Raw genomic sequence first — 1,153,433 nt, forward strand, 5'->3', positions numbered from 1 at the left:
AAATCCACTCAGTTCTAATTGAACAGCGATTGGAGCATGTTGTCGCTGTTGTGGTGAAGCTCTTCGTTTATCATGAAAGCGCGGATGAACGGTGTCACCAAGAGCCTGTGTGTGTACCTTAGGCCAGAAGGGAATCCATCAGGAGGAGAGTGATGCCACAAACGGTTCCCCGGGAAGATCTCGAAGCAGCCGCTACACACACATATACACGCGCGGAATTCTTTTCGTTTGGATGCCATTCAGCATCGAGAAAGATCCGGAAAATAATCTGCCAGTTCCTCTGGGAATTTAAAAATACATTCATGTGAAAGAGCTTATTTTAATGTTTTCTATCCATGTAACACTGTGACCAAATATGTTATAATCAAGTGCTATTAACAGGTGGTTATCGAGTTAGCATTAACCACTGGTGGGCTTCCAGTATCGAGGAAAATGTGGAAATATCTAATCGTTACTGAAAATAATCTGCCAGTTCCTCTTTGAATTTAAAAATACATTCATGTGAAAGAGTTTACTTTAATGTTTTCTATCCATGTAACACTGTGACCAAATACATTTGGTTTTGTGATTTTTCAATCAATCGCAATTAACAGGATAGATGAGGAAGATTATTCTTCCTCATCAGTAGGATATTTCCGTATCCAATATTGTATGCGCACGCAATCGATTATTGCTCAGTCGCCGAAAGTTCCGAGCTCAGAGAGTTCATTCCCCTCTAGTTTGCCTTCCAAATTGCCATCGTAAACCACGCCTTCTCTCGATTCAATCACACACAAAAAGCATACTTAAGCGATATTCTGGTGGTGAGACGCATTCATTTTTCGTGAGGACATCGACAAGACAACATCGATGCTGAGGGTGCCTGACGGCGAAGGATCGAGATCTGCCCGCAAACAAACGCAAGCAGTTTGTTTGAAACTGTGAGGGAGCACAGAGAAGCCGATCCTTCAGGAGAAAAGAAGGTGACCATCGAATCAGCCGCTACACACACACATACACGCACGGAATTCTTTCCGTTTGGATGCCATTCAGCATCGAGAAAGATCCGGAAAATAATCTGCCTGCCAGTTCCTCTGGGAATTTAACAATACATTCATGTGAAAGAGTTTACTTTAATGTTTTCTATCCATGTAACACTGTGACCAAATATGTTTCAATCAAGTGCTATTAACAGCTGTTGATCGAATTAGCATTTAGCCCACCAGTGGCTTCCAGTATCGAGGAAAATGTGGACATATCTGATCGTTACTGAGAATAATCTGCCAGTTCCTCTGGGAATTTAAAAATACATTCATGTGAAAGAGTTTATTTTAATGTTTTCTATCCATAAAATATCCATGTAATACATTTGGTTTTGTGATTTGTCAATCAAGTGCAGTTAGCAGGAAAGCTTCTGAAGATTATTCTTCAGAACAAGGTTTTTCGTATCCTTTATTGGATGCATAAAACCTTGTGCCTCCAACGTGTAACGCTCTCGTTTTCGAAGTCCCCCAAATATTCATTTATTCATTCATTCAGAATGGATTTAGATTCAACTTCAAACAAATGATCTCTAAATCAACGATAGTCCTACGTCACCGTTGCGGTTATACCATAGATATAACCCACTTCCTGTTTTTATTAAAAACAAAACGACTGTTTTTCAAAAAAAAAGTTAGTGAATGTTGGCCAAGTGACCGTGCTCAGCCGTACTTGGTGGAGATGCCGTTACAAGGGCGCTGGACGGCACTGACATCCATCTTCCGGATCCTCGTGGTCAGCTGCTGGTGTCCGTTGCCCGCCAATTATTCTTGTACATCAGGGCACTGAAGGAGCCGAAAAAATCCTCGAACGGACAGCACTGGGGCAAGTTAGTCGGGTTCTGTTCCTTGGGTACGTACGGTATCTGTTTTTCCACGAGGTACGCTAACGTCTTCTTGGCGTAATGGGAAGACGCCTTGTCCGACTAGAAGACGTACTTCCCATCATAATAATGCTCTCCTCTGAGAACGGAACCTGCATTTTCTCCAAGCACTCCTCCTGGTACACCTTCTGTTTGATGGCAAGTGAGCTCGGCTTGTTAAACCAGGGCTTTGTATTCCATTTGTCGGAGATTGCAAATATACAGCATAACTTTCTTCTCAAACTTATGCTTGTATTTGTACTTCACCCCGGGGGCTGTACACGCCTTGTCGCTGATATAGTGCCGGTCATTGCCGGGAATGTGGGACTTTGACAGCGGAAAATAACTCTCGTCGTCCAACACGAACGACGTCCCGCGATAATTCTTCATCATCCACCGGCAGTGAGATTTCACGGTCGCTATCTGCTCGTCCGTGTACTTTGGGGACCTAGTCTTCCTAGTCTTCCGACAGACGATGTGGTCTATTGTAAACTTTTTTCCTTGACTTTTACGCGTTTCTGTGCAACGCGCTCGCGGAGTGCTTATTGTTTCGACGCCATCTTTGTTCTAATTGACAGCACCCGAGCGAAAAGAAACGAGCAACCCGTTTCTAGGGAGCCCAGAGAGCAATACTTTCGGTGAGAGGAAAATTTACGCTCTTTACTTTTTTTTACAGAAAGGTATTGAAATCATTATCATTCTTTATTGAACACCCGTTACTCCAAACATAATGGGATTTTGGATCGAAAATTTTAGGTTCTGGGCGATAAAAACCAACATTAATCTTGGTTACCGTTTCACAGGTGTAAATACCTTGTCAAGCCATGAACTTCCGATTGCGAATGTAAATCTGCCCCGAGAACATCCATCCGTATCGTGTCTAGGTTGGATTTTTGATCAGGAAGCTACCTGAAATTCAAACATCAATGAGCAAACCTTGGTATCTCGTTAGAATCTGGTTATACAGCCTCTGAGCGCGAGTTTTGGTCACTAGACTTCGCTTCAACGTTTTGTTCGGTCTTTTGTTTCCACCGAACATGAACGAAATCCTGTTCGTAGGTATATATTTCGAACGGTATTACGAGCAGAACAGTCCAGGATTTGCATCAGACAACATATTTTCTCAAAACTCCATCAATATGGGTATCAAATGAAAGGGATTGACTAGTAGAAAACAGTCATTCATAAGGGTATGTAAATCCAAAATGGCCGCCGCTACAAAATGGCGGATCACATATTTTCCCAAAACCCCATCAATAGGGTTTTACAAACCCCATCAATATGTGTATCGAATGAAAGGGCTTTACTAGTAAAACACAGTTATTCATGAGGAATGCAAATCCAAAATGGCCGCCACTACAAAATGGCGAATAACATATTTTCACAAAACCCCATCAATATGGGTATCAAATAAAAAAACATAACTAGTTGAGCACAGTTATACATGAGAAATGCAAATCCAAAATGGCCGCCATAACAAAATGGCGATCTATTTTATTCCAAAACCCAATCAATATGAGTAACAAATGAAAGGGCTTGACAAGTAGAACACATTTATTCATGAGGAATGTAAACCCAAAATGGCCACCGCAACAAAATTGCGGATTACATATTTTCTCAAAACCCCATCAATATGGGTATAAAATGGAAGGGATTGACTAGTAGAACACAGTTATTTATAAAAAAAAGCAAATCCAGAATGGCCGCCACCACAAAATGGTGGATTACATATTTTCCCAAAACAAGCCCCATCAAAATGGGTATCAATTGAAGGGGCTTGACCAGTAGATCACAGGTATTTATGGAAAATTCAAATCCAAGATGGCTGCTGTAATAAAATAGCCAACTACTTTTTTAAACGGTTTCACTCAACTTGACCTGTTTGTATGTATGTTTGTATATCTGTAGGGTTGTCTCACATTAATTAAAATTTGACCCCGTTCCTTTTGACTTATTGAACTAACAATTGGAACAAACCTTTAACTCTGCTGTCATTATAATACTGTGTATTTCATTAACTTGGAAAATCCAATTTGGTCGCCGGTAAAAAATGGCTGAATGGCTTGACTTGGAGAACACACTACATTATTAACAACATAAATTTAAAAAGGTTTATTGTAGAGAATGATACTAATCATACAGATAAAGTACTGAAAATTAAGAAACAAAAAAAAGTAAAAAAAAACTTTTTAAGTTAAACGGTTTAATGTACTAAAAGCAAGAAAATAATTAGGCAAGTAGTAGTTACTGGTTAGGGGCTGTCCACAAACCACGTGGACATAAAAAGCACGATTTTAGGCTCCCCCTTCGTGGACAAGCGAATTTTACTAGCTGTTCCCTACTGTACCTGCTTCGCTGTGGCCCATTGAGGTTTTATGGTGTTATATTTCATATGAGTTTAATTCTGAAATATTTGTTGATATACAATATTTATTGTTTTTCCATTATCACCGAAGATATAAAGGCTATCTGGTTTGCCAACGTGGAAAAACACATTGTACAGTTAATCAGGCGAGGAACAATACGCATCGGAATATAAACTGCACAATTCCAAAGATTGATCTTGAGCTTTAGTGATTGTGATTGCAAGTGCCAATCGAAAAAAAAGAAATGAATTTAAATTCAGTTTTCAAATAAAATTTTAGTTCACGATTTTTTAAACAATTTTAAACAAAAAAAAATTCACGTTCACAGCTTTATTTCAGAAGTGTACTTATTCCATCTGGAAATTCATTAACATCTTCGCCAGTAATAATCCAATTAACCTGATAAATTCGCTTCCATTTGATTCATATAAAGATCCAGTAAATCCTTTTACTACATAGATATTTTCGAACGAATGGAAAATTATCGTTTCATTTTACATTTACGTTTGGAGAATTTTCAGACGGTAGTAGAAGCATTTTGAAATATTTTTCAAACCCTTAGCGATCGTTGCATTGAGTGTCTAAATGACTTTCAAAGTGATCACGGGGAAGATGACATCAGACAACTCACGGTTAATTGATAGCCAACTAAGAAATTAAGCTCAAATCTCAGCTATGGAAGAATTATTGAACATTTCTTGAGACCTATTTTTTGCCTTAAATTGACTCCAATTCAAAAGCAAGCTACTTAGAACGATTTAATTGCATTCATTTGAGAGATGAGAGAATTTCTGTTATGAAACATTTTAGAAATGGAAAATAACAAGAGGAATTACATTGTGGTGTCAAGGAAGAAATTGTAGAATGGTTGGAGAACCACTAGTCCAGACCACTAGTCGTCAAACTTTAATCAGTTGACCAGATTCCAATATTTTTTTTCAGAAACTTTCGCATAGAACGCAGTTGTAAACCATTCATGGGAGGACCCTACTCTGGAAGGTAAAAAAAATAACTGATATCCGTGATTTTTTTCGGATGTTGGAATTTGAGTTGGTGTTGGCACATTTTAGTAATTGGTTAAGGTATATTCGAAGATGTATTTTTTTTATTTTCTGGATGCCAATATAATGATTATGCTGTTGGCAGCTTGGCGCGTGTATGCTCTCTGTAAAACTGTTGGCACTTTTTCAGAATCTAGTGGACCAATCTGACGGAAATTGGTATGTTAAATTGTAAAAATGAATTATCTAAATTTTCCCTTAGCCGTTTTTTGACACAATATATATTTTTCAAATTTCAATTATCAATTTTTTGAATTTTAAAAATCATTATGTAACAATTTAGATAATTCATTTTTACAAGCCAAGTTCAGCCAGATCGGTTTACTAGCTTCTGAGAAAAACGTACCACCAGTTTTAGAGAGACCATACTCTGATTGGGCGAAAAAATTTAAAAATGTTGAATACGGAACAATTTTATTAAAGTTAGAATGTATAGGTGATTATATTTGAAAAAAAAATGGGTGGGTTATATCTATGATATAACCGCAAGGTTGACGTGGAACTACCTTAGCTTAGCAATCATTCGTTTGTATTGACTAAATTCTTGATTGAATGAAACAGTTTCCAAATTCAATTGAGTTCAATATATTTGCTCTGTGAGTGAAAAAAATGTGATTGATTGTTGTTCGTTACAAGTAAATTTAATGACGGACCTTTTACGTTTGGTATGATGACTAGAACAAAATATATGTACGGCAGAATTATCAAACGTTTGATGAACCAGCCTAAGGCTGAAAATCTTTCCAATAAAGACAAAAAAAAATTATCAAACGATTATTTTATTTTACATTTCCCTCCGAAGTTTACATCCCAAAAGTGTACATATTTCTCGAATCTCGAATTTGCTTGAAACTGGGAAGTTCATTCGCTTCTAGTGTCTGCACGATTTTCCCAGGTTCCTAAGTTTAGAAGATCATGTTAGGACAGACATATTCCACTCTGCACAAACGCAAGCGAGGACAAAAGTACTAGCAGTTTGCATTTATTTGCAGAGCCGATTTCCCCAGAAACCTCGGTTTTGAAGTCTGTGTTAGGGAAACACATTTCAATCGGAACAAAAATACCCCCGATTTGTATGAATTCGCAATGCCGATTTCCCCACGCTCCATGGATTTGAAGTTTGTGTTAGGGAAACACATTCCAGTCGGAACAAAAATACCCCCGACTTGCATGAATTTGAAATACCGATTTCTCCAGGCACCTTGGTTTAGAAATCTCTATTAGGGAACACATTTCGGTGGGAACAAAAGCTCCCCCTACTTTCGTGTGTTTGCAATGCCGATTCCGCTGCTTGGTTTTAAAGTCTGTGTTAGGGAACATTTTTCGATGAGAACAAAAGTCCCCCTACTTTCATGTATTTGCAATGCCGATTTCCCCAAGGCTGCTTGGTTTTGATGGCTGTGTTCGGGAAACTGTAAATCGGACCAATCAAAACGATGCAGTTAGGGCGTTTAGATAACGCCTAATATTTTACAGTTATTCAATTGTTTATCTAATGAAAAACAACATTTTGTTAGTTGCGATAGATGCGTAGAAATATTCCCTATCAATTGATGCAAACATCTCTCCTATCCAGTACGAAATGTTTGAGCTATAAGCATTCGAAATCTTTCATTTTTTCCTGCAAGTTCTGTGTTTAGGTTTTCATTTTACCGTCCATATATTCCGGTTAGACGTAGTCCCACGTCAAAATATTTATTCTTCGTGTCCACGTGGAAATAGACGATACCCCCTTCCCCCCTTTCGGTGGACAAGCGTGAATATTTTGGGATAAGGGCCAACAAGTAACATATTTACATACAATGCGGGTGTATAATTTCATATAATATCATAATTACATATAATTCACTGAGCATCCCCACTCTACAGTTCTCATAGAGCAAACAGTATTACTTTAATTCAGCCCTTGAAAAAAAATGGAGCGCGCGCAATGATTTTCGCTGACACACTCACAAAACACCACTACCACATGCCTCTTTTGCCGTTTTGCCAATATTTCTGGCCAACACGAAAAACACGTTGCTGTCAGCGAGTGCCACGGTAGCGTTAGGCGGCTCGCACACCGGAGCAATGAGCAACTAGCAACTGTCAACATGCAATAAGCAATATTATCACCAATGGATTTTTCCATTTAATCTTTGTTGATCTCGCACACCGACGCAATACGATATCGCTGTCGCCTTTACAGAGCAACACATGTCGCTAGCAACACGGCGTGTCGGTTGAATAGCAACTTATCGCTCATATTTTGACAAGTTTCGTACATTAAGGCGATTGTTTGCATAATGTCAGGGGTTTTTATTGCTCTGGTATGCGAAGAACAACAAAATATGTTTCCTGTTGCATATTGTGTACTGCAGTTTGCTAGTTGCTTATTGCTGCGGTGTGCGAGCCGCCTTATGTCCGCGCGCTGATCGTCAAAAACTGGGGCGATACACCGAATACATACATACACAACCCCACTACGACCGAAAGCATAAACTTATTCATTTTCCCACAAGGTACCAACACACTCAACCAAAGTTTCCAGCGAACCGTTACAACAGCTAGCTTGCTCGCTACCTTTGAACCCCGGGTTCGAAGCTAAGCGACGAGAGCCCTTTGCAACACCCCAACCCCCCACCACATCTATCCAATCGCTAGCTAGACCTAGCTCATGAATTTCCGGAGTGTGATCCTAGTGTGACGTTTTTCTCTCGCACTCTCTCGCCATCTCGCCTTCCCATGAATTTCGCATTTCTCGTTATCCTTGACGGGTGCACATGTGAGCGTTAGCAAAAGGATATCCTATACCGAGGAGCACATTTCTGCGACACGGTGAAACATGTCGTTCTCCGAGTACCACGCGGTCTCCATGCAGTAAGGCACATCTTGGAGTTAGCATTTTTTGGGCGTATTGGCTGTTGTTTTCAGCGGATGGGTGAAGAAGTGGTAAGTGGTGGTTTTGTTTTCACGATTCTTCTCTCCAGAAGCTGTATTTTTTGCGAGGCTTTGTTTCTTTATACTGACGGTTATGCTTTGCCGTTGTCAGTTGTTGTGGCAAACGTAAAGAGATGATAATTGAGTTTTCGTGTAATGTTGACACTTACCAATCTTTTGATGATTCTTATTATACTGAGTATTTGGTGGCAGTCAGGAAATGCTATTTCAAGACTAGACTGTATTATCAGTTCTCATCAACACATTTCTAATGGGGAACCGAGTTTTCTGGTGGTTTTACGACAATTTCTTTTTTCGCTGTGTTCCTTATTAATTACAAAAATACTCATCAAAATTATTCGGCTTGCATGGAAAATTTATTGAAAGTGGTACGTATTTTTAGAGTGAACTCTACCAATTTTTTCTCTCACTTAATCTTTGAATTAAATGTAAATGCTTGTTTTTTTACAAATACCTATTTTGTGGAATGTAGAAGAAATAATATGCAAAACAAACTGTCAATTCTGAGGTCGTTCAGAACCTTACGGCTGGGGTTAAGGTCAAGGTTCGTGCATTCCGCTTTATATCGAAATTTAGCGTTATAGCGAAATAAATCAAATGAATGATGCAGTTAGTTTAGTTAGAAGTTAGTTAGTCTAAACTTTAAAAATATGAAAAAACGACGTTTAATTCGCAACGATTCGTATCCACAAGGATTCTGGTATCTTCTACCTAGAATTTGTGTCTTGCCATTACGCGAAATCAACTGTAGAGTGGTATATCCTCAAGGATGTAACATTCATTCCAAAGGATATGCTCCCTTATTGTCCGCAAATGTGCGATGGCACATCTCAGGTACAGTGCACAAATTACGTAACGCTACATACATGGTAAGTAACGACAACCTTGACTCCCCTCACCCCTTATTCGCGTTACGTAATTTGTGCCCGACGCTTTAGGAAATATTTCTTTGCTGCAGAAACTTTTCAACAATTTCACATTTATCACATAGTTCTAGTTTCTGTGTTCGCCAGTATAACTTTATCAGACCTTCTCCAGCCTTTGTGTTGAGGTGGAGGATCTCCAACAGCGATGGCTATTTTTTCATTTTATGCAGTTGTTGCGTGTTTTTCGGGTCTTTTATCGAAGAGAAGAATGTATAACGACCTTCTAGATAATTACCAGATGATAAAGGTTTGCATATTTATAGTGTTCTTGGGAAATTAAGATATGTTTTTTAGATAGGGCATAAATAGATGATATAAAAGGATTTCTAGGAACTTCCTTTTCTTTTTTTTTTGTCTTGTCGAAAACAATATCCCCGAAACTGTGACTGTTAAAAATCACCATAAACCACCGATTAGTTTATAGTTTACTGTTTACAATTCTTCCACAGGTGAAATTCTTTCAGAAGTGTGTATATGTATGACCATTATATTTAGCGAATAACCATATGAAATTCAAACATTCATATTTTGCTTTTGAACGTATGAGTCTAACGATGAATATATCGACGGATAGTTAATATATGGTGAACGGATCCATCCAGTTACAAAAGGGTCTGAAATCAAATAAGTCCGGTAATGATCTTATGCATTATATTCAATAAATATTCCACGCCACTAACATTGATTTATACATTTCATTCAACAATATTTTATGAAAAAAGGCACTTGTCCAAAAAAGTCATCCCTATACTCGCGTTGGTGTGTCAGACCGAAAATGTTAGAAAAGTGGCACACGTCCCCTTTGTACCAACTCATGCGATACGCTAAACGATGACGATATTCAGTTGCTTACTTTTAATTAATAACAGTGAAAAATTCGAATTTCGTTATTTGTGTTGGAGTATCAAAAATTACTCTGTTTTGAGGAGGCTGAGTTAGATGACGAATAACGAAGCTAAAGCGAATCGCAAAGTCGTAGTATGGATATTTTTTGAGAAATGAACGAATTATTGATTTCTCGGTCTGACAGACCAATGCGCGAGTATGGGAGTGTTAAAAACGATGAGGCGAAGGAGATAATAGGTTATGTTCATAAAATGACAGTTGCAGAACTCGAAGAAACTACTACTAGTTCGACGGGGTGCTATCTGCTGATCCTAAACACGGAACAATTTGCCGGTAGCAAAGATAGTTGAATTTTAATCAAAATAATCTTTAGTGTGACGAAAAAAGTTGTTCGTAAGGGTGTGCATTAGGGTGACAATGGATGTATGGGAAAATTTCATCATCGAATTTCAAAAACCGACCATGTACATTTTGTTTATTGGCCCAAAAAAAATTATCTGTGCAAAGTTTCAGCTCGATCGAACATGATTTAGGGGTGCCTCAAAGCGCTCAAAATTTTGATTTTTTGATCCTCGAAAATCTTCCAAGGGAGGAGTGAAGGAATTTAGGAAAATCGAAATTTTGCTTTCGATGCCCAATGACTTAAAAATGCATGAAACGTCGAGATCTGGGTCATCTCGAAAAAAAATGTTGGCCACAAATCGACCTTCTGGGACTTAGCCTGAGTGCCGCTGAAGGTATGAAAAAAAAAATAATTATCGAATTTAAAGACCCGATAGAACATTTTGTTTATTGGCACAAAAAAAAGCCTGTGAAAAATCTCAAAGTTTGATTTTTTGGCCACTCAGGCTAATTCCCAAAAAATAGATTTTCGGCCAAAAATTTTTTTTCGAGATGACACCAGATCTCGTTTTATGCTGATGAAATATTTTCGACACAAAACACAACAAGCCAATATTCGTGATCGTCGTGATCGAAGCGCGGTGAGCCGGCCCAAACCATCGCCAAGCCCGGATTGACGACCAGGAAGGTTTTGCTGTGTGTTTGGTGGGATTGGAAGGGAATCATCCACTATGAGCTGCTCAACTATGACCAGACCCTCAACTCGGTTCTCTACTGTGAGCAGCTTGACCGTTCGAAGCAGGCGATTGACCAGAAGCGGCCAGAAATGATCAATAGGAATGGTGTTGTTTTCCACCAGGACAACGCTAGGCCTCACACATCTTTGATGACCCGCCAGAAGCTACGGGAGCTCGGATGGGATGTTCTATTGCACCCACCGTATAATCCGGGTCTGGCTCCAAGTGATTATCTTTTCTTCCGGTCCATGCAAAATGCTCTTGGTGATACTAAGTTGGCCTCAAAAGAGGCTTGCGAAAACTAGCTGTCATTTTTTTTTTGCAAATAAGGAGAGGGGGTTTTATAACGGGGGGGATAATAGAGTTGCCTTCTAAATGGCAACAAGATTGCGAACTAAACGGCGCATATTTGACTTAAATTGGATAATTTTAAGTATGTTAAATGAAGCGTCAAATTTCGATCAGAAATACAACATTTCTTTTTCCTCAACCCTATATTTTTTATATTTTCTCTGGAAAGCTGAGGATTTTTCAAATAACATAACTCGAAACCAGGGAGGTTTTTTTTCGTTTTTGAGTTAGTATTTTTCAAAGTAAACCGATGGTCCGAAAAATCATTTTTTTCCATTTTTTCCACTACAAAAAAACAATTGTTGAGTGCATTAAATATTTTTTCGGTTTGTTCGTCAAAGCTCTCGGTACATGGTTAGGTTACCCTCAATATTTCAGTCGATTTTTTTCCTTGTTCGATGTTTGACATTCTTTGCCAATGATGATAATTAAAGAATGGCAAACAAAATAGTGTTTGTACAAATTTCAAACCAAAGTTTATTTGTCAAAAGTGTCAAATATAAACTTCCGGACAAACAGTGTACGGCCATCTTAAGTATCAGAACTACTGTTTACACAAATGTCTCATGTTATTTGCATGATCGCATAAGTGTTTCAAGCGAAGAAAAACTTTGTTTATCGAAAGTGAAAAGTTCTGATCATTTTGGATACGCAAAAATCATTATTGGAGTAAATACTCGTTTAAATTATGTTGAAGTAGTTGTTTTTAAAGACAAGAACAACTGTTTGCATAAGTGTCTTATGCCATTTGAATAGACTTATACAGCCATTCCATGCCAAACCGATATAGTGGTTCTCAGTTTTTCTTCAAAAGTGGTAGTTTTGTTCTTTATCGCAAATTATAAGACCCGTACTTTTTTATTTTTTTGTTTGGGTGACCATTTCCATTTTAGGATGGTACGAAAAATCTTTTTTTTTTTGCATTTTTGCCAAAAATGACTTTTTTCAAAAATTCATAACATTCGAACCAATGGACCAATTCAGATGTTCGAAACATTCAATTAAAGCCAATTAACTGGTCTTTTTTGGAAAAATACCACAGTTGCAGAAAATTCGAATTATGTTCTCGTTATTATTGATTGTATTTGTTTTTTATAGTTTTCATGGTCTCGGGACCAAAAACGCTATATATTGGGGAAAAATAAATGTCGTATATTGTCAATATATGGCAACACTTAAACATATCTTGTGTTGTACGTATTGCATCGGGTCATACTTTACGGCTATTTAAAGACAACAAGTTTCGTTTTGACAGTGTTGTGATTGTCCTTTCAGGTCTCAAATTATAGCGAGTCAAAGATGAAGTCCACCAAGCAAGAAATTCGCTAGTTTTTACATTTTTAGTACTTGCGAGGTAAAACTGCAACGAAGGCGGCCGAAAAAATTTGTGTCGTTTATGAACCCGATACTGAAACGATTCGCATAGCACAGCGTTGGTTTGATCGATTTCGTTCTGGTGTAGTGGCTGTCGAAGATACACCCCGTACTGGTAGGCCAATCGTCGTGGAAACCGATAAAATCATTGAAATCATCCAAGTAGATCGGCATGTGAGCTCTTGCTCGATTGACCAGGAACTGGGTATAGACCATAAAACCGTTTGGAACCATTTGCAGAAGATTGGATTCCAAAAAAAGCTGGTGCACGAGTTGACGCAATAAATCTTCTAGACCGAATCAACGCTTGCGATGCACTGCTGAAACGGAACGAACTCGACCCATTTTTGAAGAAGATGGTGACTGGTGATGAAAAGTGGATCACGTACGAAAACCTAAAGCGAAAAAAGTCGTGATCGAAGCGCGGTGAGCCGGCCCAAACCATCGCCAAGCCCGGATTGACGGCCAGGAAGGTTTTGCTGTGTGTTTGGTGGGATTGGAAGGGAATCATCCACTATGAGCTGCTCAACTATGGCCAGAGCCTCAACTCGTTTCTCTAATGTGAGCAGCTTGACCGTTTGAAGCAGGCGATTGACCAGAAGCGGCCAGAAATGATCAATAGGAATGGTGTTGTTTTCCACCAGGACAACGCTCGGCCTCACACATCTTTGATGACCCGCCAGTAGCTACGGGAGCTCGGATGGGATGTTCTATTGCACCCACCGTATAATCCGGGTCTGGCTCCAAGTGATTATAATTTCTTCCGGTCCATGCAAAACGCTCTTGGTGATACTAAGTTGGTGATACAAAAGAGGCTTTGCGAACAAAACGGCGCATATTTGACTTAAATTGGATAATTTTAAGTATGTTAAATAAAGCGTCAAATTTCGATCAGAAATACAACATTTCTTTTTCCCCAACCCTATATTTTTTATATTTTTTCTGGAAAGCTGAGGATTTTTCAAATGACATAACTCGAAACCAGGGAGGCTTTTTTTTCGTTTTTGAGTTATGATTTTTCAAAGTTAACCGATGGTCCGAAAAATCATTTTTTTCCATTTTTAGCACTACAAAAAATCATAACTTTTGATCTACTGGACCGCCCAGCAAACATTAAATCGTATAATTTTGCACGTGCCAAGTCTTACAAGAAATCCGAATAAATCATAATCGCATATAATGTCAATCAAAGTATATATCGTGTATATTTGAAATCGCATAAAATGTAAAAACTCGATTTTATATACCATTATCAAATTAAGTCGCAATTCGGTATAATAAACATCAGTTTTATGATGTATATTGTCGTAAAATATATTTAATCCGCAGCATATGCGTATATTACGCTGATGCAGTTTGTGTGTCGTATAAGCGTATAATTTAAATCGATTCAGTACTGTAGTAAATCGTGTTGCATGCTGAAGAAAATCATGAAACAGTAAATCATATTACAGGTAAACTTCGATATAACGTACCCTCGTTATAACGTACCCTCGATATAACGTCACTCGATATAACGTACATTTTACCTCGATATAACGTTCACATGATCGAAGTCCAAAAAAAAATTTTTTTTTAATTTTTTTTTCTGAAAGAACAATAAATTATCTGTATTTTGATACTAAAGCTTGTGTTGTAACATTAATCAATCCCGAAATACTACTGTTTTGTGATTCCGAATTCTAAATGAAACAAACTTCAATCAACTGAACAAAGGGAAACATCATGAGAAAAGTTGGCTTCGTCTTCTTATTGATTTTATTCATCAACCTTACTCAAACAGCAACACAATGAAGTAATATAAGCTACGTTTCAGAGTTCTTTATTATGCTTCGATACATTTACATACATACATACATTACATTTACATTACATTTGGATACATACATTTACATACATACGATACAGTACATTTCGATACAACGTACAATTTTGAAAGCAAAATGTACGTTATATCGAAGTTACCCTGTAGATCCTAATAAAGAACATATTACATCATATTGAAATGTCAATGATGTACTCGAAAGTTTTAACCGCTGTTGAATTAAATTTCAGATAGCCGCGCGAGATAGCTGGTGGATGATATTCCAGACGACCGGAGTTCGAACCCACATCGGAGCAGTTTTCACCAAACATCAATCTGTGGCATTTTAAACATTCATATTCCACTCCCAACACAAGTCAATCAAACAATTATTATTTCTACGAACATAAATACTCATATATAAAAATGGCGATTCGTGAGGTTGTAATAAACATTTCACGAAAATATTTTGCGCCATTTGTTTTTTCTATGTCTGTAATAAATCGTATATAAGTATGGCAAAAGTCGTATTTGGTACTTTGACAATTCATGAATATATTCATATTAGATCGCAATTCAATTCCAACATAATCGCTATTATAGCCGGTCAAAGTTGCATATTCATCCAAACAAATTCGGTAAGCATTTGCCATGTATGTATATGGCCTCCACTTTTGCATGCATATGCCAGTTAGGCGCATTATATGCCAACCAAATTTTAGGGCATATGATGTTATATATACGCTTGTTATGCGATTTAATGTTTGCTGGGCGATTCAGATGATCGACATTTTAAAATGAAGCCAATGAGCTAGTCTTGTTTGAAAAAAAAATTACACTCTGAATAAAAATGGATTTTGTTTTTCGTAATTATTGATTATATTTGTTTTTTATAGCTCACATCGTTTCGGGACCAAGGGCGCCATATTTTTTAATATTTATACTATCCATTATATCATCATTTGTTCATCTATCAATAAAACAATAAAACAAAAATTGAACGAAGAAAAAATATTCATAACTAGCTGACCTGACGAACTTCGTCCCGCCCAAAATAGATTTCAATACAATCACTGAACTCTTCATTGATTGATTACCCTTTAACCCTTTACAATTTCTTTTTACTGTAAATTGTCTAGTACTTCTACAAAAATTCGTCCTTTTAATATAAAATTATTTTCAGACACAATTCTCGTTCAAGATTCTTCAAGCATTTGGAAATAACATGTTTAAACGTGATTAAACGCACTCCTATATCTTCGTCTATTTATATAAATAAAAATGGATCGCCGAATGTGTTGATAAGAGCAAAACTCGAAGAAGAAATTATCCGATTTAGCGGTATCTTCATTCTATCATATTTTCTGTATCAAACTTTTATGTCATGTAACGGAGAAAACATGTTGTTTGCAAGTGGTTGAAAAATTTTGAACGAGAATTGTGTCTGAAAATTATCTGATATTATGATGACGAGTTTTGGTAGAAGTCCTAGGAAATTTATTTTAAAAGTAAATTGTAAAGCGTCAATTAGAATATGAATCAATGAACAGTTCTACGATTGGACTCATGATCGTAAGTAAGAAAACGTGAATGTTTGGAGGTATTGACAAACAACAAAAAACAAATTTTGGACGGGACGAAGTTAGCCGGGTCAGCTAGTTTACTATAAAAAAGACAATAAATTAGAAATTTTTTTTAAAATATTTCGAGAATGGCTGCATTTAGAAGGAGATTGATGAAGAGATTTTTTTGTTTAAAATCACATCAGAATAATAATTTGTGGCTGAAAATGATTGTTAACATGCAAAAATTCGAAGTTTCAAAAATTCATAACATTTCAATGTTCCACTAAGTTCGTCAAAAACAAGTTTTACCATCTTATACTCATTTTTTGAATTTTCCACATGATTTTTATTTTATATGTAAAAATTGAAAAAAAAAATATATATATATAAATTTAAAAAAAAACCAAATTGAAAAAGACAATAAATTAGAAATGTTTTCTCAAATATCCCGAGAATTGCTGCATTTAGAAGGAGATTGATGGAGAGCTTTTTTATTTTAAATCACATCAGAATTCATAATTTGTGGTCGAAAATTATTGTTAACATACAAAAATTCGAAGTATCGAAAACTCATAAAAATTCGATGTTCCACAAGTTCGCCAAAAAAGTTTCACCGTCTTGTACCCATTTTCTAAATTTTCTACATGACTTCATGACTTATAAGAAAAAAAATAAAAAATAAATTATATTTTAGATATTGCAAATTTTTTTCAAAGTGTATATTTTTTCACGTTTGGACATCAATACTCTCTAACTCTTTCTAAGACACTATTTCGGACTCATAGTTTTTGAGATATGAATTAATTATGATAAGCCCTTTTCAAAAGTTACACTTGAGTCAAAAAAATCCCAAATGCTGTGGAAAACTCATATTTCCTCCAACCCAAACGGAATACAAACTTTCATTCCAATCAAAAATACTCATGTTTAGTCATTTGTCGATTTCATTTGGAACTGCTCTGTGTTAGGGCAATTACATTTTGTTGTCCATTTAAAATTGCAGCACAAACGGAACATTCTAACAAGTTGAAAGCCAGTTCAAAAGTCACATCGAAATCAGCGGTATCCATAAGGGTGATAAAATATCGCAGCTTCGTTTCGAACAACCACGCCGTTGTTTTTTTGACGTAGGACTACGTCTAACCGGAAGATATAGGGGGTGAAATGGAAATCTAGGCACTGAACAAGTAGGAAAAAATGCAAGATTTGGAACGCTTATAACTCGAACGTTTCTCAATAGATCGCAAAGGTTTTTGCATCAATTGATAGGAAATATATCTACGCATCTATCATAACGAATAACATTTCATTTTTCTTGAGATAAATAATTGAATAATTGTGAAATATCAAGCATTGTCCAAATGCACTATGTGCCCATTTTTGATTGGTCCATTTTGTGCTCCTCAAATCGTACCGACCAAAACGGGCAACCAGAGCAGCAGCGAAATAGAATGAAGCACGATTGGAAAGGAAAAAGAAAAAAATTAACAAAACATTGGTCGCAGTCTCACACATGCGTAATTCTCGAGCCAGCCAGTCAGCTTAAAAATCCCCGCTCCGCTGCCGTAACGATCATTCTTTGTGTGGACACCGACTGGACAACATCGTTGCTGGACGGGCTGGACGGCGAGGGATCGAGTGCCTTTCTCAAGGCAAGAGGGCGGAGGTGGTAGCGCTGGAGTAAAGTAGAGTAGAGTTTTCAAAGGGCCTTTCTCAAGGCTAGAGACGAATGAACTGCAAAAGTTTAAAGTCTCTATAATACAATACCTTCCTTCCTTCCTTCCGTAACGATCATTCTCATTCAAACCGTACACCACATCGGTTCGCATCTCAACACATCAACAAACCAACCCAAGCAGACATGTCTGGACATGGCAAAGGAGGAAAAGTGAAGGGAAAGGCAAAATCCCGCTCGAACCGTGTTTAGTTTCGGCCGCCGAAGTGATCGAGTTAGCTGGCAAAGCTGCTCGCGACAATAAGAAAAACTGAATTCGGATCAGAACACATTCGGTGGACATCAAGACAACAGGCAGTTGCAGTGAGTGGCGAGTGGCAAACGCAATCGCAAAACGGCAGCTGGTAGCAGAATAAAAAAGTTTATTCTTTTTACTTTGGTGGCAAATCCAGAACAAGGCGGCATCGAGGGCGTTCGAAAAGGTTTTTTTCAAAACCACGAGTACAAAGTTTTCTAAATTGGAACCATTCCATAAAACAAGGCGCTTATCAGGGCCATTAAACCTTTCAAAAAAGAGTTTACGAAATACAGTTCAATGCTTTCTAAAATAATATCCAAAATAATAATAAAACATAAATTGATTTTTTCATAATTTGTTTGCCAGGATCTGATGAGTATGTGAATTTGGCAGTTGTTCTGAGCTTATTGATAGCTGGGGACTTTCCTGATTATTCAATTTTCACCAATTCTTAAATTGTTTCCAGATTGAAAGTACAGTAATTTACAATTAGTTCGACATTTAGCTAATTGGACGGACATGTAATGCGACATATTTAGTTGGACATTTTTGTAAACATAGAGTTCGGGGTCCAAATTATGACCCCACATTGAAAGTCGACATTGTACCACTGTCATCGCAAATGTTCAATTACAGGTTAAAATCGCCTCCAATGCGACAATGAGTGGTGCTTCGGCACGTCGCATTGAATGTAATTTACTGTAAAACATGTCACAAAGCTGGATGGGAAGAAATTTTCCAACTGTGAAAGCTGTGGCGAGTGGCAACAAATCGCTAAACAGGAAGGTTTAGCCGAACAAGATGGGGATATCGAGTGATAACAAAACAATAAACTCTTTAGATTGAAGATAATTTTGTGATCCTGAAAAGGACCCTTTTTAGCCTGTATGTGAATCCAACAAGCGAACAAATCGTAATGAATGTATTTTTTTGCCATCGCTGCCTTTTAACGCTCATTCGTTCGTCTCGTTGGACTCGCCCCTCTGGCTGAGTCTGCCGATTTTTCTCTATCCTGTGAGCGTGTACCGCTAAAGTACAAAACGTGCGGATCCGCTGAAAAATATATCATTCTCTTCCAAACCGTAAATCAGTGTGGTTGTATGGCATCGTTCCACATCACATCGCATCAACGGATTGGTGCCGGAGCACCAGTATACCTAATAGCGGTTATAGAATTTCGGCCGCCGGAGTGCTTGAGTTGGCTTGCAAAGCTGCTCACGACAACAAGAAAACTCGCCTACAGAACAGAGCACATTCGGTTCGATGGCAACAACTAGTTTCAGCGAGTGGCAAACGCAATCGCAGAACGGCAGCAGGTAGATGAAGGAAAAAGTTTGTTTATACAGACTGCTTTGGTGACAAAACCAGCCACCGTAAAACACCGCGCTTTTCAGGGCCATTAAACCATTCAAAGAAGAGTTATTAAAAGTTATTCAAAATACCAATGCATTCTAAAGTGACATAATATGACATATAATATAAACTGATTTATTTTGTTTATGCTTGTTCTTGAACTTATTGGTGGTTGGGGCCTTTTAAATTGATCATTCAGTTTTCACAAACCCATGCTTGGTTTCCGAATTAAAAGTGGCTTCAAATTACAACACATTGTATGCAGGATGGCATTGACGAATTTTCTCGGTAGCAAGAACTGCTTTCTTTGGTTGATAACTGGTGTTGAAAATTGACTGACGTTACATCTGCATTGCATAGAAAATTAACTAAGGAGCAACATGATGAGCTATGTATTTCCTGCTGCTCTGTTCTTTTTGTAAAAGGACTTTAATCCGAAGGTCATCCGTCGCTGTATTCACTGTTGGTTTTTCAGAACGCTTCTAGCTCGTTTATTTCTCGACAGATCGTAGAGTTCGTCTCCAAAACCTCAGTTCTTTTTCATTTGTATTTACTTTGTTTGCGGAGACTACAAATCTTACAATTCATTCGTCTCCGAAACCACAGTTTAAGGTACGGTAATGTGCTCAATAGTGAAATATATGATAGTGAATGAGCTGATAACCACCTATGCATTCCCTATCACAGCCATCATTTTGATTGTACGATATGTGTATACGCCGAAAGATGCCCGGCGTTGAACATTTAATAAGTACAAAGCCTTCAGAAAAAAACAATAATCAAGTTTGTAAAAAAAACGCAAAAAACACAACACCAAAGGTTCTTTTCAGAACCCCCAACATGTTCATGAAGAGTAAACAGTAAACTAATCCATTTTTCAGGTAGATAGGTAGGTATTCACGTAGCAGAAGAAAATAAAAAAAATATATTCGAAATATATACTTAGCAAAAGCTGTCCCCTTTGTATAGTCCTACGTCACTCCGGTTATGTCCCCGACATTACCCACCCGTCTTTTTTTCTTGCATCAAAACCAATCCATCATCTCACTTCCCACCGCGTCACGATTTGTTACGTAAGACCCCAAAAGGATCTCTTTCATCCATAAACCATGAACCGAACGCCGTTCGAATTGATCCACTCTGCGGCGCAGATGGAAGTCTTTTATCCGGAAGATATTTATTTACATAAAATCGAATCGTTGAGACGCAATTCCAACCAGACTAGCTCTACAAAAATAATAAAATCAACGGTTTATTTTTCTTCTGTTTCTATAATAGTCGTTTTTGGGCGTTTTTTTTCTGCCGTATCCTATTCACATGTCCTTCCGATATCACAGCTTTGGCCTTCGATTCGTAACCAGTCGATGATGTCTGACGGAGGGAGAGAGCGTAGATTTCATGCTTTTAACGCTCAGTGGCGTGGTTCAGCTATTTTTGGCCGTCCTCACCAATACCGCGCCGAGTACACACCTCTTTTTTGTCGTTTATGCCACTGGATGAGAATAGAGGCGGTGGTGGAGATGGATGGAGGTAAAGGAAATCCATCATTTCCAGTATTTGCTACCGTTGGTGATGGTTGTCCTGGACGAGAGAAAAGAAGAAATCCGCTGGAAAAGGGGATCGAGGGTGGGCTCCGGAGATGAATGGAAGTTCAATGGCAAGAGACTCATGGGGTTAAGTGGTTGCAGTCAAGGCGCCTTCATATATACCAGGTGAAACAATCATATGAAATGCACTTTCAGCCATATTGGAATTGCTGTCGGTATTGTTTACAAACAGCTCTGGTGAAAATCTCTACCCGGTCTGAAGAACAGGAAAATCATCAGAACGCTACCGGCGGCTCTCTACAAACTGCTACGACGCTTATTCGAACGATGCCTACTATGTTCGGCTTTCGCGAATTTTTGTGAAAAATAAGGGATGATTTTGAAGAATTTCAATCTTATTCATTTCATGCACTACTCTCGCATGTGAAAATGCAAAAATGGCGTATCCTAGCAATAACAAAAAAAAACAAGCCCCGCTCCACAAACCGTAATCCCCTTCTTATTGAAGTGATGATGTTGCTTCACCTGTTATACATTTATCATTTATACAAGCGCCTTGGTTGCAGTGAAGGATGGGTCATGGACGAAGGTGAGCGCTCGGTGCATACGTACCGATGGATGAGGTTCCGGGAGTTTCCCGATGACGCAGTTGTTGCGAAAAGAGACTATGGGAGGAAAAAAATATCTTGAAAATAACGGAACGAAAATCTAATTGAATTCATTATTAGATTCTCTCATAGCTCTATGATCAATTCATTTGTAGTGGGTCGATGTAACGTAAAACATAGGTAAAATCAATTAGTGTTAACTGTTAGTGTAAATTGTAAACCATAGATTAGCATCAATAATTTTCTGAATCATCGCGATCATATAGAGTCCCAAAACTAGCCGGAATTTCTTTACATCGCTATGTAGTGGGGGATCATCAAACTTAAACTGAAGAAGAGTGGAAAAATGGCAAAAGATGTTGCTTTTATGCCCAGATACTAGAAAAAAATAAAGCCGATAAGGTTTACCAGTAGCTTGTGCAGAAGTTAAGGGCACTTATCCAGCACAAAGTTCGGATTTTCATTCGAGAGAATTGAAAGTCGCAAATCTCATATTGGATATTTAAATTACAATAAACGCAGCAGATTTTCTTCTAATGTCGTTTCATTTTTATTTGACAGATTCAGGGATACAACCGATTGAAGGCGTACCGATTCCAAATTGGCAGGGCTCTACGCATTTTTCTCAATTGAGTTGTTTTTCGTCGTGATTTGCAGTAAACAATCGCAATTTCTCTGACCTTCGGTCAGAAAGTTACCATCTGATACCATAACACATATGTTGATGTGTATGGCCAAGAAACGGCGAAGGGGTCAAGGCGTAATCATAGAGCAGATAAATTACGTTGTAAGTGTATATCAGCGACAAAACTTCCCTTGTTACATGTGAAGCACGCCTCGTTATATACTTTCGAGGCATGAATGGGTCTGAACGGGTGACACATACATGTTTCTCCTTTCGCCATGAATTTTCTGCTCTCATTGACGTCATCGTGCCTAGGCACGGACGAGATCGTGTCCATGGAACACCCTCGCTCCATTGCCAGCCGCTGGAAAAAGGAACGAGTTTTGTCCAAACTGTAGAAAGAAAAATAAAATTGATATTACGTAATATTTCAAACTCTGAAGCTGTACAATGTGGGAATAAATGGGGGTTTCAGTGTTTGGACAAAGTAGATTAAATTGGCAATAATTTATTCACCGCTCTCATAATACTGCCGAATTGTCGAATCACTTCCAGTTGTTTTTGTTGCAATTCTAAACCCTGAAATGAAAACGGGAAATAATTTCATTTTACTACCCGATCCATTTTATTCCGTCCAGTTAGTCATTCACTGGGTTACATTGCATGTTGATTCGATCAATTCCGCTTACTTATATTCCGACCATTTTGAACGAACCGGTACCACAGGACACATCAAAACAACTGGATATAGGACTTCCTCGAAAATACTGCCATTATTACACCATAGTCAAGCATTTTTACGAAAATCATGACTTTCATTAGAAATCACTTCCTGAAACCAATGTACAATGATTGGCCGTATGACAAAGGCTTCGAATGACTTTTGTGCACGTAGAAAAAAGTCACAGGAGAGTTGTGTCCGAGACACGACCGCATGGTTGACATAGGGTTCCGTTAGGCTATCTGTTGATTTTGGATATTTTTGAAGAATTACATCGTTAAACTAATGATGTGGTGGCGATAATGATGTGGTGGCCCTGAAAAGGGCCGTTTTTTGGTTGTTGGGCAGTGTTTACCGAAGGATGATGACAAGAGGATGGTAAACAGTCGTTGGATGATGCGTATCAGATGAAAAATACCAAAGTGGAACGAGATATGATGAAAACCGCCCTCTGTAATCTTAGACGAGATACCTTCTGTGTTATATGTGGATGAAATAAAGAAAAAAAAACTCACCAAGGTAATATCAGATAACTACCAATACCGAATATAATTTCCAATGTATCTCATCAATAAATACATGTTACATTAATATAGAGAAAATATATTTGAAATGGAAAAAGTATTTTTTTTATTTTTTTACTTTCTGATGGTTTTTTCACCCAATGCGAATTTGATTTGAACTAACAACACCATAGAACATAGTAGAACATATGGGATATCACTTTTTCTAATATTTCTTCACTTTTCCAATTTTTCTCGTCGAATAAACTTTCCTTGGGTGAAAATGAATACAACAAAACAGACAGCTTTAACCAAACGACCCGTTCTCGAGTGAGAACACACCTTGGTTTGTATTTATGAGAATTGAAATAAATCGTTTCATATATCAAGTCATTTTTAACACAACTGATACCATATACAATTTTACACTTACACTTGTGCTAAATGTCTCACAATACACGATCGGTCATTGATATGAAATTTCACGAAGCAACCAACATTAAAGTTCCAAATTTATATTTTATTTGCTAGAATTAATCGTATTACTCACCTTACTTACAATTAAAAAAAGGCTCCCGACTTGCATATATTTGTAATGTCGATTTCCCCCAGACAGCTTGGTTGTGATGTCTCTGTTAGAGAACAAATTTCGGTGGGACCAAAAGCTCCCCCTACTTTTATGTATTTGAAATGCCGATATCCCCCAGGCAGCATGGTTTCGATGTCGACACCACATGTGTCGTCAATTTCGACCAATCAGAAATGGGTATTTCCGTTAGGATAGGGGTTGAGATTTTTCAATTGTTTGATAGTTAGTTTCGTGACATATGAGGGGTTTAGAATGAAAGGGGTGTAAGTGATTTGATCGATTTCTTTACATCGACTCTCTCTTTGGGTCATAACTTAGCTGCAAATACATTCCCAGCTGTATTTACCAACGTGGAAAATAGGTCAGAACCTGATCTATCGGATTCTACAGCAAACTTAAATTGGAACGTTTTTACAGTTGAGTTATTAACTAAATAAAAATTTGATGAAGAGAAATCGATCAAGTCACTTACACCCCTTGCATTCTGAGCCCCTCATATATTATTTTCTTCAATATAAAAAATTGTCATGGAGTGCCTAAATCGATTGATGCAAGAATTTTATCAATACATCATAAAACAACTGAGCAATAAGCGTTTGAAATTGGAAAATTTGCACGATGTACTTGGTTTTTCGATTTTCAATTTGTACCCCAATTTGTTCCCGAAAGACCTAATCCTACGTCAAAAGGAAATGTTCGCCGGGAGCCAGATCACTTTAATACCGGTATAGTCGAAGCAAACAGATTAATTTTATTGATAAAACTTGATGGTATTGTGCTAATTTTTGTTGCAATTACTCTTCTATTGTCCAAAGCTGGACGTTTTCGGATGATTGCTTCCCTCAGACAGTCCAACTGTGTTCCGTACTGGCCAGAACCAGGAGTGTGATCGTAGGGAAGTTGCTCACAGTAGATGGTTCCCGGAAAACTTACAGCGAATCCTTCCTGACGGTCAATTCTGGTGATTACGATTCATGATCCGGTCATACGTCCATCGTCACAAACGCAATCGCCTGGATAGAATGTACAATCCGAGTCCACATATCGATACAAAAAGAATGAATTTGATGGTTTTCAGCAGAATGCAGCAAATTTTCTGAAAGGGAGAAAATTTTGTATGAAACAACACTGAAACAGAAATTCAATATTTAATAAAGGATGACCAGAAAAAACCTTGAATCACCAAGCATTCACTTGATAAGCATACGCGCAACCGTTGAGGCTACGTAGAACCCTTTTTGAACTGATAAATTTGAGCCTGCCAATGCAAAAGCTAAATACGGTCCTGATCACGAACATCACTGCAACATACGCTTTCACGTCACTCATACTTCACTTAATCTTTTTGTGTCTATCATCATTGTCACATTCTTTTCCTGAAGAAAATATGTCACCCTTCTAAACTCGAGTCGACCGCGAGTAATCGGTATCCTATATTATTAACATAGAATTAAGGAAACATGTATATATATATATATATATATATATATATATATATATATATATATATATATATATATATATATATATATATATATATATATATATATATATATATACTAGTAACAATACAGTAAGGAGTTCGGCTCCTTTAAACTTATGTATCTGAGCCTGTAAAAATAAACGATTTAAATTAAAAAAATCATTGTCACGGACAGTTGCGTGTAAAAATGAACTCCGTGAAGCGAAAGAGTTCATTCCCGTTTACAAGAGATATTTTTTGACGTAGGATTACGTCTTTCGGGAACATGTTGGGGTATAAATTGAAAATCGAAAATCGAGCACATCGTGAAAATTGTCCAATTTCAAACGCATATTGCTCAGTCATTTCATGATGGATTGATGAAATTTTTGCGTCAATCGATTTCGCCACTCCAAAACAATTTTTTATATTGAAGATAATAATATATGTCATGAAACTAACTATCGCACTATTGAAAAATTTCAATCCCTATCCTAACGGAAATAACCACATCTGATTGGTCGAAATTTACGACACCTGTGGCGGGTCCCTAACAGAGACATCAAAACCAAGCTGCCTGGGGGAAATCGTATCCAAAATCAACAGATAGCCTAACGGAATCCTACGTCAACTATGCGGTCGTGTCTCGGACACAACCCTCCTGTGACTTTTTTTATCCCATTTATTCATTTATCAGGCTCGCATTTTATCTGTAACAGAGCCGGGGTTTTTATCGTGTACATGTATATATGTTTATGTTTCTATAAACTGTAAATTACACAGTAGTAGTAGTAGCCATTTAGGCGTTAGGTTTTCTGTTCCATTACATTATGGTAAATTGCAATGTAGTAGCCATTTAGGCGTAAGGGTATTCTATCTGTTCTTCCATTGTTCAGCAGGCCGAACAGCGGAGGCAATTGATATTTATCATTGTTGGGTTATTTATAGAACATTTTTCTTGCAGAGCAGAGCAGTTGTATGGATGAATCGATCTTTGTTCCACCGTGGATCGATCTCCATAGCTGATGATGATTGCGTGGACGTAGTTATTCTATAACAACACAAAGATGGTCAATTGAGGGCCCTGAGTTTGAACTCACGATCGATCGCTTAGTAAGCGATCGCATAACCAAGTGGCTACGAAGACCCCCTTACAAGAGATATGTCGGTTGCATAATTTCGGGCGTTTGAACGTTATGTCGGCTGCGTAATTTCGGACGATCGAACGTTATGTTGGTAAAATTAATACAGTGCGTCAGATAATGTTCCATTCAATTAAGCGTATGTTTTGGAATGATAAGTGTGCAGTTAAATCTCGATGATTCGGTATTTCAATGTCAACTATTCGGGCTCATCCCATGATTCGTTTGTTTGGTGCGTTAGTTTGCTGAATCAAACGCAGGTTCAAAAATGAGGAGGAATACTTGGTTGATCGTGAATAATGTAGTTGTTGAATATATGGGAATGTAATTTTATTTTCTCTTTCTATAAATTACTCTAGAGATAAAACATGACTATTATAGTTAGTAACCGATATCTCGTATACTCTTGTTCTTAGCTCTGTCTCATTCGTTTGAATAGTGAGAAGTATTTAATATAGGTCAACTTTAGAATCATTTTTCAAAACCATTTCTACAATTCTTATATCTCAGAACAAAACCCGAATTTATTTACCTCACGATCAGTATAATCTTAGCTACTCCCATATGGGTTTCTGAAGTTTAATCCTCTTATCCTTTCCATTATCGTTTAATTTGACATACGGGACATGAGGTTTTATTTAACTATGTAAATAGAAACTGGTCAGCAGCGTCATTCAGAGGCGTAATCTTCATATAAAACATCTGATGGGATTCAAGAAATTTCCCAAAAGCAAAAAGGGATTCAGATTTTCTTTATACGGATATCAAAAATATGGCAAAAGAACTAGATAAGAATTTAAAAACAGTATCTTGTATCATGTTTGCAATGACAGACTCATTTTTTCTTTGTTTGAAACTTATTATTACTTTTTTAATATTCTTTCATTCAAAGTATGTCTTCAAAACAATACCGTTGAAAACATCTATTATGTAAAAAGAAAAGAAGCCTTATTCGTTATAACTATCGTCCTGATTCGGATTACAAAAACCAGCTCTGCAATATTGGAAAAACTTTACGGTTATAATTATATTCTCAATATATACAAATCAATGTTATACATAATCAATCATAATGATCGTATTTGGGCCAGTGGCCTCCAGCATATTGAACTAATTTATCAAAAATATCAACTAAATAATACCTGTGCATAAAGTTGAGATCTGTTTTCTGCATCATATGCCTTAAGCGTCCGAAATATGATTCAGAAAGGTACGTTGAAAGCACGTAAGATTCCTCGCAAATATTCTAATGAATGAGAAAAGAGAATGGATAGCTAAAAAATCCTTCAGCTATTCATGTAGCATCGTGTATTCAGGGGTTTCAGCATGAAACAAACAATTCAATCTGTTGATCTGGGCAAAATATTCTCCAAGAAAAACCAACATAGGTTATGTCATTGAAACATTGAGGGCAGTCAGTATTCTTGAAGCAGTCTGATTTTCGTCACAATTACACAGTTGATGGGCGCAAACAACATTCGAAACAAAGTATTCCAATATTGAAAGTTTTTTTCAAACTTTTCCGTATCTCAGTGAACACTACGTAAAAGTAGGTAATCGGTAGACCTTTTTGCCATTTCAGTATCGTTGATTTATTTTTTAGAAAAACAAAACATCGTTCCTAAATGGGTACTTTTAGGGTATGGCATAAAAAAATAGATTTGCGAAAATTAATTTTACCGCGTTTTCATTATCGATGCACCCCTCGGTCTTGACAGGTGGTTGTTTACATCTGACACAAACATAATTTTCATAGCTGTTTAGTCAACTTTTCGTTTGTAGTGACATATTTTTGACGCTGTGGAAACTTCCGGAAAGTGGTTAAAAAGCAAATCTCATCACTAGTTCAAAATTTGATTGTGCGTAACTTCCAGCGTAAGAGTCTCAACGAAACATTGTTGAGAAGTATGGGGTAAGCCATGATGCTTTACAGTTGGTCATTCGGAAGCATCATGCTCGGCAGCGTGGCCGATCGACTCAGAAGTGGACCGGCATCTACAACCGACTATGAAGTATGCTGGTGGAAGCATCATGGTGTGGGACTATTTCTCGTGGACTGGGGAGGCAAACTTAGCGCAGGCCAACAGTTTTATGACTGCCGATGGTTACATCAACATTTTGTACGAGAACCTTGACTAATCCATGCTGAAAATGGGGTTGGAGGTTAACTACACATTCCACCAAAGCTTACTGCGAAAGAAACAGCAGCATTCTTCCGATCGAACCGGATCAAACCGATGGTGAGGCCACCTCACAGTCCCGACTTCAATTCTATGGAGAATTTATGGGCGATTTCGGACAACATGGTGGACAAAACTGACTTTACGAACAAGCAAGACTACTTTGCTGCGTGCGTTGAAGATAGTTTGGGACGAGGTACCTTGTGGAGAGTATGCCAAAGCTTTAACAGTTGGTTGTCGAGGCTAAAGAGGATCATATTGACTATAAATTATTTTAATTATTTGTAAAAAATAATAAAAACATAGAGATTTTATTATTTTTTATTTTTTTGAATATGAAGTGGATCTTTTTTATGTCATACCCTAAAAGTACAAAGGTACAAAAATCACTTTTTGTTTTTCTAAAAAATAAATCAAGGATACTGAAATGGAAAAATGGTCTACCTACTTTTACGTAGTACAGGTCGGATTCGATTATCCGGAAACTCGATTACCCGGGGTTCGATTATCCGGAATTTTAGACTCGATTATCTGGAGTATTTTATTTAAAAAATTTGAATAATTTGTACAATAATTCCATATTGGATAACCAATATGGGCTTGACTAACTCGACTAGTAGAACACAGGTATTTATGAAAAATGGAAATCCAAAATTTAAAAAAAAATCTACTTTTTAGCGACGGCCAAACTGAATTTCCAAGATCATGGAATACGCAGTTTTATAATGACAGTAGAACTAAAGGTGTCTTCCAAATTTCAGATCAATCAGTCAACAGGACCGGAATCCATTTTCTATCAATTCAAACAGGTCAAGCTGAATGAAACCATTCAAAACGTAATTAGTTGTTTGAGGAGTGCGGCCATCTTGGATTTGGATTTTTCATGATCTGCTATGTTCTGCTAGTCGAGAACTTTCTTTTGATACCCATATTGATATGATTATGAGAAAAAAAAAGATTAGCGTCATTCTGTGGTATATATATATATATATATATATGTCATTGTGGTATATATATATATATGTATATATAATACATATATATATATATATATGTATATATATATATATATATATATATATATATATACATAGTCATTTTGGATTTACATTTTTCATAAATAACTGTGTTCTACCAGTCAAGCCCTTTCAGTTGATATACATATTGATGTGGTTCTAAGAAAATATGTAATCCGTCATTTTCTAGCGGCCGTCATTTTTGGTTTACATTTTCAATAAATAATAAAATTCGGTACCCACATTGAAACGGTTGTGAGAAAATATGTAATCTGCCATTTTCTGGTGGCAGCCATTTTGGATTTGCGTTTTTCATTAATAACTGTATTCTACTAGTCAAGCCCTTTCATTTGATACCTATATTGATGGGGTTTTGAGAAAATATGTAATCCGCCATTTTGTGGTGGCGGCCATTTTGAATTTGCATTTTTAATAAATAACTGTATTCTACTAGTCAATCCCTTTCATTTGATATACATATTGAATCGGTTCTGAGAAAATATGTAATCCGCCATTTTGTAGCGGCCGCCATCTCGTATTTTCAAGATCATGGAATACGTAGTTTTATAATGACACCAGAGATAAAGATGTGTTCCAAATTTCAGGTCAATCGATCAACAAGAAAGGGGTTAAATTTCTATTAATGTGGTACAGCGCCACAGACAAAGTTACAAAGCTATAAAGTCACAAACATACAAACGGGTCAACCTAGATAAAACCGTTTAATAAATAAGTGCAAATCATAATTATATTACGTTTACCGATAACTTTTTTTGTATGATTCGATTATCCGGAGTGAAAAAAAAATCAATACTTCGGATAATCGAGTCCGACCTGTATTGACTGGAATACCGAAAAATTTGAAAATACTTTTGATGTTGGAACAATTTGATTTCAAATGGGGGTGGATCTGTTTTTGCACCCATCAGTGTATACTGAAATCTTTTTCATCTGTGATATTTCTTTCAAAAATCTGTTTCGCAATCCGTACCATTTAAAAATATTTGTTACATAGGAAAATCTGTTGAAAAAATAGTACTCAAGCCCCATTTTTCTTATTTGTTTGATGATTGTTATACACACTCTGGTTAAACTTTGAATGCATCAGTTTTTAAAGGTTTTGAGCTGCCCTTTGCTGTATGATCAAATGGTTAGGTTACAACATTGTGATCATCGTATCGTTGCTTTGTCAATCAAAATGTATAGTTTTGTTGTTGTTATAGAGCAATTTCAGATGAAATCGACAAATGACAAAACATGAATATTTTTTATTCGAATTTTTTTGTCTTTATTTAAGAGACTTTCAGCCGTAGGCTGGTTCGTCTCTGTTTGATTCGAATGAAAGTTTGTATAATGTTTGAGTTGGAAGAAATATGAGTTCTCCACAGAATTTGGGAATTTGTTGACTCAAGTGTAACATTCGAATAAGGCGTATCGATTTTAGTGAGATAAATCTTTGATAAATTATATCTCAAAAACTATGAATCCTACCGATATAGTGTCCTCGAAAGAGTTATATAGTATTGATATACAAACGTGAAAAAAAACAGTTACAAAAAAAAAGATCAATTTGCAATATCTAAATATTTTTTTGTAATTTTTTCATATAAAATAGAAGTCATGTGGAAAATTCAAAAAATGGGTACAAGATGGTGAAACTATGTTTGACGAACTTTGTGGAACATCGAATTTTTACAAATTTTCGAAACTTTGAATTTTTGTACGTTAACAATCATGTTTAACCACAAATTATGAATCCTGATGTGATTTAAATTAAAAAAGCTCTTTATCAATCTCCTTCTAAATGCAGCCATTCTCGAGATATTTGACAAAAAAAAACCATTTCTAATTTATTATTTCTAATATAGATTGCCTGTTGAGAGGATTGTGTCACATTTACCCGAAACCCACTCACCCGAATTCGACTCACCCGAATGTAACAAATAGCCGAATGCGACAGCTACCCGAATGTAACATCTACTCGAATTGACACTTACCCGAATGCGACATTAACCCGAATGTGACAATTACCCGAAAAAATGATATATTCGAATGATACGTGAATTTTATTATTAGGAAGTATTTGTGAAAGAAGTTTTTATAACGTATTATGAAATTTATCTATTCTTATGGCTGACGCAGCCCGTTCACTTAAAAGAAAGCTGTTGGTACATACGTATTACGGCACTGAAGTGCAATTTTTATAGTGAATTTATTTTGAATTATTTAATTTTGAATTGAATTAATTTATTCTGAGATCACTGTAATGGGGGCGATGTCCCCATCTATCGAGGATGATGAATCGAGGCGGCCTCAATCCAACAAGGTGATGCAATCTGAGTTGGCCGCCGACCGTAATGCACCAAGTAAACCTAACTAAAGGATCGTCTTCTATGTTTCAAACGAACCGGGCAATCGATGGAACACAGGTTTGCTTGCGAGAGGCCGCCGCTTCCGACAGCGGGTCGGCGGCCGACTCTGATTGCGTCACCTCGGCGGCTTGGTGCCGCCTCGGTGATTTATCCTCGTTAAATGGGGACCTCGCCCCCGTTACGTTGACCTCAGAATAAATTTCATCACAAAATAATAAATTCATGATAAAAATTGTGTAAGTACCATTTTTCATCAATCCTTTTCACATATTCATGGCATTTATGCTTTATATTTTTTATGTTAAAATTACCTGCCTAATTTTCGAAATATTCCATAACCCATGCTCATTATTGAATGATATCAGGGCCTGAAAGATTAATACGGAAAGGAAAGAAGACGGCATGTCAATTGTGCATACACTAATTTTTCAAAAATGACACCGCGAAGTCTTCAAAATCATTTTCAAATTTCCTCATTACAATTTTTCATTTCACTTCGTATTTTTGTTGCTTTTTCATGTTGTTTTGATTTAATCTTATTTATCAACACGAGATTCCACGAAACTCATAATCTGATTTGTCGGAATCTTTCCTTCTCATTCGGGTAAACATTCCATTCGAGTAAATGTTACATTCGGTTAAATGTCGCATTCGGGTATTTGTTACATTCGGGTATTAATAGCATTCGGGTAATTTTCCATTCGGGTATTTGTCGCATTCGGGTATTTGTCGCATTCGGGTATTTGTTACATTCGGGTATGTGTTACATTCGGGTAAATGTGTTTCGGGTAAACGTGTTTCTGGTGAATGGTATTCGGTTGAATGGGTCACAACCTTAAGGCGCGTCCACATCATGCCGAATGATGCCGATCGGTCTGTACAAGGCGGCATATTCGGTTCGTTATGTAATGTGGACGCCCCATCGGGTGCACGAAGCCGAAGTCCCATCCGATGCACGAAGTCGTCACGAACACACGAAGCACAATGTCGTCAACGCTAATTAACTTCGTTTTGTTTTGGTTCAACTTTCTCGAACCGGACCCACTTGTTTCGGGTTGGGTTTGGTTTGATTCGAGTTGGTTTTCGGCACGTCGGCAAGCCCGGGCGGTACGTCCACATTTAGTCGGCTTTACCGTGCGGCCAAGGCCGATTGGCGTAATGTGGACGCGTCTTTAGAGAGACGGTTTGTACTGAAACATTGGTAATTGTGGCTCTACTCACCCATAGTATTGCGATAAAAATTTTATGCTGTAATGTAGACGCGCTCTCGACGCTCTTTTGCACGACGCTGGGAATGTTAACTAGAAAAATGAAAACAGTCAAAACATACGCTTCATCCTTCAGCGGAATAGCACACGTACCTGCGAAGGGATGCTGGAAGAACATCGCAGGATTATACGCAGGCGGAGGGACATGTGAGTACACCACTGGTGACGGGGAGAAATACTGCGAACTTCCATGTGGCCATGATGGTATTTGGAAGGGGGGCAGTGGTGTTGTTTGAGATGGCAAGAATCCATTGTAAATTGGGGCACCTACACAATGGAGTGATAACATGATATTAAAACGTGATATTAAAACACTCTCACTATAACACAACTATTACTTGGAAGCACGCTGGTCGCTTTTGTAGGCATGGTATTCCAATTTTCATAAATCACAGCACGAATCACGCAACCGCCAGTAATGAAAATAAACTGCACAATTTGTACCGGACAACGGTGTGGGAAGGTAGCTAGTGTGCTGCCACCGATTTCCACCATGAAACCTTTCGTGTTCGCTTCTATGACCAAATCAAATTCTTCTTCGAAATTGATGGGACTGTTTACGATACGTTCCTCTTGGCCCCATTGACCGGCCCAGTGACTGTTACGTAGTACTTCTCGAGTGGCCGGGAGAATACTGAGCTGTAATGCAACGTCATCCATCGGACTCAACGAATCTCCGCTTTGCAGCTGTATCCGGCAATCTCCGTTGGGAATGCTAATTGAACCACGGATGCGAATGCGACTGGCTGGTTGCATTACTCCCGGAAGTTTTCCCATGAAAGGTAAGCTCTAAGAATGGAAAATTATCAAAAGTGTGAATCTATTGTTTTTTTAATAATCCTCCATACGCTTACCGGCGATAACACTCTTTCCGAAAGCATGATTTGCCTTGCGATTCTAGACACGCGATCTGCACGGACGCGTGGCGCGCTCTGTTAAGTGATGTTCGACCGAAATGATCTACAAGTCCATATGCGCGGTACTTTCAAATGTGGTGGCATTGAAAGCACACCGTATCTTACCGAACGAAAGGAGGAGATACTAAACCGACACGGCGCGTAGGTTATTACACTTAGCACTTGTCACGGCGTCATCGTGGTTGGATTCTGTTGCGCTCTTACGGTTTCTTAAACCTGCGAAAGGTGGTGACAGGAGTATAACAAAATACAGATACTATTTCTTCGAGTGAGAGTGAGGTTGCACGGCAGAACAAGTTACCAACTTGGGACTAAAGTTCATGTTGTTGGGCGTTGTAAAAAGATAGCTGTAATATTTTGTTAAATCGTAAAAATACAAGCTAGAGGCACGACATTGATTTTAAACTTTTAAGAGACGGTTCGATCAGCTTCTTTCGCTTATGGTGACAAGCTGGTATAGGTCAAATATATGTGGGATGTTTTGCGAATCAATACAAAGCTCGCGCTATCCGTTGCAATTGACGAATCGTTTGTAAAATGTAGGACTAAGCCTAAGTGGGAGGTATAGGATGTAAAATGAAAATCTAAATAGTGAGCATCTAACGTAATCATGAATGATTTTGATCATTTCTCGATAGATCACAGAAATGTTTGCACCAATCAATTGGTTATATTTTTGCGCACCTATTACAATAATGACATTTTTATATCTTCGAAACAAACTATTGTACGACCGAAACATGTCAAGCATTATTTTGGTTCGAGGAACCTGTGCTCCACCAGCTGTGCCGTCAAAAACGAGTAAGTATTGTGGCGGCGAGGCACAATCCACCAGAAGGAGGTAAGACACAAATTTTAGTGATTTCTTTTCCCGTTTCGCTCTAGACATCGAGCAATCAACAGCTTGTTCTGTCATTGGTGTGCTAACTTACCCGTGCTGTCAATAATTCACGCACTGGTGAGTTACAATATCTATATACCACTGCGAATCAAGTATAATGTTCATTCCAAGATAAGTGAAGTGGAAGGTAAAACGTAATGTCAGAATTGCCGTTCGGACGTTTCCCGTAAGTTTGAACTTATTTACATAGATGGTATCCAATCAACACTAAACATTGACTACAGTTTCGCCGGCACGGTTGATTGCCGTTATGAACCAGCACAAAAAACAAAGCTGCAAATTCTACGCCAGTGGCGGTACCACGATCAAAGCATTCCTTGAATCACATTAGCCGAGCCAGCTGGCGGAAGCATATGCATAAAGGTTACTAGGTAACAATTTTCAACGACAACTGTTTATTTATTATACTGCTTCAAATACCTTCGACTAAATCAAATGTAACCATATCAACGTAAGTAATAACATAAACAAATCCAAACTTTTCGTCCTGCCATTCCTCATACGTCTTTTCTAAATAGTGTAAATTACGAGCCACCTGTTAACTCCACCATCTTGGTTCATTCTACGAACAGTAAGAAAGGAGATAGGAAATATTGTGAATATTGTGATCGATAGATTGCTGAGATATTTGTATCAGTCGAGAACAAATATTTCTACGCACACATTACAATAAAAAAATAATACCTTCTTCGAAATTAATCATTGCACAATTGGGAAATGTCAAGCATTATTCAAAATTACATGATTCTGCGACATCCTCTTTTAGTGTCATCTAGACAGTGACCAGCCAACATCATATGTTAAGGGAGTATTCTAGTCTAGAAATTTGAAAAAAAAAATCAAAAAAATACCCTAGAAAGGACTTATCGAAAATCCTATTATTTACCGAGTTAGAACCATTTTAGTGATGCGGTATTTAACCTGGTACGGCCAAAACAATGAACTACAAACGCATTTTTCTCGAAACTTGTTTTTCCAAACTTGCGTACACGATATCTCAAATTATACTGAATCGATTCATGTCAAATTTATAAGGGTACAATCTGCATGCGTCTCTCTATCGCTAAACCTCAAAAAAATAATATTTTGGAAATTTTACTATTTTAAAAAAATCGGGAAACGTAAAAAAACGTTTTAAACCGCATTTTGTTTTTCAAACGGCCACCATTTTGTCAAAAAAGAAGTTTTTGACTTGTCCGAGATTCATGCGATAGCGGCATCTTTGCTGATTCAGAATCTGTTCGTTTTTTTTTTGTTTCAGATAACCAGAAGGGCTGGGATCGTGTACGCAACTGACGCAATTTTTTTTAACCCTCTAACTTCATCAGCTCTTAACTACTCTAGTTATGAATGTTTTTTCTCCGTTCAATTTTTGTTTTAGAAGATAGATGAACAAATAATAATATAATAGATAGTAAAGATATTCTTTGTTTTATTTTTACGGAACTCGAAAAAACGTCCGCAATTCGTGTCTCTACACTAGAATACCCCCTTCGAGCTGAGAAATCATTTGGAAATATCACTTCTTTGCCGATCACTCGTGCAGCTGAATGCAAACATTCTGTGCGATGAATTACGCGTTTGTAGAATCGAATAATTGTTCCTACTTTCCTAAATTCATAAGAACTTTGCTATGAAGTATGCCTTAAGTTGGTTTGGTTTTGAACTATAGGGGGTCCAAACTTATGCAGTTTGTTGACCTGTACCATTCAAAAAGGCCAATTAGGAAAATTGAAACTGAACTCTTAAATATCGGCCTTGAGAAAGCCCATTTTCGGGCGATGTATTTAAGAGTTTAGTTTTGATTTTCCAAATCGGTCTATTTGAATGGAATAGACCAGGGAAATGGTAGTCCGCGGTCTACCGGTCGCCCGCGTTTGTATTCCTGGGCGCCCGTCAGCTGGTCTAGGATAGTGGTACCTCTAAGCGCAATGGATTAAATATATAATCCCACATTTTGCCGCGAATATTGCTAACCTTGATAAAACATACAGGCAAACCTGTTTTTGTGCGGGAAATAGGGATCGTAAAAAAATCACATAAAAAATATAGGAGGTTGTGTTCAAGACACGACCGCATTGTTGACGTAGAACTACGCTGTGGTTTAACACAAGTGGCTTGTTCATAACTGCGGATATTATTTCATAATGCTGCGAAAATTTTAAAATAACCATTATACCGGTTTGGTCGCCCTGAAATGTTTTTTTTTTTTATTGTAGAATCATTTGACGATAATTGTTTGATGATTCATTCTTGTGCTCGCAGAACAATACATGCTCGAGATAAGCGCAGCTGTCATCCTTCGTGAAAAAAGTTTTGCTACTGGCAAGCGAAACCAAACCACATACAAAATTCCAGGACATTTACTTTCTTGGTGACTAAATAAACGAAATAAACTCTTTCTGTTAATCTCAACAACCTCGAAAAGAGTTGCACCGCTTCATTATAATCAAGACTAGCGCAATTGCAATCCTAGTTGAAGGGAGTTTTGCCACTGGCACGTGGACCCAAATAAATTAATTACTTATTGAATAACTTGGTATTCCCCAATTAATTTTTTGGTGCTCAACCTTAACACCTGTTTCACCATAGCGTCAGTTCAATGCATTAATGCGATGTCAAAGGAGATTCATTACTAATGCCCTAGCGCAAATGTTTCCCTCCCGCTATATCCCCTCCTTGTTTATATTTATCATTACGGTTGCATAATTTACAACACCAAACATGTTATGAAACATGCACGTACGTACACGAATATCCATATATCGAAGGGTTCAAGCAATTAAATATACACATCTCCGTTTTGCCCTCTTTTCAACAGAAGTTTTCAACAGCTTAGCTGTCATCCTTTGTGTAGAGCTACCGTCATGCGAAACCAAATCACAGACAAAATTCCAGAACATTTATTTTCTTGGTGAGCTGACGATAGCCTAGCTTGATGATTCCCCACACAATTGTGTAGCTAAGAACCTTAAGGTAATGGCGTCAGTCTGATGCAATGATTGCAATACTAGATACATCAGCGAGTGAGTAGTTTGGTCGCGTCCACAGCTCAATCCGATTCGCGATCCACTGTTTATACTCTATATTTCCCCTTCGTTCTTCTTCTTTTCCTTTGTTCACGGAGACTTTATATCTTACGATTTCCCCTTCGTTGCTCGTCGATAAGTTGCTCGTTATTGACGGCACAGGTAGAAAAGTCCACAAATCAGCAGAACAAATGTATGAGAAAATGGAAACGCGTATAGTTTTCATGAATTTTAACCATTTACACACCAGGGGATTGTAACGTATAGCATATCAAACAAATCTTGGGGAATTTTCGATTAGTTTATTATATAAATCGTCAAAATCCGTTCGCGACAAAAATAGTTATTAACGTTAACTTTATTTCATAAAAACGTGACCTGTTTTCTGATTTGGCAACCTTAATGAAAGACGTAGTTCTACGTCAAAAACTCCCCGGCCAGAACTGGAATCGAACCCGAACCCACGGCATGATAGTGTGTGACGCTAACCACTCGGCCACGGGAACACCCCAGGCGGAGCTAGCGATATTAATATTTGACTGATCGGTGAGCCAACTATACCGAGAATATGCTGCATATTCGCTCGATGCATGCACCGGTAGTGTTATTCTGGAGCGGTCGAATCGAGCGCAGATTCTCTAAGAGCACATATTGCCGCCACAGCTTGCTCGGATTGTCAGTGATAATGATGTATAGAATTACGCAGGTTTTAGAATTTATAATTAAACGCAACGAAACAAAAACAACAACTGAACTGAATTCTCGGTTTTCAGAAACGTGTGACATATTCGACGCACAACAGCAGAAAACCAAACATCAAACTCATATTTGTTTACACAGTTCCGTATTTTAATTTCTACAGAGTGCAGATGCACTGGATGTGAGAACGAAGATTGCTTTTGCGAATCGACCAATCAGAACGTGGGATTTCCATTGAGATAATGTATATGATTTTTCAATTGTTTGATAGTTAGTTTCATAAAATATATTATTGTGACGAATTGTTTTGGAGGACCCAAAATGATTAATGCAAAAATCTCGTAAATCCATCAGAAAATGACTGAGCAATTAGCATTTGAAATTGGACGATGTTCGCGATGCGATCGATTTTATTTTTTCAGCATCCTTTTTTCCACCAAATCTGTGATGTTGGTATTAGCCTTGATCTGCCGGATAACCTTCAATAATAATTCATGAAAAACGGCACCACTTCGACGCATGATTTGCATATCGGGCGTCATAAGAATATCGGTGATGTTTTTAATTATTCGCCATAATTGGTTTTGGCCTGTTCATTGGTGGATTAACGTTTGCATTAAAAAAATAAACGAAAAGTGCCGATTTTTCATGGGTTTACCTCCACACGCCAGCTGTATGACACCCGCCATGTTTTTGGTGCCAACATCTCAAACGCCAAAAGCATTTATTTTCTTCAAAACAGCGATCCGCGTTGGCGGCATTGTGCTTCGTTTACTAGTTCAGGGGAGCGTCAACGAATAGCTGTTTTGCAGTCGGAATGAACGTTTTCAAAACTAAGATTGAAATTAGCTTTTAAAATTGATTGATTTAAGATTAAGATTGAAAATTAGCTTTTCCATATGAAATTAATCTTCTTTTTGAATTAAAAACATTTTTGTTTGCAGTTGGTGAAAAAGTCTCATGCGAAAATTGTTCATGAAGACAATGTTATATTAGAATGAAAAAAATTAGCAACAATTTTGAAATTGTATATGGTTGAATGAAAGTCAGAAATACGTGTTTCAAGTAATTAAATAACGTAATGTGAAAATTTTCATTCAAATTTAAAAATTTAAAACCCGACTTCGTGTCTTCTAATCTGATAGAGATTACACTAACGAGTTTGGGACACAAATTATGGCCCTAATTTGAAGTCGCCACCAGACGTCGACACCATCGCGAATTACCAATTTACCACCATCTGACATATCGTAATGTCGATGATGAACTTTTACATCAGAGGGATAGTGAGATATGCGATGACGGTAGGTAGAGTGAGATAGCGATAATCGTGCCACACGCACTGACGAAATTACCCATGCAGCCATGCAGCATCAATCATAGTAACCTATAAGTCAGCAGAAAAAAATTGACAGCTCTATCAGTCGAACTCTAAGGCTAAGGTTACTTTGGATAGGAGTACGCACGAAAATTCGATTGTCGAAGAGAAACAATTTTGTTCGATAGAAGCTGACGAATTTCCAACGAAGCAAGGAGGAAGCAATGTAACCACACCAATACAGCTCAATGTGGTTGTTTACTTTCACTATTGCATACAATTCGTACGACTACTTTTCTGCATCCAGTGTCACCGCCGCCTTAGGCTGAAGACATAGTAAACGCGGTGCGATGCGATGCGGAGCGACACAGTTTCGCCGCATTGAAATCGCGTTCGCATCGCGTTTACTATGTCAGGTCAGGGCGGTTTGCATTTGGTTTCCGCATTCGTGAACAAAAGAACTTTCCCGCAAACGAGCCCGCGCCCGCTCCCGCTTCGCATCGCATTCACTATGTCCTCGGCCTGAAGCTACTCCGTTCAGAAGTGTGCGCGTTCAAAGAACGGTACCCCGCCGCGTCGAAAACGGACATCGTGCGGCACTTTGTGGACGTCGAATACTCCCGTTCCGACATCTACAGCATCTTGGCACTATTGGACAACACTCAGAGCATCGAAAGAAAGTTCGGTTCCGGACAACTCTGAGCGACAATAATCGCCAAAGGAAGCTGAAGAGGAAGATCAAGGGAAAAGTGACTACATATCTGCGTGCTCTTGGCCGGGAGTTCGGTGCAACCGGCCAAACAGTGAAAAAGCCCCTGGCGAACATGAACATACTTGTCAGGAAGCGGAAGTCCCGTCCACTAGTCTCGGAGCTACAGGCAATGACGCAGCGGAAGCGGCTTAGTAAGATTGTCAAGTCGATTGTTCCCGGCGAATGGCGGTGGTGAGGACGACGAGTCCTTTCTCATCCTGGATGGCAACGACTGGCAGAGCATTTTGTATTTTACTTCCCCCACGAAGGAAGTGACCTCCGACGTGAAATTTTTTTCACACACCAAGTTCCCCAAGAACGGGAACCTGGAGCCACAGCAGCGGCTGACAATCAGCGAGAAGGTGATGTCAGAGTCGCTCTCCTTTAGCTGCGGACTGGCCGTAAAAGGGGAAATTTATTGTACGAAGTGCCTGCTAGAAGTTGCGTCGTTCATCAAGAAATACCACGGTGTTCTGGCCGGATCTGGCGTCGGCCCACTACTCGAAGCGATCGTTAGAGGAGATGGAGCGGCTGAATATCGATGTAGTACCCAACGTCCCCCAGGCTGCGTCCTATCGAGAATTTTTGGGCAAACCTGAAGCGTAAGGTCTACCCCAACAATTTAGTCGCGAAAACTGAGAAGGGATTGATATATAAAACGAAGAAAGAACTCATAAACATGTCTACACGCATGTTTCGTCCGCCATGGCGAATGTTCCGGTTAACTGGCGGAAGGCCGCTCACAAGGGCGTAGAATTTTTTTTGCAAGTAAGCTATATAATTACCTTTCATGGGAAATTTATCAAACTCAATTATCTGTCTTATTTTTTTCCATCACACTCTGAAAAAAGTCAATTTTTTTAATGCAAACATTATGCAAATGAGCGTGGACAATATGTACTATTTCTTATTTCTTCTTGTGCGTTGGGAAACTCAACACCAAGTTTTCTCAAAATTATTTCAAAAAATTATAGGAGATTGTGTCACAGACACGACCGTATTGTTGACGTGGGACTACATAATTATTTTATTCAATTCGCTTGTTTATCAGTTTGCATTTTATTTTAGAACGCTTCGAAGTTTTAGAAATAACTGTTCAGTAGAGAATGTTGATGGTCGTCTAAAGGGCTGATTCATTCTTGACTTTGCAAGAACAACGCACAAGCTGGCCATTTGTCGCAATTCAAACATTACTCGAAATAACTTACATTTTCTAGTGCGAGAAAACCTAGGGCTATCGGAAGAAATACCAACAATGTCAATGATAACTAAAAGCAAGTTGCGTTTTTGTTACATCAATTTCCTAGCTTGACGTTTACTGTCTTTGGAATCATCGTTCAGAACTTTCCTCACTGAGGAACGAAATTAACCCAAGTGATGCTATTCTTGTCATTCGGATTGGTGATCTTAAGCTTCACCAGTTGCAAACCATCATCCCCATTAATGATATCGGAGCTGTCAATGAAATCGTCGGTACTCGCAAGCAGTGCGGTGGACTCAGACAGCTCTACTGCGTTTCCAAGCTGGAGTTGTGTTTGGCTGGTTCCGGGTATCACCTCTCCGTTCGCTTCTTCAACCTCATCATGCTCCTCCTTGACGTAGTACTAAAAATTCATTCAATGTGATACACACCCGATATCGAACCTTTCTTTGTGCCTTACCTCGTCCGTTGACAGGATGTCATCTTCATCGTGGCCATCATCTCTCACAATGATACCATCCTTAGGATCCAGCTCACCGATCGAATCGGTCGTGGTATCGAACTCTAGCATATCTTCGTTCGTTATCCGTGGTTGATTGATTACGATCGTATCATTCAGATGACCCCGCAGCAGCATATGTGAGTACAGCTGAGGTTTCCGCATGAAACCAGCTCCGCAGGTTACACACTCGTAAGGTTTCTTGTCGCTATGCACAAATCTATGCGCGTTCCGGTTGTCCCGGCTGTTAAATGTTTTGGCACAGACCTGTGAAACAACCATGGTAAAATTTCTGAAAATCTAAGTGTCCCAAAATAATCGTAACTCACCTCACACGCGAAGGGTTTCGTACCGGTGTGAATCTTCTGATGCTTCTTGAAGTGCTCTGGGTAAATGAAGGTAGCCGAACAGATGTCGCACTTGTACGGTCGCTCACCAGTGTGACAAGCCTTTATGTGATAATCCAACAGTCGACGTCTCTTGAAGCATCGATTACAAATATCACATTTGTATCGCTTGTCATCGAAATGTGTCGCTCGTTTGTGGGACTGCAAATTCGACCGCTGAGAGAAACTTGCGTCGCAAATGTCACAAACAAACGGTCGCTCTCCGGTGTGCGTCCGTTCGTGATCCTTAATCTCGGCCTTACGAGCGAAGCCCTTCCCACATGTCCGGCATACGAAGGGTTTGTAGTTCAAATGTACTATTTTATGAATGTCCAAATTATGTTGCGACATGAAGGTTTTGCCACAATCCGGACAGACGTAATCCCGCACCCCCGTGTGAATCTTCTCATGCTGGATGAGATTATTTTGGCTGTAGAATCCTTTCCCGCATTCTTTGCAGCTGAAAACTCGTTCCCGCTCTTGATGTGTCTTCAAATGGGCCGCCAGCGTATACTTCGAGGCAAAGTCCTTCGGACACATGTCGCACTTGAAAGGTCGCCTGCCCGAGTGCATATTCATGTGATCATCCAGCAGATTTTTAGAGCTGTACTTCTTCTGACACACCTCGCACGACCAAACTTTGGGGGTAGCCACGTGATTCTTCCGATGCATTCGCAACGTTCGAATGTTGTTGAACTTGGTCGAGCAAATGTCGCACCGGAAATCGGTCAGCTCCGAAGCGACGTGTTGGTCCAGATGTTCGTTGTACTCTGTCCGCCGCCAGAAGACCGCGTCGCAATGTTCACAGATAAGTATCTTCTCGTCGTGGTCGGTTTTCAGATGCAGGGCAATGGTTTTCACATTGTGGGCAGTGTTCGGTGCGCCGACCGCTTTGCAAAGCGCGCAGTAGTAGTTGTCGTTGCTTTTGAAGAATAGCTGTGGATGGTGACGAGGAAGTACATTGTTTAATTTTTGACTACGTCTAACAAGAATATATGGGGGTCAAAATGAAAATCTAAACACTGAACATGTAGGCAAAAATGAAAGGACTCGATTGCTTATAACTCGAGCATTTCTGAGCACATTAAGGACCTGAAAGAAATCTGTAAGCCATACGCCTGGGACCGCACGTTTTGACTTATGTGAAGTTAGCGGATGAAAGTTCAGCGGATAAAAGTTTTTGTTGCGTGCAAGTTTCCGTTCAACATCTTGCTGGATTTAATGAATAATAAATTATTTCTGTTGAAATAAATTGATTGTTTATCGAGTAAAAACCTTCAAAATCATGTTTATTGGATAGAGAATTGAATCATTCATCTTTCCACATAATTCATTTTTTTCTTGATCTGTGACAGAGAAAAGTTATAGACTGAAACGTGAACATGGGGCAATATAGGAAAATATGCAGAATTTTGAAAATCAAAAAAAAGTTGTTCGAATAGAGTTATCGAAGTCATTCGATAGAGAAATATTTTACCTATCTTCCAGCTACCATTTTATTAATCGGAAAAGGGTCTGAGAAAAGTTATAGGCCAAGTTGTATGGGAGAAATTAATTATTCTAAAGAAAATTGAAAAAACTTCGAGGGATTGTATCCGAGACACGACCGCTTAGGACGTAGGACTACGCAATCTTTTTTATTTGAAATTTGTTGGTTTATCATTTCAGATATTATTTGCGAGTACGTCGAAATTTCATAAATAACTCTTTAGTAAAAAGTTTCGGGAACCCTGGGAAGGTTTAACGGTTTGCGTGGTTTAATAGAATCATTTCGAGAAGCAACGATTCTTTCTTACCTTTGCGAGAACAATACATAAAATGGTCATTTGTCGCAATTTGTTTCTTTATATCAATGCACGCATAGCACTTCCGTGCACCACTATTCAACAAGCATCAAACACGCGTCTAAAAGATACACACAGTTGCAGCGATAAAAATGGAACATTGCGAGATTGACCGTTTATGAAAAATCGTTTCTCGACTCTCGGTCAAAAATGTCAACAAAGCTAGGAGCTTGTTGCATCAGGATAGCGCCGATGCACACGAGAGTAAATATGAATGGTAACTAAAAGTATCGAAGGTGTGCTATTCACATGTAGGAGAAATAGAAATTTTAACCCCCTAAGCAAATCGCCTAATATTTCCAAACCAATACGGTCTGAATAAAAAAAAAACACATTGTACACTTAGCTACACTTGTCTTCTCTCAATCAATAATGTTTAATCATATTAAGCTTCAAATTACCAAATCTATTTATATATATATATATATATATATATATATATATATATATATATATATATATATATATGTATATATATATATATATATATATATATATATATATATATATATATATATATATATATAAATGGAGTGATGTCTGTCTGTCTGATTCTTATGGACTCCGAAACTACTGAACCGACCGACATGAAAATTGGTATCTAGGTGTTTTTGGGCCAGAGGGAAGGTTTTCGTGACAGTTTGAGACCACTCCCCCCTCTCTAAAGGGGGGGCTGCCATACAAATGAAACACAAACAGAACAAACAGCAAACAGAACCAAAGTTAGCATGCGAGGGTTTTAAGGTGCAATAAATGTTTCTATGGTAGTTAGCTACTTCTCCTCCTCTCTAAGGAGAGGCTGCCATACAAATGAAACATAAATTTCTGCATTACTCGGAAATTAGTCAAGCAAACGAAACTAAAGTTGTCATGTGAAGGTTTAGGGTGCAATAAATGTTTCTATGGTGAATAGACACTCCTCCCCTCTCTGTAAGGGGTGACTGCCATACAAATAAAACCCAAACTTCTGCATAACTCGAGAAATAATCAAGCAAATTGAGCCAAATTTGGGATGTGAGGGTTTTTGGGTACGAGAAATGTTTCTATAATGGTATGACACCCCTCCCTCCTCTGGAATGAAGAGTGGTCCCATTAAAATAAATCACATATTTCAACCAAACATGACAATTGAAAATTTTCGGAGAACTATAAAAAAATGGAAAAGTTTGAAAAATTCAATTCGCATATGTTCTACAAATACATATTGACAAGCGTTATTAGTCCATTTGATTTTTGAAGATTTGAAAGAAAACATGGATGTGATAACGAAAAATAAATTTTGGGCGAGACGAAGTTTGCTGGGTCAGCTAGTATACTATAAAATAAAAGCGATGATTTTTGGACATTAAAATTTGATGCGGGGTGATTTGCTCCAGGATGTGTTTAATCGAAAAAAAAACATACTTATGTTTATGTAAAGTAATCTATATATATATATATATATATATATATATATATATATATATATATATATATATATATATATATATATATATATATATATATATATATATATATATATATATATATATATATATATATATATATATATATATATATATATATATATATATATATATATATATATATATATATATATATCTGTTCCTGTCTGTCTGTCTGATTCTTATGGACTCGGAAAATACTGAACCGATTGACATGAGAATTGGTATGTAGGGGTTTTTGGGGTCGGGGTGACGATTTCAACTTGACTATCTTGAACAGGGATGGTAAAAAATCACATTCAACGATTAATGAATAAGTATATCCCTCTAGTCGGATATTTTTAAATCACCCCCAGCAGGCGATGCTCTTTTATTCTTCATATGTACACAGAGAGAATACTTGGAACGGTGAGCTACCAAGATCTCAAAAAAGCAATATGAAAGCGGAATCCCCACTGCTTGCACTCTCGAAGCATTACTTCTACTACTCAAGTTTTATCGTGAGTGCAAGCCATAAACGATTAATCCCATTCCATAGAGCGGATGATGAGTTCTTGATCGGAAAGTGTAACAAGAGACGATCAACTGAAATCTTACGACACTCATCGAGGGATTTTTAATTCTCTATTGCACAGACCGCAGTGAGTGGCTGACTCAGTCTCGTGTCGATTTTATTTTGCTGTCGTCTCCCGCCCGATAAACAGCAGACGGGTAATGGATGCAATTGATTAAATTTTTTTACCAGCAGATTTGGGCGAATCTCATCCCGCCCAAAATCGGTTTTTAGATACCAATAATTCTGAACATTCACAGTTCTCTCCAAATAATTTTTCTAATAGTAATTCAATTAGTGACTTCACGAAACACCTTTCGAATTCGATTGAATTTCAGACCCTTTTTTATTTTGTAGATAAAACGAATCACATATTTGATTAATTCAATTCTGTGTGGTTACGTTATTCGTTGCGAATAAATGTAATGAATTAGTATGGACGTATTTTATTCATATATCGTGGACTTCCGACATATCTGGCAGTAGATTTATCGAACGACTAATGTTTTTTTATATCCCTTCAAACTTGTTGCATCTCTCAAGTGTACATACTGCTTTGACCGCAGATTTGCATGGTTAAATCTGGTTAATTTCAGGTATTCAGTCTTCATTTTGTCGAATGAATACTGTTGGAACAATAGGTATCGCAGCAAATGATTATCAACATCCTACCTTATCATCAAACGGTATGCGAAGAATTTCAGTGAACTGACGGCATTGGAATATATGCTTTGTGAGGACCACACAATTATTATCAGAGCTGATAAACATCCGACTGGAAGTCATGAACATCAATTCAATGTGCCCAAGATAAATTTATCCTTTGAAGGTCATTAACAATTCGAAAGATGGTCAGATGGTATATATTCCAATGTCGTCTGGAATAACCTGTCCAACACCTTATGATCGTAATATTTTTTTGCTATTATTCTGATGTTTCATAACACGGCACTCTATTGATTATTCGCCGAAAATGAATAGAAAATATCCTTGAAGTTAGCCTACGGTTTTAGTAGCGGTGCAATATGGTGAGCCAGTCTCAGGATAAGAAAACATTTAAAAATAAAGCTTTTTTTTTTGAATGAATCAATAGTAAAACAAAACGTCAAAATATTCCCTGCTTTATGATAGCAGAGAATCATTATCCATTTGAGTTGTATGAGTATTTACCCGCCACCCCCCCCCCCCCCCACAAACTGTGGATAGCCTATCTGCATACAAATTATGTAGAGTTTCACAATCCAAAATTTTTATGAGCAAATATTTACTTACACAAAAAAAAACACATGTTGACATATTTGCGCTAATTTATGTTTTTTGATTAATTCAAGGTAATCAAGGTCTTTTCTAGCCACCAGTTTACTCGGGCCCGAAAAAAGAGGTCTGTATTTGGGCTGGCGGAAAAATATATCTCGCAAGACCACGTGTTCGATGTCGTAATAGCCTTGGCCAATAACGCATTTACATTAACTCATAAAATTAGTGATTTGAGGGGGATTATTGTTTGTAGTCTCTTGTAGATTAATTTAAACACCATCTGAGAAATCCTCTGTGAAACATTAAACATGAAAGTCGTCCTATCTGCTGTAGCGCATTTTTTATTTTACCCAGTTTCATCGAAGTAAACGCACTCGGAAAGGAAAATTGAACGCGAGAGAGAGAGCGAGAATCGTAAAGCGTACGTCATAGAGACACTCATTCCCATGGAGCAAATTCTGGTTAGGAGTTGTAAACAAAACGAGGACGGAGAGTAACTCAATTATTCGAACTAGTTTCAGTCTAGCAATGCTTTGGTCAACTCAGAGTTACCAAGAGAAAATCATTTGGTTATGATGGGTGAGGATTAATAGCTAGTCGCAGTTTGCACAGATTGCGATCTGTGCAGTTTGCGATTAATCGTAAATCACATCATGCTCCCTTGTTTTCCATCCTTGATCTTGAACACTGGTGAAGTGCCACGAATTGCAAAATCTCCGGCTCGGGAAAGTCGACCCGATCTATCTTTGTTCTCAAGCCAGCTATCATTAGATTATCAGTGGAAGGTCATCAATGATCCCCCTGGTAGCGATCACTTGCCAATCAATATATCAATCAAGTGTAGTCTGCAATCCACTGAGCCATCTCGAGCAGGCATCCCAAAAGTACTGCATTTTCATAACAGTCGGTATGAAATTGAATCGATAGTCTCTATGAGCGCGCTACACTCGTATACAAGCGACAGAGCATGAATGCATAAAGTAATACTATACAGCAACAGTCGGTGTTTCGTCGAATTCATCTAATTTGTCGTGCCTGACCGTAGTGAGCCGGAGAGACTGTTCGTTTCCGATTTTTTCGTGTCTGCTATTCCGTTCGCTCTGTCGCCGTAACAGTCGCTGACGAAGCGATGAATCTCATCGGTTTACCCGGGTTACTGTCACACGTGACTGTCGCCAGAAAAAAAATTTTTTTTTTTTTTTTTTTTTCTTTCTTTATTAAAGAGATTTTCAGCCAAAGGCTGGTTCATCTCTAAAGGCGCCAGAAAAATGTCGTAATGCTAGCCTGTATCTTATGCGTTTGTGCTTCTTCACCAGTACGCTTTGAGATGTGTATCGGCCATATGGCTGTGATCACTAGTTGCGTGCACACATAGGAAGCCGAGTTAATTTCATATCGACTGTAATAAGAATGCTTTACTGTTGGGATGCCTGAATCCAGATACACAAATGATCAACAATTCATATGAGAAAAACACGCACAGCTTAATAATTCTAGGCGAGAGTTTCTTCGATAATATATTGGTGACGTCGGAAATACTCAGTGTTGGGAGTGTTTAGATTTATCCTCCAAGTTGGAAACTAATGCAGCGCGAACTCGATTATATACAGTCTCCGATTTATTTTCACTGTATATAATAAAGGGTGTGTCACATCCAATTGCATCACGGAAAAAACGCTGTAGAAATTTAATTTTTAGGAATTATATCTTCAGCTTTCGCTTATAATCAGATAAGAGTGTATAGATCACGTTGGCCATGCTTCACTGTCAATTTTTCGTAAATTTGGAAAAATGTCGTCGAACGAAAAAGAGCGTCGTGAATTAATCCTGTGCACTCATTTCGAGAATCCGGAGTTGTCACATCGGGACATCGGTAAGACGCTGGGAATCGTCCAATCCACGGTCAGCAGAGTACTAAAACGATACTTCGAGAACCTAACCATCGACCGGAAGGTGAAGAACGGCAAAAATGGATGCTCCGTCAGTGAAAAAGATCACAAGCGGGTAGTTAAGCAGTTTAGACGTGATCCGAGAAGTTCGGTCCAGGATGTCGCCAATAAGCTGAATTTGTCAAGTTCATTCGTCCAGCGGACCAAGCAGCGGGAGGGGCTGCGTACATACAAGGTTCAGAAGGCTCCTAACCGCGACGAATAGCAAAACATGATGGGGAAGACGCGAGCCCGGAAGCTGTACACCGAAATGCTGACGAAGCCGCATTGCCTGGTAATGGACGACGAAACCTACGTCAAAGCGGACTTTCGTCAGCTGCCGGGCCTGTTGTTCTTCTCCGCAGAGGACAAATTCAGCGTTCCGGAGGAGATTCGCAAGCAGAAACTATCCAAGTTTGCCAAAAAGTACATGGTGTGGCAAGCGATCTGCTCTTGCGAAAAGCGGAGCGCCCCCTTCGTGATGACCGGCACGGTAAACGGGCAGGTTTACCTTAAGGAGTGTCTACAGAAGCGCTTACTACCAATATTGAAGCAGCACGAGGGCCCGACCATCTTCTGGCCGGATCTCACTTCGTGCCACTATTCAAAGGACGTGTTGGAGTGGTACGAAGCCAACGGGGTCACCTTCGTGCCAAAGGAAATGAACCCGCCCAACGCGCCGGAGCTTCGCCCAATAGAGAAATATTGGGCGATTATGAAGCAGGCCCTCCGGAAGAACCCAAAAGTTGTCAAATCGGAGGCGGACTTCAAGAGAAAATGGATTTCTGTTCAAAAAAAAACTACAACCTGACGTTGTACAGAACCTTATGGACGGGGTAAAGAGGAAGGTGCGAACATACGGGTTTGGGCTCGAAGTATGAATAAAAAGAAAATGCCAAAAGTTGTTTAATAGTTTTTATTTTACTGTCTAAAATTTTCAAAAGGATCGGTCTACTGGGCGAATTTCTACAGCGTTTTTTCCGTGATGCAATTTGATGTGACACACCCTTTAGAATCCTGTATATGATCGAGTCAAAAAAATTTTTTTTTTAATTTGTTTTTCATGCATATAATTTTTGATTATTGAATGTAAAAGAATTTAATAATATTATTTAATATATATAATCCAGAATCTCTCAGGAGGTGATAGATGATCATATTTCATGGAAAAAAAACCCTCCTACTCATATGTTCGAATTTTATCAATGACAGAGTTATAGAACTAAACTGGCTCTACACTAAAAAGTACGCTACGTGAGCCAATTATGTTGCTTTAATTTGAAAGATATATTTTTTTTAAATCTTTAAAACATTTTCTTGCTAGTTGTACGTTTTTCTCTTAATCCAGTGGACCGATATGGCTGATTTTTTTAGCATGTAAAAATCTTATTATCTGAATTGTTACGTAGCGGTTTTTGAAAATTATGAAAATTGCCAAAATGTCGGCCATTTGAATAATAATAAAAAATTCAACAAAAATCGTAAGGCCGTGGTTATCAGAGAAGTTATCAATGATGATAATCGATCAAAGCAGATAGGTCCTTTTCGTAGGTCAGAATTCATTTTTGCATGCTGAAAAAAAACTTCTGCTAAATTGGTCCACTAGATTCTGAGATAAACGTACCACCAGCTGAAAAAATGCTCTTAAAGATTCGTACAGCCATGTTACTCTTGAGATGACCCCATAGTTTTTACTGCAGATTTTCAACGAAATGAAATATCGAAGAATCCTTCCGGTACAACATTGCATAAAAACCATTTTTTCGATTTACCAGAGTTGATTCCCCCATTAAACAGATTCCCGAAAAAATCGCAAATGAAACAAGTATAACGAAAATTTTCGCACGTAGAAGATTTCATGGAAATAAATTTGTACATAAAAAAAGGCAATGTTTTTTTTTATTAACTTCACACTTTCAAAAATAGCTGAATGTTCAAATCAAAATATCTCTATATGTGGAAAATTCTTCAGATCATGATATAATTGTAGTTTTGAATGTCAATGAATCATATATTTCAAAGCAAGAATCAACCAGGCAAACCTAATTCACCAGGTAAAAGTATACCGTCGTATTCTGAAATACAATCGAGTTAAAATTACCCGAACGGATTGCAATTTTGCATTCTGTAATCCGTTCGACGACTCAAGTTCAATCGAGCTATGCATCCTAGCCACACTCTACCGTATCAAACATGTGTTCTATGTAACAGAGTAATAAAATCTTGCATGAACAACATATATATTAATGTTCTGCAGTTCTGTAGTTCCGTGAAAAGCATTAAATACATTTGCAAGTCCGTGAATGAGGGCAGTAAGGTGGCTGTATTTCAATTATCTAAATGGCAGCATAACGTTTACCGGGTCAGTTAGTAATAATGATACTAAAATTTTGTTGATAATATTAAGATTACGCGCTAAACATATTTTATTCATAAATAAAATAAAATCTCCTTCATGTCCAAACCTACATTGCTAAGTGCGCAACACTTCCCCCAGCCGCATTCTAATCTGGCCCTACAGTTGCATTCGCGTAACTTTCATTCACACGACTTCCACCCACGACACTTCTCCACGCACCTCTTTCAACAGATTCTCTTCTGTTGCTCACACTATTTCCCCCGAAAACTTCTCTACATAGAATAGCTGCGTCATCAACAAATTAAATTTTCCCATATCGGAATATGCTGCAGAATTAGCTAGTTATTAATTGTTATTAATTCTTCGCTGCACAGCAGGTTAATCTCTTTAGTTTGCGAAAATGAAATGAAATAAAATGACGTTGTACTGGAAAAATACATACTAAGACACCCGACATCATCAGCACGAGGGAAAAAAATCATCAACGACGGTAGCAACGTATAACTATTGCATTCAGAATCTACAAAAACATCACTAATGAGCAAGCGGGTCTGTCGCAGACGAAAGACCAAAATACTCTCACATGGGAATGTATTCGTGTACAGTACACGACAGTAACAATATATGTCGCATAACATTTCCACTGTGTGACTGTAGTAAAAATTCAATCGCGTGACTGTCACTGGACAATGGTGGCGACAGTCATGAGATTACTGTCGTGATGCAGTACATTTGGTACCCCTGATCTCGAGTTCCATTTGACCTAACAAAAAACATCGACTGGAAAAAATTTGCAACGGCGGTAACAATCGGTGTCGACTCAATAGATATACTTCCACCATTGCTATTCTCTCGTGCATTAGAAAATTGTTGGAGAAAATGATTCTTCGAAGATTCGACCAATGGACCGAGACAAACGATTTGCTATGAGGTACACAATTTGGGTTTCGCAGGAGCAAAGGAACAAATGATTGTCTAGCGTTGCTTTCTACAGATATTCAACTGGCCTTTGCGCACAAGGAGCAACCGGCTTCAGTATTCCGAACTCCTTACTGTATTGTTACTAGAATATAAGTTAAAACCGAAACATCAGTCACTAACTGACGCGTTCTATCGCTGGACGCTCCAAGCGGACTTATGCTGAAATGCTAAAGACCGCATCAGCCGCTCAAAATGAAAACCAATTTTCGGCTTTGTCATCTCAAGAATCGGATTCTGATTCAGATGAGGGTCATACTTCGGCTGCACCAGAATCTTCAATAAAGGATGAATCATCAAAAAGAAAGCTCTCTTCACCGGTGACCGGAATAAATCGCCACAGTAAACAACTGCAACAGAAACAACCGCTTAGAAAAAGTGTAGTAGGCTAGAAATATTTGGCGCGGGAAAAACATCATGTGCCTCACATTTCTATTATAAATTTATTCTCTTGTTCTCGTTTTTCGAAATTTATTCTGAGGACAATGTAATGGGGACGAAGTCCCCATTTGGCGAGGATAAGGAATCGAGGCGGCCCATGCCGCCAAGATGACGCAATCCGAGTCCACCGCCGACCCGCCGTCGGAAGCGGCGGTGTCTCGCACGCAAACCTGGGATCCACTGATTGCCCGGTTAGTTTGAAACATAGGATACGATCCTTTAGCAATGTCCGACCGAGCTCTAGCGAGCGTCGGACGGTATACGTCTGCCCGGGGCGTTACGTTTGCCTGGGGCGATACGTTTGCCCGGTTAATTCTTGTTTTGAAATACAATACCGCGCCACAATATTTATAGCCTACTACACATTTTATAAGCGGTGGTTTCTGTTGCAGTCGTTTTCTGTGGCGATTTATTCCGGGAACCCTCTTCACCAATGGTGCACCGTAAGAAAGCTAAAATGACCCTCGGAAGATTGTCTAATTCCAAGGGTAATAGTAGCAAAAAAACGAATCCGAAGGCTCCTTCTCAGCCAGTTCCTGGTTGCAGCAAGGATTTTACGTCATTACCCAGAGAAGAGAGAAATAAAAACGCTGCTCCTCGATCTTCTCGTAGAAAATTCGCGTCTAATCGAGGATTGATAGCTTTTTCGGACATTGTGGTTTTCATACTAAACACGTTCAAAATTCAAGACCCCCTCAGAAGCCTTATTTCTGCCTTGCTTCCATCTTTAAAGTCTTATCTTAAGCAATTGACTGCTTCATGGCCCCTCCTTGTATCAATCATATCTTTCGATGGACAATTCATCTAACGTAGTAGAAGATATGATCAATGTGCTACAATGGAACTGCCGTAGTCTAGTGCCTAAACTAGACTCGTTCAAATTTTTACTTCAAAATTATTATTGTGATATATTCGCTCTTTCCGAAACATGGCTTTCTTCTGACACAGAACTCAACTTCCACGATTTTAATATTATTCGCCTGGATAGAGATGATTCCTATGGAGGAGTACTTTTAGGGATCAAAACGTGCTGCTCTTTCTATAAAATTCCTCTCCCAGCTCTATCAGACGTCGAAATCGTCGCTTGTCAAATAACTGCAAAGAATAAAGAACTCTGCATAGCTTCAGTATACGTTCCCCCGAATACTTCCATTAGCCGTAGTCAACTTTGGAATCTAATTTCGATTCTCTCAACCCCAGTTCTAATTTTGGGTGACATGAACTCCCATGGTACTGGGTGGGGCGATCTTTATGATGACGCTAGGGCGGCTATTTTTTACGATTTATGTGACGATTTCAACTTGACTATCTTGAACACTGGTGAAGTGACACGAATTGCAAAACCTCCGGCTCGGGAAAGCCGACTCGATCTATCTTTGTGCTCAAACTCGCTATCATTAGATTGTCAGTGGAAGGTCATCAATGATCCCCATGGTAGCGATCACTTGCCAATCAATATATCAATCAAGTGTAGCCCGCAATCCACTGAACCACCTCGAGTTCCATTTGATCTAACAAGGAACATCGACTGGCAAAAATTTGCAACGGCGGTAACAATCGGTGTCGAATCAATAGATATACTTCCACCATTGGAAGAATATCGATTCTTCGTCGATTTATTGTATAAAAGCTCACTGGAAGCACAAAAAAGAAAAGTTCCAAGTGCTTCATTTAAAAGAAAACCAGCCACTCCTGGCTGGGACGATGAATGCACAAAATTGTATTTGAAAAAATCTGATGCTTTCAAAGCTTTTCGCAGACATGGAACATCCACACACTTCGAGGAATATTCAAAGCTTGAAATACAGCTGAAACAATTAGTTAAAGCAAAAAAACGCGGTTACTGGCGCAATTTCATCGAAGGTCTTTCACGTGAAACCTCAATACGCACCTTGTGGAGGGTAGCTCGCAACATGCGTAACCGCTCATCTACCAACGAGAGTGAAGAATACTCCAACCGATGGATATTCGATTTCGCTAAAAAGGTCTGTCCAGACTCAGTTCCAGCCCAACATATTCTTCGAGAAACGTCTCTAAGCGGTGGACCTCTGGACAGACCATTCTCAATGCTGGAATTTTCTATGGCTCTTCTTTCATCGAACAACTCTTCACCCGGAAGCGATATGATTAAATTCGTTCTTCTAAAAAATCTTCCCGATATCGCGAAAAGACGCTTGCTAGACTTATTCAATACTCTACTAGAAAACAATATTGTGCCACCCGAATGGAGACAGGTCAAAGTGATAGCAATTCAAAAGCCTGGCAAACCAGCGTCTGACCATAACTCATACCGTCCGATTGCTATGCTCTCGTGCATTAGAAAATTGCTGGAGAAAATGATCCTTCGAAGACTCGATCAATGGATCGAGACAAATAATTTGCTATCAAGTACACAATTTGGGTTTCGCAAGAGCAAAGGAACAAACGATTGTCTAGCGTTGCTTTCTACAGATATTCAACTGACCTTTGCGCACAAGGAGCAACTGGCTTCAGTATTCTTGGATATTAAGGGAGCTTTTGATTCAGTTTCCATAGAAATTCTGTCAGACAATCTGAACAGATGTGGACTTCCTGGAATTTTGAATAACTTCTTGTACAATTTGTTGTCAGAAAAGCAAATGAACTTCACCCTTGGACAGCTGACAACTTCCAGAAATAGTTATATGGGTCTACCCCAAGGCTCATGTCTCAGCCCCCTTCTTTATAATTTTTATGTGAAAGATATTGACAGTTGTTTGGCAGAACAATGCACGCTTAGACAGCTTGCAGATGATGGTGTGGTTTCCGTCAGAGGTCTCCATGCCGAAAATTTGCAAAGACCATTGCAAAATTCCTTAGATAACTTGTCTTCTTGGGCAAGGAACTTAGGGATCGAATTCTCGCCGCAGAAAACCGAACTGGTAGTGTTTACTCGAAAGCGGTTCCCAGCCCAATTGCAACTTAAGCTTTTGGGCAGAAGCATTACCCAATCATTGACTTTCAAGTACCTTGGTGTCTGGTTTGATTCAAAATGCACTTGGAATACCCACATTACGTATTTGAAGCAAAAATGTCAAAAGAGGGTCAACTTCCTCCGCTCGATTTGCGGCACGTGGTGGGGAGCTAATCCGGGAGATCTCATAACACTTTATAAAACAACTATTCTATCCATTCTGGAGTATGGCTCTTTTTGCTTTCTCTCAGCAGCTAAAAGTCACCTTCTAAAACTGGAACGAATTCAATATCATTGTCTGCGTATAGCTCTTGGCTGTATGCACTCAACGCATAACATGAGTCTCGAGGTTCTGGCAGGAGTAACTCCTCTACAGAACCGATTCTGGGAACTTTCTCTCAGAATACTGGTGAAATGCGGTATCACGAACACACTTGTGATTGAAAACTTTGATAAAATGCTTCATCTAAATATACAATCTCGGTTTATGAGAATTTATCATCACTATATTTCATCAGATATTTGTCTTCCATCGTTTACTCCAGACCGTGCTCACTTCACCATCAGCAGTTCCTCAATTGAATACGATCTGTCGATGAAACAAGCAATACTTGGGATTTCAGATCAGCTTCGACCAACTTTCATTCCCCGTATTTTTAACCGAAAGTACCAAAAAGTCAATTGCATGAAAAGATACTTCACTGATGGGTCTCGCCTCAATGGATCCACTGGCTTCGGTGTTTTCAATGAAAATTCAAGCGCCTTCCGTAAACTGCAGGAACCTTGTTCCGTTTATGTTGCCGAGCTGGCAGCAATCGACTTCGTATTGGGGATGATCTCCAACAAGCCTGCAGACCATTACTTCATTTTCTCGGATAGTCTCAGTTCGCTTGAGGCTCTCCAGTCGATGAAAACTAGTAGGCACCCATCTTATTTCCTCACAGAAGTGAGACAGCAGATGAGTGCACTGATCGAAAGATCTTATAAGTTAACCTTTGTTTGGGTCCCCTCTCATTGCTCAATTCCTGGCAATGAGAAGGCGGACACTCTCGCAAAGGTGGGTGCCCAGGAAGGCGAATTGTTTGATAGACAGATTTCATACGATGAATTTTTCCAATTACTGCGTCAGAGTTCCCTCTTGAGTTGGCAAACCGATTGGGACACTGGAATTCTTGGGCGGTGGTTATATTCAATTATTCCAAAGGTTTCTTCGAGAGCGTGGTTCAAAGGTTTGGACTTAAGTCGTGACTTCATTCGTGTAATGAGTAGACTTATGTCCAACCACTACTCGCTAGATGTGCATCTCCACAGAATAAATCTTGTTCAAAGCAATGTCTTTCGGTGTGGAAACGGTTACGATGACATCGATCACGCAGTTTGGCAATGTACGGATAATTACGCAGCCAGAGAGTACCTTTTGAATGCCCTTGAGGTTCAAGGAAGACAACCCTATGTTCCTGTTAGAGACGTGTTGGGAACTCGCGACATCTGCTATATGCAGTTGATCTATATGTTTGTGAAACGGTCTAGTATAAGTATTTAATGCTTTTGTGTTTTTCTTTTTCGTTATTAGTTTGTTTGTCTTGTCCCCCCATCTCACCGTCGCCCACCCTCGACAGCTAGTCGAACACCAGATGCTATCCCTGGTCATTATGCACAATGCTACAGTGCGTGCGGCAACCCTCGGTTGAGACAACGATACCTCATATCCATATCCCCAACCTGACCCGTCCCACAAAAATGTTGCCCTTTTAACCTCGAGTAAACCGCGAGTATTCGGTCGAATCCTACTAAACATAGAAATTAGTTGAAACTTTGTATAAACAAACCTTGAATTAGCGGCTCCGCAAAGCTTATGCGATTGAGCCTTACAAATAAATGAACTGGATAAAAAAAAATCAGTCACTAACAAAGAAACATCACTCATCTCGCACATCCAGCCGGACCCGATACCAAGGAAAGCGGAGACATCACTTTCTCGAGCATCGATTGTTCCCACAGCATCAGCACTTCAAGCCATGCCAGCATCAACCCATAAACATCAGTAAGCGTACGAGAATAAACTCATAAATTATCCCGTCGCCCGATCGTCCGATCGGTCCTGAACAAACAACCATTGTTCTCCATCTAGCAACGCAGTTTAAGTCAGCATAATTCTAAGTGAGGAATAGGTTTCCCTCGAACATAGGAATGAGAATAAAGTTAGTTCTAGTTTAGCTCTTCCAGCAATAAGTTGTATTTTTTTAAAAAGATGAAAGAAATCCCGTAAAGTTTATCTTATATACATTTTTCCTTAATTCTAATGTTAATAATATAGGAAACCGATTACTCGCGGTCAACTCGAGTTTAGAAGGGTGACATATTTTCTTCAGGAAAAGGAGGGGATATGAGGATATGTTGACAATGATCACACTCACACTCTCAATCACACTCATCACACTCAATTCTTAAACCTATCTTATATCTAATATGTATTTACATTTCATCTTATTCTTAAGAAGGGATCCGATCTCTCACAAAGGAAAAGGAATTGATATCCATAATCGTTTTTGTTTTATTAAAAAAAAAAATTTTTAGTGCTCTTATTGAAAAACTTATTGAAAAACCCGAAAACCCGAACTAGTGAAAAACTCGCTTTAGCGGATAATCGAGATTCTACCTATAAGCTTTTTTTTGTGTACCACTACATGAGAAGTAATATACCTGGCATTTTATTTACGTTTATTGTACCATGAAACATTTCATCGACTTTTGCCGAAAATATTTCAAAACACCGAAGTGCTGCCAAATCTGGATTCCCACGAGGTACTGGCGATGATAGCAAGAGAGTCACACTAGCAGTGGATGACGTCACATTTTATGTTTATCAGACAGAGCTGAACAAGAATCAATGCTGCTTTTTAGCACAAACACATTCAATGGGGCCATGATCTCTAAACCGCTATTATAAAGCACAATGCAGTGTTTGACATTTACTCAACTGCAGTGCAGATGGAAGTGCGATATGTATAAACAATATTTTTGCTATGCTTGTTGCACGATTGTGGTTTCATAGTTTAATTTGGTGTTGCAGCATCTTTACCTAAAACAGAGTTATCCTAAGAGGTGATCAAATGAATTATTTTCTGAAGTGAGCTAATAATTTAACTAGGTTCATTTTTTCAGCCATTCCCTGGAAGATGGGCTTTGTGCAACGGGCCCTATTCACTTGGTTCATTCTGCTAGTATTTTTGATACTGCTGTGTCTCCGCCTCGAGAGCCGCATCAATTGGAACTGGTTTATCGTGTTCATTCCCCTCTGGCTGTACGATACTATTCTAATCACCTGGGTCGTCATTGAAATCATCCAGCGGCAGCACGCAAACCGGCTCATCTCATTCCGTCATTATGAGTACTATGTGGCGGGAATTCTGCTTAAAATTGTTTCCCAGATAGCAATTTGTCTCAAGCTAGAGTACAACACGATCCCACTGTACGCGATGATGGTCCCGATCTGGTGTTTGCTGGCGATGCTGATCGCGTATATGGCTATGAATCTGCTGCCGAAACCTCGCTCGATCGGGACCAGTAAAAGCAGCCGCCAAACGGCAACCGCATCTTCTTCCTAGGGATACGTCCGGGTGAAACTGTGAGTTTCGCCCTCGAATCTCTCGGATAGAAGAGTCTCGGGTTTTGAACGTGAGTAATGACTGAATTTTGGAAAAGTGTTATTTTATTTGCACCCACGCGGTGCTTCGTAAGTAGTATTTTAGAATTAATGCTAATAATACAGGTGATAAGAGGACGGAGTACATTTACTTTTCATAACAAAAGAATTCCATGTTCCACAAAAGAGCTGTTTCATTAATTTTATTGTTGTATTTTTTGATTTGGCTCAAATTATTGCAAACGCATTCTTTATTACCAAAAAGGACAATTTGCAGCATAAGTTTGCCATTTTGACAACCACCTGACCTTTTTTTTTGAGAAAAGCTTGTGCATGCATTGTTAAAAAATGTGTTTTAGTTTCACTTTATTTGGAAGATAACACTTCAAACTATTTTTTAAAAAAAAGTTGTCTGATTTTTTAATTTTTTTTTATATGTTGCAACGGACAACTAATGAAGTTCAGTGTACAGTGCCCCAAAATGGAAAAATCATGGACAAAAAGTTATAATCTCACTATAAAAAAGGCGCTAAAAAAAATCGTGTCCAAAAGCGCGATGTAAATAATGTCTCATACGAAAATTGTTTATGAAGATAACTTTATATTATAATGAAAAAAATCTGTAACAATGTTTGAATTGTCTAGTCATATGGTTGAATGAAAGTCAGAAATACATGTTTCAAGTAATTAAATAACATGATGTGAAATTTTTCATTCAAATTTCAAAATTTTAAAACCGGCTTCGTGTCTTCTAATCTGATAGGGATTACACTAACGAGTTTGGGACCCAAATTATGGTCCTAATTCGAAGTCGACACCATGCCACTGTCATCGCGAATTACCAATTTACCACCATCTGACATTTCGTGATGTCGATGATGAACTTTTACAACAGAGGGATAGTGAGATAGGCAGTTACGGTAGATAGAGTGAGATAGCGAGAATCGTGCCATACATCTTGAATAAACAGAGTGTATCAGGTGTATGACAGGATTATAGCTATCTCACTCTACCTACCGTCACCGCCTATCTCACTATCCCTCTGCTGCAAAAGTTCATCATCGACATCACGATATGTCAGATGGTGGTAAATTGGTAATTCGCGATGTCGTCGACGTCTGGTGGCGACTTCAAGTTAGAGCCATAATTTGGGTCCCAAAATCGTAAGTGTAATTTCTACCAGATTAGAAGACACGGAGCCGGTTTTCAAATTTTAAAATTTGAATGAAAATTTTCACATTATGTTATTTAATTATTAGAAACATGTATTTCTGACTTTCATTCAACCATATGGTCATACAATTCGAACATTGTTGCTGATTTTTTTCTTTATAATATAAAATTGTCTTCATAAACAATTTTCGTATGAGACTTTTTTCCCCACCTGCAAACAAAAATGTTTTTTATTTAAACAGAATACTAATTTGATATGGAAAAGCTAATTTTCATTCATAATTTTAATTTTGAAAACGTTCATTCCGACTGAAAATCAGCTATTCTTTGACGCTCCCCTAAACTAGTAAACGAAGCTCACTGCCGTCAACGCGGATCGCTGTTTTGAAGAAAACAAATACTTCTGACGTTTGAGATGTTGGCACCAAAAACATGGCTGGTGCCATACGGCTGGAGTGAATGCAGTGAGCAGTGATTGCTGCGATGACAAAATGTGCACGAGAACGGTGAGGTCTTAAACACTGAGAGAAGCTTTCCCTCAACTCCATAGAGCAAGTATTAATTAAAGTCCCAAATCCAAATCACCGTGCACTATCCGCTACTGTAATGAATTCTTGTCTAAAGTTCAGATAGGTGAACTTTCAAATCATTTGTATTTCTTCCGTGGACGAATGTAAAGTGCGCTACTATGTGTGACGTCCATGAAGTCAATGTAAAGGAATGAACTGTCAAATATTATCCCATGGAAATCGTATGGTAGCATTCAAATACAACATCACCGGCAACTTTGAGGTCGGCAAAATAAGTCCAAGAGAAAAGTTGACGGGACGGTAACGGTGATGTGTATGTGTAGCGCACTTAAGGGGGGACTCCGGTCTGAAAAATCGAAAAAATCGAATTTTTGTTTTTTTTTACATTTTTGAAAAGCTTATGCTTTTAGGAATGTTGTCCTAGGTCCTAGGATTTTTCGATATTTTATTTCGTTGGAAAGTTACAGCCAAAAGTATAAAATCACCTCAAGGGATATAGTATTGCTTTACGAATTTTTGAACGCGTTTTTCTCGAAACATTGTTTTTCAACTGGTGGTATCGATATCTCAGGGTCAACTAGATTTTTTTATCAGCATGTAAAAATGAATTATTTAAAGCGTTACACAGCCGTTTTTCGATAACTCATTTTTTCAATTTTCATGCGCTTTAGAAAAAAAAAAACCGTCGTTTCGGCAATTTTTCGTATTTTCAAAAACCCCTATGTAACGCTTTAGGAATTGTTATAAAGTTTCAAAATATTTATTGGAATTCGTTCGGCATTTTCGTATCATCCGACAGTTTATGCAGTTTGATTGTTCTCTGCATCATCATGTTCCGTAAGAGATGAGAAAATTTAACCTGCAGCTATTCGATCAATAAGCTAATCTGCGGAATATGTCTCAAGCCAAACCGAATTTACCTCAACCAGTTTCTTCGGGTTCAGAGACCTATTCCAGCGGCGACGAGAAGCTACCGGTTTTGGCAGCACAACACCTGCCGTATAGACCGCTTGAATGGCCCCAGTAAGATTTATCCTTCTGATTCTGCATTGAGAGTGCCAGGAATAGCCGTAATGAATCCTATTAGCCGACCGAACTTGACTACTCTTACTCCACAGTGGCATTCCGAACACCAACCATATGGTTCAAGTACTCACTTCAAGAAGGTCGACTGATAATCGAATCTAAACATGGATTTGATTTGCCTCTATCGGTTCTATTCATCCGTGCCTTAGGCACCGGCTGTGTAAGTCAGAACTTGAAAGCTTTATTGAGCGTCTCTTCTGGGGTTTTCGCTGACTTGAGCGAACTCAACTTTAGTTGCTCCTAAGTTCATCAGCATATCCTGACTGGGAATTTGGCCACCTACAAATAGCCGGATATTCACATTACCGTCGATTCATTGGTTCCAGCGAACGAACAAAACACTATTTATCGTACTTTCAATTGATCCTCGGTCCACCTTAGCACTGTTGTCATTGTGAACCTTGTTTTTCTTTTTCTTATTTAACTTAGCAGCCTTTCCTGGGCCGCTTCCATTTGTCGTGGCTGATATCACACCATTTGTCAGCGTCACAGATCTCTTCTCAACATAAAATTTATGTAATGCTGCGCGGTGAAATTTGAAACAGTGACAGATATATATTTTCTTCGCGGTTGCCAGGAATGATAATCGTCAAAGCTACCAACACCATGTAGTAAAATGTACCAATCGTTAGCAGGGATGTGTATTGCATCTGAAATTCATTTTTCATACGGTTGGTAATATGTACAGACAATATGTACATTCAACTAATGTTTTCATTACCAAATATTTTGTAACTTCTTTTACCAAGGATTTTTCTGGGTGTGTGAAAACTTGCTAAACCTACCTACGTTCATATTGAAAGTCTACTGTACTGTAGTGTATTGTTTGCAAACTTTTTTAAAATCCGACCAGAAATGATTGGAACGTATATTTGCATTTTTTCATGTTTCAGTGGTTTTCCCTTATTACCAGTATTCCGCATGAAAATTTTCAAACGCTTTTGAACAGAACTCCAAATGTCTTAACTTAGGCGACATCATTGAAAAATTCGGGTTTTTGTCGTTTTCGAGGTGTTGAGACCAAAGAGACAGTTAGTATCATGAATGAGACTCTTCTTTAAAAGAAAATGCCAAAAATAGTATTTATTTTATCAGAATCTCTTGCAATTGCGTTGCAGCGTTACGAGTTGCAGAAAACAGCACGTGCTCCGCGAACGCATTGTACGGTTCTACGAAACGCATTTCCAGCAAGGAAAAAAGTTCACGGTGGCACATTTTAAGGAAGAAAATGTACCTGTCAGTACGGTATATCGTATCCTGGGTTCCCTGAACGTAGAGCGGAAGGTCGGAAGTGGTCGTCCGGTGACGATAATGACGAAACAGAGGAAGATATCGTTAAAGAAGCTGTTTGACAACAAGGACGCAACCAGCCTGCGTGACGCCGGTCGGAAATATGGCTGCTCCCACGTATTGATCCATCGGACCCTCAAGACGGAAGGAATCGTTTGCAGGAAGAAGACGAGGTCGCCGGAGTACACGGAGGAGCAGATTGAGACGGTTAAATCACAGTGTCGGTGGATGACCAAAAAATACCGCGGACCGTCTTTCATTCTGGACGACGAAAGCTATTTTCCGCTGTCCAAAACGCATATTCCAGGAAATGATAATTACTACTCCAGCGACAAGTCATCCACACTGCCTGAAGTGAAATACAAGTTCAAGCACAAGTTTGAAAAAAAAGGTTATGTTGTACATCTGACATTTTTTGAAGAAAATACATTATGTTATTAATAAAAATACTGAAATCGATGAAAAAAAAAATTTTTTTTATATGTGATTGAAAAAATTCTCATTTTTATTTATCACCCTTTAAGAGCAGAACTCGAGAAAGGAATTGTCCGATTTATGGTTGTCTTTATTCTATCATATTTTCTGTATAAAACTTTTATTCCATGTAACAGAGAAACATGTTATTTGCAAGTGGTTGAAAAATCTTGAACGAGAATTGTGTCGGAAAATAATCTGATATTATAACGACGTGCTTTGTTAGAAATACTAGGAATTTTATAGTAAAAGGTAAATTCAACGGGGTCGATTAGAAGATCCATCAATGAACAGTTCTGCGATTGGACCCATGAACTTGCTCATAGTAAGAAAACGCGAATGTTTGAAGGTATTGATAACAAAAAACAAATTTTGGGCGGGACAAAGTTTGCCGGATCAGATAGTTGAATCATTAAAAATAGTCCGCTGAATTCTGTGATACAAATAGCTTTCAAACCACTTATATGCAGTACCAATTCCAAAGCGCTTAATCGTCCTCCACAACAAAGTCCCAGAAATTGTCTCGAAAGGGCGTTTCAGATCCAAGAAAACAGCAATGATAGTATCTTTACATTCCAATTTCTCTTTCCATTTTGCTAATACCAAGTTCAATGCGGTTTCACGGGAAATACCTTCCCGATATCGCCATTGTTCTGGTATTAATTAAGCGTTGAGATTTAAATATTGCAACAATTCTAATATTTTCTCTAATGTGTGCAAGATTTCAATGGACGAAACTCTTCGGAAAATGTAAAATACATCGATCGTTTAGCAATTCTTCCGTTCACGTATTTTGAAAATCCACGTAAAAACTAATGAAATAAACAAGCATCATGCTATACGTCAGATTTGGAACGAAGAATCGTAATGATTACTACGTCAACCGTGCGGTTATATCATAGGTATAACCCACCCATAGTTTTTTAACAGTGCAAACTTTCTCCATATAGCTCCAATAATAACCTAAAACATTTCGGAAGACATCGAATCAATCGGACCAACCTTTTCTGAGTAATCTTTTGAAATTTTAAAATTTTTGACGTAGGACTACGTCTTTGATTTCTATATAAGGGGGTCACTCTGCGAAAAATGTAACGTTTATTAAGAGTTTTCAACTGCATATTAGGCAGAATCGTTCTTACGATATATGTTATAATATATACCATTAGACGGCAAATTTATCCAGCGCCTGAGACTTCAATAGTGGAAATAACAAAATAAGTGCGCAATTTAACAAATAAAAGAGGTATGTTTTGCGAGCGAATGCGAAGGTAAATCATGTATTATGCATTCTTTCTTTCAACTTCGTTCTCATGTATGCAACACAAAATTGTGTGCAATAATTCATTCTATCAAACAAATTAGCCAGAACATTTACGAATGTAAACATACAAGATTTCATGCATCATTCAAATTTCATGCAAGATTTCATCAAAGTAACGAGGAAAATATCACCCATACGGTGATCGCTCGTTAATTGGGCCGGAAAATCAATACTATTATCGAATTTGACTCGAAATTAGATTGCAAAACAGCAAAAGTAATTCTTCAAATTTAAGATGACATCTATTATTGATACATAACTGCTTTGTAGCCTAGTTAACGTAAGCCCTGTTCTAGATATGTCCAGTTGAAGATAGTCCAGTTAGCGAATATCTTCTGTATATGACGACATGACGAACATCTTAAGCGAGTGTCTTCCGGGCTGCGGCAACATGAGAAATTATATAGCGAAAAATGATATAATACTAGGTGGATGGCAGCGCTGATCATGTGAACACTTATTGAGATCGGAATCACATCGCACCACAAAAATGAAACGAAATGAAATAATCAAATCTTTATGACTCACATTAACAATTCTCAACGACACAATTCCTTCTATGATAGGTTGAGCAGAAGAACCAATACTACTTGATTGTGATAGTCTGCAAACGTACATTATTTCACCGAAAAGCTACTACTCCCGATGCCTTAGAATGAGACTAATAACAAGAATAAGACAATGGAAAGAAACCACAATACCAGACCTATCCATTAAAAATAAACCAACTTCATGATTTCTTGTGTATTTTACCTCAAAATATCACGAAATCGTAAGTAGTTTCAACTTAATTTTTGTTTCTTTCCCATAAACTTCATATTCAATGACGATATATTTTTTTTTTGTTTACAGATCCACACTTCATACTTCATCTACCATTCCATCCTGTTATGTGTCACACTGATATTCATTAATCATTTTCAGTTAAACTTAATTTCTTTTTTTTTGTTCGTTACAAACTGTTTGACGGTTTTGAGTACGTATAACAAGGAAACTGTTGTCCTTGGTGTACATAATTAAAAAAAAACATTCAAAGGTCAGAAATAAGAAATAGGACACTCACCGATTCCAGCTTCGACTTGATTCGATTGAGGCTCTCGTTCGCTGCCGCAATCAGTATTTGGGCACTGTCCGGGTCCGCTTCCTGGCCGAAGGCTTGCTCTGTGAACGCCAATTCCACATCACCCACCAGATTGTCATGATGGTGCTGAATACCGGCCGAACTGCCCGAGTCGAGCGTTAACGCTTCATCACTCCCACTTGGATTCGCTTCATCTGAACCGCCGATCGTTTCGATTACATTCTCGTAAATGTAATCCGTCGAGTTGCCATCGGTTATGATCTCCACCATATTTCCGTCACTCCCGTCGAAAAATTGCTCCATCGATATGGCAGCCGAAGGTACCTCGCATGTATCAACCGCTTCCTGTTTGAGTGATCCTGACGATGTTACGGTACTGTTTGGCAGCGTCTTCTGTATGATTTTTATTATCGATCGAGAGTTGCTTTTCAGGGATTGATCCTGGTTTGATTTGATGCTGTGCTTCATTAAATGGAGACTTGGAATCTGGTGGACCACAGCATGGGTGGCACTCTCAATGTCGGAATCCATGTCTACAGTAGATGGCCCCGAAACGACACTGGTCAGTTCATCGATCGGAATTGCCATCTTTTCACAGAACAAAAATTACTACAATGAAGATTTACCATAATTCAAGGTAGACAACTTACAATTTCGGTGCTGGTATCGTGCAAATCCAAATCCTGTGATATGCTAGAATCATCCAAAGCTTCGGCTTCCGCGTCAACGAGTTCTTTTGCCGTCAAACTGGCGGCCAGCTTCGTTACGGTGCTGTTGTAACTGACGGTCATTTGGAGCTTGATGGAATCCAATCGATCCAGCAGTTGCTGATATTCATTGCACAGGATATCACAGTCAATGCAAATGACCTGCGAGTGGGACAGTTCCGGAGTTATATCGATCTGTAGGATGTTTGCAAGAATGTTCGCCGGGCTAACGATTTCATCTTCCTCGCTCACTATCGGAAACAGCTGGCAGAGATTATTCGTTGAATTGGAGATGGCACTATTGCACACGTAACAATAGTGAATCGTTTCCTCTATCTGGTGATGCATGTCGTCCAAGACGACTGCCGTTTCGCCAAGCATCTGAAATACAGCTCAAATTAATAATCATTGTCAGTTTCATCTTGGGGAAGGAAAATCGAACGCTCCTTGTATTGTTTACATTCTTATAGTAGCCGAAAGGCACACACACACACATGTACCATCGAGCTCATCGAATCTGACGTCTACCGCTTCTCGTCAACACACACTCGCTCATTTCGTGTGAAATGTCAACACAACAAGGAAACGGCAACGACGACGACGACGCCATTTGGATCGACATTTCCACGTTTTAACACAGTGAAAAATTTGATAAATGGTACCAAATAAGCGATCGACGAGGGCTTTCTGCTGCGGCATTGCTCAATTACCACTTACCATTGTTTTCGGTTGACTTTGCGCCAATTTTTGTTGATGTAAACAGTGATTTCACAAAAATTTCGTTGCAGAACGTTGTCAGCATTGCTAGTTGGGTGAAAGCACACCTGAAATTGGTCGAGGAATAGGAAAAAGGAAAAGAAATATGTAGAGGAGCGGTTTGTGATGTCGAAAATGAGTTAGGTCGAAATGAAAGCACAATAATAACTTTTGAAACATTTCAAGATTTTTATTTTTGTTAAAATACAACTTTTTAAACTGATTTTTGCGAGGCTCTGTTATATTATTTGTAGCATCACGCAGATGATAATTGATATTTGCTGATTAACAATAGCACTGTTGAGAAATACGTTTTTCACTGGTCTCGTCTCAATTTTCCTTCTAATAGGGTGAATGTTCTTGGTTCGTCCGATTTGGAGTGTTTTTACGCAACTAGTAAATGCAAATCGAATTTTCTTCATGAAAATCACATATAATCAATACGAGTTTGGGCTTGTTGAAAAGCCCCAAGTCTATAGTTGTTAATACTACCATAATTATGATCATGGTTTGACCACCTCTGATCATGATTTGTCCAAAAAATGATCATTATTTGTCCGGTTTTAGAAATCACCATTTTTGAATGAAAACATTTGAATTCTCAAGTAGATGTTGCATTTACCATTGTTTGAGTTTACTGTCATCATATTGATCCATTCATAATTTAGGCTTTCTTCAGAATATTCTTGGGCATTTTAAAAGTGTTACCCTCAACCCACTCTACACAGAGAAACTTTATTTCTGCTATGCACGAACACAATAAACAAACTGCAGCGCGCCAAGCGGTTGCCATAGAAATCATGTGGACAAAGAACATTATTGAATTGGACTACTCATGATCAGAATTGAGTTCATCAAAATTGCTATGTAAATCTGATACAAATGGTGCGCAAGTATGGTGTTTACAATATTTGTAAGTGTTATAATCCAGAAAAGGTCTGAATACGTGCCAAATAATCATCTGGCGATCGATTGAAAGTTAGCTCGAATGAGGGGCGCATTGACACGAATAGAAGGTGTATTTTATAATCCTTTGAAACATGTGATTCCGTAAAAATATACTATCAAACTACTATAAATCATCAAAAAGACAATTTTATTTATATGTTTTGAAACATTCGAATACCTAATTTGACAAAGGTGTGCTAAACTAAGTTATGCGGACTCAATCCACTTCATTTTCAAGCAAATTCATGCATGTTTTCAAGCGATTTCTTGCAATAAATTCTCAGACCACCAGAGATGCCAGATTTACAAATATGTTTATAAATTTACAGACATATCTGTAAAACACTTTTTATTTTTGTTGCAGACTTTTTGGATATAACAAAATTTCACAGGTTTTTGAAAAATGAGATGCTCTATTCATCACATCATAGATATTTGACTCACCGTATGACATTTTTCCATAGTTTTAATACAGAAAAGTTATTACATTTAGTTTATATCAATACACATGACGTTAGACCAACGATACCCAACCTGCGGCCCGGTAGACTTTCTGGTTGGCCCATCTGGTGTGAATGAAATTTGGAACTCATACACATGAGTACTTTTGTCCTGACATCATTGCAGACGAAAGGGAGGATACGATTATTCACAATTAATAAAAAATTGTATTCTCTGCAGGTAGGGAAAATCTTGAATAAAAATTGTCTCTGATAATTATGTTCTGTTCTGGATAAGATATTTTTTTTTGCAGAAATGCAAGGAGATTTATAGAAAAATAGTTAAGCTTGGGTCAGGACTATGTCTTCTAAGTATTTAAACAACATCGTATAAAAATTGTCATTCTATTTTCAACAACTTACATTTGCTTCCGGGTCTGCTTATGACGAAATATGGGTTACTGTTCGATAAACTTCTAAAACTTGTATAGCCTCGCATGGCGGAAGGAAAATATTCACTGCACTTTCTTATAAATTTCACCAACGACAAGACCGCAAGCCTTGGTGGATGTTCAATATATCAACGGAGAAATACTGATTTTTATAAAAATTATCATAGTAGACAAAAAAAAACATTTAAACACACTTACAACACACATAATTTTTTATTTTACAACTAACATATTCACTAGAAATAATTTGTATGGCAAAACAACGTTTGCCGGGTATATAATCAGCCATTCCATGCAAAACCGTTATAGTGGTTCTCAGATTTTCTTCAAAAGTGGTAATTTAGTTCTTTATCGCAAAACATTAGACCCGTATTTTTTATTTTCTCATTAGGAAGCCCATTTTCATTTTAGGGTGGTCCGAAAAATCAATACTTTCCACTTTTTCCCAAAAATGACAAATGAAAATTGATAACTTTTGAATCACTGAACCGATTTAGATGATCGTCATATCAAATTGAAACTAATGACCTAGCCTTTTATTATTTTTTTATATTTTTTCTTGAAACTGAGGATTTTTCACACAACATATCTCGATATCAGAGCGGCTGTTTTTTTGTTTTTTAGATATGATTTTTCAAAGTTAACCGGTGGTTAGAAAAATCTTTTTTCCCCCTTTGTTCAAAAATGACTTTCTGCAAAAAATAATAACATTTGAACTACTGAACCGATTTAGATGATCGATATATTGAAGCCAATAAGCAAACTTTGAATGGAAAAATATCACACTTGCGGGAAGATTGGATTCTAGTCGCATAGGTCTAGTTTAGTCACATAGGAATATTGATCGAAGACTTTAAACATGTTAGATTTACAAAATTATAACTTAAAAACGATAATTCTAGCATCTCTGATATCGAGATATGTTATGTAAATAATCGTCCATAAAAAATATTTAAAAATATAGCGCCCTCTATCTTTAACCGAGAAAACTATGAAAAACTAACTCAATCAATAATTACAATTTCATTTTTGGGAAAAAGTGGAAAAAATTGATTTTTTGGACCACCCTAAAATGGAAATGCACACCGTAATGAAAAGATAAAAAAATACGGGTCTAATGTTTTGCGATAAACAACAAAATTACCACTTTTATATTTATACAATCTTAGGCGGCTCGCACACCGCAGCAACAAGCAACTAGCAAACTGCAATACGCAATATACAACAGGCAACATATTTTGTTGTTCTTCGCATACCAGAGCAATAAAAACCCCTGACATTATGCAAACAATCGGCTTAATGTACGAAACTTGTCAAAATATGGGCGATAAGTTGCTCTTCGACACGGCGTTGCTAGCGACACGGCGTTGCTAGCGACATGTGTTGCTCTGTAAAGGCGATAGCGATATCGTATTGCGTCGGTGTGCGAGATCAACAAAAATTAAATGGAAGAATTCATTGGCGATAATACGGCTTATTGCATGTTAACAGTTTCTAGTTGCTTATTGCTCCGGTGTGCGAGCCGCCTTACGTACATCGCGATGTACAAAGTGTTAATGAATATATGAAAATTAACGTGTAAGACATTTCTATAGATCTGCGAACAATTACAGACTTTTCCACATTTTTAACTGACATTCACATGTTTTTACAGACTTTTTTCAAAATACATCTGCCATCTCTTCGTTTCACTTTTTATTGAATATTTTCAAATCGCAGGAGTAAACATTTACGTGACTCTGACTTCGTATGTTTTTATTTCGTTCGGAAAAACTTTATGTCAAGGAAAGGGGACATTAAAAATGCGTTGCGTCAATTAAACAATTGACGGAAAAATGAAGTTCGTTCGTTTTATAACTTTAATTATTTTTGCCCTTGCTAACAATACCCTTTTTATAGTGTTGATTATCGTAAGAAAAATAACACTCCTGATCGTTGGATCTCATTTGACATTTAAATTGGATTTTTTTGACAGGCGTTTTGATTCAGTCCGCTCTACCTAGGTTCGTTCGTGTCGTTTAGTTCGAAGTTTAGTTCTCATAAGTCGCGGTACCGTATTGTATTTATTGTGCACTAGCCCAAACCGTACAAAACTCGGCCGATGAAATTTCTAAAGTCTGCGGGGGCTCTTAGTGTATGAGCCCCAAAAAATCAAAACTCGTTGCTCGCTGTCGTTTTTGTCGTTTCTGCTAAAACACGCATATGATTGCACATCGGTTCTGTCCCGCGATTAGAAAATGAATGAGATTTTCGGAAAGCATCTGCCAAATTTATTTGATTCAACTGGCGGTTACTCGGATTATTCGAGGAGCACAAATTGGACCAATCGAAACGTGGCACATGGTGCATTTGGACAATGCTTGACATTTCACATTTATTCAATTGTTTATCTCAAGAAAAATAAAATCTTATTCATTGTGATGGATGCGTATAGATATTTCATATCAATTGATGCAAACATCTTTGCGATCCATTAAGAAATGCTCGATTTATAAGCATTCGAAATCTTTTTATTTAATTTTCAGTGCCTACCCTTAGATCTTCCGGTTAGACGTTGCCAAAAGTTCACAGCCAGCTTCACGCTTTCACACTATGCCGAATTATATCGATCGACCTGTGACATGCGTCCAACAGTTTGGGGCGTTGGGCACATTTTTGATTGGCATGACGTCCATATATACAATTGAGATGATATTATACTATCCAGCACTTGCGTAACCGGCACGTAACGACGCGGAAAGACAAATACAGGATTTATTGATATTGGGCCCTATTATAGAAATCGATTCGATAAGAATTTTTCTCGTTCGCTTTACTTTTACTATCGAGCAAGTCGACAGCATCGACCGAGTGATAACCACAATCCAATCGACGAAAAAAACATCGACCTAACAACGACCGTAACGCTGTTACCTATTCACGATGATGACGATTAGTTCATGTTCATTCATAATTTTCATTTTAAAAGTGTATTCATCCCTTCTGCAAATCCATACTGTCATGCCTCTTCCCCAATATCGTCAACGTGAGTAGTTCGTTAGTCGAAAATACTGAATAATTAAACAAACCAAATGGCATCACTGGTGGTTCTTTTTTCCACTCCGCTAAACTGTCATCTCAAACAAAAACAAATGGATCATAAGCGGACCTTACACCAGAGAAGAGAAGTGGAACTTGAGAGAAAAAAGTGGCAACAATTTGTGGCAAGAAAAAGTAAACAGTGAAAAAATTGACAGATGATTTACGCTCTAAAAATTGAACATAATGTTAAGATGTCTCTAGAAGGGTGGGAGACATCATATATAAGGTGGGAGGTTCATATATAATGTTATTAATTTTAGCATCATCAATTTTAGCAACAAATATTATAATGCATTTTTATCGGTTTATGTGTAATGTCGTTAATATTTGCATTATCGAAATAAACCCATATGTATTGTAATCATAACTTGCTGTGCTATTCATGACAACATTTATGGTTGTATTCCACCAATGATGACAAATGTGTAATTTACGAATGGAGCTTCGCCTTAGATACTGAACATTTAATAAAAAATTAAAATGAGGTAAGAGCATCAGTTGAAATATTTTAAAGCATTCTCATCGGAATAAATTTAATGATACAATAATTATACGACTAAATAATGTATGTGCGTTTAAAAACAACATAAAAATATTATTTCTGAATAAATTTCCTTTCTTCGAACACACCCCGTAAAAAGCCATTTTTATTTTTTTAAATACCCTCTGTTGATATTGTATCTAGAATTTACAAGGTAATGAAACGTTAACGTCAATTGGTTTCTAGTAATCAGCTTTTTAGTTGCCGGGGAAATTAACACCAAACTATATTTTATTGTAGTATATATATATATATATATATATATATATATATATATATATATATATATATATATATATATATATATATATATATATTCTATGCCAAACCGACATAGTCGTTCTCAGATTTTCATGTAAATTGGTATTTTTGTTCCTTATCGTTAAATATTAGATCCCATTCCATTTTATAGTGGTTCGAAAAATCTAGTTTTTCCCCTTTTTCCAAAAAAACGTTTTTCAAAAATTCATATCTTTTGAACTACTAAACCGATTCAGATGATCGACATATCAAATTGCCCAGTTAGCTAGTTTTTGACATAGGGCTATGACTTTGATTTCCATATAAGGGGTCACTCTACGATAAATGTAACGATTTATTAAGAGTTTTCAAACGCATGTTACTCAAAATGGTTATTGCGACATATGTTGTGTTATATATCATTAGACAGGAAATTTATCCAGATTTTTTTTTGCTTGAAACATGAACAGTGGATTTAGTAAAAAAGGTTAACAATTTGACGATTTAATTGGGTATGTTTTCTTCCGATTGCACTATCCACTCGCTTCCTCCCCGACGCAACGAGCAATCTTTTTGCCTAAATTCGGGCGTAAAATGAATTATTCTCCATTTACCTATAATAGGCATTAATGTTATATTATATTGTATGTTGTTCAATCAATTTGCGCTCCATTCATGTTTTTATCGTGTAGGTCTCACTACTAAAAATTTGTGTAATTGTGGTCCAGGATGTCATAATATCGAGTTGGTTGTTTGGTTATGTGAAAAAGCAATAAATAAATTTAAATGGCTGCTGATTTAGTAGATCGAAAGAGTATACCCACGTAAATAAGATTGAACAAGATTTGAACAGAATGTGGTACAGAATTCTACCACGTCATGTCATCTAACCCACTTAGATGATACAAGTACATACAGGATACGTTTTTCCAGGGCATCCGTTTGATGTATCAAAAGAGAAAAAAATACAGATTTTGAACAATGAAAAACTCAATTTAAATGCAATTACTACACACAATCACAGTCCTATGTCAAGATCCCGTCCGTGCCCCTAGGCTCAGACCCATCAACTTTTTTTGAAAAAATAGTATACTCACAAAAAAAATAATTTTGTTTTCTTAGTTATTGTTCGTAATTGTTCTTTATAGTTTCATTCAAGGGCGCTATATTTTTTTATATTTTTTCTCGAAAGCTGAGAATTTTTTAGATAGCATATCCAAAAATGTGTTCTTTGTTTTTAAATTAAGATTTTTCAAATTTATCCGATGGTTCAAAAAATCATTTTACTCCTTTTTTCCAAAAATAACGTTTTTCAAAAATTCATAACTTTTGATCTACTGAACCGATTCAGATAATCGACATACTTAATTTAAGTCAATAGTTTCACACTTGCAATAAAATATTTTTTTTATCTATAAAAAAAACAGACAAAATTATGAATCACGAAAACGAAATTATTTTTTTTCGCAAGTGCAATATTTTTCCAAAAAATTCTAGGCTTTAATTTAATATATCGATCATCTGAATCGCTCTAGCAGTTCAAATGTTATGAATTTTTGAGAATAGGAAAAATGGGAAGAAATAAATATTCCGAACTATCGGTCAACTTTAAAAAATTATAACTCAAAAAAGAAAAAAAAAACTAGTTTTGAGTAAAAAATGTAGATGTGTAAAAAAATCCTCAGTTTTCAAGAAAAAATATAGAAAAATATAGCGCCGTTGGTCCCGAAACCATGTAAACTATAAAAACGGATACAATCAAGAATTACGAAAACAAAATGCAAATTTCTTGCAAGTTTGATATTTTTCCAAAAAAGACTAGCTAATTAACATCAATTTGATGGATCGATCATCTGAATCGGCTTAGTGGTTCAAAAGTTATGAGTTCTTGATAAAAGTCATTTTTGGGAAAAAGTGAAAAAAAATTATAGGAGGTTGTGTCCAAGATACGACCGCATTGTTGACGTAGAACTAAGCTGTTATTTTATATAAGTCGCTTGTTTATAATTTCGGATACTATTTATAATGTTGTGAAATTTTATAAATAACTGTTAAGTAGAATGGTATGATCGCCCTGAAATATTTTTTTTCAATATTATTTAGAATTGCCAGTGGAATCGCACTTTTAGGCACAATGTTAACTGCTTGGAAAAAGATTGAATATTTGCCTTAGCAGAGATTCATTACTAATTACCCTAGCACAAATATTTCCCTCCGACTATCTCCCCTCCTTGTTTATATTCATCATCACGGCTGCATAATTTGCACTAGCTTAACTCTCATTCTTTGTGAAGAGAGTTTTGCTGCCGTAATGCGAGACCAAAATTCCAGAACATTTATTTTCTTGGTGAGCCGACGATAGTCAAGCTTGTTGATTCCCCACACAATTGTGTAGCTCGAAACCTTAATGCAATGGCGTCAGTATGATGTAATGATTGCAATGCCAGAGACATCAGCGCGTGAGTAATTTTGTCGCGTCCTCAGCTCAATCCTAAACGAAGGAATGTGATGTCGTAGAAAAAGGAAGAACAAGCGATGTTCATTGCTTTGAATACAGAACGATACTGAAAGTTTACCTTCCTTCTTCCTTCTTTAACTTCTTTAAACTTCTTCAGTTCATTCGTCTGTAACCTTCGAAAAGGCCCTTGGAAAACTTTACTTTATTCATAACATTACTCCTCCACACCCATTGCCTTGAGGAAGGCATTCGATTCCTCTCTGCCAGCTCGCCCAGCAACGATGTTGTTCAGTCGGTGTCCCCACGAAGAATGAAAGTTTGCCTCAGCGAGATCCACTGTTTATACTCTAGTCAAATATTCCCCTTCATTTTTGTTCTTTCCCTTTGTTCCCGGAGACTTTAAAACTTACGATTCCCCCTTCGTTGCTCGTTATTGACAGCTCTGTTCGAGAAAGCACACAAATGGACAGAACAAATGTATTGGGAAATGGGATTGCTACCAATTTTCATCAATTTAAACCTTATAAAGACTGTGGGATCGTAATGTATAGCATATCACACAAATAATAGGGAATTTCCGATTCGTTTGGTATGTAAAATAAAGCAAAGGTAACCATGGATTTTTAATAACAATATCGTGACATTTCATATAGATGCATGATGTTGACGTTTTACCTCACGGACTTCCAGACTGAGTTGCCAGATATGCAAGCGCAGATTTAATTTTTGTTAGTCTTTCTTGCGATTGCAATTAAAATTTATAAACTACTGAAATTGTAGGAATCATAAATGGAAGCTTTTGGTTTGGAAAACCGATACTTTGAATAGCAAAATACGGTACTTTTCACGATACAAATCAAAACTTCAAAGTAAACTGACAATGTGATGGTGAGAGAGTGGATGAAACTTAACAACGTTTTAGGAATTTTTTAACGTTGAACTCGGTCATTCTTTGCGCTAGTGAGCGGGTTGTGTGTTTCTTCACACTCCGCTATAAAATTTGGAGAATGAGAAGATCTGGGAAAATCACAGATGAAAAAACATCATGTGTTAATTCAAGCTACAGTAGAATCCCGATTATCCGCGGAATAGTCGGGCAAACTCACCGCGATTAACGAAAATCGCGGATGACCCATTAAAGGACAAGAAAATGCAAACACGAAAAGAGATGTTTCAACATAAAAACTATGTTCTATCAATACAGAAATCAATCAACTATCCATCTATAAGGTCGTGTACACCAGTGGCTAAATAATGTAAAAGCCATGACCACAACAAAAGAGCATGGGCCTACCACTCACTAACAAATTCCGGAAAGGCCTATTGATTTACTATGGAACTCGCAGTCACGAATAATCCGCAGGGCGGATCACCCGCTCGCGGATAATCGGGGTTCTACTGTCATAGTCTCATTTATGGAATAAAAACATTTGCTTGCAGATAAAATAACTTGCATATATTTTCGCAAACTAAAATAATCTGGCATCTCTGAAACTGAAAGGAACAGTCTGTATTTGTGAAACGAGTATTATGATGTATTTTTTAGAAGAAAAACCGAATTCTAAAGTGTAAATTATGAATGAAAATTAACTTTTACGAATCAAATTAGTATTCTATGTGAATGCAAATCACTTTTTTTCTGCAAGTGGTGAGAAAATCCCATACAAAAATTATGTCTGAAATTGACGTTATATTATAATAATACATTTTAGTAGGAATATCTGAAAATTCAGAGGAAGTAGGTTAAGTTAAGGTTAGGACTACGCGCTTCAACTAATTAAATAATACCAAGTAGATATTTTCATTCAAATTTTACCAATTGAAAATTGCCTTTTAGCCTTCTAATCTGATAGAGAATAGTTTGGATCCCAAACTCGAATGTCGCCACTAGCCATCGCGGATATTTTCGTTGTCTCGGGTTGAGGGCGATATTGACCGTGTAAGGTGGAAAAATATTGATTGAGGTTAGATCAGATGTTGAAAGCCTAGCTGTCACGATACTGAAGACACTTATTGTCAATCCGGTTGATCGTGTAAGGTGCCCAATACAACTAGAGATGGGCAAATCAGCTCATCATGGTGAGCGGCTCAGAGCCGTTCAGCTCATGCAAGTGAGCTGCTCATTTGGAACATGCTCTTCAGCTCAGTTGAAATTTGCGGTTGTCCACACAATTGCATGTGAAACGTAACTACCATGGGACATTTTATAGTGTGCATTTTCTTAATAGCCGGAAAGCAAAAAAATAAACGAATTTAATTTGTAATTGTACACAAACTAAAACTAATATGAATTCTAATAATATAATATACAACAAATATTGAATGCCGAAATCCAACAAAGAAGATGCTTAGAACCAGAAGTAGTCAAATCAAATGCCTTCAGAAATATTGGCCGAGACAAAATTTTTTGATAAAACTACCGATATATTTTTTTGCATCCAAGGATAAAATAAAATAAATCCAATAATAGGCGCGACTAAATAATTATTCGCGATGGAAAAGGTAACAAAAGGACCATTATCAATCATCTGCATTTATGCCGGATTGTTTTCTGAATTGTTTTGGTTCAGCACGCGGAAATAAATTTATGTGTTTCCACAGTCATGCTTAAATAACAATATACTATAGTAATTTTATTTACAAGCATATAATAATGTGTATTATTTTGTTTGGCAATGTAAGAAAAATTTAATGAAGTAACGAATTGAATATCTTCAAAACAAAAACTTTTTTCCTATCTGGCATCTCTGCTAAAGCTAAAGAACGAAGAGGGACACACGAAAACAAACTGACGTCATATCATAAAGCACGGGAGACGAAAAATTCTTTCGCGTTTCTCAATTCACACTCTCTGCAGCTTTTGCGATCCACAGCTATGTAGAGCTATGTAGCTCTTCAACTCAATAGCTCAGCAGCTCAACAGCTCAGCAGCTCATCAGCTCAACAGCTCAGCAGCTCATCAGCTCATCAGCTCTCCAGCTCCGTAATGAGCTGATGAGCTGCATTGTTTTGATTGCGAGCCGATCCGAATCCGCTCAATATGATGAAGCGATTCAAATGAACAGCTCATGAGCGGATGTAGTGATCCCCGATTTTTGAAATTAATCGTTCATCAGCTAATCGAATAGTTTTCATCAGTTTGTTATTCGATACGATTAATCGACCCAAATAATCGATTAATCGATTAATCGCAACACTGAGAGAAATAATTAATTAGACTAATATTTCTCGTTTGCTAGAAAGCCATATGGAATAAAAAAAATGTTCATTCCGCCTGAAAATCAATTATTATCCTTTACGCTCCCCTAAAGTCGTAAACGAAGCTCAATTCGCGTTGACGGCATTGAGCTTCGTTCATAAACTTAAGGGAGCGTCAAAGAAAATGATTGATTTTCAGGATAAAACTGCAGCGGCCGTACGTTTTTTTCTCTCTGCGTTTAGATCGATTAATCGACGTAAATTATTCGTTCGCTTCGATTATTGGTTGTGCACCCACATTCCGTTTTGCCTGCCAAGATCGGGTCGATGAAATGTCAACAATCGACCTCAAATGCTGCCACCTTGCAATCGAGTTATCGACCTTTCATATGCATTTATCGAACAACTTGACGCCACTTTTTCGCCAACATGTGCAAGACGTCGACCTGCTTGCAGCGCTGCTTTCAGCACTGCTTGCTGCTTGTTTGTATTGGTTTGTTATTGAAAATGAAAAGGAAATACATTGATCGATTTTAATCATTTTATTGAAAAAAAATAATAAAAATCCATGTATAATAAAAATAAGGTATATAATGGAATCGGTGCATCCGGGTTGTCTGGATTGACGATTCAAATCCGACTGAGTACATTGATGAATACCTCCTTGCCCTTGATGACACAGATATGTGGCTGAGGAGGATTCTTCAATGTGCGTGAAGCACGGGATCTCCGATGGGGAAAATTGCTCGAAATACTATCGATGGCCAGGACCTGCTGTTGCTGTTGATGCTGTTCCCCGGAATAGCACCCTGGACTTAAAGGATACTGCTGCGGGAAAGCTGATGCTGTTGGCTGGTGTGACAGAAGAGGGAAATCATCTTTCTCATTCGCCGATTGATTGAGTCGGATGTATTCATAGCTGAAACAAAATAAAATGATTAGTAAGTGAAAAGCAGAAATGAATTCCCTACTCACCAGTTGTATGATCCGGATAAAAATGCGAACATTAAAATATCATGCGATTACGTTCGCTTACCTCACCTATTTTCATTCTACTATACAACGGAATCAGTGCATTCGGGTTCTTCCGGGGTGGTAATTCAGCTGAGCAAGTTGATAAATACCTCCTTGTTGAGTCTTCGTGTCTGAAGAGGATTTTTGAATGTGCGCGAAGCACGGAACCTCTAATGGGGAAAGTTCTTCGCAATACCATACCATGGTCAAATTCTGCTGTTGCTGCTGTTGATGCTGTCCCCCGGCATTGCCAACAGGGGTTGGAGGTTACTGCTGCAGGAAAACGGATGTTGTTGGCTGCTGTGATAGAAGTGGAAATCCGCACTGTGGTGATGGGAGAAATCATCTTTCTACCTTACCGATTGATGGAAGCAAACGAGTCGAATGTATTCATAGCTGATAAGACAAGATAAAATAATTAATAATTAAAAAGCCGAAATATATTTCATACTCACCAGTTGTATGATCCATTTGTTTTTGTTTGAGATGACAGTTTAGCGGAGTGGAAAAAAGAACCACCAGTGATGCCATTTGGTTTGTTTAATTATTCAGTATTTCGACTAACGAACTATCCGCGTTGACGATATTGGGGAATAGGCATGACAGTATGGATTTGCAGAAGGAATGAATACACTTTTAAAATGAAAATTATGAATGAACATGATTTTTCCTTAATCAAATTAGTACTCTATGTAAGTGAAAATCACCATTGCCTACAAGTGGTGAAAAAACGTCATAAAAAATATGTTTGAAGATAATTTTATATTATAATGACAAGTTTTTTTGAGAATATCTGAACGTCTATAAAAAATAATTCAATTTAGGGTCATGACAACGTACTTTAAGTTGAAAAAATTATGCCAAGAAAAAAATTTCATACAAATTTTAGCAAATAAAAACTGATTCGGGCCGACTACTATGATAGAGAATAGTTTGCCTCATACAAACTAATGCCGTATCCAGATGTCGATACCTAATCGTCGTCATCGTGAATAGGTAACAGCGTTACGGTCGTTGTTAGTGGGCACCCACAATCCAATCGACGAAAAAAACATCGACCTAACAACGACCGTAACGCTGTTACCTATTCACGATGACGACGATTAGGTATCGACATCTGGATACGGCATTAGTTTGTATGAGGCAAACTATTCTCTATCATATTAGTCGGCCCGAATCAGTTTATATTTGCTAAAATTTGTATGAAATTTTTTTCTTGGCATAATTTTTTCTACTTAAAGTACGTTGTCATGACCCTAATTTGAATTATTTTCTATAGACGTTCAGATATTCTCAAAAAAACTTGTCATTATGATATAAAATTATCTCAAAACATATTTTTTATGACGTTTTTTCACCATTTGCAGGCAATGGTGATTTTCACTTACATAGAGTACTAATTTGATTAAGGAAAAATCATGTTCATTCATAATTTTCATTTTAAAAGTGTATTGATTCCTTCTGCAAATCCATACTGTCATGCCTATTACCCAATATCGTCAACGCGGATAGTTCGTTAGTCGAAAATACTGAATAATTAAACAAACCAAATGGCATCACTGGTGGTTCTTTTTTCCACTCCGCTAAACTGTCATCTCAAACAAAAACAAATGGATCATACAACTGGTGAGTATGAAATATATTTCGGCTTTTTAATTATTAATTATTTTATCTTGTCTTATCAGCTATGAATACATTCGACTCGTTTGCTTCCATCAATCGGTAAGTGAGAAAGATGATTTCTCCCATCAGTGCGGATTTCCACTTCTATCACAGCAGCCAACAACATCCGTTTTCCTGCAGCAGTAACCTTCAACCCCTGTTGGCAATGCCGGGGGACAGCATCAACAGCAGCAGCAGCAGAATTTGACCATGGTATGGTATTGCGAAGAACTTTCCCCATTAGAGGTTCCGTGCTTCGCGCACATTCAAAATCCTCTTCAGACACGAAAACTCAACGACAAGGAGGTATTTATCAACTTGCTCAGCTGAATTACCACCCGGAGGAACCCGAATGCACTGATTCCGTTGTATAGTAGAATGAAAATAGGCGAGGTAAGCGAACGTAATCGCATGATATTTTAATAGTTCGCATTTTTATCCGGACTAGCGGCCCAATTCTATGTTTTAATAAGTTTACCGAAAAGTCATTGGAATAGCTTTGCTGTTGCACTCAAACAGACTCTCGCAACTTATTTTCTTTTCTTTTATTCAATGTTTCTTTTTTAGTCCAAATATCTCTATGTCTCGAACATCTACTCTTTCTCTGCGATCAATTGTTGCTCTTCCAATTTTGACTTTGAATTTCAACTCTCTACTCTTCATTTCCTACTATCTACTCTATACTTTGTTCTCTCTTCTCTCTACTCTCTGCTCTTTATTTTAAACTTTCCACTTTCTCTCCACTCTCACTACTCTCTACTCTCTACTATTTCTACTCTCTACTTTCTCTAATCTCTTTACTCTCTACTCTCTCTATTATCTACTCTCTACTCTCTACTCTCTCTACTCTCTCTACTCTATCTACTCTATCTACTCTATCTACTGTCTACTCTATCTACTTTCTACTCTCTCTACTCTCTCTTTTTTCTACTCTCTCTACTATCTATTCTCTCTACTTTCTACTCATTCTACTCTCCTTACTCTCTACTCTCTCCACTCTCTCTACTCTCTACTCTCTACTCTCTACTCTCTCTACTCTCTACTCTCTACTCTCTACTCTCTCTACTCTTTACTCTCTCTACTCTCTTTACTTTCTACTCTCTACTATCTCTACTATCTACTATCAGGTCAATCACGAAGAGCAACTACGAATTGTACAGTCTACCCAAGCTCAAGCTCAAGTTCTACTATCTCTACTCTCTACTCTGTGCTCTCTCTACTCTCCCTACTCTCTCATCTCTCTACTCTCTCTACTCTCCCTATTTTCTACTCTCTCTACTCTCTATTCTCTCTACTTTCTACTCATTCTACTCTCCTTACTCTCTACTCTCTCCACTCTCTCTACTCTCTCTTCACTCCTCATACTCTCCCTACTTTCTACTCTCTCTACTCTCTATACTCTCTACTCTCTACTCTCTACTCTCTACTCTCTACTCTCTACTCTCTACTCTCTCTACTCTCTACTCTCTACTCTCTCTACTCTCCACTCTTTCTACTCTCTTTACTTTCTACTCTCTACTATCTCTACTCTCTACTCTGTGCTCTCTCTACTCTCCCTACTCTCTCATCTCTCTACTCTCTCTACTCTCCCTATTTTCTACTCTCTCTACTCTCTATTCTCTCCACTTTCTACTCATTCTACTCTCCTTACTCTCTACTCTCTCCACTCTCTCTACTCTCTCTTCACTCCTCATACTCTCCCTACTCTCTACTCTCTATACTCTCTACTCTCTACTCTCTACTCTCTCTACTCTCTACTCTCTACTCTCTACTCTCTACTCTCTACTCTCTCTACTCTCCACTCTCTCTACTCTCCACTCTCTCTACTCTCTTCACTTTCTACTCTCTACTCTCTCTACTCTCCACTCTTTCTACTCTCTTTACTTTCTACTCTCTACTATCTCTACTCTCTACTCTGTGCTCTCTCTACTCTCCCTACTCTCTAATCTCTCTACTCTCTCTACTCTCCCTATTTTCTACTCTCTCTACTCTCCCTATTTTCTACTCTCTCTACTCTCTATTCTCTCTACTTTCTACTCATTCTACTCTCCTTACTCTCTACTCTCTCCACTCTCTCTACTCTCTGCTCTCTGCTCTCTACTCTCTACTCTCCACTCTCTACTCTCTACTCTCTACTCTCTACTCTCTACTCTCTACTCTCTACTCTCTACTCTCTACTCTCTACTCTCCACTCTCTACTCTCTACTCTCTACTCTCGACTCTCTACTCTCTACTCTCTACTCTCTACTCTCTACTCTCTACTCTCTACTCTCTACTCTCTACTCTCTACTCTCTACTCTCTACTCTCTACTCTCTACTCTCTACTCTCTCCTCCCTACTCTCTCTAGAGATGGGCAAACCGTTCACGAACGGTACAAAAGAACTAGTTCGCCGAAAAGAGTGAACGAACGGTCGTTCTTTTTCAAAGAACGGTAGTTCTATCCACGAACTGATTCCGAAAGAACGGTTTGCGAGTGAACTGTTTGTGAACGAACTGGTTAAGAACGAACTGTTTGCGAGTGAACTGTTTGAGAGCGAACTGATTGAGAGTGAACTGTTTGTGAACGAACTGATTAAGAGTGAACTGTCTGGGAACGAACTGTTTGAGAGCGAACTGATTAAGAGTGAACTGTTTGGGAACGAACTGTTTGAGTACGTAGTGTTTGTTGCGGGCGAACTGTTTGCGAACGGACGAGTGCAGCTGAACTGATTTGTGCTGGACGGAATAGATTAATGTAACGAGAACGCTTGTAAGAAAAATAAAACAATATTGTCATTTATGAGCAAAATGCATGTAACGCAAGGTTTATTTTGTTAATGGTTTAAGCAATTTTGGGTTAGAAATTAAATTAGATTTTCGTAGTTTTAAAGGCAAAGCTATATATTTTCAATTTCATGTATTCTTTCAAATCCGCGTAATATTAATATACTTCCTGATTATCAGAAAAAAATCCGGGAAAGCTGGGGCGATTCATGAATTAGGTAACATAAAATCTCATAGTGAGGGCAAGTTAAGAAAAAAGTTTTTTCGTTGCTTTCAATCCATTGTTTGGCCTATTGCGCGTCATGATGGTTTGTATTTTTTTCTCTGAATGAAATATGATCTTACATGAAACCTGTGTATTGTCCAAACAGAAAATCTGAAAAATTGCAATTGACGTTTAGTTCGCATTAAATTATTACATATACTTTTGTCGGCCGATAAACATATTTTCACATACAGTTTGCGACTTTTGAAGAAGGACTAAATTTCAAAAATATAAATTCCATACGTACACTATCCAATCCAACGATATCAATGAATAGCTGTCTATTGATGTTGGGTTGCAGCTAACATTCTATGTTGTTCTTAATACCGCTGAACGAAAGAGCGAAAGAACGGTTCAAAAGAACTGATTCACTTAGATGAACGGTTAGTGACTGAACCATTCATCAAAGTGAACTGTTTTTCCCATCTCTAACTCTCTCTACTCTCTACTGTCTCTACTCTCTCCTCTCTCCTTTCTATTCTCTCCTTTCCACTCTCTCTACTCTCTACTCGCTGCTCTAAAAAAACGCACACACAAACACATACACGCACATGCACGCACAAATGAACACATGTACACACGCAGACGCGCACAGTCTCACACAAAAAAAAACGCATCGCAGCTGCTGACTGCTCACTCTCTCACACTGTTTTTGATTACATCAACCAATCAACTAACCAAAACACACACTCCCGCAAACGCACACGCACACGTACATGCAAACACACACACACACGCACACACAAACACATACACGCAAATGTACACGCAAACGAACACACGCAGACGCACACACTCTCTCACACAAAAAACGCATCGCAGCTGCTCACTGCTCACTCTCTCACTATGTTTGTGTTTACGTCAAGAATACGAACATTTACGACCGTTTACGACTGTTCACGACGACCGCGCTTTATTTTTTAGCGATTTTATTTATAGTAAGATCATACAACTGGTGAGTAGGGAATTCATTTCTGCTTTTCACTTACTAATCATTTTATTTTGTTTCAGCTATGAATACATCCGACTCAATCAATCGGCGAGTGAGAAAGATGATTTCCCTCATCACCACATTGCTTATTTCCACTTCTGTCACGCCAGCCAACAGCATCAGCTTTCCCGCAGCAGTATCCTTTAAGTCCAGGGTGCTATTCCGAGCAACAGCATCATCAGTAACAGCAGCAGGACCTGGCCATCGAAGTATTTCGAGAAATTTTCCCCATCGGAGATCCCGTGCTTCACGCACATTGAAGAAACCTCCTCAGCCACATATGTGTGTCAAGGAGAAAAAGGAGCTGGATTCGAATCGTCAATCCAGACAATCCGAATGCACCGATTGCATTATATATCTTGTTTATATTTTATATGCATTTTGTGTTTTTTTGAATAAAATGATTAAAATCGATCAATGTTTTTCCTTTTCATGTTTCATAACAAACCAATACAAACAAGAGACGATCAGTGTTGGAAGCAGCGTTACATGCAGGTCGACGCCTTGCATATGTTGGCAAAAAAGTGGCGTCAAGTTGTTCGATGAATGCATATGAAAGGTCGATAAATCGATTGCAAGGTGGCAGCATTTGAGGTCGATTGTTGACATTTCATCGACCCGATCTTGGCAGGCAAAACGGATTGTGGGCAGTATTCGTTCGATTAATAATCGAATTCTGTAGGAAGTATTCGATTAATCGATTAATCGAACGATTATCGGGGATCACTAAGCGGATGGCACATCTCTACATACAACTGGTGAGTATGAAATATGTTTCGGCTTTTTAATTATTAATTATTTTATATTGTCTTATACCATGGACAGACATACAACTGTACTAGCGCTGTACGTGTACAGCGTTGTACAGATACCACGATAGCATGACACACATACTTTGGTTGTACATTGTACCGCATGTCAGACTGACAATCTGAAGTTTGAATTTATTGCATTGTATTTTCACCAATATTTCAATGAAAAAGTTTTTTATTTAGCGTCTAAACTATCGAACACAACAAATATGTTTCAATCTGAGTTATTAACTCAAGAGAAAGTCAATGAAAAGAATGTATACCAAATGTTTTGATTCGTTTTGTTCATGCTACCCACCACTAACCGTCTATGGCGCTGCGCACAGTACAACTGTAGCCATGTACAGCGGAAAAATAGGTCGGTACAGGTACAGCGATTGTACCGAGTTGCTTGCATGGTTCTAGCGCTGTACATGGTGACAGACATACAATTTTCGAAGTACAACGCAAGTACAGCTGTATGTCTGTCATAAGTATTATCAGCTATGAATACATTCGACTCGTTTGCTTCCATCAATCGGTAAGTGAGAAAGATGATTTCTCCCATCACCACAGTGCGGATTTCCACTTCTATCACGGCAGCCAACAACATCCGTTTTCCTGCAGCAGTAACCTCCAACCCCTGTTGGCAATGCCGGGGGACAGCATCAACAGCAGCAGCAGCAGAATTTGACCATGGTATGGTATTGCGAAGAACTTTCCCCATTAGAGGTTCCGTGCTTCGCGCACATTCAAAAATCCTCTTCAGACACGAAAACTCAACGACCAGGAGGTATTTATCAACTTGCTCAGCTGAATTACCACCCGGAGGAACCCGAATGCACTGATTCCGTTGTATAGTAGAATGAAAATAGGCGAGGTAAGCGAACGTAATCGCATGATATTTTAATGTTCGCATTTTTATCCGGATCATACAACTGGTGAGTAGGGAATTCATTTCTGCTTTTCACTTACTAATCATTTTATTTTGTTTCAGCTATGAATACATCCGACTCAATCAATCGGCGAATGAGAAAGATGATTTCCCTCATCACCACATTGCTTATTTCCACTTCTGTCACACCAGCCAACAGCATCAGCTTTCCCGCTATTCCGGGGAACAGCATCAACAGCAACAGCAGCAGGACCTGGCCATAGTATTTCGGGCAATTTTCCCCATCGGAGATCCCGTGCTTCACGCACATTGAAGAATCCTCCTCAGCCACATATCTGTGTCATCAAGGGCAAGGAGGTATTCATCAATGTACTCAGTCGGATTTGAATCGTCAATCCAGACAACCCGGATGCACCGATTCCATTGTATACCTTATTTTTATTATACATGGATTTTTATTATATTTTTTCAATAAAATGATTAAAATCGATCAATGTATTTTCTTTTCATTTTCAATAACAAACCAATACAAACAAGCAGCAAGCAGCGCTGCAAGCAGGTCGACGCCTTGCATATGTTGGCGAAAAAGTGGTGTTAAGTTGTTCGATGAATGCATATGAAAGGTCGATAACTCGATTGCAAGGTGGCAGCATTTGAGGTCGATTGTTGACATTTCATCGACCCGATCTTGGCAGGCAAAACGGAATGTAGGTAGCTATCGGTGCAACAGTCGTACTTTTTCGACAGCCGGGTGCTATGATTGATGCTAGGATCGTTAGTAAAATCTCAAGCAGAACTGTCAGTGGGATACCCAATTCATGTGAAAACAAAGGGAAAATGTCAGTGGGATACCCGATATGTTGGCTCCTGTCAGTGCAATAGGGGTTCTCTAAAGATGTCACCCACCTGTTTTTCGAGTTGATTGGTTTGCTTGTTGTATATCATCAGAGAAATATTTTGTTTTGGTTCGCGTTCCTGATATTATCCTTTGGGAAACATTTCAGAAACGCTTGAATATATGTAATTGCAACGCATTAAATTCGAGCTCGGTAAGAGATTATCTCGATTTACAAAATAAAAAATTTTGCTCAGTTTGATAGTGATAGTGATTGTATCGTCTTCTCGATTCGATTTATATAATAGGGTACATTATTAGACATAGCAGCTCCTCATTACGGACCGGCAGCGCAGACGGAGCGAAGCTCTCAGTAAGCATTAAATCGTATTACCAGCATGGAATATGATGCACCTAACTGGAATATTCATACAGAAGTGGAGATGCTTGCAAATTAGTTTGAATGAATGGACGATTCGTATATGCACCTCACACGACTATTGTAATACGATTATGGGATCTGGCAAAACATATTAACGTTAAATGTATCCAGCAAACATTGAATCGCTTATAACTGACATATACACGCAAAAGTGGAGGCGATATACGTATATGCCATATTCTATACGCATATAAAGCCGTATATAACGGTATACGATGCTTTTTACACTGATATGTGATTTGATCCGTCAATGGTATATAAAATGAATAGAATGTGCGTATATAAAACTGCATATCGTGATACCAGGATAACCGTTTTACCAGTACATACATTGATGATATAGAAAATTGAGTTTTCGCGTTTTATACGATTTTGGATATACATGATCATATCTGTAATATCTGTATTTTTCAATATAAATTATTTAACGAAAATTTCCGAAAGAAATAACAACAATAGCAGTGTTAAGTAACAGCAAACTGTCTTATTACAACATATATTTTCTGTCGTTTATTTCTTGATGGTTAAAGGGCTTCCTCAATGAGAAACTAAATGACCCGAGTAACGTATCCTTGTTACTCGGTTTGATAGTTTGGGGGCTTTTTCGGCCGCGGGAGCTCCTTCCTTGTTGACAATGTCAAAACTTTCGGCAGGATCGTCGGTACTCGCGAGCAGCGCAATCGCCTCGGCATTTTTAAGTTGGTTCAGATTCTATTTCCTCGTTCACTTCTTCAACTCCATCATTCTGCATCTCGACGTAGAACTGAAAAAGTCGTCCAATTGTTTGATTCGCATATATCTCCATCAATCCCATTTTATTCTTTACCTCGACTGTTGTATCTATATCCTCCTCCTCATCATCCTCCGCGTCCAGCTCACTAATCGATTCGGCCGTGGTGTTGAATTCTAGCATATCTTCCTTCGTTATCAAAGGCTGATTGATCACGATCGTATCATTCAGGTGGCCCTTGAGTTGCATGTGGTTATAAAGTCTGGATTTTCTCATATAATCAGCTCCACAAGTTACACATTCGTAAAGTTTCTTGTCGCTGTGAATGAATCGATGTGTGTTTCGGTTCTCCCTATTGGTGAATGATTTGGTGCAGAACTGTGATGTAAACCATTTTCCAATAATCTAACTGGAATATATGTCAATAGTCTTGTAACTCACCTCACACGCGAATGGTTTCGAACCGGCGTGAATTTTTTTATGTTTCTTGAAAGGATCCGGATAAACGAAGGTGGCCGAGCAAATGTCGCACTTGTACGGTCGCTCACCTGTATGACGAGCCTTTGTGTGATAGTCCAGCAGCCGACGTCTCTTGAAGCTTCGATCACAAAGATCGCATTTGTGGTGTTTTTCATCCGTATGTGTGAATCGTATGTGGCACCGCAAAGTTGACCGCCGAGCGAAAGTTGCGTCGCAAATGTCACAAACAAACGGTCGCTCTCCGGTGTGCGTCCGTTCGTGAGCCGTAACTTCAACTTTTCGAGCATAACACTTCCCACATGTTCGACACGCAAAAGGTTTGTGATTCGAATGCACAATTCTGTGTTGATTCAGATTATGTTGTAACATGAAGCCTTTGCCACAATCCTGACAGATGTAATCCCGAGTCGCGGTGTGTCTTCTCTCGTGCCTCTCAAGCAATTGTTGGGTGTAGAATCCTTTCCCGCACTCTTGGCAGTTGAAAACTCGCTCCCGCTCCTGGTGGGTTTTCAAGTGTGTCGCCAGAATATATTTTGAGGTAAAATCTTTCGGACACATATCGCACTTGAAAGGTCGCCTTCCCGAGTGTATATTCATGTGATCATCCAGCAGGTTCTTGGAGCCGCATTTTTTCTGGCATAACTCGCAGGACCATGTCTTGGGGGTGGCCATGTGATTTTTTTCGCGGTGCACTCGCGATGTTTACATGTATCTACAATAATTCTTATGTTTTTATATCGTCATATGCAATGCAATGGTGTGAATACTTTTTCCACTTACGTTCGGTAGTATAAAAGCTTTTATATTGGATTCATAATGAGAATATTAATTAACAGGTGTTATTGGCTCCCCGAAATCGATTGTTATTAATTCAAACCAGCAAAAAAAATAATTCCACTTCGATTCAAAATTGAAGTCCACTATCCATTTCATTTACCTTTATGCTGTGTTTAATGTTGTTTGTTGTGCCGCACAATCCGCGTTGACGATAGAGACGTCGGTTAATCGCTTGATTAATTCAAATAATCGAATATCTGAAGTTATAATCGATTAATTTTGTATCGAATAATTTGAAATCAAAATATGAATACATCAAATAATTGTCACTGTAATCGCGAATAATGAAAGAAGGAATCTTTCTCAAGGTTAATGCATTTTTAGGCTATATATTTTTTTTATCCAACCATCTAACATCGACAATCCGATAGACCACGCAACCAAGACGGGTCTATGGTACTAGGTGAGGCCGTTTCGTCACTAAAGCCGGGTTCAGACGGTGCGAGTAAGCATACGAGTCGGTCTAGTCAGTTACTGCAGTGCAGCTACTCACACCGTGTGAACACATCATGCCATTTAGTGTCATGTGTAATCCGGCGTGCGAGCTACTTCAAAGTTTTTTGAATTCACTAGCACTCGCATCCCTCAAAACGTCAAAAACAGAATTTAGCGTTCGAATCAGGGATGCCAAATGTAAAGAAATGTCTTCATTTTTAAGATATTTGAAAACATGCGAAGATATTTATAGACTTGAAAATTATTGGAAAAACAAATAAACCCTCATAGTTTCTAAACGAAATCGTTGTTATTTTGTTATGTACGCTGGCGGGGCACCCTTTCTTTTTGAGATAGTTTTCTTGAGAATCTCTAATATAAGGCACAGTTTTCATTCAAAATTCACTCACAACTTGCAAATAAAGTATTGTTCTAAAAAACAGAATACATATTCGATTTTAAAAAGTGCATTTTCGTTCATTATTATTAAATTGGTATTTTTAATTTTTGACACGTATTTACTCCACCTGCAAATCTACTATCATTTTTATTCCACAAATTGGCACACGAAGCTGCCAACAAGGCGAAATAAATAAAATTTTAAAAAATCTTTTGAGTTGCCAGTTATAGCATCACATACTTTCGGAATTATCTTAGCTATGAATGCATTCGAGAATCTAAAAAATATCGACAACAATCTGAACAATATTCCAGAAGCAAGGCACATCAATTTCGTTTTTTAATTACACTCTTGCAGGTATAGCATCCCTCATGAGTGTATCTTGGCGTTGTATTTTTGGACCAATGAAATCCAACAGTGTTTCCACTAATTCAGGTGTTTTTTTTTTCAACACTGCTATGTGCTCTAAAGGATCATCATCGTAGAGTTCCTTCAAGATTTTATTTGTTGCTCATTTTTCTTGCATCCAATTACTGGCTCAAATCCTTTTGCCTTTCTGCTTTTTCGGATAGTATCTTCAGTTCGAAGAAATTCAGCACAAAGTATTTTTATACACGGTCAGCGTGTATTTTGCAATAAAATTGTGCAACTAAATAAAATAAATGCAACTGAAAACCTGAGACGAATACTGCCAATAGAGAAGTCGATTTCGAATCAATTATCTGTCAAATTCGGACCTGATTGCTGTTTCTGACTATTTGATGGACATTTGAGAAATCATCTGGCATCCCTAGTAAGCCAATGCTGTAGTATCTAGTTTCTCGTCAGCAGCTCACACTGTGTGAACGGACAAGGCGAGTCAACCAAATGTCAAGCGAGTTCACCGGGTCAGTAGCTGCTCATTCTCAAGTCAGCTACTAGCAACGTATAAATGGGCCTTAAGTTGGTTAGGGGAGCGGTATATAAAAAAGTATGGAAGAAAGCAGAAGGGGATTTTTTTCCTTGAAGCGTGAAAGAGACATACTGATCACGAGCGAGCTTGGGCACAAGCGTATTGTGTTTTGTTTACAAACAAAACACAGTAGACTTCCAAGATGGTTGAAGAGTGCTTTTAGCAAGTTGGCCCACCTTAGGATATACTTCTACGCACCTTGCACGCAACCTGAATGACAACGTGATACGTGATTATTTCAAGAAATAAATATTCGTTCGATTAATCGAATATTGAAAGACAATTCTCGCTTAACTTTTGAAAAGGTCCTGTGTAACAAAAGTAAACAAATCGAGTTAATGGATGCACGTTATTAGTTTGCAATCATTGAATGCATTACAAAAACAATCGTTCATGTATCTATCTTCTTCATTTTTTATCGCCGATACAAAAAATATCCAATGTGCAGATTCTATTTTAAGCACTCGGTTGTTACTTCGGACGCCACTTTCCTGTAACGCTCGGAACGTCCGAAGTAACAAAGCAGTCAAAACAACACGAAGTTGTATTCGGTCGTTTTGAGTTTTTCTTTCTTACAGGCGTTGTTAGCGATTTCAGTGCAATTCAACAAGTGATAACAACAATAATCTGTGTTTAGAACGAAATGCTGATATTTGGATTGCTGTTTAGTAGTTAGTCTCAGATTCTCATCGTGCAACGTGATATGTACAATGTGCAAACGCGGCAGTCAAAACGTCCAATGTAACATTTTTCGTTCCTAGGTTTCAAATTTAAGCTCAAATCACGGAACAACAGTTACGATTGGTTTTTCAGAGTTATTCTTAACTGCTAGTGGTGAAAGTAGTGATAGAGATCAATACCTTTCAAGACAAATCGCGGATTAATGTTCGAGTCTTCAACTTCATTTTTCTCGAGTTGACGAAAATGTTACATTGAACCTTTTCAAAAGTTACGCGAGAATTATTCGAATGAATCGAATATTGAAAAATGCCCCAACGATTAATCGATAATCGAATAAATGAAAAATCTAGACATCACTAGTTGACGGCAGGGGTATGACTAAAGTGCGATTCACATACAACATCCACGTCATGTTGCGTCAATTATTCTTCCATTCAATTCCTATTGATGCATTCACATATACCAGCAACGGCAAGTCGAAGTTGCCGTTGACGGTGTATGTGAATGTTTGCATAAGAACTGCTTGGAAGAATAATAGACGCAACGTGACGGGACGGAAAGTGAACGTGACGTAGATGTTGTATGTGAATCGCACTTAAAACGTCAAATCCCTTATATAGCCAGTGCGAGATGAAGAATAGAAGGTGGGAAGATTCACGAGTTTTGGTTGTGTTAAACTTTGATTGTATTAGTAGCCTGGAAGATTGGAAGTTCACATATCAGGCATACCAGTCAGTTAAGCAAATGTTACAACGTTGAGTGTGTCAGCGAATAAATTTGAAAGAGGATATATAGAAACTAATTACATATTTCCAAAATATATTTTTCGCATTATAAAAAAAAAAAACGGAACATGTCACAAACTAAAATGTTTATTTTTTTCTTTGATTTCTTCTTATATCAGAAATAGTATTCTAATGTCTACTACGTTTGGATTTTAGAGCAACTTCATGGAAGTTTTTCTCTTGTCAGCAATTATAATTACTTTTTTCACAATTAGGGTGTTGAACACTTCATTCGTCTAAAACTAAGACACAAGCGGAAAACTTTTCGTCTCAATCTAGTTCATAAGGAGTCAATTAAATTTATTTTTCAAGTGAATTTTACATGAAAAAACTTGCAACCTTTTTTCACATCCACTGTTGAAGGTTTCTCCGTTAAAAGAACAAAAGATAATGTGACTCTGACTTTGTTCATTTACGTTTTTGGTCGACGAACGAGAAGAAAAATTGAATTGAAATTATGTTTAGAAAACTTCAATAATACTGAAATTTCTGTTTCTGCTAAATTGTCAGTTGGGCTTTTATGATTTTGAACGCTAACATTGTTTTTAAGAAAAAAATTGTTCGTTCATTTCTTCTGCTTATTTTTACTTGTAATAACAACACTTTTCCTATGTAGTGGACTATTATAAGAAAAGTAACATGCATAAACAAAATCTGTGAAGTCACAGATTTAAAAATCTTCCCACCTTTCATTTTCCATTTCGTAGCCAGTGTACCCAATATTGCTGCGGTTCACTGACATTTTGGTTCTGTCAATTACTGTTGTTTACAACTCGGTCCGATTGTATAGTCGAATAGTGGCTAACTTTAAACTCCATGTTAAATGTAAACACCTTCATGTGAAACCGAAAAATGAAAATCGCTCATGCAGTTAGAAATAAAGCATACGATCTCCGTGATTTCAACGATTTCAATCCTCGCAAATGATATGTTGGTAAACAAATGACGCCATATTGATTTTGATTTTGGGTAGCCTATATTCAATTGATGTTTCTCCCCTGGTTGACGGCGGAATGGTGTTGACATCTGGATACGACATTAGTTTGTATGAGGCCAACTTCTCTCTATCAAATTAGTCGGCCCTAAGGCAGTTTTAACTTGCTAAAAGGTGGAGGCGATCTGGCGTAGTGGTAACATCCATGCCTCTCACGCTAAAGGTCACGAGTTCAATTCTCACTCCCGACATTCTTCCAAAAATGGAAGTAAAAGTGACGAACCAGCCTAATGAGTTGAAAATCACTATAATACAGATAAAAAAAAAAAAAAAAAACTTGCTAAAATTTGTATGATTTTTTTTTTGGCGTTATTTACCTACTAGGGGCTGTCCACATACCACGTGGACAGAAGAAGTACGATTTTGGACCCCCCCTTCCCCCACCGTGGACAAGCGTGGACATTGACTATACCCCTCCCCTGTTGTCCACGTGGACATTCTTCCATACATTGTAATTGCAAAAAAGGAAATAATTGCATTGTGCCTATATTCAATTTTAAATTGTTTTAGGAAATTTTATGTTAGGCTGTCAAAAAAGTCCTGCGGTATTTCCGCAAGGTGTCGTTGTAAGTGCGTAGTTCTAGTTGTATTCATTGTATCGAGTCATACTATAGCTTGTTGGTAAAGGTATTGCGCGCTATAATATAGTCCTTGACAGTGTTTTGTTTGGTTAAGTCGTTCGTGAGTTATAGTGTCGCAAATATGGAGTAAAATAAAGAGAAAATCCGACATATTTTACAGTACTACTATGACAAAGGCAAAAATGCATCTCAAGCTGCCAATAAAATTTGTGCAGTTTATGGACCCGATACAGTTTCCATTCCACCGCACAACGATGGTTTCAACGTTTTGGTTCTGGTGTAGAGGTCGTCGAAGATGCGCCACGCTCCGGAAGGCCTGTCGTCGAAAATTGCGACAAAATCGCTGAATTAGCCGAGAAAGACCGGCATAGTAGCAGCCGTAGCATCGGCCAAGAGCTGGGGATAAGTCATCAAACCGTTATTAACCATTTGAAGAAGCTTGGATTCACAAAGAAGCTCGATGTATGGGTGCCACACACGTTGACGCAAAAAAAACATTTTTGACCGTATCGACGCATGTGAATCGCTGCTGAATCGCAACAAAATCGACCCGTTTCTGAAGCGGATGGTGACTGGCGATGAAAAGTGGGTCACTTACGACAACGTGAAGCGCAAACGGTCGTGGTCGAAGCCCGCTGAAGCGGCTCAGACGGTGGCCAAGCCCTCATTAACGGCCAGGAAGGTTCTGCTGTGTGTTTGGTGGGATTGTGAAGGAATAATCTATTATGAGCTGCTTCCCTATGGCCAAACGCTCAATTCAGACCTGTACTGCCAACAACTGGACCGCTTGAAGGTAGCACCCATGAAGAAGAGGCCATCTTTGATAAACAGAGGCCGCATTGTCTTCCATCAGGACAACGCCAGGCCACACACTTCTTTGGTGACGCGCAAGAAGCTCCGGGAGCTCGGATGGGAGGTTCTTTTGCATCCGCCGTATAGTCCGGACTATGCACCAAGTGACTACCACCTGTTTTTGTCCATGGCGAACGAGCTAGGTAGTCAGAAGTTATCCACAAAAGAGGCCTGTGAAAATTGGCTATCCGAGTTTTTTGCCAATAAGGAAGCGAGCTTCTATAACAGGGGTATTATGAAATTGGCATCTCGTTGGGAACAAGTCATCGAACAAAACGACGCATATTTGACTTAAAACAGATGATTGTAACTAATTTTATGAACAAATGAAAATTCAAAAAAAATACCGCTTGACTTTTTTGACAGCCTAATACACAAAATTTCCTAAAACAATGACTTTCCAATTTTTCAACTTTCCGAATGGTTTTTCATATTTTTTTAGCACATAAACATGACGCAGACTGAGACACATCAATCCTGATACTGACTGTTCTAATCCGTTGCTCCGTTCTTAAGTTAAATCGTGAGGAACGGACACCAAATCATTTTTATTTTTATAGATATACAAAATTTCCTAAAACAATGACTTTCCAATCTTTCACAGCGAGTAAACGTATGATGTTTGGCTTTTTTGGTTTGAAATTCGCTTGAATTTTTTAGAAAAATGAGAATTCAAATTTCCCGAATTTTCTTCAAATTGCACGAAGAACGGAGATTAAAAGCTTGAAGAAGCTCTGGATACAAAGTTGACATTCAAGCAGTATGTTTCGTACATCGTTGAAAACTTAGGTTTCAGCATTCGAGTTTCCAAAAGATTCTCAGATGTCAACTGCCTCAAATTCGACCGACCATGGAGTATAGAAGCGTCATCTGGAATCCGTACTTTCAAAACGGGAGTGACGCGAATAGAATCAGTAAACCGACGGTTTGTATGATATTCTCTTCGACTGTTGCCTTTGCGTGATCCGTTTCGGCTTCCAACCTACGAGAGCCGCAGCTTGCTGATCCATCTGGACTTCATACATACCAGACAAAAACTAGCGAGGACATTGTTTGTTCGCATCGATCTTCTAACCAACCGCATTGATTGTTCTGGTAAAAAATGCAGTTTTACCGCGCGGTAAAACTTTTGCAACAACAGGGCCTGCAGCGGGGCTCAATAATGGGATGTGAATGAGAGAAACCACACATAGCGGCTTCGGAACCACGCTGTAGTCGTTCACCGTTGATCTTACTAATCGCGGCAGATTCAACGATGATTCGGATATTTCGGATAATTTTTTTTTGTTTTTTAACCTCACACCACTAGTATACTCATAAGTAATCGATCTGTTTTTATTATAATAATAAAATCTCTTCAACTAGGTAAAAAGTGTAAGATAACTACAGTTTTTTTTCTTTGTTATGAACGAATGTTCCTTCCTTGCGTTCGATTTCCAATTTTTGTTCCAAAGTTTTTTTTTGCGGTACAACCGCACGTTCAAATGTTTCATCAAGAGAGCAAAACCTAAATAACAGAACATACACATCAATCGTAGGTAACAAACTGAAGAAAAAAAAAACAAACAAAAGTTAGTTTGACCGGTAGTTCGATCATCGTTCGCAAAAGTTCGCAAACAGTGCCGTCGGGCAATATTTGTCTAGTTGGTCGTTTCGCACACAACATCCGTCGCAATTCCAGTCCCAGTTTCGGTTTGTAGGTTTGTTGCAAATTGTCCATCACATTGCTCGATTGATTCACGTATGACGTCGAGTGACGTCTCGATAAAGGTAGTACTGTGTTAGGGTTTACAAATTTGATACACAATTTCCCTAAATAAGTTCACATCTGGTTTGATAACGTTCACAGAATTGACGATTCTTAAATGTCTCAATTTTTTATTTTTTTTTGTTTGCTTTAACATTGATTGTAGCTTTCTTTTATTCAAGGGTAGGAATCTATTGGAATATTTTTTTTATCAATATACTAAAAAGGACTTTGAAAATGTCTTTAAAATTTCTCTTAATTTTTTGCTGATTGTTTGATTTGTTTGGTTGTTGTTGATGTTTCTGTTCGTTTGTTTATGTATGATCTTTGGTTCAAATGTAGAACGAAAGTTCGTTCTGGTTTCGTGTCAAAAATTAACTTCCGCCTCCGCTCAGTTCATCCTCGTACTGCTTCCTAAAGCAATCACCGACCGGGAAGAAGTCCCAGCATCGCTGTTGGTACATGTTCCACACGTACGTTTCCTGACCGGTGTATTCCGTGTCCGGTTTGTTGATTAAATGCATTAGGAAGAACATGTAGTTCGCCAGATTGTGCTCCTGAGCGACGTGCGTGTCGAACCCGTGAGGCACCTGAGAAAACAGTTGAACGTCAGCTTCAAACACAAACATTGTACTTTGCATCGACTCACCTTGTCGAAGTAGTCTTTGCCTATGCCACAAATGAAGCAATTGGACTCCATGTCCTCCTTGACTGACTCCAGCTGATCACGAAGCTCACCGAAAGCGTCAATGATCAAACCTTGGATGATGGCAAGCAGGATAACGATGACGAAGAAAAAGAACGATATATCGAACAGGATACGGTACACCTCGTAGTCATCTCCGTCCGGATCACCGATTTCATCACCAATACCTCCACCCGCTCGGACACCCTTGTACAGATGGAAGACGAAGCAGGTACCCATATCGTGACACTTGCGATCACCCTCTTCGCCGTCGTCGTCCTCCTGGATGTAGAACTTGCGGAAGAAGTTGAACGCGATAACGGTGTAGATGTACACAATAATTGTGAGCAGCATCACGGTCAACACCAACTGTTTGCCGTTGTGTGTAACGGACTGCAAGATCGTACGCAGTGTCTTGAAACCGACCGCAACATCAAGCAAGTGCGCAGCGAAGAAGAAGTTATTGAAGTTGCCCATGACGGAGAAGATGAAGTACCACAGTGAATACAAGAACGCATTATCGGTGATCGTGACACCAGCCTTCCAAATTTGATATCTCCAATCGATGTTCGCAATAAAGTGGAAGAACCCGCCACCCTCGGTACCTTCCTGTGCAGCGAACGCATTTTTCTCCATTCCCAACAAATTCGAGATTGAGTCAAAGTCGTACGTTTCGCTGTACTTTTGGCGAACCTTCTTCTTAACAAATTTATCCCAATAGTTGACGGGGAACGTCTTGGCAGAGATTACCAGCTTATCCCAGTGCGATTTGATGTCGTCGTCTTCAGGCTGCTCAGCGATGAACAATCCGTCGAACTCCAACCGTCGGGCAATTTCCTTTTCTCGCTTGAAGATAGCCAGCGGTACCTTGAGGTGATAGTACGCGATCAACATGGCAAGGGAAACCAAACTGTGCAATAAGGCGGCAACTCGCATCACATGTTCCATATAGTAGAAATCTTCGTCTACTTCTACCTTCTCCAGCGGATCCTCGCCTTCGGCTTCTTCATTACCACCGTCTCCACTACCACCATCGCCGCTTGCCGCATCCAAAGCCGCATCCATTAATCCTGAGCCAAGTCCCGATGCCAATCCCATTAAATCCTCACCAGATCCTTCTCCCGCTTCCGCTTCATCGTCAAAGGTCGTTACCTTGTAGAACAACAGCATAAAGTTGATACAGAACGCCAGCACCAACGCCACGTACTTCAAGTTGTAGAAGTTTCTGGCCAAATAGCTGACAGCCTTCTTTGTGTACTTGGAGAAATCAATCTGCGTGACGGCGGCGGGCTCCTTCGTTTCCACGGACGCCTTCTTCGACTCGGCCTCTATGCTAGCCAGCGTTGCTTCCTGAGCCTTCTGAGCTTCCGATCGTTCCTGTGCGGCACGCTTAGCAGCTTCACCTCCGAGAAGGTCAACCAAAGTCATCGGAGGTTCCGCATTGGCAGCCTCGGCTGATGGTTCTCCAGCGCCGTCCTCCGGACTGCTCTCACCGGTTTCTTCCTGCGATGACGACGGGCTCAATGCGGGAGATTCGTGTGGCTGCACGCGATACTGTCCATTTTCCTCCTTGCTGATGTCCAATCCGAAGGCTTGCACCGTTCCCGGAGGTTCCTCCTGTGGCAACGGCGGCAGCGCACGTAGCGAAGGCTCCGCCTCTGGAATCACTTCTTCCTCTTCCTGCGCCGGTCCACGCATCAGCGACATTAGAATGTTCACCAAATACTTGATAATGATCGACACCCCGAAGCCCGAATAATAGAATGCGTAGAAAATCATCTTAAAAAAGCCGAGGATGATTTCCGGGAATGATTTCGACTGCATCACGGCGATCTGGTGTTTGATGTTCGAGGGTGAGATCATGTACATCGAGTAGGACAATCCATCCTTTACTGCCTGTATGGTTCGCTTGATTGGATCCCGTGCCGCACGCTCTTCCTCCTCTTCGCTGATGTATGTGAACGCCGCTTCACGCCGTACGTTTCCTCCGTCGTCTTCGCTAGCCATCAGTCCGGAAGCGTGTGTCATTTCAAAGATGGCATCCTCACAGAAGTTTACGAAGGCCTCCAACTTCTCCTTATCGCCACCTTCCGTGACGATCGAGTAGAAGAAGGCACGTTTCGACTCCTTAATCTGTGGTTTCTCCCACTGCTCTATGTTCGCTTCCTTGATTTCGAAGTACACTCGCTCGATACGCTTGGAGGAACCCATGATTTCGATACGACCCAAGAAGGACTCAAAATAGTTCAAAACGGAGCCAGCGGTTTCCAGGAAGCGTGCGAGACGAGGTTCGTTGGGCATGTGCTCCGAAAGGTTGGTCAACAGTACTGCCAAATTGAAGCCAATCTCTTTGGCCGGTTCGTGGAATCGATCGACAAAGCCAATGTAGTCGATCTTACCATCATGGTTCGTCTCGCAACAGGCTAACAAGAAATCGATTTCCTCGGGAGTGTAGCTCTTCTGTTGCTCCATCTTCTCGCGGAAGTCTTTCGGCATAATCCAACCGTCACCGTTCGCGTCGATTTCGGTGAAGCTTGGCGTTGAAGTTAGGTCCTTCAGTTTAAGGAACATGTCGAAGTACTTGAGAATAAGCTCCACGTTGGAAGCCGATTCGACCAGGGTGTCAACCATCTGCTTACCAATCGTGCCATTGACGACGTTACCTTCAAGCATGGATAGCATCATGGTGATCATGTCCTTTTGCAGATTGAGAAGTTCTTTCAGCAAATCAACCTGGCTGGAGTGCTTGGAAAGTTTGTCCTGCATGTGCGAAAACAGGAAAAGGAAACCACCAACGGCATCCCACAGACGGGAGTGAGCCAATGCCTGTTGATTCTGGGTACAGGGACCCTGGATGACTTCAGTGAGGGTGTTGAAAACCTGGCTAGCGACACCGATGGCTTTGAAGAAGTTGGCCTTACCTGCCGGATCGATCAACTCCTTGCTCGAGTAGTGCCAATAGAAGTCCATGATGGATTCCTGTAGTCTCAGCAGGTAATCGACGGTGCAGATAACTACGTTAACTGTAGTGGTGTTACCGGCTTGGGTTCTCAAATAATTCTGCCAATCTAGATTGTGACCCTCGCAAGTCAGCTGAATGAAACGGAACAGAGCGCAGGTAAACTCGGCATCGTGCATGTTCTTCTCACCGGCTGCACCCTCGGAACCAACTCCCAGCCCTTCGGCTTTGGTGTTACGCTCGAATGCGTCCAGATCGAGCACGCTGCACGAATTCATCAGACCGGCGATCGAGGTGAAAAAGCCAACATCCTTCTTCTCCTTCAGGTGGTTCAACATGCCCATCTGAATGTCGATATTGCCTCCACGCAGGATAGCGATACCAAGCTCTAGCGTACGCATCACCATGTCCGATGGGATGCCTTTGGAGGCGGAAATATGCAGCAGCACCATTTCCGCAACACCACGGTTTGCTAGACGAGCTTGATGGAAGAGCAACTTTTGTTTCTCCATTTCTTGTTCCTTGAAAACGGGAAAATTGTTGTGGTGAGTTCCTTGCTCGAAATCGTTACACATTAGTGGTGTTAGTGATCTTACCATGAGTTTCTGCATGGTCTAGGTATGCAATGGAAGGCAAGTAATGGGAGGTTAGTCGTGTTAAGTTCGGCGCTAGTCGTTAGCTCGATTTGTACTAAATGACGATAGCTTTCGCTAGTGTTCACATCAATGCATACTTACATGGATACTGGCACCTCCCTCGTCTTCTCCACCGCCTTCCTCTTCATCACCACCTTCCTCCTCCTCTTCACCACAAGAACGAGCGACAATGCTCGCGTAAGACATGTACAGTGGATCCTCCTGGAGAGCCCCACTCCTTTCGGTCATCGCACCACGGCAGAAGGTCGTCACCAGCTGAGTCAGAGGATCGGGTTTACCCTCCTCCTCTTCCTCTTCCTTCTTCTTTTTCTCGGCATCCTCGAATGTTTGCTACAATCGAAAAACAGGACACTCAGTTTCCGACAACGAGTCGTCGAATATCTGAACCACTTACAGTAAGATCTTCAATCATAACCTCCTGTCCAACGTTCTCGTCCTCCAGCCACAGTTCGGAGTATGTCCTTGCGAAGATGTTACACGCTCGGTGTCTAATCGAGTCACCCAAAGTAGAAGGAAAAAGAGACAGTTAGTTGGACTGATCCTAACAGAAACACAAAAATACTAACACAAGCCAAACTTTGCTAAACTAAAAGAAGGGTGCAAACAGCAAACGAACCGGTTAGATTCATCGCAAATGCTACTTTGAGTTTAGAAAAATAAAAGGAACTAGCTAAGTACAGAAAAAACAACACAAACGCAATCAAATAAGTTAAAAAATCAACACAACACAAGAGTGAGAGTGATAATCGCTGGAGGAGTGTAAGATTTATATAAAATAGTGGACAAGTCACCTGCTCAATCTATACATTGGTTTTGCTCTTAGACATGCAACAGCCATTTTGCGTCTAGCATGAGACACAACCTGATTCCAATTTAAGCCGGAGGCTCTTGGTCGGCATGCCTATGTACACAAGTTGGTGGTATTGAAGTTAGTACATTATAATGCGGTTAGTATCGTTCTTCTTGAGCCAGTAGTAGTAAGTAATAGTAAGTAGTCTTCACGAAAACTTACAGAATAAATAGTGAGTGAGTGTGAGAGTGTGGGAGGGATTGATTCCAGGGTGTTGCGGGAAAAGGTTAGTTAGACGATGAGTGGTTTGTCGATCGATTAGTTCTGATGTGCGTGAGTGGGCGTGTCAGTCGGTTATCCTGATGTTGTAGGTGTTGGGAATGGCGTGCAGGTGTCGGCGTGTGCTTTGAAAACGTGTCAGAGGGTATAGACCTAGAGCTTGGTAGATATATTTTATTTTGGTTTCTAACTCGGACCGGAATAGAAGATGCTAGTCGAAAGTGGTTTGTTTGGGAATTTGATTTAGACTTGCAATGATTTATTTCGCAAAAACATCATTCATTCTTGTGCAAATTTAGCGTCAAAACAAAGTCAATTGGTTGCTTAACACAGTGAATCAAGGTAACAAAAACACGGTACGTTCCCACAAAAAATAATAATTTGAAACGTTGCTAAATGATAGTAGATATAGTGCTGGTTATGCAATATTTTGAGCAAAGAAAAGTTTTGTTTCAGACTGCGCCTTTAATTTTATGTTCTAAACTACTTAACATTTATTTTTATATGTATAAAAAAGGAAGTAACGAGTAGCGCGGAAATTATTATTAATGCAAACTACAATTCTTTCCAAAACTAACACCTGTCCGAAATCTAGTACAAAATGCTTCTAGTGATAAAGTTATATCTTCCTAGATGATGATTCCGTCTTCGCACTTCATTCTTACACATGCACCTCAAAACAAGATCTGAAATGGCAGTGAACGTTACAATTAACATTTACAGGATTCTAGAGTAATAGATAATCATTATTCATGTATGTTGTAATCAACCAGCTTCATTTCAGCTCATTCACGCTGGTTTTAGATGTTGCTACACTCTTTTAACTCTTTTCACATTCAATGGAGGAAATGTCTCTTCTCCTTCATGCATGCTCCTTTCGTCTCATCCTTCACACTGAAGTGAAGTCTCCAATCATTATTTCTTTCATTTCAGTTATTTCTGGAATGCGCTACTCAAGACTCGTGTAAGTAATTTCAATGAGCTACACCTCGAACGAAGAATGATTTTCCATACTTCGACGTTCGATGAAAAACTATCGATTACTTTACATTACTTGTAGCTTACTGTAAAGATAACCAGGTTGTTCTGTATTCAAGAGACTACAAAAAAAGCAACAACGTAGTTTGCTAAAGTTTACCAAGGAGCATCCTATAAGGCGATATTGCAAGTGGGAAACATGGGAGAATCTGTTTAAATTGAATACAAAGCATACACACGAGTTTGAAGCTACTCTTAACTTATTGAAAGTAAAATCGAAAAATTGATTTCTTCGAGCATTCTTCGTGTTCGAAACGTACTCACTGAAACAGGTAAGCAATGGTAAGAAAGAAATGCAGAAGACCACCCTGAGTAATTAGTTTGTGGCGCCGGTGATATAGTGGTAAAGGTGCTATGCCCTCCTATGTCTTTTTGAACATTGCTTTTTTTTGGGAGATGATCCATTCCATTTCGGAGAAATAAAACGGATGAAATTTTCAATTGAAAGCTATGAAATCAAACATGGCTCATTCTAACAGTTTCAGTCGTTAATTCCAAATTGGAAGGAAAAGGCAAAAATTAACATGATTTTTCGTATCATCGGAAAACTTTGAAAAATCATAACTTTAAAATCATCATAAAAAAATAACGCATCTCTGAATTTTGGATATGTTATGTAAAAAAACCTCAGCTTTCATGAAAAAAATCCCCTTGGCCCGAAAAAATCGCCCTTGGTCCCGAAAGAACAGTCGTTCATTGCCTTTAATTTGATGTGCTGATCATCGAAATCGGTCATACTTGTCATACTTGGAAAAAAGAGGAAAAAGATGAAATGTAAAATGTAAATGGTCGGCCTAATAAAAAAAAATACGGGTCTAATGTTTTGCGATAAATAACAAAATTTCCACTTGTCACGAAAATCTGAGAACCTTTATATCGGATTGACATGGAATGGCTGTATAATTGTGGACATTTCTTCAGATCACGGTACAACAGCCTTCATGATATATTTCAAAATGAAAATTAGCTGGACAAACGTAATGTACGAGACAAACATATGCCGTCCGACTCTCGCTAAAGCTCGGTCGGACCTTACTACAGGATCATATCCTATGTTTCCAACTAATCGGGCAATCAATGGAACACTGGTTTGCTTGCGAAAGATCGCTGTTTCCGCCGACGGGTCTGCAACAGACTCGGATTGTGTCATCTTGGCGGCTTGAGGTCGTCTCGGTTACTTATCCTCGTTAGATGGGGACTTCGCCTCCTTTACATTGACCTCAGAAAAAAAATCATTACGCAAAAATAATTTTATAAAAATGGTGTCATTTATGCCCATGAGGTTTTCTCTGCGTTAGAATATTTCTAGTAAGCTTTTGTGAGATTACGCTTTTTTCTTTTAGGTTATTTTCGTTGCTCTTATTTCTCTTGCGATATTTTCCGGTCACGGCCAGAACACACTTGTGGGTTTGGCTCACTCCAGCAATGGCATTTGAGCCAGAAAGGCGCCTCACAGTCGCGTTTAGCACGAAAAGTTTTTTTGAGAGGCAACAAAACACTTCGTGAAAAGTTTGATCAATTTCCAAAAGTATGGAAGAGTAATATTTTTATTATTAAATGGCATGAAACAACTGGATACTGGAGACATTTGACTGTCAAATCCAGGTTTACAGAATCTAGGATGGCCGCTATGAGCTATCAAAATCCTATCATCTCTGTTGGGAAGCACTAGAATTATAACTGACTGACAGTTCGGTTGTCAAAATTTGACAGCAATCGGTCGATTGGTTCGTGAGTTACAGCATTGAGAGGAAGCAACTTTTGTTGTGAAAAAAATGGAAAAATCCGAATTTCGTGTATTGATTGTAAATTGCATGAATTGGGCTTTGAATTGCTCCCGCATCTACCTTATTCTCCAGATCTGGTCCCCAGGGACTTTTTTCTGTTCGCAGACCTGAAGAGAATGCTCGCTGGCAAGAAATTTAAGACCGATGATTAGGTGATTACCGAAACTGAGGCCTATTTTGAGAAAAAACCGAAAAATAATGGTATCAAGTTGCAAGATCGCTATAATCGCTGTATTGCCCTCGAAGGCAGTTATGTTGAATAATAAAATTGAATTTTGCAAAAAAAATAGTTTTACTGTGTTACTTTATAAACTTTTCAGCCGAACTGTTAGATAGTAAAATGTAGTTACATATAGTTACACTTTTAGTTTAAAAGTTTGTTGAAAGTAATGATTGGTTCACGTGTATATCTGGCGTCTAAGAGCCCCCCCCCCATACTACAGACTTCTAATCGGCCAATAGTATGGTCGGGTTGGCCTGCTAGTGCAGAAAACGACCCAACTGAATCGATGTAATGTGCGCATATGCATATTTCTCCGTACTGATCAAGTCGACCGACCAAACTATCGGTCGCAAAAAAGTCAGCAGTGTGCGGGGCCTCTAATAGTATTTAGTACTCATCAAATTCTCCCATGGAGATGTTCTAGTTGATTTACAAAGTATCTTTTGCGACGTTTTTACCAAAGTCTAGATGTGATCTGGATGTCCAATATCATGCCATGAACATGTTTGGATGGTAAACGTCGGTAAACTTAGGTCGGTGTTCTTCTCGGATAAGAAATAATACAATGAGTGGGCATTTTCTTAACACATTGCGGACCGCTCACGTGTTTTCTCGTGTTTCGCGTTCCGTCTGTTACGGGTGGATCACGAAATAACCCGTGTTTTCTACACTTGATGGTTAAATCCTTGGTTTGCCAAGAATCTAACAAGGCCTACCGATGGCTCGCCCTCGTCTCATACACTCCGAAGGAAACGATCTCATTCGTGGAATCCGAACAAATGAAGCGTTCAAGTTTGCCCCAAAACGTGTGGTCCTTAATATGTTAAGATGGCGGCGCGAAGAATGTATATGGATTGATCTGTAGCTATCTCATTACGGACGAATGACTATGGATTTCGTTTTCTAAATTCTAGAGCTTGAAAAATTATAAAAAAGGTTCAATGCTCACGGATAAACTTCTGCTACTGCAAACTTTCTCTATAGGGTTGTATAGGATTATCTGTTGTATCCATACATAAAGGAAACATATCAACAAGAGAGTTATCGAAGCTACCTTTTAACAGTATAATTTTATGTATGAACCTAGTTTTTCGAAATTTTTGGGATCGAAATACGCTTGTTTTGCAGGGCTTATCCTCTTTCATGCTTGGGGAAGCTTATAAAGAGGCAAGAAAATCGAAGAAATCACTTCTATAGATTTTCATCTGCAGTCAAAATTGATTATCGAGAATTAGTTTTTAAAATTTTCTACTTTCTGTCTGAACACTATTAGTAATGTGGCATTATTTTGCACTCTTCCCCAAATTCTAAAATTACCAAAAATGGTTAAGGTGTAATAAATAAAAATACAAGGTCAGAAACACCATAAATGGATGTCGTCCATAGTTATTTATGTAAACTGTTGATCATGTGTGGACTATGCGCTAAGTGATTATAATTTTAATAGCATGATAATGTTCTTAATCTGTTGAACAGAATACGGAAAAGTACCTTACAATTGAGGTTTATGATACTTCGACAGTTGCTGAATTGACTTCCCTTTTTACATATTTAGGGAATGAGCGTAAGTGACTTCACAACTTGGCCGTCGTTCTCAATTCGTACTCTGATCTTTCGGAATATTAAGTGCTTTGTCTATCGGACTAAAAATATGTTTGATTACATTTGTTTCAAATTCCGAACAGCAAAAAGGCAATTTAAAAAAATCATAACTTTTGAGCTACTAGACCAATTTAGATGGACGATATATCAAATTAAAGCTATTCTTCTTTGGAAAAATACTATACTCCCAAAAATTTGGATTTTGTGCTTTGAAACTTTACTCAAATTCCGAATTTGCTAACGCAAACATTCAGTGGCTGGTTTTGCAGTCACTTTTTTGCAGATGCTCAGTACTATAAGTTATAGGCAGTATCAATACCTGTAAATGATGTTTAAATGAAGCCCGTACCACAAAGAATGTAGGGGTTTTTATTATTCAATTATTTATAACATTAAAGTTCAGTAAATTTACATTGAAAAATGAAGTGTTCGGAATTTGAGACAAAACGGTATTCGTTTCTTAACTCTGCACTCTTTCTAGCTTTTATTTTTTGTTACTTAGTATTCACGAGCAATGTTTGGAAGGGTTGATGTAGTGGATTTGTCGCCATCTCGCGAACAGAGTGCCTTCACTGGTCTGTTGTTCAATTCTTTCCTCGAGTTTTTGGGGCGATACTCGCTGGATCTTAAGACGTCCAATACGCTGTATTTTCGAACACGTTAAGCTAGTACGAATTTTGGGTGATATTAGCGATGTCTTGAAAACTGGACGCTACATTCTGAAAATAACCCATTACAACTATAAATGCTGATCGTAAATAACTGCAAAGCTTTGCAGCAGGCAGGAATCATTGTCTGAACACACGTTATAACCTCTAAACCAGGGGTTCTCAAACTGTTTTGGGTAAGAGACCCCTTTTCCAGAATTCAGTCATACTATAGACCCCCATAGCCAAATTTATTTGAAAATCCTATCTCTAGTTTTTTCTTACTGAATAGTTATCAATTTGAAAACTTTGCAGTTGGTTAATTGAAAAAACTAGACATTATATTCTCACGGAGACAATCTGGTGTAGTGGTAACATCCGCATCTCTCACGCAAAAGGTCACGAGTTCAACTCACACTCTCGACATTCTTTCAAAAAATGGAAGTAATGTGACAAACCAGCCAAAAGTATTGAAGGTCACTATAATACAGAAGAAACATTATTTTCTCATCATATTCAACAAAATAAATAGAGATAAAATTTAGTGAATATAAAGTGTAATATATTATTATTAACACAAATTACTCACAACCTATAAAAACATTCAAATCGCAAACCAATCTATCCACAACTACCAAAATATGGAAATACGGTTCAATATTGGTTAGTTAAAGCCTTAAATTTCCACGTTCGTTAATTTTCAAATGGTTCCTTCAGTTTCGCGTTGTTTGTAACCATAATGAAGCCTTTTTCGACAAAGTATAATGATGAAAAACGAGAACGAAAACGAGAAGCAATGTCTCACATCGCAGGATAGTGTTTTCCAATGGTTCGTTATTACTAGAGCATATGACAACCTTGGTTGTACTCCTGCCTCATCCGTACTGATGATAATCAACTTTTCTTGCATTATCACCTTGCCTAATTCCATGGATATGATGTAGTACAGATTTATTACCAATTGAGGAATTTGAAAATTTTGAAAATCTAAAAATATTCTAGTAAAATAATTGTGTAATGCTTCCAGGTGAGTGACATATTGGGTTGGGGAAAAAGAAATATCGTATATTGTCAATATATGGCAACACTTAAACATATCTTGTGTTGTACTTATCGCATCGGGTCATACTATACGGCTATTTCAAGACGACAATCTGTGCTACAAGTGTCGTTTTGACAGTGTTGTGATTGTCCTTTTTAGTCTCAAGTTATAGCGCGTCAAAGATGGAGGCCACCAAGCAAGAAATTCGCCATATTTTACGTTTTTTACTACCTGCGAGGTAAAACTGCAACGAAGGCGGCCGAAAAAATTCGTGCAGTTTATGGACCCGATATTGTAACGATTCGCACAGCACAGCGTTGGTTTGATCAATTTCGTTCTGGTGTAGTGGCTGTCGAGGATACACCCCGTGCCCCGTACAATCGTCGTGTAAACCGATAAAATCGATGAAATCATCCAAGTAGACCGGCATGTGACCACTCGCTCGATTGGCCAGGAACTGCCCACAATCCAATCGACGAAAAAAACATCGACCTAACAACGACCGTAGCGCTGTTACCTATTCACGATGACGACGATTAGGTATCGACATCTGGATACGGCATTAGTTTGTATGAGGCAAACTATTCTCTATCATATTAGTCGGCCCGAATCAGTTTATAATTGCTAAAATTTGTATGAAATTTTTTTCTTGGCATAATTTTTCTTACTTAAAGTACGTTGTCATGACCCTAATTTGAATTATTTTCTATAGACGTTCAGATATTCTCAAAAAAACTTGTCATTATAATATAAAATTATCTCAAAACATATTTTTTTATGACGTTTTTTCACCACTTGTAGGCAATGGTGATTTTCACTTACATAGAGTACTAATTTGATTAAGGAAAAATCATGTTCATTCATAATTTTCATTTTAAAAGTGTATTCATTCCTTCTGCAAATCCATACTGTCATGCCTCTTCCCCAATATCGTCAACGCGAATAGTTCGTTAGTCGAAAATACTGAATAATTAAACAAACTAAATGGCGTCACTGGTGGTTCTTTTTTCCACTCCGCTAAACTGTCATCTCAAACAAAAACAAATGGATCATACAACTGGTGAGTATGGAATATATTTCGGCTTTTTAATTATTAATTATTTTATCTTGTCTTATCAGCTATGAATACATTCGACTCGTTTGCTTCCATCAATCGGTAAGTGAGAAAGATGATTTCTCCCATCACCACAGTGCGGATTTCCACTTCTATCACAGCAGCCAACAACATCCGTTTTCCTGCTGCAGTAACCTCCAACCCCTGTTGGCAATGCCGGGGAACAGCATTAACAGCAGCAGCAGAATTTGACCATGGTATGGTATTGCGAAGAACTTTCCCCATTAGAGGTTCCGTGCTTCGCGCACATTCAAAAATCCTCTTCAGACACGAAAACTCAACGACAAGGAGGTATTTATCAACTTGCTCAGCTGAATTACCACCCGGAGGAACCCGAATGCACTGATTCCGTTGTATAGTAGAATGAAAATAGGCGAGGTAAGCGAACGTAATCGCATGATATTTTAATGTTCGCATTTTCATCCGGATCATACAACTGGTGAGTAGGGAATTCATTTCTGCTTTTCACTTACTAATCATTTTATTTTGTTTCAGCTATGAATACATCCGACTCAATCAATCGGCGAATGAGAAAGATGATTTCCCTCATCACCACATTGCTTATTTCCACTTCTGTCACACCAGCCAACAGCATCAACTTTCCCGCAGCAGTATCCTTTAAGTCCAGGGTGCTATTCCGGGGAACAGCATCAACAGCAACAGCAGCAGGACCTGGCCATAGTATTTCGGGCAATTTTCCCCATCGGAGATCCCGTGCTTCACGCACATTGAAGAATCCTCCTCAGCCACATATCTGTGTCATCGAGGGCAAAGAGGTATTCATCAATGTACTCAGTCGGATTTGAATCGTCAATCCAGACAACCCGGATGCACCGATTCCATTATATACCTTATTTTTATTATACATGGATTTTTATTATTTTTTTTCAATAAAATGCTTAAAATCGATCAATGTATTTCCTTTTCATATTCAATAACAAACCAATACAAACAAGCAGCAAGCAGTGCTGGAAGCAGCGCTGCAATCAGGTCGACGCCTTGCACATGTTGGCGAAAAAGTGGCGTCAAGTTGTTCGATGAATGCATATGAAAGGTCGATAACTCGATTGCAAAGTGGCAGCATTTGAGGTCGATTGTTGACATTTCATCGACCCGATCTTGGCAGGCAAAACGGAATGTGGGTGGGTATAGACCATAAAACCGTTTTGAACCATTTGCAGAAGATTGGATTCCAAAAAAAGCTGGATGTATGGGTGCCACAAGAGTTGACGCAAAAAATCTTTTAGACCGAATCAACGCCTGCGATGCACTGCTGAAACGAAACGAACTCGACCCATTTTTGAAGAAGATGGTGACTGGTGTTGAAAAGTGGATCACGTATGACAACATAAAGCGAAAAAAGTCGTGGTCGAAGTACGGTGAGCCGGCCCAAACCATCGCCAAGCCCGAATTGACGACCAGGAAGGTTTTGCTGTGTGTTTGGTGGGATTGGAAGGGAATCATCCACTATGAGCTGCTCAACTATGACCAGACCCTCAACTCGGTTCTCTACTGTGAGCAGCTTGACCGTTTGAAGCAGGCGATTGACCAGAGGCGGCCAGAAATGATCAATAGGAATGGTGTTGTTTTCCACCAGGGCAACGCTCGGCCTCACACATCTTTGATAACCCGCCAGAAGCTATGGGAGCTCGGATGGGATGTCCTATTGCACCCACTGTATAGTCCGGACCTGGTTCCAAGTGATTATCATCTCTTTCGGTCCATGCAAAACGCTCTTGGTGATACTAAGTTGGCCTCAAAAGAGGCTTGCGAAAACTGGCTGTCTGAGTTTTTTTGCAAATATGAAGGGGGGTTTTATAAGGGAGGGATAATTAAGTTGCCTTCTAAATGGCAACAAGTTTGCGGACAAAACGGCGCATATTTGACTTAAATTGGATAATTTTAAGTATGTGTCAAATTTCGATCAGAAATACGACATTTCTTTTTCCCCAACCCTATATGATAATATAACATGCTCTTGAAGATTTTGTGATAATTTAGACAAAGGCGGAAACTGTGAATATTCTCTTCTACTTAAATTTTGTTATGAAAGTTTTGTCAGAAGGGCCGATATTATTGATATTGTTTCAAATAAGTTGAAATCGTCACCCTGCAGCTGTAACACAAATTCAAAAAAACTGAAAATCTTGCTATGCAAGAGACTCTTGGTGGTCAGCGAACTCCAGCGTGTAGAAGTAACCGAGTAAAGATTTCGTCGTTTTTCTCATATAGCTGAGCAAATAATCGAGTATTCAAAGAATTGCTTCGAAGGTTTTTGATAGCACTCATGGCATATAGTAAACACTGATGCAATCTGGGGCTCAGATTTTTTACTACTAAATGCTGTCTGTGAATCACGCAATGAATGATCAGTACCTTACGCAGTTGTAACTTTGAGTGAGCTGTAAAACCACGATGACGACCAACCATTGACCACCATCAGTCTCAATGTTCTTCCATGGAATAGCTTTTTCGAAGAGGAGCAGAGTGCGAAGTCGGAAATATCAACTGATTTTGACATGCTGTAACTTCGTGAAAAATCAACGCCTATCGATGGTATGTACATAATTTTGAAGCTACAACTTCTCAGGTATTCTCAGCAACTCAGTTATTACAATATTTTACGTACATATTTTTATCTTGGTGTGTGTAGGGGTAGTGAGCAATAATATCGGAAAGAAATGAAAAATCGATTTTTCTCTGTTTTTTTCAAAGATTCTCTGGGCTAACACAATTGTTTGCTAGCCAATTAACCTTATCAAGTAGCTTTTATTTGGTTCCTAAAAAGTTCCTGTAGGACCCAGCCGATTTTTGAAACTTTGAAGTAAATTAAAGGAGTATTTAATCGCAAATCGTACCAGAAGTACAAAATCCTAATCCTTATATTTTCTACTTAGATATTAGTCATTCTCAGGTTTGCCACATATACAGATTATTCTGTATTTTGCAGATTTTTCGCCAAATTTCAGATACAGAATCTGTATATGTATAGAATTACAGATTTTCTGCAAAGATAAAAAAATTGAAGATATGTTTTCAAATTCAAATAGAAATGTTAAAATAATTACATTTTTTGTTCTCAGTCTACCATCTTACTCATAAACTTTCTTTTTTTTTAATTGAGGCATGAAGATATGTATGTTGAACCATATGAAATGTCGCTTACTTCTCCATTCCTACTAAGGATGTTTTTGGGACACTTTTTGATAACTCCGCATTCATCAGTGTGTGTTGAGTGAATATTCTCGCTTCACATTGCCAACAAAACAAAGTTCTGAAATGGGTTGACTTCCACAATGATGGACTCTATTTTGAAAGCAAGGAACTATGTATCGGCTCAAGGAGGAGCGCTAAGGATGAAATTGACGAAAAATTTAAGAAAAGTAAAGTTCAACAAAACCATGTATAAACATCATTCAATTTATTATGAGAAAACTTTTTTACGATTTATTTTGTTGTATTGATACGACTTAAGCTAACCATAAATAAGAACAATAAATTCAAAATTAAAATGAACCTTCCTTTCTATTTTTTCCGTTAATTTTTATCTAATTTGTTTTGCTAAAAATAGAGATATACAGATTTTTTTTCAGAAAATTGTACAGGATCAAATGTGGCAACCCTGGTCATTCTTATAACAGGGTGGTTCATGTAACACAACTTATGAAGCATCTTAAATATTTCAAATAGGAACTTGTGTTATATATGATAAGAACTTGTGTTATAGGGGTCGATATTCAGACCCCGTCGACCCCCAAAATCAATTTTCGTTTCTGTCGACCCCTGATAAACCGAAAACGATCCCAAGGGGTCGATATCGACCACTTTGAGAAACCCTGCTCTAAACGTATCCTGAAGTACATGGACGTGTAAATAACCGGTCGGTTAAACTTTGATAGAACACACTTAGAACACTTCGACTACACATGCGAACAATTAATTTTGAGAAATGAACCCGTTAATTGGCCTCCAAGTTCATATGTTAACACTGTGAACTTTTTTTTTGTTAGGGTTATATGAACTCTCTGGAAACAGGAAACATTTGGCACGTGTCACTTATGTGCGTCATTATTGCTGCAAAAAGTGAAATTTAAATAGTCACGCCGACACATGCGAATAGATGGTGACGGTCATCCATGCGGTAGCCAGGATCATTCCGAATAACACTGAATCTAGTGCCGAGGATGATTGTCGGATCATCGCGATTGGATTTCTCCAAAGCGCACTCGATGAATAACGGAATATATCACCGGTTCGACTGGTTTTAGAAGAACCCTCTCGATTACCTGCTTAGGTTTCCCACAATCAAATCTTCGCCGTCGCGAGTGGATTTCGATCAGATGTTCGTGCGATAAGTAATAGAATATATAGCCGGTCCAATCAAATGTACAAATTTTTCTTCTGAGGTTACCCAAAGATAATCTCTGGTGCATGATGTGACACGAGTGAGACTCTCACAGATACTTACACAATAAGAATGGTTTGCTGCTTCCAGGCGCAATTTCACTGGTTCTGGTCAATCGCGGAGAGTAACTACGAAGTGTACAGTCTGCCCAAGCTCAAGTTCAACCTTTTTTGGCTAGGTATGGTGGCCCAGTCTGGGTAGCGACTCAGAAAACACATCGTGATAGAAAAAAATATGGCACTACTAGTCCTATTATCGAATCCTCTTAGAAAATAGTGGATTCTTCTAACAGATAGGTATCAGATGATTACGCAACAAGAATGGATTAAGGCGCCAAATGGTAGACTGAGGTACAGGCTGATGCCAATATTTGCAACGTGGGTGACCGAAAGCAGGACGATCAACTTCTACCTGATCCAGTTGCTTTGATCGTGGCTGCTTCAGACAGTATCTTTAACGATTCGATCACACAACATCGCCTCTCCGTTGGTTTTGTAGGAATGCGGTGAAGTATGTGATTTTAAGTTTTCCACATTTCGTAGAAGTTTAAAGAGCTTTTCTTGTGTATGTTATACACACAAGAAAAGCTCTTGACGCTTGAAAGCTAGTTGACGAAATGTTTCGAGTGGAATGCATTTGGAACGTCGTCAGCAAAGTTAACATTTAACAAACATTGTCAGAATTACAGAAAAAGTGAAGCAATGAGTATTCTGAGGGTTCACATGATCAGTGAGCTACTACACTCAAACTAGCGTTGACAGAAAAGATATCATCTTTGAAAGAAAATATGCTTTTTATTGCGCTTATTTGCAAGGTATCTTTTTTGATGCGTGCCTATTTTCAAAGTGTCTTTTATTCTGTTCTATTATATTGCTTTTATATTGCTATGGTAGATATATTATACATAAACTCGCCTTGAGTAAATGCTGTACCAGTATGGATGGATAGCACATTTAATGGAACTTTCAGGCTCATTAAAAGTAAAGTAATGTCACCTTTTCAGTTCATCAAATATCGCTGTTAAGAGCAGAGCTAGTGATAACCCAAATATTCACATTTTATCATCGACATTGTACTATTCGAGCGCAAAAGTCCACGTGGAGCCAGATAATATTTGGGAATACTTAAGGATGTATTTCACATGTTTTTTTTAAAAACTTCGTCCAACACATCTCAAGTGATCAGTCTCAAACAAATTTGATCATATGATATAGAAATTATCATACAGCTTCCACTCTATGTACAAGACATGAGAAAAAGCTGAGAGGATCATGTCAAAATCACTCAAATGTTCGCAACGGTTCGATTCACAAACGTCGACATTTTTCTCGACTGCATTTCCAAACATTGAGATTTCAATAGAGTGTCTCTCGGCAATTATTATATTTTTCTTTTGATGCGGTTGATGAGCTTTCTGCATTTTACAAGTCTAATTGAGATCATTTCATGTTCTTCGATTATATTTTGGTCCTTTTAGATATATGAAGTGTGTTATTCTGTTAGAAAACGACACCCAGGCTTTCGGTTTCCTAACGTTGCATAGAGATTCAGTTTTGCCGAAATGTAATTTTCGGTACGTTTAGCCTCGTAGCTATTCTAGATTGAGCAGATGCGTTGTCTTATGCAATTTTGTCTAGTTTCAGTAGCTAAAATTACTGTAGTTGTTTGATTTCAAAAATTACTTCTAACATCAGAGGTGGAGTTGTGGTAAAAATTAATACAAGTGCGAAGTTAGATTTCATCTTCTGACAAATGTTTAAGGCAAAGAGAGAGAGAGAAACAAAACTGAGATATAAATTTCTAGAGTAAGATTTTCAGTGCAGTTGCCAGTTCAACTATGTTGTAATCACTTAATCACTGCTCTTTCGATAGTTCTAAACATTATCATCATAACTTAGCAGTGGTAGTAGTTATAGTAGTAGTAGTAGTGCTTGCTAGTAGAACGATAGTGAAGAAACGAATTCAAGAAAAGGAACACTATTCTACATTCCTATTAGTTTTGAGGAAATAAATTGGATGCGTGTTAGACGTGTTTTGGAAAGTGTTCGAAACGGGCGAAAGGTCGGTTGGTGGTTGCTTCGAGAGGGCGTAATTCTGAGGTAAATATCGCGCGTCGAGTATATGTTCTGTGAGTGTATTTTTTCGGGAATGGGAAGGACATAATTTCAGATTTCCAGGAAGTGGGCTACTCAATGGGTGGGTGTGTGACGGTGGTTGAGCTTGCTCGCTAATCTTTGCACTTGCTTGATTTCAGTACGTGTTAGTTTTGGAACAGAAGTGTGAAGAAGACAAACTGTACACGAAAAAGTGGAAACAAAAAACAGTAAGGCGATGGAACAAATACTGGGTCGCGTTGTATGACAGGAAATCTGTCATTGAACAGAATTAAAAAAAAGGAAAGGAGACCCATGTCGGAAGAGCACAGTACATGCGAGCAATACGAGTTGCATGGAAATGTTCACAGACAGTGATTCGTGCATAAAATATGTAACATTGACATTATACATTGGACTGAATACATATGATTTGGGCAGCATATGTCTCAAGATGCCAGTTCACCAAAGCAACATGCATTATGGTCGATAAGGTTCCATTAAAATTACGCCTCGGGACATGTCGGATGGGATCATTCAACAATTTTTTTAAACATAGAGATTCGCAAGGGAAGCAGTTGCATAACAAGAACAGAGATCGGTTCGTGCAGAAAGCAAGGAAAGTTTACGGCCAGCGTTCCGCCACAAAACGTTTCCACTTTTTCGTGTACAGCTTTCTATCATCTTTATGCATTAATGGTAATTCGAGAAGATTAAAGTTTCAAACAATCCTCGTTTTTTGCATCACATTAACAATTACAGTAGTGAATGAAATTAACAACTCACAAAAAGAAAAGAAAAAACAAAGAAAATAATTTTTTCGAACAACAAAATATAAACTATAAACCTTGGCAGTGAATGTAAGGAGACATGTCTGAAACAAGCAATAACCGCTCGTTTTCTCTGTATCGAGACACAACTTCTATAAACATTTTTACTTTGCTGTTGTGGATGGTCGATCTAGATGTATACCGGAAATAATAGTGTATTTTAGAAATTTGTGATCTTCTGATGGCTCTGCTTATATCAAAAAATCTTTTTTCCGCCTAAAGTTATCTGGGATGTTGGCGTCGATCAAATATACTTCAAGACTGAATGGAAGGGTGAATGATTTGGTATTGAGATAGTGGGCGTAAGGGAGGGTTAACTGGATGAATCAGAGTACTTACCATATGTAGTCCGTAAAGAACTTTAGCCATAGCGACTATGCGATCGACGGTGTCCTCGATCTTGTTGCCAGGCTTTTTGTCGGGCTTCTCAAGCGCATCTTGCACGAGGTTCTCTTCCTTCTTGCCCAGTTTGGAGTAGAGATAGTGTTGCCAGGACATTTCATCCGCGGGATCCAATTTATCCGGCAGCGTTAGCTGCGTTCGGGCGAATTCCACCACTTCGTATTCGGGCATTTTCTTTAAGGGTTGCGAGAATTAGCAGTCGTCAACGATCCAACATTTGTCTCAAACCTACCTTTAAATAGCGATCCTTACAGTGCTGCACCAACTCTTGCTCTTTGCCGGCGAACAAGTTCAAACCAACCGGCAGCAAACGCTTGAGGCAAGCCACCATCAAACTGGACTGGATTTCCTTGTCCTTGTCGCGCTTTTTGTCCCGTGAGCGTTTCTTCTTCTTCACCTTGCCTCCGGCGGCTGGCGCATCACCCGACACCGCAGCCGTGCGTCTGGTTGCCGTCGGCATAATCAACGCCATGTTATCGATCTCGTTCGCGGAGATGAAGTTCTGTTCCTCCTTCAGGAAGTACTGACTCTTGGACCAAACGTTGAAAATTTCCGCCACGTAGTTGTACAGTTCCTCCGCGTCGTGGATGTTATCCTTCAGCCAGTGGTTCCTTTGCAGGTCCACGTACTTGATGAGCAGCGGATAGAAGGAATAAATATCACGCACCAATAGCTGCCAATCTTCTTGAATCTGTGCCTCGATTTGGGAGGTATCGTCGGTGGAAGACTTGAGGAAGCCTCTCAAGCTTTCCTCTTTGTGGAACATACTGTCGACCCGCTTCTTCACGCGCTCAGCCAACGGCAGGAATACATCCTTCAGCAGCTCTTCGGAGCTGTTGATGATGATCTGCTGGGTGTAGCTGGCGATACGAGTCATCCATGGGGCGTTCTCGTTGGCTATGTTCTTCTTGATCATCTTCAGGACATTTTTCAGAAGGAGGTTCATATGATCCGCCGTGACCATGGTGACGTGGTTTCCAGACTGTGGACTCACATTGTCTGGACCCTGGCTCCACCAGAACGGTAAATACGAGCAGAGCAGGGGAAGAATCACATCGATGATATGCGGAGCCTCCTGGTAGGTCTTCTCCGATTCGACGAAGTGATCAACCTCGGCGAGGATCGTCTCCAGGGTTGGCATCGAACTCTCCATCCTGGTCATGATGTCCTGGGCCTCCAGTGAGGTGTCCGCTATACGATTGAGTAGCGAGAATTGATTGTGCTTGTTGGAGAATGGTTCCAGGAAGGCAACCGGGAAGCAGGAGCTGAACGCTCCCAAACACGATCCCAGTGCGGGCTTGTGACGTTCAATTTCGGTCTTCAAATATTTGCGATCGCGGGTTAGTGTGGCGTCAGTTCCGAGCGTGTACAGAGATGCGAGGATCTTGTACGAAGCAACTTGGATCTCGTCCACTGCAAATTAATTAGGATATGTTCAGCTTATCAAGAACTCTTGGAGAAAATACTTACGAAGCAAGTCGCTGCCGTAATCACACGCAGCAAGGTGGTCAAACAGCGATGTCAGTACTGGTTGGATGACTTGGTTAACGTACGCAAGCGAGGTGGACGTCTTCAGGTGAGTACCGCGCAGTCGATCATACTTGCCCTCCTGCAGGTTTACTATGGTCTGTCCCAAATCATCGGCCGTATTGTTGAAGAAGGTCAACATTGACGTACGGATGAACTCAGGGCAGTTTTTCACCAGTGACTTCGCGTCGATACTTTTCACAAGCGTCTGCAGACAGCGCACTGTGATTCGGACATCCGCTCCAAAGGCCGCCATACGATATCTCAGCAAACTCGCCAGCTTACAGAACAACGATGCAACCATCTCCTTCTCCTTCAGCGAGGCAGCTCCTACGTTGTTGGTGGCCGTTGCAATCGCGATGGAGTAATTACGAGTGGTGGAGAAGTATTTTTCGATCAGCGGTAGAACCACCTTGGAGAAGAACTTGATGTCTCGGGAGCAGGTCTTGAACGAGGATCGACGGCTGAAAGTTGACGATGGTCTCAGCAGCTTCATGTTGATGGTCGCGCGGTCAATATACGAGATCAGCTTCTCCAGCAGGGAGTATGCAAAGCGCGCTTCGATGGCGGCAGCAGTCACCCCTGGTTCTTCTGTCATTCCGCGAGATGGCCTGTAATTTTGAATGAAACGGCGTAACTTTTTCACCTATGAATCTAGGAAGCAAATCACTCACTTGTGTAGCTTCAATCCCTGATACTGCAGGTACTTCAAGAACTCCTGCGAACGCTCGCGGTCCTTGCGTTTCTCTTTATCGGTCAACAGATCGTACGGGACGAGCTGGGCATGGACGGTACCACCGTAATGCTGCAGCTCCTCGAACTTCTTTTTCGCCCAGATGTCGTGCGAGTTCTCTGCCAAGCGTTCGGCCATGTTCTGCATTTCTCTGCTCAGCGTCAAATTGGTCATGTCCACCGGATGTGGGTTGTAGTTGAACGCTGAGCCTGTATCTCCCTGCAATTCCTTGGGGCGTTAATTAGGTCCACGCGAGGGTGAATGAAGGGGGGTACAAACGATCGCGCGGGTTTGTGGGACGCCAAACGTGGGGATGATTTGTAGGTTCCCGAAAATCACGTTATGAATGTGTGGTGCGTAACCGCGAAATGATTCCAATTGTTTTTGTGCGAGAATTCAAGAGAGGTATTTTAGTAAATTTTGCATCGATTCGGGATCTGATTCAATCTTATTATTGACTACGGAAGAAAACGTTATTGTGAAAGAGGCATGGTTAACTTTGTACTTACAAGATTGGGTTTGGACTGTCTACGCATCGAACCACGATTGGACAGAGGAACATCACCTTCGGAGTGTTCAACGCGCCAGTTGAGAGCAAGAAGAGCCTTTAAGCTTTCCCGCACTGGGTCTTTGTAGCGTTCCTTTTCCTAAAATATTCCCGAAAAAAAGTTATAATTGGGTTCAACTAATGCTTCTACCCACTGTTACTCACATAGTCGCTGAGCATGTTGTACGGCTTCAAGCGTGGATGGGTCTTGTGGGTATCCGACCATTGATCTCCATACGACCAACCGTTTTCCAACTTTTTGCTAGCCCACGCATCGTGGTAGTGCTCGCTGAACTTCTGGATGATTTGGTTCAAATCGTTGGTTAGCTGAACCGTGTTCGTATCGATAGGCTGTGGATTGTAGTGGGGTTGATCGGGGCTGCTGGTTGGTTTGCCGTACAGATCATCGTCCGAATTCTTCGACAAACTGTAATCCGGAGGCAGGGCGCACCCGATAGCAATCAAACAAGGCAGTGCCTTTCCAAACAACTCCGGATCGTAGTCCATGTTGCTGAGCGAATCGAAGATGTTGGAGAACAGCAACATGGTGAGCCGCTTCTCTTCATCCGAGGAGGCACCAAACTGCGAGGCTTGGCCACTGCCAGTCGTTCCGTAGTACTTGGCGCAACGATCGTAATGTAGAGTCAAAAGTCGCAATGCTACGGTGGTGTATTCGGATAGTTTGGAAACGTCAACGGTAAGCTTTCGGAGCAGCTTCAACAACATGGCAGGATGCATAGCAGATGTCAGTGCGACGAGGAAATCAGAAACCGCTTCACGCTGACCCTTGGTCAGCATACGATTCTTCGACATCCGGTAAACGGTATGGAGAGTGGCGTCCAGCAAGCTAGCGTAGTTTTCTGCTTCATTGTAGAATTTACTGTGCTTGATGAGTAGCGGAAGAATGGAGTTGCCGATGTAGCGATTCATCGATAGTGCCATATCACTCTCGGAACCATCACTACGATCTAGCATTGTGGCGGTTCTTAGATCCGGTAGGAAGGAGTCCTCCAGCAGACGGTAGAACAACTCCTGTGTTTCAATTCCGTAAACACGCTCCAGGAACAAAACAACGCTCTGCTTATGTCCAGGAACCAACCCGGATGGCATATCGGACTTTGGTCTTGCCTCACCCACCGCTGGATTCGTGAGGGTGAACTTCAAACTAAGCACACCCTGCAAATCCTCCAGTGGAACCAACGAGCGCAAAATTGCTCGCGCTCTCAGCGATTCGTTTTTACCCTGCTCGATTACGGCAGCATCCGGTGCGCAACGGCCCAACAGATCCACCAGCGTACAGTAGAAGCTAAGGATGGCAGCTCCGGTATCGATGTAATCCTCATCATCGTCTCCCTCCGGAAGAGGATGCGAGAAGTTCAATCCACTGATCGTACCTTCCGCTTCATCCTGCATCTTTCTACGCTCGGCAATTCTCTCGGACATCTTGTTGGCGTCGATGATGGCCTTCAGCAGACCTTCACCTTCGCCGCGAAGCGCCGGGCCCAAACACTCCGGACGACGAATCAACAGACGAATGACCAGATTGGCGTTCTCTTCAACGCTTTCACCGTTGACCCAAACACAGAACCGGAGGAAGTCCAGATAACGTTCACCTTCCACTGGATCCCAGCCAATATCTGGATAGCCCCGTTCGATCAGCTCGGAATTGCTCTGTAAACCGCAACGCGACAGGTAAATGGCGATCTTCTCCAGGTAATGTTCACGAAGAGCCAACGCCAGTTCCGTGTTTTCCATCAAGCTGGAATAGGCCACGTCGAGTGGAGTGGAACCACGTAGACTTGGGCGAGACAACAAAATGTTAGAGTTCTCCAACAGGAAATCGAAGTGATCGAACATTGCACGCTGGTTCTGACGACCCGTACGACAGAAGTAGCACAAGAACCGACAGCAGGCAACAACCATTTGATGGGACGTATCCTTCTCCTTTGGCTGGGCCTCTTCACCCTCGGCCGATTGAACTGGTGCATCGCTCTGAGCTTGGGCACGTCGACCAAGAGTGTTCATCATCACTGCCATAACGTTTTCGTGAACTCTCAATATACGAATCAAGTCTGGATGCTGGAAGAAGGTATGATTGTTGACTAGCTTCCACAGACGCTTACGCATCAGCTCCTCTTCCTCCTGGCTCATCTGCACCGGTAACAGTGCGCGTATCTGACTCAGACCGATCCACATGTTCGCTACGTCCGCCGTCGTCTTCGAATTGATCACGTATGTTTTGTTCAAAGCTTTGATCAGCTCTCCAATCGTATCGTACTGTCTAACCAGCAAGCCGAACATTTCCCGCACCAGTTTGGGATTCTCAATTTGTGTTTCCTCCGCCCAGGAGACGATCTGCTTGATCAGTACCTTTCGGAACACTTCCTCCGGAGTTTTCTTCTCAACCTCCTCTGGCTCTTTGGGGTCTTCCTCAAGCTCCTTCACGGCGTTGATGAAGTTGTAAAGTTTTTTCAGCGCTCCCGGTTTGGTATCCTCGATCGCTTCGCCGGATTCCTCTTCCGGTTCTTGGAGTGCGTTCAGCGATACCTTGCCCATCAGTTTGTCGTGAAACTCTATCAGCTGATCGCGCAGCTCGCCTCCGCAAGAGCAGTTTTCCAGCTCTTCTCCTTCCAAATTTTTGAAGCACAGAATGGCGTTCATTTGCTCACGCGGTGGACAGCGGAACTCGCGGGTCTTCTTGGCGGCGACCGCACTCGGCAGATCCGAATGCTTGATCTCGATGTATCTACAATGGGAAGATTGATTAGTGAGCGAGGGTGGATGACAAAGTTCCAAAGAGTTGTTACCTTCGCAGCTGATCCTGCTGCAGATCGCAAACGTAGTCGTGCGCGAAGGCTACGATACTCTCCACTCTGTGTCTCAGCTGAACGTCGTACAAATGGTGCAGCAGGTAGCACATCTGGAGCTTTGCTCCTTCAGCCATTTTCATGGTCAACAAACCCTTGCGATGTTCATCCTTACCTTCCTTCTGGAAGTTCGGATCCCACGTTTCCGGATCGATCATGATCAGCAATTTCTCGACGTCTTCGTTGGTAATAACTCCGACCAGTAGAAGACGGTCGGTGAGCTTAATCAGGGGACTGCAAACAGAGTGCGGATCGTGTGGTGGAAATCGGGATTTAAATATTGTAGCATACTCACAGGAACAGATTTTCATTGGATCCACCAATCGGATCGCGGTTGTGTACCTGATTGATCTCGACCGCCTCTTGGATGGCGGCCATCACAAACTGTCGCACCACTTCTAGTGGGAATCTTGGCGAATAAAGCGAATCAATTGCCGGTATTGGTTCACTGGAAGAATCTGGTGCTACTAATGTTGACATATTCGATTGTGGTGGGGGTGTGGGTGAGCTGGAGGGGAGAGAATGGCATGCCCAAAATGTAGAGAAAACATGGGGGGTCAACCGGTCAACCGAAAATTATAAAGTAACTCAAAAAAAAAAATGGTCTGCGTTGTAAGATCAAACACGGGGGGAGCTATTTAAAAAGCAAAAGTGTGCAGCTACGGTGTGGGTGTGTGTGTGTGTGATTGTGCGTGGGATTATAAACGACTATTGGTTAATCGTTGCGATGCACTATACGATGGATAGCAGTGCCGGATGGGTACAACCATCCTCACAGGTCACACGGGAGTTAGTTTCAAGTGGTTAGGTTTGACCACAGATTAAGTCGTGGGTAGAGTACTTACGCAATCTCGGTCATGTTCATTTGAGGTCTTACGGAAAGCGTCTGGAGGGACCGGAGTGAGTGGCACATTTCGGCATCCGTGTAGAGATCCTTCAGTTCAGGACCCAGCGGGATGATGTATTCGTTTTTGCACACCTCCCTGTGGGTGAATTAGGTTATATTTTATTGATACTGAAGTTCGTTTCTTGACTCACATCGTTGTCGCGTGGGATTCAAGGTGGAGGGCAATCAAAAGATCGTTGAATCCTAGACGCAGCGGTCCACTCATATATTCCGACTGGATGGCGTACAGCAGCTGCTTCTGGTCGACATGTGAGCAGAGTGCGTGAGCGGCTCTGTAGTTCGATTGGTAACAAAGCGCTGAATACAGTGTCAGCGTGTGAGCGTGGAACGATAACAATCGATCCATTTCGATCAGCTCGAGAACGTCCATGCAGCGATCTTCTTCGGGGATATGTAGAGCTAGCATAGATACTGGATCTTCACACAGCATGGACCATCCACGAATATCGGACAACTTGAGGGCGTGTACTTGGAGGGAAGTGTTGGGCACACGAGCCCATTGATGAGGTTTCAGGCATTGGATCCTCAACCTCGGAGGGAATTGCGGATTGATATGTTTGTCGCTTGTTGGAAGAACGGCGGCCGACAGTGGAAGAGTAGTCGGTGTACGGCCGAGTTCAATCTGCAGGATTTCCTTGCTGGTTGCCTCGACGAAAATTGCCGGGAATAGTTTAGTCTCCGTTTCCATCAGGAAGACGTGCGAAGTTTCCTTACCCTCACATGTAAAGCGAATCGTTCCGGTTGCGGTATCCACGAAACATCCTACGAACATACCCTGCGAAGCACCCTTTCCGGATGCATCCTGGGTGACCTCATTGAACAGCTCATCGGCGCGCACCATATAGCACGACTGGCGGTTGATACTGAAAGCGAAGAATTGGTAAGGATCATGTAATTCAAGAAAAGAACATCCCCAGCTTACACTTCCGCAGTCTTTCCAGTATCGTCCTCGACAAAGATCGACGCATGTCGCACCTTGTCCTGGTTGAAGTCTTTGCTATGTACATGGTACTGCGTTGTGACCCATCCCACGTACACATGGGTCGGATCTTGACCAGGGAAAATGCGTACGCCGTAAAAGTATTCGTTGATGAGTTTCAAGCACTCAGCATCGTACACTTCATTGCCGAATGATTCGACCCCTGGGCTTCCCATGTTCTTACGATCCACAGCCATCTGCTGCTGTCCGCGGAGATCCGCATTCGAGGCACGCATAGTTGGACTGCGTGCCACGGCACGTGGTTGCATTACACCTCTACGTGTCTCCGGTTCCGGAGTCCGACGTTCCTTCAGCTTGTCTTTGCTGTGGTCACGTTTCTTACCAAACAACCGGAACGGACTGCGGCCCCGTTTCTTCCTATCGTCACCTTCCATCTCAGTATCGGAGTAAGCGTTCTCACCATCGGACGGGTGCATCTCTCCGTTAATTTCGATTCCCGGAGGGCTTAGCGTCTCGGGTCTACGCACGACCCGCGTCGGACGCTGTGGTCCGTTTCGGACAACCTCATCCGACTCAACGGCATCTTCGGAGTAGTTGCGCTGAAGTCCCTTGATGTCGTTCATGGTGAAACCACTTCGCATAATGTGGTCGAAATGGGCTGGCGCCTGGTGTTCCACCTCGGCTAGCAGCCGGTGTTGGCGTATGCGAATTTCCTCCCAGCGGCGCATCTTCTCGGTTTCCCTTTAACAGAAAAGAAAAAAAAAGAGTAACAACGCAGATGACTTATTTGACAACATACTCAATAAAGGTCGCATCGCAGGTAACGGGCAGCGAAAGACGCAGGAATTCCCAGTTTGCCTTCTCCATCGTTTCGAACGTGTTGTGGGAGATCTTCAGACAAGGTGGTGTGTCGGCACCACCCGGGATACGGGTGACATCGATCTTGCAATCGGGTATGTCCTCGGTGTTCTCGAATATCGGTTGATCCTTGGTGTACCAGTGGGTGACAGCGCGCTTCATGTTGCTGTATTGGGTGGGAAACAGATGTGTTAGATAAGTGTTACGAGAAAACTTGCGCTTGTTATCAACTAAAAGTAGCTCATGGTTAGATATGATAAGTAACATGTTTCAGGGGTATTAGGGATACATCATCCCGCTTTTTTGAAAAAGCAGTTGACTTGAACAACAAACAAAGGCCTTTGAAATGTTTACAAATATTATGTGACAAAATCCGAAATTCTAGCACAAAAACTCGGATTTCTCTTTTAGGACGATCCCCAAACGGACTCGTCGGCTGTAGCTCAACTTGCTCACATGTTGCGTTTGTAAAGTTGTTCAAGATGGCTACTTGTTGGTGCATTTCTCACAGACACGGTTCGCTGAACGTCTTTGTATTCCACTGGTTTTTCGTTACCGATATTACGTCTATCGGCTGGATCTTGTCACAGCTTGCTTCAAACACTTGTCTTTTCTCCATAATTCGTTGCTTCACTGCTGCAGACTATGGAGGTTGTCACTTATTTGTGATCCAAGGTATTTCTCTTTCTGTGTCTGTTGATTCGTACTGAATCCAATTGCGTTGAGGTTGTTTTTATGTTGTAATGAGGTCTTTCTAGAATGGGTACCACTTTTTGATCATAATCGATACAATTGCTAACTAATTCAGATTCACCCTTTCTTTGAGAGCGAAATGGTACATTCACATCATTTCGCATTATCAAATTGCGAGCCATTTTCCATAACGATGGTCTCGGTTAGTCATGTCTAGCAAAGTGACGCTCGTTCTGGTATCGTTAAAGAATTTTACCATAATGAAGACCTTTTTAAACGGTTTTATTTAGCTTGCCCTGTAATCTGTTTGTATGTTTGTATGTTTGTAACATGTTTGTCTGTAGCGCTGACCCACATTAATAGAAATTTGACCCCCTTCCTGTTGACCGATTGATCTGAAATTTGGAACACACCTTTATCTCTGTAGTCATTATAAGACTGTGCATTTCATGATCTTGAAAATCCAAGATGGCTCCCACTACAAAATGGCGGACTACATATTTTCTCAAAACTTCATTTATATGGGTATCAAATGAAAGGGCTTGACCAGTAGAATACCGTTATTTATGAAAAATGCAAATCCGCCACTACAAAATGGCGGACTACATATTATGTCAAAACCCCGTTAATATGAGTATCAAATGAAAGGGCTTGACTAGTAGAACACACTTATTTATGAAAAATGCAAATCCATCAAAACCCTACCAAATGGCGGACTACATATTATGCCAAAACCCCATTAATATGGGTATCAAATGAAAGGGCTTGACTAGTAGAACACAGTTATTTATGAAAAATGCAAATCTATGATGGCTGCCACTATCAAATGGCGAGCTGCATATATTCTCAAAACCCGATTAATATGGGTATCAAATGAAAGGGCTTAAATAGTAGATCACAGTAGATAATGAATAATCCAAATCCAAGATGACCGCAATCACAAAATAGCAAATTACTTTATTAAACGGTTTTATTTAGCTTGAACTGTTCGTATGTATGTTTGTATGTCTGTAAGGTTGTCCCACATTAATAGAAGTTTGATTAATAGGAACTGACCGAATTTATAAAATACCTTTATCTCTGCTGTCATTTTAAAACTGCTTATCTTGAAAATCAAATTTGGCCGCCGCTACAAAATAGCTGATTCCATATCTTCTCAAAAAAAAGGTTTATTGAGATATGTGTGTCAAACGAACGAACTTGACTTGGAGAACACACTATGTATTTTCTGCAATTCACTCAATATCGGTATCGAATGAAATTTTTTAACTGATAGAATACAGTACAATGGTTTTATTGTAGAGAAATATTCTAATGAAACAGATAATGTACTTAAAACTAGAATATAAAGTAAATGAAAAAACTTTTTAAGTTAAACGATTCAATTGTGATTAAACATAATAATGTACTAAAAGCTAAAAAATAATTAGGCAAGTAGCAGTTAGCAGTTATCACACCTCTCCTTCATTAGTCTAGGGCATTGACAAGACTAAAATAAAATCGTAGGGCACGTTGGATTTCCATTATTCACAATTAGCGACTTCATCATATGTCCCACGATTTTATTTTAGTCTTATCAATGCCCTAGACTAATGAAGGAGAGGTGTGATAACTGCTAACTGCTACTTGCCTGATTATTTTCTAGCTTTTAGTACATTATTATGTTTAATCACAATTAAACCGTTTAACTTAAAAAGTTTTTTTTTCACTTATTTTATCTCATTTTAATTTCCCCCTTAATCGAGATTACCTAGGTCACATTCACACATTGGAAGGGGAAATTAGGATATCAGGAAAATTGCTTCTGTCTTTTTTTTTCTGGCGAGCAACAGCAATTCGCAGCTGTCCGAATGATGTAATCTATTCCCAAGTGGGTTGTGTGATGTTTACGAAAAACTTTTTATATTATATTGGGCTTTATTCGGACTCCACTAATACTTGGACTCCTGTCATACGTTGGTTAAATTGCTTACAACAAAACACTATCGCTTTACTGCGGATGCGGATAAGATGTTCCGTCAAATGTGGCTTCATCCCGAAGATCGGCGATATTTGAAGATCATCAGGTGTCGTGAGCTCTCAATGCCACTGCAAGTACCATCGCAAGACGGTGACTTATGGTCTTGCGTGTTCCCCGTACCAAGTCGCTCGAATACTTCTCAAGATTGACGAAGATGAGGGACATAACTACCATTTCACTGTTGAAGTTTTAATTGAGCGTTTTTTGGTTTGACCACTCAGATAGAAATGTGATATTTGACGGTAACTGCTCTGGGTCTTCTCTAGGAATTTCGAATTGAGCTGCGCCTACTCAAATAGCGTGCTATTCTTCGACGAATTCTATTAAAATCTAACCGTAATCAGAACCTCCACTGTTTCTGCAACGTTTCTGAAAGGGGTTATGGCTGCTATGATTCTCGCCTTTGGTCCATCTCATCAGTCATCAGTCTTGGTTACCTAGTCTTGAGTTGCGTCAGTACGCAAATTGTTCTTGCCGCGACTCGAATTCTGTGCAGCAGTGGTGAGGAGAAACTGACGAGATAGGAAAAGAAACAGTCTTATCGTGAACCGTATCATTCTGGACAGTAGTGTTTGGTTGGATTCATGACGCCCAATTGGAAAATGTTCGATTACAATCATCAGGTGTCGTGAGCTCTCAATGCCACTGCAAGTACCATCGCAAGACGGTGACTTATGGTCTTGCGTGTTCCCCGTACCAAGTCGCTCGAATACTTCTCAAGATTGACGAAGATGAGGGACATAACTACCATTTCACTGTTGAAGTTTTAATTGAGCGTTTTTTGGTTTGACCACTCAGATAGAAATGTGATATTTGACGGTAACTGCTCTGGGTCTTCTCTAGGAATTTGATGATGATGTATAGCCGAAGTACATCGGCTCATAAAGGGCTCCGAATGACGACATATTCCTACGGAACTGAACAGTGCTGATCACATTTCTCGTGGGATCTGTCCTAGCAAAATAAACGACGGTATCCTATGGTGGCATGAGTCACAGTTTCTCAAGCATCCGATAATCGGCAGACCTAATACTGCCTAATTCTACAATCTCTCACGGATCTCTCAAGTAAACCCTGAGGCACGTCAAACTTTCGCTTAAAGCTGTCTGGAGTTCCATTACTCTATTACCTCCAAGTTCCGCGACTTGGGAGAGCTCTTGAGGGAATGGTGCCTGCATTTCCCCAACAGCGTACGAACATCGCCTGATTGGCAGGCTGAGTGAGTTACCAATCAACACGGTGGAGAAAGATGAGGCTGTCATGGAAAAACAGGTCACCAAGAATGACCGAATAGAAGTATCGTGGACATTCATATTGGATCAACGTGACAACGTGGGAACAAAGATATGTTATTCTATATAAAATATGATAAAACCTAAATGGATGTAATAGATTTGCGTCGTAAGCCCCACCCCTCTGTGGATCTACACCCGGTCAAATCGAAGAACTTTCGCTGTCCTTTTCGGAACCGATAACCCATTATCTAACCGCGGTATCACAGCCGTAGCACCCCAATATTGTCAGCAGCAGTTTCTATTTTGTTGGCATCCCGCGGACAATAGTTGTTATCGTTGCCACCAACAATCAATTTTTCGGATTTTCTGTTGCCGTGAAGGGTGCCTCATAATATAATTATTTCTCTAGGAATTATGTTATTGGGAGCATTGGAAATGTAACTTTTCTAAGAGATACTAGAAAACTACTTGAATATTTAAGTTTTTTTAAATTGACTGCCCTTGGTGTAGCTCTACGTCTCTCCGGGTATGTCACCGACATTACCCTCTGTTTATAACGTGGGACTACGTCTAACGTTTCAATAAAGGGACCTATTTCAAAATTTCGGGTGGAAAAGTAAACGTTAATTTCTTTTTAAACATGGAATGGTTAAATAAGAGAAATAAGGGGAAAATATTCCCACCTATGTTTATGAAAGAGGCATATATAGTGGAAATAGTAAAACAAGTGAACAATGTAACGAATAAAAGAGGTCGATTTTACTACCTACAACCTTTCTAATGCAACAAGCAGCATTCCTCCATTCCATTCAATTCGAGAGTAAGCTTACACGGTATGGCTTCTGAGAATATTGTTGCTAAGCCCATTCTCACGCCGCTCAGAGAATCACGTTGCATCGAAGTGCGATGCATTTATTAGAGAAGGGTGGAAGATACAGCATTCCAACAGATCTTCGTTGGATGTTGCTGAGATCGGACACGAGCTGCTGAGTAGCGCCGAAGGACATTGAAGTGTCTTTGTCAAGTTGTGAAGGAGTTTGAATTGAAGTAATGTTGTTGCTATTCGCGCCGCTAAGAGAATCACGTTGCATCGAAACGGGATGTATATATAAGAGAAAGGGTAGAAGATACAAAATTAGAGACGAATGAACTCTCAGAGTTTAAAGTCTCTCTAATTCATTACCTGTTACCCTATACAAAATTCAAGAACGTAATTTGATGTTGTTGAAAGCGGACACTGTTTGCTGAGAAGCGTCGAACGCCAATGAAATGTTTTTTTCAAGGCAGGCGAAGGAGAAGTTTGGAGTAGAATGGCTATTCATTGCTCGTCTAGCTCAGTGAAAGCGTTCTGTACAATGGATGCATTGATTAAATAGAACAAGTTGCATCGAGAGTAATAGATAAATATATTGGTTTATGGTTTATTTATACATTTGCTTGTCGCGAAAGGATTAATCCCTCAAAAATCAAATTTCTGTAACCATATTATCAACTAAAATAGTTTTGATGTGATGATCTTAGTCACTGTTTATTGTGGATCAACGTGCGTGTATATGAACGTGCGATTGTTACTTATCATAAATATGAGAAAGACAACAAGGGTATACAATAACTTACACACAGAAGGGTTCGTATCCCTCTTGCAAACCACAAGTGGTGAACCATTTGAGCGAGTCAACATCCTGACCGTAGACAAGGCGAGCCTTCTGGCCAATCTGTACAATATCAATCAATGAAAATTATCCAGGTTGAACAGAGATATTTTGCAGGTATCTTACTCCAATGGTGCACGCTGGTACAAAGCCCACTCCTTCCGGGGCGTTAACATCAGCAAACGTGGTTTCACCGCCGAGAGCGTCCATCAGAAGTTCTCCATTCAGCGAGAAGCCTGAGAGAAAAAAGGTACCGTTAGTCACAGTTTGTTCACATCGTTCGCACTTGAACGAGCTGATATATCAAACAGAAACCCTAACATAACTACAGGTTTAACTGGCACTTTTCGCCGCAGAGTCATGCTCTCCGCTGTGATTAAATACTGGCATCAAAGAACAAGCGATTATTTGCGGTTAGTGAAGCATCGATTATTAGCCACAAAGCGAGATTCGTTTTTTAAATCTAAATCAACTGTGTTAATTAATAAATTCTTATATACATGTTACTTCCAAAAGATTAATGATTAACTAAAACAATCTACTATCACAATACGTAGACTAGAACAAATGATGACACTGCTATGACGTTCGACAATGACTTCCGATGAAATGGTTGATGTTGATGGGTGTGTTCAAAATTTCAATCAGAAAATCATATCGTCATGCAAACTAACAAAATGCCTTTTGCTTTGTAGTCAGCTAATCTCTTCTACTTTTCTCTATCGATCAAAATACGCATGTATATGTAAGTCAAAAAGGGGGCGGAGGCTGTGTTCAGGGTGCGCAACGACAAATGTGTAAACAAAACCAATAGTCAACAACCAATCAAAAACCAAAAGAAAAGGACGAAATCAGAAACTAAACATATACAACTTCTTTTACTGTTGTCTGTTGTCAAGAAAAAGCGCTGGCCAATCAGAATGACAACCAAAAAACAATCGGCACTACATACGTTGTCTTTGAAATTGAAAACAAAAATCCATCTATCTATTCTGTAACTGTTTTTTCGATTCCGTACGTTCAAAAAAACAAAAACAAAAACACTTTGAGCTATAGAGAAATTGTTGTTGATGTTTGCTGTTGTTAAAAGCTTAGTTTCGCAATTCTGTCGAAAGTAGCAGTAGTAGTGGTAGTAGTAGTAGTGGTAATACTAAAGGTCAAACGGTAGTGATGATAAGAAAGAAAAATGCAAAGTAAGCGGTTGCAGTTTTTACTTTGCCTCAAAAGTATCGAGTTTGCGTTCAAACTTTGCTTCCTAAATATCTGTTTGTTTTTTTTTTAGAATATCATTTTGCTTGGCTAAAGTTTCAAGATTCTTACTGATCGTATGATCCACTAAGTCAAGAAAAACACCAACGATATCGCCAGGTACCCACTGTTTGCCGAATGATTCCGTTGCACCTCCAGACACTTTTTCTTCCTATAAATTTTCGAGGATTTTTTTTAATTTTTCAGCAGAGGATTTCGAAATACGGATTAGCCAATCATAGAGATGAGTGTAGATGTTGATATGAGAGTGAGAGATTGTGCAGTCGAGAAGGTTCAGAGTTTTGTTATTTGGTTCGAGTTTTGGGTGTGTCAGTTCGTAATCGTAGAGGGCGTGGTTGAGGCACAGTGTTGTACAGTATGGGGGAGAGAGAAAAAGAGAAGAAAAGAAAAAGAGAATACTGTTAAGTCGAACGAGGCGCAGATTTGATTCCTAAACAACGAACAACAAGAGTCCTAGATCGAACCAGATTGCCAGGTAGAGCACCGAGTACTGGCGGATATGTCAAGTGGATCGATAAATCCGCCAAAACTCTGCGTTCTACGGGGTTTGCAGCCCACACTGGTACGATTTACAGAGAGGTGAACAGAGAGGTGTGACTATGGCCGAACAGTTTCATGAACACAAGAATGAAGAAAAAGTAACATAAAATTGTTAAACAAGAAGCTCCGGCATTCTGCAGATTGTGCTTACTTATAATCTTGTCGTGGACATTTATGAAGCAACCGATGATGTCTCCGACCAGGTAGCGTCTACCGAAATCTTCGACCGTGTGCAGGTGTAGCTTACGTGCCTACTCGCGCGCGCATTTAATCGTGACGGTCCGAAATGCCCAAGGGTTAGGGGGTTCATACAAACTTACATTTGAGATTCAATCTAGATTTCTCGGTAACTATTTATGTGATTTTGCACATGGTGAAGCTGTGAAAGTGTGTTTTCACTAGGAATTTCGGGGCTTGTTTTCTTGTGACAGAACGACTACATTGGACAGTGTATTCGGGAGGTTGTGGATGGTCGTATTGAGTAATCGGTGTTGATGTCTATGATCATACTTACGTTGTAGCCATCGAATGCCCACGAAGAATCATCGCTTCCCAGCATAGTTCCAGGGTTGCAGTCCGCACGTGCCCAACCGACCTGTTGAAATAGAAAATTATAAGTACCAATAGTCTGTCAACAAAAAAAAACTGGTTTCTACAAACCCTCATCGGTCCCGCTGTCAGCACCTCGAACTCAAAGTACCACTTCCCTGACGTAACAGCATACGTCTTCTCCGCTCGGTACGTTCGGAAGGCAGCAAACTTCTGCCTGAACGCTTCCGCAGCAAGGGCTTCGTTCGCCTCACCAGTTGGTGGGTCCAAATTGTACCCGTAGATCAACAGCGTTCTGACTGTCTCCGACGCCGTGTCACGGTTTGCCTTCTTGATAGCTTCGTCTACTTTGCTGTACGGAACTAGATGGGGACTACGGCGGTTCTCGCTGTCTTCGTTCAACCCATAGGTCCAACCTTGCTGAATCCGCTCTTTGGCCCACAGGTTGTGCGTATTCTCGGCCAGCAGATCGACGAGTTCCTCCATTTTAGGGTTCAATACCGCAGCGCTCAGATCCAACGGAGCTGGCTTGTAACCGTTACCCTGCATGTACGGGTCATTCGGCAATCGAATTGGACGGATTCTCGCCGGTGGCCTATCCATCGAGATGTAGTAACCCAGGGACAGTATTGTCTTGAGCGTCTGCACGGCCAGTTGACAATCGTATCTCTTCTCCGCTGCCGGAAGCTTTTCGAACGAGGTCAGACACGGGTGAACTCTGTACATGTCGTCACGTCGCTCGCCCCAAGTCCATCCAGCCTCAATCTTGTTAAGTGCCCACATTTCGTGAATATTTTCCGCAAGTTTGTCTTTAATGGTCTCAACAGAGGCGGGCAAGCTAACGGTCGAGGTATCCACAGGTTTCGGAACGAAGGCGGAGTCATCTTCGACCAACCACGGACCAGCTAGCACATTCTTGTTCAAATTTCCAAAGTAGAAACACGGATCCAAGCTAAGATTTTGACTCGGCATCAAGCACTGAACCAATGGCGAGAATCCTGATGGAGGATTGAACTTCATGCGACCGTGGTCGCCTCCAAACAAAAATCGACAACTCAGCTTCGACGAACAGCTCATTACCGGGAAGAACATTCCAGCCAGATTAAAATCCGTAAAACAACCGTGCACTGGCTCCCCATTGAACGTAAACCGTATCACAGGGACGCTCAGATCCAGCGTACAACCCAAAACATCTCCCTTTTTGATGAACGGTTCCGTTACGTCCTTGTAAACCACCCGTGTCTTCCTGCCAGCCGACCAGAAGTACATCCCATCGAAACCGTACGAATACAAATCATCACCAACTCCATTACCGCCCCATTTTTCACCTCCTCCTGGATACGGCACATACCCAGCGTTATTGGCCCAACCAATTCGCAAATGCGGCGTCATGTGCGTCGTTTGTTCGATATGGTCCATAGTGACTTCAAAGTACCACTTCTGGTACATCGCAGATCCCTCGACACGGCCAACGAAGATGTTCGGACGGATACTGGCTACGTGATCGACCAAGCTCGTTTGCAGCAGTAAATTCTTCCCCGGCAGCAAAAAGTCGCAGATATTATTCTGCGAAGAACGCACGGCTACGCCATTACCGACGCACAGCGAGCACAACACATCCAAGACCTTCGGATCACGACCGTGCTTCTCCAGAAGCGAGATGATTACCTTGATATGCTCGTCTCGCATCATATTCAACGCCTCGGGCGAATCGATAAGGACGCAATGTAGTACATCCAACATTCCGGAACCCTCGCTGGAAGCTTGCGAACCAAGCCGGGAGAAGAGCCAATTCAGACGATTGGAGTTAGCGAACTGAGCGCAGTTAGTGTGGTTTCCCTTGATGATAGCCGCCAGCAGTTGGTACAGATATCCGGAGATCATCTCCCAGCTTTGTCCAGTTTCATCACTGGCCAAAAAGGACGCCAAAAAGCCTTGTGACGATATGACGTTGATCTTGTCGATGGCTTCCAGGATCAGATTCAACACACCCTCCTCTTGGAACAGATCTTGACGATTGCGTAGAGCACGAAGTCGGTTCTGACGCTCCTCGTGCTCCATGTCCTCCTCCGGTTGGGCAAAATAGTTGATCAAATCCTCCAGACACATAACCATTTCGCCGAGGTTCACAGTTTGTAGGAAGAACGAATGACGACGGTTCTCCTGGAGAGTTTCGAGGCCACTGGAAAACGAATGAAAATATGATCAAAAGCTCAACTCTTGCACAACAACGTCTCATACCTTATAAATTTGGTGAACAAATGACTACACTTGCGGATAACCCGTGCGGTTCTCGATTCTTCCTCTTGCGAGCGGGAGAAATCCAACCCATCGTCCATCTTGCCTTCCTCGTGTAGCATGGCTTGCTTCTCTTCGACCTTGCCAACGCCCTTCTTCTTCGTCTCATAACTCTTGTAGCTCACCCACAGACCGGACTCGTGGTGCTGCATGATGACCGTGGAATCACCATACTTGATGATGGGCGCACCGATGATCTCCAAATCTTTGTCCTCCAGAACCACCTTTTGATCGTCCTTCTCGGAGCGTAGCACGAACGCCGTTTGCAAGGTAGTAGCCGCATCCCGTGGCGTCAGTATGAGTTCATTTTGTTCGTTCACGCCGAGATAGCGACCCGTGGTTAGATGTCGAATCCTCATCGGGTGGGACCAGTTGATGAATCCACCGGCCCACTTGGTACGAGCCAGCTCTAGCCGCCACAACGATCGAGCCTGTGACATGACCGAACCACCCTCGTACACCACAATGCTGCAGTAGGAAATATGTGGTTAGAGAACTGCGGGTTGGAATACAAAGCGGATACTTACTTCTGACCAGGTTCCTGACTCCATGTACTAGGTATCGTTAAACACTCGTCACCCCCGTGGAAGAATCGAAGTACATCACCGCCAAACACATAGCCGACGTACTTCATACGTGAAATACCGGTTCCGTATGGCTGGACGCTCCAGTGTGTCACATGGAAGCTGGCATTGACAACCGACAGATCGTTCTCCTTGGTGGTGTGCTACATGGGGGATCAAGGGAACTGTATTTGTATCCTGGCCAGTCAGTCTATCATCTGGTTACTTACCAAGTAACGCTCGGTAGCGACCGAGACAAGAATCAGGTCGTCACCGACGCGCACCTTCTCACCCTCGGAACGCTGTTTGCTCGCCGGATGTACTGTCCACCAGCACGCTTCACCCTGGCTGTGCTGCTGCAGACCCACGTCGAACGACAGTTTGTCGTTGGAAGACGAGGTTGAAAGGCACGCTAGGTACTATGGTAGGACCAAGAAAAATCAATTAGTGATAAAGGAACGGAACCAAAATCAACTCCAGCAGGACCACATCGTTTTTAACCAATACTTCCTCTTGTATAGTCTAAAATGTACCACGAAAGAACCCTATGAACAGTTTGAAAGCTTGTGAACCGATATTTTCATACATTTTAATTAGAATATGAAATTATCCACCTCAACAAGTGTCTTTTGAAACATTGAAACATTGCCCATCGTCCACTATTTTATTTTTTCAGACAGTCTCAGCTCAATAGAGGCAATCCGCTCAATGAAAGTTGATAAACGCTCATCTTATTTCCTAACAAGAATAAGACAACTATTGATTGTTTTGGTCGAAAAATTATTCAAGATTACCTTAGCATGGGTTCCCTCTCATTGCTCGATTCCGGGGAATGAGAAAGCGGACTCGCTAACTAAGGTGGGCGCTTTAGAAGGCACACTTTTTGAAAGGCAAATTGCTTATAATGAATTTTTCCACATTCCTCGTCAGTATACGCTCGTAAGTTGGCAGCACATGTGGAGTGGTGATGAGTTCGGTCGTTGGTTACACACGATTATCCCTAAGGTCTCAACGAGTGCATGGTTCAAGGGATTGAATGTAGGTCGTGATTTCATTCGCGTGATATCTCGGCTTATGTCCAATCACTACAACCTAAACGCGCATCTCTATCGCATTGGGCTCGCAGCAAACAATCTTTGTGATTGTGGCGATGGCTACCACGACATCGAGCATGTTGTCTGGTCGTGTATCCGGTTCCATGCTGCTCGCTCTCAGCTCTCTAGAGCACTGAGAGCACAAGGCAGACAATCGGATATCCCCGTCCGGGATATCTTAGGTAGCCGGGATCCTGATCTTCTGCTTCATCTATACCTGTTCCTCAGAAACGCCGATGTCAACGTTTAATGATGTTTCCTTCGTTGTGCCCCCGTTTCATATCCCTCCTATCCGATCGATAAACTTTTACTTAGTCGCGGCAATACATACACACACTCTTTACAGATACACGGGCCGAAGGTTGTGCAGTCCACTGATCATTCAACAAGAGCCAAAGGTTGTACCGCTCATGACAACTCTACACGAGCTGATGATTGCGCCGGCTAGTGACCATTCTATCCTGGATTCCTCGAGGCGAGAAAGACGCACCACGCTAGATATGGGGCGTTGCTGATTAATGGTCGGCTGCATCCCAATAGGAAGTATCCCGTGTCGGACACACGTACAGAGCATCGAAGACTGCAACATACCAATTATGAGAACACTTGTAATACTAACCTCGAGCCAACCGCGAGTAATCGGTTACATATTACTAACATAGTTGTAAGACAAAATTTGTCAAAATATTGGACTCTCGGCCCCGTCAGGCTAACGCCACATGTGCCTTAATAAAATATATATTTTGGAAAAAAAAAATAAAAAAAACAAGTGTCTTTCAATACGAGTCGTTTTGTTCTTTTTAATTATTTGCCTCGTCACTTATTGTTGTTTCTCAGATGATGGGATTCTGCCTCGCTTGTCGAAGGCTGTGAAGATTCGTCCAGTTGTTCTACACTGAACGTCGAGGGGTACTCGACGTCACACCCCCCCGCCCATAAACCATCTGCTTCCGGTTTACCTTTACCTACGACAACTGACAACCTTCACAACCGGACTCTAATGACACCCTTCGATGTCTGCACCATTCCATCCTTCCCTCGTACAACTTTTTTTGACCTTCCCTCTTATTCATTGATTCCGAATATTGCCTTCAACCACCAACACCTTCCGCGATATATTTCACTTCATTAAATCAATCCGATCTCCTCGAATTTACCGGCAGATACTCCTCTATCTAACGCCTCATTACCCGTCTGACAATTGCTTTGCTAGCTTCCATCCGCTTCTCAAGCTTGCTTTGGAGTCAACAGACACTGCCGGTAGCTGCTTCACTTCACTAGAGCTTCCTAAGTGGAAATGATTAGGGATCAAAGGTCGGCTGACTCAAGAATGTAGGTTAATGGTCGGGTGTTGACCATGGCTTCTGCTTCAACATCAACAACCGTTTACAAAACGTCGTCATCTGGTTTTCGTTGTGCTTCCAGAATGGTTCCAATAGCTACTTTCAGCAACTTGAGTTTCATCGTTGCCAGCCCATAGCTCTTAAAGCCCTAGGGCCGTAACCGAAGTCGTAGAACATCTGGCCTGTGAAACCAACGACTGTCGGAACTGATATCCGACCCTGTTTTTCACTTGGTCTTGGTCGTCTGAAACGTTCAGTCATCTTACACTCGTGAACGTCGGTAGTCGATAATATTTCACCTATCCCAAATCTCATAAACTGGTGATACCGGCGTTGATCCGTCCGGATCCAGGTCAAGGTGGTGGCTGAATCCGTCCACAGAAAACGCTTCGTCATTTTTTTTTATTCACTCAGTTTCAACCTAGTTTTGCACTAGGTTCAACTCGAAAGCTGTTTGGTTCGCACTGAGATGTTCACCTCGGGTTCATCAACTGTCAAAATCTAAAAATAAAGACTATGAAAATGGAAAACTTGCTGATTTTGCTTTTGTATTATTTTTTTAATTTTTTATTATTTTTTATCTGTATTATAGTGACTTTCAACTCATTTGGCTGGTTCGTCACTTTTACTTCCATTTTTGGAAGAATGTCGGGAGTGAGAATTGAACTCGTGACCTTTAGCGTGAGAGGCATGGATGTTACCACTACGCCGGATCGCCTCCACTTTTGTATTATTAGAATCGGAATCCAATTCAAATTCAGATTATGAAGAGTATATTCGCGTAGACGGCATTAAGCTTTGTATGCCTTCATTGGGAGGTCAAAATGATAATGGATTATCAGGTGGAAGAAACATGCTTTGAACATAAAAGCTATGAATGAAAATTTACTGCCGATTATTGATTTATATATTAATGAAGATGAATTATTACACTTGGTTTTTTCCCGCTCATATTTTGACGTAGGACTACGTCTAACCGGAAAATATAGGGGGTGAAATGGAAATCTAGGCACTGAACAAGTAGGAAAAAATGCAAGATTTGGAACGCTTATAACTCGAGCATTTCTCAATAGATCGCAAAGGTTTTTGCATCAATTGATAGGAAATATATCTACGCATTTATCATAACGGATAACATTTCATTTTTCTTGAGATAAATAATTGAATAATTGTGAAATATCAAGCATTGTCAAAATGCACTATGTGCCCATTTTTGATTGGTCCATTTTGTGCTCCTCAAATCGTACCGACCAAAACGGGCAACCAGAGCAGCAGCGAAATAGAATGAAGCACGATTGGAAAGGAAAAAGAAAAAAATGAACGAAACATTGGTCGCAGTCTCACACATGCGTAATTCTCGAGCCAGCCAGTCAGCTTAAAAATCCCCGCTCCGCTGCCGTAACGATCATTCTCATTCAAACCGTACACCACATCGGTTCGCATCACAACACATCAACAAACCAACCCGAGCAGCCATGTCTGGACATGGTAAAGGAGGAAAAGTGAAGGGAAAGGCAAAATCCCGCTCGAACCGTGTTGATCTGGAGTTCCCCGCAAGGGTAGCTAGGGCGAGCGCGTTAGTACCAGTGCACCAGTCCACCTAGCCGGCGTTATATAGTTTCTGCCGCCGAAGTGATCGAGTTAGCTGGCAAAGCTGCTCGCGACAATAAGAAAACCCGCATTCGGAACAGAACACATTCGGTTCGGTGGACATCAAGACAACAGGCAGTTGCAGCGAGTGGCGAGTGGCAAACGCAATCGCAAAACGGCATCAGGTAGCAGAAGAAAAAAGTTTGTTCTTTATACAAACTGCTTTGGTGGCAAATCCAGAACAAGGCGGCATCGAGGGTGTTCGAAATGGTTTTTTTCAGAACCACGAGTACTAAGTTTTCTAAATTGGAACAACCATTCCATAAAACAAGGCGCTTTTCAGGGCCATTAAACCTTTCAAAAAAGAGTTAAGGAAATACAGTTCAATGCTTTCTAAAACAATATCCAAAATAATAATAAAACACAAATTGATTTTTTCATAATTTGTTTGCCAGGATATAATGAGTATGTGAATTTGGCAGTTGTTATGAGCATATTGATTTTCACCAATTCTTAAATTGCTTCTAGATTGAAAGTACAGTAATTTACACTTATCTCGACATTTAGCTAATTGGACGGACCTGTAATACATATTTAGTTGGACGTTTTTGTAAACATAGAGTTCGGGGTCCAAATTATGACCCCACATTGAAAGTCGACACTGTACCACTGTCATCGCAAATGCAATCGCTAAACAGAAAGGTTTAGCCGAATAAGATGGGGATATCGAGTGATAACAAAACAATAAACTTTTTAGATTGAAGATAATTTTGTGATCCTGAAAAGGACCCTTTTTAGCCTGCATGTGAATCCAACGAGCGAACAAATCGTAATGAATGTACTTTATTGCCATCGCTCCCTTTTAACGCTCATTCGTTCGTCTCGTTGGACTCGCCCCTCTGGCTGAGTCTGCCGATTTGTCTCTATCCTGTGAGTGTGTACCGCTAGAGTATAAAACACGCGGACCCCAAAAAAATATCTTATTTTCTTTCAAACCGTAAACCCGTGTGGTTGTACGGCATCGACATCGTGAACGTAACAAAGGAGGACAAGTTAAGGGAAAGGCAAAGTCTCACTCGAACCGTGCAGGTCTCCAGTTCCCTGTTGGTCGCATTCACTGATTGCTCCGCAAGGGTAACTAGGCCGAACGGATTGGTGCCGGAGCACCAGTATACCTAACAGCGATTACAGAGTTTCGGCCGTCGGAGTGCTCGAGTTGGCTTGTAAAGCTGCTCACGACAATCAGAAAACCCGCATCAAGAACAGAGCAGCTTCGGTTCGGCGCTCATCAAGGCAACAATTAGTTTCAGTGAGTGGCAAAGTGTTTCTCCGGCACGTCGCATTAAATGTAATTTACTGAACAATATGTCACAAGCTGGATGGGAAGAAATTTTCCAACTGTGAAAGCTGTTGCGAGTGGCAAACGCAATAGCTAAACAGGAAGGTTTGACCGAACAAGATGGGAATATCGAGTGATAACAAAAACACAACACTGAAGGTTCTTTTCAGAACCATCAACATATTCATAAAGAGTAAACAGTAAACTAATCCATTTTTCAGGTAGATAGGTAGGTATTGACGTAGGAGAAGAAAATAAAACAATATATTTAAAATATATATTTAACAAAAGCTGTCCCCTTTGTATAGTCCTACGTCACTCCGGTTATGTCCCCGACATTACCCACCCGTCTTTTTTTCTTTGCTATCGGATTTTTGCGTCCTTGTTAGCATAAGTGTTATTTTTTTTAATTTTTAATGAATTTATATATACAGCCATTCCATGCCAAACCGGTATAGTGGTTCTCAGATTTTCGTCAAAAGTGGTAGTTTTGTTATTTATCGCAAATTATGAGACCCGTATTTTTTATTTTTGTGTTAGGGTGACCATTTCCGTTTAAGGGTGGTCAAAAAAAAACATTTTTTCGCATTTTTGCCATAAATGACTTTTTTTCAAAAAATCATAACTTTTGAACTACTAAACCGATTCAGATGATCGACATATCAAATTAAAGCTAATCACCTGATCTTTTTTGAAAAAATACTATACCTGCAGAAAATTTGAATTCTGCTCTCGTTATTATTGATTGTACTCGTTTTTTATTGTTTTCATAGTCTCGGGACCAAATGCGCCATAGTTTTTTATATTTTTTTCTGGAAAGCTGAGGATTTTTCACATAACATATCTTGAAACCAGGGAGGCGTTTTTTTTTCGTTTTTGAGTTATGATTTTTCAAAGTTAACCGATGGTCCAAAAAATCTTTTTTCCCTTTTTTGTCAAAAATGACTTTCTCCAAAAAATTATTACTTTTGAACTACTTTTTTGAAAAAAATTAAACATTTGCCAATTAATTGGATTATAATCACATACATCCAGTCTAGTCGCTTAGAAATGTTGAACGAAAACTGAAAACATGTTAAATTTGAAAAATCATAACTTAAAAACGAAAAATAACACCTCTCTGGTATTCGGATATATTATGTAAAAAAACCTCAGCTTTCAGGAAAAAATATAAAAAAAATATGGCGCCCTTGGTCCCGAAACGATTTTTTTTTATTCCATTTTTTTATTTTAGGCTCATTAGCATTTTAGCTGTAACAGAGCCGCATTTTAATCGTGTACATGTCACACGGTTATCATATCTATAATTATAGCACATTACATTACACAGTTGTCATTCGCCAGTATTCCTTCTATACCATTACATATGGTACATTTACACAGTAGCCATTTAGGCGTAAGAGTATTCTTTCCGTTCTTCCGTTGTATGGATGAATCGATCTTATTTCGACCGTGGATCGATCTCCATCGCTATTGATTGTTGCGTGGACGTAGCTATTCTGTAACAACACAAAGATGGTCAATGAGGGCCCTGAGTTTTGAACTTCCCGAAACGATGTAAGCTATAAAAAATAAATATAATCAATAATTACAAAAACAAAATCCCAAAATCCATTTTTATTCAGAGTGTAATATCTAAACAAGACTTGCTCATCGGCTTTAATTTGATATGTCGATCATCTAAATCGGTCCAGTAGATCAAAAGTTATGATTTTTTTTGTAGTGAAAAAAATGGGAAAAAATGATTTTTTGGACCATCGGCTAACTTTGAAAAAACATAACTCAAAAACGAAAAAACGCTTCCCTGGTTTCGAGATATGTATATAACTATAGCGCCTTTGGTCTCGAGACTTTGAAAACAATAAAAAACGAATACAATCAATAATAACGAGAGCAGAATTCAAATTTTTTGAATATGCAAAGCATATGCGCTAGGAATATGATAAAAATGGATGAGTTGCGTCAAATAATGAGCATTTCTAGTGTTGATACTGCTTGTGTATGCGAAACGTGGTTGAATGACAGTAAAAATTCGAGTTTAGTTCAAGTCAGTGGGTACAACACTATTAGAAATGATAGAATTGAGAAAATAGGAGGCGGATTATTAATGTATATTCGAAAATGTTACAAATTCAAGGTTTTGGAATCGTTATTTGTTGAACGTCAAGGTCATACAATAGAGTTTAATTCCGTTGAAATTATTATCAATTCTGAAAAAATATTAGTTGGATTAATTTATAATCACCCAATGCTAGATTGTTCAGAGTTTGTTTACGAAAAAATCATAGATTATGGAACATGTTATGAAAACATTTTGCTTCTTGGGGATTTCAACACAAATATTCTTTGTAAGAGTCCTAAATCCGAACGTTTTTCTGATGTTCTGTCCTAATTGTCATTAAAAATAACAGTTTGGAACGAACCCAGGTTCAAAACGAATTCGCTAATATTAATGAAAATGGACACTACAGAAATGTCAAAATTCGCGTTAGAAATAAAGTACAGAGGATGTCCCCATGCACCTCAATTAATTACATTGGCGATCAGTATTGCGAAAATCTTCTATCAGCAATTTTATGGACATAGAGCAAAAATACGAAATTTTTGAAGCCGTATTTTCTAGCGACTCTAGAAAAAAAGAGGTACTGATCATGAGGCCCTCTTATTATAATGTAGCAGAGTCGTATCAGATCCTGAAAATTGCCATAATACTAGAGAATGTTTGCAAAGTTTTACATAAATAACCAAATGATACAACATTTTTCGAATCTCTGATTGAGTGTATCTTCAGAGGTAAACTGATAAATGCGGAATTATCCTCCAGAAAGAAGGTGAACGATTAAAAAAAAGGTCGTTACCAATAATTTAGCGAATCGATGATGTCGTTAGACGTAAACTAGTGGAGGTACCTAAACCTTCCCAAAAACTCTGGTTGGTTCGATTGTGGCTTTAGCGTGGTTATTGAATATTTGAAAAATAAACAGAAATATCAAACATTATCGTAATTTCATTGAATCCGATTAATTCATGAGAAAAATAAAATATTTGTGGTGCGAATATTGCTATCACGATATAAGAGGTATAGCTCTTAGGACTTTGAATGAACTGCAAGACAATGAACAAAGGATAAGAGAATTACGATTGGAAGCTCCGGCACCCAGAAGGCAAGTCAAATATTTCAAACATTTACGTGTCCGCACGGGAAATTATACTGCCAACACAGTACCCCACTCAAACTGCTGGATTTCCATCTTTTCCGAGAAGAGGCATAGCAAGAAAAGAGAAAAAAGCTCCGCTCGATGAATGTTTCTGATAATCAAATTTTCTACTCTTGATTCCGCCTTTCAACGCTTTGGTTGTGCCACGCCATTTGCAGTCACTTGCCATAAAAAGCGCTTGAGCCAACAACACTAGAGAGTCTCACGTACTCACGAAGCACAACAAACAGCTGCTTAACAATAGCAGTGAACCGGAATAACAAGCACCGTAATTCTAAGTCCAATAACAGAAACGTCGGGTGGGCGGGGGTTTGGCGAAGGATGCCACACTCTTTCTCAAGGCAGACGCCGTGTACCTACGTGTATGCCTTGGTTGAATCATCTTGATTTAAAAAGTTCTACACAGCCACTACTGACCGTTTATTGCACTGCAGTACCAGCGACAATGAGTGTTAGCTAATCGGCTGAAATGATGACATTATCGCGTGCTACTCTTCGCTTAGCAAGAACATGGCTGCGGAGAACTCACCGTACTCGTTGATAATTAATCCAACCAACGCAAACCCCTCCCGCTTTAATAAAATTGCCATTTGGCGAAAGTTCGCTTTTCCATCGCTCCATCGTAAAGCGCTTCCGCTGTTTGACCGATCGTTTCCGTCAAGTCAGAATGGCCGAGCGGTCTAAGGCGCCAGATTTAAGCTCTGGTTCCCGATTGGGAGCGTGGGTTCGAACCCCACTTCTGACAAGAAAATTTTACTTTTTATTATATTGTAAATTCCATTGATACCACTACAGGTTGTGCCTTTTGCCGATTGTGCTAAATTTTCAATTGTTTCTCCGATCTAACATAGAAATGCTATTTTAAAATTTCGTTTTATTTGTTTCTCCCTATATTGACGTACGTTCGTTGCAACACAGGAAGTTGCCTTCCTGGCAAGCAAGTGTCCTCGAGAGATGTTACACTAGATTTTCCCCAGTCACATTCACCTTATTGTGATACGTTGCATCGGAGAACACTTGGGTTTTCTCTTGAGGAACAATGAAAATAGCTTTTTGAGTTGTGTTTTATGGTGAGCGAAGTGTGGTAGAGTGGAGCTACAGGAACAAAATACAATAACGTGATGATTAGATTCAGAGAGCCGTGGTAACTAAAAATAGTCAAAAATGGTGCATGAAAGGAAGAAACTTTCCCGGCATCGTTGCACCTGGATGTTTCGTACAGGTTAAACATACCAAGGTTGCATTCGCAATATTGGTTCGTAGGGGAGATTATCTAGCACTGAAAAAATATGAAGGCAGGTATTCGATCAGTTTTGTTGATGATATTTGTAACATTTTTATCAATGTTCAAAGATCTATTGATTCCAATTGAAATGAATTCATCCCAGAACTGGAAAATGCAACTCAAAAGTGAGAATTCACCAGGGTGATGACTAACATAAAAATCTGTATTTAGCTTGTTGCAACGCGGTAAAATTCACGTTCAATCGACTTTATTGATTTTGTGAGGTTTGTTAATCCTGTTTTTGGCGCAAAACGTGTTGCTACGTCATGTCGATATTTACAAGGTTCTTGCTGGTTTTTTTTTTAATGCTGGAATATATTGGAACAATGTTTATATGTTTTGAAACGGAACTGAAAATACAATATTATTTTTGAAAAGTCTGATACCTTGTGGGGCATAAGTTGTTTTCGTACAAGACCTATAAGAGGAAAACCAAACGAAAGGCACTCTGGAAATGCTCAAAATAGCCCGACAGAGGCTTCGGAAGAGAGCCTCGAATCGTCAGATTGCAGAAGAGGCTCATTTTAGTAAGTAATTCTATGGTTTCACTCATATTACAATTCAATGAATTCGAACCAAGCCTCAAACCTGACAGAAAGAGATTGAGCTTCTAGTTTCATGAGGAAGTATCGTCTGTCTCTTCGAACCGCACAGCAAACTAGCCTGACCAGAATCGTGAGATTCAATAAGGAGCAAGTCTATAAACATTTCTATATTTTGTGGTATGTCGACCGTCCCAAACAATCCATCCAAAGTGGTCTCCAGTACTAATAAAAAACTGTCGGAAAAATAGGTATGTTCAGCCAAAAGAGGTGAGTGCAAACACGATGTATGTGCAACCCACCCTTATTTTCCAATGGAAGCGTCATAATCGTTTGCTTTTGAATGGCGCGGTTTCAGGAACTTCTTCGTATGTTTTAGATTCTGGGTACCTGAATAGTTAACTATTCTTGTAATGGAAGGAAGTGAAAGCGCCAGCAAGAGATCCTGTCTTATCAATTTTGGATAATCACAGCTTACACCTAACTTTGGACGCAATCATGTACGTTCACGATAACAGGATCAAGCTGTAATCGGTTTCACCGGTTAATAGCTACAAAACTCAACCTCAAAGGCTTGAAAACTTTTTTTTTCAGAGATTTGATAGAGAGACTGGATGGTAAACAACCCAGCCACAAAATCCATATATTTAATGGATGAGAACTTCCAACCGCGCCTCGTTACAGACATGCCAGATCCAAACGTAACGGAAGCACCCTACACTCCACAATATATATCTGAACGACAAGTTATGCTGCTCAAACGGTTTATTCAATGTCAATCTACTTTCTCCTACTGCCGGTTCAAAGCACTCCTCGAAGGAGAATAGCGAGGATGATCTACAAGCACACTCACTGGATCTGAGCAAGACAGCGAATGTATCGTCTACTATGCTCAATCATATGTCTGTCGACATGAGTCATCGACATGTCACCGGGTCGGAGTATAAAAGATATGATTTTTGTGAATTATATTTTAGTGTCTCCGCAGACAACGAGCCATTAACAGCATATGCTAAGACTGAGGTTTAATTTGAAAATTTTCAAATTGGATTTTTGTTATCTGCCACTGTGCTAATCAGGGGACACAAACTGTGCGTGTCTCTGTAATTTAGCTGTTAAGTATCTTAAGGCGTTATTTGTATTTATTTAAAGTAGTTAAAGATGTAATTAAATAAAAAAACAGCAGAATTTTTTTTTCTTCAGCTTCATTAGCAGGGCCCGAAATCTTCGAAGGTGAAAAATGAAGACCGACTCTACTCTCAGCAGCTTCGCCTCGACTAGTATTGCTTCGGCAGTCGCCCATAACAAAAAGTGACTTGACTAAAAAATGAATTGACTAGCGTTGACTAGCGAGGATGACTGGTGAACTAGTCCAATCAGTGGTTATTTTAATTGACTCGACTAATGAATACAAATCTGCCTCTTCATTCAAATGACATCAATCCACATTTCTATTCCTCTAGGAACGAAATGTATACCCGTAATCTTATTTCTACGTCCATATAAAGAGGAACGAAAACATGATTTCTGCTGCAAAAAAGAAGTAACCCAATCAATGGACGGTTTATTGTTTACCCATTGTGAATTCAAACCAACTTAGACATTTATTAAGTATGCTATAAAGGTTCTCGCGTTAGTATTGGTGAATAGCGTGCAAAATAGCGCGCACATACACTGCACGCTATTTTATACGTGTGAGTTATTTTCGTGTACGATACAAAAGAATCTAGCTCACCTGTAGCGTATGTCAAACCACGTTGAACTCAAACATCGATGCATGCCCACGTACATGGGAGCGAAAAAGAGAGGAGCGAATTCGTTTTGGGGGAAATCACTTCATAATGCAATGAGGACAATTTGACTGGGAAGAATGTTTTGGCGGAGAAACTGCATGAAGAAGCCAAAAGTCATTACTAACTGACTACGGATATCAGATAGTCAGCTGACTATTCTTAGTTGACTATGACTATGCAGAGCCCTGTTCATTAGTCATTTAATTCAGCCTCCTCGAAACAAAATTATTGACTCTCGGTGTTTGAGATCGTATGCTCGAGTATTGGAGGGTTAATTAACACTAAACCTACCACGAAGGGTCAAATGACCCATTTTAAATTTTCTTGCAAATTTTATTGTCACAATATAATTTGCCTACACTACTTTTCTTAAAACATACATCGAATGTATTTTTCAGTGTTTACTCCTCTCTTGTTATTTTTTTTACTGAGAAATATATGTAATCTGCCCTAACTACCGCAACGGGTCATTTGACCAGTGCAAACATTCATATGATAGCAGAAAGATTTGTATGCGTGGTTGTGATACAAAACCATTGCATTACACATTTTTGCTATTGCTTTATATATTTTGTGGATGTGGATTTGGATTTGTGGATGAATAGTGATTGATTAGAATTAATTGTATTGCTGACTATCCAAGCGAGCCAACAGTAAACATTCCAAGTTACAGTGCTATTTCGCGTGTCAAAAATTGTAATTTCATTATTTTGCTAACAATTGTTATTCTATGTCGAAATATTTCGAAATATTCTATGTCGAAATATACAGGAGAAGTATGGTATGTCACGTTTCTCATCAAAACTATATGAATCGAGCAATTGTTCACTAACTATTCATAAAGGGTCACTTGACCCCCTGTGGTAGGAATAGGTATACATGAAACATCAGTAGGTTTAGTGTTAAAGGAATAACAAAGGATTAGTTGATCGCCCATAACACAATCCCCCAAATGTACCCCAGACGCAGCCAATCGACTCGTATTGGGCCACACTGTCCCAGTCGGTGTACTTAATGGTTGGGAAGCCTCCACAACTCAACAACTCAAGCCCCGCATCAACAGATGTGCCATAAAATTTCAAATGGGTCCAGACCATGATGTTGAGTTCTCCGGAAATATTGAGGAAGTTTGAAGATGAAGGGCCACTTTCTGTCTAACTGTTTCTCATCCAAAACGCACATTGTATGGGTTTGGATAAATGCAACAGAGAGAACAAATTTTTTACCAAACGTGTTTTCATTTATTCCCGCATTTTATGACTCATCCGTTAAAGAACTTGTTGTAATAGGTTTAGCAGCATCAAATAAATAGGCACCGATCAATGCACATTGAATATCGCATTAATCATCCCGGATCATGACATGGTTGCTAAATATAAACGTATTCCTTTTGTTATCACAGGATGCTAAATAAAGCTAGGGCACCTTGGTCATGCCGAAGCAGTTGGATATAGTGGCCCAATGCACGTTGCGGCTCGTTCAGGAAGGTACTGATCTTCGAAAGCATTTTCTCATGGACTTGACTTTAAAAGGGTATTGCGTGCTGTCTGAATTCGAAATCATTCGGTATCAAGGAATAATCAAGCCAGTAATCATAATTTATGTGGATAGAGGACCAGACGAGAAACGTCGTTATTAAAAGACCATAGAAATGGCGATATATCATTCGTTGCTACAAATGCTCTAGGAGCAGTACTCCCAAACGGGTTGAACGTCGGATAGCTCCTCCTTCCCGGGAGTCAACAGGTTTGATACTTCCTCATGATCATTACGGATCTCGCTGGGTTGAAGACTCAAAACAAGGGACCCGAAAGAGGGAACGAAACATGTTGAGTATGTATGAGAATTGTTTTCTGATGAAATCTCGTCAAAGCAGAATATATTGAGCCCGCCAACTTTTCGTTGGCCGGCTCAATATATTCTGCGTTACTTTTTGTTACATAGGGAGGATATGATCCAAAAGCCCTCTTGCCTTCAGAGAGGGTGAAGGATTGTCAAACCATCATATAAACAATTTTTGCCCCCTAAACTCTCCATATGCCAAATGTGTTTCCGCTAATTTAATTGATTAGTTCATGAATTATGCAGTATTTTTTTAATTTGTATGGTAGCCCTCCACTTAGAGAGGAGGGAAGGGGTATGTAACAACATGCCAAATTCGGTTCCATTTGCTTGATTAGTTGTTATACATAAATTTGGGCTTCATTTGTATGGCAGCCCCTCTCTAGAGAGGGGGTGGAGTGTCAATTCACCATAGACACGTTTTGTGCCCCCTAAAACCTCCACATGCCAAATTTGGCTCGATTTGCTTGATTGGTTCTCGAGTTATGCAGAAATTTGTGTTTCATTTGTATGGTAGCCTCCCCTTAGAGAGGGGGGAGGAGTGTCAAACCACCATGAAGACATTAATCACCCCTAAAACCTTTATATGCCAAGTTTGATTCCATTTGCTTGATTAGTTCTGAAGTTATTCAGTCCCCCCTCTTTAGAGAGGGAAGAAGTGTCAAACCACCATAGAAACATTCATTGCCCCCTAAAATCTCCACATGCCAAAGTTGGCTCAGTTTGCTTGATTAGTTTTTGCGTTATGCAGAAATTTATGTTTCATTTGTATGGCTGCTCCCCTCTTAGAGAGGGGAGGGAGGAGCGTCTATTCACCATAGAAACCTTTCGTGACCTCTAAAACCTTGCCAAGTTTGTCTCCATTTCATTGATTAATTTTTGAGTAATGCAGAAATTTGTGTTTCATAGAAACGTTCATCGATCCCTAAAACCTTTATATTCCAAGTTTGATTCCATTTGCTTGATTAGTTCTGGAGTTATTCAGACCCCCCATCTTTACAGAGAGGGAGGAGTACCAAACCACCATAGAAACATTTATTGCCTTCTTAAACCTCCACATGCCAAATTTAGCTCTGTTTGCTTGAGAAGTTCTTGAGTTATGCAAAAATTTATGCCTCATTTGTATAGCAGTCCCTCTTAGAGAGGGGGAGGAGTGTCTGTTCACCATAGAAACGTTTCGTGTCCCCTTAAATCTTCACATGCCAAATGGCTCCATTTGATTGATTAGTTTTCGAGTAATGCAGATATTTATGCTTCACTAGCTAACCCGGCAAACTTCGTCCCGCCCATTTACTTGATTAATTCTCGAGTAATGCAGAAATTTGTGTTTTATTTGTATGGCAGCCACCCCTAAGAGAGGGGGGAGGGGTATCTAACCACCATAGAAACATTCATTGCACCCTAAAGTTTCCATATGCCTAATTTGGTTTAATTTGCTTGATTAATTCTCGGGTAATGCAATAATTTGTGTTTCATTTGTACGGCAGCCCCCTCTAAGAGAGGGGGAAGGAGTATCTTAACACCATAGAAACATTTATAGCATCCTAAAACCTCCACATGCCAAATTTGGTTTCATTTGCTTGATTAATTCTCGAGTAATGCAGAAATTTGTGTTTCATTTGTATGGCAGCCCCCCCCTTTGAGTGGGGGAAGGACTGTCTAACCATCATAGAAACATTTATTGCACCCTAAAACGTTCACATGCCAACTTTGGTTTCGTTTGCTTGGTTAATTTCCGAGTAATGCAGAAATTTGTGTTTCATTTGTATGGCAGCCCCCCCTTAGAGAGGGGGGAGGGGTCTCAAAATATCACGAAAACCTTCCCCGGCCCCAAAAACCCCTACATACCAATTTTCATGTCGATCGGTTCAGTAGTTTCCGAGTCTATAAGAATCAGACAGACAGACAGACAGACAGAAATCCATTTTTATAGATATAGATTTCCTGTGAAGTTATATTAACTAATGGCGATTTAATATCCGCTTATAGACGCGATGCAGATGTGTCAAAAACTTGACATGACCCAATACTTGATTTGGTCATCAGAATCATTATTAACATCAAAGCTGGAGCTCGTTTATTCAAGGAACTGTTCGAAGAAATGAATTTTTCTCTACACTTCCATGCGCTGATTGTAAAAGTTAGTGTGTTCAATCGAGTTCTTGAACCAAGGGGTATTCTAGTGTAGAGACACGAATTTCGGACGTTTTTTCGAGCTCCGTAAAAATGAAACAAAGAGTACTTTTAATTTCCATTATATCTTTATTTGTTCATCTATCTTTTAACAAAAAAATGTCGAATTTCGTACCAACGAGAGTGTTTTTTTCGGGGAGTGATACTTCATTACTTCAATATGAAGAAAAAAGCTGCGGAAAGTCATCGCATTTTGGTGGAAGTTTATGGTGACCATGCTCCAACTGAGCGAACATATCAGACGTGGTTTGCACGATTGAAAAGTACTAATTTTGACATGGCAGACGAAGAACGTTCTGGAAGCCAAAAAAGTTTGAAGATGAAAAATTGGAGGCTTTACTCGATCAAGATCCGCCACAAATGCAACAAGAACTTGTAGATACACTTGGAGTAGCTCAGCAAACCATATTCAATCGTTTAAAAGCAATGGAAAGAAGACGTCGAACTCTGTTTTTTCACGTGCGAACAACTGCTCTAACGGCATGAAAGAAAGGGTTTTTTGTATCGAATCATTGCTGGTGATAAAAAGTGGGTCCATTACGACAATCCTCAACGTCGGGCAACATATGGATACACCGGCCATGCATCAACATCGACGGCCGCGCGGAATATTCACGGCCAAAAGTTGATGCTGGTGTGGGCGTGGGCTGGGTGTGGTGTACTATGAGCTGCTAAAACAGAATGAAACCATTACGGGGGACTTCTACCGACGACAATTGATCGGTTTGAGCCGTGCACTGAAGGAAAACGGCCACAATACGAGCAAAGACACGATCAAGTTATTTCGCAGCACGACAATGCTCGGCCGCATGTCGCGAAACCGGTCAAAACAAAACCTGCCGTATTCTAATATGGACCATTTTGTTCGATATCTTTTTGCTCTTTTGAATCCTTGTCACTACTTTCACTAGCAAAATCATTCGATATGATGTATAAGTATCTCTCAACGACACAAACATAACGACACGAACGAAAACTGCAAATGCTGGATCGGAATGCTGTGAATATTGTTGCTGAAACTAGTCTAGTGGTCTTAGGGATAGTAATCAATAGAAATATGTTGACTGAATAATTTTAATATTTGCATAATCTAAAATTGGTTAATAACAAAGTCTTGGACAATTTGTATCAATCGATGTTATGCTCATGGTGTCTACATCCTGCATCTATCGAGCTAAAGCTGAAGATCTTAATATGGTACGTTAGGACGTTAAAAAACGCCAACTGTCCCAAATAAACATATAACCCCTCCCAGTTGTCTCACTACTAGACAATGTTCACCCCCCAATGCAACTGACAACCTGTGAAGTAATGGCTTCTGATAAATGGTCCTGCATGGGTCCTGCCTGCATTCAACTCTCATATTTATTGTCCCACCACCGCATACTCACCATATCACTGTTGTTGTGACGCAGCAGGATCGCATTGCCGTACAGCAGCGTCCGGTGACCGGAACCAGTACCCTTGCCCTAGTTCGGATGATTCATGGCGCCAGTCGGGAAGTGTGTTCAGGGAAAAAGAGAGAAAAAGAATGCAAAAGTTGAAAACAAGAAAAGAAATAAAAAAGTCAGTTAGTGGCTGCTTATTATATGAGGTATTATTGAGTTGTTTTTTTTTCAAAGCAGTTAATCATATCCACATTCGTAGTGCTGTTGCAAAGTCTCAAATCGGTAGTTATTGACACAACATTTTGTTTTGGTTAAATCATTCCAGCTACATTCGCCTTATGTTCTAATCTAGATTAATCAGACACCTATGTTTGCATTGGCTTCTGTGTATGTGAAGAAGGAAAGTCCTCCGAAATAGTTCATCGCTAGAATCACGTGCATTTAGAAATAGTATCACAAAAAAAAACGCTCACACAATCACGACGCAAGGCATGCATTTTCTTCGTTCCATTCCAGCGCACTGTTCGCGTGACAATATCCTGTTAACCGTTGCCCAGAGGTATCATGATGTGGTTCGTTTAGGTTGATAACATTCAAAAAGCTTCGTAGATCGATATTTCAACTGCACTTTTTCAATGTTCCTCGATCCTTGAAACAATCACTAAGGTAATCAAAGAATACCCATGGTTTTATGTTTATGTTTTTGCAAAGGTAGACGACACAATTACTGTTCAAAAGTGGAGGTCATCGCATGTCAGCATCCACTGCATGATTTCACTATCAATATGGAACAAGTTTCGATTTGTTCAGCATGACATGCTGGAGTAATGTTTTCCGCTTATTTCGAACTCTGAGTAGCCTTTTAACCTGTGGAAGCACTTTTGCACACGGAAAAATGCATGCCCTTTCTGAAGGGTTGGAAAGGTTAGAAAACTCCCTGTTTAGCAACACTGTCGTCTTATTACCTATTCATATTTCCGAAGTGACTGTCGCCGGCACCATCAGTTAAACGACAAAAACTTAAGGGGTCTACATGTCGCCTACTGTAGACTTGAAGAACCAAAAATGAGCAACTTTGCATACATTGACTTTCGAGGACCTTTTCAAGTTTCCTCTTTGCACAGAAAGATCCCGTTTTTGCACCTCCCATTTAGTTCATTGAACGGTCTTATTGGTGGTGCAAGCTGTGAATTTTACATTACACCGAAGTTATGTCGCTTATTACGGCGGTTGCCGTTTTTCTTCGTTCATCGCTGCAATCATGCAAATTTTCCCGCAGAGTAACAGTCGGTCTGCGACATAGTGGAGATAAGTCTTTTCCCCTCGTCTCGAGGTGGGCTCTGTTCGATTTTTTTGGCGGAAGGGTCATGGTTACATCCCGCGAGAATGGTTCTCAATAGTATTCCACGTCGTCATTTGTGCTACACTCTCGGATGATTTATGAGTTTGTGATGAATCGAGTGGAAACAGGAGAAAAAATTGTTCCCATTTCTGGGCGAGCGAAGGCACCGCGTTGTGGTGGATGCCGTTGAAAGTGTTTATGATTTGTTTTATTTTTTACTAGCTAACCCGGCAAACTTCGTCCCGCCCATTTACTTGATTAATTCTCGAGTAATGCAGAAATTTGTGTTTTATTTGTATGGCAGCCACCCCTAAGAGAGGGGGGAGGGGTATCTAACCACCATAGAAACATTCATTGCACCCTAAAGTTTCCATATGCCTAATTTGGTTTAATTTGCTTGATTAATTCTCGGGTAATGCAAAAATTTGTGTTTCATTTGTACGGCAGCCCCCTCTAAGAGAGGGGGAAGGAGTATCTTAACACCAGCAATCATCCATTAGGATGAAAAAAATCTATGCTGCGTGAAAGATGGCGAATGATTAAGGAATTAAACTGTGCATATAAAATTGGAAACAATAATAAAAATGCTACTTTTGTTCATCTAAAAATCAGCACAAACTTTCCGGACAACCCAGTATTAATAAACCTGATTTCTCCTGATTTTTATTTTCATTCATCCTGATTTTTAAAAAGTTTAGTTGGCAACCCTGGTCATACCATAGCTGCGAACACATTCCCAGCTGTATTTGACGATGTGGAAGATAGGTCAGAGCCTCATCTATCGGATTCTATAGCAAACTCAAATTGGAACGCTTTTTGCAGTTCAGTTATTAACTAAAGAGAAAGTTGTAGAATAATCGATCAAGTCACTTATACCCCTTTCATTCTGAGCCCCTCATACTTTCATATGCCAAATAACACGCTTTGAATGTATTCTCAGTGAAAAACACTAGAATACGCGTAAGTTTATTGAACACTCGCGTAGGTTTATTGAACACTCTGTCCCCAAGGAAGCTCGGGAGTACAAGGGCGCCTTCCACAGTATGTTTGCCCTTGCTGTGTTACTGCAGGGCACTGGCACAATGTACCGTTATTCTCCTAGCGTCTCGGGGATGCAAGTGATGCGGATCATACAAACATTAAAATGAAAAAATGAAGGTAGGTCAGATGTCTGTTGAACTCGGACTGTTGGCAGTAGAAAGTCAACCACTCCCAACAACTCAGATGATACGGAATATGACTCAGTGGAGGTATGTCATCTCGATCACGGGGCCATGCGTTCTGATTGAACCGCTGAGGGCAAGTCAGGTTCCTAATGAACTACTACCATCCCTCAGATAGCATTGAGTCCACTGGACATGACAATATGGAGGTAAATCCTCTCATCATCTGCAACACGGCTTGTACTGAAACCGTTGGTTATGTGTCTGGGAATCGAGGAGAATTTTCGAACCAATCGATCGAATAGTCGATCACAGATCTGTGGCCTAGATCAACCAGAAATGGATTAAGAATAATTATTTGATATCACTTCCACTCGGGCCCCTTTCGCTTTCGCTGTCCTTTCGATTCGCAATTGCTATGGACCAGTTGTTAATACGAAAACATGCAAGAAGTGGTTCCGAAGTGATATTCACCCATGACTAGAATTTTTTTTTTTATTTAGTTACACATCTCGCCGGGTGGACTATTATCCATTTAAGGTCGACGCGGGTTATTACAGAGACCTGTTGTATCATCTCAAGGTATGCTGGACAGAAGCGAGGGTGATAACTTGCTTTCCAGTCTGGTTATCAGTGACTAGTCGAAAATTTCGATCTATCTCCCGGATAAGATGGGTCATGCCATCCGAATCTTCGCAATTAACGATCCTTCATGTTATGCATATTTTGAGATTTTCATTGTGTGATCCACTTGGCCTTATTGGGTACAGGTGAGACAGTATTGATTTCAGTGAGCGGAAACTCTCCGATCGAACAAGATGCCGAGGCTAGCGGTTCGAGCCTTGAGAGCCATTAGTGGTCTCAAAAAGCAGTGTGATTAGACGTTGGCGATGCCATGTTCTACACTATTGAGGATTGAACCGAAATGATGAGTCGATAACACGAGGTCCCACTGCTTGTACCACTTCCAGTAGATAATTCATCAAGCGTATACCTCCTCTTCTAAGAGGTACTGGAGTATGAAGTGGTTAGGTGAGCCTTACATGGGCCATAACGTATGGGTGAGAGGTACTGCAGACCTCCTTTTATGGGCTATACTCTCTGTGTCGGAAATGCTAGAGTGTGAAGAAGATGATGTAGCAAGTTTGGTGAATTATATCGTTCATTTGAAAGGTACTGGAATGTGTTGAGGGTGGTTTCCAGCCGTTGTCCCGCCATGCATCACGTATGAACACTTTACACTTTTGTGTGAGAGATACTGAAATGTGAAGAGGGTCGTAAGCCCTAGGCTCATAAGAAAACATTCGAGCAACGGTCGTTGTTGCGATGTTTCTTTTCTTGTCGCTGCACCAGTGTATGGCTCTGTTGGACGCTTGTTTGATGCTGGTAGGTTTGCATTGTACATACGATGTGTAGGAATGTGACTTCATCGAGGCAATGCTAAACAACATTTTGCTGGAAGTGCCATTGTTATCTTATTGAAGCGTTGTCAAAGATAGATTGCAGTAGTTAAAAGGTGTGGAATAATGGAGCTGGTTTGACGAATATGTAATCGCCTGTGGCCGAGTGTGTGCGAAATGCGAAAAAGACCTCCGAGATAGCGTTGGCGATAAATACTTTTGATATAAAGAAATGAATTACGACATATGTTTAGAACAGAACAGAACAGGACAGTACTTGCGAGGGCAAACATTAATCAGCAATCAGCAATCAATCTTCAACTGCGTTTACAAAACAACACAAAGAAGTTATATTCAAATTTTGGAGGCATTCTAAAATGATATCCTACCACTTCGGATTACGAATCAAGCGAATTGAATAAAATAATTTCGTAGTACTACGTTAACAATGCAGTCGTGTTTTGGGCACAACATTTCCATATTTTTTTATTGGTTGTCTCACACCTCCATGAAGAACAGTTTGCCTCATTTCACCAGTGTAGTTATTATGATCATTAGCAATGTTTCGTTCATAAAAGAACAGGTTTGACATATACCTAATATCGTTTCGATGTTAAACTATCTGCCGGAATACAGTGAGAAAAATTCGAACAATTCAGAAAAATTCAAACAACAGATCAAAAATCTGTCTTCGCAACTATATTTGTTTGGTTGTCGGATGTATAGCTTAGACCCACTATATTTTGATTTTAAAATTACGTATACTTTTAATAGGGGGCAACATTTCATTTTGAGGAGGGAAATTCGTTTAAACTCACGCAATTGAATATAAGCGACTGGCGCACCTATGACACCAAAAATCTGTCATTTCAGTTTTGTTGTTATGTTAGTACGCTAAACATTTGTTGGTGCTGGCAATTTGCTGATCTGAGGTGAAAAATGCCAAAAAATTATATTAGAGTGAATCAGAACAAAGAGCTCCGATGAACTGAACTTAAGTAAACTGGTATGAGTAACCGGGAAATAGGAAGGAGGGTTAACAAAACCGAAACATCGATTCGAAATGTTAAGAAGTTAAGAATGTTAAGGCGTTAAGAAGAAAACTAAGGGAAATACGAAAATAAGCAATCGTGGCAGGAATCGAATTCTGGAGCTGGCCGAAACTGGAAAGTTCAATGAATCGGAAATTAAGAAGGAACTTGGACTCTCGATTACCAATAAACGCATTGCAGAAATATTGTGGGGATCTGGTTACCCCAAGTACACTAGATAGGCCAAAAAACCGAATCAATCTAACACATATTCAGCATATGGCATGGGGAAATAAATGGGATAACGTTGTATTTCCGAATGGAAATACGTTCAATTTAGATGGCCCTGATTGTTGTGCACACTATTGGCATGATTTGAGGAAGGAACCTGAGGTCAAGCTGAGCCGATTTTTAAAAGGCGAACACTTATGATTTGGGGTGGTTTTTCACGTCATGATAAACCTCTCTTGCTACAATTTCAACCAGGATGAACTCAAAAAAAATACGTGGAATTACTGGAAGACGTCTGGTACCATTTACTGAGGATTTTATGCCTGAAAACTGCACTTTTCAGCTATACAATGCAGCCGTCTATGTCAGTAAGAGACGTGGTTTTCGCAGTGGTTTTCGGAGCGAGACATCAAGGTCTTGGACTGGCCAGCAAGTTGTCAAGAGCTAAATACATTTAAGATCCTTTGGGGAATTCTTGTATTCGACGTATGTACAATGGAGGAACTAGAGGTTGCTGTTAAAAAAACCTGGAGGTCCATCACTGCTGCAACGCTTGAAAATCTCGTTAGTTCCATGCTGAAAGGAATTTTCCAAACTATTCCCAAGATCGGAAAGCAAACTAAATATTGACTATTGTTTATCCTTAAAATGTCAACAAAATTATTTTCATTAATAAAAACTAAAGTGCGTTTAAATGAATTTCCTCTCTCAAAAACAATTTTTATTTCTTATTCGGCCACATAAAAACTTAGAATTGGAAGCAATACTACAATAAACTATGATTTGAAGGTGCCAACATTTGCAATTGCTGTGGATCAACTATTATTTGTTGATTTACTAAAGCACTAAAACAAGACACTGCGACTAAACGAATTTTCCACAATGTATTCCTGTACTCTGCATTCCACTTGTGAATAGAGACTCGAAGTTTGCCAGGCGTTCAATGTTATAAGGAGATTTAGATCATATTTTTTAATGCTTCAGGCTCAACGCCTCTTAGACTCCTGGTTCGACTCTGCCTCATCTTTCTTCTTCTCTTTCTTCTATTCTATTATATAGCATTTAACAATAATTACCTATTCAAATGTTTATTTTACTCTCGTTGTCCGTCTTACCCACAGTTTCTCTACCGAAATTCCCATTGTTGTTCTTTTTAGTGATGTTTTTGCTTCATCAGTAAAGCCTTAATGCCTAGTTTCGCGACGGAACTTTTGTTTTGGAGTGGTTGTTTCACGCCGCTCCTCACATGGATTATTGATCTTAAATTCGTGCTATAAAAAATAACATATTTTTCCCTTGCACACACTCACACGCCGTAAGCTGTCCACATTATTTGAAACAATTGTTTGCAGATGACAGCAGCAGCAGCCGCTTCGCAGCCAATCCCAATCTGGCGGTTAACTACAGTGATAGACATTCGTTTAACCGCACTTGAAAAAAAACTTGAAACACTTACAAAACAACTAGGAATGTTCTTTTTATCGGGATACTTATTTGCTGTAGTGATAGTATATTTAAGTCATTTTTATTGAAAGTACGTGCGTCACAATCACACACACACACACACACACACACACACAAACACACACAAGGCGGCATCGGTGGATATAAACATTCAAACGTCTTTTTTTCCCAAGGCATACGTTTAGCCGCAGGGCATGAAAATCGAGTTTTCGCATAATCACCAAGCCTTTATCTGTGTTTTTTGAAGAAATACTTGGGAATGTTCAATTTACGAGATGAATATGTGCAACGTAAGAAGTTGATCAGATTAGTGATTTACGTAGAATTTAAAGGAGCGGCGAAAGGTATTCTATTGACGGAAGAGGGGAGGAAAATAATGCAGATATTCAGTGAACAAAAGTTTTCTAATCGTTCGATCGTAACAAAAATTGGTCTATCTGAGAAAGTGGTACGGAATTTCTTTAAATAGTGCCAGAAATATGGGATATAACGACCAACAAATGGGAACACCAAAGTTACTTTGCGTCCTAAAGGTCGAGTAAGACACGAAGCAACCAAGAAACGATGTCCTGCTCATACATTAAGGCAGAATCAGAAGAGGCATATTGCGCGCATCTTGAATGAGTCACAAAACATCATGTGGAAGAAACCACAAGGGAAACCGAAACTGACCGCCACCCATAAGCAGAACCATCTCATTTTCGCCCGACAATACATGGAATGGAAACTAGAATGGAGAAATGTTGTATTTTCCGGCGAAGAAAGTTCAATTTGGATGGTCCGGACTGTTACAGTTGCTATTGGTACAAATTAAGTCAACGGCATGCCGTGAGATCGAAGCGAAACTTTGGGGGCGGAAGTGTGGGGAGCCGTTTTCTATCACAGCAAGCTTCTCATTTGTTTCATTTTCACCCGAATGAACTCCGAAAAGTATCTTCAATCACTGGAGGACATTTTGATTGGCCATATTGAGAATAATGCTACCGAGGATGTCGTTTTTTCAGCAGGATTATGCATAGATCCACGTTTCCAAGCAATCGGAGGCATGGTTTGCCGAGAAGGACATTCCGCTTCTTAAATGACCTGCTGGCAGTCGATTGCAATCCCATAGAGAACCAATGGAGAATCTTGGCCGAGATGGTCTATGCAAACGGATAACAATTTGACAACATTTCCAGTCTCAAGGCAGTAATTCAGGAATGTTGGGCTATAATCAATATGGCAACACTTTAAAAGCTGTCTAACTCGATGCCATGATGTTTTCAAAGTGTTCCGAAATGGAGGTGGACATACTAAATCTTAGCTACCGATTGGACTCGAAATTTGCCGCACAAATTTTCTTTTAATGACATTTTAGGATGCGGCTAAACGAATGTCCACCCTGATTCCACATATTTGAATTACTTAGAAAACAAAAAGTGAATTTATACTTTTTTTTAGAATGAATTCGATGAAAATAAACAATAATCGTCTTTTATGAGCAAAACTGTACAAAGGATTGACTTATTTTTAAGAATATTGAGGAAAAATAGGGAGCGGATAAACGAATGTCTTCCACTGTATGAACTGTCGCGTTGAAAGTGGTTCAATGTTAAATTGCCGCGCGCCATTATGCTTGGTGGCATTGTCGAGCGATACGCATGGGAATTGGTTCCGTCGTGCCGAACAGCCTTGTACCCTTATCTGTTCTGTGCTGTGGCTGTTCAGAAAGGTTACTGTGGATCTATGTTAGCGCTTCACATTCAAGGACATCAAAAAAATTTCAATGTTATCCACTGGGAGAATTTTCGACAGCGAGAAAGATACAGAGAGTGCAAGAATGTTCCTCCATTTATGGGAGAACATTTTCAACAGTCAGTGTTAAATTTCATCCACAGTGTTTTTCGTTTATTTACTGTTTGCATTCCGCGGTAAATCAATGGGTAGCCTTCACAAAGTGGGAAACAGGAAAAGTTTGCGCAAAATTTGGAAGAAATGAAAATCTACATCAAATCACAGGGCGCGCGTGAACTGAAAAGTAGAGGTAATCAAATTAACACAATACACTGAAACAGCCAATGGTTTTATGAGGTTAAATTTAACGCTGTTGGATTCCAAACGCAGGCAACGGAAAGAAAAACAAATCACGCGAATACTCTGGACATGATTCACGGGATGAAATCTGCACCATTTTTCGGGAGAGTGTACTTACTACCGACTCATTGGCCTGGAACGGAAAAGGAAGCCGAGAGAGAGAGAGAAAAAATAGTTTGTTTTTGCTGAATTTTCCTGGTTAGTTTCGCTTATGTAAATATTTATGGGTTTCCTTCGTCAAAAGCTACTACAGTTTTAATCACTTCATCCGTTCGTTTCCACCGCTTCGCCGAATTTAGCTAACCATAATATTATGACAATTAGAAAGCGTTATCATTTGAACTGTGTCGTTCGTGTTTGTCGGTGATCATATGGAGGGACTTTCGTGGCTTCCAGCTGAAAATTATTTCCGGAACTCACACAAACAGGGGAGGGGTCAGGGCCGTCAAAAAACAAAACCCAGTCACGGCACCCGCTAACGGCATCAACAAAAATGATAAACAAAAGAATTGTAACAACGGTTGTAAAAAGAGAAAAAAACACAGCGAAAATTGTTTTGCTATTTTGGCCGCGTGATGAGTTTATCATTTATTCGAAATTTGAATTTAGTTATCGAGTTCAACTAATTCGATACGAAGCATGGTTTCGAATGTTGTTTACAGCGAAAGCAAAAAAAAAAACTAGAACGAAAATCGGTGTGTTCTTTTGTGAGGATTGTGCTTGAAAACATTACACTCCTAAAATACTCTGAAGTGTTTCAAATCTGTGCCGTATAATTTCGTGATCGGTTGCTGTAATACCGTTTTCATCACAACTCTTGCTATGTGGAGGAAGATAATCGAATGTTTTATTCACATTTCTAGCATTTTGTTGTTTTTTGCAAACGAATATAGAAAAAACTCTGTTCAAGTGCGAACTAAATACAATAAAAACTTATTCTCAAAGCAAAGAGCTGTGCATCACGATGTAGTATCTTGGTCTATTTCCCTATCCAACTGTAGCTGTATTTTGAGCCATCTCTGATTGAGAACTTGCCACGTTGGCAGCTTGACTTCCTGTGTATGTTTTTTTTTCTTATTTTCTACTTACGGTTTCGGAACCAGCAGCCGTGACCAGCTCCTGCAGGGCACGAACCGAGAGCGCCTGCTCGATGACAAACACGCACTGCGATAGGTCCGGCGGGATGTTCTTGTCGGCGATGTTCTCGAGGAAGCAATGCCGATTGCCGAAGCCTTCGGCCGCCAGGCAGACACGCTCACCAGTTGCCGTGCACGACAGGCACACCATGTCTTCCTGTTGACGATGTGCCATGTGATCGAGAGGGGGAGAAGAGAGGAAATAATAAATGGTTATTTGTTTTCATTCTTATTTTCATTTAAATGTTACATTTTCTTCCAGTTTAATTCAATTTTGTTCAACTCAAATTTTCTTCGATCCGGTTTCATTTACTTCAGTGCTGAAAAATGTGACGATTTGAATTTTCAATGAAATAACTTTGAATAATCCTTTTAATTTTTTGCAATCGATTGCTGCACGCAATATACACCCAGGTTTTTAATGCGGTTTTTTAACGCGTTTTTTTACGCGGATTTTCCGATTAACGTTTTTTTACGAGGTTTTTCACGTGGATTTTCGAATTAACGCGGATTTTCCGATTAACGCTTTTTTTACGAGGTACGTATCCCCCGCGTAAAAAAAACTGGGTGTATAATGAAACAGCAGAAGATTTTGAAAAGATTGAAAGCATTTATGAAATACATCACATCACTTAACAAGTTTGTTGGACGACTGTTGGGCATATCAATATGACTTCGCACTTCTTTGTGATTCAAAGAATAAATTCGGTTGTTTAAAAAACTAAACAAATTTATATATAATAAAAAATGTGCTTCATCTGTAGTAACATCTCGTTCCACTTTTAACATAACTCATGGGTTTCTAGCTTGAAGAAGGTCTAATTTTTTAGAAAGCCCAGTTTTAAGACATATATAGATGCTATCGTAAGAAGTACATCGTTTACATGAGAAAAAGCGGAAGCAACACAATAAGCTGCGTTGACGCTGACGTCGTCATATTGAAAAATAAATTTAATATCACTTTTCAGCTAATCTAGTTGTTTTCTCTATTGTTACTTTCAAACGCATCAGTTGTTTGTGGCGAATTTGCAGTTATGATATCAGACGAACACTAAACCTACCGATGTGTCATGTATACCTATTCCCACCACAGCGGGTCAAATGACTCTTTATGAACTCGATTGACTACAATGACTCGATTTATATGTTTTTGTTGAGAAACGTGACATACCACATTTGTCCTGTATATTTCGACATTTTTCAATCATAAGAGAAATAATGAAATTTGTCTCTATTTGTTTTGTATCACAACCACACATACAAATCTTTCTGATATCATATGAATGTTTGCACGGGTCAAATGACCCGTTGCGGTAGTTAGGGTAGATTACATATATTTCTCAGTAAAAAAATAACAAGATAGGAGTAAACACTGAAGAATACATTCGATGTATGCTTTAAGAAAAGTGGTGTAGGCAAATAATGTTGTGACAATTTAATTTGCAAGAAAACTTTGACTATAAGCTCAAATTCGGTCATTTGACCCCTCGTAGTAAGTTTAGTGTTAATGAACAAATTTTTTCTCATTATTATAGGGACTTTCAACCGTACACTGAGAGAAATAATTTGTGATTATAACGATTTTTTGGTAAATGCTACCAATCAATAGCCATTTTCTAACGTACTAAATATTGGCATTTTCTACGAGGAGAAATTGTTAAACATATATGACAAACAGAACCATGATTCGTGAGCCCAATATCGGGTACATCTTCCTGGCTAAAATGCACGTGTTTGAGTAATATAAAAACTCTAGCCTCCGTATTGCCTTATGGCGCTTTTCTCACCACAGTTTTCAAATATGACAACATTCAAGATTTCTTATGTTATCGAGTCAAACATACTAACCTCTGGTAGGGATGTGCATTGAATCTGACATTCTTTTTATATACGTATGGTGATATGTACAGAAAATATATACATTCTACAAATGTTTGCATTATCAAAACCATTGGCTGTTTTTTTTCCATGCATTTTTCGGGGTGTAGGCTGGTTCACATCTTCTAATGCGGTAATACAAGGGAAGGTCCTGAGGGTCTCTTCCAAGCAGGGTTGCCATAATAAAATCTGTATTTTTTGACGTAGAACTACGTCTTTCAGGAAGGGTGCAAATTCAGAAAACAGGTCACGGTTTCATGAAATAAAGTTAACGTTAATAATTATTTTCACTGTGACTGAATTCTCATGATTTGCATACCAATCGAATCGGAAATTCTCCAAGATTTGTTTGATATGTTATATATTACAATTCGTTAATCTATAAACGGTTTAAATCCGTAAAAACTGGAAGAACTTCCTTTTTTCTCATACATTTGTTCTGCCGATTTGTGTGCTAACCCTACCGTATTTCGAATGTTTATAACTCGAACAAGATCGGAAAGATATTTGCATCAATTGATAGGAAATATTTTTACAGATTCTAATACAAAAATTTCGATGCATTCTTAAATAATATTCGAAGTGGTAAACAAGTGGATTGCATAATATAATTGCGTAGTTCTACATCGAAATATGCGGTAGTGTCCTAGACACAACCCGGTTTCTTGAGTCGTTCGAATAGGGAAAAGTCGCAGGGAGCCAAATCAGGTGAATTCGGTGGTTGCTGAATGGTATTCGTTTCATTTTAAGCCAAATGTTCACGAATAACGATTGATTTTGCAAGTTTTGCGAATTGTACAAAATCGAGGCACGCACAATAGCAGATGTACCCAATACAGCTTCTAGAAATGTAAAACTATCACACTACACATTTCATAGAATGTCAATGATAGATGTGATAACTTACAACAAAAAAATAAAATAAAAATAAAAACGGGCGACTGAGAGCGCCAGACAGTGGTGATTCCGGGAACTTTTGATCAAGCTAGTATGTCGGAGAAAAAACTATAGAGCATTTAGAGAATTCCGTCTTTTAGAATTCTAGAATTCGTGTCTTTTAGAGACGGAACGGACATCCGGTAACTATCCGGTATCCGGCCTATCCGGCCAATACTTGCTATCCGGCCGGATACCGGATTGTAGAAAAAAATATCATTAATTCAAGATAAATCATAACAAAATAGCTCATTAACATTATTCAATCAAAATTAAAAATAAGGTTTGAATACTGAAATGCGAAAACATTTGTTTAAAATTCAATTTACAACATATAACTCAAAACCTTAATTTATAAACAGTATTTCCTTTAATATTAACTTATTAAAAGTACTCAAAATTAACCAAAATTTTTACAGCAAGAAAAAAAAATTAAATTGAAGATTCTTTTCAGAAAACCTTTATTCATTATTAACTCTCCTATACTCGCACGAAGAATCGTAACTTGTATACTCACAGACTGTGCGTGTCTCTGTAATATTGCTATTGTGTATTTTCAGGCGTTGTTAGTATTAATTTAAAGAAAAAGACGTATTCAATGCCAACTCGACTGGCCGTTGGGAGCGCCATCTCAGATAGCAGCGGAACGTTGTGGGTGTAAACGCATGGGTCTTTCAAGCCACGTTGCATACTTGTAATATTCAAAAAAGAATCAGACTACTTTTTGAAAAGGGCCAGAAAATGTCTTTTTCGATTTTTTACAAAAAATCAAAACCCAACTATAATACCTTTCGTCGAAGACGTCAGCTTTCTATCTTTCATTATTTCTGAAATATGGACATTTTGGTATGGAGACCCCTGAAAAAGATGTTTTACTCGTTACATTTTTGTGTGTAAATTCTTGCGTTGAACAAGGTCTTGACATGTTTCTAAATAGAAAAAAGTTAGTAAAGCGTGTAAATCGCGATAATTTATACATAAATATGTTAAGAATTAAACATTAATAGTAATTTTTCAAAGAAAAACATGAAAAAGTTGTTGTTCGAAAAACTCATAGCTGTAACTCATAACTCAAACTGTAAAAGTGCCCATATTCCGATGTGTGGGTGACTTGTTGGAAATTGTATGGGTTATTCAAGCTTTTTTAAAAGAATTTAAAAAAGTATTTTTTCGAGAAAAATAAATTTTAAATTTAAAAATATTTTTTTTCAATGAGTTTTTTTTTTTCATAAATTGGCTTGATATTTTCTAATGAAAACATAAATAATATTCATATTTCAACAAGATCTAAAACATTGTCGCATACACTATTTCGCTATCTTGACTTTAAACAAAATTAGGATTAGTTGAAATTTTTTCATAGAAAACATGAAAAGGTTGTTGTTAGAAAAACTTTTTCCCTGTAAAAGTGCCCATCTTCCGATGTATGGACGACTTGTTGGAAATCATAAGGACTATTCATATAATTTTTTTTGAGAATTTCAAAAATATATATTTTTGAGAAAAATCAATTTTAATTTTCAAAATAATTTTTTAGCGATTTTTTTTTCAAAAAACAATGCATTATACAATTTTTTTTTAATAAATCTGCCAATCGATATCTTCTCCACGGTCAAACATCATGACATCATTTGAACAATTCTTCGTGCAATTATTCTTATATTCATTGCGTTTCCCTTGGTCCCGAAGCTATGTAAACTATAAAAAACAAATACAATAATTACGAAAATAAAATTTGGAGACTACAGTGTTCGGAATATAAGTCAGTGACAAAAATGGTGATCGGAATTTGAGACAAATGTAATTGAACTATTTTTAGTTTTACACCTTGAATATGTAAATCAATTTCAATTCTTTCTATTCTTTATTTCAAAGGTCTTTTTAATGGTCGACAAAGCTTGAGCGATCGGAATTTGATACAAAATGGTATTCTATCCTAGAATTACGAAAAAGGTTTTTTTGCATATTGCTGAGATTTAGACTTTTAGATTTTTATAAATTCTCATTATCTAGGGAATTATAGTCATTCTAGAGACGTGGTATTTAATTTGGTGCGATCTTGATTCAAAACTTGAAACGCATTTTTCCTCGAAACTACTTTTTTCAAGCTTGTGAACACGTACACGTAACATACATTACCGTTCTTCCTTTAAACTCAACTACTTAAAAAAACAAATTGAATCGTCAAGAAAAGTTCCTAGTACAATAGCATTTTTCAAGCGACTGTCATTTTCCTAAACATGTTCCTGCCCGGAGTTCATACCATAGTGACATCTTTACTAATAATAGATGGATTCCATTTTTTCCATTGTCTCAGTTAACCAAAGATGTACACTATGCACATTTGTCATTTTGTCATTTTGTCATTTTGTCATTTTGTCATTTTGTCATTTTGTCATTTTGTCATTTTGTCATTTTGTCATTTTGTCATTTTGTCATTTTGTCATTTTGTCATTTTGTCATTTTGTCATTTTGTCATTTTGTCATTTTGTCATTTTGTCATTTTGTCATTTTGTCATTTTGTCATTTTGTCATTTTGTCATTTTGTCATTTTGTCATTTTGTCATTTTGTCATTTTGTCATTTTGTCATTTTGTCATTTTGTCATTTTGTCATTTTGTCATTTTGTCATTTTGTCATTTTGTCATTTTGTCATTTTGTCATTTTGTCATTTTGTCATTTTGTCATTTTGTCATTTTGTCATTTTGTCATTTTGTCATTTTGTCATTTTGTCATTTTGTCATTTTGTCATTTTGTCATTTTGTCATTTTGTCATTTTGTCATTTTGTCATTTTGTCATTTTGTCATTTTGTCATTTTGTCATTTTGTCATTTTGTCATTTTGTCATTTTGTCATTTTGTCATTTTGTCATTTTGTCATTTTGTCATTTTGTCATTTTGTCATTTTGTCATTTTGTCATTTTGTCATTTTGTCATTTTGTCATTTTGTCATTTTGTCATTTTGTCATTTTGTCATTTTGTCAGTTTGTCATTTTGTCATTTTGTCATTTTGTCATTTTGTCATTTTGTCATTTTGTCATTTTGTCATTTTGTCATTTTGTCATTTTGTCATTTTGTCATTTTGTCATTTTGTCATTTTGTCATTTTGTCATTTTGTCATTTTGTCATTTTGTCATTTTGTCATTTTGTCATTTTGTCATTTTGTCATTTTGTCATTTTGTCATTTTGTCATTTTGTCATTTTGTCATTTTGTCATTTTGTCATTTTGTCATTATGTCATTTTGTCATTTTGTCATTTTGTCATTTTGTCATTTTGTCATTTTGTCATTTTGTCATTTTGTCATTTTGTCATTTTGTCATTTTGTCATTTTGTCATTTTGTCATTTTGTCATTTTGTCATTTTGTCATTTTGTCATTTTGTCATTTTGTCATTTTGTCATTTTGTCATTTTGTCATTTTGTCATTTTGTCATTTTGTCATTTTGTCATTTTGTCATTTTGTCATTTTGTCATTTTGTCATTTTGTCATTTTGTCATTTTGTCATTTTGTCATTTTGTCATTTTGTCATTTTGTCATTTTGTCATTTTGTCATTTTGTCATTTTGTCATTTTGTCATTTTGTCATTTTGTCATTTTGTCATTTTGTCATTTTGTCATTTTGTCATTTTGTCATTTTGTCATTTTGTCATTTTGTCATTTTGTCATTTTGTCATTTTGTCATTTTGTCATTTTGTCATTTTGTCATTTTGTCATTTTGTCATTTTGTCATTTTGTCATTTTGTCATTTTGTCATTTTGTCATTTTGTCATTTTGTCATTTTGTCATTTTGTCATTTTGTCATTTTGTCATTTTGTCATTTTGTCATTTTGTCATTTTGTCATTTTGTCATTTTGTCATTTTGTCATTTTGTCATTTTGTCATTTTGTCATTTTGTCATTTTGTCATTTTGTCATTTTGTCATTTTGTCATTTTGTCATTTTGTCATTTTGTCATTTTGTCATTTTGTCATTTTGTCATTTTGTCATTTTGTCATTTTGTCATTTTGTCATTTTGTCATTTTGTCATTTTGTCATTTTGTCATTTTGTCATTTTGTCATTTTGTCATTTTGTCATTTTGTCATTTAGTAATTTAGTAATTTAGTAATTTAGTAATTTAGTAATTTAGTAATTTAGTAATTTAGTAATTTAGTAATTTAGTAATTTAGTAATTTAGTAATTTAGTAATTTAGTAATTTAGTAATTTAGTAATTTAGTAATTTAGTAATTTAGTAATTTAGTAATTTAGTAATTTAGTAATTTAGTAATTTAGTAATTTAGTAATTTAGTAATTTAGTAATTTAGTAATTTAGTAATTTAGTAATTTAGTAATTTAGTAATTTAGTAATTTAGTAATTTAGTAATTTAGTAATTTAGTAATTTAGTAATTTAGTAATTTAGTAATTTAGTAATTTAGTATTTTTTTTCACATTCGCTTTGTGCTTGATACAGTAGATAATTAATGGATTTTATCTTATTATAATCTTCAATTTTTCAATATTTCCAATATTTTTCCAATAATATTTGCAGTAATTGAAGAAGAGGCATTCGTTTAAAATAGTCAATTCGCATTCTGAATATTTGATTCTCATTTGTTCAGTTCTGTGGCGGAATTCACTACGCAAATTAATAATATTGGAATTCTCTACTCACCGTCCGCAGGAATGAAACATCATCCTGCTCCGACCCTCCTTCTGCTTCCGCCATGATTGTTATCCACCTAGTTTACCTCTGTATCTGGTGGAATTATGTTTCGAGTACACTTTGCTTATTTCAATTTTTTTCTCCGAACCAAAAACATGAAAACGAGTAAAAATAAATCCACTACAAAAAAATCACTGCTCCTCGTGTTACTTCATGTGTTCAGGTGTGGCACTAGCGTTTTCTTCTGTCTGTCTGTAGTCAAATTTCCGCTTCGCGTTTTTGTTTTTTTTTTCTTCCACTAAATTGGCTCACATTCGTTCACATTGCTTTATCAGACTCGAAATCTACATTGCGATGGTTGCTTCGAGCAAACAACGTGGTCCTTGCTTTCACTTTTTGTTGGTTTTATTTATTTTTCCTAGAAAAGGGAAAGAAAGAAAATTGAAAATTGAAAATGGAAACAAATTGCCTCGACGAAATGACACCCATTGCGTTTTGGCGGGTTGAAAATCTGGAAAGAGACGAGAAATGGAAATCCACATTAGTTCGCTTGCTGAAATGTACGAGGAAGCAAAAACGGAAGCAAGTTAATTCAAATTTTCAAAGCTTTTTACTGCCGGAAAAGGATTTCCGCCGTGTTTCATTTTGCACCATTCTTGGCAGCATGTATATCGTTTGGGCAGCCTTGCTCTTTACACAGCTCGTAAAACTGGTGAAGGCGTTTTTCCTTCCATCGAACACATTAAAACCGAGAAAAGTGTGGGGGTGGAGTATATCGTGTGCTTCGTGAGCCGAGCAACAGTTTTCTTTTGGTTTGTTGGCACAGTCTATAATATAATATATTGCTTCCGCAGAGAAGTCCTATGAAATCGTGTTGGGCTCGGTGTACGACAGCGATGAGTTGAAATTCATGGAAAGATCATGATTTGCTACTTATCATGTCGGTATGCTACTTATTCGGGGTATTAAGATGTATATTGTTACATTCGACGGATGTTGTGTGGCTTGTGTGGCTTTGAACGGTTAGTGATGTGGTGAAGACATATTTTTCCCTTCTTTTAACATTATGAATTCAGAGAATGTTGAATGCTTCCCCGGTGAAATAGCGTGTAATAAATTTAACATAGTCGAGAACTCGTGAGTTAGAGAAGATGTTGTACATGTTCATTCTAATTACATTCTGTCAAATATATTCCGGGAATTTGAAATTTCAAATCTTCCCGCTGAACATTTTCTATTTTTTAAAGTTGGTACTACTGTCTGTAGTCCTAATGTCAATTTTGAGCGCGATCTGTCATTTTGTTTGTTTACAGCGTCATTGAGAACAATTTTTTTTTGCTCGGTCATTTTTTGATTTGGATAATTTTATTGGTCAAAGATATTGTGTGAAATTTTGTGTTACAAAAAAAAATTCTTGTGCCGAAACGTTTGAAATGTTGCGGAATATATTTGGTAACTCAACTATGTCGAAAATACGGGTATGTATGACGCCCAAGAAGAGATGGTCGGTTTACCACGTCACTATCAGACTCTTCAACTGATGAAAACATCAACAATACAAAAAGTATGGTGCTCGGAAAACGTCATTGAAGTTTGCGAGAGCTAGCCCGTGGAAAAATATCTCTCACGAAACTGTTCGTCTTATTTTGGTTGATGCGTTGGGCATGAGAAAAGTCGCAGCACGAATAGTGCCAAAAGAGCTGAATTTTCTCCTTAAAATTTCATCGCCATCAAGTGGCTGAAGACAAGTTTGAACAATCAAATTTAGATCCCACGTTCTTCAAACGCATAATTACTGGCGACGAGTCATGGGTGTAACTTATTCCTATTTCCGAAACTGAAATTATCGCTCCGTTTTGATAGCATTGAAGACATTAAAACGAATTCACTGCGTGAACTGATGGCAATTCCTGAATACGGCTATAAAAAGTGTTTTGATGACTGAATTAATTGTCGGATTAAGTATATTGGTTCTGAAGGACCTTTTTTAAAGGTGTTAATGTAAAATTAGATGATGGATTAAGCATTTTCTTTAAGAAAAAAAAACAAATTCCCGGTATATATTTGACAAATTGTATTGGGTTGACCGAAAAGTAATTGCCGATTTCACACATAGATAGTATTGAAGGTGTTCGAGAATATCTTATATCAATGTTATGAACAGTTTTCCTCTGATGTTTGTTAGCTGTCACTTTAAGTTTACTTAAGAAGCAAATTGCATACGTTATTGTTGAAAATTGTTAGTTTGGCGTCAGTTTTAGTAAGGAGCCCAGAAACGAGCATTTTCGTCATATTTTGCTTCTCTATTTCGGTAAAGCAAACAACGCAACGCAGGATGCTAAAATGTTACGTGATATGTACACCCAAAGTTAATTTTTAGCACATTTTCTGGCATCTCGATTTATTACATTAAATGAGCTGAAAGATAACATAAAATGTTCTACTCCCCAATACATGTATATCATCTGTATAATATATATGCTAGAGCCAATATGAGGGAGCGAAACAGGAAACACATTTAAATGAAAGCTTTTCGTATAGTTTGCCAAATACACGGCCCAGACAGAGAAAGATATATTCTCGTTCATGTTCTTCTTTATCGGCTTAGAAAACACCTTCCAACTTCATTTTATGATGAGGTGTAATATTATCACGCTCCTTAATAATAGCGCTGGCAGCTATATGGATAGCGTGGTCGTGTAAAGTAACTTCGCATTTCAGCCGGCCTTAGTTCGATCCCCATTGACGTCGTATGGACTTTTTTTTTTGCACAATACCAAATGAAAAGAGAAAAGAAAACAGAAAGAGATGTCTGCTCGCATACATACAAACCCTTTTTTAAGCCTCAAAATAGCTCATTATTTGCGCATTTGACTCTCATGACCAGGAAATGGCATCTTTTCTGCTAAAGATGGCATGTTTTCTGTCAACGCTAGTTTGGGTGTACGGTGAGGAAGCCTTAAAAGAGACAGTGTCGAAATTGGTTTGATAAGTTTTGTTCTGAAGATTTTTCGCTCGAGATGAGCAACGTTCAGGTCGGCCAATGAAAGCTGATGATGAGCAAATCAAAACCATAATCGCATTGAATCGTCAAGTAAATGAAGGATTGAAAAAAAGTTGAAAATACCGAAATCAACAATCCACGTCTTGTACTTGTTAAAACTTGATACAGTGATGGGTATAAAGAAAGCCCACGTTTAATGTTTAGAAACTTTTTTAAATTTCTGTACTATTTTAGCAAAAACTTTTACCGTAATTTTATAGAACTGTTTGTTAACTATTACTTTTTAAAGTACAGGCAATCCTTTCCTTAAGAAAATAACCCAAATCCTAATGATTCCATTTGTGATCAACATTCCATTTCCTTTTTTCACTTTAATAAGCGGCATACTCACTTCCGCAGATCATAAAGTTAACTCTTTGCTCTTTTCAATAAGCTCCTACTGAACCCTTAAAACAAACAAAACAAAACGTGAAAATGGAAATTAGCTGACACAGTATGTAGAGCGATGAAATACATATCAAAAATTGAAAAACGAAACAAATGACCGATGACTTGTTTTTTTTCCAAAAACCACACCAAAAAAATCGCGCGAGATTTTTGATGCATTTTTTTGTGTGACTCCCTCAAGTGACTTATTTAATGTGTGCAAAAATGCGTTGACAAAAATAATAGCCCAGCCCCAAAAAATAATATTAAAATCACTCAAAACCATTCGTATTATGACAGTTAGAGCTGTGCGACATTGTTTGCAATCGATATTGAAGCGATATAAACAAAGTGTTGTTCACATTGTGCCAAAAACATCATTAGATATCGATTTTCTCATTTTTTTTTTGAATAAAAAACAAATTTGTTGAGTAAAAATAGCAATTTTTACAAAAGTCTTAAAAAACTAGATTTTGCATTGCATTTCCATCATATTTACCTGGATTTAATTAATAAAACTTAAACCAAACAGTTTATTCCAATGGCACGCAAAACAAAAATAGAGAACAAGTATAAAAGCCCGAGTTCAAGAAAGAAATAAAAAAATCGAGGGGTTGTATCCCAGACACGACCGCTTAGAACATAGGACTACACAATCTATTTTTTAATTTGTTGGTTTATTATGTTGGATATTATCTGCGAATACGTCGAAATTCCATAAATAACTCTTTAGTAAAAAGTTCCGGGGACCCTGAAAAGTCGTAATGGGTTGCGTGTAGAATCATTTCGACAAGCAACGATTCTCTCTTGCCTCTGCAAGAACAATACACTGTTTGGTCATATGTCGCAATTTGTTTCTTTATATCAATGCACGCATTGCACTGAGTATTTAACGCATCGCCATTCACCAAGCATCAAACACGCGTCTAACAGATGCACACAGTTGCAGCGAAAAAAAAAAATAGAAACACACTACGCTAGCGTTCACAGAACAAGCGAGCTTTGTTGTTTCGGGCACAGAAAGGTTCTGAGAATTTTCATCAGAAGATATGCAATACTTATACGCCAGCGACAGTTTACTCACTATGCAAGGGTGGAGTTTACTTCCCAAATATTGTTTTTTCGCTATCCCCCTTCGTTGTTTATATTCTAGCGGCTGCATAAGTTGCCCGTTATTGACAGCTCTGTTCGGGAAAGCACACAAATGGACAGAACAACTGTATGGGGCAATGGGAATGTTTCCAATTTTCATCAATTCAAACCATATACAGACTATGGGATTGTAATTTACAGCATATCAAACAGATCTTTGAAAATTTTCGATTCGATTGGTATGAAAATCGTTGAAATCCGTTCGCAACAAAAATAGTTATTAACGTTAACTTTATTTCGTAGAAACGTGACCCGTTTTCTGATTTGGCATCCTTAATATAAGACGTAGTCCTACGTCAAAAAATCACACAATAAAAATGGGTGGGTTATATCTATATAACCGCAAGGTTGACGTGGGACTGCCATAGCTTAGCAATCATTTGTTTTTATTGATTAAAATTTTGATTGAATGAAACAATTTCCGAATTCAATTGAATTCAATATATTTGCTTTGCGAGTAAAGCAATCTTGTACAATGCCATGCGAGGTCAATTGATGCAATAGATTGTGTTCTTCGTTACAAGTAAATTTAATGACAGTCTTTTACGTTTGGTTTGATGACATTTTGGTTTTGATGTCTATGTTAGGCAAACACATTTCAGTCAGAACAAAAATACCCCCGATTTGCATGTATTTGCAATGCCTATTTCCCCAGACACCTTGGTTTAGAAGTCTTTATTAGGTAAACACATTTCAATCTGAACAAAAATACCCCTGAGCTGCATTAAATTGCAATGCCAATTTCCTCAGACACCTTGGTTCTGGAGTCTGTGTTGGGGAAATATATTTCAGTCGGAACAAAAATGCCCCCGACTTGCATATATTTACAATGCCAATTTCCCCACGCTCCATGGATTCTGTGAAGTCTGGATTAGGGAAACACATTTTAGTCGGAACAAAAATACCCCCGACTTTCATGTATTTGCAATGCCTATTTCTCTAATGCTGCTTGGTTTTGAAGTCTGTGTTAGGGAACCCATTTTGGTGCGAACGAAAGTCCCCATACTATCATGTGTTTGCAATGCCGATTTCCCCAATGCTGCTTGGTTTTGATGGCTGAAACGCTAGTTAGGGCGTTTAGATAGCGCTTCACATTTGACCATTATTCAGTTGATTATCTAATAAAAAATAACATTTTATTAATTGCGATAGAAGCGTAGAAATATTCCGTATCAACCGATGCAAACATTCTTCCGATCCGGTTAGACGTAGTCCCACGTCAAAACAAAAAAGTCAAAAGCATCAATATTTAGTGTGGCGTCCTGAAGCTTCAATGACCTGTTGAAGACTTTTGGGCATACTATCGACCAAGTTCTGTAGATGCTGAGGGTCGATTTCGTGCCACGCCTTCTGGAAAGCCGTGAAAGAGTGTCCTTGTTAGTGATACCATCTTGCACCACTTTGTTGCCGATAATGGCCCACAGGTTCTCAATCGGGTTGAGATCAGGACTCTGTGGTGGCCATTCAAGAGGTTTTATTTTTCGTGAACGGAAATAGGCTTTGGACTTCTTAGCAGTATGCTTCGGGTCATTGTCTTGTTGGAAAACGAAGCTGTTTTTAGCCCAGTTTTTCGCGTATTCAGTTTGTCCTTAAGGATGTCAATGTAGACATATGATGTCATCATTCCGTGAGTTCGCACCAGATTTCCAACACCAGCCCAGGAAAGGCATCTCCACACCATTACATTGCCTCCTCCGTGCTTGACGGTAGCCTGTAAATGACGTTCCTGCAATCCTTCATCATCTTTCCCCCACACCCTTTGGCGACGTTTCTTGTTGAATGGCTTAGATCTCGATTCGTCAGTCCAAAATACTTTTTTTTTCAAAAGAAATTGTGTCAGTCTACAAAAAATTTAAAAAAAAAACAGAAAGAAATCGATTTTTATTTCTTTCCGATATTTTTCTTCACTTCATCTAAACACACTCAGATAAAAATGAGTTTGTAACATATTTCAAAACATGAAAGTTGAAGCTTTAAAATTATGTACATTCCATCTTCATGCGTTGGTTTTTCATAAAATTACAATATTTTCAAAAATCACTCAAAAATTTCAATTTCTCACTCTGTTCCTCCAACTAAATGAAAACACATATTAAAATACTATATTTTAGACAAATAGATGTATTAGAATGAAATATATTTCATTTTCTGTAAAAAATATCTAAATTTGTATATTTTGACAACTAAACATAGGGGAAATGGGGGGAAAGTGGTCACCCTAAGGAACATGCCCATTTCCTGTGTCCACATACCACTACAATTTCTGTTTTTCGAACAATATTGTAGCTCAACTTACTGTTGTTCAAGATAGCTCGGTTCTGGCCGATACCGCCAACGAGAGGGTTTCTTGAATGACTTTAACTGATCTTTTTGGAGATTTCTTCACTTCCCGGATGATTCGTTAACCCGTCCGGCTATCGGTCTTCCGACGAAGGCCTCTTCCGGGTCCGTTAGCAAACTTTGTGCTTGTACACAATTTCACGGACTGCTCCCCGGCTTATTCCGAACTTCTCTACAATCTTACAGTGTGAAATCTGTGGGCGGACAGAGTTTTCACAGAGCGCAAACGGATTAACACGTATTTGCTTTGGAAGGATGAATAAAAACACGCGGTGCTTCACGGAAGAACAGATTATACTTTTAATGTGTGTCGATACAAAAATGGTTGCTATTTGAATTTTTATTTACATTGACATATACAGTGCTGCCGGAAGGGCCATTTGTCATTTGATAAACTTGGTGAGGGGTAATACATTGAATATCCCATCAAAATCTGCTGCAAATGATCTTGAACAACAAGATTTCGGACTTGCATACTGATTTTCTTTCCACCTATCTTGATTTTGTTGAAAACTCTTTGTGTAGACAACAACTATCAACTTTTATGTGCCAACGTAAACAACACTTTGTTTATATCGCGTCAACTGAATCACTGGAAGGTTGTAAACAATATCGCACATCTCTAGTTGTCTTAACATGAGGAAACGAGGGATTACTCGAAGGTTTTGAACTATTTTAATATTATTTTTTTTAATATTTTTTTTAAAGAAGTCATGTACGGAAGTAAACAAAATCTAACAGAAATTGCAGAACATTCTATGTTAATTACTAGAAAGAGTAATAGTTAATATACAATTTATGGAATTACGGTAGTAGTTTTTGATGGAATATTCCAGAAATTGAGAAAAGTTTTCAAATATGCAAGGTAGGCTTTTCTATGCTTATCACTATGTTTGAGTACCACATGAATTGAAAGAAATTCATTTAATAAAGCGTAACGATGTTTGCGGTATGCATCTTTATCGCAATGACTTCGATTGTTTTTTTAATCGATAAAAAAGGATTGTTTACAATATTGTCAATTGAAACAATCATGGTTCATGCATGATGAACCAACCACAAATCACCTCGAAGCCTGATATTCACCAAAGGAAGATTTTGCTTTCAATTCGGTGGGATTGGAAAGAAGTGGTATTTTTAGAGCTGCTTCTAAGGAATCAATACCTTTAGAAACAATTGGGGGAATCAAGGATCCGGTCATCATGCTTTTATGAACATTCTATAGGTAACAAAGGAACAGCATATTGATCGCTTTCCTAGAGATGCCCCTGCATTTGACATAACATAACATTGATTAATTATTGATTTTTTAATGTTAATACTATTGATGTTTTCGTCCCATTCGCTTCTGAATCATACATCTATTGCTTGAAGGTAAAGCAAAACTAAATGTATTCTTTTTCTTATGTCGATAGAATATATATACTGTTATCATGTATCCACCAACTGATTTGATTGGTTGTGTTGTCTCTTTTTACAAAAAAAATGTCAGAAATATGCGAAAAATCAATTCATCAATTTCATTCTCCCATTCAGAATCCATCCACAGCAAGAAAAGGGATGCTACCGTAAAACCGTATAACTCTTCTTGGGGTCAGGTCAAGATAAGTTGACCACATAGGAGCAGTCCTCAGTCCTCGTTTCTTTGTACATACCCATATTATATTTCGATCCCGAGATACCAAAAAAGAAGATGAAGAAAGAAATTACTTTTTGTAAACATACATAAATTTTACAAAAAAACCTGCCACAACCTTTTCCGTTTGGGGAAAGGATTCTCCATGAATTATGCATACATTAGGGCAAACAATTCGTTACTCTTTCGAGATAACAGTAAATCTCGACGAGTAATGTAATTTTAAGACATTTGGCATCATATTTTTTTTTGAATCCCGATTTTCGGTGATATTTACTTTTACATTTAAATTAATGATATTTACACATTACATTTAAAAAAATTTAAATTTCAACGTCTGCGACACTAATAAATGAGTTTCGAATAAGCCAATATTCTGCAAAGGGTATATTATCGTGTGAATTAACATTTCGTAGCAAGTTCCGAACGAAAAATCGAGATGACTATTTTTATTATGCATACATTAGGGCAAACAATTCGTTACGCCCGATTTTCATATTTTCCTCTGACCCCACCGATGTTATGAGAAGAACACTCAATATGCCCTTGAGGGTAGATTTTTCCTCATTTCCCGTAAATCCTCTCGGAAAGAAAGAAGTTTGCGATGACAAGCGCTACAAAATTTTCGCATTAACCGCCTATGAGCGGGAAGAAAATCGTCACGTGATGAACCGATTACCACCTTCTTCGTTCCCTTCTTCTTCTTCTTCTTCAGTTTGAGTAGAGCTGGATGACATGCTATATCTGATTGTAGCCGTCAGGCACCCGAGTTTTTGATTAAATTCACTCGCGGTACGAGCAGCGAGATTGATTGTTATCTGGCTGAGCTTATTACAGTTTCGTGACCAAGGATTCGCTCACGGATCTGCCGGTGGGACGTTAGTCTTATTGAAGTGACGGAGAGTGGATGTGCTGGTAGGGATTTGAGTTAGACTCGTGTTCAATTGGCTCGGCATGCACGGACTGAATAATAATTACTTAAACTGTTGTATACAGAAGTTCGAGTGAAGGGGAATTTATCACTGAAAATTAGTATGTTTTTCTTGTCAAAGCTCAAGATATATGGAGTGGAAATACATGGCAGATGAGGGCGTCGTCGAATGTTTTTTGAAAACTTAACATCTGTAAATATGAACTGCTGATTTTAATTGAACTATCGACTAACATTAAAAGACAAACAGCTAGCATTTAACAGCAAAACATCGAGCTGAATTCTTAGAATCTCTTTGTAGAAGCGCATATTGAATTTCTTTGCCTTTTGCGATGGCCTTTGTTCCCTTCTTAACGCTACCATAAATAAGAAGTAAATTATCCTTCATAAATCTAAAGTATCCAGGCGCAAATGGTGCGGTTCCCCGACGAGATCCTTATACAGTTTATGTCATTTATCTGGGGTTCTAGTGAGGTTGAAAGTCGTTGTCGTCGTCGCCGCTGGTGAAGGTCATGTGAGGAAATAAAAAGCGAAGAGATAAAGCTCGCTTCCTGCGAGAGCGGTTGAAAGCGGATTGTCCCAGGAAGGGTAAAACTTACCGGTACACGATTGTTACTTTTTATAACTTAATGAGTGGCCTTTCACAGGTCTGGGGTTTATTAAATTAATTAACAACGGTTTGAACGGTTGTGCGATGTACACTTCAACGGGATGGGCCCATGGGGAGCGTTTTTTGTATGATAACTTTTATTCAAACTTTGATTCTTTCACTCCGCAGCGGTTTGGCACGGTATTATTTCACCGGAATATACACTGAAAATGGTATAAAGTGAACTCTTTGCACTCGAAGTTTTCATTCATGATTCCGTATAACCAGTAATTCCAAGCGGTTTCGAAGAAGGAATCATGTTCACTTGATAAGTGGATTAAAAAAGTCGTTGTATTCGTTGTTTTTTTACGTAGGACTATGTCTTTCGGGAACATATTGGGGGTGTAAATTGAAAAATGGAAATCGGTCGCATTGCGGGCCAAATTTGAACGCCTATTACTCAGTCATTTCGTGATGGACTTACGAGATTTTACAGCAATTGATATGGGCACCTTATAACAATTTATTACAATGAAGAAAATGTTGTGTTTCATGAAACTAACTATCAAACAATTGAAATATGTCAAGCATTATCTAAACTTCACCGCTCTGATTGGTAGATTGGTACAATCAATCTGTGCTCATTCAATTCGAATACGGGATTGTGCAATGAAATATACATATGTGATTGATTTTTGCTGGTGTGCGTCCCATGTTTCTGTTGGCCGAGAGTTTAGTTTAGGTTGTTGCTACACCCAAACTAGCGTTGACAGAAAAAAATATCATCTTCGGCAGAAAAAATATTTTTTCGTGTGATGAAGAGTGAACTGAACAAATAAAATCACATTTGTTAAGAGCTTTGAAATGTTTGTATGTATGGGAGCAGACCTCTCTTTCTCTCAGACTGAACGTCAGCTTGGAATTGTGCCCAAATAAAAGTCCTAACGATGTAAAGCAAGGATCGCAAGGCTAAGGCCGGCTGGAATGCAAGGCTATTTTACACGACTACGCTATCCACATAGCCACTGATGCTGTTGCACAAATATGTGAGATAGGGTACCAATGAATGTATAGGAAAAAATCGACCCTAAATTTTCAAAAAAGTTATCTCATAAAAAATGTTCACTATGTACCTCGAAAAAACACCTTATGGCAAATATCAACTCAATCGGACTTAAGGGAGAATGGCGCAATACGGTCAAAGTTTGAGTTTTTTGAAAATCGAAAAATCACCCAAGGAGGGAGTAAAGGAAATCGGGATTTTAGAAAAAAAATTGTTGATGCCAAATATCTTAAAATTGCATAAAACGTTGAGATCTAGTGTCATCTCGAAAAATTTTTTTTGTCAAAATTCGACACTCTGGGACATTTTTTTTCGGAATATAGTTTTTTGAAAACCGAAAAATCACCGGAAATCAGGATTTTAAAAAAAAAATAATTTTTTTTGATGCTAAATGTCTTAAAATTACATGACGCGTCGAGATTTACAGTTATCTCCAAACAATTTTTTTTTGTCAAAATCGACTGTTCAGACGGAAAAACCACCAAGTGCAAAATCAACATAATTTTTTGACAAATTTTTTTTTCGAGATAACAGTAAATCTCGACGAGTAATGTAATTTTAAGACATTTGGCATCATATTTTTTTTTGAATCCCGATTTTCGGTGATATTTACTTTTACATTTAAATTAATGATATTTACACATTACATTTAAAAAAATTGAAATTTCAACGTCTGCGACACTAATAAATGAGTTTCGAATAAGCCAATATTCTGCAAAGGGTATATTATCGTGTGAATTAACATTTCGTAGCAAGTTCCGAACGAAAAATCGAGATGACTATTTTTATTGGTACCCAAAACCATACGTTTCGTCTCGTATTCCGAAAAAAACCCAGAGTGTCGATTTTTGACCAAAAAAAAAATCGAAATGACTCGACGTTTCATGCAATTTTAAGATGTTTGGCATCAAAAACCCCAATTTCCTCCCTTGGATGATTTTTGATTTTGACTCAAACTTTGACCGCTTTGCGCCACTCTCCCTTAAGTCCGATTGAGCTGATATTTGGCATAGGGTGTTTTTTCGAGGTGGTGAACATTTTTTATGAGGTAACTTTTTGAAATTAGAGATGACCATTTTTATTGGCACCCTAATGTGAAACTATTACACCACATTATAAAACGAAGTTGGATCTTACACGTACACGGAAAGTGTTTTCTAAAAGTGAAAAGGAAAGTATAAACTTGAGCTTGTACACTGCGTTTCACAGCTATAGAACCACCAATTTTTTTTTAGTTTCCAGAGATATGTAAGAAGTCGGTTGAATTGAAGTATAAAGTGTAGGATATCATAACTATCTTCATTTATAAGACTGGATATTTGAACTTTATTGTTGCGTCCACGCGCGAAACATACAAAAAACTAAAATTCCAGTGTTTCATAACTATAGAACCGGATGGAAAAACTCTCACCCGTTTAAAAAATGAACGTCGATTTCACAGGAATTACAATAAGTTTCTAATTCGTGGATCATCTTTAGTTCTCAATCAGTCCGACTATCCTATTCGGGGTGGTTTTTACCAAGCTGCGCCATGTTGTAGTGTGTATTTCGTTCTACGCAGAGGATACTACTCGGTTAAGCTCTTTAACTCACTCATACTTCTTGTAAGCTGCATCTACTATTCGTACGATCACTCCTAATAAGTTATTGATAGAGTTTTGATTTGGTAAACAAGCTGACCAGTCCAGAATCTGAAGCCTCTATTCATTGACCATGCCATGACTTTCCGGATTTTATGAATTGATACCAAATTAATCAATTATCATTTTTTTTATGCAAAAACAGCAGAAAATGATTCTAAAGTACTTCATTGCACTTCAGACTGTTGGTTCGTGTTGATAGTAAGCTATCTGAACGAGGCCTTTTCGAGAAAATTCTCCCCAAACCAAAAAAATCCCATCTCCAGAACTGCGGGTCCAAAAACTAATGTGGAAGCTAACCCCAATCCCACTATTTCAGGAGAACTTTTCTGATAAAAGGAAATTCAATTTGAATAGAATTTCGTCATACTGGAAGAACTTACGGAACATGTCATGTAATTTTTCACCTCGTAACTTTGCGGGCGGCAGTTTGATGGTTCGAGGAAACTATTTTTTTAAAGGCCTGGTTCAGATAGCTTCTCATCAACACGAATGCACAGTCAGAAGTGCAATGAAGTACTTCAGAATCATTTACTTCTATTCTTGGATCAAAAACAACGTGATAATTGGTTAATATGGCATCAATTCATAAAATCCGGAAAGTCATGGCATGGTTTAACGAATAGGGGCTTCGGATTCTGGACTGATAAGTTAGTTTACCAGATCAGAACTCTATCAAGAACTTATGAGTAGTGATCGTACGAATAGTAGATGCAGCTTACAAGCACTATACGTGAGTTAAAGAGCTTAAACGAGCAGTATCCTCTGCGTAGATCGAGATTCACACTACAACATGGCACAGCTTGGTCAAAACCTCTGGAGGCCATCTGGCGTAGTGGTAACATCCATGCCTCTTACGCTAAAGGTCACGAGTTCAATTCTCACTCCCGACATTCTTTCAAAAATGGAAGTAAAAGTGACGAACCAGCCAAATGAGTTGAAAGTCACTATAATACAGATAAAAAAAAATTGGTCAAAACCACCCCGAATGGGTTATTTGAACTGATTGAGAACTAAAGACGACCTACGAATTAAAAACTTATAGTAATCATGTGAAATCGACGTTTATTTTTTAAAGGGGTGAGAATTTTTCCATCTGGTTCTATAGTTATGAAACACTGGAATTGTAGTTCTTTGTATGTTTCGCGCCTGGACGCAACAATAAAGTTCAAATGACCTGTCTTATAAATGGAGATAGTTATTATCAGCTACCCTAAATACTTCAATTCTACCGACTTCTTACATAACTTTGGAAACTCCGAAAACATAAGTGGTTCTATAGTTGTGAAACGCAATGTATTCTTTTCGGATGGGGGCCGTGTAAATGGAAAAGTTTGCGGAATAGGGTAATGCGTGCTTATTTACAATGTGTCTTTTGTTTCGCTCTCTCATATTGCTCTTATATTGCTATGGCATATATATATATATATATATATATATATATATATATATATATATATATATATATATATATATATATATATATATATATATATATATATATATATATATATATATATATATATATATATATATATATATATATATATATATATATATAGGGTAGAACATTTTTTGTTATTTGTTGGCTCATTTACTGTTAAAAATCAGCGTGTTTTTCTAACATGTGTTTTGGTGAAGTATTTGAACGAATTTTTGGAAGTTTAATTTTGCTTCGGATGGACTTGTACAACCTGCCCCGCTATTCTCCGCAAAACTTTTTTAATGAAAGTGTTCCTCAAAGTGTCTTTTATCACTCAGCACTTGAGTTTTTCACCCGAAATCCCCCCTTTTAGATTTTTCTCAATATTAACCCGAAATCAGCCATTCCATGCAAAACCGATATAGTGGTTCTCGGATTTGATGAAAAGTGATAGTTTTGTTCTTTATTGCAAAACATTAGACCCGTATTTTTTTATTTTCTCATTAGGGTGACCATTTACATTTTAGGGTTGTCTGAAAAATCATCATTTTTCTCTTTTTGCCAAAAATGACTTTTTTTCAAAAATTCATAACTTTTGAACTACTAAACCGATGATCGACATATCAAATTAAAGCCAATCACCTGGTCTATTATCTTAAAAAATACCACATCTGAAGAAAATTGGAAATCTGATTTCGTTATTATTGATTGTATTGGTTTTTTATTGTTTTCATAGTCTCGGGACCAAGGGCGCTATATTTTTTCATATTGTTTCTGAAAAGCTGAAGATTTTTCACATTATATATGTCGAAACCAGAGAGGCTTTTTTTTAGTTTTCGAATTATGATTTTTTAAAGTTAACCGATGGTTCGAGAAATCAATTTTTTACTCTTTTTTTTTTGTTTTTTGGTGAAACCGAGTTGAAAAATGAACTCTGCGTATCCGAAAACATGCATTTTGATACCAAACACGATAAAAACTGAAAATTTTGAACTATGTCACCTTGCAATACCCTCCCCCCCTTTTGGTTTTTTAGTGAAACAGAGTTGAAAAATGATCTCAGCATGTCTGAAAACCCCAGCCTACCAAAAATTGGGGTTTTAGCTACAAAATCTGAGTTTTGGCAGCCTAAATTTTCTCAGGGACCACTGTGCGACGGCGGAATTTCCATTTTTCCATTTTTCTAAAATCCGCGGACACGTCCGCTTCCACACACGGTTAAAATAAAACTACGAGTCCGATTCGGCTGAAATTTTGACAGTTGCCGTTTACGAGAATGTACTACACGATAATCAATCTCGCTTGCGATACTGACACCATCGGGCGATGAGGCTAAGTACTTATCGGACCGCCCTCGTATATCCCTTGAGGCGACTTCATATATTTCGCTGCAACTTTCCAATGAAACCAAATATCGAAAAATCCTTTTAGGACAACATTTCTGAGGGTAGAAGCTTCCCAAAAATGCAAAAAAATAAAATTCGATTTTTGCGACTTTCCTGACCGGGGTCCCCCTCAATCCATTTCATTCAATACACTGATCGTTGAGTGACAATTCGATGAATTTCACTGAATAATTTTGTGTGAAGCAATTTTATCGTGGACACCCTTTATAGTGATTAGTAGACGACTGATGATTTATGATGCATTCGAGCATCGACATTCTTTAGCCATCATCGTTTTATTGTTGTGGCGAACACTTCCTCTAGGATTTCGAAACCTCCCACAAGCGTTTGGCATGATTTATTCATTATTCATTTCGAGCAAATTCATCCTATTTCAGTTTCCGATGTCTCATCCCAAGAGAGAGAGGAAGAGAGATTGCACACCACTAAAATAGCAATCATCCCACCCCCTTTTTCCGACTAACAAATATCAATACTCCAAAGTGAGCTACCAGAATGAGTTTCATTCTCCAGAGCAGATCGTCGGAAACGGATCAAAACAAATTGGTTGTTTGTGTGTTCCCCACCCACTTGGGTAAACGAGACGAACCAAGCTAATGGACCGTGCTGTTGACGCCAATGTTACTAATAACGATAGGGTGAACTATTTTAAATTTGCGATGAATTTTTCATGGCAATCGAATGGAGAAAAAATTGAGATTTTTGGAGCCGGTCCAAGCGCGTGCATGTAAAACTTTTTTTTGTTCTCTCCCAGCAGAAATGTTCAAAGTTGAGCTGGTTTGTTAAATAATTTCCAGACGAAAAATTCTCCGCATAATTTACTTCCTCTCCAGGCTTGTAAACGGTAATGATCTAAACTTTCCTCCGCGGCTCTTATTTATGATAAAGTTTTGTCCGGATCGGCGAAGGTTCAGGGAGGACGGGAAAAAGTTTTTCCATCACCTTTTTTGTGATGCTTCACTCTCTGCTGCCTTCAGTATTGATTGCTGGCGAGACTAGGGAGCAGGAATAAAAAACGTTTAGCATTGTTGCACGGTTCTTCTGAGGTCTTCTGGAAGCTAGTGGTGAGATGGGGTACGGTTGAACCTTTATTCGTGAGTCAGAGTTATCCGTCGGCTGACATATTTTGGCATCTCTATCGGAAATGTTTGGAATTTGCAACCAAGATGATCACAAGCCAAGCCAAGTAAATTATTCTTGAAAATTTGCGTGTACAGTATTCATTGAAAATTCATCACCGTTCGTGATTAAGAATGCAAATCTACTCAGCGCACCGTGCCACAAATATGAGCAAAGCTCATCCGAGTGTGGGATATTCAATTCATTACCAACTAGCTGTGGGTAGATTGTAACCAATATTCGCGAGGAGAACATTAAAAATGTAAGCTTCCTCACCGCTTGTTTACCGTCCATTTTTTTTCCGGAGATGGTCCCCTCTAAGACTCTAAATAGTCTAGGACCGGTGCCAAGTGAATCTTACCTGATTTGTGACTAACGGCAACGCAAGCTCATTCAGAATATTCATCATACAATCCACCCAAACTGTTTTGGCAAGTGATACAATTTCCGTACAGCGAAAGAGTTGGCCGAAAAACATTTCTCAAACCGCCCCATCATGAGCAACGCGGATGATGATGATCGTTCGCGTTCGCGTATTTATAGCGCAATTTTTCTGGTTGCGACAGTTTTTTTGCTCGCCGAATAATCGGAGCAAGTTTTGCGAAATAGGAGAAGCAGAAAGTTGCACACAAAAATGGTAACCACCTCCTAAGAATAGAAGTCACAATCAATTCCCCACGAGAGGACAGCATCGGATGACAAAAAAATCTGCCAAATTGTTGAGAACTTGGGAAACTTGGCAGTGATTTCGAACTGAAACAAGGAGTAGCAGGGCAAGCGAGTAGACAGCGATAGTTGAGGTGTGATGATAAATATAAATACAACGGCTCGAGAGAAAAAAAAAACTGCTCCTGGCATTCACAAGTGGACATTGTTGCCATGTGTCCTCGCGAGGAGAGTCTGTCCTGTTCGAAATGGAAGGAATTGTTCCCAAAGACAACTACATTTAGAGTGGGTGGAAGTATATCGTTAATGTCGGTGGCCCCAGATATTTTAGTGTTTTTCTCCTCGATATTGGTTTGAGCTCATCGGAAAACAAAATAAGTATCGTTCAATCTCACACTTTCCGAAAAACTTGGTGTGCCTATGGCGCCGCATCGCCGACAGCGGTTTATTTGTACAACATGGTGTAGTATGGGTCTTTGGGTCATTGAAACAAATCAAAGCGAATTGGAGCGATTAACATTGTGGTAAAATGGGATCAGAGTATCACAGATAGATCAATCATAACTGACATAAATTCTACGTGACATGGCATCTTTCGATTGATGGCTGTTTATTCTTCATTTGTGTTTCCTTTACGTTACCAGCCGAGTACCGAGAAACTAAGCCATCCCGGATGTCGGAGTTGTGAAATGTTATACAATTATAACGTTCAATAACTACGTGATGGTAGATAAATTGAGGTTAGCCGTGCGACTTTTTATTCCAAAGCCAATGACTTGTCTAAAGTGCAAGTCAGTTGGTCACACGGCTGCTTATTGTGCCATTAAAGAACGATGTGCCACTTGCGGAGAACAACATGAGGGGAAATCCTGCAGTGCGACTGAGCATAAGTGTCCATATTGCGGGGGATCCTCACACGTGCTCTCAGCTTGTGAAACATACAAGACTCGCTGGGAGAAACAGAAGCGCTCTTTGAGGGAACGCTCTAAACGCACTTTCGCAGAAATTTTGAAGGGCGCTTCTCCACTGGCTCAAGAACGACAACCAATCAATACACACAATGTCTTCGCTACGTTGCCAGTTGACGAAATGGAAGCGGATACAGCTAACGAGGGCACGCCGTTTATTTCTCAAGGGAATCCCCGGCGCAAAAATGTAACCACTCCCAAAGTTCAAGGACAAGTCCCTCCGGTGATACCCCCTGTTAGTTTGCCTAAAAAACGAGTGCAGCGAACAAGCAAAATCAGGTTCCTCCTGGCTTCCGTGGGAATGATTCACCTTCGAACGACCCAGCACTCGAGGGAGCATCAAAAACCCCAAATATCCCTGTTTTTCCGTCAAGTTCAACTTCCCAATCGGGATTTATAAAGTTATCTGACCTTGTGGATCAAATCTTCACGTGTTTTAATGTTTCCGACTCCATCAGAACCATTGTCGTCGCAATACTTCCAGTATTAAAGACAATTTTGCAGCAATTGATGCAAACATGGCCCCTCCTTGCAATGATTATCTCTCTTGATGTCTAATTTAAATAGAGAGGTCAGAGATATCACTGTTTTACAGTGGAATTTTTGTAGTCTTATGCCTAAATTGGATACATTCAAATTTCTAAATCATAAACTCAATTGTGATGTTTTTGCTCTGTCCGAAACCTGGCTCTCTTTTCAAAATGATCTCTCTTTCCACGATTTTAATATAATACGCTTGGACCGCGATGGCAGATATGGAGGGGTACTATTGGGGATCAATAAGTGTCACTCATTTTTTAGAATTGACCTTCCACCTATTGGAGGGATCGAAGCTGTTGCTTGTCATGCAAACATCAGAGGCAAAGACCTCTGTATAGTCAGCTTGTATTGGCCTCCGAGAGCTGCGGTTAGCCGCAAGCAACTTGTTGACATGTGCTCACTCCTTTCTGAGCCACGATTAATCTTGGGAGACTTCAACTCTCACGGAACTGCCTGGGGGGAACAGTACGACGACAATCGTTCATCGTTGATATATGACCTTTGTAACAGCTTCAATATGACCGTTTTGAACACTGGGGAAACAACACGTGTACCTAAACCTCCTGCCAACCCAAGTGCTCTTGACCTCTCGCTTTGCTCGAATTCACTATCGTTAGATTGCAAGTGGAATGTAATCCAGGATCCCAACGGTAGTGACCACTTGCCAATCAAAATTTCTATCACCAATGGGTTCAATTCTTCTGAATCAATAAACATGGCATACGACCTCACAAGACACATTGACTGGAAAAAATATGCGGACGCGATTGCTCTAGCCATCAATTCCAGAGATGGTTTGCCTCCATTGGAGGAGTATAACTTCATTCCTCGTTTGATCTATGACAGCGCGGTTCGCGCTCAAACGAAACCCATCCCAGGTTCCACTATTCGTCGAAGGCCTCCCAATCCATGGTGGGATAGCCAGTATTCCAAGCTTTATGGAGATAAATCGAATGAATTTAAAGCTTTTCGGAAACGTGGAACCATTGAGAATTTTCAAACGTATTTGGACCTTGAAAATCAATTTAAAAACATGATCAAAGGGAAAAAACGTGCTTATTGGCGAAATTTCGTGGGAGGTTTGTCACGAGAAACGTCAATGAAAAAAATATGGAAAGTGGCTCGAAACATGAGAAATCGCTCTTCATCCAATGAAAGCGAGGAATATTCACATCGATGGATTTTTAATTTTGCGCGAAAGGTTTGTCCCGATTCCGCTCCAGTGCAAAGAATTATTCGAGATATACCACAAGATAGGTGCGATCTTGATTTCGAATTTGCGATGGTAGAATTCTCTCTTGTTCTTCTTTCATGTAACAATTCTGCTCCAGGGTATGATAAAATAAAATTCAACTTGCTAAAAAACCTCCCTGATGTAGCGAAACATCGCTTGTTGAATTTATTTAATCAGTTTCTGGAGCATAATGTTGTTCCGGATGATTGGAGACAAGTACGAGTTATAGCTATTCAAAAACCCGGAAAACCCGCGTCCGACTTCAATTCGTACCGCCCAATAGCAATGCTGTCTTGTATACGGAAATTGTTGGAGAAAATGATCTTGTTTCGCCTTGATCGATGGGTTGAAACGAATGGCCTACTCTCAGATACACAATATGGGTTCCGCAGGGGCAAGGGGACGAATGTTTATCTTGCGTTGCTTTCTTCAGAAATTCAAATGGCTTACGCCGGAAAAAAAACAAATGGCTTCAGTATTCTTGGACATAAAGGGGGCCTTTGATTCTGTTTCAATAGAGGTTTTGTCAGACAAATTACACTCTCGGGGTCTGCCGCCTCTATTGAATAATATTTTATATAACTTGCTTTGTGAGAAACATTTGAATTTTTCTTACGGAGATTCGGCAGTAAGTCGGGTCTCTTACATGGGACACCCCCAGGGCTCATGTTTAAGCCCCCTTTTGTACAACATCTACGTAAGCGACATTGACAATTGCCTTACACAAAATTGCAGCCTAAGACAACTTGCAGATGATGGAGTGGTCTCTGTCGTAGGATCAACAGAATCCGACCTACAAGAACCCTTACAAGATACTTTGAACATTTTTTCAACCTGGGCCATTGGGCTAGGGATCGAATTCTCCACGGAGAAAACAGAGATGGTGGTTTTTTCTAGGAAGCATAAACCAGCAAAACCAAAGCTTTAACTTTTGGGTAAACAGATCACTCATGCTATGTCATTCAAGTATCTTGGGGTCTGGTTCGACTCCAAATGTACTTGGGGGGCCCATATTAGGTATCTGAGTCAAAAATTTCAACAAAGAATAAACTTTCTCCGTACAATTACCGGCACCTGGTTGGGAGCCCATCCAGAAGATCTTATAATGTTGTATCGAACAACTATTCTCTCAGTGATGGAGTATGGCAGTTTCTGTTTTCAATCAGCTGCCAAAACACATCTCATTAAACTCGAGTGAATTCAGTATCTTTGTCTCCGTATTGCGTTGGGATGTATGCCCTCAACGCATACCATGAGTCTCGAGGTTTTGGCAGGCGTACTCCCACTAAAAGATCGCTTCAATTTATTATCTCTTCGGTTCCTCATCCGGTATAAGGTTATGAACCCATTGGTGATCGAAAATTTTGAACAGCTGATCGAGATAAATTTTCATTCTGGGTTCATGAGTCCATATCATGAATTCATCTCCATGCAGGTTGATCCTTCTTCGTATATTCCCAACCGTGTTTGTTTTCCTGACTACATCAATTCCTCTGTGCATTTTGATCTGTCCATGAAGCAGGATATCCATGGAACATCAGATTATCTTCGATCGAGGATCGTTCCAACGATCTTCGATGCAAAGTATGGGGATATCAATTGTGATAATATGTACTTTACTGATGGGTCCTCTATGAATGATTCCACAGGATTTGAAGTGTTCAACGAATTTTTTAGCACCTCCCACAGTCTTCAGAATCCTTGCTCAGTGTATATTGCTGAATTGGCAGCGATACACTGGGCGCTGGACAGCGTCGCCTCACGACCTGTTGAACACTATTACATTGTAACGGATAGTCTTAGCTCTGTCGAAGCTATCCGTTCAGTGAGGCCGGAAAAGCACTCGCCGTACTTCCTTGAGAGAATACGAGAAATTTTGAGTGCTTTATCCAGACGCTGTTATGTCATTACCTTTGTCTGGGTCCCTTCACATTGCTCAATTCCGGGTAATGAGAGGGCTGACTCATTGGCAAAGGTAGGTGCAATTGAAGGCGATATTTATCAGCGTCAAATCGCCTTCAATGAATTTTATTCTTTAGTCCGCAAAAATACCATCGCTAACTGGCATCGCAAATGGAAAGAAGATGAATTGGTCCGGTGGCTCCACTCGATTATCCCTAAGGTTAGCCTCAATCCGTGGTTCAAAAGTCTGGACTTGAGTCGGGACTTTATTCGCACCTTCTCCCGACTCATGTCCAATCACTGTTCGTTAGACGCGCTGCTTTTTCGTTTTAATCTTGCCGACAGCAATCTCTCCGGTTGTGGCCATGGTTACCACGACATCGAACACGTTGTTTGGTCGTGCGAGTTGTATCTTCGGGCTGGAGGAAAGCAACCCAATGTGCCGGTGAGAGATGTGTTGGCTCGGTTAGACCTTGATTACATGTCCCAAATATACGTTTTCCTTAAAGCTATCGATCTTCGAGTGTGATTGTTTATACATCCTTTTCCCCTCCTTCTCGTCCTTCGCGAGTTATCGGTTCCCTTCCTTCTAACATTATAATAAGTTAAATTGTCAATACATATTAGATGTAAGGATAGTTTTAAGAATTGAGTGTGAAGTGTCAGTGTGAATGAGAATGTGAATGTGAATGTGAGTGTGAGTGTGAACACACATCTCCTCACATCCCATCCTTTTCCTAATGAAAATATGTCACCCTTCTAAACTCGAGTTGACCGCGAGTAATCGGTTTCCTATTTCATTAACCATAGAATTAAGGAAACAACATGTTAATATATGCTAGTTGAAATATAGTTAAGAGTTTGGCTCCTTTAAACTTATGTAACTGAGCCTGCAAAAATAAACGGATTAATAATAAAAAAAATTATAATATAACTTGTGTGGCACCCATAAATCCAGCTTTTTTTTGGAATCCAATCTTCTGCAAATGGTTCCAAACGGTTTTATGGTCTATACCCAGTTCCTGGGCATACACCAATCATAGTTCCAATAGTTCCAATCATAGTTCCAATCGAGCGAGTGCTCACATGCCGGCAAATGGTCTACTTGGATGATTTCAACGATTTTATCGGTTTCCACGACGGTTGGCCTACCAGTACGGGGTGTATCTTCGACAGCCATTACACCAGAACAAAATCGATCAAACCAACGCTGTGCTGTGCGAATCGTTACAGTATCGGGTCCATAAACTACACAATTTTTTTCGGCCGCCTTCGTTGCAGTTTTACCTCGCAGGTAGTAAAAACGTAAAATATGGCGAATTTCTTGCTTGGTGGCCTCCATCTTTGACGCGCTATAACTTGAGACTGAAAAGGACAATCACAACACTATCAAAACAACACTTATAGCACAGATAGTCGTCTTTCAATAGCCGTATAGTATGACCCGATGCGATAAGTACAACACAAGATATGTTTAAGTGTTGCTATATATTGACAATATACGACATTTCTTTTTCCCCAACCCAATACTTCATGTTATTTGAATACTTAGATGACACAGTCCTGACCCTAACTCAACTTTTTTTTTATATTTTTTTAACTACATTTCCGTTAAAACTTTATTCATAATATAAAAATATTATTAGACACAATTTTCGTACACGAATTTTACCCACTTGCAGAAAATGTGTTACTGTGTTACATACAAAACTTAATTGAAAAGGTATAGCTAATTTCCATCAATATTTTTTGTTTTAAAAGCGTATTTATTCGACCCGAAAATCGGTTTATATTTTTACATGAATAGAACACGAAGCTCAATGTCGTCTATGTCAAATTGCCATGCATTATAACATTATCACAACTTGATTGGACTTGAGTCGAACGGATTACAGAATAAAAAATGCGATCCATTCGAGTTATTCTGACTCGATCAGATTTCAGAATACGGGTGAGTAGTTGATCAGTAGACGGATCTGGAATTTCCGAGGCAATAACACTATCGATTTCCATAACAATGCATTGCGTTTGAGCCTGGCAGTAGCAAAGGCTGTGTCGGCATTGCTTTTGATAGCTTCTCGCAGGTGAATTTATTCGTCCTCATGCTGCTTCTGTCGATTGTTCCGTAGGAATCGCAGTTGGCAATTATTGGCACAGCTCACGACATCGTAGAATGACGTTGCCTTAGCTGCGTTGAATTATTGTTCGCTAAAAAAATCCATCGAGCTCTCTTGTTTGTTTCGTCTCTCGTAACTACATATTCATAAATATCAATTCGAATCATTGAATTGATATTTATGAATATACACATGTTCTGCAGCTGATAATTTATCTGGATTGATGACAACAGCGTGATTAACATTTTGCTATCCGAGCGTGTGTGATCTGAAAGATTTCAATAATTCAATGTGCTTATTCGATAAGGTTTCCAGTACCTCGTCGATGTCCCTAGCATTAGACGAATTGAGGTTACTTCCGCATGTGTGGGTGAAAGTTTGATTAAGTGTACGTAGCGCCATTTGTCATTCAACAACGTAAATAAATTCATCTTGTTGGAAAATTGAGCGGCGGTTAGTTTTCTTATTTGGATATTGTGTTTACAAAAATACTGAAATCGCGAAATATAAAAATCAAAAATCGGACGGGGTTGAAAGGATGAAAATTTGGGTTCTTATGTGTTTTCCTGGAACAAAATTTTAAAATAATACACTTTTTTTTCAATTTATTCAGGAAAATTGATTTTTCGCGTAGTGTCACCATAAACTGTATTAAATATACGGTAATCGGTATACTAGCGATATGTAATATATTCTCATGCCTAACAAACGTTTTGTGCATAATTCCATTAAAATTGGTCGAGCCGTTTCGGAGGAGTTCGGCCACGATCATCGTGACATGAGATTTTATATAGGGTAAATGATCTTGGTTTGTCCAATTTGGGGTGTTTTTACGCAACTAGTAAATGCAAATCGATTTTTCTTCATGAAAATCACACATAATCGATACGAGTTTGGGTTTGTTGAAAAGCCCCAAGTCTCTAGTTGCTAATACTACCATAAGGTGTTGAAATTATTCAAATTTTTATGTTTTTTAACGATTTTCCTTAAAGAAGAATTATGATCATGGTTTGTCCGGTTTTAGAAATCTCCATTTTTGAATGAAAACATTCGAATTCACAATTAGATGTTGCATTTATCATTGCTTGAGTTTACTGTCATCATATTGATTCATTCATAATTTAGGCTTTCTTCAGAATATTGCCTTTTCTTGGGCATTTTAGAAGTGTACACCTCAACACAATCAACACAGAAAAACCATACTTCTGCTATGCGCGAAGCACACCATAAACAAACATAAACAAACTGCAGCGCGTCAAGCGGTTGCCATAGAAATCATGTGGACAAAACAACATTATTGAATTGGACAACTCATGATCAGAATTGAGTTCATCAAAATGCGTTAATTTAATGGTTTAGCTATGTAAATCCGATACAAATGGTGAGCAAGCATGATGTTTACAATATTTATAAGTGTTGTAATCCAGAAAAGGTCTGATTACGTGCCAAATAATCATCTGGTGATCGATTAAAAGTTAGCTCGAATGAGGGGCGCATTGACACAAATAGAAGGTGTATTTTATAATCCTTTAAAACATGTGATTTCGTAAAAATATACTATCAAACTACTATAAATCATGTAAAAGGCAATTTCATTTATATGTTTCGAAACATTTGAAGGCCTTATTTGACACAGGAGCGCTGAATTAGAGCATTCAAAAAGTGGGCAAACCATGATCATATTTTCGACTGGACAAACCAAGATCATTTACCCTATATATAGAGATTAATTGTGCGAAGGTTCTGCTGTTTATTCAGAGAGGTCGAGAAGATTTTCAGCACTATGAGTTACTGAAACCAGCTAATATGATTACTACCAATGTTTTCCGATGTCCACCAATGCGTTTAAGGGTAGCCAAAGAGGAAAAACGGACAGGATGGGTTAATAGGGATAGCATATTATTTTCTCGACATGTTAACGAAAGAACCAAATAGTTTCGCATGTGAAAGGATGCTCGAAACTCTCAGTTGAAAGGTATCATTTCACCAATATGGTACCGTACCACCTCAAGAAAAAAGAGACATTAATTAACCGTGCTGTGAATAAAAGATTTAATCAAATTCGAAAAGCATTCCATTCATTCACTAATTGGAATTCGAGAAGCAGGATCAGTTACTACTAATATTGTGAAGAATGAAGTTCGCTGGATCTACTAGTATTTATTGATATCCAATCAGAATTTTCCCTGAAGTAGAATCGTTCTAAAAATTGATATTGGTTTTCATCAATAAATTGAATGGTAGAAAACTCCATATATTCCGGCAGTAGTGAAACTTTTATTTATCGCCATTATCGTCACCTACCCTGGTTGTTCGTGCAGACGTTTCTACACCACCAGCGCTAATCGCAATCGTTGTCACAATTAGATTAACTTAATGCCCATCACTGTACGAGAAGTCGACGATTCGCTTCATTCATTACGGCCATTATTATCTTCAACAGTTTCCTTGTCTAACATTCGAGAACGAGGACTCTGCCACCCGCAGGGATACGATTGACACTCAGCGCAAGCTAATAATAACGACAGCAGATTTCCTGTGGCACATCTTCCTTCGGGTGATAATATAATTCTGTCGTAACGTCAGACCAAGCAGTGTTATAATCAGAGAATAATTCTGCAAGATGAGATGACCGGTAGCGGAATGTTGGGTGTAATTAAAGACGATACATTCTCACAAAGATGAAATAAATCATGAAATGGTTTAATCTTGAAATTTCGCTTCATTTTGACAAATGACCAGAAAAAAGTACAACTTTCGTGTCGCTTGATAATCACACCGAACGGGAAATAGGAACCACTGAACTTATCACTCAAAGTACACAAAACGAACACCATTAATCCTACTCGAGACTCCTAAAGAAAGAAAAAAAGCATGGGCCACTGGACACGCAACGTCCGACGAAAACACTAATCATCCGTCGGCACTGGCAGCGAACGGAAGCGAATCAAAGTGTGAATACGCACTCCCGAGGATACACCAGCCGCAATGGAGAGGACGCGATAAGCGGTATCTTTATCCGCCTCCACATATGCTCCCCAGGCGTAGACCATACGACGATAAGTCTTTTTAACGATTTTGTGATGACATCGCCACCGTCGGATTTTCGCTGGCATTGAAGCATTCCCATATTTTTTTTGCTAATCTTTTATGTACAAGCCGCGCTGTTGCTCTGAGGGTGACTGGGACAGGGACCATATCCACAGTTGGTAAAACTTATTGGTACACACCAAGGCTGCTCCCATCTCTCTCCGGCCCCAGGAGTGCCAGGCATCAGCAAGCAATCGTGGCGTTCATAAATTGGGGATCTTTATTAGCAGAAAATAAACTTTTTACTACTCTTAGTTGCGAGGGAGAAGGAAACTCGTTTCTCTCCGGAAAAATATAGTACCGGAAGGCGAAGGCGATCGTTGCGTATGGTAAAATGGTAAATTAGTGTAAACAGAAGCGAAAAAAAAGAAGATGAAACGACAGGACGACAGTTTGGAGCGCGGATGGGGAGAAATTGCGCGTTTGTCATTATAATTAGTGCTCGGTTTCAACGTCAGAAAGTGATTAATCATGTTATCAAGTTGTGTTGTTGAGGCGTGTTTCTGGACTACTCTCAGAAAAATAATTGATAAATATGGCTACTTTGAGTGTAAATAGCACTAATTCGTTAATCATTTTTTGACCTTTTTTGAAATGGGTGTTTTAATGGAGGTGTAAAACTTTATTCTGGCAGCACTCTCCGATATGTATGTCATTTTGAAAACTGTCACTTGGCAACAATGGCAACTATTTGTGCAATTTGATTTAAGAAACCCCTGGTTCAATTCGGGGAGCTTATGGCCGAATTTCACAAGACAAGTGCTGAAACTGATTTACAACACAACTCTTCCATTGTTGCAAAAAAAAGTGGGTGAGTTATATCTATGATATAACCGCAAGGTTGACGTAGAACCACCTTAGCTTAGCAATCACTTGTTTGTATTGATTAAATTCTTGATTGAATGAAACAATTTCCGAATTCAATTGAATTCAATATATTTGCTTTGTAAGTAAAATAATTTAACATGTAAGGTCAATTCATGCATTGTGATAGATTAAGTTCTTCGTTACAAGTAACTTAAATGACAGTTCTTTTACCTTTGGTATGATGCCTAGGACAAAATATGCTAACGGAAGAATAATCAAACGATTATTTTATTTTAAATTTCCCTCTGAATTTGCATCTCTCAAGTGTACGTACTTCTCGAACCGCGAATTTGCTTCAAACCTGAAAGTTTATTCGCCTCTAGTGTCTGCACGATTTTTCCAGGTTCTTAAGTTTAGAAGGCCGTGTTGGGGAAACAAATATAAGTACTCGCAGTTTGCATTTATTTGCAAAGCCGTTTTCCCCAGAAACCTTGGATTTTAAGTCTGTGTTAGGCAAACACTTCTTCTTCTTCTTCAATGGCACTAACGTTCCTAGAGGAACTTCGCCGTCTCAACGTAGTATTACTTGTGTCATTTTTATTAGTACTTAGTTAAGATTTCTATGCCAAATAACACGCCTTGAATGCATTCTGAGTGGCAAGCTCTAGAATACGCGTGATCACAGTGCAAGTCGGAGGAAATTTCTTTGACGAAAAATTCCCCCGACCAGAACGGGAATCGAACCCGAACACCCGGCATGTTAGTTATGACGCTAACCACTCGGCCACGGGTGCACTAGGCAAACACATTTCAGTCGAAACAAAAATGATCCCAACTTGCATGTATTTGCAATGCCGATTTTCCCAGGCACCCTGGTTCTGAAGTCTGTGTTAGGGAAACACATTTCAGTCGGAACAAAAATACCCCCGACCAGCGTTAATTTGCAATGCCGATTTCCTTCAGGCACCTTGGTTTTGAAAAAAAAATGTTAGGGAACACATTTCGGTGGGAACAAAAACTCCCCCTACTTTCATGTGTTTGCGATGCCGATTTCACCACCGCTGCTTGCCCCAACTTTCATGTATTTGCAATGTCGATTTCCCCTAGGCTGCTTAGTTTTGATGGCTGTGTTGGGGAAACCGTGAATCGGGCCAATCGAAATGAGGCAGTTAGGGAGTTTAGATAACGCTTAACATTTTACAGTTATTCAATAATTTATCTAATGAAATTTATTAATTGCAATAGACGCGTAGAAATGTTCCCTATCAATTGATGCAAACATCTTTCCGATCCAGTAAGAAATGTTCGAGTTATAAGCATTCGAAATCTTTCATTTTTTCCTGCATGTTCTGTGTTTAGGTTTTCATTTTACTTCCCATATATTCCGGTTAGACGTAGTCCCACGTCAAAAGGGATCAAAAAGTTGCCTTCTTCCGAGCTAGTCTAGATAGCCTAGATAGCCGGAAATTGTATTGAGATAAGAATGGCTGAGATAGCTGAGTTTATCAAATTCTACTAATTACCACAGTTGAGTGTTGCACAGACAAAGAATGCGTAAAACTAGCATCGAAAACTCGTTTCCTACGCTTGTATCGCATTAAAGAAAACTATATATTTTTATCATAAACAATCGAATAATTGTAAAATGTTAAATATTGTGAAAATAATCTTGACTCTTCATCGTGTATATTATTGAATCTAATGGAAATAAGAGAAATAAGAAAAAGAATCCATCATATAAATGTAGGCCTCACTATAGTCAACCTCATCAATTACAATTTGATAATCACTGACTTAGCAACCAGTCGACGGCGAAAAGCCCGAAATTGTCTTTTTTCAAGGTCAAAAATTTGAGTCAAGTTTTTAGCCGAAAAATTAGTGAATAAACTGCAAAAGTTTAAACTCGTCATATTTCAACTATCTCTCTCTCTCTCTCTCTCTCTTTCTCTCTCTCTCTCTCTCTTTCTCTCTCTCTCTTTTTTTTCTCTCTCTCTCTCTTTCTCTCTCTCGCTCTCCATATCTCTCTTTCTCTATAGTCAACCTCAGTTCCACATCAGCTTGTGTGCAGACAATGGGCTTTTCTTATGCTGATATCACATACAACGAGTTTGAAGAACAGTGAAACATTGCGTCGCAAGGCCCACCCCTGTGTGCTTCTCCTGCCAGACAGTATGCTTAAAAATAGCTAGTCCGCTGCGAAGTGATCTATCATTTTCTAACCGGGAAATATTTGACACCATCAACCAGAAGAAAGAGTAACTTTGCGGTAGCAAAGCAGAAAAATCAACGACAGCAATCCCTGCAGCATAGGGGATCTTCGTAGCCGAATTGGTTGCGTGTCCGTTACTAATATCGATAATTGGTGCTATTAATAATTCAAGAATGGAAGCCACATATCAACCGTACTGCTGTGTACGGTGCAACTGTGAATATTCGAACAATAGGAATACTCTTAGGCCGAAAGAGCGACATAGTGGAATTCACAACATGTTATCGATATGATAAAAATGTACACGAATAAATTCGGCTCTGCTACAGCTGAAGTGTTGAATGAACCTAATAAAATAAACAGATGGGATAAAAAATCCTCAGCAGCAGCATCAACTATCACAACCTGAACGGAAATACAACGCCTTGTGTTTATGTAACATTTCTGCTACAGCGTGTTTCGTTCCATCGTTTATCTAGTAGAAGAAGTTAATTTATCAGTTCTTCTCAGAACTATTTTTCCAAAATAGTTTCCGCTGTGGACTTACAAGTTGAAGCGTTTGCTCTCGTTTCAACGATCCAACACACACAGCAATGCAATTTTGTTCGGTCGAGTCACCGAGTCGATTTTCATGCAGTTTGGTGAAGAGTGCTACTGTGTTTTGCATCACACGCACACATTGTTATTGTTTTCATTCGTAGGCAAAGGAAGATTTTAGAAGGTTGAGAAATGTGGAATAACGGTGCTGGTGGAACACAATATAAAGGGTGTGTCACATCAAATTGCATCACGGAAAAAACGCTGTAGAAATTCGCCCAGTAGACCGATCCTTTTGAAAATTTTAGAGAGTAAAATAAAAACTATTAAACACCTTTTGGCATTTTCTTTTTATTCATACTTCGAGCCCAAGCCCGTATGCTCGCACCTTCCTCTTTACCCCGTCCATAAGGTTCTGTACAACGTCAGGTTGTAGTTTTTTTTGAACAGAAATCCATTTTCTCTTGAAGTTCGCTTCCGATTTGACAACTTTTGGGTTCTTCCGGAGGGCCTGCTTCATAATCGCCCAATATTTCTCTATTGGGCGAAGCTCCGGGGCGTTGGGCGGGTTCATTTCCTTTGGCACGAAGGTGACCCCGTTGGCTTCGTACCACTCCAACACGTCCTTTGAATAGTGGCACGAAGCGAGATCCGGCCAGAAGATGGTCGGGCCCTCGTGCTCCTTCAATAGTGGTAGTAAGCGCTTCTGTAGGCACTCCTTAAGGTAAACCTGCCCGTTTACCGTGCCGGTCATCACGAAGGGGGCGCTCTGCTTTCCGCAAGAGCAGATCGCTTGCCACACCATGTACTTTTTGGCAAACTTGGATAGTTTCTGCTTGCGAATCTTCTCCGGAACGCTGAATTTGTCCTCTGCGGAGAAGAACAACAGGCCCGGCAGCTGACGAAAGTCCGTTTTGACGTAGGTTTCGTCGTTCATTACCAGGCAATGCGGCTTCGTCAGCATTTCGGTGTATAGCTTCCGGGCTAGCGTCTTCCCCACCATGTTTTGCCATTCGTCGCGGTTAGAAGCCTTCTGAACCTTGTATGTACGAAGGCCCTCCCGCTGCTTGGTCCGCTGGACGAATGAACTTGACAAATTCAGCTTATTGGTGACATCCCGGACCGAACTTCTCGGATCACTTCTAAACTGCTTAACTCCGCGCTTGTGATCTTTTTCACTGACGGAGCATCCATTTTTGCCGTTCTTCACCTTCCGGTCGATGGTTAGGTTCTCGAAGTATCGTTTTAGTACTCTGCTGACCGTGGATTGGACGATTCCCAGCATATTACCGATGTCCCGATGTGACAACTCCGGATTCTCGAAATGAGTGCACAGGATTAATTCACGACGCTCTTTTTTGTTCGACGACATTTTTCCAAATTTACGAAAAATTGACAGTGAAGCATGGCCAACGTGATCTATACACTCTTATCTGATTATGAGCGAAAGCTGAAGATATAATTCCTAAAAATTAAATTTCTACAGCGTTTTTTCCGTGATGCAATTTGATGTGACACACCCTTTAATCGCCTCATACTCGATTCATCAGTCATCGACACGAAATCGCTTTGGAGAAGTAACTGTAAATGAAAATGTCATGCAAGTTTGTTCTTTTTCAATTTTTGTTCTCAATTCCTAGGTTGAGTTTCGATGTAAAGATACTTCGTTTCCATACTGTTAGGTGGAGAATACTTGTGTATGATAGAATCGCACGTAAACATTTTTGTTTTTATGCGTTGTCAATGGTGGTGGTACAAATATAGATTCGTGTGGCCGCAGTGTGTGTCAGAAGAAGATGCATTAGGAGCGTAGTCATACAATACAGTTGTATTTTTGTTTTCTTTCATCACGCGCTCCAATCGTGCTTATCCGAAGCAAAGTGGAAAAGCAGTCACTGTCTCGGAAGACATTCAAAAACAAAACATAAAACATATATTTTTCCACCAGACTAGTCATTTTCTCTCTTTCTCTCTATCTATCTCTCTTTTTTCTCTCAGTCATATTTTAGTTAACGGCTTGCGTTTTGCCTATATTAAAGTTGTGTAAGGTTTGAAGTAAGCATTCAGGGATTATTGTAAACGACAAAAGACGATTGTAAATATAGGATCAGATAAGTATGGTCATCGATTGGCTGCAAACGCCAGTTAAGGTTCACTTTTATCCGATGTTTATCGAAATAGAAGTGAAACGAAAATTGACTCCAGCAGAACGTCTCTCAGGGTTATATTACCCACAGAGCCGAATTTATTCGTGCACATTTTTATCTAATGATAATTTTTGTTGTATATTACACAGTAGCCATTTATGCGTAAGAGTATTCCTATCTTATCGATACACATGTCGCCGTTTTCAGCGTAAGAGTATTCCTATATGTCGAATGTTCACTGTTGGACCATACACAGCGAGACTGTTGATATGAAGCTTCCATTGTTATGTTATTAATGATATCAATTACCGATGCGGTTACTTCCATAAAATCAAAATCATTTTATAATAATAAATAACTAAATAACGCACTTCAAAATAACATCCGAAATTATAGAAATAAAATAGATTTTTATGATATGTTTGCCGAAGGAGAGCTTGTGTGAACCTAGTAGTGTTTTTGGGTCTATTGGTAGTTTGTGGCTTTTCTATCGATCATTAAATTTTCTTGAATTCGTGCATTGTTTTGGGTTAAATGTGGCATCAAAGTACAACACATTACTAACCGGATAGGGAGAAGTAATTTTCCAGTAATGAGAACTGTGTTCTTTGATTCAGAACCGAAATTGACAACAGATTCTTTTGCGGTTGCTATAGCTGCCGCTCTTATAGCACACTCCATTTCGACTTTTCTGTTGCCGTTCTGTGAAAGTTACTGCATAGTATAATTTATGACTTATTTATTTGGAAATGATGTTTTTGGGAGAGATGGAGATGTAATTTTGCTAAGAAATACTGAAAAACTACTTGAATATTCAAAAAAATCAGTGTTCCAGTGTCGCTTTGGACAGCGAGCAATCAACAGTACATGTTAGTGCCGAGGCTGGGAGTTAATTTGATTTTTTTTTGCTTCTTTGCTTTGGGTATGGTTCGCGTCACGTCTGCACTGTTTACAAATATGGTTAATAAGCAACATAATAAAGTATGTATTAACTGCTTGTTTTTTTTTTTGGATTACAATAAAAAATATTACATACGTTTTGAAACGAACTATTAATTGATTGTAAAATAAAAAAAAATATTCTCCGGCTTATTCACTTTGTTGCATAAGTCTCATTTAACGTGTTAGATAGTAAAATCTGTATTGGGGAATGAGTTGATGACCAGGGTATGCATTACCTATCACACATTTTGATAGCATAATATTTGCATATGCCAAACATATAGGGTTCTTCATGGCCATAAAGGTTGAGCGTTCGCTTATTGAACGAACGACTGTGGATCCCATCACAGGACTCTCTATTGATTGATCGTTCAAAAGGCCTTTTGCAAGACTAGAGGCAAATGAACTTTGTAGTTGAGTAACAATTAATCAACCAAAATCATCATTGATCATTCAACAGTCATCCAACAAGTAATCAGTCGGCGGTGACTGTACCCAAATGCTCTTCCTCAGGGCCGTGGGATGAAAGTTTTGGTTTAGTATTTCAAATGGTCCTTTTTCAAGGTTAAAGAAGTATAAACCGAAAATTTGAACCTAAAAAAATAACAATTGTATTTTCTTTCACGATTCAACAGTCATCCAACTAGCGACTAGTCGGTGGCGACGGTGAGGGAATTGAAAATGGTCTTTCTCAAGGCCGAGAGCTACAGTCAAGTTTTCCCAATTAGCCTTCTTCATGGCTAGATACGAATGAACTGGAAAAGATCAAAGTCTCTAAAATTCACGCAACAACATCATCCTCCATAAACGTACGAAAACAAAGACGAATAATCTGCGAATAAACGTTTAAAAACAAAGTCTCATTGAAACAATCAAAGAAAAAGAACAAGTAGCCTTGAAAAAAAAAGAAAGAAGTAATTGAGAAATGTTGTAAAAACTCATCAGAATCCAACTAAAACAGAATCCAGAAACATCAATGCCAGTGCAAAAGTGATCGTCTAACAACCAGGTATGGGCAAAATCGCATCGAAATTTGTTCAACAACACTCATTCACAGATAAAACTCACCCTTCTGTTTTCCGTTTATGCCTCACTTTATTTGAGACAGAAAACATTCCCCTATCATCTTCCCAAAGTTCATACTCGAGTTAAACGGAAAAATAGTCTCGATTCCGCTCATCTATTCTCAGAGAATTTTGCATTCTCTCATTTGCCTCTCGGAATGGTGTTAGATGGTGATAGAATCAAATTGGAAACTTTTGCTTGAGCCAGCGAGTGTCTCTGTAAAATCATTCGTTTTTCACTCAATGAGCAATCAATGAGCCTCGATTGCGGCAGTAAAATAAAGGTAGATAGTTGAAATCGAGTTGTTTCCTGTGCACTTACACACTGCACTGCACTGTGTTGTTTCCTGTGCAATGACATTTTGACGTAGGACTACGTCTTTCATTTCTATACTGGGGTGTAAAATCAAAGTTTCGAAAACGAAAGCGTTACGCCGGAGAACGAGATTTTGAGCGTTAATAGCTCCTAAACAACTGAACGAAATGGTATGAAAAAAAACTTCATTCGAAAGATAAAATGTCTACGCGTTCTATACTTGTTACTTTTTGATCCAAAAACTTGTTTCAATAGTCTTAAAATTGCTTTCAAAACGGGCTATTGAAATCACCAATCGGTATATAAGCGAGCGCCGCTGGGAAATCCACTCAGTTCTAATTGAACAGCGATTGGAGCATGTTGTCGCTGTTGTGGTGAAGCTCTTCGTTTATCATGAAAGCGCGGATGAACGGTGTCACCAAGAGCCTGTTTGTGCACCCTAGGCCAGAAGGGAATCCATCAGGAGGAGAGTGATGCCACAAACGGTTCCCCGGGAAGACATCGCTACACACACATACACGCGCGGAATTCTTTCCGTTTGGATGCCATTCAGCATTGTGAAAGTTCCGGAAAGATCTAATCATTGCTGGAAAATAATCTGCCAGTTCCTCTGGGAATTCAAAAATACATTCATGTGAAAGAGTTTATTTGAATGTTTTCTATCCATGTAACACTGTGACCAAATATGTTTCAATCAAGTGGTGCTATTAACAGATGGTTATCGAGTTAGCATTAACCACTGGTGGGCTTCCAGTATCGAGGAAAATGTGGAAATATCTAATCGTTACTGAAAATAATCTGCCAGTTTCTCTGGGAATTTAAAAATACATTCATGTGAAAGAGTTTATTTTAATGTTTTCTATCCATGTAACACTGTGACCAAATACATTTGGTTTTGTGATTTTTCAATCAATCGCAATTAACAGGATAGCTTCTGAAGATTATTCTTCCCCATCAGTAGGATATTTCCGTATCCAATATTGTATGCGCCCGCAATCGATTATTGCTCAGTCGCCGAAAGTTTCGAGCTCAGAGAGTTCATTCCCCTCTAGTTTGCCTTCCAAATTGCCATCGTAAACCACACCTTCTCTCGATTCAATCACACACAAAAAGCATACTTAAGTGATATTCTGGTGGTGAGACACATTCATTTTTCGTGAGGACATCGACAAGACAACATCGTTGCCTAAGGTGCTGGAGGAGGTGGACGGCGAAGGATCGACACATACACGCGCAGAATTCTTTCCGTTTGGATGCCATTCAGCATCGAGAAAGTTCCGGAAAGATCTAATCATTGCTGGAAAATAATCTGCCAGTTCCTCTGGGAATTCAAAAATACATTCATGTGAAAGAGTTTATTTGAATGTTTTCTATCCATGTAACACTGTGACCAAATATTTTTCAATCAAGTACTATTAACAGGTGGTTATCGAGTTAGTATTAACCACTGGTGGGCTTCCAGTATCGAGGAAAATGTGGAAATATCTAATCGTTGCTGGAAAATAATCTGCCAGTTCCCCTTGGAATTGAAAATTATATTCAAGTGAAAGAGTTTGTTTTAATGTTTTCTATCCATAAAATATCCATATAATACATTTGGGTTTGTGATTTGTCAATCAAGTACAGTTAGCAGTTTAGCTTCTGAAGATTATTCTTCAGAACAAGGTTTTTCGTATCCTATATTGGATGCATAAAACTTTGTGCCTCCAACGTAACGCTCTCGTTTTCGAAGTCCCACAAATATTCATTTATTCATTCATTCAGAATGGATTTAGATTCAACTTCAAACAAATGATCTCTAAATCAACGATAGTCCTACGTCACCCTTGCGGTTATACAATAGATATAACCCACTTCCTGTTTTTTAGTTTCTAGTATTAAACGATCTAAGTCAACGCAAAAGACCATATTAACGCAACTTATTGGTGAGCGGGAAAGTAGATTCATGTGCACTTGAAAGCTGACAAGGAAAAGGGTACAAGGGAAAATAAAATCATACATACAAGCAGATTCAATCTATTTTGACTCACTCATTATTTTGTTTCGTGCGATCCTTCCAAAGGAGTATTCATTTATTCAATGTTGTTTTCCATTCTTTGTTTTGTTATGTTCACTCTCAGTCCCGAATGAAGATGATTCATCGTGCAATCTCTCGATTGCTTGCTGAATTCTTTTCGCCATGATTATTCCAAGCAGATACAAGAGTGATTTATAATTAGATGTGAAGAAATGAGCGAATGTACTTTTCCAAACTTGCTAACAACACCATCGCTGAATTCAACAGTCTTTAGTGTAGTTCAATGTCTCCCGGGCTATATCCTCTAGACTACCCACCGTGTTTTTGTTCAAATGACGAGAGGGAAATTCAGACAGATCAATCGTTTCTGCATTTAGGCTTGAGCGTATGCAACAAGCTTCTAAATTCTGCGATGTAGTAATAAACGCTTTTAAAATGTATATATTACCTAAATACTTTAGTTCTGGAGCACTTCCACGAAAAAAACAGGAGCATTATCGAACATGAAACCTCACCATGAACTTCAACCATGGAAATGGAAATCATTTAGGAGTACGAACAACGAGTTTAAAATACGATCTTATTCAGATTATGTGCCAGAAGATCCATCTTGACTCACGCGATTTCTCGAGAAATAAAGCATATGCAGTGAGAAGGTTTTTGAGATTTGGAGGCTTCCGAATAACGTCTATAGTTTAGACGTAATTCGGAAGCTGTATCCATTTGTATAAAACCTTTTTTTTGCTCTGATAAAGTTTTCAATGTTATGAACTCGATTGATTTTTTACGTTTTCACTTGAACTTGCAAATTCAATTTTAAAATTCTTAAGGCATCCGTCAAATCTACACCCAAACTAGTGTTGACAGAAAGCATATCATCTTCGGTCGAAAAAAAATTGTTTTCGTGTCTTGAAGGGTGAAATGAGCAAATAACAGCATCTGTTTAAAAAGCTTTAAAATGTTTGTACGTATGGGGACAGACATCTCTTTTTTTCTCTATTCATCTCTTTTGGGATTGTGCCCAAAAAATGACCAAACGATGTCATCGGGGATCGAACCAAGGCCGGCTGAAATGCAAGGCTGTTTTACATGACTAAGCTATCCACATAGCTACTGGTGCTGTTGTATAAATGATGATATTACACATCATTATAAAATGAAGTTGGAAATTGTTTTTTAAAAGTAAAAAAGAGAGCATAAAGTGAATGAAGTGAATATCTTTCTCTCTCTGTACCGTGTATATAGCAAAGTATGCGAAAAGCTTTAATGCGTGTTTATTTTCGATATGTGTCTTGTTTCACCCGCTCATATTGATCTTATGCAAATGCTATACCAGCACAACAAATTCAAATGAAAAAAAATCAATCAGAAGAGTGTTGAAAATACCTTAGCTGCTGATATTTCAAGTAAGCTTTGGAATAGACGAAGAGTTCCAGGTAAAGATGAGCTAAATTTAAGATTGGGTTATATTTTGAAAATCAAGAAATCAAGACGAATAAATATTTTCTTGAATACGTTTCTAATTTAGCTGGTCTTGCTGGCATGAAAACACATTGTCAATGTCAATGTATGTGTCATGTTGAATCAATTCTTCTCTATTTAGCGCACAGCCATTATCTGTTCAAAAGTGTCAAAACATCAGAATTCAGGTGTCTGTTATTAATGGCAGCGATTGACGAAGATTGATGATCGACTCGGGCAATATACATGTTTGTTCCAATAGTTAAAAAAATGAATTTGCTAAAGTGAATTTCTCATTAATTGGGATAATCTTTTCAGGAGATTTTTAATTTTTTTACAGAGCTTCATCGTATTGCATTCACATTCGGTTAACAAAAGATGATGAACAAATCATCTGAATCCAACGTAGAAGGCATCACATATTGTGAGATATAAAAAAAATTATAGGAGGTTGTGTCCAAGACACGACCACATTGTTGACGTAGAACTACGCTGTAGTTTAATTCAAGCCTCTTGCATATAACTGCGGATATTATTTTATAATACTACGAAAATTTTGAAATAACCGTTCTACCAGTTTGGTCGCTCTGAAATGTTTTTTTTAATTGTAAAATCATTTGACGATAATTGTTTCATGATTCATTCTTGTGCTCGCAGAACAATACATGCTCGAGGTAAGCGCAGCTGTCATCCTTAGTGGAGAAAGTTTCGCTACTGGCAAGCGAAACCAAATCACATACAAATTTTCAGAAAGACATTTACTTTCTTGGTGACTAAATAAACGAAATAAACTTTATCTGGTAATCTCAACAACCTCGAAAAGAGTAGCACTGCTTCATTATAATCAAGATTAGCGCAAATGCAATCCTAGTTGAAAGCAGTTTTGCGACTGACACGCGAGCCCAAATAAATTAATAACTTAATATAATTTAATGAATAACTTGGTATTCCCCAAATAATTTTTTCAATGCATTGATGACAGAAAACAACCAATGTTAACTGCTGGGAAAAAGGCTGAATATTTGCCTCAGCAGAGATTCATTACCAATACCCTAGCGTAAATATTTCTCTCCCGCTATCTTCCATCCTTGTTAATATTTATCATAATTTGCAACACTAAACAATCGTCAATCATAGCATAAAAAAATTAGGCGATTGTTGCATCGTTACAGGGTCACTGCACATGGGAGCAGATACAAATGGGGTTTCAGCGTAGCGAAGATGCACTATTTTTACGCACGGGTTATGAAGCACGCACGTTTGCATACAAATATCTATAAATCGATGGCTTCAAGCAACTAAATATACACATACTTATCTCCGTTTTGCGCTCTTCTCAACAGAAGCCTTTTCGGTGAATATTGCCAGTGTAGATTGGCTTAGCTGTCATCCTTTGTGGAGAGAATTTTCCTACCGTCATGCGAAACGAAATCACTGACAAAATTCCAGAATATTTATTTTCATGGTGAGCTGATGATAGGCTAGTTTGATAATTCACCACACAATTGTGTAGCTCAGAACCTTAATGCAATGGCGTCAGTTTGATGCAATGATTATAATGCCAGAGACATCGAACGATACTGAAAGTTTGCCTTCATTTTTTGCTTGAAACTCCACACATTTTCAGTTCATTCGTCTCTAATTTTCAAAGAAGCCCTTGAAAAACATTAATTTATCCATAATATTACTCCTCCTCCGCATTGCCTTGAGAAAGGCATTCGATCCCTCAGCGTCCAGTTCGCTCAGCAACGATGTTATTCAGTCGATTTCCTCCCGAAGAATGAAGGTTTGCCTCAGCGAGATCCACTGTTTATACTCTAGGCAAATATTCCCCTTCGTTCTTCTCGTTTTTCTTTGTTCACGGAGACGTTACATCTCATGATTTCCCCTTCGTTGCTCGTCGATAAGTTGCTCGTTATTGAGAGCTCTGTTCGGGAAAGCACACAAATGGACAGAACAAATGTATGATGAAATGGAAGTTCTTCCAGTTTTCATCAATTTAAACCATATACCGACTATGGGATTGTAATGTATAGCATATCAAACAAATCTGAGGGAATTTCCGATTTGTTTGGTATGTAAATCGCCAAAATTCGTTCGCGGCAAAAATAGTTATTAACGTCAACTTTATTTCATAAAAAACGTGACCTGATTTTTCTGATTTGGCTCCCTAAATGAAAGACGTAGTTCTTGACGTAGAAATACTTTATACCGCATAATACTCTAAAAATCCCGGAAAATATGGCAAATATAAGAAACACGTAAGAACACATTTGAATAAAGATTAGACAAGTACTAGAACTCAATATTCATAAGTTTTTTTTCGGGAGTACCTATTGTTTTCATTCCTCCATACCTCTTATGGAGATATAGGGATTAAAACTAACCTAAATTTGTTATTTGAAACCCTAAACAGGTTTGGGGGCTCTTTCAATACTCCACCAATCATTTTCATATGCATAGCATGGGGAAGGTTTCTCCGCTTTTTAATCATCATATACACATTTTATACCACCTAAATGTATCTAGGATGTATGTACAGGGTTTTCCAGCTTTAAATTCTGAAAGTAAATTGAAATAAAACACGCTTAGAATTCGAATTTCGATGAAACTTTTATTTCAAATTAAAGTTTGGTTTATGCCATTATGTGTGAAATACAACATCATTCAAATGTCCACCTAGGGCTTCCTCGCATACCTTGATCCGGAACAGGTAATTTTCGATGACTTTTCGGCATATATGGGGCGGTATCTCGGTCATAACTTCACGAATTTTGTCTTTCAAATGTTCAAGAGTTTGCGGAGAGTTGGCATAGACACGGTCTTTCGCATAACCCCACAAAAAAAAGTCTAGCGGGTTCAAATAGCATGATCTGGACGGTCAATTGGCATCACCAAAACGCGAAACTGTGCGTCCCTCAAATTTCGTTCGCAATATGGCCATGTTCGGTCGTGTTGTGTGGCACGTGGCACTGTCCTGCTGAAACCACATGTCATCCGTATCAATATCTTCAATTTGTGGCAAAAAAAATCGGTTAACATGCGGCCATAGCGCTCACCATTCACAGTTACCGTCTCGCCGTCCTCATTTTTAAAGAAATACGACCCGATGACTCCACCAGACCATAATGCGCACCAAACAGTGACTTTTGGCGGATGTAATGGCCTCTCAACAATCACGTGTGGATTTTCTGAGCCCCATATACGGAAATTTTGGGTGTTCACACAGCCACCGAGCTCGAAATGTGCCTCATCGCTGAAGAAAATTTGATGCGAAAATTCAGCATTTTGCTGCTGTTGTTCGTTCACCCAATCGACGTATGCCCGACGCATTCCATGGTCACCACGCTCTAATTTTTGTACCAGTTGGACTTTATATGGATTTAGGTGCAAGTTCAAATGCAAAATTCGCCACAATGATGTGTTTGACAAGCCCAATTGCTGAGCGCGCCGTGAAATCGAAACTTTCGGGTCATCCTCCACACTGGCAGCAACAGCAGCAATATTTTCGGCCGAACGCACATTACCATGATGCACAGGATTCACAATATCCGCTATGGATCCAGTTTGTTCGAATTTACGCACTACATTAGCGATTGTGTGCTCTGTAGGCCGTCCATGACGACCAAAAGTCGTCCGTAATGCTCGAAAAACATTTGCCGGTTTTTAATCATTTTTATAGTATAATTTAACAAAATTAACACGTTGTGCGATGCTAAAACGATCCATATTGTAAAATGGTAGACATTCAACTAACGATATGACGCTTTGGTTGACAGCTATGTCAAACGGTTTTCAGCGCAGGGCTGTATAGTTTCGGAAGCCCGAAATGGAAAACCCTGTATATCGCCTCCACTTTCGCATGATATACAATTGATTTATTGGCAGGGAATCACAGATGAACGGCTTTGCTGATAACACGAAACGGTCGTTTAAGTTTCGAAATAAATAAACATAATTTTCAATTGAAGCAACATGCTTTAGTTTACCGAATTGCTACTTTCGTTGAATATCATTAACGTCCAGGATAGCGCAGAGAATCACACAGCGTGCTTCCATTCCAATTTTCATGAGATACAATAAAATCCCTATCCCTTCAAATACCCACTCACCACAACGACCACCGCTTCGGAATGGTTCCATTACGGCAGGTGTCACCAGTTGGCGCTTACAGGTTTCCAATTGCCTCTTCGACCTTCTCTTCTTTGTCTTTGTCGCCAATGCTATGTATTTTCCCAGGAAAATGGAAAACCCCGAACCGTTCGTTCTCGCCATGGAAATGCGACGTATGACACCGTATCGAAACGGCGAAGCACACACCATACCATGCATATGTGTGTGCGAGGAACAGAGCGGGGATTGTTCACCACGCACACAACTACACACAAACGCAGCTCGATGGGGATATAACAACTGGCGGAGAGCGGCACACCTGTAGCCGCAATGGTTTTCCAAAGCGCTCGAAATATGCCGCTGATATGGCACAATGTAACAAGCATACTCACAAACACATCGTCTTCGGATCCGGAGGTGTGTTTCGGAAGCTTAATCCGGGGGTTTGAGGGTTAACTTATGGCCCTCATCCCAGCGCCTGTTGCGACAGCGAACGAATTGGATTACTACTTCCCCGATCTCAGGTCATCTGGAGTTTTGGGGGTGAAGCTTTTTTTATTGTATTTGCTGTGCGTTGAGCCATAAAGGTACATTAGGGAATTAAGTAAAGAAAATTTGACACGTGAAGGACGCTGTTTTCGGGCAAGTTTGCACCTTGTTGAATTTTGCTGTGGAATTATGATTTAGGCCGGTTTAGGTTGTTCATTTTGGGGAGGATTAACGTCAGGAAATGAATTGTGATAATTAATCTCCTTCATCCGTGGAAAGACGGATAAATTTGCCTATTATTTGAAAACACAACCACTGTCACCGAATATTATATATGCGTCTATTGCTTGATTCTTTCATAGGGAAAATATTTTCCACTTTCTCTCCGAATTCGTTATCCTTGAAAGTCTCCTTTCTGGAATTTCCAGCCTGCGGAGAATATTTATCAAAACGGCGGCGTCATCACCAGCAGTGGCAGATAAACGGCTTTTGTGCGGCGGTTATTTATCCCATAGCTCCAGATTATGTGATGTTGCCGTGCGATGCCATTCGCAGAATCTTTTTTATTCAGCTGTGTGGAAATCGTGCGAAACGATCTATCCGGACGCAGTGTGGATTTTGTAGATTGAGGTTCTACCCAGTCATGCTTGTTTCCACTTGGTTTTTGTGATGCGAAGAAAGCGAACGGAGTCGGAATGGAAAATGGAAAATACGAGACGCTCGCCTTGAACCATAAATTCCTGGAACCCATCCAGAATCCGATTATGCACATTTTTATCTGCTTTGGGGCGGTTTTGAACATGTGGATGAGCTAATTGGAGGTAAATCTATTTTAACGTACCTTCTGAAGTACCTGCCAACGATATCGATGTAATCCCGAAGACCCCTTACCAAATAGATGAGTGTATCCTTTTTAATGGAGTGAAAGGAGCCACTTTTGGAGCTATCCACTCCATTGAAACAGAGTGTGGGTGTGTATCTCGTGTATTTAGCAGTGTAGATGTGTGTAGCACACTCCAGATGAACGCAACTCTGCCAAATTGGTGGAAGTACTCTGTGTAATTCACTTTACTGATTGTTCGATATTATTTTAATTATTGGAGACGTTCAGAACGAAGCAGCTCTTGAAATAAATTATGATGCAAAATAGTTTTTTAGTCTTCTTATGAAATTTCTTTTTCATGTACATTCGCGATTCATTGAATTCAACCCCGTTTATTCATATCAAGGGGGAATGCATAATGCTGATCTATTTCGCAGTCTAATTTTCCAACGAATAAATTAGAAGAAAATTTCTCATTCGCTGGCGGCAATAACGATCTGCTTAGACGGTGATTTTCTCCAACGAACAATCCAGTCATGGAAATACTTTTTCCAGCTGTATTCAGAAATTGCCTTCAGTTCACTCAGCGAATTCGTTTTTATGTTTTCAATGCTGTCAAAACGGATCCTACGAAGCGAAAATTGGGTTTGGGAATCGGGAAGTCGTGAAAATCCAAGTGTTATCCTCGCTAAAGCTCGGTTGGACATTTCTAAAGGATCGTATCCTGTGTTTCAAACTTACCGGGTAATCAGTGGAACATAGGTTTGCAAACCTTTATGGGATATAGGTTCTCGTTTCTGCTTCCTTTTTTACTCTTATAAAACACTTTCTATTGTCATTTTATAATGTGGTGTAATTTTATCATGTATTTATGCAACAGCACCTGTGGCTTTGTGGATAGCGTGGTCGTGTAAAACTGTCTTGCGTTCCAGCCGACCTTGGTTCGATCCCCGCTTGATATCGTTTGAACTTTTTTTAAGATACAATCCCAAGCTGACGTTCAGTTTGAGAGAAAGAGATGTCTGCTCTCAAACATACAAACATTTAAAAAGAGAAAGATACTTTTTGTTTGTTCATTTCTCCCTTCAGAAGATGATATGTTTTTTGCCAACGTTAGTTTTGGTGTAGAAGGTAGAAGTATTTCATAGAATGAAGACTTATTTTAGAACGAACTACCTTCTATGTTTGATTAAATTCACTTTCTTCAACAGTATTCGCACCTAATATAGTCATTTGGAAACAATCATTGGGCATTCGTCATGAAATATCTCGATTCTGATAAATGGTAGTAAAACAATTAGCATAAGGGTTCTGGTTGATTAGTCAATTTCAATTTCTGCACAAGAATCTGGTGTCTCTTAACTCCTAACTTTAGCGTTCTGTAATATCACATTCTTGGATCCAAGCAGCACAGAAATGCACTCGATAAAAAAAAGTTAGAGGAACAGAGTGCAAAGGCGAAATTTCTATGTGGTTATTGAAATGCTGTAACTTCGTGAAAAAACAGCGCATGAAGGTGAGATATACATAATTTTGAAGCATAAGTTTCATGTTTTGAGCATATTCTATGAACACATTTTGTCCGGGTGTGCGTAGATGTATTGGACAAAAATATTCAGAAGAAATAAAAAGATGGGTTGGTTATATCTATGATATAACCGCAAGGTTGACGTGTGACTATCGTTGGCATAGCAATCATTTGTTTGTATTGATTAAATTATTGATTGAATGAAACAATTTTCGAATTCAACAAGTTCAAGCACAAGTTTGAAAAAAAGGTTATGTTGTACATCGCCATTTCCGACCGGGGCATTTCAAAGTCTTGGTTTAAGCCGAGCGGTCTGACAATCAACCAACAAATCTATCGAGAAGAGTGCCTCGATAAAATCCTACTGCCGTTCCTGAACGAGCATCACGCGGATGGGAAGTACGTCTTCTGGCCGGACAAGGTGTCTTCCCATTACGCCAAGAAGATGCTGGCGTATCTTGAGGAGAAAAAGATACCGTTCGTGCCGAAAGATCGTAACCCAACAAACTTGCCCCAGTGCCAACCAATAGAGGATTTCTTTGGCTCACTCAGTGCCCTAATGTATAAAAACAATTGGAGGGCCAAGGACACGAAGCAACTGACTACAAGAATCCGGAATTGTATCCGGAAAATGGACGTAAGCGCCGTACAACGTTCTTGTGAGAGAATCGCGACAAAGTTGCGACAAACTTACTCAAACATTCACTGACATTTTTTTGAAGAAAATACATTATGTTATTAATAAAAAATACTGAAATCGATGAAAAAAAAAATTATTTTTTTTATATGTGATTGAAAAAATTCTCATTTTTTATTTACCACCCGTTAATGATCGCACCGCAAACCGGAAGGTTACGAAAGTTACAAACCGTATATTTCGAGGGTACGCAATGCATTTTGTTGTTTTTTTTGTTGTTTTGGTACAGCGATGAAGTGTTCCTTTAGTTTACTCCAAACTTTGATCGATCGTGAAACGGTTACAGGAGTTTAGGGAATTCGCATGAAACCCGACTTTTTATATGATTCCATCGAGTTCTACCTAGGATATGAGGATATGAACAAAAGCACACCGCGATTTGATGTTGACTGCTCGCTGGAAGGAATAGAATGCTATATATTCAGTTCAGTTATTTGGTTTTAAGAGGCTTTATACTATTCAGTTCATTCGCCTCTAATCTGATCAAGAAACTATATCTTTAATATATCTTTGTCGACTGGGCCAGCGTTGCCAATGTTCCAGGTTAAACTGGATTCTTCCAGTTTTTTACTTTTCGATGTTTTTCGTAAATATCATTCACTTTTATCCAGTTTTTCATATGTGTACTTCAGTTTCATCCATTTTATGTAGAATGTATAAAAAATATCCCTCAGTCACCCTTCCTAATCCAGATCCCTTGACTAATTTTGTTTTTTGACATTTATCGTTCGATCGATCCATTGTGTATTTACCTTAGACCGATTTTGTTTTTCTTACACATTAAACGCAGTTGTGTCCCATTCACCCGAAACACTTTTACCCGAAGCACATTTGCCCGAATGTAACACATACCCGAATGATATTCACCTGAATGTAACAAATACCCGAACGCAACACATACCCGAATGGACATTTACCCGAATGCGACAAATACCTGAATGAACACTTACCCGAATGCAACGTTTACCCCAATTTAACAAATACCCGAATGCGACATTTACTCGAATGGAATGTTAACCCGAATGAAGAAGGAAAAATTCAGACAAATCATATTATAGGTCGGACTCGATTATATATAGTCGTCCATTTTTTTCAACAATTATTTTCAAATCCTATACATAATCGAATCTCAAGAAAACAATTTTTTCATTAATGTATGAATGTCAAACATTAATAGAAAAATAGCTTTTTTGTTATTCGATTATGTATTGGATTCGAAAATTAACGTTGAAAGTGAAATTGCGATTATATATAATCGAGTCCGACCTGTATGAGTTTTGTCGAATCTACTGTTAAGAAGTAAAATGAGAAAGTGTAATGAGGAAATTCGTAAAAGATGTTGAAGACTTCGCTGTGTCATTTTTAGAAATAAGTGTAGACACAATTGACATGCCGTTTTCTTTCCTTTCCATATTGCTCTTTAAGGCCAAGAGATCATCCAAAAAATGAGCATGGGTTATGGAATATTCCGAAAATTAAGTAGGTAACTTTAACATACAAAATTTAAATGAAAATGTGAAAACAATAGATATGAAAAAATGGTATTTACGTATTTAACACCGCAGCGCAGTATTTATCATGAATTTATTATTTCGTGATGAAATTTATTCTGAGATCAATGTAATGGAGGCGAAGTCCCCATTCAACGAGGATAAGGAACCGAGGCGGCACCAAGCCACCAAGGTGACGCAATCCAAGTCGGCCGCCGACCCGCCGTCAGAATCGGCGGTCTCTGCAAGAAGCAAATCTGCGTTCCACCGATTGCTTGGTTTGTTTGAAACATAGGAGACAATCCTTTAGTCAGTCGTTGGACGGCATACGTTTACCTGGTGCATTACGTTTGCCTGGTTAACTATGCAGGTCATGTATTTTGATCTCCGAATAAATTTAATTGCGATAAAATAAATTCATAATCAAAATTGCACTTCAGTGCCATAATACGTATGTACCAAAATTGTCAGCTTTCTTTTAAGTAAAGGGGCTGCGTCATCCATATGAATAAATAAACTTCATAATCTATATATATAAAAATGGATTTCTGTCTGTCTGTCTGTCTGTCTGATCTTACTCGGAATTACTCGGAATTACTCGGAAACTACTGAACCGATCGACATGAAAATTGGTATGTAGGGGTTTTTGGGGCCGGGGAAGGTTTTCGTGATAGTTTGAGACCCCTCCCTCCTCTCTAAGGGGGGCTGCCATACAAATGAAACACAAATTTCTGCATTACTCGAAAATTATTCAAGCAAATTAAACGAAATTTGACATATGGAGGTTTTAGGGTGCAATAAATGATTTTATGGTGGTAAGACTCTCCGTCCCCCTCTCAAAGGGGGGGCTGCCATACAAATGAAACACAAATTTCTGCATTACTCGAGAATTATTCAAGGAAACGAAACCAAATTAGGCATCTGAAGATTTAATGGTGCAATAAATGTTTCTATGGTAGTTAGACTCTCCGCCCCCCTCTCTAAGGGGGGCTGTCATACAAGTGAAACACAAATTTTAGTATGGCAGCCCCCCCTCTCTAAGGGGGGGCTGTCATACAAATGAAACATAAATTTCTGCATTACTCGAGCATTATTCAAGCAAATGAAACCAAATTAGGTATCCGAAGGTTTTAGAGTGCAATAAATGTTTCGATGGTGGTTAGACTCTCCGCCCCCTTCTCTAAGGGGGGGCTGCCATACAAGTGAAACACAAATTTTAGTATGGCAGCCCCCTCCTCTCTAAGGGGGGGCTGCCATACAAATGAAACACAAATTTCTGCATTACTCGAGAATTATTCAAGGAAACGAAACCAAATTAGGCATCTGAAGGTTAAAGGGTGCAATAATTGTTTCTATGGTTAGGTTAGATTAGAAGATCAATCAATGAACAGTTGTGCGATTGGACCCATGAACTTGTTCATAGTAAGAAAGCGTGGATGTTTGAAGGCATTGATAACAAAACACAAATTTTGGGCGGGACGAAGTTTGCCGGGTCAGTTAATACGTTATAAAACTGCATTCTTTCATTTCTCATCATTATTTTCTATTTCTTTCATTATTTTGAAAAGGATTTTATTCAACGCCACTATTTCTCAAATTGCACTACCCACGAGCATACTTTTTGAATGGAAATGAACACTGATCAGAAATAAATATACAAATACTTCCTAATAATGATATTTGTGTATTATTCGAATATATCCTTCTATCGGGTGAGTGTCGCATTCGGGTAAATGTTACATTCGGGTAACTGTAACATTTGGGTAACTGTTACATTCGGGTAATTGTAGCATTCGGGTAAGTGTCAGTTCGGGTAGATGTTGAATTCGGGTAACTGTCGCATTCGGGTGTTTGTCACATTCGGGTAAGTGGAATTCGGGAGAATGTCTTTCGGGTAACTGTTCATGTAATAGGTCCCCGAAATCATTCTAAAGCTCAGAAGTTCATAGAGTCAACATTTTCCATTGACTTTGATTGATTTGAAAACCCAAGTAATTTTGTTTCCGTTTACATTAATGGTTTCCCACGGTCTCTCAAAGGATTTTTTAGTTCTAAATAGCATTAATATGACGCATCATCTAAACTCTTCTATTTGGTGCATATTTTGAATAAAGATAAAATGCATACTTTGCATAAAATACATAAGCTCTACAGTGTTTATTTAGTAAGTATGCATACTGTGGATATTATTTCAAAAGTACATTCTTGAACATGAGGAAATACTTAAGGATAGCTCAATTTGGTTTGGATAAGCATGATATAGGAAGTAATATATCAAAGAATAATACTAAAAATGGAGGGAAATTGCTTTTCAATACAAATATTTTATAATTTTAATAACAAAGTAACACTTGATCAGTGTTGCTTTGGTATTGATTGTGTTCTTCTTAGTATTGGAATAATATTGAGGGGAACAGATAAAAAAAATCCATAACTTTAATAACATATCACTGCATGATAGTTTTACACGCCGTGTTTCAGCCGCCCTCTTTCGGTGCAATTTCTAATGTTCGTATTCATATGTTAACGAATGGGAGCTGAAACAAACCCTGCAGAAACGTCAAGCCGAAGGATGGTTTTTCTTATTTTACATTCTTCGTGAGTGAGAAAAAGATGGCAACGAATGTGGTTTAAAAGATACTACAGAAACCAAAATTAGGAGCGTTAGAAAAAAAAACGGAGCATTAAAGTTACATTCCGTGTCCCTATGCATCTTAATTACAGCAAAACCTGTATTTATGCGGTTTTTTTTTGTGCGATTTTTTTTTGTGCGGTGTATGAAAAGAAATATATTTGACGAAGTTATCGTCCATTTAGCTTTTTTCGATGGTTATTATGCATTTTAGTGCGAAAAAGCATATTTGCGTCTCAATTATCCACTTCTGAAATCATTCCCCTCCTCTCATCAAATGCTCTAAGTTTTTCTAAGTTTTTGCATGACATTTTTTCTAACAGCAACACGTTTCGACATGCAACTAAAAGCACGAAACAACCAAACGCAACCGAAAAGGCAGAGTGTCCCATCGCAAAACAGGGAAACAAAAGGAAATTGAACGGTGAATGGCGTGGATTTGAGTTATTTTGACGGGGAAAATTTTTTTGTATGCGGTCCTTATCTACCGCACAAAAAAAATTTCAAAATGTGTACCGAACACGATTATTTAAAGCGTGAAGTTTTGCACGATTTTTTTATGCGACTTTTTTGTGCGGTCCCTATTCCCCGCACAAAAAAAAAAAGGTTTGCCTGTAATCTGTACATCACATGACATGAAGGACATGATGGATATGGATCAATAAATATGAACTTTTCATTTTTACCCAAATAAAACCGTTTCTTCTAGAAGGTTCCAGAAGAAAAGATCCTCAAATATTGTTTCACAGTAATGTTCGTGTAGTTAATTGTTTATTTTACCATTTATTGAACTACATATAAATACTACACGAAGCTTTTATTTCTCAAACATTGGAATGGGTAAAAAATCATTTGAAAACCGATCTTTTTCAAATAAAAAGGTTTCACAGGATCCATTTTCTTCCATTTTTTTAAAGCAATCTTCATGTTTTCTGAAAAAATATCATTGACTGAGCGAAGTGCATAATGAGCGGTTTGAGAGAAATGGGTAGATAGAGCGAAAAAGCAAGTCCCAGAGAATCGATTTTTGACAAAGAAAAACTGGACATTTCACACAATTTGAAGACATTTGGAACCAACATTATTTTTTTTTTGAAAACATTGATTTCATGTTCACTTTCCCATTCCATTTCCGATGGTCTAAAATCAAAACTTGGAGCGCTTCGCAGCACCCCTAAATCATGTCCGATTGAGCTGAAATATTGAAATCTAGAATCATTTTGTGACATTGTTTTTAGATTATCTGATCACTGGTGTACACAACTTTACGTCAATAAAAAATTGTTTTCATGTAGATATATTTTTTTTATGTTTACACCTCATTTTTAGTTTTTCTTGTGCTATCCGCGATTTTTGTTATCTGTGTCTATCTTCTTTCCACGTTTCCGGAAAATAAATTCCGAAGAACTTGTTATCGTAAAGGATAAAGATAAATGGACAGAGAATGAATATATGATTCCAGATGAAAGAGATACCTATGCATTACCCCTTAGCGAATCCCTAACGATCAAAGAAAGATATGTGATGTGAACGAGATTATTTTCTAAACAACGTCATGGAATCAAAGAAAAATGTAACAAGAGGTAATATTTCAATGTTATGTTTGTTTGAAGCGGGTTTTCTTTTTTTCAAAACAAAATAAACTTTTCAAGACTTGGTTATTGAATGTAGAATGTACAAGATATGTCTGTACTCACCTTGTTCAATTTTGAGAATCCACACGTCTCTGAAGAATACAATGCGGCAGCACATTGGATACGAAAAGTTTTCTGGGAAGATTATTATTCATTTTTCATCACATTACAACTTCCGCATTGCAGCTAAATTTCTTTCGATCAAAATTAACCATTTTATATCGCACTTAATCCATCGTTTCGTCTCCTCCGCTTAGTCACTCTATTAGTACATTTTCTTCAAATTATAACAGACGTTCATATTTTTAAATCGAGCAACCAGAGCACTTTCAACACGTTTTTCAATGATGAAATCCTGTTGGGTTTGACTTCAAACAGCATGCTTCCCCTTGGTTCGAGAATAGTCGCGACTTTGCTTCAGCTGATCTTGGCATTTTTTGTCGAAACACACAAACACACCCACACCCACTCATCAACAGAATTTACTCTGCTTATTTCGATAGCTTTTGTGCGTAGGTTTCTCAAGCTCTGGTTGACCGCCACTGGGATTTTTTTCTTTAATTTCCTCACTTAGCGTCATAATGCACAACACACCACATTCGTTTAGCCCACTGCTCGATCATCCTTCTAACCAACGCATACTTAATTCGCACACTCACACTAGCGCATCACTAGGCGTTCGTACGCATGGGTCGAAAAGTGCGCGCGTCGCTTTTCTTCATTGACGTTTGGTACGCGAGGAAAATTTTCCTCCGAGGCAATTTATTCTTCTTAAGGTAATCGACACTTTTTTCAAATGAAGCGACCACAAACCAAACGTTTCCAAATAGGTTCCACAATAATGAACACTTCTGGAGACAACGCGACCTAGCGTTGACTGCTAAGTCACACTTTTCGCCGAAGATTCATTACCTAATCCGTGCTAATATGTAATCGATTGCGACCGAAATTCACCACTGTATAACGATCGAGCGAGGCAAACTGAGTATCGGGACACTTTCTGGAGGTTCGATGGTTCCAACGGGTGTCGGGTTCTAACTGCCACTTGCTTGCAAAAACCGTAATCCACGGCCCGGTTTTTGCAGAACTCAAGATCCGCGATGTTCGCAACTGGCCCAACTGCGAGCAACTGGCCGTCTCGAGCCAAGGCGATATTTTAAGATCTGAGCGACGGCGGCGAATCACTAAAATATCACTCAGCCACCCCGGGGAAAAATGAAATTATTCTCGTTCACATCACACATCTTCCTTTGTCCGCTAGGGATTCGCTTAGGGGTAGTGCATCTAGATAACTCTTTCATCCGGAACGGATTTCGGAATCGGATGTGCACCACAAACTTCCAGCTCTCGGGGAAGCTTTTACCGAAAAAAAGAACTTACAACAAGAAGCCGCTGACGAATAGCACCGAAAAAGAAAAACCAAACGGAGGGATTGCTGCTGCGGGAGAAAGAAAAACGTTCGTTTCGAAGAGGCGGTTTCGTCGGTTCTGCTCCCTGCAGCTAAATTTATACGCCAACCGCAGAAGATGGTTCGGATGGAAACTCGTCCGACACAACCACACAAACACTTACTTCCTATCTTTTCTCGACTGGGTTGAGCAACAGCAACTCGTGTCGGTGTGTTAGTGCGCGATTTGATCTGCAGACGGAAAATTGCACACGTTCAACTTTCCTCGCTGACGAAGCGGAGGAAAATTTTGTTCTTATTGCCCCGACGTCCCGGACTCAACTGAGCTATGAAAACTCGGTACTTGATGAGCGAGGCTGCGATTGTAGGATGGAAAATGTAGTGAAAAATTTAACTGTGTTAATGTAGGGCTGTTTTTTTGGGTTGGATCTGGTCGGGTTAGATTGTACGCGGTATTATAACAAGATGAGCTCCTTTAATTTAGCTATTCCGGAATTTGATGTGTACTTAATTATCAAAAGACTTTCAACATAGTTGACTCTAAATATTTATAAAGAGTGGTAAATTATTGCCACAGTTTTAAATATCAGCAAAATATTTGGATATTTCTCCCTGTATACAGAGTCTCCTTGCCACTCTTCTCAAACTTCTGTTTGACCGTTTCCCAATATTCCTCGATTGGACGGGATTAGGGACAATTGGGTGAGGTGACGTACTTCGAATTTTCAGTTACTTTTGACTTAGGACTTCGTCTTTGACTTCTATATAGGGGTGTCACTCTACGAAAAATGTAACGAAAAATTAAGAGTTTTCAAATGCATATTACGCAGACTCGTTCTTACGATACATGTTATTATATATACCATTAGACGACAAATTTATCCAGCATTTTTTCATCAAAGACATCAACAGTCGAAATAGTAAAACAAGTGAGCAATTTTACTAATAAAAGAGGAATGTTTTGCAGGCGAATGCGAAGGTAAATAAACCGTGAATGTTGTATGCAACACAAGATTGTGTGCAATAATTCGTTGTATCAAACAAATTGGACATCCAGTCAATGTGTTGGAATAAAGGTGATGTAGATGGTGGAGTGGGTTAGTAAGATGGCCGCAATTCCATAGAAACTCATTGGGCCTTATTCCCGGTGTCGACATCTGGATACGGGATTGGTTTTCTACTAAAACTTATCATTATAATTTAAAATGTTCTTCAGATACAATTTTAGTATGAGATTATTTTACCACTTGAAAAAAAAACAAAGTTTTCCTTTCACATTGAACACTTGATACGGAGAAGTTAATTTCCATTCATAATATTATTTGAAATGTGTTCATTCTGCCTGAAAGCCACTTCACTAACTCGTAAAACGTAGTTCAAGGGTGTGCCGTTCATTTCACCGAGAAGTGTGTACGGGAATGAATAGTTTGCAAACGAACATTAGTTCACCGAAAAAGCTACTACTCCCGCAGTTTCATGAGATCACTAGCTGGCCCGGCAAACTTCGTCCCGCCCAAAATTAATTTTTCGTTATCACATCCATCCGTTTACTTACTAAGCACACGTTCATGGGTTCAATCGCAAAACTGTTCATTGATTGATCTTCTAATCTACTCTTTAAAAATATTTTGACGTAGAACTACGTCTTTTTGGCGAATTATATACCAAGCGAATCGGAAATTCCCTAAGATTTGTTTGATATGCTATACATTACAATCCCATAGTCTGTATATGGTTTAAATTGATGAAAATTGGAAGCATTCCCATTTCCTCATACATTTGTTCTGTCCATTTGTATGCTTTCTCGAACAGAGCTGTCAATAACGAGCAACTTATCGACGAGCAACGAATGGGAATCATGAGATGTAAAGTCTCCGTGAACAAAGAAAAAGAAGAAAAACGAAGGGGAATATTTGTCTAGAGTATAAACAGTGCATCTCGCTGAGGCAAACCTTCATTCTTCGGGGAGAAATCGACTGAACAACATCGTTGCTGGGCGAGCTGGACTTACGCCATTGCATTAAGGTTCTGAACTACACAATTGTGTGGGGAATCATCAAGTTAGGCTATCGTCAGCTCACCAAGAAAATGAATGTTCTGGAATTTTGTCAGTGATTTGGTTTCGCATGACGGTAGGAAAACTCACTCCACAAAGGATGACAGCTAAGCTAATGTAGACTGGCAATATTAACAGAAAGGGCTTCTGTTGAGCAGAGCGCAGAACGGAGATAAGTGTGTGTATATTTAGTTACTTCAACCCATCGATATATGGATATTTGTGTGCGTACGTGCGTGCTTCATAAGCCGTACGTAAAAATAGTGCATCTTCGCTAGGCTGAAACTTCATTTGTATCTGCTCCCGTTTGCATTGGCAATGTAACGATGCAACAATCGCCTATTGTTTATGCTATGATTGCCGATTGTTTTGTATGGCAAATTATGCAGACGTAATGATAAATATAAACAAGGAGGGAAGATAGCGGGAGGGAAATATTTACGCTAGGGTATTTGTAATGAATCTCTTCTGAGGCTAATATTCAGCCTTTTTCCAAGCAGGTCACATTGTTTATTTTCTGTCATCAATGCAATGAACTGACGCTATGGTGAAACAGGTGTTCAGGTTGTGCACCAAAAAAAAAATATTTGGGGAATACCAAGTTATTCAATAAGTTATATTAAATTATTAATTTATTTGAGCTCGCGTGCCAATCGCAAAACTGCTTTCATCTAGGATTGCATTTGCGCTTATCTTGATCATAATGAAGCAGTGCTACTCTTTTCAAGGTTGTTGAGATTAACACATAGAGTTTATTTCGTTTATTTAGTCACCAAGGCAGTAAATGTCTTTCTGGTATTTTGTATGTGGTTTGGTTTCGCCGCAAAGTATTGTTCTGCGCGCACAAGAATGAATCATCAAACAATTATCATCAAATGATTCTACAATTAAAAAAAAACATTCCAGAGCGACCAAACTGGTAGAATGGTTATTTCAAAATTTTCGTTGCATTATAAAAAAATATCCGCAGTTATAAACAAGCGACTTGAATTAGTGTAGTTCTACGTCAACAATGCGGTCGTGTCTTGAACACAACCTCCCATATTTTTTTTTACAGTAAAATTTCAGTACTCCTACCAATACTCGACATTATTATATCAGATTATTTTCAGACACAATTCTCGTGCAAGATTTTTTTTCCACTTGCAAATAACATGTTTATCTGTTACATGGAATAAATGTTTGATACAGAAAATATGACAAAATGAAGACAGCCCTAAATCGGACAATTCCTTTCTCGAGTTTTGCTCTTATCAACACATTCGGCGATCCATTTTTAATAATAATAATGAAGGTCCCGCCTCATTCCCCTACATAGGTTTGAGTTGGTCGATTATCTAGTTGATAATTAATCAATACATAACCAGTTTTACAAATGAAAACGAACTGATTTAATTTGCAGATATGAAATCACCTCTTTGTGATATCGGTATTTCACTTAGCTTCGTCTATTCAAAAGTTTCTTCGGACATGTTTGTGAGAAGTCACAGCAAATCTTTCAGTTCAGTCAAATCTCAAGAAGAAACGCTTGCTGTCCCGTCAAGCTATCCCATAGCATCTTCTGAGTTCACTGTAACCTGACTGCCAAAATTGTCAGACTTTTAACTTTTCAGATTAATCGAACATTTGACCCGTTGGATGAATTTCAGGTTGTAGCCTATCCCTTAATTCTGACGGTTGCCTGCTTCAGAAATAGCTATTGAGCCTTCTTTAGTTGACAACAGTCGTTCCCTCGATCTTAAACGAACCCCAAGCATAGCTGTGCTTCTTTTTAACGAATCTAACATATCCAATTCCACAATAAGAACAAACTCTACCATGTCACAATTCAGATTTCTCATGGCTGCATTATCGTGCACGTGCTCAAACTTATGTAGACTACTTTCTATTTTCTTTTTTTTTCTCTTTTCATTTCTCTAAACATACAAAAAATCCTTCATTATCATTGAGACGAAGATGGCAGTTCATTCTTTCATACACATACACAAACACAATTCGTTGAAAACAACTTCGTTCATTACAATTTAACCATTTATATTACATTTTTGATATGTGAAATACACTGTCGTTTAAAATCCACTAATGTGGTTGCTCTTTTAATGTGCCAAGGCATCGAATTAAAATAAGTTACACCTTGAAAAATAGGGAGTTCTGTGACACTCTACTTAAGAAGTGAGGTGTTCGTGCTTCGTCTACATTTCTGGTATTATATCTATGAATATCACTTCCTCTTTCAATTCGATCACACAAATATCGAGGCAGCAATCCATTTATAATTTTGAAAACGAACACCATAGTTAAATATACAATCCTTTGCTTCACAGATAGCCATGGAAGCGTGTTTAGCATGAAAGCTGAGGAAGTGATTCTATTACAACGCAAAATTAAGCGCATTACTTTATTTTGTAAACGTTGTAGCCTCAACATTTGTGTTTCGCTAGCAAGAAAAAGAATGGATGAACAGAAGTCTATGTGTGGCGATATTATTGTTTTATATAATTGAATTTTACTCGAAATTGTCAACTTATTTCTTAAACGGCACATGATACCGTATTTTTTTTTTGCAATTTTTTAATGACATTATCTATGTGAGACTTAAAAAGCAGTTTGTCATCTATAGTAACACCAAGATACTTCATCTCTCTAACGCGATCAAGTGTCTCACCATTTATCTCTACCAAACACTCGGTGTTATAATATCTCGAAGAAAATACCATGTACTTGGTTTTTCCAACATTTAATTTTAACTGCTTTTATATAGATAGGAGACAATATAGGAGTGCGTTTTATCACAGGAAATTTGGTTCCATTTGCTTGATTAGTTCTCGAGTTATGCAGAAATTTATGTTTTATTTCTATGGCAGTCCCTCCCCTTAGGAAGGTGGGAAGAGTGTTGAACCACCTTAGAAATGTTTCTTGCCATCTAAAACCTCTACATGCCAAATTTGGTTCCGCTTGCTTGGTTAGTTCTTGAATTATGCGGAAATGTTCGGTTCATTTGTATGGCAGAATCCCCCCCCCCTCACTCTCAGAAAGAGGGGAGGAGTGTCTATTCACCGTAGAAACGTTTCGTGTCCCCTAAAACCTGGGAATGCCAAATTTGGTTTCATTTGCTTGATTAATTCTCGAGTAATGCGGAAATTTGTCTTTAATTTCTATGACAGCCGAAACCCCCCCCCCCCCCCCCCTTACAAATAAGAACCTTCCCCAACCCCAAAAGCCCCTACATATCAATTTACATGTCGATCGGTTGAGTAGCTTCCGAGTCCATAAGAATCAGACAGAAATCCATTTTTATATATATATATATATAGATGTGTATTTTGCTTCAAAATATCACGAAATCGTAAGTATTGTCAACATTTCTTGTTTCTTTTTCATATTGGATGTAATAATGACGATATATTTTTCTGTTTACCGATCCACATATACTTAGTCTACCATTGCACCCTCACATGTGTCAAACTGACATTCATTAATCATTTTCATTTAGACAGTTGAACAGTAGAGCTACTTGTTTGTTGCAAACCGTTTGATGATTATTTGTACATATACCAAACGGCCATTTTCAGGGCCGCCATTCGGAATATCAAAAGAGTCAAAATAACAGATTTCTGAACAATGAAAAGAATTTCATAGAAAAAACAGGAAGTGGGTTATATCTATGGTATAACCGCAAGGGTGACGTAGGACTATCGTTGATTTAGAGATCATTTGTTTGAAGTTGAATCTGAATTCATTCTGAATGAATGAATATTTGGGGGACTTCGAAAACGAGAGCGTTACGTTGGAGGCACAAGGTTTTATGCATCCAATATTGGATACGGAAATATATTACTGATGGGGAAGAATAATCTTCAGAAGCTATCCTGTTAATTGCGATTGATTGAAAAATCACAAAACCAAATGTATTTGGTCAAAGTGTAACATGGATAGAAAACATTAAAATAAACTCTTTCACATGAATGTAATTTTAAATTCCCAGAGAAACTGGCAGATTATTTTCAGTAACGATTAGATATTACCACATTTTCCTCGATACTGGAAGCCCACCAGTGGTTAATGCTAACTCGATAACCATCTGTTAATAGCACTTGATTGAACAATATTTGGTCACAGTGTTACATGAAAGAAACATTCAAATAAACTCTTTCACATGACTGTATTTTTAAATACCCAGAGGATCTGGCAGATTATTTTCCGGATCTTTCTCGATGCTGAATGGCATCCAAACGGAAAGAATTCCGTGCGTGTATGTGTGTGTGTAGCGGCTACTTCGATGGTCACCTTTTCTTCTCCTGAAGGATCGGCTTCTCTGTGCTCCCTCACAGGTTCAAACAAACTGCTCGCGTTTCAGGGCAGATCTCGATCCTTCGCCGTCCAGCGCCCTCAGCAACGATGTTGTCTTGTCGATGTCCTCACGAAAAATGAATGCATCTCACCACCAGAATATCGCTTAAGTATGCTTTTTGTTCTTCTTGAATGGCGTTAACGTTCCCTTGTGGAACTTTTGCCGTCTCAACGTATGCATTAACTAGCGTCATTTATTAATACTTGGTCGAGATTTCTTAAGCCAAATAACACGCCTTGAATGTATTCCGAGGGGCAAGCTCTTGAATACGCATGACCACAGTGCAAGTCGAAGGAAATTTCTTTGACGAAAAATCCCCCGGCCAGAACGGGAATCGAACCCGAACACCCGGCATGATAATGTGAGACGCTAACCACTCGGCCACGGGTGCACTATGTTTTTTGTGCGTGATTGAATACTATGCTTTTTGTGCGTGATTGAATCGAGAGAAGGCGTGGTTTACGATGGCAATTTGGGAGGCAAACTAGAGGGGAATGAACTCTCTGAGCTCGGAACTTTCGGCGACTGAGCAATAATCGATTGCGGGCGCATACAATATTCGATACGGAAATATCCTACTGATGGGGAAGAATAATCTTCAGAAGCTATCCTGTTAATTGCGATTGATTGAAAAATCACAAAACCAAATGTATTTGGTCAGTGTTACATGGATAGAAAACATCCAAATAAACTCTTTCACATGAATGTATTTTTAAATTCCCAGTGGAACTGGCAGATTATTTTCCAGATCTTTCTCGATGCTGAATGGCATCCAAACGGAAAGAATTCCGCGCGTGTATGTGTAGCGGCTGCTTCGAGATCTTCCCGGGGAACCGTTTATGGCATCACTCTCCTCCTGATGGATTCCCTTCTGGCCTAAGGTGCACAAACAGGCTCTTGGTGACACCGTTCATCCGAGCTTTCATGATAAACGAAGAGCTTCACCACAACAGCGACAACATGCTCCAATCGCTGTTCAATTAGAACTGAGTGGATTTCCGAGCGGCGCTCGCTTATATACCGATTGGTGATTTCAATAGCCTGTTTTGAAAGCAATTTTAAGACTATTGAAACAAGTTTTTGGATCAGAAAATAACAAGTATAGAACGCGTAGACATTTTATCTTTCGAATGAAGTGTTTATCATACCATTTCGTTCAGTTGTTTAGAAGCTATTAACGCTCAAAATCTCGGTCTCCGGCGTAACGCTTTCGTTTTCGAAACTTTGATTTTACACCCCGGTATAGAAATGAAAGACGTAGTCCTACGACAAAAATAATTGTTCCGTACATTCACAGTCCTACGTCAAACTTACGTCCGAGCTCCTAAGCTCAGACCCTTTTACTTTTTATAACAAAAACCTTTTTTATCGCCCGCAACTGCAAATATCCTTCCAGATCAGTAATTTTCTAGCAAACTTGTCAGCTTTCTAGAGTAAATTTATACTTATTCGTTATTTTTTCGATGCACTCTTCTGTTTTTCCATTATCCAGTTAGACCGGACAGCGGAGACAGTCGATTGATCATTGTTGAGTTATTTATAGAACATCAGTCCGATGTTTCTTGCAGAGCAGAGCAGTTGTATGGATGAATCGATCTTATTTCGACCGTGGATCGATCTCCATCGCTGATGATTGTTGCATGGACGTAGTTATTCTGTAACAACACAAACATGGTCAATGAGGGCCCTGAGTTTTGAACTCACGATCGATCGCCAATTCGATCGATCGTGCGTTTTATGGTGTTCATAGTGTACTACCCTCTTAACAATGAAATCGTAGTATTCGTATGGTATTTATGTCGATACGAATGCTGGTATATCTACATCCCAAAAATAAAGGAAGTTACGAAATCACAAAAAATATCATTATCAGCACATGTTTCGCACCATCCCTGATGTATCAACAGACATTTTCGACATTCAAGCTCCAATTTTCCGCGTATTCGAACATTTCCGTCCCGAAGCGAACCGAGTGCAAACAGTTGTCACCCAGACGGGTGACGAAAAAACGGTTTGTTTTCAAACGTTCTGTCGTAGTGTGCGTTTCGGAGGAAGAATTTGTGTTGGTAATCATTTTCCCGGCCTGAGCGTACGCATGCGGAAAATGGGTGAGCTCCCAGAAATCATTGCGGTATGTGACAAACAGCTTGGTTAAAAATGTTGTTTGAGATTATTCGATGTTCGAAATAAGTCGGAATAAACAATAAAAACAGATGATTGATTAGCTAACCACGAGAAGAGCTTATAAACACACTTACGAATCTTCCAAGGGGATGTTATTTTGCGCTAATGGCGAACCGTTAGGCTCCCTCAGTCAAATCCTCTCGTTCACCCACGGTCAAACATTCAACAAGTGTGTTTCATATGGTCTCTCATTTGGCACGATTTTCATGTTTTACGCTAGTCAAAACAAGCGTTGTTCTCAATTTCTCATTCGTGCAGGCGGAATCCGTTTGCCGAACGCTATTTTCGTGCATTTGCGGCATGTCGCTGTCAGGGTGTTGGTGATGTCGCGCTATGTTTTCCCGCCAATTAGCCCATGTTGATTGATAATCTACCCCTCGCAGATTTTTCCCAACTTTCCCTGCGCAACAGCTCCACAAAGAAGTGATGCAGTGGCTTTTGCTTCTTTGTCACCTTTCGCTAGTGGGGATTTTGATATTTATAAATAGACGGAATGCCTCTGCATGAGGGAATGGGATTTTTGCTGCTTGTTAGAGCACCAATGTCATCTGGTTCATCGAAAGGCTATTTCCGGAGCGAGTGGGTCGAATGGATTTGTGATTCAATTGAATAATTATTTCAAATGAAAAGTCGTGATTGGTTTATTTCAATTTTTATACAAATTTCATTCATTGTTCTGCATAACGAACTGACAGCTTGCAGATGCATCATATGCAGCCTCCCATATGGTCTAGTGGCTAGGATATCTGGCTTTCACCCAGAAGGCCCGGGTTCGATTCCCGGTATGGGAACTAGTCTTTTTGATACAACCACTAAAGCGTGAATTGGGTCTAGCCCTTCTCTCTGTGGTCGGGGTCAATCTATCATTCGTATTTGTTTTGGCTCCAATAATGTAAGCCGTACGGACGAAAACAAATTGTATTTCGAAAAATCGCTTTTAACATACTAAAGTTTCAGCCCATCACGAAAATCAAGGTCTTAAAGCATGCGCAAAAACTGGTTGATATACATTTAGCTCGGTTTATGTGTTGGTACGTTATTTGATCAATAATTAACTATTCGTTGCATGATTTTCATCGCTCTGGGACCTCCACAAAAATTCGACTGCTGAAAACTGAAACTAAAACTAAAATGAACACAAAGATATATTATTAAAAAACAGCTGAGCAAGTTGAAATTGTCCGGTTGATGTTCTAGATATTACTAGCGGGACTATTCCTTCGATCCTTTGATTTGACATATACAGGGTCTTTCAGATTAAACGCTCACGCAAGAAAATCGGATAGCTCCTTATAAATTTTGTTTTTCGCTCCGTCGAAAGTAACAAGTGATTGAAATTTGTTGCGTGGGCGTTTAATCTGAAAGACCCTGTATATATATTTTTATACGACATAAATCTTCAAAAATATTAACTATACCGGTAAGTTTCTTAGGTTTCACAACAGATGGCGTAACTTGATTATTATTCCAGTGAATGAAATTTCCAGACATTCGTTGGAAAGCTACTGTCATTTTACGTATTTTTCAGTACGTTGAAGTTGGAGCGTAAACAGCATAGTTTTTTGTGTTTTTTGTGGGGAGTGTTACTTCATTACTTCAATATAAAAAAAAAAAGCTGCGGAAAGTCATCGCATTTTGGTGGAAGTTTATGGTGACCATGCTCCAAAGTGGTAATTTTGTCTTGGAAGGCTATGAACGTTTCGGGCCGCCAAAAAAGTTTGAAGATGAAGAATTGGAGGCTTTACTCGATTAGGATCGGTCACAAACGCAATAAGCACTCACAAAAATTTTTCAAAAAATTATAACTCATAAACTATAATACCTATAAAATTTGAATAAAATTATGAAATGTGGAAAATTGTTCAAATTTTCATAAAAAAATACCAAAATTTTTTTTTGAATAAAATTTTGTCAAAAAAAAAATATTTGAAAAATTCGAATTCATTTTTCTCAAAAACGTATTTTTTTATTAAATTCTCAAAAAAAATTATATAAATAGCTTTTACAATTTCCAATAAGTCGTCCATACATCGGAAGATGGGCACTCTTACATGGAAAAAGTTTTTCTAACAACAACCTTTTCATGTTTTCTATGAAAAAACTTCAACTAACCCTAATTTTGTTTAAAGTCAAGATAGCAAAATAGTATATTCGACAAAGTTTTAGATCTTATTAAAATCTTATTAAAATATTATATTATTATAGTTTCTGACATACAGGACAATTTGTTATGGTGACCCCTGGAAAAATAACGTTCTACTCGTTACATTTTCGTGTGTGAATTCTCACGTTTGACATGTTCTTGACATGTCTCTGAATAGGAAAAAGTTAGCAGAGCATGTAAATCGCGATAATTTAAACATAAAAATGTTACGAATTAAACATTAATAATAATTTTCCAAAGAAAAACACGAAAAAGTTGAAGATCCAATTACTTTTTCCCTGGAAAAGAGGCCATTTTCAGAGGTTACTTGTTGGAAATTTCTATTTTATCAGAATTTGAAAAGAAACATGTTTTCGAGAAAAATAAATTTCAATTTTCAAAATATGTTTTTTCAATGATTTTTTTTTCAAATATTTGCATGATATTTTTTGATGAAAACTTTAATAATCCCCTACTTTTCATTCTTTAACCAACATTTTGTAGATCTCATAGTTTTTAAAGTAAGATTTTTCGAGAAAAAATGTTGAAAAAACTCAAAATTTCGAATAATTTCTTACACAAAACCTATCAGACCTACACAATTCAATTGTAGGAAATTATTATGTTTTCATTAGAAAATATCAGGTAAATTTCAAATCGTTAAAAAATATTTCGAAAATCAAAATTATTTTTTCTACTAAACATGTTTTTTTTCAAATTCTGAAAAAAATAGATATGAATATCCCTTACAATTTCCAACAAGTCACCAATACATCGGAAGATGACCACTTTTACAGGGAAAAAGTCAGTCAAACATCAACTTTTTCATGTTTTTCTTTGGAAAATTATTGTTAATGTTTAAATCGTAACATTTGTATGTATAAATTATCACGATTTACATGCTCTGTTAACTTTTTTCTATTCAGAAACATGTCAAGAACATGTCAAATGTAGAAATTCACACACAAAAATGTAACGAGTAAAACATTATTTTTCCAGGGGGTCACCATAACAAATTGTCCTGTATTTCAGAAACTATAAAAGATAGAAAGTGGACCTCTTGGACGAAAGTTCATATTTTAATAAGATCTAAAACTTTGTCGAATACACTATTTTGCTATCTTGACTTTAAACAAAATTAGGATTAGTTGAAATTTTTTAAAAGAAAAGATGAAAAAGTTGTTGTTCGAAAAACTTTTTCCCTGTAAAAGTGCCCATCTTCAGATGTATGGACGACTTGTTGGAAATTGTAAGGACTATTCATATAATTTTTTGAGAATTTAAAAAAAATACGTTTTTGAGATAAAGTAATTTTAATTTTTAAAATATTTGTTTTATTCAGCGTTTTTTTTTTTGATAAAAAATTTGGCATTTTTTTGTGAAAATTTAAACAATTTTCTACATTTTATCCTTTGACTTGAATTTTGAAGGTAGAATAGTTTTTGAGTTATAATGTTTTGTAAAATTCAAGAAATTTTTTTTGGCCCTGTTAAAAAATGAGTCTATTTTTTTTTGAATATTTCAAGTATTGCTTAAAAACCCCATATGTTTACACTTACAACGTTTTGTTGCTATCTGAGATGGTGCTGCCAACTCCTAAGACGAGTTGGCATGAAATTTGTCAGATATGATATTCCATCCAGAAAACTAGCTAATTTCTACAATTGTCCAAAGCTATGATTTTTGAACAAAAAGGAAATATTGATTTGTCGGACCACCCTAAAATGGAAATGGACACCCTAATATTTTGTGATAAGGAACAAAATTAGTAATTTCAAAGAAAATCTGAGAATCACTACATCGGTTTGGCATGGAATGGCTGTATAATCGAGTCCGCCCTGATTATCACTTTTCGATTATATCATGTGATTTTTTTTCATCGTGATATAATCGAGACGGTATTGTATTTAAAACTATTAGTTTCCTCAAGAGTTTGTATTTAAACGAGGGTCGTTAGAAAAAAAGGTTCAGTGCCTCAGAAATCGCGGAAAAATAAAGTTAGGACAAATAACAAGGTGATTTTCGTAATCTACGTTTTATTTTCTATTTTTCTACATAATCGCCATAACGTTCGAGGTATTTTTCATAGCGTGGCAAGAGTTTTTCTATTCCAGGCGCAAAGTGCGTACACCCAAACTAGCGTTGGCAGAAAACATGTCATCTTTGGCAGAAAAGATGCCATTTCATGGTCATGAGAGTAAAATGCGCAAATAATGAGCTATTTTAAAAGCTTGAAAATGGTTTGTATGTATGCGAGCAGACATCTCTTTCTGTTTTCTTTTCTCTTTTCATTTGGGATTGTACAAAAAAAAGTCCATACGACGTCAATGGGAATCGAACCTAGGTCGGCTGGATTACAAAGTTACATTACACGACCACGCTATCCATACAGCTGCCAGCGCTATTCAAAAGATGCGTGATAATATTACACCTCATCATAAAATGAAGTTGGAAGGTGTTTTCTAAGACGATAAAGAAGAACATGAACGAGAATATATCTTTCTCTGTCTGGGCCGTGTATTTGGCAAACTATACGAAAAGCTTTCATTTAAATGTGTCTCCTGTTTCGCTCCCTCATATTGGCTCTAGCATATATTATACAAATGATATACATGTATTGGGGAGTAGAACATTTTATGTTATCTTTCAGCTCATTTAACCCTCCTGTACTCAGGTGCAAAATCATAACACGTATACTCGCGCACGGTGTCACAGTCCGAAAATTGAACTTCTCTGTAATAATGCCATTGTGTATTTTTCAGGCTTTATTGGCATTTATTTGAAGAAGAGGGTATAATTGAATGAAAAAACTCCAAAAAAATATGTTTTCTCCATCATTATTATGTTTCAATAGTCATCCAACTCAGCATCCTCAAAATAGAGTAATTTTCGATACTCCAACACAAAAAACGAAATTCGAATTTGTCACTGTTATTAATTAAAAATAAGCAACTGAATATAATTTATGGAAGTATAAAGAGCTATAAAACAACATAAAATCGTATTAATCGGTTCTGGTTACGTTGGAGTAAGAATCAGAACATAGCATAACTGCATGCTCGAAACAAACATATTTTTTACATTTCATGCAGTTATTGCGTATTTTTCGGGTCTTTTATCAAAAAGAAGAATGTATAACGACCTTCTAGATAATTACCAGATGATAAAGGTTCTGGAATATAAAGTTTGCATATTTCTAATATTCTTTGTCTCTGTATTCTTGGTAAACTAAGAAGTAATGCCATTTTTAGATGGGGCTTAAAAAGATGATATTAAAGGATTTCTAGGAACTTCCTTTTCTATTTCTTGTTTTCTTGTCGATATTGTCCATTATAAAAAAAAATATCCCCAAAACTGTAACTGTTAAAAATTACCGTGAGCCCCCGATTAGTTTATAGTTTACTGTTTACAATTCTTCCACAAGTGAAATTCTTTCACAAGTGTGTATGTGTATGACCATTATAATTAGCGAATAACTATACGCAAGTCAAACATTTATATTCTGCTTTTGAACGTATAAAGCTAACGACGAATATATCGACGAATAGTTAATATATGGATCCGATCAATCCAGTTAGAAAAAGGACTGAAATCAAATGAGAATAATGATCTTATGTATTATGTTCAATAAATATTCCACGCCATTAATTTATACATTTCATTGAACAATATTTTAAAATATGAAAAAAGGTTCTTGTCCAAAAAAGTTACACCTATACTCGCGTCGGTGTGTCAGACCGAAAGTGTTAAAAAAGTGGTACACGTCTCTTTTGTACCAACACATGCGATACGCTAAACGATGACGAACGACGAATAACGAAGCTAGAGAGAATCGCAAAGTCGTAGTGTTGATATTTTCTGAGAAATGAATGAATTATTGATTTCTCGGTCTGACAGACCAATGCGCGAGTATAGGAGTGTTAATGTAATAAATCGGGATGCCAGAACATGTGCTAAAAATTAACTTTGGGTACACGATAATGATCGGCCTAATTCTGCTCGCGTAACTCAAGAGCAATTGAAAAAAAATCAAATGGACTTTGTTCGAGCATCCTCCTTACTCCCCAGACCTCGGCCCTAGCGACTATAACTTATTCCCGGTGATGAAACAGACGTTCGGCGGTCAACGATTCGATAACACTGAAGTTGGACACTACGCACTTCGCGCTCGGAATAGAAAAACTCGTGCCACGCTATGAAAAATGCCTCGAACGTTACGGCGATTATGTAGAAAAATAGAAAAAAAAACGTATCGATCTCAGGGGTCAACATAAACGAAAACTGATTTTGGTGGTCGACCAGGTCTGAAAATCGACCCTTATAAATTAACACAAGTTCTTATTTGAAACTTTTAAGATACTGTATAAGTTGTGCTACGTGAGCCAACTTGTTATACGAATGAGAAATATTTTAGTAGAAAGTACTATTATTGAAATTTGTATTAATAATTATCAACATGATATTTACTGAATTTGATGTCTATTTATTGGTGAGAAAATGATGTCAAGATCACTCAACCAACCGCAATGTTTTTGAATTTGTAAGTATTTTGTATGAATAAGACAAAGATAAAATTTTTAATAATTTTGGCCATAGGGGTCGATGGTATCACTTCATTCTGAAAAAGGGGTCTCTGGCTCAAAATAGTTTGAGTATCCCTGCTCCAAACTTTGCTGTGATATCGCAGATCATAAACACATTTGCTTTTAATTTGTAATGAAAAATAATTAAATTTATTAAAAATTATTTAATGTATATATACTTGACAGAAAATTTGTTTTTTTTTCTTCTCCTTCCGACTATTTCCTCTCTTTCTCTGACGACTCTTCCTCTTTCTTCTGCTCTTACTTTTAACTATGTCATACCTGCGTATATGCGCGTGAGGGCGGTTTTCAACCATCCCTTTTTTTGTCTGTCTGTCGGTTTGTTTTTACAATTTCGCATTTTCAGCCGCCGGGCTCTTCCGTTTTCCAATTTGTTTAGAAAATGTGTTCGATTCATACGCTTTCTGTACAATAGGTTTGTTCTTTTCTCTCTTTTGGGCTGTTGTATCTGTTTTCTCAGTATGTGTGAGTGTGGTTTTCTGGGATGAAGGATTGTGAATTGTAGGAATTGCTTGGGTGGCCAGTAAAATAAATACAAATGATGTTTTTTTTACATTTGAAATTGAAAGTTATGAGGGGAAACTTTTGCATTTCTTCTTTCACCTAATTTGGCTCAACGTTTCTTCTTGATTGTGTTCGTGTTTCGTTTCAGTGTGTAGAGTTGGTTATTGATTTTTTTTTATTTTGTTCATTTGACTATCTAACAAGAATTGTTGCTTTCGCTCCAATTCATCGGATCGTATATTTGATGTAATGAATCGACTAACCGATAAAGGTCTGCACTTGTGTGTGTTTGTGTATGGGGTCTGCGGTCAGATTGTGAGATCATTTCGAAAAATCAAAAACTTATCCGCGGCTTAGCGCAGAGTTCGTGTGAAGGCAATAAATTAATCAATGTAAGGCTAATTCTCCTTCGAGTAGGGTTCGAGTGTTAGTCGCGATAGTTTAAAACTTAAAACCAGCGAATTGGACGCCGTCTGCTATACGAGTATTTTTAGTACGGTTAAGCTCCCGTTCCGCTCAGCATATCTATTCCAAAACTAGTAGAGTAGAGGTACTGCTTAAAACGTAGTGACTAAATGTAAAATGCTTAAACGACTTAAATTAAAATGTGTTCGCTTCGTTTGCGGTTCGTTCACACAAAACAATTAAAAATAAAATGTCAACATTTTTAAAAATGTTTCTCTTTGGCAGATCATTTGATGGAGATGCTTTTGCATTTGCGTTTGTTTTGTGCCCTCGCGAGCGCTATTTACAAATAACGACTGTCTAAAAAAGGGGTAAAGGGGTTTTCGCGTTTTTCGTTTGCTTGATTGTGTGAGTGGCATGTCTTCCTCGGGCCATTTTTCTCTAGACTGTGACAAATTGAGGTATTTGAATCTGAGTGTTTTTTTGCTGCTGATGCTGCTGCGTTTTGAAAACTCAAGTCATGTTAAAACGTCGGTTGAACTAATCTCAAACTGTTCGCTGTTTTTAAAAACGGTTCCAATCTTGCTCCCAACATTGGACTCATCATTTGTATGCTTGGATAGCTTCTTGATCCGTTTCCTCTGTCGCTCGTTCTTTTTCCTTTTTTTTATTTGGTTAATTCATTATTGTCTAAGAAGATAAGAAATTCGCTAATCATGTTTGTTGTCTTCCTTACGAGAGAGAAAGAGTAAGTTATCATGAAATTCAACCGAAACTGTTTCAAGGGGTAGGGAAAATTGACTATCATAAATGCTGCGTTTTACTTTTGTTACTTTTTTTTTCTCTTGATGTCGTGGTAGCAAATTCATACATGATGAGAATCTGACCTGTTTTTTATGTGAATTAATCCCTGATACCTCATATTATTCCTCTGTTGTGATTTTTTTTTCTACGGGTTTCTTTCTTCTTGTCACAGATCAGCATGTTTTGCGATCAGGTGGAAAGTTCAAATCAAACCTCTCTGTTGATCAGTATAATACATGTATATAAATTTTTGTTTCTCGTTCCCTCTTAAAAACTTTTTGAAAGTATTTATCTGTTATACTTATAGAGTCGATAATATAATACAAGAAATATTTACACTTTCTGTCCTCCTCGCGTGCGCATTTCTGCCTTCGCTTCATTCTCTTTCGCTATTCTTTAATTTCCTATTGTTTTGTTTCCGCAAAGATTAAAAAATCAATTATTTTATTTTCTTTAATGACTTTATCTATAAATAAAATACTTCTCTGCTGCGATTGGCGACTGGCGCCATGCGTTTTGTTTCACCTGCTTGATTTACATTTTTTGTCATTATCTCTTAGCTTCGAGTTTGCCAGTTTGGATGCTATTTACAGTGTTTAATTTTCGTGTCATTTTTCTCCCAACCTCGCCTGCTCGCGCTGCCAGTGTGTATGTGTGTGTGTGTTTGTGTAAATGTTTTAAACTCGTTTTAAACTTAATAATTGGCATAATGTGAGTACTTGTTTTTTGTTTCATATTCATTCTTTTTCTCGCACTCCTGGACTCCGCGCATCACAACGAACGTCACGTTCCCTTCGTTCCCGATTCTTCTAATGTATTAATCTGTTTTTGCACAAACGGACACAGAGACGTGTATACACATAAAATTGTATTATTCTTATTTCACTCTTTGTTGACTTGATTTTTGTTTTGTTTGGATGTGTGTTTGTTTGTTTTGCTCACACGGGAGACATCTGTTTCTGTTCGTTTTGTTTTTGTTTGTTTGCTCATTTGGATAAGCTTGAAGCTTCACTTAGTTGCGACGAACGGGGATTTGATTTCGTTATGTTTGCTTGCTTAACCTTTCTTTAGCTATAATTTGGATGTGATTTCGTTTTGTGACTCCCCAACTATATGATTTTCTTTCTCTGGATAACAAATAAATATTACTTAATGAGGCGCTTTAATTTGGATTTCTCAACAAGTTTTCCGAGCGGAATATTATTCTCTCAAGACCAATCAGGATTATGTGATCGATGTTTGCGCGTGATTAACAATTTTTGGTGTCTTCCAGACGGAGAGATGAATTATATAACCAAGAAAAAAAAGTGTTTACAGGAAAACTGATTTTTGAAGTTATTCAATGAAAAACTTGAATAGAATTTTCAATAAGATTACAGTTACAACTGGTACCAATTTTTATGTTGTCAAATGCGATACTAGGGCATATCTTCAGTTGATTCCATGATCACTGGAAAGAATATCAATACAAAGGATTTCATCGAACAAAATTACCAGAATTAAATCGGGAAATTTCAGGATTCATGTCAAATGACCATTACACGCAGAAGTAACTTTGATTTATTACTGCGACATAAAACAATTCCGAAACTTATCCCTAGTAGACTCACACCGAACAAACTCTGTAGATGGATGATGGAAATAGTTCAAAATCACACAAAAAAGTTGAAGAGTCGTGTCCGAGATATGACCGCATAGTTAACGTAGGATTACGTTAACTATATTTATTGCATGTATTGGTCAGGGATTAAACGCTCAGGGATTCAGGGATTGAACGCTCACGCAAAAGAATCGGATAGCTCCTCATAATTTTGTTTTTGCTCCGTCGTTGGTAACACTGCATTCCCCTCTTCGGGACGATAATATTCGGCTACTCGTTCAGTCCGATCGGATGGTTTTTAGCGTCAAGATGTACAATTTACAAGAACGTGTATTTTTAGTGAAATCGTATTACTCGAGCAACCGAAGCCTTAATGAAACTTTTTCCTCTTATGGTAAGAATTTCACCATTTCTCATCGTCGATTACTTCCTCTGTGGGTACGTGAAGGACCGTTAAAAAGCCACAAAATTGGGGAGGAACTTTCAACAGCATCAAAGTCATAATGTTAGAGCTGTGCATGAAGAATTTTGTTCACCGTTTAAAACGCGTTATCGAAAAAAGTCATCGTCATCGAAAATGTCCTAAAATAAGCTTTATTTTCGTTTTATTAATATAAAAATCGGATCACTTTAGTAGAAGTTATTAAAAGTTGTTGCGTGAGCGTTTAATCTGAAAGACCCTGTCATTGCAACTAAGTGGAACAAAATCGCACCAGAAACTACAGTTAAGTTTGTTGAATACAAGTCACGGCAATGACATGCTGTCATTCTGGCCAGCTTTATTCATAAATTTCGAAGAAATGTCTAGAAGGAAGACCAAAATGTATGCACTTATTTCTGGACTGTATGAGAAAATAGAAAATTAAATTTGAATAGACTGTAACAATCCTTGAAAGAATTCCGCAATAGATAATTAAAATTAATTATTTTAATTATCACTTCATAAATATAAAATTTCGTACGAAGTTCTTCATTGTGTTATTTGATTCGATGATTCCTGGTCGATTTCTACAAAAATACCGAGTTGGTTTGGAATGGCTGAAGATAAGCCCTTTTGTTGACGTCACATCAATGGATCTTTATGTATGGATATGCGGTAGCATTCTCAAAGTGTGAATGACTGGGATTCTCATACCAATCCCTAGGTTCAAGGAAAAAAATATCTTGTGTCAGCGATTATGCCGTATGCGTGATAAGTACACTCTGCCCAACTTTTATAAGACCACCTTGAATATATTTTGCTGTATCGCAAACAGTTAGAATTTTAACAAAATAAATTCGTTTTGACATACTATTTACCAAATTTTGCAGAACGGATTTCTCGAAATTTTCCTATGTATCCGAAATTGCGGCCTTGAGTTCATCAACCGTGGTGTACTGCTTTTCTTCAGTGTAGATTCTGCATACTCGGATCCCCAAAGATTTTCAACGGGATTCAAGTCTGGGGAACTAGCTGGCCAGGCAAGTATTTAATCTTTAATCCATTGCTTAGTTTCCTTGCTGGTATTAATGACGGCATTGTCTTGCTGAAATGTGATTTTTTTGCGACGATATCTACATAAAAACGGTAGGAGAGAGGATTCCAGAACATGTATGTAATCCTTGCTTTTCATCAAGAATGCTATCTTGAGTTTTCCGGTTACACAGAATACCACCCAAAACATGCACTTGCTTCCACCAAAGTTCCAGGTTCAAAAATGCTGTTCCTCCTTCCGCAAGTTACGCCAGTACCCATTAAAACCATCCGGGCCATTAAAATTTAACTTTTTTCGTCACTGATGATAATTTAGCGAAGTTAATAGTGAAAAAACAAGAAGTGGGTTATATCTGTGATATAACCGCAAGGTAGACGTAGGACTACCGTTGGCTCGGTAATCATTTATTTGAAATTGCATCTGAATCAATTAATTAAAGGTGAACATTGTTACAATCTCCTTAAACCCCATCCTTTTCCTAATGAAAATGTGTCACCGTTCTAAACTCGAGTCGACCGCGAGTAATCGGTTTCCTATATTATTAACCATAGAATTAAGGAAATATGTTAGTATATTCTAGTTAAAATATAGTTAAGAGTCTGGCTCCTTCAAACTTATGTTATTGAGCCTGTAAAAATAAACGATTGAATAAATAAAAAAAATCTTAATGAATGAAAGAATATTTTGAAAGATGAAAGTTTTTCTTTTTAGTGTGTGGGTGGATGAGTATAAGGATGGAATTGTTATTAACATAAAATTCCTTCTTTCGAACTTGTTGGTGGTCCCGAAACGAACCGATGGAATTTGAGTTGCCTTGTAAAAGCAACTGAAGATGTTTGATACGAGATCCATTTTTGTTTTCGTGAGAATAACACAAGATTTTTCATTATCACTCCATGCGCAGAATAGAAACTGAGGGCGTCATTTCACGGTGAAAATGAAACAAAGTCTATCTAACCTTACATAAAATTCATTTCGTTTTTATCGTGATGTGGCAATTTTTCATGACTGTTCCATGCGAAAGCAGAACAGAAACTGATGCTATTGAATTGCATCACGGGAACATCAAGTCGAATGCGGAAATGGGTGCGAATATTCTTCCGCTCGGACGCATTCACACGCAAACAATTTTTCATGACGGTTCCATGCGAAAGTAGAACAGAAACTGATGCGAGTAAATGTACTCACGCCTTGCATCTGTCCGCTATGGTTTCCCAAAAACTAATGCAAGCGAGCAAATGAAATCACAGCTTGCATGTATCCGCTATGACGGTATCTCCAGGTGCCTAGATTTTTGCATCGGTGTTCGGGAACACATTGCGATCACCAATCATCATCAATGAGCTAGATTGTTATGACTTCAATAGCTTGCTTTCAAAGCAATTTTTGAGCTATTGAAACGTTTTTTAGACCAATAAGCGACAATCATATAACCCTTTGACATTTTATCTTTCGGATGAAGTGATTATTATACCACTCCATTCAGCCGGTGAAGAGGTATTAACGTTCAAAACCTTGCAGTCCAGCGTCACTCTCTCGCTTCCGAAACTTTGAACCTACACCCCGGTACAGAAATGAAAAAAATCCGTCTCACATTGAAGACTGTCGCACTGTCGGTTCATGCAAGCTTTGGCAAAACTCAGACGTCTTTCGATGTCAGATGGTGTAAGATTAATAACCTTCCTATACTCGCGCTTAGGTCTGATCGACCGAGAATGAATGCGATGGCTGACTTAAATGGCTATTAAAACTGAATGAAGTAAAAAAAATTGTTTCTGAACTTATTTCAATTAAATTATATCTTTTTTTTTTGATAAATACCAACAACGCCTGAAATACACAATAGTAATATTACAGAGACGTGCACAGTCTGTGAGTACACGAGTTACGATTTTTCGCGCGAGTACAGGAGTGTTAAGAGCTTTAACTTTTTTGGCCCTCTTTATGAAAGGACTTTTTAACGAAATTTGACGAACTGTCTCCCGGGGAACATTTAAATTCAAAGATTGCTTTATTTGCATAAGCGATTTTGAGGAATTCGAAGCTTTTCTAACTATTCCCCGCTTATCCCGGTCAAAGAGCTTCGATTTACGTGGAGCTCTCTTCTTCTTAATTGAGCACTACTTGACGGAATCGTCCAATCCGACGAGCAGTTTCTATGAAACCAACAATTTCTGGGTGAAATACAGTCTATCGCAAAATTGAGTGTACACCTTGAATTTCTCCGAACAAATTAACCTTGTAAGTAAGATCTTTGCGAATTAGCGTTCTTTTTTTCGTCAGTGATTGGTGTCAACATTGCTTGGGCAGTGTTGGTTTTTGTTTTTTATTGATGTTAGAAAAAGTTTTTATCAAAATGGCAAGTAAGAGAAAAGAAAGAGATATTGTTACACGTACAGTGATAATAAGTATGAATTGTCGTGGAAAGACATTGCAGGAAATAGCAGATATAGTCGGAAGAACCCACTATACAGCAAAGAAAATCACAAACAAGTGGAAATACGAAGGAATAGTTGCAAATCTCACGAGCAGAAGACACATCCTCTGATGATGAACGAGTAATTGTGCGTACATTCCGAAAGAACTCTAAAACAAACATTCCTAAATTGACTACCGAAGTAGTCGGCATCATTGGAAGACCTGTCAGCACAGACACTGTCCGGAGAGCAGCATACAGGAACAATCTGAGAGGTCTTTCATCTCAACGACGAAAAAACGACTACATTTTGCTAAGGCATATGTAAACTGACCTGAGGAGTTTTGGAACAAGGTCCTTTATACGGATGAGACGAAAACCAATCTCTTTGAATCGGATGAAGGACAGGTAGTGCGAAGGAAACCAGAACTGGTGCTTCAGATTCAGCATTTGGTTCCCTCAGTAAAACACGGTGGCAGTAGTCAAATGATGTATGGTACGATGGCGGCTTCTGGAACTGGAACCATGGAGTTTATCGATGGCGATGGACAAGATGGGTTCATTAAACATCCTCGAACTTTCAACAGAATGATGACCCGGAGCAAACTGACCTCAACATGCGGGAATAACTGCTCTATAATGTCCCAATAAACTCAAAACACCTCTGAAATCACCGGACTTCAACACTATTGAGTTTCTTTGGTGGGAAATCAAGAACCATCTGAAGAATAAAAGTCCAGGGAACAAAGCGGAACTCGAAACGACGATTAAGAAGATCTGGGAGGCACTTCCGTTTACAGTGAACAGACATCTCGCCTCGTCGCTTGCAGGAAGTGCTGGACGTCAAAGGGGGGTCATGCCAAATACTAGGGGATTGATTTTTGTTATCTGTTAACATTTCTGAACTGATTTCAATTTTCTTTTTAAGAAAAACTTGAACTGTACACTCAATTTTGCAACGTCTGAATCGAAGATTTTTTGTTTGTTTTTCACACATGAAGTAGAAATGTGACCATTTTAATTTTTATCTTATCACTACATGAGAGTGAAAACGATCGATTTTACGATGAACATGAGTCGCTTTTAGTTATTTACATTTTAACCCCGAAAAACTCAAAAATAACTAACCAACACGGGGTGTATACTTAATTTTGCGATTGACTGTACATCGATTTGTCTTTCTTATCTCTCCGTGAGCACTTTTCGCTTCGACATTTTCCAGATTTATTGATTAAAACAACTAAAACAATGGAAAATGTTAGGCCTTCTACACATTGGGCAACCGCAACCCGATCTATGTCAACCGCATCTCCAACTCAGTTCTGCACATTGAGGCAACTCAAACGTGATGAAATCGTTAAGTTTTCATCCGTCATCACTCATCACATCACGTCATACACTGGTCACAGTGATGCCGTTGATTTAACTACTGAAAGAAATCATATGAGGAGCAATTTATGAAAAATGTTTTTGAAAAAAATACAACTTTACATGAGATTTTTCCTAACATGAGCGAAATTAGAAAACAAAAGTATTTCATTTTTTTAGAGGCGAATGAACTGAAAAGTTTAAACCCTCTTAAAGCCAAAAAGAAGAAGAAGAAGAAGTATTTCATTTTTGCAAATAGCATCAAATTGAATGTATTAGCCATTTTTTAAAACTCTACAATGGAATCTTCGAAATACAATTTGCACTATACCGAAAAAGCTGTTTGTATGGAATTCCTGGATGTACATTTTCCGAAAATGCTATAGCCCGAGACGCCAGGTTTGAAGACATCTTTTCATTTTGAAGACATTTTGAAGATATTATAAAGTATGTGAAGGCATTTCAGTATGATAGTGTATGTGAATTTTTCGGAGATATTTGTTTCATAAAATTGGCCCAAAAAAATAAAACTTTTGTCTTAGGGTCATCCACTCACATTTTATCAGTGTCACTTGCTTACTTTTGGCATAAGTAATCAATCGAGAGTTTTATCTCGGTGTTATTCACTCACTTGTTTTTCACGACCACTTCACAATCAAAGGTTTTCCGTTTACATACCGTTTCACAATAATTAGCCAAAACTTCAAAGATGAAATAAACAAATTGAGTTATTTAAAAAAAAATGGCAAATAAGAGTTATCCATTATATTTTTTGCCATTAAAATCTATTTAGCCCACCTTCATAGAACATCTATTACTTCATTTCTAAATTTAGTATATTATTTTTCACATTTATTGAAATAAACATCAAAACCTCAAGGTAAGTTTAATGAATGCTCTATATACAACAATTATTATAAACCTTGAATAATCTATCAAGCATTGTCCAAAATTAACTTATGAATTTTAGTTTCCTTCAATATGACTGTGATGACATTTTTTCGTACAAAGTGAAAACATCTGAAAAAATCCCCTGGCACTTGGAAATATCACCTTTATCTGTCTTTTTCGACGTGATTTCACAAATATTCACTCCACGCTATCACATTAGCCTCATATTCAGCGGGAGCTCTACAAAAATGTACGTCTTTAATTGATAATTTACTTCCTGAAAATAGCATTTTTACATGGATGCGGTGGGCAATCAAATACAAACACAACGACTGACGTCACTATTTGCGAAATAGTTATGGCAGCGCATGCTATGTCGCTCGAAACTCGACCATCTTCATTACCTTTTTTCCAGGACATTGGGGGTCGATGCTATCACTTCATTCTGGAAAATGAATGAAATGGAAATTGTCCAAAATAGTTTGAGAGTCCCTGCACTATATAAAAATAAATTGAAGCGTTGTTTGTTTACAATCACTCGGAGCAGTATGATAAAATTTTGAAATAATCCGCTGGATTACTCGGTATGGCGCGTCATGAAGGCTAAGACCTGTCCAAACGCCACCCGAGTACAGTAAATCTCAGACAAAAATTGACCCGTACCTGGACAGAGATGGATCCAGGCTACATTACTAGTGGGTCTGGATCGATGATTAACATAGTTTAAGACTCTCAGGGACTCGAAACCGAAATTTTTGAGAATGTGACATTGCTCAATGGTGCAGAAATTATCACTCATACGGCATAGGGGTAGTGGGGGTAAATTGGTCACTGGCGGCAAAGAAGTCACCTACTTGTTTGATAGTATAACTATTGACTACAGATGCCGTATTGATAGTCACCTTATGTTTGAAGAATTTAATGATAATTGAGCCACCCTGTACTTCAGTAGGGTTGTCGCATGTCAAAATATAAATAAAAACCGAAATCGCGCTCTCGATAGCCATTCGGCCGTAGTTTTGTGCGCATCGTATCTAAGGAATTTTTCGTGAAATTTAGTTTATTCAATCTGATATCTTGGACAAATCATTACTTTGGACGACTTTTCACATATTCTAGGAGAGGTGAACAAGTATTGTGTTCAATCTTAGCTATTAACTCAAATATAAATTACTTTGATGTTTGGGGGCAAAGTGATCAATGGTGGTGGATAATGACTTACAATGTTCTGTTTACTGAAGCTGATATACCTTATCACATTCTGCTCTTAAAGGGGTCCCTTTGTGGCTTTGACCAAGGAAAAACTACGCCACCCCAACTAAACCAAGCCCCATTATGCGAAACGTAATGTGTTTCTTACTACGTTTTTTATGTATGAGAAAATTTAAATTACAACTCTAGGTGAATAGGCCAAGCTAATTGTATACATGTTCATACTATTTCAATAATGATTTCAACAAATTTGGACGAAAAAACGCTTAAATCTAACCCTTCAGGATAATATATGCGAGTGACTACTTTACCTCCCGGTCAAAAAAAAGTTCGATTTTTCAACTTTCTTTCCAGTGACGAAAAATGTACTATTTTAAATTTTTATAGTAAAAGTCGCTTGCTATCTTGAACAACAATGAGTTGAACTACAATATTCTTCCAAAAAACGGGGATTGAAGCGGTATGTGGGCGCAAAAAATGGGCATAATCCTTAGGCGGACCACTATGCCCCCACTTCCCCTTACCCATAACGCCACTCAGCTGTATGAGAAAATTGGTACTTAAAAGAGAGAAGCTTTTGAACAAGCGTTAGTTTGGATTCCACCCGTTAGCTACCTAGTAAAACTTGACGCTAGCGATCTAGGATATCCTATTGAACCTTGAAAGTAGTACTAGAGGACTGCCCCGCTAGTAAAAACACATATTCTAACGGTCACTCAGTTCCTGGTAGCGATGTGTTCGATATTTAATCTCATACCTGTTGGACTCAGATTTGTCCTTCTTGCAGACTATGCCACTCCTGAAGAGAAAAATGTTAGGGCTGGGGATAAGAAGAAGGTGTAAAAGGTGGTGAATGAAGACCTACGTATTTGCAGTTTTTTTTTTTTTCAGGATAATAGACCCATCTTCATTGATGGATCTATCATCTAGGCCACTTTGACCATTAGGATACTCGATGGCAATGCTAAGACTAGCATTGCAGTTCCTGATGAATTAAGTATACCAATTTTCATGTGAGGCTGTGTGTCGAAAAGTTGGCAAGTTTGTCATACTCGTGTTCCCATCAAGGGTATTCTCAATACTTCAGAATACTTCAGTTTTGGGTTAGCTTCCGTATCGTTACTCAGGTGTAGTGTGAAATCTTGTAGTATCGCCTAAAATGGCAATGAACAGGGATATTTTGTTTTGACCGCCTCCCTCTTGACCGATTGATTGATAAATAATCTAAGCTTGAAGATACAAAGATCGGTGCGCTGACTGGATGAACATTGTTAAGAACATTTTTCCTCCTTATAAACGTCACAACCGTTCTAACTTGGTCGTTCAAAACTCCACTCGCTCAATCTTCTTTTCGAGTGTCTTTTCGAAACTGTTCACTGTTTTCTTTCACTTATACTAGATTATTTTCGTTGTATTTCAGGTAAAGCATCACTCAATCCGACATTCTGTTCACCCCTTTTTAAGTTGCATTATTGTTCATCATCATCGTGCAAATGAAAACCTCCCTTCGGAAGACACCAAAAACATTTCCCAACTTTGATCGATTCTTACTTACTCAGTCACAAGGTGCATAACGCAGTAACAGTATTCCAGCTTATCACCGTCTCTAAAACATTAACAGAAGCAGAAAACAAGCAGCACAACGGGGATCATATATTCCGTCGCGTTTAAACGCCTTAAAAGTGTGGGAGGTAATGACTAACAGCAAATCAATCGCCACTTCCACGTAACGTGTACAAAAATCAACATTTTCAACTCTCTCTCAACCCGCACATATGCCAGACTAAACTCAACAATTCAACTCACTTTACAATAATTACGTTAAGGTTAAAATGATTGTTTTAATAGAATTATCTTTGTCTTAATTCTCTTTGTGTTTCTGTTCATTCCGCGTTCGCTATGCTCTCTATCTCTCTCTCTCTCTGCAAACTTTCATAAGTCTCAGCGTGTTTTTTTACTTTTGTTCTCCGTTCTGTTCTAGATTTTTTTTTTGTTTCAGTTCAGTGTTTCCAACAACGGACCGTCTTGACACAACCCGTTAATATCCTCCCTCTCGTAACGCGGCTGGGTTCCACTTTAACCAAAAATTCCTAGACTACTAATTTAGTAATTATTATCTTAAGAACTGCCTACACTAGGTGTCCGTCGGCGTCCGTATAACCGAGCGACGCGTTGAAAGAGCTCAGATTCGTACTGCTCGGATCGTACGTTCCAATGAGCAAATTGTTACCTAAACTACTGCCTCCCGCCACCAGCGAGCCTCCGCTGACGGGCATCAGGCCGGGACCGCCCATTGGCACGGGTGAGGGATTCTGAATGCCCAGCATTTGCAGTCCCCCGCCGATGCTGTTCAGGTGGTTCATCCCTGGCTGGGGATGTCCACCGGACTGCTGCTGCTGGTGTTGTTGTTGTTGCTGCTGCTGCTGCTGTTGGTTGCGCTTGTTCGGATCCTTCAGGATACCTTGGGGCTGCTTCGGTGTCGATTGCGATACCTGGGAGATGTTCATCAGTCCACCCGAAGAGGCGGAACTGTCGTGCATCGATTTGACCGTATGCTGCGTGTGGTGCGTCACATCCGGTGGGGGAACCATCGCTCGGGTACCCCTCCGCAGCGTACCGTTCGTGTTGGTTGGCAGTGCCGGTATCACCGGAAGTGGTGGCGTCGAGAACTCCATCGGAGGATAGTCCTGTAGGGGCTGTGGAGATTAGTTGGGTGTTTTTTTGTTTTGCTGCGTTCGGAGGCGGTGGGGAACTATTCTCAACTTACCATTGGTGGATAGGACAGGTACCGGTCGCTATTCATGTTGTAATAGGACCCATCCAGTGGGGGTCCCGGGGACGGTGCTGTGACGTAGTTGCTCTTCCCTATCAGCTGATCGTCGCGACTTCGCGGCTCGTAACCGACATTATTGTGCCGTGGGTGAGGCAAAGTGCGGGTGTGAGCTGTGAATTGTACCGTTTGAAAGTGGACTCAGTGCGCATGTTCCGAAACAAAAGTTCAGCAAAAACACAAACCTGCATTGATGTTGTTTGGATAGTGGGGCAGAGTGCCATCTTTCTGATAGCGTGGTGGCGGCATATCCGAGTTCTCCACCAGATATGTAGAGGCAGCTTTCTTGCGGGTTTCATCCTGAAAAATGGGTGAAGATGGTGTTAGCTGACGCCAGAAACGATGTTTTGGGGAAGGATTTTGGATACTTACCATGTAATCGGGCTGACTGCCATCGTTCGAGTAGGAATCGCTCTTCTCCGACACGCTGGACAGTGTTTCGCCTGTAACGGTGTCATTGTATGAACTTGGGGCGTACATCTCGATGGTGGCGGATTTGCTGTTCTGATTGGATGAATCTGTGTTTTGGTGGGTTGAAAAATGAAGAAATTATTGTGAGACTAGGCTATTTCTTCGATTGAAATGGTTATCAAACGCTTCGTCGAACCCTGTATGATTTGCTTCTGTGTATTGCAGTTTGCTTCTCAGCATAATGTTCTGTTTACATACTATTTAAAATCTCATTTCATTGAGATTTAGGGTTTCAATAACGATAACGATCTCAAAGTTCAAATGCATTCAATTGCTTATAGTTTCATCATCGCAATGTATCACCGGGAATCGAAACATACATGACGTAATCTATTATAATTAAATTAGAAATAAATCAAGCACATTCTCTACCAAGTCAGCATTATCTTTACTTTTGAGCGACTATGACGTGGTTTTTTTTCGGATTTTCAGCGGTCTATAGTGATGATTGTTGACTCGTTTGCATGTTATACTCGTACACCCATGTCTCATCACCAGTAGTTATGCATTGGATGAACGTGGGTACATAATTTGAACGTTCAAGCATTCAGGTTGCGTTGAATTTTTGAAGAAAATTGAACTCTTTGCCCTCCGGTGCCACTATTTCGCGTGGGTTTTTGTAACATGTGTTTTGGTGAAGTTTTTGATCGAATTTTTTTGGACCATTATGTTTCTTAAAGCATTTTTAACGGAGAATATGCATTTGTTGTCAGTTTCAAAATTCGGTTGGTTGTAATATGTGTTAACTCCACACAAAGTAAGTACTATTTTGGAAGTTTCATTTTGCTTCGGATGGACTTATAAAACTTGCCCCGCATTTCCCCGCGAAACTTTTTTAATGAAAGTGTTTCTCAAAGTGTCTGTCAGCATTTGAGTTTTTCACCCGAAATCCCCCCCTTTTTTCGGGAGAAGTGGTAGTTTTGTTCCTTATCGCAAAACATTAGACCCGCATTTTTTTATTTTTTCAGTAGGGTGACCATTTCCATTTTAGGGTTGTCCGAAAAATCAACTTTTTCCTCTTTTTTCCAAAAATGACTTTTTTCAAAAATTTATAACTTTTGAACTACTAAACCGATTCAGATCATCGACATATCAAATCAAAGTCATTCACCTGGTCTTCTTTGAAAAAAATTACACCTGCAGAAAATTTAAATTCTGTTCTGAAAATTTAGAACGCGGACTACGAATTTTTGACGATTTATTATGTCATTCGAGAAAAATACAGTTCATTAAATTCGAACTCCGGATCTGAAAATTCAAATAGTGTTTCCACGAAGGAAACTTCGTATACATTTTACAAATACCACTTTCAACGTTCTTTGACATGTGCACTCAAAGTATTACCAAATTTGAATACCAATCATTTTACGCGTCCTTTATTAATGTATACCCCAATTGTGAATCGAGATTATAATAAAACATTGTGAGGCTATGGGCCTAGCTTCTACGACAAATGTTGTTTGTCACGTTGGCAACACTTTTCGTAATATTCGTATAAGTTTCCAAATTAACAATGATCAGCTTTTTGCATCGTAGCGATGTTCACGAATCATGGAACAATTAAGCAACGTGCTTTAGTTAAATTTCGATGAAAACGAGGTTCGGTTTTCTGATTGATGCGTGATCAATGTTATCATAGTTTTAACGTTAGCAAACGTGGTTTTTCTCGTCCTGGAAGCCTCTCCTCGTCGAACATTGTAGGAAACATCGATCATATCTGAGGATTGTTGATCGAAGACCGGCAAGTTGAGGAGCGAAAAGCCAGCTGAGATCACTAATATATAGCTTAGAGCGTTTTGCATGGAACTTTAGACCTCAGACTAGTTACTTTTAGTAGTGTATCAAAGGGCATATTGGAAATAAAATAAAAATAATTGCAATATAAATAACTTGTAACACTGATTGAACACGCGGTTGTTCTTTTGAGATTTGATTTAAAAAATAGCAATAAACGAAAGCAAATTGAACCTGCTCTCTATTGGTGTCATAGTTCCAAATATACAAAAAAAAAAAAAAAAAACAAATAAGCAAAACAAGACAAGGGATGGTTAAGTCTTGTTACTAATACGGGCTGATTAATTATTGATAAATATTCGAAAACAAATGCGAATTAGAAGGATCTATTATACATAAAAATAATCGATTGTGATGAATATAATTTCAATGATACCAATCCGAGGCAAGGCAAGAAAATCACTAAACTTTGCGAAATAACTAGTCTGACCAAATAGATCAAGAACCCAAAAAGTAAAAAAAAATTGATATCTTCTGAAGAATTTTTTTGAGTGAATGAACCGAGACTAAAACCAATCGATCAAACAAACATTCTTAGATGTAGTTGCATTGTTCTCTACAACGAAGGAATATTTGGATGCTGAAACGATTTTGCGAAGGAGATTTTTGATTTTTTTTTGAAATTTTAGCATTAATTTTATCACACTCAAAAAAAAAAGTTCTCTTTGACAATTAGCATAAGTTGAAACGTTTAGTTGTGACTTTTCTAGTGTCCCAATATCGATCGTCATAGGAAAATCAACTGATTCAACCAGGAAAACGCAAAATATAATCAGTACACTATAGTATACGAATTTCTTATATTCTAGAAATTTATTTATTGTTTCTAAAATTTATGTTTTGTTTACTTTAATATAATATTGTTATGTTTCATCCATTTATTTTTCAACGCAGTATAGTGAAAGTTTTCCTCGTTTTTAATTTCCTCATTTGAATCAACTAGTTGTGACGTAGGATTATGACTTCCAGTAAGGGTGTCAAATCAGAAAACATGTCACATTGTTATAAAATACTTTCTACGATGGTATACAATTTTTTGCTACGAACAGATGCTAATGATTTTTATACCAATCAAATTGTGAACCCACTAAAAATGTTTCATGTGTTATGCATTATGATTCCCCGATCCGTAAACTGTTTAAATTAACAAAAATTGGAAGTTTACTTATTTTGTCATATATTCGTTCTGTGCATTTCCGAGCTTACATACCAGTGCTTTCTATATCGAGGAACGAGTGTAGCCGCAAGGAATCATTTTTAGATACTACTGCAAATAAGACATGGGTAAATCGCTCGCTCGAAATGCAAATGCAGCGTTCGTTCGAACGGACACATGAAACTTATAAGTCACACCAACACTTACAAGTTTCATGTTTCTATAAATTATTGCTACCTAAACAAAACACCAACAGAATGCAAACTATATTGAAGTGCTGTCGCCAACTGCTGAGCGATACTATGCGCACATAACAACCGTGGTGTCGCCGGCAGTGACTCCCTAGTTTGCGTAGGTAACCATTCGATGCGAATCTACAACATTTAAAGTCATCTTCCACATTTTCCGGTGATCTTCAACTCCTGTGCTGTCCAATTGTGTCTCTTAGGACGCGTTCACATTACGCCAATCAGCCTTGGCCGCCCGGTAAAGTCGACTAAATGTGGACGTATCGTCCGGGCTTGCCGAAGTGCCGAAAACCGACTCGAATCAAACCGAACCTAACCCGAAACAAGTGGGTCCGGTTCGAGAAAGTCGTACCAAGACAAAACAAAGTAAATTAGCGTTGACGACATTGTGCTTCGTGTGTTCGTGACGGCTTCGTGCATCCGATGGGACTTCGGTTTCGTGCACCCGATGGGGCGTCCACATTACATAACGAATAGAATATGCCGCCTGGTACCGGCCGATCGGCATCATTCGGCACAATGTGGACGAGCCTTTAGAATTACCTTTAGTACTCCGTGTGGCAGTAACACGGGATAACCATGTTCCAATTGCTTCAAGCGACGGAGATCGATTCTAAACAGGGAATATCAAAATGACGACTGAAGCCTTTGTTTTTTAATCACTGAGCGATTGTTATCATAGAAGACGAGGATGACGAAGCCCCGAGAAAACTATTATAGTGATTTAATCAGAATTTTAGAAAATAAAAATATCCATGTTGCATAGAAATTTTATATCATTCAAAATTGAAAAAAAGGTGTGTTGTCATATGATGATACACCTTGCCAACGGAATCGAATATATTTCTGACATTTGCTAATGGTGCTACTTTAAATAGGGAGGTTCCGAAAAAAAATTATGAGCACGCAGATATTCTAATATTTCTAGGTGGATAAAAAAAAATCCCACCATGCGTTATTACGCATCAAAAAGGTGGGATATAAAACGGCATGGCACCGGCCTTCTACCACTTTACCAGAAATTGAAGCAGATTGAATAAAATAATCCGTAGTCCTGTGTCAACAATACGGTATTGTCTTGGACACAACGCTATTTATTTTTTGAAAACACTTTGCACATCACTAGTCAAAAATACTTCTTCCCTCTTATCTTTGAAGAATTCTAACAGAATGAGCAAAATTAACCGCAACTTTAATGGCAGATCTTTCAATTCTTTTCTCATCTCATCATCTCATCTCTTTCAACAAGGCCAACAAATATTTTAAAGTTTATTAAAAAATCTCTTGGAAGAAGCAACTGTAGCTCAAGACAGGGATTTTAAAATAACTCGTAGTACAACAGAACATTATTATAAATATTTTTTTTAATTTATACTCAAAATACGGTACTAATTTATAAAAAGACGGGACATCAAAAAATGGTTGAAAATATGGTACTGCCCTGTTCAAAACGGTACGGTTGGTCAGCCTAATAATAACTCGAACATAAGAATCCCATTGGAATCCTTTCAAGTTATCTCAATTGAAAACTGTATGCTGGTAGCTCTATTATTTTGTATCATGCTTTTTCATTGGAAACGAGCTTTAATCGGTATGGCTAAAGCAGTTGATTTGTGTTCAAGTATGAAACATTTCAACTCCATGTGCATATGGAATGGATGTAATATTTCACAACACATTTTGGACGATTTCCGAGGGGTGCATCAAATTGGATCAATAATGATGATCTATTTACCGGTGATAAAAATCGTCGTCAACAACATTCCCATGAACAACATATAGACGATATTTAAGATTTTTTGTTACGGATAAATTAAATATGTTTTCATGATAATTGATTACCTATTCGTATATATTTAAATTCGTTCGAACCACAAGCTTGGGTTAATGACAACAATATTGTATTTGTTTTCAGAAACTGAAAGATTCCTTGTGTGGATCACTACAATAAATCCTAACAAAGACTTCAATGGGAGGAAACCTAAAAATTGGCCTAGATGACTTATTGGATTGATTATAATATCAAATAAAAAAAGAGAAGGCGAAGAATGAACTTTTATATAATTGTAGGGAATGTACGGGTAAGAAAGACATGCGGTTGTAGCATTGTGAATTTAATATTTATAGTACTCCTCCATGTTCTACAATGTTGGAACCACCCAATAACATTGACGACTAGTCAAAAGTGGAAAAGACCAACAAAAACCGAAAATCTTTAGTGATTCTGTAATTTTTTTAGTAATTTAATTTTTGCGGCTTCGACATAAAGTATTTTGAGTGGTGTAATTTCAAAATTCAATAATGAGTTTCAAAATAACTGGATTGGTGGGTTGAAACGGACAGTTTATTTCATTCCTAAAGAATGTCTCCCGACGACTATAAGCGAAAATCCAAATGTGGACTGCCCAACAGCTGAGTGTTAGAAGCGAAATGGTTGAAGTATGTCGGTTTATACCGCCGAAATGCACGATATCACTGAAGAAAAAAAACAACAATTCAATCTAATAATTGTTTTTTTTCTTCTTCAAGACTTAAGGGTCATTCGAAATAATTCAATACCTTGATTGAATAAAATTATTTTTTTTTGGTTTCAGTGGAAACATTCCTCAAAATAGCCTCATGGTGGTGCTCTCTCTGTTTCACATTCAGTCAAATAAATACCGAGAATTTGTGCTTTTTTCACACAATGTCTTTGATAATTCAGTGGAATCCGTTTATAATGACATCCAAGGGAATTGACAAAGACGTCATCATAAGCGAACGTCATAATAAACGAATTCTTCTGTACTATATTTCTTTTTCTGTACTATTGATTTTCAACACTTTTGGCTGGTTCGTCACATTACTTCCATTTTTGGAAGAATGTTGGTAATGAGAATTGAACTAGGTAGGTTATATATTCGCGCACCTGGTCCCACAGACCGAAAATACAATAATTTTGTTTTGAGGAGGCTAAAATAAATGACTATTGTAACTGAATGAAGTTGAGGAAAAAATATTTTCTGGAGTTTTTCTTTAAATAAATACCAAGAACGCCTAAAAAGTATACAAAAGCAATATTATAAAACACGAACGGTCTGTGACACCGTGCACGAGCATACGAGTACAGGTACGAGTACGAGTACGATTTTGCGCGCGAGTACAGGAGGGTTGTAAAAAAAGAATAAACACTCAAATACAGAACGCCTTTGTTGGGATTTTGTAACCCAAGTAAAATCGCCTTAAATTACTTTTGAATTTCCGAGATGAACCTATCACTCGCAAACTCATTGCAAGTTCACATTCTTTTTTTTTAAATCCACCGGTGTGGTTAATTATTTTCAGCGTAAATGTCCCCTTCGGTAGAAACCACGGTTCTAGCGCACAGAGGCGCTAGAGTTCCCACCCAGCTGTCTCCCGGTGGAAAAATTGGGAAGCTGTGTGGAAACTGCCCCTAATTAACTGAACCTACACAGCCAACGGGAAGGTAATCAGAAGAAAGATTTCAATTACCCGAATTAAACGCGAGTGTCGCGGTTTTATATAATCAACCAGAAAAAAGCAGGAAAAATTCGAAAACAAGAAAGAAAAACTATGGATGGGTTATACCTATGATATAACCGCAAGATTGACGTAGGACTGCCGTTGGCTTATTAATTAATTGTGATTTTCAATTAGCAATAATCGCACTTCGAATGTTCCTCATTGGGTACGATATCGCCGCTGCGCAGAGCTATCGATTAAATTATTGATTAAACTAGTGCTTGAATGAAACAATTTACGAATTCAATTGCAAACAAATCTCAATTTAGGTAAATTCACGCATTATGGTAGTGGTTATCGCTGCAAATAGTTATCAACATTTTGCCTAATCACCAAACGGTATCCGTAGAAGTTCAGTGAGCTGGCGACATGAAGGGGCATGCAGTCTAGAATAACCGAGCCAAAGCGTTGCATTTGTACCCGCTTTTATAGACCGTGTTAGCAAAACGCATTCCGGAGTGTAAAAATGCATGGAGGTATATAAAGTACTGCCAAGATCTGGAATGCCGATCTTCCCAACTTACTGATTTCGGAATCTATGTTGGGAAAACACATTCCGGTTTGCAAAAACGCAAACGAGTACAAAAGTACCCGCTGCTTGCATCTATTTCGCCATGTCGATTTCCCCAGGCTCCATGGTTTAAAAGCCTGTGTTAGGGAAACATTCCGATTTGCAAAAACGCAAACGAGCACAAAAGTACCAGCAGCTTGCATCTATTTTCTAATGCCGATTTCCCAGGCTCCACGGTTTTGAAGTCTGTGTTAGGGAAACATTCCGATTTGCAAAAACGCAAACGAGTAAAAAAGTACCAGCTGCTTGCATCTATTTTGCAATGCTAGTTTCCCCTGGCTCGATGATTTTGATGTCTTTGTTAGGGAAACATTCCGATTTGTAGAAACACAAACGAGTACAGAAGTATCCGCTGCTTGCATCTATTTTGCAATGCCAGTTTCCCCTGGCTCCATGGTTTTGAAGTCCGTGTTGGGGAAACATCCATTCATTCCTGCGATGGTACCTCAATCGCTGTTCAATTATAACTGAGTGGATTTCCGAGCGGCGCTCGCTTATGTACCGTTTGGTGATTTCAATAGCCTGTTTTGAAAGCAATTTTAAGGCTATTGAAACAAGTTTTTGGATCAAAAAGTAACAAGTATATAAGGCGTAGACATTTTATCTTTCGAATGAAGTGTTTATCATACCAATTCGTTCAGTTGTTTAGGAGCTATTAACGCTCAAAATCTCGGTCTCCGGCGTAACGCTTTCGTTTTCGAAACTTTGATTTTACACCCCGGTATAGAAATGAAAGACGTAGTCCTACGTCAAAAGAAAGAAAAAATAAATGATAATCGTAATTTACCTTTGGCTCGCTTCTTGATGATGAACCACGCGACCAGGCCGGCATTCACCACCAGCAGGCAGAGGCCGGCGAGGGCGATGCAGAAAATGACAAAACTCGGAAGTTCCGCCTTTTCCGCCAGCTCCGACGGCATCGGTTCGGGTCCTGCTTTGTAGAGTGCGAGTGTTGAGTTGACGACGCACACATAAACACGGAAAGGATTTGAACGAAACAAAAGCAAGTTCGGGTGTGGTACATGGAAGTAAACGAAATGTAAATAAAAGAGAGAATTTAATCAAACTGAAGAAAATGTGTGCGAATGGTTAGTATTGGTGGTTGGTGGGAAGAGGGATTGTTAGGATGGGTCAGGATAACGGAATTGAGAGAAAATAAAATTTCGCGATTAATGAGTTTTGAGTAATTCAATACATTTTTATCAGGATAGTTGTGAGCCGAGGAAAAACAATCGGCATGCCAACGGGAAGAGCGAAATCATGAACAATTGTAGACAAAATTAAATGAAAAAGTTATGAAAAACGAAACGATCCAAAGAGGAACAACAGCTTGCGAGTGTTGCAGCGTTGGGCGTGAAACATTTAACAATAAAAAGTGGAAAAAATTACAACTCGAGCGGACAAAGTAACAACAGCAGCAGAAGTGAAATATACAGTCGACCGGCGATGGCAAATTATTTCCAATTAAACCCTCTAGGAATGTCAGAATGTCTGGTGGAAGTATTGCGACTTCGCCGGGTGTTCGTTTGGTCCACGCGTTGCAATGTAATAAAGGACGATTGCAGCGGAACGGGAAGTGGTGGGGATAATGTCAATAATGTTTCCCGCTGGGCAGGATACGGAAGGCGAAATGCGGTCACAACAACTTGACACAGCTCCATTTTGATGTAATTTTTACTGTCGTGCTGTGGGATTGTGTTCCCATAGTCGAAGGAAATTAGTCAACGGAAGCCATTTTACTCGGCGAAATTTACGGTAAATAAGAGAGTACTGTGCGCGTTGAGTCACAACATATATCGCGCCTCCGTTTTATTGTTAAAATAATGAAGGTCCCGCCTCATTCTTCTAGGTTTGAGTTGATCGATTATCTAATTGATAATAAGAGATGTGTCTAAAATGCGCCTGCCGGGCAATTTGATCCGCCTGATTTCCTCGTAAACCAGCAAGAAAAGAAATGCAATGGCCATAGGTAATCGTGCTGGTCAATGATAGAATCCTACCATGCAAGTTTTACATTTGTAACATGCTTTAAAAAAATAAGAAAAATTATTTTCTTCGGAAGCGACTTTCGATGTAATTTTCTACATCATTTCTATAAGGTTTTTGTTGCTTGAAACCGAGTCAGAGGCGATAACTGTGGGTCATGTTTATTGAGTCGAGTTCCCAGTGAATATCTCAGATGAAGAAAATGATAAGAAAGGATTCATTTCCTTCTCAATTTGATATTTTCCGCATCAGCTTACCATCGGGCAGTATGGCATACCCTCGATCGGGGCAATTTGCTTGCTTTCAGCCGGATAACATTCTCACGAGAGAAATAGCTTGTATGTCAGGGATGTCAGATAATGTTTTCAAATATCTCTGCATGGCACGAATAAATGACTTCAAATGTAATCATAATGAACAAAAATGAGCAAACCATCACGATATTTCTAAATCATGTTCGATAAATCACACACAAAATTGTTTTCACATACTTTGAAATGACCTCAGTATGTTTTAACAAAATTAAATGTCTTCAAAACGGAAACATGTCTTCACATCTGGCATCTATATTGTGTGCTCAGAGAGTGTAGGAAAAAAGAGCACGGACTGGAGAATTAATGCACGAATACTGGGAAACACGCTCACCGGAGAAACGGTTTCTTCTCTTTGCTGGTGGGCATGAAGTGAATAGATTGATGGAATTTCTCATTCATACAAGTTGTTTGTCTGAACTTTATAGTCTCTGAGAGAAAAAGCTTATGAGCATATTATAGAACGACTACAGATGACTGAGGGTTAACTAATCTACGTACTGACGTAGTTGTTATCTTAATTCTTGAAAGCACGGTCATGATAAATCCATTCTCGCTTAGAGAGTGCGTATTACACATTTCTCCAATAATTAATTCATAACCAGTTTAAAAAAAAAAAAACCAAACTACTCAAAAGTTGCCTTTGGCTTGTAAGAAGTAAACGGTAAATTTTTCAGTTTAGCCAAGTCACAAGGAAAAAGGCTTGCTGTCCCGTCAAGTCGCCCCATAGCATCTTCTGAGTTCACTATTACCTGACTGCTAAATTTGTCAGATGTTCTAATCTCCAGTTTAATCAAACATTTGACCCGTTGAATGAATTTTAGGTTGTAGTGAATCCGTTCATTCTGACTGTTGTCTGTTTGATCCTTCAGAAATGGCTCATGGGCCTTTTTTTTTCGACAACACTTTCGATCTTCAACCGAAAATCAATCATTATCATTGAAACGAAGATGAAAATTCATTCTTACATACACATGCAACATACAGCTTATAGAAATTCGTTTAAACTTTGTGAATCACAATCTCAACATTTATATTACATTCTTGATATGTGAAATGCACTGCCGTTTAAAATCTGCAAATGTGGTTGCCTTTTAATGCGCCTAGGCATCGGAATGAAATAAGTAACAAAGTTTGAAAATAGGAAGTGACACTCTACTTAAGAAGATTGGTGTTCGTACTGCGTTAGCATTTTTTGGTATTATATCGATAAATATCACTTCCTCTTTCAATTGGATCACACAAGTATCGAGGCAGCAATCCATTTATAATTTTAAAAATTTACAACGCAAAATTAAACGAAAATAAACGTATTTTTATCATTTTTTTCTATGTGGGACTTAGGAAGCAGTTTGTTACTAAAAAAACGCCAAGATACTTTAACTTTCTAACGCGATCAAGTGTCTCACCATTTATCTTTACAAAACACTCGGTGTTCTAATATCTCGAACAAAATACCATGCACTTGTTTTTCCCAACATTTAATTTTAACTGCTTATAATTCAACCAAATATTGAGATAATGCAAATTTGTATTTAAGTGCAATACTGCGTATTCCAATTTTCTAGTTGCTATGAACAGAACTGTATCGTCAGCAAATAAATTTATATCACAAAAAACTTAAAAGTCGTTTCATGACATTTATGTACCTTCTGAATAAAATATGCCCCAACTTGCTTCTTTGTGGAACACCAAACGTATAAGCTATTAGTTAGGAAACAGAATCAGCAAAAATAGTCCTCCATTACTAAAAAAATCATTTGAATGCCGAACCTTTTTTCCAAAGCACCGTAGGGTTTGTAACAACAAGGGCCTGGAGATCATTTCAAAGAGGCGAATGAACTGCAAAGTTTAAAGCCTCTTAAAAACAAAGAAAGAAAGAAAGAAGATCATTTCAAAGGCTCGCTTCAGTTCCAATAACACTGCAATAACCACTTTTTTGTTCTCGATATATTTCTTCCATTTAGCTAACACCACATTCAAAGCGGTTTCACAAGAATGTGATTCCCGATATCCCGATTGATGTTATTATTCAAATAATTTGCCGGTTGGCATTCAACGACTAATTCTAGCAGTTTTTCTGTTGTGTGTAACATATTGATAACACGGAATTCTTCGAATTTAACCGCACTTCAATTTGGAAAGGTTTAGTCTATCAAACAAAATCATATTGAAATCACCGGCGATAATATTATTTTCACTAAAATTTTTAAGATTATCTAACCAATCATCTAAAAGTTCAATGAAGCGCTGGTCACTAGAACTGATAGAATGGTATAATAGTACGTAATTTCCAATCTGAATGCCTCTCTCGATGGCAATACCCAAAAACGTATTGAAATATATTGATTCCTGCATATAAATAGCAACAATCAATGCTTGGATAGAAGTTCAGATTAACCAGAGATAACATCCGCCACCGTGGGTTGAGAAGGACGATAAAAAAGAGATCAGTACGCACGTTGAGTTACGTTTCAAAATAAAAAAAAAATGTTGATACATTGTCATAGAATTAAATAATAACTATGGGTCAGTTTTTTTTATATATTAGGCTGTCAAAAAAGTCCTGCGGTATTTCCGCGAGGTGTCGTTGTAAGCGCGTAGTTCTAGTTGTATTCATTGTATCGAGTCATACTATAGCTTGTTGGAAAGGTATTTTTGCGCGCTATAATATAGTCCTTGACAGTATTTTGTTTGGTTAAGTAGTTCGTGAGTTATAGTGTCGCAAATATGGAGCAAAATAAAGAGAAAATCCGACATATTTTACAGTACTACTATGACAAAGGCAAAAATGCATCTCGAGCTGCCAATAAAGTTTGTGCAGTTTTTGGACCCGATACAGTTTCCATTTCCACCGCACAACGATGGTTTCAACGTTTTCGTTCTGGTGTAGAGGTCGTCGAAGATGCGCCACGCTCCGGAAGGCCTGTCGTCGAAAATTGCGACAAAATCGCTGAATTAGCCGAGAAAGACCGACATAGTAGCAGCCGTAGCATCGGCCAAGAGCTGGGGATAAGTCATCAAACCGTTATTAACCATTTGAAGAAGCTTGGATTCACAAAGAAGCTCGATGTATGGGTGCCACACACGTTGACGCAAAAAACATCTTTGACCGTATCGACGCATGTGAATCGCTGCTGAATCGCAACAAAATCTAGCCGTTTCTGAAGCGGATGGCGACTGGCGATGAAAAGTGGGTCACTAGCGCAAACGGTCGTGGTCGAAGCCCGCTGAAGCGGCTCAGACGGTGGCCAAGCCCTCATTAACGGCCAGGAAGGTTCTGCTGTGTGTTTGGTGGGATTGTCAAGGAATAATCTATTATGAGCTGCTTCTCTATGGCCAAACACTCAATTCGGACCTGTACTGCCAACAACTGGACCGCTTGAAGGTAGCACTCATGAAGAAGAGGCCATCTTTGATAAACAGAGGCCGCCAGACCACACACTTCTTTGGTGACGCTCCAGAAGCTCCGGGAGCTCGGATGGGAGGTTCTTTTGCATCCGCCGTATAGTCCGGACCTTGCACCAAGTGACTACCACCTGTTTTTGTCCATGGCGTACGAGCTAGGTAGTCAGAAGATAGCCACAAAAGAGGCCTGTAAAATTGGCTATCCGAGTTTTTTGCCAATAAGGAAGCGAGCTTCTATAACAGGGGTATTATGAAGTTGGCATCTCGTTGGGAACAAGTTATCGAACAAAACGGCGCATATATGACTTAAAACAGATAAGAGACGAATGAACTCTCAGATTTTAAAGTCTCTCTAATTCATTACCATTACCAATAAAACAGATGATTGTAACTAATTTTATGAACAAATGAAAATTCAAAAAAAAAAATACCGCAGGACTTTTTTGACAGCCTAATACAACAATTCCATGCCAAACCGATATAGCGGCTCTCAGTTTTGTTTCTTATCGCAAAATTTTAGACCGGTAGTTTTTTTATTCGGGTGCCCATTTCCATTTTAGGGTGGTCCTAGTGATCAACTCCCTCTCCTTTTTAGCTTATTGGCTTAAATTTGATATGCCGATCCTCCGAATCGGTCAAGTGGTTTAAACGTTATGATTTTTTGAATAAATGTCAATTTTGGGAAAAGGATCAAAATTTGATTTTTCGGACCACCCTAAAACGGAAATGGAGATTCCGCGCCGAAAGCGATCATGACGTTCTAGTTCGCATGTTTGTATATCATGAAGTGCTAACCGAAACGGAGTTTTCTCGTTCTCGTTTGTGTCATGATTCGTAGCATGTGATCATAAACGAATGCCACTTGGGTAAATGACTTCAGCAAGATCATATTTGAACTAACGAAAGTTAGTTATTCAGTTTTCATCGAATTTGTGACAACTTTTTCCCACCATTTCTGTGTGACTCAAAAGCATATCTCAACGATGAATTGAAACAGTGAAAAACAGATTCAACAGTATAGACAGATTCACTTCAGATATCAAATACCACCGTTAATGAGCATATGGTGAAGCATTGTTAAGTAAATCGTTACGATGTGTGAGTTCCACACAATTAGAAAAAGCCTTCATTTTATTGCATCTCTATATAAAGCAAGTCGCAGCTTTATAAACGAAACGGCAAATTGTGACTAATGAAAATGAATTATTTACAACAATGCTGAGCGACAAAAAACTAAAGCCCGAAGAAAGACTTACTCTATGTCTGGTGGGATTGGGATGGAATTGGAATTCTGTACTATGAGCTTCTACCAAACAACCAGTCGATAAATTTCCACAAGTATTGCTCGCAACTGGACAAATTAAAAGCAGCGATCCGGGACAAAATTCCAAAATTTGTGTTCCGTGTTCCGTGAGGACAATGTCTCTTCATGTCACTCTGGCAGCACGAAAAATTATTTTAGAATCAGGCCCACCAGCTGATCTAACCGGATATGGCACTTTCATATTAACACAGGCTACAATCCCTGTAAAACTCACTCATGGACGAGATAAACCTGATTTTTATCTCCAATTTTCCTGATTTTTGAAAATGATAGTTGGCAACCCTGGTTGGTATCCCGTTGGTATCCGCGCAGGGAGAAGCGATGTTTGGTATCTGAGTTCTGCGCCGTGCTCAAAAACCGCTCTCATGTTCAATGAGTTTGGTTCACTTCGTTCCAAGAAAGAGTACGTGTTTGTTGTTAACGCGCGTTGATCCGAATTAAACTCAAGCGCAGCACAGCGTATGTTTCCTGAAAACTGAACACGGGTGTATGAATGGTATGAGGCATTCAAAGACGGCCGAGAAGAGATGAACGATTTACCACGTCAATGACGACCATTTTCAATGACCCCTTCAACTGATGGAAACATCTACAAAATAAGAGGAATGGTGCTCGGAAATCTTTTTTTTTTGTTTGAGGAAATCGTTTTTTTTGAGTTTGAGAGAGCTAAACCGAGCTGCCATACAAATGAAAGACAAATTTCTGCATGACTCGAAAACTAATCAAGAAAACACCAAATTTTGGCATGCCAAGGTTTTAGGGAACACAAGACGTTTCTATGGCGAATAGACACTCCTCCCGTCGTAAAAGTACTGAAATTTTTTAGTAAAAGGTAAATTCAACGGAGTAGATTAGAAGATCAATCAATGAACAGTCCTGCGATTTTACTCATGAACTTGCGCTTAGTAAGAAAACGTGAACGTTTGAAGGTATTGATAACAAAAAAAACAAATTTTGGGCGGGACGAAGTTTTTCGGGTCAGCTAGTAACGCATGAAAATACGCCATAGCAATATCACAGAGACGCGCACAGTCCAAAATACACAAATTACGATTTTTCACGTGAGTATAGAAATGTTAACTAAAAAAAAAAGTTGAAGAAGAGAAATTGACCAAGATACTTACACTCCTTTCCTTCTAAGCCCCTCAATTCTCTTCAAAATTTTCATCGCAACCAAGTGATTGAAGGCATGTTTGAGCGATCAAATTCTGATCCCACGTTCAGTCACCGCATAATTACTGGCGACGAGACATGAGTGTGACTTTTTTCTGTTTCCGAAATTCAAATTACCACTTCGTGAGATCCGTTTTAACAGCATTGCAGACATAAAAACAAGTCCGCTAGGTGAACTGAAGGCAATTTATCGATACAGCTATAAAAAGTGTTTCGATGACTGGATTGTTTGATGACAAATTGTATTGCTTCAGAAGGGGCCTATTTTGAAGGCGTTAAATAAATTTAGATGATAAATAAAACATTTTCTTGAAAATAACAAACTGCGAAAATATTTCTGTGAAAACAAATATCCCCGCAGATCTGACATTTTTGATTCCACTAACATACGATCAATCAGATCAATTGGTTCTCCTTTCCGGGGGCGATAGTTAGAAGCCTTTTCGACCCAACAAACAGTGACTAATTAGTTGGCTTTCAACAACTTCATCACAAAATGCATTTATCAGGCTGTGCTGTTCGTGATTTTTCCGCATCAAACAAAACAGCAAAATTCGCCACCCAAATTAGGGCTAACTTTTTGTCGTCGACAATTGGACGAGAAAAAAAAGAACACCTAACGTTTTAGAGCGTGAAAAGTTTGTGCGCTTCCCCGACGGAACTTTCGTTGTCACCGTTATTCAGAGTTGCACTGCTGCTGCTGCTGCTGCTAGTGTGGATGATGATTTTTCCGGCTCCTGGCTATACGGCCACAACGGACCATTAAAAGATAATTAGCAGCAACAGTTCACGCTGAGGTCTTGTTTTTTTATCTTTTCGGTTCTTATTTGCCACCTTCAGTTTGCCGTTCTATGCGAAAGTTCAATTTCACGGCACGATGATGTTCCGTCGTTAGATAACTCGTAGGACACAGGAGCAAATCATAGCACGAGTGAAACGACGCGAGCGCTGTTTGAAACCATGGGATACGAAACACCAATATTACCCCTTTTCACCCGTTTGTGGCTGGTGCGCCGATGGATGCAGCATCCGATGAGCAGGATATTGAGCAGAACCAGGCAAATACCGGCAGCGACACCTATCAGGAGCAACAGGCCGGACGCTCCAATTGTGGACGGTGGGGGACCAGTCGAGGGTTTACTTCCGAGGGAGGAAGCTGGCTGAGACGGAGGGGTGTCTGTTGTTGCGGCAACAGCATTTTTTCCCGTCCAAAATAAATGAAGCAAGTATTAGCCAGAGGGAGGGATTAGTTTCAGTTAGTGATATCGGGAGCGAATTGACGCTATGACGTTTCGGGAGCTACCTTACCTTTCGTTTGAGCTCGGGTCAAATCGGGCAGATACTTGCTGGAACCGAGTGCATTCGAGGCCATCACCGAGAACGCGTACAGCGTATTCATCCGCAGCCCGGTGATGGTCAGTTTGTGCGAGTTTGGAAGACTATCCTCGTACCGGTAGTGGTCGCTGTTGGCCTCCCGATATCGCACTCGATAGTTCGCCTTCATTCCGCCGTCGAAGCCTGGGGTCCATGCGAGCGTTACCGTGTCGTGGGTCACGTTCAGAACGTTCAAACTGAGCGGCGAATCGGGCGGCGAGGTGACGTCCAGCCGGACGCTTTCCTTGACACTTCCGAGTTCGTTTCGTGCGGTGCACTCGTACAGTCCATAGTCGCTGGAGGCGACCCGTTCGATGAGCAGGATCGATTCGTACGTTAACGAGTCGATTTGTTTGTTCTCGACGTAGTATTTTGCCGTTTGGTTTACGTTCAGGCCCTGACCGGCTCGGGACCAGTAGAACTTGGGACGGGGCGCCGACTGGGCTCGGCAGGGAAGACGGCCACGCTCACCGGCACTGGCTGCCGCGCGGAGCATCGGTGGAGATTTATCAATCTCGGGAATGACTGTTGGAGAGTGAGAAAAAATAATCATAAAAAACCCAGCATCCAGCGGAACGAGACATGAAGATATTCCAAACCATTTCCGAACCCAAGCAGCCCTAAGCAGTGAGAACTCGAGAGGTCCCCATGCGGACCGTGGTGAAGAGGGCTGTGTATACTTACATTTCACAATCAATAAAACATCACGGCTGGTCGGGTTCGCAACGCGATTATCGGCTATACAGCGGAAATTGCCAACATCCTCGCGCCGTGCATCCTTGATGTGCAGATAGCTGGTTCCGTTGGCATACGTGGTGGACGTTTTTATCGTCATGTCGTACCCGATTCGTTCCCATCGAATGTGTTCCTCGTTCAATGGTTTGCCTGCAGAGAAAAAGGAGAAAAAGCGAAATTGCAATTTGCATCAGAAGGACTCTTCGTGAATATTTCGAGCTGGAGCATTTTTTTTCTCGAATCAACGTTGCGTCGTGAGGCAGATCCTGGGAATGTTTTCCCATATCGCAGATTAGTCGAGTGCGATGGAAATGAGGTACCCCGGGTGGAATGGAAGGACCTTTTTACGCGAAAATCGAGTCGGGCGAGTCAAAAAAAAAAAATCGCTCCATCTGTTTTTAATCTTGACTTGGCCCAACCTTCACCACGAGCTGGAACGGTGGAATCCGTTTCGAGCAGACGAAACCGTTGAGCGCCTTTTTGTGTCACAGAGGTTCGCCGAAAAGCGGCCGCGAGCGAACAAACTTGCGATACAAGATTGAGGATTTGATTGCGGACCGGTTTTTTTTGTGGTGTTGTTTGTGTTGCATCTGTGGCTCCGGGAAAACAGATAGCAGCGCATGTCATATGTCTGCCGCGGCAGTTTGGAGCGAAAGCTGCTCAACATGTTCGCGTTTGTTGGTTGGGTGTCGTATGGCTATTCGATTCGCGCGAATTGATTTCTGATTGTGGAAATTTGAGCTTCTGAGTTGATGAGTTTGAAGTCACTTTGAAGTCAGAGCATAGGGTTCAAATTACTCGTTAGCAGAACTACGTTTCAGCTTTGTGTCATCATTCAAAAACGAATAGTTCAAAATGTGATAGAATCGTATTCTAGCTGGTAATGAATTCTAACAGCAGCAATGATCGTTAGTTATTCGAACTTCTATTTCTGACATCTCATTCTGATTCGTGATATTTGTCGAAATACAAAAAAAATCAGTTTGTGTCGCCGTTTGGTTTCATAGCCCAGTGATAAATTTTCGCACGAATTTTGGTCAATTGGACGTCAAACCGACCCGTTTTCGCAGAGAGTAGGTGCAGAGGATAATATTGCGGCCGTAACCATTATCAACACTGGCGATAATGACCGTGAATTCTCGACCAATCGCCGATTTCAACAATTGAGATTATGTTACTTGATCACTTGATCACAGATTTTGTATAATAGTTTTAGCCTAGAGTCTAAAATACTAATCATCCACCTAACATCCAGTCAGCAGCGGCAGCGAGGCTTTTCTTAAGGCCGATAATTAAGATTAAGTTTTCTCGATTGGCCTTTTTCAAGGCAACAGGCAAATGATGATGGTCGCAATTTTACTGTTTATGAAGTCCACTATCTGTCGATGATAACGGACTTTTTTTTATCCCAAATGCAAGCATCGGGTCCGACCTGTATGTGGCTCAGCAAGATGGAGTATTTAAAAAATAACACGCGAAACAATTGTAAAATTGAGAGACGAGTATGGTGAGAATTTCATCTCTCGTGGTGGTCGAGAAATGCTATGCCATCGACAAACGGAACTTGAAGAAGACTCAAAAAACTGTTGAAAGCTAGTTAGAAGTCTAAAGCAAACAGGCGTTCTTTGGCGAACAAAATGTACAAGAAGGCCGTACACAATCTTCGAAAGTCCAAAAGGACCGGATATTCGGATTTGGTCAACCGGAAGCTCAACTATATTTTTTTTCTGTATTTACTAGTTGTTTTATTCGAAGTAATCCACTTTTGATTCTATACAATTCGTCCGTCTCTCAGGCAAGTTGTGATTCTTTTCCATTTTTTTTTAAATTTTCGACAAAAGTCATTCGCTGTCCCATTTTTCGACATTTTTATATTCGCGAGTTCTGCTCTATTCCTATATCCCTTTAAAGCAAAAAGTTAATGATCGGACGGGGTCAGGTTTGGAGAACACGACGGTAGTGATACCGTTTCCCAGCTAAGGGTTTTTATTGCATCTTCCACGTCTTTACTGTTCAAATATGCACTTTTTTACTGATTCACATTGTTTACCACGTTATATATATATGCCAAACATAAAACCATGACGCGTTTGTTCGAAGATATTTAATAATTGCTGAATAAATTCATTTTGACGTAACAACAATTTGTATGCAATAATAACGTCGCGCGTTATGCGCCTGATCGTAGTGTCGATAGATTGTGTTGTTGCAGCTACCGACGCAACAAGGAGATTGATGAACTTTTAATAGTTATTGGATGCAATAAAAAATACAAATATGATTTCTATATTATAGTATCCAGGAAGCAACCTTAGTATACATCCTATGGTGCTCCTCTTTCGAATTCTGGTTGATACTCGTGCGAAAATTGTCTTCGAAAGTCTGTCTTTGAGCAGCTTGGCTCATCCATCCACGCCGTCGTTTAACAAGGATATGGACACTTGCAGCAAACCCAGGACACTTTTTCCTGACAATATAGAAACACTTCTTCAAAATAAGTTTTCTTTCCACAATAGCTGGTACTGTCCACGGTCGGAGAGAATCTGTCGTTTTGATCGCGATCAGGTGGGTGACGTAAGATCACAAATATAGTAGCCAAGTCTTACGTAACATATGCAAATAAACGTTCAACATAACACCTGTTTGTTCGCATAACATGACGTAATGTGTTTTTCAATAGAACTAAAATGTCAAACATCCACTTTTGACCGGTAATGTTTATTATATGGACAAATTATGGTTACGTTGATAGTCATGATTATGCAGCTAGGACAAGGAAAATACGTTTCCCGTTACTGAGTGGTGTTGGTGGTTACGTCAACCATGCATATCTCGGCAGGTTAGCGGTGTGCCACTGCCAAATTTGAATTCATCATATGTTGTCGGTAGTCTGTATTCAGCACTTAGTAGTGGATGGACCGGGTTCGCCATGACTTTTTGGACTTTGGACATAATTATTTGAAATTTTAATTTATAAAAAAGCTCATTTACACGCATGTTTGTTTGTTGTCAGATTTCGATTATAACACCCTCTAACTTGGTTAACACGTTGAGCCCCAATTTATTCGTGCTGCGCTTTCCATTCAACCCGCATCAAAAGCTTTTGCACAATATCAGTTTTGGTCCCAGCTCCCAATGATACTCATTGTGTAAATAGAAATTAGTCAGAAAATAGTCACATTTTGTAATATATCAAAAACAAATCATATATATTTATATTTCCTTATTTGTTACTGTCAGTCCCAGTGAGCGTTTTCCTACCAAAAAGTTCAATGTTGGCCCGTAAGGATCAACGCGGGGCTCAACATGTTAAATAAAAACCTTCAGGTATACAAAAAAAAAAGGTTTCCTTTTCCCTAAACAATGTTGATAAACTTCAATTATATTTTTGTCGTATTTCATAAAGAACGCGATTGAAGACATGTCAACAAAATTGCTGCGCATTGGCAAATTATTGGACCATATCCAGTAAATGTGTGAAGTAGGGAGTAACGCATTTTGTACACTGAGAGAAATAATTAGTAAATATAACGGATTTTTAAATTTTTTTTTCGGTGCCAAATGATTTGAAAATGCATGAAACATCGAGATCTGGTGTTATCTAGAAGAAAAAATTTGGCCAAAATCGACCTTTTGGGACTTAGACTGAGTGGGACTGGGACTGAGTGGCTAAAAACAAAACTTTGAGTGCTTTGAGGCACCCCGTAAATCATGTTCGATTGAGCTGAAATTTTGCACAGGTAATTTTTTTGGGCCAATGAACAAATTGTACATGGTCGATTCTTTAAATTCGACAATTTTTTTCCATACCCTCATTGCCTCTCAGGCTAAGTCCCAAAAGGCCAAAAATATTTTTTCGAGATAACACCAGATCTCGATGTTTTACGTATTTTTAAGGCATTTGGTATAAAAAAAAATCGATTTTTCAAATTTCCTTTCTCCCCCCTTGGAAGATTTTCGAGGATCAAAAAATCTAAACTTTGGGCTCTTTGAGGCACCCCTGAATCATGTCCGATTGAGCTGAAATTTTGCACAGGTCATTTTCTTGGGCCAATAAACAAATTGAACATGGTCGTTTTTTGAAATTCGATGACTTATTTTTTTTTCATACATCCATTGCAATCCTAATATACACTTTACTACAAGTATGCAATTATTACTTCGTAGTTAAATCTAACGCGAAAGTATTATCAGGTGCAAAATCCGCAATACAAATTCCAATACAGATTTTCTATTTTTTTACCAGATAGAAAAGATTTTTTAACTCGGAAATACAGATTTCAATGTGGCAAGATTGGGATTTACTTCTAGACTAACAGTCACTAACAGGACATGTCGCAATGCATGTTTCCATTCGATGCAACGTGACATGTTGTATCATCATCACTACATAATTTTCTCTTTTTACAGTACAAATGAGAGAGCATTTGCATGCGATTCGACCAATAAAAACGCGGATTTTTCCTTTAAATAATGATTGACATTTTCCAGCTGTTCGAGAGTTAGTTTCGAAGAATATAAAATCCTATCGATTGATGCAAATATCTCTGCAATCTATCGAGAAATTACGGAGCTTAAATCGCAATACACCCTTCTTATTGCTCGTAGAATAAACTCTGCCTTTGATTCATTTATCACATTTATGTCAGCGCCTTTTTTAGGGCAACTGAGATGCAGATTGAGAAAACAATAATCAATTTCCTCACAAAATAACGCTCACTTTTTGTGAATTAACGCCGTAATTCAGACATAACAATCGTTTGGAACAAAATCAGTAAATTCAGATGCAACGACAATAAAATCGATGCGCTGTTTACACCGAACAAAAAGGCACAGCTGTTTTGCAATATAATTCATTCTTTCCCTTTCTTATATGGTGCAGTATGTGTATATGTGTATGATATCCGCATTTGGGAAAATTTTGTCTTCTCGCTGGTTGGGTTGAGACTGTGATCGCGGATGACTCATTCACATCAAATAAGATAGAAGCTGACAGAAACGAATGCTTTAGTTGCCTGTTTTGAGAGTACGGGTATACACAAATTGACAGAACAATTTTTAACAATTTTCACAATTAATTAAAATGTAGAACAAATTCCCTTATGATCAAATATTGTAGTGAAAAGGATACGCAGATGTAATAATTGTCCTTGCACAACCCTAGAAACGGGTAAGCAAAAGTTTCGATGAGCCTTTGGTTTATTTCTTGGATCACGCCCGGAGTTGACATTCCTCTTCCCGCTTCCTGCCACTCATCAATTATTACCGATGCACAATAAGACAGCGATAAGATGAATTCTCGAGGAACAAACAACCCCCCGTCGCTAGGAGTCAGCACTTATAATAACACTCTTATCGTAATCTCTGCGAGCAGCAGCCCGAGTGACAGCGAGATGAGTGTCGGTCATGGTCAACAATAAAACGAAAGTTATCCTCTCGCCGTTTGGACGACAAACACAAGACCAAAAAAACAAAAACTACAAGAGGAGGAAAAGATGACGAATGTTCGGAATGACCGTGGTGTGTTTTGCTTCTCGCCATTTTCTGTACCTCTGTTTTTCTCGCCCCCTTTTTTCCCACCCACTTCTTAAGAGGGAGTGAATGGCGCAGAGAGATGGGGGGCTCATGGCAGCAAATATTTTCCTAGTGAGAAGAGCGGACACTTACCTTCAACGGTGCATGAAAGCATTGCATCCTCGCCGGGATTTACGATCACGTTCTCGGAGATGGATTTTATCGATGCGCCATCTGGAATTTCATTCAGAGATATAAAAGTTAAGCTATTGCTTGTGAGGGTATGGTGTATGGTGTGTATGTGTTTTGTTAGAACGGATTGAATGATGGTTGGTCATGTGGGTGGGGTAGCGATGGGTGGCTCTGGCAGCAGCAGCAGCAGACCTTGCAGCCATCAAAATGTGTTTTCCCTCCGCAAAAAAGACCCATCATATGCGAGACTTGTTATTAGATTTTGTTTCATACGATGACGATCAACAACAGCAGCGTATTTCGGCCACCACTGAGAAGATATTATTTCCTGGTGGTGCCATTTTTCGGAGACACAATTTCTGCTGCAGATTGCATTTGTGGCCGTAATGAGATTTGTAGATAGAGGAAGGACATTTGGAAGAATTCTTCGTCGCTCGAGAAATGCTGTTTGCGAGGGAAATGGATGGAATTTAATTTTTATCAAATTCGATTGTGTGGCAAAATGGACTCGGAGAAAATTTCGATTGTTACTAGCTTGCCGCCAGGATTTGGGGTTGAATTGTGTCCCTTTGTTTGGAACGCTGGAACGAGATAAGCAGTGGGTTTGATTTTCGAGCGCGCTGTTGTCGGAACCAGCGTCACAGATTAACGAAGCTGGATTGCGTCATTGTTTGGCAGCGAGAGCTCTATCGAATTATGGCTTAACTTTTTTTATCGATCCTAATGAAGACAACATTTCCGGTTCAAAATAATCCCCACGCTGATATAAATCTATACTAAGCCCCTCTCCCAAAACAGCCGATTGTGAGACCGATTGTCAACAAGCGGTCCCTCGGGTGTGAAGCACAGCATTTCGCAAACGATAGTCACCCCTAATCCCAATAATTTTGTTGTTTATTGAGCGACCAGCCACCGACAAGGACTTAGATCCCGCTGGGCCGATAACCGAAAGACACCGGCAATAATATACCACTAGAACAGCGATTGTGTCATGTCAATGAAATAAACGAGAAACCACAGGGACCAGTAAACCGGCAGCAGATGAGCAAATCCGGGTACGCCTGCAGCTTCGGTCCAGGCTACCGGAAATATTGGAGAACGTGTTCCCATTATGCGCCAGGTTTTCGGCGACAAACCGGACGCCTACAAATAAAGGAAAATCATAAAGCTCAATAAAGCCCTTCCACCCGGGCCAGGCATCGCTGGGAATTGCTCACAGCTTGAGTCCGGCCGTAAGTGTGGCCGGCTGAGTACCATATTCGGGCGAACCAGAGTTGGTACGACTACCTGGCGAGGAGGGAACCAAGTGCTGCCGTGGTGGCAGTAAACAATTGAAGTAATAGCAATCTGAGAATTGCTGCTGCTTCCGTTTTTGGGGGGGAAGCGAAATGGTTCTAAAAATATGACTCTCCCCCGAAGAGCTCAGTGTAGCAAAAGTTGGGCGAAGGATGGTTTAATGGGAGTTGACCCCATTTCGGAACAACGATTACTGGAAATTGCTTCTCCGCGCGCACACACAGACACACACCGAGGAGAACGTGGGAATATTCAGTCTGCACGTGGACGTGGACACCCACTTAATAATGAGAGCATCATTTGGGGTGATGAGGGACCGAAGTGGGAAAGAAATTTTATAAGACATCGAGCGCTCAAGTTGTAGTGTGCATGAGCCCGAGCCTTCCGGTTTGCATTTGTAAACGACGAGTTCTCATGTAGGGTAAGACCAAGCCTCATTCTCTCGAGACATCCTGGGTATTATACAGGATTTTATTAACAAACTTTCTCGGCTTCATACACACACCTTTTTTTACTCATACTCGAAAGTGTAACTGCTCTGTGTGTGGTAGGAGTTAAATCCGAATTTAGGGTGCACTTGTTTGTGACTAGAAGTAGTCAGACTCCTTTTGTGTCCTCAAGAATGGGCAGTGTGTGTGTGTGTGTGCGTCAGTAGTGGTTACAGTTCAAGTGAGCACTTCCCAAGACCACACCGGCACCGAGGGGACATTCGCTAAGTTGTTCTAACTTCTGTGGTTAGCTGGTGTAGGAGAATTAGTTGAACTCATGTTCGGGATGGAGATGATTTTATGGAGGTCGGTATAATTGCCCAGCTTTAAAGTGTCTCTAGCCGTTTGGACGTGGTGAAGTGGGCAAATGAATGTTTAAGCTCAAAAAATATCAAGACTATACTGTAGGATACATTAGTATCTTGAAAAAGTTTCTTTGGGTGTCTTAGGCACAGATGTTCATAATACTAATCAACCAACTTAGGTCGTTTAAGTTGATGTCTAACCCACGTTGCGTTAGATAAATGCTGAATACTTCTCAAACCTAATGGGTGTTTTTATTGATGTATAGAATTTTAAGTTGGCAACACTTGTTTTTTGCTATGAGCGCCAGTTAGACACCTGTCACTTGTTTTGTGTTCAGTTTGATTTGCCATTCCAACCTGAATAGACTTACACCTGACCAACTCCCACAAATTGTACAGATTTTTCACAAAAATGCCGTTCGAAAAACTCATCGCGGTCCTCGTCCATTTCGCAGTCGACATAATCATCTGTCCGCGACATTAAGCGGGAGCTCAGTTGCTTATCCAATACAGTTGAGTTCCCTTAACCCTTCCACTACAGTAGTGAGCACCGTCGGAGTGCTACCGCTGAACGGAGCACTGCGCCAAAAGGTATGCATATCGCGCTGGTGTGATCGATGTGCAGTATCACTTTGATGTCGTCTATAGACGACGCTCGCAGCGAAAGGGTTAATAAGGGGGTACTGTGGATTCAACAAGGCGGTGGAACAAGTGACACAATTGATTTATTGGCAATTCGATTTATTCCCTAGGGACCGACGCTGGGCTCAACGTGTTAAACTAATCCTACACCCTCCATATTCTTCCGACTTTGGGCCTTGCGATTTATGTTTCCATAACTATTTCCTACATTGTGACGTAGATATTTGAGTTTACATTTAGCTGGCCATCACTTCCACGTGAAAACGCTAACAGTTGTTTTTCTAGAATTTTCGTGGAATAGAAGCAAAATTTGGAAATGGACAGTGAATATTTGTGGAACCACGTCGGGGAAGACGAATAAAAGTGATATATTTGTGTGTCATTTTTACTCCCTTTCCTTCATAGAAGCAAACATTTTTTTTAATCATTCAAGCAATCAGGATAGTCAGCTGACTGATCTGACTGATTATATCGGTATTCAGTTAGTAATGACTTTTGGCTTCTTCACGCAGTTTCTTCGCCAAAACGAGTAAACAGTCAGTCGGGCGTTTAGTCGCTATCTCCCTCTACCGATTCGACTGTATTATTTCATTCTTCCCAGTCCAATTGTCCTCATTGCATTTTGAAGTGACTTCTCCCAAAACGAATTGGTTCCTCTCTTTCTCTCTCCCATGTACGTGTGCATGCATCGATGTTCGAGTTCAACGTGGTTTGACATACGCTACAGGTGAGCTAGATTTTTGACGTGGGACTACGTCTAACCGGAGTATATGGGGGTAAAATGAAAACCTAAACACAGAACATGCAGGAAAAAATGAAAGATTCCGTATGCTTATAACTAGAACATTTCTCACTGGATCGGAAAGATGTTTGCATCAATTGATAGGGAATATTTCTACGCATCTATCGTAATTAATATAATGTTGTTTTTCATTAGATAAACAATTGAATAACTGTAAAATGTTAAGCGTTATCTAAACGCCCTAACTGCCTCGTTTTGATTGGCCCGATTTACGGATTCCCCAACACAGCCATCAAAACCAAGCAGCCTTGGGGAATCTGCATTCCAAATACATGAAAGTGTGGGGACTTTTGTTCTCACTGGAAGGCGTTCCCTAACACAGATTTCAAAACCAAGCAGCGTTGAAGAAATCGCATTGCAAATACGTGAAAGTCGGGGATATTTTTGTTCCGACTGAAATGTGCACAGACTTTAAATCCAAGGAGCGTAGGGAAATTGGCATTGCAAATACATGTAAGTCGGGGGCATTTTTGTTCCCACTGAAATGTGTTTGTCTAACACAGACTTCAAAACCAAGATGTCTGGGGAAATCGGCTTTGCAAATATATGCAAACTGCGAGTACTTTTGTACTCGATTGCCTTTGTGCAGACTAGAATATGTTTCCTTAACACAGTCTCCTAAACTTAGAAAACTGGGAAAATCCGTGCAGACACTAGAAGCGAATGAACTTTCAAGTTTAAAACCTCTATAGTATAAAAAGTAAAATTTGAAGCTGTTGATTCAAACAAGCCGGGGGTACTTCTGCACCCGCATGTTTTTTTTTGTACTTCAAAAAATGTTTTCCTAACACGAATTACATAAGCGGGTACGAAAACAACGCTTTGGCTCGGTTATTCAAGATTGCATTGAAGGATATGCCTTAATATCTTCTGTTCACTGCATTTCTACGCATGACATTTGATGATTAGGCAATATGTTGATAACCATTTGCTGCGATAATGCCAATTGATTAAACAATATGCGTTCGACGTACATGTCAAAATCGAAACTGAGTGCTTGAAGTTCATCAAATCAAGAAAATTTGAGGTTCGAGAAGTACGTACACTTAAAAGAAGCAAACTTCAGAGGGAAATGTAAAATAAAATAATCGTTTGATAATTTTTCCGTGAATTTACTTGTAACGAAGAACATAATCTATTACAATGCATGAATTGACCTTCCATGACATTATAAAATCTTTTTACTCACAAACCAAATATATTGAATTCAATCGAAATTGTTTCGTTCAATCAAAAATTTTATCAATACAAACAAATAATTGCTAAGCTATGTGTTTAGGCATATCACCCCCGGATGTCGATATGAGATGCTGTGAGTTTATCCCATCACCATTTACGAATCTCGGTAATTCACAAAAAAACAATAGGGAATTCATCGATGAAAGGCAATAATAAAAAATAATTGGTCGGAATCCATCAGCATGTCCACATAGTTTGTACGTTTGATTGTAGTCTTTTTCTGTAACTTCATGTAATTTATGTGACTAGAATAATATGTGTTAGAATAAAATATGTGTTAAAATTCACTTCGACAACCAATTGGTGCAATACATGTTCGCTGAGCCCTCCGAAAAACCAGTATACGGCAAACCCATCCAATCTCTAATCACTAAGATAGTCCCACGCCAACCTTGCGGTTATATCATAGTATAACCCAGCCATTTTTTTTGTATCGTACACGAAAATTACTCACACGAATAAAATAGCGTGCAGTGTGTGTGCGCTATTTTGCTCGCTATTTACTAATACTAATGCAAGAACCTTTATAGCATACTTGATAAATGTCTAAGTTTGTTGGTTTGAATTCACGATGGGTAGAAAATAAACCGTCCTTTGATGCGGTAACTTTTTTTGTGCATCAGAAATCGTTCCTCTTTATATGGACGTAAAATAAAATTGAGTACGCGGGTATAAAATTAGTGTTAGGGGGAAATGGAAGTGTGGAGTGAAGTCAGTTGAATGAAGAGGCAGATTTGTATTCATTAGTCGCGTCAGTTAAAATAACCACTGACTGTAATAGTTCACCAGTCATTCTAGCTGGTCAACGCTAGTCAATTCATTTTCTAGTCAAGTCACTTTTTGTTGGCGGCGACTGCCGAAGCAGTTCTAGTCGAAGCGAAGCTACGGAGAGTAGAGTCGGTCTTCATTTTTCACCTTCGAAGATTTCGGCCCCTGATAGAGAATAAAAAGCTTCACGAATACGGATGAATTATTTTGACGCATGTTTCGCGTCAAGGCAATGTTGCCACATTTACATAAGTCGATTGGGCTTGAATCTCGGACGGATTTTAGAATGCAGGAGCCGATTTTTTTCGGGTTGCAGAATGTAAAAGTCGATCTCGACCGGATTGAGAAATTTTGAAACATGTTCGGGTTCCGTAATATGGGTTATAATGTTGGTATCGCTAGGTAGTTTTGGTTGTTTCTATGAAGGTGATAGAGTAGAAATGACACAGCCTTTATTATTTTTTTTTCTTACATGATTACCCGAATATTTACTGAACACTGTCACATTATATTCATATTCAGCGGGCACTTAAACAGACGATTGTTTTTAAATGATGAAAATCTCATTGAATGAATTAAATTGAATTAAATTTTATGCGACACGAAGTAGAAAGAAGTTGTGGAAATGCGTAATCACACTCACACATTCCACCATCTATACCACCATAATATGTATCATTTGACTTGATTGCCTTGGTTGAAACCTAATACTAGAACAGACAATTCGCGTTGACGGCATTAAGGCGTCGAGCACAAAATACGTAACGCGAGTGGGGGCGGGTTGAGTTTGAAGTAGCGTTACTTAATGTGTCATAGAGGGAGGGGACTAGCCGTGATCGTTACGTGACAATATTCCATTTTTATTTCTAAATAGATTCACGCGTCACTTTGTATTAGAGCAGCTAGCTTCGCTAGCTTAACAGTTGCCAATAAGCAGGCACCGATATTAATGCATCTCGTATATCACGTTAATCTACCGGATTATGATTTTGTAATGGCTGCTAAACAAAAGCTTAAGGTGGCCATACGCAGCTTTTCCGGGGTTCAAATATTTGACACTTTTTGACAGATAAACTTTGGTTTGCTATTTGTACAAGCCACTCTTCAATTATCAATTATGGTGCTCCCGTGGCCGAATGGTTTGCATGCCACAATATTATGCCGGGAGTTCGGATTCGATTCCCGTTCTGGCCAGGGGAATTTCTCGCCAAAGAAATTTCTTCCGACTTGCACGACTTGTCACGCGTATTCTAGAGCTTTGCCACTCCAGAATATATTCTATGCGAGTTGCCTTAATTCGAGATTATTCGGTATCAAAGAGTAATAAAGCCAGTAATCATGGTTAATGTGGATGGAGGGCCAGACGAGTCACTTGGATGAAATACTTAAATCAAGCTACCCGGAACTGGAAACGATACATTTTGAGTACGCAGGGCAATCGTTAGCTGATGTGTGGAATAACCTAGCGATCGATGGATATCCCATCAAAGCAGAATACACCTATCTCTCGATTTACACTGAAGATAGGTTCCCGACAAAATCGTGTAGAATGAAAACTCCGAGTTTGCTGTGTAAAACCGTGTAAAACGAAGTAAACTCTCAATATATGTTCAATTCAATCATTTATTTAAGTAAAACAATTATAAAAAAATTACTTATGGTGTTCATTATAAATTCTGGATACAAATAAAACAAACAATTCTTCAAGAAACTAAATTGCAATTAGTTTATTCGTTAGCACCACTTTCAGGAACTACCAGTGATTTTATTCTGGTTAGTATAAAGTCATCCTTATCACTTGAGCATTCCTGATGCGATTCTGGTTCAACAGTCGACGAACTTGGGAAGATCCCAGATTCGACTTCAGACTTAGTGTTAAAAAAAATTCAATGCCGCGTAGATTTTTTGCTTTATTAATCATTTAATTTTTCAGAGATTTTCAGCCGAAAGCAAAGATATAACTTTCCTTTCCTTTTCATGTTTGTCGATGTTCTAAGAGCTTGAAAAATTGACACAAATATCGCATAAGGATTCCAATGAAGCTATAAAATTGATAATTTGCCAGTTCTGAAACATAAAATCGCACTCGTAGTCAAAACTATGATCCTATTTTACTTTCTTTCATATTTTTTAGGTTTTTCAAAATTTGCTATTTTATAAACCGTGTAAAAACGAAATCGTGTAAAACAGGCACCGTGTAAATAGGGGGATAAGTGTATATTTAGTCCGCAAATCAATGAAGCGGAATTAGTACGTAAGAACATTCCGGTACCTTTTGCAAGTAGTGAAATTTAATGACAGGAACTGCTGCATTGAACCAACGAGTAGTTATTTTTGTGTAAATCAACATCAATTTATACCAGCCCATATTCCTCTCAGCTCAGTAGCTTGTTTGAAAACAACTATCCCAACATATGTGAGCATCAATTGTCCGTCTCTGTTCGAAATTCCATGAAATTGTCAGAAGTTCTTCCAAAGTCACTACTTGCATATAAGGAACTTTCGTACGAATATTTGATTCCGACCAGGGCAGATGTCTGATTTTTTACGTTGATATTTTCATTACATAAAAAAGCTTAGGTATTCTGCAGCCAGTCCATGCCAAACTGATATAGTGGTTCTCAGATTTTCGTGAAAATTGGTAGTTTTGTTCTTTATCGCAAAACATGACCCTTTTTTTATTTTTTTCATAAGGGTGACCATTTCCATTTTAGGGTTATCCGAAAAATCAACTTTTTCCACTTTTTTCCAAAAATGATTTTTTTCAAAAATTCACAACTTTTTTATATTTTTATATAAAATATATTTATATATATTTTTTATATTTTTTTGTGGAAAGCTGAGGATTTTTCACATAACATACGTCGAAACCAGAGAGCCAGTTTTTTGGTTTTTTGAGTTATAATTTTCCAAGCTAACCGATGGTTCGAAATGGTTTCCTCTTTCTTTGGTAATTGCCTTTAATTTGATATGTCGATCATCTGAATCGGTCGAGTAGGTCAAAAATAACGAATTTTTGAAAAAAGTCATTTTTGGAAAAAAAAAATAGGAAAAAGTTGATTTTTCGGACAAACCTAAAATGGAAATGGTTACCCTACTGAAAAAATAAAAAATACGGGTCTAATGTTTTGCGATACAGAACAAAACTACCACTTTTCACGAAAATCTGAGAACCACCATATCTGTTTAGCATGGACTGGCTGATGAAAAAAATATTTTCCAAACGACTTTGACTTTGTGTACATATTATGTGAGCGTGACGTAACTTAAGGGAGAGGGGTGTATGTTTTGCGTTTCTTCTTGTTACATAGCGTGGGTGAGGTCCAAAACCGTATTTTTCTCGTTATGTAATTTGTAAACCACGTCATAGTAGTTGTGCGAACGCACCGGTCTCACTCACACATTCAATCAAACCATCTTCACCTCTCCGTATCCGTATCACAATGACTTGATTACCTTGATTGATGAAATTTTAAAAGTCCCCTTCTGTTCAGAAGAACACACATCGTAGTTAATTTTTTTTGGAAGAGATTCATACTCCGTACAGCTGAGATGAAATTGGTAATATTTCACCCATTTACCATCAACCATTTTGTAACAATGAGTACGATCCGATTATTAATCGATACAAGGAGTTACGAATAATTTGATATTATATATGAAATAATTGTTTGAAGTCCAGTAAGTGAGGCTCCCCAATCGCTCAGATGCGGGATTATTAATGAATATTGACCATCAATTTTGATCAATATTAGAAAGACTAGATAGATAACGTAAATATAAATTTAAAATGAATTAAAAGCAGTACCATAAAATGTAAGATTAATGTAATCGCATGTATCGTTCCGACCGGCGAATTCAACTCCACACATGTGACACAATTCCCGCGTTTCTCGATAATTGAATTTGTGCCTCCGAGTCATTTTGCTCACAAACAGGACACATTCAATCCCTTGGCGTACGCAGCTGCCTGTCGCGCCCTTCCGTATAGGTATCGGCTACAAGAACACGATTGATTGCCATCTACCTAAACCAACTCCTCCACCCACTCACCCACAACACACACACACGGTAAGGATAAGGGATTATAGCAAGGCGGGCGCTCGCTAGCATGCTGGCTTTTTACTTACACTCAACCACAACTGTGATATTAATCATCGCCGCGCCCTGGGAATTGACAGCCTCGCACGTATAGATTCCGGCGTCGTTCCGTGTCAGCTTGGTAATGTTCAGGATGGGACCCTCGGAAACGATCCGTTGGACACCTGCGTTCCCCGTGGTGGTGGAGGATGAAAGCGAGGCAACAAATAAAAACGAAACAAATTTCGAAAGGATTAATCGTCCGCGATTAGTGCGTAAATGGAAGCGTGTCGTGCCTCCCGAACGTCGTCGTACTTACCGGACGATAGTATCGGCTGGCCGTCCTTGGTCCAGGTGTAGGCGATGGACATGGGATTACCGGTGGCTACCATGGCGACGGTTAGCGATTCGCCCTCGACCCCAACGGCGGTGGACGATGGAGGCGGCGAGAATTTGGGCGGATCTGTGCAAGAGAGGCGGAGGGGGGGTTGGAGATTAGAACCGTGCTGAATAGTGTTTTCGTTTGAATAGTAGAAGATATTGCGATGTAAACAAGGGGATGAAACGGAAACAAAAAAGGTAAGGTTATTGACGTACATAGCACTTGCAAATTGACTGCCTCGTGCACACTGCGCTGCAGCGCCTCGTTCGAACTTTGGCACGTATAGACATTTCCGTTCATATCCTGAGTGATGTTTACTTTTAGCTCCAGTGACGACACGGTTCCTCCCCACAGGCCCGGTTTGGACGAGTTATTTATACCTGTCGAGAAAACGAAAATGGACGGTTAGCCGCTGATAGTTACATGCAGTTTCATTCCTTCTCGGTGAAATCGAAGAAGCGGGCCGCTTCGATACGAGCGAGGATGCAAAGAATTAAGTGGTTTAGACATATGTGGGCAGCCTCCGTTCGTTCGTCTCCCTTCCATCAGCGGCAACCCATAATAGTGAAGCCTAGCAGCGGCTCGGAATGGTTTTAAGACCTTGTGTCATGCAATATGTATTGGCAGTTGGTTTCGGGGAACAGGACTGCTGCAACGGGCGAAGCGTGTCACATTTTGCGGCGAATACAAAACCCCCGCTCTTCATGGTTGGTTCGGTTTAGGCTGGAACTTTCTGGCTGAAGCCATTGCGCGTCCCCGTTTTGCGTCACATCCAATATTACTTGCGGTCCGTGATAATTCCGGACGTGTCATTGTCGGAACGGAAGCCCATACATCCGGGCGTCATTCCTGCCCGGATGTCACTCACGAGGATAACCACATACCTACCATACCGTAGGCCTTCTTACCTTGCACTGCGATGCCGTCGCGCCACCAGGATATTTTCGCCGGTGGATTGCTGGAGCTGGAGTCGCAGATTAGCGTTGCCTCCACGCCGGGCTTCAACTCGGGCGGATCGATCGTTATCTTCACGGTTTCGGGTGCAACTGCGAATAGTACGGGGAGATAAGTGTTCATTCGTTCACCAAAATTGAGTTATTAGCGGTTTGCGGCCGATACTTACAGTGCACACTGAGGGTTTTCGTTTCGAACAGTGGAATCTCGGTGGCCGAATTTTGGGCCTCACATCGATAGCGAGCCTGGTTGTCGGTCACGTTGGCCAGGATAGTCAGCTCCGCCGAGACCGATTTGTCCACCGTTTTAATGGCGGAGTTTATCTGCGAAAGAATGTTGCAAAGTTGCAAAACAAAATTAATTCGTTAGACAGCTGGTTCCAATTTTATCTGCCATATTTCATTTCAAGTGGAATCGAAAGATCTCCTAGTCTGCTGGAAACAATTTTACTGCCACATCGATTCGCGCCGAAGGCTGCCACAGATTTTATTTCAGTATGTGAGAAAGCGAAACAAACAGTCGGGGACTGGTTGGTATGCAGCCCCCGAAAAAGAAATCCTATATTTCAAAGTATTATTTTATTTCATCCCTCCAGAAGAGAGTATATACCATCGAGCTGCAATAAACCACTGAAAATTCTCTCCTCGTATCGCAAAGTGAACGGGAATAATAGAAATCCTTCCAAGCGCGCGGCAACCGGGAGGACCTTCCGCCCCACCGCAGTCACACTCGCACCCGAATTTTTATGCGATCCCATTTGCCACAACGAGGCGGAGCGGAGCGGGGGGCTTGAGCCGCGACTAAAACTCGATATTGATTTTGTAATAATAACGAGATATTGTTTATTTTATCGCTATAAATATTTATGGATCCAATGAAATAAATTAAAATTTAATGTCTTTCGCTACGCTCCACTCCACCCATTCCCGGCGGGGGGGAAGACACTGCAGGAAAATTCGTTGTCACCGATTTGCTCTGCCTCTGGCTCTACCTCAGTGTGTCGTTTGTCTTTCAATTTTTCCTCCTTGAGAGAGAAAAGTATGGGCCATTGGAAACGAGGACGGTTTGCCCGGTTTTCATCCGATTTCTTAGTCCCTTCGGACTATATCTTCTCCGGTTATATTGTACGGTAAGGGTTTCTTTATGGTGAAAAGGTGTATCGATGATTGAACGATTGTTTTATATTCAGGGCAATAAAAAAAGGGTCAACTTATGTCTTAGCAATGATTGATTTTTCCGCGGTAGGGCCAGGCAAACTTTGAAGGGGTTAGAATGTCTTTTTGACTTGTCAAATATATCGTACTGAATCTGGAATTCTTGAATTCGGAACAGCTTCGGTTCAGTTCAGTTCAGTGCATTTCACCATTATTTCCTAGATTCCGATCCCCAAGACGATTCTAGTTTGTGACGAATATTCTTTCGAGTTTCCGAATTTCTTTCGAAACAACAACTTCTGGTTAAAAATGTCTCTGAAACCTAAATGGTTACAACCAGTGTTTATCTGAAAAGGTACACATTTTTTTTGTAGAGATTATAGATATTTATATAAAAGTACAGCTAGGTACAAATTTTTCGGAGTCATGAATTAATTAAAAAAATAAAATAAATAACACGTGAAGCTGGTAAAACAGATGGGGCGCAGATTTGATTCCGTTGATTGGATTCTCATGTTGAATCCCAGAAATATTTTCAATCTAACAAGCATCAAACAAGTATTGGAGGCTTTTTCAAGTTTTTATAATGGGCAATGAATGCCATGGCTAAAAATAAATTGCTTCGAAAAAAATCGTTGTTGAACAACAATGGGTTGCTCGAAAAGAAATGTTAGTTCGCTCACATTTTCGGTGTTTCGATTCCTTGTTTTGAAGTATTTGAGTATGCTCCACTGAGATTTTTTTTTCTGAATATATTCAGAACAAGAATAAGCCTCGAAATCGGCTCAGTAACGACACGATGAACGCATTTTTAAGATCAAAAGATTTGATTGATTAAACATCGTGGTCACAGATCGAAAATTAAATTGAGTAGTATGCAATCTAATTTTCGATGCTTGCAAAAGTGAATTTACATTTACAGCAAATGTAGTGTTTGTAGTAAGTAAGTGTAAATATTCAGTTAATAAGTAAATTAGTGATTTTCAACCAGGGGAATGCTCCCCTAGTGGGGAATTTAGCCATTAAAAGTCACATTTATTTCTCTTTGAAGATGACAATGATTAGCGGAAATTGCAACAATATACCCTTAAATTTGCGATCCTTGGGAAATATTTTTAAATCTGAAATGTAATGTTTTATTAAATAACTTCGCAATGTTTGAAAAACTTTCGACAGAGATTGATAATGGAACAGACGATGAAACATTAGCAATAGCATTAGCATTGAGCAAGTTGCACAATATCGTATGTGGTACGAATTCAGAACTGTTAACTTAAAACTAGCCTCCAACCGTTGCTGATGATTGGTAATATCTCTTAGATGAAGACATGCTTTTTCCAACAGTAAATAATTGGCCACGTCCTTGCAACTGCTAAGGAAAGCGAAGGAATGTAAGTTCAACATTTACTTTACTCGGGAATTTAGGAATGTTTTAGTAAGGATGGTAAACCATAGGATACACTCAGCCGGTGTTACTGGCGTAGCTTGTGATTACTATTACTATTATTATTACTATTACTATTACTATTACTATTACTATTACTATTACTATTACTATTACTATTACTATTACTATTACTATTACTATTACTATTACTATTACTATTACTATTACTATTACTATTACTATTACTATTACTATTACTATTACTATTACTATTACTATTACTATTACTATTACTATTACTATTACTATTACTATTACTATTACTATTACTATTACTATTACTATTACTATTACTATTACTATTACTATTACTATTACTATTACTATTACTATTACTATTACTATTACTATTACTATTACTATTACTATTACTATTACTATTACTATTACTATTACTATTACTATTACTATTACTATTACTATTACTATTACTATTACTATTACTATTACTATTACTATTACTATTACTATTACTATTACTATTACTATTACTATTACTATTACTATTACTATTACTATTACTATTACTATTACTATTACTATTACTATTACTATTACTATTACTATTACTATTACTATTACTATTACTATTACTATTACTATTACTATTACTATTACTATTACTATTACTATTACTATTACTATTACTATTACTATTACTATTACTATTACTATTACTATTACTATTACTATTACTATTACTATTACTATTACTATTACTATTACTATTACTATTACTATTACTATTACTATTACTATTACTATTACTATTACTATTACTATTACTATTACTATTACTATTACTATTACTATTACTATTACTATTACTATTACTATTACTATTACTATTACTATTACTATTACTATTACTATTACTATTACTATTACTATTACTATTACTATTACTATTACTATTACTATTACTATTACTATTACTATTACTATTACTATTACTATTACTATTACTATTACTATTGCTATTACTATTACTATTACTATTACTTTTGGTAATTGTTGAAAGAATTGGTTAATAAAATTATATGATACTAAATTGTAGATTGTTATAAAATTATTCCGGCCTTCTGATCGTTGTCATATTAGTAGCTGTATGGAAGGAAGTTTTTAGGAAATTGTGATTAAAGTGAAATATCAATAATGTGGAGGTAGCAGGAACTATTAAACTGGAATCTAAATACAAAACGGGAAACTAAAGGACGTCTAGAAACAGAAATTCGGATTCGGAACCTTAAGCTATGTTTTGAGGGAATTGGTTAGTGGAATTGTAATATAATTGTACAACACTACAGTTGTACTCCGGTCTTCCGATCGTTGCCACATTAGAAGTTGTATAAAAAGAATTGGTTCGTTAAATATCCCGGGATTGAGAGTGGTTTAGTTCTCTCTACTCCTGTAGGTTGAAACCCTCTATTCCTTTTCATCTCAACAGTTGTTTTCTCTACCTGATGTTCGAAAAATGAGTAATATTGCCCACATGATTTAATAAATTTAAATTGAAAATAAAAATATAAATAATTATTGGTTAGAAAAATTATGAGAAACTAAATAAGAGAATGTCACAAATGCATCCCGGGTATCCGATTGTTTATAAACGAGGTGTAGAAATTGTAAGATTTTTTTTTTGCTATATTTCCTTAAGTATCTTAGAAGCATAGGATATATTCAGTCGTTGTTATTGGCACATAAAATGTATCTGCTATGAGATTTGATTAGTAGAATTATATGTTTCGAAAATTGTAGAATGTTACGAATAGATCTTTTAATCGTTGTTAGAATAGAAGCTGTATTCTATCAGTTTGTTAAATATTGATTTTGATGATGGGAAAATCCGCAGGAGTGCTTTAGCTATCTCTTTTCCCGTCAACAGAAACCTTCTCTACACCTTTATCTAAACAATATAATGGAACAGACGATGAAACAGTACAGGAAACCATAAAAAAACGGAAATTTTATAAAGATTATTTAAAAAGATTATAGATCTGGACGTGGTTCGAAATCCCTTTCGACTGGCAGTGACGAAGGTTTCGGATCAATTACAGAACAAACTCATCGTTTTCAAGTGATCGACTCTCATCCTGATATGCGGAAGAAGTGTTACGAGTGTTGTTGTCATTTGGGTAGTATTTATGTGAATCTAGATTTCCTACAATGCTGCTGATGGAAACAAAACACTGTAACAGAGTGCATACCGAAGAAGACATGAGGTGTGCTTTTCGGCAACGTTCTCAAGAATTAAGATTTTGGCGGAAAATGTTCAGGTGCAGGCGCCATACTGACTTGACAGACCTTATATACCTTTTTTGTAATTAGACATAGGTAAATATAAAATCTAATTTGTTGCGAATATAACTTGTATTAGCTAATTCTTTACTGATATGCTACAGACTTTATTTCGAAATACTGAAAAGGGGACACATTGGGATTAAGTTCCGTAAAAGGGGAATGAATCAACGAATTTGAATAATTAATACCAGATCTGATGCGTTTTTTTTCAATGTCAGATTCATACTCAAAAGAAGTTATGAAAATCAAACGTGAAATTATAAAAACGTATGAAATTGAGAAGTTATCCATTTTATGAATTTTGTTCATCGATATAGATGAAACCAATTTGGTATTCGAACAAATCAACGAATACGAATAAAATTTTAAAAAATTCTTAAAGAAATTAGATAAATCAAAGGGAAAGTATTGAATATAATTCGAAAAGTGTTCCATTCATTCACTAATTGGTATAAGTATTGCGTTCTATATTATCAATCGCGAATGTATGTTCAAAAAACAATTTTGGGGGGAAAAGTGAGTGTTCTAAGTTATTCAAATCAAATTACTGATTGTGAGTGGGACGAAGTTAGCCGGGTCAACTGTTTTCTATATACACTCGACTAAAACAAAAATTAGAAGAACCGAGTCGAATTTTTTGCAGTCTTTATTTTGCTATGGTCGTCTCTGTCCATAGAAAAATAGGAAAAGGGAATCCGACATATAACCAAGAACGAGATCTGGTAGCATATTATTGGATCTTAAAATCCGGCAAATGCATTGTTCCGTGATGTCAAGGACCAACATGGATATTCATTAAAGTTTTCATTCTGAATTAGATCATCTCATAAACGATCGATCACTTTCACGATAGTCGATAACGCCGAATATAATAGATAGATAACAGGAGATGAGATACCGATTGAGATAGATAAACTCAAGTCAGTTGCAAATAAATCCTTGAACGAGATAGTCGTAGGTTAACATTGATTTCAAATGGGAACCGATTGTTTTAAACGATAAAGTCACATGTCACATTACCTGACAAAATATATTTACTAAAACTGTATTCTGTCAGACCCGTTGAATACTTGTTGACTCAAAACTTTATATGCGGTTTTCTTGAAAACATTATTTTTTATCCTGGCGTACATGATATCTCAAGTTACACTAAACCGATTTATTTCAAATTTGATATGAATACATCTGCACCCATGACCGAGTGGTTAGCGTCTCACATTATCATGCCGGGTGTTCGGGTTCGATTCCCGTTCTGGCCGAAGGATTTTTCGTCAAAGAAATTTCCTCCGACTTGCACTGTGGTCACGCGTATTCAAGAGCTTGCCCCTCGGAATACATTCAAGGCGTGTTATTTGGCTTAAGAAATCTCAACCAAGTATTGATAAATGACGCTAGTTAATGCATACGTTGAGACGGCAAAAGTTCCACAGGGAACGTTAATGCCGTTCAAGAAGACATCTTCAAACATCTTACTGTCGCATGAATCATTTTTTTTTCAATTTCGCTGTTTATCAAAAAAGCATCGCAAGAAAAAAACGTACATAAAAACAATTAATTTCTTCAAGTGATCGCCTTTTTGATTGAGTTCCATACCATATCGACATCTTCGCTGAGTGAGAATCTATCGTTTTTTTTGTTTCGAATAACCGAATGATCTGGAATCCTATGTGACAGGGCACTGTGAATGTTTTAAATAACCGTACTGGTAGGGTAAGACGGACAACACTAGTAGGGGTAAGAAGAACAATGAAAAGTTGGTGATGGAAATAACATCCAGCTCGCACTCTGTTTCTTTCTTTTTGTTTATTATTTTTCAATGGCTGGACAGACTAACAATGAACGAAAACAAAATTTTTCCTCACTCGAGCCGTAAACTTGAACGCTTGCGTATTATACTATCTGTTCGTCTTACCCAAGCATATATCCGTTCACTCGCACCATAATAAATTTAGACCTTTTAACCTGTATTTATTCCGGTAAAACATCGGAAAACACTTTTTTTTCTGAATGATTTGTTCTATGTGGGAATTTTGTTTGTTTGATATCGCATTGTCTTTACGAAAAATAAGTCTCATTTCAATTGAAAAACGATCGTGGTGCTGAAATGTGAAATGACACATGTCACAGGGAGGGATCAGCGCTAGTCATGCAGGTAAAGTCGACTGAGTAGAGGAATTCGAACGTCGATTTTTTAACAGTTTTCCGGGACACTTTTGGTATACCACAAGGTAATACATTTTTGTTCAGTAATTTGGCCGAAAAGATCTGATGCAATCGAGATTTGATTAACGCATTCTCATTGAGCATTTTACTTCCAGATTTTACTTTGCGGTATGATCCGGTTCAACTTGTATAGAATATAGCATTTCGGATCTCTAGCTTTTTTTGTTGCGTCTCTCGATGTCAACTTTGGGTTCTCTTTGAAGAGAGTCACCATTTTAAATGAGTTTCGTATTATCTTAGGACTTAAGCCGTTATTGCAATATTATAGCGGAACATATTTTGTTGTTTATATTTACCCTAGTTCTGGGATCTGATTTTTTTCTATATTCCCTTTATTTATTTCATTTCATTAGTTACTACTTGTACTTTCACTACTTGTTCTATGATTTAGCATTTTTCGTTTGCTAAGATGAGAAGAACACCTCAACTTAACCTACATAATTATACATTATATACATAATTATTCGAACGAAATGCAATTTTACATTCTGTAATCCGACCAATTCGATTTGGTCTGAAATAAAACGTATTTCGCAATCCGTTCGGCTTCCACGTCTGTTTTACACCAAGACAAGGATGCTATACGTGCATTTTTGCAACTCCAACACAACATTTCTTTTATTTTATGTGTACATCAGGTGTTTTTGCCATTTTTTGGTAAACATAATTAATTTTCAGCACATTTTTTGACATCCTGATTTGTTATATCAAATGAGCTTTAGAATAACAGAAAATGGAACTTGTATTTGTTTATTTCACCCTTCAGCACACGAAAAAGCTTTTTTTTTGCTGAAGATGAAATGTTTTCTGTCAATCACGGTTGCCAACAATAATTTTCAAAAATCAGGAAGAATGAAAATGAAAATCAGGAGGAAATTAGGATAGCTCATACTGGGTTTTCCGGAAAGTTCGTGCCGATTGATGGGAGAAAAAAAGCATTATTTTTATAGGCAAACATACATTCATCCAATTTTAATTGCACAGCTTTGTTCCACAATCTTTCGCCATCTTTCATGCAGCTTAAAAATTCTATCCCACCAGACCAGTTTGCTTTATCATCGAAAACTGCTCAAGGTATTTTTTATGCTGTCCATAGAATCGAAAAAACCTGAACATGTGACTATCTGCAGGTGAAATTTCCAGTAAGTTAGAGATAGGACCTTCCAGTCAGACTTATTCTTGATCAACGTCGCGATTTAGTCATCATCCGTGTCGGTACGAAATTTCCGAATAATTTAATACATTTTCTTCAATAGATAAAACGCATACATTTTTTTTTAAATGCTTACATGTTCTTACTTCTCCTGCTTCTTATACGTCGATTTGTTGTATTTAGATGTTATATGTTGCGAAAACACAACGGAACTTGCATCTTTTTTATTCACTTCTACATAATTCTCAGTAGCTAATATTCCTTTCATTGTTTCCGTACCCAGTCTATTTCGAATCATTGTTTTATTACACTTTGTTTTGTACTTGACCAAACTTCCGTTTGCAACCGGTGCTATGGTGCTATGACCACGCCAATAAATGCCATTCACCAATGAAAAAAATTTTCAAATATTGATAACTCTATAATCCGTGACGTATCATTGTGGAGTGTGAAAAAAAATATTATTCTCAATGTTCATTCATTCAATTGGCATTGAATACATCCAGCTCAATTTTCTGTCGTTGTGAAGCGATCCTTATAATGGATTTTCAGGTGGAATAAACGCACTACGGGGTTTGAACAATCAAAAACCATCATTCAGAATATAACAATTCGAGAGTGCCGATCTGATAGAGAATCTATCTTTCACGTCAACTTAAACTTCAAAAAGTCGACACTGTAACCTCGGAATAAATAATAAATTGAAGAAAGAGCAATCTTTATATAAGTGAGGGCCGGAGAGCTGTATGTAGGATATTCCAACAGTTCTCTTTCCAACAAGGAAAAGTTTGACAGGAATCCCGGTATTATTACGGATAATTTTTCTTGTGAAAGTAAAAGGCTCAAAAATCGGGAAAAACCAGGTTAATTTCAGAAAAATCAGGTCAAATTGAGTGTTTGTCAGGAAATCAAGATACAAGCCAAAAAGTCTGTGAAATCCTGAAAAATCAGGAAGGTTGGCATCTCTGCTGCCAACGCTAGTTTGCGTGTACACTGGAGGAAAACATTAGTAAATGCAACTACCAAATCTTTAGTAGTTGAAACATTGGTAAAATGTACGCATTTTTTGTAAATATTACCAAAACTTTGTAAAACGGATGTCTTATGCAATACACATCCCTACTAAAGATTCGTACATTTTACTTCATAGCATGTGTAACCTTGATTGTTTTCATTTCTAGGAACTGTAATGTGCGTACTTCGCAGTCGTCATTCCTCTTGAGGAAACAAAGCTATTCGGAGGTAAGTTTTTTTTGGTTTTTTTTTATTAGATTCAAATATATGTAACTTCTGTTTCTCTTCGACGAAAACATATTCTCGACCACAAAGATATCGAGAACTTGTTTTCACTGCGGAAAAACAAAAGTTTAATTCGTTGTATTGAAATCTTAATACACCGAATCTTATAAAATAAACTTCAACACAATCCTTTCCCTTTTAATTTTCAGCTTCTAATCTTGGATTAAAATTGCACAGTTGACTATTCAATGTATATTAGACTGAGCATGTGCAACACAAAGAAATCTCAGGTAACTACATATATTTCATCACAAACCCATATTTATAATTAACCATAATCATACATCAGGAAACGGGAGAGCAAATAATGTGGATGAAATGTACTGCGATATGGTCCCATCAACTGCAAACTAATCAGTTGTTCCTGTCCTAAAGGATGAAAATGTGCAACAGTAAAAGGAGCAAAACCTTGATGAGTGAGGGTTTGAAAAAATATATGAGATTGATTCGGTCGAGGCTGCGATTAAATCTGCACGAGCAATATTTAGATGTAGAATGTAGGATGTAGGAAATTACTGTGTAAAAGATAATGTATGATTGAAGACAGCTTTTTAAATAAGAATTAATTATCAACAACATAATGTCATTATCCCTTATCATTATCTCTTACAAATAAAAAACAACGTTTTCACTGATGCTGCTCCAATGGTGGGCCAACATGCCCACCATCCTACAAAAACAATGCCTACCAATTTCCTTTTGTAAGATGTACCAATGATTAGTAGGGTAGAAAATGACTAACGAATTGGTAACATTTACGAAAAAAATCGTCATATATACTAAATTTTCCTCTCAGCGTAGCTAGCCAATATTCACATAGTGTTGCATTTGCTTACAATTATGAGTCAGGTTCTGCTGCAGTAACAGAATGTGAATCGTTCATTTTGAGCTAAGACAAGACTACACTGAGAGAAATAATTAGTAAATATAACGAATTTTTTGGTAAATACTACCAATCTATAGTCATTTTCGACCGTACTAATAAACACATATGTCAAGCAGAACAATGATTCGGAAGCCCAATATCGGCTACATTTTCTCGCCGAAAATGCACGTATCAGAATTATATCCTTATTATACCTCCGTATTGCCTTATAGGAACAATGAAAATGGTTAATACGCGCTTTTCTCACCAATTTTCAGATATGACAATATCCAAGCTTACTAATGTCGAGTAAAATATACTAATCTCTGGTAGGGATGCGGGTTTGTTGACAATATGTACAAAAAATTTGTACATTCTACTAATTTTGCATTACCAAATGTATTTAGTAGTTTTCGACCGAGAATTTTTCTAAGGGTAGGCGATAGGGGGTCGATTTCGGACCAGCTGCTAATTGGTCAATTTTAAAGGGTTGCCAATAATATTTGAAAATCGCTTCGACATAATATACTCATGGTATGTACTCTCACACTAGTTTTCGTGATAAAGCATCACAGAAAAATACAATGTGTTGTGATATACGCAAAAAGTTTGCTTTACAGCATTCAAATGTAACCAATTGATATAATATATGATACGAAAACATATGTTAGGGACGTGAAAAAATAGTCTTCAGAAACTTTATCTCATTTGAACACTTGACATCTCGAGTGGTTCGGCATCCCTGTTGCTCGCACTGGGTGGAAGAGTAGTTTTCGTCCGAGGATTTTTCTAAGGGTAGGCGATAGGGGGTCGATTTCGGACCTGCTGCTAATTGGTCAATTTTAAAGGGTTGCCAATAATATTTGAATATACCCTTCGACATAATATACTCATGGTATGTACTCTCACACTAGTTTTCATGATAAAGCATCACAGAAAAATACAATGTGTTGTGATATACGCAAAAAGTTTGCTTTACAGCATTCAAATGTAACCAATTGATATAATATATGATACGAAAACATATGTTAGGGACGTGAAAAAATAGTCTTCAGAAACTTTATCTCATTTGAACACTTGACATCTCGAGTGGTTCGGTATCCCTGTTGCTCGCACTGGGTGGAAGAGTAAAGGCTGATTTAGACGATGCCAGTCAGCGCTCTAGTTGAAGTATCCAGTGAATAGAGAACAGACACTCTGTTCAAGATAGAGGCCAATTACTTGTTCGATACTGGTACAAGTAACTTGAACAGAGTGTCTGTTCTCTGTTCACTGGATACCTCAACTAGAGCGCTGACTGGCATCGTCTAAATCAGCCTTAAGAGTAAGAAGCCAGTTGTCACGTCTTGTCTTAAGTTTTGAGTAGTTCGTATGACTCTGCTGCTTAATGATGCATGGAAAAGTTCGATATGTGATGTGCTAGAGGCAAAGATGAATATAAACTTTTGCACCGAAACCCATCACGACGGTTTTAGTTCGCATGCTCGTGTATAATGATGTGCGAACTAAAGTAGAGTTATTTCGTTCTCTTTTGTGTTATGATTTGTAGCAAGTAACAACAAATGAATGCCACTGGGGGAAATTACTTTTTCAAGACCACTGAGACGAACCAGCCCAGAAGGCTGAATGTCTGAAAAATAAACAATAAAAAAAATTTTGCTAGAACATATTTGAACAAACGAAAGCAAACGATATCAGTGAAACGATCAATCGACAAACTCTGTTCACCCATGAAGACAGAGGATGATGCAGAGAGTAAAAGCTTCCCTCTGGAGTTAAGGTATTTCCACATGTTTTCATAAAAGTAGGTGTAAAAGCGAACACTGCAGTCAGTATGGATATCACGAAGAATCAATTATTTTCGTGGATTCAAGACACTTCAATAAACACGATAATAATGTTCTCCAAAAAAATGGAGCACCATGTCACCTCTAAACGGACCCAAACCTGACTGAAGAAGAACATGTCATTTTGACAGAAAGATGTGTGGACTCCTTTAGACGTATAAATATGGGCGTATGTTGAAGTGAAGGCCTGTGGAGCCCAGCACTCAAGTGGCGATTCTTTGAGAGCTTCCATCGTCAAGGCGTGTGCTTCAATGTCAGAGGGCTGAGTTAAGGTGTGCTTTTGATTTCGCAATCACCCGGAGAGAATATATGAAAATGGTGGTGGGCATATGGATTAATTATTTCTGAATTGGGTTGAATACATGCTGTTTTTGTTAGCAGTGGTGCCATCTATGCACAAGACTGGAAGGCAATCGAGATTTTCTTTTACGAGTTGTCTGAATTGGTGCCCTGACCTGCCTGCTACTGTTTCGGTTTGTGTTTCATTGAGTGGGACTGGGCGTAAAATATTTTTTTTTCAAAATGGCTACAATGATCAAATGCGTCTCTCGGTACTATACTCTGGAATCATTGCCAATGGCAACGAATAAGTAACTTGACAAGTAGTTGATAACAATGTGACCAATTCATCACATGTGAACTCGCTCACTCTCCCTTCTACACACCTCACAACTTTTCTCTCCTCATGCATATTGTTTTCGATGAAGCTCGACCCGATCCTAACAACATTTGAGCTTTGCCAATTAGTTAGGCTTCAGGGGATTCGACACATTTCCGGTGGGCTGACACAAAATATGGTTTCCAGTGGAAACTGGTCCTCATTGTCGACAACGGCAAACCCCCGGGCCTCGGACTCTGGATGGATGCATTTGTGTCGGTTGGCTGTAATTGAATGTGCGCTCCCGGCAAAAGATGTTGTCGTCTGAATATTATCGGGATCCTTTTGTTTACTAGAGTGGAACAACAGCCTCCCCGGATGGGGAGGGGGGTTCTACATGTGTGAGAAGAGCAGCCAGACTACGACATTTGATATGTGACATCTATCATTTCTGGTGGAGCATGACAAAAGAGGCCTAATGAAACCATTCCTCGGGAAGCTCTCTCATTGCGGCTATTGTTCGTACGGTCCTCTTATCGCACAGTGAAGTCGGTAGGCAGGCAGGTGATCAACTCGTCGGGACAGGTCGAGTATCCTTATCCGCAGGACTTCTATATTCAGCGAACAATTTATGGACAAGCAAAACAAAATATGGTTTCCCGGAATATTTTCCATCCGGTTTCAATCCCCCTGAAGCTCTCGCTTCCCCGCCCACCACTCGTTGTGATCATCTCGTCAGGTCAAACTTTGGATATATATATTTTCCCCTGATGTGGCCGACAAACACGCACGCAACAAACCCACATGTCACCGGCCACGTCTGTGAGGGTCTGTTCCGGGCTTTGTCTCACATACAGATGGATGGCCATCCATGGTCACACACTCGCGTGTAACTCAATTACAGTTGACAGGTTCGTTTTTCTCGGAGTTCGAATCCGTGCGTCACTTCCGGCCGTATCGGTATCGAAGTTAAATTGGAGACGAACTTCCGGAAGTGATGAAAGACGTTTGCGTTTCAACACAAAAAAAACAAGCTGTCAATCATCGAAATCCGAAACCTGTGTCGCTAATAACGCAAGAGGGCGCGCGTGTTTGTACCAATTAGATGTCAAATAACACCGTTATCATAGTGATTGAAACAAATTGCGGTATTGTTAATGAACTGCTGGAAGATAATTTCCTCGCTGGATGTCCGGATAAATCGTCCACAGACATGAACAAATACATTCATAATCACTTCTACTTTTTTTTCAAATTTAAAACCTGTTGCGATAGGAGGGGAGATTAGAGAGAGAAAAAAAACATCGACTTACCTTCTTATCATTCTTGTACCAGGTGAGCGTGGCCAGCGGATTGCCCCCGGAGGAAACACACAGCAGCTTCTGCACGGATCCGGCCGGAATGATTTGGCCTTCCACGTAACCGGAAATTATCGGTGGACTCGGTGGCACTGCGCGGGTGAGAGGGGAGAAAACAAATCATCAGTCGTTTACTTCACTGTTTGCTAGAAAAGACCTCCCCACCACCGCTCCCTCGCTCGTGATCCCGATGTAATAACGTGGCATGAATTCTTAATGACACCGGAAGGCACGGATTAGAGGTGCTGAATTATGCTTTTTTTCTGCCTCTCGCTTGCTTGCTCGCCATCTAGGCGCGCGTGGGGTGAACTTTCGCTAATGGAGCGTTTAGATGGAGCACAGGACCCACGCGAACTGTTGCACAAGGAACACGCACAGGATGCGATGATGGGCGTTTTGTTTATTTCGCTCTCCCCCGTGGGTAGGGGTAGCGGAATTTTCAATCAATTTTTCGCCAAATTTATTTCCTCCTGGAGCTGGAGCAGTACATTGCTACGCTACTCTGCAACAGGTTTTCGGTAAGTACCCTCCTCCAAGAAGATTGGGATGTATTCCAAACAGCCACTTCTCAGTTCGCTTGCGTCGGATAAAATTGACACTGATTGGAAGAGATTCATCAATGAAATCAGTGGTGGAAGCTAATTTGATTATTTGTGACACGATCTGTAACGTGATTAAAATCTTCGCTCCTTCCAGACGACAAAATATGGACAAAGGTTCAAGCCCGTCCCCCTCTCGGTTTCGCATTGATTAGCTCCCCCAAGGTTGTAATCTTTAAGCATGGTTAATCCTTAGCCCGGGACAAGCTTCAATCTCGTTACAAAGCGGCTCCTGTCGAAGACCAATCGGTACACCTCTTAACCCGCCCCAACCATCGATCCATCCGTCCTTTCCTGCTCGAAAAAGGGGTTTCAATCAATTCCGAGGAAATCGCTCGAAGAAAGCCTCATCCTTTAGGGCGTGATGAACGGCTAAGCTGTCTCTCCGTTTTATCGTGCCGGTAAGTGGGGAGCAGTGATTTCGTGACCCTGGATCCCGGGGAGGTCGAACGGAGCAGGGAATCGAGAAAGGAGGGTTTTGATTTAGCTAATAAATTTTACGGTCTCATCGGCAGTAATAAAGATTTAATGTCAGCTTTGGGTGATAACAGGAAGGGAATTTGAATTTTGTCACCTTGAAGGAATTGATTCTTGATTGCTATGAGATTTTCTCCGGAAGTCGTGGGCGTAGAGTTCGCCGAATTTGCAATGAACGAGATCGATTCGGTTGGGTTGGTTCGCTTCTAAGGGTGGGTTTAGACTAGGGATATATTCATGTGAAGAAATATGATGAGATTTATAGAAATCGCATCAACCGTTTACACTAGCGTGAACTTCTATAATGAATATATTCATATCTTCGGTGAATTTATTCACCTGAAGTAGAACTGCATCCAACTTTAGTGATTTCTCACCAGTGAGAAATTCACAAGCGTTTACATATGCTGAATTTATTCAAGTTATATATACCTCGAATAAGTGTATCATATTTATTCTCACCCGTTTACACCTATTTTCACGTGAATAAATCCATTTATAGCTATAGATCTCCCTAATGTAAACCCGCCATAAGGGTTTTCTGTTCCCGAGGACCGTGTGATATGCATATAACCTAGGGCCCTCAAGTTGGGGGGAAATTATCAGCTCCTATGAGATGCTTTCTAGAAGCATTCTTCAGCAACGTTGATCTTATGATTCTTGGCCATCATGGGGAGACAATTGCTGAGTTCACAATATCACCGCTAGAGTGCGCAGCGGTAAGAAAAAACTCATAACGGGGAAAAATTAATAACTTCTCAGGAATGTTTCCACCAAGAAACATGTTGTCTTCAGCGAAGTTGATCGTATGACCCCTGGCTATAACGGAATGACAATAGTTTAGTTCATAATATCACCTCTAGGGCCTACAGTGGTCAGGAAAATAAAAATGAAAAAAAAACAACATAACATTGTGTCTTATCCAAAGTTGATGCTATGGTCCCTCACCATAACGGGATGACAATTTTAATTCACAGTTTTACCGCTAGGGTCAAAAACTAATCAAATCGAGGTAAAATCAAGTAAAGTTCATAATTCATCAGGAATACTTTTTCGAAACATGGTGTTTTTTTGAAAAGTTGGTCTTATGATCCCTGGCCAAAACGGGATGACCAAGGTTTAGTTCATAATATCGCCGCTAGGGCGCACAGTGGTCTGAGAAAAAATCAAGATCCAGAAAAATTAATAACTCGTCAGGAATGCTTTTTAGAAACATTGTAACATTGTACAAAGTTGATCCTATGATCCCTTACCGTAACGGGTTGGCAATAGCTTAGTTCAAAAAATCCCCTTATGAGGCACTGATGTATATTTTTTTAAAAACTTAAGGGTACAGAAAAAGAGAAATTTGTACCGAAAGTTTTTTTTTATAAATAGAAATACAGTTTACAATCCGTAATTTGCTACGTTTGTAGAGAAAACCGAAACCACTCCGGTTGGCGGCAATCTATTGAATAAGTCCGTCATTATTGCAATTCTTGAGGTTTTGCGACTCCTGTATTCAAGCTAGCCACGGATGGCTGCCACAATGGCGCTCATTTCTTCCATCTCCCTCCCTCACCCTTCGCCTGAAAAACAATAATTTTGCGAAACAGTGTGAAGAAAATTATCGTTTTCGCACACTTCCCATCAAGCAATATCAACCAAACTCTAATCGATTACTCACAAGATATTAAATTTTCATCTTCTGTCGCACTGTATAGTGAAAAACGTTGGAAAACTCGAGCTAGTGCTCTGAAAGTTAAATTTTTACTTTTCAATTCTCGGCAATGGTTTTGTTTGTATTGGTGAAAGCATCATTATTTTTCGACACTGAAGCCAGACAACATCATCGAAACAGCTATAAAAACCACTCAATAAAATGATATTCCAGAGTCATAGTTTTTCATGTCATGAAAATCAATAGAATGAAATTGTGTTGATATCAATACAATTATTATTTTTACGTTTAATGGGTCTATAATGTATGTTTTAGCAACTTTAACATTGGTTAAGCAAACTGTATTGCAGAGCTCAGAACACTGCCACGGCTGCCTATGCTTTCAAAAACAGTAAACGGAGAAGTATTACATTAAATCAAAATGCCTCGTCCAACGAAGAGAAGGGTTAAGGCTCTCCAACGTGAATATGTGAAAACAATACGATCAACGAAGGAAAATATTAAGGAAATATCAACATCGAGTTACTATGCGGAAGAACTTGTTATTACCAAACAAGCCACAATTCGCATGTGTTATAAATTTGCTCATGTTACGCTTGCGTATAATCAGAATTTTACTTCATATGCAAATGCACCTTCTATATATATTTATATTTGCAATTGATCATCGAAACATATCGTTCATACATTTTGTTTGAGTATTGAATTGTTATTTTTTTTCAAATGTATTCAAAGACTCGTGTCAATGAAGCGCCACACAGACTAATAAGTAAATTATCTATTTACGTTTGTTTTGCTCTTCTCTCACAAACACTATTACCCCATTTTTACACGCGGTTTTACCTATACTACTACAATGACTAGCTTCCACCTTCACCTTAAATTGAAAATACTTCGTTTGTTTACATTTCCTTCATTAATTTTAATCGACGGCGCTATTATTCTTTACTGCATTGCGACAATTCGACTTCTCTAGATAGGTTTGAAATATTGAAACACATCTGGTAACACCGACAATGTTTACATTCGAAAATGAATTCGTTTGACCGAATTCGAACGAAACAAAGATATTCTATTCTTTGTTTTTAAGAGGCTTTGAACTTTGCAGTTCATTCGCCTCTAGAAACAAAGATACCTTTTCCGAATCGGAGCGCTCGAGCGAATAGCAGATAACAAGAATAAGGTGGTATGTCTGCTCCATGAATCAGAATATAATGTACTGAAACAGGCATGTAAAACCATGGATACTCGGTTCCGAATATTTTCGCCGTATCCAATGCTTACGATTTAAACTTTATCGGATCTATCTCACAGCCAGATTCCAGTTCTGTAAGAATTACTGAAAACCGCTCAACTAAATCCCGGTCGAATCCTCTGATAGGACCACATTATAAAATGAAGCTGGATTTTAAAAGTATAACGGAAAGTGTTTTCTAAGAGTAGAAAGGAAAGCGTGAATCTTTATCCGGGAAGGAGGCCGTGTATAAATGGAGGCAAAATATGCGGAAAAGATAATGCGTGCTCATTTGCAATGTGTCTCTTATTTCGCTCTCTCATATTGCTCTTATTATGCTATGGCACATCTATACGAATAAAAATGGAAGGCCAAATGTGTTGGTGAGCGCAAAATCCAAAGAAGGGATGGTCCGATTTGTATTTGTGGAATTCGTCTCTTCCCGTAGATCAATATTACAGAAAACATCGAAAGAAGGTCGGAAAAGTTGGGAAATTGAATTCCCATGTGTTTCACAATTACATCGTGATAAGCGTTGACAGTCCGTTCGATTTTTGCGGTAACGAAAACGATCTCTATTAGAAAGTGGAAATGAATTCTCAGGCGAGATAACGCGCTCCTATATCTTCATCCATCTGTATAAATAAAAATGGAAGGCCAAATGTTTTGGTAAGCGCTAAACCCGAAGACGTGACGATCCGATTTGAGCCGTCTTTATTTTGTTGTATTCGTCTCTTCCCGTAGATCAATATTATGAAGAGAGCAATCGGATTTTTTTTTTCACTTCGAACGACTGAAGCATCCAAATCATATTTTGCGGGGCAAACTTGGGGAATCTTAGTCAACATGTGCTCAATCAATGATTTGGTCACCAAATAAGGGCTTCCGGCTAACGAATTTTAAACACCACGTCTTGTACTAAACGTAAACAAAGCAAATAAAACAGCTGTTTGACTTAAGTCAGGCGCTTCGGTGCGCACGATACCCAGCAACCATGAAATTGGGTCATTTGTATATTTAGAGTCATATATAAAGTGGGATTGAGGCGAAATCATATATAATGTCGATCAATGTTTACGTCGTGTGTAATAAAAACCATATAGATTGCGAAAAACCTTATTTTATTCATCACGCCAGATTAATAAAATTTGGTATAACAACTCAGCAAACATTCAATCGTATGAATAGCCTTAATAGGAGGCGATATACATACATCCTAGACACATTTGATAAATGGCATATACACGCAAAAGTGGAGGCGATATACGTATAAGTCATATTTTATACGCATATAGAATACACCGTATATAACGTACACAACGATATACGATGCTCTTTACACTGATATTGACCCGACAATGATATATAGAATGAATAGAATGTGCGTATATAATACTGCATATCGCGATATTAGAATGATCGTTATGCCGATATACGACTTAATCCATCAATTATATAGAAAATAGTGTTTCTGCATTTTATATGATCTCAGATACACATGATGCATCTTTTGATTGATATTTTATACGATTGTAATCTTATACGAGTTTATATGCGACCTAGCATGTGCAAATCGTATTATCGTCCTAAATGACTCCACCATACTCCCCACAGTGCTCCCGTAGCCTAACCACTCGGCGTCCCACATTATCATGCCGGGGGTTCGGGTTCGATTACCTTTCTGGTCGGGGGATTTTTCGTCAAAGAAATTTCTTTCGACTTGCACTGCTATCACGCGTATTCTAGAGCCTGCCACTTGAGAACACATTCAAGACGTGATATCCGGCACAGAAAGCTCAACTAGGTACTACTAATAAAAATGACGCAGGTAATACTCACGTTGAGAAGGCGATAGTTCCACTGGGAACGTAAATGCCATCCGACATCTGACTCCAGCATACATTAAATCATATAACTTTTCATATTGCAAATGAAAAAATAAAGTGCGATCGAATCACAATGATATATAATGTCGATCAAACTATACATCGTGTATATCTAAAATCGTATAAAATGTGAAAAACACGATTTTTTTTATCGCTTAAGATTGTGTCGTAATTCGGGATAACATGCGACGGTTTTATGATAAACACTATCGTAAAATCGATCTAAACAACATCACATATACATATCAGGCAGATGCAGTTTGCATAAACGTATCATTTCAATCATTGTAGTACTGAAAATAATCGTATTACATGCTGTGGAGAATTATTCAACAGTAAATCATATCTTATCGTATATGTGGGTACATTACATCATATTATGAATTTGACATTAAGATCGGCGATGATGTAGGCACAGTGTCGATGTCTGGTAGAGATTTCCATCTAGGGAGGCAAATTATTTGTACCATCTAGTAGATGGCAGCAGGTACGGAAGCATCCCGTCCCACTAAAAATCTTTTGAAGAACTTCTATTTCTACACCCTAACTAGCGTTGTCAGAAAGTATTTCATTTTCGACAGAAAACATGCCATTTCGTGCCTTGCAGTGTCAAATAGGCAAATAATGTCATATGTCCCCCAACGCTTTAAAATGTTTGTATGTATGGAAGCAGACATCTCTTTTTTTTCTTTTTTCATCTTTTCTTGGGATTGCACCCACAAAAAAAAGGCCAAACGACGATAACGAGGATCAAACCTACACCGGCTAGGACGCAAGACTGTTTTACACGACCACGCTACCCACATGGCTAATGATGCTGTTCGGCAAATGCGTGATAATATTGAACCTGATTATAAAATGAATCGGGATGACAAACATGACATAAGAATCAATTTTGAGTGTACAAACATATATGTTCTCATATATACAAATGGCGATTTGTTAGGCCGGACATTTTACGTATTTTTTTCCGCCATTCATTTTTTACGATGTATGTGATAAATCGTTTGTACATATGATAATAGTCGTATCAGGTGCAAACATAAGTCGTGTATTCTTACGAACTAATGCGCAAGCATTTGTCATGTATGTATATCGCTTCCACTTTTGTATGTATATGCTGTAATATATCTAAATCAGATATCAAAAGTCTATCAGTAGGCTTGACCGAAGGTCAATCTGGCGGTCCCCCAAACAGATCATTCTCACGACAATAAATAGACCAGCATCTATTGTTTCCTCCTCTTTTACTCGATCACTCTTTAAGAAGCAAGTACATCTGTGGTAGATAATAAAGATAGAATAATTAAACATACGACGCATTTCCTATTACGTTATCCGAACATAACACATGCTAGATAGTCGCATCATATGTCACCCTAAATAGGGGGTATATGATGATGAACATGCGCTAGTTATACAATTTAACTTGAATGGTGCAGCAGAAAAAATGCAGAAAAAATGGCCGGTTGCGCTTTTCTTTTTGCCCAGAATATTTTTCAGACTCCCTCAATATAAGTACATAAGAATACCTTGAACGTTTTTAGAGCCTTCTATTAAAAATAAAATGTCAGCTAATTGACCATGATGCCTTTTACCTCTTCCTATCTCAATGTATTTAACCTTAAATGTGTAATCATGCTATAAGAGAGGCAAAGCACAACCATTCGAAAAAATTGACATGTTGTTTGCATTTTTATCGCATTTGAAGGCATATCATAAAACTTGTAAAAACGTTGTGAATAATGTGACTTTTTTCAATATTTCATGTTAACCTTTTGAATAACGAATTTAGTACGAAAATATTAAAATTTTATTTAACTTCGCGTTGTATTTTTATGATGATGAGTCACCATAGAATCAATTTCTGGTTATAAATGGATAGTACCACTACTTTAAAAAAAGGACTTTTCTCAGTTTCTATCACTGTGCGTTGAGAACCATCCGTTATTAGTTGCAAACTTCAAGAACGCACGGATGGGTCATCCAAAATGGGAAACCTTTAACCGAAGTTGATTAGCATATTAATTACGATCTTTGGGAACAATTTTTTCTCTACAACCGAGCGAAGCTATTAGCTCCTGCTGTCGGGTGTAGCAAAGCGAAGATAATACTGCAAAATGGAATACTTTTAATTACTGCCCGAGCTGCCGGTTCCTCGAACCGGAGAAGCGAAGGACTTCGAATCGAGGATTTGGAATAACAGGTAAGAAGCTGGAAGAATGATTGAAACACTCGGCACTCGATTATAATAAGGAATGGAAGGAGAGGGAACAGGAAATGGTTTTTATCTGTTTGCTCATCCAGACCATTGCGTTTGATTCTTTGTGAAAAGTTTCAATAGTCGACGATTTGGAGAAGCCACCCCCCGGCAGTAGAAGTAGAAGGCGTTGTGGCTTAGGGCTTTGTTTGTTTGGAAATAGATCGGAAATTGGTGTTTACTTCTTCCCCAGGATTGGGACAGATAATGAGATTTGAGAGTGTGAGGTACTGTGATTGGAAATTGATCAGTTTTTAGATAACTTTTCCTCGCCGGTGTCGGACACATGATTCGAGTGGGCTCAGGGAAATAGGCAAACTTCCATCAGCACAGGACAAATATTTTGCCGACTGATGGGATATGAGGCGAGAGAGAGCTGTCGATGGGTAGGTTTATGAAAATATAATCAAATCACACCGGGTGATTGCAGGAAGCGGTACTTACGCAGGATGTTGACCGTGTGGGTCGAGACGACATTCTCCGTGAGCTGCATGTTGAGCCCGTGACAGATGACCACCAGCGAGCGCTTGTCCGTGTCCACCGGGGTTGTGATGTTCGAAGTCGTTATCCAGCCGCCTGTAGACCGTTTCCAGTCAGGGTTTCGGGTTCAGCACCGGGATGAATGTGTGTTATTTGAAGTATAGATGAAAGAACAAGTACAAATCGGTTATATCAACAATTCATTTGTGTTTGCTGAAGCTACTAGTTCTCCTACTACTACTACTACTACTACTACTACTGCTGCTGCTACTGCTGATGCGGAACTAGTTCTGGAATATTGGAATCAGTCAAATGCCGTTTTGCTGTCTCCTCTCCCAGCGTCCAGATGAGTTTAAGTAAATATTTTGTTACACTCAGAGAGACAGAGAGTGAGACACACGGACGGAGAGTCCTGTTGCCTTTTCCGATTCCCGAAGTGCGTACGTTTGCGTACCAGAATTTCACGTTCACATGTTCCATCGTGGAAAATGGACTTTGCAGAGTGTGCACCGAGTGGACGGCACCAGAGTAAACAGACCGGGAATCGGTCCTACGGTTCGATCAAACATCGGGCCCACAGTCGAGAAGCATCTGTTTTAACTTGTTTACCATTGTAATCTCGGCATTTTGCAGGGGATTGGGTGACAGGGATTTGTGTGCCTGAGCCGCTCTCAAATATATATTCAAGACTGTCACGTGATGTCACTTCCGTGTTCCCTGTGTTGGAATCACGATGAAAAATAACCCCTGATCTCGAGCCAACACTGACCGATGGGAATGCGGATTTGAAGGAAGCCAAGAATGCAGCAGCAATAGCAGTGATAGGATTACAAGCAGCGTTGGTATGTATAGCCATCCAATAAACTTACCTTCCGGGCTTTCGATGGTGCGCGAGGTGGCATTTTTCACCTGGTGGCCACCCACGCTCCATTTGATCTCGGCTGGTGGATTCGATGGGGCCGTTTGGCACTGTAATGGCACGCGGTCGCCAACGCGAGCCTCCGATGGACCGGATATGGTGACGTGCGTTGGGGCGACTGCGGAAGTGAACCACAAGAAACATGATTAATTTCTTCGTCAAACATCTATATAAATAAAAATGATTTGGTGTCCGTTCCTCATGATTTAACTCAAGAATGGAGCAATGGATTCAACAGTCATTATCATGATTGATGCGTCTTAGTCTGCGTCAGGTTTATATGTCAGGAAAGTTATGAAAACTATTCGGAAAGATAGAAAATTGAAAAGTCATTTTCTAGCAATTTTGTATATCTATATAAATAAAAATTATTTGGTGTACGTTCCTCACGATTTAACTAGAGAACGTAGCAACGGATTTCAACAACAAGTATCAGGTTTGATGCGTCTTAGTCTGCATCAGGTTTATATGCCATAAAAGAAGCTATAAACCACGAATATAGATCACGTACAGAAAAACAATTTCTGTAAGGACTTGAGTGTTTGAAATTATTTAAATGAAAATATCAATTGTTGGTGGGACGAAGTTCGCCGGGTCAGCTAGTAAGTTTATAAATTTTCCATTGAACATTTATTGGAACAGGTAGAATTCCACCTTGATTTTTTTCGATATTCCAACAATGGTTTATGATTGTTCATAAAATACATTTAATACACGGGAAATCTATTATTGAATATCTTGATTCTGCATTGTCCTTTGTATATCTCTTACTATTATTAACCAGAATGAAGTTTTATTTTCTGGAAATTGTATAAAAGTGAATTTATCGTCTTCCACTTTATCAACTGATTATTTCTGTTTATCAATTATTGAAAATGAACTTGCTTTTTGATGCATGAATGTCACGTTCGTCTGAATAATACGAAATCGGATATGGATAACGAAATACGGGTCAAAAAACCAAGGCTAAGGGAACACCACATTGACGTTTGCAAAATAGAGCTGACGATTAAAAATCTGTTTTACTCGAATAATTGGGAACATTAACAACATAAACGAAGGAGTATTGTTTGATGTTTGATCGAAGGTTAACGAATTTATGACGAACATTTCCAAGGTAAAAAATCATGTGTCAACTTTTTATATTGAATAGACAACAACATCTCTTAAGAAAGGCACTTTACCTTCATGACAAATATACCGAGCTCAGTTAAACTGTTCAATTGCTTTCGACTATGAATGATCAATGTAAAGTATACATTGCAAAAAATCCGTCAAGATGGGTTTATAGCCACGGAAAAGTGATTCCTTATTATGTATAATATTATCTCGTTAATTCGTTGCTTAGTACGAATCGGAAACCAAAGTCGGTGAGAATATTAGCCGGCGCCAAACCGCAAATTTACAAAATCAGCAAGGCCCGATATGTGAAATCGTCCATTGATGCGTTTATTTTTAGTTTATTTTAGTTTATTTTAGCCACTTTGGCAGTACTAGGGGGGCTGAGAGCGCATATCGAACACTTCAATTCGCGTCGATGAGCACACACATACCTCCGAAAAATATGATGTTATGTGTCGCGTCACGTCAGCCATCAAAGTGCAATGTGCTTCCAATACTTTTGAAGATTTTGTTGAGACAACTCGTTTCTGATAAAAAAAAATCTTGAATTCCCGGTTAGCGCCATCAAAGATAGGTGATTCTTGTATCGTAGCTCGAAAGATCCGCATGGGAGCCATTCGGAATGCGGATACCCTTAAAACTTTTTCTGTTCATTCTCCTTTAGCTTTGAAAAAGATCCTTTTGGAAAACTAACGCTAACTCTGACTATCGGCTTTCAGAAAGGTCATTTCGAAGCCTCGTCGCCACTGTCATCCGGTCGCAAGCTGGATGACTGAACTATTGTGATTGAATGAATCATTGTCGCTACTTTAGGTGCCCGTTATTGATGGCTCTGTAGGCATTTGCCTGTTATCGAGAATAGCAGCCAAATGACGATGGGGAGTCATACTCCTGCGATATTGATGAACAAAGTAAATAGGGACAAAATCACATGAACAAAGTTGGACATCAATAATTTCATCAGATATTTCTTAACCATGCACATCGAAAAGACGACGACTGCGGGTCTGTTTCGGGACAAAAAATGTCTAAGGGTGGGTTTAGACTAGGGATATATTCATGTGAAGAAATATGATGAGATTTATAGAAATCGCATCAACCGTTTACACTAGCGTGAACTTCTATAATGAATATATTCATATCTTCGGTGAATTTATTCACCTGAAGTAGAACTGCATCCAACTTTAGTGATTTCTCACCAGTGAGAAATTCACAAGCGTTTACATATGCTGAACTTATTCAAGTTATATATACCTCGAATAAGTGTATCATATTTATTCTCACCCGTTTACACCTATTTTCACGTGAATAAATCCATCTATAGCTATAGATCTCCCTAATGTAAACCCGCCATAAGAAGCCAAGAATTATCTCGATACGTCTGGCGGCGATTGACCAGCAGTTGCTCATTACAACTCCCTCTGTCCAGTTTCGAATGCAAGGGCGTTTCAGTCATTCTTACCATTTTACTACCGGCATCGGCAACTGATTCTGACCAACAACAACAACAAATACAAAAAAGAAGCTTTTATTTAAACATAACCTGCTGGAATGAATGACTGTGTCAATTCGCTCTGGAAATGACGATTGAGAGCTTCGCTTCAGTGTGAGGAATGAGGAATACGAAAAACCAGAAGCGAAAATAACGTACACGAAGGAGAAGAGACACTTTCTCCTTTGAGCACAAAAAGAGAGCAGAAATTGAAACGGGAAGAAGATGGAATATGAAATGAAGTAGGTACATTATTGAGTGACGAATTGTCGATGAGACTGTCATGTTGAAAAGACGATTAAAAGTGATATTTTTGTGTGTCACTTTCGCTCCCTCACCTTCATAGAAATAAAAAAAAATTATTATCGCGATAAAAAGATGGTATATTTTCAAAGCTGGCAATGACGGTGTATTGACATTTCATTTCATTTCGTTTCATTTCAACATTGAAACATTGAAAACATTGAAAAAGCTGTTTTGTTCTAAGAGTACGAAGGAGATGAAGGATAATAGGTGGGATATTCACGGGTTTGGTAGTGTTAACTTTGATTGTATTAATAGCTATTTAACAGATATGAATTCACATACCAGGTATATCAGCTACCCAAATGGTACAAAATTGAATGAGTCAACGAATAACGTTGGAAGAGGATATACTTTGACATATTTGCAAAAACATATTTTTCGCATTACATTCATCATAAAAAAAAAGAACATGCAACGAACTAAAATGTTTAGTTTTTTCTTTGATTTCTTCTTATATCAGAATTATTGTCTGTTATATTTGGATTTTTGATGAGCTTTATGTAAGTTTATCTCTTGTTCACAATTGTAATTTTTTTTTTCACTGATCACTTCATTATTCTGAAACTTGAACGCAAGCGGAAAACTTTTCGTCTCAATCTAGGGAACTTTGTTTATTTACATTTTTGGTCGAGCCAAAATTTCACCCAGGAAAGGTCATCCTTCTGCAGAATTCTTCCATTACTTTGTGACGTTCGATTCCTGCTGCAAACAGCTAAGAGACGAAGATTTCGAGAATTCAGGAAACGTTTATACGAAATATTTAAATTCTTCGTCAACTTCAATAGTTATACTGTCACAATTTGAAGAGCTTTTTTTTAAAAAAAGAGATTGAATGTGGAAGAAAAAAGAGAGGAAAATGAGAAAAACAAAGCGCGACAGCCAAAGTATGTTCGCTTCAGTTTTATGCATTGATCTCAATTTTCTGATTTTGGATTGAAATCGAATGAGATAATTGTTGTAGTTTGTGTAATTTGTATTTATAGTTGTTTTAATGGAAGAAAACGTTCAAATAATATAATTCTAGCGCTAAGAATCATAAAAACTTATCAAACAAAATTGAATTGTAATTAAGTTTAGAACACATTAATAATACTGAAATTTTAGTTCCTGCCAAGATGTTAGTTGGACGGTTATGATTTTGAACGCTAGCAATTTTTATGCAATAATTTATGAAAAAAATGTAGTTCGCTGATTTTTTTTTTCAATTATTTCAACTTTTAGTAACAATACTTTTCCTGTATGAATAACATAACATGAACTTCATGAATTTCCATGTAAACAATATGAACAAAATCTGTGACGTCACATATTTTGTTTATGTTAAAAGTCTTCCTGCCTCATATTTTCCATCTAGGGTGTCAATGAAAATGGTCATCCCGAATTTAAAAAAGTAACCCCACACCCTATGCAAAATATCAGCTCAAACGAACAAGGAGAGTGGCGTAAAGCGGTCAAAGTTTGAGTTTGTTGAAAATCGAAAAATCACCCAAGGAGGGATTCGGGAATCGGGATTTTCAAAAAAAAAAAAAAAAAATTTTTGTGCCAAATGTCTTAAAATTGCATGAAACGTCGAGTTCTGCTGTCATCTCAAATTTTTTTTTGGTCAAAAATCGACACTCTAGGATTTAGTTTTTTTTTCGGTATACGAGTCAAAACATATGGTTTTGAGTACCACTAAAAACAGTTATCTCGATTTTTCATTCGGAACTTGCTGCTAAATGTTGATTTGCACCATAATATACCCAATGCAAAATGTTAGTTCAATCGGACTTCAACCAGGCGCAATGCACACATTTTGAACGATTTCGATTGAAGTTTGAAGTGGAAAAAAAATGCAAGGAAAGCCGAAGTTGACAAACATCCATGAACAGAATAGGCTCAAATTTGTCAGGAAGCTCATGGAAGCTTCTGCCCTTCATAAATTTGCTGAATGTTGTATGCCCTAACTGAAATAAGTTGGATGGGCCGGACTGCAATAGCTGCTATTGACATGATCTGAATCAGAAAGAGGAGATTGAGTTCGATGGTGTGAGGAGTATTTTCATATGGCTCAAACGGCCGACTTGAAGCCTACATTACGATCCCATGCGGCTAAATGAATGTCTACTACTGCTGTGTATGTTTGGTGCAATCAGATAGATAGTCGGATGATAGTTCTGAAGCTTGCAACCGCTCTAAGAATCTACCTGAAACTCCATGGAATAACATGGCCATTAGAAATCCCTGAGTTTTGCAGGGGTATCGCATGATTTGAAATAAATTGTAATAGAGCCCATAAAGATCTGTAATATATTAATCGAAAGCAAAAAAAATTATCCGTGTTTGGAACGTAGAAGCACGGCCCAGATTTCTATTCGATTCATTTTTTGTAAAACTTTTCAATAACAATACAAATGCTTCTGAGGACCCCATTTAACAACACCTTCACAAGCTTCTCTCAGAGAAAAGTAGGTGATACTATGAAAGCGCGGTGTTTTGAAATTGTTCGAGAAAGACGGACACACCCGTCAAACGTTTATTGATGTTGTTCATAAACATCCAGTAAAAGCTGAAATCTTGAGTTTGAAAAACAAATGGGAAAAAACATTAGATCAATTTCAGCGTGACGTGACAACATTTTGACTCACGGCTTTCGCGTTTTAATGTATAAGTCACACGATTTCCGAAAAGTAAACGATGCCAAAATAAAAATGATAAAATTTCCTACATGAATCATCAGTTGGAGAATATTTTTTAAGTGGTCTCATCTAGTTTGTAGCTAGATTCGCTTGTTGCCAGTCAAATACTTTTGTGACGAGACAACACCTGACTGAAAAATCAAAAACCCTCTTGAACATTAATGTTGAATGTGCAGCTCTCTTTCAGAACATACAAAAAAATACTTCGTTGTACGATTTGTCAACAATAGATGGACGTAAAATCTAGTATAAATCCTGTCCACGTTCAATTTCGGACACCAAGATGATGCCAGTAAAACAAGAATTCACGTAATACAACGAAACCGATTGTTTATTTCAGTAAAATAGACTTATATCTAAAACAAGGAAAGCTTACTTCGGTATTAATTACACACTAAACACGGTAGATACTCTTCGGCACTTTTAGCTTTTTGGCGAGATCGCGTACCGACAGTGTTGGATTTGTCTTCCGTTCGCACAAAATACGTTTGTGTATTTCCACTTGATTCGACGCCATTTTACCAAACTGAAGAAGAATGTAAACATGTTGGACATCGAAATAAAGAGGAGGGTTTCAGCTGTCATGTAAGTGAAATATTTCATTAATTAGTGAAATATTTCATAAACTACACTGAAAGAAATGTGTCCGAAATTTAACGTTGACAGGCTTTATTCAGTTTTTCAAAAAAACTTGCAAGGACCTTTTGTGACATGACTACATGTTCTGCGAGAAAAACAGGACTCACAAGCGCCGGTATGTCACGAAATTTAAAAAAAGCATACTAAACATGAATTTTACCGTATTGTAAATAGAGATATATTTGTTTTTTATTGTTTTTACATGTTCTGCGAGAAAAACAGGAATCACAAGCGCCGTTATGTCACGAAATTTAAAAAAAGCATACTAAACATGAATTTTACCGTATTGTAAATAGAGATATATTTGTTTTTACCAAGGCTTGGCATAGTCATAGGGAACTGAGGATAGTCAGCGGACTATGAGGAAATTCCCCTTCGGATTAAATTGGAAATGTCATTTGGCTACTTCACGCAGTTTATCTGTCAACATGACTCAATAGTCGGGCGTTTAGTAGCTATCTCACTCTACGGCTCGACTATCTCATTTCATTCGTCAAATGGACTTCATTGCAATTTGAAACGGCTGCCCTCAAACTAAATTCGTTTTTCTCTCATGTATCACGTATGCGTGTATTGATGTTCGAGTTCAACGTCGTTTGACATTTTTACGAAAATTACTCACACATAAAATAGCGAGCAGTGTTGTGCTCAGAGTCACTGACAAATTCGTGATACAAAAGTTGATATAAACCCGTTTTTCTGGATGTTTTTTTCACAAAATTGAACTCGGAGAAAAAGTGAACTAAAATTTTGTTTAGAATTCTTCCCAAACTGCACGCAATTTACTAATACTAGCGCGAGAACCTTCATAGCATACCTGATAACTGTCTAAGTTCGTTGGTTTGAGTTCACGGTGGAAGTGAAGCTACTGAGAGGTTCTAAATTTGTCCTAAATTCATTTTATTTTCCGATACAATTTATGTCGGCACCTATGCTACATTTGCAGCAAAACAATACTTACACAGCACGCTTAGCGTCGCCTCCGTCTTGAGGGGCGCGCTCGCCATGATGTTGTTCGCCTCGCAGCGCAGCTTGGCCTTATTGTCGCCGGCCTCGGCGATGAACGAGTAGATGTTCTCCGAGAGCCGCTCGGACGTCCGGTACGCCATCCGGACCTGGACGCCATTCTTGTACCAAATCAGCTGGGCCGGCGGATTGCCGCCCCGGCTGCGGCAAATCAGTTCCACGCTCTGGCCACGGCGCAGTGTTTCACCCTGCGTGTAGCCCTCGATGTATGGCGCGCCCGGTGGGTCTGTAATCGATGCAATAAATCAATTTTAATTAAAATATGTCGAGATCAGACGCGGCGCAACCGACGGACCAACCGACCAGCCGTCGTTTGGCCGGGTCGTCGCGCTTTTGGCTAACGATGCCAAAATTGGTGCGCACGTTACGACGGATTTCAAATGGTTACCAAACGAATCAGGGGGCGGGGGTACATTCTTTTACAATTTCACCAGCAGTTAATAAAATTGAGACTATGGCAGGCCCCATCCCAGAGGGGCGGCGAAATTCCCGCACGAACAACGCGCGCACCACGGTGACGGAATTTGATTTTGAAATTAATTTCTTATCTCATTGTTATAAAAGTTGCGCTCGCAACTTTTCACGCGCCGTGGAACGGCTGTGGCGTGGAGGGGGAGGCGAACGGGGATTGTTGTTGTCGTTGTCGTTCATTGTTGATGGTCTTCTCATCCCTCTCAGGGAAAAAGGGGCTGGGGGAGGGGGAAAGGGAGATGTATTTTATGACGTTTTGGGCTCGATAAGCTTATTGTTGTCAGGAGTACGGGGGAATGGGTAGTTCTGGCGAGACGTTATTAAATTTTGAATAAAATGAATTCCGCCGGATACTGCGGTAAGCCCCGCTGTCATGTGTGACGGCTTGACGGTGAAGATAATAAATCAATTTAGATTAACGAGGGGGAAAATCTTCTGCCAAGGGAGGAAGAAAATCGAATGGAATAAAATCGACACGAAGGTTCACACCCAACAATACAAACTTCTAAGTCGGTTTGACGCTGGCAAATCTTTTCCAGCAATAATGTTTGCATCGCTTCATTAGTTCTCGGTGGAAAAACTTGGGAGTGAAAGAGCCATTATAAGTTGCATCGTGGAACTTGTTTCGCATTTTCAATCCGTTCTCTCTTCCCTACCAATGTGGAGTGTTCCTGGCGAGTGGAGGAAGAAAGCAAAGCACTTCTCGGGAAAATAAGGAAGTCCATTCGGGGGTGGTATTCCCTTCATTTATTCCTCGAAGGAGTCCTAGAACCACTTTCGTGTTGGGTGTTTCGAACGTCTTTCGCGATGGCAAAAAAATAGAAAGATAGGAAAATAGCGAAGGAAAATTGCCGTGTACACCACCCAAGAAAAACCGATTGAGTAGCATTTTGCGGTGTCAAGCTGGGCTGCCACTGATGGGCTGGTGATGATTATTCGGTGGCGGAAGGATGGGAAGTACGTGACTAAAGTGCTTGGAACTGGGAGCAGAATCCCGCCCGAGTAAATCGAGCAGATATTAGCGGTGGCAGTAGACAGGGCAGGGTGCGATTTAATGCCAATTTAAGGGTCGCGATCTGGAACGTGGAGCGGGGCTAAGGGGTTCGGGTTTTGCGCCCAAGGAACCCGTTTACGTGCCCGGGAACAATTGGGTGTGCTGATGGTTCGAATCGATGACATCTGACGAAGCCGTTGAGATATGTGCAGTGGTTAATGTTGCCTCCGCAGACATCGGAACGGTGTGGCATTTCTTCGGTGGGATATTAAACAAGCTGTTGAAAGCGAACGTGATTTGCATGCGAATCCGAAGGCCGGATCAACGTAATTCAATTTGTGATTTGCTCGGGAAATCGCTTGCGAGCTGAGTTGTGTGAGCTTGGAGCGGTGGAATTATCTGTGTGCACACGTATTAGAGCGTCTATTGACTGTTCCAATCGAGGGCCATTTTGGTTTATTCGAAAGGTAAAGGTTTCATGATCTCCCCAACCAATGTCGATTGTTATTTATGGCGACTTGATTTCATCTTAAAATGAAACAAGATTCCCTTTACAACAGAGAAGGCATTTCACTAATCAACACGAAACAATTTTAATTTCATTTTTAGATTTAGGGGAAGCTTTGCCAAATTACGGCTTTGGTGTTTTAAATACGATCACGAGATAAACTTTTGAAAAATGCTGATGCAAAAATGGTAACATTTCAGAAAATAAACTATAACGCTAAAACGAGTTATTTGATCGAAACGGTGTCTTAGGCAAAGTTATAGATTATAATTTTGCGGTTCTAGAAAAAGTATACACTGGAAAAAATATTTACCGAAAAAAAATTGAAAATGAAATTTAAAAATGGACTTGTATTTTTTTCAAATCTATTTTTTTTACATGATAAAGCCCATATTGGCTCAAAAAACTGGTTTTTCATTTGATCGAAAACGTATATTTTTCTAAAATTCTTAAGTGACCTACTATCCGGCCGGATACCGGATATTAGCAAAAATAAATAATTTCATCTTAATACAAGATAAATATTAACAATACAGCTCATTAATATTATTCATACAAAATTAAAAATTAGGTTTGATTACAGAAATGCTCGTAAATGCTCTGAAAATCTAAGAAGATTCATCGTAAGATATTTCATACACTCTAATATGATTTTATTTCGGGCTGTTTCTGTTTCCAGAACTCCTAAACTCCTAAAATCTGGCTTGAAAATCGGGCCCAAGTAGTTTTCTATTAGATAATTTTGATCTTGAAGTAGTGGAAATGGCTTCCCAATCCAGTTTAAAGATGCTTTCATGCGAAGTAAGTTTGGTGTTCTCTCGACTTTGTCCGAATGTTTGGTTTTATGTAGCAACATGCGAAATCACCTTGAATATACGAGGGGCCAGAACTTTTGCCTGAAGAAGCCTAATGTACTGCACCATAAAGCACCACTGTCTAATTAATGAGTGTGTGTGTCATTTCTCAGCTTATCACACTAAAATGTTACGATTTAAACATTCACAGTGATTTTTCGAAAAAAAGTTGTTGTTAGGAACACTGTAGCAATCCCCTTCTTTCGATGTACGGATGCCTTGTTGGTAATTGTTCGGGTAATTCATACTTATTTTTTCAGAATTAAAAAAACATATTTTTGAAAAAAATGCATTTTATTTTCTAAATATTTTTTCCATTTATTTTTTTCTGGATTGTTAAATATTTTTTGAAGAATACATAAATTATTTCCTCCATTTCATTCTTTAATCAACCTTTTGTAGATCTTATAGTTTTTGAGTAAAAAATTTTTCGAAACTTTGAGTTTTTTTTTCAACTTTTTTTTTTGAAAAATCTCAACTCAAAAATATATGATGTATAATACCTACAAAATTCTTGTGAAAAGATGAAATGCAGGAAATTTTTAAATTACTCTGAATTCTTTTTTCACGTGATCGCGTAATTTCGAGAGAATCACGTTAAAAAAGATTGCCTCATCACGGGGCGCGCTCTCAGCACAACCACATTCGTATACGCTCTCGCAGAATTTCTTTTCTTCTCTTTCTCTTCCCAACGAAGCCACGGTAGGCAGTGCCGAATCGCGTAATTTCAGTAAAATCACGTAAAAAAATCGCGTAATATTAAGAGAATCACGTAAAGAAACTCACGCAAAAGAAGAATCCAGTGTGCACTGAAGAAAAGTTAAAAATTTAAATTCATTTTTCTCAAAAATAATTTATGAAAAAATATATGAATAGTCCTTACAATTTCGAACAAGTAAGCCATTTATCGGAAGATGGTTCCAACAAATTTTTCATGTTTTCTCTGGAGAAATTACAATTAATCCTATTGCTGTGTAAAGACAACTTATCGATATAGTGTGTTCGACAAAGTTTTAGATCTTAATAAAATATGAATTTTTGTCGAAGACGTCAACTTTTATAGTTTACGAAATATATGGCTTTTGTATGGAGACTCCTGAAAAAATTATGTTCTACTCATAAATTATTTGTGTGTAAATTCTCGCGTTTGACATGTTCTTAACGTGTTTCTAAATAGGAAAAAACTTTTCATAATATATTAATCGGGATAATCTACACACTAAAATGTTATGATTTAAAGATTTACAGTAATTTTGCAAAGAAAACATTGAAAAGTTTTTGTTGAGAACTTTTTTTTTGTAGCAGTATCCTTCTTCCGATGTAATGATGGCATTTTTTCAAAAATTATTTTCAAATCCTATAAATAATCGAATCTCAAGAAAACAATTTTTTCATCAATGTATGAATGTCAAACCACAATAGAAAAATAGCTTTTTTTTGTGATTCGACTATGTATTGGATTCGAAAATTAACGTTGAAAGTGAAATTGCGATCATATATAATCGAGTCCGACCTGTAATATAATTCTATTATTTTTCTCAGAGTATATTTTTTTCACATTTTAACATCAATACTCTATAACTCTTTCTAAGACTCTATTTCGGTACGACTCTTAGTTTTTGAGATTTAAATTATCAAAAATTTCTCTCACTAAAATCGATACGCCCTTTTCAAAAGATACACTTGAATCAAAAGAATCCCAATTGCTGTATTCTCAACTCATATTCCCTCCAACCCAAACGGAATACAAAATTTCATTCAAATCATAAATTCATGTTTTTTAAAAACTGCTTTTTTAGGAAGATTTCATTTGGGATTGCCCAACAACTTGTTCATGTCTTTTTTGAAAAATTACTACGAATGTTTAAATCGTATCATTTTAGAGTATAGATTATCGCGAATGATATATTCTGCAAACTTTTTTTCTATTTAGAAACACTTCGAGAATGTGTCAAACGCGAAAATTTACATACAAAATTTTGACGAGTAAAACATATTTTTTTCATGTGTCTCCATACAAAATGTATTCCAGAAACTATAAAAGATAGAAAGTGGACGTCTTCGACAAAAGTTCATATTTTAATAAAATCTAAAACTTCGTCGAATACACTTATTCAACATGTCTTGACTTTAAACAAAATTAGGATTAGTTGTAATTTTTTCAAAGAAAACATAAATAAAATTGTTGTTAGATAACAATCTACCCTGTAAAAGGGCCCATCTTCCGATATATGGCTATATATTATCCGATATTTTTTTTGTGAATTAAAAAAAAAAACGCTTTTGAGAGAAATGAATGCAATTTTTTATTTTTTTCCAGTGCAATTTAAAAAAAAGGTCTTTTTGCATTTTTTTCATGAAAATTTTCAATTTCATACATTTTATCCTTTGACAAGAATTTTGTAGATATTATAGTTCGTGAGTTGTTGGAAACAATATGGGCTTTATTGTGTCTAAAATTATTTTTTTTAGTTTTTGAGATATTTCATTGCTAAAGTTTATTTTCTTTTTTTTCGGACGCAGAACAACCTGGCTGACTCGGCAAACATTGTTCTGCCATTTACTAAATTTGGTGAATGTGATCGATGAAATATTCCAGAATCCGAATGGTTTGAATCTAGATCGGATTTCACGATTCGATCTAAACCACTTTTGCATTCTGAAATTCGTGCGACTCGAATCCAATTGTTTTATGTGGCAACCTTGCCTTGACGCAAAACAAACATCAGAATTATTCATCCGTATTTGTGGAGCAATTTACTCTCAGTCAGATTAGCAGACCCGTATGCTATTTAAAAATTGTTCGAATTTGTATGGTAAATAATATTCGATGTAATGCGAATACTTAGAAGACGTAGACCTAACCTTAACTTACCAAAACTTCATTTATAATATAAAGTGATTATCAAATACAACTTTCGTTCAAGTACATATTTGATTTTCGTGATTCGTTATTTTCATTTATATTACCCGAATATCCATTACCATTTTCTCTTCATAGAAATAGAACACGAAGCTCAATGTCATCAATGTCGAATTGCCACGTTTACACAAGTTAAATGGACTTGAGTCGTACAGATTACAGAATGCAAATTTGCGATCCGTTCGGTTATTCTCGATGGAATTTCAGAATACGGATTTGGAATGGATGTATAAGGCAGTCCTCATATCGCAATTCAACCCAATACATCCACTCACGTGTGGGACCGAAGATGTGTAATGTTGTAATGACACTCATTGAATAATCCAATTTTTTGTTCGAACACGCGTGCTGCAATGTCATGACAACGTATTGCGTTTTTGCTTGGCAATATGAGAAGCTGTGGTGGCGTTACTCATGATAGTGTCTCGCAAGTGAAAGTATTCTTCCTCATACCGCTTCTGTTGATTGTGTGGTAGGAACATCGTAGAATTACGTTCTCCTGACCGCGGTGAATAATCATATGATACACATAAAAACCATCGAGCGCATTCTTTCGTTTGTTTCGTCTCCTCTAGCCACATTTTCATAAATTATTCATTATTCAAAATGAGCAATAATGTTCATAACGAATGAGTACCTGTGGCGGGATCTCGTTGTTTAATGTTTATGCAATGTCCATCTTGTTTCTTCAGAACGGCCGGAGGATTTTTCGCCAAAAAATGTCTTCTGACTTGCACTGTGGTCACAAATATTCTAGAGCTTGCAATCCGAATACACTTAAGGCGTTTTGCTCGGTATAAAAATCTCAACTAAGTTATAATAAAAATGACGCAAGTAACACTACGTTGAAAAGGTGAACGTTGGGAACTTTAGTGCCATTGAAGGAGAACGATGAATCTCAAATTATTGTTTTTTCTTCGAATCACAATGTCTCGCGTCATTGTGCAGTCGCCTACCAAGCAATGCTTGCGCATTGAATCTACGCACTTGCTCTCCAGCTAGTGTTTTATTAGGATTGATAACAATACCATTTCATAATCCGAGCAATTGTGATTTGAAGAATTTCATTCAATCTCATTCAAAAAGATTTACAGCTCATCGGTAATGCTCTTGTTATTAGAAGAATTGAAGCTAGCGCATTTGTGGATGAAAGTTTGATGATTTGTCATTTAATAACGCAAATAAACTTGTTCTGTTTGAATATGGCGGTTAAACTATTTGAATATTGTTTATACAAACATACTAAAATCGCGATAATAAATTAATTAAATTCAGATTTTGGGGTTATATGTATAATTTAAATCCAGATTTAAGAAAAAAAAATTCTTAGGGCCACCCTAATCGGTATTGAATATATGGTAATCGGTACCTTAACGGTATCATATATAGTTTATGACTAATATTCTTCGAAAATTCGTGTTGATTGGTGGAATGCCTCAGTACTAGCTTTATCGGTCACTGTCAGTGAGGCTGACATTGACATTAAAAAAGATACTTTCTGTTACCGATCATTTCTTGTTTTGGCTCAACGTATCTTCCACATTCACGAGAAGTTGAACCCTGTCTCTATTTTTTCCCATCTGAGTGTATTCCCCAAGCAACGGCACGATCACAATCGTTGCGAATGAAGCTCCCCCACACCATAATTTGCTCGATTGGAACGAACCGGGCTCCCTAGTCATAATGTTGTTGTGCCACTGCACAATTACATCCTTTAATTTTAATTATCGGGCAGCGGCAAAAAGGATCCGACGCAAACTTCGTGATTCAGCTCTATTAATGTAGATGATACCGGAGACCAATAACACCTAATTATCGCACGAGGATTACTATCACAATCCATGCTAGATGCTAGTGGAAAGAGGACCTGAATCCCTATCTTCGTTTCCTGGGTCCTCTACTGCTCGGTTGTGCAATCGTTCGCAAAAATAAAGCTCTCTCTGCAATGGTCGACTGTCACACCACCCCACTACTGGGAACCATTAGCCACGGAGCGGCAGCAGGGGAAAGGATTTTACTTACACAGCACGGACAGCTGTACCGTCGCCTGCATCGGTTTGTCCGGATTGAGAGCCTTGTGCTTGGCCTGGCAGGTGTACTCCATGTAATCATCGTCCGCGCCAGGCTTGATGCGCAGCTGGGATGTCGCCGTGTACCGCTTGCCCTCGGTCTGGACAACCTTGTTTTCGATCGAATCTGTGAGGAAAAAAAATAGAGGACAGAAAAAAATCGCATGAGTTGAAATTCTAACTACAGCTTCGGAACATCACTTCGCACGCCCACGAACTGTCCAACGACAGGAAGAAAACGCTTCCTTACTTCCATTATAAGATAATAATTCGATAAAATGTGGGAGTTGTATGTCTGTAGGTGATTCGTCTTCCTACCCGGCGAGATCACAGCGATGTACGTGATTTTAAAACTTCTATCAACATTTTGCCGCAATGGACGTTTTTTTCTGCTCCAATGCACAAATGTTATTCTTTGCTCGAACCGGGTAACGACAGCTAAAGTATCATCATCATCAACAACATCATCGTCGTCATCTGTGGGCAGCAGCGCGCTGACAATAGCGCTACTATTCGATTTAGACAACTTCCCGTGCCGCGATGATAAACTCCTGCCAACTTTCTGCCTCCCTAGAGTAGATAGTCAAACAGTCTTTCGTCGAACCCGGTGGCTTCCGCTTCTAGGAAGAAAGTAAAACACTGAGAAGAAGAGAGCAAAAAAAAATCCCAGAATCTCGTAACAAAAATTTACAGAAGAATAGCCCCCAATCGAAGAGGAGGTAAATATTTGCCCAAGATGAAGCGAGAAATGATACTTTTACGTCAGGCGTCGTGGTCGAGAGTTTTTTTTTCCTTTGCGTTCCGTCCGAGAACCGCCGAGAGTGGGGCAATTGGTTGGGAAAGTGTCTCGAAAGTTTGGGCTTACGATTTCCCGCAAGACATTGAGATGAGGGCATTCATGCATTCGGTAAAAATTGTGTCCCGTTGGGCAGGTACTATAGAGGTTGAATGAAAATGCAATCAACATATTTTGGAAGAATTGCGTTTCTACAAATGGACGACACTTGAGCCTCGAATATTTCAATTTATAAGCTGAGGCAGTAAAATATCACAACTTAAAGCGCCTCAACAATGAAGTTAACACAGAGCGTTTCAAGTGACAAGTATGTTGTGAAGTTGGTTAACCCACATTTTAGGGATGAAGTGGTCCTTGAACCATCTAATTGAATATTATTTTTTCACTTATACAGGTTATGATTCTTCACAGTTTAGTGTTTCAATCTTCTATTTATGACAGCTCACACATGGCTCGTGAAATGTGTCAAACTCGAAAAATGCCTAGTTTATATTGCCACTTTATCGTGGAAAGACTATCAACCGAGCAACATTTACAAATCATTGAATTTTAATTTGACTCATGCTCTGTGAAAAACGTTTTGAGTTTCGTAAACTTAGACCCTTTCATGGATGTCAAAAACGGGCTAGGGCGTTATTCAATCAAATCCAACAAGACCAATTCCAGTATTGAAAATAGAATTATCGATCAATGATCGCAGAGTACGTACCGAGGAGAATATTGCTGTCGCACTCGCCAATGTTTATCAATGTTACGATTTGTTCAAGAACTGACTTCAAATAGTTGGTGAGTATTTAGGTCTTAGATCAACTTGACATCCGCATAAAATTATCTTCAAAATTGCAGATACCAATCAATCGGCTCGGAATAAATACACTTACTTTCACACTTTCCCATACTTTTTGTATGTTTTGTGATTTTTTTTTTCTGGAATGCAAGAACCTCTTAAAGAATCACCCTGCCATGCTGACCTGTAATGAACTTTTTTTTTTCTAACTATAGTTTTGAAACCGATTTTCTTTCAACAAATTAAGTTTCAGGCGATTTAGATAGATCCATATTAAATAAATGCTTTGCTTGAAAATGGTAAATAACTAACTCACAGCGTAAATATCGCGATTCTATCGAATTATTGAATTTCAAAATAGCGTAATTCTTAAGAATTCATCCGAGAAAGAACCTCGTTTTAAGTGCGAAACGCCGAATAAAATGTTATAATACTCCGTGTCAAATATAGGGTGGGCCATTTAAAGTGGAAGCATCTGGCAACCCCATAACTTTTGACAGAGATGTCAGATTAACAAATGTCATACCGCGTTGGAAGCGTCATTTCAGTACAATTTTAACCATGGAACAATACACACCTAAACAACGCGCTGAAATTGTTCAGCTGTACATTCAAAATAACTTCTCTATTGTGTTAACTAAACGTGCGTGGAAAAATAAAAATAAAGTTAAAACATCGCCTGGAGACAACACTATGCGTCGATTATATGCCAAATTTATATCGTCTGGTAGTGTTGGTAATGCCAGTCATCTGTCCAGACAACGACCAAGACGTTTCGACGAGAATATTGATGCCGTTCGAGCCAGTGTTGCAGAGACTCCATCGACATCAGGTCGCCATCGTTCGGACAATGATAACCGATTTTTTATTGCCATTTGTTCGTGAAAATGAATTGGACAATTACTGGTTCCAACAGGACGGCGCTACATGCCATACAGCGGCTGCCACGACCAAATTATTGCGCGGAATGTTCCCCGGAAGATTAATATCGAAAAACGGCGATTATGACTGGCCACCGAGATCACCTGATTTGACGCCTCCTGACTTTTTTTTATGGGGATATTTAAAATCCAAGGTATACACTGGTAAACCAAGGACCCTGGCTGCGCTGAAAGACAATATCCGACAAGAAATTGCTGCCATATCGGCCGAAACATTGGGCAAAGTGATGGAAAATGCCGAAAAAAGGGCACATTTTGCGGTCAAGGCCAGAGGCGGTCATTTACGAGATATCATAAGTTAGTAGTTAGAACAAATCTCCTTGGACCAAAATAAATGAATTTCAAAAAAAAAATTTTAAATTCCACTTCTTTACTTTGCTATTGCAAAAACAAATCCTTCCACTTTAAATGGCCCACCCTGTACATGTTTCAAATAGAAGAAAAATGCGGTCAAATCCTGCTAAAAGATTAAAGAAGTGTACGGCAGCACTGCTTCAAATGGTATATATGACGATTTTTTGGTAAATACTACCAAACAAACAAACATAATTTTTTTCGGACGAAATATTTGTACATATTACGTTATAAAAATAATAAACAAATGTCAAACCGGCCGTATAAGCCATCGGTTCAACGTTGGTTTAACATATACCCTAAACATGTTTGAGAATTATTGAACACAATTTACCTTAATGTATTGGTGCTATCCGCAATGTTACCAATACCGTGTACCACTCGATGTGTATTGAGTCTTACATACGGTTGGCAATACATACAGAAAATATATGCATTCCACTGACATTTACATCACCAAAGGTATTGGGTAATATTTACCAATAGTTTGAATAGCCGTCCGTTTCAGATGATAAGTCTCCGGTTGTGGCCAGGATAGATAAAATCACAGACAAAGAAGCTTTACTGGAAAAAAATACGAGCCAGACGCAAGTGAATGTAATATCAAATCTGCGGTAGTGAGCTGAATCATGTAAATTTTTCGAAAACATTCAAATCAATTTAGGTTATTTGTTGGGACAGGTGTACAAATTTCGGACCTCCTTTCAGCAAACCGTTTTAATTGGCGTAGCTCTAAAGCTGGAATTCAAATTTATTTATATAAAGCGCACAAATAATTGTAATAGGCTTACATTTTGGTCTTCGAATATTATTGAATTCTGACTATCCTCCAAGAACTTATAACAAATTTAATTTTATCCTTACAGCTCTGTCTTCTTCGTACCGTGCGAAAAATGATTTGAGTTGTTATGGCAATATATTGCGGGAACGGGGAACGTCAATCGTAACGTGTGGCCTGTAGGAAAGTGCGTATTTTCGATAATTGAAGTGCTGGCAGTGACGTAGTGCCCCCATATTATTAATTCAGCTCACTGAATTAAAACCGAGAGGCGTGACATTCAATTTTACATTCACGAGCAGCTGATTGAAATGAACATGAAAAAGTTGGTGTTAGGAAAACTCTTTCCCAGTAGCAGAAGTTTCTCCCTTCTTCCGATGTATGGTTGTTAATTGTATGGGCTATCCGTATATATTATCAGAATTTCAAAAAACATGTTTTTAAGGAAAATGAATTTAAATTTTCAAATTATTGTTTTAATTTTTTTTATATTCTTGAATGAAAAATAAGAACAATTTCCTACATATCATCTTGCGACCAAAATTTTGTATGTCTTCTAATTTATTTTTTTTTAATTTTGTGTTTTTTTAACTTTCTTTTTCTAAAAATTTAAACTACAAAACTATGATACCTAGAAAAATGTTTAAGGACTGAAATAATGGAAATTAATTAGATTTCCATTGAAAAAATCATTACATTTTTTTTTTTAAATTCGAAAAACAATTATTTTGAAAATGAAATTTCATTTTTCTCGAGCACGCGTTTTTTTTTGAATTCAGAAAATATATGAATAGCCCATACAATTACCAATAAGTCACTCATACATCGGAAGAAGGGAACTGATACAGTATTTTTTTTCCCAACAACAAATTTCGTGTTTTCTTTGAAAAAAAAAAAACGTTTTACTCGTAGCATTTTGTGTGTAAATTATCTCATTTTTCATTGAATGATTTACAAACTCTAGGGAATTGTATAAAAAAATTAAACGCGCCGAAGTTTTTTGTTTATATAAAAATCATTTTTCTCAAAAATTTTTTTTATAAAGTTAGTCTTACGTCAAAATAGTGATATAGTATATTGAGCAAAATTTCAGATAATGTTAAATTTTTTTTTCAAAGACGTCAACTTTCTATCTCTTATAGGTTTTGAAATATGGCATTTTTGCATGGAGATTCCTGAAGACCTCATATTTCACTCGTATCTTTTTGTGTGTAAATTCTCGGGATTGACAAGTTCTTCACATTTGACAAGTTGACAAGTTTGCAAAACATGTAAATTGCGAGAATTTACTCACGAAAATGTTACGAGTTAAACATTAGTAGTAATTTTTAGAAGAAACCTCGAAAAAGTTGTAGTTAGAAAAAAAATGTTTCTTATAGAAATGCCCTTTTATCGATGACTGGTTGGTTGTTATATGGGCTAGTCATATATTCTTTCCAAAATTTGTATGAAAATACTTTTTTGAGAAAAATGGATTTTAATTCTGGAAATATATATTTTTTCAGTTGTTTGATATTCTTTAATGAAAACTCAAACAATTGTCTACATTTCATTTTCTGATTACTTTTTACCAGAGATCGAAATGCTCGCCGATTTGAGACGAAAAACGTCCATTTTCACCCACAGAGAAACATAGCTGAAAATATAGGAGGCGAGAGAATATTATACGCTCACTTCGATTCTCGCGAGAAACGCAGAGCCGATTTTTGTTTTTCGGTGAGTTATGATTGCCGAAAAATGGTTTCGTTTTCAGTGACTCCTTGATGCCGATAATGGTTTTTCACTTCTTCAGTAAAGCTGAAAACATGCGGCAATATTGGGTTTCGTCGTGAAACGAACATGAGATGGATTAATATTTGTACAATTCACATGCTGTCCAAATGCAGATCGTTTGGACGCTGCTCTAACAGACTAATGTTGGTAAAGTTAGCTTTGATTTTTCGCTCCATATTTTCAGTTCCAAATGAGAGACGAAAAAGCATTCTCGTTGAACTTCCGAGATAGAGATTTTCGACATCTCTATCTCTCTGAAAAAGAATTTTCGGTGAAAAGGAAGAGACGAAAATATCAACAATACACAGTTCATCGAAAACTAGATTGATTGAATGAATATTTATCGCGCAGCCGAGCGAGAATTTCGATCTCTGCTTTTTACAGATCTTATAACTTTTGAGTTGGAAAACTTTGTAATATTGAATTTTTCCAACTTTGTTTGTGTCTTCAGCGCTTCCTGACCTGTACGGGGAATGCGCCAAATCTTCTTTTAGATGATGAAAAACTACAAAACAAACTACAAACTGTTATTCGAAAAAGGTTGTGATTGTTCTGAACTGACCTCAAAAAGTTGATCCTAAAACAAATCCTCTGTTTTTTTTATTCGTGATTATTTAACACGTTTACTCCAGCCCTTAACACATTAAGGACCGCTCGATGGCGAGCCATCGATAGGCCTTATTAGATTCATGGCAAACCAAGGATTTAGCCATCAAGTGTAGAAAACACGGGTTATTTGGTGATCCATCCGTAACAGGAGGAACGTGAAACACGAGAAAACTCGTGAGCGGTCCGTAATGGTTAACATCAACTCATCGCTTAATCGCTCATCGCTCACCGGGCGGCGCTCACTACAACTTTCACTAATGATTGCTAAAGTAATATCTAAAATAATAAGAAGAAAATCGATTTATATCATTTATTTGCCAGGGGAGAGCTCGTGTTAATTCAGTAGTTTTGTTGGTTTGCCATTGATCATTCAAATTTCGCGTATTGGTGCATTTTTACAAATTAAGAGTGACGTCAAAGTACAACGAATTTTCGGGGTGGCTGTGAAGAATGTATTTACCAACAGTGATAGCTGTGTTCTTCGGTTGAAAACTAAACGTGAAAATTCGTTCCACAACACAATCGATTTCGGAAATGTGCTGCATAGTATAATGTGTTTATTATTTCTTTGAGAGTGATGTTTTTGAGAGCGTTGGATATGTAATGTAGCTAAGATATACTGAAAAACCACTTTAATATTCAATAATTTTAGTGTTTCAGACATCTAGATAACGATCATGTTAATGCGAGTTAAACTGAAAATATTATTGGTTCGCTGCTTTGAAAATTGTTCACGCCGTTCAGTTCGATTACATCACATCTGATTTATATAGAAATATGAACAAAATAGCTTTTTTCAAGATTATGAGTATACATTAAGTTTCATAAATTGTTCTTTTCCAAAGCTATAGGCGAATAACGGATGTTGAACTGAGATACATGGCCTCTGTTATTGAAGACACCATCATCATCACTAAAATACCCCCGTCGAATGAATGGTTAAGTACAAACCCTCAATAAAACAAATCAAGAAGAAAAAGAAGAAGAATAAGAAGAAGAAAGAAAATAGAAGAAGAAGAAGCCAAATAAAGTGAGAAGAAAGTGGGAATTTGCTTATAAATAAAATAAATACTCATCAGAATTCAACGAAAAACGATTTAAACAACATCAACGGTTATGCCGAAGTCTTAATTCACAACATTGACACAACCAAACTTTTTTTTTATTGAAGAGTTCCGTTCAGAAATTCAGGAATTCAGAATCAGATCCAAATTCAAATTCGGATAAAAACATGAGTTCTTAGGTCTGGATTTGTACCTGAGGATCCAAAGATTCCCCAATTCTTAGCTCATGTATAAATCTCCGCACTCGGAACGCTATCCGTTTAATTAAACTTGAAGCACCAATCGGAAGACATCCATCAAGCCACCGGCATCTTCTTCCCAGGAAAATGTAATTATCCTTCCTAATAAAACGTGCCGATTTTTACCAAACCATGAGCCCTAAAATTGATGAGTATTATTATTTTACTGCGAAAGCTTTCAGCCGTAATTCTGCCGAATGGAAGTAAGTTGGGGCCGAGGATATGATTAATTAAAACGTACCATCGGCCGCGCGCTAAAATGTTGTGAATCCTCTGCCGACGAAACAATCAATTTTCGGTCGATTCCTCGCCTCCGCCTGACGAGAAGAAAAGCGAAAGCGTTTTCCATAATTTTCTGACCATTAACATTAAACGAAATTGAGCGCATTCTGGCGGGCGAGCAGTTGTCCTCTCCGCCGATTTAACAATACATTTTGTTTACAACCCCAGGGAAAATTCAAATACCACAAAACATATTTACGTGGCTTGTGGTTGTGTACTGTTTCCCCCTGTAGTCTTAACGATGCATTGTACCGCTAGATGTCCACCGGGATCAAAGTTCGAGCCCGGAGTTCAATGCTTTTAATTCCTTTCGAAGTAAAGTCCTCGTCTTCCCATGAAGTTCCATCAGTTCGAGAAGAAATTTGCTCGTTTGACGACTCTTTGCAGTGCTCCGGTGTCATAGGAGCTGTTTTGATAATTTGAAGTGATTTTGTGGCGATTCGACCCTTACCCGGCCAGGAAGTCGGCCCGGCAAGGGACAAACTTTCGCTTTTTGACTCCGGCTACCGACCACATTTTCTTGCAACTCACACACAGCTATCTGCTGTTATAATTTTGAGGCCATCATTATTATCACGCGGCGTACATTTACCGCGCCACCCACACCCATTGCTGCAGTGGGACCTTTTTTTTGCTTCTTCGAAGCAATAACCGTTGGCGCCTTCTCAATTTTCACTCCTCCTTCCACAAGTAAGTCGTTCTTTATGACCTTTTTGGGACTTCTCGGTCGACCGTTTCCGACAACGCAAAGTCACACCGCAACGGAACGATTAATCTAGCAGAAAAGTATATATATACACAGAGAGACGCACACACACCCTTCGAGATGGAGATCCTTTTTTCCACTCTCTTAACTCGCAATTGTCGCCCACAAAAAAGCAATTTTCCGTGGGGCATAGTCGAGTAATTCTCTGCTTTGAATATTGGCCTTAAAGTGTACTTTCTCTGTTTTTTATGCTGTCTTTTGACGCGCAAAATGTATGGAAATTTTCTTATTTCTCGAAAATGGAATTATTTTGGTTTATGACAATCGGTTATTGCATATTTTTGGACACAAAATTGATGCCATGGATACAAGGCATGGATGCGAAACAAAGGGTTTGTTGCCGTGTCAGTGAGAAGCCAACCAAAGTGACCGTTTGAATAACGTTTCCCCCCTTGGTTGGTTGATGTTTTTTTGTTCGGCTCTGCGTTTTCCCATTTAGTATTGATTGACGGAGCCACACATGCATTTTCATGTTTTATGCTCACCTGTTTCCCACCCAGCCGCCCGTTTTTCTCCCCGGGTTGCCATTTTAAACATTTAAAACCTGAAACCGCCGTTCCCATCAGCAAAAGGGGTGGTGGGAATCAGTGATGCCATTTTTTTTTCGAGTAAATTTGTAGAGTTCGTTTGACGCTTGGATGTTATACGAATTTTTAGGTTTATGAGATTCATTGAAACAAGTCACATTTCGCTCAAATTATCAATCCGAATATGTACATTTGCGATGAGTGGCTTCCAATAAGAATATTATCTGTCAATAAAAGAAAATGGTATGGTATACAAGGCTGTTGCATGAAATTTGGAAATTTCACCTATTTTCAAACTAGTGAAAAAATGAAAAATATTATTGAATCGTTAGTTTTTTTTTATTAATGTGGTCGAATTAAGCTGAAAGTTTTGTCAAATTTGATTGAAAATAAGTATCAATTTTGCTGAATCTTCTGGGATGAAAATTAACTAAAATCTGGAGGAAAAATACGTATAAAATAGAAGACCCATTCCAAAAAACATGTCACGGTTTTACCGCGAACGGACCTGCATTTTCATCTCTTTACATGCTAAGGAAAGGGGAAAGATTTGCATGGAGCGAAAGTATAAACAATTTTATCTGTGATTTCTATTTTCATATTGCTTTAGTCAACAGCATTAGTTAAGGTTGAAAATTAATTTCAATAATATCAGATAGGCTTTTCAAAAGATGTAAACCAGCAAAACCAATCAACCACATTTAGGAATCAACAAAAAAAAATCTATAAAAGGAGTAACCTTCAAAGTCCTACGTTGACAGTGCGGTATATTTTGTTTTTGATTACGATTCATACTCATTATTTTATCAATTTTATTTATTTGAACATTGATTTGAGGTCAAAGAATCCATGTTTCGACAGATTTACATTTGAGAATATACACTTGAAGTTACACGATAACGTAACGTATGGGAGAGATATGCACCGATATAACACAAGACAAGCAAGTGACCTCAGAACCATGAACTTTCGAATGCCTTGTACCCAAAATTCGCTTTTTTACAGAGGATATCGACTTTACAATACATTACCAAATGAAGCAAAGACAGCAACAAATCCTCGAAGGTTCCGTAGTATTTGTAAAGAGTTTTTGAAGCATGATTTGGATTTGTAACCCAGTATAGAATCAGTAGTTCTTTCGATTTGGAATCTATGCCTGTGATATAACCAGTTCATCTCTTTCTTGTTTTTTATGCAATATTTTAACTGGTTAGTTGTATAGTACAATAAATTTCAATATAAATATAATTATCAACAAGAGCTCGTTCAGCTCAAACTTTTGTAAGGGGACCATCATCATGATTTCATATAATGAATTATGTATTGTCTTTTGTGTGTGGGTGTGTCCTTTTTTATTACTCATTTTATCTTAAGACTGATGATGATGGTATTAATTTTTTTAAAAATTCAATTTTTCAATTCAATTTAAAAAAATTAAATAATTGTGAAGTCTGCAATAGTTTGAGCCCGCGCGCTTTGTCAAACATAGAAATACTTGAGATCGAGCATAAGCAAAAGTAGTTTATCGCGAATAAAATAAAAGCATTCCAAGGGGTTGTATGTGGAAATCGGAATGAAGCTAGGGATAGCTCAAACGGAATACTCGCAAATTTATCTTTTCAACAGATAATTATAACGAGATTTTTCTGTGTTGTGGCGGATCTTATTGCAGACTTCAGGTTGATACGTTTATACTCCATGTTGAATGTAGGACCTGAAGTATCGGCTGGAATTGGGCTTAGGTTTGCTCAGCTGTCTGGTCTCGAAAACGATTAACAGACCGTTGTCGGGTATCCAGTGAAGCAGGAATTCCTTTGTAAATTCAAGGCTAATACTGACATAGGTATTGGGTTCAATTCCTGATCGGTCAAGGATTTTTTCGGGTTGGAAACTTTCTTGACATGCCTTGGGATAAGTAGTGGGCCTGAAGTATCGGCTAGAATTAGGCTTGGGTTTGCTCAGCTGCTTGAACTCGGAAACGATAGAATCGTGGCCGGGCCGTGGCTGATAAAGCGGGAATTCCCTTGTAAATTTGTGGCTAATACTGACATAGGTATTGGGTTCAATTCCCGATCGGTCTAGGGTCTTCCTGGGTTGGAAATTCTCTCGACATGCCATGGAATAAATACGATCAGATAATGGCTTATATTGTTCTTTCGATTAGTAATCTATGTCTGCGAGATAACCAGTCCGTTTTCCTTTCAATTTCAATTTGCATACTGGTTAGTTGATGAAAAATATAAATACCGTAATATAATAATTATCAATAAGATAACTCGTCCCGCTCAAACCTTTGTAGGGGAATGAGGTGGGACCATCATCATCTTACTAAAAAAAAAAAAAAGTTACAGAGTCTGATTCACAATGTTTCCGTATATAAAAATCCTCAGTTAACGATTTTAAAGTTTGTTTTCTCGACTTTTCATTTTTGTTATTCCTTCGAAGTTTTGCGCTCTGGGCTTATGCCATACAAATGAAACACAAATCTCTGCATAACTCGAAAACTAATCAAGCAAATGGAACCAAATTTGGCATATGGAGGTTTTAGAGGGCAATAACTGTTTCTATGGTGGTTTGACACACCTCCCTTCTCTGGAATGGAGAGGGGGTCCCTTAAAAATATTACACATATTTCAACCAAACATGACAATTGTCAATTTTCGGAAGACTCTGAAGGAAAATGGGAAAATTCGGAAAATTCAATTCCCATATTTTCTACAATTACATAGTGACAAGCGTTTTTAGTCTGTTTGATATTTGCGCTAACGAAATTGATCTTTTTTCGAAAGTGGAAATGGATTTGAATGGGATAAAACGCACTCCTATATCGTCTTCTATCTACATAAATAAAAATGGAATGGATAAGAGCAAAATTCGTGGAAGGAATTGACCGATTTAGGGCTGTCTTTATTCCATCATATTTTTTGTATTAACTATTTATTCCATGTAACGGAGAAACATATTATTTGCAAGTGGTTAAAAAATCTTAAACGAGAAAAGTAAAAGGTAAAAGTAGTTTTGAAGGGTCGATTAGAAGATCAATCAATGAACAGTTCTGCGATTGGACCATGAACATTCGCTTATTAAGAAAACGTGAATGTTTGAAGGTATTGATAACAAAAAAAAAATTTGGGCGGGACGAAGTTTGTCGGGTCAGCTAGTGTACCTATAAAGTTATGGCCTAATTTGGCAAGCTACAACTTCAGTGGAAAAACAGGGGTGTCCCCTGTTTCAATAGATCCATATTGTTCGGGGGTATGAACAACTTTGTCATGCAAGCGAGACGTGAGTGAGAAATTCTCAAATCTTTCTGAGACTCATATCAAATGAGTAATTGAATCGACAACGATTGACACCATGTGAATTAAAGATGGACCATGCTCCAATAGGTTTATATGTTGTAGAAACCTCAAGTGTTATAAATACGTGTTCTAGAACTTCAAATTTTTCTGAAGCTCAATCAAATGGTCTTTTGAATCAACAACAAATAACACAATATCATTATGTTATGTTCCATGTTATGTTCTTCTTCAAAGTAGAGATGGGTAAATCCTCCGGAGCCCCGCTTATTTGATGCGCTTTCACAGAAAGAATGTGTGGGCTATGGATTTAAATAATCAAGCTGCGTCTCTCAACTATACCACGTCTTTGAAATAAGTCGCAGCTTTCAAATAAGTCGCATCTCTCAAGTGAAACATTGCTCTCAATAAAAAGGGTGGGTAGGCATTTGTTTGTATTGATTGAATGAAACAATTTTCGAATTCTATTGAATTCAACATATTTGCTGTGTAAATAAAGAAATTGAATAAACGCCATGTAATATAAAGCACCTTGGTTTTGATGGCTGTGTTGGGGAAACCGTAAATCGGGCCAATAAAAACAGGGCAGTTAGGGCTTTCAGATAGTTCTTAACATTTTACAGTTATTCAATTGCTTATCTCAGGAAAAATAACATTTGATTGATTATGATAGATGCGTAGAAATATTTCCTATCAATTGATGCAACCATCATTCCGATCTATTAGGAAATGTTCGAGTTATAATCATTCGAAATCTTTATTTTTTCCTGCATGTTCTGTGCTTAGGTTCTCATTTTACCCCCCATATATTCCGGTTAGACGTAGTCCCACGTCCAAAACCATTGTTCTAAGATGAACGCTGAACATGTAAATATCGCATGAACGCCGTAAATATCGAATTGTGTTCTGCAGATATCGAATTCTGTTTTGGATGAAAAAATCATGGTGATGAACGATCGGAAGAGAATTCGGCTTGGTTGTTATAGTGAAAATTCATGTTGGAGATATTGAGCTACGTGTTCTGATTTGTGAGGTGAAAGTGATAATGGATTTTCAGGTGGAAAAAGACGAGGAGGTAACGTCGGGGACATAACCGGAGAGACATGGTAAGACATCAAAAGCTGTCAAATATTCAAGTAGATTCCTGTATTCCTTAGCAAAATTACATCTCCAACGCTCCTAAAAGTCTTTCCAAAAAACTAAAAATAAAATCCCCAAATTATATTGTGCTGCATTTCGTAAAACGGCAACAGAAAATTCGAAATAAATTGCTCTGATGGCAACTATATCAAAGGATAGAATTTTCATCTTCACTTTTCAAACGATGATCACAACTCTCTCTCTGCTGGAAAATTTATTCTTCCTATCCGGTTTGCAATGTGTTATACTTTGACGCCACTTTCAACCCGGAAACAATGCACGGGTTCGCGAAAATTTTATGATTGATCGGAAGATCACCACCAATAAGCCAAAAACCACTTCTAAATTCATACAAGCTCTCTCCCGGCAAACGAATCATAACAAAATCAATCTACTTTTTCTTATTTCAGATATCCCTTTAAAAAGCATCGCGCTATTGGATTGAATGGTATTGAAATAATTCTTCAGTGAAAGGTTCGGTGGCCCTGAAAAGCGCCATATTTTTATTAGATGGATTGTTTCTTCTTGCAAGAACAAGCAGACCATATGTGGAAGTTTCTGTCCTTATTGTCTTCCAGATACACTGAATATAGCCACGGGGAATTTTCATCTGTATCATCGTCACCATTACCCAACTTTGTGCTGGATCGGGTTACGGTTCTACTCCGGAAAATTGAAACATATTTGTTTACTCTGCTGATGATATTGGCGCTGCGGCTACGCTCTTGCTCCTTCTCCTGATAGGCACGGGATGGAGCGTACAATTCGTCTATTGGGGTACAAATTAAAAATCGAAAATCGAGCACATCGTGAAAATTGTCCAATTTCAAACTACTCATGGTACTCATGTCTCTCACTTATGCTGACAAATACGGCTATTTTGAATGTTCAGTTGTTTTTTGATTACTGCTTTTCTTACACGTGTTTTGGTTCATCTTCGATGTTCTGGAATCTAGAATCGGATATACGTAACCCGCGTAAATTCAAAAGTCGCGATACTATCATCCCTTATAACCTTATATATTTTTTGAAATTCTTCAATGATCTAATTTTTCATAGCCCGGTTAATCACACATGGCTTGATTTTTCATTGGAATAGAATTGTATAAATTTGCGTTCACCATTCGCTGGCGCCAGCAATGATCCGGTTCGATAGCTAATTTCACTTGAATGTTCAGTTAACGGTGGTAATTTGACTTTGCCACTCGCACAACACATGCGTTTGATGCGTTGCTCAGAGATGGATGATTTACGACTACGCGAACAAGTGTTCAACCTTCTGAATGACGACATATTATCTTCCGGATATTTGGTCGGTGTTCAGTCAAACCGGAACAAGTAACAAAACAAGAAAAAAATAGTTAATAGTAGCAAACAATGAAGAATTTCTTAACCTACATTCTACTTTTATCAGATCACACTTATGTTGCAAATAGCCAGGTTTATTGCATAAATTTATTTTGAATGATCAGCAAAAACAGATGATAGTATACAGTCAGAGTGAACCAAGTGCATACAACCGTAGCGACTAGAGAGGAGTTACGTTACCAGAAAATGGAAAGAATTTCAAATGAAATATTGGATTTTTCCACATCAGAAGATTCTTCCCTTCGTCCTTCAATTAATACAGAAAAGTAACTCATTTTGAAACACAATGTATATGTTTTTCAGACAATTAATGGTTGTTGGAAAGTTGATCGAATATTAATTATTAACCTTTTCATGATCTATTTCAGATCTAACCACGGTATTTCAGTGACTACAAGTACTCTTTTTCATAATCACGCAAACCCGTTGGTCGTTGAAACATATTTTTTAGAAAATCAAGAATTGTACTCGAAAATACATACTAATCGATTATTTTTGATAAGTAAAATATTGTTTCAAGCCATAAAATCGGTTTGTTTTTATATCCAAATTTAGTGGAGTAAATACTACTGAAATAAAATATATGATTTCATTAACAAAATGTTCACTCATAGAGGAACAAATCACTGAAAATTATGTTTTTGTTCGGTCAGAGTGGATCAAGTACACATAGTCAGTCGTAAAACCCTCTTGATTGACCTCAAAGAGGGTTTTTTTTTTGTAATAATACCATTATACGACCTTACTAGAGAGTAACTAAGAATTGTTGAAAAAAACAATTAGGGAGAATGTTTGGAAGCTACTAAAACTACATAGCTTCAAACTTTGAGTTCGATTTACTCGAAATGTTACTTAGTTCTGACTGAACACCGACTATTTAATGTTCAATATAAAAGAATTAAAATGATCATCCGTGAAGAGATTTCACCTGAATCGCAAATGTTTCATAATCACTGTAATTATCTTTTCAATCCACACAGAAATGATCATTGTTTCACAAATGCAGAAATAACGACAATTCAAAAAACAACAAACTTTTTATCAGAACAGCAGTGTTTCACTAAATTGTTTCAGTGTTTCTCTAAATTGCTGACATTTGCTCATTTGTTTCTGAAATTCCAAAATTCGAGGAAAAATCGTCCGATTTGAGCTGCATTTATATTGCTGTGTTCGGCTCTGCCCGTAAAAAAATGACAATTGGAAAATTTGAGAAAAAAATTGAATGAAAATGGGAATTACTCTTCGTGTTCTGCTTGCATGAAATGGAAATTTGTAATATGTGTGTTCATTTTTTTCCGATGAAAAAAACACATAATTTCAATGAGAATCTCAAAATATTTTTATTCTACACATTTCGCCCATCTCTCAGGCTTATTGGTGATTCGATTCCAATACAATTGGTTTTGTTCCGACAAAAACCATTCGCCGTTTCATTATTCGACATCTTTACATTCTATCAAATATATACCGGGAATTGGTAATTTCAAATCTTTCTGCCGAACTTTTTTCATTTATTTTTAAGTTCGTTCGAATGTCAATGGTCTTAATATCAATTTTGAGGACGATCTGCCATGTCGTTTGTTTACAGCGACATCGAAACAAGTTGACGTTTTTGTTCAGCGATTTTTGATCAGGGTAATTCTATTGCTCAAAGATAATGTGTGAAATTTTGTATTGTAAACGAATTTCCTTGTGCAGAAACGTAAAAAATTATGCAGATAATATTTGGTAACTCAACGGGTGTATGAATGGTATGAAGCATACGAAGACGGCCGAAAAGAGATGAACGGTTTGTCACGTCAAGGACGACTATCCACCACTTCTGCTGATGAAAACACCGGAAATGATCATTCAAGTTCGAGGGAGCTGGCCCGTGAATGAGGTATCTCTCATGAGACCGTTCGTCATATTTTGGTTAGTATTTTTGACATGAGAAAAGTCGCAGCACGATTAGTGCCAAAAGAGCTCAATTTTCTTCAAAAATTTCATCGCAATCCAGTTGCTGAAGACATGCTTGAACGATCAGATTAGAAGTTCACAACGCATAATTAGAGTAATGCAGGGCTAAAGTGCGCACCTAACTGTTGTCGTCCAATAACTCTTGAAATAAAAGCAAATAAAATTACGTTTGCTTACCAAATTGTAACTATATATATTACATTCGAAACGTAGTACAAGTATTTCTCGAGTTGTGTTTGTAATTGGACAAATACCTTTTTTAAAACAAAAAGACAAACGCGCACCTTTGCCCCATAGTGGGGGCAGATTATTTTCAGATACAATTCTCGTTCAAGATTTTTCAGTCACTTGCAAATAATATGTTTCTCCGTTACATCGAATAAATGTTTGATACAGAAAATATGATAGAATAAAGATAGCCCTAAATCGGACAATTCCTTCTTCGAGTTTTGCTCTTATCAACACAAGCGGCGATCCATTTTTATTTATATAGATAGAAGAAGATATAGGAGTGCGTTTTTTCACATTGAAATCCATTTTCACTTCCGAGCAAAAATCAATTTCGTTGGCGCAAACATCAAATGGACTAACAACGCTTGTCACCCCCACCCCTTAGAGAGGGAGGAGGTGTGTCTATCCAACATAGAAAAATTTATTGCACCCCAAAATCTCAACATGCCAAATTTGGGTTCGTTTGCTTGATTAATTCTCGACCTATGCTGAAATTTGTATTTCATTTGTATGGTAGCCCCCCTTAGAGAGGGGGGAGGTGTGTCTATCCAAAATAGAAACATTTATTGCGCCCTAAAATCTCCACACGTCATATTTGGGTTCGGTTGCTTGATTAATTCTCGAGTTATACTGAAATTTGTGTTTCATTTGTATGGCAGCCCCCCTTAGAGAGGAGGGAGGGGTTTCTAACTATCGTAAAAACCTTCCCCGGCCCCAAAAACCCCTACATACCAATTATTACGTCGATCGGTTCAGTAGTTTCCGAATCCATAAGAATCAGACAGACAGACAAACAGAAATCCATTTATATACATATAGATTGGTGGGTTTTTTTTCTTAAGTTGATCCCTACATAACACAGGAGGCATCTCGTCTAGGATCACAGAGGGCGTTATTCATCATATCTCGTTCCACTTCGGTTTCTTTTATCTGATACGCACCATCAAACGACTGTTTACCATCATTCTGTCATTATCACTCGGTAAACACCAATGGAATGAACAAACAATACCCAACAACCAAACAAAACGGCCCTTTTCAGAGCCACCAAATTATTATCAAAGAGTTGTACAATGTAATTCTTCTAACGTATCCAAAACCAACAGATAGCCTAACGGAATCCTACGTCAACTATGCGGTCTTGTCTCGAACACAACCCTTTTGTGACTTTTTTTTTAAACAGGACAGTACTGAACATAACTCATAACATGTGGATAAAATTTTATTTTGATTTTTCACATCTTCACTTTTCTACATATTCAAATAAATCATTTCATAAAAAGAGTCAATGAGCCGTTAATTAGCCGATTCGTTCAATTTAACTCGTGACTTTACGTCGCTTACTGAAATGCATTGTTTCTCCATTTCAAAGTCTGGAGAAAATGGAACAACATACACTGAAAACAAAAATCCATCAAACTTAGTAGAAATTGTACTTGATTTCATAGATTTTTTTCATTGTATTCTGATTGCCAATGGAGTTTAACAAACCCGTAGATCTACGAATATTTCCCAAGATCTGGACTCAGTGGTGGAAATATCATATTTTTTTCTGCAAGACACACGTTCCCGCACTGCATTGTCCAAGCACATTTTTCATTATAACCTCAACCCCCAACCCGTTCTTACCATCCATCGGTTGTGTTCAGAGGTTTTGCATCCCATTTAAGGTAGAACATTTTCCCCGCCCCCTCTGCCGCTACAGCCGCACACCACACTTCTTGGAGAGCGCTTTCAGCGGAATGGTGTTACTGCTGCAGCCTTTATTGGCAGCCAACCAACCGACAGACCGACCGACCGACCATTCGTCGAGAGCATTTCCTCCTCTCTGTGTGAAGCGTGAGCATTTGGCCAAAGTGGCGACGCATTTAGAATTTATGTTTGAAAATAAAACGACTTCAAACAAAACGAAAAAAAAAATCCTTCCGCGCGCAGTGCAGCGAAACACCCCGCGATACGATGCCAATAGACTGTAAATGTGTTTTTTTGCTGTTGTTTTGTGTCCTCTCCCAGGACATAGTGTTTGCTGCTGTAGGGATGCTGTGATGCAGAGAGAGAGGGTGCGCGGATTTCTGCACACTTTGGTCGAGTGGTGAAAACTGGGCGAGAGAGAAAAAAACCCTCAAATAATCGACAACGGAATAGTCCTCTGTTGGAATAGGCATTTTTGTAGGAGGTGTGCGCGAGGTGCGTCAGTTCAAGCTGCTCACCCCGTGGCCCGCAAGCGCGTGTCATCCAATGTTGATGAAGTGGAGTGAATATTTATTTATTATGCTAGCGAGCGAATTTATCGTGTTTTCACGAACGCGGCAGGCATGATGAGGCGATTTGGAATTTAAGTCGAACGTAATCTCCGTCGGGTGGCAGTTTTTAAATTTTTCGCACCGCTCAGGTGCGTATGTCTCTTTTCAATATGTATGTGTGCAATTGTTGCCTGGATGGGCCACAGCTTGTTAACGAGAGCTCAATCCAGTTTACCAAACTTGGTTGAATAAAATTATTCGCAGCGATAAATTTTTACACTTCGTATATTACAAACATGTTCGTATCACCCCCCCACTATAAGTCAGTTTTACGTTTTACTCGCATCACAAAAAAAAAGTTTTACTTTTCGGTCTGTTTTAATTTCAGTAAAAACATTGTTCAATATTTTTAAACAATGTAAAAATCGCTAAACATGAACTAACAAAATTTGGCACTGTAAACAATTTTAACAGTCAGCTTCAAGACCATCTTCTAGGAGTCGTTCTCCACTTCAATCCCTCTTCCAAGAGTCAAAGAATTGTCACCGGTGGTTGTGTTCGATTTTTTATTATATTTTTATTATCCGTTTTCAGCTACGAATACATACCCAAGAATATGCTCATAGCTCGCGGTAAGTTCATAAACACAGCAAAGCTTGTGGAAGACCCAAACGTCCGATGCATTCACTAGGATATCATTTAACGGGAAAGCGCCATCAAACGGCATCCGATGCCAAGTCAACACCATTCGCTCCTGGCAACATTTCACCAGAATATCTTTATTTAATCTCCTCTTTCGTATTCAGAGAAAAGCTTTCCCCCGCTACCAGGTTCCACCTTCGAGCGCCTTCATGGCACGGCCAGCATTAGCTATGCTTCCAAGGTACAATCATTTCCATATTCTTCTGTTTGAAATTCAGGCTCCACACCCACCCGAATATGTGGCTCTCTGCTGAGTTCACGAGTGCGACGGTGCGTGGCATCACAAGGCGCTTGAGATGAGGTGAGACAGCAAGCAGTAGCAGCACCATCTTGTTGTTGTGCTGGATCAAATTGACAGCTCTCGCTTCCGGAGTAGCAAAACAATCAAGGCCTGAGTCGTACCAATTTGCCGATATAAAGACCTTCATAATTTACGCTCCAATTTCAGACGAATGTAGACATGAAATCCTACAGCGCCAGGTGTGCCAGGTGCTGTCTCTGTCTGTCTGTCGAGAGCTGTCAATATTTAACCATTCAACACCATTTATGGTTGATGTTTTGCCGTCCTGCCTTTTCGATTCGCCCAAATCTTTGAGGGATGACAGCTATTTCGGCAGGTACGAATCGAGGGCCAACGATTATTATGTTCACATCATCCTCCCCGAAAACGTTCGATATTCTTGGGTGGGACCACCTTTTCGTTAGCAGAAACTTGCCAGCTTCGGAGGTGCAGTAATCAAATATATTATGGACACGGATTTACTGTGCAGCAGTTGATTTGGATTAGCTCAGTTCATATCGTCGCCAATCATAAACTTCCGAGACACTACCATCACACTTTATCACCGGGAGCAATGTGCATTTAATAGCCACTGCACTGAATTACGCTCTCCAACACCTGGACTACACACACACCCACTCTGCTGATGCGACATACAAGTGGAACACTGAAACCACAGGTGCTGATTATGCCTTTTCCCCGCAGTCACCTTAATTTGACTAGCACCTCTCGGTGCTCTCAAGGATTTAAGCGCTGTTATCAGTGCTCATAGGAGTCGTGTGTCGTTCCGTGTGTAATCGCAATCAAAAATCAATTAGTGAGTTTCGAGTGTCGTGCGCTTTCGTGGCGATAACCGGACGAAACATGGCACTGCTCCGTGTTGAACAGCAGCTGCTTCACATACACACACACACACACACACGCGCACACGAGGATGCACTTATTAATAAATCCCTCCTCTTTGTGAGCAGGTGGAAGTAGTTTCCATGGTTCGTTCTGTTCGTTCATTTTCGTGAGCAAATGCGATTCATTTACGGCAATTTATTTTTGGAAAATAGGCAGCAGCACTCACCGGACTTGAATTCGGAGTTCCCCCGGTACCAAACGATCTGGGCTACAGGCTTCGAGTTGGCCACCACACAGGTGAGCGTTAGGTCCTGACCTTCCCGGACCTCCACCTTGGAGTTGTGAGTGTAGCCCTGGATTTCGATTGAGGATGGTGGAGCTGAAAAAGAGGGGAGAAAAAAGGCAATTAGTCAATTATTTGGTTTCATTTATGCTTCTGCGAATTTTAACTGTGACTTATCACGTAGAGTGATTATACAATACATTCAAATGCAAGGTCCTTATGAGTGGGAATTTTTTTTCTATATAAATCATACATTCTTAGCAAGATTTATTTTTAGTTCGACTACATAAAGTGCGCTATGTTGGACAATGTCCAAGACAAAACCTAAATACGATTATCATAGTTGGTATTAAACTTCGTTATTCTCATCAGAATGGATTCCGGCGTGGACAAAATAAATAATACACTTATTATATTTATGTCTTGGGGAAATATTATATTAGTTTTGCCAGTTCTAATATTTGACAGCACTGCAATGCTGTCTGGTAGCAGTACAGGTCGGACTCGATTATATACAGTTTAAAATTTTTTTTTATAGTTCAAGTATGACTTATTTACAAGAAAAAATGTAACCTTCCAACGTTAAGGTAAAATCAAGTGGCTGATACAAGTAGAGTGGGGTAAAAATCGCGATTTTTTAAGATTTTGCTTGGTTTTTCAACAGGAATTGTTTATATCGATATGGCAGCGAAATTAAGAAAGATAGAAGTTGGTGATTTAAATGTGAGAAAGGTGTTTTTTTTTTAATTTTTTTAATGTGAGAAAGGTGTTTTCTGATTTTAAGGGTATGAATCAAAACTTAAATTCTTCTTTTTCTTTCAACAAACGAACAATAAATGCATAAAAAACAAATAAAAAAATTTGTTTTTGACTCAATTATATACAGTGAAAAGAAATCGGAGACTGTATATAATCGAGTCCGCGCTGTAGTAGTGAAGTAATGAAGTGAAGTGAGGTTTGTATTTGAACCGGAAAAGTGCCGTGCATACAGATTTTACTTGAAATCTGTGAAATTCTATCAATAACTATCGAAAGCAAGGTGTTTCCTACCAAAAAATTACCACAAGGTACTTTACATCAGTTGGAGCTGTGCAGCACATATGAAAAAAGTACGAAACGCTTGGAATCGTGATGAATTCATCCGGTAAAGGTCACAAGCGGTGTACAACAAATTGTGATGCTGTTGTGTTTGTTTTGTTGGATTCTTCGACTGTCTAAAGTCTTTTAGTCGAGGAATTAGGATTAGGCGAAAAGATGGGCTCAATCACAAGGTGAAAACTGAATGAATTCTATATAACTTTGCATACATTTAATTTCGTTTCACCGTGAAGTGACATTCGTGATCAGGCCCGATGTGACTATTCATATACAGTGATTTGCCCTCTAATTAGACATCTAGCTTATTTGATAGACCTATTCTGTGACACGAATAGTTGAACATTTGATCACTAATTGGACGTATTTGTAAACATCCAATAAGTTTCTACAACACGATAACTTTTTACGTAGGACTACGCCTTTGATTTCTATATAAGGGGGTCACTCTACGAAATTGAAAATGAGGCATGAGAAATTATTGAGAGATTTCAAACGCATATTACGTAAAATCGTTGTTGCGATATATGTTATGTTGCATACCATTAGACAGGAAATTTATCCAGCATTTTTTTTTGCTTAAAACATGATCAGAGAATATAGTAAAAAAAGGAAACAATTTCACGTTTCAAATAGGTATGTTATTCCGATTTCACTAGCAACTCGTTTTTGCCCCCAACGGAACGAGTAATCTTGTTGCCTACATACGGGTGTTAGATCAAAATGTGAGTCGATGCGTATTATGAATTATTCTCGTTTGCTGATAATAGGCAAAAAAATGTTATTAAATAATTCAACTGGGTGCTAATTTCGAGGTTTGAAAAGCTTTGAAGAGCCGGTAGTCGCGATACAACGTTATGTTACCCATATATGTCTTCCTTAGAAGTTAATATAATAAACTGTTTTTTCAGGGCCTCCATTTGATGTATCAAAAGGGTAAACATGACCGATTTCTGATCAATGAAAAAAAAAAATCAATTCAAATGCAATTACTACAAACAATCACAGTCCTACGTCACGTTCCCGTCCGTCACCCTTGGCCCAGACCCAATAGGGGAGTTTCAACCATTCTATTAGATTATGTATTTTGGTGTTGTGAACCGCAAAGCAAAATAAATAAAGAAGGGTGATACATAGGACATGACCGCAAAGGAAACGTAGGACTACGCGAAATAATATCATAGGAGAAACAAATAGGAATTAAAGAATGAAACTCTTCAGTACAAACATTTGGTAGCTCTGTCAAGGGCCGATTAATGAATGCTTTCACGGAGTCAAGGCCACGGACGGTTCGCGAAGTAATAAAACGCCAATTTGAGCAGAGTTCCAAGCTAACACTCATAATTACCATGTACTGTTGATTGTCGATACTGAACACTGAGCTGAATGTTGAAATAGTTTTAGTTTAATTGGAGATGAGTAACTGTGCAGAATCTGGATAAGTTGAACACGTATCGAACACAGCAATTATGGACAATACGTTGACGATCGATGATGCCATGACATATTCATTCAAAAGAAAAACATAACCATATATGAAATGTGGTAGTTATAGAGACTTCAACGATTTTTTTATAGCTGTAGGTAGTTTGCTTGAAGAAATTCTTTGCAATCTTAGCCCATTGTAGATTTTTGTATCTTGTGCGGCTATGTGACTATCCCAAAATTGTTCTGTTCAAAAGAGCCAAGAACGGAAGCTTTGGACACATACTCTCTAGTGTCGTTGCCAAGTTTCATTCCAGGATGAATGTTCATATGTAGATTTATCTTAAAAAGCATTTCTTTTATTTTTCATGAATTTACGGGTAGTAAATTTCTTTCAGACTAATTAATTATTCTAGATAAGTCATCCTTGATAAGGGTGGCCATCGTTGTTAAGGGGGTAGTACACTATGGAAACTTGAAAAAATTAAAAAAAAAAAACCTGGCCTTGAATGTTTTTTCTAGGATATCTACTTTACTGTAGTTTTTGTCCCTGTTTGTCCGATGCTCCGTTCCAAAGTTACAAGCCAATTAGTGGACCTAAGTCTTTGCGTAAGGAGCGCGGATCCAAAATTTAAAACACGTTTTCTCGAAACAAAATTTTGCAAACTGGTGGGCGTTCTACTTCCGGAATGGTCCATCCGATTTCGAAGAAATAGTTTTTCCTAGATTCTCCACTAAATTTCCTGTCATCGTACGTAGGATTGTTTTTTGATATTTTGATACTTGATGAGTTTAAAATTTTGATGAGTTTTTGTCTCGATTTTTGTGGCAAAAACGCAATTATTTTTACAAAAAATGTCACCATTTCGTCAAAAATCAATATTTTAAAAAAATCCTACTTACGATGACGGGAAATATATCCAAGATTATGTACCGGTTGCGTCCAAGATTACGTAAAACAAATCATTGGTTGAAATCGGTCCACTACAAAAACTTGTAGAACTCCTACCAGTTTACAAGGTTTTGGCTGCAAGGGTTCAACAAACCGGTTGCGTCTGCTCTGGTGACGGTCTCATTGACACCAATTTATTTTTGTTTGTTAAGTAATATATACCTAATAAAACTGTGATATCAGATTGATCATAATAATTTATTTTCTCGTTGAAAAAATTGCAAAACCACATACTTATTATGATGTTCATAGTGTACTACCCCCTTAAGGGAAGGTCAACAGCGTAAAAATATATTATTCACTTATGTGAATGTAACAGTTTTCGAGAAGTCCTAGTAAATCATTTATAAACACGGAGAATAGGGGGGGGGGGGGAGCAATGCATCTCTGTGGGACACCAGACAGGATATCTATCCAATCTGAGAATGTCCCATTTGTGGGTACCACTTGTGATCTGCATGATAAATATGAATGCAAGAGACTTTCTGCAGAACTAGAAAACATAACCTTTTATGATAACTTCTGCAATAGATTTGAATGATACACCTTATCAACTTACAGTAGAAAGGCAACGCCTTCATCATCAATTGCAGAATAAACATCATCATGTACCTTCAGGAAAGTACTTGTAGTGCTATGACCAGTGCGAAACCCAGATTGATTTGGATATAATAAACTGTGGGTACAAACAAAATCGTTCATTTGAGATTTTAAATGTTTTTTTCAAACACTTCTGAATGTGCGCAGAAGATACTGATAGGTCGCAGATTGCTCATATAATTACATTTTGGGTTTTTTCGAATGAATGAATGACTATACTCGACTTCCAAACACTAGGATTTTTTGAGGAAGAAATAATCAAGTTAAATATCCTAGTTATTGATGGCAAAATGTGAGATAATATCAGACGAATAAACTTAATATACCTTTTTCACATTCGGCTTGAAATGCGTTGCACTGTAATGTCAATTGTAACCCGGAAACAATTCTTGAATTCACGAAAATGAATTGATCGATCGGAAAAAGTCGCTAGCGATCAGATGGCAGTGGCGGCGATGCTTTCCAGATGGCCTTTCTCAAGGCCGAGTGTTTAGATTAATTTTCCAAATTTGGCTTTTTTCAAGGCTAGAGACGAATGAAGCTTCTTCAGCAAAAAAATATAAAATATCAATTCGCTTTTGATTTATTCAGATATTATTTAAGAATGCATCGACATTTTCAAAATAACCTTTGAGTAGAAATTTTTCTGATCCAAAATTTTGGCGATTGTAGAAGCTATTGAAGATGGGTGATTCATGCTTCATTCTTGTTCTTGTGAGAACAATACACGAGATTTGTATCCTCATTGCCCACTCAGAATGCATCGCGAATGTTTTGTTCGTGCTAAACACGGCACAGCCCGAGGCGATTTCATATTTGTTATTTATTTGTTTGATAACGCATAAAGTCAAAAATTCGCACCGGTTGTGGCGTCGAGTGGGGGATGCAGACCGTACCGAAAAATTTAATTAAATATTTTTAAATGTAGCGAACATTAACAAATAATTCGTCATTCGGCATACATCGTATACAAATCAATGGAGCAGTATGTGGATTTTGATTTCATCTGTTTTGTGCATTCCTGGTGTGCAGTACTTAAATAGGTGGATGAAGCTCAATTTTATGTGTTTATCGTTTAAACCCGTTCGGATTGTGGAATATGGGTGAATAATTATGTTTCAATCAAGGCTTGAAGAGTACATTTCTGATATTTTTGTAATTGATTTAAAAAAAATGTATTTTGTGAACCATACAGTACACGCTGAATAAGTTGAACTGATTTTTGCCCGTTTATTAGGTTTTCTTTTTGTATAGCCACAACATGGGAAAAATCCCCAAGAGGGAGGGGTGCAACCAGACACTTCCGCACCGGGTGCGAGAGCTCTATTCGACGCCACTGCGTACGGGTGATTCAATCACACACAACCAACCTCCACATAACGGTATGAAAACCGACGCGACACGTCCTATTTAATATTTCTCTTCTTTGCTTTGCTTTACAAGCTCTGCACTATGCTTACTTCGCGCATATTCTGAGAGTGCATTATGAGGCGGAAAATGTTCCACATTCGTTCAACATGGTTGCAAAATAGAAATTGAGGTGTATTACTTCGATGGGCATTCGAGCATATTTATAGATTTTTGTGATTTCAATAGATCGCTTTCAGAGCAGTTCTTATGATATGAACAAAAATTATGGACGATAAGTAACAAACATCACCCATGTACTATTTATCATTCTGAAGAGATTATCACACCACTTCGCTCAGCCGGCAATGAAGTATTTACGCTCGAACCTTTGCACCCCAAGAATGGCCGTTTGGAAAACCTCGCTGCCGTCTGTTCGATAGCTGGATGACTAATGAGTCATGAATGTTGTGAAATCGCAAATAGCTTGTTTATACTCAACAAATTGCCTGTTGGGCAACATTCGTATAGTTGAGTATAGTTTCAATGTCTCCCCTTTCATCTTCATCGCTTCCGTCTCCGTTTCCATCCTGATCGTCATTGTTTTCTATTTCATTAGACAGCGCAATCCTGAAAATGTCTTGATCAGATAATCTTTTGTTGCATATTCTTTCCTCTTCGAATTTTTCAGTGAGATCTTGACAATCGCTGTTTGGCAGTCCGACCTCATCTTCGTTCATCGATCTTTCCAATTGCTCTCAGGATCGCTGTATACAATTTTCACCTACTGTCTGCCAGAATTCATTTAACCAAAACACGATATCCAGCAGAATAATTTTCCATAGAGCAGCGCTAATGTCCTATCCTACGTAACAAGAAATAATATTATAGAATATTGAGCTATATTCTTTGTACAGTTACCTAGAGTGAAAGGAATTTTCGTCTGTATAAAAGTATTATGTTTTGTGAAATGCCTTGATCCATGGGTTGAGCGATGGATGTCACATTTGAAGGAAGAAAAACAGCCTCCAACAATCCGTCTTCTGAAAACAGTTTATCTCGGCAATGGTGGGCACTACAGTTATTCGTCAGAAAGAAAGCTTTTGGAGATATAATCTTCATGGTTGGTACTAACGTTCCCAGAGGAACTTTTGCCTTCTCAACGTAGCTATTACTTGCGTCAGTTTAATTAGTAGTACTAAGTTGAGATTTCTATGCCGAAAAACACGCCTTGAATGTATTCTGAAGTGTCAAGCTCTACAACGACCATAGTCGGATGAAATCTCTTTAACAAAAAATCTCCCGGCCAGAACGGGAATCGAATCAAAACCCCCGACTTGATAATGTGTGGCGTTCACCACTCGGCCACGGGAGCACTAAGTGAGATATACCCATCGAAAATAAATAAGCCTTATTTGTTAGATTGAATCTTTCAGCGATTTCTCAATGTTTATGCAAACATTATGGCACTGACATTCTGTGTTCCCTATATCCGATGAGTATATTTTGCTTTTCTACTTAGATAACATTTTCACCTTTTCGATATTAAACTAGAAGAATACGAAACTTTCGACTGACCAGATTTGACAGGACATCAAACAAAAAATTGATTGTTGACATATCGGATTTATGTGAAATTCCTTTGACAAAATGTGTTCTGCATAAATCATCTTTGAAAAGTGGCAATATTTTGTATACAACAAAGCTACGGGTAATTTTTATCAAAGTCACGAATAAAAATAACGCACGTTACATACCTCAGAAATTATCATCATCCTCCCCACAACATAACCCAAAAAATCATTAGTAAAAATATGGGCTAATTTTTGTGAAGGACCAAGCAGCCAGGAGCAGCATCTGGGACGCACCCGATTACTTATTTATTCGCTGGGAGCCCTTTTGCGTCATCCCAGCACTCTAGATGAAAGAAGGTAAAAAGTGCTTCCAATTTAATTGGAAATAATTTATCACCATCAGCATTCATCATCGTCATTATCGGTGGGCGGCGCTTATCGGGGGAATACCAGCCAACCAGCCAACAACGTCTCGTCTACACAACAAGCGAAAACACTGGGGACAGCTTTGCATCCGGCCGCCCGCGGATGGGAGGGTGACATTATTGAATTTCCGGGGAAATTCTTTATCATCACGTCATTTGCGATAATAATTCGCTAAAGTGTCTACGGTGTGGTGGAATATAATGGTGATGTACATTCTTTAACGGGTGGAGGCGGCAAGTGATACCTACCAGCGCTTCCGCTTTCATCCCGCGGTGTGGCATCTGAAATCAAAATTATGAGATAACATAATTCATCCGGGAGGAGAACACAAACCACCTCTCTTCTGTCGACTAATCTTAAGCTCCGAACGAAGCAGGAAAAAAGGGCTGGCAACTCTACTTAGGCTGATGAGAGGAGACGCAGAGATGACGGAAAGCCCTTCTATCTGGTTCTTGAAGAAAACGAGGGGGAATTGAACAGATGGTGGCAAAGTATCGTCCCATCGGTTGGGGCGGCTCGTTAATGGTCAATCATTTCGAAAGCATTTGCCGGGATAAATCTGGGGAATTAAATTCTACGGGTGCAACAATCACACCGCGGTGATTAATTTCAATCAATCAAAATTGGCTGTTTGGGGGAGAAATTCGGCAAACCGAAAATAAAAACCTACCAAACAACATGAAAAAAAGATGCGATGTTATTCCGCTATTAACAATTACTGATTTTAATTTTTTTTATCGCAAATCGTTTTACAGCATTATGTGGTATATAAAGACGTGCCCATTCTACAATGATTCATTTATAAGTCTAGCAGATTGAGTCTGAATATCTTTCAACTCTGCCAATGGGTAGGAAACAGTTTGCTCAAAACTTCAATTTTTGTTACACAATTCCCAACAATTGAACCTGATCGTCTGGATAGGCCGGCTTTATCATCGCCCTGTCAGACGTTACAACATAGAGGCTTCCGAACCTTTACACCACCCTGCATCCGGTCCGGAAAAGATCCATAATCTTATGCACACGAACAAGATTATTTCCTCCCAGCAGTTATCTCTGCTGGAATGCAAGATTATTGCTGTCACTTGTGAGCTCCCCATCCTTCACGCTCTCACTCTATGCCATCCTTCGAGAATCGGTCAAGCTCGATAGAACTTTTTTTCGGGGTCTCTCTCCCTCACTCCCACCTTCTTCCCGTAGCATGCTCCCCGGTGAGGAATGGATAAATAGATAACCCTTTTCGCATTTGTCAGGTTGCTAGAAACGGTACCAGCAGCCATCAGCCCCCTTAATCCCCGGGCAGAAGGTGTGGCAGGCTACATCCATTTCCCCATCGTGGAGTAGCAAAGGACCTGCTGGAATCCATCGTCGTTCCATCGCTGCTCCACAGGAATCCCAATCCCGACGAGACCCGGAAGATGGGACGGACGGCGCGATGGCAGTAGATGTTGTAGATATGGATTCCATCGCTCGAGAGTAAAGCTCGGAGGCGGTGTCCGAGCTGCTGCTTCGTTACAGTTTGAAGATAAGTGGATCACAATCGCCCTGCCATGATAGGAACCGGGGGGGGAAAGGGGACGGAGTTCGTTACGTATCAATATTATCGGGTCGAATGCTTGTTTGGATGTGACGGTTCAATAGCTTCAGCAAATCGATTGGGAAGAAATATCAATTCTATAATTTTCATCCCCCAAGTGGGTGGGTGGATGGAGGAGGAGGAGGGTGGAGGAGGAATCATATGCCATCAGCCAGCACAGATCGCATGCTGTAACAATGCACTTCTTTGTCGGGACAAATTTACAGTTGAAAAGCTGTACTTGTAACGAGCGGACGATTGCCAGTGGCTTTGAAGTTATTCAATGATGGGAAGTATCCTTCGATGTAATTGATGTTTTTTCTTGTCGCATAAGGGTAGAGATTTACTGTGAAAAATCATCCGGAAGATGCTTTGAACCCTATGAGATGTTCTTCCAAGAGATGCTACTAACTAAACATAACTTTGATACGCGGCAGGAGTTCCATCTCTCCGACTTTGCAAGGATTTTTCAAACGACTCTCGTACAATAATGAAGGCAATTTACAAGTATTATCCATAAATCGGAAATCGACTACGATTAATAAGAGTTTTACTAGTTAGGTGCTTCAAAGACTGATATGTTTATGCGTATTGTTACGATGTTATTTATCTCTACTATCGTTTTTCAGAACAATCCAAAACATTAAATGTTGCCAAACTCGAACCGTGACAATAAAAGCTTTCCACTTTTTATTTCCGAAGTCAGATTTCATGGTTCCCTGAGTCTATATTCAGGATTGCCTTGGAGCCAAAATTTTTCGGTGCCAAAACAGAACCCTGACAAAGTCCAACGGATTGTATAATTGCAGCATTAAAACTACAGATTTGCGATTTGAATATGGGCGCAGTTCGGCTTTTTGATCGTGTTTTGTGAAACAAATACGGTTCATCCACGATGAAATTTTTACTCAATAATTTCTTCCACCACAGTTTACGGCTGTGTATGTATATTGTTACGATTTTGTTCGACTTTTTTTTAGATTTCATCCACATATTTTATCAAAATAACATTGACTTGATTCTCACACGTAAGAACACAATAAATTGACCTGAAAATTTCAATCAGTTTATTTTATTCAGTCTCGATCTAACATACTGCTAGATCAAAGACAAAACTGCTATCATCGTTAAGAAGATAAGAGTGAGCCGTCCCTCATTGTGAACACTTTCTCATTTGCGTTCTTGTTGTCATTCTCTTTTATTCTCGCTCTAATTTCTCTTATCACTTCATATGTCATCGTTTATTTCCGCTCCCATTCCCTGTTGAGTTTTCAGGCTTGTGTTTTGACGTAGGATTACGTCTTTCGGGAACATATTGGGGTACAAATTGAAAATCGAAAATCGAGCACATCATGAAAATTGTCCAATTTCAAACGCTAATTGTTCTGTCATTTCATGAGGGATTGATTGAATTTTTGCGTCAATCGATTTCGGCACTCCATAACATTTTGTTATATTAAAGAAAATAATTTATGTCATGAAACTACCTATCGAACAATTGAAACATCTCAACCCCTATCCTAACGGAAATACCCACTTCTGATTGGACGAAATCGACGACACTGCCTAGGGTAAATCAGCATTACAAATACATGAAAGTAGGGGGAACTTTTGTTCCTACCGAAATGTGTTCCATAACAGAGACATCAAAATCAAGCTGCCTGGGGAAAATCGACATTGCGAATATATGCAAGTCGGAGCCATTTTTATAATGCAAGTAAGGTGAGTGATACGATTTATTCTAACATTTAAATTTGGAACTTTAATGTTGGTTGCTTCGTGAAATTTCATGTCAATGACCGATTGTGTATTGTGAAAAATTTAGCACAAGTGTAAGTGTAAACTTGTGTATGGTAGCAGTTGTGTAAAAAATGACATGATATATGAAACGATTTATTTCAATTTTCATAAATAAAAACCAAGGTGTGTTCCTGCTCGAGAACGGGTCGTTTGGTCTGTTTTCTTGTGTTCATTTTCATCCAAGGAAAGTTTATACGGCGAGAAAATTGTAAAAGTGAAGAAATATTAGAAAAAGTGATTTCCTAATGCTCTACATATAGTATTAGGTGTTGTTAGTCCCATTGGAATTCGCATTGGGTTGAATAAACACTCAGAAAGTAAAAATTATAAAAGAAAATTACCTTTTCCATTTCAAATATGTTTTCTCTATATTGAAGTAACATGTTTTTACAGATTAGAAAAATTGATGATTGTGTCCGGTATTGGTAATTATCTTATATTACATTGGTGAGTTTTTTTTTCTTTATTTCATCCATACATAACACAGGAGGTACCTCGCCTAAGATAACAGAGGGTGGTTTAAATCATATCTCGTTCCACTTCGGTATCTTTTATCTGATACGCACCATCCAACGACTGTTTACCATCCTTCTGTCATCATCACTCGGAAAACACTGGTGGTGAACAAAAAATACCCAACAACCAAACAAAACGGCCCTTTTCAGGGCCACCAAATCATTATCAAAGAGTTTAACAATGTAATTCTTCAAACATATCCAAAATAAACAGATAGCCTAAGGGAATCATACGCCAACTAAGCGGTCGTGTCTTGGACACAACCCTCCTGTGACTTTTTATTCTCATTCTCATTTTCGCTTTCAATTTCATTCTCGCTCTTATACTTATTTGCGCTGAGAAAATATTTTCATTTTCGTTCTCTTATCCTCATTCTAATTGTCGCTCCGATTTTTATGCAAGTTCTTCTTCTTCTTCTTCTTCGTCTTGACTCGAACTAACGTTTCCAGTGGAACTTTGCCTCCTCTACACAGATATTACTTGGATCATTTTTATTAGTAACTATTAACCGTTCGGCTGAAAAATTCATAAGGTTGACATCTAGATGGCGCCTCTGGCAAAAATCTACTCTACTTGACTATCACAAAGCATCATCTTTCAATGGATACGTGTCAAAATTCGACAGCAATCGGTCGATGGGTTCGTGTGTTACAGAATTGAGAGTGAAGCAACTTTTGTTATTGTGAAAAAAATAGAAAAATCACAAATCAATGAAAAAATTGCATGAATTAGGCTTCGAATTGCTTCCGCATCCACCGTATTCTCCATATCTGGTCCCCAGCGACTATTTTCTGTTCGCAGACCTGAAGAGAATGCTCGATGGCAAGAAATTTAAGACCGATGATGAAGTGATTACCGAAACTGAGGCCTATTTAGAGGAAAAACCGAAAGAGTACTATAAAAATGGTATCAAGTTGCAAGATCGCTAGATCGCTATAAATACAGCGCCTTCGAAGGCAATCATGTTGAATGATAAAATTGAATTTTTCAAAAAAATAGTTTTATTGTGTTACCTTATAAACTTTTCAGCCGAACTGTTTATTTTGATTATGCTAATTCTCAGTGCCTCGTTGTCATTTTCATCCCTCGCTCATGCTGTTCTTGGTTTGCGGTTTCATTCTCTCTCTCTCTCTCTCTCTCTCTCTCTCAATCTTATGATTGATGTTATTCTTATTCTTGCTTTGATTCTCTCATTCTCCTTTTCTCATTTCCACACTCATTCTAATTCTTGCTCTAATATCAATTCTTGCTCACATTCTTATTCACGCTCGCATTCTTTTCACTTTCATTGTTGCTTTCAATTAGGACCGCGTTTTTCATTAAGGGTGTCGAATCAGAAACATTCAACGTTTTTAGAATTTTTTCTAAACTATTTAATCTTTCTGCAACAAACGGATTCCGACGATTCGCATACCAATCGAATATAGCATTTCAATGATTCGTTTGATATGCTAAACGTTATGGACCATTTTCTGAAACATTTTTTTCTGTGATTTTTTGTGCATTCTCATCCGCGTCGTCAAAAATGACCATCGAACGTACCGGCGAAGCACATTTGACCTGCTGATTTGCTACCTTGCGGATCGGTCACACCGCTCTGCTGTATACTTTCATTGATTTTGAAAAGAAGGAAAGTATTCGAAATTAAAATTTGGGCCTCTCCTTTGATTTGCACCGGGTGGGAGTACGCAGTTTAAATTACGAATGAACTTTGTAGACGTTGTTTTTAAACTTTGCCGCATGGACTTTTTTTTCTGTAATTTAATGAAATCTAGTCAGCCCAGAAGCTATGAGAGAGTTGGTTTAACAGCCCTTTTTTAAAGCTAGATATGGATGAACATTAAATCTTGAAGCCTCTACAATATGAAGAAGAAGAATGTTCGTGAAAAGATTCGATGCAACGCCAACAATACGGTCATGTTCTGAAGAGCACTTCCTTTAAGGTTTTTTTCCTTAAAAATATTCTACTCATTTTCACTCTCATTCTCTGTTTTACTCTCATCGTCGTTGTTCTTGATCTCATTAAATTACTCGTTTACTATTTAGGTTAACTGTCCATCGCACGAGCAGCCAGAAACATCCGTAGGTTCATGGATTTGTTTGGTTTCTACTCTTTACGAATTTTCACGAATATTCGTTTCTACATAGACATCTATAAACAAAGGGTAGGATAGATAAAAGGAATGAGACTAGCAAATTGTAGGTTGAGTTCCATGGAACACCAGCATATCAGCAGATACTTTCCGTAAATATGAAAGTCTGTAGTCGATTCATCTGTTTAAGATAACATGTCGGATTGATGCCAACCGAAATATACTGAAAAGTTTCGGAATGAAAAGACATGAATGGTTATCGAGTGTGAGGGATCTAGCTGACTAGGTGAAATAATCATTTTTCTTATCCTAGAAACAATCTATTCAAAGGCACCGATTTTAGAAACTGAATTGGGATTCTGTAATATGAGCTTGGTACGCAATTTTTTTTGTATAAAAGAAGGTTTTATTCGAATTTATAAAACGACGCTGTAATCAGAACAATAATTAGAATTCGAAATTTGCATTGGAATATAAAACTACATCCGGAATCTAAATTTCCTATTTTTTTCAATTCTCAGAAAATTTTCCAGCCAGAACAAACATACAAATTAGGATTGAATCCCTTAAGTACTGACAAAGACCGATGAATGGATGTTTGTACTGAGCGTGGAGCTTGAACGATTCGCATATCAACAAAAGCAGGTTGTCAAATTAACTCTCAGCATGAATATAAACTGTTGATTGGTTTCGGTGTAGAGAAACACTGGAAGGCCGGACTAATAATTATATCTAAGTAGCTTATCAGTATTGTTCTCGGAAAAATCACACCTCCAACGGCACCGAAAACATAATTTTCCAGAGAAATAATCCACAAATTATGGTGAAGACAGCAACCGATGCAAAACAAATATTCACATTCAGTTTTCCACCGAAGAACACAGCTCTCACCACTGCAACGTTGCAGTCTGAATGAGCGCAAATTGTGGCACTGTTGTCGGTGGTTCTATGGCCTGACACGCGAAATTTAATTTGGCTTACGACATAGAAACAGGAGTAAATTTGATTTTTGCTAGTGATTTCCAGCTAGTAACACTATCTATGAAACTAACGGAGTGCTACAGTTGTTGACACACCAAGGATAGGGTTCAGTTGTGATATGTTGTATGATTCTTCTGCTTGGATATGTGTACGATATGTAACGAGTGAGAGACATTTCATGAAGAGAGATAGCAGAAGCAGAGTTTTATCGAATAAAGGGTGTGTCACATAAAATTGCATCACGGAAAAAACGCTGTAGAAATTTAATTTTTAGGAATTATATCTTCAGCTTTCGCTTATAATCAGATAAGAGTGTATAGATCACGTTGGCCATGCTTCACTGTCAGTTTTTCGTAAATTTGGAAAAATGTCGTTGAACGAAAAAGAGCGTCGTGAATTAATCCTGTGCACTCATTTCGAGAATCCGGAGTTGTCACATCGGGACATCGGTAAGATGCTAGGAATCGTCCAATCCACGGTCAGCAGAGTACTAAAACGATACTTCGAGAACCTAACCATCGACCGGAAGGTGAAGAACGGCAAAAATGGATGCTCCGTCAGTGAAAAAGATCACAAGCGCGTAGTTAAGCAGTTTAGACGTGATCCAAGAAGTTCGGTCCGGGATGTCGCCAATAAGCTGAATTTGTCAAGTTCATTCGTCCAGCGGACCAAGCAGCGGGAGGGCCTGCGTACATACAAGGTTCAGAAGGCTCCTAACCGCTACGAAAGGCAAAACATGGTGGGGAAGACGCGAGCCCGGAAGCTGTACACCGAAATGCTGACGAAGTCGCATTGCCTGGTAATGGACGACGAAACCTACGTCAAAGCGGACTTTCGTCAGCTGCCGGGCCTGTTGTTCTTCTCCGCAGAGGACAAATTCAGCGTTCCGGAGGAGATTCGCAAGCAGAAACTATCCAAGTTTGCCAAAAAGTACATGGTGTGGTAAGCGATCTGCTCTTGCGGAAAGCGGAGCGCCCCCTTCGTGATGATCGGCACGGTAAACGGACAGGTTTACCTTAAGGAGTGCCTACAGAAGCGCTTACTACCACTATTGAAGCAGCACGAGGGCCCGATCATCTTCTGGCCGGATCTCGCTTCGTTCCACTATTCAAAGGACGTGTTGGAGTGGTACGAAGCCAACGGGGTCACCTTCGTGCCAAAGGAAATGAACCCGCCCAACGCGCCGGAGCTTCGCCCAATAGAGAAATATTGGGCGATTATGAAGCATGCCCTCCGGAAGAACCCAAAAGTTGTCAAATCGGAGGCGGACTTCAAGAGAAAATGGATTTCTGTTCAAAAAAAACTACAACATGACGTTGTACAGAACCTTATGGACGGGGTAAAGAGGAAGGTGTGAGCATACGGGCTTGGGCTCGAAGTATGAATAAAAAGAAAATGCCAAAAGTTGTTTAATATTTTTTATTTTACTGTCTAAAATTTTCAAAAGGATCGATCTACTGGGCGAATTTCTACAGCGTTTTTTCCGTGATGCAATTTGATGTGACACACCCTTTATCACTGAGGGATCATATTCCAACAAACGAAAGTGGGTTACTCTGTGAAACGTCCAATCGTCCAATAACTAAGTACTAAGTTATTGATAACTAGAATGTATTTATTTTTGTCAAACCGGTTCTATCGTAGCTTAAGCACTTAATGAAACCCTGTGCTTTGCGTCTAAAAAGCAATTCTAAATCTTTGCAGAGACAGGGAGCCGTCAGATTTGCATTTCTGTACCACATTACACTGCAATGAATCGTATTTATAGTTCGGTACACTCCAAGAGAACTTGTATTTTCGAGGGTTTTAAACAAAAATTAAAATATAATCATATGTGTCGCCGAGTTGCAAAACTGGCCAACTCCAAAAATAAAAATTTTACAGGAAAGATGATTTTCTGTAGCATCATGCCACCAGTTTTGCAGCACATCATGATTTTCAAACGCGTTTTTTATAGGGAATTGATCGATATTTGCGCTGTTTCTCACTACCAAAAATGTATCCAAGGTCTAAAAACCGACAAAACGAATTTCTCGAACGTGTGGAGTTGGCCGGTTTTGCAACTAGGCGACACATATTTCAATTCAAACAACGAGTAATCCAAGAAAAACTCGAATGTTTTCTACCTGTTCTATGCTGATTCGTCATTCAGCATAGAACGGATTTTGCTCCCGAAATACAAGGAAATATAGGGTCAACTGCGTCATGAATGATGATTTTCATGTAGCAAACTGACCTATTTCCACTTATTTTTTGCAGCTTCATAGCTGACGGTCTGCGTTAATGGCGATTTTGGGTGTAGCGCATATTGCGATAGGAGCTTCAAGAGCGTCACATTAATTTTGAGCCTTGGAGCGCTCCTGGGAAGAGCTGCATCCACAGCACCCAAAGAGGCTGTTGGAAAGCATTCCGAAGCACCTGCAGCAGGCTTTTGAAGACCGATAGAGGACACATTAATTATTAAAATGCTTTTATTTTACTTTAATTTATTTTTTCCTGTGGTTAAAATAAAGTGGTCACTTTTTTGTTACTGTTCGTATTCAATACAAAATGTTTTTTTTTCTTCAGGCGAAACTCTTTTTTTTTGTATTCCATAAGTAAAACTTGAAATTGAATGACGATTACAGTCTGTTTACATTTGAAAAGAAAGAGAAACATTAAAAAAACGATAAGGTGGGCACTTTTTTTTATTAATTCGTTTATTTTTACAGGCTCAGTTACTTAAGTTTAAAGGAGCCGAATTCTTAAATATAATTTTAAAACTATATATATAAACAATTTTCTTACATCTATGGTTAGTAAGGTGGAAAACCGAGTACTCGCGGTGTACTCGAGTTTAGGAGGGTGACATATTTTTAGGAGAAGGATGGGATATAAGGAAATTGTAACAATGTTGATGAACACTCATTTCTTAAATCTATTCGTATATCTATAGTGTATTTACATTTAAACTTATTCTACTATTTATAGCAAGGGGACGAATTACCCGCAAAGGAAGGAAAGGAGGGTATAAGGATGTAGGGACAATCACACACGAAGATCTATAGCTTTAAGGAAAACATATATATGGGACATGTAATCAAGGTCTAACCGTGCCAACACATATCTCACCGGCACATTGGGCTGTCTTCCTCGGGCCCGAAGGGAGTTTTCTAAATTTGATCTGGCGACAAGATACAACTCGCACGACCAAACAACGTGTTCGATGTCGTGGTAACCATGGCCACAAACGCAGAGATTGCTGTCGGCAAGATTAAAACGAAAAAGTAGCGCGTCTAACGAATAGTGATTGGACATGAGTCGGGAGAAGGTGCGAATAAAATCCCGACTCAAGTCTAGACTTTTGAAACATGGTTTGAGGCTAACCTTAGGGATAATCGAGTGAAACCACCGGCCCAATTCATCTTCATTCCACTTGCGTTGCCAGTTAGCAATGGTATTTTTGCGGACTAAAGAGTAAAATTCATTGAAGGCAATTTGACGCTGATAAATATTTCGATAAATATCGCCTTCAATTGCACCTACCTTTGCTAATGAGTAAGCCCTCTCATTACCCGGAATGGAGCAATGTGAAGGAACCCAGATAAAGGTAATGACATAACAGCGTCTGGTTAAAGCCCTCAAGATTTGTCGTATTCTCTCAAGGAAGTACGGCGAGTGCTTTTCCGGCCTCACTGAACGGATAGCTTCGACAGAGCTAAGACTATCCGTTACAATGTAATAGTGTTCAACAGATCGTGAGGCGAAGCTGTCCAGCGCCCAATGAATTGCTGCCAATTCAGCAATATACACTGAGCAAGGATTCTGAAGACTGTGTGAGGTGTTAAAAAATTCGTTGAACACTCCAAATCCTGTGGACTCGTTTATAGTGGACCCATCAGTAAAGTACATATTATCACAATTGATACCCCCACACTTTTCATCGAAGATCGTTGGAGCGATCCTCGATCGTTGGTAATCTGAATATCCATAGATATCTTGCTTCATGAACAGATCAAAATGCACAGAGGAATTGATGTAGTCAGGGAAACAAACACGGTTGGGAATATACGAAGAAGGATCAACCTGCATGGAGATGAATTCATGATATGAACTCATGAATCCGGAGTGAAAATTTAGCTCGATCAGCTGCTCAAAATTTCCGATCACCAATGGGTTCATGACCTTACACCGGATGAAGAACCGAAGAGATAATAAATTGAAGCGATCTTTTAGTGGGAGTACGCCTGCCAAAACCTCGAGACTCATGGTATGCGTTGAGGGCATACATCCCAACGCAATACGGAGACAAAGATACTGAATTCACTCGAGTTTAATGAGGTGTGTTTTGGCAGCTGATTGAAAACAGAAACTGCCATTCTCCATCACTGAGAGAATAGTTGTTCGATACAACATTATAAGATCTTCGGGATGGGCTCCCCACCAGGTGCCGGTAATTGATAGGCACTTTGTTGCCTATCATTATATACAATTAGATTAGAAAAATATATAAAAAATATCTAAAGCTAACCTAATATGTCTGAGTTTTCTCATTACCAAATTGAGAAAAATATTTTTTTTCCGTTTATCGAACTACGGCAACAGCGAAACCATTTAATGCTTCTATTTTGAGAATGATAAACATGCTTCATTTAACTTTGCCAGCTAATGCTCATTTCAGATCAGAACAAGAAGAAAAAAAATAGTACATCGTTTCTATTTGATTGATTCCCGTGTTCTGTCCTGATGACTGAAATACACGCTATTTTACATCATCCCGCCGCAGTATAGAATGGTGAGCTTCCATCGTGAGTTCGGTTTCACACATCTCGGAAAGATTTAGGAACATGTTGGGGAAGTAAGCTGCTGCTTTATCGAATGGGATATTAATACACGTCGCTCCTCGGATTTCTCGCTGTTGACAAGACACAAAAATTGGGATAAGAAGAATGTCTCCCCCTTCAATCTAGCTGCGCCCGAGGAGGGCTCCCTCCATGTGTTGGCGTGTATTCAAAACATGATGTTTTTGCAGCTCCCCAGCGCGTTCGGGATTCCTCATCCAGAACACCTGAAAATAGAACACCGAACACCGTCTTCTTCTGGTGATCAAACCAAGCGGCGGCAGCCCCATCGAATCACACCACGCTTTGTTAAATTCAGCCAGGGAAGCATGAAGAGAGCCTCATTATCATACACATTATGCGTAAGTACGTAGCACGACTTTGCGAGGAAATTTTCGGAGATGTCTCACCCACACCAACGGTCGTCTCCTGGATGTGGAAGTGTGTGTGTGCAAATAACAAACACTGTGTGAATCGATATTTCCGCTTTATCCTAGTTTCAAATTTAAATTTCTGGAAGCGCAATATAAACTCGGAATAATATGACGGCCGTATTCGCCGTGCGCCGGTTCTTCCACTCCAATTTTCCCAGCGAAAGGAAACAAGTTGCGTTATTATCTTCCTTTTTTATGGAACTGTGGAGCGAAATTATTCCGAGGAAAGCAATTTTCAAAATCTACCATGCGTCACCATTAATACCAAATGGTGCGCATTAGAAATATATATTTATATATTTGTTCTGCACAACCGGGGCGTACGATTTCCCGCGAGCTCTCGCAGCACATATTTGTGCCTCATCAGCAAACCATTTCCCCCCTCACTCCCCCAATGAGAACGAGTATACTAATCGGGGCCATCTTTTTATTGGTGGTGAATGTCTGCCGCCGAAAGCTCAGAAATCGATCTTCCGTTCCTTTCGATGTAGCGTATTCCCCTCCTCATTTGGGGCAAGCGATCTTCTTGCACCTAATAAATAATAAAGCGGGAATAAATCGGAAATCGCGCACAAGAGAAGCCTCAGCATTTTCGTCAAAAGTGTTACTATAATGTTCCAATTTTATCTCACGTTTCGAATAAGCCAGTATCACTATCTATTGTCGGAACTTAACAAGATATTTTATTACCCATCGTAACCGGCATAAAGCATCAGCTTTTCTGCGCTTCCACAGGCACTCTCGAATATCATTGAAGAAAACAGCTTAGCAGGAGCGAGTCTGCACGCTTCTGCAGCAGCATAGCGTAGGAGTAGTGGAATCCAGATAAAATATACGTCAATCGTTTTTACAAATCGCACAGCCATTCATCTCGCTAGCTTCATCCGAGAATCCGAGGAGAGCGAGAAAATATGCAACATTATGCTGTGCTCTGCCTTTCTGGTTGCCTTCCGACGAATCCTGAAATACTAGTGCCATTGTGTGTACCGCCGCGCACTTAGTCGATGTTCGCACATCGCCTTTTGGCACCTCCGTGTCTTGCGTTTCTACCGCCCGTATCGGAGGTGGGGGCTCGTTTGTCCTTTTTGTTGTTCCCTGGCGGTTGATTACAAAGTCGAAAGACTGATGATGAGCCTGATTGTATAAAGTCGAACGAGCTAGCGCGGGTGGGGTTCCGTCGTGCGAGTAGATCGGGCCAAATAGGCAATAATGTTCGACGAATGAAACGAACAATGGAGCCGATTTAGATTATCTTGGGGGAATTTGCTGCGCATTTTTGGAAGTGGATAGTCGGGGATGGGGAATGGGCTGCGGCGATTGGCATCAATCATACACGGAAGCACGGAAGATGGTGTGGTGCGGCATTCAAAAGCCTCAAAAATGTTGAAGCTCCGAATCCTGTCGAACTTGACTGATTTGATCGATTGTGTGAATTGTCGAAGTGCTCGGAAAACTTGACGAATGACTTTTGTGATAGATTTGATGAATTTCGCCACAATAACGTTTCAACATCAGACTATTCCCAGACAACGGGTAGTCACACTGATTACGTAGTTGAAAAGGGGAATTTATATATTTAACACCGATTTTCCCACGCAGTATGGGTTATACACCCAAAATTGATTTTTAGCTCATGTTTTGTCTTCCCGATTTATTACATTAAATGAGTCTAAACATAACACAAAATGTCATGACTCTCAAATACTGGTAAGCATTTGTATAATATACTAGCTAACCCGGCAAACTTCGTCCCGCCCATTTACTTGATTAATTCTCGAGTAATGCAAAAATTTGTGTTTTATTTGTATGGCAGCCACCCCGAAGAGAGGGGGGAGGGGTATCTAACCACCATAGAAACATTCATTGCACCCTAAAGTTTCCATATGCCTAATTTGGTTTAATTTGCTTGATTAATTCTCGGGTAATGCAAAAATTTGTGTTTCATTTGTACGGCAGCCCCCTCTAAGAGAGGGGGAAGGAGTATCTTAACACCATAGAAACATTTATTGCATCCTAAAACCTCCACATGCCAAATTTGGTTTCATTTGCTTGATTAATTCTCGAGTAATGCAGAAATTTGTGTTTCATTTGTATGGCAGCCCCCCCTTTGAGTGGGGGAAGGACTGTCTAACCATCATAGGAACATTTATTGCACCCTAAAACTTTTACATGCCAACTTTGGTTTCGTTTGATTGATTAATTTCCGAGTAATGCAAAAAATTGTGTTTCATTTGTATGGCAGCCCCCTCTAAGAGAGGGGGAAGGAGTATCTTATCACCATAGAAATATTTATTGCATCCTAAAACCTCCACATGCCAAATTTGGTTTCATTTGCTTGATTAATTCTCGAGTAATGCAGAAATTTGTGTTTCATTTGTATGGCAGCCCCCCCCCCCCTTTGAGTGGGGGAAGGACTGTCTAACCATCATAGAAACATTTATTGCACCCTAAAACTTTCACATGCCAACTTTGGTTCCGTTTGCTTGGTTAATTTCCGAGTAATGCAGAAATTTGTGTTTCATTTGTATGGTAGCCTCCCCTTAGAGAGGGGGGAGGGGTCTCAAAATATCACGAAAACCTTCCCCGGCCCCAAAAATCCCTACATACCAATTTTCATGTCAATCGGTTCAGTAGTTTCCGAGTCTATAAGAATCAGACAGACAGACAGACATCACTCCATTTTTATATATATAGATAGATATGGTACAGCAATATAAGATTATTACGCACTTTGCCACATACACGGCCCAGACCGAGATAGATATTGCTCTTCTTCATGCTCTCCTTTTTACTCTTAGAAAACACTTTCCAACTTCATTGTATAATCAGGTGCAATATTATTACTCATTTCGTCAGCATCATTAGCTATGTGGATAGCGTGGTCGTGTAAAACAGCCTTATATTCCAGCTGGCCTTGGTTCGATCCCCGTTGACGTCGTTTGGACTTTTTTTGGGCGTAATCCCAAAAAAGATGAAAAAAGAAAAAAAGAAAGAGATGTCTGCTTCCATACATATGACCATTCTAATGGCGGGTTTACACTAGGGAGATCTATAGCTATAGATGGATTTATTCACCTGGAAATAGGTGTAAACGGATGAGAATAAATATGATACACTTATTCGAGGTATATATAACTTGCATAAATTCAGCATATGTAAACGCTTGTGAATTTCTCACTGGTGAGAAATCACTAAAGTTGGATGCAGTTCTACTTCAGGTGAATAAATTCACCGAAAATATGAATATATTCATTATAGAAGTTCACGCTAGTGTAAACGGTCGATGCGATTTCTATAAATCGCATCATATTTCTTCACATGAATATATCACTAGTCTAAACCCACCCTAAGGCGTTGGGGGACCGATGATTTTATTTGTCCATTTGACACTTCATGGCACGAAATGGCACGAAAATGAAATGTTCCCTGACAACGCTAGTTTGGGTGTATGAGTAAAAATTTCCACAGATTAGTTTTTTTTTCAATATTTACGATGTGTCAGCTGTCAAACTTAGTGTTGGACATACCACTGAATAATTTCATGTGTTGCATTATGTCGTATTTTATTCCAAACTGCAGTCCCGGCGGACTTCGTGCCACCCAAAATTGTTTTCTCAAATGTTTTTTTCCCGATTGTTTTTTTTCGTACATTCGCGATCGATAATAGACAACGTCTCTTGAACTTCAAGAAGTACCGTTCTGAATCATATTTCAACCAGAGACGAATGAACTCTCAGAGTTTAAAGTCTCTCTAATTCAATACCTTCCTTCCTTCCTTCATATTTCAAGAGACGAATGAACTCTCAGAGTTTAAAGTCTCTCTAATTCAATACCTTCCTTCCTTCCCTTCATATTTCAGTGTCAAGAGACGAATGAACTCTCAGAGTTTAAAGTCTCTCTAATTCAATACCTTCCTTCCTTCCTTCATATTTCAGACAGCACCATGTTTCGGACACTTTTTAATAATATCTTGAAATGCTTAATGGCCTGATAATATAACTGTGAAATTAATATCACAATTGATTCTTTAGATTATCCCCTTGGTTTCACTATCATTTCATATTAGATTTACTTTTAAATTATAGCATAGTAGGCAAAAATCTAACAGCACTACTCATTATTGTTTGTTTTTGACGTTCGCTTAGCGTGAGCAGGTAGAATATAACGGTTTTTTAATAGTTCTATTTCTCTCGTGTTTCATCCCTGATCATCATCGTTATCAGTTAACTGTTATTGCTTGGTAAGTGTTTCACAGTTGATTATAAAACATAATGAAGTATATTGTAATTTTTCTTCAAAAAATTATAAAATAAAATGTCCGAAATTTGATTCGATATTTTTCCTACGATTCATATTTCGGACAGTTAGAATTGGTGATACTACAATGTGTGTTTTCAGGTTTATTATGGATGCGAAGCGTAAATACAACAAGGACAAAGTTGAAGACGCTTTGGATGCCATTCGAGCAGGATCATCTATCCGTACTGCTGCAACCCAAAATCCGAAATCCTCAGGAAATCCTCAGAATCAGCGTAGGCCAACATACAAAGCGGATGTGGGCGGATGGAAGCGGATGGATGAGAGCGCATTTGAGATATATAAATATATACTAATAATATTGTAACTAATATCAATAAACATCATGTTAATTAATAGTAATAGAATTTTTTTTTGAGGGACGAACGAAACAGATGGAAATCAAAACAGGCTCTACTGCGGTTAAGAGAGGACCCCGGTCAGGAAGGTCGAAACAATCGAATTTTCTTCTTTTTTTGCATTTTGGGAAGCTTATGCTCTCAGCAATTTTGTCCTAAAAAGATTTTTCGATATTCGATTTCGTTGGAATGTTACAGTCAAAAGTATGAGATAACCTTAAGGAATATAGTATTGTTGTACGAATATTTGAACGCGTTTTTCTCGAAACCATGTTTTTTCAGCTGGTGGTATCGGTTAAATTTTAGGACGAGGTTGAGTGAAATGCTCGAAATTGGCGATTGACGCCATCCATCAGAGCGTGTATAGTCGTTTCCGGTACTATTTCTTAGATATTTTCCACTTCCTCATCATTTCCTTTCGCTCTTCGTCTCTCCGTTGGTCTTCCGAAGTTCGCGCTTCATCATGGGCCACCATGTTTCAATCGGACGAAAAACATGGTGGATTCATGTTTTTTGGCACAAAATCCACAGAATTAGCCGCGCACCACTCCTAACGGTTTTGGATAAGTGGAATGAGCGGTTTTTTATCTTGCTCTCAGCAATCAGTTTGGTAGATCTTGCCGATCATGGTGAGTTTGGTAATGAATATTTTACTCCGTTTGCCACAAGTGCATATGACATGCCAAACTAGGTACTTCGAAGCGAGTTTCGACAACTTCTCTTCTCAAACTGATCCACAGCACAATTGTCTTCATCTCTTTGATGTGTAGAGTTTGTGGTCGCGCGTTTTGGCAACACTCGGTTGGCGTTCGTTCCAATTTAGGAGGTTCTGCAGAATTAAACATTGGTTTCCCATAATCACATTGGGATCACTGTAATTTCCACCCACTTTAAAGGAATAATCAATGTTTCACAAACTACGGGAAAATCTAATTTCACAAGATATTTTCAATGTAGCATTAACTGACAACATGAAAATGATTTAAGAATTGAGTGTGTGTGATTATCAACATTGTAATAATTTCCTTATACCCCATCCTTTTCCTGAGAAAAATATGTCACCCTTTTAATCTCGAGTCCACCGCGAGTAATCGGTTTCCCACATTACTAACCATAGATTTAAGAAAATTGTTCATATATATAGTTTTAAAAATATATTTAAGATTTCGGCTCCTTTAAACTTATGTAACTGAGCCTGTAAAAATAAACGAATTTATAAAAAAAAACATGAAAATAATGACAATGACAATGTGAAATGTTGAAGAAAGTATGGGACCAGGTAATCTGTCCAATTCGCGATGAAAAAGGCGCAGCACCCACATATACATTGATGTGAATCAATTAACTCCCTAACGGAACAGGAGATGTAAATTTTTGTATCATGTACAAAATTGCCCCCACAAATTAGATAGACAATTTTGTGAATTTTGTTAATTCAAAAATTCAAAATTCAAATTCGGTTTATGTTTTCTTGCAAAATAGAACTCGGCGAAGAAACGAATTCAAAAGATGATACAAAAGACGCTACAATAATAGTACATTTGTGAATATCCACCCACTTTGGAATTGGGTAATCGATTTTTTTTCGAATTTCACTATTTTACTTCGATTTATTTTATTCTATTATTCTACTTTGAACGAAGAACAACACAACAAAATAAAGACAATAAAGATGTCATACGTATGAACCTTCATTTAATTCATTGATATATTTTAGGGGGTGTTTTGAAATATAAAAGTTATTTAAAATCAAATTAAATTTATGAGCAAATTCCATAATCTTGATTTCATTTTGACGAGTTAAGCGGAACCCGTGTCTCAGTGTAAATTTGAATATCAAAAATCCTCGCGCTGATAGATCTCACTACCGTTGAAAAACAATCTGTCAGCCACAAATATTTTCGGAATTCAGAAAAACTCAGCAAAATTATGTTTCTGAAAAAACCCCTTCGGAGCAGGAGTTTGGTTGAACTTTTTAATCCGTGGTTGAATTGAGATTTCGTTGTTTTCATGTAATTTTCTTGTACAAAAAAATATTTTCTGTTAAAATTGACAAAAAAAAACAAATCTTCTCATAAGGAATTTTAAAACTAAATTTTATAATTTTCGGTACCTTGGATAGATTCAAGTTGGTTGTCAAAAAGAATCCAATAGAAATGTCAAAAGATATTCAATAATCAGGAGGGGAAAATGTGTTACTTTTTATGATAATCCACTACATGGAGAAAGTATTGTTATTAAAGGCGAAAATAATCGAATCATTAAAAATGAACGAATTACATTTTTTCATCAACTAACAAACTATTTTTTTCATCAATAGAGTACGTTAAATCATAAGGGTTCTTACTAGCTTCCAAACTTTTCGCCAAATGTTAGTAGTTTATGGTTCTGAACGGTAGAGTTATATATCGGATTTTTTTTTCTTACATTAAAACAACTAAAAATACGATTTCCACTTTTTTTACACTTGAAAAATAAATTTTATTGACCCCGATGACCTAGAGTTTGATAGTTTGAAGATTTAGAATAGTATTTGCCAGTAAAATAATGGTGTGATTTCAAAAAGTGGTATATGAAACCAAAAAAAAAAAGTTTCATAATTCTTGTCCAGAATAATTTTTTGGATAGTGATTTTGAGATTTTATTTTCTTAGTGTAGTCCATTAGATCCTTGCGGTAGATCACATTTTGATAAGATGTGAATTTTTCAAGCTGTAATTTTTGAACACTGTATAAATGGAGTTTCATGGTAGTTTTAAAGCAAACATGGTACAAAACATGTTTTCAACAACCAAAAATGAGGAAGTTAAATGAATATCAAAGATCACATTTCGGTCAGACTTAAATTTCTCTTTGCGTATTATGTGGAGATCTTCTCCATTAGGTCAATGTTATTAGAGTGGAACAGTGGAGCCGCAGATAGATTCGAAGTACATATTGTGACGTTTTATTTTCAACAAAAAATGAAATAAATACCAGGAAACATACCAAAAGGCCTATATTGTATGCATCTATTTTAGTCAATTTTTACGTGGGTAACACAAAAAAATATTTTAGAACCGACATAGGAATAAGAATCTATTTCAAATTGAAAATTTAAAAAACAAAACTACTATAATTTTGAAAATTCGACTCGTAATTTACAGTTGGCTAGAAAAATCATTTTTGGAAAATTCATCCAAAATAAGTTCCTATGTGGTATATCTTAAACTAAGAAATCCCATTAATTTCTTACAGAGAATCCCTTTGTGGTAACGCAGCAATTTTTGAAATTATTGCTTTTCGTAGGAAAGATCTATTTCATTAGCTCTATGTGACTGGACAGAGCCAATACATATTGGTGATTTTTCGAAAAAAGGGCATTGGTGGATCACACCATTGAGGGAGATGGCGGTTCCTTCGGCGAAAGGAGGCCTAGATGTTGATAGCTCAGGATAATTGGTCATATACGGAATATGGCTTACGCTGGAGAATTAAACACTTGGTATGAAACACTTAGGATAACTTCTGAAAACACGGATGGTTTATTCGATATTTCACATTCGAACGTTGGAATTGGAATGAAAAATATGTATTGGTAGGAATCAGTTTGTATGCACTTTTTTGTTTGTGTGCGTTCGGCTTCTGTTCGGCATCGGAATATGCTGCCATTGTAGTTGTGTTATGCACCAAACACTGCATTTCGGAAGGAAAGGAGAGGCTTGGATGGGAAAAAGGATAGGGATGGACATTGGAATATGGAAATAGGGATACTTGCTCCTCGTTCGCACTGTGGGGCGCGAACAGGCATCAGTTGTGGATACTTCGTCGAAACTTTTATCGAGAAAGTATTTGAAAACGCCGAAGACCGGTGGAACTTCTAATCTAGAACGTTACTTAAAACAACGATTCGAATCCAACCGTGTTCTGCTCCGAAAACGACCAGAATATCAGGAAAGGCAGAACAAGGTGACTTTCCTCGATGACAATCATCACACCGAGCAAGACCGTCCAGAGGAACAAATGAGCTACTCGTTCGCGATCAATCACTCCATGCGGCTTATTCAGCAGACTTGGCTCCTTCCGATTACCATTTGTTTTCATCGATGGAACACGCAATCATTGAGCAGCGCTTCAATTTCTATAAAAACGTGTGAAAATGGCTTAATGACTGGTTCGCCTCACAAAACAATTTTTTTTGGCGAGACATACACAAATTTTCCCGATGGGTGCTACCAAAGGCTATCAGTTTCAGTAGAAAAAAATCTGCCATACGAAAACAAGGAACATGTATTTTCAATGAAAAAATATCGGTTTCTTATACATATACCTGATATGTTCAAGAGACAGATTCGAAAAGAATAAGCTGCATGACAACAAAAATGTTGCCAAGGATTAGTTCACAAGCATGTGTGCTCCCGTGGCCGAGTGGTTAGCGTTAGCTAACATGCCGGGGATCCGGGTTCGATTCCCGTTCTGGTCGGAGGAATTTTTCGTCAAAGAAATTTCCTCCGACATGCACTGTGGTCACGCATATTCTAGAGCTTGCCACTGAGAATGCATTCAAGGCGTGTCATTTGGCATAGAAATCTCAACTAAGTACTAGTAAAAATGACGCACGTAATACTACGTTGAGACGGCGAAGTTCCTCTAGGAACGTTAGTGCCATTCAAAAAGAAGAAGTGTGAGCCACATGTGAACAATAGGTGTCGAAATATGTAACGTATTTTTTTAATAATATTCCAATCAACTCAATCCAATTGGTAGAAATAAAATTTGTAGGAGGAAGGTGACATCACCACTACCAGAAAAAGGATAAATTGTGACAACTGTCTTCAAATTTTGTTTGGGACTAGCTATTGTGTCTGTCAATTTGCACACTTTTCCCTCTCCTTTTCAACAACACCCGGAGAAGATAAAAAAACCTTAACCCGAATCATCCGAAACCAATAAAACAGACATAATGTCAGTCCATGTCAGGGGGAATGTGACTCAAAAGTGTTGTAAATCCATTAATCATTTGCCTTCCGCTCGCCCCATCCCAGTTTCTCTTGCGTCGCGGCCAGAAACACGGTGACAGGAAACCGACAATTTCGGTTTCGACATCGATACATTCCGGTATTGGATGGGCCACATCAATTTCCCCGTTCACCAAATTGCCAATCAACGTTTGGAAACTGGCTGGATGCTGTTGCTATCCTTTTGCTAACAACTTTTTTTTGTTGTTGCTCTGTCTCGGAGAGAGGATGATTGAAGAGGGAAAACCGCAAACCAACCGCCCAACCAACCAAACAGCCATTTGTGTAGAGCTGCTGCTGCTGCTGTTGATGCTGCTGCGGCCCGCGTTGCGTTGCGTTAATCGGTCTCTCGCGGTTGCCTCTTCTATGGGTTTATCCCCATCCATCCATCATTGGGAAGGATAATAAAATAAAGCATAGCGGCGCACGGGGTGGTGACGATAAGTGCGCGGGCGACAGAGCGGAGGACGATACCGGCGACCGGTGGCAACTCGGAGATAAGAAACACTGTCTTTGTTTCGGAATGTGCCTTTCTGCGAATGAAAACAAAAAAAAAAACACAACGGATACAAAAGGGAAATATACGAGGCTCGAATTGAATTACATAACCTCTCTGTGCGCTCTCGGAACGCAACTTTCCGTTGCGCGGGAATGTACGGCAGAAATGTAACACTTTTTTTTCCTACTTCTATCGCGCTGGCTCTGCTCGAGAGCTACAAATATGCCAGCTGTCTGGCGCAGAATTGGAATTTATGTCGATAAAAGAAAGCCAACCTGGGAGGCTGCAAAACTTCACGAGGTGAATTGTTTTTTGTTTGGCGCTGTTGTTTTGTTTCTCATCATGCTTGCGAGGGGAAAGATATTTTTGGGTCTCAGGAGCAAAAAGTGTGGCACCAGTGCGATAACAGTTTTAACCCGGCAGACCTTGGCAACGAGTTTCGGCTTTCATAACCGAGCCGCGGGAAAACGGAACCGGAGAAAAACTCTTCAAATATTCAGAAAGCTCTGTAAACGCAAATCACTAAAGGGGGGAAAAGCTGCACACAACAACAAAAAACAAAACAAAACAAAAAAATCAGCACCAAAGGACCGCTGCTTCTGTTGCCACCTCCGTGGAAGAGATAGACACGCGAGTGGGTGCGCGAGTTATGTTGTTTACATACAAATAAACAAGTTTTTTCTCTGACCAGCTGCTGGCAGAGTCAGAAGGGCCGAGCTTGGATGCTGAACACAGATGAAAAAAAATATATACAGAATGGTTAAACGGGATGTACGAGCAAGGATTCTTTTCTCCAGAATATTTAGCGTTTGGTCTGGCTGGCTGGAATTTGTGCGCTCTGTTGTGTTACTCAGTTAATATTCGAGCCACTGTCTGGACTATGAAGTGATTCTTTTGGAATGTTTTGCATTTCAGGAGAAGGTAGGCTAACCCATGTAATGCATGTTTACGGTGCAGTAGTTTCACAGATTTTACTAATCTTATTCAATGAAGGATGCAGACGGTGTTTCAACCTGCTCTGTGCATACCGAAGATAAACCGTAGAAACTATATTTAAGATTAATTTTCCACTACTATTTTTTCGTACAATCAAGGTTCAAAACAATATACTTACATCTCAGAAAGATTTTGCATAGGTTTGCAACATATATTGAACAATCACTCGCTCTATCAAATCCAATCAATCGGATCAGCAACAAAGGTGCAACTTCATTCAGTTTCCACCCCAAGATTTTTGTTCACGAGTTCCTGTTTTGACGTAGGACTACGTCTATCTTTAAGTGTGATCAGAAAATGGTACGTTCATAAAATAGTTTTTAAAAGTCTTTTTACTGCGAACAGATTTTATTGCTTCGCAATTGACGAAATTTGTAATCAAAATAGTAATATAGCGCGGTCTCGATTATATACAGTCTTCGATTTCTTTCCACTATATAGAAGCGAATCCTGTATATAATCGAATCAAAAAATATATATATAAAAAAGATATATCAGATTATTTTCAGACACAATTCTCGTTCAAGATTTTTCAACCACTTGTAAATAACATGTTTCATGGAATACATGGTTACATGGAATAAATGTTTGATACAGAAAATATGATAAATTAAAGACAGACCCCTTCCCTCTTCTCCCCTTAGAGAGGGGGGAGGAGTGTCTATTCACCATAGAAACATTTCGTGCCTCCTAAAATCTTCACAAGCCAAATTTGGCTCCATTTGCTTGATTAGTTCTCGAGTTATGCAGAAATTTGTATTTCATTTGTATGGCAGCCCCCCTTTAGAGAGGGAAGTGGAGTGTCTAACCACCGTAGAAACATTTATTGCATCCTAAAACCTTCATATGCCTAATATGGTTTCATTTGCTTGATTAATTCTCGAGTTATGCAGACATTTGTGTTTATTTTGTATGGCAGCCCCCTCTTAGAGAGGGGGGTAGAGTGTCTAATCACCATAGAAACATTTACTGTACCCTAAAAACTCCATATGACTAATTTGGTTTCGTTTGTTCGATTCATTCTCGAGAAGTGCAGAAATTTGTGTTTCATTTGTATGGCAGCCCCCTCTTAAAGAGGGGGGAGGAGTATCTAACCATTATAGAATCATTTATTGCACTCTAAAACCTCCACATGCCAAATTTCGTTTCAATTCTCGAGTAATGTAGAAATTTGTGTTTCATTTGTTTGGCAGTACCTCTAAGAAGGAGAGGAGGGGCCTCAAACTATCATGAAAACCTTCCCCGGCCCCAAAAACCCCCAAATACAATTTTTCATGTCGATCGGTTCAGTAGTTTCCGAGTCTATAAGAATCAGACAGAGACACAAACAGACAGAATTTAAAAAAAATGTTTCTATCAATCAACTTAAAGTTCTTAAGTCACTTTACAATTTGTTCTTCGACGCCCAAATTCTATCTTTCTTAATTTCGCAGCAATATCGATATGAACAATTACTGGGGAAAAACTAGCAAAAATCTTTAAAAATCGCGACTTTTACCCCATTGTTCTTATAATAACCACTTAAATTTGTTTTGTTTTGACTTAAATTTAACGTTGAAAGGTTACATTTTTTTTCTCGAAATAAGTCTATTTGAAGTACAATTTTTTTTTTCAAACTGTATAAAATCGAGTCAAAAAAAAATCTTTTTTATTCGTTTTTTATGCATATATTTTTCATTTATTGAAAAAAAAAAGAATTTTTGATTCATCCCCTTAAAGTCAGAGAACACTTTTCTCACGTAAAAAAATATTTTTTTCCAGAATCTCTTAGAAGGTGATCATATTTCATGAAAAAAATACTTCTATGAATATGTTCGAATTTCAACAATGACAGAGTTATAGATTTTTTTTGTTTCGGACTCCGTTGCCTCAAACTGACTCTACACTGAAAAGTACGTTGCGTAAGCCAATTCTGTTGCCTTCATCTGAAAGATAAGAAAATTTGGAACATCTAAATTAGTGAATTTCAATACAGGTCGGACTCGATCATATACAGACTTGATTATATGTGATTCGATTATATACAATTTTGGACTTGATTACATACAGTTTGAAAAAAAAAATTATATGTCCAATATCAATTATTTCATGAAAAAATGTAACCTTTCAATGTTAAGTTGAAATTCAAGTGGTTATTACATGTACAGTTTGTGAAAATCGTGATTTTTGAAGATTTTGCTTGAATTTTCACCTGGAATTGTGTATATCGATATTGCAGCCAAACTAAGAAGTATAGAAGTTGGGTGTCAAAAAACAAATTGTAGAGCGGTTAGAGAGCTTCAATTTAATTGATAGAAACAGTCAAGTTAATACAAATTTTTAGGATAAAATTAATAATAATACATTAAATATTATTAACTTTTAAGTTTTTCACTTCGAAAATGTTATTCGAATCCACTAATTTAGATGCTCCACTACTTTATCCGGTACTAAATTTTCTCATCTTTCAAATGAAAGTAACACACACAATCGTTTTCCGTAACGTACTTTTCAATGTAGAGCCAGTTTGAGGCAACAGAGTCCAAAACAGGAAAAAAGTTCAATAACTCTGTTATTGTTGAAATTCGAACATATGCGTAGAAGGATTTTTTTTTTCATAAAATATGGTTGTCTATCACATCCTGAGAGATTCTGACTTCAAGGGGATGAATCAAAAATCGAATTCTTCTTTTTTATTCAAAAAACAAAGAACACATGCATAAAAAAAGTATCCGAAAATAAATTTATTTGACTCGATTGTATGCAAGATTCGATTATATACAGTGAAAAGAAATCGAAGACTGTATATATTCGAATCCGCGCTGTAACTGTTTTGGAAGTGAAAATTTCAAAGTTAGCAAATTGTAACATTAGAATATAAATTTTACCCCAACAATTGATATTGAATTTGATTGTTTCTATCATTCAAATTGAAGTTCTCAAGCCACTCTACAATTTGCTCTTTGACACCCAACTTCCTTCTCTCTTGATAATTTTTATTGAAATAAGTCATATTTGAAATGTAAAAAAAAACGTTTTTACTCAAAATTTTAACTTTTTGAAAAATTGATGCATATCGATGGAATACACATCTTTTTAAAGCTACTACTTTCAAATATTCTAGCAACCAAATTAAAGCTGGTTGATAAGGTTAACTGGCTTTTTGGTTGAGTTGGTTTGCAAAAAAAAAATGTGTTAATCGTCAAAATGTTTGAAAAAAACAGAAAAAAAATGTTTTTTTATTCTCAGTATTGTTGTTCACTACACCAATACACACCAAGATGAAAATATGTACGTTAAATATTATAATTCTAGCTTTAAATGATGTACATCCCATCGATATGCGTTTATTTTTCACGAATTTACAATATGTCAAAAATCGCTTAAATTTTCCGACTTCGCACTCTGTTTCTCTAATTTTTTTTTGTGGAGTGTAGTTGAATGGTATTTACTAAAAGAAAAATAAATTCATGTACCAGTGCAAGTAAATAGTTTATATGTATTTGTCAAATCTCTAAAAAACCAAATGTTAAACTTGAATTGCGATTGTATAACAAAATAGGCATAGAAAAGACAGATATTAAAGTTGAAAACGCAAACGCATTTTTGAAGTAACTAAAGAGCTAAATCGTCATTTGTTTTTCTGCTTCCGTGCGGATCGGTCGTATTAAGATGTAACGATTCCCTAGTTTTGCTAGTTCAGACTGCGTTTTCAGGAGCGGATACGGTCATTACTGCGATATTTCATCTTTTTTTTGTGCACTGTGTATGGCTCTGTGTGGAGGCATTTTTGGAGCAGGCGAGAATGATAGACCCCATTGACCTCATGGTTCTCTGGAATGAAACTGTCTAAAAAAAATTCCGTAAGTTTCAAAGGAAAGGCAACCTTTAAAAAAGAACAAAATTGATATTAACCTCTATAGAACTTGAGTAAATGTGCTGTTAGACAGTGAACATTTTCAAAAGTAGGTAATTTTCAATGTTTACGGTTTGATTACCAAAACGTGCTATTTAAATTGTATCTTCCCACTGTCTTCAGTACACGGCAGGCCTTCATTTCAAATCGAGCGGGTTTTTCGAATATGACTATCAAAAGATAGTCAGAACAGGACGAACTAGTTTTAACATTAATAATATTCTCTGTTGTAATCTTATTTTGGTGATTTACATGCCAATCGGATTGGAACTTCTCTAAAATTTGTTTGTATTTAGAGAAAAAAAAACATACAAAAATACGTATTTAGGATGGGTATTCAATTTATTTTATAAATGTTCTTGATAATCAATTCAGTTTTTGAATAAGATTTCTCAAAGGTGAATTTTCAATGTTATTTTTCCTAAACAGTTGAATGACTTTCCAGCAGCAATATACTTCAATCAGACAGCTGCATTTCAAGTCACGATTTTTTTTGCAAAATAGGTCGATGATTGTTGCTACCTTATATAAAGTCTGTGTAAAAGAAGTAGAATATACCTATTGAATGATTGATTAATGAATTATCAAAAATGAATATAAAAATCGCTAAGTAAGGGTCAGTATTATGTGGTTTAGGAAATTGAATAATGTGAAGTAAACATTTTCATTTAAATTTTAACATTTTGAAACTGTCTTCAGCCATAGTCGAAAAATACACTCAGAAACACAAGAAATAACGAAACATAGAAAATATTATGCGACTTTAATAAAACTTGTATTTAATGAACAATAGTTGATTTTCTAATTCGTAATGGGCAATGAACAAAAAACCAGGGAAGGAAAAAAACAGACCTGCAAAAAACGAAAATTTAAACATGTTAATCAATTCAAACGTAAACCGTAAGAAAAATTTGAAAAAACTCCGGAAGTTTCTGTGCTGAAAAGAAGTGGCAGCGAAATAAAATTGGAATATACCAAGAAACCATCATATAAATATAGGCTTCGCCTATACCAGAAGTAAGAATATAAGCAGTGTAATCTAATCCAACATTAACAACAGGAGCGGTAGCATGGCCGCAACATAATGCGCTATATCGATTATTTCAAGAGATAGAAAAAAAATTTTGTTCCACAAAGATGTCTCAAATAACTGGGACTACAACATTGTCGAACTATGTTTACCCCTATCTATAGAGATAAGAAAGTTATATTTCTTACTAGCTGACCCGACGAACTTCGTCCCGTCCAAAATAGATTTTTTGATTTGAATACTTTGAGTCCAATCACTGAACTCTTCATTGATTGATTACCCTTTGACCCTTTACAATTTCCTTTTACTATAAACTGTCTAGTACTTCTACAAAAAATCGTCCTTATAGTATAAAATTATTTTCAGACACAATTCTCGTTCAAGATTCTTCAAGTATTTGGAAATAACATGTTTTTCCGTTGCATGGAATACATGTTTGATACAGGGAATATTACAAAATAAAGACAGCTCAAATCGGACCATTCCTTCCTCGGGTTTAGGGCACACCAACACATTTTGCCTTCCATTTTTGTTTATATATATAGAAGATATAGGAATGCGTTATTCTGTCTGAAAATCCTTTTCCAATTTCGAACAAAAATCAATTTCGTTAGCGTCAACATCAAATGGACTAACAACGCTTAGCTAATTGTAGAACATATGGGAATTCAATTTTTCGAATTTTCCGATTTTTCTCTCCGCTATATTGATCTACGGGAAGAGACGAATACAACGAAATATAGATGACTCAAACTGAACCATTCCTTCCTCGAGTTTTGCGCTTACCGACACATTTGGCTCTCCATTTTTATTTATAGAAGATGTAAGATAAGGAAATGCGTTATTTCGCCTGAAAATCCATTTCCACTTACGAACAAAGATCAATTTCGATAGCGCAAATATCGAATGGACTAACAACGCTTATTATGATGTAATTTTCGAACATGTGGGAATTAAATTTTCCGAATTTTCCGACCTTCCTTCAGAGTTTTCCGAAAATGTTCCGGTTTTTCTCTCCACTGTATTGATGTATGGGAAGAGACGAATACAACAAAATAGAGAAGGCTAAAATCGAACCATCCCTTCTTCGGGTTTTCCGCTTACCAACAGATTTTGCCTTACATTTTTATTTATATAGATTTCATCGAAAATGTTGGTCACCCTATTTTTGGCAACATGAAAATGAGCGCCCTATAATATTTAACAATTTATTTCAAAAAATTTCATACATTCTCAATTAATATCCGAAATAATGAAAAGAGTATTGACTGAGAGATTATTTGAATTCAAAATCGTGCATTGTTTCCGGGTTAAAAGTGGCGTCAAAGTGCAGCACGTTTCAAGCTGTCGCACTTCGATGATGTAGAAGAAATAAGTTGAAATATAGCCAAAGCTGGTTGATTTATTCTGATACGTGGTTGATGATTCCGTCTGGATTAATAACTGTGCGGAATATCACTTTCCGATGAGAGAAAACGTCTTCTGCAAGCCTTCGGTTCCACGTGATTTTCAGAACACTTGATAGTTTCACTATTTCACTATTTCACTACGATGGTTTATTTACGACTGAACGAAGTACTGAACATTCCGTGCCTTATTCATACGGTACACGTTACAATTAGTTCTATTGTTGTACCTTTGCTCGGGAATTCTGGAATATTCGCTATAAACAATGGAGCTTTGTTTTATATCGAGTCCGTTTCCATCCGTTCCTATTGTATTACAATTCGACTGTTATTGTTTTGATTATACAATGTTATTGGTTATACTGTGCTGGGTGTTTGTGTAAATGAATCCCGAAGGTTCCGGAAGAAACAGATAAGTACACCCAAACTAGCGTTTCTGTCTGTTTCTGTCCGTTTCTTTTTGTTTTCTTTTCTCATTTCATTTGGGATTGTGCCAAAAAAAAGTTCATATGACGTCAATAGATATCGAACCAAGGCCAGCTGGAATGCAAAGCTATTTAACACGACCACGCTATCCACATGGCTAATGATGCTTCAGAAATTGTTCAGCAAATACGTGATAATATTGCACCTGATTATAAAATGAAGTTGGGAAGTATTTTCTAAGAGTAAAAAAGGAGCGCATGAAGGAAAACAATATCTATCTCGGTCTGGGTCGTGTATGTGGCAAAGTATGCTTATTTGTTTTTTGTTTCGCTCGCTCGTATTAATCTTATATTGCTGTACCATGTATATTATACAAATGCTTACCAGTATTTGTGAGTCATGATATTTTTTGTTATGTTTTATCTCATTTAATGTCATAAATCGTGATGACAAAACATGAGCTAAAAATCAATTTTGGATGTACGTATTGTTATGTATATAAAATAAGGCATTAATTATTCTTCCTTTTTTCAGGTGCGGATCAGGAATTTTAAATGAAAAAAAACACTATTGGCACCAAGATTGAACCATCGATTACAAAAGATTTTTGTTCAGTGATTTTCAAATAATTTCTTATTCTGAATAATATAATTCTCCCAGCAACACATCCAAGGACCACGCGATGAAACGTAAGCATAAACTTTGCTCAACCTCAGCGGACAGATGCAAAACATATCGTGTGTCCACCACCACCTCCCCAAGCCATAGTCAACATCCGTTGCAGAACTGATAGGGCAAACTTTTTCCAAATATGTTCCATTGAAATTTTATATTGTTCAATATCCTAGTCGCTCGTTAGAAGGGAAAACTTTCCGCTGCCGCTGTATACCTTTCATAGTGGAAAAGTTTCCTTTCGAAAGGATCCACCGCTATCAAACAAAAATAAGACCACTACTCGGCTCGGATGGGGCAAAAAAAAAGTGATGAGCTTTCCTCGTTGGCTCGTCTAATGCAAGGGCAGAAAATTTGTTTACCATTTCGACCGATCGAACGACCTCACTCTTAAGCAGTTTCCTGGTGCTCAACGATTTGGCCTCCGACGATAAAGTTTTTGCGTTTTTTATGCCGCAACCGTGGGAGCTTGGTGCGACCCAAATGACTAGGAAAATTGCCGGCTATGTTTGCCGGGAAAGATGCGGGGGTGGCAGGGTATGTCTCTCAACTCTCGAAAAAACGTGCTTATCGATGGGAAGATGTCGTAGTTTTCCGCAACTCCGGTTGATTCCAACGCACTCCTATCCCCTCTGTCTGTTAGCTAATAGTGTATGGAAAATTTATTGAACGGAGAGCTTCACGGAATTATTGCAAATAACGGTTCGCTGTTGGAGCGACGGCAGCAACCATAAGGACGAAGTTTTTTCCGTGTATGATTATTGCCGTTGGTGGAGTTTGCGAAGCCGAAATCCAATATGAGCTGGATGTTCTAGGGGCGCAGGCAGGATGAATATTATACGCAACGCTCGGAACTGACGTACCGATGTTTTGCATCCGCTACAATTAGGAAAATTTAAGCAGGAGAGTTGGCCCACATCCTGCCATACTGGTGAATACGAACGGCGTGTAGCCCCCCGGGAAGGCTGGCAACGTTTCGAATAACGGTCAACAAGAGGACGAGACGAACTGGGGAACTTTTTATGTTCGAGGTCAATTGGGTAGCGTTATGATGAATGCCGCTATCTTGGTATCGTTTGGAATCGCTCAATACTGCACGTTCAAAGGCTATAAATGATTCGATCGTGTTTCGGACGAGGGTTGCCAATATTAATACTTCCATGTTTGAAAACGCTAACTGTTTCCCCCTCCCCCCCCCCATGAAAATTGTGAATGAATGACGAAATATCGGAGGAACTCTACGATCCATTTTAGATACCGTCGTCCGGCGGGAAGGTTAAATAGACTCCTTCAGGCGACCGTCCTCAACAATTCATCAAATGTGATTCACTTTAGATAACGCCGACCCACACAACCTTTGCCTTTTTCCATCCCTAATAAAACACATCACCCAATGAAGCTGAACCAACAACCACCACCCAGGCCAGAGGCAGAACAGAAAATTGGAATCGTGACAAGAATTTACGAGAACTTCACATTTCCAAATATAGAATGTGATTCGGGGCCGGGACAACACGTGAAGATGGGCGGCCTCGGAAGACCTTTCGCTCTTATCGATACTTCGCACACAGCAGCGCGCGAAACGAGAGTGAGGGGGAGGACACGAAATTCAATCTGAACAAATTCACAGGAAGAAGCGCAACCGAATTTGACGCTGTTGTTGCATCTCTTTATTTGTGAATGTTTACATAGATCAAGCTTCTCAGAAATTTATTTTTGTTCTCAGTATAAGTCGGAAATTAGACCACAAAAAGAAAATGCCTGTGTTTGAATCAATACATCGACTGTAAAAAAAGTTGCAATAAAGAACCAATTTTATGTTTAAATTGACCATGTGAGCAGTGTTGTCGCACGTACAGATTTTTTCGATTTTTTTGGTACAGATTACAGAGTTTTGTACAGAAGTACAAAAAGGTACAGATTTTCTGGAGTGATAATTTAATAACACGTGGAGTTGGTAAAACAGATAGGGCAAAAATTTGAATCGATGATTAGACCCTCAAGGCTGCTGGAATGTAAAATCCCAAAAAAAAATCCTATTTAACAAGCATCGAAGAAGTATTGGAAGTGTTTTCAGGTTTTTATGATGAGGCATAAATACGGTACCTAAATATAGGGTTGGGGGAAAAAAAAGTCATATTTCTGATCGAAATTTGACGCTTTATTTAACATACTTAGAATTATCCAATTTAAGTGAAATATGGGCCGTTTTGTTCGCAAACTTGTTGCCATTCAGAAGGCAACTTCATTATCCCCCCTTATAAAACCCCCCTCCTTATTTGCAAAAAACTCAGACAGCCAGTTTTCGCAAGCCTCTTTTGAGGCCAACTTAGTGTCACCAAGAGTGTTTTGCATGGACCGGAAAAGATGATAATCACTTGGAGCCATGTCCGGACTATACGGTGGGTGCAATAGGACATCCCATCCGAGCTCCCGTAGCTTCTGGCGGGTCATCGAAGATGTGTGAGGCCGAGCGTTGTCTTGGTGGAAAACAACACCATTCCTATAGATCATATCTGGCCGCTTCTGGTCAATCGCCTGCTTCAAACGGTCTAGCTGCTCACAGTAGAGAACCGAGTTGAGGGTCTGGCCATAGTTGAGCAGCTCATAGTGGATGATTCCCTTCCAATCCCACCAAACACACAGTAAAACCTTCCTGGCCGTCAATCCGGGCTTGGCGATGGTTTGGGCCGGCTCACCGTGCTTCGACCATGACTTTTTTCGCTTTAGGTTGTCGTACGTGATCCACTTTTCATCACCAGTAACCATCTTCTTCAAAAATGGGTCGAGTTCGTTCCGTTTCAGCAGTGCATCGCAGGCGTAGATTCGGTCAAAAAGATTTTTTTTTGCGTCAACCCGTGTGACACCCACACATCCAGCTTTGTTTGGAATCCAATCTTCTGCAAATCCAAACGGTTTTATGGCCTATACCCAGTTCCTGGCCATTCGAGCGAGTGCTCACATGCCGGTCTACTTGGATGATATCAACGATTTTATCGGTTTCCACGACGATTGGCCTACCAGTACGGGGTGTATCTTCGACAGCCACTACACCAGAACGAAATCGATCAAACCAACGCTGTGCTGTGCGAATCGTTGCACTATCGGGTCCAGAAACTACACGAATTTTTTCGGCCGCCATACAAATAAAACACAAATTTCTACATTACTCGAGAATTAATCAAGCAAACGAAACCAAATAAGGCATGTGAAGGTTTGAGGGTGCAATGAATGTTTGTATGGTGGTGAGACAATCCACCTCCCTCTCTAAGGGGGGGGGGGGGTTGGTTGTGCCCAACAAATGAAACACAAATTTCTGCATTACTCGAGAATTAATCAAGCAAACGAAACCAAATTTGGCATGTGGAGGTTTTAGGGTATAGTAAAAAAATTTATTATTTACAAAGAGAAAGTATCGTGCTGATTAGAGAAGCATAGCTGTATTTACGCTACGCTATGTGCCATTTGTTTATAGTAAACAGATGTATGTTGCATGGTGACATGAAACACAAATTTCTACATTACTCGAGAATTAATCAAACGAAACCAAATTAGGTATGTGAAGGTTTTAGGGTGCAATAAATGTTTTTACGGCGGTTAGATACTCCTCTCCCCTCTCTAAGGGAGCCCCTATACAAATGAAACACAAATTTCTGCATAACTCGAGAACTAATCAAGCAAATGGAGTCAAATTTGGTATGTGAAGATTTTAGGGGGCACGAAACGTTTCTATGATGAATAGACACTCCTCCCCTCTCTCTAAGGGGAGAAGAGGGGAGGGGTCTGTCTTTTTTCTATCATATGTTCTGTATCAAACATTTATTCCAAGTAAAGGAGAAATATGCTATTTGCAAGTGGTTGAAAAATCTTGAACGAGAATTGTGTCTGAAAATAATCTGATATTATAATGATGAGTTTTGGTAGAAGTACTAGGGATTTTTTAGTAAAAGGTAAATTCAACGGGGTCGATACAAAGATCAATCAATGAACAGTTCTGCGATTGGACTCATGTACTTACGCTTAGTAAGAAAACGTGAATGCTTGAAGGTATTGATAACAAAAAACAAATTTTGGACGGGACGAAGTTTGCCGCGTCAGCTAGTACATATAAAAAAGAACCGGAACTCTCTATGCCGTTCAACACTAAACCTCACTCAGCCGCTCAACACCGCACAACGGTCAACGCTAAACGAAAACTAATGTTGCCTTTTCCGGATTCCTGGTTCTTTCTTTTTTTCTAAACATGAAAATCAAACACGATTTTAATAAAAATTCACTGCAAGCGATGAAGATCAACTTAACGTTCGTGATAATCACCTGAAATTATTGACAGTAATGAAAGTGCCTGAATGCAGGCTTTGCGAAATTCGTTCATGCTGTTTTCGTTCAATATACCAGACAAAGTTCACGCGTCTCGAATCATGTGTTATACTCATTATAACAGATATGGTGTTGAGTTTCAACAGAAGAGAATTCATCCGACACTGGGAAAAAGCTAATACCTTCATTCGTGAATACATTTTGATAGTTTGTGGCACTGGTAGTATGTAGTTGCTTTTGCATCGACGAAAAATAGTTCCATTGTGAGAACTTTAAGCGAATAAGTAGAGTCATGTGTAAAATCCCAGAAACAAAGGGCACCAGCGCATTCTAATTCTTATCATCTGTATGTGGCTGTAACTGGCCGTAAAAGATGAACCCGTGGTAAGAAATTGAGGAAAGTAGTGGAAAACAAAGCCGTAGGCTCTAGACCTAGAATTTGAATATCTTCAACATCGGTTGATCACCAACCTTGTTCAGAACGTAGACAATTAATATATTCCCACTCTTCGGAACAAAACCAGGGCATTTCGATTGTACAATGATACCCTCTCCAGATAGCACAGATAGTCGACCAAATTGATGCAATTCTCACGAGCAAAACATCTTCAACGCAGTATCCCAGCAGCTAAGATGTCTTCATTCGTAATGGACGCCGCTGCAAAGTCAGACAACTGGCGAAAGTGATTCCAGCACAAATCTCATTGTTACCCATCTGCAATTGCAAACCGTGCGGGGGAGCGGGAGGAAGTGAAGTAGAGAGGACTGGTCATTGGATGGCTTACAGCAGCAGAGGGAACACATTCTTCTTCACAATTGAAATCGGGAATGAACGTTACGGAGAGAGAGGGAGGCAAATAAAGAAGAAGAAGAAGCAAAAACTATCCCGTTCCTAGCTCGGTTTCGAATGAAAAGGATTCCTTTCACCGATAAGAAGCTGCGAAGCTGTAAGACACTCGGTTTCAATGCAGTACTCAGATCTCTGTCTCTCTCTTACTCTATCTCGTATCGCCGGTGATGTAATCTCCATTCAATTTTGCTCTCGTATCATACGATATGAGTTCAATCGATTTAGTAGAAGACGACCGTTTTTCTTTTTGTTGTTGTTGTTAAATTGAATCCACCAGAGGGAAATGGGAAGAGGGAAAAACTGCTGACTATCATCGAGCTGAGCTATCGTCCTCTTCCAGTGACCGGAAGCGGGCCGAGGGAATTGATTCCGCAAGCAGTGTCGTCTATTCGCCCCAGAAGGACTGTGGAACCGGACGTGTTGACTTTGTGATATCGGAGTACAAATAATGGATGCGAAGTTCCTGTCAGTGCCAAAGTGAACTCTTCCAGAAGAAGAGATGCTGCGCCTGAAAACTATTTCCAAACACACGCTCTATAGTAAAAAAATGTACGACTCGCACTATTGTGTTATCGACTTTTCTTTTTATTTTGTAAATATAGTGCTGTGAACAGCTGTCACAAGCTGCCTCGGAGCGTAAACGAAGGGATTAATTTCCATACCCTGGGTAATGGTGGATGAAGCGGGAAACTGCAATTATTGGCCCACTTCCAGACCTGCCCCAAAGAAGTGTTGTCAGTGTGCGTGTGCGCGCGGAACGCAGGCCAAAAATTTTGGTGGAGAAGGGGGAAAATCTGGGAAATGGTACGTACATCTGCATTGCGGGTTGCCGCTTTCCACTTGGGAGCGTTGGGAATACAATGGTTCGCCATCTCTGGATCCGGCCCGCTGGTGGGGACAATCGATTGACATTGAGGCTTGCTGCATGAGATTATGAATATTCCAGCTCTATTCAGGGTGCTTTAATTAGGAACGATTTTGCAGTGGGAAGACTGACTTTTTTAAATTGATATAAAGTACAAAATTTGAGTTTTTGAATTCTCAAATATTACAGCAAGTACACGGCAAGTAATTTTTCAGTCTATAATTGGCTAGTTAATTGGTTAGAGAAATATCATGTAGGGAACCAACGGACTCGGTTTCCGACAAAAGTGAAATCAGTTGCTCAGTCGACATAATTCTAAACGAGAATACAGGAAGTTATGGATCTCACATACAGAGTTTTCACATATTCTTCTGTACCGGAAGGAGTAAAAAGTGATGAAACGTATATAGTTTGGCCGGATGCCGGATACCGGATATCTGGTAAGCTTCGAGGCCGAATGGCAGAATATCCGGCTGTCGGTTATTCGAAATCACGATCTTTATGTGGCCATGGATACTTATATGGTCGTGGTCATTTAATTTTAAGCAGTACCCTCAACTGGCAAGGTTCTCTAGAGTTTATGTTTCAGTTAACAGCGAGGGTCTGATATCTGAAGCTATTTTGTTATGATTTATCTTCTGTTAATGGGAAATTGTTGATTTATTGTAATATCGGGTATCCGGTCCACGGACACCGGATAGTTACCGGATATCCGTCTCATCTCTAATTGTAATCTTTGAGCACCACCATCACATTATTCTCGATATACCATTTCATCGCATTCTTTCCTCAATGGTAGGATGCTAAAATCCGGCCAAAACAAAACAAGTCTGTCGTGATTGTTGAGAAAAGGCAGTCGTCGTTACTCCAGGCATCCCTTGTCGCATATGTCCTAGTTTATGATCCCGGTGGCGATAAAAATATCACATTTTTAGTTGCAACTGCAGGTGGCCTGCCAACCAGATATTTTGGGGAATTTGGACAGTTTCATTGGTTCGAAGATGTCATATGTATGTTTCTATTTCTATAACGACGAAATCGAACATCGTGAGCAGCTTCTTCTATAACTTCCAAGATCGTCGTCGTGTTAAGCCGCTGTAGCGCGATTCGGAGATTTCTCTAGCTTTATTTTATTCAATAAATTGTGGAAAAATAGTCTGCAATTGAGCAACAATTCATTGGAAAGGCTTCCGAGGCCTGCGACTGCTTTCTAAATCTTTTTTTTTTTGGATGTGAGCCATGATCAAGAAGCAGCCTTCAGAAAACAAACACAGCGATGCGCTTGGGTTTAATTTTCATCAGCGCGCGCTCAAAGAAAACTCGCATTCTATCTTGGTGCGACGAGCACAAAATTCATAAGTACGACAGCGCAACATTTATCCGGCGCAAAACTCAGATACTAAACATTTCTTCTCAAAATATCTCAACAAAGAGAGCAATCCAGTTCCAAGCGCGCAGTATAGAAATACGGCGCAAGCATGGAGCAAATTTCAGCGTAAATCTCAGCTTAACACTGGGCGCAAATCTCTGCGTAAAAACGGCGCTGACAGCCAAACATTTAATCTGTGTTTTGGAGCGTGCTCATTCGTCAGAGCGCATGTGTGCACAAGGAGTGGAAGCTCAACTGGGTACAAAAATCTTGTTGCGCATCAGCACCGAGTTGCATTCTGAAGACTGTCAAGAAGTATAGGTTGAGCAGATGGTAGAGTTTGCGAGCGTAGTGTGCGTGATAGCATGTGCTGCTATAGCTACTTCTCATATTGTTTCGTCAATATTTGTGTTTTTTCCCATTTGTTTATTTCAGGGTCATTTGCATATTAGCTGTAACAGAGCCGAATTTTTAATCGTGTACATGTCACATGGTTATCATATCTATAATTAGCACATTACACAGTTGCCATTTTTCGGCGTAAGAGAATTCCTTCTATACCATTGCATATGGTACACATTTACACAGTGGCCATTTAGGCGAAAGAGTATTCTTTCTGTTCTTACATTATCCAGTTAAACCACCAGACAGCGGAGACAGTTGATATGATAATTGTTGAGTAATTAATAGAACAGTAGCCCGATGTGTCTTGCAGAGCAGAGCAGTTGTATGGATGAATCGATCTCATTTCGACCGTGGATTGATCTCCATCGCTGATGATTGTTGCGTGGATGTAGTTATTCTGTAACAACACAAAGATGGTCAATGAGGGCCCTGAGTCGATCGATCGCTTACTAAGCGAACGCGCAACCAATGTGACTACGGAGACCCCCAATATTTGTGTTAAATTGTCTTCCACATCCATGCAAAAACGCTATTTTCAGTAAGTTTCTTATCAATTAAAACAGATTTTTTTTTGTAACTCCCGCTGAGTATGAGTATTATTTGGCAGTGTGCAGTAGATATTTGTGGAGTCATGTAGGAGAAGATGAATAAAAGTGACATTTTTGCGTGTTTTTTTCACACTTGCACCTTCATAGAAACAATGAAATTTTCATCATTTTCGCGATTATTCGACAATATTTTCAAGGCTCACAGTCAATGTTGCCACACATACAGATTTATCTGGAAAGGTATAGATTTTTTTTTCGTTACAGATTCAGATGTTTTTGGTACAGAGTACAGATTATCGTCAAAAAGTACAGATTGGTACAGATTTTTTACGCGCGTGAAATTTCTTTCGTTAGAACAAAGCAATATTAAGGTACATGACGAATTTTACGCCGCAGTATCGCTTGGAGCGTTTTTTTTTAAATTTCATGATAGTACGCAATCTACATTCAAAAAAACTTTGTATAAGCATTATAAAACACACGAAGGACTTGCAAATGTAAATGTAGTATTTGTAGTAAATAAATAAGTATTTTTTATGCTAAATTTCTACAACGAATATTTTTGATGGTACAGATTTTTGGACGGAAAAGTACAGATGAGAAAGTTTTTTAGCCCCTCTGGTACGGATTAAAAAATGTGGAAACACTACTCACAGTGTCGGTGCATGAGATTTAAGAAAATAGTTTACTGAGGACTATGAATACGACTGTTCTCTGGGCCTTTTTACCCCTTAAATGATGGAAATTAGTCACAATACAAGTGTCATCTAATCAAAAGCAATCAGTTACAAGATTTCATGAGAAAATTGGCTCATGACACCATGAAACTGTGCGTTTTTTTAAAAATTGTTTTGTTTCTTCCATATACATTCTATAGTGAATGCAAATAATGACGACACCATATTTTGTTTACCAATACAAATATACTTTGCCTACTACTCCACTCTTCCAATGCAACACACTGATGAAGCTCAACGCTAATTCGCGACATAGAAGGTACGGTGTCGCCGTCTAGCGGATTTTATGGAAGTATGAGGAAAAAGTGAACAAATTGTAAAAAATTGAAAAATATGAAAAATATGATCATAACGCTGAACCTAACTGTCGCTCGATTTGTATAGTCATTCCTGATTATAAATTAAGATATTGGCCAAAAATATTGTAACTTTTCATCGAGAAAGGAAGAAAAACTGGTACCTCGAATAGCTCAGGATGGAGATTGAGCCGTTGATATCTAACATATCATATCAGCGCGTTGCATTTCTATCCATAAAGTATGTAAAATTACCCTCGACAACCAAACGGCTTCCTCCGGCAGCGAAATTAAAAATATCTGCTAGGCCCACAAATACATTGTATGTTGCGTTTTCTCCCAATAATGGCTCCTGAAAAAACGCGAAAAAAATCATTACTAAAAACTGTTTTCGCTCGCAATTTTTTTATTACTTGCACAAAACTCATTACACTTTTACCTAGAATATTCATTTGATACGGATACGGATACGGATTTTGTCCCTGAAGATGTGTTTATTTTTCTCGCCATAGAGAAAGCGTCATTTTCTACAGCAATAAAAAGGTGTTTCTAATGTTGCTTATTTATATATTTCAACCTGATTAGCTCAGCAAAACATTCTACTTTCGTCTAATGCTCAACATTATAAAAAATAAATTTATCATTCGTGCGAAACTGCTTATTTAAATCCACCACTTTTTACTTTCCATTTTGTTTATATTTGTTTCATATAAACTCGCTGTCAAACTCAGCTTCGATGTCCCGAATCCGCCTTGACGACTGTACGGTGTTGACATCTGGTGAGAGGATTAAATATCCAATTAGGGAGACAAATTAGTCTATAACAGATTAGCAGGCCCGAAGGCAGTTTTAAATTGCTAAAAAAAAAAACAATGATTAATGAAAATTTTTACTTGACGTTACTTGATTACTTGAAGCACGTATTCCTGATCCTAAATAAACCTATTTTCTCTAAATTTACCGTCCATAAAACTTATCATTGCAATATAAATTTATCTTCAGACAGAAATTTGGGTATCACTTCCTTCTGGAAAAGGGGTCTTTCGCCCAAAATAGTTTGAGAGACCTGGTCTATCAGATTAGAAGGCTTGGAGGCAGTTTTCAATTGCTTAAATTTGATGAAAATTTTTACACGATTTTATTCAGTTACTTGAAGCACGTGATCCCGACACTAAATAAATCATTTATCTCTAAATATTCCGTTATTCTTACAAAAACTTATTATTAAAATATAAGATCATCATCTGACGCATTTAAAAAAAACTACACAGAATACTAATTTGATTCAGGAGATTGAATTTTCATTCCTAATTTGTGTTTCTAAATCATTCCACTCGTAAATCTCTTATTGTCATTGTTGTTCCCAAATTCAGTAAACGCTCAATGTCGCGAATCCATGTTGACGGCATTGAGCCTTTTTTACTAGTTTAGGGGAGTGTCAAAGAATAATTGATTTTCAGGCGGGACGAACACGTTTTTAAAATTAAAATTATGAGTGAAAATTTAGTTTTACGTATTTTGCAGGTGGTGAAAAAATTGAAAATTGTTTTTGAAGGCAACTTTATTTTCTAATGAAACAAATCAGTTGGCAATGTTTGGAATGTATACACAAATGGATAAATAAAAGTCAGAAATACGTGTTCCAAGTGATTAAATAACATGATGTAAAAATTTTCATTCAAATTTCAACATTTTAAAACCGAATTTTCGTCTTCTAATCTGCTAGAGATTACATTAACGATCAAAAAAATCCAACGATCAGTAGGAGCAAAAAGTGTTACTTTTATTATGATAATCCACTAAATAGAGCAAGAATTGTTATGAAAGGCAAGAATAATTAATTTAATAAAATGAACGAACTACATTTTTTCATCCATCATTGCCAGCGATCAAAATCATAAGGGTCTGAAGAGTGTCCCGTTCCAAATCCACACACAAAAATATAATTAACTGAAATTTTGCGTAGAAATACAGTAAAACCTGCTTTTGTACGGTTTTTTTTGTGCGATTTGTTTTATGCGATTTTCTTTTTTTGTGCGGTGTATAAATTGAAAAAAAAATTGACGAAGTTATCGTCCATTTAGTTTTTTTCGATGGTTTATATGCATTTCAGTGCGAAAAAAGCATATTTGCGTCTCAATTATCCACTTCTGAAATCATTTTCCTCCTCTCATCAAAAGTTTTTCTAAGTTTTTGCATCACACGATTTCTTTCGACATGCAACTAAAATCACAAAACAGCCAAGCGCAACTGAAAAGGCAAAGTGTCCCATCGCAAAGCAGGGAAACAAAAGGAAATTGAACGGTGAATGGCGTGGATTTGAGTTATTTTCTTGGGGGAAACTTTTTTTCCCCATCTACCGCACAAAAAAAGTTTTTTTCAAAATGTGTACCGAACACGAAATTTTAAAGCTACTGGTGAAGTTTTGCACGATTTTTTTATGCGACTTTTTTTGTGTGGCCCCTATCTTCCGCACAAAAAAAGGTTTGCCTGTAGTTTGATGTGTATCGTTTACACTCTGTGAGTTGATTTCATTGGGTGCGCAAAAGTTTTCGAAATGACGACGAAAGAACAGTGCGGGCGCGAAAAAGTTTTGCACGAGTCGGAAAAAGTTGGGAACCGCGAGTTCCACGGTGTTTGGTATCATAAAACGGTTCGAAAAAGTCCTGACTGTTGGTCGGAAGCGATGATTCGAAAAAAATCCGTCAGGTCAACGAGAACGATCACAATCGCGTGGTTTGGGCTTTTAAGCGGAAACCGAGCACCTCAGTTCGAAATGTCACTAAAAAGTTGCATTTGAACAAGAATTTCGTGCAATGATAAAAAGTGGTACGCAGTTCGATAATCGGCAGTCATGTGATCCAAACTCCGATCGAGATACAGACTACAAATATTAACAAACTCCTGATTTGTAGGTCATCAATTCGCAGGATTCATTTTAATAGCGAACCCGACTCAAACAATTCCCTAACTCCACACTCGGGCACTCGGGTCCAAACCGAACCGTTGCCGTTCCGATTTATGGCGGTGTGTGGATAACGATCGAAAGTCATCCATTGTGATCGGTGTGACCGCGGTGTTGGTCGATTTTATGTTTGCCTTGGAGACAGCGAACGAAAATCCTCTTTTCTATTGCAGCGACGGAGTTAACGTAAAAATAAACGCTTCACAATTATCTGCGAAATTGCTTTCTTTCTTTGCACTGTTAAATATATAGGGGTGTGCGTTTGTTGGTCTTTGAAGGACATTTCGCTGAAAATATTCAAGGGAGGAAGGAAAAAAAAGGTTCACTTTTGAAGCTCTTCTTCAACGGATATTATCGCCGTTAGATCCGCCAGCATCCGACGCAGTCGGAGGAAAAGGTGTTCCGAGTAAGAGCCCAAATATTGCTCGTTGAATAGGATTGATTATTCTCGCCGGAAGAAGGACGCAAATCCAAATAGAAATGCTACTCAATCGAAATGAATATTAATCGTGATACGGAGAACGAATGCGACGAGGGAAAAGGCTGAATAAATGATGAAATGGAATGAATAAAATATTCTATCAGAGGAATTTTCGCTTCTTTTGTTTTCTCGACGGTTTTTTTTTCTTCTCGTTTGGTTCGGCGACTTCCAAGCCGAGCGTGGGCCGAGCTGATTGAAGTGGATTCGTCCTTGCGTCACACAGAGACTTACTGGTCTTTGCCCTCGGAAGCCATATTCTAGTGGCAAGTTGGAATTCGCTGCATTATTAAAAATTATTTCGAGTAAAAGTTTCTCACACAATAAAAGGAAGGCAAGAAATTCGTCTCCATCAGGCTGTCAGACTGCTTTGGCAGAATTCCAGTAATTGACAGTAACAAGAACATTCGGAGAGCGACATTTGTTGATAGGCGCCTCGTGTCGGTGACGAAAGTCGGCAATACTTGTCACAGGACGCGAAAATCCATCTCGTATCGATCGACAGCATCCCCAAATTTTTCGCCCTACCTCCAGAAGGGAAGCCCATCTCATCCCATTTTCGTTGTCAATATTTTATCAGCTTTCCACTTAACATGAGTATGAATTGCAAATAACTTACAGCGGAGTGAAATCACGCTTCACTGTCAGCGAGTGACATCCTGCGCGAGATTGAGGCAGAGAACTAAATAACGAAACAGGATCGTCGAAGATGCGAAAAAAATCCCGTCCCACTGCTGCCTTTTCCCGGCGGGAGTCGGGGGAAAAATTTAAATTAAATCCAGTTTTCAAAACACGCGATTGTTTCCACTTGGCCTGGCAAATCGTTGCCCCTCTCTAGACGTGCGCAGCGTATGTGTCAATCGTACATTACGACACGAAACTGTGCTCCCGTCACCGTATCGTAACATGGGCCATCATTTGCTCCCTCCGTATTGAGTGGTGAGGTGGAAACTCCGGAACAACCCACTTCCTGGAAAATAACGAGAATATTTCGCTGGCACCTCGTTGGGGATGTCAACGTTCCGTGCGCTCCTCCGTTGACAGCGAGTCAGCCAGCAGACGAGTTGTTATTGTTGTTAAAAGTGACGCCGAAAATCGATGGGAGTGAATTTTCCGCTCCGTTCGAATGGGAACAATCTGTGTCCTCCCGAACGCTTTGATGCCCGGCTAAGTGGCGGGGAAAGATATCATGATATTTTAAAAAGTCGTAAATCGAAAAGCATAAAACTCGACCAAATTTGTTTACGCTATTCGCAAATTCCCCGAAACATCGACATCGACGACACTTTTCTGGCCCATTCACTCTTGCCCATCAAATCCGGCTCATTTTCAGACACGTCAAAATTGCATGTATTTTTTTTCGCTCGTTGTTGTGCCCTTCGGACCCGGCCACTTATTCCCTTTTTATATGACCCTGACAAGCGGTGGGAAGGGGTGATATTCCGGACGCTACTGCCAGCAAAACGAGAGAGTATCATCAGAGGCAGCATAAATCTTGAGCGGCCTCCCACTTTTGTGCCACGAAACTCGAGCTGCATCTGGCCGCTGATATGATGATGCCTTCGACTGAGTTACTGATAGTAAAAAAGGGCAACAAATAAGCCCGCTCCGTCGATTGCGAGTCCATCCTTGTGTGTGTATGCACAGCATGAGAAGACCGCGGGCCGGGGCTCGAGTGGGAAAAGATTTGGCACTCCGTTTTACGACGCGATTTAGGTGGGCCCCCAAATGCCACCATAAATCGATGAGGAGAAAATCAAAGATATTCCATTTGGATTATCCGGATTTTGGTAAATAACTGAGTGAAGAGGATGCCTTCCGAGGGGTGGTCTGAAGGCGGTGAAAGTGCGGCCACCGATGTGGATCTTTTTGAAGCACAGATTTTGGAGCCTGACAGAAACCTGACAGGAAGACTTTTGAACCTTTAACTATTCTACAGTTACCGTGACACAAAAATGCTAATAATTATTCTTCTAAGCTCCCCGAGTTATACTAAGTGCACGAGCGTGATTTTACTTATCTTTTCTATGAATAATTTCCGCATTCGTTTGAACCATCAGACTTACTTCTATCTTATTGAATATATGCTCCATCCGAACGAACCCACAATTTTGGCATATCTCTCCGTCGATACACGGATTCCACATTGCTAGAATTCTGTTTTGCAGCGATCCAGTTATCAAGTCAATTTTTGATTTCTTCATAAGATCGGAGCCGTTCTTCAGAAAAGCCACTGACCGTAACAAATAGTAGCCTGAAGGAGCAATGTCTGAGAAATATGGCGGGTATAGTTTCCCAATTCACTATTTCTAGATAGTTGTATATATATATATACCCATATACCCATGAACATGTGGTCTGGCGTTGTCACGCTGTGAAATTATCTTGTCGTGTCTATTCTGTTATTTCGGTCGTTTTCTTTCAGAGCTCTGTTCAAACGTATTAATAGAAGTCGGTACCGTTCATTAGTGATAGTTGCAAATGGAAGGTAAAATAATGATAATAATATCATAAATCATCTGCCGTATTCACAGGATTTAGTTCCCTGTGACTTTGCTCGTTTCCCAAAAATTACGGTTGAAATAACATGCCATTGTAACCATAATTGCCATTTAAATGGCTCCGACCGAAGCGATAAACGCCACTTCTCCAAAAAAGCACATATTAGAATCTTTATTAAATCGATGTAAAAAGTGTTTTAAACCTGGATGAAATCACTGCTTTGGATATTTTTACAGCCTAATGAAGTTTTCACAACGAAACGAACTGTGCGAATATATTCCGTGTAAACACAGACTCTCAATTACCTGATGAAACGAAGCCCCGAAAAAATAATGAATACTGAGCGATAGCCCTTAATCAACACTATATTCGCACATAGAGCATTGAACAAGCGTTTGCTACGCTTTATATACTTTTTTAGAGCGTAAAACGAAAAAATATAGGGCTCTTAAAATGCTACTGTTACTGCTTCAAAAAAGCATGACTCATTGGTTTTTGTAGACGCGAACTTCGAGAGCAGTTTAGAAAGTGAATGACAGATATCACACATTGCGGTGTGAGTTTGATCGCGAGTCCAAGTCTTGACGAAAGCAAACACAGCGTCAGATTTCACACACACACACTGTTGTTATTTTTTTTTTATTTGCGTTATAACAAACAGATTAAAGTGGTAATCACAAGGTTGTGTTTATTAAAAGTGTGAAATAATTGTGTTTTTTTCATGAACAGTATACTGAATATCCTGTGACCACAGTGTGAGTCAACTGTGAAAAAGATCATTACGATGTCTGTAACAAGAAGTCCGCTCTACGTGATATCAATCTAAAGGGTTGATTAGGGTCTACCCGATTAGCAAGCCCGAAGGCACATTTAAAATTTGTTCTGAATGAAAAAATGGTCATCGAGATTTGAGTGGTTATCGAGATAGCTTCAGAGCACGAAGTGCTTCAACAAAAAGTTATGAGCGCGGTCGTGAAAAATCCAATCCAGTCCCACAGGTGGATCGCGAAACAGTTGATAATTTACTATTCAACCGTGCGCCGTGTGGTAAAATCGTTCAAGGGAACCCAGACGACTCAGCGGTGAGTTGGGAGCGAAAGGAAAAGCAAAAACAATCGACCCCATGAAGGCAAGGAAGGTGAGGGATTACTTCACGCGCAATCCGAACCGTTCGATTCGGGACGTGGCCAAGAAGGTCAATTCTTCCGTTTGGTTCGCCCAGCAGACAATGAAGCGAGCAGGACTTCATGTTTTCAATGTAAGGAACCGATCCGATAAAAAGAATACGGTGGCATCAGGAAGCTGTACCACGAGTTGGTTGGTTCTGCCGAAATGCATCGTAATGGATGACGAGGCATTCATTAAGGCGGACGCCAAGCAGATCCCCGGCCTGGAATTTTTCGTTGGCAAGTCCCGCCTGGATGTTCTGGAGAAGTTCCGGAAGAAAGAAGACAAATTGGCAAATTTTCCAAGAAATACTTCGTGACAGGCGATCTATGAGTGTGGCAAATTTCGCTTTTAGCTCAGTAGAGTAGGTTCAATAAACCAACTAACACATAGCTAATATGTATGTATGTATTATTATTTATGGTTTAAAAATATCCGCATTAAAATGAATGTTTGGTGATCATTCTTGTCTGTTGCGTTTTTTAGAGTACGGTCTTTATATATACGTTTAAACATGTTTTTCATCTGCGTTTTTTTTACAAAATTGAACTCGGTGAAACGCAACGAAGTCGGTGAAATGAAACAAAAAGTGATTGCCATTATCGTGGTTTAATCCAGAAAGCGTGTGAAATTGAGAAATGCCGATAAGAATTTTGATGGAACCATTTGTAAGCGCAATATGATGTGAAACATGGTTAAAAATATGTCAAATGTTGCACGAATATGATATGATTTTTATACACATGTATTGTAGTATAAAAAGGCTTCATCAATACGGAAAAACCTCATGAATATTTTATAATGAAAAAAACGGACACTTTCTCTCTGATTTAAACTCGGGTCAAGGTTGTTGCTTTTTAGTGCTATCTTCTCCGAGTTCAACTTTGTGATAAAGGCGAAAAAATAAGTTTACATTAATAATATTCATCACATTGTTACAAATTCAGGTATTGTTCTAAATCGTGATTTTGTACATTATTTGATTTGTGTGAGTTATTTTGTGTACGATACAAAAAATCTAACACACCTGTGTTGGTGTTGGTTCAAGCGTTTTTGCATCTGTCAGTGAGAGAGTCCGGCTTCCTCAAGATGGAGGATAAAAGGTGAGAAGATTTACGCGTTTTGACTGTTTTGACAGAAGAGAAAACTCTTGTGTCCGACATGTGTTTGTTTTATTTATACGTTTTGTGTGAATGATTTCGAAGAAGTTGTGAAAATATTACACGACATGGAATGGTGAGAATCTAAATGTGAGTGTGATGGGGTGAAAATCAGAGCAAGTATTGAAATATAAAACGCATAACTAGGTGTTGTCATTAATTCTCAGGTAAACTCATTCAAATGAATATTATAAAACGAAATATGATAAATAAACTGTGATTTTTCAGGACGATGATTAAATACAAGACTATCCTTTGGTACGATGAACAATCCCATTGGACTGAACAGTTTATGCATTTAGTAAAAGCTCGACAGGAGGAGGACCAAAGTATATCAAATCACGGTGAATCTCGTATGACCTCGAAAAGGATCAACACTAGAAACTGATTTCAGCTCTAACATTAAAAAAACTCCTTTGGGGAAATCTATATTATTTTTCGTTATGGTTTGTATGAAAATTGACTGGTATACTGGTATATAAAAATTGACTGGTATAGGACTAACAAAAAAAATTAAGGCTCACTGAAGCAGGAGCAATATTCAGCCATTCCTAATTGACACGACACATTTATGAAGCATTTTTTATAAGATTGTAAATATTGAAGAAGAAAACTGTTCTAGCTCATCATTGTTGCAACATAATTCAGACACACCCACGATATTTTTCCTATTAGAAATACATAATGAAATTAGAACTACTAACCGGAAAACTTGGAAAAATCATAAATTGTATGCAATTTATCAGGATCATGTGAACTGAGCATGCAAACACCATTTCAGAATAATTTTCATTCAATGTTTGAAGGTTTAGAACTGGTTTCGAGGATGCTAATTTGAAAGAGGGTACTCTTACCCGATTCTGTACTGTGCGTCAACAAATAAAACAGCAGTAGATAAGGTAGAAACGGCTACAGTAAATTCCACGTATTCGTTTCTTTCGTAATGCAACTGCAATTGAGTTTATGAAAAAACGGCACTCACAGTGCTGTTGAAAAATACACCCTTTGTTCAAATGTACATCATTCATACAAAACATTCTGTAGATGATGACACTATACCTTCGTTGTTCCGAAAATCAACACAGAAACGTCTGGCAAACAGAACACAAACAAAATCTACAACGTCATATACTGTGTTTATGTTAAAAATCTTCCCTCCTCATATGTTCGGTGAGTGAATAATTTCGTGTCTTTAACTCGTGAATTGACCTCCAAGATCATGTGAATTAATACAGTAGGATTATTTTTTGTGAGGTTAAGTGAAGTCTCTGATGTACGTCAATAAGCCGCAGACGATTGATGTATTGGAGGACAACATTCTTCACGTTATCACTGATTAGTGATCTCTATTCCTGCGAAACTAAATAAAGCCAAACCCATAGCAATAAAATCCATTTATTTATAGTTTATTTGAATTGAAAGTTCTATGTCTCTGAAAAATTGTACAAGAAATAAATGTAATACACAATTTTCTGTTTCAATCCGAACTTCCGTGCGGATTATTCGCCCATAAATACACTCGACAAAAAAATTAGAGGAACAGAGTGCGAAGTCGGAAATTTTAAGTGATTTTTGACATGCTGTCTTCTTCTTTCTTCTTCAATGGCACTAACGTTCCTAGAGGAACTTCGCCGTCTCAACGTAGTATTACTTGCGTCATTTTTATTAGTACTTAGTTGAGATTTCTATGCCAAATAACACGCCTTGAATGCATTCTAGAATGCATCTCTAGAATACGCGTGATCACAGTGCAAGTCGGAGGAAATTTCTTTGACGAAAAATTCCCCCGACCAGAACGGGAATCGAACCCGAACACCCGGCATGTTAGTTATGACGCTAACCACTCGGCCACGGGAGCACGGGAAGACATGCTGTATCTTCGTGAAAAATCAACGCATATCGATGGAAGGCGCATAATTTTGAAGCTACAACTTTCAGGTATTAAAATATTTTTCGTATATATTTTTATCTTGGTGTGTGTAAGTGTAGTGGACAACAATATCGGGAAGAAATGATAAATCGATTTTTCTTTATTTTTACAAGAATATTCTAAACTAACACAATTTTTTGCCAACCAACTCAACAGCAAATCCAATTAACCTCATCAATCAGTTTTTTTTTTATTCCAAGAACGTTCCTGTAGGACCTTCCCAAACAGAGATATTTCAGTTTGAATGAAAAATCACCCCTTCGTCTTTGATGATAAATAATTCAATGAACAACCATCGCACCGCAAATCGAAAGGCAGTCAACTCTAATAAATTCTGCACAAGGATAATTTGTTACTTCGACGACAAAAAATTGTTTAAATTTTTTGCATCGATTTAAAAAAAGTGCCAAAAACAGAATTTTCATAGTGTTTTACAAAATTCACTGTAGTTGTGCAAATATCACAGTAAGTTCTAATGTTTGCAGGCAAATTTTTAGCCTAGTGTATTCCCTAAACATCTGTGAACGTTTCATAATGATACGTTCAGCCGTTTTTTCTAGCCGATTTTTCAAAGTTTGTAATAAATTAGAGGAACATTCAATCGCAAATAGTACCAGAAGTATGAAATCCCACGCGACTCTCAGAATGAAAATTCCATCGATATGCGTCGATTTTTCACGAAGATACAGCATGTCAAAAATCACTTAAAATTTCCGACTTCGCACTCTGTTCCTCTAATTTTTCTGTCGAGTGTAGTTCGTCTATTATGAAGGGTGATTTTTTGCTGTTCTTTTCAGCGCACTGTTTTAGACAAATCACGCGTGATTGGTGTCATGTGTCAAAAATAAAATACTAACTCGGCTGTGGAAAGCCTTACAAGTGAACAACGCTTACCAATCATTGAACTTGAATCATTAAAATCAATGGTCTGTTGAAAATATGTTTCGCGCACTTCGACCATTTTATGGTCGCCATAACCGCCCTACTGAACGGACTATTCAGGCAATAGTGACAAAATTTCGCACCAATTTCACCGTATTGGATATTAATGCACCTATTCGTGTGCGTAGAGTGCGTACAGAACAAAATATGGACACTGTAGCCGCCAGTGTTGCAGGAGATCGTGGTTTGTCCATTCATCGTGGGAGGGCCTTACGTAAGGATCTTATTTTTAAGGCGCATAAGATACAGCTCGGTTAAGAACTGAAGCTGGGCGATCTGCCACATGCCGTCATGTTTTCCACAAGCCCACTCACAAGCAATACAAGAGCTACCAATGCATCCCACAATATTTGATGCGGTTTGTGGTCCGGAGGAATCATTGGTCAGTACATTTCCAAATAAGAAAATGAGAAGAACGTTACTGTCAATGGTGAACGCTATCGTGCAATGATTTTCAGTTTTTTATTGCTCAATACACACGAGCTAAATCTGGTTACCATGTGGTTTCAACAAGATTTCGGTATAAATTCATCTCTCGCTTTGGACCAGATCTCTTGTTTATATTGATAAACCAGCGTCGATTCAGGCACTAGAAGACAACTCAAAATAGCACTCCCCGCGTGGTCGTGGCCAACATTTAGAAGAAATTATCTTTAAAAAACATTGTTTTTCAACTCCCAATAATAAATTTCATATTTTTTGACGAGGGACTACGTCTAACCGGTATATATGGCGGCTTAAATGAAAGCCTGAACACAGAACATGCAGAAAAAAAATGAAAGAAATGCTTATAACTCGAAAATTTCTTGATAGGTCGGATCGATCTTTGCATCAATTGATAGGAAATGTATCTACGCATCTATCACAATTAATGAAATGTTGTTTTTTCTTGAGATTAGCAATTGAATAACTGTAAAATGTTAAGGCCTATCTAAACGCCCCAATTGCCACGTTTTGATTGGTCAGATTTACGGTTTTGCCAACACAGACTTCAAACCCAAGGTGCTTGGGGAAAATCGACATTGTAAATACATGCAACTTGGGGGAACTTTTGTTCCCACCGAACTGTGTTGCCTAACACAGCCATCAAAACCAAGGTGCCTTATGTTACATGGCGTTTGCTCAAATTTTTTACTTACACAGCAAATATGTTGAATTCAATTGAATTCGAAAATTGTTTCATTCAATCAATAATTTAATCAATACAAACAAATGGTTACTAAGCCAACGATAGTCGCACCTCAACGTTGCGGTTATATCATAGATATAATCCATCCATTGTTTTTACAATTTTCTTGCGTTTTTTTTCTGTAAATTCAAAATCAAACGCTTAAAAAATCACCTTTTAGAATTTCGTTTCATATGATATCAATATCCGAAGTTATTATTATAAAATTTATTAAATTAATGAGCAAAATAAGTGCAACGGCAATATGGTCGTGTCCTGGATATCACATTCTATAATTTTTCCCTCCATGATGTACGAAAATGAAATGAAAATCGACGATAAAACTCATTCATTAGCCAAATGTTTCTCATAAATATACATTTGGATTTAGCAGTAATTTTTGAATTGAGGTTATCAACTAGGAACAGAAATGCGGAATGCAACTTCGTTTATCGATATGAAATAATGCTATATGAGTAAAGATTAGGAATTGCCCTCACCATAGATTAAATATTCTGATCTTATTCCATAATGCGATAATTTTATGTTGTACATGTTGTATTCAAACCTACATTCCGTTTTTCTCTCATTTGACCTGTTACTAATTGATAATCCCGACTCGAGCAAGCTAATGACTTTCCTATGATTAAAAACTTAAGCACGCTGCTCTCAGCCATTAAACAACTCAATATATTCACAACTCAAATATTGTTCCCTGAGACATCCCCGGCGCACCACGTAATCCTGCAAAATTTAACACGCCCGAACTGCCGCCATTTCACGGCTCGCTGCCGATAATCCCCCTCCGGAAGTCAATCCCTTTCCTAAGCCATCGAATATGTGACGGAGGGCCAATGCTGCACTTTTCCTTCGCCCAACCGAAACCGGAACCCACAGAGCCAAAGGGGGAAATAAATCTCATATGGATCCCATTTCCGTCACCGTCTTTACTTTGGGCTGTGTCTCGCTTGCTTTTTTTTTTAGCCCACTCTCTCTCCCCGGCACTAACTATGTGGTCGTCCGCACTAGGAGTTAGGAGAGATCCGAAAATAGACGGAAATACGGATCGGTAATGGTCCTTTCCGGGGGTTTATTTTTCGCTGGAAATCATCACACATATCGGAATAAATTTAGTTCCCCTGTCGGTGGGGTCAATACCGGACTCGATCGGATGGAGGTGTGAGTGGGACTAAAACGAATTTCGTGCACTCGTGGGAGGAAATTGCACTTTAAGTGTTGGTTCCGGTTGGAGCGGTAAGACGGAAGGTAAGAGCTTGTTGAGAAGACGTGACACTGCAGATTGTCAGCTTGTCAGTTCCCTAGTTCGATAGAGGTTCAATCTGTTGCCGATTTGAATGTGGATTGTATTAAAGCGGAAATTACAATTCGTGCGCAGTATCTTCTGTGAAGTTATGCACAAATTGGAAAAATAAATGCGAGATGAAAGCGTGAGAGGAAAAATTTACAAATTTAGTGGAAAAATAACTGGAACCAAAACATGAATCGTTTTGTTTTTCATCAGTCAGCATTATTATTGAACCAATCACGCTTTGTCGAGCATAGAGGCTAGTGTTAGTGCAGCGTAGATGGAAAATCAAATGTTTGAAATAACTTTACCCGTGCATTCTATCCTGCGGGGCTCAAGCTTGTTTAACTGGGAGCTCTAGCTGTGTTTTGTGCTAGTGCTATTTGTGCTATTTGTTTGGAGATTTTTTTTTCCTCCCGGAGAATTGGCACATTGCTCATGTTTGTGTGAAAGTTCACTTTCAGTTCAAAATCAGGCCCAGATCGTTCCTAGATTGCTAATCAATTCAATTGAGCTCTTTTTTTTTTGCTCTTGGAGTATCAATATCTCCGTAGCAAATGTTGTTGGTTGTTTTCAACAGATGCGAATACTAAAAGCAATCTCGCATAGCAATCAAATTGGAAAAAAATATATGCTCAAATACAGGTGAGATATGTTCCCCATAACACATACACACACATACACACACATACCCATAGACGAGCACACCTTCCGCCGGAGGACATTTTCGTTCGCTTTTGTTGTCAGTTTCGATTTCTCACACTTTTCCGATGGTGACTTGAATCGAATTGATAACCTTTTTTTTCGTTCCTTGTGTTTTGCCTCTGTTCGATTAAGTTCTGTGTGGGTTGGATGCGGGACCGGATATGGGAAGGTGGGGGAGGGGGCGGAGTCAACTGAAAACAAGATAGAATAGATGTGTTTCCGATTGTGCTCTTGAGCATATTTTCTCGATTTATCCCTCTCAAGAAGGACTCTGAAAAGACAAACGATTGTCCGTTGTTTTTTTGGGATTTTTTTTTCCTGTGGCGATGTGTTCTGGCTTAAGTTCCTGAGATGGTATTAAATTTTTCCGTTTTTGGCATTGCTAGGATTCGGTAAATTCATGTCACGCTTTCGATTAACGGTTCAATCAAATTTTATTGATTCGAAGGAGCTGCTGCTGGTGACAATTGAAAACAGACAGCGGGGACGAGACTAATCGAATTCTTATGGGTTGTTTATTCGTTGATAAAACAACAAAAAAAAACAATTCTTGTCTCTGGTAATAATGTGAAGGAAGGTGTTGTTTATTCTGCAATTGGGAAGGTTCGATGATACATTGTTAAGCCATTGGAGGAAATATAAGATCGAGGTACATAGCCTATAGGTACCAGTTTAACGATGATATTGATTTGTGAACAATGGCGTCCATAACTTCTTCAAGTCTTAAAAGTATAGTTTTTCTCAGTACAGTTCTTTCTGCGAATTGTATGGGAAAAGTCTATTTTCGATATTATTTCCACAAATATGAGACGTTGAGTTTCATATTCATGCTTATGAGCATGGCTCGTCATAGTCATAGTCAACTGAGGATAGTCAGCTGACTATCTGACTGACTATATCCGTATTCAGTCGGAAATGACTTTTGGATTCTTCGCGCAGTTTCTCCGCCAAAACGACTAAACAGTCAGTCGGGCGTTTAGTTGCTATCTCCCTCTACCGACTCGACTATATCATTTCATTCTTCCCAGTCAAATTGTCCTCATTGCATTTTGAAATGACTTCTCCCAAAACAAATCCGTTCCTCTCTTTCTCTCTCCCATGTACGTGTACATGCATCGATGTTTGAGTTCAACGTGGTTTGACATACGCTACAGGTGAGCTAGATTTTTTCTTAAACAATAGGGAGTCTTTTACGGACCAAATTTCCGTTAAAAGTCTTGTTTTATCTTTTTAAAACATATTTTTGAGATTGCCTGACTGAACATTTGCAAAATAATTAAATTCACATCAACCAAATGTTACGATTCATAAAAACCGAAAAAATCCGAAATTTTATAATATTTGGCAATCTTCATGTCATGGCTTCGTTTTGGGACGACGAAGAAGAGTAAGAAGCCAGCTGTCTGATCTTATCTTAGGTGTGTGTGTGTGCTGTTTTGCACGCTATTTACTAATATGAACGCGAGGATACTTGATAACTGTCTAAGTTCGTTGGTTTGAGTTCACGATGGGTAGACAATAAACCGTCCATTGATGGGTTAACTACTTTTTTGCATAAGAAATCAAATTTTCGTTCCTCTTTATATGGACGTAAAACAAGATTGCGTACGCGGGTATAAAATTAGTGTCAGAGGGAAATGGAACTGTGGATTGAAGTCAGTTGAATAACCACTAACTGTACTAGTTCACCAGTCATCCACGCTAGTCAACGCTAGTCAATTCATTTTCCAGTCAAGTCACTTTTTTGTTGACGGCGACTGCCGAAGCAGTTCTAGTCGATGCAAAGCTACTGAGAGTAGAGTAGGTCTTCATTTTTCACCTTCGGAGATTTCGGGCTCTGCTTATGAGTACCCCTCCTAGGGCATTACAAGGTGACTTTGATTGATACAATCAATCAATAATGAACTGCATTTCATGTTGCACCGTATTCACGATACATTACTGTTCTCTTTCCACGTTCAATAAAAAAAATCTTCTCTTGCGCGGTCCTTTCGCTTCATATTAATTCGTTTTTTTTCTTCACACTAAATCGATGTATTATATATATCACCATTTTCAAAGCGAATTAGAGCAGTCGCAGTTTTTTGAGCAGTTTATGTTCAAATGGAAGTTTTATTGTTGTATTCAAAACGTACTTATTGAAACAAATGACAACAGTATGAGTATCAGTTGCCCCCACCGAAGGTGTAGTGGTGAGCGTGATTGTTCTTCCCTAATATGCCTCCTTCAATATATTTTTTTTGAGAGATGGTCTGAGACTATTCATTATGGTTAAATGAAATGGATGAAACATTCAGTACAATAGCTGCGAGTGATCTTTCACATTTGATCCCCTCTATAACGTTTAAAATGTGTCTGAAGTTAATAAATATGAACAAAAACTGAAAATCATCAATTATTCTGCGAGCGAAAGTAGATTCCGCAACTTCGATATTAGGCCACGAAAGGTTAGGAAATAGGCAATTTTTTTCTGAGCGATATAAACCTTCTGGTGGAGTGAGACAGGTAGATTTTAGTGGCAACACTTTTTTCCCCTCCTGATTATTGGATCTATTTTGACATTTCAATTGGATACTTTTGGATAACCAATTTGATTTTATATGCATGACCCAGGTCAGTACTAGCTGCTACCTGAAGTGTTGCCAGTATTAACATATTGTTGAAAATACATTTCCAATTGAACTTTCTCACCCTCACACATCGTGAAATTGAATATACGAAAGGTTCCCACTAAAATTTTATGCATTTTCATCATGACAAAAACATGGGAACATAAAGGCATTTTTATATCATCAAATTTTATTCTTTTGACAGCACATGCATATGATGTCGATTATTGATAGACCCAGAAAATGGATTACGAAAAAATGCTACTAAATCTTTGATAATGTAAACATTAGTAGAAAGTACATATTTTCTTTCCTGTAAATATTACCAAACGTAGTAATATGAATGTCAGATGCAATACATATCCCTACCAAAGATTGGTACATTTTACTGCGCGGTATCGATAACTTTGACGACTATGATTACTGGCACCTGCGAACCAAAAATGTAAACATAACATTATTAACCTAATTGCCGAGCTGATAATTGAGTTGAACAGCATTACTTTTCGATCTTGATTTGTTCATAGAAGACGGTCGGATTAACCCAGATTTAGGACAGGTAAGTGACATTCTTGAAAATCAATTCAATTTATGTTCTTTAATCATTGGTCAGCCACGCAATGATCCGTGCTCGTCTGCTGCGGGAGAATGAGGCATTACTTCTATAATGAAGAGTCTGGATACTTCGATACACAAAAATGAGCCCCGTCACATTTTATAATTACAATTCAATAATTACTGAATAAACCAATAACAATACATGCATAAAGGTTGGGTTAACATAACATATTTAGAGTATATGTTAAACCAACGTTGGATCGACTTCTTATTCTGGGTATACTGGCTGGTTCGACATTTGTTTACCAATGTTATAGCGTAAAATGTACGAATATTTCGGATTGCAAAAATTGACTAACCTTTGGTAATATTTACCAAAAAAAATCGTCATACAGTGATAGACATTCGTTTAGCCGCACTTGGAAAAAAAACTTGAAACACTTACAAAACAACTGGGAATGTTCTTTTTATCGGGATACTTATCACAATCACAATCACACACACAAGGCGGCATCGGTGGATATAAACATTCAAACGTCGTTTTTTCTCGAGACATACGTTTAGCCGCAGGGCATACAAATCTAGTTTTCGCATAATCACCAAGCCTTAATCTGTGTTTTTTGACAAAATACTTGAGAATGTTCAATTTACAAGATAAATATTAGATGTACAACGTAAGAAGTTGGTCAGATTAGTGATTTACGTAGAATTTAAAGGAATGGCGAAAGGTATTCTATTGAGGGAAGAGGGGCGGAAAATAATTGGTCTATCTGAGAAAGTGGTACGGAATTTCTCTAAATTTTGCCAGAAATATGGGATATAACGATCAACAAATGGGAACACCAAAGTTACTTTGCGTCTTAAAGGTCGAATAAGACACGAAGCAACCAGGAAACGATGTCCTGCTCATACATTAAGGCAGAATCGGTTGTTCCAGTAACGAAGAGGCATATTGCGAGCATCTTGAATGAGTCACCAAACATCATGTGGAAGAAACTTCAAGGGAAGCCGAAACTGACCGCCACCCATAAGCAGAACCATCTCATTTTCGCCCGGTAATACATGGAATGGAAACTAGAATGGAGAAATGTTGTATTTTCCGGCGAAAAAAGTTCAATTTGGATGGTCCGGACTGTTACAGTTGCTATTTTTACAATTCAAGTCAACGGCATGCCGTGAGATCGGAGTGAAACTTTGGGGGAGGAAGTTTGACAGTGTGGGGAGCCGTTTCCTATCACAGCAAGCTTCTCATTTGTTTATTTTCACCCGAATGAACTCTGAAAAGTATTTTCAATTACTGGAGGACGTTTTGATTGGCTATATTGAGAATAACGCTACCGAGGATGTCGTTTTTTCAGCAGGATTATGCATAGATCCACGTTTCCAAGCAATCGAAGGCATGGTTTGCCGAGAAGGACATTCCGCTTCTTGAACGACCTGCTGGCAGTCGATTGCAATCCCACAGAGAACCTATGGAGAAACTTGGCCGAGATGGTCTATGCAAACGGATGACAATTTGTCCAGTCTCAAGGCAGTAATTCAAGAATGTTGGGCTATAATTAATATGGCAACATTTTCCTACATTGGCAATATTTTCCTAACGTTACATCGATATACAGACAGAGACGAATACAACAAAATAAAGACGGCTCAAACGGACGATTTCTTCTTCGTGTTTAAGCAATACATTTGGCGATCCATTTTTATTTATATGGATACAAGAACAAGTATTAAAAGATGGCTAGTTCAGAATAGCTCCGGTAACATTTGATACTGTTTTGAAGTTTACACCATAAAACTTTATAGTACTCGAAAAGTCTTATGTCTTTTCTGTGCTAAGATATATTTGATGGAATTTATAACAAACCATAAATTTATGAGCACGATAAATTCTGCCATTCATGCGGTTTCCATAATTTTTCATAGTGGCGCGATTCACCCAATCGGTGTGTCTTACCCTTAGTTCTCCTATTTTCTTTAGGGATTGAATGATCACTTTGTTTTTTGAAATGTTTTTGAAGTAACACCAATTATCCAATCCAAATTATTTACCATTTCGTAATAAATTTCCATAGCCTTTAAACCTTTTTTCAGGGAGAACTTTATTACAGCATGATGATTAATTTCTTGCATTTTAAAAATAACAAAAATAAGGCCTTTTTCAATAACTTAACTTCAAAACAAAGACTGACAAGGCATGTCAACGTGAAAGATTGTGTGCGCGTACATACGAACCATGCACAGTACTGGAAATAAAATAAGAACACACTCTGTGAGTTATAAAAATGTAATCAAAAGGAAGACGAATTCAATGACGTTATCGAGATTTTAGTTTTCCAGGATTATAATTGGATGTTATTCTACCAAGTGAGAGGAAAAACTTTTCGTTAAAGTTTGGTTTGTTCATCAAAATAGTGAAATGAATATTAATTGCTCATTTTGGTCTGGCCAATAAAAATAATACATGTCATGTATTTGAAACAAAAGCATGAAAATACAGTTACTAGTATTTCGTGTTTCCTTCTTCGACACAGGTAACTGCCAGCAGACGTCGGAGCATGCTTTCAACCAAGTTAGGTTAGGTATGGTTGATCAATTTGCTCCCACTTATTTGAAAGTTCCTCAAACAGCAGAAAACACCGGACCAATGATGCGATGTTACCGCCAATGTGTTTCTCTGTCTTCTGAATGTTCTTGACAAGCAGCTCATCTCCTTGCTTAATTCATACTCTGGGTCGATGTTTCGTTCCGAAAAGCTTCAATTTGCTTTCGTCTGACTACTGCACCTTTTCCCAGAACGAGACTAACTTGTGGACGTATTTATTAGCGCACTCCAAACGTTTGATCTGGTTGACCTTACGGATTAACGGTCACCGAGATGCAAACTTGCTCCTCAATCCTTGCTGTTGCAGAAGGTACTCTTATTCGAGTCTGTATTGTATGTTAACGCAATAAATAAACGGTTCCTGAAGTAAAAACTGCTTTACTAAGCTTCACTCTATCACTACGTATTCGTTTTTTTATAAACTACAAAAGAATTCGAGAAAAAATAGCACTCAAAGTACAGGTGAAAAACACACGGTTTGTTTACTTTTTCTTCATACATTCATAATACCCGCTAGATGGCGATAGCGTACCTTCTATGTCGCGAATTGATAACAGTAATGACGCGCCATCTCCAGCTGAATACGAAAACTGTCACCTGTATTATTTTTTGGCACCAAATTCAAAATGACCGTTCCTACAACATTACTCATTTGTTCACAAATAAATATGAGCAAATCTGGCACAACCAATGTACAAATTTGATATCTTACTTATGTAGAACAGACGATTAATGAGCAAAGCGGAAAAATTTTGAACAGTGTATTATTTATTGTTGCCAGTACTGTACAATGTATAACCCTTAACAAAGTTATACATTTCTCTAAACTAGAGAAACATAGGTGGCATATCTCGCCAATATTTGCTGAGCGAATGGAAGACTTTTCCTTCTGCATTTTGATTTTGAGTTTTTTTTTTCTTGAAGCTCTCGTTGAAGGTAGAGTGGCTTGTTAAATAATTTATTCTTTACCCCAATGGAGTGCAGAGTAGCGCTCGAAAGTCTCGCTCCATTTACGCATCGAAAGCCCGAAACAGGCACATCCCTTGCGTAGTTATTGTTTTGGTTACCTTCGAAAGATGTCCATGAAAAAAAAACAAACCTGCCGCACTGGGCTCTGGGACAGATTGAACGACGAGCCCCGCGCCCGTTAGAGTGGAATGTCGAGTGGATTTTCATCCATCCAATGGTCGACAACTGCAACACGGTGGACAAAGGTCTGATCCATCCCGAACGCAGTCACGAAGGCTTGACAGATTTCAAAAAATTATGTGAGTTGCCAGACAGTGTTACCCCTTGCTTCTTGCTTTCAAAGCTATGAGCTAGAACGCGATGGATTCCGCAGAGTGTTAGGAGACGCACCAACAAAAAAAACAAAAAAGAGTGAAACATAAATGGTGGCACGATGGTGATATGTGCTTATGGCATGTGGTGCCACTTTTGGGATCACCGGTTGGTGTGGCCTCTGCTATGGTCCTGGCTGAGTGACACTTTTTACTGTTTGTCAGAAACAGCAGAGTGGCGCGCTCTGTTGGGCGGTCGGACCCTACGAGATTTGCTCCATTGTCGTGCTATTCAATTATCATTTGTTGCCAAAGGGGGTGAGGCTTTTTTGCTGTGGTCCTCCATGGCACATTCGCTTTTTCAAAGTGTGGAATATTCTTCCAATAATGATAGTTTTCACGTACATCACAAATGATGCAAATCTGGCTTTCTACCTATAAAAGTCGTGTCGATATACTATACGATTAGTGGTTGACTGGGTTCTGGGTAAATAATTTCATTTCAAACATGCTCGTTCGAACGCTCTGAATTTGCTCATATTTCAGATTATTACGACTATTCGCATTGACCTAGAAACGATATCTTGGAAAAGCCGATGATGGCAAATTTTCCGCTCCTTCATCGGTGACAGAAAGAAAGTACGATTATTGTTCATTCAAACGAACCGTTCGAACACACTCAGGAACATATGCAAAACTTGAAGCATATGGGAATATGTCGCGTTCCAACTCGATACCAACCTGCTCGCCCCATACCTTATATGGGGAAAGCTACCCCATTTCGCTTAATCGCGAGTCAATCACAGACTCCCTGGTTTCGGTCCTTCCACGAAGCTCACTCACCAATCCAGCAGTTACCCTTTTCCGTTTCCCATTCCTACGGAATGTAAAATCCAATGCATCGACAACCCAACGTCGTCAGGACAAAATAGCTCTGCCGAAGTTCACGCCCCTTACGCTTATGGCAGGTCGGTGGCTGTGTGTTTTGACGAGAAAATGGTTAAAAATGCGCTGCTCTCCCACGAGATATTACCACCAGGAATCGAACCGAATAAGGTGGATTTCTCGTATAATGAGAATTTTCAATCCCTCGCAGCACACGGCTTCACTGGTTTTATCCTTCCTTCCACCCACTAATCGGACCACCCTCGAGTATTGTATCGTTGAGAGCCACCACTCTCGAATGCTGCTGCTGCTGCTGCTGCCGCTGATAGTGAGCTAGGAAAAATTGCTGGAAGTGGGTGATGATGGATGGAAAAATGCGGAAAAGAACGTAAGCTTTATGGATGTGAGTCTAAAAGGTACTTACCTTTTCCGTGGCTCTTCCGTGGGAAGGTTAGAACACGTGGCGCGGAATGGGTGGCTGTGACTGCGTTCCTACATTTCATCCACATTTCTATTGACAGATGAGTTATGTAATCGCATCCTATCGGAACGCTTACCGGGTGAGAGGGAAACGGATTTTACACACCACTTTTCAGCGTCGCATGAAGGCTGGGGCGGGTTGCAATTTACCACGCTTTGCGGTAAGTAGTTCTCAGATCGCTGATTGTGAGGTTATGTTTGAAAGTTCACCGAAAAAAATCCTGACAACATTTTGCCGGGTACAATTTACCCGCGCCATTTGTCCTCATGCGGCCTCGAGATAGCATCTCCCACAGCTCAACGGCCCAACGAGCGCGAGTAAATAAAGGAATCAGGCAAAATATCACCACATTTTCCTTCAGCATCCTGAAAGCTGCCATTCTCTAATCTGGGGGAAAACTTAAAACAAACGGGGAAAACAAAAGCAAACCGAAAAAGAAATCGAGTCCGTACACACAGAAGCGCCAAGGCGCTTGCGGTGGTAAGGAAGCGATCCGGAGTTCCGCGTCCTCTTGAGTAAGAGATAATTTAATGAGACGCATTTTACGAACGGCTACGACATAATTGGATCTGGGATTAGCCTCGCAGCAGCAGCAGTGTATGTGTGTTTGGGAAAAGCGGCAAGCAGTAAGCAGCAGAGGAAAAAAAGGAAACGTTGAAAGAACGGAAAATCCTCGAACCTCCCGGAGCCCAGAAGTAGCCTGATTGCTACAGCGCGCGGCGTCTTCGCGTTCCGCCGATGCGGAATTAATTCGACAAAAAATACCCTCTATTCACATCGGCACATTGTGTGCCACGGAAGCGGATTAATTAATGAGGCTCCTTGGGAACGGCGTCGCTTCCTGTGTCGGGCCACCAGTGTGTACAGTGTGGAGCAGGCACGGAAGGGGTAGTTTAATCGGATTTGATGAGTTATTTTTAGAGTCATTCACGGGAAAATGGTTCGTTTAAGATTTGAGTGGAGCTCGTTACGGGAGTTTGCAAACAATGATATTTCGGTAGAATTTGTCTACATGTGGCTCGAAATTTCATTTGACAGGGAAAGTCCACATCGATTATGTCTATTCACGTGGAGAATATTACGAAAATTCTAAAGTTAGTGGGATTTGTAAATTGAGCTTTTGTCAGGTAGTTAAAACTATGTTTAACAACCAAGATCACGCCCAAGCATTTTTCGTAAGTTGACATAGAAGAAAATGATGGTTTTTATAATTTATTGCTATTCATGCCATACAAACATTCAGTTCATGACAAAGGGCTCTCGAAATCCGCAATTTTGAATTGACAGAACACCTATATAAAAAGCAATTTGAAGAATTTCACGTTCTAAAATAATAATAAAGACATAATAAAGCACTACTACTGAGGAACAATTTCGGAATTAGTTTAGCTTCAATATATTAGGGGCTGTCCACATACCACGTGGACAGAAAAAGCACGGTTTTAGACTCCCGTGGACATTTTTCCTTTCTAAATTAAATAAATTAAATTGTTAAGGAAATAACTGATTTGCACCTAAGTTCCATTTAAGTTTCCTTTTTAAATTAAATAAATTAAATAATTGAATAAATAACTGATTTGCGCCTAAATTCCATTTTAATTCCACTTAAGTTGTTTATATTTCAAATTTTACTTGCTGTACCCTGTACCTGCTTTGTTGTGGCCCATTTTTCTTGTATGGTAGAGAAATGAGTGGCATAACAAAGCACATGGGTTTCTTGTGAGTTTAATTTTGAAACACTTGTGAGTATATAATATTTTTTGTTTTTCCATTATCAGCGAAGATATAAAGGCTATCTGGTTTGCTAACACGGAAACATACAATGCGCATTTAACCAGGTGAGGAACAATCCGCATCTGAATATAAACTACACAACTTTTTTTTTAATTAAATCGTTTATTTTTACAGGCTCAGTTACATAAGTTTAAAGGAGGTAAACTCTTAACTATATTTCTACTAGCATATATTAACATGTTTCCTTAATTCTATGGTTAATAAAATAGGAAACCGATTACTCGCGGTCGACTCGAGTGTAGAAGGGTGACATATTTTCAATAGGAAAAGGATGGGATGTAAGGAGATTGTAACAATGTTCACACTCATACTCACATTCTCATTCACATTCACATTCACACTTCACACTCAATTCTTAAAAACTATCATTACATCTAATATGTATTACAATTCAACTTATCCTAATGAAAGGGAACCGATAGCTCGCAAAAGACGAAAAGGAAGGGTAAAGGGTTTAAGAACAATCACACTCGAAGATCGATAGTTTTAAGGAAAACATATATTTGGACCATGTAATCAAGATCTAGCCGAGCCAACACATCTCTCACCGGCACATTGGGCTGCCTTCCTCTGGCCCGAAGAGATTTTTCTAAATTCGATTTGGCAACAACATATCCCTCGCACGACCAAACAACGTGTTCGATGTCGTGGTAACCTTGGCCACAAACACAGATATTGCTGTCGGCAAGATTAATACGAAAGAGAAGCTCATCTAACGAACAGTGATTGGACATGAGTCTTGAGAAGGTGCGAATAAAGTCCCGACTCATGTCCAGACTTTTGAACCATGGTTTAAGGCTAACCTTAGGGATAATCGAGTGAAACCACCGACCCAATTCATCTTCGTTCCACTTGCGTTGCCAGTTAGCGATTGTATTTTTACGGACTAAAGAATAAAATTCATTGAAGGCGATTTGACGCTGATAAATGTCGCCTTCAATCGCACCCACCTTTGCTAATGAGTCAGCCCTCTCATTACCCAGAATTGAGCAATGTGAAGGGACCCAAACAAAGGTGATGACATAACAGCGTCTGGATAAAGCACTCAAAATTTGTCGTATTCTCTCAAGGAAGTACGGCGAGTGCTTTTCCGGCCTCATTGAACGGATAGCTTCGACAGAGCTAAGACTATCCGTTACAATGTAATAGTGTTCAACAGGTCGTGAGGCGACGCTGTCCAGCGCCCAGTATATCGCTGCCAATTCAGCAATATATACTGAGCAAGGATACTGAAGACTGTGTGAGGTGCTAAAAAATACGTTGAACACTCATAATCCTATGGACTCATTCATAGAGGACCCATCCTTAAAGTACATATTTTCACAATTGATACGCCCATACTTTGCATTGAAGATCGTAGGAACGATCCCCGATCGATGATAATCTGGAATATCATGGATTTTCTTCTTCAAGAACAGATCAAAATGTACAGAGGAATTGATGTAGTCAGGGAAACGAACACGGTTGGGATTATACGAAGAAGGATCAACCTGCATGGAGATGAATTCATGATATGAGCTCATAAATCCAGAATGAAAATTTAGCTCGCTCAGTTGCTCAAAATTTCCGATCACCAATGGGTTCATAACCTTACACCGGATGAGGAACCGAAGAGATAATAAATTGAAGCGATCTTTTAGTGGGAGTAGGCCTGCCAAAACCTCGAGACTCATGGTATGCGTTGAGGGCATACATCCCAACGCGATACGGAGACAAAGATACTGAATTCGCTCGAGTTTAATGAGGTGTGTTTTGGCAGCTGATTGAAAACAGAAACTGCCATACTCCATCACTGAGAGAATAGTTGTTCGATACAACATTATAAGATCTTCGGGATGGGCTCCCCACCAGGTGCCGGTAATTGTACGGAGAAAGTTTATTCTTTGTTGGCATTTTTTACTCAGATACCTAATATGAGCCCCCCAAGTACATTTGGAGTCGAACCAGACCCCAAGATACTTGAATGACATAGCATGAGTGATCGGTTTACCCAAAAGTTGAAGATTTGGTTTTGCTGGTCTATGCTTCCTAGAAAAAACCACCATCTCTGTTTTCTCCGTGGAGAAGTCTATCCCTAGCCCAATGGCCCAGGTTGAAAAATTGTTCAAAGTATCTTGTAAGGGTTCTTGCAGGTCGGATTCGTTTGATCCTACGACAGACACCACTCCATCATCTGCAAGTTGTCTTAGGCTGCAATTTTGTGTAAGGCAATTGTCAATGTCGCTTACATAGAAGTTGTACAAAAGGGGGCTTAAACATGAGCCCTGGGGGAGGCCCATGTAAGAGAACCGACTTACTGCCGAATCTCCGTGAGAAAAGTTCAAATGCTTCTCACAAAGCATGTTATATAACATATTATTCAATAGAGGCGGCAGACCCCGAGAGTGTAATTTGTCTGACAAAACCTCTATTGAAACAGAATCAAAGGCCCCCTTTATGTCCAAGAATACTGAAGCCATTTGTTTTTTTTCGGTGTAAGCCATTTGAATTTCTGAAGAAAGCAACGCAAGACAATCATTCGTCCCCTTGCCCCTGCGGAACCCATATTGTGTATCTGAGAGTAGGCCATTCGTTTCAACCCATCGATCAAGGCGAAACAAGATAATTTTCTCCAACAATTTCCGTATACAAGACAGCATTGCTATTGGGCGGTACGAATTGAAGTCGGACGCGGGCTTTCCGGGTTTTTGAATAGCTATAACTCGTACTTGTCTCCAATCATCTGGAACAATATTATGCTCCATAAACCGATTGGATAAATTCAACAAGCGATGTTTGGCCACATCGGGGAGGGTTTTCAGCAAGTTGAACTTAATTCTATCCGATCCCGGAGCAGAATTGTTACATGAAAGGAGATCAAGAGAGAATTCTACCATCGAAAACTCGGAATCAAGATCGCACCTATCTTGTGAAATATCTCGAACAATTTTTTGTACAGGAACGGAATCGGGACATACTTTCCGTGCAAAATTTAAAATCCATCGATGTGAATATTCCTCGCTTTCATTCGTTGAATAGCGATTTCTCATGTTTCGTGCCACTTTCCATAATTTTTTCATTGACGTTTCTCGTGACAGACCTCCCACGAAATTCTGCCAATAAGCACGTTTTTTCCCTTTGATCAAGTTTTTAAATTGATTTTCAAGGGATAAATACGTTTGAAAATTCTCAATGGTTCCACTTTTCCGAAAAGCTTTAAATGCATTCGATTCATCCTGATAAAGCTTGTAGCATTGGCTATCCCACCATGGATTGGGAGGCCTTCGACGAATAGTGGAACCTGGGATGGGTTTCGTTTGAGCGCGAACCGCGCTGTCAAACGAGAAAGGAAGTTATGCTCCTCCAATGGAATTGATGGCTAGAGCAATCGCGTCCGCATATTTTTTCCAGTCAATGTGTCTTGTGAGGTCATATGCCATGTTTATAGATTCAGAAGAATTCGACCCAATGGTGATGGAAATTTTGATTGGCAAGTGATCACTACCGTTGGGATCCTGGATTACATTCCACATGCAATCTAACGATAGTGAAGGCGAGCAAAGCGAGAGGTCAAGAGCACTTGGGGTAGCAGGAGGTTTAGGAGATTTGTGAGATTTGCTAATTGAGATTGCAAACGCCAATCGAATAGAAATAAATGGATTTGAAATCATTTTCAAATACATTTTTAGTTCACGATTTTCTAAACACTTGCAAAAAAAAGTGTCGATATCACATAGACGCCAGTAATAATCCAACCAACTTGATTATTTCGCTTTCATTTGATTCGTATGGAATTCCAGTAGAACCTTTTACTACAGAGATACTCTCGATCGAATGAAAAGTTATCCTTTCATTTTGGATTATGAATATTTAATGACATAACGATTGCACAGCAAATCGAAGGGCACTTGTGGAAACTTGAAAATGTTCTATACAAGATCCAGTTATTGCTTTGAAAAATGCATTGTTTTATAACAGAGTTACAGTGTTACAGTGTACATTGTCAAGACATTACAGTGCGTGTTTTCTAACAAAAAATTAAGTCCGGTCGAATTTGCTCCCATATCCCGGCTGGATGCATTCGGTTGAATGGAATGGAAGCGAGGAATACTTATAGGGGAATCCGGGGCAAGAGTGCAACCTTAAGCTAATACGCGTTTTTGCTCTTTTGTTATATTTTTTTCCATTTTTTTTGCTGGTTTTTTCATTTATACTCCTATTTAGGTGTAGCTATGCACTAAATTGTTCAAAAGTTATGTTTACTATGAAAATTTTTCATTTACAAAAATGATGTTTTTGGCTTGTATTTTCCCAGTACGGGTCAAGAGTGCCAATCTTAGAAAAATATAATTTTTGATGAAAAAAGCACTGTGAAATTCACGGTGGTTCCAAAGAACGAAAACTCAAGTTCTGGTGGCGTTCACGAAACCCGGCAAGCCAATCTTCTCCGGCCAATTTGGATGTTTTGTCGAAAGAGTGATCTAAATTATTTCACTCTGCGATTTTATACCCTAGGTTCGGGATGTCGTGTGTCAGCCCATAAAATAACTTCTGCATAGTAAGGATGTGACTCACGAGTTACCCCTCCTGTTGTTTAGAAAACACAGTTTTAAAACGGCCTAACTTCTGCACATATTTGGCCAATGTTCTTCTGGGTAAACTATATTCCTCCGCAGCTCGTCTCCTTGATTTACAGAATATACGGCAACAACCATAGTTTCCATCTGGCACTGGTTTCGGAACGAAATCCGTTCATATTTAGAAACCATGACCACAACAAACAAAACCACGATTACACTATTTGCGTTTGACAGATCGAATTCGAGGTAACGACTATGGCATTTTTACCCCGGTAATAATGGCTCCTTTGCCCCGGAAGTAGAGATTATTTTATTTTTTATTGAAATAAATGCGTACGATTTATATTAGTTCATACAGTAAGTTGAAGAAAAATGATTATTGTATTTGTATTTATGGGTGGAGTCATACAAACATATAGAAACTGAGGGTATTTCGTTAATTTGCGCCTGTGCGTTCTTATATAGATTTCAGTTGTAAGAAGCTCAGTTAGTATTTATCTGTTTTCCAAAAAAAAATATTGAAGGTTCGGATAATATGCGAGATAAATGCAGTATCTGTATAGAACAAAGTTCTGTAGTAAAATAATTGTAAAAGATGGAAATAGGCAAAATAATCAGATGGGCACTCTTGCCCCGGGTTCCCCTACATACATTTTTAGTTTTATTGGTCGACAAAATACGCCCTGAGGAAAACGATAGTGTAATTTTCTCAGAACTTTCAGATCTTTCTACTGTCTACCCGTATTCTGGAATTCGATCGAGTCAGAGCTACCCGAATGGATTGCAATTATGTATTCTGTAATCCGTTCAACTCAAGTCCAATCGAGTTGTTCAAATGTGGTAACTCTGCCATGCAAAACTACATACATAGACGAGTTTTATAGAATTCAGAGCTTCGTGTTCTATTTCTGTGAAGTAAAAATGGTTGTTGGTTTTTCGGATGGAAGTAACACGCTCTTAAAACAAAATTTAACATACAATAGAACTCCGATTATCCGCGGAATAGTCTGACAAGGTCACCGCGTAACACGAAAATCGGGAATAACGCAATAAATAACTAAAAATAGGATGTAAATACAAAAAAAAGGATAACTGTGTTTTATCAATCCAGGAATCTATTCCATCTATTCCATCCACTATTCCATCTGTAGGGTCGTGTACACCAGTGGCCGAATAATATCGGAGCCATGACCAAAACAAAAGAGCAAAAACCTACCACTCACTAATAAATTTCGGAAATCCTCGGAGAATTACTAAGGAACTATATTTTGCGGATAAACCTCATCGCGGATCATTCTCTCACGGATATTAGGAGTCCCACTGTATCAAATATGTGTTCTATGTAAACAAGTAACACATTCTCTCTTTGTAAAAAAGTAACACATTCACAGAAATTTTGAAATTCTTACCATAAGAGGACAAAATTTCATTAAGGCTTCGGTTGCTCGAGTAATATTCACGAAAAATACACGTTCTTGTAAATTGTACATCTTGACACCAAAAACCATCCGATCAGACGGAACGAGTAGCCGAATATTATCGTGTCGAAGTGGGGAATGCAGTGTTACCATCGACGGAACGAAAATTTTTTTTATAAGGAGCTATTCGATTTTTTTTTTGCGTGAGCGATTACATCCTTATAAGAACAAAATTTCTGAGAGGGTTTCGCTGAAGGAAAAGCATGATTCCACGACATTTATCGTTCTCTGTGAGGGGCATTTCACACTGGAATTCATTGACAAATGACTCGGACATACAAAAAAAAAAAAAAAGAAACGAATTAGAGGAGATTTTTCGAGAATTCCAATCGTTGAATCAAAGAATTACGTTAAGATAAAAATCAATAATTGCTTACCACTCACGGCAAGTGGCACCTCCATAATGGAAAAAATGATGTTTTACTCACCTGCAAGAAAGAAATAAGAAAATGTATGCATGTTAGATATGTGCGTTAATATATTATGTTGAAATAAGAAATATTGAGTTTGCGTGTACTGAATGGCTTTATTTGACTATTAAAATTATTCGGTTCAGGTCAATGTGAACAGTTTCGAATAGAACAATTTGTTTGAAAAAAAATTCGTGAAGTGAGTTTTCGCCTCGATGACGATACCTGTAAAATGTACCAAATTTCACCCGATTTTCAACATTGTTGTACTAGAAATAAATGGACTGAAATATTTGGAACTGTTTATCTAGAAAAGCAATAGTTAAAATGTCACTGTAGAGTTAACGTATTAATAGTTATCGAATAGAAGAAACTATTGGATTTTGTAAATGTATGACTTCACGTATTTATAATATGTTGATAGTTCCATATTGTTGGCAGTATGCTGGAAAGAAGGGCAATTCAGCTTCAGAATGTAGTGCTGTTTATTTGATTAAAGTGTAAACAACTAATATTTTTATCGCCTTAAAATGTCGAATTTTGTACCGGAAAATGACATTGCATTTTTTTTTAACAAAAGCTCAGCTGATAGTAATAATTTCCTTGTTGATGCCTACAAAGAATATCTTCCATCAATAAGCCTGTGGAGCAATTCCATGCCAAATCAACCGGCTGCTGAGCCGACGCTCCCCGATTTTTTTAAACGTTTTTAAACTCACCCAAATGGAGATACGAATTTTTGAATAGATTTTCAAAAAGAATCACATCGCATTTTTATGTAACTTTCCTTAAATGGTTACGATTTCACAAAGTTCCAAAATTTTCATAAATTTATATCTTAATGCTGGTGAGTTGAGTAAGATTTTTAACAGTGCATTTGAAATGTTATTTTTCCAAAATAACTTATTAATTTTCCAACAACTTTATCAAACATCATATTTTAATCAGACATCTGGATTTTGAGTGAGGATTTTTCGAAAGAAAGATCAATGATTTTGAATAGGTACGCCCTTTAAAAGAATAGTCGTAACTTAAAAGGGTCATATTATAATGAGAAGTGTTAAACTACCCTTATTTTGGTTTGGCGTGGAATTGCTTTATATGAAAAGTGGTTCAATCGTTCCAGAAGCAATGATTTTTGTTTGGATGATAAAGGACATGTCACCGAAAAAGATTCAAGACTTTTTCTAAACCATCATTGGAAAACAGTATCGATTACAATTAACACTTTTGAGCAGAGCTCTGAAGGAGAAGCGAACTAATGGGAGAATGATAATAATTTTACAGCATTATAACGCCAGACCACGTGTTGGTGGGTCTCTATTCAATTTTTAGATTAATGCCGTCGGCCCTTACTGGAGAGCGTTTTCGATTTCACGAAGAAATTAAATATTGGATTGATAATTGGATCGCTTCACAACTTCCAGACCAAACTTCTAGAATGGAATCCGTGTCTTACCTGAATGTTGTGGCTTCCGATGGAGCGTATTTTGAATAAAGTAACAATGATGCTTCAAATGAACGGTTTTATATCAAAATTTCGTAAGTTTGTGTTCTTCGATGTGAATCGTTGCTAGATAGAGGCGTTTGAGTGTCCGCTGCTGCAGCCAATGTGACTGAAAATAACCATTGCAAAGAACGATTTGAAAAGAAACGAACATTTCCAATCTGGATGACTCTTTTGTTTCAGCTGGCGCTTCATCTCCATCGTTAGGTGTGGTTGAACACCATGAAAAATGTTTGTATATTCTGATAAACCCGGGAATCTGATACTTTTCCTTATAGAGCATATTCACATTCAACTCTAGGGAGTCAAATTATCCAATCAACCCTAGTGTTTGTATCAACAAAATGAAGATATTTATACATATTAATTTCCAGTATAGCGCATGAAAGCAAAATTTAATTAGGAAAGAAGTCGCAATGTTTCATTATGTTTCAAGTAGCTCTATTCGAAATGTGCTTGGACAAACCTTATACGATGAAACTAATGCACAGAAAGCTTTGCTTTTGCAGATCTAATCAAGATCTACGCTTGCTAAAGTGTTCCAATAAAGTCCGCCCAACTCAGATTGCTCAACGACTCTGGGAACTTCAGCCAAATCACTGCACCCCGGAAATGCTTCAGAGACTTCGAATTGCCAGAATCAAAATCGAAACGGTTGTTCAGAAGAAAGGTTCTCCACTAGCAAAAATTAAACAACCTTTGCGCCCGGACAGCAATCACTATAAACCCACTCAGCCGAATCCAATCAAATCACCGAAATCGGCGATTCGATGGATGTTTTAATCACATTTAGTTGTGTGAGATCCCCCACAAAAGGTACACTTTTCGATTAGAGTGTCGAATAAAGCCCCGGGCCTCGGGAAAAGCGGGCGGAAACTTTGACCTCACTCAGTTCCATCTCATTTAATCAAGTCTTATTGCAAACGATTCGATTCCGACCTCTGTGATTGCTCGTCGGTCCCATAACCAGGAACGATGATCCGATTCCGATAGTTTATCGCATCGGCGGGAATCCGATGTTCCGGACAGGTTTGGGTGAAAAATATATTCATCTGCTGAGCGAAAATAATCAAGAAACATCAGCGGAGGTGATTGCGGACAGCCGGACGAGAGAAATCCTCCGTGTCTCATCGCACCGATAGTAATCCGATCTTGAGTTTTGGGGGTTTATTGCATTTTCAATCCATCAGATAAGATAAAAGCACATCCACAGCGAGTCTGGCAGAGCCTCTCGTTTTTTTGCCTTTCATTCGATTTTCAACAGCAGCAGCACAGGAGGACAACAGAAAATAATTGAATTAGTTTCGTCCTTGGACTTTCGTACAAACAAGTCAGTGCCCGTTTTCACCCGATGGGTGGTGAATGTTGAGGGGTGAGTGCCGAAAAAAAAATCAAATCTATCCATCCGTGCGCCCTCGATAGCATCTTTTGGAAGCTCATAAAATCAACCATTGCGCTCGTTTCTCGCTTTTTAGTCCGCGTCGAGCGCTACGTTTCGCTCGGCTGGATCTGGGGCAACATAAACCAGACCGTTCCGAGCGACTGCTGGGCGAGGTTGCCCCCCGCCTCACCCCGCACCACAATCGCGCCGGAAACGAGGAGCGAACGGAGTCGTTCCGTTTGGTTAGAGGATGCCAAAGTACAGCGTGATCTGCTTTTGAGAAATTTGTACTAAACTTTTACGATAGATATATGCAGAAAAGCTGCTGCTGCTCAATCTCCTCCGGGCTCGTTCTGCGGTTCTCCGAGCAGAAAGATGGGGTCGGAGGAGACTAACACGAGAGGCCACCGGGAAATGCTATCACATTTGCATAGAACTGAGCTTTTATACTTTAGCTCCCCATATACCCCCTCCCCGCCATTCTCCGAAGTTCTGACAGCACATTTGCTGGTGTTGGAGGGAATCGGCGCTGGCCTTGGCCGGGCGAAGTAACCATTAGTTTGCGCTGGTAGTAGTAATGCGTGGAACTTTTTCGAAAATAGAGAAGTTTCCTCTCCGGCGCTGCTTTCTTCGAGGTCATCGAATGTGTATAAAGATCGAAAAGTACGAAGTGGAAATATGATAAATTATTGTAAATTTTGATTTTGAAGACTTTTTTTTAACGAAACACTCAAATTGTAATTTCTGAATGTTGATCGGTTATAAACAAAAATTTCGGAGACAGGATGCCTATCGGGAAAGTTCTTGGTTTTAAAGGTATGATGTATATGAGCTGTTCGACAGCAAATGCCGATTTTTTTCATAAATTTTATTATTGTATTTTTTGATTGGGCTCAAATTTTGCAGACTTTATGACAAAAAAGGACAATTTCCATCGTCGGTTTTCCATTTTGACTCTATCATACGTTTTGAGAAGGACCCAAACGAAATTTGATTGAAAAATTAAAAAAAAATATAACTCAGGAACGATTGGTCCGATTGATTTGGTGTCTTCCGCAATGTTCTAAGCTATTATTCGGTCTCTATGGAGAACATATGAACATAACATCTAAAATTCAATTTTCTCAAAAACTAGATTTTTGATTTTTTTGTGTATATCAAAAATTACAGCGGAAAACTAATGAAACAAAACAGTGCGCCAAAATGGAAAAGTGATGGACAAAACTGGACGAAAGTTATAATTTTTTTTGAAAAGTTGGATTTTTATAAATAGTTGAAAAGTTCTTTATAATTGTTTTAGACCAAATGTTATGAAAGTACGCTTAATTTGTAGTCAACAAGATACACGGCAGAACTTTGCTAAATGCTACCGTTTCTGAGATACAGTGATTTGAAAATAACATTTACCGAGAAATTTCTACTTTTGGTCATTTTCGAATGTCCTTCGAGTCTTTTTAACCTCGAAGAAATTCCCATAAAAGAGTTTCGACTGCAATTCTTGAATTAATGAAATGATCTGTTGTTTTTTAATGGTATAAGGTTGTGTGAAAAATTATACATTATAAGAAATCTCAATATTTTTTTTATTTTTCGGAAAGTATTCCCAGTAAATAATCTTATGTTGTTTGAATTGTTTTGGATGTTCCAGCGCATTACACATATTCCTTATTGAAAAGTGGATTAATATGAAAAAAAGGTTGACAAAAATATTTCGGCGACGAACTCGCACGCTTTCCCGGCGTCGCGGGTTACAAAGTTTATAAAATGATGAAATCACGAATAAAAAGCAATCAATTTGCGAATTATATTTAAATCGATTTGAGATAATAAAATATGTTCAGATCGAAAACATTAACTTAATGAGTGTAGTCCTTCAATCATCATGTTATTATTTTCTATCTGAACATATTCTACAAACAATTATAAAAAATATTTCAACAATTTTCAAAAGTTCAACCTTAAAAAAATTTGTATATATATACAACTTTTTGTCCAAACAGCATTGCATACTTTTTGAGAAAGGCTTTATTTTAAATTCTTTATTTTTTACAACAAATTATAACTCAAAAACTATTACAGGTAAACTTCGATATAACGTACATTTCACTTTCAAAATTGTACGTTGTATCGAATTGTACGTTATATCGAAGCATAATAAAGTACTCACAAACGTAGTCTATAATACATTATTGAGTTGCTGTTTTAGTAAAGTTAATGAATAACTTCAATCAGAAGACGAAGCCAGCCTTTCTCATGATGTTTCCCTTCGTATTGTTGATTAAAGCATGATTCATTTATAATCCGGAATCACAAAACCAGCTGTATTTCGGGATTGATTGAAGGTACAAAACTTGTTTTAGCATCACAATACAGATAATTCATTGTACTATCAGGAAAAAAAATATTGAATTTTTTTTCCTTTACACTTTGAAAATGTGTACTTTATATCGACGTAAAATGTACGTTATATCGAGTGACGTTATATCGAGGGTACGTTATAACGAGGGTACGTTATATCGAAGTTTCCCTGTATATGTAAAAAATCCTGGTCAAAGGATGAAATGTAGGAAATCATTTGAATTTCCATAAAAAAACTCAGAAAAAATAATAATATGGATATTTCACTGTGATTTTTCAAGATAAAACATGAAAAAGTTGTTGTTGTAAAAACTCCTACTCTGTAAAAGCACCAATCTTTCGATGAATGGATGACTTCTGGGAAATTGTAAAGGCTATTCACATCAATTTTTTTTCAGAACTAAAAAACATATTTTTGAGAAAAAATTATTTTGATTTTGAAAAACTTATTGTAATAAGTTTTTCTTAAATCTGTTTGATTTTTTAAATGAAAATTTGAATGATTTCCTAAATATTATTGTCCAGCCAACATTTTGTAGGTCTTATTGTTTTAAATTTAATATTTTTCGAAAAGACCTCGAAAAGAAACCCTAAAAATTAAAAAAAAAACACTCAAAAACTATAAGACCCATAAAATGATGGATAGAGAATGAAATGTAGGAAACTATTTAAGTTTTCAATTAAAATTTCAAACAAATTTAAAAAAATACATTGAAAAAAATATTTTTAAAATTAAAGTTATTTTTCCTCAAAAACATATTTTTCTTTAATTCTGAAAAAAAAATTTGAATAGCCCTTACAATTTCCGACGAGTCACCCATAAATTGGAAGATAAACACTTTTACAGGGAAAGGTGTTAAGACATTGGCCATTTAAGCAACTTTGCATTCCTGAAATCTTAAAAAAAAGACAACTTTTTGAAAAGGTCAAAATAAATTTCTGAGTTTTTTATGAAAAAATATAACTCAAAAACTATAAGATCGACAAAATCCTGGTCAAAGGATGAAATGTAGGAAGTCATTTGAATTGAACACTGAATATGTAAAATTACAAACAAACAAAAAAGTAGTTGTAGAAAAATCTTTTTCTCTGTTAAAGCGTTTTTCTGTAAGAGTTATTCATATATGTTTTTTTTAGTATTAAAAAGATATTTTTGAGGAAAAATAATTTTAATTTAATAACAAAAATTGTTTTTCAATGAGTTTTTTTAATTTGTTTGATATTAAAAAATGTTGGTAAGTGAATGAAAGGTAAGAAATTATTTAATTTTGTAATTAAAATAGTTTCCATCTTCCGATGTCTGGGTGACTTGTGGGAAATTGTAAGGGCTTTTCATAATTTTCATAATTTAACATAACATATTTTTGAGAAAAAATTATTTTAATTTTCAAAATATTTTTTTAATTGAATTTTTCTGCCATTTTTGACAGAAATTTTTTTTGACCTTCTGACGTTTGACATGTTTATATTAAAACTTAAATAATTTCCTACATTTCATTCTTTCACCAACATTTTGTAGGTCTTATAGTTTTCAAATTAATATTTTTCGAAAAAAAATGAAAATTGAAAAATTGAAAAAAAATCACTCAAAAACTATAAGACCTACAAAATGTTGGTTAGAGAATGAAATGTAGGAAACTATTTGAGTTTTCACTTGAAATGTCAAACAAATTTTAAAAAATCATTTGAAAAAAAAATATGAAAATTTAAATCAATTTTCTCAAAAATAGTTTTTTTTAATTCTTTTAACACAACTTTTCATGCTTTCTTTGAAAAATTACAATTAATTAAAAGTTGATAATTCCGACAATAGTTTATATTTTAATAAGATGCAAAAAATAAAGAAATCGTTGTCGAAAAAACCATATCGCTACCTTGACCGTGTACAAAATTAGGATTAGTTGCATTTTTTTCAAAGAAAACATTAAAAGGTTGTTGTTAGCTGGTCTTTTTCCCTGTAAAAGTGCCCATCTTCCGTTGTATGGGTTACTTGTTGGAAATTGTAAGGGATATTCACATGATTTTTTGAAAATTTTTAATAAAAAATAATTTCAGTTTTTAAAATAACTTTTTTTAGTGTAATTTTTTGTTTCAGAAATTTTTAGTATTTTTTATGAACAATTTCCTACATTGAATCTTTTGACCACAATTTTTAGATATTATAGATTTTCAGATGGATTTTTTTTTGCAAAAAATAAAGAAAATTTTTTTGGCCCTTTTCCAAAAGTACTCTAATTCTTTTTTAAAGATTTCATGTATGCAAAGTTGCTTAAATGACCAATGTCTTTGCATCCACAACGTTTTACTGATATCTGAGATGGTGTTGCCAACTTTTAAGACGAGTTAGCATGAAATCCGTCAATTGTCCTTTTAGGTCATAAAGAAAGCGTCTGCAAAATTTTTGCCATATCAAAAAATACAACAAAATTAGACCTTCGAATTCAAATGGAATCGCTCATATGATTAAAAGCTAAAATGTAATCATGAGCATAGAATATAGTGGTAAAAGCTTTGGATACACACACAAACATGTTTCTCTGTTTGTGTAGTGCTTCCAATTTTTATTAATTTCAATAACGTTATGCAAACTGTATTTGTTGTTGATAAACGTTATCTCTATCCTCTCATTATAACTCAACCCCTTCCAATCTGGATCCAACAAAGGGCATCATTTTTTATTTGCGTAGATTGTTGTTTACTTCCACGAACGATTGACTGATGAGTTTTTTTTCTCCTCTGGCGTTCAAAATGTAAACTAACTCAACAACAGCGGAAAAGGTCATCGCCTACAGGCTTTGTGTGTTTAAAACTACCAATTTGTGCGATGGTTTATAATTTAAATACAACAAACGAACATCCATTTGCAGCCTTTTTTATATGATATGGTTCCGTTTGATGGGCTACCAATGTGAAATGTTGCGGGCGAGGTGTAAATTGCGTTTACGCAGAAATGCATGGTTATTATGTAAATTATGACGAAAAAAAAGTAGCAAAAACTCAATATCAACATGTTAGTGAGTGTAATTCTATCTGCAATTACTGTTTATACACATTGTGGATTGTTCTCGGAACTATTTCTACGCAGACAATCCGATTTATCAACACAGACCATTCCATCCCCGGAATTGCACAGCAGCAAATTATTGCCAATAAATGCCAAATGATCCGTACCTTCCAGCAATTTCTCAAAGCTGTGTAATCATCGCCGAGAGCAACGAGTTACACTTCTCGGTATCATCTTCCGTCATCGTCCAGCGTCAGCTACAGAAATCCACCAGCCGATAGCTCATCCTGAGATTCCATCCCTGTTCCACAGACGGTGTCCTCAGCACACAGAAAGTGCGCTCACGCCTCGGAAAATCCATTTATTGCCGAGCAATTACTTCCGACTGTTTCGACGGAACATGGTATCCATATCCATTTCGGGCCTGGGTGGCGCACTCGTGGTGCCCAAGGACAGCACAGGACCGTGGTTAAATTGATTTCCACTGTAAGTTATGTAAATTCGGCACTCTTCATCCTCGCCGACTTCATCCGCAGATACGTGGTGTGGTTCGAAATCGGACCCAAAATTCATAATCAAATCCTTGTTTAACTTGTGGCCGCCACTTGGTCTTTGTGTCGCTGCTGATGCTCCAATGAGACGAAATGAGGACAATTCTAACCTCTCGCGCTGCAGCAACGACGTCTCTCGCGTCCTAAACTTGTCTGTTTCTATTATTCATGGATATCTGCTTCTCCGGGTGCGCTATTTAAATTCATCCTCATTAGTATTGTCAGTCGGTCGGTTGTTGCAGAATACCAACAGCAGCAGCGAGGACCTTCGGAGCACAATTGAAATACCAAACCGATTCACGCTGCGTATCCTTCGGTTTTATTCGTGGCCTGCGCCTTTCAGCCCTCTCCCTCTCCCACCTATGTGCAATGTATGGCCGGATGTATCCGTCCGTTCCGTCACCGGAACACGGAGTCCATTAGAAGGATAATGAAGGCTGGAATTTCGTGACGCCACCGTCTTGTGGTCTATTACAGCGCAGTTGCACTGCATGTATGCAGCAGAGTGCGTGTGTGCCGGGGTCTGGATTGTTGGAATAATTCTGCGTCTCGGCGTTTTGCCCGCTGTTTGCCTCTTGAATTGGAATGCTGTACAATGGTGTTCCCGGTAGCATCCGTTCTTGATTTTCCGCATGTTCGAGAGAAATGGAATGGAGCTTTTCATTTGTTACTGCTGCATTCGCGGCGGAGATTTATGGACATGATGCTTGCAATTTTGCTTGACACGGGTGCGTATAAGAATGTGGAAATATGTTTTTTACCATTCTTTCGAGAACAGAAAGTACGTTCTGTATACAAAATGAGTACAAAAATTAAGAATTATGAATGATGTGGGATTTCATCAGCTATTTCAGCGTTTTGTAATTTACGAAATTTATTAAGATGTTAATATTTCAATTTAAAACTATGTTTCTTGATTGTATGTCAGTAACGAATATCGAAATAATTTTTCGTCATGGAAAAATCTATCGGCACTAATGCAAGTTTAACCCGACAATGACCTGTATGACTGATAATGACGCCACTCACCGTTCGGTCAAAATATTACATATAGAAATTAGCGAATAGCATCGTTTTATTTTTTTAACTGTTCCAAATAGCATTTTTCAGTCCATATTTACTGTCGTTCTGTACTTTGTTTCTATTATTGCATCATATTGGAAACACTTCATGCATAACCAACACTATGCATAATATTGTACAATACATTTATTGAATGCGGTTGACTTATTATTATTATTATTATTATTAAATCGTTTATTTTTACAGGCTCAGTTACATAAGTTTAAAGGAGCCAAACTCCTGACTGTATTGTTACAAGTATATATAAACATTTTTCCTTAATTCTAATGTTAATGGTGTAGAAAACCGATTACTCGCGGTCTACTCGAGTTTAGAAGGGTGACATTTTTTTCAGGAAAAGGAAGGGATATAAGGATATGTTGACAATGTTCACACTCACATTCACACACACATTAATTACACTCAATTCTTAAGCCTATCTTATATCTAATATGTATTTACATTTCTCCTTATTCTATTGTTAATAAGAAGGGATTTGATTTCTCGCGAAGGAAAAGGAAAAGGAGAATATAAGGATATAAGGACAATCAGACACGAAGATCAATAACTTTTAGGAAGACATATATTTGGGACATGTAATCAAGGTCTAAACCAGCCAACACATCTCTCACCGGCACATTGGGCTGCCTTCCTCTAGCCCGAAGAGAGTTTTCTAAATTCGATCTGGCAACAAGATACTCCTCGCACGACCAAACAACGTGTTCGATGTCGTGGTAACCTTGGCCACAGGCACAGATATTGCTGTCGGCAAGATCAAAACGAAAGAGTAGCGCGTTTAACGAACAGTGATTGGACATGAGTCGGGAGAAGGTGCGAATAAAGTCCCGACTCAAGTCCAGACTTTTGAACCATGGTTTAAGGCTAACCTTGGGGATAATTGAGTGGAGCCACCGGCCCAATTCATCTTCGTTCCATTTGCGTTGCCAGTTAACGATGGTATTTTTACGAACTAAAGAATAAAATTCATTGAAGGCGATTTGACGCTGATAAATTTCGCCTTCAATTGCACCTACCTTTGCCAATGAGTAAGCCCTCTCATTACCCGGAATGGAGCAATGTGAAGGGATCCAGATAAAGGTAATGACATAACAGCGTCTGGATAAAGCACTCAAAATTTCTCGTATTCTCTCAAGGAAGTACGGCGAGTGCTTTTCCGGCCTCACTGAACGGATAGCTTCGAAAGAGCTAAGACTATCCGTTACAATGTAATAGTGTTCAACAGGTCGTGAGGCGACGCTGTCCAGCGCCCAGTGTATTGCTGCCAATTCAGCAATATATACTGAGCAAGGATACCGAAGACTGTGTGAGGTGCTAAAAAATACGTTGAACACTCCAAATCCTATGGACTCATTCATAGAGGACCCATCAGTAAAATACATATTATCACAATTGATACGCCCATACTTTGCATTGAAGATCGTAGGAACGATCCCCGATAGAAGGTAATCTGGAATATCATGGATTTTCTCCTTCATGAACAGATCAAAATGTACAGAGGAATTGATGTAGTCAGGGAAACAAACACGGTTGGGAATATACGAAGAAGGATCAACCTGCATGGAGATGAATTCATGATATGAGCTCATAAATCCAGAATGAAAATTTAGCTCGCTCAGTTGCTCAAAATTTCCTATCACCAATGGGTTCATAACCTTACACCGGATGAGGAACCGAAGAGATAATAAATTGAAGCGATCTTTTAGTGGGAGTACGCCTGCCAAAACCTCGAGGCTCATGGTATGCGTTGAGGGCATACATCCCAACGCAATACGGAGACAAAGATACTGAATTCGCTCGAGTTTAATGAGGTGTGTTTTGGCAGCTGATTGAAAACAGAAACTGCCATACTCCATCACTGAGAGAATAGTTGTTCGATACAACATTATAAGATCTTCGGGATGGGCTCCTCACCAGGTGCCGGTAATTGTACGGAGAAAGTTTATTCTTTGTTGACATTTTTTACTCAGATACCTAATATGGGCCCCCCAAGTACATTTGGAGTCGAACCAGACCCCAAGATACTTGAATGACATAGCATGAGTGATCGGTTTACCCAAAAGTTGAAGCTTTGGTTTTGCTGGTCTATGCTTCCTAGAAAAAACCACCATCTCTGTTTTCTCCGTGGAGAATTCGATCTCTAGCCCAATGGCCCAGGTTGAAAAATTGTTCAAAGTATCTTGTAAGGGTTCTTGCAGGTCGGATTCGTTTGATCCTACGACAGACACCACCCCATCATCTGCAAGTTGTCTTAGGTTGCAATTTTGTGTAAGGCAATTGTCGATGTCGCTTACATAGAAGTTGTACAAAAGGGGGCTTAAACATGAGCCCTGGGGGACTCCCATGTAGGAGATCCGACTTACTGTCGAATCACCATGAGAAAAATTCAAATGTTTCTCACAAAGCAAGTTATATAACATATTATTCAATAGAGGCGGTAGACCCCGAGAGTGTAATTTGTCTGACAAAACCTCTATTGAAACAGAATCAAAGGCCCCCTTTATGTCCAAGAATACTGAAGCCATTTGTTTTTTTTTCGGCGTAAGCCAATTGAATTTCTGAAGAAAGCAACGCAAGACAATCATTCGTCCCCTTGCCCCTACGGAACCCATATTGTGTATCTGAGAGTAGGCCATTCGTTTCAACCCATCGATCAAGGCGAAACAAGATAATTTTCTCCAACAATTTCCGTATACAAGACAGCATTGCTATTGGGCGGTACGAATTGAAGTCGGACGCGGGTTTTCCGGGTTTTTGAATAGCTATAACTCTTACTTGTCTCCAATTATCTGGAACAATATTATGTTCCAGAAACCGATTGAATAAATTCAACAAGCGATGTTTCGCCACATCAGGGAGGTTTTTCAACAAGTTGAACTTAATTCTATCCGTTCCCGGAGCCGAATTGTTACAAGAAAGGAGAGCAAGAGAGAATTCTACCATCGAAAACTCGGAATCAAGATCGCACCTATCTTGTGGTATATCTCGAACAATTTTTTGCACAGGAGCGGAATCAGGACAAACCTTCCGTGCAAAATTGAAAATCCATCGATGTGAATATTCATCGCTTTCATTCGTTGAAGAGCGATTTCTCATGTTTCGAGCCACTTTCCATAATTTTTTCATTGACGTAGGCACGTTTTTTCCCTTTAATCAAGTTTTTAAATTGATTTTCAAGGTCCAAATACGATTGAAAATTTTCAATGGTTCCACGTTTCCGAAAAGCTTTGAATGCGTTCGATTTATCCTGATAAAGCTTGGAACATTGGCTATCCCACCATGGATTGGGAGGCCTTCGACGAATAGTGGAGCCTGGGATGGGTTTCGTTTGAGCGCGAACCGCGCTGTCATAGATCAAACGAGAAATGAAGTTATACTCCTCCAATGGAGGCAAACAATTTCTGGAATTGATGGCTAGAGCAATCGCGTCCGAATATTTTTTCCAGTCAATGTGTCTTGTGAGGTCATATGCCATGTTTATAGATTCAGAAGAATTCGACCCAATGGTGATGGAAATTTTGATTGGCAAGTGATCACTACCGTTGGGGTCCTGGATTACATTCCATTTGCAATCTAACGATAGTGAATTCGAGCAAAGCGAGAGGTCAAGAGCACTTGGTTTAGCAGGAGGTTTAGGAACACGTGTTGTTTCCCCAGTATTCAAAACGGTCATATTGAAGCTGTTACAAAGGTCATATATCAACGATGAACGATTGTCGTCGTACTGTTCCCCCCAGGCAGTTCCGTGAGAGTTGAAGTCTCCCAAGATCAATCGTGGCTCAGGAAGAAGTGAGCACATGTCAACAAGTTGCTTTCGGCTAACCGCAGCTCTCGGAGGCCAATACAAGCTGACAATACAGAGGTCTTTTCCTCTGATGTTTGCATGACAAGCAACAGCTTCTATCCCTCCAATAGGTGGAAGGTCAATTCGAAAAAATGAGTGGCACTTATTGATCCCCAATAGCACCCCTCCGTATCTGACATCACGGTCCAAGCGTATAATATTGAAATCATGGAAAGAGAGATCATCTCGCGAAGAAAGCCAAGTTTCGGACAGAGCAAAAACATCACAATTGAACTTATGAATTAAAAATTTGAATGTATCCAATTTAGGGATAAGACTACGACAATTCCACTGTAAAACAGTGATATCTCCGACCTCTCTATTTAAATTAGACATCAAGAGAGATAATCATTGCAAGGAGGGGCCATGTTTGCATCAATTGTTGCAAAATTGTCTTTAATACTGGAAGCATTGAGATGACAATGGTTCTGATGGAGTCGGAAACATTAAAACACTTGAAGATTTGATCCAAAAGGTCAGACAACTTTATAAATCCCGATTGGGAAGTTGAGCTGGACGGAAAAATAGGGACAGTTGGGGTTTTTGATGTCCCATCGAGTGCTGGGTCGTTCGAAGGTGAACTATTGCCACGGAAGCCAGGAGGAACCTGATTTTGCTTGTCCGCTGCACTCGATTTTTTAGGCAAGCTAACAGGGGGTATCACCGGAGGGACTTGTCCTTGAACTTTGGGAGTGGTCACATTTTTGCGCCGGGGATTCCCTTGGAAAATGAACGGTGTGCCCCCGTTAGCTGTGTCCGCTTCCATTTCGTCAACGGGCAACGTGGCGAAGGCATTTTGTGTGTTGATTGGTTGTTGTTCTTGAGCCGGTGGAGAAGCGCCCTTCAAAATTTCCGCAAAAGTGCGCTTCGAGCGTTCCTTCAAAGAGCGCTTCTGTTTATCCCAGCGACTCTTATAATTTTCACAAGCTGAGAGCTCGTGTGGGGATCCCCCGCAATATGGACATTTATGCTCAGTCGCACTGCAGGATTTCCCCTCATGTTGCTCTCCGCAAGTGGCACAGCGCTCCTTGTTGGCGCAATAGTCTGCTGTATGACCAACTGACTTGCATTTGTTGCAAGTCATGGGCTTTGGCACGAAGAGTCGCACTGGAAGCCTTAATTTATCCACCATAACGTAGTCAGGGAGGGCGGAACCAGCAAAAGTTACTCGAAACGAGTCGGACGGCATGAACTTTTCTTCTTCCCCATTCTGGGAAACTTTTCCTAGTTGATGGCAGTCCAAAATTTTAATTTGTTTCAAAGGGAGCTGTTTAAATCTGCCATCTCCCTTTTTTATTATTTCGCTCGTCAGACCCGTTTCCGTAATCACCCCCGAAATTTCTACGTTATGGCAGGGCACATAGGCGCGATATTCTATAACAAACCTATTGTCGACAACAATATCGTTAGCGTGCTTCCGATTAGCCACGACAACACGCAGTTTGTTCGGTCTAACCTTGGAAATTTCAACCACGGAAGAGTAATATCTTGCCAGATCTTTCGAAATTTGGATGACATTGAGGGATTTTCCCTTTGGTTTGGGCCGGAAGAAAACAATCCATGGGCCAGATCCAGGTGCATCTTCTGGATAGACCTTGACACGGGGAGAGGAAGCAACTGCGGGGGAGGACGAGGTCGATTGTTGAGCGGGAGCGGGATCAGTAGGGCTGGGAGGCAAGTTCGGGAGTTGAGCGGAAGCGGGAGATTGAGTGGGTGAAGAGGAAAGGTTTGCAATTTTTTTTGAGGGGGGCTTGTTCAGGTGGATTAACTTTTCCTCTAAAGAGATATCTTCCGAGGGGGGAACGCGTTTAAGCGATTTTCCAGCTCCCGTAGGGGGGTAGACAGTGGATTCAATCTCCATGTCAACGGTTCCTCCTTCATCTGCCATTTAAAGTGGCAGATGTACTTTTTTACTTATCTTTTCAATTTTTTTTTTGATTTTTTCTTAACCTAATAACCTTAACCTAATGAAATTAATAATACTTATTTTGCACCCAGTGCGGATCCAATGGTTTCCAACTCGAATTGCGTGTCAATCGTTCAGTACAGCTGAACCGGTGTATCGCAACACAGCACGATGATGGTGTCGATCACGAGAGGCGACAAATTCACCAGCACACAGCGCTCGCGGTGCAGGCCTTCTTCTTCCCGCTTGTTGTGATTGCTTCGATACAATCCACTCGCAATATAGGGAATCCCGTTAGGATGCGATGATCACTTCATCAGCCACGAGAATAACGGTATCACTTCCTTGCTCGATAACGATATATATATGCGTCCGGCGGCTTCGAACTTAGGAAGACGAATGGTTGACTTATTGTCATAAGCCAATTTGTGCAGATCAAAATTTGAACCTTTTTTATCGGAGCCGATCGAAATATGTTAAATTGAACAATTTCACTTTCGCTACGTTGATGAAGATGAAGATCGAACAGTTAGTTCGGTTGGTTGTCATTCGAGTCTTCACATTAATTTCACAGAGTGCGTGTTACATCACCAAACAAACAAAAAGCATGAGAATAATTTGGATAAAAATGTCCCAAAGTTCGGAAGAACGTAATGTCTACTTCTTGTTCAATGTTCATTTTTCTAACAATGCACTGAACAAACTCTCACTTGCTTGAGTTTGACCTTGGGTAGACTTACAATTCGTAGTTGTTCTCCGTGATTGACCTGAACCAACCAAATTGCACAAAGAACACACAGAATGACGTTTGGGACTAGCAAATCATTCTCGTTTTCGGTGATTCTAGCTTTAAATGGTCAATAACGACGCCGGCCACGTCCTTACAGTAACCAGGGGAAGGGACGGAATGTTAGTATGATATTCACCGCCTTGAATTCTTGAATTCTAATCGTCTATTATTCGTTCTATTTACACATATTTAACTTTACTGATTTTTAGTCAAAAGTAGTCAAATTGTGTAACACAAAACATTCGTAGACAAATTTTCAGTTAAAGTGCAATAATTTGAGGAGTAATGGACAAATTTGTTGAATGTTCCAATAATTGCCAATAATAATTGATAATTTCCATTTTATGCTATTGTGATTTTTTTGGTTTTCTATTCTATTAATTCAATTATTCGATTTCAATGTCTGTATTTACTGTATTTCAATATCTTGATATTGTACAAAAACTAATAATGCAATACCACCATTTGACATAATAAGAGAATGATGCAAACTCAGATGCACCGGCATATACCTACATGGTGTTAGTTAGTCAATCTCGAGAATCTTTGATAAAAAAAAGTCATAGAAGGGTTGTGTCCGAGACACGACCGCATAGTTGACGTAGGATTCCGTTAGGCTATCTGTTGATTTTGGATAAGTTTGAAGAATTATATCGTCAAACTCTTTGATAATGATTTGGAGACTCTGAAAAGGGCCGTTTTGTTTGGTTGTTGGGTGTTATCCACCAGTGTCCACCAGCTCACTCCACCAGTGTTTACCGAGTAATGATGACAGAAGGATGGTAAACAGTCGTTACCGAAGTGGAACGAGATATGTTGAAAACCGCCCTCTGTGATCCTAGACGAGATGCCTCCTGTATTATGTATGGACGAAATAAAGAAAAAAAAACTCACCAATGTAAAACAAACTAATTACCAATACCGAACACAATTATCATCAGAAAAAACATGTTACTTTAATAACAGAAAACATATTTTAAATGGAAAGGATAGTTTCCTTTTATAATTTTTATTTTCTGAGTATTTATTCAACCCAATGCGAATTTTAATTGGACTAACAACAACTAATACTATATGTAGAGCATATGGGAAATCACTTTTTCTAATATTTCTTCATTTTTCCAATGTTTCTCGCCGTATAAACTTCCCGTGGGAGAAAATGAACACAACAAAACAGACAGCCAGGGTTGCCACATTTAATACTGTAAATTTTTATGAAAAAATCTGTATAACTGTATTTTTAGCAAAAAATGGGTGGGTTATATCTATGATATAACCGCAAGATTGACGTGGAACTACTTTAGCTTAGCAATCATTCGTTTGTATTGATTAAATTCTTGATTGAATGTGACAGTTTCCAAATTCAATTGAATTCAATATATTTGCTTTGTGAGTTAAAAGATTGAACAAATGCCATGTAAAGTCAATTCATGCATTGTGATAGATTGTTCTTCGTTACAAGTAAATTTAATGACAGACCTTTTACGTTTACGATGCTTAGGACAAAATATATGTACGGAAGAATTATCAAACGTTTGATGAACCAGCCTAAGGCAGAAGATCTCTCTAATAAAGACAAAAAAATTATCAAACGATTATTTATTTAAAAATTATTATAAACGATTTATTTTACATTTTCCTTACATCTCTCAAGTGTACTTCTCGAAACGTGAATTTGCTTGAAACTGGAATGTTCATTCGCTTCTAGTGTCTGCACGATTCTTCCAGGTTCCTAAGCTTGGAAGATCGTGCTAGGACAGACATATTCCAGTCTGCACAAAGGCAAGCGAGGACAAAAGTACAAAAGTAGGGAAACACATTTCAATCGGAACAAAAATATCCCCGAATTGTATGAATTCGCAATACCGATTTCCCCACGCTTCATGGATTTAAAGTCTATGTTAGGGAAACACATTTCAGTCGGAACAAAAATACCCCCGACTTGTATTAACTCGCAATGCCGATTACCCCACGCTATATGGATTTAAAGTCTGTGTTAGGGAAACACATTTCAGTCGGAACAAAAATACCCTCGACTTGCATGAATCTGAAATGCCGATTTTCTCCAGGCACCTTGGTTTAGAAATCTCGGTTGGGAACACATTTCGGTGGGATACAAGAGCTCCCCCTACTTTTATGTGTTTGCAATGCCGATTTTTTCATCGCTGCTTGGTTCTGAAGCCTGTGTTAGGGAACATTTTTCGATGAGAATAAAAGTCCCCCTACTTTCATGTATTTGCAATGCCGATTTCCCCAAGGCTGCTTGGTTTGGATGGCTGTGTTAGGGAAACCGTAAATCGGGCCAATCAAAACGAGACAGTTAGGGCGTTCTGTATTGAAAAATGAAGGGATAAATTGAAAATAAAGTTTTACTCTCATTTTGAATTTATTTTTCTTATTCATGGGTTGTTAAAGTCGTATCAATACAACAACATAAATCATGAAAAGGTTTTCTTATAATCCTATGAATTGTATGATGTTTCTACATGGTTATGTTGAACTTTGCCTTCAAATTGTTCAGCAATTTCATCTTTGAGACCCCTCCTTTAGTCGACACATAGTTCAAAGTAGAGTCTATAATTGTGGGTGCCAACCGATTTCCGCACTTTGTTTTGTTTGCAATATAGAAGTCACGACAAATCGATTTGAAGGTCATCTTCCTTGCTGAATCCAATCCTTTTTCAGCTTCTTCTGCATCGATACGTGAATATCCTCATGCTTTTTCAGAAAGTCTTCAAAATCTTTCACATCAAGCGAATCGTTGCACGTAGCTCTCCAAACATAAGTTAGCCAACATGATCAACAATAACATTCTTGTCTCATTAGAAAGTTCGCAAAAAGGAGAATTTTCTGACTGAAAAGTGCAATAGACGTTACGGTTATACTTAACATGGAACGAAAACAATAGCTTAAGCTTTTCAAATCGCTCAACAACTGCCACCAACAACAACCGTTTCGTTTTATAAATCAAAAATCAAATCCATCTATGCATGCACTGTATTGAAATTAATATTAACATTTGAATTTTAAAAAAATCTGTAAATTCTGTATCTTTGCTGAAAATCCGTATTTCTGTGTATGCAGATTCGGTATCTGAAATTTGGAGAAAAATCTGTAAAATACAGAACATTCTGTATATGTGTCAACGCTGCAGACAGCTTAAACCAAACGAACCGTTCTCGAGCGGGAACACACCTTGGTTTTATCTATGAAAATTCAAATAAATCGTTGAAATAAATGTTCTGTTTTTAATACAACTGCTACCATATACATTTTACACTTTTGCTAAATTTTTCTCAATACACGATATGGAATTTCACGAAGCAACCAACATTAAAGTTCCAAATTTAAATTTTATTTGCTAGAATTGATCGTATCACTCACCCTACTTACTAATATAAAATGTGCCTTGAATATATTTGCAATGCCGATTTCCCCCAGGCAGCTTGGGTCTGATGTCTCTGTTAGGGACCCGCCGCATGTGTCGTCAATTTCGACCAATTAGAAGTGGGTATTTCCATTAGGATAGAGGTTTAGATTTTTCAATTATTCAATAGTTAGTTTCATGACATATATTATTTTCTTCAATATAAAAAATGGGTGGGTTATACCTATGATATAACCGCAAGGTTGACGTGGGACTACCTTAGCTTAGTAATCATTTGTTTGTGTTGATTAAACTTTTGATTGAATGAAACAATTTCGGAATTCAATTGAATTCAATTTATTTGCTTTGTGAGTAAAAAGACTGAATAAATGCCATGTAAGGTCAATTCATACATTGTGATAGATCATTTTATCCGTTACAAGTAAATTTAATGAAAGTTCTTTTACGTTAAATATGATTCCTAGGACAAAATATATGAACGGAAGAATTATCGAACGATTATTTTATTTTACATTTCCCTCTGAAGTTTGCATCTCTCAAGTGTACGTACTTCTCGAACTGCGAATTTGCTGGATTTGATGAACTTCAGGCACTCAGTTTCGATTTTGACATGTACGTCGAACGCACATTGTTTAATCAATAGGCGTTATCGCAGTAAACGGTTATCAACATTTTGCCTAATCATCAAATGGTATGCGTAGAAATTCAGTGAGTAGAGGATTTGAAGGCATATCCTTCAATGCAATCTTGAATAACGGAGCCAAAGCGTTGTGTTCGTAGCTTTTTGTAATCCGTGTTAGGAAAACGCTTTTTTGAGAGCAAAACAAAACATACGGGTGCAGAAGTATCCCCGGCTTGCATGAATCAACAACATCAACTTCTAGTTTTTATACTACAGATGCTTTAAAATTGAATGTTCATTCGCCTGTAGTGTCTGCAAGATTTTCCCAGGTTCCTTAGTTTAGAAGACCGTGTTAGGGAAACATATTCTAGACTGTACAAAGGCAAGCGAGTATAAAAGTGCTCGCATTTCGCATTCTTTTTCAAAACCGATTTCCCCAGACATCTTGACAATTTTCACACACTCCATGGATTTGAAGTCTGTGTTAGGGAAACACATTTCAATCGGAACAAAAATACCCACGACCTGCATGATTTTGCAATGGCAATTTCAACACGCTCCATGGATTTGAAGTCTGTGTTAGGGAAAGACATTTCAGTCGGGACAAAAATACCCCCGACTTGCATTTATTTGCAATGCCGATTTCCCCCAGGTACCTTAGTTTTGGAATCTTTGTTAGGGAACACATTTCGGTGGGAATAAAAGCTCTCCCTATCTTCATGTATTTGCAATGCCGATTACTCCAACGCTGCTTGGTTTTGAAGTCTGTGTTAGGGAACATATTTCGGTGAGAACAAAAGTCCCCCTTCTTCCATGTATTTGCAATGCCGATTTCCCCAAGGCTGCTTGGTTTTGATGGCTGTGTTGGGGAAACCGTTAATCGGGTCAATCAAAACTTGGCAGTTAGAGCGTTTAGATAACGCTTAACATTTTACATTTATCCAATTGTTTATCTAATGAAAAATAACATTTTAATAATTGCGATAGATGCGTAGAAATATTTCCTATCAATTGATGCAAACATCTTTCCGATCCAGTAAGAAATGTTTGAGTTATAAGCATTCGAAATCTTGCATTATTTCCTGCATGTTCTGTGTTTAGGTTTTCATTTTACCCCCTATATATTCCGGTTAGACGTAGTCCCACGTCAAAAAATTTTAAAATTTTATGGAGTATCGGAATCGATTGACGCAAACATTTGGTCGGTGTTAAGTCGGAGCGGACCAAGTCGCAAAATTAAAAAATCGAGTTATTGATTGCATTAAGTTTAGTTTTTAACTTTGTGAGCTACATTCCGCATTTATCAGATTTGGAAAATCACGCGTACAGGAGGAATAACATATTGAAATTGTTTGGAACACTCAATGACTAACTTCACACTCGTTTTTCTCGAAATCATAAAAATGTCACATGGTCCGATCTGACCTAACACCGACCATTTCATCAATCCATCATGAAATAACTGAGCAATAAGCGTTTGAAATTGGACAATTCGCATGATGTGCTCGATTTTCGATTTTCAATCTGTACCCCAATATGTTCCCGAAAGAAGTAATCCTACGTCAACAAATTTTTGTTTGACTCTATTATATACAGTGAAAATAAATACGAAACTGTATATAATCGAGTCCGCCCTGTAGTGTAAAATACGCGGAGAGTTACAAAATATAATGTCAGTCCGGTAAATTATAGAGCAATCCTTTCAGTTGTCTTCTCGGATTACCAAGAGATGAATTCTCCCGCTGATTATTAAAATATACGAAAAAATAAGAGAGTATAATATACTGTTTCCAAAATATTTTCTATATAAAAAGTTGTTAAAAAATTGACCGAGTAATCAATCAGCTAGGAAACGAGGAAAAGATCTTCCAAAGTTCATAAATGGATGTTCATTCTTATAAAACAAAATATTATTGTGTTGTGTTCGACCTACAACCCACAACCGACAATAGAATTTGTCAGAGATAATTCCATATTTTTTCTCATGTGAAAAATGAATTGACATCAAGTTGACATTCATGTTGTAACAAAGCTCCATTTTCATCTCGAAACCATGACCTTTCACCATTGTGATCACACTTGCGCACGACGGCAAAGAAAAATCGGTTATTTGTAGCAAACGCAGTTCGTCAATGTCAGCGAACAATTCCTTTTTAATAGTCTATAATACTTCCACCCATCATCAATTCCGGAGAAAAGCGCCTCCACCGGGATCTGCTTTTCAGTCCCTCCTCCTGTCTTCACATGTTCCACCTTTCAGTTGACAAGCATCAATCAAGAAATGAGCCGCTATATTTCACTAAAACACCTATTTTATTCACCCATGTAGAACAACTTCTTCGAAATATGAATAGCTGCGTTAGGAGAATTTCCCATCATTTTCATCTTTTCCCTTTATACCCACGCACTCCAGCGGCTGTCAGAGGAAAAAATAAAAACACGCGTCCAAATTTGAATATTATGATAATCACGCGTCGTAGCATTTTTCTTCCGGCGCTTACTTTTGACCCAGCCTCTTTCTTCTCACCCACCCCCTTTTCCCACTCGCATCGTTCGTCTGGAGCACGATGAATTTCGAAACAAGATGTAACTTCCGCTGTAGGATGTGTAGGTTTCCCTGCTTGAATATTCAAAAGTTTCTGAATGTTCCCGGCCCACGCACGCCGCTCCTTCCCCCTCCCTCACCGGATTGTTCCTGGTTGTGGCGTTTGCGGGATGGCAGCTGTCCGTTTTCGCACAACGCCAGGAATGCGCTCTGACGAATCTCCAGAATTTGCCTCCGGACGAGAATTGATCCGCTAGATATAGAGAGGGGGGATTTTTTTTTTGCTCGTCCGCCGCCTTAGTTTTGTGTTTCATCACCTCAAACGCAAATGAATCCAATTTTGGTTCCAGGGGCTCAAACAGAACCTTGAAAGGCCGTCAGGTTGCTGCGAGATTGCCTCATCCGCCGGGCCTTAAAATGTCGTGTAAGAAAACGTAATTTTCAGCCCACAAATCCCATCTCCCGGCAAATGTAGAATGATGCCAACGCGTTGGCCTCGTTCATTGGATTTTGGGAGGAGGAAAATGGGCTCCGCACGGTTTGTTTGTGTATGCGTCGCACATACGGACCAGCAGCGCTGTGCAGTTTCGAGAGTGTCACAAAATGTTAGTATTTCCACTCGCGTTGACGAGTGACAGAAGCACATGTTGGATGACGACAAAGCCTGGGTTTAGCCTCACTTCCCGGAAGGATGGCGAGTAAAAAAATATATATGTGTAGCAGCGACTTTCTGACGGACTGGCTGACGCTGTCGTTCGCTGATGATGTCATATCGAGGGTTTGAGGAGGCCTCAACGCCAGAGGCAAGGTAGCTAGCCTTGTTTTTTGTTGGTGGGTTTTAGAGTGGTTGCGGAGGCTAATGCAAATCGAGTGTGATTCGGGTTCCCTCGTTTGATGGGACGACAATGCGGAACTGATAACGGCCTCCAGAGATCAATGTTATGGGTGGGTAATCGCAGCGGATTTTGTTGATCACAGCGTAATCGGCGACCCGATTGAGCTGCTTCGTCGCGGGACGACTTGTGTTCAGCCACTATGCCACAAATGCAATGACCGCTCCCCAAATTCCAGTGAACAATAACCAGTTGGGGTCAATAACTCATCACTCTTATCCGTTTTTCGACAACCATAAATCTGTCCGCTCATAAACATTTATGAAATTTCAGTCTGTCTCATTCTAATGCTGCTGCCATCTATCCAGGGATGCCTAAGTTATTTTTAAGAGCTGATACGCTGTTTTCGAAACTACAGATTTCAATATTTCATTCATTTCATCGAAGAAAAACACTAATTCCCGAAAATCATCGAACCGACTGAATTCTACTGACTACATAGAATGATATTAAATACGAATAGCAGTTCTTGTCAGAATATCAATAATTCTTGTATGATATGAAATTGATCAATTTTTTTTTATTTAAACATCTTAGAATTCGGTTTATGGTGAATCCTACTTCATATAGCCACAAAATAGACGATTTTGACCTTCCAGTTTCTACATTTTTTGTCGAACAAATACACCGTAATTGTTCTAATCAACAAAATTAATCCTGAAAAAACTGTTCGAGGATTCGCTCTTAGGAACCAAACCCAATCTTTTCAAACCCATCGTTTTTTGCCTTTAACTGTCGAAACCTTGAAAAATTTGCGTCTGATATAATTGTATTCAAATAAAATTATTTTAGTCTCATCGGACCGAATTACGTTCATACGAATTCCACTCGCATGAAGTCATATGAAGACAAGGTGTAAAAATTGCGGTGGAAGCCACAGAAAGAGAAATCACTGCATATTTGGTTAAAGGAATAATTCACTCCACTATGAATATGAAAGCTCCAGGCTCTGACGGAGTGTTGTATTAAAAAAAAAGCGATGTTATCTAAAAATTGTTCATATCAATATTTACCTCATGTCTCAATCCAGAATACATTCCTGAAGGCTGGCTAAAGTGGCTTGAAGTAATTACCATTCTTAAGCCGTTGGAGGGTTGGAGCGAAATGGCGATGGCAAAAAAGCACATGCGCATGTTGGAGCGAAACGACAACGCACAACTCTCAACGCTTAATGATCAACGCTGAACGCTCAACGCTCAACACTAAACACTCAACGGTTAAAGGTAATATTATATTATCAGGCACGTAGCGTAACCGGCACGGCACGTTTCATGCAAGACAAATATTATTGCGTGTGTTTCAAATGTGTATGCGTATATATAGCGGAACGGCTCCGGGCATACACAGCACGCTTCAGACAAATGCATGAAGGAATTCTCGAAAAGAATATTTTGCCGGTGCCGGGCACGAACTACATGGGCGAGTAGCACCATACATACAAACCCAACGTCGAAGTTCGTGGTGTGGGTGCGTTCGTCGTTCTTCGGTACGACATCGGTTCAATCACCAGTAACATTTCTCCGCTCCGTCTGCGCTGCCGGTCCGTACAGAGAAGTTGCTATGCCTGATGATATGAATACATCATGTATTTGTCTGCCGGTGTCGGTACGTGCCGTTTACGCTACGTGCCTGATAATATAAAACGGCCTTAATGGTCAACGTTCAACGCTCAATGTTCAACGCTAAAGATAAACGCTAAACGCCAAACATGAAACGCTCAATGCCAAACGTATGAACATATCCGGTAGCATTGGGTTTCATCGTGAAGTGAACATGAGATGGGTTAATGTTTGTACAATTCAGACGCTGCCCAAATGCAGGTCGTTTAGACGCTGTCTTAACAGGCTAACGTTGATTGGGTTAGTTTTGACTTTTCACTCCATAATTTCAATACTAAATGAAAAGGAAAACGCATTTTAGTTGAACTTCAGAGAGAGAAATTTTGTCACATCTCTTTCTCTCTGAAAAAGAATTATCGGCGAAAAGGAAGGGATGAAAATTTCAACACTGCACAACTCATCGAAAACTAGATTGATTGACTGAATCAGGGATGCCAGCCAGGGTTGCCATAGTAAAATCTGTGTTTCAATCTTTTTATCTTTTTATCTTAGTTTTTTCTCAGAAAATCTAAATTAAATTTATAAGTCTAATTTGTTGATGGTATGTTGATGATATCCAGTACGGTAGCAAAAATACAATGATTTATTGAGATGCAATGAAAGTTTACACAGTTCCCAGGGCATGCTTGCTTACATTGCGCTTCATAAGTAGCTATTTTATAACAATTACAATAATATAAACAATTCAAAAATAGGAGAACTTTCAACGCCTGAAAAATTGTCATGATGAGCTTTTTCAGATGCTGTCAGAAATGTTCAAAATCTTTCGGTCGTAGTTGAACTTCGCTAGGTTGCATTTAACGTCAGATTCCAGTAATATCATGATCTTGATATTGATATCATCTTGAGTATCATTTTTGTGACGCGGACGATATCAAGTTTTTTTTTTAATTTCTACTCGCTATATGTTCCCGAAAAAGTAAGATTACATATCGAACATTCATATCATATCGATTATTCTTTTAGATATTTTCAATCCTTACTTTTGAAATTTACATTCACTGTTCATTAGTAAGAAAAAGATAAACAGTGTTAAGTATTTATTTAATGTGTAGCTAGCTTATGACACAGACTTTTACATCTTTTCGTCTCAGATCAAACATGAGAAAGCAGGACATCACCCTACTTATGAATGCAAAAATGTCTCTCATTCAGACTGATTGATTGCTATGTGCATAGAATTGGGTAAAATATTATTGATACAAGCCATAACGAATATTGCAACATTATTTTGAAAAATCTGTACGTTCTGTATGAAACCCAAAAAATCTGTAATCTGTAACTACAGATTTTTGGTTTCAAAAAGTTGAAAAAAATTGTATAAAGACATATCATTCAGATATGGTAACCCTGATGTCAGCCTCCCTGATTTTTCAGGATTTCCCAGACTTTTTGGCACGTTCCCTGATATCTTGACAAATACAGATATGATCCTAATTTTTCCTGATTCTTTCATTTTTTACCTTATCAGAAGAAAAAAATGAAAACGGATCTTTTACAACAGTGTTGAGTGGCAAAAATTTAGGGTAAGCGAAATGAGCCACCATTAGTTAACCCCTTAGCCGTTCTTCATACGAAGAAAGTCACACTCTGTGTCTGGTGGGATTGGGAAGCAATTCTGTAATATGAGAGTCTATCAAACAACAAATTCCCATAAGCTTTGCTCACAACTGCAGAAAAATAAAGGCTGCGATCCAGAACAAATTTCTAAAACTAGTTAATATGTTAGGTGTTGGGTTCCATCAGTTGGCCAAACTTCCTGTCTCTTTGCCGGCGCGAAAAAATATTTTAGAGTCTGGCTGGGAGGGAATACCCAAAAGCTAAACTAACCGGATATTGCACCTTCATATTAGGTTTCGGTGCCTGCAAAATTTTCAAAAAGGCAAAAACTTCAACTCTATGACCACAATAGAAAATACTTCGAACAGTTTTTACGATAAACCATGTAGAGTTTTTATGCTGCGTGAAGGATGACGAAAGACTCTAGAATAAAAATGTGCTTATAAAATTGAATAAATGTATGTCTGCCTATGACGCTTTTGTTTTCCCAGAAACCGACTCGAACTATCCTGATTTCTTCCTGATCTTTATTCTCGTTTTTCCTGATTTAAAAAAAATCTAGTTGGCAACCCTGGAATACTTACAGTTGAGCAAGAATTTGGATTTCTGATTAAAGTAGTAGTTGCATAGAAGAAGTTGTTCAATTAGCATAAAAATATTGCTCACGTCTCACATTATTTAATTATTTGTTTATGATCTTGCTAAACTCAGATTGCATGTTATCATATGATGCGAGTTTCGAGATGCCCCATGGTGTTTAAAACAATTTCTAAATGTCAAGAATCTACCGAACAAATAACTTGATGGGACGGTATCCGATTTCCAGCTATTGTAAATCTCCTTCGTAGATATTTAGAAACACGTCGAATACTACATTGATACTTGTTAGATTCGAAAAGTTTCTGAGATTAAACATTGCAGCAGCTTTGAAAGGGGAATCATCTCTTTCTCATCAGCTTGATCACTCAAACAATCACTATCCCTATTTCCTATTTGCACATAGAATTTTTTAATCTGTACCGTACAGAATTTGTGCCAAATAAATCGAAAAAATCTATATTTTCCAGATAAATCTGTACTTGTGGCAACACTGGCTATAACACCTTTCATTTCAAAACGGTTATTGTCAAACACTGCTGCAATGATGGTTTTATTAGACATAGAAAAAAAACCTTTGATGATGTATCAATTTTTCATGTCTCTAGATCTCAAAGTACAGAAACATAAATATCTCACAAAAAAGAAGCATAAACGAAAACAAAAAAACATTAGGAAAGGAAACACAAAATCGCTGCCTTATGTAGTTTATTAAGCTTCGGCATTTAGAACTTTTTTAACTCCGTTTTTGAATTATTTTTCGCATGCTCGCGCTAGCTGCAGCTAACAATAATACTGTGCGCTGTGATATCACATGTAACTGAGGCTCGAGGAGGTAAAAACATTAATTTTGCGGCCAGGTATACATTTCAAGCAAGTTTTAGCTGAATCCGATCGTATTTTTTCCGTGCAAATTTGAACACACAGAAAATACTTGACACTTCAAACGGCTGTCCTTTTCAGTCAATCCAGGTGGTATCTTCCTTATGTTTGGATTTTGACCATGGTGCATAAACTGAGGTTTCATACAATAATGCTGAACCAATTTTCCTTTAAAACATTACTTCGGAATCGTTTATACACCCAAACTAGCGTTGGATGAAAACATTTCATCTTTGGCAGAAATGATGCCATTTCGTGTGCTGGAGAGTCAAATGCGCAAATAATGAGCTGTTTTCAAAGCTTCAAAATGGTTTGTATGTATGCGAGCAGACATCTCTTTCTGTTTTCTTTTCTCATTTCATTTAAGATTGTGCCAAAAAAAAGTGCATACGACGTCAATTGGGATCGAACCAAGGCCGACTGGAATACAAAGCTATTTCACACCACCACGCTATCCATATAGCTGCCATCGCTGTTATACAGAAGCGTGATAATATTACACCTCATTATAAAATGAAGTCGGAAAGTGTTTTTCTAAGAGGATAAAGAAGAACATGAACGAGAATACATCTTTCTCTGTTTAGGCCGTGTATTTGGCAAACTATACGAAAAGCTTTCATATGCTTTCATATGCTTTCATCTCCTGTTTCACTCGTTCATATTGGCTCTAGCGAATATATTATACAAATGATATACATGTATTGGGGAGTAGAACATCTTCTGTTATTTTTCAGCTCATTTCATGTAATGAATCGGGATGCCATAACATGTGCTTAAAATTAACTTTGGGTGTACCTCTTGTTTTATGCTTTATATAGCTTGATCACCATAACCATCTTCAAGTAATGGATGAAGTTCTGCTACATGTTTTTGAAATCAAAGTAGAGAGATTTCCTTTTTTTTTTTTGAACAAAACAAAAAAAAACATTATTATTAACAAATTAATAACATTATTTACAAATGTGAAAAAGTGAAAAAAGTATCAGATGCGTTAGTAATTACTTCTTGAACTTTTTTCGTAAAACTCAGACTCTGAAAGGAACGAAACCATGAAAGAGAGTGGTTATGGTTTTAGCAAATATCCCTACAAATCTAATAAATTGTACAACATTCCTATGATTGCCCCTACAGAGCCGTATTTGTGGCAACTCTGCGTCCATTGTCAACCAAAAACTGCACATTTGGAAGCAACTGTCGTATCCTTTCATCTGCATCTTGTCTAAGTTCGCGACCGTTCCTTTCAACTTTACTCGAGAGAATATCGTTCCATCGAACTAGCCACATGCATTAGTCAAAAAGAGCTCATTTTTCGCGTTCTCATTATCTGATTCCCTTTCAGACCAATGATGCCAACGTTCCGGATTTTCCTAACTGTTACTTCTCATACAGATTTTTGTAAAAGCCATTTGGCAACGCTGGTCCATATAGAGACAAATTTGAGAGTTTTCTCTTCTCGCTCTTATATTATTTTCCTCACCTTGTTTGTGGAGGAATCTTCTTACGCCTTGCTTGCGTTTAGTCGAACCTATACCATAGATCACAAACAGATGAAACTCAAGCATTTTATAATCGATATAAATTTATATATTTTAACTATTTCAATTATTTAATAATTTATTTTCTTGTCTTCATCTCATCTCCTACAGCAACTACAACAAAAAATCTGTAAAATTGCTTCATTTATGCGTACCCAATCGTACGGAACGCGATCCAGCAATGCCACAGGGAGTATTTTATTCAGAGGCACCATTCAGGTGCTGCTCACAAATCAAATCAAGGGTAAATTAATTCATGTATATTTCATGTCCGCCTCCGGCCGTTCGATTGGACACTGTGGCGAACATTTCTGACGCATGCAATAGTTGTACCGCTGCTGGTGTCACCCCGTTGGGTAGTGGCCTCCGCATATTTTCCGTCATCTCAACCATTACGTTTCAAAGCAACCCACCAACGCGACTTCTGATGGACCTTCATTGTGATACACATTAGGACGCGTGTGGAATACAGGCCCCGAAAAATTTTGCGCCCGACCTTCCGGAATAACGAATGCAGCTTAACGCAAAATTGGAGCAAGGCACAAAAAAAAATAATGGCTGTAATGTTCCATGTGTAAATGGGGTCCAACATCGGCGGGATTTTTCCCGCCGAGCCCGGCGCTCATCTAGCTGATGACAGGAAGGGGCTCGGGAAAGGCGGCGGCGGCAGGAGCTTCCGGGAGTGTGGAGAAGTTATTACATATTTGCCTGGTTATGTAGATTCCGTCTAGCGAACGTGTTCAATCTTGTGACGTTGTTTGACCTGGGTCGTTGCTTCGCGCGCACCGCACACGGTTCCACGGCGGTAACGAGCGTAATAAATAATACATCAAAATTATTGTAAATTGTCGTATAATTTGTAGCAAACTGCCGCCAGTCACGCGGCATAGTTTACCTCTCTGCGCGTACGGTCCTAGCAGACGGGGATTCGAATGGGTTTAACTGGGTCCCGAATTCATTCCAGCTGACGGGGCTGGTGTGATGAGACGATTTCTGGCTATGGAGAGCTTGTGGAATACCGCCGTTATCTCTGGCAGTTTTTGATGTCCTCTTTTCGGCAACAATTCTACCGGAAAATTATCCGTTTTGACAGTGCCTCTCGCACTCAACATTGGACCGTCGACAGCATCGGTTCTCATTCCGTTTCTCGTCCCGACTGCAGTCTTTCGGTGCTTTTATTTACATTCACCCTCAAAGTGTGAAAAAGTACCCCGAAACGTGTGAGCACTTTGCGTGGGAATGGGAGGAGGCAGTGCGATCCTCGAGAACGTGGAATGTATAGTAATGATGTTTTGTACAGAGTCTTTCATGACGCACGGTCCCACGCTTAGTGGACACATTCAGATGTCATGATTTCGGGTGGCGCTGGGGTGGATTATGTGCCATTGGGATTTGGAGGGAATTTTTTCGTCCTAAGGAAAACAATAGTAAAAAACAAGGCTCTTTGCATCCCGGGAATATGTTAAAAATAGTTCTGAATGGCATCAATAACAGTCAAGGAGGAAGAAATGATGGTTTAGAGGTGTTTTTAGTGGATGGCGTGGGAAGCCTCGTGAAAATCGACGCGATAATGATGGTAGATTCCCACATCAACATTCTTCGGAAAAGTTTAGAGGTTTCGCTCATCCAGACGGACCTTGAAGAGATGTTCGTATTTCAGCAGAACTGAGAACCGAAGCATACTGCCCAGAAGGTCAAGTGTTTCTTCCGGTCTTGTAGGTTCAAACCGCTGAAATGGTTTCCACAAAGCCACATCGACAATTTATGAAAGATTCTCAATGCCAAGATTAACAAAAACTAGTTTTGCAAATAAAAATAACTGCGGATTCAACAGTTCGTGAAGGCTACAGGAAAATACATTAATTATTAAAATTCGTTTCTATCACTTTAAATTATCTTTTTTGGATCCAAAATGAAGCAGGACTTTTTCTGTTACTGTTCCTTTTCCAATACAAATAGATCTGTTTTCTCGAAGTAAGATTCTTTTCTTCAGTATTCCATCACTTAGAGGCGAATAAACTGCAATGTTTGAAGCCTATCAAAAACAAAAAAAAAGTATCTATATATACAGCCGTTCCATGCCAAACCGATAGTGGTTTTCAGAGGTTCGTCAAAAGTGGTAGTTTTGTTCTTTATCGCAAAACATTAGACCTGTATTTTTGAATTTTTTTTTATAAGAGTGCCCATTTCCATTTTAGGGTGGTCGGAAAAATCAGTTTTTTCCACTTTTTCCCAAAAATAATTTTTTTCATAAAATCGATTTTTTTTGGCAAGTTCAATATTTCTTAATAAAAGGCTAGCTCATTGGCAACTCAATTAGGCTTGGGTTGAACGGATTACAGAATGCAAAATAGCGATTGGGTAGGGCTGACTCGATCGGATTTCAAAATACAGATGAGTAGTTGATCAGTAGACGAATCTGAAATTTTCGACGAAATTACACTTTCGATTTTCTGATGGAACATTTTGTCGACTAATCAAACTAAAAATGGGAGTATGAAGTAATACTAGTTTCTGCCATTCAACCGAATATAGGTTGGATTCGATTATATACTGACTCGGTTATTTATGGTTCGATTATATACGATTTTGAATTCGATTATATACAGTTCGATTTTTTTATGTTTAAAATATGACTTATTTCAACAAAAAATGTAACCTTCCGACATTAAGGTAAAATTTAAGTGGCTATTATTAGTACAGTGGGGTAAAAATCGTGATTCTTGGAGGATTTTTGACGAATTTCATGCCAACTTGACTGGCCGTTGGCAGCACCATCTCAGATAGCAGTGGAACATTGTGGGTGTAAAGACATGGGTCATTTAAACAACTTTGCATACTTGAAATATTCGAGAAATAAATAGACTACTTTTTGGAAAAAGCCCAATTTTTTTTCCTATTTTTTTACAACAATTTATAATTTAAAAACTATGATACCTACAAAATTCTTGTCAAAAGATGAAATGTAGGAAAGTGTTTAAATTTTTACAAAAAAATATCAAAAAATTTTTGGAAAAGGTATTTTAAAAATAAAAATTATTTTTTCTGAAAAATGTATTTTCTTTAAATTCACAAAAATATATATATTGATAGCCCTTACAATTTCCAACAAGTCGTCCATACATCAGAAAATGGGCACTTTTACAGGGAAAAAGTTTTTCTAACAACAACTTTTTTATATTTTATTTGAAAAAAATAAAACTAACCCTACTTTTATTTAAAGTCAAGATTCTGGCTATTCATATATAGTGTATTCGACAAAGTTTTATTAAAATTATTATTAAAATATGAACTTTTGTCGAAGACGTCAACTTTCTATCTGTTAAAGTTTTGGAATATAAGTCATTTTTGTATGAATTTACTCCTGAAAAAAAAAATGTTTTGCTCGTAACATTCTTGTGTGTAAATTCTCACGTTTGACATGTTCTTGACATGTTTCTAAATAGAGAAAAGTTAGCAGAGTATGTAAATTGCGATAATTTATACATAAAAAAAGTTACGAATTAAACATGAATGATATTCTTTCAAAGAGAAAAATTAAAAAGTTGTTCGAAAAACTTTTTCCATGTAAATGTGCCCATCTTCCGATGTATGGCTGACTTGTTGTAAATTGAAAAGGCTATTTATATCTATTTTTTCAGATTTTTAAAAACACATGTTTTCGAGAAGAATTAATTTTAATATTAAAATATTTTATTTTCAATGAATTTTTTTTCCAAAAATTTGCTTGATATTTTTTAATGAGAACTTAATAATAAAATTTCCTACATTTTATTCTATAATCAACTTTTTTTAGATTTTATAATTTTTAAATTAAGATTTTTTGAAAAAAAAGTTGATAAAACTTCAAATTAAAAAAAAAAACTATCGGACCTACAAAATTTTAGTCAAAGGATGGAATGTAGAAAATTATTTTGGTTTGGTTCATTAATAATTTGGTTTCATTAATAATTATCAAAGAATTTTTTGGAAAAAAAATTCATTGAAAAAAAATGTTTTGAAAATTTAAATTCATTTTTCTCGAAAACATATGCTTTTAAAATTCGGAAAAAAAATAGATATAAATAGCCCTTAAAATTTCCAACATATTTTCCATACATCGGACGATGGGCACATTCACATGGAAAAAGTGTATCGAACAACAACTAGTTCATGTTTTTCTTCGAAAAAATGCTATTAATGTTCAATTCGTTACATTTTTATGTATAAATTATCGCATTTTTAATGCTCTGCTAACTTTTCTCTATTTAGAAACATGTCAAGAACATGTCGAACGTGAGAATTCACACACAGAAATGTTACGAGTAAAACATTTTTTTTTTTCAGGAGTAAATTCATACAAAAATGACAAATAGTCCAAAAATTATAAAAGATAGAAAGTTGATGTCTTCGACAAAAGTTTATATTTCAACAAGATCTAAAACTTTGTGGAATACAATATATCACTATCTTGACTTTAAACAAAATTAGGATAAGTTGTATTTTTTTCAAAGGAAACATGCAAAAGTTGTTGTTCGAAAAACTTTTTCCCTGCAAAAGTGCCCATCTTCCGATGTATGGATGACGTGTTGGAAATTGTAAGGCCTATTTATATTTATATATTTGGGAATTTAAAAAAAAAAGTTTTTGAGGAAAATGAATTTTAATTTTTAGAATAACTTTTTTGTCAGGGAAATATTTTGCCAAATTTTTTTTTGTAATATTTTGCGAAAATTTAAACAATTTCCTAATTTTCATCCTTTGACAAGCATTGTGTAAGTATCATAGCTTTAAAGTTATAAATTGTTGTAAAAAATAAGGAAAAAAATGGGCTTTTCCCAAACAGTAGTCTAATTGTTTTTCGAATATTTCAAGTATGCAAAGTTGCTTAAATGACCCATGTCTTTACACCCACAACGTTTCACTACTATCTGAGATGGTGCTGCCAACTCCTAAAACGAGTTGGCATGAAATTCGTCTTTTTTTGAATTTTCACCACGAATTGTTTGTATCGATATTAAGAAAGATAGAAGTTGGGTGTCAAAGAACAAATTGTGGAACCTTAATTTTATTGATGGAAGCACTCAAGTTTAATATGAATTTTTGGGATAAAATTAATAATAACACATAAAAAGCTACTATCTATGAAGTTTTTCACTTCCAAAATGTTACTTAAATCCACTAATTTAGATGTTTCGCTACTTTAACCTGTACAAAATTTTCTCATCCTTCAAATGGAAGCAATAGAATCGTCTTACGTAGCGTACTTTTCATTGTAAAGCCAGTTTGAAGCAACAGAGTTCGAAACAAACAAAAAGTTCTATAACTCTGTCATTTTTGGAATTCGACCATATGCGTAGAAGCATTTATTTTATTAAATATGATCGTCTATCGCCTCCTGACAGATTCTGGATAAATTAATTTTTTTAATGTGAGAAAGATGTTTTCTGACTTTAAGGGGAAGCATAGAAAATTAGATTCTTTTTTTATTTACAATAAACAAAAAATATATGCGTAAAAAACGAATTAGAAGAAAAAAAAATTCACTCGATTCAGGGTTCGATCATATACAGTGAGAAGAAATCCGAAACCGTACATAATCGAGTCCGCCCTGTACATCCAGCAACGTTGGAATCGAACACGTGTTTGTTGAAATTAAACTTATTATTGAATTTATTTTGTTTGTTTTTGTTGAAATGCTCTCACAATGTATTGCGTTTTGGCCTGAAAAAAGCAAAGTCTGTGTTTGTGTTGCCCATGATAGCGTTTCGCAAGGGAATGTATTCTTCTTCACGCTGCTTCTGTTGATTGTGTCATAGGAGTCGCAGTCGTTCGCATTCTGCCTTCGCTTAAATGTTGCTCATGATTTGTTGGACCAGTTCACGACATCGTAGAACCTCGTGACATCGTAGAACATCGTGATCGCGTGAAATCACCATACAAAATACATAAAAATCCATCAAGTTTCTTAATTTTTTTGTTTCATTCCCTCTAACCACATGTTCATTAATATTATTTCAAAATGAGTAATGAATATATATATCATAATATATCATAATGAATGAAGTATCTGAGGCGAGATCTCATTGTTCAATGTTTATGCAATATCCGTCTTGTCCCTTCATAACGGCCGGGTTTTTTTTGTCAAATAAATTTCATCTAACTTGCACTGTGGTCACACATATTCTGAGCATTCTAGTGTATCTTTGTCTTGTCATTTGTCACATCGTAAATAAATTCGTTCTGTTTGAAAAATTTCTGTTAAATTGTTTGGATATTATTTGAAAAAATACTGAAATCGCGATAAAAAAAATAGAAGATGAGAGTAGGAGAGTGAAGATTTGGGGTTGTGTGTTTGGCGATATAGTTTACGACCTATTCTCACAGCTAACAATTTATTGTGTATAATTTCATAACAAACGGTTCAGCAGGTTTGGAATAGTTCGACCAATTGACTTGTGAAAGAAACATATCTCCTCCGTTTCGTTCAAATTAGCCACGGAACATTCCAAGCAGTATGGTGTCAAAACATTCTAGAACCGACCACTAGGTTCACACGACCACAGTAGAATTTACACTGCATCCAAACTTCAATTCAATCGAGCATCTATATTCCCGGAATAATTCTTCTGTGCTTCAAAGTCTATGGAAATTATCGAGATCCATTCAGGTTGCTCGCTCAATCAAACATATAGCTACCATCAACATTTCTATTCCACGTTCAGTCCCGCCAACCGTTTGAAGAATTGCAAAGTATTTTTTTCCTGTTGAACCAATGTTTCATCGGGAGTTGAAACTTTTCGTTCCAAGTTTCAAGAAACTCTATGAATAAACATAAGACACAAAGTATACACCCTCACGCCAGTTGAATTGCCGAGGCTCTTCCATTCTCAAGCTGTAAAACGTCCAAAGCTGACCTCTCGGCAGGCTCGTATCGTGCCGTAGGTTCATCGTGGCAGACCCACCCTAAAAGACGATAGAAAGTTAAAATCCTCGAAATATGGCAACCGACCCTGTGAGAGGGAGAAAAAAAGTGGCATATTTCTGGTCTGGTTTTTGCATTGCCGTCATCACCGCTGGCGCAAAAGGTGTGTGGCATTCCGCTCGAGAGGAAACATCTCGCTCAGACTCGCGCTCTGTTGCAAAAAGGAATTCGAAATACGGCAAGGTAAAGTGAATGCAAAGTGGCTTTGACCTGTTTAAATATTTATGGCGGAGTTATCAGCCTCGCCCGCTCTACCACTTCCAAACCACCCCTTTTTCTTCGCTGTGACCACCGATTTTCCACCCACTTCCACCGCAAAACGCAGCGCTCCTCTGCCCAACTCATCCGCCGCGTGGTGCAATTTTTCCCGCACCAACATATGAGATGCATTAAAAGCGAGACGAATCTTCATTTATTATTCACGGGCAGGATTTCCCCCATCAGGATATCTGCTGGCAGCAACAGGGTGGAAATTAGTTTTTGATTATCTTTTCCCCCGCACCTTTCACGGGATGAAAAGTGTGGCTGTGAGCGCTACATTGAGTCTGAGATGTTTATTACGATATTGCGAACACGTTCACAAATTTCCCGAGAATCTCATCCGTACAGGCCCTCCCACACAAAACCATGTGTACACATGTCGGCGTCGGATTTTCCGTCATCACCCACGGAAAGTCTTTGCTCGGCAATGATAAAAATATGCATAATTTATAAGCGCTTTGATTGATCTTGTTTTCCTACGGAATTGGCTGTCGGCCGTGGAAAGCTCCTGTCTGAAAAATTCGTCTCACCTTTCGTCTCCACACGCGCAGAATGAGAAGGAAAACAGAGCAGAAACATAAACACACAAGCGGTGAGAATGACGGATCAGAGGAGTGGAATCCAATTTGACGAATAAATCACAGCTAATGGTTGCGTTTATTGTGCGAAAATGAGCATTACACACCCACAGCAAAGCGGCGGCAGCATCAGCAGCAGGCAGTGGGAGGTACGCTAGCTGTGTTCTGGGTTTAACGACGTTTCCACCTACACTCATCGCCACTGCAAAGCCAAAGCCGCGGCGTGAGCTTCTTATTCATCAAAGAGAGAGAGCATTAGGTTTCCCTAAATGACATCGGTTTTGGTATGGTTTCGTTTGCTTGGGATGGGCTCGGAGTGTTGCATAAAGGGCAATTTTCACCGGGGCTCAATGTAAAATGTAGTGGAAAATTAATTAACCAGAGCACACATACCTACCAGCAATTCTTCCTTCCTGCGGCCCATTTCTGCTGGAAGCCAACGAACCATCAAACCGCCAGCCGGCCAATCCTTGTCGATTAGATTCAACCAGCATCTTTAAGATCAACCGTTATCATCATCATCATCATCATCATCAGCACAAAAGCCTCAGCATTGTCATCATCATTGTCCATCGAGCTCCCGGCCAGCTATGCGCTTCGAGAAGAAAATGGTCTACCACCACCAATGACAAACATTGGTCACTGTTTGTTCAACACAAAATCCTATCTTTTAGATAGAGTTTCATTAGTCTATACGGACGGTACGAAAACAGAAGATGCAAGAGAGAGAGAGTCTGGATACAAGCCAAAGTTGTTTTCTGTCGCTTGGGTAGTTTTCAATTTTCTAATGACACAATTAGCACTTTCTTTGTCGGACCGCCGGATCGCTTTCTGTGGTTATCGAGGTGGTTTGGTTGACGCTCTGACATTTTAAAATTTCTTGTTTCCCTTGATTGTGCTCATGTGAAATTTTCGGTGGATTACAAATACGTTATCATCGTTGAAGCTATTCTTATCACAATCGAAGAGAAACCAAAGAGTAACTACACCCAAAGTTAATTTTTAGCACAAGTTATGGCATCCCGATAATTAAATGAGCTGAAAAATAACAGAAAATGTTCTACTCCCCAAAACATGTATATCATTTATATAATATATTTGCTAGAGCCAATATGAGCGAGCGAAACAGGAGACACATTTAAATGAAAGCATATGAAAGCTTTTCGTATAGTTTGCCAAATACACGGCCTAGACAGAGAAAGATATATTCTCGTTCATGTTCTTCTTTATCCTCTTAGAAAACACTTTCTATCTTCATTTTATGATGAGGTGCAATATTATCACGCTTCAATATAACAGCGCTGGCAGCTTTGGCAGAAATGATGCCATTCCGTGTGCTGGAGAGTCAAATGCGCCAATAATGAGCTGTTTTAAAAGCTTGAAAATGGTTTGTATGTATGCGAGCAGACATCTCTTTCTGTTTCCTTTTCTCATTTCATTTGGGATTGTTCCAAAAAAAAAACCCATAGACGTCAATAGGGATCGAACCAAGGCCGGCTGGAATGGAAAGCTATTTTACACGACCACGCTATCCACAAGGCTAATGATGCTTCAGCAGTTGCTCAGCAAATACGTGATAATATTGCACCTGATTATAAAATGAAATTGGGAAGTATTTTCTAAGAGTAAAATAGGAGCGCATGATGGAGAACAATATCTATCTCGGTCTGAACCGTGTATGTGGCAAAGTATGCGGAAAGCTTACTTGTCTTTTGCTTCGCTCGTTCGTATTAATCTTTTATTGCTGTACCATGTATATTATTCAAATGCTAACCAGTATTTGTGAGTCATGACATTTTCTGTTATGTTATGTCTCATTTAATGGCATAAATCGGTATGAAAAAACATGAGCAAAAAATCAATTTTGGGTGTACTGATCAACAACTCATTCGTATTCTGAAATCCGACCGAGTCAGATCCGTTGGACTCAAGTCCAATCGAGTTGTGCAAATGTGGCAATCTTACCACGCAATTCGACATAGATGATATTGAACGAATTGTGTTCCATTTCTGCGAAGCGAAAATAGTAATGTATTTTCGAGTGGAATAAACACACTTTCAAAACAAAAATTATAGATTAAAATTAGCTGTCCCATATCAAACAGGTGTAACATAGTAACACATTCTCTGAAAGTGGAGAAAAATGTTGATAGAAAATTGTGTCTGACGATGATTTTATGTTATGAATAAACTTTAGACGAAAATTTATAGAAAAATAGTTAAGTTAGGGTCAGGTTTATGTCTTCTAAGCATTCAAGTAACATCGAGTAATAATTTTTTTTTTTACATTTTTAAATTTTTCTCACATTCAACATTTCACTTCTTTTTACATACATTGAATTAAGAAAATAAATTGTTTGTTTTTCTTTTTATTTTTTTTCGGCAGTCATCGTATATAGTACGTCATTCCATTGTATGTAACAGATCCCATCTATACATATCCTTTCGATCTACATAAAAAAATGGACCGTCATAATTCTCGGGTTCAGGAAAATACACCAAAAAAAGTGATTACACTTAAATTTCTGAATTGCTCCGCAACGATATAGCGCTGCATTTTTCTTCTTAATAGAACACAAGAGTCACGAACGTTTCACACCCAATTAATTTTATAGATCGTTTAAATATGTGAGCACACTTACGATACATTGGTTATACAGGTCGGACTCGATTATCCGGAGACTCGATTATCCGGGATTCGATTATCCGGAATTTTAGACTCGATTATCCGGAGTATTTTATTTTTGATCTTCGGAAATTTGGAATAATTTGTATAATAATTGTATACTGAATAGCTAATATGGGTATCGAAAGAAAAGGCTAGTAGAACACAGTTATTTATGAAAAATTATTTATGAAAAATGCAAATCCAAAATGGCCGCAACCGCAGGATGGCGCCATATATATTTTTTTCACAACCCCATCAATATGGGTATCAAATGAAAGTGCTTGCCTAGTAGAATACAGTTATTTATGAAAAATTCAAATCCAAAATGGCCACCACCACAAAATGGCGCCATATATATTTTTTTCACAACCCCATCAATATGGGTATCAAATGAAAGTGCTTGACTAGTAGAATACAGTTATTTATGAAAAATGCAAATCTCAGATGGCGGCCACTACAAAATGGTGGATTACCTATTTTCTCTGAACCCCATCAATATGGGTATCAAATGAAAAGGCTTGACTAGTAGAACACAGTTATTTATGAAAAATGCCAAAAAATGTATCAAAAGAAGTTCTCGACTAGTAGAACATAGCAGATAATGAAAAATCCAATTTCAAGATGGCCGCAGTCCTCAAACAATTAATTACTTTTTGAATGGTTTCATTCAGCTGGACCTGTTTCTATGTATGTTAGAATGTTTGTTGGGTTGTCCCACATTATTATAAAACTGCGTATTCCATGATCTTGAAAAAATCAACTTGGCCGCCGCAAGAAAATGGCCGAATGGCTTGATTTGGAGAATACACTACACTATGAACAACATAAATTCGGAAAGGTCGCCGCCACAAAATGGTCGAATATGTATTTTTTGCAATCTCCTCAATATTGGTACGAGGGTCACTATTTATATTTCAGGAATAGGAACAAAAACAAATAGTTAAGCTGCGAATATATTTTTATTGTTTTTCAAAGTACTCGCCACGATGATCGATACACTTTTGCATGCGCTTAAACCAATTTTCAAAGCATTTATTCCAATCGACACGAGCCTTTTTTTGAGCGATTGTCAAATTATGTGGGATCCAACGTGAACATAATTTTCGCACAACTAAGTGTTCATGTAAAATCGCATATATGCTGGTGGAACGAATGCTTAGGGATGCCTCAATCTCACAATAGGTTACATGACGATCTTGCTTGATCATTTCGTGCACAGCATCGATGTTTTCTGGCACTACGGTCGATTTTGGACGACCTTCACGAAACTCGTCGGACAGCGAACTACGACCACGATTGAATTCACTATACCAGCGATACACAGTGGTTTTTGATGGAGCTTCATCGCCAAAAGTCAAATTAAGAGACCAAACTTTCAACTAAATATAAAATAAACAAATAGCGTCCGTATGACAAAATGTTCTGAGTACGTATATCGTCAAAAATGTCAAACTTTACGATGGAACCGTCAGATGGACTCACATGACATTAGTGTTGCCAAATCCCGAAATATAAATAGTGACCCTCGTATCAAATGAAATGATTTGACTAGTAGAATACAGTACAGTTTGGAAAAAGTATTTTTTTTTAATATTTCAAATAAGGCTTATTTCATGAAGAAATGTAACCTGTCAACGTTAAGGTGAAGTTTAAGTGGCTATTACATACACAGTGGGGTAAAAATCGTGATTTTTGAAGATTTTGCTTGAATATTCACCAGGAATTATTTATATTGATATTGCAGCCAAATTAAGAGGGATAGAAGTTTTGCGTCAAAGAACAAATTGTGTAGCGTTCAAAAGAACTTCAATTTAATTGATAGAAACAATCTAGTTTAATATAACTTTTTAGGATAAAATTAATAATAACACATTCAAAATTAATAACTTTTAAGTGTTTCATTTCCAAAATGTTATTAAAATTCACTAATTTAGTTGTTCCACTTCTATATCCTGTACCAAATTTTCTCATCTTTCAAATGAAAGCATCAGAATCGTCTTCCGTAGCGTACTTTTTAATGTAGAGCCAGTTTGAAGTAACAGAGTCCGAAACAAAAAAAAGTTCTGCAACTCTGTCATTGTTGAAATTCGAACATATACGTAAGAGGATTTTTTTCATCAAATATGATCGTCTATCACCTCCTGAGAGAATCTGGATAAATTATTTTTTTTCATGTGAGAAAAGTGTTTTCTGACTTTAAGGGGATGAAAATCAAATTTTTTTTTTGACTCGATTATCCGGAGTGAAAAAAATCAATACTCCGGATAATCGTGTCCGACCTGTATTCACTAGAAATGATTTATATGATAGAACAATATTTGCCAGGTCAGCTAGTACTACAATAAAATCCTTAATTTTGATACCCCAAACAAAATGACTTGGAACATCGAAAACTTTGAAAAACTTTAGTGGATAGGGAGGATTAAATAGGGTCCATGCAAGCAGCAAGGGGCTGATGTGTAAGTTGCGAGATTCAAAGTCTTGAACCTGATATGTTTATCTTATGATAGTTCTATTCGAAATGGAAATAGCGAGCGTTCAGGTAACACAAAAATAAAACATGTTCTTTGTTTGTTCGGCATCGTTTTTTTCTTTCATTCTCATGGAGTTCATTATGAATTCATTAGGAAACAATTTTTAATTGACTACGGCAAAAACGACAATCTAGCATCCATTAATGGAGAAAAGGCATCGCGACTACTGAGGGGTAACGTGGTACATTATGCTTTCCATCCATTTTTCATTCATGCCTCAACACAGGCAACCTTTTAAAACAACGAAGAGGGAAAACCCAGGCTTCTGTGTGTCGAACGGGAAAGTAATGTATTCGTTCACCCCTTCAGCCGGTAGCTTTTGTTGGAGAGAGATTCAGATTGCAAGTCCACAAAACCAACCAGTAGAAGAAATGTGTTTGACTTGTAAAATTTTCACGCGCTACATATAGTTTTTGCTAGGATTGCAACATTTTTCCACTCTGTCTTCCTCATTGTTTGCTCATAAATTAGTCAGTCCGGTGAGAGTTGAGGTGGAGGTAAGAAAAAAACGAGAGTATATTGACTTATTTTTTGTGGGGCGCTGCGAACGCGGAATATACACCGATGCCAAAAAATTCTTTCGTACAACCGATTCGAGGGGACGCGTGGTGGAAGTGAAATTATTCGAACATCGTGCGTCTCCATGAAATAAATCGCCAAGTTGTTCGAATATTCCTATAGAAACTACATTTAATAATCAGTTTCAAAGCGACGGTGAATTAATAATCCGAAGCCAACCGCTTGAACTTGGACAGCTTAAAAATTCAACTTCCTCGTCTGGAATTCGTACCCTTTGATGGCACTCGGTGGAGGGTAATAACACGGCGCCCTCATCAACTTTCCCAGACTGTGGCTGAGGGGGACGTGTGTTGTTTGCGCGAACGCGTGTGATGTTCTGTTTGCCCATTAAAACAGGAGATATGATCCCATCATTGACTCGCAAAACCAAACCGCTTCGGCGGTGTGGTTACAGAGAAACTCAGACAAAGTGTCTGTGGAGAACTGTACATTGCAATCAAAAGGTGACTTTCTGCAACATTGTATTTTTCGGAAATAATCGCACCGATGAGCTATGTATGCGCTACGTAATAGGCTTGTTAGGGGGTGGTTAACCACACACTCATATACATATCCCGAACCCACCGACGACAGAGCCGCACAAAAAAGGTGTCATCCGGGTGTGCAAAAGATGAAAAATGAGCCGCCTTGTTTCGAGACGATGATGATGCGAGCCCCAGGTGCGGATGTTGAGTATGTTCCTTGCCGCTCATATATATATATATATATTTTTTTTTTTTTGCGATACAGTGAAGTGTTTACACTACGTCTCAAGTATCCCCGTCCACCCACCCGGAGGGTTGCTATGCGTGTTCCAGTCGACCAACCGGCAAGAACTGGTCTCGCAGTAATGAAAACGATAGCAACAACAGAAAAAAAACGCGTCCAACGAGGTGGAAATGATGACGACGAAATGATGATGAGGCGGAGCGGGTGGAGCCTCTCAAGCAGCGGCAGAGGTTGATGTTTTGAAACCGGTAAGCATTTCAACTCTATCCTTACTTCAAACTGCTGGAGCGCGTAAACATTCGTAAAAGAAGGCCAGACAAAAGGGCGTTATTTGTCGCTGGGATACTTTTCAATTGAGTGAGACATATACGGATATACGGCAGAGGAGCGCCATGAATAAAGTAGGAAAAGCAGGAAAAAGTCATGTCGGCGCATAAAGATGGCAGCTTTCCCGCCTTCCGGGGCGCCCAGCGCTACCGAAAGACGGTGCGCGGTGCGAGGCTATAATAAAAATGCAAAACTGAAAATGTACTCTCAAGGGGGAGTGCAGAAAGGCAGATAAAGGATAGGATGCTATCCGATGAGAAATGTTTGCTGTTGAAGAAAAAGGAGAGAGAGGAGAAAAAAACTAGCAAGTTGAATGAATTTTGAAAAAGTCATTTTTTACGCTTATAGTCTGTGGGCATATCGGAGAAGTACACAGGGTTCAGTGGTCGGAGAACATGAGCTATTCAACACGAACAAAAACGTTTGGAGGGTAAAATGCACAGACACACACACACACACACAGACAGTCAGTGCTGTCCAGGACAAACCGTTCCCACAGATGTGCGGACGGAAGGAAGAGGTGGTAGCTTAATTATAATGATTGCATGTCTCTCGGCGTGGAGAATGTCTGGCGCTGGGGACTACGGTGAAAACTACGTGAGTTCTGCACCGAGGATCACTACCGCTACTCCACTGTGGAGGGACTAATGAAAACCGTCCGTGCTTAACCCTTCATCGAGTATCGTACTCCTTCGGGAGCCTTATTTTTAATTGCGTTTCTTCTGCCTTTTGAAAATAAATTAAACAGCCTATTTATGGTTTGGGTCAGTCTCAGAGTAAAAAAAAAACTAAATGCGAAAAACAGACATAAAGCTCGATTCGGTAGATATTTGGTCGTGAAAGATCAGCTCTGTCCCCGGATAGTAGTATTTGCGAACACTTCAGGATCACATTTTATAGTGTCTTTTATAACGTCTATTTTTATTGAAACTTTTGTTTGTTTCCTTGGTCAAAATATGTTGCTAAACAATTATTTTTCAACATTTCATGATCATTTCATTATTTAGATGATTTAGAAAAGGGATTATTATTTTGTTGAATTAGACATATATTCTGAAAATAGCCTCTGTTGAAGCCTTGTTTTCAATGAGAGATATTTTCAAGGTAATGGTTTCGGGTACACAAAGATACTTAAATTAATTTTTTTTCGCAAATTCTTTGTTCGGTTTCTTGTTTTCTATCATATTTTTTCGTTCTTTCTGTCATATAAAATATATGATCTAAGATATCGTAATATTCAAATTGAAATGATGAGTGGGCCAGATTCATCCATGGAATTAGAGAAAACATCATATGAGTTGTCCACTCTTGATTGTATTCCTGGGTTTTACCAAGCGGTAGTGATTATAAATATTTAATTAATATAAAATCAAATAAATGAATAAATAGTTTTTGAAGAGTTTCAAGATGTACTCAGTTTCAGAATATTATCACCTCATTCAAACAAAAAAAAGAGCCCTTTTAAACAATTTTTTTTCGAAGTATTCATAATTGTGTCTGAATCACATATTTTTAACATCATCTTTTTAAACGTTTTTTGGTATTGTAATCTGCCATTGTAACATACGCGTCGTATCATACAGGGGCAAGTTGGCGCACGATTACCCTTTAGAACATATTGGTACATGCCTAAATTATGACAGAAACAACGAAAAATGTGATACAAAACAAGAAACTGAACAGAGAATTTGCGAGATTAAAAAAAAGTTATTTGTTTCCTCGACATTTTTCACATTGTCATTACTTTTTTCAAAATTCATTCATTAATTAAATAACTAGATGATTTCATTTTCGAAAATCTCACTCACTAACTTTCCTAATGACGTAATCAACTCATAGATTATGTTGATAATAATGTGCATGAATTTATTATTAGTAAAGCTCGATAAAAAGTGCTGATTTGAGGTGATTGTTTGCCATCTTTTTACTTAATCATCAAATATCTAGTGAAGAATACCGTGTTTTTGGACCTTTTCTTAAAATAGCAAAGAAGCAATTCCACGACAAATTAACCGGCCGTTGTCATGACCTTCTCCGGCTTTCAAAATTTGTTAAATAAAATGGAAACTATCATAAACTTTAACTTACATTATCATATGATCAATTTTAATACCGTTTGACTCAAAATGATTGACCTTTTTCCACATACCAGGGATGCAGCTTAAAATTGTCCGGCTCATGCTTTTCTGTATACACGATTCGATTCGATGTCCATTCGATTTGACAAACATGTTATTTTCGTTATTTGGTATTAAATTTCAAAAATACGTTAGTATAATTCTGCCAGAAAAAAAAATTAAGTAACTCGATTGTTGAGCGTATTAAAAATTTTGTGTTTCGCTCCGAATAAAAAAAAACATTTGCGGCTTTGGTTCTTTTGTTTTTATTTTTATTTGAAGGAAAAGGCGGTCGAAGCACACCGTTTGGTTGTCAATCTAACAGTGAAAACATGTGAGATATGGTTTCGCCAATTCAATAGTGGCGATTTCGATCTGAAAGACAATGAATGCTTCGGTCGAAGACGATGCTCTGTGTGTGGCGGGACCAGGAGGGTATGGTATACCCTCCTACAAAAACCGGGTGAAACGGTGAAACGCTACCGACAACAAATGATAAATTCAAGCTTTATATTGATGGTAAAAGATCGGAATGGGCCCAAAGATACGGTAAAGTAATATGACAGCATGACATCAAACCGGCGCACATCGCGGAAGCCGGAACCCCTTAACTGGGAAACGTTATTCCACGTCATATTACATATTACATAACACGGAAGAAAGCTGGCATTCTTACATGTTACAGCATTTCACCAAATATAGTGATGTCGGTGTTATCGAACAAGTAGGTAACAAGAACCGGATTCGTAAGCTGTACGATCAGGTGCTGAAGAAAAAACAACGATAATTGGCCAGGAAGTAGAATTGGAGAAGAAATATTTCAAAGAAAGAGTAGGGGAGCCGCGGGTAAGACGGACAGTGGGGGTATGATGGACAGGTGGTTGATTTGTATAGTTGCATTATGAATTTCAAATTTCTGTTGATGGGAAGCCCTTCTACATGCTATTCTATAATATTTAAACCATCATATGACAATGAATACTGATCAAAAGTGGAATAGAGAAACAAAAACCGAAAATCGAACATGATTTCGCGTGTGGATGTAACTTTTGCGGCTCTGATATTAAGCATTTTGAGTGGTTTAATTGCAAAATTGAATTCGCTGATGGTTATATTTCGGTTTGTGAGTTGACATAGAAGTACGGAAAAGTAAATTCGTTCGTAAGTGGTAAATTTAAATTATTGAAATAATTGCACTGGGGGGGTGAAATGGACAGTCACTTCCATAATCACATCCAATGCATGATGGAAAGTGAAGAGAAGAATATGGAACTCATTTTTATATAGCTTTCTTTTTTGTTCTATTTCAGTTACTGAACGCACAAACACTGAGAGAGAGTGAAATTATTCCTCTCGCGAGCGATAAACTTCTACACTTCGTATATTATGAACCTGTCCATATCCCCCCCACTACATGTCCGTTATACCCGCACCGATAGAAAATGTTCCACTTTTTGGCTTGTTATATTTTCAGTAAGAAAAACATGGAAAAACACATTTTTATAAAACATTTGGCCAGATATTTCGAAAACCAGTAAATTGAACTGTAAGAAACTGCTTTTAAATTTTAGAAAACATGAATTTCCAAAGATACAATTGAAGTTTTCCTTAACATGTCCGTCTTACCCCCATCTCCCCTATATGGGTCTGGGCCTAAGGCCACGTATAAGAGCTTGACGTAGGACTGTGAATGTTGGGGACAATTGCATTGAAATTGAGCTCTTCAAAAATTTTCTTCTTTTAATGTTTTAAATTGTGTCCCTTGGGAGGGCCGTTTATTAGGGGAAAAGAGGGGAATTTGGACCACCTAAGCAAATCGCCTAATATTTCCAAACCAATAGGGTCTAAATAAAAAATGTCACATTGTATACTGAGCTACACTTGTTTTCTCTCAATCAATAATGTTTAATCATTATATCAAGCTTCAAACTACCAAATATACCATAAAATAAAAGAGATGATTTTTGGACATTAAAATTTGATGCGGGGTGATTTGGACCGGTGTGTGTTTCATCGAAAAAAACATACTTATGTTCATGTAAAGTATTTTGGGATAATGTTACAATCACTAACAGTGTTTTGGGAGACCAGGTGTCTTGGCCAGATTCCAGACCAGAAAAATTGTATTGACACCATCTCGAATTCTGCATGAATCTTTCATCTTTTCACGAGCATTTTCAAACACTTTCGTTGTTGCTCAAAGAAAATTCGTTCTTGATGGCCTGAGTTGGCCCTCTTTTTGTAATTCCCTGACATCTGGAATCAATTAGATCAAAGAAAAGCCTCAAATCTGTAGGACCAATCACCCCACAGAAACGTGTCCATGTCACCCCACACAACATGCAAAAATTAAAATGCAATTAATTTCATTTATTGTTATCAAACTTACAGTTTCGCTGCATCAAATTGTTCCTCTTCTGTAGACGAACAGAACTTTACTGCACAATACACGAAAAATTTGTTCAATCAACGGGAAAAACCTTAAAACCACGATCGGAAAACTCACATTTTTTGACCATCAAAGTGCTTGTTGTGTTCATGCTACTGTTTCCTTCCACCTGTCGAATTTTACCAAAGTTTTTTTACGTTAGTTACATACGGTTCAATAATAAAAGAAAATGACATCATAAAAAATCCAAGTTGAGCCGTACTTTTTGAGATAAAGGGGTGGTCCAAATCACCCCATATGTCCAACTCATCCCGTGTTACCCCACATAAATTTTATTTTTGTATTTTTGAAACAGGTCGTACAAGCTGTTGTGAAATGATTAAATTCAGAACCGTTAATTATTGATGCAATAGTTTCAAAAACCAACTTTTAAAAAATGATTTCATATAGCTTTCCCCACATAAACACGAGAAACCTGACACTCTCTGAATTCCCTATATTCATGTTCACAGATGTGTACAAAACTAAATTAATCAAACCATCTCTACCCATTTTCCTTCATTTATTTAACTTCTCAGAAGAGGATGCGGAGCCATCATTTCGATACAGTAATATCCTCGATTACAATTACAATCGCTAGCAGCAATACGTACACGATAAATACGTGTAAATATTTTTTCGAGCACGAAATGACTGGACAACAACCTGAACATCATTCTTTATCAACGTTTAACCCTTTGAGCCAGGCTTTCGCCGAAACTTGGGTAATATTACGGATTCTTCTCTATTTTCAGATTTGCCAACATGTATTCATCAGTTGGCGGAATCGATGGTGAAGTTCCGCCAACTGATAAGTGCGTCCTGGCAAATTGGCAAATGGAGAAAAATTCGAAATATGCATTGACTCACCTTGTCAACCACAAAAAAAAATGTAAAAACGAAGGTAGAAACCATACCATGTATGATAACACTCGAAGGCAAAAGGTTGCTTTTTTAATTTTTTATCCCATTTGTTTATTTATTTAGGCTTATTAGCATTTTAGCTGTAACAGAGCCGGGTTTTAATCGTGCACATGTTACATATTATTATTTATATAAATTGTAAATTACACAGTTGTAGCCATTTAGGCGTAAGACTATTCTTTCTGTTCTTCCATTGTTCAGCACACCAGACAGCGGAGCCAGTTGATATGATCGTAATATCGTAATACCAATGAGTCGATCAGTCGTCCATCGAATCGGTTGAGCCGGTTGAGAGAGATTCAGTGATTCTCTCGAGGAGTAAATTGTAAGTTCGGAAATTCGCTTCGCACAAATGCATTATTATTTCATGTTGATATTGTGTCACAAGCGAATTCTGAAGCATCGTGTCAACAAGTACTACCGGTAAAATTGCTGAACGTTTATTAGGTGTTCGGGGAACACAAGTTGAACATCATCCTTTCCTTTTTTTCAAAATCGATGTAAAAGGATAAATAATTTGAAAATAATTTAAATAATAGTATTTCATGAAATATCCTCGACAAACATTATTATAAATATTACATGTCACTCACAATGAAAATTATAAATGTTACATGTCACTGAATATTAAGAGAAAAAAATCTCGAAAGATAAATCTTTTCGAGTTTTTAATATGACCTGACCGTATATTTGACGTAGGATTACGTTAGGCTATTTGGCACCAGAGGTACAACTGAACGATGATGACAGAGGGATGGTGATTAGACGTTGGATGGTACATATAACAATAAAAAAGCTGAAGTGGAATGGGATATGCGCCCTCTGTGGCCCTGGATGAGATGGTTGCTGCGTGATGTGTGGATACAACAATGAGAAGTATAAATGGATGATAAATGAATAGTTTCTCTATTGCCATTTTCGCTTCAAATCAACGGAACACGAAACTAAATGCGTCAACGCGACTAAAAGCACAAATGGGACACACATGGGACTAATAACATAAAAAAGAAGACAGCTCAACCCGGACGACTAGTTCTCGGATGATTCGTAGACAACCATTGTGGGTGACTGATTTTAAAATTTGAAAATTGAAATAATTTGTTTCAGTTTTGAAGCTATTTCCAGCTTATAACTTCTACCAGATAGTGTTACATTTACACTTATACTAAACGTTTTGCAATGCATGATCAATTATTGTAATAGGATTGAAGCCATTCCATGCCAAACCTATATAGTAGTTCTAAAAATTCCGTGAAAAGTGGTAATTTTGTTTCCTATCGTAAAATATTAGACCCGTATTTTTTTTATTTTTTAGTTAGGGTGGCCATTTTGAGTTTAGAGTAATCCGAAAAATTAGTTTGATCCCATTTGTTTCCAAAAATAACTTTTATCAAAAATTTATAACTTTTCAACTACCATCTACCTATTTAGATGATCGACTTATCACATTAAAGCCAATTACTCAGTTTTTTTAAATACTACACTTACAAAAAATTGGAATTTGTGTTTCATAATTATTGATTGATTTTGTTTTCCATAGTTTACATGGTCTCGAGACCAAGGACGCTATGTTTTTTAAATTTCTTTCTTGAAAGTTAAGGATTTTCTTATTACCATATCCAAGAATCAGAGATGTGTTCTTTTTAGTTTTTGAGTTATGATTTTTCAATTTTGACCGATTGTCTGAAAAATCTTTTCCCCCCTTTTTTCAAAAATGGCCTATACTCTTGTGTAGACTCCTTACAGGTCCGATCGCGTTGCACTTATTTTGCGTGGAAAAATATTGTCATAAATTTAATTCGGAGTCGCGCCAAAAAAGTCACTCCACTTGCGTGATTTCTGAGAAGCAGCTAAAGATGGTTGATTCGTGATCCGTCCTTCCCTTCGTGTGAACAATACACAAGCTTCCCATTATATTGTCAAATTTTCATTCGCATTTCGAGCAAACGATTCACGGGAGACAAATTTGCACAGCAGACTTCGCAATAGTACTGGTATAACAAACAACAACAGCATATGACACCAATTCCATATTGTTGGCATCCGAAAACATCGTAATCATAATTTCGAGTAATATTCGTTCCCATGGCATCCTAGCGCTTGTACACCCTAAATTGATTTTTAGCTCATGTTTTGTCATCCCGATTTATGAAATTTAATGAGACATAACGTAACAGAAAATGTCATGACTCACAAATACTGGTAAGCATTCGTATAATATACATGGTACAGAAATATAAGATTAATACGGGCGAGCGAAACAAAAGACAAATAAGCTTTCCGCATACTGTGCCACATAAACGGCCCAGACCGAGATAGATATTGTTCTCCTTCATGCGCTCCTTTTTTACTCTTAGAAAATACTTCCCAACTTCATTTTATAATCAGGTGCAATATTATCACGTATTTGCTGAACAACAGCTGAAGCATCGTTAGCCATGTGGATAGCGTGGCCCTGTAAAATAGCTTTGCATTCCAGCTGGCCTTGGTTCGATCCCCATTGACGTCGTATGGACTTTTTTTTGACACAATCCCAGTTGAAATGAGAAAAGAAAACAGAAAGAGATGTCTGCTCGCATACATGCAAACCATTTTTAGCTTTTGAAACAGCTCATTATTTGCGCATTTGGCTCTCCAGCACACTACATGGCACCATTTCTGCCAAAGATGAAATATTTTCTGCCAACGCTAGTTTGGGAGTAGATAACATTGCAAAGTTAACTCTTCCATTTCGAGGCAAAACTTAGGATGCGCATATTGGATCGATCATAATGTGGGATTTTGCTCAGCAAAAAAATCAAGCATCAAACACATTATCCATTGTAAGTCTCGTATTGTTATTGTTAGCGAGTGCAACTGAATAAACAACTGGGAGAGCAAAAATAGATTGTACCCATCGACCAATCAGAACGCAGGATTTTCCTGTATACAATGATTGACATTTTCCAATTGTTCGATAGTTAGTTTCATAAAATATATAATTTTCTTAAATGTAATAGATTGTTAGGGAGTGCCCGAATCGATTGATGCAAAAATCTCGTAAATCTATTAGGAACGGACTGGGCAATTAGCGCTCGAAATTGGATAATTTCAAGATACGACCGATTTTCTGTATTTGCAATCCATTTTCACCCAAAATGATGTAATCCTACGTCAAAACATCAGAACATTTTGAAATTTGTGTGGTTCCATACACCAAATAACTGAGAAGCCCGTGTTTAAAATCTTGGTTGTCAGTGAATTCGTTTTCCCAATCATTGAGCATAGTATTTATATGGTAGATAGATTGCACTTGTCAAATGTGTTTTTTACAGTTATAATGAACTAATGTTTTTCGCTCCGAATGATGAGCAACAAGACTATCGTATCAACGAAAGCTAGAAAAGGGTGATTGACATAATATGATATGTGATTGGATGAGCGTTTTCGGGCCTAAGACACAGAGAGGGGAAATACAGAAATAGAAAAAAAAAATTATAATAAGTTCTACGAGGATACCAGAGGACTATTATATGTCGCCGAGATGCTGTCGAATCTTCAAGTTAGCGCAATTGTTGAATTTCATTTGCCTAAATTTGAATATGTTTTTCTAAAAATTTAAACTTTTACATAATTTATACATTTTTACATTTTTTTTTCATATTTCTATGACATTCTCCATACCTCTAAAATTTTTTATGAATAATGCTGAAATGTTGTGCACATTTTTTGAAAGACATTGCTTCTTGTATGAATCTATTTGCTATGTAAAATTTATGAAACAAATATTTTTAATATTTCCAAATTCATGCTTTACGGCTTGGGTTTTCTTCCACATAAAAATGGCCGACAGCGAAACGAACGATCGGTTTATTGGGAGTAACATTTGCAAGAATGAGTGTTGTCTCGGAATGTAAATTGGGCAAAATTGGAACGTGCTACAGTATTCGGACGCGGTTCATGTATTGCTGGCATATAAATTTTACGATGAGCGAATTATTGCAGATAAATTGTATTTACGGCTAAAGCCTCAAGTTTTTATTAAAGAAATATTTCCACTAGTGATTTGTTTTTTTTTCCATTTATTTTAATTTGATTTACTATAATAGCAATAACAGTAATAAACAATTGTAACTTTTTTTTTATCCCATCTGTTTATTTTTATTATTAGGCTCATCTAGCAGTTCAGCTGTAACAGAGCCGAATTTATCGTGTACATTTTTCTCATGTTGTTTATTACACAGGTGTAAGAGTTTTCCTATCTCATCGATACACATTGGCCGTTTAGGTGTTAGAGTATTCCTATTCACACAACACATGTCGCATTTTTCGGCGTAAGAATATTCCTATTGTTCAAATGTGCACAGTTGGACACAGCGGGACTGTTGATATGAGGCTTCGATTGTTATGTTTATAAATAGCACCACTTACCGATGCAGCAGATCGATCGTATGTGGAGTGATAGGCTGGGATAAGCTCATGATTGTTCGCTTAGTAGCGGACACGCAACCAATCAGGCTACGAAGACCCCCTAATTGTAACTTTTTCTGTTTAATTTCAGACCAATACAACAAGAATTACAACTTTTATTCTTTAGTCCGCAAAAATACCATAGTTAACTGGCAACGCAAATGGAACGAAGATGAATTGGGCCGGTGGCTCCACTCGATTATCCCTAAGGTTAGCCTCAAACCATGGTTCAAAAGTCTGGACTTGAGCCGGGACTTTATTCGCACCTTCTCCCGACTCATGTCCAATCACTGTTCGTTAGATGCGCTACTCTTTCGTATTAATCTTGCCGACAACAATCTTTGTGTTTGTGGCCAAGGTTACCACGACATCGAGCACGTTGTTTGGTCGTGCGAGCTGTATCTTGTCGCCAGATCGAATTTAGTAGTCACCCTTCGGGCCCGAGGAAGGCAGCCCAATGTGCCGGTGAGAGACGTGTTGGCTCGGTTAGACCTTGATTACATGTCCCAAATATATGTATTCCTTAAAGCTATCGATCTTCGTGTGTGATTGTCCTTATACCCTTAGTTTTTCCTTTTCCTTTTCCTTTGTGAGAGATCGGATCCCTTCTTAAGAATAAGATGAAATGTAAATACATATTAGATATAAGATAGGTTTAAGAATTGAGTGTGATGAGTGTGATTGAGAGTGTGAGTGTGATCAATGTCAACATATCCTCATATCCCCTCCTTTTCCTGAAGAAAATATGTCACCCTTCTAAACTCGAGTTGACCGCGAGTAATCGGTTTCCTATATTATTAACATTAGAATTAAGGAAAAATGTATATATACTAGTAACAATACAGTAAGGAGTTCGGCTCCTTTAAACCTATGTAACTGAGCCTGTAAAAATAAACGATTTAAATAAAAAAAAAAAATAAACAAGAATTACAATTCACAACAATCAAAAACTTTTCTTCCCGGAAGACGGAATTATAAATCGATCATTTCGAATTTTATTTTACCACTAGCTGACCCGGCAAACGTTGTTTTGCCATTCAAATTATTGCTAGTGAATATTTAGCAGTACATATTATGAAAAAAATCTAATGGACGAATGAAATGATTTCGATGAAGTTTTGGCCGTTTATGGCATTGCACCGCGTGAAAATAGTCTGCGAGTTTAATGGCGGTGGAATGACGAACGTGACGAACATGTTTGATTCCTCAAAAATCAGATGTAAAGTGAAAAAATATGTTTTTCTTTTTGTCAATCAGTTGAAAATTGAAAAAAAAAAGAAAATCAACATTAATTTCGTTCATTGTTGGTGAAAAATATGCTCTTGCCATTTTCAAGATGGACGGCGAAATTTATAGATTTGGGATGACAAACGTATATGAGAAACGGACGATATGTCGGAATATTCCGGGATATGCCAGAATCAACATCCAACACATCCAACATCGTTTGGAATCGAACACGTGTAATGTAATGAATTCCATTAAAGACATTTTTAATTGCACGTGCTGTAATGTCATGACTATGCTTGCAATTTGTCCTGGCAATAGTAAAGGCTGCATCGGCGTTGCTCATGGTAGTGTCTCGCAAATGAATGTATTCTTCTCACGGCGTTGATTGTATCGTAGGAAGACATTTGCTCTCTACCATCACGTACACGTCAACCATGAATTGTTTGCACAGCTCACGAAATTGTAGAAGGACGTTGTCCTGGCACGTCGAGTCATCATACGATACACATAAAAATCTATCGAGCGAGCTCTCCCGATCGCTTCGTCTCCTTTACCATCTCGTTTTTTGATGTTTATGCAATATTCGTCTTGTCCTTTCAGAACGGCCGGAGGATTTTATGTCGAAAAATTGCTTAGCACAGAAATCTCAACTAAAACCTAATAAAAATTATATAAGTAATACTGCGTTGAAAAGGCGAACGTTAGGAACGTTAGAGCCATTGAAAAAGAAGATGGAGAGCGTCATATGAACGTTGCTCGTCGATAATAAACTCCGGATTATTGTTACTTCTTCGAATCACAATTTCTCGCGACGTTGTGCAGTCGCCTACCATGACTCCTGCAATGACTTTAAGAGCATGCACGTTGGATCTACAAACGTGCTCTCCACCTGGAGTTTTATCAGTAGTGATGGAAATAGCTTGATTTTGTTTTGTAATCCAAGGATATATGATTTGACGAATTTAAATAATTCATTTATTTTTATTTATAATTAAATTTCATTCCAATATCGAAATATATGAGATGAAATTTCAAGTTTTTATTTATTTTTTGAATTCAAATTTAAGAAAATAATACAATACTAAATCGTTCAGAAAAATATTTTTTTTCAGGATAGAGCCACCCTAATTGGTGTTAAATATACGGTAATCGGTATTCTAGCGGTATCATATATAGTTTACGACATATTCTCAAGCCTACCAAGTTTTTTTTGTGTATAATTTCATAACATCGGTCGAGCCGTTTCGGAGGAGTTCGACCACGAACATCGTGACACGATATATATATATATATATATATAGATTACCCTTCAAAAATATTGAACGAGTGATTCTTTAATGAGAATTAACAAAATTAGGTAAAGTTTACACATTTATTTATTGTTCTCTTAAAAAACATGAGTGGGTTATATCTATAATATAATCGCAAGGTTGACGTGGGACTACCTTAGCTTTGCAATTATTTGTTTATATTGATTTAATATTTGATTGAATAAAACAATTTTCGAATTCAATTGAATTCAATATATTTGCTTTGTGAGTAAAAAGATTGTATAATGTCATATGAGGTCAATTCATGCATTTGGATAGATTATGTTCTTCGTTACAAGTCAATTTAAGGACAGTCCTTTTACGTTTGGTATGATGACATCTTGGTTTTGAAGTCTGTGTTAGACAAACACATTCCAGTCGGAACAAAAATGACCCCGATTTGCATGAATTTGCAATTCCGAGTTCTCCAGACACCTTCGTTTAGAAATCTGTAATAGGTAAATACATTTCAGCCGGAATAAAAATGCCCCCGAATTGCATGTATTTGCGATGCCAATTTCCCCACGCTCCTTGGATTTAAAGTCTGTGTTAGAGAAACACATTTCAGTCGGAAGAAAAATACACTCGACCTGCATGAATTTGCAATGCCAATTTCCCCTGACACCTTGACACCAGTTTGTGTTGGGGAAACCCATTTCAGCCGGAACAAAAATGCCCCCGACTTACATATATTTGCACTTCCCCACGCTCCATGGATTCGAAGTCTGTGTTAGGGAAACACATTTCAGTCGGAATAAAAATGACTCCGACTTGCATGTATTTGCTATACCAATTTCCGTACGCTCCTTGGATTTGAAGTCTGTGTTAGGGAAACATATTTCAGTCGGAACAAAAATACCCCCGACTTTCATGTATTTGCAAAGTGGATTCCCCCAGGCACATTGATTTTGAAGTCCGTGTTAGGGAAACACAGCTTATTGGAACAAAAACACCCCCTACTTGTGTGTATATTTGCTAGGCGGATTCCCACAAGTACATTGAATTTGAAGTCTGTGTTCGGGAAACCGTAAATCGGGCTAATAAAAACTAGGCAGTTAGGGCGTTTGGATAATGCTTGAAATTTCACAGTTTTTCAATTGTTTATCTAATGAAAAATAACATTTTATCAATTGCGATAGAAGCGTAGAAATATTCCGTATCAATTGATGCAAACATCTATCCGATCCAGTAAGAAATGTTCGAGTTATAAGCATTTGCAATCTTTCATTTTTTCCTGCATGTTCTGTGTTTAGGTTCTCATTTTACCCCCCATATACTCCGGTTAGACGTAGTCCCACGTCAAAATCTGCAAATCGCAAATTTAAAAATGATCAATCGTATGGCAGCGGGAACAGTCTATTTCTAAGATTTCCTATTCATTGTTTCAAATGATTTGATTTTTTCTGTCCAATTAAATGGTTAACAGGATTCGTCAGACTTCATTAACATGGGCAACTTTACCTGCCGGAACACGGTATTTCAACTTCGGCGCAAAAGTTACTCTTAAATTTTCAATTCCCATTTTGATACACAAACTTTCCCCACGTGATTCGCATTTCGCAGTCATCATTATTTGAGGGCGGATTCATATTTTATTCGCATATTTTCGTACTTCCAAAAACTCCCATTCCCCCCTCCCCTATATATATTTGAAAACCAAAACAACACGCAACATCTTGTTAACAAACCAAATTAACCAGACTCCGTGCATTGCCGAATGCCCAATATCCTGGAGTGGATTTCCTCCCTCGACTGGATATTGTTTCCCCGCCGAACAAAGCCGTGGAGATGGAGTGAAACAAAAGACTACACCAGCACCAACTTTTTGGGCCAAATTAACCGTCCTCTGGGTTCGCAACACGCGGGTGTCTCATTTGTATTTCCCGTGCTCCGTACGGTTACTCTCGTTCTCGGCGGTTGGTTCCGCCGGTTTCCGGCTAGTGAACTCGACTCGACTTGACTCGAGTCTCATTTTATGCCACAGGACGCGCAGACAAAAGGACCCTAGTGTAGCGATCGGTGGCGGGTAGTGTAAAACAACACAACACACAAACAAAGAAGAGGAGTCTCCTAAGAACCGCAACCAAAGAACCGGAGAGGGAAAATAAAAACTTACACAAATGACTTTTTCATCTTGTGGAGCTTTTGTTTTTTGTCAATGTTATTTTTTTTTCGTCGTTGTTGGTTCGGTTCAAAGCGTAATAAGTTTCCGACATCATCAGCCCGCAGAAGTGCTCCGTTCTCCATGAAGTCCATTTATACTCCCTCAGAATCTCGGATGTGGATCCCGGAGCAATATTTTTTTTTTTGCTCTTTAGCCGCTGAAACTGTGTTCTCATCTGTGGTGCGGCTGTCGATAACTTTTGGGGCGAAATCTGTAAATGCGAGTGGACAGCTGATGTATAGATTCACAAAGCGGCAATACTTCTGGTTGAATGTTTTTTCTGTGTTGTCCACACCAAAAAAAAAAAAGAAATAGTTGACTGCTGATGCGAATTGTACGATTGGTTTGCTGGGAGGGATGGTTCCAAGGGACGCCGGGGCCATGGAAAACTCCAGAATTCATCCGAAAAGCTGTGAGTTGAGAAGGATTTATGGATTACAGCTTTACGATTGTTCTGCAGCATGTGGTGCGGGCAGAGGGGGCAGTGAGTGAAGGGAAAAAAATACTATGAGAAAAGATGAGATAGAGCAGAAAATTTTCTCGTCTTTTTCTAGGGGCTTTTTCTCCATTCAATTCAAAACGTAGCGCGCGTCTCGAGGCACTACTTCAGATATCTAGGGCATGGAGACGTTATCCGACTTTGAAAGCCAGTTGGAGCGTGAACGATAGCCCAAATTTATGCTTTACTGGTTGGGTTTTCTTTCACATTAAAGTGGTCGACAGCGGAAAGGACGATTGGTTTATTGGGAGTGACACTTGCGAGGATGAGTGCCGTCTCGGAACGAAAATTGGACAAAATTGGAATGTGTTACAACATTCGGACGGCGTTCATATTTTGCTGGAATAGAAATTTAACGTTAAGCAAATTTGCTGAAACAAAGTTTCAACAGGACTATCCGTTCATCGAGATGATAACATCGTTTACGGAGTTATCATAATTAAATCCAAAACACTGGATGACAACGGGTTTCGATGTATTTCATGCATATTTAACCTCACAGCAAAAATAGAACCTAAATTTTCCCCGCGCTGTAAATTGAACTAATCGCAATATCCGCTGCATTCCAAACACCCATCCACCCACACATTTCGCAAAACCAAATAAGCTCTCGCTGCAGCCGTGCGCACACTCTGACTGGGTTGATATTGATAAAGAATAAAATTTAATATTTTGTGGTATTTTGATACGTTTAACCGAACAAACTGCGTGGAAGCAATTCAATTTGCGCCGAGAGAGAGAGAGTCCTCCTGCCAGGCCTCGGACTGCGATCGCAAAAATATGCGCGCTTTTCCGAATGAAACGAGTTTCGGAACGGTTTTTATCCGCTGCAAATTTTCGCCCCGTACGACCAATTTGGACCGAGATTTAATTTCGGAACCCCTTCTGTCTGTATGTGCGTTCCGTGCTTTTCCTGCGTTCCTTATAACCATAGCTCGAATGCCTTCGAACCGATCCCTTCGTTTTCTCGGCACTGCGGCGTGAGGATATTAAATGTGCTATACACGTGTCAAATGAGGCATGAGTTGGTGGTGCGTTTTATATTTACATACATTCTATGGCACAAACCCAGAAGACATTGCACTGCAGCAGAGAATAAATTTCCGGAAATTATCGAGCAGCAGACCCCAAGGCACCTCCTTGGAAGACAGAATGATATGCCGAGAAACGAATCTCTTTAATGGGACAATAATCGAGCATTCCGGCAAAAATGGGGTCAGCCGGAATGGATTAGTGCTTCCGGGAACTGTGCGCGTAGCGCTCGGGATTCGAGTACTTAGAAACAAAATCGGATTAATTTCCGTCTTGCACAATACAAGCTGAGAATAACTATCGAATGGCACGAGGGCGCTGGCGGCACGTTCCGAGCGTTTATTAGATAAACTTAGAGTAGATCCACATATGAAGCAAACAGCTGTGTTTCCTTATTGGTCTCGCCTCCGGAGACTGTGTGCCATCTGGCTCCGCTAAACGGGACAATTTAGTGCTTGGATGTGCCCCAAGCTGGTGGCTACACAACAACAATTTTTATCACTATTACCCTTCGAATTTGCGAAACTTTCCAATATCTGAACAAAAAACGAATCTATGATAAAAAGAACAGAAACCATCCTACTTACATATCACAATCAGCTTGGCGTTGGCACGGATGGCCGAGTTGAACTTGGCCGGTCCCACCTGGCATTGGTACTCGGCGTCATCCTCCAGGGAGGCGTTCGAGATGCGCAGATTGTACACGCCCAGACCGCGGTCACCAAGCACCGAGTAGCGCGGGTAGCCCGGAATGGTCTGGGAAAACCCTGTGGGAGAAAAAAATAAACAGATGTGTAAGTCAGTTTTCAACACAAAAACAAAACAATGTATTAGTGTTAGAGAGTAATTTCTCATCCTCAACAAGTCATCAGTCGTTCGCCGGTGAATAAAAGTAAGTTTCCTAAAAGGTTGATTTATTCATTTTAAAATTTCAATAAGAAAAGAAAATTGCAAAACTGTATGAAATTTTTATTAGAACTAATACATTGTTGTCTGCCATTTACTACTTGATGATAATTTCTTTCCGATGCTGGCCGTGACTACTAAAGTCTGGTGATCGTTTTTCGATTAATTGTTACATAACCGCAGAAAAAAAAACATTATTATTTGAACGATTACTATGTAACTAATAATTGGAGCGAGCAAATAATTTGAATTGAATCTGAGAATACATCCAAAATAACGATTTGAAAAACATTGAGTTTGGGAATCTCAAGTATTCCTAAAAATCACTACCGACATGAAGGCTCGTTATCAAACGAATCCGACCTGCAAGGACCCTTACAAGATACTTTGAACAATTTTTCAACCTGGGCCATTGGGCTAGGGATCGAATTCTCCACGGAGAAAACAGAGATGGTGGTTTTTTCTAGGAAGCATAGACCAGCAAAACCAAAGCTTCAACTTTTGGGTAAACCGATCACTCATGCTATGTCATTCAAGTATCTTGGGGTCTGGTTCGACTCCAAATGTACTTGGGGGTCCAAATTAGGTATCTGAGTAAAAAATGCCAACAAAGAATAAACTTTCTCCGTACAATTACCGGCACATGGTGGGGAGCCCATCCCGAAGATCTTATAATGTTGTATAGAACAACTATTCTCTCAGTGATGGAGTATGGCAGTTTCTGTTTTCAATCAGCTGCCAAAACACACCTCATTAAACTCGAGTGAATTCAGTATCTTTGTCTCCGTATCGCGTTGGGATGTATGCCCTCAACGCATACCATGAGTCTCGAGGTTTTGGCAGGCCTACTCCCACTTTCTTTCTTTCTTTCTTTGTTTTTAAGAGGCTTTAAATTTTGCAGTTTATTCGCCTCTACTACTCCCACTAAAAGATCGCTTCAATTTATTATCTCTTCGGTTCTTCATCCGGTGTAAGGTTATGAACCCATTGGTGATCGGAAATTTTGAGCAGCTGATCGAGCTAAATTTTCACTCCGGATTCATGAGTTCATATCATGAATTCATATCCATGCAGGTTGATCCTTCTTCGTGTATTCCCAACCGTGTTTGTTTCCCTGACTACATCAATTCCTCTGTGCATTTTGATCTGTTCATGAAGCAAGATATCCATGGATATTCAGATTACCAACGATCGAGGATCGCTCCAACGATCTTCGATGAAAAGTATTGGGGTATCAATTGTGATAATATGTACTTTACTGATGGGTCCACTATAAACGAGTCCACAGGATTTGGAGTGTTCAACGAATTTTTTAGCACCTCACACAGTCTTCAGAATCCTTGCTCAGTGTATATTGCTGAATTGGCAGCAATTCATTGGGCGCTGGACAGCTTCGCCTCACGACCTGTTGAACACTATTACATTGTAACGGATAGTCTTAGCTCTGTCGAAGCTATCCGTTCAGTGAGGCCGGAAAAGCACTCGCCGTACTTCCTTGAGAGAATACGAGAAATTTTGAGTGCTTTAACCAGACGCTGTTATGTTATTACCTTTGTCTGGGTCCCTTCACATTGCTCAATTCCGGGTAATGAGAAGGGCTGACTCATTAGCAAAGGTAGGTGCAATTGAAGGCAAAATTTATCAGCGTCAAATCGCCTTCAATGAATTTTACTCTTTAGTCCGCAAAAATACCATTGCTAACTGGCAACGCAAGTGGAATGAAGATGAATTGGGCCGGTGGTTTCACTCGATTATCCCTAAGGTTAGCCTCAAACCATGGTTCAAAAGTCTAGACTTGAGTCGGGATTTTATTCGCACCTTCTCCCGACTCATGTCCAATCACTATTCGTTAGACGCGCTACTTTTTCGTCTTAATCTTGCCGACAGCAATCTCTGCGTTTGTGGCCATGGTTACCACGACATCGAACACGTTGTTTGGTCGTGCGAGTTGTATCTTGTCGCCTGATCAAATTTAGAAAACTCCCTTCGGGCCCGAGGAAGACAGCCCAATGTGCCGGTGAGAGATGTGTTGGCTCGATTAGACCTTGATTACATGTCCCATATATATGTTTTCCTTAAAGCTATAGATCTTCGTGGAAAGGAGGGTATAAGGATGTAGGGACAATCACCCCTACATCCTTATACCCTCCTTTCCTTCCTTTGCGGGTAATTCGTCCCCTTGCTATAAATAGTAGAATAAGTTGAAATGTAAATACACTATAGATATACGAATAGATTTAAGAAATGAGTGTTCATCAACATTGTTACAATTTCCTTATATCCCATCCTTCTCCTCAAAATATGTCACCCTCCTAAACTTGAGTACACCGCGAGTAATCGGTTTTCCACCTTACTAACCATAGATGTAAGAAAATTGTTTATATATATAGTTTTAAAATTATATTTCAGAACTCGGCTCCTTTAAACTTAAGTAACTGAGCCTGTAAAAATAAACGAATTAATAAAAAAATAAAATAAATGAAGGCTCGTTAAAATCTAAATAAATTGATTTGAAAAAAGGGAAATCATTAAATTCTTCCACTTCACTTCAAACACTTACTAGGGAGTAAGAAAACTGCAGTTGGAGGATGATAAATACGCGATGAAATCCACACGCAATGGAATATGATCATGATTAACAAATTCCTTGACACATTACACACATTGGGCCTGATCACGAACGTCACTTCACGGTGAAAAGGAAGTGAATTGTATACAACGTTATAACGGCTGCCACCGTGTGTGTAGAATTCGGAAGAGTTCATCCGTCGAGACAACTTTGATGAACTCGGTGTTGTTATGAATACCACGTTACTGTCATGTCACGAGAAAAACAGGTATATTTGTCACTTGTGTTTTAGATGGTGAAAACTAGTCACGCGAAATGGAGTAAGTTTTATTTCATATTTATTTAGCTTTTTGACGTAGAACTACGTCTTTCATTAAGGGTGTCAAATCAGAAAACAGGTCACGTTTTTATGAAATAAAGTTAACGTTAATAACTATTTTTGCCGCGAACGGATTTTGGCGATTTACATACTAAACGAATCGGAAATTCCGTAAGATTTGTTTAATATGCCATACATTAGAATCCCCTGGTTAGTAAATGGATAAAATTCATGAAAATTTTAAGTGTTTCTATTTTCCCATACATTTGTTCTGTCCATTTGAGTGCTTTCCCGAACAGAGCTATCAATAACGAGCAACTTATCGACGACCAACGGAGGGGAAATCGTAGGATTTAAAGTCTCCGTGAACAAAGGAAAAGAAGAAGAATGATGGGGAATACTTGCCTAGAGTATAAACAGTGGATCTCGCTGAGGCAAACTTTCATTCGGCATCGGACTGTTGAGTAATCCAGTTCACTTTGCTTCCGCTGCGCTTCGATCTAAGATTGGACCCCACCAGTGTTAATCCAACTTGGAAATCGTCGTTTGATTTTTCTGTTCGTTTTTCGCGTTATTTGTATCGTGTGTTCTTCTTTCCGCGTCATAAATTGGACGCTTCGCGTAGTGCGCGATGAGCAAGAAGAAGAGGAAGGCAGGCTCGAGCCCTGCAAAAAACGAACGCATTGCCAGGGGCAATAAAATTACGAGGTAAGCGTCATCTGATGATGCACGCGGTGTTGGTGCAGTGAAAAGCCCTCGCACTGAACCGAGCCTTCGCGAATGTGACACCGCACCGAACAACAGTGAAGTTGGCGATTTCGGCGCGTCGGTCGAAAATGTAAACGCCCAGGCAGCAACCAAAATCAAGCTACCCCCGCTGGTGGTGAAGGCGGTCGCTCTTGACAAACTCATCAGTGAATTCGCATCGATGGGTGTTACAGCATAGTACAAGCTGTGTGGCATAATTCAGTCTTTTTCCAAGCAGTTAACATTGTTTATTTTCCGTCTTCATAAGGACTTCGTTGGTGCCTTTGAGAATACATCAATGCATTAAACTGACGTTATGGCGAAGAAGACGTTAAGGTTGTGCACCAAAAAATTATTTAGGAATACCAAGCATCTTGAATATCTTACTGGAATGTTATAAGTTATTTGGGTTCGCGTGTCAGTCGCAAAACTGCCTTCAACTAGGATTGCATTTGCGCTAATATTGATCATAATGAAGTATTGCTACTGTTTTCGAGGTTGTTATTAACAAAAAGAGTTTATTTCTCTTGTTTAGTCATCAAGAAAGTAAATGTTCTGGAATTTTGTATGTGATTAGGTTTTGCTTGCCAGTAGCAAAACTTCCTCCACTAAGGGTGACAGCTGCGCTTCTCTCGAGCATGAGAAAGTAATGCAACTCTTTTCGAGGCCAGTAATATTAACAGAAGCGTTTCTTTTGAGAATAGCGCAAAATGATGAGAAATGTTTATATTGCTAGTAGTTTCAAGCCACCAATGTATGGCTCTGTATGCATGCTATGGTGAACGCTTGTTTGGCGCTTGGTTTACGCTTAGTTTGTACGAACGATATCTAGAGGTGTGATTTCTTTGAGGCAATACTAAATAACATGTAGCATGATATTTGATACTTGCAAGTGTTGTCATTGTTGTTGTTTACATGCGGTGCCAAAGATATATTGATGTAGTTATGAGATATGGAGTAATGGTGCTGCTGCAACATGTATATAATCGACTGTAGCCGAGTCTATGTCAATTTCGAAAAAGGCCATCGAAATTCGGCCTTCGTTTTCTTCGAGGTAAATTTTCAATGCATTGACATCAAATAAATTGCGACATACGATTGTTTTGCGAGGGCAAGAATGAATCATCAATCAATTATAGTGAACTGATTCTACAATGAAAAAAACATTTCAGAGATTATTCTACTCAGCAGTTTCACAGCTTTGTAGAATAATATCCGAAGGTATAAATAAGCGACTTATATAAAATAACAGCATAGTTCTACGTCAACAATGCGGTCGTATCTTGGACACAACCTCCTATATTTTTGTCAACATTTTGAGTCTAGTTTTGTGTTGTTGAAGAAAGAAAACATAAACAAACAGTAATTTACCCTCTTGGTGGCATTTTTAGATGGAATCCTGACGTATCCAGAGGATGTAAATTTGTTTATTTGGACTCGGACGATTATTATGGTTGGTTATGTATAATATTGATTTGTTGATATTTCAGTATTGGATAATAACCGTAAAGTTTTTCCAACATTGTACAGCAAGTTCTTGATAGTTATAACGGACGACAGGTGTAAAGAATAAGACCATTATTTTTTTCATTTTTACGTAATTAATATTTTCAACGATATTGTTTTGAATACATGCTTTGAATAAAATAATATTAAAAACATGATAATAGATTTAAAAGCCAACTGAACTGCAAAGTTTAATGTTTCTTAAAAACATACACTGAACTGAACTGTTAATAAGTTTCAAAAAGGATAAAATGAGTCTATCGTTGCAAAGCATTCACAAGATACTGTTTTGAAATCCTGTTTTCATAATTTTGATATCCGTCCAAAGAAAGTCTGTATCACTTTCTGCTTTTAGAAAATTCGTTGAAATCCATCAGATGTTTTATATGAAGATTATGTTTCTGACAGATGCTGTTAACCAGTTTCTGTTCAAATAATTAAATCAAACCTCGTGTCCCGTATATCAAGTTACACGAGAATAGGAAGAATACAGGGTTGGAACTCAGAATCCCATATGGGAGCAGCTCAGATTATACTGATCGTGAGGTGGATAAATTCGGATTTTCTTTGATTTAAAGAAGTTATTATTATTCAACAAAATTGTAAAAATGGTTCTTACAAAATTATTCTAACCTTGACCTTCACTAAATGCTCCTCACTATTCAAACGAGTAAGACAGAGTTAAGAAAAATAATATGCGATATGTTTATTATTATACGTAATAGTCATGTTTTATCTCTAGAGTAGAAATAGAAAATAAAATAACATTTTCATATGTTCAACAACTACATTATTCACGATGAACCAAATATTCTTGTTCAGCTTTCAATTTTGAACTATTTGATTCAGCAAACTAACGCACTAACGATTGATTCATGGGATGAGCCTGAATAGTTAACATTGAAATACCGAATCTTCGAGGTATAATCGCAAACTTGTCATTCTGAAACATACGCTTAATTAAATGGAATATTATCTCATACACTTATTAATTTTACCTACATAATGTTTAAACGTCCGAGATTATGCAACCGACTAACGTTCAAACGCCCGAAATTATGCAACTGACATGTCTCTTATAAGCGGGAATGAACTCATTCACTTCACGGAGTTTATTTTTACACGCAACTGTCCGTGACAATGATGATAGACACAAAAAGATTAAGTGAAGTGTAAGTGACGTGAATGCGTACGTGGCAGTGATGTTCGTGATCAGGCCCATTATGTTTCGAGAGTGTTGTACATTGTTTCGAAAGCACAATCCAAACAGCTCAATTGTCCACTCTGAAGGAAATCTGCGAAATTTCACCACTGCAAATGGAAAGTTTGATGTGGGTCAGGTGCAGTAGAAATAATCCTTTGATTTTTTGTGACTTTTTATAGGATTCGAAAAACAACACATTCTAATACGGATTGTTCAAAGAATTTACATTTCAAGGCTTCAATCGTAAAGATTCGTATAGACGAGATGCTTTATGTAATTTCACAAAAAGTAGCCAAATGATGTAGTTTACTACATGATGTTTAGGTCCCAATCGGAAGTTAGATTACTCACCAAGCTCGCCTCCCAATCAACTCATTGTTTCGCATGTAATGTGGTAAGTAACGACACCATGTTGATACCGTCCGCCGTACATATCCAATTGCTTTTGGGGTAAAAAGTTCGTAATCATCGATCGATAGCGGGGTTCATTGACAGTAATGTGGTGGTCTTTAAACTGTTCAATGACTTTGCCGGCCCATAAATTGAATCGTATGGTACATTTACAGCCATTCCATACCAAACCGATATAGTGATTCTTGGATTTTCGTGGTAATTTTGTTCTTTATCGCAAAATATTAGACTCGTATTTTTTTATTTTTTTTTATTAGGGTGCCCATTTCCATTTCAGGATGGTCCGAATTTTTTTCACTTTTTCCCAAAAAGGACTTTTTTCAAAAATTCATAACTTTTGAACCGCTGAACCGATTGAGATGATCGACATATCAAATTGAAGCTAATGTTATATGTTAACATGTGGACAATGTTGAATTGGCAAAACAATAACTCAAAAACGATATTTTATATAATTAATTTAATATTTTTATATTAAATTAATTATATTTTTATATTAAACTAATTATATAAAGATTAATATATTATATATTATGCAATCAACTTGTTTACCACTTCGAATATTATTTTAGAATGCATCGAAATTTTTGTAATAGTTTATGTTCTTCGTTACAAGTAAATTTGATGAACGTCCTTCTACGTTTGATATGATTCCTAGGACTACCAAAACATGTGAACGGAAGAATTGTAAAACGATCATTGTATCTCATATTTCCCTGTGAAATTATTACACATCTCATGTTTACGTAGTTCTCGAACCGTGAAAGTTCATTCACCTCTAGTATCTGGAGTAAAGATTTCCCAGGCTTTTTCAGTTTGAAAGTAGGTTTTAAGGAAACATATTCCGGTCTGCACAACGACAAGCGAATACAAAAGTACTCAACACCAAAAAATACCCCCGACTTGCATGTATTTGCAAAGTGGATTCTCCCAGGCACATTGATTTTGAAGTCCGTGTTAGGGAAACACGACTCGGTGGGAACGAGAATACCCCCGACTTGCATGTATATATGCAAAGCGAATTTTCACAGATACATCGATTTTGAAGTTTGTGTTGGGGAAACCGTGAATCGGGCCAATCAAAACTTGGCAGTTAGGGCGTTTAGATAACGCTTAACATTTTACAGTTATTCAATTGTTCATCTCATGAAAAATAACATTTTATTGATTGTGATAGACGCGCCTATCCTATCAATTGATGCAAACATCTTTCCGAACTATTAAGAAATGTTCGAGTTATAAGCATTCGAAATACGGGTAGGGTTAGTACACAAATCCGCAGAACAAATGTATGGGAAAAAGGAAATTCCTCCAGTTTTCATGAATTTAAACCGTTTAGAGATTGGCGAATTGTAATGTAAAGCATATCAAACGGAACTTAGAGAATTTCCGATTCGATTGGTATGCAAATCATGAGAATTCGTTCACAATGAAAATAATTAATAACGTTAACTTTGTTTCATAAAAACGAGACCTGTTTTCTGATTTGGCACCCAGAACAAAATTACCACTTTTGACGAAAATCTGAGAACCACTATATCGGTTTGGCATGGAATGGCTGCTTAACTGGATACATTGGGTAGTTTTTGTATTGTGTGTGGCTTCTCATTACATCAAATGCAACAATTTTTTTTCTTGATGAATCCAATCAACCAGAGCGTCGTCACTGATAAAGTGATCTAATATGGCGAAACACGATTTTCACATACCACGAATTTAAATAATGAAAAACGATTATTTGTAAATGTTGCTCGGGTGTGAATTTTTTCATGATCTTCTATTTCTTTTATCTTTTTTTTTTTTTAACATTTTTACATGTGTCAATGTCACATGTTATACATAGGCATAGTTGTTTCATTACTATACAATGTCTGAAAACGACTCGAAACGGATATTCGATAGCTCTTTGTAAACCCTTGCTATATATTTTTCCATTTTATCAATTTTCATCTTCAAATTCCTTAGAAGGATTGACATTTTTAGTTTTTGTATTACAGTTTTCGACTTTACTTACTTTACCTGATCAGCGCAGTTCGTTTGCATAACCGCTTTTTAATTGAAGCCGCTTGTTACGCTGTTCTTTGAAATTCACTTTCGCCCCTATCAAACGAAGTAGTGATCAAGATTCAATTGACATCCGACGATTTGTCGTGATCAGTGTTGCCACATTTTAATCTGTACCAGAAGGGAAAAAATCTTTCTCATCTGTACTTTTTCTTCAAAAAATCTGTACCATTGGAATTATTCATTGTAGAGAAAAATCATGAAATATGAACAAATATTCATTTCTTTACTAGAAAATATTATATTTACTTGCTTACTTTATATCTAGATTTACTTACTACAGATACTAGTACTTGCGTATTGACGCCGCCGGAAATTTTTATTGTGAATTTATTTTTCCGTAATGAAATTTATTCTGAGGTCAATGTAAGGGGGGCGAAGTCACCATCTAACGAGGAGATGGCCCCAAGCCATCGAGGTGACGCAATCCGAGTCGAATTCCATGTACATTCACATTTTCTAGCCTCGAATCACCCGTGTGTTTGATGATGCTTATCCATAGTCTTTCTAAATTTAGATTGCGTACGTATCATTCAATAACAATTTCGAGAGAAATTTCACACGCAGAAAAACTCTGTACCATCTGTATTTTTTTGTCGAAAATCTGTAATCTGTACCGTACAGAATCTGTACCAAAAATAACGAAAAAATCTGTACCTTTCCAGATAAATCAGTACGTGTGGCAACACTGGTCGTGATATTTTGGTTTTTTTTTTTATCCAAAATATATATAATATATTTTGGTTTGTTCTCAGAAAAAAAAAACAGAGGAACTGCAAGTTCGACAAGGGTGATTTTTTTTATTGATCCGCTCATACATTTTTAAACGGTTTTGTTTTTCAGCTTGCCCTGTAATATGTTTGTATGATTGTATGTTTGTAGCGCTAACCCACATTAATATAAATTTCACCCCCTTTCTGTTGACCGATTGATCTGAAATTTAGAACACCCCTTTATCTCTGTAGTCTTTATAAAACTGTGTATTTCATGATCACGAAAATCCAACATGGCGGTCCCTACAAAATGGCGGATCACATATTTTCTCAAAACCTAATCGATATGCGTTTTCCAAAACCCCATTAATATGGGTATCAAATGAAAGGTCTTGACTAGTAGAACACGGTTATCTATGAACAATACAAATCCAAGATGGCTGCCACTACCAAATGGCGAACTACATATTTTCTCAAAACCCCATAGTATGGGTATCAAATAAAAGAGCTTGAACAGTAGATCACAGTAGATCATGAAAAATCCAAATCTAAGATGGCGGCAATCACAATATAGCAAATTACTTTATTAAACGGTTTTATTCAGCTTGAACTGTTTGTATGTCTGTAGCGTTGTCCCACTTTAATATAAATTTAACCAATAGGAACAGACCGAATTTATAAAACACCTTTATCTCTGCAGTCATTTTAAAACTGCTTATCTTGAAAAATCCAATTTGGCCGCCGTTACAAAATAGCTGATTCCATATCATCTCAAAAAAGGTTGATTGAGATATGTGTATCAAACGAACGAACTTGACTTGGCGAACACACTATGTATTTTCTGCAATCCACTCAATATCGGAATCAAATGAAATGAATTGACTAATAAAACGCAATACAATGGTTTTATTGTAGAGAAATATTCTGAAGAAACAGATAATCTATTAAAAACTAGAAAATAAAATGAGTAAAAAACTTTTTAAACCAAACGGTTTCATTGTGATATAATAATGTACTAAAAGCTAGAAAATAACTAGACAAGTAGCAGTTAGCAGTTATCACACCTCTTCTTCATTAGTCTAGGGCATAATTAAGACTAAAATAAAATCGTGGGGCACGTTGGATTTCCATTATCCACAATCAGCTACTTCATCATATGTTCCACGATTTTATTTTAGTCTTATCAATGCCCAAGACTAATGAAGAAGAGGTATGATAACTGGTAACTGCTACTTGTCTAATTATTTTCTAGCGTTTAGTACCTTATTATGTTTAATCACAATGAAACCGTTTAGTTTAAAAATTTTTTTTACTCATTTTATTTGCATTACTGTGAGTAAACCGGTAAACTGAGGTAATGAAACGTTTTTTTTCGTTCGAATTAATACAGTCATTTTATTCAAATGAGAAGGAATCGCTTTTCGTTTGAGAATGAATCTTCAAAAAACCTTACTTATTTCAAATAATTCAGCATTTCTCCTTTGATTACGAATGGTCGGCTTTGTCATTTACTTCGCTTTCTTCTGATTGAGTTAGGGTTTTTACCACACTGCCAAATTATTACGTTGTTTCGTTAGTCATTCAACCAATTATTTCCAATTTTACAACTCCCTTCTCAGTTTGTCTCTCAAGCTATGTGAACAACTATCAATTGAAACGATTGATTGTCCGCATAAATTGCCGTAAGCATTTTCCAAGTGGAACAAATGTGTTTTAATTCACAAAATCTCGTAGGCACTCTCCTTACCGATAATATTCATTATCTGGTCAGATTATTTCATTGGAAATGTGCATGGTCATGCTTTTAAGCCAAAAAAACAACAAACATGCGTTTTACCAATACTAATGGTGCTGGTTATTGCTCCACCTATGTAAACATGGGCAGAGTTGATTCCACTATTACGATTATATCAATTGAAAAAAGCTACCGAAAAATGCTCTTATTTTGCTCAAAACCTGCATCCTTATCGTATAATTTTAGAGCCGTTATTTATTATTTCGACCCTAGGATGCACTGTCTTGAATCAGCTTAGTCTATCTATAGCTATTTAAGGCATAAAGCTCAAAGATACCATAGCTGTTTATATTATTACTAGTTTAGACTCGTTTACATGTCCTATCACAAATCAGAAATGCGTGTTTTCCTCTAAAATAGAGCTATAAAAATATACATAGATATGAATCAAAACTTACCCAGCGCAAATCCATCCTTGGTCCACTGCACCGCTCCTGCCAGACTGTGAATTTCGCATCGCAGCAACGCTTCGGATCCTTCGAGCACCTGCAGATCCCGAGGCATCACTCGAAACTTTTGCTGCTGGCCACTGACGAGCAGGGCTGGTATTACTGGAATGAAACATGGAAAAAAAGAGAAGAACAATCGTTGAGTAACTAAAATTTGCTAAAAATAGTTGATTTAATCTATTCGGTGGAGCCATACGACTCCACCGTGAAGTTTTATAATTTGATAAAACAACTTCCGAGGGAAGCGTCAGCATTTGCTATTGCATTGCATTTTTTTCTCGACCGATCCCGGCGCAGACGGAGAGAGATTCCCTTTCCAAAATTGGAGAAAGTTAAAATACAATTAGGCGACTTTCAGTCGACGAACGATGTCCATCGGAAGAATCGTTTTTGTTCTATTTGCAATTTTCGGTCATGCATGGTGTGCACGGGGGTCTCGATAAGCCACCCGAACCAGTTGGATAGAATAACAGAGAAGGACAGGTAAGGACAGTCATTTGCCTTTCCTGCATTTGGATGGGAAAACTGCTGTGAGTGAGAACTAACTAGTTGAACGACGAGTTAACTGAAATCACAAAAGTTTGCTTCCAATGCCCCATTACACATCGTTTAGCAGCATCCCTCCTCGCTCGAGTGGTCCGAGTATTTCCGCTTGCTATTATTGTATGGAACAAAAATGCGGAAAACATACCACTTGCGATGATTCTTCTCCTGTAATTAAAATTAAATCCCGCGAAAAGCGAACGCAAAATCGCAACGCAGGCCAAACACTTCCAGCGATTTAATCTGCGAGGATAATTTATACTTTTTTATTGCAGCAGAATTTATCGCGCGTTCATAAACAAAATACTTTCGAGCGAATTTCGCCGGAGAGTCTATCTCCGGCGGGCTTTGCGTGCCTTTCCTCCGGCTCACTTTGTGCCCACCACTCCTCCCGTCCACCCGAAGTTAATGGTGTCTTCGCTTCGCCCCGCGCTGGAAAGTGTTTCCACTTGCCGGGGCCCAGCACTAGATTATTGTTTTAATTATTTAGATTCAACATGCAATAAACATCCCTGCGTTATCTCGACCCCCTCAGCGGAGGCTCTGTCTAGATGGGTTCCACTCGAAATTCCTGCCAGTCGTAACTCTGTGGCGTAACTCATGTCTAATGAGTTCTCTCGATTGTTTTATTTATTTCTATTCGCCCATTAATTGCACAGAAAAACTACTTTAAGAGCATCTTTTTCATTTTTCCCACATCCGGAGAAAAGGAAACTATAGATAGCCGTTGGGAAACGAAGCATATCATTTCTCGAACGAAGGTATCCTTGGTGACCACTTCAAACTTCCCACCACCAGACACGTCCCCCCGTCCCAAACTCGCTGCGCAATTAAAATCCTCCGAAGCTCATCGGGAAACGGTTCGCTTCATCCATCTGTTGGATTTCCGTAATCGAATATTCAATTACGAATGATTGACCGTTTCGCAATCGGTCTCTAAGCCGAAAGCATAGAGAGCAAGCTGGAAGAACTGCTGTCCGGTAACTATGGGAACCGGATGGATGTGGAGAATAATGGACTATGAAACAGTGTCACACTGTTCGCTGAAAAATCTCCCTTCCGAAACCAAAAAAAAAGCAAGCCAAAGAGGAAACTCATATGCCACAGCTGAAAGTGGATCCTAATCTCATTTGCATGTTTGTTAGTAGTTTCCCAGCGCTCCGACCTTCTCCGTCGTCGGCCATCTTCCCTCGTTTTTCGATGGATTGACGATTCAATCATTCAAATGAGACAGGAAATCGATTTCTGATCGAGCTCACCCTGAGTGCTATTTCAACCCTACAAAAAATTAATCACAACTTTGCGTAACCGAAAATCGATGGGCTGTGCAAATATTTGCTTTCCCAATTTCTTCCGGGTGAGTATCCCGATCTGCTCCAGTCATTCAGCTGGAAGATCAGAGGAGGACACATAAATGAATTTATAGTTTGCATTTAATCAAAGACAAACAGAGTAGCGCTTTCGAAGTGTTTGCCGGAGTTCCGTTGCTTCTGCCTCTGCTGGCTGCCTCTACCCGGAACCCGCCTGTGGTTTGGTAAGCAATCGAAACAGTACATGAAACTCAGTCCATGCACCCGGGCCACCCGTTTGGTTCGCTTACTCTGCCGCTGCTGGCAGCAGCATTTAAGCATACCCCCATGGAGATCTTCCTTCCGAGTAAGACGCAGAAAACAAAGAGGAAGCAAGCCAGAATTGGTTCCCCAGAGCTCAGCCGGGCCCCCTCCATTACACATTACAAAACCTGAACCTACGTCTAATGTTATCTACATAGGCCAGACCCGGAGGGAGTTTTCCCGGCTGCGCGTGTTCTGTTGCCGGTGAGCGTTGGCCAAACAAAGGCGGTAAAGCATTCTCAGCTTCCGAAGTGCTGACTGAAGCCCAAAGACTGAAACACAAAGAGAGTGAGGGGACGAAGCGTTACAGGCCAGGGATAAGGCGGGGCCGAGATGATATTTGCTTTAAATTAAAATCTCGTAAATTTGGGTGATTTGTGTCGTCGACGGGAGTGTGTGTGTGTGTGTGTGCTGTTTGCAGTGGAGCCCTCGAAATGCGTTGAACTTGTTGGGAAATTTCCAAGCTTCCGAGGAAATCCTCTCGGCGGCTTTCTGTGGGGGGTTTGGAGAAATTTACCATTCGTTATCAAGGCTGGCAGTTGGCAGCATTCGGGCGAGAGAAATTAAAACAAAAATGAACACAAGGCGTCAATTTTAGAAAAGTAAGCTTACGCTTAGGATTACATTTTTCGGAAACATGTTGGAGGTACAAGTAGAAAAGCTGTAAATCGGTTGCATCAGGAAAATTGTCAAATCTCGAGCGTTTATTGTTCAGAAATATCTTACTGCATTTGCGAGAATTTTGCATCAATCGTTTTGTGCATTCCCTGACAAACTTAATGCTAAAATTAATTTCATAAAATATTTAACTGAAATTTAGATACTTTTTGAAATTACCTACCGAACAATTGAAAAATGTCAAGCCAAGTAACAACCATACGAGATGTATTAGCAGTAGGAGGATTAAAAGTGTTAACATTTCCTGTCACAACGGATCGAATGTCCTGGAGAGAACGGATCGTTTTGATTTGAGCTGTCTGTATTTTTTTGTGTTCGGCTGCGCCCAAAGAAAGATCGATGAGAAACTGCGAGAAAATTTGGAAAGTGATGGAAAAACGAAAAAGCAATTTCTCATACCTTCTGCCTTCAGACAGTAGTAGGCATTTTTTATATATCAAATGCGTAAATGTAACACAATCCGGTACCAGTTCTGCTGGAAACAACTTCAAATCTGATTTTTTTTTTAAATATTGGTATATTAACCCTTTATTGAATCATGGCAACCACATTGCCACGAACAACAAATATGTTTTTCAACACACTTGGAATATTATTTAACTATTTTGCCTAATCAAAGACCTCTAAATGTATCTGGCAATACACTTTTTTTAGGGCTGTTAAACATATACAATATTAATTTAGGAGTCATTTTTATGTAGAAAAACCGCGATTTTAGAGCGCCGACAGAAAATTCTGTTTAAATTCGTTGAAAATGCCTTCACAAAAAACACATATTCATTACTGAATAGTCGATTTTCATTAGAAGCTCAATTTCAGAAACGCACTCTGGTCATATATAAAATCATTTTTCTTCCAATTTTCCAATTTTTTATGCCGTAACAACACTCCTTGAAGTGGATTATATATTGTGTCCAACTTAGAGCTCAATTCGGTTCCGCACTTTTCGAGTTTTTGACGCGTACACAAACGAACAGAACATTTATATATATATATATATGTAGAGATTACTTCTAAGGAAAAACCTTTGGTTTACATAATATTAAGATCGCGACTATTTAAGCTATCATGATTTGACATGAGTTAGTATAGCCTTTCGAACATCTAAATCAGCGGCAAAATCAGCAACCACATCAATTGCATTTTTACATTACTAAACAACAAGCTTGATATCATGATATCCTAGAACACAATTACCTAAACTGTTAGTAGCGGGGCATACACGATAGAACGTGGATTGAGCACGAATTGATTGGACTGCAACCTGAAGAACATCAATCTTATCTTAGAATCTCTATCGCCTATCACGTTTAACCTTTTGAGCCAGGCTCTCGTCAAATTTTTGGGAATAATAGAGTAAAATCATCCAAGATTATCTCTAAGATCATTCCAAGATAATTTATTCTGTCAACTGATAAATGCCTATTATCAGCAAATGGATCTATCTATATATATATAAAAATGGAGTGATGTCTGTCTGTCTGTCTGATTCTTATAGACTCGGAAACTACTGAACCGATCGACATGAAAATTGGTATGTAGGGGTTTTTGGGGCCGGGGAAGGTTTTCGTGATATTTTGAGACCCCTCCCCCCTCTCTAAGGGGGGCTGCCATACAAATGAAACACAAATTTCTGCATTACTCGAGAATTAATCAAGCAAATGAAACCAAATTTGGCATGTGGAGGTTTTAGGATGCAATAAATGTTTCTATGGTGTTAAGATACTCCTTCCCCCTCTCTTAGAGGGGGCTGCCGTACAAATGAATTACCCGAGAATTAATCAAGCAAATTAAACCAAATTAGGCATATGGAAACTTTAGGGTGCAATGAATGTTTCTATGGTGGTTAGATACCCCTCCCCCCTCTCTTAGGGGTGGCTGCCATACAAATAAAACACAAATTTCTGCATTACTCGAGAATTAATCAAGTAAATGGGCGGAACGAAGTTTGCCGGGTTAGCTAGTAATTCATAATTTGCTTCGATTCACATTGTGGGCTAACGCCCGTATGTAGGCAAAAGGATTGCTCGTTGCGTTGTGGGGGAGAACGAGTGGCTAGTAAAATCACAAAACATACTCATTTGAATCATCAAATTGTTTACTTTCTTTATTATATTCACTATACATGTTTTAAGCGAAAAAAAATCTAGATAAATTTCCTGTCTAATGGTATACAACAGAACATATATCATAATAACGAATTTGCGTAATATGCGTTTGAAAACCCTTAATGAATCGTTACATGCCTCATTTCCAATTTCGTAGAATGACCCCCCAATATAGTAATCAAAGACGTAGTTCTACGTCAAAAGTTGTGTATCGCTGAACTAGTTGAACGAACCTTGTATCTTCAGAACATCACAAGTTCTGTCTCTCGCGAAATTCTCTCAAGGTCAAGAACATCGACTCTCTGGACAGCATTAAAAATATATTTTTTTCTTCGGGGAGATGGCATTTTTAAACTGTGTGAAAGATGGCGAGAGATCGTGGAAGAAAACTGAGCTTATAAAATTAAATAAATTTATTTTTGTCTGTCTGATTCTTATGGACTCGGAAACTACTGAACCGATCGTCATGAAAATTGGTATGTAGGGGTTTTTGGGGGTCGGGGAAGGTTCTTATGATAGCTCGAGACCCCTCCTACCTCTCGAAGGGGAGGGGGTGGGGTCTGCCACACAAATGAAACACAATATTTTTACATTACTCGGGAATCAATCGAGCAAATGAAACGAAATTTGGCATGTGGAGGTTTTAGGGTACAATAAATGATTCTATGGTGGTTGGATACTCCTCCCTCCTCTATTAAGGGGGGCTGCCATACAAATGAAACACAAATTCCTGCATTACTCGTGAATTAAACAAACAAATGAAACGAAATTTGATATGTGGACGTTTTAGGGTGCAATAACAAATGAAACACAAACTTCTGCATAACTCGAGAATAAGTCAAGCAAATGGAACCAAATTTGGGATGTGAGGGTTTTTGGGTACGAGAAATATTTCTATGATGGTTTGACACAGGCAGGGGGAGGGCTGAACAAAAAAAATATATCTATCTATATATATAGAAATGGAGTGATGTCTGACTGTCTGTCTGATTCTAATAGACTCGGAAACTACTGAACCGATCGACATGAAAATTGGTATGTAGGGGTTTTTGGGGCCGGGGAAAGTTTTCGTGATATTTTGAGACCCCTCCCCCCTCTCTAAGGGGGGCTGCCATACAAATGAAACACAAATTTCTGCATTACTCGGAAATTAACCAAGCAAACGAAACCAAAGTTGGCATGTGAAAGTTTTAGGGTGCAATAAATGTTTCTATGATGGTTAGACAGTCCTTCCCCCACTCAAAGGGGGGGCTGCCATACAAATGAAACACAAATTTCTGCATTACTCGAAAATTAATCAAGCAAATGAAACCAAATTTGGCATGTGGAGGTTTTAGGATGCAATAAATGTTTCTATGGTGTTAAGATACTCCTTCCCCCTCTCTTAGAGGGGGCTGCCGTACAAATGAAACACAAATTTTTGCATTACCCGAGAATTAATCAAGCAAATTAAACCAAATTAGGCATATGGAAACTTTAGGGTGCAATGAATGTTTCTATGGTGGTTAGATACCCCTCCCCCCTCTCTTAGGGGTGGCTGCCATACAAATAAAACACAAATTTCTGCATTACTCGAGAATTAATCAAGTAAATGGGCGGGACGAAGTTTGCCGGGTTAGCTAATGTCCCATAAAAATAATGCACATATTTCAACCAAACATGACAATTGAAAATTTTCGGAAAACTCTGAAGAAAAATGGGAAAGTTCGAAAAATTCAATTCACATGTGTTCTACAATTACATATTGACAAGCGTTGTTAGTTCATTTGATGTTTGCGGTAACGAAATTGATCTTTGTATCGTCTTCTATCTATATAAATAAAAATCGATCGCCGAATGTGTTGATAAGAGCAAAACTAGAGAAATGAATTGTCCGATTTAGGGCTGTCTTCACTCTATCATATTTTCAGTATCAAACATTTATTCAATGTAACGGAGAAATATGTTATTTGCAAGTGGATGAAAAATCTTGCACGAGAATTGTGTCTGAAAATAATCTGATATTATAATGTTGAGTTCTGGTAGAAGTACTGAAATTTGATAGTAAAAAATAATTTAAAGGGTGTGTCACATCAAATTGCACCACGGAAAAAACGCTGTAGAAATTTAATTTTCAGGAATTATATCTTCAGCTTTCGCTTATAATCAGATAAGAGTGTATAGATCACGTTGGCCATGCTTCACTGTCAATTTTTCGTAAATTTGGAAAAATGTCGTCGAACGAAAAAGAGCGTCGTGAATTAATCCTGTGCACTCATTTCGAGAATCCGGAGTTGTCACATCGGGACATCGGTAAGATGCTGGGAATCGTCCAATCCACGCTCAGCAGAGTACTAAAACGATACTTCGAGAACCTAACCATCGACCGGAAGGTGAAGAACGGCAAAAATGGATGCTCCGTCAGTGAAAAAGATCACAAGCGCGTAGTTAAGCAGTTTAGACGTGATCCGAGAAGTTCGGTCCGGGATGTCGTCAATAAGCTGAATTTGTCAAGTTCATTCGTCCAGCGGACCAAGCAGCGGGAGGGCCTGCGTACATACAAGGTTCAGAAGGCTCCAAACCGCGACGAAAGGCAAAACATGGTGGGGAAGACGCGAGCCCGGAAGCTGTACACCGAAATGCTGACGAAGCCGCATTGCCTGGTAATGGACGATGAAACCTACTTCAAAGCGGACTTTCGTCAGCTGCCGGGCCTGTTGTTCTTCTCCGCAAAGGACAAATTCAGCGTTCCGGAGGAGATTCGCAAGCAGAAACTATCCAAGTTTGCCAAAAAGTACATGGTGTGGCAAGCGATCTGCTCTTGCGGAAAGCGGAGCGCCCCCTTCATGATGACCGGCACGGTAAACGGGAAGGTTTACCTTAAGGAGTGCCTACAGAAGCGCTTACTACCACTATTGAAGCAGCACGAGGACCCGACCATCTTCTGGCCGGATCCCGCTTCGTGCCACTATTCAAAGGACGTGTTGGAGTGGTACGTATATTGGGCGATTATGAAGCAGGCCCTCCGGAAGAACCCAAAAGTTGTCAAATCGGAGGCGGACTTCAAGAGAAAATGGATTTCGGTTCAAAAAAACTACAACCTGACGTTGTACAGAACCTTATGGACGGGTAAAGAGGAAGGTGCGAGCATACGGGCTTGGGCTCGAAGTATGAATAAAAAGAAAATGCCAAAAGTTGCTTAATAGTTTTTGACGTAGGACTACGTCTTTCATTTCTATACCGGGGTGTAAAACCAAAGTTTCGAGAACGAAAGCGTTACGCTGGAGACCGAGATTTTGAGCGTTAATAGCTCCTAAACAACTGAACGAAATGGTATGATAAACACTTCATTTGAAAGATAAAATGTCTACGCGTCATATACTTGTTACTTTTTCATCCAAAAACTTGTTTCAATAGTCTTAAAATTGCTTTCAAAACAAGCTATTGAAATCACCAATCGGTATATAAGCGAGCGCCGCTCGTAAACCCACTCAGTTATGATTGAACAGCGATTGGAGCATGTTGTCGCTGTTGTTGTGAAGCTAATTTCGTTTATCATGAAAACGCTGATGAACGGTGTCACCAAGAGCCTGTTTGTGCACCTAAGGCCAAAAGGGAATCCATCAGGAGGAGAGTGATGCCACGGTTCCGCTTGAAACATCGGAGCAGCCGCCACACACACACACACATACACGCGCGGAATTCTCGTTGCTATCATCGTTGCTGAAAAATAATCTGCCAGTTCCCCTGGGAATTGAAAAATACATTCATGCGAAAGAGTTTATTTTAATGTTTTCTATCCATATAACACTGCAACCAAATACATTTGGTTTTGTTATTTTTCAATCAATCGCAATTAACAGGAAAGCTTCTGAATATTTTTTTCCCCATCAGTGGAAATTTTCGTATCCAATATTGGATGCATAACATGAAAAACGGAAAATGTTTCACATAGCGAAAATCAAGTCATTTTCGAGCGATTATTTGCTTTTTACTCATATAATGCTGCGACCAAATACATTTCGTTTTGGATTTTTTCAATCAAGTGCGATCAACGTAAGACCATGTCTTTCGGCAATTTATTAGAGGTGCAATGAATCTTTAGGAATTCCCGCTCTACGCGCACTGGCAAACAATGTTTACTCAACAATTTCTCAAACGAGAAATGGGTGTTGTGAGAAAGGATTAGCGAACGCGAAAACGACAAACGGGAGAAAGATACGTTTGGAGGTTGAAGGAAATTGGCAGAAAACTTCTTCATTCTATCATTCAAATAATGTGATTCATACCACATCGTTTTGCCAGAAAGAGATTATTAATGTTCAAAGGAGGAATCGAGTCCTCCGAGGAAATTACCCAGCGCAAATTAGAGTCGACTATCGATTACGGCATTCGTACACAAATAATTTTATAATGCAGTTTCACCAAAGTGATTTCTTCGGATATATTCACTACATCATGTCATGTATTGCATATTCTTCATTAAGAAATCCATATCCATGGCACCTATCGGTAACGAATTATTATCGAAACCACGATTTTCGCTAAATGCTCCTTTCAGTTCGGCCTGTAAAAAACTTTTCTGTACTCTAATCCATCAAATTTGGAGCCCTGAAAAGGGCCGTTGATTATATGCTAAGCTAATATAGCACACTCTCCTCGGATACGATGGGCCAGCTGGATGTCCTTGGGCATGATGTGACGCGTTTTGCATGGATAGCACACAAATTGGTATCTTCGAATAAGCCTCCTGCAACGTCATAGCCGCGGAACTTTGGAAGCGCAAGTCGGTTTTGAAGTCCTGAGCAATTCCACGATCCAAATGCTGCAAAGGTAGCTGCGGATCAGCAATTCGGTCGACTTCTGATAGCGATGAATTTCACGCAAAGTTCCCGGTCGATAGCGATGTGGCTTCTCCACCTATCCTGCTACTGGTGCGCTTATCCGAGCTGACTTCGTGTGCCTTACCACCGAATGACTAACGAATGAGCCCTTTTCAGGGCTCCAAATTTGATGGATTAGAGTTCAGAAAAGTTTTTTACAGGCCGAACTGAAAGGAGCATTTTGCGAAAATCGCGGTGTCGATGATAATTCGATACCGATAGGTGCCATGGATATGGATTTCATAATGAAGAATATGAAATACATGACATGATGTAGTGAATATATCCCCATATCGAAGAAATCACTTTGATGAAACTGTTTACCGTTTGTCGTTTTTAAGTGTTGGGAAAGGGCATTATTTTTGCTGAGTAAATTCCAAGAAAAAATCCATTCCTTCTTTAAGCGTGATTCATTCTGCTTCGGATCAACGGAACAGTGATAATCATTTCATACAAAAGATAAAATGTCCAAGAGTTATATGATTGCTATTTATTGAGTCGGAAAATTGTTTCAATAGCTTAATGATAGCTTCGAAAACAGGTTATAAAATGACGCTTCCTTTGCTTTCGTTCATTTCTTACTCTACTCTCGCACCGTGACGACTCGTTTGTTTGGGACCAAGCAGATAGCAGGTTAGTCTTTCAGTGGTAAGGCACACGAAAGCAGCTCGGATAAGCGCACCAGCCGCAGGATAGGTGAAGAAGCCACATCGCTATCGACCAGGAACTTTGCGTGAAATTCATCGCTATCAGAAGTCGACCGAATTGCTGATCCGCAAGCTACCTTTGCAGCTTTTGGATCGTGGAATTGCTCAGGACTTCAAAACCGACTTGCGCTTCCAAAGTTCCGCGGTTATGACGCTGCAGGAGGCTAATTCGAAGATACAAATTTGTGTGCTATCCATGCAAAACGCGTCACATCATGCCCAAGGACATTCAGCTGGCCCGTCGAATCCAAGGAGAGGGTGCTATATTAGCTTAGCATATAATGAACGGCCCTTTTCAGGGCTCCAAATTTGATAGACTAGAGTTCAGAAAAGTTTTTTGCAGGCCAAACTGAAACGAGAATTTTCGTTTGGATGCCATACAGCATCGAGAAAATTCCGGAAAGATCTAATCGTTGCTGAAAAATAATCTGCCAGTGCCCTGGGAATTGAAGAATACATCCATGCGAAAGAGTTTATTTTAATGTTTTCTAATTATATGGCGAACACAGCGACCAAATACATTTGATTTCGTAATTTTTCAATCAAGTGTAATTAGCTGGAAAGCTTCTGAAGATTATTCTTTCCCATCAGTAGGATATTTTCGTATCCAATAATGGATGCATAACATGAAAAACGGAAAATGTTTCGTATCGCCAAAATTATATAATTTTCAATCGATTATTGCTCAGTCGCCGAAATTTTCATACTCAGAGAGTTCATTCTCCTCTAGTTTGCCTTCCAAATTGCCATCGTAAACTACACCTTCTCTCGATTCAATCACGCACGAAAAGCATACTGAAATGATATTCTGGTGGTGAAACCCATTCATTTTTCGTGAGGCGTCGTGCACAAATTACGTAACGCGATAAGGGGGGAGGGGTTAGATGTTACGTTACTTTCTGTTTATTAGAGATAGGAAATTGCGTTACGAAAGGGGGGGGGAGGTTCAAAATCCGGATTTTTGCGTTACGTAATTTGTGCACGACGCCTGAGGACATCGACAAGACAACATCGTTACTGAACGAGCTGAACGGCGAGGGATCGAGGTATTCATTACCTGGCTTGACCTGACCTGAAATGCAATCAGTTTGTTTTAACTGTGAGGGAGCGCAGAAAAGCCGATCGATCAGAAGGAGAAGAGAAGGTGACCAAGAGAGTATCAGCATCGAAATACGGTTCCTCGGGAAGACATAGAAGCAGCCGCCACACACAAACACATACACGCGCGCAACTCTTTCCGTTTGCTGGTTATCGAGAGGAAACCTGGAAAGAAATGATCGTTGCTGAAAAATAATCTGCCAGTTCCCTTTGAAATTGAAAATTACATTCAAGCGAGTTTATTTTAATGTTTTCTATCCATATAATACTGCGACCACATACATTTGGTTTTGTGATTTGTCAATCAAGTGCAGTTAACAGGAAAGCTTCTGAAGATTATTCTTCAGAACAAGGTTTTTTGTATCCAATATTGGATGCATAAAACCTTGAGTCTTCAAAGTAACACTCTCGTTTTTGAAGTCACCCAAATATTTATTTATTCATTCATTCAGGATGGATTTAGATTCAACTTCAAACAAATGATCTCTAAATCAACGATAGTCCTACGTCACCCTTGCGGTTATACCATAGATACAACCCACTTCCTGTTTTAATTTACTGTCTAAAATTTTCAAAAGGATCGGTCTACTGGGCGAATTTCTACAGCGTTTTTTTCCGTGATGCAATTTGATGTGACAAATCCTTTAGAAGGTAGATTAGAAGATCAATCAATGAACAGTTCTGCGATTGGACCCATGAACGTGCGTATAGAAGGAAAACGTGGAAGTGATAACAAGAAATAAATTTTGGGTGGGACGAAGGTGGTGATGCTTTTGTTTCCCCAAAAATCGGACGAGCATTCCGGACAACCCAATGTGAGCTATCCTAATTTCTTCCTGATTTTTATTTTCATTCTTCCTGCTTTTTGAAAATAATAGTTGGCAACCCCGCGAGCCCTATAACATTGCATTCACCACCGAGAAGCTACCAACTTTCATGTTTCAGAAAGCAGGATTTCGAGCTGTAGCTTCTGGAAGGTTGCGGTCGTCCGATCGCTACATAACTGCGGTACTAGATTCAACGCATTCATTTTCACAATTCTGAAACGTGTTGCAATCGCACCGCACTGAGGCGCTATCATCATTTTCCGATGACAACGGTGTTATCACGGCCTGGGCGTAATTATCCGATCCGTGTAGTAGTTGTGGCGCCGTTATCTGGCCGAGCGAGAGTGACCTATTAAAATAGTGTTACGCGCATTCCATGCTCGCAGGCTCGCCTTCTGCCCCCTAGGGGGCGTTTATACGATTGATGCTTTTTGTCGCGGAATGCGAAATGATTATGTAGGCAATACGAACCCAGATTATCCCTTGGGGCGGCGAACGCCATATGACATTTGCTCGCAGTGATAGCTAGTCGGGCCATCCCACATGCTCATCCCCAACGGGTCGACTAATTGTACTTTGTAATATGATTGCACGTGAACTTATGTCCGCCGGTCATCATTATCTCGACATCTGATACCGACCGTGGATGAATGGGGGGCGTGTGATTTGGCGCGATAGTTCAACGATTTATGATTCACCACGTATTTGGCGTCTCCATTCGTGAACCACGTTGCCCTTGAATTTACGAAACGACCATACACCATTTACCTCGCAGAAAAAGATCAACCATCTGTTTCAAGAATCCCCACAAGACGTCGAACCGTTGCGAATCGAAGCGTTCAAGAAACCGGTTTTCAGAGTTTTAGTAATGCCATGCTTTTTTTTCGCGTCGTTGTCTCTTGCTGTGCTGCCGTTCAACTCGATCTCGTACCCAATCCGGTCGAGACCCGGTCGTCGTGATTTATGAATGGAGGAACTCCAGTCAATGGAGTAGGAAGGTGGAATAATGAAAAACATCGAATCTTGACCGTGGAAAAAAGGCAAAAAGATTGCCGCTGCTACACACCTGGCGTTGTTCATTCATGAACCGACCGATCGACGCGCGACCGCTCTGTGCGTGTGTTGTATGGCGAATTGGGACCGGAAATTACTGTACTTAAGGCAAACGGGTTTGGCGGCGGCAAATGTGGTGATCCATTGGATGGATGCTCAAATTCGTTATCTGATTCAACCGGGGTGATGAAAACTAATATCGCAAATCATGTGTCAAACAGTCGTCTCAGGCCGCTCGTCCCGGGTTCCGACTTCGCGTTGACAGTTACTAAATTGGCCAAACATTTTGCCTCCCGTTCTCTCGGTTTTCATCCGTCAGTCGGGAACGTGAGAGGGGAGGGGTGGGTGTTCAAAACAAACAGACAGGAAGCCGTAAATTTATTGCGCTTTTTGTGTTGGGTGGAGAGCATCCATTTTGTTTACATTATTAAATTGGATGCATTAGTCTTGGCCCCTGGCTTTGGGTTTTGGTCGCGCCGGAACGGGGCGTAGCAGGATATGTGTTAGCGATCTGCCCATTTATTTTTGGAGAGCGGCGACGGCAGCGGCGCTGATAACGCGGACAGCAGCACACAGCGGGAGTGAGAAGATATCACTTCAGAAACAGACTCGCCTAGGAAGAATGCTGCTTTTTATTTGCCGCCTCGCAATGTACTTTTTACTGTATCGTTGTTGTTCCGGATTTTTTTTTCGTCGTCGGAGGAAATGCTGTTGTTCAAAATAATAGCCTCCACAGGGTGGACCAAAAAGTGCGGAAGGATGTTCAGTTTGTCTGCAAGGGGAGAGTGCCCCCGGCCTGATGATGGGAAAACAGAACGTTTTCACCACTCACCTTCCCACCCCTCCGGGGCCGACAGCATGTGTACGGACCCACCATACATACAAACACCAATGTGTATATGCAACGGGAGGGTGGTACTCGGGAAGAAGTCAGGCTTTTTGTTTCTGGGAAACAACAACACTTCAGGCGCTGGAGCTAATGGCGCACAACGTGAGTGCATTATGCAACAACTGTGGATGCAAAAAGCTGTGCGGAATACTTCCCGTTCCGATCCGGCTCGAGTCGGTTCGTCGGATTTTGTCAGCCCTACGTTTCGCTCTGGCCCTGTTCGTCCGTCCTCCCCCTGTGGATGAGAACGCAAAGCTCACATGGCACTAGGGCAACGTGATACTGCTGCTGCTACTGCTGGGTTGGGTAGGATTGAGGCTGGTTTACGGTGCTTGTCTTTCATTTTCGAAGCGTATTGTGATCTCTCTGGGCAAGTTTTATGGCTTTGTATTCAGGTAGCCGCCACATTGTTCCATCCTTGAAAAGGTAACGAAGATATCGGACGCGCGGATCGTCCTAATGACGGGAAGATGGAAAAGATGCTAGCGAGGAAAACGAACCTCTCGATTCGAACTATTACTTGAAAAAAAAAGTGACTGTCGTCCGGGACCTTTAATTCGATGGCAAATCACGTGGACGCTAACTGTATTTCGATTGAGTGACGGAATTAAGATGTGCCGTTTTGTGCAATACAGTAAAACCTGTTTTTGTGCGGTTTTTTTTGTGCGAATTTTTTTTGTGCGGTTTATGGAATGAAGCACATTTGACGAAGTTATCATCCATTTAGTTTTTTTTTCGATGGTTTATATGCAATTCAGTGCAAAAAAAGCATAATTGCGTCTCAATTATCCACTTCTGAAATCATTCCCCTCCTCTCATCAAATGCTCTAAGTTTTTCTAAGTTTTTGCATGACATGATTTCTAACAGCAACACGTTTCGACATGCAACTAAAAGCACGAAACAGCCACGCGCAACCGGAGAGGCAAAGTGTCCCATCGCAAAGCAGGGAAACAAAAGGAAATTGAACGGTGAATTGCGTGGATTTGATTTATTTTCTTGAGGGAAACCTTTTTTTATGCGGTCCCTATCTACCACACAAAAAAAGTTTTTTTTCAAAATGTGTACCGAACACGATTTTTTAAAGCTGCTGGTGAAGTTTTGCACGATTTTTTAATGCGACTTTTCTTGTGCGGTCCCTATCCCCCGCACAAAAAAAGGTTTGCCTGTAATCTTACTTGTTCAAACAACTTACAGGACAAACTTTTTCATACTGTAACGGTCGGAAACGCATCATTTGAATGCATATCTCGAGACAAACAAACTGTTGTAATTCCCCGAAAAATACCCCCCATTTTGGGGAATAAGTTGTACTTTTCTCCGAAACAAACTAGTCTTTCATAAGCACAGACTTGTATGTGCACTAGTGTAGCAATGGATGTATGGAAAAAAATTCATCATCGAATTTCAAAAACCGACCATGTACATTTTGTTTATTGGGCCAAAAAGTAATCTGTGCAAAGTTACAGCTTAATCGGACATGATTTAGGGGTGCCTCAATGCGCTCAAAGTTTTGATTTTTTGATCCTCGAAAATCTTCCAAGGGGGAGTGTCCGTAAATCTTTTATGTCACAACTAGCGGCAGCAATTAGGTATCCTAAGAAGGAAAACATGTAAAATTGATTGAACCGGCAACATAATCTATTATTTGACGCACGACCTGACATCATGGATTGTCTTCGTAAACTGCAAAAGTTATGTTGATGTTAATTTTCGTAAAAAAAATACTATCATTCAGATTGAAAAATGTTTTTACGAAAACACTGAAAAAAAACACTATTTCTACTAAAAGTCCAGTTTATTCTATCAGACGCAACAACTTCATATTAGACGTATAAATCGCCCAAGAATTTCCTCTATTCCAAACGATGCCTGTAATCAAATTTAGTATGCTATCTGCAAAGATTTTCAAACAATGTTCTACTGACGCGTTATATTTTTAATACTATTCTTATTGTTGGACGCATACATAGCGTCTAGTTGAGAATAGAAAAAAATCCTATTCAGCGCATCCATTGAGTATAAAGTATAAAGAAAACAGAGAATGAAAAACTACTTAGCACTTTGTCTCCTTTCTGCTCGCGTAACGCTTGCTCTCTCACGATCACAGTACTTTGAGAGCTTCGAGGCACCCCTAAATCATGTCCGATTGAGCTGAAACTTTGCACAGATCATTTTCTTGGGCCAATAAACAAAATTTACATGGTCGGTTTTTGAAATATGACATGACCATTTTCGCTGCCACCCTGATGTGCACGGACATTTGCTACAACAGTTCCTGCAGAAATGGTTCCTATCTTTCTTCGAAAGCAGCTGTTGAAAAATTCATACATCAATCTCAGTTTCGAGCTCGATTCAAGTAGATTTACTAACTGCATACGATCAAGTTCTTTTAGAATTCAATGCTAAGCCATTGATCTTGAATCATACAGATGATTCAAAAGGCGTCGGTTGGGAGAACTTGATCGCATGTAATGAGTCGATTTATTTGAATCTAATTCAAAACTCAAAATGCTTATGTGTTTGTGTAATACAAATTGATATCAAAAATTTTCATTTCAGCGTAACACTGTTGACAATTTACGTTATTTAATTTATATGAAATCAATAAATAAATAGATGAATGATGAAAATATTTTATTCGGAATTACAGCCTTTAATTTATAACAATATTTGCAAAAAAGTGACAGTCAAAACCAGTGATGAAATCGTTATTTTTTTCAGTTTATATAACTTTTTTGAACAGTAGATGTTGGAACACACTATTTTCAGACAAATACAGCAATAGTTCACAAATCAGGGTGCAAGGACTGTCCAATTCTGGGGCGACAACTTAACCCTTTGCGATCGTATTGAATTTGGGCATGGGTGTCGTACGGGTCGGAATTATTTTTCGTTGGAAGAGCAGTCATCATAAATAAAAATAAACGAAAAATAAACATTTTTTATAATTTTTTTTGTGAACTGTATATATGAATAACTTAACAATATATTTGGTGTGATGTTTTTATATAAAAAATATGTTTTTTAATTCGTCTTCCTGTGAAATCTTTCAAAACAGTCTCCATGATTAAGTCATGTGAGGATAACCAATACATTTTTTTTATCCGTTGAATAGGAGACACTTTTGCCATTGACACAATAAATGTGTAATCATTGTCAGCAATGTGTATTCGGAAAGATCAGCACTTTTCACTTTTAACAAACAAAGTTTTTTTACATGAGATTATTCAGATTACATAAGACACTATGTGCCCGTGGCCGAGTGGTTAGCGTCAAAATCTAACATGTCGGGGGTTCGGGTTCGATTCCAGTTCTGGTCGGGGGAATTTTTCGTAAAAGAACTTTCCTCCGACTTGCACTGTGGTCACGCGTATTCTAGAGCTTGCCACTCAGAATGCATTCAAGGCGTGTTATTTGGCATAGAAATCTCAACTAAGTACTAGTAAAAATAACGCAAGTAATATTACGTTGAGACGGCGAAGTTCCTCTAGGAACGTTGGTGCCATTTAAGAAGAAGATGAAGAAGAAGACACTTATGCAAAAACAAAAAATATTCTGCGTGTTAAAATCTACCTCACTACTACCTTAACATAATTTAAACCTGAAGTTGCTCAAATGATTTCTGTGTATACGAAATCATCAGAGCTCTTCACTTTGGATGAACAAGGATTTTGTCGTTTGAGACATTTATACGATTATTTAAATAGCATGAGACATTCATGCAAACAGCAGTTCTGATACTTATAAACAATCTTTTTCATCACACCAAAGTGTTACAATGGCTAAATTTTGCTGTTATGAATTTTGTCCCACATTCCTATGCATTCATCGCATTGTGCGCTGTCTTGTGTGGGTGACTACTTTGTTTGCTACTGAGTACCGTTACTGATACTTGGTTGAGTAAAATATGAGATTAGCATGGTTTCTTGCTGTGGTGGCTAAGAGCAGACAAACAACCACAAAGAGTTAAAAAGACCTAACACCATTTGTGAACGAATGTTTGGAAGCTTTTTCCTTGCAAAACGTAGGTCACAGGCGCAAACCAACGAGAGTAAAATTGATTCTCTTGGTAATTTTTTCAACTAAAACCACATTAACAAAACCAGATTCCTGAAGTAACAGATCGGAATCCATTATATACAGACTTGATTATATACTGACTCGATTATACCCTTTTCGATTATACATAATTTTGACCCTACTGATACAGTTAGAAAAAAAAGTTTTGTATACAAAATATGACTTATTTCAAAAAAAAAAAAAATGTAATATTTGAACGTTAACATGACATTTGATGGGTTATTATAAATGCAATGGAGTAAAAATCGTGACTTTTGAAGATTCTAATTGAACGCTCACTAGGAATTGTTTAAAATGATATTGCAGTGGAATTAGAAATATATAGGAGTTAAATGTCGGAGAAAATATTACATCATTTAGAGAGGAAACAATCAGGTTTATAATACATTTTTTGGAATAAAATTAATAATAACAACTTGAAACCACAAAATTCAATTATTTTAACGCTCAAAATGTTTCTTAAATCTACCATTTTAGATGTCATTCTATAATTTTAAATGACATTTTAGATGACATTAATATAAAATGGAAAAAAAAACATATAAATATAAAATATATATTTTTTTTCTTCTTAACATTCAAACGGAAGCAACATAATTGTCTTGCGTAGCGTACTTTTTGAATTAGAGCCAGTTTGCGGCAAACAGAGTCAGAAACAAAAAAAAAATCTATACTCTATCTTTGTTGGAATTCGACCATATGCGTAGAAGAATTTTTTCCATCAAATCTGAGCCTCTATTATCTCCTGAAGGATTCTAGATACATGCAATTTTTTATGTGGTAAGGTGTATTCTGATTTCTAGGGATGAATGAATGAATTGAATTCTTTTTTTTAATATTAAAAAAACGACATTTCGCCATTTCGTTCCAAACCTTGTTCCTTCTTGCATAATATTAGACCCGTATTGTTAATTTTTCCATTTTCATTTTAGGGTGGTCAGAAAAATCAAGTTATTCCTCTTTTTTTTTCAAAATGACTTTTTTCAAGAAATAATATAAAAAAATATACTTTTAAAAACCATAACTCAAAAACGATGAGAATCACATCCCTGAGCCATCCAAAAGCCTATATAAAAAACTCAGCTTTCAAGAAAAAAATATAGCGCCCTTGGTCCCGAATCCATGTAGAGTTTACAAATACAATCAATAATTACGAAAACGAAATCCTATTTTTTTTGCGAGTACAATTTTTTTTCCGCAAAGACTAGCTAATTGGCGTCAATTTGATATATCGATCAAAGTTTGTATTTTTTTCCTTAATTCGTTTTTTTGTTGTTCGGAATTTGAGTTAGTGACAAAAACGGTGTTCGATATTTGAGACAAATGTAATTGAACACATTTTCTTCGTATTTTTTACCATGAGTATGTATTTGTAAATCAATTTTATTTTAATGAAGTGAAAAAAAGGCTCTATTGTATTGAAAAATCAAATTAATATATTTTTAATTATTTAATATTAATATCGAAATAGTACCGTTTTGAGTAACGGTACACTGTATCTATTCGAGAACCCGTATATTGATCCATTTGTCTTTGGTTGAGATCGCAAACCACCGTTCTATTCATTTTTTTTTATTTTCACAAAGCCGAGGTTCAGATTCGATGAAAAGATATCGGGTTCTATAACATTATGTAGAGAGTGTTTGTGTATTGAGTTAAATGTACGCAATGTTGTTTTAATGCGTTATCAAAGGTGGTGGTGGATCAAATATATAATCGCACGTGGCTGTAGTCTGTGTAGTCTGTGCGAGAATGAACGCTGTGATAGCTGTGTATTTTCATCTCTTAGATGAAAAAAAAAGAAAGGTGGTGTCGAAGACATGACCGCATTGTTAAAGTAGAACTACAAACTTATTGCATTCAATTAACTCTGTAGCAGAGTTCTTGATGGCCCTGATGTGGATTTTGTCGGAACTTTATCGTAACATTCAAAGAATGATTCTAAATTTCTAATTATTTCTTATCATATTTCTTATTATCTTATTATTACCTTCAGTATATAGCAGTATATAGCGTTACCTGATCGCTGTCTAATGGCATGTAATCACCATTATTTATTGTTAAAAGGCTCAAAAGTCCTCAAAAATTCGCAATGTGACATGTGTGGAACCTTCACCATAAAAGCTAAACCATTCTAAAAACCCATTTTTTTGTGAATTCTTTCGTTGGGTTCCTGGTTATCCAAAAATTCTTTGAAATACAGCTGCCTGGCAAGAATAGCTGTTCAATAGTTCGTTTCGAAGAAAGTATAATTTGCATTATTAAGGCGCGTAGAAATTTTTCCTATCGATGCAAATATCCCTGCGATCTATGGATAATATTGGCTCTAGTAATATTCCCTCGCTCTTCTCTTATCGCCCTTATCGAACATTTAATGCGTGTGTGTCTGCGTCTTTCGGCTTTCGGCTATATGATAAATTACTCAATTTTATCATATAGAATAACGCCCACTTGTTGGCATTCTGCACCGTAATTCGGACACAATCGTGTCCGACAAACTCTGTAACAGGTAAAACCCTTCGCTCACATTTATGAATGCCGTCATATATCTTCTTCTTCTTCTTTTTCAATGGCACTAACGTTCCTAGAGGAACTTCGCAGTCTCAGCGTAGTATTACCAAATAACACGCCTTGAATGCATTCTGAATGGCAAGCTCTAGAATACGCGTGATCACAGTGCAAGTCGGAGGAAATTTCTTTGACGAAAAATGACGAAAAAACGCTAACCACTCGGCCACGGGAGCACAAAAAAATATATAATATATATGCCAGAGCCAATATGAGCGAGCGAAACAGGAGACACATTTGAATGAAAACATATGAAAGCTTTTCGTATAGTTTGCCAAATACACGGCCCAGACAGAGAAAGATATATTCTGGTTCATGTTCTTCTTTATCCTGTTAGAAAACACTTTCCAACTTCATTTTTTTGATGAGGTATAATATTATCACGCTTCTTTATAACATAACTGGCAGCTATATGGATAGCGTGCTCGTGTGAAATAGCTTTGCATTCCAGCCGCCGGCCTTGATTCGATCCCCATTGACGTCGTATGGACTTTTTTTTGCACAATCCCAAATGAAATGAGAAAAGAAAACAGAAAGAGATGTATGCTCGCATACATACAAACTATTTTTAAGCTTTTTAAAACAGCTCATTATTTGCGCATTTGACCCTTCAGCTCACGAAATGGCATCATTTCTGCCAAAGATGAAATGTTTTCAGCCAACGCTAGTTTGGGTGCCGCTTGTGTATTGTTCTCGTGAGGGTGACAATGAATCTTGGATCAAGCATATTTTATTGCTTCCATGAAAACCATGCAAATTATTAGCCATAAAAATTTCTCCTAAAGTATGAACTTTGAAATTCTAAAATATTCTAAATTTATATCCGAAGTGATGAACAAAAGGGAAAAAAAATCTGTACATTGATTTTTTTTTCTTCAAATCAGAAAATCAGAAAATCAGAAGGTATCAGAAAAATCTCTGAGATGTTCGTACACACCTACTTAGCTGGAGTGAAGTGCGAAGTTCAAAATTTATTAACAATGTAAATGAATAATGTATGAATTTGTAAAGTTTTTTCTCGCGAGTTGCAGAATAGAAAGCTTCGTCGACAGCTAGCATGCCGTAATGCGTGTCCAAAATGTACCACAACGAAGGGGAAAAATGTCAAATGACATCAAAGCATGGCTTTTGGATAGTTCTTGATTTGCCGTTCATACCTTCCGCATCCGATATGTTTCAATCGTGAGATGATCTCGTATTTTCGAGGCATTTTTGCTATCGTACAAAAAACTCCGAGGAATTTTCAATGCAATGAGCAATGAGTCCAAGGTAGCAATACAAGGTACAATAGATCAAGAGGAACTCATTTGAGAGGTTGTGAATCCGCGAGAATCTACGCGGAGTATAATCGGAGCGAAACCCGAACTAATCCGCAACATGCTAACAGAAGTGGGGAACATTTATCTCTATATCTATCATCGAATGTTATTGTTGACTATCTGGTCTCTTACCACGTCTCGTTTACGCAGGTATTATTAATTTTCCTCTATTTAACAATTTTAACTCCAGCTGTCTCTAATTGTTGGACTTTCTAGATGTTATCCACCGAAGCCATCCACTAAAATTGTCTTCGGAGGTTGATTTGACAACAGTAGCTCCGAAGCTGAACGCAATGCTTCGGGAATACTTTCCTTTTGTATTGTTGAAAATATGAGCATGAAGCTAAATACAGTAAACATTCGCTAACTGGGCGAAAAAGAAAGACCAGTTATCGACATTCGCGGTTTTAACTGGTCCGGCATGTAAAACGACAAATAAAATCGAGGGGAACTTCAATGAATTGTTTGATTCGCGTTTATCATGGAATTGGATAAACAAAAGGTTTCCAATGGAAGTTTCGCATTGAGTGCGACAACAGGTATGATACATAATTTGAGGAAATTATTTTTCTGTAATTTAATCAATGTTTTTGTCATGCGAAAGTAATGTCAAGTTTCATAACATTTCAAATTACATTCGAATGCCCCTCATAGCAAATCTTCCAATTGAATATGGCGTCGATTGTTCACGAAATTCTGCTTTCTAACTGGTCCAAGGACCAGTTAACGTTCGCCCAGTTAAAAAGCAGACCTGTTAAACCAGGACCAGTTAGCGAACGATTATTGTATTCTAACGCAGGGAGCGCCCCCATCTTAACGCCACCCGAGCGCCCCCATCTTCTGGGAACGTTTCCTTTTAACCCAAATTTTGTGCTTCCTCATGCTGCTCTCAACATTGTGTGGTATTCAACAGCGGTAAATATTTTCCTGTTTGGTCCAAACCACGCGCCCCAAGCCTTCACCGAAGCCAGAGAACCTCCAAAGCATAGGTTATCTCTCGCTCAATTCTATGCGAAGAGGCAAACAAAGCTGCCAAAGGGAGGAGGGGTGCATGGCTGAGGATGTGATCTGCAATTTTCGCACAACACATTGACAAGGATAAGAACTCGGCGAGGGTACACTTCTGCAAAACTGTTTGCTCACACAAACGCACACGCAAACACAAGAAGTAAGGCAAGCAAATTTGGCATCCCGTTTGGGTAAATTTGTTGACGCTTCGAGGGCTTTCAAGGGAACCAACGGAACACTGATTGAGCTCAGTCGAGCTGGTTGGCCTGCAAACACCCCCGCGCGCACACACACGCAGGCGCTGAGTGAATATCAATTTTTGCTGTGTTCATCTGTCGCTTCAAGCGACAATTCGTAATTTTCAATCGAACAGTGATTAAGCAGCCTCCCCCGATCTCATACACACTCTACATGTAGCACAGAAACCCATCAAACCCGCGTTCAGTTCCACTCTTAATTTGTGCAAATTGATTGTCCTCGCGGCGGGACACCAGGTCAGGCAATAATTACGATCCGGCCTGGCAAATGGCAGATTGCATTTTTTTTTCGCCCAGCCATTCTGTGTTCCAATTATTTCCAAGTGGATTACACAACAACAAGTCCTACCGTGTGTCCGTCCGCCCGGATCACACGTGTGGTAATTAAAAAGGGGTTCCCCCGAGCGCGATTTATGTTATTGCATTCCGTTTTCCATCATCGTTGGGAAAATTCACCAAACCGGTGTGGACCCCGGTGCTAGGGAAACGGCAAACTTTGCCGGCAAATCACTCCCCCAATCAAAGAACTGCAACTGCTTGTTTAATATATTAAAAAACAAACTTTCCCAGGATGTCAGTTTTCTACTCATTAAAACATTCAACTCGTTTTAAGCTTTGCTTGTGCGGAAGAATCCCGTTCCGAATCGAAACCAGCTGGCGGAGGATAACAGCATAACTAAGTTTGCAGAAAGTGCGACACTTGGAATGATGGGGGAGTGGGGGAGTGAAATCCAAGAAATTGTTTTGCGTACAAGTGAGGGAAACGGAGCCAATACAGCGCCCACACACACTGAAAAACCCCGATCGTAATTGTAGAAAAACAATTCGAGAAGAAAGTTTGTGTGTCCTGATTTCTTCTTTTCCCATTCCTCGTTCGGAGAAATCAAACGATAGAACATTGATTACAAACTATAGTGAATTTGTTGTGAAAGTTAGTGATTGTGATTGCGCATTGGTGGTGGGCAGCTTCACTTGGGTTGGACTAGTTTTCAGTGTTGACTTAACAACATCAATTCCATAAACTGTTATAGTAGATTATAGGTTGACGATTGCGGTTACCGCCTCGTTAGGGTCGAAATGTTAATCGATAACACAGTCATAACACTAATCCATAAACAAATATGAATGTGGCGTTCTCTCTCGCTCACGCGCTCACAAATCCCACCGAAACGATCCATTCGAAACGGTTCAGTCTCATAAAACAACATTAATACCCGCTCAATCTGTCGTCGCCAAACGAAACCAGAAAAACAACTCCGTTTCCGTTTCTCGCGACGGCGGCGGCTCCGCGCCAAAATATCACTGTACCTTTCCCAGCTCCGATTAAGTTCAACCAAGATCGACCGATTTATGTGGTTGCGTCGGAAGAAATTTCCACTGCATTTGCAAGCCATGTTGGCCTCCGCCGGTCTGTCAGCCCACTTTAACCTCACCGCAGAGAAACCTCATACATGGAGCACATGAAGCGTGCAATAATGAGTAATAATAGAGTGCACTGATAATGATAATGGTTATGTGGCTGTTCTGCTCGTTATTTGCTGCTGCTGCCGCTGTTTCTATCTCGCTCGGTGCTACAGCCTGCAGGACGATGATGCCATGGGAATCGGAAATTTGGAAAAAAAAACCCTCACTGTAATGGAAGGAAATGTAATGTGCAATCAGGGAACCCGCTGATGAGAACGGGCAAAGTGTTGTTAATTTCCGCAGCAATAATGTCTTGTTTTGACAAAAAATAAGGGAAATAAAATGCTTCACTCAATTTGCTTGTTTTTGGATGTTTTGCAAGGATTTAGCAAGATCACTATTGAACTGACAGCGTGCGTGTAGTTTCTCAATTGAATCCTTCATTGGGATCGCATCGATTCTCACTTGGTACTGCAGTCATTAAACACCGGAATTTTTCGTTTTATTGAATGTTTCGAGCCTGATCAGTTAATTGTTCAGGCATTGCATAATTGGCATTGAAGTTAAAAGTTTCATTAAAGTTTTGAACAATTTACAACTGCATTTGGGCCAGGTAAGCCGATAGAGAATTATTTTCCTCCCTAAATGGACATCGTCACCAGGTTTCTTTCTTTTACGCTGATTTTATGGTAACGGTGAGCAAAGACCTAAAAGACAAACTTGTTCATTCGTGAGTTCTATGTAAAATCAAAAAGAGTGAAAAAGCTGAATATTTGGGTTCCTTACTGGTTTGAATTACATATTTAAATTCCGGGGTTATTCTAAAAAATAAAAAGAGATATTTTCAAAACCAAATTTTTGCCATTGAAGACTAAATCGATAGCTTGTACAATAGAAAAATTAGAACTTGTAGCTAAAGAATGAAGTGCATTTCATGTTACAGCTTATCGATCGAAAATCTATATAAAGTTTTCGATATTGCACCCTAGTTACGCATTTTTTTGCTGAGTGTATCTATATGTATAAATGGATTTCTGTCTGTCTGTCTGTCTGATTCTTATGGACTCGGAAACTACTGAACCGATCGACATGAAAATTGGTATGTAGGGGTTTTTGGGGCCGGGAAAGGTTTTCGTGATAGTTTGAGACCCCTCCCCCCTCTCTAAGGGGGGACTGCCATACAAATGAAACACAAATTTCTGCATTACTCGAGAATTAATCACGCAAATGGAACGAAATTTGGCATGTGGAAGTTTTAGGGTGCAATGAATGTTTCTATGGTGGTTAGATTCTCCGCCCCCCTCTCTAAGGGGGGGCTGCCACACAAATGAAACACAAATTTCGGCATTACTCGAGAATTATTCAAGCAAACCAAATAAGGCATCTGAAAGTTTTAGGGTACAATAAATGTTTCTATGGTGATTAGACTCTCCGCCCCCTCTCTAAAGGGGGCTGCCATACAAATGAAACACAAATTTCTGCATTACTCGAGAAGAATTATTCAAGCAAATGAAACCAAATTAGGCATCTGAAGATTTAAGGGTGCAATAAATGTGTCTATGGTGGTTAGACTTTCCACTCCCCTTTCTAAGGGGGAGGGGGGCTGCCATACAAATGAAACACAAATTTCTGCATTACTCGAGAATTATTCAAGCAAATGAAACCAAATTCATCTGAAGGTTTAAGGGTACTGCTATACAAATGAAGCATACATTTCTGCATAATTCAAGAACTAATCAAGCAAACTGAACCACATTTGACATGTGAAGGTTTTAGGGAGCAAGAAACATTTTTAAGGTGGTTCAACACTCCTCCTATCTTTCTGAAGAGGGGAGGTGGGAGGTCTGCCATAGAAATGAAACAGTTTTGTTAGAAATACTAGGAATTTTATAGTAAAAGGTAATTTAAACGGGGTCAATTAGAAGATCAATCAATGAACAATTCTGCGATTGGACCTTTGAATTTGCTCATAGTAAGAAAACGTGGATGTTTGAAGGTATTGATAACAAAACACCAATTTTGGGCGGGACGAAGTTTGCCGGGTCAGCTAGTATCTATATAAATCAAAATGTAAGGTAAAATCTGATGGTAAGCGGAAAACCCGAAGAAGGAATGATTCAATTTGAGTTATCTATATTTCGTTGTATTCGTCTCTCCCCGTAGATCAATATAGCGGAGAGAAAAATCGGAAAATTCGGAAAATTCGGAAAATTGAATTCCCATATGTTCTACAATTAGCTAAGCGTTGTTAGTCTATTTTATGTTTTCGCTAGAAGTATAGAAGTATTAGACAATTTATAGTAAAAGGAAATTGTAAAGTGTCAAAGGATAATCAATCAATGAAGATTCCAGTGATTGGACTCACTAACGTTCACTTTGTAAGTAAACTTGGATGTTTGAAAGTATTCAAATCAAAAAATCTATTTTGGGCGGAACGAAGTTCGTCGGGTCAGCTAGTGAATTATAAATCAGAAAACATATCTTTAGAATCAGCACAACAGTAAAAAAGGACAATTGACAAATATATTCTGGAAAGAGGGAAAAAGTAATAACACATAGAATACAGAAAGCATCTAAAATTAACAGAAAACTAACAAAAGAAATCAATGCCTTGAAAAAAGTGTGCAAGTTGAATTAGTCTCGCTACTTCGCAGAAATTGAATTCTATAGTTAGACGAACAACTGCTTGTGTAAGTAAGTAAGTAAGAGTCATGTTAATGATGAAAAGATCACACAACTCACGCTCTCTTTCGTTTTCTTTGTTTGTTCATATTCAGTTGATGGACAGACGGAAAAAAATTAGAGATTCCTCTTGCGAGCATTGAACTTCTAAAGGGTGTGTCACATAAAATTGCATCACGGAAAAAACGCTGTAGAAATTCGCCCAGTAGACCGATCCTTTTGAAAATTTTAGACAGTAAAATAAAAACTATTAAACAACTTTTGGCATTTTCTTGTTATTCATACTTGGAGCCCAAGCCCGTATGCTCGCACCTTCCTCTTTACCCCGTCCATAAGGTTCTGTACAACGTCAGGTTGTAGTTTTTTTTAACAGAAATCCATTTTCACTTGAAGTCCGCCTCCGATTTGACAACTTTTGGGTTCTTCCGGAGGGCCTGCTTCATAATCGCCCAATATTTCTCTATTGGGCGAAGCTCCGGCGCGTTGGGCGGGTTCATTTCCTTTGGCACGAAGGTGACCCCGTTGGCTTCGTACCACTCCAACACGTCCTTTGAATAGTGGCACGAAGCGAGATCCGGCCAGAAGATGGTCGGGCCCTCGTGCTGCTTCAATAGTGGTAGTAAGCGTTTCTGTAGGCACTCCTTAAGGTAAACCTGCCCGTTTACCGTGCCGGTCATCACGAAGGGGGCGCTCCGCTATCCGCAAGAGCAGATCGCTTGCCACACCATGTACTTTTTGGCAAACTTGGATAGTTTCTGCTTGCGAATCTCCTCCGGAACGCTGAATTTGTCCTCTGCGGAGAAGAACAACAGGCCCGGCAGCTGACGAAAGTCCGCTTTGACGTAGGTTTCGTCGCCCATTATCAGGCAATGCGGCTTCGTCAGCATTTCGGTGTACAGCTTCCGGGCTCGCGTCTTCCCCACCATGTTTTGCCTTTCGTCGCGGTTAGGAGCCTTCTGAACCTTGTATGTACGCAGGCCCTCCCGCTGCTTGGTCCGCTGGACGAATGAACTTGACAAATTCAGCTTATTGGCGACATCCCGGACCGAACTTCTCGGATCACGTCTAAACTGCTTAACTACGCGCTTGTGATCTTTTTCACTGACGGAGCATCCATTTTTGCCGTTCTTCACCTTCCGGTCGATGGTTAGGTTCTCGAAGTATCCCTTTAGTACTCTGCTGACCGTGGATTGGACGATTCCCATCATCTTACCGATGTCCCGATGTGACAACTCCGGATTCTCGAAATGAGTGCATAGGATTAATTCACGACGCTCTTTTTCGTTCGACGACATTTTTCCAAATTTACGAAAAATTGACAGTGAAGCATGGCCAACGTGATCTATACACTATTATCTGATTATAAGCGAAAGCTGAAGATGTAATTCCTAAAAATTAAATTTCTACAGCGTTTTTTCCGTGATTCAATTTGATGTGACACACCCTTTACTTCTCGCGTATTACATTACCTTCCCGTCTTTCCGTCTTTACCAACTGTGTTTTGACGTAGGACTACGTCTTTCATTTCTATACTGGGGTGTAAGTTCAAAGTTTCGAAAACGAAAGCGTTACGCCGGAGAACGAGTTTTTGAGCGTTAATAGCTCCGAAACAACTGGACGAAATGGTATGATAAACACTTACTTCGAAAGATAAAATGTCTACGCGTTATATGCTTGTTACTTTTTGATCCAAAAACTTGTTCCAATAGCTCTAAAATTGCTTTCAAAACAGGCTATTGAAATCACACCAATCGGTATATAAGCGAGTGCCGCTCGGAAATCCACTCAGCTACGATTGCGCAACGACTGAGGTACGATCGCTGGAATGGATGGATTTTTCCCCAACACAGACTTCAAAACCATGGAGCCTGTGGAAATCGGCATAGCAAATTAGATGCAAGCTGCGGGTGTTTTGTATTCGCTTGCGTTTCTGGAAATTGGAATGTTTCCCTAACACAGATTTCAAAACCATTGAGCCTATGGAAATCGGTATAGAAATTTAGATGCAAGCAGTGGAAACTTTCGTACTCGTTTGCGTTTTTGCAAATTGGAATGCTTCCCTAACACAGACTTCAAAACCATGAAGCCTAGGGAAAGATGCAAACTACGAGTACTTTTGTACTCGCTTGCATTTTTGCAAACCGGAATGTGTTTTCCCAATACAAGAAGTTGGGAGAGTCGGCAATGCAGATACATCCAAGTCGGCAATACTTTTATACCCCCAAACATTTTTACACTCCAGAATTCGTTTTGCTATCACGGTCTTCAAAAGCGGGTATAAATGCAACGCTTTGGCTCGATTATTCAAGACTGCATTGAAAGATATCCCTTCATGTCGCCAGCTCACTGAACTTCTACGCATACCGTTTGATGATAAGGCAACATGTTGATAACTATGTGCTGCGATAACTACTACCATAATGCATGAATTGACTTAAATTGAGATTTGTTTGCAATTGAATTCGTAATTAGTTTCATACATTCACTATTTTAATCAATAATTTAATCAATACACAAAAGATAGCACTGCGCAGCGGCGATATCGTATCCAATGAGGATCATCCGATGTGGGATTATTGCTAATTGAAGAAATACAAGTGATTACTAAGCCAACGGCAGTCCTACGTCAACCTTGCGGTTATATCATAGGTATAACCCATCCATAGTTTTTTTAAATATTCGATCAATCGGTTTGACAATCGGTCAAAGACGTCAAAGACGTCAATTTATTTTTGAGTGTCAGTAGGATGGGAAAAGTAGTTGTGCGTGGTTCGTTGTTTAACCTACACCCAAACTAGCGTTGGCAGAAAACATGTCATCTTTGGCAGAAGAGATGCCATTTCCTGTGCATGAGAGTCAAATGCGCAAATAATGAGCTGTTTTAAAAGCTTAAAAATGGTTTGTATGTATGCGAGCAGACATCTCTTTCTGTTTTCTTTTCTCTTTTCATTTGGGATTGTGCAAAAAAAAAGTCCATACGACGTCAATGGGGATCGAACCAATGCCGGCTGGAATGCAAAGTTACTTTACACGACCACGCTATCCATATAGCTGCCAGCGCTATTATAAAGGAGCGTGATAATATTACACCTCATCATAAAATGAAGTTGGAAGGTGTTTTCTAAGACGGTAAAGAAGAACATGAACGAGAATATATCTTTCTCTCTCTGGGCCGTGTATTTGGCAAACTATACGAAAAGCTTTCATATGCTTTCATTCAATTGTGTCTCCTGTTTCGCTCCCTCATATTGGCTCTAGCATATATATTATACAAGTGATATACATGATTTATCACATTAAATGAACTGAAAGATAACATTTTATGTTATCTTTCAGCTCATTTAATGTAATAAATCGGGATGCCAAAACATGTGCTAAAAATTAACTTTGGGTGTGCCATAACCCCCAACTGATACTACTTATTCGGTCCCATAGAAACAGCGTAAAACTCAACGGAAAGATTGGGGTAAAAGCAATCCTAGTTTCTTTCGTCAGGGAATTAATTCAAACGCAGAAAACTGTGAATCGAAATGAATATTTTTCCAGCAACCTTCATCTGCCGTTCTCCGTCGATAACCTTCAGAAATTAACGTGGCGCTGAACACATATCGACATTCGACATCGCCATGGTGGGTGGCGAAATTTTCTTCGAATCATTCTGCCCGCACTTTGAAAACAGAGCTTCATAAATAGCTGGCAAGAATTTTGCGAATAGGTAAACTGACTCCGGCAGACATTAGCGAGAGTAATTAATTCTCCATAATTGCTTCATACGTTTGCTGCTGTTGTTGCGTTTTGGCAGATCTCGGCATCTGTTCTGACGGAAAGCTTGGAAGTTCTCATCGTCATCCCCAAAACGGAAAGAAGCTGTGTCGAAAATCATCACCCCGCCATTCGATAACCCGAAAATGTCTTCATCGCCTGCTTGCGATTGAGTGGTTTGTGTGTGTTCGAAAATTGATTATGGTCGTTAGAGTAAATTAATTATGAATACGTCTGTCTGTCTGTTTGGGTTGTTTGTTGTTTCTCGTTCGGTCGAAATTTTCCACACACAATTGTGTGTGATGCTTGTTCCCGGGAAAATTGTGTTTCTTATCGAAAGACATTATCGTTGTTGTACGAAACTTGCAGCAGCTTTCTCGCAGACAAAGAGAAAATGAAAGACCGGACTGCGCTGAATAGTTAATCTGATAGCGGGAAAAGAAAAACAACGCAAAACGGCTCATTTCCGGGGGCCAGCCAGAATCTGGCAACAAGGCAGCATAAGTAACGAGTCTGGAGTATATGCCCTGCGGGCCCCAGGTGGCGGTTGGTGATTTGTGGGAAAATTAACACTGGCCACGAAGCAGGAAAAAAAACAATGGCCCTCAGATTCAGATGTGAAGCAAACCTTGAGGGTGTGAACGACTGTTTGCCGCCTTTGTAAGCAAATTACGGACGCCGTGCCACTTGCTGGCCTGAGAGATGCATTAATTTCACTACTTGTGAAATTGTATCCATTTTAAGCGTCGTCAGAAGATGATGAATGGTTTTGGGGGGAGTGGAGGGCAGACACATCTCATTACTTTACCCACAACACGGGGAAAGCAGACGAAGATTTTTCTCTTCTGTACTTTCGACTCACTTTTTGTGGGTTTGCGTGGCACAGGCCACGAGCACTTCGCGGGAAAAACCAAATAAGCTTCTATTCAATTAGTTAGTCAAGTAAATGTCATCTTTCGGTCCATGTTATTATTTCCCTGAATTCCCGGCGTGCACACACACACGCCCACATAACCACACCGGAGAGCGCGAGACATCCAACTCAAGGACACTCGAAGTCTTGGCCCCCGGGGTACCCGGGGACACTTTTATTTGTGTTAGGGACCCGAGTCGAGTCATAAGCAACGAAAACATCTCGAGTGCAAGTAATCTTTTCCCAGGGACTCACGAAACGGCACTCCATCACGAGTGGGTGACTCGAAATACAGCGAGTGAATGAGGACAAAAAAAACGGAACACACGGTCAAGCCCAAGGCCAGAAAGAGAAAGCCAACAAAAATGTGCGACGACATCCGAAGATGCTGCTTCCACGGAATTGAATAACATCACGGCTCTTAGGCAGCGTCGTTGTGGACGGAATCATGTTTTCCCGTGAAAGTCGAGCAAAACATGAGTGAGTTTGTCTAGAGTGACACGGGTTTCATCAATGCCAGTAAGAATACATACAATACATCGAGTAGTACATCGAATACTGTTAAGGCATTCGACCAATAAACCCGAAACCATTTTATTTTTGATTTAGCTGAAACTTTGCCAACTTGTTCGGCACTAGGTACGAAGCCATTTTACTGTATTAGTTTTTTAAATACGATCACGATTAAGTTTTGGAAAGGGCTTATACAAAAACAGTATCATTTCAAAAAATAAACGACGAAATTCATGCCAACTCGACTGGCCGTTGGCATCACCATTTTAGATTGGAGTGAAACGTTGTGGGTGTAAAGACATGGGTCATTTAAGCAACTTTGCATACTTAAAAATTCGAAAAAGAATTAGACTACTTTTTTGGAAAAAGCCAAATTTTTTTCCTTAATTTTTTACAAAAAAATATAACATAAAAACAATGATACCTACAAAATTCATATCAAAGGATTAAATGTAGGAAATTGTTTAAATTTTCACCAAAAATACAAAAAAAATTTTGGAAAAAAATTTCGCTGATAAAAAAGTTGTTTTAAAAATTAAAATTCATTTTTTTCAAAAACATTTTTTTCAAAATTTTCAAAAATATATATACCAATAACCCTTAACATTTCCAACAAGTCGTCCATACATCAGAAGATGGGCACTTTCAAAGGGGAAAAGTGTTTCGAACAACAACTTTTTCATGCTTTATTTGAAAAAAAAATTCAACCAATCCTAATTTTGTTTAAAGTCAAGATATAGTGTATTCGACAAAGTTTTAGATTTTATTAAAATATAAACTTTTGTCGCAGACGTCAACATTCTATGTGTTATAGTTTTTGGAACATAAGTCATTTTTGTATGAAGACTCCAGAAAAAAATAATGTTTTGCGATGATTTATACATAAAAATGTAACGAATAGAACATTAATAGCAATTTTTCAAAGAAATACATGAAAAAGTTGTTGTTCGAAAAACTTTTCCCATGTAAATGTGCCGATCGTCCGATGTATGGAAAACTTGTTGGAAATTTTGAGGGCTAATCATATCTATTTTTTTTCATAATTTTAAAAGCATATTTTTTCGAGGAAAATGAATTTTAATTTTCAATTTTTTTTATAATAACATTTTTTCTCCAAAAAATTCTTTGTACACACACTTTTTTTTTGGCCGTAAAAAATTGAAAACCACTTTTTTTAAAAATATGAATGTTTGACACATAAAATAAAGAAGCTCATATTGTGTCCAAAAACCAGTTTTTCATTTGATCATGGGCAAATGAAAAATTTACATTTCATTATATTTAGAATTAAGAAGTTTTTTTTTAATCTAACTTAAAACGTATAATACACACAAAATTCTCATCAGAGGATGAAATGTAAGAAATCGTTTAAATTTCAATAAAAAAAAATATATTTTTTAAATTACACTGCAATCGAATAAAATAAAATTTTAAATTAAAAAAAATTAAGAGTCAGTCGAATCTAACCTCAAATTACTCTAACCCAAAAAATATTGCTACAAAAATCGTTTCCAATCCGTAGCAACTTGTGAAATTTTTGTGTGTAAATTCTCGCGTTTGGCATGAAGAAAGTTTGCAGAATATGTCAATCGCTATAATCTACACACAAAAATGTTGAAATTTAATCATCCATAGTAATTGTTTAAAGAAGACATGAAAAAGTTGTTGTTAGGTAACTGTAATTGTATGGGTAATTCATACATATTTTTTGAGAATTAAAAAACAAATATTTTTGAGAAAAATGAATTTTACTTTTCAAAATATTTTGTTTCAATGATTTTTTTTTTAAATTGTTTAATATTTTTTCTTGAAAATATAAATGATTTTCTTTATTTGATTCCTTAACCAAGATTTTGTTGGTTTTATAGTTTTGGGATGAGATTTTTTTTAGAGTTGAAAAAAAAACGTTTTTAAGAAAAAAAATGAATTCTAATTTCTGAATTTTTTTTTCAGTGCAATTCCAAAAAAAAACAATTTCCTATATTTCAGCCTTTGACGGAAATTTTGTATGTAAGGTAAATGATTTTGGTTTGTCCAGTCGAAAATATGATCATGGTTTGCCCACTTTTTTGAATGCTCTAATTCAGCGCTCCTGTGTCAAATAAGGCCTTCGAATGTTTCGAAACATATAAATGAAATTGCCTTTTACATGATTTATAGTAGTTTGATAGTATATTTTTACGAAATCACATGTTTTAAAGGATTATAAAATACACCTTCTATTTGTGTCAATGCGCCCCTCATTCGAGCTAACTTTTAATCGATCACCAGATGATTATTTGGCACGTATTCAGACCTTTTCTGGATTACAACACTTATAAATATTGTAAACATCATGCTTGCTCACCATTTGTATCGGATTTACATAGCTAAACCATTAAATTAACGCATTTTGATGAACTCAATTCTGATCATGAGTTGTCCAATTCAATAATGTTGTTTTGTCCACATGATTTCTATGGCAACCGCTTGGCGCGCTGCAGTTTGTTTATGTTTGTTTATGGTGTGCTTCGCGCATAGCAGTAGTATGGTTTTTCTGTATTGATTGTGTTGAGGTGAACACTTCTAAAATGCCCAAGAAAAGGCAATATTCTGAAGAAAGCCTAAATTATGAATGAATCAATATGATGACAGTAAACTCAAGCAATGATAAATGCAACATCTAATTGTGAATTCGAATGTTTTCATTCAAAAATGAAGATTTCTAAAACCGGACAAACCATGATCATAATTCTTTAAGGAAAATCGTGAAAAAACATAAAAATTTGAATAATTTCAACACCTTATGGTAGTATTAGCAACTAGAGACTTGGGGCTTTTCAACAAACCCAAACTCGTATCGATTATGTGTGATTTTCATGAAGAAAAATCGATTTGCATTTACTAGTTGCGTAAAAACACCCCAAATTGGACAAACCAAGATCATTTACCCTATTATAGTTTATGAGTTAAATTTTTTTTTGTGAAAAAATGTGCAAATTTCAAAAAAAAATCATTAAAAATCATTTTTTATTTCCCAGGATCAAATAAAAACCAGTTTCTGGAGACAATATGGGTTATATTGTGTCAAACATTTGGATTTAAACAAAAATGCGGTTTTTAAAATAATACATTTTTAAACTCTAATTTCATTTTTTTCGGTAAAACATTTTTTTTTGTTCACTGTGTACTTTTTTCAGAGCCGCAAAATTAAAATCTTACCATTTTTTACTAAATTGTGCTTAGTATAGAATTGTACACTGAAGTCGCTTTTTACGCGGTTTTTGGAATTTACGCGGATTTCTGAATTTACCCGTTTTTTACGCGAATTTCGACATTTACGCGGTTTTTTTAAGCAGCATGTATCAACCGCGTACAAATTCAATGTGCTAATTGATGTGACTTTCCACGAAATGAGTGAGGAGATACAGATATCATGATTGCAGCATACAAAAAAAAAACAGTTAATCAATTGTTAAAATATGAGTTGCATTTTTAATTAATAATTCACTGATTTTTAGATTTTCATACGGATTTCAAAATTCACCCAGTTTATTTTTACGCGGATTTTGGAATTTACGCGGTTTTCTTTTACGCGGTTTTTGCTTACGCGGCACGTATCCCCCGCGTAAAAAGCGACTCCAGTGTATGTTATTTCGAAGTATAATAAAGAACCCTGGAACATACCTTATATTACTCTATTATGTTGCTGTTTGGGTAAATAATGATGAAAAAGTTCAACTAGAAGATTAAGCCTACCTTTCTCATGATGTTTCCCTTCATACTGGTTATTGAAGATAGATTCATTTAGAATCCGGAATCACAAAACTAGTTATATCTCGAGATTGGTTAAAAGTGTAAACATGTTTTCATGTTCAAATACAAATAATATATTGTTCTTTCAGAAAAAGTAATGTTGAAAAAAATATTCTTTTACAGGTTTTGTTGAATTTACGTACTTTTGTTCGGATACCTCCATCAACATTTGGACTGCACAACTGCACAATTTTTTCAAAACAACATGAATCAGCTGAAACTTTCACCGTCGAAAGATACCGTTCTGAATCATATTTCGGACAACATCATATTTCGGACACTTTGTTCTAATGTAATGTGCTTAACTCACTGATGATATAACAAAAACCTGACAACACTACTCATTATCGTCTATATTTGACGTTTACTTATCATGAGCACGTAGAATTTACCCGTTCATCAATATTTAAATATCTCCCGTGTTTCATCAGTTCTCGTCATCGTTAACAGTTTACTGCTTGCTTGGTAAGTGTTTCCCAGTTGACTATAAAATATAATCAAGTGTGTATAATCAATGTAATTTTCGCTCAAAAAATTACAAAATGAAGTGTCCGAAATTTGAATTCAATCTGTCCGAAAATTGATTAAGTGTCCGAAGTTTGATTTTTATTCGCTTCATTTGAAAAGCATTTTATTCGATGATTTTTTTTATGTTTTCAATCAAATAGGTACCAAAGTAGGAAGCTTAAAAGCATATTGAACTAATTTATTAAAAAATATCAACCAAACAATACCTGTGCATAAAGTTCTAGAGCTGTTTTCTGCATCGTATGCCTTAAGCGTCCGAAATATGATTCAGAACGGTATCAGAGCATGTTATGCAGACATGTAAATGTGAAAGTGGGCTTTGATTTCCGACATGAGACTATAATCAGCTTATTCCCAATGCACAATACAAAGATATATTTTTTATGTGATTTACAATGTTTTAATTAAAATTCGAGGACCTATACCCAGACTATTACGTGACCTTTGTTGAACCTGTAAGAACGACATGGAACTCTGAGTACCTATTCCGAAAAGATATTTTACACATAGAAAATATGTACGTTATATCGAAGTTCCCCTGTAACTCGTTTTGGCGTTTTGGGTTTCTGAAATGAAACCATTTTTGCATAAGCCCTTATCAAAAATTAGTCGTGATTGTATTTAAAAACCTAATACCGTTAAATGACATCGTATCTAGTGCCGAACAAGTTGGCAAAGTTTCAGCTAAATAAAAATTATATAATCAATTTTTTTTTTCAAAAATTCGCGTTGGTTGGAAGAATGCAAATAAAAATATTAGTTTTTTTTCAAAATTTTAAAAATGCACTGGTACATTTATTCATCGTTCTGCGAAATAGAGATACCGTTGACGGAAATATGCGAAAATTTTGAACGATTCCGTCTTCTATCATATTGTATCGCGTGCTGAGTTCTAAACCCAAAAATAGTTTAGGCTGCGAAACCCCCAAAATCAACAAGAAAAATCGAAAATAAAAATCGATTGACTTCAATTACCGTGCAAACTTTGCCATTAACCGTGCAATGAAATGTCACCAGCCAAAGTCAAACCTCGTTATAAAATCCCGGACCCGTAAGGACCTCCCTTCCTCCCTCGCAGCCGCCGCCCGCTTTCCGGCGGCGGGCGGAAAAGTCTAATGAAATAACAACAAGCTCACCGAACCGTGCGCCTCCATTAAAGTGATTGATTCTGTTCCACCTTCATCTTTGGGTCTGCCTTCTCTTCTTCCCCCGGTAGCAACCGGACGCCACCGCGTACAAACTCTCGTACCGTTTCTCGTTAAATTGAAGAATTTGATCAAGCGGAACATAATCTGATTTCAAGTGGTCTCATCTGGCATCTTGCCGCCTTCTGGCTCCTGTCGCCTCCTGCCGAGTTCCGAAATAAAGACTGCTCTATGGCGCTCCGCTGGGATATCCCCCAGAGGCATCCAGAGGCATCTTGTGGGTTCTGAAATATTTATTATCCGTCCTACCTACGTTCCCGGGAGTTTTTTTTTCGAAGCCATCCTGTCATCCCCGTTCCCGATCGGAGTCGCCGCGAGGAAGAGCAGTTTTTCGATTGGAAACTGAAATGAAAGGAACAATTTTATCGTCGCTCACGTCGAACGAACACACACACACCCACACACTAGTTTGACCGCAATTTTCCAACCTGTCACGGTCACCTTTCACTTCCCCCCCATCCACCCACCGCCAAGTTTCGGAGCAGAAAAAAATTAGTTCCCATTGTTGGGAGCAATTTATTCGATCACCCCAGGAAATAATTGTGAAACCGAAAGGCCTCTCGAATTGGAATTGCGGGACAAGTTTTTCTTTTCGGGACATTTGCGGTCAGCCCGCAAGCTCGTAAGGTAGTGTCACGTAAGTCACTACGAAATGCGGAGAGGGATTTTAAGGGCGTCGATATTTTGGGTTTTTTCTTTGACCTGTATAAATTGAAATTCATACTGCCAAACTCCTTAAAAAATTCGATTCGCGGACGTGGACCAATTCGATGACTGACATTTTTGCGCGAGAATGCGATAATATTAAACGCTGTGATGCCGATATTTGACGGCTGTTTTGACCTCTTTCCACAACTTTTGTCTGTTTCATGTTAAGGACTCATTTGTAAACCTCATCCGGCGATACAACGCTCACTTACCTGTTCCTGCCTAGGGAAGTTTTTTTTCACCTCGATGTTCGCCATTGCGTTGGAAGAAAATTGGCTTCTGCTCGCTGCTCATTTGCTGACACACCCAGAAGTCCCATATAGACGCCGTCTGCGCAATATGGAACAAGCATGCATACATAAAAACAGGGGAGAGGAGCTTTTCCGAGTTCTATGAACGAGTTTTCAGGGTTGGAGCCCGGCAAACGGACGAAACTGACGTAACACATCGGTGCAGAAATCCGACGGCTTCAACCCTTTTCGAACAACGCTTCACGCCTCACGGTTGGAATTCCTTCATTTCATGCTAATATTCAATTACTCGTCATCAAAAAAGTACACCGGCAGCAGCAGCAACATAACAAGCAAGAAGCAAACAAATAGAAGCATATATAGTGGTGCTTTGGGGTGCTCCTTCGGAGCTGATGGTAGCGAAATGGTTGTTTATGGCTTTGCCTCGGCAAAGCTAGCAAACAAATAAGCAACTGCTGCCGCCGGATTTGCTGGTGGAGCTACTTTCTTGCCTCCCCATTTCTATTTTTGGCAAAGGGCGCTGGGGGAATTCATTTTGTCCCGAGTTTCTGCCCCTCATATCAGTGGAGAACCCTTGTGGAGGAGGGCTAATTGCAATTGCGTGGAAGTGCGAGTTAAAACGGTTTTAAAGTTTACAATTGATGAACAGAATTTCTCAAGTTGGCATTGTTGAAGCAGTTTTTGTTATCGCGCAGCGAACGAAGTTCTTCTCTTTGAAGCAGAGATGCTACATTTAAGGAAATACTATGGAATATCTTAGGAATTCTACTCAGTCTCTATGGGTTTAGGCAGTGTTGCATTATTTGTTCTGATTTTTATTGTTACAAATACATGGCTTAATATGGCATAATATGTTGATTGCTATGGAAGTAAAGAATTACAATTATTACGCTGCTTTTGCGGAAAAAGTACGCATATGGATATGAAAACTGTTGTGATATGCTATTGACTAAGGAAACGAAAAGTGAATAAGGTGCACTGAGACCAATTGATAACCCCTATATTCGAGATTTTCTGTCAATATTTGATGTTTTTTGAAAAAAATATAATACTCTTCACATGCTTTGAAATGCAGTGAATCAAATTTGTTCAATATGGGCAAAATGTGTAGTGGATTCGTCTCTTGTTAATTTCGATTGTATTTTAAATTTTGTATTGTACATTCTGTACCTGAACTTTTTTGCGTCAATCGATGTTAATCAGATTAATCAAATAATCAGAGCTTCGGAACGTTTCAAAAGTCTAGATCAACAACAAAAGATATGTACGGAAGGCCGACTGTTTTGGATGAATTTAGCATCCTGTCACTGAGCCTGACTCATCTTAGTCTGATTCAAGACCAATAACACAAATAACTCCGGAACTTCCGGAAATCCTGAAAGTGATTCGAAATAAACTTGAATTTACGAAAGTGTTCGTTCTGCCATTGCCCAAAATCTGATGAAAGGTGTCAAGAAAATTGTGGGAGAGGGAGAGGAGATTCAATAGATGTCAGAACATAGCCATATACTTCTAATTTGCTTCCAAAAAGATTTCGTGACCTATTCTATGTGTCCAATTTTGTCCAATGTGACGCATTTGTCCCGAAGAGTACCCACAAACGCGATTCACTCTGTTTCGTATTTGAAAAGTGTGAATGAAACTATTCTAAACTTTTTTTTATCAAAATATTCTTCGGGAATCCTTTCAGAAAAAAACTTGAAATAGTGATTCGTTCGGAAGTTTCGGGTTAATAGTTTCAAAGTCAATCTAAAATTTGAATAAATTCCAATGAAATCTTTATATATATAAGAAAAGGATTTTCCCCTGTACATATAACTCATCATCACAGGAGAACGGTTGATCAGATCTGCGTTGTCTATATATCGTTAAGTTTGTCTTTACTCAAATTATAATGATAGAATACTTTGTGAAATATTAAAGATAAATAGAAAAAATCAAAAAGTCGACTGCGCATGTTTCGCGGTGAAAACCATTCATCGAATAAATTTCATAGATCTGAACGATAACATACAAACTTTCATAAAATATATTCGTGATTCTTTACCAACTAAAATATTCTCTAGAAATAATTTATATGGTACAACGTTTGTTGGGTCAGCTAGTTTTATTTAAATTTTAGTCAAATTCGTGAAAATTTGAACAATGTTTCTACCAAACCGCAATATAATTTTGAAATCGACAAATGACAAAATATTTTTGATTTGAATGGAAGTTTGTAATCCGTTTGGGTTGGAGGAAATATGAGTTTTCCATAGCGATTGGGAATTTTTTGACTCAAGTGTAACTTTTCAATAGGGCGTATCGGTTTTAGTAAGAGAAATCTTTTATAATCTATATCTCAAAAACTATGACTCGTACCGAAATAGTGTCTTAGAAAGAGTTATAAAGATGTTTCAACGTGAATAAAATATACACTGAGAAAAAAAATAGCCCCCTTTTTTATTCACGAAAAAAAACTTTAATTTGCACAATCTATAAAGTATAGTTTTATTTTTTTTTTAATTTCTTCATATAAAATAGAAGTCATGTAGGAAATTCAAAAAAAAACTATTTTTGACGAACTTTGTGGAATCATCGAATTTTTATGAATTTTCGAAACTTTGAATTTTTGTATGTTAACATGTGATTTAAAACTAAAAAGCGCATTATCAATCTCCTTCTAAATGCAGCCATTCTCAAAATATTAAAAAAAATATTTCTATTTTATTGTCCTTTTTATAATAAACTAGCTGACCCGGCTGACCCGGCAAACTTCGTCCCGCCCAAAATTTGTTTTTTGTTATCAACCTTCAAACATTCATGTTTTCTTACTATGAGTAAGTTCATGGGCCCAATCGCAGAACTGTTCATTGATTGATTTTCTATTCGTCCCCGTTGAATTTACCTTTTACTATAAAATTTCTAGTATTTCTAACAAAACTCATCATTATAATATCAGATTATTTTCAGACATAATTCTCGATCAAGATTTTGTTTGCAAATAACATGTTTCTCCGTTACATGGAATAAATGTTTTAATACAATATGATAGAATAAAGACAGCCCTAAATCAGACAATTCCTTCCTCGAGTTCTGCTCTTATCAACACATCCGGCGATCTTTTTTTTGGTATAGATAGAAAAAGATTTTCTCATACCCAAGAACCCTCACATCCCAAATCGTGCTTGATTAGTTATCGAGTTATGCAGAAATTTGTGCTTCATTTGTATGACAGCTCACCCTTAGAGAGCGGGAGGAGTGTCTAACCACCATAGACATATTTATTTCATCCTAAAACCTCCACATGCTAAAGTTGGTTTCGTTTGCTTGAATAATTCTCGAGTAATGCAGAAATTTATGTTTAATTTGTATAGCAGTCCCCCCTTAGAAAGGGGGGAGGGGTCTCAAACTATCACGAAAACCTTCCCCGGCCCCAAAAACCCCTACATACCAATTTTCATGTTGATCGGCTCAGTAATTTCCCGAGTCCATAAGAATCAGACAGACAGACAGACAGACAGAAATCCATTTTTATATATATAGATAGGTAGTTTTATAAGTAAATTGAACCCTCTACTTCACAGCCCTATGGTACATTCAATAACGTTTAATTGTTATAAATTAGCTGTAGGTAATTCGGTATCACGTTATATCGATATCGTAATATCTATATATCCTTCTTTTTTTATATGATTACTGTTGAGGCACCGATGGACTGTTTGTTCTGATCGTACCACCTTGCTACGATTAGCTTTGATTGTATTGTTGACAAATGGACAACAAATCACTATTGTTTTTGTAAGGAGACAAATAATTTAATCCAAATAGATGTGAAGAGGAAAAAAGTTAGATAGTGAAAATATTGAATAGAGTTATAGATTTTTGAAATTTATTGAGTTAAATAATCGTGAAAAATTGAGAGAAACGTGAGTAGAATGAAATTGAAGCGAAGTATAGCGGAAATAGTAGTTTTAATATAAATTACAGGAAATACAAGAACAAAGAAGGGATTGCTAAACGGAGAAACGAATTTAAAATAGTAGAAAATAAGGAAACTATTCATGTGAGCTTGAAAAATTCATCAATTGTAACAAATTTTGCTGCGAAAATATAAAAGATATTTTTAAGACTACAAATTAAAACAACACAGTTTATACAAAAAATACAGATCAAAACCATAATATTCTTTTTCTTCTTCTTTTTTACTTTTTTTATTTTTACGAGTGAAATGTTCTCGGGCATATTTGATTATTTTATGACCTTTCTCTTGAGCACACTCGTCGAATATCTTCACAATTTTGGTAGGTTGTGGTGACTCCTGAGATGATGGTATAGCGTAATCCTCAAACCAGTCTACATAGTCATTCTCAAATTGATCGCGTTTCCGTTGTGATAGCTGAAATCTCCTGTTTAATTGTTCCCAGAAAGTTTGGAATTCATGATACTTATCAGCAGAAAAAACTTCTTTCGCTGCTATTTTCATTTCGTCCTTTGGTTGAACGGGGACATTAAAATACTTGTATCAAATCATAAATAAACAACTTACTAGACGTTGAATTGTGTGGTACCGCTGAAAATGAAGGCCCCATAATAAGACTCAACGAAGCTATGAGTTTTATTTTCTAAAATATCGCTGATATCTATTTTGAACGAATCGTGGTAACAATGAAATGAAACTTTCTCACTAAACGACAATTCGCGCAGTTTTGCGCAGCGTCGGACAGTATTCAATTGAGAGCTTATATTTTTACCTATATTTCGAAAGTAGTCACAACCTCGGCAAACTGCGGCAACATATCTTTGAGGCTGGTTTTCTACGAAAATTACAGTTTTTCATGTTTTTTTTGGGTCAGAACTTCTATGATCAAATTTTACAATATCTAATGGAAGAGATTTTTTTGTTATTTAGTTATTTTGTTTTTTGAACAATTTGTCCTTTGACGCAAAAAAAAAATAAATCTGCAGAGCGTTTCAAAGTAATGTACCTTTTTTCGAAAAGAAATTCAAAAAACGTCGATTTGCCAAGCTTTGGAAAGTCATAAATAATCTGATTTGATGATATTGCGCTCAAATGGCGGATTTAAGCACTTGAATATTATAGCAAGAAAATAAAAATATTACGAAACAGCTGAAGCCAATTTTTTTCTGATAACCAGCTTGGTTCAAAAGTTACGATTTTTTGAAAAAGTCATTTTAGGAAAAAAATGAAAAAAGTTGACCTTAAAATGGTAAAGATTACCTCAATAAAAAAATATAAAAATACGGATCGGGTCAAGTACGGGTATTTTGCGATAATGAACAAATCTACAAATTGTCATGAAAATACAATAGCCACTATGTCGGGAGCTAAATGTAAAACATTTCTGAATATTTTTATAGAAGAAAAAAAATTGATCTAGAAATGAACGCAAAAGAACGGCGAACTTTGAAGAAAATGAACGAATTTCTATACAATACACCCAGGTTTTTCTTACGCGGTTGTATTACGAGGTTTTTTAACGCGGATTTTCTAGTTAACGCGGATTTTTATACTCGGATTTTTATACTCGGATTTTTATACTCGGATTTTTATACTCGGATTTTTCAATTGACGCGTTTTTTTTACGCGGATTTTTTCGCGGATTTTCGAATTAACGTGGTTTTCTTTCACGCGAATTTTCCAATTAACGCGGTTTTTTACGAGGTACGTATCCCCCGCGTAAAAAAAAACCTGAGTGCACACTATTGTATTTTTTATTTTTTTACACTGTTTTACACTGTTTACAATGCATACAAAAAATTGTCTTACATCAACTGAATTCGGGGAGTCTCCGTAGCCACGTTGGTTGCGCGTTCGCTTAGTAAGCGATCGATCGTGAGTTCAAAACTCAGGACCCTCATTGACCATCTTTGTGTTGTTACAGAATAACTACGTCCACGCAACAATCATCAGCGATGGAGATCGATCCACGGTCGAAATAAGATCGATTCATCCATACAACTGCTCTGCTCTGCAAGACACATCGGACTGATGTTCTATAAATAACTCAACAATGATCAATCAACTGTCTCCGCTGTCCGGTGGTCCAACCGGATAATGGAAGAACAGAAAAGAATACTCTTACGCCTAAATGGCTACTGTGTGAATGTACCATATGTAATGGTATAGAAGCAATACTGGCGAATGACAACTGTGTAATGTGCTAATTATAGATATGAAAACCATGTGACATGTACACGATTCAAATTCGGCTCTGTTACATCTAAAATGCTAATGAGCCTTAAATAAATAAATGGGATAAAAAAAACTGAATTCGAAGCTCAATGCATCAAGGTCAAATCAAATTCCTTTGTCGAAGACGAACACAACAAAATAAAGGTAGCTCCAATCGTATGATCTATTCTCGCGTAATTCGCGTACACACATATTTAGCAATACTGGCCCAAAAACTGTTTTTTCAAGAAACATGACATCTCAACAGCTAAATTGTTTTTTTTTAAACTACACCGTAAATTCAAATTTTTTATGTATTTTTGTATTTTTGGTAAAATACAGAAACTGTCAAAAATACTTTATTTTGTGTGAAAAAATACAGTGAAATGATCTGCATTTCAGGATAATGCTTTTGTTGTTGACATCTCTCATTGAGAAGATCTGGCTGTTGTTGGTCACAGGGTTTCAATACGTTATGAAAAATTGAATTAAGTTCAATTTAAAAATATTAAAACATGTAGTCGTTACAGATCATTGCACTGAAAAACCATAGAAACTGTTTTTACAATTTTTTTTCATACAAGATGAACTAATTGAATGTTCTTGTATTTTTACTTATTTTTTCCACGTTGAGACATATTTAATTTGTGGGATGAATGACGAAACTTGATCCAGCTATTGAGAAGTTATTTTTATTATTTGTTTTGGGCCAGTCTTACCTGAAAAAAAAAACAATTTAATGACGAAATAAAAAAATGCGGATCTAATTATTTTCGGAACGATCCAAATCCTAAATATAACGATATTCTAAGAGGTCATAAAACTTTTTTTTCTGTGGTGTGGCTGAATATCAGTCAAGAAAGCAAATACGATTTATACTCTGACTGTATCACGGGACCCACATTCGCCACTATGGACCTTTTCTTATAATTCGATGCCAAAAGGTTGACTTTTACTTCGATATCAGTTTTTGGACCATTCTATCGATTGATTTTCGTTCACAGTATCGAGACCATGAACACTAAGAGTATCAATTTCAGCCGCCTGGCTTACGTTTTCACCTTTATCAATGTAAAACTGTATAATGTACCGAAGTTTCTTTTGGTTCTCTTCAGTTTTTTTACACCCTACAACACAATAGCTTTTTTCAGATTTCTCAACAAAGCTATTTCCGTATTCCTCTATCGCAGGGGTTTTCAGATTTTTTTTTTCTTTGGCAGAGCACTTTTTATAGTAAAAAGTCACAGGAGGGTTTTGTCCGAGACACGCCCGCATAGTTGACGTAGGATTCCGTTAGGCTATCTGTGGATATGTTTGAATAGTTACATCGTTAAACTCTTTGATAATGATTTGGTAACCGTGAATAGGACCGTTTCGTTTGATTGTTGGTAATTGTTTGTTCAATCCACCAGTGTTTACCCGCCCTCTGTGATCCTAGACGAGATGCCTCCTGTATTATGTATCGATGAAATAAAGAAAAAAAATCACCAATGTAATATAAGATAATTACCAATACCGAACACAATTATCAATTTTTCTCATCAGTAAAACATGTTACTATAATATAGAGAAAACATATTTGAAATGGAAAAACTATTTTTTTTCAAATTTTTACTCTTTGAGTGTTTATTCAACCCAAATCGAATTTTGATTGGACTAACAACACCTAATGCTATATGCAGAACACATGAAAAATCTTTTTTTTATATTTCTCCACTTTTCCAATTTTTCTCGCCGTATAAACTTTCCTTTGGTGAAAATGAACACAACAAAACAGACAGCTTAAACCAAACGACCCGTTCTCGAGCGGGAACACACCTTGGGTTTTATTCATGAGAAATGAAATAATTCGTTTCATATATCAAGTCTTTCTTAACACAACTGCTACCATATACACTTTTACACTTACACTTGTGTTAAATTTTTCACAAAACACGGACATTGATATGAAATTTCACGAAGCAGCCAACATTAAAGTTCTTAATTTAAATTTTATTTGCTAGAATTAATCGTATCACTCACCTTACTTGCAATATAAAAATGCCGCCGACTTGCATATATTTGCAATGTCGATTTCCCCCAGACAACTTGGTTTTGATGTCTCTGCTAGGGAATACATTTCGGAAGGCACAAAAGCTCCCCCTACTTTCATGTATTTGCAATGCCGATTTCCCTCAGGTAGCTTGGTTTTGTTTTCTCTGTTAGGGAACACATTTCGGTGAGAGCAAAAGCTCCCCATACTTTTATGTATTTACAGTGTCGATTTCCCCCAGGCAGGTTGGTTTTGATGTCTCTGTTCGGGACCCGCCGCATGTGTCGTCAAGTTCGACCAATCAGAAGTGGGTATTTCCGTTTGGATAGGGATCGAGATTTTTCAATTATTCGATAGTTTGTTTCATGACATATATAATTTTCTTCAATATAAAAAAAAATTTATGGAGTGCCGAAATCGATTGACGCAAGAATTGCATCAATCCATCATGAAATGACTGAGCAACAAGCGTTTGAAATTGGACAAGTTGCACGATGTGCTCGATTCTTGATTTTCAATTTGTGCTTCAATATTTTCTCGCATTACGTAATCCTACGTCAAAATATTTGACGGAGCAGCTGCATTTTTTAATCAATTAAACAAATTCTATTTGCATTGACATTACCCATCTGGGAACAACTCTATTACAGTTGCGCGTCACAGTTACACGACATTTGACCAGGATAATATAAGTTAAGATAACTTAAAAGTGAAAATAAAATTAAGAATATTTTTTTCAAGGTGGGTTTTCAAGTGGAACATTTGCTATTACTGCGCAGAGCACCATTTGAAAACCCCTGCTCTATCGTATGACCAAATTAAAAATGAGAGACGTTTTCTTTAAGATTCGATAAGATAATCGGAAATGAATAATATGAAAACTTCTTTATCAATCAAAATGTGGTCTTCGATAAAGTTGAGGGGAATTGGATACACAGAACACAAACGAGAAACAAACATGAATATAAAATATACTGTTAGTAAACCTCAACTGAAAAATTTTAATAATAAACGCAATAAAAGAAATTGTATTTTATTTTTGAACTAATGCATATAAACATAAATTATTACATTAAAACGTCTAGTAGTACTGTGTCGGTTTCAACGAAATCGGAGACTTGCATTCTTTAATTTTGACTGAACAACAGAAACTTTATAGCACTGCTCTTTCTCAACTGAAATTCGTCGTTTGTGTCGATAAAAAATTATATTTTCAGGTACGAAGTAGTAAGTTGGCACACACTTAGGTACACAGCGGTTCTCATTTTCTTCTGCCAAAACACGTGGCAATTCTGTCCGACAGACACCACCCCAAAAGCGTCCAATCGGTTTTATCACCATTCACGCGTTTCACTTGGCCGTCTAGTCGGACGACACCTTCAACATTCCCTCGGGGACCCAGCGGATGCGAACAAAATCATTTTTTTCTCGTCCTGAACCCGGCGTACGAATGAACGAACGAACGAATGAACCAACCCACGAACAGGCGAGAATTGATGGAGTAATGGAATCGATAGGTTTTGATTCAATTATTCCGTTCGTTATTCACTTTCGCCCGGAGCGGCGCTGAACTGAACTGAACGGCACGGAATCAGCGGAACGGGACGGGTGGAAGCGGTAACCACTGAAATTCTATTTCCGTCTGATTCCCATGCGGAACCGCCGTACCGATGCGGCTCGAAATCCGGCCGGCGAAATCCTGCGTTTGATAGTTGGATGATCAATTTGTTTGGGGGCGGGGGGAGAGTTTGCCGAGGGCTTAGTGCGAAGCACTAAGTCAAGAAATGGACCATTTCGGTATCGTACTTGCCGTTGTCGTAAAAAAGGAAAGCCAAAAGAAAACCGGAGAGAGATCAGCGTGGATGCACATGCCGGGGCCTCACGGCCTCACCACTGGGTGGGAAGTGGTCTGTGTTTTATGTTACTGCCTTCGGAGCAGTAGTTCGGGTGTGTAAGCAGAAATAAAATTCAATATCCTGCAACAAAAGAATATCTGTGTGTGCGCCTTGGGCAGGACAGGGAGTCTGTGTTCGGAGCGAGATGAAGTGGTTGGCCTACTTTACCGAACGATGTATTATGCGATGTACATTGGTGGGGTCCGGAGGACAGATGGCAATATATGGCCGCATTAGAGCCGGATGAAGTGCTTCTGTTGCGAAGTTATTCTCCGAGAAACTGTTGCGAGTGTGACATTTGGCAGTGGAATGCGAAAGCAAAATTTTAGTGCAAACTTTGGCGTGGAGAGCATAAAAATCTATTATGAGGCAAGAGCCCAAGAAAGGGTTACCGGCGAATTGCCGGCCGGTTCGGCCAACTAACTGTCAATTCTGAATAACCAAATTGCCAATATCCTTAACTGCTTGTCACATACACCTCGTTATTTCGGAGAATCTCCCCCCCGGGTGGCCAGAAATCGAAGCGGGAAAGTTTAGCAAGAAGGACACCAAAGGTCACGTTCAACGTTTTCACCCTCGGACTGGCGGAAACTGGTTCCCCGCCTCGGACACTTAACCTTTTACGGTTGCTAACGACTCCAGGTGGCAGGTGAGCATATGCTGTTTCGCTCTCGTCGTCTCGTTTCACGCAACAGCGGTCGACCCCGGCCGGGGTCTGCTATTGATCCTTTGCCATTGTTTATGGCCCACAGCCCAAAGGCCACCACTCGATGACAAAAGTATTCGCAGGGGAATGCCACCGAGGTGAAAGTCCTTAGGCGCGGGCGTTCTTTTTTTCCCGCTCTTCCGTTAAGAATGTGTCGTATGTAAAGTAACCTTCTTGGAATATTTTCAAGGACGTTCGTTCTTGTCTGTGCTAGAAAGTGGTAGCAATATTGCATCGCAGAACAGATTCCGGGTGAAAATCGATGCGCTTGCCTTCATATTAAAGATTGTCAAAGCCCGAATGGGTTTTGAACCATCGTCGCAAAGAAAACTCGCGTCAACAGCAAAAACCACGTAGATTCCATTAGATAACGTTATCACCGAGATTTGTGTCAACCGAACCCGCGTTCGGGCGGAAAGAGTTCAACTGTGCCGAGAGTACGTGTCTGTGGCAGTGGTGGTGTGGCGCGGCAGTAACGGGGGTTACTGTTCGAAATTTATGCTTTGCTCGGAATTTTGCAATTTTCAGAGCAAGGATCAGAATACACAAATCGACTGCGGCAGTGCGTCAAAATGTCCCCCTAGAGAGAGAGTGAAACACACAAAAAAACAACGGGGCAATGCGGTCGCTGTTTTTGGTGAGTTTTATATGGGAACAGTGAGTGTTTGCTGGAGTGTGGAACCCGACTGTTTTGCGTGAAATGGCTTGAGAGTGAAGATGGATATGCGATATGCGGGTTTTTCACAATTGGGAGGCGATTGAAAACGGAATTCGAGAAAAATCACGTCGGATAAATGTACGAAAGTTTCCCGAAGCTCCAATTAGCTGTAACTGTTCAAATTATCTCGTTCAAACTCAGCAATACATCTGGTTCTTGAAAGTGAAGAGTTAATCGTTTGTGAATTTGTTTGTAGCACAATTCATTCATTCATTCTTTGTTTTTAAGAGGCTTTAAACTTTTTAGTTCATTCGCCTCGATTGTAACACAACGATTAAAGGGTGTGTCACATCAAATTGCATCACGGAAAAAACGCTGTAGAAATTCGCCCAGTAGACCGATCCTTTTGAAAATTTTAGACAGTAAAATAAAAACTATTGAACAACTTTTGGCATTTTCTTTTTATTCATACTTCGAGCCCAACCCGTATGCTCGCACCTTCCTCTTTACCCCGTCCATAAGGTTCTGTACAACGTCAGGTTGTAGTTTTTTTCGAACAGAAATCCATTTTCTCTTGAAGTCCGCCTCCGATTTGACAACTTTTGGGTTCTTCCGGAACCCGGCGCGTTGGGCGGGTTCATTTCCTTTGGCACGAACACGTTCTTTGAATAGTGGCACGAAGCGAGATCCGGCCAGAAGATGGTCGGGCCCTCGTGCTGCTTCAATAGTGGTAGTAAGCGCTTCTGTAGGCACTCCTTAAGGTAAACCTGCCCGTTTACCGTGCCGGTCATCACGAAGGGGGCGCTCCGCTTTCCGCAAGAGCAGATCGCTTGCCACACCATGTACTTTTTGACAAACTTGGATAGTTTCTGCTTGCGAATCTCCTCCGGAACGCTGAATTTGTCCTTTGCGGAGAACAACCGGTCGATGGTAAGGTTCTCGAAGTATCGTTTTAGTACTCTGCTGACCGTGGATTGGACGATTCCCAGCATCTTACCGATGTCCCGTTGTGACAACTCCGGATTCTCGAAATGAGTGCACAGGATTAATTCACGACACTGTTTTTCGTTCGACGACATTTATCCAAATTTACGAAAAATTGACAGTGAAGCATGGCCAACGTGATCTATACACTCTTATCTGATTATAAGCGAAAGCTGAAGATATAATTCCTAAAAATTAAATTTCTACCGCGTTTTTTCCGTGATGCAATTTGATGTGGCACACCCTTTAGAACTTTATCACTATACTAATTGACCAGTTGTATGTACGCGAATGAGTTGACTAATCGACATTCCAACCATCCTGACTTTTCAAAATTCCCAGACTTTTTGGATATCCTGACAAACACTCAATTTGGCCTGATTTTTTCTGAAATGACCCTATTTTATCAGAATAAAAATACCGAGATCCCTTTCATAGTTTTACTGTTTGGAAATGAGAATTGTCATAAGAGCACTCCGCGCACGTATAATGCTTAACACTAGCACTACCAACCGGTCAAAATGACCGGTTATATAATTTGTTCCCAGGATTTTGTATTGAAATTTATTTTTATATTTTTTAATGATGTTATGACTTTTTCTTAATTCATGTATTGATCAATATTATATATTATTTTGGTTTCTCACTTCCAATTTTTCTGATATACATATGTGGTATACCTATTTAATGCTAATGTATGAAAATTGACTCAAACTCGTATTCGTACGCTGGTTCTTGCTGCCCTTCCTAGAATTCTTGCTGCCCTTCCTAGGCACATTACAAACTTTTTGTATGCTCAATTTAGTTTTTATCGATGGTGTAATGGATCAGAATGTTCACTTGAACATTCTAAAGGTGTAGTATGTAGCAAAGTGTGAACAAAGCGAGATGGAATCGAGGATTCAAGTTATGCCAAGACAATGACCCAGAGCTCAAGACATATGAAATTCGCACATGGTTACTTTACAATTACTCAAAAGTTATTGATATTCCTCCACAATCTTCCGACATCAATTCCAGTAAAAAAAAACTAAGGAAGTTATCTGTGTAGGAAATTTAGAAACCATTAAATATCTAAAAATAACGATTTTAAAAACCACTTAATGAAAAAATTGATAAATATACCTTCTATATACACCAAAAAATTCGCAGATAAGGCTAAATACAGCTAAAGATAGTTGCAATGAACAAGGGATACCATAATAATGATGGAATTAGGAAATTGCCCAAAGCCTTCGAAATCGAGTAGAGATTTCAACCAGCGTACGATTACGAGTTTGAGTCAATTTTCATACATTAGCACATACATTCGCCATTTTTAGAGAAATAAAACCCATTATTCTGAAAACAGATAGCAAACCTTTTAACTCTCATATGACGCTATAATTTTATCTAAATAGAATGTTCCGAAAGCTTGTTTTCGACTTTCAAAAGAAGGGAAAAGGATCTGCATGGTGGAGTACGATTACGGATGTGAGTCACTGTAAATAAACAACATTTTCAAATCAATAATTGGAGGGTAGAGTGTGTGTATATGTGAAACTACGTGAGTATATGTGTGAGTATCATCGCCCCTTACAATCGTCATACCCACAAACGCATGAAAACGGAAGTAACGAATCGTTCATTTGGAGGGTACACATAGCATTTTGTAATTTCGGTACAGTGTGCGATGAAGTGTTGCTCTGAATTACTCCAAACTTTGATCGATCGGCTAGAAAAAACGGCTGAATGTATCAATATGAAATGTTCACAGGTGTTTTCGGGATAAACTATGCTGAAAATTCACCCACTAACATTCAAATTTACTGCAATATTTGCAAAATTACAGAGAATTTTTGAAAAACACTATATAAAACGAGATTTTGACACTTTTTTAAAATTGATGCAAGAAATTCCAATAATTTTTTTCGTCAAAGCAACAAATTAACTTTATGCAAAATTTATTGGAGTTTTTAAAACTACCTCTCCGTTTGCGATGCGATAATTATTTATTTAATTATTTATCATCAAAGATTAATGGGTAACTTTTCATTCAAAAACAATATTTTTGTTTGTAAAGGTCCTACATGAACGTTATAGAAATCAAATGAAAGCTGTTTAATCAGGGTAATTAGATTTGATATTGAGTTAGTTTGCAAAAATTTGTGTTAGTCTACAAAAAGTTTGAAAAAACAGAAATTAATCGATTTTTTATTACTTCCTGATATTTTTGTCCACTACATCTACATACACCCAGATAAAAATATGTTCATAACATATTTCAAAACAAGAAGTTGGAGCTTCAAAATGATATGCATCCCATCTTTATACATTGATTTTTCAAGAAGTTACAGCATTTCAAAAATCACTTTGCACTTTGTACTCGGTTTCTCTTTTCTGTCGAGTGTATATTTAAATTCAAATACTATATTTTATTCAAATATATGTATTTATCATGTACTTGCAATATTAGAATGAAATATTATTTATTCTCTGTAATTTTTTTTTTTTGAATTTTGATGTTTTGACAACTAAACATCACACCGGTCAACATGACCGGTTTGGTAGAAATAGGTATATAACAACTGTCGTTAGTTCTAGTGTTAATTAAATTAAATTCTCTTGATACAAAGCTTTACCTAACTTTTTTTTCAATCAATATGTATGATCGTTATGAATCGACTGAATAAGCTTTTCTAGAGTGAAAATCACGAATTATTTTCAATGCGCACATATGTTTCGAGGTTTTTCGAAACAATAATAATTTCATGAAACCATAATATCTTGCGAATTAAAGAAATAATAACAAGATAAAGTTAGGGGGAACAACATTACCATGTATGATGTGTATGTACAAGTAGCCGCAAAGTTATTGATGAAGGAATAATACTCAATACAAACTTTTGAATTCAGAGTCAATATAATAATATGAGCCATATGAGCCTTAATAAAAATATATATTTTGGATAATAAAAAAAAAAATAATAATATTTTATGTAACATTTGCTCATCAGATTCAAAATAGAATCGGCTTCAATTTTGCATACTTGAAATCATAAAAAAAATTCTCTCTTAATTGTTTACAAAAATTCCAAATTCAAAAGCTTCAATACCTGAAAAATTTTGATAAAAAAATAAGATGTAGGAAATCGTTTGAATTTTCATAAAAAATATCAGAACCTTATTTTTCAAAATTGCATTAAAAAAAATATTTTAAAAATTGAATTTCATTTTTCTCAAAAAAGTATTTTATTTAATATTTAAATAATAATTGAAAAATTTTAGTAACTAAAATTATTTTTTCTTAATAACATATTTTTCTTTAATTCTCAAAAAAAAAAAAATTTATGAATAGCCTTTACAATTTCCATCAAGTCACCTGTGGTTTTGAAGATGGGCACTTTTACAGAAAACAGTTTTCCTAGCAACAACTTTTTCATGTATTCACATTTTCAAAGTTCAAAGGAATAATTTTCTGATTTTTTTTTTCTGAAAGAACAATGAATTATCTGTATTTTGATACTAAAACTTGTTTTGTATCTTTAACCAATCCCGAAATACAACTGTTTTGTGATTCCGGATTCCAAGTGAATAGAACTATAATCAACAGAACGAAGGGGAATATCATGAGAAAAGTTGGCCTCGTCCTCTAGTTGAATTTATTCATTCACTCAAACTCAAACAGCAACACAATAAAGTAACATAAGCTACGTTTCGGAGTTCTTTATTCGATATAACGTACAATTCGATACAACGTACAATTTTTAAAGTAAAATATACGTTATATCGAATTTATCCTGTAGTGTATTCGGGCGCAGTTTAAGATCTCATTAACATATGAACTTTTGCTCAAGACGTCATCTTTCTATCTTTTATAGTTTCTGAAGTATATGGCATTTTTGTGTGGAGACCCCTGAAAAACTCCTCGTGACATTTTTGTGTGTAAATTCTCCCGTTGGAGATGTTCTTGACATGTTGCTAAACAGAAAAAAAGCAGAATACGTCAATCGCTATAATTTGCGCACTAAAATGTTACGAGTTTAACATTAATGGTGAATTTCCACAGATAATATGAAAAAGGTGTTGCTGTGAATTTTTCTTCCCTGTAGCAGTTTTGTTGACGTGGGACTACGTCTAACCGGAGTATATGGGGGGTAAAATGAAAACCTAAACACAGAACATGCAGGAAAAAATGAAAGATTCCGTATGCTTATAACTCGAACATTTCTTACTGGATCGGAAAGATGTTTGCATCAATTGATAGGGAATATTTCTACGCTTCTATCGCAATCAATAAAATGTTATTTTTCATTAGATAAACAATTGAATAACTGTAAAATTTTAAGCGTTATCTAAACGGCATAACTGCCTCATTTTGATTGGCCCGATCTACGATTTCCCTAACACAGCCATCAAACCCAAGCAGCCTTGGGTAAATCAGCATTGCAAATACATGAAAGTCGGGGGTATTTTTGTTCCGACTGAAATGTGTTTACCTAACACAGACTTTAAATCCAAGGAGCGTGATGGAAATTGGCATTCCAAATACATGTAAGTCGGGGGCATTTTTGGTCCGACTGAAATGTGTTTCCCTAACAAAGAGTTCAAATCCATGTAGCGTGGGGAAATCGACATTGCAAATACATGAAAGTCGGGGGAATTTTTGTTCCGATTGAAATGTGTTTCCCCAACACAGACTTCAGAACCAAGGTGTCTGAGGAAATTGGCATTGTAAATTCATGCAAGTCAGTGGCACTTTTGTTCCGACTGAAATGTGTTTGCTTAACACAGACTTCAAAACCAAAATGTCTGGGGAAAATCGGCTCTGCAAATAAATGCAAGCTTCGAGTACTTTTGTACTCGCTCGCCTTTGTGCAAACTAAAATATGTTTCCTTAACACGGTCTCCTAAACTTGGGAACCTGGGAAAATCGTGCAGACACTAGAGACGAATGAACTTTTTAAGTTTAAATCCTTCATAGTATAAAAAGTAGAAGGTGAAGTTTTTGATTCATGCTAGTCGGGGGTATCTCTGCACCCGCATTTTTTTTGCACTCCGAAATGTGTTTTCCTAGCACGGATTACAAAAGCGGGTACAAACACAACGCTTTGGCTCGGTTATTCATTATTGTATTGAACGATATACCTTCATATCTTCCGCTCACTGAATTTCTACGCATACCATTTGATGATTAGGCAAAATGTTGTTAACCATTTGCAGCGATAACGCCTATTGATTAAACAATATGCGTTCGATATACATGTCAAAATCGGAACAGAGTGCCTGAGTGCCTTCGGGAATTGTTTCATTGCATAAAAAATTTAACCAATACAAACAAATGATTGATAAGCTAATGTAGTCCCACGTCAACCTTGCGGTTATATCATAGATATAACCCACCCATTTTTTTTTTTTTTTGAGAAAATTTCAATGTTCATTATTATTTTGTTCCAATTGAATTTTATGTTTTTTGATATTTTTAAATGAAAACTTCCTACAATTTCTTACATTTCATACTTTAACCAACTTTTGTAGTATTAAGTTCATCTTTTCATAAGATCTAAAACTTTGTCGAATACACTATATCGCTATCTTGACTTTGAACAAAATTAGAATCAGCTGCAATTTTTTCAAGGAAAACATAAAAAGTTATTGTTAGACAAGCTTTTTCCCTGTAAACGTGCCCATATTTCGATGTATGGATTACTTGTAGAAAATTGTAAGGACTATTCATATAAATTTTTTTGAAAATTAAAAAAAAATATTAAAAATTAATTTAAATTTTTAAAATAATTATAGTGTAATTTTTTCTTATTTTTTTTTGTATTTTTAATCAATATCTAAACAATTTCCTACATTTTATTCTTTGACCAAAATTTTGTTTGACTAGAAATTTGAGAAAAATTAAGAAAACAAAAAATTTCAAAAAGTGGTCTAAATGTTTATTGAAAGTTACTTAAATAACCAATATCTTTACACCCACAACGTTTCACTGTAATCTGAGATATTGCTGCCAATGGTCAGTCTAGTTGGCATGAATTTTGTCTATGATTGTTTTAGATCCAATTTTACAGACAGTGATTTAAAAAAAAACTGAAAATTTTAAACTTTTGGTCGTTTTCGAATGTTATTCGAGTTTTTTTTTAATCTAGAAGTATTTTTTTCTTAAAAGTAGTTAATTAAGTAGTTAATCTTCGACTGCAATGCTTGAATTAATTGAGTAATTTGATTAATTTTTATGATATAAGGTTGTGTAAAAAATATACATTACAAGAAATCTTTTTTTTTTATTTTTCGAGAAGAGTTTTCTCAGAAAATAATATTTTGATGTTTGAGTTATTTTAGATGTTGCAGCTCATAACAAATACTACGTATTGCAAAGTGAATCGCTATGAAAAAAATGGTGGACGAAATATTATAAGTTCTTCTCAAAAAAAATTATAAAATTTGTTATAATTTTTTTTTACACAACATTATACCATAAGAATCAACCATATCACTTAATTAATTCAAGCATTGCAGTCGAAAATGCTCTACTTTTTTGCGAAATATTTTCTTCTAGGTTAAAAAGACTCAAAAAACATTCGAAAATGACACAAAGTTGAGAATTTTCAATATATATATATATATATATATATATATATATATATATATATATATATATATATATATATATATATATATATTGAATATATATATATATATATATATATATATATATATATATATATATATATATATATATATATATATATATATATAAATATAAAAATATATATATATATATTTATATATATTTATATATATATATATATATATATTTTTTTTTTCATATTACTGTTTCTCAGAAACAGAAACATTTTGGTTTACCAAAATTTTACCGTGCACAATTCCGACCGAAAACTATGCGTGCTTTCATAAAATTGGGTCTAAAAAAAGTTATAGGAGACATTTAAACAATCTTCAAAGCTCCAACTGGTTTTAAAAATTTATAACTTTTTGACCATTATTTCTCCATTTTGACGCAAAAAAAAAAAATTAAAAACATTTGTTTTGAGAAAATTGAGTTTTTAGTATTATTTTCGAAAAATTAAAAAAAAAAACAATTTTTTCTTCATATAGCCCCTTTGTGGAAGACACCAAATCAATTGGACTAACCGTTTATGAGTAATATTATATATTTCTGAAAATTTTCAAGCAACCTTTGCTTAGGCCCTTCTCAGAAGTAAGGCTAGAGTCAAAATGGCGAACCGATGAGGCAAATTGTCCTTTTTGGTCATAAGTAATGCGTCTGCAAAGTTTGAGCCCAATAAAAAAACAAAAATTAAATTTATGAAGAAAAGCATCATTTGCTCATGGAGGACTCCCGAAAAAATAACGTTTCACTCGTAACATTTTTGTGTGTGAATACTCGCTTTTTTTTACATATTTCTAAACATAAAAAAAAAGTTTGCAGAACATGTCAATTGCGATAATATACATACAAAAATGTTACGAGATGGACATTGATAGTAATTTTTAAAATAAAAAAAAACAAGAAAAACTTGTAGGAAAAATTCTTTCGCTGTTACTTTGTCCTTCCTCCGATGTATGGGTTTTTTTTGGTAATTGTATGGATTATTCATATTATGTTCTTTCAGAATAAAAGAAAATTAGAAAAACGAATTTTAGTTTTCAATATATTTTTTTCAATAAATTTGTTTATTCAAAAAATATTCGATATTTTATCATGAAAGCTTAAACAACTTCCTATATTTCATTCTCTGACCAAAATACATTTACAAAATACATCATATTTGAACATTTTTCCATTAACCCTCCTGTACTCGCGTGCAAAATCATAACACGTATACTCGCACTGGTGTCACAGACCGAAAATTGAACTTCTCTGTAATGTTGCCATAGTGTATTTTTCAGGCTTTATTGGCATTTATTTGAAGAAGCGGGTATGATTGAATGAAAGAACTCCAAAACATATGTTTTCTTCGTCTTTATTATGTTTTAATAGTCATCTAATTCAGCCTTCTCAAAATAGAGTAATTTTTGATACTCCAACACAAATAACGAAATTCGAATTTTTCGCTGTTATTAATTAACAGTAAGCAACTGAATATAATTCATGGAAGTATAAAGAGCTATAAAATAACATAAAAATGTATTAATCGATTGTGGTTTCATTGGAGTAAGAATCAGAACATAGCATAACTGCATGCTCGAAACAAACATATTTTTTACATTTCATGCAGTTTTTGCGTGTTTTTCGGATCTTTTATCGAAGAGAAGAACGTATAACGGCCTTCTAGATAATTACCAGATGATAAAGTTTCTGGAATATAAGATTTGCATATTTCTAATATTCTTTGTCTCTGTTTTCTTGGTAAACTAAGAATTAATGCCTTTTTTAGATGGGGCGTAAAAGGATGATATAAAAGGATTTCTAGGAACTTCCTTCTCTTTTTCTTGTTTTAGATATTGTCTATTATAAAAAAAATATCCCCGAAACTGTAACTGTTAAAATTTACCATAAGCTACCGATTAGTTTATAGTTTACTGTTTACAATTCTTCCTCAAGTGAAATTCTCTCGCAAGTATGTATATGTATGACCATTATATATAACGAATAACTATATAAAAGTCAAACATTTATATTTTGCTTTTAAACGTATGAATCTAATGACGAATAGTAAATATATGGATCCGTTCAATTCAGTTACAAAAGGGACTGAAATCAAATAAGAAAAGTCCGGTAATGATCTTATGCATTATATTTCATAAATATTCCACGCCACTAACATTAATTTATACATTTCATTCAACAATATTCTAGAATATGAAAAATGGCACTTTTCCAAAAAAGTTACTCCTATACTCGCGTCGGTGTGTCAGACCGAAAGTGTTAAAAAAGGGACACACGTCTCATTTGTACCAACACATGCGATACGCTAAACGATAACGAACGACGAATAACGAAGCTAGAGAGAATCGCAAAGTCGTAGTGTTGATATTTTCTGAGAAACTAACGAATTATTGATTTGTCGGTCTGACAGACCAAAGCGCGAGTATAGGAGTGTTAAGAAACATGATTATCAGTAACGCGAGAATTTATACACAAAAATGTTTCTAGTAGGAAAGTTTTTTTTTCAGGAGTCGGAAGTCAGGAGTGAATTTCAGTTTTATAAATTCATAAAATCATTAATGGTACACTTTATAGATAAACCTAAACAAGATTGAAAAAAAATCGTTTCGGAAAAATCAATTTTATCAATTTTTTCCAAAAACTTACAGGTTTATTCAGAAAGTAGTATTATTTGAAAAATGTGTTAAAAAATTCAGCACGATTGACGAAAAAAAACTTTTGGAGCTGTCGATCATACTATATTTTTGACGTAGGACTACGTATTTCAGTAAGGGTGCCGAATAAAAAAAACAGGTCATGATTATTTTGAAAGATTTTCAACGTTAAAAACTATTCCCGCTGCAAACAGATTGCAATGACTTGCATAGCAATCGATTCGGAAATTATCTAAATTACAATTTCCTAGTCCATAAATCGACTAAATTGATGAAAATTGGAACTATTTTCATTTTCCCATACATTTGTTCTGTGCACTTACCTACCCGTGCTATCAATAACGTACGTGAGTTGTTGCCACGATAATATAAACAATGAAGGGAAATAGCGAGGAACGAATATTTGTGACTTAAACTTCATGTTGTCTAACTATCACGCTGTCGATAGGGATTAAATAGTGGATCTCCGCTAAGGGAAAATGTGAGTCTCTTTATATATTCAAAGTAGCGACCATCGAATGACTGAAAGTGCAGTGCAGAGAAGAGCCCCTAAGAAGGATGGTTGGTATGACTGTTATTCATAGTTATTATGCAAATAAAATGATGGAGAAACCCCTAAGCCAGAAGTTTCTTCTGTGACCTTCTCAGGTTAGGAAAAATATAAAGGTACTACGCACGATGTGTAACGAAATGTGTTACCGGTCTGATTAGAATGGATATTGTATTCGAAATCTCGTTCCGTCAAATAATTGCGAGTTCGTGTTTTCAGAATCCCACCTCGTTGTGACCGTTCTCAACCCAGCATCAGGGAAAGCGTTGGAATAGCAGCAACAATCCACCGGCAGCAGGACAGCAACGGGAATCAACCAGCAGCAGGAACAGCAACAGCAATCAACCAGCAGCAGGAACAGCAATCCGAGACCACGTGTCGGAATGATCTTCGACAGGAAACTTGTGACATGGGCGGAGTGAAAGACTTGGCGAAATAATGTCTCAACACTCGAACTGCCATTTATTTCTTAGACACTAAACAATATCAACTACAACAATGATTATAGCGAACAATAAACAATAATTATAGCTAAAGTCTGTTCAGTAATTGTACCGACACGAATTTCGTACACTATGTGACAGAACACACCTTTTACCAACATTCTGGAGGTATTGAAGATATTGAGTTAGAAATATTCACAAGAAATTTAGCATGAAATTCGTCTATTATTTTTGAGAGTGTTACGACGAACCTTACTGTGTCGCCTTTCATCGAACAACAAAACATATTTGGAAATCTATTCCATGCACAAAATCTCACTACGGAATTGGTCTTATTCCGATTTTAGCTCCATAAACGAGTTCACCAATGAGGTGATCATCATAAAGATAATTTTGAAACAATAATCGTTCTGACTATATTTTCTCTCCCCCCTACAACCATCATCTTCTAAAGAACAAAACCAGTCGCGCAACGCTGCCTCTTTACACAAACCCATTTTATCTCTTCCCGGAAGTGAACTGGCCCAATAAATTATCTCAACGACACCTCGCCACAATCTTTCGCGAACCTGGTCAAACCCGGAGTCGTTCCGAAAACGACTTTTATTTGACTTCTCCGTTTATCCCAAAGGCCGGGACAAGAGCATGTTCGTAAAAGTTGTCTCCCTCGGTCGTGATTTCTTTCCCACTTATTTGTCTTTAACCCTAGAGCTAGTTTGTCAACCCCATTTGAATATTAACCGCTGCCGCCGCCATCGCCGTCTCGATGGGCTGCCTTTGAGCACCGAAATGAGCTCTCGAAAACGATGCTTTATTACCACCCTGCTGGTTTTGGAAGAAACTGTGTATCGAAATCGTTTCTAACCCATCAAGCGAACCCGAGAAAAAAAAATCATAACAGAGCTTAAGCAAACTCGTAAAAAACTAAACTTCGCCCGGGTAGTAAATATTGTGTGCGACTGTGGAAAAATCTTCGGCGCGCGGTTTTATTTCTCACATAAAAATGAAGGAACGCAACGCGCGGCTGAATGATGCCAACATCGGCAGGTTGGCTGCTGCTGCTACTACGCTGGCGGTGGCCTAGAACAATTCACTTTAATTGGATTAAACTTGTCGGTGATTGTTTTTCGGGGTAGCCGCGCTGCGGTATATGTAAGCGAGCCGACGGAACGGAGACCAACAACGAAAAATTCTGCCTGAAGATTATATTTACACCAATTATGAAGATCAAACACACTGACGAGGGCAATCCATTTTTCACGGGTCGAGCATTGACGTCTGGAGGAACCGGGGGCCGGGGTGGGTAGCTGGCTGGATGGCTGCTGACAATTAATTACCTGAAAAAAAGAAGAAGAAAATAATAGGTTGAATGCCGATTTCGTTCGTTAAAATAGATTAGTTAAATTGGCTGTTCGAAAATGGGAATTCCCGACGAAAAACAAACGACGGAAGCGGTAGTTTGAAGTATAGTGAACCGTAACGAAAAGTGGATGAGTTCAGCAGTATCATCGGTCTTCATTTCAAGGTGAACACACATTTTCTTTTAATTCAGGCTATTTTCTCAAGACTCAGCGTGAGTTTGAGCTCTGATAAACTGGTTCCAAATTGTTTATATTGATGAATCTAAAAGGGTCAAATTCTAAATTCACTTTGAAGGCTCGAACGCCTAGAACTCGACCATTGTTTGATGGATTGCACAGACGATCGCATCAATCGATTGGAAATATTACTTAAATGCGAAGTACAATCAAGAAAATGATATCTTTTTGAGACAAATAATTGAATAATTCTAAAATGTCAAGTGTTAAACGCTATGATATGATAGGATAGGCCCAATTTGTGCTCCTCAAGTTGTACCGTTCAAAAGCGACGACTAAAATAGCGATGAAATACAATTTGAATACCTATATCGATACTACTGTGCAAAAAAAATCGATGCTATCCACCTTCATTCTATCCCAGGTAAATAAGGAAAACAACATAACAATGTCACCATATGAATATTGGGTTCGCTCCAGTTTTCCCTAATGCTGATACCTCATTCAACGGGTTTGCACGATACGAAGGCAGAATAGAAGATTGCACGCACTTTTCGGTTCCTGAAAAGAAACGAAACATTGCGTCCTAAGCCTCACCCCTGTGTGATTCTTCTGCCAGCATAAAAATAGTTGCTTCGCTGGAAAGCGATAAATCATTTTGAACCGTGAAGTAGTTTACATAATCAATCAAAAGGAAGAAGATCTCGAGGAGAAGTAGAGTCATCAAAACCTACATCAGCGTAAAGGCTCAAATTCTACGCATGTGTTTATGCTTCGCTCCTGTCGCAAAGTGTTTTATTCCACCGTTTATTAAGTTAAAAAATGCAATTTATCAGTTCTTTTCAGAACTGTTTTTACAAAAAAGAGTTTCCGCTGTGGTCTTGCAAATTCAAGACACCAGAGGGACGTTTTCACCGGAGAACCGTAAATTTCCACTCTCGAGCTATCGATTCATCACACACAGCGATGTCGTCTTGTTTGGTTGAGGCATCACGCCGGTTTTTATGATGTCTGGTGTTCCAGTGATTTTACATCCAACACACACACACACACACATAAACACACATTGCTGTTGTTTTTATGCGTTAGCAAAGGTAGTTTGAGGTGAAATGCGGACTAACTGGCGGATCAAAAAAGACCTCTCTCGAGGCCTCGTGAAAGAGCAGAGCTGCCAACTTTCCAGTTTTTGCTAGATGTTGCCAGTTTTTTTTTAGACATGCCAGTGAAACAGCCAAAGGCGAAAGATCTCCAGTTTTCTTTGAATTTATCCAGCTTTTATATTTTTCGTCATTTCGAGATTTTACTTACCAAAATTACATTCTTTTCTCTCATTTATGAGACTCCTACTTCGGTCCACTTACATCGAGAACCATTACAACGTTTATTGTTTTTCTCTCACGATATTTATTTATCTGCTAAAAACTTTTACCTCCCTCTTATTGACGTTCATTCGTTCGAGAACGCGTGTTTGGCCTTCCAAATAGTTGCGATCGAAACGATATTCAGGGTATCAATAATGGATTTAGGGAGATCCGAAATCTGGATTTTACTGAGTCCACTGTAAACGAAAACAAGGATGTGTTGAAGGGTTGTTCCAGAATGCAAACTAAGAAGTACAACAAGAACAAAATACTATGAGAGGAATTCTAGCTTCCAAAAATTATGTTGACATATATAAATAAATGCCAGGATTAGTTAGAATGACACAAAATGTAAAACAAAACGACAATATTAAAATGTATGATCATGAATTAAAAGTGTTACTTACTGCCACAGAAAATTAAAAAAAAAGAAAAATCACATCATTCCAGCTTTTTTAATTTTTTTTTCAGAATTTTTCCAGCTTTTTCGAAAATTTGGCTGGCATCTCTGTGAAAGAGTGACATTTTTCAATCGAATTGATGCTGCTCAAAACTGGAGGTGAATTTAAGACATTTTTTTAATACCGTGTTCAATGGACATGCATATTTCTTTTTTGGTTCAGAATGCATTCTCAGAATATGCAAATAAAAAAAAGAGCATAGTGCAGAACTATGCAGAAGACTATTAGACATTGGTATTGCCCTCGCGAGGACAATAATGAATCATGAATAAATCATCTTCAGATGTTTCCAAAAAACACGCATATTATCGGTCCTTTTCATGGCCACTAAAACTTTCGTTATTTCATAATGCTCGATGCATTCTAAAATTATATCCGAGCGAATTGATTGTTATGATTTTTTTTTGTAGACCCGGCGAACTTCGTCCCGTCCAATATTGTTTTTCAGTTTACTCCTGAATTGTTTTTCGTACAGTCACTATAGATAACAGATGACGAAGGCTCTTGAACTCTAATAAGTTAATGAATAAAACGCTTAAATAATTCAGTTGAGATCAGGATTTGTAACAATTTTGGAAATTTTTTAATTGATCGTCTTTAATTTAATTATCGTCTGTGTTTTTTTGCAAGAAAGACAGCTAAAATCTGACCTTCCATTTCTTTTTGATAAGTTAAGCGTACGAACAGAATTTCTGTTTTAAACATAAGATCATTTAGAATACATATTCGATATGGAAAAAAAGTTCATTCTCATTGACAATTTTCATTTAACACGTGCTTATTTCACCTGAAAACCCATTGTTATTTTCACAATAATGGAACACGAAGCTCAATGTCGTCAACGTTAATTCCAATGTTAATGAACTCCAAAATTGGACAAACTCCTCAATGTAGAACATAAGCGAATGCGTTTTTGTTTTCGAATCATCCCAATTTTCTTCAATGTTCCCACATTGATTTTAATTTGGGCGGAGACAAACACAACGAAATAGAGACAGCTCTAATCTGACCATATGTACTCTAGTGATGGTGGGTAGGGTGGCAATGGATGTATGTGAAAAATTTCATAATCGAATTTCAAAAACCGACCACGTACATATTGTTTATTGTCAAAAAAAAAACAAAGCTTCAGCTCGATCGGACATGATTTAGGGGTGCCTCAAAGCACTCAAAGTTTTGATTTTTTCATCCTCGAAAATTTTCCAAGGGGGGAGTAAAGGAAATTTAGAAAATCGATATTTTTTTCTTCGATGCCAAATGACTTAAAAATGCATGAAACGTAAAGATCTGGTGTCATCTCGAAAAAAAATTTGCCCAAAAATCGACCTTCTGGAACATAGCCTGAGAGGCAATGAAGGTATGGAAAAAAAATTATCGAATTTGAAGGACCGACCATGTACATTTTGTTTATTGGTCCAAAAAAAATGACCTGTATAAAATTTCAGCTCAATCGGACAGGGGTGCTTCAAAGCACTCAAAGTTTTGATTTTTTCATCCTCCAAAAAATCCTTGGGGAAATCGGCATTGCAAATACATGAAAGTAGGGGGACTTTTGTTCTCATCGAAAAATGTTCCCTAACACAGACTTTAAAACCAAGCAACGAAATCGGCATTGCAAACACACGAAAGAGCCTAGAGGCGAGTGAACTGAAAAGTTTAAACCCTCTTAAAGCCAAAAAGAAGAAAAAGAACACACGAAAGTAGGGGGAGCTTTTGTTCCCACCGAAATGTGTTCCCTAATAGAGATTTCTAAACCAAGGTGCCTGGAGAAATCGGTATTTCAAATTCATGCAAGTCGGGGGTATTTTTGTTCCGACTGGAATGTGTTTCCCTAACACAGACTTCAAATCCATGAAGCGTGGGGAAATCGGCATTGCGAATTCATACAAATCGGGGGTATTTTTGTTCCGATTGAAATGTGTTTCCCTAACACAGACTCCAAAACCGAGGATTCTGGGGAAATCGGCTCTGCAAATAAATGCAAACTGCGAATACTTTTGTCCTCGCTTGCCTTTGTGCAGAGTGGAATATGTCTGTCTTAACATGATCTTCTAAACTTAGGAACCTGGGAAAATCGTGCAGCCACTAGAAGCGAATGAACTTCCCAGTTTCAAGCAAATTCGAGATTCGAGAAGTATGTACACTTTTGGGATGTAAACTTCAGAGGGAAATGTAAAATAAAATAATCGTTTGATATTTTTTTTTTGTCTTTATTGGAAAGATTTTCAGCCTTAGGCTGGTTCATCAAACGTTTGATAATTCTTCCGTACATATATTTTGTTCTAGTCATCATACCAAACGTAAAAGGTCCGTCATTAAATTTACTTGTAACAACAAACAATCAATCACAATAAATGAATTGACTTTACACGGCATTTGTTCATTTTTTCACTCACAGAGCAAATATATTGAACTCAATTGAATTTGGAAACTGTTTCATTCAATCAAGAATTAAATCAATACAAACGAATGATTGCTAAGCTAAGGTAGTTCCACGTGAACCTTGCGGTTAAATCATAGATATAACCCACTCATTTTTTTTGACTTTTTTACAATATTTCAAGTTATCTTTTTGAGTAATGAATTTAGAATGAAAATATTCGTAATTTTAACTTCACAATGTATTTTCATGATGATAAGGTTAAGGAGAAGAAGAGAAAGAGAGAAGGAAGAGAGGAAGAGAGGAAGAGAGGAAGAGAGGAAGAGAGGAAGAGAGGAAGAGAGGAAGAGAGGAAGAGAGGAAGAGAGGAAGAGAGGAAGAGAGGAAGAGAGGAAGAGAGGAAGAGAGGAAGAGAGGAAGAGAGAATGAGAGGAAGAGAGGAAGAGAGGAAGAGAGGAAGAGAGGAAGAGAGGAAGAGAGGAAGAGAGGAAGAGAGGAAGAGAGGATGAGAGGGAGAAAAGAAGAGAGGGAGAGGAGAGAATGAAGAAGAAAGAAAGGCATAGGGAAAATAAAAGGCAAAATAAATAATTAGGTCAACGGAACATTATATTGCGCACCATTAAAATAAAACTGTAAACTACGATTCCCCATCTTAAGTGCAGTAAACTTTGAGTACTGAATCACATAGATTACATTAGATCCAGGATGTGACTCCTGGAATTTGAGTACAGAATATAAATCCATAACTTTAAATCTCATATTCAGAATCTTTAAAATAACCATGGAAATGTAACATTGGACATTCATGTATAGAAATCGGACAGACTGGATGCCGTAGTTTTTGGCCAGACATTTCACCACGAGTGAGACTCGATTCTGTAGATGAAAGGTTTAACACGTTCAGCCCTAGATTGTTCTTGCTACGCTTTCTAACCAGTCCGCATCAAGAGCATTTGTAAAATATCCCCTCTCCTAAAGATATTTATTGTATAACAATAAAACAGTAAGAAACTCGACTAGAAAGTAGTCACTGATCGTAAAACATCCGAAAGGATCATCTTAGTCCATTATCAGGAATCTCAGACCCATATCTGGAATCCGAACGTATTTTTAATCTGTATTTGGTAACATGAAATTTTGAATCATTAAAATCTGAACATGGAAGATGAATCCGAAATATGAATCTTTATTCCGAATTCGAAACTTGGAATCAGGATTTTTGATCTAGGATTCGATTCTGCCCGCGAAAATCGACTTGAAGTGGAAGTGAATTAGCAACAATACTCGCTCAAATTCGCCTAAAAATTGACATGACCTTACACGCAATGATCCAATTCGCGTCTCATAAATCCGCTGCTGGAATTCTCCAACACAACATCGAAAAAAAAATGTCATCAATTTCAGCTTTCAAAACAGCCATCACTCAACCGCAAAACATGCTCATAACACTTGCAAGCCACTTGCGCGCGTGGGGAGGATCTCCCGAATTCAATCTCCACCAAACGACGCCATTTGTTTCCCATCCCGAAAACGCTGAAATTTTTTTCTCCATCTGACACGTCTGACAGTCGCTTCCGGATAATAATCATATTAAAATTTATCCCCATCGTACAGCCCTCGTACCCACCTCGACGCCCGAAGGAATCCTTCCACGAAAAGCAGCAGCAGCAGCAGTTGATTATATTCCGACCGACCGACCGAAGCTCTGTGTGCTCCAGAATCGGGCGCTAGAACCGTCATCGTCGCATCAGCTGTAATCAATCACAGTTGCGTTCGATATGAATTTCTCTTCGTTTGTTTCGAAACTTGCCACCTACCCTTAGGAGAACTGCAAGCGGAATATTTCCGCTTTTCCAACTGGTCCGTCGTTTGGAAATGTAATAAAGTTTTCAGTTATGGCACTTTTGACGCGTTGAAACTCCTCCCATAAACTTCGGAGATGGTTATCGGCAAAAGTGGTTTTTCATACGCTGTAATGAATGGAATGCCAGTGAAGCTTTAGGATATGCATTTTATCGACTCGTAATTACCCGGTCGAACAAGATTGTCAAGCCTATATAAATCGACGCATTAAAATGAAAGTGATGCTAGTCAACTGGAAACGGAAGACGGCTTTGATTGGAACCGGAGATAGGCACGAACCCGAAGCAATCTTTCCCGGTTGCTAATCCAGTGGCAATGAACTTTACGAGAGATCACTTTGAAGGTGCCAACTTGTTATCACTGCCACACGCCACACCACGGTGGATGGAAATCGGAGTTTCCTCTCTTACTCCTCCGGCTCTGTGACCACCATTATATGATATTTATGAGCTCCCAGCAATGGCACTTCTGATCACAGGAGGAAACCATTACTCAGCCAGTCTTGAGCCGAGCGTCAGCATGGGCTGAATCGAAGGATCGTTTAAAACGCAAGACCGGTAAAAAGAGTGTATTTATCCGGGAGGGAAAAAAATGACGCAAATTGCACCTGACTAGAATCCCACCACTTGCTTGCGTGTGTATCATTCACTTCCGGCAACGACCATTTGGATCCTGTTTTTGTTATATTTTTAATTACCCCATTTCCGTGCGTTAATCTCACATTTGCATTCATTCGACATAACATTCGGGTAGCATTGAATAGTTATATTTCCAATTTGTGTTTCTAAAATTCAACCTTCCAGTTACAAAACACAACCACAATATCACTTCTAAAGTTCGCGAGACTCTCATTGTGTTTGCCGTCATTTTCTCCATCATTGTTCACAACTTCCCAACATCTGTTCCCGTAATCACTCGGACTAATTGTGTGCCTCAAGAATCATTTTCTCTTGTTTTTCATAATTTTTCCGTCTTGACTGCAACTGCAACTTTTATTGTTCTGCGCCAAGCTTTTCATCCTTTTTTTTTTTTTTGCTCTGCTCTGCTCTGCCTCCTCCAGTCGTCTCTCTCTCTACAAACGGGTGCACGGTGCTTGCCATTTTAGCTCGTTTCATAATTATAACAATTCAACTTCACTCCCCCGGGCGGCGAGTTTTTCTTCCAGAAGGAAAACTGAACCGAGCGAGTGAATGAATGGCACCGTAACGATAATTATCGTTGGATGAAATTTTTGTTATTTTCGTGCCCTCTCGTCCACGCCGACCGGAAAGGGAAAGGGAGAAGGGAAAATACACCTGTTCGATTGCAGCACTGCTACGTGCAACGATTCGTTACAGTTCCATCAATCTTCGTCTCAAGCGAAGGTGGTTGCTCCCCAATGGCCACAGATAATTGAAATTAAGACGAACGTGATCACGATGGGCCACAACAACAAACAACAACAACTACAAAAAAACAAAATGGGAACCGGCAGGCGATGATGAGGAAGTTGTGATATTAAAAAGCTGCAAAAGTTAACAACCGGAGGAGCAACTAGACGAAGAACGAACGAAGGGACGACCGAACTCTCGCATGCTTCCTCGCACGCGATCTAATTACCGCCAGGAAGAGAACGAGTGAACGATCCAGAATGGGTGAGTAATTATGCTGTGTATATATTCCTCCGATGCCTCCACTAGACCGTAAACTATGAGCTAATGAGATGTGAGTGGATTCCTTCTCGGCAGACTCGTCTGCAGCGTCAATGGCACACCACTTCTTGGTCCGGATGGGTGTGATGGGATTTGTTAAGTGATGCTTGTCGATGGAATTGTCCGGGATTTTTGATTGAAGTGTTTCCTCCCCCCGGTGTCGTTGTTGTCACGAATGGCATGTCGAGAAATTTAATTTGCAGGATAATTTGAGGGCTCTCGGGACTTGGATATTCGTCATTGAAATTCCCGTGGATCGGCATCGTATCCGATGTTGGATAGCGATGGATAGACATGAACATGGAATCCGGAATAAGCAAATTTATTGCAGTTGGCCTCTGTACAAATTTTTATCCATTATTTGACTTACCAGTTGGTTTAACATAATTAGGATTTTTTGCGACATTGTTTGCGTTAGTATAAAAATACGAAATTCCATAAAATTACTAACTTTGATCAGGAAGTCATCCGTTCCTGGTAGGTTTCTTTAATTCGTGTCATTTCTTTTAACCTACATCGCATGTAACGCAGTTGGGAAATCTAGTTGTTGTAATTAGTCCAATATGTGTCTAATATGGAGGCGAATTCTCCCATCCAACTATGTGGGATTGTCAGGTTAACCAGATGTAAGCGGTTTGATTCTTCACAAGCAGCTTGTTAAATCTGCTGAACCGTTCCGAATCCCAGGATTTCTTTGCAAAATTTTTGAGCCAACGAACAGTATCCATGGAAGGGACAGCAGCAACCTCAATCACACAGCCCCGACCTAAACTCCTCATTACCAAGAATAACACAGCAACCTGGAACCAGTGTTGGAAATATCATCTTCCCTAAGATCAAATGCATAGATTTTCGGGCTATGTTGCATCGAAAACCTATGTATTCCAAACGAAAATTAAAATGACAGATCCAGGCAACCAGTGAAGATGAGCAAATGAACTTTTGTCCTTCAATATGTTTTGATGTTTATTTTTTCCACCCAGTGTCATTTTCATCTTGATTATCGGAACTTATCAGGACTGAATTTCATTTCAACCAAATGAATAACAGCGAAGTTATGAACCCCACTCAATGTCGCATTCATTCTTTATAGCAAATTTGTTCAAGCAACAGCGATATGAACAAAATGAACTCGTTTGTTATTGTCATCAATATAATGAGGGCAGTATGTTTCAAACTGAAAAAAGTCATTTACACTGAAATAAAATCATGTTCGTTACTCGTGAATATTTGTTGATATTCTAAGACACTGCTTGGAACACAACAAATACGAACATCTTGATAAAAAGTTACAGGAGGGTTGTGTCCGAGACTCGACCGCATATATGACGTTGGATTACGTTAGGTTATATGTTATATGTTTGGATATGTTTGAAAAATTCCATTATTAAACACTTGGATAATAATTTGGTGGCCCTGAAAAGGACCGTTTAGTTTGATTGTTGGGTATTATTTGTTATCTCTGTATGGGACGTGAATGTGATCCTCCTATTACATCCAATGTATTTCGCTTGCAATGTGTTGCGTAGTCCCTTTTATACATACCGTGTCTATGTGATACAGCCCTGCCGCCCATATTTCGCCGGCTATAAGGTTTGCTCCAACCCTGTATCGCCCAACCTAATTACACAGCACGAGATCTCGTCCCCATCTCGGCATTCTGGCAGCAGTAAAGGCAAGGCGTGTGCTCTGCGGATAAAGGATAAAAGATCTCCGAAATGGCTAGACTTTTGGTGGCTAAAATCACACATTGGCGAACCTGCCAGGAGCTGGAATATTTTGCAGTACGGCTACTTGTGTTCGTCGCGGCTAATTAACCGTATTTTAGCGTGGTGTGGAGCGAAATTGCAAAACAAAAAAAAAATCGAAAAATCAAAATGAGAAAAAAAATGGCTGTCATTCCGACTTAGTTATTGTGATTGTTGTAATATCGCCGGTAGCTGGAAAGATGGTTGAACACGAGTGTTTTTCTCATATTTTGTTTGTTAAATGAGGAAAAAAATGGGTAGTGATGTACATTTTTTGTTTGAAATGTGTAGTGATGTACTTTTTTTTCAAATGGGTAGTGATGTACATTTTTTGTTTGAAATGTGTAGTGATGCACATTGTTGATGGAAGGGATCGGAATCATGTTAATTAAAAGCGGGTCGCGACGACCGCACTTGGTGTCATTAAAAGCGGATCGTGACGACCGCGCTAGCTGTTATTCAAAGCGGATCGCGACGACCGCGCTAGACGTAATGAAAAGCGGATCGTGACGACCGCGCTAGATGTAATTAAAAGCGGATCGTGACCACCACGCTAGATGTAATTAAAAGCGGATCGTGACGACTGCGCTTGGTGTTATTAAAACCAGATCGCGACGACCACGCTAGATGTAGTGAAAAGCGGATCGTGACGACCGCGCTTGGTGTAATTAAAAGCGATTGGTATTATTAAAAGCGGATCGTGACGACCGCGCTAGATGTAATTAAAAGCGGATCGCGACGACCGCGCTTGTTGTTATTAAAAGCGGATCGAGATGACCGCGCTAGATATAATTAAAAGGGGATCGTGACGACCGCGCATGGTGTTATTAAAAGCGGATCGCGACGACCGCGATTGGTGTTATTAAAAGCGAATCGAGATGACCGCCGTATTTGTAATGGATCGAGACGACTGTGCTTTGAGTGTTTTTAACATTTTATTTAATTAGGAGCTATCCCTACAGAACATTAGGAAAGCAGAAGAAACGATTACACTGCTATACAGCCACCCCAGTGTGAAATTTCACAGCCTATAGTTGTTAAACGCCTAACACGAACGAAGAGAACACCTGAACTCTCGAAAAAATTTATAACAGTAGTTGGAAATGAAGCATTTTAAAATCTAGCATGTTTAAACTATATATTTGATCATGTATTCGACAACACAATGAACTATTTATCCCTGAGTTTCGGTTTTTTTTTCGGAAGAGGGGTGATGTGTGGGACGTGAATGTGATCCTCCTATTACATCCAATGTATTTCGCTTGCAATGCATTGCGTTGTCCCTTTTATACATACCGTGCCTATGCGATGCAGCCCTGCTGCCCATATTTCGCCGGCTATAATGTTTGCTCCAACCCTGCATCGCCCAACCTAATTACACAGCACGAGACCTCGTCCCCCTCTCGACATTTTGGCAGCGGTAAAGGCAAGGCGTGTGCTCTGCGGATAAAGGATAAAACATCTCCGAAATGGCTGGACTTTTGGATGGCACTAGTAATACAATCGTACGATGGTGGCAGAAGAATTATGGTTGGTCGTTGCATGATGCACATCATGATAAAAGATGCCGAAGTGGAATGAGACCGAAAACTGTCCTCTGCAGGGTTGCCAATGTTGGATTGTGTGATCCCGATGATAGTAACGCACTGAGTATACGCATACAAGGTGGGTTATATCAGTAAAACATCGCAAACGTTATCTGCGAGGTTATTATCATAAGCTTGGTGTGCCACCCATCCTCTCCCAACTCAAAAAATAGCCGAAAGTCGAAGTAGATAAAACAATAACATAAAACAATGATAACTATATTCGTTCGACGAACCCTCATTGACTTCACATAAAACATTCCAATGACTTCTGATAGTAGGCACTATTGTGTCTTGTGATTGCATAAGTACAGAAAATTCTCTCAATCATTTGCAATCACGACAACGGCAAGTTTAATAGTATCAAAAGCAAGTATCAATTCAGCAATGCGCGGCTATCCTGAGCTGCTACCGACGAAATCCTGCATGAGTATTTGTCCTGATATCATTTTAAGAAGACGCGGCTGATCCAGAACCGTTACCGATATAAAAAATGCGCGGTGATCCCGAGCCGCTACCGGTATATCTTACGCGGTCTTCTCGATCCTCTACCGATAAAATTTCACGCGAAATTTTAGCGAGCCGTTATCGATCTAATAATAATAATCCAAAATAATTTATCATGTTGTCAAACAGACATTAAGTCTGGTGATACCTATCATATTGACTAACTCTGGGTGTTTGTTCTGAATTGCTGCCTTTGATGGGAATTTATCGACTTGGCAAATGCTCATAATACATAATTCATTCCCAATTCCACCAGACACTGAGTATGGCATTCTTCGGGGGAAGACCGCTTTTGGGGTTAGTTCATGGTGGGTCATTCCATTACCCCATTTTTTTTGCCGCTCAATTTTGTTGTAAATGATCCATTGTCATAGTCCGTCATGATTTGCTTCAAAACGGTATGTTCATTGCGTTTATTAAGTGAGTCGCAGATGGAGATGCAATCGGTTGTGAAGGATTATACAGAGACGCAGGACTTTTTTCGAATGTCTGCAATCAACATTTTCAATACGTTTGTTTGAATACTATAAGTAACAGTATTCCAATATGGTTTTTGAATTAAATAAACTAATATTTTATACATATAAAATCTCGCAACACTATCCTCAAAAAAAAATAATAATAAATAAAAATCAGGAAGTTTGCCAATTGACCAATCAGAACGCGGGATTTTCGTCCAGAAAATGTTTGACAATTTTTAATTGTTTGATAGTTCGTTTCATGAAATATATGATTTTCCTCATTGTAATAGATTGTTGGAGAGTGTCCAAATCTATTGATGCAAAAATCTTGTGAATGCATCAAGAAATGACTGAGAAATTAGGGTTCGATTTGAACAATTCTCACGATGTGACCGATATCGCCCGTTTTTCAATATGCACCCCCAATATGAGCATTAATAATCGAGTTGAGCAAAATTAGAGCAAGTTTTATGTGTAAAGTTGAAAGAAGTAGAAGAGTATGTACTTACGGGACTGAGTAATTGTTGTAGGAACAGCTGTTTTAAAATTTAGTTCTTTTAATTTCAAATTGATGACCTCACATCGGACTGGTTTTCCGTCAGTTATTAATCGCGGTAGTGATCTGACAGGCGATTAGTGTTTTTCCTCTTGATTCTAAACTGGCAAGTGTCATTTTCCGGTTGCTCGAATTGATTCGCAAGGCATTTCTTTTTGTAGGATTTCGGTTTTCAGGTCAGGTTTTCGTGAAACGCTTTCATTTAATTTTTCACGGAATTTGATGATTTGCATACCAATCGAATTGGAAATTCTCTAATATGCTATACATTACGATTCCAGGATCCGTAAATGATTTCAATTAACGAAAAATATAAGCATTCCTGTTTCCCTATAGATTTGTTCTGTGCATCTCTGTGATGACCTATCGTTGCTATTAATAAGACGCAAATCAAGTGCGGGTAAATCACCCGTTCATTTTTGCAAATCCCAGATATTGCAAACAACAGTACAATTTAGTTCAGAGGAAGCACCGAGTCGATTTCAGTGCCATCCGATGAAGAGTGAGTCAGTATTTTTACACCACACGCATACTTTGTTGTTGTTTCGTACATTGCCAAAGGTAGAGTGAAGGGGTTGAAAAATAATGAATAATGGTGTTGGGGGAAAAAATATAATCACATGTGACCGAGTGTATGACTACTGCGCGAAAGAATTCCTCGATAGCATTCGCGGTGAACACTGCTCAGTTGCGAAACATTGCGACAAAATTGCGTAATGATTGTGCTGTATTTATCTGCTTCTAGAGAATCAAGCAAACCATTTGGTCGTTCTCAGGGCCACCAAAACTTGTTACTAAAGAGTTGTTTATAAAATTTGCATGTATCCTCAAATAATATCCAAAGTGATAAACAAGGAGAGAATTGAACAGTTTCACAGTGCAACGTCAGCACTGCGGTCGTATCTTGGAACTTACCCTCTGTAAATTTTATTCGTTCAATGGTTTAAATATCGCCACTATTTGTGTTTTACGTTGTTTAATTTTGCGTTATATTCGTTCGAAATTTCTCCAATTTTCGTAAAATTTCTCGTTTCCAAATTTATAATGTTACCCGTAGTACAGAAATCCAAATTTGACAGATGATACAATTGATTAAATATAACGAATTTTACACGAAATTAATTGTATTGCATCTGGCGTGCATTGAGTCTTTTAATGTTTTTAACAATTTTGTATTCTCGTTATAAGTCTCATTTTCAATTTGTTAACATTAGCCCCAGTATTAAAATCAAAAATAAAGCCTTGAAAGATCGCCAACAAATCAAAAAGAGTCGTATCAACAACGGTTTCTATTCAATTATTTTGCGAGAAATTGTTTCATAATAACACTATGAATAATAATCTCTACTACTTTGTATTGTACCAAACCACGTAAATCGGGAAGTCAAGTCGAACTTCATTTGCTTTTTTGACGTAGGACTACATCTTTTAGTGAGAGTGCCAAATCAGAAAACAAGTCACGTTTTTATGATTTTATCGAACCTATTTCCTAATGCATCAATTACCCGAATGCATCAATTACCCGACTGTAACTTTCATCATAATTCGACAGTGAAAATAACGAATGTTCAAGATTGCTTTCATGTGATTTGTCACATTCTACTGGACCTTATTAATAAATCATTGATAACTGGGCGTTCGCCTCAAGTATGGAAAGAGTCTTTAGTTGTTCCCAATCATAAGGTTGCTGGAACGATTAAAGCCGAAGAGTTTCGTTCCGTCAACATGTTGCACACGTTAGAGAAAATCTTGGAACGGTCAGCTGTTGGAATATTTGAATCGTAATTCTTTGCTAATACCAGAACAATCCGGATATCGGGAAGGCCATTCCTGTGAAACCACATTGAACTTGATGTTAGCAAAACGGAACGAAAAACTAGAAGATAAAGACACGATTACTGCTGTTTTCTTGGATCTAAAGCACGCTTTCGAGACAATTTCTAGGCCCTTGTTATTGAACACGATTAAGCGCTTTGGAATTACGAATACTGCATATAAATAGTTTTAAAGCTATTTGTGTGACAGAACTCAACGGACTATTTCTTTCCCGTAGGGAATAATCTTGGAGTACCTGAGGGAAGTGTATTAGGGCCCATTTTGACGTAGGACTACGTCTAACCGGAAGATATAGGGGGTGAAATGGAAATCTAGGCACTGACCAAGTAGGAAAAAATGCAAGATTTGGAACGCTTATAACTCGAGCATTTCTCAATAGATCGCAAAGGTTTTTGCATCAATTGATAGTTAATATATCTACGCATCTATCATAACGAATAACATTTCATTTTTCTTGAGATAAATAATTGAATAATTGTGAAATATCAAGCATTGTCCAAATGCACTATGTGCCCATTTTTGATTGGTCCATTTTGTGCTCCTCAAATCGTACCGACCAAAACGGGCAACCAGAGCAGCAGCGAAATAGAATGAAGCACGATTGGAAAGAAAAAAGGAAAAAAAATAACGAAACATTGGTCGCAGTCTCACACATGCGTAATTCTCGAGCCAGCCAGTCAGCTTAAAAATCCCCGCTCCGCTGCCGTAACGATCATTCTCATTCAAACCATACACCACATCGGTTCGCATCACAACACATCGACAAACCAACCCAAGCAGCCATGTCTGGACATGGTAAAGGAGGAAAAGTGAAGGGGAAGGCAAAATCCCGCTCGAACCGTGTTGATCTGGAGTTCCCCGCAAGGGTAGCTAGGCCGAGCGCGTTAGTACCAGTGTACCAGTCCACCTAGCCGGCGTTATATAGCTTCGGCCGCCGAAGTGATCGAGTTAGCTGGCAAAGCTGCTCGCGACGATAAGAAAACCTGCATTCGGAACAGAACACATTCGGTTCGGTGGACATCAAGACAACAACAGGCAGTTGCAGCGAGTGGCGAGTGGCAAACGCAATCGCAAAACGGCATCAGGTAGCAGAAGAAAAAAGTTTGTTCTTTATACAAACTGCTTTGGTGGCAAATCCAGAACAAGGCGGCATCGAGGGCGTTCGAAATGGTTTTTTTCAAAACCACGATTACTAAGTTTTCTAAATTGGAACCATTCCATAAAACAAGGCGCTTTTCAGGGCCACTAAACCTTCCAAAAAAGAGTTTAGGAAATACAGTTCAATGCTTTCTAAAACAATATCCAAAATAATAATAAAACACAAATTGATTTTTTCATAATTTGTTTGCCAGGATATGATGAGTATGTGAATTTGGCAGTTGTTCTGAGCTTATTGATTTTCACCAATTCTTAAATTGCTTCTAGATTGAAAGTACAGTAATTTACACTTATCTCGACATTTAGCCAATTGGACGGACCTGTAATGCGACATATTTAGTTGGACATTTTTGTAAACATAGAGTTCAGGGTCCAAATTATGACCCCACATTGAAAGTCGACACTGTACCACTGTCATCGCAAATGTTCAATTACAGGTTAAAATTACCTCGAATCCGATACTGAGTGGTGGTAATGCGACGTGCCATTGAATGTAATTTACTGTAAATTATGTCACAAGCTGGATGGGAAGAAATTTTCCAACTGTGAATGCTGTGGCGAGTGGCAAATGCAATCGCTAAACAGAAAGGTTTAGCCGAACAAGATGGGGATATCGAGTGATAACAAAACAATAAACTCTTTAGATTGAAGATAATTTTGTGATCCTTAAAAGGATCCTTTTTAGCCTGCATGTGAATCCAACGAGCGAACAAATCGTAATGAATGTATTTTTTTTGCCATCGCTCCCTTTTAACGCTCATTCGTTCATCTCGTTGGACTCGCCCCTCTGGCTGAGTCTGCAGATTTGTCTCTATCCTGTGAGTGTGTACCACTAGAGTATAAAACACGCGGACCCCAAAAAAATATCTTATTTTCTTTCAAACTGTAAACCCGTGTGGTTGTACGGCATCGGCATCGTGGACGTAACAAAGGATGACAAGTTAAGGGAAAGGCAAAGTCTCACTCGAACCGTGCAGGTCTCCAGTTCCCTGTTGGTCGCATTCACTGATTGCTCCGCAAGGGTAACTAGGCCGAACGGATTGGTGCCGGAGCACCAGTATACCTAACAGCGATTATAGAGTTTCGGCCGTCGGAGTGCTCGAGTTGGCTTGCAAAGCTGCTCACGACAATCAGAAAACCCGCATCAAGAACAGAGCAGCTTCGGTTCGGCGCTCATCAAGGCAACAATTAGTTTCAGTGAGTGGCAAAGTGTTTCTCCGGCACGTCGCATTAAATGTAATTTACTGAACAACATGTCACAAGCTGGATGGGAAGAAATTTTCCAACTGTGAAAGCTGTAGCGAGTGGCAAACGCAATAGCTAAACAGGAAGGTTTAACCGAACAAGATGGGAATATCGAGTGATAACAAAAACACAACACCAAAGGTTCTTTTCAGAACCATCAACATATTCATAAAGAGTAAACAGTAAACTAATCAATTTTTCAGGTAGACAGGTAGGTATTCACGTAGGAGAAGAAAATAAAACAATATATTTAAAATATATATTTAACAAAAGCTGTCCCCTTTGTATAGTCCTACGTCACTCCGGTTATGTCTTCGACATTACCCACCCGTCTTTTTATTTATTATGTACATCAATGACATGCGACGAGTTTTACGATATTGCGATATTAATCTTTTTGCTGATGATACTGTGTTATTCATTGCAGTAAAGAATGTATACGAGGCCGTTTTACATTTGAATGGAGATTTGCGTTCTTTAAGGGGATGGTGCTCCCTCGGCCGAGTAGTTAGCGTCATGCCGGGTGTTCGGGTTCGATTCCCGTTCTGGTCGGGGGAATTTTTAGTCAAAGAAATTTCCTCCGACTGGCACTGTGATCACGCGTATTCTAGAGCTTGCCACTCAGAATGCATTCAAGGCGTGTTATTTGGCATAGAAATCTCAACTAAGTACTAATAAAAATGACGCAAGTAGTACTAGGTTGAGACGGCGAAGTTCCTCTAGGAACGTTAGTGCCATTGAAGAAGAAAGAAGAAGAAGAAGAAAGGGGATGGTTGAAGTATAACCAATTAAAATTGAACATAAGTAAAACTGAATATATGATAATCACACGAAATGGAATAAATGAAAACGTCTCTATTGTAATTGATGGTGAGACCATTGATCGCGTTCGGGAGATTAAAAATCTTGGCGTGTTTATTGATGATAAACTTAAGTTCAATGCTCACATTGACAATATCATCAAGAAAATTGCCAAGAAGTATGGAATCTTGTGTCGACTAAGAAACGATTTAACTATTTAACAATCATCTCTCCTCATGTGGACTTTTGCTCTTTCATTTTGTGTTTGGCCAATGAAACACAAATGTCGAGATTACAGCGCTTGCAGAATAAAATAATGCGTTTGATTTTACAATGCAACAGTTTCACTTTCTCATATTTGATGCTGGACGCTTTGCAATGGTTATCTGTGAAGCAAAGAATTGTTTATTTAATTATGGTGTTCATTTTGAAAGTAGCTAACGGTTTGCTGCCTCGATATTTGTGTGATCGAGTTGAAAGAGGAAGTGACTTTCATAGATATAATACTAGAAACGCGAATGAAATAAGAATACCACTTTTCTTAACATGTGCTTCACAAAATTCTCTATGTTTTGAAGGAGTAAATGTTTTCAACTCGATTCCAACACATATTAAACGTGCAACAAAACTAGCGAAATTTAAGAGAAACTGTATTTCACACGTGAAGGCTTTCCTAACAACCGAAAGTTTTTGTTTTCATTTTTTTATGACAAATATTTTTGACTGACAACGTTTTATACGAACGAATATCTTAATGTGAACAGTTTTCTTGATTTTTTTTTGGTTTTTAATTGTTTCAACCTGACGAATTTTTTTTTTTTTTTGAACGGATTATATTGTTTATACAATTTTGAACAATTTTTGATTTATGTTCTATTTTTTGTTTTCAATTTGTATTCGTCTCTATTATGTCTATCATGATCTTGGTGATGATGGACTATTTTTATTTTATGTTGTTTTTGTTTGGTATTAGTTAAAAAAAAAAGTAGTCTACAAATGTTTGAGCGCCGCGCGTTTCACATATGGTCGGTGTTAAATCAGACCGGACCAAGTGACATTTTTATGATTTCGAGAAAAACGAGTTTGAAGTTTGGTGCCACAAGGGGTTTCTATTGAGCGTTCAAAACAATTCCGATAAGTTATTCTTGCTGTACGCGTGATTTTCCAAATCTGATAAATGTAGAATGTAGCTTATAAAATGTTTAACATAATGCAATCAAAAACTCGAAATTTTTAATTTTTGTTACTTGGTTCGCTCTGACTTAACACCGACCATATATAAAGGATATAAAGTAAAAGTTTTTTTTAAGAGCCGGTCTAGGAATTTTTCGTGAATGAAATTTTCTCGACTTCTCTGGATGAGGATATTCATTGTCAATCCAAAACAAGGCTGGCGGTTGGACTTGTGCTTTGGTGAACCAATTGGCTGCAAGAGTCTGGTCGGGACCGTATCGGCTCTGTGGCGGACACGACTGGGTATCGGCTTGGGTTGTTTTTGACATTGCAATATTATATGCGAAATTATATCTGTAAATAAAATCAGTTCGTTTTCTTTTGCTAAACTGGTTTCAATGCTGAGAAAAATAAATTATCATTTAGATAACTCGTCTTGCTCAAACCTCTGTAGGGGAAGGAGGCGGGACCATCATCATCATCATCATCATCATCAACATTTTCTTAGATATTGAAATCAGTTAAAAATCCTGATAGACAGATAATACTTCAAAGAAATAATGATTTGAACGTAAAATTCCACTCTTATTTTTCCGACAGACGGTTACCGTTGTGAATAGGAACAATATTGTTTTTTCTGAATGAGGTGTAAATCACGCTAGCGGAAGTTCATGATAATTCCAAAACCCACAACTGGCACTGTTATTTCTGTATTCTGCAGTGATGAGTTTTCTATCGTGATATAATCCCTAATGAGAAGGAAAATTATAATATTTGAAAAAAAATTAAATATGTTTGTTAAATCTCCTGATTGAAAATAAAATTAGTTCAATACGACGTGAAAGAGCATCCCATTTGTCAAACATAGAATAATTTTCTGGTTTGATTGTGTTTTGAAATTTACATTTTGTAGATCCAATTCCGTACATTCTGAAAAAAAAAAACAAATAAACACGGAAGAACAGCTTATGTTGAAATAGTGTCGCGTTTTACAGGCGTTGAAGAACTATCTTTATCACTTCTGCTTAACAACATTAATCGTCCTTTCGATGAAATGCTCCTTGTTCCAACGATGTCACTGAAGTGGTTCTCAACTGTAGCGGCTAGCCTAACCCAATCTGACCGAAACTTCTTTTTTCTGTTAGTAAGATGAACAAGAGAGTTGAAATATCTCATAATGCTTGATAAGCATAGACATTTGTAGAACCCCGAAATTCTGGAGACCTTCGTATTGTCGTGAAAGATTCAGCTTGCAATTGTTGTCTCTGATCAAGAGTTAACATCCTCCTGCAACGCAGCAGATTCCTTCTCTTTAGACCAAGCAACCATGAAACCATCTGGGAGAAATCGAAAGGAAGAAAAAAGAGGACGTTGAGCCTTTTCGTCGATGGGATCCATTGGAAAAAGGGAGAACCGAAAAGAGGGGAGATTGGATAGGAATCGGACAGGAGCCATAGTTAAAATCGCTAAATGTCGTTACAATGCATTTTATGTATTAAATATCGGTTGGAATCAGTCTCATTGTCAATTTAAATTAAAGTCCATTGTCATTTAAATTATTGTACGTGTTGTGAATTTTATTTTGACAACAATCCTAATCGAGTGTTGGGAGTTCCGCTATTCAACCGCATCGAAGGATTTCGAAGGGATATTCCCCAACAGTCTCTAACAAACAAATCCACGAAAAACTAAATCAATGAGATGTTTTTTTTTCTGAGAGAACTAAAAACGGAAAAAGATTCATAAAGACTCAACTTTTCGGAGGGGGGTTCGAGTCGTCGAGAATGTTGTGAAAAAAGTGATGTTTTTCTGTTATCCGAACAGCTATTTTTGACGAGGTGTTTTGTGAATAATATTAAAAATGTTGAAAAATATGAAGAACGGATTTTGCTCGTTTTATTGTCGTTGGAAGTGGTCGACTGGTCTAAAATCCGAGAATGTTTTTACGTCGCTGAAAAGAGTGTGAAGTTTCCGCGAATTTCATAAGGAAGGAGGTTATTTATCGTTATGCTCCATTGCGTTTTTGGAGGTGCTCCAGCGCAAGACATCATTTAATTTCTTATAAGATGAAATAAAAAATGGAGGACGAGTATTGGATCGGTTCCATTTCATATCATTTTCTTCGCGTTTGTTGTGTTTGTGTGTGCTTAGCTATAATCCATATGCCAGCCAAACGCGAAGTGTATGCCAGTAATAGTGATTTTGTATGACGTTTTGGCGACATGATCACAGTTTGATACTTGGAGATGCATATATTTATGCAAGCTTGTATGCAATCAAGCTTGTTCCACGGCGATGTGGATTCTGAACAAGATCTTGCATTGATGATTGGGAAATCTACACTCGGATTATATATTGGTGAGATCGTTCTTTACTATCAAATGTAATAATTCTAGTAGATGGTGCGGAGAGTATATTTCTGTGTATGTGTGTATCTTTTAAATGTGTTTATTATTATATTTCAAACTTATCCAGAGCTCTCATATGTTTGATTCATTATTTAAGTTTAATTTTTTTTTCTCGTTGCTTGGCTGTGTTTAAATATATATCCGTATGAATGTAACCGTTAGTTTTAAAAGTTTTGTCTTTTTTAGAAACAATAGTTCGCGCGTCGCGTAATATAATTGTTGAAGTTGTTGATGCGTTCTCGTTCTCATAAAAAAGAAGTTTAAAGTGCGATTCACATACAACATCCACGTCACGTTCGCGTTCCGTCCCGTCACGTTGCGTCAATTATTCTTCCAAGCAGTTCTTACGCAAACATTCACATACACCGGCAACGGGAACTTCGACTTGCCGTTGCTGGTGTATGTGAATGCTTCAATAGGAATTCCAAGGAAGAATAATTGACGCAACGTGACGTGACGGAGCGTGAACGTGACGTGGGTGTTGTATGTGAATCGCACTTAACTGTTTCGTCATCGACTGCATACATCATACAGAATACGTCAATTCTTTAATTCTTTGAATGATTACTTCTATAATTCTATAATAACTTCTATAATTTTTTATTTATTTAATTCTTTAATTCCTTCCTATTTTCGCGATTGGAATTCGATAAAGAGTACGCTCGGTTACCTTCTCAGGTTTCCCAAAGGTAATTCTCAGTCGTCGCAATTGGAGATCGATAAACATGCGTTGATAAATGTGTTTAATAAGAGGTTCCCGTTAACATAACTATGTATCATAATGATTCGGCCGAAGTTCCCTCGGTTACCTTGTCAGGTTTCCCACTCTGAACTCTCACCGTCGCGATTGGATTTCGAAGAAAAATTTGTGCAGTAAATAATAGGATATAACCTAATTGTTTTTACAGATTCGCGTTAACATAATCACATCACTTACCACAGTGAATCCTGATTCTTACCTCACCCTACTAGCAACTGTCTCTTTCTTGATAATCGCTAGGGCGCCACGCTGTAGAGGCGACCCTCCTGGCCTTCGGGCGGCGCTTATCATACTAACATTCCTTCCCTTACCCTGGTGACTGTAAGGACGTGGCCGGCGTCGTTATTGACCATTTAAAGCTTGAATCACCGAAAATTGCACAACGAGAATGATTTACTAGTCCCAAGCGTCATTCTGTATGTTCTTTGTGCAATTTGGTTGGTTCAGGTCAATCACGGAGAGCAACTACGAATTGTACAGTCTACCTATGCTCAAGCTCAAGCTAACAAGCTCGACTCAACTTTTCGGAGGTTTGAAAACAAAAATGTGCTCAGAGAAATTCTGAAAAATTGATATAAGAATCGTAATGAATCGAAAGTTTCACTATTTTTTTTTTTCAAATTATCATAGTAGAGAATCAAGTACTGAGACGAATCAGATCTTTGGCCAATCCAGAGATATCATAAAATTGAAGAAAATGAGCTTCAAAGTTGATTTGGTTGAATCGCACCATTTTCTTGAGGTATTTTACCGCGAAATGTTGTAAACTGGACTTCTGTAACTTTGTGCGAATTAATTCAAATTTATGAAATACTCGATGAAGCGACAAAAAATATCTTCTGTTACCTGTACCTATTCATTTCTGGTAGCAATCTAGAATATGCTTTTAAAAACGTGTGTATTTTGAATGTATTTTTCTTTATTTCTACAAGTATTACTCTGCTTTATGCGAACTGAGAATAGAAACAAAACCGAGATACAATTTTCAGAAAACTGGATTATGTGTATAATATCACGTGGGATTCGATTCACCCTTCAGATTATCACCGAAACAAACAGAAATCCAATCATTTAAAATATAACCTCCACTCGTTTTTTTTTGTTGTTGCCATTTTTGCAAATGCTTGCCGCTTACACGTTTCCCTAAGAGCGCGGGTAGTTTCCCGCGACCGACCCAAACTCACAACAAACAATCTCCGCATAAATGTATGCAAAACCTCCCGTAATCCTTGGGTCGACATCCGCGGTAATTTTGTCCCTCCCCCCTCGATGGGGTATCCGCAGCAATGGAACATTCTTCCTGCTAGTACCCCGAGTATCCGCCCCCGTTTCGCTTCATTCCTTCGCGAGTGGAGGTATTATCCTTTGTGTCCGCGTGTTTCGCGAAAAACACAATGAACCCCATTTCGCTTAATCGTTATTGCATGGCGTACGAGAAGTATGAAAAAAACTGAATGAAAACTCGAGAGCTTTAATTACGACCAAAGGAAGTCCTTGTTGAGAGCGACGGTGCCGCTGGTGTGGATCTATTAAGTGTGGCCCTCTCTGTTTCTCTGTCCAAATCCCCGGTATGTCGGAAAGGGTAATTAAAATCGAGTTTCGTATGCGGGCGGGATTAGTGAAAGACCACGCGTTTCCCATCGGTTTTAATTGAAGCTGGCGGCGGCACCGAGCGGCTCCACGCTTTTGATACATTGCAAAATACTGAGGAAAAAAAATGAAAACAATGACAAAACACGATGGAACTCCACCACATCCAGTGCAGAAGAAGGACAGCAAAATCCCCTCGTTCATCCAATTAGTCTCTCACCGGTTGGCACCCAAGTCACGGATTGTGACTTGCCCCCGGGCGTATCTTATCGGCTCGATAAATCATCAAATAGCCAATATCAGTGCCGGCGCAGCGAGATTTATTAGCTTCGGAATGACCGGAATAGAACAACTGAACCGGTTGCACCCCGTTCCCCAATCCCCGGTGTCCGCTTCCTGGCTGGAGACAATGTATATGGTCTCGGAACAACACTGTGGTAGCAGCTGTGCGACACAAGTCAATTATTGCCTAAAATGGGCACACACACACGAAGCACGGAGCGAAAGATATCTCCCAAAGGCCCCTCCGGAGTATCGTGGCGACCGGAGCCTTGAAAGAGGATTTTTTACGGTCACACTTGGTGTTACACATTCAGGGGCTCAGATCGGATCGGAAGCAGATTAAATGCAGCTGGTGTGTGCTCAGAGTGGCCGCCGTTCGTTTTACTGCCTGTGCTCAGTGTGGCAAATGGCCATTTTCCTCAATGGGTTGCGAATTGCGGCGATTAGTTGGGTTCCTTCAATATCTGGCGCCGATGTGTTTTGCTATCATTGGTTTTTATTTTTTTAAACAAATTTTCTCAAAGTAATCATCCATTTTCAATTATGAAATCTTAATGACGCTCCAAACCGTCCGTGTCAGTCTCGCTCGGCATAAATAGCAAACCTCGGCCCATTAGCAGTGATTGATTCACCCTGGTCAACCGGCCAGTCAGCCACTCTGCTAATTGGCAGCTTCTGTCCGTTCGCGGGAATTGCTCCAGATTGAGCTATGTACCGCCCCAGTTCGTGTGATTAATCTTGTAATTGAAATTGGCATAATTGATTATTCTAGCGAATTCAAATTCCACAACGAGAGCGCGGGTTGAGCGCATCGCGGCGGCGGCGGCAGCGGCATTCAGAATATTCAAAGATACATCATCCGTCCGGACCGGCCGGATCGTCGGTCCGGTTGTGATGAGTCAGCTCGGCTCGGGTGTGGGTCAAACAGCACACAACCAATTTGCTAGATTGATAAACGGAATGGTCGAAGCCGCGCGAATTGTACATTCAGCCGAGCGGGAATTATGGTGAAATTGTTCAATCAAAATCTAACTGATGCCGGGTTTCGATTTTGATTATTTTGAGCGCGATGTCGAACTTCCATTCAAATGATTGTTATTCGATCGTAAGTGGATGATGATAAATTTCTGATTAGATGAGATCACGTCAAATTAAACTTTTCCAATTTCGGTGGAAATTTGAACAACAATGGATCATGACTAGAAATGCATTAGAAATTAGAAAATTATTTGCGTAATGAAATACTGCTTTACGATGAAGAATGGCATATGCTTAAAGTTGGAATTAGGATATTCATGTTTTTTTATATAGCCGCACCTCATTCTAACACTCAATGAAATCAGTGTACATAACCAATGTGTCTATGTTAGTATTACAAGAGCTTGCCACTAAGAATACATTCAAGACGTGGCATTTGGCAAAAGAGATCTCAAATTAGGTACAAATTCAAAATGACGCAAGTAATAATCTACGTTGAAAAGGCTAGGTTTCTCAGGAACATTGGCATCCTTTAAAAAAAAACATTTGCAATAGCCGCACGAAGTGTTTTGCCACGTTTTTCTTCGGTTAAGTTGGCTTTCGAAAGTTTACACAAATAAATTGCCAAGAATGCGATAAAACAAGTGCGGTTAGTGAAGAGAGAAAAGTGATTATCGGATCCTATAAGAAGGATAGCTCAGTAGATCGGATAAAGGGGTGAGAAACTTTTCGAAGGATCCAGATAACTATGTTACGATCGAACGAAGGCAAAAAATCGAAGTTGTTAAACTAATTAATGGTAAAACTTGTTAAACGATACATTGTGAAATTGTCTCCACCATTAAGAAGATCAAGGTTACACTGAAACAACAGTTCGTAAAATTTTGTACACCAGTCCACAAAACTACAAATCTGAGAAAAATGACAAGAATTCGCCATGTTCAACATAAAACACCAGTGGGACACGGTGAAACCCCTCCGGATTTTGAAGTTTTCTTCCTACACTTTTAATTTTATTTTTCCACTGTAGATTACACCTCTCTGAGAAAAAAAAAGTTTGGTTTGGATGCCTCTGGTGGACTCACGGTCTATTGGCGAGATCTACGAATAGATCACTTTTCTCCTCCCCAGTCGCCATTTTAGGAGGAGATGGATCTTTAACGGTTTGGATACTAGTATTCACACCAATTGAGATACAGAATCCTGACCTGATTCGTGCGATCGTTGTGTAATGAATATATGCTAACAAGAAGCAACATAACAACATTGATGAGCTGAACGTGTAAATTTTAGAAGCGGCTGAAGATTTTAAAATGAAAATTTCAATGTTTTGGGTTGGAAGTATGCTCAAAAGCATTTTTCACATTATCCAGCGTGCTAGAACATTAGTTGACTGTTGAATAACTAAAAAAATATAATAAATATAACACATATATAATAAATATGAATTAAAACTTTTGATGCTCTCATTACATGGCGTTTCTTTAAATTTTTTACTTACACAGAAAATATGTTGAATTCCATTGAATTCAATTTTTTCTCATTCAATCAATAATTTAATCAATGAAGCTTATATTATTTATATCATAGATATAACTCACTCATTTGCTTCTCTGAATTATTGGTCCATATTTTGTTTAATCAAATTGTACCTCAAAAAAGAAAAAAATAAATAAATAAATGGGTATATTCAGCAAACTCTGGAAAAAAGTCACAGGAGGGTTGTGTCCGAGACACGACGTAGGATTCCGTTAGGATATCTGTTGATTTTGGATATGTTTGATGAATGACATCGTTAAACTCTTTGATAGTGAATTGGTGACCCTGAAAAAGGCCGTTTAGTTTGGTTGCTGGATTTTTGTTTTTCTAATATCTCTTCATTTTTCCAATTTTTCTCACCGTATAAATTTTTCTTGGGTGAAAATGAACACAACAAAACAGACAGCTCAAACCAAACAACCCGTTCTCGAGCGGGAACACACATTGGTTTTTATTCATGAAAATTGGAAAACAACGTTTCATATATCAAGTCATTTTAACACAACTGCTACCATATACAATTTTAGACTTACACTTGTGCTAAATTTTTCACAATACATGATCGGTCATTGATATGAAATTTCACGAAGCAACCAACATTAAAGCTCCAAATTTGAATTTTATTTGCTAGAATTAATCGTACCACTCACCTTACTCGCAATACACAAATGCCCCCTACCTTCATGCATTTGCAATGCCGATTTCCCCCAGGCAGCTTGGTTTTGATGTCTCTGTTAGGGAATACATTTCTGTAGGAACAAAAGTTATCCCTATTTTCATGTATTTGCAATGCCGATTTCCCCCAGGTAGCTTGGTTTTGTTGTCTCTGTTAGGGAACACATTTCGGTGAGAGCAAAAGCTCCCCATACTTTTATGTATTTACAGTGTCGATTTCCCCCAGGCAGCTTGGTTTTGATGTCTCTGTTAGGGACCCGCCGCATGTGTCGCCAATTTCGACCAATCAGAAATGGGTATTTCCGTTAGGATAGATGTCGAGATTTTTCAATTGTTCGACAATTAATTTCATGATATATTATTTTCTTCAATATAAAACATTGTTATGGAATGCCGAAATCGATAGACCCAAAAATTTCGTCAATCCATCATGAAAAGACTGAACAATAAGCGTTTGAAATTGGACAATTTTCACGATGTACTCGATTTTCGTTTTTCAATTTGTACCCCAATATGTTCCCGAAAGACGTAATCCTACGTCAAAAACAGAAAACGACTTTATTATTTTTTTTAAAGATTTTTGTCATTTTTTTGTGAAAGAAGTGTGAGCGTTCCAAAAATGATATTAAAAACGTGATATTGGTATAGAAACCCTGACTGATTAAAACTTTCATAAAGCCGAGGCTGTTGCTGTTACAAATACGTACAAAATTAGAAAAAATGGGTGGGTTATATCTATATACAACCGCAAGGTTGACGTGGGACTATCTTAGCTTAGTAATCATTTGTTTGTATGGTTTAAATTTTTGATTGAATGAAATAATCTCATAATTCAATTGAATTCAATATATTTGCTTTGTGAGTAAAAAGATCGAACAAATGTCATGTGAGATCAATCCATGCATTGTGATAGATTATGTTCTTCGTTACAAGTAAATTTAATGACTGTCCTTTTACGTTTGGTATGATGCCTAGGACTTACAAAATATGTGAACGGAAGAATTATCAAACGATTATTGTATTTTATATTCCTCTCTAAAGTTTGCATCTCTCAAGTGTACGCACTTCTCAAACCGCGAATGATTAATTTGACGAACTTCAGGCACTCAGTTTTGATTTTGACATGTACGTCGAGCGCATAGTGTATAATCAATAGGCGTTATCGCAGAAAATGGTTATCAACATTTTGCCTAATCATCAAATGGTATGCGTAAAAATTCAGTGAGCAGAATATATGAAGGCATATCCTCCAATGCAATCTTGAATAACCGAGCCAAGGCGTTGTGTTCGTACCCGCTTTTGTAATCCGTGTTAGGAAAACACTTTCCGGAGGGCGAAAAAAAAACATGCGGGTGCAGAAGTACCTTGGCTTGCATGAATCAACAACTTCAACTTTTCATACTATAGTGGCTTTAAACTTGAAAGTTCATTCGCCTCTAGTGTCTGCACGATTTTCACAGGTTCCTATGTTTAGAAGACCGTGTTGGGGAAACACATTCCAGTCTGCACAAAGGCAAGCGAGGACAAAAGTACTCGCAGTTTGCATTCATTTGCAAAGCCCATTTTCCCAGACACCTTGGTTTCGAAGTCTGTGTAAGGGAAACACATTTCGGTCGGAACAAAAATGCCCCCGACTTGCACGAATTTGCAATGCCGACTTTCCCACGCCTTGGTTCTGAAGTCTGTGTTAGGAAAACACATTTCAGTCGAAACAAAAATGCCCCCGACTTGCACGAATTTGCATGATTTCTCCCGGGCACCTTGGTTTAGAAACCTCTATTAGGGAACACATTTCGGTGGGAACAAAAGCTCCCCCTACTTTCATATATTTGCAATACCGATTTCTCTAACACTGCTTGGTTTTGAGGTCTGTGTTAGGAAACACATTTCGGTGAGAGCAAAAGTCCCTCTACTTTCATGTATTGCAATGCCGATTTCCGCAAGTTTGGAAATATGTGTTAGGAAACATACTTCGATGGAAACAAAAATGCCTCCTTCCCACTTGCATGCATTTGCAAAGGTAAGGTAAGGTATTGTATTATAGAGACTTTAAACTTTTGCAGTTCATTCGTCTCTAAATTGCAAAGCGGATTCCCACAGGTACATTAATTTTGAAGTCTGTGTTGGGGAACCCAATTATCGAGCCAATCAAAACGAGGAAGTTAGGGCGTTAGATAACGCTTAACATTTTACAGTTATTCAATTGTTTATCTAATGAAAAATAACATTCCACTGATTGCGATAGATGTGTAGAAATATTCCCTATCAATTGATGCAAACATTCTTCCGATCCAGTTAGAGATGTTCGAGTTATAAGCATTCCAAATCTTTCATTTTTCCTGCATGTTCTGTGTTTAGGTTTTCATTTTACACTCCATATATTTCGGTTAGACGTAGTCTCACGTCAAAAAACCATAATGAGAAAGTTCATTTGCTTTTGATAGAAAATCGAAAATCGGTCAAGCGGGTTGAAAGATACAATTTTGGACCCAACAAAAAGCCAAATTTTCAGACTAAGGGTGAAATAAAATAATTACGGTTCTAAAACTTTGCGATCAGGAACAAATATACAAGGTTTAATCAAACCGGAGCATATTTTTTTTTCGGTAGACCTTTTTTCCTGCAACAGCAACAAGACGAGTGCGAAGAGTTAAGAGAAGTCTTCTGAGTTCTATCGCACAAATACCTTCGAACTATTTATATGATGTTCCTACAATTCCCATGCGCTTCAATGTTTGCAACAATAAGGCCCTAGAAATTGTTTCAAAAGCACGTTTTAGATCCCAGAACACCGCAAAAATAGTTTCTTTAGGCTCGATATTTTTTTTGTGTGCAACATGTTAATAGGTCGGTCCTCTCCGGCTTTATCCATCCCACTAGCTTTGGGGATGAGAGCCACAAGTGATTCCTTCCAAACTTCAGGCACGTGCCCACTTTGCAATGATTCATTTATCAGGCTCAGCAACTCGTGTCCAATAACATGAAAGCAAGCTTGGATCACTTTTGCGTTGACACCAGCCGATTTGTGCAAGGAAAACAAATATCTCTCAACTCTGCAAACGTGATGGGTAGAAAACATTTTAATCTACAAGTGTTATGTATCGGCTGTATTTTTTAATGAGACTCACTGACCAATCCAATACTTTGATTGATCAATTGAACACTATTCACAGAATATTTTTTTGAATTTTTTCGCCCTCAATTGTTCTGAATGTTCTTCTGAATCTTCTGGATTTGCTTAACGCTAAGTATAGTTTATCGCGGTCCATAACATATGATAAACTATACTTAGCGTTAAGTAAATTTTTCAATATTTTCCATAACTCCTCACTGTTGTTCTGATGTTGATCGACTTTCCTCTAAATATATTCAGATCTAGTCTTTTTCAAGGCTTGTGAATCCATGTTCCTCGCGGAGGAGTACATATACCAATCATTCTCTAAATTACTTCAACGAAGCTTTACGTACTGTTTACCTCTTCTACGTTTGAGACGTAAGAGTGATAAACAGTACCAGCTGTTCGATTTTGACGTAGGATTACGTCTTTCGGGAACATATTGGGGTACAAATTGAAAATCGAAAAACGAAAACATCGTGAAAATTGTCCAATTTCAAACGCTTATTGCTCAGTCATTTCATGATGGATTGATGACATTTTTGCGTCAATCGATTTCGGCACATAACAATTTTTTATATTGAAGAAAATAATGTATGTCATGAAACTCACTATCGAACAATCGAAAAATCTCAACCCCTATCCTAACGGAAATACATGCGGCGGGTTCCTAACAGAGACATCAAAACCAAGCTGCCTGGGGGAAATCGGCATTGCAAGAACATAAAAGTAGGGGGTGCTTTTATTCCTACCGAAATGTGTTCGCTAGCAGAGACATCAAAACCAAGCTGTCTGGGGGAAATTGCAAATACATAAAAGTAGGGGAACTTTTGCTCCTACCGAAATGTGTTCCCTAACAGAGACATCATTTTCACCCAATGAAAGTTTATACGACGAGAAAAATTGGAAAACTGAAGGAATATTCGGAATAGTGATTTCCCATATGCTCTACATATCGTATTTGGATCTGTTAGTCCAATTAAAAATCGCATTGAGGCATAAAGCATCGTGTTACGTTGGGTTGGAAGCGGAAATGGAAATGGATTGAATAAACACTCAGAAAGTAAAAATTATAAAAGAAAATTGCCTTTTTCATTTCAAATATGTTTTCTCTATGATAAAGTAACATGTTTTTTTCTGGTGAGAAAAATTTATAATTATTTTCGATAGTGATAATTATCTAATATTACACTGATGAGTTTTTTTCTTCTTTATTTTACCCATACATAACACAGGAGCCATCTCGTCCAGGGCCATAGATGGCGGCTTCCATCATATATCATTCCACTTCGGCATCTCCTATCATGATACGCACCATCTAACAGCTAATTACCATCCTTCTGTCATCATCACTCGGTTGTAAACACTTGTGAAGTGAATAAACAACAACCAATCAAAACAACCCTTTTCAGGGTCACCAAGTCAATATCAAAGAATTTAACGATGTAATTCTACAAACATATCCAAAATCAGCATGCAACATTCTAACGGAATCCTACGTCAACTATGCGGTTGTGTTTCGGACACAACCCTCCTGTGACTTTTTTCAAATCGATTTTTTTTTCAAAATTAAGCTATTGATACTCACCTTCAATACAATAGTGAGAACAGCTGCTTCCAAATCCAAATTGTCAGTTATTGCAGAAGAATCCCGATTACTCGCGACTAGATGAGACAGTGCTTCTTTTGAATATTTGTTCCAGCACTCGATTTTAACTTTTTCTCTTCACAATCATCCTGTTCATTCTCAATATAAACACAAGTTGTCTCATGGTGCGTTATTTTAACTTTGGCCTCTATCGAAAAATGACCTGTGTTTAAATTAGAGAAAACGTGATTTATCAAAGTTCTACTGTTTCTAGAAATTCTAGTTACATCAGAAGCAGTCTGTTATAAAAATTAGGGAGTTGTTTCGATTGCTTCGAATTCTGCACGTGGAGCCAATCATTGTTGAAATTACCAGCAGTAATATTTAATTTGCTACTATCGATGTAACTTTACCACCAGTTTTCCAAAATTTCTAAAAATCGCTGGTCACTTGAACTGGGGGAATGATATAAAATTCCAAAATTTCTCATCTGCATACTTCCTTCAACTTAAATTGCCAAAAACCAACTGCTTTCAACAGATTCGTTTATAGTAGAATAAGTTGAAATGTAAAAACACTATAGATATACGAACAGATTTAAGAATTGAGTGTTCATCAACATTGTTACAGTTTCCTTATACCCCATCCTTCTCCTAAAAATATGTCACCCTTCTAAACTCGAGTACACCGCGAGTAATCGGTTTTCCACCTTACTAACCATAGATGTAAGAAAATTGTTTATATATATATAGTTTTAAAATTATATTTAAGAATTCGGCTCCTTTAAACTTAAGTTACTGAGCCTGCAAAAATAAACGAATTAATAAAAAAAAAAAAAAAAAAGATTCGTTTATCCGAATGTGGAATTTAATCGATTCTTTTGTGTAAATAACAACATTTCTCAACCAGGGATTTTGTATTGATCGATCTATCAACAATATGAGTTTCTGAGAGAAAGACTAACCGTGGACGGGAATTTTCTACGAGATGTGGCATTGCAACGTAATTCGTTGAAAGTTCAGCTATATTGAAATATATTAATTCTAGCTTCCTGTCACATTTGCTTTTCTTGGGTTGCTATTTACTATGAAAAGTGTTGCTTTTTCTCTTTTCTAACAGTCTCCGATACACTGGAATAAATCATCCAATTATAATTTTTTGTTCTTTATTGATTTTTGTACAATTTACGCACTTAAATTTCGTTGACGAGCATTAAGATGTTTTATGATGTTCATTATAACTTGAGCATATCTTTTCATTATTACATTTGTGATGTCTTCATTCGTGATGTCTTCATTTTGACTTTTCAAAAGGTCATCGAAAACATCTGAGGAAAATCGATTACTCATCCCCAAAACATTCAATCTTGGTTTTTCCAGATTGGGAACAACAGCGTTGAACTTATCTTCCAAATTTCTTTCGATGCTACTCTTCAAAGATTTTACATTATCCCCTGCCCCATACTCGAGTATAATCGAGCCGTCTTTCCCCTTTCTAATATTACTATTTTGTGGACTCTTGGATTTGATTGCTCTCTCAAAAATTTTCTTGTACAGTGACAGGACAAGCCTTACGTTTTTTTCGGATTTTGACCATAACACACTTGTGTACATTATTCTCAACCTCGTCATCATTTCCACTACATTACATTACATGGGTGAAAAACTGAAACTGAAAATTTGTGAAACTAATCAAAATTAATTCATTCAAAAAATTCTAAAATGTTTGTTATCGCTGACAGTAATTTCGTAGTTCTATTTTTTTGTAAGTGGTAAAAAATTTCAGAACGATAATCCTGTCTGATAAGGAGTTTATATTATGATAATGAGGGAAAATATGATGTTGATATTGAAAACCGACATGAATGTCCAAATCGTCCACGTTATATGAACGACATGACATACGGGTGGAATTATAGAAGTCCAGACTCATCCATTACATTTACTTCCAACGAATAACGTAGTCAACCACATAGCTTAGAATTGATCTGACTAATATGTGTTTCGCTCAATCTTTTTACTGCTGCTTCTTCAATGGCACTAATGTTCCGAAAAAAACTCCGCAATGACAGCCTGATACTACATGCGTCATTTTTATAAGTACCTAAATAAGATTTCCATAGCAAATTACAGGCCGAGATAACTGTGCATTGGTGACACCAACGAAACGTATGGTTTTGATATGTATATTTTTACGTTTAAATTACTTTTTCCAAGGCTAGACGCGGATGTACTGGAAAATTTTGATGTCTCTATAATTCATCACTCTTTCTCTCTCTCATCTCATCTCTTCCTATTCGTAAGCTTCAAATCCAAGGTGATGTGATACGTCCTGATTTAACAGGACATGTCCTGATTTTAAGATTATTTTGGAGTGTCCTGATCTAGCATTTGTCCTGATTTTCATGAGAAATTAAATTTTACTGACGAATCATAATTTTTGATGTAGGACGTCTTTCAGTGGGGATATACTTGTCACTTGTCACGTTTTCAGGGAATAATTAATGTAAATAAATATTTTTTATGTTTTCGATGATTTGTATACCTATTGAATCAAAAATTTTCTAAGATTTTTCTGATGTGCTAAAAACAACTATTTCATAATTCTCACATGATGAAAATTAACACAAAAAAAAAAAATTGGAAGCACCCCTTTTTCCCACACATTTGTTATGTGTATTTCTGTATTGCCAATAACGTGCAACTAATGCAGTGGCCAAATATTTATATACCACTTTTCTTCGCCCAGATAGTTTCTGAGCGGAGTTCCAGAGTGTTGAGATGAGGATAGACTGGCTACCAGAGCTGCAATCCATCACCGTCAATGTCACAAAAAAGCTGACCATAGTCACTCAATTCCTCTCACGGCACGTGATATCCAAATATTCAGTAGTGATACTCACTCTTTTGTTTCTGACACCTAACCAAATGACGGTTGGTTCCAATCTGAGAGAGAGGAGCCAGCTCGCATTTGTTATGATCACCCTTATGTCAGCGCGAACCAGTCACGGTGAACCAAGGGGGAGTATTGAAATATGTAGAAAATTTCAACATGACATTTTTTCGCAAGTCATTTTATGTGAAAATAATTTTGACGTCGGACTACATCTTTCATTTATATACTGGGATGTAAGTTCAAAGCTTCAAGATCGAGTGTGTTACATTGGAGAAACAGGATTTTGAGCAATAAAACCGCTTCGCAGGTTGAAAGAAATGGTTTGATAACCGCTTCATTCGAAAGATAAAATGTCTAGGCGTTATATGTGTGTTACTTATTGATTCAAAACTTGTTTCAATAGCTCAAAAATTGTTTTGAAAGCAAGCTATTGAAATCACAAAAATCTGTATATAAGCAGGTGCCTGCTCGGAAATCCACTCAATTATAATTGAACAGCGGTTAGATCATTTTGGAACATTTTCCGCTGCAAAAAAAACAAACTTGCTGCTGTGAAGAAGGCGACCAGCAAGAAGAAAGCTACTGCTACTGCTGGTGTGGCTGCCCGAAAGCAAAAGTCAAATAAATCCTTAAAAATCGCTGCATGCAAGCCGAAAACGCCGAAGCCATAGAAATCAACAGCAACTTCGAAAAAAACTACCATCGCCACACATAACGCACAACACGAGAGAAAACAAGATAGTGTTTTCAGCAAATCAAATCCAGTTCTTTTCAGAAAGAGTTTATCAAATACTGCGGTCAAATACATTCTTTTTGTAATTTCTTCGATCAAGTTTGATCAACGTAGGATGACAATGAATCTCGAGAAAGACAATTCATTACTGCTCGACACTCGCACAAACAATGTTCACTCATCAACATCACAAACGGGAAGTGGGTGTTGTGACAGAGGGCAGAGTGAGCACAACACTTATGTAGACTGATTGGAAGCGACAGATATGTTGTCTATGGGAAATGGTGTACAAATTATATCACACATAAAGGGGAGAAAGAATCTTGACCCTTTTAGTTTTGTGAACAAGACTAATTGGTTCACCTTCACTTTCGGTCAATTCGATTGGATCTTCAGTGATACTCTTGGCTTGATAAGCGACATGCATGTCAAATTTAAAATTTGTATATGAATGGCCCATCAGTGATGGGCAGGAATATCATGGCAAAGATGACGAGAGACTGGTAGAATAATTCTCATCTTCATCCGAATCGTGATCACTGCCTGTTAAAAATGCAGACACCGCATCCATTTATTATTTCCATCGGACACAAACAAAATTCCCACAAAATGTACCTGAGAGAAATCAATGTTAACTCTTTTCATTGGAAGATTAGCACTTATTCTATATATTCCACATACGTTGCATATTCAAATTGCATCGGAGAACATACAATCATCGCCCACATTGCAAAAATCGATTCATTGAGTTTGCAGCAATTTGTCAACCTGGAACCAGTGAAAAAATGAATGAAAGAATGAAAGAATTCGCGAAAACTGAAGGAACGATCGGAAAAAGTCACAAATGAGCCAAAAACACCTATAAATTCACACAAGATCTCCACCGACAAACAAATCATAAAAATCAGTTTGCTTCTTATTTCGGATATTGTTTTAGAAATCATCGAAATACTTCTTTAGGGCAACTATATCGAAATTATCAAAAGTAAAAAAAAAACTTGTTTGAATGGGCCGATGCTGCTGGAAGCCATGATGTGGGCTGACCTGGTACATCTTTTATTATTTCCTACATGATCAGTGTTCAGATTTTTTACCCCCATATATTCCTGTTAGACGCAGTCCTAAATCAAAAATCAAATCGGGGATAAAAACGCACAAATGTACTCACAAACAAAGGTTCACGTCAAGTTTGAACCCTTTTCTCATAAATGAATGAAAACAACTTGCTTGATTGAAATTGTCAGATTGGAATTTTCTTGATGAGAATACGTAAAAAGAATAAAAAGAAAACAAACTATCTGTCATTCAGCTGGCTCCTCTCTCTCAGGTTCCAATGCCTCTCACTGCCGATCGCTCTGTTTACAACTTTACGTTACGAGAGCGGTGGTTGTGGCGTATGATGGTGAGTGAGTGATCAGACAGTTCCAATCATTTTTGACAATCGCGACGGTTGTTTAGATCAAGAAGGTGGAGTTAACAGGTGGCTCGTAATTTACACTATTTAGAAAAGACGTATGAGGAATGGCAAGACGAAAGGTTTGGATTTGTTTATGTTATTACTTACGTTGGTATGGTTACATTTGATTTCGTCGAAGGTATTTGAAGCAGTATAATAAATAAACAGTTGTCGTTGAAAATAGTAACCTAGTATTCTTTATGCATATGCTTCCGCCAGCTGGCTCGGCTAATGTGATATGATTTATTCAGGGAATGCTTTGATCGTGGTACCGACATGGTGCATAATTTGCAGCTTTGTTTTTTGTGCTGGTTCATAACGGCAATCAACTGTGCCGACGAAACTGTAGCAAATGTTTAGTGTTGTTTGGATACCATCTATGTAAATAAATTCAAACTTACGGGATACGTCCGAACGGCAATTCCGACATTACTTTTTACCTTCCACTTCACTTTCCTTGGTTTAGATTTGTTTGTTGAAGTAGAAGTTGTTGTTGTTGTTAGAGATGTCTAAATTTTTCGTTTATTCGATTATCGATTAATCGTGGGGCCATTTTTAAATATTCGATTCATTCGAACAATTGTCTTTCAGTATTCGAGTATTTATTTCTTGCAGTTAAAATGAACAAACATTTATAATAAAAAAGATTATGGTGTCATAATTTTAAAAGTTATATTAAATATAATTTTCAAATGAACATGGTGCAGCCAAAACAATTATTTGATTGAAGTAGGATTTAAGTATATTGATAAATTTACCATTTCATAATTATTTGCGGATCATGAAAATGATCCGATTGAAAACCGACAAGGCGTTTTTTTTATTTAGAGTTAAGCCTTACCAGAACTATAGAATATTTGCCAGTCAATTTCCAGTACTTCTTAGTTGACCGTGAACGGTTACTGTTGTACCTTGCAAGCTAAGGATAGCGTAATTCTTTTCTCCGAAGGAATGTGCTGAAATGCAAATATTGTTGTTATATTCAAGAAACAAACAAATGACAATAATACATTCAAAATTTTAAGAATATCCTCCTAAGATAGAGCCGGCTCCCTTATTCCCAAGCAACGACTTCTCACCGCGGGAATAACCCGCGAAGTAGAATTGGCGCACAAAATCAATCTGCACCTAGACACATACTTTTCAATGGTTCTTCTCAGCGCATCCTGGGTATCTTTGGTCAGCTAATCCACCACGGACAAGACGAGTCTCATATTCACTCTACCCGCTGGGATCAATTTGATTGATCAAATCCGACACGACCACCCTGTCACATATCCCGGTAACCGATGAATTCAACTCAATGTGGTAATTACTGCTGATGGTACTGATTTCCACCTTCCGGTTCGAGGGCGTTGTGAAGTTTAATATTTCATTGCGTAGCCGTTCCACGCCCGGTTGGTAAAGTTTCCACGGCAGATACACGATGCGAGTTTTCTTACTGGCCCGGAAGGACCGTATAACATGAGATGCCGGAAGTCTCCCTGGGAGCGAAGATTAATCAGATGCGCAACTTGCGTTTTGTGGTAGTCCAGCAACCATTGTACACAAAAATATTTGATGTATAATACAAAAATACTTGGTGACTTGTTGTTTTCGTGTTGGCCTTTGTCAGAGTAAATGCATCACCTCCAGATATGCCAGATGATTTTTTTGAAAATCTTCGACAAAAATCTGTGAAATGTTGATGAAATCTGAGATGCAGATACTTTTGTAACCGCGAGAATAGCAAAGTAATGTTTGAAAAAAGGGGTTTTAAGCGCAGGGAATCAAGTCATAAAGAGAAGAAATACACTATCCCTACAGTCTGTAACTGAAAATATAAGTTTGCAACAGGATAGACAGGACATTAAATATCAGTAAAATTGCGAACATGTCTGCAGATTTAGTATCCTTGCAATGATGAGAAACAAATTTGGTAAAAAAATCGAAGTCGAACGGGTTACAAAATACATCATTTTGCTAATTTCAAACCCGATCGGGAGCCGGAATAGATGGGATACGCAAGACGTGTTATTCCACAAACTAAGTACTAATACAAATGACACGTGTATTACTACGTAGAGTCGGCGAAGTGCCGCTAAAAACGTTAAGGCCGTCTGAAAAGTTGAAAAGAAAATACATGCCTGAAAACACAATATTCATCAAATTCTATTTAAAATGAAACTGTATATTCACATCTGGTATCCCTAGTCACGAAGAACGAACACAAAGAGGCGAATGTTGGGAAAATCGCCAAACACCAAACCATCAGCTAGACTTTTGAGTGTCGCACTATTCTGACATTTCAGCGACAGGACACTCACCAAGGAGCTCGGATTTCTACTGTCAAGTAGAAGTTCACCATGCGTTAGTGTTGTGATAATACTCTTCTCACACTATTGGACTGACTTTGAGATGGTCACCAAAGATAATCGTAGTACAAAATTTGTTGATTATCTTTGTGTGAGTACCATCACTTGATTCACACGACAAATCGCAGCTCTGCTGGCTACCCGTTAAATGATAAGAGATGAGATCGAATATAGTTAAAGGCTGATCTATACTGATCGATTTTTTATTTGCGACTGACCCTATTCTTAACATTTCGTGCCCTATTAATATGATTGGCCCATAGTCATTTGAATAGCCCATAATTGCGATTGATTCTTTGGTCGGGTTCTTTCTCGAATGTGCGCTATAAACAATACGTTTTGTATAGCGGATTAATTTCCATCCGTTTCTACACTTTGACACTGTTATGTTATTGTTTGTGATTGTTTATATGTTGTTTTGTTGTGCTGACGATGAACGGTGAGTGTTTTGTATGATACAATTGTATATAATATCAAACATTGTTTTTGCAGGTTGGTAGCAGTTGAAAATGAAGTGATAGGTACCCACAGGTATTAATGTATATAATATGCTAAATGTTCTTTTTTCAGGTGCGGACTCAGGCTGTTTTGCCGCTGATTTTGTGTAGTGTTTTGAGTGCTAAATATTTTGTAGTTTGTTGAATAAAGTGGTTTTTTTATAGGAATAAATTTTTGTTGGTTTATTGATGTGTTCGGTTTGGGTCGTAACACAATTGCGAATAAGGTGCGTAAATCGATCGCTTCCAATGCAAATGCAGCGTTCGTTTCACGGACACTGTGAAAAGAGAAAATATTGCAATTTAAGCTCCATCTGTTTTTAACTTCTTTTTCTTCTGGTATGGTACTAACGTTCCCAGTGGAACTTTTGCCTTCTCAACATAGGTATTACTTGCGTCATTTTTGTCGCAAGTCGAAATTTTGGAGTGTTTTTTGAAGTGCTGTAACTTCGTGAAAAATCATCGCATGAGGATGGGATGGACATCACTTTGAAGCCTAATATTTCAAGTTTTGAAATGTTTTACGAGGTATGTGGAAGATGTAGTAAACAAAAATATCGGGAAGACACATTTTTTTGTAAACTTAGTCAATAGCAAATCCAATTAACATTATCAAGCAGCGTTCATTTGATTTCTATAACATTCCTGTAGGACCTTTCAATACAGAGATATTTAGTTTGAATGTAAAGTTCACATAATTCCACATATACACACAAAAACTCATGAAAACGAAAGTTGTGATGTTTGAATACGGTAAATACACCAAAAAATTTTCTGCGATCGAACAAAGATAGAAGCCATCTTTTCGGACGTATTTTCATCACATTGGAGTAAATGTTGAGCACTTGTTTACAAAGTATTTTTGTTGATTTATTTGATTCATAGTTTGGTCATGGCGGTAGTTCTGACAGGTGTCCTGGTTTTTAACTGCGACCAAATGATATCCCTAAAGGTGGAACTCGATGAAATGACACAATGTTTTCATATCGTCTGGTTGTGAGTGCTTGTGTATTTTTGCATCACACGCACACATTATTGCTGTTTTTCTTATGAGTTGCCAAATGTAGATCGAAATGGCGAGCATTGTTTCTCTCAATCCATACGTTACCGTGAAAAATATTGAGGGTGGTCTTCTAGAAGTTTGAGGAAGTGTGCTAACGCGAATTTCTCTGGGTGGCGATATTGTCTCTTGAAGACCGTCATCTACGTTATTCAATCGCTATTCATAAATATTCTCTGTCTGGCCACGCACGAGGAATAAACGACACCGTATATTCTTAACCTATGCGGTAAAATGCACGAATTCGACATACTTCTGCAAATCGCGTTATTGAAGACTTTTTCAAATTGATAAGTCTTACTTCTGATTTTGGTAAAAATCTGAATTATTCTGGTACAATACTTTCAACGATCTATTTAATGCAACTATTCTCCATTGCTAGTTGTGAGCCGAGGAATTATTGTATTTCCGGTGAGAGCACATTGAACATAAAATTCTTGAGAAAAGCCAATGAAGCGTTGAAGCTTTTAACTACAGAGCATTCAACCAGTAAATCTTATGAAGGTGAGCTCATGATGGCTGAAGTAACGATGCCCCTAAGATATAAAGCCTGTATTCGCAGCTAGCGAATCAGATGTCCCCTTTAAATGTCCATCAATTTGCATTCCACGTAACGGCCGCCGCCGCCGCCGCGTACACCTGTCCGAAAATTACCACCATAAATTAGCTTAAACATATCGCACACAGAATTCGCATTAAAATTCATAACGATAATAATAATTAAAATCAATTTCCAGCCGCGGAATATACATTTTAATAATGTATAATTAATAAACACCGGCGTATTCCTTCGGGTGGGACACGACTGTCGATTCGAAATGCCACCAAGACCGGCAGTAGGCAGTAGTGGTGATAACATTCTATCAATCCTCCAACCCCTTCCCCCCATCTTGACCAACCAAAACATGGTCCAACCTCTCCCGTTTCTGAGGGGAAGGGGGAACACAATACGCACAAACATTCCGTTCCGCTCCCGCCCACGATCGCGAACAGTTGCTGAGCTTAGCCAAATTAATCTCGCCGCCGATTGAAAATTCGCACTCTGCCAAAATTGACACGACAAAACGGCAGTTGCGTTCTGTCAGGACACGGATAACGGAGAGGGGGACGCGAGCCTTCTGTGCCAATTCGATGACAATCGGTTCGATGGGGGGTGTTTGCACAGCGAATATTGTTGGTCAATTCTCAATATTGCACGTTCCGAAAGTACGAGGGGGGAGGGCCGTGGGAAGCCCAATCTAAAAGCTTTTTAGCTTCCATTAAGTTCACACACACACACACACCGACCCATACATTGCTCATCACCGTCGTCAACATGGGAGCGAATTCCCAAGCGGCACAACCGAACCCGGCAACATCGCAACGGGGAGTATGAATTTTTATCTAAAATTCAATTTATTCCGTGTCAATTCGAGCACGAACGACAAATTTTATTATCTTAGCATCGGGGGTGACGGCGCGACGTTGTCCTCAGAGAGAGAGAGAGAGGCACCAGGAACAGGAACATCGGTCGGTGGTGTTGGAGGTGATAAATTGAGGGTTCGAAAAAGTGCACTCCTGCGTTTGTATGTTCATTACACGTGAGACCACCTCCCCCCCCCTCGGAGAATGGTTACGCGTTGATCAATTCAAGGACTCATTCAAGCACAGAATGCACACCCACAAAAGCGGGGGCGGCGTTCGAAATTGAAAGCTTTTTATTCTCATGCGAAAGCATGCAAATTTTGTGCGAATCGCTTTGTAGTGCTCACTTCATTCGCGCAATGAGTTCATATATATACACACACATATATATATAATTGTTTCCCCAGCGCTTTTGTAGCACAAATTGGAGGATGCCCAATCGGGTGGAATAGGCCCGGGATGTGTGTGAGGTTTTTATTTTATGAACTCCACCATTTTGCTGCTCCTCTTGTTTTTGTTTGCCTGTGCGCTTGCAGTTTGATTTACGAACTTCCTACTGTTCATCCGAGAGGATAATTGGTGCTCGAAAAAGGTTAACACTAATAGCTTGTCGCAAGTTGATGTTGTTGATGAGTTTGATATTATTTTTGACGCCGTCATCGACTGTTAATTTAGTCGAATTCAACTGCAATTAAAGAGGGAAAAAAGCGAAGAAAGAAAAAAACAACAGTTTAAAGAACAGTCACCCGAACCATCAGTGGGATTTATGTAAATTTATACAAAAATTAATACGCTTCTCCAAACCCCTCTAATTTGCTTTTATCGTTAGGTTTTTTTTTTGTTTCTCCCTCTCTCTTTGGTGTGTCTCTGTGTCTTTTCCTGGCACAATTTCCCAACATTTACAATGCAAATCGATCGCCCTCGAGATTGCGCTTCCCATCTTACGCTTCGCCTGCCGATAAAGGTATACCTACTTGAGGGAACAGACAGGTACAGGTGGCATCCGAGGCCGTGGCAGAAGACTCCGTGAAAATGTTACCGATTGATATTCAAATTTATTCGCCAGTGTGACATGAGAGTTTCGTGTCGTATCGCTGCTACTCTGCTGCGAGTTTCTTTTTTCGACTCCCTATCGATTTGGTGGCGTTGGAAATTCTAGAGGTGAGAGCTCACTATGGTGTTTTGAGGGATATACCGAACGATAGAACAAGGTGGGATTTGCATTACTTTTCCATTTAAAGAAGTAGCCAACTAGTGGCTTCGTGAACATGTAATTTTTTGTGTCTCTTTTTCTGAGAAGAATCTATAATTATCAGATACTAAAATAATGAACGTAAAATAATGATTTTATCTCAATGTTGGCTTGGATTCGAACGTGTTAAACAATTTTTTTTATCAAATTTGTTTTTTTACACATTTTTTTTTGTATTACGAATATAGAAGAAGAATTTAATTTTTGATTCATCCTCCTAAAGTTCGAAAACACATTTCACACATAAAAATAAATAAAGGGCCTGGGCGGGTAAGGGAGTAAAAAGTGCCCGCAAACCAAATCACAAGCTGTATGGCAAATATTATATAGAATATTAAATAAGAAATTCTTATCTCGCATCTCACTACGGTGTATCAGAAAAAAACAAACAAAAAAACTCATCAAAAATTGAAGCACTAAAAATTATTGAAATTTTGAAAACAAAATTTTTGTGATTTAGAGATTAAGTACTACTCTAATTCACATTTAAATGTGTTCCTACGGCTCTCTAGATATGTGTGATTTTTTTCAGATCTTTTTCAGTGTTTCGCGGCACAAAAAACATTTTGTTTTATTTCCAAAGGACCTGGCTGGGTAAGGGAGTAAAAAGTACTCCCAAACTAAATCATCAGCTGTATGGAAAAATTTGTATAGGGTACTAAATATGAAATTCTGACAGTGTTTTATATATTTGAGTTCTTATATGGTACAACATAGGATCTAAGGTGAAAAATGCACCTTTTCGTTTTATTAACGCCATTCTCAATATATTTGTGACAAAAATATGAAAAAAATACTGAAAGTTCACATTACTAAGGTGTATCAATCAATATTTTCAGACATTTTTTCATCAAAAATAAAATATAAAAAAAAATTATTTCAGTTTTAATTTTAAATTAAATTTAATATTTTTTTTTTTAGATCCAGTACTACTCTAGTTTGTATTCAAATTTTTTTCCTACATCTATTTTAGGTATATGTGATTTTTTTCAGTGTTTTTCACGGTACAAAAAAAAATTATATATATTTTCAGGCATTTCGAAATTTTGAAAAAAAATATTGCTTCGAGACCCACTTTTGCTCTAATTTTTATTAAAATGCATTCGTGTGTGTTGTTTTTTCCACATGTACCGTAATTGAATTTTTAAGAGGATTGCGCGAAATTTTTTTTTTGCTTTTGGACATTTTCAATTTATAGACCCAGTACTGCTCTTATATTCATTTTAATTTTATTTTTTATATGTTTAAATTCTGTCGGTATATTTAGAGCATTGTGCTGTATTTTTTCTCATATCTTAAAATATATTAGATTATCTTTACATTGAATTTATATGGTTTACCAAATTCATAGGAGCTCTGTGAGACAAAAAAAAAAGTCCTTGTGGAAAGATCATTCGGATTAATGAGAAGAACACTTAAAAAAAACAAATTATTATATTTTTTCAATATTAATCTTACAATTGAAAACCACGAAAACAATAAAATAATCGATTTCAAGAAAATAAAAATAAAAATGCAAATGATGAAAAAAATTATTTTTGTGTCTCGATATCCTCTTGAAAATTCAGGAAAAAAATACGCCACATGTAGAAAAAATACGAACGCATTTAAACAAAAATCAGAGCAGAAGTGGGTCACAAATTTATATTTTTTTTCAAAATTTCGAAATGCCTGAAAATATATAATTTTTTGTACCGTTTTCATATTAGATTTTCTGATGATTTTTTTTTATTATCAGATTTTTTGATGAAAAAATAGTTTGAAGATATTTACCGATACACCTTAATACGATGTACTTACAGTATTTTTTCTTATTTTTGCCTCACGGTTATTGAGAATAGCGTTAAAAAAACGTAAAGGTGCATTTTTCACCAAAGATCCTATGGTGTACCATATAAGGACTCAAAAGTACCGCTTTTTTTAATCCCCTCACTTCATCAGCTTGTAACTATTCTAATTTTGATGTTCTATTTCCTGTTAGTTCTTGTTGTGTTGTTTAAAGATAAATAATCAAAAAATGAAATAATGAATTGTTGAAATATTCTTTGTTTCATTCGTTCAGAACTCGAAAAAAATGCCCGAAATTCGAGCCTCTACACTAGAATACCGTATCAAGATAATACCTTCCATGGAATCTGGGAATTTGTTTTCAGAAACAGTATATCTATAATATAGAATCTGGAATCTAGAATCAGGGATTGAAATTTTGGAATTTGAAGTTAAGAATCTATTGAATATTCATACCGTATTTGTAGTTCGACAGTTCTGCATCACGAATGTATATGATTTTCATGGCATTTTTGAAGAAATTCTCAAGCCAGAATTGATGGTTATGAATGCTATAAAACATTTAGGAGATAACTTGAAGATTTCATAACAGAAAGAGTAGAAATCAGAGAACGTAATAACTAGCTATACAGCCATTTCATGCCAAACCGATATAGTGGTTCTCAGATTTTCGTGAAAAGTGGTTGATTTGTTCTTTATCGCAAAATATTAGAACCGTATTTTTAAATTTTTTTTATTCAGAAAAAGGTCAGAAAAATACATTTTTCGACCTTTTTCCATAACTGTTTTTTTTTCGAAAACTCATAACTTCTGAACTACTAAACCGATTAACATGATCGACATATCAAATTGAAGCCAAAGAGCTACTAAAATTACAATTACACTTGCTAAAAAATTGATCTTTTCCGTAATTATTGATTGTATTTGTTTTTTAAATGTTTTTATGGCTTTGGCCTAGAGGGCGTTATATTTTTTTATATTTTTTCTTGAAAGCTGGAGTGTTTTTTTACATGATATATCCCAAAATCAGAGATGTGATTTTCTTCCTTTTTAAGTTATGATTTTTCAAAGTTAAGCGATGGTTTAAAAAATAAAAAATTTCCCTTTTTTCCAAAAATCACTTTTATGAAATATCATAACTATTGAACAACTGGACCGATTCGGATAATTGACATATACAATAGAAGCCAATGATCTAGTCTTCTTTAACAAAAATACCACATTTGCGAAAAAAAATGGATTTTGTTTTCCATATTATTGATTCTATTTGTTTTTTATAGTTTACATGGTTAAAAATATAAAGTGCTATATTTTAGAATATGTTTTCTTGAAAGCTGAGTTCTTTTCACATATCCATATCCATTGTTTGTTGTTGTTTTCATGGCTTTGGAATAAAGGGTGCTATATTTGTTTAAGCAGATGCTTTTCCACATAACATATCCAGAAATCAGAAATTTGTTTTTTTAGTTTTTGAATTATGACTTTTCAAAATTAACCGATGGTCCGAAAAATTAATTTTGATATTTTTTTCCACCACAAAAACTCATAACTTCTGAGCCACTGAGCCGATTCCGATGATCGACACATCAAATTAAAGCCAATTAATTTAGCTTTTTTGAAACAATATTACATTTGGAAAAACAATTTGATCTCATTTTCGTAATTATGGATTGTACAGGGTCTTTCAGATTAAACGCTTACGCAACAAATTTTAATAACGCTCAAGAACAAGAAAACGCCTGTGATATGTTATGTCAATAATCTCAGCGTTCAAGAAAAAATATAAAAAATGGCACCCTTGGTCCCGAGACCATGTGAATTAAAAAACAAAACAAATACAATCAATATTTACGAAGACGAAATGGATTTTTATTTGGAAGTGTTATATTTTTTTGGAAAAAAGGGAAAATTTTGATTTTTCGAACCACCCTAAAATTGAATCGGGTACCCTAATAAAAAAATATGGATCTAATATTTTGCGAACAAAACTACCTCTTTTCACGAAAAAAAATATGAGAACCACTATATCGGTTTGGCATGGAATTTGAGCAATCGGGTCATGGAAACATCCGATTGCTCAATATTTCAAGCATTGCGCGGTGCGAAAATATCTAATGAATTTTTAATTATTTTTTTTCATTTTCTAATATTTTTTTTTATTTTCTCAAAATCAAGACGTGTATCACCAGCGCTATGGAATATATTGTATAGGGTATTAGAAGACAAGATAAACTTTCTGAATCGCTATGGTTCCTATGGATTCGTAGTTTTTTTACGCCATTGTCAATAGGCTGTTCTATCGAAAATTTCTAATTTTTTTTTGTTTTTCGAAATTTTGGATTTTTGTTTATCTTTTCCATTAAAACATTAAAACATAATTTTCATTTAAATGAACGTATTTTTGATAAGTGATTTTTTTTTCAGAATCTTAGAGCATTTGCGGTAAAATGTTTTTGGGAGTTTTGAAATGTTTTGAGACCCAGTACTGCTTTGAAATGTGTTCGTACGTGTTTCGAGGATTGAGAGTATTTTTGTTCATGGATTTAAATTTATAACAATAAACACATTGACATCTGATCCTATTTGTACAATTATCCAATATAATATTTTTGGTATTTTTCTGGTTTAAAATTTGTATCTTTCAATTGCGATACGATTCGTTCATTTTAACCCTCTTAAAAAAAAATTCAAATGTTTAAGGGAGGCAAATGAATTTTATTTTTTTTTTCCAAATAAAGAGAATTGCCAAATCAGTCGAAAAACATCAAATTTAGACAAACTTGGTACGCATGACGTACCGTATTATTGCGTATTATCCTAAATCACAATTTTCATTATCGCTTTCATATGACCAATTTAAATTACGACTGAAGTCCTAGCTCAACATCCATATTATGTTTGACAAAGTTGTTAGAGAATATAAAATATATAAAAAAAATTATTATACAGAAAAGATTGTTATTTGAAATTTCTATTCTGTACATCGGAACTTTAGTCGTAATGTCCAGCAACAATGTGCATTTTCTAATATCTCACGAACATGATTTTATTTATAACAATTTAGTTATATTTCGAAAACGGTTAGTCCTAGGATATAATATTATATATAGTTTTTCATGTCGAATCGCATATAGATTCTTTTATTATGTTACCTTTCTTCAATGGTTACGATTTCACAAAGTATTGAAATTTCATAAAAAATCATATCTCCATTTTGGTGAGTTTACCACGGCACACGTCAAACTTTGTTTAAATGAAAGGGTTTTCCAAAATATCGAAGAAGGGTGGGATTGTTTGAAGATATAACAGACTTTCATATTAAATTCAATTTTTGAGTAAGATTTTTAACAGTGAATTGAAAATATTATTTTTTTTAAATAGTTCATCAATTTTCAAAGAACTTTTTCAAGCAACATGTTCTAATCAGACGTCCGGATTTTTTTTTTTAATAGACTAATGATTTTGAATACGCCTTTTAAAAAATCAGTCGTTATTTAAATTGGTAATATTATAATAAAAATTGTGATTTTAGGTAGTTTTCATCATAGAAGGTTCAGTCATTGGTTAAAGCAAATTTAGAAAAAAATAGTACTAGGCCTCAAAATAATCCAAAAAAAAGATATACTAAATATACAAGTTTTCGATAGTAATTTTATATGACGATATGTCATGGTACACCATAGTAAGAAAATCTCTGAGTATTTTTCTCACATTTTCAGTTCCAAGCTATTGAGAATGGAGTGAAAAAAGAAAAACAGTTATTGTAATGAACCATATATATATATATATATATATATATATATATATATATATATATATATATATATATATATATATATATATATATATATATATATATATATATATATATATATATATATATATATATATATATATATATATATATATATATATATATATATATATATATATATATATATATATATATATATATATATATATATATATTACTTAAATTTCTAATTTTGGTATCCTATACAATATTTTTCATAGCGCTGGTGAAAAGGTTTGAGGGCACTTTTTATTAATCAATTAAAACCATAAATTTTAGAAAATTAAAAAAAAAGTATGAAAATTAAAAAAAATTGAAAAAAAAATATTGGAAATTTAAACAATATTTTCGTACCGATCATTGCTTGATTTTTTTTTCCTGAAAAACACACACATATCACACGAACACATTTAAATATGAATTAGACCAGTGATGGGTCTCAAAATACTAAAAAAACATTTGAAAAAATAAAAAAAAAAATTTCTCATTGTTAAATTTTTTAAAAAAAACCCACATCTAGAAAAGTCATAGGAACACATTTAAATACGACTTAAAGTAATACTGAATCTATTAATCAAAAAAATAATCGAAATTCTAAATTTTTTTGGTACTTTAACTTTTGATGAAAAACTATTTTGATGATTTTTCTCGATACACCATAGTAAGATGCACTTTCAGTATATTTTTTTCAAAATTTTTGTCTCGAAGCAATTGAATGGCGTGAAATAAACGAAAAAAGTACGTTTTTTTACTATAGATCCGATGGTAAATCCCATAGGGACTCAAAATGAGTAGAAAGGTTTGTACCTACAGGCATGGACGGAAGCTTGACGTAGCATTTTGAGGACAATTGCGTTTGAAATAAGTTTTTGTAACTGTTCAGAAATCCATAAATTTAACCAGTGTTGGAAAAAATCATCTTCGCTAAGATCAAATGCATAGATTTTCGGGCTAGGTTGCATCGAAAACTTATGTATTCCAAACGAAAATTGAAATTTCAGATCCATGCAACCATTGAATATGAGCAAATGAACTTTTGTCCTACAATATGTTTTGATGTTTATTTTTTCCACCCAGTGTCATTTTCATCTTGATTATCGGAAACGTCAGAACTGAATTTCATTTCAGCCAACTGAATATCAGCTGTTGTTAACTTCTAACCTGAGGCTGATGTGTGCGGTTGGGTTTTGCAGTTGCCGGATGCCGTAATCGGAAATACCTTATGAAATTCCCGGTGTCGCAAATGACTTGACGGTAGCTTAAACCACTCGTATCCAGTCTGCTTATGCCATTGCTACCGTCTCGCCAAATAAAATTTATTTTGAACTTAAATTCACTGCCAGAACGAATATCGTTTCGGATGTGATGAATATCAATTTGTTGCTTTTGATATCCAAAGTATAAATAACAGCGAAGTTATGAACCCCACTCAATGTCGCATTCATTCATTATAGCAAATTTGTTCATGCAACAGCGATATGAACAAAATGAACTCGTTTGTTATTGTCATCAATATAATGAGGGCAGTGTGTTTCAAGCTGAAAAAAAGTCATCTACACTGAAATAAAATCATGTTCGTTACTCGTGAATATTTGTTGATATTCTAAGACACTGAATTTAACCCCTTCAAAACTCTAAAATTCAAACGGATTGTAAGAGTTGTAGTTGTAGGAAAAATTCGGAACCATTGATTAATAATACTTCTTATTTTTAATAGTAAACTCACATAGAAAAAAAATCAGATAGATATTCGAACATTAATACGAAAAACTCGACATTCTCTGGTTTTCTTGTATCGATGTTCATAAAAATCCTTATTGATGAAACCGTCCCTACAGAAATACTAATCGAACGGTCACCTTTTTTCTTTCGTGTATTAAATTTAACTGAATACGATAAGAAGCCATCTTGCAGTGCATTCTTAAACATAAGTTTAAATTTTCACAAACATTCCACTAATGGTTATCACGATAACACGTAAACGCAATAGGCCAAACAATGGATTCAAAGAAAGCGAAAAATATTTTTTTTGGATTTGCTTTCCAACTATAAGATTAATTGTTGGTTCAAGTCACGAGTTAACTCAGCTTCCTACGGATTTTATTCCTGATAAACAGAATGTATATGGGTTGAAAGAATGCACTAAATTGAAAATTTACAGCTTTGCCGAGAAGCAAATTTAATTCCAATGGTGAAACAAATCCTATAAGAATATACTCTCCTCTCTACACTGAAGTCTGTGGTTTTCAACTGTTTAAAAATTCCGCTGTATTGCGCCCACAATAATCTTCGAAAATATGTTTTAGCTAATACTTTTCTTTGGACATTGGATAATTCGTTGCTTTATTTTAGCTTCTATTTTTTCCGTAACAATGTGCCTTCAACTGAATCTAAATTGAACATTACGTCACAACCTATACTCTCAATCAGACCACACAAAAAGAGTCTGCACCGGTAAATCCAGTTAGGATAAAATTGGGCCACTTTACCTTTCCCGCGTTCTATTGTACTCTCGGATAAAATTTCAATACGCCGGCCCCACCCCCTTCCCGGGTTGGGATAAGCCAGAGAAGCCCTTCGCATCAACCTCTCGGACCCAAAGTCCAAGTCGAGTCGCAAAAGCTCCACTACTCTTCCGCAGCATATTCCTGTCCCTGATTCGTCCCTCCTTCGGCGGCTCCGCCGCTGGCAGTGGTTGTGAACTTAGGAAGATGACAGCTTTCAGAGACTACACCTCTACACGTCATGCTCCACTCTTTCCTCCTTTTCCAACTTTCCAAACCACATCCGTTTTTGTCTCCCTGGTTGGTGACTCCCTGCTCTACCTGCCCCATTTAATGAAAAGATCAGGTGAATGTAACCGGAGCGTGGCACACCGCTAACTCCCTCTGGTATCGAGCTGCAACCCTTCCTTAGGCTCCTTCACACCCATCCGTCCACGCACCGATATGGTCGTGTGATGGAACTGGATCTCGGGAGTAGCTTCAAAAGCTGGACAGAAAAAAAACAGATAAAACGCTAAGAGTCGAGTGAAACAAAAAAAAACAAGAAGAAGCAAAACACAACAAACACAACAGGAAACGCGAAGTGCGACAGGCGGGAGAGAGAACACGAGGAAAGGTGCAACAAGAACACCACATCAAGATGTGAAGAAGATGTGACTTTTAGTTGGTTGCGAAAAAAAAATCTTATAATGATAGCACTGGTTTGCGAGGAAGAACGAACCTACCGAAGCTACCAACTACCACAGGTCCCACATATATTAGTTCGCCATCCGTTTTGCTGTCCCGTTGTGTCCCGCTCCAATGCAACCTCCCCCGGCCCCAACCAATAGTCGTATTGCTGTGGTTGGAAAACAGGTTCTTCAAAATGAAGGCGGTTTTCAAAGCTGGTTGTAGCGCTTAAGTTGGAGTTGTGTTTTTAGCCGTGTTGTCGTTGAAGACTCCGGTCTCCGGTCGCTCCGGTTCGTTTTGTGAATGGAAACACGATACTCGGGGATCCGATAGTTCGAGACCTGAATGAATCGTACCCGGGGAGTGGGGTGGAGAGTTAGGACGCAAAGCTGGGGGGAAGTCATGGCGTAAGAAATTAAACAGAAACATGTAAATGCCTTGATTTTGTCGTGAGAAAAGGCATTTTGCTGTATGGATTCACATGTATGCCATGATGAATTAATGAGAGCCGTCCATTTGCGGTGCATTGGAGGTTTGTTTTTTCAGAACTAGAAGAATTTCACAAACCCCCACTGACATTATTGCATCTATTGGCAACCCTTTCGAGTGGAAGCGGCAGGATAAAGCCCAACCAAGTACGAAAGCACCACCACAGCACGTTGCAAGGAAACGAGATGCTTCCTTCCGAGGACTGTCTGTGCCATCGCACACACAAATACACTTCATTTGAAAATAGCAGTGATAGGAGCGATCCCTGATGCAGATGGATTCCATCATTATCAACGCTGGAGGGAACACGATGCATTGAACCGCTTTTTCCACTGTAGCTTTCCCCTCTTTTTTTTCCTTGCTCATCATTTGTGGGGAACTCAAATTCGTCATACACTGGCAGTGTTCAAACGATGGGGTCGCAGACTGTGGCCACAGTTCAAACAGCTTCATCTCCGTCTTCCAATTCTCGATGTCATTAAAAACGTCCGGCTGCCGAGGAGAGGGTGGAGTATTATCTAGCTGATTCTATGCCAAGGCTTTTTTTTGGATTGAGCTTTGAGAATATAAACGTAATGTGGTTATCCGAGTCCAAAATTATTGCAGATCATTTGGTTTTCAAACAAACCGATCCGAGAAGATACCGATTTTCATATCAAAAACATGTTAGTGAAAAAATAAAAGAATTACAAGAGTTTCATCACTCCAGTCTAATGAGGTAACTGAAAATAGAACAAAATGTGTGAAAACATTGTAGAAACCCTTTAAAATTCAATCTAAAATTAAAATTGAAATATGCCCTGGACAAGAAACACTGAAACAAAAATGATCGTCTCGTGTGCAACAAGAACCATGTCCATTCTCACACGAGTTTTATAGTCAGTTAGCATGTTTCGTACCGCGTCAGAATCTGGTCCAGAGTTTCACCATCGGGAGAGAACTATTTTATGAACAAATTGCTGTTGCGTTCGTTTCATGCATTCATGCGTTACAAGTATTCAAGAATATTCCTCTTGTTCAAGCTAAAAAACAGGAAAAAAAAACTAAACATCTGAAACAATTCGTCGAATCGAAACGAGGAGAGCGAATCGAAAACAATGACAATTGATGCAAACGATGGAATAAGTTCAGTAACTTCTACAGTATCGCTATTCATTGTTTATATTACGCTTCAGCTATCCTTACAGAATGAACCATAGAAAAATAGTTCTTGAATATTCAAAATTTACATCGATGTCATTTAATCAAACAACAAAAATTAGGAAATATGAATCTGAGTAAACAAATATGAATGAAAATTTACGATAGAATGTTTTATTACCTACTAGCTGACCCGGCAAGTTTCGTTCCGCCCAAAATTTGTTTTTTATTATCAATACCTTCAAACATTCACGTTTTCTTGCTAAGCGCAAGTTCATGAGTTCATTGATTGATCTTTAAATCGACCCCGTTGAATTTACATTTTACTACAAAATTCCTAGTACTTCCAGCAAAACTCATCATTATAATATCAGATTATTTTCAGACACAATTCTCGTTCAAGATAATAAAGACAGACCCCTCCTCTCTTCTCCCCTTAGTTAGGGGGAGAAGTGTCTATTCCCCACAGAAACGTTTCATGTCCCCTAAAATCTTCACATGTCAAATTTGGCTCCATTTGCTTGAGTAATTTTCGAGTTATGCAGAAATTTGTTTTTCGTTTGTAGGACAGCCCACCCTAAGAGAGGGGGGAGGAGTGTCGAACCACCATAGAAACATTTATTGCACCCTAAAACCTCCATATGCCTAATTTGGTTTCATTTCCTTGATTAATTCTCGAATAATGCAGAAATTTGTGTTTCATTTGTATGGCAGCCCCTCCTAAGAGAGGGGGGAGGAGTCTCAAACTATCATGAAAACCTTCCCCGGACCCAAAAACCCTACATATCAGTTTTCATGTCGATCGGTTCAGTAGTTTCCGAGTCCATAAGAATCAGACAGACAGACAGACAGAAATCCATCTTATATATAAAATTCTCGTGTCATGATGTTCGTGGTCAAACTCCTCCGAAACGGCTCGACCGATTTTAATGGTAGGAACTTGGTAGGCATGAGAATAGGTCGTAAACTATATATGATACCGCTAGGATACCTATTACTTTATATTTGATACGAATTAGGGTGGTCCCATGCAAATAAAATCTGAATAACTTTGTTTTCGTTTTTTTTGCATACATTGGGCTTGAAAAAAAAACTTATAACCATATATAACCAATTTTCACCCTCATCTCCTATTTTTTATAGCGATATATGTATTTTTATATAAACGATACCAAATAATTGATTCGTCGTTCGTTTTATAAACAGGACGAATTTATTTACGTTGTTTTTAAATGCCAGATGGCACTTCGTCCTCTTCATCGAATTTCACCCTACACATACGCAAGGAACCTCAATTCGACTAAAACTAGGAATATCGCCGGCGGGCTGGAAGCCTTTTTGGATGAGCACAATGAATTATTGAAATTATTCCAATCACACCCATGCTCGGAATGCAAAATAACAGTCACGCTATTGTCGTCAATCCTGATAAAAAAAACGGATTGAAGAGCACGTGTGTAGGTCCAATGCGCCACAGTTACTTTAATTATTAGGAACATCAGTGCTCCATTGGCCGAGTGGTTAGCGTCATAACTAACATGCCGGGTGTTCGGGTTCGATTCCCGTTCTGGTCGGGGGAATTTTTCGTCAAAGAAATTTCCTCCGACTTGCACTGTGATCACGCGTATTCTAGAGCTTGCCACTCAGAATGCATTCAAGGCGTGTTATTTGGCATAGAAATCTCAACTAAGTACTAATAAAAACGACGCAAGTAATACTACGTTGAGACGGCGAAGTTTCTCTAGGAACGTTAGTGCCATTGAAAAAGAAGAAGAAGAAGAAGAACATCATTACTCATTTTGAATTAATATTTTAATATTATGTGGTTGGAGGAGACGAAACAAACAAAAGAGTGCCCTCGATGGATTCTTATGTGTGTCGTTTGATAAATTTGCGCAGTCAGGACAACGTCATTCTAGGATGTCTTGAGCTGTGTCAATAATCCATGGTCAACATATTCGCAAAGGTAGAGAGCGAACGACTGCGATTCCTATGAGACAATCAACAGAAGCGGTTCGAGGAATGATAGCGAGACGCTATCATGAGTAACACCTACACAGCCTTTGTTCAAACGACAGCACGTGTGTTCAAACAAAAGAAATGTAGTCTTTAATGGGCTCTATTACAAAATTACACGTAATTCGTCCAACATGTTGCTGGATGTATACAAGATTTATAGAAGAATCGTTAAGTTCGAACTGTTTTCTAAGTATTTAAACAACATCGAGTAATGATTTTCATCCAAATTGAAGCAATTTAAAATTATTTTCGTGTCTGCTAACCTGATACAGATTAAATTGCTCCACGAATACGGATTACTTATTTTGAAGTTTATTTTGCGCCGAGGCAAGGTTGCTACATTGCATAGCACGAATGATCAGATTTCTGAATGCATAAGACGAATCCTGAGATCCGATCGATCCGGTCCATTTCTCTGTACATCATAGATCTCATCTCCATCTCCACATCACACTCAAGTTCGGGAAGTTCCCACGGTCCAATGCAATACACGGTCAAATCTGCACGTATCTGTTCGATATCCACGTGGAATCTATCCTTCATCGATCATAATCAATTAATTTTATAGATCGTTGAAACATTTGAACACACATGTATTGCAATACATTAGTTATTTTTTATTCAACAATCAAAATATTCACTAGAAGTAATTTATATGGCAGAACAACGTTTGCCGGGTCAGCTAGTATATATATATATATATATATATATATATATATATATATATATATATATATATATATATATAGATTGCTGATATTAGGGTAGCCAGCAGACACCGAAGATGTTTCAGATTTCAGGAGGGTATGTTAAAAGCCGTGTTTGGTAGACTCTCAAAGTAACAAGACAAACAAGACTATTTTTTTAAGTATAATTTTCGAAAAGTTAGAACGATCAACTAAGTTTAACAGGAAGGTATGAAATGAAATTCGAAAAAAATTATGTGTAACGGAAAAATGAAAGATTTCAAACGATACAACTTGAAACAAACCATATAACGATATATTTGTTGAAACACACCGTAGCATAATTGGAAAATGTCATGCATTATCTAAACTAAAAATTCCACGTTCTGATTGGTCCAATTTTGAATTGTCAACAACTTGGCGAAAAAAAAACAATCGTGGCTAACCATAGTAAATCGCTCGATTCGAGGAGTGGAAGAACAGTAGCAGTGCAATAAATAGATTGACTTTGCTGTGGCAAACCGTCAGTTTCTATTTTCTACCTTGCTAAACGAATGTTGCGAAATTCACCAAATAAACCATGCTGTTTGCTATAAACTGATATTTTTCAACTTGTGAAAAAGGTTGTACATTTGCTGTACAGGGCCTTCCAGATAAAATGCTCCGCTGAAAAAAAAATCGAATAGCTCCTTATAATTTTTTTTCCGCTCCGTCGAGGGTAACACTGCATTCCCCACTTCGGGACGATAATATTCGGCTACTCGTTCAGTCTGATCGGATGATTTTTAGTGTCAAGATGTACAATTTACAAGAACGTGTATTTTTAGTGAAATCGTATTACTCGAGCAATCGAAGCCTTAATGAAACTTTGTCCTCTTATGGTAAGAATTTCAACATTTCTCGTCGTCGATCACTTCCTCTGGGGGTACGTGAAGGACCGTTGCTATGTTAATAATTCACAAAATTTGGAGGAACCTGAAGAAGAAATAACTCGGATTATCAACAGCATCGGAGTCGTAATGTTAGAGCTGTGCATGAAGAATTTTGTTCACCGTTTAAAACGCGTTATTGAAAAAAGGGGTGGTCACATCGAATATGTCCTAAGATGAGCTTTATTTTGGTTTTTTTAAAATAAAAATCGGTTCACTTTTGTAGAAGTTATGAAAATTTGTTGCGTGAGCGTTTAAACTGAAAGACCCTGTATTTGTTTTTCGTAATCACTTGGTTTCGAGACCAAGGGCGCTATATATTTTAATATTTTTTCTAGAATGCTAAGATTTTTTCACATAACAAATCAAAATATCAGAGAGGATTTTTTTTCGTTTTAGAGTTGTGATTTTTCAAAGTTAACAGGTTTTCAGTTTTCGTTAAATATTCCTATATTAATAAACTACATCTATGCGACTGGAGTCCATTTTTTGCCAGTGTGGTATATTTTTTAGGAAGAATAAGATCATCTTATTTGCTTCCAATTAATATATCGATCATCTGAATCGGCCCAGTAGTTTTTTTTATCCCATTTATTTATTTGAGGCTCATTAGCATTTTAGCTGTAACAGAGCCGAATTTTAATCGTGTACATGTCACATGATTATCATATCTATAATTAGCACATTACACACAGTTGCCATTCGCCAGTATTCCTTCTATACCATTACATATGGTACATTCACACAATAGCCATTTAGGCGTAAGAGTTTTCTATCTGTTCTTCCATTATCCAGTTAGACCGGTGATCATTGTTGAGTTATTTATAGAACAGTAGCCCGATGTATCTGGCAGAGCAGAGCAGTTGTATGGATGAATCGATCTTATTTCGACCGTGGATCGATCTCCATCGCTGATGATTGTTGCGCGGACGTAGCTATTCTGTAACAACACAAAGATGGTCAATGAGGGCCCTGAGTTTTGAACTCACGATCGATCGCTTACTAAGCGAACGCGCAACCATTGTGGCTACGGAGACCCCCTGGCCCAGTAGTTCAAAAGCAACAAATTTTTGAAAAAAGGCATTTTTTAAAAAAAAGTGGAGAAGGTTGACTTTCAGGACCACCCTAAAATAGAAATGGGGACCTTAATAAAAAAAAGTAAAAAAATACGGATCTAATATTTTGCGGTAAGGTACATTACCACATCTTTTAACGGAAATTCACAGAATTTCACGGAAATCCAATTGAGTAAAAAAACATTCATCATGAGTAGTTGCTTCTGTTCGTCATTCGAGCGTCATTCAGTTGCTATCTCACTCTGCGACTCGACTATTTCATTTTATTCTTCCCCGTCAAATGGACTTCATTGCATATTGAAGTGACTCCCCCCAAAATGAATTCACGCTCAACTTTTCAATTGGACCTATCGGTTTTGATAGATTCTCTTCATTGACTATCTCCTTCAATTACCACGGCCTTGTGGGCAGACTATGAGCCAGTTTAGCCACATAGTTTGATTAACGAGGCTCTCTCCTACACTCCTGTTCATCGAACAGATCGGGAAACGCTTTTACCGTCTTGTTTCTAATGGTACAGAAATTCGTTGAAGAGAATCGATCAAAACAGATAGGTCCTATTGAAAAGTTGAGCCTGAATTCGTTTCTCTCTCTCATGTACCACGTATGCATGAGTTCGATATTTGAGTTCAACGTGATTTGACATATACTACATGTTAGTTTGACTTTTTTTGTATCGCATACGAAAATTACTCACACATATAAAATAGCGTGCAGTGTTGTGTTCAGAATCACTGACAAATTTGTGAATTTGTGAATTTTGCGTGGGTAACGAGATTCACGTTTTGTTTGGAATCAGGTTTAATGAAGAGACAGATTTGTCTTCATTCGCCACGTCGATTAGAATAGCCATTTGCTAGAATAGTTCACCAGTCATCCTCGCTCTTAACGCCCGTCAATTCATTTCTTGTCAATTCAAGTCATGTTGACGGCGAATGTCGAAGTACTTCTAGTCAAAGCGAAGCGACTAAGAAGAGAGTCGATTTTCATGATGTAAACATCTCCGAAGATTTCGAGCTCTGGGCCAAACTATCGGTCATTGCAGGGGATTAATTGATTAAATGTCAGGCTGCGGTCTACCAACACGATTGAAGAGTGAAGAGTTCAACACGTTGAAGAGCGAATAAAAAACTAAAATGTCCTCTTTCATCGGGATAATGCTCTAGGATGTACCTTTCGATCGCCATAATAATAAAAGTATTGCCATTTGAATTACCCCCCATTCTACTATGTTATCCTGATTTGGCTACATGAAACCGTGATTTGTTTACAAAACTGAAAAAAAGTGCAGAAAGTACAAGTGTTTTTAAAATATATAAGAAAGAAAAATAAATATGTCAGTTGTGGATGTTGCATGAAATCGATTGTTACCTTAGGGTTATTGTTTCATTAAACATTCTACGAAATAGTTAAGTTATGTGTTATATCTCGAATTTAGGTTCGTTCTTCAGGGATAAAATTTTCTACAAATCTACAAATCTTCTTTTGGGAATAACATTCAAAATTTATACGCTAACACTAACATACGTTTGTATATGTTGAATTGTGAAGGTAGAAGCCTGCTATTAATTTTAATTTCAGAATATTCCAAATTAATATTCTTCGCTGCTTTTCTGAACATGACTATATTTCATGATAGTAAAATTTTGCACAGTTATTTCACATTACTTTTCGAATTTCCAAAACATGCATTCTACAATTCACATCCTTCAAAGGCGTAGTTTTTCCAAACATTATTTTCATTGCTTTTCGAAATGTTATGCCGGATGTAAAATTTTTTTTCTACAATTTGTCATTTTAAGTATGATATAACTGAATAATACTTAGTTGAAATTGTTCCTAGTGATAATTTTTTGATTTAGTACAAATTTTGATCGAACTACTGGATGTGTAAAATGAAAATAACTGAAAATCTGAATGAAATAGAAACTTACATAAATAAATTTTTACTCTCACTAGTAATATGTTCCATTGAGATAAATATGAACACGTTATAAAATGAACTCATTGTATGTCAATGAGACACATATATATATTTTTATTAAGGCTCATATGGCGTCAACCTGACGGGGCAGGGAGTTCAATATTTCGACAATGTTTGCCTTATAACTGTGTTAGTAATATGTAACCGATTACTCGCGGTTGGCTCGAGGTTAATATGTGTTTTCGTAATTGTGATGTTGCTGTCTCCAATGCTCTGTACCTGTGCCCGACACGGAATACTTCCTATTGGGATGCAGCTGACCATTAATCAGCAACGCCCCCCTAGTCTGTACCCCATATCTAGCGTGGTGCGTCTTCTCGACTCGAGGAATGCAGGATAGAATGGTCACTAGCCGGCGCAAACATCAGCTCGTGTAGAGTTGTCATGAGCGGTACAACCTTTGGCTCTTGTTGAATGATCAGTGGACTGCACAACCTTTGGCCCGTGTATCTGTAAAAAGTGTGTGTATGGATTGCCGCGACTAAGTAAAAGTTTATAGATCGGATAGGAGGGATACGAAACAGGGACACAACGAAGGAAACATCATTAAACGTTGACATCGGCGTTTCTGAGGAACAGGTATAGATGAAGCAGAAGATCAGGATCACGGCTACCTAAGATATCCCGGACGGGGATATCCGATTGTCTGCCTTTTGCTCTCAGTGCTCTAGAGAGCTGAGAGCGAGCAGCATGGAACCGGATACACGACCAGACAACATGCTCGATGTCGTGGTAGCCATCGCCACAATCACAAAGATTGTTTGCTGCGAGCCCAATGCGATAGAGATGCGCGTTTAGGTTGTAGTGATTGGACATAAGCCGAGATATCACGCGAATGAAATTACGACCGACATTCAATCCCTTAAACCAAGCTTTTGTCGAAACCTTAGGGATAATCGTGTGTAACCAGCGACCGAACTCATCTTCACTCCACATGCGCTGCCAACTAACGAGTGTGTCCTGACGAGGAATGTGCAAAATTAGTTATAAAAAATATAAAAAGTGTGCCTTCTGAAGCGCCCACCTTAGCTAGCGAGTCCGCTTTCTCATTCCCCGGAATCGAGCAATGAGAGGGAACCCATGCTAAGGTAATCTTGAATAATTTTTCGACCAAAACACTCAATAGTTGTCTTATTCTTGTTAGGAAATAAGATGAGCATTTATCAACTTTCATTGAGCGGATTGCCTCTATTGAGCTGAGACTGTCTGAAAAAAATAAAATAGTGGTCGATGGGCAATGTTTCAATGATCCCTAATGCGTGATATATCGCACTCATTTCAGCGACATACACGGAACAAGGATCTTTGAGTTTGAAAGAGGCACTGGAATTTTCATTGAAGATGCCGAAGCCAGTGGACCCGTTTATGTATGAACCGTCAGTAAAGAACATTTTATCAGATCCAACTTTCCCATATTTTTCCGAAAATATCGACGGAATAACATTGGAGCGTAGGTGATCTGGTATTCCATGGATTTTTTGTCGCATGGACAGATCAAAAATGACAGAGGAATTGCAAAAGTATGGGAAGCAAACTTGGTTGGAGATGCCTGGTGAAGGGTACACCCCAAGGCTATACGCAAGCAACGATATTGTATCCTCTCCAGCTTGAGAATATGAATCCTGGCAGCTGATCGGAAGCAAAAACTGCCAAAACTGGTTCTTGAACATTATTCTCAGATATTCTCTCAACGCACTTTATTCTAACATCGAGACGGCGTTACGAATTTTGTAAGGGGGATCTTTAAAATCGCCGACTTTCGTGCAAGAGGACGAAGATCCAAAAGTTACTGTTGCCCGGGCTATCGCTTCAATGGTATCTCCGAACCAACTTTTAAAACCAATCCGAATGTTTGAACTTCCACTTTGTTTGTCCTATTTCTTTCTCATTTCCGGATTCACGACATTATTCGTGACTCAGTTCACGCCACGTCATAATTGAAATATGGAGTCTACATCGATTAATTACTTAAGTTTGATTTCACATAAGTTGTCTCAGCAAGCTTAAATTGATTAAATATTATCTGCGTTCTAATCAAGACCGACTAGCTTGACAATTCTTTCGATCGAGAAAAAATCGCTAGCAGAACTTGATTTAGATGCAATTGTGGATCATTTTGCTTCAGCAGGCAAGGCAAAGATTTAACTAGACAAAAAGCGGAGCTGGTAATGATATTTCTATCCTTCCAAATACGAAAAAAACTGCTTGAAGTTAACATTGGTACAAGTGAGCACTTTTCTCAAAATATAAGAATCTCAAAACTAGTGAAAAAATCCAAAAAAGGTTTTTTATTGGGGCGCCATTTTCATAGTTTGCCGGGGGCGTTGTGCACCCTCACTACGCCGCTGCTCTTAGTATTTACTTCAAATTTTTATCTCGAGGCTATTGAGGCGTGCAGAAAATTGAAAAGTACGTTTTTCACCATAGATCATAGGGTAAACCGCATCCCTAACTTTTTTTTTTCAACAAAATATTCTAAATTTCATGTTTGGTTCACTTTACAATATTTTCCATAGCTGATAATTTGGTTTGGGAACACTTTATAATTCTACAACAATTCTGCCTCTAAGTTCTAATGAAACAAACGAAACAAATGGATTCTCGAACTTGCCACTCAGAATACAATCCGAGCACCCTTGTAAAAATTTATTGTAAAAACGATAATTGGCGATTATAAAACTATGAGATTGTTACTCCCAAGTGCCATTTTGGGGGCGTGATTTTTGCTGCAGTTTCAATATTTCTAGTCAATCACGGTCGCGAATAATACAATCACGTTTTCTACAATTCTGTTTCTAAACGTCCACACCAACCACAACGAGAGAGGTGATGGTTAGCCGTGCAATTGATACACAATAATCCACCCCCTTCTCTCTCTGTCTCCGGAATGAGTCATCCGAGTTCGTTTGTGAAACCTCTTAGTTGTGGGCCACAGTGTGGCCATTTAAAGCAGCAGACGTTACGGTTGGAGGCACCCTCTGGGAATTCCGATTTTTTTTTACTGCCAGAGCCAGAGCCGCCGGTCTGCGAGTGGTGAGTGAGCGCGCATCCGTTGTTTGTTTCGATTTTTAAAACCTTCCCACCGGTGGCGATGGTGGTGATGGTGCGCACTTTTATCTAAACGAGAAAGGCAGTCAACTCATCCATTCAATTCTACCTCTCCGCCAACCGGCGAAGAAGAAGGTACGATGCTCTTTTTTTCGATTCCGTTTTTTTTTGTCTCTTCAGTTGGTACGACGTTTCCTTTCTCCTTCTGGGAAGAACCCATCTTCGAACCAACCCAAGCGGCGTGGGTTGGACGCGACGCGAGAGTGTGTAATATAATTCTCGATTTACATTTCTATGCTTTCTCACACTGCTAATGGTTCGGTCACAGTCCGGAGGACACCACTCCTCCGGGGCAGACTTCAGGCTTCCAGGGTCTCTTGGAGTTTTTTTTTTGCCTCTGCTCCTGTGTAAGGTTTCCCTCGGAGTCGGAGGCAAAATGATCGCTTTCCAAGAAGTGGCTTTTTCGATTAAATTCTGTGCGCTCAGCAGCAGCATCGGAAGCTTCGCTTCGATCTTCGAATCGGGGACAGGTAGAATCCCAGCTCTCGACAGGGTAGCGAAGAAGGGGAATAAAATTAAAAATTTAATATTCATATTTTCGGCTCCCGATGTAAAAACATCCATCGCTAAGCTGTCTCCGGTTGTTGAAGGGAAAAGCGCCTCGCGTCGCGATGGAATCCTTCAGCTGGTGTACACATGATTCCCCGGGAGTGGGGGGGGGGGGGGGGGGTGAGTGAACGGGGAAAACTTGTTCCGCTGGTAGTGCTGGTGTTGACTCACGTTGCACACAGCTCTTCCTGTCAAGATGAGTGATCGCTTTCTGGAGGAATAATTTCGCGCCCCATCGTAGCCCCCTGTGCGAATGTGTTGGCGTTTATAGAAAATTGCAATTATTGACTCACATGAATGTGTGGAGGACTGATATTTTTATACGATATTCATTTGCCAAAAGTACCAAGACCTGGAAATCGTAGAGTTGTTCCGGAAGATTATTCACCTGCAATTGAGAAGAGGGAAAAAATAAGAAAAAAATTAGAACGATGTTATCGACATGATGAAAGATTATTGATTGTTATTGATGAAAAGCTTTACATCATATTTTGGAAGATGGGAGGAAACAGTTGAGATAGAAAGGGATAAATTTTGGATTCACTCCTTGGAAATATTACTACTTTGAACGTTCAAGAGCATAATACCTGAATTTTTCTAATCACTGTAAACTGGATTAAACTAGTTTGACTAGCACATAGATTATAATATATATTTTCTATCGATACAAGTAAAGTAAAACATGGATACGTTTCATAATTGTCCTCTTGTCTTCTGATTGTTTCTATCTTTTTTTTACGGTCAACATTCGTTTGATTCGTAATAGTTAATGTTCAATATGAGGAAATTGCTCACATTTATTTGAAAATCAATGTGTTGTTATCAAAAGAATTGTTCACCAAGGATTATTCATTAGAATCTATATGTAAAATAGTACACGATGTATAGGTAAAAATGGTTTCTGCCTAGAATGTTTTTTTTAAACAAAAGGTCTATAGTCGATATCAAAGTCGAAGTCCTAATATTTAATAGCAGATATAATAACACTGGTTTTGGGTAAGAAAATGTTGTTTCGATCGGAAAATTAACTAATAGTCAATGCGATAAAAAAAACTCATCCAACGCGGTGCAAAGACGTATTAACAAAATGCCAGTGCGAAAACTGGTTTACTGAAATTTTAATGTTCAAAATTTGACACGTTCCAGAATGTCTGTTGAGGTTGTCGAACATCAAGAAATATTACAGAGCACCAAATAAACTCATGAAATTCAAATTTGTTTTTTTTTTTGTGATATACTGCCGTTCTACGCATAGTTGTCCATGTTCCAAAATCAGCAACTGAGAAAAACGCAATCAAAGTTTTCTAGCATATTTGTCTACCAGAAGCTTTAAGCATTTCGGTTTAGCTATGGGTTTTTTATGAGCAGAAAGCTATGTGGAAAGATCCCCTCATTTGACTCAATCAATCTTGGTTACGGGCTATAACATTCATGGTGGGACAGTTATGCCTAGAATATCAACATGGAACAACTGAACTTGATGTTGTTTTTTAAAATGCTGGGAACAAACAATAAGTTTTTTTGTGTTTTTCCGAAATATTATGCATAAAAACATCGTTTTATGAAGAAGGGAGTGATCTGCAATGCTTTGCAGAATATAAATCTCATTGTTATTAGGCATTCGCTAACAAGTTGTACACGTGTTCTGTTAAGCTTTTCAAACAATTTTTGTGTTTTCCGCAAGACTAGGCATAGAAGCATCATTTCATGAAGAAAAGTGAAAATTGTCAAAAAGTAACATGGGACAACTATGTGTAGAACGGCAGTACAGCTTGGGAAAAAGAAATCATTTTTTCGGGTAGTCAGTTGTTTCAATCTTGTGAAGAATTGATCAAACAATTTCAGATTTATGTTCGCTAAAGGGTAACTTGTTTTAATTATTTATTCTGACTTTTGTTAGATCTATTCCATAGTGAATTATAGGATGCTAAAAATGGAAGTCAACAAAGTATATTCTGACACTATGCTAGAAACGTTTTTCATTTTCACCGACACAAACAAAAAAAAATAACATCCCAAAATAATATGTAAACATGAGTCTTCAATCTAGAATATGGAATCTAAATTAAACTCTGAAATTTTGTTTTGGAGTACCGTATTTGTTATCTGTATGTTGATCTGGCATCCGAGTTCAGAATTTAAATTCCATATGAGTCTAAATTGAGAACATAAATTCGTAAACAAATATATGAAACCTGGAATCCAAAAATTGAAGATCACAAATTAAAATCTTGAGCTGCATCGGAATCTGAAATTTAGATGTGAAACATTCCAAAACTGAAATTGGAATGTAAACACGAATGTCCATATGAAACGCAACTTGAACTCTGGCGTATGGTCTCTAGAACCTGGATTATTAGTTAGGGTTCCAAATCAAAAAACAGGTTACGTTTTTATGAAATAGTTTATCGTTGGTTACTATTTTCACTGCGAACGGATTTCGATCATTTGTATACAAAACTAATCGAAATTCGTTGAATATGTTACGATACTCTATTACATGAATAATTTAAATTAACAAAAATTGTATTCATTCCCATTTCTTTACAGTTTTTTTGTGCATTTATGCGCTTACCGTGCTGTCATTGAAGAGCATCTAATGTAGCAGCCAGATACAGTATTTATATGCCACTGTGAATTAGGCGTCTAAAATCACTCGTTCGGAATGCAAAAGCAGCTTTCGTTCTACGAACAATGTGGAGAGAAAATATTGCTCATTATTTTGAGTATAAAGGGTGAAACGATCAAAATTTGGTCAAATTCAAATTTGACCTATTTTTGGGTGAGCATTTAAATAACCTAAACATCTAATATTTTGTAAATGCGTACGTGTAGAATAATTTGATTTTTTTTATTATGATCTTATCCTTTAGGCCAAGAAGCGATTGAATGATTTGATGATTTCTCTGTTCTTCAGTTCTTGAAGTAGAGTCCTATCAAGGAAAGCTACACTTGATGACAAAGGTGCCAAACCGGGTATTCTTTGGGAAACATGAATAGTTTGTTTTATCTTGAAGATGTCTGCCACATTTTCTATTTCCGTCGCCGTGTAGAACTCCTGCCCCGGAAGCTGCTTGAAGTCTGATTTTACGTAAGTTTCGTCGTCCTTAACGATGCAATCAAACTTCTTGAGCAGATCCGTGGATCTTCCGTGATCGTTGTTTGGGCGTTGTATTTTGCTTGTCGTGGGGAGTTTCAAACTTCTTATAGTACGACAGTTTTGTAGTTAAATTTAAGTTGACCAAATTTTGATCGTTCCACCTATTAAATAAGCCATTCACGAGCTGCAACACGAATCACCGCATACACAATTCATCAGTAATCCAGCTAGCGACCGGACGGCAGCGGCAGTAAGGCTTCCCAAATGGTCTTTCTCAAGTTTAGTTTAGTTTTCCAAATTGACGTATTAATGGTTACACGATGTTAATTGAGTAACACACAGTGTGTTTGTTCAATACAAAGTAAAATTCGAAGAATAGAAGACATACAACGATGCATTCTTGTTTGGTGGAGACACCGCGTCTATTTTCATGCATGAGGTAGAGAGTGCTTCTGTATTTTTGAATCACACAGATGTTGTGTTTTTATGCGTTGGCAGAAGCAAATGGGAGTGGTTAAGAAATGTAGAATAATAAAGCTGTTGATACAGAATATAATCGCCTGCGACTGAGAGTGTGTCAATTGTAAAAAAAAAGTCCCCGCGATAGCGATGAATGCTAAGTGCTTATGTATTGTTCTCACGAGAGCAAGAATGAATAATCACTCACTATGTTCAATTATGATCAACTGCTTCTACAAAGCCACGTTAACCATTGGCCTACAGAATAACCAAAATTTTCCACTAAAAAGTTATTTATAAAATATCGATGGAATGTAAAAAAAATTAATGAAAAGATGAAAATGTAATTGCGTAAAATAAGTTCGTAGTTCTACGTCAACAATGATGTCGTTTCTTTGACATTATTCCCTTTAATTAATTTTTTGAATAATTTTCTTGATTTTTGACTAACACGTGCTTGTAGCCTAGGGTGCCAATGAAAATGGTCATTTCGAGTTTCAAAAAGTTACCCCATAAAAAATGTTCACCACCTCGAAAAACAATGTTTTTTTTTGGCACTTGGTCGTTTTTCTGTCTGAAAAATTGATTCGTAGCGAGTTTCGAATGAAAAATCGAGATAACTATTTTTATTGGCACCCATACTTTTCGCTTCCCGTGTGCTCCCGTGGCCGAGTGGTTAGCGTCAAACCTAACATGCCGGGGGTTCGGGTTCGATTCCCGTTCTGGTCGGGGAAATTTTTCTTCAAAGAAATTTCCTCTGACTTGCACTGTGGTCACGCGTATTCTAGAGCTTGCCACTCAGAATGCATTCAAGGCGTGTTATTTGGCATAGAAATCTCAACTAAGTACTAATGAAAATGACGCATGTAATACTACGTTGAGACGGCGGAGTTCCTCTAGGAACGTTAGTGCCATATAAGAAGAAGAAGAACTTTTCGCTTCGCATGCCAAAGTCCCAGAGTGCTGATTTTTGTCAAAAAAAAAAAATTCGAGATGACACTTGATCCGACGTATCCGATCCATTTTAAGACATTCGGCATCAACAATTTTTTTTCGAAAACCCCAATTTCCTTTTTTTTTTGATTTTCAAAAAACTCAAACTTTGACCGCTTTGCGCCACTCTCCTTTAAGTCCGATTGAGCTGAAATTTGGCATAGGTTGGTTTTTCGAGGTGATGAACATTTTGTGTAGGGCAACTTTTTGAAATTTTAGGGCCGATTTTTTCCCATACATTCATAGGCACCCTATTGTAGCCCCTATGGAAAAAGGTAAAGTACCAGTTATCCAATATATTGGAATAGACATTAGAATAGACAGTCTTAAAATGTGAGAGTAATATCCCAATCCTTCAAAAATCTACGATTATGTATTTCTATATTTCTGTATAATTTTAATGTTGGACATACGCAGGTTCAAAACTGTGACAGGGATATGAAAGCTGAATATGGAAGCTCAATGGAGATTCAGTACCTTGTATATAATAACTTAACATAACTCTAATATGATCAGTAATCTCATATCTGCAAAATAGAATCTAGATATCTGATAGCTGGATTCTGTAGGTTTTGTAATTCGGAATTCGAAAAAGAGAGAGAGAGAGAGAGAGAGAGAGAGAGAGACAGAGAGAGACAGAGAGAGAGAGAGAGAGAGACAGAGAGAGACAGAGAGAGACAGAGAGAGAGAGAGAGAGAGAGAGAAAGAGAGAGAGATGGAGAGAGAGAGATGGCCGACCATGAAAAATTAGTTTTGTGGGCCAAAAAAATTACCCGTTCAAAGTTTCAGCTCAATCGGAAATGGTTTAGGGGTGCCTCAAAACACTCAAAGCAAAATATAGAGCTTGCAAAAAAAAAAGGATTTTTTCTTCGTAATTATTGATTGTAGTGGTTTTTTTGTGTTTCCATGGCTTTGGACTAAAGGGCGCTATATTTTTATATATATTTTTCTTGAAAGCTGAGGGGTTTTCATATAACATATTAGGCTGTCAAAAAAGTCCTGCGGTATTTCCGCGAGGTGTCGTTGTAAGCGCGCAGTTCTAGTTGTATTCATTGTATCGAGTCATACTATAGCTTGTTGGAAAGGTATTTTTGCGCGCTATAATATAGTACTTGACAGTGTTTTGTTTGGTTAAGTCGTTCGTGAGTTATAGTGTCGCAAATATGGAGCAAAATAAAGAGAAAATCCGACATATTTTACAATACTACTATGATAAAGGCAAAAATGCATCTCAAGCAGCCAATAAAATTTGTGCAGTTTATGGACCCGATACAGTTTCCATTTCCACCGCACAACGATGGTTTCAACGTTTTCGTTCTGGTGTAGAGGTCGTCGAAGATGCGCCACGCTCCGGAAGGCCTGTCGTCGAAAATTGCGACAAAATCGCTGAATTAGCCGAGAAAGACCGGCATAGTAGCAGCCGTAGCATCGGCCAAGAGCTGGGGATAAGTCATCAAACCGTTATTAACCATTTGAAGAAGCTTGGATTCACAAAGAAGCTCGATGTAAGGGTGCCACACACGTTGACGCAAAAAACCATCTTTGACCGTATCGACGCATGTGAATCGCTGCTGAATCGCAACAAAATCGACCCGTTTCTGAAGCGGATGGTGACTGGCGATGAAAAGTGGGTCACTTACGACAACGTGAAGCGCAAACGGTCTTGGTCGAAGCCCGCTGAAGCGGCTCAGACGGTGGCCAAGCCCTCATTAACGGCCAGGAAGGTTCTGCTGTGTGTTTGGTGGGATTGTCGAGGAATAATCTATTATGAGCTGCTTCCCTATGGCCAAACGCTCAATTCGGACCTGTACTGCCAACAACTGGACCGCTTGAAGGCAGCACTCATGAAGAAGAGGCCGCATTGTCTTCCATCAGGACAACGCCAGGCCACACACTTCTTTGGTGACGCGCCAGAAGCTCCGGGAGCTCGGATGGGAGGTTCTTTTGCATCCGCCGTATAGTCCGGACCTTGCACCAAGTGACTACCACCTGTTTTTGTCCATGGCGAACGAGCTAGGTAGTCAGAGGTTAGCCACAAAAGAGGCCTGTGAAAATTGGCTATCCGAGTTTTTTTTGCCAATAAGGAAGCGAGCTTCTATAACAGGGGTACTATGAAGTTGGCATCTCGTTGGGAACAAGTCATCGAACAAAACGGCGCATATTTGACTTAAAACAGATGATTGTAACTAATTTTATGAACAAATGAAAATTCAAAAAAAATACCGCAGGACTTTTTTGACAGCCTAATATATCGATGTCAGAGATGCTATTTATTCGTTTTTGAGATATAATTTTTCAAAGTTAACCGATGGTTCGAAAAAAAAAACAATTTCCCCTTTTTTCCACTACAAAAATTCATAACTTTTGAACTACTTCTTTGAAGCTTCATATCATCGATATATCAAATTGAAGCTTATGAGCTAGTTTTCTTTGAAAAAATATTACTTTTGCAAAAAAAATTGGATTTTCGGTTTTTGATTGAGTTAGTTTTTCATAGTTTTCTCAAAAATTAGCATCATCAAACTAAATCAAAAACAATATTATTATGTCTCAATTTTCACAAGGATCATTAGCAGTTCAGCGCGACGCGTACCAGCGATGGCAAACACGTTCATCACCAAGCTGGTCAGACCAATTTACGGACGCCCATATCACCGTCCAATATCTGGAACTTGACAGCGAAAATCCACCATCACCATCGAAGTATCGCGTATCGCAGCTAATTTTGGCAATATTCAATTTTCCGAACAATCACAGCAATCACGACCACCTTCCGGTGGATGTGCGAAAGCGGCGCGCCGTTCCGGATGAGGCAAACTCACCTTTTCCCGCTCCGAAAGCAGACGAACTTTTTCCCATCGTCCTCAGTGGAAAGTTTCGTCGTCGTTTTTTTGGGGCCGGTAAGGCAGGTAAAGGGCCGGGTGGTGTGTAAAACGTGACTTTCGCGCAAAGGTGATAAATTTTCTCTCGCAGGATACTTTATTAATTTTTGAAGTGATTCGTATGATTTATGGGTCAAGTCAGTTTCAGCGTTTTAGTGGCTGTTCTGTCGGAACTGATCCGTTCCTGGTGGTGGCAGGATAGGTGAACCAGTTTTGATTTTGGATTCTTGCGTGACAAATCGATCTTACGCTCCGAAAACTGCTAGCTAATTTCGCTAGCGTATCGAGCAATATTAGCTCCTGGGTGTTATTTCCGTGCTAGAAATACTTATTGATTTTCGATGCTTGATTCTTATAATGAATCAACGAAAAAAAAATGTAAAAATCATGCTTCACCTAGTGTGATGATTGCTTTTCGCAACGAACACACTCACTCACCCTTACTTTTGGTTGGCGAGCAACAAATAAAAAAATAATTAATTTGCAGCAATAAATTTATGACAGCACACCGGGTTGTGAGTTTCCTGCCCGGGCGAACGACCGGTTGCGTTATGCAAGGATTCTCTGTTTTTGGCACTTTCAACTTTTTCGAACCATGTTCTGCGTTTCGCGGGTGTATGTGCGCGCGCCATGTTTCATCTGTTGGTTTCCAGTTCAATACTTTTAATGAAAAATACAACTGCCCCACTGCTGACACAGGTGCGCCCCACCCCGTTATCCCTTCGAACTTCGATATCGAGTGCCATCAAACAGGCAAATAACACGAGCTGCAGCAGCGGTTTCATTCCGATGCACAAATCGGCGAAAATAAATGTTATTTAACGGTGCCCAGGTCGCACCTGACTTTTACTGCTGACCCCCGTTCTCCAAATGTCCCCCATTTCCGCCCAGATTACGCGTCTGAACGCAGGCAGGCAGATGATTGTCCTCTCTTAACAAAAAAAAAAACACATACCCTTACCCCCACACACACACGAACACCCACTCATTGTCACTGATGGATGGCTTTGGCTGACATACAGCCTGGACAGGAGATTCAACCGATACGAGAGGGAGACAAAAAAATTATGTAAAGTTGTGCGCACAAATTACACTTCAATTAGTGGACATCATTTCGAGTGGAGTGTCCCACGTCTACGTAAGTGGGAACTGCCAGCTCTGGGAAACACTTCCCAATTACGAACAGTAACGTGTCCTGTGGAAATATTTTTCGCCCTGTTCGAATTTTGATGGAATTTGAAGTGAGCTGTATGTTAAATTGTGTATTATTCTTCTTCGACTTTGGCAGTGGTTTTCAAGACATAGCGTAATTATATAATGCACCAACTATCGCGAAAAAAAGAACAAATCGGTGTCTTATATTGAGAGTACAAATGAATTCGATTAGGTTTTCTGTTCCTTAAAAAATTTTGTTTGAAAACTGAATGATCAGAAGAGATTTCGTGTAAATGGTTTTCATATCTCGAGAACAGTTGTTCTAAGGATAATAATGTTGGTATAGATTTTCATACAGAATGACATGTGAAGTCTATTTTTCTGTATTGATTTTCTCGATTAGCTATAATTTTTCAGAACATTTTAATTTCGTCTATTTTCAGGTATCAATATTTACATTTGCGTGAGACAATAAATTGATTGATCATGCACTACTAGTCGTCAAACTTGGAAAAATTGAGCCAGTAGTCTAATTAAAATGTACACGGAATTAGGTAGCTGATTCTAAATATTTCAGGTGATAATGGATCATATTTTATGAAAAAATCCTTCCGTGCAAATGATCAGTTCGGAACTAGGACAGAGTTGTTGAACTTTCCATGAGATCAATTTTATGCCTCGAACTGATTTAATTCTAATTTAGAAAGTACGCTACTTAGAATGATGATGTTGATTTTTTCTTATCTTTTAAAATTTCGCGTAGAATGCAGTTGTAAAACATTTAAATTAATGGAACCAAGGACCATTTAGAAGTAAAAAATAAACTTTTTTATGTGTTTTTCATGGGTTTTTATTAATTTTCTCCTCTTTCTACTTGTTCTCTTTAACTAATTTAAATATTTTGCAACTTAATTTTATTCAAAATGTTACCATCTCTCAAATTGAATCAATTGAACCGTTTCTAGCAGTGAACTGTTTGAATTGGAGTAAGTTTAAGGTAAAAAATCGGTCCAAGAAAATAATTGTTCCATAGTTTAGATTTGACCATAAACGTGGAAGATTTTTTCTTTTGAATTCTCTATCACATCCTAAAATATTCCGGATCAGCTACCTAACAACCTGTATATAACAATATTCCGAAAAGCGAGATATAAAAGTTTCTGATAGTTGTGAGAAAGTTTGTTTTTTCAGCAAATTAAATATTTCTTCAAAGGCCCTGGCCTGGTAAGGGAGTAAGAAGTGCCCCCAAACCAAATCACTAGCTGTATGGCAAATATTGTATAGGATATTAAATAAGAAATTTAGGCGTTTTTTTCTGAACCCCAATGTGGTTTAACATAGGATCTATAGTGAAAAACGTACTTTTTCGTTCATTTCACGCCATCCTCAAAAGCTTCGAGACAAAAATTTAAAAAAAACTACAGAATGTGCATCTCACTAAGGTGTATCGAAAAAAAATATCAAAAAAAAAATTTCATCAAAAATTGAAGTACTAAAAAAATATTGAAATTTTGAATTTTTTTTCGGGATTTAGAGATTCAGTACTACTCTAATCCTTATTTAAATGAGTTCCCACGGCTTATCTAGATATGTGTGATTTTTTTCAGTGTTGCGCGGTACAATTTTTTTATGTATTTCCAAAGGTCCTGGCTGGGTACGGGAGTAAAAAGTGCCCCACAAACCAAATCACCAGCTGTATGGAAAATATTATACAGGGTACTAAATAAAACATTTTGGCAGTATTACCATATATTTGAGTCCTTATATGGTACAACATAGGAACTATGGTGAAAAATGCACCTTTTCGTTGTTTTTGTTTACATGTGGTATAATTTTATCCTGAATTTTTAAGAGCATTACGAGACACAAAAATATTTTTTTCATCGTCTGCATTATTATTTTTATTTTCTTGAAATCGATTATTTTATTGTATTCGTGGTTTGCAATTTTTAATTTAAATTTAAAAAAATATAATAATTTGGATTTTTTGAAGTGTTCTTCTTATTCATCCGAATGATCTTTCCACAAGGCCTTTATTTTTTCTCACAGAGCTCTATCGTACTGCTGACTCCTATGAATTTGGTAAACCATCTAAATCCAATGTAAAGATAAGCTCATATTTTGAGATACGAGGAAAAAAAATCTTTGTATAGCGCAATGCTACGAACAACTGAAAAAACAACACATACGAACGCATTTAAATAAAAACTAGGAGAAAAGTGAGTCTAAAAGTAAAGTAAAATTTGAGTACAAACTAGAGTAGTACTGAATCTCAAAAAAAAAAAATTAAAATAACAAAAAATAATTTAAATTTGTTTAGTATTTTATTTTTTGATGAAAAAATTGTCTGAAAGTATTGATCGACCTTAGTAAGATGTACTTTCAGTATTTTTTTTCCATATTTTCGTCACAAAGCTATTAAGAATGGCGTTAATAAAACGAAAATGTGCATTTTTCACCTTAGATCCTATGTTGTACCATATAAAAACTCAAATATATGAAACTACTGTCAAAACTTAATATTTAGTACCCTATACAATACTTTCCATACAGCTGGTGATTTGGTTTGGGGGCACTTTTTACTCCCTTACCCGGCCTGGCCCTTTGCATAGAAGTTCATTGATTTCTCAAAAACATGTATCAGGGCAGCAGGCATCAGAGCTATGATTTTTTTAGAAAGAATGAGTAAATTTTTAAAAAATGGGAAGAATCGTGACAGCGACTGATTAATTCGGCTTTTTAGTAAACTGTTCGAATTTTATAAGTAATGTTTTGATACGGATTTAGGCGGAGGAAAATCAAAACAACATTAATGGAATTTGGAAGAAACTAAAGAGCAACACAAATTACTTTTCGGGCAAGGTTAGTGAGAAATCAATGAGTCGTGAGTTGTCTGCTACAGGGCCCGCAACCTTCGAAGATGAAAAATGGAAATTGACTCTCCTCTCAGTAGCTTCGCTTCCACTAGGACCACTTTGGCATTCGCCGTCGACATAATTTGAATTGACGAGCGTTGAGAGCGAGAATGACTGATGAACTACTCTAGTCAATAGTTATTCTAATTGACGTGATTAATGAATACAAATCTGCGTTTCCATTCAACCTGACTTCAATCCACAATTCTATTCCCCCTGACACGAATATTGCTACCCGCGCGCACAATCTTATTTTTACATCCTTACAAAGTGAAACGAAAACTTGATTTCTGATGCAAAAAGTAGTCACACCATTAATGGACGGTTTATTGTCTGCTCACCGTGAACTCAAACCAATGAACTTAGACAGTTATCAGTTATGCTATAAAGGTTCTCGCGTTAGTGTTAGTAAACAGTGTGCAAAATATCATGCAGTTTGGGAGGAATTCTAAACCAAGTTTTAGTTCGCTTCGTCTCTGAGTTCAATTTTGTGGAAAAAAACATACAGAAAAAGGGTTTATATCAACAAAATTCACAAATTTGTAAGTGGTTCTGATCACAACACTGCAGGCTATTTTATATGTGTGAGTAATTTTCGAGTACGATACAAGAAAAATCTAGCTCACCTGTAGCATTATTAAACCACGTTGAACTCAAACATCGATATATGTATACGTGATACATGAGAGAAAGAAACGAATTCATTTTGGGGAGAGTCACTTCAATATGCATTGAAGTCCACTCCACTCGACGGAAAAAAAGAGAAGCAAAACGTGACATCGGAAAACTTGAATAATTTTTGAAACGCTGTAGCTCTGTTATGTGACATGTGGACTCCATATGTCAACAACCCTGCTTTTGATACAACATTCCATCAGCTCAAAATTGCTGAGAAGAATCAATTTACATTAACCTCGTCAGTTGGCGACCGGTTGCAAAGACATATCACAAACGGTCACTTCATTGCACCGAAATCTTAGCAAGCAAATAATGCCGATGGAAAGTGTCGTCTTACCAATATTTTTCCATGATTGTTCCCAACCCACGGGTACATGCGCTGACCAAGGGGTCTCTCTCTATCTCTCTCTATCTCTCTCTCTCTCTCTCTCTCTCAATTAACTATCTCTTTATATCTATTATCCTTCTTCCAAAGACATCGAGTAATCGAACGTGATTGGACGATGAGTGAATAACGGCTTCAAGTATGTCTGATCGGGAGGCAAAATGTAAAATAATGAAACGTAACAAAACAACAAGTTTCAACAAGTGCAGTCGTTCTTAGTTGAGAAAAACCGAACGACTTACAGAAGGTAGTTTACATGGCGACCGTGACAGGACACGAACCTGCAATCTTCGGATATAAATAATGCATTCGTCAAAAAAGTGGGCTGTGGGCAGTTTTGGCCATCGTTTGGCTGTGCTATCTTTATTTTATGGAATACTCTTAATTTGACGTTAAAGGATAATTTTTCATTCGATGGAGTAAGAGGTTCTAGTGAAACTTTCTATGAATCAAATGGAAGCGAAATAATCAGGTTATTTCGATTGTTATTGTGAATATACTTTTGAAGTCTATAGAAACTTTGAAAGCAAACCGAAAACACTTTATTTTCTTCTTGCAATATCTTTTATCTTTTTCCCCTACAAAGGCTTGAGCGGGACGAGTTATCTTATTGATAATAATTGAGTTACTGAGTTTATTACATCATACTAACCAGTGAGCACATTAAATTGAAAAGAAAACGGACTGGTTATCCCGCAGACATAGATTACTAATCGATAGACTATTTAAGCCTTTGTCTAAAGTATTCATTCCATGGCATGTCGAGAGAATTTCCAACCCGGGAAGACCCTAGATCGATCGGGAATTGAACCCAATGCCTATGTCAGTATTAGCCATGAATTTTCAAGGGAAATCCCGCTTTATCAGATCCCCGGCCACGGCCTGCAATTGCGATAGTTTCCGAGTTCTAGTAGCTGAGCAAACCCAAGTCTTATTCTAGCCGACACTTCAGGCCCATCACTTTACATATCCCAAGGCATGTCAAGAAAATTTCCAACCCGAAAAAATTCTTGACCGATCAGGAATTGAACCCAATATCTATGTCAGCATTAGCCTAGAATTTACAAAGGAATTCCCGCTTCACTGGATACCCGACAACGGTCTGTTAATCGTTTTCGAGACCAGATAGCTGAGCAAACCTAAGCCTAATTCCAGCCGATACTTCAGGCCCTACATTCAACCTGGGGTATACACGTGTCAACCTGAATCTGCAATGAGATCCGCCACAACACAGAAAAATCGTGATATAATTATCTGTTGAGAAGATGAATTTACAAGTATTCCGATTGAGCTATCCCTAGCTTACCTCAGGTTTCCACATTAAACCCCTTGGAATGACTTTGTTTATTCGATCAAAAATTCTTTTGCTTTTGTTCAATCTCACGTTTCTCTATGTTTGCCAACGCGCGCGGGCTCAAACTATTGCAGACTTCACAATTATTTTTTAAATTTAATTGAATAACTAAGATATATCTTCTTCTTCTTCTTCAATGGCACTAACGTTCCTAGAGGAACTTCGCCGATATATATAAAAGCAAAAAAAAATAACATCATCACCAAGTCCCCTGAGCAAACCCAAGCCTAATTCTAGCCAATACTTCAGGCCCATTACTTTATTTTACATATTCCTCTCGTAGTTTCGGAGGAATATAGGGCAGTTTGTACTCCACGCGAAATGTTTCGTATCTATGTCTATTCTTCGTTCGTTTTTAATTTTGTTACAATTTGAACATTGAATTTCTTCGGATGTACAGTCCTTGAATTCATGATTTTTGCCACATTTCGGACACACGCTGTGTTTTGCTTGGCAGTCGACAATATTGTGACCATATTAACAGCATTTGAAGCATCTTAGAATCCTCAATCCATCAATAACTCGACATTTTTCAAACCCGCAAAATACTGATTTAGTCTCTATCATTTTATTATAAGTATTCCCATCGACTTCTATTATAGCACTGTATTTATTATATTTCATTTTATTATTACAATAGATTTTTCTTACTTCGAAATGTTTGGTTTTGTCCAACGAAGGGTTCTGTTTCAACAACGCAACTTTCAAATCATTTTCATTCATTTCTTCGCTAAATCCTATAATTTTTATCTCCAACGTATATACACATCAAACTAAAAATATGTACGTCGATATAATTAAACTAAAAAAATTTGCTTGAAAATGCTGTACATTTTATCTTCATGTCATCACTCATATTGGAGCTTATATTGGAACTCCTCAATGCTTTGTCCTCTGTCCTCCTGATAGCAACTAATTTTGTGCAATTTTTGGAAAAACTTATGGTCTAGGGTGCCAATGAAAATTGTCATCTCGATTTTTCATGCGGAGCGTCCTGCGAAATGTTGTGGGAAAATTGGATTCTAGTCGCGTAGGTCTAGTCATGTCACATAGGAATATTGACGGAGAGTTTAAACATGCAAAACTCTCCGTCAATATTCCTATGTGACATGCAAAATAATAACTCAAAAACAAAAAATAAAACCTCTCTGATTTTCGGACATATCATGTGAACTCAGCTTTCCAGAAAAAAATAAAAATATACAGCGCCCTCTATCTTTAACCGAGAAAAGTATAAAAAAGTAACTCAATCAAAATTACAAAAACGAAAATCCAATTATTTTCTCCGCAAGAGTAATATTTTTCGAAGACTCATAAGCTTCAATTTGATATGTCGATCATCTCAATCGGTTCAGTTGTTCAAAAGTTATGAATTGTTGTAGTGGAAAACAGGGGAAATAGTTTTTTCAAACCATCGGTTAACTTTGAAAAATCATATCTCAAAAACGGTAAAAAAGCATATCTGATATCGATATATGTTATGTAAAAAAGAAAAAAATATAATAAAGTATAGCGCACTCTAGTCCAAAACCATGAATACAATAAAAAACCGACTACAATCAATAATTACTAAAATAAAATCCATGTTTTTCGCGGGTTCATTATTTTTTTCAATAAAAGACTAACTCATTGGCTTCCATTTGATATATAGATCATCTAAAACGGTTCAGTGGTTCGAAAGTTATGAATTTAAAAAAAAAGTAATTTTTGGGAAAAAGTGGAAAATTTGATTTTTTAGACCACCGTAAAATGGAAATGGGTACCCTAACAATAAAATGAGAAAATACGGGTCTAATGTTTTACGAAAAAGTACAAAATTATCAATTCTGACGAAAATCAGAGAATCACTATATCGGTTTGACATGGAATGGATGTACAGGGAAACTTCGATATAACGTACCTTCGTTATAACGTACCCTCGATATAACGTACACATTTCCAAAGTGTATAGGAAAAAAAATTCCAATATTTTTTTTTCTGATAAAACAATGAATTATCTGTATTGTGATGCTAAAACAAGTTTTGTACCTTCAATCAATCCCGAAATACAGCTGGTTTTGTAATTCCGGATTCTGAATGAATCATGCTTTAATCAACAGTACGAAGGGAAACATCATGAGAAAGGCTGGCTTCGTCTTCTGATTGAAGTTATTCATTGACTTTACTAAAACAGCAACACAATAATGTATTATAGACTACGTTTGTGAGTACTTTATTATGCTTCGATATAACGTACAATTCGATACAACGTACAATGTACGATATAGCGAAGTTTACCTGTATATACAAAATATATGTTTTTTGTCAAAAATCGACTTTTTGGACGGAGTGGCAAAAATTAATTTATTTTTATCTTTGAACATAAACAAGTCAAAAACGATAAAAAGCATCTCACATTTTTGGATATTTTATGTCAAAAATATCAGCTTTTAAGGAACAATATAAAATAATATAACGAACTCGTTTTCGAAACCATATAAACTATAAACAAACAAATACAATCAATAATTGCGAAAACAAATATCCATTTTTATTTTGTAACTATTTATTATTTTTTCAAAGAAAACTGACTCACTGGCTTCAACTTGATATGTCAATCATCTAACTCGGTCCAGTGATTCACAAGTTATGAAAAAATCATTTTTTGAGAAAATGGGGAAAATGATTTTTTCGACCACTTTAAAATGGAAATGAACATCCTTATGAAAAAGAAAGCAAAAATACAGGTCTAATATTTTGCGATAAGGAACAAAACTAGCATTTTTTATGAAAATCTGAGAACCTCTATATAGGTTTGGCATGGAATGGCTGAACGATGACATTAAAGGGTGTATCGTTTAAAATCCGCTCACCCTCAAATTGCTCGTAACTTTTGATCCATTAAGTAAAATTAATTGAAATTTTTTAATGTGTATTGTTTACACTCTGTGAGTTGGTTTCATCAGATGCGCATGAGGTTTCAAAATGGCGACGAAAGGACAGTGAGTCCGCGAATAGGTTTTGCACGAGTACTTCGAGAAAAACGATCCGTCGCATCGTGCCAAGTCGAGAATCGCGAGTTCCATCATAAAACGGTTCGAAGAACATCTGACTGTTGATCGGAAGCGAAGATCCAGAAAAAAAGCCAACGAGGTCAACGAAACTGATCACAAACGGGTGGTTGGGGCTTTTAAAAAGAAACCGAACGCCTCAGTCCGAGATGTGGCTAAAAAGTTGCATATGGGCAGGACTTTCGCGCAGAATACTAAAACTCAAGCTGGACTACATACGTTTAAGGCTCAGAGGTCCCCAAACCGAGACGAGAAACAGAATACGGTCGCAAAAAGCCCTTAACGAAGCCACATTGCTGCGTAATGGATGACGAGACATATGTGAAGGTGGACTTTAACCAGATTCCAGAAAACCTATCTGTGACTGCCAAGGATAAGCTGGATGTTCTCGAGAACCTCCGGACACAGAAGATGTCGAAGTTCGTCAAGAAGTTCTTAATTTGGCAAGCGTATTGTATTTGCGGAAACGGGTTACACCTTTCGTTACCGGAAGCACCATAAACGGACAGGTGTATTTGGAAGAGTTTTTCCAAAAACGGCTTCGCCCTCTCCTGAAGGCTCACGACGGCCCGACGACCTTCTGGCCGGATTTGCTATCATGCCGCTATACGAAGGACGTGCCAGAGTGGTATAAGACGAATGATGTCGATTTCGTGCCGAAAGATCTGATCCCCCCAAACACTTCGGAACTGCGCCCAATAGAAAAATATTGGACCATTATAAAGGGACACCTTCTCAAATGACCTAAAATGGTGAAGAATGTAGCAGAAATGAAGAACGCATGGGTTAATATGCAAAAAACTATCGATTCTGAGATCGTGCAGAACCATATGGCTGGTGTTAAGGCAAAGGTTCGCGTATCCGGATATAAAGGCGAAATAAATTAAATGAGTGATGTCAAAACTTACTCTAGTTATTTCTTTTTACTCCTTGAAAACTTGATGATAATCGGATAAAACTCGAATTTTGTGTGTGCGGATTCAAAACGGTATACTCTTTATAAATAGATTCAGTTCCACAGATGCCCAATATTATTTTACAAGTTACAAGAAGAATTTGTTATCGCGACAGCTATGATTTGATATTAATGATATTAAAAGGGTTTCTCAATGAGGGAACTGTAGAAGGTGTGGCAATTCCCTTGTAGAGACTTCAACGCATCGCAAACAGCTCGTACTGACTGCCCCTCGAACTCGTTAAAACTTCAACAATTGACAATCTTCAAGTCTTCATCTTCAAATAACTTATCTAGTCATTCCCACAAATCACGCGAGCGCGAAAGTAACGAATAAATAACCGCCCCAAACTGTTTTAAACATATAATAGACCAATAAAAAATGTTCCTTCGCGCCCGGATTCCATGATTCCGCTCGTAGTTCAAATTCATGGTTCAATTTCAAACCTCCAACCACATGGGCCGCATAAATTATCGCCGCCCGTTTTATGGACCGGGAAATCGACCCGAGGAAAATCGGCTTATTTGGAAGAAGATTCGCCGCGTGCATTGTGTTCCCCGGGCGGTGTGAATCTTTGCGGTCAAGGTGATATCGGGGTGGTGGGAGATTGCTGTTGCTTTACCACCCAGACTTTCGTCAACCGCAATTTACCGAGAGTGATAAAGTATGGTTGTTGAGCAGCAGCAGCAACAGCAGAAGACGCGGAAGCTAACTGGCGAGAGCGCGCGTTGGGTTAATTTTTAACGGTGGGAAATCTCCGGTTCCGTGACTGAGTTCACCCGAAATCGAGACAGGCGTGCGTGAGACCCATGAAGATCACAGAGTTGGCGTATGAATTAATAGTTAATTTTTAATAATTCAACGCTGGGCACCTCATCCCGGTTCGGTTCGCTTGGTTTAACGTGAAAAGGTGCTAATCAGTGGTGAGGCTTAGTTACGGAAAAGTACCTCTAATGGTTCAGTGTGTACATTTCATAATCCTCCGCTAATTGCTCGATCATCGAACGAATTGCCAACGTCCGATTCGCTAGAATCGTTAGCCCAGAGCCCACTCGAATGCAATCGGTCAGGGTTGTTTGCTGAAGCCGACGTGAGCCTCAATTTAGCTTGTCAATGGTATCTAACCAGTCGGGGCACATAGCTCCGGCGCGCTTCCTCGGTGACCACCTCCCCACCCACCTTTGCACTCTGCTGCTTCTGGAGTTTCTTTTTTTATGATTCGAACAGAACTTGATTTCTTCAACGACGCAATAAAAAAACGGAACGAAACGCAAAGAAACCGAGAGAAAATAATCCGTCCAAGAAGACTTGAATAAAACTAAATTAAAAGAATCATAAAAAAGGTAGCCCCTGGAAGGAAAAGATAGACAGAGAGAGAGCGCGAGAACACAAAGGCACAAAAGACGACGGAGCTACGGAAAACGATCACTAAATTATTATGTTGGTGCCTCGGCACCAACACCGGCAGTCGGACAAATTCTCCTGCGCGGGATCATGCCGTTCGCGCGACTCTCGCACGACCCGAACATGAACGAACGCTGCCGAAGAACGCTTTCTGCACAAGAGAAGAGATCGGGAACCTCGCTGCGACCGGTTTCCGTGCGCCAAGACGCCGGACTATAACGCTCGAGATCACGTTGATTGATAATTAATAAGAAGCAGAAAAAAGTGGAATAAGTGGACAAGACGCTCTCGTGTTTAATGTGATGTATCAATAAGGGGGGTTCAAGCTCCCTTTCTCGGGCTGCGAGCTTCGAGCGCGCACGGAGATGATGACTAACGTTGCGACGATCGGCGAGTTTCGGCGAGATCGCGCGTTGATGACGCGAGAAACGGAAGGCCAGCAACGAAACTGGGTTCGCGTGTAGGTTGCGCGTTGCGGTGATGATGTCGAATATTATGACGAACACCACGAGAGGAAAAGAAAAACGGTCGGTCGAGGTAACCAAGAAGTGAGAAGGAGAGAAAACCTGTTTCTGTTTTGCACTGTCTTCTGTGTGTGTTTTTTTTTCGTTCTGAAAAGTGTATCACCTTTCGTGTCTTCCGCTGGACGACGATCGGTGAAACAACGGATTCAAATTATAGGTTGTTAGGTTTCTTGAAATTAGTTCTGTGTGATTGAGGTTGGCTTCTTGATCAGAGAACGGAAACATGCATCGAGCCCGGTGGAAACGAATGAATATCGCTGCATATGACAGCCAAATGGAAACGGACGGTTAATCTGTTAAAATTATTATAATTGTCTCAAGCTTTCCCTCGGGATAAAATACCCGCGTCGAAATCATGATAGCGGTAGGCCTGTGACTGTCTTTCTTTTTGACGTCTGATTCATTCATCCCATTCTGGCAATCCTGCATAATAATATCGGATTTTTTTTTCGAGGGGACTCGTTAAGATTAGCGACAGTCAAGCGCTGCCGGCAGTTCTCACAAGTGACAATCAGCTCGTTTGTGAGTCATTCAAACCGCCATCATCCCGAACATCCCTCCGGAGAGGAGCAGCGAGCCTTTCCCTCCTCATAAAACAACGAAAAAAAAAAATGTTATCATGAATTGAACCATCCCAAGCAATTTTTTTTCACGGACTTTTGACTTTTTAACGATCTATCCTGAATTCTATCATCCGTTTTTTCCTTCTGTCGGATTTTCATCTCTCTTTCTGTTCCCAAACCGGACGAGATCATTCACACCGTCATCATTTACATATTATCTAGCCTGGCTTGAGTTTCCTGTCTTCCCTGGGCTGACGAGCAAAAGTCGGAGATAAGTGCATCTTTTCAGTGTATACTCCTCGCGCTGGGGTTTGTATGTGTTGCTATCTCGGAAACAACCAACGTTTTTCGATGGTCTCCCTGGCTTGAAAGTTGAATTTAGGCGAAATGCGGGAGAAATGGATAGATATTTAAATTTTGTGATTATCTATTCTTAAAAAAAAATCGCTAACTTCTCGACCAACCTATTTCTGAGAATGGCGCTAGAAACAGCTCCAATTTGCTTTACAGCTGAACCTGTTTTTATGCAGTGGATGAGGACCGCACAAAAAATCAAACAAAACTTCACAAGAAGCCTCAAAAACTAATTTTTACCACGCATGAAAAAAGTTTCACCCAACCTGAGGATTCCGATTTCAATCATCTTTTAATTTCCTTTTGTTTTCCTGCTGCACTTTTTCAGACATTTCATGTCAAACCGATATGGTTGTTCTCAGATTTTCGTAAAGAGTGGTAGTTTCTTTGTTTATCGCAAACTATTAGACCCGTTTTTTTTATTTTGTTAGGGTGCCCATTTTTGTTTTAGGGTGATTCGAAATATCCCCTCTTTTCCAAAAATGACATTTTCAAAAATTCGTAACTTGTGAACTACTGAATCGATTTAGACGGTCGATATATCAAATTAAAGCTAATTAGCTAGTTATTCTACGCTTGCAAAAAATTAAGGTTTTGGTTTTGTCATTATTGATTGTATTTGTTTTTTATAGTTTTCATGCTCTCGGCACCATGGGTGATATTTTTTTTCTATTTTTTTATGGAAAGCTGAGGATTTTTTACTTAACATATCTCGAAACCAGGGAGGCGTTTGTTTTCTTTTTTGAGTAATGATTTTTCAACGTTACCCGATGGTCTAAAAAACCATTTTCCCTTTTTTCCCAAAAATGATTTTTTTTTCAAAAATTTATTGCTTTTGAACTGCCGGACCGATTCAGATGATCGACATATCAAAATTAAAGCCTACTAGCTACCTTTCTTGAAAAAATAACACACTTGCCAAAAAATTGGATTATAGTCACATACATCCTGTCTAGTCGCATAGAAATATTGAACGAAAACTGAATACGTGTTAACTTTGAAAAATCATAACTTAAAAACTAAAAATAACACCTCGCTGGTATTCGGATATATTATGTGAAAAAACCTCAGCTTTCAGGAAAAAATATAAAAAATTATAGCACCCTTGGTCCCGAAACGATGTAAGCTATAAATAACAAATATAATCAATAATTACGGAAACAAAATCCATTTTTATTCAGAGTGTAATATTTTTTAAAACAATACTAGCTAATTGGGTTTAATTTGATATGTCGATCATGAATCGGTTTAGTAGATTAAAAGTTATGATTTTTTGTAGTGGAAAAAATGGAAAAAAAATATGTTTCGGATCATCGGTTAACTTTGAAAAATCATAACTCTAAAACAAAAAAAACCTTATTGGTTTCGTGATATATACTCGAGACCATGAAAGCTATAAAAAAAAAAATACAGTCAATAATAACGAAAACATAATTCAAATTTTCTGCAACTATAGTATTTTTCCAAAAAAGCTAATTGCTAATTCCAGCTAATTGGCTTTAATTTAATATGTTGAATAACTGAATTGGTTCAGTGCTTCGAAAGTTATGAACTTTTTATAAAAGTCATTTTTGGCAAAAATGCGAAAAAAATGATTTTTCGGACCACCCTAAAATGGGAATGGCCACCCTAACAAAAATATAAAAAATACGGGTCTAATAATTTGCGATAAAGAACAACACTACCACTTTTGACGAAAATCCGAAAAACCACAATATCGGTTTGACATGGAATGGCTGTATTAACACGTTGCTTTCCCGGTTGTGCGTCGGAGCTTGTTGTGTATTTTTGCTGCATGTCAGAACTTGTTGCTGGAAGGAATCATCTCATGTGCCGTTCCGAATCATATTACGGACAGTTTCATATTTCGGATACTCTGTAACAATAACTTGAAATGCTTAATCCCCTGATGATATAACTAAAGGGAATCTATTTTGATATTAATTTTATAGCTATATCATCAGAGCATTAAGCATTTCAAGTTATCATTACATAGTGTCCGAAAGCTGAAATATGATTAAGAACGGTATAAGATATTAAATTTCATAGTAGGATAGAAATGATATTAAAAAAATAAATACAGGCAAACCAGTTTTTGTGCGAACTTTTTATGTGCGACATTTTTAATGTGTTTTTTTTGCGCAATTTCTTTTTTTGTGACTTTTTTGTGCGATTCATGAAAAGTAGTAGGCAAGAAATTTTAGATCGATTTTTTTACCGAAACTGAGGTCTATTTTGGAAAAACCGAAAGAGTACTATAAAAACGGTATCGAAAAGTTGCAAGATTGCTATAATCGCTGTATCGCTCTCGAAGGCAATAATGTTGAATAATAAAATTGAATTTTGCAAAAAAAAATTGCTTCACTGTGTTACCTTATTAACTTTTGAACCGAACTGTTATATCGCAATAACGTAATATGCATTTGAAATCTCTTAATTATTCGTTACATTATTCGTAAAATTACTTCCCTATATAGAAATCAAAGACGAAGTCTTACGTCACAATGCGCGATAGATTTGTCGGTTCCCGGAATAAATCGCCACAGAAAACGACTGCAACAGAAACCACCGCTTATAAAATGTGTAGTAGGCTATAAATATTGTGGCGCGGTATTGTATTTCAAAACAAGAATTAACCGGGCAAACGTATCGCCCCAGGCAAACGTAACGCCCCGGGCAGACGTATACCGTCCGACGCTCGCTAGAGCTCGGTCGGACATTGCTAAAGGATCGTATCCTATGTTTCAAACTAACCGGGCAATCAGTGGATCCCAGGTTTGCGTGCGAGACACCGCCGCTTCCGACGGCGGGTCGGCGGTGGACTCGGATTGCGTCATCTTGGCGGCATGGGCCGCCTCGATTCCTTATCCTCGCCAAATGGGGACTTCGTCCCCATTACATTGTCCTCAGAATAAATTTCGAAAAACGAGAACAAGAGAATAAATTTATAATAGAAATGTGAGGCACATGATGTTTTTCCCGCGCCAAATATTTCTAGCCTACTACACTTTTTCTAAGCGGTTGTTTCTGTTGCAGTTGTTTACTGTGGCGATTTATTCCGGTCACCAGATTTGTCAAATATCGCACAAAAACAGGTTTGTCGGTATTTAACGCATGCAGCTTTAAATTTATCTTTTTTATTTCACCAAAAAAGATAGTCTCGAATCGCCTTCCAAAAGAAGTGTACCCCATCTAGCGCTGACAGAAAAGATGATTTTTATTGTGTTACAGCGTCAAATGCACAAATAAAATCACTCGCTTTTAAGAGTGTTAAAATGTTTGTATGTATGGAGCAGACTTCTCATTTTCTTAGACTCAGAATGTCAGCTTGGAATTGTATCCAAAAAAAAAATCCCAAACGTTGCCAAGCAGGGATTGAACCAAGACCGGCTGGGCTGTAAGGCTATTCCACAAAACCACTGGTGGCGTCAAACCGTTGCACGAGAATATTACACCATATTATAAGATAAAATTGGATCTCATAAGTATAAACGAAAAATTTATTTTTGGAAGTAAAACGGACAGAGTTAACGTAAAACCTATGATGCATGCTTACTTGCAAAGTGTCTCTTATTTTGCTTTTATGTATAATACACCAACTCATCTCTCGCTTGAGTTTGAGGATACTTGAGCGTTTGAGGATACTTCTAAGCTCATTTGAAGAATTGTATAAGGATGCCCAAAAATGTGCTATGTATGTTTATTTTGGGCGTGGCATTGAAGCAGACATGGGAAGGTACATCATTCACGCTTAACACTACACCACAGCCAATTGATAACTCATGCTTACAGGATTTTATCTAATTTTTTCCCTAGTTTCAGTGAACTTTTTCAATGCAAGAGGGAAATTTTCATGTTCTTTTTCCATTCGAGCAACTTTCAAGCTGCTCGAATAAATCAATGATTCACTCTGAAGATGACGATTGGAAACTTGAACTCAGTGTGAAAAATTAAATGAATGAATGTGAAGCGAATGGAGTGTGCACGAGGGAGAAAGGATAATTATTGCGTTGAGAAAAAGAGAGAATTGTCAGCATAAATAAGCTGCAACATGGAATGCAGTAGGGTCATTATTCGGTAAATGTTTGTAATGATGCTGAATTTGAAGGGCCCTGAACTAGATCTTTTATTTCACAATCGTGCTACTAAAGAATTCTCGGACAGTCATCGTTAACACGTTCAGCCCGGCGTCGGTCCATACGCCCAAACTAGCGTTGGGTGAAAACATTTCATCTTTGGCAGAAAAATGCCATTTCGTGTCCTGGAGGGTCAAATGCGCAAAAAAAAAGAACTGGTTTAATAGCTTAAAAAAGGTATGGGAGCAGATATCTTTGCCTTTCTTCATTTAATTTGGGATTGTGCCAAAAAAAATCCATACGACGTCAATGGGGATCGAACCAAGGCCGGCTGGAATGCAAAGCTGTTTCACACGACCACGCTATCCATATAGCTACTAGTGCTGTTATATAAAAGCGTGATAATTTTACACCTCATCATAAAATGAAGTTGAAAAATGTTTTTAAAGAGGAAAAAGAAAAGCATGAACGAGAATAGATATCACCTGTTTCGCTCACTCATATTGGCTTGGCTCATATTGACTCTAGCATATATATATATATATATATATATATATATATATATATATATATATATATATATATATATATATATATATATATATATATATATATATATATATATATATATATATATAATTGGATTTCTGTCTGTTAGTCTGTCTGTCAAAAACTAATCAAGAAAATACCAAATTTGGCTTGCGAAGGTTTTAGGAGACACAAAACGCTTCTATGGCGAATAGACACTCCTCCCGGGAGGGCGGCTGCCATACAAATGAAGCATACATTTCCGCATAATTCAGAATCTAATCAAGCAAACGGAACTAAATTTGGCATGTGGAGTTTTTATGGGGAAGAAACATTTTTAAGGTGGCTCAACACTCCTCCCCTCTCTCTTAGGTTGGACTGTCATACAAATGGAAAACAAATTTCTGCATTACTCGAAAACTAATCAAGCAAATGGAGCCAAATTTGGCATGTGAAGATTTTAGGGGGCACGAAACGTTTCTATGGTGAATAGACACTTTTTTCTATCATATTTTCTGTATCAAAAAACAAAAACAAAAACATGTTATTTGCAAGTGGTTGAAAAATCTTGAACGAGAATTGTGTCTGAAAATAATCTGATATTATAATGATGTGTTTTGGTAGAAGTACCAGGATTTTTTTATTAAAAGTTAAATTCAACGGGGTCGATTAGAAGATCAATCAATGAACAGTTCTGCGATTGGACTCATGAACTTGCGCTTAGTAAGAAAACGTTAATGTTTGAAGGTATTGATAACAAAAAACAAATTTTGGTCGAGACGAAGTTTGCCGGGTCAGCTAGTTTTTCTATAAATCTCCTTGCATTTCAGTGAAACAATCTCATCCAGAACAGAAAATTTTCAGATACAATTTCCGTTCAAGATTTTTCCCTACCTGCAGAGAATGCAAATATTCATTAATTGTGAATAATCGTATCCTTTCTTTCGTCTGCAATGATGTCAGGGCAAAAGTACTTATTTGTATGAGTTCCAAACTTCAATCTAAAGTTCAATGAACAGTTCTGCGATTGGACCCATGAACGTGAAATGATAACGTGAATGTGATAACGAAAAATAAATTTTGGGCGGAACGAACTTTGCCGGGTCAGCTAGTATATTATACAAATGATATAATGATATACACGTATTGGGGAGTAGAGCATTTTCTGTTATTTTTCGTCTCATTTACTGTAATAAATCGGGATGCCATAACATGTGCTAAAAATTAGCTTTGGGTGTAGGGCTGACATTGAGTTTTTTAGTAGGAAAAAGCTGACTGACTGGGACTGATATAAGAAAATAAAAATGTATAAAAATAATGTCCGGATGTATTACAAAATTCTTAGATATTATCAATTTGCCAAGATCTTCCCTAGAGGTAGATCTTCTCCGGAATTCTCTTGGAAACATATTAAGGCAACAACCTGAAAAACAAAATATTGGTCACATCACGAAAATTGTCCAATTTTGAGCGCTTATTACTCAGTCATTTTGTATTCAACTCCGCTTCTATGGGCATACATCAACTTCGACACCAGATACATTTTTCTGTTCCTGGAATCATCCGTCAACTGACATCAGCTTCAAGGACTCCTACGCTCCGAAGGTACACTGGATTTCCTTCTAGCATCTTCTCCGTCTAGTCTAGAAATCTAGTTTTTTTAACTACAGGTCACCATATCGTTTCATGTGAAATAATTCACTCATGACATTACATTTAAAAAATGTTATTTTTTTCGAAAGTGCCCAGATTTGATCTTTGCGATTATTTCGAGGTTATAAGTTTGATGATTGGATTTTTGTTTTAATATTCAATTAGTGAAAAATTGAATAAAAAATCAAACATTTCCATTTAACCCGTGTTTCCTAGAAACCAGACAAAATAATCAACAAAATGAATTGAAATCTTGATTGCATAAAAAGCTCGAATATTAACTCGCGCCATTTTCGGTCCGAAATCGCGCCTCAAATCAGCGCCAAAAAGGTATGCCCCGGTGCTCGAGAGTTTCTCATTTTACCTCCTCCGGTTGGTCCGAAGCAAACCGAGTCGAGTGCGTAGGATGGATAACCTGATTTCGCACCCGGTTTGACAGTGGTGATGTTGGTGATGCTGTTCGGATTTGTTAGAGGGGAAAATAGAACAAGATCAGGTAATGAAACCAGGGGCTATGGTTGATTAGCTTAAAAAAGAACGCCTGACGTTTGACAGATTGACAATTTCAGTGTTTGTGGTCATGCATACATAAGAGTCGCTTCAAAATGTCAAACAGATGGAAGACTACTTCTTGGTCGATGACTTCTTGAAACAAAAGCAGAACTATACCTCTGGCTCTAATTCGATACCCCATCAACTGCTAACAGCAAAACGCATTAACTTGACTTGAGATAAACAACCATTTTCATTCCATCCCGCCACAATTGAACACTTTTCTGCTTTCCAACGATAGTGCGTGGGAATGCTCGCCCCTGCCTACTCGGGGACCGATCCAACTCGAATCTAGGTTAACTGAGTTATAACTACAAGCATAGTTCAACGGACTCGGCGTGAGCTTCGACAGCACCGGGGGGTTCGCAACCCGACAAATTAATCAACAACAAATAAGCAAACAAACAAACAAAAGAAAAAATCAAACATAAACTTAAATCGCGCACCACCTCTCAGTGATGGTGACCAGCTCCGGTCGGTTATCCAGTTTGCGCACACTGGACGACGACGAAGACCGACCGCGTTCTTCGAGGGACGAACGAATCTAATTAAAGGTTTTACAGCAGAAATACCTTTTTTTTGCTTCATTCATCTCACAAGAAGCTGCTGCAGTGTTCGCTTTTTTTCAGCCCTCATTCTCGTTCCATCATGTAATCAACTTACTCGAACGAACGAACAAAAATTCAACTTGAAGTAGCGCAGCAGCAGCAACGCAAGAAAGCGCAGTTATAGATCAGTGCACTTTGCGACGGAATGGTGGGGGACGCAAGTCGGGTCATTAGGAAGTTTTAATCTGTGAGCTTGAAGAATTTGATGTGACGGGGTGGTAGAAAAAAAATGCAATCGAGAAGGAGGAAAACGACCGAAGAGGGGGGGACGGTGACAAAGTTATTATTTTTAATGGATTTAATTTTTTTCTTCAGCGTTCATTCGATGGCGGCAGATACGAGTGATTTGGGAAATTGAGTATTTTTCTGGTCTGGAGCTTGAAGGTTAATTTTCGTAGTCTTCGTCGATGGCGACGAACTTGACTCTGTTGGCGATGGTGATCATTTTCCCTTTCGTTCTGGGAAAACCAGTTTCGAGCTTGGTGGATTGAGGAAAACTTTGGATTCGTTTCTTTATTCTTGTTTTTCTCGATTTGATACATTCAGTTGGAACAATCAAACCTCTGAAATTCAAATCGCAGAACTTTTCTTACTGCTCGCAAATGTATATAGTTGACAGGGCCCTTAACACAAATTATCAAGCAGAATCAAACGAATAGTTTCTCAACATTGCTTTGCTATACCATCTATCGAACTACATAGCTGATATAGGACTGATTGAATGAAACAACTTCCGAATTCAATTGAACTCAACATATTCACTTTGTAAGTGAAGAGGTTGGACAAATCCCATGTAAGGTCAATCTGCAGTGACCTAATAAAGACGCGAATTTTCTTGATTCTATGTACTTTAGTTTCGATAGTGACATCCACTTCGGTAGCATATTGTTGAATCAATCGTCTATGATTTGTACAAAAATGATGCACGTAGATAGCTTTATATTCAATTTTTCAAAAGCTTACAAGAACTTTGCAAAAATCGGTGAGCTGTATACTATTTTTAATATTATTTATTATCTGAATACTTCTCACTTTCCTCTGAGATCTCCCCTTCCCCTTGCGAAGGTTCATCCTATAGGGGAAGATGGTCCTAACTCGAACGGTGATCCTGAACCTACCCTCGCTTTGTATCTCAAGAACGGTGCTTCGTACCAAATTTTCAGTAGTGTCAAATGAGAGATGTCAGTATGATGATAAAATGACTTTTTTCTTGTTCTCTTCAATCTAGCGTTTTAGCGTCATTTTGCGTTTCCATTGCTTCAATAACAGAGAAAAAATATTGTTTCCCTGTATGGAAAATGAGTTCTATGTTCTTCTAGATTGTGAAAAATGACAAAACAAGGCAATTTCAATTGCTTATGGTATGTTCAGCAAAATAAGCTATGTAAATTGAAAAAAAAAATCAAATGGGTTTCCCATATATTTTTGTCATTCAATACTATTGTCAGCAAACCTAAAGTCAAACCAAACAATATTCTATATTATGGAACCTACGTCAATCTATTGTTGACAAATCATAGAACAAAGGTTATTTATATGTTTGGAAATGGAACTGTAATTATTTCAATTAATCATCAATGTTCAACAGTCCGAAAATGTGTTGGTGTTGTCGCACCACAAAAGTATTTGACTGACAACAGACAAATCTATCTATAAACATATTCTCCAACTAATGATTATTGCAGGGAATTAGCTCAATCTATATGTATATATAAATCTCGTGCAACGATGTTCGTGGTCGAACTCCTCCGAAACGGTTACACGAATTTAAAGAAATTATACACAAAATCATGACCAATTATCATGACTAAACTAACTATATTAAAACTATATTAAATACTGCTAAGATACTATTTACCACATATTAGATATCTGATTAGGGTGACCCCATGGAAAAAAATTGTGGATTATTATTTTTTTGTATTTTTTTTTATTTGACTTTAAAATGTATTAAAAAAAACAACCACAATTTTCATCCTCTTAACTCCTTCCCTATTTTTGCTTTTTTATTTAGAATTATTATACACACAATATTAAAGAAAAAGTTCAACACCGCTCATTTTTCTGACAGAACGAATTCATTTACTTTGTTTAATGACAAATGGCGCTACGTCCACTTCACCGAATTTTCATCCACACATGCGCAAGCATCCTTCATTCGCCTAAAGCCAGGCACATTGGTAGTAAGCAGGAAGCCTGGCAGAATATGAATTATTGAATTATTGAAATTCTTTTAATCACACATCCTCGGATACCAAAATGACAATCACAATATTGTCATCAATCCTGATGAAACACCTCCTGTCGATTGTGTCGTAAGACGCGAGGAATAATAAATTCACTTGCGAAGCGCTATCACGAGCAACACCGACACAACCTTTGCTAAAAAAAAAGCTTTTAATGAGCTTCATAACAACATTTAATGTATTCGGTCCCACGTGTTGCTGATTGGATTCGATTGAATAGCAACAGCGAGAATTACCCCATATACTAATTTTTGATTTGCCAAATCGATAAAATACGCCCTGAGGAAATCGATCGTCTCCTGTTCTTTGAGCTTCGTATTCGATTTCTGTGAAACCGATAACTGGTTTTCGAGTGGAAGAAATGCGAAAAATATAAACAAAAATTTGCTATACAGTATCAAATATTTATCCTATGTAAGAGAGTAACACATTTTCTACAAGTAAATAAAAGCGTTGAACGAAGAATGTGCCTGATAATGTTTTATATTATGCAACAATTCCAAATGAAATCGTCCTAAAAATGCAAATTTTAAAAACTTGTATTTTTAATTCCAATGAAAGTGTGTATTCCGTTTGGGTTGGAGGAAATATGAGTTTTTCACAGCAATTGGGAATTTTTTGACTCAAGCGTAACTTTTGAAAAGGGCGTATCGATTTTAGTAAGAGAAATCTTTGATAATTTATATCTAAAAAAATATTAGTCGTACCGAAATAGTGTCCTAGAAAACTCAATTTGCAATATCCAAAATACATATTTTTAATTTTTTCATACAAAATAGAAGTCATGCAGAAAATTTAACAAATGGTTCCAAGATGGTAAAACTATTTTGGACGAACTTTGTAGAACATCGAATTTTTAGGAATTTTCGAAACTTCGAATTTTTGTATGTCAACAATCATTTTTAGCCACGAATTATAAATCCTGATGTGATTTAAAACAAAAAAGGTTATTCTCAATCTTCTTCTAAATGTAAGCCATTCTCGAGATATTTAAAAAAAAAATTGTAATTTATTGTCTTTTTAATAGTAAATAGGACCTTTAGATATGTTTGTCATGTTATACCATCATGTTCATGAGATTTTATGTATTCACTTATAATTTCCAACAACTTTTCCAAACATCGTTATGGTAAAGACATATGTTTAGGAGTTACGTTACGAAACATTCGAAGACATGTGGGTGTTAATACAAAACGTAGCGAAACTAAAAAATCTTTTTTATCTTAATAAAAACTTCAATCAATCAAAAAAATTGTTGGAAATTATAAGAAAATTCATAAAATTTCATGAACATGACGGTATAACACGACAAACATATTAAAAGGGATTATTTATTATAAAAAAGACAATAAATTAGAAATATTTTTTTAAATATTTCGAGAATGGTTACATTTAGAAGGAGATTGACAATAACCTTTTTTGTTTTAAATCACATCAGGATTCATGATTGCTAAGAATGATTGCTAACATACAAAAATTCGAAGTTTCGAAAATTCTTAAAAATTCGATGTTCCACAAAGTTCGGCAAAAATAGTTTTACCATCTTGGGCCCATTATTAAAATTTTCCACATGACTTCTAATAATATGAAAAAATAGAACAAAATATAAAAAAATACATATTTATTGATATTGCAAATTAAAATTTTATTTTGTAAATAAAAAAAACAGTACTAATTTTTCTTCTCAGTGTATATTTTTTTCAAATTAAGCCAACAATACTCTATAACTCTTTCCAACACACTATTTCGGTACGACTCATATTTTTTGAGATATAAATCATCAAAGATTTCTCTTACTCAAATCGATACACCCTTTTCAAAAGTTACGCTTGAGTCAAAAAATGAACCATGATGATGTATTTGGAAAAGTTGTTGGAAATTATAAGCAAATTCATAAAGTTTCATGAACATGACGGTATAACACGACAAACATATTAAAAGAGATTATTTATTATAAAAAAAACAATAAATAAGAAATATTTTTTTAAATATTTCGAGAATGGCTACATTTAGAAGGAAATTGATAACAACCTTTTTTGTTTTAAATCCCATCAGAATTCATAATTTGTGGCTAAAAATGATTGTTAACATACAAAAATTCGAAGTTTCGAAAATTCCTAAAAAGTCGATGTTCCACAAAGTTCGTCAAAAATAATTTTACCATCTTGGGCCAATTTTTTAAATTTTCTGCATGACTTCTATTTTGTATGAAGAAATTAAAAAAATAAATAAAAAATATGGATATTGCAAATTGAATTTTTATTTTGTAAATAAAAAAAAGAGTACTAATTTTTTTTCTCAGTGTACTTTTTCTTATATTCAAACATCAATACTCTATAACTCTTTCTAAGACACTATTTCAATACGACTCATAGTTTTTGAGATATAAATTATCAAAGATTTCTCTTACTCAAATCGATACCCTCTTTTCAAAGGTTACGCTTGGGTCAAAAAATTCTCAATTGCTGTGAAAAATTCATATTTCCTCTAATCCAAACGGAATACACACTTTCATTCGAATCAAAAATGCTCATGGTTTGTCATTTGTCGATTTCATTTAGAATTACTCTATGGATAAAGTTTTTGCGCAGCTACAAGTAAAAAATATTAAAAATAGTCATGTTAGGGCCAGGACTATGTTTTATAAGTATTCAAATAACATCGAGTAATAATCTTTATTCAAATGTTAACAATTCAAAATTGCTTTCGAGTCTGTTAATCCGATAGTGATCCATAAATACAGATGAACAACGTTTGTTTTTCATCAAGACAAGATTGCCACATTTGCATGTATCGAAAAATTTATAAAAGTGAAAATTTCAGTCGGAGTTCAGAATGCAAAAATTTTACTATAATTTTTTTTATTTATGTTTGATTTATACATGAAAACGCAAAAAAAAGTGTTTGAAGTGAGTCAAAATCTTGTAACGTCACGCTGGAATGGATCGTATATTTTTCGTGACGTGACAACAACTTCTTGAGACAGTGCATGACAAATTTCAGGCCAAATCGACTGGCCTCTGGCAGCACCATCTCAGACAGCAGCGAAACGTTGTGGGGGTAAACACATGGGTCTTTTAAGCAACTTTGAATACTTGAAATATTCGAAGAAGAATTAGACTACCTTTTGAAAAGGGCAAAAAAATGTTAGTTGGTTTTATACAAAAAATTATAACTCCAAAAATACAGTCACGCAACGCTCTGAAGGAAAAAAATGACGATCGCGCTGCAACTATTGAGCGTGTTAGTTCCTAAGCGGTTCAGTTGTCGACTTTGTATCGTTTTTTATTCGAGAATAAAGATTTTGTATCGTGAGACAGTTTTTTTTATACGAATACGTGACTTATGCGCCACCCTGTATAATACCTATAATATTTTGGTCAAAGGACGAAATGTAGGATATTGTTTAAATTTTCATGAAAAAAATATCAAAATTCTTTCTACAGAAAATTTCGCTGAAAAAAAATTAAACTAATTTTTCTCAAAAACGTATTTTTTTTTTAATTCTAAGAAAATATGAATTGCTCTTACAATTTCCATTGAGTCGACCATACATTGGAAGATGGGCTTTTTTTACAAGGAAAAAGTTTTTCTAGTGACAACTTTTTCATATTTTCTTTGAAAAAATAACAACTAAATCAAATTTGGTCAAAAGTCAAGATAGCAATATAGTGTATTCGATAAAGTTTTAGATCTTATTAAAATATGAACTTTTGTCGAAAACGATAACTTTCTATCTTTTATAGTTTCTGGAATATATGAACTTTTTGTATGAAAAACTTCCGAAAAAATAATGTTTTTGTAAAATTCACATTTTTGTGTGTAAATTCTCGCGTTTGATATGTTCTTGACATGCCAAACACAAAACATGAAAAGAGTTTGCAGAACATGTTAATCGCGATAATTTATACAATGTTACGAATCAAACATTAGTTTTATAGTTACGAATCAACATATAGTTTTTTTTCAAAGAAAAACATGAAAAAGTTGTTGCTCGAAAATCTTTTTACTGTAAAAGTGCCCATCTTTCGATGTATGGACGACTTGTAGGAAATTGTAAGAGCTATTCATATATTTTTTTCGAGAATTTTTAAAATTTATAAAATATTTTTTTTCGACGAAACTTTTTTAAAATTTTGGTATTTTTTATGAAAATGTAACCAATTTTCTACATTTCGTCCTTTTACCAGAATTTTATGGGTATCTCAATTTTTGAGTTATAAATTTTTGTAAAACATGTTTAGACCCTTTTCGAAAAGTAGTCTAATTCTTTTTTGAATATTTCAAGTATGCAAAGTTGCTTAAATGACCTAAAGACCCACAACTTTTCACTGCTATCCGAGATGATGCTGCCAACTCCTAAGACCTGTTGGCATGAAATTCGTCGCACACCTTTCTAATTGTGGACCTTAACCAAACCTTGTCGTTTGTTGTACTGTTTTCCGAATTCTTGTTTCTCATAAATTACAAAATGAAACCTAGGTCTACTCACTGCTCTTCAAGTAAGTATTTCATTACAAATTCAATGAAATTTATATATACATCGAATTTTGGTTAGGTAAGTGCAGAGATATCTCAAGAAACATATAAATAGCGAAAACTTAAAATATTTGAAATATAATTATGTAGTTTTTTGAAAACCTCTTTAGTTGGTACATGTAAATTATATTCGTTTCGAAGAATTCATATTATAGCTAGTGTTTATTCAGATAACGTTATGAATTTTCTCCTAAAACTTGATACAAATTTTGGTTCTTTAGTGCATAATCTCATGGAATGGGTCTATTAGAATTGTGATGCCCCATGAAAGATTCTGAATAAATGTTTTTTTTTGTTTTGCGTGAAGAAGACAGTTTCTGACCTCGGGTGGATGAATAAAAAATTAACTTCTTCTTTCATATTCAAAAAAACAATAAATATACCGCCATTCCATGCCAAAAATAGATTGGTTCTTGGTTTTTCTAGAAAGGGATGAGATCCTGGATTACTTGCCACTTGCAATCTAACGATATTGAATTCGAGCAGATCGAAAGGTCAAGAGCACTTGGTTTAGCATGAGGTTCAGGTACACGTGTTGTTTCCCCAGTGTACAAAACGGTCATAATGAAGCTGTTACAAATGTCATATACCAACAATGAGCGGTTATCGTCGTACTGTTTCCCCAGACGGATCCGTGAGAGTTGAAGTCTCCCATGATTAATCGTGGGTCAAGAAGGAGTGAGCACATGTCAGCAAGTTGCTTGCAACTAATCGCTACTCTCGGATACAAGCTGACCTATTTTTGGATATGTATGTGAAAAATCTCAGCTTTCATGAAAAAATTTAAAAAAATACAGTGCGCTTGGTACCGAAACCATGTAGACTATAAAAAATACAATCAATAATTACGAGAACAAAATCCAATTTTTTCTTTAGTGTATTTTATCAAAAAAGGGATCCGAGTCGGTCCAGTAGTACAAAAGTTATGATTTTTTGAAAAAGTCATTTTTGGAAAAAGGAGAAAAAAATGTTTCTCGGACCACCCTACAATGGAAATGGGTACCCCAATGAAAAATATTAAATAAAACGGGTCCAATATTATGCGATAAGGAATAAAACTACCACTTTTCGTGAAAATCGAATCCGCCCTGTAATAAGTCTTCTGATGAGGAATATCCTATTTGTCAAAAACACAAAAGTTAATAATTTTTCAAAAATATTTTTCTGAAAAAATCCTGTTGAACAATCTGTATTCATCATCGACGAGATCTAATCTCACTTCGAGTATGCCAAACTGGTGAATGATTGCTTCGGGTTAACATCAGATTCCCAGCTCTTATTCCCACAATCACTAAATATCGCCGAAAAATTCCCCCTAAGGCCATAGTTTCCCGAGAATACAAACCATCAAGTGACCCAATATTCCCACGTTCGATCCCGTGATTAAAATACACATTATAACCGGAACATAATTCGACTTTAACAGGTGTCATTTCGCAGTCGAGTGACAGTGGAAGAAGTTACGAACACCGGAAACCGTGAGAAGTACTCCGCGACAGTGCTCCCACTCTTGCATACGCAAACCAGTTCCGATCTAAATTATCGACTAAAAAAGAACCGGACAAGAAAAATGAGATCCTGTTTGGCCGTTCCCCACAGAGCGGAATCTTCAGGCTCAATATTTTGGTGTAGCTCCACGAGCCGGCCCAACCAACCATTAAACCTGATGGTTGCAGAGGATGATAAGAGCAGCAGTGTTTTACAAACGCAAAATAAAAGTTGAACCATCCAATCAATGAACTTTCACGGATGACTGCTGCTGCGAAGATGAGAAAAAACCCAGGAAAACGAAGCGCAAAACGCGGGAAGAACTTGATTTTAATATCCTGCCTTCTCCTCTTCGGGGCGAAAATGAATGAAAGGAGCAACGGTGGAGGTGAAGCCATTTTTTTCATTATCAAAATCATGTGAATGTTAACCAGTAGTAGTTGATGGCTGCGAAGGGGTCCTGTGGAAGCGACGAGAAGAATTTCTCACGGCGATACTTTTGACTCATTTCTTCACTTCTTCTCAATGGTCAACGGCTTCAATAGCTTCACTGGCTTCGATGGCCAGAGGCCCCAAAAAAAAGTGGACTTCAAGTTCGCTTGGAGTGTTGTAAGATAATGTAAGATTTATGGAGCTCGGATAAATTATTACTTCCGCTCGATTCGCACCGTAGTGTTGATGAGTCCCGGGCGGTTATTGTTGACCCCGATTTCGTGAGGTCAAAATTGTGCCATTCCAATATCCCAATGAAAGAAGAAACTTGTCGTTTTGCGACATCTGATTTCGCCATGTTCATTCAGATTTGCCGCCGATAATAAAATCCACGACGTCCGCCGCGCAAATGACAGGATTTCCGAGCCTCAACGCTCGTTTTGCGATTGACGGACCCCTAGTCGTCGTCGTCGTCGTGGTTGTTGTCGTCATCCGAACGACTACTAATTATTACGATATACCAGCGTCTGTTTATTAATATGTTTTCCGTCTTACCACGGGTTGCATTTACCCACGGCACCCCAGCAGCAGCGTCAAGTGGCGCGTCGTTTCGAGAGCTTCAATTGCATTTTCATGTTTCTCCTCAGTCCCACCTTCCCATCCAACGACCTGAGGGTCTCACGCAGCGTCAGCCATTGTTGCGTTGTTTCATTTCACAGACCAAGCGTGTGGTGCAATTTCTTCGGGTCAGGTCACAAAGCTGACGGTGACGGTGGCACAGATGGAGGCGACGAGGGGTGAGGCACTCGGTATACGCTGGTACGGAACAAAAAGTAGTTTCCAATCTTCGGGGAGGAAGTCGACCGAATTGGCGTTCGTCGTAGCTCTGCGAGCTTTCATGAATGAACGGTGACGTACACACAAGTCGTCGTAATTACAGCTTCGTGCAAGATGTCCTTCGACGTGGCGATGCCTACGGCGTCTTGAACATTCGATAACCGGTGAAGTAATATGCCGAAGGTAAGCAAATGAGGCCGAGTGGTTGTTCTTGTTTTTGGAAAGAGATGCTTCGTAGCGCAGCGCAGCTTCCCACGCTTGCGCTTTTGGGATGAGTCGCAGGTTTCGGTTGAAAAACGATGCGACGCTATATTGGGATGGGACTTTTTGTTTTGCATATCTTCCTCCCCTGATCTTGGCGATATTTTGGCATGACTTGAAATATTGCACACTATTCTTCATAATTTTCAACCTGTAATGGGGATCATTACTCAAGGCACCAAAATGGCTAGAGTCAAAAGGCTTGTCTTACATCAATTAAAGTCATTTTCATTCTCTAAAATACAGTGTAACCGAATATTTGTCTATATCTGTTTAAATTGCCAGACGAGCTAAGTGAATTGTTATAATTACAAGTTACAAAACCGGAACGAAACGCTCGAATCCCAAACTTTGGATTACAAATAAACTCCTATTGAAGGGTGAAACGGTCAAACAGTGGTGGAACATCCGTGCATTTAAAAAAAAACAAGAAGTGGGATATATCTGTGATATAACCGCAAGGTAGACGTAGGACTACCGTTGGCTCGGTAATCATTTATTTGAAATTGCATCTGAATCAATTCGAAATGAATTAATGAATGAATATTTTGAAAGATTACTGAAAGTTTTTCTTGTTGGTTGGATGAGTATAAGTATGGAATGGTTATTAACATAAAATTCAACTCTTTTGAACTTGTTGGTGGTCCCGAAACGAACAGATGGAATTTGAGTGGCCTTGTAAAAGGAACTGAAGATGTTTTATATATGTTTCTTTTTTGTTTTCGTGAGAATAACACGAGATTTTTCATCATCACTCCATGCGCAGAATAGAAACTGACGGAGCCACTTCACGGTGAAAACGAAATGAAGTCTATATAACCTTGCATAAAATTCATTTCGTTTTTATCGTGATGTGGCAATTTTTCATGATTGTTCCATGCGAAAGCAGAACAGAAACTGATGCTATTGACGAATTTACGTTATATTTACAGCCACATGGCGCAGCGAGTAAAGTGATGACGTTTTGTTTTTTTTTTATATGAAATTCGTTTAAATTTGTTAGAAAAATCCGAATTTTCCTTCAAATTTCCCGGATTCAAGTATTGTTCCCACGCTGAAAAGGTTAGAAATTCATCATTTTACAGTGTGCGATGTATATTATGAAGGATGGCATGGTATCAGTGTTGTAACTTTATTTTATTTTCAACTAGATAAACGATGAGTAGCATGTGTTGCCCTAAAAATACTGCAAATCCTTCTCGAATGGGCCCCTACATAGTCAATGATATTAGCCAACTTTATATGATATCGATTTCATCGTCATTATTCACAGTATTCATAACCAGTATGCATTAGCAAAGTTGAAGTTTTCAAAGATTATATACGACTTTGGTCAAATCGTGTGTTAAAACCATCGAAAATATACAAAACTCTAACTTTCTTACCATATACTATATATACGACATTAAATGGTTGAAATGAATTTAAATAGAAATAAAATGAATAATCACGACCGAATCTTGACTTTCAGTGCGTAGAATACACAAGCATCATCACTTTTGTGGTTCTGGGACCTAATGTAGATGTCGCATGAGTCGATTCAGCTTTGTGTAAATTCGTCAATTGGATTGTATCACGGGAACACGGGAACACCAAGTCGTAAATGGGTGCCAATATTCCTTCGCTCGGACGCATTCACACGCAAACGATTTTACATGACTGCTCCATGCGAAAGCAGAACAGAAACTGATGCGAGTAAAAGTACTCACGCCTTGCATGTGTACGCTATGGTTTCACAAACACTAAGGCAAGCGAGCAAAAGAAATCACAGCCTGCAGGTATTCGCTATGTTCAGGTACCTAGATTTTGCGTCCGGAAACACATTGCGATCACCAATCATCATCAATGAGCAATGATAATTTCAATAACTAACATTCAAAGCAATTTTTAAGCTATTGAAACGATTTTTTTGGACCATCAAGTGACTATCATATAACTCGTCAACATTTTATCTTTTGGATGAAGTGATTATTCATGTGTGTGTGCTCCCGTGGCCGAGTGGTTAGCGTCAAACCTAACATGCAGGGGGTTCGGGTTCGATTCCCGTTCTGGTCGGGGAAATTTTTCGTCAAAGAAATTTCCTCTGACTTGCACTGTGGTCACGCGTATTCTAGAGCTTGCCACTCAGAATGCATTCAAGGTGTGTTATTTGGCATAGAAATCTCAACTAAGTACTAATGAAAATTACGCAAGTAATACTACGTTGAGACGGCGGAGTTCCTCTAGGAACGTTAGTGCCATATAAGAAGAAGAAGATGAAGTGATTATTATACCGCTCCATTCAGCCGGTAAAGAGGTATTAGCGTGCAGAAACTTGCACTTCAGCGTCACTCTGTCGTTTTCGAAACTTTGAACTTACACCCTGGCACAGAAATGAAAGACGTAGTCCTACGTCAAAAACTCTTCTAAATGTGGTTCGACATTCACTACAGGTGTGCTATATTCTGATGTCGTAAATAAACCTACTAACATAGAAAAAATAATTGGCAGAATCACGGTGTTTTGTTAGGAATTTTTAACAACTATGTGTATTCTTGTGAATTTGTTAAATCAAGCCCGTTTTATGTCTGTTTTTGTTTTCATACAAAAGTAAATTCGGGAAAGAATCGAACTAAAAAGTAATTATTATTACCGGGTTTAAATCAGAAAGCGCGTGAAATTGCTCATTGAACATTGATAAGAAGTGTCTGTTCTGATGGAGCATTTTGTAAGTACAGTATATGATAGAATAAAGACAGACCCCTCCTCTCTTCTCCCCTTAGAGAGGGTGGAGGAGTGTCTATTCACCATAGAAACGTTTCGTGCCCCCTAAAATCTTCACATGCCGAATTTGACTCCATTTGCTTGATTAGTTTTCGAGTTATGCAGACATTTGTTTTCCATTTGTATGACAGCCCACCCTAAGAGAGGGGGAGGAGTGTTGAACCACCATAGAAACATTTATTGCATCCTAAAACCTCCACATGCCAAATTTAGTTCCGTTTGCTTGATTAGTTCTTGAATTATGCGGAAATGTATGCTTCATTTGTATGGCAGCCCCCTCCCCCCTCAGAGAGACGGGAGGAGTGTCTATTCACCATAGAAACGTTTTGTGTCTCCTAAAACCTTCGCATGCCAAATTTGGCATTTTATTGATTAGTTTTCGAGTTATGCAGAAATTTGTCTTTCATTTGTATGGTAGCTCCTCCTTAGAGAGGCTGGTGGAGTGTCCATATACCTAATGTGGTTTCGTTTGCTTGATTAATTCTCGAGGCAACACCCTACCCCGAAAAGAGGGCGGAGGAGTATCTAACCACCGTAAAAACATTTATTGCACCCTAAAACTCTCACATGCCAAATTTGGTTTCGTTTGCTTGATTAATTCTCGAGTAATGTAGAAATCTGTGTTTAATTTGTATGGTAGGTAGAGAGGGGGGAGGAGTATCTTACCACCATAGAATCATTTATTATACTCTAAAACCTCCACATGGCAAATTTCGTTTCATTTGCTTGATTAATTCCCGAGTAATGTAGAAATTTGTGTTTCATTTAAATGGCAGACCCCCCCCCCTTAGAAAGGGGGAGGGGTCTCAAACTATCATGAAAACCTTCCCCGGCCCCAAAAACCCCTACATACCAATTTTCATGTCGATCGGTCCAGTAGTTTCCGAGTCCATAAGAATCAGACAGACAGACAGAAATCCATTTTTATATCTATAGATGCAGTCCAGTCAACGTAAGCTCAGGTAAAGAGAAGTCTAGTGAAATATAACCCAGTTATCTAACGACTACTGCACTTGGGTTGACAAGTGATTATCCCCTGTGAACTGATACAATAGGTACTGTCAATCAAAATATTTTTTTTAAATGAATGGTTTTCAAAAACGCTTGTTGTATTTTTTGAAGAAAGAATTTATCTCGAGTCTTTTCAAGCCAGACCTCGCTTTCAATCGCTGCGGAAAGAAATGGATCAGTAATAATATACCATCAACAACGTGCAAAGCATAGCCCAGAGAATCAAGAATCAAAAGAATCAAGAATCATACACAACGAAAACACAGAACATATTTCCTAATAAGAAATAGTTCAAAGGAATTAAACGTTCAGACGGAAAGAGTGAAACGTAAGCTCTCAACATTTGGAAAATCGGAAGCGAAAGGAACAAAAAAAAAGTTTCATCAACTTTTTACCATTCCATTTTTCAGTAAAGTCCAAATTTGTGAAAGATTTTGCTACGACAAACGAATCAACCCAAAATGTCTATAGCTTGTTCCGTGTTCCTGAAAGATGAGCAATTCGTTTCAACGCGTCAAATTATAAACGTTCAAACTTTTTTATTATTTCGTTATGTGATAAGATTTCGATTTCACACCTTTTAGTTCCAGGTTAAACGTGGTCGAACGTTTAAACAGTACTGGAAGACCGTCATGTGTTGTAATGTGAGATTGGGGCAAACCTACGGGTTGCTCTAAAAGCATACTGTTTGGGCACTTACCACAATTAACAAGCTGACCCTAATAGAATTTGCCATAATTATATTTAGTCACTCAATCCGTTTTGCATGACGAAAAGCGGAGGAGAGTAGTAATAGGAGATAGGATTCTCTCGCATCTCGTTATCGAGATGAAACACTCTGCCTCGATAACCACTATCAGTTTTATCGAGCAGATCAGTCTAACAAAAACCGTCGGATAAGATAGTTCTGTTTCCATTTCGCTACGAATAAAATTTCAATAGTGTACCACGTGTTACCGTTCGCGCTTTTATTACGGTAAACTTCTACCGTTCAACGGACCAGATTCCGCCGTGAAAAGATCACCAATCCGGACAACCAGCGCCCCAACATTTAATGGTCCTTCGATGAACCGGATTGGCGTGATCGAAATTATTGGCGGGAAAAGGAACACATTGTGTGTGGTGACAATACCACCATTGTAGTTGCTGGTCCTTTGTGCCATTGTTCCTGCGGCATCGGTTGACCAGATCGGCGATCTCAGATCCAGTAGACGAGCTGCATGGACTTTTTGCAACATATCTGAACCACGATTACTAGCATCCCGCAGACACGGAGCAAATTGGCATATTCTACATCATCCTCCTGTTTGTGGCAAGATTGGCGTGGGTCGGTGAACAATAGACGGCAGCGTGAGTACATACAGCATCAAGGTACGAACATTTTTTGACGAAGAAATAAAGTTTGCATGCGCATTTCGATATATTTTGAACAAATTGTGGTACAATTGATAAAACGTGGAAAGCAGAACGTGCTAGAATTCTAATATCAATCCGATTTGCGAGCGATAAGAGGTTTATTCAACAATGGCGTCGTTACGTGAATTGACAAAGGCTGAACGTGGTTATATTGATTCATTGTCCAATTTGGAATCCTTTATTGAAAATTTCGTCCTAGAGCGGGATCATAGGAGAATTGTTTCCCGATTGGAGCATTTGGAGGTCCTGTTCAAAGATTTTCGTGAGAACAGAGCAAAAATTGAAGCTCGGCAAGATCAAGATTTGAAGTTGACTGGGTCCGATGAAAAAGAAGATCAAGTGAGGAAGGATGTAGATGTCGCCAATCGAAAGTCACGGTTAGATTTTGAAAACCGTTATTTCGATATCAAAGATTTTCTTATGTCGCATAGAATCCAACCGACAGCTGTAGCCTCCACTCCCCATCCGCCCAGCCAAACCTCATCCTCCCGTGTTCACCTCCCAGTTTTTAAAATTCCATCCTTCGACGGCAGTGTTAAAGATTGGTTAGGTTTCCGTGATGCTTTTCAGAGCATGATTGCCAAAGATACGACGCTCTCGCCCATTGATAAATTCAACTATCTGTTATCGGTGGTGACGAGAGAAGCCAGAACTTTGGTGGAGTCAATTGAGGTGACTACAGACAATTTTGATGTAGCATGGGAAATGTTGGAACAACGTTTTGAGAACAAAAAGGTCATCGCTCGAACCTTGATGGACAGTTTCCTCGACGCTGAGCCGATCAAGCGGGAATCGTACGACGCTCTAGTTGGTCTCATCGACTCGTACGAACGCAGCCTGTTACAACTCAAGAAAATCGGTCTGAAAACTGAAGGGTGGTCGCATCTCATCGCTCATTTGTTGTATAAACGTCTCGATAAAGAAACACAGAGGCTGTGGGAACGAGTACATAATTCACGTGAAGCACCAATCTACGAAGAATTGTTAAAGTTTCTCCGGGATCATCTGGCAACCCTACAACCCCTCACTTCCTCGAAATCTATTGCGTCAGTCTATCGTTCAGAACATAGTAGGATGGTAATGAAGTCGAAAATTGGTTCTACACTCACAACAACCACGCTCCTCCAGAAAGTTTGTCCACACTGTCAAAATCCTTTCCACTCTCCTTTCAAATGTATTTCATTCAATAAACTGACTCCTTCCCAACGACTTGAATCAGTCAAAAAGGCTGGTTTGTGTTTAAATTGCCTTTCTTCCTCCCATTTGGTGCGGGCTTGTCCTAGCTCAGCTTGTCGTGTTTGCGGTCAAAGACATCATACGATGCTACATCTGCGACCAGCAAGCAACACCTCCAACTCAGGACAAGAACCATCGCAATCGCAACCATCTAACTCCATAATACATCAACATCGATCAAATTCAATCGCACCAAACGCAAACAATCCATCTACTTCGCAATCGCAAACATATGCTACCACGCCCGTAACTGCACCGTCAATGAAATCCACTACCCACATGCCAGTAGCCTTGCCCGCTAGTGTACCAGCCGATAGCAGTGTCGTTTTTCTCGCGACCGCCGTCGTTAAGATAGAAGATTATCACGGAAATACTTTATTTGCAAGAGCCCTTTTGGATGGATGCTCCGAACGAAATTTGATGAGCGAACAATTGGCGCAGAAATTGGCACTAAATCGGAAACACGATCCTCTCGCATTCCAAGGTATTGGACAAAGCACTGCAAACTCGAAACAATCGGCGATGGCAACCATCCGTTCACGCTGTACGGATTTTGTCGTCGATCTCAAATTCCACATTTTACCGGAATTTAAACCTATTTTGCCATCGAATCAAGTGTCCATAGTTAATTGGAACATCCCATCGCATATCCAGCTAGCCGATCCTCAGTTCTTTGAGCCCAACCAAATAGATGTCATCATTGGTGCAGACATCTATTTTAATCTACTGTGTGATGGTTTTGTCGACCTCGGACCGGAACTACCCCATCTAAAAGAAACCGTTTTCGGGTGGATAGTTTCCGGTAAATGCAACAAATTGCAGTCAACGAGACCAGCCAGCACTTTCGTATGTAGTAATGCTGAGCTGGAAAAACAACTTACTCGCTTCTGGGAAATTGAGTCGTGCCATTCGAATGAAACTCTTTCCGTGGAGGAACGGAAATGTGAATCTCACTTCACCGCTACCACGACACGAGATCCCAGCGGACGGTTTGTGGTTTCTTTACCTAAGAAACCAGATGTTCTAGAGAAATTAGGAAACTCCAGAGACATTGCAATCCGTCGTTTTCTATCGCTTGAACGGCGTCTCCATGCTAATCCTCAGCTGATGGAAGCATACGAAGCTTTTATTAAGGAGTACGTACACTTGGGACACATGATCCTGATCGATCCAACCAACGATGTTTCAAAACCTGGAGAGAAAATCTACTACATGCCTCATCATGGCATTATTCGAGCAGATAGTGCTACAACGAAACTCCGCGTTGTTTTCGATGCTTCATGTCCCTCCGATTCCGGCATCTCGCTGAACGACGCTTTGATGGTGGGACCGGTAGTTCAAGACGAACTGTATAGCATCATATTACGATTTCGCATACCTCGTTTCGTAATTGTGAGTGATTTGGAGAAAATGTACCGACAACTGCTGGTATATCCCAGCGATCGTTTGCTCCAGCGCATCGTCTTCCGGTCTTCTCCGTCGGAACCCATTCAAACCTTCGAATTGCTGACGGTCACTTACGGCACCGCATCGGCCCCATATCTAGCAACCCGCGCCCTGAAACAACTCGCCACTTATGGTGAATTGGCCCATCCCGACGCAGCCAAAGTCCTCGTTAAGGATTTTTATATTGACGATCTACTTTGTGGGGTAGATTCCGAAGAAGAAGGAATCAAACTCTGCCACCAACTGAACGATCTTTTGCAATCTGCGGGATTTAAATTGCATAAATGGGCATCCAACAGCGTGACTATTCTTCAAAATATTCCGGTGGAGCTTCGCGAAGAAAGAAATTTATTGGAGCTCGATTCATCGAGTACACAAGTAAAAACTCTTGGTTTACTGTGGCAGCCAGTCGACGACGTTTTCCGTTTTAAGATACCTGATTGGTCCTACGAAGCGCCGATTACCAAACGCTTGGTATTGTCCGAAGCAGCACGTTTATTCGACCCTCTTGGTCTATTGGGGCCAATCGTTCTACGCTCCAAGCTCTTTATGCAAGAGCTGTGGAAAGCAAAAGTTTCCTGGGATGACCCTTTGAAGGAAAATCATCAACAATTCTGGAAAGAGTTCCGGAAAGATCTTGAAATTCTCGACACATTTATTGTTCCACGGTGGGCGGCACCAATCACAGATCCTGTCAGTACAGAACTGCACGGCTTTAGCGATGCTTCGGAAAGCGCATACGGTGCGTGTATATTTCTTCGAACTATTTCTGCAACTGGAGTAGTTTCTGTACATTTGCTCACAGCAAAATCGAAAGTCGCCCCTAAGGCGACTGAAAAACTCGAACTCACTATTCGATTGCCACGGCTTGAGCTCTGTGGAGCGCTTCTATTAAGTCACTTATTCGAGAAGGTGGAAAGCAGTCTGCAAGTTGCAGCCCGTCCGTTCTTCTGGACGGACTCAATGATTGTTATGCATTGGCTAGCAGCATCGCCATCGCGCTGGAAAAAGTTCGTTTCCAATAGAGTGGCTGAAATCCAGCAAATTACCGCTTCAGGTGTCTGGGGACACGTTTCCGGTGTCGAAAATCCGGCAGATGTCATATCTAGGGGTATGCCAGCCAAAGAGCTGATCGACCATTCACTATGGTGGCAAGGGCCTCCATGGTTGCAACAGCCAAATAGATTCTGGCCCGAGATTATTCGGACATCAGACAACATTTTCACTCAAGAACAACTGCAAGAGACACCAGTAGTGGCTCTTCCTGCCGTCGTACATAGCACTGTATTTTCAATTAAATCGTCTCTCTCAAATTTAGTTCGCTTAGTAGCCTACATACGTAGATTCTGCAGGAATGCAACCAAGCAAAATCGACAATCCAGAAGTTCCGGACCACTATCAACAGCCGAGCTAGAAGAAGCGTTAATATGTCTAGTGAAACTCTCCCAGCAGGAATCGTTCGCTGCTGATTTACAATCCATCCGAACAACCGGTCACGTGAAACCAACCTCCATGCTGAAAGCGCTCGTTCCAGTACTCGTCGATGGTGTACTTCGCACTCGTGGTCGTCTCAACCACGCAGCTGTACCCTACGCCCAGAAACAGCCAATGATTTTGGACCATAAACATCCGTTCACCTTATTAGTTGTTCGCCATTATCATCTGAACCGCTTACACGCCGGACCGACACTTTTGGCCGCCATCGTTCGCACAAAATTTTGGCCGTTACGTTTACGCGATCTTACTAGAAAAATCACACACGAATGCGTGACCTGCTTCCGCACACGTCCTAATTCTTCCGACCAAGTCATGGCAGATTTACCCCTTGTTCGTGTAACTCCAGCTTTGCCGTTTCTAAACTCCGGAGTGGACTTTTGTGGTCCCTTTTATCTTCGGCCACCTACCCGCAAGTCCGCACCGTTGAAAGTATTTGTGGCTGTATTTGTTTGCCTTTCTACCAAGGCAATCCACCTTGAATTGGTGGGAAATTTGTCCACCGATTCGTTCATCGCTTGCCTAAAGCGATTCGCAGCACGACGAGGGATACCCAAGACGATCTACTGCGACAATGCGACTAATTTTGTTGGAGCACGGCGAACACTAAACGAATTTGTCTACTTATTTAGCTCCCAGCAGAACCGCATGGAAACCACCCGTCATTGTACTGAAAATGGGATTCAGTTTTCGTTTATTCCTCCGAGGTCACCACATTTCGGCGGCATCTGGGAGGCGGCTGTCAAGTCGCTGAAGACACATCTTCATCGTACACTCGCAAACGCCATGGCCAACACCGAGCAATTTACAACACTACTCGTACAAATCGAAGCACTCCTCAACTCCAGGCCTCTCACGCAGCTCAGCAACGATCCCGAAGATCTAGACGTCCTCACTCCGGGCCACTTCTTGGTGCACAGGCCCCTTACTGCTATACCGGAGCCATCGTACGCTTATCGCAGTGGCAAATGATCCAAGAATATCTTCGCCGCATCTGGAAACGGTGGTCAACCGAATATCTGTCGGGATTACAACAGCGAACCAAATGGACCAAAGTACGAGACAACATTCGCATCGGTACGATGGTATTAGTTCGCGAAGAGAACCTGCCACCGCAAAAGTGGCGGTTTGGTCGAGTAGTGGAAGTATTTCCCGGCAGCGATGGACTCATCCGCGTTGTCAGCATCCGCACGAAAGACGGCATCTACAAACGGGCAATCACACGTATTTGCGTTCTGCCTATTGCTGACAATCTACCAGACCGAGAGACGGCAGCGTTCCAGACGTTCGAGGTGCCAGCAACAAACGCAATGTTGGATGGGAGGGGACCTAATGGTCCTCTCGCAAGTTAAGTATCTAATACGCTTCCTTGAAAATTGTAATCCCCGACCTAAAGTCAACCGAATTGGCAGGATACCTGGACTTGGACCACCCTATTCGTCAAGAGGAAGATGTCAACCTATCTGGCAACCCCCGCTGAAGATACCTCAAGATCCGATCTACCACCCTACTACGTTGTTCCAGAAGATGCAGTATTGATGAATTTATTGAAATGTATCCTTATATGTAGTTAGAAAAGCGAATTATTTATCTCTATCTATAAATTATGATTGAAATCAAGATTTCAATGGTGGGCGGAATGTTTGGGCACTTACCACAATTAACAAGCTGACCCTAATAGAATTTGCCATAATTATATTTAGTCACTCAATCCGTTTTGCATGACGAAAAGCGGAGGAGAGTAGTAATAGGAGATAGGATTCTCTCGCATCTCGTTATCGAGATGAAACACTCTGCCTCGATAACCACTATCAGTTTTATCGAGCAGATCAGTCTAACAAAAACCGTCGGATAAGATAGTTCTGTTTCCATTTCGCTACGAATAAAATTTCAATAGTGTACCACGTGTTACCGTTCGCGCTTTTATTACGGTAAACTTCTACCGTTCAACGGACCAGATTCCGCCGTGAAAAGATCACCAATCCGGACAACCAGCGCCCCAACACATACAAAAAATCTTTTTTTAACAGTTCTATGTCATACTCATGGAAAAAGTTTGGTTTCCTAGGATTGTACATAATCTGATAAAATTTTGGGACGATGCTGTGCTACAAATAAAACCGTTTAAAAAAGGTATCTAACGCTGTGATGAATTGTGAGCCAATGCGTTGATTTCATGTGTGTTCCAAAAAGAATCTAATCCAGCATAGGTAGTATTCGATCAAAGCATTTCCAGTTCATATTTCCATTTCAAAGTTGCATATACAAATGTGTATGATATGTACTATAAAGGATAATATTTCGAAAAATAATAAAACCATTTTCGTTAATAAATCTCAATATGCTTTACCCGAATACCATTCAATCGAATGCAACATTTACACGAATCACATTTATCGTAATTTAACAAATACTCGAGTGACATTCATTCACATGTAATATTTACCCGGATGCCACATTTACCCGAATGTAACGTTTACCCGAATGAATGAGGAAAAAAAATCGATGAATCTGGTTATGCGTTTTGTCCAATCTCCTGATAATAAATAAAATAAATTCAATGTAACACGAGAGAGCAGTCTTCCGAAAAACACTTACACATGTCCACGCGATGTGAAAATTCCATGTTTTTGTTTGAATTCGAACATGATTCTCGCTAGTGTTGAGTGTCTATCCCCAACACGAACAATGATACACAAACATAGACATGTGAAAACAAACACGATGTTTATAATTCAAGAACATCATGTACAAACATATCACCCGATGACGCAGTATTCATTGCTCTCGTTTCGTTTCTTTTCATACACGAAAAGAAATTATTCATCCAAAAACATTTCTTCGTAGAATACTTTTTCACTGTAACGAACTTGAAATTTAGTTCGCAATACAAAAGATGCACGAACTAAGAGGCTATGAGTTCATGCACATTTTGCAAGTCTGATTAAAAAATCCTTGGTTTCGTTCAAAGAAAACATTCTCTGAATTGAAAAAAGTTTTTAATTTTTTTTGTTGCGTGCATGTTGGCAATTAATGTCTGGGGAGCCGACTGCATAGCGGGCGACGTCGTACAAATCCTGACCAAAAAAATTAATACCCAAAAATTAGTTTTAGATGCAACCTTCAGCGGCACACAGCAGAACCAGCAGAGAAATTTCAGCGGCTAAAACACACCATTAATTTCTCGATGTTATCACAAACTAGATGAAGGAAAAAACTAAAAGCTACACTTACACTGCACTACATATGCTATGTGTGCATGCGATTGATGCCATCCTTTCTTCTCCTTTTCTCCGCTCGTTTTATAGCACGGGTCGCGATCGTCGCAAACAAGCAGTATTGGCCATTTGTATTCAAAGATCCAGCCAAAATTGTTGCTCCCGTGGTCGAGTGGTTAGCGTCACGCCTAACATGTCACTGCTGAATAATTCAATTTTAGTACTTGTTCAATTAGCTAATAATAGCGAATGTTACATGAATATAAATGCGTGCACTAAATAATGATATTAATTGTGAAAAACTCTGATATCAATCAACGTTTATTTTGTTCAGAACAGATGAAGAGGTTTATTTTATTTGCCCAATATTTTAAACGAATCAACCATTGTCATGATAGGAAAGCATTTTTTTCCATGTCAACATACCAACACACCACGCGTTGAATGGTGGTTGTGTGGTGTCCGATTCGCTTCTTCTACTCTACGCACTGCCGGTGCTTGGGGTGGAAATGCAAGAGAAACTGTACACCATGTTCGAACATCATGTGAAACATTGGGATTAAACATCGTATGTCCAAACATACCACGAATACAAACATGTCACATTTTCTAACATAGGTAAAAAATCATGTTTTTACTCAAACACAAAACTGTGAACAGCAGCGTGGACATGTTTATTCCGGACGCAGTGTTTTTTGTGAAACATGGAAGACTGCGAGAGAGGAACAAAAATACGAAACAATAAGAATTTCAATGAGGAAATTAGTAAATGACCTCAAAGACTTCGCTGATTCATTTTTAGAAATTAGTGTAGGCACAGCGAATATGCCTTCTCCCTTCTTTTCCGCATTGCTCTTGATGGCTACGTGATATTTTTTTCGATAATGTAGCAGGTGACTTTAACATAAAAATATGAAGTATAAATGTCTTGAAAATGTGAAAAGAATGAGAAAGAGAACAAAATGTAATATTTTGCAGATTTTTTTCCTCTTTTAAACATGAACTGTTCCTTCGCGTTCTTTCATAGTTTTAGAAAGAAATTCAAAATTTTACAGAAAATTATCCCTTCTTCACAAAGAAGCTTCTCTTTCACGTGGTGTTCAACTAATTTTAACTCATTATCATAATAATTTTAAAAAATGTATTCTTTTTTAGTTATTCCTTCCTTTCTCATTCGATATTATTTACCATTCAAGTAAATTTTCTGTCCGAAAATCTGAATCTCGCTATGTTAAAATACTATTCTTTGATCTTCGATTGATTGAGTTCGAACTATTGTAACTGTAAACCAATTTACCATTTTAAGATCATTATAATGAAACATAATTTGTTGTTTTATTGATTGAACATTGAAGTGTAAGAAAATTAGTCACTCTATCGATCGAAAAAGGTAGGAATCGGACGGAGCAATGTCTGGAGAATACGGTGGGTGGGATAGGACCTCCCATTTCAGCGTTTCCAAGTATATTTTTTTTTGTCTTTATTTGAGAGACTTTCAGCCATAGGCTGGTTCGTCTCTGTGAAGTACGAGGAAGAGTCCTGAAGGGGCTCATCCAATTGATGGGGAATATGATTCCCTTATATTACACCTTACACCTTACGCATGGGGACTTCGAGTCCTAGATTTCCTTGTTTTGTTTTTTCACATTTTCAGCTTTCATTGTCCTTGTCCGTGCCTGCTCTATGCTTGGAGAGTCAATTGTTGTTGATTCCGTGTCCATGTGAGTTTCCTAGTGTTCAATGGTTTCGTTGGTAAGTTCATTTGTCTGGTTTCTGTTTTGATTTCCTGGTCAGTGGTGGTTTCTCCTTGTTGTTGCTGTTCCTTGGTTAGATTTTATTACACAGTCCGATGTCCTTCATAAATATGATCACTTTGATGATTGTCGTGACATCGTCACCAAGGGCGCCCCTGATGCTTCCAGGGATGTCATAAGTCGTCGGATTTTCGTACTGGGGGCAGTTAATGACTCCCCGCAAAAATACTCTCGATGGTACGAAATTCGACATATTCGAAGTGGCAAAAAACTATGTTGTTTACGTTTCAACTTTTTGACATATACTGAAAAAGACGCGCAATGACAGTAACTTTCCAACGAATATCTGGAAATTTGATTCACTGGAGTAATAATCAAGTTACGCCATCTGTTGTAAAACCGAAGAAACTTACCGGTACACCTAATAATATAAAATAATATATATATTTTTTTTTACTTTTGTGAACGTGTCAGAAAAACTTCTTCGAATTTTGGGTTCAAATAATTATCCTTCCGATTCACAAGTTCCAATATCTCACTCTATGAATTTTATGGCAATTGTTTGAAATTCACAGCTTTTACGTGCAAGTATGTCGTGCGGAACACCATTTTCTCTCGTTTTTTGCTTTACTTACGCAATATACGAGTTTATGAATAACAGTTAATGTACAAATGTGATCAATTCAATTTTTAAATTTATTTTTAAATATAGAAATACCTTCTAATAACAATGGTTGTAAATAGCACATTCGGACTAACGTTAAATTCGGGTAGGTGTTACAATTGGGTAAATGTAATTAGGGTGAATGTCTCCCGGATAAATGGGACACAATTCACAATACAGTAAAGCAAAACCCACAGGGGTCATGTGAGATCAAACAAAATGTTGTAGAAATGCTAAGATAATAATGCGTTGTTCATTCCAAAAAGAATAAGTGTGTAGATATAACTCCATATTCAATACATTTTGTAGCATAAATGTAAAGAGTTGTTGAATCGAGTTCAAACCAGAACTAATTGTTTTTGTTTTTTTTTTGAGAATTCCTGCAACTTGTTGGAACGCGAAACCAATGTTACAATGCTACGAAGACCCCCCTCAGGAACGGTGTTAGTGTAATTTAATTTTTTTTCAAAAAAATGAAATAACACTGACACTTGGGTGATTTCATATGATTTTTTTCCCTCCAACCAAAAATTATTCATATTAAACTTACACAAGTTTGAACACATACAAATTCATTTTTCGTTTGAACAACTTTCTCTCGGCTGCAACGCTGCCACTGACATCATTCCGAAATCAAAATCAAGAGTGGTACTCATAGTGCTGCAATTCGAATCTTTTCGCTCTTTCCCCTCACAGGTAACAGCAGCGGGATCCACCAACAAAAGTTGAAAACAAAACTCCTCATATCAGGGCATTCGTCGTTCAGATACAGCACACATATGTATATAGGTATGCATAGAGATGAAGCAGCTGCAGAAGCTACTCCGCTTCCCCCATTCACCCACTTCTGACAGGATTCAACAAACAAGCGAACCGAGGCAAAAAAAAGGGGTCAGTCAGCCCGAAGACTTGTTTGGCAAAATTCAACAACGTCAATACAAACACAAAACCACTTCCTGTTCGCAAGAACTCCCTTGCCCCCTCCCCAAGAACCTCACATGTTAATATGAGATGCCCGACGGGTGGCGGCGGGTTAAGGGATAAGAGAATGGTCCGTCTTTCGAAAGAGTGAAGCAAACTCCCGTGTTGAATGGTCGTGGAGAGGTAAGATACACAAAGTTTTACAGCAAGTTAATTGCTTCTTATAAATTATTAACATCACCGTGTTTGCTGGATGCTGTTGCTGCTGCTGAGGCTGCCGATGTGAGAGGAGTAAATTGATGTCATTTCGATTGGATGCAACAGTCGAGCGACCCCTCGTGTGTAAGTGTCTCGTTTTACCGAGAGGTTACAACATTGATCTTCAGGTGTTCCACTCAATCTGCTTCCGTCAAAGTGTATTACAATTTTACAAAGCACTTCTGGGTGAGAGAGAACCAGAGATAGAGGCAAGAAAAAAGGAGTCAAACGAACAACAGACGTTTCCAGTGCACTTGGCTTCATAACTTCTACCTGATTGAACCGAACCGAACTGAACCGAGACACCTCCTCCTCTTCCCTCGCCGGTCCTTTCCGTTCCCATCACGTGATCATTTCCAGCTTGGGCTGAGGCAAACGCGGCGCACACGAGAAGTAGTTCATTCTTTTGTTATTCGACTCGATTTTTTCTCTCCCTTGTTTCTTCGCGACGTTGCAAGAGGTCCCTTTTCACTTGACTTCTTTTTTTCCTGTTTTTTTTACTCTGTTCTCCGTTCCATCACACGATACCCGGTGAGCCGCACTCATCGTGAGCCAACCGATATCGACAGGTGGCTTGATGGGTTCCATCCGACCGACCGACCGACCGTTGTGCGATCGACGGAGGAACGACTCATAATATCTGCCATATGCTGGCGCGAAGTAATGTGCAGGCCCCGAAGGGATCGAAACCGGCTTTCAAGTTTGTTATGATCACCCGACTGCCTCCGATGAGTCCATTTGTTGTGTATGTGTATGATGATGATCGCGTTTGCTTCGCCTTGCGTTGCGTTTCGTTTCAAACTCGGCCCAGGAGGCAACGTGGAAATGAGCGTTGCAGGGGATCATCACATCGAGAAAAATAAACGTTAGAAAGAGCGGTTTGATGGCGAGGCGACGGAGACGCGGAGTGCAACCGTTTTAACGGAGCAATAAACTGACGATGAGCTCTCATTTATTTTTCGAACAGAGCGAGCACTTCAACTTTGCTCCTCGGAAGGTGCATTTACTGCACTAGAACTGTAACCGAGAGTCTGGGTGTGTGTGTGTGTAGTTTTATAGGCGAGAAATTAACTGCAGATGCGGTTGCAAGGTGCAATCGACACCGAGAAGGGCAAGATTTATGAGATCTAGGTCGATCGGTGTGCGAAAGCTAGCTTTGTATGCCCTATTCAGGTCATTCCTTGTTATCATGGACTATCGGGAAATTGGCGGGTAGCCGACAATGTACCACTTAAAATTACAGCACTGGACAACAAACTTGCACCCAACCATACACAAAGGGAGTTCGTTCATTATAGAGTTGAAATAAGACAATTGTGAGAAATGTTGGCATGTACATTCAGGGGACAGTCAGGAAAAAGATGACACTAACAAATTTTTGCAGTTTGAAAGTCATAACTACCAAAAAAATGCCAGTTCAGATGCAACCCCTCGCTAATTTTCTCTGAACTTCGATCAATTTGGATAGAAAAACGACTTCATGAAAATTGTTTTTTTAAATTTATTTTAATAATTATTTCCACCAAAACAATAATTTGTTCGTATTTTTTCCAAGTTTCTAAATCTGTTTTTGATTTTCTGTGCGATCAGAAAGTGATAGACAAACAAAGACGGAACGGAAAGATGGAATCAAAAATGTATCCGTATAATAAGGAATTACTTGGTTGTCATCGGAATCTCTAGGAATCAAATCAAAACTGATCAATAAGATAGATTAATTGAATTTGCTGTTGACTTTGTTAGGGATTACAAATATATTTTTTCACCGATATTTTTACCACTTCGCATACACACCTCACATAAGAAATACGCTCATTCAATTAAAAAAAAAACTTGTAGTTTCAAAATCTTCATGGAGGGTTATGTCCCAGACATTAAGACAGTATTCTAGTGTAGGAATTTGGAAAAAATCATTTTTCCTTCACATTTCTATAGTTTATGCATTCACGAATACACCCTAGGAAGGACTTATCGAAAACCCTATTATTTGTCGAGTTAGAGCCATTTTAGTGATGCGGTGTCTAACCTGGTACGGCCATCACAATGAACTTCAAACTGGCGTACACAATGTCTTAAGTTCTACTGAACCGATTCATGTCGAATTTTTATGGATACAATCTGCATCTGAAATAGTTTTTAAGTTTTACTATTCAAAAAAAAAAATTCGGGAAACGCAAAAAGAAACCTTTTAAGCCGCATTTTGTTTTTCAAACGGCCGCCATTTTGTTTTTTTCGACTTGTCCGTGGTTCATGCGATAGCGGCATCTTTACTGGTTCAGAATCTGTTCGATTTTTTGTTTCAGATAACCAGAAGGGCCGGGATCGTGTACGCAATGGCACAACTTTTTTTTTAACCCTCTCACTTCATCAGCTCTTTACTATTCTAGTTATGAATATTTTTTCTCCGTTCAATTTTTGTTCTATTGTTAATAGATAGATAAACAAATAATGATATAAAGGATACTAAAAATATTCTTTGTTTTATTTTTACGGAGCTTGAAAAAAGGTCCGAAATGCGTGTCTCTACACTAGAATACCCCCTTAATCACACAGTTAACGCACGGTTTTGGTAGGATATTTATTGAATGCTGATTTGGAATATATTTGAATAAGATACACCGCAGTCGCAGTTGGTCACTCGCAGCAATAGCCTTTCCGCTATTGACTTCAACCTATCACATCACTTCATTCCTTGTCTCTTAGGCTTTAAACTTTGCAGTTCATTCGCCTCTATTCAACCTATCCATGGCGAGCTCTGTTATGTTCTCTCTTCGTACCAGAGACACGTAGCTTTTCCTTCGTTTATATCATAGTGACTCATTCGCCTCTAGCCTTGAAAAAGACTATTTTGATGATCCCTAGGATTGAGACCACAATTTTTCGCTTAGCAAGCAGACGTGCAACACGTTTGGTTACGATGACATCCAACCCAGAGTTTGGTGTTTCATTCGCTATAAAAATTAAAAAAAGAAGAAAATATTCGTCCGATTCAACATTATATACTACAAAGCGATTTTTTTTGTATATTTTATGTAAAAATGAGAATTTTAAGAAAATTAATAAAAGTTATGATCTTCGATACCTTGAAAACCAGTAAAAAAATTGTTTTCCAAGTTATCGCCCAAAAGTGGGCGTTTGTGGAACCATGCAATATTTATTATATAAGTTTATATACGTTTTCGGAGATACCTCTCACTTGCATCCGAAAAAAAATAAAATCGGTGGAACTGTTCAAAAGTTGCAAATTTTCAAAAATAGGCTAAACCCAACTTTTCAAACCACCCCAATACTGAACAGTCCACCCTGAGGGCGGAACCATAGCGAGTAGCTAACTTAGTAGCGAGGCATAATTCGAATAAATATATCAATACCATTGCAAAAAAACAATCGTAGCTAACAGCATCGTGTATCATACTATAAAAAAAAAAAAAAACAAAGAGAAAGAAGCAGCTCAATAAAAATGGTCGTCAGTTTGTGTTTTATCTATGACTGTACCTTTATTATACATTACTAGTCATTTTCTGTTTCGCAACCGTGCTGAGCGGATGTGCAACTTTGTATGCTTCGGAATGCATTCTCAGCATATATGGAAGCAAGTATACAGTAAATTTCATTTGCGCTTTATTCTATTTTCGCCTTATCCAGAGAGCAGTCATATAAGCGGCTCAGCCAAACACGAAACCTGAGAGCCTTTAAAAATTCATTTCTCAAATAAATTCGGAGTGGAGGCTCGATGGACAGGTGCACCGCGTCGGAGGTGGAGGTGGAAGGTGTTTGTGTGTTATTGAATCACACGTACTCATTGTTTTTTAAGCGTTGTCAAAGACAGATATGTAATCGCCTGTGATTGCAGTGTGTGTCAGCTGCAAAACCTGCCACCGTAATGGCTGTTCGAAATGCTTCTCTACTTGCGAAGAAAAACATCCGATTTCACCCACTGTGAAAAACAGTGGAGACTATGGAAAGCGATGGAATGTTATACCGTTCTGAATCATATTTCGGACGCTTAAGGCATATGATGCAGCAAACATATCTCAACTTTATGCACAGGTATTATTTGGTTGATATTTTTAATAAATTAGTTCAATATGCTTTTAAGCTGTCTACTTTGGTATCTATTTTATTGAAAACATAAAAAAATTATCAAATAAAATGCTTTCCAAATCAAGCGAATAAGAATCAAATTTCGGACAGATTGAATTCAAATTTCGGACACTTTATTTTGTAAGTTTTTGAACGAAAATTACATTACACTTGATTATATTTTATAGTCAACTGCGAAACACTTACCAAGCAATCATAGTTAACTGTTAAAGATGATGAGAACTGATTTAAATATTGATGAAGAGGTAAATTCTACGTTATCAGGCTAAGCAAACTTCAAACACAAACGATAATGAGTGGATTTTGGATTTTTGATGGATTTTTTTCTACTATGTAATAATTCAAATGGTATTCTAAAATGGAGTGATAGTGAAACTAAGGGATTACTCTAAAGAAGCCATTGTTATATTAATTTTATGGTTATATCATCAGTGCATCAAGCATTTCAAGATAAAAGAACAAAGTGTCCGAAATATGATTCAGAACGGTATGCTCACTTCGATTTCCGCGAGAAACACAATGCCGATTTTTCTTTTTCGACGAATTATGATTAGCCGAAAAATGGTTTTATTTTCAGAATCTTGTTTGTTCTTTCATGCCCGTCAACAACGGTTCTGATTTGACAGAGTAGGCTAAAGCCTGTCCACGTGAAATTTCGGACCCTTTCCTTCAGTGTAGTTTATGAAATATTTCACTAATCAATGAAATATTTCACTTACATGACAGCTGAAACCCTCCTCTTTATTTCGATGTCCAACATGTTTACATTCTTCTTCAGTTTGGTAAAATGGCGTCGAATCAAGTGGAAGTACGCAAGCGCATTTTGCGCGAACGACAGCAAAATCCAACACTGTCGGTACGCGATCTCGCCAAAAAGCTAAAACTGCCGAAGAGTGCCGTGTTTAGTGTGTGCAAATCGTCTGAACAGCGCTTAACTGTGGATCGGAAGGTTGGAAGCGGAACAAATCGAAAAGTATGCTCCCGACAAAAAGTGAAGCAGAGGCATGGACTGAAGGCGTACAAAGTGAAAAGGGTGCCCAATCGCGATGATAAGCAATATTTCACTGCAAGAAGCCGTGCTAAGGTGCTCTACACCCAGTTTTTGCAAAAATGTTCATGCATCAAATGGACGATGAATCTTACGTTCTCGAAGACTTCAAACAGCTTCCGGGTCTCGCTTTTTATACTGCAATGCGAAAGGAATGCCGTAGCCGAGTGTTTCCGGACCAAGAAGCAGCCTAAATTCCCCAAAAAGTACTTGGTTTGGCAGGTCATATGCAGTTGTGGCCGACAATACAAATCTTTCGTCTCTACCGGCACTATCAACAAAGATGTCTACGAGAAGGAATGTCTCCAGAAGCGGTTGCTACCATTCATAAGAAGCCACGACTCTCCAACGTTGTTTTGGCCAGATTTGGTCTCTTGGCACTATGCAGAATCTATCCTGGAATTGTATAATGCACATAAGGTCAAATATGTGCCAAAAACAGAAAATCCACCGAACTGTCCAAAACTTCGCCCTGTGGAAAAGTACTGGGCTCTGATTAAGCGAAAACTATTCGAAACTAAGAAGAAAGCGAATGGCATTAATGATTTCAAGAGGAGATGGAAAAGCGCCGCCGCCAGCATATCTGAGGATACTGTACGGAACCTAATGGCAGGTGTTCCCAAGAAAGTATGTGAATTTTACAGACAACGTAATCAACATCGAAGCAAGCTTTCCTTGTTTTAGATATAAGTCAATTTTATTGAAATAAACAATCGGTTTTGTTGTATTACGTGAATTTTTGATTTACTGGCATCATCTTGGTGTCCGAAATTCAACGTGGACAGGCTTTAAACAGCACTAAATGGGAGACAAAAAAAACCATTTTAGTTGGACTTCAGAGAGAGAATTTTCGGTGAATAGGAAGAGACGAAAATTTGAACATTGCAGAACTCATCAAAAACTGGATTGATTTACTGATTACTTATCTTGCAGCATCTTGCATTACGATCTCTGGTTTCGACCTTCTAGAATGAAAACTTTCGCGATGCATATCCAGTGGTGTGATGTTGACAAAAACGAAACCAACTGCGACATATGGTTAGATTGTGTATGGCCCCCTCGAGGAAAAAATCAACAAACAACCATATTAGCTGCTTCTGCAAAACAATGCAAACCATTAGCCCTTTTCATGGCTACCAAAACATGTTAAAAAATCGATTCTAAGATTTCGATGTGTCCCAAAGAAATATCTGAAAAAATAAACCATCGAATTGAATAAATTTATTCCGTAGTCCTACGTCAACAACGCAGTAGTGTCTGGGACACCATTACATATTCTTTTTTTTTTTATTATTCCATGTTTTCTATTTTGATATGATTGATCAACATAGTCGATCGAGCCGTCTAATTGGCGAATTTTCATAACAGTAGGTATAAAACATCTAGAAATACATAATGTTTAAAGTATCTGTTCTCTCTAACTGGATGAATATAAAGTACTTAATCGAAAGCCGTTCAATATCATGGGTTCCGTAAATTCCGTAAATATAAATGACTAATTTTGAATTTTAGATTTTTTAAATTCTGTCCGAGATTGTTCTATATTGTTTTATAGTCAAGGATTCCAATACATCAGTTCGTTCAATATCAATGTTAGTGATATCATATTCTATTCTGTATAGCTTAAATCTACAAAATCAAAATATTATTAACAAACAATGAGACCTATCGTTCTTTGCTCTTCAAAGGCCAATTTAGTGGCATAAAATATGGTACAATTTTGAGGATTTTATTCTTCAGTGTCATAACCGTTCAGGCTTCTACAATTTAAACGAGCGAACAGACCTCTTCTCTTTAGAATCTAATTCAGCTTCAATATTGGTTGGAGAGAACCCTTTGGAATGGAAATAATGTATGGTATTATGACAGATGTTTTTGCAAGTTCACATAAAAGTGCTAGATGGTGTAGCATCTTCAAACCTAACCGCACTTGGTATTGGTAATAACTTATATTTCTAAACAACAATCGGCTCCTATTCATCGGGTCTGCGGGGTGACCCCCGTTCAAATTGAAGGCGTTGGAGAAATCGAAATCAAGAAAGCTATTATATTGCACATTTGGTATATCGACTTAACATTAAAAATCCCCAAATTTTGCAAACGAGTTCACCGAAACACTTCGGTGAAACTCTGACTGCCTTAAATATTAGCTGCACAACTACGCAAGAGGTCGAACTCGTTTCGAGCTCGTTTGATTACCCCTCGTGCAATAAGAGCGCGGCCGGATCGTTCAATAGCTCCGTTATACCCAAACGCACGTTCAAAGTGATCGCCTCATATTACCCTCACATTGGCCCCCGGGAGAAAATGAATCAGTCACTCACTCAGCCGGTGCCATTAAAGCGCGGCGCTGCTCGCGTTGATTTGCCCCGATTATCAATTCAATCCTTACGCAGCCGAACGGGGGAGCAGCGTAATCCGCAGCGAATTTGGTTATTGATTGGGTTACTGATCTCTCCTCTTGCCTCTCCACCACCACCGCCATCAAAGAGGAGAGGCTCATCGAAGTGACAAGATAAAAAGAAGAAAAAAAGTGAAAGAAGCGAGTGAAAAAAAAACCCGCGATGATTGATCTGTAGCCGAGGCTGGACGCGCTTCCTCTTCTGATTGAAATCTCAATTTAGCTGCATGATTGTTCAATTTGTGATCCCTCCTCGTTGTGTGTCGACTTTCATCTTCGGCCGGGTGCGCGCGCCCTCCAGAAACAAATGCTAATTGTCGAATCCTCAAACGGATCGGTTTCCCAAATAATAATAAAATAGCAATCCACCCGAAAGAAAAAAAAACGGCAAAAGATGAATTGTTTCCGGTAGTAGCGGGAATTGCCGTCCGAAAGTATGATGGATTATCGGTGCCAACCGATAATATAAATCAAAAAAAAACCTTATTTTGCTTTATTTCGATTCCGCGGGTGACATGTGTGGCGCATAATCCCACGAGGTTCCCGGGCTATCCGTTTGAGGCGTAATCACTTGATTGCGGAGCATAGGAGCGTACATAACAGACAAAAAAGGGGTATAATAATATAATATATTTGTCAAACCAGGCAAGCAAGCTACAGTCAGGCAGGTACGCAGGTGCGTCGTAAATAAATTGTTGTTCTGTCAGTCTAGTTGTGCGTGCCTTATTCGGGAGCAGCTTGCGATGAGATGCGATTGTTTCCTTCCAGAATATTTTGCTTTCATGAAAAAGAATATATATTTTGACTACTAGTTACTTATCGCATAAAATGTAACTTGCATGAACTATGACCAAAAACATTAAACAAAAATCGGTAACATTTGAAGAATCGTTCATGTGCTTTATGACGCAATGAAATTTTTCAAATTGTACCGACCAGAAGAAGCAACCAGAGTAACAGCGGAATACGTTTTCCATTATCACAGACTGCAAAACTAAGAAGCAACTTTTGTACTCACTTTCATTTGTGCAGACCGTAATGTGTTTACCCAACACGGATTACGAAACTAAATAGCCTGGAAAAATCGTCATTACACACACTAGAGACGAATGAACTCTCAAGTTTAATGCCTCTATAATTAAAAAAGTTGATGTTGATAAATGCAAATGATCGCTAAACCAAATGAAGTCCTACGTCAACCTTGCTGTTATATGATAGATATAGCCCTCATCCTTTTTCATTGGTCACTAGCTGACCCAGCAAACTTCATCCCGTTCAAAATTTATTTTTCGTTATCACGTTATCATGTATTCTTACTAAGCGCACGTTCATGGGTCCAATCGCAGAACTGCTCATTGATTGATCTTCTTATCTACACTTTAAAATTATTTTTAGTATAAAATGTCAGTACTTCTACCAAAACTCAACATTATAATATCAGATTATTTTCAGACACAATTCTCGTTCAAGATTTTTCATCCACTTGCAAATAACATGTTTCTCCGTTACATGGAATAAATGTTTGACACAGAAAATATAATAGAATGAAGACATCCCTAAATCGGACAGTTCCTTTCTCAAGTATTGCTCTTATTAACACATTCGGCGATCCATTTTTATTTATTTAGATAGGAGACGATATAGGAGTGCGTTTTATCACATTGAAATCCATTTTCACTTTCGAACGAAGATCAATTTCGTTACCGCAAACATCAAATGGATTAACAACGCTTGTCAATATGTAGTTGTAGAACACTTCAGAGAATACTTTAGATAAAGGCTTAAATTGTTCTTTCGATTAGTAATCTATGCCTGCGGGATAACCAGTCCGTTTTCTTTTCAATTAAATGTGTCCACTGGTAACTCGTCCTGCTCAAATCTTTGTAGGTGGGACCATCATTATCTTTTATTAAAAAAAACACATGCGAATAGAATTTTTCGAATTTGCCCATTTTCCTTTAGAGTTTTCCGAAAATTTTTCAATTGTCATGTTTGGTTGAAATGTGTGCATTATTTTCATGTGACCCTCTCTCCTTTCCAAATTTGATTCCGTTTGCTTAAATAGTTTTTGAATTATGCAGAAATGTTTCATTTGTACAGCACCCTAAAACCTCCACATGCCGAATTTGGTTTCAAATGCTTGATTAATTCCCGAGTAATGCAGAAATTTGTATTTCATTTGTATTGCAGCACACCCCCCCCCCTATATATATATATATTTCTATGTATATATATATATAGAACGAGTTAAGAGTTCATTTCCACAACCAGTCCCGGAACTCAGTTGACACACTTAAATCCCAATCCAAAATTTGAATTTTAAAAATATGACTATAAATAAAATCTTCAAATCTGAATCCAATAATTTTACTTTAATATCTCTGCATCAGTCTACATCAACACCAAAGAAAAATAATTTTTTTCTGAATCAAATCGTGATATACTACTGAACGTGCTCGTTCACTATATGTTCACCTTTGTTCACCGTTGACTTCTTTAAGGGTACTTTGAATGATTAGATTTAGATTAAATGTGTATCGTGTTGTTTGAAAACTAGTTACCATTTTCCACTGTTGCTCACTCTTAGAAATCCTCGTCCAAACAGTGAAAAAAAAAAATCAAATTACATAAGCTCCATTTGAGAAGAATTTAAACTTTTTAATTCCATCCATTCTTTCGAGTCTCACTCGATGCGAAATATAATCCGTGAAGCGTATTCATCCGCAGGATAATTCTAATATATTCCGTAAAATTTCAAATTGATTTACCAGAATTTTAAGAAAGATCATTCGCTTATTAGAGAATGAAGAATTCTTCAGTATGTTTCATCAGCGATCTGTGGAACACCGATAGCTTGCCCGACAAACATGACCATTTACCGAGGTAAATTTTAATGAATTCGAGAGAATCGTAAAAATAGCTCTTCTATACTGACTGTAATCGAATCAAGTGGTACCCTGAAGGGGCTATGTGTGACGAATATAGCGGATATGAGAGCTAATCCCTGTCCTCTCCTCATAAATATGTTCTCCCGATATTTCAAGTGTGTATGCGGTCTAGCGTTGTCATACTGAAATTTCCTGTGCCTGCCACAGGTAAACAAAGCCAAACAATAGTATAGGATGGTTTTGCAACACATAGAGCATACTGAAACTCTAATCTTACAATTTGTATAACGCTTAATCGGATTGCTTTTTCTTCATCTATTTCTTGAATGGCACTAAAATGTAATGACTACTACATTTTCCATGCGATAAAATTAGATGAAATAGGTATCAGACAGTGGATGTAAGATGGTCATGCCGTTGATTTGAGAAGGTAACAGTCGAATTCAATATTTATGATAATGAGTGCCCCTTCTACATCTTATTCTAAAAAAAATTGAACCGCCCCATAATTATTAACCCCTTCGCGTACGATTTAATTTTCAAAAGACCGGACCAAATGTAAACACTTCAATGGGTCACGCATCGACGGGTTTTACTACTCTGCTGAGCGTCTTAGTGCCTTGTAATATGCAAGCGCACCAAGAGAGAGACTCGATGTTGTACGTTTTGACACAATCATTTCACATCGAGTGAGACTCGATGTTGTACGTGAAAGGGTTAAAAGCGAAAAAAAGTATTAAAAGTATCAAAAGCGGAAAAAGGTGGTTCATGTAACATCGAGATTACACATTCTGAGTGGTGTTTAATTATATTTCGGTGAGGAAATTAAGTGCAAGAATTCGTTGGGAATTCATTTGGTGAAATACTCAAATAATCATATTGCTAAGCTAAGGCTGACAACTTTTAGTGAGCGTAAGACAGAGAGTGGAAAGTCAGCGATGAATAGAGGATCAATATCGCGCTCTATTTGTTCTCTCTGTATTCATTCAGTTGCTGAACAGACAAAGAGAGACAATAAGAGAGAAAGAGTAGGTTACAACAGTAGGTTGTGTCCGACACATTATCGCATAGTTGACGTAGTTTTACATTACGATAATTGTGGCAAGTTGATTCTCAATATTTTTGAGCAAGATACTCCGCAATCGCAGTTGAGGACGTGTTAGAGAACCATCTAGTGATCTATACAAATTGATGGAGCAATTTTACGCAAAATCAGCCGGCCGCTGCAAAGACCCTTTTCCGATTTTTTTTTGAAATTCAACAAAGTTTGACATATAGTGGAGTGATGTGAATTTTTTCAAAATGGATACAGAGTTTTTGAAAAAAAAAAAATAGAAAATTTCAATACTTTGCGAAACCGTAAACATTTAAGAAAAGTGATATGAAAAGTGATTTCAAATAAATAGGAGAGGGTCGTGTCAAAATCGACCATCTTTCGGCTGGATTGGTTTGGATTTAACCTGTGGTAAATTGAAAGTTCTCATTTCAATCTGAATTCAACATATCCACTTTGGATTTTTTATATTTACCGGCATTGCAATACAGTGTTAGTGAGAGTCCAAATCGATTGGAGCTAACATCTCGACAATCCATCAAAAAATAAGCGCTCAGAATTGGATAATTTACGTGATGCGACCGATATTAAGCTGCTCCCTCAATAATTTTTTCAACGTATATTTTCGTAAAAAATTATAGAAGCATGAAGTCCAAGACACAACCACATTGTTGACGTAGGACTATGAGATTCTTAAATTTAATCCGATTTTTTTTTCTTTTTCTATTTCTTTTCAGCGTAAATTTTTGGAATCAACCGCAAGTGGTTGATTCAATGATTTTGTCCTCTCGAAAGCAATGCATCAACTGTATGACGCATTCTTCTCTTGTGACTTGAGTTACAACCTGTAGAAGAACAAATATTAAATAGAACTCATTACATGTCGAGCATACAATTGCCCCATCGGGTGTTAGAATAAGAATATAACGCTTTGGTTAATTGATTGCTTACCTAAAGTTTTTTAGGTGTTTTTGAGGGCATTTGGAAAGCTTTGAGAAAAGTAGTTGCCTGACGCTAACTCAGCGACTTGTTAGGTTTTTGTTCCTATTCTTGTTTGTGTTGTAGAAGCTTCAAACTTAAAAATTAATTCGTCTCTAGTGAGGTTTTGGTATTTTTGTGTAATAGGGACAACAAATTTCGTCATCGAGCATATCACATCGAGCCCTTTAAATGAGGGAAAGACACGAAATGCAGCGAAATGTACTGTTCGCGCCCAAAAATATCGAAGAAATCTTATTCAACATGCTGTCAATTGATCAATCAGAATGTGAGATTTTCGTTTGGATAATGTTTGCCATTTTCCAATAACACAATTGTTTGGTTCCAAAAATTATAACAATAAAATAATTGAAGCACGCATCTCTGCGATCTTTCGAGAAAGGACTGATTTATAGGCGTTCGAAATCATTTTCTCATTTTACAGCCTATTCCTTCCTATTGAACGTAGCCCTCTTGTGAGTGATAAACTTCAACGATTCGCGATTACTTGTTCTTCTTACCCCCACCGAAAAACGTTCAATTTGTCGGTATGTCTTTATTTCGGTAAAAAACAGAAAATACTTTATCGTGAAACAAACAAAATATGTTATTTTCAAGCTTTTTGTCTTAATCCTAGCACCTTCACTTGATGTTTATGTGTCAATCGTTTGTCACACGATAGCTTATACAAGTTGGTCATCTCGAGTTTCAAAAAGTTACCCCATAAAAAATGTTCACCACGTCGAAAAAACACCCTATGCAAAATATCAGCTCAATCGGACTTAAGGGAGAGGCGCAAAGCGGTCAAAGTTTAAGTTTTTTGAAAATCGAAAAATCACCCAAGGAGGGAGTAAAGGAAATCGAGGTTTTCGAAAAAAAAAAGTTTGATGCCAAATGTCTTAAAATGGCATGAAACGTCGATTTTTTTTGTCAAAAATCGGCACTCTGGGACTGGGTTTTTTTCGGCATGCGAAACGAAAAGTATGGTTTAGTTATGGTTCGGACTTCATTTACTGGTGTCACAAATGTTAAAATTTGAGTTTTTTTGAAAAACGAAAAATCACCGAAAATCGAGGTTTTGAAAAAAAATTTGGATGCCAAATGTCTTAAAATTGCATTACTCGTCGAGATTTACAGTTATCTCGAAAAAAATGTTTTTTTGGCCCTTGGTCGTTTTTCCGTCTGAAAACATGATTTTTGAAAAAAAAAACTCAAAACTTTAACGTCTGCGACACCAGTAAATGAGGTCCGAATGAAATAATATTTTGCATAGGGTATATAATTGTGCAAATCAACATTTCGTAGCAAGTTCCGAATGAAAAATTGAGATAACTATTTTTATTGGCACCCTAAACGATTTTTGACAAAAAAAATCGAGATGACACTAGATCTCGATCGTTTTCAGACATTTGGCATCAACATTTTTTTTTCGAATACCCCGATTTCCTTTACTCCCCCGTTGGGTGGTTTTTCGATTTTCAAAAAACTCTAACTTTGACCGCTTTGCGCCACTCTCCATTAAGGCCGATTGAGCTGAAATTTGGCATAGGGTGTTTTTTCGAGGTGGTGATCATTTTGTATAGCGTAACTTTTTGAAATTTTAGGGTCGATTTATTCCCATACATTCATTGGCACCCTAATATACACCAATTCCATGTCAAACCGATATAGTGGTTCTCAAATATTTCGCAAAATATTTTAGCCATATTTTTTGACCATTTTTTCCATTTTAGGGAGGTCCGGAAAATCACCTTTTAACTCTTTTTTTCAAGAATGACTTTTTGCAAAAATTCATAACATTTGAACTACTCCATCAATTTAGATATTCTACATATCAAATTAATGGAAATGAACTAGTCTTTGTAAAAATATCAGACTTGCAAAATATTGGATTTTGGATTTGATTTTTGATATATATATATATATATATATATATATATATATATATATATATATATATATATATATATATATATATATATATATATATATATATATATATATCAGGGATGGCCAAACGATAGACCGCGGTCTACCGGTCGCCCGCGTAGGTATTTCTAGGCGACCGCCAGCTGATCTGCGAATACTAGTTTTAATGCAGTATTGTTATTTTAATTTTAAAACTATATAAAGTAATGTGAATTAATTGTGCAGATTTCTTTCATAAAATATAGCCATGAATAGAGTAACAGTGATGAATGAGAAATTTGAAATTTCTAAAATTAAATATTGGCCCCCATTATGTAATTCTAGGTGAACAGAACTTTGCTAGTTAGCCCTATTTTACTGTTATAGATATAGTCGGGTGAAAGTTGTCGGCATAATGTTTAGAGCTGTTTGGTTTGATTATTGCATTTCTGGTGTTTTGCTTTGGGAAGTATTTCGGCAACGTTTCAAAATATGAAATTCGTCGATGTTCGAGAAAGAACTCGATTCGATAAGATTCTATCGATTTACAAAATACGAAAGTTTGTTCGGTGGGTCCAATATTTCCGATCGGGGGTCCTCATACATCGAGGTAGTTGAGGATACAATAATCATCTTGATTGAATTTTTATGGAAAATAAAAATAAATGACGAAATCAACGATATTGATTGATGAGATTTTACAGAAACTAAAGTATTACTTATCCATGCAATATGTATATTTGGGAGCTTAGACCGACACTGAATGGAAGGCGTTGCAACAAAAATTCGGGACTCAACGTGTTAACCCTCCTATACTCGAGCATGCAATCTCACAGACAGACCAAATGTTGTTTTGAGGAGGCTGAATTAAAACACACACACACGAAATTACTCTTGAATGAAGTTGAAGAAAAAGTATTTTCTGGAGTTTTTTAAACTTAATTAATTCTTTTATTACTTTAAATAAATACAAATAACGCCTATAAATACACAATAGAAAAATTACAGAGACAAGTCTATGATATCGTGCGCGAGTATACGGGTTATAATTTTACACGTGAGTACAGGATGGTATAAACTTTGTTTTATTATCTAGTACTACATTCATTTTCGCCCGTTATACCCAAAAGTTTGGCCACCCGAGATATATATATATATATATATATATATATATATATATATATATAAATATATATATATATATATATATATATATATATATATATATATATATATATATATACAGTCAACTCTCCCTAACTCGATATCCAAAGGGACCATCGAGTTAGGGAGGTATCGAGATACAGAACATTTTTTCCTAATTTTTTTATGTCTTAAATTGTCATATATTAGGGTAAGTGTCCCAATTATGGAATGAATTTGAATTTTTGATTCATTCCCTTAAAGTGAAAAAAAAACACCTTTCTCATATAAAAAAAAAAAAAAATTCCAGAATCTTTCAGGAGGTGACAGACGGTTATATTTCACGAAAAAAATCCTTCTACGCATATGTTAGAATTTCAACGATGACAGACTTATAGAACTTTTTCTTTGTTTCGGATTCTGTTGGCTCAAACTGACTCTACATTGAAAAGTATGCTACGTAATCCGATTTTGTTGCTTTCATTTGAAAGATGAGAAAATTTAGTACAGGATATAGTAGTGGAACATCTAAATTAGTGGATTAAAATAACATTTTTGAAGTGGAAAATTTAAAAGTTTTTTTTTTATTTGTGATTATTAATTTTATCCTAATAATTCATACTAAACTTGATTGTTTCTATCAATTAAATTAAAGCTCTCTAACCTCTCCACATTTTGTTCTTTGACGCCCAACTTCTATCTCTTTAATTTCGCTGCAATATCGATATAAACAATTCCTGATGAAGATTCAATCAAAATCTTCAAAAATCGCGATTTTTAATCCACTGTACTTATAAAAGCCACTTAAATTTCACCTTATTGCTGAAAGGTTAATTTTTTTTCTTGAAATTATTCATATTTGAATTTAAAAAAAAACTTTTTTTTTCAAACTGTATACAATCGAGTCCTAAATTTTACATAATCGAATCTTATATAGTCGAGTTTGTATATAATCGAGTCCGACTTGCACGAGGCACTAGGTTAACAAAGAAAATATTGATTAAGTATGTTACTCAAACTGAATTGTAACGATCACGCAGGAACTGTTCAATCACAAAGAAATGTTCGAATAGTTTCACATTTTCAGTTGATTTCAATATTCCGGACATATTCTTCAGGTTTGATTTAACGTTCGAATTAACATCTCAATAGAACTACTATCTTCGGCGTTTTTCTCAGGTTTTTCAACACTTTCTAGTATATCGGTATCTGGCATCAGATCACAGCAAATCACGTTTTGGTCCTTTTTGCACTAATTATTAAAAGACATTGAGCAATCGAACGGTATTGTACCGTCGACATCGCTCACGACACATTAATTATGCCAGCGGAATATCACTCCCGTCCATGTTGGTTGTGCTTTGGATTTCCCAGTTTCTGGACAAATTCTTAAGCCATATCCCGAAGAATAGAAGAGGGGTAAATTATTTTGTCTAGCTTGACAAGACAAAAATTCATTGACCGCTCCAGCTTCTCGATTCTGACCAACCTTATATGCTTTTGGTCTAAATACAATTTTCCATTCCGATTCCATTTTTACTTTAGTTTGAGTAGTGTTGATACCGCACTTTGTGCAATACTGAAATTATTTGCAGCTTCAGACCCCTTCCGTCCATATTTTTCGACCAAGTCGATAACAAATCCATCGGGGTGAAAAAAAAGCCCCAATTATTCTCGAATCGATAATTGAGACGAAATAACACAAACCAATGTGCTCCCCCCACTGTGGACCGATGATTTCGGATTCAAATCACCAAGCTCCTCATAATAACATACCTAAAAAAATCGTTCCTCTCGAAGATTGTTTACCGCTCAAAACGCGACGCACGTATTCCGTTCCCCGTTTTCGATAGGCACTCATCGCGCGCCCCGCAACGGGTCGCCATAAATAAACAAATTTATAACTGCAATAAAATTACCTTGCTCGATCACTGGATGCAGGCGCGCGTGCGGCCATGCTGCTGCTGGGGAGACGAAACTTTATACGCGCAATCTTTGCCATGCCCAGAATGTAGCCCAACAGTTACAACAAGTTAACGAGCCTATCGAAACGCAGTCAAATCAGTCTTTACGGTGTTTGCTTTTGTTCCACTTGATTTTTCCTGGTCCCAAGATCTCTTCCCCGGGCAACGAAAGCAATTCGGCGATAATCAGTTGAGTTATTTAAGTTTGTTTTATATTTGTTGTTCTTGGATACTTTTGATGGGAACCATCAACCCATCAACGTCAAGATTCTGCTGAAGTTTCAATTATAATATTTTTGCCCCTTCCAAACCGGAGAAGACTTCTGTCTTTGGCCATCGAGATAGTTGGAAAGGCACGAACCTTACGAAAAACAATATTTGTGCAGTCTAGACGCTGCACGAATCGCCGCGCGTCATCTTGTCGTCTCCATTTTCAGCGAGCTAATAAAACTTCGAAAATTTATGAAATACAGCCTACCGGCTTCGGCCTCTCGTTTATTACCGTTGTGTTTTTATTGAGCCAAATTCGATCTCTTTTGGGGGCATTTGGCAAAACAGCAGCCGGCAGCTGAAAGCGAAATCTTGTTGACCCGTCGCCAGGCCAGGAGAAACTCCTTCCCGTGACCATTTGAGGGAGGGCGTTAATGGGGCCTGCCATAAAATGTCGTTTTCACCGCGCCACCTACGCCACCAAATGATCCAACGGTGAGATTCGATTTAGCCCAAAGTCAGTCACCTTAGCCGCTCTCAACGCGGCTGTGAATCATTTGGAGGGTTCGGTTGACCCAGTGCAACTTCACGTTTACATTCGATGCGAGAACTGGTTTCTAACGAGATGAACAGTTGAAATCAAGTGATTAGCAAATATCGCCCACGCAACGCCACCAGGCAGACTTGATGGATATCAATGAGTCTCTTACACTACCTTCGAATCCGAGACCCTCGAGCTACGAGCGCCTCCAGGGTCACTAGGGACAGGCAAGAATGAAAAAAAAAGTTTGTGCGCTTTGGTTGTCCAAGGCGAGCTTTGTCCCGAGATGGCATCACAGTTTCGCGAGTGGGTGGCGGTTGAGACATTGTCTTCTCCGCGGAGCGAACCTTAACGCACAAAAAAAACCCGACTCGAACAAAATCTTTATTTCGTAGATTAGCTGTGCGTGTGTGTGTGTGGCGCGCTACTTCGAAGAAATCGAACCAAGCTATGACGGAACAATGGCCTCACTTAATCGGCTTAACGCGAACAATCTATGAGTGTTTGCCATTTTTTTTTTGCTTGTGATTCGTTCCTTCGATGGTTGCGTTTTGGAGAGTTCCCCAAATATGGAGGATTTTTTTCTCTGTCTGTTCGGTGCAATGGTTTCACGAAATTGGTGTTTTATGACCATTCGAAAGGGCGCGGGAACGGGGGAAATGGGGACGGCAAGAACGTCTGTCCATCCGTCCGTCCGGAATTGGTTGAATCGGAATGTAACCATTCGCCGGTGATTAACTTTTAGAAATAGGTTTATTGGGGATTCTTCTCGATCTTCGCAATGATGGTGATTTGCGGGCCGGTAATCCGATTAAATAGTGTTCTACATTTGGGCTAAGCAAGTGCTCGGACGGAAAAAGGGGGCCAATTTCCTAGCAGTAGCAGTTTAAGAGTAGCTGGAGGTTGATGATTTTTTTCGATACTGGATTATGGCAGACGCTGGAAATACACCCCACAAATGACATATCAAGATTGACAAAGGAATAAGGCCACTGCTCATTGAATCGGCTTTGGTTGCGAATCTTTATGAAAGAATTATTATGACGTATGGTTCTAAATGTCTCGTACTCTACACGACCATGACCAACGAGTAATTGACTTGTGTTCAGTGTTCGGATTTCGATCAATATCGAATGATACACAATGTGTCATGCAAGTAACCTCTCACGAACATATAACCAAATATGAGTGGATTATTCAGATACTTGTATGAATGACAGTATTTTTTTTTAAATTTTTTTTTCAGTCATTTATTCCTCCAAAACTGTTTCTAATATTAAAGCGAGATCATTTACATTTCGCCTGGAGCAGTTGTCACGATGTACTGCACGTATTTTCCAAAAAGCTCTACGATTTTCCTTTTTTCTACTCTATTATAATTCACAAGTGTTGGAAATTTCAGACTATTAAAGTTCAATCTCTCTATTCCAATATTACAGTCATTTAGCCTTTGCATCATATATCGCCATAAACCTGCACTAAATTGACAATCCTTTACTTTGTGACATAAATCCTCCACTACTCCGATGCAGAATGAACAGAACGGTTGAGGTACACTTCCCTGTCTATGAAACTGCTCCTTATTTGCTATTTTTTCATTAATGAAAAGATATAAAGAGGAGAGCTCATCCGACGTAAGATTTTTGCTCCTTATATTTCTCCATATTGTTCTCCAATTATATTGTCTATATTTTTTCTCTATTTCTGGTGTATTTACTTTTTCTATGTAGAAACTGTACAATACATTTGAGGTCATATGGTCAAGTACTTGAGATGGCAACATTCTTAATTCATGGTTAACTTTTTTTAGATAATCGTATTCATTGGGAATACTGGAAGCTGTATTTGAAACATTAGAGTTGTCTATAATCGTGTCATGAATGTAACGGTTTACTTGTGTTCTTTGGGATCTGTTAACCAATAATGATTTGCATTTCATTTCCACATCATGTAGCGCAAATCCACCTTTATTTTTGGGCAGAATTAGTTGCATATAACTAACCCTTCGCTCAATATTGTTCCAAATAAAGCTGCCAATGAGTGATTTCATTTTTGCTGCAAATTTGTTCGATAAATTTAAAATAGATCCTATGTACCACACTTTGGATAAAGCGAAAGGGTTTAGGAAAATTACCTTTTGAATTTTATTTAAATTACGCATCTTGTGCAACCATATCAATCGAGTAAAGCTCTCAGTAACTTGAGTCCAGTTTGTTTCAGTCATGATTTTGAAATCATTGCTATAAAAAACACCAAGAACTTTCATATTTCGTTGCACTGTTAGCCATCGTGACTGACGTGAATCGACATTTTCCTCTCCTACAATCATACATTCTGTTTTCGGTATACAGGGAAATTTCGATATAACGTACCCTCGTTATAACGTACCCTCGATATAACGTCACTCGATATAACGTACATTTTACCTCGATATAACGTACACAATTCCAAAGTGTTAAGGAAAAAAAAATTCAATATTTTTTTTCTGATAGAACAATAAATTATCTGTATTGTGATGCTAAAACAAGTTTTGTACCTTCAATCAATCCCGAAATACAAATGGTTTTGTGATTCCGGATTCTAAATGAATCAAGCTTTAATCAACAGTACGAAGGGAAACACCATGAGAAAGGCTGGCTTCGTCTTCTGATTGAAGTTATTCATTAGCTTTACTAAAACAGCAACACAATAATGTATTATAGACTACGTTTGTGTGTGTGTTTTTTTATTATGCTTCGATATAACGTACAATTCGATACAACGTACAATTTTGAAAGTGAAATGTACGTTATATCGAAGTTTACCTGTATTGAGACGGGCTCCTGATACACTTCCATATCTTTCGGAAATTTCTTTTATTTCGTCTAACTTTTGAAAATTCTCCACTACTATGCAAATATCATCTGCATAAACACTTAATAGATCCAATTCATTAGTACAAATTCGATTCAAATACTGAATAAGGGGCTCCAAATACAAAACGAACAAGTGCGTAGACAAGGGATCACCTTGTCTCACTGATCTTCTAATGTGAATTTCATTACTCAATCTTCCGTTGATCAATATTTTAGAAAATGACATTTGTCTCATCAATCCAGTCAGATTGACAAATCTTTCATTTATTCCCATATTTCTCATAGTGTCAATCAAAAAAGAATCTTCCACTCTATCAAACGCCCGTTCGAAATCAAAAGAGACCATGTAGCGCTTCTTTTTTTTTATTTTGAATTCTACAATTCTATCACGCAGTGCACACGTAGCATCAAATATATTGTGTTGTTTATTAGCGCATTTTTGATTTGGAGAAATTACATATTTTACTTATTTCTCCAAACGATATTTCAAAGCTCTCGAAAGAACTTTGTAATCAAAATTTAGCAAGGTAATTGGTCGAAGCTGGGAAAAAGACTCTGAACGATTGCTCTTCTTTATTAGAACAATCATTCCATCGAAGATTTTTTTATGAACATTTCCTGCTACAATATCGTTAATCACTTCAGTAAATTCCATCTTAACAATATCCCAAAAATCCAGATAAAAATCTTTGGTTAAACCATCCATTCCAGGTGATTTTTTCGAGTTCGCAGTTTTTATTAAGGTATGAATAAAATATTCTTCGATTCTTTCCATCATTCCGTAATTTTCGACGCAGTTTTCAGGTATAGTTAAATTCGGGACAAAATCATTACTTTCCCCATTTCTCTCCGAAGTGAAAGCATTTTTGTAAAAATCTACTATGTGGCCAACAATTTCCGTATGGTTTGTTGATTTTTTGTTCATCAATTTCCAAACTTTTAATAATTGTTTCATTGAATCTCTTAACTCTATCATACACGTAAAACACAGAAGCTGGTTCTCCTGCAGATAAACTTCATTTTCTTTCACCTTTGTCAAAGAATGATTTCTTTGTAGTTTCAACATGATACCTTTTATCCGATTTATTTCAGCAATTTTATTTGGATTGATCAAATATTCTCCATGAGCTCTTTTCAAAGCTCCATATCATATTCTCATCGAGTCATAAAAAATGTTATTCGCTAATTTAGTTTTCCATTTTAAAAAAGAAACAATTTTAGGTTTTGCGTACTCAATCCACCAAATTATCCATGTTCGGTAATAACGCCTTTGAGACACCCAATACCGCCATTTAATTCTGAACTGTTCTTTATCTTCATGATTTATACTTCCAAACTCCTCTACCCAATGTCCCACCCAATCTAGGCAGCTTTAACCTCAAAATATACGCTTTATGATCCGAGAATGAAACCTCATTGAATCGTGCACCAACAATTTTCGTTTTAAGATCATTCGAAACATAAATACGATCAATTCTAGATCCAAATCCAGCTCGTATGAATGAAAAATCCGTTTTTGACGGGTTAATGACATTCCACGTATCTTGCAGTCTCAAGTTCTGTGTTAATGACCTCAAATCAGTACTAAAGTTTGCGCAATGCTCATTTGAACTATCACAAGAATTCAAAATACAGTTGATGTCTCCTCCAAGTATTGTACATTCTGAAATATTTCGCAAATAACATTAATCACTTGTGTTACACTAAATGATTGAACCAAGAGCGGAACGAAGACTGTTGATTGCATATCCGAACTGTACCAAACATCGCACACCATTTTCGAAGCCTGCATACAAGTTTGAATCGCATATATCGTCCCGTTCTACTATAGCGAAAACCGCTGCACAGGCAAATGCAAAGCAATAAATGATACAAGAAAAATTACGTCATCATTTGGTCACCACTTGCGGAGAGCAGCGAATTGGGAAAAAGTTAAAACGAGAGAGTTTTTGTTTCTCACTGAAGCGGTATTGCTAGTGAAACTATGCGGTCTATATGAATATATATTTTTCAAGGGATAGCAACGTTAAAAATCAAAACTATAATCTGACAACCCTTCCCTTAGCCCCTACCGAGCTAAATAATCATATAGTTTGCACTCTCTGAGACTTGAGAATCGGGATCTGCTACATTAGTTGAATATGAATCATTCGCTTTGCGTAGTCCGTATGATCCTGCTGTTTCATGATGCATGGATAGGTTCGAGAAACTTTCTGCACCGAAAGCGTACATGAGGGTTTTGCTTGCGTGCTGGTGTGTCATGAAGTACGAACCGAAGCAGAGTTGTCTCGTTCTCTTTTGTGTCGTGATTTCTAGCACGTAACAACAAAAGAATGCCGCTGGGGGAAATGATTTCTGTAATATCATATTTGAACGAACGAAAGCGGTTTTTTCATTGAATGGATCAATTGGCAAACACTGCTTGCCTACACATGCCTCTTGGATTTAATAATTAATTAAATAAGATTCACAAGCTGCCATAGGTTCCCTGTGAATTTAGTTTTTCCATGTGTTTGAATGTCTTTTATGAGTACCATGACTTGAAATGGATTGCCTCAGACCGTATTCCAAAAAAAAAAAAGGATATTGAAAGAGACATTGGAGGGCATAACAGTCATGCTTCCCACCAAATCGTCGGTATTGACTGGTATACCGGCCAACCTTTCATCTCGCCATTTTCATTACTAACATTGAGTACGTTTTGAATACAACAACGAGTCTTTCATTTGAGTATGACCTGCTCGAAAGAATGGATGTTCCGATTCGCTATGAAAATGTCGTTTGGAAACATCGCGCCAGTCACATGCCTTTTCAAGTTCTTTGCAGATTTTGATAAATCCTTCTGAAACTAGACAATTATCCTGGTATGCTATACATGCCCTCATCAGATCAGCAGCAATTATCAATGTTTGCAAGGAAATTATAATAGTTCTGTAAATCAAATTCGAATGGAAAGATGCTTTTCATTCGATGTAAAAATATGTCATTTATACGGAATCATGTTTACATTCATATTCATAATCGTTCTATCATAGTTTCTGTTCGGTTCTAGACGGTAGATCGTGCTCACAAATCGCCTCATAAGAAATGTCAATACTGCTGGGCTGAATAATCGAAGAGGTAGAATATTCGTGAAATGAACAAATTGCCAAGCGGCAGAAACGGATTAATTTCAGTTTTGAAAAAGCATCCGGGAAAAAAATAAATTCAATGTATTGTTGTTTCAATAATCCATTCAAGAATTTTATATGATTTTTCAAAACTAAATATTAATAATAAAAGTGTAAATTACGCGTTGAAATAGATCCTCCACCAGAAGTATACCTGAAATAAAAAAGAGAGAAAAAAAAGTTTTGAATCAGTATGTTTTATATGAATGTGATATAAAGCAGAGTTAGAAAAATTTAATAAATCGGGGAAAAATTGGAGGAAAGGGAACAGTATAATAGAAACTGAAAGAAGTGAAGGCAAAAGAAGGCAGAAAGGTGTGAGCCCGAAGAACCTTGTGAGTGTAATATCACACAATTTGTGATAAAAGTTCGTTTCCTCATCGAGGGCAATTTTGCAAAGGAAGAGCACGCAGAAAAACGAGTTTCAAATAACATTCACAGCATTGTTACTGTAAAGTTCTGGAAATAGGACTGGTTATTTGATTCAGTGTATTTCTACAGATTCCGTCTATAGCGAATGAAATTTATACATAGAACCCGGGTTACCATATCTACAGAATAATCTATATTTATACAAATATTTGAAACATTTTGAAACCGAGAAACTGTAGTTTACAGATTTTTTAGAATAACGATTAAATATTAGCTATGGCTCGAGTTCAATAATATTCTTCCAGTCTGACCAATTTTATTTATATAGCTTTTGAACTGTTCTGAAAATGAGTCATCTTCTTTAACAATCATATGTAGCGTGATGTCCTGCTTTCTCATGTTCGATCTAAGGTGAAAAAATGCGGTGAAATCGTTCAGCTGTTTATCTTTTCCTTATTAAAGCACAGTAAATGTGACTTTTAAAAGTTCGGTCGTACTGTCGAAAGAATTAATTTTGCTTTGAAATTTATTGTTTCAAAGATTAAAAATATTGTAAATCGATACACTCTGACGTAGGACTTCGTTTTCGGGAACATATAAGGAGTACAAATTTAAAAAAAGATAGATATCGGTTGCGTCTCGAAAATTGTTAAATTGTTGAATGCGGAAATTGGAATAAATAATAAGAATAAGTTAGACTAAAGAATTATAGAGGAATTCAGAAGAACAATAATATAAATTTAGATTTAAAAACAAGATGAGAATATATCCGAATAATTTGTTTCGAATGAAAAATAATATTACAACCCGTCCGATTTTTTAACAACTTGGTGTTCCTTTTTCAAGCGTCGACAGCTCTCCAGTTTATGAATTGTTAGCTAATAATGCTCTATTTTTTAATCATTTCAACCATTATATTTTTATGTGTACAATAAATATAATATAATAAAGGTATTTACCTAGCACAAACATATCCTGGTAACTGTGTAAACATTCATTTCATCTCAATTTCACGTATACACCCAAAGTTCGTTTTTAGCACATGTTATGGCATCCAGATTTATTACATTGAATGAGCTGAAAAATAACAGAGAATGTTCTACTCCCCAATACATGTATATCATTTACATAATATATATTTACTAGGGCCAATATGTGCGAGCGAAACAGGAGACACACATAAATGAAAGCATATGAAAGCTTTTCGTATAGTTTGCCAAATACACGGCCCAGACTGAGAAAGATATATTCTCTTTATCCTCTTAGAAAAGACTTTCCAATTTTATGATGAGGTGTAATATTATCACGCTTTTTTATAACAGCACTGGCAGCTGTATGGATAGCGTGGTCGTGTGAAATAGCTTTGCGTATCAGCCAGTCTTGGTTCGATCCCTATTGACATCGTATGGACTTTTTTTTGGCACACTCCCAAATGAAATGAGAAAAAAAAACAGAAAGAGATCTCTCCCATACGTACAAACCATTTTTTAGCTTTTGAAACAGCTCATTATTTGCGTATTTGACCTTCCAGCACACGAAATGGCATCATTTCTGCCAAAGATGAAATGCTTTCAGCCAACGCTAGTTTGGGTGTAGAGCCAGTACAACCAGCTGGAAACTTACATAACTGCTTCTTCCAGATTATAATTTGTTAATCTTGGAAGAGTTCCAAATATTGTCATTATGTTTATGAAATTTGTCAGATGTTTTTGATGAGAATAAAAATTATGTACACTGAACAACAAATTTCTTAAAAGTTTTTATACGATAGAAAAAATATAAAAAAGAGAGATTTTATCGACTTTCGCAAGTATAAAGAATCGATCCGGAAAATCGGAAATCGTTGTGGGAAAAATCAAACTTCTAAATATCGACCCAAGATCACCTAATCCCAATGTCAATCAATGATTGTAAAGGTATGATTATGCTTCAAAACTTATTAACATTATAAATTTAATACAGATTTCAATACACATTCACAGATTTACATTTACAGGCTTATAAATTTAATACAAATTTTATGAGAAAAAAACTAAGATTAAAATATTTTTTTGAACCAAAAACACACATTTTATTATGGCAATACTGTACAGAACCTGCCCGGAGCGAATAATGTTTCCATCAATGTGTGCATGTAGCAGTATTAGAATGAGTTCAAATTTTGAGTAATTTTGTAATTTTTTACGAATAGAGATTTTGGATTTTATCAATTTATCAAATTATGATAAGGGAAATCTTCAAATAATTATTTTGTATTGGTTGGAGTTTTTTGAGATCTTAAGCTTACAGTTTTAGATTTGAATTTCTAATTTCCGCAAAGCAAGACAAGATGGAACTCCGTCACCGATGGTTGAAAGATGAGCCTGATTTGCCATAGAAAGATTCACTCAGTTGTCTGAGGATAATCTGTGATTTGGAATATACGATAGAAGCGCGGTAGAACGATGAGTGAATAAAAATAACGACGGACCGACTGCTCATAGAAGAGTTCTATGAGTTGACAAGTTGAAAAACTAACTATTAATTGCGTCACGGAAAAAGCTCAATTTTAGAAACTTATTGCGAAGTAGTTGCTCGAGGGATTCACGGAATTTTTCAACCAATCGGTTTGAACGCTCTCTTACAACCTATTGCAATATAGGAAATTATATTTTTCTTTTTTGATTAGTCTCTTAAAATAACATTGAAATGAGAGCATCTAGTTTCCCATAAATTGCGGTTTGTGGTTTTCGTAATATCTGTTTCACGATTCATCAGTCATCCGGCTGGCTATCAACCGGTAGCGGTAGCGATACGTTCCAAATGGTCTTTCTCAAGGCCGATAGTTAGTGTCAGTTTTACCATTTGGCTTTTTTCAAAGCTAGAGATGAACATCCTGCGATAATTTGAAGCCTCTATTATTCAACATTACTACTACTACTACTACTACTATTTTTCCTTTTTCAGCTTGGCTCTAGACAGCTAACATTCAGCAGCCAACAGCACTAGACAAAAAAATTTTGGAAATTTTCAAATTGACTTTTTGTTATTCCGCTATTCTGCCAATCATTCGCGTCACTCAGCGCATGCATACTATGTGCTTGCATAGCAGAGGCACTCTATGGGAATAATAACACAAAGCAATGCATTCTCATATTTAGAACAAAGATTCTGTTCGTACGTATAAATCTCCGCTCAAAAATGATAGAATGAATTGGCAATATTGAAGTAAAAATGTGAAATTCAGTTTTTCGAAAGATTATTGGTTAGACATTTTCTATAGGTTTGCATTTATTTTTGCATTCGTTTCCGTGGTTCTCTTGAAAACAACGCGAAACGTTCATAAATTAACAAAATTCACAAAATGTTAATTCTGAACAAAACATCGTACACTCTGTCCAACTTCTATAAGACTACCTTGCTTCTATTTCGATGCATCATAAACAGTTAGAATTGAACTTGACGAATTGTCACCCGAGTTTTTAATTTAAAAACATTTAAATTGAAGTATTGCTTCATTCGCATCCCGATCAGAGAGCTTCGATTTACGTGGAGCTCTCTACTTCTTACCGTATCCTTAAGGATTCGTCAAATAATTGATCACTACTTGATGGGATCATCCAATCCGACGAGCAATTTCTTTGATACCTACATTTTCTTGGTGAAATGCATCGATTTGTCTTCCTTTTCTCTCCGTGAGCACTTTTCCCTTCGGAATTTTCCAGATTTATTGATAAAAAAAACAAAAAAAAACGGAAAATTCAACTGGTGTTATAGAAAATTCACACTTGAAAGATACAAAAACATTCTTTTCCGCTCAGCGATTGCACACACACATATGAAAATGGTAGTCACCAATACCTACACACTAGAAAGTATCATATTTGGTCGCACGTCTTTGAAATACTCCGCAGTTTTAAACATGAGCTATTTTTTCCGAATAGTTTGTATGTGAAACATCGCTTAGGGTTCAAAGAATTCAAAACATTCAATCAGTTTTGAACGTGTTCATGTAACTGCGAATTCAAGGGTTTATTTTCTTTAAAAATGGCCATTTAGAATTACGTCTAGAAGGTGAAAGCATCCACTAACGAGCATGTCCACTAGCCTGACTCCGTTCGATTCCACCGCAAATTGGGTCGCATGATAGGAGGGAAAAGGACCTCACCCCAACCTGAAGGGGCCTCGGTCTTCCGCTCTCACTCATCGGTCGACGAAATCAATCAGTTTCGACCACTCTAATTAATCCGGATTATTCCGAACTAATTGGACCTCTTTCGATATTCGGGCTCTAGTTTTCTAGCTCCCAGTCGGAGGTTGGTCACCGAATTTGTTGGCCATTGCACTCCGATGGGACACGTACATGTTTTGCTGAGACGTGGTTCTAATTTTTGGTAGCAGAGAAAAATCTGATCGATCAAAGCATCGATTTATATACGAGCCCAAGTTGGCAGTTGCTCACAAATTTGTTGTTTTCTGTGCGATAAATCCAGCAGACGAGACAATGAATACTTCCCTGCTGGGAGGGGAATCAAACACCAGTGGGGGGAATCAACAAGAAAATGGTGATCAACTGGCCACAGCAAATCACTTCACCACCCCCACAGTCAATGAATAGTTCATCCCGTCCGAGTGGGGAACAAATGCCGCTCAAATTGCCCCATCGCAGAGGGCCTTCGGCACGTCCTCTATTAGGTGTTATTCTCCGATGACTATTCAAACGGCTCCATTTTCCGTCGAACTGATCCTTTTACGAGCGATAAAGCACTCCCTCGCTCTCTCTCTCCCCGGGGTTTGCGTTCGTCTAGGCTCATACGTCTGTCCCGGGACAGACTTCGCACACTTCGCACCGTCCAAGAGAGATGATTGATTACGTCTCCAAGGGAAACTCTCGAGGCACACAGCGGAAACAACAACATCTGTAAAGCTCCGGTTGATTTATTCCACCCGCATCGCCACCACTCGCCACTCTTCTCACCACTGTCACTGACTGGAAGAAGCCTCTTTCACGAGCTGGACCCAATCCCAATCTTGGAGGGGCACGTGCCACACTTAGAGCATCATAAATTACAATCGCTGACCCTCGCCTGGACTCGCTTCCGATGCTACCACCACAACGCCCCCACACACAACTTTCTGCAGAAAGAGTTGCAACGGTATGCGTAGGTGTGGGACTGTCTATTCACACTCTTTTTCAGAGGCTACTTCGGCAAATCGCGAGTTGTTTAATTAAATGAATCGCGCAAGCCGGGGTGGGGTTGTGCGCCAGATCAAATGTTGACGACATACAACTTTTTTCGAGAAAAATTTTGCGCGAGCAGCGAATCGCAGCTTTTTTTTCTGCTAAAGTCTAAGTCGGGGACCAGGTTCCCGCGAGGACCAATCACAACAAGAATGCAGCGTTCGAGCAATGATTTATTGGAGTTGGTTAGGGAGTTATCTGTCATAATGAAATGCCTGTTTGGTCGAATAATTGGCAGCGGGAGTGTGTTGTTTTGGCTTGCTATTTGCAGGCGGAGATTTATGGACCCCCATTTGGGAAACTAATCGTGCAAGAGCGGGTGGTGGTTTGGGGTTAGGAAAGGTGTTTTGACTAGGCTTGAAGTTACTAAATAAAAATAGTAAATATGATCGAAGCTATCTTGGATTGGAAACAACGTGACGAGGGAAATTCTTGATAGAAATTAAACCACGGCAGTGGAGTTCCATACAAATCACTCGTCGAAAAGTGTCTCCGTTCTCACCTCTTGTTTACACCCACGAATATATATATTTTTTCCATTATGGTTCGTAGGAGAGTGTATACATAACTCACGGATTTCTACACGAGATGTTTTATGAACGGCCGAAAGGTGCGAATGTTATGTTTATATATGAATCATCGTACGATTTAATTCAACGAACAAAAGTTGTCAACAAAACTGGAATTAAGCTTATCTTTAAAATTGAACAAAGATTGATAAGAGATTTATAGTTTTTGTTGATTTTTATTGAGCGATGGGCTGTTGAAAGGTTCTTTGAAACGAATGTTCAAAGTTATGTTGAGATTTATATTCACAAAACGTACAAATATGGCTAATATAAATTGCATATATTGGGTGGTGTATGATACGCGTAACCAACATATAATGCAAAAGTGGAGGCGATATACATACATGGAAAATTGTTACAGACATTGAGAAAAAAAAACCAATTGGGGGAACAACATGAAAAAAGTCATATAAAGGGTGTGTCACATCAAATTGCATCACGGAAAAAAACGCTGTAGAAATTCGCCTAGTAGACCGATCCTTTTTCTCTATTTCTCTATTTGGCGAAGCTCCGGCGCGTTGGGCGGGTTCATTTCCTTTGGCACGAAGGTGACCCCGTTGGCTTCGTACCACTCCAACACGTCCTTTTTTCCCTTGTTGGGTGTGAACCACTGCGTCCATTAGTTTGAACTATTGTGGTATGCCCCATTTTTTGTACTACGCTTCAAGCTTAGCTACTGCTTATTGATGAAGAAGTAGACTGAAAGCTATAGCGAGATAGGTGCCAATCAGGAATAATCTGTTTGATAAAATTTATAGTCCTGATCGGCGACACAGACCAAACTTCCTTGGGCTCCAGAATAGCCTTATCGAGGTGTTGAAGTCTGCGTCTTGTTAGTGCTCCGCATTTGCAGAGCAAATGTTCCGAGGTTTCGCTTTCGGCATTACAAAAGCGACAAATATCATCTTGCACTAAACCTATGTTTTTGAGATGGTATTTACTCGGACAGTGTCCTGTTATAAGACCAGTGAATGTGCTGAAGTCTTTCTTATTAAGACTCAGCAATTGTTGAGTAATTTTAATACTCGGCGTGATAAATTTTTTTGACTGGTTGAGTTGTACAGCCATCCAGTTGGCCATTACTTCCCGGTCTTCCCATTTCTTCAACTCACTCTTCAACACACATTCAGAAATTCCACAGAATGGTTCTGGACCAGTGAAGGGTGAGCTTGAGCCGCGTCTTGCGAGTCCATCTGCTTGTTCATTTCCCTCTATACCGCAATGACACGTCCTTTGAATAGTGGCACGAAGCGAGATCCGGCCAGAAGGTGGTCGGGCCCTCGTGCTGCTTCAATAGTGGTAGTAAGCGATTATGTAGGCACTCCTTAAGGTAAACCTGCCCGTTTACCGTGCTGGTCATCACGAAGGGGGCGCTCCGCTTTCCGCAAGAGCAGATCGCTTGCCACACCATGTACTTTTTGGCAAACTTGGATAGTTTCTGCTTGCGAATCTCCTCCGGAACGCTGAATTTGGCCTCTGCGGAGAAGAACAACAGGCCCGGCAGCTGACGAAAGTCCGCTTTGACGTAGGTTTCGTCGTCCATTACCAGGCAATGCGGCTTCGTCAGCATTTCGGTGTACAGCTTCCGGGCTCGCGTCTTCCCCACCATGTTTTGCCTTTCGTCGCGGTTAGGAGCCTTCTGAACCTTGTATGTACGCAGGCCCTCCCGCTGCTTGGTCCGCTGGACAAATGAACTTGACAAATTCAGCTTATTGGCGACATCCCGGACCGAACTTCTCGGATCACGTCTAAACTGATTAACTACGCGCTTGTGATCTTTTTCACTGACGGAGCATCCATTTTTGCCGTTCTTCACCTTCCGGTCGATGGTTAGGTTCTCGAAGTATCGTTTTAGTACTCTGCTGACCGTGGATTGGACGATTCCCAGCGTCTTACCGATGTCCCGATGTGACAACTCCGGATTCTCGAAATGAGTGCACAGGATTAATTCACGACGCTCTTTTTCGTTCGACGACATTTTTCCAAATTTACGAAAAATTGACAGTGAAGCATGGCCAACGTGATCTATACACTCTTATCTGATTATAAGCGAAAGCTGAAGATATAATTCCTAAAAATTAAATTTCTACAGCGTTTTTTCCGTGATGTAATTTGATGCGACACACCCTTTATAGATTTAATTGATTTACATCACCGTATTTGTCGACAGCCATCGTGAATTTCTTGATTTGTTTACTTCCTATTAAAATCTGTCCGCGTTAAATTTCGGACACCAAGATGTTGCCAGTAAAACAAAAATTCACGTAACACAACAAAATCGATTGTTTATTTCAGTAAAATAGACTTAAACAACAATCTAAAACAAGGAAAGCTTACTTCGATGTTATTTACGTTGTCTGTAAAATTCACGAACTTTCTTGGGAACATCTGCCATTATGTTCCGTACAGTATCCTCAGATATGCTGGCGGCGGCGCTTTTCTATCTCCTCTTGAAATCATTAATGCCATTCGCTTTCTTCTTAGTTTCGAATAGTTTTCGCTTAATCAGAGCCCAGAAATTCTGGACAGTTCGGTGGATTTGCTGTTTTTGGCACATATTTGACCTCATGTGCATTATACCATTCCAGGATGGATTTTGCATAGTGACAAGAAGCCAAATCTGGCAAAAACAACGCTGGAGAGTCGTGGCTTCTTAAGAAATGGTAGCAACCGCTTCTGAAGACACTCCTTCTCGTAGACATCTTTGTTGATAGTGCCGGTAGAGACGAAAGATTTGGATTTTCGGCCACAACCGCATATGGCCTGGAAATTTAGACTGCTTCTTGGTCCGGAAACACTCGGCTATGGCATTCCTTCGCATTGCAGTATAAAAAGCAAGACCCGGAAGCTATTTGAAGTCTTCGAGAACATAAGTTTCATCGTCCATTATGGTGCATGAACATTTTTGCAAAAACTGAGTGTAGAGCACCTTTGCACGGCTTTTTGCAGTGAAATTTTGCTTCTCATCACGATTGGGCACCTTTTTCACTTTGTACGCCTTCAGTCCATGCCTTTTCTTCACTTTTTGTACATATGATTTTGATTTTTCAATCTTTCGAGTCACATTTCTAACTGAAAGATTGGGATGCTTCTCAATAATGGCAACCACCTTTCGGTCCATCTGTCGGGAGCATGCTTTTCGAATTGTTCCGCATCCAACCTTCCGATCCACAGTTAAGCGCTGGTCAAACGATTTGCACACACTAAACACGGTACTCTTCGGCAGTTTTAGCTTTTTGGCGAGATCGCGTACCGACAGTGTTGGATTTTGCTACCGTTCGCGCAAAATACGTTCGCGTACTTTCACTTGATTCGACGCCATCTTACCAAACTGAAGAAGAATGTAAACATGTTGGACATCGAAATACAGAGGAGGATTTCAGCTGTCATGTGAGTGAAATATTTCATTGATTAGTGAAATATTTCATAAACTACACTGGAAGAAAAAGTGTCCGAAATTTAACGTGGACAGGCTTTATAGAAGCGGTAAACTAAAAAAAGTTTATTCGCCTCAGCCTTGAAAAAGACCAATGTAAACATCAATTAACGAATAGTTTGCGGATTACACGCATGAACGTTTGCTTAGTAAGATAACGTCTATTTGGGCGGGACGAAGTTCGCCGGGTTAGCTGCAATATAAATCTAGAGCACCTAACACTCGTACATATGATACGAAAGAGATGCAACCGGATACGTCATTCCTGGTTGCTGATTGTGTTATAGTGAAAATCCAAGTAATAAAAAAAAAATTCATTTAAATCTCTACAATTTAGAACTGTCCTCGAGCTAACTAATATGGTAGAAATTTATTTGCCTCCCTAAATAGAAATCACCACCAGATGTCGACACTGTACATAATCTATCGCGGATCTTTATGTGTCAAATTCATAATTTGATATAATATGTTCTCATTTAATACGATCTACTGTTGAATGATTTTCCACGATATATAGTAATATAGGGTAGTTTTTCGTGGAAATCAATATTTTTAAAGAAATTCCGTTTGAAAATTCGAAATGACCATTTTTATTGGCACTCTATTGTATAACGACTCCACTTTTGCATCTATTTGCTAATAGGACGCAAACGAAATTTCATAAATTTTGGAAACTCTATGTGTCCATTTTGAAGAATCGGACGCCCCACCATTATATGTGAGTATTTTTTGAACTGAAAAGGTTTTCTAAAAAAACTATATTGAAACATATAGAAATATATTGAAATGAAATATATTTTTTTTATATTTTTATACAATAAATTGAATTCCTGAGTGAAATTTTTTAAGGGTGTACCTAAAATGTTATTTTACCGCAAATCATATTTTAAGCAGACATCGGTAACGGTAACCATTCGTTTGAAGTTGTGTCTGAATCAATTCCCAATGATGTTCTGTTCTTGTTTTTTAAGGGACTTTAACCTTAAATTCTCATTGAATGAATGAACATTTAGGAAGAACACTGAAACACTTATTGTTATTGTGTGAGGCGATGAATATAAATATGGAATTATTTACGCAGGGATACATATTAAATTCAACTGTTTTGAACTTGTTGGTGGTGCTGAATAGAACCGAAGTGCCTTGATTGTACGTTCGTGTTTGGGAACACATTCCCGTCTTCACAAAAGCAAGCATCGTCCATGAGTTAGATTGTGATGATTTCAATAGCTTGCATTCAAAGCAATTTTTGAGCCTTTGAAACAAGTTTTTTGATGAATAAGTAACTAAGCATATTACCCGTAAACATTTTACCTTTCGAATGAAGTGGTTAACATACCAGTTCGTTCAACTGGTTATAAGTTAATAACACCCAAAATCTTGTTGCTCTGTTACGCCGGCTCTCGTTTTCGAAACTATGAACTTACACCCCAGTATAGAAATGAACGACGTAGTCCTACGTCAAGAATGAATAATGATTCTGCAAAGGCTCTTCTAAAATATCAGTAATAAATAAAATTAGTCATATGAAAATGAAAATTGTGATACATGATTATTCTGCTGATTCGGCGTGGAATTGCTCTATGTATCTATTCCGAAGCGTTTCGTGCTATCGAAGGTATTTTGTCAACACTTATTGAATCTTGAAGTTGGCGTGAAAGAAAGATTAGCCCGCCCGAAGGAAGTTAGTTAAAAAAAACTGTAACAGTGCCCTTCATCCGATGTATGGGAGACTTGTTGGTAGTTGTATGGACTTAAAAATTTTAAATTAACTTTTTTTCAAAAAAGGATTAAAAAACTTTAAATTTCAAAACAACAATTCCAAATGAAATCGACAAATGACAAAACATGAGTATTTTTGATTCGAATGAAAGTTTGTATTCCATTTAGATTGGAGGAAATATCAATTTTCCACAGCATTTGGGATTTTTTTTACTCAAGTGTAACTTTTGAATAGGGCGTATCGGTTTTAGTAAAAGAAATCTAATTTATATCTCAAAAACTATGAGTCCTACCGAAATAGTGTCTTAAAAAGAGTTATAGAGTATTGATGTCCAAACGTGAAAAATAAGTATTTTTTTACATACAAAAAAAAATTAAATTTGCAATATCTAAAATACATGTTTTTTATTTTTTTTTATTTTTCATATCAAATAGAAGTCATGTAGAAAATTTCGAAAATGGGTACAAGGTGGTGAAATTATTTTTGACAAACTTTGTGGAACATCAAATTTTTATGAATTTTCGAAACATTGAATTTTTGAATATTAACAATCATTTTTAGCCACAAATTATGAATCCTGATGTGATTTAAATTAAAAAAGCTCTTTATAAATCACCTTCTGAATGCAGCTATTCTCGAGATATTTGAAAAACCATTTTTAATTCATTGTCTTTTTCAATTTTATTATTTTTTGAATTTATATATGTCTTTTTTTTATTTTTTTTTTTCATATAAAATAGAAGTCATGCGGAAAATTTAAAAAGTGAGTTCAAGAAAGTAAAACTATTTTTAGGGAACTTTGTGGAACATCGAATTTTTATGAATTTTCGGAACTTGGATTTTTCGTATGTTAACAATAATTTTTAGGTACAAATTATAAACTCTGATGTAATTTAAAACAAAAAAGCTCATTATCAATCTCCTTCTAAATGCAGCCATTCACTAGATATTTAAAAAAATATTTCTCATTTATTGTCTTTTTATAACGTAAATAGGTTCTTTTAATATGTTTGTCGTGTTATACCGCCATGTTCATGAAATTTTATGAATTTGCTAATGATTTCCAACAACTTTCCCAACTACATCATTATGGTAAAAATATATGTTTAGGAGTTACATTGAAAAACATTTGAAGACATGTGTTTCGTTGAAAAACATCGTTTTGTATTAACAAAACGTAGCGATAATGTTTTTCAACGAAACTTTTAAACATATAGTTTTACCATAATAATGGATTTGGATAATTTATTGAAAATTATAAACAAATTCATAAAATTCATGAACATGGTGGTATAATACGACAAACATATTAAAAAAGCTAATTTACTATAAAAAAGACGATAAATTAGAAATATTTTTTTAAATATCCCGAGAATGGTAAATGCAGCAGAAGGAGGTTGATAAAGAGCTTTTTTTATTTTAAATCACATTAGGATTCATAACTTGTGGCTAAAACTGATTGTTAACTTTCAAAAATTCGAAGTTTCATAATGGTGTATTTGGGAAATTTATTCAAAATTATAAGCAAATTCATAAAATTTCATGTTAATGAAATTTTATGAATTTGAAAAAAATTATGAATTATGAATCAAAAAAGCCTATTCACTATAAGAAAGACAATAAAATAGAAATATTTTTTTTAAATATCTCGACAATGGCTGCATTAAGAAGAAGATTTATATATTTTTTTTTATTTAAGTCATTTATTTTTACAGGCTCAGTTACATAGGTTTAAAGGAGCCGAACTCTTAGCTATACTTTTATTAGTATATATCAACATGTTTCCTTAAATCTAGGGTTAATAAAGTAGGAAACCGATTACTCGCGGTCGACTCGAGATTAGAAGGGTAAGATTTATAATGAGCTTTATTGTTTTAAATTACGTCAGAATTCATAATTTGTGCCTAAAAGTTATTGTTAACATACAAAAATCCCAAGTTTCGAAAATTCATAAAAATTCGATGTTCCACAAAGTTTGGCAAAAACAAGTTTTAAAAATCTGCATTTTTAGTGTGATTTCATTTGGAATTGCACTATAGGTTTGTATCTCCGTAGAGATATATGATGTTTACTTTGCATCGCAATGCTTCAAATTTATTATATGCTTCTTAAGAACTCCATAGATATCAGTCCTACTACCTCGTTCGTAGGTTCTACTAACATACATAATTATTTACGAACTCAATAACTACATTGTCGTGACATTTTTTTTAATCGCTTCAGGTCGTATACACGGGAGCGCTAAACTGATTGCGACGTGCAGATACCAACATCTAAAGTGCGCAATTATCTCTTCAGATGACCGCAGACCTTATGCGCCACACCCTTTGCAACTAATTGAATCATTGTCAACCGTCCTCGTCGTCGTCGTCGTCGGGTCCACCAGACGAAAACGCGTGGCGTTCAAGCGCACTGACTGACAAGGTAATTCTTCAAGTTACTCCCCGGCTCAAATCAGCCCACCGCTGGGCGCCACAGAGTGGAAAATTGGTAGCAAAACAGGCTGGCAATGGAGGTATGTCACCGCTACTTGGCTTGTGCCATATCTTCTTGCTGCTGCCGCTGCCTTGGCCGCTCGAAGGCGTCACGAGTTCAGAGACGCGCTGCCCGCTGAAGCAAGCGAACGATTATTGACTCGTAAATATATCCATTCCGTTTTCCACCAAGGCGAGATACAATCGACTCACGTAGCGGCAGCAGCAGCAGCAGCGAGAGAAAGGTTTGATGATAAACGGCCAGATTAGGGCCCGGGTCTTGGCGAGTCGATTTTATGTGTTATGTAGACGATACACACTTTGAACTCGTCCCTCCCTTCCCCGCAGCCACGAAAACAGAAGGCGAAAAGCAATTTCGCAGAAGGAAAAGCAGGTGAAAAGCATTTGGCACCTCATCAGCGCTGATTGCAGCTCTGCCGAAAGGAACCGGTCAAAGGCTACACTTCCGAGGCGTTTGTCGGCGTTTGGTGCGCGCTCGTTTCGGTGATGTCCTGTCCGCTGACATAGGCGACAGCCGGTGGCCAGTTCACATGCTCCACAATTGATGACAGCAATCAGACGGTATTATAGTCGGAAGATGTCTCATGAATTTTGTAGAAACTTTCTATTTTATTCTCACTCCCTTCGGCGGATGCAATCGGCCGGACCGGGAAATCTCCCGAAGATGACATCAATTTATCCCCCCCAGTTCACGGACTTATCAGAGATTTCGTTGTTCATTGAAACAAAGTTTTTTGCTTCCCTTCTCCAAACATCGAATCGATGCCCGGCAGCAGCAGCCGCAGCGTGGTACGTGGTACGTGGGTGGATGGAGCTGCAAGCCGTCGCGTTCGACCCACGCGCCGTAAATCAACCGGAACCAATGTTGTTCGGAGCTGAAGGCTTACCGGCTCTCCAGCTTACCGCGCTTTGTGCTTTGTGCTAATGATTTGTTATTTGTTTGCTGTTTTGTGAACCCGAGAGACTCGTTGTTATTTAGTTTTTTTTTTCTTGCTGCTTCTCGATTTTATGGTGCTGCGCTTGGCCTGAGGTGAAGTTTCATTCATAACTTTTTTGTTTCTGATGGCGGCGCGCGTGGCCGCCACCTAACCGGTTTCTGTCCGTCCACCGAACCGAATGTCACTTGGACGGTGAAGCTGTACTTTTCAAACATTACCAGCCGCGAATAGATTTGTGGCCGCGCGCGCTCCGGCTAAGCCGGAGTTTTATATATTTGCTTCATTTGCATTTCAAGATATTAACAGTTGGCATTAGCTATGTTATTGGATCTTATTGCGTCTGCTGTCAGATGGCATTAGGAGTGAATAAATCAGTGATGAGTGTGCGGGGTTTATGAATTGTTGATCCCTAGCGCTGCTTGTCAAGGCTGCGGAGTTCGAGCTCGACAGCGCACATCACTCTGCTAGCCACAGTTTTTTTTTTACTTTCTTACCCATGGATGTTAAAGATTGTTACATAGTAGGGCGAAGGATGATTGGTCTTTAAAAATGTTAAATTCATTCTACTTGTGCGAAACAAAGAATAAAATATTGAATGGGTATTGAAACCGTTCAAAATATTAGTTTGTGGTAAAAAATCTGACTGTAGTGATTAAAATCCCGTGACGAATCGATCTAACTTCAGATTTATGCTAGTTTGTTAGAAACATTTAAAACATGGAAAATAGAATATTTGGTACAGTTTACAGTGTTTCTTAGAAAAAATGCAAACCAGCCGACAGAATTTATGGATGGTGTTTATGATTCCGATACTGTCACGGCCAATTAAGTGCTATTTGGATTTCATCGATTCAGTTCAGATGTTTGATAATCACGAGAAAAAAACATTCTTTCTTTTGTCGAATTTTTAGAATGTGAGTAAGCGATGAGCCATTCTCAATTAGGATGGTCAAATAATGGGCTTGTGGGAAAAAATGCAATTTAAAAAAAATCATAACTTTTGAACTACTGGACCGATTCATATGGTCGATATATCAAATTAAAGTCAATTAGCTAGTATTTTACTGAAAAATGTTATATTTGCAAAAAAAAGGATTTTGTTCTCGTTATTATTGATTTTATTTGTTTTTATAGATTATATGATTTAGGGACCAAGCGCGTTGTATTTTTTATATTTATAGGTATATATAGGTTTTTCTTAAATAACATATCCAAAAATCAAAGATCTGATTGTTTTTTTCGTTTTTGAGTTATCTTCTTCCAAAGTCGAAATGTTTTGGTTGCGGTAGCTTTGTGGACAGAAGATAGGAACATCCGTCAATTGTAAAAATATAAATCAGAACAAACGCGAGTGCCGATGATATGTAGCCGGATGTAATTATCCGTCATTGAAGTTTAAGCTTTTATTGTTGAACGCGGTTTCAAATTCTTTTCCGTTGCTCTACAGTTTGTCCCCTGGATCGTTACCAATCACCGGGATTTAAGTTGAGGTAAGTTAAAGCAATAAGTTAATAGAAATAGTCTTCTTGAAAAAATGTGTGCTGTCGGGGTAAGTCCGTCACCCTTTGAGTGGGGGATCCCGGCATGGTTTGCGTTTAGTTGAAGGTTTCTAAGACATATTTTCCATCAATTTTCGATGCCTCGCAGCTACCAAAGGAAAACGAATCGAGGGAGTTGGTCCCAGGAGAAACTCATCATTGCAAAAGAGGCTATTGCTAGTGGAGTTTCTATCAAACGTGCTTCCACGACTTTTGGAATACCCATGTCTACATTACATGATCACGTTTTTCAGAAGGTGATAAGCTCGAAACTAGGACCAAAAGAGACCGTATTTACGGTGGAGCAGGGAACGGAGATCATGCAGCACCTACTTGACCTAGAAAACCGATTTTATGGCATCACGAATATTGACGTACGGAAGCTAGCTTTCGAGCTTGCTGAAAGAAATGGAAATGGATTCATGAGACATGCTACACGGATTTCGATATGACGCGCATCTTTTGTTCTTAAGTTGTTTTTTATGTGGTCCTAGATTCCATTAAACTTGTAATTGAATTGTGGTGTGGTTTGGTGATTTCTTCTCCATATTCCATGTTCATCGGAAATTGTTCCGATCATATCTCCGGAATCGGTTGAACGATTCGAACCATACTCGACAGCGACATTTAGAATTAGAATACCTTCTATTTGCCGACTGTCACATTCAAACTGGTTCATCTGTTGCCAAGTATATACATATTGAGAAATTTAGAAGACGGTCTTACCCCATAGGGTACCGGTGTTACCCCCATGGGGTGCCGGTTTCACCCGCACTGGTTGATGAGCTTCATTTTTATGGCAGTTTTTTAAATTGACTATTACTTGAGAAAATTACCGTTTAAATGTACTGATATTCCTTATATCTCATGGCAAATAAACTAGACAATGATTCTGTGGAGAAAACATATCAATATGTGCACATATCAATATGATCTCACAAAACAATACTTTTCCTTAGGGTGTCGGGCATACCCCCCATTCCCCTACTAAATATCGAGCAATTGTGAATGAGGTGCAACTTGAAATGCAGTAGATTCATTTTTATCGACGATTTGTCAATGAGAGTGACTCTGTAAGGATTTCACTAAAATTATTTGGAAAGGTACGATGTGAGTTTTGTTCCATTCTTATTATGAATGAATTACCATTATTTATTATTATGGTAGCATTCTACCACCTTCATCATGTGATGCCGTTATTTTCAAATTGGACGACTAAATTTAAACAATTGTCATAATATTTCGGTTCTGTGTTGTTCACAAAAAATAAAACGCAGAAAACAGCTTTAAGACTCTCTGATCGATTCCCCCGTCTCCTTTTTAAATTATTTATTGAAGCAATGAAACATGTGAGAGTCGCTCCCGAAAAAAAAACCATGTCAATCACATTTCACTCCGTCGAAAACCCACAAAAACACCGCGCAACATCACTTATCCATTTCCCCAGCTTGGCCGGAGTAAGACCGGAGAAAATTCACACCACTCAACAATAGGACTGAATTCAATTGTGGCTGCTCGGCAGAAATTCCGTATCTTAGATTCCTACCCCACTCCAACTCCTCCTCCTCCTCCGGGGCATGCCCCGTGGGAAAAGGAGGAAGCCAGGAAACAACAAAACGTTTCTCCGAAAAAAATCCTCCCAAGATAACTGTTGCCAGAATACGCGTGTGTTGTGTTGTAACACAATCGAGCAGGAAATGTCTTCGCCTCAGTGGTTCCCGAAAAAAAAGAAGACCGTGCCAAAGTAATGGCTTATTGTAGCCATCAAATAATGGGCTCGTCGTTTGCGGGGCACACTTCACCGCCGACGGGAACGATATGGTTTCTGCTGCGGTATACCGGGCATTTGATCCAATGGCCGCCAAGCCACAGGATGACTGGGTTTTTGTTGTTTTTTTTTCTGGTCAGTTGAATGATTAGACCAGAGCATTGAGGCGTTGCTGTCGCGAGGCCTTGGTACAAAAGCAACGTCAATCCGCCGAGTCGTGATGATATGGTTTCACGCGTGGTCGGACCTCCAGTCGAGCGTGAAAGACCGGGATCGATTGCTATCGGACAGCCATTGCGGGAATGAAGAAAGCAGATGGCCCCCAAACCAGAAACAATAGAGGAGAAAACAAAATCCGCTTATTTCGTCGTATCATGCCGATAAGCGTGTGACACCCCCACGGAATATCTATTTCAATTCACATTTCGGAAAGCTGCAAACTCATCTCCGCAGAATCACACTCCACCACCCGAAGGTGGGACAATTTGATATGGTTGCAACAAGTGTTGTTGGCATCCGGCGCTGGAGGTGATACCGCAGCCAAAAAGAAAATTTGGCACAAGAGCCGAGAAATGGATCCTCCAATCTAGGCTGGATTTTGCATGCGCCTCCAGGGGGCGACAAAATTTGTTTATTAAATTTTTGATTCTACTCAAGTGCTTACGAGAGGAATGAGACGGAGAACACCTTTTGTTGAGAATACTAAACATAAAATATTTATAATTACCTTTGGAGAAAGACAAGAAAACACTTTCATGAAAACTACCTCTCTGAAAAGTAACGGAAAAATCTGCTATCTTTTCGGCTGATGACATAATGTAACAGAATGGATGTAAACTCCCCACGAATAGAGAAAGCAAACTTTCTTGATCTTCGAGACGCGAAACCGATATGGAAGGAATAGCACTTCGTATAATCCTGTAGAGCTGGAGGCTGAAAGTGGTCCGACGTTAGACAACGTGCCGCCTGCCCACTCCACCCCGGAAGGGCGAGGAGGGGGAGGAAATAATTCAGACAAGGGGATGATTTGTGTATCCATTATCATTCATGTGTCATTACGAGCGGGGAATTTCCCGCTCTGAGGAAGAGTTGAAACAGTTGGAACAGGGGGCGTATTAGGCGCTGTACGCAAAGATAAGACTTTGCGGAGCGAGAGCGGACGCGGTTCGAGCTTGCCTGTTTCGAACTGTTTCGAAGAGTGCTACTGCGAGTAATTTTGAAGCAAATTTATTGGTTGATACAAAAATGTTGTGTTTTAACACAGGAAAAGTTCCATCCAAAATGACCTGAAAATGTGCGAAATTTCTTTTACAAAGTAAACATACACTGAGGTTTTTTTTTCTAAATCATAAAACGAGTCTTAATTTTGAATAATTCAAAAACAATTTTTCTTTTCACTTCCATACCAGCACCATCTCAGATTACAGTGAAACGTTGTGGGTGTAATGAATTGATCATTCAAACAACTTTCCATACTGGAAATCTTAAAAAAAATATTAGACCAATTTTAGGAAAAAGCTGAAGTTTTTGTTCTTCACTCTTAATAGAAAAAAATCTAACTCAAAAATATAATTCCTGCAAAATTTTGGCCATAGAATGAAATGTATGAAATTTTTAATATTTAAACATTTGAAATTTTTACAAAAAATACTAAAAATTTAAAAAATACGCTGAAAAAAAATATATTTGAAAGTTTGTAGTTAATTTTTATCAAAAAAGTGTTTATGAAGTAGGACTACGTCTTTCATTTCTGTACCTATAATAACTTCATTCGATATGTCCAAGAATTATATGATTGTTAATTATTGACTTAAAAACTTGCTTCGATAGCTTTAAAAATGCTTTAAAAAAGGCTATAGAAATCACACAAATCTGTATAAAAGCTGGTGCTCGGTCGGAAATCCATTCAGTTGTGATCGGAAGACAGTCTCGCTCACTCGCTCTCAATTCCATTCCTTTTCTGCACTTGGACCGAACGGAGTCTTTAGCAAAAAACGAAGTATCGATGGCAATTCGATATAGATTTTTACAAATGGTGACATTTGCTATGGATGTGATAGTAGAGATAATGAAATGTTTGATATGGTGTAGAGAATATTCCATCATATCAAAGAAACCATATTGTAAGGGCAGGATCGTTGATTTCTAATCGGAACTTAGAAAAATTCAGTTGGCATTTTGGATCGGCTAATAAACTCGGAATAATTTTCATTTAACACTTCTGTTTACTTTGGCGGTACAATTGGGATTAACTTGCTTCATTGAACCTGACTTATTATTTGCTAAGTCGAATTCAAATCAAATTGAATATGTTATTCAAGCTATGATTTAGCTGACTATTCAAACTGACAGTATTCTACTAATACCCGAACCTGTTCAGTTGTATTATTTCAGTGTGGCAGTACTAGATCTTACTGTAAAAATCCCTGCCGCTAAGCTTATTTATACTGACAACTGTCACATATTGTTTGATGAAAGCAGGAGTTTTAATATCATTTGTTTACATATGCCACATTCATTCGATGATTCTAATAGGCGGAGAGGGTGGGGTGGTTGGTTATTATTTGTGCTGGATATTTCCTAGGAGAAATCGAATCCTCTTTTGAGCGTTAATATTTTGTTTCCAGCTAAACGAAATGGTAGTGTAATCACTTTATTCGAAAGATGAAATAGATGAGCCATATGCTTATACATTATTGACCCGCGAAATTGTCTCAATAGCTTAAAGATGGCTTCTAAAACATGTTATTAAAATCACACAAATCTGTATATAAGCTAGCGCCCGCTCGGAAATCCATTTCATCACCTCTCGTTTGGCCGTCATCAAAGCAACATAGTTGCCAGCGGGCGTCGTGCGGTAACGGATTGTCTTTCTCAAGACAGGTGAAGCAGGAGTATGGAGTAGAGTTTTTTCTCCACAAGGGCCCTTCTTATGGGTAGAGGCAAATGAACTGAAGAAGCCTAAAGTCCCTTTAAAAACAAACATGGAATGGATATCCATTTAGTTGTGATTGGGAAGTGATGGGAAGATGGTCTCGCTTGCTCACTTAAGCACTATGCTCTTCTCTCTCAATTCCATTCCTATTCATTTGTTGACGAATGCCACAATCGATTGATAATTCTAATTGGTGGGGAGGGGGTATCACTTGTGCTGGGTGTTTTCGAGGAATCGATTTATTCCTCTTCGAGCGTTAATAATTGTTTTCCATCTAAACAAAGTAGATTGTAAACATTTTATTCAAAAGATAAAATGTCTAAGAGATATATAAGCTTTTCATTATCCGAAAACTTGTTTCAGAAGCATAAGACATTGCTTTGAAAACACGCTATTAAAAGCACAAATCAGTATATAAACTGGTTGCCGCTCAGAAATCCACCTCAAAAACGTCGTTTGATGTTTGCTGAAACGTACAGGAATTGCTGAGGAGCGTCGAACGACAATGAAGTGTCTTTGTCAAGGCAGGTGGAGAAAAAGTTTGGATTGAGTTGTCTCCAAGGGCTAGAGACGAATGAACTGCAAATGTTACAAATCTCTATAATTCAACAAGAAGAAGAAAAAGTAGAATAAGAAGAAGAAAAAGAAGAGGAATAAAACCATTTAATTGTGATTGGGAAGTGACATGAGAATGGTCTCACTAGTTCGCCAAGCACTATGTTCTTCTCTCCCAATCCCGATTCTTTTATGCCACCGGACTGAACGGAGCTGCATTTTTTGGTAAAAGCAGCAGTTTCATTATCGAACGCTCACCGTTCATCGATGCTGTCGATGATTCCAATTTTCAGCAGTTGGAAATCAATTCCTCCTTTGATCGTTCATAATTCTTTCCCGGTTACACGAAGTGGCATGATAATTACTTTATGCAAAAGATAAAATGCCTATGCTCTATATGCTCGTTATTTATTGATTGCTAAGCCAACGGTAGTCCTACGTCCACCTTATGATTGATTTTTTCTTAAATCCATGTAACAGTGTCTTCCTTCTGATGTGTGGATGACTTGTTGGTAATTGTGTAGATTATCCAAAAACCTTCGTTCAAAATAATTTTTTACTCATTGATTTTTTTCTTAAAAAAAATGTTTGGTATTTTTCAATAAAATACTTAACAATTTCCTATATTTTATTCACTGACCAAAATATTGTACTCTTATAAATAGTTTTTTAGTTGAAGATTTTCGAAAAAAGTTGAAATACAACTCAAAATTTCAAATAAATTCTAACACAAAAACTATAAATGAATTCAATTTTTGAAATAATTTTTTCCAGTGTAATTTTATTAATTTAAATAATTCTCTGTACTTTATTTTTTGATTCAAATTTGGTAGGTATTATATTTTTGAGTTGTAAATTTTTGTAAAACAATAAGAAAAAAAGCTGTGGTTCTTTTTAGAAACTAGTTTAGTTCCTTTTTGAAGAATTCAAGCATGCAAAGTTGCTCAAATGATCAATATCTCTACAGCCAAAATTCCTCTGTTTCACTCCAGCTCTCCCAATGCACATTGGTAACGATCCGAGAAAGGCGTCCCCTGCCCTGTTAAACTTTGCCTGATTGAACCAAGGTTTGAAGACGCCACTGGTTGGTTGGGGTGTTTCACTGCCATCTGAGATGGTGCTACCAACTTCTGACACGAGTTGGCACGAAATTCGTCATTTTTTGGATCTCAAATATTTGCAAGAATAAACGCATTCCGTTTATGTAATATCATTCTACCATTTTAAATTATAAAAATCAAAGCTATAAACTCCCTAAGAACAAAATTAATTTTATCCTATAATATGTGAAACAATATCATAAAATAACCCAATTCTGGTGCGAATTCACTCGGTTATTGTTTCATTAATGACAGCGGAGCTTACGTCTCGCACTCAAAACTGGGCTAAAACTTCCGCACCATCTAGGGCGGCAGTTCAAGAACCGGCCGCACTAATAAACAACTCTATTCACAGTGGCTGATTTTTCCCACCGCTTCCCTCACTCTCGTTAAAGGGTGCGCAGCAACACGCGGGGCAGTTAATTTTTAATTAAAATATAGAACTCGAGATTCTTATCATCCACCAAATCCAAAAGCAGCAAGAATATCGCGGGGAAGAAAGTTAGGAGAGAAAAAAACATTATCCAATGCTTAGTGCCTTAGTGAGGATTGCGGAAAGGGGAAGAAGAATACACACATACACATATATACACGCAAACAAACAATGCGTCGGCACAGTATTCCGCCTCAAGAAAACTGGAGCAGCTGGGAATTTTTTTCCCGCACGGGCGAAGACGAAGAACAACAACTTAGCATCGGGGAGGAGGGGGAGCAGCGCGCTTATGTTGTTCCCAGATTTCCAAATGCTATAAATCCATCGCAGAGAGACCTTGGTGTGAGGCGGCTGTGACCGGGAGGGGGTGATAGCGCAGGAAAACTTTTTGTCTTATAACTCCCGAAATATGGCCGCCAGAGGAGTCGTAAATCTCGAAGCCCGTAATCGCGTCTATTAATTATGGAACAATTGTGATTTTACGCGGCTACGCCGCCAACGTCTTCGCTGGCTTGCGGGTCAACGTGGTCGGGGTACGACCAAGTGCAAATACAGCGTGCGCGTTAATTGTGGCTCGTATCGGAACGCGGTACGGTGGGAAACCGACGCCACCGAGGTTCTTCCATCCGTGACGAATGCCCAAATAAGGACTGAATGGAAACCCACCACACTTGCATTGCATATGAACAGTCAATAGTAAAGTTTACTGACATAAACTATGGGAAACTCCACCCCCAACCAACCAGTAGCGTCTTCAAACCTTGGTTCAATCAGGCAAAGTTTAACAGGGCAGGGGACGCCTTCCTTGGATCATTACCAATGTGCATTGGGAGAGCTGGAATGAAACAGAGGAATTTTGGCTCGCTGCCGAAACTTTTTCCCCTTCGGATAACGTGCACCGAATGAGCTCCAATCAAAGAACGTTGCAAAGAAGTTGGTGGGGCAAAACTTTTCCCGGTCTTGCTTCTCTGTGCAAACTTAATTTGGCAGCTCCGCCTCGCGCATACATCGCATTCTTTTCGATTGATATTCCTGAGACAATTTCTGGGCTGCGCTGTGAGCAGAAAAAGTTGAATAATACGGTATTCGCTCGAATTGGTTCCTGGGAAGGGAAAGAGCTTCGTTTGTGTGGACGGGTGTGTTGGTTACTCGAATAAAAATTCCTACATTTAAGGTCCGTATCCGTAGTTATCAGGACATTCAGAAACGGTGGAATATTCGATATATGTATTTATTTTATTAGCATGAGATATAATTTTCAAATTCATACGTTTAAAACATAATTATTCTGCATTATTCTTAGATCTCGAGCTTTGGGCTTCGGTACGGGAACGTAAATTTGCATTTATAATTTTTATTTTAAATGTCTGTTTATTCCACCATGATAATCAATTATCAGTTTCGCTCTCCAAATGGCGCAACACGAATTCAGTGCTGTCAACGCGAATTATAATTTGGCTAAGAAAACTGTGTTTTCAAATGGAAATTGAATTTTTAACCTTTGTTCATTCAAACTCGATCGATTGCTCTGGTAACATTTGAGAATGTATTGGAATTTTCACAATTTAAATTTCTATTATAATTAGGCTGACCAAACGTACTGTTTTGAACGCGACAGTACCGTATTTTCAACCATTTTTGATTGCCCCGTCTTTCTATCAACTTGTACCGTTTTTTAGTATACGGATTCAAATTTTTGGCAATGTATTCGTAAAGAAAGAGTTTGTCGATTTTAGTGATTGAAAGCCAGTTGGAAAAAATAATGGTTTATTGGCTTTGCTGAAAAAGAAAAGTTGGAACAACAAGAAAATCCGTGATCGTCGGGTGCAATTTTTAAAGAAATGGAAATCGAGTGTAAGGAATTTGTGAAGCTTACTAACTATATTTTTAGTCTGGCTGGTAGCAGCGGATCAGTAAAAATAATTTTTGTACAATGAACATTTCGTGGACAACAGAAAAATCGCGTTGAATCCCTGATAGCCACGATAATTGTGAAACAAAACTCCAATCTGGAATGTGACAAATTTTTTGATAAAATTTCCAAAACTCCTAATCTGCCTTGCAAAGTCGCTTCATCATCTGAATATGAACAAATAAAATTCGTTGGAGAGGACAAAACATGTAAATTCATAAATGTTTGATTGTTTGGCTTTATTCTCGGTTTTATCCACTAATTCATAATATTTTTCAAAAGCATTTGGCATTTGGTTTATTTTTTTGGCTTGCGTGTTCCGTTTTTTTCCTGAAATATCTGGTCAGCCCAATTATAATGCGATATGCTAATAAAAGAAGCGGCCAAAGTGTATGAAACATTTCTTTTTTTTCCATGAATATTTGTTATTTATAAAGCAAGACTTTCAATGCTAAAATACATTCAAACGTATTCATAATAATAATATAAATTTATTAGCAGGAAAAATCCTGCCAATAGCTTCGTTCTCTATACACTATGCGCTATACAAAGTAAAGTCAATGCGAGGAGATTATGGAATAAAATAGCCGGTCAATTTAAACAACGTAGTTTCTAAAAACTATTGCAAGCTATTCGAAGTTCGGGATTTCACCAAACATTATTTTTCTTACAATATCATACCTTTTCCGCAAAAGAGTTGTATCTTGCATCTCGGTTCTAGCTAAAGAAAACATTTCTTCATTCACATTTCATTTGAAGTTGCAGTTTGTTTATTGTGCATAGAAATAATCAATTTTTTTGTTTTGTTTCATCATACTCTTTAAAATCTACTGCTATCGTTCAATTTTGTTTCTATCAACAGTGTTGAGCTATATAAATTTCTCTTCACGTAACAAATTTACTTTATAACAATTTATGTCTCTAAGTATCAGACAGCTAATAAGGACGAATGACGGAAGTCATGCCAACTTGTTTTAGGAGTTGGTAACGGGTGTTAAATAAAAAATGAGAATTTTTTCAATCACATATAAAAATTATTTTTTTTCATCGATTTCAGTATTTTTCATTAATAACATAATGTATTTTCTTCAAAAAAATGTCAGTGAATGTTTGAGTAAGGGCCGTGGTCTGCTGTACGACGCAACTTTGTCGCGATGCTCTCACAAGAACGTTGTACGGCACTTACGTCCATTTTCCGGATACAATTCCGGATTCTTGTAGTCAGTTGCTTCGTGTCCTTGGCCCTCCATTTGTTTTTATACACTAGGGCGCTGAATGAGCCAAATAAATCCTCTATTGGGCGGCACTGGGGCAAGTTTGTTGGGTTACGATCTTTCGGCACGAACGGTATCTTTTTCTCCTCAAGATACGCCAGCGTCTCCTTGGCGTAATGGGAAGACGCCTTGTCCGGCCAGAAGACGTACTTCCCATCCGCGTGATGCTCGTTCAGGAACAGCAGCAGGATTTTATCGAGGCACTCTTCTCGATAGATTTGTTGGTTGCTAGACCGCTCGGCTTAAACCAAGGCTTTGAAATGCCCCGGTCGGAAATGGCGATGTACAACATAACCTTTTTTTCAAACTTGTGCTTGAACTTGTATTTCACTTCAGGCGGTGTGGATGACTTGTCGCTGAAGTAGTAATTATCATTTCCTGGAATATGCGTTTTGGACAGCGGAAAATAGCTTTCGTCGTCCAGAACGAAAGACGTCCCGCGGTATTTTTTGGTCATCCACCGACACTGTGATTTATCCGTCTCAATCTGCTCCTCCGTGTACTTCGGCGACCTCGTCTTCTTCCTGCAGACGATTCCTTCCATCTTGAGGGTCCGATGGATCAATACGTGGGAGCAGCTATATTTCCGACCGGCGTCACGCAGGCTGGTTGCGTCCTTGTTGTCAAACAGCTTCTTTAACGATGTCTTCCTCTGCTTCGTCATTATCGTCACCGGACGACCACTTCCGACCTTCCGCTCTACGTTCAGGGAACCCAGGATACGATATACCGTACTGACAGGTACTTTTTCTTCCTTAAAATGTGCCACCGTGAACTTTGTTCCTTGCTGGAAATGCGTTTCGTAGAACCGTACAATGCGTTCGCGAAGCACGTGCTGTTTCGACGCCATCTTTGCTTTGATTAAATTCAAACTAGCAAAACCAAACGTGAAACGTTGTCGGTGTAAAGACACTGCTAATTTGAGCAACTTAGCATACTTAAAATCTTCGAAAAACAAATAAAAGTCTTCATTTTTTACAAAAATGTATGATTCAAACTACAAAATAAATTAAAGGATTAAATGTTGGAAATTGTTTAAATTTTCATGAAAAATATAAAAAAAATTAACACTAGGTTTACGCGTCATTCTGACGCATTTCGAATTTTATAAGGAAAATTACAATATTCCATCTCCACATATTCCACTTTTATGCATTGATCGGGATAAATATATATTGATGTCCATTTTCTTTTTTCTGTCTTCAACTTGAAGCGTGTTCGTAAAGATGGTATATAAGAAACGTCCGTAAACCTAGATTGAAATTATAAAAACAAAAACATATGACGAATTTCATGCCAACTCAACTGGCCGTTGGCAGCACCATCTAAAATAACAGCGAAGCGTTGTGGTTGTAAAGACATGGGTCGTTTAAGCAACTTTGCATACTTGAAATGTTCGAAAAATAATTAGACTACTTTTTGGAAAAAGCCAATTTTTTTTCTCAATTTTTTACAAAAAAATTATTTAATTTAGGAAATTGTTTATATTTTTACAAAAAAATACCAATAAAAATTTGGAAAAAAATTTCACTGAAAAAAAAGTTCTCAAAAGTTAAATTTCATTTTTCTCAGAAACATATTTTTTTAAATTATATTTTAAATTATAAATATATATATATATATATATATATATATGAATAGCCCTTAAAATTTCTAACAATTCGTCCATTCATCGGAAGATGGGCACTTTTACAGGGAAATAGTTTTTCTAACAACAACTTTTTTATATTTTCTTTAAAAAAAATACAACTAATCCGAATTTCGTTTCAAGTCAAGATAGCAATATAGTGTACACGACAAAGGTTTAGATCTTATTAAAATATAAACTTTTGTCGAAGACGTCAACTTTCTATCTGTTATAGGTTTTGGAATACAAGTCATTTTTCTATGAAAACTCCTGAAAAAAATAATGTTTTGCTCGTAACATGTTTGTATGTAAATTCTCACGTTTGACATGTTTTCTAAATAGAGAAAAGTTAGCAGAGCATATTAAATGCGATAATTCATACATAAAAATGTAACGGATTAATCACGTTTTTTCAAAGAAAAACATGAAAGAGTTGTTCGAAAAACTTTTTCCATGTAAATGTGTCAATCGTCCGATGTATGGAAAACTTGTTGGAAATTTTAAGGGCTATTTATAACTATTTTTTTCAGAATTTTAAAAGCATATGTTTTCGAGAAAAATAAATTTTAATTTCCATAATTTTTATTTTCAATACAATTTTTTTCCATAAAATATTTTGATTATTTTTAATAGAAACCTAAGTAATTTCCTACATTTCATCCTCTGATCAACTTTTTGTATGTGTTGAAATTAAGATTTTTCGAAAAAAGTTGAAAAAATTCAAAATTAAAAAAAACACTACAAAAAAATCTATCAGACCTACAAAATTTTAGTCAAAAAATGAAATGTAGGAAATTATTTTGGTTTTCATTAAATATTATCAAAGATTTTTTTGGAAAAAAATTCATTGAAAAAGAAATATTTTGAAAATAGAACTTCATTTTTCTCGAAAACATATGCTTTTAAAATTCTAAAAAAAATAGATATAAATAGCCCTTAAAATTTCCAACAAGTATTACATACATCAGACGATAGGCAAATTTACATGGAAAAAGTTTTTCGAACAACAACTTTTTCATGTTTTCTTGTAATGTTCAATTCGTTACATTTTTATGTATAAATTATCGCATTTTAAATGCTCTGCTAACTTTTCTCTATTTAGAAATATGTCAAGAACATGTCAAACGTGAGAATATACACACAAAAATGTTACGAGCAAACCATTATTTTTTTCAGGAGTCTTCATACAAAAATGACTTATATCCCAAAAACTATTTAAGATGGAAAGTTGATTTTCATACAGTTCATTAAGTTCAAGAAATCCGAACCACGCAGGTAATACTACGTTGAGACGGCGAAGTTTCTCTAGGGACTTAGTTTCATTGAAGGATATTAAGAAACTTGCAAAAATGTGTGAATTGACCGATTTATGACCGCTTCTGTGAGGAGTTGTACTTTACAAAAAACTACTGTAATCACGCAAATTGTGTAAGCAGCTTTCAGAGCGTGGTTGTTTTTTATTCCAACTTATCAGTTTCTAGTGTGCAGCTCTCGTGAACGAACAACATCAAATATCCCATATAACCGTTACTTATCCCTGAGTCCGCCCATGAGAAGCTCTTTTCTTTTTCCGTCTGTGTGCTCATTGCAAACATCCGATAATTGCGTTCCAGAATCGCAACCACGAGTTTAGCACATTTCTCGAAATCAAACACACGACCACTGGAGGTCCATTAATTTGATCCAAATCGCCATAGCAACGGCGCATTTAGCGGCCGCCCCGCTCCCCTTCGCTTAGTGGGAAGCTGCTGGGGGTCCGGGCCAACATATCTGCGAGTGTGTGTGTGTGTGTGTGCGCGCGCCACAGATGTTCCCAGATGCTCCCAGACACGGGTTGCCATCAGGCGTGGAATTATTGATCCCCGCGCATCATCGCGTTCGTTGGGCCGGAATAGATATGTTTGTCGGTATGGCGGCCGCAGAAGGGACCCAACCGTGTGCCGGGACGAGAATATGCTTCGTCATCAACATCATCAGCAGCATCATCGTTGCCGCTAAGCTCGTTCGCTTACTCACTCACGGAGATAATTTCCACTGCAGACAATAATCCACTGCGTGGCTATCAGTTTTCCAGCAGATTGAACCGTAGTCACGTATCATTTGATTTATCAACCAGTTGTTTTTATTATCGTTATTAGCCGCAGTTCCCCCCTATGGGGAAGGGATGCAGAATCTGTTCCCCGCGGGATTAGGTATCATTCATCATGGCACAGAATCCTGGAATCGTCGGGCATTAATATTCATTGACGAGCCGTCAGCATCGGTCATTGCGATGTTCTCTGGAGAGGGAGGGAACGCACAGAAAAAAAAATGGCACGCGTGGCATTTAGCGCGTCGCATCTCCAAGTATTACATCAATTATGCTGCCATAAACGTGTGCGCCACCACTCGGAACCGTTATGAGGTGGCCCAGTTCGGCCGGCCGACCGTCAGCCAGGTACCGTTCCCTGGCGACAGCTACCCTGGCGACGTCGCGCTTATTCTTATCACCGCCGCAACGGGAGTTAAAGAAATGGTTTGTGATTAAATTTCCCCCGTGTGCAAATTGTTTTCCAAGTGCACTCTAATGCACCACTCTCGCTACTTGTTTTTTTTTTGTCTGATCACAGGCAAAGTGCATTTTTCTCCAGTGATAAATTTCATTATTCGCCTGTTACGGTGAAAACCGTCGCCGGAGAGTGCAGCGGTGAAAAATGGTTCTTTCAATACTATTACCCACGCTTCTCTGCCGATCGACGATCAATAATTCCCCATCATCGGTGCGACTCCTGCCGTGTGACAGGCGCTCAATGATGATTTATGGAAAAATGTCCATCCGGGCCGGTGTTGATCCTACTCACATCCTGTCATTGCCGACGTACCTGTCGAGGAAAATAAAAGGAAAATATTTAAATTAATTATCACGCTGGATGAAATCTAGACAGTGGAAATAAATTAAATAACAGGACTAATGCTAGCAAAGATCGGAAAGCGCGCACGCGTGCAGCTCAATCCCGATGGTCATTGTTTTTTTACGACCACGGGGGGGAAGCGGACATCAACCCACCCTCGCACTGACAGGACGCTTGCATGTTTAATCGACCATAAATCTAATGCCATAAAACACAGTTCTCTGCTGGTTCGCTGGTGTCTCCGTCATCATCAGCTCCACTTGAACACTGTCGCGAGGAGTTGGCAGCTAAATTGAATCCAATTTAATAAACGCCACAAAATAGTCGTACTTTTAGGCTTCGCCCGGGATGACTGTTTTTTTCTTCCTGACTCGTATTCTCATCATCTGCTTCAGTGTCAGATATAACAAACAAGAGCGTAACAGTTTGATGAAGTTGAATTAGGCATAATATTTTACAACCTTCCGGGAGGAGGATCCTTCATTCAAGTTTATACGCGGAGCGAAGCAGCGTATAAAAATGCAAATTGTTGGCACCAGCGGAAGTAATCCAGCCTCCCCCCTACTGGGGGGAACGCGTCGGGCCAGGCTTCCATTACCCGGTTACGGATAATACTCATTTACAAATTGAGCCCATCGTCACCCTCCAATGGGGGAGAAATTTATCTTAAGGAGGCTACTCAACGCGGCAAATCGCCAAAAGTCACAAATTTTTATTCACGCCCGAATGAGCGCGGGAGTGAAATCTGCTTCCGGTTTCTCTGCTCCCCCTTGTGATCGACCGAATGGACATCATTTCGACGCAATATGATTAAAGGCTCTTATTTTTCCCGGAATGGCCCGGTTGACATCGTTCACCGCCCCGTAAAAAGTCAACAGGGAAACGGATAAAGAACGACTCCATTATGACAATCATCACTACTCAGTTTTTGATCCCGCAGTTCGAAATTCCAATGAAGTTCGAGGCTCGAAACTGTCTCCGAGGGTCCCTGTTACACGAACAAAGCGGTACTTTGTTGGAAGTGAGAAAAGTTGTCGCTCTTTAAGTTTATTTATATTGTTTTTTTATCTGTTTTTGCTGCTTGGAATAGTTACTTGAAATATTCGATACTGCTGCTAATGAAAAATATGCTGGTTTTCACGAGGCAATCAATGAGGATAATGAATAATTTTGTTATGCCTTCATTTCCACTCCCAATTAGTCGGTTACAGTCGATTCGGATCGAACCCTCCGATTTTTTCAACTAGTAATTAGTTACTAATTACTAGTGACAACTGAATTTTTTGTACACTCAAACTAGCGTTGGCAGAAAAAAATATCAATTTTGTCAGAAAAAAATGCTTTTTCGTGTGCTGAAGGGTGCAAATAGAAGCTCATGTTTCAAGAGTGTTGGAATGATTGTATGTATGGAGCAGACCTCGTATTCTCTCAGACTGAAAACTATGGCACATAAATAATACAGAAACTCGCCTCTCGTTTGAGTAAATGCTGTATCAGTATGGGAGGGTAGCACATTTTTCGTTATTTTTAAGCTCATTTAACGCATTAAATCAGGATGTCAAAAGTAGTACTAAAAATTATTTTTGGGTTTATGAATAATTCTGGACTATGGAAGACCATTCAATGAAAACAGAGAAAAACACAACGTTAAAAAAAAGCTAACTTGAAGATTTAATTTAGTATTGTAACATATAATAAAGAAAAACATATAATAGAGAAAGTGACCATGATAAAAAGCCTTTTAGTGAAGAAAGTGAGCATCAATGCTAGGAGAAAGCACTGGAATACAAGTTAACAGAATACTCAGTGTAAAAAGGTGACAGGGAGAAAGAACAGATAAAAGAAGTGTTTGGACTGTGAGCAGAACAGAAGCTTTGCACGAGGAGCATCGGCTTCTAAACTCTTTTTAATCTATTCGAAAAACTGCGCCGAAGATTGCTTTTGTTCCGTCATCAGCCCGCTGAAGTATGCGAGTCTAGTTCTCACAATCCATCGCTCTCTCGATGACAGCGAGAGGATAAAAAAAGGTTTACTTTTACATTTTCCATTAACCATTTATAAGGCCATGGCAACTATATTACTACCCAATATTTTGCTCAACCAAAAACTTTTGAAGGTATCGTTACAAGTAAATTTAATGACAGTCCTTTTACGTTTGGTATGATGACATCTTGGTTTAGAAGTCTATGTTACGGAAACAAATTTCAGTCGGAACAAAAATGCCCCCCTACTTACACATATTTGCAATGGTTTGGTTTGGTTTTTCATTATAGAGACTTTAAACATTTTCAGTTCATTCATCTGTAGCCTTGAGAAAGGCTCTTGGAAAAACTTTACTCTACTCCTGCACCGTAAACCGTAAATCGGGCCAATCAAAACGAGGCAGTTAGAGTGTTTAGATGACGCTTAACATTTTACAGTTATTCAATTGTTTATCTAATGAAAAATAACATTTTATTAATTGCGATAGAAGCGTAGAAATATTCCCTATCAATTGATGCAAACATCTTTCCGATCCAGTAAGTAAGTGTTCCAGTTAGAAGCATTCGGAATATTTCATTTTTTCCTGCATGTTCTGTGTTTAGGTTTTTATTTTACCCCCTATATACTCCGGTTAGACGTAGTCCCACGTCAAAAAAGTTCTCGTTGTATTAGAAATATAGCTTTGGTATTTGTCTAATCAAAGGCGCAATAAAGCGAGGCAGCAGAAAATAGTGTTTTTGGGGTTAGCGGGCAGTGGCAACTATATTGCCACCAATTTTTTCAACTGTTTCAATAGTTTTTTTTTTATCAAAGGTAAATATGTGTTATTCCTCATGGAAGAATTATGTTCTCTAAAGTTGGAGCCGATTCGTTGTCTAATTTCCACGGCCTTATAGCAATGTATTCAATCAAATCTATTCATTGAAGCTGACAGTCTGACCAAAACAAACGATTTGGTCACACTGTCAGCTGAAAAAAAAAGAAATTGGTGAAATTGTTTGAGAAACATTAAGAAAAAATTAATGTAATACAATTGTATTTCGATTTCGAAGTATTGCAATTTCAGAAATTCAAAAAAATCATATCTTTATTCCGAAGAATCCGACACCGCACCACTACATGTCAAACTTTATTGAATTGAAAGAGTTTTCTAATAAAATGATAATTAAAAATATCAAAAGAGAGTATTTTGAGATACAAAAGTTTTTAACATTCAATTAATTTTTTGAATATTGTTTTAAAGTGTACTTCAAATATTATTTATCTCAAATATTTCAATGATTTACCAACAACTTGGCTGTAATGAACGATTGAATCTCATAGGAAGGGAGTTTCATTTGCCGAAAAGACAGACCCATTACGATATTTTTTTCATCCTAAATCGAGTGAAAGACGAGGCAAAAAAAGTCACAGGAGGGTTGTGTCCGAGACACGACCGCATAGTTGACGTAGGATTCCGTTAGGCTATCTCCCCCTACTTTTATGTTTTTGCAATGCCGGTTTCCCCCAAATACCTTGGTTTTGATGTCTTTGTTAGGGAACACACTTCGGTGGGAACAAAAGTTCCCTCTATTTTGATGTATTTGCAATGGCGATTTATCCGTATCTTCAATTTCGAACAATTAGAACGAGGTATTTCCGTTGGGAGATTTTTCGATTGTTTGATAGTTAGTCTCATATGATATATTATTTCATCCATTGTGATGAATTGTTATGGAGTGCTCAGATCGATTTCTATTTCGTCAATTTCGACCAATCAGAAGTGGGTATTTCCGTTAGGATAGAGGTTGAGATTTCTCAATTGTTCGATAGTTAGTTTCATGACATATATTATTTTATTCAATGTAAAAAATTGTTATGGAGTGCCGAAATTGATTGAAGCAAAAATCTTATCAATCCATCATGAAATGACTGAGCAATAAGCGTTTGAAATCGAACAATTTTCATGATGTGCTTAATTTTCCATTTTCAATTTGTACCCCAATATGTTCCCGAAAGACGTAATCCTACGTCAAAAGTCTCATTGGATTATGCCAGGTGGAGCTGATCGCGTTTAGAAAGTTGAAGCTTTTATTTTCGAAGGATAAATTGAAAACTGAAGATTGTCGCGATGTAATGAACAAATTAAAAACAAGACTGAATAAAACAGAATCTGAACTAGTGAAGAGATTTAAATTCAATAATCTAGTTCTGAAGCCCAATTAGTTAGTGGAAGATTTTGCTCATTCTATTGAATCTATTGAATTGGGTATTTTTGGGTATTCGTAAAGTTCAAGCAGACAACAATCATAGATAGATTTGTAGTCGCAAAAGCGATAAGAGATCTTCATCTTTTGTGTTGAATGAGGAAAATTTAAATCTGGAAACGGTGGAGGAATTGATTACCACCAGGGAAATATCAATTGCGGAAAAAAATATATGGGAGAAAATTCTTTTATTGAACGAAAATTCGCAATAAAAAAATTGTGTAGCAAATGTTGGTTGAGCTGTACACAAAATTAAAAAATATGCACATAAGGTCGGATAATCCCAAACAGGAGGTTAATAAAGGCCCAGTGAATGACAGTTTGAGATTAGAAAGAAAGTTTTCAAATCAAATTAAGCCAATTGAAATATAAAAATACCAAGATTAAAATCGAATTATTGAATGGTCAACAAACAAAACCAAGATTCAAGATTTTCAAACATAATATGCATTTTTTGTGGATTGTAGGGCAACACTAGCAAAAATTGTTTTGAACGAAAAAAAATTATAGGAAGTGGTATCCTGGACATGACCTTATTGCTAACGTAGAACTAAGAAATTGTTGCTGACGAGAGCAAACATTTAGAAAATTAAGAATGAACTCTTTAATACAAATATTAATCGGCACTGCAAAAGGTCGCTGTAGAGGTCGTTAACAGTTCCCAATGCAATGAAGAGCCAATTTGAGCAAACTATCAATATAACTATCAACATTAACATGTACTGTTGAAAGCGAAATTACATCTCAAATGCTCCCAAAAATACAATTTCCCAAAAAATCGTACAAGAATCATACTATGCAGCACCTTTCGCAGAACAGCAACTGAAAATCGGTTGTGTGGTAAAGGCAGTGACAGCAAACGCAGCGGAACAAATTTTCGCCTTTAATTTTAAACCGATGAACACAGGATAATATCTTGTTCACATCTGGCTTGAAAAGAACAGCACATTTACGACACTTTAAATCCGGCAACAATGCCCGAATTCACAAAAAAAAATATCGATAGGAAAAAGTCACACATAAAGACGAAAACAACCTTAAATTCATACAAACTTGCTACCGGCAAAACAACTCGTAAAAACAAATTTATATTTTTTTCTTATTCCGAATATAATTTTTCAGCCTAAAGGGGGGCGGTAGTTCAATATTTCGACAATGTTTGCTTACAACTATGTTAGTAATATGTAACCGATTACTCGCGGTTGGCTCGAGGTTAGTATTACAAGTGTTCTCATAATTGGTATGTTGCAGTCTTCGATGCTCTGTACGTTGTGCCCGACACGGGATACTTCCTATTGGGATGCAGCTGACCATTAATCAACAACGCCCCCCTAGTCTGTACCCCATATCTAGCGTGGTGCGTCTTTCTCGACTCGAGGAATCCAGGATAGAATGGTCACTAGCCGGCGCAATCATCAGCTCGTGTAGAGTTGTCATGAGCGGTACAACCTTTGGCCCGTGTATCTGTAAAGAGTGTGTGTATGTATTGCCGCGACTAAGTAAAAGTTTATCGATCGGATAGGAGGGATATGAAACGGGGACACAACGAAGGAAACATCATTAAACGTTGACATCGGCGTTTCTGAGGAACAGGTATAGATGAAGCAGAAGATCAGGATCCCGGCTACCTAAGATATCCCGGACGGGGATATCCGATTGTCTGCCTTGTGCTCTCAGTGCTCTAGAGAGCTGAGAGCGAGCAGCATGGAACCGGATACACGACCAGACAACATGCTCGATGTCGTGGTAGCCATCGCCACAATCACAAAGATTGTTTGCTGCGAGCCCAATGCGATAGAGATGCGCGTTTAGGTTGTAGTGATTGGACATAAGCCGAGATATCATGCGAATGAAATCACGACCTACATTCAACCCCTTGAAACATGCACTCGTCGAGACCTTAGGGATAATCGTGTGTAACCAACGACCGAACTCATCACCACTCCACATGCGCTGCCAACTTACGAGCGTATACTGACGAGGAATGTGGAAAAATTCATTATAAGCAATTTGCCTTTCAGAAAGTGTGCCTTCTAAAGCGCCCACCTTAGCTAGCGAGTCCGCTTTCTCATTCCCCGGAATCGAGCAATGAGAGGGAACCCATGCTAAGGTAATCTTGAATAATTTTTCGACCAAAACACTCAATAGTTGTCTTATTCTTGTTAGGAAATAAGATGAGCGTTTATCAACTTTCATTGAGCGGATTGCCTCTATTGAGCTGAGACTGTCTGAAAAAATAAAATAGTGGTCGATGGCCAATGTTTCAATGATCCCTAATGCGTAATATATCGCACCCAGTTCAGCGACATACACGGAACAAGGATCTTTGAGTTTGAAAGAGGCACTGGAATTTTCATTGAAGATGCCGAAGCCAGTGGACCCGTTTATGAATGAACCGTCAGTAAAGAACATTTTATCAGATCTAACATTCCCATATTCTGCCGAAAATATCGGCGGAATAGAATCGGAGCGTAGGTGATCTGGGATTCCATGGATTTTTTAGAATGCGTCAATCTTTTTGAAATAACTCTTTAGTTAAAGTTTTGGCGGCTCTGAAAAGGGCCGATAGGTTGCGTGGATTTATGGAAACAGCTAATGATAGTTGGTTTAAGATTCATCCCTATTCCCGCGAGATCAATACACAAGCTGGTCATATGACGAAATTTCTGTCCTTGTTGACAAAGCCTGTAGAACACTCTGTTTTCATCTTTTCTACTCGGCTTCTCGGCAGCAGGCGATTCTGTATTCGTTCCACCATTACTATTAACAACGCATAAATTCAAAAATGCTTACGTGGGATTCAATTATACACAAACACTTTCTACTTAACGGTATAAAAACCGATACGAGGTTTCTTTTCATCAAATCTTCGACTCAAATTTTTAGAAAAAAAAAGATCAGGTGGCAATGCAGTTTGACATCTTTCATCCACAACTCTCTTCTTCCGAAGCGTCTCCGTGACGAGAAAAACTTCTGCTCGCTAGCTGAAGACTGGATGTTTCCTGTAAATGCAATTTATAACAACATTCTTCAGTTCAACTTTGGCGCGTTATTGCAAGCTCCGCACTATGCTTGCTTTGTGCATATTTTGAAAATGCTGATGTTGACTAGAGCGAACTCAATATTTATATGGTGACTTCTTTACTTATTCCCTTTGGATAGAATCAAATGTACGGTGAAAATGGAGATAGATTGTGGATCATTAATTTTGGCGATGAAGACAAAAGACAGTTGGGCAATCTCGCGGTCATAACCGGACAGATGTACGACTATACCAAGAGCTGTCAATTTTCTGTATCTTTTAGCATGATTGCATCTCCAACGCTCCTAAAAGTATCATAAGTATCATGTTTGTATGTTTATATGTAGGGTTGTCCCAAATCAATAGAAATTTAACCCCCTTCCTGTTGACCGATTGATCTGTAATTTGGAATGCAAATTCAATTGGGAATTGGAATGGAATGCAAATTCAAAATGGCCGCCATGATAAAATGGCGAATTTATCGAACGAAAAGGGTTTGACTAGTAGAACATACTTATTTGTAAAAATCAAATGAAAAGACCTGCCTAGTGACATTATATCATGAAAAATCCAAGTTCAAAATCGCCAATTACCTTTAATTATACAACTTTCGTATAGAGCGATTCCACCCCAAATCAGTCGGCTGCTGACCCGATCCTCAAAGATTTCTTTGAAACTTGGTACACATGATGGAAACTACCAAAAATTACGATTTTCATTATTATATGACCAATTTAAATTACGGCAGATTTACTTAAGGGCGTAATCAAAGTGATTGATCCTTCTTTCAATAAATTGTAACTCAAAAACCAGATGTCTCATTAAAATGTGATGTTTGACAAAGTTGTTGGAAAATCAATAAGACGTTACATTTTAAATGTACTGTTTGAAAATCATTCTCAAAAATCAAACTTAATATTAAAATATTTTATATCTTTATGTCGTCTATAGTAAGTTCTACTAACCAGAGATGCCAACCTTCCTAATTGTTCAGGATTTTTTTTTCTGCAGGACACTTTTTGGCATGTTCCCTGATATCCTGACAGACACTCAATTTTGCCTGATTTTTCAGAAATTATGCTGATTTTCTCTGATTTTAACTTTTTGCTTTATCAGATTGAATTACCCGTAGAAAACTGGGATCCCTGTCAAATTTTTCCTGTTTAGAAAAGAGAACTGTCATAATAGCTCTCCGGGTTGCATTCTCAGAAAAAAAAACTTGCAGCTTGTCTCTTATTTTAGCTTCTTATCTACCAAGCGCAAAGAACAATGAAAACGAATCACGTGGAAAGTCGGAGTTGCCGAATGTGATATAGTTTATGACGAATATTTTCCCAGAAAAGTGACATATGTTCTTGGTATGATATATTCACAGAATCTTCGCACTCGATTGAACCGAATATTTCATATTCTCCAATAAAATTATAGTTATTTATCGTCATTGAATATACTTTATAGAGCAAGTACGTTCGGTTGAATTTCATTTTTCATTATCATTGGCAACACTGTACAATTGGCTGAAAATATATTTTATACGTTTTCTAATCAACAGTCGTTTGACTCCATTCGTATTCAACAGAAAAGTAGTCCTGAATTGAACCCGAATTCATTATCATCGTTGCCCTCTTATTCCTCTAGCGCACCTACAGTTGATTTTGGGTCCCGCAAGACTCTACCGTATCGCTCTGGGCGACGAAAATGATAACTGTTTGCTAACACTCCTGTTGCTAACGCTCACTGCTTCCCGGTTGGAAATGATCGACCCACAACGCTGCAGAGAATTAAATGCGTACTAACTGGTGGGAGAGTCACACAGGGGTGGGGCTTACGACGCAATATTTCGCTTCACCATTTTTTTTATTCCCCTTCAATAGAATGATTTACACGGTGGATAGCTACGATTGTTCCCGCAGTGATATTGATGTATTCAAATTGTACTCCGCTCCGCTTTTTTTTTTTTTTCGAAAGACAGGAGAGGTTTTTTTCCAGTCTTCAATCTGTAAATTCCTTATTTGGGCCGTTTTTGTGACAGCGTCCTGATGTTTACTTTATCTCTCAGCACCTCTGCAGCGATATATTTTACCCAGTAGTGTTTTTTTTTTCAAAATGAGGTTTTCAACAGAACAACATCCAAAAAAGGGGTACAAATTGTGTACAGAAGCCCGTTTGTCACTAAAAAGGTGGGCGGAAATGGAAGGTGTGAGTGAAAGAGCGAGCAGCGATCAAGATGTTCAGGGAGTGGTCTGATTAAAATATTCAGATGCCATATTTCAATCAGACCACTGAATTTCGTTAAAAAGTCATTGGAAAGTCAATAACTTCTAAAATACGCTTCATCATCAAATTCGTTAAAGTCACACTTGGAAACCTCTAAAAACACTCGGATGGTTTATTCGCGATCTTTCACGCTTGATAGTTGGATTTGGAATGAATTATATTGGGAGGGAGCTTCTAGATGCACTTGTTTTATTTGTATGTGTTGGGTTGTTGTTCGGCATCGAGATATGCTGCTGTTGTAGTTGTGTTATGCACCACACATTGCATTTTTCAGGGAAGGGAGTGAATTGGATGGGAATAAAGATAAGGTAAAGATCTAATTCATGGGACACTAGCTCCACATTCGTCGCGAACACACTTCTTTCACTAAAAATTTTCGTAAAACTGGAAGTAATTCACGATTTATTTATGTATTAACTGGCACTAACTACTTTCAAATGAACAAAAATGTATTGCATCAATTTGAATGATATGTTAGAGTCGTCATCAGTGATTTTGTCAAATGTACCCAAAGGGTTGAATAGTTCTGATCTACTGGAACTGCTGAAATCGAATTGCGATCTTTTTGTCTCATGTATTCAGTATCATAATTTTAACACATATATTCATGTCCCATCTGTGCTAAAACTGATAAAATTATCAACAGTAGCTGTCAATGTAAGAAATATTTACAATTCGAACGCAGCTCGGCTGCAATTCCAACGGCTCCCCCTAGCCATTAATTTTAGCTGACACTTCAATAAAGGCACTTGTCAAATAATTGTCACTTTCATCCGCCCGAACGGAACACGATTCAATTTTCCAACATACCAGCCCAAACGCCACCGCGTTCGCGCTTTATTTTCATTTCCTCGAAAGTCAAAATCCACCTCTCATCCGTCCATCATTTTTCATTCACTCTTAATTCATCAAACTTTCACGTCCTATTAGAGTAACAATTGAGCCCGGCGACTTCAAAAGTCTGTTTTTCGTGAGAATTCATGTCCCTCCCTTCTGATATTAGAGCCGCCAGGAAGCAGCCTAGCGAACGAGAAAAAAAGCGGCAGCTGAAGACTACAAAAGAAACCGTTATCTGCCAGCCTGCCAGTTTGGGGCTTAGCCCATATCCACACCTTGGTGGGAGACTCATCCCTCCCGAGGACCGCCCGCCGCTCGGAGGAGCAACAAACGGACGAGGTGAAATTCAATATCACCCCGGCTGACTTGGAGTCTCCCGCCGGTTTGGTTCCTCGCACTCTCTCTCTCTCGAGCCTGTCCACCGCTTGTTGAAGAAACATTAATAATTTCTTGCTGTGCCGTATCATCCCCATTGCCACCCCCATCTCCTGGCGAAATGTGAAGAAGGGCGAAACGGACGGTGTCATCACATCGCCTACATATCCGAGAAGATACGCGCAGCATACGGGCGGCTTGTCACATCTCCTGAGGTGCCCACCTCTAGCGAAAATGGCAGATTCCTTGCTGCTGTCGTCTGCGGTGGAATGGAACTTTCCGCTTGTCATCCTCGGCGTTCGTGTCGGGGATTCGTTGCTGCCTCAGAAGCGGGAGAACTTGAATGCACTGCACTCGTGAAACTCATCAACCGATTCACTTACGGTTCAAGTGCGTGGAATGGATGCTGCCCGTGTGTGTGCGAGGACGAATATTGCATTCCTGACGAAATGATAGATCTGAGGGTTCGAGCCACACCGTCACTGGAGATGAATTTTTTTTCCTAGCATCGTATGTCCACACGCTGAGAGATTGCGAATAATGAAGTGCTCACATTCTCGGAACGAATGAAACGAGCGATTCTTCTTTTTCTTCGGAAAGAATATCAAAAGAGATGTTCCATTTCGTCATGCCAATATCAAATCCAAAAATCGAGCGCAGATCCTCCACGGTAATAACGCCGCATCTCGTTGTCGAACAATTAGCATTAATTTAAATTTATGTCTGGATAATTTACTGCACCATCATCATCATTATCATCATCCAGCCGAAGTTGATCGCACATTGCATATGGCTTGAGACGAGCGAAGAATCGTTCCGAAAGGACATCGACTCGAGCGGAACGCCGCAACGCGGTGTCGACAGCAGCTGTTTCGTGTCACACGCGGAACCATCGGTAAATTTGCTGGACAAAAATTATCATTGTGGCCATTGCCACCCCCGCTTCTGCTGTTGCTACTGCCTCTGCTGGGAGGAATTTAATTAGAGACATTATTCAATCTACTCATCTCGGTGACTTCCAAATTTTTTCCCCTGCCTAGCTAGCCACCGCTACCCCGCCCAGGGCAAACCCACAATTACGCGTGGTCCATTCAAATTTTAATTTTAATGTACGTTAATTGATTTATTGTTCGCGCTGGCAGCTTCTTCTGCTATTTTTTTTTTGTTCCAGTGCGCACTCTTCCCGCCCTTTTGTTGGTGACTGGTTTTTTATGTTATTTTTATTCTTTTTTTTTTTCGGGGAGTACTAATTTCTGTACATTCACGCGGGGCACACGACCTCGCGCGGGCTGATCTCCGCTCACGATTTACTCATTATCCACAGTGGTGGCGCAAGCGCCAGCGCAGGGCTGGCCACGTACCGTTCCCCTCTCTTTCGATTGTTTTTCTGTCCCTGCATGTGCGAGGATTAATTAAAGTCCACGTTATAAAGCCGTGGGATTTATTTTTCATGGACGGTGCAATAAGAAGCAGGATAGATCTCATACACAAGGTCTATTTTTTCCATACCCTCAGTGTTTTCAAATTGCGGATTATTGGATTATGAGAGTGTTCCGGTCTGATCGGATAGATGGGCCATGCACACAATATCGAACTCAGATTGCCAAACAATATGCGTGTATATGATAAAGTTATTTTAACGTGTAATGAAATTTTTTCAGTAGTTTTTTTTTGTAGATATGACAAGATTTTTATATAGAGATCAAACGGATAGTACTTTGGCCGAATATTAATTTTTTAACAAGATTTTACACCGGATGGCCGGATGTCTGGATGTGCGTTTGGACTATTGTCGCGGCGTGATTCAATTTTGAAGGAAATATACTGAAAGATGATTTTTCAAACCGAAGGAGACTAAGAGCCCCGCAGACTGCATATCTTTCTTCGGTCGATTCTTCTACAAAGTACTTATGTATTTGACAAATGGTCCACGGATGTCGGTTGGAGTGATATTTTTTTTTTTATAAATTCGTTTATTTTTACAGGCTCAATTACATAAGTTTAAAGGAGCCGAAATCTTAAATATATTTTTAAAACTATATATATGAACAATTTTCTTAAATCTATGGTTAGTAATGTGGGAAACCGATTACTCGCGGTGGACTCGAGATTAAAAGGGTGACATATTTTTCTCAGAAAAAGGATGGGGTATAAGGAAATTATTACAATGTTGATAATCACACACACTCAATTCTTAAATCTATTCGTACATCTGTTGTGAATTTACATTTCATTCTCCTGTTTATAGCAAGCGGACCAATTACTCACAAAGGAAGAAATGGAGGGTATAAGGATATAAGGATAATCACACACGAACATCGATAGATTTAAGGAAAACATATATTTGGGACATGTAATCAAGGTCTAACCGAGCCAACACATCTCTCACCGGCACATTGGGCTGCCTTCCTCTAGCCCGAAGGGAGTTCTCTAAATTCGATCTGGCGACCAGATACTCCTCGCACGACCAAACAATGTGCTCGATGTCGTGATAACCTTGGCCACAAACGCAGAGATTGCTGCTGGCAAGATTGAAACGAAAGAGTAGTGCATCTAACGAACAGTGATTGGACATGAGTCGGGAGAAGGTGCGAATAAAGTCCCGACTCAAGTCCAGACTTTTGAACCATGGTTTGAGGCTAACCTTAGGGATAATCGAGTGAAGCCACCGGCCCAATTCATCTTCGTTCCATTTGCGTTGCCAGTTAGCGATGGTATTTTTACGGACTAAAGAGTAAAATTCATTGAAGGCGATTTGACGCTGATAAATATCGCCTTCAATTGCACCTACCTTTGCTAATGAGTCAGCCCTCTCATTACCCGGAATTGAGCAATGAGAAGGGACCCACACAAAGGTAATGACATAACAGCGTCTGGATAAAGCACTCAAAAATTTTCGTATTCTCTCAAGGAAGTACGGCGAGTGCTTTTCCGGCCTCACTGAACGGATAGCTTCGACAGAGCTAAGACTATCCGTTACAATGTAATAGTGTTCAACAGGTCGTGAGGCAACGCTGTCCAGCGCCCAATGAATTGCTGCCAATTCAGCAATATACACTGAGCAAGGATTCTGAAGACTGTGTGAGGTGCTAAAAAATTCGTTGAACACTCCAAATCCTGTGGACTCGTTTATAGTGTACCCATCAGTAAAGTACATATTATCACAATTGATACCCCCATACTTTTCATCGAAGATCGTTGGAGCGATCCTCGATCGTTGGTAATCTGAATATCCATGGATATCTTGCTTCATGAACAGATCAAAATGCACAGAGGAATTGATGTAGTCAGGGAAACAAACACGTTTGGGAATATACGAAGAAGGATCAACCTGCGTGAAAAATCATGAATCCGGAGTGAAAATTTAGCTCGATCAGCTGCTCAAAATTTCCGATCACCAATGGGTTCATGACCTTACACCGGATGAAGAACCGAAGAGATAATAGATTGAAGCGATCTTTTAGTGGGAGTAGGCCTGCCAAAACCTCGAGACTCATGGTATGCGTTGAGGGCATACATCCCAACGCGATACGGAGACAAAGATACTGAATTCGCTCGAGTTTAATGAGGTGTGTTTTGGCAGCTGATTGAAAACAGAAACTGCCATACTCCATCACTGAGAGGATAGTTGTTCGATACAACATTATAAGATCATCGGGATGGGCTCCCCACCATGTGCCGGTAATTGTACGGAGAAAGTTTGTTCTTTGTTGGCATTTTTTACTCAGATACCTAATATGGGCCCCCAAGTACATTTGGAGTCGAACCAGACCCCAAGATACTTGAATGACATAGCATGAGTGATCGGTTTACCTAAAAGTTGAAGCTTTGGTTTTGCTGGTCTATGCTTCCTAGAAAAAACCACCATCTCTGTTTTCTCCGTGGAGAATTCGATCCCTAGCCCAATGGCCCAGGTTGAAAAATTGTTCAAAGTATCTTGTAAGGGTTCTTGTAGGTCGGATTCTGTTGATCCTAGGAGTGATATTTGCGAAGGAATATTTCACACATAAACCATATATTTGGAGAAGTTGGAATAATATTAGTATTTAAATCGTTCAGTGATCAATTCCGAATTGATCTTCATTCGTGATCTAAAAGCACGTGTTTTAATACGAATCCTACGTATACAAATTCGAAATAAAAGTTAGTGGGTTTAAAAAAGCCTGCAGCAATTCAGAGTCTCTACCTGAATTCTGAAACTGAAAGTCAAGCCTAGAATCAGGAATCTGAAAATTTAATCTGAATCTGTATTCATCACCCGACGCTCGTTATTTGTAATTTGTAATTTGTAGTTTGGAATCTCAAATCTGACCGAATCTCAATATATAAGACTTTTTTACTGAATCTTTTTTTTTTATAAGGAAGTAAAAGTAAAAGTAATCGGAGAGATGTAGACCACACCAAGGGCTGTCAATCTAAATATACAGCCATTCCATGCCAAACCGATATAGTGGTTCTCAGGTTTTCGTGTAAAGAGACCATTTCCATTTTAGGGTTGTCCGAAAAATCAACTTTTTCCTCTTTTTTCCAGAAATGCCTTTTTTCAAAAACTCATGACTTTTGAACTACTAAACCGATTCAGATGATCGACATATCATATTAAAGTCAATCACCTGGTATTTTCCGAAAAAAAAAGCTAAACCTGCAGAGAACTCGAATTCAGCTCTCGTTATTATTGATTATATTAGTTTTTTATTGTTTTCATAGTCTCAGGACCAAGTGTGCTGTATATTTTTATATTTTTTCTGAAAAGCTGAGTATTTTTCACATAACATTTGTCAAAACCAGAGAAGCGTTTTTTTTTCGTTTATTGGGTTATGGTTTTTCAAAGTTAACCGATGGTCGAAAAAACCTTTTTTTCAAAAATGACTTCAGAAATTTATTACATTTGAACTACTGAACCGATTCAAATGATCGATATATCAAATTAAAGCCAGCCTTTATTGAAAAAATGACAAATTTGCCAATTAATTGATTTCTAGTCGCATACATCCAGTCTAGTCGCATAGAAATATTGAACGAAGACTGTAAACATGTTAGCTTTGAAAAATCATAACTTGGAAACGAAAAATAACGCATCTCCGATTTTTGGATATGTTATGTAAAAACACCTCAGCTTTCAAGAAAAAATATAAACAAATATAGCATCTTCGATCCCGAAATCATGTAAACTATAAAAAAACTAATACAATAAATAATTACGAAATCAAAATCCTTTTTTTTCGCAAGTCTAATATTTTACAAAAAAGACTCTCTAATTGGCTTTAATTTTATGTGTCGACCATCTGATTCGGTCCAGTAGATCAAAAGTTATGAATTTATGAAAAAGTTATTGTGTTGGAAAAAAAGAGGAAAAAATTTATTTTTGATTCGCTTTTGATCTCGAGACTATGAAAAGAATAAAAAACGAATACAATCAATAATACCGAGAGCAGAATTCGAACTTTCTGCAGGTATAGTATTTTTTCAAAAAAGATTGATTGGCTTTAATTTGAAATGTCAATCATCTGAATCGGTCTAGTAGTTCAAAAGTTATGAATTTTTGAAAAAAGTCATTCTTTTTTTTTTAAAAAAAAAGCGGAAAAAGTTGATTTTTCAGGCAAACCCTAAAATGGAAATGGTCTCCCTACTGAGAAAATAAAAAAATACGGGTCTAATGTTTTGCGATAAAGAACAAAACTACCACTTGTCACGAAAATCTGAGAACCACTATATCGGTTTGACATGGAATGGCTGCATATTGATCTATTTTCATTGGTTCCAACGATATTGTGACTTGTGATAAAAATAAAATAATCTACCCAGGAAATAAATTAACGGGTAGCAACAATTGAAAATTTGGATTTTCGAGGCCTCTATGCACAAGAACAAGCGAAATCAGAGAGAAATGAGAATTTGTATAATATTTGTTAGCTCTCTCTCTCTCTATTTTTCTGCTAGTATGTTTTGTTTTGTTTATACTTGTTCAGTTTTGCTCAAAATGTCCTAAATGTAAAGTGACAAACCAGCCAAAAGTATTGAATGTCACTCTAATACAGATGAAGAAAAAAAAGAAGTTTTACGAGTTTCACAGAAATCTCGGCAAAAAGTATACTGTACAATAGTTCAATTTTGTTGCGACTTCGACTATTTACCGTATCCTAAGATCCCCCCAACAACTACTCGCAAGCAAAGTAGTGGAAGACCAGCCAAATTCATAGACGCAAGAGGACTTCGTTCTATTTCTCGCGCCTTCAATAACAAGGATTCATTGGACAAACGGGATGTCGCAAAAAAAGCTCGGCTGTACTCACCAGTGCATCTGAAAAGCATTGAAAAGAGTCATAATAAAGTGTCGGAAGAAGACAAGTGCCCCAGAATATACTGAGAAACAAATTTCTACGCAGAAATCCCAATGATGCTGTTTTTTATCCGGTCTGTTGCTTTCATTAGGCTCATTTAGCAATTCAGCTGTACAAGAGCCGAATTTATTCGTGTACATTTTTATTTTACGATTATTTTGTTGTATTTTACACAGTAGCCATTTGGGCGTAAGAGTATTCCTATCTCATCGATACATATGTCGCCTTTTTCAGCGTAAGAATATTCCTATTGTTCGAATGTTCACAGTTGGACCATACACAACGGGACTGTTGATATGAGGCTTCCATTGTTGTGCCAATTACCGATTCAGCAGACCGTAATGTAAGCGGTAAGGGATTGGGACCGTCACATGATGATTGTTGCGCTGACGAAGTATCTATAATAGCACACAAAGATGGTGAATTGAAGGCACCGAATTATGAGCTCACCAATTCCGCTGGTTGATAAAAATCCTGAACACGTTTTGATGATGTTTTCGTATGATAGCTTTGGTGCTGTCGTTGGTTTTGCTTGATTTGATTTTCGTTGAATTTTTATGAGTTAAAATTTAAAATTGTGTAGAAAATTTCTCAATTCTTTTAGCTTATTTTTCTTTTTAGTTCGTTCCATTTGGTACTTAAACTTGTTCTTAAACATTCATTTGTCTGGGGTACTTCGGTAATGATGATGATGTTGTCTTTCGTTTCAGAGACTTTGAACAGTTTCAGTGCATTCGTATGGAAAACTAAACAAAAAATTCCGTCTTCCGGTCTTAATAAAGGCAATTTGGATGCCCTTGCCGCCGCCGCCTACTGGTTGCTAGCTGGACGACAGTCGAATCGTGGTTGCTTGCAAAAATTGCAAGCGGGGAGCGAATTATCTATACCTGTCGCTCGAAGCAACGTGAATTTTGCGAAATCGTCTCTTAAATCGAACACCAACTATATTCGTCAGCACAATCTCTTATTCTCAACGAATGCAAATTTCATTGCACAGAAAGCTTCCATTACGCGGTGAAGCAATCAGCACAGCAGCAATATGTGCAAGTTGATTCTCAGCTTGACTACTTGGTGTGAAAATTATGTTTTTTTCCGAATCGATATACCAGATTTTTTGCGTTACGTAATTTGTTGACGACGCCTCAATACCACATTTTTATTGAGAATACATATACATACATATATATATATATATATATATATATATATATATATATATATATATATATATATATATATATATATATATATAAATGGATTTCTGTCTGATTCTTATGGACTCGGAAACTACTGAACTGATCGACATGAAAATTGGTTTGTACGGTTTTTTGGGGTCAAGCTAATGAAACCAAATTAGTCATATGGAGGTTTTAGGGTGCAATAAATGTTTCTATGGTGGTAGTACACTCCACCCCTCTCTCTAAGAGACACAAATTTCAGCATTACTCGAGAAATAATCAAACAAATTAAATCAAATTTGGCATGCGAAGGGGGAGAGGAGGGGGGTTGGTTACTGCCATACAAATGAAGCATACATTTCTGCATAATTTAAGAACTAATCAAGCAAACGGAACCAAATTTGACATGTGGATGTTTTAGGGAGCAATAAATATTTTTATGATGGTTTTACACTCCTTTCCCCTCTCTAAAGAGAGGGGGGACGTTGCTGAACAACTCGAAAACTAATCAAACAAATGGAATCAAATTTAGCATATAGCGGTTTTAGGGATCGATGAACGTTTCTATGGTAGTTCGACACTACTCCCCCCTCTCTTAAGGGGGGCTCCCATACAAATGAAACACAAATTTTCAGCATAACTCGACAACTAATCAAGCAAAATGAGCCATATTTGGCATGTGGAGGTTTCAGGGGGCACGAAACGTTTCTATGATGGTTCGACACACATATCCCCTCTTTTAGGCCATGGAGGCTGCTGGACCCATGAATGTGCGCTTAGTAAGAAACCGTGGATGTGATAATGAAACATACATTTTGGGTGAGACGAAGTTTGCCGGGTCAGCTAGTACACAATATAACAATTCTTGGCAATAATTAAAAAAAATATTACAGATGGAACGGATAGTAGTTCGACAGGATACCGGGTACCGAATATGGAGGTCATGGAGGTCATTGAACTCCAAGCAGAACCTTCATTCATCAAGGTTTGCTGAAGTTTATCTTTCAGCTCCTGACAGTAGTTTTTGCAGTAAAGTGAAGTAATGACTGTTCTCTGAAGATGGCATGGTGTAGAAAACAAAGCGTAATCGTTTGATCAAATTTATAATGAATTAATATGATTTTAATTTTTGAAAAAAAATATTTATCTTGTGTTGATGAGAAGTTATTGATTTTTTTCCTAATGTCAGCAAATATTGGCCAGATACCGGATAGTTACCGGATATCCGTTTCATCCGTTGTATATAATCAAATCCTGTATGTAATCAAATCGAAGAATTTTTTGATGGTTTTATCTACACATACTTTTTTTTTGAATACAGAAGAATACTTTAATATTTGATTTATCCCCTCAAGATCAGAAAATACCTTTCTCAGATAAAAAATCCGAATTCCTTCAGGGGGTAATAGGGGATCATATTTGATGAAAAAACTGACAAAAACTTGACACTCAGCTTCAATCTTTCTTAAGTTCACTGCAATTTCATTTTGAACAATTCCTGGCGATCCTTCGATTAAAATCGTCAAAAATCACGATTTACTTATAATATAATACTTATAATAACGAACTAATTTTGACCTTAACTATGAAATACATGTCGGACTCGATTATCCGGGATTCGATTATCCGTAATTTTAGACTCAATTATCCAGAGTTTTATTTTGGATTTTCGGAAATTTTGAATAATTTGTATAATAATTCCACATTGGGTTCCAATATGGGTATCAAATGAAAGGACTTGACTAGTAGAATACAGTTATCTATGAAAAATCCAAATCCAAGATGGCCGCAGTTCCCAAATAAACAATTACTTTGTTATGGTTTCATTCAGCTTGTCCTGTTTGTATGTATGTTTGAGTGTTTGTAGGATAGTTCCAAATTAATTGAAATTTGACCCCGTTTCTGATCACTGATTGATCTGAAATTTGGTACATACCTTTAATTCTACTTCCATTGATTTGACTAATAGAATACAGTACATCATGAAAATATTCCGAAGAAAGTTAGGTAAGAAATAAAAATAAAAAAAAAATTGAATGGTTTTATCGTTGAGAAGTATACTACTGATACATATAATTTACTAAAAACTAGAAAATGAAATAAGCAAAAAACTTTTTATGTTATACGGTTCAATGTACTTAAAGCTAGTAATTAATTAGACAAGCACTTAGCACTTAGTAGTTATCACATCCGTTCCTTCATTAATCTAGGTCAATGATGAGACTAAAATAAAATCGTGGGGTATATGATGAAACAACTAACTGCGGATGATGGAAATCTAACGTTCATTTCTTACCTGTAATGTACTGTATTCTATTAGTCAAATCATTTCAATTGATACCGATATTGAGGGGATTGCAGAAAATACATAGTCGACCATTTTGTGGCGGCAATCTTTTCGAATTTGAGGGGCTTAGAATGAAAGGGGTGTAAGTGATTTGATCGATTTCTCTACATCGACTCTCTCTTCTGGTCATAACTTGGCTGCAAATACATTCCCAGTTGTATTTGACAATGTGGAAGATAGGTCAGAACCTCACCTATCGGATTCTATAGCGAACTTAAATTGGAACTTTTTTGCAGTTGAGTTATTAACTAAAGAAAAAGTTGATGAAGAGAAATCGATCAAGTCACTTATACCCCTTGCATTCTAAGGCCCTCATTTATGTTCTTCATAATGTAGTGTATTCTCCAAGTCAAGCCATTCAGCCATTTTTTAGCGGCGACCAAATTGAATTTTTCAAGATCATGGAATACGTAGTTTTATAATGGCAGTAGAAGCATATCTTTAGCTCCAAATTTCAGATCAATCAGTGATCAGGTCAAATTTCAATCCATGTGGGACAATCCTACAAACATTTAAACATACATACAAACAGGGCAAGCTGAATGAAACTATTCAATAACTGATTAGTTATTTGGGGACCGCGGTAATCTTGGATTTGGATTTTTCATGATCTGTTATGTTCTACTAGTCGAACACTTTCATTTGATACCCATATTGATGAGGTTTTGAAAAAAAATACATGTGGCACCATTTTGTGGTGACGGCCATTTTGGATTTGCATTTTTTAAAAATAACTGTGTTCTACTAGTCAGTCGTTTTAATTTGATATGTATATTGATGGGGTTCTGAGAAAATGTGTAATCCGCCATTTTGTAGTGGCCGCCATCTTCAATTAACATTTTTCATAAATAACTGTGTTTTACTGGTCAAGCTCTTTTTTTCGTTACCCATATTGACGGATTTTTGGGAAAACCCATATTGAAGGGATTTTGAGAAAATATGTACATAATCCGCCATTTTGTACCGGCCGCCATCTTGGATTTTCAAGATCATGGAATACACAGTTTTATAATGACACCATAGATAAAGATGTGTTCCAAATTTCAGATCAAACGGTCAACAGGAAGGGGGTTAAGTTTCTATTAATGTGGTACAACGCAACAGACAAAGTTACAGAGTCTCGAAGTCTCAAACATACAAATGGTTCCAACCTAGATAAAACCGTTTAATAAATAAGTGCAAATCATAATTATATTACGTTTATCGAGAGAAAATTCGTTCTTTTTAATGACTCGATTATCCGGAGGATTCGATTATCCGGAGTAAAAAAAAATCAATACTCCGGATAATCGAGTCCGACCTGTATTACATTTTCCTTGAAATAAGCCAAATTTGAAATATAAAAAAATACTTTTTCAAACCGTACATAATCGAGTCAAAATATATTTTGTGTATAATCGAATCATATATAATCGAGTCCAACCTGTACTGGAAAAAATTGTTCCGATTTCGCAAAAGCAAAACATATTATAGCGATTTATTGTTTATCGAAAAATCTTAGGCCCTTATTTTTTATTTGACCCTTAGAGTGCACCTTCCTGAATTAGGATGATCTGAAGAATTACCTTCTTTACGATTTGTCGAAATTTCACATTCTTGAAAACTCGAAATTTTTTAAACATGAAGGTTATGAATACAAAACCTAAACTTTTTTAACTTTCTAGGGAAAAATCGCCGGTGTAAAGGCTTATGATGTAACACTTTTCTTCTCCGTCACTGTATTCACATTTCGAGCAAGCGAATTACAGGCGAATGATTTGCCAGTAGGCTTCGCGATGATAGGGTTATGCAGCCATCCCATCCTAAACCGATATAGTGGTTCTCACATTTTTGTGAAAAGTGGTAGTTTTGATCCTAATCGCAAAATATTAGACTCGTATTTTTAATTTTTTTTCATTATGGTGTTATTTTTATTATTTTGCGATAACGAACAAAACAACCAATTTTTAATAAAATCTGAGAACGATATGAAGAAACAAATATTCCAAAATACTACTGCTCATCTCCAAACTGAGAAGTGGTATAACAATTAAAATTCAATTCGAGAGTAATTAACTGTGGAAATAAGTATCTCTCTCGCTCCCCTCGCTAAACTAATAGTTAAAAATAGCAGAGTTTTCGCATCGCATCGCATCTCTATCGCGACAAGCGCCCGACAGACCATAAGTTTATTAACGAAACGATTTTCACGAAAGGGAAACCCGGAAACGCTCACCCACCGAAGAAGAAGAAGAAGAAGAAGAAGAAGAAGTTCATAACTTCCCAATCGCTGGCCATCGGCGCGAAGGCAGCAGTTTGTTTCTTCCGACCGCACAAATGAAGTGGCGCTGCTGCTGCGGAGAGCATCCTCCGCATAAATAAATAAAATTACGGAAAAATGAATTAAAATAAATCGTTCGACAAAAGAGACCGCGCCGCACAATATCACTTGCGGGGATGCTGGGCAGCGACGAAACCGAAGGACCGAAGGAGGAGATTGCGAGGCGGAAAGTTTTTCCTATGCATTGCTAAACAGATCGCTTCTCGCAATCACATCTTGGAGCGCGTGTTTGGATAATCCTGGTGCCCTCGGATGGAGGGGGGCGGGGAAAGACGGGACGGGAATAAACTATGCAAATTAGGAAAATAGTCTTCGTCGGGGCAATATCTATGGTCGGTGCAGAAGTGCGGTTGGAAATTGGAAAAGCGGAATTGTGGACGAATGTTTTGTGTGATTTTCATTCATCGGATAATTTCCGTCGATTTCTATTCATGCCTCGACTCATGGGGAGATTTATAATCATTTCACGCATAAACTCCGATGACCCCCAGGGTTGGGAGCCGAGCCGTGCGTCAGCGTTCCGGGCATGCAGTTTTGTTTCGATGCTTGTAACGCAACCAAAGCTAATTCCCACATTTCGTGTCCAAGCTCTGCCGTTAATCCGCTAACAAGCTCTCATCCCAGCCGCGGCCGTGTTGCGGCTCGCATAATCATTTTATGGCACGTTATTTCACAAAATTAATTACAATCGTATGCGCCGTTGTAATTGGTCGTTATCGTTTGTTTGATTATTTATTTATAGTTATTGCGGCAACCCGCATAAAATGTGCGTACATACAGCATACAATGATGCTAACGAGGCACCTTTGCGTGCGCCCCTTGCACCCTTGCCACGTACCCGCGTGAGAGTTAAGTGACTGTTATCTTTCACACCCCTCTGCCCCTCGGTGACGGTATTGTACCGGCGCGTTGGATGTGGGAACACCCGTACGAAGCCACGCCACATCCCATCAGGAGATGAATTGGCTCGATTGATTTCGAGTGCAACATCTGGCGCCTTTAAAAAGTAACCAAAAACAACACAACATCCGACAGCAGATGGGCAAGGGCACTCACATCGTTCTTCGTGGGCGGTCACCGAAGGACTTCTTGAAGGGCAAACCGACGCGGTACTTACGACGAAGGAACGCTCTTGAAGCGAGTATTAATTGTCGCAAAGATCACTATCAACACCGAAGCACTGAGAGAGGGTATTCGAGAGCTCGAGTCGTATCAGCAGTGTGTTTCGCGCAAAATTTTCGCTGGCAGAGAACCATCGCACCGCGCACTCATTGCCCCTCGCGACACTAATAACCCTAATCCCACACGATGAATGGTCCAATTAAGTGAGATTACACTAAATTGAATAAAATTGAATATTATTAAAACAACCATGTGATGCGCTATCATAGGAAGAGGCACTCCGCAAAAGACGTTCGGTCAGACCTTGCGAGAGGTTCAAGGATTTGCGCCAGAACAAAGACGGTTGGTTGGAGCAAACAAAAAAAAAGAGGTGGGAGGAGGGATGCTGGGCTGGAGAACAGAGCGACATTCGTTGTAGAGCAAAAAGTTGTTGACTCAGATCGCGAAAGACAAGAGCGGCTTGTGGTTCGCCTAATGATGGCTAATTATCCTAGAAATGGATGAAACTTTCCGTCCCGCATTTCTGCATAATCAGCTTCTTTCCAAACGATCCAACAATATCTTAATATTACTGCAAAACACAACAGGTTCTAGCAAACGCAACGTCGCAACGCCTTTCTCCGGGGCAATTTATTCCATCCCATCGGTGTTTCTTCGTTTGCGAGTTGTTCCGTGAATTTGAACCCATCCATTTGCGAAGCTTTCAGGGGAAGGCGAACGCTGCTGCTGTTTTGTGACGGATCCTTCCCCGGAGGAGCGAACGCACTCAGCGCGAGTGGGTGGTATGCTAAATTATATTTTCCCGTGCAGTTTCGGTCCAGTGAAATCCTGGGGGAGCAGGGGGGGGGGGAATGAAAAGTGCCATGCTTTCAGCCAGCATACAGCGTAATAAAATTTTAATGTTTTTCTTCTGCTGGCTGAGAGCTTGAGAGTGATTGCAATTATGGGTGCCTCGCGTGGCGTGCAGATTCTTGGGATGATTTAATTTCGAGTACATTGAAGGTTCTCTATCAATATCTGTTAGTACGAGGAAAGCTTATAACAGTCTGCTGCTCGTAACCCTTCCGGAATAACCGGAGTTGCAGAACAATTTAATATTGACCAATCAACCATTTCCCAGCGTTTACAGGGCGTGGGAAAGATCCTTAAGACAGGCAGATGGGTTAACCCACAGACAACGAGAAAATCATTTGGGAAATTTCGCTTGCCGTGTACCAAAGTAGAATATTTCTGCATCGGATCGTGGCCGGGAATGGAAAGTTGATATATTTCGAGAATCCCAAGCGCAAAAGGCCAACCAGTCACATCGACCGCAAGTCCAGATCGCTTTGAAAAAAAAAGACAATATTACGCGTTTTCTTGGATCACCTAGGTATAATCTGGTACAACCTTTTGGAAACCGGTAAAACTTTAAATAGTTACGTATAATATTACCGAAAAAATGATCGAATTAAAAGTGCTCTGGCCGATAAACGATTGGAATACTAGAAAATGCAACACCAAGTAATTCTTCTTGATGTGAATGCCCCGTCACGCCGAGCGAGACCGGCCAGGAAAGCGATCGAGCTGTTCAATTGGAATGAATTGTAGCAAGTGACTCATTCGTTGATTGTTTGCATCGATGGGGAACCATTCGCCGAGCAGTCCTGAGTTCCTACGAAAATGAGTGAAAATGGATAGATGGCTGGTTTGAGTAAAAAAAAACATTATAATATGTATAAATTCTTGATTGGGAAAAAAATAATGAATGTGTGTTTTTAAGTTTAAAAAAACAAACGGTTTGTTATGCATATACAATACGGTGCCATAAAAATGTTTCCACCTCGAAAATATCAACTCAAGAAGACTTAAGGGAGAGTGGAGTAAAGCGGTCAAAGTTTGAGTTTTTTTAAAAATCGAAAAATCACCCGAGAGATGAAAATGGTGTTTTCGAAAATTTTCTAGAAAAGAGAATCTGGGAACCTGGGTGATGACTTTATGACCGAAGTCTTTGAATCTTGAATGTTAATATAGAGCAATTCCAAATGAAATCGACAAATGACATAACATGAGTATTTTTTATTCGAATGAAAGTTTGTATTTCGTGTGATTTGGAAGAAATATTCCACAGCATTTGGGAATTTGTTGACTCAAGTGTAACTTTTGAAAAGGGCGGGTCGATTTTAGTAAGAGAAATCTTTGATAATTTATATCTCAAAAACTACGAGTCGTACCGAAATAGTGTTTTAGAAAGAGTTATAGAGTATTGATGTAAACGTAAAAAATATACACTGAGAAAAAAAATCATTACTCTTTTTCTTATTTACAAAAAAAAAACTTTAATTTGCAATATCTAAAATAAATATTTTAATTTTTTTTTTAAATTTTTTTATATAAAATAGAAGTTATGGAGAAAATTTAAAAATGAGTCCATGATGGTAAAACTATTTTTGACAAACTTTGTGGAACATCGAATTTTCATGAATTTTCTAAGCTTCGAATTTTTGTATGTTAACAATAATTTTTAGGCACAAATTATGAATCCTGATGTGATTTCACTTTGTCAATCTCCTTCTGAATGCAGCCGTTCTCGAGATATTTGAAAAAAAACATTTCTAATTTATTGTCTTTTTTAATTTTTTTTTCAATTTATATATGTATTTTTATTTATTTCTTATTTCTTCATATAAAATTTTTCGAAAAACATTTGAATATATGTGAGTTAATACAAAACGCAGCAAAAATGATTTTCAACGTAACTCATAAACATATAGTTTTACCATAATGATGTACAGGGAAACTTCGATATAACGTCACTCGATATAACGTACACATTATCAAATTCAAAAAAAAAATATTACTTTAATATTTTTTTTCTGAAAGAACAATAAATTATCTGTATTTTGATGCTAAAGCTTGTGTTGTAACTTTAACCAATCCCGAAATACAACTGTTTTGTGATTCCGGATTCTAAATGAATCAAACTTCAATCAACAGAACGAAGGGAAGCATCATAAGAAAAGTTAGCTTCGTCTTCTTATTGATTTTATTCATCAACCTTACTCAAACAGCAATACAATAAAGTAATATAAGCTACGTTTCAGAGATCTTTACGTACAATTTTGAAAGTAAAATGTACGTTATATCGAAGTTACCCTGTATTTCGAAGAGTTGTTGAAAATTATAAGCAAATTCATAAAATTTCATAAACATGGCGGTAGAACACGACAAACATATTAAAAGAGCCTATTAGAACAAACAATAAATTAGAAATATTTATTTAAATATCTCGAGAATGGCTGCATTTAGGAGGAGATTGATAAGGAGTTTTTTTTGTTTTAAATCACATCAGAATTCTTAATTTGTGGCTAAAAATGGTTATTACCATACAAAACTTCGAAGTTTCGAAAATTCATAAAAAAATCGATGTAACACAAAGTTCGTCAAAAATTGTTTCATCATTTTGGACTCATTTTTTGAATTTTGTACATAACTTCTATTTTAAATGAAAAAAATTTTAAAAAAATTAAAAAATATGTATTTTAGATATAGCAATTTTTTTTGTAAATAAAAAAGAGTACTGATTTTTTTCTCTATGTATTTTTTTTCACGTTTTAACATCAATACTCTATAACTCTAACACTATTTCGGTACGACTCACATTTTTTGGGATATGAATTATCGAAGATTTCTCTTACTAAAATCAATACTCCCTTTTCAAAAGTTACACTTGAGTCAAAAAATTCCCAAATGCTGTAGAAAACTCATATTTCCTCCAACCCAAATAGAATACAAACTTTCATTCGAATCAAAAGTACAAGTTTCGGAAATCTACATTTTTAGTTCGATTCAATTTGGAATTGCACTATAAGCTGGAGAAATGGAAACTGAATTTAGAATAAGAAACTTGAATCTTTTAATTTGCAATCTCAATCTGAAATCTACATCTAGAATCTGAAACTGGAATTTGGAATCTGGTATTTTTGTATTCGGAATATGAGAATCGTCGATTCCTAAATCTAAATATCGAATCTTAAACTGGAATCTCTGAAATTTAAATCTAGAACCCAAAACTGGTATCTTTGAATTCTTAATCTATGACTCTCGAATTTTTATGGATCTGATATCTTTGTGAATTTGAAATCTTTATGAACCGCGAATTTGAAATCTTCGTAATTTTGTAATCTTTGTGAAGCTGAAATCCCGGAATCAAAAATCTTTGACATAAAAATCTTTTAATTATTAATATCTGAACCAGAAATCAAATCAACCAGAAATCATCAAGAATCAGAAATTTCCGAATAAAAAAAAATTACGATACTGGAGTCTCAGTTTCAGAAACCTTAGAGCCTGAGATCTAAATCAGGCATCTTCAGATCATGAAGTCTCTGAACCTTAAGACTCAGAAAAACTCAGACTGAGCTGGAATCTGAAACTCAGAGACAACTAAATTGGAATAGAATCTTAAACTAAAGTCTTATTACCAGCAATCTCTGAATCTGAAATCTAAATTTGAAAATCAAATTTTGAATCCTATACTGGAATCTTTGAAATCGATATTCCTGAATCGGTTATCTGAAACTGGGATCTAAATATGAATTTGAAGCAGGAATCACTAAAATCGGCATATCTGAAATTGGAATCTCAGAATCTGAGATCTTCATCTGAAATCTATAATCTCGAACTGGAATCTTCTGAATATGGAATCTTTAATCTGGAAACATAGAATCAAGCATTCAAGTCTAAAATCTGAAACTGGAATCTCACACTAAGGAATATTTGAATTTGATACAAAAAATCTGGATTCTAAATCTACAATCTGAAAATGGAGTCTCTAAAATCGAAAAATCTGAATATGTAATTCGATTCAGCAATCTGAATCTGAAATCGAAATCAAGAATCTATAATTAAATCTCTGAATCTGGAACTCCAATAAAGAATCTCTGATTTTGAAATCTGAGTCTGGAATCTAATCTCAGAATCTCTGAAATGTGAATCCCTGAGTTTGCTATCTGAATATCTTTATATATAAAAGAGAGTTTTTCCCACGTACGTATAACTCATCATCACGGGAGAACGACTGATCAGATCTACGTCGTCCATATATTTTGTGAGTTTGTTTTCACCCAAATTAGGATGATAGAGTACTTTGGAAAATATTTGAGATGATTGGAAAAATTCCAAAAAAATTGACTATGCATATCTCTTTATATAAGAAGAATATTTAAAAAAAAAAAGGAAAAATTCGAAAATAAGAGGTACGCATATGTATGTTTCGCTGTGAAAATCATCATTTAGATCAATTTTACAGATCATACAGACTCTCTTGAAACATATTCGTTATTTTTACCAACCAAAGTATTCTCTAGAAATAAATTGTATGGCAGAACAACGTTTGCCGGGTCAGCTAGTAAAATATAATAAATTCCGAATCCGAATTCTTTGACTCTGAAATACTTATTAATTCATGAAATCTATGAATATGAATTCTTTGAAATCCGAATTTTTAGCGAATCAGAATATTTGAAATGAAAATTGGAAAGTTAGAAAAAAAATTTGAACCCCGGAATAGAAATCTGAAACACAACATTAAAAATATAATGTGTGAATTAGGGCATCTATGAATCTAGAATCGTTGACATTGATATTCTTGAGCTTGGAATCGAAATCTGGAATATCATATCTGGAATCAGGTATCCCTGAATCTGATATATGAATCTGGAATCTAAACGGAAATTTCCTGAATCCATAATCTCTCTGAATCTGGCTCTGGACCTGGTACATACAGATCTGGAATCTTTGAATATGGATTCTCTCGATTTGGAGTTTTTGGAATCTATAAAACCATAATCTGGGATACGAATCTAAAATCGGAAACTGAAATCGAGGAATCAGGAATCTAAATCTAAACCTGAACTGAATCCTAGCAAAGGAAATATAAAACTGAACTATGAATCTGACAGCTTAATCATGAATCTGAAACTGAAATGTTTGAATTGGGGATGGATTTTCATGATCAGGAATCTCCACATTCGAAAACTAAATCTGGAATCTGAATCTAGAATCCAAAAATGAAATCACCGAATTCGGAGTGTCTGAATAAATCAAGCAGTCTAAAAAAACTTTCTCCCTTAAGTCCAATTGAGCCTATATTTTGCATAAGACGGAGAACATTTTTCATGGGGTAGCTTCTTGAAATTTTAAGGTCGATTTTTCCCAAATTCCCAAAAATCAGATTTTCGTGAAAAGTGGTAGTTTTGTTTTTTTTTGTTAGTGTGACCATTTCCATTTTAGGGTGGTCCGAAAAATCCTTTTTTCTAAGCTGAGTTTTTTTACATAACATATAAACAATGTCAGTGAGGCGTTTTTTTTCATTTTTTGGTTATGATTTTTCCCCTGTTTTGCAACAAAAAAAAAATCATAACTTTTGATCTACTGGACCGATTCAGATGATCGACATATAAAATCGAAGTCAATTACCTAGGCTTTTTTAAAAAATAACTCTTCCGACTGAAATTGTATTTGGTTTTCATTATTAATTATTGTGTTTGCTTTCATAGTTTACTTGGTTCGGGACCAAGGACGATATATTTTTTAAATTTTTTTCTCGAAAGCTGAGATTTTTTTACATAGCATACCATTTTTTAGCATTTTTTCTTAATAATCCAAGTTATTCTGTACAGAATCTGTTCAATGGGTAATATATATTTTTTTCTTTGAAAGTGCAATAAAGATTCTCTATTTGGAGTCCTCAACATCTTTTTTCATTCTATTAAAGTTATTCCAAGATAGAGTTGTTTTTTGCGTTCAGGTTCTAACTGTAACTACAGTAAGCTTTAGTTTCATCATTTTTTTATCTGATTTGTTTATTCATTAGACTCATTAGAATTTTAGCTGTATTAGAGCTGGGTTTAAATCGTGTACATGTACAAATGTTTATGGTTCTATAAATTGTAAATTACACGATAGTAGTAGCCATTCAAGCGTTAGCTTCTCTGTACCATTACATTATGGTAAATTATACAGTAGTAGCCATTTAGGCGTAAGGGTATTCTTTCTGTGTTCCATTGTTTAGCAAACCGGACAGCGGAAACAGTTGATATTGATTATTATTGGGTTATTAGTAGAACAACAGCCCGATGTTTCTTGCAGAGCAGAGCAGTTGTATGTATGAATCGATCTTTGTTTCACCGTGGATCGATCTTCATCGCTGATGATGGTTGCGTGGACGTAGTGATTCTATAACAACACAAAGATGGTCAATTGAGGGCCCTGAGTTTGAATTCACGATCGATCGCTTAGTAAGTGAACGCGTAACCAAGTGCCTACGAAGACCTCCGGTTTCACCTTTTAATTTTATAAATATATACAACTTTTCATTCTTTTAACTATTAATTTTAATTAAACTATTAATTAATTTTGCTCTGCAAGACACATCGAGCTGCTGTTCTATTAATAACTGAACAATGATCAATCAACTGTCTCCGCTATCCGGTCTAACTGGATAATGGAAGTTCAGAAGGAATACTCTTACGCCTAAATGGCTACTGTGTAAATGTACCATATGCAATGGTATAGAAGAGAATACTCTTACGCCGAAAAATATGGCAACTGTGTAATGTGCTAATTATAGATATGATAAACATGTGACATGTACACGATTAAAATTAGGCTCTTCTTCTTTATATTGTTCGTTCGCTCAACATCTGGCGACCAGAATTGAAGCACTAATGAAACAAGCCTACGGCGCCTCAACATTGTCAATACAGGAAACTTTTCTTGTATTAGTATATACCAAATTCACAATTCTTGCATCATTTCATTGGCTCCAAATATAAGGATCCACCCAGAGTAAATTTTCCACGCAAAGAAATAAAGTAAGTTCTGGCAAAAATGCATATTCACTCACATAATGTTACGTCAATAGCAGCATTCCCCCCCTTCCCCCCCCCCCTTCCATCCATACCTGGCAGTGGAAGAAGCAACCGCTTTTTTTGTTCTCGCCCACCTTCCCCAAACTTTTGGCCACCATCATCATTTGGCACAACTTCTGCATCTTTCCCTGAGCTCAGAGGAAAGTCGGCCACATGGCCAGGGCTAAGGGAAAGGAAAAATAAAACCTGCCAAAACCAAATGAGGGCATTCCCCCTGTGGGACCCACCACGCCCTGACCCCCAAAAATTTCGCTCTCTCCTCGTGGTAATTCCCGAGGGTTTGAAAACACACGCCCCTCACCACGCTCCTAACGCAGGCACTTTCCGTTAGCGGTGGAGCGTGAAAAACATTCCTCTAGCCGGTAGTCATTAACTCTCCGACAACTCACGCCTCTCGGTTTTGTAAGGAGAAGAAGAAAAAAAAAACGGACGGAAAAAGCAGGAATGTCTTGGGCAGCAAGAAGCGTTGCGTAGGAACCGCCGAGCCGCACCGACTAAACGCGTCGAAGGCCTACACGGAAGGAACAAACGTGCCGAAAGCCCTCTGGTGCATGTGATTCGGTATGGTTCGGGTAGTTCGGATGACGAGGCTAGAAATCAAGCGATTGTTTTGTCGGAATTCGTTGCGGAAGTGCCACCGACCGACGGTTCTGGGTTCAAAACTCGTGTCATACAGCACGTGCCCTACCTAGGCGCTGTTGTTGTTGACAGTCCGATTAGCCGCTTAGCTCATTAGGTTCGCTCACGCTTGCTTGCCAGAGTCATAATTTACCTAAATCTCGGCAAATTACCCCCAAAACCTGGGATTCCAATCTCCGATCTCCGATCTCGGTCGGGGCTTTTAACAGCCCATCAGAGCCAATCGAAACCCGGGTGGATGATGGACACAGCGAGAAAGAGGAAGCGAAAAGAAAAACTTTTCTCAGCCTCGGACCGAGGCGCAAACTTTTTCCGGCGCCCAAATTGGCGTTGGCGTGTCGAAATCCATCGCTGCTAACTCACCGCGGCGCGGCGCAGTCTCGTGGCGTTACGTGGCAAACAAATTAATAGCTCGCTTTAATCACACCGTAATGGCTCTATTACCGAATTGGCGTTGGATTACCAATTCAAATAAGTTTCGGTGGTTTTTCCCTCCGGAGTGCACACATCTAGGAGAAGGCCATTCTGGGGCGCGAAAGCAGGATCTCGCCCCGACCAGGGTTGATTGGAGTTATTATCAATGAGTGTGGAGATTTGTTTTCTTCGGCTGGAGCTGTTTTACTGAGGTGATTATTGGTAAATGATGCCGATGGTGTTGGCGTTATTATCTAAGGCCATATATATTATTTTCTCGGTCTTTGGGGGGCCAGTTTCACTAATGTAGTCGTAAGAAAATCACTCTTGTTTCCCCCAAACTGCACTCGCACTCGCGTGATTTTCATTGTTGCAACACAGTTCGCACTTAGCGTAATTATCTTCGGTGAAAATATTGATCTTAATGCACTCTGGCGAGGAATTCCATAAAACTTAATTTCATGCATCAACGCAATGTGATTTCGAAAGGGCGCAACATACACCGAAAAACCATCACTCTCACCTTCGAGAGATTGATTGCGGGACTTCGATGATCGAATAAAAGCATTTCAAGGGCTTTTCGGCTATAGCTTTTCAGATTTTTTTTTTCGTTTTGCTCATTACACCAGCCGTGACCGGTTGGTTTTGATTCGATTTGAGGTGCTATTTGCAGTTCGATTGGGGATGTTGTAATGATCTTCTTGGAGAAACATTGAAGGCAAAACTACTGTTCCGATTGTTTGTTTGCAAACATCCGAGGTTAATGACTTGTGAAGGTGATGATTCTTCCTGTACTATTGCAGTTCTTAACATGGACGTTTGTTCTTTTCTTTGTTACCTACATTAGGTGGAGTCAGGTTGAGTTACGGGCAAAACACTTTCATGCATTTGACACGAGTTTTGATCGAGTAATGCCTCCAATTCATCGTGTTAAAAAATTTTGTGGCCGCCCAGGGCGTTGATTATCTTCGAGATCAAAGTTACCACCAATTACCAAATCTTCTTAATCTTTTGATATTTTCTATCGCGAAAGATTAATGAAATGCATAACAAAATTAAATTATAACTTTAGGAGAGCACATAGGCAAGTGGTGTCATCTGTTCTCTTTCATTACCGCAACTCAATGGAAAAATAATTTCAATTCTGCTTAAATCGTGTTTATTTACTTATAACCGAAAAAGTGTTTTTTCCTGAATTAGAATGATCTAAAATAGTCTCTTTACCGATTTATCAGAATATTGTAGTTTTCGTTCCCTGATTTTCCATCTCTTGCCACCAAATGAATGGTATTTATGTTAGCTTGTTTTTTTAAACAGTGAATTTGGCCTTTAATGACTACATTTAGGGGAGAGTTTTGAACCCTTAAGTTTCTATTTTGTTATTTTTAGGGTGCTAGACTAATATAGAAAAAAAGTTAAGAAGGTATTTTTGCGCATGTGCGATATATTTTTCTAAGGTAGGATTTCAAGCGCTCATTTTGTAATTATTCTGCCTTTTTAAAATTTCAAAACAGTCTAATTTCTATTTTTTCCATTTTTCATTTTGCATATTTTTCTACAATGTTTATTTTTTTTTAATTCTTCACTTTTTAAATTTTTTTTATAAATTTTTGTAAAGTTAACTCTCCCCAACTCAATATCCAAAGGGATCATCGAGTTGGGGAGGTATCGAGTTATGTAGAGAAGAATACTCGTAAATAAATCAAAGGTGCCATTAAATCCATCGAGTTAGAGAAAATATCGAGTTACAGAACATTGAGTTAGGGAAAGATGACTGTATTATTTTTCCTAATTTTTCTAATTTTTAAAAATTATATTCATTTGAAAAAGTTTATTTTTCTTCCAACTTTTCAATTTTTGAAACTTTTATAATTTTTCATTTTTTAGTTCTTATTCAGATTTATCTTTTGAAATGGTTCTTCTCTGATTTTCTAGAGATTTCTGAGTTAGATTTTTGTTTTTTCTTCAGATTTTTTCAGCAATTTTTTTTTATTATAGTTTTCTGATTTTTCGAAATTTTTAATTTAATATTATTTTTTTCGTTTTATTTATTTTTCACATTTTATTTATTCTTTCAGATTATAATTTTATTTCTAGTGTTTCGGATTTTCATATTTTTAGATTTTGAAAATTTTTCGAATTTTTCTGAAATTTCTGTACTTTTTTGGTTTTTTTTATTTCTCTGATTTCTCAATTTAAAAAAAATCCAGATATTTGGTTTCTCTTAATTTTTCCAGTTTTTTTGGGTTCTTAAAATTTCACAGTTTTCTTTCCAGATTTTTCAAACTTTCCACATTTACTGTTTTTCTTTATCGCTGTAAAATTACAGATTCCACGACTTTTTAGAATTTATAATTTTTCAGATTTTTAAAATCTTTCAAATTTTTAAATTTTCGGATTTTTCAGATTTTTTTAGATTCTAAACATATTTCAAATTGTTCAGGTTTCTCAGATTTTTCATTTTTCTAAATTTTTCAGACCTACTGATTTTTTTAAATCTTTGTGATTCTTCTAAAATTTAAATTTTTTTCAAATTTTCCAGATTTTTTTTAAATTTTATTCTCACAAATTTTATAATTTAGCTGATTTTTTGTTTTGAATTTTTATACTTTCGATTTTTTTCGAAATTTTCAACATTTTTATTTTACAAAATTTTCTAAACTTCTCAGATTTTCTAAAATTTTTTTTTCCGAATTTTCCAGATTTCTTATTTTTTTTAGATTTTTCATATTTTTCTTAATTATTTTGATTTTTACTGTTTTTCAGATTTTCAAATTTTCTCTTTTTTTATGGTTTTCTGATTTTTGTGATTTATTTTCTGGTTGTTCTGCTTTTTCTGTTTTTTTCTTTCTTATTTTGTTTTCTGAAACCATAAAATGGGTTTTGTGATCTCTAGTGCTTTTATGATTTTTATGTTATTTATGATTTTTACGATCTCTATGATCTTTCAGATTTTCCAGGTTATTGATTTTTTTTTATTTTTCTGATTATTTTGATTCCTCTAGTTATTGTAAGCTTTCTGATTTTCAGGATTCTCTGTTTTCTTAGAAATTCTTTATTTCTCAGATTTTTCAGATTTCTAAGATTTTTTTTTTCTTCCCTTTCAAATTTATCAACTTTTCCAGATTTTTTTTATGATTTTGATGATTTTTATGCTATTTATGATTTTAATGATTTCAGATTTTTCAGATCTTTTTCATTTTCTGATTTTTTTTAAATTTTTCTGATTAGTTTGATTCCTATAATTATTGTAATTTTTCTGATTTTCACGTTTCCCTTTTAATTTAATTTCTTGATTTCTCCTTCAAATACATCATTTTTCAGATTTTGAATATTTTTATGATTTTTAAGGTTTTTTTTGTTGCTTTTATTTCTTTGTTTTCTGATTTTTCTGATTTTATGATTTATTTATTTTTTAATTTTGATTTTATGATTTAGTTTTAAATTTAATTTTGAATTTCCCAGTTTCTACGACTTTAGATTCTGAAAATTCATTGATTTCAGATTTCAAAGTTCCGAAATTCCCTATAAATATTCATCAGATTTACAGGTTTCAGATTCAGGTCTGATTTTTATGATATTTTTGATGATTCTGTTTGTTGTAATTTTTATTATATTTTTCATGATTTTTATGATTTTTAATTTGTCAGGTCTGTTTTAGTATGTTTTTATGTATGAAGATACATACTTCTCATTGTTATATTTTTGTAATTTCGCATGATTTTTTATGATTTATGATTTTATTGCTTTTAATGGTTTTAATTATTTCTATGAATATTATGATTTTCTTGATTTGTATAGTTTTTTATGAATTTTGATGATTTTTATGTTTTTTATATTTATTCCCAACTTCTCAGACTTATATTAGCTATCTGATTTCCCTGTGTCCCCGTTTTTTTTTGCGGTGCTCTGATTTTTATGATGTTTTTCACTTCTCTGATTTCTGTTAATTCTATGATATTGCCGATTTTTGAGATTTTCTTTTTATTTTTTGATTGCTTTTATTTTTATAGTTTTTATGATTTCTGCAGTGACCCTCTCCCACGAATAGAACATCTCAGACAATTTCAATATGAATAAGTATTTACAATAAGAAAGATTCCTACTGAAGATAGGGTAGAATCCAACCAAGGATTTTCCAACAGGAACGATGGAATTTTCCATACTGTGCAAGTGGAAAATTCTCTACACATAGCAGGTAGCCAGTAAGTTAGTTCTAACGTTTTTAGAGTTCTGTACATCCTCACAGAGGGATCGAGGATTAGAGAGAAAAAATTAAAAAGTTGATAGTTGGACATCGAGAAGAACAGTTGTTTCTCTCGATAGAACAAAAAAGAAAAGTGCCCCAGACCGCTCGGGCGTTACATTTCTATGATTTGCATGTTTTTTTATTTTTATGTTTTATGATTTTATGGTTTAGTTTTTTTTATAATTTAATTTCGAATTTCTGAGATTCTACAATTTTGATTTTGAAAATTTTATATATTTCAGATTTCACAAATTCCCTGTATTCATCAGATTTTAGGATTTCATATTCAGGTCTAATACATTATATTTTTAATGATTCTGATTGTTATAATTTTTATGATGATTTATGATTTTCTTGATTTTTATGATTTAAATGATTTTTGTGATATTTATGATTTTTATGATTTTTTAAAATTTTTATGATTTATAAGAATTTTATGGTTTTAATGATATTAATGTTTTGTATATTTTTTCCCAATTTATATGATTTCTATTATTTCTCTGATTCCTCTGTTTTCTCCGATTTTCCCAGTTTCCCAGTTGGATTTACGATTTTTGATTCAAGTCTTGTTTTGATGATTTTTATGATTTTTTATTTTTTTTATATTTTTTATGATTTGTGTAATTTTTATCATTTTTATGATTTTTATGATTTTCATGTTTTTTTGAAATATTTTTTCCCATTTTCTCTGAACTCTGATTCAGATTTTTATGATTTTTATGATTTTTATGATTGTTATGATTTTTATAATTTTTATGATTTTTATGATTTTCATGTTTTTTAAAATATGTTTTCCCAATTTCTGTGACTTTTATTATCTCTCTAATTCCCCTGTTTTTTTTTTCATTTCTCCAATCTCTTGGATTTTTCTGATTGATCCGATTTCTTTGACTTTTCTGATTTCGGAATTCTGATTGACTATTTATGATTCCACAGTTTTCGGGCTCAAAAAAATTCCAAAGCTTTCAGATTTTACAAACTCCAAATCCCAAATTTCCAAGATCCTTCAGATTCTCAGATTTTAGATTGCTTTTGATGTGTTTTATTATTTTTATTATTTTCCCAATTTCTCAGATTTGTCTGATTTCTTTGATTTTTTTTATGTCGGATTAATGAATAATGATTTCAGATTCCGCATTTTTCAGATTTAAAATAAAATCCATAGATTTCAGATTTTACAGAATTAAAATTGCAAGTTTCCTAGATTTTCAGATTCTCAGATTTCAGATTCAGGTTGTCAACGCTCGCAATCGAATGCTCTAATTGAACATCCATATATCGCTTCTTTTCCCGGTACCAATCAAACTTCAAGCACAAGTGCAACGAAACTTGGAAACCTCCCGGAACCGATTTTCCGCTAGGTTAATCTCGATCTTCTCTGTTTATTTTTTTTTGTGTGTACATGTTTTTTTGCCCTGCCGTGGCCGATAAACCCCAGAAATAATCGCAACGAATGGTTGGATTAAGAGTCATTTCCGATTCGCTGCCCACGGAACGTGATTTTCCAGTCTGCGCTGGAAGGAATTGAATTTTCTGGCATGATTGAGCTAGGTTTGCTTTGTGATTCGCGCTGCAGTGCCCGGCTTATTGATCGGTGATGCTAGTTTAAACACGAGAACGATGTCGTCAAACTTACCCCGCTCGTCCCTTTCCCACCACCGAGAACCAATTGGATTTTCGTTTTTACCTGAAATAGAGAGAGAGAAAAATAAAAGGTTAGCAATGTTTATTCTATCGATGATCCTGACATTTTTTTCAACCACGGATGATGCGCCAATATTTCGCAAACAAGTCACACGCCATCGAATGTTTAAGTTCGAAGGACGAGGGAAAATTTTGCACGCCATTCGCTTCCTTGAAAGAGAGCGAGAGAAGCAGAGACTGGCAAATACATTTCGGACCGTTCCCTTTGAGGGTTCAATTTTGGTACTGGAGGAGAGTGCAAGAATCTACATTTGGACCACATGTGCAAAGTAGCGCCCGTATAGCGTTATGTTTTCAAACATAAACAACCCCCTCTAGCATTTAGTTTGGTACATGCAATTCCCTCAGAAGTACTTTCGCCCTTGGGATGATCCTGATCGGGTGGCTAGCGAAAGACATCTGCGCATTGACGAACAGAAATGAATGGATGATTTATCAAGAATTAAACCCACAATTTATCTCATCCCAGTCGATCTTTTCCAAACCAACGGAGAGATTTCAACATTCATGCATTAGCAAAAGAGTCTTGTTCATGTTCCACTATTTTTCCAATTTCTTATTTTTCGAAATAACTGAAATGGCAACAACAACAAAAAAAAACTAGTCATCGTCTCAACACATGTGTTACCGCTTTCAGGCCAGTATAACATTAATAAACTCCTGAAAGTAAGGGAGAGAGCCCAAGCCGGAGTCACTTTACACGATGTTTGCCTTATTTAGTTTTTTTTCTTCTCATCCAATTTCCACTACCCGTTTCACTCGGCACTGGCAAATGTTTATCATTATACACCAGATATCGAGTGAACCACATCACCACCAGCAGAAGCAGCAGCAGCAGTATCCAGTTCCTTCGTTCGTTTTGGGAAACTCACTGCGGCTTGTACAAGGCTTCGGTGCCGAGCATGAATTTTATGTAACCAAAATGGATGGGATTACTTTAGAGCAGCTGCGTCGGAGACCCCATGGATGGATAAAAATAGCAATTTGGCTCGGTTAGAAGCGAAAACTGCATCCACATAGAGCTGGTCGCCGGTCGCCGGTCATTGGCTCCCTCCCGTCATCATCACCATCGTGTTGCATCAAGTGTAGCGAATATTAGATTTTAATTGGCTAATAATAAATTTACGCTCGCTCGGCGGGGCACAAATTGGCATCAAAGTGGATTTGGATTTTTCGTTCGATGCTTGAACTATGCTTGTGTCACTTGACATCGCGGCAGGAGCTCATCGGAACCTCTTGGGCAGAACAGAAACTTCTCAGGGGTATACTCGCTCTTAGGTTTATTTCGAACCTGAATGGTTTGCGGATTGCGGTTACAGCAGCCGCAACCACAGTACCCTGTCATCCATTGGATCCGAGGAAAAAAACATCCTTCTTATACTGTTATGATTCTACTGGGATAATCTGACCACTCAAGCGCTGAAACTATGTCAACCACTTGGGACGACTTTTCCCACGTTTCGCAAACAGACGCCGGGCAAGAGCAAAAAAACTAACTTAACCTAACCCCATCATCGATTATTGCACCATTTCAGATCAGCTTCATAGCGGATTAATATTATCCATTTCCATGTCCCTCGTCCTCGTCCCGTCCCCAGAAATTCTTTCCGTAAAGCGCCTTTCCTGGTTGAGGGAAGGGAAGGGGCGGTTTTTCCTCGCACCATTGATCATTTCTTATGTAGGTGTAGTAGGGACGTGTTTTTCGATTCGATACCGAAATAGCGCGGCTTCGCAAGCCGATGGAAATTTATATTCGCCCAATTAATCAACATTTACGCCTGTGCGCTGTTGTGGCAGCAGTCGTGCAAAAGGTCACAGGGGAAAATAGCAATCGGCTCGACGATGATTCGCAATCGAGCCGAGTGAAAATTGAACCGGGTTGAAGGAAAAATAATGTAATTAAAATCGCTTCATATTTAAATTTTTTTTTTGTTACGGTGCTTTTTTGGTTTTCATTCGTCCGCGTTGGAATTAGTGTTATAAGAAATTAATTGACTGGTTCTATAAGCAGTTGCCAGTTCACAGTACAGGGGGGACTCGATTATATAGTCTGGGATTTTTTTTCACTGTAGGGGAGAGGGAGGCACATTCGAACACATTTTCCTCCATTTTCCTTTTTTCCTTGATTTTGAATATTTTTTGTAACTTTACAAATAGTCCTGAATTCATCCTGGTTGCGATTTGGACATCATTGTATCATATGAGCGTGTTAGAGGTGTGCGTTGATGCGATTAAGAATGGTTTATTCGAATTTTTGAAAATTGCCTTTTTGTCCGAATGTGCCCCACGTGTGGGGCAGTTCCGGACAGTCCTGGGGCACTTTCGGACAACGGAAAAGAAAAACTAAAATTTTATGTTTATCAATAATTACTTCAGTTTCCTCTTATCTCCAGCATATACTGCATTTTTCTATTTATCAGTATTTGTTTGAAAGGAAACTGCTTGCTATAAGAGTCTGTAAAAATTCGGGATTTTACTTTCTTCCGTTTTTGAATGGTGGTTTTCCGCGGTGGAGTTTTTGGAAAAGGTTCAACATTTTCCGGAGACAAAGTGGCCGACGTAAAATCTATCTGCGCTCTGCCGTAATCTCGCAAAGTGACGCAAGCGCCAGAGGTAAGAATTTTCAGTACGAGACTTTTTGTAAAATTGCATGTATAATCAGCATACGCGTACATTACGAAAATCTGATCTGTACAAAATGTGTATTGTTGATAGAAAAACATTGCCATCGGCTTGATTTTTGAAAAAATGCAGTTTCATTTAAGCTATGCCACCAACGCCAATTTGTTTTGGAAACAGCAAATTTAAATCGCTGTTTCCACAACCGATTGGCGTTCATCCGTCAAAGTATGTGAGAATCTGTTTCCAATTATTTTCTCCAACATGCTGCCGTTGAGCGAAGCATCAGGGAGAAGAATTCACATACTTACCCAACTTTGTAGCATGAGTCGAGCAGGTTAACGTAGTTGAGAACCCGATTGTAATAATTATGGACAGCACAGATTTTTTCGAATTCAAAATGCAATTGAAACCATCCGTGTTAAATAACATAATGCCGTCCGAAATTATCCGAAGTAAAACAGATTCAGTTTACGCGAGGATGTTTTGAGTTTTGTTCCAAGTTGTGTTTCGTTTCGTTTGGAGCATTTAGAAGAGTGCAGCTGTTCATCAAATCCGACATTTATCCTTCAATCAACACTCAGCTTCAATTTATCCGAAAGAGAAATTGAACAGGCGAGGAAAGTAAACATCGTCAAGAAGCTTTGTCCCTTGATGCCTGAAGAAAAAAGACACTACATATTAGGGAATCCTTGTAATCAACAATTAAATTGATGAGTTTGAACTATTTAGTTCTAATCTTTATGAGCTATATGTGAGAACAGCAATACACTTCAATCAAGGATAACTGTACTTTAAGATGAGTTTGATTTTATGAATATAAAGTACTTGGTTTTGTGAGCTTCTTAGCAGAGCTGCGATTTGTCGTGAGAATCAAGTGATGGTACTCACACAAAGATAATCAACAAATTTTGTGCTACGATTATCTTTGATGACCATCCCAAAGCCAGTCCAATAGTGTGAGAAGAGTATTATCACAACACTAACACATGGTGAGCTTCTACTTGACAGTAGAAATCCGAGTTCCTTGGTGAGTGTCCTGTCGCTGAAATGTCAGAATAGTGCGACACTAAAAAGTCTAGCTGATGGTTTGGTGTTTGGCGATATTCACAACATTCGCCTCTTTGGGTTCGTTCTTCGTGACTAGGGATGCCAGATGTGAATATACAGTTTCATTTTAAATACAATTTGAAGAATATTGTGTTTTCAGGCATGTATTTTCTTTTCAACTTTTCAGACGGCCTTAACGTTTTTAGCGACACTTCGCCGACTATACGTAGTAATACACGTGTCATTTGTATTAGTACTTAGTTTGTGGAATAACACGCCTTGCGTATCCCCTCTATTCCGGCTCCCGATCGGGTTTGAAATTAGCAAAATGATGCATTTTGTAACCCGTTCGACTTCAATTTTTTTACCAAATTTGTTTCTCATCATTGCAAGGATACTAAATCAGCAGACATGTTCGCAATTTTACTGATATTTAGTGTCCTGTCTATTCTGTTGCAGACTTATATTTTCAGTTGCAGACTGCATGGATATGGTATTTCTACTCTTTATGACTTGATTCCCTGCGCTAACAACCCCTTTTCTCATACATTACTTTGCTATTCTCGCGGTTACAAAAATATCTGCCATTTATACACATCAACATTTCAGTTTTTTGTCGAAGGCTTTCACAAAAAATCATCTGGCATCTCTGGAGATGATGACATTTACTCTGACAAAGGCCAACACGAAAATGACAAGTCACCAAGTATTTTTGTATACATTATACATCAAATAGTTTTGTGTACTATGTCTCTCTGGGTTGACCGCTACCGACCGCGCCAGCTGTCCAAACTGGACTGCCACAAAACGCAAGTTACGCATCTGATTAATCTTTGCTCCCAGGGAGACTTCCCACATGTTCTACGGTCCTTCCAGGCCAGTAAGAAAACTCGCATCATGTGTCTGCTGCGGAAACTACCAATCGGGCGCGAAACGGCTACGCAATGATATAATGAACTTCACAACGCCCGCGAACCGGAAGGTGGAAATCAGGACCATCAGCAGTAATTACCACATCGAGTTGAATTTTTAATTTGTGTGTTCATCTCACGTTTATTAACTAAACTTCAATAGTTCTGGTAATGATTAACTCTAAATAAAAAGAACACGCCTTGTCGGTTTTCAACCGGATAGTTTTCATGATCCGCATATAATCATGAAATGATAATTTTATCAATATACTTAAATACCATTTCATTCAAAAACTATTATGCTGCACCGTGTTTATTTTAAAATTATATTTAATGTGATTTTTGAAATTATGACACCATAATATTTTTTATTATAAATGTCTGTTCATTCTAACTACAAGAAATAAATACTCGTTCGATTAATCGAATACTGAAAGACAATTGTTCGAATGAATCGAATATTGGCCCCACGATTAATCGATAATCAAATAAACGAAAAATTTTTTTTTTTTTTTTTTTTTTTTTCCTTATTATAGTGACTTTCAACACATTGGGCTGGTTCGTCACTTTTACTTCCATTTTTGGAAGAATGTCGGGAGTGAGAATTGAACTCGTGATCTCTACGTGAGAGGTATGGATGTTACCACTACGCCAGATCGCCTCCACGAAAAATTTAGACATCTCTAACAACAGCAACAACTTCTACTTCAACGAACAAATTTAAACAACCGTCGCGATTGTCAAAAATGATTGGAAATGTCTGATCACTCACATTTCTACTACCATCATACGCCACAACCACCGCTCTCGTAACGTAAAGTTGTAAACAGAGCGATCGGCAGTGAGAGGCATTAGAACCAACCGTCATTTGGTTAGGTGTCAGAAACAAAAGAGTGAGTATCACTACTGAATTTTTGGATCTCACGTGCCGTGAGAGGAATTGAGTGACTATGGTCAGCTTTTTTGTGACATTGACGGTGATGGATTGCAGCTCTGCTTCTTAGTACATGATTTCTAATTCTGAAACAAAATTGCTATTATAAAAGTAACATTACATGGGGATGGATTGTTTTTGATTAAAATACTTGGCATGACAAGCTCCTCGGAAAAGTGATTTTTTACAAGAAAGAAGGCATGTGACTTTTATTATGCTAAACGTTCATTACGGAAGAAGTTGTTATGTGAATATTGCTGTCCCTGCTCGTTCATCGTACTCTATCAGAACAGATAAAAAAAATCACATCGCATCACTATCAAATTACGTCACAACATAGAGAAAATGGCGCTTGCGCCCCATCACAGTGGAAATGGCGTTTGCGCCACTCCGTTTTCATGGGGTCATTTTTTCACATTTCTGTAAATTTTTACAGTTGTTTGGAAGGATTTGGTATTCTTTATCGATCTATAACAAAAAACGTAAAATGTCAATGTTGGCGCTTGCGTCACTTTGCGAGATTACGGCAGTGCTGTAGACGTAATGTTTTCCAGGCTTGTTGTATTACCCGATGAGTCAGTTGCTACCTCCGCTCCAGTAGGTGAAATCATTTGAGCATTCGAAATCCCTGTCCGAAAAAACCTTTCTTGAGAATGGAGAGCAACCTGTCATTTTGAATCCAGCTAGGATATTACTCAGATTGGAAGAAGCATTATTAGCCGATGCATACCTCTGAAAGGTCGTGCATAAAAATAGTTTTTCCAGGATAATTGAGTAGCCAATCGTTCTGGGAAACTGAGAGCTTTTGCTTGAAAGGGCCCATAACTGAAAATACAACGGTTGTACGCGATTTGTACATGAATTGTGCAATTCTCTCGGCAATATATTATTGTTTCCAAACTGTAATGACTTTTTGATTTACTTTTGTTTTTTTGAAGTTTTCTCGTTTACGTTTACGTTGCTTTTTGCTACCATTTTCAAATATTCCAGAGCATTGAGAAACAGTTTTCCCGTTATGCAACCGTTAGCTGGGAAATAAGCAAAGACAATGGAACCAGTTGGACCACCTGTGAGCTAGAATCATGAAAACGTTCCATTCGAAACTAGTTAGATAGCTATTTCCATCTCATCTTCGTTGATGCTAGTTCTATCGATTTTGTTTTTGTAGTTTCGAACCATCATTAGGTCTGAGGAACAGACTAAATTGATGTTTGTTAGTAAACAACAATCAGACACATATTTTATGATGTATTAAACAGTGTCCGAATGTGCCCCACTACCATCCGAAGACAAATCATAATTTTATCTAATAAATAGACCTTCATTTCCCCGCTGTATGCACGTTTTTTTTTTCATTTCATATCAGTTACTAACTGAGGTGGTGTACTTAAATTTCTGAATCGTTCACAAAGGAATTAGGGAAATACTTACAACTTCAAGCTCAATAGTTTCGAAATGTGTATGAAAAAAGGGCACTGTGTTGTTTTCGTAAGTAATAAACGACCAGGAGATGTCAAACCATATGACAGCTGTTGGCGGAAGGGTTGTTAACTCACTTGTATGTTTAATTTGAAAATTGTACCACTTCATTTTTACAAGCTTTGTCCGTAACTGCCCCCCTTTCCCCTACGTATGGGAAGCCAAATAAGAGCCTTTTTTGGCATGATACTTGATGTTTTTTACAATTATCATACGTCAAAGTATTGCCAGAGAGTAGCTAACATTTCTGAGAACAACATTGAAATAAAAAATTAAATGCTTTGCAGAGCACTGAACTTCAAGTTCGTTTTTCTCGAAATTATAAAAATGTCACATGGTCCGGTCTGACTTAACACCAACCATATATGAGCAATTGAGCAATGAGTATTTTCGATTCGAATGAAAGTTTGTATTCCGTTTGGGTTGGAGGAATTATGAGTTTTTCACAGCATTCAGGACTTTTTGACTAAAGTGTAACTTCTGAAAAGGGCGTATCGACTTTAGTAAATCTTCCATAATTCATATCTCAAAAACTATGAGTCCTACGAAATAGTGTCTTAGAAAGAGTAATTGAGTATTGATGTCCAAACGTGAAAAAAATATACACTGAGAAAAAAAATTAGTACTCTTTTTTTATTTACAAAAAACATTTATTTGCAATATCTAAAATACTCATTTTTTAATATTTTTAAATTTTTTCATATAAAATAGAAGTCATATAGCAAAATTTAAAAAAATGAGCCCAAGATGGTGAAACTATTTTTGACGAACTTTGTCGGGCATCGACTTTTTACGAATTTTCGAAACTTTGAAGTTTTGTATCTTAACAATCATTTTTAGCCACAAATTATGAGTTCTGATGTGATATAAAACACAAAAGCCTTTTATCATTCTCCTCCTAAATGCAACCATTCTCGACATATTTAAGAAACTATGTCTAATTTATTGTCTTTTTTATAGTAAATAGATGTTTGTCTAAATGTTTGTCTTTTTATACCGCCATGTTCATGAAATTTTATGAATTTGATTATAATTTTCAACAACTTTACCAAATACACCATTATGGCAATAATAATGTTTAGGAGTCACGTTGGAAAAAATTTGAAGACATGTGGGTTAATACAAAACGTAGCGACAATGTTTTTGAACGTAATTCCTAAACATATATTTTTACTATAAAGATTTATTTAGAAAAATTGTTGAAAATTTTAAGCAAATTCAAAAAATTTCAGGAACATGGCGGTATAACACGACAAACATATTAAACGAGCCTATTTACTATAAAAAAAGACAATAAATTAGAAATAGTTTTTTTTAAATATCTCGATAACGGCTGCATTTATGAGGAGATTGATAAAAGGCTTTTTTGTTTTAAATGATATCAGAATTCATAATTTGTGGCTAAAAATTGTTCACATACAAAAATTCAAAGTAAAAATTCGATGTTTCGCAAAGTTTGTCAAAAATAGTTTTACCATCCTGGACTCATTTTTAATTTTTCTACATGACGTATGTGTTATATGAAAAAATTAAAAAAAATATTAAAAAATAAGTATTTTAGATATGAAGACGTTCAAGAAGATGCAAATAATTTTTTTTTGTAAATAAAAAGAGTACTTTGTTTTTTCCTAGTGTATATTTTTTTCGATCAAAAAATAGATATTTAAATTTAAAAAAAAACAATTAAAATTGAATGAGACAATAAATTAAAAATGTTTTTTTCAAATATCTCGAGATTGTCATATAGAAGGAAATTGATGAAGAGCTGTTTTATTTTAACCATTTCACGTTCAACATCGAGTCTGACTCGATATGAAATGATTGTGGCAAAACGTACAATATCGAGTCTCTCTAGTGGTGCGCTTGCATGTCACAAGGCGCTAAGACGCTCAGCAGAGTAGTGAAATAACTCGATGCGTGACCCATCGGAGCGTATGCATTTTTTCCGCTCTTCTGAAAATTAAATCGTACGGGAAGGGGTTAAATCACACCAGGATTTATAATTTGTGGCTAAAAATGATTGTCAACATACACAAATTTTAAGTTTCGAAAATTCATAGAAAAATCGATGTTCCACAAAGTTCGTCAAAAATAGTTTTACCATCTTGGAGTCATTTTTTAAATTTTCTACATGACTTCTATTATAAGAAAAAATTAAAAAATGAGTATTTAAAATTTAAAATTAAAGTTTTTTTTTGTGAATAAAAAATAGAGTACTAATTTTATTCTTAGTGTATATTTTGTTCACATTTTAGCATCTATATTCTATAACTCTTTGTAAGACACTATTTCGATACGATTCATAGTTTTTGAGGAGCATGGAAGAGCTTTACCACTCGATAAACAGTGGCAATAATATTGCCGCCAACAAGATATATTTTTTCTCAAACAATATCGTTTGCGTATTTCATGTACTTATTTGGTTTTGACAATATTTGGCACCGGATATGTCGATAAAAAATATAAAAATATGGGTCTAATGTTTTGCGATAAAGAAAAAAAATACCACTTTTGACAAAAATCTGAGAACCACTAAATCGGTTTGGCATGGAATGGCTGTATAAGAGCAATAGCGAGCGAAAGAAGACACAAAAACATTTAGGCTTTTCGCATACGTTGTCACATAAACGGGCCAGATCGAGAAGGATATAGATTCACGTTTATGATCTCCTTTTTACTCTTAAAAAACACTCTCAACTTCATTTTATAATGAGGTGTAATATTTTCACGAATTTATACAACAGCACCAGTGGCTATGTGGATAGCGTGGTCATGTAAAACAGCCTTGCATTTCAGCCGGCCTTGGTTCGATCTCCGCTTGACATCGTTTTTGGGTACAATCTCAAGCTGATATTCATTCTGAGTCTGCTACCATACATACACACATTTTAAAACTTTTGAAAAAGGTGCTTTAATTTATTCATTTCTCCTTTTATTACACAAAAAAGCATTTTTTCTGCCAAGGATTATATGGTTTCTGTCGCCACTAGATTAGGAGTATAATGTACTGGCAATTATTTCCTAGGCTTACGTCGACGGTGCGGAATCCAGAATGAACTTTAAAGAGAAGCATAGATCCAAACCGAAAGTCGTTAATAGTTCTGTACTCTTTGAGATTAGGCAACAACCGTCTTTCTCCAGCAGTTATAACCTCTTTGAATTGTTCTCGACCGTACTTGGTCTCGTACAGTAATCTGAGCAATTCCCACTTTCTGTTCGTTGTTCGTTGTATCGAATTGTACGTTATATCGAAGCATTATAAAGAACTCAGAAATATAGCTCATATTACTTTATTGTGATGCTGTTTGGGTAGAGTCAAGCCAACCTTTTTCATGACGCTTCCCTTCATACTTCTGATGGAGGGTAAACAGATATGACCGCTAGCTTGTTAAAAGACCTTTTTCCATGTAACAGTTCCCTTCTTCCGATGTTTGGGAGACTTGTTGGTAGTTTTATGGACTATTCATATAAATTTCGTTTGTAAATAAAAAAAACAATTGAAAAATGAATTTAAACTTTTAAAATATTTTTTTCGGTGTAATTTTATTAAATTATTTCCTATATTTCTTTCTCTAACAAACTTCTGTTGGTCTTACTGTTTTTAAGATATTTTTTTTCGAAAAAAAAGTTTAAAAAATCTTAAAATTTCAAAAAAATATAAGAACTACAGAATTTTGAAGTATGATAAATTGTCCAAGTTATCATTAAAAAATAGCAAACAAATTTTCGAAAATAAAATTTTGAAAATTCGAAATTTCCCTGTATTGCCTTTCAGCATAAAAGAATTCCTTTTGTTCCACTGCGCAATGGTCCAGAAGATGCATTTAAGTGGAATTTAGCATTTAGAGCTCGACAGTTATTCTCTAGACAAAAACTGTCTTAGACAAAGTTGTTACCCATGATAGAGCGCTTGTTTTTATGTTGTCAAAAATAGGGTGACCAAAATTTTCGATGAAATAAAAAATCTAACTTTCTTATCTTTATAGATAGAGATAAACATAATTCGACAATGTTGTAGCTCCAATTATTTGTGAGACATCTTTGTAGAACAAAGTTTTCCTCTATCTCTTGATATAACCGATATAGCTAAGTTACGTTAGGGTCACCATGAAAAAAAAACTATTTTTTTGCTCTAACTTTTATATTTAAAATTTTACATGCAAACTGTCTTCGAACGACTTTTAGAGCTTACTAAAATAAACATTTTTCGATGCAGAGCTTGTCAATTATCTCAACAAAGTTATTGATATTTCTTCCCAAAAAACATGCTTTTTCATTTGTTTGTCATTCTTTCTGGGGCAAACGTAAACATAGTTGATTGGCGGCATTTGAAAGAGCATATTTCACTCTACATGATGTGTGATTTTCAAAACTATGTTATTTTTTGTGTTTGAGTAAATTAAAATTGAAACCATGAGTTTTTGGGTAAAAAATTATCAATAACTTTGAGTAGGATTGAGCTATAGACAAGTTCTAGATCGCAAAATGTTGGTATCGTTAAGCTCTTAAAGTCGTACGAAGACAGTTTTGATGTAGAATTTTAAATATAAAAGTTAAAACAGAAAAAAACACGCATTTTTCATGGTCACCCTAATGTAACTTAGAAAAAAGCGTTAAATCGATTATTTTAAAAGATAGAAAAAGCTTTATTCTACGAAGTTTTTAAAATAGCTGGGGCTACAACATTGTTGAACTATGTTTATCTCAATCTATAGAGATAAGAAAGTTAGATTTTTATTTTCATCGACAATTTTGGTCACCCTATTTTTGATAACATTAAATTAGCGCTCTATTATATGTATAAACTTTGTCTAAGACAGTTTCTGCCTGAACAATAAATACAAAGTTGTTTTTAGCGCCTTCTCTCTGAGTTGCATTAGGGTAACTATGAAAAAACGGGTTTATACTTTTATATTTAAAATTCTACATCAAAATGGTCTTCGTACAACTTTTAGAGCTTATCAATACCAACATTTTGCGATGCAGAACATGTCAATATCTTAATCCTGATCAAAGTTATTGATGGGTTTTCATCCAAAAACTCATGATTTCATGTTACAAAAAAAGTAACATAGTTTCGAAAATCACATATTATATAGAGTGAAATCTGTTCTTTCAAATTCCGTCAACAAACATTTTTTATGATTGCCCCAGAAAGAATGACAAACAAATGAAAAGAGTGTGTTTTTTGGGAAGAAATATCAATAACTTTGAGTAAAGTTAAGATATTGACAAGTTCTGCATCGAAAAATGTTTGTATTAGTAAGCTCTAAAAGTCTTTCGTAGACAGTTTGCATGTAAAATTTTAAATATAAAAGTTAGAGCAAAAAAACAGTTTTTTTTATGGTGACCCTAACGAAACTTAGAAAAAGGCGCTATATCGGTTATTTCAAGAGATAGAGAAAATTTTGGTTCTACAAAGATGTCTCAAATAATTAGAGCGACAACATTGTCGAACTATGTTTACCCTATCTGTAAAGATAAGAAAGTTATACTTTTTATTTCATCGACAATTTTGGTCACCCTAATTTTGAAAACATAAAAACAAGCGCTCTATCATAAATAACAACTTTGTCTAAGACAGTTTCCGTCTAGAGAATAAATGTCAAGCTCTAAATGGTGAATGCAGTGGATATGAGGCTTTCATTTGTTTCGATATTAATAGTACAAATAGTTCGATGTTGTTATGCAAGTATGTAGACAAGGAGAGGGATATTTTGAAACGGAAGCTGAAAAAATAGAGTGGCAAGTTGACAAAAGATGCTGTAGACATGAAGGGAGGGTGGAATAAAATGGCAGATCAGGTTGACCAAAAACTAATGTAAGAAAAAAATTGAAGAAATGTTCGCGGTTTTGTAATTATATTTTATAACCAAATATGAATATTTTTTTATAACCAAAGCCATCAGTAGATCATTTATCAAGCTGGGGAGAACAGTTTCAAATTTTAAAACGAGTAATTTGCTCCGTGATGAAATCCTAAGAATGTGGAGATTCCATTGAAACGCGGAACTTATACCAAGCGATCAAACAACCGAAAGATACCCGATGCAAGTACCTGTCATTCATATGAAACGTTTCATATTGAAACGAGCGCATCTAAACAAACCCCCTTATTCCACGCGGCGAGTGACGTGAGATAGCAAAGTTTCTCGCTTCATTGTGGAAGCTCCCTTACTTTTCAACTTCTTTTCGATACCCGAGTCGATAAGATATGAGGACACGATTTCAAATCTCACTTAGCGACAAACTATAGTCACGCCATTCGCCTACGGGAATGCAGCGACTTGAGCCATCTCACATCATTCGCCGCGCGGAATAAAGGGGAAAGATTCATATTGGTCAGAATGAGTGTTAACCGAAACTCTGCATTTGGTGCCCTCACAACTTCTGTTTAAATTTTTCCTATCCACCGCAACTCATTACCTCATTTTGTGTCTAGCGAAAAAGTGTGCACGTCCTGTTTGCCCACATAAATTCTCATCATCGTGGAAAACAACCAAGTTGACGCATTTTTGCCGTACCCATAAGCTGCTGCTCTCGCCCGGGGTAAAATTTACGCAAATACACAATGCGGATGGCATCAATCTTGCCGCAGTCATCTCGCTTTATCGCTAGGATTCATGGTGTTTTTTGGGGTTACATTAACTCCCGAAAACTCGTTCATCCGTAGTGTTCGTCCTGGTTTTTTAAGGTTTACACATGAATCAGTATTCAAATGCAACAATTTGTTCGTCCCGCGATATCGCAAAAGACCCATTTGGTTAAATGTCAATTACACTGCAGAGTGCAAAATCACTAGCGGCTGACATATGTTGATAATGCAAAGAAACAGTTCTGATAATGTAATGCAATTACACACAACTTTTCAATTATGAACAGCGGCATCAACCGTCTAGAGAACAATCCCAGCGCGGGCTGGAGCCGGGCAGATTGCTGGTCCCGATAATCACTGCCCCGGGAAACGCGAGCTTACGGCAAATTATCAAACTGTACTTTTCCGGAGTGGTGGAGGATAGCTCCACTCGGGAATCGATAGAGTGCTGCCTTCCGGTTGGCATCCATCCTGGCGCAGCGCGCAATCTCATCCACCGTCTGTCATCCGTTTCCGAAATGTCAGCGAGCGGAAAGGCGGAAACATATCGCTTTTCCGCTCATCCACTTCCAGTGAAAGCGGAACAAACGTTGACACACACACACACACACACACGCGGAGGGCAGAAAGTGTTCACTATTTACAGCACACGGCTTTGAAAACCCGTCATACTCCCCGTCCCGCCGTCGCTTTCGTCCCTTTTTTGATACACAGAAACTTTTGTCGTTATTGCTAAAAGTTGTGTGACCCTCAACGTCAACTTATCCGACCCCGGACTCGGACAAACTTCCCGCTTTTGAAGGCTCCTGCGACGTGAGTCGCGTCCTTCTTGCTTTTGACAAGATAAACGAAGTGTATATTGATAAAGTTTAACTCGTTTTTCAGCAGAAACTCCACGTCGATTCCCTCCGCCCGATATTCGTGAAATTCGCAAGTTCGGAGCGTGAAACGACAAAAATATGAACAAGAACTATCCGAAAGACATCCTCGAGCCCAACGGACTTGTTGGTGGCGATGGTGCGAGTGGGGAAATCCGGTTTAGAATTTTTGAGAACTCGTCTCAAGTTCACTCGGTTCGTTTTAGGAGAGGTAGGGGTTGTGGGGTAGACATTGTGACATTGTTTGTTATCGACTCAAAACTCTGAAACTTGAAAGGGAAAGGTCACTGCGACACAAAACAGTCAAACTTGATGGAGAGGAGAAATTAAGACAAAGTCAAACAAGACTTTTCCGGCGTTCTTTGCCAAGATTCCAATCTTTGGGGTTTGTTTCGGGTGAATGGAGACGAACAACGAATAGTTTCACAATTGTAGAAAATCCCCCCGGCTCGGTTTTGAACGCGTTGAATTAATTGATGCTCTTACGATGAACTCCCAAACCGAATGTATCATTTCATGAGTCCACTAAACACATCAATCCCTCCGTCAAAATTAATTTCCTGCTCCACTGCCTGAGCATCATTACATAAACACCGTTATTTATTTGCTCTTTCACAGCATCGGCAATATGCTCGGCCAAGATCCGCCCCAAGAGCACCACTAATCGCATTCATTTTTTTCGAACCAAATATTGCATTCCGCCTCGCCGAGGGAAGAATGGAATTTAAAGAAAATAAGCTTTCCATTCTTTAAAAATCCCCCTTCCATCGGGCGCGGTGAAATACATCTGTCATGGGCTTCAGACTGGCTCCCGAGCGCACTAAACAAAATTCCATAAATGCATTTTCCATAAATATCTCCCACGCGTGGTGGAACGAGGAACAGGGGGAAGGGGCGGAAGGTGAAAAAGAAAAATAAACCATTAGAAGAAAAAAAATTGTAACATACGATACAAATCACACTTCCACAACATTTAACTTGCTCCCCGGGGGCCGCGGTGGGGCCACCGCTCATTCCGGATACATTCCCGAAGGGCGCGCTCATAAAGCGCAAGAAGATGAAATAAAATAAATAAACTGCTGAAGCTGCTGCTGCCGTTTTGCAGTTCGAGAGAACATTTATATTAGACACTCCACACCCGTATTTTCCGTGGTTCGTATTTTTTTTCGATGTCGTTATGTGAGGACCTGGGCGCAAGGGGTCGACGTGTTGGGCGCCGTTTCTTTCACCAATTTCCACCCGCTTATTTCCCATCTCGGTTCCATTGGATGCTGCTGCTGCTGCTCGGGAGTCATTAGTCGTAATGTGTGCGTGTGTATGATAGTTCGGTTTTGGTGTTCTTTTGTTTGGTTTTTTAGTGTGAAAAACGCTGAAGTGAGATACCATTCTCTTTCCTGAGGGGAGCAATCATTGTTGGGTAATAAACACGAGACTAGTCAATTTTAACAGATCATATCCATGGTAGTAAAAGTTTTTTGATTGCCACTCGGTGAGCACTATTAAATTGCCATCGAACCTGTGGGTGTTTGTGATTTTTATGAACGGTTGAGTTCAATCGATTTTTTTATTACTTTGCAGCTAATTTGTGATGAAAGAATTAAAAAAAGGATGCATTTGTCAATTCTTGTTTCCAATTTAACGTCACTTACGAAATTGTAAACTTTGCTTCTGATATAGCGGGGTACATACTGGAGCAACGTGAATTGAGAAACTGTTCAGTCATTTCTTGACAGATTTGCGCCAATGTACTCGTATTTATAACTCCCTAACAATCTAATCCAATATAGATAATTATAAAATGTGCAAGAGTTAACGTATCAAAAAAAAAAGGGTTGAAATGAGATCTTCAGATTTCCCATACATTTGTGTAGACCGCTACGCCTTTCCCTAACTCGTGGTCGAACTGCAACTGCGATGTATCTTGTTCAAAGATATTCAAAAACAACAATATCGTAACGTAACGTAATTCTGTGTCAGCTATACGGTCATGAAATGGAAACAACCTTTCACCTTTCGTTTGAGTTCTTGCGCCGCAACAAATTTATATAGCAGATGGTGTCCAAGATCTGTTGACTGTTGACGTAGGACTACCAAATTGTTTTATTCGTTTAGCTTGTTTATCAGTTCGGTGAAATTATGTCCTAAACGAAAATTCTGAACAACCGTTTTGGTACAAACATTCGGTAACCCTGAAAAGACCCTGAGAAGATGGCTAATTTAATCGCATAGCCCTCTAGATCATATTGCACAAGCTGACAATATGCCAATCGTTTCCTAAGGTTGATGTCACACCCAGCGGTTCATCCGCAGCAGTTATCGCCCAGATTCCTATATTTTCGAGCGGTTATAAGCACAGTTTCGACCAAGTGACGAAAAGTGCTACAAAAGTGCCGGAATTTTACCCCGCCTTGCCACCCGCAGACAGCACTGCCCTAAGCTTCTGCTATAATCACAATAAAACTACACGAATTGAGCGAATCGCTATCACAGCAGCATTTTTTTTCCCCTCATTGAACTGTCACAACACAACACAACAGTTTTTGGAAAGAGATTTTTGTAAGTATTAAAAATTGCTTTTATTTTCAGTTGAAACTCAATTTAATTCGTTTCAGATTGGCTTGATCGAACTCCCGAACTGCAGAGTAGACAGATAGGACAGGTGAGTAAGTTTATTTCACTGTTCTATCAGAAAAATATGTTGTATTGGTCGGCAGAGACATAGAGGCAGTTGAATTATTAAAATCATTGTGCCGGATAATTTTCCCGTATTCCGGATGTGACCGGAATAAATATTTGTTATCTGATAACGAATATTTATTCCGGTAATATAATAAAAATAATATCGTTTCTATAGGCTATAATATTTTATATACATGTATACTATTTATTATTTTTATTTCAGGTTAATTTCGCATTGCCTTCTATTGCTCCAGCTTCAACAGGCATCATAGTAAATACAGGTGAGTACAATGATTTATTTTTGTTGCATAGTTTTCATGTTTTTTGTTATGAACGGAATCGACCTAATAGTAAAAACGGTTCCTTGTTTCTGGTTTTTTCTAGACCAAGGAATCGTTTTTGTTATCGTTCCTATTATCTCTAACGTATGATGTACTTTCGTATTAATTATTTTATTTATATTCAGGTTAATCTCGCATTGCCTTCCACCGCTCCACCGACAGCAGGCATTCACATTAATATTATTATATACTACACATACTTTTAACATGAATATATATTTAGATGTACATTATAAAACTAAGTGAATAACCGATAAGTTGATGATTGTATTTCAAGTTGCAATTGTATTTAAGTGTAAATTCCTTTTTCTAGAAATAAAATACATATTTTTTATCAACGGTATTTCTTTCATTACATTTTATTTTCATTTCCTTGAAAAGAAACAGAGTCATAATAAGGGTTGAGCAGTTTTGCGTGTGGTCGACGCGGTGCCAGATTGGCCCAATGTTGGCTCATAATTGGTTGTCAAATACGAAGGGTAGGTCGACAAAATCATTGCAACATGGCACGATATCGGCACCGTTGTCGTTATCATTTGTTGGGACCAATTTTGCACAACAAAGTAGACTGGGAGCCTTTTTCGCAGCTTGAACAGACTGTGTCTTGTGGAGGCGATCTGGCGTAGTGGTAACATCCATGCCTCTCACGCTAAGGGTCACGAGTTCAATTCTCACTCCCGACATTCTTCCAAAAATGGAAGTAAAAGTGACGAACCAGCCAAATGAGTTGAAAGTCACTATAATACAGATAAAAAAAAGACTGTGTCTTCACAAGCGGTTGTATAAGGTGCCTCGTTAAAACCTTCCTGTACAACTTCGGTGTGAGTATTTTGGTCACTAGACTCGGATTCAGTGTATTATGCGTTAGGAGCGAGTCATGTTGCTATGTGCATCACGCCACCAGGTGCACATCAGGTGACAAGTCGCGCCGTCAGCAGAAGTAAATAATAAAAGAGCCGCGAACACGATGTTCGATCTTTTTTTCGATCGCAAGTCAAAGTGTAAGCAGGTAGAATTTGAGTTTAGTGAATAAAATTGTTTTTAAAAATTAAATAACGACAGTGTAAATTCTTACTGGCGCAGCCGGTAGGATTCGGGAGTGTGGTGATAAAAAAATTCGAAAAGTGCGACAGCTCCTGTGCTCGTGGAGCATACAATAAGACGACGACAGCTTGCGAAGCCACGGCCCGGCCTACCCTTCAATTGTACATTGGTTTTTTTATGTGAGTATCAGTTCCCAATTTGAGTATTAAATCCCGATTTAAGTGTTAATTTCCGACTGACGTATTAATTCCAGACCTAAACGCGAAATGCCAGACACACGAAGTAACGCATCGGAAATTGAGCAGCTCCGTGCTACAGTGGCCGAGCTTGAGAATATAATCAGGGGCAGGCAGCCTGTGCATGTGTTGCCAGACCCGATAAAATACCGGTCAGAGTTCACAAGAAATAAGCGCGAATTAAACGCGTGGCTCGAAGAGGTAAACGAAATCTTCGAGCATTCAAAGTGAAAGGATAAGATGGTTCTCCAGATTCAATGTCCAGCTTTCATCTGAGAGCTATAAAAAAACATAATAAAGGGTGAGGCCCGTGCCACTTTGTGTATTGCTCGAGCACTATGGTGATCAGCGAGATTCTTCAACGAATTTATCGTTGTTGTTCCATATAAAACGAGCTGATAAAAGTTACACAAGGTTCTTTAATGAAGTTAAAGAACTTAACACAAAACTGAAGGGAAACCTTCAGCAAAATCCACTGTCATCTAGAGAAATTATCGATCTAATTACAGTAACGAAATATCTTGATAATGTGGCAGAGCCACTGGCCTCGATCATAAGGAACAATGCCCCCAAAACCATAGAAGACGCCCACCAGGCCGTCATCATAAATCAGAACGCGGAAACGCGAACAAAACCCCAAACAAAGTTTGTTAAGAAATTTGACAAACAAATCCAAAAAGGCTCAAAGCCGAGTCACTCATGGAATAAAAAACCAGCTGGCAAATTATTTACGAAAAAGAGCCACGCTGAAAACACCACCAATGAGCAGCTTGAAATCATAAGTGATGACGAGGCAAATGACGACGTACCCGACGCGACGACAGACGTATCAACTGACGACGACGAAAACTGCGAGGTAAATTTTCAAAGGGTGAGAAAAGTGAAAAAGAAGACCTAAACTTCATTCCTTATCTACAATTGCCCACGTCAATTGACACCGGCAAAAATTGCTTGATCATAGGCGATAAAGGTTTTGCATTATCGAAATATTCTCTCTCCGCACTCAATTTTAATTCAATTTTAATACAACGAATGGAGACTTTTTATTTGAGAATGAGTTTCATTTGACTCCAGAAGTGTACATCAAACCTGGCATGTACAAGGCAAGAAATAATTTTGCTCTAGTGCACTTATCTACTGTAAAACCGGAAAAACTTCACATAGTAGAACCTTTGGTGAATGATAAAGGGTGTGTCACATCAAATTGCATCACGGAAAAAACGCTGTAGAAATTCGCCCAGTAGACCGATCCTTTTGAAAATTTTAGACAGTAAAATAAAAACTATTAAACAACTTTTGGCATTTTCTTTTTATTCATACTTCGAGCCCAAGCCCGTATGCTCGCACCTTCCTCTTTACCCCGTCCATAAGGTTCTGTACAACGTCAGGTTGTAGTTTTTTTTGAACAGAAATCCATTTTCTCTTTAAGTCTGCCTCCGATTTGACCACTTTTGGGTTCTTCCGGAGGGCCTACTTCATAATCGCCCAATATTTCTCTATTGGGCGAAGCTCCGGCGCGTTAGGCGGGTTCATTTCCTTTGGCACGAAGGTGACCCCGTTGGTTTCGTACCACTCCAACACGTCCTTTTGTATAGTGGCACGAAACGAGATCCGGCCAGAAGATGGTCGGGCCCTCGTGCTGCTTCAATAGTGGTAGTAAGCGCTTCTGTAGGCACTTCTTAAGGTAAACCTGCCCGTTTATCGTGCCGGTCATCACGAAGGGGGCGCTCCGCTTTCCGCAAGAACAGATCGCTTGCCACACCATGTACTTTTTGGCAAACTTGGATAGTTTGCCAAAAAGTACAAAAAAAAGTGTGAGTTCCTAAGGAAGGAAGTACAATGTGGCAAGTCCTGAATTTGTCCTCTGCGGAAAAGAACAACAGGCCCGGCAGCTGACGAAAGTCCGCTTTGACGTAGGTTTCGTCGTCCATTACCAGGCAATGCGGCTTCGTCAGCATTTCGGTGTACAGCTTCCGGACTCGCGTCTTCCCCACCATGTTTTGCCTTTCGTCGCGGTTAGGAGCCTTCTGAACCTTGTATGTACGCAGGCCCTCCCGCTGCTTGGTCCGCTGGACGAATGAACTTGACAAATTCAGCTTATTGGCGACATCCCGGACCGAACTTCTCGGATCACGTCTAAACTGCTTAACTACGCGCTTGTGATCTTTTTCACTGACGGAGCATCCATTTTTGCCGTTCTTCACCTTCCGGTCGATGGTTAGGTTCTCGAAGTATCGTTTTAGTACTCTGCTGACCGTGAATTGGACGATTCCCAGCATCTTACCGATGTCCCGATGTGACAACTCCGGATTCTCGAAATGAGTGCACGGGATTAATTCACGACGCTCTTTTTCGTTCGACGACATTTTTCCAAATTTACGAAAAATTGACAGTGAAGCATGGCCAACGTGATCTATACACTCTTATCTGATTATAAGCGAAAGCTGAAGATATAATTCCTAAAAATTAAATTTCTACAGCGTTTTTTCCGTGATGCAATTTGATGTGACACACCCTTTAGTATGATAGTTAATATTCCAAATCGACGTTTCAATCTTCAATTTCCGTCAAATCATTTGAATAAGGAAGAAAAGAAGCTTCTCATTAAAATTTTGAAACCTTTCAAGAATGTATTTTTGAACGAAAATCAAAAACTATCCTTCACCCACGAAATTAAACATAAAATTCAAACGGCCGATGATTCCCCAATTCATCAACGAACTTACAAGTACCCCTATCACCGTCGTGAAGAGGTTATCGATAAGTTATTGGATAATGGGATAATTAGAGAATCATCCTCTCAGTGGACATCCCCCATTTGGGTCATTCCCAAAAAGGTTGACAATTATGGGAAAAAGAAGTACAGGATTGTTATCGACTATAGGAAATTGAATCAAAAAACCCCGGCTGATAGGTATCCTATCCCTGAGGTTTCCGAAATACTCGATCGTTTGGGAAAAGCGCAGTATTTCACCGTTCTTGACTTGGCAAGTGGATTCCACCAAATTGAGGTGGATCCCGCAGATACACCGAAAACAGCGTTTAATGTGGATAACGGAAAATATGAGTTCGTGCGCATGCCATTCGGGTTTAAAAACGCACCCGCCACATTTCGGAGGCTTATGGACTCAATTTTGAGAAAAAATTTGGGTGTTCGTTGCTTTGTGTATATGGATATCATCATCTATTCACCAAACCTAGAAACCCATTTGCAAGATATTTCCAAAGTACTCAAGACGCTGGAAAACGCTAACTTAAAAGCTCAGTGTGACAAATGTGAGTTCCTAAGGAAGGAAGTACAATTCCTGTGCCACGTAGTCACTACAGAGCGCATACGTCCCAACCCTCGCAGAGTAGAAGCCATCAAAAAGTGTTCAGCAAATGTAGCAAAACCTATGACAGCGCAACTAAGAGGTAAAAACAAGCATATAAATGTTACTGTCGAATACGAGAACGCATTCAAAAAATTAAAAGAAATTATAACATCGGACTTACTGCTTGCGTACCCAAATTTTGAAGAACCGTTCATCTTAACCACAGATGCGTCCAACGTGGCAATTGGAGCGGTGCTTTGTCAGCGAATAGATGGGAAAAAAGGCCCATTGCTTGTTTATCGCGAACACTTTCAAGAGCAGAAGAGAATTATTCTGCTACTGCAAAAGAACTACTAGCAATATACTTCGCGGCAAAAACCTTTCGTCCATATTTATATGGCAAACAATTCACTATCTATACAGACCATGAGCCGCTTACAAATAAGCTCAAGCTCACTGACGCGACAGGCAGGGCTACAAGACAACGTTTATATTTAGAGCAATTTGATTTTCAAACTCTTTACAAAAAAGGAAAGCAGAACGTTGTCGCCGATGGCTTATCGAGGATCTCGAGAGCTGAAATTAACAGCCAGGAACTGGGAAACGAAATACACCAAAACGATAAGTTCTATGGTATTCATCAAATAAATAAGTTCAAGAATCAAATATTATTTCGACAAACCGATAACAAGCGTAAAAGTCCATACTTAATGTTAAAAATCTTTCCAGGTTACATGCGTCATGTTTACCACCAATCAAATTATGATGAGGAAAGTTTAACGAAAATTCTCAAAGAGCACATCAACCCAAAGACGACCAATGGTATATTCGCAACACTGGAAGTGCTGCAAGATTGCGGAAAAGCATTTCAACAAGAAAATCAAGATTGAGTATTGGTACCTGAAATTACCTGATCTCATTTCAGAAAAGGAACAAGACGAGTTTATTAGCAGAAGTCATAAATTTAACAATCGAAGTTTTAAGCTCGTTTACGAGGAAACTAGTAAATCCGACTTTTTCTCAAATATGTTGAAAAAATTACAAGAGTTTTCAATGAATTGTGAAGATTGAAGATTAGCGAAATGCAAACGGCACCCATTTAAGATCCCTATAATACGACGTATGTATGAGAAACCTTTTGAAACTGTCTTCATGGACGTGTTCGTAAGAGAATCAGAAAAGTTTCTGAGTCTGGTGGATGCGTTCTCAAAATTCCCACAAATCTGTAAGATAGCAAATGAGCAAACGGAAACCATTAAACCATTAAACATCAACCAAATATTTTACTACATCCGGAATTCCAAAACAAATCACGTGCTACCAAGCCTCAAGTTTTAGAAACGCGACTCTTAAGAAATTTTCAACGGACTTAGGCATTTCGATACATTTCGCTAGTAGTAGTAATAATAACGGGATCGTCGAAAGATGCCACAATACAATTATCGAGATGTATCAGGCCAATAGAGACAAAACAGCTGACCTGGCTTTACACTCAACTCAAGATAGTAAACGCTTTGTATAATGAAACCAAACATTCAACTACTAAACTTACTCCAAGAGAAATTATCTTTGGAAACTCAACTTCTTTGAACAAAAATATCCAAAGTCAAAATGTTTATGCAAAAACCAAGGCAAAACTGCATTGTACAATTCCAGATACAAAGTTGCCAAAGTGGAAAGTCAAACCAAGAAGACAATTACAGATCAACACCAGATCAAAAGTCATAGGAAAGACTTAAAGAGATTAATGTAATCATATACCATCTATAATTATGTCATTCCAGATTGTGTCTCGCGACGATGGGACAAGCAGACTTACGAATACATGGTTTGAGACAAAATCCTGTAGTAATTCTTCCATTAGGACCAGCAAGGATTAGTCACAGTTATTTGAGGATTGTCCATCCCATTGAGTTAGACCCCATCAAAGAAGTTGTAAACGACCTTTTCACAAAAGTTCAAGTAGTTGTAACGCAAGATCAAATATTAAGTCCCATTTTAAAAGCAAAAAAAAAAAGAAACTTATGTTAACGTTCAAAAAGCTTAGTCCAAAGAACAATAGAACAAAACGATGGGATAGTTTAGGTAGGGCCTGGAAATACATTTCTGGGAGTCCTGACGCTGACGATGTAAGAGCAATCAATTCGACAATCAACAATATTGTCAAAGAAGAAAATAAGCAAGTTAAAATAAATTCAGAAATAGATTCTAGAATTAGGAATATAACTAGAGCAATTAACGTTCTGATATCCAATCGCGAGAACATGACATCGAAGATCAACGAAGGATTCAATTCAGTCAATTTGCTATTCAACATAGACGAGCTAACGCAGCAAATCGAAACCATCGAGGAAGCAATAACTTTGGCCCGCTTCAACATTCCTAGCAGTCGTTTAATCAGCCTTACCGAACTAACAGTTGCACGAAATTTCCTAAGAAATCAAGGACTCGACGTCACTATGGCAGAGTAAGTATTAGAAATCGCAAAATCGTATGGCGTTACCATTAAAAACTCGATTAAATACACTCTGTTCAAAAGCTGATGAGTTGCTCTTCGGCACAGTGTTCTATGGAGAAAGTCTATGGAGCAAACATTGTAAAACGAGGCAACCGTAATCATTAACGAAGCTGACTTTATACTGAAGTCCAACTGTACTATGCATAACAACCACCTCAAAGGATCTTATCTCGTCTAGTTTTCGGAGTGCACTATAACCCTGGACGGAGAACGATTCACAAACATCAATATGGAAATCCGTGGAAAACCTTTTATCCCAACCACCGGGTTGAAGGTAAACGCAACTAACATATTAGATCGTATTCCTTTGGACTATTTACAGATACTACATATGGCACATCGGGACCATATCCAACAGTTGAACTTGACTACCAAGAGTACCCACAGCAAGATAAAGTTTCTACATTGGCTATCCTTCGGTTCAATATCGCTAACATCGCTCTTGGCAATCGTAATTATCGTGGTATGGATCATCAAAATATCATCCCGACGAAAGGCAACAATAATCATCAAAGAGGACCATCAAGAGAAGACAAGCGAGACTGACAATTCATCAGAGGCTGTCGATAGGTGCCAAGGACGACTCATACCTCAGGTATAATACGAAAATTGCGAAAGTCGAGGACGACTTTCAATCTGAGAGGGAAGCCGTTAGGAGCGAGTCATGTTGCTATGTGCATCACGCCACCAGATGCACATCAGGTGACAAGCCGCGCCGTCAGCAGAAGTAAATGATAAAAGAGCCGCGAACACGAGATTCGATCTCTTTTTCCGATCGCATGTCAAAGTGTAAGCAGGTAGAATTTGAGTTTAGTGAATAAAATTGTTTTTAAAAATTAAATAACGACAGTGTAAATTCTTACTATGAATTGATCGATATTGTGATTTTGCGATATCAGAACCCTTATTTTTGCATTAATTTTCACAAAATGGTACTTTTCCGTTCCCGCAAACTTCCGAGTACGCTACCGGGGGTTGTTCTGGTCAAGTTTAACGATTCACCAACTTTTGTGCTTGAATCAGTTGTTCAAAATTCATTTCTTCGTTTCGGTCTTCATCTGTCACATATTTTTTAAATCTGAAAGTATAGTAGCGAAATTTTTACCACAGAAAGAGTAGAACTTTCCAAACAATCTGCTGCTAAAACATTCAAGAGTCGACCAGTTCAAGATCAATTTCATTGAAAAAACCATTAATCCACCAAGTTGTCCGAATTGAGAGATATTGGGCAATTATCAAAGGTTAATTGAAGAAATGTGGCAGAGCCATCAAAAAAACAAAATTTCGAAAATTGATCCGAACAGCTGATGAATAATTTTCATGTTTTTCCCCTTACAGTTCATTAAAAAACCTACAAAAGGACATCCTTCCCTTCCTTGTACGTTATTTCGATGCTGAGAAATGTCCTACATCATGTGACCAAATTATAACAGAAACAGGCTTTGAATTGGAATTTGAAATTGAGCTTTTGAATACTGAATGGTAGCTACAACGATTAGCTTAACACGTTGAGCCCCTGCCGAAATAGGGGACCGACAATGAACTTTTCGTCAGGCCCGTGTCGGTTCCAGCGAATCGATAATGGACTTTTCTAAATATCATTTGCATCTTTGTTGTTGTCGTTCTAAATGCCGTCACTCTCCGAACAAAAAGTCTACTGTCGGTCCGTTGAGATAGGCGCAAAAAGGACGAAAAATTCAGTATCAGTTCCCATGGACCGACGCGGGGCTTAACGTGTTAAACAACTACGAGTAACAAAGCAAAGCAAAGTGCTTATTTCCAGACTTTTTGTTTTTAATTATCGTCGAACTTCACGATATAATTCAATTCATAATTCCTTCCACCCCAAAGTCACACTGTAAGTCCGCCAACTCAGTGCCTGAGATCCTCTGCGCTCGTAAATAACTTCCAAATCATTTAAAAATTAAGGCCCAAGAGCGAACGAACGAACCACACCACTTCACGAGAGCCCATCCCGGGGAAGCGGGTGAAGCCGAAGACCTGCCACGTAATGCAGCATATGTTCGGGGAGGGTGCCAGCATATGTTCACCATTGTGTGTTACAATCTCCGTGGCAAAATATTCTGTTTTCTCGCTCCGACTTCCCCTCTTCAGCCTGTTCTCGCAGTGAAGTGTGTGTACCTGCTTTCGAAAGTGATTATTATGTTTCGCTGTTTTGTTTGCGCGTTTCCCAAACATCAGTCCAGCTTGCAAAATATTCAACTCTCTCCTTGCCCACAACCTTTGATGCCCGGCAAGCAGCAGCAAGTGCAACAATTTTCTGCCTAATTTATGTTTCCCCCGCCAAAATCCCTCACTTCGTTTCCTTCGATGCTTCTAAACCACGTTAATGTGATCGTTATCAAATTTAGAAATTTTCGTGCGCAAAGAATATGTTTGTGTGCGAATGCGATCCGATTGCCAGTTTGCTAATTTAGTTGGTTTTTGTTCCGTAGTTTGTCCTCCACTTCGTCGAGTTTTCGAACTTTTTCCCCTCTGCTTGGTGCATTCCAAACGATAAAGATGGCGCGGAGCCCATTTTTTTCGTTCTCCTGTTGACTACGGAGGAATGTGGTGGGCGAATATCTGGAATTGCTTAGGTTGATTTTGTATAAGACCAACAGGTGGTGAGTATCACGCAAAACTGCGCAACGGCATGATTAGTTCCGATAACCAATTATCCCAGCCGACAGTCCTTAAACTCCAAATCAATCAAGCAACATGACTGATAACGGGGAGCCACCGATGGTCAAAAGAGGAGCTTTCGTCGTCCACCGTGGTGGTGTGTTACCCGTCGTGGGGTTGGAAGTCAACCCCGAGTCAACACTGGAGGGATACAATTTGAAACCCCGTTGCTCCGTCGTCACCTTTTGCTAAGTCATCGCTCGGATGCGCGGATGTAGCCGGGGATCATTGTTGGGGGATATTTATGTCTGTGGTCTTATTGCGACCCCCGACCCCTATTATTCGCTGGCGTTGGTGCTATCGTCTCGCCGAACAAGGAGTGTAAACTTAATTGATTAACATCTCTGATAACATGGGACAAAACTTCGGCACCGTATATGTGTGAGTGCACTTCCCTACGAATTTGAGGACTCCACACTCCGGGACTGCGGGACTCTGCCACCCGAGATGGTTAATTTGATAAATTACACGTCGTTATCGCATGGGTTCGCCGGGTTTTGTGAAGCGCCAGAATAGCACCACCACCCCACCAGGAGTGTGATTAGCAATTAGGTTTCTCTTGAGGGAGCGCGAATAATGACAAGTTTTGAGTGGCATTCGGTTCTGGCTGGCAACAGTATCTCGCTAATATTGTGTTACACAACGGCTCTGAGTGTTATCCTCGACGAATTGGAAACTGTTGAGAACCTGAGCAGTGAAGAATATGACGCAAATTCATAACGACTCCATCATAATAATTACGCACACATTTTGAAGCCGCCCTCGAAGCGCAATTGGAGTAATTCGCTTTGGCCCTGTCTAATCGTACCGTGTTTTGTGTGTAATTAAATAATTTAGCTTCTAATTTAAGTAAGTTACATTTCAAACTAGTGCTGTTGTTTGTAAACAAGCGGAATATGGAAGGGCTGTCGGTCTAGTTCGTAGATACGACTACAAAGAGGATGGATGTCTCGTTTTGTTGGAACACTTGTTGCAAAACAAACAGCAGTTGGTTTTCCATGCGTGTTTGTTTTTAATGTTAGAGAATTTCGTGCCAACTCGTCTTGGGAGTTGGCAGCACCATCTCTGATTGCAGTGAAACGTTGTAGGTGTAAGGACATTGGTGATTTGAGCCACTTTGCATTCTTGAAATATTCGAAAATTTATTAACAAATTAACTTTCTGAGGAGGGCCAAAGTTTTTTTTTCTCAATTTGTTATAAAAACCTCCACTACCTATACTGCCGTTCTACGCATAGTTGTCCCATGTTACTTTTTGACAATTTTCACTTTTCTTCATAAAACGATGTTTTTATGCATAATCTTTCGGAAAACACAAAAAACCTCATTGTTTGTTCCCAGTATTTAAAAAAACAACATCAAGTTCAATTGTCCCATGTTGATATTCTAGGCATAACTGTCCCACTATGTATTTTTTGTAGATCAATAATAAATGAATCGATTCAAGTACAGGAATGTTATGTGCATTATTCATATAATAATATAAACTGCTAGGAGTGCTTTTGAAAGAAAAGGGTCATCCATAAACCACGTACACTTTCAGGAAAAGAGGAGATTTGGTCAAAGTGTACGATTATTAACAAAATCCAGAAATGTATGCATCAAGAGAGAAGAAGATAAGGACTGAATTGACTGAAAATGAACTTACGTGGTTTATTACGTGGTTTAGCCCCCATTGGTATAATCTAATGGAAGTGTAATGTGTAAATTGAATGTGAAGGCAGCACAATAAACATTGAAATATTTTGGTATAGTTTTTTTAATATTTTTATTTTTAGGAGATCTATCATTTCAAGCTCTATCACATGGTAAATAAAACGCTTTGTAAATGAAAAAGTATATAAGCATTAATTTGTTGGCATGTTCTCGAAAAAAAACCTTCTTGGCTTCTGGAACAACTGGAAGTATTGCTGCCAATAACAATTTCTTCCGTTGCTTTTGAATTCCTCTCGGAGCTTTTTGCCACTTCATGCTGCCATCTAAGGAAAAGTGACCAGCTGCAAGCATCTTTTGCTGTTTCTTAGATAGCAAAACACAATAATTCAGTTGCTTGCTGTCAACAACATCAGAATAGCCGATATCATACCGACCTTTAGCAATTCTGACCCGTCTAATATTCTCAATCTATGGCCGCGGATTTAATTTATTGAGAGTGTATTGAGTAACGGCAAATTCAGTTTTAAAAACATGTATGCTCTGCAAGTCCATCAATTTGACGCGCTTCTTGGCCCCTCCAACAGCCTTTTTGAAATCTTCGAAATCCACTACTCGGCAGTTTCAACAGCAGCATGAAAACTGTCAGCCGCCATGAACGTATATGACCGGATTCGAAGTATTTCAATACAATCTCCTTAACGTCAACTTTATCGTCGTTCAATAGGAGAACAAGATGTAGGAAAAAGTTCCAGTACTGATACTAGGGATACTACATTACTATATACTAAACCACGGTGCCAATTATGTTTACTTTTTTATGCTTTGACACTGTCGTTTTACGCATAGTTCTCAAATGTTACTTTTTGACAATTTTCACTTTTGCTCCATAAAAAAATATTTTTATGCATAATCTTTTGGAAAAACACAAAAAACTTATTATTTGTTCCCAGTATTAAAAAAAAAACAAAATCAAGTTCAACTGTCCCATGTTGATATTCTACGCATAACTGTCCCACCATGCATTTTAAGCCCCTAATCCACCTAGATTGCCTCAATTGAGGGAATCTCTTCACATTTCATTAAACAATAGCTTAGTGCTTATAAAAAACCCGATGCATTGCTAAACTGAAATGCTTGAAGCTTCTGCTAGACAAATGTGTTAGAAAACTTTGATTGCGTTTTTCTCAGTTGCTGATTTTGGAACATGGGACAACTATGCGAAGAACGGCAGTATACTTCTGGTCAAAGAATGAAATGTGGGAAATTGTTTAATTTTTCATAAAAAAAAGTCACAGGAGGGTTGTGTCCGAGACACGGCCACATAGTTGACGTTGGATTTCGTTTGGCTATCTGTTGATTTTGGATATGTTTGAAGAATTACATCGTTAAGCTCTTTGCTAATGATTCGGTGACCCTGAAAAGGGCCGTTTTGTTTAGTTGTTGGGTATTGCTTGTGATTATGACAGAAGGATGGTAAACAGTCGTTGAATGGTACGTATCAGATAAAAGATACCGAAGTGGAACGAGATATGATGAAAATCGCCCTCAGTGATCCTAGACGAGATGCCGCCTATGGTATGTATGGATGAAATAAAGGAAAAAAAACTCACCAATGTAATATAAGATAATTACCAATACCGAACACAATTATCAATTTTTCTCATCAGTAAAACATGTTACTTCAATATAGAGAAAACATATTTGAAATGGTGGAAAGGTAAATTTCTTTTATAATTTTTACTTTCTGTGTGTTTATTCAGCTCAATGCGAATTTTAATGTAGAGCATATAGGAAATCACTTTTTCTAATATTTCTTCACTTTTCCAATTTTTCTCGGCGCATAAACTTTCCTTTGGTGAAAATGAACACAACTAAACAGCTTAAACCAAACGACCCATTCTCGAGCGGGAACACACCTTGGTTTTCATTTATGAAAATTGAAATAAATCGTTTCATATTTCAAGTAATTTTTAACACAACTGCTACTCTATACAATTTTACACCTACACTTGTGCTAAATTTTTCACCATACACGGCCACATCGGTCATTGATATCTAATTTCACGCAGCAACCAACATTAATGTTCCAAATTTAAATTTTATTTGCTAGAATTAATCGTATCACTCACCTTACTTGCAATATAAAAATGCCCCCGGCTTGCATATATTCGATATCTCTGTTAGGGAATACATTTCGGTAGGAACAAAAGCTCCCCCTACTTTTATGTATTTGCAATGCCGATTTCCCCCAGGCAGCTTGGTTTTCATGTCTCTGTTAGGGACCCGCCGCATATGTCGTCAATTCGACCAATCAGGAGCGGGTATTTCCGATAGGACATGGATTGATATTTTTCAATTGTTTGATAGTTAGTTTCATGACATATATTGTTTTTTTTCAATATAAAAAATTGTTTGGAAGTACCGAAATCGATTGAAAATTTAATCAATCCATCGTGAAATGACTGAGCAATAAGCGTTTGAAATTGGACAATTTTCACGATGTGCTCGATTTTCGATTTTCAATTTGTACCCCAATATGTTCCCGAAAGATGTAATCCTACGTCAAGAATATGAAAAAAAAATCTTAAAAGCAAATACAGGGGAGCTTCGATATAACGTATACATTTTCAGTATGTAAAAATATTTTCTGAACAGGTGCTGAGAGTTTCATGTCAATTCAGCAAGGGGACTTGGTGGTCTGGTTATAGGTTCCAGAATTTGAATTAGACCATTGGAAACCCCATAAAAAGCAATATGCCTGTGTATTGTGCATTGTGAATAAACTGATTATAGTTGCATTTTTGCATCACATGCTCTGCAATATGGCGTGATCACTTGTGCTGGAGAATAAAGGTACAAGCAGTCGTTTTATCTATTTACCTTTAAGGTTTAATTAAGTTGGAATCCGGAATACCACTTTAATTTATACCAGTGGCCGTAATAACGCAAAATCTCGGACTGCGATACCAAAGTCCATATCCGGAAAATCCATATACGAGAAGGTTATCGCAATTTATGTGTCAGCAATCAAACAAACAGGACATTGAATCAAAATGTAGAGGCCAAAAGACCATTTATACCTCGAAAGTGGTACACCAAGGTTTTGACGAAGTACGATGGATGCATGCTGATGGATGACGAAATTTACGTGAAGATGGATTTTGGACAGCTTCCAGGCCTGAAATTCTAGAAGGACACTGTCAGACGAGACATTCCCAGCAAATTTAAGTTCATTTTCGCTGATAAATTTGCCGATAAGTTCTTGATTTGGCAAGGGATTTTCAGCTGTGGACAGAAAACCAAGGTTTTCGTCACAAACAAGTCAAGGGACTCGAAAATGTATAGGGGAGAGTGCCTGCAGAAACGTCCAATGAAGTTCTGACCAGATTTGGTAGGGTGCCACTACAGTCGACGAGTGCTTCAGTGGTCCCTCTTGACAATGGGATCGATTACATTGAAAAAGACCTCAATCCTCCCAATTGCCGCAAATTTCGCCCAATCGAAAAATATAGGGCACTCGTGAGGCGGTATTGCGGAATTTGTGCCAAAGTGGTTCGGTATGCTGCAGACACGAAGAGATCGTGGATTAAATTGCCACTGAGGTTGACCAACAGAGAGTCCAAACCTCGATGGAGGGATGTGAAGCAAATTTATCAAAACTGTAAAGGAATAATTTTTAGAATTTTTTTTTCTGAAATAACAATCAATTTGATATAAAACACATTTTTTTGCAATACGAGTACCGGTAAGTTTCTTCGTTTTTTTCAAAAATTAATGCTTTATTCTGCAAAAATGGCTACAATTTTAATATTCAAAGTAATGCTCATCGGTAGTCACAACTTTTTCCCATCTTTCTGGCAATTCATGGATCCCTTTGCGGAAATAATCGGCCAGTTTGTCGGCTAACCACGAATCGATCCTATTTTTGACTTCATCAAAGATGTGCTGGTCAACCAGGCCATGTTGCATCGACCGAAAAAAGGTAGAAATCGGATCCACGTCTGACACGATCGTTCAGTTGGAGCATAGTCACCATAAACTTCCACCAAAATGCGATGATTTCCGCAGCTTTTTTCCTCATATTGAAGTAATGAAGTAACACTCCCCGTACGAAATTCGATATATTGTACCTCGAAGTGGAAAAAAACAATGTTGTTTACGCTTCAACTTCTTGACATATACTGAAAAATACGCGCAATGACAGTAGCTTTCCAAAAATACGCACAATGACAGTAGCTTTCCAAAAATACGCACAATGACAGTAGCTTTTACGCGCAATGACAGTAGCTTGATTTTTTTGACAATAATCAAGTTACGCCATCTGTTATAAAACCGAAGAAATTTACCGGTAACTTTTAACCAATCTCGAGATACAATTGATTTTATGATTCCGGATTCTATATGAATAGAGATTTAATCAATGGTATGATCATGAGAAAGGTTGGCTTCATCTTCTAGTTACGCTTTTTCATCATTACTTACTTATCTTACCCAAACAACGACACAACAAGTAATATAAGCTATGTTTCTGAGTGCTTTATTACGCTTCGATATAACGTACAATTTTAAAAGTAAAATGTACGTTATATCGAAGTTTCCCTGTACACCGCCAAAAAAAATATTTTAAAAATGAAACATTCTCAAAAAATATGAATCGCCCATACAATTACCAACAAGTCGTTCATATATCGGAAAATGGGCACTTTTGCACGGATTTTTTAGCAGCAATAACTTTTTCATATTTTCTTTGAAAAATTTACAACTAATTCTAATTTTGTTTAAGGTCCAGATTGCGATATAGTGTATTCGACAAAGTTCTAGGTCTCATGTAAATTCTCGCGTTTGGCATGTTCTTGACGTGTTTCTAAATAAAAAAAAAATTCAGAATACGTCAATCGTGATTATCTACACACAACGAAAATATGAAAAAGCTGTTGTTAGAAATAGTCTTTCCCTGTAGCAGTGTCCTTTTTCGGAGGATGGGTGACTTGTTGGTAATTATGTGGACTATTCATATGTTTTTTGTCCAAAATTGAAAAAAGGCATGTTTTTAAGAAAAAATAATTAAAGATTTTGAAATATTTATTTTTCATTTGATTTTTTTCAAATTGTTTGTTATTTTTTAATGAAAGATCAAAAAATTTCCTACACTCAATTATTTGGCCGAAATGTTTGAGGTCTAATAGTTTTAGAGTCAGATATTTTTTTTTTTTAATTTTAAGCTTCTTTCTCGTTTTTTTAATTTTTAACTAAACAAATGTTGAACCTTCTAATTTTCAGAAAAATTAAACATAGGAAAATGTAAATTTAATGCTTTCTTTAGAAAATAACAAATTAAAAAAAATATTCTGAAAACTCACACTCTTTTTTCTCAAAAACATATTTCATTTAAATTTTGAACGAAAATGATATGAATAGTCCATACATTTAGCAACAAGTCACGCATATATCGGAAGAAGGGCGCTGTTACAAGAAAAATATTTTTTTTCTAGCAAAAATTTTTTAATGTTATCTTTGAAAAATTACTATTCACGTTCTTCTCGTAACATTTTTGTGTATATATTATCGCGATTGACATCTCTTGTGAACTTTTTTCAACATAGTAATATGTCAAGCTTGTATGTAACACATCAATAGTGAGAGTTTACAAACAAAAATGTTACGAATGATATATTTTTTTAAGAAGTCTCCTAAAAAAAGCCGTATATTCCAGAAACTCTAAAAGATAGAAAGATAGAAATTTGAAGTTTTCGACAAATGTCCATATTTTACTAATATCCAAAAACTTTATCGAAAACATAATATCGCTATCTTGACTTCAAACAAAATTAGAATTAGTTGAAATTTTTATGACTTAGGATTACGTCTTTTAGGAACATATTTAAAATCGAAAATCGGGCGCATAGCTAAAATTTTCCAATTTCAAACGCTTATTACTGTTAATCCCTAATATTTTCGCTTCAAAATATAACCATATCAATTCTTCAAGAATGTTTCTCAGTGATGGTTCAATAATCAACGGATCCACAGGTTTTGGTACATTTAATAAACATCACAGTAGCTTCCATACACTTGAAGACCCTTGTTCAGTGTATGTTGCCGAACTGGCTGCAATATATCATGCAATTAAGACCATTGATTCCTTACCACCTGATCATTATTTTATTTTATCGGATAGTCTTAGCAGTATACAAGCCATTCAATCCTTGAAACAACAGACGAAAGTATCATATTTTCTCATTTTTTTTTTCATTTCTCAGAATTTTTTAAGAACTAGGTCCAGATTGATGTGCAATCATTCCGCGCTATATGCGCATATATTCCGCCTAGGTCTTGCTACTAACAATTTATGCAATTGTGGTCAAGGATATCATCGAGCACGTTGTTTGGTCATGTAATGAATTTTGCAATGGAAGAATCAAACTGGTTGCCGATTTAGAGGCTCAAGGAGTACACTCACGCATGCCAGTTCACGATATCTCAGCTACTCGCGACCCTAATTTTATGTTGCCCATATATGTCTTCCTAAGAAGCGCTAATATTACTATCTAGGTCGCATCTCCTACTCCCACTTGTCCATTCTCTCTTCCTTCCCTATCACATAAGCAGAACTTAGTACCTGTTGATCATTACAGTAGCTAAATATTAACATAGCAAGGAGGCACTCACCACCAAAGGATACTGTTGCTACATCAACTGGCGATGTAGTCGTTACGACCCACCACAGGCACTGTTCCAGACAAGGATAATACCGACGAGGCAACGAAGGAATAAATTATATTTTTTTATATTGTTCAGTAGTTTTAGCTAATTAGACTTAAGTTAATGATTATGTAGTTATAATATATTCAAATAGTTTAAAAATGTACTGCTTGATGATGGCTCTCTATCCACTTGAGCCTAATTAAATAAGTAAAGGAAAAAAATGCTTATTACTCAGTCATTTCATGATGGATTGATGAGATTTTTGTATCAATCGCTTTGCACACTACATAACATTTTTCTCACATTGAAAATTTTTGCATCTATCGATCTGAGCACTCAATAACAATTAATTACAATGAATAAAATAATATAGTATATGAAGGTAACAATCAAACAATCGAAAAATCTCCAAACGAAAATTCCGTGTTCCAATCGGTCGATTCGCAAAAGCAATCTATTCTCTCACATCCAGTGCATCTACACTCTGTAGAAATCAGAATACGTGACTGTATAATGAAATAAGTTCGATGTTTGATTTTTTGCTGATGTATATGTCATATGTTACATATTTCTGAAAACCGAGAACTCAGATTCAGTTGTTGTATTGTTTTGTTGTGTTCAATAATAGATTTTAAAACCTGCATAATTATTTTGCTCACAATATCAAGTCGCATACATTTGTATAGCTCGGTAGGCAATTTCAAAAGCTTATTACACATTCAATTCATGATGGTTTTTTGAGAGTTTTTAAAAATCCAAAATCAGCATGGAACAGATAGCCTAACGTAATCCTACGTCAACTATGCGGTCGTGTCTCGGACACAACCCTCCTGTGATTTAAAAAAAACATGAAAAAGTTGTTGTTAGAAAAATGTTTTCCCTGTAAAAGTGTCCATCTTCCAATGTATGGACAACGTGTTGGTAATTGTATGGGCTATATATATATATTTTTTTGAGAATTTTAATTTTCAAAATATTTTTCGGTGTATTTTTTTTATAATTTTTTGAATGAAAACTTAAACAATTTACTACATTTCATTCTCTAACCAATACTCTGCAGGTATTATAGTTTTTCGAGTTTGAATTTTTTGTAAAAAACTAAGAAAAAAAAGTAGTCGAATTCATTTTAGAATGTTTCAAGTATGCAAAGCTACCTCAATGACCAATGTCTTTACACTCAACGTTTCACTGCAATCTAAGATGGTGTTGCTAATGACCAGTCGAACTGGTTTGAAATTCGTCATTATCCTTGCTACTGAACATGTTCATAAGAAGATATTCTAGATTTCTAACCTGATCGACCGAGACCGTTTTCGAATGTAAACACTGTTGGTTTTATCCGATGTTATCAAAGTTGCAATAGTTGGAACGAGGGGGAGCATAGAACTTCACACCAGTCAACCAATTCCATCAATTTAGCTAACCTCAAAGGCACATCTGATCGATTTGGCAAATTCTCGCATTTCGGATTGGCCACCGGAGAACATTGGGGAGAAACCGCAGAGCAGGCAAAAAACCTTTCTCTTTGCCGAAGCATCTACCATTTGTGCTTCAACGCAAAACCATCCCAGACACGCATCGTGCCCCGATGGATGCTCAGCCTCCTCTTCTTGAGTACGGGACGGGTTCGGGCAGTTGCAGGTCCAAAAGGGAACATCTCGCATCATTCAACATCAGCGGTCACATCATTTTAATTGAGGAAAATAGCGCCCATTTCTCCCCCTTCACCAGAGCCAGGTTCGTACTTGCAACTCGGAAGGACGATTCATCTCTTCCACCAGGGACGCATTTTGCTTCATCACGAATGATAATGGTAACAGCAGCAGTAGTGGCAGCAGCCAGTAGAATGAAGAATAGGGTTATGTCAAAACCACAAATTACCATCTACCTCGGGGGGTGGGGGGAGTGCGGCGGTGTAAGGTTTACGGGATCTCTCCTTTGTCGTTGCATCATCGTTGCACACAGTTCATCTCACAGGGCGCGCGCGGAACCATAGCACCCAGAAGCCGGTGTCAAACCTTTATCGGTACTGTTCCAGGCGTGTGCCGGGAGTCGGTCCTTTCGAGTGAACGACTTTTACGAGATAGACTCGCGCGCTCTCCCGCCGAGACCGACTACTGACTGCACACTTTCAGGTCGTGCGGTCTCGTGGTGGCCCCGGTTTTCCAGTGTACCTACTACCTACCGTCAGGCTATGCACTCGCGTTGATGCCAGGTGCACACCCACACACCTGCTGGTGTGGTGTTACAGCAAGACCAAGGGTGGATTAAAATTGACATCCCTTTTGACTGATTCGGTTGGAGTGGGGAAGGAAGGGCGTCTGTTCATTCCACAGCAAATACACATCCGAGAGATGAGCGAACAATTGGGTCAACCAAGGGTTCAAGCGCTGGTGAATGAGATTTATCGCCGGGATGACACTACTCTCTCGCAGTAGTTCATCCCGCGAAATGATGGAATATAACGGATTAACTAGCTGGGGATGGAATTACTGAAAGCTGTTATACCTTTCTTGTGCAGCAAACGAAAATTGAATAACACCTATTAGAGCGTTTCCGACCCAGTTCAACTCTGGCGGGCATAATTATTCCAATGCAAAGCGTCTCAAATTACTCTCCCCCAACAACAACGCTCTCACTCAGAAGCAAGATGGAGATGGAGCATGACTTCTCCATCCTGTAAATCTAATTTGATCATTCTTCGCAAACCGTAATGACGATGGTCACTTCCAGCAGCCGGATCCGGAATATAAATGCAACGTAATCTTATTGCTGAAGACACGGTGGAGTTGTTCACGATGATGACTGCAGAAGTCGCCGCTAATGGTGTCCTCTGAGCGCAGAAGGAGGATACCTTCTCGCTGTGAAAGTTCTACCCAATTCGTTTACAGTAAATATAGAATGGGGTTTCCGTCGTTTAACCAAAGTTGATGGGAAAGAGAGCGGTTGACAATGTATAGTTTGTTTAGCGTTTGCACTTGGCGTTTGCACTTACGCGCGATACATTATAAAAATTATATATTAAAAAATAAGGCATTTTTGTTAATAATTCTTAAATTATTATTGTTGCAAACCAATGACAGACATATGATCCACAAACAATGGTTGCAACAAACCGCCATCTGAAAAGGCCTTTTCGGAATCAAACTATTGGACCTCGATATCACACAAACCTTGCGCTCGATAATTGTTGTACGCAACTAAAGGATTTATGTTGTATAGAACAAAAACTTTGAATTTATTGTTCAAATTGATTTAAAGGCGCTCTTACACTGAAGATCCTTTCATTTCCATATTGAAGTAAAGAGAAGAAAGATAGTGCAGTTTTAAGAATAAATATTCAAAGTGTAAATTATAGTGAATAAAAGGAACACTAAACGTAGGAAAACTCAATTTTATATTTTATTCCATGTTATTGAATTATGTTAAACTTCTAGGGATTTTTTAACCTACCACCAAATAAAGAATAAAGGTTCAAAAAATTGGAAAAGTTCCTGTTGCTCACGCAACAATTATCATACTTTTTCGGGATTGAAAATTACAATCATAAGTGTATTTCTTTTTTTTTTGTACTATCAGTTAATTAAGGCAAGGGTTCCCCTTTTTTACAATTAAAAAATCAGTCTTCACATGCTTTAATCGATTCCTGATGAGTTTTATAATATATACACGAAATTACAGAGTATACATTCTCATTTTCCTTAGATACAAATAAAGAAGCGATAAGCAAAACAGGCATTAGGTACACCCAAAGTTAATTTTTAGCACATGTTATGGCATCCCGATTTATTACATTAAATGAGCTGAGAAATAACAGAAAATACTCTACTCCCCAATACATGTGTATCATTTGTATAATATATATGCTAGAGCCAATATGAGGGAGCGAAACAGGAGACACACTTAAATGAAAGCATATGAAAGCTTTTCGTATAGTTTGCCAAATACACGGCCCAGACAGAGAAAGGTATATTTTCGTTCATGTTCTTCTTTATCCTCTTAGAAAACACTTTCCAACTTCATATTATGATGAGGTGTAATATTATCACCCTTCTTTATAACAGCACTGGCAGCTATATGGATAGCATGGTCGTGTGAAACAGCTTTGCATTTCAGCCGGCCTTGGTTCGATCCCCATTGACGTCACATGGACTTTTTTTTGGCACAATCCCAAATGAAATTAGAAAAGAAAACAGAAAGAGATGTCTGCTCGCATACATGCAAACCATTTTTAAGCTTTTAAAACAGCTCATTATTTGCGCATTTGACCCTCCAGCACACGAAATGGCATCATTTCTGCCAAAGATGAAAATTTTTCAGCTAACGCTAGTTTGGGGGTAGTTACGGGGTAACAAACGGCTTCAGAACTTTTAACACGGTTTTTTTAATATTGAGATCTCTCTGAAATGACTATCGTAATTGGGAAAAATAACCTTCTAGAATGAAGTGTAGCTTATTGCTTCCAGTAGTAAATTATATTTTATTTGAAATAATTTTTTTTAAAATTTTTTTTTTACAATTTTCATACCAAGTCGAAGTTACTTTTTTCAGGAAAGGTACTTTTTTATTTTCACATCCGAAGTTGAAAATAAATGCTCTGTTTTCTATTCGACAAAGTTTCAGATGTAATTAAAATATGAACTTTAGTCGAAGACGTTAACTTGATATCTTTTATAGTTTCTGGAATACATATAAGGCATTTTTGTATGGAAATTTAATTCTTTACTCGTAACATTTTTGTGTGTACATTCTCGCGTTTAACATGTTTCTAAACAGAAAAAAGTTAGCAGAGCATGTATATCGCGATAATTTATATACAAAATTGTTACAAATTGACCATTAATAATATTTCTTCAAGGAAAAACATGAAAAAGTTGTTTCTTAAAAACTTTTTCCCTGTAAAAGTGCCCATCTTCCGATGTATGAAAGACTTGTAGGAAATTGTAAGAGCTATTCATATCTATTGTTTTTTTTTCAAAATTTATGAAAAATAAGTTTTCGAGAAGAATTATTTATAATTTTCCAATTTTTTATATCAATTTAATTTGTTTGAAATATTATAATGAAAACATTAATACAGTTAACTCTCCCTAACTCGATGTTCTGTTACTCGATATTTTTCCTAACTCGATGGATTTCATGGCACCTTCGATTTGTTTTACAAGCATTCTTCTCTCCATAACTTGATACCTCCCTAACTCGATGGTCCCTTCGGATATCGAGTTAGAGAGAGCTGACTGTAATTTCCTACGTTACACTCTTTGACTAAAATTTTGTAGGTCGGATTGATTTTGTGTGATTTATTTTTTTTTCAATTTTGAATTTTTTTTCAGTTTTTTTTCGAAAAATCTCAATTGAAAAACTATAAAATCTACAAAATGATGGTTAAAGAATGAAATGTAGGAAACTTTCTAGGTTTTCATTAAAAGATGTCAAACAAATTTAAAAAAAATCATTGAAAATTCAAAAAAAATCAAAAAGTAGTTGTTAGAAAACCTTTTTCCATGTAAAAGTACCCATCTTCCGATGTATAGGTGACTTGTTCTAAATTGTAAGGGCTATTCACATATTTTTATGAGAATTTAGAAAATACGTTTTTGAGAAAAATGTATATTAATTTTTGAAATAATTTTTTGTTCAGTTCAATTTACTTTTACAAATATTCTGGTATTTTTTTATGAAAATTCATTCCATTCATTTCTACATTTCATCCTTTGACCAGAGTTATAAATTTATGTAAACAATTAAGAAAACATTAACATTAGAATTAAGGAAAAATGTTTATATATACTTGTAACAATACAGTCAGGAGTTTGGCTCCTTTAAACTTATGTAACTGAGCCTGTAAAAATAAACGATTTAATAAAAAAAAAAAATTAAGAAAAATATGTGGTTCTTTTCAAAAAGTAGTCTCATTTCTTTTTTTAAGATTACAAGTATGCAAGGTTGCTTAAAGGATCTATGTTTTTACACCCACAACGTTTCAATGCTATTTGAAATGGAGCTGCCAACTTCTAAGACGAGTTGGCATGAAATTCGTCTGTGGTATCTTAATCTAAATCTGATAGTGAAATCAGAAGAGATGGTAAAGCAGGTTCAGAAAGGCCTGAGGTCCATACAAACCCGCTTTGACGACGCCAAAGGCCCTAGTTCCATGGTTGGACATCGCTCCGACATTCATCATGTGCATTATCACTAGGGACTAGGCGTGAGCCTATGAGTGCAACACACAAACAGTCAACAACAATTGTTCAGTGAGTTGATATTGTCAAAGACTCTGAAAAAAGATGATTTGGTGGCATACAAATCGTTAAATTTTCTCACACTCACACCATTGCACATCTCCATTATCAAGCGTTAGTTTGTGACCAGTGTTGCCATAGTAAATTCTGTCTTTTTTACTCTAATTAATCGTTCCGTCTTACTTTTTTGGAAAATATATTCTGCTTCATCGAGGTGTTATGGAAGTTCACACAGATGTGTCAGAGTTGAATAACTGACAATGCATGAAAAGTAGACATACACTTGCTATGAAGCCATGTGCTGCTTATATTGTCTTTGATTTTTTTTTGATAACACGCTTTGCTACGCTATAGCAAATATATTTTTATACGTAAAAAACTAAGCTAAGTCGATCGCATAGATTCTAGAAAAAATGAGCCGCCAGGTTTCGAAAAAAAACGCTATTTTTCTCACTTATACTGCGATGCGTTCTAATGAATTAGGTATTTTTGTTTCTACAAATAAGTTACATTATGTTTGTAGATATTAACTATTTTTGGATTTTTTTCCCATAATCTCCATTTGCGATGTGATCCAGTAGCGATTCTTATTTTATGCAAAATCTACTTACGAGGATTTATTTCAAATAAATGTCACTTGACTGAGAGAGTTGTCAGTTTCCTGGGAATGATTTTCAATTCTGTACAAACTCGCATGAACACTGCTTATGAAATGTCAAATTCGAGCATAGCATTTTCAATCAGCTCTGATTTCTCCCGTGGAAACTCTGGTTATAATAAGCTCTACTTTATGGAAGCTTTCCCTGGATCAAATTTAATTTTCGATTGTTCGTATATCTTCATTCTCGTTTTTTGTCCCTCGTATCCTTGCCATTTTACCTGTTCCTAATGAACGGTGTTCTCCGGCTTGCCTTCAAGGTCCAAACTGGATCGCGATAAATTAATAATGATAATCACTATCTCCTGTAATATAATTAGAGAAAACACAACCGATTCCCGGGCTCAGCTCAGCTCGGCTCAGCCCCGGGATTGGGAAAGAAAATGTTTCAAAGTTCGTTAGCCTCAGGAGTGTTTATGCGGAGGAGCGGCGGACGGTAAGGAAACTGACATCTTGTTAACTTTTGACGGCACATTTAGCCACAACATGGATGGGGACGGGGGACACAGATGGGTGTGTGTGTGTGTGTGTGCGTGTGTGTGTGTGTGTGTTCACAGATTGAAGGGTCGGTCAGCCATCCGATAACAAGCCGGGAGCGATGTCAACTGATTGCGGGACGTTGATTAGATTAAGGTGAGACGTCATTAGACAGCTTTCTCTCTGCCGATGGATGCTTATGACAATCTCGCCCCGTGACACTGTGAGCAGCTTTGATGAGCTACTGCGGGCTTTGGGTCAACCCTTGTCATCGTGATGGTACATAACTGCATCCCGATTCGGGTGGTCTTGACAGAGGGATTAATTTAACGAAGCGTCCCGTGGGATACATTCGGCAGAAGCCAACCCATATGTCGTAAATTTGTCACCGGTGAAAACATATATAAAATGTATACCTTATCAGGAGCTTTTGACAAACTAATTCGAGGATTCCATCGGCACCTTTGCCGATGAGGACACAGATGGGTTTCGTTCGAGCTAATAAACGTGTAATGTTGTAAAGACTCGGTCATTTTCACGGTCCTAATCACTTTTACTACTCTCTTTGATCTCAATTCCAAATGAAACTTCGAGACGCATTCAAATGAAAAAAAAAACTTCTATGACATGGCCGCCATACTCATTATATGGTTCGTTTCACTGTCAAGTGAAGAATACTGCTGTCTCGCCGGATCGGCTTAAGGCCTGCTGCTTCCTCCGGCGATCAAATTGAACAGTACCACATTGAGCATGTCCGAACTTCCGACTATTCACCCTCTTGGAAATTTCAATTAGAATTTAAATGGGAAACACATTACCCTTAAGGAAGCGGCTCAATTTTCGACAAATGGCGCGTGAAGATTGGTTCTGTTATTTGGCGGCGCCTATTTTTGGTGTGAGTGTCTCTCTCTGGCTCGATTTTTATTTCCGCCATCCACCATCCGGTTCCGTAAGGAGGTGTTCGCAAATATTCGAGGTTGTTCCGGATGGCCGCAAATTCGAGCCTCGTGAGCGAAATTAAGGGACAGAGCAGAAGCAGAAGCAGCATCAGTATGTGGGAGAATGACACGGGGAAATAGTAATTAAAACAATGTCGAACCCAAAACTCGTTTTCGAAGCCAATTTGCATAATCACTTGACATTATTTTTGCGGGCTAGCATCTGGCGTAGAAGCGGGCCGGGCCGGACCGGGAGGGCGGGACAGCTTCCGCGGAGTTTGCAAATGTTCAATTAGGCAAACTTTTCGAAGTGATTATACGGCATGGCCGGACTTGGAGACTGAACGGAGCTCGATGCTCGGGTTGCGTGGAAATATTGGCAGGGATACGATACTTGGAACTGGGCGCGTTCGAGCAAATGATTCGAAGACGTCCGATGTTTGATCAGAGTCTAATCGTTTGGTTCGGACTGTTCATATAAATGAGAGTTCCAATTAAGGCCATTAGGGCAATTCGATGTTTCGCCGAAAGATGGTCGCTTGGATGAAATTGTTGAAAGGAGAGTTTTTTTCCATGGGCACAATTTGTCTGTGTTTATGATAGGTATAATTCCACTTTGGTGCTGATAAAAAAAGTTCTAATTTTAGGAAAAATACATTAAAAATATTTAAGGTGTGCAAATATGACTTCACGTTTTTTAGGAATATGAACACACTACTTCTTTACTTAAAGATGTTCCTTTGGAGTTCATAATTTTTGCCCTTCTTTAAGCAATACGCGGATTTCACGCTGGTAGAAGTTATTTTTTATTTCTCTATGATCGGAGCCACTCTTCGGAACGGACCGAAGTCCGTGTTAGGGAAACACAGCTCGGTGGGAACAAAAATACCCCCGACTTGCATGTATATTTCCAGAGCGGATTTCCACAGATACATCGATTTTGAAGTTTGTGTTGGAAAAACCGTGACTCGGGCCAATCAAAACTTGGCAGTTAGGGCGTTTAGATAACACTTGACATATTACAGTTATTCAATTGTTCATCTCATGGAAAACAACATTTTATTAATTGTGATAGACGCGTAGAAATATTTCGTATTAATTGATGCAAACATCTTTCCGATCTGTTAAGAAATATTCGAGTTATAAGCATTCGAAATATGGGTAGGGTTAGCACACAAATCGGCAGAACAAATGTATGGGAAAAAAATGAAGTCCGTCCATTTTTCATGAATTTAAACCGTTTAGAGATTAGCGAATTGTAATGTAAAGCATATCAAACAAATCTTAGAGAATTTCCATTTCGATTGGTATGCAAATAATGAGAATACGTTCACAGTAAAAATAAAATAGTTATTAACCATAACTTTATTTCATAAAAACGTGACCTGTTTTCTGATTTGGCATCCTTCCTGAAAGACGTAGTTCCATGTCAAAAAATTACCGTCATTTGGATATTGAAGAATCAAAGTCAGTGGATAATTCTAAAGTTCTAAGACCGCTGTGGAGGAGTTTTGGAGAAAAATACCAAAGCAAGCCATTATGGCTTTCATTATTACTCTAAGTATTGTAAGTAGGGGTTAGTTATCTAACCCACGAGCATGCAGACTCACCGTAAGCACTCAGGGGCGGCCTAGCGATTAGGATGGCCCGTGTTCCACCGGCGTTTCAAGCGGTTTTTTGCGGCCACGTCAACGCGAACTCGGCACTGTCGTTTCGAGATCCACTGGGATCGCTTTTTGGCACCAGCGATTCCCTATTCGTTTTCTTTTCGCGTTCAACAAATATATTTCACTCGCGATCGGTATTCTAAGGCGCACAAGTGGAATAATCCCGCGTTTTTCCAGCACCGATTACAATCGCGTTCTTTCGTCCAACTCTTTGGTGCGTCCGTATCGGCCAGAGGTTCAGAACTTAGAGAGCGAGACCTCTTTTTTTCCGCGCCAGGAAGCTTCCGAGTATGACCGTCGGAAGCTTTTTCTGCGTTTTCAAGAGAGAGCCTCAACGCACTCAACGCATTTTGTAACGCGTTCGTTTGCGCACGGTGTTTTGGATGGGCAATTTTGAAATAAAACTAGTTTTTTTCCTATCTCCTGTTTCAGTTCCTTTTTTTAATATTTTTTCTTAATATGTGACAATTCGTTTGTTACAGTATTATTATCCTGCCGTGCGTTGAGTAACTCACGTTCTTCAAATATTGTTTTCAAAGTTTTTGAAATCTCTTCGCATTCCAAAATGTATAATTTGTAAACCGTATCCCCTACTTATGGAATAAAGAGTCACATTCGAATATTAGGCAGACGAATGATAATCCTTTTTTATCCCGGCATATGGCTGTAGTGATTAATCTCTCGTAAACTATCTTCGTCTTTGATTTTTATATGGGGGGGATTTTTATACGAAAAATGTAACGATTTATTAAGAGTTTTCAAACGCATATTACTCAAAATGGTTATTGCGACATATGTTGTGTTATATATCATTAGACAGGAAATTTATCCATAATTTTTCTTGCTTGAAACATGAACAGTGAATATAGTAAAAAAAAGTTAACAATTTGATGATTTAATTGGGTATGTTTTCTTTCGATGATTTCGACTCGGCTATCCACTCGTTCCCTCCTCGACGCAACGAGCAATCTTTTTGCCTAAGTTGAATTATTCTTCATTTACCGACAATAGGCATTAATTTTATATTATACTAGCTGACCCGGCAAACGTTGTTCTGCCATAAAAATTATTTCTAGTGAATATGTTGATTGTAAAATAAAAAATAAGTAATGTATTGTAAGTGTGCCTAAATGTTTTAACACTCCTATACTCGCGCATTGGTCTGTCAGACCGAGAAATCAATAATTCGTTCGTTTCTCAGAAAATATCAACACTACGACTTTGCGATTCTCTCTAGCTTCGTTATTCGTCGTTCGTGATCGTTTAACGTATCGCATGTGTTGGTACAAAGTGGACGTGTGCCTCTTTTTTAACACTTTCGGTCTGACACACCGACGCGAGTGTAGGAGCAACTTTTTTGGACAAGTTCCTTTTTTTCATATTCTAGAATATTGTTGAATGAAATGTATAAATTAATGTTAGTGTCGTGGAACATTTATTGAATATAGTGCATAAGATCATTACCGGACTATTCTTATTTGATTTCAGTCCCTTTTGTAACTGGATTGAACGGAACCATATATTAACTATTCGTCGATATATTCGTCGTTAGATTCATACGTTCAAAAGCAAACTATATATGTTTGACTTTCGTATAGTTATTCGCTAAATAATATATAAAGTGTGTATATGTATGACACACTTGTGAAAGAATTTCACTTGTGGAAGAATTGTAAACAGTAAACTATAAACTGATCGGTAGCTAATGGTAATTTTTAACAGTTATAGTTTCGGAGATATTTTTCGACAAGAAAACAAGAAAAAGAAAAAGAAGCTCCTACAAATCTTTTTAATAATCTTTTTATGCCCCATTTAAAAAAGGCATTAATTCTTTGTTTACCAAGAAAACAGAGAAAAAAATATTAGAAATATGCAATCTTTATAGTTCAAAACCTTTATCATCTGGTAATTACCTTCTTCTTGTCGATAAAAGACCCGAAAAACACGCAACAACTGCATGAAATGTAAAAAATATGTTTGTTTCGAGCATGCAGTTATGCTATGTTCTGATTCTTACTCCAATGAAACCACACTAGATTAATACGTTTTTATGTTATTTTATAGCTCTTCATACTTCCATGAATTATATTCAGTTGTTTACTTTTAATTAATAACAATGAAAAATTCGAATTTCATTATTTGTGTTGGAGTATCAAAAATTGTTCTATTTTGAGGAGGCTGAATTAGATGACTATTAAAACATAATAAAGACGAAGAAAACATATTTTTTGGCGTTGTTCCATTCAGTCATACCCTCTTCTTTAAATAAATGCCAATGAAGCCTGAAAAATACACAATGGTAACATTACAGAGAAGTTCAATTTTCGGTCTGTGACACCGTGCGCGAGTATACGTGTTATGATTTTGCACGCGAGTACAGGAGGGTTAAAGATCTACATATACTTGAAACGTTCGTTACTCTTTCTTTCATACTTGTGTTTGACATACCGAGGTATAGAGTGCCAAGTCGATGACAAAAATTTAAAAAACACACAAAACAATCCTTGTATTCCATTCCCGATGTATTTCATTCACATTTTCTGACATGTTTGTTCTCTTGAACGTTAAATGTAAATTGAAAAAGGGAATAAATTTCGTTGTTGCAAATTTGTTGCTCATCATCGAATGTTTTGCTCAGCTGAGGCGAATATGGCACTACTGAACGGTTTTCCATGTCAATGTCTGCGTTGTTAATTTTTATGAATGATTGTCCGTCATTATCAGTTTTTATTCGTTGATATATTGGACATCCACCTAGGCTTGCGGTCTTGTCGTTGATGAAATCTTTAAGAAAATGCATTGTACAGTTTCCATCTGCCATGCAAGGCTATAAAAAAGGCTATGTTTGTGGTAACAATATCGAACAATCACCCAGATTTCGTCATTAGCAGACCCGAAAGAAATTTAAATTGTTGAATTTTGAATGAAAATGATTACTCGATGTTGTTTGAATACTTAGTAGACATAGCCTTGACCCTAACTCAACTATTTTTCTATAAATCTCCTTGCATTTCAGCCAAAATATTATCCAGAATATAAAATAATTATCAGAGACTATTTATTTCCCTACCTGTAAAGAATGTGTAATTCTGTAACACAGAACACACAATAGAGCCATAATTCATTTAAAATTTTCGTTTTAAAAGCGTGTATAAACACTTCACTCGAAAATTCATAACCATTTTACGCTTCACAGAAATGGAACACGAAGCTCAATGACGTCTATACGCATTGCGTTTCAAGGTCAGATGACATTCGTTCTCTTTGAAAAACAATCTACGGGTGGATTATTTGGATATTATTTATACCAAAATACTAAAATCGCGATTAAAAATAGGAAATGGAGGTAAACCTATGAGGTTATATGTACTTTTGTGCCAAATTTATAAAAAAAAGAAATAAAAATTATTTAGATTTTTTTTTGCATAGGACCACCCTAATCGGTATAAAACATATGGTAATCGGTACCCTAGCGGTATCATATATAGTTTACGTCCTATTCTCATGCCAACCAAGCTTTCAGTGCATAACTTCATGAAAATAGGTCGAGCCGTTTCGGAGGAGTTCGACCACGAACATCGTGACACGAGAATTTAATATATAAGATTGTATATTGTCTAATCAATTTGTGTTGAATTCATGTTTTTATCGTGTATGTCTAACTACTAACAATTTGTGTAATTGTGATCCAGGATGTCATAAAATCGAGTATATTGTTTGGTTATGTGAATATGCAATTAATGAATGGCTGCTGAGTTAGAAGATCGAAATGGTATACCCACGTAAATCAGATTATGATAGCTTGAGCAGTCGCGATCTTACAGGGTTATAAAGTTATTACAAACAATGTTCCGGATAACATGGTAACGAAGGAGATAATGCTATTTTTATCTATAATATATTTTTCTAGTCATGGATTGATTTGACTCAGGTTTATATTTATGCAGGTCTTAACTAAAGGGCGAACACGAAATTATTGCGACACCGAAAATGCCATGCCAATTTTCTTAAAATGTTTAGAATCAAACCAAAATTTCAGGGTAGTTTTATACATATTTTTACTTCAAAAATCAAAAGAAAAGTTTATCGATGGAGCCTTGGGTGTAAAGTTGAACGCATTTTCGTTTGATGCTCTCCATCAAAGTCTTTACAGTGTCATCCGGTACCAGTTTCTCAGTTTTTTTCCATTTTCTTGCTCTTCCGAAGTTCCCGCATCATTATTGCCCAGTACTGCTCCACCGGGCGCAGCTCCGGACAGTTTAGCGGGATCATGTCCTTTGGAACAAAATGGACAGAATTGGCCTCATACCACTCCATGACACTTTTAGAATAGTGGCATGATGCCAAATCTGGCGAAAAAAGGGAAGCTTCGTCGTGCTGCTGCAAGAACGGCAAAAGGCGCTTCTCGAGGCACTCATATTTGTAGACCTCGTGTTTTTGTTCTCCGGTCCCGGTTTTCTTCCAGCTCCTTTGCCGTGGTCCAATGTCAACCGCTCCTGGAACCGCTTCAACACTCTGGAGACGGTTGAATGGTGAATGTTCAACATTTTTCCCAACTGCCGGTGCGACAGGTCAGGAAATTCCAGGTGTTTGGAAAGAATTTGTTCTGTCGACTCTGTCGACTCCATTTTCGTTGAATCGAAAAACACGACTTGAGTTTGACAGCGTGTAGACAATACACATCAATGAGAAAATGTGCAAAATTTGGTTGATTTTTACCCAATGGTAAAAAAGTTATGCCCTGTTGAGTGTGTCGCAATTATTTCGTGTTCGCCCTTTAATTAGACTTTTGTTTAAAAATGATACATGATGATTCTTTATCTTCTTCTGTATGATTACATAAACAGAAGAAAGGGGTAGTAATGGCTTTAATGTATTTTTGTGTACATTTTTGGACAGAATGCGGTTCTACTACGTTATGTCATCTAACCCGTTTAAAAAAAAAGTACATGCAGAAAACGGTTTTTCCAGGGCAACCATTTGAGGTATCAAAAGAGAAAAAATACAGATTTTGAACAATGAAAAACTCAATTTAAATGCAATTACTACACACAATCACAGTCCTATGTCAAGATCCCGTCCGTGCCCCTAGGCTCAGACCCATCAACTTTTTTTCCCAAATAAAGGTGCCATTACATGCAAGGCTGAAATTGTCAATGGTGTTTATGGTTCCGATACTGAACGAATCAAAAGCTATTTTGGGCCTTTCGATTCTATTGGGAATTTTTGATGTTAAAGCTGCATTTTGCACCTGTACAGGGTGCACCAATAAAAACAGAGAAATTATTTTCAATTTGTTTTAGAGTCAAATTTTTTGTTGTTTTTTTTTATTTTTGCAGCGTTCTTGTCAATATTTCATTATAAAAAAAACAGCCATTCCAAGCCAAAACGATATAGTGGTTCACAGTTTCCGTGAATTGTGGTAGATTTGTAAAACGTAAACAATTAGATCCGTTTTTTTTGGTATGAAAATTACTTTTTTGACTGTCTTCCAAAAATGACTTTTTTCAAAAATTCACATGCTTTATATGTGATACAAATATTGAACGAAGACTAAACCCGTGTTAACTTTGAAAATCATAACTTAAAAACGAAAAAGAACACATCTCTGATTTTTGGACATTTTATGTAAAAAATACTCAGCTTTCAAGAAAAAATATGAAAAAAATATGGCGTCCTTGGTCCCGAGATCATGAAAACCATAAAAAAAGAAATACAATCAATAATAACGGAAAAAAAAATTGGAATTGATCACGTGGACCAAAATAACACCTTTTAATAAATCAAACAAGCATGATGTAACTTTGAAACTGGCATAACAGTGAACAGAAGAAAACTATATTTGAAAGAAACATATGAAATTTACCGACACACCCTGTAGGATTGTTGTCAAACATGTCGATAGATTCACAGAAATTATCGAAACTAGTCAGCGAATTTCTATCTGCGAATAATTTCTGAATCGCAACATAATCGACCCATTACTATAGTGGCTGGCGACTGGTTATGATAGGTGTGTCACTCTAACAAGGTCAATCGAAACGATTTCAAAGGTTTTTCTGTGTGTGAAAGAAACAATCAAACTCGACATGTACTAACAACAAATGGATTGTCTGAAGAAAGCAATCAGCCGAAAGCGATTCGCATTGGTCAACAGAAAAAGAGCCATGGCTCATCAGAACAACGTCACACACTTCGATAGTTGCCCGCCTTTAGCTTCGAGAGCTTGGTTGGGAGGTTCTTATTTATCGCCATTATAATCCGGACCCGTCACCAAGTGAATATCATCTATTCCTGTTTAGGGCGAATTATTTTACTGGTAAAAACCACGCCTCAAGTGTAGCTAGTGTAATTGCCAATAGCGATCAGGATTTCTACGAAAGAGGCTCGATTGAATTCCTCCGAAAAGACAACAAGTTATCTATCAAAAGTGTGCATATTCGATCTAATTAGCATAATATAATATGGTAAATAAAGCTAAATAATGTCTTGAAGTTAACTTGAACATATTGGACTCATTTCTTCCCCAAACTAGTATAATGTTTCTTGGACATTTCGATACAGTTTCTGAATCGGAGAAATTCTGCCCCAATTAGAACAATGGCTCCACGTCCGATATGCATCTCGAATGTCGTCCTTACGGCGGCGTCCAGCGAAACAGCAAACTTCCGACACATCCGACAGCCCAAGATCTACAAATCAGCAAAGATTTAATTTCACAAACGATTTACGATCTGTCAAATTACTTTCAACACGAGGACAGAATCTATCCTCTAAATCTGTGACCGGATAGAAGGAGGGGAGCGACTAGAGCGCAGAGGAGAATTCGAAAAGCGAAAAAAAAACACACAGAGATAGAGAAGACCCATCCGAAGGATAGCCTTCGGAGAGCTCTTTCGTACGAGAATCGAATCGCCTTTCATTCAATATGTGTTCATTGAGATAACACTCTTACGGCTCAGCTCCCTCCGCGCGGTTTGGATCATGGCGCTCGTGAAAAAACGTCCCATGTTCGCTGGTTTCACCAGACGCGATACGACTCTTTCGCGATCATTGCTGCTGCGGTGAGCGCCCAACTTGGGGCCATGAATGGAAATGTAATTGCAATAATGTAACAACACACCGTCCTTGTAGACCCAGGCCCAGGCAGCATGCGATGCAACCTTCTTCCATCAGCCACTCGGCCCCAAAGCAAACCATCGCTCAACTATCACGTTTTATTGCACCAATAAAGCGCACAAATCTCCAATTTCATACACTGTGTAATCGTCCGCTCCCATGTCTGACCCCTCCACAAATCCCCGCTACTGGAAATCAATTTAGACACATCCTCTCCGCTGGTATTCACTTTCAATCTCGACCAACAGCAGAGCACATCCCTGGTGGCGAGCTCCGGAGAGCTGTGATTCACACTCTGTACGGGGAGAGTAAAGGCTGATTTAGACGATGCCAGTCTGCGCTCTAGTTGAAGTATTCAGTGAACAGAGAACAGACACTCTGTTCAAGTTACTTGTACCAGTATCGAACAAGTAATTGGCCTCTAACTTGAACAGAGTGTCTGTTCTCTATTCACTGGATACTTCAACTAGCGCGCTGACTGGCATCGTCTAAATCAGCCTTAACATCTATTATTACCTCCATCTCTTGAGCTCTCCTGGTCCTGGTTTCCCTCGAACTGGACTTTGAGAACATCATCTCAGAACGATGGCAACCGAGAAGGGGACAAGAAGTGATGTCCGAAAACACAGTCATTAGTATTGTTTGGTGTCATCAACGGTAGCGGCCAGCAGCAGAGTCGAGATGGGAACCAGAGGTTCCGCCTCCCACTACTTGAAATATTGATGCAAAACTCTGATTGATTGTTTAGTCCGATTGCCGGCCGTGATTTGTGGAAGTGCTCGATTGCCATTGGTTACATTGTGGTTGAGTACTGTTCTCTTTGACTCTTTGACAAATTGAGTTTTTGTTTGTTTTCGAACCCCTTTAATATGTAACATGAAAAAACAAATTTCTAACGGACTGACTGATGATGGATTAGAGAGGTGTTAAACTTTTCAGTTCATTCGCTTCTTAAGAACAAATTTCTAACAAAATTTAACTGGACTACTAGCGGAAATGTACTCTTGAACTCTTCTTGGATGATTTTTCTAACCGTTCTAACGGACTGCAATAAATCAACGCATTGATCAACATTCGCGAATGACTCCTTGATCTGACATTCATGAGCGACAGGGATTCCATAGCACATAGCAAAAAAAAAGCTCCACATCATACTCCACGAGTAGGTTCTTTATGAAAGAAATCGATATCTGGGTTGGAAACATCGCTGGAACATGGGACGTTTTTTCACGAGCGCCATGATCAGCTAAACTACTTAATCAACTAAATGAGTTGCACAACTTGCACGACTTTTTTGTTGCTCATCGAAGGAAAACACGATTGATCAGCAATTTCCCGATCATAATCCGCAAGTTTTAAGGTATTTCATCAAACATCGAAAGCAGCATTTCCTCTACTGCTAACTGATATAAGCTGCAAACTTCAAACTTCTTTCGACAGCGAAGAATCTGCAAATCTCCTTGCAAAATTTTATCAAAGCAACTATAACTCCGAGTGACCGAGGCACCCCGAAGTCCTGACACATGTTCTTGCCTTCGACATGACTATTCCAAGTCTTAAATATAAAAGATGTCTGCTTTCAAAATGTTCGACGGGACAAGGAGGGAACACTGCTCGTTGCGTCCAATACTATTCGGGAACATCCGTCCTGAACACCCCTGAGAAGCTTGATGCCTGACCTCGCTGAAGCATTTGACAAGGTCCCACGCTCTTTGGCAATCGAGCAATCACCTGAAATCACCCATATGTCTTTTGATTCTGTTCAGAGCATATCTTTTGATTCTGTTCATAAAAAATTGGGCCTGAAATGAACCATTTTTAGATCAGTGCGAAAAAAAAACTGAACCGCGTTGGGTTGAAAATGTGGCTTACTCGTGAGTTTTATGCCGAAAACAACAAGAACACCTTTCGACAACAGCCCCAATAACCTTATCTGGTATTGTAAGACTTCTTCCGACTAAAGCAGTTTAAAACAAGCGCTACGATGAACCATTTCGAAGAGTAAAAATGCAACATTTTCTTCTGTGTATAACTTTTTACGATTTATGAGGAAGATGTTTATTGTCAACTAGCTGACCCGGTGAACATCGTCCCACCCACAATTGATATTCGCATCAAACCTGTTCTCCGTTCCGTTCCGCTCCGTTCTCGAGATAAATCGTGAGGAATGGACACCAAATCATTTTCATTTATATAGATAGAATTTTCAGTATCCTTCGATGAAAGTTTGTTCACCGAACTCATAAAAAAAAAATTCCATCAGTTTATGTTTACTCGTTTAGCTATTTAGTTTATCACTCTGTTTTAATAAAGTCCAACATTTCACTTGCTGAACAAAAATCGTTCAAGTAGATCAAGAGTGCATTTGTGCTTCATAACGGACGATAATTCGTTATTGGGACGAAATAAATATTGAATAAAAAGTTGAACGAGTGAACATAAACTGATAGAATATTCTCTTCAGGTGCTCGGTATACCAAATTTCCTCGAAATATTCCGAGAAGTTTATCAATAATAAATGACTTTCTTATCAATCGTCGAAAGAATATCATGCATTCTGTTTGGATTCATTTAAAAAAAAAATGTTAAAAGGCTTTTGATAATGCACGGTGACGGTGAACGGTGAAAATTCATTTTTTTCATTTTTTTGCCAGCCATTCTCAATAGCCTCGAGATAAAAAATTTGGAAAAAAAACTGATAGTTCATCTATGGAGTATCGTGAAATATCAATATAGAAAGAAAATAAAGTGTCCAAAAATCTTTAAATTTAGAAAACAAACTTTTGGGATTTTGATATTCAGTACCGTTCAAATTCTTATTTGATTGTGTTTCTACGCCTTTTCAGGATAGATATTTTTTCAATATTTTGCAAAAAGTGTTTTTTGTAACAATTCCAAAGCTTTTTTTTTGTTTATAATTTTGGGACCCAGTACTGGTTTAAACATATTCGTATGTATTTTTGATGTGTGTTTTTTTTCAGAAAATTTCAAGCATTGCGCGGCACGCAAATAACTAATAAATTTTTAATAATTTTTTTTTCACATTTTTTTTTAATTTTCTAATGATTTTCATTATTTTCTTGAAATCTATTGTATTCGTGTATAAAGTGCCCCCAAGCCTCATAACCTGCGCTATGCAAAATATAGTACATATTTCCAAAATAGAAAATTTGATATTTTTTTCTGAATCTGCAAAGTGGATCAATATGAAAGAAATTCAGTACAAAAGTATTATATCTAAATATATATATATATATATATATATATATATATATATAAATCTCGTGTCACGGTGGTTGTTACCGAACTCCTCCAAAACGGCTCGACCGATTTTGATGAAATTATGCACAAAAAACTTGGCAGGCATGAGAATAGGATGTAAACTATATACGATACAGCTAGGATACCGATTACTATATATACAATACCGATTAGGGAAAAACGCGATTTCAGAATTTTTGTATGAACAATATCCAAATAATTCAACCGTCTTTCGTTTTTCAAACAGAACGATTTTATTAACGTTGTTAAATTACAGCTGGCGCTACGTCCGCTTCATACGCAAGTAACATCAATCAATCTAAAGCCAGACGCATCGCCGGCGAGCTGGAAGCCTTGAATGAGCACAATGAATTTTTGAAATACCACAAATCACACTTGGTCGAATTACAAAATCACAATCACACTGTTGTCATCACATAACAGCGCGTGTGTTCAGTCTGGTCGAATTCGGTCCCACCTATTGCTGAATGTTTTCGGCAATACACACATTTTTAGTTTGGGTATCCACAAAATACGCCCCGAAGGAATTGATAGTTTAATATCCTCAGAAATTCCAGATCTGTCAACTGATCAACTACTCACCCGTATTCTGGAAACCGATCGAGTCAATATTACCCTAACGAATCACAATTTTGTATTTTACAATCCGTTCGAGTCAAGCCCAATCGAGTTGCGCCAATGTTGCATTATTGCCACCCAATTCGACATTGACAACATTGAGCTCCGTGTTCCATTTCTGTGAAGCAAAAATGGTAATGGATATTCGGGTGGGAAAAAGTTTTTTAAACAAAAATTTCAAACTAAAATTAGCTCTACATATCAAATATGTAAATCTGTGTTGGATGATTATTTTATATTATGGATAAAGTTGCATCTATATTTTCTTGCACCAAATGCGAGGAAATTTATAGAAAAAAAAGTTAAGTTAGGATCAGGGCTGTCTTCTATGAATACAAATAACATCGAGTGAAAACTAAATGGCTAGAGGGTTGGGAGGAATAAAATCATCATTTAGGTTTTCTTCATCGATAAGATCATCCGCCGAATCCGGCGGAAGAATATTCACCCAGCAATCTCATTAGAACCATTATTCCACGTACTGATTTCTTCCAAGTTCTCCACACACGAAATTCTATGGACTGCCATCACCGAAGGACAATGTCCTGGAAAAAAGGTAATGAAGATGCTCGAATTTCAAGCGACATAGCATGCGCTGCCATAACTTTTTCACAAATAGTGACGTCAGTCGTTGTGTTTATCTTCGATTGCCCACCGCATCCATGTGAAAATGCTATTTTCAGGAAGTGATTTATCAATTAAAAACGTACATTTTTGTAGAGCTGAATACGAGGCTAATACGACTGCTCTCTGGACCTTTTCACCACATGAATAATCGAAATAAGCCACGATATAATTGCCATTTGTGAAAAAACAACCAGTTGAATGATTTCATGAGAATTTGGCTCAAATTATCATGCAACCGTGAGTACTTTCAACATTGTTATGTTTCTTCCACATACATTCCATATTGAATGCAAATAATTATGACACGATATTTTACTTGCCAATACAGATACACTTCGCCTACTGCTCCACCTTTATATGTACTCATTGACCTAAGGTCATCACGGACAGAAATGCAATTTTCCGATAATATTTGCTGAATTAATTGATACTAACAAACATTCACAATTGAAAATGCTGAAATAAATGAAAAGACCTTCCGTCTTCCAAAGTAAACAAACTAGAATGCGCTGCGGAGGTCAGATGTATTGGTATTGATTCAGCAGAACAAAAATTTTCGTTATGGTTAACATTCGATTTTTCGAACACTCAATTTCCCCGGGCGTTTATTTTTCTGTAGAGGGCTCAGACATATGGTTTTTGCCCTCCATCACAATGTATGTTCTTCTATCGAAGGTATACTGTAGAGAAGTTCACATATTTTTGTATTTTATTGTTTTTTTTTTTCATTGAAATTGAAAACAACTTCCAGACATACTTCCTTTAAATCGAATTTACTGCCCAATAAAGTTACACAAAAATGAATGAAATTCATGGTAAGTGGTAGCTAATAAATTAAACTATCTTTTGGTGCAAAATAGTATCATTTGGTAGATTTCCAAAGGCACGAAAAATTATCAAAGTTACTGTTCGATTTTCCGAACGCTTGGCACAAAATGGGTTAATGAAATACATTGAGCATATAAACAACCGTTCAAATAGTTTCATTCATTCTTCTTTATCGATCAGATTCGATGAATTTTATAGATCGTAAAAACATTCAAACGCACTTACTTAATATATCAGTTATGTTTTATTTAACACCCAACATATTCATTAGGAAAAAATTATATGGCAGAACAACGTTTGCCGGTTCAGCAAGTGAGTTTATAAAATAATAGAATCACAAATAGAAAGCAATCGATTTGTGAAATATATCATTACTAATAACTGTTCCACATTGAGTTGATTTTTATCAATATTATTATCTTCAGTTCTCACCACAAGTTCCTGCAAAAATGTGTTTAAAAGTAAAATGATCATATGTGAATGGAATTTTCGTGTATTTAATTATCTAGTTGAAAAGTATGTTTTGAAAATGCTTAAATTCATTTTAAATCTATCTTGGATCATAAGCGGGAGGCAACGTTTCCTTCCAGAATAGCTGGCGCGATGTTATTAGTAAACCAATGGTTCTTTTAGCTCGTATTTCTCTCAATGGATCGAAATAATTGAAATGGATAATTCGATTTTGATTTGGTTTCTTAAAGTATTAAGACAATTTTTTTTTGACACCAAATGATGCCACCCAAATTCGTTTACTCACAGACTGTGTGTGTCTCTGTAATTTTGCTATTGTGTAACTTTGGGCGTTATTAGAAAAAGATGTAATTGAATCAATAAAACTCCAGAAAACATTTTTTTCTTTAACTTCATTCAGTTTTAATGTTCATTTCATTCAGCCACCTCATTGATTCTCGGTCTGTCAAACCGTATGCGCGAGTATAGGAGGGTTAAGAGTGTTAAAACGTTTGTATGTATGGAGCAAAGCTATCATTTTCTCAAACTGAATGTCAGCTTGGAATTGTACCCAAAAAAAAATGCAAACAATACCAAACAGTATGGTATAGGTGTTCCGTGGCGAAAAGGTTTTTTTTATCTCATTTATTTATTTATTAGGCTCATTAGCATTTTAACTGTAACAGAGCCGGGTTTTAATCATGTACATGTACATATGTTTATGTTTCTATAAATTGTAAATTACACAGTAGTTAGTAGTAGCCATTTAGGCGTTAAGTTTTCTGTTCCATTACATTATGGTAAATTACACAGTAGTAGCCAATTAGGCGTAAGGGTATTCTTTCTGTTCATCCATTGTTCAGCAGACCGAACAGCGGAGACAGTTGATATTGATCATTGTTGAGTTATTTATAGAACAGCAGCCCGATGTGTCTTGCAGAGCCGATGTGTCTTGCAGAGCCAGAGTTGTATGGATGAATCGATCTTGTTTCGACCGTGGATCGATCTCCATCGCTGATGATGGTTGCGTGGACGTAGTTATTCTATATCAACACAAAGATGGTCAATTGAGGGCCCTGAGTTTGAACTCACGATCGATCGCTTGGTAAGTGAACGCGTAACCAAGTGGCTACGAAGACCCCCGAGGCGAAAAGGTTAACGCAGGCTTTTTTCGCAAAGAGACTATCATTTTGCTCTCCTATACTGCTCTCATATTACTGTGACATATACTCGCCCCTCGCTTGGGTAAATGCTGTATCTGTATGGTGGATATTACATTTAATGATACTTTTAAGCTCATTAAAAGCGATTTATGAGGATGTCAAAAAATATGTTAGAACTTAATTTTGGATGTAGAACAACTCATGAAAAGAGCCACGTTGTGATTCAAGAAAAAAGCAAATAATTGTTAACATTCATTTGAGGGTTTATTTTTAGACCATTTTAATTTCATATTTCGAATAAAAAATGAATCTCCAAAATGAAACACGTGTTCCGCGGGGATCCCATTCCAAATAATTGATAAACTTGCCCAGTTGGGCATAAACGCCCCCACCATTGAACGATATTCCCGCAGTCGATCGGCCAACCAGTCAGTCAGTCACTCTCTCCCACGTACACACAAACACACATACACACACACAAACACCCAGCCGAGTCGATAATAATGCCAAAGCAGATTCGCTCGATAAAAACCGTCACAAAATCGCAAATCATCAGCATCATCATTCCATTCTCGGGGCTCTGGTTGTTAATCGGAGGGGATACTTTTATGACGGCCGTGTAGATACCATCCTCGCCCCCACACCCCCACACTCGACCAACGTTTTATTGTTGTTGCTGTATATGGAAAAAGTTTTGATCCCGCTCGGGAAGCGGGCCGCAACGCAAAAAAAAAACACGAGCGAGATCCCGAACCGTTTAATCATAGTAAGGATGTCACTCGCGCAGCAGGGAATGGGATGGGGGGAGGAAGAGTGGGGGATCGGTCGGTCCTGAATGCGAAGGCGGGGCTGGGAAAAAGCGCTGAGTTCGGCGGGTGGTTGTCCTGCATTGATTGATGAAGCATTTCAATTTTTCAAACATTCCGGAGGATTGCACGATATCGAGGATGTAAAATCTGATCTCCTGGGACAGAAGAAACAGGAAGGCAGGCAGGGAAAGCGGCGGCGGCGGTTGCTGCGGCGACCGGACAGACGGAAAAATCAATATTGTGCAGAGGACTCTGGCCCTGGTCGTGGGAGTGGGAGTATAATTTTTGTTGGACATTCGCGAGATGGACCGAGGGAAGCCAATGGAGCGCTAGAACTCGAGTGGAATTTTAATCAAAACGAGTGTTGTTTCGACAGTTTTAGGCCGATAGAATTTCCGGCGAATTCCCGCTTTGATGTAATTATTGTTTACAATGTTTTCGAGTACGCGTGAGATTTGATGCCGCGGGGGTGTTTCACAGAGGTGTAAGTTGGGTAATAATAATGGGGGGAATTACAAATGTTTTGGCTTGCTGGATTGCCACGCTTCCGTGAATATTATTTCTGTAATTGGACAGCTGAAACTGTTACTTTTCCCTTTATTGATGTGTGTTTTTCATATGAAAATACAAACACTTTTCCCCGTTGGAAAAGTGAAAAAAAACATTTGCTCGTTTTTTCCACTGGGAAAACTCGGCAAGCTGCAAAAACACTACCAGATGAGTGACACTTGGCCACACGGAGACTCGAAATTCAATTGTGCGACGCTTCCAGTTCCACTTCCAGATCGGAGAGAATGAACAAAAAAAACGCAGAATCGAACGAGGGAAATAATTTATTTCACTTTGAAGAAAATCCATTTTTCGCTGTTTTTTTGTTTGTTTGTGGGATAAAAAGTTTTTGTTTCCAATAAATAATTGATGTGAAAGCAGCAGTACCGAAACAACAAACACAACAAAAAAAGGATCGATTTGTGATTGCTTTGTGCTATCCGTTGTCCCCCCAGTGTGGATCAAAGGAAGTCAGCTTCCGAGTTCTGTGTGGATTTTGTCATTAACAATTCATACGGTTTTCGGGTCAGACTGCTGCTCAAAGATCAAAGTGATTATTTATGGAAGAATGGGCACCCCGGTGACGACGCAACTCATTCAGGTGCTACACGTGGGATCGGGTATGTATATGGTATCTCCAGAAGCCAAAGGGGGAGGCGATAAAATGCACAACCAAAAGACAGCCGGCTTTATTTTCGGCGCCCAGGATCACGGCTTACGAAGCAGCAGCAGAGACAGCATTTCACCGCCACCCGCAAAGAGGCCAATCGGCAAAACACTCAACCCGATGATGTCAACCGAGTTCCCACATTCAACGCAAGTTTAACCAAACAATAAGAGCGTCGTCATCGTCGTCGTGCATAGGAAGCAATTAATGGGACCCATCTCTTCCCCGGGAGTCAAGTGTTCTTACCTTGTGTCGAGAGCGTTGGTGGTGGTATAGAGAGATATGAAAAGGCAAAACGGCGCCAGGCGCCGCCGAATTTCTGTCAGTGACATAACCAGACCTCGCTCGGTCTTATTCCGGACGGTGGTGCAAGCACCCGACCCGCGCGTCAGGACCGGCAAAACTTATCTCGGGCGGTATCTTTCCGAGGAGTAGTTTCGTAGAATGGACAGCGCGATAATGGGAGGAAGGAATGGAACCCGAACCAAAAAAAAAAAACTACAAAGGAATGCGAGTACGTGATAAGGGATAGTGAATGCCAGGAATGGATGGCGCATATGGAACCTCAGGTAGGTCCGGCCGCCACCGCAGGCCATCGCCAGAGTACAGGTTTTGTTCTCTTTTCGTTTTATTCGGTGCTGGTGATGATGATGATGATGACAACGCACACACAGACCGGAAGGTCGAGAAGCCATACTGCGCCTAATGGTCTTACCTGTTAGAACTGCTAGAATCGTCCGAATCTGCAACCTCTGAAGAGACATTTTGGTATTCCTGTGTGAGAAAGAGAGAGAGGGACAAAAAATTAGAGCAAGAATCGGTAAGAGGATGATGAGTCATGAGATATACAATATATGCTTCGTTTATTTTTATTTTTTGTAACGCATGCGGGTCTTCCGTGTAATTCGTAAAGCACTTCATAAAACGGTTCTTTCATCTCCTACACAACTTACCACTACCCAAGAGGGGATTCTAGCGTAGAAATCTTGTTTTTCAACGTTTCATCACTAAAACCTTCGGGGTACCATTGATCTTGGCTTTAGTCTGCATAATTTTGACAACGTTCAAGACTATGTTCCGGTTCATTCCCACTAGAATGCCGCTTTTGTATGTGTACTGTTTCTTAAGTGTGGAAGGTTAGTAAAAAAATTAAAAACAAAATTGTTCCGTATACACATATTCAGACAATGTGGCTACTGAAACAGTGGCCTATATTCCTGGCCAGTACTTTATTATGGAGTTTTTTTTAAATGTTTTTTTTAATGTAGTTTCCAGTGGCGTCTCGTCCATATGTGCACCTCGTGCACTGCACAACCTAATATTTAAAAAGAAAAAAATGGAACGCTCCTACTATGCTATGCACAGACTAGAGCCCATAAACGAAACGTCGGAAAGTATGAAAAACATACGGCTCTCCCAGTCCACGCACTGTGCAGAATTGCGTATATTGGTTTCTATTATGTACCATTTATTCTATGCTATCCCCAGTCAGTGCACATCGATTAGTGCACAGAAATTACGTATATCTACACACTGATTAATAAAATTGTGTTGAAACTTCGGGTAACTAAACTGCCAATGTGTTGGCAATGATTTCGTGCAGTGGACCCTGTGCACAAGAAAAGAGAATGGTGGTGGGTTGATTCAGATCTCTCCCTCGATTCTCTCGCAACCCGAGCTTAGACAACCAGATCCAGATCCACAATCGGCGCGCTTTGCGTAATGGCGGGTTTACATTAGGGAGATCTATAGCTATAGATGGATTTATTCACGTGAAAATAGGTGTAAACGGGTGAGAATAAATATGATACACTTATTCGAGGTATATATAACTTGAATAAATTCAGCATATGTAAACGCTTATGAATTTCTCACAGGTGAGAAATCACTGAAGTTGGATGCAGTTCTACTTCAGGTGAATAAATTCATCGAAAATATGAACATATTCATTATAGAAGTTCTCGCTAGTGTAAACGGTTGATGCGATTTCTATAAATCTCATCATATTTCTTCACATGAATATAGCACTAGTCTAAACCCACCCTAAGTGCTCCCGTGGCCGAGTGGTTAGCGTCATAACTAACATGCCGGGTGTTCGGGTTCGATTCCCGTTCTGGTTGGGGGAATTTTTCGTCAAAGAAATTTCCTCCGACTTGCACTGAGATCACGCGTATTCTAGAGCTTGCCACTCAGAATGCATTCAAGGCGTGTTATTTGGCATAAAAATCTCAACTAAGTACTAATAAAAAATGTAATACGCAAGTAATACTACGTTGAGACGGCGAAGTTCCTCTAGGAACGTTAGTGCCATTGAAGAAGAAGAAGAAACCCACCCTAAGATGCTTTTAGATAGCGGCTCTCTGAAAACTTGCTCGGCGCAGATGATTTATTATGTCATCGACATCAGTCTCTGTGCACTTTTTCGGTTAACAGATAGAGCGGCGCTCACACGCTCTAGTAAATTGCCAATGTATTAGCGTAGGGGTAGTGGGGGCAAATTGGTCATGGGGGGCAAAGTGGTCACCTGCTTGTTTGGTAGTATAACTATTAACTATAGCTGCCGTATTGATAGTCACCTCATGTTTGAAGAATTTAATGACCTTTGAGTCACCCTGTACTTCAGTAGAACTGCCGCATGTCAAAATGCAAACAAAAACAGAAACTTCTCTCTTGATAGCAATTCGGCCATAGTTGTGTGCGCATAGTATCTAAGGAATTTATCGTGAAATTTAGTTTATTCAATCTGATATGTTGGACAAATCATCAGTTTGGACTACAGTTCACATATTCTAGGAGAGGTGAACAGATATTTTGTTTAATCTCAGCAATTAATTAGCATAGTAATTACTTACTTTGATGTTTGGGGGCAAAGAGGTTATAGGTGAATAACAACTTACAATGTTCTGTTTATTAAAGCTTATATACCGCATCACATTTTGCTCTTGAAGAAGATCCTTTTGTGGCTTTGACCCTGGATAAATATGCCACTCCAACTAAACCAAGTCTCATTATGCGGAACGTTATGTGTTTCTTACTACGATTTTGTATGCATGAGAAAATTTAAATTTAGACTATAGGTGAATAGACCAAGCTTATTTCATACATGTACCTACTATATCAAATATGATTGGAACAAATTTGGACGAAAAAACGCATAAATCTATCCCATTTAGCTTGATATGTGCGAGTGACCACTTTGCCCCCACTAGGTGACCACTTTGCCTCCAAGCAAAAAATAAGTTCGATTTTTCACCTTTTTTTCTAATGATGAAAAGAGTACTATTTTGAATTTTTATAGTAAGAGCCGTTTGCTATCTTTAAGAACAATGAGTTGAACTATAATATTCTTCGAGAAACGAGAATTGAATCGGTGTGTGGACGCTGGAAATGGACATATTCTTTAGGGTGACCACTATGCCCCCACTTCTCCTATGTATCGTGCATATTTTGCTTTGCACATGAGGAGATCCACGCTTTAGATTCGCAGTCGGATTGGCGCACTCCAGATAACAAAATTTCATCCAGTTTTTTTTTTTCGGTGTGCCAATTGAGATTCGCGATAGATCATCACAAATCACACTGTTGGACGGTATGTTGTCGATGAGTTTTTGAAACAGCCGTTTGCGAAAAGAACTGTGATAGAGAAATAACTTTTTGCGAAAATGGATTTTCCGCGGCCAAAACTGGACAAGTTAAAAACGACTTGTGCTAGAAACGGTAAAATAGTTACACGGAACTTTGATGCTACAGCTCACGACGCGAAGAAGCTTTCTGGTTCAGGGACTAGAGTAAAGCTATTTTGTTGGCCTTGTTTGCTGTTACAGAGCCCAGCAGAAAACAGTGTAGAGATACTTTTATTTTTATTTTTTATTTTTATTAAAAAATACATTCATCTGACATAAGTCTCAATGAACTATACAGAGTAGGGTATGCAGATTTGATTCATCCATCTTTCGCTATCAATACTCATTCAGCTACCAAAGAGCACACCAACAACAGCATGACATGCCGCACGTTTGAGAAAATTTACATTGAAGATGCGTTAGATCATGTTAATGAAATCGTAAGAAACAAGCAAAATTCAATTGTGAAGAAAAACAGAGAAGGCATTAAAATTCTCATTGAATTAGTTTGTCTTCTCAGTTCACATGGGCGGAGCTTCCGAGGTCACGATGAAAGCATAACGTCTGTAAATAGAGGAAACTATAAGGACATGTGTAACTTTTTGGCTACGAAAGATATGTTGGTTTCCGTCTTCATAAATACCACGGTAGTATTTTCTGGAACATCAGAATAAATTCAGAATGAGTTTAGTTTACTGCATCAATTTGGCGTATCACCTGCTAAGCTGGTTGCGCAAAGCTCGAGTGATGTCAGGAGATAAAGGAGAAATCCAGGCGATCGCAAAGAAGTCGTTTCCAAACGCTAATCATATTCATTGTAAGACGCATGTTCTCAATATTATTTTTCTGCACTCTTGCACGAATAATTCAAAAACAAGGAAATGTTTTTGTTCCCTCTCTTCGTTGGCACCATTCTTTATCCAAAGCCCAAAGTGCGATTACGAGTTGAAGAAATGTATGCAGCAGAAGATCCCGAGCAGAGTCAAGTGGGCCTACAGCTCTAGGATGATCAACATAGTTGGAACATATAATAAAGAAATTTCTACTTGTCTGGAAGAAATGTATCTAGGTGACACAAAGTGGGATGGTGATACAATTTCACTCGCACCAGGGCTGCAAGGATACATGCTGGATTTTGATACACTACAACTACATACACTACAACAACGAGAACTCTAATTTTGACAAAGTGAAATTAGGGAATGAACTGCGAGTGTTCTATACGAAGCCAGAATTTGCCGAGAAGAAAATACCGGAGATTATAAAAACACTGATCGGTAGCAATCTTGACGATATTTTTCCGGAAATTGTTTTATTCGCAAAGCTAATACTAACGCTTCCTCTAACCACAGCATCGGTCGAACAAAGTTTTTTGATTGTTCGTAGACTGGAAACCTACTTAGGATCAACGATGGGAGAGGAGCGACTGAAAAAGCTTATGATTCTGGCTATTGAGAACAAATCGCTTCTTGAGCTTCAACATCAGGAGCAATTTACTGGAAAACCTTTTTACGGTTGATTTGCGATTTAAATTTCATTACCGTATCACCAGAAGAATTTTATTCAAAAAGATAATTTGTCTCGGAAAACAAGACCCTAATGTTACGTTTAAGAAACATTCTATCGCACTCCATTACGCATCTAAACTTATTTAATGTAATATTGAATTTATATACAATCTACTACGCACGATTATGAAAAATAGCTCAAAATAAGAATTAGACTCAGAAATGTTTGCAATATGAGGAAACACGAGATAGTTCAGTCAATCCACTAAAATTCTTAGATAAAAACAATATTTGAGCCCAAATCAGCCCGTTTCTTTTGCAATGTTGATCAGAAATGTATCAAATTTTGGGTTTCGCTGGTACACCGTGTAGGTGCACAACTGGTAAATTTGCTCACGAGACGCTACTGGTAGTTTCATTCTTTTCATATATGGATACTTCACTTGCCAAATCGTTTAACTCCATTTTTTGAATATTGTTAAATTTTAATATCAAAGCACTTGATTAGCTTCTACACATATTCATACATATTCAAAACAAATTTCTTTAATAATAAGTAATAACACCACTAAATGACGAAATCTTTTTAGCCATTGAATCTATATATTTATATAAAAATGAATTTCTGTCTGTCTATCTGTCTGTCTGTCTGATTTTTATGGACTCGGAAACTACAGAACCGATCAACATGAAAATTGGTATGTAGGGGTTTTTGGGGTCGGGGAAGGTTCTTATGATAGTTCGAGATCCCTCCCCCTCTCTAAGGGGGGGGGGGCTGTCATACAAATGAAACAAAATTTACTCATTACTCGAGTATCAATCAAGCAAATAAAACCAAATTAGGCATATGGAGGTTTTAGAGTGCAATAAATGATTCTATGGTGGTTAGATACCCCACCCCCTTTCTTAGAGAAGAGGCTGCCATACAAATGAAACACAAATTTCTGCATAACTCGAGAACTAATAAAGCAAATGGAGCCCAATTTGGGATGTGATGGTTTTTGGGTACGAGAAATGTTTCTATTATGGTATGACACCCCTCCCTTCTCTGGAATGGAGAGAAAATAAAGCACATATTTCAACCAAACATATTCCAACCAAACATGACAATTGAAATTTTTTTGGAAAACTCTGAAGGAAAATGGGAAAATTCAAAAAAATCAATTCGCATGTGTTCTAGAATTACATATTGTAGAGCGTTGTTAGTTCATTTGTTGTTTGCGGTAATGAAATTGATCATCGTTCGAAAGTGGAAATGGATTTTGATGTGATAAAACGCACTACTGTATCGTCTTCTATCTATATACAGCCATTCCATGCCAAACCGATATAGTGGTTCTCAGATTTTCGTCAAAAGTGGTAGTTTTGTTCTTTATCGCAAATTATTAGACCCGTATTTTTTAATTATTTTTTTTGTTAGGGTGACCATTTCCATTTTAGGGTGGTCCGAAAAATCATTTTTTTCGCATCCAAAAATGACATTTTTTAATTAATTCATAACTTTCGAACCGCTGGACCAATTCAGATGTTCGACATATTAAATTAAAGCCAATTAGCTGGTCTTTTTTGGAAAAATACTACGATTGCAGAGATTTTGAATTATTTTTTCGTTATAATTGATTGTATTTGTTTTTGTATAGTTTTCATGGTCTCGGGACCAAAGGCACTATATTTTTTTATATTAGACCGATTTTGATGATCGACATATCAAATTAAAGCCTACTAGCTAGCCTTTTTTGCAAAAATAACTCACTTGCCAATTTTTTTTCAATCTTAACATTTGAGACTTTCAGCCTCCTGGGCTGGTTCGTGTCAGCGCCAATTAATTGGATTATTGTCATATACATCCAGTCAAGTCGCATAGAAATATTGAACGAAAACTGAAAACATGTTAACTTTGAAAATTCATAACTTAAAAACGAATACTCTGGTATTCGGACATATTATGTGAAAAAAACCTCAGCTTTCAGGAAAAAATAATAAAAAATATGGCGCTTGTGGTCCCGAAACGATGTAAGCTATAAAAAAACAAATAATCAATAATTTCGAAAACAAAATCCATCTTATTCAAAGTGTAACATTTTTTTGAGACAAGACTAGCTCATTGGCTTTAACCTGATATGTCGATCATCTGAATCGGTCCAGTAGATCAAAAGTTATGATTTTTTGTGGTGGAAAAAATGGGAAAAATGATTTTTCGGACCATCGGTTAACTTTGAAAAATCATAACTCGAAAACGAAAAAAAAACGCCTCCCTGGTTTCGAGATATGTTATGTGAAAAATCATCAACTTTCCAGAAAAATTATAAAAACATATAGCACCTTTGGTCCCGAGACCATTAAAATTATAAAAAACAAATACAATCAGAAATAACGAAAACATAATTCAAATTTTCTGCAACTGTAGTGTTTTTCCAAAAAAGACCAGCTAATTGGCTTTAATTTAATATGTCGAACATCTGAATTGGTCTAGTGGTTCGAAAGCCTTAGCTTACCTTAGCTTAGCAATCATTTGTTTGTATTGATTAAATTTCCGAATTCAATTGAATTCAATATATTTGCTTTGCTCCCGTGGCCGAGTGGTTAGCGTCATAACTAACATGCCGGGGGTTCGGGTTCAATTCCCGTTCTGGTCGGGGGAATTTTTCGTCAAAGAAATTTCCTCCGACTTGCACTGTGATCACGCGTATTCTAGAGCTTGCCACTCAGAATGCATTCAAGGCGTGTTATTTGGCATAGAAATCTCAACTAAGTACTAATAAAAATGACGCAAGTAATACTACGTTGAGACGGCAAAGTTCCTCTAGGAACGTTAGTGCCATTGAAGAAGAAGAAGATATTTGCTTTGTGAGTAAAAAGTTTGTATAATGCCATGTAAAGTCAATTCATGCATTGTTATAGATTATGTTCTTCGTTACAAGTGAATTTAATGACAGTCTATGTTAGGGAAACACATTTCAGTCGAAACAAAAATGCCCCCGACATAGATGTATTTGCAAAGGTTTGGTTTGGTTTTTGATTATAGAGAATTTAAACTTTTTCAGTTCATTCATCTCTAGTCTTGAGAAAGGCTCTTGGAAAAACTTTACTCTACTCCTGCACTACACCGCACTCGATCCCTCGTCGCCCAGCTCGTCCAGCAACGATGTTATTCAGTCGGTGTCCACACAAAGAATGTTTTGATTTGCAATGCCAATTTCCTCACGCTCCAGGGATATGAAGTCTGTGTTAGGGAAACACATTTCAGTCGGAACGAAAATGCCTACGACTTGCATGATTTTGCAATGCCAATTTCCCCACCTTCTTTGTATTTAAAGTCTGTGTTAGGGAAACACATTTCAGTCGGGACAAAAATATCTCCTTCATGTAATTGCAATGCCGATTAATCCACCTTGGTTTTGAAGTCTGTGTTAGGGAACACATGTCGGTGAGAACAATAGTCCCCATACTTTAATGTATTTGCAATGCTGATTTCCCCGAGGCTGCTTGGTTTTCATGGCTGTGTTGGGGAAACCGTAAATCGGCCCAATCAAAACGAGATAGTTAGGGCGTTTAGATGACGCTTAACATTTTACAGTTATTCAATTGTTTATCTAATGAAAAATAACATTTTATTAATTGCGATAGAAGCGTATAAATATTTCCTATCAATTGATGCAAACATCTTTCCGATCCAGATAGAAATGTTCGAGTTATAAGCATTCGGAATCTTTCATTTTTTCCTGCATGTTCTGTGTTTAGGTTTTCATTTTACCCCTCTATACTCCGGTTAGACGTAGTCCCACGTCAGAATGCGAACAAATGGATTTTTCGGACCACCCTAAAATGAAAATCGTCACCCTAACAAAAAAAAATAAAAAAATACGGGTCTAATAATTTGCGATAAAGAACAAAACTACCACTTTTGACGAAAAACTGAGAACCACTATATCGGTTTGTCATGGAATGGCTGTATAAGAAAATGGATCGCCCAATGTGTTGATGAGAGCAAAACTCGAGAAAGGAATTCTCCGATTTAGGTCTGTATTCATTCTATCATATTCTCTGTATCAAACATTTATTCCATGTAACGGAGAAACATGTTATTTGCAAGTGGATGAAAAATCTTGCACGAGAATTGTGTCTGAAAATAATTTGATATTATAATGTCGAGTTTTGGTGGAAGTACTGAAATTTTATAGTAAACAATAATTTTAAAGTGTAGATTAGAAGATCAATCAATGAACAATTCTGCGATTGGACCCATGAACGTGCGTTTAGTATGAAAACGTGGATGTGATAACGAAAAATAAATTTTGGGCGGGACGAAGTTTGCCGGATCAGCTAGTGACATAATAAACCGTCAAAAACCCATATTTACAAGCCCTCCAGGTCGGTGTCACCGACCTATCTAATTCTAATTCTAATTCAAAATTTCAGATGTTTCTGCATAGTTTCTACATGAGAAATTCAATTTTGTTGCGGAATCAGAATTATTTTCAGTGTGTTTGGTTTTGAGTAAAACTTTTTTCATTGAAGACCAAAGTTTCCATTTCCAAAATCCATGGGTTGAAGAAGGAGCTCTTGCGTCTCATACCCGTGGGTTGTTGTATGTCTGATGGCTTTGAAACCGTAAAAAAAAGTCTCCTGTTTTTAAAAATTGAACAACCTGCAGCTTCAAATTTTGTTTCCACAATTTACTATAACGCGGCGTTTGACTGAAGTGAAGTGCTAGATATTCCTGGGATGATCGAAAATGATTAGTATCAAACCATATGTCAAACCGAATCAGAGCAAATTTCTCCACCGGAAAGGGTGCCATTTGCGCCGCTGCCTTCAAAACCGAACCATGTCTCACGTCAATCACCGCGACCCGTGTTCCAATCCGGATCAATTTACACACCAATCAGCACTCACTTAACCTTTTCGCCACCAAACGCCAGCTTTACACCACAGAACACACCGCTTCAGACGCGTTCCGCCGAAACACGTAACCGTATTTGTTTCGCAAAGTCGTTTATCTCCGGCTAGTTAAATCTCCTCCCCACCCCCCCCCCCCCTTCACTCCATGTAGCAAGTAACCTGAGTCAACCCCGACCCAGCAAGGTGCAACCCAAGACGAGGGCTGGGGGAAGGGGCTCACACAATCATTTGGACATCTTTTGCGCCAAACCTTCGGAACTTCGTCGTCGTTGTCGTAGGATGTAGGCTGTCCCGCAATCACAGATGATCAAAAGAGCGCTGCAACTTTTGACAGGGTTCTCGTTACATCGAAAACAAAGCCCCGCGGCGGGCTCGGGGCTCGGGGATGAGGAGGAAGAAGAAAACGCAGAAACGCCGAGAGAAACACACAACAAAAAGTATCATTTCCCGTGTCGCCCTCGAAATTTCCCAACAAAGTGCGCGCGCGAAGAAAAATGATACCTGCGGTAAAGTTTTTTATTTCAATTTGATTGGGACCGCGTTGTTATGAAGGAAACGAAAATCCATCTCACCGTCAAATTGAGTGACTGAGCGACTAAACGCGCCAGGAAGGGGGGCGGAGGAGACGCGCGGACGCCGATGCGATTGATTTACACAAAAAGCTATCCAGTAACGAGTTTTCGATGGCATTGCGTCAAACGGTTGAGTAATGAAGAAATAAAATAAGGTTGATCTGGTTGTGTTTATTTTTCTACCCGCTTTTTTCCGGAAGGCGAAGCTGAAGTGGGATTAAAGATATTTTTCGGATGATCAATTGAAAAATTGAGTGTGGTTTTAGGTGTTCCCGTGCAATGAATCACTCCACGGACTGTTGGATATCCGGTGGTGAAATAGTGAAATATGAAGCCCCACTTATGTTTTACATTTCGCAGAAGTTCGTCGTCTGTATCACATTTCGTTGATTTCCTCCATCCTCTGTCTGTTTTTAAATTATCTCTCGCCCAATGCAGTAAATTTACTCAACAGATAAAAATCAACAATTTTGGCAAAAGCCAAGGAAGCTATCAGCAAACACTCAATCAATGAACAAAAAATGGAACCCGGGGATCGCAAAACGGATTCTTCCTGCTTTCGTCCGCAAAATGCTAAGGCACACACACTCAAGCAAAAGATGTTAACTAATTTATTATATGAGCCTCGAGCCCGTTGTAAACTTGTTAAATTATGTTGAGTGTGTAATTTTTGGTGCGACAAGTTGGGAGAGCAGAGCGGAGAACGGGCGGCCATATTTCAGAGCTGATTTGACAGGAAAAGCGAAAAGCGAAAAAGGGGGATTTTCTGGCGATCTGTTGTCTGTTTCATCCTGGAGGATATGTGTCGTCCCCGGTTTTCTAACATGGAACCCGAACCGCCCACGTATTCGCCGCTCAACACGTTGCCGATGGCAACGGAGGGGCAAAGAGGGATACATGGGTGGTGAGACGGGAGAAAATTTCGGCGCTTCGAGCGAATATGTGTGTGACGAGAGGAAACTTTCACAATCGGGGTGATTATGGGTTGAGAATGGGTTATTTTATATTAAGTGTTGTCATCATCAGTTAACTCGTATTGGATCATAGGAAAAACATAATGTGAATGTACGACATTGACATCGATGTTCAATATTTATTCATATGACCGCTGATAAAACACCTGGCGCGAACGGACGTTATACACAAAACAAAACTCATTCGTCAAATTCGCAGCTTTCAGAAAAAGAATATTTTGAATCGGTTCAAAAATTGTTAACGTAGGATCACGATTAACGGGAACGCATGAGGTGTAAATGAAAAATCTAAAAAACTGAACACGTAACAAATAATGAAAGATTTGGAGCGCGTATAACTCGACCATTTATTGATAAATCGTAAAGATGTTTGCATCAATCGATTGGAAATATTTCTACGCATCTATTACAATAAAGAAAAATATGTGTTTCAAAAACAAACAATTGAATAATTGTGAAATGTCAGGCATTATCTAAACGCGCTAAATCCCATGTAGCTATTCACCATGCATATCCTTCCATCTAAGGGAAATGAGAGGAAAAGAGCCACCATATAGATATTCGGCTCTCTCTATTCAACTTTAGTCTCTCACAGAGAGATGTTTTTTTTCATTATTCGATTATGGATTACCCATTTGGGCATTTTACAATAATTGGTTCTTCCGAATACATGTCAAATAAGCGGATATTTTTTTAACAGACATTGATAATGGAAAAATTGTTTCATGATTTTAAAAGTTATATTGACTTATAGTCAAAAAAAATTAATTATCAAAGTACAAAATAATAGTTCTTGAATGATCTCGCATTGTAGTATGTTGATAAATTCACCGATTCAAGATTTTTGCGGGCGATTGACAAAAAGGTACGCTATGAAATTATAATTACTCAAAACCAATCCAAAAGGAGTATGATTATAAAATCATTGACCACTAGTAAAGTCGATTCGCCTTGGCACTCTACATAGTTAATGGTGAAATCTCATAACAGTTCCGCTGAAAAGTTCATAAGGTGGACGTCTGGATGGTGCCTCTTGCAAAAATCTACTTGGCTATCACAAAGCACCATACGTGTCAAAATTTGGCAGCAATCGGTCGATTGGTTCGTGAGTTACAGCATTGAGAGTGAAGCAACTTTTATTATTGTGAAAAAAATGGAAAAATCACAAATCAATGAAAAAGATGGCAAAATTCCATGAATTGGGCTTGGAATTGCTTCAGCATCCACCGTATTCTCCAGATCTGGCCCCCAGCGACTATTTTCTGTTCGCAGACCTAAAGTGAATGCTAGCTGGCCTGAAATTCAAGACCGATGATGAAGTGATTACCGAAACTGAGGCCTATTTTGAAAAAACTGAAAGAGTACTATAAAAATGGTATTGAAAACCTGCAAGATCATTATAATCGCTGTATCGCCCTCGAAGGCAATTATGTTGAATAGTAAAATTGAATTTTACAAAAAGAAAAATATTTACTGTGTTACTTTATAATCTTTTCAGCCGAACAGTTATAACATAAACATTCTTTTTTTCTGAGAGTCGTGCGAAGAGCCGATCAAAAATTCCTAGTGGAATATAAAATTGTGGTCATTTGTGGATTCTATCAACATTGTCGCTTGGTCGCGTGGCCCAACCGACTGTCGATGTTAGACATTCGCTGTTGATTAAAAGAATCACAGCCCAACTCTTAACTTAAAAATGTATTAAATTTGAAATTGTTTCCTGGTTTTATTAATCGCTGTAATCGCTCCTAATTATTCGATGAATTCATATTTGAAAGTTGTATTATTCGAGCCAAAATTACTCTATTACTTTTGCAGATATTTGATCATTTGAAATAATCGAACGAACAGTAGTTTCAGTTTTCCTGTCACATCCCGAACGAAAATATACAGCGCATGTGTTTCATGCCACCGTTTACCAAGCAGAAATAGCAAATTTATCAATTCTTTTCAGAATTATTTTTCTAACAATGATCCCACTGGGGACTTTGAGTTTAAGCAGGATGTTTTCTTGGAAGAAACGTGAGCCTACGCTCTCGTGCTGTGTATCCAGAGGCGACGCGTGACCAACAGAGCTACCTGTTCAATTCCATTTGCAACATGAAAACCACAACAACAACAGTTACGGTAACAGATTTTAATATTTTTATTTATCAACATTTATATATACAGTAAAACCAATTTTTGTGCGGTTTTTTATGCGAACTTTTTTTGTGTGACTTTTTTGTGCGGTCTGTGAAAAAAATGAAGTCAGAAATGACTGTGTCAGCTAATTTCCATTCTCATGTTTTATTTTGTTTGTTTTAAGGTGTCAGTAGGAGCTCATTGAAAGGAGCAAATAATTGATTTTATGATCTGCGCAAGTGAGTAGACGTTTATGAAAGTGAAAAAAGGAAATCGAATGTTGATCACGAATGGAATCATTAGGATTTGGGTTATTTTTTTAATGAAACTTTTTTTATGCAGTCCTTATCCACAAAATAACAAAAAGGTATTTTTTCAAATTGTTTAGCGAACACGATTTTTTTGTGCGGTACCTATCACCCGCACAAAAACAGGTTTGCCTGTATAACATTGATAGGTGCATAATTTAAATCAACTATTTTTGCAAACATTTGGTATTTTGGTCTTCACAAATTGCTTCAATGTCTCGCTACGTTTTGACGACTTCGAGAAAAATGCGCAAGATTTGATATCTTATTGAAAAACCTCGACGTTTTCTTGTTGATTATGCACGAGTGAAGCAAAACCAAGTTCAATACGTGTGTGTGACAGTGAATAACCATTGTTTCACCAATGTTTGCACACCAGATTTATCTCCGGACTATACAGCAGCGTCATCATAACTCTGGGCCACAATTTTGTCAGTATTAAGACCAAAGTACACAGCTATTTCATCCACATGTCCGGCAAATGCAGCGAAGGTTTTGAAACGTAAGCAGACAGTACCGGGTTCAAGTTGTCGAATGAACAAAATCGATAAAAATGCTCGAATTGAAACCACACATCAACGAAAGAATACCACCACATCCATAGAAATCATGAATGAATTTGTTGTTTTTTTTTTGTTTGCATCACGCTCGCTTGTGGTGTTTGATGCTGTGTATTCTCGCGGTCTCGTGCCCTCTCTCAAATTTTAATGACGTCAGGAGTAGGAAGAGAAACAGAAAATGAAACGATGACAACCACGAACAAACTCTAACCTAAAACGTCATTTTTACACAAAGCGGCGTATAAGTAGTAGTAATCGTTTCATTCGTAGTTGACTGTGTTTCCACTGTGTTTGGATGACGGCGAGTTCAGATGAATAGTTTGAACCCGGTAGTCATTTCTGCTTATTTTGTAGCGTTGAGGCTGTGTTGCGTGCAGATTGGGGGTGTAATCAAGTGTAACTATCGATTATATTCTTCACGGTGGATTTGAGTTCCACCTAAACTAAAATAAAATAAGGATATTCGGGATAATATGGGAATCACAAAAAAATTACCTTCGATAATTCCTCATCCATGTTACATGTGAAATAATATTCATTTTATTCAGAGATTGTCTACCTGTCTTATGAACAGTTAGAACAGGCGGACGAGACGCTTCTGTGTGTATCCAACACACACAGTGATACAATTTTGTTCGGTTGAGGCACCGCGTCGATTTTCATGCCGTCTGGTGGAGAGTGCTTCTGTATTAGAAGTATCCCCATTATATATAGTATAATAGTTATCTCGATTTTTCATTCGGAATTTGTTGCGAAATGTTGATTTGAACGATACTATACTCTATGGAAAATATTAGCACATTCGGATATCAATAATAAGTGTTTCAGACGTTAAAATTTCAGTTTTTTAAAAACGAAAGATCACCGAAAATCGGGGTTTTCAAAAAAAATTGTTGGTGCTAAATTTATTAAAATTGTATTACTCTTCGAGATTTACTGTTATCCTGAAAAAAAATTGTCAAAAAAAAAATTTTTTTGCGCTATTATTTTGCATAGGATATATTATCGTGCAAGTCAACATTTCGCAACAAGTTTCGAATGAAAAATCGAGATAAAGATTTTTATTGGCACTTAAAACCATACGTTTCATCTCGTATTCCAAAAAGTCCCAGAGTGTCGATTTTTGACAATTTTTTTTCTAGATGACACTAGATCTTGACGTTTCATGCAATTTTAAGACATTTGGCATCAAAAAAAATTTAAAAAAATTTCGTAAACCCCGATTTCCCCGATATATATATATATATATATATATATATATATATATATATATATATATATATATATATATATATATATATATATATATTTAAAAAAAGGCATTTTGGGAAAAAGATAAAAAAGTTGATTTTTCGGACCAAATGTTCAAAAAATTACCCGCGGAAAAAATCTGTACCTATATGTACTTTTTGACGAAAATCTGTACTCCGGACCGTACAGAATCTGTACCAAAAATAACGAAAAGATCTGTACCTTTCCAGATTAATCTGAACGTGTGGCTACACTTTTCGGGAGATCTATATATGGATTTATTTACGCGAAAATATATTTAAACGGGTGAGAATATATATGATACAAATTTTTTTGACTACCCTAGTTCTATGTGGTGCACTTTCAAATGCAAATAGAAAATAGGTTCTAGTAGGTTTTGATGATGAACAAATACAGACGTTTTATGCAGAATAGGAACAATTTCCTTGACATAGAATTACGTCTTTCGAGGTACAAATAGAGATTCCAAATATCAGTCGCGTCACGAAAATACTTCAATTTTGAGCGTTTATTGCCATGGTCAACTGTTTTGTACTTTTGAATTGAGTAGAGAATTTATATTTTCATAATGTTTTTGTCGAAAAAATATAGTTTCGTTCGAATTTCTGGTTAACATTCAAAAAATTAAATCTCAGTTCACAATAATTATGAAATATGATCGTAATTTTTCAGTTAAAATGAAAAAAATAGAATCGAAAACGTTTTGTTTTTCGAATATATTTCTTTTAATTAAATTTCGTACAAATTTATTCACTAGTTTATTTTGATTCTATTTTTGATGTGTAATTAAAACATTTTCAACATTTTTTTTTTCAAATATCATATGCATGTTGTCTTGTTTTAATTTCTTGATATGCTATGAAATAAATAAATTCTCGTTTCGTTTCAATAAGTTAGATATAGATTTTATATCTGTGGCACAACCATTCCATTTTACCATTCCGATTTTTTTATAACTAAATATCTTAAAAGTAACACCATCATCATCATTAAACACCGCTGAGAAAACCTCAACTGCAGGCGATGGTTGATTTTTATATTGCAACCATACAAACAGAACGGAAGACTTGTGATTACACCTAAAATCATCCCCAAACGGGTTGTGATGTGAAGGATTCTATTTTGGTGTGAAAAGTCGTTGGGAGCTGTTGTGTCAACAGTGAATCTATAAAACCCTTGTTTTTCAAGAACAATTGATTGAAAGCAAAATCTCGGACGAAAAACAAGCAGACGTAAGCTCAATCCAAGTTTCTCCGTGGAGAGCCCCAGAAAGCCGTAAGCAAACAATTCGGTAAAAGTTCTGGACCAAGACAGATTGAGAAAAACACTCAAACACGGGGTAGAAGATGGATGACAAAAAACGGACCACATTTGTTTTTGTTCTAGGTTTCATGAGATGGATTTTTTTTTATATTCTCTCCCTCAGGATCGGAGATCGTTGAAAGTCACACTAGATTAAAACGAGAGAAGTATGATTCATAAAATGAGACTCCGAACAGACGAAGCGAAACCGAATCGTGGGAAAAATTAATCTTCCTAGAATGGAACCGTTCCCGTGCTCGAAATTAAACCCCATTTCGGTAGTATAATTTAATTCTGGAGCTCTGCTGGAAGTGTGGAATCAAGATGGCTGTCGGGAGAGGAACCATGACACACACCTGCAATTAAAAACCGTGACATCACTATCCACGGCGGAGCCATTCGAGCGTTCAGGAGAAAGAAGACTAAGAAGAAGAAAAAAAAAACAGATAAACAGGTTGCGGATGGCACAAGACGGCAAACATTGAGATGTCATGGGAATGTGCGCAGCGAGCCGCTGTCATGTTCTATTGTATGCGAAAATCAGTCCACTTCTCCGCCCCCTCAGCCTGGTGGCAGCTGAAGATGATTGTTTTCCACCCGATGGTAATGGTTAGCAGCACAGAGCCATTCACCAGAAACCCATCCATAAAAACCGGGAGTTCATTGGCATTGGAGTTATTATTTCCGAGTCGGCTGCTTGCTTCCCGAAGGTGAAGAGGAAATCTATTAACTAAATCTGTTGAAGGCAGTAAACAACGAAATGTTCATAATTAGAAATTCATTGCTCATCACAATTCAACGCGACGAAAAAACAGGATCCTCTCGAATATGACCAGAGCTTTTTTTAACAGACACAAACACAGCGAGTTTGATTTTTCGCAAGAAAAACATCAATTGAAGAAAGTATGGAAGCCACGGAGCTTCCACATCGAGATGATTGCGTGCAAGATGACGACGACTTCAACGATGATGACGATGATGGTGATGCTGAGGATGATAAACGACGGGGAATCTATCGCCGGGGGAGCAGAGCTGACACAGTGGCTTTCTACATCCCTACGCCCAACTCCCAAAACAAACACACAGAGAGTGGTGCTATCCGTGCGAACCGTTTCACTGTTATCAGATATGAAAAAGGAGAGCGTGTGGAAAAGCGGAAAACTGAATCTCACATCGGACGGCCCTTTCGGAGCGGCAGGCACAGAGATGAGCAGTAGTAAATCAACCGAACGGGTCAGAAGGATTGAGAAAAAGTAAGAAAAACACACGAGAACAGGAAAACGGAAAATGGAATAATATTTTTTCCCATCTCGTCTGTGTTTGCTTCATTCATCGGTGTAAAAAGTCCCCCTGCGGCTAGCGGGGACATTTGAAGACGCAGTGGTAGTGGCTGCTGCACAGAGTGGTAGAGTAAAATGACCGGAAATTTCCCCGGGTGGTAGGCATAGCATCCTCTGCATGGCACACACAAACACACAAGCAGAGAGCCAACGACGGAAGGACTATCGTGTTGTCATCAGTCATAATTTTTACGTAACCCTATTTTTTGTTTTAGTTTTTCGAGTCCCACACCGCCTCGAGTGACCATGAAATTTTGCCCCTCCGAAGCGTTATGTAAAACGATATTGTTTCTCTGGGGGAAAGGAGGGCGGAATGGTTTGGAGACAAAACGTTTGTTTCGTTCCCTCTTATATTAATGTGGAATAAATTTGTCAGCAATTTGTTTGGGATACGTCGTAATAGTTGCAATGGGAATATATATGTGTGACAATTTGCGGAAATGTTGATTTTTGGGGATTGGTAGTATTTATGAAAAGAAGATTCGACTGTCCAACTGGGGTGCACGGTTGGGTGGTTAATCATGGTTAAATTTGACCCTATCAATTTAGAGATCACATTGTTGGTCGGAAAGTTACGTCGTGATTTCATTCTGAGATAAGATATATTTGTTTTGAGTTTTTTTTTATTTCTTGTATGAATAATATTGTTGCAGTGATTTTTTCTTATTGTTCTCCGATTCTGATTCACATTGAAAACAATTTTCGACCTAATTGTTCAAAATCTTTTACTCATCTCACCTGGAACACATATTGGAATTCTTAAAGCAATGGATAAATTACAAAATTCCTTTTATCATTGGATATTTATGTTCGTATGATCAACAAAATAAGAAAGTTTAGGTGAAATTTGGTTTCATTCATTAAAATTGACTTTTCAAAAAATGGTACGCTAATCAATGCTTTATCAGCAAACGAATTCATTTTTATTCCTTGTTTTGAAAATAACAAAAAAAAATAATAAAAACAGAGTTGGTAGTGAATCAAATGTATATTTTTCATAGAATTCGGCGTATACTATGGAAAATATATGGTTTTGTCTACAGAGGAGTGAGACAGAAGCTCAGGGATTCACATACCTTGGAAACGATTGTTATGTTTGGATTTAAACGAGTTTTCCCTACTCAAATTTTCTCAAAAGTGCCGAAGCAATCCTCTCCTAAATATTGAATCTAGTCTTTCATAGTTGAACCAAATTGGAACATCTCTCACAGGAATGAATTATCATATTGGAGTAAATGAAATTTCCGAAGCTCTCCCCTCAAGGGTCCTAACTAATCATATAGTGTAATTATTCGTTTTCATTAGTTGCAATATCAGCTACCAATTATCTTGGATAAGAAAAGCTGTTCAGATTGAACACAAACCTTTCAAATCAGTTTGAAGCATCTTTAAATTTGTTGAACGCAACTGAAGGAGAAATAATAAATAGAAAATCACATGTCATAGAATGTGGAAAGATAAGCGTTTCAAAGACTTCAATTTAATGTCAATACTCAAAAAATATGCACTAAGCTGCAATGAGCGCAGTTTTCCATACACTCTTTCATTGTTCATGGTTCAGTAATAAAGTTTTTCCGTTCCATATTTTCCAGAGTTTTTCAAACTAGTGTTAGAGTTGACAAATGGTTTTAGGAACATCTAGTATTCCCTATGAACATTATTTACTGGTCTCTAATTCTCAATGACCACTCAGATATATAAGCCTAAAATCATTTACTTCAGAAGAAAAAATGAAAAACCTCAAAAATAATAATTTTTTAAGTTTCAGCATTCAAGAATGTCAACTTGCGCATATTTAGTTGCATGCAAAACGGAATGGGTGTTTGAAAGGTTTTGTTTCTGAGAATGCTTTGTTTGCCGTTCCTAAATAAATAATAGAAAATACAAAAACATGATAACTAAGTTTCCGAGATTACGTAAAAAAAGTTTAAAACCTGATTTTTATAATACATTGCATGTTATATCTCGAAGTTAGCCTCAGTTGCTTCTCGACTAGTAATTTGTAGGTAGTTATTAAATTAGTAGTTAGTAAATTGGGTGTAAAAAACTAATTACTAACTAACTCCTTCGGAAATTTTCCGAACAATGGCGAAAATAGTTTTATGTTGGGATGACGACAACAGTTAAATTGAGCTGAACAGGAAACCGTAAAAATGTCAAAATAAAACAATTTCAAGAATATGGGCACAATTATTTCCTTGATTTAATCAATCAAGAAATATAGAAGAATGGCCAAGCGGCAACAAGGGGACTCTTTGAAAATCTGATAACCTTTTTTGGAGTTTGGCTGAGGTGTGCTGTTCTACCTGCTATACTATCCAGTTTTTTTCCCTCGGTTTATCATCTGTTCAGGTCCCTGCAAAATACTTTGAACGGAAAGTACATGAAGAAGCAAACGAAAATATCTCTGTATTGAAGGGTTCTACAGGAACGTTCTAGAAATCAAATGAAAGCTGCTTGATAGGGTTAACTGTATTTGCTATTGAGTTAGTTGGTGAAAAATTGTGTTAGTTCCGAAAAACTTACAAAAAAACGATGTTTTATTTCATCCCGATATTTTTGTCCACTTCATTTATACTCACCAATATGAAAATAGGCTCGTAGAATATTTCTAAACTAGAAAGTTGAAGCTATTAAATGATGTACATCCCATTTTCTTACGTTGATTTTTTACGAAGTTAGAGCTTTTCAATGATCATTTAAAAAATCTGACTTCGCTCTCAGCTCTGCTAATTTTTGGTCAAGTTTATATATAATTAAACAAATGTATGTCTACCTATAAATGTGATGTGTGATGTGATTTTTTTCTAAAACTCGAACGAATACTCAATGCATAATCAAACTATAATCAAACTTGCAAATTCAAACTTGGAAGTGTTGAGTTTGTTTTCCGATGCGATCTTCTTGTACGAAGTTAGAGCATTTAAAACAAAATTGTAAGGGGTAGTATCTAGGACACAACCACATATTTTCGACGTAGAACTACGCAATTATATTATACAATCCACCTGTTTACCACTTCGAATATTAGAATATTAGAATACATCGAAGTGTTTGTAATAGATTATGCTCTTTGTTACAAATAAATTTGATGAACATCCTTTTACGTTTGATATGATGGACTACCTAGGACTACCAAAATATATGAACGGAAGAATTGTCAAACGATCATTGTATTTTACATTTCCCTCTGAAAATAATTGCACATCTTATGTTTACGTAGTTCTCGAACCGCGAAAGTTCATTCACCTCTAGTATCTGAAATGACGATTTTCCCAGGCTTCTCAGTTTAAAAGTACGTTATAGGGAAACATATTCCGGTTTGCACAACGACAAGCGAGTACAAAAGTACTTAACACCATAAAATACCCCGACTTGTATGTATTTTCAAAGCGGATTCCCCCAGGCACATTGATTTTGAAGTCCGTGTTAGGGAAACACAGCTCAGTGGGAAAAAAATACCCCCGACTTGCATGCATATTTGCAGAGCGGATTTCCACAGGTACATCGATTTTGAAGTTTGTGTTGGGGAAACCGTGAATCGGGCCAATCAAAAAATGGCAGTTAGGGCGTTTAGATAATGCTTGACATTTTACAGTTATTCAATTGTTCATCTCATGAAAAATAATATTTCATTAAGTGTGATAGACGCGTAGAAATATTTCCTATCAATTGATGCAAACATGTTTCCGACCTATTAAGAAATGTTCGAGTTATGAGCAATCGAAATACGGGTAGGGTTGGCAGAACAAATGTATGGGAAAAAAGGAAGTTCTTCCAGTTTTCTTGAATTTAAACCGTTTAGAGATTAGCGAATTGTAATGTATAGCATATCAAACAAATCTTAGAGAATTTCGATTCGATTGGTATGCAAATCATGAGAATTCGTTCACAGTGAAGATAGTTATTAACGTTGACTTTATTTCATAAAAACGTGACCTGTTTTCTGATTTGGCACCCTTCCTGAAAGACGTAGTTCTACGTCAATAATTGGAAATTCTTGCAAATTGTCTTGTTGATTGGCAATTTCGATTATGGATCAATTCCATGCCAAATTAACCGGCCGCTATGATGACACTCTCTGGGTTTCTAAAACATTGTTGAACAGCTAAATCTTCAGGCAGAATTGCTTCTAAATTTTTTAATAATGTTTTTCTTAAATAGTCGCAAAGTATTAAAGTTCCATCACATTTCAAAAATTCATACCTCAATTTTAGTGGGTCCGACACAGCACTACTGTATCAGTGACTCCTTGATGCCGATAATGGTTTTTCACTTCTTCAGTACAGCTGAAAACATTGCATGAAAATATGCGGCAATATTGGGTTTCATCGTGAAGTGAACATGAGATGGATTAATATTTGTACAATTCAGACGCTGTCCAAATGCAGATCGTTTGGACGCTGTCCTAACAGATTAACGTTGGTAAAGTTAGCTATGATTTTTCGCTCCATATTTTCAGTACCAAATGAGAGACGAAAAACCATTCTCGTTAAACTTCCGAGAACGAAAGTGTCCACATCTTTTTCTCTCTGAAAAATAATTTTCGGTGAAAACGAAGAGACGAAAATATCAACAATACACGGTTCATCGAAAACTAGATTGATTGATTGAATATTTTTCGTGAATCCGAGCGAGGATTTCGATCTCTGATTGAAAGTAACAAAGTAGGAAATTCCATAAAGCAGCATCTCGCACTAAGAATGTTTTGTCATAGTATGATGAATAATGAGCGGATGTCACATATTGTAGAACTCTCATGCTGTGAAATGGACTTAAAATTTGCCATTTGAATTTTTCCAAAAATCGTAATCTAATCCAAATGTGATGACTTTGTGTATAAATACCCATATCCTGAAAGTTAGTGTTACAAGTGTATGAGAGAATCATGCCGATTCAAATTATATGAATGGCAAATAGTAATGGACTTCGAATCCATCCTGAATTTTTGTTACAATGATCTTCTAAAATCATGAACTTTACAAGTTGACAATTAAAGACAAACAATCATGAGTTTAAAATGATATTGCAGAAAGGTTGAGAAAAAAGATATAGGACTTGGAGGCCAAGAACAAATGGTATTAGAGAGCTTCAATTTGATTGATATAAACAACCAAGTTGCATTTTTTTTGGGAGAAAATTAATGACAACGCTTAAGAAAACACTAACTTTTATGTTTCTTTTACTTCTGAGATGTAACGTTTTTCCACTAATTTCAATATTTCGCAACAGTATGAAATGCCAAATCATCTCATCTCTTAAAACGAAAGCAACAGAATCGTTCCAAGTAGCTTATTTTATGAACGAGAACCATATTGAGGCAAACAGAGCCCAAAACAATTCAAATTTTAGCAACCCTGTCACATATAAGATTTGAGCATATGCACAGAAGAATTTATTTCATCAAGTAATATCATCTATCACCGCCTTAAAGCTCTCCATATCCTGTATCTAATTATATTTTATAGAAATGTGTAATACGAGAATATTTGATCTGATCGATCGCATGCCACACATGTTGAAATTGTATTTCTGAATCATATTCGGAAGTTTTCTATTACGAATGGTCACTTAAACAGTTTCAACTATATGTTTTTTAGAAGGAGTAGGCACATCTCATTTGTAATTCATCTGCACACATTAACCGGATCACTTTTCCACCAAATACATTCTTATTTTTTCAGTTTCCGTTGTCTGTCATCATTGGGATTACCTTTTTGGTTACTGCTTATAGTTTCATACACTTAAGTTTTCCTGGTAGCTTCGTAGATAGTTTCGTAATTATAGTTATGAAAATTGATCATGAATGTGTATATCCCTTATCGACTTAGTTGTCAAGTAAATGTAGAAAACATTAGGAGTGTACGGAAAATAAGTGTTACTGTAAACTATTATTTTCATAACAACATCTGAGACGAGACATGACAATAGGGGGCCGATTCCGGACCACTTTTTCTGTCAAACTCGGACCACTTGCAACTCGGCTTCTGATTGGCTGATGAGGAAAACAATTGACGAAGATATATATACAAAAATGAGATTTCCAAGATTTTCACAGTGTTGCCAACTATATTCAAAATGGAATAATAGTTGCATTCACTATTCAGTTTAGCGATAATTTCTATAATGGATTCTTTGTATATTTTCGTTTCTATTACGTCCGGTGCTCCGTTTCCGAAGAGAAGGAAACATTGCATCGGAATTTCCACCATACATCTTCTCGGGATTCTCTTGCCATCTAGCAAAGCATAATAGCAGCGGCCTAGCAGAGAAGAGCATTCAATTATTTTCCAACCGTATGGTAGTTAGCAATAAAATTAAGATTAAATACAAAATAACAACCAATCCAGCAGAAAAAATATTTAAAATCATGTTGGAACCTGAATAAACCATACATACCTACAAAAAAAAACCTGAATAAACGTAAAGTTATAATTTGGGAATGTATTATTTAATCAATATTTCAGTACTGTTAGTGTTTGAACGATATCAAAGTTGAATTATAAGGCCTTATCCCCGTATACACTCCACGGTGAAAACGAAATGAAGGGTATTCAAGATGACAACGATACGGTGTCGATATCTGGATACGAAATTAAAGGGTGTGTCACATCAAATTGCATCACGGGGAAAACGCTGTAGAAATTCGCCCAGTAGACCGATCCTTTTGAAAATTTTAGACAGTAAAATAAAAACTATTAAACAACTTTTGGCATTTTCTTTTTATTCATACTTCGAGCCCAAGCCCGTATGCTCGCACCTTCCTCTTTACCCCGTCCATAAGGTTCTGTACAACGTCAGGTTGTAGTTTTTTTTTTTTGAACAGAAATCCATTTTTTCTTGAAGTCCGCCTCCGATTTGACAACTTTTGGGTTCTTCCGGAGGGCCTGCTTCATAATCGCCCAATATTTCTCTATTGGGCGAAGCTCCGGCGCGTTGGGCGGGTTCGTTTCCTTTGGCACGAAGGTGAACCCGTTGGCTTCGTACCACTCCAACACGTCCTTTGAATAGTGGCACGAAGCGAGATCCGGCCAGAAGATGGTCGGGCCCTCGTGCTGCTTCAATAGTGGTAGTAAGCGCTTCTGTAGGCACTCCTTAAGGTAAACCTGCCCGTTTACCTTGCCGGTCATCACGAAGGGGGCGCTCCGCTTTCCGCAAGAGCAGATCGCTTGCCACACCATGTACTTTTTGGCAAACTTGGATAGTTTCTGCTTGTGAATCTTCTCCGGAACGCTGAATTTGTCCTCTGCGGAGAGAAACAACAGGCCCGGCAGCTGACGAAAGTCCGCTTTGACGTAGGTTTCGTCGTCCATTACCAGGCAATGCGGCTTCGTCAGCATTTCGGTGTACAGCTTCCGGGCTCGCGTCTTCCCCACCATGTTTTGCCTTTCGTCGCGGTTAGGAGTCTTCTGAACCTTGTATGTACGCAGGCCCTCCCGCTGCTTGGTCCGCTGGACGAATGAACTTGACAAATTCAGCTTATTGGCGACATCCCGGACCGAACTTCTCGGATCACGTCTAAACTGCTTAACTACGCGCTTGTGATCTTTTTTCACTGACGGAGCATCCATTTTTGCCGTTCTTCACCTTCCCGTCGATGGTTAGGTTCTCGAAGTATCGTGTTAGTACTCTGCTGACCGTGGATTGGACGATTCCCAGCATCTTACCGATGTATCGATGTTACAACTCCGGATTCTCGAAATGAGTACGCAGGATTAATTCACGACGCTCATTTTCGTTCGACGACATTTTTCCAAATTTACGAAAAATTGACAGTGAAGCATGGCCAACGTGATCTATACACTCTTATCTGATTATAAGCGAAAGCTGAAGATATAATTCCTAAAAATTAAATTTCTACAGCGTTTTTTCCGTGATGCAATTTGTATGACACACCCTTTAGTTTTTAAGTCTTACTATTCGGTCCGAAAACACTTTTAAATTGCTAAAATCTGATTGAAAATTTTTATCTGGCGTTATTTATTTGCTTGAAGTACGTCTTTCTTACTCTAACTAGATCTATATTCTATACACTTTCCGATATTCTCACTAAAACTTATCATTATAATATAAATTTATCTTCAGATACAATTTTTGTACGAAATTATTTTACCAAATGAGGAAAGCAAGGGTTTCCATTCACATTGAACACTAATTTGATACGGAGAAGTTAATTTTCATTCATAATTTCTGTTTGAAAAGTCATTCTGCCTGAAAATCCATCATTTTCTCTAACTCGTAAAACGAAATTTAATGGTGTGTCGTTCATTTCGTTTTGATCGTGAAGTGTAAACGGTAAGGCCCATAATCTCTTGATAAATAAAATTAACTTTTAAATTAATTCATGTATTTCAACATATCATACTCCTACTATCAAATCTACGTTTTTTAGTTTTCTTTATCTCTTCACGTTTAATTTTTTGCTTACCAAAATAACAGGAAAATACTTATTGTTCAAAATATGTGATATTCGGTTGAAAAATGAATACAAAAAAATGGTGCAGCTCAGAAAATACATGATACGAAGAACACATGTTTTTCATGGGAAAATAATCTTCCGAAATTTTATAACATTTGGCAACCTTCACATCTCGCTTCCCTGTTATCTAGTACTTGGTCGACGAAAATGCAGAAAAAAGAGTAAGAAGCCAGTTGTCACGTCTTTTCTTAGAACAACATCATCGGATTCACACAACACATGAAGTTTGACACCATATTTGTTTTGTTATTTTTTTTACGGACGATTCTATTGAATTATCAACGATGTAAACATGCGTAATAACAATCGAAGTCTGTTGCGACTCATGAACGATCGCAAAACCATTATATTTTGCATTTTGTTTCTACCCCAATAATGTTGTTGTATATGAACAAGGGATCATTTGTGAAAGAAGTCCATTGATTTCTAGTTGTTTTTTGTTTTTCATTTCTTTATGTCGTGCAATATTTCGTGCAACATATAAATTTGTTTGTTCAACCAGTTATGCATTAGCCAATAGTTTCTTAAAAAATAAATAGTTCAGGATTCTTGCGATTTTCTATCAAAATCCCAGCTTCAGCTTCGGAAGCATCGTGACTGTTTGCAGGATCGTCAATCGACTCATCTCCATGATTTGAGATCACTCCATCATCACAGCTCCCATCCGATTTTTTAGAAAGTACAGAATCGCTACTCTCGTTATCATCCTCGCTGAAGACCTCGTCAAATTACGAGTCACATCGATTAGCGTAGTACAGGGTAACTTCGATATAATGTACATTTTACTTTCAAAATTGTACGTTGTATCCAATTGTACGTTATATCAAAGCATAATAAAGAACTCAGAAACGTAGCTCATCTTACTTTATCGTGTTGCTATTTGAGTAAGGTTAATGAATAAATTCAACTAGAACACGAAGCTAACCTTTCTCATGATGTTTCCCTTCGTACTGTTGATTAAAATTTGATTTATTTAGAATCCGGAATCACAAAACAGTTGTACTTCGGGATTGATTAAAAGTACAAATCAAGTTTTAGTATCAAAATACAGATAATTTATTGTTCTTTCAGAAAAACAATATTCAAAAAATTATTCCTTTGGACTTCGAAAATGTGTACGTTATATCGAGGTAAAATGTACGTTATATCGAGTGACGTTATATCGAGGGAACGTAATAACGAGGGTACGTTATATCCAAGATTCCCTGTACTCAAGTGTATTCTCAGTGAATCGTGTTTTGACGTGGGACTACGTCTAACCGGAGTATATGGGGGGTAAAATGAAAACCTATACACAGAACATGCAGGAAAAAATGAAGATTCCGAATACTTATAACTCGAACATTTCTTACTGAATCGGAAAGATCAAACATCTTTGACATCTTGATCAATTGACAGGGAATATTTCTGCTCATCTATCGCAATTAATAAAATGTTATTTTTCATTAGATAAACAATTGAATAACTGTAAAATGTTAAGCGTTATCTAAACACCCTAACTAGCTAGTTTTGATTGGCCCGATTTACGGTTTCCCAAACACAGCCATCATAACCAAGCAGCCATGGGGAAATCGGCAATGCAAATACATGAAAGTATGGGGATTTTTGTTCTCACCGAAATGTGTCTCTAACACAGACTTAAAAACCAAGCAGTGTTGGAGAAATCAGCATTGCAAATACATGAAAGTCGGGGGTATTTTTGTTCCGACTGAAATGTGTTTCCCCAACACAGACTTCAGAAACAAGGTGTCTGAGGAAATTGGCATTGCAAATTCATGCAGGTCTGGGATATTTTTGTTTCGACTGAAATGTGTTTACCTAATACAGACTTCTAAACAAAGGTGTTGCAAATAAATTCAAACTGCGAGTACTTTCGAACTCGCTTGCCTTTGTGCAGACTAGAATATGTTTCCTTAACATGGTCTTCTTAGCCTAGGAACATGGGAAAACCTTGTAGACATTAGAAGCGAATGAACTTTCAAGTGCTCTGTAATATAAAAAGTATAAGTTGGAGTGAAGCCGGGGGTACTTTTGCACCCGCATGTTTTTTTGCACTCCGAAAAGTGTTTTCCTAACACGGATTACAAAAACTTGTACGAACATAACGCTTTGGTTTGGTTATTCAAGATTGCATTGAAGGATATGCCTTCATATCTTCTGCTCACTGAATTTCTGGCACTGAGTGCCAGATTCGCGGTTCGAGAAGTACGTACACTTGAGAGACGCGAACTTCAAATGGAAATGTAAAATAAAATAATCGTTTGATAATGCTTCCGTTCACATATTTTGTCCTAGGCATTAACCAAACGTAAAAGGACTGTCATTAAATTTATTTGTAACGAAGAACATAATCTATCACAATGCATAAATTGACCTTACATGGCATTTATTCAATCTCTTTACTCACAAAGCAAATATATTGAATTCGATAGAATCCGGAAATTGTTTCATTCAATCAAAATTTAATCAATACAAACAAATGATTGGTAAGCTAAGCTAGTCCCACGTCAACTTTGCGGTTATATCATAGATATAACCCACCCATTTTTTTATTCATCCTAGGGTATTTCTATGTCGATTTTGGAAAAAACTCAAATATACTTTGTTTGTTTCGGAAGTTCTATAGTTCGATACAACATTTTCAATATTATAATATGATTGAATTGAATTGACTTCTAAGACCGGAATACTTGAAGGTTTCGCGGCAATCAACTGTTATTTACGCTTGACAGATCATTGATGTAGAGACAAAAAAAAATGTTCCCAAATCGTAGTATTATCAGGTGTTTCGACAATTTTTTTCTGCAACTATCATTTGCACATATAAATAGTAATGAACAACGATTCAAAATTCTCTGTTTAGAATTGATTTGCTATGTTTTTCCATTTCTCATTCATGCTTGTTTGATTTGAATAGTGGAATTTACTTGAGATCTTTTAACGTTTTCAACTTAGCAGTAACATCAACATTTGGGAGCAAACAAAACTCACCTATGTTACGATGAATAAGAACTATCACAACACTTCACCTTTGGAGTTTCACCTTTTTCGCACACATTCACGGAGACAGCCTCACTTTTGGACGCCACTTGTTTGGGGGCTGCGTTACACCGCTTCGAAAGTAGAATTCACACAACACAACACGCAAAAAGAATATGAGCAAGCAGGTGGTGGCAGGAGAGTGTAAGGTAACGCAAAAACACAAAACTATAAATATCTTGAAACTTGAAGGGAGGAAATTTGAGCGTTGTTTCTTTCACCGATGTAAAGGTATCCTTCTTTTTCAGCACATCATTGTGGAAATTTTCTCACTGGGAGCTGGCCACCCGCGTTCGCACAAAAACACAATCTTTCGGACTTTCACCACGATATAATCCACCCAGGGTTAGAAATCCACCCCAATTCTGTGTGTATTCACTGCGGCAGACTTCAAGCTCTCTATCGAGCTCCCATTATCACCGCCAGATGCTTCTGGCGAGGCATCATCTCGTTATCGCTTCTTGGCTACCACCCCCTTTTTCACACTCTCTCTTTGCGATAGTATTCAATGGGACTGACCTTCTGTCAACACTTCAAACCACACATTCCGTCACTGAATCCATCATCGGAATTCTCGTTAAGAAAATGTAGCTTCCGAAGGCTGCAGCCAGCATCCGGCACTAACCGGGAGGATGCGTTTGCACGTTTTCACCGTTTCGAGAGCACTTGTATCCACCTTTCAGGATACTGAAGGATGCCTTTGCTCTTCTATTTGTTGTTGTTATTATTATTATTTTTGGAGGCACAACACACACGCAGCACTACAACATTCCTTCGCAAACCAAAAACAAAACGCTCCTCGCGAAAAACCTTCCAGATGTCAAAAGGACCCTCTCTTCAGCACTGTATCCCACGCGAGCATCATCCTATGTTTCCCTGTGTCCGGCCAACGTCGACTGGCTGACTGGCTGTGTGTATTGGTGTTCCGAAATTTTCGCAATTCTCGTCTTACTAGCGAGCGCTTTTCCGCATATTTCCACACCACACAGCATCCACCAAGAAGGGAGATTGCTCACACACGCACCCAACTTACACAAGCACAAGCACTGAATCTAACTTAATCGGTCGAAGGGAGAGGAATTTTCCTTCCACTAAAACTTCACTCTGGGACTGCTTTCCGGGACGATTCTAGATTCCCTACGAAAAGCGATCGGGTTATAATCCAGCATCCGTCAATCCGTCCCGCGTAATATCCACACATCCGACCAACATACTCCACGGTTCCACCTATATCGCACTAGACACTAGGTCACTAGTGTCCCTCCGGCCTCGTCGAACCCTTCCTGCACTGGTATTTGTGTGTTTTTCCGTGCACTCTTCTTCCTGCCAGGACGAATAACAGCAGCTTCGAGGAGGTAATTCCTCCCGCCGCGATAGATTCACTCGCACGATTCACGATTCCCGCTCACGGATCATCCTGTCCATCGGATCGGACCACGGATCAACACTCGCGCGCCAGGATCCTTCCTTTCCCGATGACACTAACCCCTCCGGGGACACTGGGGACAGAGACAGCAGGCAGCTTCCTGCGGTTCACGATTCGAAGATGAGAGGGAGAAAGCGAGCGACACACACCAAACGCACAGAACCGTTCTAGTAACCGTTTTTTCCCGCGGCACGTCGTCACGGCGTAAAGATCCAGCTCGTACTAACTGGCCGTATGTCGCGAGAGCCGATCTGAGGAGGACCCCTGTGCCGCCACGCTTCAAGTTGCCGAAGAGCACGAAACGATCCCAGGCACTCTGGTGAAGCACTCTCCCACAAAGCTCCCACTCTCACTCACCATCTCGCTCTCCGTCGCGCTCGCTATCCTTTTCCAGCGAAACACAACATTGCGCGTGACGGAGACAAACTCGAGACAAACAGAAAACGCACACGCAACGGAAGAGAAAAGTGTTGCGTCACGTTGCGTTACGCTACGTCACACAGTTTTCCCTCACGCAATCGTTTGGTGGTTGATGCTAACCGGTGGCGCGACACGCGTTTCGCGTGTGCTTGTTGCGCAACATCCCAAACGCACTTGACTTTTGTCGCGTTTGTTTTGTGCCCTTCATTCTCAACAGGTTAGGAGACGGCGAAGGACGGATCAAAACGGAACGACTCAAACGGATTGCCGGTATCAATTCCTTCCTCGCTTGTTCTCTCTCCCTCTCTCTCTCTCTCTCTCTCTCTCCGTGATCGTGCATTTGTCAGTTGTATGTTGGTTATGCTTTGCTGCCTCCCTCCCTGGTTAATATCTAAACGCACTTTTGTTTTTCTCTCCTCTTGTGACTGTTTCCATTCTCGAGTGCGTGAAGCGAAAAAAATCTATGATAGAACCTGATACAGTCCCTTCCCCGTTTCGATGCGGCAAACAATTCGTACGGATGGACATTTCAATTACAATGAGATGTATTTTTTTCCCTTCCGCTCTTCCGCTTATCTGGGCAACCGAAAAACGGGCGTTGAGAGAGCATTGGATCATGCCGAACGGATTAAAGGGGAAAGCAGGAACAAAAAAACCGTAATGGCTCATCGGCAGGTGTTTATGGGGGAGATTAGTCCGGTGTGACTGTAATTGATGGCAGCAATACCATACCCATCGGTAGGGTAGAGAGGTTGGAGTCCGCTTTGTCCGCTCGACGGCTCGAGGATATGCATCCCTGCAGATTCAATAGTGTTGAGGGGTAATGAAGGATGATAGCAATCGATGCGAATGGGTCGCTGGTTTCCGGGAGATTTGAGATATTGGTTTGTGGCTGACGCAATGAATATTGTACATTTCAGGGACTAGTTTCGCTTGGAATTGGTTTGTCCTGTATGGATAATGTTTAAAATTAAATTAATCCAACATTACTGCACATCACTTTCGCGCCCCTTGCAAAATTGCTAAAACCAATTCCACCCTAAAAAGCAAGTGAATTGTAATTTTAGTCTTTAAAGAGCCTTACGACAAAGAGTACAAAATCCTAGTTAATATTTTTAATAGATTTATGGAAAATTATACCTGTGTACCTTGAATAAAGACCCCACACTATCCTCTAGTTATAGGCCAGTAGTCAGCATCTTGCGAACTGTTGGATAAACTTCTTCTGAGTCAATCCTATTTTCCTTTCCGGGATGACAGTAAGGTTTTTTTTAATTTTTTTTATTTAAATCGTTTATTTTTACAGGCTCAGTTACATAGGTTTAAAGGAGCCGAACTCCTTACTGTATTGTTACTAGTATATATACATTTTTCCTTAATTCTAATGTTAATAATATAGGAAACCGATTACTCGCGGTCGACTCGAGTTTAGAAGGGTGACATATTTTCTTCAGGAAAAGGAGGGGATATGAGGATATATTGACAATGATCACACTCACACACTCAATCACACTCATCACACTCAATTCTTAAACCTATCTTATATCTAATATGTATTTACATTTCATCTTATTCTTAAGAAGGGATCCGATCTCTCACAAAGGAAAAGGAAAAGGAAAAACTAAGGGTATAAGGACAATCACACACGAAGATCGATAGCTTTAAGGAATACATATATTTGGGACATGTAATCAAGGTCTAACCGAGCCAACACGTCTCTCACCGGCACCATGGGCTGCCTTCCTCGGGCCCGAAGGGTGTCTTCTAAATTCGATCTGGCGACAAGATACAGCTCGCACGACCAAACAACGTGCTCGATGTCGTGGTAACCTTGGCCACAAACACAAAGATTGTTGTCGGCAAGATTAATACGAAAGAGTAGCGCATCTAACGAACAGTGATTGGACATGAGTCGGGAGAAGGTGCGAATAAAGTCCCGACTCAAGTCCAGACTTTTGAACCATGGTTTGAGGCTAACCTTAGGGATAATCGAGTGGAGCCACCGGCCCAATTCATCTTCGTTCCATTTGCGTTGCCAGTTAACTATGGTATTTTTGCGGACTAAAGAATAAAATTCATTGAAGGCGATTTGACGCTGATAAATATCGCCTTCAATTGCACCTACCTTTGCTAATGAGTCAGCCCTCTCATTACCCGGAATTGAGCAATGTGAAGGGACCCAGACAAAGGTAATGACATAACAGCGTCTGGATAAAGCACTCAAAATTTCTCGTATTCTCTCAAGGAAATACGGCGAGTGCTTTTCCGGCCTCACTGAACTAAGACTATCCGTTACAATGTAATAGTGTTCAACAGGTCGTGAGGCGACGCTGTCCAGCGCCCAGTGTATCGCTGCCAATTCAGCAATATACACTGAGCAAGGATTCTGAAGACTGTGGGAGGTGCTAAAAAATTCGTTGAACACTTCAAATCCTGTGGAATCATTCATAGAGGACCCATCAGTAAAGTACATATTATCACAATTGATATCCCCATACTTTGCATCGAAGATCGTTGGAACGATCCTCGATCGAAGATAATCTGATGTTCCATGGATATCCTGCTTCATGGACAGATCAAAATGCACAGAGGAATTGATGTAGTCAGGAAAACAAACACGGTTGGGAATATACGAAGAAGGATCAACCTGCATGGAGATGAATTCATGATATGGACTCATGAACCCAGATTGAAAATTTAGCTCGATCAGCTGTTCAAAATTTCCGATCACCAATGGGTTCATAACCTTACACCGGATGAGGAACCGAAGAGATAATAAATTGAAGCGATCTTTTAGTGGGAGTAGGCCTGCCAAAACCTCGAGACTCATGGTATGCGTTGAGGGCATACATCCCAACGCGATACGGAGACAAAGATACTGAATTCGCTCGAGTTTAATGAGGTGTGTTTTGGCAGCTGATTGAAAACAGAAACTGCCATACTCCATCACTGAGAGGATAGTTGTTCGATACAACATTATAAGATCTTCGGGATGGGCTCCCCACCATGTGCCGGTAATTGTACGGAGAAAGTTTATTCTTTGTTGACATTTTTTACTCAGATACCTAATATGCGCCCCCCAAGTACATTTGGAGTCGAACCAGACCCCAAGATACTTGAATGACATAGCATGAGTGATCGGTTTACCCAAAAGTTGAAGCTTTGGTTTTGCTGGTCTATGCTTCCTAGAAAAAACCACCATCTCTGTTTTCTCCGTGGAGAATTCGATCCCTAGCTCAATGGTCCAGGTTGAAAAATTGTTCAAAGTATCTTGTAAGGGTTCTTGCAGGTCGGATTCGTTTGATCCTACGACAGACACCACTCCATCATCTGCAAGTTGTCTTAGGCTGCAATTTTGTGTAAGGCAATTGTCGATGTCGCTTACATAGAAGTTGTACAAAAGGGGGCTTAAACATGAGCCCTGGGGGAGTCCCATGTAGGAGACCCGACTTACTGTCGAATCCCCGTGAGAAAAATTCAAATGTTTCTCACAAAGCAAGTTATATAAAATATTATTCAATAGAGGCGGCAGACCCCGAGAGTGTAATTTGTCTGACAAAACCTCTATTGAAACAGAATCAAAGGCCCCCTTTATGTCCAAGAATACTGAAGCCATTTGTTTTTTTTTCCGGCGTAAGCCATTTGAATTTCTGAAGAAAGCAACGCAAGATAAACATTCGTCCCCTTGCCCCTGCGGAACCCATATTGTGTATCTGAGAGTAGGCCATTCGTTTCAACCCATCGATCAAGGCGAAACAAGATCATTTTCTCCAACAATTTCCGTATACAAGACAGCATTGCTATTGGGCGGTACGAATTGAAGTCGGACGCGGGTTTTCCGGGTTTTTGAATAGCTATAACTCGTACTTGTCTCCAATCATCTGGAACAACATTATGTTCCAGAAACCGATTGAATAAATTCAACAAGCGATGTTTCGCCACATCAGGGAGGTTTTTCAACAAGTTGAACTTAATTCGATCCGATCCCAGAGCAGAATTGTTACATGAAAGGAGAGCAAGAGAGAATTCTACCATCGAAAACTCAGAATCAAGATCGCACCTATCTTGTGGTATATCTCGAACAATTTTTTGCACGGGAGCGGAATCGGGACAAACCTTTCGTGCAAAATTAAAAATACATCGATGTGAATATTCTTCGCTTTCATTCGTTGAAGAGCGATTTCTCATGTTTCGAGCCACTTTCCATAATTTTTTCATTGACATTTCTCGTGACAAACCTCCCACGAAATTTCGCCAATAAGCACGTTTTTTCCCTTTGATCATATTTTTGAACTGATTCTCAAGGTCTAAATACGCTTAAAAATTTTCAGGGGTTCCACGTTTCCGAAAAGCTTTAAATGCATTCGATTTATCCTGATAAAGCTTGGAACACTGGCTATCCCACCATGGATTGGGAGGCCTCCGGCGAATGGTGGAACCTGGGATGGGTTTCGTTTGAGCGCGAACTGCGCTATCATGAATCAAACGAGTAAGGAAGTTATACTCCTCTAATGGAGGTAAACCATCTATGGCATTGATGGCTAGAGCAACCGCGTCCGAATATTTATTCCAGTCAATGTGTCTTGTGAGGTCATATGCCATGTTTATAGGTTCAGAAGAATTTGACCCATTGGTGATGGAAATTTTGATTGGCATGTGATCACTACCGTTGGGATCCTGAATTACATTCCACTTGCAATCTAACGATAGTGAATTCGAGCAAAGCGAGAGGTCAAGAGCACTTGGGTTAGCAGGAGGTTTAGGTACACGTGTTGTTTCCCCAGTGTTCAAAACGGTCATATTGAAGCTGTTACAAAGGTCATATATCATCGATGAACGATTGTCGTCGTACTGTTCCCCCCAGGCAGTTCCGTGAGAGTTGAAGTCTCCCAAGATCAATCGTGGCTCAGGAAGGAGTGAGCACATGTCAACAAGTTGCTTGCGGCTAACCGCAGCTCTCGGAGGCCAATACAAGCTGACAATACAGAGGCCTTTGCCTCTGATGTTTGCATGACAAGCAACAGCTTCGATCCCCCCAATAGGTGGAAGGTCAATTCTAAAAAATGAGTGGCACTTATTGATCCCCAATAGCACCCCTCCGTATCTGTCATCACGGTCCAAGCGTATAATATTAAAATCATGAAAAGAGAGATCATTTCGCGAAGAAAGCCAAGACTACGACAATTCCACTGTAAAACAGTGATATCTCCGACCTCTCTATTTAAATTAGACATCAAGAGAGATAATCATTGCAAGGAGGGGCCAAGTTTTGCATCAATTGTTGCAAAATTGTCTTTAATACTGGAAGCATTGAAATGACAATGGTTCTGATGGAGTCGGAAACGTTAAAACACTTGAAGATTTGATCCAAAAGGTCAGACAACTTTATAAATCCCGATTGGGAAGTTGAGCTGGACGGAAAAATAGGGACAGTTGGGGTTTTTGATGTCCCATCGAGTGCTGGGTCGTTCGAAGGTGAACTATTCCCACGGAAGCCATGAGGAACCTGATTTTGCTTGTCCGCTGCACTCGATTTTTTAGGCAAGCTAACAGGGGATATCACCGGAGGGACTTGTGATTGAATTTTGGGAGTGGTCACATTTTTGCGCCGGGGATTCCCTTGGGAAATAAACGGTGTGCCCCTGGAGCTGTGTCCGCTTCCATTTCGTCAACTGGCAACGTGGAAAAGATATTGTGTGAGGAGATTGGATGTTGTTGTTGTTGGGCCAGTTGAGAAGCGCCCTTTAAAATTTCCGCAAAAATACCATCGCTAACTGGTAACGTAAGTGGAGCGAAGATGAATTGGGTCGGTGGTTTCACTCGATTATCCCTAAGATTAGCCTCAATCCATGGTTCAAAAGTCTGGACTTGAGTCGGGACATTATTCGCACCTTCTCTCGACTCATGTCCAATCACTGTTCGTTAGACGCGCTACTCTTTCGTTTTAATCTTGCCGATGGCAATATCTGTGCTTGTGGCCAAGGTTACCACGACATCGAACACGTTGTTTGGTCGTGCGAGGAGTATCTTGTTGCCAGATCGAATTTAGAAAACTCTCTTCGGGCTAGAGGAAGGCAGCCCAATGTGCCGGTGAGAGATGTGTTGGCTCGGTTAGACCTTGATTATATGTCTCAAATATATGTCTTCCTAAAAGCTATCGATCTTCGTGTGTGATTGTCCTTATATCCTTATATTCTCCTTTTCCTTCGCGAGAAATCAAATCCCTTCTTACTAAAAATAGAATGAGGTGAAATGTAAATACATATTAGATATAATATAGGCTTAAGAATCGAGTATGATGAATGTGAGTGTGAACATTGACAACATATCCTTATATCCCTTCCTTTTCCTGAAAAAAATGTCACCCTTCTAAACTCGAGCAAACCGCGAGTAATCGGTTCTCTACTTCATTAACATTAGAATTAATGAAAAATGTTTATATATACTTGTTACAATACAGACAGAAGTTTGGCTCCTTTAAACTTATGTAACTGAGCCTGTAAAAATAAACGATTTAATAAAAAAAAAAATATCCCAGAGTATTCTTCAGGAGAAAAGTAGTATCATAGACTCGCAACAAATCAAGAGCACGTTTTCCAGACATTTCACTAAATTTCTTCCAAACCTTTCTGATTTTATCCGATAACAACTGAAACTACCGAGGGAGACGTTTTGACTATTATCGGATATGTAAATACTAACGCTACAAACAGAGCAACCTGGTGATTACGTCTAGCTATGCGAACAAATGTTCATTGAAACGATTGATTGTCCACATAAATAGACGCAAGCGTTTTCTAAATGGAAAAAAAAAGTTATAATCCGCAGAATCACCTAGGCCCCCTTTTTGCCGATAATATCCTTCAACTGGACAGATTATTTCATCGGAAATTTGCATGGTTATGCTTGTAGGCCAAAAAACAACAAAAATGCGTTTCCCCAACAATAATGGTGTTGTCGATTACGTCTCCTACGTATTACGTATCCTTCAGCCAGCATATTGATGAGGCTTTGAAAAAAATATGGCGCCATTTTGTGTTGGCGGCCATTATGGATTTGCATTTTTTCATAAATAAATGTGTTCTACTAGTCAAGTTAGTCAAGCCCATATTGATTATACAATATGGAATTATTATACAAATTATTCAACATTTCCGATCTAAAAATAAGAAAAATCAAAAATAAAATACTCCGGATAATCGAGTCCGACCTGTAGTACCAATTTAGGAACAAAAGTCATTTTTTATATTTCTAAAAAATTAATGATACTGAAATGGCAAAATGATCTACTAATCACCTACTTTTACGTAGTATGGAATACCGAATAGTTTGAAAAAACTTTTAATATTGAAACACTTTGATTTTGAATGGGGTTTGATTTTTTTGCCCATCCTTGTATATAAATTTACACAAATAGTTTCCTTCTATTCAAATGTGGTGGTAGTTAATCGGAATCAACAGTAAACCCGTATTTTGAAAAGCTTGTTTACGAACGATGACGACAGAAGAATACTCCTAGTTTAGTTCAAAAACTACTGAGTTGAAGGATGTCATTGATGAGATTGTATCGAACCATCCATGTATCGAATCACTAATAGTTTCAACAAGATTTTTTTACTAATAGCTTAAACTGGTTTTAGCAAATAATTCCAAGATATGGATATTCTACACGTAACTGTTTTGTTTTGTCCCAACATTATTCATGCTTTTATTGCGCCTCACATTTGCAACATCCACAGTGACCAACATCAGTTCATGCATTTGTGCTGAGCCCAAAAGTATGATGTTGAATGACAACAAACAAAGATGACAAAAACACGAGACATCCGGGTTTGAAACGTATCCTACTGGAGGAGAAAAAATATCACGCTGAGTCGAGCAGTTCAGCTGCAGTGAACATAATATTAGCAATGCCACAGCACTCGAGAAGACTTGAGGTCCCATAAAGTGATGCGATTCTTCTTCTCCATTCTGTCCGTCTTCCCGTCAGCAATTAATTCTAACTTAGTCAACTGCACTAACCGAGGTCATTCATTTTTATTCAACTTCGCTGCGTTTGTGTTTATTGCCCATACATTGGCGACAGTTCCACGAATGGAAGGAAAATGCAAAAGGGACGAACTGTTGAAACCTTAGAAAAGTCAGCTAGAGTGGCACCCTGGGGTCACTGAGTTCTCGAGCTAACTGTTTACAAACATCGTGTCATGTTGCTATGCTTTTTTTTTGCTATGGTTTCGATGTGTGGGCGCCGACATCTCACTTGAAAAACGAATCGCGTTCCGTTGTTGATTTATAAACATTGGGTGGTCTAGAGGGAAATCTTCTGAAACGTTACACCGTAGATTACTGCCCACGTGCTCGAATATGGGCGATTCGCATTCTCCCGAACTTAGTTTCATTAGCTGGCAGCTGAACGCTTAAAGCACAACTGCACCTGCAATCCACGAGCGTGATCAGAAAACATTTTCATCATTCTCGAACCGTTTAAATTTAAAACCGGTTTTTGCCAAAAAAAAAAGACACAACTATTCTTCTGATGCACAGAAATCGACTCCCGGAGCAAAATTTGGCAGAAGGGCAAATAATGATGTGTTTGGTGCATCACATCCTCCGGCGAGAAGAGCAGTGGTCGCGTGTTGCATGTCGCGTTTTAGGTCAATCTCCGGCTCCGGGATTAGGGTGGTTCCTCGCAGCCAGGAGGCCCGTTAGCACACTCTACGCACCGCTTCGCTTAGGGAGAACCCTTGGCCCGGTGGTGGTACTGATACCGGAGCAAAATGGTGCTAAAACTGTTGACATGATGGGTGATGGCTATCATTGCCGCGTTCCGGTCCGTTCCGTTCCAGCAGCTGCGCCAGCAGCATCAATCTGCATAACTTGTCCGGGATGCGACTATAAATCCCAAAGTGGACGTAAACATTGGTTGATTTATAATTGGACGGTTTTGGGCTCATCCACCTGTCGGGCCGATTTCGAGGACGAAAGTTCAAATTTTGCCCGTCGTAATTACGCGATGCACAGGAATGGCAGCTGTAATGTTTTGGTTCCGTTTCGCTTTGGTGTGCTGGAAGTTAACATTACTGAGCTTGGGCAAATTTCGGAACCAGTTGACAAGCTGCGAGGTTTGATTGCGACAGTTTCGTTGTGAAATAATGCATCTGTCGATGTCGATGCGATGCGTTAATATTCTGGAAGAACTGGAAGTAATATTTAAATCAGGTTTCAGTTTTGCCGTTAGTTTTGAAAAAAAAAACTCCACTGAAATTCCATTATGCCGTCTGTAGCATCAAGTTGTATTCGCTCAAATGCGCTGGTGATTTTTTAAATAACGATAAGTCATAAGAATAATTTTCATCGCTTAAGAATGTTTATGTCATAACCACTCGATTGAACGATTCCTACTCGAACAACCACCTACTCGAATCTAACCACGATTCTGATATCTTAATTTACGTTCAGATGACGTTTAACACGTTGAGCCCCGTGTTGAGATTTTTGGTAGGAAAGTGCTGACTGACTGGTTCTGACTGTCACAAAATAAGAAAATAAAAATATATATGGTCTGTTTTCGAATATTTTACAAAATGTGACTATTTTCTAGTCGAAGTTCTGACTATTTTATATTTATACAATAAGTATCTTTGGGAGCTGTGTCCGACACTGATATTGTGAAAACGATCTTGATGCGGGCTGAATGGAAAGCGCAGCAAAACAAAAATCGGGGCTCAACGCGTTAAACAGCTGATCATTACTGCGTGTTGGAATTCCCGGTAATAACAATGCGAACTTGGATGACATGTCTATTTTAACCGGATTTTTTATTTGATGTTGCCGGTATTCTGAAGAGTATAATCATTTATGTCAGGTCAGAAACTCTACGATATATGCGCTTCGCATGCTTGTTTGGACTATATTTCATCAATTCTTTTTGATTCTTCCATCTCCCGAGTTGATTAACATATTTAGCGTTTCACAGCTTTTGCAGTTGATGTTACTTTCGCACATTCTATGGACTCTCGTTTGTATTTTTTTTTGTGGAGAAATAGTCGTTTCAACCTGAGGAGCACTGAGCAAAGTGCGCCAAACGGAATGAATTTTCACTATTACAGAGCTGACCATTGATAGTGTTGATGGGAAATAAAGAGTGATTGCGAGCTCCAATCGAATCGAACATGAACCCAAAGTTAATTTTTAGCACATGTTATGGCATCCCGATTTCTTCCTATAAATAAGATCGCTAAAAAATAAAGCGCGGTCGTCGTGAACAGTCGTAAACGGTCGTAAATGATCGTATTCTTGACGTAAACACAAACAGAGTGAGAGAGTGAGCAGTGAGCAGCTGCGATGTGTTTTTTGTGTGAGAGTGTGCGCGTCTGCGTGTGTTCGTTTGCGTGCGCGTGTGCGTGTATGTGTTTGTGCGCGTTTTTTTTAGAATAGCGAGTAGAGAGTAGAGAGAGGAGAGAGTACAGACAGTAGAGAGTAGAGAGTAGAGAGAGTACAGAGTAGAGAGAGTAGGGAGAGTAGGGAGAGTAGAGAGAGTAGAGAGAGTATAGAGAGTACAGAGTAGGAGGGCACTACCTAATCGGCGCTCCGTTGGGAAGCGAAATCCTGCGAGGGTGGCTGTGACGGGGCGCGCGTCAAGTTGGAGGGCGCTTCCTAATCGGTGCACGTCTCGACAGGTAAACGGATACTGTCGCGAAGAACAGAAAAATGCTTGCCTGTCAACGCCTTATCGTGGCCTGGATGGAGGAACACTGCGAACATTTCGAAGGAGCGAGCATCATGGAGGAAGCCATCGACAAACTGGTGCATACCCCACGAGAGTTGCTGTGACGGAGTGCGCGTCATGTTGGAGGGCACTACCTAATCGGCGCTCCGTTGGGAAGAGAAATCCTGCGAGGGTGACTGTGACGGGGCGCGCGTTAAGTTGGAGGGCGCTTCCTAATCGGTGCACGTCTCGCCGGGTAAATGGATGCCTGCAAAACGGTCATAAGCGCAGTGGATAGCAACGAATGGTGAATAAGAATAAAGAGAAAAAGGGAAGGATCAACGGTAGCTTGCATTGAAAACTCGTGAAGTGCACAGCCGCCCCCTGAAGTAGTCGCCTAGATGTGGTCCCGGGGGGAATGAGGCTACGAGTAGAGGGCTTGGTTTTTGTGGGTGCGATCCCCACTCGACGGCTGGGTTATCCCTTCCCAGATAAGGCTGGAAGAGCGTTCCTCACCTCTATAAAAAAAAAAGAAAAAAAAAAGAGTACAGAGTAGAGAACAGAGATAGTTGAGAGTAGAGAGAGTAGAGTGCATGAAGAGTAGAGAGAGTAGAGAGAGTAGGGAGAGTCGAGAGAGTAGAGAGTAGGGAGAGTAGAGAAAGTAGAGAGTAGAGAGAGAAGAGAGTAGAGTAGAGAGAGTAGAGAGTAGAGAGAGAGCGGAGAGTAGAGAGTCAAAGTCAAAATTAAAATAAGGATGGGTTATACCTATGATATAACCGCAAGGTTGACGTAGGACTGCCGTTAGCTTAGTAATCATTTGTGTGTTTTCAATTAGCAATAATCGCACTTCGAATGTTCCTCATTGAGTACGATATCACCGCTGCGCAGAGCTATTGATTGAACTATTGATAAAACTAGTAGATGAATGAAACAGTTTATGAATTCAATTGCAAACAAATCCCAATTTAGGTCAATTCATACATTATGGTAGTGGTTATCGCAGCAAATAGTTATCAACATATTGCCTAATCATCAAACGGTATGCGTAGAAGTTCAGTGAGCTAGCGACATGAAGGGACATGCAGTCTTGAATAACCGAGCCAAAGCGTTGCATTTATACCCGCTTTTGTAGACCGTGTTAGCAAAACGCATTCCGGAGTGTAAAAATGCATGGGGGTATAAAAAGTACTGCCGAGATCTGGAATGCCAATTTTCCCAATTTATTGGAAACTGTGTTGGGAAAACACATTCCGGTTTGCAAAAACGAGTACAAAAGTACTCGCTGCTTGCATCTATTTTGCCATGCCGATTTCCCCAGGCTCCATGGTTTTAATGTCTGTATCAGGCAAACATTCCGATTTGCCAAAACGCAAATGAGTACAAAAGTACCCCCGCTTGTATGTATTTCGCAATGCCGATTTCCCTTGGCTTCATGGTTTTGAAGTCTGTGTTAGGGAAACATTCCGATTAGCAAAAGCGCAAACGAGTACAAAAGTACTCGCTGCTTGCATCTATTTTGCAATTCCAGTTTCTCCAGACTCCATGGTTTTGAAGTGTGTGTTAGGAAAATATTACGATTTGTAAAAGCGATAACGAGTACAAAAACCCCGCTGCTTGTATCTATTTCGGAATGCCGATTTCCCCAGCTCCATGGTTTTGAAGTCTGTGTTAGAGAATCATCCATTCATTCCTGCGATGGTACCTCAATTGCTGTTCAATTATAACTGAGTGGATTCCAACAATTGATCGCAGAGAAAGAGTAGAAGTTTGAGACATAGAGACATTTGGACTAAAAAAGAAACATTGAATAAAAGGAAAAAAAAATTGCGAGAGTCTGTTTGAGTGCAACAGCAAAGCTATTCCAATGACTTTGCGGTAAACTTATTGAAACATAGAATTGGACCGCTAGTATTACATTAAATGAAAAAAATAACAGAAAATGTTCTACTCCCCAATACATGTATATCATGTGTAAAATATATATGCTAGAGCCAATATGTTCACGTTTTTCTTTATCCTATTAGAAAACACTTTCCAACTTCATTTTATGATGAGGTGTACTATTATCACGCTTCAATATAACAGCGCTGGCTACATGGATAGCGTTTTCGTGTGAGATAGCTTTGCAATCCAGCCGGCCTTGGTTCGATCCCCTTTGACGTCGTATGGACTTTTGTTAGGGTACAATCCCAAATGAATTGAAAAAAAAAGTAAACAGAAAGAGATGTCTGCTCGCATAGATACAAACCATTTTTAAGCTTTTAATACAGCTCATTATTTGCGCATTTGACTCAACAGCACACGAAATGGCATCATTTCTGCCAAAGATAACATGTTTTCTGCCAACGCTGGTTTGGATGTAGAATCTACACCAAGGGAAAACGGTACACCACGATTGAAAAGCTCAAGGTCGCAATTTCGGAAACATGGACAAATATCGAGAAATCCTGAATTTGGTATGAGCTTGAGCTTGAGCTTGAGCTTGGGTAGACTGTACAATTCGTAGTTGCTCTCCGTGATTGACCTGAACCAACCAAATTGCACAAAGAACACACAGAATGACGCTTGGGACTAGCAAATCATTCTCGTTGTGCAATTTTCGGTGATTCGAGCTTTCAATGATCAATAACGACGCCGGCCACGTCCTTACAGTCACCAGGGGAAGGGTAGGAATGTTAGTATGATATTCACCGCCCGAAGGCCAGAAGGGTCGCCTCTATAGCGTGGTTCCCTAGCGTTTATCATGGAAGGGATAGTTTGTTAGTGGGAAGGGGTAATAATCAGGATTCACTGTGGTAAGTGATGTGATTATGCTAACGCAAACTAGAGATCACTTGACGAAACGAAAACTTGAAAACCAAATGCATTTCGTAGCCGTGAATCGAGAAATCCTGAATTTGGTATGAGTATTCAAACACGAATTTTCCAGGTAATTAGTCCAAATGGCAACGTTGCCAATTATTGACATGTAAATCAACCGATCGTTTTGAATTTTTCATTGATAATACTTATGAATTTTGAAATGGTCTTATAGAAACTGGACAACTGAAATTATTATATTTAAGCACAATAAATAAACAAACAACTCTTTTGAAAGAAATCGACGTTAAATATACTTTATTCTAAGCATTTAACAATGTATGGATGTATCTTGTTGAAATTCTAACTGTTTGTGTTGCACCGAACTATAATCAGGGTGGTCTTATAGAAGATGGACAGAGTGTAGAGCAATCACGAGAAACAATAGATAGGTAGATAGATAGAAATAGATAGATAGAAAGTTTATTCTCGCTAACGCTAACAGATATGCTTGCGAGAGGCCGCCGCTTCCGACGGCGAATCGACGCCTGACTCGTATTGCGTCACCTCGGCGACTTGGGGTCGCATCGCTTCCTTGTCCTCGTTAGATAGAGACTTAATTGTGCCTACACTAATTTTTCAAAATGAACCAGCTAAGTCTCCCGCATCATTTTTCAATTTTACTCATTACAATTTTTCATTAATTTGCTTTTGTTGCATGTTGCATTCTTGAGCTTGAGCTCGGGTAGACTGTACACTTCGTAGTTGCTTTCCGTGATTGACCTGAACCAGCAGGATTGCACAAAGAACACACCGAATGACGCTTGGGAGTAACAAATCAATGAGCAAGTCTCGGTGATTTGAGCTTTAAATAGTCAATAACGACGCCGGCCACGTCCTTACAGTCACCAGGGGAAGGGAAGGAATGTTAGTTTGACAATCGCATCGCGAGGGGTCCCCTTTATAGAGTGGATCCCTAGCGATTATCAAGGAAGGGATAGTTGTTAGTGATGGAAGGTAAGAATCAGGATTCACGGTGGTGAGTGATGTGACAAGGAGTTTATTCATTTCTTTCTTTCCATCCCATAACTGTTCTAAAACGAAGCTCTTGATTTCGTATTCTGAGTTTTTGGAAGTTCAATCTGCTCAGCCAGCGTCGGTATATACCAAAAAAATTCAAGATGAAATTCACAAGTGATGCTTTTTTTTTATAATTTTCAGCGGGAAAACATTAAGACAACATAAACGTAATTCGGAAGAAACCCTGGCTCTGTAGCCATACCAATAACTCCCCTGTTAATGTTGGAGGAAAAAATCAAAGAATTGAAAACAAACCACTACTTTTCGAGTATTCGAGTATTTTCTTCAGAAATTAGTTTTTACTACACAAATGGACAAAAACTTTTTTTATGTGATGGAGAGAGACCGTACTAAAAGGCTCAACGTAGTAAATTATTGTTGTATTGTTGCAAAACGGATGCTGTTATTCCCTCAATTCGAGTTGATACAAATTTGCAAAAACATCGATTATAACTGCACGATTTACAACATGCATTCAATGCGAAGCATAAACATTTGGTGCAATGCAAAAACCGGCTAACTCCATACATATGTAAACACATAAAAGGCAAAGCAATTTTTCATCCGAATGGAATTTATTGCTATTGACTGGTGCAGGTTGGAAGTTAATTTACCGGAACTAAGTAATCCGTTGATGAAAATCCGCCCAGGATCATAACGCCGAGTTTTCAATGATTTATTGCGATAGAATAACTGTTGATGATTTTATGAGAATATCGGCAGTATAGTATTTATTCAGTGCTCATATGTTTGAGGTGTGTTTCATTCGTGTGTGTGTGTGTGTGCGCTTGTTGCGGTACAATTCACCGGATACCGCACCGTAAAATGTGAATGTCAGCCCGGGGGGCTTGTGTTTTCAACGCAAGGCCTTGCAGGAGAGCCCCGTTTCAGGTTTCATTCGGAGAGCCTACAGAAAAGCATCCATGAACATGATCTCAATTGCTTCTCACTTATACCCGCATAGCGTCTCGCGGAATTCGACCCGACTGTTGCGCCAAGTTTAATTGCATAACTCCGCTCGGGCACTCGGATTGTTGCACCTTGGTATGTCGCAATCACATATATCCAAACACACATCGCACACATCGGGGGCATAGGATTTCTTACCCTCCCCCAACATATCGGCACGCGTTTGGTGAGCATTAAAAAATGCTAATTAATCAGATTTTACAGCGCTGCATTTGCATGTTCATTTCCAATTCCGGAACGGTCGGCGGCCGGCCATTAATATTCATTTATTGTTCGCTATCAATAATCCCAGCAGAATTCATTAATTAGAGCTACCTCCGGAATTATTCAGAATGTCAATCTTGTACTTAATTGATGGTACGGCTCGTGACGGAACTCTCGAGATGTATAGCAGCAAATTTGTTGTTTAAGGTTAAATAGTGCGAAACGGAAATTGAACCGAAGCGGTTTAATTTTCGATGGGATGTTTAGGTGGCCTCCATGACGGAGTGGTTAGTGTGTTCTTTTGAACTTGCGACACAGGCGTGTTATTTCGGCGAAAATAACTTAATCGCAATTATGATGAACTTCAGAAATAAGGCTCTTTCAAACTGCTTAAGAATTTTCTGCTGGCGAAAGATATAACAAAACATTTCTTTATTCTAATCATTCCAGCCAAATTTGATCAGAACCCTCCTAAACAAAATCCTGATTGTAAGAACGGTCGATTTTAGCTGAAAATATCGTCAAATGTCAATGGAATTTAATCATAATTCTGCTGAAATTTTTGTGACTTCACTTTCACTGGTATACCGTTTTGTCTCAAATTCCGAACACTTAAGCTTCGATGGCCGTTCAAAAGTGTCTCATTACTCGAAATGGTACTTTTTCGCGAAAATAATTTGATTTATGGATACAATAGAGTCTTTTTTTTTATTTGACTGCAACACAATTGATTTACAAATATTAGGATGTCAAAAAAGTTCTGCGGTATTTCTGCGAGGTGTCGTTGTAAGCTCGTAGTTCTAGTTGTATTCATTGTATCGAGTCATACTATAGCTTGTTGGAAAAGTATTTTTGAGCGCTATAATATAGTCCTTGACAGTATTTTGTTTGGTTAAGTCGTTCGTGAGTTATAGTGTCGCAAATATGGAGTAAAATAAAAAGAAAATCCGACATATTTTACAGTACTACTATGACAAAGGCAAAAATGCATCTCAAGCTGCCAATAAAATTTGTGCAGTTTATGGACCCGATACAGTTTCCATTTCAACCGCACAACGATGGTTTCAACGTTTCCGTTCTGGTGTAGAGGTCGTCGAAGATGCGCCACGCTCCGAAAGGCCTGTCGTCGAAAATTGCGACAAAATCGCTGAATTAGCCGAGAAAGACCGGCATAGTAGCAGCCGTAGCATCGGCCAAGAGCTGGGGATAAGTCATCAAACTGTTAATCACCATTTGAAGAAGCTTGGATTCATAAAAGAAGCTCGATGTATGGGTGCCACACACGTTGACGCAAAAAACATCTTTGACCGTATCGACGCATGTGAATCGCTGCTGAATCGCAACAAAATCGACCCGTTTCTGAAGCGGATGGTGACTGGCGATGAAAAGTGGGTCACTTACGACAACGTGAAGCGCAAACGGTCGTGTTCGAAGCGCGGTGAGCCGGCCCAAACCATCGCCAAGCCCTCATTAACGGCCAGGAAGGTTCTGCTGTGTGTTTGGTGGGATTGTCAAGGAATAATCTATTATGAGCTGCTTCCCTATGGCCAAACGCTCAATTCGGACCTGTACTGCCAACAACTGGACAGCTTGAAGGTAGCACTCATGAAGAAGAGGCCATCTTTGATAAACAGAGGCCGCATTGTCTTCCATCAGGATAACGCCAGGGCACACACTTCTTTGGTGACGCGCCAGAAGCTCCGGGAGCTCGGATGGGAGGTTCTTTCGCATCCGCCGTATAGTCCGGACCTTGCATCAAGTGACTACCACCTGTTTTTGTCCATGGCGAACGAGCTAGCTAGTCAGAAGTTAGCCACAAAAGAGGCCTGTGAAAATTGGCTATCCGAGTTTTTTGCCAATAAGGAAGCGAGCTTCTTTAACAGGGGTATTATGAAGTTGGCATCTCGTTGGGAACAACTCATCGAACAAAACGGCGCATATTTGACTTAAAACAGATGATTGTAACTAATTTTATAAACAAATGAAAATTCAAAAAAAATACCGCAGGACTTTTTTGACAGCCTAATATTACAAATTATCGATACCTCTAAATGATGTTAAAGTAAAGGCTACAACCTAAATAATGTTACGGTTTTGATTATTCAATTATTTATAACATTCATTTTAGGTTCAGTAAATTTACATTTGAAAATTAAGTGTTCGGAATTTGAATCATGCGTAGAAACTTGATTCATATTCCGAACACTACTTCAATACTAATTTTAATGAAGATTTTTGCATAAAATATCACTTTTTTTCATAAATTTATTGTAGATTCTTGTATTTTATAGCACTTAACATGAAAACAGCGAACAAAATAGTTGAAACAGCTACAAAAACGGAAAAATGAACGATGCTTGTTTTTTATGGAATTTACCAACGCAAACATTTTATCATAATGAAGCCCCAAGGAATGTCTGTGTTTTCATTGTTCAATTATTTATAACATATAAGTATAGTAAATTTACAATTGAAAATGAATTATTCGGAATTTGAGACTGGTCGGAATATGAGACGAAACGGTACCCATTTTGAAATCGAGCCGATTTTTCATTCAGATGTGGCCAAATTTATTTATTGAAATTGCAAACTGTTACAATTTTATTATAGACTATCTTTATAATTGTATTATTACCAAATCTCAATAGCTTGTTACTGAAGTTGATCGTTCATAGAAATTATATCAAATTATGGCTGAATTTTAATGACTGTTCCTTTTTTGCCGAGGGTATATTGATTCCAAAGAAGAGAAACAACATACACTTAAAAAAAATCCAATGAATCAGTAGAAATCGTACGGAAATCCTCGAATTTTACTAACGTATCCGTATTTCAGTAAAACTCAATCCCACAAAACTGGCATCTCTGATGCCGATCAATCCTCGATGCCATCATTACTACTAAGCTACGGGAGGTGGGACGCGAGCTCATGTTTGTTCACATTAGGTCGACAACATAAATTTACCGAAATGGAAAGACGCAACCGTAAATATGTTATGTTCGGTGCAGAACCACTTGATGCTGCTGCTGCTTTCAAAATTTCGTTCTGGGAGAGTATTTTCCCTCGGCTTATTTTTGATTGTCTTCACCTTCCACACTGTCTTCGGAATCGACACCACATGTTATGATATTAGCGTTCAAGTCCCCGAAAAACAGACCCCGGAGACAATAAATTGAAGAAGGAAAACACACACACATACACGCATACATACTCTCATGACAGCTAACGGCGAAAGAAGACATATCGATAATTAACTTGCTACCCATGCCATAAAACATAAAAAAAACTGGTGCTGGTTTCGTTTCACCATCTTAAAAATGTACTGTCAGCCTTTATTATTATTTTTTCATTCTTTCTCGTTCTCCCCCTCTGCCTACCACTCTTCCGCCCTTCCCGAGACACACTTGTAAGACGATCTTCGCAAAGATATCTCGAGTAGCGTGTTGTGTTCGCATTTGTTTGGCCCATGAGTTAGCCCATAAACGAACACGATACCACATATGACGGGGGCTGAGACGAACTGAGCCGCAATGTGGCCTACAGTTGGGTTATCTTGCTGTTTTTGCATATGGCAGTTACCCTTCGGATAATTGCACAACCCAACAACAACAACAACGACAGCGCAAACCTCAAACTTCGTTGCATCGTGGTGTCCTGTTTTTTACTTTTTCTCGCCCCATGTGGTTGCGCAAATGTGTGCTATTTTCGTCCTCGGATGACTGATTTCGTACAGTTGGCATGCCAATTTGAAGATCTAATGAGGAAGACTTTTTTTTACGTTTCTTGAGATCTTCTTCTTCTTCTTCTTCTTAAATGGCACCAACGTTCCTAGAGGAACTTCGCCGTCTCAACGTAATATTACTTGCGTCATTTTTACTAGTACTTAGTTGAGATTTCTATGCCAAATAACACGCCTTGAATGCAATTGAGATCTTCTTATAAACTAGAAATCTCGTACCAAATGTCCTTTGGATCTTCAGTAAGGTTCTAGTAGTTGAATTCTCAATTGTGATGCCGGTACGGCCATTCCACTCCAAACCGATATAGGGTTACCGTTTCCATTTTAGGGCGGTCCAAAATTAATTTTTTTCCCTTTTTCCAAAAATAACTTTTTAAAAAATGTTACATAACTTTTGATCTACTGGACGGATTTAGATGATCGATATATCAAATTAGAGCCAAGCCAGTATTTTTTAGAAAATATTACGCTCGCTAAAAATTTGGATTTTGCTTTCGTAATTATTGAATGTATTTGTTTTTTTATAATTTTTTGTAATTATTTTTTTAAATATTTTTTTAAATTTTAATTGCTTAGAGACAGAGATTTCATTATATTTTTTTTAAAGCTCACACCTTTTCACATATCATATCCAAAAATTAGAAATGTGATTTTTGTCAGTTTTGAGTTAAGATTTTTCAATTGTATGCTGGAATTGCCTTCGGTTCACGCAGCGAATTCGTTTTTATATCTTCAATACTGTTGAAACAGGTCCCACGAAGCGGTAATTTAAGGTTTGGAAATAGGAAAAAGGCACACCCTTGTCTCGTCGCCAGTAATTATGCGTTGGATGAATTTGGGATCTGAATTTAATCGTTGAAGCTGGTCTTCAACCATCTGTTTGCGATAAAATTAGTGAAGAAAACTGAGCTGAGTTCGGAATTTGGATCATCACAATTTGATTCATATACTGCGTTTCACAACTATAGAACCACTAATTTTTTTCTGAGTTTCCAGAGATATATAAGAAGTCGGTTGAATTGGAGTATATAGTATAGAATACAATAACTATCTTCATTTATAAGACTGGCCATTTCAACTATATTGTTGTGTTCAGGCGCGAAACATTCCAAAAAAAAACTAAAATTCCAGTGTTTCATAACTATAGAACCAGATGGAAAAACATTCACTCCTTTACAAAATTAACGTCAAATCAACATGAATTACGATGAGTTTCTAATTCGTAGCTCATGTCTAGTTCTAAATCAGTTCAAATAACTGATTAGGGGTGATTACGATCAAGCTGCGCCACGTTCTAGTGTGTATCTCGCTCTACGCAGCGGATACTGCTTGTTTAAGCTCTGAAAACCACTCATACTGCTTGTAAGCTGCATCTACTATTCGTCCGATCTCTCCTCCTACTTCGTTGCATTTCTGACTGTTCATTCGTGTTGATGGTAAGCTATCTAAACCAGGTCTTTTTGAGAAAATTCTCCCTTGTGAATAGTTATGAAACATTGGAGTTTTAGTTTTTTGAATGTTTCGTGCCTGAACACAACAATAAAGGTGAAATGGCTAGTCTTATAAATGCAGATAGTTATGGTATTCTAAACTATATACTTCAATTCAACCGACTTTTTACATATCTCTGGAAGCTTAGAAAAAAATGGGTAGTTCTATAGTTGTGAAACGCAATGTATTACGAGCACTACTTCATTACTAATTATAAGAAATATTACCTAAATTACCTAAATAAATGTGCTCCCGTGGCCGAGTGGTTAGCGTCAAACCTAACATGCCGGGGATTTGGGTTCGATTCCCGTTCTGGTCGGGGGTATTTTTCGTCAAAGAAATTCCCTCCGACTTGCACTGTGGTCACGCGTATTCTAGAGCTTGCCACTCAGAATGCATTCAAGGCGTGTTATTTGGCATAGAAATCTCAACTAAGTACTAATGAAAATGACGCAAGTAATACTACGTTGAGACGGCGGAGTTCCTCTAGGAACGTTAGTGCCATATAAGAAGAAGAATTACCTAAATAAAGATCACATGTTTTTCCGTTCATTGTAGATTTTTACATTCTCTAGAACTTAACATGAAAACACCAATCCAAATAGTGAAAACAACTAGAAAAACTTTAAAATCAACGATGATTTTTTCTACGGATTCTCAGTTTTTTTTAATTGTGATGTTATACTTCTGTAAAAATATTAATTTTCATCCTTCTTACTGTTAAAACGTTATTTATTTCCACTAATTTCAAAGTTTTTTATCTGCACCCAGTACCAAATCAATTATCATATTTAAAATGGAAACAACAAAATTGTTCTAAGTATCGTACTTTGTTCTAAGTATTCGTACTACTGATGGACGCAAATAAAACACCCCCATTTGAAATCAAAGCATTCCAATGTTGAACGTTTCTTCAAACTTTTCGGTGACAAAATGGTTCAAACTGAAATGATAATGAAATATTGACTCAATAATACTACGTAGAAGTAGGTAATCAGTAGACCATTTTGTCATTTCGGTATCGTTGTTGTGTTTTTTTAGAAAAAAACCAAAAAAAAATAATTTTGTTCCTAAATGGGTATTATATGGGTATTATTAGGGTATGGCATAATAAAAATCCAATTGCGAAAATTTGTTTTACCGTGTTTTTTTCATCGATGCACCCCTCGGTTTTGACAGCTGGTTGTTTACATCTGACACAAATCTAATTTTCGTAGCTGTTCCATCAACTTTTCGTTGACGTCGTGGGGTGTTTTTGACGCTGAGGAAGCAAATCTCAAGACAGGTCCGAAATTTGATTGTGCGTGACTTCCAGCGTAAGAGGCCTCAACGAAACATTGCTAAGAAGAATGGGGTAATCCGTGGTGCGGTCCAGCTGATCATTCGGTAGCATCAGGTGCTCGACAGCGTTGCCAATCGACCGCGAAAAGGACCGGAACGTAAGACTGATGTCAAAATGGACAAGCTACTCATCCGATAAGTAAGGAAAAGCCCACGAACGACCGTTCGGGCGATTAAAGAAAAGCTGGATCTGGATCTTTCTAGTCGCACCATTTGACGACGGTTGGTGGAAAGGGACCTGAAGAGCTACTTCGGCGGAACGCGACCAATGATCAGCAACACCAACAAAAAAAATCGACTTCAAGTTCCGAGGGAACATGTCAACAAGTCGCTGGAGTTCTGGAAGCGCGTTATTTGACAGGAGGAGTCCAAGTTCGAGCTTTTCAACAAAACAAGGCGACTTCGAGTGTGGCGTTAGAGTACAATGAGCATTATGGTGTGGGGCAGTTTCTCGTGGGCTGGGGTGAGAAACTTAGTGCAAGTCCACGGTATTATGGCTGCCGATGGTTACATCAACATTTGGTGCGAGAACCTGGAAGAATTCATGCTGAAAATGGGGCTGGAGGATAACCTAACTACATCTTCCAGTGAGATAATGACCCGACACAAACTGCGATGAAAATAGCAGAATCTTTCCGATCGGCCCGAATCAAAACCAATGGTGTGGCCACCCCAAAGCCCTGACTTGAATCCCATTGAGAATTTATGGTGGACATAACTGACGTGACGAACAAGCAAAACTATTTTGCTGCGTTGAAGAAAGCTTGGGACGAGCAGGACCACTATCCTTTATACTATTATTTGTTTATTTATCTTCTAACAATTAAACACAAATTAAACCGAAAATGAATATTAATAATTAGAATAGTTTCAAGCTGATAAAGTGAGGGGGTACAAAAAAATGTTGCGCCATGGCGTACACGATTCCTGCTATTCCGGTTATCTGAAACAAAACAAAATCGAACAGATTATGAAATAGTAAAAATGCCGCTTCCGCATGAACCTCGGATTAGTCAAAAACATGTTTTTTGACAAAATAAAGATCGTTTGAAGCAGAACAAAGTTGTTGAAAAAGTTTTTTTTACGTTTCCCGATTTAAAAAAAAAATATAATAATACAAAAATATGATTTTTATTAGTCCAAATCGGTTCCGTAGATCTTGAGATATCGTGTGCGTCAATGAAAAAAAAATTGTTTCGAGAAAAATGCGTTTGAAATTTATAGTTATGGCGGTCATAGATTCAGGAATATGAAGAAATTTTGTTTAATTTTTTTTTTCTAAATTTCTAGACTAGAATACTGCCTTAGAAAAGAAAATCAAAAACTAAAATTATCGATTTGATTACAGTCGATCGTATATGATTCAATTATGTACAATTTTAAACAAATGATTTATTCTGAATAAAAATGATTTTTCTACTTTAAAAAAAAATGTGAACAAATGGCTATTATAAGTACAGTTGAGTAAAATATTGATTTTTGGAGATTCCAGTTGAGGGCTCACCAGGATTTGTTTAAATTAATATTGCAGTGAAATTAAAAATGTCAAAGAAGCGTTGTGCCCGAGACACGACCGCATAGTTGACGTAGGATTCCGTTAGGCTTTCTGTTGATTTTGGATACGTTTGGTGGCCTCCTGAAAAGGGCCGCTTTGTTTGGTTGTTGGGTATTGTTTGTTCACTCCATCAGAGTTTACAGAGTGGACAGAAGGATTGTAAACAGTCGTTGGATGGTGCGTATCAGATAAAAGATACCGAAGTGGAACGAAATATGATGAAATTCGCCTTGTGATTTTAGACGAGATGCCTCCTGTGTTCAGGGTTACCATAATAAAATCTGTATTTTTGGTCTCAAAAAATTTTTTATCTGTGTTTTTTCTCAGAAAACCTGTATTGAAATCTGTATCAACCCTTTTATCGTTTGTCTACTTTCAGCCACCACATCAAAGAATTATACTAATATTATAATTTATGCAATAATGTAACTTTTTCTAAACGAATTTTATAGTCATATTCACTCATTCATAACATAACAAAACGGTGCCACTATGAATAATAGATAACGGTACTCACTAGAAACAAAAGTTGTCATCTATACTTGAGCAAAGGATTAAAGGAAAAGTTCATGTATTGCGACACCGTGTAGATGTAAAGGGCATTTTTCTTTATGTTAAAACTAAAAGATAAAAGTCGAAAGACGAAAAAACTAATTATTTTGTGATTTTGTGATGCGAAGGATATCACACGAAGAAGAATTATAGCATATATTTTATGAACATAAACATAAAAACATTTCCGGGATATCTTAGGTAGTCGTGATCCTGATCTTCTGCTCCATCTATACCTGTTCCTCAGAAACGCCGATGTCAACGTTTAATGATGTTTCCTTCGTTGTGTCCCTGTTTCATATCCCTCTTATCCGATCTATAAACTTTTACTTAGTCGCGGCAATACATACACACACTCTTTACAGATACACGGTCCGAAGGTTGTGCAGTCCACTGATGATTCAACAAGAGCCAAAGGATGTACCGCTCATGACAACTCTACAAGAGCTGATGATTGCGCCGGCTAGTGATCATTCTATCCTGGATTCCTCGAGTCGAGAAAGATGCACCACGCTAGATATGGGGTGCAGACTAGGGGGGCGTTGCTGATTAACGGTCAGCTGCATCCCAATAGGAAGTATCCCGTGTCGGGCACACGTACAGAGCATCGAAGACTGCAACATCCCAATTATGAGAACACTTGTAATACTAACCTCGAGCCAACCGCGAGTAATCGGTTACATATTACTAACATAGTTGTAAGCAAACATTGTCAAAATATTGAACTCCCGGCCCCGTTAGGCTGACGCCATATGAGCCTTAATCTATATCTATATATATAAAAATCTCGTGTCACGGTGTTTGTTACCGAGCTCCTCCGAAACGGCTCTACCGATTTTGATGAAATTATACTCAAAATACTTGGTAGGTATGAGAATAGGTTGTAAACTATATATGATACCGGTAGGATACCGATAACCATACATTTAATACCGAATAGGGTGGCTCTATGCAGAAAAAAAGATCTGTCTGTCTGTCAGATTCGGAAACTACTGAACCATACAAATGGAACACAAATTTTTGTATTACTCGAAAACTAATGAATCAAATGAAACGAACTTTGGCATATGAAGGTTTTAGGGTGCAATAAATGATTCTATGGTGGTTCGACACTCCTCCCCCTCTCTTAGGGTGGGCTGTCATACAAACGAAAAATAAATTTCTGCATAACTTAAAAACTACAACGTAAACGAAACCAAATTTGGCATGTGAAGATTTTAGGGGGCACGAAACGTTTCTGTGGTGAATAGACACTCCTCCCCCCTCTCTAAGGAGAGAAGAGGGGAGGGGTCTGTCTTTATTCTATCATATTTTCTGTTTCAAACATTTATTCCATGTAACGGAGAAACATTTTATTTACAAGTGGTTAAAAAATCTTGAACGAGAATTTTGTCTGAAAATAATCTGATATCATAATGATGAGTTTTGATAGAAGTACCAGGAATTTTATAGTAAAAGGTAAATTCAACGGGGTCGATTAGAAGATCAATCAATGAACAGTTCTTCTATTGGACTCATGAACTTGCTCTTAGTAAGAAAACGTGAATGTTTGAAGGTATTAATAACAAAAAACAAATTTTGGGAGGGACGGAGTTTGCCGGGTCAGCTCTTAAAAATATATATTTTGGATAAAAAAAACATTGTCTAGTAAATACTTTTCAGACGTTTACAAAAAAAAAGGAGGCATCTTGTTCATCTTTCATACTCTCACAAAGTTATACATCACTGCTTTATTATGTAAAAAAAATTGCGACAAGTACGACACGAAATTCAATACGACCTTTGCGTTCAATAGGTTCAATCTTGAATCATAATCTTAGCTCTACAGCAGTTCCAAATTAAATCGACGAATGACAAAACATGAGTATTTTTGATTCGAATGAAAGTTTGTATTCCGTTTGGGTTGGAAGAAATGAGTTTTCCACAGTAATTGGGATTTTTTTTGACTGAAGTGAAGCTTTTGAAAAGGGGCGTATCGATTTTAGTTAGAGAAATCTTTGATAATTTATATCTCAAAAACTATGAGTTGTATCGAAAGTGTTATAGAGTATTGAGGTTAAAATGTGAAAAAATATACACTGAGAAAAAAAATAGTACACCCAGGTTTTTTACGCGGTTTTTTACGAGGTTTTTTTACGCGGATTTTCACGCGTATTTTTGGATCAACGCGGTTTTTACGTTACAATCTCATTTCAAATGCGGCCATTCTCGAGATATTTGAAAAAAAAAAAACATTTCTAATTTATTGTCTTTTTTATAGTAAATCGGCTCTTTTAATATTTTTTTCGTGTTATACCGTCATGTTCATGAAATTTTATGAATTTGCTCATAATTTTCAACAACTTTTTCAAATACATCATTATGGTAAAAATATATGTCGAAAATCATTTTGTTGAAACCTACATATCTTCAAATGTTTTTCAACGTAACTCCTAAACATATATTTTTACCATAATGATGTATTTGGAAAAGTTGTTCAAAGATATAAGCAAATTCATAGAATTTCATGAACATTAAGGTACACACGACAAACATATTGAAAGAGCCTATCTATATATATATAAAAATGGAGTGATGTCTGTCTGTCTGTCTGATTCTTATAGACTCGGGAACTACTGAACCGATCGACATGAAAATTGGTATGTAGGGGTTTTTGGGGCCGGGGAAGGTTTTCGTGATATTTTGAGACCCCTCCCCCCTCTCTAAGGGGGGGCTGCCATACAAATGAAACACAAATTTATGCATTACTCGGAAATTAACCAAGCAAACGAAACCAAAGTTGGCATGTGAAAGTTTTAGGGTGCAATAAATGTTTCTATGATGGTTAGACAGTCCTTCCCCCACTCAAAGCGGGGGCTGCCATACAAATGAAACACAAATTTATGCATTACTCGGAAATTAACCAAGCAAACGAAACCAAAGTTGGCATGTGAAAGTTTTAGGGTGCAATAAATGTTTCTATGATGGTTAGACAGTCCTTCCCCCACTCAAAGCGGGGGCTGCCATACAAATGAAACACAAATTTATGCATTACTCGAGAATTAATCAAGCAAATGAAACCAAATTTGGCATGTGGAGGTTTTAGGATGCAATAAATGTTTCTATGGTGTTAAGATACTCCTTCCCCCTCTCTTAGAGGGGGCTGCCGTACAAATGAAACACAAATTTTTGCATTACCCGAGAATTAATCAAGCATATTAAACCAAATTAGGCATATGGAAACTTTAGGGTGCAATGAATGTTTCTATGGTGGTTAGATACCCCTCCCCCTCCCTTAGGGGTGGCTGCCATACAAATAAAACACAAATTTCTGCATTACTCGAGAATTAATCAAGTAAATGGGCGGGACGAAGTTTGCCGGGTTAGCTAGTTTACTATAAAAAGGACAATAAATAATAAATATTTGTTTCAATTATCTTGAGAATGGCTGCATTTAGAATGAGATTTTTAAAGTGCTTTTTGTTTTAAATCACATCAGGATTCATAATTTGTGTCTAAAAACTATACTCAATACTGTTAACGTACAAAAATGCGAAGTTTCAAAAATTCATAAACATTCGATGGTCTACAAAGTTCGTCAAAAATTTATTTTAGTATCATTGATTGGCATGGTTATTATGAATTCGACGATGTTGGTGGTATCCACGTAAAAATTCGGATTCACTGTGCTTCAGTAGGAGAAAGATAAACAGTGTTATTTATTTATTGTAAAGCTAGCCGATGACGCAGATTTTTGCATCTTTTTGCGTTAGATTGAACATGAGCAAGCATCAGGGGTGAGGGGGCACATTCGGACACTTTTTTCCCTTGATTTTTAATATTTTTTGTAAACATGAAAAAAAATCCTGAATTCATCCTGTTTGTCATTTGGACAACAATGTATGATATGAGCGTGTTAGAGGTGTGCGTTGATGCGATTACGAATGGTTTATGCGATTTTTTTTAAAATTGCATTTTTGTCCGAATGTGCCATGTGTGGGGCAATTTCGGACAGTCCTGGGGCACTTTTGGACAACGAAAAAAAAAATAAAAATTTTATGTTTAACAACAATTACATCCGTTTCCTCTTATTTCCAGCTTATTCTGCATATTTCTGTTTATCAGTATTTGTCTGAAGGGAAACTGCTCGCTGTGAGAGTCAGTAAAAATTCGTGATTTTGCTTTCTTCCGTTTTCGTGTGGTGGTTTTACGCGATGAAGTTTTTGGAAAAGGTTCAACATTTTCCGGGGACAAAGTTGCCAAAGTAAAATCTATCTGTGCTGTAGATGCAATGTTTTGCAGCATTGTTGTATTACCCGTTGAGTCAGTTGCTACCTCCGCTCCAGTAGGTGAAATCGTTTGAGCATTCAAAATCCTTGTCCGAACGAAAACCTTTCTTGAGAATGGATAGCAACCTGTCATTTTGAATCCAGCTAGGATATTACTCATATTGAAAGAAGCATTGTAAGCCGTTGCAACTATACCTGAAAGGTCGTGTATAGAAATAATTTTTCCGCGTGACATAAGGTGGAGAAGATACATGAATTGTGCAATTTTCTCTGCAATATTTAATTGTGCAATGACTTTTTGATTGATTTTTGATTTTATGAAATTTATTCGTTTACTTTGCTTTTTGCTACCTTTTTCAAATGTTCCAAAACATTGAAAAACAGTTTTCCCGTTATACAACCATCAGTTGGGAAATTGGCAAAGACAATGGACCCAGTTGGACCACGTTCTATTCGTAACAAGTTCGATAGCTCTTTCCATCTCATCTTCGTTGATGCTGGTTCTATCGGTTTTCTTTTTGTAGTTTCGAACCATCATTTGGTCAGAGAATCAGCCTAAATTGATGTTTGTTAGTCAACAACAATCAGACACAAATTTTATGCAGTGTCCGAATGTGTCCCGTGAACGATGTCCGAATGTGCCCCACCACCATCCGAAGACAAATAATAATTTTATCTAATAAATAGACCTTTATTCCCCGTTGTATGCACTTTTTTTCATTTCATATTAGTTACTAACTGAGGTGCTGTACATTAATTTGTAAATCGTTCACAAAAGGAATTAGGGAAATACTTACAACTTCAAGCTCAAAAGTTTGGAAACGTGTATGAAAAAGGGCACTGAGTTGTTTTCGTAAGTAATAAACGACCAGGAGATGTCAAACCATATGACAGCTGTTGATGGACTTTTATTTTCAATTTGGTTGAAAATTGCACCACTTAATTTTTTCAAGCGATGTCCGGATCTGCCCCCCTTTCCCTTACTACACGCTACATATGAATGCCAAAATAAGTCTCATTCAGACTGATTCGAATGCTGTATGAATAACATTGGCGAGTTGGGAAAAAATATTATTGAGATCAAGCCATAACTATTATTGAATTGTTATTTTGAAAAATCTGTAAATCTGTATGAAAAACAAAAAAAATCTGTAATTTTTATCTACAGATTTTTGGTCTGATGTATTATGTATGGATGAAATGAAGAAAAAAATATTAATACCAATACCCAACACAATTATCAATTTTTCTCATCAATAAAAACATGTTACTTGATTATAGAGAAAACATATTTGAAATAAAAAGGTAATTTTCTTTTATAATTTTTACTTCCTGAGTGTTTATTCAACCCAATACGAATTTTAATTGGACTAACAACACCTAATACTATATGTAGAGCATATAGGAAATCACTTTTTCTAATATATCTTCACTTTTCCAATTTTTCTCGCCGTGCGAATATTCCTTGGGTGAAAATGAAAACAACAAAGCAGACAGCTCAAACTAAACGACCCGTTCTCGAGTGGGAACACACCCAGTTTTCATTTATGAAAATTAAAATAAATCGTTTCATATATCAAGTCATTTTTAACACAACTGCTACCATATACAATTCTATACTTACACTTCTGCTATTTTTTTTTTACAATACACGATCGGTCATTGATATGAAATTACTTTTATTTTCCAACCAACATTTAAATTCCACATTTAAATTTTATTTGCTAGAATTAATCGTCTCACTCACCTTACTTGCTATATAAAAATGCCCCGACTTGCATATATTAGCAATGTCGATTTCCCCACCTTGGTTTTGATGTCTCTGTTAGGGAACACATTTCGGTGGGAACAAAAGCTCCCCCTACTTTCATGTATTTGTAATGTCGATTTCCCCCAGGGAGCTTGGTTTAGATATCTCTGTTAGGGACCCACCGCTTGTGTCGTCAATTTCGACCAATCATAAGTGGATATTTCCGTTAGGAAGGGGTTGAGATTTTTCAACTGTTCGATAGTTAGTTTCATGACATACAGTGCTGTTTGAAATAAAAGTAGCGTATGTTAGATTTTATGTGCCGCTTCATTTACTTATGTAGACGTAATCTTTAGCTGACCCCAAGCGAGCACGCGTGAGCAGTCATGAATGAGTAGTGTAACACACGACCATGCTGTTTCGTAAGTCATTTGTTTACAGAATTTGGTTGTGTTTTTCCAAAGCAGACTTTATCAGCTGGTTCCAAAAAATAGCAGCACTTGCAACAATCTTAGTTTAAAGGTCAATGTTTTGAAGACTCAATATTGATTGAAGTACATCTATTGTGATATGAGATGTAAAGAATAAAGGGTGTGTCACATCAAATTGCATCACGGAAAAAACGCTGTAGAAATTTAATTTTTAGGAATTATATCTTCAGCTTTCGTTTATAATCAGATAAGAGTGTATAGATCACGTTGGCCATGCTTCACTGTCAATTTTTCGTAAATTTGGAAAAATGTCGTCGAACGAAAAAGAGTGTCGTGAATTAATCCTGTGTACTCATTTCGAGAATCCGGAGTTGTCACATCGGGACATCGGTAAGATGCTGGGAATCGTCCAATCCACGGTCAGCAGAGTACTAAAACGATACTTCGAGAACCTAACCATCGACCGGAAGGTGAAGAACGGCAAAAATGGATGCTCCGTCAGTGAAAAAGATCACAAGCGCGTAGTTAAGCAGTTTAGACGTGATCCGAGAAGTTCGGTCCGGGATGTCGCCAATAAGCTGAATTTGTCAAGTTCATTCGTCCAGCGGACCAAGCAGCGGGAGGGCCTGCGTACATACAAGGTTCAGAAGGCTCCTAACCGTGACGAAAGGCAAAACATGGTGGGGAAAACGCGAGCCCGGAAGCTGTACACCGAAATGCTGACGAAGCCGCATTGCCTGGTAATGGACGACGAAACCTACGTCAAAGCGGACTTTCGTCAGCTGCCGGGCCTGTTGTTCTCCTCCGCAAAGGACAAATTCAGCGTTCCGGAGGAGATTCGCAAGCAGAAACTATCCAAGTTTGCCAAAAAGTACATGGTGTGGCAAGCGATCTGCTCTTGCGGAAAGCGGAGCGCCCCCTTCGTGACGATCGGCACGGTAAACTGGCAGGTTTACCTTAAGGAGTGCCTACAAAAGCGCTTACTACCACTATTGAAGCAGCACGAGGGCCCGACCATCTTCTGGCCGGATCTCGCTTCGTGCCACTATTCAAAGAACGTGTTGGAGTGGTACGAAGCCAACGGGGTCACCTTCGTGCCAAAGGAAATGAACCCGCCCAACGCGCCGGAGCTTCGCCCAATAGAGAAATATTGGGCGATTATGAAGCAGGCCCTCCGGAAGAACCCAAAAGTTGTCAAATCGGAGGCGGACTTCAAGAGAAAATGGATTTCTGTTCAAAAAAAAACTACAACCTGACGTTGTACAGAACCTTATGGACGGGGTAAAGAGGAAGGTGCGAGCATACGGGCTTGGGCTCGAAGTATGAATAAAAAGAAAATGCCAAAAGTTGTTTAATAGTTTTTATTTTACTGTCTAAAATTTTCAAAAGGATCGGTCTACTGGGCGAATTTCTACAGCAATTTGATGTGACACACCCTTTAAATAACTTATATTTGATTGAAAATCTGCTGAATATATTTCAAGAGGATCGGCCGCTTTAAGAACTGTACATTTGTTTTGATGTTTCTGTTAGGGACCTGCCGCATGTGTCGTCAATTTCGACCAATCAGAAGTGGGTATTTCCGTTAGGATAGGGGTTGAGATTTTTCAATTGTTCGATAGTTAATTTTATGACATATAGTATTTTATTCAATATACAAAATTGTTATGGAGTGCCGAAATCGATTGACGCAAAAATTTCATCAATCCTTCATGGAATGACTGAGCAATAAGCGTTTGAAATTGGACAATTTTCACGATGTACTCGATTTTCGATTTTCAATTTGTACCCCAATATGTTCCCGAAAGACGTAATCCTACGTCAAAAGTATTTGCATATCTCTTCAAGAGAACTGCAAGAAGAATTAAATCTTTCGATTGGTTCGTCGACCATACGAAAACTGAATTGGGCTGTCGAAAAATTGCGTAACATTCTTTGAAACGATGAGAGTAAAGTTGTTGTATTTGGCTCAGGTGGCAAGCGTCTAGTATATCATAAAGACAGTCAAACATGGCGCCGCTAAGATATAACGGTGTTGGACCTACGCATCGTATACCAGGGATCATGGATGCTGTTTATTATGTAGAAAATCGTAGAAAAATGTTATGCTACCATACGTCGAGGAAGAAATGTCCTTGAAATGGGTGTTTCAACAAGACAATGATTCAAAACACACGAGCAGAAGAACCAAAGCATGGTTCCTGGATAATAACTTCGAAGAGATGAATTGGCCAGCTCAATTCAATGACTTAAATCCAAAAATTTTTGGGGCGATATTAAAAAAGCTGTTCGCAAAGCAATACCATTGAATACGAAGGAACTCTGGGTTGTAGTTCAACAAACGTGGGCAGAAATAGCTACCAAGAGGTGCCAGAGGTTAGTGGATTCTATGTCACGCAGATGTGCAGCAGTGATTAGGAAAAAGGGATACACTACAAAGTACTAACATTACTGATAAGTTTCACACAGAAAATATCTTGAATTACTTACACTTTTTGTTTTGGTTGCTCTTATTATTTTTTGCTGCTATTATTTAGAACATGGTAAAAATTAACTCTGCTGTATTCTAAGCCAACTATTGTTATTTTGACCAGGCTGTAATATGTATTTGATGTACTAGTCAAATGCATCACAAATGAATAAGAAAGAGAAATAATAAAGAGCAAAAGAATAAATACGGATATGATTCTATTTAATTCCGAACAACTGCTATTATTTCGAACAGCACTCTATATTATTTTCTTCAATACAAAAAACTGGTTATGGAGTGCCGAAATCGATTGACGCAACAATTTTATCAATCCATCATGAAATGACTGAGCAATAAACGTTTGAAATTGGACAATTTTCACGATGTGCACGATTTTAGATTTTTAATTTGTACCCAAATATTCCCGAAAGACGCAATCCTACGGCAAAGGATAGCAATTGTATGTAAAATAACAAACTGTAGAGCGGAAAATTATTGATTTTATTATGATTGGGATAAAATAAATAATAACACCTTAAAAACCACTAACTTTTAGTTTTTTTAACAATACAAATATTCAATAACTCTGCTATTGTTGAAGCTCGACCATATGCGCGGAAGGATTTACCAAATATGATAAAATATGGAAGATTTCGGAAATAACTATTTTATTTGTGATGAAAGTGTTTTCTGATTTAAAGGGAATTAATCGAGTATTAAATTCTTCTTCTATATAGGAAAAAACAAAAAATACATGTAATAATGTAATAAAACAATTTTTTTATTCGATTATAGTGAAAACAAGTTAGAGACTGTATATTATCGAGTCAGTCGTTTTTTTTAATAAATGCCGAATATCGTCAAACAACATCTTAACCAAAACGGAAGAAGTGTGCAAAATTTCAGCGAAAATAAAAAATCATAGGAGGTTGTGTCCAAGTCACGACCGCACTGTTGACGTAGAACTACGTTGTAGTTTATTTCAGGTCGCTTGTTTATAACTGCGAATATTATTTTATAATGCTACGAAATTTTAGAAGTAACCATTCTACCAGTTTTGTCGTTCTAAAATATTTTTTTGTTGTGGAATCATTTGACGATTATTGATTGATGATTCATTCTTGTCCTCGCAGAACAATACATGCTCTAGATAAGCGCAGTTATAATCCTTAGTAGAGAAAGTTTTGCTACTGGCACGCGAAACCAAATCACATACAAAATTCCAGAACGACATTTACTTTCTTGTTTCGAATTTTATCGAATTTTTTCACATTCCTCGTCAAGACACACTCGTTAGTTGGCAGCGCATGTGGAGTGAAGATGAGTTCAGTCGTTGGTTACACACGATTATCCCTAAGGTTTCGACGAAAGCTTGGTTTAAGGGATTGAATGTCTACAACCTAAACGCGCATCTCTATCGCATTGGGCTCGCAGCAAACAATCTTTGTGATTGTGGCGATGGCTACCACGACATCGAGCATATTGTCTGGTCGTGTATCCGGTTCCATGCTGCTCGCTCTCAGCTCTCCAGAGCACTGAGAGCAAAAGGCAGACAATCGGATATCCCCGTCCGGGATATCTTAGGTAGCCATGATCCTGATCTTCTGCTTCATCTATACCTGTTCCTCAGAAACGCCGATGTCAACGTTTAATGATGTTTCCTTCGTTGTGTCCCTGTTTCGTATCCCTCCTATCCGATCTATAAACTTTTACTTAGTCGTGGCAATACATACACACACTCTTTACAGATGCACGGGCCGAAGGTTGTGCAGTCCACTGATCATTTAACAAGAGCCAAAGGTTGTACCGCTCATGACAACTCTACACGAGCTGATGATTGCGCCGGCTAGTGACCATTCTATCCTGGATTCCTCGAGTCGAGAAAGACGCACCACGCTAGATATGGGGTACAGACTAGGGGGGCGTTGCTGATTAATGGTCAGCTGCATCCCAATAGGAAGTATCCCGTGTCGGGCACAGGTACAGATCATTGAAGACAGCAACAACACAATTACGAAAACACTTGTAATACTAACCTCGAGCCAACCGCGAGTAATCGGTTACATATTACTAACATAGTTATAAGGCAAACATTGTCGAAATATTGAACTCCGGCCCCGTCAGGTTGACGCCATATGAGCCTTAATAAAAATATATATTTTGGATAAAAAAAAAAGACGGGTGGGTAATGTCGGGGACATAACCGGAGTGACGTAGGACTATACAAAGGGGACAGCTTTTATTAAAGATATATTTTAAATATGTTGTTTAATTTTCTTCTCCTACGTGAACCTGAAAATCTACCTGAAAAATGGATCAGTTTACTGTTTACTCTTTATGAATATGTTGATGGTTCTGAAAAGAACCTTTGGTGTTGTGTTTTTGTTATCACTCGATATTCCCATCTTGTTCGGTTAAACCTTCCTGTTTTGCTATTGCGTTTGCCACTCGCCACAGCTTTCACAGTTGGAAAATTTCTTCCCATCCAGCTTGTGACATGTTGTTCAGTAAATTACATTTAATGCGACGTGCCGGAGAAACACTTTGCCACTCACTGAAACTAATTGTTGCCTTGATGAGCGCCGAACCGAAGCTGCTCTGTTCTTGATGCGGGTTTTCTGATTGTCGTGAGCAGCTTTGCAAGCCAACTCGAGCACTCCGACGGCCGAAACTCTATAATCGCTGTTAGGTATACTGGTGCTCCGGCACCAATCCGTTCGGCCTAGTTACCCTTGCGGAGCAATCAGTGAATGCGACCAACAGGGAACAGGAGACCTGCACGGTTCGAGTGAGACTTTGTCTTTCCCTTAACTTGTCCTCCTTTGTTACGTCCACGATGCCGATGCCGTACAACCACACGGGTTTACGGTTCGAAAGAAAATAATATATTTTTTTGGGATCCGCGTGTTTTATACTCTAGCGGTACACACTCACAGGATAGAGACAAATCAGCAGACTCAGCCAGAGGGGCGAGTCCAACGAGACGAACGAATGAGCGTTAAAAGGGAGCGATGGCAAAAAAATACATCACGGCGCTTTTGGATCTCGGACTGGAACGTCACCCTCTGGCGCCTTGGAAGGAGTTTGCAGATTTTACCTGTTTTTTCACACCTAAAAAACTAACTTTTGCTTCTAGCAGCCTTTCTGAAGGCTAAGTTAGTCCTCAATATAGTTTTAGTTTACAGATTTGCTGCAGCAGACGACATCCGTTTACTTCGACCGCAGTGAGCGGTGCTTACCGGCGTGCCGGAAAAGCGCGCGCTTTTCGGCGTCTCCAACGCCACGCCCCCTTTTTTCTTTTGGGCAGTGTTGGCAGTTTATTTGTAGCGATTAGTGATTTTAAATATAAAATATAATTTAAAAAGAAGAGTTGCGCTTACGAACAGTGAAGTGACTGGTGAAAACAATTTCAAAAGCTTATACGCGATATTGGTGGTTTTACAAGTGCTCTGGTTAAAAAGTGTGAATTTCTGGGCACATATCCCTAAGTGTAAAGCCCCCATAAATATTATATAGTGTTTTAACCCGAAGAAAACCCCAGTCATCGGCTACACCTAGGGTGTAGCCAGACAACAGCATGGCTTCAAGTAGCTCCGGGCCTCCGGGAGGCCGAGCTACAAACATGTACGAGGGTAAACCTACCCAACGTACCGCTCCAAGGTGGGCCGACCCACTAAACGGAAATCTTCAAATCCTGCTACTTCGTGCAACAGGAGAGAACGTAATCCCGACTAATCCGTTCGTAGTAAGTAAGACGATCGCCAACGCTGTAGGAAAAAAATATTACACAGCGCGACCGCAACGAGACGACAAGAAGAGGACTCAATATATCCTTACGGCCAAGGATGAGGATATCATTGGTAAGCTCCTTTTAATTAATCAACTGATTGACGGAACCCCTATTGAAGTGATTTACCACCCAACCCTTAACCAACGTAAATGTGTTGTTACTTGCCGTGATGTCATGGACATCAAGGAATCCGAACTGGTTACAGAGCTTTCCGATCAAGGTGTGATCGATGTCAAGCGCATAACCAGGAAGGAGAATAATATTGTTGTGCCAACTGCCACTCTCATTTTAACTATTCGTGGAACTGTTGTTCCAGACTTTATTAATTTCGGATTTATTCGGGCTGGGACTAGAAATTTCTATCCCATCCCAATGCAATGCTTTAAATGCTACAAATTTGGGCATACAAGCAAACGATGCAAACGCGATAACCCGCTTTGCAGAAATTGCGGTCAAGAACATCCAGAACAAAAGGATGGAACTAAAACCTGCAACGCTTCAGCATTTTGCGTGAATTGCCAAGGGGACCATTCCTCTTCGAACAGAAAATGCCCTGTATGGCAATGCGAAAATAATATTACCAAAATCCGAGTCGACTATGGTATCTCCTATAAAGAGGCAAAGGACAAATACAATGGACAAATTAATGGACCAACATATGCAAGTGTCTTGCAAGACAAACTCTCCAACTTGCAAAAATCAGTAACCAGCTGCAACTGTAAATGCAACTACGCTGCAACTGCCTCGGCCGTTTCGGCCTCTTCCAGCCGCGAAAGCACCCCTTCAATTGATACTACACTCGACACTACCATGACAGATTCGACAACTGATAGTTCAACAGCTGAATCTGAGAGCGAATCAGTCATCTCCATGGATACTTCCGATGTTCCAAACAAAAATAAAAATAAAAGAAAAATTGCGAAAGGCTCATCTTCAGATTCAGATCAAAAATCCGAAGATGAAACCCTAACTAATAAAGACAAGAAAAGAACAAGAAATGATCAAAAACAGACACCAACAACAAATAACAATACAACCCCAACAGAAAACAACAACAACAACAACAACAACAACACTCATCAAACAAAAAAACAACAATAACAACAACAGCAACGCACATTCAACAAAAAACAACACAAACACAACAAACACTCCAAAGACTTCTACACCAAACAAAAACAACACCAATACCTCAAAGAAAGCTTCTCTTTCCAAGGGTAAAGGACCATCGAACTAATTCTCTTTGAATAGTTCAAACATACACACAATCAAGACTTAGGAATTAGAGTTAAAAACACCAACACATTCACTCCAATACAGAAATTCGGGATACAATGGAACATCAGAAGTATCCGACAAAATATTTTAGAACTAAAAATTCTTATTTCGAGCTCTAATCCCACAGTCATAGCCCTTCATGAAACTATGACACCAAACAATTTCAACAAACACTTCATCCCAAAGTACATCACATACTTCAAAGAGGGTCCCAACCCCTCAAAGCACGGAGTTGCAATCGCAATCAAGGATGGCACTCCACATGATCTTCTTGCAATTACCACCGACCTTCAGGCAGTGGTAGTACGCATTAAACACCCCTTTCCAATCACTGTCGTCAGCATCTACATCACTAATAATTCTAATCCGGCCACTCTACGAGGCCAACTGGACCATCTGTTCTCCCAACTTCCCGCCCCAATCATACTTATGGGTGATTTCAACGCCCACTCATACGCCTGGGGAGGCGCATACCTCGATCAAAAAGGATCTATAATCGAATATTTTATCTCCGACCATTCCCTACTCCTTCTAAACAACGGCCAACACACCAGAATTCATCATACTGGTACTACTTCGGCCATTGATCTTACTATGGTATCACACAAACTCTCTTCAAAACTTTCATGGAACATTCACGATGATACCTGCGGCAGCGATCATTTTCCAATTCTCATCTCCTTCGGCCAATCTTCTCCAGAGTTTCCAACAAGGCCAAGATGGAAATTTGATTATGCTGACTGGGCTGGCTATCAATTTGATATTGAAAACCGCCTTTCCGCTAAACAAGACTGGACAGCCGAGGAATTCTCCAAAGTTGTCCTTGAGGTTGCAATGTTGCACATCCCTAGAACCAGTGGCATCCCTGGCAGGAAATGCGTCCCATGGTGGTCGCCTGAGGTGAAGGCAGCGATCAAAGGTCGACGTAAGGCCTTACGGAAACTCAGAAAGGCCCATCCGGATAACCCCCATAAGCCCACTCTGCTCACAGAGTTCCAAAGGGCTCTCAACGAAGCTCGAACTGCCATTAATTCAGCCAAACACAATAGTTGGGCTAAATTCGTCAGCGAAATTAACCCTAACACGTCGACAAAGGAGTTATGGAGTAAGATTGGTAGGCTTCATGGCAAGAAAAGAAGCAAAGAGTATAATCTTCTTATTAACGGTCAATACACCAATGACCGGAAAATCATCGCCGAGGCGTTCGGAGATTTCTTTGCATCTGCCTCCTCCAATCAAAATTACGACCAAACCTTTCAAACCCACAAAACGGAATGCGAAAAAATTCCCATCGATTTTCATACCGATGTGGAATTTGACTTCAACAAAAACCTCTCCCTCAAAGAGCTCGATTGGGTACTGAACAAAGTCAAACAAGGATCCACCGGACCCGATGACATCAGCTACCCGATGCTAAAGAAACTACCTCATCTCGGGAAAAAAGCACTTCTGAAGCTCCTCAACAAAGTCTGGGACAGTGGAACCCTCCCCAGTTGCTGGAAAGAGGGTTTAATGATCTGTATCCCGAAACCAGACATGAACAATCATCTTCTCGACAATTTCCGCCCCATCACTCTTCTAAGTTGTGTTGGGAAAGTCATGGAAAAAATAATAAATCGACGCTTAACGACCTTTCTCGAGTCAAATAAGCTGATTGATTCCAGACAATTCGCATTCCGCCCGGGAAAAGGTACAGAAGATTGCCTCGTAGCAATCGAAAAAATCCTAGACGACGCAACGGAAAAATTACAGAACATAGATATCGTTTCAATTGACCTATCCAAGGCCTTCGATCGGGCATGGAGATACCCAGTGCTGAAAAGGAGGTTAGGCCTCTTCATAAAATGTTTCCTTGAAAACCGGTCTTTCAAAACCATCATCAACAACCATAGGTCTTCTTTAAAAATCCCTGAAAACGGTTTCCCCCAAGGCTCAGCACTTTCACCTACCCTTTTCAACATTGCTATGCAATCCATCTTCGAACTAATTCCCGATCACATAAAGATCATAGTCTATGCAGATGACATAACTCTTATCTCTACGAGCTGCTTCGGCTTAAATCAGAGAAAGAGGCTTCAAAAAACCTTAGACTCCATCCAAAACTGGGCTCTAAAAACAGGTTTTAAAATTTCCCCGGAGAAATCCAAGCACATGTACATTGGAAAACATCTCAGTAGGAGAACCTATCTTCAACTTAACAAAATCCCGATCCCCACAACGAGGACAATGAAAATACTAGGAGTTACTTTTGATAAGAAACTCAACTTCTTACCACATTCCCAAAAGACCAAAATAGCCATCAGAATGAAGCTGAACATCATCAAGACTATTGCAGGCAACCTAGCCTCTGGTCACAGAAAAACACTGCTGAATATTGTAAACGTTTGTTTGGTCCCAAAAATCCTATACGGAATAGGCACCTTCAGCCGCGGAGGGGACGGTGTGTTAAACACCATTCAACCAGTTTACAATAAAGCAGTCAGGATTGCAATCGGAGCTTTTCCCACTAGCCCCACTCTTGCCGTAATGGCTGAAAGTGGTCAACTTCCCTTCAAACACCTGGCGACAAAAGCCATCACAAATAAAGCCATCCGTCACCTGTCACTTCCCGACAGTGACCACAATGTCCCACTAATACGCAGGGCCAAAACATCATTCAACAACCTCACAAACAAAGACCTCCCCAATATTTGTGAACGGCCATCTGCTACGGGACGAAATTGGAACGTCAAACCGCCGAACATTAACCTTGATCTTCTTAAGGCTGTCCGAGCGGGAGACCCTTCTCCAAAAATCAAAGCTTGCTTCAATAACCTCATTGCATCCAATTTTCAAATTAATCACCAGGTATATACAGATGGTTCAGTCAATGCCGATGGAGTTGGATGTGGAATTTTTGAGAGTAGATACATAGGTAGCTTTTCTCTTCCACCGCAATGCTCCATCTTCAGTGCGGAAGCTTTCGCTCTTTTAATAGCTACCCAAGAATGCACCCATGATTTCCTTCCTACCACAATATTTTCCGACTCAGCTAGCTGTCTCCATGATCTTCTAAGTGGAAACAGCAAACACTCATGGATAATACAAACAGAAGAGGCTGCTTCAGATAAAAACATCTCCTTCTGCTGGGTTCCTGGTCACTCAGGAATCCGCGGAAACACAGCCGCCGACATATTGGCCGGCAAGGGCAGCAAAATGGAACCCCCAGACATGCCCTGTCCTCCATCTGACATTGTCCGCTGGGTAAAACAGCAAGTCCGTGAAAGTTGGGACATAGACTGGATAAACAGCCGTCCCACTCATCTTCATCAAATCAAAAATTCCACTCTCCCTTGGGAGGACCGTCTCAATAGTAGGGAAAGGCAAGTCCTTACCCGTCTTCGAATTGGGCACACTAACTTCAGCCACTCACACTTGTTCTACAGAGCCGAAAAGCCCCAATGTGCTTGCAACGTAGCACCCGTTTCCGTTAGCCATATTCTATTAGAATGCCAACATACCAAAGATGCTCGAGCCCGACACAATATAGGTCAGAGTCTCCGAGATATCCTCAGTAGAGACGAGACCCAAGAAACCAATCTTATTGCGTTTCTGAAAGAAACCGACTTCTTTGGTAAAATCTAAATCGAAATACTAAGTACTTTTGAAATTGTTTATTTATTACAGTTCGCCACTTCACGGTCATGTATGCGTGTTCATGTGTGTAAATACATGTATGTAACTACATACATATATATACACGCATCTATTAATACATATTCTCACATATATATTCCATTTATTACATTACTTAACTGATTTCCTAACTTTACAGCCACACTAACCAAGGAGGATAAATTCATTAAATAAACCTCTCCATTTTTCAGCTCTACTATATACCATTAAATTCAAAACCACTATATTTTATTATCTATTCAAACTGTATTTCATTTCATTTCACCCCACCCCACATCCACTCCTCCCCTCTTTCCTTCCCATACCACTCCCACCTCCGTCCACTCCACTAATCCCACCCAAATCCTTTCCACTCCTTTCCTTCCTATCCTCCTGAGAAGGGCCTTTTTGTTTTTTGGCTTTGGAACACGCCTTTCGCTGGGTCACTTGTGCTTCGTTACTGCTTTGGTCCTCGGATCAGTAAATATTTACTTTTCTTTACAGCATATATTAAATATCTTATGAAGCATAGGATCCCTTCCTACCTTCTTCTTTAACCGAGAGTCGAGCGGACAGATCTGATGAGTGATTTTGTTGGTTTCCCTTTCGCCAGTCCCCTCTGGGCTGGTTTTATTGTGGCTCTTCACTGGGCTAGAGGCGAATGAACTGCAAAAGTTTAAAGCCTCTTGAAAACAAAGAAAGAAAGAAAGAAAAATACATTCATTACGATTTGTTCGCTCGTTGGATTCACATGCAGGCTAAAAAGGGTCCTTTTCAGGATCACAAAATTATCTTCAATCTAAAAAGTTTATTGTTTTGTTATCACTCAATATCCCCATCTTGTTCGGCTAAACCTTTCCGTTTAGCGATTGCATTTGTCACTCGCCACAGCTTTCACAGTTGGAAAATTTCTTCCCAACCAGCTTGTGACATATTTTACAGTAAATTACATTCAATGGCACGTAGCATTACCACCACTCAGTATCGGATTGGAGGTAATTTTAACCTGTAATTGAACATTTGCGATGACAGTGGTACAATGTCGACTTTCAATGTGGGGTCAAAATTTGAACCCCGAACTCTATGTTTACAAAAATGTCCAACTAAATATATCGCATTAAAGGTCCGTCCAATTAGCTAAATGTCGAGATAAGTGTAAATTAATGTACTTTCAATCTAGAAGCAATTTAAGAATTGGTGAAAATCAATAAGCTCAGAACAACTGCCAATTTCACATACTCATCATATCCTGGCAAACAAATTATGAAAAAATCAATTTGTGTTTTATTATTATTTTGGATATTGTTTTAGAAAGCATTGAACTGTATTTCCTAAACTCTTTTTTGGAAGGTTTAATGTCCCTGAAAAGCGCCTTGTTTTATGGAATGGTTCAAATTTAGAAAACTTAGTACTCGTGGTTTTGAAAAAAAAACCATTTCGAACGCCCTCGATGCCGCCTTGTTCTGGATTTGCCACCAAAGTAGTTTGTATAAAGAACAAACTTTTTTCTTCTGCTACCTGCTGTCGTTTTGCGATTGCGTTTGCCACTCGCCACTCGCTACAACTGCCGGTTGTCTTGATGTCCAACGAACCGAATGTGTTCTGTTCCGAATGCGGGTTTTCTTATCGTCGCGAGCAGCTTTGCCAGCTAACTCGATCACTTCGGTGGCCGAAACTATATAACGCCGGCTAGGTGGACTGGTGCTCTGGTACTAACGCGCTCGGCCTAGCTACCCTTGCGGGGAACTCCAGATCAACACGGTTCGAGCGGGATTTTGCCTTTCCCTTCACTTTTCCCCCTTTACCATGTCCAGACATGGCTGCTTGGGTTGGTTGTTGATGTGTTGTGATGTGCACCGATGTGGTGTACGGTTTGAACGAGAATGATCGTTACGGAAGGAAGGAAGGTATTGTATTATAGAGACTTTAAACTTTTGCAGTTCATTCGTCTCTAGCCTTGAGAAAGGCCCTTTGAAAACTCTACTCTATTCTACTCCAGCGCTATCACCTCCGCCCTCTTGCCTTGAGAAAGGCACTCGATCCCTCGTCGTCCAGCCCGTCCAGCAACGATGTTGTCCAGTCGGTGTCCACACAAAGAATGATCGTTACGGCAGCGGAGCGGGGATTTTTAAGCTGACTGGCTGGCTCGAGAATTACGCATGTGTGAGACTGCGACCAATGTTTCGTTCATTTTTTTTTCTCTTTTCCATCGGTACATATATCGATGGTTTGAAGCAATTAAATATACACACACTCATCTCCGTTTTGCGTTTTTCTCAACAGAAGCCCTTTTTGTTAATATTGCCGGTCTAGACCAGCTTAGCTATCATCCTTTGTGGAGAGAGTTTTGCTACCGTCATGCGAAACCAAATCACGGACAAAATTCCGGAGCATTTATTTTCTTGGTGAGCCGACGAAAGAGACTGAATGTTTGTCTCAGCGAGATCCACTGTTTATACTCTAGGCAAATATTCCCCTTCGTTCTTCTTCCTTTCCTTTGTTCACGGTGACTTTAAATCTTACGATTTCCACTTCGTTGCTCGTTATTGACAGCTCTGTTCGGGAAAGTACACAAATCAGCAGAACAAATGTATGGGAAAATGGAAACGCTTATAGTTTTCATGAATTTTAACCATTTACACACCAGGAGATTGTGATGTTTATAATATCAAACAAATCTTAGGGAATTTCCGATTCGTTTGGTATATAAATCGCAAAAAATCTTCGCGGAAAAAAATAGTTATTAACGTTAACTTTATTTCATAAAAACGTGACCTGTTTTCTGATTTGGCACCCTTCCTGAAAGACGTAGTTCTACGTCAAAACGCTTACGAGCTTTAAAAAAAATATCAGAAAAAGGTCGGATCGAAATTGACTGTTGACTAGCGAGAAATTGTTCTACAACATGAATCATATGTTCTAAATTCGTGCATTCTTCTGCCTGTTCAATATGAACTGCTTGATAACATAGCGCTGCTCTCGATGTTTTTACGTCTTGATTGCATTGGAAGTCATCGGGGGCACACGTCACAGGACATTGAAAGCTGTGAAATTTCTGCAACGCGTCATTTACAACCCCAAAATTCTCGCTTTTTTTACCGTCCCTTCTCTCTCTTCTCTCTGTTTTCGATGCAATTCACGTCCAACAATAAAATGCAATAAACGTCTTTCGTATAAATCAAACAAAAGCTATGCATCCAGCAACATGTTCCTTTGCGGCAGACGACGGAAGTTGGGTGCATTCAGTTGGATTGCGGACCGGGAGGGGGCCAGAAGAGCACTTTTTCATTTAGAGAGTAATCTTTTTTTACGCCATGATTTGCACTCCTCTTTTTTTCTCTCATGCATCCCCTTCCTTTTGGAAAGCACTGTGACCTATTGCATTGTTGCAGATTCAGACGGGTGGCGATTCAAGGCGCTGCCCCCTTCCGTCCCGTCCCATCTCACCCGTTCTCTGTGTTTGCACAGATGAAGTGATTCCCAGGAGCCGGTCATCCTGGCGGCGAATAAATCCCGAATATAAAGTGCCCCAAGGCAAACTATATCTTTTGGCAATCCGAATGGTGCCCTTGTTTGCATGAACTATTCTCCGGTTTGGCGGGTCAAAAGGTTCTCATTTACGGTTGGTTGGATTACGCTCCGTTTTTTTCATTTTATTTTTATTATTATTATTATTTTGAAGCCATGGAGCTCCGGCCGTTGGAGTACTTTTCTTGGCATTCGAGAAATTCCAATCTGGAAACTTCAGCTTCCCACTCGGGCAGGGCAACCCATCCGGCGGCTTGTGAATCAGCTCAGACATTTTAATACTTCTCAGGCAGCTGTAGTGCTTGTCGTCATCGCCGTTTAGTGCCTCAGTCTGAGCCGAACAGAGTCGGCCTTATCGTTACCTTCGCATCAACCAATTTTGATGCGAAGAAAGGAACCTTTTCCACGTGCGCGCATATATGTGTGTGTGTATTGCAACTTCAAAGTTATAACGACGTCGTACAACGCGCCGAGTACAGAGTATGTGGGGGTATGTTTAGGCCCCCTGGAGCAAGCAACATCTGCATACGGCCAACGCGCTGCCATCTCGCAAGTGTCACCAGAAAGGCGTTCTGAGGGACACGAAAAAAAATGTTCAGAAAGAAAGGATGTTAAATTGTCGGTGGCTAATAATGTAAGGCAACCGACGCATATGACGCAGTGGCGCGATGGTGGAGGGGGGAGGGGGATAACAGTTCGGAAATAATGGCAGCTTGCAAACACTTATGTAAGTACGGATGAATACGGCGATTTCTTTTTATATTTCACTTCTTTTTTGTTGCAAGGTATAACACCTTCTTTCTTCTTTTCATCTTCGTGGGAGTGAAATTTCAAGAGGGAAGTGCCACTTAGCACACCGTTGCTGATGATTTCAGTCACGCGATAAGGCTTTGAAGGAGAACACATAAATGCTATAAATGGGCTAGTTTGATGTTTGCAGTAAACGTGAAATACCGATAGGTCGGCGAGAGGGGCCAACATTCAGCGCGTTGAAGGAGGTATTATACACTTTTTTCCCGACGCGACATTTCTATTGTTTATTTTTTTTTCTCCGTGCAAGTCGTAATTCTCAATATTCCCGGTTATATATTCCAACCAGTTGAGTGCCGAAAAATTTATCGCAAGTGTAAATCAAACGGATACTTATTTCTCCATCTACTAATTTTTTCTACCGAAGTGGAAAATACGCTGCGATTAGGTTTGTGGGTTTTGTGATTAAATTAGCCCTGACTAACGATCTTGTAAATCAAAAAATTCTACAACCATGAGCTGGAGCTTGATTTATAGCGCAATTCATGGAAATTTATCCCTCTTGGGCATGGATTTCGAGACAGTGTGGTTAACGGCGACAGTGGAAATAACGCGACACTTAGTGTTCAATTTGAGCTAGTCTACCTGAGTTTTACTCTTGCCACTTGTTATTTTCGTGTGGTCAGAAGCCCTTTTCGCAACAACTCAGTTCTTTGCAAATGACTGAAATTTATTTCTCAAGACCACTTTGAGTGCAGCCTGAGCTTGAGGCTACTTGCTCCTAGGCTAGGCTTTAAAAAAAAATCAAATTGTCCGAAAATTGTCCGAAATTTGTGTCTCTAGGAAGGCTCCGACCTGGAAGGCTAAAAAAAGTTTTTGACGGTCTATGTTATTTGAGATTCAGTGAAGTGTTCGAATCTCTTGTTGATGGTATTTTTAGAAACAAAATTTTAAGTTGGGGCTAAAATATATATAGTGCCCTCCAAAAGTCGGTTCCTCGCTGGCGGAACATTTATCTCGGGTTTTCAACCATATCGGCCGTATAATATGGCTGAAATTTTGCTACAACATGTAGAAATGCAGTCTCTAACACGTAGCGGAACGATTGAAACTAAGAATTAAGGAAGTAGTAATGTTTTTCCTTTATTCATTCAATTCTGATAAGTAACTAGATTCGACAAAAACAAATAGGAACAGAGTGTGAAGCCGAAATATTTAGGTAATTTTTGAAATGCTGTAACTTCGTGATTTTAACGCTTTTAACGCTTAGTCTTCATGTTTTGGAATATTTAACGAACATTTTTTTATCTTGGTGTGTGTAGATGCAGTGGACAAACATATCAGGAAAGAAATAAACAAAATGATTTCTTTCTGTTTTTTAAAAGATTTTGTGGACTTATACAATTTTTTGCCAACTAAGTCAATAGCAAATCCATCCAACCTCGTCAACCAGCTTTCATTTGATCCTTATAATTTACCAGTAGGTTCTTTCAATACGGATATATTTCTGTATGAAAAAAACTTCCTCTTCGTGTTTGATGATGAAAAATTCGATAAATCGCACCGCGAATCGAAAAGCAGTTTTCAAAACTCCAACAAATTCGGTATAAAGCTAATTTATTGCTTCGACAAAAAAAATTCAATTTATTGCATCGCCAATAACGGAGTTTTTGTAGTGTTCTAGAAAACCTTATGTAATTTTGTTAACATTGCGGGAAGATTAAAGGTTTCATATTAATACGCGTAGACATTTTTTTAGTCGATCGATCAAAGTTTGTAGTGAATCAGAGGAGCGGAGGAGCGATTAAGTGCAAATTGTACTAGAAGAACAATTTGCGATAATCATTTTTTTTTCATTTTTGACCCAGATATACCTTGAAATATATATTAGGTTGGGGAAAAAGTAACCCATTATTTTAGGGTGAAATTAAAAACTATTTTCAATATGCTTCGGATTGCCCGATGACATACACCGTTTTGTGGAAAAATATTGTTACCATTCTAAAGGTAGCTTCATAATGTCTCTATCGTAGAGGTCTTGGTTCTTATTAGCGAAAAACCATAGCAATAGATTTTTACAACCTTCTCTGGATCCTAATTTCTTATCACTCTGTAAATTTTCAAATGCTAGAAAAAGGTGATAATCGTTTGGTGCCAGATCCGAACTACATGGTGGATGCAAAACATCTCAATCAATCTCTCGGAATTGGTTGGCCTTGCGTTGTCCTGATGAAACACAACACCTCTTCTGTTGGCCAATTCAGAACGTTTCTGGTCAATCGCTAGCTTCGAACGGTCCATTTTTTGACAGTAGAGATCATAATTTAGTGTATCGCACCAAAAAAAAAATTAATAAAAATTTAAAAATTAAAACTAAAAAAGTTAAAGAAAAAATTTAAAAAAAATGTAAATAAATTAAGTTGCACGTTTTTTACTGTTGCGGTATCGGCACCATGAACACAGCCATTTCATGCCAAACCGATATAGTGGTTCTCAGATTTTCGTGAAAAGTGGTAGTTTTGTTGTTTATCGCAAAGCATTAGACCAGTATTTTTTCAGTAGAGTAACCATTTCCATTATAGGGTTGTCCGAAAAATCGACTTTTTCCTCTTTTTCCCAAAAATGACTTTTTTTCAAAAATTCATAACTTTTGAACTACTAGACCGATTCAGATGAACGACATATCAAATCAAAGCCACTCACCTGATCTTTTTTGAAAAAATACTACAGAAAATTCGAATTCTGTTCTCGTTATTATTGATTGTATTCGTTTTTTATTGTTTTCATGGTCTCGGTACCAAGAGCGCTATATTTTTAAATATTTTTTCTGAAAAGCTGAGGATTTTTCACCTAACATATGTCGAAACCAGAGAGACGTTTTTTTTCGTTTTTGAGTTATGATTTTTCAAAGTTAACCGATGGAAAAAAATCATTTTTCACTTTTTTCCAAAAATTACTTTGTTAATAAATTTATTACTTTTGAATTACTGGACCGATTTAGATGATCGATATATCAAATTAAAGCCTAACTAACCTGTTTTGAAAAATGACACATTTGCCAATTAATTGAAATCTAGTCGCATAGAAATATTGAACGACGGCTGAAAACATGTTAACTTTGAAAAATCTTAACTTAAAAACGAAAAAACACATATCTGATTTTTGGATATGTTATGTAAAAAAATCTCAGCTTTCAAGAAAAAAATATAAGAAATATGGCGCTCTTTGTCCCGAACCCATGCGAACTATAAAAAAACTTATTGTATTAGTTTTTTGTATAGTTACGAATATTTATAATTACGTTTATAATTACGAAATTAAAATCCATTTTTTTTCGCAAATCTAATATTTTTCAAAAAATACTATCTATTTGGCTTTCATTTTATGTATCGATCATCAGAATCGTTCCAGTAGATCAAAAGCTATGAATTTTTGTGTTGGGAAAAAGAGTAAAAAATTGATTTTTCGAACCATTGGTTAACTTTGAAAAAAACATAACTCAAAAACGAAAAAAAGCCTCTCTGGTTTCGACATATGTTATATAGAAAATCCTCAGCATTCCAAAAAAAATTTTAAAAAATATAGCGCTCTTGGTACCGAGACCATGAAAACAATAAAAAACGAATACAATCAATAATAACGAGTGCAGAATTCGAATTTTCTGCATGTATAGTATTTTTTCAAAAAAGACCAGGTAATTGGCTTTATGTCGCTGATATGTCGATCATCTGAATCGGTCTAGTAGTTCAAAAGTTATGAATTTTTGAAAAAAAAGTCATTTTCGGAAAAAAGAGGAAAAAGTTGATTTTTCGGACAACCCTAGAATGGAAATGGTCACCCTACTGAAAAAATAAAAAAAATACGGGTCTAATGTTTTGCGATAAAGAATAAAATTACCACTTTTCAAGAAAATCTAAGAACCACTATATCGATTGGGCATGGAATGGCTGAACATCAATCGCAATCGTAATGGATGCATGGAAAAAAATCGTCATCGAATTTTGTTTATTGGCCCAAAAAAATTACCTATTCAAAGTTTGAACTCAATAGAACATGATTCAGGGGTGCCTCAAAGCGATCAAAGTTTTAATTTTTTGATCTTCGAGAATCTTCCAAAAAAGGGGGGGAAAGAAAATTTGCAAAATAGATTTTTTTTTTCGATGCCAAATGACTTAAAAATGCATAAAACATCTCGAAAAAAAAATTGGGCAAAAATCGACCTTCTGGGACTTTTGATGCGTTTTGAGGCATCCCTAAATCGTGTCCGATTGAGCTTAAATTTTGCACAGATCATTTTTTTGGGACCAATGAACAAAAGTACATGGCCGGTTCTTTAAATTCGTTAATATTTTTTTCCACTCAGGCTTAGAAGGTCGATGTTTGACCAAAAAATGTTTTCGAGATGACACCAGATCTCGACGTTTTATGCATTTCCAAGTCATTTGGCATCGAAAAGAAATTTCGATTTTCCAAACTTTCCTTACAACCGACAAAATGATAATGAATCATAACTTAAAAACGAAACGGAACACCTTTCTGATTTTTGGATAAGTTATTTAGAAAATCCTCAGCTTTCGAGAAAAAATATGAAAAAGGCGCCCTTGGTCCCGAGACAATAGAAACCATAAAAAACAAATACAATCAATAAGAATGAAAACAAAATGCAGTTCTTTTGCAAGGGTAATATTTTTACAAGAAAGGTTAGCATATTTGCTTTGATTTGATATGTCGATCATCTTAATCGGTCCAGTAGATCGAAAGTTATGAGTTTTTGTGACGGAAAAAAAGGAAAAAAATGATTTTTCGGTCTATCGGTTAACTTTGAAAAATCACAACTCAAAAACGTAAAAAATTTCTGATTTTTCGATACGTTGTGTAGAAAATCCTCAGGTTTCCAGAAAAAATATAAAAAATAGGCGTCAAATACATTCAATAATAACGAAAACAAAATTTGAAATTTCTGCAGCTATAGTATTTTTTCATAAAATTTTGGATTCAACTTGATATGTCCATCGTCTGAATCGGTACAGTATTTCAAAAGTTATGAATTTTTGAAAAAGTGATTTTTGGAAGAAAAAAAGATTCTTCAGACTGCTCTAAAATAGGAATAGTCACCCCAATGAAAAAAATAAAAAAAAATACGGATCTAATGTTTTTTGATGAAGAACCAAATTACCATTTTTCACGAAAATTTGAGAACCACTATATCGGTTTGACATGGAATGGCTGTATTCATATTGACCGAAAAGTTTTACTGGCAACACCGCTCCAATATTCTCTCGATTCAGCTCTTTTCCCATTCGCTGCTCTCCGCAAATGGTGACCAAATGATAACGTAGTTTTTTCATGTATCATTTGGTCGGTGTTAAATCAGAAGGGAGCAAGTCGCAAAATTGAAAATTTCGAGTTATTGATTGCATTATGTTAAGTATTTCGTAAGCTACAAACCACTTTAATCAAATTTGAAAATTACGCGTGCAGCAGTAATAACGTATCGAAATTGTTTCGAATGCTCAATGAAAACCTCTTATTCGTTTTTCCTCGAAATCATAAAAATGTCACATGATCCAGTCTGATTCAACACCGATCATTTATCGCTCTGCACTTGTCTGTGCAGCGGTTTTAACTATAGTAGAACGGGACGATATATGCGGTTCAAACTTGTTTGCAGGCTTCGAAAATGGTGTGCGATGTTAGATACACCTCGGATATGCCATCAACAGGCTTTGTTCCTCGCTTCGTATACTCATTTGGTTATCGTGTCATATGTGCGAAAAATTCGTCTTGCAAAAATTGACTAATCATTGGTAATATTTACCAAAACATTCATCATAGGTACCAATTATTCCTAGGAGTGATACATGAGTCACTTTAAAATGCGATGAAGTCCATTTAACGGAGAAGAATGAAATGAGATAGTCGAGTCGTAGAGGGAGATAGCGACTATACACCCGACTGACTATTGAGCCGTGTTGACGGAGAAACAACGTGAAGAACCCAAAAGTCATTTCCAATTGAATACGACGGGCATTTTCTTCATAGTCCGCTAACTATCCTCAGTTGAAAATGACTATGCCGAGCCCTGGTGGTGGAACAAGGTAGGAAATACTGTTACCAGCAGTATTGTGCAGAAAATGATGGGTATCATACGAAAAGTTCGAAAATTCATCCGAACAACTGACGAATAATTTTCATGTATTTTCCCTTTAAAATTCGTTAAAAATGTACAAAAGGACATTATTCCTTTTTTGTATGTTTATTTATATGCTGAAAAATGTCCTACTTTATGCGACCAAATTTTAACCTAAACAAGCTTTATTGGAAACGTTTTCAGGTTTTTCATGATGGGGAATGAATACCGTGCTCAAATATCAAATTGTTCCTTAACCCTCCTTTACTCGCGTGCAAAATCATAACACGTATACTAGCGCACGGTGTCACAGACCGAAAATTGAACTTCTCTGTAATGTTGCCATTGTGTATTTTTCAGGCTTTATTGGCATTTATTTGAAGAAAAGAAGATTGAATGAAAAAAACTCAAGAAATATGTTTTCTTCGTCTTTATTATGTTTTGAGAGTCATCTAATTCAGCCTCCTCAAAACAGAGTAATTTTCGATACTCCAACACAAATAACGAAATTCAAAATTTTCACCGTTATTAATTAAAAGTAAGCAACTGACTATAATTCATGGAATTACAAAGAGTTATAAAATAACATAAAAACGTATTAATCGATTGTGGTTTCATTGGAGTAAGAATCAGAATATAGCATAACTGCATGCTCGAGACAAACGTATTTTTTATATTTCATGCAGTTGTTGCGTGTTTTTTGGGTCTTTCATCGAAGAGAAGAATGTATAACGACGAGATGATGAAGGCTCTGGAATATGAAGTTTGCATATCCTTCGTCGCTGTATTCTTGGTAAACTAAGAATTAATGCCTTTTTTTAGATGGGGCATAAAATTGAAATATTGAAATAAAATGATTTCCTTTTCCTTTTCTTGTTTTCTTGTCGATATTTTCCATTATAAAAAATAAATATCCCCGAAACTGTAACTGTTGAAAATTACCATAAGCCACCGATTAGTTTATCGTTTACTGTTTACAATTCTTTCACAAGTGAAATTCCTTCACAAGTGTGTATATGTATGACCATTATAATTAGCGAATAACTATACGAAAGTCAAACATTTATATTTTGCTTTTGAACGCATGAATCTAACGACGAATATATCGACGAATAGCTAATTTATGGGTCCGTTCAATCCAGTTACAAAAGGGACCGAAATCAAATAAGAATAGCCCGGTAATGATCTTATGCATTATATTCAATATTCCTCGCCACAAACATTAATTAATACATTTCATTCAACAATATTCTAGAATATGAAAAAAAGACACTTGTACAAAAAAGTTACTCCTGTACTCACGCCGGTGTATCAGATCGAAAGTGTGAAAAAAGTGGCACACGTCCCCTTTGTATCAATACATGCGATACGCTAAACGATGACGAACGACGAGTAACGAAGCTAGAGAGAATCGCATAGTCGTAGTGTTGATATTTTCTGAGAAATGAACGAATTATTGATTTCTCGGTCTGACAGAACAATGCGCGAGTATAGGAGTGTTAAAGAAATCTGTGCTGGACAGAAAGCGATTGCCTGAAAAGCAATGACAGTTCGCTCGTATTGAAATATTATTTCTATGAATCATTCCCCGGCAACTGACGAATGATTTTTTTTTCCGATTATAACAACAACACTAAACATCTAAATCGACAAAGCAATGATACAATGATCTGAATCTTGAATTCATTTGATCAAACCACTATAGGAACTTTTAATAACTTTTAACCCTCTACCGCCCAAGTTTCTTATTAATCTATAAAAACCTACTTCACTTTTATCTCGAATTTCCGACTTTCAACATAACATACTCCTAGCAGAAAGCTGCCAGCATAAAAACAATGTGTACGTGTGATAGATGAAAATATTCTAAAAACGTTCTTTTTTTTTTTATTTAAATCGTTTATTTTTACAGGCTCAGTTACATAGGTTTAAAGGAGCCGAACTCCTTACTGTATTGTTACTAGTATATATACATTTTTCCTTAATTCTAATGTTAATAATATAGGAAACCGATTACTCGCGGTCAACTCGAGTTTAGAAGGGTGACATATTTTCTTCAGGAAAAGGAGGGGATATGAGGATATGTTGATAAAAACGTTCTAGTGGGGGTGAACATTGGAAATAATGTCTGAATAATTTGAAAAGAAAATCCGCGAAGCCCATCTAAAGGCGGGCTTGGGCTGTAGAGGGTTAATAACTTAATAATGCAGTCAAGGTTTGGAAAGATTTTATGTAACAAGTAATGAGTAATTTGAGGCTTGAGTAGGGTAAATGCTCTTGGTTTGCCCAATTTGGGGTGTTTTCACGCAACTAGTAAATGCAAATCGATTTTTTTTTCATGAAAATTTTTTACCCATCATTTTCTGCACAATCCTTTCTCACAACATCCATTTCTCGTTTAAGAAAGTGTTGAGTAAACATCGTTTGCCAGTGCGTGTAGAGCGGGTATTCCTAAAGATTCATAGCACCTCTAATAAATTTCCGAAAGACGTGGTCTTACGTTGATCGCACTTGATTGAAGGATCCAAAACGAAATGTATTTGGTCGCAGCATTATATGAGTAGAAAGAAAATAATCGCTCGAAAATTACATGATTTTCGCGATGTGAAACATTTTCCGTTTTTCATGTTATGCATCCAATATTGGATACGACAATTTTCTACTGATGGGAAAAAATAATATTTAGAAGCTTTCCTGTTAATTGAGATTGATTGAAAAATCACAAAACCAAATGTATTTGGATGCAGTGTTGTATGTATAGAAAACGTCAAAATAAACTCTTTCGCATGAAAGTATTTTTCAATTCCCAGGGGAACTGGCAGATTATTTTTCAGCAACGATGATAACAACGAGGGTTCCGCGCGTGTATGTGTGTGTGTGGCGGCTGCTCCGATATTTCAAGCGGAACCGTGGCATCACCCTCCTCCTGATGGATTCCCTTCTGGCCTAAGGTGCACAAACAGGCTCTTGGTGACACCGTTCATCAGCGCTTTCAAGATAAACGAAGTTAGCTTCACAACAACAGCGACAACATGCTCCAATCGCTGTTCAATTATAACTGAGTGGGTTTCCGAGCGGCGCTCGCTTATATACCGATTGGTGATTTCAATAGCCTGTTTTGAAAGCAATTTTAAGGCTATTGAAACAAGTTTTTGGATGAAAAAGTAACAAGTATATAACGCGTGGTCATTTTATCTTTCGGATGAAGTGTTCATCATACCATTCCGTTCAATTGTTTAAGAGCTATTAACGCTCAAGATCTCGGTCTCCGGCGTAACGCTTTCGTTTTCGAAACTTTGATTTTACACCCCGGTATAGAAATGAAAGACGTAGTCCTACGTCAAAAAAAACTGTATAACTTTGACAAAAATCAGACTGCTTGCTGACTGTCCCTAAAAGATTCAATGATATAACCTCTGTTGCTTTTTTGGAGTATATTTTGCCCCAGATCAACAGATTGAATTGTTTGTTCCAGACTGAAAAACCTGAATTCACGATGCTACATGAAGAGCTGAAAGATTTTTATCTAACCATTAGGAGGCGATCTGGCGTAGTGGTAACATCCATGCCTCTTACGCTAAAGGTCACGAGTTCAATTCTCACTCCCGACATTCTTCCAAAAATGGAAGTTAAAGTGACGAACCAGCCAAATGAGTTGAAAGTCACTATAATACCGATTAAAAAAAAAATCTAACCATTCTCACTAATATTATTACTCATCCAGATCCAGATTGTTATGCGCACGCGTGTCACCGAGTTCGAAATCATTAAGGTCGTAGTTAAAAAAGAGATGCTCAGTAGCTCCTACTCGAAGTAACACAGATTCAGGCTTAACTACTGTTTTCAACTCAAGATTGTGAATGAATGTAGCAAAAGTTTACTCGCGAGACTGTTTTTCTGATGCTGGTAATGCTGATCATTGCGAGTAGGTATCCACATTATTGTCATTCCCCATTCGTCAACGAGTTGGCTTATTTGACCAAGTAGAACCGGCTTGTCGGACAATTAATTGCAATGCATTAAAACTCCAAGACTATTCATACCATTTGCTCAATAATCGTTTAGGAATCTGTTGAAAATCCAACAGCCCTGCTCGAATATTTCCCTATGATAGCGAGTCGAATTTCGCGAGCAAACTTAAATCGGATAATGTGAACAACTTCGCATTCATGAGAACCACAATATATGAAGAAGATCATAAAAAAATGTTTCGCGTGATTTCTCCTGGAACATCGGCTTACACGAAAGTCATTCACATAACAAATTTTGTGTTATTTCCGGTATAGTTTCCACATATTGGGACACATTTTACCAGAATTTGAGAGGCAGATCGATTCCAAGATATTGTTTGTTTTTGTTTTGTTTTTTGTTTGATGAAAAGGAGCTGGTGCATTTAACCCGCTGTCATTTTGGCGATTCCAAAATCCTAAGTGATAACGTTATACTTACTACCAGAGATGCCAACCTTCCTGATTTTTGAGGACTTCCCAGACTTCTTGGCACGTTCCCTGACATCCTGACACACTCTCAATTTTGTCATATTTTTCAGAAATGATCGTGATTTCTCATGATTTTTGTACTTTTTAATTTATCAGAATGAAAATCACCCGAAAAAATGTACTGGGATCCATGTCAGTTTTCCTGATTCGAAATGAGAACTATCATGATAAATCTTCTGTCCGCACATGTAGGGGAACCGCGGGTAATACGGATAGTGGGGGGTAATAAGGACAGGTTGTTGATTTGTATAGTTACATTTTGAATTTCATATTTTTGTGAATGATAACACCTTCTACATGTTATTCTATAATATTTAAGCCACCCTATGGCAATGAATACTGATCAAAAGTGGAAAAGGGAAACATAAACCGAAATCATACATGATTCCGCGTGAGGATGTAATTTTAGCTGCTTCTATATTAAGCATTTTGAGTGGTTTAATATCAAATTTCAGTTCGCTGATGGTTATATTTCGGTTTGTGAGTGAACAGAGAAGCGATATCAGGTATGTACGGAGAAGTAAATTCATTTTTGAGTGGAACATTTAAATTATTGAAATAATTGTATTGGAGGGGTAAAACGGACAGTTGCCAGTTAGAGTAAGATGTATTGTGAAAAGACTGTTTAATCTATTCCTAAGGAATGCCCTGCGTTTATAAATGGAAATCAAATCGCCAAGTGAGGACTGTTTAGAAGCTGGCTGGAACCAAAAGCAAAATAGTTGAGGGTCTGCCCGTTTATAGTGCTGAAAAGCACGATGTCACTTCTAGATGGATTAATTATGTTTTTTCCTCATTTAAGTGGAAAACACTTTTTTGTAAAATATTTGGCCAATTGGGTGGAAAAACAGAATATTGAATTGCAAGAAACTGCATCCAAGATTTGGGAAACATGAGTTTCCAGAGATATAACTGAAGTTCTTCGTAACATGCCCGTTTTACCCCCACCTCTCATATAATGTTTACATTGAATGAAATTCTGCTGGTACAAAGTTGTACCAAACATATTTATCAATATGTATGATCACAGAAAATCGACAGAATGAGTTGTTTCGGAGTAAAAGTTCCGAATTATTTTCATTATGCACAAATATTTCTAGGCTTTTCAAAACAGTGGTAGATAGTTTCATTAAACCAGAGGAACAATATTACCTTGTATGAGTGACCGCAAAATTATTGATGAAGGAATACGTTTCAGAGCTTACTCAAGAGTAACTTTTTAAATTCCAAGTCAAAATAATATGATTTTTTATATCAATGTCAGATTCAAAGTAGAATCAAATTTAATGGTGGAACATTAGTAACATCCACTGCTGATAGTGGCTATCCGGCTATCCTCAATTGATGACAAACATTCATTCCAAAGTATGAATTCCAAAGCATGAATTAAAAAAAAGAACAGAATAGTGATTTCTCAGCGAACCAATGTAGTGACGCTGTAGGTTTTAGGGAAAAATATATGAACGATCAGAAGATCTCCACAAAATTCTATCTAGGGCAAGAACTGTAGCTTTATGGTCAGCATGAAAAATACGAGAGAACAATCGTGTTGTGGGAGAATAAATTTTTAACCAATCAGAGCTATCCTTATTTCTTCCTGATTTTTTTACGTCCTTCCTGATTTTTTAAAATTATAGTTGACAATCCTGCTTACTAACGTAATTTATACCTATCCACGTTGACAGCATTGAGATTACGAAAAAAGTATTACGAAACCGAGGAGTAGGCATGACAACATTTTTGTCAGTTTTCCTGATTCGAAATGAGAACTATCATGATAAATCTTCTGTCCGCACATGTAGGGGAACCGCGGGTAATACGGATAGTGGGGGGTAATAAGGACAGGTTGTTGATTTGTATAGTTACATTTTGAATTTCATATTTTTGTGAATGATAACACCTTCTACATGTTATTCTATAATATTTAAGCCACCCTATGGCAATGAATACTGATCAAAAGTGGAAAAGGGAAACATAAACCGAAATCATACATGATTCCGCGTGAGGATGTAATTTTAGCTGCTTCTATATTAAGCATTTTGAGTGGTTTAATATCAAATTTCAGTTCGCTGATGGTTATATTTCGGTTTGTGAGTGAACAGAGAAGCGATATCAGGTATGTACGGAGAAGTAAATTCATTTTTGAGTGGAACATTTAAATTATTGAAATAATTGTATTGGAGGGGTAAAACGGACAGTTGCCAGTTAGAGTAAGATGTATTGTGAAAAGACTGTTTAATCTATTCCTAAGGAATGCCCTGCGTTTATAAATGGAAATCAAATCGCCAAGTGAGGACTGTTTAGAAGCTGGCTGGAACCAAAAGCAAAATAGTTGAGGGTCTGCCCGTTTATAGTGCTGAAAAGCACGATGTCACTTCTAGATGGATTAATTATGTTTTTTCCTCATTTAAGTGGAAAACACTTTTTTGTAAAATATTTGGCCAATTGGGTGGAAAAACAGAATATTGAATTGCAAGAAACTGCATCCAAGATTAGGGAAACATGAGTTTCCAGAGATATAACTGAAGTTCTTCGTAACATGCCCGTTTTACCCCCACCTCTCATATAATGTTTACATTGAATGAAATTCTGCTGGTACAAAGTTGTACCAAACATATTTATCAATATGTATGATCACAGAAAATCGACAGAATGAGTTGTTTCGGAGTAAAAGTTCCGAATTATTTTCATTATGCACAAATATTTCTAGGCTTTTCAAAACAGTGGTAGATAGTTTCATTAAACCAGAGGAACAATATTACCTTGTATGAGTGACCGCAAAATTATTGATGAAGGAATACGTTTCAGAGCTTACTCAAGAGAAACTTTTTAAATTCCAAGTCAAAATAATATGATTTTTTATATCAATGTCAGATTCAAAGTAGAATCAAATTTAATGGTGGAACATTAGTAACATCCACTGCTGATAGTGGCTATCCGGCTATCCTCAATTGATGACAAACATTCATTCCAAAGTATGAATTCCAAAGCATGAATTAAAAAAAAGAACAGAATAGTGATTTCTCAGCGAACCAATGTAGTGACGCTGTAGGTTTTAGGGAAAAATATATGAACGATCAGAAGATCTCCACAAAATTCTATCTAGGGCAAGAACTGCAGCTTTATGGTCAGCATGAAAAATACGAGAGAACAATCGTGTTGTGGGAGAATAAATTTTTAACCAATCAGAGCTATCCTTATTTCTTCCTGATTTTTTTACGTCCTTCCTGATTTTTTAAAATTATAGTTGACAATCCTGCTTACTAACGTAATTTATACCTATCCACGTTGACAGCATTGAGATTAAGAAAAAAGTATTACGAAACCGAGGAGTAGGCATGACAACATTTTTGATGATGATGATGATGATGATGACCCACCTCATACCCCTACAAAGGTTTGAACTGGCTGATTTATCTAATAGATAATATTTATATTTAACCAAATTAAGATATCAGTATTTACTGACTCTGTTGCAGGCATGAATTTCTATTAATCGAACATCATAAATAGGCAAAAACTTTAAAAGAAAAACAATGGTCCTATCCTTATCGACATTATCATAATGATAATCCCAACTTCAGACTCAAAGTTTTTTTAAGGGATGTCAAGAAAATTTCCAACCCGGGAAGATCCTTGACAGATTGGGAATCGAACCCAATATCTAAAAGTCTCTACTTAGAATATGATTGAGATCTGCCACATTCAGAAATACTCGATATAACCATCGTATAAAAAGATAGTTTACGACAATTCTGAATGAGCTATCCCCATTCCAGTTTCCACTTCAGACCCACATGAAAATTTCATTATGTATCAGTGTTCTGCCAGTGTTCCATTAACATAGTCCAGGCCCACCAAACGCGCGCGGGGCTCAAACTCTCGTAGACAACGCTTATTACTTTTTTTACAATATACATTAACAAAACAACAAAAAAAAACCCATCATCATCAGTACGAACATGGTAGTTTAACCTGTAAATAAATTTTATTAATGTTTATCAATTGCAAACATGAATGAATGATTTAGGAAAAAAAATTATAAAACCTGTTTACAAAACAGATTTTACGTGTGAAATAAACATTTTCTTGAACTCTGCCATTGTTGGGTTTCCAGAAGAAATGAACATACCTTTAAAATAAAAATTATGAATGAAACTTATTTTTCACAAAGCAAAAAGTAATTGGTGAGAATATCTGAAACTTCATGAAAAATAGTTTAAATTCGGGTCAAATCAACGTTCTTCTAGTAGGTAAATAACGCCAAGAAAAAATTCTCATACAAATTTTAGCAATTTAAAACTGCCTTAGGGCCGACTAAACTGATAGAGAATAGTTGACCTCATACAAACTAATGTCGTATCCAGATGTCGACACCATTCCGCCGTCAACGCGAATTGAGAGCTCCAAGCTCCAATCTGTGACCATTCTGTGATTCATTCTTGCAATGGACAAGAATTCTAATTTTACAGCACCCATACATAAATTAGGGAGAGATTTTCATTCCCAAAACATGTATTAAAATGAGGATAAGTTTTCTTTCCCCTCTTGTCAAAACATTATAATCAAATCTGTAGCGAAAATATGAATTTAATGTTCACTCTTCGCTCCGCGATCGACTGGGCGAGAATAATTTAAGTAATTGATGCGAATACGAGGTGGAAAGACCCCAAGAAAATGTATATAGACAGGCAGCCAACTTTCTCATAAACACGTACAGATTGAAATTTCCCATTTATTGTTGTTTTGTGTGAAAAAAGTAACAGTAGCAAACAAGCAGCAAATCTTGGAAATCGATAAATATTATAGCGTAGAATGGTTGCAGGCGTGATAAGTAAGTAGTCGTGTTCGCGTCTCGTCTGAAAAAAAAATATGGCTACAGTTCGTTGCTTCCGAACTGCTGTCCGACTCGACATGTCGTATTCATAATCATTCATTAGCAATTGATAATTTTTTTCGCTTTGTATCCATTCATCAACGGGATGTTTTTTTTTCGACCGAGAGAACGGAAGAGTGTTTTTTTTATCGCGACGGCCAGAGTAAAAAAAAGTATATGCACTCACCCCATTTCCATACAAAGTGTTGAAAGTGATACGAATCTACAAGCTACAAGCTGCTAATTTCTTCCCATGAGGTGTTATCTGTGGGCGCCAAGAATTGATAGATGAACTTTTAAAATATGCTTTATCAGATTCTTGTACTAATAACCGGCTGTCTGGAAAACGCCTCACTCGTTGTCCGTGATTATATCTCTGAAACGTGTTGCAATCCCGCTTTACATTCCAATTTGTTAATTTGCGTAGATTGGCATCGGAAGAATGCTAACTCGGAATGTATAAAAAATAGCCAACTCAGGGATAAACTTACTTATTAAACTGCCAACATTTCCAAAATATTGTTAACGTTAATACTAGATCGGAGACATTTCTGCATCACGCTCCGTTGCACACGCAACCAGGACAAACGATGAGCCACGTTTCCCGTCTCCTGTCGCGCGGATGGCGACTTTTCGTGTGATATAGTCAAGAGTGAGAGTATTTGCACACGATTGGGATCGTGCCAAAATGTCAATAAAATAAATTGCATTTATTCATTTTGACTAAGGAAGTTCTCATGTTTGCCGACCGGATGTGCCATTGTGTCACGTTCCCTGCCGTATAATTTTTCCCGCCGGATTAGGACCGGGATGCAGGATGTGATGTGACACAGACACACAAAGTGTTTGTGTGTGAGTGTTTTCGTATGTGCGTCCCACTGGAGCAAATCGGTTCCCAACATTTGCAGTGTGGAATGCTGCAGAGTTACGAGAAATAATTAAAATATTTCAAAATGTGTTGAAAAAAAAGGAAAGGACCCGGAATCAGCCCAATCAAACGAAGCAACACAAATAAACACACAACCCAATGGTCAAGCTTCGTTATAGAACAGGACCCCCGCAAACCCGTGCCCATTCCGCACCAATCGAACATCTGTAGCTCGTCGTCCGTAAGTCATAATTCCATTAGCTGATATTTTTATCGCAACTTCCTAACGAAGCATGGCTTCACAATCATTAATTTTATGTGCGCGTTGGAAAAGGAAGTTTCAGCTGCCATTGGGGATACAAATACGCGCTTCAACACGCATACACACACAAACACACACACGTGTACACACGGGAACTCGAGTAAATCTGAATATTTCATTGCAAATAATAACAATAAACAATTTTTACCAGTCAATTTCACTTCTTTTTTTTATTTTGGTCTGCTGTACATTTACATATTTTCGAAGGACGAGGCCCGCAGTGTAGTGTGCATATTTTATGCAGCTAACCAGTGCTTGTGCTTTCGGGGAATAGGGTCGGCTACCGGAAAGACGAGCTGGTGGTTTTGGTGCATCCGACAATCTTAATCACAATTAATCGAAACCGTTCGGGTTATATTCTCTATTAATGATATCAGGTGTGCAGTCATTTTGGTGTATATTTTATGTCCAATATGAAATATAGATATCAAAATTTGATAAGGAATATAGACGTAATATCGTTTCTTTAAAAACAGTACTACTTTTCAATTTCAGTGTTTTTGAAATATTTTAAATTATGTCAATTCTGGTAAGAACGATAGCAACGGATGTCCTTACAATGCGTTTAATATTTTAAATACATATTTTCAGAGCATTCATGACCAGGGCTCGAAATCTTCGAAGGAGAAAAATGAAGGCCGACTTTACTCCAAGTAGCTTCGCTTCGACTAGAACTGCTTCGGCAGTCGCCGCCAACAAAAAATGACTTGACCAGTAAATGAATTGACTAGCGCTGACTATCGAGGATGACTGGCGAACTAGTCCAGTCTGTGGTTATTTTAACTGACTCGACTAAAGAATACAAATCTGCCTCTTCATTCAACTGACTGCAATCCACATTTCCATTTCCCCCTGATACTAATTTTGTATCTACGTACGCACGTCCATATAAAGAGGAACGAAAACTTCCTGATGCAAAAAAGTAGTTACCCCATCAATGGACGGCTTTTTTCCTACCCATCGTGAACTCAAACCAACGAACTTAGACATTTATCAAGTATGCTATAAAGGTCCTCGCATTAATATTAGTTAGTATTAGGCGTGCAAAATAGCGCACACACACTGCACACTATTTTAAACGTGTGAGTAGTTTTCGTGTACGCTACAAAAAAATCTAGCTCACCTGTAGCGTTTGTCAAACCACGGTGAACTCAAACATCAATGCCTGCAAACGTGCATGGGAGAGAGAGAGAGGAACGAATTCGTTTTGAGGGAAGTCACTTCAAATGCAATGCGTAGAATGGAATGATTTAGTCGAGTCGGTAGAGGGAGATAGCGACCAAACGCCCGACTGACTGTTCAGTCGTTTTGGCGGAGAAACTGCGTGAAGAGCCAAAAGTCATTCACCGACTGACTATGGATATAGCCAGTCGGTTAGTCAGCCGACTATCCTCAGTTGACTATGACTATGCCGAGCCCTGTTCATGACAGTCATTGTTTGCTCGGAATGAACGCGAGTGAGGTTTGATAACTTCCAAGTGCAACACAATTCATTGTATTTTTTTGAATTGTACAAAAATCTCTAAAAATATCTCGATTTCTTATTTTAGGGAGCGTAGTAAATAAAAAAAAACTTAAATTAACCCGGTAAATCGGTTTGCATACCAAGCTTTATGATTGTGATGACGGCAAGCATTATCTTTGATCTGAAAACGGTTAAATAATAACATTCGAATAAATGTGGCGATTTTCTCCGCATAATTACTTATTTAATGTCTGTTAGTGAACGAAGATCACTTGTATTTGGTACAATTTCGCATCGTATTATAATAATATTATAATTTACAAAAAAAGGCTTTCGGAAAATAAAACATATTTTGTATACTTTGAAACAAATGACGAAATTCTCGCGAGATAAGCGAGATAAACGAGATAAGTATTCATTCAACAAATCTAGTTTCCGATGAGTTGTGCAATGTTGAAATTTTCGTCCCTTCCTTCTCATCGAATTTTTTTTTCAGAGAGAAAGAGATGTGGGAAAATATATCTCTCGCTCTCTCTCTCTCTCTCTCTCTCTCTCTCTCTCTCTCTCTCTCTCTCTCTCTCTCTCTCTGAAGTTCAATGAGAATAATTTTTCGTCTCTCATTCAGTACTGGCAATATGGAGCGAAAAATCAAAGGTAACTTTACTAACATTAGTCTGCTTAGACAGCGTCTTAATGGCCTACATTTTCACAGCATCTGAATTGTACAAATATAAAACCATCTCATATTAGCTTAACGATAAACCCCAATGTTACCGCATGCTTTCAGGCAATGTTTTCAGCTGTACTGAAAAAGTGAAAACCACTGAAAACGAAGCCATTTTTCGGCGGCGAGAATCAAAGTAAGCGTATCACATTCTCTCGTCTCTCATATTCTCAACTATTTTCCCTCTGAGTGAAAACGCAATGATCTGAAAAAAAAGGTAATGAAGATGGTAGAGTTTCGAGCGACATAGCATGCGCTGCCATAACTATTTCTCAAATAGTGACGTAAGTCGTTGTGTTTATCATTGATTGCCCACCGCATCCATGTGAAAATGCTATTTTCAGGAAGTACTTTATTAATTAAAAACGTACATTTTTTTTAGAGTTCCCGCTTAATATGAGGCAAATGTGATAGTGCGCAGTGAATATTTGTGAAATCACGTCGAAAAAGACGGATAAAAGTGATATTTCCATGTGCCTTTTGACGTAGAACTACGTCTTTCATCAAGGGTGCCAAATCAGAAAACAGGTCACGTTTTTATGAAATAAAGTTAACGTTAATAACTATTTTTGCCGCGAACGGATTTTGGCGATTTATATACCAAGTGAATCGGAAATTCCCTAAGATTTGTTTGACATGCTATACATTACAATCCCATGGCGTATAAATGGTTAAAATTCATAAAAACTATAAGATTTTCCATTTTCCCATTCATTTGTTCTGTGCATTTGTGTGCTTTCCCGAACAGAGCTGTCAATAACGAGCGACTTATGGACGAGCAACGAAGGGGAAATTGTGAGACTTAAAGTCTCCGTGAACAAAGGAAAAGAAGCAGAACGAAGGGGAATATTTGCAAACTTTCATTCTTCGTGAGGACACCGACTGAACAACATCGTTGCTAGGCGATCTGGACGGTGAGGAGTGGAGGAGTAATACGAGGTAAAAGTAAAGTTTTCCAAGGGCCTTTTTGAAGGTTAGAGACGAATGAACTAAAGAAGTTTAAAGTCTCACGTGTCTTAGTTTCGGATTGAGCTGTGGACGCGACCAAATTACTGACTCACTGATGTCTCTAGCATTGCAATAATTCGTCAAACTGACGCCATTGCATTAAGGTTCTGAGCTACACAATTGTGTGGGGAATCATCAAGCTAGGCTATCGTCAGCTCACCAAAAAAATAAATGTTCTGAAATTTTGTCTGTGATTTGGTTTAACATGACGATAGCAAGACTCTCTCCACAAAGGATGACAGCTAAGCTGATTTAGACCGGCAATATTAACAAAAAGAACTTCTATTGGGAAGAGCGCAAAACGGAGATAAGTGTGTGCATATTTAATTGCTTGAAACCATCGATAAGGGGATCTCCGTAGCCACATTGGTTGCGCGTTCGCTTAGTAAGCGATCGATCGTGAGTTCAAAACTCAGGACCCTCATTGACCATCTTTGTGTTGTTACAGAATAGCTACGTCCACGCAACAATCATCAGCGATGGAGATCGATCCACGGTCGAAATTAGATCGATTCATCCATACAACTGCTCTGCTCTGCAAGACACATCGGGCTGCTGTTCTATAAATAGCTCAACAATGATCAATCAACTTTCTCCGCTGTCCGGTGGTCTAACTGGATAATGGAAGAAAAATACAATACAGAATACTCTTACGCCTAAATGGCTACTGTGTAAATGTACCATATGCAATGGTATAGAAGGAATACTGGCGAATGGCAACTGTGTGTAATGTGCTATAATTATAGATATGATAACCATGTGACATGTACACGATTAAAATTCGGCTCTGTTACAGCTAAAATGCTAATGAGCCTGAAATAAATAAATGGGATAAAAAAAAAACCATCGATATATGGATATTTTTGTGTGTGTACGTGCGTGCGTTCTAACATATTGCGCTGTTGCGGGTGAACATGTCGATCCGAACGTGGTGACAAGGAGGGGAGATAGTGGGAGGGAAATAGGGTATTAGGGTATTAGGCTAGGGTATTAGTAATGAATCTCTGCTGAGGCAAATATTCAGCCTTTTTCCAAGCAGTTGACATTGTTTATTTTGTATTAATGCATTGAACTGACGACATGGTAAAGCAGGTGTTAGGGTTGTGCAACAAAAAACTATTTGGAAATACCAAGTAATTCAACATGTTATAAAAAATTATAAATTTATTTGTTCGATTTTATTGTTCACGTGCCAGTTGCCAAACTCCGTTCAACTAGGATTGTATTTGCGCTAATCTTGATCATAATGAAGCAGTGCTTCTATTTTCGATGTTGTTGAGATTAACTGCAAGAGTTTATTTCGTTTATTTAGTCACCAGGAAAGTAAATGTCTTTCTGGAATTTTGTATGTGATTTGGTTTCGCTTATCAGTAGCAAAACTTTCTCCACTAAGGATGATGACTGCGCTGATCTCGAGCATGTATTGTTCTGGGAGGACAAGAATGAATCATCATACAATAATCGTCAAATGATTTTACAAGAAAAAAAATATTTCAGGGCGACCGAACTGGTAGAATGGTTATTTCTAAAATTTCGTATAAACAAGCGACTTGAATTAAACTATAGCGTAGTTCTACGTCAACAATGCAGTCGTGTCTTGGACACACCCTCCTATAATATTTTTTCAATATTTTTTTTCTGATAGAACAATGAATTACCTGTATTGTGATGCTAAATCAAGTTTTGTACCTTTGATCAATCCCGAAATACAGCTGGTGTTGTGATTCCGGATTCTAAATGAATCATGCTTTAATCAACAGTACGAAGGGAAACATCATGAGATCATCTGATTGAAGTTATTCATTAACTTTACTAAAACAGCAACACAATAATGTATTATAGACTCTGTTGGTGAGTACTTTATTATGCTTCGATATAACGTACAATTTTGAAAGTGAAATGTACGTTATATCGAAGTTTACCTGTACTGCGTTCAGTTTGTTCGATCATCGTACCCCTAAAACAAGAAGAGTATGAGATTGCCGAACAAGTGCTCTGGAGGCAAGCACAACGAGATTTTTATGGAGATGAAATAAGTACCCTGTTGAAGAATCGTCAATTAGCTCGTGAACAGTGGTTATCGATTGAAAAGTCAAGTAAGCTGAGAAAACTGTGTCCGTTTCTCGATGAGCATGATGTTTCGCGCGTGGATGGTCGAACCAGCATGGCGGAATTTGTTCCCTTTGATGCCAGCTTTCCCAATATATTGCCGAGGGATCACATCATCACAAATCGAATCGTTGAGTTCACGCAAATAAAGAAACGGTATTCAACGAAGTTCGTCAGCGGTTTCGCATTGGTGGCAAAGGTCGCAAAAAGTTGCCCATGGTGTAAATTGCGCAATTCTCGTCCACATGAGCCAAGAATGGCTCCGTTGCTAATAGAACGTCTAACCCCATACGTTAGGCCGTTCAGTTACGTGGGGGTGGACTATTTCGGTCCTGTTGAGGTCACTGTGGGCTATCGTAGAATCGAAAAACGGTGGATTGCCCTATTTACCTGCTTGAATGTGCGTGCAGTTCACCTCGAAGTGGCTTACCGCTTGAATACCGAATCGTGTATAATGGCCATCAGACGATTTGTTGTGCGACGAGGACCTCCAATAGTTATCTTTTCTGATAATGGCACTAACTGTAAGGCTGCAAATAATGAGCTGCAGAATCAGATCCAACTTATTGATACTGCATGTGCCAATGTATTCACCAGTGCAACAACGCGATGGTGCTTCAATCCGGCCTCCGCACCCTATATGGGGGGCGTATGGGAGCGCATGGTGCGCACAGAGACTGAAGAAATCGTCAATGCCGAACTGCTCATCTATCTACCTCAGGACTCCGTAGAATGTCAAGCCATAACACCGAATCATTTTATACGTGGTACTTCGTCAGGGCTCCAAGATCCAGTGATCGCACCAACTAGCGAAGCAGAAGCATTGCGCAACGCGTATCTTCGCTCGCAACTGGTTTCCGATGAGCTGTAGAAACGTTGGCTGGAGGAATATCTGCCGTCGTTAGACGCGCGGACCAAATGGATGGAGGAGACTAACCCTTTAGCTCCTGGAGATTTAGTTTTCATCGTTGACGACTCTAACCGTATTGGGTGGATACGGGGAGAGATACAGGAAGTAGTTGAAGGTCGTGACGGTCGCATACGACAAGCCAAGGTGCGCACTGCGAATGCGATATTTCGGCGACCAGTGAGCAAGTTGGCTCGGATCGAAATTATGTCGGCTGGTAAATCTTGCCCAAATGAAGGTACCGGACAAGGTTTACGAGTCGGGGATTTGTTGAAACCGCTGGGTACAAATTCCGAATCGAGGATTCCCGAAAACGTCAAAGACGCCGCACAAGATACCAACTGATTAGACATAACGAAATCAGATTAATTAGAACGCTAAAGGAAACAACAACTCTTTATTCGATCGATTTGTTTAAAATATTTCGTGAAATTATGATATTGGAAAAGGTATATTCTAGCTATCAACTAGCATAAATATCAAATATCTATACGACCGGTGAATCCTAAACATACCATTATTGATTTGTTCTTAAAATAAATATTTTGAATTCGTCAATATAGGACAATAGAACTATTATCGGAGATTTGCACACGCGGTTTGCAGTTCGATATATGTAATCGGAAACTAGTTCTGTAAGTTGTTGAAATGAAATTTTTTATTACAATAATAAATTGAATAAAATGAATTTCAGTTTGAGCTGAATAAATCGAACTGCTACAAAAAACTACGTTTTTACTGAACTGATACTCCGAACAAAATGACTTATCAAAATTTTACAAAATTAAGCATATCTTGACCAGTGTAATGTGTCCATAGATGTATCTGTAATTGGTGAGACACGGCTGAAAGCTGAATACTGTTCGATTTATAACATTGTTGGGTATAACGCAGTTTTTTCGTGTCATGAGATTTCCGCTGGAGGTTTGACTGTTTTTATAAAAAGTTCAATAAGAAATAGAATCATTGACAATCAGACTGTGAATGGATTTCATTCTATACACATCGAGCTGACTATAAATGGCCAGTTATTCCAAATCTTAAGTGTCTACCGTCCTCCTTCTTTTGACTTCAACCGATTTCATGACATTCTATAACTCGGATTTTCAGCAGCATCGAAGTCGTAATGTTAGAGAAGTGCATGAAAAATTTTGTTCACCGTTTAAACGCGTTATCGAAAAAAGGGATGGTCACATCGAAAATGTCCTAAAATAAGCTTTATTATCGTTTTTTAAAAATAAAAATCGGTTCACTTTTGTAGAAGTTATTTAAATTTGTTGCGTGAGTGCTTAATCTGAAAGACCCTGTATTACTAAGTGTCCGAAATATGATTCAGAACGGTATATTGATTGCTTTGAACATTTTCACATATCGATATAGAACACTTCCACGTGTTCGGTCAACCCTATTGCCACCGAAAATATTACGCATCAAAAACGCGTTTCCAGTCGGTTTATGGTTTGGCGAACGAAAAATAACACCAGCCGAGCGGTAATAATATGTCCGAAACGCAGCGACAAATGAGCCCCAGCCGAAATCCTCATCTCCCCTTCCTCCAGGGAACCTCACCCCATTTGATGTACCACCAATAAGGTGCCTCTCACTCGATTCGAGCTCCCGCTTCGCCACTGCTCGAATCAAGGCGAAGGTACGGCCATCTAAATCAAACTCGGCCCACCCACCGTCATTGGCCCATCTTCGGGGCAGCAAATATCCATTTATAGCGAAATTTTACCCCAGGACTACGGCATTCTTTTGTTTTGATTGCCCATACACACACACACACACACACGCGGCGAGAAGTCCAACACAAACGACGTGGGTACGATTCAAAATTTACGGATAAAATTCATAACTCATAAATTACGCGTACGAAATAAATAAACAAACTGGTGGTGCGTGAAATGTGGGGGAGGATTCAGCTCGTTATCGCTTTGTTGCGACAGCGCACCGAAGCAGAATCCTTTTTCTCCCGCGTTGAAAATTATGTTTGCTATCCTTTCCGTTTTTTTTCTGTTGTTTTTCCTGAGTACGGGGTGAAGCTCCCTCTCGAATTAAAGGTGTTGTGGAGACGGTTTTTATACCTACTGCATTGACTGGGGTAATCAGCAAATGTAAACTACTCGACTATTAGACAACTCACAACCTGGGAGCTGATGTCTCTCATATCGTTCAATGTTTCAAAATTTCCATACTCTTACACACGCTATCGAATGGGGATGTTTATTTTCCGCCCGAAGCATCTTCAGACAGCGAGCAGAAGTTAGCAGATCTTACATCTCTGCTGGTGTTGTTGACATTTACATGCTTTCATTACCTGCGAGGGTTAGACAGCATTAATTACTAGTAGCAAAGCGGGGGTTCGTCCTTTGGTGAAGCGAAATTTAGTTTCACCGCCGAGAGCAGTTCGCTTGAAAATGTAATGATTGAATTTTGTTGATTCCCGAAACTCAAGTCTGGTCGATACGAGACTTCCCTTGGAGGGCTACCCTTCGTTGGGGGTTAAACAACTTGAGTGAATAAAATACAAAAATTCACTCAGCCAGATGGATTGATTCAATATTTGAGCCGGGGGAGAGAAGCAGAAGGGCTGGAAATTTTTTTTCTCAGAAGAAGAAATGTGTATATTTTGCCCCAGCGCGAAACTTTCCTGGCAAATGATGAACAACTGAAACAGGTGGGATAAATTGACCCCGAGAAGTCGATGTAATTGTGAGTGGTAGGAAAAGTTTTTCGTTTGGATTTGAAATGTGCAATTTGTAAAAGTTGCCGAGTTGTTTCGATTATGTGTCTTTCGCTGTAGTTATTTCGTATTCCCGGTGTTGTGATCCTTGAGTACTTGGTATAATCGATTTCGAGCGCGTTATGATGAATCTGTCAGATACCGAATGAACACTAATTGGCGTATTCCCTCGAGATAAAATCTGATTCTACAGCTCTTATAGATTTGAATAATTATTGAATTCAATATTAAAACATTCTTAGTGAAACGGGAAATCTTGCATAACATCATCTTCCCAGAAACCAACCCATCGGAAAACTGTATTTTGATCTGTGTTAACGGAAAAAGCAAAGATTTTCCGTCGAAAGATTTCCTTTCGAGCATTGATTATTTTAAAGGCTAATGAACTGACGGTGTTAACTTACTGAAGTTTATCTTTTTTATTCCTCACTCCTTCCTGAGCCACGATTGATCTTGGGAGACTTCAACTCTCACGGAACTGCCTGGGGGGAACAATACGACGACAATCGTTCACTGTTGATATATGATCTTTGTAACAGCTTCAATATGACACTTTTGAACACTGGGAAAACAACACGTGTACCTAAACCTCCTGCTAACCCAAGTGCTCTTGACCTCTCGCTTTGCTCGAATTCACTATCGTTAGATTGCAAGTGGAATGTAATCCAGGACCCCAACGGTAGTGATCACTTGCCAATCAAAATTTCCATCACCATTGGGTCGAATTCTTCTGAATCTATAAACATGGCATATGACCTCACAAGACACATTGACTGGAAAAAATATGCGGACGCGATTGCTCTAGCCATCAATTCCAGAGATGGTTTACCTCCTTTGGAGGAGTATAACTTACTTTCTCGTTTGATCTATGACAGCGCGGTTCGCGCTCAAACGAAACCCATCCCAGGCTCCACTATTCGTCGAAGGCCTCCCAATCCATGGTGGGATAGCCAATGTTCCAAGCTTTATCAGGATAAATCGAACGCATTCAAAGCTTTTCGGAAACGTGGAACCATTGAAAATTTTCAATCGTATTTGGACCTTGAAAATCAATTTAAAAACTTGATCAAAGGGAAAAAACGTGCTTATTGGCGAAATTTCGTGGGAGGTTTGTCACGAGAAACGTCAATGAAAAAATTATGGAAAGTGGCTCGAAACATGAGAAATCGCTCTTCAACAAATGAAAGCGAGGAATATTCACATCGATGGATTTTTAACTTTGCACGGAAGGTTTGTCCTGATTCCGCTCCTGTGCAAAAAATTGTTCGAGATATACCACAAGATAGGTGCGATCTTGATTCCGAGTTTTCGATGGTAGAATTCTCTCTTGCTCTCCTTTCATGTAACAATTCTGCTCCGGGATCGGATAGAATTAAGTTCAACTTGCTGAAAAATCTCCCTGATGTGGCAAAACATCGCTTGTTGAACTTATTCAATCGGTTTCTGGAGCATAATGTTGTTCCAGATGATTGGAGACAAGTACGAGTTATAGCTATTCAAAAACCCGGAAAACCCGCGTCCGACTTCAATTCGTACCGCCCAATAGCAATGCTGTCTTGTATACGGAAATTGTTGGAGAAAATGATTGATCGATGGGTTGAAACGAATGGCCTACTCTCAGATACACAATATGGGTTCCGCAGGGGCAAGGGGATGAATGTTTATCTTGCGTTGCTTTCTTCAGAAATTCAAATGGCTTACGTCGGAAAAAAACAAATGGCTTCAGTATTCTTGGACATAAAGGGGGCCTTTGATTTTGTTTCAATAGAGGTTTTGACAGACAAATTACATTCTCGGGGTCTGCCGCCTCTATTGAATAATATGTTATATAACTTGCTTTGTGAGAAGCATTTGAACTTTTCTCACGGAGATTCGGCAGTAAGTCGGGTCTCTTACATGGGCCTCCCCCAGGGCTCATGTTTAAGCCCCCTTTTGTACAACTTCTATGTAAGCGACATCGACAATTGCCTTACACAAAATTGCAGCCTAAGACAACTTGCAGATGATGGAGTGGTCTCTGTCGTAGGATCAACAGAATCCGACCTACAAGAACCCTTACAAGATACTTTGAACAATTTTTCAACCTGGGCCATTGGGCTAGGGATCGAATTCTCCACGGAGAAAACAGAGATGGTCGTTTTTTCTAGGAAGCATAGACCAGCAAAACCAAAGCTTCAACTTTTGGGTAAACCGATCACTCATGCTATGTCATTCAAGTATCTTGGGGTCTGGTTCGACTCCAAATGTACTTGGGGGGCCCATATTAGGTATCTGAGTAAAAAATGCCAACAAAGAATAAACTTTCTCCGTACAATTACCGGCACCTGGTGGGGAGCCCATCCCGAAGATCTTATAATGTTGTATAGAACAACTATTCTCTCAGTGATGGAGTATGGCAGTTTCTGTTTTCAATCAGCTGCCAAAACACACTTAATTAAACTCGAGCGAATTCAGTATCTTTGTCTCTGTATTGCGTTGGGATGTATGCCCTCAACGCATACCATGAGTCTCGAGGTTTTGGCAGGCCTACTCCCACTAAAAGATCGCTTCAATTTATTATCTCTTCGGTTCCTCATCCGGTGTAAGGTTATGAACCCATTGGTGATCGGAAATTTTGAACAGCTGATCGAGCTAAATTTTCAATCTGGGTTCATGAGTCCATATCATGAATTCATCTCCATGCAGGTTGATCCTTCTTCGTATATTCCCAACCGTGTTTGTTTCCCTGACTACATCAATTCCTCTGTGCATTTTGATCTGTCCATGAAGCAAGATATCCATGGATATTCAGATTACCAACGATCGAGGATCGCTCCAACGATCTTCGATGAAAAATATAGGGGTATCAATTGTGATAATATGTACTTTACTGATGGGTCCACTATAAATGAGTCCACAGGATTTGGAGTGTTCAACGAATTTTTTAGCACCTCACACAGTCTTCAGAATCCTTGCTCAGTGTATATTGCTGAATTGGCAGCAATTCATTGGGCGCTGGACAGCGTCGCCTCACGACCTGTTGAACACTATTACATTGTAACGGATAGTCTTAGCTCTGTCAAAGCTATCCGTTCAGTGAGGCCGGAAAAGCACTCGCCGTACTTCCTTGAGAGAATACGAAAAATTTTGAGTGCTTTATCCAGACGCTGTTATGTCATTACCTTTGTGTGGGTCCCTTCTCATTGCTCAATTCCGGGTAATGAGAGGGCTGACTCATTAGCAAAGGTAGGTGCGATTGAAGGCGATATTTATCAGCGTCAAATCGCTTTCAATGAATTTTACTCTTTAGTCCGTAAAAATACCATCGCTAACTGGCAACGCAAATGGAACGAAGATGAATTGGGCCGGTGGCTTCACTCGATTATCCCTAAGGTTAGCCTCAAACCATGGTTCAAAAGTCTGGACTTGAGTCGGGACTTTATTCGCACCTTCTCCCGACTCATGTCCAATCACTGTTCGTTAGACGCGCTACTCTTTCGTTTCAATTTGGCCGGCAGCAATATCTGCGTTTGTGGCCGAGGTTACCACGACATCGAACACGTTGTTTGGTCGTGTGAGGTGTATCTTGTTGCCAGATCGAATTTAGAGAACTCCCTTCGGGCTAGAGGAAGGCAGCCCAATGTGCCGGTGAGAGATGTGTTGGCTCGGTTAGACCTTGATTACATGTCCCAAATATATGTTTTCCTTAAATCTATCGATTGAGTGTGTGTGATTATCAACTTTGTAATCATTTCCTTATACCCCATCCTTTTCCTGAGAAGAAAAATATGTCACCCTTTTAATCTCGAGTCCACCGTGAGTAATCGGTTTCCCACATTACTAACCATAGATTTAAGAAAATTGTTCATATATATAGTTTTAAAAATATATTTAAGATTTCGGCTACTTTAAACTTATGTAACTGAGCCTGTAAAAATTAACGAATTTATAAAAAAAAAAAACTGACGGTGCCGCTAAAATATGAGTAAAAGATGAGATTCAACAATGTGAAAAAAGACCCAAACATGTGCCGTCAATAGGCCTGGCCGAGTAAGGAAGTAAAAAGTGCCCTCAAAACAAATCACACGTTCTATGAAAAATATTCTATAGTGTACCAAATAAGAAATTTTAACTATTTTCTGAACCCCTCTGAGGTTCACCATAGGATCTATGGTAAAAAACGTACTTTTTAATTTTTTGACAGCTTCGAGATAAAAGTTTAAAAAAAAACTGAAAGTGTGTCTTACTGTGGTGTGTCAAGAAAAAATATCAAAAAAAAATTCTCATCAAAAATTTCAATACTAAAAAAAATCTTGAAATATTGAATTTTTTTTTGGGTGATTTAGAGATTCAGTACTACTCTATTTCGTATTTAAATGTGTTCCTACGCCGTTTTTAGATATGTGTAATTTTTTTAGAATTTTCACAGCGTTTTTTTTTATTAAATCGTTTATTTTTACAGACTCAGTTACATAAGTTTAAAGGAGCCACACTCATATCTGTATAATTACAAGTATATATAAACATTTTTTATTAATTCTAATGTTAATGAAGTAGAGAAACGATTACTCGCGGCTTGCTCGAGTTTAGAAGGGTGACATTTTGTTTCAGGAAAAGGATGGGATATAAGGATATGTTGACAATGTTCACACTCACATTCATCATACTCAATTCTTAAGCCTATCTTATATCTAACATGTATTTACATTTCACCTTATTCTATTGTTAGTAAGAAGGGATTTGATTTCTCGCGAAGGAAAAGGAAAAGGAGAATATAAGGATATAAGGACAATCACACACGATAGATAGCTTTTAGGAAGACATATATTTGGGACATGTAATCAAGGTCTAACCGAGCCAACACATCTCTCACCGGCACATTGGGCTGCCTTCCTCTAGCCCGAAGAGAGTTTTCTAAATTCGATCTGGCAACAAGATACTCCTCGCACGACCAAACAACGTGTTCGATGTCGTGGTAACCTTGGCCACAAGCACAGATATTGCCATCGGCAAGATTAAAACAAAAGAGTAGCGCGTCTAACGAACAGTGATTGGACATGAATCGAGAGAAGGAGAGAAGGTGCGAATAAAGTCCCGACTTAAGTCCAGACTTTTGAACCATGGTTTGAGGCTAACCTTAGGGATAGTCGAGTGAAGCCACCGACCCAATTCACCTTCGTTCCACTTACGTTGCCAGTTAGCGATGGTATTTTTACGGACTAAAGAATAAAATTCATTGAAAGCGATTTGACGCTGATATATATCGCCTTCAATTGCACCTACCTTTGCCAATGAGTCAGCCCTCTCGTTAACCGGAATTGAGCAATGTGAAGGGACCCAGACAAAAGTAATGACATAACAGCGTCTGGATAAAGCACTCAAAATTTCTCGTATTCTCTCAATGAAATACGGCGAGTGCTTTTCCGGCCTCACTGAACGGATAGCTTCGACAGAGCTAAGACTATCCGTTACAATGTAATAGTGTTCAACAGGTCGTGAGGCGACGCTGTCCAGCGCCCAATGAATTGCTGCCAATTCAGCAATATACACAGAGCAAGGATTCTGAAGACTGTGTGAGGTGTTAAAAAATTCGTTGAACACTCCAAATCCTGTGGACTCATTCATAGAGGACCCATCAGTAAAGTACATATTATCACAATTGACACGCCCATACTTTGCATTGAAGATCGTAGGAACGATCCCCGATCGATGATAATCTGGAATTCCATGGATTTTCTCCTTCATGAACAGATCAAAATGTACAGAGGAATTGATGTAGTCAGGAAAACAAACACGGTTGGGAGTATACGAAGAAGGATCAACCTGCATGGAGATGAATTCATGATATGAGCTCATGAATCCTGAATGAAAATTTAGCTCGATAAGCTGCTCAAAATTTCCGATCACCAATGGGTTCATAACCTTACACCGGATGAGGAACCGAAGAGATAATAAATTGAAGCGATCTTTTAGTGAGATTACGCCTGCCAAAACCTCGAGACTCATGGTATGCGTTGAGGGCATACATCCCAACGCAATACGGAGACAAAGATACTGGATTCGCTCGAATTTAATGAGATGTGTTTTGGCAGCTGATTGAAAACAGAAACTACCATACTCCACCACTGAGAGAATAGTTGTTCTATACAACATTATAAGATCTTCGGGATGGGCTCCCCACCATGTGCCGGTAATTGTACGGAGAAAGTTTATTCTTTGTTGGCATTTTTTACTCAGATACCTAATTTGGACCCCCCAAGTACATTTGGAGTCGAACCAGACCCCAAGATACTTGAATGACATAGCATGAGTGATCGGTTTACCCAAAAGTTGAAGCTTTGGTTTTGCTGGTCTATGCTTCCTAGAAAAAACCACCATCTCTGTTTTCTCCGTGGAGAATTCGATCCCTAGCCCAATGGCCCAGGTTGAAAAATTGTTCAAAGTATCTTGTAAGGGTCATTGCTGGTCGTATTCGTTGGATCCTACGACAGACACCACTCCATCATCTGCAAGTTGTCTAAGGCTGCAATTTTGTGTGAGCCCTGGGGGAGGCCCATGTAAGAGAACCGACTTACTGCCGAATCTCCGTGAGAAAAGTTCAAATGCTTCTCACAAAGCATGTTATATAACATATTATTCAATAGAGGCGGCAGACCCCGAGAGTGTAATTTGTCTGACAAAACCTCTATTGAAACTGAATCAAAGGCCCCCTTTATGTCCAAGAATACTGAAGCCATTTTGTTTTTTTCGGCGTGAGCCATTTGAATTTCTGAAGAAAGCCACGCAAGACAATCATTCGTCCCCTTGCCCCTGCGGAACCCATATTGTGTATCTGAGAGTAAGCCATTCGTTTCAACCCAACGATCAAGGCGAAACAAGATCATTTTCTCCAACAATTTCCGTATACAAGACAGCATTGCTATTGGGCGGTACGAATTGAAGTCGGACGCGGGTTTTCCGGGTTTTTGAATAGCTATAATTCGCACTTGTCTCCAATCATCTGGAACAATACTATGCTCCAGAAACCGAAAGTTCACAGCGTTACGCAGTACAAAAAATATATTTCTAAAATTGATTTTTTTCTAGAATTTTTTGATCCACTAAATTTGTATTCAAATAAGTATGTTTATTTGTTTGTGTATGTGTTATTTCGATGTTGGTGATCTTTTTTCAGAATATTTCGAGAACTGTGCGGTACGAAAATATCTAATAATTTTTTGAAAATATTTTGACGTAGAACTACGTCTTCCAGGAAGGGTGCCAAATCAGAAAACAGGTCACGTTTTTATGAAATAAAGTTAACGTTAATAACTATTTTCACTGTAAACGAATTCTCATGATTTGCATACCAATCGAATCGGAAATTCTCTAAGATTTGTTTGATATGCTATACATTACAATTTGCTAATCTCTAAATGGCTTATTTTCATGAAAACTGGAAGAACATCCTTTTCTCCCACACATTTGTTCTGCCGATTTGTGTGCTAACCCTACTCGTATTTCGAATGCTTATAACTCGAACATTTCTTAACAGATCGGAAAGATGTTTGCATCAATTGATAGGAAATATTTCTACGCGTCCATCACAATTAATAAAATATTATTTTTCATGCAATGAACAATTGAATAACTGTAAAATGTCAAGCGTTATTTAAACGCTCTAACTGCCAAGTTTTGATTGGCCCGATTTACGGTTTCCCCAACACAGACTTCAAAATCGATGTACCTGTGGAAATCCGTTCTGCAAATATACATGCAAGTCGGGGGTATTTTCGTTTCCACCGAGCTCTGTTTCCCTAACACGGACTTCAAAATCAATGTGCCTGGGGGAATCTGCTTTGTCAAAACATGCAAGTCGGGGGTATTTTTTCCCACTGAGCTGTGTTTCCCTAACACGGACTTCAAAATAAATGTGCCTGGAAGAATCCGCTTTACGAATACATGCATGTCGGAGGTATTCTTTGGTGTTGAGTACCTTTGTACTCGCTTAACGTTGTGCAAACCGGAATATGTTTCCCTAACACGTACTTTTAAACTGAGAAGCCTGGGAAAATCGTCATTTCAGATACAAGAGGTGAATGAACTTTCGCGTTTCGAGAACTACGTAAACATGAGATGTGCAATAATTTCAGAGGGAAATGTAAAATACAATGATCGTTTGACAATTCTTCCGTTCACACATTTTGGTAGTCCTAGGCATCATATCAAACGAATAAGGACGTTCAACAAATTTATTTGTAACGAAGAACATAATCTATTCAACAATTTCGATGCATTCTAAAATAATATTCGAAGTGGTAACCAAGTGAATTGCATAATAAAATTACGTAGTTCTACGTCAAACTTGGATAATTCTATGAAAAGATCAGGATTTAAATTCATAATACTAAACATATATTTTTTATTCATCGATTACATAAAAAAAAAAAAATGCAGACGGTGAAAATTAGGAAAGAATAGTACGTTCCATCCTCGATACATTTAAAAAAAAGACGGGTGGGTAATGTCGGGGACATAACCGGAGTGACGTAGGACTATACAAAGGGGACAGCTTTTGTTAAATATATATTTTAAATATATTGTTTTATTTTCTTCTCCTACGTGAATACCTACCTAGCTACCTGAAAAATGGATTAGTTTACTGTTTACTCTTTATGAATATGTTGATGGTTCTGAAAAGAACCTTTGGTGTTGTGTTTTTGTTATCACTCGATATTCCCATCTTGTTCGGTTAAACCTTCCTGTTTAGCTATTGCGTTTGCCACTCGCCACAGCTTTCACAGTTGGAAAATTTCTTCCCATCCAGCTTGTGACATGTTGTTCAGTAAATTACATTTAATGCGACGTGCCGGAGAAACACTTTGCCACTCACTGAAACTAATTGTTGCCTTGATGAGCGCCGAACCGAAGCTGCTCTGTTCTTGATGCGGGTTTTCTGATTGTCGTGAGCAGCTTTGCAAGCCAACTCGAGCACTCCGACGGCCGAAACTCTATAATCGCTGTTAGGTATACTGGTGCTCCGGCACCAATCCGTTCGGCCTAGTTACCCTTGCGGAGCAATCAGTGAATGCGATCAACAGGGAACTGGAGACCTGCACGGTTCGAGTGAGACTTTGCCTTTCCCTTAACTTGTCCTTTGTTACGTCCACGATGCCGATGCCGTACAACCACACGGGTTTACGGTTTGAAATAAAATAAGATAATTTTTTGGGGTCCGCGTGTTTTATACTCTAGCGGTACACACTCACAAGATAGAGACAAATCTGCAGACTCAGCCAGAGGGGCGAGTCCAACGAGACGAACGAATGAGCGTTAAAAGGGAGCGATGGCAAAAAAATACATTGATTACGATTTGTTCGCTCATTGGATTCACATGCAGGCTAAAAAGGGTCCTTTTCAGGATTTTAACCTGTAATTGAACATTTGCGATGACAGTGGTACAGTGTCGACTTTCAATGTGGGGTCATAATTTGGACCCCGAACTCTATGTTTACAAAAATGTCCAACTAAATATGTCGCATTACAGGTCCGTCCAATTGGCTAAATGTCGAGATAAGTGTAAATTACTGTACTTTCAATCTAGAAGCAATTTAAGAATTGGTGAAAATCAATAAGCTCAGAACAACTGCCAAATTCACATACTCATCATATCCTGGCAAACAAATTATGAAAAAATCGATTTGTGTTTTATTATTATTTTGGATATTGTTTTAGAAAGCATTGAACTGTACTTCCTAAACTCTTTTTTGGAAGGTTTAATGGCCCTGAAAAGCGCCTTGTTTTATGGAATGGTTCCAATTTAGAAAACTTAGTAATCGTGGTTTTGAAAAAAAAACCATTTCGAACGCCCTCGATGCCGCCTTGTTCTGGATTTGCCACCAAAGCAGTTTGTATAAAGAACAAACTTTTTTCTTCTGCTACCTGCTGTCGTTTTGCGATTGCGTTTGCCACTCGCCACTCGCTGCAACTGCCTGTTGTCTTGAGGTCCACCGAACCGAATGTGTTCTGTTCCGAATGCGGGTTTTCTTATCGTCGCGAGCAGCTTTGCCAGCTAACTCGATCACTTCGGCGGCCGAAACTATATAACGCCGGCTAGGTGGACTGGTGCACTGGTACTAACGCGCTCGGCTTAGCTACCCTTACGGGGAACTCCAGATCAACACGGTTCGAGCGGGATTTTGCCTTTCCCTTCACTTTTCCTCCTTTACCTTGTCCAGCATTGGCTGCTTAGGTTGGTTTGTCGATGTGTTGTGATGCGAACCGATGTGGTGTACGGTTTGAATGAGAATGATCGTTACGGCAGCGGAGCGGGGATTTTTAAGCTGACTGGCTGGCTCGAGAATTACGCATGTGTGAGACTGCGACCAATGTTTCGTTCATTTTTTTCTTTTTCCTTTCCAATCGTGCTTCATTCTATTTCGCTGCTGCTCTGGTTGCCCGTTTTAGTCGGTACGATTTGAGGAGCACAAAATGGACCAATCAAAAATGGGCACATAGTGCATTTTGGCAATGCTTGATATTTCACAATTATTCAATTATTTATCTCAAGAAAAATTAAATGTTATTCGTTATGATAGATGCGTAGATATATTTCCTATCAATTGATGCAAAAACCTTTGCGATCTATTGAGAAATGCTCGAGTTATAAGCGTTCCAAATCTTGCATTTTTTCCTACTTGTTCAGTGCCTAGATTTCCATTTCACCATCTATATCTTCCGGTTAGACGTAGTCCTACGTCAAAAAAACATAAATATAAAAAACACGTACGAACTCATTTGAAACCAGTACTATGCCTCGAAACTCAATTTAATAATTCAAAATTTTCAAATTACCAAAAAATTGTAATAATTTGACGCACAATGCTCTAAAAGAAAATCACATATCAGAAACATATCAAAAACAGGTACATATGAAAGAAAAATGTGTTTTGATGGTTCTGAAAATAAAAATAATATAAAATTTCGGAATACGAAAAAAATTATTTAATTTTAAAAATTGCATATTATATAGAAAACAATGTTTTACCTACGTACGTATAACTCATCATCACAGGAGAACGGCTGATAAGACTTGCGTCTCCTATATAATTTGTGAGTTTGTCTTCACACAATGATACAAAGTATTTGTAGGATATTTGAGATGAACATGAAAATTATAAAAAAAAGGTACGCATATGTGTAAATCATCATTTAGATCAATTTTACAGATCTGAATGATAACATACAAATTCTCTTGAAATATATTCGTTATTTTGACGTAGGACTACGTCTAACCGGAAGATATAGGGGGTGAAATGAGTTAAGAAATTTCGAACTCACTTAATTTAAAAAAATATTTTTTCTTTCGGAGTGAAGCTCCGTCTTTTATTTTACTGGTTGAAATATAACTTTAGACTTCAGACTGACTGACTGACTTTACAATTGTTATCCCTGTCTTTTATATTCACTTGAGATGGTTTACAATAATTTTATCTTATCTTAATTCAGCATATTTAGCGGGAACGATCCGGGTGGTCTGATGTGTTTATGTTTATCCGGGCCGTCTGGGAATGTTTATGTTTATCGACCGCTGGTCGATATTGTGATGACTCGTATTTTGTTTATCTCGAGTGTCGTATGTTGAGCTGGCTGGTGTTGCGTTAACTCTTCCCCTCTTAAGTAACTTTGTCCTCAAAGTTGGATTGTTCGAAATGGTGATGGCATATTGATAAATGATTGTATTTCTGTTTTGCGTTGTTCTGATAATTCTGTTGTTGTTAACTCTGGATTTGTGATGATGGTTTCATCTTTTCTGTTGACTGGAATTTGGATTTCCTCAAGGGTGATATTTTCTCTGTTGATATCTGGAACCTTGAATTCGGCTTTGATGATTAGTTTTCTTGAATTATATAGGAATATTCCGATAATGGCGATAATAGATATGAATGTTACTCCTCCTAAAGATCCAAATAAGTTAAGCTTCCAGGTGAGTGAATTATTTTGAAGACTTATTGTTTCTAATTGTTCTCTGTTTTTTAATGTTAGATGTTGGAGATATTCGGCAGGTGGTGCATCAAGAGTGTCAATTTCAGTGGCTAATAAGCCTGTTGTAGTATGATATGGTCGTCCAGGTATGACGGTTTCAATATTTGAGAAGACTTCTCCATTGATTTGTAGGCTGCATTCTTCAAACTGGATTAAGAATAACCGTTAAGTTGTTGGTTTGTATTGCTGCAATTTGATGAAATTGTCACGATTGCATTATTGATGAGAATGGAGGCGTCGTTTATTCGTTTGATTAATCCTTTTGAATATACTTTTTCAAAGGTGCAATTAGAATGTTGTCCGCGTATGAGGCGGTTTATGCAATCATTGCCTGGGGTTAATGTTTGAGTTTCACATAAGAAGTAGTTTCCTTGGTCTTCACATGGTTGTCTTGATTCATATACATATGTGGTATTTCGCATAAGATAATTGTGTTGTAATGCGATTCGTTTATTATTGCTTATGATAGAATCAATGTACTCATATTCATAAATATTTTTGGAAAATTGAGGAATTTTCAGAATGTATGCAATATGTGTTGTGTTTAACATCACCTGTGCTGTTGATTGTGATAGGAGTTCTTCGAATGATGTAACATATACATCGTGATTTCCCAAAAAAGGTTGCGATTGTGTTAAAGTCGCGCATGGATAAAAGTTTGCTGCTTGGTATGCCATGTTTTGCCATCAAGATTGCTTCTTCAAGTGTTTCTATTTGGTCTTGAAGTGAATCTAAATTTGATAACATCATAAGGTGGTTGATTTCAATAGAGTGATTCTTGATTCTTTGATTTTCAATTGTAAGGATTTGGTTAGCTAGATTGGTTACTTCTTGGATCCTGTTACTTATGGCTTCGTTGATCATAACTTGTTTGTTGTTTTGTGTAATGAGGGAGTTAATCGTTGCGTTGATGATGCGTAGGTCCTCTGCATCTGGATTGCCTGCTACCCATTTCCAAATGGTGCCTAATGTGTCCCATCTCTTTTGTCTTTTTACAAATGGTTTAAGTTTGAGGAATGTTTCATACAATTTATTATTTTTGATTTGTATAAGTTCGTACAACGGATTGTTTGATGGTTCTAGTTGTATTTCTTTATTTACATCAGATATTGTGTCGCTTATTTGGAATAAATCAATTGGATGTACAATGCGTATATATCCTATTTTTGTTCTAGCTTTTCCAAGAGGTATAATTGCAAGTGGGTTTCTTGTTAGATCGTGTATTTGGATTCCTGCCAGTGTCTGAGATACGCAGAGGGCGAGTCTGTAAGGAATGTTTTTATTCGTTTATATTTTTTCGTAAGTTACATTTGTGAATTTTTCTGTTATTCGAATCTATGATATATGTATCGTGGTTTTCTTTGATTTTTACAATATTGTATCTGCTTTTGCGTTTATTGTGAGAATTAGTTTTTTCATATGTATAAGAATTTGGTTCATAATGTTGATAAGTTTTTGGGATTATTTTTTCTTCTTTGTTTTTGAAAAGTTTAATTATTTTGTCATTGTTTTTATCTCTTATTCTGGCTATTTCGTTAAATGATAAATTTTCTCTACTTTCACCTATGTAAATATTTTTGGGTGTGTTTTTTATAAAGGAATGTATTGTGTTATTGTATCTATGGGCTGCTTGTTGGATTAAACAATGTATTGTCATATCGGGGTTTAAAGCTTTTATGCATCTGGCAATTTCTCTAATGGTTGAATGGCATCTTTCGATTTGACCATTGGTTTCTGACCTGTTTACTGGTGTTTTAAAGATTTGAACGCCTAGATTTAATATTTGTTGTTCTATAACATTGGAAACGAATGAGCTTTCGTTATCAATGACTATTTGAGCTGGTAAATCCCAATCGAATAATAACTGTAATAATACATCTTTTATATCTGTAATGGATTTTGATTTGATGGGTCGAATCTTCAGATATTTAGAAAATTTGTCTATTGATGATATAAAGAGAAAATTGGAGTTGTATATAAATATGTCAATGTGAATAATTTCTCCAGGATAGTTTGGTATTGGTGTTTTTACAGGTATGAATTGTTGTGGGTTTCTTTCATATTTTTCTGTTTTACATATTTCGCAATTTCTTACAACTCTTTGTATTAATTTGTGCATTCCTGGAAAGAAGTATTTTTTTATGATTTGTTGAGAATTTTCTTTAGCATTTCTATGAGCAAAATTGTGTATGTTTTTAATTTCTTCTAATTGTTGTTCTTCATTATTCAAATCTGTTACTTGTGTTTGTGAAAACCTAGCTTTGACAATTTTAGAATTAAATTGTTCTTTGTATATTTCTTGTATTTGACCCTTTATGTTTTCATTTGTTAAAATTCCATTTACAACTCCTGGATTTAAATATTGTTTAAGTGTATCTTTTAAGAATTGTGGAGTGAAATTTGGTTTGACAAATATGTGTCGACTGAATTTTTCAAAAGGAACGTTGTGTTCATGCGATGAAGTTTGTCCGATTTGAAAAATTAATTGATTTCGAAAAACATTGATTGGTGCTTCTGTAGATGGAATGTATGAAGTGTCATCGTTTTCTCCTGAATGAATGGTTGGGGTTAGTGAGTTAATTTGAATGCGTGATAACGCGTCTGCTACTACGTTGGATTTTCCAGGTTTGTAATGCATTTCGTAATCATGCTCTTCTAAAAATGATTTCCAACGTTTTAGTTTGGCGTTGTTGTTTTTTGGTGATAGAGTAAATGTTAGTGGTAAATGGTCAGTGTAGATTTTTAGTTTTGCTCCGTATATGAAGTTTCTAAGAGTTTGTAAAGCCCATACAACTGCTAGCATCTCCTTCTCGTTTGTTGCATAGCTTTCTTCTGTTCTCGAAAGAGTTCTGGAAATGAAGGTGATAGGTTGGAAAATTGCTGAGAAAGAACAGCTCCTAAGGCTTTATCTGATGCATCTGTGGTGAGTATAAAGGGTTTTTCGAAATCGGGATACGCTAAGACGTCGTTTAAAGATAAAATATTTTTTAGAGTTTGGAAAGCAGCTCGTGCTTCTGTGTCTAATTTGATTGAAAATGCTTTTGATTGATTTTTTGGAATTTGGCGATGGCCATCTTCCCCTCTTAGAAATTTTGTCAAAGGTTTTGCAGTTGCTGCATAATCTTTGATAAAACGTCGGTAGTAACCTGATAGTCCAAGAAATGCTCTTAATTCTTTCAAATTGGTTGGTTCTGGGTATTTTTCAATGCTTTCAACCTTTTTTGGATTTGGTTTTAAGCCGTGTTCTGAGACAATAAATCCTAAAAATTCTACTTCCTTTTTCAAGAATTCTGATTTATCCGGTTGAATTTTGAAGTTTGATTTTCTTAGTGTTTCCAGTACAGTTTTCAAATTATTCAAGTGTTCATTTAGTGTTTTTCCGAATATAATAATGTCATCAATATAAACATGACATATTTTGCCAATGTGTTCTTGAAGAATATCATCCATTACTCTTTGGAAGATGGATGGTGCATTTTTTAAACCGAACGGCATTCGAACGAATTCGTATTTACCGTTGTTTATAGAAAAAGCTGTTTTTTCTATGTCAGATTTTGACATAGGTACTTGATGAAATCCTGACGCAAGGTCAAGTGTGGTGAAATATTTGTTATTTCCAAGGTTTGCTAAAACTGCAGATGTATCCGGGATAGGATATCTATCACTTATAGTTTTTGCATTTAGTTTACGATAATCAATTACTAATCTGTATTTTTTTTCATTGCTCGCATCGAGTTTTTTTGGTACTATCCAAACAGGTGCGTTGTACGGAGAACGCGAAGGCTTTATTATACCATCATGAAGAAGTTTATTAATTTGTTTTGAGACTTCAGCTTTCAAAGTTTGGGGATAAGGATATGATTTACAATATACAGGATTGTCATCAGTCGTTCTTATTTTTGCTTCTACTCTGGTGGTAAATGGTAATTTTTGGTCTGGTGGCTGAAAAAGATCCTGAAATGAGGTTAATATTGCTGTAAGTTTATGTTTTTCTTCGGTGTTTAGATGTTCGTTCCTGATGTGAATTTTATTGATTTGCTGAAAATTATGTTGTAAAAGTGGAATAATATTATTGTTCGGCATAATAATTTTTTCTCCAGAGACATCGATGATTGCTTTAAGTTCTTTCAGAGTATCATGACCTACAATTGCGTCAAATGTTTTTAATTCATGCATGTGGTAAAATTTTATTATTTTGTCGGAGTATGGTTTAAAGAATTTTCCTTGAGAGTATTTGCTGATGGTTATGTTCCCTCCTATTGAAGAAACTGAAAAGGGTTTTGCTACATTGTGTGATATTTTTGTGAATCTGGGATGTATGAAATTTTTATTGGAACCTGTATCTACTAAAACTTTTAATGCTTTTTTTTCGCTACCATAATATAGAAAGTACGGTAACGAGGATTTCATCCTAAAAAATTAAATTCTGCGTTTTCAAATTCTTCGTTTTCTTCATTGTCGTCTTGAGTAGTTAATTGCTTCATGTATCTTTCAAAGTATGGATCTTGTTGTATTTGTTTATAATAGTTCTCTTCTGATTCTTCAATGTGTTCTTCTATGAGTTCCTCTTGTTCTTCTTTAATTTGAGATTCTTGTGGGTTATTTGTGGAAATATTAAACATTCGTTGGCGTTTGGGGGGTCTGTTCTGATTTGAATTCTGTGGCCTGTTTCCATAATTTATCATTCTGCTTCTAATAGATTGATCTACTTCCATTGGTTCTGGTGGTGGTTGTTGGAAAGGATTCCTGGGAGGTAATGGTGGTTTTTGGAAGGAATTTTGTGGGAATGCTTGATTAAATCTCTGATTGTTATATCCAAATGGTGGTGGTCTTTGATTATTATATGCAAATTGTGGTGGTGGCCTGTATGGAAAAGGTTTTCTTTGGATTGGTTGTGGGATAATTCTTGGCGGAATTCTAGGTGGTATTGGAATTAAATTTCTTGGTGCTGATGGGAGTTCTGGAAGTTTTGGTCTTGTTAACATTTTCCTACATTCAATGTTTTGAAAAGAAATGCAGTAGCCGTAAGCTGCGGCTAATGATGTTGGTTCGTAGTTTCTGATAAATTTATAAATGTCTCCGTCCAATCCTCTTATGAAAGCATCTATGGCTTTTTTATTATATGTTTCAATCAATGCTCGTGAAGCTTCGGGGTGTACAAATCTTTCATCAGTATTAATTTGATTAGCAATTAGTGAAAGAAGTCTATTTACTTCGTCATAATAAATTTCGAGCGATTTTCCACGTTGTTGGACACTCATTAATTGATAATCTAGTGTCTCTAAATCTCTCTTTTCACCATAGTAGGTAATAAGAGTTTTTTTAATTGAAGGCCAATTTATACCAATATTTGAAGCTACCAAAGCATCATTGGCTTCACCTCTAATTTTGCGTCTGATAGTTTTGCAGACCATGTGAAATTTGTTCTGCTGTTCAACGGAATTTCTTTCGTTTGTTTGGTATAGTTTAACCAAACTATCAACATCGTTGAGCCAGCGTTAATTCACTAGGCTCTCCGGTGAAAATTGGTAAATCTTTTACGAGATCCGGAATTTTTTCAAATGATTCAGGATTAACTCCTGAGCTATCTGGTTTTGTGAAAAACAATGGGGGATCACTATAATCAGGATGAATTTTTGGGGAGGCAGCGGCTTCTAAAGCGGCAAGCCTGTTAAGAATTTGATCGACAGCGTTTTGTTCCATGTTGTTTATTATTAATTGACTAAATGCTTCTAATAAATTATCCAGTTTTCAAAGAATTTTATAAAATAGAAAAAATGTAATAAATGTTTATTTTATCCTGAAAGAAATGGTTTAATATTGTATTTAGTATCAGAAATAATTGTTTCACAGAAAAATTTGTTGAATATTGTTCCAAAAGATTTATATGATGTTAAAAATTTAACCTTACCTGAAAAAACAATATTTAGTATTATATTGTATTATATAATATTTATTATATAAATTTATTATTTCAGATGTATATAATTTTCAAAAATTACCTTTCCTTCCTCTGAAATCAATTATTTGTTATTATTTATTTGTCATATATTTTGTTGTAATTATTATTCACTTTGATTAAAATTATAGAAAATTATTTGTTTTAATTCACTTGATTATGTAAAAATCACTTTTTTATTTTATTTCTCACTTTGTGATATTCTTATTTTCCTTTGGTGTACTTACATGAATATTCCTAGCATTCTAACTTCCGACTTCTTCCAGTGGAAGTGCGAGTTTTCGAAACCTCTTTCGGTGAAAGTCCTCGTCTTTGATTTTCGTAACCGGAACCTCTGTCGGTCGGTATCCTCCTCGGGTCGAGACCAGGCGGTGTCCAAAATCTTTCCGGTGTGGCGGCTGGTTCCCTTTTGCTAATCGCTACTTGTGGAGCCTTTCCACACGGCTGCTCAATGGCGGTCGGAGTTTCGGATTTTTTCGGATAGTTTTTGTTCGCGTCACTCTTCCGTGGCGAATCTTACTATCACTTCACTACACTCGCGCTGGTCCCTATTCGGGCGCCAGTTAAGAAATTTCGAACTCACTTAATTTAAAAAAATATTTTTTCTTTCGGAGTGAAGCTCCGTCTTTTATTTTACTGGTTGAAATATAACTTTAGACTTCAGACTGACTGACTGACTTTACAATTGTTATCCCTGTCTTTTATATTCACTTGAGATGGTTTACAATAATTTTATCTTATCTTAATTCAGCATATTTAGCGGGAACGATCCGGGTGGTCTGATGTGTTTATGTTTATCCGGGCCGTCTGGGAATGTTTATGTTTATCGACCGCTGGTCGATATTGTGATGACTCGTATTTTGTTTATCTCGAGTGTCGTATGTTGAGCTGGCTGGTGTTGCGTTAACTAATGGAAATCTAGGCACTGAACAAGTAGGAAAAAATGCAAGATTTGGAACGCTTATAACTCGAGCATTTCTCAATAGATCGCAAAGGTTTTTGCATCAATTGATAGGAAATATATCTACGCATCTATCATTACGAATAACATTTCATTTTTCTTGAGATAAATAATTGAATAATTGTGAAATATCAAGCATTGTCAAAATGCACTATGTGCCCATTTTTGATTGGTCCATTTTGTGTTCCTCAAATCGTACCGACCAAACCGGGCAACCAGAGCAGCAACGAAATAGAATGAAGCACGATTGGAAAGGAAAAAGAAAAAATGAACGAAACATTGGTCGCAGTCTCACACATGTGTAATTCTCGAGCCAGACAGTCAGCTTAAAAATCCCCGCTCCGCTGCCGTAACGATCATTCTGTTGGCGGTACTCAACCAGTTCGGACGGCTCGGATATAAGTTCCTGCAGTAGTGGAAACAACAGTAAAAGCATTTCTCAAGGCTCTGGATTTCGGGCAAATTGTGGCAACTGCATCGTGTACAGTGAAACAGTTAGCATGACTCGAACACGCAATGCGGCGCGGAAAGGCAGCGAACAGCCGGCTGCGGATGACGTAATTGAATCGAACCCCTTCAACGAGCTCCAGAATGCTCCGGAAATTGTAGAGAAGATAGTGAAGCTACCACCAATTATGGTGAAGAATGTGTCGATGGGAAAAATAAGAAGTGATTTGTTGGACATGGACATCATTGCAATGTTTACAATCACGCGAGTGGGCACAAAAATTATTGTTGAGAATGACAGCCAATATAACAAAGTGAGGCAGTATCTCGGTGCGTTAAAAGCTGAATACTATACACATGATCGTGCATCAGAGAAACCTTATAAAGTAGTGCTCCGAGGGCTCCCAGACATGAAGGTAGAAGAAATTGAGAATGAACTGAAAAGATATGAGCTGGAAGTGATTAAGGTTTACAAAATGACCAGACACGCGAAAGAAGTCAGAATGTATAAGGATACACTGTACCTTGTTCATATTAAAAGTGGAACAATTAATATGCAGTCCCTTCGTGAATTGAAAGCTCTGTTCCAAGTGATAATTAAATGGGAGCCCTACCGGGCAAGAAATAATGTCACTCAGTGCCTGAACTGTGGGGATTTTGGACATGGTGGAAGAAATTGTTTCATGAAAACAAAGTGTACGAATTGTGGTGGATCACACCGGCAGGATGGGTGCACGAAATCACCCAAGTGTGCAAACTGCGGTGAAAACCATAAGGCGACAGACAAAATGTGTAAGAAACGAGAGGAATACATCAACATCAGGAAAGCAGCTTCAATTAATGGCCAACCTGGCAAACACGCGAAGGCACCAAATTTGGAGACGAATGACTTCCCCCATCTTCCACGAACAATGACAGCGATACCGGGATTCCAGGTGAGTGGAAATAATAATCAGAGTGGTGCACAACCATCAAACTGGGCTGGGAATCACCAAGCGGGTACAAGCCTCTTTCCCCCAGAAGAACTAGTGAAAATTTTCCTAGAAATGTCACAGAAACTAGGTGGGTGCAAAACCAAACTAGAACAAATTGAAACACTAGGAATGTTCATCATTAAATATGGACGATAATCTGTTCCGAATAGTCACATGGAACGCTCGATCGATTCGATCGAAAACGATAGAGTTCGCACACTTCCTTAAAGAGCATAAGATACAAATAGCGTTGGTGACAGAAACCCACCTTAAACCAAATGAAAAATTTATGATTCCCGACTACATCGTACTGAGACTTGATAGAATGCATGCCATAGGTGGGGGCGTGGCTATAGTAATTGAAAATACAATTTCATACGAAATGTTACCCCACTTTCAAACCACTCTGATTGAAGCTCTTGGAATAACCGTTAATACCAGCAATGGAAGAATGAAAATAGTCACTGTTTACTGTAACAAGCAAGCAATTTTGAGAAATGGGGAAAATCGAATCCTGAAGCAGGACTTGAGGAAGATAACTACAGGAGGAGGTAACTTTATTATTGGGGGAGACCTTAATGCCAGGCATGTTAATTGGGGAAATACGCGAAATAACACAAATGACAAACTGCTGCAAGAAGAAATTGGACATTACATAGTGCTCCACTCTCCAACACCGACATACGTGTCGCCAAAAGGATTCGCAACTACGCTCGATATATTCCTGTCCAACCTGACGTGTCCAGTAAGTGATCCAGAATCAATCGTAGCCCTAGGCTCAGATCACTATCCTGTGGTGGTGATGTTGGGCGAAGCAGTAAATACACGAGACGTAAAATTCCGGAGAGATTTTCATCACGTTAACTGGGTGCAGTTTCAAAGATACGTAGATAACTGCATTCATGAGGAGATCAACCCCCAAACGACTGACGACATTGAAGAGGCGCTTAACATCATCCAAACGACGCTCCAGAATGCGGTTATAAGATACACAAGGCATGTTCCAGTAACGGCGAGGTACGTTGAAATTGACAGGTTTACAAAATTGTTAATCGGAAAAAGAAATGCATATCAAAGACTATTTCAAAGAACCCGAAATAATAAATACAAACAACTAGTTAATAGGCTCCGAGAGATTGTTTATGTCCGTATGAATAACATTAGAAATGATAAATTTGCAAACACAGTAGCTACCCTGAAGAAAAGCTCCAACCCATTCTGGAAATTGACAAAAATAATGAAAAACAAGCCCCAGCAAATTCCACCATTAATTACAGAAAATCTAACGTTAGTGACTCCCTATGAAAAGGCCAATGCTATAGCGAATCATATATGTAATTCTCACAAACTCGGCGAAAGTTTTTTCAGCCCTTATGAAGGATTAGTGATAGAATCAATAAACACCTTAAAACGTACAAACAGTAACCTACCACTAAATCAGAAAGTAACTGCAGATGAAGTCAAAAAAATTATAAAATCCACTAGAAATATGAAAGCACCAGGCTTTGACGGAATATTCAACATTGTATTGAAAAAGATAAGCGAAAAAATGTATAAAGTATTAGCTGCAATATTCAACTCTTGCCTCAACCTAGGATACTTTCCTAAGAACTGGAAAGAGGCCAAAGTGATTCCTATTATTAAGCTGGGTAAAGATCCGTCATCAGAAAAAAGTTATAGACCTATTAGTCTACTTTCTAACATCAGCAAAATCCTAGAAAAAATCATCTTGAAGCGAATGACGGAGTACATTGAAATAAATAATATTATAAGAGCAGAACAATTCGGTTTTAAAAGAGGCCACTCAACAGTTCATCAACTGGTTAGAGTGACAAATATAATGAAGAGAAACAAGTCACTATCAAAAACTACAGCAATGGTACTAGTTGACATAGAAAAAGCATTTGACAATGTGTGGCATCAGGGTTTAGTACACAAATTGATGATGATGAACTTTCCACTATACTTGACGAAAATAATTGAAAACTATATATCAGGTAGAAGTTTTAAAGTAAAAATATATGGAAAACTATCAGATTCATACCGAGTAACGGCAGGAGTACCTCAGGGAAGTGTGCTGGGTCCGGTGCGCGTTAGCTAGGCCGAGCGCGTTAGTACCAGTGCACCAGTCCACCTAGCCGGCGTTATATAGTTTCGGCCGCTGAAGTGATCGAGTTGACTGACAAAGCTGCTCGCGACGATAAGAAAACCTGCATTCAGAACAGACCACATTCGGTTCGGTGGACATCAAGACAACAACAGGCAGTTGCAGCGAGTGGCAAACGCAATCGCAAAACGGCAGCATGTAGCAGAAGAAAAACGTTTGTTCTTTATACAAACTGCTTTGGTGGCAAATCCAGAACAAGGCGGCATCGATGGCGTTCGAAAAGGTTTTTTTCAAAACCACGAGTACAAAGTTTTCTAAATTGGAACCATTCCATAAAACAAGGCGCTTTTCAGGGCCATGAAACCTTCCAAAAAAGAGTTTAGGAAATACAGTTCAATGCTTTCTAAAACAATATCCAAAATAATAATAAAACACAAATTGATTTTTTCATAATTTATTTGCCAGGATATGATGAGTATGTGAATTTGGCAGTTGTTCTGAGCTTATTGATTTTCACCAATTCTTAAATTGCTTCTAGATTGAAAGTACAGTAATTTACACTTATCTCGACATTTAGCTAATTGGACGGACCAGTAATGCGACATATTTAGTTGGACATTTTTGTAAACATAGAGTTCGGGGTCCAAATTATGACCCCACATTGAAAGTCAACACTGTACCACTGTCATCGCAAATGTTCAATTACAGGTTAAAATTACCTCCAATCCGATACTGAGTGGTGGTAATGCGACGTGCCATTGAATGTAATTTACTGTAAAATATGTCACAAGCTGGATGGGAAGAAATTTTCCAACTGTGAAAGCTGTGGCGAGTGGCAAATGCAATCGCTAAACAGAAAGGTTTAGCCGAACAAGATGGGGATATCGAGTGATAACAAAACAATAAACTCTTTAGATTGAAAATAATTTTGTGATCCTGAAAAGGACCCTTTTTAGCCTGCATGTGAATCCAACGAGCGAACAAATCGTAATGAATGTATTTTTTTGCCATCGCTCCCTTTTAACGCTCATTCGTTCGTCTCGTTGGACTCGCCCCTCTGACTGAGTCTGCAGATTTGTCTCTATCTTGTGAGTGTGTACCGCTAGAGTATAAAACACGCGGACCCCAAAAAAATATCTTATTTTCTTTCAAACCGTAAACCCGTAAACCGTAAACCCGTAAATCGGCATCGTGGAAGTAACAAAGGAGGACAAGTTAAGGGAAAGGCAAAGTCTCACTCGAACCGTGCAGGTCTCCAGTTCCCTGTTGGTCGCATTCACTGATTGCTCCGCAAGGGTAACTAGGCCGAACGGATTGGTGCCGGAGCACCAGTATACCTAACATCGATTATAGAGTTTCGGCCGTCGGAGTGCTCGAGTTGGCTTGCAAAGCTGCTCACGACAATCAGAATACCCGCATCAAGAACAGAGCAGCTTCGGTTCGGCGCTCATCAAGGCAACAATTAGTTTCAGTGAGTGGCAAAGTGTTTCTCCGGCACGTCGCATTAAATGTAATTTACTGAACAACATGTCACAAGCTGGATGGGAAGAAATTTTCCAACTGTGAAAGCTGTGGCGAGTGGCAAACGCAATAGCTAAACAGGAAGGTTTAACCGAACAAGATGGGAATATCGAGTGATAACAAAAACACAACACCAAAGGTTCTTTTCAGAACCATCAACATATTCATAAAGAGTAAACAGTAAACTAATCCATTTTTCAGGTAGATAGGTAGGTATTCATGTAGGAGAAGAAAATAAAACAATATGTTTAAAATATATATTTAACAAAAGCTGTCCCCTTTGTATAGTCCTACGTCACTCCGGTTATGTCCCCGACATGGTGACCGGAATAAATCGCCACAGTAAACAACTGCAACAGAAACAACCGCTTAGAAAAAGTGTAGTAGGCTAGAAATATTTGGCGCGGGAAAAACATCATGTGCCTCACATTTCTATTATAAATTTATTCTCTTGTTCTCGTTTTTCGAAATTTATTCTGAGGACAATGTAATGGGGACGAAGTCCCCATTTGGCGAGGATAAGGAATCGAGGCGGCCCATGCCGCCAAGATGACGCAATCCGAGTCCACCGCCGACCCGCCGTCGGAAGCGGCGGTGTCTCGCACGCAAACCTGGGATCCACTGATTGCCCGGTTAGTTTGAAACATAGGATACGATCCTTTAGCAATGTCCGACCGAGCTCTAGCGAGCGTCGGACGGTATACGTCTGCCCGGGGCGTTACGTTTGCCTGGGGCGATACGTTTGCCCGGTTAATTCTTGTTTTGAAATACAATACCGCGCCACAATATTTATAGCCTACTACACATTTTATAAGCGGTGGTTTCTGTTGCAGTCGTTTTCTGTGGCGATTTATTCCGGGAACCCCCCGACATTACCCACCCGTCTTTTTACCAACCAAAATATTCTCGAAATAAATTATATGGCAGAACAACGTTTGCCGGACTATACGGTGGGTGCAATAGGACATCCCATCCGAGCTTCGAAGCTTCTGGCGAGTCATCAAAGATGGGTTAGGCCGAGCGTTGTCCTGGTGGAAAACAACACCATTCCTATTGATCATTTCTGGCCGCTTCTGGTCAATCGCCTGCTCCAAACAGTCAAGCTGCTCACAGTAGAGAACCGAGTTGAGGGTCTGGCCATAGTTGAGCAGCTCATAGTGGATAATTCCCTTCCAATCTCATCAAACACACAGCAAAACCTTCCTGGCCGTCAATCCAGGAAGTTTTGCTTCGCAGGTAGTAAAAACGTAAAATATGGCGAATTTTTTGCTTGGTGGACTCCATCTTTGACGCGCTATAACTTGAGACTGAAAAGGACAATCACAACACTGTCAAAACGACATTTGTAGCACAGATTGTCGTCTTTAAATAGCCGTGTAATATGACCCGATGCGATAAGAACAACACAAGATATGTTTAAATGTTGCCATATATTGACAATATACGACATTTCTTTTTCCTCGACCCAATATTAAAAAATACATACGAACATATTTAATTAGAAATTAAACCAGTACTGTGTCCTAAAATTCTAAAAAAAATCAAAATTTTACTAATATACATTATTTGTATCGCGCAAAACTGCTAAAATTCTGAAAAAAAATCACACACATCTAGAAAAGGCGTGGAAACACATTTAAAAACGAATTATAGTACTGAATTTCTACATTATCAAAAAAAAATTCAATATTTCAAGATTTTTTTTTAGTACACATTTCAATTTTTGATGAGAAATTTTTTATTATATTATCATTTATTACTAGCTGACCCGGCAAACTTCGTCCCGCCCAATTTTTTTTTTCGATACCTTCAAACATTCACGTTTTCTTACAAGTTCATGAGTCCAAACGCAGAACTGTACATTGATGGATCTTCTAATCGACCCCGTTGAATTTACCTTTTACTAAAAAATTCGTAGTACATACTTCTACCGAAACTCAGATTATTTTCAGACACAATTCTCGTTCAAGATTTGTCAACCACTTGCAAATAACATGTTTCTCCGTTACATGGAATAAATGTTTGTTACAGAAAATATGATAGAATAGAGGCAAACCCCTCCGCTCTACTTCACTTAGAGAGGGAGGAGGAGTATCTATTCACTATAGAAACCTTTCGTGCCCCCAAAAATCTTCACAGGCCAAATTTGGCTCCATTTGCTTGGAGGGAGAAATGTGTGTCTGTCTGTGGTATTATTTCTTCCTCATAAAACCTCCACATGCCAAATATAGTTCCGTTTGCTTGATTAGCTCTTGAATTATGCGGAAATGTATGCTTCATTTGTATGGCAGCACCTCTCCCCCTCAGAGAAACGGGAGGAGTGTCTATTCGCCATAGAAACGTTTTGTATCTACTAAAACCTTCGCATGCCAAATTTGATATTTTCTTGATTAGTTTTCGTGTCACGCAGAAATTTGTCCTCCGTTTGTGTGGCAGCTTGCGCCTTAAAACCTCCATATACCTAATTTAGTTTCGTTTGATTGATTAACTCTCGAGTAATTCACAAATTTGGGTTTCATTTGTATGACAGCCCCTCCTTCGAGAGGGGGGGTGGAGAATCTAACCATCATAGAAACATTTATTGCACCCTAAAACCTCAATATGCTTGATTTGGTTTCATTTACTTGATTAATTCCCGAGTAATGCAGAAATTGGTGTTTCATTTGTATGGCAGCCCCCCCTTAGAGAGGGGTGTGGAGAGTCTGACCATCATAGAAACATTTATTGCACCCTAAAACCTCCATATGTTTAATTTGGTTTAATTTGTCTGGTTTTTATTCTTTAGTTCGTAAAAATACCATCGTTAACTGGCAACGCAAATGGAACGAAGATGAATTGGGCCGGTGGCTCCAATCAATTATCCCTAAGGTTAGCCTCAAACCATGGTTCAAAAGTCTGGACTTAAGTCGGGACTTTATTCGCACCTTCTCTCGACTCATGTCCAATCACTGTTCGTTAGACGCGCTACTCTTTCGTTTTAATCTTGCCGATGGCAATATCTGTGCTTGTGGCCAAGGTTACCACGACATCGAACACGTTGTTTGGTCGTGCGAGGAGTATCTTGTTGCCAGATCGAATTTAGGAAACTCTCTTCGGGCTAGAGGAAGGCAGCCCAATGTGCCGGTGAGAGATGTGATGGCTGGTGTAGACCTTGATTACATGTCCCAAATATATGTCTTCCTAAGAGTTATCGATCTTCGTGTCTGATTGTCCTTATATCCTTATATTCTCCTTTTCCTTTTCCTTCGCCAGAAATCAAATCCCTTCTTATTAACAATAGAATAAGGTGAAATGTAAATACATATTAGATATAAGACAGGCTTAAGAATTGAGTGTAATGAATGTGAGTGTGAATGTGAGAGTGAACATTGTCAACATATCCTTTTATCCCCTCTTTTTCCTGAAGAAAATATGTCACCCTTCTGAACTCGAGTAGACCGCGAGTAATCGGTTTTCTACACCATTAACATTAGAATTAAGGAAAAATGTTTATATATACTTGTAACTATACAGATAGGAGTTTGGCTCCTTTAAACTTATGTAACTGAGCTTGTAAAAATAAACGATTTAATAAAAAAAAGGGATTTTTCTTATAACATGTGTCGGAACCAGAGAGGCTTACTTTAAGTTTTTGAGTTATGATTTCTCAAAGTTAACCGATGGTCCAAAAAATCATTTTCTCCACTACAAAAAAGCATAACTTTTGATCTACTGGACCGATTCAGATGATCGACATATCAAATTTAAACCAATGCTAGCTAGTCTTGTTTCAAAAAATATTACACTCTGAATAAAACAGGATTTTGTTTTCGTAATTATTGATTATATTAGGCTGTCAAAAAAGTCCTGCGGTATTTCCGCGAGGTGTCGTTGTAAGCGCGTAGTTCTAGTTGTATTCATTGTATCGAGTCATACTATAGCTTGTTGGAAAGGTATTTTTGCGCGCTATAATATAGTCCTTGACAGTATTTTGTTTGGTTAAGTCGTTCGTGAGTTATAGTGTCGCAAATATGGAGCAAAATAAAGAGAAAATCCGACATATTTTACAGTACTACTATGACAAAGGCAAAAATGCATCTCAAGCTGCCAATAAAATTTGTGCAGTTTATGGACCCGATACAGTTTCCATTCCACCGCACAACGATGGTTTCAACGTTTTGGTTCTGGTGTAGAGGTCGTCGAAGATGCGCCACGCTCCGGAAGGCCTGTCGTCGCAAATTGCGACAAAATCGCTGAATTAGCCGAGAAAGACCGGCATAGTAGCAGCCGTAGCATCGGCCAAGAGCTGGGGATAAGTCATCAAACCGTTATTAACCATTTGAAGAAGCTTGGATTCACAAAGAAGCTCGATGTATGGGTGCCACACACGTTGACGCAAAAAAACATCTTTGACCTTATCGACGCATGTGACTGGCGATGAAAAGTGGGTCACTTATGACAACGTGAAGCGCAAACGGTCGTAGTCGAAGCCCGCTGAAGCGGCTCAGACGGTGGCCAAGCCCTCATTAACGGCCAGAAAGGTTCGGCTGTGTGTTTGGTGGGGTTGTCAAGGAATAATCTATTATGAGCTGCTTCCCTATGGCCAAACGCTCAATTCGGACCTGCACTGCCAACAACTGGACCGCTTGAAGGTAGCACTCATGAAGAAGAGGCCATCTTTGATAAACAGAGGCCGCATTGTCTTCCATCAGGACAACGCCAGGCCACACACTTCTTTGGTGACGCGCCAGAAGCTCCGGGAGCTCGGATGGGAGGTTCTTTTGCATCCGCTGTATATTCCGGACCTTGCACCAAGTGACTACCACCTGTTTTTGTCCATGGCGAACGAGCTAGGTAGTCAGGAGCTAGCCACAAAAGAGGCCTGTGAAAATTGGCTATCCGAGTTTTTGCCAATAAGGAAGCGAGCTTCTTTAACAGGGGTATTATGAAGTTGGCATCTCGTTGGGAACAAGTCATCGAACAAAACGGAACAATGACTGCTATTACCGAACTAACTGATCAACTAATCAACGAAATTGACCAGAAAAAGATCGTGGGAGGATTATTTATCGATCCAAAAAAAACTTTTGATACACTTGACCATGAAATTCTTTTGAAAAAACTCCATCGTTATGGCGTAAGGGGAATTGCCAATAATCTAATAAAAAGCTATCTATCTGATCGTAAACAATTTGTTTCAATAAACGATGTTCGCAGTGGCTTACGACAGATTAGTATAGGAGTTCCACAAGGAAGTAATATAGGTCCTCTGCTTTTCCTGATTTTCATCAATGACTTTGGTAATCTGAAGCTCCATTGAATATCATGACTTTTTGCAGATGATTCAGCTTTTTTTTACCCTCGTTTTAAAATCCAATCAGTTCTTTCAGACATAGAATCAGCTTCGGCGACTCTCCTGGAATACTTCAGCGGCAATCATTATACCTTGAACCTAATTAAAACGAAATACATGATTTTTCACTCGCCACGCAAAAAATATCTCAACACCCCGATCCGCGTGTCAGGAACCTATCTATTGAAAAAGTTACAACTTTCAAATACTTAGGGCTACATTTAGATTCCTGTCTTTCATGGGATCCTCATATAGAGCATGTATCGAAAAAAATTTCGACTCTATGTGGCCTAATGAAAAGAGTGCGTTGTTTCGTACCGAAAGAAGCATTGTTGCAATTTTATTATGCGTGTATCCATTCCATCCTTCAATATTTAATAATTGTCTGGGGTCATGCTGCAAAATCTAAACTTAAAGAAGTACAAACGCTGCAGAATAGGTGTGTAAAAGTAATCTTCAATCTTCCTGTATTATATCCGACAATTGCACTCTATACATGTTTACATCACCGAATTATACCAGTTATAGGTTTGTGCGACACTCAAACAATTGCATTTATTCATAACAGCTTACACAATCCTAGATTTCATCACAGCATAAGTTTTTCGACTCGGGTTACCCTCACAAATACGAGAAATGGCAATGATTTACTGAGAACCAGAGCATACACAAACTTGGGTCTTAGACGTATCATGAGTTATGGTCCATTAAAGTATAACGCACTTCCTAATGACTTGAAAGCCGTCACAAATATATGAGTTTTCAAATGCAAGCTGAAACACTATATGATCAGGAATGTGAATGAATATATTCTTTAATTGTGCCAACCGCCTAACAATTTATACATTTTTTCTTGCTTTTATAACAATTTCCTGTCTTCTTTTTCGTTGTTTAGTTCAGTGTAGTCGTTTGAAGCAAAAATGCTTTTACTTTTAAATCTTTTAATCTTTCCATTTTTATATAATTTTTTCCTGTAGTGAACCCCTTCAAAGGAACTAAGCTCCAATGGGAATTCACTGTTGCTTACAATTAGATTCTCCATGCTTTTTTTTCTTTTTTCTGTTAGTAAGTGTCCACGACCAGTGGGCTTCTTGTCTGAGCCTTCTGGTGTGGGGGTCAGTGGAGGGTAAAAAATAAAAAAACGGCGCATATTTGACTTAAAACAGATGATTGTAACTAATTTTAGGAACAAATGAAAATTAAAAAAAAATACCGCAGGACTTTTTTGACAGCCTAATATATGTTTTTTATAGCTTACATCGTTTCGGGACCACGGGCGCAATATTTTTTTATATTTTTTCCTGAAAGTTGAGTTTTTTCACATAATATATCCAAATACCAGAGAGGTGTTATTTTGCGTTTTTAAGTTATGATTTTGATTTTAACATGTTTTCGGTTTTCGTTCAATATTTCTATACGACTAGACTTGATGTATGTGTATACTCCAATTTATTGGCAAGTGTGTTATTTAAAAAAAAAGGCTAACTAGTAGGCTTTAATTTGATACGTCGATCATCTGAATTGGTCCAATAGTTCCAAAGTAATAAATTTTTGAAAAAAAAATCATTGTTGGGAAAATAGGGAAAAATGATTTTTTGGGTCATCGGTTAACTTTGAAAAATCATAACTTAAAAACGAAAAAAATGCTCCCTTGGTTTCGAGATATTTTATTTGAAAAATCCTAACCTTTCCAGAAAAAATATAAAAAAAATATAGCGCTTTTGGTCCCGAGACCATGAAAACTATAAAAAACAAATACAATCAATAATATCGAAAACATAATTCAAATTTTCTGCAACTGCGATATTTTTCCAAAAAAGATCAGCTAATTGGCTTTAATTGAATATGTCGAACATCTGAATTGGTCCAGTGGTTCAAAAGTTATGAATTTTAGAAAAAATGTCATTTTTGGCAAAAATACAAAGAAAGGATTTTTCGGACCGCCCTAAAATGGAAATAGTTGACGTAAGATTCCGCTAGGCTATCTGTTGATTTCGGATATGTTTGAAGAATTATATCGTTAAAATCTTTGTTAATGATTTGGTTTTAATGTCTCTGTTAGGGAACACATTTCGGTAGGAACAAAAGTCCCCCCTACTTTCATGTATTTGCAATGCCGATTTCCCAGAGGCAGCTAAGTTTCGATGTCTCTGTTAGGGAACAGATTTCGGTGGGAACAAAAGCTCCCCCTACTTTCATGTATTTACTATGTCGATTTCCCCCAGGCAGCTTGGTTTTGATGTCTCTGTTAGGGAATACATTTCGGTAGGAAAAAAAGCTCCCCCTACTTTGATGTATTTGCTATGCCGAATTCCCCCAGGCAGCTTGGTTTTGATGTCTCTGTTAGGGACCCGCCACGTGTGTCGTCAATTTCGACCAATCAGAAATGGATATTTCCGTTAGGGTTGAGATATTTCAATTGTTCGATAATTAGTTTCATGTCTTATATTATTTTCTTCAATATAAAAAATTGTTATGGAGTGCGCAAATCGATTGACGCAAAAATTTCATCAATCCATAATGAAATGGCTGAGCAATAAGCGTTTGAAATTGGACAATTTTTACGATGTGCTCGATTTTCGATTTTCAATTTGTACCCCAATATGTTTCCCAAAGATATAATCCTACGTCAAAATACTGGTCTAATAATCCGCGATAAAAACAAAACTACCGCTTTTGACGATAATCTGAGAACCACCATATCGGTTTGGCATGGAATGGCTGATATTATATATATTTCCTTATACACCAGATGCACTTTTAATTTTTTTTTCTTAAATTTTTATCTTGAAGATATCAAGAATGGCGTGCAAAAAAATGAAAAGTACGTTTTTTACCATAGATCCTATGGTGAATGGGGGTTCAAAAAATAGTCAAAATGCCTTATTTGGTACCCTAAACAATATTTCCCATACAACGTGTGATTTGGTTTGGGGGTACTTTATACTTCCTTTCCAAGTCAGGCTCTTTATAGGATTTTTGACTGTTCCGCAATCATCTGCTCGTGGCATAAAATATGTCCTGTTAGTGAAATTCGAAACCTCCCGCCATCCCAAAAGTCATTGTTAGTTCTGCTACACACTATACTCAAAAAACGAAACCCCGCACATAATCAGAACCCAGTCACCCCCTCCTGCGTTGCGCCAATTTTACCAAAAACTTGAGTCGCACCGGTGAAGTTTTAATTAGTGCTTCTGGTGAAACTGGAATCAGGCAAAAGTTAGCTCTTCTGGTTTGTCGCGCTTTCCGCGCGCTGTAAACGAACAATCATCATCCCATTGCTAGTATTGCTCTAGTAGTGCCGGAAGTTCGGAAGTTCTTCGAGCAAAAGGCTGCCATGTGAATACGGGGGGAGGTCTTGTTCATATGCTGGCATTGCTCGTTGTTACACCCGAATCGCAACTCGGAGAGCAACGGCTGCTGCTGCTGTCACGTGGGGAAATACGTGATTCTGGAGTTTGTATAGTGAGCAATACCCGTGAATGTATAATTGATGCATAACTGTGTGAAAAATGGTATGGTGAAGTTTTCATTAAGCTGTTGTTAGGTAAGACGGGGAACGTATGTCGGAGCAAATTTTGAGTTTTGATACGATAATTATTGAAGCTTGACAAATGCCGTTCCGGAGAATATTTCCGTCCATGTATTTCATCCGTTAATTTTTTGCATAAATCAGAGGGAATTAAAAATCATAGTTCGCAGTTTTGATTACATCAAACTCTATCGTATTTCACATTACGAATTGCAACCAGTTTTCTGAGGAAAAACAGGAAGTGGGTTATATCTCTGGTATAACCGCAAGGGTGTCGTAGGACTATCGTTGATTTAGAGATCATTTGTATGAAGTTGAATCTGAATTCATTCTGAATGAATGAATATTTGGAGAACTTCGAAAACGAGAGCGTTACGTTGGAGGCACAAGGTTTTATGCATCCAATATTGGATACGGAAATATCCTACTGATGGGGAAGAATAATCTTCAGAAGCTATCCTGTTGATTGCGATTGATTGAAAAATCACAAAACCTAATGTATTTGGTCACAGTGTTACATGGATAGAAAACATTAAAATAAACTCTTTTACATGAATGTATTTTTAAATTCCCAGAGGAACTGGCAGATTATTTTCAGTAACGATTAGATATTTCCACATTTTCCTCGATACTGGAAGCCCACCAGTGGTTAATGCTAACTCGATAACCATCTGTTAATAGCACTTGATTGATACATATTTGGTCACAGTGTTACATGGATAGAAAACATTCAAATAAACTCTTTCACATGAATGTATTTTTAAATTCCTAGAGGAACTGGCAGATTATTTTCCGGATCTTTCTCGATCCAAACGGAAAGAATTCCGTGCGTGTATGTAGCGGCTGCTTCGAGATCTTCCCGGGGAACCGTTTGTAGCATCACTCTCCTCCTGATGGATTCCCTTCTGGCCTAAGGTGCACAAACAGGCTCTTGGTGACAACGTTCATCCGCGCTTTCATGATAAATGAAGAGCTTCACCACAACAGCGACAACATGCTCCAATCGCTGTTCAATTAGAACTGAGTGGATTTCCGAGCGGCGCTCGCTTATATACCGATTGGTGATTTCAATAGCCTATTTTGAAAGCAAATTTAAGACTATTGCAACAAGTTTTTGGATCAGAAAGTAACAAGTATAGAACGCGTAGACATTTTATCTTTCGAATGAAGTGTTTATCATACCATTTCGTTCAGTTGTTTAGGAGCTATTAACACTCAAAATCTCGGTCTCCGGCGTAACGCTTTCGTTTTCGAAACTTTGATTTTACACCCCGGTATAGAAATGAAAGACGTAGTCCTACGTCAAAATCGCTTGATTCACTACTTATATATTTCAAATTACATAACTCATGCAAATATTGCAGTACCAGGTTTTCATAACGAATCGTTTCTATCTTTCTTTACATGCTCAATTTTCTCCAATTGAATTAGTTTCGAAAAGAGTTAATTGTTTTCATTTTTTTTTCGTGTTAACCGCAAGTCTAACTTCAATCAAGTTTTTCTCGGAACAACGTCCATGAAAACAACGCCAAATATATTGAGTTGCTCGATTTTATTCTTACGAGCAGAATTTGGACCTAGAATCGATTAATTTCATGCTCCACAGAAGCTTAGGAAAAACTTCGTCGGGACATACTTCAATATTGTTTCCATCTCAGATCATACAGCGTTTATTTTGAGGTACTTTTGAGGAATAATTGGAACAATAGCGGTATAAATTTATGATAATGAACGAAGGAATCCAAATCCAAATCCAAAATCTCAAAAACAGTATTACCGAAGGTGCGAGACCTAAAATTGTTTTCTTTTTAGGATGGAAAAGGAAATTATCGGATAAAATTGTCCATGTCTCGATGAGAACATATAGTAATTCCAAATGACATCGTCCTTAAAAATGCATATTTTAAAAACATGTATTTTTAATTCGAATAAAAGTATATATTCCGTTTCGGTTGAAGGAAATATGAGTTTTCAACAGCAAATGAGATTTTTTTATTCAAGCGTATCTTTTGAAAAGGGTGTAACGATTCTAGTAGGATAAATATTTGATAATTTATATCTCAAAAACTTATAGTTATTAGAATATTGACGTTTGAACGTGAAAAAAATATACACTGATATAAAAATTGTACCCTTTTTTATTTACGAAAAAAAAACTTCAATGAACAATTTCTAAAATATGTATTTTTTATTTAATTTTACTTTTTTCATATAAAATAGAAGTCATGTAGAATTTTTGATTTGAAATTTATTTTGAATTATGTTTAAGCAATTGTTTATTTTTATTCCTCATCTTGGATTTCGGTTCTGGAGCGCTGTTGCTTAGTTGCGCTGTTGTGGGGTTCGAAGAGACAGACGATGGTTCCTCATGAAGCTAGAATTCCAATCGCTTCCTACCAGTTTTACAACTTGGCTGAATTCGTGCTGGAGGCTGTTGGCTTCCGCAAAATCAAACGACAGACGACTTAAATCTTTGAGAGTCGTATCATAGGAAGCTTTGTCCAGTGCTCTGCAGTGGTCCGCCAGATCCTCAGACTGCTCACTCGTAAATACTTGTATGAACCGCTTTAGGTGCTCGCTGGCACATCCCAGCAGAAGTAGGAATGTCAATAAAAAAAGATTCAAATCATAAATCACTCACCGTTATGAGTCTTTTCCTCAGAGCTGATTCAGAAATATCGAGATCTTCCGCAATCCGACGCTTCGAGACTCCCTCCCGAAGCCTCTGTCGGGCCATTTGAGCATTTCTGGGTCTTGTGGGTCCCGTTAAAAATTTCGTTGAAAACGTTTTTTTTTTCAAAGCAAAACTCTGGTGCTAACTTTTGCCCCACAGTCACTGCGCATCTTTGCCTCACAAGCAATTTTTGAACTAATCGGATTTTAAAGAAAAACTCTTGAACTTTTTCACAAAAACGAATACGCACTATCATCTACTATAGAATGAAGATTTTCTTTGAAAGTGTAGTTTCGAACTTTCCAGTTATTTTAAGTAAGTTAATCGTCATCTCCAAAACTGAAAAAATTAAATCAAAACATCGCAAAACTCTTTTTACTTCATAACTTTTTGCCACTTTCATGAAATGTATCTTGTTTATATGTGTGAGCTGCTGGTGTAATAATACTGGTGTATACGAATACACTATTGTCAAAATTTTATGCTCGTTTGTTTCAAAAAGGCCAATGCGCACTTTTGCCCAGCGCGCACCTTTGCCCCGCACTACCTTGAGCATTTTATATGTTTGCCCCAGAAGGAACGACAAACATAAGAAGAGAGCGTATTTTTGGGGAAGAAAAATCTATAACTTTGAGTTGAGTTTAGATATGATTGAAGCTACAAAATGATCGAACTATGTTTACCTCTATCTATAAAGATAAGAGAATTAGATTTCTTATTTCATCAAGCAAACATCAAGCAACATCAAAATGAGCGCTTTATCATATGTAACAACTTTGTCGAAGACAGTCTGAGAAGAACTAGAGAAGAACTGTCGAACTCTAGATGAAAGTTTACACATAAATGCACTTCCTGGACCATTGCGCAATGGATTGTTTTAATGAACAGCACATAAACTGTCACGATGGTCTTGAATATACTTTCCCCGAAGCTCGTATTAATTATTTTAGGACTCTTGGCTCTTTTGAATCGGGAATTATTATTTTTTTATTTGGCATCAAAAAATATCTATTATCTTTAAGGTGGAAGCTAGCCACAAATGGCTGCCACAATGGCGCTCATTTCTTTCATCTCCCTCCCTCACCCCTCGCCAGAAAATCAATTATTTTGCGAAACAGTGTGAAGAAAATGATCATTTTCGCACACTTCCTATCAAATAATATCAACCAAACTCTAATCGATTACTCACAAGATATTAAATTTTCATCTGCTGTCGCACTGTATAGTGAAAAACGTCGGAAAACTCGAGCAAGTGCTCTGAAAGTTAAATTTTCATCTTTCAATCTTCGGCAATGGTTTTGTTTGTGTTGGTGAAAGCATCGTTATTTTTTCGACACTGATGCCAGACAACATCAGCGAAACTGTTATAGAAACCACTCAATAAAATGTAATTTATGAGTCATAGCGTTTCATGTCATAAAAATCAATAGAATAAAATTGTGTTAATATCAATACAATTTTTTTTTTACGTTTAATGGGTCCATAATGTAAGTTTTAGAAACTTTAACATTGGGTAAGAAAAGTGTATTGCAGAGCTCGGAACACTGCCACGGCTGCCTATGCTTTCAAAATCAGTAAACGGAAAAGTATTACATTCAATCAAAATGCCACGGCCGACGAAGAGAGGGGTCATGGCTCTCCAAAGTGAATATGTGAAAACAATACCAAAAGAGCCCCAATTCGTATGTGTTATAAATTTTCTCATGTTACGCTCCCGTATAATCAGAATTTTACTTCATATGCAAATGCACCTTCTATATATATATTTATGTTTGCAATTGTTCATCGGAACATATCGTTCATACATTCTACTATTGAATTGTTATTTTTTCAACAAATGTATTCAAGACTCGTGTCAATAATGCGCCACACAGTCTGATAAGTGGATTGATCTATTTACGTGTGCTTTGCTCTTCTCTCACAAACACTATTACCCCATTTTTACACGTGGGTTTACCTATACTACTACAATGGCTAGCTTCCACCTTCACCTTAATAGACGGCATTGAACTTCGTGTTCCGATGGGGTGAAGCGAAAATGGCATTAGATTTTCACGTGGGATAACACTTTTAAATTAAATATTATGAATGAAAATTAACTTCATATAAATATGCCTTCTATGAAATAGGGTAGCATGTTCTTTTCTCTTTTCTCTGATTGTATATTATAATGATAAGAAATATTTTAAATTTTACATCAAAATGGTTCTGTGAGGCTCAATACTAGATGTATCAAGTATTCAAAAAGTATCGAGTAATAATGTTTATTCAGATTTCAACAATAAAATAATAAAATATTATTTATCATTATTTATTATAAAATATTAATCAAAAACTAAGAAATTAATACCGTTCTGAATCATATTTCGGAAACTTTGTTCTAATATCTTGAAATGCTTAATGCACTGATGATATAACTATCAAATTATATCACAATTGCTTCTTTAGAGTTATCCCTTGGTTTCACTATCATTTCACATGAGAACTACATTTGAATTATAACATAATCGGTAGAAATCTTACAATACTTCTCACTATCGTTTGTGTTTGACGTTTGCTTAGCGTGAGCACGTAGAATTTACCCGTTCATCAATATTTAAATTTCTCCCATGTTTCATCAGTTCTCATCATCGTTAACAGTTTACTGTGATTGCTTTGTAAGTGATTCGCAGTTGACTATAAAATATAACCAAGTGTAATGTAATTTTCGTTCAAAAAATCACAAAATAAAGTGTCCGAAATTTGAATTCAATCTGTCCGAAATTTGATTTAGTGTCCGAAGTTTGATGTTTTTTCGCTTCATTTGAAAAGCATTTTATTCGATGATTTTTTTATGTTTTCAATCAAATAGGTATCAAAGTAGAAAGCTTAAAAGCATGTTGAACTAATTTATTAAAAATATCAACCAAATAATACCTGTGCATAATGTTTAGATCTGTTTTCTGCATCATAAATATGCCTTAAGGTGAAGGTGGAAGCTAGCCATTGTAGTAGTATAGGTAAACCCGCGTGTAAAAATGGGGTAATAGTGTTTGTGAGAGAAGAGCAAAGCACACGCAAATAGATCAATTCACTTATCAGACTTTGTGGGGCTTCATTGACACGAGTCTTTGAATACATTTGAAAAAAAAAAATAACAATTCAATACTAAAGATAAATGTATGAACGATATGTTCCGATGAACAATTGCAAGTATAAATATATATAGAAGGTGCATTTGCATATGAAGTAAAATTCTGATTATACGCGAGCGTAACATGAGTAAATTTATAACACATGCGAATTCTTTTGGTATTAACAAGTTCTTCCGCATAGTAACTCGATGTTGATAATTCCTTAATATTTTCCTTCTTTGATCGTACTGTTTTTACATATTCACGTTGGAGAGCCCAATCACTTCTCTTCGTTGGCCGAGGCATTTGGATTGAATGTAATACTTTTCCGTTTACTGTTTTTGAAAGCATAGGCAGCCGTGACAGTGTTCCGAGCTCTGCAATACAATTTACTTACCCAATGTTAAAGTTGCTAAAACTTACATTATAGACCCATTAAACGTAAAAATAATAATTGTATTGATATCAACACAATTTTATTCTATTGATTTTCATGACATGAAACGCTATGACTCAGGAATAACATTTTATTGAGTGGTTTTTATAGCTGATGCTTTCACCATTATTTTTGTGGCACCATTATTTGTGGCTAGCTTCCACCTTCACCTTAAGCGTCCGAAATATGATTCAGAACGGTAAATCTGTATGGAAATTTGCTTCAAGCCACGATAATAATTATCGCACCACATATCGAAGAACTGTTTTGAAAACTTCATTAAATTTACTGCTATGAAGAAAAACAATTTTTTTTTTCGCAAAATGATACATGCGTTGATTTTTCACGCACTCTGTTCTAATAATAATATAAATTCAAGGTAAAATTCACCAAAAAATCAAATTCGTTCATTGTAACCGCCATCGAATGAAGAACACATTTTTTTCAAATTTGTTTCGTTGGCAATTCTTCAGTTCATTGTAGAATTAGATAAAATTACTTCACGAACCCAACAGTTTGATATGGTTATTTTGAACGCCATTGGAAGATATGCCTTCTGACATTTTTAACAATGCGAAAAAATGTCCGACAGGCATGAGTTTCAACTCAATGCTTCCAAATTTTAAGGGAGTCTTGAAAGCCCTCGCCTTTGGTGCCATAAAATTAACGATCATGATTTTCTGGAGGACGTTTATCTTATCTGATCGATTTTTTACTTTCGTCAGAATCGATCTTTTAATGCCGTCAGCTCGCTGAACTTTTACGCATACCGTTGATGCTCATAATCATTTATTGCGATAACGTCGTTCGTTTCAGCAGTATGAGAGGCAGAGGCACTACTTAAAATATTATTTTTTCTTAGCGAAATGTGTAGTAAGACACTTTTACTATGTTTTCTGCCAGTTGGTGTGGTTCAGGAGAGAAAAAGAGAAATATAGAAACCAAATTAGAAGTACTTTCTTCTCCTATTCCCTTCCCTGCACCGCTGAGGACCACATTTCGGTACAGAACCACTCGCGTTGTGTGGTCAAAAGAATACAAGCACTTTAGAGATACAATAAATTCGGAGGACATTTGACGTTTGACTATTCATCTGTCCACATAGAGGTCCACGGTTTTATATAAATGAATTTGATCAAGATGCCATGACATATGTGATGATGTCCAAGACGCGGTTTCGTTCGAGGAGTTTTCACTCGAATTACGCGATGCAAGCACTAAAGGGTGTGTCACATCAAATTGCATCACGGAAAAAAACGCCGTAGAAATTTAATTTTTAGGAATTATATCTTCAGCTTTCGCTTATAATCAGATAAGAGTGTATAGATCACGTTGGCCATGCTTCACTGTCAATTTTTAGTAAATTTGGAAAAATGTCGTCGAACGAAAAAGAGCGTCGTGAATTAATCCTGTGCACTCATTTCGAGAATCCGGAGTTGTCACATCGGGACATCGGTAAGATGCTGGGAATCGTCCAATTCACGGTCAGCAGAGTACTAAAACGATACTTCGAGAACCTAACCATCGACCGGAAGGTGAAGAACAGCAAAAATGGATGCTCCGTCAGTGAAAAAGATCACGAAAGGCAAAACATGGTGGGGAAGACGCGAGCCCGGAAGCTGTACACCGAAATGCTGACGAAGCCGCATTGCCTGGTAATGGACGACGAAACCTACGTCAAAGCGGACTTTCGTCAGCTGCCGGGCCTGTAGTTCTTCTCCGCAGAGGACAAATTCAGCGTTCCGGAGGAGATTCGCAAGCAGAAACTATCCAAGTTTGCCAAAAAGTACATGGTGTGGCAAGCGATCTGCTCTTGCGCCCCCTTCGTGATGACCGGCACGGTAAACGGGCAGGTTTACCTTAAGGAGTGCCTACAGAAGCGCTTACTACCACTATTGAAGCAGCACGAGGGCCCGACCATCTTCTGGCCGGATTTCGCTTCGTGCCACTATTCAAAGGACGTGTTGGAGTTGTACGAAGCCAACGGGGTCACCTTTGTGCCAAAGGAAATGAACCCGCCCAACGCGCCGGAGCTTCGCCCAATAGAGAAATATTGGGCGATTATGAAGCAGGCCCTCCGGAAGAACCCAAAAGTTGTCAAATCGGAGGCGGACTTCAAGATGTAGAGTTGTGATGAAGCAAACTCAGTAACGGGTAGATAGTACGGTGAATTGCCTGAATAATGTCATCAGTGTAAGTGGAGAGTTTCTTGGTACTAAAGCAACGAGGCGATAATTACACACATATACACGCACATAAGCATCGAACGTGATGATGGATGTGTTGCACGAGGAACGTGCAGTTCGGGCAGTTGATAGTAAGCCCGACTGGCGAACGGACGTTATAGCGACAGAGTGCAATAAACGTTGACTGGCGAATAAAAGCGTGAGGGACTTGTGGCGCGACGACTGCTGGGATTGTACACAAGAGAAAATGGATTTCTGTTCAAAAAAAACTACAACCTGAAGTTGTACAGAACCTTATGGACGGGGTAAAGAGGAAAGTGCGAGCATAAGGGCTTGGGCTCGAAGTATGAATAAAAAAAATGCCGAAAGTTGTTTAATAGTTTTTGTTTTACTGTCTAAAATTTTCAAAAGGATCGGTCTACTGGGCGAATTTCTACAGCGTTTTTTCCGTGATGCAATTTGATGTGACACACCCTTTAGTACTGCGGTTATGTCGAACCACTCTAAAAAAGACCTTCTCGGAGGTTGCTTACGAGAAATGTGACCTAGATAGAATTTTGATGTGTACTTTTCAATCGCTTTATTTCAACTGAACTACATTCTTCTACTCATCATTCTTTATACTATCTATGTCTTCTATGATTGTACAGCTGCAGACATCCCGGGCCCCGTTGAAACTGCCCGTTTCAACGAACGAGGTCATGCTTGTAGTGTTGGTCATCATGATCCGTGGTGCTCAACGGCAGAACTCGTATCTTCGTAACTGCGCGTTTGTACACACCGCGTACTGTACGGACTAGAACCACTCGTACCAAACCGTCGGTACCCTTGTATGTTTGCTCCACGCGTCCGAGGTTCCACATGAACGGTGGAAGGCCGTCCTGCTTCAGGAGTACCATAGCTCCCTCCTTGATGTTCGGCGTTGGTGTTTTCCACTTTCCTCGTTGATGAAGTTGGCTTATCCCTGGACCAACGGTTCCAGAAATGTTGTACCGAACGGCGCATTTCATTGGTTCCCCAATCAGGAAGTGCCCAGGAGTTAAAACTTCCAGATCACCTGTGTGGTCGGTGAGTGGGGTGAGAGGCCGGGAGTTGAGGATACCTTCGATGTGAGTTGTTGCTGTAGAGAATTCGTCAGAAGTGCATGAACTCCCACCGAAGATGCGGCGAAAATGGTGTTTAAACGACTTCACCTCGGCCTCCCACAAAACACCAAAGTGCGGAGAACGAGCAGGAATGAAGTGGAATGTTATACCAGACTCGAAACAGTAGCTCTCCCAATCATTCGATTTGAATTGGGCGAGATACCGACAACGCAACGCATTCAACTCACGATCAGTCCCGACGTAGGCTGTCGCGTTATCGCAATGTAGCTCCATTAACCGCCTTAACCGCTTTAACCGCTAGCAGACAAACACCGCGACGTACATTTTAACGTTCGCCGCCCTCCCATACAACGGTCGTATATTGAATAACCCGCCGTAGTCTAAACCAGCTTTCGAGAAAACTCTTGATGGGACCACCCTGACAGTGCGAAGAGGTGCCATTTGTTGATGAGAATATGTGGGTCGACAACGAAAACAGGTCACACAATTGGTCAATTCTTTGCGAACCAAATTGCGGCCACGTAATGGCCAAAATCGCTGCCGAATTGTCACAAGGAGTGAATTCGGACCAGAGTGTGCAGTTCTCAGGTGAATGAACCGGGCGATCAACGTGGTCAATGAGTGGTTTGATGGTATAGGATGCTATAGGATGCTTTGAATCGAAGGGACCATTCGTATTCTTCAGTCGACCATCGATGCGAAGTAGGTCCTGTCCATCGACAAATAAGTTCATGTTTTTCAAGGGGGACTTACAGTCGAATACAAATTTGTTGTGACGGAGGCTTTTAATTTCTTTAGGAAAGTTTGTTACCTGGGTCAAGCGTACCAATGCAACCACAATTTAATGAGCGAAACGAATCGAGTGAGCCATCCACTTCCGTATGTGTCAAGTTTCCGTAACATCTCTCGGCCTTCGCACGCCGGCAATTGTTGCTAACACGGATGCAGGTTGCCACAACTTTCAACAGCTTTCCCAGCTCGGAATATCGTTCGAAGATTGAGTCGTCGACTGTAACTGTTGCTAAAACGACGGTGCTACGTTTTCTTGCACGGCGATGTCAATTGCTGCACAACTAGATGGGCGTTCCGGCCAAGCTTCTGCGGATTGTGTAAGGAACTGTGGCCCCTGCCATAAGGAATCGTGTTGGATTTGACTAGGTTGAATTCCCCGAGAGATACGGTCTGCTGGATTGCTTTCGGATGGAACATATCTCCATATGAATCCAGACGTAAGTCGATGTATCTCAGCTACTCGGTTTGAGACAAAAACCTTCCATTCGCTTGGCGGGGAATGAATCCAATGTAGTACGACCATGCTATCAGACCAAAAGATAGCGGTGGCCGAGAAATCCGTGTTTGTTTGCAAATTATGCACCAGTTGACTGCCAAGAAGGTATGGGAATGGGAAGGCTATGGGAAGCCCACGAAGAGGTGCTAAAGGGCGAACACGAAATTAATGCGACACATTCAACAGGGCATAACTTTTTTACCATTGGGTAAAAATCAACCAAATTTCGCACAATTTCTCATTGATGTGTATTGTCTACATGCTGTCAAACTCGAAGTCGTGTTTTTCGATTCAACGAAAATGGAGGTGAACCAACGCGAGTCGAGAGCACAAATTCTTTCCAAACACTTGGAATTTCCTGACCTGCCGCACCGGCAGTTGGGAAAAATGTTGAACATTCACCATTCAACCGTCTCCAGAGTGTTGAAGCGGTTCCAGGAGCGGTTGACTTTGGACTACGGCAAAGGAGCTGGAAGAAAACCGGGACCGGAGAACAAAAAGACGGAGGGAAAGGTGAAGCGGTTGATTAAAGCAAATCCCAACGTCTCAAGCTGTGATTTGGCTAAAAAGATCGGCATGTCGCAGAGCTACGTCTAGAATGCAAAGAAGAGAGCTGGACTACATACATACAAGGTACAGAACTTCCCAAACCGCGATGAGCGGCAACAATCGACGACTAAAACTCGGGCACGGAAGCTCTACGAGAAGATGCTGATAAAATATGGCTGCAGTGTGATGGACGACGAAACGTATATAAAAGCCGATTTTAAGCAAATTCCGGGGTTGGAGTTTTTGACCGGCAAGAGCAAGTTCGATGTGGACGACAAATTTAAGAAGAAGAAAATGTTCGCCTCCAAATATCTCGTTTGGCAGGCTATCTGCTCTTGCGGACTGAGGAGTGAGCCTTTCGTGACGAAGGGCACAGTAAATGGCGAGATCTACAAATCTGCAGGACATGAACCCGCCAAACTGTCCGGAGCTGCGCCTGGTGGAGCAGTACTGGGCAATAATGAAGCGGGAACATCGGAAGAGCAAGAAGACAGTCAAAGACGAGAAGGACATGTTGAGAAAATGGAAAAAAAACTGAGAAACTGGTACCGGATGACACTGTAAAGACTTTGATGGAGGGCATCAAGCGGAAATGCGTTCAATTTTACACTCAAGGCTCCATCGATTAACTTTTCTTTTGATTTTTGAAGTAAATATATGAATAAAACTACCCTAAAATTTTGGTTTGATTCTAAACATTATAAGAAAATTGGCATGACATTTTCGGTGTCGCAATAATTTCGTGTTCGCCCTTTACACGACTCTTTGCTATCAGCAATTTACTCTCGAGGATTCCGTCTACATTCGGACTAACGACAAAAACGCAGCATCCATAGCCCTTTGATGACGCATCGCAAAAGCAATGAAGCTGGTTTTCACGACGACTATTTGAAAGTGCAGATCGTGGTACTTTTATCTCTTTCAACTGGACCAATTCACATCGATATCGTTTCCATCAGCAACTTTCTGTTTCAGGCAGCTCTTCGTCCCAAGTCACACCCAAGTTCGCCCAAACTCCCTGAACGAATATCCTGGCGCTGATTATCACAGGTCCCAAAAGCCCCAGCGGATCGAAGAGCTGGGACATTTCTGAGACCACTATGCGCTTGGTGACGACGTCTATATCCTTAAACATGGGAACCTGAAATCCGGATTGATCAGTGGTTGGGTTCCACAATAGCCCGAGTGCCTTTGTTACCGTATTTCGACCAATCTCTGTCTGAGTAGATGTTCCCCAAAGCTCGCAAGGAGTATGCTGCAGCACTTTTGCATCGTTTGCGCTCCATTTCCTTAGCGTGAAACCTCCTCGTGCTAGAAGTTGCTGCAGCTGCCGACAAGCTTCGGCAACCTCCTCCAGATGGTCACCTCCGGCAAGCACGTCATCGACGTAGAATCGCTTTGTGACAATCGGTGCAGCAAGCGGATAATTGTTACCGTCGTCCTCCGCAAGTTTGTTGAGTACACGGGCTGCTTGATAGGGGGAGCTGGCGAGTCCGTACGTTACTGTCTTTAGTTGATAGATTCTCAAGGCCAGCAAGGAGTCCTAACGCCAAAGGACCTTCAAGTATTTCCTGTCGTCAGAATGTGTCCAAACTTGCCGGAACATTTTTTCTGCGTCGGCATTAAACACGAATTTCGGCATCCGGAAGTTTACCACCACGGCAAGTAATGCTGGCTGCACCGTTGGTCCGGTGAAGAGCACTTCATTAATCGACAGTTGGCCCTGAGACTTGCTGCTGCCATCGAAGACGACTCTGGTTTGGGTCGTGGTACTGTCTGGTCGACGTATAGCGTCGTGTGGTAGAAAAAACTGCGGGCCCGCGGCGCGAGAACATTTTTCCATATGCCCTAGCCGTATGTAGTCCTCCATGAACTCAGTATACTCCTTTCGCAGCTCCTCGTTTTTTAGCGAAGCGTCTTCCCATCATCGAAGCGGTTCCTTCAATGATAGGTGTACAACATAACGACCACTTTCTTCTCGCGAGGTAGTGCGATTGAAATGGTCCTCGACGTATCGTTCGTCCTGGGTCAGCGCTTTCCCGACATCAAAGTCTTCCACCTCCCACATTCTCTCCAGCTGGGAGTTGAGTTGTTGGTCAATAGTGGCGTGACATGCCACCGTCCCGAACGCTTGAACAGCAATTTTTCCAGAGACGACGTACCCTAAGACCGTTTTCTGCAAAACAGGATGGTTGTTAATTAGAGTGATTTGTTGTGATTCGAGGAGATCATAAAATAATTCAGCGCCGATGATGAGATCGACTCCTTGGTTGATATTGAATCTCGGACCGGCCAGTGGTAGGTTCCGTGGAATGTTCCACTGAGATATGTCTACACTCCGACTAGGGAGGCTCACAGTTAGTTTGGGTAATACGAAACAATCAAGCTGGCGTTCGACATCTTCGAAACGAGAGGCAAAAGATAAGTTGACCGAGAAGTGAACATTCACTGTTGCTTGACCTATGCCACTAACTGGTAAGTTGATACGTGTGCGTTTTAGACCAAGTTTCTGGCACAAAGACTCCGAGACTCAACTCATCTGCGAACCGCTGTTTAACAATGTCCTTGCGAAATGATAGACTCCATGTGCATCCCGAACTCTTATGAGCAGGGTTTCCAACTAGAATTTTAAAAAATCAGTTCGTGTCGATTTTTAGGAGAACAAAGGCATCATTTTATAGGCAGGCATACATTTATTCAATCTTATGTGCACAGTTTTGTTCCACAACCTTTCGCCATGTTTCATACAGCCTTAATTTTATGCTGTCCATAAAATCGAAATTCTTGCCCTTGAATTAATTTTGTAGAGACCTGAACCTTACTTGAGCAAACTTCCACTTGTCCTTTTTTGGGCATTTCCACAACTTTGCATTATTAGTATTCTGGTTCGTGATACTATGACTATGACAATAAATGTCATAATTTTTTTGTGGTTTTTGAACAATTTATAATTATATACTTTACAAAAAAATCTACTAAATATCTAAATATAAGAGAGAGAGAGAGAGAGAAAAAAAAAGATCTCGCAAAATTATCCTCAATGTTCATTCATTCAATTGGCGTTGACGGTTTCATTTTTTGTCATTGTGAAGCGAAAAACATAATGGGTTTTCAGGTGGAAATAACGCACTACGTGTTCTAAGCATTCAAATAGATATTAATACGTAATAATAAATAATCAACGAAAGAAAGAGCAATCACTATACAAGGATGAACCGGAGAGCTTTTCATGCAGTCTATTCTGACAGTTCTCATTTCCAACCAGGATCCTATTCATTGTGATAAAATAAAAAACTAAAAAATCAGGAAAAATCAGGATCACTTTAGAAAAATCAGGCAAAATCAAGTGTTTGTCAGGAAGTCAGGATACGAGCCAAAAAGTCTGGTAAATCCTGAAAAATCAGAAAGGTTGGCATCTCTGCTTATGAGAGCTGTTGACAAAAACACGGTATTGGTATGGACAATGTTTGACTGCGTCAACGAAGTGGCTGGTTGTTGAAGGCAAGATGGAAGTTGTTCAGAATCGAAACGACCGTACGGAACTACCGACGACGGAGAGGGGGATATTTCAGGCGAAGCAACTGACGACGATGTACTTTCCGAGATCGACGAGACTGCCTGGGGTAACGCGCGCGTTTGCACCACCAGTGGTGCCTTCTTGGCCGCTCAAAATACAAATCTTGGAATTCCTGGCGGGTTTCAGAAAACTCCTCTTGATTATCCTCGATAACCTAAATCTGACCCTCAACACTTTCGAAGTTTCTCCACAATTCGTTAAGGCGATCTATCCGTAATTGCACTTGATGGATCTGAAAACCGTCATACTGGTCGTTGAACTGTTGGATCGACTTTGCCGATCTGCGAAAAGTACTACACCGACGTAGGAGTGTTTTATGGTGTACTGGATTCCTTCGCAAAGCCGTCTTTCTCATCTCGAGCACAATTACGGAAGAGTTGCGGTACCCACCTTGAACGAGCTGCTTACTCACTCCACGTGGTTGACCTAACCTCAACCGGAAATTTAGCTTTGACTCCGAACGAATGCAGCCTCCGAGATTCTGACAGGGATTTGTGAGCTATCAGTTCCAGCGACGCGAACGATAAACGAGAGGATTCCCTCAGGTAATGCTGATGAGGTAGGGTGATGAAATGTAGTCGTTGGAAGCGGCCTCACGCACTTTGGAATCTTCCTCTCGGGTTTCGGCACCATTAAATTTGCCCAAGACTCGGTTTCGTTCGAGGAGTTTTCACTCGAATTACGCGATACAAGCATTAGTACTTTGCGGTTATGTCGAACCACTTTAGAAAAGACCTTTTCGGAAGTTGCTTACGAGAAACGTGGCCGAGATAGAACTTTGATGTGTACTTTTCAATAGCTTTCTACATTCTTCTACTACATTCTTCTACTAATCATTATTTATACTATTGTCTTCTATGATAGTATTTGTACAGAATTTTATTTCCTGCTAACTGTCAAATGGTGGGTGAAATATGTAATATAATCTTGAAATAATTCACATGATTTTATAGTGAAAGTAATTCAAATGTTCATGGTAAATAGTAACAGTAATTCGCATAATAGATTTAGAGATTTAGCTGCAGACAGATGAGTTACGACCATTCGTACGTTTTCATTACATTTACATTCATTTACATTACATTTACATTATTACATCTTAGAAAGTAAATGAAAGTTACTGAATTTGATAAAATTAGAAAAGTTAATTGAACTTGGTATAATATGTTATCGATCACGATAAAAAAATGGGTGGGTTATATCTATGATATAACCGCAAGGTTGATGTGGGACTACCTTAGCTTAGCAATCATTTGTTTGTATTGGTTAAATTTTAGATTGAATGAAACAATTTCCGAATTCAATTGAATTTGCTTGGAGAGTAAAAAGATTGAACAAATGCCATGTAAGGTCAATTCATGCATTATGATAGATTTTTGTTACACGTAAATTTAATGACAGTTCTTTTACGTTTGGTATGATTCCTAGGACAAAATATGTAAACGAAAGAATTATCAAACGATTATTTTATTTTACATTTCCCTCAGAAGTTTACATCTCTCATGTATACGTACTTCTCGAAGCGCGATTTTGCTAGATTTGATTAGTTTCGATTTTGACATGTACGTCCAACACATATTGTTTAATCAATAGGCGTTATCGCTGCAAATGGTTATCAACATTTTGCCCAATCATCAAATGGTATGCGTAGAAATTCAGTGAGCAGAAGATATGTATATGAATATCCTTCAATGCAATCTTGAATAACCGAGCCAAAACGTTGTTTTCGTACCCACTTTTGTAATCCGTGTTAGTAAAACACTTTTCGGAGTGCAAAAAAAACATGCAGGTGCAGAAGCACCCCCGGCTTGCATAAATCAACAACTTCAACTTCTACTTTTCATACTACAGAGGCTTTAAACTTGAAAGTTCATTCACGATTTTCCCAGGTTCTTCTTCTTCTTCTTCTTTTTCAATGGCACTAACGTTCCTAGAGGAACTTCGCCGTCTCAACGTAGTATTACTTGCGTCATTTTTATTAGTACTTAGTTGAGATTTCTATGCCAAATAACACGCCTTGAATGCATTCTGAGTGGCAAGCTCTAGAATACGCGTGACCACAAGGCAAGACGGAGGCAATTTCTTTGACGAAAAATTCCCCCGACCAGAACGGGAATCGAACCCGAACACCCGGCATGTTAGTTGTGACGCTAACCACTCGGCCACGGGAGCACATTTTCCCAGGTTCCTAAGTTTAAAAGACCTTGTTAGGGAAACATATTCTAAACTGCACAAAGGCAAGCAAGTACAAAAATACTCGCAGTTTTCATTTATTTGCAAAGCCGATTCCCCCACACTCCTTGGATTTGAAATCTGTGTTAAATACATTTCAGTCGAACCAAAAATGTCCCCGATTTGCATTGCAATTTCTCCACATCCCATAGATTTGAAGTCTGTGTTAGGAAACACATTTCGGTGAGAACAAAAGTCCCCTTACTTTCATGTGTTTGCAATGCCGATTTCCCCAAGGCTGATTGGTTTAGATGGCTGTGTTGGGGAAACCGTAAATCGGCCCAATCAAAATGAGACAGTTAGGATGTTTAGATAACGCTTAACATTTTACTATTTTTCAATTGTTTATGTAATGAAAAATAACGTTTTATTGATTGCGATAGATGCGTAGAGATATTCCCTATCAATTGATGCAAACATTTTTCCGATCCAGTAAGAAATGTTCGAGTTATAAGCAATCGAAATCTTTCATTTTTTCTTGCATGTTTCATGTTTTCATTTTACCCCCCATATATTCCGGTTAGACGTAGTCCCACGTCAAAACGAAATTGTGTTTTTATTGTACGTGTGAGGAAACGTGAATGTTAAAATTATTAAAATCAACAAATCTCTTTTGCGCTGGACGCAATTCGCCAAGTCTGCTAGTCATGAATATAAAATTATCTCGACTATTGAGAGCTACCTTCCGGCAGTTGTTCCGCAACTAAACATTCTTGTAATCCCTACTCGTCCCACATCGACCATTCTCTGGAAGCCAGCATCATCTTCACCACCAACAACAACGTTTCCAGGACCCGTTTTGCGCTTCATAAAATCCTTCCGTGAAATGAAGTTTGCCCCGTTCGACTGAGATAAAAAGAGATGTGATTTATTAGTCCAAATTAGAGTTTCATTTTCTTTCATCATTTCATTTTGAAAAGTATCTTTTTTTTCGTTCGCTCTCCTGAGATAACATCGAGTGGATTGTTGCTGAGTCCTCGTCCGCATCCCGTAGCGGATCCGCTGGGAAACAGTTGAAACTTAGTGGCGACTACGTGGGGGATGCATCTAACATATGTAGTATTTCTGTAAGTCTTTTGGTTGATTTCCTTTGGTTGGATTTGATTCGTGATGCCTAAGATTAATGTAGCCCGAGTTTATTCAGCGAGATATATCGGAAGAGATGTTCGGTCATTGCCACTAAATTGTTATTTTAGTCCTCGGAATGAGTCAATTATGACGGTTTGAACTTGTCAACCACATCAACAAGATTACCCAATTATCACAGAAAATTTTCGAGTTATTAGTTTTAGTTTTCCAACCTCCTGATCTGGCTCCTAATCCGATGTAATGCTAGTATTAATAAAAACAGCTTTTATATCTCGGTAGTCAAGATAAAAAGATTAATTTCGAAATCCTGGCAACACATCGTAACATCGTTGGCTCCGTTCCGCTTCATTTGATCTGAGCTATGCGTTCTAGTGTATGTGGTTATATACACATTAGGGTGGCAGCGAAAATGGTCATGTCAAATTTCAAAAACCGACCATGTACATTTTGTTTATTGGCTTCAAAAAATGACCTGTGCAAAGTTTCAGCTCATTCGGACATGATTTAGGGGTGCCTCAAAGCGCTCAAAGTTTTGATTTTTTTTTATCTCGAAAATATTCCAAGGGGGGAGTAAAAGAAATTTGGAAAATCGATTTTTTTTCGATGCCAAATGATTTAAAAATGCATAAAACGCCGAGATCTTGTGTTATCTCAAAAAAAAACATGTTTTGACCGGAAATCAACCTTTTGGAACTTAGTCTGAGGCACCCCTAAATCATGTCCGATTGAGCTGAAACTTTGCACAGGTAAGTTTTTTGGGCCAATAAACAAAATGTCGGTTTTTGAAATTCGATGATGAATTTTTTCCTATACATCCATTGCCACCCTAATATACATATATAGAAATTGTTCGGACTTGCATCCTGCTGGGCGGTTTTACAGCCAAAACTAAGTACAACGAGTATACCTGTCTTGTTGAGTTTTCTTGTACCCGTAGCATTCAGTAAAATTACTGGACTATGTTTGCCCCTTCCGGAGCTCGCTCATAAATAGATGAGGAGGTGCTAATATGTGCTCCATGTCGAACGGGAAAGGTATTCATTAGCGGAGTGTAGAGCAAGTTTCGAGTGGAGGTTTTTGCAGCGCGCAACGATATCCTCCAAACGACGGGCAACGAACGAACAAGATGAAAGGATAAATCTCTAACAAAAACCAGATCCCATACACGCACGTAACGGGGCGGAAGAAGATCTCTGCCATTGTTTTGGCAGTAATAATTTCGTCGGATTTATCGTCCGAGCGACAAATTTGGACGATAAACACCGACATACACCAACAGAGGGGGTGAGGTGAAAGGAAGGGGGGGGCGGTAAATTTGAAGACGATTCGAAAAGCATTGTCTTGAACTTTTTCGAATTTACGATCCGAGTGTTTGTGAACGCGTATGGAAGTGTCACGAGTGATAAATGAAACGGATAAAAACATTGAACAGTAGAATGAAAAACAATAATTATCGAGTGAAACATCAGGTTCCAGAGTTTAGCCCCAGCCGCCGCTTTTGTTGTTTGCTCTCGAGATAAAACAGATGGTTTATATCACGATGATGATATAAAATATAATTCTAATAAAAATTGAATTGTTTCCAAAACGAAATGTTCTTCTTTTACTTCGGCGGAGTATCCGTCTTACCCAACTTGATTGGTATTTTTTACTTTAATGTTTACATCAATTTACATCAATATTGTGCATGAAATAAAAAACTATCCTTTGATTCGATTAGATGGAAGGATAGTGATGGTTAAATGCTCACGTAATGAAATATACACAAAAAATACCTGTTAACAGTAAGAACCTTATTTTCTGCAGACGAAATTTACATCGAACCGTTCTTTGCAGATCACTTTTATGGTTTTATTTACAGTTTTGACAAAAGACCAGCTATATGTACACAGTAACTTTCATAACTATTGATATACTGCATTGCATATCATGAGGGACAAGAAAGTCGAAAAAGATTTTATTGTTGAATTTATTGATGTGTATCGTGGTCTTCCGGCTCGGCTGAACAATATTCCAAAGGTATTTTATACCACACGACGAGCACGACTCAATCGATTGTTGAAAATTCTGCTCTTCACATTTAATGCTGCTTGTTTTTTTTTATCCCATTTATTCATTTAAGGCTCATTAGCATTTTAGCTGTAACAGAGCCGAATTTTAATCGTGTACATGTCACGTGGTTATCATATCTATAATTAGCACATTACACAGTTGCCATTCGCCAGTATTCCTTCTATACCATTACATATGGTACATTCACACAGTAGCCATTTAGGCGTAAGAGTATTCTTTCTGTTCTTCCATTGTCCAGTTGGACCACCGGACAGCGGAGACAGTTGATATGATCATTGTTGAGTTATTTATAGAACAGCAGCCCGATGTGTCTGGCAGAGTAGAGCAGTTGTATGGATGAATCGATCTTATTTCGACCGTGGATCGATCTCCATCGCTGATGATTGTTGCGTGGACGTAGCTATTCTGTAACAACACAAAGATGGTCAATGAGGGCCCTGAGTTTTGAACTCATGATCGATCGCTTACTAAGCGAACGCGCAACCAATGTGGCTACGGAGACCCCCAATGCTGCTTGTGGGGTAGTAATAAGATACCATTGGGCGGGTATTAGATTGCAATATTTATTCCATGTGCACTTGTGGCCGAGTGGTTAGCGTCTCACATTATCATGCCGGGTGTTCGGGCTCGATTCCCGTTCTGGCCGGGGGATTTTTCGTCAAAGAAATTTCCTTCGACTTGCACTGTGGTCACGCGTATTCAAGAGCTTGCCCCTCGGAATACATTCAAGGCGTGTTATTTGGCTTAAGAAATCTCAACTAAGTATTAATTAATGACACTAGTTAATGCATACGTTGAGACGGTAAAAGATCCACAGGGAACGTTAACGCCATTCAAGAAAAAGAAGATTTATTCTTTCCACAATTTTCATTCACATATTGCAGTGGTTTTTCACTGCATTTGCATTTCGAGCACCGATTTACGTATAGCAGTGATATATTAAAATTTTGCCCCGAAGCTACATTAGTTGCTCTTGACAGCACGTGTAGGTGAGAAAATGGAAAGTTGAATTGGATATTGTTGATGACAGCAACATAAAAATGACGATCGATATGATTTTTAATTTTTTACATGCGTTTTACACGAATTTCATTCCAACGCTACTAAGGAGCTAGCAACACCAATTCATATTGAATTAGAACTTTGTAGTGTGAAAACATTTACCATTCAAACAGTTTTGCATACCTAAGATCTCAAAAAAATCTATTTTTGGAAAGGGCCTAAATTTTTTTCTTTAATTTTTTTTAAATCTGGTTGATAGAAACAAGAATGTATTAGGCGTACCAGTAAGTTTCTCCGGTTTTACAACAGATGGCGTAACATGATTATCATTCCAGTGAATCAAATTTCCAGACATTCGTTGGAAAGCTACTGTCATTGCGCGTCTTTTTCATTATATGTCAAAAAGTTGAAGCGTAAACTACATAGTTTTTTGCAACTTCGAATATGTTGAATTTCGTACCGACGAGAGTGTTTTTGCGGGGAGTGTTACTTCATTACTTCAAAGAAAGAAAAAAAAACTGCGAAAAGTCATCGAATTTTGGTGGAAGTTTATGGTGACCGTGGTAATTTTGACTTGGAAGACGAAGAACGTTCTGGACCGCCAAAAAAGTCTGAAGATGAAAAACTGGAGGCTTTACTCGATCAAGATCCGTCACAAACGTGACAAGAACTTGCAGATACACTTGGAGTAGCCCAGAAAACCATATCCGATCGTTTAAACGCAATGGGAATGATCCGAAAGATAGGACATTGAGTGCCGTATGAATTGAAGCCACGAGACGTCGAACGCCGTTTTTTCACGTGCGAGCAACTGCTCCAATGGAATAAAAGAAAGGGATTTTTGCATCGAATCGTTACTGGTGGTGACAAGTGGGTCTATTACGACAATCCTAAGCGTCGGGCAACATATGGATACCCCGGCCATGCATCCACATCGACGGCCGCGCGGAATATTCACGGCCAGAAGGTTATGCTGTCTATTTGGTGGGACCAGCTGGGTGTGGTGTACTATGAGCTACTAAAACCGAATAAAACCATTACGGGAGACCTCTACCGATGACAACTGATGCGTTTGAGCCGTGCACTGAAGGAAAACAGCCACAATACGAGCAAATACACGATAAAGTTATTTTGCAGCACGACAATGCTCGACCGCATGTCTCGAAACCGGCCAAAACATACTTGGAAACGCTGAAATGGGAGGTCCTATCCGTCCGATTACTACCTTTTTCGATCGATGCAACATGGCCTGGTTGACCAGCACTTCTCCAATTTTGATGAAGTCAAAAATTTGGATGGATTCATGGTTAGCCGACAAACCGGCCGATTATTTCCACAAAGGGATCCGTGAATTACCAGAAAGATGGAAAAAATTTGTGACTAGCGATGGGCAATACTTTGAATATTAAATTTGTAACCATTTTTGCAGAATAAAGCATTATTTTTTGAAAAACAAACGAAGAAACTTACCGATACTTCTATTATTTTTGGGTGAAAATGTTCAAAGCACTTAAGAGAACACAAACTAACAGATGAGAAAGGTTTTTTACTCTTCCAGTACAGATGAAAAAGTAGCAGTACTGCTGATACCCTGTATATGAAAAAAATTGTAATGGGTTGTATCACAAACTATGAACCCTATTGCTCCTATATTCCGCTTGAGATGTGATCGAACCCCACAACATTCCAACAGTAAGGTTAACCTGCTGGAATTTGAAAGCATACTTTCATCAAATATACGCCCTTGTGGAAAGAAACTCTATTCCATGCTCCTTCACCCGACAAGAAAACCAAACCACCAAACGAGAAGTGATGTGGCTTCAAATAGCGGATGGCTTATTTAAGGGGGTATTCTAGTGTAGAGACACGAATTTCGGACGTTTTTTCGAACTCCGTAAAAATAAAACAAAGAATATTTTTACTATCCATTATATCATTATTCGTTTATCTATCTTTCAACAATAAAACAAAAATAGGACGGAAAAAAATATTCATAATTAGAATAGTTACATGCTGGTGAAGTGAGGGTGTTCAAAAAAAAGTTGTGCCATGGCGTACACGATTCCAGTCCTTCTGGTTATCTGAAACAAAAAAATCGAACAGATTCTGAATCAGTAAAGATGTCGCTATGGCATGATCCTCGGACAAGTCAAAAACATGGGTTTTAACAAAATGGCGGCCGTTTGAAAACAAAAATGCTGTTTAAAATGTTTTTTTTTTTGCGTTTACCGATTTTTTAAAAATAGTAAAATTAAAAAGTTATAATTTTTATTGGTTCATGCGATAGAGAGATGTATGCAGATTATTTTCATATAAATTTGACATAAATCGGTTCAGTAGAACTTGAGATATCGTGTACGCCAGTTAGAAAAAAACTAGTTCCGAGAGAAACGCGTTTGAAGTTCATTGTGATGGCCGTAACAGGTTAGATACCACATCACTAAGATGGCTCTAACTAGGTAAATAATAGGATTTTCGATAAGTCCTTTCTAGAGTATATTCTTGAATGCCTAAACTACAGAAATATGGTAAAAAAAATTTCGATTTTTTCAGATTTCTAGACTAGAATACCCCCTTAAACCAAATATGTTGAAAAAGGGGAGGAACGATTGTAACAGTTGCTCGCTATTGACAGCTCTGTTCGGGAATGCAAACAAATCGGCGAAACAAATGTATGGGAAAATGAGAATGCTTCCAGTTTTCAGTAATTTAAACTGTTCAGGCATTAGTGGATTGTACTGTACAGTATATCAAACGAATCTTAGAGAATTTTCGATTCCATTGGTGTGCAAAGTATCAGAATTTGTTCGCTGTGAAAATAGTTATTAACATTAACTTTATTTTACAAAAACGTGACCTGTATTCTGATTTGGCACCCTTCCTGAAAGACGTAGTTCTACGTCAAAATGTGTGTAAGAAAAAAAAGGTTTCTGATTTTAAGAGGTAGAAACAAGCATTAAGTTTTTCTATTATATTCAAAGAAATATAAATGTACATGAAACAACATTTTTATCAGATTATTCGACACTGAAACAAAATTGGAGATTGTACACAATGGGATCCGCCCTGTAACTATGCTATCAAAAACATTCATCATTCATTTGATATATACAGGGTTTTCCAACTTTAAATTCCGAAAGTAAATTGAAATAAAACACACTTAGAAATCGAATTTCGATGAAACTTTTATTTCAAATAAATGTTTGGTTTATGCCATTTGTGTGAAATACAACATCTTTCAAATGTCCACCTAGGGCTTCCTCGCACACCTTGATCCAGAACAGGTAATTTTCGATGACTTTTCGGCACATATGGGGCGGTATCTCGGTCATAACTTCACGAATGTTGTCTTTCAAATGTTCAAGAGTTTGCGGAGAGTTGGCAGAGACACGGTCTTTCGCATAACCCCACAAAAAAAAGTCTAGCGGGCTCAAATCGCATGATCTGGACGGCCAATTGGCATCATCAAAACGCGAAATTATGCGTCCCTCAAATTTCGTTCGCAATATGGCCGTGTTCGGTCGTGTTGTGTGGCACGTGGCGCCGTCCTGCTGAAACCACATGTCATCCGTATCCATATCTTCAATTTGTGGCAAAAAAAAATCGGTTAACATGCGGCCATAGAGCTCACCATTCACAGTTACCGTCTCGCCGTCCTCATTTTCAAAGAAATACGGCCCGATGACTCCACCAGACCATAATGCGCACCAAACAGTGACTTTTGGCGGATGCCAATCACGTGTGGATTTTCTGAGCCCCATATACGGAAATTTTGGGTGTTCATATAGCCACCGAGCTCGAAATGTGCCTCATCGCTGAAGAAAATTTGATGCGAAAATTCAGCATTTTGCTGCTGTTGTTCGTTCACCCAATCGACGTATGCCCGACGCATTCCATGGCTCTAATTGTTGTACCAGTTGGACTTTATATGGATGTAGGTGCAAGTCCAAATGCAAAATTCGCCACAATGATGTGTTTGACAAGCCCAATTGCTGAGCACGCCGTGGAATCGAAACATTCGGGTCATCCTCCACACTGGCAGCAACAGCAGCAATATTTTCGGCCGAACGCACATTACGATGATGCACAGGTTTCACAAAATCCGCTACGGATCCAGTTTGTTCGAATTTACGCACTACATTAGCGAACTTTTTTTCATTTTAGCATTTTATTTGACATAAAATAAATCATAACCTTATAAAAAAATATTTTTTTTCACTCATTTATTTATTTTGAATCATTATATTCTGTTCATATCGAACAGTTGACCGATCAACGACGCTATTGGATATTTCCGATACCGATCCTCCTCCTGAAGAGCAGGAAGATGAAGCAGAAGTTGAGGAAGAAACTTCTGTATATGAAGTTGAAAGTTCCGAAGATGAGGACATTGACGAAAAACAGGATTTTCGTCCAAAAGAATACCATGAAGGCTCCAAAGGCCCATTCATTGTATACTTTAGACGAAAATCTAAACCTCTCAATGTCATTCGTATCTCGAAGGAACTAACTCAGAAGTTTTCTGCAGTTACCGAGATTACACGGATGGGGCCAGACAAACTACGAGTTGTCGTCTCAAGCAGGACCCAAGCGAACGAAATCACGCGCTGCGACCTCTTTGCGATTGAGTATCGCGTATACGTGCCCTGTTGCAACGTCGAAATAGACGGCGTAATAACCGAAAAGGGTTTGAATCGAAAAGAGATTATCGATGGTGTCGGTCGCATCAAGAACTCTTCACTAAAAACTGTGAAGATTCTTGCATGCGATCGACTGAAATCTGAGTCACAAAAAAATGACAAAAGGGTTCTCAATCGGACAAACTCTTTTCGTGTGACTTTTGAGGGTTCCGCCCTTCCAAACTACGTTGCAATAGGTGCACTTCGTTTACCTGTTCGGTTGTTTGTACCCCGGGTAATGAAATGCAACAAATGTATGCAACTCGGTCACACGGCCGCCTATTGTTGCAATAAAAAACGTTGCGCAGATTGTGGAGAGAGCCATGATGAGAATCCTTGCGCGAAGGAGCACAAGTGTCTTCATTGCGGCGGGACTCCTCATGATATTATTCAATGCCCGGTGTAAAGGGTGTATCACATCAAATTGCATCATGGAAAAAACGCTTTAGAAATTTAATTTTTAAGGAATTATATCTTCAGCTTTCGCTTATAATCAGATAAGAGTGTATAGATCACGTTGGCCATGCTTCACTGTCAATTTTTCGTAAATTTGGAAAAATGTCGTCGAACGAAAAAGAGCGTCGTGAATTAATCCTGTGCACTCATTTCGAAAATCCGGAGTTGTCACATCGGGACATCGGTAAGATGCTGGGAATCGTCCAATCCACGGTCAGCAGAGTACTAAAACGATACTTCGAGAACCTAACCATCGACCGGAAGGTGAAGAACGGCAAAAATGGATGCTCCGTCAGTGAAAAAGATCACAAGCAAGTAGTTAAGCAGTTTAGACGTGATCCGAGAAGTTCGGTCCGGGATGTCGCCAATAAGCTGAATTTGTCAAGTTCATTCGTCCAGCGAACCAAGCAGCGGGAGGGCCTGCGTACATACAAGGTTCAGAAGGCTCCTAACCGCAACGAAAGGCAAAACATGGTGGGGAAGACGCGAGCCCGGAAGCTGTACACCGAAATGCTGACGAAGCCGCATTGCCTGGTAATGGACGACGAAACCTACGTCAAAGCGGACTTTCGTCAGCTGCCGGGCCTGTTGTTCTTCTCCGCAGAGGACAAATTCAGCGTTCCGGAGGAGATTCGCAAGCAGAAACTATCCAAGTTTGCCAAAAAGTACATGGTGTGGCAAGCGATCTGCTCTTGCGGAAAGCGGAGCGCCCCCTTCGTGATGACCGGCACGGTAAACGGGCAGGTTTACCTTAAGGAGTGCCTACAGAAGCGCTTACTACCACTATTGAAGCAGCACGAGGGCCCGACCATCTTCTGGCCGGATCTCGCTTCGTGCCACTATTCAAAGAACGTGTTGGAGTGGTACGAAGCCAACGGGGTCACCTTCGTGCCAAAGGAAATGAACCCGCCCAACGCGCCGGAGCTTCGCCCAATAGAGAAATATTGAGCGATTATGAAGCAGGCCCTCCGGAAGAACCCAAAAGTTGTCAAATCGGAGGCGGACTTCAAGAGAAAATGGATTTCTGTTCAAAAAAAACTACAACCTGACGTTGTACAGAACCTTATGGACGGGGTAAAGAGGAAGGTGCGAGCATACGGGCTTGGGCTCGAAGTATGAATAAAAAGAAAATGCCAAAAGTTGTTTAATAGTTTTTATTTTACTGTCTAAAATTTTCAAAAGGATCGGTCTACTGGGCGAATTTCTACAGCGTTTTTTCCGTGATGCAATTTGATGTGACACACCCTTTACAAACAACGAGGGGAAAAAATCAAGCGTTCCTTAAAGGAACGTTCCAAGCGGACTTATGCAGAAATGCTTAAGAGTTCCGTTCCAACGACTCAGGACAATCCCTACTCCATTCTGCAGAACGACGAGCCTGTTGCTGACGCTCCCAATGCAGGAAGTTCCGGTACATCGCAGGGTGCCGTCAGGAAAAGAAAAATTACTTCTTTTCCTTCACTCCCCAGAAAGACGACCGAAACTTCCAACCCGGTCTGTTCCATTTTCGCGGTCGAGGCAACAGCCACAATCTGGTTTGCTTGCGCTTTCTGACGCTATGGTGGACAACATTTTAAATGCTCTAAATATAAATGACCCTCTTAAAAGCATAGTATTATGTTTGCTTCCGATTGTGAGAACATTTTTGAAAGAAAAATGTGGTTTTTTAGCAGCGTTCATTTCCCTCGATGCCTGATTCAGTGCAAGAGGTCAAGGATTTGACCACTGTAATACAGTGGAATCGCAGAAGCATCATCCCTAAACTAGATCAATTTAAATTTTTAATTCATAGTTCTAACTGTGATGTATTTTCCCTCTGTGAAACATGGCTTTCTTCAGCCGACGAACTGAATTTCCACGATTTCAACATTATTCGCCTCGATCGAAATGACTCGTTTGGTGGCGTACTATTGGGGATCAAAAAATGTCACTCCTTCTATAGAGTCACTCTCCCATCGATGACAGGCATTGAAGTTGTCGCCTGCCAGACACAAATCAATGGCAAAGACTTCTGCATTGCCACGATATATATTCCTCCAAGAACTATGGTCGGCCGCCATCAGTTTTTTGATATCATCGAGGCATTGCCGGAGCCGCGGCTAATCTTAGGTGACTTCAACTCCCATGGAACAGCATGGGGGTCACTCTACGATGACAACCGTGCCACGTTGATTTATGATCTGTGCGACAACTTCAACATGACAGTTTTGAATACTGGGGAAGCAACTAGAATAGCCAACCCTCCTGCACGGGCAAGCATGCTAGACATATCACTTTGCTCTTCTTCGTTATCCCTGGATTGCACGTGGAAGGTAATCCAAGATCCCCACGGTAGTGATCACCTGCCAATAATTTTATCGATCGCCAATGAATCAGGTTCTCGTGAGTCAGTCGATATTGCGTATGACCTCACGAAAAATATTGACTGGAGAAAATTTGCAGAAATAATATCTGAAGCACTTGTTTCAATGCATGAACTTCCTCCACTCGAAGAGTATAACTTTATATCGAGTTTGATTTACGAAAGCGCACTTCAAGCTCAAAAGAAACGTGTTCCTGCTACCACTTCCCGACGTCGTCCTCCATCACTTTGGTGGGACAAGGAGTGTTCAAAGGTCTACCTTGAAAAATCATCCGCTTTCAAAAAATTCAGGAAAACTGGATTAGTGGAATGGTTTCGAAAGTACCAAGCTCTAGAAGCTAAACTAAAAGGTCTGATTAAAGCAAAAAAGCGAGAATATTGGCGGAAATTCGTCAATGGTTTGTCAAGGGAGACCGCTATGAGCACTCTTTGGAATACGGCTAGGAGAATGCGTGGCTGGAACCATACAAATGAAAGTGAGGAATTGCAAGAAAGGTTTGTCCCGATTCCGTTCCTGCACAAAACGTCGTACGCGACATTCAGCTCCAATGCGATTATGAGAATGTTTAGATGGTAGAATTCTCAATTGCCCTCCTCTCATGTAACAATTCAGCTCCGGGGTCGGGCAAGATTAAATTCAACTTGTTGAAGAATCTTCCCGACTTGGCGAAACAGCGTTTGCTGAACTTGTTCAACAAGTTTCTGGAGCTGAATATTGTCCCGCATGACTGGAGACAAGTGAGAGTGATAGCCATACGAAAACCCAACAAGCCGGCTTGCGATCACAAGTCGTATAGGCCGATTGCAATGTTATCCTGTATTCGTAAATTGTTAGAAAAAATGATTCTACTTCGTTTGGACAAGTGGGTTGAAGCGAACAATTTGCTGTCAAATACGCAGTTTGGCTTCCGCCGAGGTAAAGGGACGAACGATTGTCTGGCGCTGCTATCTTCTGAAATCCAAATCGCATTTGCTCGCAAAGAACAAATGGCTTCCGTTTTCCTCGATATCAAAGGGGCATTTGATTCAGTTTCCATGGAAATTCTCTCAGAGAAACTTCATAATCGTGGACTTTCACCAATTCTGAATAATTTCCTGTACAATTTACTGTCAGAAAAGCACATGAATTTCTCTCATGGCAACTCAAAATCTTCTCGTTACAGTTTTATGGGCCTACCACAAGGCTCCTGCCTAAGCCCCCTCTTGTATAGTTTTTACGTCAATGATATGGATGATTGTCTAACTAGAAACTGCACGCTCAGACAACTTGCAGACGATGGAGTTATTTCCATCACGGGTACTAATCCCGTCGTTCTGCAAAAGTCGTTGCAAGATACCCTGAACAATCTGTTCACGTGGGCCCTCAAGCTGGGTATCGAATTCTCTACGGAGAAAACTGAAATGGTCGTTTTTTCTAGGAAGCACGAACCCGCCCAATTCCAGCTTCACCTATCCGGCAAAACGATCAAGCACTCGATGTTTTTCAAATACCTTGGAGTATATTTTGACTCTAAATGTACCTGGGGAATACACATTGCGTATTTGAAACAGAAATGCCAGCAAAGAATCAATTTTCTCCAAACAATAACCGGAACATGGTGGGTGCCCATCCAGGAGACCTCATTCAGTTATACAAAACAACGATATTATCAGTGTTAGAATATGGCAGTTTTTGCTTCCGATCAGCTGCTCAAGCTGGAGAGAATACAATATCGTTGCTTGAGTATAGCCATGGGGTGTTTGCATTCGACACAAACGAATTTTTTCACATTCCTCGTCAGGACACACTCGTTAGTTGGCAGCGCATGTGGAGTGAAGATGAGTTCGGTCGCTGGTTACACACGATTATCCCTAAGGTTTCGACGAAAGCTTGGTTTAAGGGATTGAATGTAGGTCGTGATTTCATTCGCGTGATATCTCGGCTTATGTCCAATCACTACAACCTAAACGCGCATCTCTATCGCACTGGGCTCGCAGCAAACAATCTTTGTGATTGTGGCGATGGCTACCACGACATAGAGCATATTGTCTGGTCGTGTACCCGGTTCTATGCTGCTCGCTACTTAGTCGCGGCAATACATACACACACTCTTTACAGATACACGGGCCAAAGGTTGTGCAGTCCACTGATCATTCAACAAGAGCCAAAGGTTGTACCGCTCATGACAACTCTACACGAGCTGATGTTTGCGCCGGCTAGTGACCATTCTATCCTGGATTCCTCGAGTCGAGAAGACGCACCACGCTAGATATGGGGTACAGACTAGGGGGGCGTTGCTGATTAATGGTCAGCTGCATCCCAATAGGAAGTATTCCGTGTCGGGCACAGGTACATAGCATTGGAGACAGCAACATCACAATTACGAAAACACATATTAACCTCGAGCCAACCGCGAGTAATCGGTTACATATTACTAACACAGTTATAAGGCAAACATTGTCGAAATATTGAACTCCCGGCCCCGTCAGGTTTACGCCATATGAGCCTTAATAAAAATATATATTTTGGATAAAAAAAAAAAAATAGCGATTGTGTGCTCTGTAGGCCGTCCATGACGACCAAAATTCGTCCGTAATGCTCGAAAAACATTTGCCGGTTTTTCATCATTTTTATAGTATGATTCAACAGAATTAACTCGTTATGCGATGCTAAAACGATCCATATTGTAAAATGGCAGACATTCAACTAACGATATGAGGCTTTGGTTGACAGCTATGTCAAACGGTTGTCAGCGCAGGGCTGTATACTTTCGGAAGCCCGAAATGGAAAACCCTGTATTATATTGGAAAATTTCAGATATTTCGTTACAAAATATGATGAAATGCTCTCCCGAAACTGGGGCTCGAACGATATATCGTTCACCGATTATCAGCCTATGCACCTTAAGAAATTTTCGCAAAATAACACACTAAAAATAAATTAATAACCAACAACAATGAAAATTCGACAATAAATAAAACCAGTGGAAATTCATGTAAAATATTTCTCTCTTTTGTATACATTGATGTTCATATCGAAAATTTTCCAATAGATCCCCCTGACAAATGGGAATCCCTACACATAACTAGAGAAAACAATATTGCCACGTAATCAAAGCTAAACCACGTTTTACTTTAATAATGACATATATTTAATCCCTACAGACCTTATAAAAGCAGCCTTTCTCTTTGCTTTGTGCCGCCAGACTAAAGGTTTTCTCTTACAATTCTTTGCCATATAGCGATGGAGTACTTCTCACCAGACTCTTCAGTGACGTCGTACAAAGGGGGTAGTGATGCTGCGTTGAAGATGCTCTCATTTTAATTTTATAATATGATTTCATAGTCTACGGTAGCCTGTCGTGCATTTTGTCGGCATAATCTCGAAAATTGTAACAACAGTTCCTTATAAATCAGTTTAATTGTGCTTTATAAAATAAATAGCCTTATTATATCAATGCATTAACGTCAAAATTACACTGGCCCACATAGTACTCAATATTATATCCGCGCGCAAAAACAGATGATCCAAGCACATGTTTCCTCGTTCCTACGCGCAAAAGTTGCAGATCATGCTCTCATGTATCATAAAACATGCTTCAATTGATAACAGTTGCCAAAATTAAAAAGGCCTTGCGCTTCGCACATTCGCATTCCGCGTTGGCGCAGCAGTGAATTAACCCGTAATCCATTTTATCCCCAACTTGATAATGGAAATTGGCCCCATTGCTAGCTACTCCATCTAAAATTCCTCCACTATACACCAAAAAATACGCACTATACACCAAAAAATACGCAAATACGCGCTAACTCAATTTTCGGGCGCATTTTGTGAAAGAGCGCGAAAAAAAAACTCGTCCATATCCCACGGGATTACCAGCTAGTGGGTGGGAAATGCGTTGGAAGGCGCCCAATTGATAATTTATTCACTGACTTGGGTAAAATGAATAAACACAACGCACCGTTTCGGAATTTACAGATTTTTCTGTTTGTGAATTTATTTCATTTTATCTTGCTCGTTATTTTGGTGTCCGGGTGGCGCAAAAAAAATGAATGTGTGCCAAAACATATGTTTCATTTCATTCCCCTGTGTTCCCGGGCGGGTGCGTTAACTTCACCACCCGATTCAAGGTTGTACAGGAGTAAATGGGAAAAAATCCGACGCGTGCGATATGTTCCATTGTTTGAATGAGAAATCGCTAAAAAAATTACTGCGATGAAAAATTGCTGCGTAAAGCTTGATAAAATTACAAAATCAGAAATTTCACCGTTTTTTCCCGCATCTTCCTTCTTCTTTCTCAATTTGTTGCATCGGAATTGTGACACATGAGAGTAAGTGAACAAATTTAAAGCCATATTAGATTACGTAAATATATTTCATATTCCAAATTGTATGTCACATTTGAATTCGGTCATGTAAGCCCTCAAATCACTCATTTTATACACTCTACCCTCAAAAACGTCCTCCCAGGAACTTGGCATGTCGCTTTGCAACGACAGGGGCCTCCAAATCGGTTGCCGGCGGCAGGTATTCGTTTTGAACCTTCGGGGAAATGTTTACTTCGGCCACCACTTCCTCCTCAGCTGGGGTTCCATAATCCAGTTGCACTTTCGGTTTCTCGTAGTGATATGGTCCCTGGAAATCGGGATGGGAGCTGTCCAGCTGGAGTTTAGCTGCCACCGGTTCAACAACCGCAGGTGCTTCGGTTGGTTCTGGCTCGTTACTCGCCGCCACCACTTCCGGTGTCGTATTGACGTCAGCCTGTTCGGTTGGCTCGGGTTCAGATTCTTCTTCTTCTTCGGTAGCTTCTGCTTCGACTGTCGTTGGCTCAGCGGGGGCGGCAGCCTCAGTAGGAATGACATCCGTGGCTTGCTCCAGCTTGGCTGATTGAGGTTCGCTGGAAGCGGCGCTGTTAGTCAACACGATGCATGATTGGATCTCCGCCGGCTGTTGGGGCGTTTGGTTCAGGATCTCGCTGACGTCGGCCTTGGCTGAAATATAGTATGTGCAATCAATATACTGATGTCATGAGAAATTCATTCGGTACGGATCATAATCTCACCGGCGAGGAAAAACAAACAGAGACAAACTAGCGAACGAGTGGTCCTCATCTTGATGCTGATTGCAGATAAACCTTCTGACTGTTGATCACCGTTGAAAGCGAAATTTCGTACTGAATTCACAGATCCCCTAGTTGCACTATTTATAGGTCATCTGCCCCGGAATGGACCAATTCTACTTTGCAAACATCCAGCGTAAGAATACGATCTCGGGATAAATCGAACGTTTGTCAACGCGTTTCTTTCGCGATGTTTGGCTGACCTTGGCATTCGAACGAGCGCGGCTTCGAGACCGGCGGCGGGGTTATGGTAATGCATAATCAAGGTATTCAAACCATGTAGCGGATGTTGACCCAATCATAGACGGGGCGTAAATAGTGCGCTTATTTTGAAGCGATATTTGTCAAATAGCAAAAATGAAGGTCCGAAAAAAGATCGATTGTCTCACGGTGTATGCGAGAACTGTTTCGATTTGTTGTTGTACATCTCAGTGAGGGAAAGCGATATTCGTTCAGTTCTCGTTTATCATGTTTGACGCGATCCATGAGACACATCATAGAGGGTGCGAAATGTAGTTAATCAAAATAGACTAAGTGGTATTCTGGACTTTCAAACTTATTGCACCACATAAAAATTACAATTTTAAGTAAGATTGTAGCATCATTTAAACAGTGATTACTTCACTTATCGAACAATCATTAATGTTTTAATATTTAATCAATTGATTTTGTGAAATGAAGCCATATATCATTAAGCGTTATCTACGCATGTAATCTATATAAATATAAATGATTTGGTATCCGTTCCTCACGATTTAACTTGAGAACGGTGCAACGGATTTGAACAGTCAGTATCTGGTTTGATGCGTTTCAGTCTGCGTCAGGTTTATATGCCAGAAAAAGTATGAAGAACATTCAGAAAGATGGAAATTTGGAAAGTCAATTTTTTACCAAATTTTGTATGAAAGTTTGGAAAGTCATTTTTAGCAGAGGACCTGGCCGGGTAAGGGAGTAAAGAATGCTCCCAAACCAAATCATCGGCTGTATGGAAAATATTGTATATGATATCAAATAAGAAATGTTGGCGGTGTTTTTGAACCCCTATGTGGTTAAGCATAGAGTCTATGGTGAAAAACGTACTTTTTCGTTTATTTCACGCCAACCTCAAAAGCTTCTAGATAAAAATTTGAAAAAAAACACTGAATGTGCATCTTACTACGGTGTATCAAGAAAAATTATCAAAAAAAAATGATCAAAAATTGAAGTACTAAAAAAATATTGAAATTTTGAATTTTTTCGGGATTTAGAGATTCAGTACTACTCTAATTCATGTTTAAATGTGTTTCTACGGCTTTTCTAGATATGTGTGATTTTTTTGAGTAAAAATAAAATAAAAAAAAATTAAATACATGGTAACTTACCCCTGGCTGATCCCAAGTTCAACATCAGTCAAGGTGTTGATATAATTATCGGAGCTGAGCTGTTTTTCTCGCTCTTAGAAAATCAGCAAGTCTTCCTAGCCTCTGGGTATCCGCTTATGCAGAAGACGGTTTTGGGTTATATCGTATGTGGAAAGATTATAGATCCTGCTCCAGATCCACAGGCCATCCAAACCAGCCATATATGCATCGACGATTCACTCGATCAGCAGCTCGAACGCTTCTGGGAAATCGAAAACTTCGATGTCGGGAAGACCTACACCCACGAAGAGCAGCTCTGCGAAGACCATTTCCAACAAACCGTTGGTCGCGACCAAGATGGAAGATATGTAGTCCGTCTTCCGCTGCGGGAAGCGATGCTTCCGTTGATTGGAGATTCCTACCCAGTTGCACTTCGTCGATTTCAATCCATGGAAAAGAAGTTTATGGCCGATGAAGCTCTTCGAAAAGCATATCAAAGTTTTATGTTGGAGTATGAAGCACTTGGTCATTTGGAGGTGAATCCTTGCGCGTCGCGTGGCCCACAGTTCTTCCTGCCTCACCATGCCATCCACCGTCCTGAAAGCTCCACCACGAAAACACGAGTAGTGTTTGATGGATCCTGTCGATGTTCCAGCTTGTCGCTCAACGAAGCTCTTTTTGTTGGTCCCACTGTACAACCAGCTCTGTACTCCACAGTTGTAAACTTCCGTATGCCTCGCTATGTAGTTACCGCTGACGTTGCGAAAATGTTCCGGCAGATATGGATCCATCCGGATGATCGAAGGTACCAGCAAATTTTGTGGAGGTACAATCCATAAGAACCGATACGAACATACCAGCTAAAGACCGTAACGTACGGCCTCGCCAGCTCCCCGTTTCACGCTGCTCGGGTGCTCAATCAGTTGGCCATTGACGAAGGAGGACGTTATCCGTTAGCAGCTCAAGTCATTCGCAACGGGACATACGTGGACGATGTACTCACAGGCCATGATAATCGCGATACACTTGCCGAAACATGTAACCAGCTAATGAAGTTGCTTGAACGCGCTGGGTTCGTGCTGAGGAAGTGGGCAACAAACGACATCGCTGTCCTGTCTACCGTTCCCCGTGAACTATGGGAAACATCGCTTGAATTCGAACTGGATCGATCGCCTACCGTGAAGACATTGGGGCTTCTCTGGTCCTCAGAAACGGACACATTTAAATTTAAAATTCCAGTCCTGTCGCAACTGGATGTCGCTACCAAACGCATCGTCGTGTCTGAAATGTCCCAATTATTCGATCCTCTTGGCCTGTTGGGACCCGTGGTGATAAAAGCGAAGATGTTTGTCCAAGTACTCTGGGCAGAACACATACCGTGGGACCAAGAACTGTCCGAAGAGTATACCAAATGGTGGAAATCGTACCGTGCGGAACTCAGTCTACTCCAGTCACTCTCCGTACCACGCAGAACAGTGTTGAATCACCAGTACAGTCTGCACTGCTTCTGCGATGCTTCGAAATTAGCCTATGGCTGTTGCATTTACGTCGTTTCTTCTGATGACTTCGGACAGCTTCAATGCCGCTTGCTGACAGCCAAATCTCGCGTTGCTCCACTGCGCGGTCAAACCATCCCTCGGTTGGTACTCTGTGCTGCGTTGCTCGGCAGTCAACTTGTCGACAATATTCGTCAAACTACGAAGTTCGTCGAACCCCCAACATTTTGGGTAGATCCACTGGATAAAGTCGAAGTCGAATGTCTGGAAGGTTTTTGTCTCAAAAACGTGTCGCTGAAATACAGCGCCTCAACAAAGGCTGCATATGGAGACACGTTCCAACTGAATTAAACCCCGCTGATTGTGTTTCAAGAGGGATGATGGCTGGTCAGCTTTTGAAGGATGATTTGTGGTGGCATGGTCCGAGTTTTCTCAAAGACCCCGTCGATGGTTGGCCTGAGTGCGTGGTTTCGATGCCCGATGCTCAGGAAATGATGAAGGAAGCGCAGCAAGGGGTTGCGTTGCACAGTCGCGTGGTTGAATCTTCCATCTTCGAACAGTTTTCCGACCTTGGCAGATTGGTCAAAGCCACAGCGCGCTGCTACCAATTCATGAATAACGTCAAACTGCCGAAGAATCAACGAAGTTTTGGTCTACTTTCCCCAGAGGAGTACGAACACGCACTCAAAGCTCTCGTTCGCCAAGCTCAACGAGAGGTATTTCTTACTGAGTTCCGTCTATTCGAAAAGAACCAACAGACAACAGAACCTAGAATCGCGCATAAATCATCACTGAAAAACTTGAATTTGTTCCTGGATCAGTTTGGATTACTCAGAATCAGTGGAAGACTAAGAAATCTTAACGCGCCCTACGACACTCGCTTCCCGATACTGTTGCCTGCTAAACACAGACTCAGTTGGTTGATTGCCCGATCGATTCACGTCCGCACACTTCATGACGGACCTTCTCTGCTGCTCGCTACCATACGGCAGCGCTTCTGGCCACTCGTCAACTCGCACGAAAGGTGGTTCGCCAATGTGTGACCTGTTTCCGATGGCAGCCACAGCCAACTCAGCAGATTATGGCACCTCTTCCGTCTGTTCGAGTTACACCTGCTAGAGTATTTGAGTTCTCAGGAATGGATTACTGTGGGCCGTTCCTCGTTCGTCCGTTAAGTGGAAAGGGTGCGTCGGTTAAAATGTACGTCGGTCTTTTCGTGTGTTTAGTGATAAAGGCAGTGCATTTCGAGATCATCGCTGATCTTTCATCGGCCGCGTGCATCAACGCCGTCAAGCGATTCGTCGCGCGTCGCGGTCGTGTGCGTGAACTGCATTGCGATAACGGTACCGCGTTCGTCGGGGCAGATCGAGAGCTCCGACTGCTGCGTAAGGAATTTCTCCGCCAACTTGACGCCGAAGAATGGACAACCTACTGCCTGGAGAGCCGCTTCATCCCGGCTCGATCACCGCATTTCGGCGGAATCTGGGAGGCTGGAATCAAATCATTTAAGTTCCATTTTCGTCGCATCATGGGCAACCGTTCTTTCTCCGTGGACCAGTTCCTGACCGTAGCTGCTCAAATTGAATCCATTCTCAATTCCCGTCCTCTGTCGCCACTTTCCGAGTCTCCAACCGATTACTCCGCTTTAACGCCTGGCCACTTCCTGATTGGAGAGCCACTCTTCTCCATACCTGAACCAGATTTGACCGATCAGAATCCCAACCGACTCAACCGATTTAAGGAGATGACACGCTCAGTCCAGGACCTTTGGCGTTGTTGGAAGAGAGATTATATCAGTCAATTACATCAACGAACGAAATGGAGAGATTCGTTTCCCAATGTGCGAATCGGTCAACTAGTGCTTCTCAAGAAGGACAACTGTCCACCGCTACAATGGCCACTGGGTCGGATTGTGGAGACCGTTAACGGAAAGGATGGGAGAGTTCGCGTGGTTGTTATCAAGACCATCAGTGGAACATACAAACGAGCGATCACTGAGATTGCTGTTCTGCCGATTGATCCTGATGAAGCTGAGAATGGCGACAAGACTACAACTGCCTCCGATCCTATCCAAACGCCATGAAGGAAGCAATGGTTATAGTTGAAACGGGCGGTTTCAACGGCGGCCGGCATGTTACCTGAAAAGAAAAGAATACCTGGAAAGAAAGAAAACCTGAAAAGAAAGAAAATACCTGGAAAAAAAAAGATTTAAATTGAATGAATTTATTATATACACATACACATAAAATTACCATACGCACCTGAAATTTCATTTACCTTGATCCACACAAAAACACACAGCCCTACAACTGTCAAAAATGCACTTCCGCTATATTGTGAAAAGGTCATTCCAATAAAACACATCGAGTAAGACAGTTCACGTAAAAAGGCTGATTTAGACGATGCCAGTCAGCGCTCTAGTTGAAGTATCCAGTGAATAGAGAACAGACACTCTGTTCAAGATAGAGGCCAATTACTTGTTCGATACTGGTACAAGTAACTTGGACAGAGTGTCTGTTCTCTGTTCACTGGATACCTCAACTAGAGCGCTGACTGCGCACTGCGGCTAAAGGTGATCGTTTTGCACTTATTTATGTTCACACTCATACCATTCTCTCTGCGCCAGCTCAGAACAACGTCAATGTCGGTTTGCAATAATATGCAGTCTAATGGAGATGCGATGACTCGAAAAATTTTACGGTCGTCAGTAGTATAGTAGCTTACCGGAGGATATACGAAAGCATAAATCGTTGATGAATAGGACAAATATCAATGGACCCAGCACACTTCCCTGTGGTACACCAGATGGTATGTTGAATGTGCTGGATCGCGACGAATTCAGCTGTACGAATGCCTTCCGATCTGTTAAATATGACATTAGCCATTCCGTAATCCATAGGCGCATAGGCGTGTGGTACAGTGTCGAAGGCTTTCGAGAAGTCGATATAAACGGAATCAACTTGATTACGCCGTTCGATTTCATGGAATAGTATGTTGGGATATTAGGTTGGTCACAGTTGAACGATGTGGTATGAATCCGTGCTGATAGTCATAGATAATCGGCTTTGCTGCATTAAGCATAACGTTGTGCATTAGAGATTCCAAAACTTTTCCCAAACAACTGAGAATCGAAATTCCCCTGTAATTGACAACATTGTATCAACTGCCAGATTTGTGGACAGGAATCATTGAAGCTGTTTTCCATAAACTTAGAAAACATCTCTGTTCTATTGAACTGTTAAATATCATAGTCAAAGGAACGACCAAAGATACAGCGCAGTTTTTTACTAACAAAGGTGGCAGAGCATCCACTCCGGCTCCTTTCGAAGCATCCAATCTGACCAATGCACCAAGTATTTTATCGTTGGAAAATCCGAAGATCGGAAGGTGAATATTATGGGTTGGCACTTTGTTGAAACATCCCGGGCGAGGTACAGGTAAAGTTGAACAATACACACTTTGGAAAAAGTTAGAAAAAAGATTGGCAGCTTCGTTAGCTGTGCTGGCTGTGTAGTCATTATATGTGACATTGGTTGGCACGCGATTGGTCCTTTAACGTACCTCCAGAACATCGATGGGTTTTGTTTCAAGTTTGATTCCACTCTTGATAAGTATTGTTGGTAGGTGGAGATGTTTAATTCATTGTACGATGACTCGATTCCACGTAACCACTCTCTATTCACATCTGACCTGAGAGCAAAAAATCGTTTGCGTGCTTTCCTCAATCGGTTACGCAAGTTGCGAAGCTCAGTTGTCCACTTGCTTGAATTACGACGACGGCGCGGAACATTTGAGCGGATTATTTCGATCAGTTTGTCGTAGAATATGAGGACGTTTTCGTTAACAGACTGTCTATTCAGAAAATGTTGCCAGTCGATGGACGAAAACGCGGCATTCAGCGAGTCGAAATTGCTACGTCTGTAGTCCAAGTCGGATTCATCCGTAGCAGAGTGAAGTTGGTGGTATGTGACCGAACTCTGTATGTCCACCAACAGAATGAACTTAGAAAATGATGGGTGGGTGATGTGTGTCGATGGGCAACAGTGGAAGTGGTGGTTTGAATACCTCAGTTATATCAGGAGAACTCGTGTTGTTAGAGTTGACATATGAGTTCACCTGAACCAAACCACACGACGAGGTACAAAAAAGGTTTATATATTTTTTGGCATTTTGAAAAAAAATATAACTTTGAGACTCACTTCTGCTCTAATTTGTATTTAAGTGCGTTTGTATGTGTCTTTTTTTCGCGTGGCGTGATGTTTCCTGAATTTTTAAAAGCATTGCGAGACACAAAAATAATTTTCTTCATCGTCTGCATTATTATTTTATTTTCTTGAAATCAATTATTTTATTGCATTCGTGGTTTTCAATTGTAAGATTAAAATAAAAAAAATTATAATAATTTGGATTTTTTAAAGTGTTGTTCTCATTAATCCGAATGATCTTTCCACAAGGAGTTTATTTTTTTCTCACAAAGCTCTGTCGTATTGCTGACTCTTATGAATTTGGTAAACCATCTAAATCCAATGTAAAGATAATCTCATATATTTAAAGACACGAGAAAAACAAAATCTTTGTACAACACAGTGCTCCAAATATACCAACAAAATTTAGATCCATGAAAAACAAAAAAATATTTGAATAAATATTAGAGCAGTACTGGGTCTCTAAATTCAGAATAAATTAAAAATGCCCAAAGGTCAAAAACATATCTTTTCGCGCAATCCTCTTAAAAATTCAAGAAAAAATTACGTCAAATGTAGAAAAAAAGACGCATTAACATAAAAATTAGAGTAAGATTAAAGTGGGTCTCAAAGTAATGTTTTATTTTTCAAAATTTCGAAATGCCTGAAAATATATATAATTTTTTTTTTGTACCGCGAGAAGCACTTTAAACATTCTGAAAAAAATACATATATCTAAAATAGACGTAGGAAGAAATTTGAATACAAACTAGAGTAGTACTGAATCTCAAAATAAAAAAAAATAACTTAAAATGATTTAATTATAATTTGTTTTAGTATTTGATTTTTTGATGAAAAAATTGTTTGGAAATATTGATCGATACACCTTAGTAAGATGTACTTTCAGTATTTTTTTCATATTTTTGTCTCAAAGCTATTGAGAATGACGCGAAAAAAAACGGAAAAGTGCATTTTTCACCATAGTTCCTATGTTGTAGCATATAAGAACTCAAATATTAGGCTGTCAAAAAAGTCCTGCGGTATTTTATTTGAATTTTCATTTGTTCATAAAATTAGTTACAATCATCTGTTTTAAGTCAAATATGCGCCGTTTTGTTCGATGACTTGTTCCCAACGAGATGCCAACTTCATAATACCCCTGTTATAGATCTCGCTTCCTTATTGGCAAAAAACTCGGATAGCCAATTTTCACAGGCCTCTTTTGTGGCTAACTTCTGACTACCTAGCTCGTTCGCCATGGACAAAAACAGGTGGTAGTCACTTGGTGCAAGGTCCGGACTATACGGCGGATGCAAAAAACCTTCCATCCGAGCTCCCGGAGCTTCTGGCGCGTCACCAAAGAAGTGTGTGGCCTGGCGTTGTCCTGATGGAAGACAATGCGGCCTCTGTTTATCAAAGATGGCCTCTTCTTCATGAGTGGTACCTTCAAGCGGTCCAGTTGTTGGCAGTACAGGTCCGAATTGAGCGTTTTGCCATAGGGAAGCAGCTCATAATAGATTATTCCTTGACAATTCCAGCAAACACACAGCCGAACCTTCCTGACCGTTAATGAGGGCTTGGCCACCGTCTGAGCCGCTTCAGCGGGCTTCGACCACGACCGTTTGCACTTCACGTTGTCGTAAGTGACCCACTTTTCATCGCCAGTCACCATCCGCTTCAGAAACGGGTCGATTTTGTTTCGATTCAGCAGCGATTCACATGCGTCTATACGGTCAAAGATGTTTTTTTGCGTCAACGTGTGTGGCACCCTTACATCGAGCTTCTTTGTGAATCCAAGCATCTTCAAATGGTTAATAACGGTTTGATGACTTATCCCCAGCTCTTGGCCGATGCTACGGCTGCTACTATGCCGGTCTTTCTCGACGAATTCAGCTATTTTGTCGCAATTTTCAACGACAGGCCTTCCGGAGCGTGGCGCATCTTCGACGACCTCGTTATGCGGTGGAAATGGAAACTGTATCGGGTCCATAAACTGCACAAATTTTATTGGCAGCTTGAGATGCATTTTTGCCTTTGTCATAGTAGTACTGTAAAATATGTCGGATTTTCTCTTTATTTTGCTCCATATTTGCGACACTATAACTCACGAACGACTTAACCAAACAAAACACTGTCGAGGACCATATTATAGCGTATAAAATATAAAATACCTTTCCAACAAGCTATAGTATGACTCGATACAATGAATACAACTAGAACTACGAGCTTACAACGGCACCTCGCGGAAATACCGCAGGACTTTTTTGACAGCCTAATAATATTCACGTTTTATCACGTCTTCGAGCTTTCTGGCTCCGAAATGTCCGTTCTCATGAGCCTTTTTGATGATCTCTCTTTGGAGTTCCACTGGCACGACTATCACTTCTCTTTCATTAACCACTCTCATGAGAAAATCACCACGAATACAATAATCTTTATATGGTTGTGTCTCCAAGAGCTTTTTGATAACTTGAATTTTCATCAACTCGATATGTGGATCACTAACCGTCATCATCACAGGTGCTCGACTCAAGGCATCGACATGCTTCATGCGAGTTGCGGATCGATGCTCGCATGTGTAGGTGGTACTCTTCAAGTGACAAAGCCCATCTTGCCACTCTCGCGTTCAGTTGTTTACCCTTAAGCGTTTGTTGAAATGCCGCACAATCCATCACTATCTTAAATGGAATACCGAGAAGATACACACGGAAACGTTCCACTGCTCGCACCACAGCTAGGACTTCAAGGTGATACGCACTATAGTTCTTCTCAGCATTATTAGTTGTTTGACTCATGTAGTACACCGGATGAAATTTTTCGTCTTCTCCTTTTTGAAGCAACACTGCACCGTAATCCTCTTTCGATGCGTCAGTGTGAAGCTCCGTCTCGGCAGCTGGATCATAAATTTTCAGAACTGCATCCGACACGAGACACTGTTTTAATTGCTCGAAACTACAAACGCTGATAGTCACCAAACACAAACTGTTTCTTTCTTCAATAATGAGGTCAGGGGTTTCGCAATCGATGCGTTGCCTGAAATAAATTTCCGAAAATAACTCATTATTCCCAAAAACGTTGGAGTTCTTTCACGTTCCGCGGTAATCTAAAATTCTTCACAGCTTTTATTTTCTCAGGCGAGACCCTGTAGCCTCCGTTGCTAATCAGGTAACCAAGGTACTCAACCTCAGCCTTGAGAAATTGTGATTTCTCCCAGTTAAATTGGATTCCGTTGTCAGCAGCTACTTGCAACACTTTCTTCAGATTCTCAACATTTTCTCTCACTGACTCCGTCGCAATTATAACATCATGAACGTAGATCATTAGCCGTCCATCACTTATTAACTCGCGAAAAACATCAGCCACGAATCGACTAAATCTTGCTGGGCTATTGCACAATCCAAAAGGTGTTTTAAGGAACTCATATTGTCCTGCGTGTGTCACAAAACTGGTAAAATTCTGACTAGTTTTCTCGACTGGTACATGGAAAAATGAGTTCTTCATGTCCAGGGTGGTTAACACTTTAGAACCTTTAAGTTTATCCACCTGATCTTCTATATTCCTCATAGGAAAACAATCTTTGACAATCTTTCGATTGAACTAGCGATAGTCGACACACACGCGAAAAGAACCGTTCTTCTTTGGAGCTAGCGTAACGAGACTTGTGTACTCACTCACACTTGCTTTGATTATACCAGCTTTTAACCACTCGTCGATAGTTTTTTCAAGAATTTCTTTTTCTCTCGGTGCGAACCGTCGCGGGGGGATATGAATACGCACGTCATCATACAACACAATTTTTGTTTCAACACGACTTTTCACCACGACTTTTCAACACGACTTTGATCAGGTCTCCAATCTCTTTTGAGTACTGTGGGGGTACGTCCACAGAATATTCACTCTCACCGTTAGCTCTGAGAATCATCAAAATCTCGCTCTCTTCGCTATCTTTACTTTCGTCAACACGCTTTCTTCGGATCGATATTCCTCTTTGTGTAACCTCGACATCCATACAGTAAAGCACTTCCACACCGATGATTGCATCGTATGACATACAACCATTCGGCACGACGTAGAAAGGAAGCTTTTGGTAAAGCTCTCGATGTGTGTATTGAACATCGACAGTAATAATACCGTGCCGTTTTAGCCGTTGATTGTTGCCGCTCATTGCGGTTTGGGAAGTTCGGTACCTTGTATGTATGTAGTCCAGCTCTCTTCTTTGCATTCTGGACGTAGTTCTGCGACATGCCGATCTTTTTAGCCAAATCACGGCTTGAGACGTTGGGATTTGCTTTAATCATCCGCTTCAACTTTCCCTCCGTCTTTTTGTTCTCCGGTCCCGGTTTTCTTCCAGCTCCTTTGCCGTGGTTCAACGTCAACCGCTCCTGGAACCGCTTCAACACTCTGGAGACGGTTGAATGGTGAATGTTCAACATTTTTCCCAACTGCCGGTGCGACAGGTCAGGAAATTCCAGGTGTTTGGAAAGAATTTGTTCTCTCGACTCGCGTTGGTTCACCTCCATTTTCGTTGAATTGAAAAACACGACTTCGAGTTTGACAGCATGTGGACAATACACATCAATGAGAAAGTGTTTAAAATTTGGTTGATTTTTACCCAATGGTAAAAAAAGACGGGTGGGTAATGTCGGGGACATAACCGGAGTGACGTAGGACTATACAAAGGGGACAGCTTTTGTTAAATATATATTTTTAATATATTGTTTTATTTTCTTCTCCTATGTGAATATCTACCTATCTACCTGAAAAATGGATTAGTTTACTGTTTACTCGTTATGAATATGTTGATGGTTCTGAAAAGAACCTTTGGTGTTGTGTTTTTGTTATCACTCGATATTCCAATCTTGTTCGGTTAAACCTTCCTGTTTAGTTATTGCGTTTGCCACTCGCCACAGCTTTCACAGTTGGAAAATTTCTTCTCATCCAGCTTTGTGACATGTTGTACAGTAAATTACATTCAATGCGACATGCCGAAGCGCCACTCAGTGTCGCATTGGAGGCGATTTTAACCTGTAATTGAACATTTGCGATGACAGTGGTACAGTGTCGACTTTCAATGTGGGGTCATAATTTGGATCTCTATGTTTACAAAAATGTCCAACTAAATAAGTCGCATTACATGTCCGTCCAATTAGCTAAATGTCGAACTAATTGTAAATTACTGTACTTTCAATCTGGAAACAATTTAAGGTGAAAATTGAATAATCAGGATAGTCCCCAACTATCAATAAGCTCAGAACAACTGCCAAATTCACATACTCACCAGATCCTGGCAAACAAATTATGAAAAAATCAATTTGTGTTTTATTATTATTTTGGATAATGTTTTAGAAAGCATTGAACTTTATTTCCTAAACTCTTTTTTGGAAGGTTTAATGGCCCTGAAAAGCGCCTTGTTTTATGGAATGGTTCCAATTTAGAAAACTTAGTACTCGTGGTTTTGAAAAAAACCATTCCGAACGCCCTCGATGCCGCTTTGTTCTGGATTTGCCACCAAGGCAGTTTGTATAAAGAACAAACTTATTTCTTCTGCTACCTGATGCCGTTTTGCGATTGCGTTTGCCACTCGCCACTCGCTGCAACTGCCTGTTGTCTTGATGTCCACCGAACCGAATGTGTTCTGTTCCGAATGCGGGTTTTCTCATCGTCGCGAGCAGCTTTTCCAGCTAACTCGATCACTTCGGCGGCCGAAACTATATAACGCCGGCTAGGTGGACTGGTGCACTAGTACTAACGCGCTCGGCTTAGCTACCCTTACGGGGAACTCCAGATCAACACGGTTCGAGCGGGATTTTGCCTTTCCCTTCACTTTTCCTCCTTTACCATGTCCAGACATGACTGCTTGGGTTGGTTTGTTGAGGTGTTGTGATGCGAACCGATATGGTGTACGGTTTGAATGAGAATGATCGGTACGGCAGCGGAGCGGGGATTTTTAAGCTGACTGGCTGGCTCGAGAATTACGCATGTGTGAGACTGCGACCAATGTTTCGTTCATTTTTTTCTTTTTCCTTTCCAATCGTGCTTCATTCTATTTCGCTGCTGCTCTGGTTGCCCGTTTTGGTCGGTACGATTTGAGGAGCACAGAATGGACCAATCAAAAATGGGCACATAGTGCATTTGGACAATGCTTGATATTTCACAATTATTCAATTATTTATCTCAAGAAAAATGAAATGTTATTCATTATGATAGATGCGTAGATATATTTCCTATCAATTGATGCAAAAACCTTTGCGATCTATTAAGAAATGCTCGAGTTATAACCGTTCCAAATCTTGCATTTTTTCCTACTTGTTCAGTGCCTAGATTTCCATTTCACCCCCTATATCTTCCGGTTAGACGTAGTCCTACGTCAAAAGTTATGCCCTGTTGAATGTGTCGCAATAATTTCGTGTTCGCCCTTTATGTTATATATTCAAAACAGTGTCGACGTATGGTGGCTATATCCGTTTAGGGGAGCATGTTATTCTCTATCAGTATACCAAAGGCAGTTTAAAATTGTTCAAATTTAAAATTTGTAAAAGAAAATTTTGTTCGTCGCACTTGGAATATTTTTTCAATATTTTGCTTGATCAAAGATTTCTAAAGGTATCTGGCTGTGTTCCAATTTTAGGGATGCTCAAAACGTAGGATATTAATTTGGGAGTCATTTTTATAAAAGAAACGCGATTTTTAGCGCCGATAGAAAATTTCTTCTGATATTCATTGAAAACGCAACAAGTTGATAAGTTTTTCACTGTAAGCATTCTATTTAGGATCTACTGTGTGAGATCGTGCAGTTTCCTTCAATAAAATAAGTAGTGTATTTGATGAAACATTCAAATTTTATTTTCTTCTTTGCAAGTCTATGAAAAATATATTTTCTTGCGCTGGCAGCCGGATATCCGGCACTTTATTTGCGAATACGAAACTGGGAGAAATTACATGTGTGTATGAAGCAAATAAAGGATTTCATTTTGGGGAGTAACAAGCACATTTTTACATAAAATATCCGTTCAGAATGATTGTCCGTTGATAGATTTTGACGTAGAACTACTTCATTAAGGGTGCCAAATCAGAAAACAGGTCACGTTTTTATGAAATAAAGTTAACGTTAATAACTATTTTTGCCGCGAACGGATTTTAGCGATTTACATACTAAAAGAATCGGAAATTCCCTAAGATTTGTTTAATATGCTATACATTGGAATCCCCTTGTTTTGTAAATGGTAAAAATTCATGAAAACTTTAGGCGTTTTCATTTTTCCATACATTTTATCTGTCCATTTGTGTGCTTTCCCGAACAGAGCTGTCAATAACGAGCAACTTATCAACGACCAATGAAGGAGAAATCGTAGGATTTGAAGCCGCCGTGAACAAAGGAAAAGTAGAAGAATGAAGGGGAATATTTGCCTTGAGTATAAACAGTGGATCTCGCTGAGGCAAACTTTCATTCGGCATCGGACTGTTGAGCAATCCAGTTCACTTTGCTTTCGCTGCGCTTCGATCTAAGATTGGACCCCACCAGTGGTAATCCAACTTGGATATCGTCGTTTGCTTTTTCTGTTCGTTATTCGTTATTAGCATCGTGTGTTTTTCTTCCCGCTTTGTACATTGAACGCTTCGCGTAGTGTGTGATGGGCAAGAAGAAGAGGAAGGCAGGCTCCAGCCCTGCAAAAAACAAACGCGTTGCCAGGGGCAATTAAATTTCGAGGCAAGCGTTATCTAATGATGCACGCGATGTTGGTGCAGTGAAAAACGCTCGCACTGAACAGAGCCTTCGCGAGTGTGACACCGCATCGAACAACAGCGAAGTAGGCGATTTCGGCGCGTCGGTCGAAAATATAAACGGCTTCTTTGGTGCCTTTGAGAATTCATCAATGCATTAAACTGACGTTATGGCGAAGCAGGCGTTAAGGTTATGCTCCAAAAAAATATTTGGGGAATACCAAGCATCTTGAATGTCTTAATATTGATCATAATGAAGCATTGCTACTGTTTTCGAGTTTGTTGATATTAACAAAAAGAGTTTATTTCGCTTGTTTAGTCACCAAGGAAGTAAATGTCGTTCTGGAATTTTGTATGTGATTAGGTTTCGCTTACCAGTAGCAAAAACTCCTCCACTAAGGGTGACAGCTGCGCTTCTCTCGAGCATGAGAAAGTAATGCAACTTTTTTTGAGGCCAGTAATATTAACAAAAGCGTTTCTTTTGAGAATAGCGCAAAATGATGAGAAGTATTTGTATTCCTAGTAGCTTCATGCCACCAATGTATGGTTCTGTGGAATAATGGTGCTGGTGTAACATGTATATAATCGACTGTAGCCGAGTCTATGTCAATTGCGAAAAAGGCCACCGGAATAGCGTTCGAGGTAAATTTTCAATGCATTGACATGAAATAGATTGCGACATACGATCAGCTAGTTTATTGTTTTGCGAGGGCAAGAATGAATCCTCAATCAATTATCGTCAACTGATTCTACAATAAAACCATTTCAAAGATTATTCTACTAAGCAGTTGTTTCGAAAATTTCACAGCATTATAGAATAATATCCGAAGGTATAAACGAGCGACTTATATAAAATAACAGCGTAGTTCTACGTCAACAATGCGGTCGTATCTTGGACACAACCTCCTATAATTTTTTTTCTTTGTTTACGGAGACTTTAAATCTTATGATTCATTCGTCTCCGAATTTTTTTTTAATGTAAATGTAAAATAAATGTAAAGTAATGTAAATTTTAATGTCAATATCGGTCGAGTAAGACAACTACAAATTTAAAGAAGCAAAGAGCATTATTCAATTATTTTTATTAAGACTAAAAAACTTTGAACTGTCTTCAGGTACACTTACTTCACTACAAATCGAAACTATTATAGGTTATTTGACGATACTACAGAGAAACTTTATGGAACAGTGGTTTAGTCTTCTGGACCCATTTGAATAAATACCAAAAGTACATATAACACCATACTTACCTCGCATGGAGCATCTTTAAATGCTGGATTGGGAAGTTATTTCAACTATTTTCGAGAAATAGCTAATTGCAATCATATTCGACCCGAGATTCAATTAAAAATATTTGGGGGCTGTCCACATACCACGTGGACAACTTTAGGGGGAGTAGGGGGTATGAAGATATCCACGCTTGTCCACGAAGAGGGAGGAGGGGATATGGATTATGTCCACGTGGACACGAAGGATGATTTTTTTTTTCAAATATAATCACCGATGTATTCTAAATTAAATAAAAACTGTTCCGTATTCAAGACTTTTAAAAGATTCCGCCCAACTTGAGTATTCCGTATTTATCAATAAACAGATTGAGCTGCCTGTGAGTGCTTCATTCATTTTTACTAATATCATCCATATTCTGAAAACAACTCACGTAAACTGTGAACGACCGAGCTATTTCCTATGATCCTATGACATCTATAGTTACGGGTTATGCAAAGACGTTCATAGCCCAAAACTATAAAAATTAAACGATTCCATAATGGTTGAGTTTTTATGATATTATGCATATGGCTTTTTTCATCAAATATAATTTTCTATAGATTTCGTTCTATCTCGAGAACAGTTGGTCTTACGATAATAATGTCTGTATAGTTTTTCATGCCGAATTACGTGTAAAATATTTTTTTTGTATTACTTTTTTTAGAAAAGCTGCAATTTTTCAAAGTATTGGAATTTCATCGATCTCTAGGAATTAATATTTACATTTGCATAAGGTGGATTGAAGAGGCCTTTTAGAGGTTGAAAAAAAATCATTTTAAAGAGTTTTTATAAATTTTCTCCCAAAAACACATGATAAACATGATTGTTTCTAGCAACAAAATTGAAGCCCTTTTTCGCAAAATCAATTTAAGGCAAAAAATAACCCTCAAAAAATGTTCAATAATTCTATCATAATTGAGATTTGAGTTTGATTTCATAGAATGAATGAATCGTGAGTTGTCTAATGCCATTTTTTTCCGCGAGCGCTTTGAAAGTCATCGATGAGGATTTGAAAAATAATAAAATATTTGAATACGCTTTTAATACCTCTTGAAAATTCTGCGAACTATGGCGGAAAAGGTTTCTTATTGCGCTACCGACTAATGGTGAATCAGAAATACAGAGTGAGGTGAGTCGACATTTGCAGTGATCGATCATATTCCGGATTGGGCAAAGAACTGCACTCAACAAAAAATAGAGGAGCGGAATGCGACATCGAAAATTTTGGGTGATTTTTGGAACGCTGTTACATTGTATAGAAAATTTTCAAGCTTTCACAACTGCCAATCGATTTGCTGCGCGATCGTTATGTCATGAAATATTCCTAATCCATAGTGAAAGGATTATTTTTCGTTCGATCAAGAATATCTCTGTAGTAAAATGTTCTACTGGAATTTCATATGAATCAAATGGAAGCGAATTAATCAGGTTATTTGGATTATTAATGGCGTATATTTTAATGGATTTCGTTCACAATTTTTGCAACAATATTTTCGCTTCACGTACACGGAACAAGCAGATAACTGAATGCAGTCAACATAAATTAAAGGGTGTGTCACATCAAATTGCATCACGGAAAAAACGCTGTAGAAATTCGCCCAGTAGACCGATCCTTTTGAAAATTTTAGACAGTAAAATAAAAACTATTAAACAGCTTTTGGCATTTTCTTTTTATTCACACTTCGAGCCCAAGCCCGTATGCTCGCACCTTCCTCTTTACCCCGTCCATAAGGTTCTGTACAACGTCAGGTTGTAGTTTTTTTTGAACAGAAATCCATTTTCTCTTGAAGTCCGCCTCCGATTTGACAACTTTTGGGTTCTTCCGGAGGGCCTGCTTCATAATCGCCCAATATTTCTCTATTGGGCGAAGCTCCGGCGCGTTGGGCGGGTTCATTTTCTTTGGCACGAAGGTGACCCCGTTGGCTTCGTACCACTCCAACACGTCCTTTGAATAGTGACACGAAGCGAGATCCGGCCAGAAGATGGTCGGGCCCTCGTGCTGCTTCAATAGCGCTTCTGTAGGCACTCCTTAAGGTAAACCTGCCCGTTTACCGTGCCGGTCATCACGAAGGGGGCGCTCCGCTTTCCTCAAGAGCAGATCGCTTGCCACACCATGTACTTTTTGGCAAACTTGGATAGTTTTTGCTTGCGAATCTCCTCCGGAACGCTGAATTTGTCCTCTGCGGAGAAGAACAACAGGCCCGGCAGCTGACGAAAGTCCGCTTTGACGTAGGTTTCGTCGTCCATTACCAGGCAATGCGGCTTCGTCAGCATTTCGGTGTACAGCTTCCGGGCTCGCGTCTTCCCCGCCATGTTTTGCCTTTCGTCGCGGTTAGGAGCCTTCTGAACCTTGTATGTACGCAGGCCCTCCCGCTGCTTGGTCCGCTGGACGAATGAACTTGACAAATTCAGCTTATTGGCGACATCCCGGACCGAACTTGTCGGATCACGTCTAAACTGCTTAACTACGCGCTTGTGATCTTTTTCACTGACGGAGCATCCATTTTTGCCGTTCTTCACCTTCCGGTCGATGGTTAGGTTCTCGAAGTATCGTTTCAGTACTCTGCTGACCGTGGATTGGACGATTCCCAGCATCTTACCGATGTCCCGATGTGACAACTCCGGATTCTCGAAATGAGTGCACAGGATTAATTCACGACGCTCTTTTTCGTTCGACGACATTTTTCCAAATTTACGAAAAATTGACAGTGAAGCATGGCCAACGTGATCTATACACTCTTATCTGATTATAAGCGAAAGCTGAAGATATAATTCCTAAAAATTTCTACAGCGTTTTTTCCGTGATGCAATTTGATGTGACACACCCTTTACCCCTAATTTTTTGAAGAATAATTAACCAGAAGGCGTGAAAGAACGACAGCAGGGCTCCGGATGTTGATGCGGCATTCCGCGAAAAGTTTGCAAAATATATCTAAATAGTTACTATGACTTCATAAAAGTAGAACAATTTCATTACGACACCTCCACATAATTATGTTTCATCGAAACTATCCCATAATTCAGCTGATTTCTTGCGTTCAGGTTTTAACGCAGTCAAGCTTGTCCGAGAGACAAGGACGATTGGCATCGACAAGGACTGGAAAAGCAGCAATTGAACCACAGCCATAATGCATACGCATTAGAAGCACGAACTCAAAATTTTTACCATGAATATTGATGGGACGAGCTCGGTCTGCCCTCCTCCTCTTGCTTCTTAGAAAACAGGCGCAGGCTCGGGGTGTACAACCAGCTGAAATGATAGTACCCAACAGGGTTTGAGGGATTTTGGAACGTGCCTTTTCCCACACACAAACGATTCTATGACCAATCTGGGGCTGTGTTGGGGTCGGAGCTTGTGGATGGATGTTGTCAAACATTAATAATGATTATTCAATTTGTTATTTATGACTGTTGATAGTCCGTTGGCTTCCGGAGGGGGACCTGACATTGGATGCAAGCTTGGACCAACGATCACAGATGGCATGCAGATTGGGGAGAGGAAATTCTAATTTCAATAAGATTTGCACGCCGATAGCACCGCAATTTGAGGGGAGTCGATATTTGTGGATCTCTGCAATAAATTTAATTTAAATTGCAAAATAGCGCACCGTTTGATCCAAAGACATTACTGGAAACGGCGGATTCCAATCAACGCATTAATTTCCCATTATTGGGTGCTTTTGACATTTCTAGTACCATCCATACTTTTCCCGTGCTTTCGACGCAACGACCTTTGTGAAACTGCCGGAATTTTTCTTGCAAATATTTTCGCCGTACCGCGGCTGACGACGGATCCTTTTTTCAATCCTTCTGATTGGTTGTTCCAACTTACGTACTGAGTGGAAAAAAATGGGTTGAGGTAGGGAAATAAAAAAGGAATGCGGTGTATAGTCACCGATAATTCGATCTATGTCATCGAATCATTTATCATCAACAGGATCAGCAGATGAAGTTTATAATTCCTCATTAGTGGATTATCAACATCCGCCGTGATGTTCTAAACATAATATTAGACTGTCAAAAAAGTCCTGCGGTATTTCCGCGAGTTGTCGTTGTAAGCGCGTAGTTCTAGTTGTATTCATTGTATCGAGTCATACTACAGCTTGTTGGAAAGGTATTTTTTCGCGCTATAATATAGTCCTTGACATTGTTTTATAGTTCTTGAGTTATAGTGTCGCAAATATGGAGCAAAATAAAGAGAAAATCCGACATATTTTACAGTACTACTATGACAAAGGCAAAAATGCATCTCAAGCTGCCAATAAAATTTGTGCAGTTTATGGACCCGATACAGTTTCCATTTCAACCGCACAACGATGGTTTCAACGTTTCCGTTCTGGTGTAGAGGTCGTCGAAGATGCGCCACGCTCCGGAAGGCCTGTCGTCGAAAATTGCGACAAAATCGCTGAATTAGCCGAGAAAGACCGGCATAGTAACAGCCGTAGCATCGGCCAAGAGCTGGGGATAAGTCATCAAACCGTTATTAATCATTTGAAGAAGCTTGGATTCACAAAGAAGCTCGATGCATGGGTGCCACACACGTTGACGCAAAAAAACATCTTTGAACGTATCGACGCATGTGAATCGCTGCTGAATCGCAACAAAATCGACCCGTTTCTGAAGCGGATGGTGACTGGCGATGAAAAGTGGGTCACTTACGACAACGTGAAGCGCAATCGGTCGTGGTCGAAGCCCTCATTAACGGCCAGGAAGGTTCTGCTGTGTGTTTGGTGGGATTGTCAAGGAATAATCTATTATGAGCTGCTTCCCTATGGCCAAACGCTCAATTCGGACCTGTACCGCCAACAACTGGACCGCTTGAAGGTAGCACTCATGAAGAAGAGGCCATCTTTGATAAACGGAGGCCGCATTGTCTTCCATCAGGACAACGCCAGGCCACACACTTCTCTGGTGACGCGCCAGAAGCTCCGGCAGCTCGGATGGGAGGTTCTTTTGCATCCGCCGTATAGTCCGGACCTTGCACTAAGTGACTACCACCTGTTTTTGTCCATGGCGAACGAGCTAGGTAGTCAGAAGTTAGCCACAAAAGAGGCCTGTGAAAATTGGCTATCCGAGTTTTTTGCCAATAAGGAAGCGAGCTTCTAAAACAGGGGTATTATGAAGTTGGCATCTCGTTGGGAACAAGTCATCGAACAAAACGGCGCATATTTGACTTAAAACAGATGATTGTAACTAATTTTATGAACAAATGAAAATTCAAAAAAAATACCGCAGGACTTTTTTGACTGCCTAATAATATATAATTAGGAGCAATTACACGCTAAACGACCCTATCCTACGGGATAGCTAGACCCTGTCAGATTATTTTAGAAATTACAATTTTCGTTATCAGATGACCAATTTTTATTGCATCTTATTTTTAATAACAGCACATCCACAATCATTGAACTTTTCGAAAAAAAATCTTAAATCGGAACACAGCTATCTTAGAAAATATTATGTTGAACAAAGTTTGTGGGAAAGAAAAATTTCTAGAATAATTATATAATGAAAGCACTTTTAAAAAATGCTCGAAATGGAATTCGATATTAAAAATGTTAATATTAGGTTGGGAAAAAAGTTATCCATTATTTCCTCGTTGGCAGGATTTAGTGATCAATATCTCGCGTAATATCGATCATACAATTTCATGTTTAGGCTCGTTGTGAAAGTTACATTTCACACTAAAACAAGATTCTTTTACTGTTTTTTGTTTGTTCCATTAAATTGTGAGTTACAGGATGTTAACAATGGAGGTCAACAAAGAGAAAATTTGGTATATTTTACACTTTTTCTTTTATAAAAAACTGAACCGAACTGAAAAGTTCATAAGGATGGCGTTTAGATGGCGCCTCTTGCAAAAATTTACTTGACTATCACAAAGCACCATCTTTCAATGGATACGTGTCAAAATTCGACAGCAATCGGTCGAATGGTTCGTGAGTTACAGCATTGAGAGTGATGCAACTTTTGTTATTGTAAACATAAAATGGAAAAAATCGTATTTCGTGTGTCATTGCATGAATTGGGCTTCGAATTGCTTCCGCATCCACGGTATTCTCCAGATCAGGCTCCCAGCAATTGTTTTCTTTTCGCGGAACTGAAGAGAATGCTCGCTGGCAAGAAATCCAAGACCGATGCTGAAGTGATTACCGAAACTGAGGCCTATTTTGAGGAAAACCTGAAAGAGTACTATAAAAATGGTATCCAAAAGTGCTAGATCGCTATAATCGCTGTATCGCCCTCGAAGGCAATTATGTTGAATAATAAAATTGAATTTTGCAAAAAAAAATAGTTTTACTGCGTAAACTTATAAACTTTTCAGCCGAACTGTTAAATGCGAAAATTTAACGCTAGGCCGCCGAAATTGTGAATGGTGTTTATGGTGCCTCTACTACAACAGTTAAATACGCGCAATTTAATTCATTTTCAAACATTTTTTTAAGTTCATTAGTGCAGTACACTACACTCTGTCCAACTTCTATAAGACCGCCCTGATTATATTTCGTTGCAACACAAACCGTTAGAATTTCAACAAGATACATCCATACATTGTAGAATGCAAAGAATAAAGTATATTTAACGTCAATTTGGTGCAAAAGAATTGTTTGTTTATTGTGCTTAAATATGATAATTTCAGCTATCAAGTTTCTATAAGGCCATTTCAAAATTCATATGTATTATCAATGCAAGATTCAAACCTATTGCCTGATTTACATGTCAATAATTGGCAACCTTACCATTTTGGGCTGATAACCTGTAAAATTCGTGTTGGAATACTATTTACCATTTTTTTCAGAACGGATTTCTCGATATTTTTCCATTTTTCCAAAATTGCGACCTTGAGCTCTTCAATCGTGGTGTACCGCTTTCCTTCAGTGTAGATTCTGCATATAAGGATTCCCCTAAGATTTTCAACATGATTCAAGTCTGTAGAGTGAACCAGTCAGTCCAAAAAATTAAGTTTTTGGTCCTTAATCCATTGCTTAGTTTCCTTGCTGGTATAAATAGTAGCATTATTTTGCTGGAATGTGAATTTTTTGTGAAGATATCCACGCAAAAACGTTAGGAGAGAGGATTTTAGAACATATATGTAATCCTTGAACGATGTGAAAGCTATCTTGAGCTTTCCAGTTGCACAGAATCCCACCCAAACCATGCACGAGCATCCACCAAAATTCCTGCTTTAAAAATACTGTTGCTCCTTCCGTAAATCACGCCAGTACCCGTTGAAACATTGAATTGTTTTCCGTCACTGAAGATAACTTAGCAAAGTTAAAAGTTAAAAAATAATTGAAGAACTGTTCGTTATGGTATGTAGCAAAATATATTCTTTTGAAAACGTTCTTTGTCATGACATACCATGTCCCACTGTTGATTCATGTGAGCTTTGGCAAAACTCAGACGCCTTTTGATGTGGGATGGTGTAAGATTGAGAGCTTAAACCTTTTTAGCCCTCTTTATGTAAGGACTTTTTACCAAAATTTGACAAATTGTCTCCCGTGAAACATTTCAAAGATTGCTTTATTTGCATGAGCGATTTTGAAGTATTCGAAACTGTGCTAACTATTTCCCGATTATTCTGGTCAGGGAGCTTTACGTGGAGCTCTCTTCTTTTTACCGTATCCTTGAGGATTCGTCAAATAATTAAGAACTGCTTGATGGGATCGTCTAATCCGACGAGCAATTTCTCTGACTCCAACATTTTCTTGGTAAAATGTATCGATTAGTTCTTTTTCTCTATCCCTGAGCACTTTTCCCTTCGGCATTTTCCAGATTTATTAATCAAACCAACTGAAAACAACGGAAAACGTAACTGGTCTTATAGAAACTTGACACTTCAAAAATACAAAAACATTTGTGTATTCTCAACGCTTGCACACACACATATGATGCAGTGCAGCAATCATGCTGTGTATGATAGCAACCAATACAAGCACACTAGAGTATAAATTGAATCGTTGTTTGTTTACAATGACACAAAGTAGCAAGATCATGCCCTGGTCTTATAGAAGTTGGACAGAGTGTAAATTAAAATATCTACTGTTAACAAATTCACCGTTTGAAGCTAGCGTTTGACCAGAAACGTCCAGAATTGGCCAACAGAAGAGGTGTTTTGTTCCATCAGTGCAACGCAAGGCCACACCATTGAGAGAGCTTGATTGGGATGTTTTAATGCATCCACCATATAGTCCGAACCTGGCACCAAGCGATTACCACCTTTTCTTCGCATTGCAAAATTTTTAGAGTGATAAGAAATTGGGACCAAGAGAAGATTATAAAAATAGATTGCTTTAGTTTTTCGCCAATAAGGAACAAGACATCTAGAATAGATACATTATGAACCTATTTTTATGACAACAAATTTTCCAACGAAACGGTGCATATTTGACCCAAATCGGACAATCCGAAGCGTATTACCAAAAATAATGGATAACTTTTCCCCCAACCTAATATTTCAAGAGTACACCTCTGCGATCAGTTGTTTGTGCCAACATTGTAGTATTTTCTGAAGAGTTATGAACTAAGCTAGATATTCAAATGTGGTAGTAGACGATATTAGATTGATCACTACACACCATTTAGATAGAAGTGTCCAATATATACCGTAAACCAAATTTATCCTCCAGCCTCCATCGTGAATGGATATGAAAACATGGAACCATACTTCACAACCACTGCATTCGTTCGATCCGAAAGCATACCCTTACTATACCCGTTCAATGGAACAGCGTTCAATACAACACAGGGCATTACACTTTTCGTCCAGTATTTAAAATGTTTGATAGAGGCTTCCCTTCAGCCCACGACGACTTTCCCACTTCGGAATGTGTGGAATGAAATGATCGGGTGAAAATTCATTTTCCTTCGAACAATTAATTTATTGCTACGAATCTACCTGAAGCATCGCCTAGGAGCTTTTCAGTCTAAATGCCTATTTGTTCGAGCTTCTTTTCCTAACAGGTAGACATGCATATCTTGCAAGGGTAATACCACTCTATCGCTACGGGATTGGAATGGAGCCATAGAAATGCGTTAACGTAACTACATTACGAACGGATGGGTTGGTGGAGCATCAAGTGAATCATAAAACTTGTTTATTTTGGGAAGCACTTACAGTGGGATCGGGATCGGTCGCAAACTTTGCAGCTTCCGACAGGGAAAGACATGGGATCGAGTGGGGTTAGAGTGGGATCGTCGTGTGAAACAACAGTTCTACTTGCATGTGTGGATAACTCACTCAAAAAGCACTCAGTGCCTTGGTACGGGAGATTCACGTAATGATATACGTGCGATTGTAAGACGATACCGCTTCCGCCGGAAGCGTGGAATGTGAGCCTGAAACCGGTGGCAAGTGGACAAACATTTCCATCCCCCCTGGCCTCCCACTCCGTTCAATCGTTGAATGTTAACAAACTTTTGAATAAACATTCTTGTTGACATCGGGAAAGCATCCGCTGTTAGTGCTCGGGGGCAAATTTTGGTCGGATATGCAAACACACAGCGCGGAGTGCAACTTTTTGATGCACAGAATAAACAAGCTTTTCTATCGTCTCTCGCCGTCTTCGCTCGTGGCTGCCGCTGATAACAGGGAAATGTGCAGTGATGGGATAAAAATATGGGTGTATGCATCCGTTCGGGTGCACACAAATTGGATGCGCGAAAACACAACGATGGGATTATGCTAATATATGAGAAAATATGAAAATTGGAATTACTAACGCAGCTTGCCGTACCGACAAGAGCGAGACTTCGCCTTGCTTGTATGTGCATTCGTTATTTGGATTTTTCTTTGCTATGTTCTTGTTGTTGAGTCGAATTCGAAAGCGGAAGTCTTATTTCAGCATTACACTCGATTGAGATTCAATGAATTTGCTTCGAATATTCCAAGATTTTTCTGAAGTGATTACTTCTTTTATACTTATACTCGTCAGCTTAGTTCGATCTAATCGTCGGACAAGAATTCGTCCAATTTTTGAAATTTGGGACAAAGAACATAACATGTTTAACATACAAAAATGGTTTGGCAGATGTTCTCATAAAGTCTGCTTCATTTAATATTGGAACACAAACAATTGCGTGTAGTTCAGTCATTTATTAACGAATTCATAATTTGTTTTTCATACAAATGTAGCATTTTCTTTACTCTTTCATAAAAAAAATTTAAAAAATTATTAATAAACGGCAGAATCCGTTTCTGTAGGCACTCTTTTTTGTAGACTTCTGATGTCATTGTCTTGTCAGTGAGAAAGACTTTGGTTTTCTGTCCACAACTGCATATCCCCTGCCAAATCATGTACTTGCGGGCGAATTTATCCGCAAACACGAACTTAAATTTTGCAGGTACATCCCCCCGAGCCGTCACCAAATAAAATTTTTGACCTGGAATTTGCCCAAAGTCCGCCTTCACGTAGGTCTCATCGTCCATCAGAATACATCCGTCGAACTTGGTCAGCACTTGGTCGTACAGCTTTCGAGCACGGATTCTGGCCACATTGTTCTGCTTCAGCGTCCGATTTGGCTGTTTGCTGGCTCGGAATGACCTTATTCCTTCCCGGAGACGAATTCGTCGCACCGTACTGTGAGCGGCCTGGAACTTATTGGCCAAATCGCGGTCTGAAAGATTGGGATTCCTCTTGACGGCCTTGATGACTTTCCCACGCAGTTTCCGGTCGACAGTTCCACTCCGACGCTTCGAATGCGGCTTCCGAGCCGTCGTCAATGTTTCCTTGTACTGCTTGATAACACGCCATACGGTATTTCTGGGCATTTTAAGCTGTTTAGCTAGCTTAGATGCCGACAACAATGGATTTTCAAGAAAACTGTGCACAATTTTATCTCTCCGTTCGGCTTCCATGGCGGTTGTTTACAAAATGCTATCGTTTGGTGTTATGACATAAATACATGGTGAAAGGTAATGAATTTCCCGACACGTGGGTGAAAAAAGTTTCCAAATCCGTCCACTAGGAGCGCCACAATAAGCAAAAGAATTTGTTCCAATATTAAATGAAGCAGACTTTAGACGAATTTCATGCCAACTCGACTGGCCGTTGGCAGCACCATCTCAGATAGCAGTGAAACGTTGTGGTTGTAAAGATATGGGTCATTTAAGCAACTTTGCATACTTGAAATATTCGAAAAATAATTAGACAACTTTTTGGAAAAAGCTGATTTTTTTCTAAATTTTTACAAACATTTATAACTTAAAAACTACGATACCTCCAAAATTCATGTCAAAGGATGAAATGTAGGAAATTGTAGGAAAAAACACCAAAAAATTCGCTGAAAAAAAAAGTTATTTTAAAAATTACAATTTATTTTTCTCAAAAAAGTATTTTTTTTAAATTCCCAAAAAAAAAAAAATATATATATACATATATATGAATAGTCCTTAAAATTACCAACAAGTCATCCATACATCGGAAGATGGGCACTTTTACAGACAAAAAGTTTTTCGAATAACAACTTTTTCATGTTTTCTCTTAGATCTTGTTAAAATATAAACTTTTGTCGAAGACATCAACTTTCTTACTTTAAAAGTTATTGGAATATATGTCATTTTTATATGAAGACTCCTGAGAAAAAAAATGTTTTGCTCGTAACCTTGTTGTGTGTGAATTATCACGTTTGACATGTTCTTGACATGTTCCTAAATAGAGAAAAGTTAGCAGAGCATTTAAAATGCGATAATTTATACAAAAAAAAATGTTACAAATTGAACATTAATAGCGTTTTTTCAAAGAAAATAATGAAAAAGTTGTTGTTCGAAAAACTTTTTTCATGTAAATGTGCCCATCGTCCGATGTATGGAAAACTTGTTGTAAATTTTAGGGGCTATTTAGATCTATTTCTTTCGGAATTTTGAAAGCATATGTTTTCGAGAAAAATTAATTTTAATTTGCAAAATTTTTTTTTTTCAATGAAATGTTTTTCCAAAAAATGTTTTGATAATTTTTAATGAAAACCATAATAATTTCCTACATTTCATTCTTTGACTGAAATTTTGTAGGTCTGATATTTTTTTTTTAATTTTTATATTTTTCAACTTTTTTTCGAAAAATCTTAATTTAAAAACTATAACTTCTACAAAAAGATGATCAGAGAATGAAACATAGGAAATTACTTAGTTTTTTATAAAAATTATCAAAGAATTTATTTTCTCTCATGGCAGCTCGAAATCTTCTCGTTACAGTTTTATGGGCCTACCACAAGGCTCCTGCCTAAGCCCCCTCTTATACAGTTTTTACGTCAATGATATGGATGATTGTCTAACTAGAGACTGCACGTTGAGACAACTTGCAGACGATGGAGTTGTTTCCATCACGGGTACTAATCCCGTCGTTCTGCAAAAGTCGTTGCAAGATACCCTGAACAATCTGTTCACGTGGGCCCTCAAGCTGGGTATCGAATTCTCTACGGAGAAAACTGAAATGGTCGTTTTTTCTAGGAAGCACGAACCCGCCCAATTCCAGCTTCACCTATCCGGCAAAACGATCCAACACTCTATGTTTTTCAAATACCTGGTTGTATATTTTGATTCAAAGTGTACCTGGGGGAGACAAATTGCGTATTTGAAACAGAAATGCCAGCAAAGAATCAATTTTCTCCGAACAATTACCGGAACATGGTGGGGTGCCCATCCAGGAGACCTCATTCAGTTGTACAAAACAACGATATTATCAGTGTTAGAATATGGCAGTTTTTGCTTCCGATCAGCTGCCAGGATTCATATTCTCAAACTGGAGAGGATACAATATCGTTGCTTGCGTATAGCAATGGGGTGTTTGCATTCGACACATACGATGAGTCTCGAAGTTTTGGCAGGAGTACCCCCGCTTACTCTTCGGTTCACAGAATTATCCTACAGATTTCTCATCCGTTGCAAGATCATGAATCCATTGGTGATTGATAACTTCGAAAATCTACTCCAACTGATTCCTCAGTCAAGTTTTATGTCTTTATACCATGAGTACCTTACCCACGACGTGCACCCTTCACCAGGCATCTCCAACCAAATTTGCTTCCCATACTTTCGCAATTCCTCTGTCATTTTTGATCTGTCCATGCGACAAAAAATCCATGGAATACCAGATCACCTACGCTCCAATGTTATTCCGTCGATATTTTCGGAAAAATATGGGAAAGTTGGATCTGATAAAATGTTCTTTACTGACGGTTCATTCATAAACGGGTCCACTGGCTTTGGCATCTTCAATGAAAATTCCAGTGCCTCTTTCAAACTCAAAGATCCTTGTTCCGTGTATGTTGCTGAACTGGGTGCGATATACTACGCACTGGGGATCATTGAAACATTGCCCATCGACCACTATTTTATTTTTTCAGACAGTCTCAGCTCATTAGAGGCAATCCGCTCAATGAAAGTTGATAAATGCTCATCTTATTTCCTAACAAGAATAAGACAACTATTGAGTGTTTTGGTCGAAAAATAATTCAAGATTACCTTAGCATGAGTTCCCTCTCATTGCTCGATTCCGGGGAATGAGAAAGCGGACTCGCTAGCTAAGGTGGGCGCTTTAGAAGGCACACTTTTTGAAAGGCAAATTGCTTATAATGAATTTTTCCACATTCCTCGTCAGTATACGCTCATAAGTTGGCAGCGCATGTGGAGTGGTGATGAGTTCGGTCGTTGGTTACACACGATTATCCCTAAGGTCTCGACGAGGGCATGGTTCAAGGGATTGAATGTAGGTCGTGATTTCATTCGCGTGATATCTCGGCTTATGTCCAATCACTACAACCTAAACGCGCATCTCTATCGCATTGGGCTCGCAGCAAACAATCTTTGTGATTGTGGCGATGGCTACCACGACATCGAGCATGTTGTCTGGTCGTGTATCCGGTTCCATGCTGCTCGCTCTCAGCTCTCTAGAGCACTGAGAGCACAAGGCAGACAATCGGATATCCCCGTCCGGGATATCTTAGGTAGCCGGGATCCTGATCTTCTGCTTCATCTATACCTGTTCCTCAGAAACGCCGATGCCAACGTTTAATGATGTTTCCTTCGTTGTGTCCCCGTTTCATATCCCTCCTATCCGATCGATAAACTTTTACTTAGTCGCGGCAATACATACACACACTCTTTACAGATGCACGGGCCGAAGGTTGTGCAGTCCACTGATCATTCAACAAGAGCCAAAGGTTGTACCGCTCATGACAACTCTACACGAGCTGATGTTTGCGCCGGCTAGTGACCATTCTATCCTGCATTCCTCGAGTCGAGAAGACGCACCACGCTAGATATGGGGTACAGACTAGGGAGCGTTGCTGATTAATGGTCAGCTGCATCCCAATAGGAGGTATCCCATGTCGGGCATACGTACAGAGCATCGAAGACTGCAACATACCAATTATGAGAACACTTGTAATACTAACCTCGAGCCAACCGCAAGTAATCGGTTACATATTACTAACATAGTTGTAAGCAAACATTGTCGAAATATTGAACTCCCGGCCCCGTTAGGCTGACGCCATATGAGCCTTAATAAAAATATATATTTTGGATAAAAAAAAAAGAATTTTTTGGAAAAAAATTTCATAAAAAAAATATTTTGAAAATTAAAATTCATTTTTCTCGAAAGCATATGCTTTTAAAATTCTGAAAAAAAATTCCTTTAGAAATTTCAACAAGTTTTCCATACATCGGACGATGGGCACATTTTCATGGAACCAGTTTTTCGAACAAAAACTTTTTCATTTTTTTCTTCGAAAAAATACTGTTAATGTTTAGTTCGTAACATTTTTGAATTATCGCAATTCACATGCTCTTAACTTTTCTCTATTTGGAAACATGTCAAAAAGATGTCAAACGTGAGAATTGACACACAAAAATGTTACGAGCAAAACATTATTTTTTTCAGGAGTCTTCATACAAAATTGACTTATATTCCAAAAACTATAAAAGATAGAAAGTTTATTTTTAATGAGATCTAAAACTTTGTCGTATACATTATGTCGCTATCTTGACTTTAAACAAAATTTGGATTAGTTGTATTTTTTTCAAAGAATTATAAAAAAAGTTGTTGTTAGAAAAACTTTTTCCCTGTGAAAGTTCTCATTTTCCGATGTAAGGACGACTCGTAGGAAATTTAAGGGTTATTATATTATTATATATAACAGAATGAGGAAAAACTTAATTCTACACATCCTTGTGTGTACGACTGCATCGACGAGTGCAGCCTATTGCATTTTCGTTTCTTCCGATTGCATCATCGTTCTCCCCCTGTTCGTCTGCAGCTGGCTCGGGTCGCGTTCGTCGCGAACAATAGTTTTTAAGTTATAAATTTTTGTAAAAATTTCTGAAAAATAATTGTTTTTTTTCCAAAAAGTAGTCTAATTGTTTTTCACATATTTCAAGTATGCAAAGTTGCTTAAATGACCCATGTCTTTACACCCACAACGTTTCACTACTATCTGAGATGGTGCTGCCAACGGCCAGTCAAGTTGGTATGAAATTCGTCATAAATGAATTTGTTCGAGAAATCCCATAAACGCCAATTTTATTGAAATGACTTTCCGACAGTTTTTGAGTCCTCGAGGGTACCTACAATGACCATCAAAATTTCAAAAAAAAAAAAAAATCGGTGGGTTATATCTATAATATAACCGCAAGGTTGACGCGGGACCACCTTAGCTTAGCACTTATTTGTTTGTATTGATTAAATTTTTGATTGAATAAAACAATTTCCGAATTCAATTGAATTCAATATACTTGCTTTGTGAGTAAAAAGATTGTATAATGCCATGTGAGGTCAATTCTTGCATTTGGATAGATTATGTTCTTCGTTGCAAGTAAATTTAATGACAGTTCTTTTACGTTTGGTATGATGACATCTTGGTTTTGAAGTCTGTGTTAGACAAACACATTTCAGTCGTAACAAAAATGCCCCCGATTTGCATGTATTTGCAATTCCGAGTTCTCCAGACACCTTCGTTTAGAAGTCTGTAATAAGTAAACACATTTCAGCCGGAATAAAAATGCCCCCGAATTGCATGTATTTGCAATGCCAATTTCCCCACGCTCCTTGGATTTAAAGTCTGTGTTAGAGAAACACATTTCAGTCGGAAGAAAAATAGACCCGACCTGCATGAATTTGCAATGCCAATTTCCCCAGACACCTTGGTTCTGAAGTTTGTGTTGGGGAAACACATTTCAGCCGGAACAAAAATGCCCCCGACTTGCAAGTATTTGCAATACCAACTTCCCCACGCTCCATGCATTTGAAGTCTGTGTTAGGGAAACACATTTCAGTCGGAACAAAAATACCCCCGACTTTCTTGTATTTGCAAAGTGGATTCCCCCAGGCACATTGATTTTGCAGTCCGTGTTAGGGAAACACAGCTCGGTTGGAACAAAAATACCTCCTACTTGCATGTATATTTTCTAAGCGGATTCCCACAAGTACATTGAATTTGAAGTCTGTGTTCGGGAAACCGTAAATCGGGCCAATCAAAACTAGGCATTTAGGGCGTTTAGATAACGCTTGACATTTCACAGTTTCTCAATTGTTTATCTAATGAAAAATAAAACATTATTAATTGCGATAGAAGCATAGAAATATTCCGTATCAATTGATGCAAACATCTTTCCGATCCAATAAGAAATGTTCGAGTTATAAGCATTTGGAATCTTTCATTTTTCCTGCATGTTCTGTATTTAGGTTCTCATTATACCCCCCATATACTCCGGTTAGACGTAGTCCCACGTCAAAAATAATTCTACGAACCCTCTTTAATTTTGGTTTCAAATAGTCGTTTGTTTGAGAAACCCCCTAAAATCCATGTTGCGATAGATATACAATTTCATTTATTGTTTACGGATGCCGTAAGAAGCATGCGCAACTCAACATAATCGGAATGTCTTCTGATTCGGATTGCGACCCGGACACAACCCCGAAATGTAAGCGTGGTGTTCGACGGACAGCAGAATATAACGCGGAAGTCATGAAAAGGGCAAGATTCATTGGAACGGCGTACGAAAATAGGAAGGGGAAGGTTCGAATATTGTCACTGTCTAATGTATTTTTCATGTTGGAAATTCGGTCGACAGTCCTAGAGCAATAAGCGTGTAGTTGTGCTTGTCCTGCTACACAATGCCCGATTGGATGCTTCGTAAAGGCATAGTTAGCCCTTAACAAAGAACTGTTGAAGTGCACGAAGAACACTAAGCTGAGTGGCAGGTTATGTACTTCTCATATATTGTGTAATGCAAATAGTATTTTCAAATATCTTCTATCTCCCTACATAACGTATTTTTTGTATTTCTTATGTATTGAGAGTCAAACAAATAATACCTAGTATTTTATGTCACGTCACGTTAGAATGGGTGTTAGCGCAGCAGCATCATCAAAACCATCTAATCTGATTGTATATCGGAGAGCACTCTACTTTTGTCAACATCATCTTGCAAGGTTCAATCTCTTAGGTCAACCCAAGAATCCCGACCAGTTCAAGTTATCAAAACACGGCGATTGATAAACTCCAGCTAGACGCGCGCGCCAAACTTTTCAATTCGTACCTGGACAACAAATTTCTTATCTCTTATTCATGTCATGCTGCTTCCATAACTTACCCAGACACTCGAAACTATCGCTTTGTTTTGGGGAGGAAACTATATGTGTATGCTCTGCACACACAGCACACACTTGAGCGAAATCCATGGGTAAGATAAATTGCGTTCCGTCTGGCAGCCATGAAGCATGATCAACTTAAGTTTTCTTTTATTAAATTATAAGTTCTCCGGCGAGTGAGCATCAACCACCGCCGACACCGCCCCCATTTTATTCGAAGTCACCGCCACTCGAGCCAAAGCTCACCTCTTGCGTTACGTGAGTCGGGAAAAGTTGGTAAGTGGAGGTAAGTTTGTGTGTATGTCGGTTGGGGCTACAAATTTCAGGCAACGTGTTCTCCGTGAAAGGAACTAGTTCTATCTTTTGTGTCGGGATCAGACTTTAACTTTCTAGACCGTTAATCGCAGGGTAAAGGGAATGCGGGGAGGGGGAGAGAAACATACGTTGTAATTTTGGACGTAACTTTTGCTGCTGGAACGTGTTTCCGAAGATAAATTCCTCCGCTTCGGTACTCCGACGATGTATTATCTGACACAACACAATAGAATAGTCAATATTCCTCGACTGGGAGCAAAAACAAAATTGGAAATACCTGAAAGGGCATTGTAAAATAGAGCAAAAAATCATTCCGCGGACAGCACAAAGATTAACTTTCTGCTTCAACACGATGTAAACAGCGATGTAAAGCGCCGGCAAAAGTTCGGCCAACAAAACGGCATTGCGAACGGGGTGAACTTTCGCAATTGTTTCACATTCAGTAAGAGCGTGATGTATCCTGCTGCTAGTTGGAAGTTAGTTCTTTTCTCCCCCGAGCATCGCGCTGCGTTTGTTGAACAACGGGAAGTTGCTTCAATCAAAGCTCCAATTGTGAAGGCGAGAAGCTGCGAATGTTTCTCGTGCTGCTAGCTATCTGCAAAACAACTGACAAACAGCAGGAAACCGGAACAAGTTGGTTATTGGCGATGCCTGATTGAAGGTGTTTTAAGGTGGTATTGTTTTTGAAAATATATTATTGATTCGCCAGTTTGATTCGAAATTGAAAGCGATGTAAACTCCACAGCGTTTATGGAACATTTGAATATTAATATTGGATATTTTCGGAAAGACAAATCAGATTATGAGTTTTCTCGAATCTCCTGTTGATAAATAAGACTGAATCAAAACAACATAAGAGAGCAACAAAAATACAAAGTAAAATCAAAAATTGTAATGAGGAAATTTAAAAATGATGCTGGAGACCTCGCAGTATCATTTTTAGAAATTAGTGTAGACACAATAAACAGGCTGCCTTCTTTCCTTTCCGAATTGCTCTTGAAGGCTAAAGGATCATTTAGAAATGAACACGGGCTATGGAAAATTTCTACAACTAAGCAGGTTATTTTACCATAAAAATTATAAAGCATGCCTAGAAAATATGAAAATAATTGGTAAAAAAAAATCACAGGAGGGTTGTGTCCTAGACACGATCACATAGTTGACGTAGGATTCCGCTAGGCTTTCTGTTTGCTAATTTCATGCTAATTTTGTATGTGTTTGAATAGTTACATCGTTAATCAGAGTGAGTGATGATGACAGAAGGATGATGATTAGTTGTTGGATGGTACGTATCGCGATAGAAGATGTCGAAGTGGAATGAGATATGATGAATGCCGTCCTCTGTGCCCCTGGACGAGATGGTTCTTGTGTTCTGTATGGATGAAATAAAGACAAAAAAACTAAACATATCACATAATTATCTTTATCATCATCGAACACAATTATCCATTTTCTCTCACCAGAAAAAAAACATGTTACTTTCTTTTAGAGAAAACATATTTGAAATGGAAAAGGTAATTTTCTTTTATAATTTTAACTTTCTGATAGTGTTTATTCAACCCATTTCCATTTTCGCTTTGAACCTAAACCTAATATGATATGTGGAGCATATAGGAAATCACTTTTTCGAATATTCCTTCACTTTTCCAATTTTTTTCTCGCCACATAAACTTTTCCTTGGGTAAAAATGAACACAACAAAGCAGACAGCTTAAACCGTACGATCCGTTCTCTAGCGGGAACATATATTGGAATTTATTTATGTAAATTGGAATAAATTGTTTTATATTTCAAGTCATTCTAACACAACCACTCCCATATACAATTTGACACTTACAATTGTGCTGTTTCACAATACATGGTCAGTCATTGATATGAAATTTCACGAAACAACCTACATTAAAGATTCATTTTAATTTTAATTGCTAAAATTAATCGTATCACTCAGTTTACTTGCAATATAAATATGGCCCCGACTTGCATATATTTACAATGCCGATTTCATATTTCGATGGGAACAAAAGCTCCCTCTATTTTCATGATACTTTCAAAGCCAATTTCTCCAGACACCTTGGTTTTAAAGTCTGTAGTTTCATGAAATATATAATGTTATTCATTTTCACTGTAATTAATTGTTATGGAGTGCCCAAAAGGATTGATGCAAAAATTTAGTAAACCCATTAGGAAATAACTGAGCAATAATTGTATGTACATGAGCCGCCGCATGGGTTGTCAATTTCAACCAATCAGAATTGGGTATTTCCGTCAGGATAGCCGTTGAGATTTTCCATAGTTAATTTCATGACATATATTATTTTATTCAATCGCAAAAAAAATTGTTATGAAGTGCCGAAATCGATTGACGCAAAAATCTCATCAATCCATCATGAAATGATAGAGCAATAAGCGAAGATGTCGAAATGAGATGAGACGAAATGATTGAGCAATAAACGTTTGAAATTGGACATTTTTCAAGATGCGATTGATTTTCGTTTAACAATTTGTATCTCCAATATATACCCGAAAGACGTAATCCTACGTCAAAAATATTTTCAATATAGAGGGTTCACTTTACGAAATATGTAACGAAATATTAAGAGATTTCCATATTACGCCGAATCTTTCTTACGATACAATATTATAATATGAGGGGCTCAGAATGCAAGGGGTGTAAGTGACATGATCGATTTCTCTTCATCAACTTTTCATTTAGTTAATAACTCAACTGCAAAAACGTTCCAATTTAAGTTTGCTATACAACCCGATAGATGAGGTTCGTCCCGCCCAAAATTTGTTTTTTGTTATCAATACCTTCAAACATTCACGTTTTCTTACTATGAGCAAGTTCATGGGTCCAATCGCAGAACTGTTCATTGATTGATCTTCTGAATTTACGTTTTACTATAAAATTCCTAGTATTCCCAACAAAACTCATCATTACAATATCAGACTATTTTCAACAATTCTCGTTCAAGATTTTTCAACCACTTGCAAATAGCATGTTCCTCCGTTACATGGTATAAATTTTTGATACAGAAAATATAATAGAATAAAGACAGCTCTAAATCGGACAATTTTTTCCTCGAGTTATGCTCTTATCAACACATCCGGCGATCCTTTTTTTTTTGGTATAGATAGAAGAAGATATAGGAGTGCGTTTCATCACATTAAAATCCATTTCCAGTTTCAAACAAATTTCAATCACTATGTAATTGTAGAACATATGGTAATTTAATTTTCCGAATTTTCCCTTTTTCCTTCACAGTTTTCCGAAAATTTTCAATTGTCATGTTTGGTTGGAATATTTTTGGTTTAAATATGCGTAATATGTTTTTATGGGACCCCCTCTCCATTCCAGAGGAGGAAGGGGTGTCATACCATCATAGAAACATTTTTCATACCCAAAAACCCTCACATCCCGAATTGTGCTTGATTACTTCGTGTTATGCAGAACTTTGTGTTTCATTTGCATGGCAGCCCCTCTTAGAGAGGGGGGAGGAGTGTATTCACTATAGAAACGTTTCGTGCCACGTAAAACTTTCACTTGCCAAATTTGGCTCCATTTGCTTGTTAAGTTTTCGAGTTATGCAGAAATTTGTGTTTCATTTGTTTGACAGCCCACCCTTAGAGAGCGGGAGGAGTGTCTAACCACGATATAAATATTTACTGCATCCTAAAACCTCTACATGCCAAATTTGGTTTTCGTTTGCTTGATTAATTCTCGAGTAATTTTGAAATATTTGTTTCATTTGTATGGCAGCCCCCCTTAGAGAGGGGGGTGGAGAGTCTAACCAGTAAGCACACCAGGCGAGAAAAATAAACCAGTTATTCTGAAGGAATTAACAGCTATACATTGGGCTATAAATTATTTCAAACCTTACCTATACGGTAGAAAATTTTTAGTGCGAACAGATCATAGACCATTGGTTTATCTGTTCGGAATGAAAAATCCAACGTCGAAATTAACCAGAATGCGTCTTGATTTAGAAGAATATGATTTTACAATTGAATATATATAAGGAAAATCTAACGTAGGAGCCGATGCTTTGTCAAGAATAATAACAACCTCTGACGAACTAAAGAAATTAAACATATTAGGAGTAAGCACGAGAGCAATGACTCGTAACATAAAAAACGATGATAGTATAGGAACATCATCTGATAAAGAGATTTCTGTACCAAGAGAACTTGATCGCTTCTCTACGTACATGACAAACAACCCATCAGAAACCAACAAATTAATCAAACTTGAAACAAAAGTTGACAAAAATGAAATGAAATTTATATTGAAGAAAAATAATAAAATTCTTGCGCTAGTGCAGCAACAAATTTTCAATGGAAGTCAGACATTAGAATCTGCACTTCTAAAAGTCGAAGAATCAATGATTAAAATGAACCAAAGGAAATTAGCGCTGTCAACTAAAGATGAAATTTTCAAAATGATATCAATTGAAAACTTTAAAATATTAGCAAATGCACAAGTGTATTCAATTGAAATTATTATTTACACCCACCAACATTTGTAACAAAACAGGAAGATATTCAAAAAATATTATACAACTATCATAATACCCCTACTGGAGGACATATTGGTCAACATAGACTATACCTTCAAGTAAGAGAAATGTACAATTGGAGCAATATGAAAAGATCGATTGCAGAATTCATTAAGGCCTGTGAATTATGCAAACGAAACAAAATCATAAAGCATACCAAGGAAAAACAAGTAGTAACAACAACGTCATCCTACCCATTCGAAGTTATTTCCATAGACACTGTTGGACCTTCACCTAGAAGTCACAACAACAATAGATATGCAGTTAGTATTCAATGCGATTTGACAAAATATGTCGTATTGATTCCGGTACCCACAAAAGAAGCTAACGTAATTGCTAAGGCGTTAGTAGACAATTTTATTTTAACTTACGGAACATTTTTAATTTTACGCTCTGATCAAGGAATTGAATACAATAATGAAGTCTTTGAGCAGATCTGTAAAATGCTTAAAGTCGAACAAAAATTTAGTACAGCTTATCACCCTCAGACGATAGGATCGTTGGAGAGAAATCACAGGTGTTTAAATGAATACCTGAGATCTTTCGTTAACGAACATCAAACTGATTGGGACGAATGGTTAAAATTTTATTCTTTCAATTACAATACAACCCCACATTAAGATCATGGATTTACCCCTCATGAGTTTATTTTTGGAAATAAAGCTAAACTAACACATGAATTATTCGAAAAAGGAACAGAACCAATATATAATTTTGAACAATATAGTAAAGAATTAAAATTTAAAATACAACGATCTAATGAAATAGCAAAAGACAAGTTAATTAAGCAGAAAATTCAAAGAGCAAGCAACTCAGAAAACAATAGTAACCCAATTCATTTAAATATTAATGACAAAGTTTATTTGAAAGTAGAAAACAGCAGAAAATTAGATCCTTTCTACGATGGACCATATATAGTTCAAAAATTATTAGATCCAAACTGTAAAATTTTAAACCCCAGAACAAACCATACAGCAGTAGTACACAAAAATAGAGTAATAAAAATCTAAACAAAATTATTTTATTTGTATTTCATTCCAAAATATATTCAACAGAAACTTTCTCATTTTGAATACATTATTTACTTCAAAAACTATATACCTTTAGTCGTAAGCAAACATTTTGTAATGTTGAGAGAAGCCAAGGAATAATTATTTACCATGAATTTACCTGAATACCATGAATGATTTCATTGCATTACACCATTCTCCTAAAGAGGGATGGTGTAGCATGATTTCAAATCCGATTCCTAATCCATTTCAAAACCCATTCTAAATCCCATACCAAATTCCATTGTCAACTCATTCCCATAAGCAGGTAATTGTTTTCTAACAAATAACTCATACGCAAGCACTTCAATGTTTACCATTCCCACAAGCATAACTGCATAATTACTTTTCTCCCACAAATATCCATCACCCATAAAAACTAGCCACATGCGCTAGCGGTATGAATGCATTCTTACATCATATCGCGCGCAGTTGATGGCGATAAACTTAAAACCAAAACAGACCTAGTTCTGTTCCGATGAAATATGCGACAGTTTACAAAGTCGTAACACTTTACGATTTCCCATGAAATCGATATGCACTATGCGATATGCGCGCTTACGCGCAGTAAGCATTTTTTATTCTTGACCCCAATCACATCGAACACTGCATTCGATTGATTGGCTATTTCTCTACGCCTTGGCTCCTCCCAACAAATTAAAGAACTCTACACAATTATTGGAAAAAAGGTTAGCTTAAGACTTTCATGTTTAATATTAAGTTAGTTCTAGAGACACACTTCGCGCGAACGGTCGCGTGGAGTTTTAACTATTAAAGGGCTAAGTCTTTTTTCTACTTAAATAAACGGAAGTGTTTTTCGAAAAAGAAAAGAGAAGTGTTTTCAATAGTAGAGAGAAAAGTGACCTAATGGTAAATGACAAAATAGTAAATGGGTCCCAGGTGGAACAAAATAGTAAAATTTATTGCACCCTTAATGAGGCCAATTTGGTTTTATTTGCTTGAATAATTCTCGAGTAATGCAGAAATTTGTGTTTCATTTATATGGCAGCACCCCCCCCCACCTTAGAGAAGAGGGAGGAGTATCATACCACTAAGACAACTGAAAAAAACCAAGACTATAGCTATCCATTAAAAATCAAGCAGCTTTGGGATTGCGATTTAATGTTTAGTTTACCTATTATGAAATAGAAATTATTTTCAACATTCAACATTTGTGTGTTTCTCTCCCATAAACTTCATATTCAATGAAATCAATGACGACATAATTCTTTTGGTTTACCGATTCACAAATACTTCGTCTACCATTCCACCATTAATCTTTTTCAGTTAGTCAGTTGAACCTCCTGTCACAATCTTATTTTGTTTTTTGTTCGAATCAAACTATTCGAAATGTCGCAACATTTGACTGCTATGTACAATCGGATTTATTATCGCAATAAGCGCAAGTGCGGAAGTGCATGCACTAACTGTTGCAGAACGTGTTAGGTGGTACAGGAAACGGAAGCTAGGAGAAACGGTTTTATCGAAGTCTGAAGCTGCTGGTCGTGCTATACCATTACATTTGAAAAAAACAATTGCTACGACCAACCACAGTCCTACGTCAAACTTACGACCGTGAACCTAGGCTCAGATCCTTCTACTTTTTTTGTTATGAAATTTATTCCGAGATCAATGAAATGAAGACGGAGTTCCTATCTAACGAGGATAACGAACCAAGTCGGCCGCCGATTCGCCGGCGGCATCACGCAAGCAAACCTGTGTTCTACCGATTGCCCGGTTAGTTTGGGACATAGGAGACATCGGACGGCATACGTTTACTTGGTGCATTACGTTTGTCCTTTGGTCGGACAACGGAAGGTCCGTACTAGACAATATATTTGTCTTGACTTTGAAAAATATAATATGCAACGCAATATAAAATTGCTCTACCCACGCAATATATGAGTTTTTGAATACAAGTTAATGTTTTAATGTGATCATTTTAATAACGCATATCGGAATTAAATATAAAAATACTTTCGATATAAATATGTCTGTAAATAGTACATTCGGGTAAATGTTTCTTTCGGGTAAATGTTACTTTCGGGTAAATGTTGCATTCGGGTAAATGCACCAATACCTTAGGCTTAAAATTGACTTTTCTGGCATATCTAACTTTATCGAGTGTGCCCGCTGTCGCGACCGCCTGGATGATCGTCCATTGTGATCGCTCGGATCAGCTTCGGTATCGATCGCTGCTACTGTCGCTGCTATAAGCAGGCCGATTCGAAGCCCAATTCGATTCACTACCGTTGAAGGAGACCGATGCGACGCTCAGATCAATTCATTCTTTGTGTGGACACCGACTGGATAACATCGTTGCTGGACGGGCTGGACGGCGAGGGATCGAGTGCCTTTCTCAAGGCAAGAGGGCGGAGGTGGTAGCGCTGGAGTAAAGTAGAGTAGAGTTTTCAAATGGCCTTTCTCAAGGCTAGAGACGAATGAACTGCAAAAGTTTAAAGTCTCTATAATACAATACCTTCCTTCCTTCCTTCAGATCAATTGCTGGCTACACGGAATCACTTCTCTGCTGCTATAAACAGAACGATGCGACGCCCAGTCCAATTGACTAACGCTGAGGGGACCGATGCGACGCCCAGCTCAATTGTTGGTCGCACGGATTGATTTCACTGCTGCCGTCGCTGCTATAAGCAGACTGATTCGACGCCCAATTCGATTCACTACCACTTAAGGAGACCGATGCGATGCTCAGCTCAATTGCTGGCTGCACGGAATCACTTCGGTGCTGCTATAAGCAGACCGATACGACGCCCAATCCGATTCACTATCGCTGAGGGAGACCGATGCGACCTCCATCTTAAACAAACGAAAACGAAAAAGTTGATGGGTCTGAGTCAAGAGCCACGGACGGGACCATTAAAGCCATTATTACCATTTTCTAATGTTTATTCAATTATGCAGAAGAACACAAGGAGTCATCATTTATCCTTTTTAATCACACGTCAAAATAGTTAAGATCTACATAAATATAAATACAAATACAAATAAATCTATGACTACAGAAATATATTATAGATAAAAATAGCATTTCTCCTTCATTGCCACGTTGTCCGGAACATTGTTTGTAGGGGGTTGGTTCTAAAGACGCGTCCACATTACGCCAATCGGCCTTGGCCGCCCGGTAAAGCCGACTAAATGTTGACGTACCGCCCGGGCTTGCCGACGTGCCGAAAACCGACTCGAATCAAACCGAACCCAACCCGAAACAAGTGGGTCCGGTTCGAGAAAGTCGAACCAAAACAAAACGAAGTAAATGAGCGTTGACGACAGTGTGCTTTGTGTGTTCGTGACGACTTCGTGCATCGGACGGGACTTCGGCTTCGTGCAACCGATGGGGCGTCCACATTACATAACGAATCGAATATGTCGTCTGGTACAGAACGATCGGCATCATTCGGCATGATGTGGACGCGCCTTAAGGAAGACATATATGAGTATATCTTTTCGAACCTCTAAGTCAGCAGTCAGTTAAATTCTTTGTTTTCATTTTTCATATTACCAAAAAACATGCTCGATATCATGATATCTTGGACCAACAATACATAAATTGTGTAGCAAGACCTACACGATAAAAACGTGAATTGAGCACCAATTGATTGGACAACATACAATACAACAATTGATAAATGCCTGTTACCGTCAGATGGAAAATAATGCATAATACGCATCGATTAACATTGTGAGCGGATGGTTAGTGCAATCGAAGAAACATATTCATTTTAATCGTTTTGTTTTGTTTTTAAATTTGTTTAACTTTTTCACTATATTTTATGCTCGTGCCATTTATCTAGCAATAAATTCCTGTCTAAAGGTATATAACACAACATATAACGCAAAAACGATTTTGAGTTATATGCAGGGTTGCCAAACTATAATTTTTAAAAATCAGGTAAAATGAAAATTAATATCAGGAAGAAATCAGGATAACTTTTTTTCTGTTAACGGCACTAACGTTCCCAGTGGAACTTTTGCCTACTTAACGTAGGTATTACTTGTGTCTTTTTATTAGTAGTACTTAGTTGAGATTTCTATGCCGAATAACACGCCTTGAATGTATTCGTGAGTGGCAAGCTCTAGAATACGAGTGACCATAGTGCAAGTCGGAATAAATTTCTTCGACGAAAAATCCCAGGCGCAGAACGGGAATTTATTTATTTATTTATTTATTTATTTCTTTGACTCATCTGACTCACATTTGGTCTAAATGATTATTTAAAACTAAACGTCACAACTACATCAAAGCATTGGTCATACGAAATAAAAACGATTCAAAATACACAATAAGTCATCTATGAATGAGTCGTCTATAAAAGGTGTCCGATGAGATATTGAAGTCAAATAAGTCGAAAACTTCGTTGAAACGGACTAACATGAAACGGACATGATTATGCAACGCATAGTTCATACTGCGTCCTTCGAGATACAGGAAGTTTCTGACACGAAGAGTACGTTCAGGCGCATAAATATTGATTTGTGTCAACAGTGCAGGGCAGTCGATTCCTCCGGTCAAAAGTTTAGCGACAAACATAGCTTGAGCGTTGAAACGCCTTCTTTCCAGCGTCTCCAGTCCCAAAAGTTGACAACGCGCCTCGTATGGTGGCAAGTTTAGAGGATCCCGCCACGGAAGGTTCCAGAGAGCATGTCGTACGAATTTCCGTTGAACAGACTCAATCCTTGAAATCCAATTTGCTTGAAATGGGCACCATACAACTGCGCTAAACTCCAGTATGGATCGAACTAGGGAGCAGTAGAGAGATCGGAGACAGTGTGGATCACGGAATTCCCTTGTAATTTTAAGGATGAATCCTAACTGCCGGTTGGCTTTAGCGATTATTTCACTGAAATGTAGTCGAAAACTGAGTGCATTATCGAGTGTCACTCCAAGGTCTCGGATATGGCTTACTCGCGACAGAACTTGGCCACAGATGGAGTAGCCAAATACAATTGGCTATAGCTTACGATGGAACGAAATGGTACTGCATTTCGTGATGCTGAGCGACATTATATTTCTTGAGCACCATTCTTCAAAACAGTCGACCATGTTCTGAAGTCTAAAGCAATCAAGAGCGTTCCTGATAACCATATATATTTTCACATCATCGGCGTAAAATAAGCGGCAGATGGAAGTAGTAAAGACACTTCATTGATGAACAATGAGAACAACAGTGGGCCTAGGTTGCTTCCTTGAGGCACTCCCGAAAGATTGGAGAAACTCGCAGATTGCGCAGATCCAATTTTGACACACATCCACCGATCTGTTATATAAGAGTTCAACCATATCGTGAATCTCGAGGAAATGCCTAGTTTGTTCAGCCTTGCTATCAGGATTTTGTGATCGACACGGTCGAAAGCAGCCTTAAGGTCTGTGTACACTGCGTCCACCTGAGTGCCTTGCTCCATGCTGCGCAGACAGAAAGAAACAAAGTCGACCAAATTGGTAGCGACTGACATTTTTGGGAAGAATCCATGCTGATCTTGTGATAGATAGTTCTTGCAACAGGAAAACACAGCATCATTGACGATGATTTCGAAAACTTTCGAGCAGGCGCAAAGTGATGTGATTCCTCGGTAATTTTCTATGTTCCGTTTATCTCCTTTCTTGTGCACTGGAAAGCGCATTTTTTCAGCACACAAGAAGGAATACCGTCCGGCCCGGGGGTCGTAGAATACTTTAATTTACGGATCGCTGCCTCCACAACCTCACTGCTAACTCGGAAGATGTCGAAATTCAATGCGTTGAGTCGAGTGTCTCTAACGGCAGTAGCAACTTGCATTTCGGAGGACGTACTGTCATTGAATGCTCGCTTGAAGTGGGCAGCGAAAAGACTGCATTTCTCGATTGCAGTGTTAGCCGAGCGGTTTACCAAAAACATGTTTATGGGCAATCCTTCTTCCATTCTCTTGCTGTTGACGAAAGACCAGAACAGCTTTGGGTTTCTACTGCCTATATAGGAAACGATTATACAAGCGGTACTCAATCGAACCCGAATCCCAAGCACGATAATGTGTGATGCTAACCACTCGGCGAGGGGAGCACACCTAACATCAGGATAGCTCACATTGGTTAAAAATGTATCCTCCCACAACACGTTTATTTTTTCGTATTTTTCATGCTGGCCGTAGAGTTGTAGTTCTTGCCATTGAGAGATTTTTTCGGAGATCTTCTGATCGTTAATATATTTGTCCCAAAAACCTTTAGCATCACTGCATTGATTCGCTGAGAATTATTTATTATTATTTGTTATTTATTGAATTTGGTTTTTATGGTTATTTATGGTCTCGGGACCAGGAGGGCTATATGTTTTTATATTTTTTCTTAAAAGCTGAGGATTTTTTTTACATAACATATCCAGAAATCTGAGAGGCGTTATTTTTGACGTAATATTACGTCTTTCGGGAACATATTGGGGTACAAATCGAGAATCGAAAATCGAGCAAATCGTGAAAATTGTCCAATTTCTAACGCTTATTGCTCGGTCATTTCATGATGGATTGATAAAATTTTTGCGTCAATCGATTTCGGCACTCCATAACATTTTTTTTTATATTAAAGAACATAATATATGTCATGAAACTAACTATAGAACAATTGAAAAATCTCAACCCCTATCCTAACGGAAATACCCAGTTCATAATTCATAAATACCAATAGTCGAAATTGACAACACATGCGGCTGGTCCCTAACAAAGCCATCAAAACCAAGCTGCCTGGAGGAAATTGACATTACAAATACATGAAAGTAGGGGGAGCTTTTGCTCCTACCGAAATGTGTTCCTTAACAGAGACATCAAAACCAAGCTGCCTGGGGGAAATCGACATTGCATGTAGAGATGTCTAAATTTTTCGTTTATTCGATTATCGATTAATCGTCGGATCATTTTGAAATATTCGATTCATTCAAATTGTCTTTCAGTATTCGATTAATCGAACGAAAATTTTTTTCTTGTAATAGTAATGAACATACATTGCATAATAAAAAAGATTATGATATTATAATTTTAAAAGTTACATTAGATATAATTGTAAAATAAACATGGAGTAGAGTCATGGTTTTTGAATGACATGATGTTTCAGTATATTGATGAATTTACCATTTCATGATTAATAAAAAAAATCCATAGCCTAACACTTGACCTAAAAATGTATTAACCTTGAAAATGGTTTCTTTTTTCATCAATCGCGATTACTGTGATAACTATTCGATGTATTCATATTTTGATTTCTCATTTGTGACAAGTCACTTGTTGGGTCTTGCTGCCTGTTGAAGCTTGCCCCGCCCTTGGTATTTATTAAGAACAAAAAAGGAGAAAACACAAATTTATAGAAAAAATAGCTAAATAGGGTCCTTCGCATAAAATTAAAAAACATATACTTATTTCCTAAACTATATTTCGATAAATAAAACCTAAAATAAAATTGAAATGCCAGATTAAAAAATAGCTATTTAAGGGTTAAAAGAAAGACGGCACATAGTCATACACAACACGAATTAAGAATATACAGAATAAACAGCACAAACAAAATTACACAACACATTAAAACATCGCTGCGGTTGGTAGTGCTGAAGGCGATGAAAACCAACCCGGATTTGGCGGGTCGTAGAGGTTCCGGTTAAAGCGAGTAGGGACATGTCTGAACCACTCGATAGAGACTAGACGTGTAATAGTAAATCCGCGACGATTCGGTGGAATTGTAGTTTCTACAAAGTCCTTTCACAAAGAAGGAAGTATCATTCCGCACAAACCTAAACCAAACTAGCGGTTTGTGGCGGTCGCGTACAGTGGCGCACCGTGGTGTCGAAGAGGTTAAGTCGTGAGGGTTGTCATTATCGTCAAAACCCCAGAGCGCGGTGTGGCGTGGCCGAGGATCCGAACCGGCACCCTGAACGACGAACGAGAGGACAAGGCGGCGACGATCCGAATCTCCGCCAAACAGGAGAACCAACGCAGGAACGAGGGAGTATCAGCGGCGGTCAGATTCTACGCCGAAAGCCGAGGCAACGCAGGAGCACGGCAGAACCAGCGGCGGGCCCTGACACGACACACTACACCAGTGAGTACCTGTAACAGTAGTAGGAGCTAGGGAATTAGGGCAGCAATAAACCGAATATAAAGACCGTCTCTTTAGGAAACTATAATCGGTGTTTTCCCTTTTCTGAGAAATCTAATTTGGCTGGAATTGAGCCGACCCTGGGAGGGAAAAGAAGGAGTACATGCGGGCAGCTGGGCGTAGCAAGCCCTTTGTTACACATTATTCTATACCAAATTACTCGATTATAATTGCAGATATTCGATTATTTGAATTAATCGAGCGATTAACCGACGTCTCTAATTGCAAGTATATGAAAGTAAGAGGAGCTTTCGTTCCTCCCGAAATGTATTCCCAAACATAGATGTCACCAAGCTGCCCGGGAGAAATCGACATTGCAAATATATGAAAGTCGGGGGTACTTTTATGTTGCATGCAAGGTGAGTGATACGATTGATTCAGATAAAATTTAAATTTGGAACTTTAATGTTGGTTGCTTCGTGAAATTTCATATCAATCTTCCGATCTTGTATTGTAAAAAAAAATAGCACAAGTGTAAAATTGTATATGGTAGCAGTTGTGTTAAAAATTCAAATTCAATTTATTTCAACTTTCATAAATAAAAACCAAGGTGTGTTCCCGCTCGAGAACGGATCGTTTGGTTTGAGCTGCCTGTTTTGTTGTTTTCATTTTCACCCAAGAAAATTTTATACGACGAGAAAAATTGGAAAAGTGAAGAAATATTGCAAAAAGTGATGGCTCAACATATAGTATAAGGTGTTGTTAGTCCAATTAAAATTCGCAGTGGGTTAAATAAACCCTAATTAAAAAGTAAAAATTAAAAAAGAAAATTACCTTTTCCATTTCAAATATGTTTTCTCTATATTAAAGTAACATGTTTTTACTGATGAGAAAAATTGATAATTGTGTTCCGTATTGGTAATTATCTTATATTACATTAGTGAGTTTTTTTCTTTGTGTGCTGTGCCGATATCCTCATTCCCACACTAGACCATCTTCTTCTTCTTCTTCAATGGCACTAACGTTCCTAGAGGAACTTCGCCGTCTCAACGTAGTATTACTTGCGTCATTTTTATTAGTACTTAGTTGAGATTTCTATGCCAAATAACACGCCTTGAATGCATTCTGAGTGGCAAGCTCTAGAATACGCGTGATCACAGTGCAAGTCGGAGGAAATTTCTTTGACGAAAAATTCCCCCGACCAGAACGGGAATTGAACCCGAACCCCCGGCATGTTAGTTATGACGCTAACCACTCGGCCACGGGAGCACTAGACCATATGTTTCCAATAAAACACCGATTCATTCATTCTCCCATTTCCATGTCATAATCCACCCAATGTGACACACTCTCCTTCCCCGAATCCATACTCATTATTTGTAACGTGAGAAGTCCCAAGCGCCCTAGCGCTAAGCGACATGACTCACTAACCTCCATCTGTTTACCATTAACACAAAGTGCAATGCTCAGCCCTCCGCATCGCATTGCGACCTGACCGACATCTGTTTACTATTAACGAATGGCACATAGCATAGCGTAACTATAGCTACCCCTCTCTTGGAAGTATTGAACCATTTATTATATACACTAGGCTAAGAACTTTCTTGTAAGCAAAACGACAGAAATAAAATCAATCTGGTAAATACCTCAAACTGGTGAAGTACCTCAATCCGAAACTCTCCAGTAGAAAACTCCGAACAGAATATTTGTTTCATCCATAACAAAGGAGACATCTCGTCTAGGATCACAGAGGGTGTTTTTCATCATATCTGGTTCCACATCGGTATCTTTTATCTGATACGCGCCATCCAACGACTGTTTATCATCCTTCTGTCATCATCACTCGGTAAACACTGGTGGAGTGAACAAACAACACCCAACAACCAAACAAAATGGCCCTTTTCAGGAGGCCACCAAATCATTATCAAAGAGTTTAACGTTGTAATTCTTCAAACATATCCAAAATCAACAGATTCAACATTCACCGATGGTCCGAAAACTTAATATTTACCTCTTTTCTCCACTACAAAAAATCACAACTTTTGAACTACTGGACCGATTTGAAAAATCATGACTCAAAAACAAAAAACAAAGGCTCTCTGAATTTTGAATATGTTTGGTAAAAAATCTTAGCCTCAAGAGAAAAGAATAAAAAATATAGCGCCCTTGGTCCCGAGACAATGTAAACTATAAAAAACCAAAACAATCAATAATAACATAATCAAAATCGAAAATTTTTGCAAGTATAATTTTTTCCAAAAAACACTAGCTAATTGACTTTGATTTTATATAGGGTAAATGATCTTGATTTGTCCAATTTAGGGTGTTTTTACGCAACTAGTAAATGCAAATCGATTTTTCTTCATGAAAATCGCATATAATCGATACGAGTTTGGATTTGTTGAAAAGCTCCAAGTCTCTAGTTTGCTAATGCTACCATAAGGAGTTGTAATTATTCAAATTCTTATGTTTTTTAACGATTTTCCTTAAAGGGAAATTATGATCATGGTTTGACCACCTCTGATCAAGGTTTGTCCAAAAAATGATCATGGTTTGTCCGGTTTTAGAAATCACTATTTTTGAATGAAAGATTCGAATTTTCATGTAGATGTTTTATTTATCATTGTTTGAGTTTACTGTCAACATGTTGATCCATTTATAAATTAGGCTTTCTACAGAATATTGCCTTTAATGGGGCATTTTAAAAGTGTTCACCTCAACACATTCAACATAGAGAAACTTTATTTCTGCTATCCGCGAAGGACACAATAAAAAACTGCAGCGCGCCAAGCGGTTGCCATAGAAATCGTGTGGACAAAACAACATAAAATAATTGGACAACTCATGATCAGAATTGAGGTCATCGAAATGCGTTAATTTAATGGTTTATCTATGAAAATCTGATACAAATGTTGTGCAAGCATGATGTTTACAATATTTGTGAGTGTTATAATCCAGAAAAGGTCGGAATACGTGCCAAATAATCATCTGGTGATTGATTAAAAGTTAGCTCAAATGAGGGGCACATTGACATCAAAGGAAAGTGTATTTTATCATCCTTTAAAACATGTGAATCCGTTAAAAGTATACTATGAAACTACTGTAAATCATGGAAAAGACTATTATATTTATATGTTTTGAAACATTCGAATATCTGATTCGACAAAGGTGTGCTGAATTAGAGCATTCAAAACATTGGACAAACATTTTCGACTGGACAAACCAAAATCATTTACCTTATCGATCATCAGAATCGGTTCAGTAGTTCAAAAGTTAGAAGTTTTTTGAAAAAAACCATTTTTGTAAAAAGGGGTAAAAGTCGATTTTTCGGACCTCCCCAAAATGGAAATAGGCACCCTAATAAAAAAAATAGAAAAATACGGGTCTAATGCGATAAGGATTAAAACCACCAATTTTCACGAAAATCTGAGAACCACTATATCGGTTTGGCAAGGAATGGCTGTATATATATATTATATACTAGCTAACCCGGCAAACTTCGTCCCGCCCATTTACTTGATTAATTCTCGAGTAATGCAGAAATTTGTGTTTTATTTGTATGGCAGCCACCCCTAAGAGAGGGGGGAGGGGTATCTAACCACCATAGAAACATTCATTGCACCCTAAAGTTTCCATATGCCTAATTTGGTTCAATTTGCTTGATTAATTCTCGGATAATGCAAAAATTTGTGTTTCATTTGTACGGCAGCCCCCTCTAAGAGAGGGGGAAGGAGTATCCTAACACCATAGAAACATTTATTGCATCCTAAAACCTCCACATGCCAAATTTGGTTTCATTTGCTTGATTAATTCTCGAGTAATGTAGAAATTTGTGTTTCATTTGTATGGCAGCCCCCCCTTTGAGTGGGGGAAGGACTGTCTAACCATCATAGAAACATTTATTGCACCCTAAAACTTTCACATGCCAACTTTGGTTTCGTTTGCTTGGTTAATTTCCGAGTAATGCAGAAATTTTTGTTTCATTTGTATGGCAGCCCCCCCTTAGAGAGGGGGGGAGGGGTCTCAAAATATCACGAAAACCTTCCCCGGCCCCAAAAACCCCTACATACCAATTTTCATGTCGATCGGTTCCGTAGTTTCCGAGTCTATAAGAATCAGACAGACAGACATACATCACTCCATTTTTATATATATAGATTAGGAGACAAGCTCGTGACTTCAACGAAACAACACTGAACTCTGTGCTATCGAAGACATTTTTTCACTGCCAAAACCTTATCAAAATTTGATAAATAAGAGGAGTAACGTAATCGCACTAAAACAAAATAAGCAATCCAAATATTTCCATGGAGAGGAAAAGAACTTCCTCGTTTCAAACAGATTCATGGTCTAGCTTTTCTCTCCCCAAAGTCAGTTTAATCCGGTGAAGGAACGAAGAAAAAACAAAGTCGCAACCAGGTTCTGCCCGGGCATCACATTGTAATTTAATCAGTGTTATAGCCATGTTTGTTCAGTAATCATTTTTTCCCTACGCTGTTTCGAACACTGTCTTGTTTTGTTCCAGTGCTCAAAATGCATCACGTAGAGCCCGAAAAAGTAGCGTTCAATCAGGATTCGAGGAAATCTGCATTACCACTAACAAGTTTTCACGTTTATCAAAACAGAGCAGAGCTTCGACGTAATGAAATGCTCCGTCAATGCTAATCAGCTGTCTGCTGGTTCAAGGGAACGACAAGAGAAGCTCAATTCGCGCGATGAATCCAAACCTAGCAAATGATCTCACTCGCGCAATAGGGTAATCGATTTTCGACAGAATCATACTCCGAAGTCTGGATTCGCACTGGATTCGCCATTTTGCACATAACAAACATTACAGATAACACGATTGCCCGATTCCCGTCCCTCTCATCTGTGACAAATAAAGCATCCAACCACCCTCCTCCCCCTTTATACCATCAATGTGAATAATTGAAGCTGCTGCGAGGCAATTCTTTAGCAGGCGGCGTACTTTTTCAGAATTTTTTATCGTTCCAGATTTAACGGCTCAGACTTCTTTACGACTCTACAATATACTTTTATCGTCGTCGGGTTATTAAAAGTTAATATACACTGCTCGGCTCGATTCACTGCAATCAACTGAACGAAAAATGTTCTAAACAAACAGCGAAACGAAAGCGGAAATCGCAACACCAATCCTCACATGCTAAATTTGGTAAGCTCGTGGAAAAATCTGCTCCGCGTTCCGCAAACCCTCTTTCTTCCGTGGATTGTTTTTCAAATGGGTACAAATGGTGGCGAAATCTTCACCTCCGAAATTCGTCAGCACCGGCTGAGCTGGAGGAGCTGGAGCAGAAGTGGGCACTCAGTTTGAGAAAAGGCGAAAGTAGAGTGAAAGCACACACCCAATCTTGACTCCACACCCTCGTGTTCGCCACTCAAGCCGAACTAATGTGCCGTATCGAATCACAAAAACGGGAAAAGTTTAACAAGCGCCACAGTCGAAGGCGGGTTATGTGATGGGAAAGGCATAAACACTCGTGCAAATGTGAAATACTCGATAAAAGTAAGAGTAACAATTTACGAGGTCAAAATGGGACATAACAATCGAAGAAGTTCAAGGCTTTTGGAAACGATTACAGCAAGGATTCGTACAGGGTACGACTGTGTTCATGCTTATGTTGGGTTCCGAGCAAATAACGTGGCGTAACCTTGTATGTTCGGCAAAGCTATGAAATTATCTATTCCATCGTGAGCAAATATACGCAAAGCAAGAGAAGCCTTCATAAGCTGTCATTTTTTGCAATGCAATGAGCCCAAAACACGTCCTCAATGTACATAATATTGACAACCACACGGCTCCTTGTACAAGGAGCTAAGCTAAGAGCGGCAGAATCAAATTTTCCCGCATATTCATTCCCCGACATAGTGAAAACATCATATTTTATCAGCTCCCACCATGTATCCTTACAAGGAAGTCATAAATGTAGAACCGACACACACACAGATACACAGTATCTCGTCACGGGGGACAAACTGTACGAACGGATGAACACGGCGAGGATTCTTCAGCCAAGCCTAGCCCGAAAAGACGAACTTTCACCAGTTCTTTTGGCACTCTGGTACACGAACTTTTCACATGTTACTTTCGTTCGGCTTTGCTTCAGTCGCAGGCACACGTGGAGGATTTTGGTTTTTCTCATTTCGGTCCATATATTGTTCCGTCAATGCCATGCCATTCGTTTCACACTTTGATCATTTTGCTATTAAAGCCAGCCGCTGTTATATCTTCACTGGATTCGGTATCCTTGATCGCTCTCGATTCATTCAATATTTACACAATTTAGATGCGTTCATAGGATTGACGTGACGGATGAGTGCGGAGTGTCATTGGATGTAGGTAATGGGTGAGAATAACTAACGAACGGAAAAAGAATATATTCTTGTTTTGACATCCGGTTTTCTGATAATTGCGCTAAATGGCCAATAATGTTAAAACTCCTTGCGGAAGTCGAATATCAAATTCCGATTCCATTTTAGAAACGAAGATGGTGGATCGGTTCATTGACAACGGCTCTAATAGGCCAAAAATGAAGTTTGGGGAGCTGAATAAGACAAAGAAAGTGTTAGAGCGAAATGACGATAGTAAAAGAACACATGCACAAAAGAAAACGGAAACTCAAAGGAAAATGGAAACAAATGCAACGTCAACGCTTAACACTTAACGCTTAACGCTCAATGCTAAACGCTCAATGATCAATGATCAACTGCCATCGTGAAAACACAAAAAATTGTCGGTTTAGGACCACCCTGACTTTTTTGTTAACATTAACATTTACCCTGACTTTTTTGTTAACATTAACATTTTGTTTGTTAACATTAACATTTTTGAACTACGTCTTTCATTAAGGGTGCCAAATCAGAAAACAGGTCACGTTTTTATGAAATAAAGTTAACGTTAATAACTATTTTTGTCGCGAACGGATTTTAGCGATTTACATACTAAACGAATCGGAAATTCCGTAAGATTTGTTTAATATGCTATACATTAGATTCCCCTGGTATGTAGATGGTTAAAATTCATGAAAACTTTAAGCGTTTCCATTTTCCCATACATTTGTTCTGTCCATTTGTGTGCTTTCCCGAACAGAGCTGTCAATAACGAGCAACCTATCGACGACCAACGGAGGGGAAATCGTAGGATTTAAAGTCTCCGTGAACAAAGGAAAAGGTAGAAGAATGAAGGGGAATTCTTGCCTAGAGTATAAACAGTGGATCTCGCTGAGGCAAACTTTCATTCGGCATCGGACTGCTGAGCAATCCAGTTCACTTTGCTTTCGCTGCGCTTCGAGCTAAAGTTGGACCCCACCAGTGGTAATCCAACTTGGATATCGTCGTTTGGTTTTTCTGTTCGTTTTTCGCGTTATTCGTATCGTGTGTTTTTCTTCCCGTGTCATAAATTGGACGCTTCGCGTAGTGTGTGATGAGCAAGAAGTAGAGGAAGGCAGGCTCGAGTCCTGCAAAAAACGAACGCATTGCCAGGGGCAATAAAATTTCGAGGCAAGCGTCATCTAATGCTGCACGCGATATTGATGCAGTGAAAAGCGCTCGTACTGAACCGAGCCTTCGCGAGTGTGACACCGCATCGAACAACAGCGAAGTAGGCGATTTCGGCGCGTCGGTCGAAAATGTAAACGCCGTTACCCAGGCAGCAACCAAAATCAAGCTCCCCCCGCTAGTGGTGAAGGCGGTCGCTCTTGACAAACTCATCGCGAATTCGAATTCGTATCGATCGGTGTTACAGCAGAGTACAAGCTGTGTGGCATAATTAAGTCTTTTGACGTAGGATTACGTCTTTCGGGAAATATTGGGGTACAAATTGAAAATCAAAAATCAAGTACTTCGTGAAAATTGTCCAATTTCAAACGCTTATTGCTCAGTCATTTCACGATGGATTGATGAAATTTTTGCGTCAATCGGTTTCGTCACTCGATAACAATTTTTTATATTGATGAAAATAATATATGTCATGAAACTAACTATCGAACAATTGAAAAATCTCAACCCCTATCCTAACGGAAATACCCATTTCTGATTGGTCGAAATTGACGACACATGCAGCGGTTCCCTAACAGAGACATCTAAACCAAGCTGCCTGGGGGAAATCGACATTGCAAATACATGATAGTAGGGGGAGCTTTTGTTGTGGAGCATGAAAGTAGGGAGAGCTTGAAATGTGTTCTCTAACAGAGACATCAAAACCAAGGTGCCCTGGGGAAATTGACATTGTAAATATATGCAAGTCGGGGGCATTTTTATATTGCAAGTCAGGTGAGTGATATGATTAATTCTAGCAAATAAAATTCAAATTTTGAACTTTAATGTTGGTTGCTTCGTGAAATTTCATATCAATGACCGATTATGTTTTGTGAAAAATTTAGCACAAGTGTAAGTGTAAAATTGTATATAGTAGCAGTTGTGTTAAAAATGACTTGAATTATGAAACGATTTATCTCAATTTTCATAAATAAAAACAAAGTGTGTTCCAGCTCGAGAACGGACCGTTCCGTTGAAGCTGTCTGTTTTGTTGTGTTCATTTTCACCATACGTTCATACGGCGAAAAAATTGGAAAAGTAAAGAAGTATTCGAAAAAGTGATTTCCCATATGCTCTACATATAGTATTAAGAGTTGTTAGTCCAATTAAAATTCGCATTGGGTTGAATAAAAGATTAAATGAACTCTCAGAAAGTAAAAATTATAAAAGAAAATTACCTTTTCCATTTCATATATGTTTCTCTATGTTAAAGTAACATGTTTCAAATGGTGTGATAATTCATAATTGTGTTTGGTATTGATAATTATCTTATATTATTTTTCTCTATATCATCCATACATAACACAAGAGGCATCTCGATTTTCATCATATCTCATTCCACTTCGGCATCTTCTATCTGATACGCACCATCCAACGAATGTTTACCATCTTTCTGTCATCATCACTGTCATTATCACTCGGTAAACACTGGTGGAGTGAACAAACAATACCCAACAACCAAACAAAACGGCCCTTTTCAGGGCCACCAAATCATTATCAAAGAGTTGAACGATGTAATTCTCTAAACATATCCAAAATCAACAGATAGCCTAACGGAATCCTACGTCAAATATGCGGTCGTGTCTCGGACACAACACTCCTGTGACTTTTTCCAAGCTGTTAACATTGTTTGTTTTCCGTCATCATAACGGCTTCGTTGGTGCCTTTGAGAATGCACCAATGCATTAAACTGACGTTATGGCGAAGCAGGCGGTATGGTTGAGCGTCAAAAATATTATTTGGGGAATACCAAGCATCTTGAATGTCTTACTGGAATGTTATAAGTTATTTGGGTTCGCGTGCCAATCGCAAAACTGCCTTCAACTAGGATTGCATTTGCGCTAATATTGATCATAATGAAGCATTGCTACTGTTTTCGAGATTGTTATTAACAAGAAGAGTTTATTTCGCTTGTTTAGTCACCAAGAAAGTAAATGTCGTTCTGGAATTTTGTATGTGATTAAGTTTCGCTTGCCAGTAGTAAAACCTCCTTCACTAAGGGTGACAGCTGCGCTTCCCTCGAGCATGAGAAGGTAATGCAACTTTTTTCGAGGCCAGTAATATTAACATAAGCGTTTCTTCTGAGAATAGCGCAAAATGATGAGAAGTGCTTATATTCCTAGTGGTTTCAAGCCACCAATGTATGGCGACTTATATAAAATAACAGTGTAGTTCTACGTCAACAATGCGGTCGTATCTTGAACACAACCTCCTATAATTTTTTTAATCAACGGCATGCCGTGTACTGTAACAGGTAACAGGTAAATTCAAATATATCTTGTTTTGATGAGCTTTTTTTTAATTTTTCGACATTTCCAAAAACATTTAACTCATATTCCGTACAGGTCAAAAATCTATCTTTTCCTTTTTTTAAACATTGAAAACACAAAACGGCGCCAAAACACAAGAATGAAGGGAGCAGTCATTCCATGCCAAACCGATATAGTGGTTCTCAGATTTTCGTCAAAAGTGGTAATTTTGTTCTTTATCGCAAAACATTGGACCCGTATTTTTTTTTTTTTATTAGGATGTCCATGTCCATTTTAGGGTGGTCCGAAAAATCAACTTTTTCCTCTTTTTTCCAAAAATAACTTTTTTCAAAAATTCAAAACTTTTGAACCACTAAACCGATTCAGATCATCGACATATCAAATTAAAGTCAATCACCTGGTCTTTTTTGAAAAAAATACTACATCTGCAGAAAATTCGAATTCTGTTCTCGTTATTATTGATTGTATTCATTTCTTATTGTTTTCATAGTCTCGGGACCAAAGGCGCTATATTTTCTTATTTTTTTTTGGAATGCTGAGAATTTTTCACATAACATATATCGAAACCAGAGAGGCGTTTTGTTTTGTTTTTAAGTTATGTTTTTTCAAAGTTAACTCTAGAACTACCGAAACCGTCAATTTAACGGATTTCAAATCTCATGGTTACAAATTTTATATAATTAAAATTATGTATTGTTCTAAACTTCTATGATGACTTTTCATGAGATGTAAGGATAGTTTATTATTCATATTCAATTTCTGTTCCTCGGCTTTAACTTCCATAATCAGTACCACATATACCTATTTCTACTGAAACTCGTCAAATTGACGGATCTGGCAATTTCAAAGTTTATAACAATCTATGCGTCATCCATGGAATGGTGGACATCAATACGTATTTGCATTCAATTAGACATGCAATTTCGTGCAGTATACGCACAATAGTTGTCCGATATGTTTGGTGTTCGGAGAAGTTAGGAAATTTAGACTGTAAACAATAGAGAAAGTATAAGTAAATAAGGCTTCTCCACAGGATGATATTGAACTAACTGAGTAAAAGATAGACTCTTTTCTTTTTGAGTTTGCAAAATAGAATAGAAATGTCAGGAACAGCTAAAGTGCACACACTCTTTACAGATGAACGGGCCGAAGGTTGTGCAGTCCACTGATCATTCAACAAGAGCCAAAGGTTGTACCGCTCATGACAACTCTACACGAGCTGAAGATTGCGCCGGCTAGTGATCATTCTATCCTGGATTCCTCGAGTCGAAAAAGACGCACCACGCTAGATATAGGGTGCAGACTAGGGCGTTGCTGATTAACGGTCAGCTGCATCCCAATAGGAAGTATCCCATGTCGGGCACACGTACAGAGCACTGAAGACTACAACATCCCAATTATGAGAACACTTGTAATACTAACCTCGAGTCAACCGCGAGTAATCGGTTACATATTACTAACATAGTTGTAAGCAAACATTGTCAAAATATTGAACTCCCGGCCCCGTTAGGCTGACGCCATATGAGCCTTAATAAAATATATATTTTGGATAAAAAAAAAAAGCTAAAGTGGTGAAAGATAACATGGCTCTTTACTCTACAAAACTCTTCATATTAGATAATATTATTCTTACAAATTATAAAAGTAAACCTCGCAAAAAAATACTGATTCTTAGCTCTAAGCATAGATTCCAATTGAAAACAAATACCCGAAATTGTATCGTTTTACAATAAAACCAAGTTTGAAATAGATGTTGTTGACCAGATGGCACGCTAATATAGCGTAAAAGCAGGGTCTCGTAGATGGCCATTGCAAGTGTTCTACAATATTTTGGACTTGGCAGCAATCAATTCGTGGATTTTATACAAAGAGACTTGTGATGGCAACATAACCTGGAATCAATTCTTGTTTCAATTGGCAGAAGAACTTTCCAATGAATATAATTGCTGCAGAGACCAAGCTTCCTTCAAAAAACAATCAAACAAAGCAATGGATTGTACTACAGAAAACTCAACTATGAGACCTCAAGAACGAAAATCTTGCCAAATACAATTGTGCAACAAAAACAGAGCGATATATACTTGCAATACATGCAACGAATACGTTTGTGGCAAGTGTTCATCCAGAATAACATGTTCTTGTAGACATATAAATGTAAATATAAACCGTCTTTGTTTTTTTTTTTGATTATAAACATATAAAGTGTTATATTTAATGTTGTTTTTGTCAAATCGCATTCTTTTATTAACATAAACTAAGCCGAAAAATACAACAAAAGCGCTTATCAGAAATCCGTCAATTTGACGGGTGCGGTAGAACTAGGTATACATCAAACGTCGGTAGTTCTAGTGTTAACCGATGGGTTGAAAAATAATTTTTTTCCTCTTCTTTCCAACACAAAAATTCATAACTTTTGATCTAACGGACCGATTCAGTTGATCGATACATAACATTGAAGCCAATTAGATAGTCTTTTTTGAAAAATATTAGAAAAAAATGGATTTTGATTTCGTAATTATTTATGGTATTAGTTTTTTATAATTTACATGGTTTCGGGACCAAGGATGCTATATTTTTCTATATTTTTTCTTGAAAACTTAGGTTTTTCCACATAACTTATCCAAAAATTAGAGATGTGTTATTTTTTGTTTTTAAGTTATGATTTTTCAAAGTTAACATGTTTTCAGTCTTCGTTTAATATTTCTATGCGACTAAACTGGATGTATGCGACTAGAATTCAATTAATTGGCAAATGCGTTATTTTTTCAAAAAAGGCTAGCTAATTGGCTTTAACTTGATATATCGATCATCGGAATCGGTACAGTAGTGTAAAAGTAATAATTTTTTGAACAGTTATTTTTGGAATAAAGCGAAAAATGATTTTTTGGACCATCGGTTAACTTTGAAAAAACATAACTCAAAAAAAAGTGCCTCTCTGGTTTCGACATATGTTTTGTGAAAAATCCTCAGCTTTTCAGAAAAAATATAAAAAATATAGCACCCTTGGTTGCGAGACTATGAAAACAATGAAAAACGCATACAATAAATAATAACGAGAACATAATTCGAATTTTTTGAGGCACCTCTAAGTCTCAAATTGAGCTGAAATTATGCACTGGTCATTTTTTTTGGGCCAATAAACAAAATGTACATGGTCGGTTTTTGAAATTCGATGATAAATTTTTTTTCCATACATCCATTGCCAGCATGCTGCTCGCTCTCAGCTCTCTAGAGCACTGAGAGCAAAAGGCAGACAATCGGATATCCCCGTCCGGGATATCTTAGGTAGCCGTGATCCTGATCTTCTGCTTCATCTATACCTGTTCCTCAGAAACGCCGATGTCAACGTTTAATGATGTTTCCTTCGTTGTGTCCCCGTTTCATATCCCTCCTATCCGATCGATAAACTTTTACTTAGTCACGGCAATACATACACACACTCTTTACAGATACACGGGCCAAAGGTTGTGCAGTCCACTGATGATTCAACAAAAGCCAAAGGTTGTACCGCTCATGACAACTCTACACGAGCTGATGATTGCGCCGCCATTCTATCCTGGATTCCTTGAGTCGAGAAAGACGCACCACGCTAGATATGGGGTACAGACTAGGGGGGCGTTGCTGATTAATGGTCAGCTGCATCCCAATAGGAAGTATCCCGTGTCGAGCACAGGTACAGATCATTGAAGACAGCAACATCACAATTACGAAAACACTTGTAATACTAACCTCGAGCCAACCGCGAGTAATCGGTTACATATTACTAACATAGTTTTAAGCAAACATTGTCGAAATATTGAACTCCCGGCCCCGTCAGGTTGACGCCATATGAGCCTTAATAAAAATATATATTTTGGATAAAAAAAAAATCCATTGCCAGCCTAATATATATATATTAGAGTGCCAATGAATGTATGGGAAAAAATCGACACAAAAATTTCAAAAAGTTACCTTATACAAAGTGTTTACTACCTCGAAAAAACACCCTATGCCAAATATCAACTCAATCGGCCTCAAGGGAGATTGGCGTAAAGCGGTCAAAGTTTGAGTTTTTTGAAAATCGAAAAATCACCCAAGGGGGGGAAATCGGGGTTTTCGAAAAAAAAATTGTTTGATGCCAAATGTTTTAAAATTGCATGAAACGTCTAGTGTCATCTCGAAAAAAATTTTTTTGTTAAAAATCGACACTCTGGGACACTTTTTTTCTGAGTACGAGACAAAATGTATGGTTTTAAGTGCCAATAAAAATAATTAACTCGATTTTTCAATCTGAACTTGTTGCGAAATGTTGATTTGCATGATAATATACCCTATACAAAATATTAGCTCATTCGAACTTCATTTATTAGTGTTGCAGACGTTGAAATTTGAGATTTTTAAAAACCAAAAAAATCACCCGGAATCGGGGTTTTCAAAAAATAATGTTGATGCCAAATGTCTTAAAATTGCATGGCACATCGAGATTTACAGTTATCCCAAAAAAAAATTGTTAGAAATCCACTTTCAGACGGAAAACCACATTTGCCAAAAAAACATTTGTTTGACGTAGAACTACGTCTTTCATTAAGGGTGCCAAATCAGAAAACAGGTCACGTTTTTATGAAATAAAGTTAACGTTAATAACTATTTTTGCCGCGAACGGATTTTGGCGATTCACATACTAAACGAATCGGAAATTCCGTAAGATTTGTTTAATATGTTATACATTAGAATCCCCTGGTTTGTAAATGGTTAAAATTCATGAAAACTGAACAGACATGTCAATAACGAGCAACTTATCGACGACCAACGGAGGGGAAATTAAGGGAGGATTTAAAGTCTCGTGAACAAAGGAAAAGAAGAAGAATGAAGGGGAATACTTGCCTAGAGTATAAACAGTGGATCTCGCTGAGGCAAACTTTCATTCGGCATCGGACTGTTGAGCAATCCAGTTCACTTAGCTTTCTCTGCGCTTCGATCTAAGATTGGACGCCACCAGTGGTAATCCAACTTGGATATCGTCGTTTGGTTTTTCTGTTCGTTTTTCGCGTTATTCGTATCATGTGTTTTTCTTTCCGCGTCATAAATTGGACGCTTCGCGTAGTGTATGATGGACAAGACGAAGAGGAAGGCAGGCTCGAGCCCTGCAAAAAACGAACGCATTGCCATTTCGAGGCAAGCGTCATCCAATGATGCACGCGATGTTGGTGCAGTGAAAAGCGCTCGCACTGAACCGAGCCTTCGCGAGTGTGACACCGCATCGCACAACAGCGTAGTAGACGATTTCGGAGCGTCGGTCGAAAATGTAAACGCCGTTACCCAGGCAGCAACCAAAATCAAGCTCCCCCCGCTGGTGTTGAAGGCGGTCGCTCTTGACAAACTCATCAGCGAATTCGCATCGATGGGTGTTGCAGCAGAGTACAAGCTGTGTGGCATAATTAATTCTTTTTCCAAGCTGTTAACATTGTTTGTTTTCCGTCATCATAACGGCTTCGTTGGTGCCTTTGAGAATGCATCAATGCATTAAACTGACGTTATGGCGAAGCAGGCGTGAGAAAGAAATAAAACTTTTTTTCGAGGCCAGTAATATTAACAGAAGCGTTTCTTTTGAGAATAGCGCAAAATGATGAGAAGTGTTTTATATTCCTAGTAGTTTCAAGCCACCAATGTATGGCTCTGTATGCATGCTATGGCGAACGCTTGTTTGGCGCTTGGTTTACGTTGTACGAACGATGCCTAGAGGTGCGATTCCTTTAACAAAATACTAAACAACATGTAGCATGATATTTGATACATGCAAGTGTTGTCATTGTTGTTGTTTCCATGCGGTGCCAAAGATATATTGATGTAGTTATGAGATGTGGAATAATGGTGCTGGTGCAACATGTATATAATCGACTCTAGTCGAGTCTATGTCAATTGCGAAAAAGGCCAAAAAGAAAAGCGTTCGAGGTAAATTTTCATTGCATTGACATGAAATAAATTGCGACATACGATCAGCTAGTGTATTGTTTTGCGAGGGCAAGAATGAATCATCAATTATCGTCAACAAATTCTACAATGAAAAAACCATTTCAGAGATTATTCTACTAAGCAGTTGTTTCTAAAATTTCACAGCATTATAGAACAATATCCGAAGGTATAAATAAGCGACATATATAGAATAACAGCGTAGTTCTACGTCAACAATGCGGTCGTATCCTAGACACAACCTCCTATAATATTTTTACAATTTTTTTCGAGACAATTTTCTTTCAACAATTTTTTTTAAAACCCCGATTTTCGGTCATCTTTCGTTTAAAAAAAAAACTCAAATTTTTACGTCTGTGACACTAATAAATGAAGTTCGAATAAGCTAATATTTTGCAAAGGGTTTATTATCGTGCAAATCAACATTTCGCAGCAAGTTCCGAATGAAAAATGGAGATAACTATATTTATTGTCACTTAAAATCATACGTATCGTCTTGTACTCAGAAAAAAAAGTGTCCCAGAGTGTCGATTTTAGACAAAAAAAAAAGTTTTGTGATGACACTAGATCTCGGCGTTTCATGCACTGTTAAGACATTTGGCATCAAACAAACTTTTGACGTAGGATTACGTCTTTCGGGAACATATTGGGGTACAAATTGAAAAACGAATATCGATCGCATCGTGAAAAATGTCCAATTTCAAACGCTTATTGCTCAGTCATTTCAAGACGGATTGATGAGATTTTTACATCAAAACATTGCGGCACTCTATAACAATTTTTCACCTTGAATAAAATAATTGATATCATGTAATTATCTATCGAACAATTGAAAAATCTCAACCCCTATCCAAACGGTACTGATTGTTCGAAATTGACGTCATTTCTTTTTCGCCTGCTTCGCTTCTTTCGTTCCCCGATAAGTCAAATGTTTGCATGGCGAGCGAGTGGGGGGCGCCTATTTCTCACATACCAACTGATATAAAAGGACGGTAGCATTTTTGGATTTCTCATTCTCGTTCAACGCTCAGATCGGCAAACATCTGGGCTTCTAGTGTGCAGTGCTCTACAAATCAACCAACACCATACGGTGCGGCAAAGGAGAGGAAGTCATCGGCAACCAACGATGGATGCGGCGCGGCAAAGGGAGCAAAGAAGAGGAAGCAGCGGAGAGCATCGAATTAAATCTAGTGTGCATTGCTGGTGCGCTTCTCTTCACATCGACAATTTGATGCGGCAAAGGAGGCAGAGGAGCGAAGTGCATTGCACCGCATCGTATCACACCCGCTATCCGTCGTTTAGCTCGTCGTGGTGGTGCCAATCAAACCCACGCAAATCGACGCACAGAAGCCGATGGCGCCAAAGTCAAGGAAAGCATCAGCGAATCCGTAAAAGCTACCGCTCCCAAAACTGAACTGCTACATCTGACTAAAACGCAGCAGATTCCGTACAACCCATTAAACCATTCCAGTCCTTCTCAGGACTATCAATTTGTTTTGAAACAAAAGAGTTTATTTTACTGTTTTCCACTTACCACAAAAACTATATAAAACCGATCAAAAATACTGTTTATTTTTACATTTTCTACTAACAACTAACATGGAACGTATCACGTCAAAAACATACGTTTCATCAACCACCTTTTACTGGATTTGGCAAAAGAAGCCCATACACATACACAGTGGCATACACAGCCCGTTAGGGACGAATGACCTTTGAGTTAAAGTCCCTTCAAAAACAAGAACGAACGATACACAGCCCGTATCAGACAAATGCATGAAGGAATTCTATAAAATAATATTTTTGCGGTGCCTTTGCGCCAACTACACGGGCGAGTAGCACCAGTAGCAAAAAATGTCGAAGTTCGTGACATCTGGTAGCAATATTTTTCTTCTTTTGAATAATAGAGACTTTAAACTTTACGTTCATTCGTCTCTAGCCCTGAGAAGGGCCCTTGCGAAGAAAACTAGTTCATACTCTTTCTCGACCTACCTTTAGAAAGACATTTTCATTGTCGCTCAGCACTCCTCAGCAAACGAGTCTGCTTTCGGCGGCACCAAGCGACGCCATGAGCAATATTCATTTAGGAAGGCAGATTGATCTCCCATCGAACTAGCAGGCCCGAAGGTAGTTTTGAATTGATAAAATTTAAATGTATTTTTTTTATTTTGATTTTTTGATTGTTCAAAACAATTATATAAATTTTTATATACATTGCCTGATGTTTCTACCAAAACACATCATTCAAACACATTTTTTTTCATGCTCAATTTTTATATAAGATTTTTTTGACGTAGGATTACGTCTTTCGGGAACATGTTGGGGTATAAATTGGAAATCGAAAATCGAGCGCATCGTGAAAATTGTCCAATTTCAAACACATATTGCTCAGTCATTTAATGATGAATTGATGAAATTTTTGCGTCAATCGATTTCGCCACTCCAAAACAATTTTTTATATTGAAGATAATAATATATGTCATGAAACTAACTATCGAACTATTGAAAAATTCCAACCCCTATCCTAACGGAAATAACCACATCTGATTGGTCGAAATTTACGACACGTGTGGCGGGTCCCTAACAGAAACATCAAAACCAAGCTGCCTGGGGGAAATCGGCTTTGCAAATACATGATAGTAGGGGGAGCTTTTGCTCCCACCGAAATGTTGCTTCGTGGAATTGCATATCAATGACTGATCGTGTATTGTGAAAAAATTATCATAAGTGTAAGTGTAAAATATATGGTAGCAGTTGTGTTGAAAATTACTTGACATATGAAACGATTTATTTCAATTTTCATAAATAAAAACCAAGGTGTGTTCCCGCTCGAGAACGGGTCGTTTGGTCACCAAATCATTATCAAAGAGTTTAACGATGTAATTCTTCAAACATATCCAAAATCAACAGATAGCCTAACGGAATCCTACGTCAACTATGCGGTCGTGTCTCGGACACAACCCTCCTGTGACTTTTTCGAAAACTTCCCTTGCCTTGGGTGATTTTTCGATTTTCAAAAAACTCAAACTTTGACCGCTTTGCTCCACTCTTTCTTAAGTCCGATTGAGCTAATATTTGGCATATGGTGTTTTGCAAGGTGGTGAACATTTTTTATGAGGTAACTTTTTGAAATTAGAGATGACTATTTTCATTGGCACCTTAATATATATTCAATAAACCGTTTACCAATGTTGGATAATTTTGGAATATATATGCGATAAATTTGGGAGATTTTGTACTTTACCGTATCCGTGATAATGTACCATTGAACAATGTCAAAACTAAAAAAAATCTCTAAAAATTCGGTTTCGATTTTTAACGTAGGATTACGACTTTTGGAAAAATATTGGGGGTACAATTTGAATAACGAAAATCGATCGCATAACGATTTCGGCACTCTATGACCATTTTTGACGTAGGATTACGTCTTTCGGGAACATATTGGGGTACAAATTGAAAATCGAGAATTGAGCACATCGCGAAAATTGTCCAATTTCAAACGCTTATTGCTCAGTCATTTCATGATGGATTGATGAAATTTTTGCGTCAATCGATTACGGCACTCCATAACAATTTTTTATATTGAATAAAATAATATATATCATTAAACTAACAATCAAACAATTGAAAAATCTCAACCCCTATCCTAACGGAAATACCCACTTCTGATTGGTCGAAATTGACGACACATGCGGCGGTTCCCTAACAGAGACATCAAAACCAAGCTGCCTAGGGGAAATCGGCATTGCAAATACATGAAAGTAGGGGGAGCTTTTGCTCCCGCCGAGATGTGTTCCCAAACAGAGACATCAAAACCAAGCTGCCTGATGGGAATCGGCATTGCAAATACATGAAAGTCGGAGGCATGTTTATATTGCAAGTAAGAAGAGTGATACGAATAATTCTAGCAAATAAAATTTAAATTTGGAACTTTAATGTTGGTTGCTTCGTGAAACTCCATATCAATGTCCGATCGTGTATTGTGAAAAATTCAGCACAAGGGTAGGTGTAAAATTGTATACGATAGCCGTTGTGTTAACCCTTTCCCGTACAACATAGAGTCTCAGTACATATAGTACATATAGTATTACGTGTACATATTGTGTTAGGTATTGTTAGTCCAATTAAAATTCGCATTGGGTTGAATGAACAATCAGAAAGTAAAAATTATAAAAGAAAATTACCTTTCCCATTTTAAATATATTTTCCCTATATTAAAGTAACATGTTTTTACTGATAAGAAAAATTGATAATTGTGTTCGGTATTGATAATTATCTTATATTACATTGGTAAATTTTTTTTCTTTATTTCATCAATACATATCACAAGAGGCATCTCGTCTATGATCATAGAGGGCGGTTCTCATCACATCTCGTTCCACTTCGGTATTCTTTATCTGATACGCACCATCCAACGACTGTTTATCATCCTTCTGTCATCATCACCCGTTAAACACTGGTGGAATGAACAAACAATACCCAACAACCAAACAAAACGGTCCTTTTCAGGTCCACCTAATCATTATCAAAGAGTTTAACGATGTAATTATCCAAAATCAACAGATAACCTAATGGAATCCTACGTCAATTATGCGGTCGTGTCTCGGACACAACCCTCCTGTGACTTTTTTTTTACATTGAATCCAATAATATATATCACGAAAATAACTATCGAACAATTAATAAATTTCAACTGTTATCCAAACGGAAATACCTCGTTCTGATTGGTCGAAATCCAAGGTACAAGCTTCCTCTTGATCAGTAATTTTCTGATTGCATCAATCATTTTGGGCACCCCATAACAATTCACTATATTGAAAATGAATAAAATAATCTATTTCATGAAACTACAGACTTCAAAACCAAGGTGCCTGGAGAAATCGCCATTGCCAAAAACATTCAAATTGAAGGAACTTTTGTTCTCACTGAAATGTGTCTCCTAACACAGACATCAAAACCAAGGAGCCTGGAGGAATCGGTATTGCAAATGTATGCATGTCACGGGCATTTTTGTATTGGAAGTATGATGAGTGATAAGATTAATTCTATTTAAATTTAGAACTTTAATGGTGGTTGCTTCGTGACATTTCATATCAATGACCGATTATGCATTGTAAAACGGTTAGCACAAGTGTAATTGTATAGGGTAGCGGTTGTGCTCAATATGGCTTGACATATAAAACGATTCATTTTAATTTTCATCAATAATTTCCATAATAAAATTCATAATACATTCATAATAAATTTGCATAAAGGCATCGTGTTCCATTGCATTTGAAGCGAAAATGGAAATTAGATGAACAAACACTCCTAGAAAGTATTTTTTTTTATAAAATTACATTTTCCATTTCACATATGTTTTCTCTATAATAAAGTAACATGCTTTCTGTGGTGATAAGTGTGTTCGATAATGATAATTATCCTATATTACATTTGTGATTTTTTTTCTTTCATTTTACCCATACAGTACACAGAAGCCATCTCGTCCAGGGCCACAGAGGGCTGCTTTCATCATATCTCATTCCACTTCGGCATCTCCTATCGCGATACACACCATACAACAACTAATCGCCATCATTCTGTCAACATCTCTCGGTTATAAATATTAGTGGAGTGAACAAAAAACACCTGGAAAAATATGAATAGCCCATGTATTAAGGGAGTATTCTTGTCTAGAAATTTGAAAAAAATGAAAAAAATGTCCTTAATATTTCTGTAGTTTAGGCATTCAAGAATATACCCTAGAAAGGACTTATCGAAAATCCTATTATTTACTGAGTTATCTAACCTGTTACGGCCATAACAATGAACTTCAAACGCGTTTTTCTCGGAACTAGTTTTTTAAAACAGGTGTACACGATATCTCAAGTTCTACTGAACCGATTAATGTTGAAATTAAATGGATACAATCTGCAGGCATCTCTCTATCACATGAACCTCAAAAAAATAATATTTTTTAAATTTTACTATTTTTAAAAAGTCGGGAGACGTAAGAAAAAACGTTTTATACCGCATTTCGTTTTTCAAACGGCCGTCATTTTGCCAAAACACATGTTTTTGACTTATCCGAGATTCATGCGACAGCGACATCTTTACCGATTCAGAATCTGTTCGATTTTTTCTTTAGATAACTAGAAGGGCTGGAATCGTGTACGCCATGGCACAACTTTTTTTTGAACCCTCGCACTTCATCAGCTCTTAACTATTCTAGTTATGATTATTTTTCCCCTCTCAATTTTTGTTTTATTGTTAAAAGATAGATGAACAAATTGTGATATAATGGATAGTTAAAATATTCTTTGTTTTACTTTTACGAAGCTCGAAAAAACGTCCGAAATTCATGTCTCTACACTAGAATACCCCCTTAAATAACACGTCATCCGTACACCGGAAGATGGGCCCTTCTACAAAGAAATATTTTTCCTACCAACAACTTCTGTATGTTTTCTTCGCTACAATTAACCCCAATTTAATCAAAATAGCGATATAGTGTATTCGGCAATGTTTAACACCAGAACTACCGACAGTTATTATATATTTATTTTATTTTTTTCGAAGTTACAGCATTTCAAAAATCGCCTAAAAATTTCGACTTCGCACTTTGTTGCTCTATTTTTTGTCGAGTATAGAGTGAAGACAGCTTTTCGAGCAATACCTATGCTGGTCATATTCTCTGATGGATTTCAAAGAAGTTGTAGGACTTCAATAATGCCATCAAAGTAGACCTGTTTCAGAAAAATTTTAGTCCATGGAATGAACAAACATTGATATAAAAAAATATTTTTTTTTTTTTTTTTATCTTCGCTTATTTTTCGTCGGCCTATTTCCGCCACTTTAGTGCCAATCACCGACATCAGGGAGGCGACTCCACCTGTTCCTACCTATCAGACTCAACAACTCATGAGCCGGGCCAACTTCTTTTACTTCCGCTCCGAAGGAAGACGTAACCAGAGATTTTTCGCCTCAGAAAATCCCAACGACGCCAGCTGGGATTGAACCCAGGCCGATCGGATTGTGAGGCTGTTACGCTACCCATACAACCACTGGCGCCGTCATAAAAAAAATATTAGGGAAAATCAATTTTTTCGCATTAAATATGTTGTTCTATGTATTAAACAACAGTTTTTTTCCGCAAATCATGAAAAAAATTACTGACAGTAATTTTATTTTATAATAATGCGTTCTAGTAGGGATTTTTGAAAAACTAGAAATAATTTATTAAGTAAGGTTCAGTGCTACGTGTTTTATGCATTCAAGTAACAGGAAATAATAAGTTTAATTCAAATTTTAATAATTTGAAATTGCCGGAAAAAACTGTAGAAATTTAATTTTTAGGAATTATATCTTCAGCTTTCGCTTATAATCAGGTAAGAGTGTATAGATCACGTTGGCCATGCTTCACTGTCAATTTTTCGTAAATTTGGAAAAATGTCGTCGAACGAAAAAGAGCGTCGTGAATTAATCCTGCGTACTCATTTCGAGAATCCGGAGTTGTAACATCGATACATCGGTAAGATGCTGGGAATCGTCCAATCCGCGGTCAGCAGAGTACTAAAACGATACTTCGAGAACCTAACCATCGACCGGAAGGTGAAGAACGGCAAAAATGGATGCTCCGTCAGTGAAAAAGATCACAAGCGCGTAGTTAAGCAGTTTAGACGTGATCCGAGAAGTTCGGTCCGGGATGTTGCCAATAAGCTGAATTTGTCAAGTTCATTCATCCAGCGGACCAAGCAGCGGGAGGGCCTGCGTACATACAAGGTTCAGAAGGCTCCTAACCGCGACGAAAGGCAAAACATGGCGGGGAAGACGCGAGCCCGGAAACTGTACACCGAAATGCTGACGAAGCCGCATTGCCTGGTAATGGACGACGAAACCTACGTCAAAGCGGACTTTCGTCAGCTGCCGGGCCTGTTGTTCTTCTCCGCAGAGGACAAATTCAGCGTTCCGGAGGAGATTCACAAGCAGAAACTTTTCAAGTTTGCCAAAAAGTACATGGTGTGGCAAGCGATCTACTCTTGCGGAAAGCGGAGCGCCCCCTTCGTGATGACCGGCACGGTAAACGGACAGGTCTACCTTAAGGAGTGCCTACAGAAGCGCTTACTACCACTATTGAAGCAGCACGAGGGCCCGACCATCTTCTGGCCGGATCTCTCTTCGTGCCACTATTCAAAGGACGTGTTGGAGTGGTACGAAGCCAACGGGGTCACCTTCGTGCCAAAGGAAATGAACCCGCCCAACGCGCCGGAGCTTCGCCCAATAGAGAAATATTGGGCGATTATGAAGCAGGCTCTCCGGAAGAACCCAAAAGTTGTCAAATCGGAGGCGGACTTCAAGAGAAAATGGATTTCTGTTCAAAAAAAACTACAACCTGACGTTGTACAGAACCTTATGGACGGGGTAAAGAGGAAGGTGCGAGCATACGGGCTTGGGCTCGAAGTGTGAATAAAAAGAAAATGCCAAAAGGTGTTTAATAGTTTTTAGTTTACTGTCTAAAATTTTCAAAAGGATCGGTCTACTGGGCGAATTCCTACAGCGTTTTTTCCGTGATGCAATTTGATGTGACACACCCTTTAGTAGCGCAAGACCATGAGCTATTAGCAACGGAGGAGACGGAGATAAGCATATTGGCGTGGAAAGAGAAGGAAAATTTGATCGCTGTAACAAATCTGAAAATAAATTAGTTTTAAGTCAGGTGTCTTAGAGTTTACTTCATAATTCCGAAAACCTGAATAGAGTCTTTAATTAATGCATATGAACAAACATCTGAATGATTTCTATTTTAGGTGATTCAGGATTCAGGATATTGAAACCATGCCTGATAATACCTTTACAAAGAAGACTCATACACGAAAGCTCAGTCATTCTGGTTATTCTGTTCACAAAGAACATGCATGTCACGTTACTGACACGAATCAAAATGTTTTGAAACGGAATAACAAAATGCAGATGATGAAGCGTGTATTCTTTCCGCAAAACACTGGAACTAAATTTTCATAATAATAATCTTGGAATTAGGTTCACTGAATTTTTATGGCAGTAGCATTCATTACTGGTCTCCTTGGTCTCCCATCACTACGCATACTCTGTTACTCAGTCAAAAATAACAGCGTTTCCAGTTGTAATTTACAATGTGAATGAAAAGTACAAATGCCCTTAATACAGCAAACCGAAGTGAAGGATGATTCAATGGAATTATAAATGGAATCAATAACCGAGAAATAAACAATCATCAACACAATAAAAAAAACAACGCCACATTCTACGAATTGAACTTGTTCAAGTATCATTAACGAAACCGAAAAATCTCGCATTATTTCCCCCCTTTTTCGTGTTCATTAGTGCCTTCGAAAATCAGTATGTATTACCGTGAAATAATTATTTTCCGCTGTGTGCACACTGCTCCAAAAACACTCATGTGGGGGTACTCGGACGGTCGCCGACACGCAGTTCCCTTTGGGATATTATATAAATATATTAATAAATTGAGAAAATACTGCTTTTCGCTTATTAATAATATACTTTTACCCAGGTCGAGCCTTTTATTTTTGATCCCGTAATTAAGCGGTTTACAATTCGCGAGGATAAATAAACGTGGGAAAATGAATCCTATCGGAGTCCGGAGCGCAAAATTAAACCCAAAAAAAATTCCTTCGCCAGAGCATTTGCATATATCAATTCTCGAGCCTGTGGATTAATTTAGGGGTTTTCTTTGAAGCGAGAATGATTAAAAATTTGTCCTGGCGCTCTCGAAAGTATTCAGTCAACCTTGACTAACCCAGCGTGCGACTTGTGGCGCTGTGAAATGTGCGTTTGACAAAAGAATTAATTGCCACCAGCCTCAGTGCGAAATAGTACTCATTTCAAATTCCCTCTGTTCAGCAGCAGCAGCAGCAGGAGGACAGGTCCGTCTTTCCGCGAAGATCCTGTTTGCTTTTCTTCGGCAGGATTTACTGCGCAGGCAGCTTTCCTCAGTACAAAAAGTGAAAAGGTCATTCAACATGAGTCCTTTACCCGAGACAGACGAGATAGGGTGAGGTGAGAACAAATGGGAGAGATAATACTGATAATTGTAATTTATGGTTCAATCTGTGTGGGGCTTCGCGTTCGGGATCCTTTCCATCCGGAGGACTCCCCAGTAATGTCAAAAAAAAAAAACGAAAGGAGAGCAAAGAACAGGGAGCACCGTGTGTCTTCTGGAATGGAATCTTATGGTAACAAATGTCTACGAATCGTGCGGTCGTTGAGGTAGGCTGTTGGCTGGGTTACGGTGGACTTTCGTTTTGTCCCGCTTCCTGTCGCCAACCGTCTGCTGCGTCCGCTCGCCCTCAGCGGTTAATTAAGATTTAATGACTGTGGAGGGCATTCGATTTGCCGCTTGATTTAAACACCGCCGGACACCATTTGCACTTGTGCTTAAAGGTTTTTCCTAGTCCCTGCCGAAGTAGGTTTCACCGAATACGCTCAGTTAATTTATCGCTGAGAGGAAACGGTTTTAGCTCTATTGGCTTTTGGGGTTTCTTTCGGTTTTCCAGGTTTTCGGAGACGAATGTTGGCAATGGTTAAAACGGAATAGATGCTAAATTAAAAGATATACAATTAACTCTTTCAACCTCGAAAGAATGTTCAATTTTATTCTGGTGAATTTCTATCGAATGGAGTTGGTTTTTTAGTCCAAGGATATAAATTATATCAATTTTGACATAGGACTACGTCTTGTATTTCTATATACAGCCATTCCATGCCAAACGGATATAATGGTTCTCAGATTTCCGTGAAAAGTGGTAGTTTTGTTCCTTATCGCAAAATATTTATTCTTTTATGTTTGCATTAGGGTGTCTTTTTCCATTTTAGGGTGATCCGAAGAATCATTTTTTCCAAAAATTAGTTTTTTAAAAAAACTTAACTTTGGAAAATTATAACTTAAAAACGACAAAAACACATCTCTAATTTTTGGATATGCTCTGTAAAAAAAATCAATAATCAATTATCAATAAATCGAAAACTAAATTTAAATTTTAATTTGATATGTCTATCATCTGAATCGATACAGTAGTTCAAAAATTATGCCTTTTTTTCAAGTAATTTTTGCAAAAAAAGATGAAGAAAATGATTTTTTGAACCATCAGTTAACTTTTAAAAATCATAATTTAAAAACAACAAAAATCACATCGCATTGAATATGGTATGTAGAAGGCATTCAGAAAAAAATATAAAAAAAAATATATATAGCACCCTCTAGTCCAAAGCCATGTAAACAACAAAAAAGAAATACTATCAACAATTACGAAAATGAAATTCAAAATTTTTGCTAGTATAATACTTTTCCAAGGAAGAATAGCTAATTGGCTTCAATGATATGTCGATCATCCGAATCGGTCCAGTAGATCAAAAGTTATTTAATTTAAAAAAAATTTAAAAAAGTCATTTTTGAAAAAGTGGAAAAAATGATTTTTTGGACCAGCCTAAAATAGAAATGGGTGTCTAATATTTTTCGAAAAGAAACAAAACTACCACTTTGCACGGAAATCCTAGAACCACTATATCGGTTTGGCAAGGAATGTCTGTACATACACTTACGTGGGGCACAGTTTGGATAATTTTGTGCCATACTTAAGGGAGGAGCCCCGTCTGGCAGGTCTGAAAATGATGAATTTTAGTGATTTTTTCCGAATGTTGGGAATAAAGTGAAGTGTTCGAGTATTTTGGTTATTGTTTAAGGTATTTTTGAAGATGTATTTCCCTTTTTTTTTAAGTGCACGAATCATAACTATTACGCTATTGATATCTGGATACGTGGATGCTGTCTGAAGATCGGTACCTTGCTGGTGGTATCGGCTCTGAAGCAACTGGGTATCGCAGAACGAATTCCAATAGATATTTTGAAACTTTACTCGATATCTAAAGCGTTACATAACAGTTTTGGAAAATTGAAGAATTGCCAAAATTGCGGCCATTTTTGTTAAAAAGGACTTATTTTTCATGAAAAATCGCTGTTTAGAAACCCATAAAAAATCGAAAAAAATTGATATCAAAAAAGGGCTATGTAACGTTTTAGATAATTCTTTTCTACATGCTGATAAAAAAAATTCAGCGGAATCGGTCGAATAGAGAAAATTCGTGAAGCAATACTATATCCCTTGAGGTTACTTCAAAATTTTGGCTGTAACTGTGGAAACTTATGTTTTCCAAAACTTCAAGTTTATACTTTTGACTTTTGACTGGTTCGTTACTTTTTGGGAGAATGTAGGGAGTGAGAATTGAACTCGTGACCTTTAGCGTGACAGGTATGGATGTTCACTACGCCAGATCGCCTCCTCGCCTATTGGAATTATGACTGACCTAAAATTTCAACATTTTTTGTGAGGTGAGTAGAACGGATATAGTAGGGATAATATGGGCAGTGTGCCAATGAAAATGGTCATCTCAAATTTTCAAACAGAACTTTCTTGAAAATGTTGATTCACACGAAAAACTATCCTCTGCAATATATCAGCTCAATCGGACTTCATTTACAGTGTTGCACAGCGGTCAAAGTTTTGACGTAGGACTACGTCTTTCATTTCTATACCGGGGTGTAAAATCAAAGTTTCGAAAACGAAAGCGTTACGCCGGAGACCGAGATTTTGAGCGTTAATATCTCCTAAACAACTGAACGAAATGGTATGATAAACACTTCATTCGAAAGATAAAATGTCTACGCGTTCTATACTTGTTACTTTCTGATCCAAAAACTTGTTTCAATAGTCTTAAAATTGCTTTCAAAACAGGCTATTGAAATCACCAATCGGTATATAAGCGAGCGCCGCTCGGAAATCCACTCAGTTCTAATTGAACAGCGATTGGAGCATGTTGTCGCTGTTGTGTTGAAGCTCTTCGTTTATCATGAAAGCGCGGATGAACGGTGTCACCAAGAGCCTGTTTGTGCACCTTAGGCCAGACGGGAATCCATCAGGAGGAGAGTGATGCCACAAACGGTTCCCCGGGAAGATCTCGAAGCAGCCGTTACACACACACACACACACATACACGCGCGGAATTCTTTGCGTTTGGATGCCATTCAGCATCGAGAAAGATCCGGAAAATAATCTGCCAGTTCCTCTGGGAATTTAAAAATACATTCATGTGACAGAGTTTATTTGAATGTTTTCTATCCATGTAACACTGTGACTAAATATTTTTCAATCAAGTGCTATTAACAGATGGTTATCGAGTTAGCATTAACCACTGGTGGGCTTCCAGTATCGAGGAAAATGTGGTAATATCTAATCGTTACTGAAAATAATCTGCCAGTTCCTCTGGGAATTTAAAATTACATTCATGTGAAAGAGTTTATTTTAATGTTTTCTATCCATGTAACACTGTGACCAAATACATTTGGTTTTGTGATTTCAATTGCAATTAACAGGATAGCTTCTGAAGATTATTCTTCCCCATCAGTAGGATATTTCCGTATCCAATATTGGATGCATAAAACCTTGTGCCTCCAACGTAACGCTCTCGTTTTCGAAGTCCCCCAAATTTTCATTCATTCAGAATGAATTCAGATTCAACTTCAAACAAATGATCTCTAATTCAACGATAGTCCTACGTCACCCTCGCGGTTATACCATAGATATAACCCACTTCCTGTTTTTGTTTTTTGGAAACATTCATCAGAATGTAACATTTATTCCAACGTAAGAGGGCAAAACAACTCCGACAAATCTCGTTTGTAAAAATCTCGTTTCATTATGTTCGTGGTCGAACTCCTCCGATACGGCTCGACCGATTTCTATGAAATTATGTACAAAAAACTTGGTAGGCATGAGAATAGGTCGTAAAGTATATATGATGCCGCTAGGATACCGATTACCTTTTATTTGATACCGATTAGGGTGACCCTATGCAGAAAAAAAAGTCACAGGAGGGTTGTGTCCGAGACACGACCGCATAGTTGACGTAGGATTCCGTTAGGCTATCTGTTGATTTTTGGATATGTTTAAAGAATTACATCGTTAAACTCTTCGATTATGATTCGGTTTTGTTTTGTTGTTTGGTTGTTGGTTATTGTTTGTTCACTCCATCAGTGTTTACCGAGTGGTGATGACAAAAGGATGGTATTCAGTCGTTGGAGGGTGCGTAAAAGATAAAAGATACCGAAGTGGAACGATATATGATGAAAACCTCTCTCTGTGATCCTAGACGAGCCTCCTGTGTTATGTATGGATGAAATAAAGAGAAACAAAAAAATCACCAATGTAATATAACATAATTACCAATACCGAACACAATTATCAATTTTTCTCATCAGTAAAAACATGTTGTTTCAATATAGAGAAAACATATTCAAAATGAAGAGGTAGTTTTCTTTTATAATTTTCACTTTCTGAGTGTTTATTCAACCCAATGCGAATTTTAATTGGATCGCAACATCTAAAACTATATGTAGAGCATATGGGAAATCACTTTTTCTAATATTTATTTACTTTTCCAATTCTTCTCTCCGTATAAACTTTCCTTGGGTGAAAATTAATACAACAAAACAGACACCTTAAACCACACGACCCGTTCCGCGGGAACACACCTTGGTTTTATTTATGAAAATCGAAATAAATCGTTTCATATATCATGTCATTTTTAACACAATTGCTATCATATATAAGGCTGTCAAAAAAGTCCTGCGGTATTTTTTTTTGAATTATCATTTGTTCATAAAATTAGTTACAATCATCTGTTTTAAGTCAAATATGCGCCGTTTTGTTCGATGACTTGTTCCCAACGAGATGCCAACTTCATAATACCCCTGTTTTAGAAGCTCGCTTCCTTATTGGCAAAAAACTCGGATAGCCAATTTTCACAGGCCTCTTTTGTGGCTAACTTCTGACTACCTAGCTCGTTCGCCATGGACAAAAACAGGTGGTAGTCACTTAGTGCAAGGTCCGGACTATACGGCGGATGCAAAAGAACCTCCCATCCGAGCTCCCGGAGCTTCTGGCGCGTCACCAAAGAAGTGTGTGGCCTGGCGTTGTCCTGATGGAAGACAATGCGGCCTCTGTTTATCAAAGATGGCCTCTTCTTCATGAGTGCTGCCTTCAAGCGGTCCAGTTGTTGGCAGTGCAGGTCCGAATTGAGCGTTTGGCCATAGGGAAGCAGCTCATAATAGATTATTCCTTGACAATCCCACCAAACACACAGCAGAACCTTCCTGGCCGTTAATGAGGGCTTGGCCACCGTCTGAGCCGCTTCAGCGGGCTTCGACCAAGACCGTTTGCGCTTCACGTTGTCGTAAGTGACCCACTTTTCATCGCCAGTCACCATCCGCTTCAGAAACGGGTCGATTTTGTTGCGATTCAGCAGCGATTCACATGCGTCGATACGGTCAAAGATGTTTTTTTGCGTCAACGTGTGTGGCACCCATACATCGAGCTTCTTTGTGAATCCAAGCTTCTTCAAATGGTTAATAACGGTTTGATGACTTATCCCCAGCTCTTGGCCGATGCTACGGCTGCTACTATGCCGGTCTTTCTCGGCTAATTCAGCGATTTTGTCGCAATTTTCGACGACAGGCCTTCCGGAGCGTGGCGCATCTTCGACGAAACTGTATCGGGTCCATAAATTGCACAAATTTCATTGGCAGCTTGAGATGCATTTTTGCCTTTGTCATAGTAGTACTGTAGAATATGTCGGAGAATATGTTTCTCTTTATTTTGCTCCATATTTGCGACACTATAACTCACGAACGACTTAACCAAACAAAACACTGTCAAGCACTATATTATAGCGCGCAAAAATACCTTTCCAACAAGTATGACTATGACTCGATACAATGAATACAACTAGAACTACGCGCTTACAACGACACCTCGCGGAAATACCGCAGGAAGAAGCCACAAAAGAGGCCTGTGGAAATTGGCTATCCGAGTTTTTTGCCATTAAGGAAGCGAGCTTCTATAACAGGGGTATTATGAAGTTGGCATCTCGTTGGGAACAAGTCATCGAACAAAACGGCGCATATTTGACATAAAACAGATGATTGTAACTAATTTTATGAACAAATGAAAATTCAAAAAAATACCGCAGGACTTTTTTGACAGCCTAATATATAAAAATGGATTTCTGTCTGTCTGTCTGATTCTTATGGACTCGGAAACTTCTGAACCGATCAACATGAAAATTGGTATTTAGGGGTTTTTGGGGCCGGGGAAGGTTTTCGTGATAGTTTAAGACCCTTCCCCCTCTCTAAGGGGGGGGGGGGTGGTTGGCTGCCATCCAAATTAAACACAATTGTCTCCATTACTCGAGAATTATTCAAGCAGATGAAACCAAAATAGACATATGGAAGTTTTAGGGTGCAATAAATGTTTCTATAACGGTTAGACTCTCCACCCCCTCTTTTAGGTGGGGCTACACACGAATTTCTGTAACTCGAGAGTTAATCAAGCAAATGAAACCAATTTCGGCATGTGAAGGTTTTAGGGCGCAATAAATGTTTTTACGGTGGTAAGACACTCCACCCCCCTCTAGAAGGGAGAGTTGCCATACAAATGAAACACAAATTTCTGAATTACTCGAGAATTAATCAAGCAAACGAAACCAAAATTGGGATGTGGAAGTTTTAGGATGTAATAAGTATTTCTATGGTGGTTAGACACTCCTTCCGCTCTCTAAGGGTGGGCTGTCATACAAATGAAACACAAATTTCTGAATAACTCGAAAAATAATCAAGCAAATGGAGCCACATTTGACACGCGAAGGTTTTACGGAAACGTTTCTCCTCCCCCCTCTCTAAAGGGGGCTGCCATACAAACGAAACACAAACTTCTGCACAACTCGAGAACTAATTAAGCACAATTTGGGATGTGAGAGTTTTTGGGTATGACAAATGTTTCTATAATAGTATGACACCCCTCCTTTCTCTGGAATGGAGAGGGGGTCCCATAAAAATATTACACATATTTTAACCAAAAATATTCATGACATGACAATTCATGACAATTGAAAATTTTCGGAAAACTCTGAATGAAAAAGGGGGAAAGTACGGAAAATTAAATTCCCATATGTTCTATAATTACATAGTGACAAGTGCTGTTAGTCTATTTGATGTTTGCGCTAGCGAAATTGATCTTTGTTCGAAAGTGGAAATGGATTTTAATGAGATGAAACGCACTCCTATATCTTCTTCTATCTATACCACAAAAAGGATCGCCGGATGTGATGATAAGAGCAGATCTCGAGGAAGGAATTATCCGATTTAGGGCTATCTTTATTCTATCATATTTTCTGAATAAAACATGTATTCCATGTAACGGAGAAACATGTTATTTGCAAGTGGTTGAAAAATCTTGAACGAGAATAGTGTCTGAAAATAATCTGATATTATAATGATGAGTTTTGTGAGAAATACTAGGAATTTTATAGTAAATTCAAGTTCAATTAATGAACAGTTCTGCGATTGGACCCATGAACTTGCTCATAGTAAGAAAACGTGAATGTTTGAAGGTATTGATAACAAAAAACAAATTGTGGGCGGAACGAAGTTTGCCGGGTTAGCTAGTGAATTATAAAAATTCTTCATATTATACATATTCGGATTGCTATTCTTATAAAACATCGGCTGGAGAACACGTTTGTAGATCCAATACGCATGTTGTTGAAGACTTTACTGGAATCCTGGTAGGCGACTACACAGCGACTCGAGAAATTGTGATTCGAGGTAGAAACAATAATCTGGAGTTCATCATTGGCGCACACCGTTCATACGAAACCCTTCATCTCATTCAATGGTCCTAACATTCCTAACGTTCTTAACGTTTGCCGTCTGGTCGTAGAACTATTTGCGAACGGTAAAGAGGTAAAAATCGAATGACAACGATTCCTACGACACAATCAACAGAAGCGTCGTGAGGACGAATACATTCACTTGCGAGACGCGTCGACACAGCCTTTGCTATTGACAGCACGTTGTTCAAAAGAGGTCTTTAGTGACCTACTGTGCAACATCGAACGTATTCGGTCCCACACGTTGCTGAGACCGAGTATTCGATTGAGTAGCAAAAGCGTGGACTACCTCATATACACATTTTTAGTTTGGTTGGTCGACAAAATACGCTCTAAGAAAATCGATAGTGTAATTTCCTCGAGAATTCCAGATCCGTCTACTCATCCGTATTCTGCAATCCGATCGAGTCAGAAATACCCGAACTGATCACAATATTATATTCTAATATAATCCATTCGACTCAAGTCCAATCGGGTTGTGCAAATGTGGTATCCTTGAAACGCAATTCGATATATACATCATCGAGCTTCGTGTTCCATTTCTGTGAAACGAAAAGGGTAATGAATTTCCGGGTGAAATAAAACACACTTTGAAACAAAAATTATACACGAAAATAGGCCCTACCGAAAAAAAATTAGATAGGCTCTGATATGAGAATAACACAGGTGGGAAAACATCTTGAACGAGAGTTGTGATAATGATTTTATATTATGGAAATGTTTTGGCAAAAATGCAAGGAGATTTAAAGAAAAATAGTCAAGTTAGGGTCAGGATTATGTTTTCTAAGTATTTAAACAGCATCGAGTAATAATTTTCATTCAAATTTCAATAATTCAAAATAGCTTGTGCTAATGATTGATTGGCTGCTAACTAATTTATTAGTTATATTAGACATCCGCCGACGCTTGCGATCGTATCGTTGGGGAAATCTTTGAGAAAACGTTTTGTACACAATAAATCTATGAAAAAATACTGAAAATGAGGGACAACCATTCACAAATATCAAAAATGCTCATATTAATGTTGAGTTCCGCAGTTCGATGAAGAGCAATAAGTACATTTGCAAGTCCGTGAATAAATGAAGCTATATGGCTGTGTTTCAAATTCAGAATACGGAATAATGCGCTACCATATTGGTCCGTGCATCAGCTCCAATTAAGTTGTCTGGCATATCTTTGGTTCCCCAAGATATGCCAGACAACCCAGGGACCCAGCAGTTATAAGTTCTGCTGATCATTTTGAATACGGCAAACACGTATGTTTAACCAAATATTTTCTATGGCAGAACAACGTTTGCCGGGTCAGCTAGTAAGGTTATAAATCTTTCGACTCTTCTGATAATAAATCATATTAAATGAATACAACATAAGAGAGCAACAAAAATACGCTGTAAAATGATAAATTGTAATGAGAAAATTTGAAAAAGACGCGGGAGGCTTCGCTGATCCGTTTTCAGAAATTAGTGTAGTCACAATTAACATGACCGTCCTCTTTCTTTATCGTAATGCTCTTTAAGGCTAAGAGATCATTTAGAAAAGAGCACTTTGGAATTTTGTTTTTCGAAAATGAAACAGATAATTTCAATAAAACGATATAGATCATAAGTATCTTGAACATGTGGAATAAATTGGTAAAAATGGTACTTACGAATTAACGTCGCTGAGGCGTAATTTTTATTATAAATGTTTTTTTTCCGTAATAAAATTTATTCTGAGCTCAATGTAATGGGGGCGAAACTTCAATATAACGAGGATAAGAAACCAAGGCAGCCTTAAGCCACCGAGGTGACGCAATCCGAGTTGGTCGCTGACATTCCGTCGGCAGCGGCGACCTCTCCTAGCAAACCGGTATTTCACCGATTGCCCGGTTAGTTTGAAACATAGAAAGAAATTCTTCAGTTAGGTTCGACTGAGCGTTATAGAGTATAGAATTTTTGTTTACCAGTTGATGTAAAAATGTCATAATTTTAATAACGCTTAACGGAATTATATACATCGCATGTGGTTTACGTGACACTTTTTAACTGTGTTGGGGAACTATCCTATAGCTACTCGTGAAGTTTTGTGGGATATTTATGTAATTTCTTCTATACGGTCGTTATCTTCAGCACAAAAAAAAACATTTTAACTATAAAATATTTTAAAGATCATTGAACCATCGATTGAAATAGTCCACAGATGATTTCTTATGATATTTCGTTCCATCCTTCCATCCATTATTGGAATTTAACTTGATATTTTATTACCTTTCGTAGTGCAATAAATCATCCGCCTGTCTGAAGCTCAGCCTGGAAGCAAAAAAGCCCTTTTTTCATTGTACCAACAAAATCAGAAGAGGAAAAAGAACCATCTCACAGCTGTGGCGAGGGATATTCAGGGAGAGTACCGCCCTCCGATCCAACATCCCCGATTCCGTCTATTACCTTCCGCTGGCAACGCAAAAAGGGCCAGAAATCAGATGGAATACATATATTCCGATCGGTTTTACAAATCGCACAACAATTCGCTCTGTGCTACCACACTTCCGGAAAAGAAAGTGAAGTCAGAGGTGGTGGGCGGAGGTAAGGATAAAAAGGAAGCAGCCAACAAGGACGTGTCGTTTCGCCTCCATGAAACACACAACTAGCAGAACACAGGGAGAGAATGGTTTATCGCTTTCGGTTGACGTTCGCATGTGTGTTCATTTGTTATAATCAGTCATGCGGGAAGGAAACGAAGGCACGGCTTTCTTGTTTGAGATCCTGTGCCGTGCGATCGTCCCCATTACTGCAATTGCGGTGAACGCGGGGGCCACATGATTGTTCTCCGGGGGACAATTCGAGAGGAAGGCCATTACAATATGAGACCACATCAGAGATGGTTGTGTGTTGGCACGGATAGGCGAAAAACGGTGTAATTTGATTATCATGGAGAAATATGTGACGTGGCTTCGTGCGTAGTCAGATGCTGCGAAGATTTATTGGAGCGATAGCACTTGAGGAAATTGCCTGTCAATGGCGGAGGCGATGCAGAGTATCTGTCTCTATTTGCTTTTTAAATTATAATTGAAAGCAAATTTATGGCACACCGTACTCAGTACACAGTTTTGTAATTCAGGAATCAACCGTCCACTTTTTTGCGCACATCCATCAGTGATTAAAGATAGCTCATAGGAAGGTTTCCTGGAGATTTTCCGGCAAAAAAGCTATCCACTTTCCGGATCTTTCGCAGCAGAGCACCATCCTTTCGTATCCATCCACCGGTCCAACCCATCATCTTTCTTTGTAATTTTGTGAGTTTGAACTCGCAGAACGGAGCACAAAAAGCAGCAGCAAAAATCTCATTTTTCACTTCATTTTCCGTAAATATTTACCCTCAGTGAATGAGCCATCCGCCACTCATCGTGCGTTTTCCGACGGTCCACAGAGTTCTTACTCGCAGGAGATTTTTCGCTGAAGATGGAGCCGAGAAAAAAAAGTGGCTCATCGTCGTCGTACCTTTAGATGGTGGGTGGGGTTTGTCTCGCTGCCTCGGCTGGCCAGGGTTTATCAGAGCAAATGGAGCAAGTTGCCTGAATCGAATAACGATGATATTATGTTCCTTCACTCCCTCCCTCCGCGATGGATACTTTAAGGGATAGATGTATGAGGCCATCGGAAAGGCAGAAAGCACCAGTCAACATTTGCGATCTAATGAAATGAAAGCAAAAAAAAAAGAAGATAAGAACGTTTTTTTGTTCTTTATAACATAGAACGTGGATTTGAAAAGTTTGGATTTTTAGGCCTATGCCTTCACATCATAAATATCCTGCGTGCGGGAAGACTTCAGTATTGACGTGTCTGTAACGTTTGTTAACCATTTTCAGAACAGAGATTAAATTATTAACTGATAAAAACAATTCAGTAGAAACTTACGTTCCGTCATGCAAATGAAAATTTAAGGGACCTAAATCCTTATAATAAGTTCACAGCGTTTTTATATTTCTTTTATTTTACAACATTTTGTTTACTGTTTGGCAAAGGGTAAGTATTCATAAGATAAAACTCTTTCTGCTCCACAAAACGATGTTAATTGTATTTTTGAGTAATTTATTGTTTTATTAATTTTGAGGCTCAGAAATGGAAGCAAAAATCAACATCGGTCAAAAAGCTGCAGAAACAGCCCGGGAAATTTGCGACATAGAGTAGGGCGGGGCAAAGGTGCGGATTGGCCTTTTTGAAACAAACATGCATTAAAATTCGGCAAAATGGTATTCGTTCGAAACATTATTACACAAGCAGCTCACACATATAAACATGATACATTTCATGAAAGTGGCAAAAAGTTATGAGAGTTTTGCGTTATTTTGAACTAATTTCATCAATTTGGTTGATGACGATTTAGTTACCTAAAATAACTGGAAAGTTTGAGACTACATTGTCAGGTAAACCTTTATTCTATAGCAGATAACAGTGCATATTCTTTTTTGTGAAAAAGTTCAAGAGCTTTTTTAAAAATTCGATTAGTTGAAAAATTGCCTGTGGGGCAAAAGTTCGCACCGTCGTTTTGCTCTCAAAAAAAGCATAAAATGTTTTCAACCAAATTTTTAACGGGCCCACAAGAAGAAAACTTATTTGAAGAAACGCACACCATGAATGGCCCAAATGGCCTGGTGGAGGCTTCGGGAGGAAGTCTTGAAGCGTTGGATTGCGGCAGTCCTCGGTATTTCTGAACCAGCTCTGAGGAAGAGGCTCATAGCAGTAAGTGATTTATGGTTTGGATCTTCTTTTATTGATATTTCTACTCCTGTTGGGATGTGCCAGCGAGCACCTAGGGCGGTTCAGAGGATCTGGAAAAACATTGCAGAGCGCTGAACAAAGCTTTCTACGGTATGACTCTCAAAGATTTACGGCGCCTCTTCGAACCCCACCACAGCGCGACCAAACAACAGCGCTCCAAGGCAAAGCGTCGGAACCGAAATCCAAGATGAGAAAATAAAATAAGTTTAAAAATAATTCAAAATGAATTTAATATGAAGAATGTCAAATCAATATCGGTTATGTTTCGTTTATGTTCATGTTTTCACGATGAATTTCAAATAAATATTGTTTTTCCAACAATGAGTTTCAAATAAATCAGGGTAAGGTAACTATGTACAGGGTGGGCCATTTAAAGTGGAAGGATTTGTTTTTGCAATAGCAAAGTAAAGAAGTGGAATTTTAATTTTTTTTTTGAAATTCATTTATTTTGGTCCAAGGAGATTTGTTCTAACTACTTTTTGATTATGATATCTCGTAAATGACCGCCTCTGGCCTTGACCGCAAAATGTGCCCTTTTTTCGGCGTTTTCCATCACTTTGCCCAATGTTTCGGCCGATATGGCAGCAATTTCTTGTCGGATATTGTCTTTCAGCGCAGCCAGGGTCCTTGGTTTACCAGTGTATACCTTGGATTTTAAATATCCCCATAAAAAAAAGTCAGGAGGCGTCAAATCAGGTGATCTCGGTGGCCAGTCATAATCGCCGTTTTTCGATATTAATCTTCCGGGGAACATTTCGCGCAATAATTTGGTCGTGGCAGCCGCTGTATGACATGTAGCGCCGTCCTGTTGGAACCAGTAATTGTCCAATTCATTTTCACGAACAAATGGCAATAAAAAATCGGTTATCATTGTCCGATAACGCTCCCCATTCACGGTTACCGTTGCTCCATTTCCGTTTTCAAAGAAGTACGGGCCGATGACTTTATCGGCATAAATGCCACACCACACAGTAACTTTTTAGTCGTAAAGAGGTTGCGTTTCGATGAATTGAGGGTTTTCAGTAGCATAAAACCGACAATTTTGTTTATTTACTCCTCCATTCAAGTTGAAATGCGCCTCATCAGACAATATGATTTTTTGCCAAAAGCCACGTTCATTTTTGGCCATTTCGATGGTCCATTTCGCAAAATCAAGTCGACGTGGTAAGTCAGATGGGTTAAGTTGTTGAGCCATTTGAATTTTATACGGAAACATTTTCAAATCAACACGAATTATGCGTCGGAGAGTGGTTCGAGCGATGCCTAACTCTTGCGAACGATGGCGACCTGATGTCGATGGAGTCTCTGCAATACTGGCTCGAACGGCATCAATATTCTCGTCGAAGCCTCTTGGTCGTTGTCTGGACAGATGACTGGCATTACCAACACTACCAGACGATATAAATTTGGCATATAATCGACGTATAGTGTTGTCTCCCGGCGATGTTTTAACTTTATTTTTATTTTTCCACGCACGTTTAGTTAACACAATTGAGAAGTTATTTTGAATGTACAGCTGAACAATTTCAGCGCGTTGTTTAGGTGTGTATTGTTCCATGGTTAAAATTGTACTGAAATGACGCTTCCAACGCGGTATGACATTTGTTAATCTGACATCTCTGTCAAAAGTTATGGGGTTGCCAGATGCTTCCACTTTAAATGGCCCATCCTGTGTTATCTATATATATATATAAATATATAAAAATGGATTTCTGTCTGTCTGTCTGATTCTTATGGACACGGAAGCTACTGAACTGATCGACATGAAAATTGGTATGTAGGGGTTTTTGGGGTCGGGGAAGATCCTTATGATAGTTCGAGATGCCTCCCCACTCTCTAAGGTGGGGCTGCCATACAAATAAAACACAAATTTCTGCATTACTCGAGAATCAATCAAGCAAATGAGACCAAATTAGGCATATGGAGGTTTTAGAGTGCAATAAATGTTTCTCTCTCTAAGGGGGGACTACCATACAAATGAAACAGAAATTTCTGCATTACTCGAGAATTAATCATGAGAATCAAACCAAATTAGTCATATGGAGGTTTTAGGGTACAATAAATGTTTCTATGGTGGTAAGACACTCCCCCCTTCTCTAAGGAAGGGCTTCCACACAAATTAAACTCACATTTGTGCATTACTCGAGAATTAGTCAAGCAAATGAAACCAAATTTAGCATGTGAAGAATATAGGGGACACAAAAAGTTTCTATGGTGAATAATCACCAGTAATCCCAGCTCCCGTAGATTTACCGATTTTAGATCCGTCGGTATAAAACACTAGTGATCATGGATGAGTTTTGGGACCACCTTCTTCCCATTCGTTGCGATTAGTGATAATTCAATCACTTTGAAGGGGACACTGAAGTTAGTCTTTGTTTCCATCCAGCCTTCATTCATTCTTACTATAGTGTTTAGTTGAAAATCTTTCAGGATTTGTAAATGCCCTGTGAGATCTCCTTCTAGAAAATGTTTTATGCGTTTCAGCCTAAGAGCGCCTTTTTCCGCTTCAAGTTGCACATATTGGTGCAAGGGTAGAAGGTATAAAAGAGCATCTAGGGCTTTGGAAGGTGCGCTGGGCATCGCTCCAGTTATTGATAAGCATGCCAGACGTTGTAGTTTATCGAGCTTTTTCTGAGCTGATATTTGTGTAGGTTTAGGCCACCACACTCTGGGTGTCTGGGTCTCACAATTGCCGAGTAAATCCAGTGAATCATTCTCGGTTTTAGTCCCCACTTTTTCCCGAATATACTACTACAACTCCAGAGTGCAGTCTGGGCTTCAGATATTGCATACTCCAGTTGGTCGTTCCAATCTAGTTTTTGATCAAAATGACACCTAAATATTTGGTTCGTTTTGAAAGCTCCAATTGTACACCTCCCAATCTAAAAGGTGGAATCTTATACTTTCTTTTTCTGGTAAATGGAATTATGACTGTTTTTGAAGGATTAACACTAAGTCCTTCCATGTTGTAACTAGGGACCACAACAGAGGAGACAGAACTCCTCCTTGAGGGCAATCTCTAGTTGGTTTCGTTGTTAGAGTAGATCCTCCTAATTTAGCTGTTATTAGTCGGTTGGTTAGCTTGGCATGTATGCAGTTGGAGATGCACATGTCAAAACTACATTTTTGCATAGCTTTATTCATAGAGTTGTAGGATGCATTGCCAAATGCTCCCTCAATATCAAGAAAAGCTGTAAGTGAGATTTGTTTAACATCAAAAGACTTCTCTATTTTTGAAATCAATGTGTGAAGCGCTGTTTCAGTTGATTTATTTGCTTGATAGGCAAATTGAAATTTGTTCAATGGTCTCCTGTTCAAATATGATGTTTGATATGGAGATCAATGACCTTTTCCATCATTTTTAAGATGGGGGGAGAGGTTGCTGAACAACTCAAGAACTAATCAAACAAATGGAATCAAGCATATAGAGGTTTTAGGGATCGATAAACGTTTCTATGGTAGTTCGAAACTCCTCCCTCCTCTCTTAAGGGGGGCTCCCATACAAATGAAACGCAAATTTCTGCATAATTCGAGAACTAATCAAACAAATTGAGCCATATTTGGCATGTGGAGGTTTTAGGGGGCTCGAAACGTTTCTATGATGGTTCGACACACCTACCCCCTCTATAAGGGCATGGGGGCTGCTGGAACCATGCATGTGCGAATGTGCCAAGAAACCGGGGATGTTATAACGAAACATAAATTATGGGCGAGACGAAGTTTGCCGGGCCAGCTAGTAAGCATATAACCGGGCCAGCTAGTAAGCATATGTTTCAGATATTTTATATTGTCAGTCTCCTCCCTCCCAAGTGGTATGTGGATTGTCTGTTATCATATTTCTAGGTACCAATAATCAATCAACACATAACAAAATCATGTTCGACCATAACACCCACCCTTCTCCACCCATAAAACATCATACAACACCCGCCTCCTCCCCACTGGAGTGTACCTACACACTCTAGTAATAATGCTTCTACCGTTGGTAACGCTAGAGCATTTGTTTTTGTCACAAGTTATATCAGAAGTTCAATTCAAGAAGCGCGCACTTTTGTTCCCATTATGGGGCAAAAGTTCGCATTCGTCATTTTGTATCAAAATAGGTATTTGTCCAACTACAAACAAAACTCGAGAAATTCTTGTACTACGTTTCGAAGGTAATAGATGTAGTTACAATTTGGTAAGCCAACTGGATTTTATTTGCTTTGATTGCAAGAGTTATTGGACGTCAACAGTTAGGTGCGCAGGGTAACCTCACTGTTGCATGTTGTGGGGTTCGATCACATCTCAAGCGGAATATAGGAGCAAAAGGGCTCATAGTTTGTGATCGATATCTGAGTGGGAAGGAGAAAATCTGATGCGAGTTGAGCCAAATAAACGAGAGGTGCTGATAACTTTCGATTCTACTCAACTTTTTCGAGTCTACTGAAGTAATAAAAACTTGAATAGCTAAAAAGATATTACAAAAATTTCAATGCACTCTTAAATAATATCTGAAGTGATAAACAAGTGGATTGAATAATATAATTCCGTAGTTCTACGTCGAAAACTGCGGTCGTTTATTAGATACAACCCATTACAATTTTTTTTTGTGATGCCAAATGACTTAAAAATGCATAAAATGTCGAAATCTGGTGTTATCTCGAAAAAAAATTTTTTGTCGAAAATCGACTATTTGGGACATAGCCTGAATGCCCAAAAAATCAATACTTTAAGCGCTTTGAGGCACCCCTAAATCATGTCCGATTGAGCTAAAATTTTGCGCAGGTCATTTTGGGCCAAAAACAAAATGTACATGGTCGGTCCTTTAAATTCGATTTTTCGAGATGACACCAGATCTCGACGTTTCATGCATTTTTAAGTCATTTGGCATCGAAAAAAAAATTCAATTTTTCAAATTTCCTTTACTTCTCCCTTTGAAGATTTTCGAGGATCCAAAAATCGAAACTTTGACGCTTTAGGGCATCCCTAAATCATGTCCGATTGAGCTTTGTTTGGGCCAATAAACGAAATGTATATGGTCGGTTTTCGAAATTCGATGATGATTTTTTTCCATACATCTATTCCCACCCTAATGTACAGGCAAACCTTTTTTTTGTGCGGGGGAAAGGGACCGCATATAAAAAATCGTGCAAAACTTCACCCTTAGGTTTAGAAAACCGTGTTCGGTACACATTTAAAAAAAAAAGACGGGTGGGTAATGTCGGGGACATAACCGGAGTGACGTAGGACTATACAAAGGGAACAGCTTTTGTTAAATATATATTTTAAATATATTGTTTTATTTTCTTCTCCTACGTGAATACCTACCTATCTACCTGAAAAATGGATTAGTTTACTGTTTACTCTTTATGAACATGTTGATGGTTCTGAAAAGAACCTTTGGTGTTGTGTTTTTGTTATCACTCGATATCCCCATCTTGTTCCGGTAAATCTTCCTGTTTAGCTATTGCGTTTGCCACTCGCCACAGCTTTCACAGTTGGGAAATTTCTTCCCATCCAGCTTTGTGACATGTTGTACAGTAAATTACATTCAATGCGAGGTGCCGGAGAAACACTTTGCCACTCACTGAAACTAATTGTTGCCTTGATGAGCGCCGAACCGAAGCTGCTCTGTTCTTGATGCGGGGTTTCTGATTGTCGTGAGCAGCTTTGCAAGCCAACTCGAGCACTCCGACGGCCGAAACTCTATAATCGCTGTTAGGTATACTGGTGCTCCGGCACCAATCCGTTCGGCCTAGTTACCCTTGCGGAGCAATCAGTGAATGCGACCAACAGGGAACTGGAGACCTGCACGGTTCGAGTGAGACTTTGCCTTTCCCTTTACTTGTCCTCCTTTGTTATATCCACGAGGCCGATGCCGTACAACCACACGGGTTTACGGTTTGAAAGAAAGTACTCTAGCGGTACACACTCACAGGATAGAGACAAATCTGCAGACTCAGCCAGAGGGGCGAGTCCAACGAGACGAACGAATGAGCGTTAAAAGGGAGCGATGGCAAAAAAAACATTCATTACGATTTGTTCGCTCGTTGGATTCACATGCAGGCTAAAAAGGGTCCTTTTCAGGATCACAAAATTATCTTCAATCTGAAGAGTTTATTGTTTTGTTATCACTCGATATCCCCATCTTGTTCGGCTAAACCTTTCTGTTTAGCGATTGCATTTGCCACTCGCCACAGCTTTCACAGTTGGAAAATTTCTTCCCATCCAGCTTGTGACATATTTTACAGTAAATTACATTCAATGGCACGTCGCATTACCACCACTCAGTATCGGATTGGAGGTAATTTTAACCTGTAATTGAACATTTGTGATGACAGTGGTACAGTGTCGACTTTCAATGTGGGGTCATAATTTGGACCCCGAACTCTATGTTTACAAAAATGTCCAACTTAATATGTCGCATTACAGGTCCGTCCAATTAGCTAAATGTCGAGATAAGTGTTAATTACTGTACTTTCAATCTAGAAGCAATTTAAGAATTAGTGAAAATCAATAAGCTCAGAACAACTGCCAAATTCACATACTCATCAGATCCTGGCAAACGAATTATGAAAAAATCAATTTGTTTTTTATTATTATTTTGGATATTATTTTAGAAAGCATTGAACTGTATTTCGTAAACTCTTTTTTGAAAGGTTTAATGGCCCTGATAAGCGCCGTGTTTTATGGAATGGTACCAATTTAGAAAACTTAGTACTCGTGGTTTTGAAAAAAACCATTTCGAACGCCCTCGATGCCGCCTTGTTCTGGATTTGCCACCAAAGCAGTTTGTATAAAGAACAAACTTTTTTCTTCTGCTACCTGATGCCGTTTTGCGATTGCGTTTGCCACTCGCCACTCGCTGCAACTACCTGTTGTTGTCTTGATGTGTTCTGTTCTGAATGCGGGTTTTCTTATCGTCGCGAGCAGCTTTACCAGCCAACTCGATCACTTCGGCGGCCGAAACTATATAACGCCGGCTAGGTAGACTGGTGCACTGGTACTAACGCGCTCGGACTAGCTACCCTTGCGGGGAACTTCAGATCAACACGGTTCGAGCGGGATTTTGCCTTTCCCTTCACTTTTCCTCCTTTACCATGTCCAGACATGGCTGCTTGGGTTGGTTTGTTGATGTGTTGTGATGCGAACTGATGTGGTGTACGGTTTGAATGAGAATGATCGTTACGGAAGGAAGGAAGGAAGGTCTTGTATTATAGAGACTTTAAACTTTTGCAGTTCATTCGTCTCTAGCCTTGAGAAAGGCCCTTTGAAAACTCTACTCTACTTTACTCCAGCGCTACCACCTCCGCCCTCTTGCCTTGAGAAAGGCACTCGATCCCTCGCCGTCCAGCCCGTCCAGCAACGATGTTGTCCAGTCGGTGTCCACACAAAGAATGATCGTTACGGCAGCGGAGCGGGGATTTTTAAGCTGACTGGCTGGCTCGAGAAGTACGCATGTGTGAGACTGCGACCAATGTTTTGTTCATTCTTTTCTTTTTCCTTTCCAATCGCGCTTCATTCTATTTCGCTGCTGCTATGGTTGCCCGTTTTGGTCGGTACGATTTGAGGAGCACAAAATGGACCAATCAAAAATGGGCACATAGTGCATTTTGACAATGCTTGATATTTCACAATTATTCAATTATTTATCTCAAGAAAAAAGAAATGTTATTCGTTATGATAGATGCGTAGATATATTTCCTATATTTATATTTATATATTTCCTTGATGCAAAAACCTTTGCGATCTATTGAGAAATGCTCGAGTTATAAGCGTTCCAAATCTTGCATTTTTTCTTCCGGTTAGACGTAGTCCTACGTCAAAAATTTTTGTGTGGTAGGTAGGGACCACATAAAAAAAGTTTCCCCCAAGAAAATAACTCAAATCCACGCCGTTCACCGTTCAATTTCCTTTTGTTTCCCTACTTTGCGATGGGACAGTTTGTCCTTTCGGTTGCGCGTGGCTGTTTTGTGTTTTTAGTTGCATGCCGAAACGTGATGCTGTTAGATGTCATGTAATGCAAAAACTTAGAAAAACTTAGAGCATTTGATGGGAGGAGGTGAATGATTTCAGAAGTGGATAATTGAGACGCAAATATGCTTTTTTCGCACTGAAATGCAAATAAACCAGCAAAAAAACTAAATGGACGATAACTTCGTCAAATATGCTTCTTTCCATATACCGCACAAAAAAACCGCACAAGAACAGAAAACCGCACAAAAAAAGTCGCACAAAAAAAATTCGCGCAAAAAAAACGCATCAAAACAGGTTTTACTGTACATTAGAGTGTCAATGAAAATGGCCATCTCGGATTTTCAAAGCAAACTTGATTAAAAATGTTGATTCCCACGAAAAACTATCCTATGCCAAATATCAGCTCAATCGGACTTCATTCACTAGTGTCGCACAGCGGTCAAAGTTTGAGTTTTTTAAAACCCAAAAAAACACCCAAGGGAAAGTGAAGGAAATCGGTGTTTTCGGAAAAAAAAAATTATTGCCAAATGTCTTCAAATTGCCTGAAACGTCGAGGTATACTGGGACTTCGTCGATTTTTCGGAATACGATGCAAAACGTATGGTTTAGGATGCCAATTAAAATCGTCATATCTATTTTTCATACGGGACTCCCTGCGATATGTTAATTTGCACGATAAAATACCCTATGCAAAATATTTGCTCATTCGGACGTCATTTACTATTGTCGCTGTTGTCAAAATTTAAGTTTTATGAAAACCGAAACATCCTTCAAGAGGGGAGTAAAGAAAATCAGGGTTTTCAAAAATAAAATTCTGATGCCAAATGTCTTAGAATCGCATAAAACGTCGAGATTTACTGTTATCTCGAAAAATTTGTTTTGTCAAAAATTGACTTTCTGGCGCTTGGTCGTTTTTTGCCTGAAAAGTCGATTTTTGAAACCTATTTGATTGAAAACATAAAAAAATCATCGAATAAAATGCTTTTTAAATGAAGCGAATAAGAATCAAACTTCGGACAGTAAATCAAATTTCGGACACTTTATTTTGTTTTTTTTTTTGGACGAAAAATAACATTACACTTGATTATATTTTATAGTCAACTGCGAAACACTTACCAAGCAATTACAGTAAACTGTTAAAGATGATGAGAACTGATGAACCACGGGAGAAATTTAAATATTTATGAACGGGTAAATTCTACGTGCTCACGCTAAGGAAACGTCAAACACAAACGGTAATGAGTAGTGTTGTGAGATTTCTACCGATTATGTTATAATTTAAATGTAGTTCTCATGTGAAATGATAGTGAAACCAAGGGATTACTCTAAAGAAGCAATTGTGATATTAGTTTGATAGTTAAATCATCAGTGCATTAAGCATTTCAAGATATTAGAACTAAGTGTCCGAAATATGATGTTGTACGAAATATGATTCAGAACGGTAGTTTTACGTGGGAATCAACATTTTTATTCAAATTCGCTTTGAAAATTCGAGGGACACTTTTTTCTCATACATCCATTGGCACTTAACACTAAACCTACCAAGGGGGGACAAATGACCCATTCTAAACTTTTAGTCAAAATTTACTTGCAAAGTACATTGTCACAACATAATTTGCCTACACTACTTTTCTTAAAATATACATAGAATGTATTTTTCAGTGTTTACTCCTCTCTTGTTATTTTTTTTACTGAGAAATATTTTTAATCTGCCTGAACTACCGCAACGGGTCATTTGACCTGTGCAAACATTCATATGACTACTATTGTATTAAACATTGTTGCTATTGCTTTATATATTTTGTGGTATTTGTGAATGAATAGTGAATGATTAGAATTAACCAGTAACCATTTCAAGCTACAGTACTATTTCGCGTGTCAAAAATTGTAATTTCATTATTTAAATTAATTTAAATTTCACTAATAATTGTTATCCTAAAAATGTCGAAATATATGGTATGTCACGTTTCTCAACAAAACAATATAAATCGATTAATTGTTCACTAACTGTTCATAAAGGGTCACTTGACCCGCTGTGGTAGGAATAGGCATACATGAAACATCGGTAGGTTTAGTGTTAATGTACATAGATCACTCCAAAACCAAAACAAATATATTATTCGGAGACTTACTATTTGAGTATCGACAAAATTCGTCTAGGTTCATTATTTCTGTCTTTGCCTTGTATATGTGTATAAGCGAGCGCCTAGAGTTTTCACAAAGAAGACTTATTTCTATTTTCCACTTCCTTCTGTCTCAACTTTTTTAAAGATAAATAAACATTCAACTAGCAAAACATTCGCTACTGGAGGTGTATTCCTTTTCATTTATTTTGCTGTTAATCTTTGCATATACTTCAGTAAAATAGCCGGTGCATCCAGATTCCGAGTGGATCGAGCTCCAATCCCACTTTCCGCGTAATCCGAGATTACTTGTATTTTAGATCGGTCGTTAATATATTTACACTTTATCCTACTCAACCGCACCGATAAATGTTTCCTTCGTTTGTCAGCACGAAACGCGACTGCAGTAATAGAGCGATAATTATCTGTTGGAGTTCCCAGTAGCCGGATCAGGTCGATCGAAATACTTCCGCTTCCCTGAACCAGTCATCCGTAAACACAAATCGAAAGAAGTAATTGGGTTGCAGTTAAGCTGCTGGAGAGTAGCTGTGTTTCTTTTTCTCTCTGAACTGATTCCATTCGGATGTAGTTTCCACATTGGCGAGTACCGTAATTTTTCGAGTGGTATCTTTCGGTTGAATTAATTCATAATTATTATCAGCTTTTCTGTTGATTGTTTTATGGAGTACGCAAGATGAGGACGGAGGACGTGGATGGAAGGAAATAAATCGGTGTACAAATCGTTATGGTGAGAATCATGGACAGTAATTACGCAGGACTTACATTTTAAACGTTAAATGTTGAACAGAGTGTCATAGACGTTGTTCGCACATGTATAAAATAAAACTACTCTGGCTTGTAAACCCATAAACATCACAAGTCGTTTGAAATGTATACTACCTCTGCCTTGATTTGCGGTAGTTTGAGAGCCTACAAATGTTTAATAGCATTATATTCCGGCAACGTTCAACCCAGGTTATGACTTTTCAGAAACCTTCATTTTTCCCAAAGTTTAAGTGTGTAATGGGCTCGTTCTGCCTGAACAAATTTAAGTTTAATACCTCATGTTAATTAGTAGTCCAAATAATATTGGATTAAATAATTATTCATTCAAAAACAATTCGTCTCCATAGTCCCAACATAGCCTCTTACCTTGCCACTTGAAATGCTTGGTAAACTAAACAGTTTACTGTGGGTCCCTTCCCCAAGGAATTCTTCTGTGTGTACTCAAACACTCACCCGAACCCATATCACTGCGGCGCACTTACCATTCGAAGCATCCGAAGCGGATATGTGGTTGTGTGTGTGTGAGTGTGTGTCCTCTACGACTCACAATTGACCTACAAAATTAAATTTATTGAATTTCAGTGATCTGCTGGATGCGAAGTGGAGCAAATTCCGGAGAACCCTCCCCCCGAAAAACTTTTGTGCACTTCCACTTTTCGACTTTCCCTTACAGACGCAATAAATTTTGTCCCGACTTCTTCTGGCTTCCGCCCAGCGTCGGCCGGCCGAGGCGGAAGGAAAGTAAGAGCGGCCACTGAAATGGGATCCCCATACGAGATTTATGTTCGTTCTTTCAGTGCCGGATGGCACTTCCACTACTTTACTCACTCGCACTCTGTCGGTTGACCGGCCGAACTGCAGAGTAAGTCCTTCGGGATCAGGTTTCGATGGGGCTGTTCCCTGGCAATAAAAATAATGTTATAGCATCGTTGTGAAATTTTGAAAAGTTATGGTTTGATTAGGAATATCAGATTTTATTGAAATTCATGGCTCAAAACTGTAGCATTTTGGAGTGTTCCCCTGCGGCAGCATTAGCGCAACTATCGCAGTCTGTCGTTGCTCTCACCGACGTATTATTGGATTGAAGGGGAGAACAATCCACCGAAAGTCTTGCATCTGGACCGGAACAAGAACACAGAAAAATAAATACACCACAAACAAACAAACAAACGGCATAAGCATATTTTCGATAGGGACGCTTACAGGAGCTCACAAATTTTCCCCCAGGACAGAAGCGCGGGCAGGAAGAAGTCTGATCACTAGATTTCATTATCATATATATTGACTTCGGTTAGCGAGCTGAACGTGTACACGCACACCGGAACGAGGTATGGTGGGGTAAACTTTGATTTTTGTTTTGGTTTCGATAGTATCCGCCATCTGGCCCTTGCCACGAACTTCCACAGGATTGAATATTTTTTTGCATCGAATATTGCCACTTTAAAGCCGATGTTTTGGCTTTCATTCCTTTTTCAAAGTAGGAAATGCTTTGAAGTGCTTTGACAAAAAACTGTCGTTGAAGGGAATAAAATAAAACTTATTGGCGTCTAGACAATTTCTTAAAACGACTTTGATTGAACTTTTTTCGTCCCTGTTGGGTGTGAACCACAGCGTCCATAATGTTGAACTATTGTGCATCTATTTTTCATCATTAAAAATGTTGTTGCCTTACAACATTCTCTGTACCTCCAAGGGGGTATAGCTCAGTGGTAGAGCATTCGACTGCAGATCGAGAGGTCCCCGGTTCAAACCCGGGTGCCCCCTCGTCTATTACATTTTGCTAGAGACGTAACTTTATGCCAACAATCTTCTGAAGGTTTTAGTTATTACAGTGTTGAAAAAACTCATCTTCGCTAAGCTCAAATGCGTAGTTTTTCGGGCTAGATTGCATCGAAAACCTACATATTCCAAACGAAAATCAAAATGACAGATCCAGACAACCAGTGAATATGAGCAAATGAATTTTTGTCCTTCAATATGTTTTGAAGTTAATTTTTCCACCCAGTGTCATTTTCATTTTGATTATTCAGGATGTCAGAATTGAACTTCATTTTAGCCAAATGAATATCAGCTGTTGCTTACTTTTAACCTGAGGCAGCTGTGTGCGGTTGGTTTTTATTTAGGCCGTTGTTACCGTCTCGCCAAACAAAATCATGCGCGATTTCTTGCAAAGTTCTAAATGGTCCAGCCTGACCAATATTTTTATTTTTGAATTTTAACTCAAAATCAATGCCAGAACGGATATCGTTTCGCATGTGATGATTATCAAATTTTTGCTTTTGATATCCAACTATAAATAACAGCGAAGTTATGAACCCCACTCAATGCCGCATTCATTCATTATAGCAAATTTGTTCATGCATCAGTGATATGAACACAATGAACTCGTTTGTTATTGTCATCAATCTAATGAGGGCAGTGTGTTCCAAACTGAAAAACAGGAAGTGGGTTATATCTATGGTATAACCGCAAGGGTGACGTAGGACTATCGTTGATTTAGAGATCATTTGTATGAAGTTGAATCATTCATTCTGAATGAATGAATATTTGGAGAACTTCGAAAACGAGAGCGTTACGTTGGAGGCACAAGGTTTTATGCATCCAATATTGGATACGGAAATATCCTACTGATGGGGAAGAATAATCTTCAGAAGCTATCCTGTTGATTGCGATTGATTGAAAAATCACAAAACCTAATGTATTTGGTCACAGTGTTACATGGATAGATAACATTCAATTAAACTCTTTCACATGAATATATTTTGAAAATTCCCAAAGGAACTGGCAGATTATTTTCCAGCAATGATTAGATCTTTCCGGAACTTTCTCGATGCTGAATGGCATCCAAACGGAAAGAGTTCTGCGCGTGTATGTGTCGATCCTTCGCCGTCCACCTCCTCCAGCACGTTAGGCAACGATGTTGTCTTGTCGATGTCCTCACGAAAAATGAATGTGTCTCACCACCAGAATATCGCTTAAGTATGCTTTTTGTGTGTGATTGAATCGAGAGAAGGTGTGGTTTACGATGGCAATTTGGAAGGCAAACTAGAGGGGAATGAACTCTCTGAGCTCGGAACTTTCGGCGACTGAGCAATAATCGATTGCGGGCGCATACAATATTGGATACGGAAATATCCTACTGATGGGGAAGAATAATCTTCTGAAGCTATCCTGTTAATTGCGATTGATTGAAAAACCACAAAACCAAATGTATTTGGTCACAGTGTTACATGGATAGAAAACATTTAATTAAACTCTTTCACATGAATATATTTTGAAAATTCCCAAAGGAACTGGCAGATTATTTTCAGTAACGATTAGATATTTCCACATTTTCCTCGATACTGGAAGCCCACCAGTGGTTAATGCCAACTCGATAACCACCTGTTAATAGCCGCGCGTGTATGTGTGTGTAGCGATGTCTTCCCAGGGAACCGTTTGTGGCATCACTCTCCTCCTGATAGATTCCCTTCTGGCCTAGGGTGCACAAACAGGCTCTTGGTGACACCGTTCATCCGCGTTTTCATGATAAATAAAGAGCTTCACCGCAACAGCGACAACATGCTCCAATCGATGTTCAATTAGAACTGAGTGGATTTCCGAGCGCCGCTCGCTTATATACCGATTGGTGACTTCAATAGCCTGTTTTGAAAGCAATTTTAAGACTATTGAAACAAGTTTTTGGATCAAAAAGTAACATGTATATAACACGTAGACATTTTATCTTTCGAATGAAGTGTTTATCATACCATTTCGTTCAGTTGTTTAGGAGCTATTAACGCTCAAAATATCGGTCTCCGGCGTAACGCTTTCGTTTTCGAAACTTTGATTTTACACCCCGGTATAGAAATGAAAGACGTAGTCCTACGTCAAAAAAGTAATTTACACTGAAATAAAATCATATTCGTTCCTCGTGAATATTTGTTGATATTCTAAGACACTGAGTTATTATACATCTCTGAGCACAGAATTAAAAAGTAGGTTCCACCGAGATTTGAACTCGGATCGCAAGATTCAAAGTCCTGAGTGCTGACCGTTACACCATGGAACCGTGATGACCTCTATGATTTTTTCAGTAAACCGTATTTATACCCCAGTTAATCTACAATATGAAGTGGTCGCTCGTGGGTGAATCGCGGGTAGAAGAATCAAATGGAATAACATAGTAATATTGTCGTAGGAATACTTTTCAAATTTATGTACTGGGGTATAAGTTTAAATTTTTGAGAACGAGATCACTGTTTGTTGAGTGTGGTTCGAATGGCAATTTCAACGATCCAAAATTGTACTTGCATGCACCACATGTACTTTCTTTCAGCGTTCCAAAAAAATATTTCCACGTTTTAATTAAACAATTCCAAAATTCACAATCCTTTAATTTTACTGCTTGACTATACAATGTCTTCTAAGCTGCTGATCTGACCATCTCGCTATCGGTCATCGTGAAGGTGTATAGTGTGATCGTTTTGTGAATGTCCTTTTTCCTGAGCACGATCGTTGACCGATAGTGATGGTCATTTTTATTTTAGTACTAGCTGACCCGGCAAACTTCGTCCCGCTCAAATTTTTTTTTGTAATCAGTACCTTCAAACATTCACGTTTTCTTATTAAGAGCAAGTTCATGGGTCCAATCTTCTATTCGTCCCCGTTGAATTTACTTTTTACTATAAAATTCTTAGTATTTCTAACAAAACTCATCATTATAATATCAGATTATTTTCAGACATAATTCTCGTTCAAGATTTTTCGACCACTTGCAAATAACATGTTTCTCCGTTACATGGAATAAATGTTTTATACAGAAAATATGATAGAATAAAGACAGCCCTAAATCGAACAACTCCTTTCTCTAGTTTTGCTCTTATCAACCTATTCGGCGATCGATTTTTATTTATATAGATAGAAGACGACACAAAGATCAATTTTGTTACCGCAAACATCAAATGGACTAACAATACTTGTCACTATGTAATTGTAGAACATATGGAGTCTAACCATCATAGAAACATCTATTGCATCCTAAAACGTCAATATGCCAAATTTGGTTTCATTTGCCTGATTAATTCTCGAGTAATGCAGAAATTTGTGTTTCATTTGTATGGCAGACCCCCTTGGAGAGGAGGGAGGGGTCTCAAACTATCACGAAAACCTTCCCCGGCCCCAAAAACTCCTACATACCAATTTTCATGTTGATCGGTTCCGAGTCTATAAGAATCAGACAGATAGACAGACAGAAATCCATTTTTATATATAGATAACACTTTAACATTTTAATTCGTCGACAAATTCATTTTTTAATTAGTTTAAGTTTTAACCATTTGTAAAAAGTAATTAAATTGCATTTAAAACATTTCATTTTATAATTATTGACTAACGGGTAACAATCACTACGTCTGGGCTGTAAGATTCTGAACGTTAATACCTCTTTGAAGACTGCACGAAGTGATATCACTTCATTCGAAAGATATAGGGGGCTGTGACATACCACGTGGACAACTTTAGGGGGGGTAGGGGTTACGAAAATGTCCATGTGAGGGGAGAGGGGGTATAGATTACATCCATGTGGACACTAATAAATATTTTGAAAAACAAATATATATCTGTATTCAACAATATATGAAAAAAAATCTGCACTGCAAAAAAATGTATCCGTACTTCTGCTGTCTGATAGTACTGCGCGGTGGAAATTCCATATTTCTTCATATCGTTAAAATTCTTTGCTGAAATTTGTATTCGGAGAGTATCGCACATGAGCTGAGAGCGATCGATTGATTTTCATTGATTTTAAAAAATCTTGCGTTATCATTATCGATCGGAATTGAGACGCTACTATCGGCAGGATCCAGATGCCACCAAAGCATGTTGGAATGTTGTAATATTAAAAATACACGACATTGTTTTCGATGTTTCGATTCAGTTAGCCTCAATGTAAAAACCGCTTCGTTTATGTTATTCAAGAACTCGAACAACAAATTCATTCACGGGGACCTATCTTTAGAGAAGTCTTCCTAGCAGTGATGCTCTTCTCCGTTGAATTGTAATATTTTCTGGAAAACGCTTCTAGTTATTGGGTAGTCCAGCAAGTTTTGATAATCGAATCGAGACGCTGATGAAGAATAATCCTCGGTATACGACACATCAATTAGCAGGTTCCTTACAAGTATCTTTGTTCATGAGCACCTAGTGAAACATGATTACGAAACGACACAATGTATGAGTTCTACACCTTTTGACCGAAAACATTAAATGGATCGTATCTCCATCAACAACTCGCTTCATAAATGCAATGAAAACTCGCAGTTTGAAGTAAATAGTGTCAGGCGAAGAAAAATATTATCCTTTAAAACAATGTTGAGCGAAAAAATTATAGGAGGTTGTATCCAAGATACGACCGCATTGTTGACGTAGAACTACGCTGTTATTTTATATAAGTCGCTTGTTTATACATTCGGATATTATTCTATAATGCTTTGGCGCACCTTAACGTCTGCTTCGCCATAACGTCAGTTTAATGCATTGAGGAATTATCAATGGCACCAACGAAGCCCTTATGATGACGGAAAACAAACAATGTTAACTGCTTGGAAAAAGACTGGATTGTGCCACACAGCTTGTACTCTGCTCAAACACCCATCGATGCGAATTCGCTGATGAGTTTGTCAAGAGCGACCGCCTTCACCACCAGCGGGGGGAGCTTGATTTTGGTTGCTGCCTGGGTAACGGCGTTTACATTTTCGACCGACGCGCCGAAATCGCCTACTTCGCTGTTGTTCGATGCGGTGTCACACTCGCGAAGGTTCGGTTCAGTGCGAGCGCTTTTCACTGCACCAACATCGCGTACATCATTAGATGACGCTTGCCTCGAAATATTATTGCCCCTGGCAATGCGTTTGTTTTTTGCAGGGCTCGTGCCTGCCTTCCTCTTTTTCTTGCTCATCACACACTACGCGAAGCGTCCAATTTTTGACGAGGAAAGAAAAACACACGATACGAATAACGCGAAAAACGAACAGAAAAACCGAACGACGATATCCAAGTTGGATTAACACTGGTAGGGTCCAATTTAGATCGAAGCGCAGCGAAAGCAAAGTGAACTGTATTGCTCAACAGTCCGATGCCGAATGAAAGTTTGCCTCAGCGAGATCCACTGTTTATACTCTAGGCAAGTATTCCCCTTCATTCTTCTATTTTTCTTTCGTTCACGGAGACTTTCAATCCTACGATTTACCCACCATTGGTCGTCGATAAGTTGCTCGTTATTGACAGTTCTGTTCGGGAAAGCACACAAATGGACAGAACAAATGTATGGGAAAATGGGAACGCTTATACTTTTCATGAATTTTAACCCTTTACACACCAGGGAATTGTAATGTATAGAATATCAATCAAATCTTAGGGAACTTTCGATTCGTTTGGTATGTAAATCGCCAAAATTCGTTCGCGGTAAAAATAGTTATTAAAGTTAACTTTATTTCATAAAAACGTGACCTGTTTTCTGATTTGGCACCCTTGATGAAAGACGTAGTTCTACGTCAAAAAAAAATCTTTGAGATGAGTGAAATGAACCATCATTAGATATCTCCAAAGCTGATCTTCACCTGCAGAAAGTCATTCTTTGTGTCTAGTGAGATAGGAGAAAAATTCTGCATTATAAGCTTCTAACAAACAGCGAATCGATGAATTTCAACCAGCACTATTCGTAACTAAACGAATCAAAATCGTCAATCTAGAACAAACGTTCAGAATTGGTCAAGGCGTCCTCCAGAATAATGCCAAACCTCATGTTTCTTTGAAAGCCCGCTAAAAATTTTTAGAGTTTGACTAGGATGTGATAGTCTACCCGCTAACATCAGATATTGCATTTTTTGTTTATCACTTGTTTAGACACCCAATAAAAAAAAATATTGCTGGTCAAAAATTTCGACTCCGTAGCCACATTGGTTGCGGGTTCGCTTAGTATGCGATCGATCGTCAGTTCAAAACTCAGGATCCTCAATTGACCATCTTTGTGTTGTAACAGAATACTACGTACACGCAACAATTTTCAGCGATGGAGATTGATCTACGATTGAAATAAGATCGATTCATCCTTACAACTGCTCTGCTCTGCAGGAAACATCGGGCTGTTGTTCTATTAATAACACAACAATGATCATATCAACTGTCTCCGCTGTCCGGTGGTCTTGCTGGACAATGCAAGAACAGACAGAATACGCCTTAATGGCTATTGTGTAATGTACCATATGCAATGGTATAAAAGAAATACTGTTAGGCCTAATATGGCAACTGTATAGTGCTCAATTTATAGATTCGATAAAAACATTTGATATGTACACGATAAAATGCTGAGCCTAAATAAATAAACAAATGGGATAAAAAAAAGAATTTCGACTCATTGGACACAGTTTTTTGACGAGAAAACAAAAAAGTTCTACGATGATGAATTCTGAAAGTTGCATGGAGAATGACGAAAGATTGTGAAACAAAACGGTGCACATAGAAAAAAAAAAGAATGAATATGTATGCCTTAGTATTTAGCCTTCGATTTTTTCTCAAAAATCGGCATGATTATTCCGAACAACTCAATATTACCCAATATTTATTAAGTTGAACGAAGAAAAATCATTGGTAGATGAATTGCGGGGACTTATTATTGAAGCCCAGGCGAGGAAACATTGCAATAGTAAACTGGTTTTAATGGGATGATGAATTTGCGGATCAGCTAAGTGAACGGTATCACGTTTGATCGGCAATTTCGCAGTTGAACTCGCCAAAACTACATAGCACAACACAAAATGTTTATATCCTTAGACATGTTATGATTTTCAATCATTGTATTCCAATTACGAAGCACTTGATTTCATTGTCTGATTCTCTTGAAAACTCACAGTTCAGCCAGCTTGCGTCGGTTTATGATAGAAAATGTCCGAGATTAGATTCACATGTGATGTTTTGCTATAACGTAAATATTGTGTTTTATAACGTGATTACATGGTAAATGAAATATGGAAGAGAACACACAGCAATACAAATAGCTTCACGAGTTGTTGTTCCCCAAAGTTGTTCAAAGAATTGAGAAGAAATGGCCTCTATTAATTATGTCCACATGTTTATAATGTACAAACATAGAATAGAGAATAGAAACAAACATAAACCTTAATTTAGGCGCAATTCAACTATTTTTGCGATTATTTTTTCCAAGCAATGGAGAAATGTCCACGTGAACAACAGTGAAGGGGGGAATAGAAAATGTCCATGCTAGTCCACGGAGGGAGAGGGAGGTGTCTGAAACCGTACTTTTTCTGTCCACGTGGTATGTGGACAGCCCCTAAGGTGTACGATTGATGTTTGTTGTTCAGTGACCCAAAACACGTTTCAACACATGAAAAAAAAACAAAACACGATCTAACGTAAAAAAATGTTCGAGATGGATTCGTTTATTTTATTCCACTTGGTTCCATTTCGAATATATAGTAAACACATGGTATTTTGTACAAATTTTATTAATAAAACCATGGGTTTCGGGTGGACACTTGTACTTTTCAGGCGTATCCTAGAGCTTTCCACTCAGAAAACACTCGAGGAGTGTTCTTTGGCATACAAATGTCCTTACCTTTCCATCTTACCTCACACTTCTGTTCGTTTCAGTTGCACCACAAAAAAAAACTTTCCTTCAATTCCGCTGAAATATATTGGATGAGGTTTCATAACCTTTTTATACTACAATTCAAGCTTATCAACTGATGAAGGAGTAGACTGAAAGCGATAGCGAGATAGGTGCCAATCAGGAATAATCTGTTTGATACAATTTATAATCCTGATCGGCAACGCAGACCAAATTTCCTTGGGCTCCAGAATAGCTTTATCAAGGTGTTAAAGTCTGCGTCTTGTTAGAGCTCCGCGGTTACAGAGTAAATGTTCCGAGGTTTCGCTTTCGGCTATACAAAAGCGATAAATGGATGCTTCAATTGCCAAATCGATTAACTCCATAAAACAAGAAGCCGAGAAAAATGATAAACTATTACATGTTGTTTTTTAAAATTCTTTTCAAATTACAAATTCGAAAATACGATGTAGAATGTATTATTGCAAATGCATATTTGATCTGACGACATATAGAAAGTATAAGATGGAATAAACTTGGAGTGCTTGTTATTATTACTACTTTTTTTTCGCGATTAGTGGAGTTAATCGATTTGGCAAGTGAAAGCCAATTATTAATTGCAATTCAGTCGTAGAATAATTTTTTTATTACGAATTTGAAAATGTTTTTTTCAGATTTTAAACGTCCACTTCTATTTCTGTATCTTACACCATTCATTATGTTATGTTTTTTGACATTTCGGATTACAGCTTCTTTTTCGTCCAGTCGAATTCGATTCTTTCATTGCTGTGATCAGATGACGAATCCGAATAAATACAAAACCGTTTCCGGTTTTGTCAAGCTTTCTCTCTTTTATTTTTCTCGATCTTCGTTCGTGTGAGCGATTCACGATGATAGCGGTACGGTGTCAACAACTGGATACGACATTAGTTCCTATGAGGCAAATTATTCTCTATCCGATTAGCCGGCCCAAAGGCAGTTTTAAATTGCTAAAATTTGCATGAAATTTTGTTTGGCGTTTTTTAATTACTTGAAGTACGTTTTCCTGACCCTTATTTAAACAATTTTCTATAATTTTTCAGATATTTTCACCAAAATTTACCATTATAATATAAAATTATCTTTAGACACAATTTTTGTACGACATTTTTTCATTACTTGCAGGCAAAAGAGATTTTCATTTACTTCTGAGTACTAATTTGATTTTGGAAAAAATAATTTTCACTCATAATTTTTATTATATGAGTTCATTCCTACCGAAAACCCATATTGTCATGCTCACTCCCCCAATTCGTAATACGAAGCTCAATGCCGTCAACGCGAATAACGAAATTAAACGAACAACTTACAGATTTCTCCGTAGGAGAGGAAAAAAAGTGCAGGAGGTTAACTAGATTTTCATTATGATGTAAATACTTTATAGTATGGAGTTGATCAGATTTATTATTCAATGGATAAAAAGATTTTGTACATTCAGTGGTGTTAATACTTATTATTGAAGATTGTTTTTGATTATGTACAGTTAGAAGCTAATCAAGTGCTTTGATATTAAAATCTAATAATATTAAAAAAATGGAGTTAATCGATTGGCAAGTGAAGCATCCAAATATCATCTTGTGCTAAACCTGTGTTTTTGAGATGGTATTTACTCGGACAAGACCAGTGAATGTGATGAAGTCTTTCTTATTAAGGATCAGCAGTTGTTGAGTAATTTTAATACTCAGCGTAATATGTTTTTTGCATGTTTAAGTTTTGCAGCCATCCAATTGGCTGTCACTTCTCGTTCTTCCATTTCTTCAGCTCACTTTTCAACACACAGTCAGCAAGTCCACAGAATGCTTCTGGACCAGTGAACGGTGAGTTTGGGCCGTTCCTGGCAAGTTCATCTGCTCGCTCGTTGCCCTCTATACTGCAATGGCCAGGAATCCAGTATAGTTGTACCGAATTTATCTGAATTAATTGCCGTAAAAGGAAATGCATTCCCAGACAATTTTTGAAGAGCATTTAAAAGCATTTAGAGCTTTAAGTGCCGCTTGACTGTCTGATAATATGCAGATGTTAGCATGTCTGAGGCAGACATGTTAACATTCTATTATTGCAACTATTTTTGCCTGAAAAACTGTTGGCTAGTTTCCCATAGCCACAGAGATCTTTGTTCTGGGACCAAACACTCCGACCCCTGTTCTGATTCTCATTTTCGACCCATCAGTGTAGAGCATGTTTGAACCATTACGAACGTTGGGACCACCTTCATCCCATACTGAACGAGAATGTTCGATCACTCTGTATGGAATGTCATAATTAGTCCTAGGTTCCATCCAATCACTGTTCATCTCTGAGGCTGGTCCAACTGGTAAGAGATTCAGGATGCTCAAGTAACCAGTTTTGTCCCCGTCTATTATTTTTTGACGTAGAACTACGTCTTTCAGGACGGGTGCCAAATCGGAATACAGGTCACGTTTTTATGAAATAAAGTTCACGTTAACTATTTTCACTGTGAACGAATTGTCATGATTTACATACCAATCGAATCGGAAATTCTCTAAGATATGTTTGATATGCTATACATTACAATTCGCTAATCTCTAAACGGTTTAAACTCATGAAAACTGGAAGAACTTCCTTTTTTCCCATACATTTGTTCTGCCGATTTGAAAGATGTTTGCATCAATTGATAATAAATATTTCTACGACTCTATCACAATTGATAAAATATTATTTTTCATTAGATGAACAATTGAATAACTGTAAAATGTCAAGCGTTATCTGAACGCTCTAACTGCCAAGTTTTGATTGACCCGATTTACGGTTTCCCCAACACAGATTTCAAAATCAATGTACCTGTGAAAATTCGCTCTGCAAATATACATACAAGTCGGGGGTATTTTTGTTCCCACCGAACTGTGCTTCCCTAACACGGACTTCGAAATTAATGTGCCCGGGGGAATCCGCTATGCAAATACTTGCAAGACGGGGGTATTTTTTGTTGTTGAGTAATTTTGTACTCGCTTGTCGTTGTGCAGACCGGAATATGTTTCCCTAAAACGTACTCTTAAACCGAGCAGCCTGGGAAAATCGTCATTCCAGATACTAGAGATGAATGAAATTTCGCGGTTCGAGAACTACGTAAACATGAAATGTAAAATACAATGATCGTTTGACAATTCTTCTGTTCATATATTTTGGTAGTCCTAGGCATCATATCAAATGTAAAAGGACGTTTATCAAATTTATTTGTAACGAAGAACATAATCTATTACAAAAAAATTCGATGCATTCTAAAATAATATTCGAAGTGGTAAAAAAGTGGATTGTATAATATAATTGCGTAGTTCTAGGTCGAAAATATGCGGTCGTGTCCTAGATACAACCAAAAGATTGTCTTATCAAAATATTGAATCTAATCAAAATGGGTATCGATATTGAGTTCTTTATAGTCCCTTAAAGATGTATTACCTAAACTTAATTTAAATAAAAAAAAGTGAAGGATTCAAATTTATAATAAATATTGATAATGTAACCATGTTACAGTCGCTATAAATCAATATAGGCGCATGATAGCCTAGTCGCACAGGAATATTGAACGAAGACTAAAAACACGTTAACTTAGAAAAATCATAATTCAAAAACGAAAAAAAAATAAAAATTCTCTGATTTTTGGATACGTTATTTTAAAAAAAGTTTTCAGCTTTCAACAAAAAATATTTGAAAATATAGCGCACTCTATCTTGAACCATCTAAACTATAAAAAAACAAACAACAATAATTACCGTGAATCCATTTTTGTATTTTTTTCAAAAACATTGGCATCTATTTGATATGTCGATTATCTCAATCGGTCAGGTAGTTCAAATGTTTAGAATTTTTGAAAAAAAGGCATTTTTGGGAAAAGGGGGGAATTTTCATTTTCCGGACCGCCCCAAAAAGGGAGATGGCCAACCTTTCGCCGTTCAGTTGTTTGGTGATTTCTGAGATGATTCTATACGATATTTTTCTGCTCTTGCCTAGTTCAGTAACTTCTGTTTTTACAGCTTGAACACCGACGTAGATATCTTGTGACTTCTTCAGATGCTGTTCCAAGCTTTCAAACTCCTTAAATAATAAATCCTTAAATTTGATATATCATTCTGGGCAAATATTGTCCAAAAGAGTGAAATAATTAGTGTAAGGTATTGAATTCGTGTGTTTCAGTTTGTTTTTAAAACTGAATAAATGTTGCTCAAAAACAATAAAATACGTTTGGTCAACGAGTTGCTCAAATGTTTCGAAGCTTGTTTCACTGTTTGGTTTCGTTCGTAGATTAACCTCCCCAGGTTACGTTTAATGACGAATTTCAGTAAAAGTTATATTTTTGCGGACCAAATCAGGATCAGGATCTTCTATAAATCTATCTACATTTCCGCCAAAACTGTATCTCTAATATGAAATCATTATCAGAGACAATTTGTGAATGTGTTTTCCTGTTACACAGAACACATATTAGAGACTATTTTCATTTTTTCCGTAGAGTCATTGGTGGATCACACCATTGCCACATTTGCACAACTCGATTGAACTTGAGTTGCGATCCATACAGGTAATTCTGATTCGATCGGATTTCAGAATACAGGAGAACAGTCTACTGATCGATGGATGTGAGATTTCCGAGGAAATCATATTAATAATTATATTAATTCAAAATGAGTAATGATGTTCTTATTTATTGAAGTAACTGTGGCACATTGGATCTACACACGTGTTCTCCAGCAGGTTTTGTATCAGGGCTGACCGCAATATCGTGATTGTTACTTCGCATTCCGAGCATGTGTGTGTTTGGAATAATTTCAATAATTTATTGTGCTCATCGAAAAAGGCCGGCGATGCGCCTAGCTTTAGTCGAATTGAGTTTACTTGCGTATGTATGGGGTGAAAGCTCGACGAAGAGAACAAAGTGCCATCTGGCATTTAAAAACGTTAATTAATTCGTCCTGTTTGAAAAATGATCGACGGATCATTTATTAAGTATTGTCTATATAAAAATACAAATATCGCGATTAAAAATAGGAGATAGGGGTGAAAATTGGTTATATATGTATTTTTTCAACCCAACGTATGCAAAAAATACAAAAAACAAAAGTATTCAGAAAAAAAATCAGAAAGATTTCTTGCATAGGACTACCCAAATCTGTATTAAATATACAGTAATCAGTATCCTAGCGGTATCATACATAGTTTACAACCTATTCTCATCTCTACCAAGTTTTTTGAGTGCAATTTCATTAAAATCGGTCGAGCCGTTTTGGAGGAGTTCGACCACGAATATTGTGACACGAGATTTTTATATATATAGATGTGGCTATATCTCCAACGCTGCTTCAACATATTACAGCAATTTATAAGTGTTGGGAAGTGCTCAAATTGATTGGTACAAAAAAAAACGATGAATTCCCCATGGAATGGCTGAGGAAAAAGCGCAAAAAATTGGATATGTATCGTGACGCGACCGATACTTTTTAAACTTGTATTCCCCATATGATCCCGAAAGCTTAATCCTACGTCAAAACGTTCTTTGATTCAACGTCAAAACGAACATTGATTTTGCATAATGGATTTTACGACAGTATGAAACCTTCGAAATTCACATTCACTGTGTAAGGAAAAGTAAAAGAAAGATAAACAGTTTCATTTATTTATTGTAAGACTAAGCCCACGAATGGTCGCTAAACCACAATTCGAGCACATACAGCAACGAATACCACAACTTGACAGCGCACCAACGGTTGCTTCCCACTCTACATTGTTGTGTCAAATCGGTCCCAACAAATGGTGTCGACAACGGTACCGATATCGTGCCATTTTGCAATCATTTTGTCGACCTACTCTTCGTATTCGACAACCAATTATTAGACAACACTGTACCAATCTGGCACCACGTCGACCGACCGCAGCTCTACTCGATTTTTATTATGGCTTTGTTAGTGTTCGAGAAAATTGAAGTAAAAAATGAAAAGAAATCTATTATTTACAAACAATTATTTTAATGTATAAATTTTACAAAATATCATTAAATATATAATCTTCGTTGCTGGTGCAACATTTGTTTCATTTCTAGTGATAAAGTTTTCCAATTACTTCGTGGTAATCGTCGGCCTAATTCGTGCTCCACAGCGGCAACAGCAGAAGCTTATTCCGAAGTTTGAGGCTGAATATGGGAGTCCAGTCCATATTCCTGTAGACAATGTAGTGAACGGTAATCAGTGGTCGCTACATGAACAATAACTATTGATATAGATTGAGTTTTCACCTCTTTTACTCATCTTCTCCATCAAACGGTCGAACGGAACTGGACGCTCAATTGCTTCAATAAGTTCTGCCATTGTGCAGTTGAATTCGTTACATCAAATAAACAGATAGTGTTACGCAAGTGGAACCGGAAGATATAGGGGGTGAAATGGAAATCTAGGCACTGAACAAGTAGGAAAAAATGCAAGATTTGGAACGCTTATAACTCGAGCATTTCTCAATAGATCGCAAAGGTTTTTGCATCAATTGATAGGAAATATATCTACGCATCTATCATTACGAATAACATTTCATTTTTCTTGAGATAAATAATTGAATAATTGTGAAATATCAAGCATTGTCAAAATGCACTATGTGCCCATTTTTGATTGGTCCATTTTGTGCTCCTCAAATCGTACCGACCAAAACGGGCAACCAGAGCAGCAGCGAAATAGAATGAAGCACGCTTGGAGAGGAAAAAGAAAAAAATGAACGAAACATTGGTCGTAGTCTCACACATGCGTAATTCGAGCCAGCCAGTCAGCTTAAAAATACCCGCTCCGCTGCCGTAACGATCATTCTCATTCAAACCATACACCACATCGGTTCGCATCACAACACATCGACAAACCAACCCAAGCAGCCATGTCTGGACATGGTAAAGGAGGAAAAGTGAAGGGAAAGGCAAAATCCCGCTCGAACCGTGTTGATCTGGAGTTCCCCGCAAGGGTAGCTAGGCCGAGCGCGTTAATACCAGTGCACCAGTCCACCTAGCCGGCGTTATATAGTTTCGGCCGCCGAAGTGATCGAGTTAGCTGGCAAAGCTGCTCGCGACAATAAGAAAACCCGCATTCGGAACAGAACATATTCGGTTCGGTGGACATCAAGACAACAGGCAGTTGCAGCGAGTGGCGAGTGGCAAACGCAATCGCAAAACGGCATCAGGTAGCAGAAGGAAGGAAGGAAGGTATTGAATTAGAGAGACTTTAAACTCTGAGAGTTCATTCGTCTCTTGCCCTTGAGGGCGGGAAATTTAACTGAAGGAAAACTAAGGTAGCAGAAGAAATAAGTTTGTTCTTTATACAAACTGCTTTGGTGGCAAATCCAGAACAAGGCGGCATCAAGGGCGTTCGAAATGTTTTTTTTTTCAAAACCACGAGTACTAAGTTTTCTAAATTGGAACCATTCCATAAAACAAGGCGCTTTTCAGGGCCATTAAACCTTTCAAAAAAGAGTTTAGGAGATACAGTTCAATGCTTTCTAAAACATTATCCAAAATAATAATAAAACACAAATTGATTTTTTCATAATTTGTTTGCCAGGATCTGATGAGTATGTGAATTTGACTTTCCTGATTATTCAATTTTCACCAATTCTTAAATTGTTTTCAGATTGAAAATGCAGTAATTTTCTATTAGTTCGACATTTAGCTAATTGGACGGACATGTAATGCGACTTATTTAGTTGGACATTTTTGTAAACATAGAGATCCAAATTATGACCCCACATTGAAAGTCGACACTGTACCACTGTCATCGCAAATGTTCAATTACAGGTTAAAATCGCCTCCAATGCGACACTGAGTGGTGCTTCGGCACGTCGCATTGAATGTAATTTACTGTACAACATGTCACAAAGCTGGATGGGAAGAAATTTTCCAACTGTGAAAGCTGTGGCGAGTGGCAAACGCAATCGCTAAACAGAAAGGTTTAGCCGAACAAGATGGGGATATCGAGTGATAACAAAACAATAAACTCTTTAGATTGAAGATAATTGTGTGATCCTGAAAAGGACCCTTTTTAGCCTGCATGTGAATCCAACGAGCGAACAAATCGTAATGAATGTATTTTTTTGCCATCGCTCCCTTTTAACGCCCATTCGTTCGTCTCGTTGGACTCGCCCCTCTGGCTGAGTCTGCCGATTTGTCTCTATCCTGTGAGTGTGTACCGCTAGAGTATAAAACACGCGGACCCCAGAAAAATATCTTATTTTCTTTCAAACCGTAAACCCGTGTGGTTGTACGGCATCGGCATCGTCGACGTAACAAAGGAGGACAAGTTAAGGGAAAGGCAAATTCTCACTCGAACCGTACAGGTCTCCGGTTCCCTGTTTGTCGCATTCACTGATTGCTCCGCAAGGGTAACTAGGCCGAACGGATTGGTGCCGGAGCACCAGTATACCTAACAGCGATTATAGAGTTTCGGCCGTCGGAGTGCTCGAGTTGGCTTGCAAAGCTGCTCACGACAATCAGAAAACCCGCATCAAGAACAGAGCAGCTTCGGTTCGGCGCTCATCAAGGCAACAATTAGTTTCAGTGAGTGGCAAAGTGTTTCTCCGGCACGTTGCATCAAATGTAATTTACTGAACAACATGTCACAAGCTGGATGGGAAGAAATTTTCCAACTGTGAAAGCTGTGGCGAGTGGCAAACGCAATAGCTAAACAGGAAGGTTTAACCGAACAAGATAGGAATATCGAGTGATAACAAAAACACAACACCAAAGGTTCTTTCCAGAACCATCAACATGTTCATAAAGAGTAAACAGTAAACTAATCCATTTTTCAGGTAAGTAGGTAGGTATTCACGTAGGAGAAGAAAATAAAACAATATATTTAAAATATATATTTAACAAAAGCTGTCCCCTTTGTATAGTCCTACGTCACTCCGGTTATGTCCCCGACATTACCCACCCGTCGTTTTTTTTTTTTTCATTTGCTCGTCTCCGAAAAACAAAAACCTTGCTAATAATTATCGTACCGAGAAGTATTTTGGATTGAATTACTGTTCACAAAAACGAGCTGATATTTGAGACCGTTTGTTTAGAACTTTGATGTTCCCGTCCATTTGTTGACAGTTCATAAAGAAAGAGAAAAAGCAGTCGTGCAGTGATGCCGTTTCGCTCGGACATTTAATCGGGTAAAATTATAGCTAGAACTATAGGCAGCGTGGTCTGCGGGGGGGAAGTCGAGGCACTTTTCGTCGCTCGATCGACATGGTGTCTACAACCGCTCGAAAATATATGAATCTGGGTTAGTGCGTCGGGGAAATAGCGTTCGAGCAGCAGAGTAGCAACGAGTTCCTAAATATGGCGACTCGATAGGAACCCAAGCAATCGTCGCTATCGATGAAAACAAAAATAAAAACAAACGACGTAAGACGTCAGTCACAACAGATACGCGAACGGACATCGTTGTTTTGTTGAGTTTTGTGGTGTTTTTACACTTCGCCGATAATGAGTGAAATTGCGAGGAAAAAATTGGTGCTAAGATGAAGACGAAGCTCTATGCCGGGCTTGGCTTGATGTGTCGCAGGATGCAGCCGTTGGAATTAAACAGAGAGCGAACAATCTGTATGACCGTATTCATATCAAGTTTTTGGAAATTTGCGTGGATAATGGTGTGATATCCATCCCGGAACGTACTTCCAACGGTTTAGAAAACAGGTGGCACCATAATAACAAATGTGTCAGCAAATTTGCTGGTTGTCTGGCGTCACTGCTATAACTGCTATAACGCATGGCATCACTGCTATAACGTTTATTGTTGTTGTTTTCATACTGGAATTTTGTTTCGCTTTTTCTGGTAGTTCTTTAAGTTTTAAATACCATCGAACTCTTTGTTTCTATCGTTCTTCGCTCTGTGTCTGAGTTGTAGCGAAAGTAGTGAATATTTCTGTGTACTTTTGTGCTGGTGAAGCTGTGAATTATCTCCGATCAATTGTGTGATACAACGCTACAGACTTCCACACTCATTTTTCCGATCGAAGCGCCTCTGCAGGAGAATAGTTGAAAGTGCTGTTTATAGAGTCATACCTACTGCCTACATCTCGGAGCATCCACATATTTCCAAACATACCGTCACATTACGCTAACGTGCACAGTCATGGAGAAGAAATGCGGAAACTGCGGTGAGGATGTCACCGGCATCGAACCTGCTGTATGCGGGCTCTGTAGTGCATTCTATCACGTTGGAAGAGAATGCTCAGGGGTGTCCCGTACTGAGATGAACAATTTGTTTTCCAAGGGAGTCGCCGGATTTGTCCATCCTGCAGACCAAATTTCGACGGCAATCGCGTTCGTAATTTGTTGAAAACACAGGCAGCGTGTTCATGTAGTGATTTGCAATCTCAAATTGCTCAACTGACAAAGCTTGTGCAAGAATTGGCATCTAAAGTTGAAAGTCATTGCAGTCATCCGTCGGTGGTGCTTCCTGGTTCAAATATTGAATCTTCTGGTAGTGTATTTTCTAAAAAGGGGATCGATAATGGACGTGACTCCAGACGTCTATACGTGAAAGACAAAGTCATTGCTCCTCCACCGATGAAAGGCACTAAATCAGTCGACACAAATCTAATTGCGAGCAATGCTATTTCCTAACCAAAACTCTGGTTGTACCTCACAGGATTTCGCCCTCTTGTTACCACTGAGGAAATTGAAATATTCGTGAAGAACGACCTGGAATCAACCGATGAAGTGAACGTGGTAAAACTGATCACAGGATGCTGACCTATCTAGGCTCAACTTTGTATCGTTCAAAGTTGGATTGCGTCCTGAGTTGAAGGATAGAGCTTTATCACCTACAAGTTGGCCGTCCGGTGTCGGATTTAGAGAATTTGGAGAATGCAGCATGGAATCCGGGGCGCACTACACGAAGCATTCTGGAAACCCCAATTCCCTCAGCACAGTCGAGCATTTCCTGTCAGCAACCAGCAGTCGCCCCCGTCCTGTGTCTGAGAGGGAAGAGGGGGTCTTCCAACTTGCTAATTCAGGCAAGTACAAACACAATACAGCCGTTTCGTTTCCTGATACGCCCGTTGACTCTAGCTTCCCTTCAACTTCATATATTACGCCGTCAGCCATCATTTCACTACTGGGACGCAAGCCTGCAAGCTCTATGGAAGCTTCTAATCCCCTCGCCACAGTCGCGTTATTCCCGCCAGCGTCCTGCAGTCGTCCCAGACCTGTGTGTGAGAGTGGAGAGGGAGACTTCCAACCCGCCATTGCAGGCAAGTGTAAATATGTATGCGATCAGAATAGTTCGCTTCCTGTGTTGTCTACTGCTTCCAGCACTGATCCTGATCGTCCGATGTCACTCTACTATCAAAATGTCAGGGGCTTACGGACCAAAATTCCGCAATTACGTTTACTACTAACGAGTTGTGATTATGACGTGCTCATTTTCACGGAAACATGGCTCCGTGCTGACATTGGTAGAGCTGAAATTTCCAGCGAATACACGTTCTTCCGATGCGACCGAAACGAATCAACCAGCCAACATTCACGTGGTGGAGGAGTGTTGGTAGCGATAAGAAATCACCTTAACTGTGAATCTGTGTTTTTGACACATTGTGACATCCTGGAGCAGGTAGCAGTTCGTATCAGTCTACATGGGCGATCCCTCTACATTGTTGCTATTTACCTACCGCCAAATTCTAGCCCCGAACTTTATTCCGCACACGTAAACGCCATTCAGTGTATCATAAACCACGCTACTATAACGGATATAATTATATCAGTAGGAGACTTCAATCTTCCTAACTTGAAATGGCAGTTCGATGAGGCTACAAACGGTTATATTCCACCTAACGTAACCTCCGTACATGAACAAATTCTTGTGGAAACAATGTTCACTATTAGTTTGCGTCAAATTAACAATTTCGTTAATTGTAATGGTAGATTGCTGGACCTGGCATTCGTCAATTTACCAGAGCATCTTGACCTGGTACTTCCTCCGTCTTCACTTCTACCGGTAGACAATCATCATGTGCCGCTTATTTTATTAATCGACAAGTGCTGTGACGCGTCTCCTCTACAAGACGTCCGAGACGATAAGCGCAATTTCAACTTTCGGACATGTGATTTCAGTATACTGAACAACGTACTTGGTGATGTCGACTGGGAAGTGCTACTGCAGGATGGATCATTAGACGAGATAGTGGCGACGTTCTACGACAAACTGCAGAGAACAATTAACGATCATGTACCTAGAAGAAGACCATCGTCTAGCTCAAGTTTCAACAAACCATGGTGGACACCGGACTTGCGCAATATGCGCAACAACCTCAGAAAATCCCGCAAACGGTTTTTTTCTGTCACGATCTGACGACGACAGAGCCGATCTTCGTCAATTGGAAGCATCCTACAAAGTATTACTCCAATCAACCTACGAGAATTATGTGTCAAGGATCCAAGCAAGTGTTAAGCAAGACCCCTCACGTTTCTGGGATTTCGTCAAGCAACGAAATTCAAATAACTGAATCCCACATAACGTCAGCCTACGATGGAGTGAATGCTCACAACAACACAGAAGCAGCAGAACTCTTCGCTACGTTCTTTGAAAGTGTATTCAGCAAAGGATCCCCGGTACAACGCCATGATTGTTACGCTCATCTGCCGTCTTATAATATCGACCTTCCTGATCATTTTTCCACATCCGAAGTTCTAAAGGCTCTTGAGGATCTAGACGTTAAGAAAGGTTCTGGTTCGGATGGCATTCCGCCATTGCTCTTGAAGAAATGTAGTGCTACACTAGCAGCACCAATTTCGTATATATTCAATCGCTCACTACAAGATCGGATATTTCCATCGGCATGGAAACAGGCAATCATTGTACCAATCCACAAAACTGGCAACTGTAACCGCGTTTCAAACTATCGAGGTGTTTCTTTACTTTGCAGCCTCAGCAAAGTTTTTGAAAAATTGGTGCACAACGTTCTCTATAACGCAGTCTCGCCATTCATCTCTGAAAACCAACATGGTCAACCGGTCAACCAAGCACCAAGCAACAAAGCACCGGTCAACAACTACAAACTTGATATGTTACGTATCCACCCTGACTCGCGAGATGGAATCAAGACAACAGATTGACTCTATATATTGAAAAGATTGGTTAACCATTCGATAATATCTGTGAATCTGAACGGATTAAGTGATGTAGCGAGGGAGTATAACGCTTTGGAGCAGCAACGTATTTTGTCAGAACTGCGAAGCGAAGAACCTGGTTCCTTTTCAGAAGCTGATTACTTGAAAATATATCCGATGAAGATGTTGTCAATGAAAATATTGATTAATTTTCTGATGTTTGTAGCTATCTAACTCTCAATGTGTTGTGAAATCTTTTTCGAATGTGATATAATTTATTTGTTTGAATTTAAATGATAAATTTCAGAATTAAAATAATATATCAGACAGCCATGTGACAATGAAAACAAACAAAAGTAAAAATAAGTAATAAGTCCGTTTTATTAATTTCAATTATTACTCTTCTCCCTTCTTGCTCCACAAATGCTCTATCAAATCATTTTGAAGCTGGTAGTGAATATTGGAATTGTGTACGTATTCAAAGCGTGTTAAAAATTCTGTATATACTGCTTCAGATCTCTCTGGAACAATGGAGTTTTCATTTTCATGCCTCTCAAATAGATGATCTCGTTCGTCTTCAATAACCATGTTACGAAGGATGATACAGGTGCGTATGATTGAAGCTAAATCTTCTTTATTCCAGAGCCTAGCAGGGTTATAAATTATGCCAAACTGAGACATCAAGACTCCGAACGCGCGTTCCACATCCTTCCGTGTTGATTCCTGCATTGCTGCGAAGTGCTAGAAAATGCGAGAAAAATGAATGATTAAAATAAATATTAGGCTGTCAAAAAAGTCCTGCGGTATTTTTTTTGAATTTTCATTTGTTCATAAAATTAGTTACAATCATCTGTCAAATATGCGCCGTTTTGTTCGATGACTTGTTCCCAACGAGATGCCAACTTCATAATACCCCTGTTATAGAAGCTCGCTTCCTTATTGGCAAAAAACTCGGATAGCCAATTTTCACAGGCCTCTTTTGTGACTAACTTCTGACTACCTAGCTCGTTCGCCATGGACAAAAACAGGTGGTAGTCACTTGGTGCAAGGTCCGGACTATACGGCGGGTGCAAAAGAACCTCCCATCCGAGCTCCCGGACCTTCTGGCGCGTCACCAAAGAAGTGTGTGGCCTGGCGTTGTCCTGATGGAAGACAATGCGGCCTCTGTTTATCAAAGATGGCCTCTTCTTCATGAGTGTTCCCTTCAAGCGGTCCAGTTGTTGGCAGTACAGGTCCGAATTGAGCGTTTTGCCATAGGGAAGCAGCTCATAATAGATTATTCCTTGACAATCCCACAAAACACACAGCAGAACCTTCCTGACCGTTAATGAGGGCTTGGCCACCGTCTGAGCCGCTTCAGCGGGCTTCGACCACGACCGTTTGCGCTTCACGTTGTCGTAAGTGAACCACTTTTCATCGCTAGTCACCATCCGCTTTAGAAACGGGTCGATTTTGTTGCGATTCAGCAGCGATTCACATGCGTCGATACGGTCAAAGATGTTTTTTTGCGTCAACGTGTGTGGCACCCATACATCGAGCTTCTTTGTGAATCCAAGCTTCTTCAAATGGTTAATAACGGTTTGATGACTTATCCCCAGCTCTTGGCCGATGCTACGGCTGCTACTATGCCGGTCTTTCTCGGCTAATTCAGCGATTTTGTCGCAATTTTCGACGACAGGCCTTCCGGAGCGTGGCGCATCTTCGACGACCTCTACACCAGAACGAAAACGTTGAAACCATCGTTGTGCGGTGGAAATGGAAACTGTATCGGGTCCATAAACTGCACAAATTTTATTGGCAGCTTGAGATGCATTTTTGCCTTTTTTTCCCAAAATATATTTTTATTATATATTTTTTATTAAGGCTCATGTGGCGTTAGCCTGACGGGGCCGGGAGTCCAATATTTTGACAATTTTTGTCTGACAACTATGTTAGTAATATGTAACCGATTACTCGCGGTTGGCTCGAGGTTAGTATTACAAGTGTTCTCATAATTGGTATGTTGCAGTCTTCGATGCTCTGTACGTGTGCCCGACACGGGATACTTCCTATTAGGATGCAGCTGACCATTAATCAGCAACGCCCCCCTAGTCTGTACCCCATATCTAGCGTGGTGCGTCTTTCTCGACTCGAGGAATCCAGGATAGAATGGTCACTAGCCGGCGCAATCATCAGCTCGTGTAGAGTTGTCATGAGCGGTACAACCTTTGGCTCTTGTTGAATGATCAGTGGACTGCACAACCTTCGGCCCGTGCATCTGTAAAGAGTGTGTGTATGTATTGCCGCGACTAAGTAAAAGTTTATCGATCGGATAGGAGGGATATGAAACGGGGACACAACGAAGGAAACATCATTAAACGTTGACATCGGCGTTTCTGAGGAACAGGTATAGATGAAGCAGAAGATCAGGATCCCGGCTACCTAAGATATCCTAAGAGTACTGTAAAATATGTCGGATTTTCTCTTTATTTTGCTCCATATTTGCGACACTATATCTCACGAACGACTTAACCAAACAAAACACTGTCAAGGACTATATTATAGCGCGCAAAAATACCTTTCCAACAAGCTAAAGTATGACTCGATACAATGAATACAACTAGAACTACGTGCTTACAACGGCACCTCGCGGAAATACCTCAGTACTTTTTTGACAGCCTAATATATTGTGTTATTGTGATGAGGAATGTAGTATAGAAATTAAGTCAAATCATACCTTTTCCTTCTGACCTACTGGCGATGCAATGGTTTGTATAAGTGTGGCAAGAGCAGGATAAATGTCATCGGCAATATAGTATCCTGTGTGGTATGAACGCCCATTCACTACAAACTCCACAGGAGGAAGTCTATTGCTGTAAAGGCTGCCGAAAATTGGGGATCTTTCCATGACATTTATGTCGTTATTTGACCCCGAAATTCCGAAAAAAGCGTGCCATATCCAGAGATCATAAGAGGCAACTATCTCAAGAATTATAGTTGGCTTTTTGACGTAGAACTACGTCTTTCATTAAGGGTGCCAAATCAGAAAACAGGTCACTTTTTTATGAAATGAAGTTAACTTTAATAACTATTTTTGCCACGAACGGATTTTGGCGATTTACATACTGAACGAATCAGAAATTCCGTAAGATTTGTTTAATATGCTCTACATTAGAATCCCCTGGTTTGTAAATGGTTAAAATTCATGAAAACTCTAAGCGTTTCCATTTTCCCATACATTTGTTCTGTCCATTTGTGTGCTTTCCCGAACATAGCTGTCAATAACGAGCAACTTATCGACGACCAACGGAAGGAAATCGTAGGATTTAAAGCCTCCGTGAACAAATGAAAAGTAGAAGAATGAAGGGGAATACTTGCCTAGACTATAAACAGTGAATCTCGTTGGACAAACTTTCATTCGGCATCGGACTGCTAAGTAATCCAGTTCGCTTCCGCTGCGCTTCGATCTAAGATTGGACCCCACCAGTGGTAATCCAACTTGGATATCGTCGATTGGTTTTTCTGTTCGTTTTTCGCGTTATTCGTATCATGTGTTTTTCTTTCCGCGTCATGAATTGGACGCTTCGCGTAGTGTGTGATGCACAAGAAGAAGAGGAAGGCGGGCTCGAGCCCTGCAAAAGACGAACGCATTGCCAGGGACAATAAAATTTCAAGGCAAGCGTCATCAATGATGCACGCGATGTTGGTGTAGTGAAAAGCGCTCGCACTGAACCGAGACTTCGCGAGTGTGACATCGCATCAAACAACAGCGAAGTAGGCGATTTCGGAGCGTCGGTCGAAAATGTAAACGCCGTTACCCAGGCAGCAACCAAAATCAAGCTCCCCCGCTGGTGGTGAAGGCAGTCGCTCTTGACAAACTCATCAGCGAACTTGCATCGATGAATGTTACAGAGTACAAGCTGTGTGGCATAATTCAGTCTTTTTCAAAGCAGTTAACATTGTTTCTATTTATCTTTTTTTACTATGTTATATTCTTATATTATATTGGATCCCTTAAAAGAAATACTATTTTCTCTGGGATCCATACATCTTTGTTTTACATGTTATTGTCCGCTCACCTCGTACCTAAATATCTTGTTTTGTCCTGAAAAAAAAGACGGGTGGGTAATGTCGGGGACATAACCGGAGTGACGTAGGACTATACAAATGGGAAGGAAGGAAGGTATTGAATTAGAGAGACTTTAAACTCTGAGAGTTCATTCGTCTCTATATACAAAGGGGACAGCTTTTGTTAAATATATATTTTAAATATATTGTTTTATTTTCTTCTCCTACGTGAATACCTACCTATCTACCTGAAAAATGGATTAGTTTACTGTTTACTCTTTATGAATATGTTGATGGTTCTGAAAAGAACCTTTGGTGTTGTGTTTTTGTTATCACTCGATATTCCCATCTTGTTCGGTTAAACCTTCCTGTTTAGCTATTGCGTTTGCCACTCGCCACAGCTTTCACAGTTGGAAAATTTCTTCCCATCCAGCTTGTGACATGTTGTTCAGTAAATTACATTTAATGCGACGTGCCGGAGAAACACTTTGCCACTCACTGAAACTAATTGTTGCCTTGATGAGCGCCGAACGGAAGCTGCTCTGTTCTTGATGCGGGTTTTCTGATTGTCATGAGCAGCTTTGCAAGCCAACTCGAGCACTCCGACGGCCGAAACTCTATAATCGCTGTTAGGTATACTGGTGCTCCGGCACCAATCCGTTCGGCCTAGTTACCCTTGCGGAGTAATCAGTGAATGCGACCAACAGGGAACTGGAGACCTGCACGGTTCGAGTGAGACTTTGCCTTTTCCTTAACTTGTCCTCCTTTCTTACGTCCACGATGCCGACGCCGTACAACCACACGGCTTTACGGTTTGAAAGAAAATAATATATTTTTTTGGGTCCGCGTGTTTTATACTCTAGCGGTACACACAGACAAATCGTCAGACTCAGCCAGAGGGGCGAGTCCAACGAGACGAACGAACGAGCGTTAAAAGGGAGCGATGGCAAAAAAATACATTCATTACGATTTGTTCGCTCGTTGGATTCACATGCATGCTAAAAATGGTCCTTTTCAGGATCACAAAATTATCTTCAATATAAAGAGTTTATTGTTTTGTTATCACTCGATATCCCCATCTTGTTCGGCTAAACCTTTCTGTTTAGCGATTGCATTTGCCACTCGCCACAGCTTTCACAGTTGGAAAATTTCTTCCCATCCAGCATTGTGACATGTTGTACAGTAAATTACATTCAATGCGACGTGCCGAAGCGCCACTCAGTGTCGCATTGGAGGCGATTTTAACCTGTAATTGAACATTTGCGATGACAGTGGTACAGTGTCGACTTTCAATGTGGGGTCATAATTTACAAAAGTCAAAATTTTACAAAAATGTCCAACTAAATAAGTCGCATTACATGTCCGTCCAATTAGCTAAATGTCGAACTAATTGTAAATTACTGTACTTTAAATCTGGAAACAATTTAAGAATTGGTGAAAATTGGATAATTAGTTAAGTCCCCAACTATCAATAAGCTCAGAACAACTGCCAAATTCACATACTCATCAGATCCTGGCAAACAAATGATGAAAAAATCAATTTGTGTTTTATTATTATTTTGGATAATGTTTTAGAAAGCATTGAACTGTATTTCCTAAACTCTTTTTTGGAAGGTTTAATGGCCCTGAAAAGCGCCTTGTTTTATGGAATGGTTCCAATTTAGAAAACTTAGTACTCGTGGTTTTGAAAAAAACCATTTCGAACGCCCTCGATGCCGCCTTGTTTTGGATTTGCCACCAAAGCAGTTTGTATAAAGAACAAACTTTTTTCTTCTGTTACCTGATGCCGTTTTGCGATTGCGTTTGCCACTCGCCACTCGCTGCAACTGCCTGTTGTCTTGATGTCCACCGAACCGAAAGTGTTCTGTTCCGAATGCGGGTTTTCTTATCGTCGCGAGCAGCTTTGCCAGCTAACTCGATCACTTCGGCGGCCGAAACTATATAACGCCGGCTAGGTTGACTGGTGCACTGGTACTAACGCGCTCGGCCTAGCTACCCTTGCGGGGAACTCCAGATCAACACGGTTCGAGCGGGATTTTGCCTTTTCCTTCACTTTTCCTCCTTTACCATGTCCAGACATGGCTGCTTGGGTTGGTTTGTTGATGTGTTGTGATGCGAACCGATGTGGTGTACGGTTTGAATGAGAATGATCGTTACGGCAGCGGAGCGGGGATTTTTAAGCTGACTGGCTCGAGAATTACGCATGTGCGAGACTGCGACCAATGTTTCGTACATTTTTTTCTTTTTCCTTTCCAATCGTGCTTCATTCTATTTCGCTGCTGCTCTGGTTGCCCGTTTTGGTCGGTACGATTTGAGGAGCACAAAATGGACCAATAAAAAATGGGCACATAGTGCATTTTGACAATGCTTGATATTTCACAATTATTCAATTATTTATCTCAAGAAAAATGAAATGTTATTCGTTATGATAGATGCGTAGATATATTTCCTATCAATTGATGCAAAAACCTTTGCGATCTATTGAGAAATGCTCGAGTTATAAGCGTTCCAAATCTTGCATTTTTTCCTACTTGTTCAGTGCCTAGATTTCCATTTCACCCTCTATATCTTCCGGTTAGACGTAGTCCTACGTCAAAAATTAAAAAAAAACTGACCAGGCCATCATCGACGCAGCCATAGTCGGCCAGGCGGTTTATAACCAGCGGAACCTAAGCATGGCCTATATCGATTACAGGAAGGCTTATGACTCCATACCTCACTCGTTTCTCGTCCGGGTATTGGAGCTCTACAAAATTGACCCCGTCGTCGTTAGGTTCCTGCAGCATGCGATGAGGCAGTGGAGTACGTCTCTGCACCTTAGCGATGGGGAAAATGTGTTGCAGTCTAGAACGCTGCAGATAAAGAGGGGGATATTCCAAGGCGACTCTTTCAGCCCGCTTTGGTTTTGTCTGGCACTGAACCCCCTCAGTAGGACGCTCAATAGAAACAGTCATGGCTATAAAATAAGGTATGGCGACGGCGCCCTCGAAGAAGTGACCCATACCTTTTACATGGACGATCTCAAGGTCTACGCTGATTCACGTCAGCGTCTAGGTGTAGCTATCCGGGTTGTCGAAGATATAAGCAGGGACATCTGCATGGAGTTCGGCCTCGACAAGAGCCGCTGTGTCCACCTGCTGAAAGGACAACTCACCGAATCCGGAGGTTACGAGGTCTATGACGGAGAGTTGATAAGAGACATGGTTCGTGGCGAATCCTATAAATATCTTGGATTCCGACAGCTCACCGGGATTCGCCACTCCAACATCAAGACGGAGCTGCGAAACAAGTTCTTGAGTCGAGTGAACTGTGTCCTGGGGACTTTCCTCAACGCGGGGAACAAGGTACGCGCGATCAACACATTCGCGGTTCCCCTACTGACCTTCAGTTTTGGTGTAGTCAAATGGAGCAAAACTGACCTAGAGGATCTTGAGAGGAGGATGAGGAAAGCATTCAAAGAGGCCGGAATGCACCATCCTCAATCGGCACTGGAGAGAGTTTCACTACCACGCAAAGAAGGGGGACTTGGAATCGTCGACATTTCTGCACTGTGTGTTGCCCAGGTACGACAACTGCGCGAGTACTTCGCAGAACGCGCAAACCAAAACGCACTATACCGGGCTGTCTGCGCCGCTGACATAGGATACAGCGCTCTGCACTTGGCACAAGCGGAGTACCAACTATACTGCAATCTGCAGACAGAGGAGGAGAAGATTGCAGCTTGGAAGCAGAAGGCAGTGCATGGTGCCCACCCCCATCAACTGGACCGGCCACACGTCGACAAGGCCGCATCAAATTTGTGGCTAACGCGTGGTGAACTCTCTTCAGTAGTAGAAGCCGACATGGTAGCCATCCAGGACAGGATAATGCCGACGAGAAACTGCAGGCGGTACGTCTGGCATCAAGACGTTGATTACATTTGCCGGATGTGCCATCAACCAGGTGAAAACATAGAGCACATTATGGGAGGCTGTCCCGTTTTGGCCAACGCAGCCTACACCGAGCGCCACAACAACGTGGCCTACTGGAAGACAACGTACCAAACTACCGGTACCTGCCTGCACCTGTCCTGGAAAATGACCGTTTCAAGCTGTACTGGGATCGTTCTAATGATGGGACTGTTCTGACCGACCTCTCGATCAACCACAACCGCCCAGATATAATGGTTTACGACAAGAGCGACTGTAAAGTCACCATCATCGATGTCGCTATTCCACTGAACCAGAATCTGGAGGAGACCCACGGTCGCAAAATCTGCAAGTACCGACCATTGGCCATGGAGCTCAAGGAACTGTGGGGGCTACGAGTGGTCCCAAAAATTGTTCCAGTCGTTCTCTCTGGAACTGGAATTGTCCCGAAGACACTTCTGGAAGCGCTAAAGGTGTTGAACATGGAGAAGGAATTGGCCGGCATCCAAAAGTCGGTCATCCTTAGCACCTGCGCGATTGTCCGACAATTTCTCGGTCAGGACTGAAACAGCACGAGCATGCAGATACGTGCATTCCGCAGAGCCTAGTCCCCCTTTGGCATTCAGAAGCCCGGGGGCAGGTGAAAATTCTGGCTAGGTTCGCCTAGTTAAGAAGTGAGATAAGTCTGCCAAAAAAAAACATTGTTTGTTTTCCGTCATCATAAGGGCTTCGTTGGTGCCTTTGAAAATGCATCAATGCATTAAACTGACGTTATGGCGAAGCAGGCGTTAAGGTTGTGCGCCAAAAAATTATTTGGGTAATACCAAGTATCTTGAATGTCTTACTGTCTTACTGGTCTTACTTACTGTTATCTTACTGGTCTTACTTACTGTTATAGGTTATTTGGGTTCGCGTGTCAGTCGCAAAACTGACTTCAACTAGGATTGCATTTGCGGTAATATTGATCATAATGAAACATTGCTACTGTTTTCGAGGTTGTTATTAACAAAAAGAGTTTATTTCGCATGTTTAGTCACCAAGAAAGTAAATGTCGTTCTGGAATTTTGTATGTGATTAGGCTTCGCTTGCCAGTAGCAAAACTTCCTCCACTAAGGGTGACAGCTGCGCTTCTCTCGAGCATGTAATATTAACCAGTAATATTAACAGAAGCGTTTCTTTTGAGAATAGCGCAAAATGATGAGAAATGTTTATATTTCAGCAGTCTCAAGCCACCAATGTATGACTCTGTATGCATGCTATGGCGAACGCTTGTTTGGCGCTTGGTTTACGTCTTACGAACGATGCCTAGAGGTGCGATTCCTTTGAGGCAATACTAAATAACATGTAGCATGACATTTGATACTTGCAAGTGTTGTCATTGTTGTTGTTTCCATGCGGTGCCAAAGATATATTGATGTAGTTATGAGATGTGGAATAATGGTGCTGGTGCAACATGTATATAATCGACTGTAGCCGAGTCTATGTCAATTGCGAAAAAGGCCACCGGAATAGCGTTCGAGGTAAATTTTCAATGCTTTGACATGAATTTAATTGCGACATACGATCAGCTAGTGTATTGTTTTGCGAGGGCAAGAATAAATCATCAATCGATGAAAATGAACAATGAAAAAAACATTTCAGAGATTATTCTAACAAGCAGTTGTTTCTAAACTTTCACAGCATTATAAAATAATATCCGAAGGTATAAATAAGCGACTTATATAAAATAACAGCGAAGTTCTGCGTCAACAATGCGGTCGTATCTTGGACACAACCTCCTATAATTTTTTCTTTCCTTTATACTGCCCTGCCCAAGCAGTTGGACAGTTCTTCCACTTCCAATGGCAACAGTCCACCGAACCCAACATGCCAGGAAAGCCTCGTTCCTCTCCGATTGGTGGGGTTAGTCTAACGCTCACCAATAACATAGACTTCTGCATTTTTTCGCCATAAATCGAACATGAGAAAACATCACGCAAAATATGAATGTCAAAAATAGATGAATCTCATTCAGACTGAATTAAATGCTGTTTGAATAAAATTGGTGAGATATTATCGATATCAATTTAATATGAGTCTTGTTGGAACTAAATTTTAAAAAAATTATTCTGTATGAAACACCAAAAATCTGTAATCTTAAACTACAGATCCTTGGTTTCAAAAAGTCTCTGGTTCTGTAATTTAAGCGTTTGAAAGGTGAAAGGTTTTGAAAAAGCGTTGACTCTTCATCAGAACAAAAGTTTTCCAAATGTGGAACGCGATTGATCGATTCTCCAGGATCTGTTTGAGAAATGTATTTTTTTGGTTAATTTATTTATTTCAAATGAAAGCATTGTTATGTAAAGCTCTCATTTTAATTACATATTTTTTCAGTAAAATATGAAAACACGCACACGTTTCCAGAACAACCCAATGAAGTGCCATAAACTACAATTACAGCATAAATCATCAATGTCAAATTAGATGACAACGAGGATCGGTGAAGCGAAGTAGGGCGTACGACTATCAGCTAACATCGTTTTGTTGTTATCGCCTAATGGAAAAGGTAATGAGACGCACAAACAGTTTGTCGTTGCAATAATCCCCGCCGATGACTTGCGAATCTCGTCCGGCGACATTCCCCTGTTTTCTCAGCGCTTATGCACTTCATGATCGCATCGCATCCAGTTGGATTTATACCGATTTGAATGATACATTATCCTTACTCGAAGTGAACAGAAAACAAATCTACATCTTTGCTATGTATACGTATGTATTGTATCAACTAGTTATCCTCACACAGTTTCTGCTCGCGAATCCTCTCAGTGCGGACTTATATTTACATTAGACTGACGCCCATCCCTCCCTCCGTTCGCAGATTGGCTCGTCCGGACAAATCCTCCTCCTTGAGGGGAGATCTCTCTGGAGCTAGAGCCGGGGAAGCTTTGTAGCGCGCTAGAGCTAGAAGGCGGACTGACAACGAGCGCTTCTGCTGAACAAGCTCGGGTGCTATCACTATAATCACCATCGTGAACGTTTTCAAAATCGCAGTAATGGCGAGCGACAACCTTGAGCCCTGGTGATGCTAAGCCAACCAACCAACCAACCAACCATCCAACCACCCACCGCTTTCCCGCCAACAAAAGAAAATGCAAAACGAGTGGAGTTCCAAAGAATTCCGCAGCAGCAGCCGAGGGGGTGCCACCTCCTGGAGAACGTTTCGTTTAGTGTGATTTCTGTGTTTTGTGTACATGTGTAAAAGTTGCACAGTAGCGTCACTCAGCCAAGCCGAAGATAAACGCTGGGTGGGAGTGGAATCAAGGAGATGCGGGGGATGCGAGGATGATGATGGTGATTGGGAAAGCGTAATAACAAAGATTTTCGCAAGTCAACTTCCATTGTGCGCGCCGCCATTGATGTTCTCTGATGGCAATTTTCACTGGATACGTGAAGAGACGAGTCAGAGTCAGACGATAGGACAAGTATGGCTCGTTTTGGTTCAATTTGCTTCTTGTGTGTGTACACAGAAAATGGGCTGCCCTCACTTCATATGCATACGGCGTAATAGATAAGCATGGGAATTGGCGTGTTTTTTTGTTGTTGATGAAACGAGTGAAAGCTGCTAATGGCGATTTTTGAATAGATTCGTTATAAGAAATGGTATGTATTTAGTATACACTTGACTGCCTTTTTAACGATTTTAAAAAGAATTGCCTAACAAAAACGCGAAACGAATTCACAGCAGTAGATTAACACATTTTGACGTGGGACTACGTCTAACCGGAATATATGGATGGTAAAATGAAAACCTAAACACAGAACATGCAGGAAAAAATGAAAGATTTCGAATGCTTATAGCTCGAACATTTCGTAATGGATAGGAGAGATGTTTGCATCAATTGATAGGGAATATTTCTACGCATCTATCGCAACTAACAAAATGTTGTTTTTCATTAGATAAACAATTGAATAAATGTAAAATATTAGGCGTTATCTAAAGGCCCTAACTGCATCGTTTTGATTGGCCCGATTTACGGTTTCCCTAACACAGCCATCAAAACCAAGCAGCCTTGGGGAAATCGGCATTGCAAATACATGAAAGTAGGGGGACTTTTGTTCTCATCGAAAAATGTTCCCTAACACAGACTTTAAAACCAAGCAGCGAAATCGGCATTGCAAACACACGAAAGTAGGGGAAGCTTTTGTTCCCACCGAAATGTGTTCCCTAATAGAGATTTCTAAACCAAGGTGCCTGGAGAAATCGGTATTTCAAATTCATGCAAGTCGGGGGTATTTTTGTTCCGACTGGAATGTGTTTCCCTAACACAGACTTCAAATCCATGGAGCGTGGGGAAATCGGCATTGCGAATTCATATAAACCGGGGGTATTTTTGTTCCGATTCAAATGTGTTTCCCTAACACAGACTTCAAATCCGAGGTTTCTGGGGAAATCAATACAAATAAATGCAAACTGCGAGTACTTTTGTCCTCGCTTGCCTTTGTGCAGAGTGGAATATGTCTGTCCTAACATGATCTTCTAAACTTAGGAACCTGGGAAAATCGTGCAGACACTAGAAGCGAATGAACTTCCCAGTTTCAAGCAAATTCGAGATTCGAGAAGTATGTACACTTTTGGGATGTAAACTTCAGAGGGAAATGTAAAATAAAAAAATCGTTTGATAATTTTTTTTGGTCTTTATTGGAAAGATTTTCAGCCTTAGGCTGGTTCATCAAACGTTTGATAATTCTTCCGTACATATATTTTGTTCTAGTCATCATACCAAACGTAAAAGGTCCGTCATTAAATTTACTTGTAACGGAAAACAATCAATCACAATAAATGAATTGACTTTACATGGCATTTGTTCATTTTTTTCACTCACAGAGCAAATATATTGAACTCAATTGAATTTGGAAACTGTTTCATTCAATCAAGATTTTAGTCAATACAAACGAATGATTGCTAAGCTAAGGTAGTTCCACGTCAACCTTGCGGTTATATCATATCAGTGTTACTTGTTTCGTTTTGTGTGTTTATAATTTTCGTTTTCATAGATCTTGTTTAAACTGGATGAACAGACATATTTTTAAGTTCTTCAGAATCGATGATAACACGTGAGAGAGTATCGGTGCCTATATTTTCTTTACCTTTTACATACTCTAAGGTAAAATGTTGGTTTTGTCCGATTTTGGGTGTTTTCACGCAACTAGTAAATGCAAATCGATTATTCTTCATTAAAATCACATGTAATCAAGACAAGTTTGGGTTTTTTGGAAAGCCCCAATTCTCTAATTGCTAATAATATCATAAGGCGTTCAAATTGTTCGTTTTTCTTTGTTTTTAACGATTTTCTTCAAAGAGAAATTATGATCATAGTTCGTCCACCTCTGATCATTGCTTGAATTTACTGTCATCATATTGATCCATTCTTAATTTAGGCTTTCTTCAGAATATTGTCTTTTTGCATTTTAAAGGTGAACAGCACTCAACACGGAGACACTTTATTTCTGCTACGTGCGAAGGACTTCAGTGCGCCAAGCAGCTACCATAGTAATCATATGGACAACCAACAACAGTGAGTCAGACAAACCATGATCAGAATTGAGGTCTTCAAGATGCATAAGAGATGCTAAATCATTACATGATTTAGATATATAAATCTGATACAAAATGGTGTGCAAGCATGATGTTTACAATACTTGTAAATGTTGTAATCCACAGAAGGTCTGAATACGTACCAAATAAACATCTGATGGTTGATTAAAAGTTAGTTCGACATTGACACCAATAGAATGTGAACTTCATAAACTTTTAACATGTGAATCCGTAAAAATATCCTAGAAAATTACTGTGAATAATAAAAAAGAAATTCAGAAATCGCGACACTTTTTGAGCAGACCTCTCCCTCTTTTTTAAAAAAAACTTTTTTTGAAAAAAATTATGACTTTTGAACAACTGGGCCGATTTAGATGATCGACATATCAAATTTAAGCCAATGATCTAGTCTTCTTTGAAAAAATATTACATTTGCGAACAATTTGGACTTTCGATTTCGTTATTATTTATTGTATTAGTTTTTCATAGTTTTCTCGTTTGAAGATAGAGAACGCTATATTTTTTAATATTTTTACATAACATATCCAAAAATCAAAGATGTATCTTATTAAACGGTTTTATTTAGCTTGCTCTGTAATTTGTATGATTGTAACATGTTTGTCTGTAGCGCTGTACCACATTACTAGAAATTTAACCCCCTTACTGTTTACCGATTGATCTGAGATTTGGAACACACATTTATCTCTGCAGTCTTTTTAAAACTGCGTATTCCATGATTTTTAAAATACAAGATGGCGGCCGCTACAATTGGCGGTTACATTTTTTTTCAAACCCCCATCAATATGGGTTTTTCCCAAATCCCAACATATCCAATGAAAGGGCTTGACTAGTAGAACACAGTTATTTACGAAAAATGCAAATCCAAAATGGCCGCCACCACAAAATGGCGGATTACATATTTTCTCAAAACCCCATCAATATGGGTATCAAATGGAAGGGCGTGACTAGTAGAACACATTCATTCATGAGGAATGAAAATCCAAAATGGCCGCCACAACAAAATGGCGAAATATATTTTTTTCCAAAACCCAATCAGTATGGGTATCAAATGAAAGGGCTTGACTAGTAGAACACAGTTATTCATGAGGAATGAAAATACAAAATGGCCGCCACAACAAAATGGCGTATTACATATTTTCTCAAAACCCCATCAATATGGGTATCACATGAAAGGGATTGACTAGTAGAACATAGTTATTTATGAAAAATGCAAATCCAAGATGACTACCACCACAAAATGGCGGATTACATATTTTCTCAAGACAAACCCCATCAAAATGGGTATCAAGTGAAGGGGCTTGATCAGTAGATCACAGATATTTAGGAAAATTCAAATCCAAGATGGCCGCTGTAACAAAATAGCCGATTACTTTTCTAAACGGTTTCATTCAACTTGACCTGTTTGTATGTCTGTAGGGTTGTCCCACATTAATAAAAATTTTACCCCGTTCCTTTTGATTTGTTGAACTGGAATTTGGAACAAACCTTTATCTCTGCTGTCATTATAATACTGTGCATTCAATTATCTTAAAAATCCAATTTGGCGCCGGTAAAAAATGGCTGAAACAATTCAGCCTGACTTGGAGAACATACTACATTATGAACAACATAAATTCAAAAAAGTGTATGATTTTTTGTTTGTAATCCCCTCGATATTGGTATCGAATGAAATGATTTGACTTATAGAATACAGTGTATCATCAAAATATTCCCAAGAAAATTAGGTTAGAAATAAAAATAAAAAAAAGGTTGAATGGTTTTATTGTAGAGAAGTATACTAATGATACATATAATGTACTAAAAACTAGAAAACAAAAAAAGTGAAAAAAGCTTTTGAAGTTGAACGGTTTTATGTACTAAAAGCTAGAAAATAATTCGGCAAGTAACAGTTAGTAGTTATCACATCTCTTCTTTAATTAATCTATGGCAATGATGGGACTAAAATAAAATCGTGGGGCACATCGGATTTCCATTATCCACAGTTAGTTGTTTCATCATATGCCCACGATTTTATTTTAGTCTCATCATTGCCCTAGATTAAATTTTCCGAACTTCCTTCAATGTTTTCCGAAAACTTTGCGATTTTCTATTCGCTATATTGATCTATGTGCCAAGACAAATACAACAAAATAAAGGCTCAAATCGGACGATTCCCTATTCGGGTTTCGCGCTTAGCAACACAGCAAATACATTTTTATTTATAAAGGTTATCTAAATCGGTTCAGTAGTTCAAAAATTATGAATTTTAAAAAGAAATCATTCTTGGAAGAAAAAGCAAAAAATTATTTTTCAAACCATCAGTTGACTTTGAAAAATCATGACTTAAAAACGACAAAAACATTTCTGATTTTTGCATTTACTCTGTAATAAATCCTTAGATTTCAAGAAAAAAATATGAAAAAAATATTGCGTCCTTGAGTCTAAAACCATGCAAACAACGAATACAATCAATAATTACGAAAACAAAATCCAATTTTTTGGCTAGCGCAACACTTTTTTTCAAAAAGACTAAGGAATTGGCGTTAATTTGAAATATCGATCATCTAAATCGGTCCAGTAGTTCAAAAATTATAATTTTTCAAAAAAAAAGTCATTTTTGGGAAAAAGGCGAAAATATGGATTTTTCGAAATTGGGCACCCTAATGAAAAAAATAAAAAAAACAGGGTCTAATGTTTTGCAATAAAGAACAAACGTACCACTTTTCATGAAAATCTGAGAACCACTATATCGGTTTAACATGGAATGGCTGCAAACCTAGCAACTCTGACCGTATCACGTTTAGCCCGCAATAGCTTTGTGCTACCAACTTTAAAGCTATTTTCAGCTTCCGTTTTTCTCGACATTTATCGAAGCAGTTATACCGTACGAGAAGAAATTCACGAAGAAGCATCAATCCAATATCATCATAAGAACGATCAGAAGTAAATTCGGAAGTGTGGGGAAGAATAGCTCTCTATTGACCATTGCAAAAAAAAAAATCAAACGGATCCATCAAGCATAAGTGAACCGTGAAAAGGTTTCAATTCTTATCGTGCGTATTTTGCTAAGAAACAAAGTTTACCGTTCCAGTTTGTGGTACCCGGTTCCAAGAACCACAAGCAAGAAACGTTAAACTCCCCTCTATTTAATCGGTTTTTCTAGCAAAGTTCAGAGGGAAACTTTTCCAGTAGCAGCAGCAGCAGCCCCAGCTTGTTCCAACTGACCGTGGTTAACCAAATATGATAGAAAGTTTCGTGCGGTTTGTGTCATATTTTCCGGGACGAAGTGTGTGTTGTAACCGAGTTCTTCGATTCGGTGATGATTTCTTTCCCCATTCTCCATCCAGGACCGGAAAGCCACTACTGGAACGATTGTAAATAAGTGATGCGGCTGTTGATTGGTCTGTTTGATGCTTACTCCTTAACTATCGCCCAACCCAACGCAAGCAACCTTAGCGCTTCAGGTAATTAATATGCTAGTTCTAATTTGCCAACTGTCAAGTGCAGTTTGCCCCTCGTAAGTCATAAAACCGTTCATTTACTTCCGCATATCCTAACGAATCAAAGCCACCGTCGCACCGACTGTGAAAATTAATAGTGAGAGAAGCATACTTGCTCCCGGAAGGAGACCGACTGAACTAAACTCCGACACAATGAAAACTAAGCCTCGCTCACGGAAAGCTATCTGAATCCCACCAAATTTCCTCGAATACAAGTTATTTGTGAAATTCCAACGTAGGACTATAAATCCACACGTAACATAGTTTTATTTTGTGGTTTGGAACCCCAATTGTGGCTTATTTTTCCGTTTGTTTTTTTTTATCAAGAGCTTAAACTAAACAGGACGTAGGAAGTCCATTTTTAACTTGATTACGCTTTTTTGTGTCACTGAAAGGCGAACAAAAAAAATTGGAGGTCTCGTAAAAACGGTTTTCGCCAAAACTTGTGGCTTTGGGTTGCGAACACGTGGCCCACTTACTACCGTCTGGAATTGACTGGAAAGCGTAGCCGCTGTAGCTTAACTATGTGAAGATGGAAATCTGTGTGATTTGTTCCGAGCTCGATCCCCTAACTACAATCAATGAACAATACTAAAATCAGTGAAGCGCTACATAATTCCCTGCTAAACTGAAGTTTCCCTTCTACAGCATTTTTCACGAAAATTTTCGGGACCATATGTTGTCGTCGCCAGACCCTGACTCTTCATCTGTTTCCAGTATCAGATCTGTAGATCTGTCTGTAACTGACCATCAACGCTTCGCAGCTCCGGTCTCCAGCGAAATGTTATGTGAATATTCAGCAAAAGAAGACTTCTCATTAGTAGAAGTGTCTCTGAAGATGTAAAACAATAACTTGACTATTGACCTCCGTCGAAAAAAAAAACCTGGTGAGTATTGTCATTCCGACCCTAGAACTCGATCCGAGAAATGAGGAATGAACAATAATCACCTTAAATTAACCCGATTTTCCTTCGCACACGGACGCTACTTCGGACATAGCCAAAACTTGCGAGCATCCGACCGAAGAAAAAAATGCAAGGGGTTGTATCTAGGACACGACCGCATATTTTCGACGTAGAACTGCCCAATTATATTATGCAATACACTTGTTTACCACTTCGAATATTATTTTAGAATGCATCGAATTTTTTATAATAGATTATGTTCTTCGTTACAAATAAATTTGATGAACGTCGTTTTACGTTTGATATGATGCCTAGGACTACCAAAATATGTGAACGGAAGAATTGTCAAACGATCATTGTATTTTACATTTCCCTCTGAAATTATTGCACATCTCATGTTTACGTAATTCTCGAACCGCAAAAGTTCATTCACATATAGTATCTGAAATGACGATTTTCCCAGTCTTCTCAGTTTAAAAGTACGTTTTAGGGAAACATAGAACTCAAGTACGAAGTACTCAACGCCAAAAAAATACCCCCGGCTTGCATGTATTTGCAAAGTGGATTCCCTCAGGCACATTAATTTTAAAGTCCGTGTTAGGGAAACACAGCTCGGTGGGAACAAAAATACCCCCCACATGCATGTTTATTTGCAAAGCGGATTTCCACAGGTACATCGATTTTGAAATCTGTGTTGGGGAGACCATGAATCGGGTCAATCATCTCTTGGTAGTTAGGGCGTTTACATAGCGTTTGAAATTTGACAGTTATTCAATTGTTCATCTTATGAAGAATTACATTTTTTTAATTGTGATAGACGCATAGAAATATTTCTAATCAATTGATGCAAACATCTTTCCGATCTGTTAAGAAAAGTTCGAGTTTTAAGCATTCGAAGTACGGGTAGGGTTAACACACAAATCGGCAGAACAAATGTTTGGGGAAAAATGAAGTTCTTCCAGTTTTCGTGAATTTAAACCGTTTAGAGATTAGCGAATTTTAATGTATAGCATATCAAATAAATCTTAGAGAATTTCCGATTCGATTGGTATGTATATCATGTGAATTCGTTCACAGTGAAAATAGTTATTAACGTTAACTTTATTTCATAAAAACGTGACCTGTTTTCTGATTTGGCACTCTTCCTGAAAGACGTAGTTCTACGTCAAAACTTAAATGATTGACGTAGAACTACGTCTTTCATTATCGTGGTCGTGGCGGTGGTGGCGCATGATCGGAAAGAGGAACAAGACTGTAAGTACGTTGAATTCGAAACGCTATATGACAATGTGTCCATTCATCTCGAGACATGGCTCGAGAATATTGCCACGTCTGAAAATCGTCCTACTGCTAATCAACCTGCAACTCAACAGCCGTTGATTGTGCAACAATCGCTTCCTCGTGCCATCCCTACTTTTGATGGGAAATACGAGCAGTGGGAAAAGTTCAAGATTATGTTCCAAGATGTGGTGGACAAGTCAAATGAACCATCACGAATCAAGCTCTATCATTTGGAGAAAGCATTGATTGGGGATGCTGCCGGTTTGATTGATGCGAAAACAATTGCTGATGGCAATTATGATCGCGCATGGGAAATTTTAAGAGAGAGGTTCGAGGATAAGAGGCGCATGATTGATATGCATATTGTTGGTCTGTTAAGCATAACGAAGATATTTCGAAGGTCATGTCGAAAATTTGAAATTTCTGGGTCAGGAATTTTCAGGTGTGTCCGAACTGGTTGTCGTACACATCCTTACTAGCGCTCTAGACAAAGAGAGCAAACGAGCATGGGAATCAACAATGGAACATGGGTCGCTTCCGAATTATCATGATACAATCTCATTTCTTAAAAATCGCATTTCCATTCTTGAAAGATGTCAGGTGTCCGCTACAAGTAACAATCAAAAACAGTTAGATTCTATGTCACATAAAAGAAATCAAGTATCGAACAAACAACCAAATTCGCGAGTAAACACAGCTACAGTTTCGGCTAATTGCGAGTTTTGTGAAGGTAACCATTTCGCATTCAAATGCTCAAGTTTTCATGGATTGGATATTGATGAGCGACTCAAAATGGTGCGTGACAAACGAGTTTGCTTCAATTGTTTGAGAAGAGGTCACCGTGGGTTAGATTGTCCATCATCAAAATGTTGCTTAAAGTGTCAGCGTAGACATCACAGTTTGCTTCACAGGGAAGAAGTTCGTTCATCAAATATGGGTAAAAGACATACAGCATTAGAGAATCAAAAACAGCATTGCACTCCCAGCACTTCGAGAGGTTCATCAATGCAGGATATTACTGCTGCTTATTCCAACACGCATGGAAAACCAGCTCAGCAAGTGCTTTTGCTAACAGCACAAGTTATAGTTTTGGATAAAGACGGAAATCCGCATACAAGTCGAGCACTTTTGGATAGTGGCTCGCAAATCAACTTCATTTCAGAGTCAATGCTTGATAGGCTAGGAGTGCAGAAAGAAAAAGCAAACATATCAGTAAACGGAGTTAGCAACATCAAATCCAAAGCTTAACACAAAGCTAGGATAAAAGTATGCTCTAAATATAGCAACTTCGAAATCGATTTGAATTGCTTGGTTACTCATAAAGTCACTGGTATTCTGCCAACTTACGAGATAGATATAGCCTCATGGAACATTCCGCCCGGAACACAATTGGCTGACCCTTCATTCTACAAACCTGGACAAATAGATTTGCTAATCGGAATGGAGTGGTTCGATGACCTCATTAAACCCGGACGAGTGAAGTTTTCAGAAAAATTGCCAACTTTGATGGACTCGCAATTTGGATGGCTAATTGGTGGAAAGGTTAAAAGCGAATCTGTATCTGGTTCTACCTTTCATTCACATACAGTAACATTTTCAACAAAGCAATTAAGTCAACAGATTCATAATTTTGGAAAATTGGATCACGTGGCCACTAAGCAATGTGTGCCAATCGAGATTGATGAGTGCGAAGCTCACTCTCAGTCTACGTTGCGTCGCAACTTTCATGGTTATGATATGGTTCAACTACCATCGCAGAAGACATATAGACAGCTAAAAGATTCTAAGCATAGAGTTCTAAAGAAATACAAGCTATACAGGCAACAGGAAGGCCAACAACAATATGATAAGTTCATAGAAGAGTTTGTACGCTCAGAACACTTTTATGAAATCAATGAGAAACCAGATGTAAGTAGGATTCTAAAGTGGCAACTTTGCAAGCAAAAGTTAAATTTCGAAAAGAAGAATGATAAAAATATCAGAACTTATGTACTATCAAGAGATGCTAGGAGTAATAAACGCAAGCGAAAAACTAGAGCAAAAGAATGGACATCCTTTCCCTCAAGTGCGCTTCATTGGGAGGCCGGAATAAAAAGTTTAACGATTCTTCTAAATCATGTTTATAAACAAACTATCCTTAAAAAATGGAATTTGCGACTCTTTTATGTTATTAGGAACTCATGACCCCTATTTTCCCATTGTTCCCAAAAGACCCAGAAGTTTTGATAACTGAACACATGATTATTGGTAGCTCTCTAATATCCATACTCGAACTCTCCTATAAAGATATTCCCATAAATCGATTGTACCGATTGCAACGCATCCAGCAGCTGAGACAGTATTTCTGGAATCGCTGGTCTCATGAACATTTGGTAGACCTCCTATTGAGAGCAAAATGGACAAGAAAGGAATTCAACGTGGTTATCAATACAGTCGTCCTCCCAAAGAAATACAAGGTTCCAACTCAACAAAGAGAGATAGGCCGAGTCGCACGAACCGACCTTGGATTTGATGGCCTAGTTCAAGTCGTGGATATAGGTGTTGGTGATTCAACTTTTAGAAGACCGATCCACAAACCAGCGCCACTACCTATTTTGGACAACGCATCGATTGAGGACAAGGATAATTCAACAGAATGACTTTCCTTCTGCCGTGGGAGTATGTTCAGTCCACCGCTCAGCGCAGCGCACTGAAAGTACGACCGACAGGATGGCAGAGGAAGGAACGCAACGAAAGGACGATCGCGAGGACACAAACACCAACATACGCCCCACCCGTGGGAGAGTGCATTGCGAGCGCAAGCAAATTGCACTGCGTGCAGGGAGGAAGAGTTCTATTTCAACCGCCAAAGGAAGAGGT

General features: G+C 38.2%; 10 protein-coding genes, 4 long non-coding RNA genes, 4 other non-coding genes and 1 pseudogene across 58 annotated transcripts; 9 read left to right on the plus strand and 10 right to left on the minus strand.

Annotated features, from left to right (window-relative positions):
* Nucleotides 1-20,793: 20,793 nt before the first annotated feature.
* On the minus strand, nt 20,794-23,164 carry LOC129764798 (uncharacterized). Of its 4 annotated transcripts, XM_055764288.1 has the most exons (5): nt 22,959-23,164; nt 22,817-22,879; nt 22,562-22,692; nt 21,680-21,732; nt 20,794-21,101 (listed from the first exon to the last, which is right to left on the minus strand). In XM_055764288.1, exons 1-5 carry the CDS (start codon nt 22,963-22,965, stop codon nt 21,065-21,067), a joined length of 291 nt encoding a protein of 96 aa, XP_055620263.1. In that variant the 5' UTR covers nt 22,966-23,164; the 3' UTR covers nt 20,794-21,064. The 4 variants fall into 4 exon arrangements, 1 of the variants encoding a protein (XP_055620263.1); XR_008741237.1 differs by lacking the exons at nt 20,794-21,101; nt 21,680-21,732 and having other exon boundaries at nt 21,755-22,664; nt 22,723-22,879; nt 22,990-23,164; XR_008741236.1 differs by lacking the exons at nt 20,794-21,101; nt 21,680-21,732 and having other exon boundaries at nt 21,756-22,692; nt 22,750-22,879; nt 22,990-23,164.
* Nucleotides 23,165-24,794: 1,630 nt separating this feature from the next.
* On the minus strand, nt 24,795-34,668 carry LOC129764795 (galectin-8-like). The gene is made up of 5 exons (XM_055764285.1): nt 34,408-34,668; nt 33,892-34,342; nt 33,647-33,820; nt 33,507-33,586; nt 24,795-25,209 (listed from the first exon to the last, which is right to left on the minus strand). Exons 1-5 carry the CDS (start codon nt 34,432-34,434, stop codon nt 25,111-25,113), a joined length of 831 nt encoding a protein of 276 aa, XP_055620260.1. The 5' UTR covers nt 34,435-34,668; the 3' UTR covers nt 24,795-25,110.
* A 7,762-nt stretch (nt 34,669-42,430) lies between these two features.
* On the minus strand, nt 42,431-92,473 carry LOC129765822 (zinc finger protein 845-like). The gene is made up of 8 exons (XM_055766258.1): nt 92,066-92,473; nt 91,247-91,997; nt 90,902-91,183; nt 68,246-68,683; nt 67,578-68,183; nt 43,198-44,190; nt 42,830-43,135; nt 42,431-42,772 (listed from the first exon to the last, which is right to left on the minus strand). Exons 2-8 carry the CDS (start codon nt 91,955-91,957, stop codon nt 42,518-42,520), a joined length of 3,591 nt encoding a protein of 1,196 aa, XP_055622233.1. The 5' UTR covers nt 91,958-91,997; nt 92,066-92,473; the 3' UTR covers nt 42,431-42,517.
* On the plus strand, nt 59,940-61,303 carry LOC129764796 (transmembrane protein 60). 2 transcript variants are annotated; one of them, XM_055764286.1, is made up of 2 exons: nt 59,940-60,096; nt 60,157-61,200. In XM_055764286.1, the coding sequence occupies exon 2, from the start codon at nt 60,171-60,173 to the stop codon at nt 60,597-60,599; it is 429 nt and encodes a 142-aa protein (XP_055620261.1). In that variant the 5' UTR covers nt 59,940-60,096; nt 60,157-60,170; the 3' UTR covers nt 60,600-61,200. The 2 variants fall into 2 exon arrangements, with proteins under 2 accessions (XP_055620261.1, XP_055620262.1); XM_055764287.1 differs by having other exon boundaries at nt 59,944-60,096; nt 60,143-61,303.
* On the minus strand, nt 80,944-82,054 carry LOC129764800 (uncharacterized). The gene is made up of 3 exons (XR_008741243.1): nt 81,886-82,054; nt 81,392-81,826; nt 80,944-81,335 (listed from the first exon to the last, which is right to left on the minus strand). It is a non-coding gene; the product is annotated as an uncharacterized LOC129764800 (long non-coding RNA).
* On the plus strand, nt 82,813-89,259 carry LOC129764799 (uncharacterized). 4 transcript variants are annotated; one of them, XR_008741242.1, is made up of 4 exons: nt 82,813-83,056; nt 83,116-87,076; nt 87,133-88,844; nt 88,901-89,259. It is a non-coding gene; the product is annotated as an uncharacterized LOC129764799 (long non-coding RNA). The 4 variants fall into 4 exon arrangements; XR_008741239.1 differs by having other exon boundaries at nt 83,116-87,870; nt 88,450-88,844; nt 88,901-89,258; XR_008741241.1 differs by having other exon boundaries at nt 83,116-87,870; nt 88,480-88,844; nt 88,901-89,258.
* A 6,638-nt stretch (nt 92,474-99,111) lies between the features above and the next one.
* Nucleotides 99,112-228,086, minus strand: LOC129770346 (ryanodine receptor). Of its 28 annotated transcripts, none has more exons than XM_055773099.1 (31): nt 227,943-228,086; nt 174,228-174,636; nt 166,720-166,923; nt 165,749-165,763; nt 156,930-157,007; nt 139,530-139,718; nt 139,264-139,463; nt 138,680-139,204; nt 136,550-138,620; nt 136,404-136,484; nt 135,401-135,500; nt 134,207-134,316; nt 134,046-134,143; nt 128,422-128,646; nt 127,605-128,363; nt 126,814-127,545; nt 126,621-126,758; nt 126,071-126,283; nt 125,716-126,009; nt 123,074-125,654; nt 122,871-123,008; nt 122,303-122,589; nt 121,572-122,239; nt 120,334-121,514; nt 120,039-120,275; nt 119,717-119,829; nt 104,244-104,337; nt 103,931-104,179; nt 103,790-103,807; nt 100,199-103,714; nt 99,112-100,139 (listed from the first exon to the last, which is right to left on the minus strand). In XM_055773099.1, the coding sequence occupies exons 2-31, from the start codon at nt 174,279-174,281 to the stop codon at nt 99,924-99,926; spliced, it is 15,384 nt and encodes a 5,127-aa protein (XP_055629074.1). In that variant the 5' UTR covers nt 174,282-174,636; nt 227,943-228,086; the 3' UTR covers nt 99,112-99,923. The 28 variants fall into 28 exon arrangements, with proteins under 28 accessions (XP_055629074.1, XP_055629073.1, XP_055629075.1 ...); XM_055773098.1 differs by lacking the exon at nt 227,943-228,086 and adding an exon at nt 227,751-227,880; XM_055773100.1 differs by lacking the exons at nt 119,717-119,829; nt 227,943-228,086 and adding exons at nt 104,641-104,750; nt 227,283-227,625.
* On the plus strand, nt 111,721-113,262 carry LOC129770348 (uncharacterized). The gene is made up of 3 exons (XR_008742097.1): nt 111,721-112,317; nt 112,377-112,810; nt 112,867-113,262. It is a non-coding gene; the product is annotated as an uncharacterized LOC129770348 (long non-coding RNA).
* On the plus strand, nt 148,545-148,628 carry Trnal-uaa (transfer RNA leucine (anticodon UAA)). The gene has a single exon. It is a non-coding gene; the product is annotated as a tRNA-Leu (tRNA).
* Nucleotides 228,087-236,187: 8,101 nt separating the features above from the next.
* Nucleotides 236,188-301,429, plus strand: LOC129764241 (uncharacterized). Its single transcript, XR_008741087.1, has 4 exons — nt 236,188-236,316; nt 300,816-300,876; nt 301,083-301,163; nt 301,223-301,429. It is a non-coding gene; the product is annotated as an uncharacterized LOC129764241 (long non-coding RNA).
* On the plus strand, nt 237,089-237,160 carry Trnae-uuc (transfer RNA glutamic acid (anticodon UUC)). Its single transcript has one exon. It is a non-coding gene; the product is annotated as a tRNA-Glu (tRNA).
* LOC129764239 (nephrin) lies at nt 243,271-872,908 on the minus strand. Of its 7 annotated transcripts, XM_055763128.1 has the most exons (24): nt 871,225-872,908; nt 841,985-842,043; nt 503,518-503,670; nt 491,473-491,652; nt 351,409-351,561; nt 330,152-330,325; nt 322,315-322,605; nt 315,067-315,234; nt 314,162-314,293; nt 305,557-305,693; nt 291,526-291,679; nt 291,311-291,448; nt 290,618-290,782; nt 290,340-290,483; nt 290,071-290,205; nt 280,362-280,442; nt 274,644-274,844; nt 273,894-274,484; nt 273,571-273,762; nt 265,171-265,314; nt 256,994-257,139; nt 256,807-256,921; nt 256,559-256,734; nt 243,271-256,478 (listed from the first exon to the last, which is right to left on the minus strand). In XM_055763128.1, exons 2-24 carry the CDS (start codon nt 842,031-842,033, stop codon nt 255,921-255,923), a joined length of 4,377 nt encoding a protein of 1,458 aa, XP_055619103.1. In that variant the 5' UTR covers nt 842,034-842,043; nt 871,225-872,908; the 3' UTR covers nt 243,271-255,920. The 7 variants fall into 7 exon arrangements, with proteins under 7 accessions (XP_055619103.1, XP_055619102.1, XP_055619100.1 ...); XM_055763127.1 differs by lacking the exon at nt 273,571-273,762; XM_055763125.1 differs by lacking the exon at nt 273,571-273,762 and having other exon boundaries at nt 243,271-256,487.
* On the minus strand, nt 263,807-264,004 carry LOC129772299 (U4 spliceosomal RNA; annotated as a pseudogene).
* A 117,362-nt stretch (nt 872,909-990,270) lies between the features above and the next one.
* On the minus strand, nt 990,271-991,158 carry LOC129765823 (uncharacterized). The gene is made up of 2 exons (XM_055766259.1): nt 990,910-991,158; nt 990,271-990,858 (listed from the first exon to the last, which is right to left on the minus strand). The coding sequence occupies exons 1-2, from the start codon at nt 991,156-991,158 to the stop codon at nt 990,271-990,273; spliced, it is 837 nt and encodes a 278-aa protein (XP_055622234.1).
* A 20,035-nt stretch (nt 991,159-1,011,193) lies between these two features.
* Nucleotides 1,011,194-1,011,951, minus strand: LOC129770777 (translation initiation factor IF-2-like). The gene is made up of 2 exons (XM_055773839.1): nt 1,011,828-1,011,951; nt 1,011,194-1,011,756 (listed from the first exon to the last, which is right to left on the minus strand). The coding sequence occupies exons 1-2, from the start codon at nt 1,011,874-1,011,876 to the stop codon at nt 1,011,218-1,011,220; spliced, it is 588 nt and encodes a 195-aa protein (XP_055629814.1). The 5' UTR covers nt 1,011,877-1,011,951; the 3' UTR covers nt 1,011,194-1,011,217.
* Nucleotides 1,011,952-1,013,361: 1,410 nt separating this feature from the next.
* Nucleotides 1,013,362-1,015,071, plus strand: LOC129765824 (uncharacterized). The gene is made up of 2 exons (XM_055766260.1): nt 1,013,362-1,014,050; nt 1,014,114-1,015,071. Exons 1-2 carry the CDS (start codon nt 1,013,362-1,013,364, stop codon nt 1,015,069-1,015,071), a joined length of 1,647 nt encoding a protein of 548 aa, XP_055622235.1.
* A 787-nt stretch (nt 1,015,072-1,015,858) lies between these two features.
* On the plus strand, nt 1,015,859-1,016,803 carry LOC129765826 (uncharacterized). Its single transcript, XM_055766261.1, has one exon. It carries the CDS (start codon nt 1,015,859-1,015,861, stop codon nt 1,016,801-1,016,803), a length of 945 nt encoding a protein of 314 aa, XP_055622236.1.
* A 93,523-nt stretch (nt 1,016,804-1,110,326) lies between these two features.
* On the plus strand, nt 1,110,327-1,110,398 carry Trnac-gca (transfer RNA cysteine (anticodon GCA)). The gene has a single exon. It is a non-coding gene; the product is annotated as a tRNA-Cys (tRNA).
* Nucleotides 1,110,399-1,112,613: 2,215 nt separating this feature from the next.
* On the minus strand, nt 1,112,614-1,112,685 carry Trnaq-uug (transfer RNA glutamine (anticodon UUG)). Its single transcript has one exon. It is a non-coding gene; the product is annotated as a tRNA-Gln (tRNA).
* Between the last annotated feature and the right edge of the window lie 40,748 nt (nt 1,112,686-1,153,433).

The sequence above is a fragment of the Toxorhynchites rutilus genome, chromosome 2 (genome assembly GCF_029784135.1).
Source record: "Toxorhynchites rutilus septentrionalis strain SRP chromosome 2, ASM2978413v1, whole genome shotgun sequence".
Taxonomy (NCBI): Eukaryota; Metazoa; Arthropoda; class Insecta; order Diptera; family Culicidae; genus Toxorhynchites; species Toxorhynchites rutilus.

Excerpts from the sequence above, each read along its gene's own strand:
- LOC129764798 (XM_055764288.1), bottom strand. Across the intron at positions 22,693-22,816 it reads TCGGCAGTATTATGAGAGCG|TTTGGACAAAACTCGTTCCT; the intron begins GTGAATAAATTA and ends TTCTTTCTACAG. Across the intron at positions 21,102-21,679 it reads TCCCGGAACCTCATCCATCG|GACAACCATCACCAACGGTA; the intron begins GTACGTATGCAC and ends TCTCTCGTCCAG.
- LOC129764795 (XM_055764285.1), bottom strand. The coding sequence starts at position 34,434 with ATGCTTTCGGAAAGAGTGTTATCGCCG. Across the intron at positions 34,343-34,407 it reads CGGAAAGAGTGTTATCGCCG|AGCTTACCTTTCATGGGAAA; the intron begins GTAAGCGTATGG and ends TTCCATTCTTAG. Across the intron at positions 33,821-33,891 it reads AGCGACCAGCGTGCTTCCAA|GTGCCCCAATTTACAATGGA; the intron begins GTAATAGTTGTG and ends TCCATTGTGTAG.
- LOC129764796 (XM_055764286.1), top strand. The coding sequence starts at position 60,171 with ATGGGCTTTGTGCAACGGGCCCTATTCACTTGGTTCATTCTGCTAGTA.
- LOC129765822 (XM_055766258.1), bottom strand. The coding sequence starts at position 91,957 with ATGGCCACCCCCAAGACATGGTCCTGCGAGTTATGCCAGAAAAAATGC. Across the intron at positions 68,684-90,901 it reads ATATAGATACAACAGTCGAG|ATGCTTGGCGAAACGGCAGT; the intron begins GTAAAGAATAAA and ends GCTGTATTTCAG. Across the intron at positions 68,184-68,245 it reads ACGATACCAGCACCGAAATT|ATGGCAATTCCGATCGATGA; the intron begins GTAAGTTGTCTA and ends TTCTGTGAAAAG.
- LOC129770346 (XM_055773099.1), bottom strand. The coding sequence starts at position 174,281 with ATGGCGGAAGCAGAAGGAGGGTCGGAGCAGGATGATGTTTCATTCCTG. Across the intron at positions 134,317-135,400 it reads CTTAGTGGATCATACGATCA|GCTTCTCGCTGAATGGAGAA; the intron begins GTAAGAATCTTG and ends TTTTTCTCTCAG. Across the intron at positions 127,546-127,604 it reads ACTGGAAAGACTGCGGAAGT|TATCAACCGCCAGTCGTGCT; the intron begins GTAAGCTGGGGA and ends CTTCGCTTTCAG.
- LOC129764239 (XM_055763128.1), bottom strand. The coding sequence starts at position 842,033 with ATGTCTCTTCAGAGGTTGCAGATTCGGACGATTCTAGCAGTTCTAACA. Across the intron at positions 315,235-322,314 it reads GGCGACGCTAAGCGTGCTGT|TCGCCCCAACGCACGTCACC; the intron begins GTAAGTATTGTT and ends TCACTTCCGCAG. Across the intron at positions 291,449-291,525 it reads GAAAACCCTCAGTGTGCACT|TTGCACCCGAAACCGTGAAG; the intron begins GTAAGTATCGGC and ends TACTATTCGCAG.
- LOC129765823 (XM_055766259.1), bottom strand. The coding sequence starts at position 991,158 with ATGGAAAAATGTTCTCGCGCCGCGGGCCCGCAGTTTTTTCTACCACAC. Across the intron at positions 990,859-990,909 it reads CAGAAAAAATGTTCCGGCAA|GACTCCTTGCTGGCCTTGAG; the intron begins GTTTGGACACAT and ends CTTTGGCGTTAG.
- LOC129770777 (XM_055773839.1), bottom strand. The coding sequence starts at position 1,011,876 with ATGAGGACCACTCGTTCGCTAGTTTGTCTCTGTTTGTTTTTCCTCGCC. Across the intron at positions 1,011,757-1,011,827 it reads CTGTTTGTTTTTCCTCGCCG|CCAAGGCCGACGTCAGCGAG; the intron begins GTGAGATTATGA and ends ACTATATTTCAG.
- LOC129765824 (XM_055766260.1), top strand. The coding sequence starts at position 1,013,362 with ATGCAGAAGACGGTTTTGGGTTATATCGTATGTGGAAAGATTATAGAT. Across the intron at positions 1,014,051-1,014,113 it reads TACCAGCAAATTTTGTGGAG|CTCCCCGTTTCACGCTGCTC; the intron begins GTACAATCCATA and ends CGGCCTCGCCAG.
- LOC129765826 (XM_055766261.1), top strand. The coding sequence starts at position 1,015,859 with ATGGATTACTGTGGGCCGTTCCTCGTTCGTCCGTTAAGTGGAAAGGGT.